Here is a 1,153,433-nt window from a genome sequence, read left to right on the forward strand (position 1 = left end):
GTAGCTAGGTAGCCAGATGATTGGAAAGGAGAGTCCAAAATCCCTTTCTTTTTACAAATGAGTAGGGAATGAGAAAACTACTAAAATTTCTGTTTTGGAGCTATTGCCTTTTCAGAGTGTTTGAGAGGTTAGTGTTTTCTTGGAGTGATAAACCTCATTGGATGGCAGGAGCTATTCCCTAGAGCACAGGTGGCAAATACAAGGCCCGCAGGCCAAATCCCACCCTCCACCTTGTTTTATCCACCTGACACCTTGTTTCTGCCTGGAAGCAACACCAAGCTCCTTGCCCCTAGTTAAGGAGTAGTTACATTTACACAGTCCTGAAATTATATTCTGTCCTTTGAAGGCAACTGTGAGGCTGATGTGGACGGGGTGAAAATGAGTTTGACACCCCTGCCAGAGAGAAGGGAAGAAGGGAGGGTACTTAGCAGTTTTGTTTCTTTTTGCTCACATTTGACTTGGAATTGGGGTTAATTTCTCCTAATGAAATTGATGTAAAGTCTGAAATAATTCAATGGGTTTCACTTAGCTCTGTTCTAAAGGAATAAAGTTGCATTATCTCCCCTAAAATGGGTGAAATATTAACAGCCAAATCATTAGTACCTTAACATAAAATATTCCTCTCCCTGTACTGTTAATTAAGTAGTGTGTTATAAATTTATGTGTATTAGTAATGCAATAAAAACTGATACCTGATTATAGCATACCATCTATCTATCAAAAGAATCCATTACCTTTTATATATCTTAATACTTTCAAATTGACTCCTGAGCATTAAGTTGAAGATCCAACCAGCTCTCTTGTACCTTATTTTTTGTGATCTCCCTAGGCCGTTCATCACTGTGGACCAATGCCCCCTTCTACTGAAATAGAGAACAAGGGATAGTGACCAGAGGGGAGAAGGAAGGGAAGTTAAGGGGAAAATGGGGGAGGGATTTGGAGGAACAAATAGGAAGGACACAGGGACGAGAACTAAGGGGGGTGGAAATGGGAGGGAGGTGGGGAGCAAGGGGCGGGGGAGGCTGGGATGGGAAAAATAGACAAAAAACTGTACTTGAAAAATAACTAAATAAAATTTAAAAAATAAAATAAAATAAAAAATAAAAATAAAATTACTAATGATAAACAATGTAATTCTTAAAAAAAAAGCACTCTTTTGTCTTCTTTGATATCGCAGTTTTGTCGTTTCTGTCTACCTCTTAGATGCTCCTTCTATGTCCCATTCTCCTCTTCTTCTTTCCTGATAAATATGTAAATATACCAGAAAGCCCATGAATGGTCTTATGTATTTCTTTTTGCTCTGATTTCTACAGACCATTTTTTCATGATTTCAGCTCATATCCCTAAGTAAACAATCCTCAACTTCTCATCTCTACTATGTATTTTGTTTTTTTTTTTTTTAGTTTCAGCTCCACAACTTTAAATATCTGCTTGGAATTCAACCTCTTTGCCACTTAGGAATCTCTTAATCTGGCCATTTTCTTAGTAACTAAAACTCAAAGTGTCGCCTCATTCCTGACTCTGCCTTTTTGCTTCTGTCCTATCTCATCATCTCCCACAGCGAAACCAAGTTTCCCCATCCGTGCTAATCTTTTTGCCAGCTATCTTGGTTCTAATCAAAGTTACCTCACATTGGAGCAATACTGAGTATTTTAATTAGTTTTCTTGACTTGGTATTTATTTATCCAATTTTCCAATTATTTAATTTTGAATAATTAAATAATTCAATATTAAATAATTCAATATTAAATAATCTAATATTAAATTTGCTTATTAGTATTTGAAGGGAAGTAAAAATTTCAGAACATGCATTCTCTTCACTAATATTCATAATTAAATCAAGAGTAATAATTTAACAATAAAGGATTTGTTTATTCATTTAACAAATATTTAATTTAATACCAATGATATACCAGACCGCTCTTCTAGGCTCCGGAGATAAAGTAATAAATGAAACAGAGAAAGATCTCTGACCTAAAGAAGTGTACATTCTAGTGGGGAGAATAGATGAGAAGCAAGATAAAAAGTAGAAGTATAGTATGTTAATTACATGTGAAAAGAAGTAAATGAAGAGGGTGGGGAGATAGAAAACATTGAAGGAAGATTCCTTCAATCTCTCTTGAATAAAGACATAAAGAAGCATGGAAGAGAAGCATGTGGATATGTGGAAGAAGAATATTTCAGGCAGAAAACACAACCATAAACAGGGAAAAGTTTCCTGGCATATTTAAGGAATAACAAAAAGCCAGTGTGACTGCAGCAGAGAGTACAAAAGTGAGAGGACTGAGGGATGAGTTCATGGAAAGAAGAGCTGTTCTCCTTCAGCCATCAGGACAGGTATTCCTGCTACAGCAGGAAAGGACACTGCATCCAGGCTCCGCAAAGAAGCCATTATTTGTTGGTGTTTCTGGAAGTCAAGTGGTGAAAGCCCAGAATCTGTAAAGTTTAAGAATTTTAGTCCTTTCTTCATATATCCATCTACAGGCCATCAAAAGATGGGCACAGGAAGTATTATCCTTAAAACCTACTCTTACCAAATCACATTTTTTAATAAAAACATACATGTACACTGTTCTGCATGGCAGCCAGGTCTACCATGCACAACAGGATGAAAGATGGATCTGGTGTGTAGAGCGAGTGTTGTGCCCTGATGTAACCAAACTCAGGTTCAGCTGCCTGCCGCCATGCCACCAAACTCGTGGGACAGGTGCTGGTGAGAAGGAAAGAAGTTTAGTCAAGTGCCGTCCATTTGAGTAGATGGGGAACTCTCATTCCAAAGCCCATCTTAACATCTCAGTGCAAGCAGAGATTCTTACAAAAAGGGAGAGGGAAAGCAAAACAAAGAGATCTAAGGGAGGGGGTAGAAAAGTCCTCTATGTGCAGACCAGCACAGTCCATTCTAATAGAAACCTCAAAATGGGCCAAGAGATGGTTCGGTGCACATCATCCTGGTTTTACGTCAACCTGCTTTACCACTGAAAGTCAGCAAATCTCCCAGAACTGGCATGACTGAAGGTCGGAGTCTGTATCTTTTGAAGTTAGTTCCTAGGATTCTTATATAAACATGCTGTTTATCTACAAAGCTACATATTAGTCGGAGTCAGCATTTGCAGAAACAATATCAAAGGAATGGTGGGGTGAGTTACAGTTCCCCACTGCAACTGGAGGTCTGGAACTGAAAACCTTCCTCACTTGTTAGGCAACCCTCACCTCGTCTTGGCTTTCTCTCCATGCCTTTCATGCAGCCCAGCCTCTCCCAACCTTTCCACACCATCTTTTCCTGCTTAGACCAATTTGCAATGTTCCTGTAGAAGGAGCTCAAGCTTGCAGCAACACAGCTAAACTCTAGTCTCCCCTGAAACGCTGAAGGCAAAGGGGTTTCAAGAGGACACTGCTGCAGAAAATCCAGCTTTCATTGGTAAAAACAAGATAGTTCAATAGCTTATGCACTTCGAATAGTTATCCTCTCTAGTAAGGAAAACAACCACAAGACCTGGAGCTGCTTCTCACTTATCCCTAAGGCTAAGTGTTCTCACATGTATGTGAGAACACAGAGCAGAAATGAGCACCTTAGATTAAAATATAAAACATTACAAAACCAGAATATTTATATCAAGAAAAAAGTAAAAATGTACCAGATAGGCCATTTGTACACAGTTAGGGTGGTCGACATCCTGAGCAAGCTTGACCTCCGCAGTTGCAGTACCTGCCTCCCTGATCTGCACTTCTGCATGTCTCTCTATTTTATGTGCCTCTCACTCTCAATAGAGAACGCCCACCAGATCTGGTGACACTATGACGTTCTAGCCCCTAGGAACGCTTCCTAAAGGTGAACTGCACTATCTCACCCACCTTCATGGCTGGGATTCCCTCCATCCGTAGTTTACTCTGGGGCACAAAGATATCCAGCTGAGGGTCCAGTGAGACCTCTGGGCTACAGGTCGTGACCAGGAAGCTGACCCCTGTGCAAGGCGACCCACTTGTAGATGCTTGCACAATACTTCAGCTGGGGCTCTCCTGCTGCCAGGACCTTGTTCTCCAGCACCTCCCTCTTTGCTGCCATCTACAAACTGCTGACTGGACATGGAGTCCATGGTAGTTCCCTGATTCAGTAACACCATACTTCTGGTTAGATGATTGTGGACCTCCGAGAAGTCTGGAGGCAAAGGGGTGGATGAAGACGAGGCTGCTGCAGCTCTCTCCAGGACTCCGTGTGATGCTTCTGACCCCAATATTAGAAAATTGCAATACGGAGCAGGAGGCAGATGAGCATATTTGGAGAAGGGTTTAAGGGTATAGAAGAGTTTGCTTGTGATAGAGCTGCAGTTTCCAAAGTGTACACTGGACAGGTTTAGGAGAGTGGAAGGGAAATGGGATTTGAGATTGAATTGGGTGATAGCAGGACATCAGATATTTAGCATCTCTCTGACCTCCATCTGGGTCAGCTGTGGGAAGGTGGACTTGGGCCCAACATGCACTGGGAGGATCTCAGCAGCCACCATTAGAGGCCACGTGTCTGAAATAATTCAGGTGAGACTAAAACAGCCCAATTTTCACTGCCACATTGGCAGTGAAAATGCACTTTATTCACGATTCAGACATAACTGCAGACCTCCTAGCTCCCCCCCCGGGTCTAACTGTGCTGTGTTAGTCTCCACTGTATCCATAGTTTCATCCGCCCTGGTTTCAGTCGCCCATGATCGACAGTGGCACACTGGGTCCGGGAACACTAAATGGAAGTTTCAGAAATAAAAAGTTAGTAAGTTACTCATTCTTCAGAGCAGCATGATTGCATTTCATGCTGTCCTGCCCAGAGTGTAAGTCATCCATTTGTGCAGTATGTCCACACTGACTAGCTTCAGCCCATTAGTCACCCAGCAGCACCCTGGCTTGTTGGATTGGCTGTCACAGTGTCCGCCGAGGGTCTTGGAATGGATTCTGTCCCCTCCCCGACGAGGGGGGACTACTGCAGTGCTGAATTGAAGTTACTGCTTTCACTGCCTAAAGAAAAACATGCAATTTAGCTTTTCAGAGTTTCATTTTCCCTATGTCTAACATATGTATTTTTCCTGACACTTAAAATAGGGAACATTTCATTTTTAATTTTAAGCCTCCGTGTTCTAAGTCCTCTAAGGATAGTTAGATCACACAGGCTTGGGTTGAAGCCTTTGGCACCATACAGCCAGAACCAGGATGGTGGTTTCTGATTCTTCAACAAGGTTGAAAGTACAATACAAAAAGATAGAGGACATTTGTATAACTGCTAATTATTTTGGTGTCTCATTCTTTCTCTTTGTAATCGGCTTAGAGGAGAGAGGTAAGCAAGATGAGATAGAAGAAAAATGAGGGGAAAATTGGTTTTATATTTTCTGCAGTGGACCACTTTATCCTTAACTATGCCAGCTTATAAACAATGCATAAGTTTTTCACAATAAGTGCCTGTCATTGTCAGAAGTATTTCATTTTTCCTCACTGAAACCAGTTAGTCTTACTTACTCAGTAAAATCTCAATACCATGCATAAGAAATAAATCATTGAAATTTAGACCATATTTTACCCATAAGTGGTTCCAATCAGCATGCATGTCTATCATACTCACTGCGTATTTAACATACATTATTAATCCTTTATGCTCACTCAAGCAGATATCTTAGTATAAAACTACTTAGTATTCCATCAAAACTTATAGTACATGGTAGATCCTCAACTCATCTGACTTGATTTATACAGCTGTGAAAGATAGGTTAGGTTCGAGTTCATTAACAATTTCAGTTGGAAAATTTGAGATCTCTTCAAATACACTTGAGTAAGTTAATGAACATTTAGAATGAAATGTCTGGTGCATATGTGGAATATTATAGAAAAAAATTATTTCTGAAAAGTGAGTAGTTACTTATACAATGAGAAATTCAAAGAGAATAGTGATATATTTCAAAGCTTATCTTTATAAGGATTGACAAAAGCATTTTCTAAAGTCTGAGAAAAAATGGTATACTCCTTTTTGGAACCAAACATGGTGTTTAACTACAATCCTTATCACAATTTGAATAGTATACAATCTCCAGAGACCCTCCATGATGAATTTCCAGTTATTGGTGAGAACAGGGCAGCTCCTGTACCCTTTATGGACCCTAACTTGTCCCACCCTGCCTCTGTGCCCTGTCCTAGAAAGAACCCATACATCGTCTTCTTTGCTTTTTTTTTCTGGATTTACATGTTTCTTTTTACAAATGTTGTGAAATGTTCTATTAAAGTTTGGGGTTATTTTGAAACAGGAAGAAACAAGTGAAAACTGACATGGCAGATTTTGATCACCATTTTTGGCATGAGAAGCAGCAATTCTGTCTTCACTGAAGAAAGCAATTGTCAATGTGCTGGAATTGCTGGAGAGTACACTGAGGATAAACACAGAAAAAGTTTCTCTGTTGTGAACTGTTGGGCCCCTGAGTGGGTGATATAGGTGGTAGGTTGGCCTCAGAATAGATTTTTATTAATAAACCTTGCCTGTCTTAATAAAATCTGAATGATCATAAACAAATGTACATTTCCCCTATTTTGAAAATAAAATCCTCCTCAAATTTTCCATCTAAATTTCTTTTTTAAAGGGCTTCAGTTCTTCCCAGAGCTGGTGATAACTAAGGGATGTGAAATCAATTTCACTGAAGACTGTGAGTGCTGCTGTGGAAAGATCTTCATGGTATTTTGTTGAGTAAAACAAAGCAAGGTGCACCCACAAATTGTATAACTGCTGCTGCCTTTAAAATAGAAATCTGGTGTCAAGACAAGGGTGTGAGAGAGAAATTTTTTAACTAAGTGCATACATTAACTATTCTGAAACAAATAATGCACATATTACCTATTCTGATATTAGTAAAAATAATAAAATTTAAAGAGCCCTTTGTGACTAAAAAAAGGCACACACAAAACCGTTGCACCTGTCTAACTTGGCCAGCAGAGGAGTAGCTGATAAATAATGGGGCTCCAGGTAATGGGACTAATGGAACACACTCTGCATCTCGTCAGAAGAGCAAGGGAGAGAGGCACAGAGAAACTAGAGGACAAAAGCGAAGTGCGATATGTGCAAACGTGCACTTCCGGACGTCTTTAAAGCTCACGCAAAGCACACCACGGACACGTGCCACCCTGTGTGAGGCATTCTGTTCTGGAAGGACACGTATAATGGGAGAGGAAATGGGGAGTCTGTGGGCAGATGGATGACCTTTGCTTGTCATTTTACACATTTTTGAGTATTGATATTTTTAATGTGTGTGCATGACTTTTAGTTAATGAATTAAAAGTCAATTTATATTATACTTCTGTGAAAATGTTCAATATTATATTTCATAATTTCTTAAGTCGATGTGAATCCAAATGGATGTTATATATATTGTAGAAAACTCCTGTAATAATGTCACAAGTAGATAGACCACAGCTAATTCATTCCGGAGGCTTTTTTTTTCCTTTTGCCACACTCAGTCTTCAGAAATGAGCTGAGATGAGCTAAAGATGAGCTCGGTTTTACACATTATTAGCAACAACACAACACAGTGGAAAGAGCAGTGGCCTGAGAGTCCCACTGTGGCTCTTCCCCTTTGAGGCACCTTCAGCCTGACACAGCAATTCCTGGTGTTAAAAGGAACTTACTAACTCATCTTTAAGACTCTGTCCTACCTTAGAATTCCTGGATTCTCTTATTGCTACAAAATAGAGGATTCGATGTTAACTGAAGTAGTTCTTTGAACTCTAAAGACTTATAAATCTCATACAAGATTATATATCAGCGATTAGGAATGCTGACCCTCAGGAGGACTATCTGAGACCCGGGTATGGGGGGAGTATCTAGGTAGAGCTGTAGGTGTTATGGTCTATAAATACTGGCCTGCCAAGTGTGCTGTATCATAATTTCTGAAACCTAGGTATATGTTATCTTACATGACAAAGGGGCTTTTATAGTCCCTTTTGCAAGTGTAATTAGTTTGAGAATTTAAAAATGGGAAGATTATCTGGATTCTCCCATGTAATCACAAAGGTCATTATAAGAGGAAGGGAGAGAAGAGGGTCCGTGTCAGAGAGGGAGATGTTAGGGTGACGCAGGTCATAGGGTCGAGGAGAGATTTGAAGATGCTACACTCCTGACTTGGAAGATAGATGAAAGGATTTCTGGCCAAGAAATGGATGCAGCCTCAAGAATCCAGAAAAGGCAAAGAAATGGATTCTTCTCTGGAGCCTCCAGAAAGAACAAAATCCTGCTGACACCTTAATTTTAGCCTAGTGAAACCCATTTTGGACTCCTGATTTCCATAAGATTATCTTAATAAATTTTTGTGATTTTTCAAGCCCCAAGTTGTGGTCATTTGTTACGGCAGCAACAGGAAACTAACACAGTGATTTTATTCCAGGAACAAAATGGGACTGAGTTTGAAGTGGGGGTAGGGACAGAAGGGTGTTTTACTCCTGGCTTGTGTAGCAAGCAGCGCTGGCTTCTTGGCCACCTGATGTGTGCCATTACACAATGGTCCCCACGCTCAGCGGAGTCCAGTGTTTGGTTTAATGCTCTACTATCATCTTCATGAAATTCTTATCTGTCACTTTTGAGCATGTGGGAAGCGGAGGAGACGCCCTGGAGGGACAGCTCTCGTGAGTGTTTGTGACCGGGGACAGTGGCTCAGCCCCCAGGCTCAGCACCAGGCTTGCTGAGCAATTGGCCTGGTTTGCCTCAGGGCAATTGGAGGAGCCACTGCGCCGACAGAGAGGCCTGGGATCAGACTGACAGCAGTGACAGTGGCAGCAGCAATGGCAGGTAGAACTGGCAGCTATGCCCTGGGGGAAAGCAAGGGCCCTGGGCAGCCCTGGGACCTGTGGGAGGCCAGCCTGTCCCTTCACTCTCCAGACGGCCAGTCCCCACGGCTTCCTCACACCCATTACCCGGGGCTCAGGGATGGGACAGGAGCCACTGCCACGTAGGCAGTAACTTTGCCAGGAAGTTACTACAAGATAAAGATAAAGGCATACGTGTGGACATTGCAACAGAGCACATCAAAGTCATTAGAACTGTTAGTTATTAAAATGATTCATAGTTTAGAGTCTCCGGTTTTGAAAACAAATATCCATAGACTTACACGGAAAAATAAAACTTAAAGATTGTAGCATTAGCAGGAAACTGAAAAGAACTATTTTCACATGATACTTCAGATAAACAAATTATTAATGAGAAAGGCAATTTTAAAAGTATTTTCCTGTAATTGAAGATAAAGCAATAGAATACACAAGTGTTTTCAATTATATAGAAGTCAGGGAGCCATTTTGGCTTCTCGAACAACTTCTACAAGTTATAAAAAATGGCAGAGAAAACACTAAATTGCTACTATATAATTTTTATTTAATATTAAATTCAGACTTTTATGAAACTTTTATGAAGATTTAAATCTTTTTAGAAAAATTATTCTGTGAACCATTAACTCAAATGACAAAAATTTATGTCAAAATTATTCTGTGAACCATTAACTCAAATGACAAAAATTCATATTTCAAAATAATTTATCACAATTTATGCTAATTCTGGGATCATTTATAAAATAAAAATATTTATATAGCCCTGGTAACAGTTGCATTAACAGGAAGACTTTTCCTTAAAATTAAAAATTACTAAAAACTCAGTTTTGATATATTTGCCAGGAACGACCGATACCATAGTCATTTATATTGACTGAGGATAAAATATTTTTAAAGGAAAAGCTTTATAGGCAGTGCTGTTAACAAAGGTAATGTTGGAACAGGGCCCTGCGTTGTTCCATTGCAGGGGGTCCGCACCCCATGCAGTCACCCTGATGGCAGGAGTGACCTCTGGGGTGAGGCAGACACCTTCCTCATGAGTCTGTGCTCTCAGCGACCTGAACTGACAGATGATCACACATTAGACATGGAAATACTTCTTGTTTAGGAATATTTACCTTCCATCACTCAAATCAACACGATCCCCTACTGCGTTTTATTTTTCTGTGAATCCAAGCACACACCCCCGGCCTGGCGGGTCCCTGGCCCCTTCCCCACCTACCTGCTGCTGGAGAAGGGAAGGCTCCTTCTGCAGTGTGTGAAGCACAAGTTATTACCTCCTTACCAATGCAGGATTTTTCATAGTCTTCACTCAGTTTGATACTTTCCCGGTGACTTATCATTTGTAACTCGGTCTCCATTTGCCTGACTGCACCCTGAGAGAGCCTTGCTCAGCCTGAGATGACAATGACAAGAGGCACAGGTGTTCCGGTGGCCTCCAGTTTGAGGCTTGGAAGATTTATGTCTAGACAGCTGTGTGCCAAACCTCTCCGCACGTGGAGATCGACATATCCCCAAAGGATATAATGGATAAAACCAGAAGAATAATGAAGAAAAATGACAGGCACACGGGAGAGGAATAAACAGGGTATGCCTTTGGTAAATAACTCCCTGAAGGACTCTTAGAGAAGACTTACTGATTAATTGAATCAATCCATCATCCTTGGGGTGACAGCCTCAATTTGCAATCTTTTGGGGAGTTGTTTTATTCCATTGCTGTTATTGCTTAAATTCATCTGAGGGTAGAATGAGAGGTTAAACAATATACTTGTTTTATTACTAAGATGCCACAATTCTGTGCTCTCATCACAGAGGAGGCTTACATTAGTTTTAGTAATGATTTAGACTGAGTCAGAGCATCCGCATGTAACTCTTCTCTGAATATCTCTCACAGAAATCAACTTTCATTGCCCATCAACACTTTAAGCTCATTTGTTTCTAAACTCCATAATGTTTAAAGATTAAAAAAATCAACCTTTTAAAAAATTCTAAAGAATACAGACAGATAGGCTTTTATCTCTCTTAGGAGGGACTCACCTGTGTTTTCTTTGCTGTCACTGGCAGTCACACTGCATGACGCTTGGGCAGGTTTCATTGGTAAGTGAGACCCTTGAATGCATTATCTGGTTCATATTTTTGTTGATTTAAAAGCCATAGAGTACGTAAATGTCTTAGAGATTTTGCTCTCAAAGTGATTGTTTCAAGATACTGTATGTTTAAAATTGGACCTAATATATCAATCACAGATTTTGCTCTTTCATTTCCTGAGAGTAGGTGGAAGGTGGACGTAGTACAATGAAGGGAGAGTTGAATGTGAGTCCGAAGCAAAGATTCGCATGTGACGGGAATAACTGAGGCTTATTTTTTTAATGATATAAGGGTCCTGATATCAAAGCTTCCTGAGTAGAAGTGCTGAGTGCCAGGGACTTACCTAGACAGATAAAATGTCTGAGGAAGCTTCTCTTCACCATCACGGGAAGTATTCAGGATGGGGAAGGTGCAGTAATCTTAATGTCTCCAATATTAGCTACTCAGAAATGTGATATGAAAGCAATGCTAGACAATTTCTACCCATCAAAGTGAACATAATTAGTTGCTTAATATGGAACATATATACGAGTATATTTACATATAGATATGATATTAGTTTTTAAAAAACTATAACATAAAAAAACACATTTAATGTTGAGACTATCCTGAACCTAGTACACAATAATTCAGAAGCATTTTATGATCTTATACTGTCTTAGAGTCTTCTTTGTCAGGGTTTGTTCTGATTTACACAGTCCGGGGTCAGTTGACAATGTCTGGAATTTGTTTTGTTCTATTCTGACCAGAGTATACATATTGTAGGATTGTTGTAGAATTGCAAGCTACTTGCATTTTCAAGAAATGTAGTAACCTTGAGTAATTTCTTAACATCTATGGACATTAGTTTATTGTCCTTATAATAAATAGATTGGTTCTCAAAAGTTCATTCTACAATATGTCATATTTAAAATGAATTTGTATTTCTGAATTTAAGTGCTTCACTTATTATATAGTACAGTGGAAAATTACATATTTGCCTTACTGTATCAAGGATCATGTTTTTTAATAGTCACCAAATAAAGATCTTGGTAGTGTTTATTTACCAAGTGTGAAAACTAATTGAGAACTCCAGAAGTAATCTTTCCTTTAGGGTATATGTATATGTGTGTGTGTGTGTGTGTGTGTGTGTGTGTGTGTGTAGTTGCTCTATTAAATTTTATCGTCCACTGAGATGTTGTGTGCATTTGACCTCACAGCGTGAAGCAACAACCTGACCGTCAGCCACTCCTACTTCTACAAACGTGCGTCAGCATGCTTTTCACACAGGGAGCAAAGGTAAAAACAGGCTTGGTCTTCACAAGGCTCTCACCTTGTGGCCAATAAGTTAGGTACTACATACAAGTCGATCTTCAGCTTCTTGAAATGCTGTCTCAGAGTTTTCCTTGCTTTCAATCAAGGTGGGCACTCGGGTGTCTGGGGCTGTGTACAGTGAGAGAAAGAACAGCCCCCCCCCCCACAAGCAGCCGGATTCGGCTCCCTTTGTCCCTGTAGCCTAGACAGTGAGCCTAGCAAAAATTACTGTTAGACAATCACAAATGCCAGGGGGAAACTTTTTGTTTTTCTTTTTTTTAATTATTGTTATTCTTTTACAGTTGTCCCAATTTTTCCTTCTTTGCCTTTTTCCTGTGAAGCCCACTCATTACTCCCACAAGGGGTTAACCTTTTCCACTGTTTACCCTACCCCAACATGCTTCATTAGAGTAGCTATCAAAAACTATCTCACCAAATTGGCAAAAATGAACATTTTAAGTTATTTAAAATTATTTGTGTACAAAAATGTACACAAATTAAAAAAACCCATTATGTTAACCAAAGGTTTTTAATATAGTGCCCTAATGCCTCTGTCAGGAAATAGCCTGATGCTAACTCTAAATTCTAGACAGAAGTGGGGGGGAAAGCTTTCCACATGATGACGAGTCTATTCCAGGCAGTTTTGTAAAAAAAAAAAGTCAGTGACAGGTGACAGTGAAAACACATGTTACCTATATGACTGAGCTAAAATGGTGCCATGACCTGGCATTTTCTTTTACTTCTGATGCATCCCTGCATGGCACGCGGCAGGAATCAGCACTGCCTTCATGTGAAGGTCAAAGGTTTTCCTGTCAATGACATAGTCAAGTGCACTGTGAGAAGGAGCAGCGGCTTTCAGGGATGGCTCTGAAACTTGGCAGTTTTTTCATTTATTTTTAAAATGCAAATTACACTAGTAAGTCAAAAAAATCACTCTTGTTAAAAATACATTCAGAATTAACAAACGCAAAAAAAGAAAAGAAAAAGACACATCAGGATTGTAACTCTTGCCTTCTGAATATTAGGTTTGTAACAAAAGCTCAGCCTAGAAAAATAGCATTCTTCACCAGATTTTGAGGAGGATACAGCTGTACAACTGAGATGTTTTTTCCAGATAGAATCACACTACTGTGCTCACTGCTCCCAAAAACGACCTGTCCACTGATCACTTTCTAGTAGTCAACAACTGTTTTTGAACATTTTGGTGGTGATGATAGTAGTGATTAGGTGATATGTTGGCTGCAACTTAAAGCTGGAATATGAGGGTGTATCTCTGTGCATCTCAATTCCAATCCATCTACATGTCCTAGAAGGTGGGCTCTGATCACAGTACAAATGTACAGTGAAACCTCACTTTAAAGTACATTAATAGTTACATTAGAGTAGGTTCTGCCATGTATAGTATTTCTATTTTATGGATCAAAGGACAATACATTGGTAAATATTTTTCTCATATATTAAACATGCATGTCACTACAAAATCATTAGGTGAGGTTTCACTGACATGTCTGTAACTGTATGTTTTATATATGTATGGACAAACACACACAAGCCACTGAGAAAATTCAATCATGAGAGTTGGAATCTTTCTTTGTAGCTTATGTTCCTATAGTAACCTTTGTTCCTTTGTCATTTGCAAATGTATATGTGTGTATATCATAGATATCCATGCAACATAGTAATAGGACTGGTTTATGTTGTTCTGGATGGGATAAGGTCCAAAGAAGGTTAACCCAGTAACGGAAACTTCATGGAAACCAAGGGAAAAAGTTGCTCCATGCCAGTGTATGACTTTTAAAGTCTGAATTTCACTGCATTTAAACATGGCATATTCATTTAAAAAATTGATTTTAATGTCTCAGGTGGATCCAAGAAAAAACATGTCTCATCTGAGTTCCTGACAAGCCTGAACTAATTATGTTTTCCACTAATGAAAACCAAATAATGCTTGAATATATAGAACAAAATTTCCTAGAATTTCAGAATATTCCATAAACACATTGACCTACTATTAAGTTTCCAAAGGCATCTTGTTGCCAACTACGTTAACAGCACAGTTTTTCTGCCACAATAATACAGGAGGAGTAAAATACACTCTAACACACAACGGACCCCCCAACCACCACAGAGAGATCTCAAAGATTTCACCAAGGTAACTATCGGTCCCCCCGCCCACCCCAAAAATAATCTCATACGCTGAAGTTAGGAAAAAAAGTCACCTACGTAGGGTCTCCCATTGGAATTAGATATAAAAGAGTAAACATAGCTAATACATATTCAGTTGGCCTCAGTTGATAGAAATCCACAGCTGTTTCTGTGTTAGTAAAAGACATTTGTAGTTACTTATAAAAGCACCTAGAGTGCGATAAATAAAATCAGTGTGATGCCATTTCTGCTTTCTGCTTCCAGTAGATTGACTTTAGTAGATTAAGTTTTTCTTTGTCCCACCCAACCCCATCTGAAGACCATATTTAAGAACTATAAAGATGACGATTATTGTTGTTGCTATTATTGTTACTTATCTCTTTTTGGCCACCACGGAGGCTCAGTGGTAAAGCACTTTGCTGACAGCTGGCAGTTTTCGTACACAGACACACGGGAGCTGCTGGGCTATTCGCTGTTGTTTCTTGACATAGAACACACACACTCGAACTCATTCAGAATTAACAGCAGTGTGTTAGCCTAAAGGAAGTGACTCGGGGATGTCTGCACTGAGATTCTTGGGTGCACAACTTAGGTGGGTTAAGGCAAGTATATACGGTACAGCCTTTAGGGCAAACAACCTGCCATCTCAGACTTGGGTTACAAGGTCGTCACGGCAGGTTCTGCGTGTTTGTTTTTGCAATTTCGTTGCCTACATAGCAGTGGTGCTATCAAGACGTATGGGGTGCAGGAGGCAGGACTCTGAAGTTACCAGGCCCTGGATGAGTTCCCAGCTTGCAGAGGCCCAGGGGCTGAGTTGCAGAGGAGTTAGTTAGTGATGGCCAGCAGAGGGCACCAGCACGTCTCCTTTTGAACTTTCCAAAAGCCTGGGCAAAAGAAGCCTACTTTCAGGAAATCCAGGATGGGCGTGTCCTGCATATTTGTCTGTTTTGGTTAAAAAGAGGAGGCCAGGTGGAATGGGTGTGTGCCTCAGTGTATGTTTGTGCATTGTGTCCCAGTGAATGCGAGACTTTGTGTTTGGTCTGTTCATATGTATATATATTTAAATTCATTGCTTCTTGCTCTTCATAAAATGCAGGAGGCCACTGAGAAACAAGTTTTTTTGTAAGGTCCGGGAGCTGACATTATGAAGCCATCTGTATTATTTCGACCTGAGAGTGGGGTGGGGGGGGGAGAGAGAGAGAGAGAGAATATGTTTTTAATCAAGGCAGAAAGCTCATCACCTTTTCTCAATTTTCTAAGCCTAGGAGCAAAGCCAACCCCCACCCCTCCAAAAAAGTCCAAGCCCAATTGTGCTTTAAATAGACAATTTTCCTCTCCTTATTTCTTAGTGTAACCTTCTAGATAGAGGTTACTTATGGTAATTTACTGGATAGAGAGCTACTCAAGTAATTTAAAATCCATTTCTGGGGACAAATAAAATGAATACATATTGCTGTACAATTAGGTGGCTAGAAAGAATGCAATGTTTTCAAATGCCGTCTAAGGGCCCCTGGTAGGACTTTCTCACGGTCGCATGTGGGAGCCCGAGCGGATCTCTGCTTGTCATGGCACAGAGCTTGTGGTGGTCAAGCCCCTGCTCTGCAGGAAAATGAACTTGTGGACGTGGGGCTGTTTTTGTGCTGCAACTTCACAGCTGTTGTTGGTGTCAAAGAGGTTTACCAAATTATAAGAAAAAATAATAACTTTCCTTTTTAGATGGATTATAGGTAGTCTGAAGAATTACAGGCTAAGGATGTAACAAAAGAAAAAAAAAGAGGACTGTCTATTCATTGATGACAACGGGGGGGTCAGGAGGGGGGGTGCGGGGCTGTGAGGGGAAGCCAGGCAGGCAGTGTTTTGGAGCTCCGGCCGTCCAGGCTCCCGGCCACAGAAGATTTGCAGGGAACAATGGAAGCCCCACGGCTACAACTGCACATTGCTTTGAAGCGTTTGCTCTCCTTCCAAGGAACAGCTTTTACTTGCAGTTGCTATATTGTTAGGATGAGTGAACTGGCCCATGATGTTAAATTGCTCTTACTTTATGAGACTTATTTATGGTGGGGTGACAGGAGAAGGTACACCTCGAAGGAGGAAGGTATAGGGGACGCTGGGCTCTCTGCTGCTCAGCAGGGGATGAGGTTTATGTGTGAATCAGATCTGGTTTTTCATAGGATTTGAATAGACAGTGGTGGCTCTGCAGTGATTGATTTTGAGGTCTACAAAGTTGAAAAAGCCCTCCTTCATCAACACTGCATAATGTGAAATCAAAAAGGAAGGAAAGGGACACAGAAAAAGCAGGGGGGTGCAGGCACAAATGGAAGTATGGCAGCTAAGTTAGTGTGAAGAGGTAGAAATAAGTTAAATTAAAAATCAGGGAAGGTAATGCCCGAGCAAGCCCACAGTCCGTCCATGAATTTGGAAAGAACACTAAGCTAGGGGCTGGGAAACTGGTTGGTAATCGGAGCTGCACAACTGACAGGCTGCGTGACCTTGTGTTCCTTCCACCTGACTCAGTTTCCTCATCTGTAAAATAATCTCAGTGTTCTGGTATTTGAGGTCTCTAGGGGATGTTCTGTGGAAAGGATAGTAGTCATATTTTGATTAGTGTGCTGTGGTATATTCTAACTATTTCTAACTTCCTAACTTCAAATTTCATTAAACATTTAACTTATGAACAGTGAGACTTGAAAGCTCATATAATTTTACTATTCCCTGGAAGTAAGGAAGAAAACAATATTTTTTATTACTTTTGGTTTAGCACTTAAAGTATTCTACTTAATAAAATCACAGGCACTTTTGTCCTCAAGGAATTTAATGCTGGGTAAAAAAATTTGCCAAATCCCCCCTTGAAAGATATTAACATTATAAATGTTTGATTTGAACTAATACACTTGATTAAGCATAGTTAGTATTCTTATGTTATTAGTATAGCAGAGCCTTACAGAAGTGGTTACATCTAATTTATTGCAGCTGGATCATTTTTATCGATCATTCCTATTGACCAACACAATATAATGCTGTGTGTTAAAAATGCCATGTGCTACTGTCAGAAGTGAACAATTGCAAGTCTTCTGGATGTCCTGGTTTGCTCTCAGACACAAACATATTTTTCCACGCTACAGGGCTGGTATACGAGTTATATTGTTTACAGAGGAAAAAATCCTTTGGGGATGAACTATAGTATATATTCATTTGTGACTTGATAAAGTCTTTTCAAGAGTAATATCAGTTAACATGAGCCTTGTTCTTACTACCAATAGATTATGTTTATTAAGCAATTACTATGGATATGTCCTAGGCTTTATATGCTTTACATGAGTTATTTTATATAAATTCAGAATAGTTACATGATGTATTTATCATCTCTATTTTTCAGGTGAGGAAACTTAGGCTTGGTGAGAATAAATAAAATGGTTCATATAAAGTTATACACCCAAGGTCATAAGGGATTTTATCTCAGCCCATCTATCTTCAATAGGTCATCTTAACCACTATTCCTTACTAATTTGTCTTTATTTTTTAATAGAATATTTTACATAAGGCTATGATACAATATTGAGAAGAATGAAAAAGTACTTAGAGAATTTATCATTTCATGTTTTCTTGTTGTTTAAGCTATCAAGTCTGCAAGGATAGGAAAGGTATTCTATTCTATAAATAGAATACAACTGTAGTATAGGGTAAAAAATGGAATTAAGGAGGAAAAGAGAGCAAGAAATGTTTCACAAAAGAACTATATTTTAAGGTATAATTTAAAACTTAGTGGGGTCTCAAAGAGTGGCATTTGGACAAAAAAATGCTTGTGTCAAGAGTACAGCATGGACAATCATGAAAAATTGGAAATACATGTTACACTTGCAGAAAGCAAAAATTCTAGTTGGTTGCCAAAAAATAGTTAAGAGGAGATATCAGACCATTCATGCCCTCAACAGATTATAAGCTTCTGGAGGACAGGGGTCGATTCTTAGTTATTATTACATTTTCTGAGTGTGTCCCAACATTATCTGCTTATGGTTGGGACTTAAAAAGTACTAAGGGCTGAGGAGAGGAGATAACATTTCAAAAAACCCTTGGGGCCAGATGAGAGCAGGCTTCCAGGTTATGGTAAGGAGCGTGGACTGTGTTCAGCAGACAGCAGGAGTCAGGGGCAGTTTGGGGCAGCATGTTCTGCATGCTGCTTCAGGAAGACTGACTTAGAGGCCACAGGAAAGATGGGACAGGGGTCCTAGAACAGTCAAGGGAATGGAAAACTTATGGTCGTGAAAGCCAGAGGCAGGGCAATGGTTGTAGGATGTGCAGAGGGGACGGGTGGTGGACTATTTGTGGAGGGAGTGCTTCACCTATGGCACTCACTGCCTGATGTCTGACTGACAGAGGCTCGTCTGTGAGTGCTGTTGCCAAGTGCTTCCAGGGAACCACCAGGGGCATGGAGAAAAGTGGAGGCATCATGCACAGATAATCCCCCTTTTAAAAGCGAGCTTACAATGTAGGTATAAAGATTAATCCCTCTGGAGAAATACTCCTAACATCCACTTATCATCCTGCACACTAACAGTATTCAAAGGTAAAATGGTTCAATGGTGGAGGACAACGACAACAAACACATATCTTCAAAGAGAGAAGCTCACATTTCAAAATGAATTGGAATCTTACTTTCTATTTTGATCTTCGCTTGCAATTCAGCATATCACTTGATGCTGATATATAGAATTTGTTATCAGTTGTTATCCAAGGGAATTTGCCTAAACACAGATATAAAAATCAGGCTCTGATTGTATATCTGCTCTCTTGCCTGCTAGAGTTAAGTGTCTGATGAGTTTCAGTGTTAATATGCTTGTTTCATTTTCACTTTTCACATCAGAAAAATGATAAAGTATTGCTCAGTTTTTGATCATTTAACACTTTGTATAACTAGAGTGATAACCTGTCATTCATCACCCAAATGAAAACACGGTTGAGAGTAGTAGGGGGTGCTGCTAATGATTATACCAGGACAACCATGGAAACTGAGACTATTTTGGGAAAACCAAAACATGTGGATTATACAGTTACATAGAATTACTTGCAGTGTTATATCACTTTAAATATATATAACTTTGGATAATTCAAAAAATTAATATATTATATAGGGTGCTTTTTTTAGCCATGTAGTTGATACTTAGATAAGACCAAAGGTAACTTTAGATATGGCATTTCTGAAAAGTTAGGTTTTTAAATAGTTATGAGCAAAATGTTATTAGAATTTACCCTGGTCAAAACAATATGAGAAAATACTGAAGTATATAACTGAAGGAAAGTTGCATGCCATCTACTTTCTGCCACAAGACTGTCTACTTCATCATCCTTTCGTGTCCCACAGGAATGCCTCCCAAGCAAAGTACTCACATGTACATAGGCTGTAGTTGTAAATGAGATGTCTTCTGAGGCCCTTGATAGCCATAAGAATCAAAGCCACCTATGAAATCAACTGAAAGGGGACAATTGACTTCATTAATTCACTTTTCAGAAGAGATAGATGATGATAGAGATTCATGATGAAGGTCTCACACGGATTCGTCATCTAAACCTTTTAATAATATAGTAAACCAAAAGTGACTAATTGTAGAGGAAAAAATAGTTCCCTCGAGGTAGTGATTTCTTCACCCCCTCAGCTGTGAGATTCAATTATTGCTTTGCAAGAATCTATTCACTTGGAAGAAGAACTCAAGTTCTCCTCTCAAGCTTGCAAGACCTAACTGTTGTAACCAACTTCACTTGCATATTAAAGATGCTACATGTCTTTTTGGTTAGTGCAGATATCTTCTGCAACACATTGCACATGTAAAAGTAATGATGGCTCAGGTGCACACACCTATCAGCAATTGCAGCACTAGGGATATTACTAGTGATTGCTAAGTACAAGGGCACTATGCCATAGCTCATAAAAATGAACCTAACATGGCTGTCCCTTCCTTCATGTGGTTTATAATCTGAAATAGACAATCACAAATAAAGATGTGGAGCAGTGTCCAACAACCAAACATTCAAATGCAATAGATAGCTAGATATTTATGAGACAATAAAATATAACAAGAGTGACTGTGGCATATTTTCCAAAATGCAAAAAACAATATCTCCTGTTCCATGTGTGTTTAAGATGTAATCCGACACACCTACCACCCAGTGGTTTGGGTCTATGTTCCTTCCTCTTGAACCTGGATAGACCTCTGTGGCCTCTTTGAACAACAGAGTATACTATGAGTGACACTATGTGAGTTCCAAGGTTAGATCATGAAAATGTCACATTTGCTCCTCTTGTTCTTTTGGGTTGCCCTCTTTTGGAACACAGTTACCAGGCCCAGACTAGTCCACGTGGAGAGACCAGTGGAGAACCCGTGGATACGTGTATCAGCTGGTAGGCTGGCTGAGGTCCCAGCTGATAGCCAGCGTCACCATGCAGACTTGTAAGGAAAAATGCCTCCAAATGACTCTAGCCCCAGCGGCTGAGTCAGCCCAGTCTTGAAGTCTTGCCAGTTGAGGCCCCTTACATGACAAATTGGAGACCAGCCGTCCTCAGTGTGCCTCACCAGAATTTTTAACCCTCGGAATACATTTGCATAATAATGGTTGTTTTATACACTATGCTTTACAGCAATAGTAACTGGAACAGTAAATACTAAGAGTCCTGTGAAAAAGTTTTGTTTTCGTTTTCTTTTTTTCATTCCTGGATATAGAAGTTGTGTGGTAAAAATAAAAGGAAAACAACAGAGAGGATGACAAAATTGGTGACAAGAAGGAGAAAGAAAGGGATATACAGCCTGAATTAGGATGCCCGAGGGTACCTTTACTTTTTCTAGTATTTTGGTTTGAACTAATTTTGGTTCTCTTTCCACTATCTTAAGTATTACAGGTAGAGGTTGGACCAAAGTGTGATGTAACAAAGTCTATGATGTCTATTTCTCTGTTTACTGGGGAAACCTATTTTTTTAAATGCATTTTATTTTTTAGATCAGTTTTACAGCAAAGTTTGCAGCAAAGTTGAGCAGAAAGCACAGAGTTCTGGTACTACCAACGTCCCCACCAGGGAGGTACCTGTGGTACAACTGACCCGCCATTTTCACCCGGAGTCTAGAGTTCACATCAGGGTTCACTTTTGGAGTTTTATATTCTATGGGTTTTCACAAATGCATAATGATACACACCACACAGAATGGTTTCACTGCCCTAAAAACTCTCTGTGCTCTGCCTTTTCCCTGGTCTCTAGCAACCGCTGATCTTTACCTGTCTCCATAGTTTGGGCTTCCGTAGAATGCCACCTAGTTGGACAGTACAGCGTGGACTCTTACCTGATTGACTTCTTCACTTAGAAATATACATTTAAAGTGACTTCATGTCTTTTCCTGGTTTAATATCTCATTTCTTTATACAGTGAAAACTCTTTTTGCTGAGGTGGAATTTCCTTTTCATCAAATCAAAATAGTATAATGAAAAAAGAGGCCTGATGTTAGAAGAACCAGGGTTCAAATACTGCTTTGACCACTTGCCAGCTGTGTGGTCAAATCTCCTAATAGCTCTTAACTCAGGAATTAGAATTCTTATTTCATACAATTAGCATGAGGATGAAATAAGATAAGGAATGTAAAGCCTTGGGTGATACATACAGTGTAGAAAAAGAAAATTACCCTCCAATCCTGAAAAAAATTAGGACTCATTCTAAGCCTATGCAGTGCAGGAGAAAGAAAGACAGAAAATGTTTAATTTGGGACAACCAAGGAATTATACCAAGTATTTTATAGAAGATAAATTAAAAGAAAACGAACCTCATTTGTTTTCTGAATTGCCCACATTTGTACATTAGCTAATATAAGCAGTACCAGAAAAGCTGAATAATAATTGAATGGCACCTGCATTTAAAGTTTATACTTTGAGAAACTATTGTCCGTAACTGGGGATTTGATGCAAATAGCATCTAAATTCTTTTGTTTGGGTTTACCTTGTGAACACTGAGGCTTACCTGAGGAATAGTTTGCTGAGACGTTTTCACAGGGTTAAAGTTTCCCTCTGAGGGTGCCTTTCAGTAGGATGCCCCCACCAACCCCTTGCCCTTGTGCTGGACAATAGAGTGGACTAGAGTAGCTCAAGGTCAGGGCAGGTGTAAACAGTAAGGTCTCCTCCACTGATATTGAGATCCAAGTTAAACTCAGGTGGATGAGTTGTTATTGTTAATTTTCTTTCTCTTTTAAATATTCCCACAGGTTCCCCCCCCCAGGAATTTCAAATGAACGGCAGAAAAAAAGCAGATGGTATTAATAAGCCAAAGATCATGGAGTGAACCAAGGGCTAACCTGAAGAAACCAAGGTGAATCTTCAAGTCCAATGGATAGAATCAGAACCAAAAATGAGAAACAAAGCTTGAGCCTGGAGCAATGTACCTTCCCAAGACATCAGCAAAGGCCGGAAGGGACATGAAGTATGTCTTCAGCATGTCTTGCAAATGGCACTTGAACTGCCTGGGTCTTTCTCCTATTAGCCGTGAGCTGTCTGGTGTGTGGGTGGTCGAGCTGGCTTACACTACCCAGCTGGGGAGAACAGCACTAAAGCTCTGATGCAAAGGCTGCGAATGTTCTGATCGTTCAGATGAGCCAGGGCCATGGAAGAGGTTCTAGTAGAGGGTGATTCAGAACCAAGAAGAGAAAAGAAGAGGATCTGAATGTAACCAGGGTGGACTTTTACCATTTCACTCATGGCTGATGCGGGGTCAAATTTAAACCAGATGTAGGGATGTCAAATTTAAACCAGAATTAACGGGTATATTTTCTGTACTTTATGTACGTGCCTGTGTTCACAGCCAGTGAGATGACGTGAGGTCATTTTCCACATGCCTTCATTCTGAGTAATTGTTTGGCTGTCTTCCTAAGTGTCTGAGGGAGACAAATAGGAATAAATGGGCCCAGCTCACCACTGCAGTTAGTATTATGGTGGTCAGTGTAGTGGACTCAGCCCCTGGCACCTTTTAGAGAATGATGCTTCAGTGTCTGGAGCACTGGCGTGTGGATGGCAGAGAACAGAGGTAGAAGAAAGGGGTAGAAGAAGAGGTATTTTTTCTCAAAATACTCAATTATTGGGGCTAGACTACCATTTTTAGACTACTATTAATACCGCTTTGGTCTGCTTTCAGTTTCTTTAATATAATCACACTTGTTCAGGCTCTAAAGTGGCTACTGGAAACTGTACACCTTTGCTGAGCAATAGAAGTCATAAGTCATCTGACAGGGTCTTTCCCCAAGTAACAGTGATGGCATCTAGATGTTTGTCTTATAGCACAACTCTGCATTGTTTAGGAGAAAAGTACCTTTTGTTAATGAGGAATCTCTTTAATTCCTAAAAATAAAAACAAAGTAAACTTCGGACAACTGCAAAATACTTAATTTCTAAAGCCACTTCAGGTGATATCATTTATATTTACAATAGCACTGTGAAATGGGTATGAACAATTACTTTTATTTTATAGGTAAATACAGATTATTTGACTGCTTGGGGCCACACACGAGCTGAAAATGGGCCTGGAAGCCAGGGGCTCACTTCTCTTACTAAGTATACTGGAAAATGATTTCTGTTTTTTTACTCATGCCACTCCAGAAAATTCCTAGAAGGTTATCAAAGGTTTTGCATCACCTTTTGGGTTAAATCTAAAATCTTTAAGGCTTTTCTTTTTCTACTCACTTAACAAAAGTTTTAGAGTTCTTCTTTTGAGTCTTCTGTGGTTGTAGATTCCTCCTTTTGTTATTTATTCTCCCGCATCTTTTCTCTGTTCTTTCTAGAAAATTTATTCCTTCATCTTGTCCCCAACTATAATATTCTCGGATTATTCTGATGTGAACAATAATCAAAGCAAAAAAGACTGTGCTACATTTGCCAATGAGAGTTAGAAATGTGTTTTGACTTTCTGTAATGTATCTTTAAGAAGAGACATAGAAAATATCTTTCAAGGTTTAGTGCATTTCCTTTGTCTGATAACTTGAGCAGACATCATATAAATATTTAAGCAGTCCTTCCTTCCAGAAATTATCTATATTCTTAGCCCCATCTTGTGTTACTCTGATCACAATGACATTATTCAAAGTAAGGAGAGATGTTTTTCTTATAGCTCCTTTTACATTGTCTCTTATTTCAGTGCTTATCAGAAAATCTGGAAGACAGAAGAAGTGCTGAAGGTTTGAATTAGAATTAGGAGAATGCAAAGAAAATAGGACATTGAGTGCAAGGTAAATGGAGAAAGGGGTAGGAACCTGGGACATGCCACATTTTTTAATATGAGGGAAGGAAGGGAAAGACAAGATTCAAAACTGACTCAGAAAATAGTTGGCTAGACGAATGTTGCTGCCTTTACCAGAGCAAAAAGGATGTCAGGAATAAGTTGGTGTTCAGTTTCATTGGGGAATGTAGTATTTAACTTATAAGTGGCACATATAAGTTGCAAGGACCAGAAAACACTTGGAAAAAGGGAAGTGTAACTGTGGTGAAAGGAAAATTGGAGACTTGCTGGTATTTTTAAAAATATTTAAATTACAGTTGATATTCAATATTACATTTGTTTCAGGTGTACAGCATAGTGGTTAAACATTGATGTGAGTTATGAGGTGATCCCTACCCCCATAAGTCATGAATTTCTTTCTTTTCACTTGGCTTTATTTTGCTTCATTGCAATGTATCTTCACAGGCTATGTTGTGAATGTACTTGTTCATTTGTTGATTCATTCACTACAGTGTAACTGCATGGAACGGACAGTTTACTATTGTGGACTACAGACCCAGAATCCAGAACAAAGTCTGGCTCATGAAAGACCCTCAATGTTGTATTCACTGCATGAACTGTAAAGAAAAATGAGGCAGGCAATTGGAGTATGAGAGATGCTGACAAAATTCTAAGTGGAATTTGAGTGCTTTTACCCTTCCTTCCATAAGGCCTTGAACAATAATAAAGAGATGACCTTTTAATGAAGATCTAGAACATGAATTGTTGCAGGTCCTGTAAAATTAAATAAAGTTTTTAGATACCAACAGGGAGAAGCCACTACCGGAGTCTGTTTGGCCCACAGGCACGGAGGGGAGGAGGCAAGGAGGTCTTTAGCATCCAGACAACTAGGGCGAGGGGGTCATTCATTAATGAATGCTATCAAGTGACACAAATGTTGAACACAAGTAGAACAAACATTGTTCTATTTCTGGCCAGTTTATAGCAATCTAAACAGCGGTACGCATCTGGATAGACGATGAGAAAATAAAATGTGTACTTGTTTAACCTGCACCTCATTGGAGGAATTGGCCTTGGGTCCTAAGACAATGCAGAACTGTTACCATTTTCTTGGCAATTGCTACAGCGTTTTCTCTTTGCCTTAGTTTTTTTTCCTCTCTGAAACACGGAGGCACAAGGAAGTCCAATCATTTTATATTAGTAAAGTGCCATATCAGTCTGATAACTGTGATTTAGTAGCATTAACAAGAGTAGAATTTAAGTCACCATGTAAGGAAAACTGTTTTTGAATACATATTCTTTGCTAAAATATATTCCCTGTTGTGAACATCCTTTTTATGTAAACTTTTTAATCATAAACACTGAGCTCAGCAAACCTGAAACTGCATTTTTATTTATTTTATTTCTTTTTTTAAAGATTTTATTTATTTATCTTTAGAGGGGAAGGGAAGGAGAGAGGGAGAGAAACATCAATGTATGGTTGCCTTTCATGCGTCCCCTGCTGGGAATTGGCCTGCAGGGAACTGGCCTGCAACCCAGGCATGTGCCCTGACTGGGAATCGAACCGCGATTGCCTGGTTCGCAGGCCCGTGCTCAATCCACTGAGCTATACCAGCCAGGGCTGAAACTGCATTTTTAAATACATGTTGGCAGTGAGGTGTTGTAATAGAAAATTCTACCTTGGCTGTGGATGACAAAGTCACCAATCAACGTTCGCTCTTTTGGACATGGAGCTGGAAAAGCCCACGAAGAGAAGTTTTAACAGGCAGTTCATAGAAAGCGAACCCTTAATATTTAGAAGAACACACTGAAAGACATGAAAGAATCTGTGTGGGCCTGTGAACACAGAGTATATGTCTGTTATCTCTGCAGGTGAGAATTTCAAGGGACTTACAGAAAGAATTCAGAACATTACCAACCACAGGCGAAATTCAAAAGACCCGCCTTTCTCCCAGGCAGACTTACTCCTGGGGCGCTAATTCAGCTTACTGTGTGAGCCTGAGGTGTTCAGTCTGGACGAGCATCCCCGAGCGGAATCTGTGGAATCTGAGCTTTATTTCTGATTAGGAAAACACAACGCTTTACAGGGGTCCTTTATCCTGTTGTTGCCTGAAAGGTCATTAAAGTGTTATGCTTCTGGCAGGTGAAGCACACATTGAATGGAATGAGACTTATTAGCTACATCGGAACAGATGCTTCACTTCCTAACCCTGTTCAGAAAATATATTTTCTTAGGGTCTTAGGGTCCTGTCTTCCATGTTTCTCTCTCAGTTGTAGCAAAAGCAGATCTTCAGTGTTTTAAATGTGGTAACACACTTACATGTGCTAAAAAATGAAAGTGAAAAGCAATCACTGCAATGCAGTCACACTAAGTGAAACATTTCTTTCATTAGAAATAGTTTGAGTCATCACTTTAAGTTTTTCACTCTAAAAACTTACTACAAAATGAAATGTAAGTCCTACTTGATAAATAAACTGTTTTATCTTTTTCTCCTGCCTATTTCTGTCAGTTCTCATAGATGGTGACACCCTAGGTGAGACACAGGCTGGTTTCTGCCGAGCCCAGGATCCTGCTGTAGAATTGTCTAATAATGTAACCTCGGCTGGGTACATCACAGGTAGCCGTGAAGTAGCATGAAGACCGAGGGCTTCAGAGTCAGAAGACCTGGGCTTGGCTGGTGCCTTCGCTCCTCACCAGCATCTCACCCAGGAGCAGGTCACACTGCTCTGCGCCTCACTCTCTTCTCCTGCAGGGTGAGGGTGATGAAACAATTCCAACTCCAGAGGGTTATGGAGAGAATCATGTGCATGTCATAGTTACAGGCATCATATTACAGATATATTATGGATAGATTTAGGATCTCATCTCTTTTGATAAGAGATTTATACAAAGAAGAGGAGTACTCTGTATTAGAATTTACCAGAGTTTTGCATGGAATGGCATAAATAGAGAAGTCATCAGCAGAAGGTAAGGGAAGCTGATGTTGGTCTACAGAAATCCTTTAAAAGCTCAATTGGTTAACTGTGGTCTGACGAGCAATAGGTGTAGCCTTTGTGACATGATGAAGAAAATGGGGATATATTTTATATCGAAAGAACAACATATATCTAAGTTTCCATATGCTGAATATGTTTGAAAATCACCTTGTATGTTATTTTAAAGGACACAGAGTGGCTTGGACCAGCCTGGTTCTTGGTCTGTGAAGCTCAGGCAGGTGTGTAGGGAAAGAACTGTCCAATGGAATGAACATGAATGAAGATGCTGAGAGCTCAATCTTCTGGATTATGGTGAGGAGATGATGTCAATCCTTGGAAGATTTACTTTGGAGGGAAAAAACTGAACTGTTCCTCTTGGATTTGGGAAGGGCTACAAGAAGACAAAAGGATCATTGCTGATATAGAGTGTGATTGAGTTTCGGTGGGGGGAGTGAGTATTTTATGTGTTGTAGCACTGATATTCTCAGGTTTGAGTCCTAGGCCTGAGAGGCTTGGAAAGGTTTGGAACACCCTGTGGCACGTCAATGGGAGGGAACAAGGCACTGGCAGCAGCAGAGGAGTGAAACAATGAGCAGCAACCCAGCATTAGAAGTGGAGAAACTGCATCTGAGCCTCACCAGGCACTGATGTTGGAAGGAAGGAAACCAAGGGTGCTACCGAGAGCATCACTGTCATTATTAATCCTGGAGCTAGATGATGATGACAAGAAAGATCCAAAGTATGAGAAAAACAAAGATCCCAGTGGAAATATTCAAATAAGGAATCTTCCAAATAAAGATTCTCTAGTCGGGAAGCAGGAGGACAAGGTAGGAGAAAATATAGGCAGAAAATTTGCAAATTGGTCATTTGGAAGAATCCTTCATTCTCTTTAATGAAGGTGATGCAGCCCTGGCTGGTGTGGCTCAATGGATTGAGTGCTAGCCTGTGAACCAAAGGTTTGCTGGTTCAATTCCTGGTCAGAGCACATGCCTGGGTTGTGTGCCTGGTCCCTGGGCAAGGGCGTGTGAGAGGCACCCACACATTGATGTTTCTCTCCTCTTTCTTTTTCCCTTCCCCTCTCTCTAAAAAGAAAGAAAAGAGTGGACTCAAATTAGTGTCCCTGACGAAGGACATCAAGGAAGTAGATGAAATAAGTGAGGATGAGGGCGATAAGAGGTGAGAAGGTCAAAAATATTTGTAAAGCTGGAGTCGGGTATCTTTAGTACTTTTGATACAAGTAGAGAAGTGTGCAGAATACTATGAAATAACTAAGCATCTCCAAGGTCCTTGGGCTGGCCTCGTGCCACGTAGTTGGGGTGGATTAGACTCGCCAGTGTTTTGTTCTTGCCTGTTCAAATTGCTCTCGATTGCATATGACACGCCTTTCAGCTGAAATTGAGAGCAGCTATCACAAGCTATAGGTGAGCTAGTTAGACATGATTGGGTATGTCTTCTCAGCTGACATTCAGAATGTATTTAGAATGCACAGCCCATGTACATGCAGTGATTTTAATCAGGTGTGGGCACAGTAATGTATGTGTATTGGGGAAATAAAAAATAAAGGATGCATGCTATAATAATCCAATAGAGAAATACTTCTTGCCTTGAATTTTTTTGCTAATATAATTTCTGCATCCTTCTGCAGCCTCCAGAAAAGAATATCACAAAACTCCTGAGCCTAAATTAACCATATTTTTAGAACAACAGTTGCAGTTTCAGGAAAGAATGTCCAGCAGTTGCTCACGCTGACATTTTTATTGATATTTGGGAAAGCTGAAACTAGAATTGTGATTTCAAGCTCATTAAAAACATTTGGGATTACTTCTGTGTGAACTTTTTGTTGTACATTTGGTCAATATAAATTAAAAACATAGTATTTTTTAAAAAGGCACTTCTATTTTTGCTGAATTCTGCACAGTCCTCTGACTTATCTTTCAGGTTTCAGTTGACATGTTACTTCCTCAGGGAAGGATCTCTCATCTTCCTAACTGGACCAGGCGCCCCTGGGGTGCACTCCCACCACACTGCCCGCTCTCCTGGTCCAATCTCTCATTATGTTCCAGTGTAATTCCTCCTGGGAACTCACTCTGTGCCAGACTGTAAGCACCGTGAAGGCAAAGACAGTGTCTGTTTGGTTTCCTGCCTCACCCCTGGCGACTAACCTACAGTCTACCAGAGGGCAGTTCTCAAGGACTAAGTGTTGAAGAATCTATTTTGAGTACCACATGGAACTAATGTGGAAAATAAATATACTTAGAATCAAGAAACTTAAATTCTGTTCCCAGTTCTGCCTCCAAATGACTGTTTGATGTGGAACAAGTCAATGTGAGGATTCTGTTCCTCAATAGTAAAAATTAGGGGATCAAAGTTAGGTGACCCCTACTGTCCACCGCTCTGGGGTTCCGCACAATTCCATATTGCTGGGACTGGTTTACATACCAATAGTGTCGACAAAATATTTAAAAAGGGCAAATCAGTAAAAGGCCTAGTGCATGTGGAAATTAGTTCAGAAGAATTAACTCCCTCTGGCCATTACTACTATTATTCATTGATTTTTCTAGTCAAGTTTCCAAGGAGATAGCCTGCCGAATAGGGTATATACACGTATGCATGGCCTTTGAACCTGAGACGTGACAATTCCCATTTGGGAAACAGAGCGAAGGCAAAGGTGGGGCCTGGGAGAGGAGAAGAGGATGGACAGGTTTGGAACCAGCAGAAACACTGCCGTCCCAGTCAATTTATTTCAGGGACGTGGGTGTGTGGATGTGTGACCAGGAGTTTCCTTTAGCTGTTCTGCTCTTGGGAATTCCTGTAACATCAACTTCATTAGTTACAAAGGCGGCAATCCATATCCAATTTTCTTTTTGTGTCAGGGTTGTTCATGTATAAACCAGCCTCCTTTGTTGGAAACGCTTGCAATTAATCCTATAAACCAACAGACCAAAAATGCAAATTTTGCACTGCTGGCCCAGCCAACCCTGCTGACTCTGAGCCCTGGCCACCATCTATTATTACAGAGAAATGAATTGAAATTCCCACTTTGGGCCTAACCTAATTTCAAGTGATAATAGGCATGGGTTCCCAGAAGCACACGATGCCTCCTGATAGTAACATCCTAATTTCCTTTCCTGGTAAATGTTTTAAATAAGATTTTAGCACCAAAGGAAATTAACCTTTAAATTAATTGTAATTATAAAATGCCATCGCTGATTTTTGTCTTCAGCCTAATTACTTTCTATTATTTAAACAAACCTCACCTCCTGTGAGCTTCGTTTGTTTCTCCTTCACTCCTCGCCATGCGGTGCCAACCATTCCTAGCCGAGGCCTCCCCAAGTCTCCGCTGCTAGAACGGCCTCATTTAAATGTCACCCGGAGTTGAGAGTTTGCCCTACGCTGGCTGACTTACAAGGCGCTCTTTCAGCGCTGCGTGTCAGGCTGCTGCTGCGCTCCCGTCTCCGTTCCGCATACCTGCTGGCCATCCTTAGAGATGCAGTGTTTTTCAGTCCTCCCGCTGTTAGAAAGGAAATAGCTAAGCCCAGCCTTCTGTTTTCATTAGCTGCCACTTCCCAAACGAAAGCATAACTGAGCCTAATGAAGTGGGCACCCCCGCCAGCATCATTTATCACAAGACGAACTTGGAAAGTGCGGTCTCTTTCTCATCACGTCTCAGCTTCGGGGTGGGGGGCGGGGGCTCCAGACTTCAGTTTCCTGCGCCAGCACTTTGTCTTGCTTTCATTTGTTCTTTGAGAAGGGACTAAGGGACACAGCGACTTTATTTTGTGAGCACGTATATCCACGTCTGGTGCTGAAAGCATCCCTTTTTTTCCCCTGCCACTCAGCTGCTTTCTTTCTCAGGCCATTATCAAGGCACATTTAGAGAGATGGTGTGAAAACAAGTACAGAGCCCTCTTACAGGAGGGCTGGGTATCGCGAAACTGGAAGCGCAGCAGAATCATTAGACTTTGGAAGACTTTTCTTGTGATCATTTCTGTAAACGTCACCACTTCTTCCATTCACATGCTCTGGCTCTCTTTTCCATTGAGGCTGATTGAAAAAAACTTGAGTATTACTCATTTACTGATAACTTTAGTGTTCTGAATAAAATACTTCATTACACCCCAGTTAAAGGCCCTCCTTTACTAGTCTGAATATTGTCACCTCCACATTGATTCTTTAGAAACAAGGGCATTGTGCTGGCTTCCGAAGCACATGTACTAAAGTTAGAAACACGGTCTTGATTGTTTTGACACAACAAAAGATAGAGAATTAATTCATCTATTTCCCTCATAGTCTTGAATCGGGAAGGTAAGATTTATTTAAAGATGATCATAGTGCAAACGTAAGTGTCAGAATGTGTGCATATAAAAGCAGTATAGTATAATGGAGGATACATTATAAGAAAGGAGAGAAAGTTAGAAGAAATTGCTGAAGAATTAGACTCAACTTTGACCTGAATATCCGAACTGAAAGCTCATATATTTTTTTCTTCAATGACCACAAGGGGGTGCAATTTAACAGCAGGCTGAAAAAGAGACCAGTACCAGAGACACTGTAAATATCCTTGTGTCTTGCTGTGAGGGTGTGCTGCTGTCACGGACAGAAACTTGCATGGGATTGACAGGAGGCATATGTATATGTAGGCATTTGTTTCTGCTGGTGATCATTTATTTAGTCTTTTACCTATGACAGCATGTTTTTGTGTTTCCTTTTATTTGTTTAGAAAATGACTACAGGTACTTTATTATAATTTGTTATTCATTTAACTACAATAAAGTGAGGTCTAAGGAAATGCCACATTTCCTTAGCAGTCTTCGTGTATTCCAGGAAATGTTTGTGGGGAGCTGAATGACTCATTCATTTATTACCCAGATACTCATCGAGTCCTGCTCTAGGTTGGGGAAGTGTTAGATGCCGAGGATACAGTGGTGGTTGAGCCAGGTGTGGTCCCCAGTGGCCTCCTCGAACACTCTCTTATCCCATAGGAGTCACTGTGTGCTGTACTGGTGTCGAAAGTTCACAAATATGCTCAGCGACCTTGGGCACATCATTTAATTTTAATGGGTTTATAAAATTAAGGTGTCAACACAGAGCCATAGGCAATAGCTTGCCATCATTTGAAACCCTGCAGTATTCGTAGTCCAAAAGAAATCTTATACAACAAAAAGATCTAAAATGAAATGAACACAGAGCTTTGTGGAGCTGGAGGAGCAAGGTGACGGTTCTACCTTGTCTTACTACTGCCATTCTGAAGAGTACGGCTAGAGATTACTAGCGTTCGGAGTTTGAGGTCCTGGACTCCGATGATACGTGATTCTGTTCAGAGTTGGGAAAATAGTGGCAAGTTTTGCTTTGGGAGGGAGGCTGGCAGGTAAGGCCAATATCATTTCACTTAGTCACCTTTAGAATTACGAAACACATGCTATAAACAGATGATAAAACAATAATGTATTATTCTTTCATTTAGTTACTTGAGTACAATACTTGAAAAGTAAAATAGATCATAATTTTCACAACTCTATCTGCCAACCTGACACCCAAGAAGTCTGCACCATTTTAAAACTGCTAATTGCCGGTCCCTTAGGTTATGTTTGTAGAGTGATTCATAAATAACAAGAAAGCAAGCTCAGGTTACCAAACGGAGGTACAGCAGGGCCCTAACAACCAGGTAGATAGATAGGCAGATGATAAATAGGTGGATGGATAGATAGGTCGATAGATAGAAGGCAGGAGAGAAGGAAGATCCGGGGACATACAATATGCTAAAATGTTAACTGAGAGCCAGAATTCAGAATTGTAGGGTTATTCTATTTTTTACAACTGTGTTTTCTATATATTCTTCAGTCAACATACATTCCTTTATAAACAGGAAGAAGCAAATACTTTTCATGGGGAAGCACTCTTCCCTGCTTCCTCCTTTCGACTTCCCCACGGGTGGGGGGGAGAGTGTATGACTGTGCTCAGAGAATGGCACCCAAATTCAGTGATCTTGACAAATGGGCAAAATGATCAAAACATACAGAATGGAGTTCAATACACACACACATGCAGGCCAGCAGGCTTTAGAGGAAAAATCAAACAAAAATAACAGAAAATTATTAGCCTCAGAGAAGTGAATAATTTCCTGTGGTTTGCTTTTCCAATGAAAGATTCTCTGTATCGATCGTACCTTTTATCCCAAGGCCAGTTGAGTCTGAAGAACTCAGAACAGACTTTTACGAACTTGTGTTTGGTTGGTGGGTTCCTGCACATGTGCAGCTACGTGTCTAAACATCTAGAATCCAATCTGCAACATGTTCCCCCAAATAGATCCCCTAAAATGTGTCTTTAAATGACATTTATGACTTTGTACAGACTATTTGAATATTTGATAATACTTGCAAATACATCAAATCTCTTGTAGAGATGATACTCTCTACTTAGAAAAATGGACCCCCTTTTCTTTTTAGAGGACTGATGTTTAGTTTTAGATGAACTATTAAGCCAAAGGTTTGTAAGGAAAGATAATAAAAATTGAGAAATCAAATGATTTTTATACGGATTAGTGATGTTTTTCATCTAACAAGGCTAATGAGGCAGAGACATAATTAGTTCTCTCACCGCAAGCGAACACCTGACCGTGGAGCCGAGGAAGAAGAGTGAGGAGGGCTGCAGACCGAGGGCAAACGCAGGTTTACAGCTGTGAGTGTGTGGAACACGGAGTTCATTCTTGTGTTATTATTTATAAATCATTGTATTATTTGCCACAGAAATAACTGCAAACTTCCTTTTTCCCCTCTCCTGGATATCATCAAAAGCACATCAGACCAGGAATCTCAGAACGTTTTATTTCTTTCACACACTATTGCAACAGAGAACAAGTAGAGGGAAGAGAAAAGGCTGGAGGTCATAAGGAAAACTCAGCATGGCTGGCAACAGATGGTATTGTACAGTGAAGAGCCAGCCACAAAGACAGCTCAGCAAGGGATGTCTGCTCTCCTGGAGAAAGCTTTTTCTCCGAAGACACGTTGCTGCCTTTTCATGAGCACACAGATGAAAGTACGTTGTGGTAGTTGCCCCACTCTGACAGGGTTCAAGTATCAAGGCCCACCCTCTGGAGCAGGGTCCCAGCTGTTTTCCGGTGAGGAGCTGCTCATCTGAAGGCAGATTGCTCTGACCCACAGCAGAAGATGCTGACAATGTACTCCTGCCTGGAGGCAGAGAGCATGGAGCCCAGGAGGCTGGTCGCGTTGCAGCCTGGACCCTCCTACCCACAGGTGGGTGATAAGCCAGTGAGCCAAGCTAGCTCCACTGTGTGCCCCATAAGTATTTTCAAATACGTGTGTGTCCATGTGTGTGTTGGGATATGGGATGTTATGACTGAATTGTGTTTCCCTCCAGATGTATACATTGAAATTCTAACCGCCTGAGTTATTATTGTGTTTGGAGATGAAGCCTTTAAAAAGGGTAATTAAGATTAAATGAGGCCATAAAGGTTGGGACCACAGCAATAGGTCTGGTGTCCTTATGAGAAGAAAAGGAGACACCAAGGTCATGTACACACAGAGAAGAAAGTCCATGTGAGGACAAATCAAGAAGTTAGTTGTTTGTCAGCCAGGGAAAGAGGCTTCAGGAGAAACCAAATTTGCCAGCCCCTTGATCTTGGACCTCTAGCCTTATGAACTCTGCAAAAATAAATTTCTGTTGTTTAAGCCACCCAGTTTTTGTATTTTGCTGTTACACCCCAGGTGACTAATATGTGGGGTAGGAGTGTCCCTTCTCCCTGTTTGCTGTATAAGCTCCCAGGGTGGCTGTTACCTCCTGGGAAGCACAGCAGATGGCAGTGGTGTCCTGTGAGTCTGTACAGCCAGCCAGCCTGTCACCCTGTGGCTCCAGCTCAGATAATGAAAGGGTCGGGGATGTGAACTTCAAGGGCCAGGGTTTTTCGTAGGAAAAATCAACAACTTTGCATTAAAATGTCCATATAAGTATTAATCGAACCGGGGTGTAGAAAGCAAATGAGATACCATTTAAAAGGAGAAATAAGGAACACAACTTTGAAGCATTCAGCGTGCCTGCCGTCTTCCTCCCTGCAGTTCCATGACGATTTGCTGTTGTTTTATGGCGTCTAAGTGCAACCCTCTCCATAGCTCCCAGAGGTGTCCGCCTCTGGGGCTCCCTGGCTACACGCCCTGCAGAGGCCTGCTGAGGCAAAACTGAACACATGGCTGGTCAGCTTCGTACTGACACCAGGAATACTTTAATCTCCCTGTTGCCATAATTGGGCTATTTTCTCAGCACAGTTCCGGAGCCCAAACTGCCCTCTGTTCCTTAGGAGGCTCTTAGGGATGGAAACTTAACTAATTTGTCAGGCAGGTAGCTATCACCTCCTCCTTCACGACACTCCTATCCAGATGTTTCATCGCAAACTCACAACAGTTAAGAGTAGACAGAGATTCATCCCTCCCCTGTTTATACAGACTTTGACCATATATCCGGGCTTCCTTTCTGAGCGCATGTGTACATGTGCCCAAGACTTTCACCCAGACAGAACACTTTTAAAGGATCACAATGATTTCCTTTGTGACATAATTGCCAAAAATTAGACAAAAACTTCAAGCCTTCTTTTCCCTTGAGCATTGGAAATCATGTGTTCTAGACAGTGCCTGGAGATGAAATACAGACAAATGGCTACGACTATGATAATACATGGGAAATGCATTGCACTCAACACTCAAAATTGTCTGTGTGTGAATGACCACAAGTAAATGCACCCCAGTGGACAGAGAACCGGCCCAAACAAGTATCTCCTGCTCAGTCCTGTGAAACTCTAAGGTGAGTCTCAATTTACTTGGATATGAACATAAACAGGTAACTCATGTCTTGCCCACTGAAAAAAATTATAAACTATAATCATATCTTGCCTATGAGAAGTTGGATTAATAAAGGCAGGTAAGGTATTATGTTTGAGACACATATAAAGACATAGACATTGCTTTAGAGAGTGTTTTGGAAAATCATTTGTTAGGTGCTTTAAAGATAAACCTGATTTTCCAAAAGATATCTGGCTTTGGCCAAAACTTGATAAGGCAGAATTCCTTAAAATGAGTTTTCTGGAATTCTATTCTTTGGAATATTAATATTTCTTATGAAAAAAGCATTTTGTGTTCACATATTTTGGATAGTACTATATATTTAATTTTTTAAAAATTGATGGCTTAACATCTACAAAATGACCAGCTGATTCTAAGTAAGCCCTAGCTCACCAACACCATCTGGCGACTTTAGATAACCCCAAACTATATCCTCCGATAGTCACAGTGAACACGAATTTCACAAGGTGCCACTTTCCAACTTAGCTAGCTGATACTGAACCTGTGCAACCAGCTTGCCCATTTCTTTAGATGTAAAGAAACCACAATAAGGTGCTTGCTTGCCTACAGGTTTGTGCTCTCTCTCTCTCTGCCTTGCGACCTACCCTGGTGCTATTTGTGTGCACAGGGAACTATGAGTATAATAAACCTGGGAAAGTATTGGTGCTTTTTGTCTTCTATTTTCATTTGGCCTCACTACACCTCATCCACTATTACATTGTTAAAACAAAGTCGTGGATTAAGAAAAATTTAATATACTTCTTTATTGCCGTAGTCACAAAGATATTAATATGTAAATATGCACTTTAAATTTTCAATGGCCAACTTATTGGGCTATGAGATCTTTTTTGAGCAGCACATCTTACAGAACAAGCATTTTGGAATTCCCCTCTGGGAGCTACAATTCTAGGTAGATACTGATGATCTGTGTAGGAGACTTGGTGTGTCAGTACTTTCTGAAGATAAAAATGCACCAGCATCATTGTGAAATACAATCAATCATTATAGTCCAAGGAACTCAACTCTGACATGACATTTAACCTATAAATTTTCTTTTCATCAAAGATTTGGCACAAAAACACTGAATAGTAACATCTGAATGCACTTACAAAGTTCATGGAGTCTGTACAAAGTTCATGGAGTCCATAAATCTATTACCCTTCCTAATTTGAATACATCCTTTGTGCATAAGACAAGTGCTTACTAGATGTCTTCTCTTTTATATTCATCAGGTACCTTAACCTTAACCTGTTCAAGTTGAACCAATTTTCACATTCCCATTCTATTTTCCTCAGCTGACATTTTTATATAGCCATCCACTTATGCCAGGAATCCAGGAACCTATCAGTCACTTCATTGTCCCTCACACAGCACCATCCACTGTCCATTAACCGCTTTGTTTCAGCATGTCTCATGTGATATCTACCCTCTTCACCTGCAGTACAGGTCCTAGTCCACACCCTCGACATCTCAGATCTCAGCCATCGTTGCAGAGTCTGGCTAGTCTCCCTTTTCCTGATTCTCCCCATTGCTCTAGTAGTCTTTCCTTCATATTGACACCACTGTGACTTTTCTAAAGTCCATTTTTATTATATTATTCTGTTCTTATAAACCACGTGCCAATCGCTTCACCATCATGCTATGTAAAAATAAAGTCCAAGTGCCTTACTTTGTCACACCATTTTCCTGCCATCTCGTCTATGCCCTCTTTTCTAATCATCTCTGGATGCCCATTTACAGCACAGGATAGGACCCAGTTATATTAATCCTGCTTCTCTGCTCCCAACATGACCAGCGGTGCTATGCCTTGGCACTTTCCCACTTTTTACCAGGAACCACCTTACCCCCACATCGACACCCTAATCATCTTTCCTCCACTCATCTTTCAAGACCAAGCTCAACAATATCCGTGCCTATGAAGTATTTCCTGGCCCCTTTCCTGTCTTCCCCCACAATATATTATACTTCTTTGTCCACATGTTTGTTTTTTCCAGCATTCCTAGAGGTAAAAGATTGTGTGTTACCAATCTTAGCATCTCCAAAGCCTGACAGAGAACTTGATCCAGTGAAAAGCATTTTACAAATGCTTTTTCAGCAGGAGGACCATCATTTCCTTTCACATACAAAATAATACAAACTATGACTGTGTGTTTCTGTGTTTATGTCACATATTAGTATGACTGAAAAGCGCCTGCTCTAAATTAGCCACCCGATACTGCTTCTTCCTGTCTAATATGATTGGAAAGCAAAGAAGAAACACACATTTCTCTTCAGGTTTTTTCCTCAAATCATCCTGTAACAGAGCAGTGAATTTCATCATTTTTGCCTCATCTCGAAACTCCAGTCATTATTATTTTTGGAAACCAAAAAGAATGATTCCCATTTTTGATTTTTCCTCAGAGTAAATGTAGCTGCCTGGGCACATATCCATGATGGTACTCAGACAGGCTGGAAGTACTTTTTACAGTCCTCATATTTCAGGTCCTTAGGAGGCAAAGAACGAGTGAAACCTTTTACCTGCCATTTTTACATTTTTAGAGAAGTAGAGGATGGCAGAACTGCTCAGAGGCTTGCAGGAGGGGAACATCGTCTCAACTCTGGATCATGCAAAAGGACTCAATGCCGAGACTCAGACAGAGAGTTCTTGCCATTTGTATCTAAGTGTAGGGCCAAAGAGGAAATGTAAAAATTTGATTTCCCGGAGACAAATTTCTTAAATGAATCTGAAGCCAGTTCTTGTCAGAGTTTTAAGAGCTATTGCAAATTGCTAATTGTTAAGGTTTGTAATCCTGGGTCAACCTGATTAGTTATTAGTTATCAGTACCTAATAAATGGTTCATACAAAGAGAATGGTCAAGTTAACCACATTTAAAAATCACTTCATCTCCAGTTTCCTGTCTATAGTCCCTATTAGAATTATTATAAAAGAAATAGATTTTAAAAGTACCTTCCAAGAAAAAAACGTGTTTTCAAAATAAATCCTTCCTTGATTTTAAAATGTCCTGCATATTTTTTATGGAAACACTTTATCCCTGTGGATACAAAAAGCTATTGCCCTTAAAGCTTAAGGCTAGGGAGGAGGTAGTAAAGACGCCGCTTTGAACTTGAAAAAAAACAGAATAGAGCTTTAATACTTACAGCTGTCCTCTTCTTCAGTTATACATTTCACAACATAACAGGCGTAGATGAACCCTGCCAGCTGAAACAAAACAGAGATGCTTTAGACATGAGGCAAAGGCAACAGAGCTGGATCTCGCTGGGGAAGGACTTTTCAGAGGCCGGCAGTTCACGACTAGATTTAGAGTTCCAAAACGGTTCATCAGACTGGGTCTCGCTCCAGCGTGGGTCCTTGATTCAAGTGATGTTTGTTTGCCTTATAAGTAAATATTGTCCTCTGACCTGCAATTATGCGCAAGATTTGTTAATTGCCAGGCAATCTAACGTAAGTTATTGTAAGTGCAGGAAGAGAGAAAAAGAATTATGGTCTTTCATTAATACATTACCATTTGCATTTGTGCCAATCAACTTCTGATTTACTGACATTAGTCACTGACTATCATAAAAAAGTTTTCAGGGAAAAATATCAAGGAGATTCCATGGTATATTGCATGAACACTTTATTAGTAAAATGTTATTTAGACCTGAAGCAGCAGCCAGGCATACCAAGTATAATTAGGAAGATATTTTACAGAGAAACCATGAGGTGGATGGCTGGAGGTAATGGGTATTACCAAGCACTGGATTTAGGATTGCAAACATCATGTCGCCCTTTCTGAAACATGCTACACAAAGGTCCCTATGGTTGGGCAAGTCTTCACTTCTTATTGCCCATAAAGAAACACACCAAAGTCCTTTGACATCTATCATCTATTTCCTTAGATTAAATGGTTTTGTATCTACTCATACCAGCATAATATTTATTTAGTCAAATTATGAACACTGGTGGACAAAAGCAAACTAAAAAGTTTCCTGATAAGTGGAAAAACTATTACTCAAAATAATCCAGTTTGGGGGAATCTTTAAAAGTGTGTCCTCAGAACAGTGATGGAGATTAATCACAAGGCACGGATCCGGCTGGGGACTGACCCTCCACACAGCATCTGATGCAGGGAAGGGACTGTGAGGAAAGGCTGCTGTCTTCCATCTGGAAGCTAAAAACCAGGGATGCTGTGATAAGCCTAATGAAGTTTCTTTGTTAGCTGACAGCGGTCCTTGTGGAAGACATGAGTGGAACATTTTAAGTCAGAGGGGAAACTGATAGCTATTTAACGAGCACAGACCATTTGGAGACAAAGGGGGGCCCGGTTAAAAAAACTTCAGAAAATCTCTAATTTGGGTTTGAGGGAGGAAGCATGTTCTCTTCTAAGGAGAGTGGGCAGGGGATGAAGCAGTGGCTATCCAGAAACACTGACCCTGTCGGGGGAGGAATGGGTGGGAGAGAAGGCCTGTACCGCATATTCTTCAAGGGCTTTTGGTTCCAGATCCTGGATGAGAGGGAACGTGTACCCCTGCCCTCCAACCCCCAAATGTGGTATGTGAACTAGCTACACACAATAGACGGTTAAATAAGGATACCACTGATGTTACATTAGCAGAGTTAGTTTTCTTTGTAAAAAATATCTTTAAAAGTAATCAAATCATCATTTTTCTCTTTGAATTATATGTTGCTATTGGCAATCAAATAGTGATAGTAAGAGCTATTTCCTTATATAATAGAATTATCAAAATTATTGTTTTATTGGACTTACTTTTTGAGTACAGGATACTATTAAAAAACCAGTGTCTCCCATTTGGTTTTAAGAAAGATTTTGATTTGGCTAAACAAAATCACGTGGTAGTTTGATCATTTTATGGGTACAGTGATCCCTCACCTATCATGGGAGTCACGTTCCAGAGACACCTGTGATGGTGATAATCCGCAAAGTAGCAGCATTATATTTATTTCATTTTATATATATATATATATATATATATATATATATATATATATACACACACACACACATATATATATATATATATATATATATATATATATATATATATATAGGCTTTATAAACCATTCCCACACTCCTATAAATCTTTCCCACCCTCTTATTAACCTTTCCCACACTCTTATAAACACTTCCTATGCTCTTAAACACTTTCTACGCTCTTAAACCTACGTGATTTTAACAACATATAAAATTCTATGTGGGTACTCACCAGTGAGTATACAGTCAGTCGTCCCTCGCTACATTGCAGTTCACTTATTGCAGCTTCACTGTATCTCGGGTTTTTTAAAAGACCTGCAATAAGTGAACCTCAATATAGCGAGGGACGACTGTACTAAAAAACCCCAAATTATACTAACTCTTTGTCTTTCATCCACCAGGACCCATAAAAATGCTCTAATCCTTGAGTGACCCAGTCCCATGGACACTCTGTCACTGGTACTTGGATATGACTGTGACCAGGTAAAGAGGAAAAAAAAAAAAAAAGAGGAAATGGGTCTCACTGCAAGCTCTGGATATATCTGGAGTTTCTCTCCTTCTTCCACATGAAGTTCTTACTATCCATAGCTAAATGCTACAAATTTATCAATTATTGATCTATTGTTTTTAATTTTAAATACTTGTTACTTGAATTATCCATAAACAATATATTTTTAAATAAAATCACAAACTTTTATTTTGATTGTTACTCATCATTTCATTTTTGGGGGGATAAAAATGTAGGTAAACACCACTGATAAATTCTGAGATTCAGGGCCAATAAGCTTACATTTTTCATTAAGGTGCCACCAGATCCCAGATTATCACCTGTACTGCTCTCCCAGGATGCAGAGAAGGCACTGTATTCTGCTTACCAGTGATCTTTTACTTGTGTTGGGTTGCATTCCTTACCTATCAGGGGAGGTCCTTTGATACAAAAGTAAATCATGCTGCATTTCATTACAAAAACATGCTGATTAAGAGAACTGTAGCTTTTAAATTGGTCACCTCTAAATACAAATGAAAATTTGTTTCCCCTAATTAATCGAGATTCATAAACTCTATTAGTTCTAATTTTCTTATACCTTATACATTTCTAATTTAATTTTGAATCCTACAGCAATTTCTAAAACTTGCCCTCAGAAAAGGGGTTTAAAATAACCTCTAACAACTCCGACTGTCACCTGTAATGTTCAACTCTGCTAATTTCCACTTGGGCTGCACAGATGAACTAACTAAGCCAGGGTTTCTCAACCTCAGCATCATGGGCATCTTGGCTTGAGCAACCTTTTTTGTGAGGTCTGTTGTGCATTATAGGATAGTTGACTAGCAACATCCTACCATCAAGACAGTTGACAATTGGGACAATCAAAAATGTCAGCAGACAGTGTCATATGTTCCTTAAGGGGACAAAATTGCCCCTGGTTAGATACAATCCTATCCTAAAGGAATTTGCAATCTGGTAGTAAGGATACAACTGTAATTGTAATTTGAAGTAAATTAAGATACATGTCAGAAGGAAGGAAGGAAATTGAATATCTACTAAGTGACAAACAAAAACAAACTGCATGTTTATGAAGTGATTACTGAAAAATTTTTTTTCATCAAATACAAATCTTTCCTAATGTGATGATTAGCTCCCTTTCTGGCCTTATTTTCCACCCCTGCTAGTCTCAAAGTTAGCACCAGTTAGTAAGTTGATGGTGGTTTGCTGAAATATATCAGGTGGCTTTCTTCCTCTGTTTTTTAACCCATTAACCCATTCTGCCAACCAAGCACGTGAATGTCCCACACATCCTCCCTTCTCTCCCTGGTCAGCCTTGCACTTTTAGGACTGAATTAAAGCATTGTCTCCCCCAGGAGCTGACAATTCATTATCAGGGTACGTGTGCGTTGGCAGTTTGGAGATACTCTTCTAGATACGGAAGAGCGTTGAGTGGAATAAATGAGGGAAAAGGAGAAGATATAGTCCAAGCAGAACTCAGAAAAGCTCTCGGAAGATGTGAATCATATTCAGGGAGGAGCAAATGACCCCAGTTCCAAAGAGTGTGGGCCATGTGAAGGGGGTGGCGATGCCCAAAGCAGCAAACAGTGACCGTGCGGTCATAGTAAATCTGAGTACGTGGAATTCAAATATAATTATTTCTATTTTAAAAAGATGGCCAGAATAATAATGACAAGTACCAGTGATATACTAGACAAACATACAATTATCCTCTTGTAAAAACCCCAAACATCCCAGTTGTTTTAGTCTTTGGAATTCAAAGCTGAGCTAAGTCTAAATCTGTTTATGCTCATTCATCTTTTCACCTTGATGAGTCTTAATACGATTTGTTCACTTCTAATCCACCTTACAGGGAATTACATATTATCTCGATAGTATTATTGGCTGAGAGAAAATATTTTCTCACTATAAATAAATCAGATTAAACTTTGTTTTTTACCTGCAAACCAAATTATGATGGTACACCCCAGAAATTCACTTAGAAGCTAATAGATAAGAGGAAATCAATGCCTTTTGGTATTTTTAAAAATTTAATTGTAGAAATTGAAAGTGTAACAACCTTAGTGTTTAAAATACTGTCATTTGGACTTCTGTTTCCAAGAAGTTGGAATAGACTTACTTTTCTGTAACTACCCTACTATGTACAACTAAAACTTCTGGGCATTGTATATGAAATAAACATAGGATGAATCTCAAACGTAGAATGAAGCTAGGGTGGCTGGGAATCTTGGGATGCAAGGAAGGACATGGGAATGAGTATTCAGTATTTTTCTTTTGTCTCATATGTACCACCAGGCTTGGAGTAAAGAAGCCCACAACCCAGAAATGACAATGGACACAGACAAGAAATGCTTTCTCTCTCCAGCCACAGAACCAGGACAAGGATAGCCTAACAAGACAAAAAAACATTTAGGACAATAACAGCTCTTATTCAGTGAACACCTCAGGAAAAAAAGTGTAACCCCACTCTCCAGCCATACCAGCTAACGCTGGGAGCCAACGCTTCCCTCCTGGCTAGGCCGTGGTGTCTGAGAAGTCAGGTCGGGAGCCTGGGCTTTCCTTCCTGCCAGGAGGGAGAAGACCCTCCTCCCTCATGGCAGGAGAGACCACTTTGGGAACTGTGACATCTAACCTCACTCAGTACTAGGGACACACCCTTCCCCTCCCACCTGGGGAGGTGTCAGAGAAGATCCAGTGGAGAATTAGAACATTCGCCAATGCCCCACAGTAATGAGACCAATCCCCTGCCATTGTCGTGTCTGTTGAAGCACCTGAAAGCAGAAACAAGTCACTACTACCCCTCAAAGCCATGGAGGTATCAGTGAAGGGTGAGTAGAAAGCAGGACCCTCTGCTGTTTCCCAGCCTTAATGCGAAGGCTTGCTCCCTCGTGTTCTAGTAGTCTGAGTGGGAACATTGGACTGAGTCAGTGTCCCTCCTCCTCCCCTGCCAAAGAGGTATCAGAGGAAGTCAGCTAAAATAGAAGGTTTACGAAAGATCTAGATTTTCATAACATAACACCCAAATGTTCATATGTCAATTTAAATTACTCATCATCCCAATAAGGATGAGGTTCTCAATCTGAATAGAAAAAGAAAAAAACAATGGAAGCCAACAGAGAGCAAGATGACAGAGATGTTAGAATTGTCTGACAAATATTTTAAAGTAGATATCATAAAACTGCTTCAACAAACAATTACAAACATGCTTGAAATGAATAAACATAGTGAAATCAAGGGAATAGAAGATGTACAGAAGAACCATATTGAAAATTTAAAACTTGAAAAGTACAATAATGACAAAAACCCCTGAATAATGGAGGAGGCACAGGAATCAGTGAACTTGAAAACAGAACAATAGAAGTAACCCAATGTGAATGAAAAAAAAAATGCATTGAAAGTACACTGAACGTCGAACACAGATCCTCATAGACCCATGGCACTATAATGAAACACTTCACATTTGTGTCATGGTACTCTGGGAAATGAAGAGAGAGCAGGACTGAAAAAGTACTTGAAGAAATGAAAACTTGCTAAAATTGTCAAAAGACATAAACTTACATATTCAAAAAGTTGGATGAAGCCCAGTTGACTGAAGCTCAAACAGAATGATCTAAAAGAAATTCATACCAAGATACATGAAAGTCAAATTGTGAAAAACAAAAGACAAAAATTGTGAAAGCAGAAAGAGAATATATATATTTGGCCTGAGTCTCTACAAGAGATTCAGCCATTGCACTCCTGGTCATTTATCCCAGAGCTATGAGGACATGTTCACACAAAAACATGTACACTAATGTTTATAGCAGCTTTGGCCAAAGACTAGACACAAACCAATGTCTTTCAGTGGGTGCATGATTAAACCAACAGTGGTATCCCCATATCATGGAACATTCCTTGGCAATAAAAAGAAGTGGCTATTCATACATGCAACAGCCTGCATGAATTTCCCTAGTTATGCTGAGTGGAAAAGTCAACCCTAAAGGTTATATGCTGTATGGTTCTATTGATAGAGTATTCTTGATGTGACAAAAATATAGAGGTGAGGAACAGAGATTTATGGTTGCTGAGATGTGTGGGGGATCACAGTAATGTGAATAAGGCCATAAAAAGGCAACCTGAGGGACTCTTGTGAGGGAACCATGTGGCACCTTTGCTGCATCAATAGTACTAGTATTAGTACTATTAGTATTAGTACTAATAGTAATAATAGTATTGTTAGCATTAGTACTAGTATCAGTACTAGTATTAGTACTAATTAGTACTATTAGTATAGTACTAATACTGTACTATACTGTACAGTACTAATACTGTACTATAGTTTTGCAATATATTTTCATTGTGGGAAACTGGGTAAAGGGTACAGAGGACCTCACTGTATTATTTTATACAATTGCTTCTGGTCTACAATGATCTCAGATAAAAGTTTTAATTTAAAAATAATACATTTTAAGGTGTTATTATTAATGTTAAAATTTTGTATTATAATTTTTAGGTACAATAATTTTAAAAAGGTGGATATACTTATGTTCTTAAGTACAAAGATATTTTAATTCTGAGCCATTAGACAAAATTGAAGTCCACAGTAGTTTTTGATATTGATACAATATCTAATCAGTATTCAACACTTTTTTTTGGACTGGGAGTGAAGATTGGGGTTGGAAAAGACGATTTTTTAATGTACAATTATCTGATTCTCAGATATATTAGTTCTATAATTCATTGAAATTAAATCATCTATTTTTGTTCTAAATTCACCATTCAGATTCTAGAAACCCGTGCTTTTTGTACTATGAATTTGAATAGAAGGATATTATGCCCTCACTGAATATTCTTTTAAGTTGTAAATATCTTACCTGATCTTTTGCATCTTTTTCCATTTATACAATTTGAGATTGCTTCAGCAAAGGATTCCAATATGATTATATCAGTGCTTTTAATGAAGGTCTTTTATATCCACTTTTTAATGGGGGCTGCTGGGTCCTCTTTGTTGTCCACCAGGTGATTTGTCTCCCGTGCTGAGCCACTGGATGGACTATCAGGGCGCACGCTGCAAGTTTTCTGTGCTAGGAATAATCCAGGTGCAGGTATCACCTTCAGTAACTCACGGAGGATTGCCTTTAGGGCTATTGTGAATGTTCACAGCCTACTGAGTCAGAAAAGCTTTTGAGAGGATCAGAAATATATCTTAATACCAGCTTCAGGCATTGTGCTGCATCACCAAGCGTGACTGCATTAAGCACTTTTTAAAAGATTAAATAAAAGTAGACATACATGCAAACTTGTATTATCTACTTAAGGCTGGGAAGTGGACTAAACCAAATGGCAATACTGGCTTAACCAATAATTTCCCATTATAAATTGGCCTCTGGTAAATGGTAGACTTTTTTTTCATGGAAAACTTACCAAATAGTTACCCAGGTTCAAATGAGTGTAACATTTTAGTAAAATTGGTAGAGCAGAAGATACTCAGGTAGGGTGAAAGATGACCAATAAAAGTCAAATGTCATCATGGTTAATGTTTCTCTCAGAGTTTAAGTATCAGATTGACTTTAAAAACTGTATTGACAGTAGCAGTTCAACCATACTATAGACATGACAGCTGGGAGGTGATAAAAGAAATGGCTTCTTTAGTTCAAAAGAACTGTCACAAGATGCCTTCCATTTTTGAGGTGGCAGCCATAATGGGAGTTCTCAACTACAACTCTTCATTGAAAATAGCTGGCATTATGTTGTACACCTAAAGCTAATATGCTATTATATGTCAATTATATCACAATTAAGAAATGGAACGTGTATTGTACAAAGCAACCTATCACCAATACCCCATTATTTTAGTAGTAAAACTAAGTAAGATTGTACAACAGGGACTCTATTTATAATGAAGCCTTTGAGAAAGTACAATTTTAAAATGTTCTGTTGAATGTAAATAATCAATACTGCTGGGCAGAAATTTTCAGCAAATAAGTACATAATTCCTCTGTGAGCAAATGGTACAAATAGTTTTTTTCTCAGAGTTAATAGGGAAACTAAAGCAAAATTAATTCTACTAGTAACACATACACAAAAGATTTAGCACATTTTAGGTATGTCAACATTTATAGACAAGGTTTCTGTATTGATATGTACATTAAAAAACCTACACAGAATTAGATATTGAAAAATGTGTAAAGTAAAAAAACTAATGTTAAAAAATTATTTTATCTTGTTTACTTGTGGTGTGCAAAAAGTTTGAAAGCAGTGATATTGAATATTTGCCATTTTTGAATAAACTTTTATTTTGGAATAAAAAATAGACAAGCATAAAAATTTCAGTTATTTCATTGGAGAGAGTGTGTTGTTCCAATTATGGTGTTACTGTATGTAGTTAACGAATTATTAATAAGAAAAGGAAGCAAATGGAGTTAGACATTGAGCTTAATTAACAGGGGAGCATAAGCATATTTACTTCACCAGGAAACTACAACTTCACACCCAAAGGATCCTAGCATTGCTCTGAGGATGTTAACACTCCTTCCTTCCCTGACCGGGCACTAGATTGTTGAGGGGTAAAGGGGTAGGTGCTTGACCTGAGAGGTACATCAGTCTAACTAGTTGGTTGACCCATCAGAGCCTGTGAAAGCTGGACAAGTTGACTGGTTCTGTGAAAAAGCACCTGGTCCATACCAAGCCCAAGCTAATATAATCCCAGGGAATCAAAAAAGCTCTTTCCCTCTCTCTCTCCCCCTCTCTCTCTCTCTCTCGTGACCTGCACTAGCATCATGCACTCACGCATCTTCTCTCCATACCCATGTGGCCCTAGCAGCTGTGTGGCTGATGGCTACTTGGAGTCCACATGCAGGCTCCAGGCAGCAGCCTGAATACTTCAGCACAGCAATGGATTGAATCTGGGAACATAAACTAAACTAGCTGGATGCTCCAAAAGGCTAAGCTTTCATATGAGGAAGAAACCCTGGCCCTTAGCCTTTGTTTTGGCCAGGCTGAGGACATGGCTGAACTTTTTCTATGGTGAGATGGAGGAAGATGGGAGATTGGAAACTCGGGGGGCAGCTTGTATTTCCATCTGAATGAACCATCTTGCCACACCACAGTCTCCCATGTGTGGCTCCTTGGAATACTTTTCTCATGATTCCATGGAAAATCCTGATTTCCACCAATAGTAATGACAGTGGGAATAAAAAGCCAAATTCTTCTTAAGACACTAGGAGAATTGTACTGGAATACTAGTCGCTAAAAGAACCAATATTAAAAGAAGATATTAAAAGTATATTAACATTTCTTTCTTTTTCAGAGGTGCTAGATTAGAAAATAAGGAAAATGTAGAGAATATATTTCATTTGAGTCTGCAGCGCATATTACCACACCGAATTTTACGAACCACACATAAGATGACATCACCAGAATGTGTATATGTGCACGTGTATGTATATGTATATGTATATGTACAAAACATGTAGGGAGACTACACACTGGACCATTATCTTATTAATAACCTGGACCCTGAAAAAAAGCAATGATGAAGAGATTAGATCTGTTTAGAATTGGAGGTAAGTTCCAAGAGGCATGCTTTGGGTGTCTCACCTTAAGTCCTCTTCTGTATGACATTTTAAACACCAAGGTCTAGTAATCAAATTTTGTAATTATGTGGAGGATGCGTAAACAAGTTGAGTGGCCCTAGGTTATCTGAAGAGAGTTACTGGCATATAAAGGGAGGTGAATAGCCCTGCTTAGTTCTGTCTTGTTGGTCAAAATGCTGACCCTGTGCAATGCTGGTATTGCAGATAAAGGAGACATCTAGATATAGTGGTAACTACACAGTGAAGAGAGATAGAGAAACGAGATATGATGAGTAAACTTCCAGTTCATAGAAGTCTCTCAATAAACATTTTGATGATAATGATGATGATGATGATGATGACAACTATGATGATGATGATGATGAAGGAGAATTCCCTATACAAAGTGATGGTTAACTGCTTCCTGGGAATATCACTGACAAGATGACCTCTCTGAGGTGAAGTCACCTCAGACATTTTAAATATGAGAAATGAATAAATTACCTTTGCTTAGAAATAAAAAATATATTGCCTAAAAATAAAAAGTCCATTTAGATGTTTTCTGTATAAATAATCCGTTAAATTAGCATTTGTCAAAGAACAGAGTGAATTCTTCAACTCATGGCAGATTAACAAGTATTCTGTATCTTACCATGTTCAAGTAACTGATAAAATACAACAAGCCATTTACTATTTGGAGGATGGTGGTGAATAAGATTTTATTTTTGGTCTCCAAGATTCTGTCTTGTCCACATCTCTTGAGGAATTGGGAGCTGTCTAGGATTTCTGTTTGAGCAGCAGTCACTCCTTCCAATCTCATTTGAGGATACTAATACCCATCAGAGACTGTTCTGGGATTGACCAGTTGTCATCTTCTCAATTAAAAATTGATTTCAGGTTGTTTCTTTACAGAAGTACAGCTGTACTTCTGTACAGAATCATAAATCTCATTAGGCAAACTACTTGTTCACTTCCAATACTCTGCTGGCTTATGGACGTTTTGGCATAGTTGGAGCTTGCAGACACAGACTATCCTGTCATAGTCCAGAACCTTTGGTCCAGGGTAACTGGTTGCGATTGGATATAAGAAAGCGTTAATGCTGCCCAAATTTGATGAATCTTAATAAGGCATTTTTACTTTTAGCAGATGAGTGCCAGGAGAGGTGATAAATAACTCATTCAGAACTATCAGAAATCATTTACTGATTAACATTATGTAAAAATGATAACAATAAGAATAGTGCTCTAACTGTACTAAAAATAAAAAAACTAAATTAAAAGGAGATATCAGGACATACCAGCTAGAGAGAAAAGTTGCTTCAAAATGTTATAGTGGCCCTGGCTGGTATAGCTCAGTGGGTTGAGTGTGGGCTTGTGAACCAAAGGGTTGCCGGTTCAATTCCCAGTCAGGGCACATGCCTGGGTTGCAGGCCAGGTCCCCAGTTTGGGGCATGCTAGAGGCAACCATACATTGATGTTTCTCTCCCTCTCATTCTCCTTCCCTTCTCCTCTCTAAAAATAAATAAATAAAGTATTTAAAAAATGTTATAATAATCTTAGATGTATTACTAAGGTTTTGAAAATACAGGTAAATAGAAACCTTAGAACAAATGGTTTCTCTACCATGATATCCTTGGGGATATGTTTTGTGCTCTATGAAAATATATTGTATGTAGCATTCAATAAAGCTTGCTTCTGAAACAAAGTACTAGATGTAATATGCAGCAGAGGAAGATGAATGGGAGTGTAGGCAGTAACAGAAAAAAACCCAAGGGGAGTAAGATATGGATTGGGAAAGACACAAATTTGAAGACCATTTTTTCAAAACAATTTTAAAAGGCATAAAACTAAATCAAAGTGTCATTTAAAGGGCTTGTCAACTCTATCTATGTGTAATAACTTTGGAGTCAGAATTTGGCTATGATTGGTGTTCTTTACAGATTCTTTTTCCTTTCTATCTGAGTTTCCTTATTTTCAACATAAATCTTAGATTACCTTCTTCATAGAACTCATAGGAATATGAGGGTGAAAGACTCAGTGTCAGCTACCACATAATGAAAGATTTCAATAAGTACTGATAACATAATCATGATCATTTAGGAATGCATAAGCTAGGAAAAACTGTTATTATATTTGTGTTTAACTTTTTTTTCAATGTTTAAACCTTAAAACAACCAGTCACCTGAATAACATTTTCACATCCTGGTAATGACTGGGAGGTAGAAAAGAAAAGGCTAGTGATTAATGATTAATATTCAAGCTAATAGCTAGTATTGTTAAATTGCCCACTATATTCTGAGCATATCCTAACATCTTTATAACTATTCTTCTATCTTTTCTTTCCAGAACCAAAAGGAGTGTTTCTACCATCACCTATGATTTATAAATGAGATAACTAAGACTTAGTGAAATTAAGTGATGTCCCAAGACTAACAGATAGTAAGGAGAGGAATTGAATCTACGTCTGCAAACCTGAAATCCTATGTTTTCCCTCTTAATACAGTATTGTTAACTTATCCAACAAGTAAAACTTACTATACATTCAAATGAAGAGAATAAAAGATCGGAGCAAATTCAAATTCAGAAGAAACATTCCTAAAATAAAGCTCATTTAGTTTTCCAAGTTGGACATTGACATAGAGGATAGTATTGAGTTTTGGATTAGCAGAGCCTAGAAATCAACAAGAAACAAAACTGGCTCAGCTACCAGACAAATCACAGCGGAGTTTAATGCCACTCAGGGGAAACCTGGGATATCTAGGAGAACTGGAGTGCTCCTCCCACTCATTTAATTACCATTTCAGTTCTCTTTCAGCGGTTCCAATGCATTATGATTTTATAGTCCTCCTCTGATTAGTTTACACATGCTTCTACACACCACAGTGGGCTTCTAACATAAGAAATGTATTGGTGAGCCACTAATTACCTGCCCCTTACTGCTGGTAGCAAGGTGAGCCTCACATTCGGTGCTATGGTTCTAAGGGCAGGAACATTTTATCAATGGTTCTCCTTGCTCATAAGATAAGGAACTGATAGCAAAACATTTAAGAACATACACAATTTCTCTCAAGCCTATGCTTCTAGCTCCAGTTCTTAATGGCTCCCCTTTTTCATACAGTCTCTAGGCAGTTCCCCTAATATGCATGCCAAACTTATTGTGTGATACCTTCATGCTTTTGACTACGTCATTTCACTACCTAACAAACACAATTGAACATTGTGTAGTGAGCATATACATGCAATATGGGCTACTTCAAGTTTCTTTTCAAGGGAGTATTTTCTGAAAGCCCAAATGCACAGGTACGCAGTACTTACTGTGTGCTCATACAGCACCCCATTCAATATTTAATTACACAACTTAATTCATTTTATTGTAATTCATATGAGCATCATCAATACTCCCCAAGAATATTTCCATTACCCTAGAAAGTTCTCTCTTGACCCTTTCTTGTCACTCTTCCTCCCATTCCATCCCCACACCACCTACCAGGCAATTATTCTGATTTTAATCACCATAGAATAATTTCACTGGCTCTTGAAATTTATACAAATAAAATCATACTCTTTTGTGTCTAGCTTCTTTCATCAAACATACTATTTTTGAGATGAATCCAAAATAGTGCATGCATGCTCAGAAATTTATTGTTTTATTTTCAACTGGCATTCCATTATATGGATATTCACTATCAGTTAATTTTTGCTACCTAAAAAACCACCCCCAAAATTTAGGGTTTGAAACAACATTGATTTTTTGCTCATTGTTCTGTGGGTTGGCGATTTGGGCTGAGTTCAGATGGGCAGTTCTTTTGCTAAACACAGCTGACTTCTCTCATGTATCTGTGGTCGCCTATCAGTCATATAGGCAGGTCTTTCCCTCAGGTTTGGCTGATTGTTAGTTGAGGTGAGGAGAAGAAATGAATACATATTTGTGGTCTCATCTATTTAATTGTTTATCAGGGACATCTTGCTTGTTCACACTGATGTGGCAGGTTCCAAGAGCAGTAATAGTAAGCTTAACTTTTTAAGTCTCTTTTTATGTTTTTTTTTTTTTTGCTATCATCCCACTGTCAAAATGCTTGGGTATTCATTATAGCAAAAATCCCCATGATACAACAATTTATTAATTTATTTAACCTATTGAAGGACATCAGCATTGCTTCTAGGTTTGGGCTACTATGAATAAGACTGCCCTAAACCTTTCTTACAGACCTTTTTGCGAGCATATATTTTTATTTCTCTTAATGAAATACCTACTAGAGGAATTGCTGGGTCATTGCAGGGTAGAAGCTTGGCTGGATGAAAGTGGTCTTGGCCTCTGTAAAAAATTAGCAGTGGGTTCTTCAAGAATATAGATTGTTATTATCCAGAATTTATTATTATTATTAATTTTTGTGTATTTGTGCAATGTAATCATTTTTCCAACATATCATTATGTCCTAAACTTCAAAGCAGGTTTGCTCTGTATTCTTATGTGAGTAGTACTCTGAGGAACCGAAGGCATCAAGATAATGTACAAGATGAGATATAGAGAGACAATATAGAATTCAGTTAAAAGAGTGGACTTAAAGAGTTTTAAGGAAGGGCCTTAGCTGGTGTAGCTCGGTGGATTGAGCACTGGCCTGCAAACCATAGGGTCACAGGTTCAATTCCCAGTCACGGTGCGTGCCTGGGTGGTGGGCCAGGGCCCCAGTTGGGGGTGCATGAGAGGCAACCACAAACTGATGTTTCTCTCTTTTTTCCTCCCTTCCCCCTCTCTAAAAATATGTTGAAATATCTTTAAAAAAAAGAGTTTTAAGAAAAGCCCCAATTATTTCCCAGTGGTAGTGCAGAATACATTGTACGTGTGATGGGAGTTTTGACTATTTTTTGATCCTGAAGAACAAATTGATCCCTGTAGATCAAAGGCTTTCTTTCACTGGCAAAGGAATGAGATAATGCTGAGCACTCACTAGGCTTTCAAGAATGTACTGGTTCCTAATTTCAACTACTCTCAATCTTGTATCTTTGGCTAATTGATTTAAATGATTAAACTTAAAGATTTCATGATTAAATACTGGCACAGAAGGTATGTTTCATATTGTTTACAGGTCAAAGTGAAGATCAGTGAAGTGCTAACTATGAATGCGCTTTGAGCTCTTTGGAAAAACATTATGTCTTGTAATGATTTTCCTTCTCTCTAAAAGTTCACCAGACTCGGACATCCCCACAACATGAAAGGGAGTTTTTTATTTTGTTTTTGTCCCCAAAATGTAGTGAATGGCTCAAGTAGTTTTTCTTTCTCTATTATTTTCCTATAAGGGCACAGAAGTTGAAAACTGTCAGCTAATGTAGATATTTTTATGGAAATATTTTTTAATGAAGATAAAATTTTTTTAAATAAAATTTTATTTTTAAATTAAAGTTTAAAAACATGTGGTATAGAATTGTTTCCCTTGTTCAAAATTTTAAAAATACTTTAGAAATATTTATGTATTCTTTATTAGTACATATCATTCACATTTATGTGCTCTCATTCTTTTTATATATGTCAAACTAATTCTATCCAGATTATCTATTTTTATTTTCTCCTAATAGCATATCATTAAATTCTTTTCATTATGTACTTGTCAAAAATTACCAAGAAGAGTATAACATTGATTACTCCATTAAATAAACAAGAGGAGAGGAAAAAACAAAAGCATTTGATAAGTTTTTTAAGGTGTTTTAAAAAAGACAGAGCCTTGATTGGTGTGGATTAGTTGGTTGGGTGTCCTGCAAAGAACAAAGTCCCTAGTTTGATTCCGGGTCAGGACACATGCCTGGGTTGCAGGTTTGGTCCCCAGCTGGGGGTGTTCAAGAGGCAAATGATCAATATTTCTCTCTCACATTCGATGTTTCTCTCTCTATTTTCCTTCCTCCCATTCCATCTTTCTTAGAACAAATAAAAAAAATCTCGAGAGAGAGGAGAAAGAGATATCACTGAGAATGGCCTATTTAGAGATTAAAATTTTTTTTCATTATCTTAAAATTATGATTCAGATACTTTAAAAACAAAATTTTTATTCCCTTAACTTGGCATATTAATATTGAGACTGACTTGTAGTTTTTCTCCCTTAATTCCTTGATGATATATTTTCCATTCAGTTATATATTTTTATTACATTTGAAAGATAACAAAGGAGTATTTTTTTTATAACCAGAGCATCAGAATTCTCAGGGAGAAAAGGCCATCTGCTTTTTTTCTTGTTTTTAGAGATGCTGTCATTATCAGTTGTTCTCCCAGAAAAGTGAGGCTTGATGAAAATCTATCTCCTCATTTTACCTTAATGACTTCAAAATTGTTGAAACCTCGTTACTGAATGTCATTGATGAGTGCCTGTGAGCATGCGTGCATATATGTGTGCGTGTTGCATGAATGTGAGTTTTAAGGGAGCAAGAAATAAGAAGAGATGACGTTCTGTGATTTTCATGGTCTTTTATGAAAGTTGGGTGAGTTCTAAAATTAGCCCCAGTCTGCTTCTGCACATCAATTCTTTAAAATTAAGACAGTTTAAGAGATTTTATTTCTACGATTAACTGCCCCCTCCACTTTGAAAGTCCTCCTGTAGAATGTGTTTGTGACTAAGTCAATTCTTTCTAAACCCCTTACTTCTGATTTCCGGCTCTTTGGAACTTCACTATCCCTGTCACATGCCATATTCAATCTACACGGCTTCCTGAAAAGTAGGTAGATTTTGCTGTTCCTCATCTGATAAGCACAGTCAATCTGAGAGTATTAGTGAACAATAATTTACATTTATATAGCATTCATTCTGCGCCAGGCACTGTTTGTACATAGATTCTTCTATTCTTCAAAAATCACTTTATGAGGTTGGTTTAATAACTATACCGTCTTTATAGAGGAGGAATTTGGAGCATAGAGAAGTTAAGTGACTTGTTTGAAGTCACCTGCTGGTAAATAATAGATCCAAACCCAGGCTGGCTGGCTCCAGAATGCATGCTCCTAACCACTCCACTGCACCATCAACCTGAATCCGAGTTTTCACTTCTCTCACCCGACTGCTGCAAAACCTATTAACTCACTCCCCACCTCCTGCCACTCCCCTCCACCCACCTGCTTTCTCCCTGGCACTGTCCACCTGCATTCTCCCTGGCACTGTGGCTTTTTACAATATTTACCTCATCAACTGAAATTTTTGTCTTGAAATGCAGTTGTTTAGGAAAGTAAACATAAATACCAAAAAGTATAATTTTTCTTCTGGGCTTTAACATTGTATTATTTACTAAATATTTGAATTATAAAGAATAACTTTTATTATATTTAAATCTTCAGACAATTTTTAAAAATCTGACCACATGACAACATATTTCTTTGCATTTTATTTTCAGAGGTAGAAATTTCAAGCTCACATCAGTCAACTACTTCTATTTATTAGTGACAATTAATAAAATACTCAAGTCATTAACAACTTGTATCTACAAGGAAGATGAAATACAGTTACCCAGCAGTAGGAAAAAAGGAACTTTCAATTTTCCTAAGGGCAAGAGAACTGAGAAAAAATCACTTGTCCCCAAAACACATGAAAAATTGTGCTCATAAAGTAACTGTAATTTGAAGCTTGGTACTTGAGCTATTGTTGGAAAAAACTTTTTAAATGTTCTCTCTAAAAGATATATAGTATAGTAAGTAGACACATCATAAAAATTAAAATGCATAGTAACATAGTTTAGGCTATATTAAAGTGGAAAGGCAGAGGATTAGATGGCTATAATAGAAATAAAATGTATAGTCCCACCTTTAAGAGCTTACACTATTTGGGAGACAAGAAAACACACACACACACACACACACACACACATTTCATCACACTATTTAAATCAGATGGACTAAAGAACTGAATGTTAATCAGCTGACATGATTCCACTCTAAGAAGACAAACAACCCAATTAAAAAATGGGAAAAGGACTTGAACAGACACTTCTCCAAGGAGGACATACAGAGGATCCAGAGACACATGAAAAGATGCTCAATATTGCTAGCTATCAGAGAGATGCAAATTAAAACCACAATGAGATACCACTTCACACCGGTCAGAATGGCCATCATAAACAAACCAACAAACAACAAGTGTTGGAGAGGTTGTGGGGAAAAGGGGACCTTAGTTCACTGTTGGTGGGATTGCAGGCTGGTACAACCATTATGGAAAACAGTATGGAATTTTCTTAGTAAACTAAAAATGAATCTGCCTTTTAACCCAGCAATTCCACTGCTAGGATTATACCATAGGAACCCCAAATCACCAATCCAAAGGAACCTATGCACCACAATGTTCATAGCAGCATAATTTACAATAGCCAAGTGCTGGAAGCAACCTAAGTGCCCATCAGTAAATGAATGGATCAAAAAACTATGGTACATTTATACCATGGAATTCTATGCAGCAGAAAGAAGAAGGAGCTCTTACTCTTTGCAACAGCATGAATGGAACTGGAAAGCATTATCCTTAGCAAAATAAGCCAGGTGGTCAAAGACAAATACCATATGATCTCATCTTTAATGGGAACCTAAACAACAAAACAAACAAACAAGCAAAATATAACCAAAGACACTGAAATAGAGAACAGGCTGACAGTGACCAGAGGGAAAAGGGGAGGGAATTTCAGGGGAAAAGGGGAAGAAGGGTTTACAGGAACAAGTATAAAGGACACATGGACAAAAACTAAGGGGGGTGGAAATGGGAGGGAGGTGGGGAGGACTGGGGAGGTGGGCTGGGCTGGGAGTAAAAGACAGAAAACTGTACTTGAAAGACAATTAAAATTTAAAAAAAGAACTGAAATGACTGCACCTTTTCAATAACTTTTTGTGGCTACGAATCCTTTTCCCAGTGTCAGAGGAGTACTGAGTGATTAGAGGGCAGATAAATACAAGAGTGAAACAATCACTTTCTATTCTCAGTTCCTCTAGCCTAGAAATTCTCTTCTTTTTCAAACTCACTAATGTCAGTTTCAAGAATGATGCCTTCAGGTCAAATCAGGTGTACAATATAGTGTAGGGTGCTGGCATTATCACAGAAAATCCAATGCTGTTCTATTGAGTGAAAATAGAATGTCCACAGTGAGGTAAAAATATCTGTAGAGGCTTAATGGACAACCTAGGCAAATTAGGTTTAATCATTTCTCACAGGCTGAACAGAAATCCTGCATTTTGTTTCAGAACAAAAATCCCCCTAAACCAAACTGCAAATTGAGTAAGGAGAGTGAGGGGTTTCTCTCTCCTGGAGGTGCCAGCCTCAGTCAAAAGGAGCAGAGTATTAAAGTTGGCACAGGTGGGACACTTTCATATTCCTTAATCCTCCCTGGCAAGACTGCCTCAAATTTCTGTTTCGGTCCCTTGGCTCTGACTCTTTGCTCATTACTGGTACCTCAGCAGATTGAACTCACTAAGAGGACAGAAATGTTCAAAGTAGTAAAAGAAAAAAAATCTGTATTGCAATTGAACCAGTGTCAAGGGGTTTGGGAGCAGGGTAATGGTCCTGACGGGTACAGTGCGGGTACTTGCAGAGTTGTCACCGCTAAAATGGTGGGTCACTGCTCACGTTGGAAGCTAGATCAGAGCTATAGGCATCTTATTTAAGAGGTAACATTCTCTGTATATTCACATGGAAACCCATTTTTTTTCCATGATAGATTGCCAAGTTCTACCTATATACAACTACAGTCTACCCAAAGAGTTGTTGGTGAGAAATGAAATGGAATTGAACAAACAGAAATAATATCATGTTTTCTGGGTGGTCAAAGTCTCTTAAATAATTTAGAACTTTAATATACTTGGAGATGATTTCAATTTATAATATAGGTTATTTTTAAATGTCCTGTTTCAACCTCTTAGATAAAACCATTAAGCCAACAGGTGAAAACAGAAATTCCTCTAAGGAGATGAAAAGCTTGCTTCATCCCAACAACCTACAAAAGAAGGTTCAGAATGGCTCTGCCCAGTGGGTCGTCTGGGAAATTGGCAGATGCAGAACTCACTTCTGAGTTCCATTTGTGTCAGTCTCAAAAATTGTCTGAATACCTGTTCTTTCCTTTACCACTCAATCCACTGAGTAGCTAATATTCCAAAATCCTGTAGCTAGAACAGATGAAGCATTTTCCCTTCATGGAAGATTGTGCTCACATTACCTGCTTATCGAATATTGACTGAATCCTTTCCACATGCTCTGCCCTTGTGTAGTGGAAGTATGAACGACTGAGGGGTCAGGAGATAAAAGCTTTCTTTCTTGTTCCCTTTAGAATTGGTAAATTTACCCTTTAAAATAGTCATCAGATTCCTTGATGCTATCTCTGGAGTTCCCTACTTGCATTTCCAGCTGCCCATCAGGCATGTCCCCTTGAATATCTTAGCAGGCATTGAAAACTTACCATGCCCAAAACCAAACTCTTGCTCTTCATCATTGTAGCATAGCCTTTCCCTTCCAGGCTATGAAAATGCCATCCTTCCAGATGTTAAATCCCAAAGCCTGCTGACTCATTCTAGATGATCCATCAGACCATAGAACCAATCTCTCCAGATATCCAACATCTGACCACTTTTAACCATTGCTATCTTCCGGGTCTGAGTTTTCATTTGTCTCACCTGGATAGCTGCATACCATCCTAACTCACCTCCCCTCTTCCAGTCATTCTCCTCCATCCACAATTCACTTGCAACACAGCAGCCAGAGTGATCATTTAACAATACTGTGTAAGTCAGATCATGTCACCCTTTTGTTCAAAACCTTCTGGCTTTCCTGTTCAAGCTTTCAGAGTAAAGACCAAAGTTACTACAATGGCCCCCCAAAGAGACATAATCTTGCTGACCTGACCCTTTTCTCTTTTCCCCTTTACTCACTCTTTTCTAATCACTGTGAAGATTTCTTGCTGTTACTTAAATAAACAGGCCAATGGCAGCCTTTAGGCTTTGGACATTCTCTCTGTGTCTCTTTTAGGTTTTGTTCAAATGGCACCTTCTTAATGAAGCTCATCTGGACAGCCCTATTTTAAATCGCACTTTCCTTGGCACTCTCAGTACCGTGAACTCTGCTCTATTGTTTTTTCACAGTAATTGCATATGGTTCGTGTACAGGTCCTTTTAATTCCATTTTTAAAATTAATTGTGTGGTTAATCGGGGTTATTTTGGCATGAATAGTTTGGGTAGAAATTGCTAGGTCTGGTCCCTTTTAGGAAAACTGAAAAAAGCTGTAACTTGGTCCTGTTATCCTACTTAGAGAAAACCCCCTCACATTTCTTCCACATTCAAACTTACCTTCATCTCTAGCCATCCTGAAGGCCTATGATTCTATTGCCAAGGGTGGTATCATCATCGTCTGGGCCATAGTTGATCCCTTCATTATGATTTAGATGCTTGTACCCTTCTACTTTGTTTCCTCCATCAGCTGCCTTTTCACTCACCTCCACCCTTAAATATTCCCACGTTATTGTCCTTGCCACTCAGCAAAAGAACACTGGAGTGTTTTAAAAAGCCCTCCATTGCCACCAGCCTCTCCCTCTCCCTGTCCTCTCTCTCTCTGTCTCTCTCTCTCTGTCTCTCTCTCTGTCTCTCTCTCTCTCTCTCTCTCACACACACACACACACACACACACACACACCTATTCCTCTCTCCCCACTACCCATTTGCAACCAGGCATTTTGAAGGATTATGCTCTTCCTGTATCTTTCATTCTATAATCCAGAACAATCAAATTTCCACTCCCTCCTCTACATTAAAACTGTTCTCTCTAAGATGATATCCAGTGACTTTCAGGATTCTAAGTCCACAGACAACAACCAGAACTTATTTTACTTAACTTGGTTTCAATTCCAACAACATTAAAAAAAACCCAGCATCTTGAAATTTTCACATCCCTTAGCCTTAGGAACAATAATCTCTTCTGGTCCTTCTACCTAGTGTAAATTTCAGACTTCTTCCTGAGTTCTTTTTTTTTTTTTTACTAGAACATTAACTAGTATAATTTCAAAGTTGTCTTTTGGGCTGTGTTCATTTCTCACTTTACATGCTTCTGTATTCACTCTCACAACTTGCACTGTGTGTGGGCTCAGCATCCTGAAGACCATGGGATATAATTTTAATAAGAACATTATTATACAGAGATGAAGATAGAATCCTCATTGCTCTGGATTATGGAAAGAAAGTCATATGAAGAGCAAGTATAGACTAATCTTTCAAAAACCTGGTTGCAAAAGAGAAAGACTCCCAAATTCACATCTACTACCCAGATGTCCCTCCAGTACTACAGACTTTAACGTGCAGCTGCCCATGGGCATCATCATTTGGATGAGCTGGGGGTATCTCAGACTCACTCTGTTCCGCACTGAGTCCTCATTGCCCTCAACTCTGGCCTTCCTCTCTTGCTCCTTGTCTCAGTGAATAGCACAGTTACCTATTCCATGTGTTAGCCTGAATTCCAGAGGCTGTCACTGACACTATCACCCTTGCCTCCAGACTACTAGGTCCTGAGTTTCTACTTACTAAGGATCTATGAATTTGGTCTTCTTTTTTCTAAACACATTGCCACTGCATATATCTGGGATCTTAGTATTTCTTGCAGAGGTTACTGTAATAGGTTGCCAATTTATTTTCCACAGAGATGCCAGGGTGATCTTTCTAAAAATGCAACCCTATCATGTCAGTCTTCTTTTTAAAAAATCCCTTTACTTTCTCTCAGAACAAAATTCAAACTCACCTGGCACATGTGGTATTTCAAGACTTGCCTCCTGCCTGTCACATTAACTTTATTTCCATTGTATTGTACATTCTAGCCACACTGAACTACCTGCGGTGGTTCATAAATGCCATTCTCTCTAACAAGCCCCCAACATCTGACCTCCCTAGCCCTGCGGTTCCTTCTGCCTGGAAGGGAACTATTGCATTCACCTTGAGCACTCCTTTGGTGTCTTCCAAACTTATTTTAGATGCCACCTCATTCTTTTTTAGGGTCCTTCCTCCATGAGACTAACCTACTTTTTAAAATTGAATTTCGAATTTTAAGTTCAAAATTAAGCTATGCTCATTGATAAAACAATAGGAAAGAAAACATAGCAATTATTCATAGTTCTGTCACTTAATCTCTGTTAACATACTCTTGCCTATCCTATCACCTATATATCTAGTAAAATGTATCTATAAAATACATTTTTATAAGGCACAATTTTTCAACAATGTTAAATACCATCATATTATATATTCTCTTTGAAATCACTCTTTTCCCTCAGCAAAATATCATAATAACATTTTAAGGGTGATAAACAGAACTTTCAGTCATTTTTGGTAATGGTTATGTGTTCTATGACAGAAGTAGTGTATGTCACTCAATCCCCTATTATTTTCAGGCAGTTTCAATTTTTTTATTAAAGACATCTTTTAGATCATACGTGTTGGTCAAATTATCAAATTATTTCTTTAGGGCATATTCAGAACTAAATTGTTGGCTTGGACACTTTAATAAATTTTACATGTTTTGCGAAATTTTATTTAACCTTCTATAAATAATTTGAAACTATTTTAAACATAGCTTAAGCTAAATAAAACATATCATAACACTTTTTTAAAGGCCTTATGGTGAAGAAACTTGTAGGCAACATTCGTTTCACTTCCAGTTCTTGATTAAATGAAGAGACGGAGCTGCTGGACCGGCCCTGGTGGTCATGGCGTCAGGACCTTCAGGAGCTAAGGAGGCGGTTCTGAGAGGTTTTGACAAGAGAAACTTGGAATAACCAAGGGCTGTTAACTTATGGTGAGATGAGTCAGCTCTAGGCTTCCTCTGGTACTTTTTTTCTTTACAACTTGATCCTGCTTTTTGAGTATTAATAGCAAAAGGAAGATAAACTGTGGGTGTTTTTGGTATTATTTTAATAAAAGGTATAATATTGTACATGCTTGGACACACAGCCTTAATGAGGGTATGGGGTGGGGGGAAACAAGTGAGAATAACTGAACTAATGTGAGAGTGCCAATCATTCCTCCAGAGGTTTAATAGGCTTTTAAGCAGCTTCTGGTGGACTTAAAACAGTCAGATAATAAAAGGTAAAACAATGAGTCAGAGCAGTTCACAAGAGAAGGCAGACTTTATACAGTAAAGAAAAAAGGGGAAAAAGAAAAAGAAGGAAGGAAATTTAAATGTGTAAATTACATAATGAAATTTTGAAATAGGTGACATTCAGAGTCAGTTAAAATAAAAGATATTCTTATCCTGAAAATTGAAAACCAAACCCCTTAATACACAGGTGGCAAACGCAAGGTCTGCGGGCTGAATCCCATCCTCCACCTTGTTTTGACCAGCCCGGCACTTTGTTTCTACCCAGCGGCAGCGCCCAGCTCTTGCTTAACTGTTAAGGAGTAGTTACATTTGTACAGTCCTAAAGTTATATTCAGCCCTTTGAAGGCAACCACGAGGCTGATGTGGCCCCAGGTGAAAATGAGTTTGACACCCCTGCCTTAATACCCCACTCCAGGAGGTTCAATTCTGTAGGGAGATGGGATGGGATGGTAAGGTGTTTATCAACACACTGTTCATGAATATACAGCTAGCATTTTGCTAAGAGGTTAGTGAAGTTTTATCAAAAAGGCTGAAATGAGTTTGACGGTGTGAATGGAGAGCAATAAGCAGGAAACAGGAGCTTCCCAAGAGGAAGACCATCTGGCAGAAGGAAGCCCACCCCAGGAGCAGAGGGGCTGGGGCTGTGTCCAGGCAAGGGCGAAAACCAACAACATATCGTCAGATGTAGCGAAGCATTTTTCACTTCCATATATTTAAAATAGCGTGTTTAGCTTGTTAATGTTTTCCTCTTCTGTTAAAACAAACATGCCCTCTATTTCCTCTAGCTGCTGTTGAATGTGACTGTTCTCATTTCAGAAAGCTATTGAAGTGCTGGCAGGATGTCTCTAGAGACGGCTGCTACCTGCCTTCCACCAACTTGAAGATAATAAAGGAAAGGAGTCAACTCCTGAATTTCCAGAAGGTGTGGTATGAAACTAAATACACCACCCCCCCCCACTCTTCTACCTACAACACGAGTATCAATATAGAGCGTGTACCAGGGACCTAAAAATGGTCTGCCCAAGTCACAGATCTTCATGTTAGATTTAGGATGAAAGGTTTGCTTTTAAAGATCAGGTAGGTCTTGAGGTTGCCAGGTAAACCCATCAATCACTTGTAATTAATCTAATAATCTCGACTGGTTGGAATATATTTCAGTTCCTTTATTGTTTCATATATGAATTAGAACAATAAATAATTAGGATCAATAAAATAAAAGTGTGTACCTTTAAGGTCTGTTTCTTCAAAGTATGGATATCTTCCTCATAGGGATATGTAGAACATTCTAAGCCCTTTAATAATTTTTTCAAGTTAATCTAGTTGGTATTTCCACAAAACAGCTAAAGAAATCCCAGTAAAAATACATTTAAAAAATGGTCACTCCTCCCCTTCTGGATTCTTTATTAATAGGAGGAACCATTAAGCAGAGAGCGGGGTTTGAAGGGACAAAGACACATACAGCATGTGTGAGTTCTGTTCTGGAGATTTTTTTTTAGTGTTCATCATTTTCATATTTTTTCCTGCTTTTTCTTTGGGGAATGCTACAGAACTGTTTAATCATCTGGCTTTGGTATCTGACTGCCAGGGGCTTCTGTAGCCTTTCTTATCATTATGTCTCCCTGGGTGTCACCTCCCCAGACAGCTATAGGATCAGGAAAAGAATTGTTTCTTTATGCTGTAGATCTAACAAAACCACAGGCTGCTCACAGCCCGCCAAATGAATGCCTAGCATTTAAAATCGACCTGAATTAAATGAAGCAGTTGATTATAAATGCTAGACACTCAATTTAGAAACTGTGGCTAAAAGAAAGAAACAACATATGACTATAGATTGTTCATTTTGTATGGGGGGGAAAATGTGATGTTAAGAACAGAATAAAATATTTTTTGAAGGGTGAGTGAATTCCAATGATTGTGGTGACCCAAAACATCTTTGTAAATGTGATAGTATAAAGTGAGAATTCAGATGGCATTTGCCTTAATATTTCTCCTCTGGAAACAAGCACAATCCAGTAAAAGACATGGTATAAAGTTTTCTTTCATATACCATGCCAATTATTAAAATAATGGGAATAAGGCAGAGAAATAGCAAATATAATGTTTTTTCCCCTCTAGGTAGAAAAAAATTGCAGTAAGATAATTAGACAATTCCTATATGTAGAAAATGATTGACGTGTATTTGGTGATTGACATCTGTTTATGGTGCCCTCAGAAGCCTTGTATATGAAGGTTTTGTTGTTGCTTTTTTATCTTAAGAAGCACTGTCGGGTCAGGACAGTCCGAGTTGTTGTTTTCTAATAGTGAAGGTTAGGGATCTGGGCTCTCAAATAACTAAGATGGAGTTTTGTTTCACAGAATGGCCACTGAGTGCTGCCGAGATGACAGATTAGATTGATGTCTTGATGGAGAGAAAAGAACTTAGCTGAGACGGCGGCTCAGCACTCTCGGAGGGAAAATTTGTTTCTTCACACTGACAGAAATGTGGAGTTTGTACATGCTTTCCTTTGCAATCAGGTTGGATAGAGATCTTTAATAAAAAGTGAATATAATCCATGTGGTTATGTTCCACATGTTCACATATTATAGTAATATGCCATCTAAAATAATATAAATGTACATGTTTAGTTTTTAACGATATTCGCTTAGATCTAAATTATTGTCATTTTTATTTTAAATGTTTTGGACTGTTTTTCTGTAAGTAGTATTGTTAGGTAGGATAGACAGCAAACCGAAGCAGGGAGAAGGAGGGAGACACACCTCTTCCCACTGACTCAGCAGTCCTGAGCCTGGCCGGGTGAAATTGCCAGGTGTTTCAACATGGCAGGGAACACCATGCCAACGTGGGAGGAGGCCAGTCTTTGAAATTCTATGCATCGTCTGTGGGAAAGAAAGCCTTTGAAATTGTGCTTTTATCCCAAGGTCTGGAAGGCCGGAAAAGGCCCATAGTGCCCAAAGGAAGAGCCCATTAACACCTTTGGATATTCACGCTATCCATCCAATGCCTTTACCTGTCAACCAATATGTAAATTCTTCAGCCCCATGAGCCAACTATATAGGTTCTCAGAACAAAGGACCTCCGACTTGGCTCTCTTGGCTCCCTGGCTGCCAGGCCTCTGGGCACATATGTGCACTTGGCACCCCAGCCTTTGGTCCTCTTTACTTTCACCACCCTTAACGGTGCTTTGCCCTGAACATGTGCTTTTCACTCTCCTGCCCCCACTGTAACTAGGCCATTTCTCTTCCACAAAAACAGATCCCCAATAAACCCTGCTTGCATGCTAATGGACTCATTGATCTGTAATTCTTTGTTGCATTGGAGAGAAGCACCAAGTTTCTGGGAGTTTCTCCTGGTGGCAGTACAGGAACACAAATGTTGTGCTTATTTTAATGGTATTTCAAAGATTAATGTGCTTATAATTTTAGCCAATAGAAAAACATTGTCATATCATACAATGTAAAATAGGTAATTATTTCTTGAAAAATATATATTATATGATTCAGTATATATCAAGGTGTTAACATCTACAATCTAAAGTATACTGACAGAAATTAAGACCTTAGTTGCTTCTGGTGGTGGGCTAATGATTTTTGCTTTTGTCATTTACAATTTTGGTGTCATCCAAAAAATCTGCTAAGAGCAACGCCAAGTAGTTTTTTCCTGTGTTTTCTTGTAGGAGTTTTATAGTTGTGGGTCTAATGTTTAAATCTTTGATACATTTCAGGTTAATTTTTGTGAGTGATTAAGATAAGGGTCTTATTCATTGCTCTGCATGTATCAATCATCTTTTAAAGGATAAAATGTTTAATATTTATAGTGCTCTGTCTCTAATTCATATACCAGTAGCATTTCTCTTCAACTGAAAACATTCTTGCTAATATTTTTAATAGTGTATATCTGCTGGTAGATATTTAACTCATATTTTATCAACATGTTTATAAAAAGAGTTTCTTTGGATATAGAATAATAGGTCAACAAACTACTTATTTCATGTAAATTATACTTCGATTAAACATAGTTTGACTTTTCATCAGAAACAATGGACGCTAGAAGACAATCAAATGTCATTTTTAAAATACTGAAATCCTCTCACTCAGTCCAAATTTACTTATAGAAAAACAGTCCAAATCCATAGTTGATCTTTACCAGATTGCTCCTTGTACAAGTGAGAAGAATTAGATTCGGGTTGGGTGTTATTAAAGACTTTCCTGAGAAGGGATCATTTGAACCGAGACCTAACAAGGAGCAAGTCATGTAAAGATATGGTGACAAAGCTTGCTAGGTATAGGGACCCAGTAAATGCAAACACCTGAAGGCAGGTAATGTCTGGCATTATTTGGACACCAGAAAGAAAACTAGTGGAGTTACAACTTCTTGAGCCAGTGTAAGTGTGGTGGGAGCTGAGGTTAAAAAAGGTAAGCAGGGACCTCTAATAAGGAATTAGAAAAAACGTAGACTTGTAAAGAATATGAATTTCAAATGTTGTTTCCAATCTATAGGAGAACATCAGTACATGGTTCTCTCCATACTGGAAATTTATTTTGTATGTATCTGAAATAGCTAAGGTTTTACCTAATTTATTTTTACACAGTATAATTAAAATTAACAAATAAAATTACAAAACCTATATAAAGAGGTATTTGGTAAAGTTGCTTAGTTTGCTAAAATGGCCAAATATAGAGAAATGATGGAGTAGGCAAGAAAATGGAGCATAGGGCAGAAAGATGGGACTTGAGAAGACCTGAGTGGTAAGAAAAGCATTGCAAAATCATTCACAAAAGGGATACATGTTGCTGAGAGAGAGACTAAGACAGTGTGTGTCTGTGTGTGGACTGGAAAGGGAAATAAGGGAGCATTTCTGAGCCCTTGACAGCTTACTCACTCCTCCTTCAGTATTTAAAAGCAAAACAAATTGTCATGTGGAATTTGAATATGACAATGTCTTCAACCAGTGAAAGCAAGAGCAGATTCCATTACCTCCTTGCCATGAGTATTTCCTTGGTGGATAAGACCTTACAGAATCACAAAGCAAAACATATTTTGCATGAAGTGTTTTGGAACAGCATTGTCAAGACACAAGAAAGTGACCCCCCCCAAAAAAGGCACTGAAGGCATTCACCATCACCACACCAGTACTACAACAAAGGTTGAAAGGACATCTTTAAGAAGAAGGTAAAAAGATTAAAAATGTCAATAATAAGGTGGCAATTATTACATAATTGTCAATAATTCTCTAACTGTAAATGAATTTGACGTTCACATCAAAAGACACAGGGTAGCCAAGTGGATAAGAAAACAAGACCCATAGATATGCTGCCTGCGAGAGACCCACTTTGGGTTGAAAGACACATACAGATTGAAAGTAAAGAAATAGAAGAAGATATTTCATGAAAATAGGCATTTTTAAAGAAGCTGGAACAGCAATACTTCTATCAAACAAAATAGACTTTAAAACAAAGGTTATACCAGAAGACAAAGAAGGACCTAGCAATTCCACTTCTGGGTATTTATCTGAAGAAACCCAAAATATTCATTTGAAGAGATATGTATCCTTATGTTGACTGCAGCATTATTTGCCATAGCAAAGGTATGGAAGCAGCCTAAGTGTCCATCTATAGACGAATGGATAAAGGAGAAGTAATGCATATATACAATGCAATATTACTTGGCCATATAAAAGAATAAAATTTTTCTATCTGAAACAGGCCTGTGCCTTTTTTGGGGGGGGTCACTTTCTTATGTCTTGACAATGCTGTTCCAAAACACTTCATGCAACCTGTATGGACCTAGAGGGTAGCATGCTAAGTGAAGCATGTCAGACAGAGAAAGCAAGATACCATATGATTTCACTTACATGTGGAATCTCTAAAACAAAACAAAACAAAACAAAACAAACAAACCATACAGAAACAAACTCATAGATGCTGAGAACATATTAATGATAGCCAGAGGAAGGGAGGTTGGGGGAAGGGTGAAAAGAGGATGAGATTAAGTAGTACAAATTGCCAGTTACAAAAACAGTTACAGATGTAAAGTACAGTATAGGGAATATAGTCAATAATATTGTAATAACTATGTTTAGTGTCAGATAAGCACTAGACTTACTGGGGTGATCACCTTATAAGTTACATAAATGTCAAATCACTGAAATGAATATAATATTATTTTGCCAACCATAACTGAAAAATAAAAAAGCCCTGGCTGGTGTGGCTCAGTGAATTGAGTGCTGGTCTGTGAACCAAAGGGCTGCCAGTTCCATTCCCAGTCAGGCCTTAGGCACAGGCCTAAGTTGCAGGCCAGGTCCCCAGGAAGGGGCGCACCAGAGGCAAACACATGTTTCTCTCACTCTCTTTCTCCATCCCTTCACCTCTGTCTAAAAATAAAGAAATAACATCTTTAAAAAAATTATTTAAAAACATAGGAATGTTAACCATGTCGCTTCTTTTTCTTTTCCTTCTCGCTCATTAATACCTGAAGTAAAACAGGAAGCCGGCATGTAGCACAGTCCAAGACACATGAAACAGTGTGTCCTGTACTTCAGATAAAAAAGACACTGCAAAGTACAATACTCAAAGATGAGGCGGGCTCCTCAAATCATGTCCGTTTTCAATCCCTTTGCCTAAAGATTTTCATTTTAAAAACTGTTTAATATTTCAATTTTTAAACTTTATTTTTAAATTATAATTGACATACAATCTTACACCTGTTTCAGGTGTCCACAGCCTAGTGACTAGACATTTGTATGCCTTGTGAAGTGATCACCTGATAAATCTAGTTGCCTAAAAATTGTCAACCCTTTATTCCATTAAATCTGTTACAATAATTCTTTGGATTGAGAATAGAGGGAGCCAGTTCTGGAAAATTCATGTTGTCTAGAGCCTATCTGCTCCTCCTGTTAATAGTCTGCCACGCCAGCAGTTGTGTAAGCAAACATTTAAGCAGGGGTTGCATGTGCTTTTACAGTCTCTGCAGTACGGGCCATGTGTTCTTGGTGAAAGCACATGTGGGAACCGCGGCACTAAGTATGGGAAGGAATATCAGCAGAAACAGAGAGTAGGGTAGGCACTTGGACAATGCATGACAATGATTTTGTTAATAGGCAGAGGAAGGGATGCCTGGAAGGGGCAAGTGGCCAAGAATAATTAGGTTTCAGAAGTTGGTTTATTAGTGAGTGGAAGTAGGCACCACACCCAAAGGGACTTCTTGTCCTTGTGTCCACTTTTACAAGACAACCTGAGGTCCCCTTTGTCTCATTTTGGGCAACAAAAGAAATTTACCTCGACCTCCTCAACAATCCTATGAGGTAATTTAAACAAACAAATATTTTAGAAAAGGCTCTCTTGCAGGTCGAGAGTTTGAGGTTGCAGCTGGCTCTTTGTGGAAAGCTAGTACCTGGGTGATAACATGAAATCCACTGAAAGCTCAATTTTATACATATGCTTTCTTTAAAATAAATGTCATTATCTTAGTTGTGTCTTACAAAAGAGTCTGATGGGGAAAGAAAAAGTTGAAGAGAAGTGCAGGGTGCAAAAAAGCAAATATCTAGATAACTCACAAAATTAATTTATTTCAGATGTGCAGCAGGATAGAGGTAGTTTTATAAAAACACAAGATAGAACCTTTGTTTGGTCCCCAGAACTCCTTAGGAGACTGATTTGCGACCCCTCTTTCGTCTCCTATAAATGCCTGATCTATAACTCAATTGGCGCAGTGATAGTCAAATCCCACACATTTCCCGCAAGTTTTTGGTAGTGCTATCATTTAATTTAATAAGATTAAAGAGGACTCTTCAGTTTGTAGAGTCAGGTAGTGGTACACAACAGGAGGAACTTCTGCAAAGAACGTCAGTCGTCTTCCGCAGAGGCCGGGAAGACTAGGCATTAATGCTTGTGCGTGCTCATCCTCTCCGTGAGGCCTTCCACACTAGTTCAAAGAACAACTTAAGAGGAGTGTGACCTAATCTCTGCTTGAACCTCTTTGGCAGGAATAAAGGCTGGAGAAGATAATTTAATTGGCGAGACATAAGAGGATCCAGTGTGGCTCTATGAAATGGTATTTAAGTCACACAGATGTCTTTCAGGACAGAAGTGCTGTGCAGCAGCTTGATAAAACCTGGCACTAATGTGAGCCAAGAAACAGCAGAACACACATTTCCTTCTTGATTGTGGAGGCCTCTCTGTAAACGCAGTGAAATCGCTAAGGGAGGTTTTAAATACTGTTGGACAAAACTGGCTGGGGTCTCATTTGATAAAGCCAATGGAATTGCAGCAAGCTATTCACTAAGAGTCTATTGCTTTTCACAGAAAGGAGGAGGAGCAGGCGTTTCCAGTGCAACATGCTTTGATTGCATTTTCCTATCACAAGTCATTTGAAAAGAATGTGAAATGTTTCAGTGCGATCTGAATGTCTGAATAATTTATTTATAAAAATAATAAGGATTGTAGTCTGTACTTATATAGCAGCTTCCATCTGAGGAGCTCAGACGTTATTTCATTACCTTTTAAAATCTTATCTGGAGGTCAGTTAAGTGGAAACTGTTTATTTACATTTTATCCCCAGTAGAAGTTGGTGAAAGAATGGCCAAAAAGTTGCAAGAATTTAGGCAGCCTTGCGATAAGTTCATTCAATATGCTGAATTTCACCCTAAAGTAATAGAAATCAAGAGAATTATGTTTTTTTGCATTAACACTTAATTGATAGAATTTTCCTTAGTATGCTTTACTTCTTTCAACCTGATTTCTTCTGCCTGTTCTGACTCCAGGGAAAACTAAATAAAAGAATACATCTATAGCCAACTTCCCAGTGATAAGAAGACATCTAGGAAGGCTCAGAGGTACTGACTCAAAGAAGTATGATAAATACAGAAATAGATGGTTTAGTCGTCAAAGCGAAACCTAGATACAGGTTTCTCACAGCAAGGGGGAGCAATATACAAGGTAGTTCTTTCCATATTTGAGTGATTTATAGACTCCTTCTGAAGCACGGATTCTTAACCACTTTTATCCCATAGACTACTTTGGCAGTCTGGTGTAGCTTATTGACTTTTTTCAGAGTATTGTTTTTAAATGCCTAAAAATTAAACTCAAAGGCTTACAGTAAAAATCAATTACACACAATTATAGCAATCAAAATACTTAAAATCATAATATCTAATGTAATTTCATCTTTATTAACACAATAAATAATAAAAACTTGCCTCAGGCTTGATAACTTCTATGATTTTGAATTAAATGAGCTTAAAATATTTTAAAAATATTTTATTTATTTATTTTTAGACAGAGGGGAAGGGAGCAAGAAAGTGGGAGAGAAACATCAGTGTGTGGTTGCCTCTCACTCACCCCCCCACTGAGGACCTGGCCCACAACCCAGGCTCGTGCCCTGTCCAGGAATCGAATCAGGGACCCTTTGGTTAATAGGCCAGCGCTCAATCCACTAGCCACACCAGCCAGGGTGAGCTGAAGAATATTAAAATTTTCATGATAATTTTACTTTCCTACAAAAACATCTGTCTGTTTTGTCACCAACAGTCATGCACAGCATAGCAACGTTTTAGTCAACGATGAACTGCATCTATTATATTGAGATTATAATGGCTGAAGATTCCTGTCATCTAATGATGGTGTAGCCATCATAACATCCTAGTGCAATGCATTACTCATGTGTTTGTGGTGATGTTGGTGTAAATAAACCTGCGCTGCCAGTCACATAAAAGTACAGGATATACAATTAAGTACAGTACACAATACCTAACAATGGTAATATATGACTACATTACAGGTTCATGTATTTACTGCGCTATACTTTTCATTGTGATTTCATAGTGTACTTTTTCTACTTATAAAAAAATTGGCTGTGAAACAGTAGGCCGTGTTATGTGGACAGCAGCCTCATACATCTGGCAATTATTGTGTCTCGATGAAATAATTTTCTCTTGTGCATGATTTAATCTCATGTTCTTTTATACATTTAGAAGTGTGCAGCATTGATAACGTCTACAAGAGTGAACAGTAATGTCCTAGGCCTTCACATTTCCTCACTCTTCATTCAGTGACTTACCCAGAACAACTTTCAGTCCTGCAAGGATTACTCGTGGTAATGATATGGTAAGTGCCCTCTAGGTGTGCCATTTTTATCTTTATATTGTTCTTTTACTGTTGATTTTCTGTTTTTAGTTACATTTAGATACACAAATGCTTACCATTGTGTTATAATTGCCTACAGTATTTAGTGTGGTAACATGCTGTACATGTTTGTAGCCTATGAGCAATAGGCTATACCATACAGCTTAGGTGTGTATTAGGCTACGCCAGTTAGGTTTGTGTAAGTGCAATCTATGATGTATGTGCAATAGCAAAATCACCTAATGATGCATTCCTCAGAACATATGATTGTCATTAAGTGACACATGACTGAATTCATTTTACAGAGAAATGCTATATTTCATTTAGAAGTCAGTGGAAATAAGATAGGTAATTATTTTCTCATCTGTCTTCAAGAACTCCAGATAAAGAACCTATAAATAAAAAGCAAACTATTTCCTTTTCAGCAGGTACTAGGAATCTATCTGGCTCAGCAGAAGCCACCGATTTCTAACAAGGCTGTTCTCTGACCAGGTAGTTCTCACTCTTAACAGACTCAACTAAGTCTTCCCACTCCTGTTTTCCCCAGGATTAAGTAAAATGGCTCAAGGGCATCCAGTCCAAGTTCACGTACCTCTTAGTGGACTAATAATAGATCATGTGTATTCTGTCATTTATCTGCTTGTGAAATCTCTTTAATAAGCACTATTTTACATTTACCGTGGTTCGGTATTTGTAAAAATACGCATATACTCTTTAAATAAAACTGCTGTCATGGAATTAGATTCTAATGTGGGAAATAGACAATAAAAACATATGTAAGTAAAATATTTCTATGTTAAATAATGATAAGTGCTAAGGAGGAAAATAAAGTGGGAAAGGGACATAGTACACTGTGTGTGTATGTGTGTGTTTGTAGTATTAGAGGAGTCGGCCAGAGCAGAGCTCACTGAGAGAGTGTCACTTGGATGAAGACCTGAAGGAAGTGAACAGAGAACCAAAGAAATTTCTGTGAAAAGGATGAACATCCCAGGCATAGATCATTTGAAATGCTAACTATAAATTCATATTTTGTATAATATTCTTATGGAGTATATTTTTAAATGAATTTTAAAAATTAAAATAATTTTATAAACCCCTGGTAGGAATTGGTGATGTAGAAAAATGTTTGTCCAAAGAATTTTAGGAGATTGAAGAATGTTTTGACCTTACTTAAGGAATTCTCTTGTAACATTAGAAGCATTTGTGTTTCCACATATTGATTACTTGATAGGCCTTTGTTGAATATGTGAATAAATACACGATCAGCCTCTGTGTGCCTGGCACTCTCCTGGCTGCTACAGGAGATGTCTTCTATGAGTCAGATGCCATACCTCCTCTCACGGAGTAGCAGGGCTAACACCAGTGACGTGGAAAATAAAAAAAAAACATGATAAAGGTATGGTACAGGAAGAAAATAAAAGACCAGTGTGCTAAGGAAGTGGGTTATTATACATGACTGAAAAATTAAAAAAGTTGTTTTTATTGTAGATGGCATTTAAAATTATATTATGGACACTCTCCTGACACAGCAAAATAAAAACAGTACCCAGGAGGAGAAAAAATGGTAGAAAATATGAGAAAATACAAGATGTTCAATTTTACTGTAATACGGAGTTTGAGTCAGAGATTAGAAAGTGATGAACTGAGGAGATAAGTTGGAACCATATTATATAAAGCTTTGAAATCTGGGTTGAGATATTGGTAGTTAATTTATCAGAAATGGGAGCCATTCAACATTTCTGAAAATAGAGGAAAATAAGCCAACTGAGCTGTAATTTAAGCAGAATTCTTTGGCAGGTTGGCTACTGCAGGGGACGGAGATTAATCAGTGACAGCTACTTAATGACATATGGCCAATTCAGTCTAAGTATACCAATTCTAGCTACCTACAGTACAGAATGAAGATCCTTTGGACTTGTGAGTACCTCTTGAAAAACTGAGATTTAAGCGTTACTCTAGAAGAGAATATTTTACTTCTCAATCACTTTCAATAAGTAGTGGTTTATCACAGTAATATTTTCAAAACAGGAAGAAGTCTCGAGACATGTTGAATACAAGGTGGGGCAGAAGGAGGAGGGGGAAGATAAAATCTGTTAAGTGGCCACTAAAGAAAACAAAAGAATAAAAACTTCTCAACTGCACACACATACACATCCTTGGAAGTGAGCCTCTTCCATGGGGGTGAAGCAGGTACTGGGGCCTAATCTAGGGATAGTGTCTGAAATGACTTGGCTGGTAACAAGAAAGTCAGAAGGAGGCCAGTGTGCAATGGTGGGAAGGGGGCATTGTTAGGTGCAGCTACTGAGACATTTGGAAACTTAGCAGTTAGAACTGCAGTGTGAAGCTCAGTTTTTTTCCAAAATATTAAAAAAAATTGAGTCCTGTATTACACACAAGTAACACAACAAACAGAATTTGGGGATATTACCCTAATGTTCCTCTACCAATTTGACCTACTGAATTGGAATGCCTCCAATAGCTAGGAATGCAAATGCTGTAGAGAACACTTTGTTCTCTTTTATATTTTGCTTTCTTTTACAAGGAAAATCTTATAAAGCAATGACATCTTATTTGCTAAAAACAATAAATATGTTTTGACACTGATATTGTAGCGTGTGTTATTTTATGCATAATCTCGAAAGTATTTAAGTTTGAGCCCATTTTTTAAAGCTACTTGGGTCTGTTTCATTTAGTTCGCTGACATATTTTATATTTCTAAAGTAACAGTCATTCCTCGTTAGATTAGCTCATTTCTGAATAATCCTGGATAAACTCGGATGCCTCAGGATGCTCCACCTCCACACGAACGATTACCTTTTAATGACTACACCCTGTCAAGCTTTATTGCTGTGGAAAATGTAACATGCGTCTCAGGGAAGCCTGTTTTAATTCTGCAGACATGCATCAATATATAGGTTGGTCTAAACTTAGATGAAACACGCCATCACTGTCATACTTATCCTTGTCGGATAAACTACAGTTTTATAAGGGGGTGTATCTGATTTGATTTCTAGTCATGTTTAGTTGAATAAAATGTAAATGGTATCTTGTGAATCCTTTCTATGGTGCTTGCATCTCTGACATATGGGGAAGAATAACAACAGAGATCCTGGCAGATAGCAATATGAATCAATGTAAGTTAGTGACAGGAATTTGAGGTGTGCAGAGTAAAATTATGGTGAGGCCAGTGACATCTCTAAATGACCAAACAAATCTAAACTCTATTTAGCAAAATGAAATTCAGGAAACACAAATGTGGAAAATGGGTGGACTATCATCTTGGGAGCCAGATAAATAAATTATGCTTCAAATACATATTTTAAAGAAGTAAGAGAGGAAATAATCTCTAATATAAAGTTTAGTTTGTTAGCAGAGTGGTTAATAAAAGGGGTAGGGCAGCAGGAATAGAAAAAAACATGCTCGTATATACAATTTAAAATGTCACCAAAGTTTTCTTTATACTGATTTTATATAAAATACAGGTGAATAAAGGAAAAATGACGCAAATGGTTTATTTTTTTAAATCTACAGAAAAAAAGATTTAAAAGTATAGGAGAGCCACATTGAATAATAAATAGTAAAATAGTAAAACAAGAAAACAAGCAATTATTTAAAAACATTGAAACATATTTTGCAACCAAAAATTAAAGAAATATAAATAAATAATGTGTCTTTAATACTACACAACATGAAGGAAGACCAATGTTATGAAAGGAATCAGAGATAATGAAAGAAAGGAAAAGAAAGACTTCCAACAGTCAGAAAATCACCAGAGCTCATGGTTTAACTGATGCCACCTCTCTCATCTGCTACAAATGCCATGCTTTATTGTACTTTGCTTTTCTCCTTTTACTCACTGGTATAGAGGACTAGTGCCCTTGAGTTCGGTCAGTTGCAGAAGCTGGTCATAGTGGCAGAACAAGAAAAGCCTTAAGTAGAATCTTTCTCCCCTTTTCCAAAGAAAACACGCATGGGTTTACTCCAGGAGGGGACAGTGGAGAGAAGGGTTTTCAGGAACTACTATTATAAAGGACACATGGACAAAACCCAGGGGGAGGTTGGAAGCCAGGTAGGGAGGTGGGTTTGGAGAGTGTCGGAGGGTGGGGAGAAAATACAGACAACTGTAACCGAACAACAATAAAATAATTAAAATTTTAAAAAAGCCAGAGTTAAAAATAGAAGGAGGAACCTTCCCTTAAATTACTGCCCCAGTCTCATACTTAAGATTGAGGGAGTGACCTCAAGCAAGCAACCTTGGTCTTTAGTTATTTTTGTTTTTTATCCATAACCTTTGGAATACAAGTTCTTGGGTAATATGCCTAAACCATCACTTCTTTTGCTTGCTCTCTTATCAATAAAATAATCAGTTTTATTTTATTTAAAAATATACATTTTTTGTAATAAGCACATTGAAGGAAAGTCACAAACCGAGTTTATGGAAATGATAATCTACCAAATGTGTTTGTCTTGAGTGTGGCCATTCATTCATTCATTCATTCAATACATATGTGTCAGACCAGACAGTGGCATAGGTATCAGAGCATAAATAGCAGAAATGACACAATTTTTAGCCAGCATACACTTCAAAGAGGATAGAAAACCAGACCTTATTTAATATTTTTATTTTTTATGCCTAGCATTTACTCAGTGACCAAGAAATGGGAAATTCTGAATAAATTCGAATTTAATGAATAAAGAATGTAAGGAGAAATCAAATAAGACAAGAAATTCAATGTAGCAATTAGTTCAGTGTGCTGGTAGCATTCTTCAGAGCTTAGTTCATTATACTGAGTTCTATAGTCCCTACATTCACAACCATGAACATTGACTGAGATCATCCCACATGACTTCACGATTCCAAGGTTTTCAGGCAAACCTCTCAATAGTGACAGTGCACAACCACAAGCTCCATTAATTGGAACCTGCTACTCATGCAGGTGTATGGTAGAAACGATTGAACAAGCATTTTGAAAATTAAGCCTTTGAGGAAGCTACTGAAAGAGTCATGGAAATTAGAGCTGAGAAAGATCTGATTGTATTATATAATTCATCCCTTGAGCACTGGTATGAGATTGTCTTTTTGCAGCCTATTTTTCCACATATTTTCCTACTTGAAGTTTGAATGACTCAAACAAAAGGGTTTATAATGCTTCCATTGGGACAATATTATAAAAGATCTCATTATTAAGATATGTTTCCTGATATACATCCTGAATTTTTCTTTGCTTTATTTCACCCCATTAACCCCAATTACACCTCCCTGGGGCAACAATAAACAATTTGGGCTTCTTCTCTGAAGTGGCACTCTGCAGAGATTGCCCATTCCTTCCTGGCATGACATATGTCGTCCAGCTGCGCACCTCAGTTCCTGTGCTCTGTTCAGGAGCCAACTGTGGCCTTCTAATCACTTTTATTTCTTTTCTTTGCATGCCTTCTAATCTCTAGGAATTTTGACTCTTGATATAAATCCTCATATGCTTTACATCCATTGCAGTCTATGCATATGAGCTCTGTTCATTTAATAGACCATTTTTTTCCAGGTTGAATTGGTAATAGGAGTGTGAAAAAATTCTTATTGTAAATGGCATGCATGAAAAGCCAAACTGACAGAAATCACCACATTCTTGTTAGGATTTTCATCTTTCTGAATACAATTCTGTGCTAAAGAGATTATCTTAGGAAGTTGTGTCTGCAGTCCTGTTATTGTACTGGTTGATTTATAATCAGAGTGTGCAGTTCAGCAAAGCTGCATCCTTCATTCGGAAGAAAATTTTGCTTTACAGACAATGTGACATGAAACACTTGCCCTTTTAAAAGAGGATTACAGACTTTTACATTCTAGAGCCTATTTGACTACATTCACTAACATGAAGCCATTTTCCAATTTCATATAAGAAAGATCTCTTAGGAGATATCCGGCCTAATTAAGTGAGAAATGACAAGTATGATAGAATTCTATACATATAGAAGGTGAATTACTAGAGAGAATCCAACTTGACTTGACCTCTTCAGTAAAAAGTGGCTAAAAAGTTGTTTAAAAAGTGTGCCTGAACATGAGCATTAAGAGTCAAGAAAACAAGGAGGAGAAGAAAGAGTAATCTAAAACTTGAATATTTTCTTGTTTATTTTGATTATGCATGATCTATGAGATACTTAAACTGTGTTTAGTATTTATGTTAAAATTCATTCCAAAAGTTTAATTTGGTAAGTATAATTTATTTAATAAATAGAATTTATTCATTTCATAACTAGAATGCATTTCCACCTTCACAGAGTATGTGCTTACATATACATTGTTCATTTAACCTGTTGTGTCAATAGTGTAGGAATGAGCTCCACTGACCTAACCAGAACTCTAACTAAGCTCTGCCAGATAATTGAGGGATAAAACTGGTTGGTTATTATAAACCTTCAAACTCTCCAAAAATAAAATCATGCACACACACATACATACACACAAGTATCAGTATATCATTCTGATAACCAGAAAGTTTTATCATCTTTAGAATGGAGGGGATAACAAAGAGTAGATGGGCATAAGAATGAAGAGGAAAATAGCTCTGGCTAGTGTGGCTCAGCGGATTGAGCGCCGGCCTGCAAACCAAAGGGTCATTGGTTTAATTCCCACTCAGGGCACACGCCTGAGTTGCAGGCCAGGTCCCCTGTCAGGAGCATGCAAGAGGCAACCACACGTTGATGCTTCTCTTTCTCTCTTTCTTGCTCTCTTCCCCTCTTTCTAAAAATAAAATTAAAAACCTAAAAAAATAAAGAGAAAAATGAAAGATAATCTGAAGAAGATATACTGGGAAGAGGAGAAGTAAATGACTCTTCTCCCATTCCTTCTTTCTTTTTTCATAATATCTAGAGTATGTTTAAGGAATTGCAGAATCAAGTGCTCTGGATAAATGTGAAGAGTAAAGGGGGAAATATACCTAAAATATTAGGTTTTGAAAATACCTTTGAAAGATGCCTGAGGTTGATTGCAAGCTCTCCCAAGAACAATGTTTGAGATTTTCCTCTGTATCATCCCCTTCTGTAGTTATAAGTCTACGAATAAAATGAGGATGTGGATTCTATAGTGGGATTGAGACCCTCACTGCCTTTTAATAAAAAAAGTGGTAGTTAAAAGCAAAGCTAAACAACATTTTTAAAGAAGTAATTTTTCTGAAATAGGAACACTTCTACATATGTGTTCATATGAAGCTGAATTTAAATCTCTACCTTTTAACCCAAGTATGTTTTTACATCTCAGGATTTGGGTATATACTTAACCCTATGCAGCCAAGGGCTTGCTAGGTTCAACTTGCATGTCAGTAGACCTGCTGAGGTGCAGCATAATTGATACATTCCATTAGGGAATTTATTCTCCCATGTGTACCCTATTTTTAAGGGACATTTCTGACTCAGCCCTCCTGAAATATGTAGGTAGCTTCTGAATGACCAGGAGGGCTCTAAGGTTCTCCCAGGGCTTGACTAAACTTTCTTCAAGACTCTTTGCCCTGACCTTCCTTTTCTTAGAACACTTCCTTTAGAAAAAGGTTATTTGTAAATTCTTTCTCTGCCCCTTTGGGATATATATCTTTTGAAAAGCTTCTTGTCAGTTTTACAATCAAGGAATATCTTTCTTAGAGTCCCGGGAGCCGTCCTTTTGAAATTTAATAATCAAGAAGGAAAGCACTCCTCTCTCCATGGCTTTGTGAAAAGAGAGGAGCTGAACTTCACTGGGCCCCCTCCTCCAAGTTGTACAGGTCCTGCCATGCCGATACTAGAAAGTTTGCTTTTTCTTTGGGTAAGTCCAATTAGCAAGCAGGTGGCTCTGGTTCTAGACACTGGGGGTCTCCAAATATTTATTGTAGTTAGGTCAGCTGTTGAAAATTTTCTTGTGTACACATTTGGCTTTCTAAGAATCAGCTCCTGTCCATCAAAAGGGCTAAAATGTTAGTTTTTTTTATTGTAGTATGTTTTCGAACATTCTGTCAAACTGCACTGAACATTCACTGTGTACAGAACACAGAGCCTTGCTTGAATGAAGATGACGAGGAAATGGGAGACAGACACAGCCTTATAGGAATTTGCTGTGGATGCAGGGATAAAAATTCAAACACAAAGACATTGCCATTTAGTAAGCGAGAATGCTAAAGATATAACAAGATAAAATCACAAACAGAATGGTGTACTTACAAGATAGGTATATTTAGTTTCAATTCAGCATATATTTATTAAGTATGTACTATGTGTTACTTACTATGCTAAGTTCTCCATGAATTCATCCATTCACCCAGTCTTTCTAGTCATTCTGGTTCAACTTTAGATTCAATTGTGTTTTAGATTCTGGTATCCATCCAAATCTTTTATAAATGACTAATTTGTGCCTTTTAAGTGGTATAAAGAAAATGATAAGTAAGAAATTTTGTACTCATGGAGTTCATAATGTACTAGAGGGCAGAGATAGGTGTATGCATTACTCTTAAAATGTAACACTACTAATTATTGGGTTGGTCAAAAAGTTTGTTTAATTTTTTTGATAAGATGGCTCTAGTAGCACTTAGTTGTCTTTTTTAAATTATATTTTATTGATTATGCTATTAGCATTGTCTCAATTTTCCCCCTTTCCCTCCCTCCACTCAGCAATCCCCCCTTCCTCAGGCAATTCCCCAACCATTGTTCATGTCCATGGGTCATGTATATAACTGTTTTGGCTACTCCATCTCTTATACTGTACTTTACATCCCCATGGCTAACTTGTAACTACCAATTTGTACTTCTTGATCCAATCGTCTCTTCACCAAATCCCCCACAACCCTCTACCATCAGGCAACTATCAAAATGATCTCCATATCCATGATTCTGTTTCTGTTCTTCTTGTTTGCTTAGTTTGTGTTTTAGATTCAATTGTTGATAGATGGATATGCATTTATTGCCATTTTATTGTTCATATTTTGATCTTTTTCTTAAATAAGTTCCTTTAACATTTCATATAGTAATAGTGATGATGAGCTCCTTTAGTTTTTTCTTGTCTGGGAAGCTCTTTATCTGTCCTTTGATTCTAAATGATAGCTTTGCTGGGTAGAGCAATCTTGGCTGTAGGTTCCTGGTTTTCATGACTTTGAATATTTCTTGCCAATTCCATTGTAGCCTGCAAAGTTTCTTTTGAGAAATCAGCTGAAAGTCTTATAGGAATTCCTCTGTAGATAACTAACCAGTTTTCTCTTGCTGCTTTGAAGATTCTCTCTTTGTCTTTAACCTTTCACATTTTACTTAGGATGTGTCTTGAGTGGGTCTTTTACATTCATCTTGTTTGGGACTCTCTGTGTTCTCTGGACCTGCATGTCTATTTCCTTCACCAATTTGAGGAAGTTTTCTTTCATTATTTTTTCATATAGATGTCCTATTTCTTGTTCTTTCTCTTCTCTTTCTGGCATCCCTATGATGCCAATTTTGGAACACTTGAGGTTGTCCCAGAGGCTCCTTACACTATGCTTGTTCCTTTTTTTCATTGTTTTCCTTCTTCTTGTTCTGATTGGTTGTTTTTTTTGCTTCCTTATGTTCCAAGTCATTGATTTGGCTTCATATACTGTACTGTTGTTTCCCTGTAAATGGTTCATTATTTTAACTAGTGTATCCTTTGTTACTGACTGGATAATTTTTATGCTGTCGAGGTACTCATTAAGTTTTTTGAGCATCCTTATGATCAGTGTTTTGAACTCTGCATCTGATAGGTTGCTTACCTCCATTTTGTTGAGTTCTTTTTCTGGAGTTTTGGTCTGTCCTTTCACTTGGGCCATGTTTTTTCTTTGTGTCCTTATTTTGGCATTCTCCCTGTGTTTATTTCTATGTGTTAGGTAGAGCTGCTATGATTCCCTGTCATGGTAGCATGGCCTAATGTAGTAGGTGTCTTGTAGAATCCAGTGGCAACTATCACCCTCCCCTGTCACCCAAGCTGGGTACTTGAGGTACTCCCTTCATGTGGGCTGAGTACACCCTCATCTTGTAGTTGAGCTTCAATTGCTGTTGGCAGGAATCAACCATTGGAAGGGATTTACCTAGGCCAGTCAGCCACAAGAACTGGCTCTGTCCACTGACCATCAACCTCCACCCTCCATGGAGAATCAGCTGTGTAGGAGCAGGGTGGTGGTGTCCTTACATGGTCTTTAGCTGTCCACCAGTTTTTCAGGCTCTGGGGTTTTCTGGGTACAGGCCAAGCTTAGTGCCCACCTGTGTTCTGACTGGGGCCACCTGCATGAGCTATAAAGCAATCAGCAGTTGGTTGCTACTTGTGCTGGGCTTGTAGGTTTTCAGGGAAAGCCAAGATGTGAACTTGGCTGGCTATTGTTAGTGCTGGACTTGGAGCCACTTAGGAGAGGTATAGGGACTTGAGGTTGATCAACTATTGCCTATTTGAGAAGATTTAGAAAGGTGTAAAGCATGAGCCAAGATCAACCATTCATATGGAAAAGTCTCTGTTAACAGTTTGGGTGGGTCCATAAGTTGGGTGAGATGGAGTCTCAGGAAACCTTCTGGGCATGGCAAACAATGTTAGCCAGGTTGATGGAGTCTCATATATGGCATTTACTTGCTGGTTCTGTGGCTTTTTTGGGGAAAGGTTCAGAAAAGGGACAATGGCCTCTGCCACTATTCTGGTTCTAGAAGAAAGCTGTACCCCAGCTCTTACCTTTATGCCAGACACTTCAGTTCCTCCCATATACCATTTGTGCCTCTCAAGATGCTACCCTAGTGCTGGAGCTCAGAGGGCATGAGTCTGAGTAAGTCTGTGTGGGGTTCTTTAAAAAGAACTGTTTGGGTTTCCAGAATTTTCATCCACCAAATGAATCACCACTGCTTTTTGAAGCCAGAAGTTATGGAACCCTGGGCTGGAACCCATCCACTGGAACTCTGGGCTGGGGGACATGGTGTGGGGCTGAGATTTCTTGCTTCTGAGAAATCCCTCTCAAATTTTTTCCACCATACATGGATGTGGGACCAGCCTGTTCTGATCTCTACTCCTCATACCTATCTGGATAGATGTAGTTTCTTTAATTCCATAGTTGTTGGGCTGTCATTCAACTTGATTTCTGACAGTTCTGACTGATGTTTGTTCTATAGTTTAGTTGTAGTTTTGATGTGGTTGTGTGAAGAGCTGACCAGTGTTTGTGTACGCCTCCATCTTACCAGAAATGCTTAATTGTCTTTAACTTCATTCAAAACATTTTTGTTAGATTGAATTGTGACAGCTGTCATATTTGCATGCATTAAAAAATGTTACCAAAATTGGTGACTTTTCATGTTGCTGTTTTAATATTGAAGATGGAAGAAAATATGCAACATTTTAAGCATATTATTCTTTATTATTTCAAGAAAGGTAAAAAATGCAACTGAAATGCAAAAAAAAAAAAAGGTTTGTGCAATGCATGGAGGAGGTGCTGTGACTGATTGAATGTGTCAAAAGTGGTTTGCAAAGATTTGTGCTGGAGATTTCTCACTGGACGATGCTTCATGGACTGGTAGACCAGTTGAAGTTGATAGCAATCAAATCGAGACATTGAGAACAATCAACGTTATACTATATAGCTGGCATACTAAAAATATCAAAATCAATAAAGTTAGTGGTGAAAGTGAAAATTGTGTGTTCTATTTGATGGAAAAAAAACATATGGACTTTTTGGCCAACCCAATACTGTGTCTTGAGCTTAACTATACCTGACAGGCTTGAAACAACTTGAAAGAAGAGGTGGTGAGCTGAGGCCTGAAGGAAAAATTGGGTTCTCTAGGGCAAAATAATAACATTTAGCTTAGGTCTATTATGTGATATTGTGTTATATGCTTTTATGTATGTTATTTTAAAGCCCCAAAACATCCCTGAAAAGTAGGTTTTAATAATCCCATTTTACTCTCCAGTCCAAAGAGGCATCTGGAAGCTTCAGGTTTAGTTAAGTAGCAGAGTAACCAGTTCAAATTCAAATCAAAGTGGCTTCCAAGCTTATTTTCCTTCTATTACAACACATGTCTACAAAGAGAAGGGCAGAGGAAGTTCCATCCAAGCAGAAAGAGCACATTGCAGAGAGTGGCACAAAATGTCACAGAGTTTTGCAAGTACTTCGGTATGCTACAGGTAACGAGTAGGAAATTGGGAGAGATGGGGCTACACAGTAGGCTGAGCCCAAATTTGAAGACTCAGACTTGCCAGGCAATATACACTGGATTTAATTGTGTGGAATTTGGATCTACAACAAAGAATTCTAGGCAGTGGACAAGGGAGTAAATTAACTATTACAGCTATCTGGAGGTTGCATTGGAACTGGGAGAGTATCTGGGGACTCATTCAATAGACCAGGTGAACAAAGATGAACACAACATAGACCCTACCCTAAAGACCCTTGGAATCCTATCCAGAGTCCTCATGGAATGAGGACCTTATCCAAAGGTATGAAGTTAATGACATATTTTTAATTTTATTTATCCTGCATAAACTCATGGATTTCTTTTTGTGGTAGGCAGAAGCTCCTACATATGCCACCGTCTATTCCTGGAGTCTGTGAACAATTACATTCCATGCCCAAAGGATCTTTGCAGATTTGATTAAAGTTACGGATTCTGAGAGGGGAGAATAGCTGGCATTATCCAGGTGGGCCCAGTTTAATCATATGGGTCCTTTACAACAGATAATGTTCCTACGTGAGGGTCAGAAGGATGTGGCATGAGAAGGATGTGGCATGAGAAGGATGCCCCCCACCATCACTGGATCTGAATATGGAGGAAGGAGGCTACAAGTCAACACAACTGGTGGGTTTTATAAGCTGGGGATGAGAAAATGGGGACCTCAGTCATGCAACCTTAAAGAACTGGATTCTTCCAACAACCTGTAGGAGAAGAGACATCAATTCTCCCCTAGATCCTCTAGAAGAGATTGCAGCCCTGAGAATACTATGATTTCAGCTCAGTGAGATTATGTTGGACTTCTGACCTACAGAAGTTGTGAGATAGCCCTGGCTGGTGTAGCTCAGCAGACTGAGCTCAGGCTGTGCACCAAAGAGTTGCTGGTTCGATTCACAGTCAGGACACATGCCTGGGTTGCAGGCCAGGTTCCCAGGAGGGGACGCACAAGAGGCAACCATACATTGATGTTTCTTTCTCTTTCTTTATCCCTCCCTTCACCTCTCTCTAAAAATAAATAAATAAAACCTTTAAAATAAAGTTCTGAGATGATATATTCCCATTGTTTTAAACCACTACGTTCACAGCAATTCTTTACAACAGTAAAAACAAAGTGAACAAACAAACAAACAAGTACATGTAAGTCAGACCTGAGGGAAGCAGCAAATGCCTCCAAAGAAAGATTTAATAATACTTTCACAAAGGCACAGTAAACCACGTGAGGAAAATAGAGGAAGCCCAAAACTGAAGGTACAGGATCCCAGTGTTTTTATTATCTCCCAACAGCAGGAACCAAGAGGCCAAGTCTATGCTTTATTCTGAAATCTTTTCAAAGAAGTGAGGGAAGCATGGGCGCTATGCTAGGTGTTAGAAGGATGCTCCTATATGTTCACAAAAATGATATATCCCTTTGTGCTTCATTCCTTTGTTCACTCATTCATTAATAAATATTTGCTGAGCATCTCTGAGTGTTAGGTGCTGGCTGTCCCCTTACAGAAGTCCTAGTTAAGTGAGGGTGTATAGAACCACAGATGGCTGCAGTGTAGAAACAGCTGAGGTAATTGCTTACAGGAATATTGTTGACCACAGTACTTTCCAAAGTACCTGTCTGGGAGTTGTGCGTTTTCGGTGTCTGATGATAATGTGCAGAGTTAAACGTTAAGAAACTGTATAGCAAGTTGATAGAGTGATTTTATATCTGCTGAATTTAATAATAAAATGGGCTTATTTGATTTTTTAAATGTATCGTTTGTAATAATTAATTTTTCTGTACTTTATTAAAACATCCACTGGATGGATTGGGGGAAAAAACGGTTTAAGAAGCACTGGTCTGCCACTTAAAAGATGTGTTAAGACTAGACTGGGTGAAAATGGAGGGAAGGTGGACAAATCGGAGGTATCCTGTTTCACTGTTGCTTTGGTTTAAGTCTTTTAAATATTTTGATGCCACATTATAGAAAATACAAAGAATATTTCTGCAGAAGGAATGCCTTTCCTCTGTTTGTACATAGATCCCCCTCCTCCATTTCTCCTGTTAGCCCAGGTATTTGGAGAGACTTTCAGAAAGCAAAAATTTGCACAACTGTTCATCCCAACAATTAAAGACTTTGAAATAATTCCTAACTGTTTACATAACACCCACGCGAGCTGTGAGTGCCTTTTCCTCTTCACGCTCTGCACTGGGAGCTCGTGCTAATTTTCCTGGCACTTTTACAGCTCTGGCTACAGCGTGACTTCTCTCCTTCACAGTAAGCTGTTTTCTGATAAGGTGCAGCTGGTGAAATCCATCACTCTCCGGACCAGTCCGATTTTCACATCAGTTAAGTTAATTGACAGAAGGCTTAACATATTTCTTAATTATGGCTGCAAAGTCATTACTGGAAGAATCCCCCAAATCATAGAGAAACAGTGTTTTGTGATTAACTGGTTATGAAAATGGCTCAATGAAAATTCAGCACAACCTAATAGAGTTCTAAGAAGTGGGAAAGCTCTGATGGAGGTCAGGGACCAGGGAATGTGTGTGCCTGCAGCTCTGGCTTTAGGTAGCCTCCCCCCACTGTGGCTGCCTTTATACCACTAATCTTATGGGACTGCTAAAAGTATTAAATATTATCTCTGGAATTGTTTTAAAATTTTGATATTACTACACATAGATCTGAAGTATTATTCATAGAGGAAAATAAGCATGAGTTTTGCTTTCCTACAAATGCCTATTAGGCTTAATGCATATGTGATACCTTTTGCTGCTACTAACCCTTCAAAGAGTCTTTGTTTTCTTTGGATATCAGAGAATTAGTAATACATTATAACCTCATAGAATTATAGAAGTGAAAGTGACCTTACGAGGTGACCTAGTTCAATTTTTTCATTACAAGGTGAGGAAATCTTACAGACAAGAAAGCTGAGACTCAATGAGATTAACGAGTTCCCCTTGGTCACTTAGCTCATTAAACTTAGAACCAAGCCTAAAAGTTTTCCTGCTTTTTTGGCCTTGAAAATTGTCTTTGTGTGCTTACAAAGTAATAAATACTCATTGCAGAATATTTGAGACATACAAAAGTTATAAAAATAAATTAAAATCCTGCATAGTTCCACAATCCAGAGATAAGGATGCTTAATCATTTGTCACTGTGTATAGATACAGACAGACATTTTTCTTTCAACATTGGGATTTAATAGCATCACATGGTATCCTCTTTCATTCAACATTAATATATCAAAAAACCTTTTTGTTATCGTTTAAAAAGTCTCTAGGCTGAGTTTTTAATAACCGAATTTATCAGCATGGTCCAGTATGTATAACTATCTTTGGTCATTAGTGAAGAAGGGTCTTCTTTTAGCACCTTGTACTTTTTTTTAAAGCAGTGTGCTTTTTTTCCTTTGGTCAATTTTTCCTATTTTTGATCATATCATACTTTCTTGGTGATTTATAAATGTTCATTATCTATTGAGGACACTAATTCTCTTATCTCCTTCATTCATAAATAGACTATTAAAACATTTCAATTTTTATTATGATTCAAGATCATTCTTTTGAATTTCAGCTCTTATTGTAATGGTGGGGATTTGTAACTCGCCCCACCATTCTTTTGACATTGTTTCTGTAAATGCTGACTCTAATGTGTAGCTTTTAGATGAACAGATGTTTGAATAACAATCCTAGGGACTAACTTCAAAAGATACAGATTCCGATCCTTAGGCAACCCAGGTCCAGGAGATTTGCTGACCTTCAACCGTAAAACTAGGATGCCACACATGAAACCATCACTTGACCAGTTTCAAGGTCCTTATGAGAAGAGACTGGGCTGGTCTACATGTAGCCTCCTCAGTGGAGAACCTCTCAGGATCACCCCCACATTGATCTCTTTGTTCTTTTTTCCCTCCTGCTCCTCATAAGATTACTGAAATGTTAAATTGGGCTTAGGGACAAGATTCCCCCAATTTCTCAGCTGACTGACACTTGAATAAATGCCTTTCCTTCTCATCGGCACCTGTCTCATGAGTTTGGCTTTTGTTGTGGCAGACATAGAACCTGGGTTTGGTTTCATTACCATGGGCTGAATTACACACAAATTGCTAGACAGCTAATGAAAATTTTATAACACAACTTGCAAATTAGCCTGACAAGAATAGCTAACAAATAATATCCTATACGCTTTACTTTTCATTTTGATTCTTTCTGACACTAGAAACTGGAAACATCTCCATACTATTGAATCTTGAAGTTGACATTCAATTAATAACTCCTAACTTTTCTTTTTACTTATGCCATTGGCTGTCTCAAGATTAATGAACAACTTAATAACATACTTATTATTATTATTATTTTAATAATTGGACAATCTTACATAAAGAGGATATTTACATGAACTTGTGCATAATGCTCTATTTTATTTTTGAAAAACAGCAGTGTCTAGATTAAGAATACACAGAAATAGAATAAAAAATAACAGTACCATTGCTATACTTTGTGGAGACATGAAGTTTTTCTTATTTCAGCAACTATGGTTCTAAATTTGATATTCAGCCACAGATATCCATAAAGTTTTAAAAATAATATCTAAAAAATGAGGGTGGGGGCGGCGGTTGGTTGGGCAGGGAAAAGTGGTGGGAAAATGGAGGTATGTGTACTTGAACAACAATAAAAAATAAAAATACATAAGTAAATAAAAAAGGATGTGTAAAGTAAAAAAGTTGTATTGTCATCATCTGTGTTTATTTCATAATATTTTTGAAAAATAAAGACAATTTAAAATTATCATAGATTCATATTTCAAATTATAAGACTTTGAGAAAATTCTTATAAATTTTTCATGAGAACTATCTGGAATATTAGAATCATCTTTAAATTTCTCTCAGAAATTCTGTCATATTATATGTTAAATTCCTATGAGGTGATGGACAAACTGAATGCCTCTAAGTGTTTGTACATCTGCTATCACATATTCATTTTTAAAGCCTTGTTTGTAAAGTCACCTATAACTTTAAGTATGTGAAAATATTTACATAATCTGTCATTCACTTTCTTATTTTGACCTAGTTTTAATTAAATTCCTCCTTTGGGAACCAATCATATCTTTTGCAGTAACTGGACATTTTACAGTATCCTATATTAGACTAATTTATCCTCTCCACTATGGTATTAGGTGTCTGAAGAAAATTAATTAGGGAAAAAGATCAGAAAGGCATCCAAAGAAGTCCCAGCACTATAAAAGTGGTTGGTATTCATGCCAGGCAATTTACGGGCTGATGGAATCTTTGTTAATTGTGTGAGACATTTGCCCTTTACTGGGAAATGGAGTTAACATGTAACCAAGGATGACATCTCCCTGTGTGAACTTTACCATCTTAAGGATGCTTCTTGGAAAACATTTTAGTTTTATGCTTCTAAATGGATAGCCTCTCTTTAGTGCTGATAGGAAAGTAGTGATAAAATGGTGTGTTGAAACACATCTCTGCTGAAATCAGTATACTCCACAACTAGGAACCTTGGCAAGTTAGTAGGAAGGGTTTGCATCACCATTTAATCAATCAGTGGGGTCCCTATGTGACCTCAAATGCACAAAACAGAATAGATGTAATGTTATTTGCTTTCAAAGTGGTTGGAAACTAATTTCTAAATCAGAAGCTTTCTGGAAATGTCTGATGGTTACTATGTGGGTATCAAGCAAGGCTCCACCCCCACAGTTTGAGAGAAAGAAAACATAGATACTGACTTGCTAATTTTTTAAAACAAAGTAGCAGAGGAAATTTGGGAAGTCCACGTTCAATTAAAGTCATTTCATCCAATCAAAGTCATTTAGAGGAAATGTGAATAACTAGACATGTTACACATAATCGCATCATAGATGACTTAGATGGTCTTCTTGCAGTACAGGTCCTCTCCTCACCCACCAAATAAGAATAAAAGGTCAGAGAGTAAAGATTTGTCGATGATCCTCTGTACACAGACCAGGTGAAAGTATGAGCACTGGAACAAAAAATATTATCCTTGTTTATCCTTATAGCAACAAGGGATGTATCAGGCTACCTTGTTTTAATTCCATAAGACATTAATCAAAGTAACCATTGTACTGTGTTTCCAACCTCATCTTCAAAAAAATAAAAATAAAACTGAAAAAAGAAACAAATATTTTCCTTGCTATTGCTTACTTTTTAATGTGGATTTTCTAATAAAATCAACTGATCACTATCTTGTCTGCTGCATAGTTTTACTTTTCATAAATAAATATATTGGTCATTATTAACATTTTCACAAATTAATATATTACTATTGGTTCTACAGCTAACTCTTTGGCTATGGTTTATGTCAATGAATTTAATGAGTCTCCAGACCCTGATTTCCTCAGGCAAACTTGAATGCCTGGAAAATTTGAAGCTTGAGCTCAATAGTAGGCTGTGTTGATAACAGATAATATTCCCTCATTTGGGTTGGAGGGCAGTGAACTTACCAGCAAAACCTGTAACTTTCACAATTTCAACATTGTGTCTAAGGGTCATGGGCCTCATTGAAAGGGAGAGACACAGGAAAGGGGGCAGAGGAGCTGCCTAAATCTTTGCAAATGTGCACCATTTTAAAGGATGGAGTAAATGCTGAGGCATGGATTTTAACTCATCACGCATGATATTCTCAATTCTTAAATAATTCATCATCAATATCTAAAATACACTGAGGGCTTTATTGGGAACTGTCCTGCCTGGTTTCAGGAATTGTAACTGCCCCACATGGCTGAGTGAGTGACCTCTGGAATGCGGGCCGCAGGAGACAAAGCTGGTCTCTGGCAGCAAGCACTGCTTCTTCTTCCTCCCCTGCCCCCAAAGCATGGTTGATGTCCATGGCAGGTATGACCCCTCAGAGAGAGGCAACCTAGGCCAGACACGATCACTTGGGAGCCCATCATGGAAGAACTTGGGGGGCTGAGACAAAGAGGGAGCCATGGACCCTTATCCCCCTGACTATTGTGACATAGCTGAGTCCCCATTTCCATCTGGGAGAAGGGCTGCCTAGCTCTAATCCACTTAAGCCTAGAAACCTATGATGGGGAAGGTGGTGCAGCCCTGTGCTGGAAAGGACCGGTATCCAGGGTAAATCAGGCATAAGAAAGAATATGTAAAAATCCTGTGAAACCTGCTTTGTTTAGAATGCTCTCATTTAAATGATAAGGGTCCAGACAAGAAGTTTGTTCCTCAAAGTTTTATGGCTGTTAGCTATCTCACCCTGACTGAAATTAAGCCCTCATAGTTCTTTGAATGATATCTATTGTTTGATCCTTACCTGTATTCTTGTGCAAATGAACCAAATAAAAGCCCCTTGAGCAGGGGGCTTTGGGCCCTTCTTCTTTGAGGGGTCAACCACCTTTCCTCCCCAAGCAGATCATGTCTTGGTAGTGTTTACTTTCATCTGTGGTGGATGGGGGTACTTTGTGGGCAAAGTTGCCCCACAGGGCTTGTTAAGTTCTAAGTTATATTTGTGTAGTGGTTTATTGAACCTCACACAAATCTGGGTGGGTACAATCTGTTTTCATAGACCAAGATGTAGATGTTTAGAAAGGTCAGATAATTTGACCAGTTCACATGGCTAAGAAAGGGTAGCGCTATGGTCTGTTACAGGGCACCTGACACCATAGTCCATATTGTATCTTTAGCCACTATGCCCCCCCCATGATGACATGGGTCCATTTATAGATGGTCTACAGTGCACAAGCGTGGTGCCTGTTGCAAAGTATGAAACAGTGAACAGAACTGACAAGATCTCTACTTCTGGTGGCTCAGGCTAACACATCTGAATTCTGAAGGGATTAATTTTTGAATCAATTATAGTTTTAATGTTTCAATCATGTTATGCCATAAAATTTTCATCTTGTTTGTTGAGAGTAATAGCTTGGCATTTTTAAAAGCTGAATACTTTTCAGTAAGCACAACCCCAGGCACACGCAAGCTAGGGAATGGGATGATGTCCTGGCTGCTTAAGGGGTGTGATGATGTGGGTGAAAAGGCACTCACTAGGGATCTTCTGTGAGTGCTAGGAAGAGGGTGTTTCCTGAAGACGGTGTGCTTATGATAGAAGGGGTCAAGTAAAGGCAATCTACCTAAGTGATAATGTTACAGAAAACAACTCAGCCGCTTTTGGATGTGCGGAGTGGAAGTTTATTTTCACGAGCGCGGACCCAGAGGAGTCAATCTCCAAATTCTGGGCCCCAATCAGTGGGGAGTAATGGCTTATATAGGGTGAGGGGCGCAGTCTGTCACTCAGACCCTTACTTCTGGGGCGAAAGCAGGAAGCAGCTTACAGAAGCAAGAAAGTGGAACTGCTGATAGGAGTTAATACAAATTTCTTTGTTCTTACTCCTCAGTTACTTAGTTACTTGCTCTCCCTGATCCTGTTGACTCACTGGTAGCTCCCTTCCTGGGCAGGCTATTAACCATTACATTTATCTTATTGATTCACAGGCTAGCTCCCCTACTGGGCAGGCCACTACAATACATCAGAGTGAGAGGCACTTGTGATCCAGAAAGAGTACGGTGGGCTGCATTTCACATGGTAGAGATGGCTTGGAGTATGAAATCTGTGGAGGCAGTGAGAGCAACATCCCAGCCTTGACACTGACCCAGTTGGAATATGAGCTCTCAATTCCTGTCGTTGACTTGTTGGATGACACAGGGCAAGTCAATGAATATCCCTTTGCCTCGGCTCCTCACTTATGAAGTTGAACTTGTGCCATTTACCTATTAACTGACTCAACTTGCTAATTATAAAACATTTGTTTTTATGATTTGTGTTCTAAGGAGGATAAAAGTGGCTTACATATTAAAACAATAAAAACAAAGAACAGGCACAAAAACAGTCAGCTGTGATGGATATAAAATCAATTATAAAGCAGTTTGCCTTCACAAATTGCAAAATGAGGGTACAATACAGAATCACTAAAAATAATAATAACAGTAGCAGTCTTCAGCTGCTTTTGTCCTGAGGTTCAGTGGGCATTGAGCTCCTCATTTTCTATTCTCACCTGACTTCGTGTTTCTAGTCAGAATGAAGCAGACATTGCATTTCTATTTGAGGGGCCTTGCATTCTGAGAACAGAATGCAAGGTGCTGTATTTGTGATTGCATAGTGCTGTATTTGTGATTCGCACTGAAATTATTTTCAGCATTCATCTTCAATACTTTAAAATAATGAGTTATAATTCCTGTAAAATCAGAGAACAATTTCATCCAGATATCTACTTTCAAATAAATTTTAATGAAAAAAAATTGAGTCATTATCTTAATATTAAATACCCTGGATCTAAGTAACATCTAAATACTGATAAATCCCAAATTCCTCCTTCCAGCACTGACTTCTCCACTAAACTCTGACTAGTAGACCCAGTTGCCGGCTCAGCATCTCTGTTTGGTTGTATAGTACATCCCTAGCTTGATATGTTCAGTACAGAATCATTCTTTTTAATTCTACTCCTTTATACCTTTTTTTAAAGTATTTAAAAAAATTTTTTAGATAGAGGGGAAGGGAAGGAGAAAGAGAGTTAGAGAAACATCAGTGTTTGGTTGCCTCTCACATGGCCCCCATTGGGGACCTGGCTTGCAACCCAGGCATGTACTCTGACTAGGAATCAAACTGGTGACCCTTTGCTTCACAGGCCCATGCTCAATCCACTGAGCTACACCAGCCAGGGCTTCTTCATATCTTTTTTAATTCAGTAAGCAGCCACGCTATTCAGCTGTTGTCCATTTAGGAGTTATTTGTGACTTCTCTCCTCATGTGCATATTTTTGACTGCTTGAAGTGCACATGTTTGATTTCATCATTGACTTAGTTGAAAATATCATAAACCCTGTGTGTCTTCAAGATGTGTATGGTGCCCTTTTATTTCTTTCCATGCTCTCAAGAGAGTCAATTGACCCACATGCCTCCTACTCCCTTCCATCACCCCCGAGAAACATGCTGTGATGACAACAAAAAGTGTAGTCGTGAGCTGGCCCCAACAATTACCAGTCGTGTCTTTCAATGATCCCAGTATGGAGCAGCCACGATAGTACACAAGTGACTAGCTCAAGTCACTTCTTAATTATTTGTTGACACACGCACACAGGGATGTGCACACATACATGGAAGAACATACAGTCTCTAAAATGCCTGTGATTAAATTTTGCCTATGCTGCTCTGAACTGCCATCTCCTCAAGAATCAAAATCCGGAGAGGTGATGCTAATTCTTTATAAATTTTTTTCAATAATAGTTTTTGGTAGGTATAAGTTTATGCAAAAATATAAATTTAAGGGAATGTATTAAATTAACTATACAAACAAAAATGAGTTAAAAAACATACTTTTGAGTTAAAACTCATTGAGATCATTGGGGAAAATAATCCATTAAAAATAAACAAAGAAATATCATAACCACTAAGGTCCATGAGATGTTGCAAGTTGCAAATAATTTACTAATGCAATTTATATTTTAGCTCTTACTGCTATAAAAGAGATGTTGAGCTCTATTTTATGATGATGAAAATGAGATCAAAAGAGATTAAGTGGCTTTTCCAAAATCACTTTCAGAATCAGGACCTTAACGAAGGTCTTTTGGCAACTGCTTTTCACAGATGCACAGTCTAGCTGAAGAGAATGGCATGCATACAATTCAAGATCGATAATAAAGAGCGGTACAACATATTGCTAAATGGTTCACCAACAATTTCCATTGTTTTTCCATACAAATATAAAAATATTACATGTACCAGGTAATATTATAACTTGGCTTTGTGGAATAAAAATAAGGAATACAATTTTTTAAAGACCTATACATTATTGAACCACTTCTTGAACATTTAAAAATTATTTTATTTTACAGTTATTTTCATTGTTTTCCTCCTTGTATTTTATTATCCAAGGGAAAGCACTATGTTTATAATATATTGGTTTATTGAATTAGATTGTTTGGGGGACTTTTTAAAAAAATAAGTTGAGAGAGGGAAACATTGATTTGTTGTTAAATTCACTTATGTATTCATTGGTTGCTTCTCATATGTGTTCTGACCGGGGATCGAACCTGTAACTTTGGTCTATTGGGATGATGCTCTAACCAACCGAGCTATCTGGCCAAGGCCATGTGACAACTTTTTAAATGGCAGGAATTTTGCCAAACATAGCAAAACTATAAAAAATTAGTTGAGCTTTCTGTTTCCTATAGCCAATATTATCACAAATTTTGAGTATTCAAAGTTTGATGTTAATTGATCTAATATCAAATAGGCTGTGTATAGAGCTAAATATGGAGCCAGGATTATTCTTCTACAGGATCCAAGCTCAGGGTTGTACCACATTTGTTTAACATTCATTAGACCTCAGAGACCATTTAATCCTTAAATTGTATTTTATTTTACTGTTACTATTTTCGCTTGAAGTATTTATAACTTCATATGTTTCCATCACCCCATGCTTCCTCTATGTTTGTGCATATTCTTCATTACTATGTTATAACAATGTCATTGGAATTTGACCTGTGGAATGGCTTCTTTAGCTCAGTTGAATATATCTGACAAACTGCATGAAGTTCCAAATTCCAAGGGTTTATTTTTAACCGTGACGAGATGAGACATTAAAGTCGCTTTCTAACTAATCTAGATTGGAAGATACTATCTGACAGAGAAACTGGCATTGGCTGATGTGTGTGGATAAGTGTAACTGAGAATGTGTCATGCTGTTAAGCACAAACAATTGGCTTGCTGCTGTTATAAATGGGGGTTTTAAGTGAAAATAAGAATTCTTTTCTCAGGAGGGCTCCTCTTACCTGCTCTTCCTTATACATTTTCACAGAGTACTTACAAGGCTAGAATTTTTTGAGAAAAAACATTTGTGAAAGTGCAGGTATACAGTTTTGGATGCTTCTCACCAAGGTTAATGATGTGTTTGGTTAGCTTTCACCAAGACTGGCAGAGAGCAAGCAATTCCTTAGAACTCAAAAATTAGAAGCATATGCTATGGAGTCCTTTTAGTACTGAATTTTATAATCCTGCTTTCTTCCAAAGATTTTGATTTATTTCAATGCTTTACTATCCTTGTTTGCAAAGTACATTTAAGCCTAATGGGAGAAAAATGCTAAACAGCTTTACTGTCAATGGAAAAATGATGCTAAATCTGTCTCCAGGCTCCTGACCATGTAACCAGCGCTTCCTTCTCTCCCTTGACCTGTATTTCCTGGCTTTGGGGAACCCACAAGGTCCTGCTCAGCCAATTTCACCTCATCTGTTCTTCCCATTAATGAACCCTTGTAATTTTCTCTAAAAAGCCTTTGGCATGCAATTATCACCTGCCTTCCAGGGTTACTTAGCTGCTTCATGTTTACATTATTCTTTTGAAGATCATGAGCCCTTTTTCATATTTTTCATGTAATTATGTCACCACTCACACAATGCTTAGTAATTGCTCAGTTACCACTGTTAAGTAAATGAAATTATAGTTTGCTCCTTATGTTTAAAAGAGTTAAGTAACAATGGAAAAGACAATAAGCATCTCATACTTCCAAACAGAATGGGTTTAGAATTTGGATAAGAAAAGTGCCAGCATAGCATTAAGCAGAACATAATTCCCAGAAGGTGGGCGTTTGGCAAAGAGAAAGAGAACTATGGGGGCTGTGCCAGGAACTCTTTGTGATCTTGAGCAACTTTATCTGTGATTCATCTCTGTTCTTCTGGGACATGACAAAGTTGGTTTAGGTCTCTTTAAATTCTGCCTATGAGTCTGTATTTTAATAAAAAAATATCATACTGAGTAACTCTTCTACTCTAAGAACTGGTAGAAAGATTCACAGATATTATCTCAAGGTCAAGAACAATCGGGAGAAAGGTGATAGAGTAGAAAAGCACATAGAATTATTCTGGCCACCTCAGTTCTAGTCCCCATGAAGCTTATGTGGAAATGCACAGAAAACAGTTAAAGAGCAATACCCAGATGGCAGGGCAGCCAGGGGGGATGTGCAATAGGGCGAGACAGGAAGCATCATTCAGTCAATGACTTCTGCACAGTAGGCTGTCTTTAGCTTGGAAGTAGCTCTATGCCTGCCAAAAGCCATAACAGCACTCAAATACTAATATTCACCCGCGCAGGCAGGATTGACTTCATGGGTATGAAATCTGTGCAGTTACATAGGGCCGCATGCTCAGAAGGGCCCAGTACTTGGCTTAATGTGCTACTGTCCCTATCTTCAAATTATTAATCATTCTTGGACAAGGACATTCATGTTTGCATTGTGCCCAGACCTCACAAATTAGGAAGCTGGCCCCCTTTGCAGGTCAGAGTGTAACTGAATAGAGATGAAAGCCCATAGAATGCAGACACACAAGTCTGTTCAGATTAGAACAGGTGCCAGACCTTTGCAGAGTATACTCTGCACAATCTAGCATCTGTGCAAGCCCCGACAGGATTTAGTGGGAAGGAATGACCAGAATTAGTGAAACCTCATTGGGGATGAACCTGTACTTCACACCTCCAACTCTTAGCCATGGCCAAAGGCAGGGCAGATTTGCTGGGCAATTAAAATAAAATCCAAGTTTCAAGAAAGTAATTATTTTAATGCAGAAAGATATGATATGTACACAAATAGAACACAAAAGAATAAGTGAGAGAGAAGTACGATGGTTAAAAAAGATGAGTATTAGTGCCATAAAAATATATGTCACTATATTTTTCTTAGTATAGCTTATAAGCCACATGATATAATCATACTTTGTGTTATTTACATTCATTATCTCATATACCTGTTTGTTCACTCTCTATCCATATACATACTTAAAATAAAGGTTATCCAGTTCTTTCTTGTCCTATCTCTCTCCCTATCTCTTTATCATCTCTATCTCTATCTCCCCCATTTCCCAGAGTATATTCAGCCATCATATCCTTTTAGCTATGTGACTAATAGCCCTGTGATTTTAGGCAAGTCATCTGACTTTTCTTGGCTTTGGTTTTCTCGGCTTTATTCTAAGTAAATTAAATTGGATGTGTCAGGTTCTTTATATATATAAAGTTTTGTGTGTGGGGGGTCTTTTTGGTCTCAGGAAGAGAAGAAATTAGTAACTGAGTCCCTTTTAAAGTGTGGGTACTGTTTAAAACAAGAATTTCACTACAGGGGGCACAGAAAGCTGTGGTTAAGGCCACCGATCTAACGTGCGCCTGGCAGTGAGGAACGCAGATAGGACCCTGGCCCCTGGGCTCTTGCTCCTCACAGCACTGGCTTGCGTGCTCCTTGATGTCATGCATAGAGCCAGTGGTGGCTAGAAGGTTGCATGCTGCAGATTTAACTTTCTGTTTTGATTTTGTTATACCAGAACTTTTCTTTAATATAATGCACTATAAAACCTCCACATTTATACAGTTGTTAAGTTTCTGTAGCAATGTATATTTTATGATCTGTGAATACTTCCCACACAGTCCATTTGCACTTCCATAATTTTTTGTTCACTTGTAATAACCTCTCCGCAGTTCTATCCTGAATTACGTACTCTAAAATTTGTTACTATTGTGCTTAAAGAGTTTTTCTAGGCCTACTACAAGGGAATCACATGCTTTACTTTCATTCTGCCTGTGAATTTAGACCATTTTCATCATAAATGGGGTATTTTTCTCTGAAGTACAATAAAATGTTTGTGTATTTTTTCATAAGAGGGTAACAAATAAAATATGAATCTCATGAGTTTATTCTCTTATAAATTGCAATACTACTCAACAGTGTAGCTTCTGATTTGATACTTTGTAAAATTTTATTTGCCTATATTTCTAAGAGTGCTATATAGCATTTGCATTGATTATATAAAGGAGAGAAATAGACCTATTCTTCTTCTTTGAAAACTTAATAATAAAATCTTTCTCTCTATATATGTTTATGTGTAATGCATATACATATATACATATGTACATATAAACACACCAACATATGCACATAAACACATACATATACACACATATATTTTGTATATGCTTATGTAAACTCTTCTATGATTGAGAGAAAGATGCATGCGATATTCCTGTTATTTAATATAGTACCAGGCATATAGCAGGAAAAAGAAAAGTTTAGGAAAGGAATGATGAATGGTTGGCTTTGATCAGCTACTGAATCTTGCCTTTACAAAATCACTTACGTAATGGCTCTTTAGCAATACTCAAACTTGTCCTTTTAAATGAGCTGTGGCGTGCCATGAAGTCACTGAACTTTTTGATCCTACTATCACCTCTCTAATCTCTCCCTGACATCGTCTTTGACAAAATCTTCATACCAGGACTCATAAACATCTATGAAATGTTTATCAAGAACAAGGAAATATGTCATGGTAAAGGAACAAAGTCCTCACTTTAAAGCTTCTATGGTTTTTTGTGGGGAAAAAGAGAGTAAACAATAAAATAAGTGAAGTCGTTGTAAGTTATATGAGCCAAGTGAATGGAGAGGAAAACAAGAGAAAGCACAGCCCCCCTGACTTTGCGATTTCAGATTTCCAGTCTCTGAAACTGTGAGGGGATAAACTTGTTGCTGTGGTTTTCAGCCGTTCCAGTTTTTGCACTGGATTACAGTGGCCCTAAGAAACTAATACAGTGATACTGAGCCTGAGATCATAGTAGGATAATTACGTGAAAATAGTTATCAGGCAATTAGCAGCAATAGTGGAGTTAAGAAGTGCAGCACAGGGAATAAAGTAGCCAAAGAACATATGTGCAGGACCATGGCACGGACAACAGTGTGGGGATGGCCTGCAGGAGTGACGGTGCTGGGTGGAGGGGGACAAACAGAGAAAATTTTGGAAAACTGTAAGAACATTAACAGTCAAATACAACTGAACATAAAAGTAAAAAAAAGAAGTGCGTTTAAGTCTAGATTTTTTCTTAAACCACTACAGGATTGACACATGCCATCAAGGCCTTAAACATACCATCACTCCCCAAAGTTTTCTCACACGCCTATTCATTATTATTATTGTTGTTGTTGTTATTGTTATTTTGTGAATAACAACAAAATACAAAATGTTATTTTGTGAAGAATACTTAACATAGGTCTACCATGTATACAATTTTAAGTATACAATATAAGCTGGCAAGCTATGGGCACTAAATTGTATATTTATCTTGCATAACTGAAACTTTGTAACCTTTCATCTTCATCTTACAATTTTCCCCTCCCCTCCAGTCTTCGGTAACTATCATTCTACTCTGGGATTCTCCGAGTTTCACAATTTTAGATTCCATGTATAAATGAGATCATACAGTATTTGTCTTTCTACATTTGTCTTACTTAGACTCGTATCTTCCAGATCTACATATGTTGTTGCAAATGTCAGAATTTCCTTTTTTTTAAGGATAAATAACATTTATATGTATATAGCACATTTTTTCCATTCTTTCTTTGATGGACATTTAGGTTATTTCACGCTGTAGCTATTGTGAATAATGTTGGAGTGAACAGGGAAGTGAAGTTATCTCTTTGATATCTTAATTTCAATTCCTAAAGGTATATACTGGAAGTGGGATTACTGGATCATATGGTAGTTCCATTTTTAATTTTTAAAGGGGCCTCCATACTGTTTCCATAATGGCTGTACCACCTAACATTTCCTCCAACAGTGTTCAAGGGTTCCCTTTACTCCACATCCTTGCAAGACATTTTTTTAAAATAAAAGCCATTCTAATGTGGGGTAATATTCCAGTGTGGCTTCAGTTAGATTTCCCTGATGGTTACTGATATTGAGCATGTTTTTTATATACCTTTTGTATGTCTTCTCTGAAGAAATGTTTATTGTTTATTCAGGTCTTTTTCTCATAAAAAATGAGTCCTTTAATTCTCTTTTTAAAGATTTTATGTATTTACCTTTAGAGGGGAAGGGAAGGAGAGAGGGAGAGAAATATCAATGTATGGTTGCCTCTCATGCATTCCCTGTTGGGAAATGGCTCGCGACCCAGGCACGTGCCCTGACTGGGAATTGAACTGTGGTTGTTTGGTTCCCAGGCCTGCGCTCCATCCACTGAGCCACACCAGCCAGGGAGGGCCCTTTGCTCATTTTTAATTGGATTATTTGGAGGCACTTTGTTTTCTTTTTGCTTTTCAGTTGTATGAGCTTGTGGCGGACCCTGGCCGGCAGAGTCCGCCTGTTGTGGCTTACGACGAGAATCAATGCACAGGCGACGACAATCCTGCGTGGAGAAAGGGAACAGGCACGACTACTCTCTCAAGGGGAGAGTGCCTATGGTGCCTCGGCCACTCCCTCAAGAGGGGGGAGCCCCAACCCTTGCCTAGACAGGCTTTTATTATTTTCCTGAGGTCTTACATCATAGAAAGATTTACTATCTATCACATAGTACATTATTGTCTACATTTTAGGTACAATCAGGAAATAAAAATAACATGCAGAGGGGGATGGTGATGAGCTGATTAGCTCTGTCCTTGGGAGATTTCACACAGGCTTTGGAAATTGCCTTGAAGGTAGACAATACACATATGTTGTTTTAGACCAGGGTGATAGAGTTTTAGCAAGAGCAAGCCATAACAACCTGTATGCATTTTCTAGGCCTGATTCCCATAAGAAAACTCGGTTTGAAGGTCTGGCTCCTGCCCACCACTTCACATTTGTAGGTTTTCCATATGGAGCTGAGCCACATTCACCAGGCCAAGACAAACCGGTCCCCTACATGAGCTTTTTACACATTTTGGATATTAACCACTTGTCAGATATGTGACTTGAAATATTCTCTCGCATTTTGTGCGTTGCCTTTTGTGTTGTTATCTCTTTCCTTTGATGGTAAGGTTTTTAGTTTGAAATGTGGAAGAGGTCTAAGTTTAAGTGAGAGAATGAGAATCCATGGGTTTCTGAAGCAAGAAGCTTAGATAGACCCAGGAGCAAGACTTGATCATGGTGTGCTGGTAAATGTTTAACAACACTCTTCAAGAAAAAAATTAAAAAGCTCTGACTTGCAACATTTTCTGGTTTCCATGGTGCAAATACTTTTATCATGGCTGATGTAGCTACATAAGTTAGCTTAAGTTAGCTACATACTGTCACTAGCTTGTAAAATTAGTAAGAATTTAACAGCTGGCTCTTTGTGAGCTATTACAACCTGGTTCCAGCACAACACTGCAGTGATATATTCATTTTTAGGGCACCTGTGGAGGAAGTAGTACCCTCAAACTGGATGAGACATCCCGTACATACCTGTACAGGTATTAGAGACAGAATGGTAAATCATCATGAAGGGAATCATAGGAAAACTTTCTCTTCATAAGAAAGGAGGGTGATTTAGGCTTTCTGTCCTTTATTCCTAATTTACATCTGATATTAATAGGAAAACCATCCTCCGCCCAAAAACGAATCCACTATTTTTTTCTCCCAGCATCTCATTAATTTTACTTTTTATTTTGTACCTTTGTTCGTATTAACAAAACTAAAGAACAATGGCATTATTTTTAAATAACTAAAATTTGTAGGGTGATTATTATGTGCTAAAATGCTTTGCGGCAATTATTTCACTTATTCTGCACAACAATCCTACTGTTGAGAGATTATAGTTGTATCAACTTAGTAGCTGAGGATATTGAGGGTACAGAATGTTTATATAATAGGGTTCGGTCCACCCTTTTGGTAGCTGCCAGAACCAACACTCATAAAAGTCTGTCTGTCTCATACTCAAATGCCCACAGAAGTCACAGAGGGAAATGCTTGAGTAGATTTGTCCATCTGCAAGTGCCACTCTGTTCTCCATAAACTTTGCTGCATAGACATGAAATCTCGATCAGACCTCTTATCATTTTTCAAGGGCAGCTGGAAGTCCAAATTTAAATGTAAATTCTCTATTTAAAAATGTTGCTAAAATTTTTATTTCATAATCATTGTGGTGGTCAAAAACACAAGAGTCGGCCATTGGACTAAACTCCGCACTGTAGTAGCTATGCCGTTCATCTTTCCCAGGACAGTAAAGAAGGTAAGAGAAATAAGGATGGAGGAAGCATCACAGATATACTAAGTGTATCATATGAAGTATTTTCTAAAATCTGAAAGAGAATTTCAATGCAAAGTGTATAAAGCCCATGCCATGTGTAAAAGACATAATTATATCTTTTTTTCATGAATGGTGGCATAAGCAGTTGGGACTTTATATTTGTTATCCGCCTTTTTTGGACTGATTTCAGTCCTGCTCCATAAATGTTTATGAAATATTACTGCTGTGCCCTGAACTAGGTGGTGTCTCTCATTTGCCTGCAACTAATTTTCTTCACATTCCATCAACTTTCTTCATTTCCTTTCACTACCTACTCTTAGAGTGTCAGTTAAGTTCTATTAGAAGGGCCTGTCTGGAAGTTTTCTTTGGATACAATCTATTTATTATATGTCAGGCTGTCAGGGATAAATAGAGGAAAACAGGGTAAAATACTCTGAGGTCAGATGATAAAGAGTCACACTAAGGACTTTAGGTAGTGAGCAACCATTTAAAGATTTTTAAACAAAGGAGAAGCATGGTGAGAGCTACACTTAAAGACTGTAAAGTTTAGGCAAAGACAGGGGAATGAGGTTTATAATCCAATACTACTGTTATGAACTGAAAGTTTGAAAGTTTGTGTCCCACTGCCCCCTAATATTGTGTCCCACCTTTTCTATGTATTGGAGCTCTAACTCCCAAGTGATTTGGAGATGGGGCTTGGGGGGAGTATTAGACGAGGTGGTGAGGGTGGCGAGGATGAGAACCTGGGCTGCTGGGATTGGTGTCCTGTGGAAGAGCCCCGGAGGGCTGTCTCTTCCTCAAGGTGCACGCATGGAGGAAGAGCAATGCGGTGACTTGGCCATGTGGTAACAGCACAGTGGGCTCTCTGAAAGCCAGGGAAAGCTCTGTCATCAGAATCTGGGCCTGCTGGAACCCAGCTCCCAGGACGCTGAAAGTAAATTTCTGTTGTTTAAGCCACACTGTCTCTGGTATTTTGTTATGGCAGCCAGAGAAGACTAAAGTAAAGATCCTATTTTATTACACACAGAGTTCTAAGTCTGGCATTGGTCGTTGACTATTGGAGCTTTTTTGATACCCCAACATTGTGGGTTTAAACATATATATCAGTACATTTAATTTTATAGCACTTTAAATTATATCTAACAGTTTTCAGAATTTTTATAAACTAGATCTACAACTTCTTTTTGTGATAAAAAATTATCAACAATGTTAAAGGTTTATATCCAAAGGTTAATTAAACATACTTATTCCCTACTTATGTAGGGGATCAGTAACATAAAGAATTCAAAGGTGGCTAATCTAAATATGAATTGTTTGTCTTTTGAATGAATTGTATAATCTGTTTTGTAACAGCAAATATTTACTATTGTAATTAGTCATAGCTATATATTACCAACACAACCGGATAGGTAGGGGTTCAATTTTGTATTATGAGTTTTTTAATCTATATTAATTGATACTAACTAATCTATACTTAATCTATTGTAACTAATCTATACTAAATTTGCATTATTAATTTACTACTTTTATCTTTAGCTTTCTGATCTGGCATTGTGTAGCTTCAAGTTCAGGCAAAATTAAAAGAGTTTTTTTACATTATTTCTGTATGTCAACTAACAGGAGAATATGGAATGACAGCTGTAGAAACTACCTTGGATTAATAGCTTCCAAAAGTACTATACTATGCAAAAAAGCAGGGATTGGTTACACTGCATTTCTTATGGAAATAAACTACATGCTAAAAACTTAATTTCCTTCTGGGAAAACATATTGGTGACTTGTAAGAACTATCTTTGCTTATGATAAAAATAATTTTATATTGTTCTGCTTTAATCATAGTTGAAAATAGAAGTATTTTGACCACAGACATTCATCAGCATCCTTGTATTTTTAAAATTTAGGATAATGGAAAGGTAAGTTTCTATTAAATATGATATAAATATATATTTAAAAAATAAAATAGTATTATTCCTGAAGTAACAATTTCACTTATACAATATAAACTTCAAAGATAACAGCAAAGTATTACAAATATTATTTCATTGAATTTAGCATTACTAATTTGGAAAAGCAAATTAGATATTAAAATTAGAAGATCTTAGATGATCTATTAGAAATTGACATTAATTTTAACTTATGCTGTTATCTATGGCATTTTGTTTCTGTTTCAGCTTAGTCCCTTATCTTTACCTCATTGTATTGCTTTTCTTTTGGAGAGAGGTATGATTTGAATAATGGCGATATGCTAATAATATGTGAATTGCCTAGACCTATTGTCATAAGTAAATATTGTTCCACACATCTGAAAGTGGTAGTAATAATATGAAATCTAAAAAAGAATGCTTTACCCAGAGCGGCAATATGTACAATTGGCAATGTGTTTCTACACAGAGTGGAGATCAGTAATTAGAGTGAGAAGTAGCTACAGAACGCTCACTGCATATCCCAGTGAGCCAAATGCTTGCTGGGTGGGCACAGACTGCACACACTGTGGTCTGCTTTGCCGTGACCATTATTTTCTTCGCAATACCAACCAAAGCGCTGAAAACAGCCACAAACAGTATAATCCATACTTATAGTGTAGAAATTCCTCAATGTTTCAAAAAAGGAGCCACTTGATAAACTATTTTGTCTGAATTTAAACCACCATTCTAACAGTTCTGATAAAAATCCCCCGAGTCTAGGCAAGTGACACTTTTACTTTTCATTGGAAGTTTGTTCCTGATTACATTCTTCTGTGGAAGTACCGCAGGAGCAATAATCAAATGCCATTAGTTATCTGGTAGTTATCATGCAGAGAAAAAATGCGCCGAGATCAATGTGCTAAAGAAGCCTTTCATGACTAATGAGTAAAAAATGTCATCCTGAAATCTCTTAGCCGTTTTCCTAAGAGACCAGAGTTGCTCTATAGTCTGAGAATGGGTTTAGGTATCTAAACATAAGAAATGAAACCATACAGGTACTGGAAAAAACACAGGGAAATTGCTTGTTAACATTTGTATAAGGAAAGGCTTTCTATGTCTCAAATTTCATAAGTAAAAATAAAAACAAGTTAATATCCTTGGCTACCCAACATCATTTTTTTAAAAGAAAACTATAAGAAAAGAAAAAGCAACCAAAAAAATATAGATGAAAACATTCACAAAGTATATGACAGATAAAGGGCTAATACTTGTAATATAAAGAATTCCTAAAAACTGAGGGTGTACTTTTTACACTTTCTCCCAAAGGTAACATCTTGCAAAACTATAGTAAACTATCACACCCAGGATATTGACATCAATACCATCTTCTGATCCTATTCAGATTTTGACAGTTTTACTGGTGCATATTTATGCCATTATTGTTTTTTATCATCACCTGAGGACATGCTTATTGATTTTAGAGAGAGGAGGGGAGAGGAAGAGCAACATTGATGTGAGAGAGAAACATTGGTTGGTTGCTTCTGGTACTAACCCACTAGGTACATGCTCTGCCCATTAACGGAACCTGTGAGCTTTTGGTTTAAGGGACAATGTGCCAACCAACTCATCCACATCAGTCAGGGCCGTGTGGTTATTTTTTAATGAGGAACTACAGAAAAATGAAAATTTTGAGTCTCAGTCTTCTCATCTATAAAATGGGAAATACTTGTACAAAGTTTTCTAGGCTCTTGTAAAGATTAAGTAACCTAATCCTGTAGATTGCCTACCATAGTGCTCTGCACACAGTGAACACTCAAATCTTTTACTTCATTCCATCACCTTGACCCAATGCTCTGTTTTTATTATCCTCCTGGACTTAGCTTTATGCTTAAATGCCTTCTCATTTCTCATTTCACAAAACTCTGCCCTATTCCTCATGTCCCTGAAAAAGAGTAAATCTTCACTTCTTGCTCTTTTTCCATGGTACCTAATATATTCAATGGTCCCTTCCTGTGTAGAACAGTCAGAGATGAACTACAATTGAGGGAGGCTATTCCCACTGAAAAGGCAAAGGGAGGACTGGAGAAGATGGACCCATGTTGCACTAAAGTTGTAGCAGAGAAACATGTGTTCTTTTCTATTTTGAAGTTCTATATAATTTTCATGAGAAATGCTTTGATAAACAGAGGTTAGATCATATGACACTATACAATTAGAATGATAATTCATCCACATGTGGGCTAAGTAGGTTCTTAAAGTGTTGCCTCAGGTACATTTTTTATATTCAACACAAAATGTTAATTTAGTACTTTATTTTTATTTTACATGAGCTCTAGATACACTGTTATGTAGACACAATTTATAGTTATATAGACACTATCTATTGTTATGTTGATACTGTTATAGAGGCATAGAGTAAACTGAGAGATTCAAGATAGCTTTTTAAAAGAAAGGCAGGCAGATGATTAGTGGTAACTCAAATACCTGCTTTCGTGAAGCTCCTGTGTTAGTTTTTATTTGGAATAGTGTTCTGGGGTTTACACAACTCATTAGGGTCAAGATGACAGAGTAGGTCAACACTGTGCTCCCTTCCTCCCAGAACCACATTAAAATTACAACTAAATCACAGAACAATTGCCATTTAGAACATCCTGAAGTCAGGTTGAACAGAAATCCTTTAAGAATACACAGTAGGAGCCATGCCAAGATTGGCAGAAGGGGTGGAGATATCGAAGGAGCTGGTTCCAACTCAGTTGAAAATCAGAAGGAACATCTCAGCTGTGGAGGTTCCTTCTGAGGAGCCAGAGGTCCTAGCCCCACACTGGGCTCCCCAGTCCAGGGTTCCAGTGTCATTCTCAAGAACTTCTGGCTGTGAAAACCAGCAGACATTGCATCTGAGTGAGGAGAGGGCTGCTGGAGTCCCAGGAGTCCTTTTTAAATGCCTCACACATGGACATACCTGCTAATGGACTCACTCACTCAGAACACCAATATATGGAAGTTGCTCAAGTGTCCATCTATAGACAACTGGGTAAAGGAGAAGTGGGGCATATATACAATGAAATATTGCCCATAAAAAAGAATAAAATCTTGCCACCTGCAACAACATAAATAGATCTCCTAGAGGATAGTATGTTAAGTGAAATAAGTCAGAGAGAGAAAGACAAATATCAGATGATTTCACTTATGTGTGAAATCTAAAAAAACCAAACTAATTGAATAAATAAGACAAAAACAAACATAGATACAGAGAACATTCTGGTGGTTGTCAAATAGGAGAGGGTTGGTGAGTGGGTATCAAAGGAGAAGGGATTAAGATATGCAAATTATCAGCTATGAAAACAGTCATGGGATGTAAAATACAGCATAGGAAATATAGTCACTAATATTGTAATAACTAAGTATGGTGTTATGTGGGTATTAGACTTGCGACAATTTCTTAAGTCATATAAATATCTAACCACTATGTTGTACACTTGAAATTAATATAATACTGTATGCCAACTATAATTGAACAATACAAATAAATTATTAAAAAGAAAAAAATGAACAACTGATTAAACTTTCAGAATACAACCAACTTTAAACCCTTCAGAATACTCTTGCTCTGAAGGAAATGTAACTGCCAGGTTTGGGTAATACAGGGAAAACGACTTGGCCATATGATATCCATGGAAATATAGAAAAAACTAGAAGTCCTTCCTTCAAAAGGGAACTAGAAATAGAAAAGGGAACAGAAATATTCTAGGATGATGATGTCCGCGTTAGGGGAAGTCCACAAACATGGCCTAACACCAAAGACAAAAGCCAGTTTGCCAGTATCCAAACTGTGACCTAAGAGTAGAGAATGAATGCATTGTAGCAGGGATGGGAGGACATGCTACTTAACGTAATGGCTCACTTGGAGGACAAAATGCATATACCAGAAAGTAGATCTACTCAAAAGCTGTAAAAAGAGGAAAGGGAGAAGACAATTCCTAGTGGACTGCAAGCAAATTATGGTAGAGTTGGTGAAATAGGTTTACAGAAAAATCGCTGCAGTTTTATAAGAGGTACCATCCCATGCCCTAAGGGAATAAAATAGTTATTGAAAGGGAGTAACTGAACCAACCCAGGACTGGAGGGATTTGGGGTAGATTATCCAGAAGGACAAAAAAAGCTAAGGGCAATGTCTGTGGAAGAACTGAAGGACCAAATGGGATTATTTATACCCACACAAAACTAACCCAGCAAACTCTACCTAATTAATTTATCCATTTAGAGTTTGATTCTTTATTGCAGGCAACAAATATAAATATATGCATATAAATAAACATAATCCCTATCTTTAATATTATTAATGCACTGCTCCTTATCTTTGTAATGATGTTATAATTGTTGTGTAAATAATACCTATGACCATTCTTTATTCTAGAATACAAGGTTGGGCAAAAGTAGGCTTACAGTTGTGAGTATGCAAAACACAGAGTTTATTCTTGTATTATTACTTATCAATCATTGTATTTTTTCCATATGAACAACTTTAAACCTACTTTGCCCCACCCTTTCTGTGTATATATATACATATATATGCACATATATGTAAATTTCTTTACATTATAGTAAAAAATAAGTGAGTACACTACCTGCATAAGCTATACTTTTAACATGGTGGACTGAAGGGAAGAAGCAATGAAGAACACATATACAGACAGAGTAATCAGTAGAAGGAGAAATAATTTTGATTTTACCCTTGGGTAGAGGCACTGAATAGTGAATATCAAATATATTCTAGTAAAAACATAATCACCTGCCACATTTGTTCTTTAAATACTTCTGAGAGCAGAATTTTCAGCACTGAATTGGCAACTGCAATTGTTAAGCCATGACAGACAAGTTAGGGTGCCATCCAATGCCATGTTTTGGTTGAGCTCAGTAGTTGCTTTGGTTAGAAAACTCTTCATTAATTTTTAAAAGCCACACAGGGGCTTGGCATTTAAAATCTCTTAGAACAGCAGACTATTTAGCTGGAATGATATAAACTGGACCAAAATGCAGCCACTCTTCCTAGCTGCCTTGGTATTGGCTCATTGGATTCTATGGTTCAATGACTCATATCTGAACAGTATGAAACTTTATCACAAAGAGCTTTATTCTGCTTTAAACCTGCAGACGAAAAGTAATTTAGTTCATATGCTGCAGTGATGCACATCAAAACCTGTAATATTTTTATTAATTGCTAAAAGCAGACAGGATTTCAGAAGCACAAAAGTAGAAGTACAGAACTGCAGAAAACATAATAAATCTAAAAACTCTGGAAAAATGCCCAGGATTTTGGACATGAAGGGTCTTCTTATACATAATTTTATAAATGTAATTTTTCTGGTGCAAAATAAGTACAAGTAGTTCAAATTTTGAAAAATTCTTTGGCATAAACTAAAGTTTTCTTAGTTCAAATCTTGATGTGAAGCCCCTTTTAACTTATTCTTCACTCAGAGTAAAAACTAGTTTTATCCCTCTTCAGCTAATGCTCCTACCTACTGTCATTTTGGACACAATTTCATTTCAGTCCCTAAGGTCTTCTTGCATAACAAATAAGCATTTTTCTAAATAGCTAACATCTAAGGCACTATGTAACCTGTTTGTAGAAAATAAATAGTACCTAACACAGTAGTCAGTGTGAAGGACTCAAATAACCATAAAAGAACTGAAATGTCACCCTGAGTTTTAGTTTCCTTCTTTAGCTCAAAAGAAGGAAAGTAGATAAAAATAAAAATCTTTGCCAGGATGACAGTGAGTCATTATATATGTCACACACACATATTGACATAATGAAAGTGTTGGTAGTTTTCCATCAATTCAGGGATGGTAACAGTAACATCCAGCAACACACTGTAAAGTGTCACTATGTGGCTCAAGGACTTAGTTATATCTGCAAAATTACACATCAAGAAGTGACAAATTGTTAGTTGTTTCTAGATGATCTCAACTTATTTACCAAGTTTAAACAATTGAGAGCTTTTACAGCAAGAATGCTATCTGACACAGAATTTACAGGGTGTGCTGGGTGCTTTCTGACTCTGAGGCAGGCTCACATCACTTCCATCCAAAATGGTTAACCTTGTGTCGAAAGTCTTCACAAGAGTCATTTAAGCAATGTGTTAAATTATTAATTAGGTCCAGTGCTTGGAGATTTGATTTGGGAGTCCAGATGTTTCCAATAGGTTAACGAAATGATTCCAATTTAGGTCATTTGTAACCCACACTTGAAACAGTCTAGAGTTTTAGGTTTACAAGTGAGCGGCTGCTTCGTACCATTAGGATGAAAAAACAAAGAAAACAAGTGCTGGTGAGGATGTGGAGAAACTGAAACCCTTGTACACTGTTGGTGAGAATCTAAAATGGAACAGCTGGTATAAAAACAGTATGATAATTCCTTAAAAATTTCAATAGCATTACCGAATGGTCTAGCATTTAGACTTTTAGGTACGTATTCATAAGAATTGACAGCAGAGTCTTGAAGAGATATCTGAACACACGTGTTCATAGCAGCATGAGTCACGAAAGCCAAATTGTGAAAGCAACCTAGAGTCCATCGACAATGGAATGGATGAATGTATAAGCAAATCTTAAGAATAATATCCATTCCTAAAAAGAAAGAAGATCTTGGCACATGCTAAAACTTGCATAAAATGTGGAGACATTATACTAAATGAAACAGCCACACAAATAGGCAAGTACTATGTAATTCCACTTCAGTTATATAGGGTACCTAGAGTAGTCTAATTGATGGACACAGAAAGTAGAATGGTGGTTGCCAGGGATGGTTGGGAGGGGAATGGAGAGTTGTTTTTTATTGGATATAGTTTCAGTTTCATAGATCAAAAGAGTTTGGGAGATTGGTTGTACAATGGCTTAAATATACTTAACACTAATGAGCTATACACTTAAAAGTGGTTAAGACAGTGAATTTTATGTTACATTGGCTGTGAAGGAAAAGCAAGATGGGTAGCAGTTTGAAGGAGAACTGAGATAAAAAAATATTTATGTCTTTGAATGGAAGAGTCTCAAAAAAGACTGCAAACTGAAGGAAATAACTCGATGAAGAGGGAACCATGGATGCAAGAGAATTAAGTATATGTAAAATATATTTGTAATTCACAAGTAAAACTTGACACCGGGTTGGCTCTCAGTATCCTGGATCCTTCCATGTATACTCTGCACAAGAAGGTGAATCAGGTAAAATGCCTGAGCGACTCTAATTTTCCATATTTCCAAGATGTAAGTGAAAGTGGGTAGGGTATCATGGTCAAAAGTTTTTCCTACTTATCCATCAGGAGCTATGTTAGCATTGAAATGTTGAATATTTTATTACGAGTTTCAGAACTGCCAAATGTAGGAGGAGGTTCAATTCATTGTTCTTGCATCACACACTACTGTTTATAAAATGAGTTAATGATATTGATTCTATGAACAAAATGCGACAAGTATTTAAAAACATAATAATCCTGGCAATCACTGATGAGGATACAGAATATGAATTTCAATAATCGACATACATTTAATTATATCTCCTTCAGAGTTTAGAAATACTTGCATGTTGAAACTTTCAGATCCTGCTATTCTCTTTCAGCAAATGGAACAATCTAGCTCTTTGGCTTGTCTGGGCTTTGGGGAAGCAAGGCCACCTGGTGCTGAGGTGCTGCTCTGCTCACACAATGCAGGACCACAAATTCCTTTAGGAACCTGAGTGTCCAGCCTCCTAGCTTTTTAGAGAAAAATCTAAAGAGGTCCCTACACCTAGAGCATCAGTGAAACATTGAAAGCAGATGCTATTTCAAACACGGCACATATTTTCACTAAAAATTTCAGAACATGCTTGGCACAGGGCTGAGGGGGATTTGAAAGGTAGCAATTCAGATATTTCAAGGTTACAAATAAACCTATTCTTGTATGTACTTAAATCATTTAAACCATGCATATATGTTTTTCCCATTATAATTTACTTCACTTAATTTGTCATCGCTTACAAGTAGTTGATCTACCCTCTTATACTTAATGAAAAAACAAAAACAAAAACAAACCAACTTGTCAGTTGTTGGCTGAAGTGCAATGTCCCAATGAGTCCAGTGAATCATAAAGGACTAAAATTTCCTGACAGCTTTGTTGGTCTTTGCAAAAAGTCTCAACTCTTCTCCTATCTATTACTAGAGAAGAATCTGACATACGGTCCTTGTGCTGCTTAATTACACATTTCTTTTCCACTTCAGTTAACATATTTCACTTATTTGTCATTTCCCATATTTTAGCTAAAATTATGCCATTTTCTTCCTTTCAGTTTGACTGATAGCATGAATCTTGATTGCTAGGGGGAAAAAAAAATGATTCAGTCCTCTGAAGAAAGAATGAGGATCTAATCAACAAAAGTCCTGAAAGAATCTGACATTCTCTTCAGGGGATGATTGGCTGCCCACGAATAGGAGCATGTGTGGGAAACTTCCTTAAGTCTCTGTTATTTGATTAACTTGTAAAGGCTAAGATCAAGTGACAAATTCAATTATACACTCAAATTATATTTCTAAATTGGCTTAATTTTTTAAAGTGATGAATGAACCTTAGGGAAAACATTTCATTACAGTACGAACAAGCAGAAATCAATCCAACCATTAATATAATGCCTGTGCACAGAAACTTCCCCATTTTTTTGGATTAGCTGGATAAGCTTAATGAAGAGGAATATCTAGCTTCAGGTCAACTGTGGTATTTAGGTGTTTACTTTCTAGGAAGAGAAAGCTGTTCAGAATATAAAGGAGAAAAAAATAATCATGTCCTTGGAAAAGTAATAAAAGTCCTCTTGGGCTGATTTTACCCTTGTAAAACAAACCATAAATAAAGAAAACTGCTTGTCTACAGATTGTCTCTAAAGGTACAGAATTTGCTCATGACCACCTGGTAGGTGCAGTTCAGGAAAAAAAGTCATTGTGATTGCAAAAGACACTTCTGAGTTAGATTCTAATACAGTCACATAGTGATAAGTAATATATTGCTAAACATTTGCCCCCTCTGGAGATTTAATGTACTGTAGTCAGAAAAAAAAAAAAAGAAATGCCCTCCATGTATTTTCCTATAAAAGTTTGAAGCATTGTCAACACTTGAATACAGTAAATTCCAGTTTTATGGAATAGATTGAGACCAATATTATTACATTAAAATTGATTTTTACAGAAAATGGAAATTAGTGATTTATCCTAAGATTGTTATTGAATAAAAAAATAGTCTGACTAATGATAGATGATTAAAGCACATTACTATTTCTCCAGTTTCCTTTTATATTGTTAAACTGGCACACATGAAAAGTCAATAAAATAGTATTTCAACTCATAAGTATTATTTAAATCTTTACTAGTCAGTCACTTTTATTTATCAAAACTGACATATTAAATTGAGCTTTCACTCTGTTACCAAATGTTAGAGATTGCAGATTATTTTTGTTTCTTAAATTTTACCTGCAAAATTTAAATGATTTAAATTGACTCAGAGAAGGAGAACTTCCTAACCAGCTACCTTATAGTTATAAAAACAGACACAGATCCAACCATTAATATGAAATCTGTGCACACAAACTTCCCTATATTGGGGGGTTAGCCAGATAAGTTTAATGAAGAGGAATATCTAATTTCAGGTCAACTGTGGTGTTTAGACATGTTTGGACATTTTTTGAATTTTCTGCATAAAAGTCACTTTTGAATACTTACTTTCTGCCAGGACATGTTGCAAATTAGGAAAGCAGTGGCTCAGAGAAGTTCATCCTACATGCAAAATCACACAGCATTTTGGGGTTTGAGAGCTAGACTGTGGAGCTGCAGCATTTGTGAATTTCCATGGGTGATGGAGGGGGCCTAATACATGGAAGATGGTTTGACTTTGGGTGGTGGGCGCATAGTGCAATAAACATACAGGTCTTGTATCACAGAAATGCATACTTGAAACCTATATAATGCTGTTAACCCATGTCACCCCAATAAATTTAATAAAAAAGACAATGAACAAAAAGTTGTACACAAATGTTTTATAGCTGCATTATTCACAGTAGCCAAAAATGAGAACACCTAAATATCAATCAGCTAATAGTTGAATAAATAAATATGACACATTCATACAGTAAAACTTATTTGACAGTAAAAATGAATGAAATACTGATGCATCCTACAAGATGGATGGACCTTGAAAATATTATTCTAAGTACATAAAGTTAGTTAGAAAAAATTACATATTGTTAAAATTGCACTTACACACAATTTCTAGAATAAGCAAGTCTATAGAGATAGAAAGTAGACTTAGGTTCCTAGGGACTGGGAAAGGCAGGGATGAAGAGTTGCTGCTGAAGGGTACGTGGCTTCTTTTTGGAGGGAAAAATGCTCTAAACTTAGATTATAATGTTTGTAAAACTCTGATTGTACTAAAATCATTAAATTGTATTTCTTACATGGATAAATTATATGATATGTGAGTTATATCTTAAATGATGTTTAAAAAGCCAATTCAGTTATAAAATGTCACCAAAATCTCATGCTTCTTCATTTTACAGTATTAAGTAGGGGGACCCTTAGAGATGAAATCATGTAACTCAGAGATCACTTGCTAATCTGTAGAAAGATCACACCTCTACTCTTAACAGAATTCTGAAAGACCAGCATTCCTCCTCATTCCTCTTTATTCTGTTGATGTATAGGAAAGAAAATCCAAGACTGACCTTCCTCCAAGAGAGGAAGCAGAGTGCCCCACCAAAGGCCAGAATAGAAGTGTGCTCAAGTCTCATACCTAAGAATTCCAAGAACACATTATTAATTCATAGAAGCAGACCTTAAACTGTAGAATACCAGACATCATGGTGGAGGAAATGCACTTTTTAATAAAATGTGGCTGAGTAATGCTATTTCTTTCAAAGGAATTTCCAAGGGAGAGTTATACATACTTTAAATATATGTCTATTGATTTAAATACTTATTATTACTACTACATTGATCATCAATGTCACTCTGAAATTTTTTTAAGAAAGTTTTGATTCTTTCTCTCAAATAGTGGAAATAAAAATAATTAATTCTTTGGTGATGAATTTATTTTTGATATATGCCAAAAGTTATTTGCAATTATAGCAAGTGAATATGACCAGTAATCATATTAAACAATATTACTGGGATTCTAAAATCAATATCTATCTGGCTTCTACAAAAGAAGAATTTTAAATTATTTTGAGTAATTGCTGTGTAATTCATTTGACATTTTAGGCACTGGGAAAATGTATTATGATGTAAGATGACATTAATGAAGAGAAGAGTAATGGATATTTACCTCCACTACAAATTATTAAATTATTTTACATACTTCATCTCAAAAAATCCTTAGAAAAACTTTGCAAGATTTTTAAAAATCTAATTTTAATAGAAGGTGATAAAATTATACTGATGGTTAGAAATAATTATGCCATCATTCTGAACAATTCTTTTTAATCAAGGTGTCATCTTACACTACAATTTTACGATAACACAAGTTTAGGTTCACCTATACATATATGAGGGTATTCATTCATTCGTCATATTACAAGTATTTATTGTAAGCCTATTATGAGCCCGGCATGGTTCTAGGTGCTGGGAATACAGTGGAAAACAAAAGCATACAAATGTCACTGCCCTCATGGAGTTTATTCCCTAGTGGGGAAAATGACTGCAAATGAGATCAATTAGCAAACTAATTGTGATATAGTGTAGTGCTGTGGAGTAAAGGAAAGCAAGAGGTGAGGAGAAAGCCACATGGGATACTCGGGGAAGAGAGTTCTAGGCAGAAGACAGTCAGTGCTAAGCTCTAAGACTGGAGTATTCTTGGCACATTCCAAAGTAGTCAGAGAGATATCAGGGACCAATGAAGAAGGAGACCTAGACATTATATGGAATTTGGCTTTAACTAAGTGATATGGGAAGCCACTGTAGGCTTTTAAAAAGAGGACCGATGTGATAAAACCATATAATTTGAAAGGATCACAGCGTGGCTGGGTTCAGACTGAGGTGTGACAAGTGCACAATCCCTATCAACTTATCTCATTCCTTTACGACCATACAGACATTCTCAGATGTGGCACTTTCAGTGTTCCTTGTCATGTCTTGGACCCAGGTATCTCTCACTTTGCCCATTCATAAAGCTAGAAATGTAAGGAGCCTAAGGTGGAAATTACCCTGTAACTCTTATATCTGATAGGTGCAGTAGATATGGGTGAAGTGACAGGAATGTCCATTACCTAAAAATTATGTCCTGGATCTTGAACCCTGATCACAAAGCGAGATGAGATCTTAATTACATAGGTCTCCTAATTCTTTTAGCATCTTTTGTTATCTTTGTATGTGTGTTTTAGTAACTCTTATTTTCCAACAGACTTCAAATTTCTGGTTTCAGAGCCTATTACCATGAAAAGAAACAGCAAACAAACAAACTTTGTCAAGTTGGTAGCAAAACACAAGCAACAGCCCCTAAAAGAACCTTACTTGTAGACATCACTCTTATTCTAGGGGCAGATGGGTGCTGGAATTATTTCAGGGCATGGCTTCCGCATTCTCCTTGTTCCTTAACCCTCATCTAATACGTGGCATGAGAACAATAGGCTCAAACAGGATATCACAGTTATATTTTCCCTTTAGTTTGTGTATGTTAGTGAGGGGAGGAAGTGTGAGGAAGACTGAAGAGAGGGAGGAAAGGTAACCAGGTGTTGGGTTTGTGATGTTTGGTGTCAGCACTGACAAGGGGCAAGGGTTGATTGGGATGACCTGTAGTCAGGATAGGTCACTAGGAATACACAGGGTGACTTGATTTTCTGAATGGGTGTCCCCCAGTGACTCCTGCCTGGTCATGCTGCTGGCTGCCTTGGGTGGAGCTGCCAATGATATACAAACAGACTGCTTTCAGAGGGGAAACAGTCAAAGCCCTAAGCCCAGGCCTTTTCTGGATTCTTTTTAGATCTGCCTACAGAGTAACTGGTGGTGGTCGTGTGGTGGGGTGGGAGTTGGGGGCTCATGGCAACAGTCCTGCAGCTTCGGCAGGACAGGGAGGGTTGAGGGGAAGGGAACATGAAGCTTACAGGGCGGAGTGAACAAGGGCAACCAGGGTGGTGGAGCAACCTTTTCAAATTTCATTTTCCACCCCACCACCTTCCTCAAAGAGGTGGACAAGCACCCACCTTTGGAGTGGCAGCCATGTGACCCACTCCCAAACCTTGTCCCACCGTGCACTTTAGTGTGCAGGGCGACTCGACAGCCAATTCTCATTCTCAGCAGCTGTACACTGGGGAAAGTGAAGTGTGATCTGGCTGGGAGAAGAGAAAATGGAAAATGCCCATCCTCTTGAGGGTTTCAGGATCAAAAGCCATGAAGCGTAATAAAACAAAATCTACCTTTTCACAGAATTTCCAGAAAGTGGATGGCATTAATAGTGTTGAACTGCCTAATGAATTCTGTAGCCCAGTGCTCAGCACTGTGAATTGTTCTGTCTTCTCATTGTTCCTGGGATGGCTGGCAACGCTTCTCTGACATGCATGAGCGCTGCCTGCCAGCACTGGGCTCTGCCTCTCCTGGCTTAAGTGAGGAGGCTCCTGTTACTCGGTCAGGCATACCTGCTTCCTGCTTCAGGGCCTCTGCTTCTTGGAAATAGCCTGTCAGGTCCCACCTGCTTCATGAAGCTGCCAGTCCCCTGAGAGCGGGCCCCCCACTCTGATCTCCTGTCAGTTGCTGGAAACCCAGAAGGGAAAAGTCTTTCCAATCTGCCAGAAATTGCTTTTGTGATATCACGGCTTGCCTCAGGGAACCACAATCTCCTATAGTCAGATGAAAATTAGATTTGTAAGTACACCACTTCTCTGGGTGGCTTGCAAAACTTCTCATTTGTAGAGAGGGCTGCAAGGGCTTTAAATTTATGGCCATTAATAAGCAGGATTCTGCCTAACATAAATATTGTTTTTCTGTATGAGGCAGGTGTGGAGAAAGCCCCAGAATAGACAAAAGGCTTTTTTACCAGTAAAAAATGAAAGTCAAACTTCCACATCAGCTGCAAGCATGAAGTAGATTATTGCAGATGCAATTAATTGCCATTACATTTATTGGAACCTTGAAAACAATTAGCCAGTGTCCTAGTTGATATGACAGACTCATTAATCATTTAATATATTCCTGCAAATTGATTTATCAATCAAAGAGCTACCTCTGGTTGAATAACTCATGACTGTGCTTATGGCTCTATTCAGAACTCTGGGCTGATTTTTAAAGGAAAGTGAGAGGCTTTAACCTGGTATAGATCCCCCAGTTTCAGTAGATATATAGATTACATCTCAATCTCTTGAAGTTAGAGTCAGTGCAGCAGTAGAAAAGGCTCATGAAGCAGCCACTTAAAAGGGCTGGGCACAATTTGTTAGGGTCAGATATGCATTCTTCAGGGGAGGAAATTACCTTGACAGCAAGGACATATTCAGGGAAATGTCCTGAGGACACTACAGCTGGGCCTCAGGAAGAGCTAGGCCTGTTTAAGACAGTTTTAAAGTTACTAAATAAGCAAATAGAAATATAAACTACTCAGGGTCACTAACTCATTGTCCCTGCACCTCGGACAGGTAACCAGACAACATCTTGAATCCTTATATCATCATGAGCAGCCGCATAGTGATGTTTTGGGTGAGGATGGGCTGATGGTACCATGGTAGCCCCCTAAGATCAATGTGGAGATGAAAAATTCCTATTACCCAGTGATGCCGCAGTCATTACCAAGTCCTAGGGCAATGCATTACTCGTGTGTTTGTGGTGATGTTGGTGTAAACAAACCTACTGTGCTGCCGGCCACATGAAAGTACAGCACATACAATTATAACCCTTGATAATAATAAACAATTATGTTATTGGTTTATGTGTTCACTATGCTATTACTGTTGTGCTATGGTGTTCTCTCTGCTTATTAACATGTTTTTCTGTAACACATATGCCATGTTACACTGGCAGCAGCCTCATACATATCATGTTGACCGCATCTCTTGTTGCACCATTTCCTCTTGTGCTTGATTTAGCCTCGTGTTGTTTTGTGCAGTAACATCCATACAGGCTTGTAGCCTAGGAGCAGTAGCCTAGGTGTGTAACAGGCTATAACATTGAAGTCTGTGTAAGTGCACTCTAGGATGTTCACCCAATGACAAAATTACCTAATGGCACATTTCACAGAATGTATCCCTGTCGAAAGCACTGCATGACTGTATGATGGAGTGCTCACTTCCATTATACTTTGGAGTGGTTTTGATTATTAGAATTATTTCTTTTACAAAACCTTTTTTGAATTTACTGGGGTAATATTGGTTAACACAACTATATAGGTTTCAGGTGTACAATTCTACACATTATCTGTACATTGTATTGCGTGTTCGCCACCCCAAGTCAAGTCGTCTTCCTTCATCATTTACACTTTTTTACCTCCACCTACCTCCCCTCACCCTCCTTTCTCTCTCGTGATCACCATACTGTTGACTGTTGTCTGTGTCTGTGAGTTTTCTTTTTCTCTGCTTAATTCCTTCAACTTTCTCACCCAGCCCTCTCAAGCCCCCTTCCGTCTGACAGCTATCAATCTGTTCTCTGTGCCTATTCATCTGTTTCTATTTTGTTTATTAGATCCCACATATATGGGAAAACATATGGTACTTGTCTTTCTCTAACTGGTTTATTTCACTTAGCATAATGCTCTCCAGGTCCCACCGTGCTATTGCAAAAGGTACAATTTTAATTTTTTTAACACCTGAGTAGTATTCTGTTGTGTAAATGTACCACAGAGGTGTAATGTTTACTCTGTGTGGTTTAAGAGAGGGGAGGCAAAATTCCTATGTATTGTAAAATTTTGCCTCCCAGCTCTTTACACAAAGGAAACCTCATGCCCCCTCTGGGTGACAGGTTTTTTAATATTCAAAAAAGGCCATCCTAATATCCTGTCAAGGATATTAAGTTTTTTCCATAAAATCTATTCTAGCTTTCACTAATTTTGAGCCTTCATAATCACCATCTCCATTAGGTGCTCAAAATTCTGGATTTGATAGTTCATGTTAAGATTTTACTCTAACTCTGAAAAATTTGTCTTTTTTCCCCCTTTACAAAATCTTCTCTTTTTTAGCTTTTGAAAATCAGTGCATAATTTGCTTACTTCTGGACTTCCAATACCTATGTCTTTGTAATTCCCCAAATGCTGCTGATAGTATCTCAGTAATCTCATTCACAAAGTTTTTTGGTACCCCAGGATGCAATTTTTAGCAAGAGATTCAAAGAGGAGTTGCTGGATACTCCTCTTTTTCCACTTAGGATTAAGTTTTCTCTTAACCAGTGTTCTCTCTGCTCACATCAATCCATGACAAAAAGAAAAAGATAAGAAAAAGAAAATAGCTGGGAATTTCTGCATTCACTATGTCATCTGATATCATTGTCAACTATCTTAAGAGCAGATTCATTCTCTCATGTTTATACCTTGTTCTGAACATATCAGAAAAAATGTTTTAATTAGTCTATTTATTTTTCAAAAGCCTCAACTTGTTCCATTGAATAGTAACTGAAGGGCTTTCTTTTACATGTATTTCTTTTCAATGAGAGCTCACAGAAAACTCTCCGTATCTATCTTCATTTATCTACTTAGTTAATGCTTCCCAGTATTGACCAACTTTGTCTTTGTATTATCAGGTTTTGTTCTGGGGATCATCTAGTTTCTTTCTGAGAAATATTCCTCTTAAGGGCTTTTGGCCATTGGCTCATATTTATCTTTTAGTAGAAACTTCTTTAAGAGCAGAGAATGTATTTGTGACTAAATCAAGCATGTCTTCCCACGGCTATTATAAATGTTAAGATAATATTATCATACTCACAGAGCTTTCATTTTACTTTTAATTGGTTCTTCTTGGGTGGTCAGAATTAAGTGCAGATAATACCCCTGATCCCACTTCCTCTTCCTTCCTCCTTGAACATTCCTCTGTGGAAACTAATTGGATGATCAGAAGGCCACAGCTATGGGCAACTGGTGACTGGCAGCTTCATCAGGACAACACGCCCGCCCATGCATCACATCTGTCTTGTGCAGAGAGATGAAACATTTTTGGTGAAACTGAAATCACCCAGGTGACTCTGCACCCATACAGCCCTGATTTGGCACCCTGCAGCTTCTGTTTTTTCCTGAAACTAAAATCACATTTGAAAGAGGAGAGATTTCAGACTGTCAATAAGAATCAGGAAAATACAATGGGGTAGCTAATGGCGATTGGGAGAACCGTGTGAGGTCCCAAGGTGCCAACTTTGAAGGGGATGAGGCATCACTGTCCTGTGTACAGTGTTTCTTGTGTCTTGTACCTTCTTCAATAAATGTCTCTGTTTTTCATATTACATGGCTGGATACCTTCTAGACAGACCTCATGTTTTTATGATATGCACTCTCTCTTACCACTCTGTTATAATTTTTGGAGAGAACAGTTAGCTTTTCATTGCCATAAATTATAAGTCATTCTGGTCAATCTTGGGCATGCCTAATGTTACCATGAGTGTTTAGCTAATTATGAATAAAATAAAAGGAAGCAAAGGGACTTAGACATTGAGCTTAATAAAATGGGGAGCATGAGCCTGTTTGGTTAGCTGGGAAGCTACAGGGGATTACTGCACTGCTCCACCGAGGGGATAAACACTATTCTCTTCCCCACTCTGGTACCAATTGTTGGGGGGCACAGGGGAGGTGCTTGAACAAATAGGCCTGTCAGTCTAACTAGGGGACGAACCTATCAAAATCCCATGGAAATGTGGGAAGTTCATTGGTTCTTTTGATAAAGCACCTGGTCCATCCCACACCCAATATAATCCTAGGGGAACAAAGAAACTCTGTCTCTCTCTTTCTCACTTGATGGCCCATACTTGCCTGTTCTCTCCATGGCCACGTGGCCCTTGCAGCCACATGGCTGTGAGGATTCCACGCACTGGTTCTAAGAGGAAGCCTGAATGCCACAGCACAGCAATGGACTGAAGCTTGAAATATGAGCTAAGCAAGCCAGATGCTGGGCTGGACTGTGTTTGAATATGGAGCAGAAACTCTGGTCAGTCTCCTTAATTGTAGCCTTACTGAAGACAAGGTTGGCCCTTTTCCAAGGTGATATGAACAGAGATAGGACTTTGGGAAGTCAGGAGGGAAAGTCCCTCAGTTATACATCATCAGTAAAGTTTACCACAGAATCCATCCTCCCGTGAGAGTCTCAAGGAATTCTTTTTCTCAGGACACTGCAAGAACTCCACTTGAACCAATAACACTAAGAGATTATATGTGTAACCTTGTATTTACTGTCAATTTACACTGTTTATTTAATTTCCATAAGTTGGAATATAGATACTGTACTTACAACATTTATGACCAATGCTCTTTAATTCTTCTTTCTACAACCTTTCCTGATTTTTACTAAAATTTTTAGAAAGTTCCTAATATGGTATCTGCTATATAGGATTATCGAAAGATTATTTTTACCCTTCAATAAAAATAAGATTATTTTGATAAATGTTTGAATGAATATATTATTAATTTTTACCATTCAATTTCTGACACATTTCTCACTGGTTTTGCTTCAGGGAGGGGCCGTATATTTCTCTCTCAAATTCTTTTCAATGCTCTAGTGAGTCTTGTCTCACAACATCCCATTTGTTATTATCAATGGCTTTTGGGCTACGCTCATGATCTACACCAGCGTTTTCTAGGAGCACCCATGTTGGTATCTGCAGTCATGGTCTAGGCAAACAAACACTGCTCTCTAGCATCATACGCATAGTCAGTTCTTTATAGTTCCTTATTTGTATTTATTTAGTTATTATTTATTTCTAAAGAAAACACTTTCAAGGGGTAGAGATAAAAATCACATGTTCTCCAAAGTTTTTTAATTTCCCACGTGACACTGGATTCACTAAACATACATCTAGGCCTCTTCTGGCCTATTTCACATTCACCCACAAACTATCACACATAAATATTTGTTAGTGAATTTTATATTGCTTGGCACATTCTCAGTTGTGTCTCATATTTGTATTCTGGCAAGAGAGCTTCTCTCCTGGAAGGCACGTTGGAGCTGTAGGCTCACTTCCTTAGTCCTTAGCTAGAGCACTAATCCTCAGGCTTAGTCTCCTGCTACTGGGACTAACAAGTGTTTCCACACACTTCTCAGGGCTGCCAGTTTTTACATTGTACAATCTTCTAGTTGTTTTTCATCTTGCTTACAGTATCACAATATAAAATACAGTTGAATGCATACATAATGTAGTTATTAAAGCACCATATAAAAATTAAAGAAATATGAGGATAAAGTGACCCAACACAATAGCAGGATTTTCTGCTACGCAAAGTCATCATTGGTAAATAACTTTCAAAGTTCCCTAAGAAAGAAAATAATAGTTAAGAAGTCATCAGTGCTGGTGGTTCAATGATCATGCTGATTTTTTTGAGATCTGATTTATTGAGGTCTGGAAGAAATTTTCCCATATAGTATGTTGTTCCTTCTTTCTTTATTTTTCAGTGAGTTTTACTTTGAAGAGTGTGTATCTACCTTGGATGACTCCCACAGTAAACCCATCAGAGACAGTCTTCAGGGATCGCTGGTTTTCTCCAGATAGCAGTTTTTGTCATTTGGAGACAATACATTTGTGAAAGGTTTATACTTTCCTGAAAGACAGAATTGGCTGAATCCGAATTTAAATATATCCAATCAAATGATGAAAATAAGCAGTAATGTCCTTCTCCTGCATGTAACATTCACGCTATTCAGAACATGAGCTCAAGATGACTTCTAAGCCCACAGAGCTTATTTTTAATATATTTTTAAATAAAAACGTTATGATGTGAGTAAAGCAGTGAGCCAGATTTAACTTCATGAAACCATGCATTTAAGGAGTGTATTTGCTTTGGAAAATTGCCCACACAGCATTAAAATAATCTCACAGTATTTTCAATGCTGTGTTTGCATTTTTAATGACTGAAGGAACTCAGACAGTTTTGGGGGCACAGAGGTCTAATGCCCAATGGCAGGGCATTTGTGCTGTCAGTTTGCCTTTTGAAATTTCACATGCTGCCACTCCCAGGGAGCTAATAAGCACCGTCAACAGGACAGGAAGAGGACAGCGCCAGCATTAAGTCAGGCAGCCCTGGAGTGTCATGGACACCAAGTTGGAAAGAAACATCAAGAGTCTCTGTCTTTCCTGCCCCCCCCCCATGATTTTTTTTTTGCCACAAATTACCTTTTTCTGACACTTTACTTAAACTGTCATAAAGAAGCCCCATTGTGAAAAAAAATAAAAATATTGGCAAGAATTTGCTGGCTGTTCACGTTAGTCAGACTTGAGGTTCATGAAGGCTTGCTAATAATCATTCAAGTCAACAGAAATAATATTTTGTGTGTCTTCAGTCTTTGCGGTGCCTTGATGCATTCTCTGAAAGTTGCCTTTCATATCTATGATTTATAATTGGAGTTTGCATAAAATTCAAAACATGGTATATAAAAGATAAATATTTGGAAAGGATTCTAAAGCAGTTTAGAATGTTTGTGTGTCTGATTTTGCTGTTTTATGCCATTTTCACTATGTACATTTAGCATATACGCAAACCTGTACCTTTAGCAGTACTTGCACTTACGTATATCTGTCAGTTAAATACAACTCAATTTCAAACTATTCTCTGAAGAGGAATGTTTTAAAAATACACAGAGATCAAATTGTATGTCCAAGGTCTCATAACGACCATGGATGTCCTATGTGGGCTCATTTAAGTAGAGTAGGTCCAGTTTGGGATGGAAGGACAGAGCTAATCCCCTCCCAATAACCCAAACCTCTGTGAGAAGGTAAAGATAAAGAACTTATCTTTATTAAGATAAGTTCTATTGGGTTATGCAATAATTCTGATAAATATAAAACTAAATGATTGGTCCTCTTGGCAGAACTGGTGATGGCCCAAGGCAATTCCAAAAGCTTCTAGATTCTTAATGTGAAAAAATACAAAAACTCAAATTTGTAATAACACAAAGAAAAGCAACCTGTGTACATGTATGTTACTGTTGTTCAGAATGAGAAAATCTTGTTTACATTTACTATCATGGGGTTTTTCTTTGCCCTGAGAAACTGTCATTATTCAGTGTTATATAGGTGAGGGATCCTAGTTAACTGATTACACCTACTTACTTCTCTATTTCCTTTAATACGTTATTTTACTGTTTCTTTTAAAAATTTTATTGTTATATTGTCTGTCTTATAAAGCTGTCTTAAAATTTTAGTAGACAGAAAAAAGCCATAAATAAATACATGTCTAATTTATCTTCTGACTCCTTGCTACTGATATAAATGAAACTCATATGGATAAATGTTTGAGGTTAAGCAGCTCAAAGAAAGAAAGCTGTGGTCAATACATTGTTCCTAAGAAATACTTTATAGGATCACATAGCTTAATGTCGTTTCTCACAGTTACAGTATTGTGACAGAAATGAGCAAAGGAAAAAATAATAAGACCTTATATTAAAAAACACAAAATTTCAAACTTGTGGCCCATTTTTTTCAATATGCATATCATCTGATTTATATATCCTTAGTTTTATCAAGCAAGTTTTTTTCTACATTAAAAATTCTAGATGACAGTTCTGAGTCAAGAAAATAATTTACAATAAGATTAGTTTAGAAAGCTTTTTAAGAATTAGTCTCCACAGTCTCAAAATTCTAAAGCATTACTTTAAAATGTTCTAATTTTAGTAGAGCCGAACCTCGGTTCTCAAACATTTCTCACCTCAAACAGTTCAGTTCTCAAATAGCTTCTGGAACAAATTAAGTTTGAGAACTGAGGTTTCACTGTACCGTATTTATACATGAAGAAAGGGGGGATTTCTGCAGGAAGAGAGTGATGTGTATTACCTTTTGGGGGACCACAAGGAAAGTACTCTCCTATTCTGCTGTCTTGGGGTGAGAAATGAGCTTTGTGTTAGGGCACCCAGTTTTTTTAGGTGCATTTTTCTCTTTGTTTCTGTCAGGTATTTTATGTGTTGCTTATTCTCAATACTGTAAGGCAATTTTTAGATAAATGTCACTGAACTGACTTTTAATTATTTTGGGGGGTAACCTTTAAATTTTTGGTCAGTGATGCCTGCTATCATTTAGTTTAATTATCAGGTCATCTTTGAAGAAGGCTGGTAAAAATAAAATTATGCCATTCATTTGCAAATGAAGGCCCAAGTCAGTTGTGGGAATTCACAAGGGGCCACACTATGGTTTGGATATAAAGTCTTGTACCTTGTGATTATAATTTCATTTCTCAGTAATGGCAAATCTCTTGCTTTTAGCAGACAGTTACTAATGTAACTCAATACCTTGAGTTTTTTTTTAAATTTTATTGTTGTTCAAGTATAGTTCTCTGCCTTTTTCCTGGCCCCTCCCCAGCTCCCCAGCCCTCCCCACCATCCCAGTCCTTCCTGCCTCCCTCTCCCATTTCCATGCCCCCCTTATTGCTGTCCAGGTGTCCTTTATAATTGTTCATGTAAACCCTTCACCCTTTTCCCCTGTTATCCCCTCACCTCTTCCTTCTGATCACTGTCAGCCTGTTCTCAATCTCAATATCTTTAGCTATACTTTACTTGCTTGTTTTGTTGATTAGCAATACCTTTGATTTTTTTTTTTAGTGATATTCTGGGTAAACAAAAGTAATACTAATCAATTCAGAGGGAAGTATATTTTGAAATGTTCTTCCCTACATCTTGGTGAGATCCTATCAAGATATTTAATGCATGGGCTATTTTCACTTGTGACTTCCATGATTTTGTCTGATTTTTCATCTAAATCCCATAATATTCACCCCTAGAACAATGATTAGAGCACTCACCTAAAGAGTGAAAATAAGTTCTTGTGAATATTAGTAATGAGATATATTGGAAGTCACCAAAATGTAAAATGAAGAATATATAAATGAATCATCTTTATAAACATATCTTTCTTTGAGTATCTGCTATGAACAAAGAATTCTGCTAGATTCCACAGCGTACTTAACTTGCACAGTGCAACAAAAAGAAAATAATTTTCACTCCATTTGGTTTTAGAGATCATACCAATAAAACTGTACTTTATCAACATTGTTGATCTTTATTAATTTTTTGCAGCATTTTTGGTTGTGAGAACAATATTTTTGCACATTAAATTGAGTTCTTTTTCTAACAATGTAAAGTCAAGATGTCTTTCCCTGCCAACTGTTTTAATTTTCAAAACATGACCATTTTTCCATCTCTATGTAAGATTTTTTTTTTATCCCACTGGACCTGGCCCATCACAGACTGGAGATTCTACATGCCATCACCAGTCACCAGAGATAGAGGCAACATAGGAGTGGTGAAGTGGCACAGGGAATATACTGGGACTCAGCAACACAGAAAGATGCTCCTTCAGGTGAAACATTCCACCACCTGTCAGCTACGAAAAATATTAACAGAGTGAATAATTACATATTCATTCAAGCCTAAAAAATCAGCAAACATTTCCTCTTTCCTTTCTGTAAGAGTAGATACAGGTCAAAATGTTAATTTTTATATACTGAAAAAAATTGATCATAGTTACAAATAGAGCGTATAAAAAGATATGAACATAGTGCAGAATATTCCAGGTTTGGGAGGACATTATTAATACCCAACACTTGCTGAGAGTTCAAAATAAGCCAGATACTGTTGTAAATATCTGCTTAGTGTTGCTGACTCATATTATCTTTCTCCAAACTTTATGAGGTAGATACTATAACTTTTAGTCTAGGGTAGATGTTGTTTTCCAAATATGTTTGCAATGACATCTACCACCCTGCATGCCCCCCTACAACATGATCCTGCCACTCCTTCATCAGGATGTGGAGACGAAGTCTTTGCCCCATGAATGTGAGACTTCCAAGTCCAGGTCACAAACACTTTCAAGCCTCCTCTTGGGAATCTAAGAAGGATCTCTTCTGGAACACTCTCACCTTCTAAAGTAAGCTGCTGTGCTACGAGAAGTCCAAGGTACACGGAGAGGCTATAGGTGGGCACTCTCATTCACCACCCAGCTGAGCCCCCAGCGGCAGCTGGCATCCACTGCCACCCACCAACTGCCACCCATCTGGATGAGCCACCTTGAAGACCCAATCCAAATGACTCCAGCCCAGGGCCAGCCATCACAAGATTGAGTTCCCCAAGCCAGAGCCATTTAGCTGAGCTCAGTCAACCCATAAAACCCTGAGAGGTAATAGTTACATTAAGCCACTAATCTGTGGGATCCATACACAACTATAACTAATTAGTAACTAACTAGATCACATTCCTGTTTTACAGATAGGGATGTGGAAGTACCAAAAGGACAAAAAAATTGCCTAATGTCATCCAGCTAATAAGTGAAGTTGCTGGTACTGGAACACAGGTAATTTAACTTTCAACTTTAACCCTACGCTTCCCCACAATTTTCTAAAAGACACGCTGTGTTGTTACTGGCAGTGACAGAGATGCGGACTGCAATGGGTGACTCTGATGATCTTCTGTGGCCCTTCAACTCTTCTGTTTCTAATAACTTCCTTTCTCTCTTTTTTTTCTATTAATGACACACTTTTTTTTTTTTTCTGCTGAAACACTGGAGTTGGACAAGAAAATTAAAATGGCACATCTGATACAGCTTTGAGAAATGCAGTACATAAATTACGATCACATTAAGATGACTAGACCGTAGGAATGACAGTCAGAAATAATGAGAAAAGGACCTCTTTTCTAGAGAACAAAGCAATTACCCTGCAGGACGGTGAGTTGGCTGTAAATCTAAGAGGCACTGCCTGCCTGTTTCTCTCACAGCTCTGGCGTTGCTATGTCATTGTTATGTTACTTAATGATGGCAATTATTTAAAAATTAAGCACAGGGTACTCCATGACATGGTATTTATTATATCCAAGTGGTGAAGATTTCAACTTTTCTTCAGGGTAGCACAGCCTTTCATGGCTCTGTCCATGCCTTTCATATTTTCTCTGGAGCTATCCCTTTTATGCTAATACTTTTACTGGAAATTTCCGACATAAAAAATTAAAAAGGTCAATTTTATGATGAAACACAGTAGTTTAGATATTCTAAATGGCACCCTCGACTCAAGGAGCTAATTGCTTTTTCAGAGCACAAATCTCCCAAGTGCCCTCACTGCAAACCAGCCTAGACAAAAAAACAGACGCATCTATTTCTTCTGTGTCAAGGTCCACTGGGACACCCTCAGATGACTGCAGCTATAAAAAAGCAGAAGTCACCCGGAGTGTGTGGAAATTATAACTGAGTAAAACTATGATTATGGCAGCCTTCGTCCATCTGTCTCTGTGTGTTTGTTTCATGTTTCTTTATCTGTTTGGTCACAGGTAGACTTTCAATCAAGTCACAGATGGTACAATGCCACCAAAGTAAGACACACATATCATTTCTGGCTCATTGAGACTGACCGGCTGTAGACATAGCTTATAAGTCCATGCACTGCCCATGTGTGAGAAAAAGGAATTTTCAGTGCAGGGCTATGCAAAGGCCTAGGCTCTTCCTAGAGGAAGTGCTTTTGGAAATATTTGTTTACCAATCTCCATTAGTATACAAAAGAAACAGTACCATCTGTATGCTTTATAAAAAATACAAAGGTTAGCCATTTGGGATAGAAACAATATAGGTAGGAAAGGTTAGCTTAATTGATGTAAGTAACAAATGCCTCTCAACTTACACGTATTGTGTGGGCCTGAAACTCTGCCTTGGTTTCCGCAGGAGTTCATGAAAGCATCGCTTATGCAGAATAAGTATCATCGTCATGTTTACCATTTAGGAGAGCTCTCACGTACTAAAGACACATAAGTGCACTTATACATTGCAATATGAAAATAATAAATATTTCATATGATAGGATAACTTATGAGTTAAAAACTCAGGGTCTGTGTTAAGTACGAGGTGTTTAATGAGCCACTAGATTAAAAATCTATTGAGTAAGCAAGGGTTAAACTACCAACACTACCATCTAATTTATTTTAGTATTTCTAGCCACACAAAACACATTTTCCTTATTCTTCATCTGATTCTCACACTTCGTTCTACCATTATTTTTGTCATAACCAGTTACTTTTGCATTCTGGAAGTCTAGTTAATTTGTTTTGGCCACCATAAGGCCTAGGGATCCTGCAGAAACTGAGGATATGAGCTCTGACCATTTGCCTTTTTGTGATTTTACTCTATTGCACTTTAAAAAGTTTTCTAAGTCATAAAAAACCCTGGGAGAGAACTGATTAATATTATGATTTCTAGCTTATAATAGAAGTGACAGAGGCGATGTGAAAATAACTCACCGAAGGTTGTGCAGTGAGTCAATAGAAAAGATCCCCTCCCCTGTTTTAGCTTTATTTGCTTACCGAGGCACTTACTTAGTCAGTCCCAAGTGAGCCCATTTGGAGCCCACATTCATAAATGTGACAAAAGATAACAATGGCCTAAATTAGTCCTGGTTGCACCAGCTGCTAAACAAGTTCCCTAAATCATTTTATTTCAATCTCTTGACCTATACTGCTAATGCTAGTTATTTTCCTGTATAAAATAGATCCTTTTACCTTTTCGTACATATATACAATCGAGCCTATGAGACACGTTAGTTTCTTTGATTCTCAAGAAAAGACCTAAATGTGGTTATAGTTTTGGCAATTTAACTTATTGGGGTGACACAGAGAGTTAAGTGTTTATTTTTGCTACTGGGGATTTATTTGGCTTCATGTGCTAATATCATAAAAAAGGCCTGCTATACAGCACTTGCAGGCAGGGAAGGGGAACTCCCACTGTCTACCTGAGAAGACAGCGTATGTAGAGGCACATGTTCAATCCCCCAGGTCTCAGGGCACTGTGGGTAGTGCGTGGCTAGGACAAGGGGCGTGGAACAACTCTGAAGTGAAACCACTTTGCAACTGGCCCTCACTCTTTTTTTTTTAAGATTTTATTTCATTTTAGAGTGAGAGTCAAGGAGGGAGAAAGAAAGGAAGAGAAATATCGATGTGCAAGAGATACATCAATCAGTTGTCTCTCGCACCCCACTACTAGGGATCTGGTTTGCAACCCAGTCGTGTGCCCTGACTGGGAATGGTACTGGTGGCCTTTTGGTTCTCAGGCCAGTGCTCAGTCCTCTGAGCTATACACCAGTAAGGTGCCCTTATTCTTATATGGACCTGTAAGTTCTATCAGCTTTCCCACTTGGAGAGAATTTGTCTTTAATTTTCTTTTTCTTTTTGTGATTCTAAAATGGAGTATTTTAATGTATCATAGTTTTTGGGAAATAAATTCCCTCTCAAGTCACAAGGCAGGTTCCAAGAATCCTTTGGGCTCTTGGTTTTAGGAGGGGGATTTTGTTATTTGAGCCTCTGTTACCAAGATGAGACCACTGAACTTTTTGAATGCCCAGAGCTACATTTAACCCTCTTAAAGTCTCAAAAATCAAATGAATAAGTGGGAATGCTTCAAAAGTATTTACAAGAGAGTGATGGAATATTTATGTTTATTTGATATCATTCCATTGTCCAGATAAGATCAACTTGTCCCAAGAAACCCCTCAATCAGTTTAGGAGGCTGGGATTCTGAGCTGGTCCATCTTTCTGGCATGGGTATCTAGCTAAATCTTCCACAGAATAAATTAATTTCAGAAACAGGGACAGAGAGGGCAAATTATTAATTCCCGATAGACCACCAGTTTTGTCCATATTGACAATCTGCTTCTCCTGGGCAGGCTATAGTAGCAGTAACTCCTATTAACCTGGTCAAAGTCAAAAGAACACATGAAGAGAAACAGAACAGTCCTTCCACGCACCCTTGAAAAAACAGTGTCTGAAAATGGGGGGAGGGAGAGGAGATTGAATTGCATATATTACATATTATAAAAGCATTACTAGAGTTAAAAGCAAAAAATAAAACAAAGAAAAAACCATCTCCACACACAGAAAAAAACCAAAACTTCTCTATTCACTTATTCACATATTTCAGGTAAGACAAAATTCAAATATTTTTATTAAATCTACTGGCACACTTAGCTCACTGTGCAAATATAGTTTTCACTTTTGTCAATAAATATTCATGTTAATTTTCTGGATAAAAATCAACGTCATGCTAGAAGGAATGCTGTGGAAAGTGGCTAGATTAAACTGTGGCTCTCGTCTACACGTTTCCAGCACCCAAAATAACCATATGGTGTTAAACGTGTGCAGGTCACTCTGGAGATTTACTGTAATTATGTCATGATGTGCTTATTGTTATAGCTTCAGCAGCTTTTCTTGCCTCTCTACCTGCTTTGTTCGAGAGCAGCTGCTGGCTTCAAGCTGTTGTCTGTTTCCAGCACTGAGGCTGAATGAAGAAATGCTTTCTAGGGAAGTCATGTTCCAAAGCAGGAAGAGCAACAATAAATGTATTCAATGGGAGAACACTGAGATCACTGGGCAAAAGTCTGGTAATCAGGCAGTGCTAATTTAATGCTGCCAGGTCCAATTGGTGAATAACGCTATCTCTGCAGTTTATGCAGAGTAGAAAGGGATGGGGGAGATATTTAGTGGGCAGAATAGAATACTTCCTTGTAGAGTGTCTGGTAGTGATGGTTTCACTAAAAAGATGGCATGAGTGAGCCTGGACTGCTATTCCTGCTCATCATAAGTGCCAGGACAGCAGAATTGCAGATGCCAGGGTGCAGAACATTCCATTATTATTTGCTAAAGATAATGCTCAATGAAGATATATATATTATATATATGTGATATATATACACACACATAGATATACAGATATACACGCACATATACTTGTTTAACTACATACTATATATTAAATGTTCATATATACAAGCAGAGGTGCTTTTAGGCAAATGCCTAAAACACTTATTGGAAGGCTGTGTATGGGATGCGGATTTACGATAATAGCTTTGGGTACTGATTTTATGGTAATGGTATCTGCTTTCTCTTTTTAAAAAATTGTTTTAGAACAGTTTCGAAGATGCCTTTATTTTTCTTACAGTTTATGAGTAACTAGGTAGGACTGAAACAGATGCACCTCGGGGATTTTATTTCTCATACCAGGTCCTCTTGGATTCTTAGGGTCCTTTCCCCCTGGGTCCTTGGACAGGAAGTGCATAATTAATGGAGTTTATAAGAAACAGTGGGCTCATGTGTCCACACCCAGCATTTCTGAACCTGTCTGGCTTCTCCAGTCACACAAATGCCTGCCTTTTCTCTTTTTCCCTTCCCTGGTTGCTCCTGGATAACTCCTCATCCTTCAAGACTGAGCCCAGGGTATCTCATCTCCACCCCTGCTGGCCTAATCTCCCCACATGCTTAAGTGTTCCTTACCTGAGTTCCCCCATTATCTGGTTTTTTTCTTATGTAACAGTATGTATCACAACCCCTTGCCCTGTGTGTTTATCTTTAACTTGGAATATACTCTCGAGAGCAGGAAATTTGTGCATAAAATTATGCTGTCCTGACTTTGGAGACATCCAATGCATCCTTTTCTAGAATGTGACTTGAGAGATGTGAAGTGTATACTAGTGTAGAATGCAGGCTAGATCACAGGTCCCTGTTACCAGCACTGTGACCTGGGCCACCCACTCTAATGAGTTCAAATGACACTGGCTGCTCCAACAAATAGGTTGGTTTATCTAAAACCATGTAACACGGCTCCTTTATCAAAACCATAGTTTACCTTGTGTGAACACTGGAGCCTGAAACACATAACTGACCATTTCTTGGACATGATCAGGGTATGTGGGATCCCAAGAGTCTCCGTCATAATCATACTGATCTTAGTTTCTGAGAAAGTAACCACCTTAGTCTTGAGAAGTTACTTCAATGCTCACTTACCTCCTTCGCTTTATGTTTATTGTAAAGACTATGGTATGGGGGAGGAGTGGATAGCACCGTCTGAGAACAGGGGTATTTTAACTCAGTAATTACTGTCATCTACAAACCCTGAGGTAATTTATACAAATCTCTGAGGAAAATAGCAAAGATATTTTTGTTTATTCCCTCCACTCTACTTTTATGTCTCAGGAAAATATTGAAAGGAAAACTAGCTGGAACATTACTTTCTGCATTGGTGAATGATAACTTACTCATTACATGATGAGTTATGCAGTATTTCAAAGAAAGGCAAACTGTGTTAGGAAACATAGAAGTACAGTTTATAATAGAGATGATTCTAGGTCCCTTTAATGAATGATAGCTAAATACTCCATTTAATATGGACATCACATTCCAGATCTTTGTCCTGTACCATTAAGTATCAAAATAAAACTAACTGCAGTTTGATCATCTGATGACTTCAAGGCATTCATAGTAGGCCAGAAAACAGGGAAGAAGTTAGAAACATGATCTGAGTCCTTTAAGATCTGTATTCAAAAGAGAAGCTACAACACCCTTGAATTTGTTACCATGTGCTTGTCTCCAGTGTGTTTCCTACCTGAACTTGTTCTGTGTTATAAAGGAGGTGTCGTGAGGGAGGCCTCATTTGTTACCAGTGAGGTAAATATTTTGGAGTTGAAAAATCAAACAGGTCAATCTTTACTCTGGACAATGCTGGGTGTATGACTTTTCCCCATCCTTGTCTGGTCAGGGTGAACCTCTTACAGGGGTAGCCATGGAAAGAAAGCATGGATAATGCAGAAGAGAGGAATGTAAAGTTGTGCATTGACACAGGAACCGGTGCCTACACAACCTGAAAACAAGGGACAAAGGAGGAAGCAGCATAAGAAGCCAGGACTTCAGTTTGCCCGAATTCTCAGCGAAGACACTCATCTGAAGGGCCAGCAAAGTCAGTTGTAAAGGATTTGAATTTTACAGATGAGTGACGGTGAGCAAACCCAGAGTTTAGGAAACTGGCAGGCAATAGCGCAGGTGTTGGCAGCAGTGTTTTGTGCTAATTGGAAAGGAGATAGATTGAGAGCAGCGAGGTTAAATGGAAATAAACCTGATGTCTTCGGGAGTGTACTGGTGAGAGCAGAGAGCACCGTCCGGTCAAGGGGGATGCAGAGGTGATTTCTAGAGACCTTTCGGTAGAAGTGATCCAGGATTTTTGGGTAATCTGAATGCAGCACAAGAAAATACAGAGGTAAGACGAGCTGAATTCCATGCTTGGAATGAAAGTAATGTTTCCTATAGTGAAATTTGGCCAGAGGAGGATTTAAAGAGCAATGTTAAAAGTTATAGCTTAACTTGCTGTTTTTCTTGCATCCTTTTCCTCTCTCCCTCCCTCTTTTCCTTCAAACCATGTTACAAACCTACTCCACGCACACTGAGAAGTTGGGGGAGCAGGATGAGGGAATGGATGGGGGGGTCTTAAAAATTTGATGACAGGCCAAAGGAAGTCATGTGACAATATGAACACAGCACTTAGAAAGACAAGTAAATGTATAGAACAACAGAGCAGAAGAGGGAGAAGGTGGAGTCAGTATGTTCAAGGAGAAGGCTATTGCCACCACCCCTGAGAGATGTGAGGAGACAGCAGTGGCTGGCAATAGGGAGGAGGAAGGTTCAACCTGGGATGCACTGTGGAAAACCAGTAGGTAAGAGGAGCCCGGCTGGATAAAAGGGGACAGGAAAAATGTTCTCTTAAGGGTAAAAGGTCTGAGAAAATGATAGGGCTCCAGCACACACACGCAAACTTAGAGTAGAAGGGTACAACTGTAAAATCATGCATGTCTTTATCTCCTATACCAGCTTCTAAGGTTTTTATGGTCTAGTTTCTTTGTTCAAGTTTTTAAAACAGCATCTTGGTTTGGGGTTTGCTGTCCCTATTTTGGCTTTTTTTAAAGTATTTTTTTGAAACCACCTCACTCTCATAGTGGGTTGACCAGAAAGAGCTCTAAAACCACTTCCAGTTTCCGCGTTCTAGGTTTATGCCATGACCAGGATGGTTTGTGCTGCACAACCTCTTGCCAATGATCTCGTACACAATATGGTTGGTGATTTTCTTGTATTCAGTTTTGAACAATGACAACTGGATCAAAGTTTGAGAAGTCACTGCATTAAACAATCACAATTTATATTTATTCTATCTTTTACTACTAATTATAACAATTCTCTAATAGGCAGAACTTAAATGTTGCTCAGGTCTCCATAGGAGCCTCTCACATGTTCACCTCAAGTCGCTTTTGTGACATATGCAAAATGTCCCAAGTACTTCATTACATATTTAATTTGCCAGTTTTTCATCTTCAGAAGCCCCCAAACAAGTGGATTTTAAAACTATAAACATTAATTTCAATATTATGTGGCAACTGCAAAAATAAAATCAAATGCATTTCTATAAGAGCCCAGAACAAGAAGTAACCAGTGAACAACCTTATTTGAGGTTAGGAAGACTTGACCTATTTGGGCCAGATCTTACAGGAGGGATGGCTAAGAACATCCTTGATGGAGAAGAAAGAGGGGAGGTGAAATAACGTTTTAGAATAAGAAAAGGCTTAAGTGTAAGGATCACCAAAGACCAGGGAGTGGGACCCATGGAGCTGGATCTGATCTCTTTTGGGGTATGGCAGTTGGATATCATGATTTGTCTTCTATTTACTTACATCAAATGTAACAGCAACTCAATAAATGTTGGTTAAGTGACTGGCAGACTAATGAAGGAGGCTGGAGACCTAGATGGGAACATACCATGAAGAACCTTGTGTATTAGACTAAGAAACATATTTTCATCTTTTTGGCTGAAAGAAACCTGGTGCAATGATTATATATGTCAGATTTTCATTTTGGATTCTCTTCAGTGGGTTCTTTATTTGTTTTATGGAATTTTTCTTTATTCACCCTCTCCCCAAAATGTTTTAAAATGATATTTGATGGGGTCTGTGATCAAAATTTTACTTTTGCTAATGAAGGCAGTGGTTGCCAAACTTCAGTGTGCATCAGAACCAGATTGCTGGGACCCATCACCCAGTTTCTGATTCAGGAGTCTGGCCGTGGCCTGAGAACCTGCATTGTAACAAGTCCCCAGGTGCTGCTAATGCTCCTGGGGCAGAGATTGCACTCTGAGGAACCCAGTGCCAAGGAAGCTGCAGTACTACAAGTACTTAAGCTATGGACTGCTGTTTCAATTTTTTTAAAATGTAAAATATTTTCAACAGATTCATGAAAACACAAAATTTCAAGCAGAGATAGAGTTAATTTTTTACCGCCTCTGATTATATCAGATTGCAGGTAGAACCAATTTTATGGAATTACATTCCTGAAAGTTGATTCATATGTTGAATCACTTTACATCACTGAGGAAACAAACTTTTAGTTAAATTCTCGAGAGGAAAATATCGTTGGTGTAAATGCTCACTCTCAATTTGGTTAAGCTTTATGTTTCTATTGTTTTGAAACTTAATGGTGTCTAACAGGTGACACCTGTAAAGAACCCACTCTTCTTTAGAAATGCGGTGATTTTTACTGGATTATAGGGAGCGCTGACTTTCTACAATACTCTTACTCTCAGAATCCCACGTGCCCTAGCCAGAACTATGTGGGCTTTGCTATTTACTGCCACATCCCGGACTGGATCTCTCCACAGAGTGAGTTTTTCCCACTTGCTGTGAATAAGAACAGCTGCCCTTTTCACCTCCGCATTTGAAGCTAGTGCGCCTGCCTGAGGGATTTGGCAGAGTCTGATGGTGGCTCTTCATGTGCTTGAAGCAGGACGGGGTTGATCTGGCGGTGCACACTGGTCAGCCATCCACCTGCAAAGCTGATCAGCTGTGATGTGTTGCCGCCCAGCGCCCCCAGCCTGTTCTCTCCCTGGGGTTCTTATCTCTTTGAGCCTTTCACGTGGAATCTTCTTGGTAGATGCACTACCAAACCCCCTTCTTCCAGTAAACTCTGTACAAGAAAAGTCGTTTCTTTGAGTGGAGGAGATACTGATGTGTGGGCAGAAATGGCAAATGGATTCAGGTCTTGTTAAAAAGATAATTTAGTCAAGCACAGCCAATAGAAAGCTCAAGGAGACGTAAAAAAGTCTCATTAACAAGTCCCCACTGGGTCCGCACTGAAATATCTGGGCCTCTTCAATCGCCCACAGGAACAGAAATTCCTGTTTTCCGTGGCTACTTTAAAAGGAATGGAAACATGTGAACCTATTTTTCTGTTAATGGAAAGTGACTGCGGTAGTGAATTAACACTTTCAACTTATGGTTCGTTGTCTTCCGATAAATGGCACAGGTTACATTTCACCTGTCAAGTATTTACTTATGTTTGTTCGGAAATGTGTTTGAAGAAGAGGGTGGGTGGGAAATCAAGCCTAATCTTGATCGGAGAACAGTGTGTATTCTCTTTACTTAGAGAGTTGAAAATTTATCATGACATATGCTGGCTGTGCAGTCAAAACTTTTCACCGCCCACAACTTTCGAAGCTTGACAGGATGGCTCTGTGGGAGCTGCCTTCTCTGCAGGTGCGGTTCGACATGTCAGGTGCAGGACACGGTAGAGCAAGGGTGATCCTTTCAGCTGGGCCTTCCATGGATACAGTGACGGGGAGGCTGCATTAATCTCGCCTTGCAAAAAATTTTAAAGCATTGTTTTATTCAGTTTATGGTTTTGGGGGTCATGATTTTAAGCTGGAAAATATGTATATTACAGAACATTGATTTATACTGTCCTTAAAATGTATATTGAGAAGAAAAATTATATCCAAGTCAGCACATTTTGTTTATATTTTATCACAAGTATCGAGAGTATTTTTCTCTCTGGACTGCAGTGACTTTACTATTTTGCTTACACAATTCTTTTTGAGGCTTAATACTGAGTTGACATAATAATATCCTATGGTTATGAGTTCTTACAGAGATATTGGCCTTTATTATAAGAACTTCACATCACATAATCTAAAAGTTAACATTTTAGCTAATAAAAGATTTTTAATGTTTATGCCCCCAGTCAAATACCATGACCCTTTTATAAATCATAAACAAATTACTACTGTGACCACTTTCAAACATATGGTGTCAGCATGCCTTTTGAATGGCCTCTTTGAAGTTTTCTAACTTATGACCATAATGTTTTCCATTCTTCACACGATACTAGTTACTAAGTATCTGGCCCTTTAATGGTTCTAGTCATCATAGTCCTCTGGCCCCTTCATGATTAGCCATTTCATAATAATTTGTTCTCTGAATCTGTTCACCACTTTATTTAGGTGAGTCGCTGATATATATGTGTTTGTGTGTGTGTGTGTGTGTGTGTGTGTGTGTAATTGTCACTGATTATGTATCTGTATTTAGAATTTGAAGTAAATCTTAGGTTCTTTGAGGGACGTGCACACTACATTATTTTTAGAGTTTGCTCTTCTGTTTACATTTCTCCGACATTTCCCTTGCCTTTCCTAGGTCATTATTCTCCTGCCTCTGTTCCTTTCTTTCACTAGTTTCTCTTTCCTGTAAGTTTGTCTGCTTCACTGGTGCTCATGATACAAAGTCTGAATTTAAATGATCTCTCAGACTTCATTTCTGTTTCTGGATTCTCACCTGTTTATGGGTAAAGGTGCTTTAGAAGGATAGAATGACAAGAAACACAAAAGATTTTTCTCATATGTAAAGAAAACTAGAAAGATCCTAAATTACATTCAATTACAGATTTTCCAAGCATTCATTTTCTCTGTCTCCATACAGCTCAATCTCCACTCTCTACCCCTATCAATTGTAAAAGAGCACATACGTTATGCATTTACTTTGGCCAGATACATAGTAACCAGAATGGAACAACAACAACAACAAAATTACCCTCTTTCAAAACTATATTATTCTATAGCATCCTAAGTCAAAGGCCACAGAGACATTTACCTGAAAAATGTCAATACAATATAGCAAAAGAGATGTTTTAATAACATTTTTCCCCAAAGTGAGTTAGAAGACAGTTATATTGTGTGACCTATACCAAAGATAATATTTGTAAGTGTTTAAGTGGGAAGGATGAAAAAAGATACTTAATTAAAACAAATTTCTACTTTATAGTTGGCCTTAGAAATAAAGAATGTATAATAGAGCCCTAGGTCATATTTCTTATTGTGTTACCAAAATGGTAAACTAGAATTAACACAAAGATTTGGAAAGAATATGGGGCTGTAGAATAGGAATGGGTTCTAGCTCATTTCAACCACAATATAATTGACAGACCAACAACATGAGAGTTTTTATAGATATGCATTAGGGAAATAGACACTGTTGGGGGTTTATTCCATACATAAACACCTGATTTATTCTTCAATTGTTTCTTAACCAAAGTCATTTGGTCACAAGTCGGAAAATGTGCAAAAACACTTGAGCATCTCAAATATCTCACCAATTCTATGGGGGATGCCTTTTATTTAAGGGGGATGCCCTCAGTTTGTGACTCAGATGAATTATTGTTATTACTTTTATAATTCTAATAATCTTAGTTTTTCTGTCTACAGAAGACTGAAAATAGGAAATATAGAAGCTGTAGAAGAGGAAAAAGACAATTTTGGTCAAATGAGGCAGATATAACTCAAATGTCAAAAAGTGATTTATGGTCAACTTCTTATAAAAGAACAGATGGGGCAGGTTTTTAAAAGAACTAAACAATGACAAAAATATATTAATTAAAAAATTTTAAGTCTATCAAAAAGAGCAAAAAAGAATAAGAAATAAAAGTTAAGAAGCTCCAACACACAATCAATATTCCAGGAGGCAACAATAAGTTGATACTTAAAAAGAAACTGGTGGATCATTTTCCTCAATTAAGAAAAAACATGAAAAGGTATGTTCTGAGTGAAGAGCATTAAATAATATTTAAAAATTCATATCTAATTATGTCCTTCAGTGGTATTTCTGAATGTCAAAGATAAAGAAAGAATTTTCAAAGCTTCTAAAGTAAATAGGCACTTTACCAAAATGAATGACAGGCAGACTCAGAGATGGCTTCTTTCAAGGAATGACTAAAGCCAGAGATAACAGAATCATTTTGAAGTACTTAGGAAAAGAGCTATGAAACTTAAATTCTATACCAAATAAATTATTAACAGTGAGAATAAACTAAATATTGGTTTTGATATATGGAGACAAAACTTCCATACCTAGAGAAGTTTATTGAAATGATATCCTAGCAACAAGAGATTTGATAGTAGGAGGAAAAAATGGAATACTAAGAAGTAATAGAAGATAAAAAATTTTTCGAAACATGAGGGAAATATAAGGAATTAAAAATAATAAAAGTCAATAAATTAAGAGTTGTTATTAAGTAGATATAAAACAATAGACATCAAATCATGAGATAAAGAAATTTAGAGTATTTGGGGGAACTTAGAGCATTATAAGTATCCTGAATTACTCAAGAGAATGCAACACATAGTGATTATATACAGTTTTGTTAAGGATGCAGGGTAAAATGTAGTGCTTACCACTAATAAAAGCAAAATAGAAAATGTGACTTCTTAAGAATACAGACTAGCCCTGGCTGGTGTGACTCAGTGGATTGAGTGAGGGCCTGTAAACCAGAGGGTCAACAATTCAATTCCCAATCAGGGCATGTGCCTGGGTTGTGGGCCAGGTCCCTGTTTGGGGGCATATGAAAGACAATCACACATTAATGCTTTTTTCCCTCTCTCCTTTTCTTTCCCTCTCTAAAAATAATTAAATAAAATGTTTTAAAAAAAAGAATACAGAATAAAAATGAATTTAAAATTCAAAATATCCAAGATAAGAAATTTTAAAAAGTTAAGCAAACAAACAAAACCCCCAAACTCAAAATAGATGGAAAACTTAAACATAAGACCTGATACTGTAAAACTCCTAAAAGAAAACACAGCAGAAACACTTTACAATCTTGGTCTTGACACAATGTCTTTGAAATGACACTGAAAACCCAGGGCACAAAAGTAAAAATAGACATGCGTAGTGTGACTACATCAAATGAAAAAGCTTCTGCACAACAAAAGAAATGATCAACAGAGTAAAAGAGTAAATTACATAATGACAAAAATTATTTGCAAACCATATATCTGTTAAGGGGTTAATTTCTAAAATATTTAGAACACTGACAACTCAATAGCCAAACAAAAAAAAGCGCCTAATAACTCAATTAAAAAATGAGTAATAGATTTGAATAGACATGTCTTCAAAGAAGACATACAAATGACTAATAGGGTTGTGGAAAAATGCTCAATGTCATTAATCATCAAGAAAATGTAAATTAAAACCAAAATGAACTATCACCTCCTAACTGCCAGTATGGTTATTAACAATAAATAAATAAATACATTTTTTAAGATCAAGTGTTGGTAAACATGTAGGTAAATTGGAATCCTTTTGTTCTGTCACTGAAAACGTAAAATGGTACAGCCATAATGAAAAACAGTATGGACGTTTTTAAAACACTAGAAACAGAACTACCACGTAATTCAGAAACCCCACTGCTGGCTGTCTACTCCAAAGAATCTAATACCAGATATCTCAAATATTATCCACCCTTCTGTGTTCACAACAGTCAGGAGGTAGAAACAAAAAAATGCCCATCAACGGATCTATGGATTAAGAAAATGGGGTATATACATAGTCCACTTTAAAACAGAAGAAAATTCTGTCATATGTATCAAAAATAAACCTTAAGGACGGTATTCTAAGCTACATAAATAAGCCATTGCAAAAAGACAGATGCTGACATATTTTCCATATTTGAGGTATCTAAGTCAGTCGAACTTATAGAAGTGAAAAGAAGGAAGGTATTTCTAAGTGAGTGGCCAGGGTGGGGGGCGGGGGGAGAGAGAAACCTGAAGTTACTATTCAGTATGCAGAGACTTTTAGTCAAGCAGGATGAAAGAGTTCCAGAAATTTCTTGTACAACAATGTACATATAGTTAAAAATATTGTGTTGAACAGTTAAGAAATTGTTAAGAAGGTAGATTTCATTTATTTGTTTTCACCATACACAAAAGTGAGGTAGATATTATTATTATGATTATTGAAGGTGAAAAAAACTGGGCCTTAGAGAAGATGCCTTTTTTTCTCTGTGCCCTTTACACGCAGTTTCGATAATTAGATATGGCAAATCCTCTCCTTTGCCATCCACTTTTTTTAACCTCATTCATTATCCTGTGACATCTTCTTCATTCAGCCTTCTCCTTATTCCAAACTCACTACGCCTCCTAGTCAAAGACCTATTCTCTCTTGTCTTTTAATATATCCCAGAGGACTCTTCCGGAAAAATATTCAGTATGCTATAATTAATGATTCAGGATTGATGTAATGGACTCATTTTTTGACGCACATGATGTTCTGATTAAAGGTCCTCCTCTGTTCTTTGGAACTAAAGATATTCCCCTCCCCTTTTCCAAAGTTTCAATGGCATACAGTTAAAAGGTACTATTACATAGTCATAAAGTAAACACTCAATTCCTTGACTGACAAGGAATAAGAACAAGACATAACTTAGCAAAACCAAGTCTGGAAGCTTTTCCAGAAAATTTATTTTGAAATGTTAGAAAATTGAAAGAGATAAAAGCAATTCTCACATTCAATACTCCTGGAGACTACTTTAGCAAGGATTTACTTTGTGCCCCATATTCTTAGAAACCGTCATCTTAATGATGAAGGTGAAAATAATGGAGGAAGTTTGGTTTTCTAGCTAAAAGGATTTGATTTCCTTTCTTTGCTGGAGGCAGATATCATTGCAGATTTGTAATTCCTTCATCTCACCTCTCTGAGTCTGAGAGCTGAAGTCCCACCAAAAAGTGTTAATGAGGCACAAAAAGATGGTCAAAGAACTTTTCTTCTTTAGACTAAAAATGTAGTCAATGGTACAGACATTAAGAATGACATTCTAGCATACCTCTTAAATATTTAAAGCAGTTTTCTCTCTTTTTAAAATGTTCGTTGTCAAGGAAAAGCAAAATATTGTATCATTCTTGGTGGCCAATCGAATATTAAAGGCAACTGTCCCTTTCTGTACTTAAAATGACCTCAATTTGTAACTACTTGAATCACCTCCAGAGTCATGTATAATTTAATTATATATATCCCAGCTCACATGGAAGACCTCAAAATGAAATGATGCCTTTGGTTTGTGAGGTCAGAATCGATAGCCATTAAGAGAATGAGATTTTTAAATGTAGAGGAAAAAGCAAGTACTTAAAATATCCCTTGCACTGGTCTCACAATTCCAGGTCCTCAGACAACGCAGATATGGTGGTATTTTGTCATGATCCAGACACATCTTAAGTGTCTGGAAAGATAGGAGTTAATGAAAGAACTGATTGCCAATCAGAGAAAGATCTAAAATTATTGTTCAGCTTTCAGAGTGCTGGACTTGTGTGGCACGTTTAGACAGGCAGACAGAATCTGCAGGGGACTAAAATGGACGGGAACTATAAGATAAGAAGAAACTTCTATGTAAGCCAAGTGTATGAGTTTCTCCGATCATGTCATTGGCATCATGTAAATGCCAGACACCATTTTATATGCTGCTTAGATATAGCAGATGTTGGCATTTAAGTATAGGTTGCTATGAGAGAAAATTGCCCTTGAATGGAAAAGGAAGTTTATTGCAAGAGAAAAATTATTTTCTCAGTGAACAGTTATAACCCCGATGATAGAATTGTTTTCAATCAGAGGCTGTGGAGTGGGAAAGGAGGAAAGATATAATGATAACCTCACTTCTAATCTAAAGAAGAAAGAAAATCAGCTTCAATTTCCATTGTGGATGTGTGGGTTGTATACACAGAACCTTCTCCTCCCTCTCTTCTTGAACCTCAGGGCTTCATGTTAAATGGAACAAATCACATCCTTCGTGGTTCTGCTCTGTTTGGTACAGCTGCTTGCTGCAGGTGGTGCCCTAAAAATATATTGTTTGTTTATTTAGCCAATATAGCAGTCTGCAGAGTGGCACCTCAAAGTGCAACAGCTCCCTTCTCTGTCTGTCAGGGAGCTAAATGATGGAAGGCTGAGACCTTCGCCAAACCTAGCAGGAAATGGCCAAAATAAGAGGCACAGGCAATGCTTGAGGCTCAGCTCCTGATAAGTTCCATTTTCTTTGGATTCATGAGGCAAAGCTGACGAGTAAACTATCTGTCATCAGAGGCTCTGACTGGGGTTGAGCAAAGGCAAAGCCAAGCCATGCACTGTCTTTGTGGGGAGAATCATTATGCTTCTCTGGAGATTAACATCTGTAAGTATATAGGGTTTTAAGAGGAAAAGAATCCAAAATGAATCACAAAAGAAAATAAAAGTGAAGATTAATCTCAGGTAAATGTTGAGGCAGGTATATTTAAATAGAGCTTTCAGTGACTTTTTCCACATTTATAACTTAACTTAAATGAGCAAATAATTTTCCAGACAACTTAGCAGGGCCCTCCATTAACTCTGCTTTTCTCACACAGTTGCTCCACAGGAAACAATAATCTATGTATGTGCACAAATATTTTAATCACTCTAGTTACAATAATGATGTAGCAAATTGTATTTTCATTGTCATTACTCTAGACTCTCTCGTTGCATGTCCTTTAATAAAACACTACTCTAAGTTTCAAGGTTTATATGAACTAATTGGCATGGAGGGGGATCGCTGATGATAATGAGTCATGCCAATCAATCTTTGGCAAGGCACTGATTACTGTAAAAAGCTTACTGAACTTGGCTGGGATTATGATAGATTTTATAATCTAATATATGAATAAGTAAAATGTAACACTTGGAGGAATTTTCTAAAAAAATCTTGAAAAATCTTGGCTTCTAGCCAGCAAATAATTAGTGCATCTTTAAAATTTAAGGCCATAGATGTGCACTTGGGTGATTAACATGGGAGGACAGAGGCATCAGGAGAGTGGAGATGATGTCATGATTTCAACCTTCACAAATGGAAATCGTGTTGCTTATCATGACAGTGACAGAGAGAAGGACAGACAGCCAAAGGCTTGAGAAGGGGAGTGGCAAGCACCATCTGGTGTGACAGGCAGAGAGAAACAGAAAATGGGGGAAGGCAAAGTGAATTAAAGACAGTTTAAAAATATATTTAAGGCTGATTCAAATGTGGGAACTAAAGAGTGAGAAAATGACTAGATTCTGGAGGAAAGTGTTCCGTGTTTTACAGAAAGAGGAGAATTTAAATGGACTGAAGGTAGAGAGAGGAAAAAAACAAGAATACAGGCAAGCTGACTTACTTTCAAGAACGACGACCTGCATTTAACTGACTGCAGGTTCGTGACCATATTATACATAGCGAGAGCTACAGATACACTTTCATGAGTAGAGCTCGCTGTCCTTAATTATCCAATACCCAGGATGTTCTTCTTTCCAAATATTTACATGGGCCAACTCTTATCATACTTAGAACTTGGCTCAGAAACTGCTTATCAGAGTTGCCTTCCGAGACCACCCTCCAGGAGCTCTTTCACCTTGTCTTCCTTTATTCTGCAGTAGAGTAGTTGTGTGTGGCACCATGTCTATCTATACCTATACCTACAGCTATAGCTACAGCTATACCTATACCTATCTATATAAAGATATATACATACATATATCTATATATACACATAAAGATACATATGCATATGTATATGTATATATATATATATATATATATATATAAGATATATATGTGTGTGTATGTGAGTTTATTTTATAAGAATTTAAATTGCATGAGAACAGGAAGAGGCATTCAGCAAGTATTTATTTGTTTAGTGAGTGAATGAGTGCAAAGCTATTTCTAGCTCCATGCAGTTAAACAGTATAGAAGAATAAAAGTGCTTTAAATTTGAATCTTTATATTGAGTTGGTACAATCTTAAACTACCATTTAAAAACTACAAACTTCCACCCACTGGTAAGTGATGGTGTCTAGCAGATTTAACTGCATCACTGATTGTATTTTTTAATTGAATGATTAGTTTGGCTTTGTCTCATTCCAATTTAGTCTCTTTCCCAGGAGCAGTAGGTCCAAGGAAAGCTCCTTGGCCTGCAATACAGAACACAACAGGTAATGAATTGAAAGAAGAAAAGGAAATAAACATTCTCTATGGGCAAATTCCATATAAATGAAATGTGCATGCAGAGTTAATAACTGAAAGAATAGTATATTCTGCATACAGCTCAGTTTCATCTACAAGGGAAAAAGGAGAATTTCAAGAACATGTAAGATGACTTGTCAGGTGGGTTTGCTCAGGAATGTTAGTCTTCCTAAATCCAGTTTCTAATGAAGCTCCTGAATGCGTTAGAAGACAGCAATCATGACCTATTCCTTCACATGTTCTCTGGGCACTAAGTTACGGGTATACTATCATATAATTTTGATACTTTGGCAGGAGGCAAATCCATTACACTTTTGTGATATGGTTTCTTCAACTTAATTCCAGATAAAATACCAAAGACACCCTGAAACTTTTAAGACCATAAGTTTGTGCCAAAGGAAGGGTGGGCACCATATAACTATGTCATTGGAATACAGATGTGAGATTTATGATTAAGGGACAATAATTAAGGAGTGGCCATGATATGATACTTTTCCATATCTTAGAGTAAAATTTCTCTTAAAATTGATTTTCATTGTAACATACATAGTATATTGGGATAAAATCAACCTAAACATGGCCTGTGACTAATAGGATGGCTATGATGATGTAGCAATCCTAAATTACAGCAAACGTTATTTTCAAAATTTAGAAATTAAAAAGAGAGGGACCTCTGCCAAGATGGAGGTGTACGTGGAAACACTTTGCATCCTTGCACAACCAAATCTAAAAACAACAAAGTTTTAACAACAATAAATGCAACCAAACCACACAGAAAATCGATGATACAGAGTCTGATAACAACTAACCACTCAGCTAAACCGGTGAGAGGGGTGAAGCCAGCAGCGGAGTGGGTTGGGAGGAAAAGATCCCCTGACCCGGGCAGCGAGCAAGCAGCTGAGGGTGTGGATCCCAGGTACAGGCTAGGTACAAGCGGAACCAGGGAAGAGGCGTGGCTGTCTGTCTGTGGTCCATCGTGCAATTGCACACAGATAAACCAGTGAAGAGGTGAGCATTGAGACCGCGCGGCACAGAGCAGCGGGCTCCACATTTCCGCTCAGATAAATACACAGGGGCAAGCAGTAGGACGGACTGGGCGAGCGGAGAGGACCGCCATTGCTCCCTCACTGACCCCACCCCCACATACAGTGTCACAAACCAGCAACCTGGGTGGCCCCACCCTGGTGAACATCTAAGGTGCTTCTCCTGATACGTAACAGGCACAAACAGATCAAAACATGACTCAAGAACAACTCAGAGCCCCAGAGCAAATAAATCTAAGCAATGAAGAGATAGCCAAACTTTCAGATGCACAGTTCAAAACACTGGTGATCAGGATGCTCATAGAACTGGTGGATTTTAGTCACAAATTAGAGGAACATATGAAGGCTAAACTAATTGAAATGAATGGTAATGCACAGGAAACCAATAGTAATGGAAAGGAAACTGGGACTCAAATCAAGGGAGTAGACCAGAAGGAAGGAAAAAATGACCAAACAGAAAAATATGAAGAAACAAGAATTCAAAAAAATGAGGAAAGCCTTAGGAACCTCCAAGACATCTTTAAATGCTCCAACATCTGAATTATAGGGGTACCAGAAGGGGAAGAGGAACAGTCATGAGTGGAAACCTTATTTGAACAAATAGTAAAAGAGAACTTCCCCATTCTGGCAAAGGAAATAGACTTCCAGGAAATCCAGGAAGCTCAGAGAGTCCCAAAGACTCTTGGGTTGGACCCAACAAGGAACACACCAAGGCACATCATCATTACATTAGCCAAGATTCAAATGAAGGAGAGAATCCTAGAAGCAGCAAGAGATAAGGGGACAGTCACCTATAAAGGAGTTCCCATCAGACTGTCAGCTGATTTCTCCAAAGAGACCTTACAGGCAAGAAGGGGTTGGAAAGAAGTATTCCAAATCATGAAAACCAAAGACCTACAGCCAAGATTGCTCTATCCAGCAAAGCTTTCATTTAGAATGGAAGGACAGATAAAGTGCTTCTCAGATAAGATCAAATTCAAGGAGTTCATCATCACCAAGCCCTTATTCAATGAAATGTTAAAGGGACTTACCTAAGAAAAAGAAGATAAAAAAGATGAACCGTGAAAGGACAGCAAACTCACAGTTATTAAGAACCACACCTAAAACAAAAAGCAAATTAAGAGGACAGCTAGATCAGGAGTGAACCATAGAAATGAAGATCATGTGGAGGGTTAGCAACATGGGAGTGGGAGAGGGAGAAGGGGGAGAAGGTACAGAAAATAAGTAGCATAGACAGTAGATAGAAAATAGATAGGGGGAGGGTAAGAATAGTATGGGAAATGTAGAATCTAAAGAACTTGGGACACGTGTTCATGAACTAAAGGAGGGGGAATGGTGGGAGAGGGGTGTGCAGGGTGGAGGGGAATGGAGGGAGGAAATAGAACAACTGTAATGGCATAATCAATAAAATAAAAATATATTTAAAAAAGAAGAAAAAGAAATTAAAAAGAGAGAAAATCTACCCATAATATTATGATGTACAATAGCAATCAATAAACTATGGAGAAGGGATAGGAAAAGGGAAGATAAATGACTAGAAGACAGATATTAAGAAGTAAAAGAAATAAAGTTGCTGATAAGAAACAGATCAGACTTAAGAGGAGGAGAGATTGAAAATCAATAAAGAGAAAAGAGAAATGCAGGCATTTCAGAATAAAAGAAGAGGTAATGAAACACAAAATAACAAACTCTATAGCACTCTTCTAATTCAGTCCTTGACTTTGGAGCCATTATTTGCAATTAGCATTAACCAAAATAATTAGCTGACAAATAGCTGACTCATTAAATATAATACAATACAATATTGTGTTCAGAGAACTTCAGAGAAGATTATAAGTGATAAACATATGAGGATAAAAATAATGTGACCTTGAGTCTCAGGCTTACTGCTTGAAAGGAATTTAACTATGTGTGGGAGTCAAGAGAAAGGTCAGAAGAATAAATAGCAGTCAGGACAAATGCAGCCATAATGCAACACAGATAGGAACAGCAAGATAATAATGAAGATTAGGAATCATATACTGGTTGTGTAGGAGAATGTGTGGGGGTAGAATAGTAGTTTAAAATCTTATTTATAGGACTGGTACAGGCAAAAGGTACAGAAGGAATATTACAGATGGCTCTCCTTCTACTGTGTAAACACTATTAAGCTTAAGTATGTTTGCCCATATTGTAATTCTTTTTCACTCAAGTATAACATGCCAAACAATAAATTATCCCTCATATTGTATCTGTCATTATAAATCATCTTTACATAATTCCTTTCAGAATGCCTTGCTATTATTTGAAAACATAAACACATTCTACCATTATTATAAGTATCACTGTGTTATAGACCAACAGTGGCCAGAGGGGAGGGCAATCGTGGTGGAAAGAAGGGGAAGGGACCAGTCAAAGAACGTGTAGGAATGACCCATGGACATGGACAATGGTGTGGGGATTGACTGTGAGAGCAGGGAGTGGGATGGGTGGAAGAGGGCAAAGAGAGAAAAATCAGGACAACTGTAATAGAATAACAATAAAAAATAAAATAAAATAAAATAAAATAAAATAAAATAAAGACGTTCTTGTAAAAATAGAATTGCCAACAAACTTACTTCTTAAAAAAACTCTATCAAAATAATTGATCATGACTGAAAATATATCCTAAAAGAAGATACTATGTATATAAAAGGAAGATGGTAACATTTTGTTCAAAGACAAGAGCTCATGTATTTAAAAAAAATACTTTCAGTATATGTATATATAATTATTTCTTTCTGAAATAACTTATAATTTAATGTACATTACTGTTTTATTCCAAATCAAATTCATTATAAAATTAAATATAAGAAATAGAATTGTACATAACCTATTGAATAATACTCTGTGCAGAGAATTTTAATTTACATCTCATATTATTAAAGAAAACCAAATTATTGATGATTTTTTGCATCCTATAATCCTCACTACCATTTTAAATGTATTGGTGGTTTTATCCCATATTTCCAGGCATTCTTATAGATGAAGCGATACTGAACTTTGGTAATAAGAAAGCACTTTAAACATCACATATTGTTGGGAACCGCCCAGCCTGGTTTCAGAAGCTGTAACACCCCATGGCTAAGGCTGAGTAAAGGACCTTGGGACCATAAGCCACCAAGGAGACATAGCTTATCTTCCTGGCAAGGATGCTGGCCTGTGATCCTTTTTACTTCACCCTGCTTGGCCCCAGGTGAATGACTGGTTAGTCAATGACAGGTATTTCTCAAGGGAGAGACAACCTAAGATAGGAAGGGTCTCGAAGGGGCCCTCAGGGAAGGACTTGGGGGGCTATAGAAAAAGAGGGTGATGGACCCTTACCTCTTGGCTTTGACATAGCCTGAGTCCTCATTCTGTCTATGAGAAGTCTCCTAATCTCTTGGCTGCCTAACTTCCCCTGCGTGACTGAAGCCTGAAACAATGCTGGAGGGCTGTGTAGCCCTGGGCAGGAACTGGTGGTTTCCTTGGGCATTCAGGCTTAAGAAAGAATGCATAAAATCCTGTAAAACCTACTTTGCTAAGAATGACCTCAATTTTCTGATAAGGGTCCAAGCATAAAATGAGTTTGTTTCCCCAGGTTTTATAGCCCTTTAGCTAACTGACCCTGACTCAGAATAAATCCTCAAAGTTCTTTCTCTTTGAATGTAATCTACTGTTTGATCATTACTGCCTGACAATGATTGATGAGCTTTACCTGTATTCCTGTGCAAATTGAACCCAATAAAAGCCCATTCAGGAGCAGGATCCAGGCCCTTCTCCTCTGAGAGACTGGCTACCTTTTCTCCCCAAGCAGATCATGTCTTGGTAGACTTATTCTCATCTGTGGCCGAGCCCTCCCACAACATCTACATGGGTAGACATTGTACACTGATGGGCAATAGTTGTAATGAGATCAAATTGCCCCTGTGTAGGCCAGTGTGTGGGTACATTAAATAGTAACATACTGACTCTAAGAATTACAGTTCTATCTGGGGAGCAAGTAAAGTTTGTAGGATTTAGTTTATTTTTGCACACCACTGTGTTAGCCTGAAATAATAATGGTATTCTCAAGGAGCAGTGGAAGAAATTGAGTTAAGAAGAAAATAAATAATACCATCTTAACTGTTTTCAAGGCAATTTCTTAAACATTGTCTCATTTAGTTCATAATTACAAAATAATTTATTATATAGCTGAGTATAAGATTTAAGGATTACGACTCCCTGACTGTGAATATTTTACCTTATATTTTAGAATTTGCATGTAGGGAGCGCCAAAGAACATTAAAGGAAAAAAAATCTTCTATTTCATTTTTTGTTAGAGACTATGTAAGTTTTGCATTCTGCTTGCTTGTTCATGAACTCGCAGAACTACTCACCAATTTATAAGAGCACATTTCAGGAATAAAGCAAAATAAAAATATGATAATTATTCAGGGTTTACTTTTTTACTACAACTTGATTGACATTTATGGATAAGACATCAGGGTATTATGTTCTGAAATGGCTGTGTCATTGTCTAGACTGGTAGGGGTGTCTAAGCTGCAGCCTGCAGGCTACATGAGGCCCAGGCTGACTGTAAATGCAACCCAATACAAAACTGTAATTTACTTGAAGCCTTTTTTAAAATGCTCATCAGTTTTTGTTAGTGTCTGTGTGTTTAATGTGTGGCCCAAGACAATTCTTTTTCTTCCTGTGAAGCCCAGAGACACCAAAAGGTTGATATCCTTGGGAGGAACTGGGAATGGTTATAAAGTTAACATGTGCCTATTTTAGAAGTATCAATGGGTCTTGATCATTTTGACTATTCAAGGATAAATGCAGTGGAGGTGCAAAATTAGTTTGTGAAGTACTGTTTAGATGTTTTGCAGGACCAAACTGTGCCAAGAAATATCCTTTCCTGTTTCTGTGTGTTACCTTCATTCTCCTATTTCAACAACTTTGTCACTGGAAAAATTCCCTACTCGCAACAGTGGTTTGGCTCTTCTTCCCATATTTTTGTGACTATTTACACAAACTGTTCTGATGTTACAGAAAGACAAGTCACATTTATTTAGTTTATTGGGTTACTACCTTTTGACAACCATGTCCGTGTATCTCAGTAACCAGGAAAACCAGAGTTGGTGCAGTGTGTGCAGTATCTGATGCCAAGCAGTAAGGCTACTGAATTAGTACAAGAGCTTGGGAAGAAGCAGAGTTTTTATCACTCTGTCCCTTTCCATCACAGGCAGCAAGTAGTTTTGTTCTAGGAAGAAAATTGTTGTACCTCTTGGACAGTGAACTGGGAGTCAGAAGACTCAGTTTGCAGTCCCAGCTCCAAACCACCTCACTCTTTAGTGTGGAGATACAGTAGACAGAGCACAGAAGCACAGATTCAGTGTTTGGTGACTGGTAGCTATGTGATTGGCTAGACCCTGCAGTACTAAAAGGCAAATTTCTAAAAATTTCTTCACCCATCTTTCCAACTATTCTTAGGCAAGTCTTAGCAAGCCAAATGGCAAATATTAATCATAAACTGGGAATAGTTGGAAAGATGTGACTCTATCCATCTAAAATTATATATATATCTTCAAGCAGTTTTACCACAATCTGTTAAACAATAATTTCCATAATTGCATAAACTCTAAAAGGTACATATTTTTCTGAATCGGGAATAGATGTAACTGAAGGATGAAAGGATGAACTAGGTAAGGGACCTGAGGACAGCATCAGGTATTAATATTTATTCTAAAGTCTTCTATGACTTCCTTGCTAATCTGTTTCTGGTTGCTAAGCCAATTTTAGTATCTGTGGGAAATAGTGAGAATATTTACCTTTTTATCAATATCCTCTGCTGGTCTCCTAAAAATATTAATAATCAACCTCACTAAAACAGTAAGAACTTAGAAGTGTATCAGCAGTAAAAGAAATCAAAGAAATAAAGGGAAACACTCCCAGCAACTTTGGTTGAAGAAGTTTACATTAAATTTAGAGATATTGGTCCTGAGGAGGTAGCTAGAGAAAAGAGAGATTAAATATTTGGTTTTTTCCCAATTAATTATTTGGAATCTTAACATATTTTAAAACATAAAGTAATCTCAGGCATTGCAATAAGTGTTTTTCTTGAAAGCTTCATTTATTTACATTTATCTGTAAAACAACCTCCCTTTTCATTGTGTTGGTTCCAGGGAGTGAAGTGTAATGTATGCATTACAAATATGAGGCAAAGATTCCTCCATTCCCCTTACCCACAGCCGACACAGCCAATTGACCATGGTGGTTTTGTGGGTTTTTTTTTTTGCCACTGAACAAGTAGGAATTTGGGGGCCTCAGGAATCCATTATCCATTAGCTAGTGCTGGCATGCAGGTTGGAACCCATTTCCTATCCTTGGTGCCAGAGAAAAACTTAAGTCAGCATGTCCATCCTCCCTATTTACTAGCTAAGAAATCTTAAGAAAGGCTTTTAACCTGTGCTGCTGCCCTCACAGGACTGTTACGCAATTTAAAAGATTTAATTCCCGTGAACACATTTTGTAAACCGTGCAGTTCAATCACACATTTGAAGAAATTGGCTCATTTTTTCTGGGGTGAACCACACCGTCTCTCTAGCTGATTCCCTCCCCGGCTCTCCCCATACATATTTATTTGATCCATTTTATAAATGTGGGTTATTTTTAATTTCTGATTTTATTAGAACTGTGCACACCTGCATTCCTTTTGAATGTGATGTCTGATACTAACTAGAAGAAAATGCGGCTGGAGCAGGGGAGCTCAAATTCTCCCACCTGGCTCATCATTATGGTGTTCTGGCAGTGCTTTCTGCTTGGCTGGAAGCTGTGTGATTAATAGCCCCTCTTCCCAATTATATGGATAACTCCTCTTCCTTTGGCTGTAGACAAGAAATATCTTATGTACGCACAATGCAAATGAGGGCTTTGTGAATGCTAATTTCAAAATCAGCTAGGAGTTGATTGGCAGAAAACCGAACAATGGGGTGACAGGCACGCCAGAGGTCAGGAATCTGTGAAAGAAAGGCTCAGGGAAGGTGTAGAGAAAGAGCTAGAGAGATTTGGAGTTAATCAAGAGCAGTAGCTGGAAGAGCAGCAATTTATGAAAGCAGATCTAAGCTAGGTATCCTGGAAGAGAAGGCAGCTTCAAAGACCAGTGAAAACAATGAGAAGCTCGAGAGTTTAGCTGACTTTACAAAAAGCAGGATGGAATGAACTAGCCAAGATCATGCCACAAGCTGCACAAACTGTATTTTCTGTCTGTCACATCGCTGAAAAGTGCCTATTTGCACTTGTTTTGAATCATTAGGAACCTCACGTCATTTTTTTACTGTGACATCCTCAAGGTCAGAGATCTGTCATTTGTTTCTCTAGATGCCAGCAGAGGCCAAGTGCCCAGGTAGTGTTCACTGGACTGGACTTAAGTAAACATTAGATTGTCAGGGGGGTGATTTGGGCAACACCAAAATGGGAGGATCAGAGATTGAAGACATTATTTCAACTCTTAATCATCACAGCACAGTGATCAGAATGAGTACAGGAAAATGCAGTTGGAAGGCTCCCATCTAGGTAAAGCCAAATGTTCAAGATAAGTAAGCCTCATTTTGATTTGCACTGTAAAACTAGCTAGTTAAGATTTGCTAAGTTTCTGCACAACAGATACTTTCAGCCCAATACTGATGAGACAAAAACAACTCAAAAGACAAAAAGAATACTGATCTCCAAGCAACAGCCCTGGGTACATGGTTACTAACTAAATGACTAAGGTGATGCACAGGCGGCAGGCGTTGGGGAAGAAGAACGCACCCTGGACAGAAAAAAAGGTGGAAACTGGAGATGTAAAAATACTACATCCTGGGTTAGCTCGTTCAAACAATTTCTCCCCTCATTTGAGGGGCAATGCAGACAGAATTGAGAACCAGAAGCTTAAAATACCACTTATATTTGCCCTTATGGACACTCTGTCTGTCTTCTTTGTACTATAGTCACTTTGCCTATTCAGATGGTTTTTACTTATGTAAAAATACTTTTTCTTTGGGCAATATGTGAGCCTCAACGTATGCTTCCCTCTCCAAATGTATTTTTTAGAAAATTACATGCGAGCCACAATTTTATGTGGTGTTTAATAAATCTATATATAATATACACAATATATATTATATATATATACATATACACACATTATTTTGACTAATAATCTAAAATAGTCACATATAACTATCCAGGCATATGCTCTATCTTTATTGCATTCTTGATACATAGATGGAAGCTCCCCAAAATGTTGGAGTATAGTACAAAGGGAAGTTCCAAATCAAGAAACATTTATGTGCAACCACTCTCTAATACATATATGATGATGTTTTATCTGTCCCCTAAAACTGGAAATATTTTACTTATAACATAAGAGCATGAATACTTCATCTAAATGGATTTCAAGTAATGAAATGACTACTTCCATCCCATTGAATCTAACTAATCTTTATTTCAAGATAATGAAAATGATCATTTTTAGATGTTAAAGATATTATAGAATAGTTTGTTTATTAAGAAGTGTCTCAGATAGAACATTTTGAGGGAAATCATTCAGCACCTAAACTAAGAACATAATTCAAATATTCTGGAAATAATTTATTCTGGTTTACACATATTTACAGTCCCCCCTTTCTTCTGGCCATCTTGGGATTGGCTGAGACTGTGTGACTAGTTCGGAACATCGAGGATCTCCTGTCACGGAGGAGCAGTTTTTGCCACATTTATCTTTGTTCTCTCGTGTGGCCACCCACAATGACTCAGATGGCGGCTGCTTACTGCCTTGTTTGCTTGGTAACAGTCATGGGGGAACTTCCTGCTGACTCAGAAGAATAAACCATTGTGGTTTGCAGTCCCAGAGATTTGGAAAGTGCTTCCTAGAACAGCATTCTTAGCCTATTGTGATGTATATGCATATTTAATATCATTCCCATAGTAATTAACTGAAGGAAAAGGTAAAAAGCATATCACACTTGCATTATTTGTTAACAATTTTAAGACTATGCACGTTAATTGCAGATCTACATGGAGTCTGAGGAAAGTATAGGGATTGGCACATACAGATCTGTAATAAATAAATGGAGAAATGTATAATAAAGTTGCCTTAATTTTATAAATCCCACACAATTATTTCTTTAGCTTCAGTAGAAGTTTTTCCTGAGAAATAAGTATTGCTCTTATCTTTGTCCTAGTGATGCAATATAAAATAGTGTTTTATATAACATAGGCATGTATTGTACAAATATGTTCTACAAATACATAAACAAAAAGGAGCTAGGAGAGTTCTTTATCAGTAGAATTCTGTGAAAAAGGAGGGCATGATTTTCCTAGAACTGAAATTTATAGAAAAGGGAATTGTTTTGAAAGAGAGGGAGGGATAAAGGTGATGAGTGACACTTTGGGAGAAACCTAGGAAGAAGAAGATAGGGCAAAGGAGGAGTTTGAGGACTGAAAGTACACACAGAAAGAGGCGCAGTGGGAGAGGGAGACTACCCATTGAAACCTTATAAATTTGGGTATTACAGCATGTTGGATGTGAAAACTCTCTGACCTTCCCTTCAGAGTCTTTGGAAAAGTCTACCAAAAGCCAAATGATCCAACCTTAACTGGTTGGATTTCTTATATAAAATGCTGAAGTTGCACAAATTCTGTTTAGTAATTGCTGGAAATAATCAATGCACTCAGTCTAGAGCAAGACTTAACCTCAAAATCCCTATAAAATGAAAGTTGCATTAATTAGGAAAAAGCAAATAGCCACATGTTCCCTGAATATTCCATTTGTGTGCACTGAGACTGCGCAGAAATAAAACAATTCCAGAAGCACTAAGAAGAGGGGTTGGCTGTGAACACTTACTGCGAGGACAATCTGGAGGGAACTATGAGCCACTTCTATGTATTGGTACTCCAGAAGACACCCTGAGACCGTGATGTAGCGATGGTCTTCTGGGGCCCAGTCTGGGGCAGGTGTCACTGATGTCACCGTACATCCTGGTCCATTCTCCATCCACCAAGATCGGTGCATTGAAATATTAAAAGTCAGGATAAGGTCTGTTTCCTGCAAGAAGGCAATTTATAAGGATGAGAATTACTTTATAAATGTTAGTTAGCTTATTTGGACTGGCTTGTTCTGAGGTTCCGTTTTGGAAATATGATTCCCTCTCTCCTCTTATTCTATTTTATAGGAAAAAAATCATCTAAAGTGAAACTATGAGTTCTGCCTGAAAATTATGTATCCATGGATTCTACTTATGAAGGTTTACTGACTACAACATAAATATATTTATTTGTAAAATTATCACCGAGTTACATCAATTGTAAAACTAAAGAGCTCTTACTTCTTAGGACTTGTACATAGTATAAAGGGTATAATTTATTTCCAAGTGAAGTTCATCTTATTTTAAATCTATTTTTCTTTCTCTAAGAATATTCACCTTTTGCCCATTTAAGATATTAAAGTACTGCTTCAGTTCAACAAAATTTAACATAATGTTGTGGCTAATACTAAAATTTGTAAGATCTTTACCTATTAAAACATAATGTTACTTTATTCCCCTTCCTCTTCCTATTATTTTAGCAATTTTTCCTGGGTCTTTGCAATCTTGTCCACTTGCACTATAAATTAGCCATAACATTTCTTAAGAAATATCATTAGTAAACTATTGCAGGGTGGAGAAAATAAGTCAACAACTCTTTAGCTGAAGTGCAGCATATTCATGTGCAGCTATAAATGCAACAAAAGGCATAGGTTTTCCACTTAACTTGTAATCAGATATACAAACATGAAACTATTGATAGCACATAGACAAATGTTTTCCAAGAATAAAATGGTGAAAAGAAGTGCATTGAAGTCATTCTATTAGTCAGTAAAAGTCATAAGGGAAGATGAATTCTAACAAAGAGGGTCAGTGGTAAGAAAAAAGGAATTACCTGGGTCTCAGTGACAGAGCCACAAGATAAGAGATGCCAACCACTCTCACTCCAATGAAGTGCTGGATTGACTAGGTAGATCTTGCATAGAAAATAAGTGGTGATGGAAGGGGGCTTGACTTGGGATGGTGATCATTCAATACAGTGTAAAGATGAGGTGTTTTGGAATTGTGTGCCTGAAACCTCTATAATTTTATTAACCAGTGTCACGCCAATAAATTCAATAAAAAGTAGAAGAAAGAAAAATATACCTTAAAGCAAGTTTTGTGACTTTGAACTACTCACTTACACTGAAAATGTGACAGGGTTGAGCTAAAGTGAACAGCAAATTTGAAGATTAGGAAATATAGTCTTTGGAGAGAGCTGTGCTGTGAGCCTCATCACCTCTGTAAGGTGATGGGGAGCAATAAGGGTAATTTCTCTTCCTTTCAAGCTTAAGTGGGAGAGGCTTCAAGGTATCCCTTGGAACCTGGGAGATACAGCAGGCTAGTTAGTGTCTGACTCGGGTTTGATAAGTCTCAAAATAAAGCCTGTGGCTTGAGCTACCTGCTAAGTGATCAATAACAACAAAAAAGCTCCCACACCTTTTGGTTACATTAATTGATTTTTGAATGTTGAACAAGTCTTTTATACCTGAGATAAATCCAACTGGGTGTGGTGTGTAACTCTTTTTGTTCATTGTTGGATTCATTTTTCTAATATTTTGTTGAGGATATTTGCATCTACATTCATATGAGGTATTTATTTGTAGTTTTCTTTTCTGCAATATCTTTCTCAAATTTTGCTATTATTTTAATGTTTGACTCATAGAATAGGTTAGAAAGTTTTCTATATAATTCTATCACCTGAAAGAGATTGCAGAAAATTAATATAATTTGTTTCTTAAATATTTGGTAGAATTTGCCAGTGAACCCATCTGGGCCAGGTGCTTTTTGTTTGGGAAAGTCATCAATTCAATTTCTTTAATAGATACAGCCCTATGCAAGTTGTTTCTTCTTCTGTAAGTTTTGGCAGATTGTATCTTTAAAGGAATCTGTCTATTTCCTCTAGGTTATCAATTTGTGAGTGTAGAGGTATTAATAATATTCCTTCATTATCCTTTTAATGCCCAAGGGATCTATAGTAATAATCCCTTTTTCATTTCTGATACTAGTAATTTGTGTCTTCTCCAATTTTGTTTTAGCCTGGTTAAAGGCTTATCAGTTTTATTAATATTTTCAAAGAACTAATTTTGGATTTATCGATAATTGATAATTGCTTTTCTATTTTCAATTTTGTATTTCCACCCTCATTTTTATTATTTATTTTCTTTTTCTGCTTTAGATTTAAAATGCTCTTTTCTTTCCTAGTATCTTCAGGTAGAAGGTTGGGTTATTGATTTTAGAATTTTGTTCTTTTTATGTATATGCACTCAATTCTATAAATGTCCTTCTAAACACTGCTTTCACTGAATCCTACAAAGAATAGTATGTTATATTTTTATTTTTCATTTAGTTCAAAATAAGTTTTAGTTGCTCTTGAGATTTCTTTTTTAACTCGTGTTATTCAGAAATGTGTTGCTTAATCTCCAAGTGTTTTGGGATTTTCCCTTTATCTGTCTATTATTGATTTCTTTACATATTTTTGTGGCATATTTTTCACTGTCTAAGCATACCTGTCATTATTTCTTTTTAAAGAACTGTGAGAAGTCATTCAATATTAATTTCTACATGTTCTAACACTTCAGAACCAATCAATTCTTCTGTTTGTTTGCTTGTTCTTTTGCTGGGACCTCTGACCTAGAATCGTACAGGCTTCTGCTTCCATCAGGCTCCATGCAGTTGATGCATAAAATTGGAAGTGGGACTTCACCTAACATCATTATTTGTCTCTGAGGTTGGATCCTCAGTTTCCTGAGTTGACTAAGATGACTTAACATTCCTCTTAGCTTGACTAACATGTTTTTTTTTCCTGTGTATAGGCTGCTGACTTTTTTCCTTCGAACACTTTCTTTAGAACAGTCGCAATTGAAAATTCTTTCCATGCTCCTTGGAGATGTAAATTTCTAAAATGTAGGAATGTCTTTCTCAAGGTCCTGGGAGCCACCCCTTTGAAATGTAATTATGAATGGACAGAAGCTTGCTTTTGAGAAGAGATAATTGACAAACACAGATGGCCTAATCATATTGACTAACACTCTCACCTCTCAAATGTCCTCTAGTACTTTTCCATTAGCTAACCCTGGTATTAAAAATCCTCCCAACTTTTGCTTCAGTGGACTGAAGTTTAATTTTACTCTCCTATTGCAATCGTCTTGAATAAAGTCTTGGATGAAGTTCTTGCTTGTTTAACTTGGAGTTGAGCTCAGTTCTACACTAAAATCTCTTTCTAGTAAAGAGATCTTACTGTGTAGCAGTAGTTAAAACAAAACATGTCTTGCCAATTTTAACAAGTGTTCAGTATACTTTTTTTCTTAACAGCTCTCATATCTTTCTCTTATGTGATTTGCTTGCTTGCTTCACCAACTGCATAATTCACTAGTTTCTTAAGACTAGGTGAATACTTTTAAGTCTCAAGTGTTTTCATCCTATGCTTATATTAATTGGTTGATATTTTACCTGGATATGTGCTCCTTTGTTAAAAATTATTTCCAACATAACTGAGTGGATATTTTTCAATTATCTTCTATTTTTCATTAATACAATTAAGAAATATGTTGTTTTGTTTCCTGCAACATTTTGTGTAATCTATTTTCTTACTTTTGTTTTCATGTATCATTTTGTTTTAAATAGTGATATATATCAAAAATATCAAAACTGTGGAGACATTATAAAAATATCATTATACCCACCCCACGACTCAGCCTCATTAAATCTTATGCTATATTTGCTTGCAGTCATTTTTAAATAGAATTTTATACACATAAATGACATCTTCTCTGTATTCCTATATATCATTTCCCTCTTCATGGATAATTACTATCATTATTTTCATATTATTATTCTCATGACAGTTTTTTTGTAGCTTAACTAAATATGTACATATTCATTAATAATATAAATTTTTTAGATTTCAAAATGTATATATATTCTATAATTTATTTTGCTTCCATATTAAAGTTTTGAAAATTATCTCTGCAGAAAAATCTTAATTTCTAGCTGCAGTTTCGAAATTCTGTAAGTACCTTCATGATTTTCCTTTTCCTTGTGTTTGTAGAGCACCTGGAGAGCTTTCCCTTCCAATTTCGAAAATATCTTACATCATATCTTTCATCATTCCTTCTACTATTGTTATAGGAGTTCTGTAAGGCAGACATTTGACTTCCAGACTTAATCTTTCACTTACTACTTTTCTTCCCTGTTGTTTATATTTTATAATTTTCTTAACTTTCTTGGAGATTTTCTTTACCAAGTCTTCCCAATCTTACATTAAATTAAATTTTTATTTTTTAATATTTTGAAACCTTAAGAGTTAGTTATTCTTTCTAATTGTTGCTTTTATATAGCTAACATTTTTTAATTGCTTCTTGGAAATAAGTTTTCTTAGTTCTCTGCATTATAATTGTTTTAAAATTTTGTTTCCCACATTGTTTTGGATTTACCAAAGTTATTTATTTTTACTCTATAAAAAGTAGATAAATAAATAATATTCAAAAAAATTATCAAGGGTCTACTATGTCCCAAAGTAAATGCTTCTACCCTTATGGGTGGTCATTTTAAAGTGGGGGAAATTGAGAACATATGTGTAAGAATATAAAAATATCTACGTAGTGATTCATATATAAAGAAAATAAATATGAGTAAAGGAATAGAATGACAAAAAATTGGGTGGTGGGACAAGTGTGACTTTTAGATATAATGGTAAGAAAAGATCTCTTTTATTCATTTGTATTTGAATGAGTCCAGAATAACATGATAGGAGCGAAGACAGCAAACAAGGGAAAGAGCAATCCCAACCGAGGGCACAGAGAGTGGAATGCCCTAAAGATTTTCTTTTATGTTTGTTTTGTCTCTGACCTTATTGTTGGAAAGTTTCCTTAAAAGTCTGGTGATCATTGGTTGTTTCATATCAAAAAAAGAGAAACTAAAACTTGATTGGCAGTTTTTTATATGTCAGTGGGCTGGTCAGCTGGTATCCTTCACATATGATGACCAGGCAGTGCCTCCTGTGTACTAGGCCTTGGGACTCTGTAGAACTTTGTTCTGGGTCTTCCAATTTACTTATAGGGTAGATACCCGACTGCAGGATCCTTAGGCTAAACTGAGGAGTTGGTGGTCTTGCTACATAGTATGCAGATTTTTTTAAGTTTGCATTATTTTTAATTTAATCCTCATGTTATCAGAAACTTAGCCATGCCTGCTTGTACCATAAGAGTCTCACTTGTCCAGAGGAGAAGCCTGGGCATGTAAAGTAAAGAGCAAGCCTAGGATAGCCTAACTGTTCTTGAACATATATTCAATCCATTCCCCTTTTCAGTCCTCTATCTCAGTCTTCTAATTCTTCCACTTTTAAATACCGACTTTGCAAGGGTTTTGTAGGTCAAATCTGTACATTGGAACCATCCTCCACGTTTATGGTTTTTAAGCTTTTCCCATATTGCTAAATCACATACCAATCCTCCATCTACTTTTTATCTCTTAAAACTGCTGATGTCTCTTTTGTCCATTTCCCTCCTTTTCTTCTCTTTTTATTGTGAGTTTATCAGTTTTTTTTTTTTAATATTGTCTGGAAGAAATTCAGAATGAAATGTAAGTGCATATCTTCAACCAGCAATCATTAACTCTGTTATTCCTGGCATAATCTTATGTTCTTATTTACAAAAGTCTCTGTGTGTATGTGCATCTTGTGAACTCTGAGGACTGAGATGGGCTCCTGGTGGCTATGTGGATTCAAACATAAACAAAAAGCAGATCTTAGCAGCCACTTCTGTGTCAGGGTCTCTCACACAAGCTTCCCTTTACAGAGAAGCCTCTGAGCCACTAGACTGCCTGCCTTTGTGCTGCTCAACTGCAGGCCTGTGCTGTTTCTGCCATCTGAGCTAGTTTTTACAAAGAAGCTCCTGGAGAACTATTTCAACCAATAAGACCAAAGCTTTCCCCCCTGGCTGGCGTAGCTCAGTGGATTGAGCACCGGCCTGCGAACCAGAGTATCGCGGTTTGATTCCCAGTCAGGGCACATGCCTGGGTTGCAGGCCAGTTCCGAGCAGGGGACTCAAGAGAGGCAACCACACATTGATGTTTCTCTCCCACTCTTTCTCCTTCCCTTCCCCTCTCTCTAAAAATAAATAAATAAAATATTTTTAAAAAAAAGACCAAAGCTTTCCCTATCCAATCATAGCTTTGACCAATTGGAGTGGCTCTGTTGTAACCAATAAGAGTGGTCCCCTATACTGACCAATCAGGGATCAGAAACTGGTACTTCTGTCTGTATAGACCAGCTACCTGCAGCTGAAGACTGTACATTAATGTTTCTGTGACAGACTTCTAGCTGGGGCAAAGCAGAACCAAAGCTGAGCAGCTAGGCTGCCTGAGTGGCTGGGCTGCCTCTTGGCCAGCTGTGCGTGGTGCTGGCCACCTTGTAGCATTAGAGAACTATTACACAGCAGTGATGCCTCACAGCCATGCTGTATCACAGTTGAGCTGTTTGCACTGAATAAAGTGTCCTTCTTCCTTGTACGCCAAATTAGATTGACAAGAACAATCATCGACTAACAATGGCTGTGTTATTTTAAACACAAAATATAAATTCTCTGTTGTAAAACAAACAATATAAAGGTCTTCTTGAAGCCCCTTTTTAAGTTTAACAGACATTCCTGAGCATGATATATACCATGCATAATCAGTCAGTTAATTTCTACAGATTTATCATTTTGATTTCAAAATAGTAAGGACTTTTGAAACAAAGAACTAGTTTCCATAATACAAAACAAAGCGGAAAACCACAAACCAAATCTTATGTATTCTGGGTGATTTATTTTGAAAAACACACAAAATGGGCTCAGAATTCTAAGTTTCAAAAACTATTATATCAAAAAAATTTTCATAATTATTTGTTCAGATTAGTATAGTGACAAAAAAATCCCATGAATATACTTATTTGTCTCTCTTGGTAAGTCTTTAAAAAGTTCAGATTAAAGGGCCCTGTTCTTGATGATGCCATTTTTCAGAATAACAGGGTTTGATGTGTCACATAAAAGCTGTTATTAGTACTAAAATGTGGTTTCTGACAGGGGTTATATGCATTCAGGTCAACATAAGAAGCCTAATTGCTCAATAAATAATAAGCATTTGACCAAAAAAAATAGTTGACAAGTAAATGGGAAAATGATACTAATAATATCTCGAGAATTTTCATGGAAAGCTAAAACTTACTTTCACAGGTTATAACATTTGAGGAAGAGCATACCTGTGTGTATCTGTTCTGAGAGTAAGCAGTGGAGGCTGTAGTGGAAAATTCAGAAGGTGGAGGCTGCGAGTGAGAGGTTTTGAGTTGCAGTTTTAAACATCTCAAATAGTTTTTTAGATTCCTGGAGTATATTGAAAATTGATACATTCCCATTTCTAGACTGCTTAGTTACTATATGAAACACTAGAAAATGCCTTTTAGGTTGTAGTTATCAGCATAGTTACTAACAGATATTAATTTTTCCTATACTATGTGCAAAGCACTCTACCAAGCCATAATTAAGTAAAACAATATCAGATATAAACAGATATAAAATGTTATCCCTAATATTATAGGGATATTATTGTCTCTTTTGGGGGACAAAAAATAAAGAAAACGTGTAACTATACAAGGAAGCATTGGGCAAGTATATAAGGGCAAGTGTGGACAGCCCATGCACAGGTCCTCGGAGAGTGGGATGCCTGTGGACTCTGGTGAGTCAGCCTTCTAGCGATGGGAACTCTAACTGGGGCCTGGCCTGGCCGGGCTTGGATAGGCCAACAGTCTGCACCTAAATGCTAAATCAAACATCCTAGCTTATTGAAAGGTTTTTGATCAGTGACAGGGAAGGCACTAACATGAACCAAGGATAATCGCAATAAACATAATCAAGTCTCCTGTAGCATTTTCTCCTGTAGCAGAAAATATAATGAGTCCAGTACAGGTGCTGTATTAAACAATAATCATTAGAGGGGTGATGACACAATGTCATAAAACCCAAGTGCTTGACCTTAGTCACCCCAGACTATTCTGCTGAGTTCTATAATGGTCCAAGGAGGTTAGGACCAGGACCACTGCTTTCAATACTTGGAGAGTAAGAATGGGAACACATCAGCATTCTTATTACCTTAAAACATACTTCTTCTGGTGACAACATTGGAGGAATGCCAAGCAAACACATTTAATGGAAAAAAGCAGTTTTTAACAACAGCAGAAATACTCTGGGGGGATCAACATATTTATATTAATAAAACATGTATACTTAGTTATTAGGAATGAAAGACATAGTTAGGAAACTCTGATTGAATGATATTACATAATCATCTATGGAGGCAGGAGTTGGGGTAGTGGGCAAGGCTTTGACACCAAAAATCAATATTTTTCAATAAACTCTAATTTATTTACAACCAATACACACTGGGTTAAAGTTTAATATATTACCATAAAGCATCGTGTTATATCTCATGGTTAATATCCACACATGGATACCAATTCATAGGAAACCCTGAAAAATTCTTTAAAATCATCACCATTCATGGCTTATTCCTGGATGGAGAAGTTAATATTCTAACCCTAAATGTAACTGTTTTTTTCTATTAATACACTCATAGATCTATGCAAATCTGCTTATACATATAAAAACCCCATTGCTAAATTTGTCCTGGTAACATATGAATCAGTGAAAGCAAATAATATTGTTCAAGATGCCAGAAAGAATCAGCTGAGAAAATGTGGTTTTAGAAAGATAAGCAAAATTACAAATGCACTTTAATAGGTTGAATGAATGTAGCATATATAGGAATGTAGTCCAGGACATAGGAAAGTACGTATCTACCAGCTCTAAAATTCAAAGATGTGATTCATCCTACTGTATGACAAACAGTAGGAAAACAGATGGAGTCTAAAGTGTACACTTGTGACCCTACTTTCTTATAGAATAACCAACTATGGGTAACTCTGAGATTTGGCTGATTGTGGATCATAAATTCAATATGATGCCACGGCTAATGCTAGTTTCTGTTGTTGGTTATTCAAGAAATGATTTGAGAAAATATTTCTCTGACCATGGAAAATATTACAAACACAGCTCTAAAAACAGATGAGAAAGGTCTGATGGTATATAGATTTCTAACAGCTAGATTCTTTAAATCAAAGTTTGTTTCTTCCCATTAGGCAGAGAGATTCACTGAAGATGTAATAATATAAAATACTTAAAATTCATTGATACTATGTTTTCATTGTTTCTGTTTCTAGCCTGAGAGTAGGTTTTCTTGTCTGTGTTCCAAAGAAGGTATTTCATTCTTCTGTTGTAAGTCTTATCCTGACTGCCTTCTTAGTTGAGATCAGTGTTTTATACTATTGCACATTTGGTCTGTACTCTCTGTGTCCTGAGCATCGTTGCTAAAGTTTCATTTGGGTGAAATTCCCCTTAATACCTCATATATGTATATGTATATATATATAATAGTTGACACACACATATGTGTGTATGTATATGTGTGTGTGTATGTGTGTGTGTATAGATAGATAGATAGATAGATAGATAGATAGATAGATAGATAATGGCAACAGTATATTATCTTGGTCAATTATCCTCTTATGCGTAAAGGAATATGTTAAGCCTCAATGTAGTCCCTGTTTCTGTTTAAGAAGTTAATAGTAACTCTCAGCTGGAGAAGAAAATCTGCATCTGGAATATAAATTTTATTTTAAGAGGATACTTGCAATGTTCTAAAAGAGAAAAAAGAGAAGGAAGGAGGGAGGGAGGGAGGATAAATGAAAAGAAGGAAAGGAAAAAAACAAATTTAATAAAGAAGCCTGCATGTAATGTTAAAGTTAATTGAACCTTCAGGATCAAAAGCCTTTTTTAAAAAAATTTCTAATGAAAGGACCCATCATCTATGAGTGGGCTCTAAGTTTGGCGAAATGTCTTTTTTCCTTTCTTTCACACCCTTAGAAGCAGATACTAGAGGCAGAATTTTCTCAGCTGGTTACAATAATGAAAGATCAACTCCTCACTGACTTTATAGTTTTCCATGTACTGAAACCTCTTCGGGCAGCTTTTCCTGCTGTTTTCTCACCTTCCAGGAGTCCCCTCCCTGCAGGTATCTTTTTCATTTTGTGAGTGTTCCTTTCCTGCCTAAGAGCTTTCAAAAGTGATCTGCATTCACTCTGGGGGCTTAGGGAGGCATAGAACACATTAGCTCTTTCAAGAGATGTTGCTTCCATTTTAGCACTCAGTGAAAGACCACCATTTTATGTGTTTTAAAGCACATTATTGTGGAGTTTTCATTGGCATGGAGGCACAAAGGTATAGATGATACTGAAGGCTTGGAGACATTGAAGGAACAATGAAATGTCCTCCTCAGTAGTTCCCCACCACTACTGCCAGTCTTTATCCTGCCTACATATGCAACCCACTGCTGGTATTTCCCAAGGTCAGAGATTCCGATTTGGATTGCATCTGTGCTTGTCTCCAAGGATTTTAACTTGTAACAATTGAACTGGGAGCCCAGTCTCATTTGGATCCATTATTTTGTTACCAGAGATACTAATAAAGTTTTATGTCCTTTCTTTCTGAATCATTCATTCTCTGGAAGAGAACAGTCTATTTTAAAAATGACCAAAAAAAATAGTAGCAAGACAGAGATCAGTCAAATGTTAATGTTACGGATGGACTGCATGGTCATTTTTCATTTATTCAGAATGGCCACAGCTGAAGATGAAATAAAATACTACTTAACAGAAAATTTCTCTGTAAGATCTCTATAAATCTTTAATTTGAAGATAAGTATCTCTTGGTGCATATGAGTTTTGCAACTTATTGAGAAACTTGCAGCGATGTGTACTTCAAAAAGGAAAGGAAATAAAATGTATGTGTTCACTGCCTAATAAATGCTACAATGACATTTAGAAGTAGGGGTTGCTATGCTTATTTAACAGAAGAAAAAATGAGGCTCAGTGTGGATATACAGCTGCAGCAAGCTGTCTTTATTAAGGATGAAACTAGGTTTCAAATTTTTTTCCTGCTTTCCTGCTTTCCTACTGGAACTTGTTACCTTTTAAGGAAATTATCTTGGCCACCTAATCAATCATTGCCAAAATATCATATTTGGTTTGGAGAATGTATTAAAATTTTAAAAATGGTAGACACATAATTCATACAGTATATTTCAAAAATTTCCATATGCTATTCAGAAACCTACTCAGCATTATATTACCTGACATGTCCTGTTATATGGTTTGCCACATTGAACCCAAAACTCATTGTACCCTAAATTTACAGTGGAATTATAATAGCATTGCATTTGGATGAAGAAGCTTTCACAGATATTTTAGTTGTATTCATGTGAGATAATTTTTTTATAGTGGTAAGATTTGTCTCTTGTCTTATTATATCCTGGCAAGTACAAAGATCAATACTGCTTAGAATTTTTGGAGACAGATGTAAATAAATCTCTTAGTCTAAATACATCACCTTTAAGTACATGTACTTATTTCATTTGGGTCATATCCTAGGAGTACTTTGTAGCTTTTGAAACATACAAGGCCAAGAGGCTACTGGATGAAAAGTCACTGCCTAGAAGAAAATACTAGAAAATGGAAAAATAGTCATTACCATTTTTATATTGATGAGCACTTAGTTCCTTAGCATCCTTTAGGAAGAGAGAACATTCTCCCCAGAAGTAGAAGTGAAGGCAGAAGTATAAGTTGAGGGCACAAACGTGGGAAAAAAATAACTAATTTGATCATATTGATGCAATGGTAGAAAGACAGAGAGGTAGGGTAGTGGGCAAGATAGGAGTTCATTCTAGAGATGACACTGATGTTGTAGCAGCACAGCCATAGCTTAGCACTTCTTACTTAAAAGATGTGCTTCCTTCCAGTTCTTTTTTTCTTAGAAAGGCATCATCATCTATCAAAATATTCCTTTTTTATTGGTTATTTTTAAGAGTATGCAACATGAGAAGTCTTGTGAAAAGGAATAGCTTAATAATTCCCCTTCCAAGGTGCTTGTTCATAGCCATAAGCCAAGGGGCCACTGAATTTATACCATAGATGTTGGCACATCCAATATGAAATCGGAAATCACACAGAGAAAAATATAGTGGTGTGATTTTAAGGTATAGGTAGATTTTGTTAAGCTACTTCAATAAAAAAAATAATAAAATAACCAGCTATTTTCTTGCAGTGAACATAGGAATTCCATGACATGTAATTTTCTCACACACCTAAGGTATCTTATAGTCAGTCTTCTCTCAGAATGTTTTAGTGCTTGACAGACACTGTTCAGATTGCATCCTGACTCTGTGTCCAGGGGGGTTATGTGATCTAAAATCCATGCCACAGGAGTAACCTTGAGAGAATTTGGGTTGACCTGTCTGGAAGAGAAAGGAATCAGAAGGATCCTCATAACTGCCTTAAAATATTTAAAGAAATACAAACATTCAGAAGGATCAGACTAATTATTTATAGTTAACTCCAGAGAGGCAGGCAAAGATTCAAGCTCATGAATTTATCTGGAAGTTATTATGGCAAGCCAAATGATAACAAGTGCTCTCAAAGGGAATGGGTGGTATTCTGAATGATGAATTCCTGCAGCTAGTCATATCCAAGTAAACTTTGGATGTCCATTTACGAGTGAAGGTTGTATTAAAAGCTTGTTCAGTTACTTTCCTCAAAATGATTCTATGATTATAGAAACAGAGGGAGATTAAATATTATGTGTTAGGATTTTCTGTTGCCTAGGTTTATTCAGTACCACTTAAATACATAGGGTAATGTAAACTTCTGAGGATATCACTCACTCTAGTTCAGGTAAAATAACTTAGAAAAATACACTATAATTTAAAGTTTACAAATGGCTAGTTTATGCTGAATGTTAATAACTTGCCTCCATTGACAACTACTAATTTTAGCTATTAAATACTGCACTATGCTGTATTTGACAATGATTATATATAAATTCTCAGCATCAGAGCACTTAGAGAATCTCTTTAGGAGTATCAAAATCACTTAAACACTCTTGTGTAAAGGGGCAATTTTAATACATTTTCACCAATCACTGATTATTCACAGCTAGAGCCAAGGGAATAACTTGAATTTACACAATGAATCTGAAAAGTTCCTACAAAAATTCAAGCATTTTAAGAATTTAATCTTGTTAGAATATTAAAAAGGTCACTTTTATAGAGTAAGGCTACATAATTTTGTGTAACTTTTACCGGTTATGCACTGATTAATGATGAAGACACATTTGAAAAGTGAATTCTTGGGCAAATTTCATCCTTGTGGGGATATCACAGAATGCACTTACACAAACCTCGATGGCATAGCCTACTACACACGTAGGCTATATGGTACAGCCTATTGCTTCTAGGTTACAAGTCTATGCAGCACGTTACTGCACAAAACAACACAAGATTAAGTCAAGCAGGAGACATGGTAAACACAAGATGTATGAGGATGCTGCCAGAATAACATGCATTATGTTTTACAAGAAATGTTTTTATAGACTTCCGCCAACATGGAGGTATAGGTGGAGATGTTGTTCTTTCTCACACAACCAAGTTTAGAGACAACAAAATATTAGCAACAGAAAACACAGCCAGAACACAGAAAATTGAACTTTTCGGAAGTCCGATAACAACAAATTCTTCAGCCTGACCTGTAAGAGGGGCGAAGCCAGCAGAGGGGGGTTGCACAGGAAAACTCAGTCAGATGGACTCAGGTGCGTGGATCCCAGGCATGGGGTTGCAACGGGTGGACCCAGTGAGCAACCCAGTGAGTGACCCACGAACCCAGAGACGGCGCAGGGCGGTGGGTTGACTGTGGTCACGCATTCGTGCGCAGATAGATCTTTGAGGGAGTGGGCGGTGAGATGGGACCCAGCAGGCCCCAGCAGCTGGAGGCAGCAGAGGAGGCCGCCATTTTCCCACTCTGACCCCACCCCCACACACAGCGTCACAACCCAGCGACCTGGGCGGCCCCACCCTGGTAAACACCTAAGGCTCTGCTCCTCATAATTAATTGGCGCGAACAGACCAAAAATGGCTCAAGAAGATCTCAAAGTCCTAGAGCCCATAACTTTAAACGACGAAGAAATTGCCAAACTTTCAGATGCACAGTTCAAAACACTGGTGATCAGGATGCTCACAGAACTGGTTGATTTTAGTCACAAATTAGAGGAACATATGAAGGCTAAACTAATTGAAATGAAGGGAATTGCACGGGAAACCAATAGTGATGAAAAGGAAACAGACTCAAATCAAGGGAGTGAACCAGAAGGAAAAAATAATGACCAAACAGGAAAATATGAAGAAACAAGAATTCAAAAAAACGAGGAGAGACTTAGGAACCTCCAGGACATCTTTAAATGCTCCAATATCCTAATTATAGGGGTACCAGAAGGGGAAGAGGAACAGTTACGAGTGGAAAACTTATTTGAACAAATAATAAAGGAGAATTTCCTCAATCTGGCAAAGGCAATAGACTTCCAGGAAATCCAGGAAGCTCAGAGAGTCCCAAAGAAGTTGGACCCAAGAAGGAACACACCAAGGCACATCATCATTACATTAGCCAAGATTCAAATGAAGGAGAGAATCTTAGAAGCAGCAAGAGATAAGGGGACAGTCACCTACAAAGGAGTTCCCATCAGACTGTCAGCGAATTTCTCAAAAGAAACCACACAGGCAAGAAGGGGCTGGAAAGAGGTATTCTAAGTCATGAAATCTAAAGACCTACAACCAAGATTACTCTATCCAGCAAAACTTTCATTTAGAATGGAAGGACAGATAAAGTGCTTCTCAAATTCAAGGAGTTCATCATCACCAAACCCTTATTCAATGAAATGTTAAAGGGACTTATCTAAGAAAGAGAAGATAAAAAAGATGAACAGTGAAAGCACAGCAAACTCACAGTTATTAAGAACCACGCCTAAAACAGAAGCAAATTAAGAGGACAGCTACATCAGGAGTGAAAACATAGAAATAAAGATCACATGGAGGGTTAGCAACAGGGGACTGGGAGAAGGAGAAGGGGGGAGAAGGTACAGAAAATAAGTAGCATAGATGGTAGGTAGAAAATACATAGAGGGGAGGGCAAGAATAGTATAGGAATATAGAATCTAAAGAACGTGAGACACATGATCATAAACTAAAGGGGGGAATGGTGGGGGCAGGGGGTGCAGGGTGGAGGGAAATGAAGGGGGAATAGAACAACTGTAATGGCATAATTAATAAAGTCAAAAATAAAAATTAATTAATTAATTAATTAATTAATTAATTAATGTTTTTATAAATAGGAAAGTACACTCTAAAATAAAGATAAACAGTGTAACATAGAAAAGACAGAGACCTATGACGTATTCATTTATTATCATCATGAGGAATAATGTACTTAATTGTATGTGCTATACTTTTGTATGACTGGTACAGTGCAGTAGATTTGTTCACACCAGCCTCAACATAAGACATTTTGCTTTGATATTGCAACAGCTATGATGTCACTAGGTGATAGGAAATTTTCATCTCTATTATAATTGTAGGGGGTCACTGTTGTATATTTGGCTGGTTGTTAACCAAAATAGTTATGTGGCACCTGACTGTACTTTAAAATATTCAGTCACAAAGGAATGGAAAGTTATTGCATATCCTAAGGCTAATTAAATTCAAATCTGACAGGTCCAACTCCTTCTACTCTAAAATGCAGTAATTAATTTTTCCTGGTGCTACATCATCACTTAGCATGGAATGAAGCTTTAGTTTTTATTAACTGTATAATTGGATTTCTCCCAAGTTGAGTCCATGTTAATCTTTCTCCATAAAGAGAGATGTATGTGCCAGGGATCGCTGAGAATAAGAAAAGAGAAGAGTAAAACTATTTCCCGTTTAGGAAAATTTTGAAAGACCTCATGTAATTTGTTGCAACCAGTTTTTCTGGTCTAAACTATCCAGGTAAATTATACAATATATCACTCTGTTCACCTGTGGAAACTAAGATAGTAGGGCTGGTGGGAAAAAGTAAAACACTGTGAAAGAGAGTACTTGACTTCATGACCAGGGGTATCATTCTCTATATTGCTTTTTCATTCTATAATACAGAGGAGATAATGACCATCCCTTTCCAGGCACTTGAGTACCAGAGAAATATAGCGGGAACTGTTACCTTGAATGAGGATGAATTTGGTTTTAGTGGTAAAGCTCTATAGGATACTGACACAAAGAGATTTCCGACCATTTGTAATAATTAACCATTTTCATCTGAAGAATCCTACACTTAACTGAAGTTTAGCACCTGAGAACCTTTTCGTATCACTAGTGAAGGGCAGTCTTGACATGCTTTCACAGTATTCATGCTCAGCCCCCAAGCCCTGGCTACCCCAACTGTGTCACTTTGTCCATAGTACTTCCTCCCACCCCCTATCCTAAACTCTGTCTAAGTGTAGAAAGCCTACATTTTCCTGTGTATATTTCCAAACACAATACTGGCTTCTTTACCCTTCCCTAAACCTTCTTCTCTCCACTCTAACCTAACACTTCAGACTTTGTGTCTAGCTATGTGCCACCTTCCTATGCTAGCAGTATGCCTGGCTGTAACTTCTTGTCAGCGTGCTTTGAATTCAGAGCCTGGGCCCTGCAGTCCTTCTGTACCTGACTGCTTTTCAAGGCAAAAGGCACATCAGCATAGAACCTAGACTCTAAATATACTCACTAACTGATCACTGGCATCTGTATCCCTTCAGTATGACAAGTGCCTGGCATAGCTTTTGAATTGACATTTATTGAGTCAATGGGTTCTATGTACTTATAATGAACGTTGTGGTCACATGAGGAATATCTCTTTATTGCTTTGTTTAACTCCCTTTTTTGAGTAAAAGAGATTCCTGGAAAGCACATAATTTTTTTCAATATCTTAATGTTGGAAACAGTTTTGATGTTTATCAGATTTAAACCATAAACAAAGAAAGAGGCTAAAGGAAAATGAATAAGAAACTTGTGTTCATTAGATAAATGATCACAGTAGGTATTGCTTTGCTTCTCTTAAGCTCCAGGGACCTTATTTTCTCCACAAAATAAACAGAAAACAATATATTTCCTGTGCACATGGCTAAATTATTCCTTCCCATGGGCCAAAATAGGTAAGAAAAACATCATGATACACTGGCTTTTGGGGGGCATAATTTGAAATAGGAAATAGCATTGAGTATGAATTTTGGGGCTAGTCTGAGAGAAATCATTTCAGAGCCTTCCAGGGGCAAAAGATAAACTGCCTATCAGTATCTGAGGAAAACACCTAAAATTTCAACAGTTTTAGAGGCAGAAGTCCTTAAAAGCAGGAGGACTGTTTTAGTTGACTTCTGATCCCCTCCCCTCTGCATATTTCTGGGGCTTGCTTCTTAGACTCAGTACATTAAGAGAAGAAAAAGTACTTACTTCCCACTCTTTAGGTTTTCAGACATGAAAAATAATTTGTATTTCATTTCTCCTCAGGGAACAGGATGAGAGAAATGTGTTTCCTATGTCTCTTTTCTTTCTCTAAGCCTCACTACCTCCAAGCAGGGTGACTTCTTTGATAGATAAGTTGGGCAAAGGGAGTGAGCATGCTCAGCTCAGTCAGACCTCTCTTATTTGCACACAGCTTATTCACATAAAGCAAACAGTCTTTTTTTTTTTACCCTAACTTTCTTTCTTTTTTTATTTAATTATTGTTCAAGTACAGTTTTCTGTCTTTTACCCCCATCCCAGCCCACTTCCCCAGTCCTCCCCACCTCCCTCTCATTTCCGCCCCCATTAGTTTTGTCCATGTGTCCTTTATAGTTGTTCCTGTAAATCCTTCCCTTTTTCCCATGCAATTCCCTCCCCTCTCCCATCTGGTCACTGTCAGCCTGTTCTGTATATCAGTGTCTTGGGTTATATTTTGCTTGCTTATTTGTTTTGTTATTTAGGTTCCTGTTAAAGGTGAGATCATATGGTATTTGTCTTTCACCACCTGGCTTATTTCACTCAGCATAATTCTTTCCAGTTCTATCCATGCTGTTGCAAAGGGTAGGAGCTTCTTCTTTCTTTCTGCTGCATAGAATTCCATAGTTTTTTTGATCGATTCATTTACTGCTGGGCACCTAGGTTGCTTCCAGCACTTGGCTATTGTAAATTGTGCTGCTATGAACATTGGGGTGCATAGGTTCTTTTGGATTGGTGTTTCAGGGTTCTTAGGATATGATCCTAGCAGTAGAATTGCTTGGTTAAAAGGCAGATTCATTTTTAGTTTACTGAGAAAATTCCTTACTGTTTTCCATAGTGGTCATACCAGTCTGTGATCCCACCAACAGTGAACTAGGGTTCCCTTTTCCCCACAACCTCTCCAACACTTGTTTGTTGCTTTGTTAATGATGGCCATTCTGACCAGTGTAAAGTGGTATCTCGTTGTGGTTTTAATTTGCATCTCTCTGATGGCCAGCAATATTGAGCATCTTTTCATGTGTCTCTGGATCCTCTGTATGTCCTCCTTGGAGAAGTGTCTGTTCAAGTCCTTTTCCCACTTTTTAAGTGGTTTGCTTGTCTTCTTAGAGTGGAGTTGTGTAAGTTCTTTATATATTTTGGAAGTTTTAGCTACAGCGATCAGACAAGAAAAGGAAATAAAAGGCATTCAAATCAGAAAGGAGGAAACAAAACTGTCATTGTTTGCAGATGACATGATAGTGTACATGGAAAATCCTATAGACTCTAGCCCCGAACTGCTAGACCTAATAAATGAATTTGGCAAAACAGTGGGATACAAAGCCAATATCCAGAAATCAAAGGCATTTTTGTTTACCAACAATGAAATAGCAGAAGCAGAAATCAAGAAAAATATCCCATTTGATATAGCAAAAAGAAAAATAAAATATCTGGGAATAAAGCAGTCTTTATAACTCCATGGGGTGAAGTCAGAGGCACATGCTCTGTCTTCTTTGTAGTGATATGCATATGACTATTCTATAAAGATATGTTCATATGGATATTGTATAAAGATACATTCATATTTTTATGGTTACCCTTCACAAAAATATGCAGCTCAGTGGAATATATGCCTGGAAGCTGAACGATGCTGAACTGGAGAACGGGGAATGGAAATAGGAAGCCCAAGGAGAGCATTGGAGAGAAGTCTGGGGCACTCAGAGGACCTTGCATCCCAGAGTCCACTTGGGAGGAACACTAAATTGTGACAAAAATCTCCGTACACAGCTAATTGGATAATGAATATTGACTTTATGTAGACAAAGATCAACAGAACCAGTCAGGTTCTGTCTGTTGCCTAGGGTGAATATAATACATTCAGATAAAATTAGCTGAATATATTCAGAATATTCACTCCTAAGTAATTTCAGTTATCTAAATAAGTCTCAATTTAAAATCTGAGATGGAAACCTGAAAGGGCCTACTTCATGAAAATTAAGTAAGATTATTTTTCTTCAAGATGATGAAGGCCATTGCTGTGAAGGATACAATATAAATACGCCATGATTTAGCCTTTAAAGACTGCACAATCTGATAACCTGCCAAGCAACATATGTAATTACATTGTAAGGTCATAAGGCAAAACATGGTTATAAACTTAAGAAAGATAAAGAAATACTTTTGAAATAAAGGTCACATTTCATTGAGTTATCATGAAAAGTTTAATAGTGGAGTGGATATTTTAACTAGGCCTTAAAGAACAAAGAAAACTTAAGTAGGAAAAGATCGAAGAAGGTAATGTGGGCAAAGGTACAAAATGAACAAAAGAATTTAGAAAGGAAACACTGAATAAATGGTGTTGGTCTACAGGGGTATAGTGGCTCACTTTTGTACGTGGTATATGTATGTGAATGGGTAGGAGTATGTGAGTCGTGTCAGCATGAGTGTATAAATGTGTGTGTGAACAAGCACGAGTGTGTAAAGATGTGTCAGTGAGGGTGTAAGTGTTGAGTAAGTGTGTGTGTGTGTGTGTGTGCGCACATCCTCTGGAATGTCACTGTGGGGGTGGCAAGGCAGCGAGCGAGGTGTACTACAAGCAAGATGAGAATCGTGGAGCACTGAAGCAAACAGCGATGACGGGCACCTCGGAACCCATGGAGCATCTTTTGGAGTATGCTACCCATAAATACTCACTTTCAATTCATATAACTCAAAGCTCATGGATTCCCCCCCAATACTACTGAGTTCCAAATTTTAATTATTTGCCTAATTTTTCTTGGTTTGCCTTATTACCACTACATTCATTTTTAGTATTGTTCTTACAATTAACTTACATTTATAATTTAATTGATTTTGAAATGGAAGTTCACGTTACTATTTGATGTGCTGGTTATGCTTTTTGAATACAAATTAAGAATTCTTATATAACATGGCATCCTCCAGCTAATACATTAGATGCCATTCGTAACAAAAAAGATTCCCTCCCCAGCACTCCTCAAACTCTTCTTCCCAAGGAGTCGGGCCTAGCTTAGTTCTGATTTAAAGACACAGGGTTTAGTGAGCAAAACTTTGGTTGTATTTTAGTTCCACTTACCTGTTCAGGCAGATGCCTGGGGACAGAGCACAAGCTACACAGAGTTTTGTGGTGGCTCTGTGTATCTGTTAAATTGAAAAACAAAAACAAAAACAAAAAATCTGCTTCACTATGGACCTCCTTATATAGTCTATTTTTTAAAATAGTGCATTTCATGGAACAAGACTGTCAGTTGTCTTGATACCTATGAATTTGTCTTTTACCCTATCACTTATGGATAGAAGGCATTTAATGAAGCATGAGTCACTTTCCCATAATGGATTTCCTGGATGTTGAATGCATCTGTAAGTGCTTTTTAAATAGATGAATTTACACACTTAGATATGTAAATTCTACTTCTTTGGTTCATGAATATCTGTGAAGTTGATGATAACAGCTCAGGTATTCCAGGACTGCCCCTTGATACAATTATACTCTGACTCCATTCATTTACTGTATGGTTTTCAGAAGTTTCAAAATTTCATCAATTCAGAGCTGATCTCTTGCTCCCACAAACTCTGGAGAGAACTGTGTGAATAGGACTTTTGGAATCTGGCCTTTCACCTCCACTTTCAACTTTTAATACCTCATTCAGATCTTGTCAATTACTTCCTCTTTAGGTATTCATGCAAGAAGCAAAGAATATTCTTTTTTCCATTTTCAAGTGGTAACACAAATTAAGTAAATCTAGTTATTTTTTTTAAAAAGAAGACAATGTGTTACAGCGGAATGAGTAGAGTTTGATGAAAAAAGACACACTTTGTATCTGACATTTGGTAGTTTCTAACTGTGTAACCTTAGCCAAGTTAATTAACCTTCTGTCTTCGTCTTTAAAACGTGGATAATACTTTTATGTTATTCTGTGAGACCAAAAAACACAAAGCATCTGCAGCACAAAGTAAGTGCTCAATGAAAATAATTTCTTTTCCCTTTTTATAATAACTTAAAGTTGTAAAAAGGAAAGTGAGAAAAGCTATTTGAGATTTTTTAAAAAATATTTTTGATACACCACTGGTTCATATCCAGCTATTTGGTCTTATAAACTAAACATTCATTTCCTGCTCGCTATCATTTCAAGAAACAACCCCTCCTCAGATAGTAAAATAAAACAAAGGACTACGATTTCACATTCCTGAGTCATAAGATCTAGCACTCTCCTTCCTAGGTCACCAGGATCACAGCCCCATCAGAGAGCACGTGTGCTCTGGGCACCGAGCCCCACTGCTGTGCCAGTGAGGGAAACTCTACTTAAGAAACTGAAATGTAGTCAAGTCTCCCTTCTAACGTCTGCCTGTGTAATTTAAAAATTAGATATTTAAGAGGAGATATGTCCCAGGGAAAGAAAGAAATTATACTCAACTATGGCCTTGCAATTCATGTTTAGACTCTTGGATTGTCAAATGCAGTGCATAAGTGGGATGAGGAAACTCTAGTGTCAGGAAGACAGAGGAGGCAAATGCAAATCAATATTGTGGAGGATGCTCAAGGAAATGACTTTTCTTCCCACTTGGTATTTTTGATATATAAATGATGTGTCTCAGAGATTAAATTTTCTGAGTTTAGAACAAAATAAATATAGAAAAGATGGGTTGAGAAAGCTGTAAGTTAAAATGGAAAATTTTAGGAAACTAAGCATTACAAATGGAGCCAGCCACTTCAGTCTATTTAAGAAACCAATGAGACTATACTGTGATGGATTTGTTTTTTTATTGAAATAACATAACCATTTGCTTGAGTGATATTTTCAGATTCAAGCCTCTAATTTTAACAGGTATAAACTGATTTAAGACAAACACATACCACAAATAGACTCACACTTCCTGAGGATAACATATTGCTAGTATTAAAGGTCTTATCTTAAAAAGTACAGTTCTGTTCCCTGCTTTTGGGAAAGTACAGAAAATAAATACTATTCTGGACATAATTTGCAAGGCTTCCTCAGAATTGGGATTCTGAAAAAGAATGAAGGTGAACCTGTGGGAGGATCTTTTACTAAACTCACACTCCTTCACTTCAAACAATCCTACCATCTCATGAAGGATCAGAAAAGTGGTATTTAGGCATTAGAATGGAGCTACTTAATTTCCATCTTCTCTGATGTGTGTAATCTTTACAGCCTTAAAGCTATAAAGGGCCTCAGAAATTATATTATCGCCCTTCAAGTTGCAGGACCAGATGGAAGTCCCAAATCTCCTAAATCTTAGGCCAGTGTTCCTTTTTACACTTTTTATTCTTTTAGAGTGTGCACATTATGCACCCTTATTCTATTGACTTTACAGCCATCATCATTTAAGCAAAATGTTCTCCATTTTCTCTTTCCTCAACACCTGGAATTGCTATCTATAAGGTATATTCCCTAATTACTTCTATTGATCCCTTAGACTGATGTCTTTACTTAACCTAAGAGTCCAGGAGGTTTTCTCTTCTTAAGAGCATGTAACTCTTAAGCATGATCTTAAGACCATGTAACCACCATGGGTCATTATCACTTCTCTGATGCCCTTTTTTTCTTCTTGTGATAACAGGAAGACCACTTCATTTTGGGAACTGTCTTTCCACACAATGTTAAGCTGACCAATCATAGTATTTCTGCCTCTTAAGTACACTGACTTGCAAAAGGGAAAAGTCTGGTTTCAAGTAGGGACACTCAGAGTCCATGCGAGGACTAAAATGGACCTGAGAAGAGAGACTTTCTCTCTCTGAGAATAAATATGCTAAAGACTGAGAAAGCCTGTTGAGGTGTAGTGCCATCTCGCCTACCACACTAGAAGGCATGTCTGGGAGTGAAGCAATAACACAGAAGAAAATAACAGTGAAACCGTGAATAGACCGGTTTCTGAAAAATTCACATCTCTTGTACCCTTGGATTCTGTGATTCCCAGACTTTCCTGTTCATGAGCCAGTACATTTATATTTTTCTCTTAAACCAGCTTGAGTTGGGGTCCTGCCCCTTGGGTTTAAACAATTTTAATACAATATTATTCTTTATTTGCATCCTCAAATTTTCCGCAGTGAATTGTACTCCTTATTACACAGTTGTTATTTTTTACAACTTTCAGATGTAAAAGAACTGTGCCTCTTATTTTGTGCTTCACTTTCTACTTATATTTTAAAGCTCAGTAATGTGTGTTGTACCCTAAGGCGTTACTATTAGTCTTCCACTGGTAAGTTGTACGTGCTTAGGGGGTTTCCTATTCTCACAATGGAGGGTTCCCTTTCTCTGCAAATGACGTGTGCCTCTGACCCCTTCTTTTGCAGCCCACTCATGCATGTGACTAGCCAAAAAAGAAAGCTCTAAAGTGAAAACCTAAAACATCCTTTACTTCCCAGATAAAAACAGCAATGAGCATTATAGCTGTGCCTCCCTCCCCACACCCCAAATATATCCACATCTAGATTCCCAGAACCTGTGAATAGGCCCTTATTTGGAAAAGAGGATCTTTGCAGGTGTAATTAAGGATCTCAAGATGAGATTATCCTGGATTACTGAGATCTACTCTAAATCTAATGTCAAATGTCCTTATAAGAGTCAGAAGAGAAAAAAACACAGACCCAGAGGAGAAGACCATGTGAAGAGGGAGAGAGAAATTGAATTTTTGCCTTGAGAAGCCAAGGAAAGCCTGCAGCCCCCGGGGGCTGGAAGAGGCAAGGAAGGTTTCTTGCCTAGAGCCACGGAGAGAGGGTGGCTGTACCCATACCTTGGTTTCAGACTTCGAACCTCCAGAACTTGAAAGAATACACTTCTGCTGTTTGTGGGTTATTTTTTTCTATAGCAGCTACAGGAAACAAATACAGGCATTGTAAAAAAAATAACTGTGAAAATCAATGATTTCAGAACCAGTGATAGTACACGTTATTTTTTCCTCACTGAGCTCTGGTCTGTGTTTGGAGAGAAGTGGCTGTAGAATAAGAACAAATGGATGCAAAGTGGAGTGGAGAGAGGAGAGAGAGCTTCCAGCCAGAGAACTGGGGGAAGTTTTCATGTATAAGCTGTTATATTTGGGGATCTCTTTATTTCACAAATTCTTCATCGGGAGAGAAACCTTTTTTCCCAATCAAACTGGTAACATTTTTCTCGAGGCAGGATATATATGTCTAGTAAAAGGTGCACGAAGCAGTGGTAAAACAGGTCCGAGTGCAAATTACACCTTTAGCCTCAGCTCTGGCATCCTGAACAGTCTCTGATCCAATCAGAGCAAATGAGACGTCCGATCAAAGGCTGAGAAAGAAGCCCTGTTCTCTCCTCTTTGGGATTCATATGTGAGAAGAATGTAGTGCCGAGAGTTGCTGATTTACCTTCTGACTCTGAAAGGACATCTAGTCCTAGAATGGAGCCAACCAGAAAAATCGAACCCCAGAGTGGGAGACAAATGAGGCATTGGTTACATGATTTAAGATTTTGAATTCAGCTCTGCTGTTTTCCCTAGACATTTTAGTTGTAATACCCAATAAGTTACATTTTGTCCAAGGCACTTATCCCAAAGAGTATTGATATACCAGGTAAAGCCATTTACTGAAATTCTTGAAGTGTAGAATATACATTATAAGTACTAGTATCCTCTTAGCCTGGAATTCCATAAATGTATTCCCAAAGAAATTGCCTTAGAGTAGTGGCATTTCAACCTTGGCTGCCCATTAGGATCACGTGAACAGCTTTTAACCCCCCACCCACCCAATGCCCAGAAGAGGTCCATGACAGTTATGCTGGAGTCACCGCGGGTGGCGCCCAGGCCTCACTGCGTTCTTCAAGCTCCCCGGATGTTTCTGCTGTGCAGCCAAGCTGAGAACCTCTGTTTTCATGGCTAACTTACAAACAGGGTTTGTAGGAAAAAGGGGAAAAAGAAGGTTTTTACTTTAGCAACCCCAAATATTGCCTATTTATTGTCAAGATTTTGAAGTTCGCTACTTCTGTGGAGACAGCTTCTAATGTAGTTTGTGCTCCACCTGGCAAACTGTTGCTGGTTTTAGTTAACAGGAGTTAAGAGAATATCTTTTTAGCTTTAGTAGAGTATGGTGATTTATTTTTATTCTGTGAAAACCTCCCAAGTTTTTGAGCTCATTATTTTATTAGGGAGCAATAAATTGCTAAAAAGCTTAGTGTTGCATATGAGACAGGGTGACAGACTGTATTATTATATTTAAACCCTTCATCTTAGCTTATGAAAGGTATTAGTGTTATAATTAATACTGATGTTAAATTATGTGCAAATTATTTTTTTTTTAGTTTCCAGCCTTTATGAGAATAAAACACTGAACATCACTTACGATAAACCTTGGAAACTTCTAGGACAGTGGAACTTTAAAACTAGCATGTGGTAAAAGAAGCATGCTGGCTTTTTAAGTCAGGAAACAAATCTTTTTACCACTGAGTAGCTATGTGTGCCATTCTGAGTTTCAGATCCTCTGATTTTTTAAATATGAATAATATCTTACCTCTAAACCTTAAAGGATAAATAAAGTTTAGTCAGTTTAATGGATAATGTTTGTAAATCAAAAATAGAAATAAAATATGAGTTAGAATTTTTGGAAATGTAGGGTTACTGTACATGTGAGTTTTGCCCGTATGAATTGAAGAATAAAGATGTCTCAAGAAATAACTAACCTATTTCACTCAGCATAATGCTTTCCAGTTCCATCCATGTTGTTGCAAAGGGTAGGAGCTCCTTCTTTCTTTCTGCTGCATAGAATTCCATTGTGTAAATGTACCACAGTTTTTGGATCCATTCGTTTACTGTTGGGCACCTAGGTTGCTTCCAGCTCTTGGCTATTGTAAATTGTGCTGCTATGAACATTGTGGTGCATAGGTTCTTTGAAATTGATGTTTTAGGATTCTTGGGGTATAATCCTAGCAGTGGAATTGCTGGGTCAAAAGGCAGGTCGATTTTTATTTTCTGAGAAAATTCCATACTGTTTTCCATAATGGTTGTACCAGGCTGCAATCCCACCAACATTGAAAGACAAATACCATATGATCTCACCTTTGACAGGAAGCTAAAGAATAAAACAAACAAGCAAACAGAATAAAAACAAAGACACTGAAATAGAGAACAAGTGGGCAGTGACCAGAGGGGAGAGGGAAGGGAATTTAAGGGGAAAAAGGGGAGGAATTTTGAGGAACAAGTATGAAAGACACAGGGATGAGGACTGGGGGAGGGGAAATTGGAGGGAGGGGGGAGACAGGGCGGGGGGGTGGGGTGGGATGGGAGAAATAGATAAAAAAATGTACTTGAAAAGTAACTAAATAAAATTTATTATTAAAAAAAAGAAAAAAAAAGAAATAACTAATGTGATACTTATTCAAAAAAGTTGTGCCTCATGGATCAGAGAAGAATCAGGACCCCCCAGGAATCACCTGGGTCTCTGGCATTGTGCCATTTGTTTCTGCTCAATGTCATTTACGTTAAAGGAAAAAAGACTTCAATATTTGTAGGCACCTATTATGAGACAAGCAGTTTAAAAACATCATTTATTAGTTCAGAATCATTTAGTTGAGAACTTGATAATGTCCTAGGCACTGTCTCATTTAATCCTCACAACCAAGTGACGCCCTGGCCCAGTGCGTAGTTGGTTAAAGTGTCATCCCAATACACCAAGGTTGTAGGTCTGATCCTCAGTCAGGGCACATAAAAGAAGCAATCAGTGAATGAATAAATACGTGGAACAACAATTTGATATTTTTCTCTCTTCAAAAAAAGAAACCCAATCATCAATCAATCAATCAATCAATAAAGCAGCTGAGGAACCCAGGGTCCAGGGATGTTAAGAAATGTAAGGTTATATAGCAAATAAATGGCAGAGCCAACTGTGTGCGATGATGTCCCACTGATTTCCAGTTCTAGCACAAGGACAGTTTTACATCTAAAAAGGAATAGGAAACACTAACAATTATCACCCCCTTTTCCCCACCAATTATTTTTTTATGCTGCAAGTTTGAAAGGTACAATTTAAGGTAGGAAGTGGGCTGGCGCAATTGGCCATTTCCCTAGCGAACTATTTGTCAGATTTTAGTTTGTTGTCTTAGCATCTTTTTAATGCTTTCAGCACTGAAGTGGTAGTGCTTTTCAGGGACACTGTCCTCTATGAAAGGACAAACATTTACAAAGTGTATGCATTCCAGTTTCTGAATATAAATGTTTTTTTAAGAAATTTTGGGTATTTTTCCCTCAAGTGAAGTGGAATTACCAAGTCAAATAACTCAATGCTTGCTTTCAAGATCTATTAAATTTGTTTTAGAGATCATACTGTGAAAATGAAATATTATCTCAGTTTCACAAAAAAGATATTTTAGGCTTAGAAATTTGCGGAAATGGAAGAAACATATCTCAAATAATTTCTTCAAAATCACCAAGTAGTCCCATTGACTTCCAAGGAGTATAGAAAAGTAATTAATTTGGCAGAAAAACTCTTCTTCCATATTGATGGGAATAGAATTAATTATAAGCTAATATGGCACAGGCTGAGAATCTTTGCAAACATAAGAAAATGCCCCTCTCTTGTACCTCCTCCTAGCTCAGATTCCTATTATGCCTATTTAGTCCTTAGGTAATACATCAAAATTAAAAATAATTTAATTTTCATGTTCTAAGTATGTACTATATTCCCTATTTTTAATGAGATAACTATTGTGGAAACATTAGAAACTTATGGGAAGAAAGGAAGTTTTTTCTATTTTAAGCAATTGTACAAATATTAGCTATAGCCTTCTTATTTTAAATTCATTAAAAGGAAACTAGTTTTTTATTTAAGAAACTAATTTACAGAGAAACACCTGGCCACAAAGATGATTAACATATCAATAATGTCACAATAAACTATTCAGAAGAAATAGTTTATGCATATAATATATAAACCACTTCCTTCTCTGCTCCCTTCACATTGAGTGGGCCTACAGTCTTGACATGCCACAGTCTCAAAACCATCTTCTCATTAGCTGTTTTTTCTCTTCACCCATGAAAGCATTAAAAATAAATCAATGAACTGCTTTTCACATCACCATATTTTCCCTTCTTCTAAATATCTTTGTCTTTGAAAATTAGCATGTATTACTCCTTTCAGAATTTAGATTCTTTATTAAGAGGATTTCAGATTTATTAGCTCTTGTCTGCACAATATTTTGAATAAAGTATTGGATTTTTCATTCATTTGTCCAATTGCAAAGAGCAAATCTTGCCTTTCTCACTCAAATGTTGTTTTAATTAACTTTTATTTAAGTCCAAAGATCCCTCAGAATTTTTCCATCTGAATGTCTAGTTTCAACTGGCTATTTGAATCATCCATAGATAGTTATAAATATGAAGAAACTCTAATCTTTCATTAAGGCCTTATTTATCAATATGTCTCCTCAATACAATTCTTCTAATATATGGCACTCAAATCAGAGATAGCATAGTTTCCATTTATTTGACAACAATATGATTTTAGAATTCATAATCCTAGTCCCAATTTTTATAAGCCATATATATCTTCTTTTATTATCTGCCATAAATACTGACACAAGTGAGTCCTTGTACTGAATGACCTGATAATTCAGCAAATGAGTCAGCTAACATACACTTATGAAGTGCTACACTTCGTAAGTGTATATATGAGCTAGAACCTGATAGTAACATAAGAAATATAAAATTATGCTGAAGAGATTTACAAGAAAGATCATGTAAATCATGTGCACTGAATGCTTTTGATTAAAGTAAAAGAGATAGATTTTGTTTTCTGATACAGCAATTAAGCTCCTGCCAGACCAACACTCCTGCAAATAACAACTATACATGATAAGTGAAATACAAAGAACCCAAAGGCAATGGAGAGTGAAACATTGCAGTAGAAAGTGAAGAGCTGACACTTGGAAGAAGGGAATGGCATACTGCATGCAGTATATAAAATTCTAATGAAAACTCACAGAGTTTCTGGCCAGAAAAACCAGAGGAGAGAGTTCTGGGCAACCCCAGATGCTTGGAAATAAGAAGAGAATCTAAAAAAAAAGTAGATAGCAGGAGAGGAATAGTCCCAAAGTACGTGTCTAAATCTGCCCAGATCTCTGGTGTGTCAGGAACCACATACGCACATGGTAGACTCATCCTTCAGATGAAAAATTGAAGAACCAAATGGAGATGTGAGCTATTGCTCAAGTGACAGAATCTGATTCACAGTTTAAATCAAACCAAATCAATTGCCGACTAAAATTAATAAACGAATGAAAAGTTAACACTCCTCAGAGTAAGCAAACAGAATCCTGAGTTTACACAATGTAAAAATGACAGTATCTAGGTTAACATGCATAACAAATCCATATGTGTAGATTCAAGAAAATATTACTCATTCTAAGGAGAAAAATAATAAACCAAAATCAACTATGAGTAACTCAGATACAGGAACTAGAGGACAGGATTTTAAAGCAGCTGTTATAAATATGATTAATGATGGGAATGAAAATAATTTCATAATGAATGAAAATAAGAAATTTCAGCGGAGAAGTAGAAACTGTGTAGGTAAAAAAAAAAAGAATTTCCTTTTGGAATTTCTAGAACCAAAATATACAATATGTGCAGGGAAAATACCCACTGGAAAGGCTTAATATAGCATATTGAAGATGGCAGAGAAATGAATCGGTGACTATGAAGACAGAGCAATAAAATGTAGTTAATCTGAAGAACATAAATAAAGTTAAAAATAATCAGATTCTTATAAATTTGTGTTATAACAGGTAACATCCATGTACATCCCAAAAGAAAAGGAAAAAAAGAGTGTGTCAGGAAAAAGCAACATTTGAAGGAATTATAATTAACAATTTCCCAAATCTAAGGGGAAGGGAAAGACATGCAAATTCAAGCAGGAAAAATGCTAGGAAAACCATATATAGGGACTTACAGATAAACTGCTAAAAGAAGCAAAGATAAAGAGATTTCTTATGACATACTTTGCATCAGAGACACTACAATTGTTACAGCGATTACTTGTTAAAATTAGTACATCAATGAAGTTAAGAAAAAGTGGTAACAAGTATGAATAAGCCCTATTTATTTATTCCAAATGCCTTTTATGGCATCTTCTATGTTTCAGGCACTGTACTAAGAAGTCCTTACATGTTCTGGGTGAGTATAGCTTAAAAGATACTCAAAGTGCCATTATATTTGGGCATCTTTCTAAAATTGACTGGGCACTGACCTATATACAACATGATTATTTAGATTCTCTTGGTGGAATTTCTCTGCACGTAGAAATAGGTTGATGAATGGAGTGTTACTTAAGAACTCACTGGGTAGTGCCTTGATTAATTGCCTTGTCTGATCATCTGGGCCTCTGCTCTGAACAGCCAGGCATTTTTTGATACTCAGGGCTTTTCATGTCCTGACTGCCAATTTATGTTAACTATATATCATCTAAGATTAGAGTACTTATCTATTCATTTCTAATGAGAAATATACTTGTATAGAACAGAATAGTCACACTGGCATGATCTCCCTGGGATCAAGTTCATGGGAAGCCAAATCATCATCAGAAACCTATCTGAATTTTCCACAAGAAGTCACCGTGATAGGGATGGGAAACATTTGCAATGTGTATTCTCACTGGGCGCTGTACTTTCTCCCTGTAGGCAGACTTCCTCCAAATGCTAGATTATAATCAGAAGGTAGCTTGGTGAGCAGAAAGTCAGAACAAGGGGAACCAGAAGAATGAAAGGTCTAATAGCATCACAGTAAGACAACCTGGTGTAGTCATCTCACAATGGTCTGCTTATTTACATGGCAGTCTTAAAGCACTCATTGTCACTTCCTGCTGGATTATGCTTGCATGCGCCCTGCCACCATTTGTGCATTAACTCTCCTTTCTCTGTTCTTCCACAGCTGATTAATTCCCCTACCGCACATTCATGCTTTGGATATATCAAAACATTCAAAATGGTACATTCCAGCCCTGCTGGTAATGGCAGTCCTCTGCTCTCTTTTAGGTGACTTTGTATTTATCGCTTCTTGAACACATTGATTTGATAGTGTAATTCCCAAAAGATTATCCTATTTCTTTCATTTTTGTAGTTGGTTCTCCAAAAGTCAGATGTTCTTTCACACTCTACCATGCAAATGATAGATAAAAACCAAATCAGTAATCATAATCACAGATACACAGTTGAAAAGTATTTGAGGCTATATGCTCTTTAAGATGTCTACTTATTTGGGGGGAGGGCACTATGATTATATCTTTCCTGGAACTTTTTTTTCTTCTGATCCCTATTTTCACAAAACTTGAAGTGACCTCAGAAATCATCTCACTCAATAGCTTGTCTTTATAAGAGAGGAAAGTGCTGCTCCAGAGGTTTTTTTCAGCCATAGAATATGTATGTTGTACACAGTGGAAACTAAAGGCAGCGTCCACTGACTTTCAGCCTCTCCTATTCTCTGTTGCCAAAGGGACATTACTCTTTAAGAATGAGATTTCCACAGAGACTTCCCCTGTGTTCTTTATGATGGTAACTCCATCTTTGGAATATTTTTGCTCTTTAATCTCTCCCATAGAGTAAGCCCAGAACTGGAGACTCAAGTCATCATCTTCACTCAACTTCCTGTCCTCTCACGACAAATGTTCCAGATGTCTTTTTAAATCTCCTATATATCATGACTTCTAAGGGGCCAACAGCTGAATGGATTGTAGAAATATTCTATTAAACAATTTTTAATATTTGGAGATAATATTTCTCTTCATCTTAGAATCTTTCAAAGCACCCTTTAAAACCATGCTAGGGTGAATGATGAAAGAATAAAGTAAAAGCGACTTTAGCCTCGAGTATCGTAATGATTGCTTTGGCTGTCATTGCTTTCTTTTAAAATTTATTTTCCAAATATGGCCATGAGTGGATCTTTGCTTTTTCTTGGAGCAGTGAGAAACAGTGTTTATTTTCTTCATCAAATCATTTAAATTAAGGGGAAATGTTGGCCAGGTAACTAGGAGCATTGTACTCATTCCAGACAACAACTGAAATCAGAGGTGACATTCTGGTTTTCTGCCTCATTCATCTATCTCCTCCCTTAACAATGCCAATGTTCACTAACACTGAGCTTTCCATGCTCTTAAACCACAAATATTCCCAAACCCAGAATTTCACCAGATGAACCACAACAAATAAGACAGCTGATTTTCATTCATTATGAGAATATTCTGGTGATTGACAAATCTGTATGGACATAGGTGAATTTCCTCACTCAAATATTGTTAACACTACTACCCTGTAGACAGGTGACAGTGAGGTAAAGAGTTACAGTCTATAGGCACTTGCTTGTGGCCAGCAGCACCGCCTAATGAACACGTTGACTGCCTCGGTCAGCTTTTCGATTTCCCTAAGTGAGGTCAAAAACTGTCAGCCCAGGGCTGAACATGAGCCACAGAAATCTTTTGTTTGTCAAAGGCAGTGTTTGTAAAAATGTTGCAAATTGCCAACATTTAAAAAAAACAGAAGTTTCCATATAAGTATTGGAATGTCTATCTTCTTTGGAAAACTGAAAGATTTGTGAAGATAGGGTTTGGCAGAAAAATCAGTGGAAACAGATTTCCACTGGAAGCATTGTAGTTAAACATACCTCGCCTCCTCACAAAACCACTTCAAAATTACAACTAAAATAGAGAACAAACATCACTCAGAACCACCAGAAATCAAGTGCAATGGAAGTCTGACAACTATAGAATTAAAGAGACCACATCTATCCAGATCAGTAGAAAGCATGGAGATGTGGAATGGACTGGTCCCATGTCAACATGTGGTGAATAAAAGTTTGGGAGGGATATCTTGGGATTGAGGAGTCCCAAGCCCAGGCCATGCAGCCCAGGGCTCCAGTGCCAAGATGATAAGTCCCCATAACTTCTGGCTGCAAAAACCAGTGGGGATTGAGTTGGTTGAAAAAACTTCTGGAGTTCCAAGTAGTTCCTCTTAAAAACCCATACATGTACTTAATCAAATGCACTCCCACTGAATTCAGCACCAGGGTAGCAGCTTTAAAGGCACCAGTGGCATACAGAGAGAAAATGAAGTGTCTGGCATCAAGGCAAGAGCTGAGGGACAGCTTTAATCCAAGACAAAAAGGTGGGCAGAGGCCCTTGTCCCTTCTCTGAACACACTCCCCGACAGGGCCACAGACTGACAAGCTTGTGCCATATCTGAGACTCCAATAATTTGGCTAACACTATTTGCCCTGCTCTAGAAATTTCCAGAGATCTCATGCCACCCAACTTAAGAGTCCACCCATGCTTCTTTTCCATATGAATGTCTGGTCTTGGTTCATGCCTCATGACTTCCTAAATTCTCTCAAACAAGCAACAACCAGCCTCAGTGAGCCCTAGTCCCTATACCTCTTGCCTGGGGACCCCAGGTCTGGCACCAATAGCAACCATCCTAGACTCGAAGCCCGTAAGCCCAGTGTAAGTAGCAGCCACCTCAGATTGCTTTATAGCTCAGGCAGGGGGGCCCAAGACAAAATACAAAGGGGGGCTGACCTTGGCCTATGTCACCTGGGAAACCCCAGAGCCTGTGAAACCAGCGGACAGCTACAGACCACATTGGAGCACCACCACCCTGCCCCTGCACAGCTGATCCTCACCTGAGGGAAGAGATTGTTGGTACATTTTATGAAGTTGTTCAATACTTTAGTAGAAAATTCCCTTAATCGTTGTATTTTTACAGTGGCCTTGTAACATAGTTTGATATCAGGTATTTTGATTTCTCCTACTTTGTTCTTTTTTTAAAACTACAATGAGATACCACTCCACACCGGTCAGAATGGCCATCACAAACTAATCAACAAACAACAAATGCTGGTGAGGTTGTGGAGAAAAGGGAACCCTAGTGCACTGTTGGTGGGAATGCAGTCTGGTGCAGCCACTGTGGAAAACAGTATGGAGTTTCCTCAGAAAACTAAAAATAGAACTGTCTTTTGACCTAACAATTTCATTGCCTGGATTATACCCTAAGAACCCTGAAACACCAATTCAAAAGAATTTATGCATCCCAATGTTCATAGCAATGCTATTTACAATAGCCAAGTGCTGTAAAGAGCCTTAAATGCCCAGCAGTAAATGAGTGGATCAAAAAACTGGTACATTTACACAGTGTAATACTGCTCAGCAGAAATAAATAAGGAACTCCTACCCTTCACGACAGCATGGATAGAACTAGAGAGCATTATGCTACGTGAAATAAGTCAGGCTGTGAAGGACAAATACAATATAATCTCACTTATAAGTGGAACCTAATCAACAAAACAAAAAGGCAAGCAAAATAGAACCAGAGACCTGGAAATGAAGAACAAACTGACAGTGACCAGGGGGGAGGAGAAAGAAAGATAATGGAGTAAAGAAGGCGAAGGGTCAAATTAAGAAACTTTCATAAAGGACCCATGGACAAGGACAACGGTGGGGGTAAGGGAGGGACTGAATTTGTAAGGTGGCAGGTGGTCAGGGCAGGGGAGAGTAATGGGGGAAAATGGGGACAACTGTAATTGAACAACAATAAAAATAAAAATACTACTAAAATAGTTGTATTTTAAAGAATTCATAGTATTGAAGACTCTAGCACTAAAATTTACTAACTAAATGCAAAGAGCAAATAGAGGTGTAATTTTGAACTTATTCCATCTTTTGCTTCTATTCTTTCCTTCTGTAAAAATTACTCTGGACAAAACACAAAGTTAGCATGAAAATTAAAAAAAATACAAAGCAAAAGTCTTCTGAAGAAGTCAGTCCCAGATGCTATACTTTTTTCTTTGCTTCGAGATCAAGGTATCTCCAAGAAATAGAACATTTGTGAATACAGAGTTGTGGAAGGTTAGGAGCCATACTATTACTTTGGAGGTATTTAAAATTGGGAAAAAAAAGAATTTTAAATCTGTATAAAACCTGAATGACGGAATAAGCTATGCCATTTGAAAATAGTACCATGCAAACACCATGGACTCAGTAAATGCTTGTTAATCATGTGTCTCAAATATCCCTAACTATACACCAATGTTCTCACAGACTCGGGGAATAAAAGTAACAACGCTGAGTCCATAGGTTTCCTAGCAATATTTCAAATTATTTATTCCTACAAAACATCCTCTTTTATCAAAGCCATAACCACCTACAAGACTGAACTTGGTTGTTAAAATGTTGTTATAAAATCACAGAGAGCAGAGGTTATTATTCTCATTTATACCACCAAAGGGTCTCTTTATGTATTTGAGTCACACATGAGCCCAGTGTGTGACAAGTTAAGAAGAAACCAGGTTTTTCTTTTCTTCTGTTCATTTATTTGAAAAATATTGATGGGTGTCTTCCCTGTACAAGACATTCTAGGAGCTATTCTGGATACAACAACGAATCAGCAGAGATCTTGCCCTCAAGTCTTAGGATGCTCTGTTGTAAGGAATACATACTACCGAAGCCGTGTGTAAGGCCACTGAGCCTAGAGCCCTGAAATCTGTAACACACAGATTTCCTACAGCATTACACGCAAATGAATAAAGTAAGTAAGTGAGCAGATTTCATTTTTCAACTCAGATAAAATGCTTGAGGAGTACCTTTTAGCTGGGAAAGGAGGCTATAGTCTCATTTTTCTGTTGTATATTGTTATTAAAATTTAATTAAATATTAACATTCATGAAAACATATTTTACATTTTTTCAGTGAATATACTGAGGAAAAATGATCAGACATGAAGAGAAAGATATAGTGCTGATTCACTTATTTTTTACGAGAAGAGGAAGAAGACAGAAAAATAAATAAAAGGAGAACAGAAAACAAGAGGAAGAGACAGACATACTGGGAGAGAAGTTTAGAAAGCCTGAAAATTCAACCCAAATTTATGGATAAAGTGCAAATTGGTGGAGGGTTTTAACAGTTGTTAAGACAGCAAACAAGCCAAGGAAAGGGCTAAGAAGGTAGCAATTTGGAATTACATCATTATTTTACTGTTTCCATCAATATTTAATTTAAATCAGTGACTCAAAATTTAGTGTAAATTTACATCACTCATGGATTTGGTTAAAATTTCTTGTTCTTGAGCCTTGTCCTGAAGTTTGTGATTCAGTGGATTGGGGGTGGGGGTGGTGTCTGGGAATCATCCAAGGTGCTCTGCTATGAGAACTATTATAAGAAAAAAACGCTGGCCACTTTGCTCTGGTCTAGCACTTGGGGTGAAAGCTAAAGTCATCATCCTGTTCCTCTAAGAAAAATGTTCCTCTACACTCTTTATACCTTAGACCTACTGTTGTGATATTGCCATCCTCCAACAGCATTGCAACTGAGACTGTTTCGAAACCGTCCCTGAGCTTCCATAAAGTTAGTTTTGTGACACTTCATTTCCTGGGACCGATAGTGCTGAAGTCTTGAATTGGTCCTTCTGAGTTTAGGTTAAGGAAAATGATCATACTCATTTGGTGTATTATGATTTCTCTTTAGGGGGACACACATCTTGACTTTCCCAGGACAGTCTGTTTAGCCTTGTTGTCTCAATTTTTAGTTTCTTTTACTGTTAGAGTTACCAGTGGGGTCAACAAATTATCTGCTCACCTTCTATAAATATAATAGAAAAGAATAGAAAAGTGAAACTATGAACACCCTAATTTGTAGAACAACTCAGTGGGGAATACTAAGTTTTGATGCAACTTAATCAAATATTCTATCATTTTATAACTTTCATAGTTTTCAGCTGACCTACAAGCACAAAATAAGAGTTCAATTGATGAAACAATTTGTTAATTTTATATACACAAAGCAGTTGAGACAATTATTTCTTGATTTATACTCTGAAGAAAATTAAACATTGTTAACTGAAATTTATGTAATGAAAATGGCAATACAGAAATTACAGAAAATTAGTACCAAAGTTAATGATGAACAACACAATTTCAAGTGACAGTAGTAATATTAGTGTGTGTGTATGTGTGTATCTATCTATAGTTTGATAAGAGCACCACTTTGCTAGGAAGAGAGATATGACATGACACATCACCATGCAGAATCATTTTGGGAAGCAAAGAGGGAACCTATCAGAATACATGGAGTTATTAGATCTGTGGAATGAAAGTATATGGCTTTTGTGGGTTTATGTTCATTTAATCTCTGTGACTGCTCTTTTCTTCTACTGTATAATGGGGTTCATATCTCCTAACAGGGTCATTGTGATGATTAAATTATAAGGGTGAGCTAAAGTAGCATGTATTGTAAATGATTTATAAATTCTGGTTACAACGCATGAGCCTATCTCATTTTCATGCTCTATTATACACATTGTTCATAGTTTTTGTCATTAGATAAGACCTTTCAATGAGATATGACAGTACTTGAAGTTTCTCTCTAGGTGTATTGATTTTAAATCAAATATAATTAGCAGCAAACAATTATCACATAATGAGGACACTGGAGAGAGATGGAATGCAAAGGAGCTTTCTCACGGAACTTGTGGACAAAGGGAGTTCTACATACCAGCATGTGTGTGATGCACACAAAGAAGTATTTAAAAAATATGTATATTAGGAAAAGAAATGTGGATTGACCATACCTGAGTTTCAAAGTAGGGAGTTAAAAACAGAACAAGGAACAAAAGTGAAATTCTGAAGAAAATAAAGTAACAACAACAACAAAAAATCCTTCACTATGATATAATAGTTTCTGGCTTTTTCCGTTTTTTTTCTCTATCTCATATACTGTATTCCTTTCTCTCTATTTTTTTAAAATGCAGAGCACTTTATGCCTTTATTTTAATTCTCAAAATTTATCTAAAAGTTGCTTATGGTGTGGTATCAAAAAAGTTATTTCTGAGAACCCTGTTATTAGCTATTAAGTAATTATCATTTATAACTGCTAAGAATAGAAAACTGCATAAACAAACCAAAATAAAAAGATGTTAAATGTAAAATACAAACATAATCTTCATGCAAAGAGAACTTAGGACTATTTAACCTTTACACTCTCAAATAGGAATTTTTCTCTAATGTGGTTAATATGAAACATGTATTGATATAAGCTCAGTTTTAAAATTACAAATATCTGAGACCACACAAAGCCTTATTAGAGCCATTCTATTTATTCATTTATTCACTATCTATCCAATGTAGATGCACTTATTGAGTGCTAATAATGTGCTAGAGAAAAAACTAGAAAACCCCAAATGGCAGCTTATTGGTAGATTTAGCTTCCAAACATGTTCTAGGTGTCTGTCTACACAAGTGTCCTATTACTTAAAAGTAGTCATATTCACACCAATATCCAAATGTATACTTTTTTTTTCAATTGGGAGAATTGGTAGCACTGATTCTAAACTCTTAATGGGAGCAAATAGATAAATCTGAGTTGCTGCTGTCCTCATTGGTTGGGCTCATTTACTATTTAGCCCACCGACCCAATTTATCTGACTGTTAATGGCACACACTTCACTCTTGATTTGCACTCCATGACAATTCTCCAACTTAATTATCACTGATATTTCTTCATTTTCCTGGCATCTCCATTGCCCATGCCCTACTCCAAGCTGTCATTATCTGCAGGCTGGATATCCTCAGCAACCTTCTAACTGGTACCTCTGCTTTCTGCTTTCTCTCTTGCCCTGTCACCCATATTTCCTAATTAAATAGCTACTCTGAAAACACACTGCATTTCCCACAGTAAAAATCTGACCACATCACAGTGGCTCTCCTCTACCTGGGCTGGATCTTCTGTTTACTGCAACAAAATCCATGGTTGGCACTTCTATAACTATTAGAAATAAGCTTGATATGTGGCATTTCTAAGAGTATTAGGATAAAAACATTTGTCTCAGATAGACAAGCTGATTAATTTGAAAAAGTAGCTTACTTGCTAATCCAGCACTTCAGTAGCACAGAATTCTGTAAGAACTATGCAGGGTAGTTGTCAATGGACACAGGCCTCAGAGCTTCAGTTCAAAAGATCAAAATCAATAGCATTAGAAGGCATTCTTTCCAAAGCATGGCAATGGTATAACTCCCATTGGTTTTAATGGAAGTCATGAAGCTAACATGCCATGTAACCTTTTTAAAATGGAAGGATTAACATTCAGCTGGGGCTGCCTCATGGTGTGCCTATTGACAAAGCATTATGCACAGAGCTTGAATTGATCAAAGGGACTTAAATTTTTTCTGTTTCCTCTTGTGTAAACTGAGTACCATGTTATCCTCCCTACCTATATGATAATGGTTTGGACTTTCGAAGTGGAACTAACTGGGGACTCAAAAAATGCCACTTACAGCAAGAGGTCAATACTTGTACAATTTATGTACTATTTGGGGGATTTTATTTAAATCATCATTTTATCTGATGGTTCTTCTCCATAAATTAATTTAAGAAAAATATTAAAAAGACCTATTAAATGTAGGGTATTGTATTTATTGAAACCATATTTTTGATCAAAATGGAGAGAATACTTCCTACTCTTCCAAATATAAATATGTTTGTTTTATAAAAAGTGTAACTGATTATTAGCTATAGGAGGCTTACCTAAAATGTTTTTTTCTGTGACATTAAAATAAAGAGACTAAATAAATCAAATTATTCTGTATTTGTAAAAAAGCCAAATATCAAATATATAATAGATAAACTGAGCTCTTTGAATTCTATTTGCTGCTACTCATGGATTCTTCAGATCCTAAAATAATTTCAAAGTAAACAAATTATCTTATTTTAAAGGACTAAAGATAAACATAAATAGGAAAGAAAATAAATTGTAAAGATGTATTCCTGAAAATAAATATTTTAGTAGGGTTCTGTGGCAGCTCATAGTCATAGAATATGTTTAATATGACATAGATCATGATCCAAAAATAAATTTCCTTTGTGAAAATAAAATTTAGTTTCAATGAGATTGACTTCTTTTATATTATAAGAGCACATAAATGTGTCATTGTTTTCTGTCACTTTTATGGTTTGCAGTGAAAAATAGTTGTTTCTACTTGAAAAAGCTATGTATGCAGATGGCATTTGGAACTTAGCTGAATGCTAACCTCTAAGTGTTCAATATATGTGTGGGTGTCCATAAGCAGTCACTTCTTACATCCTGTTACAAACAACACCCATAACTGCAGTGATGGCGTGCAGTTACATCACAGCTGCTTGGTTTGTTGAAATGAATATTAACACTCTCCTTTATTCACTCTAACATGGTTCTCATTCAAATAGTGGACTAATATTTGTCCTTTCATATATATCCCTCCAGATAATGAAACCCTTTGGAAACCTTGGAAACTTCAACCAGCACAGATTCGCGAAGCCATATAGTCAGACCCTGTAGCAATGATTTTGTACCTCTGAGCCACTTTTATTCAGACAGAGCCTTTGCAACAAATAGAATGAGCCTCAAATATTCCAGAGACTTGTGTTCTATTTCATCATAACTCAAAGATGTCACTTACCACCACCCCTGGTCATGCAGAGCTGAAAGAATAGGACAGGTGGGTGTACTCTGCCATTCACAGCTAGGCTTCCTTTTGGCTGCAAAAGAAAGCTCCTTGACACAATGTGGACCATTTCTTAGCCATTCAGTGATATTCAAAGAAGCAAAGGCCACCTTTTTACAAAAATGACATTTCAACTACTCAGTCTTTTCTTATTTCTAGCCCTCACTCAGGAAGCATCTACCATCTTTAGAGAGATGCTCAGTTTTGAAGGGTACTCAGGGTACCAGTTTGTGCTGTCTCTGCCCTCATACGTGGGTTAAAAGTAATTTCTGACTATAGGGAGCTGTGGTACCATGCTTTTTTTTAGTTCAGCAGGCAATTTCTGTAGAATTTCACAATGAAGCTAAGAGAAAAGACCAAATGGAACTTTGATAGCCTGCTCCAATTAAAAGTGTTTTGCTAAAATCTATACTAACTTCGAGCTATAAACATATTTTTCTACAAAGAATCTCCACATTTTTAAATCAGTTCTTATCTTTCATGCACCAGTTTACTTATTTTTTTACTCTTTATCACCTTTTTTCTCAAGCTATTACTTTTCATCATTATCTGCTTTAAGATAAAAAAATTAAGATGAAATTTCCAAACCCATAGGGGTTTGTTGGGAGGCAAACATAGGAAGTAATTATTGGGTTTTCCAAGAAGAGATCACTGGTGGACAAGACACTGCACTCCTTCTGCTGAGATTTTCAGATCTTGAAAGATCTGCTTTGGAATATCAGGTTATAAGAGAGACAACAGATTTGTATAGCCCATTTCCCTTACTGGTATATGAATCTGAATATGAGTCCCCTTAAAGTGATTCTAGAAATATTTGATTCTCTTAGTGAACATGGAGTGAGATAAATCTCTGAGAAATGTACTTAAGAAGCTATCGTGTATAGCAGCCTGTGTACATACATGTATAAGTGGGGGCCCAAATACAAATGACCAAAACAATGTATGAACAGTTCATTAGAAGGCTGTGTTCCAATCCTGGCTGTATTAATAACCAACTTGTGAACTTGGTTATGTGACTTAGTCTCTGAACTGCTTTGGGCTTTAGTTTCCTATATTAGATAGTACTTCTGTTTCAAATGTTCATTGCACTTCTCAATGTTACAGAGTCCTCCTAGTGCTTCTCCTTGTGGAAGGAGTATACTTCCACCATATCAATGTCAGGTGCAGGTATGAACTTGGTTTGGACAACGGGATGTGAGTAAAAGGGGCATGCACCACATCTAAGCAGGAACTTTAAGACCCTTCACATGGTTCTGCCATTACTCCCTTTTCCTCAGCACCAACAACTGTATATCCCAGAAAGGGGATGTTGACTATGAAGAGAAAGGATGCCAACAAAACCCATTTGTTTCATGATTCTTAAGCCCACTGGTAGTATGGGCATGTATTAATTCATGAGCGATGTAGAGCTGACACTTTTATGGATCATGATAAAACCAAAGAAGTTTTATGCTCTTGATTCTTTATGAAAGAGAAAGTTGATCATAATTTCAAACAGTCAATTATTTAGGGAGATATAACTAATCAACACTGAAGCATTCCAATCAGCAAGATTCACAACTAGTTTTTCCTGAAAATGTAATAATTGAAATGTTCAATGGTAGTTTCTCAGAAGTACGTTTTTAACAAAGAATTCACTCCAGGTAATTTTTCACAAAATGATCGTATGCTTTGAATTTTCTCAGAAAAGGTTAGACAGCTTCAAAGTTAGATGTTTTAAGAAGTGAGAACTAATGACTGTTTGACAGGTTTAAAAAGTCACACTTGACAGCAGGGTTAGAGCTGTTTGATTGTAAGACTTAGATGTTCTGCTTTATTGAATGTCAGGCAGCTGAGCTGAAAGATCATCCGAATAACTTCTCTTCTTTAAAACCAGAAATTTTTCATTTAAAAGCACAAGAGTAGTTTTAATCAAATGATGATCCCTAATATCCCTTATAGCTCTCAAATGCTACGATTTTATGAGCTTAAACCATTTTTTTCAGGGTTACAGAAGCCGGAATTTGTATTATTTCACTATTAACTGAAGTCTGAGTATCAAAAGCCCATTAAAATTCTGGAGGTGGCTCTGAGGTGGAAAATTGAATAAGCTTATAACTTCCTTTTCAAATGTTAACACATTAACAACATGAATTATTTGTTGCTATTCCTAATGCATTTACACTACAACAGACAAAACAAGTACAATTTATTTTTTATATAGACAGTATCAAATGAATAAAATGAGCACGCCTGTCTGGCCTCCAAACTCAGATTATTACTCATTAGGTATAAGGGATGCGAGTGGGGTTTCCAGATAAAAGAGAGGATGTCTATTTAAATTTGATATTTAGATAAACAATAAATAATATTTTAATGTTAACTATGTCCCAAACACTTTATTTCTCCCTTAATATTTTAGTCTGATTAATACGTAATTCTTAATCTAAAGAAAAAGACAAATTCTGTTCATTTTTAAACTTTTGATATTGGGATGATATGATGGTTAATTTTATATGTCATTTTGACTGGGTCACAAAGGGCCTAGATATTTAGTTAAATATCACTTCTGGGTTTCTCTGTGACAATGCTTATGGAAGAGATTACCATTTGAATCAGTACACTGGGTGGAGCAGGTTGCCTCCCCAGTGCAGGTGGGCTCATGCAATGTGTTAAAAGCCTGACTGGAATCGAAAGGCTGAGGTCAGGAGAATTAAGATGGGTCATCAATCTCAGACTTGAACTAGAAGCTTACGCCATTGTTTTCCTCATTTTCAGGCCTGTGGACTCAGGCTAAAAGTATAACATTGGTGGTTATACTGAACGTATCAGTCTCTGTATTCATATGAGCCAATTCCTTATTATCTATTATCTATCTATCTATCTATCTATCTATCTATCTATCATCTATCTATCTATCCATTCTATTGGTTCTGATTCTCTGGAGAACCCTAACTAATATAAATGGGAAGAAGACAGAAGAAATACCAACTCTGTATGTAATTGGCTATAGAAAAGGTGCTGTGCCATCTGTTGGTCTGTTCTGCTGATCTGGCTTATTGTGTATGGACTTGCTATGGGAGGGTGGAGACCTCACAATTCTCTGTTACTGAGAGGACTCAGTTTCAAGCAACTTTCTCAAGCATAGGTTGTCTCTTCTGATTCTCAGCCACAATAGCAGCTGACTGCTCCCTGAAGTTCTCACATAGCATACCCCTGACATGTAAGCCTTTCTCCACACCCTGCAAGTCTGCAACTCTAAATCTCATCCATACTCTAAGACCCAATTCTGGGAAAAAACAGAACAATATTTACCTCACATACACTTTAGGCACTGGAGACTCTAGGGCATAGCATTGATGTCCTCCACCTACCCTACCCATATTCCTCTTGGTGTTCAGATATTACCTGGGCAAGTGATCAAGGCCCAGGCTAAGTCATCAATTGGAGTAAGAAGGCATTGATCATTCCTTCTTGCAGACACTACACATGCTCGATGATTATGTTGGAGAGCAATCTCACTTTTTTTGTTTCTCTCCAAGGAGAACAACTAGTCCCACCTCTGGGAGGTCATGTGAGAGGAGAGCCACTATTCATGGATATTATCCTCTTCCAGCTGGAGAATGGTTCACACTTCTTCCCTCCCTCTCCCTTACCCCACCTTAAATCTGTGTGATTGAGGCTGCCAAGTAAGGTCTGTCTCTCTAGTTGTTGGAAACCCTGGTAGTTGTACATTAAAAAATAGGCCTATATAAAACTGGCCCCTGAAAACTCAGTAGCATCATCCTTAAAGCTTTGCCTTAATCTCTGTACTATTCACTACTTATCTAGGTGAAAAAGATGTTAATAAGTAGTACACAACACCCCATTACCAAAACAAGGCAATATTTCTTAGGAAGTTCAATTCTATATTAATATTTAATTTTTTAAATTTCCCTTCCTATTTCCCAAAGTATGCGAGGTCTGTCTGGAAAATGCACAGCCATTGTTGATATAATGAGAGTAGTTTGCATGACATCGATGTAACTCAGCAACCAAGAAGATTGGACCAGAATGCACATATATGAACAACAGTGTCTTCACTGTACTAGACAATGAGGGCATTAGTCAATATTGAGTGAGCACGTGAACTGTGTGACTATCACATTCAAAATTACTGAGTGAGTAGAGCAACAAATCTGTATCATATTTTGCGTTAAGCTTGAATGTCCCTCCTCGGAAACTATTCAGATGACTCAGAAGGCCTCAGCTATGGGCAACCAGTGATTGGCAGCTTCATCACTAAATGCACCCACTCCTGCATCACATCTCATGCAGAATTTTTTGGCAAAATATACACTCACCCAGGTGACTCTGTCCCTCTACACCTCAAATTAGGTGTCCTGTGACTAGCTTTCCCCAAAACTAAAATCACCTTTGAAAGGCAATAGATTGAAAACCATCAGTGAAATTCAGGAAACTATGACAGGGCAGCTGATGCTGACTGGGAGAACTGTGGGAGGGCCCAAGGTGCCTACCTTGAAGGGGACTGAGGAGTCATTGTCCTATGTACAATGTTTCTGGTACCTTGTATCATCTCCAATAAATATCTTTATTTTTCATATTACATGGCCGGAAACCTTCTAGACAGGCCTTGTATATGTCAAAGTGCATTTAATATTGAGTTGAGAAAAAATAATTTTAAGAAGTTCCCTGAGATATCTAGAGATACCCTGGGGTTTTACTGATCCAGGGTTGGTGATTGATTGTTTGATTGATTATGAACAATCAATCAAAACTGTTGTGTTTTTTTTGATACTCAAGAAGGGTTAGACTGGGGGGTCGGGGTATTTTACTTTACATAGATTATTCTGCTTTCATTTTAGAGGTGAGAACACTAAAGCTGAGGAACATGCCTAAAATTACACAGCTGCAAAGTGGCAACTCCAGGGGTGAACGTAAACAATTCACGCTAAGAGAACTGCTTTGTGAGGTAAGCATCTTGTTGCTAACATGGTTTGGGCCCAGGTATTCATGAGTAAATGTTTTCATTGCCTCTGATACTTAACTCTGGATGAAAAAAGTAGGTGAATTAGACCTCTTTAAAATTCTATAAATAGAAGTTTCCAAAGCTTTATAGCTCAGGCCCACTTTAGCTTTCCTCAGAGTCATTCTATGCCCTTTCAAGAGTTAAGTATTAGGAATCAAAACAAATATGCAAAAGATTATGCAAAATGAGTTTATTGTGGTTTAAACAGTCACTTGTATATTTCCAGGTTAATAGGTTCCCTGATTCCAGCATTTTGTGGACTCTATCCATGTGTTAATGTAACCTTCACTGAAGTGTTTTCCTGCAGGCAACAGATACCAGTAAAGAGAACATTATATATATTAGAACATGATCATACAAAACAACAATCTAAAATTCTGAAAATGACGAAAGCATTTTTGTTCTTTGTTTTGTTTCATTTTGAGCTCTAGGCTATTAGACTCTGAAGTTAGCTCCAACTCTCTAGTCAAGGACATTTTCATTACAGTGATCTTTCTCCATCCTCATCAGAGTTGAGCAAGCGTAAAGTGCGGACTCTTTTGGGGATAATTACTACAGAAGAAAAGGTTGGTATAGTGACAACTGTATGGATTTTTTTACTCATCAAAACTTAACCTTATCCTTATTCTTTATTAACTATGTGAACTTGGTAAGCTTACAGAAATTCGAACCTGTGATCTGTTAAGTGGTTAGAACTTGATGTGAGACCACACCATTGTTCAGTTCATGGTCCTTCCTTCTCCTGCTGCATTCCCTTTGTGACAGGTTTCTCTTGAAGTGCATTCCCCCAATAAATCCTATACATCAAGTCCTTATTCCAACTCTACTTCTAAGGAACTTGACCTAAGACACTCATCACACTTCCACTCTTGTTTTGTTGTTTGTGTTGCTGATGGTGATGGTGACAATTTCTGTTTGCTTGTTTTGCTTTGGTTTTCATCTAAGAATTTCTTTTTCTGTGAACACTTGGCTGATTCCCTGTCCTTGACTAGTGCTCTTTCTTAGAGATTTCTGAGGTACTTGAAACACACCTAATACTGTAACGGGTATGCATTTTCACTGTGATTCTGTCCACGTCTCTCCTCTAGACTGTACACTCCAAGAGGACATTGCAATTACTTTTCCTTTTTGCAGCCTCAGAGTTGGCAGAGTTCCTCATTCACAGAAAACATGAAATAGCAGTGAGATATACAATGGTGGAGGAAAGGTAAAGAATAAGAAATATTTATTACCTATCTGGCTCACTATTATTTTTAAAGATATTCTTAACATAACAGTATCAGAAAAAAACCCAAGAACAATCATACCTTCTCACATTGTTTTGGTAGCAGAAAAAAGAGAGAAAGTGTATGTGTAGTGGGCAGTAGCAGGTACTGAATATTAATAGGGAAAGGCAACAGATAAACCAACCTCAGTGGAAGAATATACAGAGTGCAGGTAGAAATGGCTCAGGGCAATGAAACATCCTCATAAGAACCATAAGAACATACTGGCTTCAAGGCTTATCTCTCAAAGTTCTCATCCTTCATCTACCTGTCCTCCCCATTTCAGTTTCAAACTTTCCCTAGAGTTCTCTTTTCTACCCCTGGCAACCTGTCAGAGTAGTTCTTTTCCTGTCCCATGGGCATTTCTGTCCTAGTTCTCTCAAAAGTTTCTTATCCCAGGCCAGAAGAGTCTGGTGTAAAAAATTTACTTATAATACACTTTTGGCTAAATTTAGGTTTCTCCTTATAATGGTAATGCTTTCCAATCTGTGACACCAACTATGAAAATAATCATGCGCTTGTTGTTTCTTGACTTCTCTACAATTTTCTAAGTTTCCACAAGGGAAGGACACAAGTTCCATGACCTTCAGGCTCAAACTCACTGGGTCCCTAACAAAAAGCAAATGAGGGACCCTACACCCTCTTTTCCCACTGGCTGAGATTGCACCTAGTTGCTGGTATACCTGGTTCTCCCTCATAGAAAGGAGTAACCCAAATATCATATACTCCTTGAGTAATTATATTTTCTACTCTTAACTTATGGATACAATTGAAAAAAGTCTGTCTTTTCAAAGTTTCCTTTCAGACACTCCCATTATCAGCTGAAACCTTGTCACTTAAGTAGAACCTAGCCTGCTTCTCTGGAGCTTGAAGACCTTGGCCAACTTTGTTATTTACTTCCCTTGGACTGATGGAAGTTGTTCCTTCCTTCCTTCATTACTTGTAATTAAACTTATTGGCATCACATTGCTTAATAAGATTAAGTGTAGATTTCTATGATACACACGATCTGTGTATTACATTATGTTCCCTCCTTTCCTAAGCCTGCTGGGAAGCTACTAGCTGAACTCCGGTTATGAAAAACCCATGCTGATGTTTCCTCCGACTTGAGAGTCACCCAAGACTTGATTTTCTCCTCTGGCTTAGTTTCTAACTCTCTCCACCCCCTGGGAATACCACCATAATGCTTGCCACACATATGTGTCACTGTGCCAGCAGCCTGAAGGCCACTGATCCTGACAGCAGGATGAGGTAGCATCCCCCTGCTCCCAGTTCTTGTTTCCCACGAGTCCAGCCCCTGAGATCTCAGTGTATCTCCTGACAGTCAATTCTGAAATGAAGATATATAATATCAACATTTTTTAAAGAAATGAGAGCACAGGGTTATGCAAGCTTCTACATAAATGCTTTACAAAATTCCTGATGCAGTTAAATATGCCCTTCATCTAAAGTGTAAGTTCCTGGCAATTTTAGTTTATTGGAACACAGTCCTGACACTGAATGTGATGCAAAACCTCTGAACACAGAAGCAATTGTTACAAAACTTTGTCACTCAAGTATTCGGCCTTCGGGTTTCAGGGAGAAAATTGACTAGTACAATTCAGCACATAATTATTTATTAGTGTGCTGTCTGAGTGTCTCAGCCAACAGCTAGAGGAGTAGCAACATAGATGAGAATGAACAAGAATTTATACTAAGGTCATACAGGTGAGAAATGACAACTGAGAATCTGGTGAGTAGTGAAAGGAGGACCAAAAGCAATAGTATTTTGCTGCATATTGAAAATCATTTTAAGAATTAATATACAGTTTCTGCAATCAAAGACGTACTTTTCCTCCACATATTTTAATGTTCTGAAATTGACATGCATGCATCTTGTCAGTGAGTATATTTAATATTTACTTTTTTTTCCCTAGAAGATATTTTTTTTCTCAGCAATGGGACTTCCTAATACAATATAAAGAAGTCATAATGGAGGAATGTGGTAATGTAGTGACCCTAAATTATTCAGAAGGGTTTACATTATACTCAAAGTTTTTTTTTAACTTGGAAAGATCTTACAATATTTAATAAATATTAGAATATCTCCCAGAGGGGCAAAAAGGTTAAAAAGTAGCATTGAAAATTGTTGAAACTGTAGTTCAATTATCTGAAAAATCTACTTGTTGAATTCTCCAGCAGCAGCAGGAAAAAAAAATAAGACTTTATGCTAAAAAATAGCCAGTGCTTCAGCATTTGTTTTCCTATAACTAGTAAGAAAAAAAATATTTTGCAAAATGACCTATATTCTGTTAAAGTGTTTATGCACATATAATTCTGTCCCTTTCATACTGGCTTATAAAACATTAGCATACTGTATTTAACTATATAAATATATGTTTCTCTGATTCAAAACTTTATCTTTAGCCTTTTCTACATGATTATATACTAGAGAGATATATCTACTCTATACACAGATAAATAAGGAACACAGTATCCTTACAAGAAGACATTAAGAAGTAGAATATATTATTTCCCATAATGAGAAAATTCCCAAAATAGGTCACTAAAGTAGATTCTCCCAATTGTTAACCATACTTTTTTATAAGTCAAGATAGGGAATATTTTCCAGAGGTTGCACAAACAGACTGAGCCACAGAAATGACATTATTTCAGATAAATGATCAATCTCTCCATGGTCCCCGTGGCTTATTTTAAAGGAGATTTCAGCTGGGGGTAATCTAGAAACTCTGTGATGCTTGTAATTGAATCAAGAGCTTCATTACAACCCCACACTGGTAGCACCTTTGACTATCTCTGGGCTTACTTTCTTGAGAAAAATATATGGGTCAAAAACCCCAAATAACTTACCAAAGCTCATCCAAGTATCAGTATACATACTAGAAAGTGAATTTCATTTATTGAGTTGATCACCCTATAGTTTTATTTTAGAATGTGATATATCAGTAAAATGGTAGCAAAAATTTAAAAAGTATTTAGTCTAAAGAAAATATATGTTCAGTGAATGTGTGTACATAATTATTATAACCGCTATTAATACTGGTCATATATTTTTAAATTCTAATAACCAGTATTTCCAAGTTGTAATTGGCCATGAATATTTTTAAAATAAAAGATTTTCCTAAATCACCAGAATCTTGGTAAAGAATCTTTGCAAATTTTGGGGGCAGATGGATGTGATAAACCATCTTGGTAAAGAAAACCAAATAACACAAAATTCAAACTTACAGTTCTATCTAATACACATCATCATTTGAATATGAGTGATTTTTAATTAATTATCTCTCCATGTTCCTGTATTAGGCACTGTTCATCAGTAATTAAACAGACACGATTCTTGGCTGCTATGATATTTGTACCTATGAGGAATCACTGAGACTTAAAAGCCATGTAGTCAAATACGTGTTGCAATGGGATGCACAGAAGTGACCCGGGTTATGTATAAACAGTGGAGCATGCCTGTTCAGTGATTTCTTGCAAGGAAAGGAGCTGTCTAGATATAGTGCTATGAGGAGGATTGGGCACTTGCTGTTCACATGCTCTCTTTAAACATCTTGCTAGTTATGGTTTGTTAGGTTCTAATATGTTTAAATTTTTTCACGAAAGAAAAGTTGATTGGCTATATGAGCAGAGTAGCTTTCTCTCCCATTTCTGTTTTCTACAAGGGGAGATTTTTCGTAAAGCAGTTCAGCCTCTTTCTCTACCCCCTGTTGTTCCCATGGAGGCAGAATCAGTTTCCTGATGGAGGTCTAGGAGAGGACCAAGGCACCTGAAGCTCAGCTTCCACCCCACCCTTCTCTTTGGTGTCAACCTGAAGAGAACATGTGTTCTTACTGGTCTTGGCTATTCAGTGAGCTTAGGCATGGTGGCATGGCCCTGGGTGTGAAGCTTGCGCATACTGGCCACAGCATGTGACTTCTGTAACTCGCCCACAGATGAACAGTGCATTTTATGGTATCAGCTTTAGCAGTGATAAAGGAGGAAGAAGGGCTGGGGTCTTCTCTCTATCTTATCCCCACCCTTTTAAAACATTCTGTTCTTTTATGATAATGATGGTAATGGCAACAATTCAATACATATGTACATACATACATAAAGGTTTGCCCTTTTCAAAAGTTTATAATTCTGTGAGTTTTGATAAGTGCATGCAATAGTCAAGTCAATAGAGAGAAGAGTTCCATCATCCCCCCAAATGCCCCTGTGCCCTTGGCTGCCCAGTCCTCCCATCCCAGCCACTGGAAACCACGGGTCTGTTTTCTGCCTCTGTTGTTGTGCCTTTTCCATAACGTCATATGAATGTAATAACATCAGTAACATTGTGCCATTTTCAGTGTGGCTTTTTTCACTCAGCAAAATGCATTTGAGAGTCACCTATATTGTTGCATGTATCAGTACTTTGTCCCATCCTATCGCTGAGTAGAATGACCATATTGCAATTTACCCATTCACCAAGGAAAGGAAATTTGGGTGTTTCCAGTTTTTGGTAATTATGAATAAAGCTACTATAAACATCTACATACAGATTCTGTGTAACCATAGTTTTTATTCCACTGAGGTAAATATCTAGGAGTGGGATTGCTGGGTTTTATGGTAACTGTACACTGAACTTGGTTAGAAATCACCCAACTGTGTTCCAAAATGGCTGTACTAATTTGCATTCTGACCAGCAATATATGAGAGCTCCGTTCAATTTCCATACTTGTAAATACTTAATATTACTGCTTTTCTTCCTTGTTGTAAACATTTTAGCCATCTTAATAAAAATGCAGTGATAACTTACTGTGCTTTCAATTAGTGTTCTCCAAAACATTTGTCATTTTGCATATCTTTCATATGTTAATGTGCCACATGTATATCTTCTGGGATCAAGCTTCTGATCAAATATTTTGCTCCTTTTTTTCCAACTTGGTTTTTGTTTTCTTATTTTTCAATTTTGAGAATTCTTGACATAGCCTGGCTATAAGTCCTTTATCAAGATATATGATTTGAAAATATTCTTCTCTTTTATTTACCCACATTTGAGGAAGAGCAGAGGTTTAAATTTTGTCAAGGCTCAATTTATCATATACATAGTTATCTTTTATCAATTGGTTTTGGTGTCTTATCTAAGAAATCTTTGCCTAACCAAAGATCATCAAGGTTTTCACCTATGTTTTCTTCTAGCAATTTTATAATTTTAAGTTTTACATTTAGGTCTATGATCCATTTTTACTTAATTTTTTTTATAGGTTTGAGAAGCGACTCTTCTTTCACTCAATAGTAAAGTCAATAAACATTAGTTTCTTAAAGGTTATTTGAAATACGCAAGTATTGCAACCCCGTCAATGAATTTTCATTGCTTCTCACAATAAAATTTATTGGTATCTTACACTTTACATGAAGCTTTCACCCCTGCATAATTTTATGAAATCTTACATTGCTCATTTGGAAAATATTTGCTCACTGAGCTATGTAGATTTTCCAAATGTTGACACACTTCATTACAAAATATCAAAAGAATGTATGCATTTTGATATTACCAAGAATCTCATTAAAAATATCTTTATATATTTGCTAGCTGTTAAGCTCACTGTGGTTGATATAAATTTCAAAAATTCTAATTTTTGCTTGGAAGTTCAAAGGAGCACTTGTTCATTTTCATGAAAATGTCTGCCAAATACTTAAGTTAATCATATCTGTCAGTTGTTCTTTAAAGTAAATATCACATTCCATAAAAAAGTGGCTAGCTCAGTTTGCAACTCAATTGCACAGAAGCATTTCTCTCCAGGCAACTGTCATAATTCAGTATGTAGTAGAAGTGTTTAATGCATACTTCCCATTTTGCCACACAGCGTATTCAAAAGTAGTGTCATCAGTGTTTTGAAATTTAATTAAATTATATAATTTTTACTACTTGATCAAAGAAATTATTGTGTGAAATCACCCTTCTTTTTTTTTTCTGTGCATGCACATTGGTAAAGAACATAATTTCTGCTGGTACAGTTTAATGTTACTGTCAGTTTGTTGTTAAGGTGCCAGAAATTTGATTTACCATTGCTTTTGCACCATCAACACACCTGTCTACACTGTAAAAAACATAAATAAAAACTCAGCATTGTAGAGCAAATGGGCTTTGTTACCTCATGGGCTCACTGAAAAGGTCTCAGGGACTCCCAGGGGTTCACAGACCGTACTTTGAGAACCATTACCCTAGGATATTGAAGAGGTGAGGAGACTAAGAGATAAGAAGCACCTGCTTTAGAAACATCAACCAAAACTTCATTTCAGGCTTCTACTAAAACACATACAGAGGAAGAAAGACCCTTCCTTAGGAGGCAACTCCCACAGGTATGAGCAATTCCCTAGCAGGGCAAGGGAAGCAGGTCTGGGGGCACAAGACTGAAGATGCCTGCTTATAAGAGATAGCAGAGCTGTGTCACTAGGCAGTCAGTGCACACAGTGCAGAGGGAGAGTGTCAGGAACTCTTGGCTGAAAAGGAAAATGGAAAGTCAGGAGGTTTCACAAAACAGGACAAACACCTTAGAAGTACCTAAGAACTAGGGCTCCCACTGTTCCTGGTTTCTAATCATTGCAACTAGGCACCATTCTGCAAGTGCTCCTCTAATAGAGAAGACAGTTTGCATGGATGAGTTAATTTTTTTATCCAAGGTTAGTAAGTGTACACATCTAAAATAACATACATTGAAAATGAGATGAAATTTTCAGAGCCTAAGAAAACATGTAATGAAAGGGTTGGGGTTTGACTCTCTGAGGACTGCGGAGGACTCCAGGTCGTGGAGGCCAGGACGCAGTGCTGCCTGCTTCCCTACGGTTTAGGAGTCCAGTTTTAAAAAACAAGCTTACAAAAATAAGTTGTATGCCTTCATTCTTTAAAAAAAAAACAACTTTGCTGTTTAACTCCAGGTGAGTTAAACATGCACATAGTTTGGCATATATATCACATATGTCTAATACAGACCTATGGCATATTTTTATATGCTGATATTGAGGTACTCTCATACTGTGGTGTTTGTTCACAGAAGAAAACCTAATTCTTTTGCCCTTGGGAGACATTCAAAATAAATTTGTAACTCAGTCTCTTACAATGGTGATAGTTTGAGAAGTAGTGAAAACTAGCATTAATCTACCCTTCATTATGTACTAGGCACTTTTTGTATTTTTTAAAAGATTTTATTAGTTTTAGAGAGTGGGGAAGGGAGCAAGAAAGAGAGGGAGAGAAATATCAATGTATGGTTGCCTCTCACACGCCCCCTACTGGGGACCTGGCCTGCAACCCAGGCATGTGCCCTGACTGGGAATTGAACCAGAAACCTTTTGGTTCAAAGGCCAGTACTCAATCCACTGAGCCACACCAGCCAGGGCCATTTTTTTTTTTTTTTAATTAGTAACCTCTGGAACCATGTGAGATAAGTGTTGAATTTTATAGGTGAAGAAAATCGAGTTTAGGGAGCATATGTAGCCCAAGATGGTAATGGCCATTGGAACATGGAATAAACCCAGGTCTCTCAGACTCTGAAGTCCACAGACTTTCCATTTCACTGGTGGTTTTCAATGGTGTTTACTTGTCTTAGAAAAAGATTAAGAAAAAACTTTAAGAACACTAATGTGTTAAAGCTCCTCATATAGCATCAGCATCCATGAAGTTTTAAAGAATTATTTGACGAACCTCAAAACACTTCCCCAGATAGAAGCAGCGGCCCTCCAGCTCTGCCTACACTGTGTGCCGTCTTGAGTTCAATATCCGCTACTTGCTTTTTGCGCATCTCTTCTCTGTTTCTCTCTCTTTTTTTTCTTAAATTGCCATCAGTTCCTAAGATTGTTCACACCAATGCATAGAGCCTTTCCCTTTAATGCCCATGCCGAAGGAACTGCTCCCGGTTATATGCACCCTTTTAGCTCTAACTGCACATGAGTGGAAAAGCCTCTGTTATCAGCACAGAGGAGCCTCTACTCCTTTGTTATCCAAACTGGATACACAAGTGGCTCTTCTACCCCACTGGCTGTGAATAAAATTAGTTGCACTGTCAGAAGGATTTGAGTGGAGCCATTTACCTAGAGGGAGAATTTAACCCGAGTGCACCACCTTCTACATATAGCATAGTGTGCTGGGCATCATTCACCTTTTTACTATATGTTATAATAGAGTGCTGTATGTTCTACATACTTTGCCATGACTCAGCTTCACATTTGAGAGGGGGATTGCAGTGCCTTAAACTAAAACTTCAAACACTTTCTGTGTGAAGTATAGATTAAACACAGAAAGGTTGAAAAAATTTAGAATAAGAAGAAAAATGAATACGTTTGCATTGTAGAAGTATCACTTTGTTGGGAATTTAAAATAATAATTAGATGGAGATGGGACTAGTGGCCAGAAGACCTTCCCTTCAAGAGCCCAGAAAAAGAGGTAAGAGATGAGGAGTCAGTTTCAACTGGTCCACAAGGAGGCAGAAAGGTGAGAAAGTGAAGAGAGAGGGAGGCAAAAGGTTTGGGCACGTGAAATATGAAATGAATAACTGAACAAGGCGTCCCAGTCTTGTAGCACTTGGACATACCAACCCAAGAGAAAGCACTGAAGGAAGGGCGTGAACTGGGGCCAGAACACTGCAGACAACCTCACAGTCCTGTCATATGTAGTATGTTGCTCCACATCTTCATGTCTGTAGAGTGTCATCAACTGGCATTAAACAGATGTACTTTCTATTTAAAGTTTAAAGACAGCTATTTGAAGAAATGGGTATTAAATCTTAAATACTTTTGTAGAATTGATATAATTATCCAACTGAAGCTCATATAATACCCTGATATTGATCTAACTCTACGTGCCTGAGATAAACCTTCACAGTCATAATAAATGATGACTTCTCTTACTATTAGATTATAGTTGGTAGAGTTTTTAGACATTTTCAATGCAATTTTTCACAAGTGAGGCAGTTTCTGTTTGTGTGTGTGCCATTTTATTCATTTTGGGTATTTAAGCTCACTTTTTGAAAAAAAAAAAAAAAAAAAAAAAGGACTAGCTGCACTTTGCAAATAAGAAATATTTTACCAGTAAGATTATCAGGAACTCAACATTTTCTGAGAAGTATTTTTTAAGTTATTTTCTAAATTTCTCACTTAATTGTTCATTCTACTTGTATTAATTTGGTAAATTTATACCTCATGAAATACATCTCTGAACTAAAAATACCCAGTCCTGTCCTAGCCAATGGGGCTCAGTTGGGTGGGCATTGTCCCAAGAAGTGAAAGGTCACCAGTTTGATCCCTGGTCAGGGCACAAGCCTGGGTTATAGGCCTGGTCCCCAGCAAGCAGTTGATGTTTCTCTCTTGCAAGATGTTTCTCTCCCTCTCTTTCTCTCTATCTTTTTCTCTTTTCTATTTTTAAAATTTAGTCAAATCTAAAAAATACCCAGCTCTTTTTTAAGTCTTAAATTTTTCTTTATTTGAGAAAACTCACCAGCATTTTTTCCCTTATTGTCCCTGTTTTTATTGCAATGCAACTTCCTAGTTTGTTTATAACATTTGAATGTACTTTTATTAATTATATAAAGAACAGATTGGATTAACTACAAAAGATTTCTTACTCCTTGATAAGAAAGTTTAAATTGCTTGTATTTACTGCCGAAGTATGAACCTTGATCTAACTTCTCCATGTCTGTTTTATGCTTTGAATAGTGTTAAATGTGTAAATGTTTAAATTATGTTACTTCTCTTTTTTCTGCAATGATTTGAGAATTGGAAATGTTTTGAAAAATTACCAACCATTAACTTCTAATGTTAATAAATCTCATTAAGTCAACATTTATTTAATTCTAAACTTTCAAAACAAAACAATAACTGAAGCATTTCATTTATGGAAAATGAACAGTCTAATTTGCCTTCCCATTCCATTACCCTTATTCTGGTCTCTATTTATTTGAGATCATAAACCCAAATTAAAAATTAAATTTTACATTATAGACATCATTGACTACTTTTGTTTTCATGGTCCAAGCAATTATTTAGTATCTGTTAGACCAAGAGTTGCTTCCCTTATGTGGAATCTGATTCTAACATGTTTCACCCCAATGAGGAGGAGAGAAGAGTATGTGAAAGGTGAAAGTCTTGCCTAATCTGGGCATTTCTATACTGTGGAAAGTCAGGATTCCCATTAGCAGTAGTTGGAATGCCCCCTGAATCTGTGATCTTGCAGCAGGGTAGGAAGGCATTCCAGAAGGTGGAAGCTGAGTGTGCTGCCAAACCTAAATGCAAATCCTGAGAGTCAGAAAGTTCAGGCAACAAAGATAAATAAGGAGGAGAACTTTACTAGGTAAGTTCATCAGCTGGGAATGCCTCTCTCTGGCACATATTTGGGAGAAGAATGACTAATTACCTTTCAACACGCTGTAATGAGGCAGACAAATATAGTTATATTTTAGATCCATTTCTTCTACGTAGTCCCATTATTGAGTCTTACCTTTGTCTCACTGCTTATCATCTCTTGGGAAACTTTCTCTGGACATTCTCCACTTCCATTTGCTCCCCTCCTATTCCTGCTACTCCTATCCCCTACATATTTCTTTTCACTTCCTCCACATTTTGTGGGTCATGTATTCTTTTACAACCGTTACCAAGTGGAATTCAGTAAGTGTTTGTGTTTCTGTCCCTCCTGCCAGATTGTGCATTTGCCAGGGTTGGGGTAATCTGTTCACCATTGTATCACCATTGTAGCACAGAGTAGGTCCTCAACAGATGGTGCTGTGTTGAAAATCACTATGCATTACTGAGAGAAAGTATACAGAGAGAAGACAGGAGGAAATGCTTGCACATTGGGTGGAAGAAGAATAGCCATTAGAGACAGAGCAAAGGGTCCTGAAAGGTAACAGAAGAACCAGCACAGTGCAAAAATCAAGAGATGAAAAGGGTGTAAGTTGAAAACCCACAGAGAGAAATAATGAGGGTTGTAGAAGGATGAGGACTAGGAAAATGTCACTAGACTTGGTAATGGGGTGGTCACTTATCACTTTAGCAGATCAAACAGAGTTATAGAAACAGGTGCCAAGTTGCAAGGGCAGAGTGAGTGGGAGACAAGGAGGAATAAAGAGTTGATAAACTATCCTTGAGACATATGCAGAATAGAAGAGAAATTCTGAGTCAGTCTGTGGGAGTTATGAGGTTGGGAATTATTCTGTTCTAGATTAAGAATATATGTGTATGTTTATAGGCAAAAAAGCTAAAATAGAAGGAATAAAACATAAGCAAAATAGTAGATAGAAAGTGGTAGATCTGGAGAGGAGGAGATAAGATTATACATGGAAAGATGGAAGGAGGACATATATTCTGATAGGAAAGAGGGAAAGAGTTTTTTAAAAGCCAAAATAAAGATAAATATGGAAGTAGAAACTTTCTTCCAGTTTTTATGTAGAAAGAAATCTACAAGAGCTGGCGTCACAAGGCATTTATCCCAATTAATTAGAAGCAAAGCCATCCTCTAATGTGGAGTTGTTAGAGAGGAATTGGGGGCTGAGGAATGCAGGGTTTGAGTCAGCAGGAAGGGAGTTTATAAAGAATCAGTAAGAAAAGAAGTACAAGATGAAAACCAACAGTGCAGGTAAATGTAAGTAGCTCCTATGAATTAATTGTGGTTTCAGATAAGATTTATTGACATTCCCCAACACCTTTTGTCATTGTGGGTGTATAGTATGAACTGAGGAGGATGATCAAGTGACTGTGAGAATCTAGACTGCAAGAGAGGGCAGTACAGACAGGGTTAAGCCTGAATTCCAGACAATAGAGGTGGGAGTAAGTCCAAAGTGGAAAATCGCTTAAATGCTAGAAAACGGAAGAGACAAAAGATTAAAAGCATATGATCAAAATTAGCTTCTGGAAGTAAATACATGTTTTCTGTATCTTGCCCATGGGTCATTTTATATTTATTGCAGAATTCAGTTCTTCATACTTGTTAAGGAATTAGTACTATGTGTCAGTCACTACTCTAAATACCAAATACACAATGATGTGGGAATTGAACTATTGGTCCCAATTTTTTTGCCACTTTCTGAACTTTTTTGATGCATAACTTTTGCTATGTATTATTCTTTTCTTCTACCAAAGGGAAAGTGAGCCTCCCCACACTGAGACTTTGGGCTCAACTAAGTGACCTGCTTTGTCTAACAGAATGTGGCTGATGGCTCAGAGAGCCAGTTCCAAGCCTAAGCCTTAATAGATATCATGTATTTTTACTTGCTCACTTCTGCTTTCAACATGGCCATGAGAAGAGCATCCCCTGGGCCCTAGAATGCATGCCTATGAAGCAGACCTGAGCCCCATCCTGCAGCAAATATTCAAGCTCAACCAAAACACAATGTGAAGCAGAGGTGCCCAGTCAAACACGGTCTAAATCAGGGGATGGCAGACCATGTCCTGGGGTCAAATCCAGCCTGTGGTTTGTTTTGATCTGGCTCAAAAGCTAAGTTATTGCATTTTTAAAAAGTTCTTTTAAAATGTTATGGAAATCATATTTGGCTTTTGAAGTCTAACATATTTACCATATAACCTCAAAAAAAAAAAGAGTTTGGTCTAGACCTTTGGTCTAGATCACCAACATCCAACTAACCAGAAAATCATGAGTGATCTCCACTGAGATTAGCACAGCTGGACCCATCAATTTCCAGTCATGAGAGAAATGCATGCTTATAATGGTTTTGCAGCATTAATGTAACAAAAGCTAAGTGATCAAAATGAAAACACGTGGTGCCTATCCTGAGGGAGCTAACTTTTGGTTAAGGAGACAGAGAGCTATTAAATAATGACAAATATAAATATAAATAATAACAAATACAATATAAAATTTGATAAATGTTATTAACTGAGATATGGGAGATAGATGGGAGGATAAAAATGGGAAGTGGGCATTTGAAATAGTCTCTGAAGCAAATGGAGAGTGAAATAATTAGAAATGCATAGTAGGAGTGCTAAATAGCATTGGATGCCCAGCTAATAGATGGTCATGAATTTAGAGAATCACCCAACCATCCTGTATCCCATTGTTATACTCTTTGTTGGGAGGAGGTGGATGGTCTAAAGTACATTATTGGTTTCCTCTAGGATTAAGATTTACAAGCAGGCTGTGATAACAGAACCAGAAGGTATGAGAACTTGGTGTATTGTCAAGAGTTACTGAAATGAGAATGGAATCTGAGTCCCAAGAGAGGGCTAGCAGACTATGAAAATGTTGAGAGGTCATGGCTTTAAGTCACTGAATAATGTAGAGAACAGGTTGCATTACTCTGGCTCACAATGAAGCTGAAAGTACAAAAGTTTACAGTCAGAACACATGTTTGCATTAATAACTGAAATACATGTTATACAAACCTACTTAGTCCTTCCTTTTCCTCCCTGTCTTCTCTCTCATTTTCCCTCCCTCTCAGCCACTCTCTCTCCCTCTCCTCCACTTTCCCTCCCTCCTTCCTTCCTCTTTTTTTGTTTCCTTTCTTTCTGAACATTACAAAACAATATTTCTTGGAGAGAATTTGTTTGTGTGTGAAATACTAACTTATGGCTTTCTTTATATACAATTATGCCTCCCTAAGAATTTACCTCAGTTTAATTCGTGAGATTTAAAATATATATTAGTATATTAATTCTAGGAATTCCTACAGTAAAGAGTCTTGTAAAACTTGGTTGAACTCAGCATTTTGTAGACTTTTTTTTTTTGCCTACTAAAATCTTTTACTGCTTAATGCTCATTAATATCCTGCCGAGGAAAACAGTTTTGTAAACAATGGTGTCAGCTAATCAATGGTATTAACATGTCCGAGGAAATTGTGTGTCAGCAGGAGGAAAAGAGAATTCTATGAAGTCAAAAAGAAGAGCCCCACGCTCACTGAGTCATGCCCTGGGCATTACCTGAGTACCTGCTACATACCAGTCAATGCAGAACAACAGGAATGCAATGCTGCCTTCACCCTCAACTCAAGTGCAGACACAGAGACACGAACTAACAAACTGAAGAATTATCATGTGGAATCTAAACAGTAATAAAGGCCTATGCTGAGTTCTCTCCAGGAAGAGGATCAGAATCTCTACTGAACTTAGTGTTGGAACAGGGGTGGGGTTGAATGAAGGATAAGAAAATGCCTGTAGGAGGAATTAAAACTGGGCTGTCATATAAAAAATATACTTGAACACACACAAGGATACTAACTGCTAGTTGGTTTAAGTTTCAATTCTGGGGGCAATTGAAATTGGTGAGTGTCCTCCCTCTGGTGGTGGTTAGCATTTTCTTGGAAAGACCACACTCCGGATGCGGTACTAAAAGTCTTCTATTTTTCAGATCTTAACACTGTAGGCCCTACTGCTTAGCACAGCAAATCTGTTTTTATTGCAGAACTGAATAGTTTTTATTTATCATGAGGAACTTGAGAAAATGCTCTCACTAGTGAAATTAATAGTATTCCAGACTGGCTAAAACATGTTGCAGACATTCCTCGTATTTTCGTGAGATCTGAAGCGTTTACCATTTGGGATCAAGGTTCAAAAACCTTTCCATTGAAATGCACTATCCAATCATTGTTAGAAAGATTTCCTATCTCACTTACCTCAGGCTTCTTCATCCACTACCAAAATCCACCAGAAGAAATGTATATAAGGCCAAATTATGTGGGATCAGTGCTTAATAAATTCTGTAAAGATACAGAGGCATGAAATAACAGTACAAATGCAAGGAACCCTAAGTGGCTTTGCACATAATGAAGAAAGAAGTAAATCTATAGATGAGAGGTTACCTCTGTAGCACTATCCAGGGAAATTGGGTCTTAGTCACATATTGAGATAAATATCTTTTTATAATGTCAATGGATATCAGATTATATCAACTTAATAAAACACCTATTTAGACAATCCCACTGGTTTCTGTTGAAACCAGAAAAATAGGGAATAAAATAGGGACTGCCTTAAAGAGACTTGGCCTGGAGGAATAAGGAACTTAGAGCAGAGACCACAAGAAAGTTAAGAAAGAACATAGGGAGTGGAGAAAGCGAAACTACAAAACTGATGGGGCTGAACAAGTAGAGGACCACCTGTTCAAGTGTCTAGGTTAAAATTTTTCCATTACTCAAAACCCAGAAAGCTTAGGTCCTGCTAGCACCACCCAAGTAGCCAATAGCTAACAGCCACATTTGCTTCTATACAATGCTTGCTTGCTTGAGTCTATAAAAAGACTTAGCTGTAAGCGCTTGGGGCGGCTTTCCTTTGGAGCTCTTCTGAGCACCGTGTCTCCGGACACTCTGAGGGTCCGCCCCTGCGCAGGTTAAAACTTTGGCCAATAAAATAACATTTCTGAATCCTGAAAGTTTCTGACAATTTGTCTCTCGCGTTGGTGGATGCAACAGTCTCCTTTGCTTTGATTTTATTTTATGTTGGCTTCTCATATAGATTGTATTAAAGTGAATGGATGTACTAACCAGTTAATGCAATTATTTAAGTCATTTTGGAAGTTATATTACTCACAAAAATGTTATACATTGGCATTTTGGTTTATGTTCAATCTCTTTGTGGAGGTTAATATCAAACATTCAAGTGAGCTTGGTCAGCTCTTCTTGCACTCAAAGAATTAAGTTTCTGCACGTGTGAAGTGGAGATCAGAACCTTCGCTCTGGTCCCTCCACTGCCCTTTGAGACTCCCTGCCTTCAGGGACACCTCCCACCCCCCAATCCCAGATAAATCTCTTCCTCTAATAGCAAGAGTTGGAATAATTGGAAATATAGAAGCTTTTATAGAGATTGGTGAGATTGGTTAGTGAAGTATGAAGTTTATATAATCCACTAAACTCCAAAAGCCAGTCTGAGTAAATGAGGTAGGGGGGAGCAGTAACTGGAATGAAAATATTTGGGTCCTATTTACTTCTCATATACTTAAAGTGCAGAATCAGTCTCTAAGAAGATTTCTATTTTACCTTTTTGCAACTATTTTGGTAATTATAAACATACCAATCTTGCTTTCATCCTGAAATGGGCAAGAGGAGGTTGTGAACCAGAGAATGTAATCTGAGAGGAGATTCAGAGGTGAAGTACAAGGACAGTAGCAGTGGAAATCTGAATGCAAATGTATTTTAAAAATAAAAAAAATAATCTTGAAATAAACTTGATTAGTGCTACTGTTGTTTTAGGTCTCCGTTTACAACAAGTCAAAATAATACTAATGCTCACAAAATATCCAAGCGTTCAACTCTTTTTGGAAATCTCAACAGAGTCTAGTGCAGAAGTCTCACAGAGTAATCTCAGGACCCTTTCTGAAAAACCATTTTCATAAAAAGAGTCAGACTTCATTTGAATTTTTAGTTTTAATTGTTAGCATGGTAATTAATACCTTAACAAACTAAAGCTCTATGAGGTCCTTACTAATTTTTAAGAGAATAAAGACATCTTTAGATCAAAATACAGGGTCCAGCAAAATAAAGCCCCTTTTTATTACAAAGTCTTTTATTACAAAATCATAAGCATGTAATTCTGTAACATAACACCATCACACTCTAGCACACCATAGGACATTTAGGTGAAATGTTCAAATTAAAACTATAAATCATTACACCCACATTATTACCCTACCAACCACACTCAGGCAGGCATTAACTTCTGCCAGACCCTGTAGTTTGAGAAGCTCCAGTCCTGTCAAATACAGCTTTCAATATCTGACACTGCCCATTTATTTCCTTCTGAAATAAACTAAACCATGGAAAAATTATTTTCATGTGTGTGCCTTAGCTAATGTGGGCTGAGACTGTTGATCTGAGAGGGTCTGGAGGTACTGGTGAATTTGCACTACATTTTTTATTTGAATGACATGGTGTCTCCAATGGCACCAGGATGGAGGAAAAAACTTTTTTAGTCTTTCTACAATGGCATCTTTTTGATGACTTAGCATATCCAGCATCCATTTCACAGTGTTATGTGAATTTCCAAGTGCTGAAATTTAAAAGAATTTATGTTGATTGTTACAATTTCAGAAGCAACTTGGAAAGTCACTACACATTTACATGACTATGAACTGAGCTTTCAGAAAATTCATAAAGGCACCAGATCCCAGAGACTTAAAGCATAATGGTAAATTTCTCCACAATGACAGACACTAAAACAGCACAGCGATAAAATACGAGATCTGCCCAGTCTGAAGTCAGTTCACTTGAATGTAAGGCATTGCATGCATGCTTTGACTTATTATATGAAGAATTCATGGCCTTGCATTTGTTGACTGCTATCCGGAGAGCTGAAAGCCACAGACGGATCCTTGTTGCTAGCAGTCCAGAGTGCAAAGGAGGCACCCACTGTATGTTAAAAACATGGGCTATTTCAGCAGAAAACAGCGTGTTATCTCCTTTTAGGATATATTTACCATGAATGTGATGCAATGGAATTACACAAACACGCAGAAACTGTCTTGCACCTGGCCCAGCTTGTAAGGTAAATGTTACTCTTTTCTTTACAGTCAGAGATTTAAAACCAAAACAATGCAAAACACAAAACAATACATTTTAACCACTGAGATCTGCCTTTTCTCATTGTCTTGTTATATAAAGAATGGTACTCAGAGAAAGGTGTGGGGGTAGCAGGGGGGAAAGAGAGTGAGTGCTGAGCAACAAAAACAAATTGAATGATTTAAAATAATTTTTTCCACAGACCAGATTGCAGTTTACAGCCTTGCCATTCCATCAAAGACAATGACACGTCACAATACCACCTAAATACAAAATTTGCTAGGTTTAACATAATAGTTGGTTGCATGTAACATGAGATTACAAATGCCACCGCAAAGATGATGAATGGCTATGGGATATTTACATACGCTGTATAGATATGTTGGCTAAATTGCTTGAAGGGTACATTAAAACCAATTATTTTAGTTACAAACTTGGATCAAAAATGGCTTTTTGTGTTGTAAACCTCTGGAATCCTGAGGTTTCCTCAGGTAGCAGGGTTTCTCACACTCCAGACTTTTCTCCAGTAATCACTCTGGTTGTATCTGTGGCTCTGTGCCCTGCAGCAAGACAGTGACTCATATTAAGGCTGATGAGGGCACAGCTGAGAACTGAGCCTCTGCTTCTAGCTGACCTGCCCAGAAATTCTTGCTTTCCCATTACCTTTCAAACTGGAAGGGGACTGGGCCTGGTTAAAAATGCCTGATGCCTCAGTCATCTGTCTACTTCTGAAGTGTTTTCCAACAGGCAGTCACACTTAGGATGTGGAAGTGGTCACATGATCTTGGTATTGGAATGGCCAAGTTTTACCATTGGCACTCACTGTCGTTTTTCAGTTCTTGATTTAAACAAAAAAAATATTTGGAAAATATTCCATTTTTTCTCTGAGATAAAATGTAAGCAACAAAAACCACTCTTATATTTTCCACTTACTAATTTTTACTTCAAATTTAGTGTCATGCTAATAATAACAGCAAATCCTTATACAGTGATTCTATGAGCCAGACACTGTCTTATTTAATCCTTATAACATACACATGGGGCCTCATTATTGCATTCATTGTAAACACAAGAAAACTAAGATACAGAGGTATTAAATAATTTTACCAAAGCCACACAGCTAGAAAATATGAGATTCAGGATTCAAACCCAGGCTGGTAAAAAATACATGTTTTTAATTATAATACTATTCTGCCCTGCCAAAAGATAGTATAATACTCAGAAACATAATGTCACATTTGTAATACCGTATATAACGACTAATCTTTTTTCCAACCTAAACCCCTTTGAATGCTAACGCTGAGGACTTGAGACTCACTCATTGACATTGGGCATATACATCAGTTCACATAGACTGGGCTATGCAGTGGTAACACACAGCTCATTTATCTTGATGGCTTAAGGAAACAAAGGTGTTTTACTTCTTACTCATGTTCCATGTCCATCACAGGCTACCTGGGGGCTCATCTCCACATTGCCATTGTCCTCATGCCAAAACTTGAATTGACCTAAAGCTTGGCATCCATTTTTACTTAACATTTTGGAGGGAGGAATGCAACAAAGCATTTGCCAACCATTACAACTTCTGCCTAGAGGTGATGTATGTCATTTTTGCCTCACATTTCATTGGCCTAAGAGAATCACCCCACCCCACTCCAGCCCCTTAACTCTGAGGGGGAAGTATAGTCCCCTTATGTGCCCAGATGACACAAAGTTGGGGTATGTGAAAATACCCCTAAGACTGCCACAGCAGAGTCACCAGGTTGAGCTGCAGTAGGTTGGGACAGCAAGAGTTTGTCTCTCAACACGGGCTGGGGACATTGACCCATGACACCAAGAGTCACCTCAGTCTCAGCTTGTCACTTCTTTGGGATAACTTTTAAGACCACTCAAAACTAAGTCAGAAGTCCTGCTGTAAACCGGCTTTCTCTTTTAGACCACTCATCCTGTTTGTCATTATTTATCCTCTTCTACATAAGATTCTCTACAAGCTCCACAAAGGTAGAGAATGAATTTGTATTGCTCACTGCTACATTGGACCATTCTCCACCCTACCCTGATACTTCAAGATAAGATTCAAATCATCCCAATAAGTACTTATTAAGCCAATAATGTGTTAAGGCAGGAAGAGTAAAGAAGAAAACGAATCTTGACTGGCACACAGAGACCTTTTGAGCCAGTTTCACTGAAGTACCTCACGTGATCAGACAGACCCATCCTTTAAGTAGTACAACTTTTGAAGCAGAGAAGGTTGTCTCCTCCCTTCTCCCCAGCCCTTGGGGTCCTGAATAAGAAACCAGATTTTTATTCCACAAATAGAGTAAAATGCAAATATCTGAGAGATTTACCTTATCACCATGAATTACAATCAAAGTGATTCTTTTCCTGGTTTGATAGAGATAGAGACTTAGACAACCCAAAGGCTAACCTTTTTAAGGGGAAAGGAGGGCTGACGAAAGAAAAATCTCGGACTAGAAAGGAGAGTCTGGTGGTGTGATGACTAATTTGGAATTTATAAATGTTGGCACAAGCCTCAGTTTATATTCACCTATTCAACCAAGAAGCTTCCATGTATTTCACATCCATCTTGGTCTGATACCTTGTGAGGAGCGTGAACTACACATAAATCAGGAAGAAGTATAAACCCAATGCAAAAAAATCCAAAAACACAAACCGCACCACCACCATCCCCGCCACCAAAAGCATTATGCCTGGCCTTCTTTAAATGGCACCATTACATGCTGCTTTTATCCATCCAGTAACCATCACCATCATAAACTGAACAAAGAAAGGTTCCGATTTGGGCTATGTTCTCCTGAGAGAGAAAAGTTAATGGATTTCGAAGCATAAAGAATGACGGGTCTTTTTTGTTTGATCTGAAAAGCAATGCATTTTATGTCATGTAATACCTAGGTTATCAGGTTATGTGCAAATTTGGGGGTAACTACTAATATTTAAACTCATATTACTCTGATAATTTAAAATCACAGCACCTTCATTTTTCATCAGAATGAGTCACTTTAGAAATCTAATAGTATTAAGTCAAAGTGATACACTGTTAATAACAGGGAGAAAAGCCTTTCTTATTAGAAAGGCTTTTCTTTAAGCCACTCGTACATAACAGAACAATGTAGGAAGCTTCTAGTTTTCTTAAAGCAGTCAGGCATCATGAATTACGTTTCATGTCTGACCTCAAGTAGAGCAGAATCATCTCAGAGGAGAAGCAGAATCAACATTAATAAGCTCAGATTACACTGAATCCTGCAGGAAGTCCCGAGGTGGGAAAATGCCACTGGTAGTGCTACTTAATTCCTCTTTGTTTTCCTATCAGGGTTTCTGTTGTCTATAGGGATGGTGCTAATTTGTAAGAAACTCAGTTACAGAAGTTTGGAGCTTTTGTTTTGCTCTGTTTTGTTTTCCTTAATCAGCACAGTGACTTGAATCAAAAGGGAGCTTTAGTCCACAAAAACAATTGGAAAAATAGAATTATCTTGAAAATAGAAAGTTGTGCCTTTTTAGTATGAAGCTATAGAGCAAAATGTAACCCAAAGAGGTTTTTTTTTCTAAGGGAAAGCAAGCTGTCTTTAGAAAAATCTCTACTTCTTTGTTGTGGGGGCGACTTCAGTAAATCCCCTTGTGTGCCACGGATGAGGGTGAATATGACCGAGACAAGATGTGATCTGCTTGGGGAGGAGGAGTGGGTTGTGGCCAGTTTCTCAGGAGAGACAAAGGCCAGCAGCAGCCAGTTTCTCTGAGGAGAAAAGACCCCTGAGCCCACTGTTCCATAGCCTTTTATTGGGTTGTAATAAACAGGAATACAGGGCAGCAAGGATCAAACAGTAGATCACATTTCAAACATATCTGAGGGCTTACTATGAGTCAGCGTCTGTCAGGAAGAGAGTTGCAGAAACTTTGGGAGACATACTCATTTCCTCTAGGACCCTTATCATATGAATGAAAGCACTATTAGCAGAGCAGATTTCACAGGTTTATCAGCAAGTCTTTGTGGTGCCAGATTTTTCCCCAGGGCACATTCTAGCAAGGCAAGGAGCTGCACCTCTCCCCAGCAGATATTCAGGCTTAAGAGGATTAGAGCCAGGAAGTACTTCTCCCAGAGAACAAGGGGGCTCGGGCTTTGTCAAAGCCAGGGAAGGGGGGGAGGATCCATTGCTCTTTGTTGCAGCCCCCCACAGTCCTTCCATGATGGCCTCCCAAGTGATTGTGTCTGGCTTAGGTTGCCCTCCCCCCCCCCCCCCCCCCCCGCTATGAGGGGTCTTACCCGTCATTGACTTCCGGCCAAGCTTTGGGGGCAGGGAGAGGAAACTGAGGCAGTGTTTGCTACCAGAGACAGGTTTTATCTCCTGTGGCTGGCATTCCAAAGGTAATCCCTCGCCCTTAGCCACAAGGGGTCGAGATGCAATCCCTAAAACTATGGCAGAGTGGTTTATAACACTTTGTCCTATGAATATTAAATTCTCAAATATTGAAATCTATTTCCACTCTGTACTGGTTTGATGAATCAAGGTGGAGAGGGTATTCTCCATAATTGGACTTTTTTCACCATGATTTATTGGAGCAAATGTATAATAGCACAAAAAACAGTCGTCATCCACATTTGCCCATGTTGATGTTATGGGTGAATCTTCTGCATCTCACTGTGCAATAACAAGCACGTGGTATCAGTGTCTGAAGCAATGGGGGCCACATCTTGGTTCTGGTGTTTTTACTGGAGTGAATTGTTAATCACTACATTGATTTAGACAGTGTTAAGTTATGTAAAATGCTTTGAAATTAAAGGTAAAGAAAAAATACTATTTTTCAATCATATGTAAGCATGTATTCAAAACAATTTCTCAATCACATATTTTTATATGACAAATTGAACAGCTAAGTTTTGGGTCATTAAATAGAAAATTCTGTTTCTTTTAAAATTAAAGCATTCTTGGTGGACCTCAAGGAACACTTGATATAGAGTCTAAAAAGTGAATTTGTAACCCTATCCTTCCAAATTACCAATTACAGAACCTTGGCAAATTATATGATGTTTTAAATTTTAGTTTCCTGATCTATAAAGCATATAGCACCTAACTCATGGAGGTTTGCAGAGGTTAACTTTATATTAATTATAATTTAGCTATATTTCAAGGGTTTGCAGTGGCCAGGAGGGACACAGATGGAATAATATTAAAAAGTCTTCCTAAGAAAAAAACATGGACATGATTAAATATCATTGGTCTTTCAGCTTTCTTCAAGTCGGGAAAAAAGTGGAAATAGGAAGAAATGCACAGACAAACAGAGTGAGAAGAAAATAAGATAAAAGTAGGTTAATTCCTCCAAAGATACAGTCTTTTTCCCATTGTTAGAGTCTGTATTTTCACACAGAAAAGTCAATATAATGGACAAGTAATTGATATAAAATTGAAGTTTTTATATGACTTTCCTACTGATAAAAGCCAAGAGTGGGCACCATTTAAACAACTCAGAGAAAACCAAACTGAGTCATTCCAGTTGCTGGCAATGAACCTTCACACACAGAATAAAGGGCAGACACAGGGTGACCAGAGCCTTCCCTTCACTCTGACAGAGAGTTCCTTTCTCTGGTCTGGTGTTGACAAGATCTAAACAGAAGATAATTTTTATTCCTTTATTTCCTTTTGTTGTTGTTTTTTTTTTTAATGACAACAGATTGGCCTCTACAATTCATATAATTTGGAAACCTGGTGAAATAGGGTTTGCCTGGATTACCCAGTGTAATATTTTTTAACATCTTAATATTTTTTTTGTTTTTTGACTCATTTGCCTTCTATTCAAAGGGGATCACTTATTTGCCTTTGGGAATATGAGTATACTACAAGCAGGAGCGCAAAGAAAAACAGAGAGACAGAAACATCAGCTTGATGACTAAAGAGAATTCTTGAGTCACACGAATACATCGTGTGGAATCCTTGACTCAGGAAACAAGAATATAATGTTTTATTTTTTAAAAAAATCATCTGTTTCAAGGCTTGCCAAGTACATCATAGAATTTTCCATGGCGGAAGTAGAGACTACATTATAGAATGTTATTGCCTGTCAAAGTTAAGAGAATTTTGGTAAGTCCTTGTCACAGTATAGGGGAGCAGGTGTACTTCTTCAGCTCTGGGGACTGGGAAACAGGTGTGAGAGACAGACTGTCACCATGTCCAAAGTGTCAGAGGCTACAGGTGTTTGACAGGCTTCATAGAAAGCTAAATACAGGGGGACTTTTGCCACATTCTTCGCTTAGCATCCAGGGACCAAGGTCAGTCCGCCTGGGGCAGCCCTGCACCAATAGCCTGTGTACAATGTAGAAGGGATCTAGAGGTGGGGAGTGTGCTGGAGGCCCCTCATAGAAGTGGGACTGGGTCTGAAGGTTTTATTGTGCACCGTCCAAGGGCCCCATTCAGAATCAGACCCAGGGGCATCTAAAGTCAGTTGTTTCTGAATGTCTACAAAGAAGAGACCAGCCTCTGACTTACACCTGAGGGATCCTGCAGCCAATGCCAGCAGGAGTCACAGGCAGAGAAAAACCACACCTCGCCATTCAGATGAGACCAGCACACAGAGCAGTGCAAAACCAGGCTTCCCACATGCTGCCTGCATGCCTGAGAAGTGAGCACTGTCCCTGCGTAGAGCTCAGAAGCCATCTTGGGAAGAAGAAAGAAGAAAGAGGACACCACTCCCATCCTGAGCTGAACTGTGAATTGACAAAAACTGTACCAGATCTAAACTGCTTTTAACCAAAAAAGACACTCCTAACCAGTAATGTTAAATTAAATGACTTTCCTTCCCATTGTGGTAGGCTCATGCAGAAAAAACAACATCAGTTTTGGGAAGGATAAATTTATATTTGCTATAACACCCAGGTTGGTGGATGAAACACTGACCCAGAGAACTCCAGATGAGGAAACAGTGGCTGTGGACTGTGGTGTTCCTGTGTCCACAATGCACAGCCAGGGTCCTTCCCCACCAGGAAGCTCGGGACACTTCGGCCTCAGAGTAAACATTTGACTGAAACCCCATGCTCACACCAGAGGATGCAGCAGAAATGTTTTCTGGCTTAAAACTGCTTTGCAGCCAGAGAGCAGTCCCCCACACTGGCAGCAGAAAAGCTGGTTTGGAGCAATATTGATTCCCCGTGTGCCTGCCAGGAGCAGTTAGCTATGAAATGGACCCCCAGGAAAGGAGTGAGTTCACTTGCTTAGCAGAGTTATTTGGAACTGACCAATTGAATTTTGAAGAAAATGTAGCAAAGACAATAATTTTAGTTTTGACATAATTAAAGTTGAGCTATCATTTCTGTCTGTAGCTATATACCCAAATTAACTGCCTCTGGAGTGTGGTCCTGGTTCATGATAGTCAAATTTTGCCATAAGGAGAAAATGTTCTCTTCCTATATTCCTGTTGTAAAAGGGCATACTCCAGTCTCCCTAAAGAAATACTGTTTGTCTGTTAACCATGTGATAAAAAGAAGGTGGGCTTCTGATGATTTAACGCAGTAATGTTTAGGAAGTACCTGTCAAGATATGACCCTTCTGCACTCCAGGAAAACAAGATTTGCTAACTCTAAATACTCACTACCAGAAGCAGTAAAACCTCTGGAGTTGGACAGACTAAGCATTGAATGAAATTCTGTTGTATGACATTGGTCAAGTTACTTCTCTAACATAAATGCAGCTGGAAAGTGGGGCTAATGCTCCCAAAATATACTTCTTTCTGTGAACATCCAATGAGGTAAGTATATAAGATACCTAAGTGTTTGGCACATAGTAGATGTTCAATAAATGTCAGTTTTTTGCCCCCTTGTAACCTAGGGATTATAACATAATCCTGACCAAAAGTCTGACAGCAAATCCGACACTGTTTGAGGTTTTGCCCAATAAGGACTCATTGCTGAATTTCAAAACATTTTGCCAAAAGAGATTTGATTTTAAAATTTCCCTCCACTTGCTATTAAATATTTCTGAGCTCAAAGAAAGGACTAGAAACTATACAGACATGTCCATTTCCTAAGTAATTCCAAAGAGAAGTTTTTGCTTTTGTCATTCAATCAAGTAGAGGAAAAGAATTGAATTTTTGAAAAGTCCTTGTTTGTCTTCTAAAGTGCTCTTTTGTTGAGTAGTTTGAAGTAAATGACAATGAAATATAAAATTGTTCAAATAATGGCACCAGAGCAGCATTTCTTTTAAATTTTTATAAATTTCTAGTTACATAAATACATTTAGGGACCAAGTATTATAGCTAAACTTAAACCATTGAGGGGTGTAGGCTCTGAACCAGGAAATAAATGGGAAATGAATGAGGGATGAATTTTTTTTCAATAAGTGAAAGGCTTGACCCTAGACCCAGCCTGAGATCCTCTTTCTTTCTGTTGGCCAAGTAAGCACCAAGAAGATTTCCCTCTAAATATTTAATTCAATGGCTTTGTTGTCTTGCTACACTAGCTGTGTTGCATTGGAGAATTCATTTACCCCTTTTGGATAAATTTGCATTCTTTCATATAAAAGAATATGTTAGATTATACGGTCTTCAATGTCTCCTTCACTTCTAAAACACTATAAATTTTTGTATACCTATCTGTGTGTGTACAGAAGTGGGTGAGTTGGTGAGTTGGTGAGTTAGATAAAAAGGAAATGAGCTAAAAGACTGGTCCACCTTCTCTAACTTTGGCTATCAGAGAATTGCTTACCAGACTCATTCTGACTGGAGTGCCTGCAATGCCTACGTTATTTGCCAAGCTCTGAGAGTTCATCAGCACCCACGGATTTTGAAGTTTAGTTGAGAGAGGTGGATATACAACTAATAGATACCCTAAAGTACATATATAATTTAATTAGAGCATAGAGAGAATGTCAGACTTTACCAGCAGTATCACTAGTAGATAATAGAACCTGGGATTTCTGCACGTCAAAAAGTATTTCTATTAGAAAATGTTCTCTTTTTCAGAGCTATTAATAGTGTTTTCAGGTCAAAACCGAGTCCAGTGAGTACAGGGTGGGTAAATCTGAGACTTTGCTCAGCATGCTGTTGTTCAATGGGTCACGCTCAATTTCTAATGATCATCAACTGGAAACCAACTTCATTAACCACTGAGTAATTACTAACACTCTCATGAATAATGGTCAAGGTAATTTTAGAAGCAGCCATTTAGCTGACACATCAAAGGTGACCAAACATGCCTCACAAAGTAATGACTCTGACCAGTGAAAAATTAAACCACATCCTCTCATCAATTTGTTTTCAGATCAGTTAATGGAGTCTCCTACAGAACAGGTTTTATTTTTATTTTTTGGCCTCATTTATATGACCTTGATTGGGATAGAGGAAATGTTTTTAGATAGAATATTGGCAATGATGCTGTCAGTGACTCTCAGACTTGTTATTCTGGTGACTTTGCGGAAGCTCACCATAATCCCCCAAGCGAAATATCACCTTTCCCTGACAAAAGCTTGGGTGAGACGTCTGTGACTTTGAAAGCTGTAGCATTTCCCTTTTTTTTTTTGCTTGCTTCAACTGCTTAGGAAATAATTGTGTTTTCACCTGATAAATGATGCTGAAATATTGAGATTTGGTAGAAATTGGTGCTGAAAGAGAGGAGTGTCAGAGACTAAGACATATAAGAAATAGAAGGTCAACTAATAAGGTCAAGGAATGAAAATCTAGGGAGGTTGGTAGCATTGCTGGTGTGGACTCCAGGAAAAAAACCTGGTAGAAATTCTTTACACTTCAATTTCAGATATACAGTCCTCAACTAAATTATATAAATTATTTTATAGCCACAAACAAAACAAAATGTTTTCTCCTATGACAACAGACCATTTTATCACTTTAATTCTTTTATCAATTCCATGGCTCACCATTATAACATTGAAAAGTTGATTTACAAATACCTCTACCCTAACCCTTGCCTACTTCCTTTCCAAATATAGTCACTAGGAAAAATCTCAGTTTTAGGTTAATCGATTTACCCACCTACTACACACCTACATCAGACAACCACGCTGTGACACTTTGTGTTCATGACCACAAATCCCAAAATGACAATCCATGATATTCTGGAATCCTATTTTTGCTCCTTAATTTTCACCTTTCATGTTCTGCAACAGTATCTCTCTCCTCAAAATCCCCTCATTTTTCTCCCTCACAGTTAGCTAATTAACAATTTTCCCTTATATATTAATAATACCAGGAACAAATAGGAACTTTGTAATTTTCTGCCAAAATAGAAACCTATTTGAATCTGAACCCATGTCTTCTTTTTTAATTCTATTACAATAAATAGGGCCCACTTTTTATCAAAGGCCAAGTCCTCCACTTGTGGCTTATCACTATTTTCTTCTCAAGAAATTTGTTCCTAAAATTAGTACTACTCCTGTATAATCAATTTGGTTTTTTGGGGGGGTCCAAAAAGATACATACAGAAGCTCTTTTAGTATTCATGTTAAAAGTCACTCTTAAGGTTAGATGGAACGACACTATGATAATGTTGAGCTTACCTCGGGACAGATGGAAGTTTTTAAATACTGTTCTTCAGTAAAAAGAATAAGACTGAGTTAGGGAAAATTTGTGATAAGCATCACAGAAAGTAAGGAAGTGTACACATATATAATTACAAAAAAATGCAGAAAGAAAGCAAAAGAAATTTAAAATAAAGAGAAAAATGAAAGGATTGAAGCATACAAATAGGCCGTAGGAGGTAATCTGAAAAAAATTCCAGTGGCTAGATTTTTAAACACCTGAGCAACAGAATAAATACTGGTAGTATTGAATAATAAGCAGAACAATACAATAAATACCCAAGAGTTTATACTGATATAAGTAAATAACTGAATAATTGACAAGCTACCTAAATAAACAGGGAAGAACTGGCATTTCTCACCTAGAGAGAAATTCTAAGTAATAAATGTAGCATAAATGAGAGAAATAGAAATTACCATCAGAACACCATGGTAACATTTGCCACAAGCAAGATCTACTGATGGAGTGAAAATTTATGAAAATTTAAGGAAAAAACAGGACTTTTGCTTGATCTCAAAATATCTCCCCCAGAACATCTAGCAATTACAAAGGAAAAGGTAGTAACTTAACAAAGAAAATCATGGAAGACGCCTCCTTCGGCCAAGTGGTAGTGGTCAACAAGACTAAGAATGCTGTTTGACATCACGCTGTCCCTGTTGTGAAGCCCCGAGAAGGGCACACTGCCTTCATGGTACACTTTTCAATTCTACATACTCTCATGAGGAAACAAGTCTGGTCAGGGGAAAACAGGAAGCTGAAACTGAAGTACATTCTGCAAAATAACCAACTTGTCCTCTTCAAAAGTGTCAAGGTCATGAAAAACAAAGAAAGACTGAGGAACTGTCTGTCACAGACTGGAAGAGACTAAGGAGGCATGACAACTCAATGCAATGTGGGGTCCTAAAAGAGAAAATAAACAGAACTTAGTGGGAACACTAAAATTCTGTAGTTTAGTTAACAGGATTGCACCAAGGATAATTGGTAGGCACTTTTTTAGTTTTAATACATGCTCTATAGTCTTATCAGACATTAACAAAAGAGGAAGATGGGTGAAGGGTAAAGGGGAACTCTGTTCTTCTGTATGTCTCAAATTATCTCAAAATAAAAATGAAAAAAAAGGACATCTTTGACCTAAGCTTCTTCAAAGAGTGGTCTGTGGCTCCTGATTCGATCTCCTTGCCTTCCATTCTCCACACCATTTCACTCAGGCTTTACAGGGACCCACTGGCTAAAACTTCACCAACAGTTCCATCTTGGCAATACTGACAGTGCCTTCTCTCCCCTAACTACCCCCATCACCTAGCTGGAGCAGTTTACAAAGTTGGTGCCATCTTTCTCCTTGAAACATCATGTTCTCTCGGCTTTGATGTCACCACACATTCCTGGTCTTCTCTTCTCTGTGCCCTCCCCCTCTATTATTTATCCACTCCAATTGTTTGAGTGGTTATAAAGATGCTTCTATCTCCAGCCCTGAACTTTCCTCTCCATATATGAAGGTGACAATCTTTGATTGCCCAAAGAATCTTGGCTGTCTTCTTTAGCAAAAAGGGCTGGATAAGGACAGAGGGGCAACTGACTTTTGAGGCCCTATCTCTGGAATATTTGTCAGGTTTCTCTTTCAGCGAAAGGGAAAGGGAGATCTGATCCTTTCAGTATTTCATATGGGGAATATCATATGGCATTGGGACAACTTAATTACATTTACTGCCCAATCCATTCCCATTATTGCTGCCTATTGCTTCATTTGTAATTCAAAGAAAGAATTTCCTTCCAATGCATTTAATAGGCCACACATACTAAAAGCACAAGTTAATACAAATGAATTTCTATTTCATAGATTAGATTATTCACATTTTGTTCCCCAAGTGATGATTCACAGATATAATAAAGAGTGGACTGAATCACTTCCTTGGCATGTATTGCTTAGGAAATGTGTCAACATGTTACTCTCCTCTGTTTCTACAGAAAAAGGAAATATCAGATGGGTAACATTATAAACCTTTGAGAGTTTATTTTTGAGATTTTACTGCAAATTTCATATAACAAGAATGCTAAATCCAAGAAATATTAGGAGTACATTTGTAACATTGTCATAGAGGAATCCGTGATTTTTCACTGAGCTGAACATGGCTAACAGTTTGCACATGTTGGTAAGCAGAGGAAAGAGGGAAGGAGGGTGGAAAGGAAGCAAAACAATTAGTTAGGCTGCTATGCTTTAGTCAGGCAATAGTGTTAGACTAGTAGCACTGTAAATAAAAAGAAAAGAACTGATGCCCTAGACATATTAGACCTTACTTGTACCACACAATTGTACTTACATTATATAATTAAAGAAAATTTTTGAACCATATTTTCAGACAATAAAAGCATGTAACAGGATAGTTGATTTAAAAAGTAGCATGGTATGGGGGTTTCTTTAAGTGCAATTTATAAACTACTGCCTCTGTGTATTACAATGTCAGTTTTAGGTTCTAGCTGTTCTAACTTGGTTTGTTCTAAAAGTACTGGCTGAACAAATGTAAAATTAATTGTAATATTCTAGACTTTAACCTAATTTCTGTATGTATGTACAACTGAATGGTCAAGTCTTGTAAATGTTATTACATATGTAAAATATTATAATGAAATAAAGAACCTGAGTATTTCATACCATTCAATTAGTTTGTATATATTAGATAGTTCCATCAAAAAGCTATAAAATGCTCTATTCTTACTTTACTTGAACTATTAGTAAATCAAGGATTTTACCAAAGGAAAAAAACTGGTCATATTTTTTCAATTTATGTATGGTACCTTTGTCCAACGTATTTTAGGCATTTAGTTTTTTCTAATATCATTTACAAAAAATAATCATTTCTTCCTTTATTTCTTTTTAAAATGTAAAAAAATACATTCTTCACATATTTAATTCTAAAAAGAACCATACAATCTGTGTGTAAAAGAAAATGTGAAATAAAATCTTGATGTGTATACATAATAGCTGCCAGAGATTTCTTGATATTCAGAAATTCTGTGTATTGAGTTACCTGACTTGTCTATTAGCAAAGGTTACTGTGCAGTTTATGTTCAGAAACCTCAGTGTTCATATCAGAACTGCCATGCCGAGAACACACCTTTAGATGTTTTCATTTACCTTCTCTTTGCTCAGTTTCCTACCTGGAATGTTCTTCTACTCCCTATTGCCACCCCAGTCTGCCTCCCCACTTTCCTGATCATTACTTCTTCTTTAAAGTCCACTTTGAACACATTCATTAGTAATTTACTTGAAATCTCAAGCCATGGTGGGTTCCAATCTTTGATCTTGACATTTTCATCTTCCATAACTATGAGATATGAATGTTTGTTTTTTAAATCACCCTGTCTATGGTATATTTACTATAGCAGCCAGAACTAAGACAGGATGGGGTCATATATACAACTCTATTTCATTGTAGTCTCCCATAGGTTCAGTAAATAAAGACATACTCAGATTGTATTAGGAGATGAGATGAATATATCTGGAAATATACATAACTCCAGAAACACCTAAGTATTAACTTTGTTTGAGGACATGGCCTTGCTGGTGATATACCAAAATTAGTTATTCAACAAGTTCTCAGCAGTTTTCTTTACTCTAGGTGGGCAATGTCCGCATGAACAGTATCACCAGTAACTCCTTGCCATATTTGGGAACTAAAGAACCAGGTTGAGGCACTAAGGAAATAAAATAAGGGAACAAAAGCCACGCTAATATGTTTCTCTGTCCCTGCTCTAATCTTGCTTTTATTAAGCTCCACATTTTTGCCTCAATAAATCAGAAATTTGATGAAAGAGTGAGTTAAACAATATCACTTGCCCCTTCATCCATACATTGTTCTTTATCTACACTATTTTACTGTTCTTTCATTTGTAAATGCAGCACCAGAACTTTGATCAAAAATGAGAATTAAAAAGAAATCAGGAAGCAACAAATTGGTGTTTTTCTACATGACGATTTCTTCCCCGGGAGAGCTTGTTTAAAATAGAACATTGAAAATAGTTGAAGAGGAGATAGCCATCATCGGATGCTGCTGTTTACTTAGAATGCATCATTAGAGTGTACAGTATCTGTCACTAACACGAAATCAACTCATCACATTTCATGGCAGAATTCGAGACTAATGTTTGTGTCATTTCATTTTGTAGTTGCTTTGTGGGTAAGTGAAAGCCAATTTTATCAATTACATTGCCATCATTTACTACATTGCACACAAACAGCCATGTCAGTGTCATCAGCCAAAGTAGTTAGCTTTTGATGGGTGCACACAATGTAGAAAATCAGTCCTAATAATAAAAATACTTTTGCATATATGTGTATATGAGGTGTCTATACGTGTGTATATATATTCCTAGAATTATAATTTTCCATATTATTTACCGTAAGCTTTGAAATGGAGAAAGTAATAGTTAAATAAATTGATTTAAAATTATGTTTGTCAAATAATAAATGCTTATAAAAGACAAAATAGCTTGTGCTACAAATCATCTCAGTCGTTTAAAGAATTTCATCATAAGATTTTCTGATATAAACTAGCTGCATTGCTGAAATATATTTGATACTACTCCACCAATGATATTTTCTCTTGCATGGATTTAATCCATTGCTTGTCTTTATTGGAAAGGGTTAGAGTTTTACCAGGGAGAAGAGAATGACATCCTCAGATTATTTTTCATCGTTTCCAATGAGAGGAAGCTAGCTTTCCTTCCTAAACCTTTTAGATTATTTTCAAGTCTAACAGCTTCCAGCTTCCATTTAAAAAACAAGTGATTCAAAGTTAGGCTATTTTCAGGGCAGGCCTTGATACAATTCTGCATACACAAGATGTGCCTTGTTAAATAGAATTCAGTCCCAAACTTCTGGTGGCAGTACAGTTGATGTGAAATCGGAATACTTTTTCTTTGCTTTTTAAATGAAGTGAGAAGGCCTTACCCTATTCTAATAGAAGAGTTATAAGTAACTGCCTAGAATAGGAGAATTATTGATTTCTCCATACTTTGCTTGATTTACCAATTATAGATTTAATGGAATCTACCCATGCAACTATTTGTCCTCAAATTCTTTTCAATTTTATTTAGAGATACAAAAAATTTGGGGGGGGGAGTGTACTGGATTTAAACACTTAGAAATGTTAGTTCTATTACCTTAGAGTCCTTAAAAACTAAGGCTCTTTGTATTTCAGGAAGTTTTGAACTTATCAGTAACCTATTTTTAACTTAAATATAACAATTGTGACTGGTAGGTTGAACAAGCAGTGCTCACTGAATTTCATTAGATTCCATGTAGTTTTTTTTCCCTACTTCTGTCACTTCAAATTTGTCAAGGTGAAGCAAACTCCCTACCCCTGGATTAGAACACAACTTGTTCTGTGGCATTTCTACTTTTTTGTTAGTTACTGAAAAGCTCATTCTAAGTGTTAAAACACAAATGAAATTCTGCTATTAGAAGGTCCAATTCCATATAATTTTCAAAGGCTTCATATTTACCCCAAAGTGCTGCTGCTTATACTTTCTACAGCTGTGGTTGGTAAGGGAGAGAATCTGGGGCTGGTAAGGGGAGGAGTGAGGGTTGGTCATTCTCTATTTAACAACTCCTTCTGTGCTATCTTGCATCAGAGATTTCTAACTCATCTGAGGTTGGGTATTTAGCTGGGAGGTGAAAGGTGGGAAGATAAAAAGTAGGAAAAGCCAAACAGTTCTTACTTGATGGCTGTGTCACTGGCTGGCTTCTGGCTTTCCCTGCCTGATAGCTATTCATGGCTGAACAAGTCCCGGGGACTTCTACAAGGCCCCCAACCCACAGTGGTTCTCTCACAATGCAGTTCACAAGACCAGGGCAGATGCAACTCTATTTCACCCCAGAGTTCTACTGGCTTACCTGCAGTTCCTTCTCTACCAAGAACTGTTAACCTCTAGAGAACTCATTTGTTTGACAGAATTTAATGTGACCTTCTGCTGGCTCTCCCTCTGAGGGGTGGCCTGCGTCTACTAGGAAAACAAGCATGCATTTTTACTCCAACAGACATTGGGAACAGACTCATCCCAACGGTGCAGCAACTCTTCTCACTCTTTGTTCAGCACGACCAAGCCTGTCTTACCTTACAGATTTCTAGGCAGAGGTCTGGTAGTAGTCCAACGTGCCCACTAACTGAAGTGCTCATAGCTCATAATCTTATTCCATGAGGGCAGTTCTTGTCTTCAGGACTACTGCACCCCTTCCCTTTTGGGAGTGGGACTTTCCCCCCACCTGTACCTCTCTTCTTAAAATCCCCTTCATTGTTTCTTCTTAATTCCCATTATTTCAACCTCTACCCACTTAATGTGGACTAGGGGTTTTGTATTACTTTTTTTGTATTACTTTCGTAAATTCTACAGGTAGTCTTGTGCCATTTCAGACTTCAGCATCTTCTGGTGCGTAACTCAAAATTTCTAATTTAACATTCGATTACACAATATTTATTTAAAGTCATCTAACACTAATCAGTGGCAAGACTTTCCCTGGAAGAATTTTTATTAAATATCAAATTGGGTCATAGATTGGTAAAGTATGTTTTGTTTTGAAGTTACATCTAATAAAAATTAACATCAGTTTTCTTATTACAATGGAGAACTCATTAAGCCTGTAGGCAATTAGTATTGAAATTAAGTGCATAATGAGTTATTTACTAATCTATATTTTATAATGTGCTTATAAAGGTATTAATTATTTGGTTAGGTAGTAAAAGGATTAGTTGTGTAACAGCATGTAGTCTCCCAAGGTAAATAGAATTCAAATTTTGATTAAGACGAAAAAACATCAACTGTATTTCTTAATTTTCAGAACAGTTGGTATGCATGGTGCATAACACTTAAATTCTATTAAAGTTGTAAACATGGGAGAAATATCTAGTAAAAAGAAATATTTCTTTGACTTCCCAGTGGTGTTTTGATTATTTTTACTATTATTTAATATTTACTAAGCAGCCATGCTGGGCAAAGTTCTAATTTAATGTTTATCAAGTGCTGTGAGGTACTTAGAAAAGGAGAAAATGTGCTATTATGGTATTTAAAATTCAGACTATCTACTCATCAAAATGGTTGGTGAACATATATTTTCCTTTTTTATTCTTATCTCATTCATCTTTTACAAGTTTGAAAATTATGAACATTATGATTTTGCAGCCTACTTTTCTTTAGTTTATCGATTAGTCAAGAAAACAATTTTAGCAACCATTGCATTAAATTAATGACCGTGAACTTATAATAAACAAAGTTGAAGCTAACGGGCTGCTATCTTTGATCCTGGAACTATAAAGACCCTTTTGAGGTTATCCAATTTTCTTTTGCCATGTCAGACAATCAATGCTGTTTTGCACTAAGAATTTAAGGCTGATAAGTGACTTTATCTCATCTAAACTCACAGTATGTACCTTATTTTTCATTATTGTTGGGTAGTTAGGAAGTTCTTCTGGTGGAACTTGGAATCAGGAGATGTGAGTTTGAGCCTCCGCTCTACATTCCATCAGTTGGCCTGGACACATATCTGAACCTCTGTTTCTTCATTGGCATGATGTTTCAAGTCCCAAACTTTCAGAGACAAAAAAATGTATACAAAAACTACAAAATTATACATCACGTGAAGTTTTTTAAAATTTTTCCCACACATACCACCACATTTTCTCATCTTTGGATCTAAGAGATAAAAGGAGTTTCTACAGTATTTTGACCCTTGAATCTTTTATTTAACCCAAAATTAATAGTGTAGCTACAACAAGCTATAAATTTAAATTATAAAAATAAGGCTGCTTCTTAAAAACAGATAATATTTTTAAAGCATCCCATTTTCCTTTTACTTTAAATTTACATCACTGTATTAATGTTTTCCTTAAAATTTAATTTGTCAGTGAATTTCTTATACCCGGAATATAAATTGCTAAATACATAGTAGTCTCCTTTCTAGATAATCAACGTGCCCAGACTTTATGGTTATATCAGTTTTAAAGATGGGCATACATCTCATGAAGCAGTCATTTATTACAACAAGCATAAAAATAGAATGGAAAGCAAATGTTACACTGTCTGTCAATGAAATGTAGCAAGAGTTTGATCACATATTGGTTCTATCCAGATGCAACTTGAAAGATGTTAACACAAGTCTTGTGGATGTTTCCAAGGAGACGGATACAGTGTTAGGAAAACAACTGCTAACTGGGGTCGCTTTAATTTGCGTCACAGATGGGATTGGCAGAATATATTGGTGGGTGTTTTAAAAACATGACCTAATCTTTCCCTAATTGAGGAGGCTTCTAATTGTATAATAATTGGTTTTCACAGTTGAATGTCTCAGTGTTAAAGACATTTGCCAATGTATTAGCTCTAACACGAAGGGAAGCACATACTTTCTCACAAAGGCATCTTTCTATGTACATTTTCCAAGGTACATTTTATAATAATGATTATAGTTATAGAAGGTTATGTTAACTGAGTTCTCAATATGTTCCATAGACTGGGCTAGCCCTTCGTTTTAATGAACCCACTCAGCAACTTATATAGCTCCATTATCTTCCTTGTGAGAATTAGGAAATTGGGGTTAAGAGAAGTTGTTAGTTGCTTATGCTACCTTACTACCTTTATTTGTCTGGCAGAAATAATCAAGATGTTAACCTTTATAATATGCTGCCTGTCATGCTAAATATTGCATAGTTCTTATCTAGGAAGGATTTTAATGAGTCAATAAGATAAAGTATTTTAAATTATCACTAGTAATAGTATACATATTTTAGAAACAGAGGTTAATACAAAGTGTCTTTGTGTGTGTAAAAATGAGAACAAGTCTAGAAAGAAGGAAATTTAACAAGTACTAAATACTTTATAACACACGATCTCATTTTCTCTTCATAAAAACATTATGGAGTATATATTCTTATCCCAACCTCGCAGACCTGTAAACTGAGGCTTAACAGAGCAGTGTAGCTTCATGCTTCTGCACAGCTGGTGCACTGATAAGCTAAGCTCGGACTGGAACCTAGGTCTGCTGACTGAAATAGTGCTGTTCTCAACCCCTCTAGTGAATGAAGTTTCTTTAAAAGAAAAGAAACATGGATCATTACAGATGTGCAAAAATTTTTCCATGATAACAGGGAGAGAAAAACAGCTTTATTAAATACTGGCATATTTAATTGAAGAAAACTGTTTTCAAATAAAAAAGCAAATTATAAATCAGCTGATTTAAATTGATGAGTCTTAATTTCTGACTTTGAAAGAAATTTGTATATCAATATGATTGTGGCTGTATATATACTGTGAGGAAATTGCCTTGTCATAGGAAATTCGTCTGTAGTTTAATCCATAAAATTTTAAAATATTGGCACAAATTACTAAATTGGTTTCTTTTTAGCCCACTATACCCTACTATGTTACAACATTAATTTGCTTAGAAATCAAATGTAAAATCTACATTCTTTCTGCTACAGAAGACACTGAGCATATTTAATACATAAGTATTTAAAACCTTGATTTTTGAATAACAATTTATGTTTAACTAGAATATGGCAAGAAAATCCATAATGAATCTTGCCATTTTTTAAATTTAATAACTGTTTAAAAAATTCATTCAGACAACTGAATAAATCAATTAAAACATAATTAAAAGTTTTCTTGCTAAATTTTAACAGGATATTTATTTTAAAGTAATAAACAAATCATCTAGATTTAAATCAAGTTATAAAATATGATCTTGTGTGGAAAATTTATTCTAGATAATTAATTTGATTAATTAGCATACTTGCAAAAAGAAAACCCTAAAAATGAATGAAAGCATTCATGCATGCATGAATAAATGAATGACTCAAGGTAAAAAGAGCACTGTGAGGCAGAATAGAAGCGAGGCATTTGGAGAGACATTTGCTGCTCTAGCTCAGATCATTTGTTTAACAGAAAAGTGGTGAGATGATCCTGAGTTTCACTTCCTGCATCATTGAACAAGAGTAGTGGCGAATTATGTATTCTCTTAGCACTCGATAAATAAATATCTCTGGTTATACAAAAATACAACATTGATATATTTATTAAACATTTTTCTGAATCTCAGCTAAGTACCTAACATGTGCTATACATCAGAAACATAGAGATATAAGATATGACACTTGCTTTATCATTAATTCCCAATGAAATTAATTTCATGAACAAGTCTGACAGAGATTATGTAAAATATGTTTAAAAAGCTCCATGTGATAAATGAAGGAGTAAATTTTATTTAAAGAGAATAATATAAAACAAAAACACGTAGGCATGAAAGAAGAAAATTAACTATGAAATTTGCAATTAAATATTCAAAAGTAAAAATATAGTAATTGAATAAAAAGGACCTAAATATAAATAAGTCTAGTTTAACTGGAACTCAGCCTAGTTTAATGGAAAGAAAAAAATATATTAAAGTATAGCACCATGGAATTGCTATATTGCCACAGGTGCAGAACACAGCACAAAAATTATAATAATTAAGATTGTACTAAAAAACAGTTAATGTGCACAATTAACAATGTGAAAGTTTTTTCAAAGGCAAAAATGAGTTCCCAATGAATAGAATGGAGATGGCAGAGAAACTGTATCTGAAGAATTATGACTGAGAATTTTCCAAATGGATATGTTCTCAAATTCAAGAGTTTTTTTAAACATTAGGTGGATTCCACATCTACATATATCATAATGATCTTCAGTATAAAAAACAAGGAAAGGCCTGGCTGGTGTAGCTCAGTGGATTGAGTGCTGCCCTGCGAACCAAGGGTTTGGGGTCACTGGTTCGATTCTCAGTCAGGGCACAAGCGTGGGTTGCAGGCCAGGTCCCCTGTGGGGGGCATTCTCCTTCCCTTCCCCTCTCTCTGAAAAAACAAATAAAATCTTAATTAGAGAAATTAGAGACTGAAAAATTGAGAGCACACAAAAATAGTAAACTTATAGATTTGAACAACAAACCCGTTTTACACACACACATACTCGTGTATATAAAATTATCGTACCTGATAAACTGGAATTGTGTATTTTAAAAAGTATAAATAAAAGATTTACTAAAGCAAGCAAGACAGCTCATGGAAGAAACAAAACCTGTGGGGTTGGAACTGAGGGCACAGATACCAGATTTCACCAAGGAGAGGTCAGTCATGAGTTGTGGATGTTTATTACTAAAGTGAATTTCATCACAAGTAGAACAGCATAAATCAAGGTCAACAGATTAAGACTCCATCTACCTGCTAGGATTTGAAAACCTTGAATGTGCTCTTGCACCAGCTCTAATTCTGAGTTTAGGAAAACTTTCCACCATTTCTCCTGAGAAACCATGTGTTTGCAGGGACAGAGCGGCAGTGGGCCTGCTGAGTCCACGAGTGGGACAGGATGGGCAGTGGCTCTGTGGACAAAGGTACAATTGATGGACATATATTGGCTTTTGCCACCGTTTTAAAGAAACTGCTTCTCCCCTTCCACATGGTCACAGAGGTGGCGGCTGCTTTTACATGAGTCGGGGCAGGGGCGGCCATTATGACGGGAACTTGGCCAGAGAGCAGACTTCCCTCACAACACTGAAGTCTGAAATGAGTGAATGCCCCCCTCCACCTGCACTGCCACCTATGTAAGCCACACTTCGGTCTCAGTCATGTTTATTTCCTTTTGTTTTGCACTTGTTTTGACTTTTTGTTTGTTTGTTTGCCATGTGGATCCCGTGGAGAAAAATATTTCATGGACATAGGAAAAAAAATAAAACCTGTGGGAAGCAGCAAAGGAACCTGATAATCTGCAGTTCCAGTCTGTGAAGCCCAGCAGCTTCCCAGCCCTGGAAGTGCATGCAATACCCCTGCATCTGTGTGATAAATTTTGTTTTTGGCTGAGCAAGCTCATGCATTTTTCTGTTAGTAGCAACTGGGAGAGTTCTAACCAGTGCAAGCAACATTCAAAAGAGGGACTGACTTGCTGCTTGTCAGGGGTTGGGAGGTAGGAAAGGTTCAGAGCGCTGAGCCATCGGCACACCTCTGGCACATTCCCTGGCAGGACTTGGACATTCAATGGGCAGCAGAGATCACCAGGGAGACTTAAGATGAGCCCAGCTAGAGGACTTGGGAGAGGTGGGGGGCAGTGGAAATGATGACTTTTGCCCAGGGCTACCCTGCTAAAGGTATAAACAAGTAAATAAATCATACACAATAAAGATGCAGTTGCAAAGAGCTCCAGGGCAGGAGATATATCAGAAACCTAGCTAAAAAGGAACCATTTCATGTCTTCTCTTGTTTCTTATGCATCTTGTGTGTGACAGTTATTACTAGGAGTTTGAATTTTTCATTGAATGATTTCTAGTTGAATAGTTCTCTTCCACTTGCAAATTCTGGTATTCCCCTGTGTGCCCTCGCTCTGTGGAAGGGTAGTCTCCCCAGGGCGGCTCTCTGACTTGCCCCGAACCCATCGACCCACTGCCCATCAGTATCTTAGGCCTTATCACAAAAGTAAAATAATGATTCATTTCTTCCTTAAGCCAGACTATTGCCTCATGCCTGCTGGAAGCAGCCAGGAGGAAGGGAGGAGATTCTCAGGCCCTTGCTGTGGAATTGCTACTGCTTCTTTACTGGGGCCAGAAAAAGAGGAGCTTGCAGACTTCTGTCAGTGCAGCAATTTGAGCTCCAGGCACCTTTCAAGCAAAAATTGAACTTTCATCAGAAGCAAACTTACATGGCAATTATTTCAGGTCACTGGTGTTATCATTGGATTCTTCACTGTAAACACGCACATGGGAGTGACAGGAAGTCTAATGAAGTATTGGTTTTGGAGCATTTAAAGAGAAAAAAAAATCCAGTGTTCCCTAAGGGCAATCTGGTGATTCATGCGCTATAATTTCAAAGGCTTTATTTCTAATTAAGGGAACTGCTAGGTTTGTTTACTTTTTCATCCCAGTAAATGATTCAGAGATTCTGCACCTCAACAGACATTCTATAACATAACTGTCATGTTTTAAAGGCCAGTGGTACAGGAATTTGCGTACTGGGTAGTATTAAGTGGTAAACTGAAGTACAAATTTAGAAATTCGATGTGATTTAATTAGTAAACCTACCAGTCTTTTCTCAGAGCATCTTGTGAACTCAGCAGTGTGCTAACTACTGTCCTGTCCTAGATAAAGAATGGATCGGGTGTGTTTCTTGCAGTGATGCAGCTTAAAATCTAGTTGGAAAGAAACAGATAGAGGAAAACTCTTGGAGAGAAAGATAAGAGCCAATTGTTATGTAAGATTTTCAATGTGATAAGAGTTGAGGAACGCCTGTGTGGGCCAGGGAAAGAGAAAGGTCCCCGAAGAAGGTAACCTCCGAAGGGTTGGCGGAACTGGAGGTGAAGGAGAGAAGTAGGGGATGCTGGGCAGAAGGGGCAGTGTGGATCATGTGCAAGCACCTTCCCTACAGATTCCCCTGTTTGCTTCCTTGGACCAAACACAGGGGTTTCCTGAAATCTAAACAACTGCCTGTCTTCTCAGTAATGGTTATTGACTTCTGGCACCACATGCATTTAATAATCAGCGATTGAGCTCCATGAAACACAGGGCTAATATCAAATTAATTAATTGGAAAAAACAAAAACATACTTTTACCACAGAAGTACTGATGACTATAATTTAAGGGAAATTCTGATAGTCCATAAATGCAGGGTGGAGCATCTCTGGGCTAAAGTGAACACTGGGCTAAACACTTTAGGGGCACTGTTTGTTCCACACACTCTGAGTTAGGTGCTCTTATCAGGTTCACTTTCAGTTAAAGAACCCAAGGCACTGATGGGTGGCACTCAGACACTCAGTGGTGGAAGAAGATACAAATTTGAGCCAGTAGTCCCATCTCCCCCAGCCCTGGAAGTATATCAACTAATCAGCAGCAAATTTAAATAGCATTATCTGCAAAACACTGACTGAGTTACTCTAGTGAATACAAATATATATTGTGCCATAACATGAGTCAGGTCACTAATAATATACAGGAGCTAAAATTGCCATGTGAGAAAGCTAGTGATAAATATGTATTAGTAATGAGAGCAAGCAAGAGATTTTAAAGGAACTCTGAGAAAAGCAATATTGGTTCTAAAAAGTGAGAAAAAACTTCTATGACTTAAGCTTTGAAGGATGTGGACAATTTGGAGAGTTGATGGAGATGGGCATTTCAGTGGCAAGACCACTGGAAGCAGAAGAGGATATGAGCATACGATGTTTGTACGGCATTTTGTTAGAATACATGATTACTGGTGGACTACAAGTGACCAGTAACTATCCAGACTGTATGTAACTAAACAAAGTGGAGGGCGTTTGTTCACTTGGGACAAGTCACATATTTCAAGACCAGGGTCAAATTTTAAGGGCAAGGGATTGGGTGTTAACTAAGTGTAGGAAGAAACTATAAAAAGATGAGCAGCAATAGGGCCAGAGGCAAGCCAGTCACTAAAGAGCTAAGTAAGTATCCAGGCTCAGGGGCATGTTGAAGCACAGTAGGCAATCTGCACTAGATCTTTAGGCAAATGAGGGAGAGCTTTGAAAAAGATATAAAACAGACACACCCACCGGCAGCAAGGCAGGTAATACCAAACAACCCTGTCTCCTCCTCACGTCCTCTTGGCCTCATTTCTGACTCCAGCCCTGGCAGCAATAAACAGTTCCAATAAGGCTTCAATTTACGCTGACATGATTTTGTCTCAAATATGCACCACTGTCTTTTGCTTTCTGTCTTGGAATCTTTTGGGGGAGAAGAAATATCTGTGTTCCAAAGGAAAGCACTCTACAATGTTGAGGGGACCCGGAGGGACATGCTTCTCCCTGTTCGCAGTCATTCTATAGAGCCTCTCAGAAGGTCCTGGTGAAACCTAGCCCTAGCTGTCCTGTGAACTCAGTAATACACCCTCTTATTAGCTTTTCTTCTTCTTTATTTCACTTTCCTGGTCCCTCATTTCTGCTCCCTGGAATCACTTTCCAAATAACTACCTGCATATGTCTTTGTTTATTTTCTGCATTTGAGGGGACCAGGCTGTGCACCAAGCAAGAAGAGACCATGGGAGGGAAAGGGAGGTATGAGACAAGTGGTCAGGCCATGGGTAAGGGATACTAACACCAAGGAAAAAACCTAACGGTATGCCAACTCTTACAACTTCTTACAGAAGCATATCTATCTTCTCTGCAGGAATCATGAAGCATCAGAGCTGGAAGAGATGTGGTACCACCAGATTCCTCATTATGGAAAAGAGGAAATGCATGGTGGTGAATACCAGAATGAGCATGGTGTCTGGAATTTGAGTCAGTGTGCTGTTCATTACCTTGTAATACCTCTGCGCTGTTCTGTGCTCTCTCTAAGAATCTCCAAATATGACTACCCAAGGATATGGGGATTGCTAGTGGAACAAAATAAGAACACCTATTTGGATTAGAACAAGATGGGTGTTTCCTAAGAAAAGAATAAGTTTTGATTAGAAAAAAGACTTAACCAACAAAAGATTATTTTAAGGCTTAGTTTGATAAGAGTTGACAGAGAGGTAAAAAAAGATTGTGATATGAGTAGTAAAAAGATAAGGAAGAAAGAGAATCATAAAACTGCAGTGCAGAGATCTGATGTTTTCATCTGACCATTACCCACTGCTCCTTTTTTAACTACTGTGTCCCTCAGGGACCCATCCTTTTATTAGTCTCAGCACAGGTGGTGCAAACCTGCTGACCCAGAGTATGCCTGTCATCCAGGCCTGGCCAATCAGAGGTGTTCTTCCTTTAGACACAGCATTATTATGCAGGGAGGGTTGAATAGAGGACTGAAGGAAAACTCAGTGTGACTCTACTGGCCCCAGGTAGTTCAATGATACCAGATTCTGAGTAATGTCTGTCACTACTGGGCATGAGAAGCTGGTTTTTTATTTGCTGAGTTATTGAGCTGATTGACTAAATGAAAACCTGCCTAAGAGTGAAGCCAATGCAGAAAGATAAAGAGGAAAGAGGTGGAACTTGGTGACATTATTTCAGCCCCAGATCCAGCTGGGCCCTGGACTTTTTGGTAACATAAGCATGCCCTTCATCCTCCTACACCTATTTTTAGTTCGTCTTCTATGGCATCTCTTAATTGCTTTTTACCTATATACATTTTTTTACTGTTGATTTTTATTGCTAGGCTCTGCATACTGAAGAATAGCTTATCTTTTTACATGATTAAGTAGCAGGTATAGTTGAAAAGATATTCTTTCTAATTTATTGTTTCCCTTTGAAGGTTTTTACATGTTTGGTTTCTTTAAAGGATATAGAAAGTTATTAATCCTCCACAAATTAGATAGTTTCAAATTCCCCTAGGCCCTGATTTTGAAGAAAATTACTAGACCAAGAGTTGATGACATTTCTTTATACATGGTAATCTCAGTTATTGAAACTATTACAGAGTAGCAGATTTCTTAGAACAATGGGCTACAATGATCCAATGACAGTTACATTTAAGAAACTGCCTTATGTAAGCAAATACTTAACACATTTGTGCAAGGTGTCGAACCCCTTGTGAACGTTTACTTAGACGAAATGCCATACTACAGTATTTGACCCATTGTTTAATAAAAGCAGAAAATGTGTCCATCAGCATATATGGAAGAATCTAATGTAAATAGAGGGCAAAACAAAGTGCTGAGGTAAAATGAAGAACTTAACCCCTTCTATAGCAGAAACATTTAGACTCCCTCCCGTTCTCATTTCTTCACAGCTGTTTAACACATCTTTGTGTCTCTGTCCATTGGTACTATCTTCCTTCAGCTACCACCAGCTCTCTATGAGCTGCTTTAACAGCCTCTTAGTGGATCTTGCTCCTCCAGCCTTTATTCCTTCCAAACGAACCTCACATTGCTGCTGATCTTCCCCAGCGTGAAACTAATCATATCAATATCATATCCCTCCTTACCAAGTCTCCTTCAGGTGAAGTTTAAACTCCTTGGCACAGGATGCAATGTGATTAATAATAGGATGGTTGCTGTACTCTCCAGCTTCACTATGTGCCTGTAAAGGCTTTCCAACTCCTTTCACTGGTGCAACCTCTACTTCTCCTGCACGACCCAGTTCTGGGTGTGTTAGGCCTTTCCGACCATATCCCTACCCACCCTGCTGCACTCTGACTGGGTGACCTGCATCTCTCTTAGTGTCCCAATAGCTCTCTATTGATCTAAATTATAATATGAATCCTGCTCTACCATGTTGGCTTTCCCCAACTGACCACATGACTGTGTATAGTATTACTGTATGTGTGCAACAACCAGGAGCTAAATTTCTGAGTAAATGAATAGTTTTATCTTGCTGAGGTTGTTCATAGAACAGATGAATGCAAAATCCATCATTTTGTCCCCCACAATAAAAAAGTGGATAGCGTACTGTGTTTCTTTCCTGAAACAGACTCAAAGAAAATTCTAGTCTTGGTGATACACCTTCAGAAGTGTTTTTCACTTAGAGGTGTTCAGATAAGGCACATTGGGTGGCTGGGAGTAGAGCTACTAACACTTCAGTTACTTCAGAGCAGTTGTTTTGAACAGGCCCTAGAGTAAGAACACATGGTAAGGAGCCAATCATATTTTTATGGCATTCTTAAGTGTTATGGGATGTTTTGCCACAGAAATCACAAAAGAATAATAAGTCAAGTTTAAATTTAACAAGTCCAACTAAAAAGTCATTATGGCCTGTCCTTATTCCACACAAAACCATATTGACTATGCATCAAGTGATTTTGTAAATACAAGACCTTGTATTGATTTGGCTATTTGTTCTAATTACATTAAAGTAGGGGGTTATTTAATAGCTCTGGGTAGGGTGCTTATTTCCAGTTTTCTAAAGGAAGAAAGGCTGTAGTATTATTTTCTAGATTTCTCTGTAACATGGTCATTATATGGTAGTTAATTCAAGATGCAACATGCAAAAAAACCTGTTCCTACAATACCTGAAGTTAAGTAAAAATAAAAAAATCAGGCCAGAAAGCTGGTCCTGGAGATGTATCATTTTGGCTAATATACTGAGAGTTCAGTATTACACATTAACATGCGAACTCATCACACACACAACCCTCCATCCACTGACCCAATAGTCATGCAAGGAAATGGGACTTGCCCTTACCTTTCTCTGACTCATGCATAATGATTAGAACTGTGCCCCTACAAGTTGATATTTAATATAAACTGATCAGTTGAGAGTTATTTTCAGTTGCAGCTTCTGCCTGCTTCCCTGGTCTCAAAAATCATAGATTCATTTTTTAACAGTTTTCTTTTCTATGACTCTATCATAGATAACCCATTATTATGTTCTATTATTTTTTTCTGGGAATGACTCTGAGATACATCTCTTCTATTTCTTTTGAGGCCTCTTATACCCCAGCATCGATTATTATATAAAAGGCCTGGAGGCATTCACCACTTCCATTTGGCAAAAGAAATAACCTCATGGTCCTCAGTTTCTCCAGTATTTTTTAATTTCAATCTGTAAAATATATTTAACCCATGTAATTGTCAGGTTCAAGGCTTTTCTAGAGCTCCCTTTTGCCTACCACATTAACTGTAACTGCCTTACCTTAGCTGCAATATTGTCTGCTGCTATTCTTCCCATACCCTGTCCTTCTAAATGCACTTGCTCTGTGGGCTTATTAACCTCTTTCTCAGAACCACCCTCCTATTCCAGCTTCTCTTGATCTCATTCACATTCCTTACAACATCCTGCTTTTGCACTTTTATACATATTTGCAGCTTTATACATGTTATCATCTTTCTATATAGAAGGCACCCATTCACATTCTCTTGCATATGCATCACCTATCTCAAAATTTGAATTGACATTTACCTCTTCAGTAAGTCTGATCCACCTTACCAATCTTGTTTTTTAAATTGCTGTGTCTGTGGGTGCCCCAGGCACCCTGGAATTCATTTTGTGCTATGTTGTCTTGCACTCAATGGCACAAAACTTGGTAAGTTTTCTTAAGCCACTTCCTGTTTACTTTCTCTTTCCAATATAACTGTTGCCAAATCTCAGTTTTGGAACCACAAATTCCAGATTCTCAACATCTGTCACCCTCAAAGCACCTCCAATTACACAGTGTTTGCTCAAGTCCTTACTCTTAACCCTGCTTTCTGCATATGGAAATGAATACTTTAAAACAAAACAACGATTGAAAACTCTGAGTTATCTTCCTTCTCTACCTCTATATCACAGTAGAGAAATTAAAGTTACATGCAGTTATTCAATTCTAGGACAAAAGATAACATCCTAATGCATGCTTTAGAAACTGTATTCTGTGAAGGAGAACCTTCTGAGCCATCACGGGTAAGTCTCGTTCCAGTGATTGCTCTTTCTGCTTCTCCCCTAACTGTTATGGCTCATGTTAAGTTGCTAGAATCCCTAAATTAAAAGCTGTACAATAGCTCATTTTACTGCTCGCTAGATTCTAGTACTACTTTGTTTAGTATGTAATATAAAAACAACTAAAAAACTTTTTCTACCATGGATAATAGATAACAATTTTATCAGAAAATACCTCATTTGAAATTATTTTATCTTGTGTAAGGAAAAAAAGAAGTTAAGCTTCCGCTGCCTATGTGAGTTAGACAATTCTAATGAATGGAAAATCAAGTCTGAGTCCAGAGAGCTACACATACAGAGGATAAGGTCCTGTGGGGGACCTTTCAGATATTCCCCTCACATTCCCCTTTTCTGTCTTCCTTTAAGCTGTTGTCTCGTTTTCTGTCCATGGTTCACTGGGCAACAGAAAATATCCACTGAGCTTCATAGCAGCTCAGTCTTTGTCTTCAGAAACCACTTGTGTCATTTAACTATAGTTCTCATCTTTCATGGTTTAGAAAGCTTGCAAATGCCACTCCCAGGAATGTTGGCCGGCCATGCTGGCATCCACTGGAGTGGATGAGATTTCACTCTGTGTGGAATATATGTGGGTGGGGCGGGGGCATCCTACCTTTGTCAGTTCCTCAGAGCCTCAGAGTCTGGTTTTTTCATCTTACACTACTGACCACCAGCAACAATGTTAAAATTGCCTATAGTTGTCACTGCTACTTGAAACAAGTATACACATTCAATTAAGCACCAACTTGGGAAAAACAGATAAGTTAAAAGCTAGTGAGTCTGACAGCACATGTGAATTGAAGAAACTGAATTAGAAGTCTACATCTGTTGTGAACTGGCTCTGTCGGTTTGAGAACTTCTCTTGAATTTATGTCACCCAAATGTGACTCATCACATAAGATAAGTATACACGTCCTATTTTTTTTTTCTTGAAAATTTTCTGGGGCACTAATCAACAATGCATGTTAAAAATATTAGAAAAACATGTCTCTGTAGATAAAGACATGAATGTAGAGAACTTTCCCTAAAAAGGTGTGTTAATATGTTACTATTTTAGTTATCTTTGTTTAAATGACAGTAAATGCTGGTATGCTAAATATGTTAAGTTACAGCAAATGAATTATATAAAGTTGTCTTATATAGAACAGTAAAATTTTGCCAAGAAAATACATGATTTTAACATTTAATAAATAAAGTTTACAACATTAGGAAAGAGGTACTTGTATTTGTAAAGAAACAATAAAATTGCAATAATATATACACAAATTTGAGCATTTCCTGTAAAATTTTTGCTTATTTATTAGTAATATATTCTAAATTTATTTTTCTAATAACCTAGTCCCTGAGTACCTATAATAGCTATTGATCTTGTTTCATCTAGATCGATGGCACAATTTTAAGACTTTTGGTTCTTCCACACACATCTGAAAGATATAGTAACTTCTGAGTGAAAAAATATTATTAAGCTCTTTTAAATAAGTAGCATTTATGTAGTGTTCCAAACAAGCATGCCATTCCCAGACTTTCAGTACATACAAGTCTATTTGTTCTACTTATTCTAGACAGTTTATTATGGAGCTGAAAATTAAACCACTAATAACTTTACTAATGCTTGCTATAACTTATAATATTACAGATACACTACATTAGAAGTTTATTAAACACAAGTAATGAATGAATATTTGTGTCTTTCTTGAAGACTTTCTAATAAGGATAATGTTTGCATAATCCATGCTAAATAAAACCTTAGCACGCTGATTTCCTCCTTTCACTTTCCTGTCCTTTTCAGGCCAGGGTTTGCTAGTTGGCCAGGTTTTGTGTAGGGAGAACAGAAGTATAGTTACTCTTTGCCACATATATGCCCATGGCAGTTTCTCTTTCATGCATCAGAATGACAATGTTTTATTAAAATGTTCTTAATTTTACCAAGTTCCAAATTGCAATAAGTAACTTGCATTGATAAGGTGATTAATTTGTACATATTTATTTCATTTCTATACTAACTTTGTATTATGACTCTCATTACCAGTGAATCTTTGGGGAAAGTATGGGAACAATATCTTTCACAGAAAAATCCCTGATAAGTATAGTGACACTCAATATGGCTTCTCCTAAAGACAATGCTATTGCCAAAAAATCGTGGCTTAAGACACAAAGAAGTGTAATGATAATCATTTTCATGTACCAGAAAATATAAGAGAAACTGTACCATTATTAATTTCTATGAGATGGGTAAAGCATATAAACATAATCCTGAATTTGTTTTGTGATATAGAAGCTAGTTATTCTTAATAAAAGAGAGGGTTATGGAAATAAAAAAATGTTCACTTAAAAATAATTTCCGTGCCCTGGCTGGTGTGGCTCAGTGGATTGAGAGCCTTTGGCCTTTGAACCAAAGGGTCACAGGTTCAATTCCCAGTTGGAGCACATGCCTGGGTTGCAGGCTAGGTCCCCAGTAGTGGGCACGCAAGAGGCAACCACTTAATGATGTTTCTCTCCCTCTCTTTCTCCCTCCCTTTCCCTCTGTCTAAAAATAAATAAATAAAATATTTAAAAAATAATTTTGTTAACCTACATAAAAACGTCATAAAACTATGTTCTTTTCCCCTGAAATAGTGACAGGAAAAGTTTTATCAGTTTAGATATTCCATCTTGATTTAAACAAAAACATGTATATTAAACTAAACTGGACTAAGAGGGAACTTTGCACATGGATGAAAAAAGAGCTCCTATAGAACTGGAAATTCACATACAGGACAAAATCTGTGGATAGTGTGTCTTTTTCTAGGTTTCTATTTGTAGTAGAAAATAAGGGGAAACCACAGGTTTTTTTGGTCACTTAAGCAGGTGACACTATAAGCTGACAAGAATATTATAGTACCCAGTTGGAGAAACAAGTCAGTGGCAATACTCCATTCATGAAAGTGTTTTATATTTATTCCCATGCACTGTCTCATCCAAGCCATATCATTAATATATTTACCCCGAGGAAGCTCAGCATTTGAGTATATATTTCTCCAAATTCTTCTATAAAGCCCTCACAACAACATTAAATGCCATGCTATATATAATGGAGAGTATATATATGATTGAGTAAACACATTGTATATTCTACATTATATGGAAGCAGTTTTATATTACTTTAGCATCATTCTTATGAAAGAATATAACATAACTTTATAAATACTCCATTACATATCACAGTGTCTTTATTCACTGAACTTTGGGTCACAAAAGTATTATTTAATGGTTTTCAGCAATTTTACAAAACAATCCATTATTCTTAGCATTTAAAAGCCACCATAACCAAGTGAGTTGTATGGGAGAGGGGAAAAGAGAGAGAGTAGAAGACCAAGAAGCAGCTAAAATGTCTAGTGGGGTTAGTACTAAGAAAAGATCACTAAGTAGGATATATTTTCAATTTCTACTAGAGATTAGGAAACTAAACATAAGATGGCTCACTGAGGAGGGTAAAAATAATTTTTTAAGGTGAGGAATATATATATATACATATATATACACATTGAGACATACACATACACATACTTATACATAATTAACTGGCTATAAAAAGCATTATATCTCTATGCTTGAGTAGCTTTTAGTATTGTAACATACAATGTCCATAATTCATCTTTAATAACTGAACATTTTTAGAAGATAATTGGGCCTATGTACAAAATATTTTGCCTAGAGTTGGTTTCCAGGTTATAAGGAAAAAACCACATCATCAATTACTCATGTGTATAATTATTTTGTTTTTAGTTATTTGTAATCTAAAATGTATTGCAGGAAAAAAAAGAATTCTACTTACAAAGAAAAGAAGCAAAGCATATGACATAGAAAGTTCTGAGCACCTAGCACTGTGATAGCATTTATGTATTAGACAGCATTTATTAATAGATTTATTAATTATCTGCTATATTCCAGGTACAGCACTAAACACTAGGGTAAATGACAGAAGAGAATAAGGGATACAAATGTAAATCAATAACTAAAATATAATGTGATGACTAAAGAACAAAAACTGTATGACCATCCCAATAAATGCAGAAAAAGGCATTTGACAAAATTCACATCCTTCATTTACAACAATTCACTGCAAACTAGAAATAGAAGAAAAGTTCTTTAACCTAGTAAGCATATCTAATAAAAGTCTAAAGCCAACATCATATTAAAAGATAAAATACAAATATAAAACACTAAGTGCTTTTCTCTTAAGATGAGGAACAAGAGAAGGATGGGATCCACAACAAGGCAACAATGTCTGCTATCACTACTCCTGCTTGACAGTGTAATAGTATTTTTAGCCAGTGAAATAAGGCAAGAAAAAGAAATAAAATTTGTAGAGATTTTAATGAAGTAAAACTACATTTATAGATTCCATTATTTGTCTATATAAAAATCCCCAAGAACTCTACAAAAAAGGTGACTGTAAATAAACAATTAGTTGAGCAACATCCTGGAATACAAATTTAATATTAAAAAGTCATCTGTTTTTTTATAGTCAGCAATGAAAGATTAGAAATTGAACATTTAAGAGTCTGGGTTTAAAGAATCTATGTATCACCTCCTGAGAACTTGAAGTAATTTTGATCAAATCAAATAAGTAAAAGTATACCTTCATTGAACAGATTATGTAATTTCCAACTTCCTTTCTGTAGAAACATGATAAGCCACAGGTATTGGGGCAAGAAAGGATTTCCATATATGGAAATAATGAATAAAAATTCAGAGAGGTAAAGTGACTTAGCAAACCCACAAAACTAGTGCCAGAACTTAGACTGTAATTTTGTCTTTTTTTGAGTCTCTGTTATTTGAAATTTTCCCCTTATTATGGCCCTTGTTAATGTTAGCCAATATTCTGATGTTCAAGTCAAGTGTAAAATATTTTAAATCTTCTTCTCCACTGTAATCTTTTAAAAGTAATTATGAAAGTGGTAATTAGCATGATAAAGGTCTTGCAATTTTAAAATAAAACCTTCAGTGTTATAGATGTTAAACAACTTTATAATTACTAGCTATTATTAATAGTCTACCCATAATTCTTAAGAAAATTCTCTGTGTAGTATTTTTGGGGGCCTCACAAAAGTCACTGTGAGCAAATTTTTCTTTCTTTGACCATAAACAACATTAGAAGAAACATTTTAGTCAAGAAAAACATAAACAAAAATAAGAGAGGGCTCACTCTTTTTCCATTCTTTCCTAGAAACTAAATTGTACATTTTGAGAATACATAGGGAAGCTTTTTTTTCTTGTTTGCCTTTCTGATTTTTCTGTCTGTTTAAACAGTTTAACTGGTAATTAAATCCTAAACTATGAAGCCCAAACAGGCTTGCATCGGTGTCCTGACACTCACCTATGACCTTGCTTAAGTATTCTAACCTCAGTTTTCTCATCCCTAAAGTGTGTAGCAATAGTTACTTCAATAGAGTGGTTGTATGGATTAAATGAATTCATTTCCTTAAAGAGCTTGGTCTGGTATTGAATATATGAGGTCTGTCTGGAAAAAGTCCAGCCATTATTAATATAATGAGAATGGTTTGCCCAACATCAATGCAACCTGGCAGCCAAGGAGAGTAGACTGGAATGAACATGTGTGAATAATGATGACTTCATTGTACCAGTCAGTGGGGGCAGTAGATACCTTTGAGTGAGATTGTGTACTGTGTGGCTGTCACATTCAAAATGACTGAGGGAGCAGAGCAACACACCTGTAAGCTTAAACATTCTTTTACATGGAAACTATTAAGATGACTTAGAAGGCTGCAGCTATGGGCAGCTGGTGGTTGGCAGCTTAATCACAGCAATGTGCCTGCTCCTGAATCAAGTCTTATGCAGAGTTTTTTGGCAAAACATCAAAATAACCAGGTGACTCAGCCCTCTACAGCCTAGATCTGGTACCCTGTTACTTCTGGCTTTTTCCAAAACTAAAATCTCCTTTGAAAGGGAAAAGATTTCAGACTTTCGATGATATTCAGGAAAGTATGACAGGGCAGCTAATGGTGAATGGAAGAACTGTGTGAGATCTGTAGGTGCCTACTTTGAAGGGGACTAAGATGTCATTGTCCTATGTACAATATTTTTTGTATCTTATATCTTCAATAAATGTCTCTATTTTTCATATTACATAACTGGATACCTTCTGAGCAGACCTCGTGAATTAAAGGCTCAAAATATTTTATATATTATTTCTCTTCTTTTGACAATCTACATATAAGTATTAAGATATGTAAATATCAAGTTATAAATGTAGATATGTTCTTATATGTTATTTGTGAACTTAATTTCTCACTTTCAAATCTGCTATTAAAGTTTCTTTAAAATTTTTAAATACTGTGTTTGTAAGTATGGAATTCATCTTGTGTATAGACATTTATTAACTTTTCAACTATTATGGTCATTCTTAATTTAAATCAGACTCTGGAAACTTGCATTAAGCTTCAAACTCCACAGAGATGATTGTCTTTCTTGGTCATCCACCAAAAAATCTTACAATTACTCTATCATTTACTTCTTTTCCATACCTATTTTTGGGGTCTGGTTCTGCTTCTCCCGTATTACTGTTTGTTTGTTTGTTTTTCTTTGGCTTTCCTTTCTTTGCTGTGTTTACTTTGTTTATTTTTGATTGATTGTTTTTGCCCCATTTCTCTCTTGTCAAGAAACTGTATTAGTTCTTTGATTTGGTTTTACTGACCTCACAAACTGTGCCCTGATGGTATTTCTCAGCTGGATATCAGCTTGTCCACATTTGTCTTGGTGACCTCTTCCGCTCACCCCATAATTCTACCCTGATTCTTTTATTTATTCTGGATAAGAAAAGAATTCACTTTCTTTTATGGTTTCTGATGCTTGTTAAATCAATGGTGTTCTACAAAGGACATGTTCTAAAGTACCTAAGATCATAAAGATGTACATTTCATTATACCTATTAAGTCAAATACTAATCTCTCAGTGTCTCCTCAATCTTTTTCTCCACCTTCAAATGAATCAATACCTTCAATATGATCAGTGGCAGAGAGAAGCATATTGTATAACCTACTGGGGATAACCTCAGTTTTATTTACATTAGAATTTAAAGTCCTGAGCTTCTTTCTTTCTTTTTTTCTTTCTGTTACAAGTGTCTGTATTGATTACTATAGTAATGATCTAGGCTTTATGATTCTTATATTGCCAATTATATGAATATGGTCAGCTCAACAAAACATGCACAGAAAATTTTTGTCTACTTTCAGAGAGTGTAACATATGTAATATCATTGTAAAATAAATGTCTGCTGCTGAAATAAAATCTTTCGTGATATAATAAAATTTGGTAAAGAAAATCTAAATTGTGTATTTTAGATCATACTCATTGAACATCTAAAATAAATTTTGTCTGAATATATATGTCTCTATTCCTTCCTTAATATATTTAACAACATAAAAATGTGGTTGATTAAGCAAGGAAATTTAAATTATTTGAACTCAAGGGTCATTTGCATCTCCTAGAAAGTTTTATGTAAAATAAGAAAATTTTAAATAGAGGTTAGCGAATATGAGAATTATTTCTCTTGTAAATATAACAGAAAATAGTAAAGCAGAATTATATTAACACTTATTGTTAAAATCCAGAATTCAATAAATCCAGAATCAAATTCAATATGATTATTTTTTTGACTATTTGCTTTATAGAACTTCATAATGACATAATCCCTTTGGGCAAATAACTGCAAAATAAGGTAAGGCTGTTTAGGAGACAAAGAACAGGATGGCCCCAGGAAAGGAGCCAGCCTAGCCTCGCTCTTCCCTGCACTCTCCCACCAGCAAGTCTCCTCTTAAGTTTGAATGACAAAAAATGATTAGCTCTGTTAAAAGGAAGTAAGTCATTGCTTGGAGTATCTGGGGGATAAATGTGGGAAACAAAAAATAAGTCGGGTCTGGGAATAAAGATGAAAATTCTTTGTACATGGGGTTGGGAGCTCACCATTTACTGTATCCAAATTTAAAAATACCTATAAATTAAATTATTCTTCAGCCTCAAAGATGATTTTATATTATTGCTCCCTCTTTAGTGATGTAGTGACTCCCTAAAGGACCATTTCTAATTACTGAAGCTATAATGAGATGTACTTTGAATGTTACATGTACACTCATGACCAATAATCCGGCTGCATCACCTGTGACTTCTGTGAGTTTCAGTTGAACTTAAAGGCTTTAATATAATTACTAGAAAAATTTAAGGTGAAAATCTAATTACAACAAGACTCCCAATGATCCATGTGAAACCGAGTGGGAGCTGTCCTTGGAGTACATGAAAAGTAACTCTAATGCAGATTGTATCACCTGTGCATGTGAAATCTAGCAAAATGCCCCTCACAAACTAGAATCAATAGTTGTCTGATGTCTGTGGGATTAATTAATTAAATTTTGTCTGAAGATGTTTTTACATAGCCAACATTTACAAAAATTGGTTTAAGTGAAGGAGTAAAGCCTCATGCCACTGTGAGATTCTACTCAAAAACTGCATTGACTTGATGTAAAGTGATTTGGTTTGAACTCTGTAATGAGCAGAGGAAAAGAGCACTTGGGGGCACAGTGCAATTGTACTACAGGTATCGAACTGGTGGTGATGCAGGTCTCATTAGGATGCACAGCAGTGTGTGTGACTAACACACACACAGACACAAATACACACAACCTTGGGATGCTGAAAAATATAAATGTGTTTGGTGAAAGGAAAGGTAAATGGCTGCCGAGATACTGCCACTGACAACAAAACAATAACCATCTGCACTTTGCGAAATCTAGTGCTCCGTGGAAAATGAACAACAATGAATATCCAAAGGCAGGAATTAATCAATAGCTTAAACCATCTATTAGCATGGAACAGGTTGATGTCCAGAGTGATTAAGGAAGAATTACTTTTTTTCATTACTGTAAAAACAAAACCAAATCCCTTAAAAAATTTGTTGTGCAATATTTCATAAAATATACATATTGGTTGATACATTCTTCTCTCACATAATTGAGCTTCCTTCAAGTTTTTTGTTTTTTATCAAAGTATGGTCAATATAAAATAGTATTATATTAGGTTTCCTTATGAGACTTTTCATAACCACCCTGTTTAAAATGATTATCCCTCATGCCCACATTATCAATTCCCCTTACTCTATTCTTTCTCTTTTGATATCACTTAACATGGTTCATACTTTGTAGTATACTATAAACTGTCAAGTATATTGCTTATTGTTTGCTGCTTGACACACTAGAATTAATATCTCTCAAAGTGAGATTTTTGGATTTTTTCCCTGATGGGCTCAAATTACCTAGAACGATACCTAGAATGTAGTAGAAGCACAATGAAAATTTTTGAAGCAATCTGAACTAACCATTGCATAACTATGAAAACTACCATGACTATCAAAAGATTTGCTAAGTAAATAATTAACAGTGTCATAATTGAGTATTGAGGACTCAAAGAAATTATTTTGTGATGGGCGAAGATGAAGTAGAAAATAATTAGGGGTTGGAAAATGGGAACAGATAAATAAGGGAAAAAGTGGAGAGAAGGAAAAGTCGAATTGCTTTAAAGAAAAGAGAACATTTTAATTAGAGGCTTAAGTTTTTGATAGACTTCAATATGATGTGAACAATGGTCCTAGATTATGACCCTTCATCAGCCTGAAATATCTATGCTACTCAGTCATGGTAGGGTAAGATTAAAAAAATTTTTTTTGTAGATAGAAGTCCCCAAAATGCTATGCAACCCAAGAATAAACTTGATATATTTTAAAAAATATATGTTTTCCTTTGGGCCTTCCTTCCTTCCTTCCTTCCTTCCTTCCTTCCTTCCTTCCTTCCTTCCTTCCTTCCTTCCTTCCTTCCTCCCTTCCCTTTCTTTCTTTTTTTTGTTATCAAAATTGCTCCTTTAGACTCTTAGTGGGAAAGTTTGTGAACCACTTTCTGATGCTATAGTTTCAAACTTGACTCGAGCTTCTAAAAGTGCCCAACCAGTTAAACGAGAAATATGGTGGTAAGATCCAGGCATGGGTGTTTTTTGTAAGCATCCCAGGGGATTCCAGCATGTAGTCAACTTTGGCAACTACTGACATATCCTTATCTACTGACTTACTGTATGAAGATTTGTCAATCTTTGAAACTCCATTGACTGGAGAATCTTCTGAACCTGGAGGCTAATCTGTCATCTTCCCCAAACTAAGGCTATAGGAGCAAACACTAGCAGTATGTCTCTAACTTTAATAGACCTTAGAATCACCTGGAAAACTTATTAAAATGTGGGTTTGTGAGCTTCACCTCCGGAGATTCAGATTGAGTAAAGTCTTGGGCGGAGCCTGAAAATTTTATTTGTAATGGGCTTCCATGTGATTCATCTGCAAATGGGATACTACTCAGCCATAAAAAAAGGAAATTTTACCATTTGCTATAGTATGGATAGACCTGGAGAACATTATGCTAAGTGAAACAAGCAAGTCAGAGAAATAAAAAAAAACATGATTTCACTCATATGTGGAATCTAATGAATGAGTTGAACTAACAAGGAAAATAGAAATGGATTCATAGATGGACAGCAGGATGACAGCTAAAGAGAGGGTTAGGGAGGAGGGATTGAACAAAAAGGAAAAAGGACTCATGGACATGGACAAGAGTGTGATGATTGTGGTGGGTGTTATAAGGAATAAATGGTAATGGAAAAAATACAATAAAATAAAAAAATAAAATTTGAAAGCCATTGCCCTATAAAAAGAACTATTTGGGATAGAATTCATCAAGCCTTCGGGGGTTAGTATCATATTCCCATGCCAACCTTCTTATTCTGGATCTTCCGTAAACCTCAATAACTGGTATCTCAAAGTCCTGGTGACTTATATCTCCAGGAATGGCCCAGGTCTAAGATGAATGAAGTAATCCTTTGAAAGAACCATAGGCTAGAACAGCCTGCAATTCCCTATGGGTAACCAATAGAGTCATTCTTCCATGCCAGTAACATGCATAGGTATGACGTGTTTCAAACTTTTTATGATATAGCTCTAATTGCTTATCTTCTCTCTGTTTTGATAACATTTGGTTCATTAAACACTTCACAAATACAGTAGAGTTACTTTCTCTTGCCCTTGTTAGAGTTCACGCTGCTTGGAGAAGGGTCTGCAGCGTCCATCTTCAAAAATCCCACCTAACAGAATAGCTAGTGCACATTTTCTACAGAATTCCTTATGGCAACATCCCTGATTCCTACATTTTGTGTTATGATTCCATGTGGAAGCTGGTAAGGTAAAAGGATAAAGAACTAGCAGTGGTTTAGAAGAGAACTATTTCTATAATATGCTCAATAACTTACCAAGTCAAAAGTGTTCTCAGCTTTCTACACAACCCTCAGATTGGCCCTTTGTGATTCTATTTGTATTAAATATTTATTTCATGGCTTTACTTAACCCACATGAAATGCCTGAGCAGGGGACAAAGTGGGTTGCCCAAATACAGTATTGTTAAGCACGGCTCTAGGTCCTGTGGCCCTCATGGAATGACAGGTCCGCTTAACTTTGTGATTGGCTTGAATGAAACCATTACTTCAAACAGAGAAAAATAAAGAAATCTCTATCTTGGGCTAAACAGGTCCCAGTGACATTGTTACTGCAGGCAATTAGACATTGAGCTTAATACACTGGGGAGCTTAAGCCTGCTTACTTCACCAGGAAGCTGCAGCTTCACAGTCCAGGTGATCAGAGCATTTCTCTGCCAAGAGGATTAACATCCTTCCTTTCTCCCTCCAGTACCAGTTTGTTGGGGGACACAGGGGCCAATCAGTTAGGGGACTCTGGACCACAGAGGCCAATCAATTCAACTAGGTAAACCTATAAAAAGCCCATGAAAACTTGGGAAGTTTATTGGTGGTTTTGAAAAAAAGCACCTGATCCACCCCAAACAGAAGCTAATATATCCCAGGGGAACAAAAAATCTTTCTCCCTCTCTTGCCCATCCAGTAACACCCTTGCCCCATTCATTAGTGCACTCTCTCGTCTGGGAGCACAGGACCGTGAGGGTCCTGCAGCTACTGGGATCTATGGCAGACTGCATGGGCTCCAAAAGACTAAGCTTTAATATGAAGCAGAAACTCTGAACTAGCTTTTCTTTTGGCCTTGCTGAGGACATGATTGGACTTTCACCATGTTGGGATGGAGGGAAATGGGAAGCTGGAAACCCAAGGGCAGCCTTCCACACAAACAAGCCATTTTGCAACACCATAATCTCCTGTGTGGGGGTCCTTGGAATATTTTCCTCATGATCCCATAGAAGTCCCTCATTTCAAACAATAACATTATTAATAAAATAGATCTTGATATAATCTTGCTGCTAAATGGCAGTGTATGCAAGGGTGAGGCTTTGTTACATGCTATACATTTTTGCATTTGCCAAATTAGTCATTTTTTTTTACATAGGCATGGTTGAGAAGAAATATTCAGAAAAAGAATTTTTGTCTAGTAAAAATTCCAAATTCTTCCAATATTGGGAAATGCAAGTAACATTAACATGAGATCAGTAACATTATATCTCTATAAATGTACATTTAGCCATATATTAATAACTTTTTAAGTAATTGCAGTTTAATATTTTTGATAATACTTTGGCTATTCACAACAAGTTTATGTGGCCCTAATACCACAAGAAAGAATCTCAGTTCTGTTCCACTAATTCCCATCGCTCTTGTCCCCTAGAGGAAGTTTCTGCACCCTCGGGTGATGAACCATGGCTGAGGAACATGACATTTTGCCAATTTTCGTAATAGGATCAAGATGCCATAAATGTTTTCTTTCTTTTAGAATAGCTTTACTTGTTTTAAACATCCTGTAGATTTATAAGCCTGGAACTGCCGTTTATCTTGCACTTCCAACTAATTGTTCCTCCGACCAGGAACAACACATACAAACTGCAGTAAAATTCTTGCCGTGGCCTACCAACGTCCATCCCTTTTTTGACAGTCCTCCCACAGATTTTCACCATTCTCCCACCACAATGAGCCCCGTTTTCTTTGCGAGGTGAGATGCAGGTGGCTACGCACTGTGCGGCAGGGCTGCCAATCAGACGGGCCATGTGGCAACAGGCTGACTGTTCTGTGCTGAGTGCTGCACCTGTTACTTGCTGGGAGGATGCTCTTCCACTGTTTATGTTCTCAGAGCTATTTAAATCTTCCTCGTGGCTGCTTCTCTGTGACTCACTATTGGCTTTGTGTTCTTTCTGACCACTTTCTAAAAAGTCAGATAATTTAAGCAACTGGGAATCATTCCATATATGTTTATGTAGGCCTCACCTGTCATGCATTTGCATTTATTTTTAGTTTTAGTGGAACAGAAAGGACAGGCATGCTTGTTTAAATTCTTCTCTGATCTGCCAGCAAGAGACAGAGACTTTTTAAAAACTCTTGAAAGGGTGCGGAGCCTCTTGGAGAGATGAAATGGGAACATCATCACCCCATGATGTGTCGGGCCAATTCTGCTTCCTGTGTAGCTGCAACATGTGGTATAACTTGAGGATGCTGTCAAATCTATATCCTTTCTGTTATTCTCCAAAGGATGACGACAGTAATGGATCTGTATACAAAATACTTTCCTGTAGCTGTGTCTGCCAAGGAATCACCCGGGGCACATTTGAATTTAAAGGGGAACTTGGCATACATCATCTCTAGAGCAAATTCAAGAATAAATCAGTGGGTGGGGAAAAAAGAAATTATTTTTGAACTTTATGCTTTTTCATATATCAGAATGGTTTGATAAAATATATTCAAAGAATTATTTCAAAGTCAGTGAGCCTTTTGAGTGTCAGCAAAGGTACATGTGTTAATATACTGTATTTGTCAAATGAGGAAATTACTTTTCACCTCTACTTTAATTGAACTTGGCTGTTGGGATATGAGGGACAGAAGCTTGGGAAAAGAGTACAGCAAGGTGAGTTCTGGTGACCCAATTCCTTGCTGGCTGCACTTTTTGACAAGAAAATTAACTTAGTGGCATCTTGGGAATGCAAGGATAAATCACTATCAACCCAAATATTTCCTCGATTGGAATGCTAATGTCTGAAATCTCTCAGGATTTACTCTTATTTTAAAGTACCATCTAGAAAGGTGGTGACTCCTTTATGTATTATGATGAATTGTTTTTACGTATTTAGTTTTTGGTGTTATTAGTCTTGAATTATTTTTGTCAGATAGTTTTTGAAAAGTTTTTATAAAAATAGCAGCTAAAGAAGATATAAATTCAGGTTTGACTGGGAAAGGTTTGGATATTTGCAAAAAGGGAAAATTGAGTAAAATGTGCACAAACTGAATGAAGGAAATTATTTTTCTACTTTTAATTGCCTCAGGCTTTCGTATGAACAGTCTCTGTAAGAAGGTACAAAGTGACCTATGATTTTCCGTCCTAGTTGAAGGAAAACATTCTGAACTCAGGGCACAGTCAGCTCGCAGAACTGCTCTAAAGTAGAACTCATCATGTTTTTAATAGACTTAAGGTTAATAAATGGCTTTAGCCTGTTTTTATTTGATCCAAAGCAGTGTTTATAATCTCTGAACTAAGATACTCAATATAGGTAATGAATACAAATTTGCAGGTTTCTGAAACCAATCTCTGGCCTGAAATTACCCATAAGTCAACTACATCTTTCTTGCTGAGGACTTGGGATATGTAATTGGTGTCTGTTTTTTCAATCTTATCACTGCTGGTGCACTCATGTGAAAATAGCACTGTCAGTTCCATCCTTGGCAGCATAGAGTTCTCACAATATATGTAGCAGTTTGCTTACAGGTCTTCCAAAACACTTACTATGTATTTTGAGATGAAGTCATTGGTTTATCATCAACCAAAAAATGTATATTTCTGATACATGTTTACTAATAGGTAATGCTAAAAAATGTAGCTGGAATTTTCTCTCAATATTTTATGGGAAGGAATTGCTTTAAATATTTTGTAGATACAGATAAATTTAAAAATATTGTTCAATACAGTATTTTTGAGTAATCGGAAAAAAATGATTATAATGAGAGCCATTAATTATCATGCATAGCCTCTACACCCACCATTTAATTTACAATAAGTTCAAAACAAGCTGAAAGAATTGAGAAACTCAAATGTCCCTACTTTATAAAATGCCAGGTTTAACACCTAACTGTGAACCAGATTGCTTAGGATACAGACCTTTCAACTGTAAATATCAAATGCATAAAGGACAGCATGAATCTTTTAACTTTATAAAGATAGCAGCAGGCAGATTCTAACATTAGGGAAAATTAAGTCACTTGCTAACATTTATGAGGAAGCACGCATTTAAGCATTAGAGTGGACCCCTTGTGATCAATTATATGGATGTCAAAATGTCACACATCAGATTCTACCAATATGTTAAAGGTTTTGGTTAAGGAAAAGACTCAAATGACTTCTCAAAGTAACTTAAAATAGCATGGAAAATAAGATCCTGTTCAAATCCTCCAAGAAAACAAGTGAAATTCTATTTTTAAGATAAATGGAAGGGACCTTGACCCACAATTTTAAAGTGTTAATGTTAGACTCGGTCATTTCTAAACTTCTATGAGAACCATACTTTCATACGCGTATAAATATTATAATTACAAATATCATAATCTTACCAAATTTCAAAAACCATACCACTTATTCTTGTGAGGACATTGTCCCTCATTAGGGAACAACTGGAAAACGACAGAGATTAAATAAATTGTTCGTGTGTTAAGGAGGCTTTGGTTTGAGTGCGTTAGAATAACTTTCTTTTATGTATGTCTCAGAAGTTGGGTAATATTTCCTTTGACATTACTTCTAAAGAACAATTTCAAATCCCAAATCTCCATTTACTTGGATCTTCATTTCAAAATGAGCATTAAACTTATGTCTATATTTGACTATATCCTCTCAAAGACCATTTTTTTTATGATGTAGACTTTCTAATATGCTGCCTTTTGGAATTGTGATCAATCGCATGATGAAAGCCAGCAAAATAAGTAAGGGTAGGCTTAGCATCAGCCAAAGCACCTGGCTCTGCATCTTGCTCATTTTAGGGCTAACGTAAGAAAATCCATTACTTTAATCAAACACCATGGCTCCTTGCTCACAAATTACTGAATGGATATACCCGTAAATGCAATCATTTCCTGAGTGAATGACAGATGGTTAGACTAGTCATGGGCTCAGAAAACACTTTTGTTCAGGAATGCATGTGTTATAGTAAAACTAAATAGAGTTTTAACTATCGAAATAAATGAGAGGAAAAATAATTAACAATAGCTTAACAATGACCTATAATAAGGCAGTCTGTTAATTATACTGATAAGAAAACAAAACAAAACATATATTCAGCAAAGTCCTGAATGAGTTTATTACTCATCCATGTAGTTGGCATTCTTTTCTTTCAATTTTCTAGGATCATAAACTTGGCAGTCATTCATAACCTCTTTCCTTCTCCACCATGTCTAATTCCTATTATTAATAGCATATTCTCCTGAATCTTAATCGCCAAAAGAACTGTCATCAAGCTCATCACCCAGTGAAAGATACCCAGTCATTCAGTTGAATGTGCACTTATCTTCTGAGCAGAGAAGTGTGTGAGAATTCTTACACAGTTTTCATTGTGTTATTCACCTGTAGCAAGGGTGTGTGATTTTTCTATTAGGGCATCTGAGACTGACTACCAACCTCAAGCCAGTCTGAGCCATCCCTTTGCTTTAAAGAGCTCTGGTGTGGGTTGAATTGCATCTCACAAAAAAAGATGTGCTGTAAGTACACACACCAAGTAGCTGAGAATGTGACCTTACTTAGAAATATAGCCATTGCAGAGGTCATTAGTGCAAATGAGGTTATACTTGAGCAGGCTGGTCCCTTAACCCCATAAGACTAGTGTCTTCGTAAAAAGAGAAAAGACACCACCTGAGGACACAGACATGCAGAGAAGACAGTCATGTGATGATGAAGGCAGAGACAGAAGTTGTATAAATTACAAGCCAAAGAACACCAAGGGTTGCCCGTAACACTCGGTAGCTGAGAGAGAAAACAGGACTCTCTAATTGGGTACTTTTATAAGTATCTGAGTCTGTGCTTAAACCTAACACATTCTCAGTTATTGCAATCTCCCTAAGAGTGATGCCCGTGAATTCTATTTTCTTAATTTTTTCCTCACTTTGAGTTCCTTTTTACCATGCCATTAGGCTTGGTTCCATGTTGGATGCAGTGATTTGATACATTTTTTGTCTTAATAAACCTCATATTATAAAATGTAATAAAATCAGTATATGACAGAATGACAGGAAAATGCTGATACTTGAGTGTTAAGATCAAGTTAAAAGTCCACTTTTCTTACTATATATCTACAAAATAAGCACTATGAAAAGCTGAATCTCTTTAACATCTGTAGTTATGAAAGTATACATAGAATGCTATAGGGATTTATACATAGAATTAATCTATATATACATATACATAGAATGCTATAGTTGAGAATGTGATAGAAATGCTTAGACACAGTTCAAGAGGGACAAGATGACTACCAAAAGCATGCATTTAAACCTAGTTTAGAATCACAGTCACTAAAATATCATGGTACCGATGTCAGAGGGGAAAGGCATAGCCATGGAAAAAATACAAAGTTCAAAAGCTCTGTATTAAAAGTATAAAATAAAGGTAGCATTTCGATTCAACATATAAAGAGATTTATTCATTTACTAATTTTGGGAAAATTGTTTGATTATTTAAGAATTATAAAAGCTACATCCTTATCTCATACCATATCATATGGAATAAATATGCAAATTTTATAATGTAAATAATAATAATGCCCAAGAATGACAAGGCTATATTTGAACAGACCCACTCAGACTCTGCTGGTGCAGGTAAAAATAGGCAAGACCTTCTTGAGGTAGAGTGCAGAAATGTGTGTAAAGAACTTTTGGAATTCTTACCCTTTCTTCCTCAGTTATATCTTTGGAGCTATTAACCATAGTCAATATTCTAGGGACAAAAGAGCATCATCATTTCAGCCATAGTTCTTCAGATGCTAATGTGCACACCAGTCATCTGGGGATCTTGTTAAGATTGCAGATTCTAATTCAGGAGCCTTGGGGTGGGGCCAGAGATGCTGCATTTCTATCTGGCTACCAGGTGATGCCTATGGATGTGGCAAAAACTGAGTAGCAATGCATTTTAGATCATTGCCAAAAATACCCTGCAAGGGCCCAAGTAACATATTTAGACACACACACAAACAAACATATGAATTCTGAATGGCTAGTGAAGTACATTTATGTCTTAACCTTTTCCCTCTTTCTTCCTCCTACGTGAAAGTCTGATATCAGTAGTTTACAGAGAAAATAGTTCCTCTAAAACAATGTCTCTTGGGCTTTAGAGCTCATTATTTCTTTGCCTTGGGAAAGTTTCCACTTGCAATTGCCCTAAAAACATCCTTAAACCTGGCTCCCATCACAGAGTTAAACTCTACTGTCTGAGAGAGGAGAAATATATGAAAAGCTCAACTGGGGCCATTCTGGCAAATTTAATAGCTCTTCAATTCACTGACCCTTTTGGGATAAGCCAAATTCACTACCGCTCCTGTGGAGAGGCCACACATTAAGGTGCACTTGATCAGCCCTTACTGCTCTGAAAGCTGAACAGCAAAGCTTCACAGAACACTTCCTCCGACCACCTCCAAATTTGAACTTCAAAAGGATATAGTTCAGATCTAAGGTAACATAAAAAAAGCAAAAATAACCTTTGAATACAACACTCTCCATGCTACAGGAATGAAGGGTTTTGACTGTTTCATCCCTAAACAGGAATGAGAGTAACACCTTCACAGTGGCTCACTAAGGCTTTATTTCCTTAGAGATGTTGAGTGTCAGGACCAGACAATTAAAGGAAAAGCCTGCAGAAATGCTAGAGGAAGGCCAAAACAGTTTTAAAAATACCTCAGTAGATTTGGACATGTGGTCCAGCCATTTGTACCCACAATGCTTCTCTGTGGGTTCAAAGTCATTATTGCAGGGAGGGACATCCAAAAGAAAACTACATTTTGTTCTAAAGAACATCCAAATTTATGCCTCTTTGTTTTTGATTTAAAGATATTTGACAGATTCAATATGGTGATAGAACTTAGTCACAAAAAAAACAAAACAAAACAGGTCATTTACCAACCTGGACTCTGTCCAGGCCTGGCCAGGCCTTTGAACACATTGTCTACCTTAGTAGGAGTTTCAAATTAGAGAGTTAATCTTGTCTCACCATGAAATCATTTCAGCAAAAATGTCTCTTCACATAGAATTAAAATTTGGTGCCATAATTATGAATGGCAATTTGATCAAATAAATTTTGTTATTAAAGCATGGTTGATGTCTTTCTCTTGGTTGACTTTATATTTTCATTTAAATACATTGAATTTGTTTAGACTCTCTACACACAGCTCTTCATACTAAAGAAGGGCAAATGCCCTTGAACTTCAAGGATGCATTACGAAAATGAATTACAGCCGAGTATCCCATACTACACTCACTGAATATACCATGTAGATAAGCACAAGCAATTTTTAATTCTCAAACATGAAATCATACTTCTTTTAGTTTATATTGCTCTAATGCATATTTCAGGTCCTTTTGGCATAGGTTTCATTTTCAGTTCACATCTAATTGTCATATTACATATGTTATAATCTGACACCTAATGATATTATTTAGAGATGTATTTATAAGCCTTTCCTTCCATTTTCATAATCAATGCATCATAACTACCAGAGTTGGAGAGCTGAGTTGGTGGGCAAGTTCATCAGTAACATGTTCATCCTGTCTTGAAATAGGTTGACATAAAAGAATACAAGGAGGTAGGCAAAAGTAAAGCTACCTCAGCTGCTACTTCAGGTATCCAGTTCCTGTAAATACTACACATGATCATTTAGTCCACGCTTTCTGGAGTCAACTCACATGCTTAAAGTCAATGATCTTGTAGAAGCCTGCAACACGGGGTGTTTAAACCACTGTGGATTTTCAAACTTTTTTTATTATAACCCCAGTAAAAGATCTAATGCACACTGCAGATATATATCTTTATTCTTGTTGTGAGCAATGTCTGCTGGTATGTTTAGTTCAATTCACTTCAATTCTATTTTTTCTATTCTAATATAATAAGGCAAAGTTGATTATTTAAAAAATGACTAGCTTGTGCTAAACAGTATTAAATGTTCTTGGTTGAAAATTGAGAATTCAGCATCGAGAAACAATAATAATACAAGTATGCTGTTGATGAGATATTTTTCTACTATTTGTATTCAAAGGCATGAAAAAAGATTAAAGCAATTTATAATCATTATAAAGCAATAGTTAAAATCACTTTTTTCAAATAAAGTGTCATCATTCCCTCACAATGGCACTGGAAGTGAGCCCAAGTATTAAAAGAAAAAATATATGAGGCTTTATCGATATTGTCAAAGTATAATTTTAATAAAGTTAAAAATGTCATTCCTGTGCAAAGATACAGTGAAAGCACATTGAAGGTTACTCAGTTTATTAATGAGGGAAATAGCAGAATGATAAAACTGGCTCAGAGGCACAGTGAAGAAACTGATAATGATTCATATACTGGTATATATTGTATATATGTGCATAAGTATATATTTATAAATGAATATGTATGAAAATATATTAGGTTTACGTATATAATGGTATATATTCAGTGGAAAGTAAAGAATGGTGGATCAATGAGTTAAATATAAAATAAGTTAATGTTCTATGGACCAATAACACCACCACCTCTATGATTCATTTAGAAATCACTTAGTATTTATTGATCATCTCAAATTAGTGTGTAATTTATAGAGTCTGTGTTCTGACTAATCAGTAGTAAATAGTGAATCAAACAAAATTATCTTCCTATTTGGATGTCAAATTTTCCTTAGCCAGAACACTTAGCTATGATATTGAAAGGGCATACAGAAACTGTTTTGCCTAATTTCCAAGACATAGACTACTATTACTAAGAATATGAAATGCTCATGAGCAATAGCTAAAACATTTATTTTTGTGTCTTTAGCACCTAGGACAGTGACTGGCCTATAATAGGTGTTTGATGAATTCTTCATTAGGGAGAACTAGTAATTCATACAGGGATGGAAGAGATTCTGGTGTAAAACTCTACAGGAGGCTCTCTAAATATTAGTGTATCCCTTCTTATTTAATATTTTTTTTATTTCTGCAGACTGCTTCACATATCTTCACCTTACTTTGTGCAAATTCTTGCATGACTCAATATTGTATAAGTAGAAATTATTTTGGAGGTACTTTAAACTAGTTTCACCTCAGCACAGGCAACCTTATCTCCCTCTTATTTACATTATTAAAAAAATGAGAGTGTATCAAACAGAAATTGTAGCCCGGAAGGTCTCTATGAATATATCTGAGGGAAATTTTTCCAAGGTACTTTCTGAAAATGGCAGTGTTGAACTGAATCCCTGTAATTTCTCTTTTGGACTTTGTTTGATTGGTTGCTTTTGGAGCAGGGTTAGAGAATTTAATGTAAAGTACAAAGAGTAGTTAAAAGTTGTAACCAATTAAATGTCTCATTAAAATCAGTAACACAACACGATACCTAGGAATGTGCAACATCTATACGTAGGAAACTTTAAATGAACACGAAAAAGATAGGAAGTCGTACTATTTCCTTAGGAAGACTCAGCATCATGCAGGGGCTGACTGTCCCTGTATTAATCCAAGACATTCCTATGATGCCATTGGGTTGTTTTCAAGCCCAGGCAAGAAGATTCTAAAATTTGTATAGAAAGATAAAAAGCAAAAAGTACCAGGAATATTCTGGAAGAAAGGGGTGGCAATAAAGAGATATTAAAACATGTTATAATGAATGAACCATAAAAGTGATGCACACAAACAGATTAATATAACAGAAAATAAAATCTATGTAAGATTAAAGTTTGATATTCAGAGAGCATTTTAAATCAGTAGCAAAATAATGGATTATTAGAGAAATAAAAGCTTCTAAAAATTAGGTTAAATCAACATCTCATATGTTACACACCAACTATTAAAAACATAAGTATAAAAAAGCCCACAAATGTACTAATTGAAGTCAAACTTTCCCCCCTATAATCTCGGAGTAAGTAAAGTCCAAACATAAAACAATGGCAAAAACATTGACCAAGTTTTATAGTGTCATAGTGTTACACGTTTCACATTTTTGTAAGTGGGGGTTTTTCATATAGTTCTTTCAAAATGCACAAAATATATCTGGAAGAATAATAAACTGATAGTGGCTGCAGGACACTCAGCAGGTGGTAGAGAAAATTTTCACCATATGTCCACTTATTCTTTCAATAAACATTGCTTATTATTTTAGAAGAATGTAACATAAGGGAAAAATGCATACATAACCCTGAAACTGTCTAACGATTGCATTTTTAATGTGTCGTGTAACCAAGACAACACAGGTCTGAAAAAATAATTTTTTTTCTTGGCATGCTGCTATGCACCACCCTCTTTCAAGCTGCCTCTCCTTGCCTTCACACATGACTACAAAGGTTTCCACATCTCTAAATTTGCATTACATGCCTTATGCTAATATGTACATCGAGACAAAGAAGAGGAAGATGGCTATTCCTGCATGTGAGCTGTCTCAGATGTGGGAGCTCTCGACACATTGAAGAATGCAGATTTTGGGGAAGGAACAGGTGGGAGAAAAAACTAGAGAGGTGATTCAGGACAGGTAGGGCTCAGCAATCCATGCCAGGGGGTTGGACTTGATCCTGGGGGCTGTAGAGAGCAACTGACAGGGGACTGCAGTCATCTGATTTGCATTTTAGAAAGATAACTGTGGCTGCAGTGGGGAAAACTGATGGTGTGGATGGGGTGGGGCAGGGGTGTCAGTGTCAGAGGCGATGAGGGGCTGCTGGGTGGTGGACTGGACTACCTCCCACACTATAACAGGTTACAGAGTCTCTTTAATTAATACCTTGAAACATTTTTCCTTTCTTTCCTTTCTATCACAGCTAATTAGAACTAATGTATTTGCTGCATACTAATTATGTGACACACACTGTTCTACCAGTTTCATGCATTTTACTTATAACTTGAAAGAACCTCTTGGCATAAATAACATCCCTAACTCCATTCGGTGGATGGGAAACTTGCTGGAGCTTGAGGAACATGCCCAAGTTCATACAATAAATACGTGAAGGAGGTGGAGTGTGAGCCAGCATTCGGGCCCAGACCACTCCACCCCACCACTAAGCTGCAGTGGTTCTCCATGGGCCAGGACTTCTGTGATGCCAACTTGTAGGTCTTTCTCTGGCTGCCATGACTTCTAATTTCGTTCCAAATAACCTCACTCTTTCCAAAGTTATCTCCATACAGTGTGCTTTCATCAGCTTTCAGCTTCTCTGCTTTGTATTGCAGAGTGGCTCTCTAGTGCTCATCACTGAAGTTGTCTTTAGTTATTCAACACCTTTCCTCTGCCCATATTTTTCTTTATAGTGGGCCTCCCACTCGTTTAGGCATACTCAAATTCAACCTCTCATACAAGTCCCCCTTTTTCATGAAATCATGAAAGTTAGACTTTGATTCTAAAAGTCTTTCTTCCAATTCGCATCAACTGCATTTACTATGAATCATTACAGCATATGATTATATGTGTCTTGACTTATTTTATGTGCATTCATCCTATTTCCCTATTTTACATTAAAAAATAGTATTTCTGTCTCATTTCTTTGTATTTGCTGAATCCCTTAGTGCAATATGGACTCTGGGCATGCATTAGGAGGTCAGTAAATACACAGTTACCTGAAATGTCATTATTCATAAATGATGACTATAACTATATTTCCCAAACTTGATTCTCAACTCATTCCATGGAAGAAGGTCTGTTTACATTTGGGAGAGAGGAAGCAGTTAAATTCAAAAAGCTTTTCCAGAAACTTTTATATGCTAACAAAGAAGTGGGAGATAGATTAAACTGTTTGGCTTCCCTGCCTTCTTAAAAGAACAATAGGAAAATAGCAATAAAAATGAGTAACATTCATTGCACATAGACTATATTTCTGATACCATATCAAGCTGTTGCCATGCATTATCTCATTCAGTACTGCTTATACCTCTTGGAATACTGCTACTTTCAGAAAGATAGCTTAGAAAAGTTTATCCAGATACATTTGTAAACTCTACAATTGTGATTTCTATTTGTATATTTTCTTTTTTCTGTCCATGTCCAAAGTAAGTAACTGAAGAATCATAATGCCCCCAAGCTTAAAAACAGATTATATTTTTAAAGACACTGAAGTATTGAACATTTTTGGCTCAGGGAGTCTTACTCTTTTCCATAAAGGTAATGCCATATAAATCCTTTCCTGAGTTTTGAATGTGATTATACTCAAGTCTAACTACTATTTTTTAACCTTCTTTATCCTCTACAATCTCAAAGCCTTGTGAAGGGTCTCACAGTTTTTTTCAGGCTTTAGCTGAGTTGTCTGCCTTTCACTGACAGACAAAACCACTGCCTCTAACAAGTGTGAGTCGGCCTCTGTTTCTTAGATGAGTTGTTCAGAAGATAATGTGGTCTTCAGCCAGAAACAAGAGAAATCATAGTTGGGATAATAACAAGGGAAATAACTTTCAATAACGGTAATTTAATAATTTGTTGACTTTTGACTTTTGTAAAGCCCAGAAAGGCACTTTAGAATATGGAACTCCCTACACCTGCGAATTTTTAAATTTCTGTTTTACCTTTACTTGGGCTACAAGAACTACAGTGTCCAATAATTCCTGTCTACAAGCTTGAGGGGCATATATTCACCTATATAAGTGGAAAGCTGAAAATTCTAAAAGGGTGGAGGACTAGAGTATATGTATCAATGAGTAGGATTACAAAAAAGGTACATCTAGAAGGACTTGTAGAAATCATCAATCCAGTCTCTTTTTACGTGAAGATTTTACTTGATGACATGGTATAAATCTTGTTTTCCTTGTTGTTTATAAAATACTGCTTTAGTAATAATGTTTTTGCAGTACTTTAACTATTGAAGAAATAATTAAAAAATACATGTTAATTATCAAAAATTTCCCAAGTTCTTATGCACTGCATGTAAAATACCAGGTTCTCTGCCCATGTGTACCACCAACATGCAGTGAAAAGAGAGGAACGAGAATTGACAATAGAAAAATACTTCTCTAAGAAGACATTCAAATTTTCTTTGATTTTCTTCTTAATGAGAAATTTATGTATTTGGCATCACATCTCTAATATAAGAGCGATCTATGTTTCCCATTGTATGCATATCTGGTTCAATGCACTTTTGAGGGTTCTATCATATTCCAGCCAATATAATTATTCCTTTTTCTGAATCGTTATGTTCAGATGTTTACAAGTTCTGTCATTTCAAACGTCCTACTCCTGCTCTCCTAGAAGAGATCTATTTTTAAGAAGATAAAACAGATGAACAGTGAAAGGACATCAAACTCACAGTTATTAAGAACCACACCTAAAACAAAAGCAAACTAAGAGGACAGCTAGATCAGGAGCGAGCCATAGAAATGAAGATCACATGGAGGGTTAGCAACAGCGGAGTGGGAGAAGGAGAAGGGGGAAGAAGGTACAGAAAATAAGTAGCATAGACGGTAGGTAGAAAATAGTTAGGGGGGAGGGCAAGAATAGTAGGGGAAATACTAAAGAACTTGAATCTAAAGAACTTGAGACACATGGTCATAAACTAAAGGGGGGGAATGGTGGGGAGGGGTGTGCAGGGTGGAAGGGAATGAAGGGGGGAAATAGAATAACTGTAATGGCATGATCAATAATATATATTTAAAAAGAATTTTTGACGTGACTCTCAAGGATATAGTGTGAGACTTCCTAATTGCTTCTTTTAAAAGCTTTGCCTGTTTTTGTTTTAATTGATAAAAGTCAGTAGTTATCACTTATTTACAGTTGGTATTAACCACCATCAAATGTTGCACAAAGTATGTTTATCAGGGAATTCAAAAAGTTTTTGTAAAATGTTTGTAAAAGGCTTCACAGTGATTATTAGCCAATTATGAAGTTGAGAGTTGGGATGGTAAGTAAGGAATGCCTACTGAATGCCAGATATCATGTGCTTCCCTGGGAATGGGCAACGGGATATTAAGCAGACACAGCCTCTACCCTGTGAAACTCACCAACTTTCTATAGGGCAACAATTAGCATGCTACGCACTCACTGAGCCTTGTGCTTAAGTTTTGCTAGTTTTTTCTGGCATGTCCAAGCTCACATCTGCCCATCTTTTCCTGCCAGGTCCTTTGCTTCACAAATAGTCACAGGCTTTTCTGTTCTCTGAGGGCTCCAGGCTGAGGACAATCTAGCAGTTTAGATTGCTTGCTTGGCTATAAGACCTTTCATGCATGGTGCCTACCAGTCTTTTCACCTCATCCTCTTGCTACACACTACGTGATACATGGTATTGTTACCCAATTCATCAATATTACATGAAGGAATAAATTACTATTTTTGTAACTTTCCCCTACTTCAAATGTTCTTGCTTTTCTTTCTTGTTTAGACTTTTTAAACATGGAAAAGTGCATTACTCATCCTGTCCTTCTCAACTATATATTCTCCCTGAAGAGTTGATAATGGCCACTTTATTGGGTTGGGAAGAAAAGGATATGAAAGTATACACATTGAGAATGTCTTATATGTAAATTTAAAGATGCTCAGGTTTCTTTTAGTGTGGAGACAAACTGCTTTAGAACAAAAACACTAAAGATTTTAAATCTTTTGTTTACATTTTCTCCTTTTCTAGAAACAAATACATGAAATTTGAAAAAGCAGAATTATATTCAGTAAAATTTGCCAGTCAACTCCTTTCTTTCCCTCTTTCCCTTTTTCTTTCCCTTCTACCAACCCCTCCTCCCTTCTTCCCTTTCTCCCTCCCTTCCTTCCTTCCCTTTCTTCCTTTTCTTGCTAGTGATAAGGAAAAACTTAGAAAATATGGTATATAATGTGCAGTAAATGTTGAGTTTACATATACTATATTTCTGTCTTAGCACAATTATTTTCCAGCTTGTTTAGCACTACATTTCAAAACAAACTTCTTCTACCTTTTTGTTACTGGATTCTAGAAAAAAGTGCTAGATATTAATATTTCAGCTGGAACAACCAAGACCACATATTATTGAGGTTTCTTATTAAAAGTGGCATTTTCATTAAAATCCCCCTCTTCGCTGTGAAAAGCCATGGTGATGTATTATCTATTTTGAACAAATGTGCTACAGAACGTGCCTAGGAGGTAATAACACAGTTAAAAAAAATTAAATATGATGGCTAGCCCAATGCAATTTTCCCATTTTTATTTTTTGGTGGTAAGTCATAGATCTTGTAAAAAGGGATGCACCTGAAGCATAAGCAGAGAAAACAAAAGTTTATAGTTTTGCAAAAATAAAAATGCATCAAGGTTGCATAATATTCAACTATTTTAGTAAAAAAAAGTCCTAAAGTAAAAACAAATGAGTGTTAAATTACACTTTTACATCTTTTTCAGATAAAACATCTTGCCATTTACACTCTTGTTCCTGGGGCAGGAAGTAGTACTTCCTCCTGACCTCTGAGCCCTGAATAGGAGCTAAGGGCCTGCTGGGTGCAGTGAAGGGGTGGGGCTGGGACTGTAACAGGTCCCTGACCTTGAGGGTAGAAATGGGAGCCCAGAAAGGAAGTTGAAAACACAGTACTGCCATTTCCTAGCTTTCTCACTCTATATCAGTCATCTCCTCATCCTGCACCTCATTTTTACAACCACACCTAAAACAAAAGCAAACTAAGAGGACATCTAGATCAGGAGCAGAACCATAGAAATGGAGATCATATGGAGGATTAGCAACAGGGGAGTGGGAGGAGGAGAAGGGGGAGAAGGTAGAGAGAATAAGTAGCACAGATGTTAGGTAGAAAATAGATGGGGGGAGGGCAAGATTAGTATGGGAAATGTAGAATCTAAAGAACTTGAGACACGTGGTCATAAACTAAAGGGGGGGAATGGTGGGGGAGGGGTGTGCAGGGTGGAGGGGAATGAAGGGGGGAAATAGAACAACTGTAATGGCATATCAATAAAATATATTTTTTTAAAAAAGAAGACTTTTAGGGATGTGAGTACCAGTCTAAACTCTCATCTTTCCAATGTAAAACTCCCATATTCTATTGTCAATCTACTTTCTTTGTACTTTAAGGACAATGGCCACACCCAAACAAAATGATGATACACTACCGATTCCCAAGCAGCATTCCTGGTTTCCCAACTCTGTAATGTGTTGTTATGGCTCCTGCCTCCCCCCCTCCACAACATTCTTCTCACTTGTAAAGTCTAGCGACAAAGCCTCTGTGCCTTGGTGCAGTCCGTAGCCCCACACGCCGCTCCGGGCTAGAAATCATCGCATGCTTTGATAACTTCTCCCAGCATGTGATCTATAACTCACTGAAGCACTTATCCCTTTCTTCCTCACAATTCATGCTCATGTTTTTATGTCTCTGCTACATTATAGGTTCTCTGAGGGCAGTGTCATGACTCATTAATCTTTATATCTTCCTTGGTACCTACTTATCCTTGCCTGTAGCAGGAATTTAATTAATGTTTATTGCGTCAATGAACATTGAAAAAAAAAGGTTCCATACTATTTCATTCAGTAGGCAGATAAGATGATACAAGACCAGAGATGTGAAAGCTGCAGGAAACTAAAAGTTTTATTGAAATGCAAGGCCGGATGGTGGGAAACTCTGCAGGCACGTTTGACAAGAGAATGAAAATCCTTGAGGGTTATTCACATCTGACAGAACTCTGAGGTGTGACTTGGCTACTGAAGGAATTCCCGGGCTATAAGTGTAGTTTTACAAGAACTTGAGATCGTGCTTGGAGAACACTAAAGGACAATGCCAAAGAGAACACTTCCTCAGAGCTGTCAGGGCATCCTAATTTGTTTCCTTGCAGAGAGACTTGTCAAACTGCCACTATCTGGCCTTCTGGTCATAGCAAAGTTTCTGTATGTTGTGCCAACTCCACTTTCTTGGTAGCCAAAAAGTGTCAGCAAAGTTTGATAAAGCCCCTGCTGTGTGCCAATGTGTTAGAGTGTCACTGATGAAGTTGTCTACGGTTTGGGCACCATCCCTGGTGGAAAGTCAGACGACTCACCGGTGGAATCTAAAAAGCTGATGCCACCGTCTTGTAGAAAGGTCCAAGCTAGCAACACCGCAGAAGCACCATTTCTGGGAATCATTCAGAATTTCTTTTATTTGGCAAGAATTAAAATAAAGACTAAATCCGAGACTAGATCAGCAGCCTTGGGATTAACCTGGGCTTCTTGGAAATGCAGACTCTCAGGCCACTATTCACATTTACTCAATAAGAGTCTTAAATTCAACAAGATCCTAGGTGATTTCTATACCTATGAGGCTTTGAGAGGCGTGGCTGTCAAGCAAGAAGTGGCCAAGAAAAAAATCCAATAATTTTTGTATCTCATTATGATTACAAAAGGTTTAAAAAATATAGAAGCAAACTTTCAAATTCAATTCATCTGATATTTTTTAATTTAAAAATACCTTTTAAAACTAAGGAAATAAATCCCCTTCCCTAAGATACTGATGGTAGTAATGAATGTATTGTATTTCCTTTTTCCCAAAATTGTCATCTGGATTTAGAATCACTAAAAATATACAAGTGCTTGCTCAGAACACATGACATGCTGCTGCCTGCTCCTTTCTAATCAATCATTGTTAGGGGGCATTTGCATAACATTATCATAAAGCATTGCTGACCAACAATTATAGATTGTTCATTTCATTGCATTTTAAAGAAATATTTACAATCCTATATACAGTGTCTTTCATAATATCAATAAAAACAAAATGGCTTTGGAAAATATTCAGATGATGAGTTTCCTGCTTTCTTATGTTAGTAACACTAATGCTTATTTTTATTTTTTTCTGATATAAGTTTAACTATAGATTGAAAAATTAGGTTTTTCTTCTGTCAGGCAACACTTGTAAAAATAAACACGTACTGACATAAAGCTTTCAAAAGCAATAATCAAATCACTTTTGAGTTCTAACATAGTGTTGTTTGGAGTTCAAATCAAAAGTAAATATACTTTGGTTTACTTGTTATATTTGGACCTAGGTGGAATTCATAGTTCATTTCCTTATGATTTACCTGACATTCTTTTAGGTATATTCACAGAGCTTTACATGTTATAGTTTATCAAATTGCATATGTGGTATTTCCCTCATTAAAAATCATACTAATTTCATGAGAATCATTTAAGAAGGTCAAGGTTTAATAAAATCAAATGTTCTGGTTTTTAAAATGCAGTTTTAAATGTTTTAAAGAAAATTAGAATATTATTTTACTAAAAGTTGCAGTGCTTATTATATTAAAGAAACTTTTTGGGTGAATCTCGTGCATTTGAATGAGTCCATTAAAAAGATTCAAATTTTTTTTTAGGATATTATTTATTTATCTTTATAGGGGAAGGGAAGGAGAGAGGGAGAGAAACATCAGTGTATGGTTGCCTCTTGTGCATCCCTGCTGGGAACTGGCCTGCAACCCAAGCATGTGCCCCGACTGGGAATCAAACCGCAATCCTTTGGTTCACAGGCCAGCACTCAATCCAATGAGCCACACCAGCCAGGGTTCAATCTTAATACTAGTACAAAGGACCATATTCTAAGTTACTTACTCAATGTATTTATTTAACAACTTATATGTAGCAGGCCCTATGCAATGTTTTAAAAATCCGAAGAGTAAGGCAATTATTTGTTCTCTTAAAGTGATCCATCTTATAAGGAAGAACGACAGCTAAACTAAGGCAATAGCATGCTTCCTGAATTACAGTACAGGTAATGGAACAGGCATATTCATGAGGGAAGCTGGTGTCTGATGACTGGTCTGGAGAAATCAAGGAAACTGTCATGATTTGGATTTTCTGAAAGCAGGGCCTGAGGCAGAGGTTCTTGAGAAAGTTGTTTCTAGACAAAGTGTTCTCAGGGGAAGGGGCACGCGGAAAGCAGAGTGGGAGGGTTAAAGGTCAGCCTGGATATGGTCTCGGATAAAGAAAAATTTCAGCCTGGCCTCAGAGAAGGTACCTGTGTTGGTTCCCTCTGAAGGAAGGGGCTGGTCAAGCAAAGATTGTTTGCGGGCTAGTGGTTTGGGGGTGGAGGTAGCAAGGTGTCTCCAGGAATATGCACAGCAATGGTAATGTTAGATTTTTATGGGGGAGAAGAGGCATGGAGAAGACACATCCAGCATCCGTGATAGTATAAGGTGGAGAGATGTAGAGAGATGAAATACTCCTTATGTGTAATGGTCAAGGGATTTCCGGGAATTATGAAGAAAAGATTGTTATAGGTGACAATTAGCTATTAGTTATAGAAATTAGTTCAGGTAATGTTAGCAGGCTAAACACAGAGGATATGCTCATTGATCATTATCAGTCAATTATGTGACAGCATGTCTGATGTGGTTTGGATGAACGTGAAAAAATTTAGTTAAATTTATATTACTCCAAATCTTCAGGGGCATTTCCCCACTGAGATAATACTCAGTGTATTTCTTCTTATTATATTTCTATAATGCAGATATAAGTCCATGACATTTCTATAGGCTAAAGTTGTCATATTCACTGACTTATTTAATTCATCTGAAAGCTTAATATATGTCAAACATTATACTTAGGCTAAATAATTTTGATGTATTTCTGATTTAGCTCATTATGATTTAATAAATCCCCACTGTAATGAAATGATGTGCAATTGATTGAATTCTCCCAGAAATATTCTCAATAATAATAATAATAATAATAATAATTGTTAATACGAGTATTCTCACTGTGTGCTAGGCAGAGTGCTAAATCCTTTGCCTTTATTTTCTAATTTAATCACCATATAAGCCTATAAATAAGTACATAATTAAATCTATTTTGCATAGAAGAATTAAATGTACAAAGGCTAGTATCTTGTCTGAACTATATACCTGGTGTTCAGGTCTGCCTTTGACCACTATGGTGTATTTTTCCTTATAAACCAAGGAAACCACATTTCAGGAATTAACCAGAGACAAAATTCTCAATGTTGGGTTTTATGTAAGTTGATCTGTTCAAAAGTTTCAAGTTACATTTGATGTATGTATGTATGTCTTTCTTTGTTAAAATATTTCTTAAGTTATTTCAATCTAGCATTTGTGAAATAAGGTTATTTTACATTAAATATCATATAGGTTGTAAGAACAACCCATTCTAAGGCTTAAAGGAATTTAATAAATTCATTTATATTCTATAGCAAGACATATGAACTAACATGTTATTTATCAATTAAATTTATCTAGTGCTCAAAAATCTGACTTCTCTCCCAATGGCTTTAAGGAAACCATTTTCTTAGAGATAATATATACAGCACAACATGGTGTGAAAATCATAAAAACATTTTAAAATATTTTGTAAACTATAAATGTCAGTAACAGGTTAGCTATTGCAATCAAATTCTTCACCTTTATCCTTGTATATTTTAATGGTTTGAATCTAAACTGTTCTTTTTTAAATTTTTTTTTAAAGATTTTATTTATTTATCTTTGAGAGAGGAAGGGAAGGAGAGGAGGAGAGAAACATCAATGTGTGGTTGCCTTTCGTGCATTCCCTGCTGGGAACTGACCTGCAGGGAACCGGCCTGCAACCCCGGCATGTGCCCTGACCGGGAATTGAACCACGAACATGTGGTTCCCAGGCCTGCGCTCAATCCACTGAGCTATGCCAGCCAGGGCTAAACTGCTCTTAAATACATCTTTACTATTGGTTTCTGTGGACCCCAGATACCATGATTCTGGGCTGTTAACTTTTCTACTGTAAATTTAGTCTAATTTTCCAATATTTTTCTCAGGCAAATGTGAGCATGTCTTTATGCAGATGCTACTTTTTTATTTTTGTTCCTTATAGTAATATCTCATGTTTCCTAGATACAACCCATCAAAATGTTCAGTGATTTTTGACTTTCATATGTTGTCACTAACCTCAATTACAGATTCTATTACTTTCATATTTGAAGTTGAGAACAGTCTTGACTATGTTAATTTACATGGTAAGCTGCAAATTTTAACTTTATAAGTATTGTTCAACACTCTTTTCAAAGATAGTTGTAGGAGAGACATAAGTCATTATTTTCATTTTGGAGTATTCCTTTTGCATAAGTTATTAGAAATAAAAATCCAAGGTAGAAGAGTGTACAAAAACTTTTAAAGCCCTTAATTCATATTTCCAAACTGCTCAGAAAGAAAGGGTATGGGAAATAAGTAGCATAATTGGTAAGTGCAAAATAGACAGGTGAACGATAAGAATAGTATAGGAAATGTAGAAGTCAAAGAACTTATATGTACGACCCATGGACAGAAACTAAGGGTGATGGGGATGTGGGTGGGAGGGGGCACAAGGCAGAGGAGAGGAAACGGAAGAAAATGGGACAATTGTAATAGCATAATCAATAAAATATATTTAAATTTTTAAAAAAACATTGTTCCCATTTGCACTCCAAGTGTAGTAGTGCATCATAGTACTTTTTTCATAGTATTTACAACAATACTTAATAGCATTTATTTAGTGAAGTGGTAAGAGTTAAAATATGTATCTGTCTTATCTATCAGACAATTGAACATCATAAAAATTAAAAATTGCTGAGAGAATAAGTTGGTAGAATATTTGGGAACAAAACAAAAACTCAGGAATATATTACATTGCAACAGAACACAGCTCAAGTTCTTGAGTCATAGTGAGTTTTTTCCCTTCCCTACCACTCACTGGCATGTGACTCAGATCTCATCTGTAAAATGGGCATGATAGGAAGTACTTATAAGTTATTTTAAAAAATGAAAAATTAATACACATATAGCATTTATGAAGTGCTTGACTCAATAATGGGGGTTCATCATTTTTTAAATTGATATTTATTTTTTTAGAGATATTAATTTGAAAGAATTTTAATGTAAACATGGCTATCAGAAATTTCAAAAAATAGAAAATTATGCTTTGCCACGTGTCATATAGCCAATGGATAACAATGGAAAAATAAATAAATTGCTTCTGAAGTGCATTCTTACTAGAAAATATCTTCCAACCCAGGCTTTCGCTAAACACTAGATATAATCTTCATGACTTAGAAAACATTGATTCAGAATAATATAACAACTAGAAAAAATGGACTCTAGTTGTTTGTTCTTATTTATAGGGAGTAATTATAAGAACATATTTTTTTAAATCGTTTGCATTTTTGTCTCTTTTACTAAATATTGATGGTTCCCAAACTCAGAGATCATATAGTAGAAGATATTCTAAATGAAATTTTCAAACTAATTAGCTTTCTGCCTGACATACCCAGTGACAAGATAAACAAATGGTCCATCTTGATTCATTTAAACTCATGTGACTGAAATTAATGGTATTACTACTTGCTCTTTTACCACATTGGAGGATAATGCACAGAGCAACATAACTCCGTTGCTGTACACTTGGTTGTTTGTGTTTCAATGCAATGTTTCACATTTCAAACCATTAATTATTAATGTGGTAACAAGTAAACAGTGAACCAATAAAATTTTGTTTTTCTTATCTATGATTGCATGTTTTCTTTTTCCTTTGACGTGAATTTCATGATCCCTTGCCACATGCTAGTCACTTGGTCTCCTTCCCCCTCACTGGTAATGATGACAGTTTAACTCATACTCTATTGGAAACTAGCTTCTTTTTGTTTTGTCTAGATGCTCCAAGAAACTTGGTTGACTTGTACCCTGGCTTCTGTTGTTTTTTAAACAACCAACTTTAAGAATTTTAACTTCCAATGAGCCAGGTCAAATTATACAGGGGGCCAATTAATAAAACCAATCTAACCTTGGCCTTGAGAACCATATATATAGTAGACCAAAAAAGTCACAATCACATATACATATGTTAATATCTGTCAAGAAACACCTGTTGTCTCATATTATATTTTGTCCATTCCAGTTCCTGTGTGACTGTAACACTACTTTTAGCTTTATTTATTTTTTTTTATAATTTTTTTTAAATTTTATTTATTTATCTTTAGAGGGGAAGGAGAGAGGGAGAGAAACATCAATGTATGGTTGCCTCTAGTGCATCCCCTGCAGGGAACTGGCCTGCAGGGAACCTGCCTGCAACCCAGGTATGTGCCCTGACTGGGAATCAAACTGCAATCCTCTGGTTCACAGGCCCGTGCTCAATCCACTGAGCTACACCAGCCAGGGCTACTTTTAGCTTTAAAAGGTGAAGTGCAATGACGGTGAGGTCATAAAAGATCTCATTTCTGCCCCACCTAGTGTCTCTCAGATAGGAAGAGTATCAGGAACACAGTACGGTAAACATAGTTGTATTCTGTGATAAAGAAATGAAATGTTATGATAATGTTTGGTGACTGCTTCATTCACATGGTAAAAAATATTTTGGTTCTATGAGTAAATTAGAGAAGGCAACAGTGATGAAGTCAGAAACCAGAGCTTGACAGTGATCATTTTAAATCCAAATTTTCTTAACACTAAAAGGAACTGTGGAAACTGCAGATAAAATAACATCTCCCATGACTGCTCAATCCTTGACTCCTAGCCTTTTAACCCATACAAGGAGTTTTCAGGGAACTTAAAAGTGAAAAAAAGTTTAGATTCCATAAACTGTAATATGTGAACAAAACACAGCTCATTCCTCTAATTAATTTTTTGTTCTTTCAATAAATATATTTTGAGCACTTAGTTTGAAACATGCATTATGCTAGGCACTTGGTACAGCTTGAAATAAACCATAGTTCTGACTTCAAAGAACTTACTGTCTGCTGGGAAGTTGGGACTGACAACAATATTGGTTAAAATATATCACGAGTTCTATCAAATATTACAAGTGATTGAAGGAAAGGAGAGAAGCAAATGATTAACTCCTCTTCCCATTTTATTAACAAGCATCTCCTAGTTAGCTATGATGCCCAGGGGTACCCAATAAAAGAATCCACACAAAACAGTCCCAGAATGATACAAATTTTTATGAAAAGTATAATAGTATAATAACCCCCCAAAGCTAATTTTATTATATCGCTTCCAGGATTCCTGGTTGTCTCTATTTAGAATTTCTATCATCTTATGAAGTCAAATTAGTAATCTCTCTCCATCTTCCCATCATCTTAAAATGAGATTGGAAACAAACCTAAAATCAGGTAAATATGCTTATTTGAGGCAAACTTTTTTTTATTCTACACTGTACTTTGCTTTTAAATTTACCAACCAGTTAACAAAGATGTGTTAAATGGTAATTACTTAAATCAAGTGATTTGTGATGGACATGCCTGGAAAAGGGGTAGGGTAATCCCAAGTAGCCTTGTTTTTTCCATTTGCAAATTTACAAATAATGTGATTGATTGTGCTGTTTGATTTTTTTCCCCACTGTGGTTTCTGTTCTGAGCAGATAATATGATTACAGAAACAAAGTACAAATATCTCATATTGCCTGGATAAGGTTATGGCTTAATTTAATTATAGTAATTTACGGCCCCATTGCACAAGGGTGTTAAAAATGCACTGCTTACAGTGAGCAGTAGGTTGACACAAACTAACAATGTACATTTAAACTAAACTACCTCGTTAAATTTAGGATGCCATTATTCCTTGTCTTATTATTCTAAATATAGTATTGTGGCTTCAATGACTTATCCTGAGTAGTTCACCACAGAACAAATTTCGATGCATGCTGCATTAGTTATGCATTGCTCTCACTTTAAGTGATGTATAATGCCACAGATGTGGCTGCCATGTTACTTGAAGAAATTTCCAATGTATGAGCTGACATTGTCATTAACACCAAGAATATAAACAAACATCACTCTGCATAACTCGTGGAAAATAGAAACATGAAATCACTTGGTTTTTCATTTTTATGCAATAAAACATGAAAGGTGCCATGTTTGTAAATGAGAACTGGACATAGTGAGATGTCTTAATGTTGGCACAGGCTTCATTTCCTCTGTAACCTTGAGCAATACACTTTCTAGGATTTAATAGCCTTGAAACAGATATTCTGAGAGTTCTCTTTAGTCTTATTACTGCAAACACTGTAAAGGCATTCCCTTAGAGAAGGAATCTCTCATTTGCTACTAAATAGGAAATACAAAAGTAAAGGTGAGAAGAGTATGTTCTCTGATACATGAGTACTGCTCTCTCTCTTTTATAAAGTGGTATATTATGCTAAGTGAAATAAGCCAGTCAGAGAAAGACAAATACCAATGCTCTCACTTACATGTGGAATCTAATGAACAAAATAAACTGACAAACAAATTAGAAACAGGCTTGGATACATGGAACAGACCGGACAACTGTTGGAAGGGAGGGGAGAAGAGGAACTGGATGAAAGAAGGTGAAGGGATTAGCCAAAGAACATACATACATAACACATAGACTCAGACAACAGTGTGGGGACGGCCAGAGGGAAGGGGAAGCTGGGGCTGGGTGGAGGTGGGTAAAAAGAAGAAAAATGGGTACATCTGTAATAGTGTCAACAATAAGAATAAATTAATTTTTTAACAATTAATGCTGTGAGTGTTGGAAATTGAGCACCTATTCAAACAGATGTCTCTCATGGATTTGACACATGGTCTTCAATTTTCATATTAGTCACTCCTTTGAAATTCCTTGTTAAAAGCCATGCCATTTGCAAATATTAATATATTAATGTACTTTACTAAATTAAACTGGTGGAATTTTAAATATGTCAATATTGAATAGTTCATAAGTTTTTCTAGAGGGAAGTTTTTCTTGGACAAATTGCTGAGTCTTCATATCAAATAAAGATTATACTAAAAAGGCTGGAATCTAATCTTATTGCACAGTATCCCAGTTTTCATGCATTAAGGGGATCTGGGTAAATAAGAAGACTATCAGCAACTACAGTAGAGACCCTGAGTGAACAGAATCATTGGAATCAGAGCATCAATATACATTGAGAATTTAAATAAGGAATTAAGACACCTCTGGGTACACTGATCAATAATACTGCTTATTAATGGGAAGGAACATTGTTTTTATTCTATTATGATTTATTTTATCAAATAATGTAGCATCGACTCCAACTCCCAAGTTATAGACACACTGCTTGGAAGTTACTTGGAGGAACCTAGTAAACCTGTTTATGCTTGTGTTGAACTTAATGAACACTTAATTCACAGGGATGAGTAAGAAGAATCCTGGGTTAAGTGTTAACATCAAGAAAGAAAATGGAAATTCAGCAGTCTTATGAGTTGGCTTGTTAAGGACCAACGTGAATTGGAGTAAAAAACTGACGCTGCAGTGGTTGGTTGACTTGTCCCTGAGTAAACTTGAGCCAATTTATATTCCATAAATATAATTAAGTGAAAAAATTTCATTTGATATATGCTTCAATATATAAGTTCAAACAATCCATGGTCTTATAATGAACTTGGTTTAGAAATGCAGACCATAAATATCATAGATAAAACTAATCTTTAAAATAATCTCATTTAAAGGTTTCTGATCCCAGAGTTAATGAAATCAATGGGTCTTGAGAGTTCCTCAGAGTGGCTTAAGGACATAAGGATCTTCCTGAAATGGAACTATTTTGGAACAACAGAAGTATTCTGAGGAGCTATTCCATAGTTTTTATCTTTTTCTCAAAGTTGACCATGATCTAAGAGTCTTGAAACAGGTGTTTTGCCCATTTTTTACTTAGGTTTTTTGTTTTTTTGGTATTGAGTTTTATAAGTTCTCTATAAATTTTGGATATTAACACCTTATTAGATGTATTAACAAATACGTTCTTCCCTTCTGTGGGTTATCTTTTGATTGATGGTTTCCTATGCTGTGCAAAACCTTTTTAGATTAATGCAGTCCCATTTGTTTATCTTTTCCTTTGCCTGGGGAGATATATATGATAAATTTTGCTACAATCAATGTTCAAGATTTGCTGTCTATGTTTTCTTCTATGATTTTTATGGTTTCAGATCAAATATTTAAGTCTTTAATCCATTTTGAATTTATTCTTGTCTAGTTTCATTTTTGGCATATATCTGTCCAATTTACCCAACACCATTTATTGAATAGACTATCTCTAGCCCATTGTATGTGCTTGCTTCCTCTGTCAAATATTAATTGACTATAAAGGTGTGGGTTTATTTCAGGGCTCTCTATTCTGTTTCATGGATCTATGTGTGTATTTTTATGCCAGTACCAGGCTGTTTTGATTACTATGGCCTCACATTAGGTAGCATGATTCCTTCAACTTTGTTCTTATTTCTCAGGATTGCTGTTGCTATGTAGGGCCTTTTGTGGTTCCACACACATTTTTAAAACTTTGTTCGAGTTCTATGAAATACATTATTGGAATCTTGATAGGAATTGTGTTAAATCTATAGATTGCTTTGGGTAGTATGGATATTTTAATGATGTTAATTCTTATCCATGAACACAGTATGTGCTTCCACTTATTTGTATCTTCTTCAATTTTTCTTTCAGTGTCTTATAATTTTCCAGGTCTTTTACATAAGAGGATATATACCCTGGCTGATGTATATTCCTGGGTTGTGGGCCAGGTCGCCAGTGGGGGGGCATGTGAGAGGCAACCACACATTGATATTTATATTTCTCTTTCTTTCTCCTTCCCTTTTCCTCTAAAAGTTAATAAATAAAATCTTTTTTTTAAAGAGGACATACAGATGGTCGATAGACATATGGAAAGATGCTCAACATCACTAACCATCAGAGAAATGCACATCAAAACCAAAATGAGCCATCACCCCACACCTGTCCAAATGGCTGTCTTCAACATATCAACAAACAACAAGTGCTGGTGAAAATGTGGGGAAAGACGAACCCTTCTCAACTCTTGGTAGGCATGCAGATTGGTGCAGCTGTTGTGGAAAGCAGTATGGAGATACATGAAAAAATTAAAAATGAATCTGCTTTTTGACCCAATAATCCCACTTCTGAGAACATATCTGAAGGAACACAAGATACTAATTTGAAAGAACAGAAAGTCCTCTATGTTCATTGCAGTGCTATTTACAATCACCAAGATAGGGAAGCAGCCCAAGTGTCCATCACTAGATGAGTGTATATAACAACTATGGGATACTTACACAATGGAATGATACTCAGCCATAAGAAATAATAAACTTTACCCTTTGCAACAGTATGGATGGACCTGAAAAGCATTATGCTAAGGGAAATAAGCCAGTCAGAGAAAGAAATACCATATGATTTCACTCATATGTGGAATCTAATGAACAAATTGAACTAACATGCAAAATAGATACAGACTCATAGAGAGCAGGATGACAGCTGGAGGGGGAGGGCAGTTAGGGGTGCAGAGATTGAGCAAAAAGGAAAAAGGACTCATGGACATGGACAGCAGTGTGGTGATTATGGTGGGATGGGACTGCGAGGGGACAAAAAGGTAGTAGAAAAAATACAATATTTAAGAAAAACAGAAACATGTACCTAGTCTACCTACCTTTCTGAAAAAAAACTAAACGTGCCCAGAGACATCATTGAGGTAGTTAACAAGTGCTCTTATGCCCAGTGACTCCAGTCTGGTACTCTTAACGTGCTTCATGTTGACTTCTCACCTAAAACTGCTATTACCTATGATTAAGCTGTTGTGCTACTGAAGATTTCATAGCAAATTGTTAGTGAATTAACACAGTTTAGATCATTATTTTGGTTTATAAATCATGGTCATTTGTCAAAATAGTAAAAAGGCTACCTTATCTAATTTTAAATTATATAAAATGTTTTACAAAATCATTTAATTGTAATACTGTTGTAATATTTTCTGCTGTTGTGTACAATTTGTATTTCCTTAGAGATTCTAAGGAATCAAGATTCTCATGCAGCTTCTAGCTCTGACCTTACACAGATTTAAAATATAATTTTATAACCTGAGAAAATATAGTATCTATATACTTTTATTTCTTTTTAATGGCTGAGTAATTTTTTTATTGTTTTTCAAGTATAGTTTTCTCCACTTCTCCCACCTCCCTTCCACCACAGCGATCCTGGCCTCCTACCCTCTATCCTACTCCCTTTGGCTTTGTCCACGTGTCCTTTATACATGTCACTTGATGACCCTTCTCCTATTTTCCCCATTATCCCTTATTCCTCTTCCTCTCTCCCTCTGGTTACTATCAGCCTGTTCTTTATTTCAATGTCTCTGTGTATATTTTGCTTGCTTGTTTGTTTTGTTGATCAGGTTCTGCTTATAGGTGAGATTATATGGTATTTATCTTTCACTGGCTGGTTTACTTTACTTAGCATAATACTCTCCAAACTCATCCATGCTGTCGTGAAGGGTAGGAGCTCCTTCTCTCTGCTGCATAGTATTCCATTATGTAAATGTACCATAGTTTTTTGATCCACTCATTTACTGATGGACACTTAGGTTGCTTCCAATGCTTAGCTATTGTAAATCGGGCTGAAAAAGGAAACTCGATCACCAACTCACACCATACACAAAAATAAACTTAAGATGGATAAAAAAGATTTAAATATAAGTCACAACACCATAAAAGTCTTAGAGGAGATCATAGGCAGGAAAATATCAGATATTCTATGAAGCAATATTTTCACTGATATATCCCATAGAGCAAGGGATATACAGGAAAGAATAAACAAATGAGACTTCATCAAAATGAAAAACTTCTGCATGGCTAAAGAAAACATCGGCAAAATGAAAAGGAATCCAACCACATGGAAAACTGTATTTTCAAAGATACCTTGGACGAGGGTTTGATCACCAAAACACATGAAGAACTCACATGACTCCACTCCAGCAAGACAAACAACTCATTTAAGAAATGGGCAAGGGACCTGAACAGACACTTTTCTAAGGAGGACATACAGAGGGCCCAGGGACATATGAAAGGATGCTTAGATGCAAATTAAAACCACAATGAGATACCACTTCACACTGGTCCGAATGGCCATCACAATGAAATCAACAAACAAGTGCTGGTGAGGTTGTGGAGAAAAGGGAACCCTAGTGCACTGTTAGTAGGAATGCAGACTAGTGCATTCATTCTGGAAAACAGTATGGAATTTCCTCAGAAAACTAAAAATACTGTCTATATTCTTAACATAGTTTATCTTATTATTCACATTTATTTGTTTTCTTTATTTTTCTACATGACATTTTTTCCTAGTTATGAACACAGACTAAACAAGTTCCCCTTTTGTCAAGGTATGAATTAAGAGGTCAAAAGATTAAATTATATTTACCTCCACTTAAATCAGCAATGTAAGAGTGTTAAAATATATCTTAATGCTTAGAGTTGGAAAGATAAACTGCAATACTATTTTCACAATTTTTTCTGATTTGATTTGCTCTACTACCTGCATTTACTGCTTTGTGACTCAAGTTCTGTATTCCTTGGAAGTGATAATCTCTTGCTGAAATGCACAACACATAGGTGAAAAACATATTTTTCTTTCCTTTAATTTTTTCATGAGTATGGCATAAGAAGTGATATTGCCAAAAAAAATTACATGAACAAAACTTGACAGATCTACTATGATGAAATCATTTTAGAATTATGCAGTTATAATTTATACTTTGTTAGTATAATTGATATTACAATTTGCATTCTGCATTTCTTATGGCATGATTACCCTTGTTTTTAGCAGAATTTAAAATAACGTAAAGGTAAACTGCTGTCATCTGAAACTATTTTCAGATACCCTGGCACATGTATTTGCAACGGAATCAAGTATTATAACAGGGGCATGCCTCTTCCTGGGTAATTATGAATCTCAGAAGCCAGTTTTTACTTACAGGAAATTCTTAATTTTCTTGAACAGACTTACAAAATGAAATCAGTTCTGAGGATGGCAATTGGTACTTTCCCTTCGATTTTGCTCTCAAAGATTTGGTTTTTCAGAAAGAAAATCCCCCAAGAGTTCTCCAGTCCATTCCAACAGCACACAGTGAATGTGAAGAAGCATGACTAGTCTGTCTTGAAGTTTAGTTTTGTTCATGCTTGTGTTTTAAAAGGCAGTTGGACATATTTTTAGAAAAGTGACATTTTAGATGTTACTATCTTTATTAAATTATAAAGGAATTTCATTGTACATTTTAGAAATACATGGACCAAAAGTGATTTTGGATCCAAAAAATCATTTAAACTGAAGTGTATTATGAGGTGCCAGCCATAATCAGTTTCAATTAGACTCATGAAGAATGTTGGTGTAGCTTAGACCTAGAAGGAAATGCTGCAGTTACAAATCTGTCTGCATGCTCATTATAACTCTAATTTTTGAAAGGCCAGTTTAATTTGCTTTGGGAAGAGACTTGGCACTTTACTTTCTAACCCAGATAAGTTTTGGGGAGTTTGAAAACATACAATTTAAACAACTTTGACTTTCCAGTTATTTGATCTTTTCTTTATTTTTGCCCCTAAGGAAAATTGTTTCAGATATTTTTCCTAATCATTCCCCATAGAATTTTAATGCCACTGATATTCTTATATGTACAAAGGCTTTTTAGAAGACACCAAACCACTATGATAGATATTTTTTTTATCTTTGAGACAACTGTTTCTCCTATAGGAGAAAATATCCCTCCAATTGAGCATGCGTGAAATATAGAGACATTATAGGTTTCTTTGAATCCACAGATTTCAAGATTTCCCTGTTCATGAGTGAAGACATAAAAACATTTCTTAAGGTGAGACTACATAAAATGTAAGTTCAGTTATGACTTGCTTCGATATAGAAAATGGTAAGAGAACATTTAAAAAATATTTCATTAAGTCTTTGAAGCAGAAAATACTTTGTACATGATAAAAGTCTGTATAAGAGATTTTGAAAATAGAATTAAGAACAGCTGATTAATTATCAGGCTGATCATGGTAAATGATTACCATGGATTGTCACAGATTAAGGGAATTGCAATTTTCTATTTGATAAAGGCAAATGATGATTAAACTATTCCTCGACAGACTTCTACAAAATGATATATAGTACTGGTTATTTTGTAGAGAATAAGACTATCTGTGCTTGTAGAATAAGATACTTTTAGAGCTGAAAGAGATCTTGTAGCCCATTCTTCCCTTATTTTTTAAAAATGATGTAGAATCTGAGACCCAAGGGTATTACCAGAGTCATTTAGTGCCAGCTCAAATCTGAGAACAGGATTTTCTCCATCATGGCCCAGAGTATTTGTCACTAATCTTAAAACAGTTTTTTTCTGTTTCAGTGGTCCACTCTACAAAAACAGTAACTCAAAACTGCCAGGAAATAAACCACTAATAAGAGTTTTCCCTCACTCCTTGAACGTGATTTCCCAATATAACATGCAACAGAATGTAACAGAGAATTCAGGGGTCTAGATCCATGTTTCCAGGATGAAGGCACCATCTTCTAAGTGTCCAGCGTCAATTCTAAAACGAGTTCCCAAGCATCTATCAGCCCTCTAGGGGCTACACAGTATCTTGTTTGACATGTATAAACCTTGTTTCAATTGATGATTTATAAGGGAACATAAAGCTTTATTCTTTTTAGTTACTGGGTTTCAGAAATTAGTTTATGATAACCATTTCACATACTACAAGGCAATTTCAGAAATTACTTTTCTATTAACGTGGCAACAATAATAACTAGAAAAATGCCAAATAAATATTAAGAATAAAAATATCTCTAGAGTTCATTTTTCAAAGCATGTTCAAATGGAGAACATAAATGTCTTACTTCTACTAAGACTTATGATTAAAATATTAATAACAATGATGATGATAATAATACTAATACTTCAATATCTTGGAAGCAAAGCCAGACTAGAATTGCTTTTGCAGTTAGAAAATAATGTAAATTTTAACAATAATTAATAAAAGTAAATTTATAGGCATATATTTTTTAAATTTCTGCTCTTTCCTGTCTCACATACTTTTTTCTTTTCACTAACTGTAGGCTTTCCCTAAGGTACTTGCAAATCTACCAACCTTGACCTGAAGGGAATGGATGAGTAACTGATGGTGAACTCTTTACAGTTTTTTTTTTCTTCGTAGCTGATGAGCAGTAAATTGTAGCTGGCAGTCAGCAACCTGCTCGTTAAATATTAAATCCCTGATGAAAAGCCTCTCACTATGCTGTATAGACATGCAAAAAAGAAAAAGAGAACTTCATGACTTCACTTACACTCATACACCGAATCTGAATTTAACGAGGGTATGAGCAGCGTCTATGCAGTGTAATGAAAGACAATGCAAGTGACCCCAGAAACCGGGAGATGGTGCCAAAATCTGAATTGCCTCTAAAATAAGAATGTCTTTTCCTACGCAATCTGTTTGATGCAGAATGCATTAGTGCCTCAGCATTGCACAGCTGTGATTCCATATAAGGAGAGTAATTCTCTTAATTTTTCCTGTTGTTTTTTTGTTTTCAAATGTTCTTTCTAATTGTGTTTAGTACCTTTACCTAAATTTAATCTGCTATTGACTTTTCTTTTTTTCCTATTTGCTTTTTTTTAAGTATAACTGCATACCAGTATCTCTTTACACATCTGAATTGAAAAAATATATGAACTGTACTTACAATTTCTCTATAAGCTCTCCAACCATATTTTGCTACAGACTCTCAAGCCAAAACAAGTTAAGAAGCAAAATTATAATTTAAGAAAATATGCTGCTTCTAGATTTTCTTTTTAAATTTCTTCTCATACACTGTTTTGAGCAAACAAATGATCCAATAAGAAACTTAAAAGTTTAAAGTTTGCAACTTTTAACCCTCTCTTGTGTCATGATTTTTTCCCATTGATGGAAGTCTTTTTGTCACCCTGCTGTATAAAGGGGTCCTGCCTTTGCTGAGACAACATGGCAGAGATGCAATGAAATGACTCATTCCATTCCTTGTACTGGTTACCGTTTGAATTCTTCACCTAATCTTGTTCTGTAACAAATACTTTAGATTTCCAGAAAGGTTACGAAGATAGTGCAGGATTCCTGTATACCCCACAACCAGTTCCCCTATTGTTGACATTTCACATCACGGCTTCGTGGAGAATGAGCCACTGCCGCCCTTCTCCCAGAGAATATATATGTGTGAGCTTCTTTTTGCTCTTGGAATACTGACTGCCACAACAAACGAATGGATACTGATATATTATTATCAACTAACATTTATACTGTATTCAGATATTCTTAGTTTGTACCCAATATCCCTTTTCTGTTCCAGGATCCCCTCCAGGGGACCACATTATTTTTAGTCTGGACTCTAAACTGTAACAGATTCTCAGACTTCCCATGTTTTTGATGGTTTGGGCAGTTTTGAGGAATACTGCTCCAATATTCTGCAGAATGTGTTTGTGCATTTCCCTTATGGTTATAGTGGAGTAATATTTTTGAGGGAAAGGTCACAGAGGGAAAGTGCCATTTTCATCACGTCATAGGAGGGGTACATGTTGTCAACATGAGAGATTACTGTGGATATTAATCATGATCACCAGACCGAGATGATGTTTGTCAGGTTTTTCCACTGTAAAGTTACCCCCACCCCGGTTTCCGTACCGCACGCTCTGGAGGAAAGTCCCTGTGGGCAGCCTGCACTTACAGATGGATAATCACACTCCACCTCCCTTAGGCAGAGTATCCACAAACGGTATTCCAAATTCTTCTGCACAGCTTTGTCTATTCTCTCCAATCTATTTAATCATTTATTTCTATCAGTATAAAATCATAGATATTTATTTACTTCATACTTTGGGTTATCAGTCACTAAGAATATGTTGTTTATCTTGTTTAAATTGTTCCAGATTTTACCATTTGGAGCTTCTTCTGTTGGATCCTATGTCCGTTTGACATGCCACCATTGCTGTGTGCGTTTTATTGCTTTCTTTCTTTCTGGTGCTACCAGGTGCACCAGGCTCATCTTGCATGTTGCCTACTGTAGCCCTGGAATCAGTCAATTCTCTGAAGAATGCTGGTTTCTTTTATTCAGCAATGGTATTTTAAAAAGATAGATCTGGATGATGAATGTATTGGGTAATTTTTACTTGATAAATACAGCTGTTTTTAAGAGTGTTTTCTAATTTAACAGTACAACTAATATTAAGATAAATATTCTTCCTTTAAGAACCCTTTCCTTATACCTGTTAACACAGAATCCATTCAACTTAATGCCTGAAAGGGCAGTCATTCTGAGCTGAGCTTTTCGTTCATGTGTCTGGGTTGGAATTTTCCTCTTCATCTGTTACCCATGCGATCAGATAACTGGCTTTCTGTTCATTGTCTAAGGGAAAAATGCGGCAGGGCAAACTCCCAAAATGACCTGACAGACTCCCTGGGTTTGTGTTCAAAGCACTGATGCTCACTGTACAAGCATATTTATTGGAATTTACAGGGAGTTTTGACCAAATCATGGTAAAGAATCCTGTGATTCTTTCTCTCCTAAATATCAAGAGAGAAAAAGAATTTTGGAGGATTAGACAGGGAGAGCATTATTGTAGAAGCTCTAGATTTGCAAAAGATTGTTGGCTCTCACAAAAAGCTGACAGGATCTGAAGAGGCCTTCAGTACTGGAAACACAGTCATCTCATTGGTAACTGATGTGTGCCACTGACTAGAGCAGATGGCCCATCTGTCCCTTTCTCTCCAATATCCTGACACTGCAGAAGACAGGGGATAAAGCAGAAACCTAGTGTGAAGCCATAAAGGGAAGTTCAGAGTTACAAACTAGGTTGGGTTACGAACTAGGTTGAGTTATAGAGCACTAAAGCATATTTCTAGCTTATTTGCATTTGTGGACTAAGACTCATAATCACCATGTCTTTTATATTCTCCTTACTCTGGTGAACAATTAGAACAAATTTACCACCCCCGTAAGGGCATTATAGGGAATATTTTTTTTTAATACTTGGGATATCTGACAGACAAAAATTAAACTAAAGTGGTATAGCTGTCTCTTTCCTTCTTCAGGATTATCTAATTATGGTTGGAAGTCCAAGACCAAGTACTTATAAAATGCTTTCAGTTCAAAAGATGATACTCTGATCAAGGCTGTTGAGTATGCTCATTTAAGTACACACATTCCAGTTCAGAGTATTGCTAAGGGGACTAAGTGAGTTCACATTTGCAAAGAGGTAGAACATAGTAAGCATGATATTAGTGATTGCTAAATAACAGTAAATTATTTGTGCTCTAATCATCTGGTGCTGTCTTCATATATTCTTCCTTTGTTGTCACAATGAGCACAGCATTGCTTTAGAGAAGGAAACTCTCGTTCTAAGCAACTTGAAGTCTCAACACTGACCACATTTAATTGGTTTCTAAACTTGCTATGTGAGAATTTTGTTTATATCTTTTGTTTGTGATTGCTTTACTACATAAGACTATTTCTTAAACACGACTGTCAAAAATCAGAATAATATATATTTCTTATATTCTCAAACATACACACACCTGAATTCAGTAAATTGAACAAGTTTGACACATTTAAAACTTCCTTCAAGCCTTTTGATGAGATTCAAATGCATCAGAATTTAACCAAAAGGCAAATTCTTGTCAAAAGTTAGCTTACTTAACAAAAAAAAATTGCCTTTCAGATATGAACACCAAAGAGATATAAGCATTTCCTTCTTGGTTGAAATGTTTTTCATATCTTGCCAATTAGGAGGAGCTTTGTTTATCGTCCAAGGATGAGAAAAGCTTTTTCTGTATATTCTTTATGCACAAACTTCAACGTTGGAAGCTCTGTGAACAGGCATCTTCATATTCAGGAATGAGAAAAAGCTATCAGCATCTAAATGTCTGAGAGGCCCTTTAAAAAATCAGCGCTTTAAGTCTTTCAGAAATGTATGTATGTATTTATTTATTTTCTGAAAAAAAAGCAAGCACTTCATCAGTTCTCTCAGAACTCTTCAAATGCTTTTAGGAAGGAAGTTCATTTGAAAGTGTGTTCAGTCATACTCTATTCAAGCAAAGCAGTGAAAAATGTCTTTGAGTCAGAACTACAGCTCGCCATAATCTGGTTAAAATTATCTCCAGCACCACCTGTCATTATTAATATGCAAGAAAAAGAGCACTGCCTTCAGCCTAGTTGCAGCAGAGTCAATGTGGCCCATCAGAGCATCAGTCAGTCCTGTCTTATTGTAACAGCAGTTACATTTTCAGTCTCCCTCGAACCTCCGTGTAATCACAGGAGGAGGCTCATGGTTTAATTTAAATGCGTTTTAATGAACATTTTATTAGCATTTACAGCTATTCATGGAAGAAAACCCACAGGTCGTTTACATGTTCTATCTTTAGGTTTTGTTAGATTTTCAAGCTAAATCATTTTGCTTGGCTGAAAAAAAGTTAGGTTGTTGTAGAAAGTGATAATATGCTGTAGCATAAGTACCAAAGTGTTAACTATTAAACTGATGTTAGCTGAAACTGGAGATGTGCTCTAAATGTCTAAGTCTGAAAACAACTCGTCATTAAGACAGATAAAGTGAAGCCACCTTGCTCAAGCCCACAAAGAGAAGTGCATATGTTAATTGAAATCCATCTTCCAATATTGGTGATTTCTGGTCACATCAAAGTCAGCTGAGTTGCATGTTGAAAACCTACTTCTTAGGGCTTAAGATCACAAACTTTTCAAAACTTCATACCAGCATAGCTCTGGAATGGCCTAGTCTAGATCAATGTATAGTTGATGTCCATTTGGGTAAAAAGAGCCATGGAACTAATGTCCAGCAAATTATGCATTTGTATGAGGATAAGAAAATCTTCCAGATAGGTGTAGGAAATATATATTACAGAGAGGCCCCACATTAGTTCTAGGGCCTACAGGCGTAGGACCATGTGCTAGTCAGGATATCCTTTTTGTCTTCCTCAAAATATTTAGTTACTTTTTTCCTTTTTAACTAAAAGTACACATGTCTAAAGAGTGTTTGCATGCAGATACACATACATACACACACTCACACACACTGTTAGAACATTCTGAGCACAAACCATCCCAGGCATTTTTGAAGAATTTCTCTTTTTTCTAAAATGGGTCAAGAGATGCATTAATAAGTGTGTGTGGCATGGTCATGGAGACCATATCTAAATCCCAGCTGGTGCAAGCTCAGAGGACATTCGTTTTAATGTAGACTGTGCTGATTTTGTCCACTTTCTGTTTATTTGTTTCTTTTTTCTTTGCTGAAAAAACTTAAAGCAGCTTACCAAGGGGAAAGGACACCTAAAGTAATGAATAGGTAGCATTTTTTAAATGTAAATACAATTCTCAGAAAATCTAAAACATGGATATTTATTGATATTACAATTATACTTTGGCTACCACTGATGTGCAACAATGATTCGTATTAGAAGATGATAATGCTGACTGGAATGTTTTCTCACATTTGTGCAAATAGTTGAAAAGAACTATTATCGGTTAGTGCCTGAAGATTGTCATTTTTACTTGTGGCTACAATGGCTGCTTTTAATGGCTCTATTTGTGCACGATATCTTGAGGAGTGTTTGCTTTGTTTAATTTTTCTCCAGGTTTTGACATCTGGCTTAGCAGAACTGATATGGAAACACTACATTCTGTGAGCTCCAGATGAATGGTTAGATGTGAGTGGTTAGGCAAGTCACACAGCCTGAGATATAAGGTCTGTCTAGAGAGTCTTTTTTTTTTAGAAGAGCCATTTAATTCTTCAGCAGTGGAGCAAAAGATCATGAAATTGTCACTGGGCATTTCCAGTGGTCTTTCATGGGTTTTATTGAGTGTAGTGTATTTGTGGAACATTTACATAGGGGATGATCTTATACTAAATATGTTCCAACAAATACAAGAATTTACTCTTATAAGGTTTTGCCTGCATAAATCTTAACAACAACAACCAAAAAAGGAAAAAAACCCAAAACATTGATTACTACAATGAATGATATGAATCCCAAAGCCATAAATGTTCTCATGTTTCAGACTATAATCTGTATATCTGATTAGCGCTTTTCAAATTTAAAGTAAAGGACCACTGTAGTTCAGAGTCAGCCTTACAAAGAGGCTTACTCAACTGTTCTACCTGAGGAACCTGCTCTAAAGCAGGGGTGTCAAACCCATTTTCACTGGGGGCCACATCAGCCTTGCGGTTGCCTTCAAAGGGACAAATTAATTTTAGGACTGTATAAATGTAACTGATCCTTAACAGTTAAGTGAGAGCTCGGCACTGCCACTGGGTAGAAACAAGGTGCCGGGCCAGAAAAAACAACGTGGACGACTAGATTTGGCCCGAGGGCCTTGTGTTTGCCACCTGTGCTCTGGAGGAAACCTGGCCACCTCATCCTTTTCATCCTCCTGGTCCACTCCCATCACCTTTATTAAACCCAAGAGTTTTAATGAGCACCACCAATACATGGTGTTAGTGTTCTAGAATGATAACCTGCAAAAATTAAACTGAACTGTCATTAATTCACCAATAATCCCTGGGCTTTTATTACAAATTACTTAAGTACAAATCATCCTGTGCTAACAGAAATTAGTTCTTTAAATAGCATAATTTTATAATTGGGTATTTCAATTGGTTGGTTCTCTAACAGAAGATTTCCACCTGTTTTTTAGAACTTAAGTCTTATTGTTGGGTGGATATAGAAGCATCACTGGTGGGTGACTCTTGCCGTTTGCTCACAAGGGCGGAAACAGGGAGAAGAGGCAAAGGGCATGAAATTCCAAGCCTGACTTGTTCAATTCACCATACAACTTTACTTTAAAAATCTTATTTGTGCATCCAGGTAAGATATTCATATTTATTCTCTCTCTCCTTTTACATATGCACACACATGTGTGTATGTATGTATATATATATGCACATATATATGTATATATATAATGTATACGATATATTCACTAGACTCAATGGACCTAAAAATTCAAATAATCTAAAAATATCTACCCTTTAAAAAATACTAAAAGGTGTTTGATAATCTAGTATTTTTACTTACCCATCCTCTTCTCCTTCTTCTCCCACAATAACTATAATAATGCAGATGCTATTTTCTAAACCCTCTCATGTTTGCTCAGACCTGTATCATTGATCATGTTGCTCCTTGCTCTTGATTCCAACCAATCCCTATTTGCATGAAAAATTTCCTCTGACCCTCAAAGTCCCAGCTCCCCAAATGCTTCCCTGTTTATACTCCTTGTCTCTGTTCCTAAGGCAATGTGTCTACCGTAAGCAGATAACTTGTAGCATTCTTTACATTATGATGCAATTGTTTGAATTCATCCTATGATTATTTCTTAGGACTAAATTATTTTCTCTATATATTCTGTGGGTTCACTGAGGGCAAGATTATATCTTCTATTTTAATATACTGGATACCATCACTATGCCTTATTCAAATTAGGTGCTAAACAAATCATTTGTGGATAAATACATTTTTCAGATCCTTTTTTAACCTAGATTGGTTTTATGCATCAGTTCCCAGGGTCCAGTTTTGTGGAAGATGGCAGGGGTAGGGGAGTGGGGTAGGGTGTGAATGAAATGGGCTGGAGAGGCTCACAGGAGGGTGGAGCTCAGGCAAGCTTTGCTCATGGTCTGGTTCCTAACAGCCCGTGGACCTGGAGTTGGGGACCCCCGGTTTAATGCATCCTTTCAGGAAGGCTTTCATTTTAGATCTTAAGCAAGTTAGTTATTTGTCATAGACATTTTGGCATGTTATTATTAAATCATGTGTACTATAACTTAATAAAATATGGCAATGATAGGATATTGTCTTTGTGGAGGATTTATATAAGGATATGCTTTTCTAATTTCCTACTCATCGGGTGCTTTAAATATATCAATATCAAAATGATGAAAAGAAGTAATCTTTGTTATTGACTATAAATCATTCTACATGTATAATTTACTCTATGAAGTATTTGGTCATTAGTAAAATTCTAGGTAGGGATAAGAATTTAAAAATAACAACTAAACTTGTCAGTTAAAAATTCTAAAAAAATGTAAAATGATATTTCATTTTGACTGCTTTCCCATAGTAAGTCACCACTGACTTATAAAAGTAATTGTGTGAAAAATACAACACACAAACAAAACAAAATAGAAAACATACATTTGAGTTTACCTATATGTAAATAATTGTACTTAAATTATTAAATAGAAGTTCTCACTGGGTTCCTTTAAATCCATAGACTATCAGATTACTTTGTATAAGTTATAAACCCTCAACAGTACAATGCCTTATTATTACTTTTGAGCTGAAAATTTTCATATATTTCTCAGTGAAGCATTTAGACTTAGCATACATTTTAGTGTATGAAAATTTTCCAAATATTTTAATAAAGCAGTTGATGCATTGATATACCATGTATACAATAAAATTTGAGAGTTATAATTGTCATGGGCCCATGGCTGCCTTTGAATATACCAGAGATTAACTAAGAAGATATACAGTAGAAAAAGTGATAAAACATAAAAAGTATAATTTAAGAATGATGGATTAGAATACTATTTATTCTAGGGCCCAAAAATTACATATAAAATTATTTTTGTTCTTAAGATACAAGAAATTCATATAAGGCAGAAGATACAGGTTTTCAAAAATACTTTGCTATTATATATTTAGAATTTAGTGTTTTGAATCCTTATGTAAATGGTCAAATAATTTAGACTTTGTGGGTCTTCCAGTTTCTGTTGTAACTGTTCCATTCTTCCTTTGTAGCCTAAATGAAACTATAGACAAGAGGTAAACGAATGGATGTGGATGTGTTCCAATAAAACTTTATTTATAAAACCAGGTTGACGACCAGATTGGACCTTTGGGCTATATTTCATCAACTCCTGTTTTAAGTAAAAAAATATAAATAAAGGACAAGACAAATATTAGTTTAGTAAAGGTAAATGAGTGAGCTTAAATTGATTTCAGGGATAGTGTTTTACAATGACAAAATTGCCTATTTCTCTTTTAGATTAACATTATCCTAAGCATTTAAAATGATCATAGTACTTGCTATGTAATGTGGAAAATATCCTCACTTTAAACTCTGGGACTTGTCAAGCTCCTAATTACAAATGTAATGCTCATCCGGATGACCGTTTTCTAACCAGAGAAAAGACTTCCTCTTTCCCTGTGTGTATGTGTGCTCAATATATTGACCCAATTATCTCCCCTAATTGCAATTACAACAAAACCTGGAAGTTATTCTTGACACCTCCTTCTCCCTTCTGATGCGGTTTAGTCCTTTGGTTGATTTCCTTCCTAAAGACCTCATACTTTTTTCACCTCCAGCATCTCTTGTCTGAACTCCCACCAAGTCTGAAGTTTGGAACCCAGCAGCAATTTTTCCTGGACACTGCAGCTCTAGTGTTACTTTCAAAAGGCAGAGCTACCCTGCTTAATTTTTCCCTTAAATTAATATAGAAGGTAACATTCTTCATGAGGCTCCCACACCTCTCCCTGGCCAAGTTCCAGCACTCTTTCTTGTCTGGTCTCTCACCTGCATATTTTCATACTCTAGACCTTAGTCACAGTTGCTTGCTCTTGGTTCTTCACACTAGTTATAGTCAGTGCCATCAAAAGACATTTGTACATGCTCTCCTACCTGGAACAGTCTTCTGTATTTCCTTTAGTTCCTTTCTGATCATTCTTTAGTGCTTATCTAAGCTTCATTTTTCCAGTAAATCCTTCCCTCACTTCACTGACTAGCTCATACCTCTGATACTAGGATTTTCTTTGCATCATTAAGGCTGGAACATGGTGAGGCACCCGAGGCACTAAAGATACACTCACTCTCAAAACCATGCAAGTATGGGGTTATTTTCAGAGAGATGAGAAAAGGTGACAGAGAACAGGGCATCCAATCACCAAGTAATTTTAGGTAAGTTCAGAGTCCATAATAAGGAAATAAGAATTGGGGACCATTCCTGTTCCTCATTGTAAGCCTGTATTTTATCTCCTCTTGTGGGTCTATAGGGTCCCTATTTATAGGGACAGTAAAAAACAAAATAAGAGCATCAAGGCAGAGTGGAAAACTTCTTAGTGTCTCTCCAAACAGTTACAAGTTGGACAAGTATAATTCAACAAAGGATTCCCCACCCCACACACAAACACATCTGAGAGATCCACATATTGAGACTTCTGAGGGTGGGCATATCAGAATGAGCTGAGAAGGCAAGAGGTGGGGAAAGATGGAGACAGGAGCCACCTATACAACGTCGCACGCTTTGCAGCCCTAGCAGGGCTGCGGCAGCAGTGGAGCTTCGGTCTGCAGTCCCCACTGGGCAGTCTGGTGAGATCTGCATATGTGGAGGCAGCATTCTGGCCTGAGCAACCTGTACCCACTAAGCCTGCCCAGTAACAAGTGAAGACATGGTGCAAAGGGTAGTGGTTGCTGTTGAGCAGTCACCATCTCCAGCCAAAAAATAAAGCTGCAGATACCCAAATCCTCCCACCCAACCTTCCATAGCCTTCCCTGCTCCAGCACATGCATAGTAATAGAAATGTCTAGTTACAGCCCTCTCTGGGCAGGCAGTGAAGGGGTAGACACAACATTCCAGCCTGGGTGCCATGTACTCACTGTGGCTAAACCAAGTAGAAAAACAAATATGCGGAGGTATGAACTCACCTCCTTCCTGTCCTCTCCATCACGGTGGAACCCAGTAAGTGCATCTGGGACACCTCAGATAGTACAGCATGGCTGGCCAACTCTGGTTTCAGAGCAGCAGCACCAGAAACTTACAGGCCCAGAGCCTAGTAAACTAGACTGCTAGCTGATACTGTATACAAAAATAACTCAGAATGAATTGAAGACTTAAATATAAGAAATGAAACAATAAAATACATAGAAGAAAATAATGGTACTAAACTTAGGACCTTGGTATTAGAGAGTATTTGTGAACTGGACTCAAGAGGAAAGGGAAGTAAAAGCAAAAATAAATAAAAAGGACTATATCAAACTAAAAAAACCTTCTGCATATGAACGGAAACCATCAACAAAACAAAAAGGCAACCATCAAAATGGGAGATTTTTGCAAGTGATACCTCTGATAAGGGGTTAATATCCAAAATATACAAAGATATCATACAACTCAACAACAACAAAAGTAAACAATCCAATTAAAAGATGGAGAGAGCACCTGAAGAGATTCTTTCTACAAGGAGACATGCAAATGGCCAACATATATATGAAAATGTGCTCAGTTTCACTAGTTATAAGGGAAATGAATGTCAAAGCCACAGTGAGATACCACCTTAGAATGTCTATTATCAATAAGATGAGAAATATAAGGGTTGGAAAGGATGTAAAGAAAATAAAAGGTGTCTACAGCACCTTGTATACTGCTATCGACAATGTGAGTCGGTACAGCCACTGTAGAGAACAATATAGAGGTTCCTCAGAAAATTAAGAAAGAGACTACTATGTGATCCAGTACACCTTCCTCCAAATTTGGAAACATTTATTAGTATAGGCACATGCACCCCTGTGTTCACTGCAGCACTAATTATGGTGGCTCAAACATAGAAACGACCTCAGTGTTCTTCAACAGATGACTGGAGAAAGATGTGGTACATGTACACAGTGGAACACTACTCAGCCATAAGAAAGGATGAAATACTGCCATTTGTGACAACATGGATGGACCTTGAGAGTATCATGCTAGGTAAAATAAATCAGATGGAAAAATATGAGAACCACTTGATTTCCTGCACATGTGGGATATAAAATAGAAAGCAACCAAGAGAAAAAACACAAAGCAAATTAATAGATGTAGACAACAGTGGTTACCAGAGGGGAATGGAGTTGAGGGAGAATAAAGAGAGTGAAAGGGATCCACTATATGGTAAAGTAAGGAAACCAGACTTTGGGTGCAAAGTACACAATGCAATACACAGATGATGTATAATAGAATTGTACACCTGAAACTTATATAATGTTATTTACCAATGTTACATTAATACATTTAATTATAAAAGTTGACTATAGCATTATATTACCATTGTTTACATTAGCCAAAATATAAAAATGAACCATAATAGGTCTTTGTTATACACAGTGATTATCAAGATAACACTGCATAAAAGTAGTATGAATTATAATCAGAGATTATTTCTCATGGCTTGAATATTTACAGACTGGATATATTCACCCTTGCACACACACACACACACGAACACACGTTCATCTTATATTTTGGCAGCAGTTGAAAAGTTCACCATCTGGTCTTTGAGTAAAGTGTCCAAACATGCAAGAAGAAAAATGTATGAATCAATTAAAATGGATTATTTGGAAGAGATAACTTGGTTTCTTTAATGAGCCTCATAATTATATCACCATGGTCTATTAATACATCCATTTCATAAAGATTGATCCTGGATGTCTATAAAAAGAAAGCCTTGCTGAGAAGAATTATCTCTTATAGGTTAGTTGAGTTTTATGTTATTTTATCTTTTTGTCCTAAAATGTATTGCCAAAATGTTACAATTTTGTAACGCCATAACTTTGCACACTGTTCCAACCAAAAATAATAGAAAAATTCACCTAAGGGAATGCTTTGTAAGCAATGGTCACTCTGAGAAGTAACTGAGACTGCACGGGATGGGAGCAACACAGTCAAGTACTGGGAGCACCAAGAAGCCAGCAGGACGGCTGCACTGAGAAATTCTAGGGGCACTTTCTCCTGGTGTCATCTGGGAATATCGGTCCCAATGTGGGTGTCCTGAAGGGGCAGAATTGTTATTTTTTGTGTGCTTTCACTAAATTTATCAGAGTGGCATTGGTCAGTAGGGTCATACAGGTTTCAAGTGCACATTTATGTGATACATGATCTATGTATTGGATATGCGCCCATCACCCAATGAAATTTTTTAGGGATTTCATTTATTATTTTTAGACAGAGGGGAAGGGAGGGAGAAAGAGTGGGAGAGAAATATCAAAGTGCGGTTGCCTCTCACGCACCCCCTAATGAGTACCTGGCCTGCAACCCAGGCATGTGCCCTGACTGGAAATCAAACCGGTGACTCTTTGGTTCACAGGCCAGTGCTGAATTCACTGAGCCACACCGGCCAGGGCCCAATAAATTTTTATTAATAGGTTAGATCAATATTGTGAAATAAGACAGAGCTTTCTCCTTAGCTTTTACATAATCACAAGATACTAAATTACTGAAAAAACATAAGCCACATTTCACAGGAACTTCACTAAAACTATTGTTCCTATGTCATAATATTTTCTGGTCTCATTTTTAGTTTGGTTCAAAATGCAAGCATGCTTGTTTGCTACAGTGTAATTGCTCTGCCTCAAGATGCAAGCTCCGCTCTCCAACAACTTTGCCTGCACGTGTTTCATTGACCAGTGTTTCTCACAGTTTTTTTTTTTTTCCAGCATCTGGTAGAAGTAAATAAACAATGTAAATAATTAATAGAGCTATAATGTTTTTATTACTTCCAATTTATGAAGTCAGTGAAGCAAAAGCCTAAATATAGTGCATCTGTAAACATAATACAGATAAAGAAGGTTGAGTGATAATTGTATATAATGGAAACTTTATGCAATTGAACTAACAATTTGAGTGAACACATTCTGTTTTCCTATCATATTTCTTCATGAATATAGAGAAGTAACCCTGTAGACAAAAATGTCAGGACACTTTAAATTGTAAAAATCGGCTAAGGTGAACAATAACATTACAGACTTCGCTACTGAGGGCTGGGTAGTTAGTGCCATGTGGATCAACACTGATATGAACTTGTTTTAACACCTAACTGGGTGTCTGATAGACATTAGGCTCTTGTTAAATGCATGTTAAATTAATCAACATGTGAATTCTCCTCAAATTGTTTCCATAACTTGGCCAATTTGAATAATGCTACAGTAAATATGGGGAAGCACACGTGTCTTTGACCTCTCATTGTCATTTCCTTTGGGTGTACACCTAAAGGCAAATCACATGGTAGATCTACCTTTAATTTTCTGAGGAACCTCCACATTGTTTTCAAGTATGGTTGAACCAATTTACATCCCCATTAACAGGGTCCAAGGGGTTCCCTTTTCTCTACATCCTTGCCAACACTTGTGGTGTCTTATTTTCTTGTTAATAGTTATTCTAACAGGTATGAAGTGATATCTCATTGTGATTTATATTTTTATTTCCCTGGTGATGAGTGATGTTTGGCATCTTTTCATGTTGTTCATCTGGATGTCTTCTTTGGAAAAATGTTTATATAGTTCCTCTGTCCATTTTAAATTGTTGTATGCATTCTTTATATATTTTGGATATTAATCCCTTATCTGATACATGGTTTACAAACATTTTTTCCAATGCTGTTGGTTGTCTTTTCCTTTTGTAAATTGTTTCTTTTGTTGTACAGAAGATTTTAATACAATGGAATAGTATTCAGCCATAAGAAAGAAAGACATCCTGCCATTTTTAACAACATGGATGGATCTCAAACACATTATGCTAAGTGAGATAAGTCATATGAAGACAAGTACTATATGATATCACTTTACATGTGTAGACTTAAAAAGCCAAACCTATAAAAACAGAGTAAAATATTGGTTACCTAGTGATAGCAAGTAAGAGGATAAGACAGATGTTAAGTTTAAGGGTACAAACTTGCAATAAACAGTAAATGATCCTTAGGAATTTAATGTACAGTACAGAGAATATACACAATAAACCTACTAGGAGATGAACATTTAATTATTGCAATCACTAAAAAATATAACTATGTAAAATGATAAAAGTGCTAATCATCACTGCAATGGCAATTGTAGTACATAATATAAATGTGTCAAATGAGCATGCTGTATACCTTAAGTTTGTACAATGTTATACATCAAATATACTTCAATGAAAACAAACAATTCCCCTGTAGAAGTACAATCTAAACATCTAACCTTATTTTCTTCTGAAATATAAGCAGTATTATTGGAACAATTAAATGAGACAATATATGTAAGGCACTTAGCCCAATTAGTGGAGAATAGTATAACTGCTCAATAAATTTAGTTATTTAGATTTTTGTTATCATTTCCTCTATCCTGGCTATAATATTTACATTGCCCAACTCTATCCCCTTTACCTTCACTGTCATAGTACTCTCAAGTAGTTGGAAGATGTTTTATTTATTTAATACATTTTCATTTTTCAATTATAGTTCACACACAATATTATATCAGTTTTACGCATATAGGCCAGTGATTGGACATTACATAACTTACTAAGTGATCACTCTGATACATCTAGTACCCATCTAACAACAGACTTAGTTATTACAACGTTATTACTAGACTCCCTATGCTGCAGTTTATATCCGCATGACTACTCTCTATCTAACAATTTATATTTCTTCAAGGTTGCAGGTTCAATCCCTGGTCAGCGCACATGCAAGAATCAACTAATCAATGAATGTATAAATAAGTGAACAACAAACCAATCTCTCTCTCAAAATCAGTACATAATTTTTTTTAAAGAAAAAAATTGTACTTCTCAATACCTCCCTCATTTTCACCCATTCTTTCCACTCCTCTCCTTTCACTCAAACTTTCAACACCCCATCTTTCTGGCAACTACCAGTTCTCTCTCTGTATTTGTGAGTGTGTTTCAATTTTATTTCTTTATTTTGTTGTTTAGATTCCATGTATCAGTGAGATCATATGGTATTTGTCTTTCTCTGACTGACTTATTTCACTGAGCTTAATACCCTGTAGGTCCATATACATGCTAGATTTCGATTGAAATCTACCATTTCACAAATGGTAGATCTCATTCTTTTTTATGGCCAAGTAATATTCCATTGTACGTATGTGTCACAGCTTTTTTAATCACTCATCCCCTGATGAGCACTTGGGTTGTTTCTATAACTGGGTTATCATAAATGACACTGCAATAAACACAAGGGTGCATATATTCTTTTGAATGAGTGTGTTGAGTTTCTTCAGAAAAAACCCGCAGAAGTGGAATACTGGGTAATGAAGCAGATACATTTTTAACTTTTTGGAGAAACTCTGTACTGTTTTCTATAGTGACTGTGCCAAGCTACATGCCCACCAACTCTGCAAGAGGGGCTCCTTTTCTTTACCTCCCTGCCAGCACAGCCATTTGTGGATTAATTGGTGATAACCATTCTGACATTTTGAAGGTCTTTTGAATCAAGATTCCAAAATTTTGCTATCCTCACATTTCCTTGGGTCAATGTTTACAATATTTAATTGGCCAGTACAACTATATCATCCTGCTCAATTCTATCGAGGCTTTAAGTAATACAAAATAGGTGCTGTCTTCATCAATACTGACCAATATATGACCTGCATATTGTAGTTATAAGACATACTCATGTTAATCCATGCAGGTGTCAAAATAAAATTGGAACAATTTCATATTGTACTTATTGAGCATTTACTGTATTACCAGGAATAAATTGACTAAACCTGAGCTTTGATCACTAAATTTTCAATAAGGTTCTCAAAGTAGACATTTTTTTAAAATGGCTACAACATGAAATGTTATAGTTACTATTCTTTTAATGTTTTATTTGTATCCGATTTTAAAAGTATAGTTGTTTTTCATAGATAATTTTATAGTTAGTAGTAAGTTAGTGTGTATGACATTGGTGATCCTAAATATTAATATAAACAAATTTTTGCAGTGGGTGACCATTAAATATCCCTGGACACTGAGTAATTATTAGACAGCATTACCTGTTTTTTTTTCCTTGAAAATGGAGCAACTTATAAATAGTAACAGCACTGAATTTAGAGATGTGGGTACCCTAATGCATTCATTATAGGAAACATGGAGAACACAGAACAGTAGTAGAGTCTGTTATTTATAGGTAATGTTCTTGCATAAAGCTGGTATTAAATGAGATTACACTAATATAGAGAATGCTTTTGATTTAGTTGGACTAAAATCTCTGCAGTCCTGAAGTGTGTCATCATGTAATCTAACACAGGTTATTTACTGTGAAATTAAGAGGAAGCATTACACCTGATACTTTCATAAACTTGTCATAGCCATCTGGGGTCATGAGACTTTTCCTCAATACGCCGAAAAGAGTGAAGTAATGTTGACGCTCAGACAATGAGTATCACTGCTGTAGCAGTGTTCATCATATATTCATCTTAATTTTGCATTTATCATAACAGCAGCCCACCCTGTGTTTACTTAAAAATGTCTTGTCCCTTTTTTAAATAAAAAGATTATTTTTATAATAATAGAAAATTACATCACTGTCCATACCTTCTGCGATTACTACTGTTTTTCTTTGGGGATTTTTCTAAAGAGTGACACTTGAACATGACTCATATTTTGAAGTGTGGAGCTTTTCATTAGCACTGCATGGAAACAAATTATAAAATTGTTGACTCCCATTAAGATTTTTCACAGATGAATTTGAGAAGATTTAACATCTTTTACTAATTCCTCTTTTTACAATTCTGAGCTTAAGTGAATTCTCTTTTTGACTCCATATGTTACTTAGAGAACTATTACAGAGTGCCTGCAGTGATAGGATCTTTTTTTTACATGTCTTATTACATGTTGTTGCGGGTCTCCACTGAGAAGACCTATTTTAATTCTCATTTTCAGACTCTCTCCTGAGAAGGAGAGCTGCCGTCTCCTTTCAAGGTCGCAGAATTTGATGGATGAGGAGTTCTAATGGAGATCCAGTTTCCTTCCAAATTGAAAGAAAAACAGCAAAGATTAACCTGTCCCAATTAAGTTAAAATGAGGCCAAGGGCAGGTGACCTTTTAATGACTGAACACTATGATCTTAAAGCTGAATTACTGAGTTATTTTTCCAGTTCCTTGTGACTGCTTACTAAGAGTAGCTTACATTTTATATAAAACTCTTCAGCATCACCCCTTTGTCACACAGAGCAGCTCATTCTCTCATTGAAAATGGTACTATAAGTACTATGATCTCATGATTAGTTTATAAGTGACCCCCCTTCTATAAAACCTGAGACAGTTTTGTTTGCATTAGATTACGGATCAAGGTGTCCTGTTGCCATCCAAGGGTTTGAGCTTGAATTCGGATTCTTAATCCAGTTGCCACACACTGACCGCCAAGCATTGTATAAAACATTACACTGACCCCATCACTAAAGATCCCAGAACTATCACAGAAGTATGAGCTATGATTTAAAAATAAAAATGTATAAGAATAGTGCTGTGTCTTTATCTGTGAGTTTATTTTCATAGAAGTCTTTGCTGAACTAAAGGGCAGATGGAATATTTCTCAGCAAATCCTCACATTTTTAGAATTTCATTGACTCATCTATGTACAAAATTATAAATGCTATTTTAATGAAAATTTTTGTAAGTGTAAAATAATCTAACTATTAAAGCAATGCATTGTTTTTTGCACATAACTGTTTAATAGGTGAATGTCCTCTTAATGCCATAGAGTTTATTGAATAATAGCATTGTAGCAACTTGGAAAAATGGATGTAACTATGTAGTTTCTGTAGCACAATGTTGTATAACAAGGAAACTGAGAATCATTAATGTCAAATAAATTTCCTGAGGATAAGTGCTTTTTACAATATGCAAACTGTTCTTATTAGGTAATAAATTAATAATCTAAAAGAGGTGAAATATATACAATGGACATGAAACCAATTTGGGAATAATTATACCTCAGTGGGAAGAGAGAAGTAGTAAATTAAGGGTCATTATTTGCACTTTCACTAAGTAACAGTTGAGGTTTTTAAAAAGCTTATAGCTCATTGCTGTTGTGCAATAAAAATAAAGAATAGTGATACAACTTCTTCACATCGTTCTGTATATGTAATAAAGAATGTGAGATTTTTGTTAAGGTCTCTGAGCTTGTCCAGTTAAGGGCCATTGAAACAGTTTCCTGTGCCAACCTTACTATCTTTAGAGGTTACAAATGGCTAATTCGATATTTTATACATTTATAAATATTGCATTTTAAATTGGAACCTTTCAGGATTGAAGCACAATAAAAATAAATACAACGTTTAAATGACAGAAATGCTGGAACATTTTGAACAGCTGCTGAATCACACAGCAGTTCTTAAATAATGCATTTAACAATAGCTCTTAAACGAGGGTGGACAAATTAGGTTTACAATTATATTGGTTTCCATATGACCAACTGTAAACCTACTTTTGTTCCCACAATGTATAATTTCACAGTTAGTTGCAATGGGAATTTGTAAAAAGGGATGTTAATTTAGGCAGAACAGGTTAAGGAAGGCATCACAGCATACATATAACACAAAGTTCTCTTCACAGAACTGGAAAGACTCAGATAAATGCTGAAGAAGGGGGAAGGCCTTGCCAGAGGTAATAGGGGGATGGGTGCAGGGATACCTAAGCACATGGAGATGGAAGATGGTAGAACATGTAAGGACAGAATGGGAAAAAGTGGTGGCTGGCGCAAGTTTTGTGTGGTAGGGAATAACTAGGAGACAAGGTGGGAGCAATGTAATAGGACCAGTTGGAAAATAGAACCAATAGGACAAGGTCATTGTCAGGTTAGATGGTTTAGAACCTAGAAGCATTAGAAGAGCCCACATAAACAAACAACCCCCCCAAATAACAAAAAAACAAACCCAGACCTTGCCTGTTACAAAAAAAAAATGTGTATATGTATAAGCACACAATTGGTAGAAAAAGATTATAATATTTCTACATAGTAGTGACAATAATTAAACATTCTCTTTTATTGTACTCTATTGGTATATGAGGCATTCTTTAAATTTAGGTTACCAGGTAAGTCAATGGGACATGTGTCCAAACACACAAATATTTTTAATTTATTGATTTATATCTCAGCTTTATTCCAAATTCTATCTGTTGAATGGTAACTGATTCAGATTTAATCCAGTCTAGATTCAAGTCTCTTATGTGGGGCATCTTCAGTCCACTGGCTGATTGTCTTCGCCGACCGGCCTCAGTCACTTCTCTCTTACACTTCTGGCACAGAGGATCAGGGAGAAACTGGTCTTTGGCGTTGTGGAAGAAATGCCCCAGATTCTCTTCTTAAGGCTCACTTTACTTCTATTAGGCAGATATAAGTCATACGCAGACTCAGAGTATTTTGTGATCCATGGAAGTTATAATATTCGTATTGCATATTTTCTTTGAGTACCTACTCAGTAAAAACACCCATAGATGTATATGTAAAGGTACACACTTAAATACGGCAAATATTTCTTAAGAAGTGGTTTGTAAATAGAGTCCTTTTCTCTGGAGTCCTAAGTAAGCACACAGTATTACAAAGTTAAAGATATTTCAAAAACTTGATATGAAAGGAAGATAATAATGTTAAACTGTCAAGTTGTTTATTCTAAGTACTGGACTCAGTCACCTGAGTTATATAAAACTGGTATTTCCTGTTGTCTTTTTGTACCTGTTTTTAGTATGGGAATCACTACCACAAAGGTGTGAACAAGAAATGTAAACCAGGGGCTTTCTATGGGGAATGCGATGCATTTCGTGACATGGAAAAGGCTGAGCAATTTATACCTTGCAGTAAATAGCTTGAGCCTATCACACATTTCTTTTTTTCTAAGTACTAATATTTAAATTAGTAAATCTACTGGTTAAAAACCCCAGATTCTCCACAGACTAAGACTGAACTCCATAGTTAAGCTGAAATGATTAAAAGACAGAGTTTATTGGAATTATGTGCTTTCAGTCTCTTTGAACACCATATTGTTTTATCTTGTCATAGACACAGGGTGGGGTAAACATAGGTCTACAGTTGTTTGTATGGAAATAATACAATAATTAATAAACGATGATACCAGAACAAACTCTGTTTCACGTGCTCACAACTGTAAGCCTACTTTTGCCCCACCCTGTATTCACTCTCCTTCCCTCTTTTCCCTTGCGTCTTTCTCTCAATTTCTCACATTCCAAACTCTAAAAGTAAATTTTTTAAAAGTCAGAATGTATCTTCTCAAGGAACGAAGATTGTAAGTGACAGATTTTTCCTGAAGGGCATATTGAAAACATTTAAAATTTATAATGTAGCCTGTTTGATATAATTTAATATGTGTGTAATACCAGCAGCTACCCAAAACAAAATGAAAAAAATATATTAAAAAGTTCTGAATTCAGATTACTGAAGTTAATGAGGGGTGAAGAAACAAGAAATACTTTGTACAACCAAAGGGGGCTTGAGAGCATTTTCTAAGAGAGTAAGTATTGATGATAGCTATGTAATTTTTCCCTTATTTTCATTTCCAACTCATGGTTTTATTTTTAATGTTCTTTTTGCTATTAGTTTGTAAAATCCTAAATGCCAGGTAGTATCTCAAATTTTGTCTTTACTTCTCCCACAGCTCCTGATAAAGTACTTTAGTGAAAATAGTCACTCCTTCAGTAAATGCACTGGCCACTTAGCTACTGTCAATATTCCAAATGGAATTTCAATGCATTCTCAGGGGTTTGGTAATAATAGCATTTTTTATGATTCTAATTAAAAAGTGATAGCTTTAAAATGCATATATAATTTTAACTACAAAAAGCCATAATTTAGGAAAATTACTTTTTATAACTTGAATGAAGGGGGCAAAATAGGGAGTGAAGATATGCTATAAAAATAATTCAAAAGAGATAAAACATAAAATAAATTAAAAAGAAGATTAACTGCTTAGAATCTAAAGTTAAGGGAAAGTAAAATGTGCATAAGTGGTAAGATAAAGCAGCATAATATGTATTTCCTCCACTGACTGGAATTTGGAAGGAAATGAAGCTTTCTATATATATGCATGTTTCTGCACACACAGAGACATACATACAAATACAACTCAATTAAGCACACTAAAGAGAAAATTCTGTATGTGTCCAGTAATTTCATAGTGTCTTCTTAATCTTTCACCATTTTTCTAAGTCAGGTCGATTTTGATGGATCAAGGAATCAGAAGTGTTCTTGCTGTTTCTCAGAAGCTTTGGACATTGTCTCAGCATGGCATGAGGCCATATCTTGTATGAATACTTAGCAAAAAATGCAACTAAATCTAGCATCATAGCAGACTGAGCTGATATAAATGGCCATGTTCAGTAACCGGTACCAAATGTAATTTAATTGGAAAGATTTAAAAGACACATTGCTGAGAAAGAATGGAAAAGTTCCAAGCACTGGAAACCAGAAGAGATCACCCAGAATGCAGCAAGGGAAATTAAAGGGGGAGAAAATAAGTAAGTGTGGTAAAGTGAAAACGAAGAAGAGAAATTGAACCAACATACATCTAATAGGAATTTCAGACTGTGAAAATAAATAGAATAAAAGGAGACAATAATTATACAGAAAATGCAGTTATTTTCCAAAGCTGAAGAGAGACATGTGTCTCAAGCAGAATGCCAAGTTTGAAGCAATAACAACATAAATCACTTTTAGAGAAAATTATGGTGAAATTTTAGAACATAGAAAAAATCTTTAAGCAAAAGTATACTATCTATAGAGAACAAAATGACAATAAAAATAAGTGAAGAACATATTAATAGCAGGTTTCTCATCAGCAATTACAATGCAATGAAATAATGTCTTAATAGTGTCAAGTGAAAGAGTTTTTAATCTATCAATTCTGACTTTCATACTCTACACAATTAGCATTGGAAATCTGAAGGCTAACTAAAGACATTTTCAAAGACAAAAATATGTTACCATGACTGTATAGACCCATGTTTAAGATGCTTCTAAAAGATGTACTTTAGAAAGAAGAAAAGGTGTGGCTCGATGGATTGAGTGTGGACCTGCAAACCAAAGGGTCACTGGTTCGATTCCCAGTCAGGGCACATGCCCGGGTTGTGGGCCAGGTCCCTATTTTGGGGCACACAAGAGACAAGCACATATTGATGTTTCTCTCCTTCTCTTTCTCCTTCCCTTCCCCTCTCTCTAAAAATAAATAAATAAAATCTTTTAAAAAATAAAATAAAACTCAGAATGAAAGAAGAGAATGCACAAAGCAAGTGTGAGCAATTAAATAGTTCAATACCTACTAAGGTAAATAAAAATACATTGCAAAACAAACATTGACTAATATGAAGAGGTTTTCAAAAGGAAACTAGGCAACTAAGTAATAACACAAGGTGGTACACGAGAAAGTTAAGGTTAGAAAACTCTATGTTTCTCTATTATTTAGTAGCAACACAGTGATGCTTATCTACCACAGTTCTATTACATGGACACGGTAACAGTAAACCTGGAAAGACCAGACAGAACACATAGCTCCTAAACTTGCCTCTTGAAAGATGGAGATTCTTCAAAGTAATAATATAAAGTTCAAGTACACTTGACACTACTAAGACATTATTTCATTGCATTGTAATTGCTGATGAGAAATCTTCTACGATTTGTAGAAGATATACTTTAGCAAAATGACCTAGGGAATTTTACATTAAACAGATGAAAATGTTATACCAATTATATAAAAGCTGATGAAGCAATATTAACATCAAGGTAAAAAATTGTCAAGGAACATAAAGTTCAACTTGAATTATCATTTCATAATAAAAACATGGATCATAAAAATACTTACAGAACAATTCCTGTTGTAAGTAAAATTACTCAGAATATAGATAACAACATCATCATTTAAGTGTCAAGATCTTTTTTACTATCCTCTTTAATCTGTCATTTGCAATTACTACTCTACTTATAACCATGACAGAACAAGACTTTTAACATGACACTTATCATCGGTTTTTTCCCTGATAGTATGCCAAAGATTTGCAGTCTCATATCTTTTGATATCATGTCACATTTTAATGTAAATGTGCTAATGCAATTCCCTGACAGTGCATCAGCAAGTTGCTTGTTCAAGGACACCTGTAAAAACCATGGGACCAGATACTGGCTGTTTTGTGACTTTGTTCAGACCACTGAAGTCTCTCTGTGAGCCAATCAGTCCACCACAGTCTAGGCTAATTTATTCTTTACCTGCCCCTGAGAACTCCTTCTCCTGTCATTTTGGTGGCCTAGAAAGCAGTTCAGAATAACTTTGAAAACATATTAAAACATAGCTAGAAAATATTAATTTCCACAAGCTACTTGCTTTTGGTGACCAAAAACTAGAAAGTTAGTCAAAATTGACTGCACATCATTAAACTGCGGAGACCTCAGAGGTCTGAGTAGGAAGTCACAGGGACCCATAGAAAGAACTCATTCAGTCCCTGCAGTGGTAAGAAACTCAGGGCAAGGAAGGGGGCCCTGCCTAGCCCTCTATCAGCATTCGATCCCTCGGGACTGTGCTCAGGTTTTCCAAACATGTTCCAGATAGGCCACTGTGAGGGTCAAGTTCCCACATTTGTTTCCAGTCCTCAGCTTCAAGGTTGGAATGACCAAATCCCATTTTAGTCTACAGTGTTAAACGCCCTACTGTGATATCTAGATATTGAATAGAAAGAAGATCACTTTAAAACGTTATAGTTCTAGTTTTTTCTCAGGCTACCTGACAGCATCAGCACTCTAAAGTGCATGTATTTGTTTCTATTTATTTCTATGTTTCTTCCTGCAGAGTAGGTTACTTTCAATGCAAGCACATTTGAATCCCTTTAATGATAATGGGTATGGTACAGATATGTATGAATTCCCTCAATGGCTCCTGTGGTTCGCAATGAATGATACAGAGAGCCCACAGCATATTAAGAGCTGAAGTCCTACAGCTACTCCTTCCACCCGAACTCCTGCTTCAGCTTCTTCGGAGGATGTGCAAACTGTGAGTGGTACATTTGCCAACTCCTACGACAGTTAAACATCCTGCTAGAGTTCCAACAACAACAAAAATGGTATACTTGCTGCATCCATTTATTTAGATTTTCTTTGGTTATGTTATATTGCATCTTAAAATAGTCACAGAACAGCTCTGCACAATGGTTCCTTAGTCATATGGCTTACTTAATTTTTAAATGACTCTAATATTTCAATAAATTGCATGCTTTAGTTTTCCAATAAATTAGCTTAGGATTGTATGCAATAAATCTGCATAAGCCATAGCAAATACAGTGCTCTGAATATAGAATTATTTTAAGCAAATATGACACAGAAGCAACTTAATGTCCCAATTTAAAGGCTATCAAAAGCATAAGTACTTCTTATACTGCAAAAGGAGCAATTTTCTAAAAAAGCAACAGAGGTGATATCTTTAACACCTTGCAATAAGAAAAAAATATGCAACTTTCATGCACACATTACTAAATAACTGATTCAACAAAGTAGATTCGGTTCTGAAATTAACCAATGAACTGTGCTTCCCGTATGTTGCAGGCTTTCTAGGGGCTCGAAAAAAGGCACCAGGTCTTAGGTAAATACATGCTCATCACCTTGCTTCGCATTTGATAAGGCAAGTGATTAACACTTCATTAATACATGAGTACCTAGGGCCACAGCAAGAACCAAGGTAATTGTTCAAACTGGGTGTTGATAGCGCATAACTTGAGAATTCAAGATTTCATATCATAGCATGGCGTAGCCTCAGCATATCTGACATTTTGAGAACAAAGAGAAGAAAGGGGACTCAGGAATCCAACAGGGCCTGTGGTGTAGATTCAGGACTCATGAAATCTTAATGGGTTTGGGAGGTCTCTGTTCAAATTCTCTCTTATACACACCCACTTGTTTACCTTTCTTTAACCCAGTGTTTCTTTAACTTATTTTACTTATTCTTAAAATAAATAAGCCCCTCATACTACCAGTATTTGCAAAAAGACAATCGGAAAAATGACATGGAGAGTGATTCTTGGCTTCTCAGGCAGGGCACTGAGAATATCCAGTTACTTTAGCAGAGTTACTAATCAAAGAGCAAGGGGCTGAGAAAAATCTAGAATCTAGGCACTACTTTCAGTCACTGTTCACTCTAATATACATCCCTATGCCCAGTGGAGGCAATATACACAGTTTGTAGTACCTTGGGTACTACAAGGAGTTCAAACTTAACCTAATCTAACAGGTAAATGAAATGGAAGAAAATACCATGTGAGCTTCCAATACCCCAGGTAATCTCCTAAGTGCTTTACATATAGACATGAAAAGCCCTTTTTATACCACAGACCGCAATAAAGAAAAGGGGTTAAAGATCTAAGAACTAACCAATAAACCAATTAAGTACAATTCAGAACGGAGAAGAAACACTTCTATAATATGTAAGCAGAGAGAACATGTCTAAACATAAACGTTTAATGTGTCCCAAAATTGATGTAAAATATTGAGGTTAAAATAAGACAACAAAATTTAGAATCAAGTGTCTAACATGAACAGCATATAAAGCAGTTTACTAACCAGTGAAACAGACGACCCATTTGTCTGCAGGAGAAATGGGCAAAAATACCAGCATGGAAATGGTCAGTTACCATATGCAAAGTTATTCACTAAGAATACTGAAGTAACACTGAAATATCCACATATTTGATCAACCAAATTGATAAAATCCTGTGTTGACAAGTGCACACAGAAATGAGACTCTTCATATCTAAAAATATTTAAATCGTGCATATTCCATGACGGCCGAATTCTACAGAGATAGAAGGTGAAGAGTTGTATTCAATAACAAAAGCCCAGGAGTAATGGAATGATCGCCAAAAGGAAAAAGTAAAAATCTATTTTGGCACCTTAAGGCAAATTGGACTTTATAAAAAGCGAGAGAGAAAAAGCTTTATGTGTATTCACATTAAAATAATCCAAAGGCACCAAGGGCATTAAGAAAAAACAGGGATAGAAAAGCAATAGAATTTTAAAACTGGGTATGGGTATACTTGAAAGAACAATAGCAGCAAATCCTTGTCACTTAAAATAATCCCAATGCTGCTTTTGTTATAGTGTCTCCACCCATTCACCACCCTCTGCTCCATCACTATGGTGCACGTCACACACACACAAAAAAATGTGGTGACGAGTCTGTCCAGACTTCACTAAGGGAAATGGAGCCTTCATTTTATTTTTAGAGCATTAAGGCAATCTCAGAAGGCTTTTAGCCAAGAGGCCTGTGAGACTGAAGGGATGTTTGTTATTATATGCTTATTTATATGTTTGTGCATATATTTTTATCAACAACCATCTGTCCAGGAAAAAGTCCAGTAATTGTTACTATAGTGAGAATGGCTGGTGCGACATCAGTGGAACCTGACAGCCAAGGGCTGGAATACACATGAGTGAACAATGACAACTTCACTGTAGTAGTCAGTGTGGGTGGTGGATGCTGCTGAGTGAGTGTGTGTACCATGTGGCCATCTCATGACCGAGCAAGTAGAGCAACTGCATCCAGTTGTGCATTAAGCCTGAACACTCCTCCACAGAAACTATTTGGATAATTCAGAAGGCTGTAGCCATGGGCAACTGGTGATTGGCAGCTGCAGTACAACAAGGTGCCTGCTCATGCCTTTCATCTCATGCAGAGTTTTTTGGCAAAACATCAAATCACCCAGGTGACTCAACTCCCTTATAGTCCAGATTTAGCACCCTGTGACTTCTGGCTTTTCCCAAAGCAAAATCACCTTTGAAAGGGAAGAGATTTCAAACCTTCAATGAGATTCAGGAAAATACAATGGGGCAGATGATAGTGATTGGGAGAACTGTGTGAGGTCCCAAGGTGCCTACTTTGAAGGGGACTGAGGTGTCACCCATTGTCCTGTGTATGATGCTTCTTGTATCTTGTATCTTCTTCCCAAAATGTCTCTATTTGCATACTCCCTGGCTGCATACCTTCTGAACACACCTCGTAGATATATACAAATGTCTGCCAGAATACTAACCAACTTAACACGATTCATTCTGAAGACTGAGATCAGCAGTTACCTTGTTCTTTACTCTTTTTTTATAGTCAGCCTTGCTTTTCTAAGTAACAGAAATATTGCTAATTTCTAAGAGAATAAAACAAAAAATACTAAAAGGGAACTCTGGAACTTCAATGTTATCATAGTGGGGTTCTACTGATGTGCTTTTTTTTTTTTTAAATGAACATGTTATAATTGCCAGGCCTTCTCTGAAATGCAAGTGAGGTAAGTATAAACTATTCATTTTTCCACTCACTTATTTTCCCTAAGCATTCCGCATCATTTTTGAATCTAGAACCACACTATTTGTATTGTGAGCGTGCGTACATTTCAGCCAGTAGTACCTTAGTTTCAAGCGTCCCATCTAAAATTCCCTTTTTAAGGGACAGGTGCCAATACACATACATGAGTGGAGGGGCAGCTCATGAGGAAAAGTCAAACCTGTTTGCAGGCACACAACATCTTTACAGTGGCTATTTCCAGACAGCAAGGACATTCATGCTTATTAAAATTAAATATTCATTGTTTCTCAATGTGACCAGTGTGAATATCAGACGTACACAATGCAGGACGTGAGTGAGTCACCTGCAGAGCTCAAGTTCAAAACTTTATAAACTTCCTTTCAACACACATGATAGTGCTGAGATGACTATGTGTGTTTGATTTTAAGATTAAAAACAATCTATGGTAAATAGTTACAGGGTGCTAGACAGAGATAGATTGATACATCCTGATCACTTGTGGGTTGTCAAGTGGGATGATTGTATTTCTAGATACTTAAGTGCCATAGCCAATAATTTCAGAGAATGCCATTTGTTTCCATGTTATTAAGTAGTCCTAAAACACAATGATTTGCAATAAATTCTCAGTCTTACTCGTACATTCCAATTCATGACAAGACGCGCCCCCTCCCTCCACTCACGTGCTCATTAATCCTACTGGAAGAATAACACAGTAACAATAATTCAATAATTCTCTGAGCATGGTATCATAAAATAAGATCCTTACCACACATACTGTTACATAATGGGGGAAAAATGTATTGCCATTCCCAAGATTTTTAGTTTTAAAAAGGAGACCATTTATTTTAACCTATGTAAGTAGATTTTCAGCTTTTCAGCTCTAACAAAAAATGTGGCTTTCTGTTTACCCACATAATATCATTCACCTTAAGTAATGTAAAAATTATTATGTATATTAAATCAAGACTCTTACATGCTTATATTTTCTTACTAAGGCACAGGAAAACTTAGTATTTGCAATAATACTTTCTGTATATGACATTGCATTTGCCAATTCATTTCATGCTCTGTAATCTTATTTATATCATTGTCATTTTTATAGTCAGAAAACTGAAGTCTAAATTAAGACCACAAGTGAATAAAACTTATTTTCTGATAAAAACTAGATACAAATGGCCTTTGAATATAATCACCATCCCCACTCCACAAAGATCTTAATGTAATCTAGTTTTTTGTCATAGTCTAGTCTATATGTACCCACAAAAGTCACACACAAACAAATAAAAAGAAACATATCAACCAGCTTAGTATTTTAACATAATTCTGGTTTAACAACAATCTCTGTCATAGCCACTGGATAACATTTATTCAATGGTGTTGATTCTGATTTTCTGGCTTTTAAGTTATTTTGCCATTTTCCCCTCATCTTATTTCCAATAAATTTACTTTTATACAATTCATGTTAGTATTTTGTTTCATATAGCCAGAAGGAGAAAACAATTTTTTTATCCATGATGGTGATAGATCTATTAATCAATGAGTGGCTTTATAAATCTAACTATTTTCCTGTGGATAAGGAAAATCCATTGCTCTCATTCAATAATTTGTTTTCTTTTCTTTTCTTTTTTTTTTTTGGTTTACTTTTAAGTTTCTGTAGAACACTCGGTAACTGTAAATACAATAAAAACTTCAGGATCATTGTCACTTTTACGGATCACAGGACTTTTTCTGTCCCCAGCTGTTTTTGTCCCTTATGCTTCTCCAGTACCATTCTCTCCCTCTCCTCCTCCTCTCCCCTCCCTCCCTCCTCCCCCTCTCCCTTTCCCTCCCACCCTCCCCCTCTCTCACACACTAACACAGACCCACAGTTTCTGATGTCAGTCAGGAGACTCCAATCAAGCGATGCATGTGCAAAATGGAATGTGAGTGTAGCAGTGTGATCCACAGTTTACATAAATAAACATCACTCCTGGCTTTATACTGGACACTGAAAGAATTTCTATATGATAAAGATAAAAAGTAATGAACATTTTAGCTAATTATTTCCAAAGTACCCTTTCCAATATTTAACACCTTCCCCTAGAGATTATTAAAAGAGGAAGGAACTATTATTTTTAGTTTTTAATACTGAGTGCTCTTGACACAGTTGTTAGAAATAGAAATACCTCTCAGTAAGACAAAATAAAGTATGGCATCATACGGTATGGGTGCCCTGTGTATGAGTCCTGAGAATGAAATTAAATCCCATCCATCACAGAACTTAGCAGGAAATGACCTAAAACTGTCCTTTTTGGGTATTGAGATGAGAATTGTTGTCCATGCTGTCTCCATTCTTGGCATCTACTAAAGAAAGACTAAGATAGCCAATTAAGCCTAATTGTGACAAATTACGTGCTTTTAGAGAACTGATGTCTAGCAGGTAATAAGCCCAAACCACTAAAATAATTGTGGTTAAAACCTTGGGTTAAATGTAGAATAAGCCAAGATGTGAGAGGGTAGTGCTTCATCTATGGTGCCATTATTACTGTGTCCCCATTTACATACACAATTAATTTTGTCACAATACATGGACATTAATATGGCTAACAAGCTGTTTCCCCCCAGTACACTCTCAGCTTTTAGTCTGAGCCTAGCCTTTTTCACATAAACTTGAATCCAAGGGTTGGATTTGAATTGCCCTCTACTTTGGTCACAGATACACGAAATTCCAGTGCACTTATTCTAAGTTACTCCATTCCTTCATTTCAGTGGTCCCAAATGTTTCCTTTTATAACACAAATGTATCAATAAAAATTCTTTGTATTTGATCTTTGTAAATGTCAAACATTTATTTATACATTACAATCATGCTTAACCGTGCTAATATTATATTGATTGTTAAAATATATAGAGGTATAAAAGTGGGTAAAATAATGCCAACTGGAGTTCTAATGCTTTCTTGCTTCATCTCAGTGGGTTGTATTATGTACCCCGTGGGGTGGGCTCACTTCTTTGTGTAGGTCAATGCTCTGGTCAACAAAGTGAGGCTTGCAAAAGAAGCAACTCAGCACACACTTATGTTTTATATCTTAATACAATTCTAGATGTATAAGTTAAAAGTTGGGAAAGGGTTCATCTAGGAAATATTCTTTATCCCACCCACAACAGAAATTCTGTACAAAAAACTACTCTATACTTGAAATTTTCTAAGAGAGTAAATCTTACACACAATACACACAATAATGATAACTATGTGAGGTAATAGATATTTTCATGGAATTGGTGCTATAATCATTTCATAATGTATACATATGTCAAAACTTTATATTGCACACAGTAGATACATACAATTTTTACTTGTCAATTTATAACAATAAGGTTGAAGGAAAAGATGAAAATAAACGAAAGAAAACAAATCCATCCCTTCCCCTGAAGTACCCTTCTTGACACCACTGCCAGAACACTCAGTGTTACACCGATCTACGTCCACTCAGGGATCCCAGGTTTGGTCATCGAAGAAGAAAGAAATCCATTCACTCTGCTCTATGGTAGCCTTTCACATGTTTGAAGAAACTTATCTAAGTCTCCTCTTATTGATACTGTCTCCAAGGGGCCCATATTCACTTGCTTTAACCATCCTTTGTGAGCCAAGTTTTCTAAGCCACAATTGCTCTCTCTCTCTCTCTTTTTACTCTGAACAGCCCTAGCTTGTGAATATCTATATGAAAATGGAAAACCAAGGGATGCAAGCACCACTTTACACGGGGTCTGACCCTTCTGGAGTCAGAGAAGGAGTGTAGTAACCGCCATTGATCAATAACACATTTTATAAAGCAAAATGAGGTAAATAATTTTCTTTGGAAATATAATTATTTGTCTTCACGAGTTTTAAAGTCAAATGGCAAATTCAGTACATCACACTGTTGCATTTTAAATATCCACCCTGTTCTGTTATTTAAAAAAAAAACTTGCAAGGAATAAAAAAGATCAATAGCTCTAAAAACAAAATGGAAAGATAAATATGAATCCACTAGGGCCCTACAGATAATGCAGTTGGCTTTTTTTTCAATGAATATAGATAAGTTATTTCATGGGGAGGGACCAGGAATAATCATGTTAAAATTACTTTACAAAAAGTGTGCCTGAGCTAAAAGGTTACATCACTTTAACTGATTCTTTCCATTTCTGTTTCACTGATGTATGTTGGAGCCAATTTTTTTATATTCCTGTGTAGCTGGGTTAAGTATTTTTTATGCCTCATTATTAAATTTTACATTATCTTCCTAGGTAGCAAATTTATAAACCTTGAACAGTGTGAACTATATATATTTAAATTTTTAAATTACATGGAGGTAAGCAGCTGGCAAATTTCAAACAAAAAAATCATTCCTTGATTGAAAATGTTGTTGTTTTGGTCAAAGTTCACTTTAAATTAAAATAATGCTTTGTAAACAAACAAACAAAGAAACGCTCAATCATCTAACAATCTCAGGTTCAAAAGTGAGGAACAAATTAAGAGATTAATGTTTTCAATGCATTTAAATGTTTGAACATCAAGATACGCAGAGTCTATTAAATGAAAGTGTCTATTCTTTTGCTTTTAGTTGTGAAGAATTTATTTTCATTATGAAAAGATAATCATCCTTATAAAGTTATAAATGTAGGCTTACATTGTTAATAAGAATGCCTTGTTATATGGCAGTGTTGATGTGGATTATTAATATTCAAACAATTAATTAATGATTACTATACATTTAATCATACAAAACTTGGACATCAAAAATTTATCATACTCACTATACACAAATAAGAAAGAAGTTTACAGATTAAAATAAGCAAAGTTTTACCAATTGCAAATGCACTACTTCTAAAGCTCAGAAAACACAAAATTATGTGTCCATACACACTCATTCTAAAAGTTTCCATGTGATATATAGGATGATATGGAAAAGAAAATTAGGTTATAACTTTATTTAATTTATATTTGCAGTCTTCCAACTAGCTGGTTCAGTGGATCATAAAGACTAAATGTCATATTTTGAGGATGTGATAATGAGGAAAACACATGAAAAGAAGACAGTTACAACTGCACAGCTGACGTAGGAGAATATCTTTGTTTCTTCCTATTTGAAGATGCTACTCTTCCCTGTGGTTGCAATAAAAACATCAAAATCAGCCTTTCAAGCTAAGGTTCATTCTGGAGGCTATTATTTGCTAATTATGTACCTATTTAAAGTCAAATTTACTCAATTTAATGTACTTCAGTTTTTATCTATACTGAATCAAAAAACAAAGCAAATAAAACAACTAATAAAAAAAATTCATGGTATATAATCAATCTTGCATTTATGGACAATTTACAGCCTGGATCCAAAGAGCGTGTCTTGACTTGTTCTACAGCCGCCCACCATTGGTCATAGAAGTATTCTATCATGCAGCCATTTCCATTACTATAGACTGGATATCCTTAATTAAACTTCATGGTGATCCACAGCTTTTACATTTGATGTGTGAGTGTGCTTGTAAATTTTGTTTTTGAAATTGAGGTATGCATTATTGACAAAATATAAGAATAAAATTGTCCTTCTCATTCTCACAATGCTTAATCTTCCTCAGCACTTAATTGGTGTGCATCCTTTTCCTGGCTTGAAAGATGACCTGTTGACTTTTTGATATCCAGATGTGTCATTTATCTCTATTTTGGTCATGTGTTGAAATGGTGCATGGTCTCTATTACTGTGTATGTTTTCATGATATTGTCTAGTTACATCTGAAAGATGATCTGGGCTCTGGCTGGTATACATTGCTCAGCCCTAAAGATGCTTACTGATTCCCGCTTAGATATGGCTTTACGTCTCAAATAGTTGTTCCTCAAAATAAAGCATTATAGAAACAGAAAAATATTCAAGTCAGATTAAATTACATTTTCTGAAAAACATTATTGGAAAATATATCTTTGGAAGATAGCTACTTTTTTAAAACTACAAATTACCACTAAAAAACACTCAGATATTTTGCATATTAAAACTAGGTCTCTCATTTGAATTCCTACAAGTTGTTTTAAGGAGCCTAACCTAATTGTAATAATATTTCTTAAAAGGGATTCTTAAATATTTATGTGGCTTCCTTAGAACACATATTATGGAACATTCAGTAAGATATCCTTATGTGTCTATTTTTAATTATTTAATATGTTATTTAATGCATAGTTCCTACTCCCTCAAAAGTGGCTATGTCTGTATATTTAGGTATGTATATATGGAAAACTTGACCAGGCATGATTTAAGGGATAAACCATCAATTAATCTTTAAATTTAAAGAGGTCAAATGTCTTTTTATGCAAGTCAATAGAGCAGGTAGGGACAAGGAAGGATGTTTTAAATTCTGATCATGAATTCTCTACAATGGGGACATGACAAGCATTTGCTTTTGTGAAAATTTAACCTCAGGTTAGAATCCATGCCAAGGAGCTTCAGGTCTGCTCCCAGAGTTTACTGTTCCCTTAAGTTAGGACAGTCAGCAAAGAATAAAAGGTTAGTGATGGATTACTAACATCCATCATTAGGAAATGTGTAGCTTCCTATGAGTTGAGCTTAATAATTTTTAACCCTATGCTGTAGAAGTATAACCAGAGCCCAAAGTAGGATTATATGGAGGTTGAATTTTTTAACTATTCAGGAAAGAGTGGGCAGTGTCCCTTTGTTGATTAGCCAGTCTCCCTAAATGTGGATTGTAGGGACTACATATAGGGTAAGTTTCTTCTAAGTAACTGAAGGCATTTTTTTGATTGGTTATCAACTGGCAAGTGTCTTTTGGTACATGTCACTAAAGGAATGCAAATTCATTTAAGTGCATGAATAGTACCTCGTATAAAAAAAGTGAATTCACTTTTGTGAATTCACTTAACAACAAATATTTATTAAAAGGAAATTAACCGTGTTCACAGAAAGGTCTGATGATGAGTTGTTTGAAGATCAAGGTTTAGGGTTGTGCTACACTCAAACCCTTGGGTGCACATGCAAAATTTGAGCAGATATTTCCTTTATTAATACTAATCATAGAATTAAAGGAGGTCAGAGCTTAGAGAAACCTTAGAGATCATTTATCCAATGCCTCACTTTCCAGAGAATGAAAGTGAAGACCAAGGTAGCAAACAATACGCAGAGCCATTCAGTTGACAAACAGCTAAGCCTGAAATCAGACAAGGGTTCTAACAAACCCAATGTTTACAATATTGCAATGGAAACTGAAGATAGATCCCTGAACTGGAGAAACTGGAAACTGTTGCACCGCATCACTGCACATATCATACAAGTAAATTTACTCTAGTGCAGAGGGCAACTGGATGTCTTGAAGAGGTGACGGCACTTCACACAGCAATTTGGAAACTGAGGATCACAGTGTTGATGCATGGTGGAGGGCAAGGCATAGGAATAGAGAGAATGAGTTATATCTGTACAAACTTGTTGGAATTTAAAAACTTTCAGTCTTAGAGAAGCTCGCAGGGTTCCTGTGCCCTGCAGAGATGGGGAACAATTAAGCAGGAGTCTGGCTGCAATGACTACACGATGGTAGAATGCTTGAAAGACTTGAAGGCAATTAAGATTCTATGACTTGTTGTATCATCTCCATGCTACTAAAGCACCATTCAATTGCTGTATTTTCCATCTACTGCATAATGAAAACACCTGCAACTGCATAGTTCTGAATTAACTCACCGAGTATTTCTTTGTTGTGATTGAAATTTTATTCCCACCCAAAATTCATAACAGTCAACTTCCTGCATCCATTACAAGAACAACTGGCTTAAGGCGTTTTCATCCTTCTGTCATGAAAACATCGACTAAAACCCAAATATATTTTAACCTTTAAAAGTTTGTCTTTATTCAACTAGCATTCAACTGCTAGTTATTCAGTGGCTACCCTCTACCAGACACTAGGGTTTTAGTAGCCCTGAAGGAGCTCCAAATAGGGTGGGCAAGATATATATGCCGGTAAATATTATAATCAAATATTACAGTGGAGGCATTCGCAGTAGACTTTTTGTACTCTACTGATGAGGAGTCACTCGAAAGTAAATAAACATAAATGGCCATGTGGTCAAGGGGAAAGAGCATTGTAGAAGGAAGGAATTTTCATGGGAATGGCAAGTGGTTTTGTATGGAAAGGGGGCTGAATGAGATGTAAAAAGTAGCAGGAGTTAAAAGTAGTCCAGGTCATCTCAACCTGGTACTACTGACATTTCAGATCTGATGATTTGGCTGTTGGGGCCGTCCTGTGCATTCTTTGCAGGTGTTCAGCAGAGTCCCTGGTGTCCATTCACTAGATGCCAGTAGCACACACTACCACCATAACTGGGAGAATAAAGATGTCTCCAGACTTTCTGTATATCTCCCGGAGGGCAGAATAAATCTTAGCCGAAAACTGCTGGACAGTTGGGCAAAGTTAAATCACCAAGGTCGCATATGCCATGCAAAAGAATTTATGTTCTCCCATATACAGTAACTGAGATGCCAAGATGTCACAGAGATCCCATTGCCTTTAGAGTCCCTACATATACCTGCCGACATCTTATAAAATTTTACAAAATTTGCATATTTTGAATATATGCAGTTTTAAAGAAAGGCTTAAGCTTTGCCCTTTTTTCAAAGGGGATCCAAATTCCTAAACTTCGTATTAATAATACAAACCACTAGAAATAGTTCTAATTTAATTGAACATTCCTCATGCATGCAACACTCATATAGAGGCAACATGAAGAAACCAAAAACATACACAAGAAAATAATGATGTGGTGGTTGCTTTCAAGACAATGGAAATAAAATAATAAATAAGATGAGCACATCTTATATGAGCAGCCTCTGGGGCAGAGGAAGGTGCCCAACAAGACCACTGCTGGGCAGTTACTATGCAGTTAGGCAAACAAATGTATGGTGCCAGGTTTTATTTTCTCTCTCATTTTAAATGCATATAAAATTCAGTAAAAATGACACTCTTTGTTTTGATTTGATAAATTCTTATCTTGTAAAATATATATGCTAATATGGATATTAAGACTCAGCCACTGGCAAGCACACATGTTTATTGCACAGACAGTGAAGAGGGTACATGCCACCCTTCCATGCATGCCAAGCCTGGGCAGTAGCTGCTAGTTTTTGGTTTGCGTTTTTTTAAGTCCCACCACTTGGCAATAATATTTGGTTTCCAGTCAAGCTTCCTCCAGCATGTGTTCTATTATCGTTGCTATGGGAAAAGATTATAGGTGTTAATCACAAGCAGAATGTTGTTACATGACATTCCAAAGCCTGCCCAAACAGCGGTATGAGAATTGGGGAAATTTTGGATGCACGTTTAGTATTGAAAGAATGATGAAGTCTTATTGTTTCTTTTGGAAAGTTGCTCTTCCAGAGGAGATCAAATATGAATGACCTGAGAAATAAAATATAAAATTGCAGGTATTTGTAGATGACACTCTAGAATCTATAGGGACCTTAATATCTATAGGGATGTTTATACTAAAATTTTTATTTCTTGAGATAATGGAATAATAAAACAGTATTTAAAAAATTAATAAGATAAAACTCAAATAGTAAAGAAGGTAAAAAGAAGTGAATGGTATGCTTTTGATTCTTTTCCCCAGGAAATGTTAACAAAATTTTTGTATAAACTTCCAGAAAGTTTTATTCACAAGGAAGGACAATTCTACATCTTGTTGCTTTACATCTTGCTTTTTTTACTTAAAAGCATGTGTTGTAGAGTTTTCCAAACTGTAATTCACACATGTACTATATTCTTTATAATGAGGTTATAATCTGCAAAATGCAACAAAATAGAACAAAATGTTGTACATATTCTCTTGCATGAATGTACTATTTATTTCTAAAAATTCTCTCTTATGAAGAGTTGTAGATTTTCAGTTTCTTTGTGCACATACAATTCTTCACTGTAAATTTTGCATATACAGCCTTAGAAAGTTCTATAAAATATTTATACAATTCATTCTTAGCATAAAATTTCTTCAAATTCACTTTTTAATTTTAATTAAAGAAGATAAAAATATTATTATTTGTGGTGACATGAATAGATCTTGAGAATATTATGCCAAGTAAAATCAGTCAGACAGAGAAAGACAAGAACTATGATTCACTCCTATGTGAGTTACAAAACAATAAGCAACAAATGAACAAACCAAACAAATAAACTCATAGATACAGACAACAGAATAGTAGTTATCAGAGGGAAAGTAGGGGAGGATGAATAGGGTAAAGAGGCTCAAATACGTCTTCATGGAAGAAGACTAGACTTTGGGTGGTGACCACACAATGGGACGTATAGATGATGTAATATAAAGTTGTACACCTGAACTTAAATATAATGTTATTAACTAATGTTTACTCTAATAAATTTAAGTTTAGAAAGTCTCTTGGAATTAGACATTTCTTTCAATGAGAAATTATTCTTTCTTGTCTAATTCTGTGTTTGAAAATTTATCAAGATACAAAAATATTAGAAAATAGAAATTAAATTTAAAATGTTCTAAAACATTATATAATATAAATATACCACCTAGAGCTGGCCTTCTGTATCCATGAGTTTCATGTCCACTGATCTAACCAACCACAGATAAAACATATTAGGTGGTATAAAACTTATGTTTTATAAGAAAACTTACGTTGTTTTTGACATGTACTATGTAGTTAGGTGTGTGATGTACTGAACATGTAGAAACTTTTTTCTTATTACCCAAACAATACAGTGTAACAATTACTTACATAGCATTTATATCATATTAGGTATTATAAATGATCCAGCAATTATTTAAAGTACACAAGAGAATGTGCACAGGCGATATGCAAACATTATCCCATTTCATAAAAGAGGCTTTGAAGACCTTTGATTCTGGGGTCTGTGGGAGGTCCCGGAACCAAATATCCTTGGATACTGAGAGACAACTATGTAGAATGAAGGCCCAATTCAAGAATATAGTGCTTAAAATAGGAAAAAGTTTGGTAGTTTAGATTGAAATAGGCAATACTAGATAAAAATGAATATACTGACCTAATGAGTGGTTTCACAGCATACATAACATGGTTACTCTAATTTCCCTTAAATGTTCATATATAGGTGTCTTATGGCTGAAGGCTTGAAAGCCTCCATTAGTGTAGTACAGCCACACTGGTTAGGCATGAAAAGTGGTTTTGAGATATTCAAGCTAGTTAAACATGAAATGGGCAAAGAAATATGTGGAATATTTCAAATATGGACACCATCCATCCAGTCAAAATATAGCAGATTATTCAGTCAATTCATGCTGTATCCCAGTTACTAATTAACTTTTTCATTTTAAGGGTCCATTGTAAGATGGAAGTGGTATTTCAGGAATGAGGCAACACCAAGGCCAGAGGTTACAGTGTGATGCATGAGCGGGTATCCCAGACCGCAGAGCCACCCACCTCAGTTTATACGACTGAATGGGAATGCCAGCCTTGGATCATGAACGGGTCAGTCCCAAATGTGAGTGCAAAGCAAACATGAGTATTGACTACATTAGAGCCTTCTCAGGACTGACCATCAAAGACAGGGCTGAGGGGAATTTCTCCCAGTCTTAAACCTTCTGCAATATGCCTTGTTTGGAAATAAAAATGATTTGATGTGGAAACACATACTGACTTAGGAGCAGTGGCAAATGTCTTGGCTGGTTGATTGGACACCTGAAAGGAGAAAGATTGGATGGTCAGGGATGAGGAGTTTAAGGAAATAGGAATGTGGATGAATATATGGGAGTAGGCACAATACGTAAAGAGTCTGTATGGATATCAACACCACCAGATAGCATCTGATGAGTATACAGAATGACTCAGCATCAGCATCCTAAGTCATGGTCTTATGTACATAGATGTTGTGGCCTTGAAGATAGGAGTAGAAGCTACACATGGACCCAAGACTGTTTTATAGTCAGTCGGAGCACCAGAAGTCTCACACATTGGCCAAGATGGCAGTAGGGAGAAGTTCTTATACTGAGCACATGAAAAACTAGGAAGATAATTGGATGGAGGAAAAATGGCCTCCCTCCCTCTGGTACCTCCCTCTGGCACGTGTGCTGTAAAAGTCAAAATGGCACAGGGGGATGTGCTGACGAAAAAGACCTGCGAGTATAGCCTGGAAAAAGGAGGGATTGGCTGGGAGGTGGACCCACCCAAAGCACGTGAAAGTTTGGGAAGTTAATTGGTCATTTTGAGAAAGCACCTGCTCCATCCAACACCCAAGCTAATATAAGCCCAGGAGAACAAGGGGAACAAAGAAGCTCACTCCCTTGCTCAGGATCTGCACTTGCATGGTATACTCACCTGCTGTTTCCATGTGTCACATGGCCTTAGCGACCACATGGCCTTGGGAGCCTCTCTCTCTCTCCCACTTGGTGATGCACTCACTAGTGAATCTGAGTGCTCCCTCCCAGGAGTACGTGACCACGAGGCTCTAGCAGCTGCATGGTCCATGGCTGTGCGGTTTCCACATATAGTTTCCGGAAGAGAGCCGGAAATAGACAGCAGCTGGGAACCAGCTGAATGTGGACTAAGCCCAGTTAGCAGCTGCCTTTGGCCTCCAAATAACTGTATAAAGTCCAGAAGGAACTCTGGATACTAGCTTTTGTCTTGGCCTTGCTGAGGACAGTAGGCCTTTTTGCATGGCAGAAAGAGGAGATAGGCTTTGAGACGGAAGTCCACCATTCTCCCAGATCGCAGCATCTGGATCAACCTCTTTCCTTTTGCCCCAGCATCTGCCTCACGAGAGTGGCTTTTGGGGTGGCAGGCAGCCAGACCTCCATTTTTTCTTTGGTTGTACAAGAACATAGGCTCTTATTCACAAAGCTTATGCAGCTACTGCCACTGTCAGATACTTAATCTACTAGAAAATAACAAACATTCAGTTTCCAAATTAGAGGAGAGCATAAGGATAGAAAATAATAAACATGATAGAGAGATGCAGCAGATCATGGAGAGGCCGGCAGCCATCGCGGACTTTTACTTCAGGGACGTGGAAGCCGTGGAGGATGTTTAGAACAGTGACATTGTCTGGTTTATACTTTGAAAGGATCCCTCTGGGTGCTGCATTGAGAACAGAAGCAGGGGCCAGTGAGAGGCTAGGCAGGAGAGAATGGGAGCCTGGACCAGGGTGAACGCAGTGGAGGGGGAGATGGGCGAGACTCTGGATATACTCTGTGTCAGTAGACTGAAGTGGGCTGTGCGAGAAAGAGGTACCGAGAGAAACTGCTGAATCCCCACTCTGTGAATGGAAGTTTTATTAGGTAGTGTTTCTGTGTTTTTCAAAAGCAGTTGTATGTTTATATGAATGAACACAAATCTGAACCCTTTTTTATTCCCACCTATTGAGTACCGTGCATTAGTTCAGTACTAAATTTAACAAATAAAAAATACACTGTATTGTGTGATATTGTAATGGGAGAAAAGCATTTGTGAACTTGACAGATATTCTTTAAGTGGAAAATTCCTCCTTTCTGGTATTTCTTCATTGAGCTTTAGCAGAAACGGCTGAGAGAGGCATCGGAACTAATCTGATGGGAAGGAACGAGCAACACTGTTTCCTGCTGCAGAGTGAGCTTTAAAGAGAAAACCACAGGCCCCAATAGCATCGCTCAGGCTACGAGCCCATGAAACCAAATCTGGGTGCAATCTCCCACAGAAATGTAGTTTTAATCAACCAGTCTGGAATTTTCTAGTCAAGGACAAGTAAGGTAACCTGTCACATGGGTCCTCCCCATAAGTAAGAGGCCATCGGAATGATAAAAACCCTCCCTTTCTTCAGCCTAAAATTATTTCCCTTCCCTTCCCTTCCCTTCCCTTCCCTTCCCTTCCCTTCCCTTCCCTTCCCTTCCCTTCCCTTCCTTCCCTTCCCTTCCCTTCCTTCCCTTCCCTTCCTTCCCTTCCCTTCCCTTCCTTCCCTTCCTTCCCTTCCCTTCCCTTCCTTCCTTCCCTTCCCTTCCCTTCCCTTCCTCCTTCCCTTCCCTTCCCTTCCCTTCCCTTCCCTTCCCTTCCCTTCCCTTCCCTTCCCTTCCCTTCCCTTCCCTTCCCTTCCTTTTTCTTTTGTTAATACTTCCCTGTCCTACCCTTCTTCCTATTAAAACTTTCATTTCGTATAATCCCTGGGAGGGCTGCTGATCAGGATGCTGCTAGATACATGAATAGCCGAAAAAAGCTATATAAATCTCCAAATTTACTTAGTAGAAGTTTGTTTTTTAACAATAGCAAGAGGGTTAATAAAAATCTGACCTTATACAGCTGCTGCAAGGATTAAAATATTTACTATTTATAAAGCACTTAGAACCATGTTTGATACATGATACTCATTTAGCATTTGCTATAATGGTTGTTAAAAATATGCATTAACAGAACATTCTATTTCCTCTTTGAAAAACACCTCATCATGTGTATTTGAGTTCCTGAGGCCAGAAAGAGAATTTAAGGGTTTCCATTCTAGACCAATTTAAGGGCTTACCAAGACCTGTGCCATCTGCCCCCCAGCTTTCTTCCAACTTCTCAAACATGCAAATCAGTTACTATTTAAGGGCTATTGTACTAGCTATTTCCTTCCTGAGATTGCTCCTCTTTGAGATCTCAGGACGCCACATTCATTCCAGGCATTCAGTTACAGTTTAAAAGTCATCGCCTCAGGGACATGTTCTGGACTCCCACACCAAAATCAATAATCAGTCACTTTTTCAAAATCTCACTCTGATTAGTTCTCCCCAAAAATCAGTGACTCTTTGATAACTTGTTTTTATTTGTATCTCTCTTAATAAACTTGCAAGCTACAGAACTCAAAATGCTCCTTAAGTAGTGAGAATACTTCCTATATACAATATTTGCTGAATTAATGAACCGACAAGCTAAACTCAAAATGTGTGTTTCTTCAACTTGAAAATTTCTAGTTGACCCTTTACAACTTGACTCTACTTGGCTTGGAAAACTGCCCCAGGGAAGTACCTGCCTCTTACAGCCTCCAACCTCTGCTGCCAGACAGTAAATGAACTGTGGGTGAAAAGAAAAGGGGGAGTGTTCTTTGGAAAGTAACCTCAGGGGATTATCAGAACATAAATTCCTAACTGGGCAGGTCATGGTGGATAGTCTTGCTCCAGGCATACAACTTTTTAGTAGAAGGCTTATGTTTGCTTTAAGGAAGTCCTATCCACTGTTCTGTGTTCCTGAGTGAACTCCCCTTTGATATAAACCAGGACCACCCTGAAGAGAGCACATAATCTTGTTAAGGACCCTACAATCCAGTCCCTGCCTTGCTTTCTCCCACTTCCAGGTAATCTGTGTGTTCCTTCCTTAATTTCAAATACAGAAAAGATGCTGCAAAACAGGGAGAATCAGAGATCTTGCTCCCTGGCATATGCCATCAGTTTAGCTCAAAGAAACCGATATAAATTCTCTCCAGATTTGAATGTTTCTTATGTTGACAACTCACAGTGCAGGGATGACTGGTATTCAGCAATTGGCATCATAAGGATTTTCAACCTTTTTCATCTTGTGGTACACATATACTAATCACTAAAATTCTGTGGCACACCAAAAAATGTATTACATTTTTTTCCAATTTGACCAAAAAAATGGGTGCAATTTTGATTCATTCATACTGGATGGCTTTTACTGTATTGGCTGTGGTACAGAACAGATGGAGGGGAAGGGCAATTATTGGTCCACCCAGGGATGCCAAAATTGTTACTGAACATGGGACCAAGGGGGGTACAATATACTATTGCGGAAAGGACCCATTAGGTTTCTTTGTCCGCCACCTTAGGAAAGATATCTCTCAATGCCAGAGATTTGTGAAGAGGAAAGGAAATGTTTATTTAAAGCTATATAGGCTTTAAGTAGTGACCTAATGTCTTCATTAAAATATCAAAGTCCTTTTGGATACCCACAGATGCCCACAGTGCTTCCTTATCCCCTGCCCTAATTCAGGGAAAAAAAACAAATGTCCATGATTCAGGCTCCTGACACCATCAGCTGTGTCACCGTCCAGGCAGGATCTCTAATTAATCCAAAGCCATGTGGCACCTTCTCGTGGTCTACTGGCAAGACTTCTTTCACCCTTCTTCCAGGCAAAGTCTCTCCTGCTTCCCAGACCACATGGCCAAAGGGAGCACCCCAAAGCTGCGTGGTTCTCTTCTACCAAAGCTGCATGGGTCCTCACTCTGGCCAAAAGCAGGTGGCTCTCTCCACCAGAGCTGCAGGGGCATCTGCACTCTGCCAGAAGCATGTGGCTCTCTCCTCACATGGCTGCCGTGTCTGGTATTAAATCCCTGTGCCAATCCTCCTCTGCAGCCCCCTTTCTGACTCCTCCCACAATCGGTTACATCTGCCAGTACTCCTGTATCCTTCCAGCTTTACTTGACTGTCATAGTGAGTCTGGGCAGCTGTGGCCCCATGTCATAGAGCCAATCATCTCCAAGCTTTCACGCAGGCACTGTCACCTGGGGGACCTGCCCCTAGTTACATCTTGGGTGGAAGTCACTTCCACCACCCTGGCTCAAAGGGTGGCCACAGCTATTTAACATATCTATGAAACCAGTTAAAGGTTATAGATATATTAATGACCACACCAGAGGTTTGCTGCAAAGCTGTTGCTATGCAAAACAGCTCTCCATGTTCCTGCTCCATGTGTCCCTCCCCCAACTCACACCTGTGGGTGGAAGGGGTGAGGACATTCTAAAATTTCCTGGACACCTTGAGTTCTGGACCTCATTCCAAATCCCTATTTGCCCCCCCCTTGGCTGTACCCTCTTACAGCTGTTGTCATTTTTTTCATATGAAAAGAGATCAGTGCCTCTGACTAAACAGTCAGGTGTTGCATGTTTTAAAAGTTCTTGTGGCACAATAGTTGAAAATTGCTGATATAGAAGAACATATTTTATTTGACTGGATGTTAAAATAATATCTTAGAGAAGTTGAAGTTTCATGAAGGCAAGCAAAATATCCAGCAGCTCAAAAACTTCCCCCTTGTTGTAAGCCTCCAATTCACCATACATTCACAAAACACCTATTATTGCTTTGAAATAATGAACCAATAAACTGAAGATTACATTGGGAAATGATGCAGTAAATAAGGCTTATTTGAAATCATCTTGAGCTGGTTTTGTATACAAAATAAACACTAAAACTTCCTACTAAAGATTTTAGAAATGCATTCCCTAGCTCCAGAGAGCAAAGGTTAAATGTGATTTCTTGTAAAACTAAACCAACCGATATGAAATGTATTGAGGTAAGAGCCCTTCCCACTGAAAATGAATGTTTCAAGGAAAAGAGGCCTATATAATAGTTTCGGATTTACAAGGTTATATATTTCTACTTCGAAGAAATTCAACTGGAACTGTTTTTAGGGCTAATCTAAACTACTCCTGCCTTTCTAACTTTTATTTGCCTGGAGAACACAGCAAATGCCATAGATCAAAGTCTGTTTTCTCTGAGCACATAGGGGGCTTGAGGCTGTCCGCTCTCTGCCACTGTCAGATGGATAATGATAGATGTGATGTATACAGCATCACGGTAGATGAGGGATTTTCAGTTCTTCCTATGAGGACAGAGGAGAATGAATTAGGGTACTGCATGCACTGACTGCCAAGAGGAACATGCCACCAGCTGGAGCAGCAAAAACAAACAGTCCCAAATGCCTTTGTGGTTTACAAGTGGTCATTTTTCACAGAGAGGCACATGTGTGTGGAGAGAGCGGAGAGGCTCCTTACAAATGGAAGAAAAGCAATGCTGTGTTTCACAAGCATTTCTGGGAAGATGCTACCATCAAATATTCATGGTAACCTCTTGTCTACATGAGCCTGGTTGATAGAATAATAGTGCCAATTCACCTGGCACCAAACCTCAGCCCCCTTCCCATTCTCCAGCCAGTAAATCTTGGCTGTCAGTGATGGGAGCTGATGGGAAATGATAGCCTTATTGAGCTGCCTCATGAACTGTAACTCATTTGTTCTCAAGACTCCGACTGACAGCCCTTGCATTTCTCCCTTCCAGCAAAATTGAGCATAAATCACTTTATCATTTTTCCACATGACAGTTTATCAGAATTCTGGAATTCTATATGAAGTCATAGGGGCTAGTGATAGAAAATGAGACAAGTTCCATCCTGTGGCTGAGGATGACTACCCCTCTGAAGCCATTAATACAACCATAAAAGTACAACTGGGACTCCACTAGGTACAAATTCTCACCCCTTTGACAGACAAACACTGCATCAGCTTTCTTTTTTCCAGAGTTTTCAGCATGACAAACAGAGGGAGAGTGGAGTTAGAGAATGAAATTATGCCTTTGTTCTATCAAGCAAGAAAAAGTGGAACAGTCCCACTTTACTGGTTCTACTACTTAATTTCAGTGCTGGTATTTTCTGAGTGAAAATGGTCATTGTCAGGAGCTGATAGTGAGGCCCTACCAAGTTTGCTCAAAAGAAAATCTGTTAAACTAATTTCGAATAATCTGTCAGTGTGCCTTCTTTTTTTTCCAAAACATTTTGCAAATGCCTCTTTCTGCAGCAAACTGGGGCTATGAAAACAACACAGATGCCCTGAGAATTTAAGGGATCCCAGTTTCAGAAGTGTGGAGGCAGGTCAGAAAGGCAAAGCTGTAAGGAAGACGGCTGCTACAGTAGCTGCATGCACAGGACCTTGGCGTGTTTAAGCCACAGAGGGGGGAGTGGCCAATTGTTGAAGTGAGGTAGGGTGGGGTCAGGAAAGACCACTCAGAGGGGACAGCTGTGAAGTCCAATCTACTCATAATTAAGTGTTTCCATCAAGTACCCCAATGACTGAGCGTGGTGGCCAGAGTCTCGAAGTCTAGACAGTTTATTTCACCCTTATTTTAATCTAAGCATGTCTTTCTCTACTCAATGGTTCACTCAAACCTTACAAAATGAAATAAAGCCCCCATCCCAAATGTTCAGGAAACATTAGATTGAATATGCATATATTTATAGACCAAGGATAGATAATATCACTCTACTTATGGCACAGAAAACACTACACACACGCAGTTGTACAATCATGTGCCAGAACTCACATTCCTTGCATGAGAGGAAAGGTCGAGACTAAGTTCTCCTTCTGTGCTAACAGCTCATCATGAACATTTGGACTTGGAAACTCTGACCTGGAATGCAGCTTCACATGAGTACAGTGTGGTTAGATCGGAAGCCTGGAAGTAACTACACCATTTTGATTTACAATGAAGTGATAACAGCTTTAGTCATTTTTCTTAAGAGAATAAAAAAATAAGGCAAAAATACAAAATTTACTTGTGGGAATGTAGCCAGAGATATCGCAGTGAGTAAATAGAGAACAGGGACCAAGAACAATCAGTTATCTCATCAAACAAGCCCCTGGATGCAGACCAGTTGGCAGCTTCTGTTTCCCAAGCAAGCTTTGCTTGTGATGGAGTGTCAGACTGAGTATCCCAATGGCGCTGCAGTCACATGGACTTTATAAAGTCTCTCTAGAAATTAGTCTCTGAAACTAGGCAATGAAGAAGTTATTATCTCATTCTAATTTATTGTCATTTCACTCAATAAAGTTTCATTTAAGTTTGTCTATGGAGGTAATGCCTATTAGTGAGACATGAGCAGTTCTAAAAGCATATTGAAAATCCATGACACCCAAGTAATTGAAAGCCTGTAAAGCATTGGGGGTGTGTGTACGTATATGTGTGTAGGGGAACGTGTTAATCTGTACTTGAAAAGGTGAGTGATGGTTTAAAATGTCTACCCATCAAGCTATGTCACTTCACCTTAACAGTGAGAGTCTTTGCAATGGTCTTGATAAATAGATGTGGTGAAAGTGACACTGGGTGCTTGCATTTTGGGGTGCACAACTTTGGAGTTCTGAATCACCATGTAAGGATATGTAAGAATATCACCTGAAGCCACCATGATTGAAGTACTATGCAGAGATACTACAAAGAGCCAGAAAGAGATGCAGGATGGTGCAGGTCATTTTGGCCCTCAGCTGTCTGTGCCTTACCAGCCCATGTGCCAGATGTATTGAGTGAGGTCCCTTGGAAGATTGCAGTCCCAGCCACTCTGTGACTGCAACCGCATGAAAGATCCCAGTGGGAACAGCCTTACTGAGTCCAGTCAACTTCCATAAGTGATCATGGTAAAATAATTGTTGTTTTGTAAAGCACTAAATCATTGAAACTTGGGATAGTATGTTATACAGCAATAGATAATGGAAATATATAACTTCACATACCAAGTCAGAAAGAGTCCATTGTGTTCATATATTTTCAGATAAACATATTTTTCAAAAATAACTTGGACTGTTTTCTGGAAAGTAAAAAGGTTTTCCTTAACCTGAATAAGTTAACTGCCTGTATGGTAAATTTCATCAAAGAATTATTTTAATACTTTTTTATCCTTAAAAATAATTGAACTCAATAACCTACATTATATATTTTACCTCTTGGGTTTTCCAAAATATGGAAATATTTTGTCTTTATTGCACAACCTTTCCTTTTGAAATTTTTCTTACTTTTTTTGCCTTCAAATTTTTCATTGCCTTAATCCTTCTACCTGATTTTAATATCTCTTTGGCCATGCAAATTATTTTATTTCAGCACAGTTCCTGTTACTGATTCTTTCTACCATCAAGTACTTTTCTTGGCATTTTCAAATGCTTACCTAGCCAGACTCCCCAATAATTCAGGGTTGGCCAAGGGACACGAGGAGCCCTGGCAGCAAGCGTGGCAGTAGCTGCCAGGGACTAGGCCGCTAAACCCACATCTGCGGCACCGGTGCCACTGCCAGCTCATTAAAGGCCCCTGGAGTATTGTACTTGTCCTCTGCCTCTTGAAGTCTCGGGATTGTTCATTTATTTACTTAGCCACTCATTCCACAAGCCTATAAAGAACACCAACTATGATGCCAAATACTGGCTTAGCACCAATGATACAAAGAAAAATAAAATGTGACCGGTGTCTTCAAAAGCTTTCTTCTGGGATGAGCCAACCCCAGTGATTTTGATGAATGTCTGGCCACAACAAAATTCTGCCTGAAGTGCTATGGGAACGCAGAGAAGGGAGCTCCCCTGTAAGCCTAAGAAGACTGGAGATGTCTCAGATAAGACAACACTGGAACTGATCATTAAATTAACACAACAAAAATTAAAAAAAGAAGAATATGAGTTCACCAGCAGCATGAGAACAAGAGATATGCAAGGTTCATTCTCAGAAAGTAGAAAATAACTGATTCTGCTGAAACTGAAGGGCCTCTGAAGGGTACAGGATATAGGGAGATTGAGCCATGCTCTGGGACAAGAGTTCAGGGCTGAGTGGTAAAAGCATCATCTGCGATGCATTTGCTCCACCATTATATAGCGCACAACCCTGCACAGGCACGTGAGTGCACACATGCACACTCACAGAGGCACATCCTTTTAGGTGTGGAGTGCCATGTAGTGTTAAAATTGATTAAGTAATAGCAAAGAGTCAAGTTATAAAATCCTATGCCTAATCCTGGAAAAGATGCATCTCCTTGTTTCTACCTCTTTCAAAGAAGAGAGATGATTCTTGCCCTCAAATGCATCCTCAGATTCCCCAAGAATATCCTCTGAAGGATTAACTCTACAATTGTGAAGGATTTCTGAGCATTTGCCTCCATTCTTCCCTGATGCAGCTTTCACTGAGGCTGCCCTCACTGACAAATGAGAATCATCAACCCCTAACTTATTTATAACATCCTTTTATATATTTGCAGGAGAGCTCAGGGAGCAATTCAAACAGAAATGCAGCTGCTTTCAGTCTGAGTAAATAAAAAACCAAGCATACTGAATTCAGTCTCTCAGCTATGGCACCTCAGCCCAGTGATATTGTTAATAAAGAGATGTGTATGGTATAGAGAAATCCTAGGTATTGCCAGCAATTGGGGGTTGGGGTTAAACATGCCTACAGCTCTCTGATGGTATTTTTTGTTTTGCAAGAAGAACTTACTCCAAAGAAATTTATGTTTGCATCACAGTTTATGGTGCTTAGGAGATGGCAGAAGTGAAAGGAATTTCAGAATGAGAAGTTTTTTAAATCAGTAAAATGCTTTAGTAAAAATCAGCAATGGAAAAACTGCTGGGTCTACTATTTGTGGGGATATAGTGGAGGCATTCTGTTGAGCTAAAAAGCACTGTACTGGCACAGAATCTAGGTAGAAAGTGAGAAAATGTATATAGAAGGATTAGAAAAAGTACCTGCCTTTAGCGTTCTATTTTCTCAAGGTAAAAGCTAAATAATATATAATTCTAAATAATTTCTTAAATTGCAAGCACAAGGCTATGCCAGATAGAAATTCCAGTAGCCCAAGACAATCCCTTTTCTTTGTTTTGTGGGATTGGAGGAAGAAATAGGCCTCCATTAAATCAGTAAAGATGTGATCCATGAAATCAGTTGCAACCTATTACCTTTTCCAACATGTGAAGCATAGCTAGTAACTAATTTATATTATGTTCCAGGCACCCTAAGGGATTTACAGAGATTAGCTCACTTAATAAATACTAAAACATACACCAACAATAAGCCATGTAGTTGATACCATAATTATCCCAATTTACAGGTAAGTAAACAGACACATTAAAATAAACTGCTGAAAAGTCAGAATTAGTAAGTACAATATCAAAATGTGGCTCTCCACAAATGTTTTGCTTTACTTTATAAAACAGATTTCCTGGGATGTAATTGACCCATGATAGTGATCACAGTTAAAGTGTACAATTTGATAAGTTTTGGTATATGCATACAAGTGTGAAGTCACCAGGATAATCAAGATAAGGGACATGTCCACCATATCCACCGCCCACTGTGGGCTCCTGTGATCCTCTGGAATCCTTCTCTATCCACGTCTCCAGGCAACCACTAGTCTGCTTTCTGTCATTACAGGTGGATTTAAACTGTCGGGAAAACTGTACAAACGAAATCAGGCAGTACATACTCACTTTTGCCTGCCTTATTTCACTCAGGATAATTATTTTGGGATTTGTCCATGTCTTAGTGTGTATTAATCATCTACTCTTTTTATTGCTGAATAATGTTATACAGATATATGATGATTTGTTTGTCCATTTATATGTTGATGACCTTCTTGATCATTTCCCACATTTGCTTATTACAAATAAAATTCTAATAACACTCATTAAAACTCTTTGTATTGACATAGGCTTTCATTTTTCTTGGGTAAACATCTAGAAGTAAAACAGCTGTGTTGAAACATAGGTGTATATTGAACTTTTACAAAAACCAATAGATAGTTTTCAAAAGTCATTGTAATATTTTACAGTTTTGCCAGAAGTGTATGATAATTCCAGTTCCCCTACATCTGTACCACCACTTGGTATGGTCATTTTTTCTTTTCTTCATTTAAGCCATGCTCATTGACATCTTGGTGTGAATTTTAGTAGCATTTTTCTATTAACTAATTCAGATTATTCTCCACCTGTATATCTGCTTTGGCAGAGAGTCTGTTCAAATCTCTTGCCTGTTTTTTTGTTTTAATTTTTGAATTTTGGGAAAAATTTTCTGGATACAAGCCACCTAGATATATGATTGGCAAATATATTCTTCCATTCTGTGGTTTGTATTTTTCATTCTATTTACAGTGTATTTTGAAGAACAGATGCTTAAAAATATCACTAAGGCCAATCATCAATTCTTTCTGTGGATCATGTTTTCAGTGTCGTCAAACTTTTTTCCCCTAATTTAACATCACAAAATGTTCTCTCAGGTTAGTTTTCTAGAAATTTTACAGTTTTCTTTTACATTTAGTCTAAGATCCATTTTAAAATAACTTCTACATGGCATATGAGGTATAGATGGGAGTGGGGTATTTCTGCATATGAATATTAATTATTCCAGATCCCACTCAACTTTAGTCTTTGAAAATTGTTTTGTTTTTTAGGTCCTTTGCATTTCCACATATATTTTAGATGCAGCTTCTTAATTTATTTAAAGAAATAAAACTTTGATTAAAATTGTGTTGTACCTAAAGCTAAATTTAGGAGAACAAACATTTTAACATGCTCTATTGTCTCAGTCATGAACTTATATATTCCTGTATTTACTATGTCCTCTTTAATTTCCTTCAGCAATAGTTTTTGTCTTTCAGGGTATAAATATTTAGCATATTTTGTAAGATTATCTTATTTCATATTTTTAGTTATTTTTAAAACTATTGTTTAAAAATGTTCACTTCCTAGTTGTTTGTTGCTAATATACAAACTACTATTGATCATGTGGATCCCTTTTGTATCCTACAACCTTACCAAACACATTTATTAGTTTTAGTAGCTTTCTGTAGACTCCATAGGACTTTCTACATAGAAGATTTGTCACATGCAAATGTACATGTTTTTACTTGTTCTCTGCATGTTTTTTTAAAAGATCTTGCCTATTGTTCTAGCACCACATTGATTAGACATGGTAAGTAAGACTGGCCATCTATGCCTTGTTCTTAATATGAGTGAGAAAGTAATAGGAATTATTTTTTAAATAATAAATATGCTCTTGGCTGTCAGTTTTTAGAGATCTTTATATGTTCTCAAAGTGTATTATATAGTTTTCAAATATTTGAGGTTTTTACCAAAATAATACCAAATATCTTTCTGGTATTTATATCTAATCTAATTCCATTGTACCCAGAATCCTTTAGAATATCTTATATAAGTGTTTTTAAATTTATGAAGAATTTTTATAGTCCATAAATGATCTGTCTTGATAAATATTCCACGTGTAACTAAAAATAATTTGTATCTTGTGATTACTGGTTGGTATTTACATAAATATCAATTAGGTGAAGTGTTTAATATGGTTTTTAAGTCTATCATTTCAGATGTTCTTAATAATATTAAGAAATGAGCATTGAAATCTCAGAATATATTTGGGGATTTTTATTTTATACTTTTAGTTTTAATGGTTTTTGCATTATTTTAAATTTTTTCTATTAAATCTATAAATATTGTGGTTTTAGATTCTCTTGATGAATTAATCCCTGTATCATTATGTGATGACCCTCTTTGTTCATGGTAATGTTATTTTTTGCTCTGAGGTAAAATTTGGTAAATATTGATATTGCCTCTCTAGCTTGCAGTAGGGTTCATGGCATGCACATACCTCTCACATTCTATCTTCATGTCTTATTGGGCACTTCACATGTGCTATAGGAACTGTACATCATACTGGGTTAGCTTTCAGCCTGTGTGTCAGGAGCTGTCATTTTACTTCAAGTATGCCATAAACTCCACAATATATTGTTATCTTTTATGCTTTCAACAATTGACTAACTTTTAAAGGGATGTGAGAAATAAGTAAAACATTATTTTATAATTAGCCATGTAGCTAAACATTTCCGGTTCTCTCCAGTTCTTTGTGTAAATCCAGATTTCCATGTGAAATAATTTTAGCTTGGCCTGAAGGGCTTCCTCTAATATTTGTTTCAGTACAGTCTGCTAAGTAATTAATTTAGCTTTCTAATTTCTTACTACTTAATTTGCCATCAGTTTTGAAAGACATTTTCACTGGGTTGAGAATCTAGGTTGACAGGTTTTTCTGTTTTTGTGCTTGACAAATAAGCTTTCCCTCACATCTGCATTGCTTCCAATAAGGCATCTACTACCACGCTTATTTTTGTTTCTCTATATCAAAAACGTCCTTTGTCTGTGGCTACCTTTAAGATTTCCCTTTAATCACTGATTTTACACAATGCTATTATGATGTATTTTGGTTCAGTTTTATTCATGTGTCTTTTCTTTATGTTTCATGTTATTGACCCTTGTGGATCCATGGGCTTACACTTTTCAACAAAGTTGAAAAAGCTTCTGCCATGATTTATTTAAGTAATTTTTCTGACTGTTCTTTCTAATCCTTTTGTGTTCCTCAATAAAATTAAGGTAATATTTGCAGTCATGGCAGCAAATAAAAATTCTGCAGAGCATGTAGAAAGCAGAGAAATGGCAGCTATGAATAAAAACAGGATGGGCGTCAATAACACACTGAGCAGCAGGAGCAAATGGAGCTTGTGATGGTGATGAAGAAGGAATGTCAGGGGCAGGGAGAAGCCAAGAGCGCCTATCAAAAATAGTCGGCTCTGGATATATATATATATATATATATGTATATATATATATATATATTTGCAAAAACATATCATTTCAAACTTAGTGGCTTAAAGCAACAAAATTCTTTTACAATCTCTTATGTAAGTGTCTGTGTTTCAAGAATTCAGGAGGGCTCGAGGTTGTGGTGTGGCATCTCCCCTGTGGCTGCAGTCCGATGGCTGGAGCTCACACAGCTGGGAGCTGAAGTAGCTGGGGCTCCCCGAGTCTCTATTTTCAACTAATTTCAGATTCTCTTCGCATAGTTTTTCCACATGGGCTAGTTGGAGCTTCTGCATAGCATGACAGTTTTAGGTGAGCCATGGCATAAATCTTGGCAGATAGCTTTCAGATCACTTATTCCATAGAGCAAGGTGGAAGCTATATTGCCCTGGAAATCTCAGAGCACATACTGCTACACTCTATGGATCAATGAAATCACAACAGCCCTGTCCATTCCAAAGAAAGGGGCATAGACACCACCCCTCCATGGCACAAACATAAAGCCACAGCATAAAAAGGCATGAGGGATGATTGCTATTGTTACAATGATTTTCAGAAAATACAATCTGCTATGTAGTCCAAGGGAGGAGACAAGTTTTTTTAAAAAAGGAAAAAAGTCTTAAGTGCTAATTAGTACAGAGAGCCTAGGTTAGATGAGCATTGAAAACTGATTATTATATTTGGCCACTAAGTGTTCGTGGCATATTTGGTCTGGGCAATCCTGTTATTGTTAGTTATAGAAGTATGTAAATAAATAGCATTTTTGAAACCCTATCTTTTTCTAAACAGTTATATATATCTTTCTTTGAAATTTTATGAGGTAGCCTTGGCTGGTATAGCTCAGTGGATTGAGGGCCGCTCTGCAAACTGGAGGGTTGCGGGTTCGATTCCAAGTCAGGGCATGTGCCTGGGTTGTGGGCCAGATCCCTGCTAGGGGTGCGTGAGAGGCAACCACACACCAATGTTTCTCTCCCTCTCTTTTTCCCTCCCTTCCACTCTCTAAAAGTAAATAAATAAAATGTTTAAAATACAGAATATTTTACGAGGTAGGTATTAGTATTTTGTACATTTTACATATGGGAGCCTGAGTCTTACAAAAGTGACATGTATTGGCTAAATTGACACAGCTAATAACTGAGCTCATCTGAAGGTCTAGGTCTTTCTGACAATAAAGCCCCACTGCCCCACTATGCTTAACTGACTATAAGATCAATGCTTGCAAATTCTCTTTCTCTTCATTATTTATCGACTAATATTCATATTAACAGTCCATCCAGTTAATGAGTTTAGTCACTAAAAACTGGAGATGGGAAAATGGTCCATTTCCAGTGCTGCTTCTTCACTTAAGATGCTCACGGAACAGAGCACAGATGTACAGTTATACTTGACCATCAATATCAGCAACAGACATGTTTCAACTATTTAGATTTGCTTAAAAATGCATTTCTATCCAACCATTTTTCTTGACCTATTTACTAAAATGTGTGATTTATTATGTTTGCTTTAGGGATTATTTATGATTTTGAAATTTTTTTGTGTGTGTCATAAAGTTGAAGGTTTAGGGATTTACTCAACCATTTATAGCGCGATCCTGAGGAACACATAGCAGACACTGAAACAGCCCTAAACAATACTATCCGCAGGAAAGGTCAGAACCTCACAGGATTTCCACTGAACCTTAAAAGACAAACAACTTCAACACGGCTGTGCTATGTCTTGGCTCAGTGCAATACCAACCCTGCTGAGAATAGTAAAATAAAGAGGATATTTGATCCAAGTGTCCAGGGAGCTGCTTTATGGTTGCTGTCCTTGTTTGTCATTGCTGTTATTTTGATTTTGGGGTTTTCTTTATAGGCAAAGGCCAAAGACAAAATCCTGCTTATTCATCAGTTAAACATGAGTAACCTATTAAGGCAAACTTGACTGTGCTAATCTCACTTATAAAATCAAATAAAAAACCAAGGAAAAAAGGAGTATTTCTAAGGTAGCAATAGCAATAATTTGAAGAATAAAATTAATTGCTAAATAAGCTAAACCTGGTTAGGCTATTCAAGCGATGATATGTAGCTTTCTTTGCATATTCTATCTTTAGAAATACATTCCATGTTTTTGTAACCCTTCTATTTTCAGCCTTACAAGTATATTTATAGTTGTCTTTTTGATTTGGTAAGATATATTTAAGACAGCCCATGAAGAAGCCAATCATCAATATGTCCTTTATTCAGCTGTCATTATATTAAAAGCTTAATTTAAATGAGTGTCTTGGGTCAAGTAATATAATCAAGGGAAACTAAATTAATGATAAATCACAATATTATCTAGAACTTGACACAATGAACTATTTAATCCTACTACATCTAATCATACTTTTGCTTTTTCTGTGACTCTACAGGTTATATCATTTGTATCTTTCTTCAATTTCCCTAAATAAATCCATTCATTTATTTTAAAAAATGAATGTGCCATTGTGTTAATCATAATCCACAGTTCCCATTACGCAGTAAACAATCCTGTTTAACTACTGCTAACATATTATCTTTTGATCTACCAATTCCATCTCTGTGACCAGGGAAATGTCTTTTGAATTGCATGTGTTTACTCAGTTATGCATTGGTGAGAATATCTGATAAGGGATGATAGCTAAGACTTCACATTACAAAACAAAAGACATCTGTGTGAAGGATGACAAATGATAGCTCATTAAAATGAACTCATGTTGCACGTTCTCAGCACATCTTTAACCCTGTTCTGCATTACAACAAAGAATCATAAGTGATCATCCCTGCTAGTACATAGCAATGAATGGAAGATAACAGCAACCCATTTCCTGCTGCATCTATTAATGCTATAGTTAAGTCCTTGTCAGAGTAAATGTGATAAATACAACTAGATTCAACACAAATAATTTTTTCATTGTCAATGTAACTTTTATTATAGTTAATTTATAACTCCCATTTGCTGTTATAGTCAAGCTTATACAGAGAAACAATAAACAAATATGAGGAAGAATCACATTGCTTTTATACGCCACCATGCCAGGGCCCCAAGCTCTAAGGCAAAAGAAGCTCTTTCTTCAACACCTTACTCCATGAATCTCTTCATTTGCCTGTTGCATTGCTATTAATAAGGGATTTGTACAGGAAAAAAAATAGCTGGAAATTCTGTTGATTCACTGGTAACCAAAGAGCATTGTAGAGTCATTCGAAAGAAACTGGCAACATCTAAACCCACAACTGGTTTTGCCTGAATTAAGAAAAAAGCTATGATTCTATCTACATGATGTCAGATTAGAATCACCGAACAAGGAATGAGCAAATCTGATCTTTCTGGAGATTTAGGGAAGCTGCAAACAATACAAAAAAGAAATACTGTCATATCATTAGGACTTGAGGCTTTGTTCCCAAGGCTGATGCTGACCAGAACCTAATTGTTCTGAGGGCTTATTGAGTAAGGGAGTGGATGTGCAAGGAAGGAGAAAGGCAAGTTTGGATGTTCTGATGTCAACAGCTGAATGCAGGAGCAGACAGAAGAGATGCATAGGGAACAGTACAGGGAAAGGGTGAGGAGCTTATACGCCATTTCTCGACACACCCCTCTTCCACCACCTCCACTTGTTCACCAACCCAGAAGCTCTCTGAACCGAGTGAAACTTTCTATGTTAGATGTCATTGAAAAGTACATTTGACATCCATTTGGTCATCATTTTTAAATGTTTCATTGTTATTTCCAGCCAGAAAGGCATCATTGACTTATTATACTACTTATAATTAGAATACTTGTTTGTATTTCCTTCTAGGTGTTTCTTAACTTTTTGAATAGAGAGTTGCTTTTTATTTTTAGTGAAATATGTTCCCTAAGATGACAGTGAATCAAAATGTAAAATAAATATGGTGACTATGTATAATTACTACCAGGACAGAGATGATTGGTACAGAGATGACTGGTTTCATGATATGTAACCCTGTGAAACAATTAACTCTGTTTATAAAGTTACCCACTGATTCACCTACTAAGGAAGGAAAAGAAAACTATTAATAATTTTGCTACCCATTTCAGTTTGCCTTATTCAATGAATATTGAAATTGATAAATGTGGGGGCAACTTTGCCCTCAAGTACCCTTGTCTGCCACAAATGAAAGTAACACTACCAAGACATGATCTGCTTGGGGAGAAGAGGTGGCCAATTTCTCAAAGGAAAAAGGCCAAGAGCCACTTCCTCAATAGCTTTTATTGAGTTCCTTTGCTCAAGAATACAGGAAAGGATCAAACAACAGATAGCATTCAAAGAACTATGAGGCCTTATTCTCAGTCAGGGTCAGATAGCTAATGAGCCATAAAACTTTGAGGAATAAACTTCTTGCTTGGACCCTTATCATTTAAATGAGAGCATCCTAAACAAAGCAGGTTTCACAGGATTTTACATATTCTTTCTCAGGCCTGATCACCTGGGGAACCCTTTCCAGCACAGGGCTGCACTGCCCTCCCCATCACAGGTTTTTAGGCTTACGTGGATTAGAGTCAGGAAGTGCTTCTCCCAGACAGAAATGGGGACTCGAGCTATGTCAGAATAGCCAAGGGATTAGGGTGCATTGCTCCCTCTTTGTCACAGCCCCCCACATCCTTCCATGATGGCCCCTCAAGTGATCATGTCTGGCTTAGGTTGCCCCTCCGCTGAGGGGTCTTACCCATCTCTGACTAACTGACCAAGTGTTGGGAGCAGGGGGATGAAGCAGAGGCAGAGTTTGCTACCAGGGACAAGCTTTGTCTCCTCCGTGGCTCACAGTCTGAAGGTCGCTCACTCAGCCTTAGCCAGGGGAGCAGTTACAACTCCTGAAACCAGGCAGAGCAGTTCCCAACAGGTAGGTCCTAAGATACTTAGGAATTTCTAGTTCTAAGTTATTTGGCTTTGTTACTTTTTTTTATAAAGCTGAATGATTCAACACAAATAATTTATGAGGAATTAAAGTACTTCTGCTGTACATGGATGGCATACAAAGCAATGTGCCACAGAAGCACTTTTACACAGATAGACTTTAGATAACTCCCAGAAGTCATCTGTATGTTCATTCACTACTAATGCCCTACTTGGATCTCAATACACACTATTTGTTAGAAGTAAAAACTATCTTTCTTTCAGAAACTTTGAGGACAGTTACAAGGTTTAATATTCTTTTGGTCACTATGATTTTGATCATCGGCATAGAAAGGGCCCTCAAGAGTGAAGCATGGGAGCAGCAGTTCAGTTGGTAGAAGTAGGCAAAGCCTTGTGTTTTGAAGAGAAGACTGATGTCAACTGACCACTCATGATAGTTTGCGAGAATGATGGGACAATTGAGAGAGAGCATGTCTTTTTGAGTTTTGACAGTGGCAGCCATTGTCAGGTCCTCTGATTTTTTTTAATGTTGTATATTGCCTAAAACTCAGATGTGGGATGAATACAAGAAGTACATATCATATTATGTTTTCACATATGTGGTGAAATAGAAATAGTAGCTGTAGACATCTGTTTATTTTTTTCTCTTGGAAATCTTAGGCAGCAACATTTATAGTTCTAATTTTATTGTCACAGTGTTTTATTCTTAATTCCATATTATTGGAAAAACAATAGAACTATATGAAAGCCAAGTGCAGCAAAAATAATATAAAATAATCCACATACAAACACAACCTTGAAATTTGTCCAGAATCTTTGGGTGTCTTCATTGTGACCCCACAAAGCATTTGGAATTAGCAATATGATTGGCCAATCTGAATCTATCTGGGGCAATATTGGAATAGTCAAAGGGAAAGTGCTTGGCACACTGTCAATTGTTAATTGTTTTACTGTGCAGATAATGAGCTTCTACACATGGTTCTTTTTACAGCTTTAACTAGTGAGAAATTTATATTTTTTATTGTCTTAAAAATTACCCTATGGCTTTATTTTTCTCTTTGTAATTCTACTTGATTCTTATTTATATGGAGCTACTGTGAGTAATTTTAAGCTCTATCTACCCATAAACAAAAATCTCATTTTGTTTAACCTATCCTCACTCCATTTCTTTTTAATCATCTCCATCCGAAAACCAAATGTGTTACCTTAACTACACTTGGCTGGGCAAACACCTCTAAGAGACTGGGTTTCTAAGCAACAATGCAGAGACTAAAGCCAAGACAAAGGAAATGGGTCCCTACTTCAGCTGTCGGAACAAAAGGGATTCCTTCGAAATGCATTAATGGTCACAACTAGTGATTTGATTTAATTTTTTTATAAGCTGTCATCAAAAGGTGGTCTTTTCAAATAACTATTTCTCTGAAGTTATTATTTGATTTTTTCTTTTTCTTTTTTATTACTACAAAGTTTAATGATCTTTAATTCAGCCTGGATAAGTTAATAGTGGCAGTTTTTCTACTTCTCTTTTTTTCAGTTCATCTTCCCTTTATAGGAACATTCTGTTCAGATGATAATATTCCAGAATAATCAGGACAAAGGGAGAAATCTTACTGAGAAGACAGTGTGCAACCTTTTCACACTATCAGCAGTGCTTCTGAATCTTATATTTGCAATTAAAGATATTATAAATACAGAGAGATCACAATTAAGGTCATATTTTGTTCCTTTCCCTAGTGAGATGTTGGGCTTTTAAAGAATAACTTATCCCACAGAGAAGTTAAAGCTCTGCCAGATGTGAAAAGTAATTCGGGAAGGAAAAAATAGGGAATGCAGATCACTATTTGCAATAATCTATTATCTCACGTCCTCCACTGTTCTGAATGAATGGGTCACTTTAGAACTATGGCATTGTTGCTGAATAACAATTACAGTTAATCTGGATCATAGAAAGAGATAGAAATCTATTCATTCAAACTGTATGTGCATTTTACTGGCATAAAGTTTGGAGTTTAGCTGCCTCACTCTTCGGAAACTTTGTGTTTGCAGTGTTCAGTGTGCGTGTAACTGAACCAAACACAGCTCCTCCTCCCTAACTGCAGTCCGAGCTCCTTGGTTCTAGCCAAATGGAATGAACAAAGTCCCTTAGGTACTGAATCTCATTTCACCTTGGAATTTTAGAGAAATGGTTATGACTGATGAATAGATCAAAATATGCTACCCCAAATATGCCACTTTGGCATAAGGATTATTTTGAGAAGAACAGAAACTGAGAATCAACAGAATCAGGAGGAATTCTTTATTCTTCCATTATCTGCCTAAAAGCAGGGCATAAGCTTCCCTCTGAGGAAGATGCTCCACCTTGTACCAAGGAGAGAGTGACTTGTACTGAAGACAGGTAGTTGACACCAACATGATTCGCATAAACATTATTTACTAAAATAGCCCTTATTTTCCATTAGTTCTCCCCTATATTCCCTAGTGACTTCCCCACCATGGATCCTCCCTTGAAGCCCAATCCCTTTCCTTTTTAAATGGGTATATAAGCTCAGAGTCTAACTGTTCTTTTGAGTTTCATTTCTTTTCTGTGAACTCCTATGCATATAAATGTTAACAGAGACTATGTGCCCATTTTCCTGTTAATATCTGTTATTAGTTTAATCTGCATGTCCCTTCACTCAGAAGATAAGAGGGTAGAGGAAGAATATTTTCCTCCTGGCACTGATCTGGTGTTAGAGGTGTAAAACACTATGGAAACTGGTCGAATGTGACTTCAAAGCCATTGCTTATACACCAGCAGTTCTTCTAACACATGAAACTTGAAAAACAGTGCAGAGCAATGAACACTGGGTTATGCAGAGAAGCAAAGGAGAATATAGTAGATGCACAGAGAAGAGCTGCAGCAGGGAGACAGACAGAGAGAGAGAGAGAGAGAGAGAGAGAGAGGAGGAAGGAGAGGGAGAGAGAGAAAGTGAGTGAGGACTGGTTGTATTCCTTCATGAGACACCACTGCTTTCCAAGGGGAAGGGTTACATTTACTTTGCCCCAGTATGTCTGACAGAAACACTGAAATGGGCAGAGTGAATGCTAATCACAGAATAGAAAGCAGGCACACATAATACATTTCCATTTCAGAAAGGATCATTCCTTGGTTAAAACAAAAATACAGAGGAAGAATTTTGCCAAGCATATAAGGACATAACACTTCCTCAGAAACAAATTGATGCAGACTATGTATACTATGAATTAATCACATATGCAAAAGATAAAGCACCACTAAGAGAACCACATCAAATAATCTATCATTCTAGCTCAGGAAAAAATGGGATAAGAGTTCTAAGGGCACATCAATGATCAATACTGGGGTTACACATCATTAGGGGGAGCTCAAAGAAACAGATACCTCATTATCTTGGACACAGAAAAGAAATCTGTTGAGTTTCTGAGTGAGGATAAAGCACAGGTTAATATTGGCATGAACTACATATTTCTAGTTTGTTATATATTATATGCCCAAGTTAACTGTACAGTAATGCATGTGTTTCCCATTTGAAAGTGACTCTATGAAAATGGTAAACCTCCAGCGATGGGTTTAGTTATGCTAAAAAATATTCTATTATTCTGAGTCCCAACTATTCTCGGGTATTAGAAGATCCTATTTGTTTTTTAAAATAATAAAGTATTATTTCACTTTGAAAGAAAGAAAACCAATGCAAATTTTGTTTTACGCTGGTTTCAAAATTGTTTTGCTACAAGTTATTTTGACTCTTCCCAATCATAACACTTTTGGTTTTTTTTTCTCCATAGGACAGAAAATGCAGCTGACATTGATAAAATTACTAATATGTCTCTCTCTTTTTTAAACTGCTCTATATGGGAAACTGGATCTTAAGGAAGCAATTAAGGACCTTTCCCAATGTCATGCAGTTAGAGACTAGGATTGCTGGAATTTAAACCCTGTCTAATTCTGAATCTCACTCCCTTGATGACCATTCTGTATTTCCTCCATAAACTACTGAGAGTAAATAAGAGAAATCTGGCTGTTGCCATATGAACATCTTTGAATTCCTGGCTACCTATCGGACAACCATATAGCAACATTTGAGGAGGAAGTAAGATAAAAAATGTGAAAAAGACTAACCATAACATGCATGGCAGAAGAAAGAATGCAGAGTAAATTTTGTCCTTATATACTGCTGTGGGAATTTAAAATGGTATAATCATTATCACAAAACTATTCAGCAGTTTCATCACAAAGTAAACACACAATGATTCATATAATCCAGCCATTCAATTCCTAGGAATTAACCCCAAAGAAATGAGGGCACGTGCTCATACAAAGTCTGTTGACACATTTTTGCAACTTTGTGTTTGAGGCTTTGTATGAACTTATGCTTTATACATAGAAACCATTCAAACTCCCTTCAATAGATGAATGGATAAACAAATTATCATTTATAAATACAGTGGAAATTGAGTGAGAAAGGAAAAAGAAATTAAATATTGGTATGTGCTTCAACACAGGTAAGTCTCTAAATAAATATGCTGAATCAATGAATCCAGGAAAAATAAAAGAGTGAATACCATATGATTAATTTACATAACATTATGTAGAGTGCAAACTAATTAGTAATGACAGGAAAAAGATTAATGATTACATTGGTGTAGCTCAGGTGGTGTGGGAAGGAACAAGAGTGTAGGGTCACAAAGGGGTACGTGGAAGCTTTTCAGTGGTGATGGATGTATTTGTTATCCTGATTGTGATGAAGGTTTCTAAGGTCTACACATATGTCAAAACTTATCAAATTGTACTCTTTAAATATGGCAGCTTACTGCATGCTAATTATGTCTCAATCTTCAATAAAAACCCAACTTGTTTATACAGAAATGCATGCACACACTCTGGCAGTAATGAGTGACGCTGAGGCAGAGAGTGCAGATGTACCATGAATCCAGCCAGCTTATGGCAGGCTTACTTTAAATTTAATGTAAGAAAAATACTAATTTTCTACATTAGAATTTCATTCAAAGCCATAACAATTAAGTAATGTTATACTTCATTCTTTTCTCTTGTTGTCTTGCTTTATTGTATACATTTAGAATTCTCAGTCTTGGCACGGCAAAATGTAATAATCTTTATATTGCTTGCATTTAAAATAACATTTTAAGAGAGATTCTATACTATTTCACTAGTGGGATAATTAACCTGGATTTCCTAATGTTTTAGAAAGCATTTCTATATTTATCTTGATAGTATGAATTCACAATACTTTCAAAATATCACCAACAAAAACAGCTTGTATATAGAGCCTTAAAAATAAATATCCTCCATATCTGAATGCAGAACATATTTGTTCCAAAGGTCTGAAAGTTGTCCCACAAAACTGTGTACATTCCCCTGGGTTCTTTAGATTCATGATAAGCATCCATCAATTTTATGGAAACATTTTTATTATTTTCTATTAATAATCTAAATATTATTAAAATTATCTGTCATTTCTACTATATTTTGTAAAATAGGCTAAAATTATATTTGCATAAATTTAAAAGCCAATAAATCATGAAAAATGGCCTTCTACTCAAGTATTCCTATAACTTTATGTTAGAAAGCCCTTTCAGGATAAGCATCAAACATTTTTATTGGATATGCAACCTGTCCAAAGTATTACAGCGGACATGATTATAGAAACAGATAGTTTGAACACAGCACTCATTTATTCAACAAATATTCATTTGCATTTCCCATGTGGACCAGGCATTTCACTAGGTCCTGGGGTATGAGGATCAAGGAGAAGGGCGTGACCTTGGGCTTCATGGCATTAACATTGCAATAGGAGGATAAACACTAACTAATAATTTTTCTGTACTAAGTATATTTCATTTGGAAATAAAATTAATGAAAAGACTCTCTTGATAAATTGAAGACACAGTATTTGCATTTTATTTAAATAATAAAGTAAACATATCTTAAATTTTAATTTAAATCAATGTAAATTTAATAAGGTTAAGTATGTATATGTAAATACTTTGTAGCTTTTTGGAAGTATACATAAAATATTTGGAAATTAAGCTTTCTGATACATTTTAATTCCATCACTCTTTAGTCTTTTACATAAACAAATAATTCTCAAAGACTTCCTTTCTAGTAGCAGTAAACTAATTCCGACCAACTCTTCTACTGACTACATTCAGAAAAGTGGAACAGATTGGAAAACTATCCAAAGTAATTAGAGATCTGGTGAAGAAAAAAGACTCTGGGAGGTGGTGCCATTATTCCTTTGGGGGGACTGGCTGACTTCTGAGAGGGTTGCTAAGGGAAATTCTGGCAGCCTCTCTTGGCTGGGATCCAGTGAATGATGTTCAGGAGTCACCAAGAAGTGTTCCCTGGTGAGCCCTCTACTCTTTGGATTGGGACCACAAAGGATCTCTGTCCAGGGAGAAAAATTAACCAGAGGTAAAGAAATCCTCACAGGTATAGCAACTTACCTTCCAATTATCTCCATTCCTGAAAGGGGATAAAGGTGATGAAGGATTGCTAGTGCTCAGGCATTAACAGAAGATAAATTCTCTGTGGAGGATGATAAAAACAATTCAAGACCCTAATTTATTCCTACAAAATATTTCCAGATATAATGTCTGCTATATATTAAAAACAAGCAGATATCACAAATGTGATATCACAATGATGGATACATATCCTGATACATTTATGAAACCTGCAGTATATGCACAAAGCATGAACCTAATCTAAATTATGGACTTCGAGTGATTAGGTGTGTCAGTGCAGTTCACCAAATGTAACAAATGTACCACTCCTATGGGGACTGCTAATAATGGGGGAGAACCATGGCTGGTGTAGCTGAGTGGATTGAGTTCAGGCCTGTGAACTGAAGGATCACCACTTCAATTCCCAGTCAGGGCTCATGCATGAGTTTCAGGCCAAGTCGTCAGTGTGCAGGGTACATGGATGGCAACTACACATTGATATTTCTCTCCCTCTCTTTCTCTCTCCCTTCCCTTCCCTCTAAAAATAAATAATAAAATAATAAAATAATAAGGGTGCGTGTGCATGTTTGGAGAAGGGAGTACATGGGGAATCTGTGCACTTCCTCCTTAATTTTGCTGTGAAACCAAAACTGCTCTAAAAAAGTCAAGTCTAAGTAAACAATAAAAAAAGCACATGCAAACATATAGGGAAGCAAACCAAATGAACAGAAACTGTAGAAAATAAAATCACACCCACAGTTGCCCTAGATATTGAAATAAAGTTATATATACTTTAAATTAATTCAAGAAGTAAAATTCAAGATTAAAAATTTGGCAAAGAAATGCAAAGTATAACAGAAATGACAGCTTGGATGGGAAAAGAACCACATTCAAATTCTAAGACTGAAAATTACAGTTACCAACCTTAAAAAACTCAGAGAATGTGTTTAAGAGCCGGTTATATACAGTAAAAATAAAAATCAGAAAACTAAAATCACGAACAAAAATACAGAGAGAACGGGACAATCCATTTTTCTGTGCTGTTCCATCCCGCCTCCTCCCACCGCACGGCCAGCTCCCCGGGTCCCAGGACCGTGGCTCACGCCCTGCCCTTTCACTGGTGCTACTAGAATTCTTAACACATAGTGGAGACTCATTAAAAAATTGCTGGATAAAAAAAAAAACTTTGTTCAGAAAATTCATTTCTATAACAATTGACACTGCAATACATTTGATGGTGTGGGCTAATAATATACTAAAATGATTTTCTAGAATAACTCAGTGAAGAAAAGAAGAAAAGAGAAATAAAAGGTATTAGAACTAGTGAGGGAGGGAGAGAAGGGGGTGGGGGAAGCAGAGGGAAGGAGAGAGGCGCAGGGAGGGAGAGAGGGGTCAATTCACCACTGTGGTTATTCAGAGGTCGTGTGATTGTGAGTGTAGGATATACTAATGGGTCTACATATAAATTACTGGAGTAAGTGAATTTAGAGGGTTGCTTGACTTAAGGTCAGTACACACAGAAATCAAATTTATATATTTATACTGGAAATAATTAGGAAATAGAATTTTGATAGAAATAACATCAAAATATCTGTGCAAAAATATGAAAATAGATATATAGATTACCCAACAGAAGATATAAAAATGGGAATATGTTAAATAAATGCTTGGAAGTGAAGAATAGATTGAGAGTAATGTCCTTCTTATATTAGGACTTTATATAAAACTGTGATATTTAAGGGAGGTTTTTAGATACAAGGACAGAAAAATGGACTGATGCAATAATCTGGCAAACCCAGGGAACTTTGTATACATGGATGCTTGATTATCACAAAGTTGATATGATGAGAAAGAGGAACCATTTTCGTAAATGGTGCTGGGCAATCAGACACTCATATGGAAAAAAAGTAAAACTTGAACCCTACTTCACATCATTCAGAACATGAACTGCCAATTAGATTATAGATCTTAATGTGAAAGGTAAATCAATACTACTTTTAGGAACAGATTTCACAATAGCACCACTATTGTATGTGGGCCAAATAATTCTTTCTTTGCGGGGTGCCCTGTGCACTGTGGTATAGTCAGCACGATCCCTGGCCTCGGTGCACGGGATGCCAGCAGTGCACCCTGAGCTGAGACAACCAAAAATTTCTTCAGACACTGACAAATGTCCCCTGGTGCAAAACTGTCTTCAACTTAGAAGTACAGTTCTAGGACATAATGTGGAAGAATATTTATTATTGAAGATAAAAACAGCTTAAACAAGACTTAAAGTGCTCTAACCAAAAATAAAAGCTGTTAAATTTTACTGAAATTATGCTCATTAGAAGACATCACAGGACAGTACATAGGCAAGCCATAGAGTGGGAGAAAATAATAGCAGTCTGAGCAGCAAGGAGCTCTTAACCAGTTTTGATAAAGAACTCAGTAAGAAAATGGCAAACACTTCGTAGAGAAATGATCAAGAGACTTCCCCAAAGGAAGAGATCCAAATGACCAAGAAAGATTTTTTAAAAGCTCAGAATTACTAGTAATCAGGAAAATGCAAATAAATCAGGAGGAAATTCTACAACATTCACCAGAAATGGCGAAATGGGAACTCCTGACAGTAGCAGGAGCGACCAAGGCTGTGGACAGTGGTCAGCATGCTTGACCTCAAAGGGATGGACAGTAAGCACTTCCGGCACTGCAGCCTCTGTGGTCACAGTCACCCCGGACCCAGCTCCCCTGCTACCCCCGGAGGCAGCCACAGATTTCACTCTTAGGTCACACACTCCTCAGAAATGTAATCAAACAAATTGAGAGATGGATATAAGAAGTCATTGCCTTATTTTTGGTAATGAAAACAAATAGAAATACCTTATGCATCTATCATTAACAAAAAGGATACACACACTGTAATGTATTAAAAATAAAATATTTCATCGCAACAAAGATAGAATGTACCATGAGTTAACTAAAGAGGTATAATGATATTTGAAAAAAAACAGACAGAAAAGAGTATATATTTTATTCTTTGATTTAACTTTTCATAAGCTGTAATAAAAAATGCATCTTTTATACTTTAAAATAGATATAATATATACTATAATAAAAGTACATAAAATGTGTTTAGTAAAACTATAGTGTTTAGCAATATTTAGGTTATATAGAAACATTAATGAAAGGAATTATTACCATAAAAGTCAGGGTATGATTGTAAGATTGAGAGAAGACATATAGAAAGGTTCTGAGATGCCATATTCCTTTTTAATTTTTAAATACATTTATCAATTTTAGAGAGAGAAGAAGGGAGAAGAGAGAGAGAAACACTGATTTGAGAGAGAAACATCAGTTGGTTGCCTCCCTTACACACTAGGACTGGATACTGAACCCACAACCTGGGTGTGGACTCTGACTGCGTATCAAACCCACAACCTTTCAGTGTATAGGCTATATTGTTTTTATTGACCTAGATGGTGTTTACATAAGAATTTTCTTTGTTTTTTGCCCATATGCCCATTTTTGTTTCAGTGCTCTATTTTAAAATAAAATAGTAAATAAAACACAATTTACTGAAATTTTAGGGTTTCTTTGTTGCAGCCTGGGTCAAATTCACAACATGTCCATATTTTTCTTCTCATATTATTACATTAAACAAACTTATGGAATTTTATGTGTAAAAAATATATACTGTAGTTCATTTCCCAATTTTTCCATTCTTGCTATGCATTTTGCTCCCTACTGAGAAGAGTCACTAGTTTTATGAAAACATAGTTTTAAATCAGGTGAGCCTTGAAATGCTGACATATACCTCTTTCAATGGTTCTCAGCCCTAGCTGCATATTTAAATCAGCTAACTTAAGAAATAAAATAACCCCATGGCCTATATATAGCTCAGACGAGAGCATTCTCTGGGTGTGGCCCAGGTGTTTTTAAAAGGTCCCCTAGCTTTAGGAGCAATTCAAGTCTTCCCTGTTCCAATAAAGCTAATCTAATTTAAAAATAAAAAAATAAAACAAGGAAAGTTTAAATTCTGACTGTCACTTAAAAACAGTTTTGACTGACAATTCAGTAATCTTCCTGAGTCGGGTTTTTCTGATTTGAAGGGGAGATAACATCTGTCTAGCTGACACGCTTATTATATTGATCAATAAAAAAAACTCCAAGAGAAAAAATTTGAAATGTATACAACTCCAGTTTTTCAATGCTTTCCCCCCTAATTTCAGTACCTAGCCTGGCATTATGTAACATAGCAATTCAGATCCTTGGGTTCAAACCTGGTTCCAGAACAAACCTGGACACACAGAATAACCCGCCTGTGCCTTAGTCCCTCAGCCCACATGACAGAGAAAGTAACGGTATCTGTTATTAAATGGAACCAGGCACTTGGCCCAATGACAGTTACACAGTGAATGCCCACCAGTTGTTAGCTACTATGAAGAGCCATTCTTTGTCATTGTTGCTCTTGGAGTTTATTATTATTATAAAGCACGAAATAATGTTTGAATTGAATCACAGAATAAAGGACTTTAGAAAAGAGAAAATAATTAATTATTAGTTGCTGAAAATTACAGCTATAACTATTTACATTATTTAAATTATAATGCAATTTATCAAAATATTTCTAAGTTAATTCCCTTGAAGAAAATTACAGAGGAGGAACATTATGTTACAAATGATAAAAATCATCATATAATCACCTTTACTGTGCTTATTTAGAATTACATTGAGAGAAAAAGTTATATAATTACTCCAGAGAAATGAATAAAAAATAAAGAACCCTACTTATTTTACTAGACCTACTGAAGTATCAACAAATACTGTTAATATGGTCAACTGCTCTTCATCCAGATAAGGCATGAGATTGTTATATAATGCATTTCACTATTTTTACCACAACTTACAGAAAAAGTGAAGATCTAACAACAACTAATACTTTTCCATAAAAACCCAAATGATACCTGGCTGAATTAAAGTTACAAATAAATTTCACAAAGTTAAATTCCCTTTTTCCTTTATGTAACATTTCCATCATTGTGAGAGATACAACCATCTCTCGTGTCCCTAAGGCAAGCAACTTTCTAGGTTATGTCTGGGTTCTCATACTCCTCCCCCACATAATTCTAATTCAACAACATCTCTAATAGTTATTTCCTCCTTTCCATCTCTATAACTCTTAATATCTCTGGCCTGAATCACTGAAACATATTCCTTATCAGCTGCTCTGCTTCTAAATTTTCTCCCTTCTCCCTTTTAATTAAGCAAAAATGACATAACTGAACTCATATTTCTGATTCACTACTGTATATTATTTAAAATATTCCCCTTAAATCCCTCCATTATTCAGCCAACACCCTTCCATTGAATTCAGATAATAAACCTTATCCAAACCTCAATGCATTTCACTGCATCACTTTTCTCCAGTTCCTCCCTCATTCTCCAGCTACTCTCCTTGCTCCAAAGCTATTCTTCCTACCTTAGCATCTTCTTTCCCTTTCTCACATTCCCTTCTAGCATTCACAGTTTGTATTCATTGCTCCTCTAGCCCCTACATGGTGCATACAGCACATCTTAAAAAGTATTATGAGATATACGCTTTCTTTAGAATGATATATTACCTCTAACCTTCTATGCTTAAGAGAATAAAGTTCTAGAAAGCAGCAAATATTAATACCTTCTTCCTGGACTGGGAGCATTGGTAACTGTTTATAAATACAAAGTATCACAAAAGTAGCCAGAACATAAGCTCCTGAGGGTGAAGGTTTTACCTGTTCACTGCTGTGGCTGCAGAGCCTGGAGGCATAGCATATAGTAGTCACACAATAAATAACTGTTGAATACACTAAATAAATAAATGAATAAGTATACACCCACAAGACTGATCCATACTTACTATACAAAAACTCTGTACAGAATGGATAACAATATTTATTCTCAGCATGAAATGTAACTATACCTATTTTTCTATGGTGCAAGATTAGCAAATGTTTATCCAAATGCTTCTACATTCTATGTATCATTCAATACATGAGAGTAATTATGTTAGTCTGCTTGGGTGGATCCAACAGAATAATACACTCTGGTGTATTGTGTGCCACAATTTACTTCAAACAGTTCTGACTCTGGGAAGTCCAAGACCAAGGCTCTGGATCTGGCGTCTGGTGGAGACCCACTTTCTGGTTCATTGATGGCTGATATGCTGCAGTGTCTTCTCACAGTGAAACGGGACAAGAAAGCTTTCTGTGGTCTCCTTTACAAAAGCATGAAGCTCCTTTATGAGGGCTCTGACCTCATGATTTAACCACCTCCCAAAGACCCCCACCAAACTGGGGGGTAGATTTAAAAATATGAACTTTGGTGGGACCCAACATTAGCAATAATAAAATAAAAAAAACGAATGAAAAAAATACTAATGTCGCTTTACCTAGAAGTGGAATGAGGGTAATTACCTTAAAGGTTTGGGAGAGGACTTAACTCTACATTCCTATAAGTCACATGCCAAGTATCCATTATGGCCAATATATTTATCCTTCCAAATCAGACTGTATTAGAGGCACCTGTGAGCATCATGATTTCATTAACTCCTTTTTCCTTTCTAGAACATTAGAGTGAAACATTATATGTTCATTCACTACATCAGGTGAAACTGGGGGTTTCTAATGCTGTTAGAAACATACTATAAATAAATAAATGATAGATATAATAGTTTTAACCCCAAATAAAGCATATACTATTTCTTAAAGAGAAAAATATTTTCATAAAAATGAAGATTCAATAACTACAGATAAAAGCATTTCACAAAGGTTTTTGTCTAAAATCACCTATGACTTTAATTGTAACTGTGGTCATCCTGTGAGAACAGAGGTAAGTGCTGGCCACCAAGCATATTGGAACACCCGCAAACTGGGGCACCGTTATTGAAACAATAATCTTCATGAGAAGATCAGATTTCTTACATTTTCTTTTGACTTATTTTATGCTTTACATTTTTTATTTCTAATTACATAACAAAGAGGAGTTAAAATTGCCTTTAGTCTTAGTTCCTTTAAAAGTCTTACTCTGGATTTCAGGAGAGAAGTTAGAGAGAGCAGACCGATGTTCAGGAAGTTCAAACCCATGCTGACACTCTTCTTTCTGACAGCCTCAAAGCCATGGCCAGGGACAGCTCCTCTGAGCAATCATGCTCTTGTTTCAGGGGTGTGATTTTATGTGTCAGATTGACTGGGCTCCCAGGTGCCCAGACAGTTGCTCAAATATTATTCTGAGTATTTCTGTGAGGGCATTTCTGGAATAAACATTTGAAACAATAGACTGAGTAAAGTAGCTTGCCCTCCTTATTGTGGCTGGGCCTCATTTGGTCAATTAAAGACCTAATTTTAAAAAAAGATGAGTTAGAGGGAACTCCTGCTTGACAGTTGAGCTGGGGCACTGCTGTTTTCTGGTCTTTGGAGTCAAATAGAAACATTGGCTCTCTTGGGGTCTCAGACTGGCCAGTGTTTGCCCTGAAACTTTCATCATAAACTCTCTGGTCCTCAGGCCTCTGGACTCAAACTGGAGCTACTCTTAAGCTCTCCTGGGTGTCCAGTTTGCTAACCACAAATCTTGGAACTCTGGACTCCATAATTGCATGAGCCAGTTCCTTATAATCATTCTCTTTGTAGATAGATAGATAAACAGCTCTACAGGCATAGCTATAGCTATAGCTAAATACATACATGTGTATTTCCTATTCTCTTCTTAGGAGAACTCTGACTAATACAGGGGGCATTTATTATTAGAAGGTCATATTTAACTTTTTTTTCTTTTTGACCCTCTGCTATAATATTGTTAAAGGAAGCCAGTAAAAGAGTGAAGAAATGGACAAAGTGTACTTATAAAATTCCCTTACCAAAATGGTCTGTTCAGAGTAATGAATTATTAAAATAAATAAAAAACAAAGAGGAGACCTACACATTGAAAATACGGCTCTTGAAAATTAAGTGATGTAAGTGTTGTGCCCAGGACATAATACCCAGGTCTTCTCAGGCTCACATAAGTGCTGGGGCTCGAGTGACTAGGTAACAGCAGACCTTAAACTTCACAGTCCTGGGCTTCAGTCCTTTCTCTGCTGCCTAAAAATTGTCTGACTGTAGCTGACTGACTTTATCTCTTTTGGTCTTCATTTCTCATTTACAAGGTGGGGAAAAACATCTACTTTTGGGGCGTGTTTTGAGGATTACATGAGAAAATAAATAAAATTCCACTGAGTGGCATGGAAGGGCACACAAAGCGGGTCACTGTTGCTGTAACACAACCACACTCATAGAGCCACCACGCATGTGTGACTCCCACTAGGCTGCAATGAAACTTCCAGGAGACACTTGCTGGGTGCAGAGTGCTTGCCGTTGGGTGAGGTTTGGAGGCTTGTCTTCTCACCAGTCTCTGTGAGACATGACATTTCGTTATGATTCATTCTTTTAATTATTTATAGTAATCGAATTCTTTTCAACTGTTACCCAGTTTAATATTTGAAACTCAGCAATGCTCTGAGTATTATTTTGTCTTAATTTTATAAAAGAGCCTGTAAGGTCAGAGAGAAAAATTACTTGTCCATATCATAAACCTCATAAATGGTATAGTTGAGATTAGAAACCAGGTCTTCTGATTCCCCCTCTTCCCATTACCCACAGTTTTATAAATACATAGGCACCACTTAAGAGCAATCATATGAGGCAAGTCCATAAATAAATCAAAAGTACTGCATAAGTGACCTAAAGAATTACTCCTATCAGTTCACAGCTTTATCCCATGTATTGGACCATTATATAAAAATGATGCTAATAAATATCTGTGTAGTGCTTTAGAAGTACAAAGTAGTTTAAAGGCATACGTTAATTTCACATGGCTTAACTTATTTAAGTTTTTCCTTTCGCTCAAGTGAGAGAGTCAAACTAAACCTGGGTTTCATTACTTTTAGCCACAATTATGTTCTACTAAACTGTAGCAGTTTCTAACTTTTTGGTTTTATTTACTTATTGACAATCTGACAGGAAGCCCACCTAAAAGCAAAGAGACATAGGTTAATTTTGTAGAGAAGGAGGAAATAAGGAAAGATTAGAAGTCTAGTTCATAATTAGGCAATTAACTACCGACTAGAGAATGTGTTTTGCATGGGCTAAGACCTCTGGGCTTTCACTGAATAATTTGAAAGTTCTGCTCAGTTTCTGACATTTGTCAAATGTAGCATCTTTCAGATTGGTCTACCCTTCCAAAATCAACAGAAGGAAGAACTGCATTATCCTCTATCATAAATAGACTTTTGCTATGCGATCAGAAAGAAGCCATGGAATAACCAACTACAGTGAGTGTGCTTTGACAGGTTTTCCAGTGTTGGCTGTACAGTCAAGCACATCTCTAAAATGCTTCAGCTTGGGGCAAAAGAAGTATTTCTCCCAATATCCTTTGCTGGAAAAGTCCTTACCTGATCTTTCAGGGACTGAAAATCAATCTGCTTTGCCTATGACTTCAAAACTTTAAGGGTCATTTCTGGCCAATTTATTCTTCTATGTCTATAGCTAAAAAGTAATTGAGGAAATGAAACTGTCATTAAGAGTATTAATTGGGTAATTTGCTGACTAACTACTGCGCACACAGCATAGTAGTAGGTGCTGGATACTATGGAAAAGTTAAAGAACACTAGCCTCACAAAAGCTTATAGTCTGTGTGAACTACCATTCTAAGAATTCAGTTGCCCTGAATTCTATTTTAAAAATAATTAGAAATTCAAAAGATGTAAATTACATTTTTCAGTTTTGAAAGCATTTTCTATTCAGAAAAAAAAGGAATAGTAATATTAGAAAAGGAGATATAAATACCTTTCCTATAGTAGCCACACTGCCTGAATTCTGCTGATATGAAGGAGCAACACAGGTGTTCAATGACTGTATATTGGAGGTAAATTTGGTCATTTGGAATCAAGAAACCAGGTACTTTTTACCTGGAGACTCTTGTTTCATAGAAATAACTGCAAGTACTGTATTGGTAAACAGTGACGAGTATCCAACAGAATTCTTTAAATACGCCCTCTGACTTAGGAAGGATAGTGGAGTTGAGAACAGGGAGGCTGGAGGGTTCATAAGGTGACAAGAAGTTCAAGTTTTGACCAGTTCAGTATAGCACCAAAAGTAATTTATAGATAGATTCAGTTTTTTCACATTTTTCCTTGTTCTTTCTACTTCCAGTGAGTTGAAACAAAGATCTCTGAATCCTAGAAGACAACTTGAAAAAAATAATATTTAACCTTAGACTCTGTAGTCACTGGGAGGTTTTTACTTGATGGAGAGTCCTCTGTGTATTTTTACTCTTTTGAATACGAGGAGGCAGGAAAGCATAAGAGGCTTCAGAATGGGTTTGACTGGTTGCTCTGCACAGGTATATGCTCCCAACTATTAAAGGACTCCTCATTTACTGAACAAATATTTACTGAGTAGCTACTCTGTGTCAGGCACTGGTGAACAAGACAGGCACAGTCTGGAACTTTAAAAGGTCATGTCATGCCAAATTGCCATTGACAGATTAAAAAAAACAATAAGTCCAGAAGGACAGAATGATTACAGATACCTGCTAACCCCTTTTGCCCACACATATAAACATCACATCATCTACTGACAGGCATGTGCGTGACAAGAATAATTTTCAGAACATCAGCCCTCACCGCAATCTGTTTGCAACCTGCAGCTTTCGCCGATACTATGATACTATTCAGTAAACATTCATGCTTGGGTTGTTTTAACCTGGAGAGCAATGCTTTAATCACTCAATGTGCAGATATTGATCACCTACACCTATGCATAGCACAATGTTGGCTTACTGCAATATAGTTCTTCATTTTATGGAAACCAGGATGAGAAAGAGAAAATTTCCTTGAAATATATTGTATCAACTAAGAAGAATGTCCCATCAAAATATCCAAAAGTTTGGCCTTTCAATAAATTTTTCAGATGCTTGTTCATGAATGTCTAACCTCAGGACTGGAATAGAAAACATTAAGCAGGTTTCTTCCTGTATTAGAAAAGTTTCATCTGCAGATGGTATTTCTCTCTGTGTGAGAGACAAAAGCCAAATCTAGTGTTCAGATAGCATCTTAAAAATTAAAAGTCACTTTTCTACTGGTTAGCACTTTTCAGACAAAATAATGTTCTACTTCTATAAAATTGCCTTCATAGTTCATCTCCAGCCTGTTTGCTTCAGCCTGTCTAATTGCTAGAGTATTGAAATAGCCCCAACAGCTGGTAAATAGCACTGCCCCAAGTGCTCTGGGGGGCTCACCACTGTCCTGGCTCCTCTTCCAAGAAAGCCCCTACCTGTCCTGCTAACGACCCGACCCAACGACTACTGTTTCACACTTAGCAAACAAAGTGTTTCTGGAACACTGCTCACCCTATGGTTGGTTTCATTTCACACTGGTTCATGCTCAAGAAACAACAAATTATGTGTTTTGAATATTAAATCTATTACAAGTAAGAAAAATTCACTAAAACCTTGTTTCAGCCTTAGATGAGGATAAGCTACTGAAAGATAATCCTCTACCCATTCACCTCTGAGTTTTTTATGGGAAAGACTCTAGTGGAAAAGACTAAGAAAGAAAAAAAAACTTTCCATGGGTGGGGAAAATGAATGAATATTAAAAATTCATAAAGCTTTGGGATATCTCTCAGGTCTACCGCAGTTGGCCTTGCATCTGTCCTATCTGGCTGATAATATTATAACCTAAACCTTCAAATATCCTCAGGAGGTGAAAGATGGGACCAACGTGTAGTTTATCCATAGTCTGGGAATATGCATTACATGACTGCTTCTGTAAGCAATATCCCCCTATGAGAGTTTTCTACTTTTGTGCCCAAAATGAGGCTCCAATAGAGTCCCTGATCTAGACATGGATTCCTTGTTTGGTAATTAGTGTCATGTTATTTTGTCCCCTCTTATTCTGACATGCCAATAAATGGACTTATATTTTCCTTTTTAGGTTCACTGGTTCAAAAACAATTTGGTTGAACCATAATAATTTATTGAAAGCCATAGATATACACACACAAAGAGTGAAATAGGATGTAATGGATTTGATATTTTACCCTCCAAACAAGTCATTCTGTAACTTATTTTTTCTTAACATGGACTTGTAAGGTTGTCTCTTTATTAGGCTCTAGGGAATAAGCAAACTAATCCATGCTAATATTGCAATGTCCATCCACAGAGGTGACATATTTGCATTTGAATTAATTTATTTATTAATATTTAGTAAGTGCACATTCAGTACCCAGCAGTATGTTTAAAGAAAGAGCAATCGAAGAATATAAAATACAAACCCAGTCCAACAGGGCAGTATAAAATCACAGCAACAATGTTGTTACACAGTGTTTTATTCCTTAAAGTGTTTTGCAAATAAAAGAAGCTACTTGAATGCAAAGAAAGGAAGTTCTATGTGTACAGTGCAGTTGGGAAAACTGGGGGGGGAAGGTGGTGAGAACATTTATTCACAGTGGATTCTTGTTACTTTTGATAGTTATGTTCTATAAAGTCATGCAAACACTGAGTTAGTGAATATAGAATCATTATTTCTACAAGAAAAATAGAATTAGGGTCCTTTGAGCTTCTGGTCAAAGCATTTTCATCAACCCATCAATACATAATCTGTTTTATGTGTGTTTCTGTTTAAAAACACCTTGGGCAATGCATATATTTTTATCCATTATCATTGAAATGACAGTGTACAGCACTGTAACTCATGTCTAAAAGAAGCTTACATAACAAACACATTTTCTCCATAAGGAACAGTACAGCTTTCTGGTGCTGAGGAACACTAGTTGGCATCTTAGCACCATGTTTGGGAACCACTTTGACCAGCAAAATCAGCAACAGAAAGCAGACAGATGCAGGAATATGGTACTAAATAGGCTGGGAAAGGACACTTGTTTACAGTGTAAGAGCTGAAACCAGAAGGCAGAGCATCACCTTGTTCAGCCTCAGCTAAGAATGTGTGCACTGACTGGGTAGGCGATTCAAGTATTTGGCTGCTTCGTGCATGTGCATGAATGATCATGAGAACACTGTGAGCCTTCATTTTGGAGTTATAAATAAACTTTAGCAAGTAGAAAAATTTGAAATTATGGAACCCATTAATAATGACATAGATTGTATTTATAAAGAGAACAGATGATCTTCATTAAAAATAACGTGGGAGAGGAAAGGAGCACAGTAATTTTGGGCATTTTCACAGAAGTGGCTCATGTTGCTGTCAACTAGTGTTTTTCAGAGTGCACTACCTAGACCAGCAGCAGCAGCACAACTGGGGGGCCTGTTAGAAATGCAGATTCCTGGACCCCACCCCAGACTTGCTCAATCAGATCTCTGGGGAAGGGACTCAACAGGACATCCAGGTGACCATAGTACAGAGAACCACCACTGTAGATGATTCCAGCTGAAGAAGAAGAATTGGAAATAAGCATAGGCTGGTAGGTAGGTAGGTAGGTAGGTAGGTAGAACGTAATATAATTTGTCAGTATCCTGATGACCAAGTCAATAAATTGATCATCATCCAAAACTAATATGTGAATTTTTTCTTTTGTCTGACAGAAGGAAAACAAGTTTGTAAAGTTGGTAATTAAAGTTTAAAGGTCTAAAGCAGGATCTCCCAACCATGGCACTGTTGGCATCTTGGGCTGGAAATTTTTGTGTTGTTAGAGGTATTCTGTGCATTATGGGATATTTAGCAGCATCTCGGGACTCCACCTACTAGACACTAGTTACACCTCCACTTACTTGTGACAGGGAAACATGTCTCCAGATATTACGAAATATCCCCTGGGAGGCAAAATTGCCTACTGACCTGCCTACAGAGAGCTACTGACCTAAGGTAGTGTTGTTTTGACCTGTTTATTAGGGATAGTTTATTCAGCTTAATTTAACTAGTATTTATTAACCACCAATCAGGTCTCAACCTGGGCTTGAGGTAGAGAGGCAGAAATAAACAAAATACAGTTTATGTGGACTTTTTTCCTGAGGTCTTAAATTTTAGAAACCAATTGACCCATATTTAAAAGGTGGGGAATGAGTGTTAGTATTCTGATTTCATATAGATTTAAGCCATTGACCAAGAGATTTAGTTGTTGACATTCTGGATGTGAGAAAAATCCAATTTTGAAACCACAGAGCTGTCCACAAATGTTAGACTAGAACTTTGTTACTGATACACTTTAGCTTTTGTGTGGTCCGTTTGTCATTTCAAGCTTCAGTTAATGCTTGTCATCACTGAACACAAAGCAAAGGGTGAATAGAACTGGAGGTAATCAGGCAGACCCGCGTGCAAGCTGTCTCTTTGCCTCTGGGCCTGAGGCTTTAAATGACTAGGGGTGGACACTACCTATTCTGAAACACGTTAGTTCATACACTCAGTTTCATGCAAGCAGCAAGTGAGTCATTTTATATGCTTTGGGAGAACTGCAGTGATTGAAGAAAACTTTAATTGGGCCAAAACTTTATTTCACAGAATAGCAGACTGAGGATCCATGCTGTCACTGATGGCTTATTTCTCCACTGTAATATCTAAGTCTAAACAATATGTACATATTTTGTTGCCCTGGCTTCATATTTTGACTGGCTGCCCTGGAACAGAGCAATGTTAGAGCGGGGAAGCCCCCCAGCAGGTCAATAAACAGCCTCAAGGAATTGTGAGAGGGCTGTCAGTAGCTAAGGAACTCTTATTTTTCCTTTCACAGCTTCTCAAAGTACCTCGTCCATCTCCCTGACATTCCCAATCCTGCTGATGGACTTGTCTAAAACTGGTTTAAGAATGTGCAACAGAACCCTTTACACTTCCTCTCTGGCTACAGGAAAACATGCTCAGGTGCTGAGCCTTTTCCATTTATGGCCCAAGTCTCACCGGACCAGATACTTGGTACAATAATGTTATGTTCTTTGGCAGGTGTCTCCTTTGGATGCTATCCTGGCAATTTCAGGGAAGTTATTATTTTTAAATGGTCAGCAAAAGTTAATTTAATGAGCCCTCACCATTTAATAACATCAGTGGCATTATAGTTAGAAATCAAGTTAAGGTGAATTTTAAAAGTGAGTAAAAGACCAAATCACTGTAAGCAATTATGTACCCCAAAGCAAATACTACCCTCACACATTAGTCCTTGTCCATCTCAATAATTTTAGTGATTAGTACAGACTCTTGTTGTAACATGATAAAAAGGCACACAATTTAACCAAGTGATAAAATTATCAATATAATCTTATATAGTCTCATAAAGCACCGTTTATTCTTGGTGAAACTGATCCAGAGTAGTTCTGTGCAATATTCAAATGTCATTAATTCTACTTAAATGCTTCTCAGTTTCCTGCTCATGTCAGCTTTTTAGGTTGCATCATATTGTACTTTTAAAAAAATTTTCTCAAGTAATATATACTGCTTGCCAATGGCATGCTAAGACTACAATAATGAACAAGTCTTCCAAATTCACTCTTCTAATAAATGTTCATTTCTAGGTCTGAGGAGACAGATGCTTAACATATATAAACAAGATAATTTCAGAGAATGGTAAGTTCTATGAAGATAACTCACTGGGAAAAAAGTATTTCTATTGTATTCCTAGATAATAGCTAGTACTGATACTTCATTGAATAATTTCACCATATGAGTCCAGAATTAAGAATGTGACTCCTATAATAGCATCTCATATTTACACTAACTCTCTGATGTTAGTATAATTAATATTCTTGTTTTACTGATAGAGAGACTCAAAGTCAGAGAAATAGACTAACTTGCTGAAGGTCATTCAGGTAGTGAGGGGAAGGGAAGATTTAGAGGTAAGCTAGCTGATGGTCCAGGCTTGTCATGCAATTTCAGTTATGGCAGATGGAGGGATGAACAAAAGACACAATACATGACAGACGTATGTATGACAAATACTACAAGTACAGAAGTCGACAGAGGTAGAAATGTAAGAGAGAAGGATCAGAAAAGCTTGCCTGGAGACTGTCACTGAAGCCAAGTGTGTGGGTAAATGGAGTTTAGCCAAGAGAAGTACAAGGCATGCAGGCAGAGAGCACAGCATGTGCGTGTGGTAGTGAGGGCATGCCCATCGACTCGGGAACAGGAGTGTAAATACAGGAGCTGCAAAAGATGGTGAGGAGTAATAAAGGTAGAGACAGGCAGAGGCCAAATTGTGGGGGAGCCTGTATATCACACCAGAGGGTTTGATTTTATTCTGTTGCTAACAGGGAGCCACTGAAGTGTTTCAAGCAGGTATATGACCTTATACAATTTGCCCTTTTAGAAAGATCGCCCTGTTGTCAGTGTTGGAAATGCATTGGAAAAAGTCAGACAAGCTACCAGGAAAACAATTGGGAATGTTTATTTGCAAGTCAATCAAAAGTTGATAGTTTATGCCAGCCAGTCACTGAGGGATAGACATTATTTCTAGGAATGATTTAGGAGGGCAAAATTTGTATGACTTGGGGACTGAAGGGAAAAAAATCTTGGGAGAGATACCAGTGAATTCTTGGGCTTGAGAGGCTGGCTGATTGGCAATACTGTTTGGGGAACAAGAGAACTGGGTGAAGAAGGTCAGACTAAAAGCTAGGCTTCAGTCTCCTTATCTGCACAAGGAGGAGAAAGACTGCATCTACCTGACTGACTCTGGTGAGGACTAATGAATTGTAATAAAGTACTAAGTCCTTTAGGACAACCCTGGACACATGCCAGAAAACCATTCATTATTTTAATGCCCTGAGCAACAGATTGTACAGATAGGAATTCAAACGGAGAAATCTGAAATGTGTACCAAGAAATAAATGCTGTTCCCTTCCTTGGGACATTGCATTATATGAGACTTTTTAGTCCTTTTAATCATATTAGGACACTGTTTTCTTCTGCTTACTCTGTTACATGGGGTATAATTGAGGACAGAGAAATCCCATAGTGCCACCAAGTTTCCTTGTTTTACATGCACTGCCATTAGCTGTGAGCTTCTAATGGACTCATATGACATGAACTACCTGAATATTGTGTATCTTGAGCAGACTTGAAAAGACCTATCAAGGAGTCTCTTCAGCATAAACTGTGAGCACATTACACAGAATTGTACGAGACCGGGCCTGGGCCCATCAGACTAAGCAGAGTTTTAGCCTGAAACAGTTGTTTCCATTTGGCTAAGTGCCTGTCTCCTGATGATTTCAGTTGTAGTTGATAGAAAAAGGAAAGTTGGAAAATGAATAAAATATAGATTTCCCATAAATTAATTTTTCCCTCTTGGACAGGTAGCATGCATCATGGACATCAACAATGTAAACTGCACCTTCTTCTTTCCACAGGCAGTAGTCTTTTAAATAAGGTATTAATTGAATATAGGATTGCAGTAAAGCATTTGTCTTATACCTTTCATATGAGTGCAAAGAGAATTAGGTAACTGCATGACCCCAATCGTAAATCTGACATATAGGGAAAAAGGCATACTGTTCCTAAAAACTATCTGCACTCCAAGATTCCTCTAAGAACAAACACACCATTTTGGTTGCACTGTTTGCTCTTGTAAATAAAGTGATCAATTAATTTGGTGTGTCTGAAAACAAAGAAAAGACATTTTTAATAGCCTTATAGTTAGGTTGATAAACACAAAATGTGTGTTTTGATAATAAGCATGGAGAAGCTTAGAATCAAATAATGCAAATGTTAACCTATGCAAATACTCATCTCTGTCTTAAAAGTAACATTTACAGATGAAGATTCCTGACCAGTGTTAAGCAGAAATTTAATTATTTTTGTCCCTGAAGAATACAAGCAACTAGCATTTTTAAAAGATCTCAAAACTTTTATGTGTGGCTGATCTTTATTTTTTGGTAACCATCAAACTCTTCCCCTTAATGGTAGATGTGAAGATATTCAGGTCTGTATCAGCTCAGTGCTACAGGAAAGTTCTTAAAATAGCTCATTCTTAGGTGTGGGTTAGGGATCTTGTGGGTGTGCATTAGTTAGAATATAGGTAAGTGCTGAAACATGTAGACCCCAAATACATAATGCCTCCAACTCAAGAAAATTTATTTCTTGTGACATAGCAGTTCCTGATCAGCAGGTAGCTTTCTCCCACAACAGTAGTTCTGGAAATTTTTTATCTCAAGATTAGTTTACCCTCTGAAATATTACTGAGGAACCTAAAGAAGTTCTGCTTCTATGGGATATTTTATAGCTACAGAAGTAAAAGCTAAACATCATTTCATTTTAAAGGAATAATAAACCCACTACATGTTACAATAAGAAGATATTTTTATGAAAAATAACATATTTCCCCCAAAAGATTTGGAGAGAAGAATGTCATTATTCTACATTTTTTGTGAATCTCTGTAATGTTTGGCTTAATAGAAGACAATTGGACTCCAAGCCTTCTTCCTCATTTAATCTCATGACATATTGTTGTGGTTGTAATATATTTAAAAGTATATACAGTCTCACAGTGAAATGTACTCAACAAAGGAAAGAGTAATTTCATAGCCCTTTCAGATATTTATAAGCATTTCAAATAATAGTGGATAGTCTTTTCTGATACTATATCAAAGTCAACAAGTGGCAGTTTTTGATAGGTTAGTTGCAGTGTAGAATCAGGACCACCGTACCAATGACCTTTCATGCCTCATATTAAAATCCAATTGTGTGTTTTGCTCTTTGAATGGATATTTTTACCCCTAGATGATTTGTAACATGTGTGGGTCATTTGGAAATTATTGGTTTGTTGAATTATGCAGATCTCCCAAATGTTAACTTCCTTTATCATATAATATCAGAAAGTCACATTTATGAATATCACTGATATTTTGTTCAGTGTTGTTATAGAAATAGTTTCAGACTTTCTGAAAGGGTCCCTGGGTCTCCCAGGAGTCCCATAACACTTCAGACACTACTGCTCCATACAGTGATTCATAAATCCTGGCTTCTTCTAACTTGTGGTTTCCCTATTCTCCTTAAGAACTCATCGTTTTGTCTACCTCCAGCCAGTAGAAGGAGAAAGAGGCTAGATATCACCCTCGATTCTTAAAATTCATTTCCCTTAAATGACACACATTATTTCTGCTTGTATTCCATTAGTGTAAACCATGTATATAGTCACATCTAGATGCAAGAGGGAAGTAAGAAAAGTAGCCCTTGGGGAATATCACATCATCTTGCTGCTAAAATGCTCTCATATCATAGCTGTATATGCACTGGGCTGCAGAAGGAATTCTTTCAACCTCAGTTGCTTGACAAGCCCATAGTTACTTCTTAAGGAAGTTCTAAGTGGGTGAAAAAAGAGAAGGTAGGTCCTCACAAATGGGACACAGCCATTCTTTGGCTGTATCACTGGATCACCAGGTCACAAGTAGCTATAGTAGCTGCACCTTGTCTCTGCGTACCCTTGCTTTAATTGCCTGATGGAAAGGTTTCTCAGGGTCTCTTTCTTGCAACTTTATTAGAAGAGTAATAAGTGCATGTAGTAAAATTGTGTAAAACAGTTTCAAGAGACTTCTGCCAAGATGGAGGCATAGGTAGAAGCATTGCATCTTCTCACACAACTAAGTTTAAAAACAACAAAGTTTTAGCAACAAAAACGCAGCCAAACCACAGAAAATTGAGCTACACGGAAGTCTGACAACAACGAACCCTTCAGCCAAACCAGTAAGAGGGGCAGAGACAGCAGCAGAGTGGGGTTGGGCAGAAAAGATCCACCGTCCTGACCTGGGCGCACAACCCAGGTGGGCCAGCAGCCATGGGTGAATCCCAGGTGTGGAGAAGTGGGCGGACCCACTGAGGGCACAAGGCAGTGGACCCACTGAGGACTGATCGTGGTCACACATTCGCATGCAGATAAACTGGTGAAGGAGCTAGCAGTGAGACAGACCATGTGGGCCCCAGTGGCAGGAAGCAGTAGAGGGAACCGCCAGAGGGAACTGCCATTGTCCCTCTCTGACCCTGCCCCCACATGCAGCATTACAAATCAGCGACCTGGGTGGCCCCACCCTGGTGAACAACTAAGTCTCTGCTCCTCATAGGTAACAGGCACAAACAGATCAAAATATGGCTCAAGAACAACTCAGAGCCCCAGAGCCCATAACTCTAAGTGATGAAGAAATAGCCAAACTTTCAGGTACACAGTTCAAAACACTGGTGATCAGGATGCTCACAGAACTGGTTGATTTTAGTCACAAATTAGAAGAACATATGAAGGCTAAACTAATTGAAATGAATGGAAATGCACAGGAAACCAATAGTAACGGAAAGGAAACTGGGACTCAAATCAAAGGAGTGGACCAGAAAGAGGAAAAAAATGAGCAAACAGAAAAGGATGAAGAAACAAGAATTCAAAAAAATGAAGAGAGGCTTAGGAACCTTCGGGACATCTTTAAGTGTTCCAACATCTGAATTATAGGGGTACCAGAAGGGGAAGAGGAATAGCCACCAGTGGAAAATGTATTTGAACAAATAATAAAGGAGAACTTCCCCAATCTGGCAAAGGAAATAGACTTCCAGGAAATCCAGGAAGCTCAGAGAGTCCCAAAGAATTTGGACCCAAGAAGGAACACACTAAGGCACATCATAATTATATTAGCCAAGATTAAAATGAAGGAGAGAATAATAGAAGCAGCAAAAGATAAGGGGACAGTCACCTACAAAGGAGTTCCCATCAGACTGTCAGCTGATTTCTCAAAAGAGACCTTTAGGTAAAAAGGGGCTGGAAAGAAGTATTCCAAGTCATGAAATCCAAAGATCTACATCCAAGACATCCAAGACTGATCTATCCAGCAAAGCTTTCATTTAGAATGGAAGAGCAGATAAAGTGCTTCTCAGATAAGATCAAATTCAAAGAGTTCATCATCACCAAGCCCTTATTATATGAAATGTTAAAGGGACTTACCTAAGAAAAAGAAGATAAAAAAGATGAACAGTGAAAGGACAGCAAATTCACAGTTATTAACAACCACACCTAAAACAAAAGCAAACTAAGAGGACAGCTAGATCAGGAGCAGAACCATAGAAATGAAGATCACATGGAGGGTTAGCAACAGGGGAATGGGAGAAGGAGAATTGAGGAGAAGGTACAGAAAATAAGTAGCATAAGTGGTAGGTAGAAAATAGATAGGGGGAGGGCATGAATAGTATGGGAAATACAGAATCTAAAGAACTTGAGACACGTGGTCATAAACTAAATGGGGGGAATGGTGGGGGAGGGGGTCTGCATGGTGGAGGGGAATGAAGGGGGGAAATAGAACAACTGTAATGGCATAATTAATAAAATATATTAAAATATAAAATGAAAATAAAATGAGGTTGTAAACAAAAAATAGTTTCAAGAGACACATAAATTGAAGGTAAAATTTTCCCTCTTTTCAGTACCTGATCCCTGCTCTTCCCCTTGGTAAACTCATTAAAATATTCTGGCATTGTATTCCACATTTTTTATTTATTTCTTTAAATTAAAAAAAAAAGACTAATAGAGACTCTGGTAAGGGGGCGTGGAATTTTGCAGGATAAAGAGACTACAAGGAATTTATTTCACAAAAATAAGCCAAGTTCTTTTCATAATGGTTTTCTGATGAGCAACTGACATTGTAGCTTTAAAACTGGACATCTTGATGAATTTTTCAAGAGGTTATATATGACATACTTGCTTCTGTTAGAGATATCTTCTTATTATGAAAAGAATAATCAACTATAGTGTCGATTCCTCCATCAGAGTATTAAGCTTGTACACCCCCAGACTTTCTCCAAGCCTACTTTAATATCCTCCCTGTTTCCTACACAGAACTGTTGTGCTAGTATCTTTATGTATATAGGACGCATGTCAGTTACGGTCTGATCAGAAACACAGAAAACACTTTAGGAATCGAAAACTTAATTGGTAAGGCAGGGAACTGATTCCATACATGATGAAGAACTAAGAAGGTGAACCGAGGATACTGAGAAAAAAAAACAGACTAGCAGCAGCAGAGAACTACTCCAAGTCCTAGGCTAGAGATGGGAGTGGAGCCAGAGTTACTGGACCCCACAGCTGGAGGCTGCTGTTAGAACCTGGAACGTCAGCATGTCAGCCAGCAGGACACAGAGGAGATGTAGCCATGGCGGGATCTCTGGTGTAAAGGGAGATGTAAAGAAATAACTGGCTTATTTATTTATTTATTTGCCACTTTTCCATCAATCTAGAGAGTACCTGTCATTGGCTAAATTTAGAGAGAAGCCAGATGACACAGAACCTGAATGAGTCGGCCCTCTTGAAATTTAGAACAGAGCACTAACATCTCAGAGTCCTATTCCTAGTTCTAGAAACTGAATGACAGTGGATTTGTGAGCAGACCAGCATGAGTCCAGTCAATGTCCAAGTGGACATAGGGCCACTGATATAAAATTCTATGAGGACAGAAAGAGGGAACAGGTGGTTATAAAAAGGAGGAAGTAAATCTGAGTAACAGAGGTGGTGAAATCTAGACCTCTGAGTCCAGCCTCCATTAGGAGAAAGATATTTTGTAGGCGCTATATTGTTTAGGTTTTGGGTCTTTTACAGCATGAGGAATTTCCAAAAGGCAAGGCTGAGCTATTGCTTTCCCTGTAGAATCAGCGCAGCCAGGCCAGAAACCTTAACCTTCCCCAGCACACTTCAGTATTGCCTTTCCAGGTAGCCCTGCCAGACTGGGTAACTGATTCCTTCCTTGAACTTAGGATAAGTCAGAGTGCCTGAGCTGCAGCTGGGTACATGAAGGGTTTCACACTTCCCACAAAGGATCCGTAAGCCCTCTCAGCTAACGAAAAGTGCCTTACTTCCCCACAGTCTTCACCCCTGATTGGACAGGCTTATGGCTACCTCAGTCTTCAACCAAATAGAATTCTAAAATCCCACAGCTTTTTACCACCACCATCAAAATTGCAACTGCCTTGCCATTTCCAGCTCCCTCATCCTAGAGGGTACATGGTGGTTCAAGAAGTTTGGTTATGAATTACAAAATGATCCTAAAGGTCCTGGCCAGTGTGATGGGGTGCCCTTTATAAGTGTAACTGCTCCTGGAGTAAGGAGTCACCCTGGCACTGGTAGTGCCAAAGGGACTTGAAATTTCACTCAGCTTCTGGTATTCAGTTCATATCTTACCAGCCAGCATACATGACATATGTTTAGGGTTCAAGGAGGTCTGACTGTTTTCTCTTGAGATTCTAGAAGGCACTGGGGACCCCAGATATATAAGAGAGACGAGGCTGGGATCTCATGGGAGAGAATCTTAGAATTTTTTCCCAAACTGCAGTGAGGTTCCAGAGCTCTGTCAATCTTGTACGTGCTCTGTTATTATACTCATCGAACATCAATGCCATCAGATTTTAATCATCTGTCTTCTTTGCTAGACTTTAGAAAATATGAGCAGTAGACCTGGGTCTGGCCTGTTCATTTGCCATGGCCCTTGGGCCCGGGACATGTAACTGATGCACAAGCATATTTATTGAAAGGAAGGGAATAAGAAAGGTAGGAAGGAAGGAAGGGAGGAAGGAAGGAAGGACTGCAATGATAGAATATGACTAAATGACAAGATCTGAAGATTTTTGGAATATTATTTCCAAGTGTTCAATATCAAAGACGGCACTGACATTGAATGATGCCTTTTTCTAGTGATACAAGATTTCTCCCATCCAGAAGGTAAAATATCAAATTCCTTGCTAAAGTAACATTTTGCTGGCTCCATAGATTAGGAAACTGTTTTTGTAACCTAAAATTCATATTTAATAGATGACACAATATAATGTGGTTTACTAAGCATCCATCAACAGTGCTGACAATACCCAAGTTCCTTCACTAAGAAAAATTTGTTGATCAGAAAGTTAATTTGTAGGGAAGTATGGTCATCTTTAACCAACACATTTATTTTAAAGGCAACATGTCTTCTTTTATAAATTAGGATACCTCTAGAGAAAAATAAACATCATTACAGCACAGATTTTTATGTCATTTTCTTAAGAAGGACTGAAAATCAAAGTAAGATAAATTATAGGTATCAATACTGGTAAGCTATTTAAAAAAAACACATGTTTTTAAGAAGCATCACATCATTCTGTACTGTATTGTACTGAAAAGACTGGGCTGGATGTGAGGAGAGCATTTAGGTGTGGAGTATACAAAGGCACTGTTATGCAACCGTTTATTTCCATCACATGCTCTCTGATGAATAGAGATGCAGGTCCAATAAAATTTGGTTTAGGAGAATGTACATTCAGAGGTAATTCTACTTGTAGGAGATACTTAATACAATATTTTAATGTACTAATGTATTTCACGCTATTGGTTTCTGTCTACTTAGCACTTACCCATTTTTTAAATAAAAGCATTTTGCATCATTCAAATTTAAAAATGAACAATAAATCAAAAACTTACATTTTTTACCACAAAATCAGTAATTCCAGTGCATTACAATAATTTCCCCAAGCAGCCACTTTCCAAATCTCATTTACTCATACTTGGATAAAAAGAAATTGTTTTTAAATTTTTATTTATTTATCTTTAGAGGGGAAGGGAAGGAGAGAGGGAGAGAAATATCAATGTATGATTGCTTCTTGTGCGTCCACTGCCGGGAACTGGCCTGCAACCCAGGCATGTGCCCTGACTGGGAATCCGAACCGCGATCCTCTGGTTCGAAAGCCCCACACTCCATCCACTGAGCTACACCAGCCAGGCAAAAGAAAGTGTTTTGTTTGTATTTGCTTATGGCTGAAAGAAAGTGGATTTGGTAAGTGATTTAGCAAGGCCAGTCTTAAAGTTGTGAATATGTATGTTTTTCTTTTAAGCATTACATCTCCAATTAATTAGGGGGCTCTGAAACCCCAGTTCCTCTGCAACTTCCTCCCCACACAAGCAGTTCAAATCTCAAAACTGTTCACCACCCTTATGGCCTTTACTGCTCCCTACAGTGGGAATAGTCCCTTATACTCTACACTCAGACTCCAGTGTAAACTACGCATGGCAACCTTCAGATGTCATGTCTCTTGACGGTCTATATTTGAACCAAGAGCAAAGGCTTAACCTGGAGATTAAGTGCTAAAGGCAATGGAAGGCATAGTAGGTTCCAGTTTTTAAACTGTAAGGTTCTTGATGGACGTTGGGAGGCACACTCTGTTGATAGAGGTGCTTATTCTGACTGAAAGCAGATACTCAAAGTATCTGCTTCTTCACTGAGAGAACATCCTCCTGGAAGCCTTCCTTTCTGAGTTCTGTATCACTTTCACTTCCTGGAGAAGACAATGGTATCAATCATATCTTTTCACGAGCTGATAATAAGAAGCTAAAAGAGAATGTATTTAATTACTCTGGATGAATGGACAACAACTTTTCTGATTTTCATCTGCTCTACCTGAATATTTTTTCTTGGATTAATTGTTCATCTGCTGAAAGTACTTTTTGGATACCTGCTGACACCCAACTTGTGATACCCTTCTGGCTAAGCAATAGCTGGCCTCATAGCACAGCTCTATCTTCATAGAGTTTATTAAGATATTGTTACTTCATGAATTCACTAAAATAAAATATTCATTTAGTTAACTCGTGTAATTAATTCAATAATTGGTCTATGTAGCACATAAGTGAACACCTAATGACACTGTTCAAAGTGCTTTGGAGGAACAAGCCAAGCCCTGCCTTCACAGGAGCAACTGACATCACACAAGTGAACAGATACGTACAAAAACTGATGCCAGACCAGGATAAGCGCCATGACTACAAGTGGAGATGGGTGACAGGAATAAGAGCTGGTGCAGCTATTTTAGGAATATTAGTGTAAGAAGGTCTTTTTGAAGAGGTGGCCCTTGAATGGAGACCTATGTAAATAGAAGGAGTTGTGAGATCTGAGAAGGTCTCAGAAACAAGGCTCTGGGCAGAGAAATAACACGTAGTAAGGAACTGAGACAAAAATGTGCTCAGAGGAATGAGAAATAGCAGAGGGGAGCATGCTGGGATGGAGCCTGCAAGGTGAAGGTGTGGGAAGGCGCTCGGGGGCCCAGCAGGGGTCTGACGGTGCCTTGCATGCCACTATTTTAAAAGCCTTCCTTCATTATCTTTATTATGGCTTTGGAGTTATTTTTCTGATTTTTGAGAGAACTGTAGATTAGGCTACATAAGGCCATGACACACCTTATTTAACCGTTCTCTTCCTGTTGGATAGATCAGTCATCACCAGATACTTTCCTGAAATGGATAATGCTTTACATCTCTGCACACAACACTTAGTTCCAACTTCTAATTATGTCTATGACAGGGCACTTCAAAGTTGCCTTTAATTGCCAACATCTTGTTTAAAGACAAACAAAACCTAAAACCTGCATGAAAGAACTGAATACAGAAAATTGATATTAAATAAGCTTATTCACTAGTCAGTTATTTGGATCTAATTTGCTTAATTGGTTCAAAATAAAATAATGCTAATGCTGTAACAATTACAGGCAAATGGCTGTGCTGGCTTACAGTACCACTGCCCAACCTAACTAGCAGGTATCCATGAGTTTCATGGTCCATCAGTAACACTCGTCCACCATGTTGATTACTCAGCATATCCCATCATTATTATTTAGAAAAATCAATGTTAAGTCCGATCTTGTGGGTCACTCCATTCATACACAATTTCCAGTTTTTTGAAATGCTGACTCTTTACTGCTTCATCATTCAAATTGATGAGTCTTGCTCCTGGTTTTACTGAAGCACAATGAAGCAATTAAAAGAGAATTTATTTATTGTCTCACTACCAAATATACCAGGTGGCCCGCATCTACATTCATTGATTCTGCATTTTTTTTTGTAATAGATGCCCCATCCCTGTTCTTTTCTAAGGTCAAACCCTCCACTTCAGCACTAGATCTCATCTTCTCTCAGCCACTCAAGAACTTTGCTCCTGTATCATCAGTTTCTTCTTTTTACTTCCATCAGCATAAAAATGTCCTCCATTATCTGCATTCAACAAAACATACACAAACAAACCTCCCTAGATGACCTCACGTATCTCCTATTTCTCTGCATCTTACAGCCACAGTCCTTGAAGAAATGAACTTTACTGTCTTAATTTTTTCATCTCGGTTCATTTAATAAAGCTTCCTTTGCTGTTTGTCTGTTGAAATCACCTTTATTTTCAAAGTTGGTAATAACTTCCACTTTTCCATATTTGGCATTATTTCCAATCCTCATTCTTGTCATAATTTATCATCCCTCCACCTTATTTGTTTGGTTTTCATCGAACTTGTAGGACACCAGTCTCCTTGCTTTCTTCCTCCTTCCCAGTCCACTTCCTTCCATCTCCTTTCCTGGGTCCTCCTTTTCCAGACCAAGCTGCAGAGCACCAAAGCACTGACCTTAACTCTCCTCCTTTCGCTATATGCTTTCCCTAAGAGAACTTATTATTTCACGTGCCTTTAACTTTTACTTTATACTGATGACTCAAACTTATGTTTCTCATTCAAAACCTCTTTTAAAGGCTCATAAACCTTCGTGTCTGTTTGACAGTGTGCTTTGGGATGCCAATGGACAGCAGAGATATAATGAGGACAAAGCAGAGCAACAGGTTCTACATACATACTCCCTCTCCTTTCCTGAATTTGCCCTTGTCTGCCTCCAGCTCAATAAATGGAAACACCTAATTCTCCTAATGGCTCAAGTTATAAGCCTACACGTCAACTCTAATCATTCTCTTCCTGTACCCTGCCTCCAGGACATTAGTGAATCCTGTTGCACTAACCTCATCTGATATTGAGAATATAACTGGATATAATTTTAAATGTCACTCACATACATAATGTTTACTCTTTCCTTCACTGTCTCCTCAATCCAAGTCAAAAACATCTGTACTTGGATGTAAAAGTATCCCAGCTATTTGTCCTCTTGTACTCTTGTCTCCCCTGTGGAGTATTTTCACAATAGTATGATGATATATTATAAATAGAGCATATCATTCTTACCCTAATCAAAATTCAGTCTCATCACTCTTCAAATAATGTCCAAATTGCATGCATTTTTCAGAAAGCTGAGGAATTTTAGTTCTTTTAAGTTCATTCCAAGTTTAAAATTAAGCTATCATTTTCAAATATTTTTAACAAAGATCTATTTAGTTTTTAGTCAACCATATTAATAAGATACAGAAATTTAAAAACTGGTCAAAAACTAGAATGATGATACTGGATAGTCTTTGCCAGTGATTAAGATGTATGTAACTTTGACCCATAAACAGAGGTTATACTATGAAAAGACAGGAAAATTCTATGTAAAGTCACCACATATGGTGGTTTTTAAAAACCATTGTGAACATAATTTTTAACGTTCCCCAAAATGCATAAGTATATTTTCCTAAAGAGGACATTTCAGCTTGAAGTAAACTGGAGTTTCTCTCTTACAAGGCACTTCATCAATTATGATAGACAAACAAAAATGTCATTAAATGTCCGAGGACAACAAGTCTAGGGAGTTTGAAAGACTGGCTTTCTTCCCTCTGAGAAAGGCACCTTCTCAAGCGAGTTAACAGCTTCTGGAAAAACAGACAAAGACGGAACAGGCCCTGGAGGTGTGAGGGGTGAGCGAGGTCACAGGCAGAATGCCTGCCTGTGCCCTTTGCAGCTTTGTCTTTTCATGATGTTTTTGCTTTCAGCGCGTCCTGGGGAAAATATAATTTGAACTTTGGCCCAAAACATGGTAATATAACAACTCAGATTATAAAATATCCTTCGAGAATATGCAATTCTGAAGCTATATTTCTTCCATTAATAATACTTTGCATGTTTATTTCCATTAATTTGTTACAAGAGCTTCTTTTTGTGCCAATAAATTTATCATCCAAACCATACCCGTTTCTCCTTTTTTCTGAATATGCAATTATTTTATTTTCCTCCTTTTTCAATCTTCATATGTCTTCAGACTTAGTAATTCCATAGTTGTCAAGGAAAATACTAGGATTTGTGTCTCATTTGCATTTTTGCTTGACTCTTTGACAACATTTTCCAAATGAGATCATGTCACTTCTGCCCCTTAGAGAGAGAGAGATTTTGCTCTGAAGAAATACTCAAGAGAGTGGAATAATTCAGAAAATAAAATGCTTATCGCAAAGAAGATGATCTAAACATTTCCACTGTGGCTTATTTTTTTTTCACTTTTCTAAAAGAAACATATAAAACTGTTACAACTTGCATTCTTAATAAATGTTGGAATTAGTCACAGACTCAGGGCCCATTTTCCCACATTAGAAGACTGCAGTAAAATGCTCTTTTCTCATCATTTTTAGAAGCAATTAATACTTTATGGTGTTTGCACTGCACATTCGCATTTACTATTTCTATTAGATAATATTCTGCTATCTGTGCTTCTGGCTTTATATTTTCTGAGGAAAGCTTAAAGAGAAAAAATATCTGGCAGTACTAATTATTTGGCTATTTGGCAATATTAAACTTAGCTATCTTGTTTTCCTTCTTTCTTTTCTTTTCTTTTTTCCATTGAGAAGAAAACAGGAAGCAAAAAGGCAAGAAGAATTAAACTCATTATGCTGCACACTATGATGCCACAGTTAACTTACTATATAAATGCGTTAAAAAGTAAGTAGTGGGGGGTCTGGCTATACAAAATGCTAAATGGATTAATTTCAGTGCTCGTAAAACTGGAGTGCGAAAGCTGGAGTCCATCCGTTTCGCAGGCTGCCTGACGAAGCTGGTGTAGGGGAAATACCCCCAGGAGGGTCACAGCCCTTCCTAGTGTCTGGCGAGCTACAGATCTCTCCAGAAGCAATTGCAGAGTGTGCCAAATTGTGTGTATTAGTTCCCGTCTCGGGACTAATCGAGAGTACCAAACTCAATCTCACTTGTAATTCAAATAAGATTTAAGGACCTGTCACTAGAGATTTTTCCACCAGAGTGGAAAAGGGACAGAATGCCCCTATGGTGTCAATGAAGCTACTCTACTACAAAATGCCTAGTTTTACACTATGAAAAGGATGACATTTCTTGAAATACCTCTTAATTACTTCAGTTTTATATATTTTCCTGCCTAAGAGTGTGAAACCCTGGAGTCCCGCAATTTCCATTAGACTCACTTCTCTAGCAGGCTACATGCCCTAATGAAGGGGAAAAAAAACTAATTATAATTCTCTAAATGGTTGTTTATTAATGAGTCATCTTTTCTTTTTAACCTTGCAAGCTGCTTTTCTCTTTTCATCAGGCTGTGTACACATTTTGCTTATAAAATATAAAAAAAAATAAGTCTTTAAGCAGGGGAAGGCGAAGTAACACTGTTACGTGGAGCATTAGTACATAAAACATCTTAAATATTTCAAAACTTCTCCATAATTCTCAATCAGAAAAGATATTTAAATGGTCTTATTTTCTCTGTATTGCTTTACATTTAGTAACAGTATTTACTGAACATTGTTCCCTGGTTACCTATATTAATCCAAATTGTGGCCACTAATCTGAAGTGCAACTGTATTTTCAATGGAAATTTTAAGTACAGGACAGAGTTAGAGCAGGTTTGTTGCCATATAAAATGCATGAAAAATAGTCACTTATTTGCTCTTTCTGACTAAATAACACTGGATGCTAGAAGCAGAAAAATTTTTGACTTATTTCACTCTCTAATATTCCTTGGGTTGTATTTTTGTGTTATCAATAGTTCATCAGAGCATCAGTTGTCCCAAAGTGAGTCCACAAACATAGAAAGTGACGTTTTGCCCTCCAAAGCTCATTTGGCAACTGTCAATTCCAGTTTAATTTTAAAATAAATTCCAGGGGTCATGTTAGGATGATGGTTTACAGTGAAGGGGGTGATTTTGATAAGGTTTTACAGCCTGAGAGCACAGCAGGAGCTTGGGGACCATGCTCAGTTGGATATAACTCTCAAGTAAGTTCTGCAACTATTTCAACATTTAAGGGCCCACTTAATATAAGATCATTTAATGTGAACCAAATTCTCCAAGATTTTTAAAAGAATAGTAATCGCTTAAAAATGTCTTTTAAATATATGTATTTTTTAAATTTAAGGCTGCGGGGCTGTTAATTTAAACACATTCTAATATTTTACATAGCTCTGAAAATAATAAACCTATAAAATATAGCTGTTTTAATTTTTGACATAGAGTAACATTTCCTTTTCTACAATTATCTCTATAAACTGGGCTTTAAATTACAAATGAGAATATCAATTGATTAGACCATGTTTGTAACCTGTTTTACTTTTATCTTCAGCAGGGTACTGTCTTAGACTATTAATCTCTATAGTTTTGTTTTTAATATTTACATTTTGAAAACTTTCCCTAGTGAGTCAGTGACAACTTCACTACCTCAAAGAGAATTACCAGTGATTCAGTAGGAAGGCAAAGAAAAAAAGAAAGAAATGGTTAGTTCTTAATTTTTTGACTTCCAAAAGAGACTCTCAAAGTCTACCTCAAAAATACTAGCTTTGACCAAGTGCTCATCAGTAGATGAGTAGATAAAAAAGCTGTGGTATATTTACACAATGGAATATTGCTTGGCAGCGGGAAAAAAAAGATGGACAGCTCACCTGCTGAGACAGCATGGATGGACACGGAGTATATTGTGCTAAGTGAAATAAGCTAGTTAGAGAAAGACGAGTACCATCACATGATCTCACTTATATGTGAAATTTAACAAACAAGATCAACTAACAAACAAAATAGAAACAGACTTATAGACACAGAGAGCAGACTGAAAGCTGTCAGAGTGGAGGGTAGTTACGTGGCTGGGTAAAAAGGGTGAAGGGATTAGGCAAAAAACAAAAAAAACAAAACTCATAGACACAAAGACACAAACAACAGTACGGTGATTACCAAAGAGAAAGGGATGAGGGGAGATAGAGGGTAAAGGGGGAATAAATGGTAATGGAAGGAAACTTGAATTGGGATGGTGAACATGCAGCACAATGTATAGATGATGTACTATAGAATTGTACATCTGAAACCTACATAATTCTTTTAACCAGTGTCACTCCAATAAATTTAATGAAAAATTTGTAGTGGTTCCCCTAAAGTTTGTTCATAACATTTATGAGAAATACAATTTCATTTCCAAATAACCCCATGCTACTTCATGTACAGTCTGTTTCCTATATTAACAAAATAATTCTAACTTCTCCCTTTCATCCCTTTTATCACTGTGTCATGTATTTTACTTATACATAAGCATACACAAGCATATGTACAGGGTCTGGCAGAAATAACACCCCTCTTTTATTACAAAATTTTTTACCCCAAATCATAAGCACGTAACTCTGTAACATAACAATATCACACATGACATTTTAGGTGAAATACTCCAATTAAAACTATAAATTATCACACCCATGTTATCACCCTACCAACCACACTCAAGCAGGCATTACTTCGTCCAGACCCTGTATACATATATATGTATGCATATATTTATGTATATATGTATACATACATGCATATACAAAAGGTTGGATAAGAAAAATTGTATATAGCATATACTTCTTGACAACAGATTGGAAGGAGAACAGATAAGACCATGAAGCTCATTCCTAGAGAGAAAGGAGTAGGCCTTGCACTAGTGGGATAAGGTGTACCTTTGAATGAGTAGCAAATACTAGACAGTGTACAGAGCTACTGAGTCAGCATTCTCAGGCTGTCATCCTGACCTTCATCAGCAGCATAGAGCCTTAGGGGAGCCAAAACAATACCTGGAGACCATTCTGCTATTTTAGGGAAGTGCTCAGGTGGTCTGTTCCCATTGTTCTCTGAGTGGGCCTTCTTCAAAAAAGTTGCACATAGGTTATACTCGTGAATCACCGAGCAGAGATAATAATGTTTGCTCATATCCCAAGATTTTGCTAGTCCTGATGGGGAACCCTGCTGTGTGGAAGGTCCTCTTTCAAAACCCAAAACACTTTTAAGCCCACAGAAGAAAAGATCAGGTGTTTGACATTCACAAGGGCATTTGGAGGGTCAATTAGCAAGAGGGAAAGACATCCAAGTAAAAAAGCCAAATGAAAGTCATTAATTTACTAGAGTCATGGAAACTGTATATACCGTCTAGTTCTTATGGAGAGAGAAAGCAACTCATCACGAGAGGAAACAGTCAAATTGTGAAATGGTTTGCATTGTTTTAACCTTCATAAAAGGGCTGGAATCTACGTGGGAATTCTCAGCGATAGCTGTATTATATAACCAGAGCTGCACTTAGCATACAGTAGCTTTATTACTCTTAGAATAGGGATCCTCAGCTTACTATAAAAATAAATTTATGCAAATAAGGTAAAGTTAGAGGCGTGGCTATGTATGGTCTAGTCATCTCCACAATGGAGAGAGGTATGGGGAAGATTCTGGAAGAATTTTCCCTCATGAAGAAAGGATAAATATAACTTGGGTATTAAAGGATAAACTTAAGCAGTAATCTGTTGTTTTCCTTTACTTGAGATCTTGGTTACAACCAGTATTAAGTAATAAATCAGGTCACAAATTTGCATTTGCACAAATATGTGGGATCCTCGTTTTAAAGGACAGCCAGAAATCAAAAAACTTCCTTGAGCCTAGTTTAAAAGTTCCAGGTAATTCAATATTTACAAATCAAAGTATGTTTAAGGTACAAACAAGAATGCTGGCATGTAGGAGTTGATTAGGGGTGAAGTAACTCAGGCCTCACTCCAAAAAAAATCAGTCTGAAATTTAAGAAGATATGAGATGATTCATGATTGTTAATCTTGAAAAACACTGATCTTGGCGGCCTGCGGCTCATGCTTTTTCCCTGTGCTTACCATCCCTACAAAGTACGGGACTAGCCATGAGAGATAATGATGCTATTATGCATGCAATGGTGGAAGAGAAGGGAATACCTCCAGCAAGCAGCTCTGTTTGCTAGAGCTAGGCAGTTACTGAAATCCATTCTATTACTATTTAATTTCATTCCAACTAGCATTTTTTATGTGTCTGGCATTTCCTTTGATCCTGGGGAATGAATACAAAATGATTCCTCTATTGAAGAAGAGACTGTTAAGCAAACAAATAATTAAAATATATTAATAAGAGCAACTTATATTTATTTTATAATATATCAAATAGGCTTGTTTATAAACATCTAAAATTCCATAATTCCTCACTGCTGTGTGGTACCTCAAAGGCAGGCATTCTCCTGATTAACAATGATGACATATGGCATTTTAGAAAGTTGAAGTTTAGCAGGGGATATGGAAATGTAAGTAAATATAATACAGTGTGAAAAGTAATATATATTTATGAAGTTATGGGAAGATACTTATCATTTTTTCTTTATTCTTATCTATATTATTAGATTTTAATCCAGTAATGTGTAGGTCATTGGACAATCACATCGGTATCTAATATGCAATGTATGCTGGTCCTATAAGTTAAAATAGATAACCTTTCTACGGTATTCCTTGAAAGAGTTTATGTACAATGGGTATTACAACAATCTTAGATGATTTTAAGAATTCACTAGTGAAGTCATGCAGACATGAAGTTTTTTTTCTGTCAAAGGTTTTAATTAATGATTCAGTTTCTTTAAAATACAAAGGCTGTTCAGGTTTTAAATTTTTTTCAAGTTGGATACTTTCCAACAAGTTGGCCCATTTCATCCTAATTGTCATGTATATTGGCTTAACCTTGTTCACAATACCCTCTCTTGTCAGCTAGTCCATAGTGTCCTTTGCAATATTATCAAAGTATGTTCTTACTTATTTTTCCCCTTGATCTTTCTTAATAGGTTTTTAAAACTTAACATTTTTAAACAATTTAACTTTATTGAATTTTTTCCTGTTGTAAGTTCATTGAGCTCTTCTATAATCTTCATTATTTTAATCTTTCTACTTTTGGTGATTTCATTTGCTATTTTGTTACTAGCTTCTGGATATGAAAGTTTAGATGATTAATTTTTCAGTATTTCTTCTCTTTTAATATCTTCATGCAAAGTCAAACATTTTACTCTAAAACCCATTTAGATTTCCACTCCCAAGATTTTTTCAGTACAAAATATTTTCTTTCTTTTCTTTATTTATTTTTAAAGAGAGGGGAAAGGAGGGAGAAAGAGAGGGACAGAAACATTAATGTGTGTTGGCCTCTCATGCACCCCCTACTGGGGACCTGGCCTGCAACTCAGGCATGCACCTTGACTGGGAATCGAACCATGACCCTTTGGTTCGAAGGTCGACACTCAATCTGCTGAGCCACACCAGCCAGTGTACAAAGTGTTTTCTAATCTCCAGTCCAACTAGAGATTTGGGCCTATAGGCTATTGAATCATTGTATAATTGAATTTTCCATATACCTTTAAAAATATATGTACTTTTATTTTTTGGTGTAGTATCCTAATATGTCAATTAAGTTTGTTAATTGTGTTAAACTGATATTTTATATTCTTTGTGAATTTTGATCTGATATATATTCAAAGAAGAGTATTAAAAACCTTTCACTGTGACTAGCTATTTCTCCCTTTAATTCTGTGTATTTATAATTCATATATTGTGTAGCTGAAATATTTTACTCAGTTAATACTGAATGCAATATCTTTGAGAAGATTGACCTTTAAATCACTTATCTTTAGTAATACTTCTTAATTTAAACACTAAATCATCTGATATTAAAATTATTATTCCATTTTTATATGTTTATGTGGTATGTGTTTTCTACTTTTTCTTAACTTTTAAATTTAAACCCTTATATGTAAGGTGCACCTCTTACAGACAATACATAAATGGGTGCTGTGACTTTAAACTAAAAATCTTAATTTCTTAACTGAAGTATTTAGTTTATTTATATTTAATGTAATTATCAATATATTTTGGATTATAGCATCCAGCTTGATAATTTTTTCTAATTATATATCTCTTTTTGTTAGTTTTCTCCTTTCTTAGTTGTGTTTGGATTAATCAGTTATCTATATTATTTAATTTTTTAAATCTATAGTTGGGTTTTGGTAGATATGTTTTCCTTTAGTTATTACTCAAGAAATTATTAATCCTTGAAATACTATAATCTATTATCTTTACCATTTCCATGATAATGCTAGAAACTTAGAATGCTGAATTTCTTCCTTTTGTGTTATTGTTATCATGCATTTTAGTTCAAATTCCAAAAGATTTCACTATTATAGTTTTGTTTTGTTTTGTATTTTTGCTCATATATCTATCTTTTTTTCTTTGAAATTTTCTTTTTCTCTCAAGGATTGATTTCCCTTCTGCCTAAAGGACTTCCTGTAGTATTTCTTTCAGTTCATGTTTGCTAGTAATGCATCATCTTAGTTCTTTTTGACTTAAAATGCATTTACTTCACCTTTATTGTTGAAAAATATTTTTGCAGAGCACAGAATTCTAGATTGCAACACTTAGAGCACTTTAAAGGTGACATCTGATTGTCTTCCAGATGTATTGTTTCTGTTGAAAAGTCAATTGTCAGTCTTTTTGTTGTTGCTTTAAACGAGGTGGGTCTTTTACCTGTGATGGTTTTTTGAGCACTGACTGGTGTGTCTTGGTGGACTGAATGCTGGCCTGCAAACTAGTCACTGGTTCCATTCCCAGTCAGGGCACATGCCTGAGTTTAGGGGCCAGGTTCCCAGGACGGGGTACGTGAGAGGCAACCACATATTGATATTTCTCTCCCTCTTCCCTTTCCCTTCCCCTCAGTCTAAAAATATATGAATAAAATCTTTGAAAGAAAAGATTTTCTCTTTGATTTTGATTTTCGAAAGTGCTACTAGTTTATACTCAGATATGGTTTTCTTGGTACTTATTCCACTTAAGATCTGAAAGTCTTCTTGATCCTATGGGTTGATATATTCTGTACTATTCGATCTCTTTTTTCTTCTGTATACAATATACAGTTATGTGTATATTGAACCTTTGGCAGAACCCAACATACTTCTGACATTCTTTTTTGTATTTTTATTCTTCCTTTTTTTTGTTTGTTAACCTCTGTGGTTCAGTTTGGATATTTTTTATTGACCCGACCTTGTTTTATCTTGAAAATCTACTATCAAACTACCTAATAAGTTCTTATTTTAAATATTATAATTTTCAGTTCTGAAATTTTCACTTATTGCTTCTATAGCTCCCAACTTTAAGAGGGTAAATTCTTCATGTTTCAATATATTGTCTCCAATTTTTCCCATTATTTTCTTCAACATATTTTTTTGATCTTTATTTTAATTGAAAGTGAATACCTGAATCATATGTTGGTCTGTCTCAATCATCCATTCTTTTCTTCACCTTTAGTAATAAGGTTCTCTCTTGAGCATGTGTAGGAACATTCCATGGCCTGATATTATGCACAAAAATCAAGTGTGAGGATCTAAGCAATGCTGTCTTTCTCTTGAGATGTTTTTCTTAATTTTTTTCTCAACTGTACAGATACAGCAATATCTGATCAGCTTATTTCAAGGGAGGACTGTGCTGAGTTGAACCTGGATTTTAGCTCTGATAATGTGTACTGTGTGTTTGCCCCTAGCTCAACCTTCAGGTTTCTCAATTGTAAGTATAGTTTATTCTGTAGATTTTCTTTACTATGTACAATACTTATTTTGCAACTCTGCCATTTTTTTTTTGCTCTGCTGTTTAGTCTTTCTGTTTATATGGTTAGACTTACACAAAATTCACCAAGTGCTTTTACAAGAAAATTACCCATGTGCTTGAGGCTTTCTCCCTCAAAGCGATGCTAATTTATACATAACCCAGAAATAGCTTTCTATGTGTTCAAAGCCTGGATTGTTAGCCTCCTGCCCCAAGCAGAATCTGCAAATGCCCCCAGGAAATGGCATCTTTAAAGGGTCAGCTCATCTATTTGGGGCACTTCCTTCCCAGAGTATCATTGGACTTCAGCAGATCTCTACTGTTTTTGCCTTTTTGGCATCTGAAGTTTATTATACACATACAAACACTGTATTTTTAAGAATCTATTTGTTGCTTCACCTACATCAATCTATAAAGGTTTCTGTAGCTCTTCTCCCTTCTGTAACATGATTCTTTTTCCTCTTTATTCATTTTTCAAAATAAAGTTTGCCTTTTTCTCTGAGTAAGAACTGAATTAAGGAAGTTGGATTCTTTGGGGATGATGACAAATTCATCCTGTACATGTTGAATTTAAGATGACAATGAAATGGACATGACACCCACAGGAAGTTGGAGATGCGGGGCTTGAACTTAGCAACAAGGTCAGGGCTGAAGATAGAAATCCGGGGGACATTGGTAGAAGTCATAGTTTAAATGATGACAGCGGATAGCATGTTCAAGTAAAATAATGTAGACAGAGAATTCAAAAAATTGTTCTCTTGATATTTGTTTAATTTAGTCTTAAATCATCAGAGGAATTATTTCATATTTTTTGTTTGCATAGATTTTTTTTTACTTCTTAAAGTACTAATTTGAGTCTTTTAAAAAATAATAAAAGATTTTGCTCCCTTTTTCACATGAAATCATAAAAACAAAATTTTATACCAATATTGATTTCATCGAACAGAAAATATCCAAAAATGAGAAACCTCTTTAAATGAGTAAGGTGGTTAAATAGAGTGAACAAAGCAGGGACTGTTGTAGCGCAACACGGCTCCACACAGCACTCACCCCTGGGTTTCGGGATGGTTTCCCTGTCACTCAGCGAAAGACAGGCTTTGTCCTCTTCCTGTCTTCTATTTGCAGGACAGAAATTTTAGTCCCCAAAGTTTAAATAAGCCACATTCTTACATGACTGTGTTACATGTCAATTTTTAAAATAAATATTTATATCTAGACCACAGAAACAACTATTCATATTATTCAGACATGGCAGTTGTCTAGAAGTAGCTATTAAATGTGCTTATTATGAAACATACTAATCACTACGTATAATTAGTTGCTTAGGCTATGTTTAACTAGGTAAGTTTCCAACAATACAATCAAGCCAGAGGAATACATACCTGCGTACTTAGTTTCAAGGGGTTAAAAAATAATTGGCTGTTTTGAATGTAAAATAATTCCTTGGTTACTCCTTCATGATCTGTAAATTTATTGTTTCCTTTCTAAAGACAGGTGCATCATTCACTAATGGTGCCCCATAAATTACGAAAGTAGAATATGAGTTCTCAAAATCATCACATAAAGTGTTAGAATCTAATTTCAGCCTAAGAGTAATTTCCAATTTACATCCAATACAAGACACGTTTTTACAGATACCAAAGACCACTACATTTTTCCTATGTATTGCTACTCAAAAATTATTTAATAAATTCCATGTCCCAGGTGATGAGCCTAATGGGTGAATTAGCACTTCATATGTGTTTCCTTTCTAACTGCTATGCACTTTGAGGCTAAAATTTACCACAGAACAAACAACAGATCACTCTGCAAAGTAACTCAGTTCAGTTGATAGCTGGCATTAGTTCCCGTTTCTTTCTACTTGACAAGCGAGCAACAGAATCAGTCACGAGTGTCCAAAACAACACAACAGAACAATAAAAGTATTTACATGAAGAATTCTCAAAACTATTAATTCAATAGACTTTGAATGCTCAGAGGCAACTGCCTACAAAGTTAGCGGATACTTTGAGTTACAAACTAATGCCAACTGTCCCCTTAATAGGAGATCTATTAAAATATCAACCAAAAATGTAACACATTATATGATGCAGTAGGATATTTACTTGTATCACCAATATCTAAGCTATTAATAGAAAAAATGTGAAAAATTTATCATACCATTATATATTTGTTGCTATCATCTGTTCTATCACTGTTTTATACTACATTTCCATTAATTTAACTGAGAAAAATTTTAAAGCAATTTCTCTGGTGAGTTAGTTCTATTTTTCCTAAAATATTATGAGGATAATAATTAAACATTATAGAATAAAATATAAACTATAGTTATTGATATTTTAATAATGTTTGATTTACACAGATTTTTCAGTGAAGAACATATGTTAACTACATAGCTATGGGCACAAACAAAACTGAAGATCAAACAGGTCACTCCTGTGTATCATATCATTGTAATTAAGCCATTTCATTACTGAATGTACACACTGTGTTGGTTAATGACTCTAATCTCTGTTTTGCTCATTAGTACATGGTAAATAGTTTAGCAAAGCAAAGCAAAACAAAACCAGAAAAGACACTGTAGAAAACAACGACACAACATTCTAAACTCTAAGCAGGGGCGTCCAACCCACGGCCTGAGGACCACATGCAGCCCAGGATGGCCATGAACATGGCCCAACACAAAATTGTTCATTTACTTAAAACACTGTGATTTGGGGGTTTTCATTAGTGTTTGTATATTCCACGTGTGGCTCAAGACAGCTCGTCTCTTTTCAGTGTAGCCCAGAGACGCCAAAAAGTTGGACACCCTTGCAACAGGTAAATCAAGATTGCCTTATTAGTCTTGCCAATATTCATTACGAAGGAACAATGGTTTACAAAAATTTTATGAAAACAAACATTTCTTGCACATATATATGACTATAGATTCTCCTACCTGGTTCAATTTCCTCTACTTGTCCCTCAGCCTCAAACTGACCCATTTATATGGTCAAACTATGTTATTTTTTAGTGTGTTGAGAAAAAACATTTATATTCAGTAATCTAAGTATTATCAGCAGTTTCGGGAGTCCAATTTTGAGTTTTCATGCACCTGTTCATTTTTCAATCTCCGTTGCATCCTCCTGTCACTGTGTTACCTGAAGAATGTGATGCAGTTGCAGAAGCTGAAGAATTAAATGGTATAAATACGCCTTTCTCAAACCCTTTGAGTAGAAGAGGAAGGAAAAACCTGATACAGATAACTAGTATAACTTTGCCCTTTATGGGGTTTTTTTAGATTATTTGTTTAAAAATATTAAATTTTCATGTGCTCTGCAGAGCCTACCATTGGTTTATGAGATGAAAAGAAAGAGAAATATTATTAACTGCTGCCTTTCCAAGGGATAGTCATTACCTGCCTTGTGTGCATTAGAAGAATTTTTAGTCATTTGGGTTGCAGCTGTCTTAAAGTGTAATGTTTTAGGATGCACCCTCGCTATGGTTTCAGTGCCCATGTCCAAGGTCATGAGATCACAGGCTTTGTTTGTGCCTGCAGCTATCACGTGGCGCAGGGAACACAATTACTGAACATTTGTGCAGGCTGCTTAGCTCAAATCTCTCTCTCCTTACTTTTCTCTCCTTTTATATTAAACAAACTGATCTGCTAGATCATTTTACTCAGCCAATATGCCTGTATAAAAGCCTTCCAGTTTTTAAGGTGATTATTTAAAATTAAAAATATCATTAAAAGCCACTGTAGTGTAGAATTTCTTTGAATAAAGTGGATTATAGAGCAGTGGAGATCTATAAATTGGGTAAGGAATTCAAGTCCTTGGAAAGTGTGTATTGTGTTTCTCGCACGGACACAGCAGCAGTCCTGTCTATGTCCTTCCTAGAGCCACCGGAACAATTCATTTTCATGGGTCACAGCACCTTGGGAAGGGACTGCCTGCTGAGCTGAGTGTGGAGGATAATGCACTACAAGAGTCACAGAAATGCCTCTACCAGGTTGGATAAGCATCCTTGAAAATGCTCAGAGCACTTTGTAAAACTCCTGTATGCTAGATTATTGCTGTGTATTACTACTACTTCCATCACCCACCCCCTAAAATATACAACCCCGTAAAAACAATTCCTGGTGACTTTACAGATCACTTTTGTTCCCTTTTTACAGCAGGCTACCTCTGGGTTTTAAAAAAATATCACCACCTTTGCAGGGTCTTCCTGCTCTAATAAAAGATAGGTAAAAGAACATTTAACAATCTTTTAAAATTAATATGAAGAAATACACATCTGCAACCCTCTCAAGTGTCTCAAGCAAGATGCACTACTACTTTGAATGGAATATCTCATTTGATTCACCTGGTGTTAACTGCATTCCAAAGACATTGAATTGAGAACAGGCTGACAGTGACCAGAGGGGAGAGGGGAGGGGATAATGGGGGAAAAGGGTGAAGGGCTTACAGGAACAATTATAAAGGACACATGGACAATAACAAGGCGGGAGTAGAAACAGGGGAGGTGGGTGGGGAGGCGGGTGGGGAGGACTGGGCCAAGGGGAGAGGTGGGAGGCAACAGAAAACTGTACTTAAACAACAATAAAAAAAGAAATGTTTATTTGCTATAAAGCTGAAAACAAAAAGGATGCTGGTTTTAAAGATCTAAAGAGCGCATTATTGCAATAGTAAAGTCATTCTGGAGGAAATAGAACAGCAACACACATGCTCAGAAACAAGCACACACACTCTTATATAAGGACAGCAGAAAACATGGAAAAGGAAGTACGGTAAGTCTCCTGTTATTTTACAGTAACTGTTTCTTTATTTAAATGATAAATCATATGCCCTTCATAACAATTTTACCCAATCAAAACCCATTAATTGTTTGAGTTACTGCATGGCTATTTGGACCCAATCAGGGAAATCTTTAGAAGAGTAATAAGCAAAGTAAGTAACTTAAATTTCAAAATTTTATCTCTAAATATTTTCTATTCTGCTTCAGAAATCTCCCATCAGTCAATGTTTTAGAAGTCTACGGCAAGGTCACTATAATAATCAGTATTTCACATTTGTTTTGTTTAAAAATGAACATACATTATTGTGACACACTAAAGCATTTTTTGATGATAGAAATACAGAGATATAGACCAAGACACCTTTCAATTTACCTTCTTTCAAAGTGCATTTAAGTAACAAGAACAGGGTGAGATTCTGCCTTACTTAGGAAAAGGCTTATTAACACACTACTGAGGACTCAGGAAAATCAGAGAGCAAATTACCTTTGAGAGGTCCCCAGCCTCCAAATAGAAGCAGATAACAAACACATTCCAGGTAACCCAGAAGACTAGCCAAACAGCATACTGTAGAAAAGCAAGAGAGAAAAAAACATAATTAATTTTGAATCAGCTGAGTAAGATTTAAAAGAACTTGAATTTTTGAACACTTCAATCATAAGATTAGTGGAAATATTAAATATTGCTTCTTTCTAGGGAACATATTCATCTCTGTTGATATTTTTATCACTGTTATGTACTCATAGTATTATAGCTCAAACTTGCTTAAGAATAATATTTAGAATTTTAGATAAAAGAAATAGTTGCCCACATTCTGTTTTAAGGACCACAATTAAGCCTTCTAGATATTTGAAAAAATTGGGTGCTTCAAGAGAAGAATCAAATACAACCCATCAAAGACAACTCCTATCTTTCCTTAGCAAAATCAAACCGTGTATAACATACAACTTTTATCCAAATTATTTGAAGTTATCCTCAAATAGTTCTTCTATTTCTGCCCCATAATCAGCTTTCTCTTCATTTTCCTCTTCATCTGTTAATTGCATCCCCACAGAGTCTCCCATTACAGTGAGCAACTAGTTATTACCTTAATTTTATTCTGTTTTCTATTTACCGTGCCTTCTTCACTGAGGATGAGTTTTTCTTACCAAGACATAGTTCTGATCAGTAAGTCAACTAACATTGTTTAAGCAACCAGAAAGCAACATTCTAGAAACATATTGAGGGTACAAAGACCAATGATAAATTCCCTCTGAAATCAAGTCAAGTGGTAAAAGTAGATAAAAAATGATTATTATTCAAAACTCATAAAAAATAGTCTGAGTACAAACAGGGAATACAGCAGACATGTATAATATTCTGAGAACAATTAGTACTGCAAAGCTTAATAGAAGAGGTGAAACACCTTCCACAAGAGGTGAATCAAATGAGCATATGAACTTTACCAAATAAAACTGGTGGTGGGGGGTTGGAAGGACTCTGGTGGGAGGGTGTGGTAAAGAAAGAAAACAGTTGATGTGAATTTTAAAAAGTGAGACAAGAGAGTATCATGTCATTTCTTTGATAAATGAAAACCAATGGCTCCCATTCTTTATATAATGATTTCTAAAATCTTTCTTTTCTATTTCAAGGACCTCTATGATCTTGTACCATGTTATCTTTTCAGACACATTTCATTTAACCTCTCAAGTCATCATGGATTTCAAACATTGGAGTACTTGCTGCTCCATGTATGTGGAAAGCTATTTGCCACCTACATGCCTTTTTATTTGTAATTCCTTTATGCTTTACTATTTTTTATCTCTTAGGTACTTCTCTTATCACCTATCAATATTTTTATTTTTCTCCAAAGGTCAATATAAATATTACCTTCTGAATGACATCAGTTGGAATTGACTTTGTCCCACTTAGTGGTCCAGTAAGATCTCAGTTAATCTAATTTCATTCTAAATATCTTATATCTATTTGTATAAGTTCACTGAAAAAGGGACCATTTAAAAACTTATGCTTATGTCTCTAATTTATTAATTTACTATTTTGTACAAAATAGGTATAAGAAAATATCTTGTAAGTCGATGTTTGAATGAGGAGCAATATGGAAAAAAAATCTTGCTATTTTCACATTCAGAATCTCTTCTCCCCTCTCAGGCTTCTATGCATGTGCTATGGTTTTTATGAGTATACAATGATTACTTATGTAGTTGAGGGCTGAGAGGCTTACGTGATGAAGTGATATAATGAATAATAATGACCCAGCTGACTTTAAGGTGATGGGTTCATTTCTCTGCTGGACAAGTGCAATGCTCAATGAGAATCAAGTGAGGGCAAAACTAAATGGTCCAAGACAAATGAAGGGGTCTGATGGGCTGTTTGCCTTGAGAGCTGGGGACTAGAAGTCAAGGAAGGAAGTTGCTGGCTCCAGCAAAGACCTCAGTTCTAGTGCAGAGATCTCATGAGACATCAAAGTTTGCTCAGTATTACGAAGTGTAAATTTATCTTACATATTTAAAAAAACTAAAATATAAACTTATTCAATGGCCTTGAAGATTTGGATTTTAGTTTTAGAAATATAGTGAAATGCTGGGTGTTACTTTAAGGAGAAGGGGAAAAAAAGTGACTAAAGGTTCCCTTGACTTGGTTCAAGTGCCAAGAAAACAATAAAATAATGATCGAAGTGTTCTATCCTGCCTTTGTTCATGGTGACATATTTTCCCCACCTAATTAACAGTATAGAACTAAATAAACACTGTTTAGTAAAAGCCAAAAAACAGGATAAACACAATATTGGTAAGAGCTGATGAAACACACTATATTACATACACTAAATATTTCTGAAAATTTGTCATTGATAAGGATGCTTCCTGATGAAGCAAAAGAATGTTGATGCTGGAGCTTTTTTATTTTATAATCGAATTTTATTTTAAGTTCATTAAATGTTGAAAATATAAAGAATCTGAAAACTTCATTCTAATTAATTTAGACATTACTTATACATAGTCACTTTGTTATTATTTGTAAATATAAAGCATACTTAGGAAATCAAGTTAAAAAATTATGTCTTTGTCATCACAATTAATATTTTTATGGACAGGTAGGATAATGGGTCACATGCAAATAAATAACATATAGAGATTAAGAACTTGAAACCTAAAGTTTAGATTTGTTGCTTAAGAGCTCTATGGCTATTTCAAGTCATACAGTTTCCCTACACTTCAGTTAACTCAAATGGGAAATAGTCTTAGCAACAGAAGTAAACTCACATGGGTTTATATGAGGACAGGATGATAGAATGTTTAAACTAGTCAATATTTGAGTTCTCACTATAGGTTGCCATTTTATTATGACTATTACATTACATCATCACATCTCCTTGTAAATAGATGTAAATAATACAGTGATGCTTTCCAAATTTTTTATCTACTTAGGATATTAAAAAATATACATTCTACCTAAATTTACAGAAAACATTCTTCCATTTATTGTAATTGCAGTCTAGACTTGTTTTCTTTGTTTCCTATTGCAATATATTCTTCCCTAGAATAGCTTTTCTTTTTTGACATACCAATGCCAATATTGACAAATGGCATTTTATAAAACAAATCTTTTTTCCTTTTGTTTCATGAAATGGAAATTTATTATTTCTGATTTACCATGCTACAAAATTATAAAGCACCTTCTATGTCATATTAGCAGTGGTTTTGCGCACCTTTCTGACCCCTTGTCTCTCACAGTAACCCAGAAGGATATTTTCACTTTACTGTAGGCTGCATGACAAGCTAGTCAGCTCACATGCGCTCTTTGTCATTACAGATATATAGACAACTGTCACCATTAGGGTGTGGCAACATAGCAAACAGAGAAACTTGCACATTGCTGCAGAGGGTAATCCTTCACTTGATCACTACATAAAGGCAGGACTTTATCTAACTTCACTATGTCTCATTTGACTTTACTCCTTAACTTTCTCTAATTTAACTGCTTATACTGTCTTTCTTCATTCTCCTCTTTTTTATTATCATTATTCTTTCTCATTCTTGATTTTCATATTTCAGTAACTGGCATTTATCTAAACCAAATTTCCTGTAAGTAGATTTTACCTAAATATTGCCTCAATATTAAAGATTTTGCATTCCCTTGTAATTTAGCCTATTAATGATTTTTTCAATAAACCCTATTATTCACACTGTTCAAGAAATTACTCATCAAAATTACTTATGAGTGTAAAGATGTGTACTAACTTCTTCCAAGTTGCTACAGCTAGTTGATGAGATATAATTGACTACTGCTGAGTTTGACTGTAATTGAAAATGATGTACTGCCCAGGAGAGATGACCTAACAGGATAACAAAATCTCAAGCTTTCCAGTTAGCACCTAACTTACAGTTTCTGCTATAAGACTATTTTTTTCTTTAGCCTCCTCTTTTCTTATGGAAAACAAAAACCTTATATTTTATGTTTCAGGTAAAAATGATGAGATATCTGTAATGATAGGCAAATCCCATTGTATGATGAAATTCATGCTTTAAGGGTTGATTGCTGCAGGTTTTGGACCCTTTAAGGAGTGGATTTAACTTGCGTCTCTAGCTAAATAGTTAACATTAGCAATGGAAAGAGGTAATTGAATCATCATGGGTTCCATATTGTATTTGTGGCTGTAATGATGAAATCAAATTAGCTGTGTAAGATAAAAATTAGTTAAGGCTGTCAATCATGATAGGCCAACATACTGGCCAGATGCAGCGCCACAGTGATATTACACGTCATGGCTCCACAATAACTAGGACGGTAGCGCCTCTGACCAAAAGGCTGATAAACATCCGGTGGGAAGATAATGTGACACCTTAACACTGCCAGTGCTTTTCTGCTTCTTTCTGTTACAATAAGCTGCCTAAAATAAAAGTCTGTATTTTTTGTTATAAAGTGCAGTTAACATACACAAAGTGCATAAATCTTAACATCAGTTTTTCATGTTCTCATATATACATACACACAGATACAATTTTTTTCATTTTATTCAAATTACATTCAATTCATAAATTAATTTTGGGGAAAATGCCAACCTTTATGGCATTATATTAGCAAAATAATTTCTTCTAGAATAATTGTGGGGGGGGAAGAATATCATTAAAAACATATAAGTTTTCCTACCTTTTCCACTAATTCACAGTGATTCTAAATTCAATTTCATAAAAAGAAATTTCAATTTTATATGTATATATATATATACAAAACATACATATAATATGTCCATATATATTATATACATACAGCAAGAGAAGGAGAGAATACATAGATACTCATATATAGAAATGATCTAAATTACATTAGTGATTTCCTCTTAAACACCACTACAATAAAAAAAACTATTTTTCAATATTATTACCATAATAATTGGAAGATGGAAGAAGGTAGTACAATTCAAACACTGGCCACATGAGTCTAAGTTCTTAATTGGAAAAGGAGTTGGGTCAGTGAGCCACTTCACATTTATTAAGCACCAACAGAATACAAGTGATTGTAACCAATGCTGCAGAAAAACATTACAAGATATAACTAAGTCACTTATTCCCTTAAAAGGTTTATGTTTACCATTGATAAACAGTGCAATTCAGTGCAATCTATAGAAATCTCTTCAGGTATGATTTTTTTAAACTAGGGAGCAACAGTACTATCACGTCACTAATATCACTGATATACTCTTAATATAAAAATAATGTAGTCAGTTCTAATAACTCTGATAGAAGCATTCTTAAGAAGCATTGGGTTAGCAAGTCATGTCTTAAAACAACCTCGTTTAGCAACAGTTCAGAATTATTAACAGTGAGGTGTTTTAATATTAATAATGGAGGGCTTTTAATAGATATAAATACAAATCTATAAAACAAATAACCCTGGTCAAAATGATGGGACTATATTCATCTTTTGCTAAAAGTTAATTATATTTTAGCTGAATTTTCCAACTGCAACAATGGTATCATTTAATCTGCTTAGGCATTCTCATCGGATTTGTCATCCATTGCTATGATTAAAAAAAAGAGAGAAAAGTAGCCCAAATAAAGCATCTCATTTCCTAATTCTTGATCATTTTATGACAGTCTGCCTTATGATTTAAATCTTATCTTTGAATTCATAAATCATTTTACATCTACTTCATGCTATAAAAACTTGTCACTTAAAAGAAATACCTATAAAAATACACTATAACAACTTCTAGTTTGACTAGCAATGATCTGATTAGGTAATCAGCCAGAATATGATAGAAATCTGATTCTAATCATAGATCGTGCTACAGATCCAGAAGAAGCCAGAATTCCACCTTCTTATGTTTACCAATGCTACTATCATATGCTCAAGCTTCCTTGTGATTTTATTTAATTGTCAAGATTGCATAACTATTAATTTAAAAATCAGTTTTATGATTTCCTCTCAATTACAGAAATATTTTATCATAGAAAATATGTAATATTTTGAACATCAGAAAAGAAAAGTTGGGAAAATACAATACTTAAATATAATCATCTGTATTACTTTATTGTATATATTTCCATTCTTTTTTCTATAAATGTTTCAATCATGTTGTGTTTAAATCAAATATGAATCTTGCTCTTATTTTGTTACCTATTTTTTTCACTTGATTAAAAAGTCTCCTTGGCTGAGGAGTAAGTGGAAACTACACTAACCTCCTTCTGGAATTACACCAATCTGGACCAATCTGGAATTACAGCTAAATTATAGAGGAATCATGCTGAATAACCACCTGAACACTAACTGGAAAGGAGTCTTATAACCATGGAAAGACAGAAAAAATGACTTTACCAGAATGACACTGGGAGGGAGTGCACAGGAGGCTCAGGAGAGCTGGCTGGGCTCCCATGGGTGGCAGATGAAGTTCCAGAGGGATATTTCAGTGGCTGGGGTATTGGCCCTAAGAAGTGTGGGGCCAAAACACCAAGCATGGTTCCCCAGCCTATAGCACCAGAGTTGGAAACGACCCCAGATAACATTCAGCTGTGAAAAGCAGCAGAGTTTCTCTCCACCAGGTAGAGATGGCTGGAGACTCAGCCTCTTATAAGGCCAACACACAAAATTTCCTTTGTAGCCACTTACCCTGGCCTCCTGCAGAGGGAGGACAGAGTGGACTGGAGGTGCCTGAGGAGACTGAAGTTGGTGGCTCTGGGCAGGGTACTGAAGGAACAGCCGCAGGGATCCCTATGCTGAGTCATTCCCCATACTGCGGAAGCCATCTTTCTCAAGCAAAGCACTCCTCTCTTTACGGCAGGCTGAGAAGAAACAATGGCCCCACCCACAGAAATAAGTCTGCCTCATCCTGTGGAGCTTAAGAAGGGCTGCTGATTACGCCTTAAGGCTATAACATTGATTAGTTTAATAACTAAAGAAAGGCTCTCTGGGAGCTCTGTGAGACTTCAGCTGACATTCCCCAGGACCTGGTGCTGTTAAAAGCTAGCCTTCGTGTGCAGCCTGGCTCTTTCTGCACACAAATGGGCCCAGCAGAGGAAGCACCATGCTGTGGATCACTGATAGCTCCAAACAGGCTGACCAGGGCCATTCACAAGCAGAATCTGACAAAGGCCTACACCAGAGTCTTTGCAGATCTACCTAATACATAGAAACAAATACAAAGAAGCTGCCAAAATGGGAAGAAAAAAAATAAACCCCCAAAGAAAGTACAAGAGAATTCTCCATGTGAAAAACTAGATGAAATGGAGGCAAGCAATTTATAAGACAGAGAATTTACAGTAATTATTACAAAGCCACTCAACATCATGGAAAAGACATAGAAACCATAAAAAAGAACAAGTCAGAAATAAAGAACGTAATATCTGAAATAGGTAATAGACTGGAAGGAGTAAGCAGTAGGTTAGATGAAACAGAAGACTGAATCAATGATTTGGAAGACAAGGTAGAAAAAACACCCAAGCAGAACAGCAAAAAGAAAAAAAGAATTACAAAAATGAGGAAAGCTGAAGAAACATTTTGGACAATGTGAAGTATAACAACATGTGCATCATAGGAATACCAGAAGGAGAAGAGAAGGAGAAAGGGATCGAGAAATTATTTGAACTAATGACCAGAAACTTCCCTAAACTGGTGAAAGAAAAAAAACACACAAATCCAGGAAGCTCACAGAATCCCAAGTATGTAGAACCCAAAGAGGCATACACTGAGACACATCATAATTAAAACAGTAGGCTTAAAGGCAAGGAGAGAATCCTAAAAGGCACAAGAGACAAGCAGGTAGTTCTATACAAGGTAGTACCTATTAGACTGTCATCTGATTTCTCAACAGAAATATTACATGCCGGAAGGGAGTGGTGTGAAATATTCAAGGTGATGAAAAGCAAGGACCTATAACCAAGGCTACTTTACCCAGCAAGGCTAACATTTAAAATTAAAGGAGAAATAAGAAACTTCTCAGGAAAAAAAAAGCTGAAGGGGCTTGTTAACATCAAAGAAGTACTGTGACAAATGTTAAAGGATGTGCTTAAAGAAGAAAGAAGAAAAAGGAGGAGGAGGAGGAAGGAGAAAACAGAGAAAAATAGTCTAACAATAAAATGGCACTAAATATGTATCTATCAATATTCACCTTAAATGTAAATAGCTTAAATGTTCCATGTGCACTTGAAAAGTATGTATATTCTGCTCCATGTAGCTGAATGGATAAGAAAACGAGACCCATACATGCACTACCTCCAAGAGACACATTTCAGATTGAAAGATACACACAGACTATAAGCAAAGGGATGGAGAAAGACATTTCATGCAAATAGAAAGGAGAAAAAAAGCTGAGTAACAGTACTTACTTCTGAAAAAATATACTTTAAAACCAAGATTATAGTATGAGGCAAAGAAGAACATTACACAATGATAAAGGGAATAATCTAACAAGAGGATATAACCATGGTAAACATTTATGCACCCAAAATAGGGGCACCTAAACATGTGAAGCAAATCTTGATGGACAAAAAGGGAGCGACTGATAGAAATACAGTCATAGTCAAGGATTTTAACACCCCAGTGACTTCAATGAATAGATGTTTATTTCTGTCAATGGATAGACAGAAAATCAACAATAAGACAGTGGCCTTAAATGACACACTAGATCAAATGGTTTAACCGATATCTTCAGAGCATTTTACACCAAAGCAGCAGAATGTACACACTTTTCAAGTGCACATGGAATGTATTCTAGGATAGACCACATGTTAGGACACAAAACAAGTCTCAGCGAATTTAGGAAGATTGAAATCATCAAGCATCTTCTCTTACCACCATGCTATGAAACCAGAAATCAATCATAAGATCCATGAAAAACATGCAAAAACATGAAAGCTAAATAACATATTATAAACAACAAATCGGTAAATACAAGATCACAGAAGAAATCAAAAGATATCTTGAAACAAATGAAAATGAGGGCACAACAATCTTAAATCTGTGGGACACTGGGAAAGCAATCCTAACAGGGAAATTCATAGCATTACAGGTTTATCTCAAAACAACAACAACAAAAAACAAACCAAAAACAAAAGCAAGAAAAGGCTCAAATAAACAATATAACTTTACACTTAAAGGAATTTGAAAAGGGACAAATCTCAAAGTGAGCAGAAGGGATGAAATAATAAAGATCAAGGCAGCAATAAATGAAATAGAGTCTAAAACAATGATACAGAAGATCAATGAATCCAAGAGCTGTGTTTTTGAAAAGATAAACAAGATAAAGATAAACCTTTAACCTGAACCTAAATAAACAAAATCAGAAATGAAAGAGGAGAAATAACAATTGATGCCAAAACAATATAAATAATCATAAGGAGATATTATGAACAACTATATGCCAATGAACTGGACAATCTGGATGAAATGGATAAATTCCTAGAAATATACAATCTTCCAAAACTAAATCAGGAAGAATCAGAGATTCTGAATAGTCAGGTTACAACAGGTGAATTTGAGGCAGTAATCCAAAAATTCCCAACAAACAAAAGTTTGGGACTGGATGGCTTCACGAGTGAATTTTGCCAAACATTCCAAGAACTAACCCCTCTCCTTCTCAAACTATTTCATAAAATTCAGGAGGAAGAAAGGCTCCCAAACTAATTTTATGAGGTCAGGAGTATCCTAATTCCAAAACCAGATAAAGACATTACAAAAAAGACAATTATAGGCCAATATCTCTGATGAACATAGATGCTAAAATCCTCACCAAAATATTAGCAAACTGAATACAGCAATACATCAAAAAAATCATACACCATGACCAAGTGGGATTTATTCCAGGAATGCAATAATGTTGGTACAACATCAGCAAATTACTGAATGGGATTTACCAATAAAAAAATGAAGGATAAAAACCACATGATTATATCAATAGATGCAGAAAAAACTTTAGATAAAATCCAGCACCCATTTATGATCAAAACACTCAGGAAAGTGGGAATAGAGGGAACATACCTACATATAATAAAGGCCATATATGATAAACCCACTGCCAGCATTATACTCAACAGGCAATAACTACAAGTGTCTTTCTTAAAATCAGGAACAAGACAGTAATGTCTGCTTTCACCTTTCTTATTCAATGTAGTACTAGATGTCCTAGTCACAGCAATCAGACAAGAAATCAAAGGCATCCAAACTGGAAGGAAAGAAATAAAACAGTTTTCATTTGCAGATGACATGATGTTATACATAAAGAACCCAAAAGATTCCACCAAGAAACTGTTAGAACTGATGTGTGATTTTGGCAAAGCAGGAGGATACAAATTCAATATCCAGAAATCAGTTGCATTTTTATATACCAATAATAAAATCACAGAAAGGGAAATTAGAATAAGAGCCCCATTTACAACTGCTTCAAAAAGAATTAAAAAACCCAGACATAAATCTAACCAAGGATGTACAAAACCTGTACACAGAAAATAAGACACTGAAGAAAGAAATAGAGAATGCAAATAAGTGGAAGCATATATTGTGTTCATGGATGGGAAGAATTAACATCATTACAATGTTCATGCTACCCAAAGCAATCTACAGATTCAATGCAATTCCTATCAAGATTTCAATAATTTATTTCATAGAACTAGAACAAGGATTCCAAAAATTCATATGGAACCACAAAAGGCTCTGTATAGCAACAGTGATCCTGAGAAAGAAGAAAAAAGTTGGAGAAATCATGCTGCCTAATATCAAACCATAGTATAAGGCTATAGTAATAAAAACAGCCTGGCACTGGCATAAAATCAAACACCTAGATTAATGGAACAGAATAGAGAGCCCAGATATAAACCCACACCTTTATAGTCAATTAATATTCTATAGAGGAAGCAAGCATATACAATGGACTAACAATAGTTTATTCAACAATTGATGTTAGGAAAATTAGACAGATATGTGCAGAACAATGAAACTAGACCACCTTCTTAAACTGCCCACAAGAAAAACTTGAAATGAATCCAATAATTAAATGTTTAACCTGAAACCATAAAAATACTAGAACAAGGCACAGGCAGCAAAACCTCAGACATTGCTCATGGCAATTTTTATAGGGTACATCTCCCTGGGAAAGGGCAACAAATGAAAAAAGGTAAATAAGGGGGGATACATCAAACTAAGAAGTTTTTGCACAGCAAAAGAAAATATGGAGGAAAGACAAACTACAGAATGGAAGAACATATTCACTAACACATCCGATAACGGGTTAATATCTAAACTTTATAAAGAACTACAAATCTCAACACCCAAAAACCCAAACAACCCTATTTAAAAATGGGCAAAGGAACTGAATAGACACTTCTCCAAAGAGAAAATATAGATAAGCAATAGACATGTAAAAATACACTCAACATAATTAATCATCAATGAAATGCAAGTTAAAACTTCAATGAGATAGCTCACATCTGTCAGAATAGTTATCATCAATAAATCAACAAACAATGAGTACTGGCGAAGATGTATGGAAAAGGCAACCCTTTTGCACTGTTGGTGGGAATGCAGATTAGTACAGCCACTCTGGAAAGCAGTATGGAGATACCTAAAAAGAATATGCCTTTCAACCCAGCTATCCCCCTTTTGGGAATATTTACAAAGAAACCCAAAACACTAATTTAATAACACTAAACAATATAAACACCCTTGTGTTCACTGCCATGTTATTTACAATCACCAAGATATGGAAACAACCCAAGTGTCCACCACTAATGAGTGGATAAAACAAGTACATTATATCTACACAATGGAATTCTACTAACCCATAAAAAAAAATGTTACCCTTTGTGACAGTATGAATGGACATGGAGAATATTATGCTAATTGAAATAAGCCTGTCAGAGAAAGACAAATACCATATGATTTCACTCATATGTGGACTCTAATGGTCAAACTGAACTAACAAAGAAAATGGGCACAGACTTAGAGATGGAGAGCAGATGGCAGGGGGCAGATTAGGGAGTTGAGGGATGGACCAAAAAGGAAAAAGGACTCATGGACATGGAGATTGCCAGGAGGCAAGGGGCATAAAGGGACTACATGGTAATAAAAAACATATAATAAAGATTATATTTTTAAAAAGTCTCCTCAAGTATTTGAAAATATGTCAATTCAATGATGCATTATAAGTTATTCAACTGATTTTTTATTAAAATATTTTATTTATTTATCTTTAGAGGGGAAGGGAAGGAGAAAGGGAGAGAAAAACCAATGTATGGTTGCCTCTCTTGCATCCCCTGCTGAGAACTGGCCTGCAACCCAGCCATGTGCCCTGACTGGAAATTGAACCACGATCCTTTGCTTTGCAGGCCCACGCTCAATCCACTGAGCTACACCAGCCAGGGCTCAAATGATTCTTTATCATTTAACTTTTTTTTGCTTTCTTTACTGTTCTACTTTGATCAATTCCTAAATACAATATTTGAATTATGTTTAGAAATGTTTAGTTTAGTTCAACATAGTAAATCATACCTTAATATAGTTTGCCCAAATAGAGTATTTCTAAGACAGACTATAAACGTTAGAATATTCATGGAGCATGATTTTAATGAACATATAAACATAACTATTAAATTTTATGCAACTCCAAATAAAAACAGTATCCCCAAAGGCATTTTTTCGTCTTGCTGCAAAATGTGGAAATAATTCTCTTTAAAAAATAATGACACTAATTCAGCATGAAGATATTCATATATGACTAATTTTTTTCTTTTTAACTAATGCAAAATATTTTATATGAAGATACTTATAGTCCTATAGCCCTAGGACTACAGGGCTCCCACTGAAAAGAGTAGTTTAACTAATATGGACTAATATGAGGCAAAGTTCAACTCAGTGGTCACATGTAAGCATAAATATATATTTTTTCCTACAGTATTCTAAACTAGGTACTTCAGTACTTTATAGATTGCAAATATTCATTTGGAGATGCTAATACATCTGTGAATGTTTAATAATTAATTAACACTGCATCATTTTTTTCACCCATCTTAGAAACACTTTTTTCCCACTTCAATGTACTGAACAGCTTTTCATTTATTATCTAAAAAGCACGGCTCATATTTACTAACCTCAGGATTACTTTTGGTGAATTGGATAAAAGTGCAAGCAAAACAAAAAGCAACTGTTTCAGTTAGAAGTGCTTTGGCTGCAAGTAACATAATATTGAACTACAGTAGTTTACATATGGGGTTTTAAAAATCTTTTTTTTTCACACATTAAGTTTGGAGGTCATCAACAAATCCCAGAGCACTCACCAGATTTCCTAAATCTCATTAGTAAAACTGTGTCTCGTGCCTACTTTCCTGAACCCAATCACTGGCAAAAAAAAATTAAGATTATTGTGGTTGCTATAAAGCAATTGTAATTCATCCCCTGGACCTGAGATAAGATCAGACCTCCCTGAGGCCTTTGCTGACCACCCAAATATCTGAAGAAAACTGGGATTCTGTTGGTAGACACTGTGTGTAGGGGTGGTTGGGAGCTTGGGGGGAAGGTTGTCTGCCACTGCAACCTATGCAAATCCTAATACATTGTTTTCTTAAATATGTACATGTAAATAATTAATGCTCTTTCTTATGAGTCTTTTTTTTCCCTAGAGGAATACCAAAACCTTTTCCATACTCAACTAAACAGACAAGTAACTTAGTATCACATGGAAAGTAAGTCGAAGATTTCAGATGGTCCATGGAGGAAGAGCTTGAATCAGATGACATGTCTTACAACCTGCGAGATTCAACTTAAGGATCATACAGTGAAGCAAAATATACATTCTGTTACACATCACATTGGAAATATAAAACGCCTATGTCTGGGTAAGAAGGAAAAATATTATGGAAATATTAAGAATATTAAAAGAAGAAAAATGTGGACTTTTGAAAGGTCAAAAGTAGAAAGTTAACAATGACATTTTCAAAAATTATGTAAATATGTTTCACTAATATATGGTAGATGCTAGCTGGTTGAGAATTTTGATTGAGTAAGCATAACCTATTTTTTTTCCATTTGGAATTAGAAAAATAACTGGTTTTCATTCCAGAGAGGTTTTAATCTCTTCTTAGCTTTTCTATATCCCTAGCTTTCAACTTAGATTAAAGCAATTCTACCAGGTAAATAGTCTTCTCTATACATAAATTATCTTAATTGGGAGATACAGTAAATCTATCAATATGAACTTTAAAAATGTCTATTTATTTGGTTTAAAAACATCCAAATACAGATGCAGGTCAAAATACATTTTGGGAGGCTCTTGCCTTAGACTGACATATTATGTAAACTTTATTCCTCTTGGATCCTCTGTATGGCATTTGATTGTAAGTGTGGGCTAAGTATGAAGTTCTCCCAAACATTTAAAACTGTTACAACAATATAATTTCCTAACTTACTTGTGGATAAGAAGATCTCCATCAGAATTTTTACTGGGTGATTTCTTTCTCCCTACATTAGTAACAGTCTAGACATTTATGAGTATATCATGTGATATATCTCTCTTCTGAATACCTGTCTTCTTGGTTGGATGCTGTCAATAGGAAAAGCTTAGTCCTGTTATATCTGGTAAATACTGCTTGCTACACTGGTATTTTGGACTCAAATGTTCTGATGTGCTAAGAAGCCCAGAAATATGAAACCTCTTGAAAGATAACCATTATTCAAAACTAAATGTTAACAGTTCAATCTTAGAGAGAAACTTAAAATCATCAGACTTTTAATTAATTAGATATCTGTCTTTAAAGGCTTCTGTATTATTGCATCATACAGAATCATTGTACATAGAAAGCTTACTCTCAAAAGCTAAAATAAATCATCATGGAACATGGGTATTATTTTATTTATTTATTTATTTAAAGATTTTATTTATCTTTAGAGGGGAAGGGAAGGAGAGAGGGAGAGAAACATCAATGTATGGTTGCCTTTCATGCGTCCCCTGCTGGGAACTGGCCTGCAGGGAACCGGCCTGCAACCCAGGCATGTGCCCTGACTGGGAATCGAACTACAATTGTCTGGTTCGGAGGCCCACGCTCAATCCACTATTTTATTTTTTAATCAGTTTAAAAGGGAAAAAATTATTTTTTAAAAAATATGTTTTATTGATTATGCCATTAGTTGTTCTATTTCCCCCCTCATTCCCTTCTACCCTGCACACCCCTCCCCCACGATTCCCCCCATTTAGTTTATGACCACGTCTTTCAAGTTCTTCAGATTCTATATTTCCCCTACTATTCCTGCCCTCCCCCTATCTATTTTCTACCTACCACCTATGCTATTTATTTTCTGTATCTTCTCCCCCCTTCTCCTTCTCCCACTCCCCTGTTGCTAACCCTCTATGTGATCTTCATTTCTATGGTTCTGCTCCTGATCTAGCTGCCCTCTTAGTTTGCTTTTGTTTTAGGTGTGGTTGTTAATAACTGTGAGTTTGCTGTCCTTTCACTGTTCATATTTTTTATCTTCTTTTTCTTAGGTAAGTCCCTTTAACATTTCATATAATAAGGGCTTGGTGATGATGAACTCCTTGAATTTGATCTTATCTGAGAAGCACTTTATCTGCCCTTCCATTCTAAATGAAAGCTTTGCTGGACAGATCAATCTTGGATGTAGGTCTTTGGATTTCATGACTTGGAATACCTCTTTCCAGCCCCTTCTTGCCTGTAAAGTCTCTTTGAGAAATCAGCTGACAGTCTGATGGGGACTCCTTTGTAGGTGACTGTCCCCTTATCTCTTGCTGCTTCTAGGATTCTCTCCTTCATTTGAATCTTGGCTAATGTAATGATGATGGGCCTTGGTATGTTCCTTCTTGGGTCCAACTTCTTTGGGACTCTCTGAGCTTCCTGGATTTCCTGGAAGTCTATTTCCTTTGCTAGATTGGGGAAGTTCTCCTTTATTATTTGTTCAAATAAGTTTTCCACTGGTGGCTGTTCCTCTTCCCCCTCTGGTACCCCCGTAATTCGGATGTTGGAACATTTAAAGATGTCCCGAAGGTTCCTAAGCCTTTTCTCCTTTTTTTTTGAATTCCTGTTTCTTCATCCTTTTCTGTTTGCTCATTTTTTTCCTCTTTCTGGTCCACTCCTTTGATTTGATTCCCAGTTTCTTTTCCATTACTATTGGTTTCCTGTGCATTTTCTTTCATTTCAATTAGTTTAGCCTTCGTATGTTCCTCTAATTTGTGACTAGAATCAACCAGTTCTGTGAGCATCCTGATCACCAGTGTTTTGAACTATGCATCTGAAAGTTTGGCAATTTCTTCATCACTTAGATTTATTGGCTCTGGGGCCCTGAGTTGTTCTTGAGCCATATTTTGATCTGTTTGTGCCTGTTACATGTGAGGAGCAGAGCCTTAGATGTTCACCAGGGTGGGGCCACCCAGGTCACTGCTGGTTTTTGATGCTGTATGTGGGGGCATGGTCAGAGAGGGACAATAGTGGTCCCCTCTGCTGCTTCCCACTGCTAGGGCCTGCATGGTCTGTCTCACTGCTCACTCCTTCACTGGTTTATCTCCATGCAACTGTGTGACCTCGAGCAGTGTGACCTGCTGCCTTGCGCCCTCACTGGGTCCACCCACTACTCCACACCTGGGATCTGCCCGTGGCTGCCTGTGCGCCTGGGTCGCACGCCTGGGTCAGTATGGTGGATCTTTTCTGCTGGACCCTGCTCTGCTGCTTGCTCTGCCCCTCTTACCGGTTTGGCTGAAGAGTTTGTTGTGGTCAGACTTCCATACAGTTCAATTTTCTGTGGTTTGGCTGCATTTTTGTTGCTAAAATTTTGTTGTTTTTAAACTTGGTTATGTGAGAAGGCATAGTGTGTCCACCTATGCCTCCATCTTGGGGGAAGTTGGGGAAAAATTTCTTTTAAGTACCTGGTCCAATACGGAGCATAATTCAGTTTTAAATTATGCATCTTTTGGCTATGCAAAAGATATTCTAAAAATCATAATATTGACCTACAAAATGTCATTTTGATTTCATGTATAATTTTTGAGGACAAAAATGTAAAGTTACAGATGTCTCTCATTAATTAAGGCCTTTGGTTTTAAGCATAAACTTTGATTCATAAATGAAATACTAACCAACCAGTGTTTTTAATAATCCCTTTAGCAGTTTTCTTAGCCATTTAATTCCTTATCATAACTGTGGTAGGCAGAATGATTGCCTCCTCCAAGTGCCCCACACTAATCCCTAGAGACTGTGAATTCAGTGAGAAATCAATAACTTTTGTGGCCGTGTTATGTTATACACATAAACCGGGGACATTGTTCAGGTTGACTTAAAACAGGGAGATTATCCAGGTGGACCTAATCTAATCAGATAAGTCTTAGAGTCCTAAAGCAGGTAATTTTTTTCTGGCTGGTGACAGAAGGAGAAGTCAGAGATATAAAAAGCACTTGAGGCTGAAAACCATCCCTGGCCCACAGATAGCAAAGAAATGAGGACCTCAGTCCTATAATCAAATGGAACTGAGTTCAGTCAACAGGCCAACAACCTGAATAAGCGGACTTTCAATGCTCTCCTTCTCTCTACCCCCACCTCTTGGCCCCAGACAAGAGCACGGGACAGTCACTATCTTGATTTTTGTCTTATTAGACCCTAACTAAGTGTAGTACTCAGCCAAGTACATCTGGACTTTTCTCATAAATAACTATGGAAGAACAAATGGTCATTATTTTAAGCCTCTATGTTTGTAGTAATTTGTTACACAACAATATGAAACTAATATATTAATATAAAGCACGTTTTCAACAGACAACTGTGTGGTGATGGCCAGAGAAAATGGGGTGAGGGCTCGATGAAGGTGGGAAAAGGTGGGGTGGGGTGGGGACATCTGTAGTAGTGTAAACAATAAAAATAAAGTTAAAAATATATTAAAAGGCAAAATAGAAAGAATGGTCAAGAAATTTCTCAGAAGAGCCAAGTGTTATAAATACATTGTCTATTGAGTAGACTGGATTTTATAGAATCTTTCAGGCTGACTTTTGTTATCTGTATTTCCTTTTGAATTCTAAAACCTTTTGATATATTATCTTGTTTTGCCTATATAGATTTCTATAAGTGTATTTATTAACACCATTTATTTGAATTCATTATTTAACAGAAAGTCATATCAAGAAATTTAGAGATCTGGGTTTAAATCCTAACTGTAATGAATCTACCTCTGTAATCTGGAAAATATTGGTATTTTCTATCTCCTTCTGAAATTAACATTCCTGGATGAACACATCCAGGAATGGATGTGTTATTGTTATTAATATTTTTCTGGAGAGGTATATGCTTTTCCACAGAACGAGCCTGAGCTGCACTGCCTATGGGCTAGTTCAACGAGGGTGATGGCAATAAACAGAATAGTTTAGTTCTCATGTCAGCCACTGGTCAATCATTTTTATTGGAAATAATGATTGCAGAGTGATGTGCACCAAAAGTATTAGCACTGGCAAACACTTTTTGTATTATCATACAAGAACTCTTCTATAAAAAAGCTGTATTCGTTGTTCCTTAAGGAATATATCTTGAGAAAATTTATCAGGCCTCTAATAGCTATCAAGTAGGTATATTATTTGTAAGGCTGATACTATTTGATTAAATGTGGTGTTGTCGGTAGGCAGAGCTTTGGATAATATATTAAAAGTATGATAAAATTCATAAATTGTAATTACATTTAGTACTAAAATGACTTTTGAATGAAAGCTTAATATGTATTAATTTTCCAAAAGATAAAAAAATGGTCAAGTAATGATGACTTGCAAGCACCAGTAACCAGTATGTTTCATCACACATATTAGTTTAAGTCACTTTAAGGCTAAAATTACTAATCCTTAGCTTAAACATGGGATTCAAGAATTAAAATATTTAAAAATTATCTTCATCTTTAAAATGTTTTCTACTAAAAGCATAATTGCATTTAGCCCAAATCAGCATAATAAATCAAGTTTTATATTATTTCATAAGGCTTATATATTGCATTTTCATCAAACAGTTATTGTATCATCATTAATTACTGTGCTTGTCTGTGATATTTAGCTCAGTATTGAGAGTATTAATGAGGCCATGGTCTTATATTGAACACCCATGTGGTCTCCTTAGGTTCTTCCTGGTCAATGATTATAAAACATTAAGTCTTAGTATAGACATGCCTTGCAAATACAAGACTACAAGTTATTATAAGGTAGGTGAATGTGATGAATGGTAAAAATCCATTTCAACAACTTATAAAATCATGTGTCCTTTTATTGTTGGTGCATGAATAGTGTCATATTCAGGTAGAAATTATATTTTTAATAGATACTACATGTAAATGGAAAACAATTATTGATTTATTTAAGCACAAACTTATTTCTGTATACAATTTTAGGGTGACAAACACATATTTGGAATAAATAGAATTTGACTAAAGCATTCTAGAAGGCAGGCTTCAGTGAGAACTGTGGGCACTGACAAGGTGCCCCTTTAGGACTGAGGCGCTGATCATTATCCAGCTGCCAGAAGTGCTGCCTGTTGATAGCTCACAGCCCAGTCCCTCCCTGGAATTGCTCTCAGTCAAAGTGAGCTGCCCTGCTTATGACTATGCCCACCTCCAGGGGCCACCCTTGTCTCACTACTGGTTCATACTAAAGTACAAAGCCTCCAGACCCTTTTTTCAATTCAGGATATGTATGAAAAGCCAAGCCCATCTTCCGAACTCTACATAGGATTAGCCGAAGCTTCTGGTGCTGCTGTATTACAGTTCAACTTCTGACCAGTGTTCCTGATCTCAACCTCACTCCATTACAGATGTTATTTCTGAGAACACTCCCCTATTAATGACCTGTATGTGCATCTCAGAGTTTATTACCAGAGGAACTTAATAATCATTAAAAATAGGAGTGGCCTTGAAAAGTGGATGTTAAAGGGCCTCATCACTGGAGTGGGTACTGTAATGCCAAGAGCTCTTGACATGCAGTAGCCTTGAAATCCTTAACATTTTTGCTACTGGTGAACTAGGATGACTTATGCAGCCACAGTCAATGAGCTAACCTGCAAGCAAGAAAGCCACACTGATTCCCCAATATGGAACCATGCCTTAAGTAGAGCAATGTCCAATCTGTAACAGATAATTACATAGAAACCCCTTTACCATAAATATGGAAGTGATTCATCTGAGCAGAAACTGAAACATTCTGAATATGGATTGCCTTCCCTGTTTATAGGCTTTGGAAGAACCATTAACTGAGGGCTTCAAGTATGTTTGTTTCACCAACATAAGATCTCATAATGCACTGCAGTGGTACAAAGGACTTACTTTACCTATCAGTCCCAAGGCACCCAGAAGCCATCAGTCTGACAGACTCTTCTGGCTTTCAAATATATAGATGAAGTGCTAACTTGGAAATAATACTGGGCAAAGCTACATTTCTTCCTCCATGATATAGTAAATGCCCTGTATGGGTATCTATTATATGGTCTTAGGTCTCTAACAGGTAGAATAAATAGGTCTGGGAGTAGAGCAGTGGAGGCAGGAGCAGTTCCTCTCACCATCACTCCACGTGAAGTATTTGCAGAATTTGTTCCTCCTGTCCCTACAAATTAGGTCTGTGTATCCAGAATTGTTAGTCTTCAGAGGGAAAAAACTTCTACAAGGGGATAAAGCAAGAGTTCAACTAATTTTTAGCTATTCTGCCACCCAGTGACTTTAGACATTTTGGTGCAAGAGACCAGTAGTCAGGATTACTCCATGCTCCTGGCAAGAGTAATAAACCCTGATTGTCAGTGGACCAAGGAAGAACATGTTTGTCATCCAGGTGAAATGTGTGGGTTCTTTCGTTAATTCTTTACCCAGTTTTAATGGCAATGTATTGGAGGAGTAGCCTCACTTTACAAGCAAGGTAAATAGTGACTTAGACCCCTCAAATATGAGGGTCTGGATTACCTCAGTAAGCACGCCACCCAGACAGATGACTAAGGGTCCATAGAATACAAACAGAATGAATAGTAGAGGATGAAGACAAAGTATTGGGTTGACCAAAAAAATACAGATTTTTCCCATAAAATAAAAGACACATTTTTAAAATTTTTCAACAATAACTTTATTGATTTGAACATTTTGAGTATGTTTGCTGTCTCCTGCATGGTAGAGCATTGATTGTTCTCAATTAATGTCTCAATTTGATCACTATCAACTTCAACTGATCAACCCAACTGTGGAGCATCATCTAGTGAGAAATCTTCGGTATGAAACTTCACAAAACACTTTTGACATGTTCAATCAATCACAGCACCTTCTCCATACACTGTACAAATCTTGTTTTTGTATTTCAGTTACCTTTTTACCGTTCTTGAAATAATAAAGCACAATATGCCACAAATGTAGCACATTTTCTTCCATCTCCAATATTAAAATGGCTACACAAAATTCTCCAATTTTTATGAGTTTTTTTCAATGAATGCTGACATGACAGCTGTCACAATACAGTCTAACAAAATTGCCTTGAATGGTGTTAAAGACAATTAAGCACTACTAGAGCAGTCAAAAAAACTTTTTAGCCAATCCAATACATGAATTGTTATCCCAAGACAAACTGCAAAAGTGGGTCTGTGGTTTGTTCCACTAATCCTACAAATTCACTTTAGAAAACAAACCAAATACCACTAGGGGCTGTTTCCAGGTGGGATGACAGTATTATCTGAAGCAAGTGGATTGTGGAATGCAAGGTACAGAATTTAGAGTACCCACTGGTGTGCCACCCAGATCTTTCCTTTAACATTAAGAAACCATTCTTCCACTGTGACCTGTTAATTTCTCACAGTTGAGTCCTTCTCAAGGAATTGCCCCCTGGTCAAAGGGAGTTGCATCACTCAAGGTCATGCATGCCCTACTTCCGTAGGCAGCCTACACCCAATGATAGGTCCATAGAGGAATACAAAGGCTGCCTCATCACACCCCTATTTTGGACATATATGAAAGATTATCATGGTGTTAGAGAGTCTCAAAACACCAAGTGGTGCCCATGTTGCAATTGTTGTCAAGTTTTAATTTTTCATCTACTCAATCCTGTTTTCTTATCTAGAGCATACACCAATAAACTTACTGTGTATAAATCTGTCTCTGAGTTTGTATCCCAGAAAAGCTGACTATATATGGAAATCAATATAGAATATAGCAATGGAAAAGCTCCCTGAATTTATTCAGCAAAAACCTAAAATTTCATAAATCACTTTGATAAAAATACCATAAGCATAAATAAAATAACGCCAAAAGAAATAAGCAAGAAGAGGGCTCAAAAACATGTGAAAATTTATACACCATGATCAATATATAAAATCCTCTATTATTTTATAAATATATAGATTTTTAAAAAATCACACAGGTTATGACTATTTTAAAGAGCATATAGTACAAATGTCTGGCAATAGACCAATGATGTCTGTATCATAATCTCAACAAAGCTGGCCCCAGAGTGTAGTACACAAAGACTGTTCTTTTTTTAAAATTTTTCCATTTTTTAAATTTAATTATTGTTCAAGTACAGTTTTCTGTCTTTTACTCCCATCCCAGCCCACCCCCCAGTGCTCCCCACCTCCCTCCCATCTCCACCCTCCTTAGTTGTTGTCCTTGTGTTCTTTATCCTGTAAATCCTTCCCCTTTTTCCCCTGAAATCCCCTCCCCTGTCCCCTCTGGTCACTGTCCCCCTGTTCTCTATTTCATTGTCTGTTTTTATTTTGCTTGTTTGTTTGTTTTGTTGTTTAGCTTCCTATTAAAGGTGAGATCAGATGGTATTTGTCTTTCAACACCTGGCTTATTTTACTCAGCATAATGCTTTCCAGTTCCATCCATGCTGTTGCAAAGGGTAGGAGCTCCTTCTTTCTCTCTGCTGCATAGAACTATGGTACATATACACAATGAAATTCTATGCAGCAGAAAGACTGTTCTTATATAATATGTTCTTGCATTAATTTCTGGCTTCTTCATCTGAGTCTTCTTTTCTATTTAGACTGCTTTTCCCCTTTCCCGTTCTTTCACTCCCTATGCTCACCTACAAAATCCAGTGTTTTCCCCACTGTGCTATGTTTTACAATTAGCTATTATTTTAAATATTTAAATGTAAATAGCTTTTTTATTTTTTAATAGAATGGTATAGAAAAACATGTCCATTAAAGAAATTATTATATATCTGTATTTGTATTCCAAAACAGTGCAGACTTGCTCCAAATAATGTAGTTACTTGTGAACATATCTCTATTCATATTCTAATTTTTTCTTATGCTCTTTAATTTATTTCTACTACTTTGTACATCAATGAATATAACATGGATGGTTCTATTGACAATTAAAAAATAATAGCTATCACATTACCATTTAATATACACTAAATATTGCTAAAACAGTGTTATATGACTGTGTTATTTTATCCTCAAACAATTCTACCAGATAGCTATTATTATTCCCATTATAAAATTGGAGGGATAGACACAAGACTAGAATGCTTCTATCATCTTTTCTATTCAAGATTATACTATATATACTAGACAGCAGAAGAAAAGACAAAAAATAAAAGTTTGGAAGGAAGAAATTAAACTTTCATTATTCATAGATGATATGATTATTTACGAGAGAACTGGCAGATAAGTTATCAGAATTAGGACTTTGAAATGAGGGATGATCAATATATAAAATCAATTACATTCCTATATACAAGGAAAAATAACAAGAAAATAATATTTCACAAATTATTGGTTTGGGGGCTCTGGCTTACCCTTGAGATGTAGCCATGCAAGTTTTAATTTTCTCCCCCATTTTTAGAAAACCAAACATAGCAACCAAGGTAGGAAAAGAAAATATCAGAGTATCTTCAGTAATACTTGTTGATAAGGAATCACCATATGAAACATAGACTATGAGGTAGATCTGGCCAAAGCACTTACAGGGCTCTGCAATGGAAGTTACAGGGAATAAAAAATTTTGGATGAGTCCTCTGAGACACAGACCCTAGGCACAGTAAATAAATCACCTCTGAAAGGCAAGATCCTTCCAGTTAACAGAATCTGGGGCTTCAGGTTCTTAGACAAGACAATAAATGGGAACAGTCATGTGAGTATGCAAAAACCAAGTGGCTCAGGTCACTAGGTGGGAGGAGGGGAGCAGATGGGGAACATGGACACAGCTGTGGTCCCCCCGATAGGATTACCCACTTCAACAAATAAAAATATTCCATGCAATGAATTCACACTAAAATATATATTTGTTGTTTATTGAAAAATAATATACAAGGCCTCTCTATTTTACCTGGTAACTCTACAGGATTGCAAAAATATCTGGAAGTATAGTGCCTCACTCTGATGAAACACTACTTGAAATCAAAGAAAAATGAACAGAACGGGAACGTTGTGGGAAAGGAAAAGATAAGCACTACAGGGAATGAGTCCAGAGACAATAGATCCCTGAAAGTCCTGTCACTACACAATACATCTGCTAAATATGAGAGCACCATCTTGAAACATCAGGCTCAAAGAGGCAAGCTTACTGAATTAGGTTCAGCTCTCAGACAGACTTGGCTACACAGAAAGTTGGTCTGCTGAGTCCTTCATGGTAACAGGAGTGGAGGCACCCTGGGAGTCGTTAAAGTTACTTTGATCAATGTCTGCTTTCTCCAAAAAAAATTCTTCTTACAAGTTCTGAGAATTCTATTTTATTCAAACTAGGAACAACAACAAAAAAAGATGAAAATAAGATCACATAAAAAAATGTGGTCACAAAAGATGAAACTAAACTCTAATGTTTCAAAATAAGCCAAAGAGGGAAGGGAATTTAAGGGGAAAATTGGGGAGGGGGAAATGGGAGGGAGGTGGGGAGACGGGGCGGGGGGGCTGGGATGGGAGAAATAGACAAAAAAATGTACTTGAAAAATAATTAAATAAAAATAAAAAAAAAGAAATTAAGAAAGCAGGTCAGTGAAAGAACAAAAAATTAGAAAAAGAGAAGCTCAGAAATTAGGTGACTAGACAACAATGCAAAGATAAGAAAAAGAACTGACAGTTCTCAAGAAAGATTTTAAAAAATAAACCAGAAATTATAATGAAATTAGAAGGTGTTATAACCAAAGACAATAAACTGTAGGTGAATACATGGTACATAAAGCTATAAAGGATAATAGAGGAATAATAAAAGATGTAAAATGAATTCAAGGAAATATGATATATATGTATGTACAAGGTCCAGCAGAAGTAACAACTGTTTGAGTGTGGTTGGTAGAATAATAATATGGGTGGAATAATTTCTAGTTTTAATTTGAACATTTCACCTAAAATGTTATATGGTGTGCTTGACTATAATATTGTTATTTTACAGAACTACATGCTTATGATTTTGTAATAAAAGGGGCATTATTTGTGCCAGACCCTGCATTTGGTATATACACAGAGAACAGGAGTTGCGAAGGAATTAAATAAAAATTAAACAAAAATATTTAACCCCCTAATTCACTAAAATTTTTTGAACTGTAAGAGAGCTCAATTCTACATATTAAAAAATAAAATCACTTAAAACATAAAGGAAACACATGAGGTCTGTCTGGAAAAACTCCCATCATTGTTAATATAATGATAATGGTTTGTGCGACAGCAACGTAACCTGGCAGCCAAGGGGAGTGGACTGGAATGTGCATGCATAAACAATGACAACTTCATAGGGTGGTAGATGCCACTGAGTGAGCATGTGTACTGTGTGGCCATCACATTCAAAATGACTAAGCGAGCAGAGCAATGGATCTGCATCAGATTATGTGTTAACCTTGAGCATTCCTCTGAGAAAACTAGATAATTCAGAAGGTCGCAGCTATGGGCAACCAATGTAGTAAAACTTCATCAGTACATTGTGCCCACTCATACATCATGCCTCCCTTGTGCAGAGTTTTTTGGTGAAACATCAAATTACCCAGATGACTCAACTGCTCTACAGCCCAGATTTGGTGCCCTGCAACTTCTGGCTTTTCCCAAAACTAAAATCACCTTTGAAAGGGAAGAGATTTCATAGTCCTCGATAAGATTCAGGAAACTACATCAGGGCAGCGATGGTGATTGGGGAAATTGTGTGAGGTCCCAAGGTGCCTACTTTAAAGGAAACTGAGGTGTCATTGTCCTGTGTACAAGTGTTTCTTGTATCTTCTTCAATAAATGTCTTTATTTTTCATATTACATGGATGGATACTTTCTGGAAAGACCTTGTATTCCGGTAAAAGTATTATTTTTTTAAATTGCAGTATAATTTATATATGATAAAACAATTTCATTTTAAATCTTTAGTTGTAATAGTTTTTATTGTATAAACCTATATAAGTGGCATCCCAATAAAAATAGAGAACATTTCTGATCATCCCCAACATAATATGACTACTGTTTTGATTTTATTGATATATCATAGTTCTTCTTTTTCTAGAGCTTACTGTAAATGGATTCATAAAGTATACAGTGTCTGGCTTCCTTCACCTCATAGTGTTTCTGGGATTAATTAATGTTATTGCACGTGTCAGTTGCTTGTTCTTTTTCATTGCATTACATATTATGTATACACATTGAGTTTACCCATTCATCTACTATTGAATATTTGGTTTTTTTCTTGCCTTTTGCTATTTTAAATAAAAACCATTAACATTCATGTATACATTTTTTGTGGACCCACATTTTTATTTTCTGTTGGTAGGATTGCTGGATCATAGACTATGTCATTAAAAATAGGCTTAAAAATAATCAGATCATTATATTCATGTAAAGAATCATTTGAGGAAATTCAACACCGATTTGTGATTTCAAAAATCTTGGAAGAACAAGAACGGCAGTGAGCTTCCTGAATGTGATCAGGAATATGTAAACTTACAACTAAAATCATACTTTACAGTGAAAGACTGGATGCTTTTCCCCTAAGGTTGGGAATATGGTAAAAATGTTTGTTTCCACCATCTCTATTAAATATAATACTGGGAGTCCCAGGCAGCACAGTAATACCAGACAAATAAAAGGCACACAGATAGAGGAATAAAGACAATTTTCCCTATTTGTAGATGACATAATTATATATGCAAAATTCACAAGGAATCGACAAAAGTCCTTCTCTAACTAATGAGTAAGTTAGTTATAATATATAAAATCAACAGATTATATTTCTATATATTAGCAACAAACACAGAAATCAAAAATATAATACCATGTAAAATCACTCAAGAACCCAAATACTAGGTGTAAATCTAGAAAAAACATGCACATACTTTTTATGGTGAAAACTACATAATGCTGATGAAAGAAATAAAAATAATGATCTAAATAAATGGACAGATATACCATGTTCATGGATTGGCAGACTCAATCTAGTAAAGATGCCAATTACCCCCAAATTGAAATTCAAGATTAAAGCCTTGGCTGTCCAAATTTCAGTAAGATTTTCTATAGATATAGACAAAATTATTCTAAAAATGATATGAAAATATAAAGTAATCAAAATAGTAAAACTAATCTTTAAAAAATAAAGTGAGAGAAGTGACTACTAGTATTATAGTTACAGTAATCAAGATAGTGTAGTATTGGCAGAGACATAGACACATACCAGTGGATCATAATAATGAACTTAGAAATAGCTCCACACAAATATGTCCAGCTAATTTTTGACTAAGGTAAAAAGCAATTGAACTGGGTGAGAAAGACCCTTTTCCACAAATGTTATAGGACTGTTACAGGATCAATATTTTTCCATTGATCGTTATAGAATCAGTGGAATATCCTATAATCCTTCGTTATAGGATCACTGGAATATTTTTCATAGGCAAAAAACAAACCCTGACCTAAACTTAATACATTATACACAAAATTTCAAAATGAATCACAGATTCATTTCCATAAAACTTGTAGAGGATATTGTAGGAAAAAAATCTTTGTGAAGAAGGACTTGGCACAGTTCTTAGATGACATTAAAAGCATGATCTACAAAACAATGAAAAAACAGACTTCATCAGAGTTAGATATTTTGTTCTGTGAAAGATCCTGCCAAAAGAATGAAAAGACATTTTTCAGAGAAAAATAAGAGAAATTTCACAAAAATTTGAGAGAAATTTTCTCTCAAGATTTTTGAAAGAAATTATTTGCAAACCACAGATCTGACAAAGAACTTATTTGTAGGACATACAAACCACTTTCAAAACACAACATTTAAAAACTAACAATACAATGAGGAAAACAGAAAAAGACATGACATAACACTCCATCAAAAAAGAATATATAGATAGCAAGTAAACATTGGAAATAATTCCTAACAACACCAGACATTAAGAAACTACGAATTAATAACATTGAGAAATATCACTACATACTACTAGATGAGCTAAAGTTAGAAAAAAAATCATGGCCACACCAAATGCTGGTGAAAATGTGAAAAAACGGGATCTCTCATATGCTGCTGTAGGGGATGTAAAATTGTACAGCCACTATGAAAAGTAGTTTGGCAGTTTCTTTAAAACACAAACACAAACAAACAAAAATACCCTGCTTACCATATTATACAACAATGATCCTCCTGGGTCTTCATCCCAGAGAAATAAGAACTATGTCCACACAAAAACTTGTGTATGATTATTCATAGCAACTTTATTTATAATAGCCCAAAACTGAAACCAACCTAATGTCCTATGATGGTTAAACAAACTATGGCACACGCATACCATGGAATATTACTTAGTAATAGAAAAGAACAAATTATTGATACACATAACTACTTGAATAGGTTTCAAAGGCTTTACGCAGAGTGAAAAAACTCAATATCAAAAGGTGACACATTATATCATTCTAATAATACAATACGTTAGAAATAATACAATTATAGAGATGAAGATCTAACCAGTGATCGGCAGGGGCTAAGGGATGGCGGGGACAAGCCAGTGGGCATGTCTGTAAGTGTTAGCACTAGGGGGATTTTCATGGTGGTGGAATGGTTCTGCATCTGGATCACTGTGGTGGTTGCATAAAACTGCTCATGTAGTGAAATAGCATAAAGCTACACACACCGTGCCAACGCCCATTTCTTGCTTCTGATGTACTACAGCTTCACAGGCTTTAACCACTGGTGGAGACTTGATGAAGGGTAGCAGGGATCTCGGACTATTTTAGCAACTTGCTGGAATCTATGACTATTCAAAATATAGTGTTAAATCTATTTATTATCTTATCAGGAAGCTATTGATGCTTACTCATTATAGCTAGAATTATTTTTGTAAATGAGCACCCTTAATTTTGTTTTTCATAAAACATTTTTACCTTACTAAGCAAAGGGCCTGTGTATTCTAATAAATTGGATTTACAAAGTTTTAAGTACCACATGTCTTTCTTCATATATAAAGTGCTTATCTGTTGGTTGGAATTGTTAGTATGTGGCTCTATATGGAGTAACTATTTGATCATGAGATGGTTAGTTTAGATGATTCTAGACCTTCATGTGATAGAAATTATAGCATTCCCATAATGTACAAGCAAATATTAAAGTCATCATTTAAAAGCAAACTGTATTATATTCTTACACATTTTCTGTTTGTTTCCACTTTAAGTAGTAGTTGTTACAATGTTAAGTGCATACTGATAACATCAGATAAACTGATTTGCTGGTAACACTTTGTCCCTGCATTTTCTGAGCAGCCATGTCAACATTTTCATCACTTCTCAGTGATGTGCCACAGAACGTGCAGGGAGTGGGCCTGCAGTTCAGTGATGAGCTGCAGGCCTATGAGCAAATCACTTAGCAATTGAGGCTCAGGTTGTTTTTTTTACTGGGTGAAGGTGATATGACCCCCTCTATCCTGGCTCTTCAGTGATGTTTGTTGTAAACATAAAAAAAAAAATCTGTCAAAGCCCTGGGAGCTTACAGAAATGCATCCCCACATAAAATTAAGATATTAAACATCTCAAAAAGCTTCCTCCCATTAACCTTTTACCTTGTAAATGGAATGCTTTATTTATGATTTTAACAAAATTCTTTTAAGTATGACTATTTATTAAAATGTTTAAAGGAGTAGCAAGGCAGCCTTTTGGGTTTCTGAGGAAAAGGATAAAAGGGTCAGAGAAAATTTAAAGTAAGCAGTAAAAAAAAAAGAGATGAAAAAGTGATGAAAGGAAGGCAAGATTGGCATGGTTTGGATGATTCCAGTGAAAATATCTATTCCAGCCACTCTCTACTCCATGAAGTGCCCAAGAAACCTGGGCTCCCCGAACACTGAGTCGTAGCAGGCGCTCTGGTAAGGCACGAACTTCTAGACGAAAGCCAAAGCACTGCCTTGTTGGCTCAGTCAATACAAGGCGTGGAAATGATGACCAGTTACCAATTATTTAGTAATAATGTGATTATTGAATTAGTGCTATGAAAATTTTCTCAGGGGCACTGGGAGCACTCATGAGGGCCCGAGCTTTGCCTGGCTGTACAAGGAAAGACTCAGGTCGCCTCTAAAAATCAGCAAGCTAAGCGATTTCTCTGTATTCCCAGCTAATGCTGCCTTTAATGCCCTCGTTTGTCATCCTCTGTATGAAAGCATTTAAGCTTTATAGAAGAAACTATTAGCCATTTGAGAACCCACGAGCATCCTAAAAGTCTCGACTGCTCCATCAAGCTCACCGCTTCAGACAAAGGACAAGCCAGTCACTGTGCCTCTGGATGTTCATCGACGACTATCACCGATGAAATGTTTTAAATCAAAATGGTCAACTACTTTTGCTACAATCTCACCACTCTGGCTAAATATTTATTCTCATAACAAACATTTATTGAGCCCATAAACTAGGCTGGGAGCTTCAGATATAGCAATAAATAATATACTGTTTGCCTTTACAGATCTCAGTCTATTGGGGGAAATGAGCAAGGGAATGCATGATTTTCACATGTGAAAACATGTTAAGGGGAATAAAGGGAGTAACTCTTAGTTTAGGATGAATCTTATCCTCGGGAATTCTCAAGGGATGGTGAAATATCATTACTCAGCTGCTTTTAATTTCTTTTTATTTTAAAGATCTTCTGAAAAGGAAACACATTTAAAAAAATTTCCTCTTTTGAGCTGGGCTCTTGGTTTTGTAGAATTAGACTGCAGTTACAAAAATGCATTTTTTATAACATTAGAGATGAATGCCACTTTTAGATTAAAATTTAAATGAAAAACCTGATGGAGCAAGAGGCAACCACATGTATGAACTTTTAATGGTGATGAAAGAAGTCTTGACTTGGGGTGATGAACACAATACAATATACAGATGATGCATTATAGAACTGTACACCTGAAACCTATATAATGTTATTAACCAGTGTCACCCTAATGTATTCAATTAAAAAATGACAGCTATGACTGTTAAATACAATGTCACAGAAACCCCAATCACATGTGCTTACTTGAGAAAACAAGAGGCATCAACTTCATACAGCTCACTAAAATGTTTTTTTTTAATATTTACTAGTTGATTACTTTCAAAAGCCTGGGAACTACTTGTAAGTCTCAGAATGACCCAGAATAAAGTTGCTTTATGTCGGCCAGATCTGATTACTTCAGGTTCTGGGCATCTGGGTGGTAACTAGGCCCCTGGACGCTGCAAGACTACTCTGGCTTCATGCTACACCACCTGCGGATGGCTCTGGAGGGTCATTATTCTTTCAAGGGGACATTTTGTCAAGGTATTTTGTGGAGATTCTAGAGCCAAGGGTGTCCAGCCTTGTGTGAAGAGCTTGGTTGCCGCAGAAGCTGGGTGTGCCCTTTAGTTCATAGGACAGAATTTTGATGACACACAGAAACTCCCTCAACAAAACAGAGCCGCTTGCTAGTGAAGAGGCAAGTGGGCCAAAGCATTTCCACTGATATTCCTTTCTTCTGGAAGATAATTCACTATTTCTACAGAGCCCACATTTTTGCCTCTTACACCTGACTCCACCCCATCCCCACTATTCGTGCCCTGAATTCAGTCTTTCACTTGTCCTGTTAGGAGTGTCCATTTGAAGCTATTGGGTGATGGCTCTGCCTGGCAGCTATTGCTGCTCAGCAGCTGGTGGGGCAGGAAGCTGGACCTCCACACATATCTAGGTTTTTGACCAGAAGGCATTTGTGGCGACCTTTCTTAAGGGGATGCAGGTGTCTCAGGTGGGTAGGGTACATGCTGAGAGGCTGGTCCAAGGCCTTGTTTAGCTCACACTGCCATTTCAGGATAAACACAGGCCTCAGGTTCCTTTCCTTTTGCTCCATATTTAGGGCTGCTTTCGGGAGTAGTTTAAAGAATGGGGGCTGCACTGGCAGAAGGAAAGGGGAGCATAAGTGGGCATATATATAAAGTATGTCAGGGGCTTAATTTGCCCAACCTCCAGAGCAACCAGGAATGGAAAAAGTGCAACATGCTAATAATAGTAGCTTCCCATGATACCCATATGAGAAGCTCATCTGCCCAGCCGGTTCCCTAGGCCAGAGGGAAACTCTACCATAACCATTACTAGGGATTTACAAATACTATCTTTTAGCTCATTGGAAACAAAATTGTCCTTCCAGTGTGTAACCTTGTTCAAATTTCAGATATTTGACTGTCAAATATTTCTCAGAATCCATTAAGCGGTAATGTATTAGACTGCCTGTTCTTTTTTGGTGTTCCTTTACTTTGATCTGTGCGATATTGCTGTAATCAGTTCATAGACCCTGATTAAATGTAGCATTTTAGTAGCTGATTCCCCACTCTCTGTCCATTTACTCCCATGCTCTGTACAGACCATTAATTTGCATATGCTGAAAAAAACATGATAGTGCAGGAGGCAACTAAATGATGAGTTAACAGGTAATACTTTAAATAAAATGGGAATATACCCAAATGTCAAAAGAGTACTGATGATTTTAAGCAATTAAAAGAGTAGTCCTCTTCTGCACATTTCACAAAAGAGCAAGTTCAGCTTTGCCTCAATTAACTCAGGTTTCAATTCAAGGGCAGAAGGGTCATGAGCCAAATGGATCCTCCACAAAGTCCACCATGAAAGTGTAACATATTCTATCTGGTAACCTTATTTTTTAAAGCCCATTTTTAAATTATGGTTTAATTTATGGATGCTAATTTCCATACCTGATGATCTGGATGTTACTGATTAAAACCTTAAAGTTAAATGTGAAAAATATAGAATTGTCAATCAAAAAATAGAAAATAAAAGTGTTGACTTTGATTTTTTTCAAAATAACAAAGGGCAGAATGAAAATGAACTTGTTCTGCCCTTGTACCCTGATGCATAATAAGAGACTGAGGGGACGAACTCAATGAAATTAAAGGGCAAGATACTTAAATGAATGGACATATTTATTTGTTCAGCATGCATAATAACATTTTAGTACCCTCAGTTCCTAGAGGTCATAGAAAACAAATAAAAATACCTGGGATTGAAAAAGAACAGAATAATTTTCTAAGCAATGAAAATAATTATAGTAAACATGATGGCACAATTATATTTCCATACTTCAAGGAGCATTAAATAAATTCTCACAAAAATCATCACCAGTGAAATGTGGTAAGGGTTATCTACTTGTCTTTGAAGTCTCCAGACATTTCTATTGTTGAGTAAAGAGGTAACTAGACCTCTCTAATTAGTTAGCTAGTAAAATATATCTCTATATCTTGGGGAACAAAGTGAATATGGAATCATCATTTGAACACAAAACTGGAATGTGCTGAAATACAAACTACAACTGTAAATAGAAGTAAGGCTTGAAGTTAGATTTGGATTTAAGTATCTCCTCTATGTGCTATTTTCATAATTTTTGGTGAGTCACAAATTCTACAGGCCATAGTTTTCCTGTGTGTAAAATGGTTTATTGAGGCTTGTAAGTTTCTTTCTGGGGATTGGAAGGCAGGCCATGGCTTTATACTCATCTGTTAACTCAGACACAAAGGACTAAATAAGACCTGTAGCCCAAAATAGTCTGGATAACCCACCATTGCTCAAAGTAAACAAGCAAAGAACCTGTAACCACAGCACTGTGTTAAACATTTATAACTATAGTAAATAAGAATAAACTCTAAGGAGGGAAATGTTCACAAACACCTCTGGATTCTGTTAAGTCCCAGAGCTGTTTACTCAGTGAGCCTTAGAATCTCTTTCCCTTGGGGTCTGAGAATTGAAGTCAATAATTTGTCTTGTGGTCCAGGTCACACACAGTGGTAGCAGCAGAGTCCAGAGTTTCGGGGCTGCCAGGTTGGTCTGGCTACCGCTGTCTCGGCCTACCCTTAATGGCACCCATGGTGAGGAAGGCTCAGCTGGCACGTAGAAGGCCCTCATCTACTTTGTCACACTCTCTGAGGTGGGAATGAGCTGCTCATCTTCCTGAAGTGGCACCATAGACAGCATGAGAGACCCAGGTTCATCACCTACCCTGATCTCCCCATCAGGTCTGAGTCCTTCCCCTGGGGGATGCTAACCATACTCTATTTCCTAATACTCGTGTGCATCTGCTTCCAACCAGCTATGAAGATGAGTAAAGACAACCTGGCCCACTACCCAGGTCCTTCCCGTCCTTTTGCTTATAGCAGGAGATGGCTTAAATAAAAAACTTAGATTAGTTATGAGGAAAAAATGTCTAGTTATTTTAGGGTCAGCTTTGATCATGCAGGGCTAAACTACTTGCTGCCTGATGGGCTATACCCTATGTTTTTACATTTTACTCTTAGGATTCTGTCATTTTACTCTTAGCATAACTGCCTTATCTGACCCAGAAATACACAGTTCTTTTTACTGGGATTCAGACTCACGGTTAAGCTAAAAAGTTATAAAAGAAAAATAATAATGTAAAGAAAAATAGTAAATGTGAAATGGACAGGGAAATTTAAAAAAAATTAATGATACAGAGGGGTAAGCAATAATGTGAAGATATTATCAGAATTTAAGAAACCCAAAAGTCTATCAGGAGGTCATTTTTACCCTAAGAATTATCAATAACAATTTATTGGTAGATAAGGAAAGTGTTGCTAAAATGAAAATACATAGTTTGCTTCACTCTTTCCAAAGATGATTTGAAGTGAATGTCAGAAACAGATGTATAGCTCCGAAAACAAGATAAAGAGTTATTTGCATTTCTCAGGGAAAGCATGGCAAATCTAACAAAATTTCAAACTTGGGGGTGTGGATCTTATAATAAGAATAAAACATAAAAACATGAGTGCTGATTTATACTACATTCGTAACCTGTTTATGCTGGCCCTGTGTAATATTTTTATAAGAAGTAAAGTAGCATTGCTCATTTACTATGCAGCCTATGAAAAGCTCTATAAATGCCAAAACTATTTCATGAGGCTTTATCAGAGGAGAAGGTATTGAAATTCTGAATAGAAATGATTTGTACTTAGCATTTCTCCAGAATTAGAGAAATGATTGAAATTTTTTCTTTTAATTAAAACTGTCAGCATGGAAGGATTTAAGGATGATCAGAACAAATCCAACCAGAAAAATTCATTAGCCAAGAAAGTTACAGGAAAAGTAAAAGACACTATTTACTAGTGTTATAAGAAATGGGTCAACATATTAGGAATATTTGGTGGAGTTATAAACATCCTGAAAGGAGTATATTTTAGAGATCTGTAACTTAAGAAAAATTAATCACGGTTCTGGTAAAGATGGTGGCATAGGTAAACACAGTACTTGGAACATGCCACAGCCACATCAAAAGTACAACTAAATTAGAGAACAACATCATAACTGCCTGAACTCTAGCTGAACAGAAGTCCTACAACTAAGGATATAAAGAGGAAAACTGGTAGGAGGGGAAGAGACACTGAATGGGCTGGTGCTATCCCCATACATGATGACTGAAACTCAGGAGGGAAATCTCAGCTACAGACATCCCCTCTAAGGAGCAAGGGGTCCCAACCCCACATCAGAACCTCCAGCCCAGGGTTCTGTTACCAGGAAGAGTAGTCCCCATAACTTCTGGCAGTAAAAACTGGTGGGAATTCTGGCACAGCAAGACAGAGGCCTCTAGATTCCCTGTTGGTCCTCACACAGGGCCCAAGCATGGACTTACTCTGATTCACTACCTTTGAGCTCCAGTACTTGGGCAGCACCTCAAAAGGCACCAGTGACCTAAGGGAAAGAACTGAATTATCTGGCTTCAGGGTGAGAAATAGAGGGGCAGGTTTCTCCTAGGCAGAAGTGCTACCAGAGGCCATTGTTCCTTTGCTGAGCCTCCCCTCGGTCCCCACAGAACTGGTAGGTGGGCACCATATCTAAGACTCCATCAACCTGGCTCACAATGTTTGCCCTGAGACCCTACCCCACCCAACTTGTGGGCCTACCCAAGTGGTTTCCATCGGCTTTTCCATACAAATGGCCTCTCTTGCCTCATGCTTCAGACTTTCCTAAAATCTCTCAAACAAGCAGCATTTGGCCTCTGTGTACCCTGTTCCTCTTGCTAAGAGGACCCAGGCCCAGCACTAATGGCAACTGGCCTTGGATCATAGCATAGTCTGTCCTGAACACCTCCAAGCCTGGCACTAGTAGCAGCCATGAGCAGCTCACTCTGTAGTTTGTGCCAGGTGGCCCCAGGCTGGGTTTTGGCTGACCTCACACCTCCCAGGAGGCCCCAGTGTCAGTGCACCCAGTGGACAGCTTCAGACTATGCTGAATTATAACCGTATCACATCCTATGGGTGACACAACTCAAGGAGTAGACTTGGTAAGCACCAAAGCCTCCCTGAAGCAAGTCCTGATCCATATGGTCACTCCCTGCACATCAGTCTTTCTGCTATAGTCGCAGTTGGCCCTTGAAGCAAATTGGCCAATGGGTCATTCTCTCCCAGTGACACCAGTAGTGATCAAGGCTCAACTGCAACAGGAGAGTGCATGCAAGCCCACACAGGGGCACATCTGGGGTGGCCACCTCCAGTGACTTGGGAGGCTGTGCCACTGGGACCTACAGAATACCTACACTGCACAAGGCTACTCTTCCAAGTCTGAGACCCAGAGCAGCTCTACCTAATACATAGAAATAAACACAGGGAAGTGAACAAAATGAGAACACAAAGAAAGAAGTCAAAAACAAAAGAACAAGAGAAATATCCAGAAAAAGCACTAAATGAAATGGAGGCAAGCAAACTATCACATACAGAGTTCAAAAGGATGGTTGTAAGGATGCTCAAGGAGTTTAGTGAGAATTCAACAGCATACAAAAGGACATGGAAACCATAAAAAGGGTCAGAAATGAAAAATACATTAAGTGAAATGAAGAATAAATTACAGGAAATCAACAGCAGGGCCGATGAAGCAGAGAACCAAATCAGTGATTTAGAATCTAAGGAAGCAGAAAACACATAATCAGAAGAGCAAAAAGAAAAGAGAATTAGAAAAATGAGCCTCTGAGACAACTTCGAGTGTACCAACATTGCAACATAGAGATGCTGGAAGAAACAAGAAATTGAAAACCTACTTGAAAATAAGTTTAATATGAAATTCATATATTTTTCTTACATTTCTCTTATAATTTTAATAAAATCATTAATATCCTTTTTTCTATTTTCATTTCCTCTTATAATTTTCATCACTATTATACCATAAAATTACTTTTCTATCCTACGACTTTCAGAGACTGAGTATATAAAATTTAACTATGCAAATTATTGTATATGTTAATGAGACAGATGGTATACATCATAGTCTGCCTTGTTTACACTGATTACACTGAGTCTATCCATCCGTCAGTCATCTCTTTCTATATGTTGATGTTCATTTCTGTCTCACATGGATATACATAGTTATGAGAGTGAATACACAATTTAGTGACTATTTGATTATAATTCTTTCTGTTGATATTTCTTTCATGATTCTGAGCCACTAAGATGCAAAGTTCTAGGAAAAAAAATTCACCCATCTTGTAACAAAAATATTACAGAAATAGAAGTATTCTCTGAGTTTCTAATAGCTGTTTTTATTTTAACAGGAAAATAAGATGTTTTAAATCAGAAGAAATGTAAGCAAACAAGAATTAAGGACAATCCCTCTGCACATTTTCCCATTTCTCACTTGAACACAGAAGGACTGGACATTGCCGTAGATGTGCATTTTTGGAAGCAAAACAAGAACATGTAGCAGGATAGTGTCTTTTCTCCTCTGCATTCAGTGAACAAAGAACCAGCACAGTATAATTTATATTTGGAGATTCGACACTTTGGAAAATTAATCCTCTGCCAATTCTATTCATATGCTAAATCTTTACAATTAAAGTCGAGCCTTCAATATGTTGATTCTCTAGAAACTAGAAAAGATTTTAGGCTCTTAGCAACTTTTGAACCATGAATAATTTTACACATGTCAATTGCTTCCAAAATTATAAGAGTTTCTTCAGTTTTATGAGGTTTTCTTTTTGTGCTGCTATCCTGAGAGAAATCATTTTTAGTGCTTTCATTACCTTCCCTGACACTGGAAATATTTCTTTCTATAAATGATATCTGCTCATTTGCTTTTTGGAATATCCTACTGGAAAAAATCCATAGCTTTATCTCTGAATTCCTGTCCCATTGTAGGCATGTGCCTGGGAAGTTTGGGCGGCTTTGTCGATCGTTTCACAACGACAACATGCCAGACAGGTTGACTCTGGATGTGCTAAAGTTGTTATGAATGGGGATTCATCTACCTCATCATGTGAAAGAGAAATGTAGCTCTCCCTCAACTGTAAGGGATTTTCATTAAGGATAATATAAGGGTTAATATATATATAATATTTTATTATTAATTAATATATAATTATATATTATATACAATTCAGTCCTATTTATATATATTAACAATTCAGCCCTATTTAATTCTACACCACATAAAGAACTTATATGATTATTACAGTAAATGTTCTACATTAGAATTTTCATTTTACACTTAGAGAAACCGAGGCAAGTCCTCTATATTAATTGAAATGTTCATACTTCGTGTCAGGCACTCATGAGATAGTGTATCTGATTAATGTATGTCCAACCAGAAGCAACTTCTTGCAATGGATGATCAGGAAGTATTCACATGGTTTCGGTAAGGGTTAGTGCTTAGCACCATGGTTAGCACCATGGTAGTGCTTTCCATATTCTCTCTTTAGGTGGAGGCACCCACCCCCCACTGCTGTGAAGACAGAGGGCTCACAGCTGAGTTTCTCACTGGGCATTGCTCTGGGCTTCAGGGAACTGCCTTGCCCATGGCTGTATCCCTTTGTAGAAGGCATGATTTGGATAGTGACTGGCTAAAGTGAGGAGAGAATCACCCCAACTATGGCATTGCCTGGAACAATTCTGAAAGGCTAAGCGTGCTCCAGAAATCTTTGTAGGCTGAGATGAGGCTTCGTTTGCAATTATATTGCACCTGCTTCACCTCCAGCCTCCCTCAGTTCCTTGTGGCTGTGCCTCCCAGAGCACTTCCCAATTTGTCATCTTACAGTGTATCTCATGGTGTGTTTCCATACAGCCCAACAGAAGAAAACTTCTAAACCTTTCTTTTGCAACGCTTCATAGGAATGCTATTTAGGAGATTCGTTCAGAGACAGCACCAAACACAAAGTGCCAAACAAAAAGTCCTGAATACTTTGTTCATTTTCCATTACTTCGTTCCATGTAAAAACAAGGCAAATTCCTCTGTGATTTTCTTTAATTTTGCTAATGGATACTGAAGGAGACTTTTCCAACAGTTGCAGTTGTTGGACACTGCTGGGAAACAGAGGCACAAAGAAGGTACCTCACATAGGAAACAGGGTAAAAGCTATGGGTTTCTACACCCCTGGCAGCCGACCCACCTCAGCCCTTCATCCTTACCTCTGCCCTTCTGTTCTAGCCTATTTAAACAGAAATTGAAAGGTATGAATAGCAAGACCTGGTCTAGGTAGAGACTGCCTTAGCTTTCCACAAACTTCTACCTCCCCTGGCAGTTCCAAGAGAATCCCTTGTAATGATCTGAGATATTACAGGAAGGAGAGGTTGGATTCTCCTTCAATAGGGCATTTTGGTGACAGACTTACTGCTAGGCCCTCAGTGCCTTGAAACTGGGGGATGCGGGTGGAGAAGTTAAAAGAGTTTGAGCCAGAGTGGATTTTCTACATTGAAGATTGATATTGTCACCTTGAGGCTACTGAAGGGATCCTCAACTGAACTGAACTGAAGAGATGTTCAAGAAAAATGCCACATACTCTATTAAAAAAAGCCAGCATGAGGGTACCAGCCACAGAGTCTAACTGGAAAAATTTCAATAATAAGCATGAGAGAACTTTAACACCAGCAAGAGATACATACCTATCCCTTTTCCCTCGATTCCTCTCTGATCACCAATATAATAAGAAGAAAGAATCCCAAAGTGTGTGTGGGGGGGGACTCAAGCCATGGCCTTTTTCTAGCGCAGGTACTTGAATCAGAAAAAGAGGCTAATGAGGAGGAGAAGTGATAAATTTGATGAGTGATTGACATTTTATACTGGAAGTCAAGCTAGAGTATTAATATCTTAAAGAGTTTGAGAACCTATGAGATCTGCCTGAAATGTTTTTAAGTAATGGGGAATAGGAATCAGACATGGCACAATCAAAGGTAATGATCAGGGGAAACCAGGTGTCCGCCCACTGCATAAGAATGTTCAGGAACTAGGCATATTTCATTTCTGTAAATATGAGAGAAATATTAGCCAACTTTATTGGAGATTATTGATTTAATTTAAACGTCTACTGTTCTATTTGACAAAATATACTAACAAAAGGATAAACTTTCTGTTTACTAAATAAACTTTTTGGTATGCATCTTTATTTTTATTTCAAAATTTTCTTATACTTATATGGTTATATGTGCACTTAACCTTGGTGTATGCAAATAAAAATTGCATATTTGTGAATGATTTTTGTATTAAGATATCTCTTCTCTCTAAAGTTTACAACTAGAGGTTGTCATTAGTTAAAATTGGTTACTAGGGTTACTTGGGAGGAAGTAAGAATAAATTTTTGCTTTTTTTGAATTGTTTGCATTTTTCTAACACATACATTTAACTTTTAAAAGTAAAAAGTATGTATATATTTTTTAAAAACAGAAAAATAAGGTCAAAGGATTAGATTTGTTAGTCAGGCAATGGTGTATTTTCTCCATGCAGGTGTCTTCAAATATTAGTCAACATCTCATGACTTTACAATTGCTAGATATGAATTAAGAATGGGCTCTATTGAGCTCTGGCTGGTGTAGCTCAGTGGATTGAGCACGGGCCTGAGAACCCAGGTTCAATTCCCAGTCAGGGCATATGCCTGGGTTGCAGGCCAGTTCCCAACAAGGGACACACGAGAGGCAACCATACATTGATATTTCTTTCCTTCTCTCCTTCCTTTACCCTCTAAAGATAAATTAAATAAATCTAAAAAAAAAAAAAAGAATGGGCTCTATTGAGCATACAAATGGAAATCCAACAAGAAACCAAGCCAGACCCTTTATTAACTTCATAGTGGTTCGTGTTCCTCCCTACTTACTTCTTGCTTCCTGTTTATATTTGTTTTGACATAAGTTAATATAGTAGATCTGTTTGGAAATGGGCTAATTTCTGAGTCCCCATCTTTAAAACATGAAAAAAAAATAGTACATGATTTTCTCGTGTGGTAGTGGTTATATAAACATCCTCAGGTTAGACCAGAAGTGTATCCTTGTTGGGAGTATGTGGTCCCAAAAGTGACAGCAGAATGGTTGCACCAGTGAGAAATCTTTTTGCTGGGCCTTTAATCATATTTCAATGGATTTCTAAGGGGAGTCTGTATCATTTTCTGTTTATTTTTCAAGCAAGATATAGTTTTATCTGGGACCTTGTCCAATCTGAGGGCTTCCCTGCATTCTCGGAGTCTGCAGAGGTGCCACGCTATATCACTGGTGTGGACGGACTGGGTGGGGTGGGGGTCGGACACAACAGTACAGTGGGCTCTTGTCCCTCCCCTCAGCTGTCACTTGAGTATCCCCACTTTTCTTGGCTCTCTACTAAAACCTCTCTCAATAAGTTGATGAAAAAGGGAATAAACTATTCAAATTTTTACGGAGAGAAATTTGAAAGTGTTCTTATTATACAACTTTATTTTATGAATCAGAAAACACATTTAGTTTTTGTTTCATGATGAATGAGTGATTTATTCAAAGAATTCTGTTCCAAACATTGTAATAGAGCCAACACCAGGGCCAAGTCATTTCAATCACAGATCCATGTGCTTCAACTTTCCACACCACTTCCCTTGTGCTGCTAACGCCTTGTTAGCATCACTAACTAACTTCTAAGGCTGGGAGTTCAGAATATTTCTAGTTAAAATAATGAGAAAGGTATGCCCATAAAATCTAGGAGATAAGATCATGGTTGCCAAATCACAGGTGAGATGACCTATGATTTCAGTGGAGATTTTGGTTATATTTGGTAGAATAGCTACTTTGAGCTTTCAGTCAATTTTCTAATGAATCTACTCATCCTGTGAAAATTATATGGCTATGTAAGTTTACAGTGTCTTCAAAAAGACAGTATTTGTAGTCAGTCAAAGCAGATTATAACTCAGGGAAATATATTTGGTGACTTGTGAGTTGCAGACATAACCAAAAAAATTCATAGCCCACATTTTGCTTATTAAAACATCAAATGTATTTTAAATATTAACTTTCTAATCACAATTTTAGAAAGAGTATAAAATATTTGTCTTATGAAATTCAAGTCTTATCACTAGTGATGTATTAGCAATAGTACCATTATAGGCAGAAATAGAAATTCAAAGCACTTCCAATGCAGCTGCACAAATAACGAAATTAAAATCACAATGAAAATTATCTACATAAATGAAAGTGCTAAGTTAACTATGTAAATACCTTCTAATCCCATGTTAACCCTAGTGAAACAGATTTGTGTCTTTCAATGCATTTTTTTCATTTGGCTTAGTTGTTTGAACTCATTTTTGTATCTAATCGGTTGCATGCTTCTGTAATGAACACATTGGGAATCCCTCCTTCCATTAAGCCTTATTTATCTGAAAGAACTAAGGTTTCTATGAAGCACATGTATTTTAAGTCTGACACGTGTATCCAAATAAGCTTAACTAAGTATACTGATGTCTTTTACTACTTTTTAAGATTGCAATTCCCGAGTGAGTATGAAGGAGATAAGACAGACCAAAATATAATCCAGAAGAGAAGAAAGAAAAAGAAGAAACAAAAACAAACAGAAAAAAACAGGTTGTTCTTTGATCAACATTTTGGGGTAAAATGTATATGGATCAAGGAAGATGAGAGCACATCATTAAAAGAGTCCCATAATGAAATACTACGGAGCCAAAAGAACGAAGGAGCTCCTACCCTTCCCAACAACATGGATGGAACTAGAGAGCATTATGCTGAGTGAAATGAGTCAGAAGTGAGAGACAAATACCACATGATCACCCCTCAAAGTGGAACCTAATTAACAAAACAAACAAATGAGCAAAATAGAGCCAGAGACTTGGAAATAAAGAAAAAACTGACAGTGACCAGAGGGGAGGCAAGAGTGGGGAATGGGGAAAAGAAGGGGAAGGGGCAAACAAAGGAATACCAATAGAGGACTCATGGGCATCAACAATGGGAGGGTTGACTGTGGGAGTTGGGGAATAAAGTAGGGGAGAGCAATGGGGGAAAAGGTGGGACTTCTATAACTGAACAACAATAAAAAATGGGAAAATTAAAAAGGGTCCCATAAAAATACCAAAAAATGATAAACTATTGTGTAGAATATTGTGGCTGAAGTGAATCTATAGGATCACACTGTCCAATTCAATCTACTCACAACTGAGAGTACCAAGTCCCTCAGAAGACCTGTCTTGCTTAAGGTCATACAGCCACTAGCTAGCAGAGCCGGAAATTCAAGTAACCTCTTGGTGTCTACTCTAAGCTTCTTGACTGAAAAATCAAGAAATACAGAGAGAGGCTGAAAGTAAAAGTAAATTTAAATAAATACACAAAAGTAAGCTGCCAGAATGATAGTTGAAAGTCTTAGTAAAATAAAAGATTAGCAGGTATAGACTATTTAAAATTTCAATAGGAAACATGTCTACAACATAAAGTCAAAATTTCATCACTCATTAGATGCCAACTTGATCACAGAGATGAACATGCTATTATTTCAAATTAATAAATTCGTTAAAATGGATTTTTAATTGAGAAAATGCTCTTGGTATGACTTATAACTTCAAATAGCATGGTGTGATTGACAAACTACCAGAGACCTAATTCAAGGCTTGAATCTTTTACAAGACCTGTATGGCTTTCAGTAAATGATTAACCCTTGCTCAGCTTCCCATGATTCATTAAAAATTAACAGTTCCATTATTTGAGGACACCTAAATTCCATGTCTGCTCTAACTTACCATAGATTCCTATGAAAGTAAGCTTTAGATTCTTCCAAATTTAATACATTTGTTATTCCAGAAAGAAAAGTCAGATTTCAAAGCTAAAATATAATATAAAGGTTGCCTTTTCTCAGTTTTCCTAATGTCATCCAATTTTTCAAGTCAAAAGTTATTATTATTCTCTAATAGTCTTTATGTTCAACTCCTCAAATAAAAGGGTTTGTTGATATTTTGGGTTCAATTGTACCATATGTTAAATCCCTTGTGATTTGAATGGAAAACTCAAGTGTGGTATTTTTGTTGTTAGAAGATTTTGGCTCTGAATTTATTTTTCTACCATCTCAACTATGTATTAATTTGAGTGCAAACTCAATATGTGCCAGAGTATGCTAATGCCCAGCCATGACCATAAAGTGGGAGAAAACATTTAAAAAGAGAATGTAGGTATATTTTGCAAAGTAGGCATGGGAGTGCTGAGATTAAATAATTAAATCTGTATCTCTTTCTAAAGGAGAACAATGCTGCATTTTTTATTCTAATGTTAATGTTTTGGGGGGAAAACTCAGCTCATTAATCATTTAGGAAATATTTTAGTTTTAAACTTTTATGCCTGTTTACTAAATATTAATTTTGATTATATTTAGATCTCATGTAAACTTGATGTATCTTTAGCAGATAAAATAAATGTCATTCCTCTGACATATACAAATTGTGTTTATGAGGTTTGTTTAATCCTCCATCAAGTAATATGCAATGGTGTAAAACTAATATTATGGTGAACAGGTTGCTTATTGTTTTCATTTACAGTTATAAATACATTTTCTACCGTGCCTCACATCATATATGCTTAAATGACAAATACTGGCAATTTATCACTATATTTAAAAATTGTCTCTGTTTAGTTGCAACAGACTTGTTAAATTTGTTAAAGACTAATGCATGTCTGAGAAATGCTTATTTTGAATAATTTATGATGCATTTATTTTTTAAAGTATAACAAAACCAGCATAGTTTAATAAATAATTCCAAGATATAGTAATTTACATTGCTTTAGGAGGATATTTTCCCATAGATCTTGGTAATAAAGAGCAAGAATTCAATTTTAATTGTCAACTGTTATGCATATTAAAAGCTTTCCACTTCCATCAGAGAATACCACAGGATATACATAGCTATTGATCATAAGCTATTTGTACAGGGTAGATTAATGGTTTCTTCTCCCGTAAATATAAATATTTCAACCTGAGCTCATCAAAGCTTCAAACTGTTAAACAACCATTAACAACATCCACTCCCAATTCACAGACCTACCACTCTTCCCAAGAGGTTTCTCGAAAGAGTTCCTTGTGGAATGAGAAATAAACTGAACAAAAATTGAAACATACATTAATTACATTACAGATCCTGATACAACCAGGCTGTTCAAGAAATTACATTGTTCTTTACCTTCATTTAGCAAGGACATTTTATAGCTTACTTTTATTAGAGAATTGCTAAAATATCTGCTGGCTGCCTTACAATAAGCATGAGCAGACCTCACTTATTTGCCTTTTCTCCTACCCACTATGTATTTTTGTTGTCAGGGGAAATGTTTTATTCATATTAACTAATATATACATATTTATATATTTTTCTGAATTTATATCAGAAAAACAATTTTCATATAGAAGCCACCTCTTAGACTTTTTGAAGCAAAACATAAATTATTGACTTTTATTTTCTATTTAATGACAAAGATTAGATTCAATTAAATTTTGCCACAAAAGCTTAACATGTATACACATATGTATACTACTATGTGTGTACATCTACTCATGTTAATATATATAATTTATTCACTCATATATGTTTTAAATTTAAACTAATACCTAAAGATGAATAAGACAAGAATGAAAAGTGTTTCTCATAAAAGTTCAAATACATCATGACATGGACTTAACTTGGACTGAGATCAGAATGCATTCCTTGCCATCAGGGAATTCAAAGTAATCTTGTGGCGCCATCAAGTACCCTGGCACTAGACAAACTTGATTTAAACAATGTCACTGGCCTCTCATGTCCACAGATATCTTGGGAAAACAATGACTTGTTATAGTATCTAAAATCATAATTACTTATTAATCCTATGACTTTGAGCTCCTTTTACTTAAGATCAGGGAGCATGCATTTCCTCACTATGTTGAATGGAACTTACTTAGCATAGTACAAAGAAGCGTAGCCTATGTCATACTCCTGACACTTGTTAGAGCTGGAATAGGTGAAAGGTAGGATACTAATGAAGAATTCATATGTCATTGATACAGGGTGCAGCCAGGGGGGCCCCCCAAAAAGATTTAGAAAAGTGTCCAGAATTCAAAGTGTATAGAAATATTGGAGAGACATATAAGATGTCCTCACCGCCCCCCCCCCCCCCCAGGGGAAGGGATGAATGGAGCCAGGCCATTGAGAGCTATTTTGCATAGCAACAGTTTTGGAGCTAACCTCTGGAGGAATGGTTATTTAACATATCTATAACCTTTAACTGGTTTCATAGATAATGTTAAATAGGAGTGGCCAAGTTCGGCGCTCCTGAGAAGGGAAAAAGAAGGAACTAGCAAGGGACTGAGGATGGAACTAGGGGACTCAAGATGGGAACTAAGGGCTGCTCTCCGAAGGGAGAAGGGCTTGGACTCAGAATGTAACAAGGGGCCGCGCTCCTGAGTGAGAGTGCCTAGATGAGAGCTTGGAAAAGACTGGCTCCAGGACACGAAGGGTCCCCGCTTGGCCAGATGAGAGAGAGAGCCACGCGGTTTCAGCAGAGTGAGGACCCCCCTGTTGGTGAGGTGAAAGAGGGAGCCACGTGGTTTTGGCAGGGTGCGGACCCCCTCTTTCCCAGGTGAAAGGGAAAAACCACGCAGCTTTGCCAGAATGGAGATCCCTGTAGCCAGGTGAAGAAGAAAGCCACATGCTTTTGGTGGAGTGCGGACTCCTGCAGCTTTGGTAGAAGAGGCCCACGCGGCTTTGGGGTGCCCCCTTTGGCCACGGGGCCTGAAAAGCAACAGAGACTTTGACTGGAACTGGGTACAAAGGACTCTTGCCAGTGGACCATGAGAGGGTACCACAGTACTTTGGATTAACTCGAGATCCTGCACAGTGACACAGCTGACGGTGCCAGCGGCCTGCAACACAGACGTGTGCTCTTTTCCTGATTTACGGTACCCGGAGTTGGGACAGTGGGAGAAGGGAGCGCTGTGTGGGTGTAGGTGTACACATAAAGGACTTTGATATTTTAGTGGTGGCATTAGGCCTGAATAGCATTAAATACACATTTTGTTTCCTTTTCACAAATCTCTGGCATTAAGAGATGTCTTTCCAATTGGCGGCGGACAGAAGGGCCCAGTAGATTTTAGTATTTTGGTTTTTGGGAGGGGCCCCTGTTGTACAGCAGTTTTGGGCATCCCTAGGTGGGCCAAATATTGTATTGCCCCTCCCTCGGACCTCCTCTTGTTCGGTAACATCATGACTGGGCATCACAGTAATTTGGTACCTAGTTAATTAGCACATTTAAACCTTCAGCATATAAATTTCAAAGGAAGGTTCATATTCTGAGGAATAAAAGATCTGAGTCATGGAAGATTTTTTAAAAATTTTCAGTTGTTTGGATTGAAGTAACATGGTTCATATTAACATTCCCAAAACATCTAGTTTAAACATGAGGAGGTAAGGTCCATACTTTTGTTTTCTTAGATGGTAAAGAGTCATCCCTCATTTTTACAATGCTTCTCCTATACAGATTACATATACATCTTAGGGGTGAATTATTAAGCCTCTTTGTAATTTATAGTTATAAAGGCTATTGAAATGTTACATATTCAGCTATATTTTCTGAGCCAGTGAAAAGTGAATCTTGGAAGCCACTACAGAGCAGACATTTTATTTTACAAAATCCCCCTCCTTACATTTATTGTTTATTCAGTCTATATTTATAACGAATAATTTACCATATTAGATGACTAAAGAGACCTTCTTCTTGAAAAAACAATCTAGTTCAAAAATGCTTCTGCTTCGTAAATTCTTGCGAGTTTTGATTGTGAAAATCAAGTAAACAAATCTAGATGTGCTGGTGATGGTGAAGGTCATGAGGACAGTGATGGCAGATGCCCTCCACTGCTGCCCTGAAGGGCAAGGGCAAGGGCAACTGGGACAAACTATACACAGAAGGCCGAGGATTACTAAGGAATGTTAATATGAAAGGAAGGGAAGGAGGAAGAGAGAGAGGGGGAAAAAAGGAGAGTGGATAGAACTCTGACTGGATTAATTCATGAGTCCTGGATAGGAACCTTTTTAATCGTACATATGTGATAAGCTCTTTCTTGCCTCTTTGCCTCTGTGTTTTCTGATCCCTAGTTTAGATTATTTTCTGCCTAGAAAAACACTATGTGTTCTTCTACTTTTAGCCAAAATGTTACCTTCATTAACTCCTTCACACAGATATGAATATTTCCTCTTTGTACATTTCTCTAGTATCATGTGAGCCCCTTGAAAATAATATTTTAGATATTGTATAAGATGTTTATACTGAAGTATATATCTGGAATATGGTAGATAAGATTTTTTGTTTTGCTTTAATGAAATTTCACCTGATGATAACAGTAGGGAATATGCAAAAAAAGAATCGAAGCTAGAATTTCTCAGTTTGAATGCAATGGCTATCATACATATAAGGCAACTTTTTAAATCATTACCCTTATTGACATGTCAGCATATTAAAAAATTACAAAAATAATATTAGCAGTGAGAAATGATTAACAGACAAGTCTTTATTAAAATATTTACACTCTACTCTCTCTGTATGGAAGGAAATATTCAATACTTGTAAAGAGCCATCTTAAAGACCAGAAATCTAAGAATCAGAATATTTGGAGTTTGGAAGGAGTGCTAAATATCATCTCTTTCAGCCATCCTTCCAGTTTGTAATTCTGCCCTGCATTTCTTTCAAGTGAGCCTGTAGACCATGCTAGCTAGGTCCCCTGAACTGAGAAATGCCACAGCCACGTATGGAGCAACAACAGAACATGTTTCAAATTCTCTCTCTCATGCAAAATGATGGCAAACATCACACATACTGTGAAAGAAATGTGAAACAAACCGTGTAACAAAGTGCGGCACTCTTAATTGTTGAGTTATGCTTTTATATTATACATTCTTATAGATGTTAATAGACAACTTTAAGAAACTTTTAGTCAATAGTTACATTTAACCCAATTACCTTCAGTTCCTTGTTAAGAACAAACAAATAGGGAACAATGGAAAAGAGACTTAGAACTAGAAAATAAGTGGTAATATACACTTGTGGGAGAAAGTTTAAGAAGGGGCATGGGATTTTTAACATGTTCACACTGATATCAAATACAATGTCATTTTTGTGATATAAAAATAATGTTTTTCTGTATTTTACTTGCCTTCACTATTATAAAAAATACTATATACATCATGAGTTGTCCTTGGAAATGCTACATATAATAATCCACCCTTTGAAAAAGTATCATTTTTCTTTGCAGAGTAATGATCTTATTTGAAGAAAATATAGGAAAAATATCTATCTATTGAAAAGATACTCTAGAATCTATTAACTTTTTATAAGGACTGTATTTTATCAATTTCAATACCCAAATTAAAAGTGATTGTCAATTCATAGAAATCTATGTGATTCCTAAAAGGAATTTTAGAAATTGAATATATTATGATTTTGTTTCCTTAATTTCCACATGCATGTCTTCTAGGGACTGATATTCAGAGCTCTCGTATTATTTATTACTATTATTACTATAATCAAAACACTTCACAGAAATGCCTTCTTTCCCCAGATACTAGAGGACTCTCTGTACACTTTTTCCAAATGTCAAAAAACGCCTTTGTCTCTCTGCGCCTGGTAGGGCAGGGGACTCCCACACCTTCAGAGTCAATTAAACCTAAAGCATGTAAGTGGATTAAGATGCCTTACTCCTTGAATCTAGTAACTAGGAAGATTGTTTCTCTACTGATCACAAGGTCTGTTCATAAGCTACTCCACATGATCACTCTGGAGAGAACCTTGACACAGCATTAGCTGTGGGCACGCTAAAACCACATTACTCTCTAAGGACTTCACAGAGCTCGTGTGGCTGCCCTTACTACTGCATTACAGGAAACCATTTGCTGGGCCTTTCTAAAATGGCTTAACGACAGCATCTCTACTGGTAGCAGGTGCATGGTTGCATGGTCCTGGGTACTTCCCAGCATTACCAACGCATTCATTATTTTCTGAGTTCACAAAAAATGATAAGCTGCTTTTCTAAGATCTTTATCATTTTACATTGAAAATTATATATAATTTATAGTTCTATTTATCCAAGATGAATGTGTGTGGCCTTATCCTCTATGCCTATGTATAGACAATAACCCATAAAAACAATCTCCAAATAAATAGAGCCGTCGACAGGTGAAGCATAGAAGTAGTGAGCAATGGGGATTTTGGAACATCTTTAGTGCAGCAGCTTACAACCATACGTGTTATTTATCTTGCTTTTTAGTGTCAGACTGAAAATGTTTCATTCCCAGTAATGGTTCTCATGACAATGAGCAAGGTTTGGAAAAGTAGTGGCCCTTTTTCTGCTGAGCCTTGAAAGTTGAAAATCTTAATGGAAACATTAAAAATGGAAAGAGAAGAAAAGTAGGTCTATTGTTACTCAAAAGGTTGTTACGGGCTTGTGACAAAGAGATACATAACAAAGATATTTAAATAAAGTTCTGGTAGAAGAGTATTGGAACCTTTATTCAGAAGAAAACTTCGATAATTTTGATTATCTCTTAGGTCAGAAATTTTGACTCCTAGATGATATTTTTGCTACTAAATCTCAATAAGTCATGACAAAAGATGATGTTGAAATCGACAAAGTAAAATTTTTTAAGGTAACAGATGATCATTTGAGAATCCACTTATGCCAGGTCTGTGCTCAATATTTTATATTAATCTCCCATTCTGTAATTGCAAAAACTCATAACTGGTGTGAAGATAAAAATCTAAGCATAAAGAATGTATCTGACTTGAAGAAGAGTGGACAGGCCAACACATTTCAAAAATAATAGTGCCAGATTCTTATCTTTAGATTCCAGCACCTTAATAATTAACAAATTTTGTTTTTTAGAGAAAAAATTGTATTAAGCTATGAGCAACTGGGAATTTCCAGCCAAGTGTTCAATGTTGTCCCATACAGTAGTGGGGATAAAGTCACAGCTTTAAAAAATTACTGATCCATAAAACTCTTTTTAGTAGGTACATAGTTAAGAATTCTTATATTCTGCTGTATGCCTTCACTGTGTTGTAGACTTCCTAGGGGAGGTAAGGCATTAGAGTTAGTGAACAATGAACGTTGCTATTTTCATGGAGAGGGGTGGTGGGGGTGGGGGTGGGGCTTTGTTCACACCACTGGTGTAGACACTCCCATAGTTCTACTAACATGTTTTTAGTTATATAAGGTGAGTGCACATTTAAACTCACTGAAGGCCAGTGGAGAAAGCACAACTATACCAAGATTAGTTTTGTCAGGCAAAGGCAAGTACTTATATAGTGTTGTCTGGCAACCAAATTTTTCAATACCCCTCCCCTAGGAATCTGTAAGAATTTTTCCATTGGCATAGAGGAAAGCAATACCTGTGATAATGAAAATTGAAATGGTCCACAACGCATTTCCTTTCCATTTGAGGATCAGTGTTGTTTGACTATGTCTGATTCCTGGAATAACTGCAAATAATTCCAAAAAAAAAGGGGTCCATAAGGAATCTCAACAGAAGGACACTGGGGACTAGTGACCCAAAGGTAATCCTCAGGCTTAGGAAGTCAGTAGGAAGTGCTGGGTGTAAGAAAAGGTGTAATTGATAGTCTAACCTACTGAACCACGTAGTCTAGAGAGGGTTGAGGGAGCACAGTGAGTGACGACTGCTGTAACTCTGGGGGAAGGCATGTAATCAGTCCAGCACACACAGGTCAGGGCAGAGCTGGAAGGGGCTCTCTGAGGATGTGCTGCCATCGAAGTCTGGACCAGTCAGCAGAGACTAGTGTCTGTGAGGACTGGGAGTGATACTGTGGCAGAAGGTATTGGGGACACTAATCCCTGACCCACAGTAGATAAGGCAGCAGTAAAAGGAAAAGGGCAAATGAATCATTATCTGCACACAGATAATGTCTGTGTACAGTCATTATCTATACCAGGTCGCGGTGTTTTATGAAGTGCCCAGCATTTTTTGTAGAAACTGTGTGGCCCCTTCAACTATGTGAAAGTATATTAGAGTACTGACTTCCTCAGTAGGGGAAAATAATCCAGACTAACTTGTTGGACATGAATAAGCAGCCCTGGGTATGCTGAGACATAACATGCAAGAGGGTGATGAAGTAGAAGAAATTGCACTTTCTGCTAATTTAGTAAACTTGGAGATATAAACTTGGGGTCTTTAATTTGGATATTAAAGGACCTATAATTTTATTTGTTGCCAGCTGATGAGATCTAGGGACTTGTATGTTCCAACTTCCGTCAGTATATGTGAAGCTATGACAATTCTGTTCATTGGCAAGTGGCGGAGGCACCAGGGGCCTTTCATCTTTAGAAGGTTATGACAACCCGACAAGCTGCATTGTGACAATAAGATTTAGTTCAGCGTGATTTGTTTTGAATGCAAGGAAATAAGTAACAGGAATTGGCTTTCAAACCAAGTTGAAAATAATATCACTAGAGGTATACCTCTAACATCCATCACCAACATTTAAGAAGTGAGATCACTAGAGAGAATCAAGATAGATATCCTATTTGGCTATATCCCCACAACCTGGATCAAGTTTAGAGACATAATCAAAAGCAATGAATATTTTTATATAAGCTTTCACATAGATGAAATTTTCTGATGTGTTAACGTCTCAAGAAATTATTCATCTGAATTGCCAGTTACAGAGTACTGTTCCTGTCCCACCCATGAAGAGCAGAGTCATGGAGACTCGTCTTTCAACATGACAGTGACCCAGTGAACTGTCTGCTTTTCAGAATATTCACTTCATGATTTAAATTACAAATCCTAGTGACAAAAGAGCAAATCAAACTACCAAAAACAATGCTGGATTTGGAAGAAATTAGAAGTCTAAAAAATTCAGAAAAAAATGAACCTGTGAGATGGGAAAAGCTGGTTTACTATTAAATTACTTTGCTCAGAGAGGAAACTAATTTTTTCTTAAGTTAAAAAAATGTTATTTATTTATTTGCATTCCTTTTCCACACCACAAGTTTAACACCATCTTTTTTACCAAGAAATTAAGAAAGACACAGACTTATATCTCCCAAAGACAAAGAAGAACACAAGTACAAGAGCCCTGAAAACAACAGGGGCATTGTTGCCTAGGACTTTCACTACTCTGAAATTAAACTTGGTATTGTGGTTAAAATGAATCCACTAGAAGATGAAGATGAGGACAAGATTAAGTAAAAGGCTTCACAGGTATCTTTAGGGAAGAAAAGGACTAAAATTAGAAAGAACTAAAGCTTTAGTGTTGGTATGGTGACAAATTGGTAGACTATCGCTTCAAGAAAATTCGTATTTTGACTTGGCTGTTTCCTGAAATAAGAGATTGAATTAAAATGAAAAGTTCATAGTCACACTATGTCACAATCATAAATGAATGGAGATGCTAGCTAGATGAAAATCAAAGTATAACAAGTATAATAACAGAAAATGAAGGATTTTTTTGGCTGCTCATTATTAAAAAGATAAAATAAAACCAGTAGGAGCCATGCATGCTTTCATATTCATCTAAATATTAAAGTAGTTTATAGAAAGCTTCCTAAATATTAAAACTTTATTATATTAAATAACAAGTTACATGACATAATTTATACTTTTTACTTCCAAAATAATTTAAAAAATATGTATAGCTAAGCAATCATATCCTGATTTCACTTTTAACAGAAACTACTACCCTATTTTTTTTACTCCATAACATGCTATCAAGACAAACCTTGGGAAACACGTCCATTGAATTCTTTCTGAGAAAATGCATTGATGAAAGAAGAAAAATATCTTACATATAATGCATTAAAGCACACTCATCTATCCTGATTCCTCCACAAAGAATCTCCATTTCTTCCTTCTTTTTTTATTATGGCTTTCTTTGTACAGATATCATACCTATAAATATATGATATGTGAATCTCTAGCCAATGTAGTATCAATGTAATTATTTTCCAAATTCTTGAGTACATTTGATGAATGTGATCCTTTTATTTCTACACACTTGTATAAAAGAATTTGTAAAATGTGCTTCATAAAATCATTCTTCTCAAAGTAGGGTTATAATTACAAAATCTTACAGCTTTCCAATTATTAACAATAGGCTGCAGAGCACTAAAAATAAATGGTAATAACATCAAATACATTAGTGTGATATAAATGAAGACAAATACTAAAGGAAAAAGCTATTCACAGAATAGAAGTACAAGGGGTAGATTGTATATGAGGGTTATAACATAATCACCATTTAAGTCTTTCATGTTTTACTCAACCTTGCAACTTTCCAGCTTTAATGGAAGGGGAAAGTGTGCAGACAGTACAACAAAGTGGTTCGAGTTCAGGAAACAATCCTTGCTACGTGGGAATGAATACACTGAAGAAAAGAATGTCTGAAGAAGCTCTTCATTGCATTTTGAATATCAAACCAAAACAATACCTGGAGTTTAAAATAATTCTTTGGCTAGTCATTTAGCTGTATTTCTAAGTTCTCATCCCAGGAAATTGTTGGTTGATTCACCTGAAATTTGATTATGCAGGTAAAGGTTTTTTTTTTTAAATTTTTTACCACCACCATTTATCCCCTCTAGGCATAACCTTTACAAACTGATGGGATTCACGGTGGGCTGCACCAGAATGTGTACTGCTGCTCTGACGTCATGTCAGGAACCGCTCTGCCTGCTTTCAGGAGTTGTCACTGCCCTCCGTGGCTAAGGCTGAGGGAGCCACCTCCAGAGTTCGAGCCACTAAGGAGACAAAGCTTGTCCCTTGCCCCCAGTGCTTGGTTGGTTAGTCTATAAGGATAAGACCCCTCAGAGAAGGGGCAACCTAAGCCAGACATGATCACTTGGGAAGCCATCATGGAAGTGATATGGGAAACTTTGAAAAACCTCTGTTTAACCTTTATTTGCCCAGGCCCCAGGTACCCTAGGGAGAATGATAGGGCCGCCTGGGAGGGCAGGTGGCCGGATAGTCAGTAGGACTGGAACTAGCACCCCTGCTGATAGAACAATTATCACAATCTGCTTCTGTATCCCACGTTTGTCATGTAGACAGGAAGACCCCTAAGCTATATAACCCCCCAAGAATCCTGTGTTCGGGGCTCAGAATTTGGATACTGACTCCTCTGGGCCCGTGCATGTTAAGAAATAAACCTCGTACTCCAGAATCCCTCAGTGTCTGGTAGCTTCATTTTCCTGCAACAGAAAGACTGAGGGGGGGGGGCTGCAACAAAGAGGGAGTGATGGACCATCACCCCCCACCTATTCTGACATAGCCCTCCCTGATTCTGTCTGGGAGAAGGGCTGCCTGGCTCTAATCCACTTAAGCCTAAAAACCTATGATGGGGAAGGTGGTGCAGCCCTTTCTGACTAGAGCGGGATAGGGGTGATCAGGCCTAAGAAAGAATATGTAAAATCCTGTGAAACCTGCTTTGTTTGGAATGCTCTCATTTAAATGATAAGGGTACAAGCAAGAAGTTTGTTTCTCAAAGTTTTATGGCTCTTTAGCTTTCTGACCCTGACTGAGAATAAGGCCTCATAGTTCTTTGAATGCTATCTATTGTTTGATCCTTACCTGCATTCTTGTGCAAATGAACCCAATAAAAGCCTAGTGAGGAAAAGGCTCTTGGACCTTCTCCTTTGAGTGATAGGCCACCTTTTCTTCCCAAGCAGATCACATCTTGGTAGTTTCACTTTCATCCATGGTGGACGGGGGACTTTGTGGGCAAAGTTGCCCCCACAGAGCCATTTTGGCATACTAATTATTTTGAATTAAAATTACATAAGAAACAGCCAGTGTAAGTATGCTATACTGAAAGTTAAAGAGACATCCTCATCATCAGATGTAGGGAGTTCAAGACAAAGAGCCTCTGTAAACAAACTTTATTATTTTACTAATTAATACCTCAATTCCAGACTTTGCTGTGTTTTCAATTCTACACACACACACACACACACACACACACACACATTTAGTTTTGGTTACTTCTCTGAGACTTATATTTCTATAAGGTCCTGTATATATGACAGTAAAGTTTGTCTTTTTCCTGTTAATTTGTGTTATGTTAATTTAGTTATTAGGCAAGCCAAAGAACACAGAAGGAAGAAGGTAAAAGTTTTCCTTGCTTACAAAATCATATTAGCATAGCTTCCAGATGGTATCATTCCAAATATTTGTTTTATATTTTATAAATCTTACTTCTACCCACTTATGGTAGATAGAGTAAGCATTCACATCTCCATTCTACAAATTAGAAACTCAAAGAAATTATGCTAGCCCAAGTATAATCCACCCATAAGTATTTATGGGTCAGTAAAATTCTAAAAGGGAGAAGACACAATATTTTAACCACTGCTCTGACATCATGTAACAACGGGACACAGGAAGTAGAAGGATTCTGAGCGGTGGGCCAGCCCTCAGCAGTGAGCCGTCCTATTCCGTTCCCACTGTTTTTGCTGTGAGCCCCTCTGTCATCAACATTTTTGCTGCACAACTATAAGGGGCTTGAAGGCAAATTTTACCATAAAAGATTAAATAACAAAAAGAGAAACAGTTAAAAGAACACAATAAAACTTTGCTATGACCCTAATTTTAAATTATGCAATTATTTTGTACCCCCTTTTGCCAAGTATTAAGTAACTGGCTTTTAATGCAAGTTTTACTTATATGATTTTGGCATCACTCATTTTAGGGAATTCTTGAATATTTCATGAGGCTATATGAGCCCTTAAGTATTCCTATAAACCAAGTTATAATTAAATAATTTCTTCTTGGGCATACCATACCTTTAGTTGTATGAAATGGTAAAATGAGGAAAACATTAGAAGCAATAATAAAAAATATTTTCAAGAGCTATCAAATAAAATAAGATCATCAAATATGTTTTTAAAAAGATAACTGAAGAGTTTTGGTCTAGCAACTCTATTTATGTTATTGTTTCTTGCTCTATAAATTTCAGATGTATACATCTATTCTGTAGGCACCTTATCATGACTGGAAAACAACTAGCCCTAAAAACATTTAGCTCATGGTCCACTGATACACAAGAAATGAAAACTGAGTGGCAGCTAACCCATGAATAAATTTGAATTCAAGTAATCAGTGTGAAAGGAAAAGCAATCTGAGGGGAATGCTTCATTTCCTAAGTGATACTGAAAAGCACAATGTTTTTCACTTTAAAATTGGTTAAGGACAAATTACGTTTTTTGCATATTAACAGCAATGTCGCCCAGTGAGAATAATGTGGGGTTGCAGGGTGATGGGTAGTCTTTACGCCATAATAGAGGAGGTGGCAATGTACAGGGAAGGAGGCATCACTAGGTAAGTGACAAATGTTCCCTGAGTTCTAGTTTATTTTTTCTAATTTATGAAGAACAGTTCAAGTGATTTAAAACTGGAAAATTGCTTTAGATAGCTAATGGATAAAATTTTGAAAACTTTTCCATGTTCATTTTGTGTGTATGTGTGTGTGTGTTTGCGTTTTAGTTCAGAAAAGTCATAATTACAATGTGCCTTGGGAAGAAGGTGTTAGTACCAGATATCTAAAGTCAAGTGTTCTGTATGATTTATCGAAAGTCATTCATGTTCAATTCAAATTAATAAATAGTAGCGGGGCATAAAAGCATTAGAAATGACACTAAGTTCTCCTTGAATAAAGTTGTATTAAGCTTGTTAAAATTGACTAATGATTTTTAACCTCTCTTTATCAGTGAGTCTCATCTCACTCACTCTATGTCAGTGAACATAGAGTATGAAAAACGGGCTCCAAGTCATTGTTCAAGGCTGGCCTAAAGCCCTGGGGCTACATTCATCTTCATTTTATAAGTCATCAACTTTACATCACTGAAAGCTCTCCCAAGGTCCACACATTTTGGCATATTTTTGATTAAATGCTTTGTATTAAAGTAATAACAATAAAAGAGTAATTAGAAGAAGAAGAAAAGAATGAGAAGAAAAATACAAGCTTTTAGAAGGTAGGATAAAAACTGTGCTAAAGTATAAATTTTTAGACACAAACTACTTTATGTCACTTTCAATGTAAATGCAAACATTTAAGCTCTCCATCAAACACTAATGGCAAGATAATTAAAATAAGACATCCCCCAGCCACTCTACTGTCCTGTGAATAAAATTATGTAGGAAATAGCAGCTTTATTCCCAAGGGGCAATCTTTGCACACACATACTAATTCTGCAATCTATAACACCCAGATAAAAAATAAATTCTAGACTAAATGTTCCAGTACATGCAGTAAAATATTTATTTTACAAAATTTCTTAAACATAGCTGGTAACTCCAAAAGACAAACTTGATCAAAGAGAACAAACTTGATCCCACTGTGGTCCCAGAAAGCAGCAGGTCTAGGCGAACTGAGATTTAACTGTGGAGGTTAGACAACATGTTCTCGTGCTTGGCGTTCCCAAACGACTCCACATTTCTAAAACCACTGACAAGATGTCCACAAGTAAACACAGAAATGACCAGAGAAAATGACAACTATTCCAGGGAGGAGACAGCTGGGCAATCAAAAGGCATGCTGCAAAGAAAACTGTTTACCCATCATGTGAAGGCTCAAATGCAGAGTATTTTGTGATGCCGTTATCAAGAAAGATTTATTTTGAAATAAATAATATAGAGATTATTATACCAAAGTGGTTTTGTAGTAATTACTACTCATTCCCACAGACCATTCTTCCTTTAGTGTCAATTTGGCTGGAATTGTAAAAGAAAATTGTTAATAAATATCAGAATTAAATAGCTTGAAGGTGAAATCCTTTGTCAAATCAAAACATTTTTTCTTTTTAAATGATTGCTTATAATTGCTATTTGACAAACAGATTATGCTAAAAAATCTAAATCAAGAAAAGTCATAAATCCACACCATCAATTCGCACCATCCATTGCCATAAAAATTAGCAAATACACTGGAGGGGATATCGATGGTGTATCAACATCCTGCCTCTTCATATTATTGTAGAACACAGGAGAAGGGCAAAAGCAGAAATGAGATGCCTTTGATATTACCTTTTTAATTTTCCATTTGTCAGAGATAAGTTTACAGACATAAAATGAGGGGAAAAAAAAGAAAGGAATGAGAAAGAGACCAAACTTGGGATCAAGAAGATATTTCTGAAAAGAAAATAATTCTGGAGTTATTTATGGCAATAACATAAAACAAAAGCTCCAGAAAAATAGATGCTCTCTTTCAACATTTATAATGCCAAGATGTTGCAAGAAGTAAAAAACCTGAAAAGACCAATTACTGTAGATTTAGAAAGATGATTAAACAGCTACCATTCATAAAAGTACTAGGACTAGATGATTGCAAAGATGAGTTCTAGGAAATATTAATACCCCTGACCATATTTAAACTATATTAAATCACAGAAGGAAATTTCCCCAAATTATTTTATGAAGCTTCCATAATTTGCAAAATACAGGTGGAAAAATGTAGGTTTATAGTTGTTCATATGGAAAATAATATAATAATTAATAAATACTACTGCAAAAAAACTCTGAGTTTAAAATAGTCACAACTGTAAACCTACTTCTGCCCTATTGTGCATTATAAGTAAAAAATTATTTGAATCATATTCAAATAAAGATGTAAAATGAAAATGCAATAATGGAAGTAGAATACAGTAATTGCAAAATTTATAAATTATGAACAAGTTATAATCTAGTAAAGGAAGGTTGGGTTAATATCAAAACATTTATTAATCTAATTAAGTTAATCAAACATTTTAAAAGGAAGTCATATTAACATACCTACATAGGGTAAAATATTTAATAAAATACATTGCCATTCCTGAAAAGTGAAGGGAGCTACTTAAATATAGCAAAGACTAGTTACTGAATACTACTAGCAATTACTCAATAATTTACAAATACTAAAATCTTTACATTTAAATTCAGAAGCTAGATGGAGAGTTTTACTATTACCATTTATTTAACACTTTCTTAGAGAGTCTTGTGGAATAATAAGAATATAAAAGAAATAATATTAATATTATATATAAGTGACAAAGATTCTCTCTAAAGATAGCACCTATAAACACCAAAGAGCTGCTAGAAAAACTTTATAACAAAGAAATTCTGATATGAAGAATGTGCCAAAACAACATATTTTCTCCATTTTAATGATAAGGACCTACTGAGAGAAAAACTTTCCATTCACAGTAGTTATAAAAGTTGCAAAATACATAAGAACAAATATAATAAGAAAAGTAAAAATTCTATATTTAAAAAGTATATATAGCCTTAATAAAGATAACAACAAAACAAGAGAGATTAGAATGAATGAGCAAATGTTTGAATGGGACACCTAAACATCATAAAGCATCCTTTTCTTCAAATTAATTGTTTTAAAATAGCAGCTTCAATTATAATCATAATGTTTTGCTGTTTTTAATATAATGACTTTAAATTTAATGTTAAAGAATAATGCTGAAGAATAGCCAAGGAAAGTATGAACAAGTTAAATACTCAACATATTTATTTTACTTTCTGTCAGAACACACTACAAACCCATTGTAATCACCAATTATATAGCGACATACAATACAAATGAATCAGTGGAACAGAATAGATAATTGAGGGAAAAAACAGCATATATAATTTTTTTAATACAAGCAAGTAAGATATCTTGATTATTTAAAAAATAAATTGTGGCTCAAATGATTACCCATGAGAAAGAAAATAGTGTCAGTGTTCTTTAAGTACTAACATACATTCCAGAATACTTAAAATTTTACTATAAAAAGATCAAACAATAATTATTTTAGAAGAAAATATAGGATATTATAATATATATACAAAAACTCAGAAATTATAAACTTTTTATTGATAAAATTAAAATAAAAATAAAAAATTATTTTGGCCAAAATAACCAAAATAAAAACATGTAATATAAGAGATTTGAATATATTTTCATTACATATCGAAGGATGTCAAAGTAATTTCTATAATATTAAAGTAGGTTAATTAGCAATAAACACAAACTAATCAGAAAAAATAAAAAATGGCTAAAGATTTGGACATTTTATGAATTGTAAATTAATTTAATATCTTCAAAGAATAATTAGTTAATATACAATTAAATGTAAGAAGTTCATGGTAAGTATAAAACAAGAAGCAAAATGGCATGTATAATATGATACTAGTTTTTAAAAAAGTGTGTGGGTATTAAAGGAGTAGAAAATATAATTTGAAAAACAACAACAATGGGCTATTATCTCCAGCTATTAGAGATTTTAATGTTTTATTTTCAGTTTTATACCTTTCTCAATTTTTACTGGGTCCAAATTCCCTTATCCTTCTTGTCTTCTCCAGGTTAGTAATTGATGATTACATTATAGCAATTGTTATTATTCAAATGTCAAGGTAGAGTCATTGTGAGCTCAGTAGAGAGAGTATACTATGTGCATAAGTATCAGAGAGTGTGTGTGTACACACAGACAGACACACACATAAAACTTTCACAGGGCACCATCATCCTGTGACTTCCCGCCTCTGGGTCATCTGCATTACCCACAGCAGCTTAGACTTTGCTTTTTACAAGGCTGAACTCACAGTGCCTAGGAGAGTATTTCGTACACAGCAAGTACAAAATAAATGTACAGTAAAATAATTCAGTATCATTTTTATAAGACAACAAATCTATAAAGCTTTTTTTTGGTAAATTAAGTGGGTCTGTGGGATTAAACATAAGAAAAGTATTGTTATTCCTAGGATTAAGACAAAAGACAGATTTTTCTTGTGTTTAAAGCAATGTTTAAAAAAATTTAAATAATGTCATAAATTTCTTATAAAATCATTTAACGTAAGTTAATTGACATATTGCTAAAATGAAATTCAGGAGTAAAAATAACCTGAAAGAACTAAACTGATACAGTGCAGGTACGAAGCACTGTTTGTATAGAATAAGTTACAGAGGCTGTGAGAGAATCCATGGCCCACTTAACCTTTAACCAATTCTCCATAAACACCATGTTTCTTAACTGAACTTTGGCGTGTATTGAGAAGCAATGATTTTGAGGTTTTACTAAAAAGTACTAGGAATGCAGATAGTCTCTAACACTGGTTAACTGGAGATCCAAGAGCTTTAACAGGTAGTCACCAAGCAGTTGGAAGGGTAAGGCACAGGTTTGGCAGTTAGAAGGACCTGGGTCTACGACCTAACTCTACTATTTCCTAGACACTGAGCTTAGTCAGAAGTTTTGTGAGGGTCAGGTGAGGTTTATAGGGTTTGTAGAGAAAGATCTAGGTGAAGAGTAACAAAAATATGACTCTTACAAAATATTATTATATTTTGGTCTGTTATACTCCTCTTTGTTTTTATAAAATTTGAGTAATAAATATTTAGCTATTTTGAATTTATTTCTAATTTGGGGACTGAGTTTCTTCAATTAAGCCAGTGAGTCCAAACTCTCTAGGATATCCTTCATTCTTTCAAAATAACTTGAAATAACTTTGTTAAATAGAAAGAAGCAAAGAAAATGAAAGAAATCTCTTCATTCAAAGGGAAGGAGGAAAGAGGAAGGAAGGAAGAAAGGAAAAAAGGGAGGGAGGGAGGGAGGGAGGGAAGGAGGGGAAAAAAAGAAAAACAGAAATATTATTGAGCATTATGGCAACATGTCCCTGGGCAGTATCACCAAGAAAGCTGTAATTCCCTTAGAAATTGGAAACCTACACACTCCTTATATTATCTTAGAAAATTTAAAGGAGCACATTCATTAACATTTTCTTGTCATTAACTAATAAACATTGAATATTCCTAATCATATTTTACTTGTGTTAGGTCCAAATGAAGAAGCATTGGACAATTCCATTTATGACCTAAGGTAATGCTTTTGTGGTTGGTAGCCACTGTGTGTATTTACATAGGAATATTCCACTGGAAGTAATCGGGACATCTTTTTTCGACCAATACTGTTGAAAATTACATATAAACATGCTTTCCATAAGTTCTAGTTTCAGAATTCTTTTGCTTGGAATTAAAAAATTTACTTTTACTTTCCCTCAACATGTTATATTCCTTGAAAACCAGAGGCCCCCTCAAAGGGTACTACTGAGTTCTTTTTCCAATGACCTGTTTTGAATTTAATTTTTTTCTTCTTTACTATTTAACTTACCAATACTCTCAGAAATTCATTTGTTGCTACTGTGCTCAGTGTTTCAAACAATGTCCACATGCTTTTAGGAGCATTTTCCCAATTAAATAGAATAAAATATTCTATCAATAAATGAAACTCTTTATAAACAGCAAATGTGGAAAGGGACATATTTCCTTAGACTACTTCAGGGCATCTGCCTTCTTGTTTTAGTAGATTTAGACCTAACGATAATGAAGACTTAACACTATACATTTCTAAAATATATAAATTTTACAATGTTTAAAGCAAATTATGAAGGGGAAGGAAGTCAATTTTAGTAAAAGAAAAATAATAAACAAAATTTAAAATTTATAATATTTAAAGAGTTAATCTTTACTATATATATATATATATGTATCCCTAGAGTGTGTGTGTACATATGTATATATATATAGCATGAAAGTTTATATATGTATATGTATGTATATATACACACACACATATATATAAACTTTTATATAAATAGAAAGGAATTGGTACTAACATTTGAGTGGCACAGTGACACAAACCCAAAATACACAGCATTAATTTTGAGACAATATGACAGTACAGTGGTACTGTGTCCTCCACCTGTCATATTGTCTATCAGTAGAGACAGACACAAGAGTAAAGAAGTTGTTTTAGAGGGCTGAAGACAAGAGAATTTGTGCTAATTATTGTCGGAACAATTAGCCTGACCACAGCCTACAAAAACTGGGAAGATAGAAAGTGCACCTATAATATGTGGATCGGCTACGGGAGCTTCACAGCAAATAATTGACAGTGTCACTTATGACCTTTAACCACGTATAACATTATGTTGAACAGAAAATGGAACTAAAGAAAAAAAGTTTATTTTTCAAGTATAATTTAGAAGATATATTTCCAACTCAGGATGTGCTGATTTAGAAAATAAAAGTTTCACATTTACAATATTGTCAGCGGGCAGAAGATTTCCCTAGTTAAGACATTGTCTCTCAGAAGAGATTAAATTCAGAATGCTGTCTGCAAGTCAAGATCAAATCAGTGATGTAGCCCTAAGACACATTGTTAAGACCTCAGAAAGATTTCAGAGACTTTTCCAGCTATATAAAAGTTCTAACAATCTTAAAGATGTCCCATGGCATCCATTTTTACCTTTCATGCTAGAGAGAACAGCATGTCTTGAGAAGATTTGTGGGTATGTATTTTATTCTTTAGATAGGGATGGAATTATAATTTGATGCACAGAAATCAAGTAAAAATTTTTAAGAGTTGTAGCAGCTTGGAATAAAAGGGTAGAAATAGTTCAACTAACAGCTTGGAACACCTTATTCTATTTTAAATTGCCTGGCGGCCTATTGCTAGTCTGTAGAGTTTAGTATTATTTTTAAATAATAACAGCAAGAAGAGAAAATATAGCTAGTATTTATTGGCCAATCTTAAACACCAAGCATTGTGCTAAGGTTATTTTATGGAATATTTCATTTATACCTCAAAACAAACCTCTGCATTTTTTAACTGTACAAACATTTTTATCCACATCTAGATTTTTATCCCAAGGGCTTTATCAGAAATAGAGATGATATATACATCTGTATGATGCCCAGAATGGCATCATTTATAAGAATAAAATCATAAAGAAGCCTCAAAGTCAGATAAAAAGAAAGTTAAATTAAGAATCTTTCACATAATGGCTTATAATGCATTCATTAATTAAAGTATATGAGTTAAAGTAATTATTGCTTTCATTTTAAAGACAGGAACACTAAGAATCAGTGAGATTATGCCATCTAAAGTCACACAGAGTTTGGCAGACGAAAGATTTAAAACTAGGTATTATGACTTCAGAAGACCATTCCAAAAACCTGTAATATTGTAAATACATTGGATCAAATTATAATTCATATAAGAAAATGAACCACACTACAAATATCTGTGCATTGGAAAAACTTCACTTTGCAACAGAACACATCTGTCTTTTACAAGATTTACAAGGCTACACGCCCTTGCAGGTGATGTGCACTCATTTCTGGGTGTGTGCTTTAGAGAAGACTATGAACTTTTCACTCATCCTTAGCCAGAGAGGGAACCCCTGGGTCCCACCTGCCATCATATTGCCTATTTCTGAACCAAGGAGCATTATCTAGATTCCAGATGACAAAGACAAAAGGTCATAGGGGAAATTTTACGTGAGGGAGGCCTTCATGCAGCTGGAGACAACCTGCTGGTTTCTGTTGAATAAGGCAGAGCTTTACCTGCGCTATCTTCTATGTATGCCTTTACCACAAACTCACTTTATATTTTAAATAAATGCCTATAGACTTTTCCTCTTGTTAAAAAAAGAAACAGAAAAATGATGAGACTGAAAAAAATCTACATTAATGAAGAGCTATAGCTGAGATCTGAGGTACATGCAAAAGTAAAAAATCCTAAATCATGGTTCCCATAGCAACTGCAACGCAGTTGGATTTCACTTTCATGTTAAGTAAGTTTAACTCGGGTGGGAATGCAAAACACTGCCTCTAAGCCTAAAAGGGAATCATGGAGAACACAGAGATATTGGTCCAGATTCTTCTGGCTTTCAGGTGTGACAAATATCAACCCTAATATGTGTTAACATTTTCACACCGAAACTATAAGTTCCTTCATATTAATGTTAAGTTCTCTTTATTCAATTTAAAAATATGATGATTTAAAATGGGAAAAATTCCCATTAAATCTATTAAACCAGAGGCCAAGACTTTATAATATGGAAATACAAGGGTACAGTTCTACTTCTAATTACAGAAGAAAATTTAATGAAAGCACTATTGATGAGAACAATCTAATTACATTCATTGTCATGTGCTTTAAATGTGACATTTCAAGTTCTTGTAGATGTAACCTGAAACTATGAAAACAAACACATAGTACTTCAAGGAGAGGGTATACATACACATCGTAAAGACATTTTCATATCTTTTTCTATTTGATAACATTTTTAAAAGGCAAAAAGAGTACTTACTCCTTTTATGTAACGAGGTCTATATTGAATAGTTCCAAATAAACCAAGAATGACGATAATAATATGTACAAAATTTGCCAGGATAGGTGCCCACTGATATCCAAGGAAGTCAAATATTTGTCTCTCCAGCACACAAACCTAGAATATCAAAAAGGGGGATATATATGTGAGCATACTGATGAGAGGGAAAAAGAGCACATTGACACTATACTTAGTGATTATAACTCTGTTACCATATCTGGCATTTGCCTTTAACAGAATGACCTTTTCAGGTGTATTTCAAATGAAGACACCAACAGTCCTCTCAGGGATGAGTATGTGGAGACTTCAAGCAATATTCACAGGACATCATCTGTGAGTCACAGGATAAATTATATTGTCATATTCACTGTCAACAACTTGAACTCATCCACTAGAAAGTTTGGAAGTCCATTGGCTAGGTTTGTTGTTAGTATCTGCTGAACGTCATTATACAAGGGGATGTAGTAGAAAAAGAACCACTCGAGTTGAGACCAGATCTGCCACTAAGTAGTTGCAGTGCCCTAGGTGAGCCATTTCCCTTCTCTAGGAGTCTGATTACTCATTTGTAAAATGCAAGGCCTCACCAATTTCTAGGGTTCTTCTAACCCTAAGAGTATTGGCTTATAAATCAAACATGCCTTTTTATCACACTGTTACCTATAGTAACCAGGTAAAAAGAGGGCTCTGAAAGGGAATTAAAAATAGAGTTAAAGTTCCATTCCAATGGAAAAAATAAAGCATTTCAAATTCTCCCACACTCGTCTATACCTACAGTTTTACAATTAAGGCACATGTCAAAATCTAAACATGAGAGGAGAAAAACAAGTCAACAAACCAAGTAACCAAAAAATAAAAAAATAAAATTAAGGTTTGTTTATACCGCAGCAGTGCCATTTTATATTGAGAAGTGAGATCCGGACAGCTGGTAAGTCTCTCTTACATCTCACAAAGCCAGGAGGGCTGGTGTGAGTGAAACCCAGCTCTATTCTTCTGGTGCCCAGTTGCCAACTGTCTGTTCGGAGTGAGTGAGACATTGTGAAAGGACCTGATGTTCCAAACAAAGATCCGACACTCTTTTCTCATACAAGTTTTACAGGAAAATTATTTTAAAGCCCCTAATTTACTAATATCACTATGCTTTAAAGTTATTTCTTGTCAGAAAGACATACTAATCTTGAAACAGAAAGTAGAATTTTAAATTAGATACATGTAGCTCAGTTTGAAGACTTCTTAAATAATCATCATTCCCACTGCCTGCCTTCCTTCCTTCCTTCCTTCCTTCCTTCCTTCCTTCCTTCCTTCCTTCCTTCCTTCCTTCCTTCCTTCCCTCTTTCCTTCTTCCTTCCTTTCTCTCCCCTCCCCCTTTCTTTCTTTCTTTCTTTGCCCTCTGCCTCTCTTTAGCTGAACAGCACGTTTTCCCATCAGGCACTGAGAGAAAAAATAAGCTCGTGACAGCTATTTGCATAACACCTGTATTTCCTAAGATACACTGGGTACCATCATAATGGTTGGGTTGTAACAGTAACAGTCCTGCCTAGTCAAATCTCCATTTTCAGTGCACGGGTTTGGGTTTATGGCGGGACCACCCCCTGAGTCTCTCCTAGCGCCCCATGCCCTAACAAACTGTGGCCTGAACCACTGCCAAGCTTCTGCCCGTAGGCTGCAGGCAAAAAGTGGGTTAGACAGTGGAGAAAAATCTTTATTTTCACTTAGTCATGGCAGTGGTTACTAAAAGAGAATCCAGGTCTGTTCTACCCTGCATAATTTAAACCCACAATCCCAACAGAGTCTCAACAGCAGAATGTAGTATTTTGATTGATTAATGAACAGACTGTCATAGAACTTGCACATACGCCCCAGACTCCTAAGCCTTGAACTGCCTTCTGATGAAACCTCCCTCCAACTGTTACCACGCAGTCAATACTTCATATAAAGGAGGCCCACTGTGGTGTAAGGCAGTGGTGCATGTGCCTTGTTGGAATGCATCAATGGCATCAAAAATAGGTGGTTAGTCTTAGAGTACCATTGATAATCACCTATGTAAAAGCTCACTCCTAAAGAGATTTCTCTTCCCCTTATTGTATGAATAAACAGTAAGTAGGAAAGTAAAACATCAGCAAGAAGAATCTAAACTCTATAAATTATGAGCATCATAACTGTGGGGACACAACAGGGAAAAAGTATAGAGGATGAAGTACATCAGTCAAACAGTGGGTAATCTCCCAATAAATGTTCTATTATGGAGGAAAATAGCAGTACCATCATTAATTATAAAAAATATAGAGAGGATGATACACTTGCCACAACTGCAAAGATAAAATGAAGTTACATCAACATGTATCAGCCTTTTTATGACAGAACTAATAGTTCCATCAAACATTACTTACAAGTTTATGCAGACTGAGTAAGTTAATGTGCCATTCTTCACTTATAATTGTTCTACATTTCTCCTCTTTTTGATTGGCCCTATTAGATATCACAAGTAGCTTTATCACAGATTGTGTAATTTAGAGATAGGACTGAAGAATGGAAGATTTTTCTGAAAAAATTCAGTGAGTATCCAGGGAGTGGTAACTTAGAGAAGCAGCTACAGTTTTTTCTAGCAATGCTCTCTAACAGGGTGTGTGCATCCACTGTGAAATTACTGGTGGGGGGTGCAGGGTTGGAGGAAAGGCAGAACAAATATTTGTTAAAACACATTATGTGCTGGGGATTTACAATATTCACAATTCATATATTATCTCATTGACTTTGCACAAAACCCAGGGAGGTAAATATTACTGTCTCATTTTTCAGATTAAGAACCAAAGAGGCAGTATGGCTACGTGATTCTGCTGAAGTCTGAGAAGTGGTAGGTGGTAAAACAGAAATGTAGGTCTCTGTGCATGGCCCCTGTGCTCTGTCCTTACTTTCTGGACTCCATCTCCAAAAAAAAAAACAAACAATAAAAAACAACAACAAAACAAAACAAAAAGAAAAAAATGCTTTCACAGTTTATGTTGCAGCCCTCTGCTCGTTAGAGGGTATATGCTACATTCTTGCCTCATGTTTTCAGTGTAGGAAAACATGTTTTTGCCTCTTTCAACCCATGTTCTTACTCTCACTGAAATATATTGTAATATTACTTTCTGTAATATATGGACTTTATGTCCTTTCAATCACCTGACTTACAAATATATGTACATGGCCTTGAAAAACATTACACTGCTGTTGAGTGTGTGTCATTTTATATAAAATATCTTATGGAATAAGTCTCTTTCATGCTTGTCTATTTTTTTCTATATAAATTTGTTTGTATGTGTGTGTGGTTGACTTCTGCACATTAGCCTATTATAAACTCGTAACTTGTTGCTTTCCACAAAGAATTCTGTTCCCTTCCATTATTACCACTTACGAAGTGTTTACTTTTTAAAATAAAAATAGAGGCTAATCTTTAACAATTATTATTCATGCATGTACTAACATAATTAATCCATTCTCTTTTGTTAGGTCATTAATGTAATTGATTGCATTTTTAGTTTTTGTCATGTTCAACTCTGACCTCGCTGAGAAAAATCTCTACTTGAAATATTTTCATTACAGTTTCGGTTTGGGTTAAAAATAAAATTTCATTTGGCAGCTTTGTATCAATAAACTAACCTATAATTCAATTTTCTGTATCTCTCTTTCTCTGGCGCTGTTATAAACATTGCTCCAGCCCTAAAACATAAATAAGACACAACATTTATTTAAATGCTTAAACTTGAGATAACCCATCCAGTCTTAGCAACCTTTCTCAGTTTGAGGAAGCACACTTCAGTGCAGAGCTTTTCAAAAAATACTGTGAGGAATACCAGCACATAGACAGATGCACAGGGTGGGGCAAAAGTAGGTGTGAAGGGGCTCACATAAAAAATAACACAATAATTAATAAATAGCAGTGCAAGAATCAACTCTGTGTTTTGTGTACTCACAACTGTAAACCTACTTTTGCCACATCCCAATGTGTATATAAATTATTTTCACATCATTTTATTTACAGAAACAGGACTATATGCAGATATGGCTTTCCATCTTGCACTTTTCACTAAGCGATGTGTAATGGAGGTTTCCCTACATTAGCACATCCCTCACTTATACAGCTCTATCTCATAATGCCCTGAAACAGTCCATTTTATCATATATTGAATTTCCCCCCAATTTTTGGCTATAACACACACGAGTGCATTAAACAGCCTTATACATGGATGTTGATATAACCACAGGCTAAATCCCACAAAACAGAAATACTGGGTCAAACTATGATTGTAAACATTAAATATTATAATAAATATTATTAATTCTTCTTTGATATACATGCATGTACTGGTAAAACAGAAAATTAACTTTTTTATATCATAGTAAATGTGAGTTGTAATTCACTTTTACATTATAGTGAATGTGAATTTTAATAGTTATTTTTCACCTAGCAGAATAGGCTTAAACTAAAAAAGTTTTCAAAAATCTATTAAGTGCCATTACACAGAGTTTATCTTACCATAAATGACAACAAAATTCACAATAAGTTTCTGCAAATTATCAAGATAAAATAAATGTATTGACTTTTCAAACTGGAAGAGACTCCATAGTCCTCAATTTATATCTGAGAAAACTGGGACGAATAAAATAACCCTTTCTAAAATACTTTTAAGATCTTATTTACTCATTTTTAGAGAGGGGGGAAAGGAGGGAAAAAGAGAGGGAGAGAAACAGTGATATGTAAGAGAAACATAGATTGGTTGCTTCTTGCGTACGGGCCCCCAGCCCAGGCATGTGCCCTAACTAGGAATCAAACCGGCAACCTTTTGGTTCACAGACTGGTGCTCAATCCACTGAGCCACACTGGTCAGTGCAAAAATAATAATTTTTTTCAATATTTTATTTATTTATCTTTAAAGGGGAAGGGGAGGAGAGAGGGAGGGAAATATCAATGTATGGTTGCCTATCGTGTGTCCCCTGCTGGGAACTGGCCTGAAACTCAGGCATATGCCCTGACTGGGAACCAAACTGCGATCCTTTGGTTTGCAGGCCCGTGCTCAATCCAATGAACTACATCAGCCAGGGTTGAAGAAAATAATAATATTTTAAAGCAAGTTTGACATAATAGAAGAGAATTCAGTTGCCAACAAGTTTGCTTCAAATGTTTGCAATGCAATGGAAACTTTAGTATTCCTAGTTAGCTGTTGCCATTTAACTTTATTAACAAAAAAATCACATGTACGTGTACACATTAAAAATTTTAAAGCCAAAATGGTGTATTTATAGCTGGTTGTTTTTGACTGGTAGGAAAAAAAAAGGTTTTCTTGAGACACTGCATTTTGCTCAGAATAACTAAGATTTATTAATAACTTTCCTCCTAGCATTAGTATAATTTTCTGAAATCTTTAAAGTTTAATTTGTGACTTGTTATACAAATAATGCAAAATAAATCTTATATGTGGCCTTTGAGAGAAAAAATTCTTTTAATTCTATCATAGTAGAACATGAACTTCTTGATTTTAAAAACATGAGAGTGTTATTAAAGTCTAGAAAATAAATTAAATTTTAGTGCTAAATTATAAAATGAAATTATCTATGGGCCCCCCTTGTTATCATCCTATACTCTTCTCTTTTCAGTATCTTCACCCTCCTTCAGGAACCTGAGCTTCTACCTTGTCTTAATACTCAAGTCTCTGAGGACTCAAGGTCAGGTGCCATTCGAGCCAAGTGCGCCCACCAAATTTCATTTTCATCATCCAAGTGCACTGCAGGGAAATGACAAAGCTTGTCCAAAGTTAATAAAATATATATTGTGGGATTTGAGGAATTCATAAAGAAATGGTTTGCATTTTAGTTGTTTGCAGAAGATTACTTACCTAACAAGTAACCTTAGCCCTGTTACAGTGGAAAAGTAGAAAATACTACTTTTCCTACTTGAGAGAATGTCAAGATGAAAATTGGAAAGGGCAAAAGAGTCCCCAAAATGGCCTGGAATTTTCATTTCTCTCACTGGGCCCATGGAAGTTGAGACAGACTTGCACGCACACCCACAGGACGGCCGTCTGTCTGTCAGAATGTAGTCAGTAGAAATGGCTGCCGACCCTTGCTTCTACATTCCAGTCAGGTGTGCACAGTTTATCACTCCCAGTGGAGCAGATAAGAAATTAGTTCTAGCCCTGTATCTTTGATCCATCCGTGACTCTGCTCCTTCAGTGAGACCTTCCAGCCAGCGATCTTGCCTCGACTTTAGTTTCTCCTGTACTTGACTCACTGGTGCAGCATTTTCTGTTTCTTTGCTGTCTACTCACCTTGGTAAAGCCCATACATTTTAATTCTGAACATATTCTGAACCTGTCTGACTCCAGATTCAAAAAGGATGCTCCATGTTGGTTTCTGTTATTTTTAAACCAGTCTCTTGAAAAGCTGTAAAAACTTTAGAAGTACTTTGGGTCTTTACAATATTGCTGAGCTGCTGAGGTCTTTAATGTTCCCCCACCTTAAGATTCTTTGTGTTGTTCATAGTGGACAACATGAGTGGGAACATGCATTCCAGCTTTAAAAATCTGACATGCATGTGATATACTGGAGACAATTCGCTATCATCTTACCAAGAGGCCTGATTCATATATGAAATGAAGATAATAAACTTGAAGAAGGGTCTGCAATGATCATATACGTAAGGCAGCACAAAGATAAACACATGCTTTACCTAAAAAGTTTTGGTTTCTTTTGAGTAACTGGAGTCATTCAAGTATGTGTATATGTGTGTGTGTGTGTGTGTGTGTGTGTGTGTGTGTGGTTCACTAAAGGGAATAAAATAAAATTGTAAGATTTTTTGTAAAGATGGGCCACAAATAACAGTTAATCTTTATTCGATTGAACTAAGGATTTTCTGTCTTTGTTTTCTCATAATTGCTTTTTTTTTAAACCAAAACAAACCAAAAAAGGAAACTACCACAACAAACAACAAAAACACCACCAAAAAGTCATCTGGCCCTAATGACTCTGACTATAATAGAAATCAACATGTCATAGTGGTTCAGAACCCAAGTTTCAGAAATTGAAAATCATGTTGGAATTGTAACTCACTATGTGACCACAGGAGGTTACCTAATCTCTCTAAGCCTCAGTTTCTTCATCTATATAATGGGGAAATTGTAGCACATAACTCCTATGATTTTTGTAAGATTAAAGTAATAATGTATGTAGAGTACTCATTTAAATGCCTAGGTTGTATCTTAACATGACTGCTATTGATTTATATTTCAACAACATATAATAAGTTTGGGTACTGGCATTTTAGCACAAATAGCATTCCAGATTGATATTTGTGCCAGGATATTTCAGTTAGAGAGAGTCCAATGTTTCTTATTCGATTGGTCGGCAATGTAAATAACATGGCAGACATGTGTAACTTGTTTACTGAAAAGGGGATTTTTCTTAATGAATATTTTCTTTCCTGATTCAACACCCCCTATATCTAGTCTACTGCGATACTACAGTAAAAAAAAAAAACAAAAAAAAACCAGATTTAAAACATCATTATTTTTTGTGTAATCTTCCTTTACTTTCCTCACCTTTCAAATGTGATGAATAACAACATTTACTTAAAAAACTTTTTGTCCATCTAGGTAAGCATAGTAAAGATTTTCAAGAAAATATTGGGGAAAGTTTGGCATAAGCTCAGAGGAACTAAATAAAACTAAGTGCTTATATTTCTTACATTGTATTGTAAGCTGCATTACTGATACACAGTGTGTGGCATTTCTTAACAGACCTTTATGAAAATTCAAAATCAATCACATATTTCTGAGGTTGAATGAATAGGGTTATTTAATTGTCCCACATATGAGTCAAATAGTGTATTTTAGAAATTTTCCTACTATTTCATCTACTAATGCCAATTTTATAAAATTCTAAATATGCCAGCTAATATTCTAGTTGTTGTGATATCAGAATCATTTATTATTTCTCACAGCTGTTGATTCTGTATAGCAATTTATAATCATTTCATAGCTAACACTCAAACTCTCAAAAGACAACTTGATGACTAGCATACTATACTAGATTAAAAAAGAAGAAATAGGCTTTTAAAAAGTAGCATGTTAACACTGGAGTACAAATAAAATACTGTTTGGCTTGTGTTGACCTGAAGTAGCAAGTCATATGATTGTTTGATCTGTGTGTTCATATGCCACATTTTGTGTTTCTGTGTGTGTAACGCTAAATATTATTTGGCTTTTGGTAGGAGGGATTTAAATATTTTTAACTTAATACTTCCTTATCATAACACAAATCTCTGCCCTCTGACTGAATAGACAGCAAGTCTAGATTCTGATATAATAATTATTAAATCAACGGAGCATTTACTATATCCCAGGCACTATGTTAAACACTTTAACATGTTAGTTGGATGAGTTCTACAAGGATTATCTACCAGTGCCTTAATTGTAAAGATAAAGAAATTAAGGTAAGATGATGCCCCAATGGAGGTGGTGAGGATAGAGCTGAGATCCAACCCTAGTCATTCCAACTTCAATGTTCATGTTTTTAACTACAAACAATTCACAACTAATTTACTAGTAGGACCTTAAGTGCTTCTTTCAAAAATTTTAAGGGCACCAATTAGGCTTTATTACCAAGCACTTTCCTAATTCAATAAATAAGTAAACAAGAGATCCTATGTCCTCAGTACAAGATAAAAGATAAAAAAGATATAGTAATTAGTGTTTTTATATATAGCTTTATGGTTTTGAAACCTTACAGAATTATTGTGATAACCCCATAAAATAATATTTATTATTACTATAACTCTATTACTATGAACTGTGCAATTTACTCTACAGACAGATTTAGTTAGGACATAACCCTTTTGGAAAAAATAAACTAAAAGTTTGTACTATCAGTGCACTTAATTATTAAGACTAATAATTCCACTAAGTCTGAACAAAATGACATTTTTCAGGAGTTGTGCCATAAATGGTTTTGCACCTTAGAAGCCAAACTCTCCTTTATTAAGTTTTAAGTTTCCCTGTACTTATATGAAATGAGCTAAAAAAAAATCACAGCACTCTTGATAGATGGATCATTGTTGGGAACCACCCTGCCTGGTTTCAGGAGCTGTAACACCCCCATGGCTAAGGCCGAGTGAGTGACCTTCAGACCATAAGCCACGAAGGAGACAAAGCTTATCTCCCTGGCAGGGGCACCACCTCGGCCCCTTTTACTTCATCCATAACTGGCCCCCCCATGCTTGGTTGGTTAGCCAATGACAGGTAAGATTCCCCAAGGGTGGAGCAACCTAAGACAGACATGATCATGTGGAGGCCCCAAGGAAGGACTTGGGGGGCTATGGCAAAAGGAGGTGATGGACCCCCACCCCTCTGCTATGACACAGCCAGAGTCCTCATTCTGTTTCCTAATCTCTTGGCTGCCTTACTTAAGCCTGAAATAATGCTGGTGGTGGGTACCACCCTGTGCTGGAAATGGTGGGTTCTGTGGGACAATCAGGCCTAAGAAAGAATATGTGAAATGCTGTGAAACCTACTTTGTTTAGAATGCTCTCAATTAAATAAGGGTCCAAGCAAGAAGTGACTTTGTTCCTCAAAGTTTTATAGCTCTTTAGCTATCTGACCCTGACTCAGAATAGGTTCTTAGAGTTCTTTGTTATCTATTGTTTGATCCTTATTGTCTGAGAATGATTAATGAGCTTTACCTGTATTCCTGTGCAAAAACGAACCTAATAAAAGCCCACTGAGGAAAAGGCTCTTGGCCCTTCTCCTTTGAGAGACTGGCCACCTTTCCTCCCCAAGCAGATCATGTCTTGGTAGACTTATTCTCATGCATGGCAGCCAGAGGGACCCTGAGGGAAGAGCCCCCCCATGGATCATTACTTTCATTTTTCCACAGATTTTATAATTTTACTCAGTGGAAGTCTAACTTCCCAGAAGAACCAGAACACAGCAAAATGACTGGTGTTTTAGACAGTTTTCAGAGCTCACACCAAGCACACAACAGGCAGGAGTTAGGACGGTTACAATGTCCATTTGACCTTGAATTTCTAGGCTCTCCACAACAAAGTCTTAACTGATCTGAGACCAAGATAACACCCAAATAGGTTAAATATTTATAACACAGGAAGAAATGTCTAATGTTCAGAAGACCGTGACCACAGACTTTTAAACCTTAGATTACATAACCAGTGATGATGTATTGTAAGTATTGAGCAACATAAAGCATATCTGAGACACCAGTGAGTATGTGGGATTGGGAATAGGGGATAAGATGAATCATGCAATATTTGTTATCTGGCAGAGTTAGTTTTATATTATAAGATATGCTAATATCTGAAATGGTTCATAGGAAAGAAACTCTCAAAACTCTCAAGAGGGCCCAGGTGTAGTTATTCAAATGACACCCTCAATATAGATCGATGTAACTGGTTCTCACCTGTTTCCAAATCTCTTTCTATTCACATAGCAAGTACATATAAACAAAAAGATTGTGATGTGGCTAATATTATTGATACACAGAAAAGCAGATGAGGAATGGGTTGGTCTTACTTAATAAAGGACTTCAGGAATTGTGTAGATAAGTTGCTAAGTTCATCATTTGCATCACTTATTTGTTCAGTACTGACTGAGCTCAGTACTGAACTCATCAAGAGCTCAGTGAAAGCTGAATAACAAAAGTAGCTTGCAATGTTCTTATTTTCATGTATCATATGTTATTGCTTTCTCATAGCAAATGACTTTCTCTAGAGATAACTCTATTGCTATTTTTTAACAGCATAATTATATTAAACATATTAAAGTTGCCATCTGGAGAATCTGAAATTTGTCAACTAGGTAAAACTGCAGATGTGTTTTTTTCTGAAAAGCTGATAAAGCATCCAAAAAACATGCCACATATATCATTATCAGAGAAGCAATGTCTAGGTTGCTGTCAGTTTTGGTCTCAATAAATGCTCATGTATCTTCGTATGAATTTTTATTTTGTGGATTCAAAACAAAGTAAAATGCTACTCCCATACTCCTGTCCTGTCCCACTTGAGGCGATGAGTAAATAATATCATTACCACCATCAGTGTTCCCTGTTTAGCAAATGCTGTACATTTAACAGGATTGGAGAGGGAAGCATGCATAGTGCTGAAGGGAACAGAAGTAGCTGACCTGTCATAGTGTCCTGAACCCTGGTATTGTCCCAACTTCTTTCCCTCCCATCTGTTCCTCCCCTGCTTATACAAAGGCCCAGCAGTTTTAGGGCGCTGTTGTCTGTGTCTAAAGCAAGGCAGCCATGTAGAAGATGTCAATCAAACCTCTCAAACTCTAGGTTCTGCTCTTTCATAAAATTCAATTTCATAAGGATGGAAGATGGAATGACAGCCTCACTTACTCTGACTGCTAAAGGCCAATCACGAGTTGAAATGAAAGCCCAAATATTATCAAGATCACCACCATGTACTGGCAGTCCCTATGGCAGTGGGTTATATCAGAAATTGCAACGAGGAATACAGGAAAATGCCATTTTAGATATCTATGGAAATATTTTAGAATTTGTTGTGAGGTGTACTATTTTGGGCATTGTAAATACCATGTCTGCTGTGCCCTTTAAAGTAACCACATTATTCAATTTAACACAGATATGGAGATTCTGTTTTGAAAAGAGGCAGTCATAATACTCGTTTTCCTGTTGACAAAAGGTGTCTGGCTCTCCAGGGGCGAATGTAATAAAAGATGATGTTCTCTATCAGCTTCAGGTGTTCTACCATAGACTCCATTAATGTAGCACAGATAACTGGAACAGGCTCCAAATAATAAATTCTGTCAAGCTATGAAATGTATTTCATACCTTATGCTTGAGAAGTCAAAGCATTACAAGTACTCCCAGATCATACACATGGTTTCTGTCTGTGTGCACACACATCTTATAAACACCATTACTGTCTATAGCACTATTCCAAGCATATTACGGATAGGAGCTTATTCAACGAGATAGGAGATACTATTTCCATTGTAAAAATGAAAAGACCAAGGCAGAGAAGTTAATTGCTCCAGATTATATGGCTCTTAATTGGTAAAGATGATTTACCTCAAGTCCCAGGTTTGAACCACAATCATATCACTTCCCAGGTGATATAGAAAACTTATGTGCATATATAATATATACATATAATAGATACATTCTATATGTATGCATATGTTATATGTATGTTGTTATAGTAAGAGATGTATATACACATATTTTGTTATACTTTGTTTCAAGAATGATTTTTTTTTAGTTCCATGAACTCATCATACCCTTTCTTTTCAGTGGGTCCAATAATAACTTGATGAAACAACACAAAACATCAACTGAAAATATTTTTTAAAGGAACACGGTTTCTACTGTAAATGGCCCTTAGCATGGCACCACATTGCAGCCACATTTTGTCTTGTATCATCTAATAATATGCAGGTAAACTCCACCAGAAATAGGACATTTCTTAGATGATATCTCAGAAGTTATGCTGTCTTATGGGAGAGACTTAGGATGCCAACCATCTGTAAGGGGCTGATTTACTTACGAGGAGTTCAGAGCACTGAACCACTGTGTCCCGCCCCTTCAAATATGAAGTTTATGCAGTGCTTGATGTACACACAAACTCACACCTTGTTATGTCAGCTGAATTCACAGCATGGATCACTACAGGATTTAATTATTACATATACAATTAACTTACAAGTATAGAAGTACAGTTTAAAAATGTAGTTTAACATACTGGAAAGACTACATAAAGACATAAAAATAAGTTTCTAAAGAACAGTTGGAAAATGATGATAAAAATCTCAAAATTATCTTTTTTCCCAAATGATTTTCTAAGTCTGTAAGCTTTATTTCTACTGTAAAATAAATAAATACATAAAAATCTATAGGTAATAAATTATGGATTTTTATGTAAAAATTAAAATGTCAAATTCCAGCCAGTGATCTTCACACAAAGAAGTCTTAAGCACTACATCAGCAGAAGGGTCTTTTATAGTTTGAGTTAAAATAAAATGTTTCAGGTATATATATATGACTTTTATAATGCACTACCTTAAAAAAAGGTTTTGGATTAACTGACCCAATGTCAAAAGAGAGGGTTGTATTGTGTCATTTTCTTGGTCCACAGCATATTGTAATTTTGTGTGCAAAATGCATAACCTATCCACTACACTATGCCACGGTCTAAGACATTCAAATAGTTCCATACATTCTAATTCATGATGTTGTTTTGCAAAGATAAAAATCTCATACTTTGGCGCAAATAGAATCCAGAACAGTGGTAACAACATGATTAACTTCCTTCATGAGAGTGTTTTTAATATTTTGAAAGTTACCAATTATTTTTCTTCAGTCCATAGATAAATATTGAATCAGGACTCTAATTCCATTTGCTCTGTGATTGACAATCTCAGTGGAAATAATTATCAGGTCTAGAGCTATATCGTTCTTCAAAGTCCTGACAATAATTATGACCTTTTCTAAACAGAGCATCAAAACTCATTTGTTGGCAAGGCTTCCTAAAATTTAACATCTTTCACTACAGTTGAGAGTTTCAAATAATGCTGAAAAGTCCATGCTACCTTTAGGTAATTCCTTTACCATTAGGATGAAGTTTCTTAATTCTTCAAAGGCTAACCATAGAAAAGAAAGAAAGGCTTGAGAATAGAGTGACTGAGTTGTCTTTCCCTTGTATCTTAAAGATATAGTTATTAGGACCAAGAATTGTGTCTATGTGTATACATATATGTGTACAACCATATTTACATATATGCACATCCTCTATCAGATTTTATTAGTTGGTATCTCATCTAATAGCCCAAATGTGCAAGGTAGGTATTATAGTCTCCATCTGATGGAAGAGTAACTGGTTAATCTGAGGATTGAATAACTTGCTTAAGGACAGTAAGTAGCACGGGTAGGTTTTGAAGCTACATCTGAAGACTGAAGTCCATCCCCTCTCCCTATGACACATTCCCTCACCATGCTAAACAATGTCTAAGTAACTTGGATCTGTACAAACATCTTCCACACCTGTAAGATGCCATCTGTCTCTGTTTCAAACAAGTTACATGTGCTGGGGAGAGGTTAAAAGAAGTAAAATATCGTTGGCCAAAAATTTAAATGTATTTGTTGTATGCTATAAAGCCTTGGAAAACAGCCAAATGTAACACAGTCTGGAGAATAACAGGGTAAATGAAAGCAAAGCTTGTGTGTGCATATCGTAGAGAGATATGGATACGGATATAGAATCAGACATACGCATCTCGGACACGAATGCAGTGAGAAGCCAGCCGGGTACGTAGTTTTACCTAACAGATCACTCAAAATGTTAGAGAAAATTTATAAGGAATCATTTGCCAATGAAAACCTTTAAACTGTTTTTTTATATAAAGTGGCATTGTCAGTATTGTATTATGGATCACATATTCTACAAAGATATTGCATTAAATTATGCAGAATATATTTTGTTTCACATATGAACAATCAACAAAATACAAATTGCAGTAAAAATGTTGATAAAATCTCAAAATAGTGGTGCTTCCTGCTTTGCCTTTTTAATCTCAGGGTTTGAGGTTGCTGTTGTTTGTTTTTCTCCGTCTCTTTATTTCTCTCTGACTGGCTTTATGTACTTCACTGACAATCACATTTCACATTTCACTTTGAAGGAAACAATGTCAGTCTTAGGCCCCAGTCCCTGGGCTCCTGTTGAGCTCTGCCAAGTCCACCATTAGTCAGGCAGCTCGTCCAGGCTTGACATCACCAAGTACTGCACTCACTCTCCTGCCACTTTCCCATTCCCAGTTGTTCTGAGAGGGCTGGTTGCCTCACTGACCAGGCAAAGTCTAAACCCTTGTATGTAATTATAGTCCTATAAATGCACGGAGAATCAAGCACATCACAGTAGGAATTAGAAGTCAGCCTCGTCAATAAGGCACAATCTACTAATCTACTAGACTCCAAATATATTAAGGGTTGAAATACTGTTTTATTACCAATTTAAATAGCTGGCACACAAAACTCCAAACATTATTTACATTAAATATTGACCAACACTATAGAAGATATACATTCTTTAAAGGTTTTATTTATTTATCTTTAGAGGGGAAGGGAAGGAGAGAGAGAGAAAAATATCAATGTATGGTTGCCTCTCATGCGTCCCCTGCTGGGAACTGGCCTGCAACCCAGGCATGTACCTTCACTGGGAATTGAACCACGGTTGTTTGGTTCACAGGCCTGCACTTAATCCACTGAGCTACACCAGCCAGGTGAGGATATACGTTTTAAATATCAACTGAAAACTGAACACTATATTTGATGCTGAATCTATAAGAATTTACTAAATGTTAACTATGTGAGACAATGGATATGCTAATTAGCTTGACACTGGTAAACATTGCACAGGGCATACTTGTATAAAATATCACATTGTTCACTTTAAAGATATACATATCTTTCAATCATATCTCAATATATCTAGAATAAAATTGAAAATAAAAAGAATGTGCCAATACTCAATAGGTTCAAAAATAAGTCATTTCAACTGACCATTGACATTTGTTCTTACTGGAGGTTCAGTCTTATTCTAAAGTTACTGAGTTATGTTAGTCTTTACATTTCACAGTCATGGAGAGCAGAATCAATAAAATAGAATTAGTCTGGTCAAGACTGGTTAAGTATAAAGTCTGTTCAAAAAGTATCCAACTATGTAATATGAAAAATAGAGCTATTTACTGAATAAGATACAAATACAAGAAACATTGTGCATAGGACAATGACAACTCAGTCCCCTTCAGACTAAGCATCTTGGGACCTCACACAGTTCTCCCAATTGCCATCAGCTGTCCCATTTATATTTCCAGAATTTCATTGACAGTCTGAAATCTCTTCCCCTTCAAGGGAGATTTCAGTTTTGGTAAAAGCCAGAAGTTGCAAGGCACAAAATGTGGGCTGTAGTATGGGACTGAGACACCTGGGTGAGTTGATGTTTCATCAGAAAACCTGCTGGAGATGTGCATGCGTGGGCACATTGTCATGATGAAGCTGCCAATCACTAGTTGCCCATAGTTGGGGCTTTCTGAATCATCAGAATAGTTTCTGTGGAGGAATGCTCAAGCTTAATAGCAAAATCTGGAGCAAATCTGTTGCTCTATTTGCTCAGTCATTTTGAATGTGATGGCCGCACAGTACACATGTTCACTCAACAGCAACTACTGCCCCTGCTGGCTAGCACAGTGAAGTCGTCATTGTTCACACATACACATTCCAGTCCATTCTGCTTGGCTACCTGGTTACATAGATGTCATGAAAATCATCCTTGTTATATTAGCAATGGCTGGTCTTTTTCTGGACAGACCTCATATATAAAACAAAATGAGTCACCAATATCAACCAAGATGGCTGCCAGTTAGCTGAGACACTTTGGTTGAAGAAGGATACAACCTAATTCACTCTAGACACATCTGGCAAAAAGACACACCTAACATATCTGCACACGTGACCAGAACAGCCATGTCTGCAGAGTGGGACTGCCCATTGATAGGCTCCTGGAGAAATTCCCCACTTTCCATCAGGGGTGCCAAGCCACTTATCAAGAGACCCAGAAGGGTGAATTATACCACTTTCAAGGTATAAGTGAGGCAGGCTCCAGACCACTGATGAGAGAGCTGAGCTCTACACACCAGTGTGCTTGTCCATGCCACACTGATCTCCCTTGGCATCAGCAGCTGGAGGCTCTGCCATAGTGGACTAAGGACTTTGTCTACCCTGCTGCCCAGTTGATTCTGGAAATCCTTCCTTGGACTGACAGAATCCCTGATGACACCCTTGCCTACCGTGCAGTGTCCCAGACCTGCAGACTGAGTCTCTAGGACTGGGTTCATTATTCCCCATTGATTGCTGTGTGTGTTATATTTCTCTTAGATTGTTAGAGTATGAGTAGGATATTAATTTGTGTTAAGGTTCTACTTTGAGTGAACCCACATTCAATAAAAGCTGAGTGAATAGCATAATTACCTTATGTGACTCTTGTCTATTCCTTGGTACTGGGTAGCTCAGTAGGCAGCTAGCCCAGCAGTTGTCCTGCTGACTTACAGGAAATTCTCTATCATGAACATATGCTTGCGACAAGTGTAATTGAGATTTAGTGACCAAGATGGTGTTATATCTATTTTATAGAGCAATTTCATCAGGAGTAACTGGTTGGTTGGAGTAACTAATTATAATTTTTTTCTATATTAGACTTAATTAGAATAGTAACTTATGATTGCCTTTGCAAATCAAACTAAAATTTGGAACCGTGTAAGAAAAAGTTAATAATCTCTAATCAATATTAAAAGTTTGATGTTTATTTTCCCACCATGCTTACTGTTCTACACACTGGCAGGTAATGTTTCAGAGCCCTTATGGTTTAAGAGATCTTCCAGATTGGACATTGGCTGAGGCTAGTCTGGGTGATATAGAAGGGGTTGCTGAGATGAAGGGTCTGCATACTAGAAGCTATGAAATTTATGATATGAAAGAAGAGTTTCAACAAGTTGCTATTAAATAAAATTTGAATGTGCATTTTTTAATATAATTCTCCAGTTTTGAATAGCTTCTCGGTCTGCTTCCCCTGCTATAAACATAAATTGATATTCAGAAAATTAATAGAAATTTTTACTCTGTGAAAATGTTCTGCCTTGAACCCATATGAGCTGAGAAAATGCAATGTATTGAACTCAGAACTTCAAAGGCTAGGAGAAATGTTAAGAAGTAGTTAGGTCCTACCCATAGGGTGATGTATTTCCTTCACCCTCTACAAGGAAGACAGATTTTTACCAGCTCCTTTTTAACATTCCTGAAAAATGCATCTAATAGTTGCTTCAGATTTGCCATTTCTCTTTGCACGCACATTGGAAATGATAAACCTCACCCAGCATGAACCACTTGGTAAAGCATAGATGCTTCTTCAAATTGAACTTGTTATCAGCCACGTGATTTTGTGCACCTCTGAGAAGCAGGACAAAGAGCTGCATGTCTGAAAGAACCATGGGACACATACAACATTTGTTAAGTTGGCAGATGGTGTTGTCACCTGTTCTTACAAACAGATGAAAAAACAAACAGGCATTGCAGGATAGATGATATAATTTATAAACCAGTTGTAACGTTGACCTTATCTGTGCTGTTAGTTTGACAGAAGGCTAGGAATTAACTACGTGATGAATTTTATTTTCTTCCTGACACGAAACACAACTGTGTGAAATATATAAACATGACCGTGTTGTGAAACCAAGAGTCCACAGAATGCCTCTTCAGTTGACAGGTGAAATATAAGTATGGGGTCAGGCAGATGAGGGTTGCCACTGTAGAGCAAGGCCAGTGGAAAATGCTATTATTTATAGCCTCTACTTTTCAGCTTTATAGTGCCAAATGTCATATTCTGGATATGCCATTTGGTTGCTTTGGTTCCTTCCCAATCTGAATTCACAAGAAAACCAAAGTATATGGGAGCTTCATAATTAAATGATCTTAGTAAGTCTAGCAAGTTCAAAATCCATTAACACATAGTAAGCTCTTATTCTACCCATTGTCTCATGATCAGTTGTATGTATATTATATAGGCAAATATATGAAATGCAGTGATTAATCATCATAGTTATTTAAAGCTTAGAAGCCTTTGTATTCATATCTGTAAAATGGCTATAAATATTTCATCTCCCTCATAGTTTTTATGCTGCTTGAATGAAATATTAAGGATAAGCACTTATTACATGATTACTATGTATCATGAATTTTACATGTATTGCTTAATTTAGTACCTATAACACCCCTATATGTAGGTTTCATTGTTATGTCCATTTTACAGATGAGGAGACGGAGGCACTGAGTACTTAATTAAGCTAGATCAGACCATGGAGACCAAATGGCAAACACGGTCAGTCTGGGTTGAGAGTCCACATTTCCAACTGAAACACTGCACAGTGTGATATCCCACCAGAGTTTGTTATCAACTGAACTGGTCTCTCAGTCTTTGGTCTTTTCCTTTTCTAATACATCCTTCATATGCTACCAAAATTACCTTTTAAAAATATAATCCTATCCCATTATTTCTTTATAACTTTCAGTGCATTTTCACTGAATGCATACATTCAAATTCATTCTCATATCTGAAAATACCCTCATTACACTCACCCCATAAGTTCTCAAAGAAGCCTAAACTTGACCTTAAAATCGGCAGCATACTTTCTCTCACGCTTCCATACCTTTCTATACCCAGTGCACACTTCCTGGAATGAGCTTCCTACTCTTTACCAGACAAACAACATTCACTTTTCAAGATCCCTATCAAACTTCTCTCATGAATCCTGTGAGTTTCCAGAGTAAGTGCAGCAGCCTCCTCTGGGCTGCCTACCTCTCATATTAACTTGTGACAGTCACAACCGATCCTGTCCCAGTTATGAGTCATCAGGTCTCTCCCTCACTAGACTGGGAGCTCCTCCAGAGAGAATGGAGTTTGATGTAGCCTTGGGTGATAAGTGCCTGATATATGGTAAATATTTGGCCCTTGAAAGCATTTATTCAATGTCTACTTGGTTTTCATGTGAAAATAATCTAAGTACCATATCAGCAGCAAGTTCAGCAGTTTAATTCAACAAACATTTATGGAACAATGACATCTGTAAGGCACTATTGTGGGTATACATAGGTGTCAACCACACATGGCCTTGTCCTCAAAGAGACAGCAGAGTGGAACCAGCATATTCCCAGTTAATTTGGACACATTCCACTAATACAATTATGCATGCTGTATTCTGTGAGCACAGAGGAGAGACAATTAGCCCCGCCTGAGGAGAGAAGGAAAGACAGTGGGTATTAAGGCTGTATCCCCCAGAATTGACATCTAAACCTCCATTCCTAATAAAATAGAATGCTTTCCATTCGGCAGCTGCATCCACCCACATCTTGATAACTGTGACAGTCAGCTAGGTTGTTACTTAGATAGTTCCATTACGATTGGAGGAATGCAAAGAGGCAAAGCAGTTTAACTAGTCCTGCTGAAGTATTCATCAAAATGGAAAATGGCTGCTTGTTTGTGAATCTAGTGATTTGGCAAACTCATCAATTAATGCTGTCAACATGCTTAGTTTCTCCCATAACAAAAGGAGATGGAGAGGGACAAAGTGAGGGAGGGAGGCGGAGAAAGAAACAGAAAAGAAGAAAGAAAAAAGAGAGATAAACAAAGGAAGACCCTATTGGGCCACAGATTGACTTGATTATTTCTTATACCTGGTACATTTATAGATGACATTTTTGTCTGGAAAGTTTTTGGCAGAGACCTGAACAACCACAGCACTGCAGCCAATCCTTTATATTTTACTTCTCTGTCAACGTTTTAAAGGTCTGCATGTTTACAGGTTCTATAGTGGCTTCCGAAACATGAATTTCTTGAAAGTAGTTCTTCCTGGTTCCCCAGGGTACTGCTCTCAGTACCCAGAGCTGTGTCTTACACATATTGCCCTCAGCACAATTACTGAGTATTGAGTGGAAATAATTACAAATGCAAAAGTTAGGATTTCACTTTGCAATTCTCAGATTGTATTAAATAAAAGGAGAATTTATAGAATTAGAATTCAATGGGTCTTGACTACATTGAAATGTTCTCTGTAATAGCTCATAAATTAGAGAACTTCTACATATCCTTGTTCCCTTGCAGTCTATTTTCAAGACAAAAGCCAGTGTGATCTTTTCAAAATACCCTCAGATCTTGTCACTCCTCTGCTCAAAATCATCCGATGGCTTTGCATCTCAGAATAAATGTAATGGCCTGAATCCTTCCATTATCTGTCTCACCACCTGCTTCTCACCTCTCTGACTTGGTCTTCTCTGACTCTCCGTGAACTCACTCCCCTACAGGCACTCTGGGCTCCTTGCTGGTTTTTTAACACAGCCGGCCTTTCCTGCCTTAATTACTGCTTTTTACAGGTTCTGTCTTGTCTGACTGAAAAACTCTTTCTCAGATGCCTGTGTTGCTCATTCCTTATTTTCTTTAGTTATTTACTCAAAATCCATCATTCCTTTGAGACCTTTCTAGCCACCTTATTTAAATTTACTATTCCACCATCATCACAATTTCCACTCCCCGTGATGGCTTTATAATTTCTTCTTAGCACTTACCACTCTCTAACATATTATGTATGTTAGCTTCTTATCTTACTTATTTCCTGTCTTCTCCACTGGAATGTGAGCTCCATGAGGTCAAGGAGCTTTCTCTTTGGTTTACCATACCTGGCATAGTCAGTGCCTAGAATAGTGCTTGACATAGTGCAGGTGCTCAATACATATTGTTGAAGGACTGAATAAATCTCAATAATAATAATATAGTCTTAAAAAAATAACAAGTGTTAAAATTAGGAAGGGCATTAGCTTGCTACTTTAGTGACTTACAGTTACTATTCTAACTTTAACTAGTTGTGTAATCATTACTACAGCTGGCCCACTATCTTTAACAAGACCATTACCAATGAGAATCAATAAATAATGTTAATCATTAATCTTATCTATCTTATACATCTCTAGAAGGTACAAATCTGTTAGGATGTCTTATTCATGGAATGGCACTACAAACCTTTATTTTTGTGGATAAGCTTGAGGAATTATGAAAGGGAAGACAAAGGTGTCCACAGAGAACATTCCATCTCAGGCATGCATGGTCTTTAAGCTGGGATTGTAAAGTACTTTACAAATGATAGAGAAACTGTAAATTATCCCATCATCCTAACTGTACAGTATCATTGGAAGAACTTCTGCTGCTGCCGTCACAATAGCTCAGAGCTGCGTACCTTACTGCTACATTGACCAGAGCACATGCAGGGGAGAGCTCCCCAAATGAGTAAGGTCAAATTTTCCCCCAGTAAAGCAGAATGGCATTTTAAAACAAAATTCAGGATCTTTTTTGATAAAAAGTAATGAGCATATCTCTTATCCAGGTGACATTCATATCTGCTACACATATACTATTTTCTCTCGGAAATAATTCTATGTAGGAGCAATTATTTCCCCTCATTTCCAGTTGAAAAAAATGATGCCAGGGAGGTTAGTGGATAACATTTCTAAAAATCTGACTCTTTCTAATGTTCTTAATCACTGCATCACACATTTTCAAGTCTTGCCAATATTATGCCGCTAGATATTACAAAGCTTTGATTTACTATATTGCTTTCCATTGTTTCCTGGATGTACTGAAGCAAGAAGCTAAGAAAATAAAGAAAAATTATGACTTTATTCATTGGATTATTTTTACATTAACCTAACACTTGCACAAAAAAAGAAAGAATACATTAAGATATCCTCCATGATACAGCTTTTGATTCGTCATTTCTGTTTGAATTAAGCCAGAGTGAAACAACCAAACGATGCAAAGATACAGATATATAGAGTGTGTGAGGACAAACTCTGTAGTTATGTTTTCTGAATTCCAAACTCACTGGATTCCTCTGTCTATGCTTCATTTCTTTTATCATTCAACAAAAGTATCACATGACAGTTTGAGAATTGAATGAGTTAACACATGGCAGGTGCCTAGAGGCAGGCAGGTACCTAGCGAGGGCTTCAAAGAATGGCTAGGTTTTAAAGTAGACACTATCTCAAATTTGTATTTTCTCTCATATCTGGGAAATAATGGTAGAATTTTGCAGGTCTTAGTAATTGACATTTTGTCATGTACTGTTTCAAATGGACTTCCATAAATGGTTAAGGAAAAAGAATGAGTCTGTATGAACTCTAACAATTTCTAAGTTTATAATCATGAACACTCCAATTAAATATGATATACTCGAAGAGAAAATTCACTCTTCTGAGAGCAGTGAGGGAATAAATTACTTCTAGGCAATGGGCAAGGAAAACTCCATACTCTGAGTCCAGAAGAGCTGTGAAAAGTTTGGGCAGCCTGATCGCTGAAGCAAATCTTAAATCTCACATCTGGGACCTGGGCCCATCAGGTAGGGGTTTCTGTCAATGGAGCACTTTCAAAAAATGCACGTGAAAGCAGCTACAACTTCAATGTAGAGACTAGCAGAGAATATTTTACCCTCTGGTTAGTTGACTAGGATTATGGAGCTTATACAAAAGACATTAGTTCAATCTTCATTGGTCACCTGCTTTCCTCAATCTTGACAATGGAGTAGTTTTGGATGACCAATCTGATGAGGGATGTGAAAATTGGTCTTCTAGAAAAGAATCCATTCAGTGACATAGCCTAGGACAAAGGCATGACAAAGGTTTTTATTTATCACTTCTAACAGAATGTGTTGCTTTTGAAAGTTGTGTATTGTTTCTCATCTAACTTTTTATCAAGAAAATGACATTGTTTGTCCCAGGAGGAAAGGCACTCTAGAAAAAATAGTGAAGATGAATTCCATTCTTTTGAAACATTCAAATATTCTATTTGCTAATGTTTACTAGTGCTTATAACATGTTATAATAGGAACTTGGAATATCCTACCCCCTCAAGAATCCTAAGATACAGATTATTGTGCTCTTACACAGATGGAGAAACTGAGACACAGATATTTTAAGTACATTGCACAAGACCAAATATTAGAGGAGAATTTTAAAACTAATATTTCTGAATTCAAAGAATATATACTGAATAGTCATACTAAACTACTAGAGGAAAATGTTTGTGGCACAGGGCTGTTAAATTTACAATCATAAGTTTTCTCTTTTTTTAATATTTTTCTGGTAGTGGTGTTGAAGTTACAAAGAAGTTTAGTGATTATCAGTTTCCATTTAGTTCGTGAGTTACTTTTCTAACGGCTCTGAAATGGCAAAGGTCAGTGGTTACATTTAAGATTAATCTGACTGTCTCACACTTTTTAACAAGGCCATGAATTATACATAGGCTTGTAAGGGCTCTCTGTACTATCTCATTTTTCACAGAAATATGTGAAAAAAATCACCCTCCATGAGAAACCAATGCAGTTTTCCTGCAATAAGCCTATGACCTGTATCTGTGGATGAAGACCTTTTGGATTTTCGCTGCAGCAACATATTCCTACCATCACACTATTTTGCTCAGATGATGATCTCAGAGGCCAAGGATTAAAGTTTCCTTTTTGCCAAATAGCTGGCTGAGACTAGGGTAGCATGCCAACACCACAAGGTATAACTAGCCTTGTAATAGGTGATTTAATGAGATATCTAAAATGAACTGCTTATTCCATATCCGTTTGTCCCATGGAGAAGAGCTTTCCAAAAACAGTGATGCTGCTTCTTTACAATCATTAACATTTGGAAGAGCAGCTGACTGAGCAAGGAAATGATGGCCAGGAGAATCCAGCACCACCAAGTATCTATGACTGGGATAGATAAAGGGAGAACAGAGCAGAGACTGGGATTTCTAAACCAAAGAGTAAGTACGAGTAAATTTTAATACAAGCATCCTATCTCTGACTATGGATGGTTTCAATCGTGATTTGAACAAACAGAGCTCCATGTTGTTTGTTTGGGTATCAATGGGCAACACTGACTGTGGCGGGCTTCCTCTCATTCATTATTCACAGGATTCCCTGTCTCTGATTTTCCGTTTGCAACAACTTTACAAAATGGAAGCTTTCTTGTATTGCTCCATGACCTGCTGCATGAAAAGCAGCACCCTCTGAGGAGTTGAACGATCACATGGTTATCCAGCAGCTGCACCTCGTTCAAAATATCAGCATTAATTAATGTGCACATTTTCTTTATAAAGTGAGATAGTAGAGGGCCACTTTGCCTCTTCTTCCCAGGTTGACACTCTTCAAACAAATGTTTGAAATTAGACAAGTGTTCTTTATCCTTAGCAGATTATGAGAAATTCACAAATCCTGGTGGAGGAACACATAAACATTTCACCATTTCCCAAATATACCAGTGTGAAATGACTGTCATAAATATGAATGTTCATGGCTGCACACATGATGGTGCCAACCACATTGCAGCTGCATGCTTCTTGCATTTTATCACAGCACTAAAATACGCAATGTCTTCCCTTTAAAAAGCATTGTTATAGGCATTATAAAGAGATAAGCTACGATGTGGTCTGGGCAATTATCACTCTGGAGGGAAACACAATGATGCAATTGAACAGGAATAGCTATTTAGACAACTGGACTCTATGAGTTCACTATCAGAGCCAAGGGACCTCATTCATCACCTGGCCTCAATTTTAGGAGAATTCCATTCAGTGTGAGGACTAAAACAGTTGGGGACTTAACAAAAAAGCCTATTAAGCACAATAAAAAGCTGCCTATAAATAGAAGTGACTACATTAGAGTAATAATTAGAGGTGCTCATGAAGAGATGAGGCATATGCTAGGTTGTACTTCTGTTTTTAATGCTTTTTTCATTGAAGCATTTCACTATCTACTTTTAATCTTTTTTAATATCAATGTTTAAGGTTAAGAATGGAGAAGCAGTGCTTAGCCAAAAACTGCATCAAATTGTAGTGTCCTTTTAATGATGATATAATGTCATGAGACTTTCAAGTCCTTCATGTATGACTTCTTTGTACTCAAAATCATTATCTTGAGTTGAAGCATAGCTATACTTATATAGCCTCTCATTTTTTTGAAAACTCCCATTATTTTGGGTTTTACAATGAAACAAACCCACCACACAAGAAAGGGAAGAAGTACAAATCAATATATATAGCATTGCTATGCTCTCTAGATCCTTACAAAAAAATAACAAACAAACAATTCACCATTTCCTAAAAGCAGTTTCTTTATAAAACAAACTATAATATTTGGCATATGTTTGTCTCATAGGAATGACCTCAAATATCAGCTCCATAAAACAGAACAAGAGTGAGGTTTTGCTAGACTGGGAAAATTGCCTCAATTGAAAGTAGAGCACTTAATAAAATAACAGCTGCACATAAAAAACATATTAAAGAAAAGATGACCCCACATTTTCAGAGCCACAGAATGAGTTAACACATACTAGGAGAAAACATGTATGCTTTTGCACTTTTTCAAATGGTATCTGTGGTTCATGGTACAAATTTCATAAATGCTATTAGAAAGTAGAGAGAGCTCACTTCTGACTCTCAGAGTGAATAATAGTAATAATTTGGACATACACACATCACTCCACATAAGAAGGGTACAGTTAGATTAAGGAGGAGAGAAAGCCACCTCCGACCTACCAAACTTTCCCTGCATGTGCTGATGTCGAATCTTTACTCAGCAAGGAATGCTCTGAAAGTATAACTCTTTCCCCATCTTATTTTTTAGTCTTTTATTTGAAGAAAAATAGCATTATCACTATTTGCAGAAGACACATTTTTCTATGCAGCAAATATTGAGTAAAAAGGAATCTACAGTTAATTATTAGAAATAGAATGTGAAGGTAGCAGATTTGTTGTACACAAAATCAAATGGTATTTATATTCAGCAACAACAAACACTTAAGCTGACATTTTGATAAGAGGTATATTCTTTATAGCAATGACTTTATCAAATCAATTAGAAATAAATTTAGTGAAAAATGTGTAAGACCTCTACACTAAAATTCACAAACATGACTGAGAGAAATGACCAATCTAAACAAATACAGGAATAGACCATGTTCCTGAACTGCAAACCACAATTCTTCCCAAATTGATTATAAATTCAATGTAAAACCAATCTAAATATCTTTGTTTCCCTGTCTTTGTTATCCCACAGATACTGAGAAGTAAATATATAACCACAGAAGGAAGACAAAGGGGTTTACTTTCACAAATTATTTTAACTTGTTCTATGTCAGGCATTGTTCTGAGTGCTTTACAAACATGAAGTTATGTAGTTATCATAACAGCCTCATGAACTGGGTACTATTATCCCTAATTTAAAGATAAGAATACTGAAGCATATAGAAACCAAGTAAGTTGCTGTGTAAAGCTGAACCCCTATAAAATAAACTGCATGATTCAGTTTTGTTGGCTGGGGAAATAATAAATCAAGCATAACTTTAAATTAAATTATCTCCTGAGATTCATCCCCCTTCAAATAGGAAATGTTATCTGAATTAAAAGCGACATAAAGCTTTGCATGATTATAAATTCTTGGCCACACAAAATGTGGTTGTTTCTCAAAGTTTTCCTTGTCTTGCACCAAGGCTGAGGTAGGACAGTTTTCTTCTGCTATCTCCTTCTATGTGACACATTTTGGCCCTCATTCACCGCTTATACAAGGAGACAGTCTTTGGGCTTCCAGCTTTTTGTTGAGTTCTATGTTTTAACTTCTGTCCTCTGTGTCTCAAGCAGCGTCTAAAGTAGGAACTCCAGGTCATGAGAGTTCAGCATAAATCTTCAGGATGAAAGCAATCTCAGTTCTCACTCAGTCCCATAGTATCAAGTCCCATTTTATTTCAGTGCTCTTGGATCCTTTCTTGTGTGTGTGTGTTATCCCCGCAGTGCCTTTGAACAGATTGTTAGAACTATTTTTATCTAGCATCTTATTGATTCAATATGAAGAACTGCTTGGGAAACCTAATCCATTATACTGGTGGGAAGTGGAAGCCTCATCTTATCTGAGTGAGGAATCTGGAACACGAACAAAAAGACATAAAACATTTCATATAATGAGACCCCCACACCTGTCCCTAAAATGGGTCTTGAGCTACCGGCAGTCTCTACTGGTGAAGCTGACCTGAGTCAGACTGAATGGTAATAAATGTCATGGTGGACATGTATACTATAGTCAGCAGACAACAGTGATGCATCAATGGCTTCTGAACAAGAATGTGGCTTAGCAAACAAGTGCATTACAAGGATCAACCTAATGGCACTGTGGAGAAACAGTTACAGTAGGAATAGAGCATAAATAAGAAACCTCAAACCACTAATTTATTAGCTTCAATCAACTGCAAAGTAAACTGAAATTATTGCTAAGGTAGAGAAAATAGCAGTCTTGAGGTGCCAGAGAAAACCAAACCCAAACCCAAAAAACTGGCTTGAGAAGAAATGTTGAATGCAAGGTGCAGTGGGGAGAAAATAATTCACGTTCTGAGACTTCTGCCTATAATCATTTTGTAAGCATTCACCAGGTATTCTTTGCTCAGCTTACATAAATTTATCAGTACTTAACATTTCTTAAGCACTGTGTTCAGGGGCTCTACTTTAAGTAAATGTATTATCTCATATTCTTTTCACAATGAATTTATGAAATAAGTACTCTTAACATGCTTTTTCCCATGTCTTGCTCCTGAGATGCAGAAATGATACAAAGCAGGCTAATGATCATTGTATTAGTCCACAGTAAGACTGAACTCAAACTCAGAGATATGTGAATGAAAAGTTCCAACCATTATAATGTAGACATGTTCTTCCAGTTCCTGATGCAATGTAGTATTACATTTTGGTGAAGCTTTGAATTTCAGAGGAAGTTAATTTTATTTTTCTTAACATCAGTTACTGAAGAATCAAAGATAGTGTATTCCAGTTAATCTAGCAACTGAGGGTAAAACAAATTCAAGATGCAAAATAATAAGAATCTTAAAATTCTTAGGAATGAATATAGCCTAGAAACTTATAATAGCTAAACTATAAAGTCTGAAGCTAATGAAACTATAAATACATATATGCCATGTGTATGAATTCTCAACTCTGTGCTAAATTAAGTAAAAATGCTAAAATTATAGAATTGGCATAAATTGCCAAATTTTATGTCTCATAGTAAGATCCTTTAAATACTCACTTTGCTGCTTAGTATCTTTTGGATCAAAGAACTTTTATAATACCCTGAAGTGATTAAATGAAAAGTGTAAGAGCTAAAGTAATAAGCCATATGGACCTAGAGAAGATTATGCTAAGTGAAATAAGCCAGTCAAAGACAAATACCATATGACTTCGCTCATATGTAGAATCTAAAGAATAAATAACTAACAAACAAAATAGAGAGAGACTTATACAGAGACAGCAGGCTGACAGCTCTGGGGTTTCTGGGAGGTGAGGGGACAGAGTGAAAAAGAAACACAACTCATGGACTTGGACAATGATGTGGTGATTGTGGGGAGGGACCAGGGGGATAAATGGTAATGGAAAAAACAACCAAGTTGAGGATGCCATGACATAAAACTTAAGAGTGGGCATGAGTTTTGAAACTGCATGTCTATTGATACTGTTGTTCATTTGGTAATATCTGCATAGCCTTTACGCATATTGAAACATACAAATAATTTATAATAAATAAATAAACTGTACAGATTAAATGTTTCTCAAAATACTATCAGGTTTTAATTCTGAGAGAAAAACACTTTGAAGGAAAAAAAGAACATAAGAAAATGTCACTACATTGACCAAGAGCAAACTTTTGAGAAAAAACTTGAAATGTGTTCGGAACTAAGAATGTGCTAGCTTCTCTCTGTCTAATTAATGCCACAAAGTCGATTTCAATTAAAATACACTTTGAGGATGGGACCAATATGCAACAGAAATGGATCTAAAGTAGTTGAGGTGTGGGTTAAAAAATAGAGTTCAATTTTTAAATTTTGAGAAACCTCCATATTGTTTTCCAGAATGGCTGTACCAATTATCCTTCCCACCAAGAGTGCACAAAGGTTCCCTTTACTCCACATCTTGGCCGAAACTTTCTTCTAATAGCCATTAAACAGGTCTGTGAGGTGATATCTCTATTATTTTGATTTGCATTTGCCTGATAATTGGTGATGTTGAGTATGTTTCCATAAACTTGTAAGTCACTTTTATGTCTCCTTTGAGAAATGTCCATTCAAGTCATTTGTTCATTTTAAATTCAGTTTTGGGGTTTTTTGTTGTTGTTGTTTTGTTTGTTTTTTACTATTGAGTTTTAGGAATTACCTATACATTTTGGATATTAACCCTTTGTCAGACATATGATTTACAATTATTCTCTCCCTTTCCAGAGGTTGCCTTTCATGTTGTTGATATTTTCCTTTGCTGTGCAGAAGCTTTTTCATTTGCTACAGTCTTACTTATCCATTTTGTACTTTCTTGCCTTTGTTTTTGCTTTCATATCCAAGAAATCATTGCCAAGACTAAGGTCAAGTATATTCTCCCCTATGCTTTCTTCTAGGAGTTTTATAATTTCAGGGTTACATTTAAGTCTTTAATCAATTTTGAATTAATTTTTGTGCATGGTATATGATGAAAGACAAATTTCATTTTTTGAATGCTGATTATTGTGGAGACCATCCTCTCTCCATTGTATTGGTGTTGCTATTTAGAAGATTAGCTGACCATTAATGTATGAATTTATTTCTTGGCTTCTAAAGAAATTAAAATCAGGATTTCAAAGAGAGATCTGTACTACAATGTTCATTGCAATATTACAATAGCCAAAAATGCTGAAAAACAACTGAATGCCTATCAAAGGATAATAGATAAAGGGTATAAAATATATCCGTCCAAAAATTATTATCTATCCTTGAAAAGAAGAAAATCTCTTCATTCACAACAACATGTATGAGGCTGGAGGACACTATGCTAAGTGAAATAAGCCAGAAAAAGAAAGACCACTTATATGAGGAATCCAGAACTTTCAAATAGAACCAGAGGGAAGAATGGTGGTTGCTACAGAGTGAGGAGGAAGAGAAAAATGAAGAGGTATTAGTCAAATGTTAAAGAAGTTTCAGTTAGATAAGTCCTAGAGATCTAGGACTTTATTGCATAAAGCCTATAGTTAACAATGCTGTATTAGATATTTAGAAATTTGCTAAGAGAGTATATCTATTAAATAATCTTATCATACATACAGATAATAAATAAATAATGTGGGAGAAAAGTTTGGGGGGTGATTGATATGCTCGTGGCATACTAGAACTATTTTCATATTATCAGCATTATAAATAACAAGATATGTTGATTCTCACAAAAAAGCCAACTCTTGATAAAATTTTGAGAAATAAATAACACTTTGGGACAAATGTGCCATGTGGTTGTAAAGTTTCTTGCATATAACTTGGTTACACAAAGTTTACTGTAGATAAGAAAAGCAATCAGCCAAGACAAAATTGCTGAAAGCTTCAACCTTATCCAACAATCTAGGATTCTGCTCTGTGGCTGCATAATTGTAGAAACAGTGAAACCAACAAATGTTGAACATTTAATTAGAGGACTCATGTAGTTCTTCACACACAAACAATTAATAAAACAAGAGCAACTTTTATGAAAGACTATGGTACCAATATCTTGGTGATTTCGGGATCCACATGGGTGACATTCCCAATATCCTAGCTGACTGATTCCTCTTATTTTTCAGTTCCAACATCTTCCCCTCTCTCTTCTCCTCTCCAAGAATCTTCACCTCTTGCATCAGAATAGCTACCAATCGTTCATAAGTCTGCTTCTCCCACTTCTGTCCTGTACCTCCCTCACTGAATCTCTTCTGGGTACTTTGTCTCTTTCCTCACTTTTCCAATTTTTCTGTAAGTTTTTCCTTTCATTTCCTACACATGAGAAAAGCTTTCCATGGGAGGAATTACTGCAAATTCCTCATTGTAAGAAACCTTCCTTTATAAGATCTATTTAATACCACCTTTTTAAAAACACTACCAAATGAGTGAAACTGTACATGGCACATGAAAGGAAATGTAACATTTAATAGTGATGGAAGATGAAATTGCACTGGCAAAGTTTTAGAGATTTTTCTCTATATTTGAAACTTTATTTAAACTTAGATAGTTGTTATATTTCAAAACCTTCCCTTTTATGTTACTTCCTATGTTTGTGAAGTGAAAAAGTAAAAAAATAGTATGAATTTATTAGCATCTACACTCACTATTTGCCTGACACTCACCCTTTGATCTACTTTAGTCTGATTTCCTTTTTTCCTACTTAATTAAAATACCTTTCATGAAGGCATCCAATGACATTAAAAACCATGAGATTATGTAATTTAAAATTTTCCTGTATTTTTAATGTCTCAGCTATGTTTGTTATAATTAAAAACTGTCATCTCCTTGTAATCTCTTCTCTCTCAGTCGCCTTGTATATCTCCAGGACTTCCTTCACCCACTGAGTCGAGTTTCTTCTCTGACTAACCTTCATCCATTTATTCTTCAAATGTCAGAAAAGGAAGAGGAGCTACAGAATGAACTTCCCTGCCCCCCTTTTCCCTACTCGTTTATTTGTTTTATCTTATTTCATAGCTTCAATTCTCACTCCTTTGCAAATGAATCTTAAATATAAGTCTCTGCGAGGTTCCCCTGAGCTACACATTTAACTGTCTATTCAAAATACCTTATAGAAGACTTAATGGCATCTAAAAGACCACCCCACCCAAGGCACTTATCATCATCTTTCTCCTCAATGCAGTTCCTTTTTTATGTTCTTTATCCTCACAACCATCACCTATCAGTTAGTTATCAAGCTTGAACTATTGGGGCTACCTAAAAATCCTCTTCTTGCCAGGCACATTTAGGACACTGCTATACTGTCAGCCAAGCCTCACAGTGTTTAATGCATCTGAGCCACATTATCTAGTATTTTCATTTCCTTTGCTCACACACTGCTGTTTCTATGGAAGAAGTATGCCTCCTACTTTGCAAATACTGTATTCCATCGGAAAGCTGTCCTTAAATACACATACACCATCATATACATCTTGCCTTGCTGTATATGAGAATTTTATTAATTTCTTTTCCTACTGCTGCCTTCCACAAGAAAATAAAACAAAAAATAAACACTTTATACACCTCTGTCACCACTTGCTAACTATCCACTCATTCCTTAACTAACTGTAATTTGCTTGGTTCCAGATATAAGATGAAAAACGCCTTTACTCCAGTTATTACCAATTTCCAGCACAAACTGTCTAACTTTTTGTCAGTTTCACCTTCTTCATCTGTTCTTCAGTGGCCACTTATACCCAGTTTTCTAAATGCCATTAATTACTTCCACCATGCAATTACTTTCTTCCCTGCTGGCACTATACTATACTATACTATACTATACTATACTATACTATACTATACTATACTATACTACACTACACTATACTATACTACACTACCCTACCCTACCCTACCCTACCTTACCCTACCTTACACTATACTAGCTGTCTATTTTCTTAGATTAATCCCTTTTGCTTCATAATGTAGATAGTGTTAAGAGTTGTTAATCTGATTTTTTCCTTCCGTAGTTTCCCTCAGAGATCATCCATTTCTATGTTTTAGACTAGACTATATAAATGGATCATCCAAATCTTTCTTTTTGAGTGTCAGAGCTGTAGCCACAGTACCTAATAGATGTCTCTGCCCAGATGGATCCTTGAGCATTCAGAACCTCTCAAAACTTTTGTATGGCTCTCTGTTCAGTATCATCTATGGCACATTTAAAACTAAGCCCATCCAACCCCAACTTTCAGAATCAGAGTTGCCTTTGCCTAAACCAGGACATCTGTGTGTTTAACAAGCTTCCCCAGATGAATAGCTTCCCCAGTGAATAGCTTCCCCTATTCTAGGCACCCAGGTTTGGGAAGCTTATATTCATGATTTCATTATTCACTCCTCCATTCTAGAAATTCAGCAAGCAGCTCAAAAACCTATTTAACTTTTCACATGATATGGCACATGGCATAGTGCCTTGTATATATTAAGCACTTAATAATTGTTAAAGAAAAATGTAATTACTAAATTTAACCCATTTACTTAGGTAAAGTCACTTACAATTAAACATATTAAAATATACTCTTTACAGTTTGCCATTCAGAAATACTTCTCAAATACTCAGCGAAAAGAGGGCAATTACCCTACATAACTACATATTTTCTGCCTCTTTTATGGTTCTTAATTATAATTGCATAGAACAGGCCATATGAAAATGACTCATAAAAAGTAAGTAGAAAAAATGAAGTTTTAATTAAAAACTCAACATTTCCATACAAAGTATACAGTATTTTTCCTTGCATGCAAAATTTAAAGCTGTCCATCCTCCAGGTATTATGAGTTGTTTTCTTTATTGATATTATAAATTTGCTTCCATAATGAGTACTGTCAATGTCTAAACCTTGCAAAGCCTTAATAACAAAAAGAGGCTGCCTTGAGTGTATCTAATAATTCAAGGAGTATAAAATATACTAGTCATCTATACATTTATATTACTGTTTATGGACCCATACCTTCTGCTTTTTTAAAGCTGCTAGGTATTTTTTTTAAAGCTATGAGACATTTTCTATAGAATAAGTGTAAAAGCCCAAGCCAGAATCTGCTGTTTATTAGGAATAAACCAGTGCAGTATCTCAACATAGGTGAGGAGACATGAGCACGTGGTTTCAACCTTTAAGATTTCTAAGCCTCCTGTAAGCTAAAGTACAAATTTATTTTTAAAATGGTGTTTAGATGGAAAAAAGTATTTGAAGCGTATGACAAAATGCACTCTGCCCTTTACGCCTTGGATAGAAAGGAGAGAACAGATGGAAAATTCCATTGTGTGTTTTCTCTACCACCTGTCACCATCTGAATGGTAGCCAGCATTACAGCTCTACCTTATTAAGTTGCATGATGGAGAAATGGCACTGCTGGGGGACTACTATTCTTGAAGTTAATGATACTTAAAGCTTATAATAAGTATAAAAGTATGGACTGCACTTGTAATAAGGACTTGGCAATCCAACATTCTTAATGTATTCAACAAAATATAAAACTTTTGCAATTTTTGCTAGTTATAGAATATAATTTATAATTTATAGCAGCCAGTGAGCTACTATACAGTTAAAAAAACTTACAAAGCCCGACACCATAGAAGTTTATTACCTTAGGCAGAAAATATTGATGGAAGGTGAAGGAAAATGTTTAACAAAACTGAAAATGAAGTATGTGAATGGTTAACATTTTATAAGTACATTCGCAAACAAGCATTACGTCCATATTGTATCGTGGCTACAAGACTAGAGTCACAATGGGCAATCGATTAAAGAGGAAGAGATAAAAGAAGTGTATAGTGCTTACTCTTCTAAAGAATATATAATATTCACAGTAGAATTTAGTACTTGATAATATGCCTTTATTGACCTCTGCAATTATTCTATTAAGAATTATTCTTTTTTACACACCAGATCAGATTATTATTGATGATTTTAAGAACATAACTAACATTATGCTGAATCAAAATAGATGATTAATAAATTTAAGTTGAAATAAATTATTATTTAACTGGAAAGGAATAGAATTTTAGGAAATACTTGCATAAAGGGAAAAAGAACTAATATTTGGCTAACTGTATCACAGAAGTGTCAAGCTCAGTTTCAATGATGCTTTAGAAACAGAAATAGATAAATATGATTCTGAAAAGTCAGTTTTCAAAGACTTCTGAGAGAAAAAACAGACAAGAGGAAGTTAGGTTGGCTGGATGAACTTAAGGGGCACTTACAGACATGATTTAATTTCCAGGATAACTTTGAAGAGAGCAATGATCTATAAAGCCTAAGGTATCCAAGGTGAATGGTATTAAGAACTGACTATTCAACACAAAGCTTGTGTTGGTTAATAATTTATAGAAGTAACTTTAAAACAAATGTTGATACTACCTAAAAGATTTAGAGATGTTCATATAGTACAGTGAGAAAGCATAATTTAACATATAAGTAGGTCAATTATACATCTCATTTAGGTTATTTCAGAATTTTTGAAGATCTCTATACTTTCCCTAAGCACTTAGATTATATGTTGCATAAAAATAGCAAGGTAATAATTTACAAAGACCATAGGGACATGGAAAATAAAATATATACAGGGTCCCAGCATGCCATGTATTAAAATTTGAAGGCAGTAACAATGGCTTGTTTGGACCAATTTCGCTGTGCTTTCTTATATGTAAGTGTGAACTCTGAGGAAGAGTGACAAAGAAAAGCAAACAAGCGTATCCCTGGCTCTGTTACAAACTGCTGAAAAGGAAAGATGGGTAATAGGCAAGATCTTGGTCATCTTGCCTGGGGAGCATCACAGCCACCATCAGAACTCACCGTAGAGAACAGACCAGCAGGGCTGGAACACCTAGATACTAGCTAGGAGGGAGCAATGTCAACAAGGCAATAGATCCATCCAGCCAATTGTCCTTCCGTGCTATGACAGAACATGTAATGATGGGTCATAACAATGGTTTGTGTAGAATTTTCAAAATTATAAATATGAAGAGAATGTCTTCTATCTTCTCTTAAGAGGGCACACTTGTACTCTCAGATTAACTCTAGAAAGCTCATTTACAGCACCAGGTTTACATTACAGCAATGTACAATAAATATTTTAATATGCGAACACATGTACTGACATTATGGGAGTTCATAGGCTTCCAACTCTTAGGACCAAATAGCTCTGTCTCAGGCCCAGGATGGCTCCCCAAGGGCCCCCACAACCCTGACTTCTTCCCTTTCCTATTTAAAGCTACCACCCAGACTATTTCTTGGGTTTTCCTTCTCTAACGGGTCAGTACGAAAGGACTGTAATCTCCCAATCCCTACTGAATAACGTAAACTGTCAGAAATTAGTTACAATATTGGGGACCAAAATGGCTTTTTAGTTTGTACAGTAAGCAGACTGAGAGAAGTACTATGAGCAACAGAACATACTGAGACAGAGTGGCTCCCGTCTCCTCCAGACTTTTCCCTTAAAAACCATGCCATTCATGTAATTATAAGCTCTGATAATTAGAGAATATTTTATGCAAGTAAATTACAGAGAAAAATACATAAATTTAGTCAGGAAAAGGGGAAATACAGACTCAGAAATATTTAGATTTAGAGAGCTATCTATGTAAGGATAAACACAGACTTGGATTAAGGACTGATGTCTCTTCCCTTACAAGTGAATAGTTTATTTTGTATTGCGCCTCAGCTTCTCTTAAGGATCTGCTCATTCCTCATTTCCAGTTGGCTTATTCTTTCCACTGGATTTATATATTTTTTCTTTACTTCAAATACATATTCTGATTATTTATAGTTTTGTTTTCCTTAGCACTTAGGTTTATCATAATTTTTCATAGCTTATGGTCTATTATATCTCTTCTCTCTTTATTTCCTTTCAAATCTAAGTTTTCCATTAATAACCATATCATCATCCTTGGCATTTTTTTTTAGTTCATTCAACAAATCTTTTTGAATGAGGTCATTTTATGGTTCACTAAGCAATCTATGGATAAAACACCCTTGTGCTATTTGCCCACTTCGGTCTAGTCCTCTATACTCAGAGGAAGGGTTAGTTTCCTAGCCTGCTTTGAAGAGGCTGGAAAATTGGAAGTCCCCATGGTTGGCCTGTCGAATACTAAGCTGAGAAAGTAGGCAGGGAAGGGAAGCAAATATTTGAATGCTGACAGATTTAAAGATGTTTAGAAGCTCTTGTATAAATAATATTCACTGACAAAAATGAAGTTGAGGAGTTTTGATATCAAATGTAATATTGTAATTAGTCATGGAGGTTAAAAGAGGGAAGACAGAAATGTTAGTGCTCGAGAAATGAGAAAGCATCTTTAATTATGTATTTTTTAATATTCTTTCTAGATATATGCTTTTTTATATGTATGTATCTTTGAAAAATACTTGGAGATAATGTGAGCATAATATATTATTAGGAAACAAATGGTATGATTCTGTGCATTATGAGATAACTTCTTCATGATGTATTTCTCTTAAGGCCCAGACCCAGAATTGTCACACAGGCGGACCGTATACTATGAGGATGAGGTAGAGTGAATCTTCAGTTTGTTTAGACTTACTGCATAGTGAACAGCTGTCTGCCAAATTCATATAAACCCATCTTTATTCATAAGTTATTAACTTGTGTCATGTTTGCATTCCCCTGTTTCTTTTACTTTTGCTACTTTTCTCCCATCTTCCCTGCCAGCCAGAATATTTCCATTTTTTAGTACTCTCAGCTGAGCGAGGCTAGTGTCAAAAGTAGTTTGAAATGTTCTGGCCACTACTTTATCAGTAATATCTTTCCCAACTTTCTAACCAACATGACTCAAGAAACACACTTTTAATTCTGCTCTGTTTACATAATTTCTCCACTTGTAATATAAGGATTTGGTTATTAGAATATCTTTTCTTTGCCTCTGTGGAAAAGCTGACTGTTAGAATGCATGATATTGAGCAATGGACACTATGTATATCTTTCCACTGTATATTACTTGCATTGGTGATAGTTTAAAAATAGCTTTTAATATTGAAACTAATTTGCTACATATTAAATATCTATTTCAGTAAAGTGGAATAAGAACTGAAAATAGACCTGCGGTAAACACACAGGTAAGTGGGTAGGAGACTTGCTTTCTAGACTTCAGGTGCTCACTCTAAATAGTACAGCTGTGTAAATAGTAGGTTTATGAAGGGTCAGAATGCAAGCTGAAGAGAATGGGCCCAGGTTAATAAATGGCCACTACCCTATTTAGTCTTATATATTTCTTAGGTTTATTTATTTGTCTCCCACCACCATGGGATTGTGGGATTGCTTGTGTGTCCCATGTGGGCCCAGAAGGCCCATCTTCCTTCAGCTCCGAGGCATTCTTTTCCATGATCTAAGAAGTCATAACTGAGTCAGAGTTGGTGGCCTACTAGAGGGATGGCCTGACAAAGCTGCATGGGAAACGTAGTCCACCCAAAACAGAAGGCACTAAGGAAAAGCAGATACAAGTAAAATTTGTGGCACCTTTGGAAAACTGGGTGGTTCATGACTATTTAAGAATGGTCTCTAAGTCTAAAATTATATTAATATTAATACCACTCCTTTAATTTAAGGGTATTCAGATCTGCAAATATTCTAAATGTTATATAATAAAAAGCAGATTAAAAGATTAAATAGTCACAAAGCTTACAGAAACCACACAGACACTGAAATCCTTAGAGAAATGCATGTAAATGTAAATGCCAGCTTTAATATTATTTTGCAAAACAGCAACATTGTAACTCTATGCTAAAAAAAATCACACATGTACCATCTCATAGAAAAAGCTACACAAGATCTAAAATATAGGGAAATTCAGCCTGTAATCAACATGAAAAGGATCCAAATAGAAATGTGTAATCAAGTCTCTCTAAGTGCCTTAAATACACTCAATAAGAAGGTTTGACTTCAAACCTTCAGCCTCAGAGTATTATTAGACTCTGCTTTTTGGCCTTTGGGAGATTACAGTGGTGAATCTTCCAAACTTGAACAGACATTTCTCTCAAAGAGCTAAACATATGAGAATAAAAATGTGAGGTTTTAGCAGCTTCACCTGTGAAATGGAGGTTATAAATACTCTATTTCTATTTCTTACAGGGTTACTGGGAGAATTCAAAGGTATTTATGAAGTGCTTCTCACAAAAAAGACACTTGTGCTTAAGTGCTAAATTCATCATAAGTAATAACACAATAAATAAATTTGAAATATCTCCCCAAATACCTCAGAAAATCTTACCTGGAAGATTTAGTAGCATTACTGAAAACAATTCTTATTTGTTAAAAGCAGACACTACACATTTTCATCGTCGATAAAGTAAAGGCACGGCTTGTGCCTTACCAAAGTCTAGGCTCTCCTACTACTATATGTCAAGTAAGGAGACGCAGGGAAACTTTGAGTGAAAAACAATAAAACAAAAATATTTAGGAATACTTTTGCAGAAAAGAAACTTATTTTAAGAAATGTGTACTTCTTTTTTTTTTTTTTAAGATTTTATTTATTTATCTTTAGAGGAGAAGGGAAGGAGAGAGGGAGAGAAACATCAATGTATGGTTGCGTTTGTGCGTCCCCTGCTGGGAACTGGCCTGCAGGGAACCTGCCTGCAACTTGGGCATGTGCTCTGACTGGGAATCGAACCGTGATTGACTGGTTCGCAGGCCCGCGCTCAATCCACTGAGCTACACCAGCCAGGGCAAATGTGTACTTCTTGGAAATTTGTATATCATATAAATTGTTATAAACAATAAAAAGTATTTCAACATAAAGGGTGTCAAATCCCACTGATTTACTGCTCAAAGAGAATTGTGGTTCTTTTACAAACTTTCAGTATATTTAACAGTCAGCTCGCAGAAGAGTCAGCTCCTGTCAACTCATATAAAATATATTTTTTTAATTCACAAAATTTCCACTGGCCTAATAGCTCACATTTAAAAAAATAAAGGGAATTCCAAAACTTTTAGTAATAAAACAATGTTTCTACTGGAACTGATGATATCCATCCTCAACTATCACATCTGGCTTATTCTTTGATACTTTCATTTCTTTAGTTCTACTTTCCAAGTCTCCCACTATTTTATTAAAGTACAAAATATAACTGATATTTTCTCATCTGTTTCCTTAAATAATGGTCTCTTTTAGAATAAGGCGTGAACAGACAGTGAATCAGAACCACTCATCACACCGTATACCTCATGCCGCCAGAGAACAGAGCTTTGTTCTGATAAGGATTTTCTAGATGATCTGACAAAACTCCTGTGTCTCAGAGGCATGTGCCCATCTGGAGAAGAAATCCGCAACCAAAATGGGAAAAAAAATCTGTACAAAAACCAGATGCTTATATTTCTATAGGAATATGATGTACATTTCAAAATAACCAATAAAACATTATCTTAACTTTCACATATTATATGTATATTTTATATATTGTTTTATTTCAAAAACATACTATTGTGCTTGACATAGCAGCTGCTTTGTGGTGTTATAAAGGTTCCAAATTATAATTTATAAGGTGATGTAATTTACTTTATGATCCTTAATCCAAGATGAAATGAAAAATAATTCCAAAATACTTTCTCTGAGTGGCAGGGATATCTTAGAGATAAAAGTGAAGTTTAAAGTAAATTATTTTAGAAAATGGAGGCAGATGGTAATAATCAAGTAGGACAGAAACTTCCACATGATTTTGGAAAATCAGGAAGAATAGCTTAATATGAAATTGTTGTATTGGAGTGGTATCAGCTGGGCAAGAAAAACAGATAAATAGAGATGTGGTATTAAAATTTTGCTGCCATTTTATACCATCCTTAAAAATATAAAGTACCATTTAGGTAAATTTATCAAGTCTTTCTTGAGAAAGTCTGGCTTCCCCAAAATAAATTAAAAGTATTCAAAGTTATAAATTTTAGTTAACACTGATCAAAGCACAGATTTGGAAATATTTTAGTTGCATACCTTATAATTTCATCATCATTTTTAAGGACAGACATCACTTAACTCAAAGCAATTCATATTGAATGTCCAATAAACATACATAGAATGAAAGAATGAATTGTTGATTAGATAGCTGTAGCTATAGGATATGCATATTAACATAGAGGGTAAGTTTTTACTTTCTGAGTTACTTCCAAGGTGCACTGTAGTATTTGACTGAGTATGATGAGAAAAATGGCATATACTGCCAAGTCAACCTTCGTTCCTATCCAAGAAATGGGAATATTCTAAATATTATATCTACTAGTCACAGATACTAAAAAAGCAGATGACATGACACTATACATAGAGAACCCCAATGATTCCCCCAAGAAACCACTAGAAGTGATACATTAATTCAGTAAAGTAACAGGATACAAAATTAATATTCAAGAATTAGTTGCATTTTTTATGCCAATAATGAACTATCAGAAAGGGAAACTAAGAAAATAATTTCATTCACAACTGCTTCAAAAAGAAAAACATACCTAGGAATAAATTTAAGGATATATCATTTTTCTGTACTCTGAAAATTACAAGATGCTAAAGAGAGAAATTGAAGAGGATACTAAGAAGTGGAAGCATATACAGTCTTCATGGATAGGAAGAATCAACACCATTAAAATGTCCATACTACCCAAAGCAATGTATAGATTCAACACAATTCCCATCAAGAGACCAATGACATCTTTCACAGAACTAGAACAAGTATCCAAAAATTTATATGGAACCACGAATGACTGAAGAAATGACCTTAAGAAAGGAGAACAAAGCTGGTGGAATTACATTACCTAATATCAAACTATACTATAAGGCTATACTAATCAAAACAGTATGGTGCTGGCATAAAAACAGGCACATAGATCAATGGAACAGAATAGAGAGCCCAGAAGTTAAACCATAGCTTTATAGTCAATTAACATTTGAAAGAGGAAGCAAGAACATATGATGGCCTAAAGATAGTTTATTCCATAAGTGGTTTTGGAAAAATTGGACAGATATGAGCAGAAACATAAGACTAGGCCACTTCTTATGCTGTGCACAAAGAATTCAAAATAGATTAAAGACTTAAATGTTAGACTGGAAACCATAAAAATCCTAGAAGAAAACATAGGTAGTAAAATCTCAGACACTGCTTGTATCAGTATGTTTTCTGACATATCTCCCCAAGCAAAGGAAACAAAAGAAAAAAATAAACAAATGGGGCTACATCAAACAAAAGTTTCTGCACAGCAATAGAAACCATCAACAAAGCAGAAATACAACACACTGAATGGGAGCACATATTTGCCAATATATTTAATAAGGAGTTAATATCTAAAATTTATAAAGAACCTAATAAAACTCAACACCAGAAAAACAATCCAATTAAAAATGTGCAAGGACCTGAATAGACATTTCTCCAAGGAGGACATGGACATATGAACAGATAATCAGTCACTAATCAGCAGAGAAATGCAAGTTAAAACCCCAGTGAGATATCACCTCATTCTGGTTAGCATGAATATCATCAATAAATCAACAAATAACAAATGCTGGTGAGGATGTGGTGAAAGGACAACATTTTTGTATTGTTGGTAGGAATGCAGATTGGTGCAGCCACTGTGAAAAGTAGTGTGAAGTTACATCAAAAATTAAAAATGGAACTGCCTTATGACCCAGTGATTCTCCTTCTAGGAATTTATGCAAAGAAACCCATACTAATTTGAAAGAGTATAAGCACCCTTATGTTCACGGCAACATTATTTACAATTGCCAAGATATAGAAGTGGCCCAAGTGTCCATTAGCAGATGAGTGGGTAAAACAAGTATGGTGTCTTTACACAATGAAATACTACATGGCCATAAAAAAGAAGAAACGTTTACACTTTGTGACAGCATAATGGACCTGGAGAACATTCTGTTCAGTGAAATAAGCCAGTTATAGAAATACAAATACCTTATGAAGTCACTCATACGTGGAATCTAATGAACAAACTTAAGTAATAAGCAAAATGTAGACAGACTCAGAGTGCTGACAGCTCTGGGGTAAGAGGGTTAGGGGGTGGAGGGATCGAGCAAAAAGGAAAAAGCACTTGCAGACAGGGATGACAGTGTGGTGATTACAGGGGGAAAGGGAGTAAGTGAACGTGGAAGAGGGTAATAGGAGGATAAATGGTAATGGAAAAGATGCCATAAAAATAAACAATTAAAAAATTGTTTAAACTTAAATACGTACTAGAAAGTTTTCAAGGTTTACGAGATTTCAGAAAAGTGTGAAAGATATGTCTATTAATGACAACAATCCATTTCTTATGGACATTAACTTTTAAAAAATATTTTATTTATTTATTTTTAGAGAGAGGAATGGAGGGAAAAAGAGAGAAACATCAGTGTGTGATTGCCTTTTCTGTGCCCCCTACTGGGGACCTGGCCCACAACCCAGGCATGTATCCTGACTGGGAATTGTCTGGCAACCTTTTGGTTTGCAGGCAGGCACTCAATCTACTGAGCCACACTAGCCAGGCCAGGATATAATTTTTAAATTATGTGAAAAGACCTGGATTCCCAAAACTTTTGTACAGAAAAGGAATTAAAAATAAATTTCTAGATATGTGGACTCTGGGCTAGAAAGATGGCTTGCTATGCTGGTCATCAATCAGTATTGCAATGATTTTTTTTCCCAGAACAATATTTTCCAAGTAGATGGATCTAGGCTATTTCCGCGAGTTACAGATTGCTTACTAGCACTTAGAAACAACAATACAATAATAACAAAATATATAGTCCTCAGACACAGGATTTTATTACCTTAGGCTACCTATACTAATGTTTCAAAAGATCACAAGAGCAGCCTTCACTAATCAATATATATTTAAATGAGTTGTCTCTCATACATGTTAGCTCAACTATTGTCGGAGCAACTTTGGGTCAAATAATTCATTTATTTATGACTAAGCTTTGGTGTAAATGACATGTCCAATACATTACCAGCTTCACTTATGGACCTGACGGTCATGATAGAAGTGTGGTGAATTAGTCCCACTAAAAAGAACCCTCAGGGGTCCCTTGCTCAAAATATAAATACAAATATGTATATGTGTATGTGAACATATATGAATTTATGCATATATGTGTACAAATATGTGTAGGTGCGTATGTATCCATATGTATACACAAAAAACAAACCACAAAGAGGTGCAGGCCCTCCAACAGTCTCTTACTCTTGATTGTGACAAACTGGAGTATCAGTTAAAAATAAACTCCAAATCCCATACTCCTAAAATTATAGTTTTATACCCAAATTATACTAACAAAACTATATCCTCCACATGTACCATCTCATTTTGAACAATTGCTCTCTGCGTTCTTTTTGGACATAAGTATACACAGGCAGTAAATGCTCTCTTTGGTATTACTCTACAGATCTCAATCAGTATATTTTCTTTGTCATATAGTGAAAGGTTTTAATTATCCCAAGTCAGCAGATGATTCACTGGATGCAAATAGTCTAAGTAAATCTCAGTAGGGAAGAATGTCTAAATGGAACATAGAAAAAGAACACAATATAGAGTTCAATTTGTACAAGTAAGTTGTACAAAACAAACAAAATGATAACTGAGGTTAATTTTATATTTTGTATAGAACCTTCCAAGTGGTCCAAATAGAAAAGTATTTTAAGTCCCTTTATCTGTCAATATCAAGCCCTAGGTAGAATTAAATTATAGGAAAAATACTTAATGAAAGAAGGGGAAGGGTCATCAAGGAATATGTAATAAAGAATTCATGGTCAAAGCTAAAGAGGGTAGGATTGAGGGTGAGAGCTGGGGGTGTGTGGGGCGGGGGAAAGTGGTGGCGGGAAAATGGAGACAATTGTACTTGAAAAATAGTAAAAATTTTTTTAAAGAAATAGCAGTACATAAATTATGAAAAAATTAATTCTTGCACATTCCTTTATAACCATAATATCTTGTGTAAGTAATAGTACAAAAATCTATGTAGGGTGGGGAAAGGATAATCAACTGGGTAAAGGATTTTCACTACTAGGGTGGGAAAAATTTGCCCCTGGATTCTGTTCCCTTTTGTTTAATCTGAGACTTTGCTTTAGCATTTCCTCTTGTTTCCCCTGCATCATCGATCATTTTTCTCTTTACTGGATATCTCCCATCATCATTCAATCATGACCTTATTTCTGTTGTTGGAGAACAACAACCAAAAATCTTACTCTTGTTTCTGTTTTCCCCTCCAATGACAAATTCATTATCATTCTCTTTCCTATCAAACAAAACTTCTCATAATTATCTGTGTTCATTCCACCCCCAACTCCTTTCTTCCTGTTCTCTTTTGGACACATTACCAGTTTGGCTTTTATTTCCACAGTGGAACAAAAAGTATTTTTGTGATCAACAATGATTTCATGCAGACAATAGGTCAATTGCAGTCCATATTTTACGTGACTTAGCAGTAAGTGACATAGTGACTGTTTGCCTTTGAAACACTTTCTTCATCTGGCTCTCTGCACACACCACTCATCTGGGACTCTTCCCACCTCACTGGTCTCTCCTCATCAGTCTCGTTTGCTGGTTTTTCCCTCATCAACTTGACCTCCTAATATGGGAGTGACCAGAGCTCCTGACCTGCCCTATAGTCTTACAACTTTCTTTGCCTGGAATACATTTCTTCTAGGCATGCACTTGTGTCACTCCTTCCACTACTCTGGGTCTTTATCTGAATATCCCCATCCACATCAGGCATTCACTGATCACTCAATTTAAATTCACATCCCATCTTACCAATACTCCCAACTCTTTTCCCTGTTTTCCCTTTCTCCATAGCACTAATTACCATATGAAACTCTTCCTTATTATGTATGCATGTAAATATTTAGTTAATGAATTACCAGTTTTTAGTTAACTCTCTGCTTTCCCCTAACTGAAGTATAAACTCCATGATGACAATACTGTGTATTTCTTTTTATTGCCTGATGCAACTAATAATGAATTAAAGGAGATAGTAACCTAGTATGTCATGATTGAATGCTCACCTCATCTTGGGCACTAGATAAGACTTATCATTGTGCCTTTCAACATAGAACAATATTAAATTTAACAAAAGAATAAAGTAGAACAAAAATACCAATGACATACCATAAGAGTGTATCTTCCCTTTCCTTATAATAAAAGAAGATCCTTGACAATCAAGAAGAACCATCCTTTTGTACTTAGCATGTTTCCCATGTATCATGAAAGTAGAACTTCTTTATTTCTCTCCAAGATTCTTCTGCTACTCGATTTTGGTAGAATGGCAAGTTGCTATCTTGAGTACATTTGGATTGGCTTCTCCATAAGGAATTCACTATTTAATAACCATAAGCCTTTGCTTGTTGCCTCTTGCATACTAACATAACAGAGGGATCTGGCCAGATAGCTGGGCACAGGGGGAGGGGAGGGATCCCTAGGAGAAGTTGGTAAGTACTGAAGGCTGCAGGACTGAAAACACAACCGAAACTGTGTGACTGACTTCCTTACCCCTGGGGAAGGGTAAACAACTAATGCAGCTTTGCACAGTTGTCACAGAGCATGCAGAAGTTGCGAAGGTCATGAGACACATGCACTATGGAGGTAAATATGGTAACACCCTACCCCTGGCAGAGACTCTGTGCGGACTGATGACTACAATGGCCGATGGGAAAAACCCTCCCCAGAGGTTGGGAGGAGGTGCAGAACTGCCAGTCTAGGACAGAACTGGCTGGCAAGTTGGATGCTTCCAGAGCATGCAGGATTTGGGGGTGGAACATTTAAAGAGAGGGGGTGCAGAGACTTGCTCCCTCTTCCGGTTTCCTTTCACTTGCCTGGGTAGGGGCATGAGTGTTCTTGGCCAGAGGGCCATGGAAGTATTGTAGCCAGGTGACAAGCCCTTGATCCCCTCCCAAAGTGAGATGCAGCAGCAGTGCTGGTGACTGGCACTGCACTACCGGATCCTGCTCAGCCAGGCTCAGGGACACATCAGTGAGTGGACATTTGGAGGGACGAAGTGCAGGAGCTGGGCTGACAGGCAGGTGAGCAGGGAAGGGCAGCACACAAGTAAGACTCTGATGAGGGCTCAGACTCAGAAAAAGGCCTGGAGCTGAACTGCGACCAGGAACCGGCTAAGTCACCTGCATCATCATGCTGCAGCCACCTATGTATCCCAAAGGATGAAATTTTAAGTGGGAGGAGGAATTTCAAGCACAGCCCTGAACTAATCTGACAAAGTGTGGGGAGATTGTTATTCTTTGGGTATTTTAAAGAGAATGGGCTTTGAGGCAGAAGCCCATTATTCTTACAAAATTGTATAACTATTGAATAAACAAGCCCTCTCATTTTTAAACAAACCTCTGCCTCCAGAATTTATGGGCAGCAGGCAACAGAACCCCATATTATTGTTCGGTAAAAATAACACACATTTTCTAACACTTTATCATGGACTTATATTATCCATTGCCAGCTGACTATTCATATAATTCTTTGTGGAACAGGTAGAAGTTCGTTATTCTGATGAAAATATATAATGCTAAAAAAAAATCTGAGATTGTCTCCTTTCCAGACTTATCAGAAAGAGAGTGAAATAGAACAACTGTTGCTCAAGGAAACTTTAATTTCTTAATATAAAGTATAAAATACTGATTGATTACTGTCTTTAAGTTTATTTTTCATAGACAACAATTTTGTGGTATAAAAAACATACTGAGCAGATAAAGTAACCTTAGACCAGTACAAGCTAGAGTTAGTACTCACTCTTTCCGACTATGAAAATATATTTAATTTTAATCAGGTATAGAGGCATTTTTTAATAACCAGCATCTCCAACAAAATGAATTCTTCCTATGAATACCTTAACAAAACAGAAAGCAGAAAGATAAAGATGGCATCATAATTTCAGATAATTACAGCCTCTTCATGTATGTAGTTGAGGTTCAAAGAATTCTGTGATACAATTTCTAGCACTATTTCTGGTCCTTTACACACAACAGACTGTTTTCTGATGTGAATATAAACTACTCCACGCTACACAGTTTTTCTGGTTACCAAAAAACTCTTATTCGCAACTTTCTATCTCAATTACTTAACTTTTTATTTTAAAGCTAATTTTCTTCCTAGGATCAGTTTCTAGTCCTAGCCCTTGGCTGGAGCCATGAGCCCAGATATGTTTCTTTAAATAAGTTTATGTTAATTATTTTGGTTTCTTACTAAGAAAGATGATTTCTTTTACATAGATGAGCCAGATTTTGAATCTAAATAGGTGAGTAATGTGGAATAAAATTACTTCCTTTGAAAATTTATTCATTTAATCAAATGTATATTTATGAACCTCTTGCTATATTCCAGGAATTATTCTAGGCCTGCTTGAATTAAACCAAAGCTTACCATCATTATGAGGCTGACATTCTAGTGGGAGACACAGACAACCAGCAAATCAACACACACATGTATTGGTACAATCACTTTGTACATAATTTGCAATAAACTTACCAGAAGCAAATCATCAATATACATATAAAAAGGCTTGAATGTGACAATATTTTTTTAAAGATTTATTTATTTATCTTCAGAGGGGAAGGGAAGGAGAGAGAGAGAGAAACATCAATGTATGGTTGCCTTTCATGCATCCCCTGCTGGGAACTGGCCTGCAGGGAACTGGCCTGCAACCCCAGTATGTGCCCTGACTGGGAATCGAACCACGATTGTCTGGTTCGCAGGCCCGCGCTCAATCCACTGAGCTACACCAGCCAGGGCGAATGTGACCATATTTTGATGATGCTATTAAAAAATCTATAAATTTATTTTAGGAAAAACTCAAGAATGCACATGAATATATATGTATTATATGCATGCATATGTATACATATGTTAATCATCACAACAAACTTTATATTAGTACAGTTTTGTAAATAAAGATAACTTACATGGCCAACTAGAAAGAAGTTACAATTAAAGAGGGTGCATACAAATTAAGACAGTGCAGATGATGGAGCATGGGGAGGCATGCCCATGAGTGTGTCCACGGATAAATTTGAAAGGCTCAGCTTGGCCACAACAAAAGCAGTTAAAACTATGGGGAAAAGGTGTCCTCTGCTTGGTTCTGGCCAGGTAATCAGAAGTTGACACGGAAGTTCAGAATGCAAGACTCATCATAACAGGACTGAGGAGATCAAGAGTTTTCCAGACGGGAAAAAGTTAAAGGAGTTCATCATCACTCAAACTGCCTTACAAAAAAAGTTAAAGTGGCTTATTTAAGTTAAAAAAGAAGATCACTAATTTGTAAAAAGAAAACACATGAACGTATAAATCTCATTGGTAAAGGTAAGTACATATTTTACATAGTGGACTCATCATTTATAGAGCTAATATGAAGGTTAAAAGATGAAAGTAATAAAAATAACTATGGCTAAAATAATTAATTAAAGAATATACAAAATAAAAAGATTAAAATGTGACATCAAAAACATATCATGGGGAGAAGTAAAAATATAGCAGTTTAGAATGCATTTAAATTTTAATTGCTATCAACTTAAAATAAACTGTTATATGTGCTAAGAAATTATATGCAAGCCTCATGTAACCACACAGAAAATCCTGTAGTAGAAATGCAAATGATAATAAAAAAAGATATCTAAAAATAATATGAAAGAAAGTGAAGAGAGCAAGAGCAGAAACAGAGAGGAGCCATGAAATTGCCAGAAAACAATGAACAAAATGACAATAAGCACATGACAGTAAATATTTACCTTAAGTGTAAGTTGATTAAATGATCTTATCAAAAGACATAGAGTGGCTAAGTGCATTACAAAAGCCTATCTATATGCTACCCACAAAAGACTCACTTCATATAAACACACAGAGGGTAAAGGGATGAAAAAAGATATTCTACGCAAATGGAAACCAAAAGAAAGTTGGAGTAGCTATGCTTATATCCCAAAAAGGAGACTTAAAAAAAGACTGTAATAAAAGACAAAGAAAGCTGCAACATAATGATAAAGGGGTTGACACAATACGACCGTGCAAATATTTATGCACCCAACATAAAAGCACCTAAAATATTAAGGAAATATTGACAGACATAAAGAGAGAAATTCACAGTATTACAATAATAGTAGGGGTCTTAAACACCACACTTACTTCAAAGAATAGATCATCCAGACAGAAAATCAATAAGAAAACATTGGCCTTAAACCATTCAATAGACCAGATGCACCTAACAGATATATGCAGATCATTCTATCCCACAAAACAGTAGAATACACACTCTTTTCAACTGCACATGGAACATTCTTTAGGACAGATCACATTAAACTTCAGAAGAATTAGTTTATTCTTCATTAAACTGAAGAAGATTGAAAGCATATCAAACATCTTTTCTGATCGTAATGTTAAGAACCTAGAAATCAATGAGAAGAAAACAGGAGAACGTCATGTAGGGATTAAACATCACACTGCAAAATAACCAATGGATCAACAAAGAAATCAAAGGTGTTGTCAAAAAACACCTTGAGACAAGTGAAAGTGGATATGCCACATACAAAATGTATGGGGTGCAGCAAAAGGGGTTCTAAGAAGGAAAGTAATAGTGCTAAAAGCCTACCTCAGAAAACAAGAAAAAGCTCAAATAAATCTAACTTTACAACTAAAGGAACTAGAAAAAGAAGAACAAATGAAGCTAAAATTGGTAGAAGGGTGAAAATAACAAAGATCAAAGTAGAAATAAATGAAAAAAGACTAAATAAAGAATAAATAAGATAAATGAAACAAAGAGATGGATCTTTCAAAATATAAACAAAATTGACCAACCTTTAGCTAAACTCACCAACATAGAAGGCATTTCAGGGAATTATGCTAAGTGAAATGTGTAAGACAGAGAAAAGCAATACAGTATGATTTTACTTATATGTGAAACCTAAAAAACAAACAACCCCCCCCTCTCCACAGAACAGTGTTTGATAGAGGAGAAGAGCTTGGGGAGTAGATGAAATGAGTGAATAGTTGAAAAGATGCAAAATACTAATTTTAAAATAAGTAAGTCATAGGGATGTATGTACAGTAGAGTGACTGTAGTCAATGTATTGCAGTGTATACTTGAAAGTTACTGAGATAGTAAATCCTAAAAGTTCTCATCACAAGACAAAAAATATGTAATTTTGTATAGTAGTTGATGGTGACAAGACTTGTTGTAGTGATAATTTTGTAGTGTATACAAATATTGAATCATTATGTTGTATACTTGAAACTAATATAAAGTTATACATCATTATACTCCAATTTTTTTAAGTGTTACACTAGAGGCCATTAAACTGGTGCTCCACATGCTTAAAGTCATGGAAGATGCTTATAAGATGATGCTAAGTGAAACAAAGGATAACATTCTGCTTTTTTATTCATTTATCTTTCACATCTACAATTCATTCTAAAGGCAACTACCTATAAAATCCTGTAAATCCACTCAAAATACTATATCGACCAAAGTGGTTTTTTAATATTATTGTTTGGCTATTAGGGGTTAGTAAACTAAATGTCCTTTTATTTCATGTTATTTCATTGTTGTATAGATGCTGCTCTGGACATTGCAAGAAATTAATGTACATGAAAAAACTCAGTTGTTTCATCATTTTTTACATTTTATTATTTTTTTATTGATTATGCCATTACAGTTGTTCTATTCCCCCCTTCATTATCAACCATGAAACTATAAACTCATACTGAATTGAAAATAGAGCAAGGATTTTTACTTATAGATTATTTTTCCTTCTATTTTTTACTTAAAAATACTCCACAAACAGGAACACAAGTCCCATGTTCAATGCCATTTATTTTTTAAGCCCTAATTATATTTAAATTACTCTTAGACTCTTCCTACATTAACATAATTGTGTGTCAACTAGCAAGATGTGCTTATTAAATGAGGTATATTTAGAATGCTCTGCAAGTCAATAATGCTCTTTCCATTTTTATATATTATTCTGCCAATTACATTTTACTAGAAGAATTCTCTTTTTTTCTTTTGTTCCTCTGAAAATGTCACTTTCTGAAGTTTCAACCAAGCTATTAGCCTGTTTTTATCCCATAAAAATAGATAGTGTTAATGATATATTCTGAAGCTCAGCTGATGTAGTTTTATGCCTATCTTAGAAACTACTGGCAAGCAGACTGACTACCTTAGTGCAAATTGGAGCTTTATACAGGTGCCCACCAGCAGAATTTTTGCCAAGATGCAACGCTGCCCTGTTGTACCTGACACAAAGGCAGACTAAGTCCAGTAGCATTACTCACGCTGTTGAAAGTGTGTTGTAAGTTGAAATTCTAAGATGAGAAAGTGATCTAGCTAGTTATGCTTTCACAGCAGCAAATACCTAAATACTTTTGGATAAATACACAAAACAAATATAAGAAATTCTGAAATGTATATTTTTAGCAGTGTTTAATCTCCAATAAAATAAAAATAAAATCATGTAACCTCTTACATGGTTTTTATCATTACCAAAAAATTTTTAAAAAGCCCTAAACAATATTTTTCTGCTACAGATTAAAAAATAAATAACAAAACACCAATAACAACAAAAGCAAAAAACTATTATTTTGAAATCTAGTGTTTTAACCATGTATCTATGCTTTGTTTTAATTACACATATTATTAAAACTCTTTTCACTTTTAATTTCTCAAATATTAATTGATTTCTCCCAAGTAAATACTTAATCATGATTTAAAAACTATATTGTAATATCAAAATGTATGTTATAAACATTTTCCTACTTCATTTCTTCCCAGTTCCTAGTGGCCTTCCACAAACCACCATTTCAAATCTCTGTTTCTCCTGGTATAACTACATAATTATAAGAACCTGCTTATACTAGTATTTCCTGATAGTAATGTCAGACAATACCAATTTACTTCTTATTTTGCCTCCCCTCCCACCATTTTCTCAGTATGTTTAAATAACAAATTTTAGTCATATCAATGTTAAATTTATAAATCTTAAAAAATGGCCATCTACCAAGCCAAGTGAAGTCCAATATATAGTCAGTTCTTATCACCAACTACAGCCGTGTTCCACAAAGCAGTTGCCCACCCTGAACTAGTGAGTGCTGGACCATTGCTCCGTGGAAAAACCAGGGTGAGGCCCCTGAAGGCCTCCTGTTACAATGCGGCCATCAGATAATCTGTAAACCAACTTATTTCTTTGTGTTTCTGTTCAAAGATACCTTATTCAATAATGTTGTTGAATTGTTAACATTAAAGCCATGTCCAACAGCACTGCCCCTTATGTTTGAATGCAACTTACCTAACACCTGTATTTCCTCTTGATGCCCAGCTCACCCTTTTTCCACAGAAAAACACGAGACAGCACAATTGGTGATTCGAAACAGGTGCCATCTTGTTTGACCTCAGTAGGGAATGTGTGTGTCAGGAGACAAGTCTGCTGCTCTGCGCACGCCTGTGCGTGACTACAAATGTAGCATCATGAGCATTGATCTGGGCATTACAGATACATTTTAGAAGTAGGAAAGTTTGCAAATGTAGAAGTAGTGAATAATGAGTATACACTGTCCTTGTATTTTCTCTGGGAGAGTTTTTCTTCCCCCATGGAGTTAACTGCTTTTTTACCCTTTCTCTATGAACCCTAATTCTTTAGAACTTTCACACACATCCCTGAAGGGTTTGCAGGAACAATTATAAAGGTCACATGGACAATAACAAGGAGGGGAGGGAACAGCGGAGGGAGGTAGGGAGGGGCAGGGGAGGAAGAAAACTGTACTTGAACAACAATAAAATGTTAAAAAGTAAAAATTTAATAAAAAGATAAAATTTAAAAAGCTAATATTGAATATTAAAAAGAACACAAACTTTTACACACATCCCTAGACATCCCTCCTCTCAGTCATGCTTGTACCTAGTCTGGGTACTCCCGTGTTGTCTGGGGACTGTCTCTAGCCTCCTACCATATGAAGAACCTCCTACCAAGGTTCTTCATATTGGCTTTTACCTGGTTTGTTGAGGAGTGCTTCAGTAGCTTCCTAAGAAAGAATACTTTATAGGTAAAATTTTCCAGAGAGACCTTAAATATGTGAGATCTTTATTATTCTCTCCTGGTGGTTAAGTTGGGTATAAAATTCTTTAATAAAAACAATTTTTTCTTAGAAATGTAAAAATGTTTTGTTCACATCTAGCACTCAGGGAAAAAAAGAGAAAAAATGGTATTCTTATTTCCAATCTTATCTGCATTTGTTTCTATCTTTGCTATTTCCATATGGACATTTTTAAGATTTGGTGGCTCTGAAGTTAGAAGATGATGTACTGTGTGTAAAACTTTCTAAATTTATGCACATGTAGCACATGGAGATTGAGCTTGTCATATTGGAGGCTCTTATTTTTCAAATTTGGACTTCTTTTATGTATCATTTGTCTGGAAATCACTTTTTTTGTTCTATTTGACTTGTACAAAATTCCTATAAATTTGATGTTGGTTCTCCATGATTTTTTAATTTTTTAAATCTTTAATCTTTTAATTTTTATCTGATTTGATTATATTTTCCAGAGCTTTCTTCTTGTTTATTTTTCAACTAATCTACTGATCTTTAAAATATAATTAACCTTAATGTTTGAATTCCAAAATGCTTTTTCTGTGTTCTTAGTAATTAAAACTGTTCCTTGATTGTCTGTGTTTTCTGGTTATTATTTTTCAAAAACATCTTTCTCTCCTATCATGCAAACATTTCCTATATTTTGTTTCTGAGTCCTCTCACTTCTTTATCCTACCTGTGAGGGGTTTTTTTGTGTCTTTGTTTGTTTTGTACATTTTTTCCTGTTCATACATAGGAGGATTTCCTTAGAAGCTGCCTACACAGACTGGACTCCCTATGCACAGACAGCAGCCTGGGCCTGCAGGAAGGGGAGGGGTCAATCCTGGGTGCAGGGGCAGAAAACTTAGACAGCACTTCAAAGCCATTTATCTGCATGTTTCTTACCTACCTTCAAGCCCACTTTCTATGCGAATAAATGTTTTCAAGTTTTGATCTTTATTGCGATCTGATTTTTAAGTATTCAAGAATTTTGTGAGTTTGTTGCTTGTTAAACATGATAATTATTGTAAAAGTTATATAATTTGCCATTAAATAAATTATATCAAAACATAAATACATGTATTAAAGATAAATATATATTATAAACTCATGGTTTCTTATACTATTAACATTTTACTACTATTATTTACATTTATGTATCCGTGTGATGGAAAATGCTACATAATGGTGAGCTACTTCACATGTTACATCTGCTATCAAATTCACTTCCAGCGACATTTCATCAACAGCCTCAGACTGTTCCTGGTAGTTGAATGTTCAATATGGAAATAGCTAAATTCTACAAACCAGAGATTAATTTATTATTTTGTTGATTGTCTGGATTTAAAAATGTAATGGAGAAAATATTAATAATTCCAATTATAATTAAAATGTTAGCATCTCTGTGGCATCACCTTGTGAATAGTACAACAGACTGAGGGAACATTCTTCTAGTATTTAAAAGCTATTAGTGATATGCTGATCACGTATCACAGAAATGTACAATTGAAACTTATATAATTAAAAAAAAACATAATTTTATGAACCAATGTCACCCTCATAAATTTAATTTAAAGAAGGTATTGTCCAATTTAACAAATTTTCTCACATTATTATTCAAGCATTGAAGTTCCCACATGTGTAATCATTATTTAACTTCCATCTCACTTATTTGTGTAAACGTAAATGTCAACCCCATTCATGTAAGAAATAGACCAGGGCATCGTTAGCAACAACAGACTTCTACAGATGCCTGAATTTGCAAAACTCCACAAAAACATATCTAAGAATCAAGTAACTATATGAATTTATACAAAAGTAATATATATTTTATTATTTATTGCAATTATTTGTAAATCATATTGATAAAAACTTAAGTATACATATACATGTATAAATTTTGTAGATAGCTAGCTGTTAAATATTTTAAAATAATATAGAAACTTTCTTTAAATCATTTTCTCTTTGATAATGTTACAATTTTTATAAACTCCATGTTCAAAAGTGTTTTATCTCTCTCATCTGCTTTTATTTCTTAGCTATTCTCTTTGTTCTGGTGGGTGTGATGTTAATGTTAGAGTTCTTACATATTTCCTCTAATTTTCATGGAGAATTGTGATGAAGAATAAAAATAAAAATATTCGTATAGAGCTAGATCTCACTTAGATTCCTATAACCAATTTAATTTTAATGTACCTCATTCATTCCTTTGTTCACTTGCCGGACAGATATTTATTGAGTACCCCAAGTAGATCTGTAACACAAAGAATCTGCCCTCAGGAAATCCAAACTGGAGAAAGGATGGAGGTATGTAAATTACTATAATGAAAGGTAAAAAGTGATACATGTCATAAGAAGTACATATACAGGGCTGTGAGAAACTCAGAGAAGATGGTTATGGACAGCTGGGGAGATCATTAAACATCTCATTAAGGATGATGTGATGTAAGATCTAAATTTGAAAAGATGAGTCTGACTTGGATATGGCAGGAGAAGACCCACAGGCAGAAGGCATTATTGCTTAAAGGAGTCTGAAGGATTCTGAATAAAGGCACAGGAATATGCAAGGTTATCTAGTGAATTAAATGCTGAGCAGTTCAATATTCTTCATGTATGTGCCTAAAAAGGAGCTGTTAATAAACTGATTTTTGTTCCCCCCTTTCCTTGATGATTCAGAAATGCTTGTCCTAAAGTCTTTACTAGTCTAAAGAAAGCTAAAATTTAAGTTTCATGATTTCAAGTCTTATAACTAAAATGAAAATTCAGTAACATGATTCATCTGAAATTTAATATAACTTTAAACACTGAAAGGGCAACTGTAATTCATGGTCTAATGCCTATCATCATATAAAGAGATGTGGCAGGAAAATATTAAAATTTGAATCAATATTCACACTGGTACCAGTAACCTTGCCAGTGCCAGGAGTTTGAGTGGGAACAGAGGGGAAGAGCCGCAGGGGCAGCAGCCCCACTTCGCCCGCTAACCAAGCTACAGTGGTGCCTGAGGACATATTCTCCCTCCCTTTCCCCTACCCCAGGGCAAGACAGGGGAGCGTAGCGGCCTGGTATTGAGCATTGTAAGGAAAGTGAGGGTGAAAAGCTCTCCTACTCCCTTCTGGTCCCTGGGTGGGGGTGGGACCAGAGGATGCAGTGTCATGTACCTAAGAGGTTAAGATGGCAGCAGAGGGAGGTGCTGTAACAGAGAAAGACCTGTCGGTCTAGTCTGTGAAAAAGATGGGATTCCTTGCAGGTGTTGGACCTTCCCAGAGTGCTGGGAAGTTTGGGGCAGAAGATATGAACTGAGGGAGAAGAGAAGAGGGGTGCTCTCTCACAGACCTGAAGGTCAATGGTTGTAGGACCAGCTGGCCCTAGAAGCCACTGCGGCTGATCGCAGTGGCAGCGATACACTGAGCTTCAGGAGGGAACCTGAAGACAGACAGCCATCTGCTTAGCTGCCCTCTGGCTCCACAGACAAGATAAGGATGAAATGGAAATTTGAGTCATTATTTTGGGTTTTGGTCTTTTCTGGGATGGAGGGGTTTCCTTTGTGTTTAGGGTAAGAGATGAGCCTGGAGACAGGGAGTCACCCCTCCTTCCAGATTCTGTGGCTTTTTAATAAGGACCTCTTTCTTTTCTCACCAACTACTGCTTCCAGAATTTGGGGCAGCTGATCATTTACTAATAATACTAGATCTTTTGAAGAGTATATTTGAATTCTGAACTTTAATAATAGCAAGACAGGAAATTCTGATTTAGAATTGCGGCTATCTGGATTGTTGTATGTGAAAATGCACAAAGGACTTGTGATATAACTGTGTTTTCTTGACCAAACAGACTTTGCCAGGGCCTCACTGTGAGATTGTCCTCCCAGTGGCTGCCAGAGGGCCAGTCCTTAGATGAGAATGCCTTAAGCAAGATTTTAATGCTCCATCAACTAACATTACCACTGTGATTCAAGAGTGCCCAAATGAAACTAAGTACTACCTATAATGATGATGTTTATGCAGGCTTCAGCATTAATGCACTTTAGGACATCTCTTTTTTCCTCATTTATATTAAGATTTCACTTGAAAGCATTAAAAATATTTCAAAAGAAAATAACATTACTTTTTAAATAACAACAGTGAACAGAATTAGTTTTTAAAAAGTGTGCTGAAAATTAACTACAAATAATGGCAACATGATTAGTATTAATGGTTTAGGAAAGTTATTGCAGATGCCACTAGAGAATTTCTATGGTCTAAAAGTTGTTTGATTTTACATTTATTTTTAAAAGTAATGCATTTCCATGTTTGTTTTTCACACCTTATTAAAAGTAGTCATATTCTGTTATTAATGTGTTTGATTTAATCTTTATTGTATTTCTTCATTACCATTTAATCCCCTTTACCTCCTTTCCCTCAGCAGTCACCACACTCTTGTCCATGTCCATGAGTCCTTTTTCCTTATTGCTCAATCTCTCTACCCGCTAACATCCCCCCACAAGCTGTCATTCTGCTCTCCATCTATGAGTCTGTCCCCACACTTCTTCAAAAAGAATAAAATACGAAATATACCTAACCAAGGAATATACCTAACCAAGGATGCAAAAGACCTATTCTTGGAAAATTATAAGACACCAGAGAAAGAAATAGAAGAAGATACAAATAAGTGGAAGCACATACCGTGTTCATGGATAGGAAGAATTAGCATCATTAAAATGTCCATACTACCCAAAGCAATCTATTGGTTCAACATTATTCCTATCAAATTTCCAATAATGTATTTCACAGAAGTAGAACAAATGTTTCAAAAATTTATATGGAATCACAATGATCCTGCATAGTAATAGCAATTCTAAGAAAGAACAGCAGGAGGAAATCACACCACCTAATACCAAGTTATACTATAAGGCAATTGAAACAGCATGGTGCTAACATAAAAACAGACACATAGATCAATGGAAAGGAACAGAGATCTCAGAAATAAACCCACACCTTTATAGTCAATTAATATTTGACAAAGGAAGCAAGCATACTCAACAGGCTAAAGATAGTTTATTCAATAAATTGTGTTGGGAAAATTTGACAGATATGCGCAGAAAAAGAAGATATTCATATTCAATTTTTATTCTTAAACTCTAAATCTTACAAAGCCAGATTAAACAAACACAAAATATCCCATAATCTAAAAAGCCCAGTATGTCATCAGTTTGAAGCATGACTGACACAGTAGCTAAACCATGCTATTCATAAAAAAGTGAATATATCAAATTGATATTTGGAATTGGTGTACTGGGCATTATTGAAGCAAAACACCCAACTTACTGATTTTTGAATGTTTTCCATTGAAATATTTTGTCACTGTACAGACAAAAATCCAAAGCTGAATTAGATTTTCTATCTAGATTCAAACTATAAATGACTTGCTGTTGAATCACCCTTTGGGCAGCAGGTTATTGTATAAACCAAGACCCCCCAGGAGCCTTCACTTCAGTCATATGTGCAGAAGGTGAAGGAATTGTACACATTTCCAAGATCACGGAGGATCATTCCACTAAAATATTTGTTTAAAATAAACTCTTATCTCACCCACTACCAAATTCAGTGTGTAACAATGTCTAGAAAATATTCAGTGCTCTGAATTGCCAGTCATTTCCATTATCCCAGCATAGAACTCTGTAGGGTCAAGAAAACAGGAATTTGTTAGAAGAAATTGTAATGACTTCAAAGATGAAGTCTATTTCAGTTCTGTAACATTTTTTGAATACTTACTATGCTCAAAGGTCTTTAAAATATATTTCCCATATATGAGGATGTTATATCCAGTGAAAAACCAGGTAATTATATTGGCAGTTGTTTAATGGGAAGAGTCAAGGAAAATACCATAAATATTAATCAGCCTCTGAAATTTCTATTGTTCCACTAATATTCACCAAAGTATCACTGGTAAGCATATTCTAAATTGTTTTCCCAAAGTAGTAAAGGCAGTAATATATGTGGGAGTTTCCATTCAAATACAATTCTACAAAAAATCATAAAATATATGATAGAAATAGAGACATCTAATGAAATTTTGTGTAGAACAAAGAATAGTATGACACAGACATGTATCTGGGATTGTTGCAATTTAATTATCTATTAACTAGAATATATAAACTCTTTCCATATGTAATATTAATATATAGGTCACTAAGTCATTGGAAAAAATTATTGAAATCTCAGAAAAAAATCATGAGCAAAGCCATCAATATAGGGTGGGGCAAAAGTAGATGTATATTTTTCATATGGAAAATAATACAAAATTAATAAATAATAACACAAGGAAAAACTCTGTTTTTCATACTCATTACTGGAAGCCTACTTTTGCTCCACCCTTTATATAAACAATATTTAAGTTCTGAACAATTCATTTTTTTGACACATAAATAAAAACATATTCCATTGTTTAGATTTCACCATATTAGTAAGGCATCATATGAATAGCCCAAATTTTTATTAAAGAGCCCTGGCCAGTAGCTAATACAGGAAACAATCAATGAATGCAGGAATAAGTGGAACAACAGATCTCTCTCTCTCTCTTTCTCCTCCCCTCTTTTCCTCCCCCTTGCTCTCTGTCTAAAATCAAATAAAAATAAATTTCTGTTGGAGAATGTGGTGGTATTTGTTTGATACTATAGTCGAATTCATTAAAAACAAGTACTGAACTACTAGCTGAGGTACATTAGGTGCTTAATACAAGTCAGGACCCACACAACCACTTTATAAAGTATGCACTATTAGTATTATAGTTTGACAGACCAAGAAATTGAGTCTGAGATGCTAAGTAAGCCACACAGGTTCACACAGCAAGCAGGCTAGTAACAGACAAGGATTTGAACCCACTCCGTTTTAGTTTAGTGCACAACTTGAGCTCCTCCTGTTCGTCACGGTGTACTCCTCAGTTAACGCAGGAACATCTATCACGACAATAATTTTACAAAGATTCTCGTGGTATTTTAACTATAAATTACTATATTTTCTGGACTATAAGACATACTTTCTGCCCTCAAATTTGGGAGGAATAATAGTTGTTAATGTTACTGTTCAGTTCTGTTTATATTTACACTGGTGAAATATTATGTTATTTATGTTATTACATTTTTACCACATTTTTGCTTCAAAATGTATTCCCCTATTTTCCTCCTTTAAAACCTGGTGCATCTTATGGTCTGAAAAATATGGGTTTACCCCAAAGCAAGCATCCACAGCAAGTCTACTGCCCGTTTTCCAGTAAGTATGGAATTCTAATGCATATAACACAGTTATTATATTTAATGTAATTAATATTTCATTATTTACAGCTGAAATTGGACAAATAACATGTAGATTATTTGTACTGTCTTCTGTATTAAGTTGCTTGCACTGTTGTCCTGGTATCAAATAAATATTTATAGATTTTACTGTGGTCAAAACAAAAGAGAATTTCTTTCATTTAGTGTAAAACAGATAGTCCTTTGATCGCTGTCTTTCAAATAATGGCAAATTATGCAATTAAGAAAAATCAGTTTTTAAATTTATTTACTCATTCATCCTAAAATATTTGCTGAGTTCAGTTATGTATCAAGCACTGTACAAGGCATGAAAAAGAAAACATAATAAATAAAACCCCTGACAAGGAAAGTACTCTTAAGAAAATAAATGGCACAATGAAATGAGGGCTATAGTAAATATATAAAAATTATTTGACAACACTGAGAAGGATGTAACTAACTGCATATAGTGTAACTGCATGAAATTGTTCAGAAACATATATTTTATTTACTCACTGAAGAGGTTACCAGTTTCCCAGGAACAAATCAATGTAGATTTTTTAAACCAAGTTTATCCTTAAAATTAAGAAGAGATTGAGATGAAAAGGCCTTAATAGACTGCCTTAATAGATTTATAATAAACTTCTTTATTGTTTCAAAGTGATATTTGCTTATTCATCATTTATTTGGGGAACATTTGTTGGACACGGATGGGAAGCTACACAAGTTCACAGGTTCTGGGTTATGTGTATAATTTAGTGTTCCCTGACCACATATATTTGACCAATTGATTAAGTAATAGTTTCAAATACTCACATTTTTCTGTATGGACAGAGAGGATGTGAGATGTTGATCCCATATTTTGTAACTAAAGGAAATATTATCACCAAATCATGTGGACAAAGAGGAAACCTACCATTTTTGAGGCCAGAAACTAACCTGGCCAATTGACAGTTTTTTGGTCACTGGTCTAATCTTATTCTTAGGGATCATTTCTATTTCCCATCATTTAAACTTTGCTCCTTTGAGATTATCTTTAAAATGGTAGGTTAAAAAAAAGAAGTCATGAAAATTAGAAAAAAAATGAATTATGAGTGGAATAGAAATATAATCCTGGATTTTAAAACATAGGGGATATGGAACCATGTAAATAACATTTTTCTGCTATGTGAATGATGATTCAAGTTCAGAAAAAGAGTGATAATAATAAAACTAAAATGAAAACCTATATCACGCTCAACAGTGTTTATGTTTTTTTCCAAATATATTAGAAGCCAACAACACAACAATCCTATACATAGGCAGATCCTATTATACTGAATAATCTCTCATATTTGGCATTCTTGAGATTTGGTTTTTCCCAGTCTGGAAAGCTCTCTGATTAAAAATATATATATGTTTCTTAAGTAAGAAACTACTTCAAGCTTGTTTCATACTCCCAATCTTTATTTTATATATTTTGTTCTTTACCACAGTAAGATCAAAATTGACTGTATTAAAAATAAAAAGAAAGAAACAAATATATACAGAAACCACTAGCACAGCATATAGTTATCTCCTTGGGCATGGGCTTGTGCTTAATTACTAGGGGCAATAAATAAAACTGCTCTTAGTGACTACATTTGACACTCAGAGAGAGAGAGAGAGGAGTGCTTTCACCAATAACTGAAGTTGGGAAAGAACTGTAGGTTCTTTTGCACACGCACGTGTGTGTGTGTGTGTGTGTGTGTGTGTGTGTGTGTGTGTGTGTGTTTCCAGAAAGGATTCTAGACTATGACCAGTTATGACAGTGTACCCCAGGAAGATCAGAGTAAGGAAAGCGGTATGCGTTTTGTTCCAGTGCAAACATTTGTGTTCTTTATAGAATGCTTTTACCTGCCTACTAAAGTGTGTTATAGATAGCATTAAATCTGTTCTTTAAAAAAAATGAAAAGTAGGGGGTATTGAAGGCACTTTTCATTAATCAGAGCAGATATTTAAATGACTTAGACAAATTTTCAGAGCAAACATAAACTCATTCAAGGAGAACTGTTCTGAAGAGATTCTCAGAGACTTCACCTCTGTTATCTTCTGAATGACTTTACCTCCTTACTTTCTACTGTGAGATTCATGCACCTGAGTCAAGATATGGCACAAAGAATCATCTTTAAGTGTAAATATCTTTAGAAGACTCACAAGTGAGAAGCCAGTGGCCACCCACTGTGAAAAAGAATATCAGCAACTTGGTTTGTAGGTTTATATATAGACTCTAAAATTGAGAGGCAGAGTTAATGTTGATGATTGGGTTAAAGGAAATGAAATGATTACAGAAAAAATCAAACTCTTGAGATAATTTTTAGAGAGAGAAACATGAAGTGAGTAGCTTGGGGTCCAAGCAGAATAAGGATTCTGAAATGCATGAGGTTGCGACAAAGGATGTTTTACATGGGGCTGAGACAGAGAATTGTCAAAGCATTACATCAGGATGATATAAGATTTTGCCAGTGAGATGTCAATTAAAGGACTTGCCTTCTTAGCAATAGAACAGTGCAGAATAATCCAGAGTACCCTATAACTGCTTTCCAACATTTTTTTTATCACTTTTTAAAAAACATTTTATTTATTTATTTTTAGAGAGAGGGGAAGGGAAGGAGAAAGAGAGGGAGAGAAACACCAAAATGTGTGATTGCCTCTTGAAGACCCTACTGGAGACCTGCCTGCAACCCAGGCTTGTGTCTTGACTGGGAATCAAACTGGTGACCCTTTGCTTCACAGACCCATGCTCAATCCACTGAGCTACACTAGCCAGGGCTGCTTTCCAACATTTTAAAAGCAGCTACAATCACTGAACATACCCAGATAAACTATGACTTTCTTCATAATATTATCTGTATCTTCCTCAACTTTGTAATTACCTTCATTTGGCATAGTATCTAGCCTCTGGTCTGTACTTGGTATATCCTTTGAGAAATATTCAAGTACACTGACTAATAAAATGCAGTGTGTAATTATAAAATGGTTATCTAGAATGTTTCTTTCTGTTTTGCTTTTTGTCAATAATAAATCAATGCCATAAAATAATAATTTAATAAAGTCCTAAAATTTGATGTAGGTATTTTTTTAGGCATGGAGGATAAATCCTGGATGTGCTCGATATGAGTATAAAACATTTCTTCCATATTATTTGGTATAGTTGTTTAGCATCCATGTGTATTCTTATACTGTTAGGCTAAGGAACTGCACTTTCCAAAGAAATACTCCACATCAGTTGCAACTGGTAAGTATAGGGTATAATTTGGACTTAAATATAATTATTTCCAGAACATTCTTGTCCAAGAAAAATTTCATTCGTATCTCCTGATTAATAACCACACCTCAACAGTTTTATCAGATCCTATTATTATTATTCTTGCCCAATTTTCTATAGGTTGCTTACAATTCAAAATAAATAAAAAAATCATGTCTGCTTTTAGGAATATGTATGCATAACTAATATTGGTCATTATTGTCCACTTTTAATATTAACTATACTTAATGTTCTATACAAAAGAAACAAAAATCTGTTGGGACCTATAGTCTCAAATAAAAAATGCTTCCTCCCCACACACATATTTCTTGCCAGTTGAGCCTTTAAAGTGAGTCATTAAAAGTATCCACCTGATTTGAAACCTAAAGTTTAAATCAGGGAAACACCCGGGTCTGCTTACATAAGTGGTTTGTCTCTAGATGTCGCTGACTACCGTTCATTCATTTGTTGCCCTGTATGCTGACATCACTCTCTTACTTTTCGAGTAAGGGAGAAGAAAGAGATTAAGAAGGAAATTTCAGGTGCATCCATTATCCCTTATTTTTAAAAATAAAGCTACCTGAAGCAAATATGTCAAAATATCACCATAAATCTGAGTGGTGAGTTTCTGATAAGGTTATGTTATCTGGGGGGGGGGGCATTTTCTGTGTTCTAAAAATATTTCATATTAAAAAATTTATGTATCCAATTTGGACTGAGTTAGATTGCATTAAGTTAACCCATAAAAGATTGGAAATAATTGACCATTCTTGACATACAAAAATGTGTAACATAACATCAGAGATTTTGCTATATTTCAACAAATTTTGAAGATAAATGATTTAATAATGTGGTATTTTACTTTTAAATTATTAGATGCAATTTATTTTAAATCCACTTTTACATTTTTTATTTTATTATTTTTAAAATATTTTTAAAGGATTTTATTTATTTATTTTCAGAGAGAGGGGAAAGGAGGGAGAAAGAGAAGGACAGAAACATCCATGTGTGGTTGCACTTTATGTGCCCTCCACTGGGGACCTGGCCTGCAACCCAGGCATGTGCCCTGACTAGGAATCGAGCCGGTGACCCTTTGATTCACAGGCTGGCACTCAATCACTGAGCCACACAATCCAGGGCTAAGATATCATTTTTAAAGTACAGCATTTAGCATATATTTATAAAATCAACTTTCTTAACTACATATTTTAAATTATTTAAGGATTATTTTATTTTATTTTTATTTGTCAACTTGATCTTTCAAAATCTGAGTATGGAGCATTTAACTCTGCCTATCATCATGCTTCTGAATTTTTCTATCCAGTTTTTAAAATATATATTTCAATTTATATTATTCAGTATATAAAAATTCATTATGCTTCTCCAGTGTAGATGGTTACTTTGTCAATACAAAACACCCTTCTGGTTACATTTAACACTGTTCTTGAACTCTGTTATCAGACATTATTAATTTGCCCACCCATTGTTTTGTGTTTGTTCTTTCCTACTATACATATGCCATCACTAAAGTTCAACATTTACTTGTCACTTTGTGTCATAATAAATAACATATATTTTTGACCCATCCTGTAAATATTTGACTTTAACTAATCATCAGAGAAATGCAAATTAAAACCATGATGAGATACCATCTCGCATATGTCAGAATGGCTGTCATCAATAAATCAACACACAAGTACTGGTGAGGATGTGGAGAAGGGGAACCTTTCTCATGATTGGTGGGAGTGCAGATCGGTACAGCCACTGTAGAAAGCACTATAAAAAATGAATAATGGCTCTGCCTTTTGACCCAGGAATCCCAATTCTGGGAATATAGCTAAAGGAACCCAAAACACTAATTCTAAAGAACATAAGCACCCCTATGTTCAATGCAGCATTATTTACAATCGCCAAGATATAGAAGCAGCCCAAGTGTCCATCAGTAGATGAGTGGACAGAGCAACTATGGACATTTACACAATGGAACGCTACTTGACTGTAAAAAAGAAGAAAATTTTACCCTTTGCAGTGTGAGTGGACCTGGAGAACATTATGCTGAGTGAAATAAGCCAGGCAGAGAAAGACAAATACCATATGATTTAACTCATATGTGAACAAATCCAATGAACAAATTGAACTAACAAGTAAAATAAAGACAGACTCATAGATAAGCAGGATAACAGCTAAGTGGGGGCAGATGGGGTGTGGAGGATTTGATCAAAAAGGCAAAAGTACTCATGGACATAGACAACTGTGTGGTGATGGCTGGGGGGTAGGAGTATATAGGGTACCAAGTGGTAAATAAAAAATTTAATAAAATATTAAATATTTAAAAATTTAACCAGAATGTCTATTAAACTTACCTTGTTTTCTTCTTCTTTTTTTGTTTCTTAATAGTAGCTGTGTAATTGGGCAATTGTAAATATTAAATAAGTTGATATTTACTGATACACAGGGTTTACTTAATGAATCATAATAATTTATTCTTCTTTCCTGTCCTTTTCTACCTATTTTCTATTTTATTCTTTGATAAGTTTAGAAGAACAATTTTATAAATTCTATTAAAACTAACTCTTATTTTAAAGATCTATTTGCTTGTATGTCAGGACCAATTATTAATATGGAAAAACTAAGGGTAATTAAGACTTAATAGTATCTGTTTATGTGCTCTACCAAAATAATTTCTCCAACATACCATGTCGTAATATGAAGTTATTTCCATGTATCTGTCTTTTCCCCTAATTTTTGCTTATACTAATTTTCTATGTTTTGCTACAGTGAACTTTTACAATATGCTGGATGTCTCTTACTTTAGAACTTGTGTTTTAGTCTAATGCTCTCATTTGTCTTGAGACAAATATAAATAATGTGTGCATTAGCAACTGATTTTTCTTTAATCAACACAAGATTGTTGAAGTCTGTATTTTCGGTGCAATAACAGCAGGGGGATGAGGATGCCAGGCCGAAAAGTGAAATGCATGCTCTGCACTGAATTTATCTTGGTACTGGAGTGGATGCTGCATTCTTATGCACACCACAAACCAGTATCGATCTGTTGAATGCTTGCTTGTGAGTTTATGATTAACTCAGAAGTGAGGCAATCGCTCTGCAAAATCATTTAGCAGTTTTACACATCTATTAAATGTTCTTATTACTGTCTTAAAAATGGGCTCAATTTATTACTTTCTGGATATCTCATTCTTTATGGTGCTCAAAGCTACTAAACTGGTACTTCGAAAAAATGTTTAGTGTTGTGAACGGCTTTAATTTGCCAAGATTCGAAACTCTCTCCTCTTTCTATGACCTTTCCAGAAGACACCTGCCCCACTGCTGTATGCAGGCATGATTTAGATGCGCTCTGTGATAGGAAATTCCGGGTGTATCGGCAGAACTGAACCATGCCTTCAGCCCCTCCACGTTACCCCTGCACTTTCATATCCTTGCTATGTGTCCATGTGTATTTACATTTATCTACCGGGGTTGAAATGGGCAGGGTTTGCTTTAAATTTTTCTGAAGTAAAATGATGAAAATGAGAATTCCTTGATTAAAATAACTCATTTGGGAGTTAGTCCATAAAGAACACAACTACAGGGGGGCATTTTGGAGCCTCTGGTGGTCTTTTCAATTTGCCCCACAAAATAGTATAAAAAGAGAGTCTTAACATGGGTCTCTCAATTAGATGAGCCTACTACAGCAGTGCATGGTTTTTCCCTCCTTTGATATTCCCTACTGTGAAATCAGACACTGGCTATCTTTGATAATCTCATAGATACAAGGACCAGTTGCATCTGACCCTCTCTGATCAACAGATCAGAGTAGCAATCCATGCAATACTCATGATAATATAAATATTCATACTCTATAGGGGAAATATTTTAATAACTCTTAAGGTACCAAATAGACAAGTGGAGCTGGAAGAGAACTTTTAAATCAAAACTAAAATGCTTCTCATATGTTGTTTTTAACATTTAAAGAGACATGACACATTACATGACAGAGCTATAGCACATGATAAAGCTTACACAGAACTTGAACCAACAAATATATCACATGCTTACAATGATGTTTTAAATTAGAGATTATGCAGTAGTATTATCACTTCAGGCCTCTTGAAGATGCTTAAATCACCACTAATTGTTATTACTTTCCATGACTTTGTCTAAAAACATTCTTCACAAAGACTACAAGAATACTATGTATAATCACATCATAAGTTTCTACTCAATCTCTCCTGATTCTAGGCCTGAAAATATTTCTCAATCATTAAAAAAGTGCGATTATCTGCTGGGCACCTATTGTGTACAACACGGCTTAGGCAGGCCTGTTAGGAATAAGGCGTCCCACTGTACAATTTTTTGAAAGGTACCATATTTAGAACCATTCCTTAGAACAACAACACTAAGATTAAGAGGAGTTAAATGCTTACATTTTCACTGACAATAAATGGCAGAATCAGGATTCTAATTCAGGCCTATCCAAACCAGTCTATAAGACTTTTCACCCAAAGTTTGCTTTAAACCCATTTTTCCCAAGGGTGTGTTCTATATTAGGTTGACAGTTTAACAGGCTAATGGATGTGTGTTCCTTTATTCAACAATATCACATGCACTTAAGATGCTGGTCTCTCTGTTAGGTCCAGTGCATCCAAAAGAGTATTGAACCTGGTCTCTGACCTCTAAGGACGTAGTCCAGAAGCTGTAGGAGCTTATAATTTAGCAGGTCTTATAAAGAAGGAAAGTTTTGCAGAGGAGTTGATATGTCAAGAGGCTCATAGAATAAAGTAATATATTGATGAGTGCAATTGGTTTAAAGGATTAACATATAATTTTGGGAAATATCACAGTCTTCTTTTTAGGAACATTCCAGAGTCTCTCATGTCAAAATAATTACACTGTAAGTAAAAAGTCATATTTTCTTCAGTCATACCACTGCCATTCTGTCATGAGTAAAAATAGCCTTGAATATTTTTTGCAGATAGTATAAAAAGTATAGCTAACCTATTTATTGATAAAATACAACCAAATGTAAAACATGGTTTTAAAGTCTTAAATGTTAATGAAAATTTGTTCTAGAAAATATATCAAAGGAAATTGGTACGCAGAAAATAAATAATGTATTATTCTATAGAAGGAAGTAATTTTTCTCTCACTTTTATAAAGCATAAGGCAATATTTTTAGTTCCAAATTGAGAATATTTTGATGAAAAGAAATCATTTAGGAATATAGGCAGACCACTTAGCTTCCATTAGATGATCATTCCTTTATCTTTCCCACGTTTTTTAATCACATGCTTAAAAGAAAGTGAGAATAATATTCTATCTCTATGTATAACCACAGGAGTAAAGTGTTATCCTTCCAACTTTTTCAAGATTTTAATTATGAGACTAATTATGTTGATATAATGTGCAAAATATTATGATGTTTCATTTTTAATTATTTAGTCATATTGGCAGAGTAGGACACAAGTTACAGGCATTCATACACTCACATTCACTAGCAATCTGTTGTCAAACATTGCTGAATTTTAAAATTATATTTAACAACAATAGGTGGTTAAATTCCTACAAGTTAGAACCATTGGAGCTGACTTGAATTTTAAAACTAATCTATGTTTTCTATTGTTTAACTTTTGTTCTTTATCTTACCAAAGAGGTAACTAATGATTCACTATATTTAAAAAAAACGCCTAATTTTTTAAGGTAAAGTCTATTTGATTGAACATTTGGTTCAGATATTTTTTAGTGTTGAAAATTAACAAAATGATTAATGCAGATTTATTTTAATAATGTTCTCATGTATGTTGAATGCAATAATTTATCTGCTCCCCCAAGTAATTAAGCCTTAGAGTAAATAAGATAACAAAAGAAAAAGATCCAGTTACAAATGTTTTAGTATATGTAGGGAAATACTGTTTTACTTTGTTTCATGCTTACAATTTTATAATGTAGGAGTATGAATTAGATATGGAAGTACAGTTTAGTCTATGTTTTATTCAAAAATTCCCTTAACTTTACAAAGTACGAACTGAAGCAAGAACCACTGCTGACAGCCAACTTTGACCCTGTGCTGTGATCTTCTTGGCAACATAATTTGCCCCCTGTAGAAATGAAGATGACTTTTTCCTATGACAAGACAGTGTTCAACACTGGTTAATTAGCACACAGATGGCAGGGAGGCTGCCCATTTTACCCCCTACTATACAAACTGCACATTTATATGCAGCACATATTGCAAAGAGGAATATTTGCACAAGTCAGATGGCAATAATCAGGTCCTCACTTTTGAAAGTTACAATACAAAAGAAGGTAATGATTATGAACTTGAAAGTACAGTGCACTCAAATAATTGGACAAGCTTCATTGAGAAAACAGGAGGCACAATTTATTGTGCTGTTCTAAATTAATCCTTAATTCTGGGAAAAGGAAATATAGATGTGAAATGTATCTAATATACTTATGAATTGGCTGTCAGTGTAAATATAGCATAGTTTAAAGGACAAGCTGAAAACGACCACATACACTTGTTTTAGAAATGCATGATGAGGGGCTGGTTTGAATAGAAATCCCTGATGATAATGAACTCACAGGATTCTAACCAGGAGGTTGCACTATGGAGGACACGGAACAAAACAGCTGACATCCCAAGCCTGGAGCAGTGCATTTCCCGTCTCTTACTCCACACCAGAGGTAGACAGGTTTTAAATATTTATGTTCTTAAAAAATATATTCCTGAGCTTAAGGAAATGACTGTAGGTATGGGTTCAGAAGCTTTAGCTGTAGATTGCCTTAGGCAAGTTAAAGTAAATAAGGAGGGAGAGTATTCATGAACCATTAGCTTATAACTCATCTTATTGAACTGCCTTTGGATGTGGATAATTAAAACCTAGCAGAGATTATATCAAATAGGCAACATTTAAATCTCAGTTATTTGTGAATGGGGTTTCTTCTTTATTTTTTTGTAATTGACTTTCCTCTTATCTTCTATTTCTATTTAAATTTTAAAAATCACTTAAAGGAGAATATCAGAGTTAAAATAATATTTACGTGCTACAAAAATCAGTACTTCAAGACTATATTTCTCCTTGAAGACATATTTGTTTTGTCTATTTAAGTTTAGGTTGAATTGTCACTAGTTTTATTATATATGTTTTTGTGCACTATGCTAAAATATGTCTCAGCAATTAAACTTAAAACAACTATTATTTTACTATATTCAAAGCACCACATTGATTTTCAGATGATTTCTTTTCTAGTTGCCTCATTTAAAATGCCACAGTGGCATTCCATATTATAAAATTTTATAAAATGTGATCTTTAAAAAATTAAGAATATTAGATTCTTCAGTAGCAATGCATATGAATACTTTTTCCATTACAGTTATTTTTCATTCTGATAACACCAGATAACCTTTCTGTAGGTTTTCCAGGACAGCTGTTGGGACTGACTAGATTTTCATGCTTCCTTGGCACTGACACTTTTCACTTCGAAGATGTCAAATGAGAAAAGGAAACATCACATAATTTAAAAGTGAGAATGAATGCGAGCCCTGAGCACTGGCCATCCTCGAAGCAAAAAACTCAGTGTGCATTCCAGGCCAGAAATCTATTGCAGGGGGCAAGGACACGGGGCTACAGCCAGCTCTTACATTTATCTTTCATAATTCTTTAAAAGATTGCACCACACCAGTGCATTTGGAAGGAAAGTTATTACTAATGGAATGGATATTTTTTCCTTCCTTCCTTTCTTGTTCTTTTTCTTTTCTTTTCTTCAGTTCACAATGATTATATTCAGCCACTTTTGGGGGGAGCAGTATTATTATTGCTACTATTTGTGCAAAGTATAATCTTGTCACCTAACTAAAATTTTAGCAGGCGGCTTTGAAAAGTAAATCCAACAACAGCATGTTGATGAAACAGATTGTGGGGCACCCCACTTTGTTATTGTAAGAGAATGTTGCTTAGAATGTATTTGTAAGATTTAAAACTCATTTGCATGCTCCCTTCAGTGGGGTTTTCCTGGGCAGGCAAGTGCTTGAAGAGAGACACCTCGGTGGATGGGTGTCTGGAGGAGCTGGGCAGCTGTGGGTGCGGGGCGACCTGCCTTGCCATTCTCTACTCTTCTCTCATGCAAAGCAAAAAGCTTTAGGCATAGCTGAGAGACAGCAAACATGCACTGTAGCTGAGGAAAGAGTAGGGAAAAAAAGTCTGAGTTCATGGGAAGGGCAGAAAATCATCTTGGATCTACAATTTTATACTGACTCAAATCTCAATCCTCTATCATTAGGGGAGAAACAGAAACTTCCATGCAAGGTCAAGGACAACAACAGATAGAAGTCAGAGAGTCTGACTGCCAATCAGAGAAGAAGCAAGCATGCTTAGAGTTCCCCACCGAGAGGCCAGGATGCAAGGCTTACCCCAAAATGTGGCTGGACCAGGACAAGAAAGAACCTCCTATTTCCCCAACATGGGCCTGTCATGTGACACCAAGCAACAGCAGTCTACTATTGGAGAAGTGCAAGAATATTAACAGATTCTCTCCAGCCCCTGGTGGCACAGACCTGCAGGGATGGTAACAAGTTGAAGGTGGAGGATTAGCTCTAAGAAAAACCCTCTATCATCTCAGCTTAAGCACAACCTAAAGGTAGTCCATCTCCAGGAGAATTTCCAAGCTGTAGTGTACTAGAAAAGAACAACGTCAAAACCAAAACCTCATCAACTCCTGACCAGAGTGACTGACTCCCCAACACCAGTGGCTTGATAGATGTTGAAACCTGCCCATTCACAGATGTAAATACCATACGCATACTCACTGATGAGTTTCTACAGCTATACAACATAGTACCAGCAAGAATAATAAGGAGGTATATATAGATAAATATGCGATATGGTGTATCTCAAAAGCACTGCACTAAGTGAAAAAGCCAAACACAACAGGCTACATATGTCACTCTGAAAAAGGATAGCTCACTAATCAGTGATTTCCTCATTTGGTAAAGAGGGAGGGTACTGACTTACAAAGGGGCATGAATGAACTTTTTAGGGTGATGTTAATATTATTTGACTGCACACATGAACGTATGCATTGTCCAGTTGTGTAGAATAGTACACTGTAAAAGGTGAATTTTATTTATGAAAATACCCTCAATAAATTTGACTTTAAAATGAGCATAAAGATGTGATATACACAAAGCTATATAAAGAGGTAAGAAAGAGAAAGGGCAGCAAAGGAATTAAGGGTAAAGGAAAGAAGATAAAGAGGAGCTATACCAATTTTGGACAAAACATATTTAGTAAAAAATAAATACAATATTGTAAAATAAATGCTGGTAGTAGCACGTGAGTGTGAAAAGAACGAATGTTCAAGTATTTTCTATGTGTTAAACAAACATATTACTAAAGACTTTTAAAGAATATTGACTAGGATACTACAGTCAAAAATATTTTTTCTCACATTATAGATAGCACCCTTCTTAATGCTTTCATTCGCTTAAATAGAAAATTATCAAATACTTTTCTTGGTCATGCCTATGTCTTATGGCAATCAGTTCAGGACAAAGTAAGGAAGGTCTACAAGTTTTAGTCAAGTTATTTAGTGTAAGGATCAAAACTTATTGATAAAGAAAGCTTTTACTAACTAAACAAAAAAATCACCATGATAGTATATGTTTTATTTTACAGACCCAGTTCAATCACCAGTAGAAACTTCAATAAAGTTTGCAAAAATAAATAACATCAAAATGCATGCCTTTGAATGCTTTGTGAAGTTGCATAGTAAAAACATAGTTAAAATGTTTATGTAAGATTGAATGTGTGATAACATTATTACAAAAAATAAAATAAATAAAAGTGTGTCTGTCCGGGATGCAAAGATTGGGTAAAAAAACACATAAGGTGAATCCTGTTTCAGAACTAATAGGAGGTAAAACATGAAAGCTGAAAGCTGAAGTTCAGACTCAGAAATAAAACCAAGTCTATTTAAATGATGACTATATCATGTACTATATGAGTTACATTGGCAAGTTTTAAAATCTCCTAAAGCATCAGCTTCCACATCTATAAAATGGGCAATAAAAGAGTACTTTTCTGGTGCAGAGAGTTGTTATGATGTGTGTGCCACCTGGAGAATATCTGGTGTATGCTAATTGTTGTGTTATTGTATGCTAATTGTTGCTATTCTGTTATTTATGACTTAGTATTTTCTAACATATAGATGGCAGACACTCAAATGTTGTATTTCAAGTTACACTTACTTGGATAGCTATTGATTTGTTCTTTGCTTGTCTCAAAGAGTAATTGATAAATGAGAAAGAGCTGGTATTTCAAAAATACATTTGCAAGTAACAAGATTGGAATCTTAAATCGGGAATGAAGTTTAATAACCAGCAGGTTAGAAGGCAGCAGCATTTCTTAAATCTATAATCATTTTTAGTGACAGATATGTATATATTTTTATTAAAGACTGACCAAATTGTCATATAAATTTAAAAGGAAATTACATATTGGAGAAAATTGGGTTAATATTTATGTATCTCAAGCAAATAAGAAGACAAGAAGTAAGTACAAGAGGCAGCATTTTGATGGGAGCAAGAAATGAGGCTGAGAAGGAAAGAAAGGGAGAGAGATACAAAACATACACGCACTGATGTGAACAGTGCAAAGTTATTAATTTACTCAACTCAAGAGGTCATACATCCATCACCATCATTTTTTGATATCATGAAAAAAATTAACCTTTCCACTGAGAAATTATGGTGAAAATAAAATAGAAGCTGCAAAGCAAAAAGACCTTAGTTGGCCCAAGTCTCACCCAATGGATAATTCTGTTGTCTTTGGAAAAATCACTCAACTCGTTGGGACTGGGTTTATTCACATGCAAATCAGAGGTATTCAGGATTTCTTCCAAAAATATATAATTACACATGAAACTTTTAAATCAAATGCTCAGCATGTAATTGCTGGCATATATGTTTGCTGCAGTGTTTGGGCAAAAGACAGAATAGGAGGGGTCAACCTTGATTTCTTTTCTCATTGTAAAGAGATTCAAATTTGTATCCATTTCATTAGGTTAACAACTTACATTAATTCCTTGAAGCTAGTTATGTTTAAATGTGACAAAGTAATGTTTAGAATGCATATATTCTACAGAAGATGATCTAGTTTTAATGAGGTCTTGCAAAACTCGACACAGTTTAAATGGTCATTATAGAAAAGGGACATATTATTTGCTGATATGCAAATAATATGGCTGATTTACCTGTAAAAATATTTTTTAATATTTAAAAAATTTTTTATTGTTGTTCAAGTACAGTTGTCCTCATTTTCCTCCCACCGCTCCCCACGAACCCCAGCCATCCCCATAAAAATGTTTTTAAATAAAGTAAAAAGGCTATTCAAGGGATTACAAAAATATAGCAAGGATTTATTATTTAGCATTAATTATAAAGGAATTTGTAAATATTTAACAATATTTTATAATAGAACATAAAAATAATAATGTATCACATCTTTTTGCAGGTAAAAATATTTTTACAGGTAAATCAGCCTCTGCAAATAATATGTCCCTTTTCTATAATGACCATTTAAACTGTGTCGAGTTTTGCAAGACCTCATTAAAACTAGATCATCTTCTGTAGAATATATGCATTCTAAACATTACTTTGTCACATTTAAACATAACTAGCTTCAAGGAATTAATGTAAGTTGTTAACCTAATGAAATGAATACAAATTTGAATCTCTTTACAATGAGAAAAGAAATCAAGGTTGACCCCTCCTATTCGGTCTTTTGCCCAAACACTGCAGCAAACATATATGCCAGCAATTACATGCTGAGCATTTGATTTAAAAGTTTAAACTTTTAAACACTTGAAGGTTTAAAATGAAAAAGTACCATAATATTAAAAGAAAAAATTAAAACTTTTACTTCTAATTTCTACAGGCTTGTGCCTAGTGTTCCCTTTAACTTATTCTTTTGGATATTTTACCAACATCTCAAACTGCATGTGTATAATATGAAATCCAAATATTCCTGCTTCTTATCCTCCAATGTGCCCTATTCCAGTGAATGGCATGAGAACCTACCAAAATTTGAAAGTAATTATTTTTCAAATATATAACCTTTATTATATTTTCCACCACCATTTACTCCCCTTATACCCTGTCTCCCCACAGCAATCACCACCCTGTTATCCATGTCTATGAGTTCTTTTTCTTTTTTCTTAACTCCTCTTTTTCCCTCCATTGTATGTAGTAAAATGAAAGCCTATTAGCTATATTGTTTAAGTTGATTTCAACAGTGCAAGCAGAAATATAAAGACATCGAATAATATGGTGTTATGGAAATCTCAATTAATACTTAAGCCATTCTGACATAAAACACAGAAAACATAAAATGAAATATGAATAAAAATTGATTGACCCAAAAGAAGGCAGGAGAGGGACACAGAATTAAAAAAACAGAGAAAATGTATGAAAATCAAATAGTAAGAAGATTTATATAGTAAGATTTAAATCCAAACATATCAGTTAAATGCTCACTCTAACTAAAAGCAACACTCTAATTAAAAGCAAATATTGTGAGATTAGATTAAAAAGAATATAAAACTAGAAATGCTGTCAACAAGAAATGCCCATTAAATGCAAAGAAACATATATTGAAAGGAAAAAGAAGAAAATATATATGTAGTATACGAAATAGTAAGCATAAGAAAATGGTATGACTACCTTACTATTTAAGTAAAATAAAGACAAGAAATATTATGAAAGAATAAGAAATAATGAGAAAGTGTCGATTAAACAGGAAAACATAAATAGTTCTAAATGTATATATACTTAATAATAGAACTTCAAAATTCATTAAGCAAAAACTGGTTAATGAGAGAAATAGAGAAAATCACAATTACTGTTGGAAATAACAAAATACCTCTCTCAGCATTTGATAAATCACATAGACAAAAAATCAGCAAGGAGCCTTGGCTGGTATAGTTCAGTAAACTGAGGGCCGGTCTGTGAACCAAGAGGTCCCTGGTTTGATTCCCAGTCAGGGCACATGTCTGGGTTGAAGGCCAGGTCCCCAGTAGGGGGCACGTGAGATACAACAACACACTGATGAGGGAGAGTGATCTCTCCTTCTCTTTCTCCCTCTCCTTCCCCTCTGTCTAAAAATAAATAAATACATGTTTTAAAATATCAATAAAGGTATATAACATCTGAACAATAATATTGATCATGAAGACCTAATTAACTTTAATAACATTTTATAGACTGTTACAGAATATTTTCATCTGGGGAAACAAAAAAAGTCACTTGGGGCAAGATCAGGTGAACAGGGAGCGTGGGGTATGGGGTTCATGCCATTTTTAGTCAAAAATTGCTGAACACTCAGCTCCATGTCGGCGAGTGCGCTTGTAAATCATACATCATGAAATGGGCCAACACATTAAAAGAATCTTCAAAAAAATTTCTGTGAAGTGGAATGCAGCCTCTCACAACAATGCCGGCTGGTGCACTGATACAGATGGGTTCCTAGAACACTCACCTAGCAGGGGAAGCCTGTATTACAAGGGGCCTGCCCTCCAGAAAATAATTCCCTTCCTTTGAGGTCCCTCTCATGTGTTGTAATGATAAAAAAGTGAGTAAATGGGATCAGCACAGTAGTGTCTGCTCTCACACTGTCTATGCAATATTATACTGGACGTGCTGGCCAGAGTAGTATAAAGCAAAGGGTCAAACCTTAAATACTGGAGGGTAAGCCACAAAACTCTATTCTCTGATGACAACCATCCCTCTAAAGGAGCTTAAGCAACAAAAATATACCAGGAATTAATAAGTAAGTTTACAAGATTATAGAATCCAAGACCAACATGAAAAAAACGATTGCCTTTCTTTTAAAAGAGCAATACAACCATCTTTCCATAAAAAAGAAGTATAAAATTTTTACATTACATTAATAAAATACATTTTATAAAGATTAAAAACCCACATATAATAAATTTAACAAAAGTTGTGCAAAATCTGTACAAAGACAACTACAAATCATCACTGAGATAAATTTTTAGAGATCTAACGAGTGAAGATGCATGCCACACTCACTGAAGAGCAGACTATATATACCAGGCAATGGCAATCATAATCACCATAAGCTTCCATCTAAATGAACAAGCTTATTCTAAAATTCGTATTTAAATCCAAGGGTCCTTAAATAGACAAAACAATTTTGATAAACAAAGATATCAGAGTACTTAGCCTTTTTGTCTTCAAGATTTACTGTTATGTTAGTATACAATATTGACACAAAGGTAAATAGAAGATCAGTAGAGAATAGATTGCCCGTAAATAACCCTATAGGTATACAGTCAGCTGATATTCAATACAAATCTCACGGTACTTCAATAAGGGAGGGAGACTTCAACCTCTAATCTACATATCCCATGTATGAAATATATTATAGACAAGCTCTGGCTGGAGTAGCTCAGTGGATTGAGCACGGGCCCGCGAACCAGAGTATTGCAGTTCGATTCTCAGTCAGGGCACATGCCTGGGTTGCAGGCCAAGTTCCCAGCAGGGAATTCACGAGAGGCAACCATACATTGATATTTCTCTCCCTCTCTCCTTCCCTTCCCATCTAAAGATAAATAAGTAAGTAAGTAAGTAAATAAATAAATAAATAAAAAAAAGACAAAACAATATTCCAGTCCTTGAGGTAAAGATTTTTAGAAATGACTCAAAAACACAAAACATAAAAGAGGAAATTACTTAGACTGGTTGAAATCACCTAGATGATAAACATCAAATAAATATAAGATACTAATCATACTCAGACTCATATACATACACACATATATACACTCCCAGACTGACAGAGATTAAAAAGCTCATCTTATACATTTAACAGAATGTTCAAGGAAAGGCATAACATTATGCATTCTCCAGAGTTTGTTAAATAACTAATTTATTTAAGGTTAATTACACAGAAAATTAAATGGCCTTTTAAGTCTTTTTGAATTAGATAAAATTGTATTTTGGGAAATTTTTACTTTAAAAACAAACACAACTACAACATGTATGTAAAAAAAGCTATGAAACTCTGGTAAGAGAAATCAAAGAACTGAACAAACAGAAAGGTATTTCATGTTTGGGGATAGGAAGGCTCACTATTGTCAGGATTTCAGTTCTTCCCAACTTGATCTACAGATTAAATGTAATCCCAATCAAAATCCAAGGAAGTTATTTTTGGGCATAGTCAAAAGGATTCTAAAGTTTATATGGTACCTCAGATCTGTTGGATTGATATATAAAAATACCATAAACTAGATGGCTTACAAGCAACATTAATCTGTTTCCCATAATTCCGGAGGCTGGTCGTCCAAGTTCAGCATAGCCAGGTGAGGGCTCTCTTCTGGGTGGCAGGTTATTCTCCCCCTCACATGGCGGAAGTGGTAAGAGAGAGCCCTATGGCCTCTTTTGTAAGGGTACTACCCCCATTATGAGGGTTCTATCTTCACAATTTAATCACCTCTCCAAGTTCCCACCTAATATTATCGCTTTGGGTGTTAAGTTTCAACACATGGATTGAAGGATCACACACATTCAGATCATAACATATGGAGAGAAAAAAGAGCCAGACTAGCCCACACAATACTGAAGGGGGAGAACAGAGAGGATTGGCATTATGCAACTTTAAGACTTACTGTATAAGTACAGAAACCAACACTGTGTGGTGTTGGTGAAAGATTAGAAAAATAGATCAATGGAACAGAACAGAGAGCCCAGAAATAAACCCACATAAACAGAGTCAACTGATCCCAGACAAAGGAGAAGAGGGAACGTGATGAAGAGAAACTGTCTTTACAACAAACGGTGCTGGAACAAAAAGTGCTGAAAACCTAAATGTAAATGCAAAACTAGAGAAATCCTAGAATATGATATTGGAGAAAATCTATTATGACCCTGCGTCTGTTGATAACTTCTAGATATAGCACCCAAGGCATGATCCATTAAAAAAAGAATTAACATTACAAATGTCTGCTCTGTTAAAAACAATGTTCAGAGGATAAAAAGAAAAGCCACAGCCTGGGAGAAAATATTTGCAAAAGGCATATCTGGAAAAGGACTGTTATCCAAAATATAAAAATAACTCTTAAAAATCAACAATAGGAAAACAAAGAATCCAATTTTTAAAATGGGCCAAAGATCTAAATAGCTACCTCATGAAAAAATACATATAGGTGGCAAAAAAGGCATATGGAAGAATGCTCTGCAAAATATGTCATCAGCAGAATGCAAATTAAAACAAGAAGTTAACACTACATACCTGTCAGAATGGCCCAAATCCAGAACACTGACAACCCCAAATGCTAACAAGAACAAGAACTTGCATGCATTGACGGTGGAGGTGCAGAAGAGTATGGCCACTTTGGAAAAGAGTGTGGCAGTCTTTAAAAAAAAATGAAACATACTCTTACCATATGATCCAGCAAATGCCCTCTTATTAATCAAAAGGCCTTTAAAACTTATATTAACACAAAACTCTGCACATGGATGTTTATAGTAGCTTCATTTGTAATTGCCAAAACTTGGAAGCAACCAACATGTCCTTTGGTAGGTGAGTGGATAAACTGTGGTACCAACTGATAGTAGAATATTATTCAGTTCTAAAAATAATTGAGCCGTCAAACCTTGAAAAGGCATGGGAGAAACTTAGCTGCATGTTATTAAATGAAAGAAGCCAATCTCAACAGTATGTGATTCCAAAAAGCTAGTATCATTCCAACTAAATGACATTGTGCAAAAGGCACAGCTGTGGGGACAGTAAAAAGATCCCTGGTTGCCAGGGGCTTTGAGGGGCAGGGATAAATTGGTGGAACACAGGATTTTTAGGGCAGTGAAGCTATTCTGTATTATTCACAGTACATAGATGTTATCATACATTTATTCAACCTCAGAGCATGATAACAATAAGAGTAAAGCCTAATGTTAACTATGGGCTCTGGATAATAATGTATCAGGGTTGGTTCATCAATTGTAACAAAATACACTACTCTGGTATGGGGTGTTGGTGGTGGAGGAAGCTGTGTAGAGAGGAAAGAGGGGTATATGGGATCTCTTTCTATTCTCTGCTCAGTTTTGCTGTGAAATTAAAGCTGCTCTAAACAAAGTATATTAAAAAAGAATTTTAAAATTGACCACTTGAACAACAATAAAAAAATTGAGCACATATGTAACAAACAGTGTAGTGGAGTTGGCAGGGTAGGGGGTGTCAGAAATGAATTGTTTTAATGTCTCAATCTTACATGTAATTTTTCTGTCTGACACCCTGTTGTTTGAGAAGACAGATATTTTCTGGTTGAATTTACACTGCATCACTCACCACTGTATGTGCTCATTAACAATCTGGGTATATGCTTATTAACAATTTGCAGCTCCAAAAACATTGCCATACTAAAAATATTTATTGCAAAAGGAAATTCAAAAATGTCAATTATAGAGCCACTGTGAAAATAACTTATTCTTGCAACAAATGTCTTCACCAAACAACCTGCCAAATTAGTTACTATTTTTTAAAAAAGTTCCAGAATATTCAAAACAGTTATGTGATGTGAAGTTTTGAAAGACATATGAGAAATTTAATCAGTCAATTGTTTTTTCTACGTGAAGCCAAACATCTACAAACGAGATCATGAATGACTCACTTTTCATCTGAATGGTTAAAATCATCCAACATAATTACTAACATTTGTGTTGTGCTTTAAAATTCACACAATGATTTACACACTGCATCTCATTTGAGTCTCAGGATAACCCCATGATATTTAACAATTAAGCCTAATTCCTAAGTAAAGAAACTGAAGTTGAGAATGAACAGTTTTTTAAAAATATTTTTTATTAGTTATGCCATTACAGTTGTTCTATTTCTCCCCTTCATTCCCCTCCATCCTGCACACCCCCTCCCCCACCATTGCCCCCCTTTAGTTTATGACCACGTCTCTCAAGGTCTTTAGATTCTATATTTCCCATACTATTCTTGCCCTCCCCCCTACCTATTTTCTACCTTCTCCCCCCTTCTCCCACTCCCCTGTTGCTAACCCTGAGAATGAACAGTTTGATCTGCCAAGTCCTCACGACATCACAAAATGGAGATGGTCTCCTTGAAGAACAAGCTGCCCGAGAAAGAGCCCACATTGGGTTTACAGGCAGAAGTCTGAATGTTTCTGATTTCCAACAAAGACACACTTTTATGTGTCCATGTGCATGCAAAGGAGTTTCGGAACAAGGAGACAATACATTTAAGCATAATGAGCACTTTTAGGAAACCTGCCCTCTGATCCACATTGTTTTTTAGTAAAAGGAATAATCTCCAAAACAATACAGACATCAAAGTAGCAAGTGTACATAATGGGGAGGTTTATTGTGTCCCTGACATTTTGTTTCACTAGCTGAGTTGGGAGCAGTGATGAAAAGCTTCCCTTCTCGCTGTCACACCCAAAAGGGCAGAAATTAGCAGAGAAGAGGAAAGACAGACTAGTTTTTGGCACTTTGCCATTGTTAATTTGTCCCAGGACAGTTTTGTATCAAATGTTTTCAATGTTCTTTTTTAACATGTATAACCACATTTGCACAGCTAACAATTGTTTTTGCAGTATTGACAAGCAAAAAGAGTCTCGATCCAATATGGAGCTTAATTTCTATGGGTTTCTATTTATTGAAATTGTCCAAGGACCTGACTGGTTCAGAGTGTGGCACTTCAAAACCCATTCCTATCATCACACCAAAGTTATGTTATATATGAATATAAGATAATATATATTATGTCACACATATGACATACATATATAATATACATATATGTATATATATGGTTCATTATATTCTTCTCAGTATGCTAATGTTTTGGGGGCAATTTCTAATAGCATAAAATGTGTTCCCTCTTTTTAAGGTAAGCACCTTAATGCAAAAGAATTCCTAAGGGTGTATGTTTTCAGTTGGTAACAAAAATGATGTGGCGATCCTATAAATCAACAAAATACTAAGAAATATGATGTTTAATTAAAATGTTTTTCCAAATGATTATAAATACTTCAGAAATAATGCTTTTTAATATTTGTGTGGAGCTCTTTGTAAGTAGTTGTGTTTCCCCTAATCAAGCCATAATGAGAGGAATCCAGACAAAACTTAAAAGATTTTCTAACACTGTTAAATATTTAACTGTATTGAACATGGCATTTAAGTATGGATTTTGATGACTTTGAGAGAGCCATTAAAAGACTGGAAACACAGCTATAAATCCTATCACACTATTGATCAATAATAGGCTTAGCAGCATGTTACAGTATACCCTGTGGGTATGTTTTCCAGAAAGGGAGTAAACTTAAGCAGGTATCTCAAATGCATAAAAACTTCTATTTAGGAAATAATTTACTGCATTTATCAACACAGAAAGCACTAAGTTAATAAATAAAAATCCACATGATAGATTTTTCTTGTGAGGGTCTTTTTAATGTTGTAACTTGGCTAAACTACAATCCTCAGTTAATCAAATACTAATCTAGGGGTTTCCAGGAATGTATTGCGTAGACATAATTAAAGTCCATAAGCAGTTGGTTTAGAGTAGGGAGATTATTTTAAGTAACCTGGGTTAGCCTGATACAACCAATTGAAAAGCAGAGTTGAAGATTCCCTGAGAAAATAAATTTCCCCTCTGTACAGAAGCTTCAGCCTGTGTCTGAAAGCTCTGGTCTGTCCTTCCTGACAGAGCATCCTACAGATTTCAGATTTACCTAACAATCTGAAATAATCCAGCGAGCTAATTCTCTGCAATGTATCTCTTACTACATGTATCTTACTGGGCTAGTTCTCTGCTTGAATACTAATGCAAGGCCCTAGGACTAAAATTCAGGCAAAGTGTAAGCTCAGCTCTAAAATTATGGGGCATTTTTATTTTCCACATGTTATTTGAAGAATATGATTATCTAATCTATGGTGAAGAGACAAAGAAAGCCATGAAAATCTGTTGGTTGCAGACACAGGGACAGGTAAGAATATGCAATTCCAGTTTGAATACGTTTCAGAGCACATGGGGTCACTGTTGTGAATAACATTTTTGTAAAGAAAGGACATATCTAAAACAATTAGGTATGACAGGGGACTCAAGAGTTAGAACATTTTAATTTAAGGGAAATAGTTATAAGCCTAGTAGGTAATGCATATGTTGATACTATTGTTTCAGAAGCTACCAACAAGGCCCATCCTGGCTTCTAGGAGAGACAGCCGACCTCCTGGGGCACTGCAAAAGATTACCGCCTGGGGACAAGTGGAGGCATCCGGGCCATTGTGTTCCAGGGAGAGAGAGATGGCCACTCCACCCTGGGAACAGCCAACTGCTCTTGGCGAGAATACTGCAGTCTTCTTTCACCTAATTTTCCCTGAATTTCAAAACCCCTCACCACACCTTGTTTATTCCCTGTTATAAAAACATTGGCTTGGAAAGACAATATAAGACAGTTTTGCTAGGGTGTAAACCTGCCGTCTTCTCAGATTGCCATCCATCTGAATAAAGTGCCCATAAAGATTCAATCCCTGTTTCTGCTGATTGGGTTTGGCACATGACAGGCAGCAGGAACACCAGTGTCTTTTCCAGTTTCAGGTGCAGTTAAGAATATGTGGCTGGCTATTCCTTGGCAGACCAAGAATTCAAAATGGTGCAGTAGAAATTCTTAGGCACGTCAAGAGGAGAAGACAGTTTGGCCTTCAGATACTGTGATTCAGTATGCCTCTAGTGGGGCTCAGGAATTCTATTTTTAAGCAAATGCCACTGATTGTTCTGATGCAAGTTGTGCAATGATGATACTTGAAGAAGCACAACACCTTAGTCTCTGGTTTTATATCTGGGTTACAGGAAAAAGCCTGCAGATTGCACTTATTTTTTTACTTATTTTGGAAAAGTGTAATTACTTTTAGTCATTATTTTAAAATTCTCTTGTTCTCCAAGAAATACACTTCTTGGTCTCATCATAAACTGCACTGTCTATCCATCTGGGTTATGGCAGTTGTGAGGAACAAAAGAACTACAGAATGTAGTAAACATCAATGAAATACGAAGATGGTTTTACCTATCCATAGATTAAAAACAGCACAATATTTGAGGATCCAGAATAAAAAGGGCACATTTGAAAATCATGTTGTTGTTTGTTTGTTTGCTTTTGAATCATCTATGAATAACCAGTAGTTAAAAAATCAAATAAAATGCCAAGGCAAGTCATGAAGTCATCTCTAACCCACCTTATATTAGGCTACTGAGAATTATAAATAAAGCAAAGGCTACATTAAGGATGAGATTAAAGAAGGACCTAAGTTATCAAGAAATAATTAAAACAAGTAAAAAATTCTTAATGTGTTTCTAGTCAACTGTGTCCCAATATATCTACATGAAAAGATATAGAAGAGGTGAATCCCACACACAACTCCCAGAGAGCATCGAATCATCAGTAACTGTATGAAGGCAGTTTAAGTAACAACAATAAAGTAAAAATGATTAAAAAAAACTTCACACAGTACTACAAAGAGCCAGAATGTTTTTCTTTATTTTTCAAATTATATCCTAGGAGGATTAAAAATCCAGCTTCAATAACATGTAGCAGATGGTTCAGAAATGCATAGCCCCTGACTCAGTGGCTCTAAGGCTCACATTTTCTCCTATTGTTTACTCAGAGAATCCAATATTTCTTATGATAAAGTCTCCTTGAAACTTCTATCTACCTAATTAAAACCAGATACATGGATTATTCACAGAAGGCATATTAATTTAGCACTAAATATGGTTTCAAGCATAGTAAATTCAATAAAGTAATATAATGGGTTAGTAGATTTTAAATGCTTAATTTGACAAGCACTGTCAAAAACCTTAATAATTATATCTTAATTGTGTTCAAGTCTGTGTGAATTTAACCATAGACATACAAGCCACACACATGAAAATACCACTGTCCTCCTCCCCTCTCTCCCCCGGGTGTCCAGCATTGGGTCCCTCACAGGCTGCCTGCCTATTTTCTCAGCCCCCACCACTGTCCCCGATGAAAGACCCTCGCATTCATTATGGAGACATATGTTTCCAACCTTCTTTTGGGGAGCTTAAACTGTACCTATTTTAGGAAACAAATGCTTTAAATAATAGCATGGTGTATGTTTTACTTGTCTCTGAACATAAATTATAATCTAAGGGGAAATTTTTCCATTTGCTTTTTCATTTCGTGTTCCTGTCTTATTTGATGTTAATACAGTTTCTGTAAAATATCTAACACTGTCATGCAAGAAACTCTCAAACTTTAATTCAAACAAGAGGAGCATCAATTGACAAACAGCTATGTTTGACTATAGAAAGCAGAAGCTGGACAACTTTGGACTATCATCAGAAGCTTTCATATAGTGCATATAAATGACAAGTATATTCGATTCCCAGTCAGGGCACATGCCAGGGTTGCAGGCCAGTTCCCAACAGGGATACACGAGAGGCAACTATACATTGATGTTTCTCTCCCTCTCTCCTTTGCTTCTCCTCTAAAGATAAATAAATAAAATCTTTTAAAAAATTTTAAAAATGACAAGTATATTCGCACATTGAAAATGCCTATTTTTTGAAATACATGAATAGAGTAGAATGGCTACATTCCAGAATTTCACAAATAACTTCCTAAGTAAGTGTGCTTATTGGAATAATCATACAAATTAGACTTTTCAGATTTGTTATAGTGACAATTGGTATAGAAAAATAAAACAGACATTAGATACAATTTTTTATTGTTCATTATGTAAATTTCATCTTTCTTTAAATTTAAAGGATATTCTTCGTATCAGCATTTACTTTCATGATTCAATGGGAGATTTTTTTTTTCTGTTAAGATCCCTAGGGCTTTGTAGCTGACACACAGTACTCCTATAACATTTCTTTACAGATTTTATTTATTTATTTTTAGAGAGAGGGGAAGGGAGGGAGAAAGAAAAGGAGACAAACATCAGTGTAAGAGAAACATCCATCACTTGCCTCTCACAGGTGCCCTGGCCGGGTCCAAACCCTAAACCCAGGCATATGCCCTGACAGGGAATCGAACTGGCAACATTTCACTTTGCAGACAGTGTCCAACTAACTGAGCCACACTGGTCATGACAGTGACTTCTATCATTTGAGAAATTGCCCCAAAGAAGCAGAGTTAATCATTTTAAACTGCATGATGTAAAAATTGAAAATATTTTGTTTTAGATACAGCACTAATAAAATGAATAATTTACGGGCACAAAACTATTGTAAGATAATGATATATTGATAAATTCCATAATGTGAAGAGGTTCAATTCAAGTTGAAGATATTAATATAAGTAGCATTCTGCCATTAATTTCATTTCCAAAGTCAAAATGGCCCTTGAATGCCCAAATATAAATATGTTTTACATTTAAATTGTTATATTGGAAGCTAATGAACACAAACAGAGTAAATGATGTATTTCAAGATATGGGAATTAGCATGTCATACACTTAATATGAAGAGAATGATTTCAATTGTTCATCCAACCAATGATAGGAATAGATGTATATTGTATAATAATTAATTCAAGTTTCTACTGATTTATTCCCTTGTCCCCAGTCCACTGCTCTATTAAAATCCATGGTTAGCAGTGGTTGAAGTAATATAATTTGTAAATCTTTATTTAACAAGGATTTACTTTAGTTCCTTCCAATCTCTAATTTTAGTACTAAACAAAAATGTTATGTTTGAGCTTAGATTTTCCCCCCAAATTAAAAAGATATCTCTTTAGGCTTCACTGTTGAAAATATAAACCTGTACAAGTTGTTCCTTGTCCCAAGATTAAATCAATCAATTATGAAAATGGGTGATTTTTATGGTAAATCCATTAATATAACGTTCTGATTTCTCTGAACACTCTAGGAGGCAACCTCTGTCCAGGAGACAGACTATAGATGGTGGAGGAAACTCAGAGTTCTCTATGAAGATACTAGAGGTAGAAGACCAAGGGATCAAGGGAGTATTCAGGTGCTGCTGAGAACAAAGCTAACTGGCTGATCATAAGGTGTGGGATGAGATAAAGGTGATATGATGCTAGGAGTCTGATAGACTAAAACATAAGGAAGATCTAGAACATACAAATTTATGGAAGAGATTTGTAAGCATGGGTGTAAAATAATACGTAGGGAAATGGCTACAAAATGTCTGGGACCCTTTGAGATCTTTAAGCTTCCAGGATGGAGATACCATCTGATTTGTTGAAAGACTGACATTAAAGAGGAAAGGATGAACATGCAAGCTCAAGAGAAGCAAACATTTTGAGATCAGGATGCTTGGCATATCCCTAAAGTAGCAGTTTAGCTAGATAAGTTAGATTCATTTTAAAATCTATAATAAAGTAGTCTTCTTTGCATAATTTGAACATTGTCTCCCAAGAGACAATGACTTTTCATCATTCCGTGAGCATCTGGCCATTTCTTACTGTCTGATGAGATCTTCCTTTTCTTGTTTTGATGATGTGACAGGATATGCATTAGGCCAAAGTGCAAATAAAGTCATTATCAATCTGTATGTGTGGTGGCAGATGTCTCTATTCATCACTATTGCTGCAGTTTTAAATGGCAATCAAACATGCATTAAAAAAAACCATTTTCTGTACTGAAGGTGACAGTGTAAAATTTTGGTCTCTAAAAAATAACAGGGTTTTCTAATGAGATACATGCATCTGCAAATGAAATAATCTATCACATTCTGATATTTTATATTTATATTAAAAAGTTGTAGGACATGAAATTTCCTAGGTAAACCTAGCATCTCATTTAATTAGGAAGGATATAAAATATAAACTTTTGAAAACCACCAAAAGAAGCTACATTGTAATTAACAATTTTGAAGGAAAAAGAGGCAGTGTTTAAGAGAAAAACTTTAGGGAAAATAGTTAATAAACATTAACATGAGAGTTAATGATTATTATTTACTAAACATAAATTTATATATTTGGAGAATAATGAAACTATTTTGTAGAAACTAACCATTAATTCTGCCATGCCAGAAACATATGTAGAAGTACTTGAGATACCTTATACCCATTCTTGTGTCTTGTAATTATTTGTTACATAAATTTTCTTGTGCCATAATGTTAAAAATAAATGCTAAAATTCCTTTATAATACAAAAATACCTATCTAAATATCTAAATATAAATAAATAAATAAATAAATAAATAGGATTAAAAATTAAAATAAAAGATTTTTTTCCCTGAAAGTTTGGACCAAAAACACAGGTGCACATTATCCATGCCAAATACAGTACTTAGAACAGTGCCTCAAATAGATGCCCATTATAAAAGTTTGTTAAAGAAAATATAATAACCATCTGCCATGTGATACTTTCTTAAGCAGTCCTATTATTTTCAAATTCAAAATACTAAAATGTGTATGTAGACAAATCTCCTCTCCCATCTTATCGGGAACAAATTCGGAGTTAATTCATTGGCTTTTTAGCAAGCAAAACCACATGGAACTGAAATGTTCCAAATATAATACATAAGTAAATTGAATTTCAGAAAAATCACATGCATCATAACACTAAAAATATCAATTCAATTTAGCAAATATTTATTGAAGACCTGCTGTGTTCAAAATATTTTATTGGTAGCTTCAAATAATACATAGCTGAAATGATTAAGTCCCTTTCTATGGTATAGTATAGTAACAATTATAGGTTTTGTCTTAATTCATAATGAAGTTGTACTTTTTAAATACTTGAACTTATGCTCATTCATTACTATAAACTAAATTGGATATTCACATTTGACTTAGATTGATCTATATGAAATCAATCTATTTCTCTACCAACATATGTATAAAAGAGAAAAATCCACATGAAAAAGGTATTAGACAGGGCCATAGGACATTTATTCAAAATCTGTGGCTCTAAGCTTTGCACAACATTAAAATCTCTTGCTCCTCTAACTCAAATAGTTTGTCAATCTCTCACAGAAAATAAAAGTGCAATCATGCCCCAAATTAGACAGAGTTAATTATTTAAAACAACAACTGACATCTTCAAGTGCCATCTATTATTTAAGGTTTCCAATTGAGGAGTACTTCAATTCTAATAAGAAATGTATTTAATGTTTGCATATTGCTTCACAGGAGAAGAAACCAATATTACAGTCACAGTAACAATCACCCTCAGAAAGTCATACTGTGCATAAAAGACCCAATATCCAGGCTACCTGTGGGAAATTGGTGAAATAGAGAAAATATACCTTCAGTACCACAGCACTTTCCCGTGGTTCTTGTGTTTTCTCATCACTGCCTTTCTATTTTCTTCCTCCCTCCCCTCGACAGCTTTGTTTTTTGTAAGTTCCCTGGTTCTTGATTTAAACTCTAAATACAAAATTAATTAAAATGCATGGAGCTTTGTGTTTCTGTCAATTATTTTCTCATGCCTTTATTTTTTTCTTTTTAAATTTAATTATTGTTCGAGTACAGTTTTCTGTCTTTTACTCCCATCCCAGCCCCCCCAGAGCCTTTATTTTATTTGATGCAACATAAGAGGGGTGCCATAACACTTTAAGACCTTAGCTAATTTCAAGTTATTACATTTGAGTTCATCACTTTTTAATTCCAAATCTCTTACTGTTTGCACATGATATAGATAGACAACATGTTCAATTTTAACTCAGAGGAAAGGTCTATGTAGCCTGTATAATGAAATTTCCCCACCCACCTTCTGAGATACTCAAGTCTGAAATCCAATGGTCTTGACTTTATGAAGCTGTGCTTAGATCTAATCATAGTTGGGCACAACTCTTACACATGGTCTGATAGCTTAGTACCTTAATTACTCACCTTGGTTTTGAATTTCTGAACAAGAAACTTTTTATTTTATTGTATTTTTATTGGCAAGTCAGCACTTTAATGGTCTTTGCTACTATTAATCATATTGTAGGACCTAAACGGTATACCAACTGCGTTAGGTCAATGAACGACATCTGAAGCGAACGGACATTCTCTCACCAAATATAGTACTACGCCTGGTACAGGTTACTTAAGGATCTTTGCTTTGTACCATATTTAGAATTCCGAATTCACTATTTTTAGAATTGAATCTTTTCTTTTTGAGGACATTGTATTCAAAATATTTCCTGAATTATTCTCCTAATCCAAATTAGACAGTCATATGGACAGAGCATAGAGTCTCGAGCCAGACTGGCCAGGTATGAACACTGGCTCTCTAATGGACCAACTCTGTGACCTTCAGAAAATTTCTCGGACTTCCGCCAAGATGGAGGAATAGGTGGAGACACTGTGCTTTGTCACACAACCAAGTTTAGAGACAACAAAATATTAGCAACAAAAAACACAGCCAGAACACAGAAAATTGAACCTTTCAGAAGTCCAATAACAATGAATTCTTCAGCCTGACCTGTAAGAGGGGTGAAACCAGCAGCTGGCAGAGCAGGGTTTCACGGGAAAATTCGGTCAGACGGACTCAGGCCGCGGATCCCAGGCGCGTGGGGTTGCAAAGGGTGGACCCAGTGACCGACCTAGTGAGCACGACCCAGTGAGCGGACCAGCGGATCCGGCGAGGGTGAAGGGTGGTGGGTTGACTGTGCTGGCGCATTCCTGTACAGATAGACCAGCGAGGGAGTGGGCAGTGAGACTGGACCAAGCGGGTCCCAGCGAAGGGAGGCAGCAGAGATGCCGCCAATTCCTGGCTCTGACCCCGCCCCCACATACAGCGTCACAACCCAGCGACCTGAGCAACCCTACCCCGGTGAACATCTGAGGCTTCGCTCCTCACCCAGCGGCTGGAAGCAGGAGAGGGGGTCGCCATTTCCCCACTCTGACCCCACCACCACATACAGTGTCACAACCCAGTGACCCCACCCTGGAGGCCCCGCCTCACCCCTAAGGCTCCCCTCCTCATACATAATGGGCACAAACAGATCAAAAATGGCTCAAGAAGATCTCAAAGCCCCAGAGCCCATAAATCTAAGTGACAAAAAAATAGCAAAACTTTCAGATGCACAGTTCAAAACACTGGTGATCAGGATGCTCACAGAACTGGTTGATTTTAGTCACAAATTAGAGGAACATATGAAGGCTAAACTAATTGAAATGAAGGGAAATGCACAGGAAACCAATAGTAATGGAAAGGAAACTGGGACTCAAATCAAAGGAGTGGACCAGAAGGAGGATAAAAATGACCAACCAGAAAAAAATGAAGAAACAAGAATTCAAAAAAATGAGGAGAGACTTAGGAACCTCCAGAACATCTTTAAACTCTCCAACATCCAAATTATAGGGGTACCAGAAGGGGGAAAGGAACAGCCACCAGTGGAAAACTTACTTGAACAAATAATAAAGGAGAATTTCCCCAGTCTGGCAAAGGCAATAGACTTCCAGGAAATCCAGGAAGCTCAGAGTCCCAAAGAAGTTGGACCCAAGGAGGAACACACCAAGGCACATCATAGTTACATTAGCTAAGATTAAAATGAAAGAGAGAATCCTAGAAGCAGCAAGAGCTAAGGGGACAGTCACCTACAAAGGAGTTCCCATCAGACTGTCAGCTGATTTCTCAAAAGAGACCTTACAGGCAAAAAGGGGCTAGAAAGAGGTATTCCAAGTCATGAAATCCAAAGACCTACAACCAAGATTACTCTATCCAGCAAAGCTTTCATTTAGAATGGAAGGACAGATAAAGTGCTTCTCAGATGAGATCAAATTCAAGGAGTTCATCATCACCAAGCCCTTATTATATGAAATGTTAAAGGGACTTATCTAAGAAAAAAGAAGATAAAAAATATAAACAGTGAAAGGACAGCAAACTCACAGTTATTAACAACCACACCTAAAACAAAAGCAAACTAAGAGGACAGCTAGATCAGGAGCTAAAACATAGAAATGAAAAATCTCATGGAGGATTAGCAACAGGGGGGTGGGAGGAGGAGAAGGGGGAGAAGGTACAGACAATAAGTAGCATAGACAGTAGGTAGAAAATAGATATGGGGAGGGCAAGAATAGTATAGGAAATATAGAATCCAAAGAACTTGAGACACATGGTCATAAACTAAAGGGGGAGAATGGTAGGGGTGGGGGGGGTGCAGAGTGGAGGGGAATGAAGGGGGGGAATAGAACAACTGTAATGGCATAATCGATAAAATAAAAAAATAAATGTTTAAAAAAAAAAGAAAGTTTCTCAACCACACTCTGCCTTGGTTTCCTCATCCATAACATGGGGCTATTTAATAGGATCTGTGTTACAAGGATGATGTGACAATAAAAAAGTTAATGTCTGCAACAAGACAAATTCATATCTGGTATCCAAAAATCTCTAAACAAGAATTAGTCTTTATTATATATCCCTTTTTCTCAGAATTTTTTTTCTAAAAATCAACATCTGAGCCACAAAGAAAGATGCCAAGAGTAGTTATTTCCAGGATTGTAGCAAGATTACACCAAAAATGCCATTCTTAAGAAAATCACATTGAATCAGGAACAGCCATAATCTAAACTCACACTGTCCAATTCATGCTCAACTGTTTATACTTTCTCTTATAAGGAAATGTCCAAAACTAATATGTGAGAAAAATTGTGTTGTTCTGTCTAGCATTCTTCAATTTACTTGCCCCTAAAATTAGATCATTAAAATTGTTCAGATTTTTCATTATATTACTGCCAATTTATGACTTAAATTAGCCTAAAGTTCCCTTTCACTAGGATTTTCAAGAGTTTGTAAAATTTTCAAAAATATTCTAGAGAGCAACTCAACGATATTTACTTTTTATTTTACCTAGATAGAACTTTTAAACAGGGTATGAAACTGAAACAATAAAATATAAAGAATAAGTTATTTGCCACAGAGTTTAAAAAACTACATAGAAAAGCATTACATAAGAAAAAACTATCAGTGATACTAGAAAACATTTTTATAAGATACAAGACAGGCAAAGCTAATGGCTTAATGTTTAAAAAAATAAAAAATATACCAAAATATGAATGAGAAAATTACCATATAAGACATAAAGAGATTAAGAGATAAAAATTGGTAGTTACAGAATAGTTATAGAGTTGTAAATTACAGCATAGGGAATATAGTCCATAATATTGTAATAATTATGCATGGGCCAGGTGGGTGCTTGAAGTATTTGGAGGATCACTCTGTAAAGTATATAATTTTCTAGCCCTTATGTCGTACATCTGAAACTTATATAAAATAGTATTGAATGCACACGGTACTACAAATATAAAATAAAAATAAACATATGAAATGTTTCAACCTCACTAATAAATTCTAGTTAAATTATAATGCAATATCATTTTATTTTATCATTCATAATGATGCACATATTATTTTGTTTTTAAATTATGTATTAACATGCCCATAATCTTCAATGTTTATCCTCTCTTCCATAGAGCTATTATTTATTTATTCTAAATCTATAACAAGGAAGGAAAAATACTGCAATTGACTATTTAAAAGCATTATATGTTTTCCCCTAAGATGAAAAACGACAGAAGCCCATTCTTACCACCACATTTAACATTATACTGGAACATGTGGCCAAAACAATGAAGCAAGAAACAGATAGGTATCTGAATTAGAAAAGAAGAGGTAAAAACAAATCTCTCTTTTTTGAAGACAAGATCCTACACATAGTAAATTCCAAAGAATCCAAAAACAGTAAACAAAAGAACATAAAACACCACTTGATCCAGTTGTTAAGGATTGGTTTGTCCTGAAACACAAACTGTGGACTACAGAATTTCTGGTAGAGAGAAGCATGAAGGAGTAGAATCAATACTTAAAGAAGTTGTAGGAAGCAGATTTTGATAATGAGAGAAAGGGAGAGACAGACATACAGAGAGATGCTGGGGAGAGATAACTGTTTTTGTAAGTGTATAAAGTTTAGTTTGCTTAGCAGATCGGAAAATGTGAAACACACAGTGAGGCCATGTTTAAAAACATCTGGAATGACAAACTAGAGTCTGGAGTTGATTCTGGAAAAAGAAGTAAAACAAGGAAAGATTTGAGGCAGGGAATACTCCTACTATTAACATCCCATTATGTAAAGGTAAACAACACATGTAACAATTAAATGGGTGGTTATTGAAATGTGTGAACCTATCGGATCCCAATGTATGTAATTCTCATTTTTCCATTAGGTAGAGGCAGACTCTATTATGTGGATGTCCTGTCGTATTGTAAGCACTTTTTTAACTTTTTGAATATCTTTGGAGGGGTTCAAATATTTAAGTTTACACCAAATGAATTAAGCAAATATTTTTTGTAATATTATCTCAATGGTCTTAATATTGACTTTGGCTATTACAACATTTTTTGTGAAGTATAATATTGTTATTTTCTACAAATAATAATACCTCTTTACAGATGCGCCATCAATTATGTATGAGTGTGTAGCTATCACCTTGGGGGAGCTAAAGGTTTGTACAAGCACCTCCCAGTTGTTTATTAGATGAGAACCAAACAATAACTTCTTCTGAATAGAATTCAAAGTGTAAAGAAAATCAATTGTGTTATGCCATTTACCACGCACATTTTAATAACCTACGTTACAATGACACACATACAGGATTTTCTATTTACTACTTCAGCTGAAAATGGACCCTTTTAATAAGTCAGATACAGGTACTCACAAAGAGAAGAATCATTCTACTAATTGAAATTCTTATTAAAATCCTCCAATTTAATTGCAAATTTACACCTACATGGCTTTTCACTCTTCAGTGATGACATGTAAGTGGTCAAAAAGAGGCTAGAGGGATAATGTTTCAGTGATACTAATAATCTGCAAAGACCTTGTAGAAGAGACTAATTAGTCATATTTTTCTCCCTCCTGGGCATAAGCTTGACTACATTTATCTGATTTCCTTGTAGTTGGTATGCTCGTATGACCATAATCAAATGTGAGCAGGAGTGCTACTAACTTTTAGGCCTGGTCCATAAACATCTCCTAATGCAATTCTCCCATCATCCTCTTTGTCCTTTCCCTTGCAGAAAGGACAGGACTTAAAGAATTATAGAAGAGTATTGTGGATACGAAAAAGATGGTGGATCCCAGAGGAACTCTGCAGACAGAGTACATACTCGCTCCAGCACAAGAAGAAATAAACATTGATTGTATTGCCACAGAATAATGGGGTTGCCTTTCATAGCAGTTAGCGTGTCCTGACCAACACACAACTGCAAGGCAGAGGGTGTCCTTTACTTTGTTTCCCTGAATCTAGAAATGTGCTTTACATTTAAGAAAGCACTAGGTAAAGTCTGATTTAAAATGACGACTAATCCTTTGAGCTGAAATCCTTTTTTAGAGTGAAGTTGGGATAGACAGCCTCTGGGTTTCCTTCCAAAGCCAAGATTCTGTGACATTCCATGAGCCGAGGATCCTAATTTTCTTTTTATTTTTATATGTGAAGCTTTTTAAGGCAGCTTTTCTAAGCATGCTTTTATTCATTCAGTACACACATCATTTTGCACATATGAAATATTTCCTTATGTCTTATAAACATCCATTATAAATTTTCCTGCTTAATACAGAAGACTGAAATAATACTAAAATGTAGAAATAAAAAATAGGTATTTTAATATAATATCCCTTCTTGCCTTAAAATAGCCAGGTAAATAATTTCCCTATAGCACACTAGAAATAAATATAAACAAAATCAAAACCTTCAATCTGAATATCTTAATCCCTTATTTTCAAAATAATAGCTATCACTTTAGAAACCAATAATTGATTATCAAGAAATCACTCTCAGGTGACATTTCAATATATGAGGAATGGGATCCATCTATTAAGATGTTAATACTGCTTGCTCCACTCTATTGTAGTAACCATGAAATACTAAAATAATTATATCATAAGGAAAAATTCAAGTCATTTCACTTTCCCCATACTTTCAGAGACAACAAAATGATACTTGTTAGCAACATTTACTTAAATTCAACTTTAAGTATATTTTAGAAAGAACTGGTTTTGTAGCAGTGTTAGCAAGATGTATCTCCCTCCTCTTTTTGCCACTCAGCAGCATTCTATTTGAAATTTCTCAAAAGGGCCTATAAATCTTTGGCTAATAATTAACTTGGTATTTCTTTACATAACTTTTTTGTTGCTTTTTTAAGGCTTGATGTTTTTTATGACACAATCTTTGTGAGCTGCAGTGACCGAGGTAGGGATAAGTTAGCTCACTTTATAATTACAATTAGAATATTAGCTTAATGTTGCTTGGCCATGGAAGACAGAATCATTTCCAGTAAAACCTCCAGTCATATATTAGTTGGTCCAAAGACTATGGGTTACTGTTAAGATGATTAACATATATTAAAAGTAATATGTAATGTATATTATATACAGAGATCTGCCCCCCCAAAAGTCCAGCCATTATTAAGATAATAAGAACGGTTTGCATGACATGGATATAACCTGGCACTCAAGGAGAATGGACTGGAATGTACATGCATGAACAATGATGACTTCACTGTACCAGTCCGTGGGAGTAGTAGATGCTGTTGAGTGAGCATGTGTACTGTGTGGTCATCCCATTCAAAATGACTAAGCAAACATGGCAATGATTCTGCACCAAATTTTGTTTTAAGCTTGAACATTCTTTGGCAGAAACTATTCAGATGATTCATAAAGCTGCAGCTATGGGCAGCTGGTGATTGGCAGCTTTATCATGACAACGCAACTGCTCATACATCACGTCTCATGCAGAGTTTTTTGCAAAACATCAAATCACCCCAGATTTGGTGCCCTGTGACTTCTGGCTTTTCCCAAAACTAAAATCACCTTTGAAAGGGAAGAGATTTCAGACTGTTGATAAGATTCAGAAAAGTACAATGGGGTGGTTGATACTGATTGGAAGAACTGTGAAGGGTCCCAAGGTGCCTTCTTTGAAGGGAACTGAGGCATCATTGTCCCAAGTACAGTGTTTCTTGTATCTTCTATCTTCTTCAATAAATGTCTCAACTTTTCATAGTACATGAATGGAAACTTTCTGGACAAACCTTGTATGCTAATACATACATGTTGTATGTCAGTGTATATTAATTGAATGTTATGTAGGTTATGTTAATGTATATTAAAATAAGTGCACAAACATGCTGATGTTAATGTGTATTAAGAATAAACCCAATCACTTCTGACCTATATTTAAAGGTTAGTCATGTTTTTATGAAATAAGAGCAATTCCTAATATATGAGTAATTGTATATGCATTTTCATTCATGCAATTACACAATAGGAAATATATCATTATTTGGGACTAGAGTGGATAAAATTTAAACTGAGACAATTTTAGAAGAGATACTAGATAAGTCCCAATCATATTCCACTTTAGTTATAAAGTTAGATAATGGTTTGAAGTCATATAATTGTCACTTAGCCATTTAAATGAAAACTTTTGAGAGTACACAGATATAATTTCAAAAGTATGTTGAGAAGAAGCAAACTTGCTCATGTGGTGTAAGATAAGGAACCAAGGGTTCAGCCAACCTTTGCTGTATCTGAATTGTTCCTATACTATGTATTTAATTACAGAAACTGACTTTTGAATGTTAAAGAGATGGTTATAATTGGCTCAAACTCTAACAAATAGAAGAAAACAGCTTGATGTGCACAAATATATTTCAAGTCTCAGAGCACAAACTTGGACTGAATTCAAGGCAAATCAAATGCACCCAGAGGAAACTAAGCAATGATTTTGCAAGCTTATGTAGATTCTCATAGGCTTTTGAACTTTTGAAATGCAGTTTAGGTTGCAACCAGCATATTCTATTCTATTTTTGCTATCCCAGTGTTCTCCTCTGTTCCGTCCCATCCTATTCCATTTCACTCCATGTAGAAAAATACAGATTTTGATACATTCAATTTATTTCAAAACTCAATGATAGGTTTTATAGAAGTTTTTAAAAACACAGCATAGATCATTTAAAGCATTCTGAAGCTAAAATATGAAATAAATATTAAAGTCTGTATACAATAAAAAAGACTGTATAATTTCTTTACCAAAACTGATGCCATGTGAGGAAAAAAATAACACTGTTTTATTTATATTGGTACTATGGCAAATATCTTAGTTTTCTAATTGCCTAAAAAAATCCATCATATTAGGGGAAAAAATCTCTAGGTCTAAAATTTTAAAATCATAATAAAATGCTGAACAGAAGAACGTGGGGAGGAAATCTCAGTTGGTTTCTGATAACAGGATTAGCTCTCAGCACAAAAAGTAGTTAACGACAGAGCATCTTCTTTTATTTTATTCATTCAACAAACATCTCCAGCCTACCTCCTATATGCCAGGTACTATTTCAGGTGTGCTGAACAAGACAAAGTTCCTGGCCCCATGGAGAGTAAGGATAACCACACAGTAGAAAAATAAACAAAGAAAGATTTAAATACTGTCAAATAGTGTTATAAGGAAAAAGAACTGTAAGGTGACGGAGAGCGAAGAGGGGGATAAAAACCACTAGATAAAGAGACAAGGGAAGGTCATACTTGGGCTAAGGCATGAATTAACTAAGCAAGCAAACCAGGTGGGGATTTAGAGATAGGAAGATTCTTCAAGAGGAAAGCAAGAAGAAAGGGAGAAGCCTGAACTTAGAAATTTGGTTGAGTTCCCATTCTTCTATGAAGTCAGTCCTTGCTTCAATCCTTAAAGGACATGTCTGTGAAAGGAAACAGAATCTGCCACCCCAATATATGGCTTTTGGGATATTGATATTAAGCTGGTTATTAAGGAACAAAAGACTTAGGAACAACCTTTGACCTTCTCTCTCACTGCCTAAAAAAAAAAAGGATGGAGGATCTGCTCTGAAAAGGGAGATATCATATACCATCAGAGATAACTATCATTTAATAAAAGTATCCTGACAGAGAGGAACCCAGCAAGACCCCTTTGCTCAAAGTCCTCTCTGGGTCCCACTGTTAAAGATTTCCCAACAAACAAATGTTTACCAAACATCTGCTTTTCCATAGTGATGTCAATTGCCTTCCTGCCCTTTGAAGTCCTAAACTTCAACCCTCATCCCTTTTTCCTTAGCTCCTTGGAATGGTTTATGAACCTCAACTGGCCAGGGCCTCTTAAAGTCTCATTCCCATGGCACTCCAGCATGTGTGCCATAATAAATTGTACACACTTTATCTTGTTTATCTGTCTCATTTTAACTGGATGATTAGCCCAGCCAGAAGAATTTAGAAGGTGGGAGAAAAGTTGTTTTTTAGCATTCTGGCAGCTACTAAGAAAATTATTTTGAATACACTTGATAAAATTTCCAAGAAGTTGTTTCTACTCATTATATATCTACACCTTCCAAGATAAAGTGTTGGTATCAGGGCTAATTTCACAATACCTAAATACATATAACTAATTGGCCAACAACTTTATCAAAGAATGGTTTATGATAGATGTATAATTCCCAGTTAACAGCCAAAAATATTTTTAAAAAAAGAATAAAAACAAACATAACAGACTTTAACTCCTGTTATATATTGGATTGGCCAAAAAGGTGTTAGCATTTTTTTCTGTAAAATAAAAGACACATTTTTCATTTTCACCAATAACTTCATTAATTTGGATATTCTAAGTATGTTGGCTATCTCCCACATGGTAGAACATTGATTGTTCTCAATTAATGTCTCTATTTGATCGCTATCAACTTCAACTAGTCTCACAATTGTGGAGCATCATCCCTCAAGAAATCTCCAGCGTGAAAGCTCACAAAGCACTTTGACACTTTCGATCAGTCACAGCACCTTCTCTACACAATGCACAAAGCTTTTTTTTTTTTGCATTCAGTTGCCTTTTTACCCTTCTTGAAATAATAAAGCATAATATGCCAAAAATGTTGTGATTTTTCTTCCATCTTCAATATTAAAATGGCTACATGAAAATTCACTAATTTTTATGTTTTTTGAACGCACACTGATATAACAGTTGTTACAATACAATCTAACAAAATTGTTTCAAATTAAGTTAAAGACAGCTAAAGCCAACTTACGGAAACAAACAAACAAACAAACTTTTTGGCCAATGTAATATGCTATTTATTATTTATTTTCTTATATAGGGAAAATTATTTGTAGCTCATAGGTGATTTAACAGCTTTTAATATTTCGTGTATAGCCAAAAAAGTTCTCTTAAAAATTCAGTATATCTACAACAGTATTCTTCCTACACTGTCATATAATTTTGAAACATAATTTAAGCTACAATAAATGAAAATTAAAATAATTCTATTGCTGTCACAAATGCCAAACCATTCTGAGACATTTAAAGTATGATTACTTTGCCAGCATCTTTACTGGTCAGCTGCATGTGACCTATTTTGGTCATTAGTCACCCCAGTTACTGGAGCAGGTCTTACAGAGTTATGGCCAGCATACATGGCAATAATAACTCAAGTTGACAATGATGTAATATGATCTTATGCATTACTATTTAAAATATTAAATGTCAAATTTTCAAAAATATTATAAGGGAGGGCAGACACTAATTACATGTTGCTTCAAACTCTTCACTTCTGATTCAAATGCGATGACAAGTAATTTGGCACTGAGGCGGAATAAATGCTTGAATCTTCTGTGAGCATCATAAGGGACTGGGATTCTGAAAAGAGGAGGAAATGGTTGGCAGTACATCTTGATGGTCGCATGAACTTTGATAAACATGACACTGCAAGGTATCCCGGCTCAAGTTAAAAAGGCCAGCTGATTAAATAAAAATAAACAAATCTGCAACACATCATTGAAGTCAAACACAGGAACTGATTTCCAGAGTTGGAGGCTAAGTTTCCTAACACAGCACTTTTGAACACCCAGCATACTGGGCATATGTAACAACAGAGAAAATCGAATAAACTTCAGAATTACCTCCTTTCATAGTTTCTCACTACAGAAGTTTTAGTTCAGAGCTGAATATTCCTGCCTATTTGCAAAATTTTATTAAGCTTATAATTAGTAATTTAAATTTTTCCTCAGGGGATATTCATTTCATTTCTAATTTGAAAGAAATGTTATTAAAGAAAGCTTCTCAATACATCTAAAATCCTATTTTTTATTTCAAATGTTTAAATTTCTCTATAAGATCGTGACAAGTGCTTTTTGCTAACACAACAAAAATGTAAATCATGGACCATTATTAACGTATTCTGTTTTCACTTATGACATTCTTGGCCTTAAATACTTGTCCTTATAAAGAAGCTAGCTTTTGCAAGATTAATGAAAACTAATAAGAAACATCTCCAAATTTCCACACAATGGACTTAAAAGTATACCTTCTGACCATGATGGACACTGCTTCTGTAAAACAAAACGAATTAAAAAATAATAGATATTCTTCATTTTCTAGTTTCACAGTGATGTTTGTGATTTGTATTTTCTCACAGAACCCTTGAATAAAACAAGTTAACAGTATAGTTTAATGAATAGTTAAGTCCAAATAATTTAACATTATAAATAATTATGGTCCAATACTTAGTAGCTATTTAAAAATTAAAAATAAGTTTTACTTTGATTCTGAATGACCACAATTATTCACTAATAGCACATGTGTGCCTGTTGGTTTTCTGAGGAAATTCCACACTGCTTTCCACAGTGGCTGCACCTGTCTGCACTCCCTCCAACAGTGCACAAGGGTGCCCTTTTCTCCACATCCTCACCACAACTTGTTTGTTGCTCTGGTTATGATGGCCATTCTGACCAGTGTCAAGTGGTATGTCATGTGGTTTTCATTTGCATCACTCTGATGGCTAGTGATGCTGAACATCCTTTCATATGTTTCTGGGTCCTCTGTTCATCCTCCTTGGAGAAGTATCTGTTCAGGTTCTTTGCCCATTTTTTAAATTGGGGTGTTTGTCTTCCTGGAGTGGAGTCATGTGAGTTCTTTACTGTTTTAGAGATCAAACCCTTTTCTGAGGTATTATTGGCAAACGTGTTTTACCATACGATTGGTTTCCTTTTCATTTTGCCAATGTTTTCTCTTTTTTTAATGGCATTTCTCTTTTTTTGCCTCTCTTCCCCCCCCCCCCCATTTTATTGTTGTTCAAGTACAGTTGTTTCCATCTTCCTCTCACTACTACCCCCCAACCCAGCCATCCCCACTCCCCCTCCTTGATCCTGTCCCCCTTTGGTTTTGTCCATGTGTCCTTTATACATGTTCCTGCCATGAAGAAGCTTTTTATTTTGATAAAGTCCTATTAGTTTATTCTTTCCTTTATGTCCCTTGCTCCAGGGGACATATTGGTAAAAATATTGCTGTGGAATATTTGAAATTTTCCTGCCTATGTTCTCTTCTAGGACTTTAATGGTGTTATGGCTTATATTTAAGTCTTTTATTCACCTTGAATTTACTTTTGTGTATGGTGTAAGTTGGTGCTTGAGTTTCATTTTTTTGCATGTAGCTGTCCAGTTCTCTCAACACCATTCATTGAAGAGGCTATTTTTTATTCCATATTATGCTTCTGCTCCCTTTGTCAAATATTAACTGACCATAAAGTCTTGGGTTTATTTCTGAGCTCTCTATTCTGTTCCATTGATCTATGTGTCTGTTCTTATACCAGAAGTCTATACACTCCAATGTTCATAGCATTACAATTTACAATAGCCAAATGTTGGAAGCAACCAAAGTACCCATCAGTGAATTAATAGATTAAAAAACTGTGGTACATTTACACAATGGAATACTGTGTAGCAGAAAGAAAGTATGAACTCCTACCCTTCGTGACAGCATGGATGGAACTAAAGAACATTATGCTAAGTGATATAAGCCAGGTGATGAAAGACAAAGACCATATGATCTCACCTATAAGTGGAACCTAATCAACAAAGCAAACAAGTAAACAAAATATAACCAGAGACATTGAAACAAAGAACAAACTTACAGTAACCAGTGGGGAAGGGAGAGAGGGTTAACAGGGGAAAGAAGGGGAAAGGTCAAGGAACATGTATAAAGGATCCATGGACAAAAACAATGGGGGAGGGTAAGAAGTGTGGGAGGTAGGGGTGTTTAGAAGAGTAATGGGGGGAAATGGAAAAACTATACTTGAACAATAATTAAAAAATAAAAATAGCACATTTGTCTCTGTTGGGAGCTAAGTCACTTTCGGACACTATAGACCTTTACACTGTATTCCACATAGATTTCCCATGTTTCCTGCAATTTATGACAGGAAGGACTAAAAACACAACTTCTCAAAATTATGACATCATCAGAAGAAATTATTGTGCTGTAATGTTAAATCTGTGAACTACCTGGTGGTGGTGAACTGGTATCTAAGAGATGTTGAGCATCAGTTGTTTTCCTTGAAAATTTAGAAGTAATATCATGGTGCCCTGTGAATTTCCTTCATTGCCCTGGGTACCTCAACACACAGTTTGGAAACCATGCTGTTTTACTCCAGGGTTTCTAATTTCCATTTACTTGATATGAGTTTACTTGAAAAGTTCACTTGAAGCACTGAAATAAGCACACAAAAATAGCTACTAAAATCTTGTCTACAATTCTGTTTCTATTGAGGATTTTCACAAAACTCTTTCACATTTTACAAGACTTTTTACATACACTACTTTGTATAGACTGATAGGAATATAAAAGAAATCCACATATCTCTCCATGAAGGCTGAGTCAAGGAAGTAAGACTAAGGTTTACAGTTCATTCTAAATGCCTTCAAAGTTGTTTACAATAGTCTGCTCATTTCATTTGTCTTCCTTTCATTTTCAGTTCATTTCACTTTGAACCCATCATTTGTACAAATGGAGACTAACTGTCCTTTCTCTTCAATATTAAAGCTGTCCTTTTACTGAAGGTCCTTTTTCCTCTTTCTAAACTAAATGACCCTATTTCCCTTTGATCTTCATTCAAAGATTCCACTTTTCTTCTTTTACTTACTCATCTGTGTTTCTCCTCTTTAGATTACCTTTAACATCACTAAATTTCTTCAATACACTGGATCCTCAAAGACAATTTATTAAATATAATAGGAAAATTATAGAAGATTCTATTTGAGATTCAGTGAGAATGTGGTTATGAAAGACTTTTAAAGGCCAATAAAATGTCTTATAATTTACACAGGTTATAAAGATGAAACATTCTTATGTCAGAATATTTTTCTATTTAGAAACAATCATATGGAAAAACCTTGGAGGACCCCAAGATTAAGAGAATAGTTGTGAAAATTCTTGCATTTTTAAAATATTTGTGATAAAAATTAGTAAATAAAAGAAATGTCAATGAGACATTCTTGCTGGCCTTTATTGAAACCAACCATAATTGTTTAATTCATATCTTATGGACACATTTGTAGATTCACAAACAAATACTATGTGGCACTGTTCCTCACACACTTCAAGCACGTTTACAAGGAATGCTTATACTTGTTTGTTTCCCAACTACTGCATTTTTCTTTGATCAGGGGGAAAGTCACCTGCTTGTTTTTTTAATAAATATATTTAGGTGTCAAATTTTGAACTTATTCCAATTAACATAGATCGGTGAGCATTTTGTAGAAATGAGTATGTGATTTTGAAGCATCAGCCAGTGTTGATGCATCATCAGTCTTAACAGTGGAAAGATCAAAGACAGCCTACTTTGCTTGATATATAAATGTGATCAACATTTTAGAAAACAACAGTATAACAAGGGTAAAATTAAAAAAAAAAACAGGATGATGAAAGCTAGACAGAGTGGGACTGTAACGCAGACTTAGATAGCAAAATTTGTTTCTACTAGATTAAGAATAATATTTAAATAGTAAGTACATATGCATTAAGAATTTTATCTAAAAGGACTTTATTATGACTGAAAAGGTATTACCGTATTAACCATTTAAATGCAAGGAATTCTTAAAGGGTACTGCATGACTAATATCCCTAAATGCTACAACCAGGGTTATATTTCGTCTGATTCTCAGTGTTTGATGGTCATTTCATTTGGTTTCTTTCACTAGGATTCCTCCTCTTAATTTTGAGTTTGTGATTGTCATTCATTGCCTACCTTTGGAATGTGGCCTACATTTCCTAGGATCCTAAACATTCTGGAACCCAAATCTCTAAGCATTTTGGCAAGGTGAGATGTTATTTGCAGTTGGTACAGTTGACAGCCTTCCTCTGTTACAGACATACATAGTTCAATTTCTCTGTATTGTACTACATCTGTATCAATTCTTCTCTTCAATGGGATTAAAATAACACAAATCATTTCAAGTGTAATACTATCTCCTTCAAAGGGTATTTATTTACCTGATGTCACTAAAAGATCCGGAGAAAATCATAAGTATAAATCACAGTTGCAACTGTCTTCATTCCTATGGAATGTTTACTATGTGTGTCAGTGCTAACATATATTTGGCTCTAACTCACCCCCCACATAACCTTATGAGGCAGACACTGATGTCACTAGTTCCCCAAGGGCACTGATGCTTAAAGAGTTATCTGACCTGATTAAAATCACGTAAAGGTACAACTAGGATCTGATGTCAGACATCTCTGACCTTCCATAAAAAAAAGAAATTTAAAATAAAGAGAATTTTTATTTTCTAAGGCTATGGCAACAAACTTGGAATCCCTATTAAACTTCAAAGAAGTTTAAAATGCAAAACACAGAGAAGTGTCCTGAAATTTGATGTTGCCAAATAGCATGTCCTGTGTGTGCTTGTTTTAAACATTTCCATTTTAAACTTTAGATTCCAATTCAAACAGGGGAAACCCTGGTATCCCTGATATTTCCAATGCCATGGATATATTGGTAAAAAGCATTGTGGAAAATTGAAAAGCTAAAGTGAGCTTTCTTTTGGATTTATTTTTATGAATGTGATAATTTGTACCTAATGGGGCCGATTTTCAGTAGTCCTTTCAAAGACAACACCACTTAGTATAACATAACACTGCAAATAAAAATAGTTCAACTGACAATCAATGTCAAGAAATTGTATAATTAAGAAAGCCCTTACTGAGTGAGTTTTATCAGAGAATAATCGAATCTTGAAATGCAAAAAAAAAAAAAAAAGAATTTTGAACTGTTCGTGAGAAACTCCTAAAGAAAAGCAGAAATCTTATACATAAAACTAAAACTTCACTGAAATCTGATCACAAATTTGGAATTTCACATGTTCCAAAAATTTTTTAAAGACTCACATCATACTTACATAGACATACTTACATATATCACCTTTCTTCTAAAGTTTAGGATGTAATAAAATTGCTAATGTTTTGTTTTAACTAATCAAATTTAGTCATTCTAGTAACTGAGCTGTATGCAAAACCATTGATTTTTAAATGAACATTTAACGTGTACATAAATCAGACATGTATTTGGAGTTAAAGTTTAATCTATATGCATATATACAGTATGCAACATATAATGGTGCATATATTTAATGTGGAAAATAGAGTTGTCCCCAAATATAGCTGTGCCAAAAGAAAACTGAATATATTTTACTGATAGAATTACTCTTGTACCCTCTTGATAGTGTGCAATACTCAAGTGCACTTGGGAGTGATTGGGTCTTGGCTTGAGCGTGAGAGTGTCATTGAGAATAGATTGCTGCTGTTAGCACTTAATGTGAAAGGGAAGAGACTGCTGTGTAGATAAAGTGAGGGGCTATTTTTCCTACCCTCCAGTTCTGTCCCCTTTTTGCTACAGATCACCTCACCCAACTGAATAGATTTCCCAATAGGTATATTATCTTGAAGGAAGACTTTTCCTGATGGTACCCATAGGGTATGCAAGCTAGTGTTTATGGCCTATCCCCTTCCTCTGCCAAATGAGCCTCATTGCTTAGTCAGAATAAGCATCCCTGCCAAGTTCCAACTCTCATGATCACTTCAAAAAGTAGTAAGAGAAAAGAAGGGAGAGGGCAACAATGGGGTGGCTGTGGATCACTGAACACTCTCCCCTGAACGACAAAGTCCTGGTTTAGTTAGCATTCATAGCTTCAGTTCTGGTCAGCTGTATTGCACAATATGACTTATTAATATTTTCCTTCCACAGGCTTAGTTTGGTATTGGCCATATCTAAATAACTAAAATTTGACAGGTGAAACTAGTTCTTGTTCTTGGGCCTCTGAGGTCACTTCAAAGCCTGTTTTTCTTAATTCCTCAATTTTGATGAGTCCACTATTCTGAGACCAACAGATGAATTTACTACTCAAACTGGATATGACCCTGTTTCTTCCATCCTTTTTCTTGGCCAATTATGCACAACTCTCTGAGGGCAGGCATTGCTGAGAACAGGTAAAAGCAATGCACAATATAAGCCACTACTTATTAGTTGATTTGCATTTGTGTGTCCTTGAGTGGTCTTCCCACACCCTGAAACAGTCCAGAAAAATTTCCTTTGGGTAGCGCAACAAATGATTAATACATCAGAATGTTAATCCACCAGTCTGTATACAGTGGAATTAGCACAAATGTTAAAGATCAAGTTCTAAAGGTCTCTGTTACACACTGAACCCTATTTTATCTTCTAGCAAAGGCGTGAGGTCCTTTTCATATTATTGTAAGTTTAATGGATAAACAAATACAGAAATATACATAGGAGAAACTAGATTAGAAGTAAGTGATTGAGTTAACTAGAGCAGTATACCATAACCTTGCACTCTATTTGCTCTAACATATATCAAACATATACATGTGTGTCAGGGTTGACAACTATGTCATGTAATCCCACCAAAACACGATGAGATGCATACTAATAACCCTACTTCACAGATGAGCAAACTGGTACTAAAGATCAAGTACATCTGGGATATAAACTCACATCTCCCTGACTCCAAAAACATACTTCTTTCAAACACAGGCCAAAGTGTTGGGCACTTACTATAATAGCTATTAAAGTTATACCTGATTGGTTAGTTCTATCAGAATTTGGCAAGTAGGAAAGGGTTTTGGACTAAAATGCAGAATTCAATTAAGTTTTGTTATGTCCAACTCTATATAGTGCACTGTTGTAGACCACTTTGCCTGGTTTTAGGAATTGTATCTTTATCCCTTGTGGCTAAGGGCGAGGGACAACCTTTGGAATGCTAGCTTCTGGAGACAAAGCTTGTCTCTGGTAGCAAACACTGCCTCAGTTTCCTCTCCCTGCCCCCAAAGCTTGGTCAGAAGTCAATGACAGTCTATGGCCATACCACCCTGAACGTGCCGGATCTTATCTGATCTCATCTGATCTTGGAAGCTAAGCAGGGTCGGGCCTGGTTAGTACTTGAATGGGAGAAGTCAATGACAGGTAAGACCCCTCACATTGGGGGGCAACCTAAGCCAGACTCGATCACCTGGGAGGCCTTCATGGAAGGACTGGGGGGGGGGGGCTGCAACAAAGAGCAATGGACTCTCCACCCCCCCACCCAGCTTTGACATAGCCTGAGTCACCATGTTCTCTGGCAGAAGCACTTCCTGGCTCTAATCCCCTTAAGCCTGAAAACCTGATGGGGAGGGGTGCAGCTCCCGGTCTTGCTACAGCATGTCCTGGGGGAAAATCTGGCATCACAAAGACTTCCTGATAAGCCTGTGAAATCTGCTCTGCTAAGAGTGCTTTCATTCATATGATAAGGGTCCAAGAGGAAATGAGTATGTCTCTCAAAGCTTCTGCAACTCTCTTCCTGACAGACACCAACTCAGACTAAGCCCTCAAATTTCTTTGAAATGTGATCTACTGTTTGATCCTTGCCGCCCTGTATTCCTGTGTATTACAACCCAATAAAAGGCTATGGAGGAGGGCTCTCGGGGCCTTTTTCTTCTCGGAGAAACTGGCTGCTGCTGGCCTTTGTCTCCCCTGAGAAACTGGCCACAGCCCACTTCTCCTCCCCAAGCAGATCACGTCATGTCTCTGTCATATTCACTAGTGTCCGTGGTACTTGGGGGGACTTGGGAGAAAGTCGCTCCCACAGTACATAATCTTCATTAGTCAATTGGATTTAAATGTCAAATGGTTTAAATCCCAAGGTGCTCTGCTTGTCTGCATAGGGAAAGAAGAAAATAGTGAATGTTATTAGTAAAATCTGAATGCTTAACTTCACCCTACTCATCACAGAACTTTTGAGATTTTAATTCTATGGATAAAGAATTTGCATTCTGGAACTGGGCCATCTATTTTGATTTAGCAGAATTTTCTTGCACACTCACAATTTTAATTTGTTTCATTCCAGTATTTAGTGGAATTATAGAATAGCTGTGCCCCTCACGCTGGCTGTAAATATATTAAAGCGCTAACACGCACACATCAGAATATGACTGCAGTTGGTGATAGGGGATTTAAAGAGGTGACTGGGTTAAAACAAGGATGTTAGAGAGAAGCCTGGTCCAATCTGACTGGTGTCTTTATAAAACGAGACTGGGACACACAGAGAGACACCAGGCATACCCGTGTACAGAGAAAAAAAAAACAGGTGAAAGGCAGCAACACAGTAGGTATCTGTATATCAAGGAAAGAAGCTTCAGAGGAAATCACCTCTGCACCTTGATCTTGAGGTTATAACCTCTAGAACTGTTAGAGAATATGAATTAAATGTCTGTGGTTTAAGCTACTGAGTCTGTGGTATATTGTTATGGAACCCCAGTGAAACTAATACAGGTAGAAAAAAAACTAGCTATATAGATTTCTCATATTGGGTTATGTATAGGAACTTTGATATGCAAGCTTTTGCAAAAAAGTATAAATTTAGACAGGTTGAGTAAACGTGGACATAAATGGATCACTTTCATCTCTTATTAAATTTGTTCTTAGTGCATATCCCACTTTAAAATGGTAATCAGGTTGTATGTATTGATATAAAAAGTAACTACCAGAAGGAAATCACAGTTTAAAAAGAAATGAAACAATCTCCCACACCCCCATTACTTTAATTTGCATTTACATTATTGAGCTCAACATAAACAGGATCTGAGAGGACTACAATCTTCTTAGCTAGACTGTCAACAGTAAAAAAATTAAAAGTAACTCAAGAGGCTGTATTAGAGTCACTAATGGGAGAAGTGTGAAAAGCATATATATACGATCAAGAATGGAGTAAAAATGACACTGAAGGGAAAATATTTAATAAACTCATTCAACCACATGTCAGTGACACTTGGCCCTTCACCGAGAAGTCAGTTATGAGAGAATGAGGTTTTTAATCTTAACAATGGCTCTCTCTAGTTCAATGTAAAACAAGTTCAACAATCTTTCTAAGAGAAAAGAATAATTCTACTTGTTAGAGGATTACTTCTTTTATTTATAAACAATGTCAGGCAAAAATTTTATTATAAACATACATAAAAATGAAAAAGCAAAGTAAAACAAGTTGGTTGAAAAACTTTTAATATATAATGAAATTGTCAATATGCAGTTGATAAAAGCATGCACATAATGTGATTAGTGAAGGAAGTAACATGCTGGGCTTAGGGATATATATAAATGAGAAATGTATATTAATATATACTTATGCATTTTATATGTTCATATAAATTTATATATATTAACATATATTATATAAAATATATGTTTGTGTGTGTATATGTATGTGTGTGTGTGTGTGTGTATATATATATATATATATATATATATATATATATATATATATATATATATAATTGGACTTACCTCCCACCCTACACCTTAGACAATTCAATGCCTAGTTGCTGTTTCTCAAACACATGTCCCAGAAATATCTATGACTGCTTTGGTTAGTGCATCATTATATCTCATGTGCACTACTATGACTACCTGTCTTCCTTAACTCCATTTCTGCTTTCTCTGCAAGGTAGTCTGATGATCTTTAAAAATGCATTGATTGTTCTTCATTTCTTGCTTAGTGCCTTCTGATAATTTTCTCTTTGATTAAAGGGAGAATTTCAACTCTTTTCATTGGTCTGTAATGTCCTACTGGATGTGGCTGTACCATGCAAACTCATGCTGCACTGATTCTCCCACTCCATGCTTTGGCAGACATAATGGATTTGCCTTGGTGCTTAAGCAATGTCTTAGTGCTCTTGAACTTGCTTTTATTTATGTATTTAATTTATTTTGCCTGGCACATTGTTCCCCAGATGACTATATGTCTGACTACTCATGTTTTATCATAAAGGTCACATCTTCAGAAAAGATTCCCTAGAGCATCCAAACTAAAGTAGTCCTTAACTATAAGACTCTGTGGCATCACCCTAGTAATTTTGTTCATGGCATTTTTCACTCTCAGATACTATCTTGTTCATGTGTTGGACTAAAGGCTTTGTTTCTCTTCTCTCTAAAGAATGAGAGACCTTGTGTAGACACAAGGTCTCAACCTCACTGTTGAGATCCTGATATCTAACACAGTTCCTACCACAGAGAAGGTATCCAATCAAAGTATATGCATATATAAATTGTGGATATCAACCCTAAACCCTATCACTTTTGCTCTGGAAAAAGCTACATGCATTTGAAAGAAACGTGAAGTCCATTCCTTTTATTGCTCTCCCTTATATCTTATTCATCCATCAGTATCCAGTGATCTCCTCACCCTCTTCTGATCCCTATCCTAGCCCCTTAAAAATTCCCAAATCACATATTGTTCCAAATAGAAAGTGCCCTCAGCTCATACTGCACTTCTTGTCAAAAACAGACTTCTACTCATATTCAAAAGCAACCCAACCTCCATTCACTCCACTTACTCATCAGATTTGATGTGAAGTTTAGGAAAAATGGTGCCTAGTATCCTTTTTTCTTCACCTTCTTATCCTCCAAATATTTGTATGTCTGGGCTTTTCATTATTACTGGGGCTTTGTTCAAAGGACCTTAAGATTCAATTAAAACCAAAAGCACATAGGGGAATATAAAATGAGTTCATGCCATTTTATCTTTTCATTTATGCTGATTTCTTTTATACTTAAAAGTGTCAACTTTTGTAATCTTCCATTCATGAGACATCAATTACCTGTTTTTCCATTATCATTATATGTCAGTTCCCCAAATTCAGAAGCTGGGAGCACAATATGTTTTTTATTTTCATTCAGTGCAATTGTAAAATCATATCGAAATTGCCTCTCTGATGCTACATAACAAAAAGTAAAAAACAAAAAAACACCATGTGTTATATGTACATATGCTTTCATGATTAATCTAGAATAAGATTCTCATCATTGCCCTTCCTGATTTCCCCAATTATTAATTCTGAGCTCCTTCTGCATCTGTCTTTTAATTCTGTCCTTTCTTTAAACATTTCTTGAGTAATCTTCTGCTACATGTTGAGAGAGCCAAAACAATAAAACAAAAGAAATCTATATTTTTGAAAATATTCACATCTCAGTTGCTTAAGTAAGATGGCTTCTAATCTAGAACAATGGGCAACTTTTAAATACCAGAATTGATAACTAATCACACAGTTTTCACTTTTTTTTTAATGTCTGAAATAATCCCTTGCCTCCCAAGTGCCCAGGTACTGTGTATAAATTATTTAGAATTCTGATAAAAAAATCACATCCATATGAATCTTCCCAATTAATTCTTTTATGACCACTCTTACAAATCATTTGAAATATCACTTTATGTGAATTTATAACAGAATATTTCTGCTTTGGTATATTATCTTACATACATTATTATTTTTATACATTATTATCTATCAACAATATTTTCTATTATAATGTGGTTTACAAGCAGGTCCAAAGATTTGGCATTAAATCAATCTAAAGTATGCAATCCCATGATGCCCTGTGTGCTCAAGAAACATTTGTCAGTTTTGATTACTCACTTTAACCCTTAAAAAGTAGCAGAAGAATCAAGTTGCTTATTAGAAGAAGTAAATAAGCATGGGTATGTATAGAATTGAGTAACAGAGAATATTTGCATTTTCATAATTTGAGACATTTACTTAATGAATGTCAAATGATTTAATTAAAATGAAATTAATATCTAATATCAAAGTCGATATTTGATATTTCAAAAAACTTAGAAAATGGATAATACATTATAAACCAGAGGCCATTATTTCTCAACTGTAAAATTTGTTTAACATTTGAAAATCTATCAACATAATTTACCACATCCATACAGTAAAAGGGAAAAATCATATGATTATTTTGACAGGTGCAGAAAAATTATTTGATAAAATGCAACACCTAATTAGGCTAAAAACTATTAAAAGACTAGAAATACAAGAAGACTTCTTCAATATGATACAGGATATCTACAAAAACATATATGGATAATATCATTTAATGGTGAAATAATAAGTGCTTTCCCTTTGAGGTTGGAAACAAGACAAGAATACACACTCTTATCATATATGCTTAACATTATTGCTACAGGTCCAATAGCAAAACTAATTCTGGGGTGAAAAAGGTAACAGTGCTTGTGAAAGTAAAAATGGACATACATATTACTACGGAATTCAGATCTTTACATTCTGAGTAGATTCCTTCAGTGATAGCAGCAAGTGCAGGTTTATACTCAGGTTCCTCATTTTTAATAGGATGAGGATAATATTTACTTGACAGAGTTGTTGTGAGGAGAAAATTGGTAATTATTATTTTTCTTGAGTAAAAGAAACAACTAAAGGTTAATTTCAATAATGTACAAAAAGAGTTTCAATTCAATAATACCATTAATTCAGTAGAAATACAGATACAGAACCAAAATAGGTATTTCACACAAGAAACATTTACAAATGACACAAACACAGTTAATCTGTATACCGACAATAATGAAACATTTCTTTTTAGGTAGCAATTTAAAATTATTGACAAAATTTGATAATATATAGAATAAATAAAGATATTTAAAAACAGTAGATTTTTGAAACCTGTGTGAGTTTAATTTGTCTCTATCTCTGCCAATGATGAAATGACCATATATTTCAATTTCTAGGAATGGATGTTATAAATATGCAGATACATGCACAAAACATGTTTATTACAGCATTGATTGTAATAGAAGAAACAAAATGCAATCAATATAAATATCAATCATTAGAGAACTAGTTAAATAAAGTGTAATTCATCATTGTAATGGAATTATATGCAATCATTTAAACAGGTTGATGATCAGGATGTAGTATGAGTCCTGGGTTATATTGTTAACTCATAAAGCAAACTACAGAAAATTTTATACACTAAAACATTTATAAAATAATATATGCATTTATAATATATATGATGATACACTTTTGATTAGTGGTTTCCTGTGAACTGGCATGTCTAAGCTTTTAGAATAAGGAATCGTTCTCTTTTTAATACATTACACTTTGTAGCACTAGATTGTTTTTTAAACCATAGACTTTTCCAAAAGAAATGTAATGGAAACTTATAAAAAAATACTTCTCTCCCAGTAATCCAGAATAGTCAAATTACTTTTGAAAAACAACAAAATTGGAGTACTCGCACATCCTGATTTCCAAACTTAATGCATAAGTACAGTCATCGAGGTGGCGTGGTACTGGCAAGCAGATGGGCATACGGATCAATGGAATAGACTGAGAGTGGAATGGAGAGTCTGAGATAAACCCTTTTGGTTTGGGCAAGAATACTCAATAGGAAAAGAATAGTCCTTTCCATAAAATGTTTTAGAACACCTGGATATCCACATGAAAAAAATCATGCTGGACCCCTAATTCAAAACATACATATAAAAATCACTCAAAATGGATCATAGACCTACAAATAAGAGCTAAAGCTACAATCTCTTAGAATAAAGCATAGCAGCAAACCTATGTGACCTAAAGTTAGACAGTGATTTTGTAGGTATAATGCCAAAAATACAAGTGACAAAAAAAATAAAATTTTGTGCTGCAAATAATACCATCCAGCAAGTGAACAAACACAGAATGGGAGGAAATATTTGCAAGTTGTGTACTAGAAAAAGGACTGTATCCAGAATATATAAAGAACCATTAGGCCTCAAAAATAAAAAGACAACGCAACATTTTTTTTTAAATGTGGAAAAGCTCAAAATACTTCTCCAAAGTTGACATACAAGCGGCCAATAAGAACACAAAAGAACTGTCAACATCAATGGCCAGGGAAATGCAAAGTAGCATTGAAATAACACTTCTCACCCACTGGCATGGTTGTCATTAAAGTAATAATAACACGTGTTGGTGAGGTTGTAGCAAAACAACAATCCTCAATGTGAATGTTGCTGGTGGGAATGTAATAAGGTACAGTCACTTTGGCAAGCAGTTTAGCAATTCTTCAAATCATCAGGCCCATAGTTATCATAGCAATCCCACCCTATTTACATAGCCAAAGAAATGAACACATACCCATATACAGCTTATAGGTGAACACTCATGGCAGTATTATTCATAATGGCCCAAAAGAGGAAACAACCAAAATGTATATCAACTGATGAATGGATAAACAAAATGTGGTGCACTCATGCAATGGAACATCATTCTACAATATAATGAACTGAAGTACTGAGGCATGCTATAACATGCACGAACTTTAAAAACATTGTGGTAAATAAAAACAGCCCAAAAGAGCAGATACACTTATTATGAAATGTTCCAAATGGACAAACCTGTAGAGACAGAAATGCAGATGAGTCGTTGCAGGGGGTGGGAGGGGAAATGGGAATGAATGTTAATGGATATGTCCTCTCTTTTAGGTATGACAAAAATATTCTAAATGTAGATTATGGTGGCAGGTGCACAACTCTGTCGATATACTAAAAACCACTGAATGGTAGGAATTACAAGAGTAAATTTCATGGCATGTGAATTATATCTCAATAATCTACTTAAAATGAAAAAAAACAAAAATGTGATTTCTCAAATGTTACATGTCATAAATCCTTGCAGAAAGGAGGGGTTTAATAGAGGTTTCCTGAATGTTTAAAGGACTTAAATGAATGAACAATAAAGGTTTTTACTCAAATAAATGAATATACAGACAGACCAGAAATACATTTTTAATTGAAAGTGAATGATTGGAGAATATCTATATCAAATATTGGGACCTTAGCTAGTACACGGTAAGCTGTGATAGAAATGGCAGAAGGGGAAAAGCTATGTCCAGAGTATGAACAGGGCCGTGCGCTTTTATTGTGAGGTAGAAGGAGAATTTGTTAATAAATGTAAATATCCATGGCTCTTTATATGAAAAAGAAACACAACTGACACTTAAGTATTACATTACTTCAAAATTATCTTTCTACTGATAGCTTTACTAGTGTGAGTAATGGCCAATTAAACTGAAGGCTTAAAAGAACTAACTTATGGAGGCAAAATGAACAAGTTCAACAGCAAACATCTATCAGCTAGAGATGTTTCAAAATTACCAGAGTTAATAAAAAAGTCACTTTGATAGCATCTTTCTTCAAGGAGCTCAGCTTTCTTTTTTCTTCTTCCTAGACATTGCCTAATTAATTCTCAAAATATGTGGGGTATGTAATCAACTCTCAAGATCCTTTTAAGGATCTTATTTGGAAAAGTAAACCTTTCATCTGCACATTTATTTTGGCCTTTTAATCTCCTTGCTTTAGGAAGGAATTGGATCTTATCGCTATGCTGTGCAGATGTTTTTGCTTCCACTCCATATTTGCAGTTTGCTCATGTACAGTGAAACTTGTCTCTAGAAGTGACCCTTCACCTCCACAGGTTGAAAGTGAAACTACAGCCACCCACAGATGCAATCACTGTTGTTGTTTACAGCTCTCAGGTTATTGAGGATGACCTGAGCACTATAATGATGGATCCGCAGGCCACACTTTCCAGTGCATCTGGAGTGAATGCACAGTGTGCTGGAAAAGGCTGGAGAGAGAGTTTTCTAAAAATCCCCAGTGTGTTCCATTCTGGGCTAAAAAAATAACAATCATGGAATAAAAGAGGTGAAATTAATACAGTACAAATATACTGAAATCAGTGAAAATACAAGTTGTACCAGGAAAGGCAAGACTTTAAAGCAGTGGTTCCTTTTTTTAATTTTTAAGATTTAAAAAATTTTTTTATTGTTGTTCAATCACATTTGTCTCCATTTCCCCCGTTACCAACCCCCACCTGCCACATTCAATCCTCCCCCACTGTGTTGTCTGAAGCAATGGTTCTAAATCAGCAGCAGTTGTGTAATTCCAGTTCACTCCTTCCACCAAGGCTTATTAGGTAGTGTCTGAAGATATTTGGGGGAGGGGGATGCTACTAACGACTATTGGGTAAAAGGTGCTGCTGATCATACTGCAATGCAAAGGACAGCCTCTTGCAGCAGAAAAATATCCAGCCCCAAATATCAATAGCACTGAGGCTGAGAAACCCCAGTTGAAAATACAGCCAAAGAGCATCATCGCCAGTGCAATGACCACACAGCAAGTGCAGTGACCACTCGGCAAAATCTTCTAAGGTTATTTCTAGTAAGCACACAATTTTGTGGCCATGTTGCTTTATATTGTGAAATATATCATTTACACAAAAGAACATATGCAATAGATATTTGGCATAAAAAATAAAAATAAATTTAATAACACTGTAACCATCATCCAACTGAAGGAAAGGAACATTAAGAAGACCTTAGAACTCTCATTTCCTCCCCAGTCACATTTTTCTTTTTTCCAGAGCATATTCCTAATATTTATACTGAACTATGTCATTTCCTCAGTAATTTTCTTCTTCCTTATGTATGAATTCCTAAATATCGTATGTACCATTTTGACATTTTGAACTTTTTTAAGTGGAATCATAGTGTAATTTTTCATCTGTATTTTTGCTCAATGTTCTTTTTTTGTGAGATTCATCTATGCAGCTGTGAGCACATTTATATTAATGCAATAATTTATTTTCATCACAAATGATTACTGATACTTTTAATTAAAAGTACTATGTACGTGAACCACTCACAAGTATATTGGTATTCCTTATATGCTTAGGACTTTGATAAGTTCTTTGGAGATTTTAAAGTTGTAAAATGTCAATTGTGTTCCTGAGATTCATGAAAAGTTTGTATTGTGATCGAATTAAAAGGTTAAGTAATTCTCTCAACATAAAGAATGATTATTAAGTACATGGATTTTGAAATCAAAAGACCTGGATTTGCCAGACGCGCGACTTTTAGGAAGTCCGCAAACAACAAATTCTTCGGCCCGGCCGGTAAGCGGCGAAACCGGCGGGCGGCGGGTCAGGAGTTACAAAGGAGAACTCGAGCGACCCGGGCGTGGGCGCGGAACCCAGACGCGCCAATCCAGTCGCACGGGTTCCAAACCCAGGATTGGACCTAGTGAGCAGCCCACCGGGGGAGCGACTACGGAGGAATCAGTGGGGAGGCGGTGGCAGCGAGTTGACTGTGGGTGCCCGGTTACGCGCGGGTGAGGGGAGTGAGCGGTGGGACCGGGCGGCGGCGCCATTTTCCCCGCTCTGACCACGCCCCCCACATACAGCGTCACAACCCAGCGACCTGGGACTCCAAGGCGCCGCTTCTCTCACTTAAAGGGCCAGAACAGACCAAAAATGTCGCAGGGGGTCCTCAAAGTCCCGGAGATAAATCTAAGTGACGAAGAAATAGCAAATCTCTCAGACGCACAGTTCAAAACACTGGTCGTCAGCTTCCTCACAGATCTGGTGGACTATAGCCACAAATTAGAGAAACATATGAAGGCTAAATTAAGGGAAATGAATGGAATTCCACAGGAAATCCATAGAGATGAAAAAAAAACTGGGACTCAACTCAATGGAGTGAACCAGAAGGAAGAAAAAAATGATCAATCAGAAAGGAATGAAGAAATAAGAATTCAGAAAAATGAGGAGAAGCTTAGGAACTTCCAGGACATCTATAAACGCTCCAATATCCGAATTATAGGGGTACCAGAAGGGGGAAAGACACAACCACCAGTGGAAAAACTATTTGAACAAATAATAAAAGAAAATTTCCCCAATCTGGCAAAGGAAACAGACTTCCAAGAAATCCAAGAAGCCCAGAGAGTACCAAAAAAGTTGGACTCAAGAAGAAACACACCAAGGCATATCACAATTACATTAGCCAAAATTAAAACGAAGGAGAGAATCCTGGAAGCAGCAAGAGCTAAGGGGACAATCACATACAAAGGAGTCCCCATCAGGCTGTCAGCAGATTTCTCAAAAGAAACCTTACAGGCAAGAAGGGGCTGGAAAGAAATATTCCAAGTCATGAAAACTAAAGACCTCCAACCAAGATTGCTCTACCCAGCAAAACTTTCATTTAGAACAGAAGGACAGATAAAGTGCTTCTCAGATAAGACCAAATTCAAGGAGTTCATCATCACCAAGCCCTTATTATATGAAATGTTAAAGGGACTTATCTAAGAAAAAGAAGTTAAAGAAACATGAACAGTGAAAGGACAACAAGCTCACAGTTATTAACAACCACACCTAAAACGAAAGCAAACTAAAAGGACAGCTAGATCAGGAGTGGAAACATAGAAATGAAGATCTCAAGTAGGGTTAGCAACAGGGGAGTGGGAGGAGAAGACGGGGAGAGAAGGTACAGAAAACAAGTAGCATAGACAGTAGATAGAAAATAGATGGGGGGGGCAAGAATAGTATGGGAAATATAGAACCTAAAGGACTTGAGACACATGGACATAAGCTAAAGGGGGGGTAATGGGGGGTTGGGGGGACAGGGTGGAGGGGAATGAAGGGGGAATAGAACAACTGTAACAGCATAAACAATTCAAAAAAAATAAATAAATTTAAAAAAAAAAAAAAAAAAAAAAGACCTGGATTTGAATCCTTGTTTTCCCATTATCTGTTGATTCATTTTGTCTAACTCCATTGGTCACCCCCTGTTTTTTCATTAATGCGATTAAAAATAAACTTTATCTACTTTATATATTATTGCAATAATTCATATAAAATGTAAAAATAGTAACTGAGAAAAATGAACATTCTGTGATAAAATTTGATCTAATTAGAATATAGGCATTCTTTAATTTATGACCTAATTACTTTTCTTTCTTCCTTTAGGTGCAACATAATAAATTATGTTTCTTTTCTTGAAAATAAGAATCATAAAATCTAGGCTCTTTATGAAATTTTTAAAAATTAAAATGCAAAGATGTTATTTCAAATGCTTATTGAATATGTAAATTTAGTTATAGCAGCAAAGTGTTTTGATACTCAACTATGTGGTTTTTCCATTTCATTTCTACCTTCCCTCATCCTCTACCAATAAATATACTTCATTCAGGAAGAGCTATTAAGTGAGAGCAATCGTTACACCCTGGGCTTTTCTACTCTTTATAGGACTTGGGAAATTATCTAGTAGAAGTAACAAATATTCTTGAATTCCATGGCTTTCAATTATAAGAAAATAACCTGAGAGAAAAAAATGTTTTATTTTTGTTTCATTTCTGAGCCCTGTAAGACTTAAAATATGATAAAGAATTCATGACTAAGAGATGCTTTCTCATAAAAAGGTGATAAGAATTTCATGGCTGGGCAGGAAAAAGAACACTGACGTTCACAGGACACAGATGACTTCTGGTGGTGGGTCCCTGGGCCCTTCCCACTGTAGAATCCCAATTTGGAGGTGAGGCTGGACAATTGAAGCCCCAGTATATACCTCAGGAAGTTTGGGGGAAATTTCAGACCCGAAGAGTTATCTGGGATATTGTGTGCGATAACAGAAGACTTACAGAAAATTTGCAACTAACATGACACCTGCATGATGAAAACTCATTGTCTGAGAAAAGTTCCTAGATAGGGCCTGGACATGGCCTTACGGCATCCTCTACAAGGCAACTTCCTATAGAGAGATAGCCTGAGAATGTTGAAATGTCAGGAGACCTGCAGACTGGTTGAGATACTAAAATTATCTGAAGAGACATTGAGATTGAGGCTGAGAAGGCAACGTGCATGTAGACCTGAGACGTGAATATCATGGTGGGAATGAGTAGGTGCATCAGGAACAGAGGGAGCCATTTCTGCAATGAGGGAAGATTACCAAGTCCCAATTGCAAACCCAGTTTCCACACCCACAGTTTCATAAAACTCTGCTGAACCCAGAAGGTCCCAGGGGTGGGGGAGAGAATAGACAACAAAGTAGAATATAAACTGGCCATGTTACTCCAAACTGAATTTAAAACCAAAAGCAACTAGGTTACTATCCGTGGCAACATTAAGCTCTCCTCCATAGAGTAGAAAAGCAGACTCAAGCTAAATTGAGCTTCCCAACTGTTAATAATATTATTTTTATACTTGATTATGTTATATTTATAGAAAATTCAAATCCATCACAAAATAAAATAAACTTTTATGAAGATTGTTGATTGTTTTTCCTGGGCTAGAGACTGGCTGAAACATTTTAAGTGAACAGTCTAAGAAATTTAGAGCAGAAAATACTTTATTTTCTTTGTAAATCCCCCTGAAATAAGCATGGCAATCTTCACTATTCCCAGGGAACAAAGGTCATACATCTTGATTTTCCCCATTTCTGATTAAATAAGGGTAAATGGCTCCTGATATTTTTGAATGATAAATGCTAGGGATGTTTCCCTTAGTGCTTTAATTTCCTGTGATCTCTTGCTCAGTCAGCTCTGTTGGCCACAGTCTCATACAGCAGGGGTCACTGAAAATTTTGTCCTGACTGAAGAACTGTTTTCTCTGTAGAAAGATTAAAAAGGCTGAGGGTCTCAGGTTGAACAGTCATAATCTTAAAAAATATATTATTAATGACTAGAGATGTGTCTCTGGTTTGCAGGAATAATTTCATTACAGGAATGCTTGATGGCTGGGTCAAGCTGGAAGAATAGCGATAAAATCAAAACACTTTATACTGTAAAAAGGAACTATAGATATCCTTCCTTTTTAAAACATTTTTTTGTGATTGAAAACAATCTCTACAATAAAATGTGTGTTAATATTAATATAATAGAGAAATAAACACGCTTTGTTAGAGCTGGACACAAATTTAATAATCAGATGGTTCAAATGCATCATTTTAGAGGTCAATCAATTCAGGTCCAGAGAGTGCCCTGGCCTAAGGTCACACTGCTAGTCAGTGAAAAAGAGGGCAGTCATTCTCAAATGTCCTTTCCATTAATCCACTCTAGGTAGGAACTGGTGGAGTGAAAAAAGCAGCACACTGTTTGGATCATTCTTGAAAAGAAAGGCAACACCTCAATAAATGAGCTCATAAAACCCACTGCATACATCATGTCTGTTTAATGTTTTAACCTGCATCTGGTAATGGATAGCAAATTGTCTCACATCAATAGAATTGTCAACAACTTCTCAAATGATGAATAAACATGGGGTGTATCATGAATTCATGCTTTTCAGTCATTCAGAAACTCTCGTTAACTTTATAACCTACATACTGTGTATTTTGCATTTTTCTTGGTGCCAAAATAAAGACAGCATATTTGTAACCATAGCAACATTTTAGATTATGCAAAAGAAAGATCTCGAGGGTAAAGATTGATGTCTAATAGTAACACGTGATGCTTTTTGTGTGTTTCATCATTCTAATATTCTATTATAACTAGTTTCCGTTTAAAAAATTTCCATATTGCCAGCTCTTTTCTGAAGTTTCTACTTCTTATTTCAATGAATCATGATACCAACTACAAGTGTTGGCTTCAGCTCACAGCCAATATTCTGAAGAATTTGTTATCCAGGGAATAATATGAAAATTATTGGGATCTTAACTTTTGATATTGTACCATCTTATGAGACACAGATCTTAAAATTAAGCCACAGGTCCTGGCTGAAATTTTTGAATTTAATAAACTTTACTGGAGGTATCAACTGTATTTTGCATGAGGGAGGTGAGGGATTAGAAATCCCCTGCTTCTTTTAAGCACTTCAGTTTTCCACTCCTCTCCCTCATTCTTATTTAAGAAACACTGCGATGAAAGTGATTCAAGGTAATTTTCAGAAAAAAATCTAATAAGGCCTTTAAATGGTTGATAAAAACATGAGATTTACTACATAAATCTTAGAATAATTTAATAATTTTATTTATGCTTTAATTTTGAACTTTTATCAACTGCTATGGGAATATTTTTCAAGTTAAATATCTATAACAGTTTATTCAGAGTCCTTTTCTTCTAGACCTATTAGTATCCAAAGTGATTTATTATGTACGTCCTTACATAGAGGATACTGAGTAACATAAAGTACATTTTCCCCACTATCACCTAGAACATGGAAAGTGTTTTCTGTCCTCCAGACAATTATTTTACACATTTTTACATAAGTGTAATCACACTCTCTTTTTTAAAAATCATTCCAAAAGATAGGTGATTATTGCTTTCAAGTACTAATTCAAGGAAAGTAAAAATGTGTAAGAACAATGAATGATCTTAGGTGCTAGACTTACATGCTGGGTATCAATATTCTACAAAAAAAATAATGAAAATACACCAAATATTTAATTCATTTATCATACTTACATCATGAGTAATGCATTAAAACTGTTACTATTTACCAATGCCTGGAAATATAGTACGAGAGAGAGCAAATATATAAAGTTATTTTTATGTCTGCTACACAAGAAGTATTTTAGTAGGATATCTCAGTAGCTAAAGAAATAAGAAGAAGCTTTTTCAGACAGGGTTTGTAACAGTTTTATGAATAAGGCTTTTGAGATAGACCATGAATGGCATATCCCATACTGATAAGTATATGATCCCTGTATTTTAGGTGAAAAGAGTAACTTCTCAAAATTACAGTTTAAAACATGGTTTTAGTTCACACCAGATGGAGTGGACACCTGGTGTCTTTGTCCAGAGTCTGACCCCTGTTGCATGCAGGGGTCAGGATTCTACTTTGGGTAGTCAGCTTTCCCATACTCTAGGGTCTACTCCTTTCCTTCAGTCCCAGCTATTCTGGTAACAGATGAGCATCTGATTAAAGCAGGGCCAATCAGAACAAATCACAGAACTTTATTAGATCTATTGGGAAAAAAGTGATACTTTTTTCACTGAGATCAAAGGGGATGAAATTCCTCTACACCTGAAGCTAAAAAGGGCCATCATCATCACCATATAAATAATGCCTAAGTGAAAACAAAACTGACTTTGAAGATGGAAAAACCAGGATCTGGAGAGTGATAAAGTCTTGATGTTATTTTTTGTTGTGCTAAATCTGGGGTAACAAATGCAAATACTTTAACTAGAATGGAGATGATATTAATGTGTAAAGCAATAACAGATAAGCAAAATGGATTGATTGGTGGAGATAAAATGGATTGATTGATATGAAGACATACTTCAATTGTGAAAATTTAAATTTAATTTTTTTCAAATGTTATTCTGATTACAACAGCTTTGCAGACAGATTTGTCCTGGTGGGTCCCATATGGCAACCCCTCCATGAATCCTAGATGGTTTGAGACTTGATCTACCTCTGGCCTTTCAGTTACATTAATGATTTTTTTCTTGCTGTTTTCCCACTCTTCTTTCTACTCTCCTCCCTCATTTCTTCCTTTCCTCTCTTTCTTCTTCCCTTTATTATTTTTCATTGGAGTTTTATCTCTTGGAAATGGAAGAATATATATCATTTGTGCAACATACAAGCCAAAAAATAATAATAAAAGACTATGTGTTTTGACACATATTAACAATTCTATTTTAAAGTCAACTAGCCCCGTGGCAGACTTGCAGTGTAGGCAACTGGGTCGCGAGTGTGGGCAACAGATCAAAAAGCAGTATCAACACCACCTGGAGACTTAGAAATGTTTATTCTCGACTTCCATCCAGGACCTCCTGCATCAGAAACAGCCACATATATTCCAGATGATTCTGTTACACACTGAAGTTTCATAAGTACTACTTGAAATGAGTGGTGTAACCGTTAGGAATTCTGTGATTCATAAGTTTATGCTATTTAGAAGTAGAGGTGAGGGAGAAGAATATAAACTTTCAAGGGGAATGACTAACATATGGTATGGGTAAACAGGAATGGTAGTAACATATACAAATACATGAATGAATGTAAGTGAGAAAGGAAAAGAAACAAGATTAATTTCGGGTTTAAAGAAGAGAAGACTCAGCTGTTTAAGCTCTGTGAATACACTGCCTAGACTTAATCCTAACTTCATCATTTCACCCCTGCGCTAAACCTTTCTGTGCCCCAATTCACTCATTTCTAGATTGTGGAAAACAACAATACCTACTCCTTATGATTTTTATGGGGATTATATAAATTAATATGTGTATAGCTTTGAGATTAGACCATGCACATGAGATTGCGCATGCTTGTTAAATGTTAGCTATTTAGTTCTATAGTTTCCTTAACATATTCTAACCAATAGCTACATGTGACAATTTAGATTTAAATATAAATAAATTAAAATGTTCTATTAACTACATTTCAAGTACTCAATATCCACCTAGATTTTTGGGACATTTTCCTTATCAATGCTTCAGGCTGCAATAATTACATGCTAATGATAGGGTCACAGAAAGTGAGGTAAAAGACCTGCTTTGTGTAAAATAGCTACCATCAATCTCTTCAGTTTAAAGACCTAGTTCCACCAGGATGGGCATGTCTCAGTTGAGCTTCGTCTCACTAAGCGAAGTCTCCAGTTGGATTTCTGGTGAGGGCACCTGCCTAGGTTGCTGGCCAATCTTGGGTTGGGACACATGTAAGAGGCATTGGATCAATGTTTCTCTCACACAAAAATGTTTCTCTTTTTCTCCCTCCCTCCCCCTCTCTAAAAATAAATACAATATTTTTTTAAGAAAGACCTATTCCTTTCTCATGGGGCTTGCTATCTTCTCCTGGGACCTTGAAGCCCAGGCAGGCAGAAATATAAACTGAACTTGAACTCTGGGCCTGTTCATTGGGAAAGCCTCCTATGCTACCCAGGTCTGACCCTCACATATCTTGGTCAATGAGTAGAACTTTAAAGGGTCCACATTTCTCCCCACTGTTAACTACACCACCCGCCTCGATGGTGCCAAGTGCCTTTTCCCTTAATCCTGAGATATGCTACATAAACTCAGTTTGGAAGGTATTAAATAGAAAACAAAATGAGACATGGATCTAAGTGTACCCTGTTATCCAATCCCAGCAGAGAAATCAAAAATTTCATTGGAAGATATTTCCATGAGGACATTCTACTATCATCTCATATTTAACTCATCCTGAAATTCAAGGCCATATTGAGCAGGATCCAAGCTTCCATTAATATTATCTCTTTTTGAGTGCATTCATGAAGCCTCCATTATAATTAGTCAGGTTTCCTTTCTGAGCCCTGATCACACCATGCTCATTCGCACCTCTGCACATTTGTTTATGCTGTGTCTCTGCCTGGAATGGTTGCTCAATTCTCTCTGCATACTTCCACATCTCGCAGTCCATAAATAATCAGCTATCTCTTAGCTTCTTGAAGCCATGTATGAATAGTTATCATATCATTAATGCTGGAAAATGTCTATAACACATAATTTAGAATTAATTTATATAATGTTGATTATATACATTCTTCATTCCATTTATAACATGCACATTCCACTAACTTAAAAACATCACATATAATTCTTCATAGTAGGAAAGCTGATAGTGATTTTAAAAAAATAATGTGTATTCTATTTATCTACTGTAATGGAGCACTGGGAAATAATTAACTGTTAGAGCAGTGCACTTGAGTAGCCAAGGTAGGTTCTAGTAGACACTCAGAGAGAGTGGCCATCCATGAGATCATTAACCATTCATCAATAGCAGGTGCACTTCAACCACAGACAGGTGTTTAAATTTGATGGTGGAAGCTTGTGAAAGTTTGTGACGGCCTCCATTTTCTCAGTGAGGCAAGAACCAAGGTAGCCCGTGAGAGGGTAGAAAGAGGAAGAGATGGTTGAGGTTTGAATAAATCCAGGAAAAAACGTAAGTCTTTTGGATAAACAGTAAGTGGGATGGTATAAGAATAAGGAAAAGTAAGAGAAGAGAGAAATTGGTAGGGTCAAATTCCTGCTGTAATTTATACATTCTGGAGGAAGCACGATGGAAAAATAGTATTGTGGCTGGAAACTAGAAAGTTTGGGATAGAGAATTTAAAGGGGTTGCAGGATATAATAACCAAGTGAACACCCAAATTAGGATAAGAATGATTCTTGGAGGAGATGGCATCAATGGGGCCTATCTGTAAAGCTTGATAATTGGGTAGATCATGTACCTGAATCAAAATCAACAATTAGGATAAGTGTAGTATTGGAGAGTGACAGTGATCCAACAGCTAAACTCTGCACGGTCTCTCAGGGATTACTTGTCCTGGGGAGTGAAAAAAGAAGTATAAATGGTCATTCCAAATAACAGTATGTAACCAACAGCTGTGTGCTTTCATGGACGAGGGAGGGAGAAGCGGCTGGTAGAGATAATGGCAATGAAGGACAAGGAGTGTACCACCCCTACCTGATGCCCAGGAGAGTGAGGGGGGTCAGAGAAAAGAGCCATCACTTATGACTGCTCCTGAGAATGTTACCTTGTTGGAGGACAGCAGGAAGGTAAAGGAATGTTTCCAGAAAAGCATGAAGACATACAGTTTTGCTAATCATTATTGCTTTTTTTTTTTTGATAAAATGCTGTATCTAGCCCTTTACAGCATATAAAATAAGACTTCTACATTTCTGTAAAAGGTTCTGGAACTCAAATGTTCTTCCAAATTGTTAATGCCTATGAAACATATTATAGATAACATGTGACTTAGAAAGCAGAAAGATTAAAAATCTTTATTACAAAATGTAATTAAAGGAAATGTTTAATAATGCTGTTTTTTTTTTACTCAAAGTAATCAGCTATTTTAAAAGAATGGCTCTGAAGGGGAATCATTTGTTCCCTATTTAATTCTGATCAGCCTATACTTCTCTCCACCATCCCATTAGTCATCTTGACTTAACTGTGTTTTCCTTCTTAAAATATGGAGGGAATTAAAATTGATAGTTCATAAACACATATTAAAGAGTAATTTGAGATTTACAGAAAGGAATAAAGAGGAACAAAGAAGGAGCCATTATAGGAAATGTTATTGTGAGGCAAAGTAAAATAGTCCATACACATGGTGTACAATTGAATGTAAGATAATATGTGTCCATGTGTGTGAACACACATATACATATACACCCACACACACAGAAAACTGAGGTATGACTCAATCACAGAAAGCTGTTGTAAACCTCTCATAAAATAATCAAATATACTTTTACACATAATTTGTCACATTAAGGAAAGGACCTTTTTCTATATCTTACACAGCCACAGATGGTTTAAAAATATTTAGAATAGACAATACAGCAGGTAGAACATTGTTATATGAACTGACTTAATTATAGGTGATATTCAAACAAGTACAGAATCCTACTCTCAAAGATAAATCAGAAGGAAAAAGAATGTTTTAATAACATAACAGAATAAATGTGCGGTGCCTACCATCTGTTGTTTGAATAGCACAGTTGACTCTATGATATTAGCTCTACATAGAATAGAGGCACCGAGAGCAAGAGGTGGTAGTGACACCTACAAAAGAGCAAACAGTAGACAACGACTAAAAAGAAAAAACTCAGACTCATCTACCTCAATAATATTTCCAAAGCAAATATCATCAGCATGTCTTGAGTGGGAAGAACACTATTTACTAAACCATGCAGTGAGGCATAAGGGAGTTGAAGAAGAAAAAAACTGATGAAAGACAAAAACCAAAGTAAAAATTACTTCAATTCCATTTTTCATTATGGCTCACAAGTTGAGAAATGAGTCCATGTGTAGAACTGAGTAGAACGTATCTTTGAAAATTCATATCCTTATCTTGGTTAACATTTATCTCCTCTTGCACTGTGCAAAGAATCAGGCTGAATAATCACATTTTATTAAAAATTGTAGCTATGTTTAATTGTAGGATTATTTTTCATGATAAATAATAGATTTGTCATTTTGAAATTCTGGGTATCATAGATGATTCAAGTTACCAGTAACAATTTGCCATTAGTTCTGCTTCATAATTGGAAATGTGGTAACTTATATAATCTTTATAAATGATATTAAAATCAGTGACTTATTGATGTAACTACTGAAATAAGGAAAAGATTGTGAAGCTGCATGTATTGATAGACAAATAGAGATACTGCAAAATCTTCCCTTTCTCAACTATAAACAAAAATAAAGCACATTTTCAGTGCAATATTTAATTAAATACATTTTTACAATTAGAAATAATAAACATATGTAATAGATTCCCTTATTTTATAAATCAGTAAATCACAAACCTTTTTGTGACCAGCAAGAATGGCAGCATCATAGCTGAGCCTGTGAATGTGAAAGGCACTAATAAAGTAGCACCCTCGCAGGACTGTGACAGGGCATCCTAAGGGGCCAGTGGTATTGATAAAGCAGTCTCCTGCATCGGGAGAGCAACTAGGCAATCCAATTAACCGAAGTCAAGACTCAGGTTTCTCTCTCTCACCATCTTTTAACATTGATTAGGCAATCAATTCTGTCTTACAATGCAATGGCATCTCCTTGCAGTTTTGAGTGGTTTTAATTCACCAACTATCTACAGGAAAAGATAACACAAGCCAAAGAGCCCAGTCCTTGCTATTAGGCAGTACACAAAGCAAGGGATCAACTTACACTTATAACAAGGGCCACAGAGTCATGTTCACAATCGAAATGAAAAGATATTCCCTTTACTAGGTCACCATCCAATCACAAAAGTAGATCCTAGATAGTTTCTTTCATCAGCTGCGTCATGACTGATACACAATCTCCAAAATTACAGTCTTACATTTTGTAATACACGTGCAACAAATACCTATTCAGGTAACAATCTCCTCATTCCTGTAATATGTCTAGGACATAATATCAGGAAATGAAAATTGCAGGAAGAGTATTTACAAAGTATTTTCTCCAGAAAGAAAACAAGAATTAATGTTTACATGCCAGACTTTATTTCTGGCTCCTCTGGAAGGCTCCCTAGTTCTCAGTCAGCTGCTTTTTCTCTCACCGACATAACCAGCCACCCTAAGAGCCTTCTGTGTTTCTGCTCTCCCATGTCCTACATGTCCCCTCCTTTGCAGAGCCTGTCGTGGCGGCTTTCCAGCAGGTGGTCTGTCATGCATTCACCAGACACCTACTGTTTGCCCAGCACCACAAATTTTAAGATGACCTTTAATATATTAATTCAATGGTGGAAGGCAGTGGATTTCAAGGTGTCCTGGCAAGCCAGTGGGCAGCAGTTCACATTTATACTAAGCATAATGACCAAGCTCTAAAAGAAAAGGTAGCTTATTTTGAAACATGTTGCCTTATATTTATCAAAATGGCATTTAAAGTTGCGGGCCCAAAGATAAGTACTATAAATCACTTTAATTAAATTCATTTCTAAAAGTTCTGTGCAATTATTTTGTTTTCTTTAATATCAGTGTGTATATCAGATACTTTGGGGAAGAGAATGATAAATTATGATGCTGTGAAAACTTCAATCAAGGACAAAGATTTATGATTTGAAGAGTTCTATCAATTTTGAATATTCTTACTGATGATTAAAAATCAGAGATGGACTACAAACTTAAGTTTAAGTAAAATTCTTAAAATGCTTTGAAATCATAGGGAATTCACTATTTTTTTCAGAAATACTATGGATTTTTGAAGTCTTACTGTCAATTATAAATTGTAAGATTTAATTTGTCCAAATTTACAAATATCTAGAGCCCCCTGAGCTCATGGTATTATTATATTAAAAATACAGTGGAAGGTTAGATGTATAATAATTAGGTCCTCTTTCCTTTTGCTGAGTTCAATATAGCAATATATTTTCCTGCTATAGGTTATACAATTGTCCTCTCTGAAGTCATTTTTAAAAAAGATTTTATTTATTTAGTTTTAGAGGGAGGAAAGAGAGGGAGAAAGAGAGGGACAGAAACATCAGTGTGTGGTTGCCTCTCGAGCACCCCCTACTGGGGACCTGGCCCGCAACCCAGGCATGTGCCCTGCCTAGGGATTGAATCAGGGACGCTGTTGTTCAGAAGCCAGCATTCAACCCACTGAGACACAACAGCCAGGGCTGAAGTCATTTCAATAACACGGATGAACGTAAGTATCAGTTGTGTGAGATTATTATTTTATTTATTCAAACTATTGAATATGCTTTCTTATCTATCCAGACCATTTTAAAGTGAAAGAATTAAAACTATCTGATCTTAATTTTATATGAAAAAATTGTGAAGAAAAACAGGCTAGACATCACACACTAAGTAATTATAGGTAAGTGTGTAATTTTAGATGACTTTAAGTCACTTATTTTATACCAACATTTTCCAAATTGTCCTCAATTACCATGAATCATTTTCAAAACAAAAATATGTTATTTTAAAAAAAGAACATTCCTTCCCCTGGAAGAAAAATAATGTTTTGATTTAAAGTAATAATAATATCAGTGAAACAGAAACATTTAATCATGGTCATGAATTCTTCAAATGATATCACCCTATAAACATGAATGGAAAACATTACTCTGAAAAACTCACGGTTAAGATATTTGTGGGACAATATATTAAGAGAAACCTAATGATGCCCATCCATCTTCAGTACCTGTAAATATACCAGAGGGACAAATAAGGCATGATTAGAGGCTGGCCCACTTAAAGGCAACCCCGACTATTTCAACAAGGCTTTGAACTTGATACTTTTTAAGAACATAAATTTCACAGCATGTCACAATCTGCATTTGCTCCCCAGATCCACCAATCCCTGCTCTTTATCCAGCCTCTCGGAACCAACCTCAGCTTCTGCTTCCCTCTCATGTTGGTAGCAAACCCCACATCTGATCGCTCAACAATCCATCAATCCCCTCCCACCAGACACCATCATAAAATATACTTAATTCTTATAGTTCCTGACATATGCATGTATCTTGCAAAAATTGCCATGTTTGATACCGTGTTTATCTTCTATATTAAAAGGTTTGATTGCACCAGTGGTATATATTATAATTAATATCATCCTTGGATCAATGACATGTAGCATGTATACATGTATATATTTATGCTGGCTTATTTATCTATATACTTAGAATTAATAATTAGTTGTGAGAGATAATATTTTATTATAAACATTTATTGTACTTATTCTTCAGCCATCTATTGAATGACAAATATCTTCTAATTTGTTGACCATTGCTGGACCTGAATGAACATGTTCCCAACACTCTGTCCCATTTCCCTTTTAAGTTATTTGACACGTGCACCTTTTGGGGAGAAACTGTACACAAGTCTTCAGAAAAAGATGAATACTGATGACATGGAGAAAACTGGATTTTAGGCATATATATTTTTTATTAAGCACTGTTGAATTTCTCCCACTTTACAGAGATTTTAGGAACATTAAATAATGTGTAGCATTGATTGATCTTTCTTGGCCTTTATTGCTTCAAAACAGGGAGTGCTTTGGGGCTGACTAGTACCTTTGGGGACTGATATAAGAAATCCGTGCCTTAGTAATTCCATGGGTATCAGTGTCTTTAGAAACAATCTCATCAGATAATGTAACATTTTGAAGATGGAGAGCAGTGATGTGTCATGACCTCTTCTTTTAAATTTCACTGCAATGCTCTGTATCTACTGAGTCAGCCAGATACGTGTCATGGAAAAGGGGGAAATGGAAGATAACATGTACTTTTCTATTTGTGTTAAAGTTTTACTCTTAAAAGGTAAGAGTCATTCTCAACAGGAAATGTATATACAATTACTGAGTGAAAGAAACATGGTCCAAGATCACACTCATGTAGACATAATAGATATTGTGTCACTACATTTATCAAAGTCAGTGCAGTCCAGAAGCAAGAGTGAGGAGTTGCCTTAGTTAGCCGCTGTGTGACTTTCATCAAGTTATTTAGCCTCTCTGTTTCTTATTTTCATCTCTTGTAAAACAGGGATAAGCCAAACCATTTCACCAGGATTCTGTAAGAATTAAAAGAGATAACCCAGCAAAGTGCTTGCCCATCATCTATAAGTTTTTATTAATCTTAGCTATATTACATTTGATATTATTATTATTCAGCAATATTATGAAGTACCAAGTAGTATTATGAATCATCAAGTAGTCACTGAATACTATTACCTGAAATAGTATCAGTGAATAATTCACAACAAATACATTGAGAATGTTTGTCTTAAATTTATAAGATCTGTCCTGGCCGGCGTGGCTCGGTGGACTGAGTACTGGCCTGAACCAAAACATTGCTAGTTTGATCCCCAGTCAGGGCACATGCCTGGGTTGGGGGCCAGGTCCCCAGTGGGAGGCTAATGAGAGGCAACCACACTTTGATATTTCTCCTCCTCTCTTTCTCCCTCCTTTCCCCTCTTTCTAAAAATAAATAAATAAAACCCTGTAAAAAATTTTACAAAGTTACAAGATCTGTGGGCAATTCGGGTAAAGGCGGTGATTCCCAAATCATGTTCTATGGGGGAACTGTGGCTGCTGGTTAAGTGGCCACAGCTGCGTGGAGCATTATAAGTGAAGAATGGTTGTTTAGTCTTTTTTTTCTTTGTTAAAATTGAGAAAGGTATAGAGTGCACTCTAATCTTGGAGACTGGAACCGCACATTAATATATTAAAGAATAATGAGGGGCCCGCAGCAAAAACATCTGGCTTCTTTGAGCAGCCTCAAGCATGTTTAGCCATAGAATTCTTTTATCACAAAATTCCTATTAACTTCTTGATTTATATACTCTTCACACAGGTGACATAACTGTGCAGCAGCCCAGGTACAGAAAAGAAAAGTAGAAGGTGTGAGGAAGCATTTCTGTCTCATCTGGGAACTACAAAAAGAAAGCAGCAGGACAAACAGGCAGCCGAAGGGCCGCAGACCCAGGCCGAGCACCAGGGAGACACGGTGTGTTGGGGGCTGTGAGCAATCCTGAGGCCAGGACTCCTGCTGACACGGACAGTTGACGGTTCCATTCAGCAACACAGGTCTAAGGAGCCAAAGCTTCTATATCTTTCTCTTCTCCCTAAAATCCATATTTTCATATATAGTCACCATATCTTTTTTTTTTCATATGTGGATCCAAGATGCTTATATATCCTGTGTTAGGCAGGGATATTAAACATTTCTATATGTTGGATATAGTCCCCTGGCTAACAATTTGAGCCTTTTGGAGTAGACTTTGGGGCCCAAACTCATAGCAACCCTGCAGAGGAGAAATTACTGTGCCCAGTTTCCTGATAAGGAGATCAAGTTACAGGTAGGTGAGTAAAGGTCAAGTTCACAGATCTGGCAGGTGAAAGAGTCAAGACCCACAGCTGGCCATTCCAGAGTGCACAGCATTTATTAGGGCACCGTTCGTGCCCCACATATGCACATACATTTATTTGTTCTTCTGTACAGTAGGGAACTTTGGAGGGTGGGCTGAGGTACTAACACTGACTGCTTGTATTCCTTCACTTCCTTTTATTCAGATATAATGTGGCTCTTGTTAAACAATTTGCTATTCAAGTCATTTAACTGCCTGTTGGAGAGCTATATCATATAGCACCTTACATGATAATAGTATTTTTGTCAGGTCGTCTAAACCTTGCTTTCTAATGCTTATTAAAATTTTGTTCTGAGGAATTATAGATACATAGGAAACTCTAGTGTGTATAAAGACTTTATTTCTCCATATTAGGAGTTGGCAAAGTGGTCCAAAAACCAAATCTGGTTTGCTGCCTCATTTTGTAAATCAAGCTTTATTGATACATAGCTACACTTGTTTGTTTACATATTATCTGTGGCTGCTTTATGTTTTCACAGCAGAGTTGAATGGTTGCTGAGTGAAAACTGTACGAACCGCAAGAACAAACATATTTACTCTGGTCTGTATAGGATAAGTTTGCCAGCTTCTGCTCTACATATTCTATTTTTTTAATCCGGGGAACAAAATCAGACAATCATAGCCCTTTGTCCTTAGGGACCTCTCAGATAATTTTTTACTGAGTTCCCTATTTCTCTCACCCAAAAGCTCATATTACGTGTAGATAAAATGAAGACAATAAGAAAAATGCCTATAATAACTCTTACTTAACCTTATCATGGTGTTCCTTGTGAGAAAAATTCAAAAGTACAAGAAACAGTCCTTTTTTTGTCTTCATGAGGAATTGTCATTAATAGCATGACCACTCCAAATCTTGTAAATAATTTGTTTTCTATTTCCTTTAGAAGCTACAACATTTAAAGCTAAAACTGCAATATTCTTATATTGCTGAGCACACCTTTCAACTCACTAAATTTACCCTTGGTTTCATTTTAGCTTCCTTGTCTTGTTTCCTTTCTTCCTGATTTCTTTATTCTCTCCGTGTTATTGTAATGGGTGCATCAGTTTAGCCATATCGCACTTTTAAAAATCAAGACTGCACATAAATAATGAGAGCATAAGCTATGCAGAAAAAGACCTAAAAGAAAAGATGCTTGCACCTTCTGTCCCTGTCACAGCATCTACTCCAATGATTGCATCAGGCCCTATCCCAAGTGTTCAGAATAAAGCATTAGAAAATAAGAAGAGAATTAGAGAATCAGAATACTCTGACCCTACAAATACCGAAGTTAAAAAGGAAAAGCTGCAGCTGTGCAGGTCTGTACCTTGAGGAAAAAGAGGCCTGTATTCCCTTAGCTAGTTAGAACACCTCCTAAGTTATGGACATTTCATCCTCATAATTTTAAGGACTTTTATTGAGATCCAAAGTGATTTAGGACAAGTACATGCTGCAATGACAGCTTTATACGGCAATGCGATATAAAGTTGAAGGGGGGTGACGCCAACATAGAACTATATTGATGCTACTAAAATCAGAACAGAGTAGAACACAGTCAGATGTTCAGGTCTTGCGGTCAACTGCACAGGATGGTGCTGACCATTATGCCCTGCTGCTTGCTTCCTGGACAATCTGAAGTGTTGAGAGAGTTGCTATCAGAGGCCTCAGAGAGATCACCTGGGAGAATCTGCTTCAACTTTTCCTTATAAATAAGTGATCAGTTCAGCTGAACTTCACTCTGTAAGCCTCACTTTGGTATGTACATACATCGGTGCTACCTTTCCCACTGTAGCTACCTGAAGAATTGGTCTATGAAATGTGTATCTAGACAACCGACCCACTACCTCACCCTCACCTCCCACCACCTATCATAATGGAAAGATAAAGAATTAGAAAGGTAAATAGTCCAAACTAAGAAATCATTTGATAAACAGTCAGTATGAGATAAAAACAAAGCTTCATGTCACTCTTAACTTCTCCTGTGTATACTTTCAAATACTTCCAGATGGAAGTTTGTTTTTAAGTCCCACTTGGTGTTTTTTTAGAAAAAATATTTGTCTATTTTTTCCATAAGAAACAATAGCTAAATAGTAACTAATAATGTTAAATAATGCCTGATTTTTATCATTTGCCTTTAGTTTGATCTTTACACATGGATGTAAATACCTGCTGTGGCTACATGGATAGCTGGCAGTCAATAATTAGGCAACCATCAAGCTCACAAGTTACCACATGCTTTGGTAATAGAAACATCTGCCTTATAGCTACTTCTCAAAGTGCCACTTCCTTATTCTCCAATAAAATTACTTAATGCTCAAATCCAGCTTTCTGCTGGATATTCACACAAAACACCGTTCCTTCAACTATATATTTATAGCAAGTTTTTAGGATTCTTTAGAGCCTGAATTAAAACATTCTTAATTCAGCTATTTTTCAGTGATAATGAACTATTACCACGTAAGTTACAACACGATGTCAAATTAATCAACATTACACACACACAGTGCAGAAGCCTGCTGTTCCCATGATAGTCTAATGTGACCTCAAGGAAGATCTCTTGGTAATAAAGATGGAATGTGCTGACAGAATCCTTCCATAAACCAGAAGGTACAAAAAGTGCACCAACTGCGTTATGACGCAGCTAAAGGGACTCTTCAGGGCAAACTTGCTTCGGGGGCTGCAGACGGAGCAGCAAGGATGAGTGGTATTGTCTCGCACAGCAGGCCTTAGAGAATCTCCACTTTCTTATGAATGGTCAAAAGAAGTGCATTTGGTGTAACAAGTGGAGAATAACATTTTGCCTGGGTAAGTGATATTCCAAAAACGACTTTGATTTCAAAATTATTTAGGGAAAACATATGCCCATTCTTCTGACTGTATTAAAAATCTAATTTCTACATAAAAATAGATATTCCAAAGAAAATTCTATGCTTTTAATATATATTTCTATGCCGGTGTGGGGTACTTAAAAGGTACATAGCAGATAGACAACAATGTTACTAAAAACAAGAACTATATTTTTAATTACTACATATCATCAATATATAAACTAACCTTTTTCATAGCTTAATATTTCTGAAATCAGGAGGGGTTTTAAAAGTGAAGTTGTATTGTATTTTTAATGGCAGTGTTTTATATCAAACTAATGATATATCTTATAATTGATGGTACCATAGAAGTCATAACATATAAGCTTTCACTATAAAGTTAACTCCAGTTTCTTCATTTATTTTCAAAAATTGTCAAGGGCTACTTTGCTGATGAAGCAGTGCTATGAATTGTTAAAATCAAAACATCTTTACCACTGTCAAAGAGAGGGGGCCCTACAGTTACTCATCACTACTGTTCAGGGAGGTGTATTAAATTCCACAAATTTAATTTTCCCTAACATCTTTCCTTTTCCTTAAGGGACATACAGGACATTGTCTGTTTGGCAACACTGAGGTGATGTGACATGGTTTAAAATTCTTTCATAATCCTGGTCACTCTTCCTTTAATAGCTGTGTATTAAAGAAGTGTGTATTTAAACGTTGCTTACCTATGCTAAAGTGGATCAGTCTTTCTTATTTTGGTTGATACTATTTAATGCTAGTTAAAGTTAATTATGTTTTTATAAAATTTTTTCTGGGGAACTTTATTGATAATTATTATTGATAACCTCATTGGCAAAGCCTTACTAAGCATGCAGTCAACTAAATCCATTAAGTTCTGTATATCTGGTTTAATGTCAACTAGAGACTTGCCCGGTGCATTTTATATATTCATATTTAACTTTTGCAAACAGTGTCTCTGTTCCAACATGCTCCCAAACACACTGGTCATTTTGTCCCTTAAACTTTTTTCTTCCTGTGACCCAGTCCTTCATCCTAATGAGGCATTGCCTGAATGGTCATTCCGCAGATTACTAAGAACTGGAAACCTATACACAATCAGTTTTAAGCATATGGCTCTTGGAACCACTATATCCTGTCCCCCTACTATCTTAGCTGCAGCAACAATTCCTCCACGCCACAGTGAACACAGTGCATCACTCTGTCTTTGGGGTTTAGAGAGCCACGTCCCCACTGATTTCTTCCTTCCACTCTGGCTGCTTCATCTCAGTCTTTCCTAGTTTCTTTTATACACCCAAGTTTGGGAGACTCCAAACTTAGTAGTTAGAATTAATCTCTTTTCCACTAACCCCTACTTACTTCTTTAATGATGCCATCAAACCCCATGGCTTCAAGTATCATCTGCCCGCCCATGACCTCCCAATAACCATCTCACCTGAACTTACACTCTTAAGTCCAGCTTCCTGCCTGACAACTCCACTTTGAGTTATCTAATAGAAAAATTAATTTAACATATTCCACACTATATTTTTCATTTTTCCCTTCTCCCATCTTCCCTGCTTCAGTCTTTCCCATCTCAGTTAATGCATATTCAACTTTCAGTTAATTGGGCCAAAACTCCTTAGAGTCATTTTTTACACCATACTTTCCTATATAACTGTATAAACAATCAAGAAATCCTAGTCACTCTTCCACAACAGTATATTCAGGGAATACTAATTAAAACCCAAGAGAAAGAAAAGCATCTGCCCACAAAGGTAAACATATAAGAATGTTTGTACCAGCTTTATTCATAGCAAACAAACTATTAACCTAAATGTCCACCAGCAGAGAATGAATAAAAAATATATAGTATATTTACACAATAAAATACTACTCAGCAATAAAAACACAGAATCACTAATATCCACAATAATATAGCTAACCCTCAAACACACAAAGCTGAAAGAAGCAGCTCAGTATAAGAAAGTAGAAAGTGTATGATCCTGTACACGAGTGCACACATGCACAAACACACATGAGCAAACTTAATCTATGGGGAAAGAGGTCATCATATCAGTTGTTTGTGGAGGTATGAGGCTTGGCAGAAAGGGAGAATTAGAGGACCTTGAAAGAATGGCAATAATAATCTTTAACTCAATTGAGTAGATGCTGGCACGTGTGTATACATTTGCCAAAACTCACCTAATTCAGAAATGATTTTTGTGCACTACACTTTATGTAAACTTTACACCATGACAACAAATATCTAGAAATGGAGCATAATTACTCCCACCTTTAACTCTTTCCTGAATTATTGCAACAGGTCTCGGTGCTTCTACTTTTTCCTTACCAACCAGGATCATACACTAAAAAAAAGAACCAAAATAACATTAAAATTAGGTAAGACATCCAATGAGTTCTCTCTTGTCTCACATCTTGCTCAGTTCCAACAACGCCTGATTGCTTGCTGCAGGCCTTTGGACTTGCTGTTCCTTGCTTTCCCCCCACATTTGTGAATAATATACCCCCTTACCTGTTAAGGCTTTGTCACATGTTACTACTCTTCAAGGATTTCCCTGACAACTACATATAAAATTGTAAACCACCAGCATTTTCTATCTCACTTCCTTTCTTCATTTTTTCATAGTGCCTATCATTAATGTACAACATAGTTTATTTATTCTTTTTTGGTAGCTCTGTTCTCACACTTTGATGTAAAAACTTATGTAAGTAATGGCATTTTTTGTTTTGTGTTCACTGTTATGTCCCATGGCCTACAACAGTCCCTGGTGTATAGGAAGTACTCAGTAAATACAAATTACTGTGAATTCCAAGTGAATGAATCTACAAATATGATCACACTGTCTCCAATATCCTCATTCTGTTATGTATTAAAATATCGAGGTCAACAGAGCAAAGTACAATCATAAAGTACACCAGACAAATTCCTGAGCTTCAACTAAATGGAATAATCAGCATTTGTTTTGGAGTTATTTGCAAGCTTAAATCATTCTGTCTTTTTTAGTATAACAAAATCAACCATATAAGGTTTCTTCTTTTTTTATCAAAGCAGGAATTTGAAATTAGGACAAAGACAAAGGCATTTATCAATTGATGTATTGATACTATTAGGTGAATGTTTCTTAGAATATTCTGGATGCAAACTGTAAGTGGTCTAACTTGGTCTTTAATTACAGCATACTAGCCTGGTAAATATAGGTATTACCCCAACAACTATGACAACATCAACAACAGCAACAGGACAATCAATCACATTAGAAAGAACATTTTACCAAACAGACTTCTCAACTCTTCCACTCATTTCAGGTTGTCCTATAACCAACCCACTACTAACAGAAACCAGCAAGTACTCAATCTTGCTGACCACTGCCACTGTGACTCTGTACCAGAACTATATAGCAGGGAAATTGAGATGAAATCTTGTTTTAAGTAAATCACTTTAATATATTCAAGGACTAATGTATGTATTACTAGAGCTGAAAGGGATGCACCACTTGATAGTCACACAACAAGACCTAGTGCCACAGGTTTCCCTTGGTTGTGACCTTGACGTGGTAATCAAGTATGTACAACCTGAGTTCAAATACCTTGCCTACCATTTGCTAATTGTGGGAGCTTGGGCAAGTGAATTACCTCAACTTCCCTGTACCTTACTTTTTCATTTATAAAATATAGATAAAAATAATGCCTTCCTAGCCCTGACTGGTGTAGCTCAGTGGATTGAGCACGGGCCTACAAACCCGAGTATCGCAGTTCGATTCCCAGTCAGGGCACATGCCTGGGTTGCAGGCCAATTCCCAGCAGGGGAAGCACAAAAGGCAATCATACATTGATATTTCTCTCCCTATCTCCTTCCTTTCCCCTCTAAAGATAAATAAATAAAATATATTTTTAAAAAACTTAAAAAATGCCTTCTTCATAGGTTATGGAGATCATAATGTGGGAAAATGAATCTAGTGTTATGTAATGTTTGCTATTATGACTTCATGTGATTGTAAAGGGAGCAGCATAATTATGTTTTCTATCCTGATGAATCCCCCTTTGCAATAGTGACAAGTTCTGTGTTTATATAAGTTAAACAACTCTCAATATGATTAAGTATATGATTGAATTAAATATTTGGTTGCTAACTTTGACACTGGAGAGGTTTGACTGTGAGCACCTGGAATCTCTCTTTTCAACAAGCATCAGTCTACCTGTGATACAGCATCCTGCCTTACGACCCAGGGATTACACTTCTGGATGCACACCTGAAGAAACCCAAAACACTAATTTGAAAGAATTTATGTGCTCCTATGTTCACTGCAGCATTACTTGCAAGAGCTAAGCTACGGAAGCAACCCGAGTGCCCACCAATAGAGAACAACATAAAGAAGTTCTGGAACATATATATAATGGAATATTACCTGGCCATAAAAAAGAATAAAATTTAGCCCCAGCCAGCGTAACTCAGTGGATTGAGTGGGGGGGCTGTGAATCAAAGGGTCACTGGTCCAATTCCCAGTTGGGGCACATGCCTGAGTTGCAGGCCAGGTCCCTGGTGGGGGGCACATAAGAGGCAACCACACACTGATGTTTCTCTCGCTCTCTTTTTTCCCCCTTCCCCTCTCTCTAACAGTAAAAAAAAAAAAATCTTTAAAAAGATAGAAAAAAAAGGAATAAAATTTTACCATTCTCAACAGCATGAATAGACCTTGAGCATATTATGCTAAGTAAAATAAGACAGTCAAAAAGACAAATACTGTATCATTTCCCTTATTTATGGAAACTAAGAACAATTTAAACAAACAAATAGAAACAGACTCATAGATACAGAGAATAGACTAATGGTTGCAAGAGGGGAGTGTGGTTGAGGGAATGGGTAAAAAAGGTACAAGGTTTGAGAAGTACAGACTGGTAGTTACAAAGTAGTCACAGTGTGCAGTACGGCATAAGGAATATAGTCAATAATACTGTAACAACTATGTCGGGCGCCAGTTGGGTACTGGAAATATCAGGGGGCACACTTTGTAAAGTACATGATTGTCTAACACTATCCTGCACACCACAAACTAATATAAAATAACACTAAATGTAAACTTTATTTGATTTGTTTAATTTAAAAAAAGAAGTCCTCATGCCTCTCCAGAGATCAGAGATTCCAATCCCTTCTGTGTGTCTCTATGCCCAAATATGTTGTTGATCATTCTCTGCCAGCGACAGTGACAGAGAAGCACTAATACGTTGGCCCTTGTCCCCACTGCGCTTCCATCACTATCAATGCAAAAACTCTCGATGCTGCCTTTACCCCCTTCTAACCAAACCAGACACCCCCACTGGCCCCAGTGGCTCAGTGGGTCTCTGTCGACTAGACCAAGCACTGCTGTGGACCGGTCCTCCACCAGAAGTTCTCCTCTGAAAGGCAAACACTTTCTACCACTGGGCTGTGATTAAACAGGCTTGCTTGGACTCGTGTCCAGAAAGTGTGTGTGTGGGGGGGTTGTGTGTAGTTATATACTTATACCTGTCTGAGATACTGTACCTGTGGCTATACAACAGCTACTTCATTCTGCTCCCTGGGTCAGAGTTCATTCTTTACAGGGAAGCTTTCCCTGTCTGCTTCCATGGTACCTCACAACTACAGTTCAGGGAGTGTGTTTGTACATAGCTGAACTTCCACTGTGGACAAAAGTCACGTCTCCTCCAGTGCCAGAGATGTCTCAGTCTCCACATGCATCTGTGCATTTAAGTGGATTTTGAAAAGGAAGTATTGCCTATCCCTACTCTCCAGCTACAGGTTAGAACTCAAAGCCAGGGGGATACCCTGTCACAACAGAAAAAACGCAGGCAGCATCTCTTACCTATTATAGATTAATGCTGTGCAATAATTATAAAACTTAGCAGAGATATGAAATAATCTCATTTAGAACAAAATTAATTTCTCAGGCTGATCATTAGTGTGAGTTTTATTTATTCACAAATCTTTATTGCTATATTTTCTTCCCTTTATTTTGGAGATGTTTTTAAAATATGAAAGTAAATTATATTTTTCGTAATGTTAATGAAATATATCTCTATTGCATACAGATATCGTACATATTGCAAATTGTGGAACTTTAGAAACGATATAAGTAATAACAAAATGTAAAATACTCATAATTTTTCATTCCATATGTAATTATTAGAAAAGATACCCCATTCTTAACCTGAGATAAAAAATTATAGAAACATAAATGTCATTCTTGATGAGTAAAATTCAAATGAGCATTTAATTGTCACTGTTATACAACCAAAAAATCATTATCATCATCGAAAACAACCTCAATAACACAAAGAGCATTCCTCAAGACCTCAGGCCATTGGAAATGACCATATCGGAGTTCACAATTCAAAGTTTTTACCATGAAGACAGTAAACCAAATGTCAGGGAGGTGTGAACGCACATCTGAGGAAGAGAGGAGACTAAGAGGGCGAACAAGTGAGTTTTAGAGTTTAGATTTTTTAAAAAATCATGACATGACTAAAAGAGGAGAAAGTGGCTTAGGTCACTTATACTTTGTTTTATCATTCAATATTAACAATAAGAAAAATATTTTATGCCTTATAGTCAATGAATACTTATTTTAAAGTATAATGTAGTGATTTCTATAACTCTACAATTATTTCATTTAATAGCTGCCATTCAAATAAATTTGAAGTCATTATTAGAACACTAATTCCATGAATTACAGGGTCAAACATTCATTAGCTCTAGAATAACACTTCCCAGACAGTTCTAATGAGCTAATATTATTGAATACTAAAGATCCTGATAGTAAAATGTTGTGAAGTATTACATGAATAGACCTAGAAGATAATGCAACTCTACACATTCATGTGACACGAGATGGCTACATAGTTCACTCGCTCACTGTTTCCTTTTTCCTGAAAAGATGAATGTGAACATGCATACACTCTTCGATTTAAGTGCCATATATTGGCAGTGCTTTGGAAAATCCCTTTATTTTGATTCACAATATGACTTGCATGTAATCAAACTGCCGTTTAGATTATATTATGTTACATGTCCTAAAAGTAGGGCCAGGAGGGAAATTCTGGTTTCCTTCCATTTCAGTCTAACTCCACACCCAATAAATTCTTCCCCATGTGTAAGGGGAGAAACCCTTCCCCTTCTTCCCTTTTAGGTTCTTTGCCTTGCCAAATAATTACGCTGACACACACAAAAAAAGGATTAACAAGAGAAAAAAAAACAATTTTAATTCTGTGTGTACAAGAGCCTTTAAGATATAAGACTCAAAGCTGTGACCAAAGCAGACAGCTTTTGCATAGTTTTTAAATATTTTATTTATTTATTTTAGAGAGCGAGGAAGGGAGGGAGAAAGAGGCAGAGACATGTCAATGTGTGGTTGCTTCTTGCTCAGCCCCTTCTCCTCAGCAAGTGCCCTGGGAAACCTACCCGCAACCCTTTGGTTCGCAGGCCAGCACTCAGTCCACTGAGTCACACCAGCCAGGGCCGCTTTTATATATTTTTGACAAAGAAACAATGACTTGTGAAGATCTGACAAAACAAAGGGGTTTCTCAGGTTTAGGGTAGCAAATTAATTGATTAGTAACCAAGCTTTATACAGCCTCTCAGCTTTGAATTCCTTCTCTCTGGCAATAAGGATGGTGAACAGAGGATACCTTGGGGTACTTGTTTCCTGTTTTCAGGGAGACAGAGAAGGGCCCCTGAAATGTTCTTCTTGCAGGACCGTGGAAGCTGGGGGTCTGCGTGGACTGTGCTGCTGGTGGGCAGCCCCCCCACACCCCGCTGTGTTGTTCTGGTTCCGTGCCTGAGCAGCTCCATTCCCTAGGTTCTAAAGCAACTTCAATTGGAAATAACCAGCATGCAAAGGCGGCATATTTTGGATGACACATTCCATTCCTGTTCGCATATATAAACAATTTTGATTGCCATCATTTTATAGCATTTTGATTTTACAGAGAAGTAATCTAATAATCATCATTTGTTCAAGTCGCACGCGAATTTACAGTTTCAGGATTAGAACTTAAGTCCACAAATTTACACGCTACTATTTTCATAGTACAATGTCACACAGTAAGTTCCCAGGCTATGTGCAGAATTCTGCAAACACTGATTAACAACAAAACACACACACACATACACACACAAACGTTTGGTCACGTTTAGACTAGCACTGTGTTAGGTCTTTTATTAGAAAAACAAGAGCAATAGGACAGCCCTCACTAACAATGTTCTAGGAAACTAAGAGTTACATACTTAAAACAATTAGAGACAATTAAGCAAGGGCTGTTTAAACGCTCCATTCCATTTTTCCAGCTGCATTACAGGATGCTTTAAAAGAAATCGATGTTACGTGGAGGAGTTATAAAAGGCTCTTTGAAGAAGCACAATGCATTTACAAAGAGGGCATGCTTCAGGGAACTGCCCTGTGCGAGAAGTCTCATGCTTCATTTGAGTATCACCACATATCAAGGCAGAAGAACCTAAAATGGAAACATAAGCCCGCCGACTCACTTAAGAAGGTGCCTTGTGTTGTAATCACAGTCTTCCCTCTTGGGGCATGTGGCCACCACTCACCCCGGGTCTCCCACCACCAGGCTCTATCTTCCTTAGCACCTCACATTGATTCCCCTTTTGGATCACACCCCTCCCAGTTTCCAGGAAAGGCTAGCACCTTCTGAAATCCTCCACATCCAAACAACTGGCCCTTCATTTCTGACGGGAGCTGGAGCCTGGAATGAAGTTAGATTTCCAGACCCAGACACAAGATGCTCAGCCATGACAACTGGCAAAAGCACAGGCCGGGCTTCCCTATGGGCAGCAGGGACCTGAGTGGACTGTGGCACTGGCCGGCAGCCCTCCCACCCACCCCGCCGTGTTGTTCTGAGTCTGTGCCTGAGCAGATCCGTTCCCCAGGTTCTGAGAGCTCAGTCCCTTCTCCGCTCTCCCTGGTAGCTCCTCCCAGGTGAGTGAGTGCCAGCCTGGCACAGGCCAGTTTTCTTCCTTGAAGTTGGATGCTATCCTAACATTGTCAAGGCTCTTGTACAAGTTTCGCCACCTGCCCCTACCCTGAGTACTGAGCCACCCTTTGCATATTCTCTAATATCTTGGTAGTGACAGTGTGTGGAGTTGGGACTCAGGAAGTTTTGCCCTACAGAAGCCATTAAAAGTCAGCCTGGTGGCTGTTTATATGGCAAACTCACCTTTCTTCAGTCTTGGTCTTGCTTTGGTGAGCAGATTTCTGCCCAGCTTCCTTGTCCACAGTCAGGACCTGAGCTGAGGGCTCACCAGAACTTACACCCAGGCCAGCTTGACTCACCCCGAGTGGGTCACTTACTTTTGATGCATGCACCCACATGCAGCACTATTGAAATTATTGCCTTGGAATACTCAATTAAATCTTTGATTACTTCCCATACCAAGTGCTGTCATCTCAGGCCACGTAAACACGCTTTAGTTACATCACAACAAACTGAAAGACAAGTTGGTCTGTGAGTCCCAGTAATGTAATAGAAATGACTTCTGATATTCTGTACCCAGCAATAATCTAGCTGGTTGGCTATTTGTGATTTTCAACAAGATTTACTCTCAGAGCCACTATCTGTAAATGATTTTCCTACGGCCAGCTGACCGCCTAAAATGGAACGGTGACCAGTGCATCCTGGCCAGGCCTAAGCTTGAGGCGGACCCTCCCAGGCCTCTGCCTCTGGCCTCTGGCAGGTCCTTAGAGATCACAGACTTTCGGACATAAGCACCACTTCTCCTTCAGACTTCCAGATGCCTGCGCCAGTCCCATATACATAAGTCTAGGTGGCCACATTGAGAACCTAAAATGCCTAACCTTAAAGTCTGCTAGATCAGTTCTCCTTCAGCTTGGCATTGTCTGCTCATTGTTTTTTGAAGTACATCCATATGGCTTTCTTATTCATTTTGTGGTATTATACAATAATCAAATGATACCAAGATGGACCTTGTTATACAAGTGGGGGAAAACTGATGTACAAGTTGAGCAATTCTACTATACTGGTAAATACATTACCTACGGCAGGATAATTTTTTCAGATATAAATCCTCTATCTTGTCCCCACCAGAAATACTAGATGGCAGCCAGCCTCTTTGTGCTCCCTTGCCACAGGGAAGAATGGTAGAACAGCAGGAAGCGAAAGTTTCATCAATATGCCAGAGGAGAGTGTGCTTGTGTATGTGTGTGTATGTGTGGGTGTGTGCTGGGTGTTAAGGAGGACGGTTAGAGAGGGAAGATTCTACAAGACAAGGAACAGGCCAGAAGTCCAGGCCTCCACAACCGCCAGAAGTGCACACCTTAGTTGACTGGTTCATTCTAGAAAAACAAAACTGTCTAATGTAAATTGTTATGTCATGATATCAACATCCACATAGCAGAAGGTTTTTGTTTTCATTTTTTTAGAAACAGCATGTGAGGGAAACATATGACAGAAAACCTCTTTTTTTGTCCTTCCAGTGATACAATCATATCTTAAAAAGAGTTGTGTCTCTATTTATGGATTTATATTAACATTCACATAACCTATTTTATTCACTGCTGAATATTTTGCCATTTGAAAATGCTGAGAAATGTGTGCCTATTGGCTCTCTGTAAACACTTGGCACTAAATAAGTGTTCAAGTCAATACATGTGTATTCAATATATATGATAGCAATTATACATATTATACATATATATTTGAAAGGCAAAAGTAAATTTTATATACCTGTATCCACTTTTCAAACATAATAAAACTATTTTTTCCTGAAGAATAGTATCTTTGAAACCATTTTCCTTCTATATAAACTTCACCGATAGTATTCTTTTTACATTTAAATGACTTTCTAACTTCATTGCTTGCCCTGCATACACTCTCAAAAATCTGTTAATTCAAAGGAAGCACTCAAGCGTCCCTCCATGTCTCAGGGATCAGGAAATCTTATGAGAAACAATGAGTGGCTTTGTCAGGTAGTAAATGAGGAAGAAACTTCTTGCAGTAAGGAATAAACCACATTCAATTTTAACATGCAAAAGAACATAAATTCTTTAACTTGCACTTGATTTAAAATTCAATCACTAAAATAAAGGTCTTTAAAAATGAAGATGTTTCTGCTAGAAGATGATCACTATCCTAGAAAGTAGCAATACTGGTAAATAATTGTACTTGTAACCCAACTGAAATCCAAATCAAAACAAATGAGAATTTGCTCCTGGAAAAGTAATCCAGTAACGTGTAGGGCCCACACAAAGGCTTTAGCCCAGTTTTCAGTGTCAGGGCTACTGACATTTTGGGTTGGGTGATTCTTACTTGTTGTGGCCTATCCTGTACATCGTAGGGTGTGTAACAGCATCCCCGGGCTCCGCCCACTAGATGCCAGTACGACCTCCCCTCCTCCGCTTCCTTTCCCCTTTCCTTTCCCTTCCCACATGCTGTGACAGTCAGTAATGTTTCCAACCTTTTCCCATGTCCTCTGGAGGCAACATTTGCCCCCATCCAGCCTGCAAACACCCCTGGAACCATGTTCAAATCTCATTAATCTTCTTTCCCTCTAGCTAGCTTCTCAATGGCATGTCCTTCATATAGCTGCCATTGAGCAAGAAAAGATCTGGCTTTTAATGTTTATAAAAATAAAACAGGTGCAAAGGCAGAACAGTATCTTTCTATTGGTACAACTAATATCTTTATATGTCACCAATATCTTTATATTGGTGACAACTAAACAAAATGTCAAGTTTAATGCCCTGGATGTTATTTGGGTTTCTTCTGACCCAGACAGAGGGCAACTGGGTGATTAAAGAAATGTCTGTGCTTTGGGGTCAGGAAACCTGCATTCAAATTTCATTTTTAACATTTAGAAGCTATGTAGTTGTGACTAAGTTATTTGAATTCCTGAGGCCTCTAGTCTTCATATTAAAAACACAGGTAACAATAACATCTCTGCTTTTCAGAGATAATGGGCCAGCATCCCTGAAGGGCATGCTGTGTATTATATAATCCATTATTATCTTATGCTTCCAGCCAGGAAGTATAAAAACATCGCTTAAAGCACATGTTCTGTTTCTTCTTCAAAGTCATATATGTTTTAGCTTTTTAATAATTAAAGTAGGATTATAGTATTTGGAGTACCCTCTGGTTCTCTAAAAATTGAGTGTTAAATTTATTTAGTTTGTTTTTTGATGAAACAAGGCAGCAGGGTAAGCATGACTTTTGTTAACATTTCATCCTTCATCTATAAGAATCTGGCTATATTCTTTCCAAAGATAATAATAAAGTGGAAATGACATTTTATTTCTTTTTATGTTGAAACAACTTTTTAAATCTCACTAAGGAATTAATTGGACTGCCATTTCTTCCAAAATCATCCTGACACCCATTCCTCCTAAGCAGTTGTTTGAAACCAGTGAAATGCATATCACTGAGATTAACTAGACACAGAGAGGGATAAGTATTTAGCATACACTTCAATAGGAATTCCACCGAACACACTCTTGCATCAGCTAAGGCATTTCCTCACGTATGAGACATTCAAAAAGGCTTGATACCTATCCTCAAGGATAGTACACTTACTACACATTAAGTCATATGGACAATTATGCTTCGTAATTCTTACTTTGCATCAGAAAAATAAAACTTTAATAAATGCGTATTGTCAGAACACCCACCCCAATAAAGCATTCCCTTCTTTTACTAGGCTAGCATGCTTCAGAATCCCTTGGTCTACCTGGGGATCCCATTCTACCCAGCAACTCATGGACTCAATCAAGTCATTCTTCACTTCCAGGTGACTAATCCAGAGGGGACATGGTAATTCAGCCCACCCCTCAGCCACTTAGAGACACTGCCAAGTACTATCCAAGATACCAGTTCTCAGCCTAAATGTTAGCTCTGCTAGATGCCCTTCCCTGCCCTTGCAAACCAGAATAATTAGTTCCTTCTGCAGTAAGGTCCTCGTCACTCTACAGTTTTCCTGTATACATTTTGCACAAATGTATGTTAATGTTCAGAAAAATTAACATCCAAATCACATGGCTATGATTTATTTATGGGCCAGCATATCTAGGTATATAATTACTGACTTCTTTGTTCCAAAGTTTAGTCAAGCTATTCACCTCTCCCAGCATCAATGTCCACAATTCAGTTTCAGGAGACACCCATGCCAGGAGTACAGAGCTAAGCAATAACTGAAAAATTACCTCACTTATAAATGAACTTAAACGCAAGCAGAAGCAAAACTGACAGGCTAATTTGGAGAACTCTTTAGTTGGTAATCTAAAAATAAAATTTACATTTCAGTTTAAGTTATTGCTTATATTCTAGAAGAAATCAAAAGATAACCCTACTGAAATATCTTGTGCTGTCCTTGATCATGAAGGCTTCTATAATATCAAGTATAGTTATCAATAAAATAAAATATGCTTTCTTATTTAGTTGTGAAGATTTCATCTGTTTTCCTGAATCATATTCAGTTCAACAAACATTTCTTGAAAGTCTGAATATGAGGAAGAAACTGCTCTAGGTGCTGGACTTAAAAGTCTAGTGAAGAAAGCAAACACATAATATGAGATCATTTTAATAATATAAGTGAAATGTAAATTAAAAGAAAACTGGTCCACAGCCAGTGGACTTCAGTGGAGGACTCCTGGGGAAGATGAATATGCTGTAAGGCTTAAAAGATGAGTAAGAATTTTTCACAAGAAGGAAGATTTTCAGAAATAATATGATCAAAGCTATGGAACAGCATGGTATAACTAAAAACAATGGAGAATTAGGAGAGAGTGAGTGTAAGGATTGAAGATCCCAGAACAGCTAGGTCTGTAGAACAATTCATTATAATATCAAAGTAGCATGATTTCAGATGTCTATCACTCTGAGAGAGAACTTTGCCAATTAGGCCTTAGAATGGCCAGACAGATTCCAGCAAGCTAAAGGAAGAGAAGAAAATGGCTATTCTTTGAAAATTCTACCTCATTGATAATGTTAGGAAGTCCTCTACAGCTTTGGAGAAAATCACATTATGAAAATGCAATGGAAATCTTGTAATATTTCACCTCAGCTCTTGTGTCAAACTGTGGTGAGTACATGCTGCGATTACTTATTCGTGTGAGAACTATTACTCACTTCATTAGATCAATGTTTTCTTTATCCAAGGTTTCCCTAAGGTTCCGCTCTGCACTCTCTGCTCCCTGCTCACAGAGGAATAATTTGCTTGATCTTCCTAGGTTAACAAGATATTCTCCCAAATCAGTGACAGCAAAGAGATCCCTGGGCCCAGGGAGATACACGTATACACCATCAGATACATGCATGGATTCAAAGACTATGCAACTTCAGATTTTGATTTTCAGCCATTGGTCCAGCTGTCATAACAGTATGTTTAACAATACCCAAGTGAGCTTGATGTTTAATGCAAACCAGCTCATTGAAAAATAGGATCACTTCATATTATACTGCAAAGCAATAAAATAAAAAAGGAGGCCCTAGGGAGATATTTAGTGTATAAAGTTTATTTCATAGGAAGTTGTATACTTACTGAGGTAAGTGGAATACAGTATTAGAAAAATTCTAGGCCTAGTATTTTTATCAAAATTATGCAGAATGTGAAATACATTTGAGTATAACTTGAATACATAACATATTAAAAGCTGAAAAAGACCGCAAAATCCACATTCTGCTAAAAATGATTATTACATGTGTACTTCTGAAAAGAGATACAGATTTTTAAAATAACATAATTAGGCTAACATTTAATCAAATATAAACACATTTAAGTAATACACAGAATTTTAGATTAGAGCTTTTAGTCTTATGTGGATTCAGAATGCATAACAAGATTATACATCAGCCCCTGTTCAACTGTGATCTGTACAGGGCTTAGTCATAGGGAAATACTCAATATTCACAGATTAGATTAAATAAATTGATATGTATGAACAGTGTCTAAACAGGTTAAGGAATTCTAAGTCATCTAGCCAGTATGTTTTTATTTAATATACAATGACTGACTTTCAGCTTCCTACTGGGCTAGCACGACATCGGATGGGTCAGTAGTTTTTCCACCACACTGACCACCTGAGACGGCTGCTGAAGCAGAACGTCTGAATTTCTCACCATACTTGTTATAACATTGCTATTCCTATGGACTGAATGTGTGTGTCCCTAAAATTCTAATGGTAAAGCCTTAAACCACAGCATGATGAAATCTGAGTTGGACCATTATGTTTAAATGGTCATGAAGGTGGAGCCCTCACAATGGGACCGGTGTCCACATAAGGGATGAAGGAACCAAAGAGAAAGACAGATCTCTCTCTCCCTCTCTTTCTCTCTGTCTGTCTATCCTTCTCTCTATCTCTCTCGCTCTCCCCCTACCATTTGATAGAGCAAGACAGCAGCTGTCTATAAACCAGAAATAAGGCTCCTACTGAGAACTTTTCCAGCACCCTGATCTTGGTGGTCCAGCCTCCTTCTTTAAAAATATAAGCATTTGTTGTTTAAGCCACCCAATCTATGGCATTCGGTTATGGCAGCCTGAATGCAATCAAACTGTGGTGAGTAGACAGCTATTGAGTAGTTATTTAATAGCTCAATTCTTCATAGTAGCAAATTAAAACTTAAAGACAGCCAAGGCACGCAGGCAGTAAAGATACAACAGTCTAAAATTAGTAATTCTAACTTTATGTAACAAAAAGTACATTTAAAATTTATTATAAAATAGATAGGGATCTTAATTGTATAACGGGTAAAGAACAATCACTGTATTACAGAAGAATGATCTACTTCATCTACTGAAGAGTATTAGAAGGTATAAAATGTTGAACTGGGTCTATTTAATTCCAGAAATTGAGCTCCTAACTGTGTCACAATGTAAATGAGGTTGCTATGTACTAGCTGGGCAGACACAGCAACAGGAAGTGCCTGAAGAATTAAAGGCAAAACCAGGGAAAACATGAGACACATAACTATGTGATTGGAAACCAGCCCCAGTGGCTCCGGCCCAATTAAAGCTCAAATTCTAAGAAAGTTCTCAAATCTGATTTATAATCTTTTTAACCCTTTTTGATCTCATTTTCAGTCTTCATAAAAAGAAAATAAAAAGGAAGAAAAAAACACCCAACATATAGAGTTCTGTATATTTTTAATCCCATAATTGTCCTAAGAACTAGTGCAAAGGCAATTTATAGAGTCAGAAACATTAAAATAACAATTACTGGACTGATGTTTTACATCAAATAGTAACAGAAAACTATTCCAGAACTGGGATAAGAAATGGTAGGCTTAAAGGAGATGTACAGTAAGGCTCTGACCCTCAAATACTTTTTAATCTATATGAGGAAATGAACCTTCTTAAGTATCTGAAACAACTAGAAAATAAATCTCTAGTTCTCTGCTAGAGTTTTAAGTAATAGAGCATTGGCAGAAGTGAAAAGTACTGTAAATATTCACCGGAGGAGAAGCTAAATATTTCTTAAGGCTGTGTTGGTAGTGAGGCCACAAGACAGACTAGCATCATGGTTTTCCTGGGTTGGGCTGAGATCCCCTACAGCTCTGCCCAAAGAGGCAAGCATCTCATGCTATAAAAACTCAGTCCCATTTATCAAGTGACTTCCTTGTCAGTTCACGTCAGGGCCCTAAAATCATACAAACATTGATTTTGGTATTTCAAATCCTTTCTCTTAGACAAGAAAACAGATGATACTAAAAACAATCTTTTTTCTTGACATTCTTTCCTCTATTCGATGCAGCAGGAACGAGGCCGCAGGAGTTTTCATCCTAACAGCGGTACCAGCCTTCTTCTGCAGCCCTGCATGTGCCCCTCTTCTTTCAGGTGCTTACAGGATAAGAGAAGGAATATCGCCAATATTCCCACCTTATACATTTTGTTAGCACCATGGTTTTTAGATGAAACTTTATTTACTTCAACTCACATATTAGACAGTATACCAAAGTACATATATTTCTGAATCTTGGGGAAGTAAGAATGCTACCTCTTTCTTCCCCCAATTGTTTACTTAGAGTATTACACTAAAGATATCTTTGAATATGTTAACACCACTCACATTTCTTGAAGGCTGACTGTGAAATGGGTGCTACTTTACTTGTACCACCATCACTTTATTTAACCCTCATAACAATCCCATGAGGTAGAGGTTAAACATCTTGTTCAAGGTCACACAGCTAGTAAGTAGTGGATCCTGAACTTGGACCTTGGTAGTGTGGCTTTAGAGCTCATACACTTAGACTGTCGTAGTTGCCCCAATTATCTTGCCAGCATCATTACAGTAAGCTGCTCATCGGAACCTGAATGGGGATCAAATTCTTCTTGACCTAATAGTGTACACATATATTCCCAGTCTTACATTTATCCATGTTTCCATAGACATATATACCAAATCAAACTCGAATTTATTTGAAAGGGTAATTCAATGGTTTTAAATAAGTTTTATTAAAAAAATGCCCAGAGGGAATCATGCAGCTATGATCTGTACAATATAACATTCAAGCAGATGAGAATTGGGAACTCTTAAGACTTTAAAATTCACACTGGCAGGAAGCTGCAGGCAATGATGAGAAAACAAAATGATGCAAATTTAAGTGGATTAATAGAGAGAAAAATCAGTGGGGGAGAGGGAAATCTTTAATCAAGCCAAAGTACTGAGGACAATAGAGATTGATGATGTGGAAATGGTTAATAGTTTATATCTACTGAGAGCAGCCCTACTCAGGTGAATTTTTCAGTCCTTCTAGCTCTTAATCACTTACTCTGGTAAGCCAGGAATAGGTAGACTAGTAGGACTGACATAAACTCTAAATTAAAAATTGTATTAAAATGGGCTCAAAACTTGAGAGCTAGAAAGAAATTTAGATATCATTCAACCCCATCAGGAAAAACTTGAGACCAAAAGAGGTTAATTAAGCTTACTTGAGGTCACTCTAAAGTTGATTAATATAGGCTTGAGTAAGAGAGTTATGTAGTGGCAGAGTCCAGTGAAATAATAATTTTTAAAAACCTAACATGTGGTGTCCCATTATGGGAAGGACCACACACAAAAATCTCTTTAATGTTGTCCTTAAATCCTTTTGAAAATCAGCATCGAAAGGAATATAAAAGATGGTAAATTATAATGATCATTAATATACTTCTACAGAAAATTGTTCCTCATAGATTTTCTAAATTCTCATTTCTGCATGTTTGATACAGGGTGCAACCAAGGGGCCCTCCCCCCAAAAAAAGATTTGGAATGGTGTCCAGAATTCAAAGTGCATAGGAATATCGGAGAGACATATAAGATGTCCTCACACCCCCCCCCCCCCCCCCCCGCGCCTTCAGGGGGAAGGGACCGATAGAGCAGGGCCATTGAGAGCTGTTTTGCATAGCAACAGTTTTGCAGCTAACCTCTGGAATGGTCATTTAACATATCTATAACCTTTAACTGGTTTCATAGATATGTTAAATAGCTGTGGCCAAGTTTTGAGCCAGGGAGAAGGGAGTCCAATAGCTGTGGACTGGGACTCAGGATGTAACCAGAAGCTGCGCCCCTGAGTGAGGGGGCCTGTGTGAGCACTTTGGAAAAGACTGGCTCTAGGACATGAGGCGATAACTGCCCAGGTGAAAGGGAAAACCACGCAGCTTTGCCAGAATGGAGATCCCTGCAGCCAGGTGAAGAAGAAAGCCACATGCTTTTGGTGGAGTGCAAACCCCTGCAGCTTTGGTAGAAGAGGCCCACATGGCTTTGGGGTGTCCCCTTTGGCCACGTGGCCTGGAAAGCGAGAGACTTTGACTGGAACTGGGTACAAAGAACTCTTGCCAGTGGACCATGAGAGGGTATCACAGTACTTTGGATTAACTAGAGAGGGATCCTGCCTGCATGGTGACACAGCTGACGGTGCCAGTGGCCTGCAACACAGACGTGTGCTCTTTTCCTGATTTATGGTACCCGGAGTTGGGACAGTGGGAGAAGGGAGAGCTGTGTGGGTGTAGGTGTATACCCTAAAGGACTTTGATATTTTAGTGGAGGCGTTAGGCCTGAATAGCGTTAAATAAACATTTTGTTTCCTTTTCACGAATCTCTAGCATTGAGAGATGTCTTTCCAACTGGCAGCAGACAGAAGAACCTAGTAGATTTTACTATTCCGTCCTTGGGAGGGGCCCCTGTTGTTCTGTAGCAGTTTCTGGCATCCCTAGGTGGGCCAAATATTGCACCCTCCCTCAGACCTCTTGTTCGGTAACCTGTTCATATTATATCTGGAACTGGAACCAACTACAAGTTACTCGTTTCAATGTCTCATACCCTGGGCAAGACACATGGCCACTCAGAATTTTAAGCTTGTAAATTCTGACTCCTCCAAGAAGTATTTAGGGTTAGAGGGCTATGGCATTTAGACAAAGGATGTTAATGATTCAAAAAGCAGAAGATAATGAAACTCAGGACTAGCAAAGCACACAGTGCTAGGAAAATTAAAATGCAAAGATTGAACAGTGTGAGGTGGAAGGGAATTAAATGCTATGAATGACTTTGCATGTGACATTGTTGACCGAAGCAGAATGTACAAGGTGAAAAGGAGTGAAAAAGTTGGCTGTGATCTGGGAAAGAAAGACTAAGAGGATAAGAGTGCAAAATGTAGAAAAGATAGACTTCAGTGCACATGAAAAATGGAGCCACTGAAAACAAGCATAGTGCTGAAAACATTATTTGTGAGAGGTAGCAACCTTGCTATTATGTGGATTACAGACATGAGGCTAAAGTGTGGGAGACTACTTCGCAGGCAAGGGCGATGCTTCAGCCCGGTGCTCCTATGTGCGGTGGCAAGGAGACTGGCCTGCGGTAAATGATTCAGAATTTGATAATAATGTTATATTCCAAACCTTCAGCCACTTGTAAGAAAAATAGTATTTTCTGATTCCCCTCTGTCTGCTGGAAAACCAATGTTTAAAGACTATATCTATCTGGAACTATTTTTCCCATTATCTATATAAGCACTCATAGCAGTAACTCTGTTTTATTTCTCTAAAACTTTACCTCTTAAACATTCATATTCTTTGACATAAACTTATAGGAAAAACATGTTGATAAAGTAAAATATACCATTAAAGGAAGATTCTTGCCAGCAGATATTACATTTTTCAGGCAGGACATCAAGTGTTTATGTGTCTGCTTTAATAATCTTCCTAATTCTTAGCCTTTGGTTACTCCTTTGCAGTGGTGGGTTATAATGCGCTCTCAATACCATACAGCTAGCTTCCTTAGGCCTCACAAGGTGTTGCATAGGTTTCACTTAAAGTCAATCTAATGTTGATTTCACATTCAACCTGCCGGCCTTTTTATTTTTAATTTGAGGTTTGGTCACATTCAACATATCAACAACCACAGTAATACACTATACTAATATCCAACTTAAAAGTGTATTTAAAATATAATAGACTATTAAATTGTTATGACTTATGGTTGAAAGGAGGGTGCAATTGGAAGAACTTATGGATATTTATCAGATGATATAATGGTTTATAGCTACCATTTATTTGTGGTTTACTACATGCCAGGCATAGTGTTAATATGACTGTTGTACAATATCTCATTTAATTCTTCAAATAATTCTATAGGGCATACACTGTTATTATTTATTTTGTATAGGTAAATATATGAATAATTATTATAGTTTACCAAGTAATATATTCAGGCAATATGCTGAGCACTTTATGAATGTTCTGTGACTTAACCTGAACAATAAATAGTAATATAGGTTATATCTTTATTGTGGTTTCACTGAGATAAAGAGAGTTAAATAATTTGCATAGTTAATAAATAGCAGATCCTGGTTCAGAAAAATTAAGTGGCATTCTGAATATGAAACAGACATTAGATTTAAGAGGGCTTGTGTTGACTTGGGAGTTTGGTCTCAACTGCTATAACTATTGTCACTTACTCTGACACATGCCTACAGGTGGATAATTTTCTGACCACCCAAAAGAGGGCGAAAGCTCTGCTATTAATTTATATGAGATGCATTATAAGTTCCTGCAACTATTATACCATTATATCAAAATGATTGCACTCAAAATGTTTATATCCCACCACACACATATGCTAATATTTTCCTGTTATGATTTAATATCCTGAAGCCATTTTCTATCATATTGGGAATCCTCTGATCTCTTTCTCTGTCTTCATACAAAAGCTTTGACATCAGCTTGAAGTTCTAAAACGAGTTATGTGTGGAAGAACTGAAGCCAAAACAAACGATTTTATAAATGTCTCAAAACGAGATTACTAAAGCATTCTTGTAAGATGTGGCACATTTGCACCTGGTCCCTTCTACAACCATTGTACAAATAATGACAAAGCATCCAGTATGTACTGGTTAGTATTGTGAATACAAGGAATATAAATATAGTCACTGAACTTAAAAAATCAATATTGAGATGAAGAAAAAAGGTATGGTGTTGTATACTTATATAGCTATCTATGTTACAGCATGTAGATGTATAACAGCAGGCTGGTTTAGAGAGAAGACTGGAAATTGTTGGATTTGAATGATGATGCAGCCACTTGACTTGCTGGATAAGACTGGGAAACTTAAATCTGTGTACTTCAGATTTCCTGTCCATAAAATGGGGAAAGGATATTTCTGCATAAGGTAATATTGAAAATTAGCCAAGATAATGCTAGTGCCTCACAATTACAGCTAGCTAATCAATTTTAGTGTCATGGAATGTGCTAAGTATGTATAAATGAAGTCCTATGGGAACCCAGGTAACTGGTTGATCTACTTCTGGGGAGAGAGGCAAGCAGCTAGTGCTAGTGTTAGAAAGCTCTTTTCAGAGTTCTACCCTGGTTTGCCCTGTGCCTTAATTTGGTTGCATGGAGGAAGCAGTAGAAATATATCTTGTGGGGAGAAAACCGTCTACACAGGGCAGAGAGAAATGGAAACGTATGGTCCACTGGTGAACTGTTGTTGCTCAATATGGAAGAGCATAGGGTTTTGGGTTAAAATAGTAGGGTTAAAAAGGTAAATGAAGGAAGTGGTAAGAGGCAGATTATAAATACAAACTAAAGGAGAGAACAGAACAATGTCTGCCCGCAGGGATCCTCAAATGTTAACTAGGTTTCTAGATGCTGAACGACTCAAGGGAATGATCATGACCCTCAGGCCTACTCACAGTACAAACACTAATTTGCTAGGAAAAATTGTAGCTTGTTCAAATTAAGTGCTCAGTAAATGCTTGTAGAATAGAATTGATAAGGCAAAATAAGACAGCTACCACAAGTTCTAACTCATACATCCTGCTGAATATATTCTGTAAGCACCGACCCAGAGAGAAGGGTATGTGTTAATTATATGGTAAACACATAATTAACACTTCTATTAGATTAACAATGAATATGTCATGGGCATTTATTTCAAATACTCTCCATCTGAAGTGGTAGGGAATTCACACACTTCTTATGAGTGCTTGAAGGTTTCTTTCATTTTTCAACTTTTCCACCCAGATAGTTAAAACCTATATTTCTGCTAAAATTCAAAATAAAAAGCACACTATTTATTTCAAAATAATATGCTGTCATAAGTCAACTCTGTCCCTCTGCATTGGCATGGATAATCAATGATGACTTCAGGTAATTCACATCATTATATACAGCCCATTTAGAAGAGTGGGCTACAACTACGCACTGCAGCTGATTTAATCAGGCATAGTGCACACTACCAATTAACTTGAGAGTAGTAACCTGAGTGCCCAATTTCAAAACAGATTAGTCCTGGAAGAGATAATACATATCAATTAAGTCAGGGTAAATGACTGACTTTGTTTTATGCTCAATCAAAATTATTATATCATATTTACCTTGTGCCATTTTATTTTCACCATGATTTTACACAACCATTGAGAAAGTAGGGAATGATTTTTTAATGTTTAAAGGATATGCAAAGGTCCTATGGGTAATATCTACAGCTACATTTTCCAGTCTTACACTATGATGAAAGCATATAAAAATGAGTTACTTTAGCTGAAGTGAAAGAGTTTTTAATGGTAACATACAAAATAGACAGATATAATAATAAACTCAATTATACATGTGGGTTCAGAAGATTTAGCACATAAATCCTACTGTATCCTTTGCTAAACAGAAACCAATGGTCACAAATAATGTATCATATGTAAATCACCATCATCTTATGTAGTCAATTAATGGACCAATATTTTCTTCTTTTGCTCTCTGCTTAAATTGTTAAGTTCGGTAAGTATTTTCTGGATTTCTCTTTTGATCAAGTTTCATTACTTCCTACAGAACACAAAGGTACTAGAGATAACTGTATTGAGCAGGTTAAAGCCGAATCACGTTTTAGGAACAACAAAAAACTTTTTAGCAACCAAATTCATAATTGGAAAGGAAATTTAGTTCTAAGATCAATGTCAATTTTCCATTTCCTTAAGTTGAGCAACTTGTCAGTGTTCTGAATTGCTACTTCCGTAGCAGAGGCATCTGAAAGATCGTTTTCTTCAAAGAACTGAATTTATTTTTCTGCAAAACACATTTTTGTACCTACAGACCTTTGGAGACTTGGTTACTCTCCTGTTTTACTACAACTGCTTTTAAAAAATGTGTGGCTCAAACATACACTGCTTATTCTGAAAGAGATCTCACCAGAGAAAATGAGAATGTGTGTAACATAAACACTCTCTAATAATTGCAGTAAATACTTAAGTTGCAGAGTTTTGGATTCCACTGGGATATGAAAATTAAGTGGATTCTACTGTAATAAAACCTTCAAAGAGTGTTAACTAGCATTCTCAGTTGTGTATACTCTTGGAGTACAGCTGAAACATTTTTCCCCCAAAGGAAGTTATATTTCAACTTTCCATATCTACCACTGTAAATAAAATATGCTATTTGGTTAAATATTCATTGTAAGTGCAGTATACAAATTATGTATGTGAAACTCTTTCACTATTATTACATAAGCAGTGTGTTTTCTTTATTTCTTGCTTTTTTAATAGACCATTTTATAGCACTTTCAGGTTCACAGCCAAACTGAACTGGAATGGAGTTCCATACCCCTGCTACCCCCCACACTTTTCCCACTATTCATGCCTCCCACCAGAGTGGCACATTTTGTAACAATCATTGAAGCTACACAGGCACCAAAGCTACTTTGTCACCAAAGCTACTTTGTCACCCAAAGCCCCTAGTTTACATTAGTGTTCACTCTTAGGGCTGCACATTCTGTGGGTCTGAATACATGCATAACTGAATGTATGCACCAAACATGATAGACTCATTGCCCTAAAAATCCTGTGTGTTCTGTCCACCCATCCTTCCCTTCAGCCATTTCCAGGCAACCAGTGATCTTTTCACTTTTCACTTTGTCTTTTCCAGGATGTCATGGATGGAATTATACAATATGTAGCTTTTTCAGGTGGGTTTTTTTCACTTACTAGTATGCATCAGAGGCTTCCACATGTATTTCATGACTGGATAGCTCATTTCTTTTTTAACACTGAAAAATGTCCCCATTTATCATTCACCCACTAAAGGATATCCTGCTTGCTGCCAACTTTTGGTAATTATAAATAAAGCCACTGCAAACTTTCATGTGCAAGTTTTTGTGTGGACATATGTTTTTAACTCATTTGGACAAATACCAAGGAGTGTGACTGCTGGGTCATATGATAAGAGTAGGTTTAGTTTGATAAGAAACTGTAATATTTTCTCCCACCTTTGTAGTACCAATTTTCATTCTCACCAGCAATGAGAGTCCTATTGGTCCACATCCTCACACAGGTGTTGTCAGTGTTCCAGATACTGTTCAATTTAACAGGCACACAGTAGTGCCTTACTGTTGTTTTAACTTGCATTTCCCTGCTGCCATGTGATGTGGTACACACTTTGTGTATCTTCTTTGGTGAGGTATCTATTAAGGTCTTTGGCCCATTTTCTCATAAGGTTTTTCATTTTCTTAATCTTTGAATTTTCAGAGTTCTTTTATATTTTGGGTGACAGTTCTTTATCAGACATGTCTTTTGCAAATACACCCCCCCCATTCTGTGACCTATAGTCTTATTTTCTTCACAGTATCTTTTGCACAGAAAAAATTTTAACTTGAATGAAATCCAGCCTACCAATAATTTTTAATGACTGTTATCCTTGGTATTGTTTCTGAAAAGTTATCATTCTCCCAAGGTTATATAGACCAGTCTTATGCTTTCTTCCAGGAGTTTTATAGCTATGTGTTTTTACATTTAACCCTATGATCCAATTTGAGTTATTTTGTGTGAAGAGTGTAAGGCTTGTGTTAAAATTTCTTTTGCATGTAAATGTCCTGTTGTTCCAGCACCATTTGTTGAAAAAACATTTTTCTTCATTAAATTTCTTTTACTCCTTTATTAAAGATCAATTATTATATTTATGTGGCTCTATTTTTGGTCTCCATCTTCTGTTCAACTGACATATTTCTATATTCTTTCACCACTATCACAGTCTTGATTATTATAGCTTTATAATAATAGCTTTATAGTAACTCTTAAAGTAAGCAATAGCCAAGAGTTGGAAGCAGCCTAGGTGCCCGTCAGTAAATGAATGGATAAAAAAATTGTGGTACATATACACAATGGAATTCTATGCAGCAGAGAGAAAGAAGGAGCTACTACCCTTTGCAACAACATGGATGGAACTGGAAAGCATTATGCTGAGTGAAATAGGCCAGGTGTTGAAAGACAAATACCATATGATCTCACCTTTAATTGGAATCTAAACAACAAAACAAACAAGCAAGCAGAAAAAAAAAGCAAAGACACTGAAATAGAGAACAAGGGGACAGTGACCAGAGGGGAGTGGGAAGGGAAGTTAAGGGGAAAAAGGGGGAGGGATTTGGAGGAACACATAGGAAGGGCACAGGGGGGTGGGAATGGGAGGGAGGTGGGGAGCACGGGCAGTGTGGGCTGGGATGGGAGAAATAGACAGAAAACTGTACTTGAAAAATAACTAAATAAAATTTTAAAAAGTAAGCATCAGTCCTTAAACTTTTTTCTTTTTCAATTTTATATTGGTTATTCTGGGTCTTTAGTCTCTCCATATAAACTTTTTTTTTTAATTGGTCGATTTTTGTTTAGAGAGGGAAAGGAAGGGAAAGAGAGAGAGACAGCCAGCCAGAGAGAAACATCAATTTGTTGTTCCAATTAGTTATGCATTCTTTGGTTGCTTCTTTATGTGCCCTGAGTGGGGACTGAACTTAATGGGATAATGCTCTAACTAACTGAGCTACCTGGCCAGGGCCCATATAAACTTTAAAATCAGTTGTTGAGATCCAAACAAGTAACTTGCTGGGATGTTTACTGAGATTGCATTGAATCTTTAGATCAAATTGAGAAGAACTGATCACTTGAAAAGTATTCGGTTCCTATCTGTGAACATTAAGTATTCCCCATTTATTTTTTTAAATATCTGTAATCACTTCGTTAGATTTATATCTAAACATTTCATCTTTGAGGGTACTAATGTAAGTACCATTTTTTAACTTTCAAATTCTAATTGCTCATTTTGGATATATAGAAAAGTGATGAACTTTCATATATTAATCTTGTATCCTGTAATCTTGCTATAACTGCTCATTAGTTACAAGGTTACAATTATATATATATATATATATATATATATATATATATATATATATATATATATATATATAGTTATATATATATATAATTGTATCATTTGCAGACAAAAACAGTTTTATTTCTTCCTTCTCAGTCATTATATATTTTGATTTCCCATCTTACCACATGAGGAAGAATTTCCAATCCAATGTCAAGAAGTGGTGAGAGAATACATTTTTTTTTTTTACTTTAGCCTGTTAGTGTAATTGATTGCATTAATTGGTTTTCAACTTTGAACCTTCCTCATAACTGGGAAAAATTCTACTGGGTCATTATGTGATTCTATTTATATACTGTTGGATTTAATTTGCCAATTTTTGTTTAGGATTTCTGCACCGATGGTCATAAGAGATATCTGTCTGTAGTTTTCTTATAATATCTTTGGTCTTGGTTATAGAGTAATGCTCGTCTCATAGAATGAGTTAAGAAGTATTCTCTATGCTTCTGTATTTTGAATGAGAATTTGGTATAATTTCTTATTCAACTATTTGGTAGAAACTCACCAATGAACCCATTTGAGACTAATGCTTTCTGTTTTGAAAGGTTGTTAATTATTCTTATTTCTTGTATACATATAAGCCTATTTAGGTGGTCTATTTCTTTTTTGTGTGAGTTTTGACAAATTGTATCATTCAAGAGATTGGTTTGCAACACTGTACCTAGGTTATCACAGTTGTGGGCATAGAGTTGTTTTTTAGTATATTTTTACTAATATTTTAATGTTCATAGAATCTGTACTCATGTCAGGCAAATATATTTAACTAAATTCCTTGGAATTACTTTGAAAAGCTTAAATTGTGCTTCACACAACAGGTATTAGTTACTGTTCTCCAAAAACAAACAAGGAAAATAGCTAACATATTCATACAAAACAAAACAAGAAGATAACACAAGTATCAATACCACAAAGCATATTGCTTACATGTTTGAATACCACCTTTGTGTTTAATACTACTGGTTTTTCCAAAAAATGAGAGAGCCAGCCTATGTCTATAGATCCAGAAAATATAATCTGAAACTTACACAGTTCATATAGTCAAATGACTCCGTAGTGCAATATTCCAGTCACAAAATTTTAATTATTATCATCATGAAGTTTTTATATGAGCTGGGTGCTAGAGAGGAGTAAAAAAACACTTGGACCATCTGTGAAAATACCTGTGCTAATGAATAATTAAAACCTATTGAAACTTCTGAGAATAGAATCATTCTTTAAATCTGAAGTGGTTATTTGATTGATAGGACACTGATGACCTATAATAATGAAAGTCATTTTCCTATTTGAAAAAATATTAAGAAATATGCTATACTACCTTTAATATGCAAGGACAATGAGTGTTTACTTTGAAATAAGGTTACCCAGGAGGAGACAATTGATGTCTTTAGTTTTGTACTTGTTTCAAAAAAGAAAACATATTTAATTGACCAATATAGGAAACGCATCAGATTTTTTAAAATAACTGTTTCCCTCCTATGTTTACTTATATAGTAAACATATATTGGCTAGATCTTCATAAACTCTTATTCACAAGTAAAATGTATTAAGCATTCATGCCTGTGAAGCTCTTGAAATATACAATCTCCTGTGGGGGGCGGGTGGGTAGGAACATCATAAGCATCTAAAGCAGTGCCTGGTGCATGGTTATCCCTCAGTATATATTTGTAGCATGCATAAATAATGTATTTATTTGGTCCTCTTCAAATAATAAAAATGAGTATTACCATTCCCCGCTTACATGTGAAGAAATGGCAGCCAACAAATGTGAACCCCATGCCAAGGGTACCAAGCCAAACCTCATCATATCTAGGATTTAAACCTAAATTTGAATCTGCCAGATGTAAAAGGCCATCTGCTGCATATTCTGCAAACTCACCTACTGCCTCACCCATTTCTATGTACAGATACTCTGCAAGTATGTATACTGTTTGTATCATTTGATGCAATGATTCTAAACTTGCTATTCAAAACATTTTTGTTAAACACCAAACCAGGGTTACCTCATTTCTCTTTTTAGCATAAATTACAATTCTTAAAGTTCTTTCAAAGATAAACCACTAGAAAATTTATGAATTTTTAATTCAATAGATTCATTTTTAAAAAAGCAAGCAAGCAAAATATAACCAGAGACACTGAAATTAAGAACAAACTGACAGTAACCAGAGGGGAGATGGGAGGGGAAATAATGGGGAAAGAAGGGAAAGGGTCATCAAAGAATATGTATAAAGGACCCATGGACAAAGCCAAAAGTGGGTACAATTGAGGGTGGAGGTGGGTGGGGCCAGGTAGAGTGGTGGTGGGGAAATGGAGACAATTGTATTCAAATGTTAATTTTAAAATGATAAAAAATAAAATAGCAATGAAAAAATAATCCTCAGGTGAGGATTAAAAATAATTAAAAAATAAAAATAAAAGATAATAAATGTGAATTCAAACTGATGAGCACACAGTAATTGCTAAAATGCTTGCATAATTCATTACAGAATGCCACTTTTCCTGACTTTGCTTTCACAATCATTGAGAATTATGCTGTCAGTTTTTCACCATAAAATACATATTTACAGCATATGTAATTCATTCATAAAATGCATGGGGAAAATTGACATGGGAGAGATCCTGGTGTGAGCCTTCTTTTAACAATTTTTTTAACTGAGCAATTATATAATATCATGTGCCTGCTGTGCACTGCTTTTGGTGGAAAATGCTCTCTGGGTTTCTCAGCAAGATTAGCAAAATTTTAAGCATAAATATATATTTTTCTTTTTTTTATAAAGACATAAATGGTCCTTGTAAATTCTGCTACATTCTTTTCAGGTAAGCATTCTTCTTGACTCAAAAGGGTTCTTGTGTTATTACAGTACAATGACTTTGACTTCAGTTCTAAACATGTCAATTTGCATGTGCTCGATCTCTGAGCCTTGATTGCCATAAGCCAATGCAGAGCATTATCTCTCTTCTCATAGTACCTCATGGGTGAGATGAGGTAACAAACTATCAGGCTCTGTAGAAATATGAGTAACACAATCCAGACAGGCTATAAAGGAGAATATACAGTTTGGGTCTGAGATATTGATAGATGTAATATCCAAAGCTGAGGGCATTCACATCTTCCATCCACTCCGATTTGCTCATATCACTTTCCTCTTGCAGTGTAGGGCACACCACCATGATTCTCGGGGGCCAGAAACCTAAATCAGCTAAACCCACTACATCTACATCACTCCAGATATAACTGTCCTGACCAGCTAGCAAGTCTACATCCTCATGCTCACCACTTCAACCCTCACTTTCATCCCTTCTCATTAGAGGACTATGATAATCTACCTACTGGGTTCTTTGCCCCTTTGTTTCAGTACCTTGTAGCAGCCAAAATGACTTTCCCAAGAGGAAAACCTAATTTTGTCAGTTCATTCCTTAAAACCTTCAGCTGGTCCCTGTTGCTCTGAGGATTAAGGTCAAAACCCATGTTATGTTCTCTGGCGCCATATTGCATCTGGTCCCTCCTTACACTCTAGGCTACAGCCATGCTGCCGTCTGCAGTTCTGTGAGAGCATCATGTTCCATGTGGTCGGGCCTTTAATGAAAACGCCATTACACTCACGTCAGTCTCAGATACCTGATTGCTGTCACAGTCTCACAGAGTTAAGAACTATTAGCACATTTAGAAAAGAATTACGCGCCTGTTTCGTAAATATTCTAATTGTGGTGGCCCCGTCCATTGCCACAGATAACTGAGAATTGGTCCTTACTTTAAATTGGCATAGAATAGGAAAAAAAGAGTCAAAGATTCTGATGCATATGAATAGAAAAGAGTCTATGCATGTAAATATCAATTAAAATTCTTGTGAACGTATAAGGTATATACTGATGATGAAAGAGCAGTTGCCAAATATAAATTTTATATCATCAAAATTCATAAATATTTGGAATACAGAGAAAATAAGGCAGTCATTATCATCTTCCACCAAGGGGAAAATATTTACACAACTAGTATTTACTATTATTTTGTTGATATAAAAATGTAATGATGACAATAAAATATCAAAAAAACTAGTTAACATTATATTGGGTATAATTGTACATCAAGAACTCTATCAGATATTTGGCCTAGAAATATATATTTTTAATTATTGAAACAGCCCTATAGAATATTTTACAAATATCACATTTATAAATGAATACAGTAATGTTCAGAGAGGTAAAGTAGTTAGCCTGAAGTCACTGTTAGTAATAAAAAATCCGAATTCATTGTGTACATAATATATATGATATATGTGTAGGCAATATATAAATAACTGCATTTTTTAATATAAAGTCTCATAAAAAGTTATATGTTCCAGTACAAGTTTATTATGAATCAAAATAAAAAGCAGTCTAATTTTCTTCAAAATATTTTTTTCACATTTGGAAGACCTTTTCTTTGAGATAAATGGTTGATATATTTAAAAGGCATAATGATTATTTATTGCTATAATAAACGCTAAATAATAATTTTATGTAATTTCACATCATAAATATCAACTATGTGTTAACAAGAGAGTATAAGTCACATACTGAAAATGTGTATGTGAATTTTTCAATTCTCAACAAAATTATATTGACTTCTATTTTTAAGATCATATTTAGAAAAAATATCATAGAAAATCTAATAGAGAGTCAGCTTATAAGAATTCATTAAAAATTTGTGACACTAGTTCTGTAAACTTGAAAGAATTTTAGTGAATACCTTAAATTTTTATATTGGGTATTTGGTTAAGAGAAAATATTTGGAGCAGGTATATAACTTACTTTATTTTCCTAAATGTTTTAAATTAAAATAGCTTTTTAATTCAAGTTTCTACTTCTCAATGAATGGGTAATAAAAAGGAATCCATAAGAGAAAACAAACAAAACCCCAGAAATTCATTAATTTAAACTGTATACAAGTACATATTAGGAACCAATTATCACATCTTTTATATAAATTTCTCACTTACTGTCTATATTTAAATGATTCTGAAATTAAAGGAAGTTGTAGCTAGTAATGTTAAGTAACTGAGAGGAAAGGAATCTAGCAAATATCTTATAAAATAATAACAGTTTGATTTTTATTGATGTTTGGCATCAGAGTAGACAGGTCCCTAGGGTCAGAGTTAGAGGATGAAAAGCTAAATCAGATCCAGCCCTTGCCACTAATTCAGAATCCAAAGTCCTGCTCCAGTTTCCCCTTCTCTCACTCACCCCTCCTGGTCATGGATTCTGCCCTACAGCCCTGTGTCTAATACTGGTTGTTTGTCTCTGCCTTTCTGTTCTTAAAACACCTATCCCAAACTCATAGCCTTGGCATTGGCTTTATTTCCCTTTCTCACGATGTGGGAGCTGGACTGTATTTACCTCTCTGCTCTCTTTGCCTACCTGTAGTCTTCATAACTGATTAGGGGGCTGGAGAGGTGAGAACATCAATTTAGCGATAATTGTTCATTATACTTGACATAAATAAAATTGCATTTTCTCCAACAAACATTGCCATCCAAGAAAAGTGTCATTTAACTTTTATGCACCTTATTTTCCTCAAGCTGTAGCAGAACATTATAGCTGGATTTTTGCAAGTAAACTCTGGTCCTGAAAGTCTACAGTTTCACATTTCGAATTAGCTTTTCTCAGTATTTTCAAGAACCATTATAGCATTTACCAATAATATCTTTCTGTACATATTATGAGCCTGCTAGAAGATTCAACTCAACTTTACTAAATTATAGCATATTTTACTAAAAATAATAAGTGAGTAATTTTCTCCTTCTTTTAAGTTCCCTTTACAAAATGGATCTGCAAGAGAAAACAGAATTTATGAGTAATTACCAAGTTCTATACATAAGGACTACACTTACATACTTTAAAAATAATGCCATTCAATTTGAGTAAAGAGCAGAAACAGAATGCTGTTTAAAAACAAATGCAAATCTTTCACAAACCTTAAGTAAATAAATATGATCATTTCATTAAACTAGTCATATAGCCTTATTTGAAAAAGTCTTGTCTCATTCCACCAGTCATATCTAAAATTTATTTTATTACCATATAGAGAAACACCATGCCTTGTATTTTTTTCAGTTATGTTGGTAAATAAAATAAGTTCCTCAGTCATCAGGGGGTTGGTCCTTGGCAGATCAAAATCTTTGAGATAGAGATGTCCAGTAAAAACCACATACAGGAATGTTAACATACAAGGCAAATATTTTAATACCAAATAAGTGATTATTTTTATAGACTAGAAAATTTATTTTTATTTTACCTCTACCATCATATGCTAATGAATAAATTGACCCTTGAAAGTAACTTCTCTGTATTCTAGTTTTATTTCTATGGTGGTATTTACACTGATATAAGTAAGTTAGTTTATGATAAAAAAATTTAGTCTACAAGTCCTCCCCATTTCTCTGAAGTTTCTGGCACTAGGATGTGGTGATATATCTGGAAACATAGTAGTAGAAAAAATGTTAACGATTAATTTCCCCAGAATGATCACTGCAAAAGTATTTATCTCATGTAGAGAAATAAAGAAAAGGACACAAAAGGTCTCCTATAATGAGCAGGGAAAATAATTTGTCAGTAGTTGTGTGTCAGATTGTGGGCAAACCTACATCCAATCAAGGAAGACAGTTAAGATACACTAATTATCTTCAGTGTGTTTCTTCCTTTTTCTTTTTTTTTAAATAGAGGAATTGGTTCTATTAATGATTTTTGGCACAAATTAACTCAAGTGAAGCAATACAGTTATTGGAATATTATTACAAACATCACCAACAGTCTATCTCCATTTTAAATGTAAATTGGAAATGGATAAAGCAAATATTTAAGATATACAGAAGCATTTAGTAAAATGTGAAAATTGAGGTTCAAATAGTGAAGACTATCACTTGAGTGGATTTGGAGTGATTGATCTGGAAGAAACTGCAATAGGCCAACTAATCCAGTGCTAACCTTCTAGGAACATGACAGCTTTTCAAGTAAGATCTTGAAGAATTTAGCAAATACCTGGGGCAAATTGCATCGTATCCTCAATTTAGAGATGTAGAAGCCCAGGGGAAGATGGGAAACAACATCGGCCAAGGTTGTCTCAGATCAGATGCCCAGAGTAGGGAACCCTGGGCCTCCAGGAAACACCCTGGAGGCCTGACTCTCTGAAGACCGCTGAGCAAAGCTCCAGAACCAGCTTTTCTATGAGATTCCCTATGGCTGTTAATCCATATTTCACACGTTTTAAACTCCTTGATGCCAAAGCTTCTTTTCCCTTGTTGGTCAGTAATCCTATCCCTTCCACCAATTCTGTCTGAGGACAACACTTTTTTCTTTTCTTTTCTTTTTCATTTGAATATCAGTTATTTCTTCTCTGTCCACTGCCTTTAATTTTGCCTTGAGTATTTTCTTTTCCTCTCATTGACAGCAGAAAGGCAGGCTTCCTGCATCTCAGGAGGCTGTCACTTTAGGGTGAATTATGCCTTGATTAATACTCCCCAGTGCTATAGGCTTAGCAAAATAAATGGCATGCCTGGAACAGGAAGTTTTGCACTGACATATCCTGCTACCTATTTATATGCCAACTTAGTGGAATTGCTAAGCAGAAGGAAGTAAAAAAAAAGAACATGGTTATAAGTCAGTAAACCATATCTTGCCTCAGCTATATGAAAATTTTAAAACTATTAACTTTTTTCAAGTGATCACATTATTATTTAAGGTTATAAACACTTAAAAAATAAATGTCTCCCTTTCACACATAAACAGAGGGGAAAACTCTTAGGCTTTCACATGGGGGTTATATATAGAATCTCCATACATATATGAATATATACATGAATATGATTATATAGCTAAAGAGTTCTACCTAGTACTGAAGAATCATTCCCCAATTCCACTAAGTTTTGTTCAAATGGACTAATATGAAGTTTGACCACTTTCTTTGCTCCCACTGCTGTGCCTGGCAAAGACATACCAGCAATGAAGAAATAACACTACAGATAAGAAGAGAAAGAAGGAAAATAGTCCAGGACACATTTTCATTAAAATTGCTAACACAGGTAATGTCAACATTTTCATCATTTGAGAAGTGATGAAGTGATGAAGTGATGAAGTAGTTGTATTAGGAACACAAGATGTAAACGTGTAAATACAGCTCGGTGCACTATTTGCTGAGTTGGGGCCATGTGTAAGAGCCCGCTGCAGCGGAGGGGATGCTGGTGCTACAGCCGCCACTCTTCAGGACTAAAACACTCTGTCCCCCAGCTGCCGCTGGGCTGTCGGCTGCTGACAGCTAAAGGCTGAGTCCCTCTTAGGAACTGCCTAGTCCAAAAGGAGCTGCTTTCTCCAAGGTTACACCTCTTTCCTGGATGCCTGCTGAATCCAATGACTGTCCAAGATCAGGGTAGAAAAGTCCGGCCTCCAAGCACGGATTTGGGGATAGGAAGTATCATACAAGCTCTAGGCCTCCTTGCGGGATTGGCCGAGCCTTTGTTGCAACTTCTCCACTGTTCACCTTCTCTCTCAGGTCAATTCTGCTTTCCTCACTCCCTCACATGAGTTCTTTCCAAGAGGACTTGTCAATAATCTACCTGCAAGCAAATCACCACTTCAGTGTATATTTTCTGGGCAAAATGAACTAAAAGTGATGTAGATATTAACTCAGTCTTTAAATAACCTATGATGTAATTGAGAATTGAGGTAGGGCTAGAATATCTGTTCTGTGAAACCTGGGATCAATAAGAAAAATGAACCAATAACCTACGAAGTACACTATGGAGAGTATAACAACAGGGGTACACAGTTCCAAGGAGTGAGAAATAAAACCTGGAACTTGGTTTGATGAAACATCTTTTTATTTATTTGGTAAATGAAAAGATATTTCATAGAGAAGGTATCCTTTGCAAATATTCTTTGAAAATCAAGAAATTACTGACATTTTTATAGAATGAACCTTTTCCATTCAGGCAGGAAGAATCTTGGGAGCAAAGTGAAAGACCCAGAGAGGCAGATGGAGGAAAGAAATGGTTTAAATGTTAGGGAAGGAAGAATGGCCAAACTGTAGAGGCTTCTGAATGCTACAGGAAGGTGAATTTTTTAATAGGGTATGGGAGGCATTCATAGGTGTTTGAACACAGGGGTGTTATATTCAGATTGGGCTTAGAAGAGTGGACAGGGCTGGAAGCCCAACCTTAAGAATATGGCTAGAGAGCCCCCTCCAGTTGGAACCCACTCCAGAATTGCTGCTTGAGACAGGGAGCCATGAGATAAATGCCAAGGGTTCTTAGGACGGCTAACAGCAGTCCAGGGTGAGGAATGGGAGGCCAATCCATACTGGTTGGTGATGTTTTATCAGAGCACACTCAGAGCCAGAAGGAAAACACACATCTAGGCTGAGGAATAAAAAGCAAGAGTAAAAACAAGTTCAAGGAGTTCAGGCTAGGTTAGAAGCCAGTGCATTGTATAAAGGATTATATATAGCCTCTGGTCCATGCTCAAAGGCTGAGCATAGCCAGGACAGAGGTGACAGGCTGGGAGAATTAGAAAGGCATGAAGGCCTGGAAGTCACGCTCTGGACAAAAACAAGTTCATTAGTCACATAAAACGTGTATACAATCAATAGGACAAAAGCTCCCAAGGGGTGCAGCTGAAGACAAGCGCGAGCATTGTGGCTACTAAAGGGGAGAAGATATAAACGAAATACAGGATTTTAGCCTCAAAGGAAAGACGTGCTGACAGAGGAGCGACTGGAGGTAAAATGTAAGTAGATACTGATTTGTTAGGTTAAAATAACAAATCAATGATCCCTCTCCTGTTTCCTAATCTAGGACTTAATGCCACTTTTTCTTTCTATTGAATCTATTGGGGTGACACTGGTTAACAAAATACCAGAAACTTACAAGTAGGTAGAAAATGCATAAATGACCGACACCACGATGACTGGTCACAGCCTAACCCTGGCATGGAATCAGAGGTCAGCTTCACAAGAGACCATCTGGAATTTTCTATGAGTGCCAGAAGGTTACCTCCTGGCTGGCTGCTGAGCGAGCACAGCCATCAGTGATGCTCTTGGTTGAGGCAGGAGGCACCTGCTAGCAGAACTCAGAGAATAAAAATAGCAAAATTACCTCTAAGCATGGCTCTCATCCATTCACCAACACCTGAGCCATCTCTCCACGGGAGAGCTGGGCCTGAGCAAGCCACACTCCCGATCTGGACATGCTGATGGTCACCTAATTAGATCCCCAGGAACTGCTTCTGTGCTGCAGCACCTTCCCCTGGGCTCCTGTGGACTCACAATTGAAAATTCACACCCAGTTATAAAGATGGAAGGGGGCCACTCTCCTGAATGATCTGACTCCAGATTCACTGTGGAGTGACTGCAGCAGCCCGACACTCTGGCTGTCTGCCCCAGCAGATGACTCCCGGGACTGAGGCAGCCAGGATCACAGCTTCTCACTCAAAATTCTCCTGAAGCTCAGGGATTTGTAGCCAACAATTCTAATGAAGACAGTTTCCTATGTGAAAATCTTGCTAGGTCACTGTTCTGTGGAATTGAGCTGTGAACGATTTCTAAGAGAAAATGTTGAAAAGAGGCAGTAAAATTCAATAAAGCCTGAATGACAAAGGTGAAATTCCATATGCAATGAAACAGAGACCGATGACGTGGTGGCCCCCTGTGTTTGCAGAATGGCTACTCGGAATCCTGAGATGTAAGAAACAGAGAGGAATGTTTTCCAAAGGTAGTATGCTCCCTAAATACAACTCTAGGGAAGCCAACCACCCACTGAGTCAAAAACCACATGCAACTTCAGTTGGCCCTCCATAAAGGCAGATTTCCAACCAGGAAATCGAAACAGCTGTATAATCAAAGTTTAAAAGAAAATAGAAGAAAAAGCTGTGGTCCCTGTTGACAGGAGCTAAAATTTTGAGGAGTCAGTGCAATAGCAAAGCACAGCTAACTTACTAGTGACTCTACTCTGTGGTATTCCAAGCAGTGGCGCTACATCCGGGCCCACAGGACCAGACGACATGGGTTAGAGCACCCGCCCTCCACTGTTCATCTCTTAGAAGGTCCTTTGTCTGAAACACTTCCTCCTTTCTTCCCCCTGCATTGCCAGCTGTGTTGCCCCTCAAATGGTTATGTTGGTCCATTTCCCCAAAATTTATAATTAAGTTTCCTTCAAAGTAAGTTCAAGAGTTTGGTGGGCAACAAAACTTTTTTCTTCAGTCTGAAAAAAAAATTTAATGCTGCCCACATGCACCAACTAATAGTCCCGCCAGCCACAAGTGGGCTCTCCCACATTCCCCCTCCAAAAAAATGGAACATGAACACCCCTGGAAACATGCAATACAATGGAGAGTATGATGAAAAGACTGAGAGACGACTTTATTGAATGGTCGTTTACAATCATTGGCTGAGACAGAGCTGGAAAAATTATTTTAAGCCTAAATTTCATGGACATAACAAATGTTGCGTGCAATTTTAAACTAAAGGTACCAAAAATCAAGAGAAGAGAGTAACATTTATTGAACACATACTATGTATCTTCTAAATTATATTCTCTCACTCAAGTGCTACTATAAGAGCTTGCCTTTCTCCGTCTTTCTCATTCATTTTTTAGTATAATTATTATTACTAGAGTGTTTAAGAGTTTGGGTAGGGGAGGCAGAGTACTTAGGTTTGTATCCTTAATCTTCCACATATTAACTACAAAAGCTTGAATAAGTCACTCAAATTCCTCAGTTTTCCCATATACATAAGTTGAGAATAAAATTAATACCCATTTCATAAAGTTGTACTATAGATTGCATAACCCAGTACATGTAAAGATGTTAGAACATATGTCACACACACCACCACCTACACGTTTCCTCGACTGGATTTTATTTTGTGACTGATTGTCACCTCTCTCTGTTAAATGCACATAATAGGTGCCAATAGGTATCAGGATAAGAGGATGGGTATAATTTAATCCACACACTAGCTCTGTAACATAGTTTTCATCATCATTATTTTTTAATTACAAGTGAGGAATTTAAACCTTTAAGAAGAAAGTTGAATGGAAAATAGTATAGAGATTTATCAACAAATTAAGTACAAAACTACCATATGACCCAGTAATTCCGTTTCTCACTTTACGTTTGAACAAAATGACATCACTGTCTCAAAGACATATCTGTACTCATATCCACTGCATCACTGTGTATAATAGTCAGTGAAGACATGGAAACTAATGTAACTGCCCACTGATGAATGAGTGGATAAAGAAAATGTGATACAATGAAATATGATTCAGCCATAAAAAGGGAAATCCTGCCATTTGTCACAACATGAGTGGACCTTGAGGGTATTATGCTAAGAGAAGTAAGTCAGACACAGAAGACAAATACTGTATTAACTCGCTTATATGGGGGAACCTAAGAAAACAAGCAAACAAACTCAGAAACAACAAATTAGAGGTTGCCAGAGTCTGGGGTGGGAGGTTGGGAAATAGGTGAAGGTGGTCAGAAAGTACAAGCGTCCCAATATAAGTAAGTTCTGGGGATGTGTTGTACAGCATGGTGACTAGAGTTAATAATAATAATGTATAGGTGAAAGTTGCTGAGAGAGTAGACCTTGAAAGTTCTCCTTACAAGAAAAAAATCTGTAACTTTGTAAGGTGATGGGTATTAACAAAACTTTTGTGGTGGTCATTTCACATATAGCATATAGCAAAGCATTATGTTGTATACCTTAAGTTAATACAAAGTTACGTGTCAAAAAATAAACAAGAAGAAATGCAGCTACTAGTTAGTAGCAGAATGAAGATTTGAAATCAACAGTCCGTGCTTACCCACTGTATGGCACAGAGAAATTGGATATAACGATGTAGAGCCTTGCTGTTGAGAAAAACTGCATGAAAGCTTCGCTTAGAAAAATGGCCAACAGATACCGTTCAGTACAAAGTGTTTTTTATGTTCTGTTTCATTTTAGAGATTCTCGTTGTGACTTGGTAATTAGGTATCTCATCCTCAGACTTCTATTTCCAGCATTTGCTCTGTTGCTATAATGAGCACATCCAAGTAAAGTACAGTGAGAAGAATCAGGGTTCCTCACCATGGACTGTGGTTGAAAAAAGAAAGACTATGGAGTGAAAAGGAAGGGCAGGAACCAAAGAAGATGTAAATATAGACAGATTTAGGAGAGCAGGCTTCACAGAATAGTGAGACATCATGGTACCCACACCACAGTTTTCCTCAGAGAGGGTGCAGTGTGAGAGATATGTGATTCAGAAATAGTGTTATCCATGCTGGGTCTGTTCTAGGAAGAATGCCCAGCTGTCACGCTGAAGTCCAACCTGCTCTGTCGGTCTGCCTCAGACTCCAGGGAAAAGAACTTGGACAAGGTTGAAAGGAGCCGAGTAGCTGACAAGAAAACTGATCAAAAATATTGGGAGAAATCTGCCTTGTGCTGCTCCTGGAAAATGCCCATTACAAGATGCCTCTGTCACATTTCACAGATCAGCCAAAGGGAGGATATTCTCATCTGGCCTAAGGAAGCTGACTTAGATTGACAAATAAAGGGCATATTGCATTTAAGATATTCTCAAGCTGGAAGTTTGAGTAATTGCTGCTTTTAACACAAACAGTAATGCAGTACAGTAGAAATACACTTACTTGGAAGTTGCATCAGTGTGCTTTGGAAAAGAAATAGGATACTTACAATATGCTCTGCACTCAAAGGATTATATGCTTTTCTGCTTATTAGCAGTGGTTACAGAAGCCAAAGGAAACCCATTCTAAATAATAAGCTTTTTAAAAATTTATTTTTGTTTTTATTTTTAGTGTTATTCAAGAGTTGTCTCCATTTTCTCCCCACCACTCTGCCTGGCCCCATCCACCTCCACCTCCCACCCTCGATCCCACCCCCCTTTGGCTCTGTCCACGGTCCTTTATACATGTTCCTTGACAACCCTTCCCCTTCGTTCCCCTGCTGCCCCCCCCGTACCCTCTGGCTACTAAATAACAAGCTTTTTACATATAACATGTGGCTAAATCATATGTTAGAAGTTTATTTCAAATATTAAGCTCTGCTGTTTCTATTTCTCACATTTATAATGGTCTTAGACCTGTTGTTGCTGAGAAGTCATTAACACACTATTCATAAAGGCTCAATTCTAATGTGCATATGCATATGTCAGCTATGAATCAAGACCCATAATTTTTTCTAACAAATCTATAGTACCTGCTAGAAGTGCACTCAAGGTAAGCACACTTTACTGCTCTGTGGAATCAATTAATTAGTTAAAACTATGAATATTCCTACCACTGCATTCAGGAGCTCCAGCCAGACAAGGAGGGAACCATAGCAATGAAAGAGGAGAGCAAAAGGGAGCCGCGTTGATAATGTGGCTCAGGACACAGAGAGATACAAATAGCTATCTCTAGGCTCCAAATACACCTATAATTCAGGGAAAAAATAACATTCTCATCAAGTGACAAGGACAAAGTAAGAGGTCACACCCTTCGACATAGTTGTCAATGAGGCAAATATTTCATGTTCTTGGGTACTGAGACCTGGAGAAGGAGTTAAAAAGCTGAGATGGTGCAAATCATATGAAACTTGAGTTATGTTATATTCTTCCTCACTTCCTATACTGTATTCCTCCCGTCTAGAAATTCAGTCATACTTTCACTCGTGCTAGAAGTCACACATATGCAGTTACACATGTACCAAGATGTGTTCATTTACATCATGCACGTACATGTATACTCATGAAATGAATGGGAACTATGAAAGCATTGTAAAGTTACGCATTTGATTTTTAAGAACTAAAATGCAGGTGGAATAAAACATTAGAAAGTTAAAGAAAATACTGTGAAGATCCTTGCTTTTATAAAGATAGTTAATGGCTATACATTGTGTGACATTGTGAGTAAAAGTGTTTAAGGGAAGAAAGAAAATAAGAACCCATAAAAGTCAGCCTGTGGAATTTTCATGGTTCACTTTTGAAAACTGCCTCTCTTCTGGTCATTGAAAAGAATGACCAACTCAGGACAAGGGACTGCTATGCATGAAGATACGGACAAACCTCCATCTTAAAGCTCGGAAGTAGCTAATAGGTCAAAAGCAGGAAGAGGACTGATTATGAACAACTAAACTTCCAGGTGTAATATCATGAATTCTGTCCTCTGACATGGGAGGGGTGGGGGAGAGGAAGAGGGAGAAGGAAATATGATAAACCAGACAACAGACAGCATGTTTCTTTCTAGGCTGTTAGCACTGGAAGCTGTTTCAAGAACCTAGTGCTAATATTGAAAACAATAATAATACTAATGGCAAACATTCAGTGTTTTCTAGGTGAATGGCAGGAACTTCTGAGTACTCCTAACTCTGATAACTAACTGAATTTTACCCTCAAAACCACCTGTGAGGTAGGTATCCTTTTTGTTGCCATTTTACTGGTGAGGAAAACGAAGCATAAAGCAGTTAGGTGCTGTACTCAAGGTTCACAAATATTCTTTGTGGAGTGGGGATAAACCCAAACTGCCTGGCTCCATGCTATGCTGGCAAGGGCAACAGCAACGGTTGAGCACTTGACTATGCACTAGAATCTAGTCTAAACAATCTACTTATTTAATTTAATGTTTTCTTGCAGTCCCACGAGAAAATACCTCCATTTTTTGCATAGATAAAAACTGAGGTTTAAAACCCCGAAGGTAATACACTCTCTAAACAGCAGGAATTAGACTGAAACGTAGGTCTGCGAAATGCCCAAGGGCCACAGGGGGACATCAGACCTCAGTCATCCCTGAGCTGCAACACCGTCCCACCCCTGCAGTTTGCCAAGGACTAAGGGCCTCTTCTTAGCCTGATTCGAAGCATGTGTCCCCATCCTAAGCTCCCAGGCTATTCTAAGGATCCTGCTACCAAACAGTACAAAAATATCAATGATCATGTGTTCAGATTCATGAAAAAAGATATACATATACTTTATTAAGCTACTGCATTTGAACACTACACATTTCTCCCATGTTCTTCCATGGTAACATTCAATTATATTTATTTTTGTCTAAATTATTTCAACTAAATTGGCATTCTCGTTTGGTTCAAATGTCAAATGTCACTTCTGAAGAGGTATCTTGGGAATAAATTTCTTAAAGTCTAGAAAATTTTTGACACCTTTCAGTATATTGACGCTGACAGAAGTGGAAATGGAGAATTCATTACCTAGTTTTGACTAACCCCACCCTCACAAAAGGCCTAAAAGATTCCTACAAAAAGAAAAGATAAACGGTTAATATAACTAAAACTAGTGAAAAGAAAAAAAAGAAAGAGCACTGGTAGGAGTTCCTTGTCTGTCAGGACACGAGGTAAAAATTCTGCTATCTAATCATATCTGATATGGCGTTTATGAAATATATTTATATTTTAGCAAAAAAACATTTTATAACATTTTTAAATAAGATAAAATGATTATTTAAAATATTTCACCTATAAAATTATATGTATTTTACATATAATCTGCTTATAAGTCAATTCTTTGTTTTAGAAATATACAATATGTGTGAACACTAAATAGCTATACATATATTTATAGTATATGCTAAAATATATTTTATTGCTAGCTATGAGATATCAAAAAGTTTATAATACTCAATTCCATTCCAGGAATTACATTTAGCTGTAGGTTAGTTTCTTACTTTCAGGAGCAATTATATATAAAGTAAACATATGAACCAAGACTGATATCCTCTTAACAAGAAAAACAGTGGCATAACAGTGAATTTGATATAATGCTCTCAGTAGCTTGCTAAAAATAATATTAAAACCACCACCCACCAAACAGCTATGCCCACGCACAACACTGGCTGCCCTTCACATATGTTAGCTTTGTTCCCGCAACAATCCCATGAGTAGGTAACAACACAATAGTAAAAGGGAAGTGGGGAAAAGAGAAAGAAAAAAAAGTTGTCACTAATCAAATAAATGATAGTTAAGTTACATAAAGCAATTATTTTGCCCATTATCTTGGCAAAAATAAAATTTAATATATTACATCTAATATTAAAAAACCTATGAAACATACTCTTAGTACCACTTATTAATTGTACATCCCTAGGTAAGTTAATGAATGTCTCTGGGGTACAATTTCTCCATGTTCAATTCTTCAATTTCGTATAATGAGAACAATGATATCATATATCTTAAGGACTGTTGTGAGAATTAAACATGCTAATTAATGTGAAAGTTTATTCACAAGAGTGCCTGGTACATAGAGCCCATTAAGTGTTAAATATCCTATACTGCTAATGATAAAAAGTATTTTGGAATATACATAGGAATTATATTTCATGACACATAAAATGGGTCAGTCTATCCTAAGGGAAATATACAACATTTCTGAGAAATATACACATGCACAAATACAAACCTATTAATTTTTACAATATCTATCACAGTAATAAAATATGAGGAAAAAGAAATGCCCTATACTAGAAAAATTACATAACAATATATATAGTATTTTCCTCATTAGAAAGATATGCTAAAACTAATAGTGATCTTAAGCTTGTTATTAAGGTTTTTATCTTAAAGACTATGTAAAATATGAAACACAACTTAGGCTATAATCTTAAATTAAAAAATAAGGTTAGCAAATTTCACGTGTATGTTTATGTTAATATTTTTTATTTGTGTTTCCATGTCACCATAATAGACAAAAATACTTTGGGTAGCAGATTGGAAGGCACTGTTTTAAAATTATAATGGTGGTTTTATTTGGTCGATAAAATGAGAAGTGCAACTGCTTCCATTGCCAAAGGTGTTCCAGTTTCTGCACTGCTTATGTCAAAACGCACATACTGTGATATTTTCTATTTTCTCGGCTCTCTTGACTCTAGCTCCACTTCACTCCTCTTAATCCTGATGAATGAATGAAGATTTTTTTAAAAAGGCTGAGGTGAACTACAGACATAATTTCTAATTTTTAACTGCTTGAACATTATTTGTAAAAGGTCTGAAAAATAATTTTTGGTGCTGTGTATTTGTGAACCAACTTCTGAGAATTTTGTAATAAATCTTCTATTTGGCAATAGGTCTTTTTGTCTAAGGTTGCTCAATAGTTTGTAGATAGTATTTAGGAATAATATATCTCCCAATATTTAAATCGCCTTAAAAAATAGTAAAACATGAAAGGATCCAAAGAGTAGGAAGGAAAAGGATATTTGAACAACTCTCCATTTCCTTTCTTTGAATACCAAGCTTGCTTGCTTGCTTTTTACATTATAAAAGACACTAATAATGTAAGGTTTTCATCATTTAAATTACATTTCCATTTATGGGCTACCCACTATAGAATCACATGCATTTACCTAATTTTTGACAAAAGGAGCAAAGAGGGAAAGATTAAAGACTTTTTGATATAGTTTTGAAAAAATACCTTGCTTCTATCTTCTCCATAAAATACTATGAAGGTTAATGAAAAACATTATAAACACCTATGAGAATGTCATTGCTATGGAGAATATGTCCCCACATTTCTTAGCATAAAAATGGTGTTGGATTCCTACTTGTCATCAGGATGAATGTGTTATTCAGACTTGTTTTTCAATTCCTAAAATGTGCAGCAATTTGTGAGCAATCTTAGCCAATCAGAGAAATAAATATTTAAATCAGTTTCCTCAATACTGTATTATTTACTATCTTTCAAGGTTGAAGTTTTTTTTTTGTCAAATCACATGAACTTTTATCTTCAGTATGTTATGTATATATGCTGAAAGCTGTCTCCTAAATTGCAGGTATTTATGATAAGAAGCCATAATTTTATTAGTCATTATAGCAGTGCTCTTTTCTTAAATTTTTTTGTATTGTGGTATTTTCCCTTTGCTAGATGATATTTTGTTTGTAGTAGATAGATAATTTCTTGCCAAAGCATTTGACAACATCCCAGAGAGAACCTTATGTTGCATATTTTTAAAATTCTTCTATTGTTAAGTTTCATATCTTTAATGCTCTGCTTGTAAGATATTTATATTATATAAATGATATATAACTTATATAATTTTACCTACGTAGTCTGCTAAACATTATTAAATGATTAAGTAAGCAAAGAAGTAAAAGCAAAGGTCATTCTTTTATGCAAAAGAAATATGTTTATTCCCTACTGTTTTAGGCACTGGATTCATAACAAATGATATGTTAAATAAGACAAACATACTTTCTCTCATGCAACTTACATTCTGGTGAACAGTGTATGGTTCTCTTTTGAAAACTCTAAAATCTGGTGTGTTTTTAAATGCATAGAATCTACACAATTATCCATGCTGTAAATAACGGACCACAAAATTTCTTCTTGCCAATCATGACTTGGAGAAGACTCCTCTGTTCCAACGTGCATTTCTTTTTACTTTTTCTCTGTCCTATGTAGCCTCAATTTGGAGGGCAGGTAGTTAGATTAGTGTCTGGAGCAAGGCATGTAGAGGAGTTGGACCCAACCAATAGAGGCTCCTCACTCCCTCCCTTGTCCTTGGAATGCAAACTCTGTCCCCCATTCCCATGCTAGGAGCTGTTCCAAGTAGGCATTTTTGAGAGAGTAAGGTGCTTCTGAGACCATCCAGAAGGCATATGTGACTAAACCCAGGTAAGGCCTCTATATACATTTTTAAGATTCTGATGGGCAGCTGTGGAGATCTACTTGACATCACCCAAAACAAGCTTGGTAAGTGAGTTTCCTTGCTTGTTAAAACTGCCATCTACCAGTCTGAAGGGATCTGCCTTCCTCTGTATCTTCCCTCCCCTCCATGTATGGGGGCCAGTTTGTGAGCCAACACACAGAAGAAACTTTTTATTTTTCTCTCTTGACTCAAGCTCCACAATTGACTGCTAAGAACTGCATAGAGGCTCATGTGATGTAAGACTGGCTTCTGTGAGCTCTGAGAGGACAAATCTGTCACCAACCTACTAAAAAATGCAAATAAAGGAAGCCTGTGACTGGCACACAGGTTAGGGTGGTAGAGTCAAAGGATGTGTCTGAAAGTCAAATGGGTTTAATATTATCAGCTATTACTGTTTTTCATGCTGCTAATTCCATTAGCCCAGGCAGTAATGGAGAGTGAACTATACTCTTCATTTATGACTGTTCCTTGAACATGGTCCCTGCCTGCTGCAGTATTGTGCTGGATTTAAAGAAATATATGGTTTCTATCTATAAGCAGTTTATCTTTAACCTTGGAATCTCTTTACATAGCATCCAGCAGAAGTAAGACCTGCTTTAGTGAGGTTGGTAGGGTAACAATATGGGCATAATAATTTATAGTTTTAATTTGAACACTTCACCTAAAAAATCATGCATATGATTTTGTAATAAAAAAGGGGCATTATTGGTGCCAGACCTTGTAGACTAAAAAAGTGAAAATAAGTCCTGACCAGAGTGGCTCAGTTAGTTGGGCAAACTAATGTAATATGACTTGCAAAGCAAAAGGTTACTGGTCTGATTTCCAATCTTCTAATCAATGTTTCTTTCCCTCTCTCCCTTCCTTTCTCTAGCTCTAAAAATAAATAAATAAAATATTTTTTAAAGTGCAAATAATGTAGCACAAGCTAAAAGGAAGCTTTTGTTGTTTGTTTTTGTTTGCTTTGCAAAATACTGTTCTTCTCTTTGAGAGGGATGTAAGTGATGAGTAATAAGCAAGACCAGGCTTTGGAAACACCCTGATGGAAAAGCGCTGTTAGGCCTGCACACAATCAAGCTCAGATCACACAAGGAAAATGTTAAAACGAAGGAACAAAGCAAGCAGGGAGATTTTATATGCTGAGAGTTCATCTATACCAGAGACCTAGACTAAAACTTGTGTGGATGCCAAACTACCCATCTAGAGCCAAACCTGTTGGAAGGGCAGGATGAGAAGAGCAGAGGGTGGATTCACTTAGCACAGAAAGAGCGGTGACAAACGAACACTCAGGGGGATGCAGTCACAAGGACTCAGTGCCCACTACTGCAAGAAACTCTGGGGGGCCCTGGAGCTCGGTACAAAGACCAGACAATAGAAAAAAACTCCTGCTTTCATGGGCCGATTTCATAGAGTGGCACTTCTGAGGAGCTAATAAAATTGAACGATAGAATGAAGGATGATGCCAGGTTAGTTGGGGTTAAAGAGGGTGAAGCACCTGATTTGCACAAGTCTGGGAAAGAGAATTCCTTCTAGCCAGAGATATAAGAATAATCAAAATAAGATTCTTTTGATTGTTTTCTTTGCATAAGCCATAAGATAGCAATATGTCCCTGGAACAGAAACATGAATATAATTAGAGAGCACAGTAAAAATAAAAGGAAAGTTATTGGAGAAGGTGTCCGAGAAGTAGGTAGGGGCTGGACTCCATCAGGCCTTGTGTAAAATGAGTTGGATAATACTCTAGAAGCACTTAGAACGACTGGTGGATTTGATGCAAGGGCAGCAATAGTAAGATTTATACTTTAATAAATGAGCTTAGTTGTAATTATTTGCATAAAATGCTATTTCCTTCATCATTTTCCACCATCCATAAATCTGTTTATCTCATTTTGTGCATAATACATGTATTGAAGGTGACAGTACTTTCTGGCTTATTCAAGATTTCCTCAGTGAGTGCCCCTTCAATGCCCAATTTATTTATTAATACCACCGTTCTCCCTTCATATCCTAGATTAGACCAGAGTGGCAAAGTTTTTTTCATCAAGGGCCAAAAAGCACATATTTTAGGCTTTGCAGGTTGAACAACAACTAAATTCTGCCTACATAGCACAAAAGCAGCCAGGGATAATATGTAAAGTAATGAGTGTGGCTATGTCCTAATAAAACTTTATAGATATAAAAATTGAAGTTCACATAATTTTAATGTCACAAAATACTACTCTTTTAATTTTTCCCAATCATTTAAAACCATCAATATCATTCTTAACTCATAGGCCATACAGAAGTAGGTAGCTGGATTTGGACGTGGGTTGTAGTTTGCCGATCTCCAATATAGATGATAGACAGTGACCCTTACAGTATCTATCTAACAGTTAGATACTAACTGCAGTCCACCTGAGGGGTTACTGCATGCCAGGCAGTCTTCATAAGAAGCCTATGAACTAAGAGCTGGCATTATATGTGTTTCACAATGAAGAAACGCAGGCATACATAAAGGCAAGTCTAAGGAACTCACCCAAGGTCACCACACTAATCTATTTTCATTCTCCCCTTCCTGATGGGCATTCTTTTCTCATTTTCTTTATCGTTCTTGCATGTTTTTAGCCTCTCTTTCTTCACTACCCACCTTGCTTTCTTTTTCATACCCTCTTTCCTCACCCTCTATCAAAATTATAATTATAACCAAGGTAGCCTAGAACTAAAAACCAAAAGTTAGAGTGCACAGAATAAAGAACCGGTGGCTTCGACCTGTATAATCACTAGATATTTGTAAGCTCTTTAAAATTTCTAAACATAGTCATTCCCTTTGTATTCTTCAAGGAAAACCGGTTTTCTCCTTAAGTACTAGTTTTCTAGGTACAACTGTACCTATTACCTACTTGCATTATATTTCTTTTTTAACAGCCAGGATGATAACAGTTGTTTGCCTTGGAATTGCACTGTGAGCAAATCCTGAATTCTCTCTCTCCCTTTCCTCATACCTATAATGAAATGGTGTCAAGTTAAACTAGATCCAAATAAGTTACTGCACCTTCTTAAATATATGACACTTGATAATCTTAGTGCATTAAACTGGGAATTTTACCCTTATGTTGAGGATTATAGGTTCTATATTTCACACAACTCTCTTTAACAATGAATTCTTAGAGCACAGGTTCCTTTTAAAATTGGGGGTTTTCGGTATCTTCTTTGTGGTTTTAAAGCATCTGACAAGTGCTCATTTAACGGTGGCTGTCTGTTTTGATAGTACAGATGGATGAAAAAGAGGAGGCTACCCAATTGCTGAACCACTTTCACTGCTGGAGCACCTTGCCAGCAAAACAGCAGCAGGGAAGCTCAGGCAGGCTCAGAAAAGCCTTGGGAACACATTACTGCCTGAGCTATTTTGTAGTGTCTTTTATTTGAAGAAACATATACTCTTTAAGGGAGAACAAAAAAGATTCCATTTGAATGTTGATACATGGCACCACTTTCCACTAAATTGTTGTTAACAAATAAAAAAATTATCAAGTTGAAGCTGCTGATTTAAGTTGCTCATTCCATACCAATTTCTGAAATGTTAGGGTGGCATTCAAATCAGAGATGCATTTAAGGAGAAACATGCATGTAATTTGAAAGGATGAATGAGAACAACCCATTTAGTTTATATTAAGCTTGCAGATTTATCAACGCAGGGCATGCGAGGGAAAGAAAGCCAGTGTTTATGAGCTCTGTGAAAGAATTGATTTTTACAAGTCCCTGATTTAGCTGGAAGGGGTACCTATATATATGTTTAGCTAGAAAAGGGGTTAATGGATTCAACCTTTTGAAAAATGCACTTTTTTTACATGCATATACCATGATGGATAGTTAACTGAATGCACACAGGTAATCATAGGTGAAAACAAATTACTTGAAAGGTATAGGGTTTATTGTTTACTTTTTTCTTGATAGATGGATCTCATTATTTTTCTTGGGAAGACAAAGCCATAACAGTTTCCAGAGAAAGGAGAAGTGACAGCTTCAGGAAACTGCTTACAGATGGACAGCCAGCAGGCTAAAAAATATTACCGTGTCTACCTCATCCATAAGCCGGCTCCATGGCGAGTGGCAATTATTCTTTTTCTGCTCAGGCTGCCCTTTGGGAGGCTTGAAGATGATTACTGATAACCAGGTATGTAGAACACAATGTCTACAGTAACACAAACTCATTCACTATGGCAAATCCATACTGGAGAGTATCGCTGGCTTTCATGTCATTATTTAAAGTGGCAACGTGTAACCTTCAATGTCTTAGAGGATTATGCTGACACTGTGTTTTGTAGCAATCCTATTAATTATAAATGATGCACACTTATTAGTCAGCTGTATTTACAGAGTGTTTATTATGTCCTGAAAGCAGAAAAGAAGCAGTTGAAGAAGGCAAGTTCTCCATCTTGTGTGCACACAGATTTCCCAAGAATTGGCCTTTATTTCTTCTTTGGCTGTACCAAAGGGTATCTTTAAGTTTTATGTGCTAATAATACCATAATAAATGGATAAAAAAATTTATATAAATTGAATTATCAAAGTTTAAGAATTAAGAAAGAAGATACACAGCTTTATTGTTTTTTTAGTATGAGAAAAAGAATTGCATGCCAATTACTGTGTGGAATTAAAAAAAAAAAAACAACTTCTCAATTAAAGGCACTACAAAATAAATGCCAGTGTCCAGGCATAAGCACAAAGCTAAAGGAATTTCAATGGCCTCATCACTTTTATTATCCTGCATTGCTCAGCCAAATCTATTGCAAGGTTTTGTTTAGGCATAGTATCTGTGGCATACTTGGAGAAATGTGGGCAATGGATCAGCTCACCTAAAAGCAACAGGGCATACATGCAAAAACCAGGGCATATTAAATGTTATATTTACCCATTTATCCTTCTCCATGCACACAGGAGAAAAAGTATCAACCAGGAGATGAGTTTACAGGAAAATAAAAGACAATTTCAATCATAATAGTCAATTCTTAGGTCATCTAATTTAAGGTATTTGAAGCTGTTTTCATTGTCTTTCCTTCCTGAATACCATATTTCCTGCCAGTTACCTTCTAAAATAGATAAAAGTTATGCAGATTTTTGTTAATTTCAACAAATAACAGACTAGCAAAATGAGTCTTTAAAAGTCAGTCTAAATGAAAAAACCTAAAATTTTCAGATTCTTCCTGGGCCTGAAGGTCATAGTGATTAGCTGTGCAGTGTTATTCTTGAGTTACACAATTATCCAGCAATCAGGCATTCTACCCAGAGCTGCCACAGCTTGATTAAGGGGACCCTTGTTCCTAGTTTTCCTAAATGTCTAGTCTCTGAGGACAAAAGAGGGGAGTTCATTCAAAGGTAAACTGTCTTGCTGAGTTTTAAAAAGCAGTAGATAATTGGAAAAAACAAGCCATAACTAAATATCCACCTAATTTCAAATTGCCCATTTTTACCTTCAATCTTGAAAAAGTAATAAATTTCTCAGTCTATGACACAATTATTGTTTTTTTCTATTTAAAAGATTCCCAGGACACTAGTAAATGAAAAGAAAATATTACTCATTCAGTAGTGCCGTAATGTTATTATATTATAAATCATGCACTCTCTTTATGCTACCTTTTGTTATTCTATGAGAAAGGAATTAAATGCAGTGACAATTTAGAAGAAAAGGGTACTTAAAACTTTGTGGAATTTAGAATACAATTGTTTCTCTCACCTCCCTACAATGAAAGAAAACTATAATTCTGTTCTGGCGGCAGGGTTTTCAAATGAGCATTATATAAAACAAACTAGGTGAAATAGTATTTGAAATACCCCTCAAGTTAATTTAAGCCAAATCTGTAAATTATTTGTTCTAGCTGAAAACTGATACCTAATGGCAAATTAATCAAAATTGTTTACCTTTGAATTACATTGGCAGATTCCATCAAGAATATCCTGCGGTCATTATCTCGGGTACTTTAAATTACAAGTGACAGAAATCCAACAAAACATTCTTCGATCAAGTCACAGGAATGGAGTCAGCCTACTGAAACCAAGGCCCCTGGGCCTCGAATGTATTTAGGATCCCTTCCCCTCACCTTCCATCCTGCTTCTCACAGGCTGAAAGTAAAGCAGGGGTGTGTGTGTGTGTGTGTGTGTGTGTGTGTGTGTGTGCATGTGTGTGTGTTCTAGGAGGTGCTGACTGCAGATAAAAAGCCTACTCCTTCCTTAATCACTATGGATAGCAACTTGGGTCAGAGGAAATCAGGTTTGTTCAGAGACAAAATCTCTCATTCTGTCTCTTTGATTATGGTCAGAGGAAAGGAAAAGGTTGTTCAAAACTTGGAATGCGCTATTCCCGGAAGTCCTGGGTAGAGAAAAGCAGTACCTAGTAGGTTTGCTAAAATGTTATCAGTAGAGTAAAGGCAGTCAGTGTTGACATTTTAGGTTTCATCTATATCTACTTTAACTATTCTAGCTTGGGCATCTATCCCAATAACACTATGAAGAAGATTAGGACAATGCCACATATTTACCTATTTTTCATATGTTACTGCCTGAGTGAAACTTGTAACTCCTCATCTCTGAGCCCGCTTTGCCTAATTATCAGTGCAATTTTCCAATGTCCTCTGTGATCAGAATCTGAGGCACAAACCCTACTACCACCACACACTTATTTTGATCTAGCTCTAGCCCATCCTTCACCCAGGACCCTCCACCAATCCACCAGTCCGGGGAAAGAGCAGGAATTCCTAACTTGATCTCCTATTTGTATTCTTTTTTTTCCTGAAAATAATAACACTTTTATTTCTTCCATTTTACTATTCTTCTGATTTCTCTTTTTTATTATTATTGTTCAAGTACAGTTGTCTTCATTTGTATTCTTTTAGTAACTTTTTCTTAAGAGGCAAAGTGAAGTTACAGAAAAAACAAGACTTTGATGCAGAAGACTGGTTGGTGTCTTGAAGCCTATCTCCCTACCATGTCTGATGTGATTCTATTCAAATATTGATACGTTCCTTAGATTAACTTCTCTTTGGTGTGAAGACAGCATAGATAACATATCCAAAGTGCTTACTGGCAATAAATATTAATTAATTATATTTGTGCTATCAATTTATTATACTACTTTCTTTCCTTCCTTAAAAATGAACTGTACTGCTCTCCAATACCCTTATATCTGTAAGCCTCAATCTTACTACTATGTTCTCCATTCTTAGGGACTTGAAAATCTGGAAGGAGAACAATTCTAACACACTAAACTCATCATTCCATAATCTCGTAACTGCCCAACTAATACAAATTTAAATTTTTATGATTCTTGGACATGTTTTTCTTTTCAAGCCACTTAGGTACACTCATAAGCTCACCTCTGAACCCATTTCAAACCTTACCACAGAGAGGAGAATAAAAGATGAGCTAGTGATTCAATGAATGGAATGCACTCCTTAGACACTGGTCTCCATTGTGTATTAGAAGCACACAAGGATCAAGCAGTGAGTATGGTTTAAATAAGGAAACAACACTGCTTCTCCTTGGGAAACTGCCAGGATCATAAATTCTTTGTCAGGGACTTCAGGAAGTTAACAGTGTAACGATTCTGCCTCCACCTACCCAAACAGCCCACTGCCAAGGGTTCTGGTCTAGGGCAGGAGGTGTTTAATGACAATGATGCCACAGAAAAAGAAAAGAGGTTATGACTAAAATGTTCAGTACTTTGCTTCTAACCATTATTCCACGTCACATTCTGAGCTGCAAGCTTTCTCCTGCAGTTTGGTATATTTTACCTGCTTATTATATATCATTTTTGCTCATCTCCCCATCACGTTAATTCAAATTCTCCCTCTGTGTCTCAGTTCTGTCCTCTTCTCCTCTCTTCCTCCCTTACTTTGTTCTCCCCTTCTCTCCATCCCTTTGTCTACCTCTCTTAAACTGAAACAAAGATTTCAGTTTGCCTCCATTCTAATTCGTGGGTCTTCACTTGCTTCCTCTTTTTACTTCCACATTCAGGTCACTGGCGTCAGAGATGAATCAACAGACTGAAGCCCCATACATAAACGCTTATCTCACACAAGCCTTCTATTATATGACTTTTTTCCTCAATATTCCTCATCTTCCCATTAACTGAAAATGGTCTTTGCTATTCTTAAATATCTCTAAATACTTTTCAGTAGATAATTTGGGGCACTCACCATATTCTGCCATCTGTTACACTCCTACACACAAATAGCTTATCATTTTTTGGTACAGCTTATCTTATAAAGCTTATATTGTTGTATTTTGGAGCAAAAGTATTTTATTAATTTGTGTCTTATTAACTGTTTAAAGATTTTATTTATTTATCTTTAGAGGGGAAGGGAAGGAGAAAGGGAGAGAAATATCAATGTATGGTTGCCTCTCGTGTGTCCCCTGCTGGGAACTGGCCTGCAACCCAGGCATGTGCCCTGACTGGGAATTGAACTGTGTGCGATACTCTGGTTCGCAGGCCCATGCTCAGTCCACTGAGCTATACCAGTCAGGGCTCATTAACTTTTGTAATGTTTGCATTAGGCTGTCCTTTATCAATAACTGTAACTTCTTTTGGTTAATCATTTAATGTCAATATTATATAAGTTTAATTGCTACTCTCCAGGAACTTTAGCTTTCTAACAGAAAACTTAAAAAATTTTTTTCAAGCAAAATGCTTAGAAATATATACATATATGTGTATGTGTTTATATATATATATACATACACAAATCTATGCTTCTTGACATCATTTTCTTAGTAGAGCACACTTTTCCACATTTGTACAATATTTGCAAAAGAACCTGGATTGATCTAATGTGACTGCAGCTATCACAAATAAGGAACACTTTGGGGGATTAGGCAAAATGTATTAGCATGTAATTCTATTCCTTTCTTCTGAGATCAATACACCCATGGTTTCTGGCATTCTGGTTAAGCCCTGCTGTTTTAAAAGAGGATGACAATAGTTGTCCAAGCTGTTATTAATATGGTTACATAGATACAGCCTTACTGCATAAACCAAATAACCATTTTTAGATTTTCAGTATTGCTCGCAAATTATATACACAGGAGTGTATTGATTAACTCAAGTATCAGCCTCACTTAGAGACACAATAGTATACCTTATGTTAAAATACCAACTTTTTGTGTGTCTCTTTATCTGTCCATCCTCAATTCCACATCATGAACAGTTACTCTCTGTACTCCCCAAACCACTTTCTTTGTGTACTTACATCTACAAAATAGATGTGCATGTATACTTATATGTATTTTACAGAAATATATATATTATTGTGCTGTATGTGTGGCTGTTTTGTGTTTGTATATTTGTTTTATATATACCTTTAAAACTAAAAAATAGCAGTTTATATATTCTTCTGAAATTACTATTTTTACTAAAATTTATATAACACCCATTCATGTTGATAAACATGGATGCCATCAATCCCTTTATATTCTTGCGTCTTATTTTCTGCAACTTTGCCATGTTTTACCCATTCCCTCAGCAACTGATGGATGTGGGGGGGAGATTTCACTGTCACAGACAATACTGATGGGGACATTACAGCACAGGTTTCTTTTGGTGCATTGCTTTCTTCGTGAAATTGTATTCAATTTTCCCTTTTTGAACATCCTTTGATTTATAAGGGTCTTTCTTCTTATAATGTTCGATACCATAGCAGAGGTGTCCAACCCACGGCCGTGGGCCACATGCAGTGCAGGGTGGCTATGAATGCGGCCTGACACAAAATCGTACATTTACTGAAAACCCTTTTTTGGGGGCATCAGTTTTCGTTAGCGCGTGTGTGTTTAATGTATGGTCCAACACAACTCTTTCTCTTCCAGTGTGGCCCAGAGACACCAAAAGATTGGACACCCTGCAAGGGCAAAATAATCAAATGAATTAAGCTGTGAAAATTAGAACACACCACTTTATTGTATACATTACGAATATACACTTGACGTTTAAAGGATTTAGCACCTGAAAATACATGAGGGGGTGAAACTGTAGTTTTTAAATTGAAAAGTGATTGTAAACTTGATAGTCACCGCACAGAGAACTGCATCTTCTACTTAGGGAAGATGTGCAAATCAGGTAAGACATGTGATAAATGGGATTAAACAATTCCCACAGCAGTATCTTAAAGATAAAATAATAACACAATAAATTTATTATTTTTTTCTATGAATGAGTTACAGAATAAAACAATGAAGTCAGTATGAGTCAGTACGTTTCAAAGGAAGTTGAATTACACTTGGAAAGTAAGAATTTCTTGTAAACTCAGGGTTTGGGGACTGATACCAGGAAGACATGAGCAAAGACAAACTGACTAATTGACATGGATATGTCACTAAATCAACCAAACAGTTGCACAGCCTTACATTACTACTTGTGCTAGTTATACAAGAGTATGAGCTACTAGCCTACAGTTGTGTGTTGGAATTAGCACTCAACTGGTATTAGAAAAACTGGGTTCCAATCCCACCTGTGTGTCTTACAGATTGCATAGATCTAGAAAGATTACTAAGTGATGTGAGTCATGAGTCACAGATCCTTTATGATTAAAATGGGCATAATAATACCCACCTCACAGAGTCATTCTGAGTATCAAATAATATATGTCTAAAAGTTCTATAAAATGCAATGTGCTACAAAAGTTCTTGTTGAAATTGTGATATTGTTGTATTGCTACATCTTAATTAGACCTAGGGAGACAGGGACTACAATCTACCACCGACTTGGTACTCAGCCTCCTCCCACTCCCCCAGTTGGTTGGGAGTGAGGAGTGACTCCTTTCCATGTGCCACTTTTAGCGGCTTTGAACTTCCTTCTTTAGTGACATCCTATACCTTGTAAGAAGTTAACTTCTGTAAGCTCCGTCTGCTTGTGGCTTTTTATTGAATACTGCTAAACCAATGCTTCCAGGGAGACCAAGGCTAAAATAATTCCATTCCTATAAATGAACTTAACCAATGTGGTCAACTTATTTTGGGACCATTTACCACATCCCATCCTGTATCTTGGTACTGCAACTCCTAGTTTCTTCCCAAAGATATCTAATAGAGAAAGAAAGGAAGGTGACTGACCCCTTAACAGAATAAATGACCAATTGTAACATCTTACAACGCTATCCCTCAGTGGCATTTATGAGAGTCACTATTAATAAAAATTGCACTTGCTGTACTCCCATATACCTGTCTTTGAAATCAGTAATAATCATTTTAATGCAATGCTTTATTCCCTTTCTCCAAAAAGCTCTAAGCACCTGGGAGACATTATCTAATTAATCCTAATGCATGCAGAGAGGCTCTGGTGGGGTGTTTAGGAAGACAAAAATGTCTATAGAGTTCACATGACTATCATTAAAATAGTATCTGTTCAAATGCATGAACAAAACACAAGCCTTTAGCCACAGGAATTCACTTAAAATTATTAGAATAGCTTGTAAAACAAAGTCAATTTCTAGTCACAACTATTATATGCTATAAATTTACATTGTTAAAACAGCTTACTACAAAGGCTTATGCTTGATGTTTAAGTTACTTTGACTCACATGTATTTCCCTCCCCATACAAAGGACAAAGGAATAAGTGTTTAAAGATCTTAATCATCTACAAAATTCCTAAAACTTCTCCCTGATTCAATAGCTACAACTTATTTTTACATAGTCTGATCCTCACTTTAGATTTTTATATCATTTGAAATATTCCAAGTTTTAGAAGTACATAAAACACTAAACTGCTTTTGAATAAATTATATTTAAGAATTATCAGATTTCATTAGATGAATAGCCCTACATAAATAAAAAACACAGTTAATTGTTACAAATAAGCAAATTCAGTTTGCCTTCCTTGTTCTGATGGCAGAGGCACAAACTGACTGTAACTGAACCTCGTGAACTGCACTGACTGGGAAAGTCAGCGTGGGGACACAAAAGGAACTTCATTTGCCAATCTCTCTGTAGGGCAGTTTTCTAGGGAAACCCTCTGAACCAATCTTGCTCACTAACGTAACAAGTGGGAGGTCTACCAGAAGCTATTCAGCCATGTAAAATGAAAAACTGAGACATTTATCAAAGAAGATACAAGTTACGGGAAACATCATACATACAACAATGATATCTCAGTCCCCTTCAAAGTAGGCTACTGGGGACTTCACACAGTTCTCCCAGTCACCATCAGCTGCCCCATCATATTTTCCTGAATCTCATCAAAGGATGAAATCTCTTCTTTTTCAAAGGTGATTTTAGTTTTAGAAAAAGCCAGAAATAGCAGGGCACCAAATCTGGGCTATAGTGCAGCTGAGTCACCTGGGTGATTTGATGTTTTGCCAGAAAACTCTGCATGAGACATGATGCATGAGCAGGCATATTGTTGTGATGAAGCTGCCAATTACCAGTTGCCCATAGCTGTGGCCTTCTGAATCATCCAAATAGTTTCTGCCAAGGACTGTTCAAGCATAACATAAAATTTGACACAGATTCATTGCTCTACTCCCCCAGTCATTTTGAATGTGATGGCCACACACTACACATGCTCACTCAACAGCATTTATGGCCTCCACTAACTAATACAGTGAAGTCGTCATTGTCCACCCACATACTTTCCAGACCACCCTCCTTGGCTGCCAGGTTACATCAATGTTGCAAAAAACCATACTCATTATATTAACAATGGCTGGACTTTTTCCAGACAGACCTCATGTATTGAGATTTGAGAAGAGTGATGCAGATATTGACCCTGCTTATTATACAACTGGAAAATGGGACCCAGGGTCTCTTCACTGAATGCAAGATTATGTATTTTACTTCTTCTATAAACACCTTATCCCATGATCTGATCGATCAGACTAACGGAAATCCCCTCATCACATATTCCATTAGTAAACTATCACCAATAATTTCTTTTTGGCAGGACTCATCATCCTATTGCTTCAATGTACTGAATGCTTTACAAAACTATAAACCCCACAGGGTCAAGAATAACACTTTACTCTTCAGTCCCCAACTAGCACACTGTTTGACCTAGTATTAATACATTCTGAATGAATAGATGAAGGCTAGATAACAATGTTACTGCATTTAATGACCCTACCTCCAGATACTTTCAGAGGCTGAATGGAGCTCTGAAATGGTTGGGAAAAATCTAGAAGAATCAGAGTGAAGGGGTCCCAGGAACTTACAGAGCTTACAGAGGTATATATTGGAGAATATTTCCACACAATGTTTTCTGTTGAAAGTGCATAAGGCCCTACTTTTCATAACCATTTATATTCATTTTTTTAGCACTTGTTACATGTAAAACACAATGCTAGCCCATGTGCAAACAGGCATGAAACTTAAATAGAGCTATGTATAAAGTCCTTCCTTCTAATTTTAATATTGGGGTTTTTATAATTACAAAATGAAAATATAGGGACTTGACTCAAAACTCACCAAGGCCATGGCAACTTGGAAATCAATACTGACTATAACAAAGTATGTTTTAAAAATGACATGATCTTAAAAATGGAGCTAGAGTCTGAGCAATAGCACAATAAAAATGTTTCAAACAGATTCTACAATCTCTTTTCAAGAACATTTCATAAATTCATATTATCAGTCATGTTCAATTCATTAAGTGTTCCAGCTTTTAATGATTAATGAGTCCAGAATACAAAACTAATGTGATTGAGAGATACACTCGGAAAACATTACCATAACAGCATTAAGTAGTTTGATATGTGTTTCCAAAAAGAAAACAAAACCAAAAAACTAACATTACCTTTTCTTTGTTTGCTGTCCTATTGACAGCAGTATTTTCCAATAATTCTTTACATCAAAAATAAAAATTGTTTTAAATTAATTGATAAACATCTCAGACACTCAAACATATCCCCAAGAATTCAGAACCCAGAGGCATATTTTTCTCTTACACATTTTCAAAATAACCATCAATTTTGTACAGATGCTGGCGTATTTTCCACTACTTGAAGGAAAGGTTGATCCTTCAGAAAGTCATGTCTTAACAGTAGTCAGTTCAGAAAATTCTTCCTGAAATACATCTTCCTCATTCTTTTTATATCAGCCATATATTATTAGATAGAAGCCTGTTTAATTGTGTAGACACAACATGGGTACTCTCCAGGTTTCTGTCTTGTTTCTTCTAATTTAGTACCTTCATGGGGCCTGCTCAGCCCATGAACTAGACAATGGTTATGCCCAATGCTGCAAGTCTAGCCCGCTATCTTTCCCCTCCCTGTATAGTTCGATCCAAGTAATGTTTCTCAAATATAAATCTGATCATATGTTTTCCCTATTCAAAATCTTACAGTAGATCCTCAGTAAATATTGGAAAATTCAAACTCAATATTATATTATACAAGTCTTTATCACCTGAGATCATGATATTGTGTGGCATAGCCACCATGCCAACTTTATATTGCCCATTGTAGATATTCCAACTGCTTCAATTTCTGTAAATCACAGATTGCTCATGTCTTTCTGCTTTTCTCATGCACTGTCCCATCCTGGAATGTCTTCTGCCAACCCAAATAACCAGCCACCACACACTCAGGTTTAAGAGTCACTTCCTTTTCTAAGAAGGTTCTTTCTCCATCAGATCAAGATGGAACCAGTAACTCAAATAAGCAATTTTTATTTTATATTTCTTCACCCAGATACTACAAGCATGTTCATTCATGTTTTGTTCATTCATAAACCCTGATTCAGGGCTCTCTTTTACCCTTCAGTTTTGCTTTCCTTCATCTGAGAAGATACATGCTGAACTATACCACTTTCTCCCTTCCTTCTTATACATTTTCCACAAATTTTCAACATTCCTCTGTGAATTTTAAAGTACCGTAAAGTGAAAGGGCTTGAAGACAAAGTTAAATGGAAATTGGGCCCATTATTTTTAAAAAATGATTAAGGAATAAGGAGAGGGACAACCCAATCTTTTATTGACAACTCAAATTCTCAATCAAAGTTATTTTATCTTCACACAATGTTCTGAGTAACCATTCTGATATATTTTCCTGGATTTAGATATGTAATTTTTGCACAAATAGATAAGAAAACTCATAGATATAGGTATTGAGCTACAGAAGGACACATAAGTCTAATATGAATATTGCTCACGTCATTTCTGCTCCTTCTTTTGGTGCCTTCTTAACTTTTAGACACCTCATAGTTTTGTGTACCTTCTGCTACCTAAATATATTCTCCAACTGATTCTTGTCTTTATAAACTAATGCAAATTTATCCCTTTTGTTGAAGGTTTAACTAATGGGTAGACATCTATATTTAATTATATATATTTATTTGCTTCTTTTTTTCCTGCAAAGTAACAATGAATTAAGAACCACAGTTCTAGACTACCATTTTTTCCTTGTCTATACCAATCAGAACTAAAACTAGCTCTGTAAACTATGCTTGAACTATCTCTAATCAGTCTTAGATATTTTTTTCAATGAAAGTCACTCTATTTTCTCAAATTACAAAATTTCAGAACTGTGTTTAATGTTATTTTAAGTAAATAACTTTATTATTTTCTTAAATATTTACCTTTGAAACAGAGTCGGATCAGTCGTCAAACCTGCACAAATCCACTGTGTGTTGGAGCACTGATATAAATCAGTGATTCTGCAAGTCTCTAGTTATATATGACCGTACTGTTTAGTTATAAAATACGCTCTTTAGTATATTTAGCATGACTTACATTCTATGTATAAATCGCTAATTTAAGAAGAAATGACTAATAAACACAAATATTGCTGAATCTAATCTAATCTTTTTTTTGATGCCTCACCAGGTTCTTTAGGATCACTCAGCATTTCAGAGACATCATTAGGAACAGCAATTAACAGTGAAATGCACCCATATGGTGGAGACAACGGGAACATTAAAAGTCTATTCATCAAGATTTTTAATACATGAGAAAACACACAATGCATGATATTAAGCAAAATGAGCAGAATACCAATCTGAATATCAAATATGTAAAGTGTATGTATGTGTGTATGCATGGATACACAGAAAATGAAAGTAATGTGGACCATAAAGTAGTAATTTCTGGACTACGGAAGTACAGTCAAAAAATAAATTTTCTTCAAGTCTACAAAAAAGTAATCCAAGCAACAGGTTTGTTAATAAAGATAAAAGAAACAAAACTGAGAACTTAGTATAGGCCAAAAAATAGTTTGATTCCTAGAGTTAGTGTGTGACAATATTGTTTTGAGCATCTTGGGAAATATCCCCCTCCAGAAGGAAGAGGAAAGCATCCACAGATGGATGGTGTGGACATGCTCTGATGGAGGTGGGAGGACCAGAAGGCGGCACTGGGAGCTACTGAAACGAGCATGTCAGAATATCTGGTGGTCAACCCACAAAGATGTCAGGGATGCTCAAGATGAAAGCAGTATACTTGATAACAATATTCATGGCTATATGATTCTGAAAGTGTTCAAAAACATTCAGAGCACTAAGTTAAGTCCAGCTGGACTGGTTAGCATTTGATTCATGATCTTGAGAACTAGGGGAGATGGTATCTACATACATAAGAAATAACTCCCTGGCCAAGGAAGTTCTTGGCTTTCTTGGCCAAGCCACTGCTTTGACTGTTTATACAGAAATAAGGTAAATATTGTAGCATGCCAAGAGACAGACTGATCAAAGTTCATCACTGTCTTTTTTTCCTTGTTAAAACCAGTGCCAAGATGTAGCTGGGTGTTACACAAATTACTCCTGCTCTCTGTCGCAAAAAGGAAATGATCACTATCAAAAATATCCTGGGCTCCAGAGCTGATATTACTCACTGAGTCTCTAAGGGTTGATGACAAATGAGTTGCATGGATTTATAGGAGAGCTTTTTAAAAGGCAGTTTGGAAACCAGAGGAGAAGCTTCATTTCCTATATTGTTTTACTCAGTATGATACTGGGTGGTCCATGATAATACTCTTTCCTCATTAAGATCACACAGCTTGCACTTTAATTACACACTTATAAGACTAAATTTTCCCTACTTCTTTATTCTACTCTATATTATACTTTCTCCACATTATCACAGATACACAAAGTCTAGATTTACTATCAATGAACCATCCAAAACTGGGGATGTGTAGATTATTTACATCAGAGTGTCGAACTCATTTTCACAGAGGCTCACATCAGCCTTGCAGTTGCCTTCCAAGGGCTGAATGTAACTTTAGGACTATATAAATATAACTGCTTCTTAACTAGGGGCAAGGAGGTAGATGCTGTCGCTGAATAGAGAAAAGGTGTCAGGCCAGATAAAACAAGGTGGAGGGCCAGATTCAGCCCACAGGCCTTGTGTTTGCCACCTGCAATTTACATAGTCAGTGGTTGCAAATACAGCCTGTTTTTAGGAAAGGACAGCGATCTGAGATGCTCCACATTGAGCATTGTGTTCACAGTCCTGCCAGAGGAAAATACACTATAATGCAAATGCAAAAACCTCAAACCTCACAAATCGAATGTATCTGAAGGTCTTCCATGATAGCAATCAGATTGTAAAGGGTTAAGCAGAAAGCATCTCCTGAACAAATAACAGAGATACAGGTATTGGCCTTTGCTCCAAAGCTAAAATTGCTCAAATGAGCTCTGTCTTGTCTGACATATAGAATGAGTTTGTATAAAGCATAAATGGCATTTTGAATAGCTTGATATAAGCTCTGTCAGCATAACAGATACCACAGGACTACCCCACTCAACTCTGACAGCTCTTCAGCAAACACTTCAGAGACAGGCTGCAGAGCCCACTCACCAGACAGAGGGACTTGAGATCTCAGCGCCTACATTCCCACACTCAGGTAGCAGAATCTTCTCAAAGCACTACACCTATAGGACAGTGACCTCCAACATTTAGCATCCATCGGGATAACCTGGACAGCTGATTAAAACACAGCTTGCTGGTTGCCGCCTCCAGAGTTTCTGATTCAGCAGGTCTTAGATGTTGCATTTTTAACAAGATCTCAGGTGATTTTCATGCTGCTACACTAGGGACCACATCATGAGGAACACTGCTATAGACAGTTTAGTAACTGCCTAGCCCATAGGGTTAGGGATTCTTCTCTCTCTTTTCCCTCTCCTTCTCCATTGAGTATTTTTGATTTGAAAACTGTGTTCATGGCACAGAGTTCAATAAAAATGTCCCTCTCAGGTCATCAAAAATACTCAGTATGCCACAATGATGGATACATGGCCTTATACATATGTCCAAACCCAAAGAATGCACAATACCAAGATGAACTTTAATGTAAACTATGGACTTTGGATGATCTGGATGTGTCAATGTATGTTGTGGACCGCTCTGCCAGGTTTCAGGAATTATAACTCCACCCCCATGGCTAAGGGCAAGGGACGACCTTTGGAATGGGAGCAGCAGGAGACAAAGCTTGTCTCTGGTAGCAAACGCTGCCTCAGTTTCCTCTCCCTGCCCCCAAAGCTTGGTCGGAAGTCAATGATGGGTGAGACCCCTCACAGCATGGGACAACCTAAGCCAGACTCAATCACCTGGAAGGCCTTCATGGAAGGACTAGGGGGGCTGCGACAAAGAGGGAGTAATGGATTCTCGCTCCCCCACACCAAGATTTGACAAAGCCCAAGGCCCATGTACTCTGGGAGAAGCACTTCCTGGCTCTAATTCCCTTAAGCCTGAATACCTGATGGGGAGGGGTGCAGCTCCTGGCCTTGCTAGAGCTGTGTCCTGGGGAAAAATCTGGAATCATAAAGACTTCCTGATAAGCCTGTAAAATCTGCTTCTGCTAAGAGTGCTTTCATTTATATGTTAAAGGTTCGAGCAGGAAACCCTAAAACTCTGTTCCTGACAGACTCTGACTCAAACTAAACCCTCAGATTTCTTTGAAATGTTATCTCCTGTTTTATCCTTGCCGCCCTGTATTCCTGTGTATTACAACCCAATTAAAGCCCTTGGAGGAAGAAGCTCAAAGCCTTTTCCCCCTGAGAAACTGGCCACTGCTCATGGCCTTTTTCCTCTGGGAAAATGGTCACCTCTCCTCCCCAAGCAGATCACATCATATTTCTGTCAATGTTTACTCTCATCGGTGGTGGATGGGGCGACTTGAGAGGAAAGTTGCCCCCACAAATGTAGGCTCATCAGTTGTAAAAAAATGTACACATTGGTGAGGAATGTTGGTAATAGTGGAAGCTATATGAATGTGTGGGGGGAACATATGGGAAATCTCCATAGCATCCTCTCAATTTTGCTGTAAACCTAAAACTGCTCTAAAAAATGGAGTCCTTAAAACAAAAACACCCTCTTTGTATTTGAAAGGAACTTTTTCTCTGTAAAATGTGTAAAAAAGAATGAACTAGCAAGTATACAAGATGAACTCTTGATCATTTCATTCAAACTCTCCTCCTCTGAAATCTAATGCAAAAGAAGTGTCAGAGGGCTTACACAGAATCAGGAAAGGTCAAGTGCTCAAGAGAGTTCGGGAAGCTCTGTGTAAAGCAAGGTTAAATAAGTTTCTATATTGGAGAAAGCCTCGGTGTGTTAAGTGAGCTAATGTGCACTGACCGCCCAACTACTAGCAGTAACAGTATTTCTCCCAGAGCTTGTTTTATTATTGAATAATTCCGTGGTGGAACAGTAGTGTTCTGGGAATACAGTTGTGATATAGTATAATTTCCCCAAGGAGTCAGATAACTGACTGACTGTAACTAGGTAGGATAATTTTTCTTCTAAATCACTTCAAAAAAAAAAGGTGTTACTTATATATTAGGATGTTGTGTATATCTGTTAAAAGATCGATTGGTTTTTAAGATTATTCACTCCAACATATTTAAGCAGAAAATTGAAATCAGGTTTTATTAGAACTATTATTGAATCCAAATCCAAATTCAAAACCTACAAAAATCACTGTAAAGTACATTTTTCTTTTCCCTCTCTTGAACTAAGTAGTTATTAAAACAATGCCTGCTAATTAGTTAATTTAATTTGTACTTGATGGTGAAACCAGAAACTCACCAAAGGCTTGCAAGTTTTCATTCCCATACAGTTTCAATTCTCAAATCAAATTTGTGAATTTTACAGTTATTTCAATTTAAATCTCTACATGTCTTTAGTACTGTATCAAAAGATCATTAAGCTGTTAGGTTAAGCATTGGTTATTTACTGAAAGGGTCAGAGGTTGATAGGAACTACTGTTAGTAACCACTTAAAACCATAAATGTATTAATTTCAAATTATAGAACATGGCTTAAATGTCATTTATAAGTTGAAATAAGCTGAAACATATAATCATCATCTTCATGAATCACCACTTAGCCCCATCTCCAATTCTCCCATGCAGACAAAGTTTACTAGGCTGCAGTCCTTGTTTTCTATTTGATGAGCATTAAGTAATTAATTTCAAGGAGTTCACACATCTCTTATACAAGGGCAGACACAAATTGTTTTCTAAATAAGAAAGTAAAAAGAGAGTAAACATTTCCTCTCTTTATGAATGTGTTTATTATTAATTATAAGTATAAAACCAAGAAATTCTTATCTTTTTTATATGGCATTACATAAATTCTGCAAAATCTTTTTACTGTTTTATGGCAAGGGGCCATGCATGCTTTCATTCATTTACTCATCCATTCAAACAGCATTTATTCAGCTCCAATCACATGTGAGATGACACCAGACGAGAGAGCAACAACAGAAATGAATCAGAAACATATTCTATCAAATGGTTTTGACTTATAAAGAAATAACTATATATAAAGTTGAGTGGTCTCATAAAAGGGAATTTCATTAATAAAGACAGCTTTTTGACAAGCCCACAAAATTAACCAGGATGGATAATTCCAAGCATGAATGCAAAGCTTCCAATCTTCTAGGAAAACAGAAAACCCAGTTAAAGCTGCTGGAGGGTATCAAGGTGGAGTGAAGTGTGAGAGACTTACTTCTTTTCTTTACAGTGACTATGAGTACTCAACACCAGCTCTCCCCAACAAAAGGAAGTTTTCTTCTGATTCTACATCTCTTTGCTGATAAGAAAACCCCACCCTTAACATCTGTCAATGATAATTTGAGGATATTACAGAAAATCCAAATAACTCATCAGCACTCAGGAGAAAGGTTAGTATTCTGTCAGAACAACTGACCTACAAAGTAGGTGATCAAAAAATACCATGTAAATCCTGCCTAGGCAAATGACCTTGTTAAATGCAGAGATTGAGGAAAGGGCACCGAGAGTCTCCCTGGGGGCTCCTGAAGTGGATGCAGAACCAGCAGATTCGCACACAACACAGAAGTGAGACGATTGGATGCAGCACTTGGGGAACTTCCGGTCTATAGGACAGATTACCCACCAAAGAAGGGTCCACACCCAACTGGCAACTGTTACTCAGGAGACAGTCACTTTAAAAGACAGTTCCCGATGGTCCTAAGGTAAAGTGGACATTTTCTGAGATGGGAGTGTTATGAAAAATTAGTTCAGAGCAGCCCTGACCCCATGCATGTGGAAACTGCTTCTACAGTTTTTATATTTGGGGGATTTTACTCTACTCTGTTTCAGAAGCCTGAGAACTTTCCTACAATTGAAAATGACTGCTTTTGCTTTGGTTCTAAAACTAACTTCATCGTAAATGGTGATTCCTTAAAATGCCTGGATCATCTCATAAACTCCTGCTATTTAACAATGAGTTGCAACTGTGCTGGTTAATGCAGTTATAAAGTAAAACAAAAGAAAACAAACAACAACAAACCAAGAACCTGTGTGTTTTACAAGGAGCCCTTGAGGTATTAACCTGTTCCATTGTGATGTAAGATACTAAAGCTTTAAAATATCTTAAGTAATTTGCTAAAGATCACAGGGGCAGATAAAGGATTAAAATCGAGGTCCTGACTGTAAATCCAGATTTCTCCCCACCATGCCATAGCAACCCATTCGTTTTATGTGGAGAATACTTGTCCAGATAATAGGCAGAAACTAGTCATACTTCCTACCTCTTGCACTAACTATAGGCTGTCTTGTTTTCCATTCACCAGGGAAGTTGGTGTTTAATGATGTTTATGACACACAGTTATGCAACACCCCAAATGCATTGTCTTCAAGCAAGGAGCACCCTATTCCCCCCATATATCAACAGTGCCCAGTACAATGTCCTAGGTACCCCAGCTACTCCAAATACCTTTGTCTGAGGGTTAAACATTCAAGGGATATAAGACAATTTGCTAAACATCTTCCTCAAACTCCATAATATTTAAAAGGTATAACCTAAAAACATACAATCTCAGCTACCATCTGGTTGTTTAGTCTGACAGGTGTTTTAGTAAGTTCTGTTTTAACACTCATGTTCTGTTTAAAGAGGTATTATTTTAAATATTCTCAAATTGGATATTGACTGCCAAGTGAATAAAGAACATTTTGTTTATTTTGAGTTTAAAAGTAAAATTAGATTTTGTACCCCTTTTAAAACAGCAAACTCACAATTATTAACAACCACACCTAAAACAAAAACAAACTAAGCAAACAACTTTAACAGGAACAGAACCACAGAAATAGAGATCACATGGAGGTTTAGCAACAGGGGAGTGGGAAGAGGAGAGAGGGGAAAAAGGTACAGAGAATAAATAGCATAGATAGTAGGTAGAAAATAGACAGGGGGAGGGCAAGAGTAGTATGGGAAATGGAAAAGCTAAAGAAGTTATAAGTGTGACACACGGACATGAACTAAAGGTGGGGAATGTGGGTGGGAGAGGGTGTGCAGGGTGGAGGGGAATGAAGGGGGGAAAATTCGACAACTGTGATAGAATAATCCATAAGATATATTTTAAAAAAATAAAAGAACTTTGAGGAAAAAAGGCTCATGAAAATGAACAACAGTGTGGTGATAGCCAGGGTGGGGGAGGGAATATAAGGGAACTAAATGATAATGCAAAAAATACAATAAAAATCATTAAAAAATAAAAATGAAAGTGCTTTGATATCTCTATAAAGTCAAAATTTTAGATTAGTTATTGTCATAAAGGATAGAATTAGTGGATAGTTGAGAAGCTTTCAAAATTAGCAATCCTTCAAATTAATATCCTTTAGTTATTTGCTTAATAACTTAGTAGGGATGGGGTAAAACAGATTTTTATATTAAAATGTTAATTTTCCATCAAATAAAATAATTATTATATGTGGTAAATACAGGGTCCAATACAAATAACACCCCCTTTTTATTACAAAATCATAAGCATGTAATTCTGTAACATAACAACATCCCACTCAAGCACACCATGTGACATTTGAGGTGAAACAGTCAAATTAAAACTATGAATTATTACACCCACATTATTACCCTACCAACCACACTCAAGCAGACTTTACTTCTGTCCAATCCTGTATATTAAAGTAAGCTATTCTATTTATTTATTATTATTAACATATATTTTTATTTTTTTAAATTTTATTTAGTTATTTTTCAAGAACAGTTTTTTGTCTATTTCTCCCATCCCAACCCCCCCACCTCATGCTCCCCACCTCCCTCCCATTTCCACCCCCCTTAGTTATTGTCCCTGTGTCCTTTATACTTGTTCCTCCAAATCCCTACCGTTTTTTCCCCTTAAATTCCCTCCCCTCTTCCCTCTGGTCACTGTCCCCCTGTTCTCTATTTCAGTGTCTTTGTTTTTATTTTGCTTGCTTATTTTGTTTTGTTGTTTAGCTTCCTGTTAAAGGTGAGATCATATGGTATTTGTCTTTCACCGCCTGGCTTATTTCACTCAGCATAATGCTTTCTGGTTCCATCCATGTTGTTGTAAAGCGTAGTAGCTCCTTCTTTATCTCTGCTGCATAGAATTCCATTGTGTATATGTACCACACTTTTTTGATCCATTCATTTACTGACGGGCACCTAGGTTGCTTCCAACTCTTGGCTATTGTAAATTGTGCTGCTATGAACATTGTGGTGCATAGGTTCTTTGAAATTTTTGATGTTTTAGGATTCTTAGGATATAATCCTAGCAGTGGAATTGCTGGGTCAAAAGGCAGGTAGATTTTTATTTTTCTGAGAAAATTCCATACTGTTTTCCATAGTGGTTGTAAATGCCTGTGAAATGAAGTTATCTATTTAGAGGTAACTTCATTTCACAGGCACTTTCCATTTACCCAGAGTACAATAAATTTTTCTCAAAAGAAAGGCTAATGAATACAATTGCAAAATCTTTTTTTTCCAAAATACTGTTTTTCTAGCTCCCACTTGGACACTCTAGGTATTTCAGTTCATTTTTAAAAAATTATTCTGATCCTCAATAGTCTCTTAAATGTCTAACATTTTAGAAAATTTAACATACAATTTATCTGTTAACTAGCTGTACAACATGTCAAGATTTCCGTGGACTAAAACTGCCAACTTCAACTGCCTATGCGTTCTCGTGCCTCAGAATTAGTGCAAGGCCTATAGTGGCACCACGGAATTTGCAGGGATGGACAAGCAATAAATGTTTTCTTCAGAGATATCTCTGTGGATATATATATTTAATTGCAACAATATTTACTAGCTACTTTATTCCTTTCTCTCCTATTTTAAGTACAATTTTTGGCATGTTCTAAGTTCTGATATATGAGGTCTGTCCAGATGTTATCCAGACATGCAATATGAAAAATAGAGACATTTATTGAAGAAGATACAAGAAACATTGTACCCAGGACAATGATGCCTCAGTCTCCTTCAAAGTAGGCACCTTGGGACCTCACACAGTTCTCCCCATTGCCACCACCTATCCTGTTGTATTTTCTTGAATCTCATCAAAGGTCTGAAATTTCCTCCTTTCAAAGGTGATTTTAGTTTTGGAAAAAGCCAGAATTAGCAGGGTGCCAGATCTGGCCTTGGTGATTGTAAATAATGCTGCTACAATTATAGGGGTGCAGATACCTTATCAAGTTGGTGTTTTCATTTCCTTCGGATATATTCCATAAGTGGAATTGCTGAATCATACGGTAGTTCTATGTTTAATTTTTCGAGGATCCACCATACTGTTTTCCATGGTAGCTACACCAGTTTACAGTCCCACCAACAGCTCAGAAGAGCTCCCTTTTCTCCACATCCATGCAAACATTTGTTCCTTTCTGTCTTTTGGGTGGTGGCCATTCTAACAGGCAGGAGGAATTATAATCTCATTGCAGTGTTAATTTGTATTTCCCTAATGGCTAGTGATGTTGAGCATGTTTCCTGTATCTTTTGGCATTTTGTATATCTTCTTTGGGGAAATGTCTATTCAGGTCTTTTACCCATTTTTTAAAAATTGAGTCATTGGGTTTTTTGCTCTTGGGTTATATGAGTTATTTATATATTTTGGATATTAACTTTGTATCAGATATAAGGTTTGCAAGTATTTTTTCCTATTGCATAAGTTGTCTTTTCACTTTATTGATGCTTTCTTTTGGTGGGTAGAAGATTTTTCATTTGATGTAGTCCCACTTGTCTACTTTACTTTGCTGCCTGTGCTTTACTGTCATATCCAAAACTCGATTGCCAAGACCCATGTCAAAGAGCTTTACTCCTGTTTCCCTCCAGGAGTTTCACATTCCAGGTGATACATGTTAAGTCTTTAACTCATTTTGAATTCATTTTTATGAGTGGTGTAAAGATATGGGTCCTGTGTCTTTCTTTTACATGAAAATATTCAATTATTCCTACACCATTCATTGAAAAGACTACTTTTTCTCTATTGGATTATTCTTGGCTGCCTCATCAAATATATATGCTTGGGTTTATTTCTGGGTTCTTGATGTTGATTCATTGTTTTATGTCTGTTTTTATGCAGGTAATATACTGTCTAAATGACTACAGAATTGTGCTGTAGTATAAAAAATTCAGGAAATATGATGCCTCCCACTTCATTCTTTCTCAGGATTTCTGTGGCTATTTGTGGTCTTTCATAGTTCCGTATACATTTTAGGAGTGTTTTTCTACTTCTGTAAAAAATGTCTTGGAATCTTACTAGAAATATCATTGAATCTATAAATGGCTTTGGGTAAAATGGCTGTTTGAACAAAATTAATTCTCCAAATTTATAAACACAGGATGCCTTTCTATTTATTCATGTTTTTTTCATTTATTTCAATATCTTGTCATTTTCTATTTATTTATTTATGTAATTGTAATTTTTCCATTACCTTTTAAAAATCTAATCTTTATTGTATACTTCCATTACCAATTAGTCCTCAAAGTAAAGATTTTTCACCTGCTTAGTTAAATGTATCCCTAAGTATTTACTTGTTTTGGCACTATTATAAAGAAATCAATTTATTTCTTTTTCAAAAAAAAAAGTGTTAGTGTACCCAAGCACTACTGATTTTCATATATTTATAATTTTTCCCCACCACAAGTGAAAAAATATTAAAACCACTTTTGGAGCAGGATGACAAAATATGAGTTAAGTGGGTCGACATTGTCTAGTTAATGCAGTGATGTGTGGGAGCCCAGCCCAGGTACTGACAGGCCGCCCATGAATGTGGTTCTGTCCTCATAGGCTCTAGAGCCTTAGCAGCCACGTGCCCAGCCAGGAGAGATGCTAATACTTGTGTTAGTAACATCCTTACGAGCTTCTCCGAGATTGCTTCTTTCTATTCTGGCTTCAAACACTGTGGCTAACAACCAGATGAGCGGTGACCCCCATGCTACTGAGCACATAACAAGGATAAATTGGGGCACAAGTAAAGTGCCCTTCTGTTTCATTTAGCAAACACACTGACCCGCTATTATTCATCTATGATCTAAATCCAGCCTTCCTTTCTAGCAGTCTGATGTCATCAACACCAGTTCCTTCCTTTATCACTGCGGGATTCCCAAATATCCAGATGTTGAAAACAAATCCATTTGTGGATTTATTCCAGTTTATTCAAAATTGAGAAGCAGCAATAATGTATTTTTCAGTTTGTCTAAGTGAGGGAAGGCATGGGCACCTAATTTACTCTTGCAAATAATTTAATCAACTAAAAAGGAGCCAAAATTCAGAAAAGAAATTAGTCATTAGGGGAATCATGCTGATTAATACATATTGATTAAATTAAGAATGGGCATGGCTTTATTTAAAAATTTTGAAAGCATTATGCTACCATGACTTCATCTTTACCCCAATTTAAATGATTTGAAAGTTAACATATTTATAAATTATTTTCTTTCCCTTTTCCATTCATGCTGTTCATAGATATGAGAACCAACATTTCAAGTTATTAATAGCAACAGTAATGTTATTTTTATTGTTCACTATAAATATTTTATAACAAACACTAAAATGAACAAACTCAAGTCATAAATATAGGGATTTTCAAATAAAATCTTACTTCATTTTCATTGGTATAAGACTAATCTATTTGAAGTGATGTTTATATCTCAAAACAGGAAAGAAATAACAAAATGCTGAACAACAAATCCAAAAAAATTTAATAGGATAAATTAACAAAATGCAAGTTTTGCAATTAGTTTGAACAAACTAGATTTGGCCTAAAGTTTTCAGGATTTCTGTTTAACTTACAGAGTAAGAAAAGGCAGAAGTCTCCCTTATTTTTTTAGTTTACATAACCATTAACCTAGAAAAGGCCTCATAGTGGTATGAGGTAATATGTAGAAAATTGTTCAAAGCATAAGCCATTCAGTTCATAATATTGACAGGGTGGTACTTATTCGAGGAAAGCTAAATAAGACACAATATATATTGCAATAACAATAAACTAGGGCATGTTCTTATAATAATAGTATGATCAGAAGTATGTTCACATGACTTTCTAAAATGTGAACCTGACCGCAAGATTACTCTATCCAGCAAAGCTATCATTTAGAACGGAAGAACAGATCAAGTGCTTTCAGATAAGGTCAAGTTAAAGAAGTTCATCACCACCAAGCCTTTATTATATAAAATGTTAAAGGGTCTTATCTAAGAAAAAGAAGATAAAAAATATTAACAGTAAAAGGACAACAAACTCACAACTATCAATGAAACCTAAAACAACAACAACAACAGATTCACAGAAATAGGAATCACATGAAGGGTTATCAGTAGGGAGGGGAAGGAGGAGAATGGGGGAAAAGGTACTGGAATAAGAAGCATAAATAACTGGTACAAAATAGACAGGGGGAGGTTAAAAATAGTATATGAAATGGAGAAGCCAAAGAACTTATACATACAACCCATGGATGTGAACTGAGATGGGGGAATGACGGTGGGAGGCAGGTACAGAGTGGAGGGACATAAAGGAAAAAATGGGACAACTGTAATAGAATAATCAACTAAATATATTTTAAAAATAAAAAATAATGAAACTTAAACTTGCTTATCCACAATTGCAAATCCCCCTCCCAATTTATGAACCATCCAAATGAATAAAAAGACACAAAGTCAGCAAACTAGGAACGATGAGCAGCAGAAGTTGTATAATACAGAGTCTACATAATAATAATAATAATAATAATAATAATAATAATGGAAAATAGTTACTATGGTAATTACTTAGTTGCAATATATCATTTAACTTGAATCTCGTTAAAATAATTCCCACGCTCATCCTCTTTTTAGTGGGGAATACAGGAAGATTAAAAAATATTAAGTAATTTGTTGCCAGTAACATGGCTTCCTCTGAATTAAGGAATAGAGGATTTTCGGCCAAGATGGAGGCATAGGTAGATACACTGTGCCTCCTGGCACAACCAAAATAAAAACAACAACAATTTAGAAACAAAAAACAACCAGTACTGACAGAAAATTGAACTGTATGAAGTCTGACAACCAAGGGGGTAAAGTAGACATATTCATCTAGACTTGTAGGAGGGGCTGAGTCAGGTGGCCAGGTGGAGAGGGATCTTGACAAAGTGGTGGCTGGTGCACCCCGAGTGTGCAAGGCAGCAGTTGGCAGACCTACAAAGGAGGAGGATTGCGGAGGGGTACGGCACACAAGGCAGCTGGCAGACCTTGCAGTCCCACATTTCCATTCAGATAAACCAGGTGAAACGGGAGTGAGACACATCGAGCAACCCAGGGCCCTGGCACCAAGATATACAGCCTCAAAACACCAACTGAAAATGCTGGTGGGGGTTGAAGTGCCAAGAGAGACTCCCAGCCTCACAGGAGATTTCATTGGAGAAACCCACAGGGTCCTAGAACGTACAAAAGCCCACCCACCAGGGAATCAGCACCAGAAGGGCCCAATTTGCTTAGGGGAAGCAGCAGAAGGGACTAAAATCCGGCAAAGAGTGGAGCAAGCCCCATTGTTCCCTCTCAGACCCCTCACCCACATACAGCGTCACAACTCAGCAACTGGGTTGCCCTGCCTTGGTGAACACCTAAGGCTCTGCCCGTCATACGTAACAGGCACAACCAAACAAAAAAAATGGCCCACATGAAAGAACAGATTATAGTTCCAGAGCAAATACAACTAAGCAACAAAGAAATAGCCAACCTATCAGATGCACAGTTCAAAGCACTGGTGATCACGATGCTCACAGAATTGGTTGAATTTGGTCACAAACTAGATGAAAAAATGAAGTCTACACTAAGTGAAATAAAGGAAAATGTACAGGGAACCAGTAGTGATAGGAAAGTAACTGGAATTCAAATCAATGGAGTGGACCAGAAGGAAGAAAGAAACAACCAAACAGAAAAGAATGAAGAAACAAGAATTTAAAAACATGAGGAGAGGCTTAGGAACCTCCAGGACATCATTAACCATTCCAACATCCAAATTATAGGGGTACCAGAAGGGGAAGAGGATGAGCAACAAGTGGAAAAGTTATTTGAATAAATAATAAAAGAGAACTTCCCCATTCTGGCAAAGGAAGTAGACTTCCAGGAAGTTCAGGAAGCTCAGAGAGAACCAAAAAAGTTGAACCCAAGGAGAAACACACCAAGGCACATCACAATTACATTACCCAAGATGAAAGATAATGAGAGAATCTTAAAAGCAGCAAGAGAAAAGGAGACAGTTACCTACAAAGGAGTTCCCATCAGATTGTCAGCTGATTTCTCAAAAGAGACCTTGCAAGCAAGAAGGGGCTGCAAATAAGTATTCTAAGTTATGAAAGGCAAGGACCTACATCCAAGATTGCTCTATCCAGCAAAACTTTCATTTAGAATGGAAGGGCAGATAAAGTGCTTCCCAGATTAGGTCAAGTTAAAGGAGTTCATCATCATCAAGCCCTTATTATAGAAAATGTTAAAGGGACTTATCTAAGAAAAAGAAGATAAAAACATGTATAGTAAAATGACAGCAAACTCACAATTATTAACAACTATACCTAAAACAAAAACAAAAACAAACTAAGCAAACAATTAGAACGGGAACAGAACCACAGAAATGGAGATCATATGGAGGGTTAAGCAACAGAGCAATCAGAGGAGGAGAAAAGGGGAAAAGGTACAGAGAATAAGTAGCATAGATGGTAGGTAGAAAATAGACAGGGGGAAGGTGAGAATAGTATGGGAAAAGTAGAAGCTATAGAACTTATAAGTATGACACATGGACATGAACTAAAGGCAGAGAATATGGGTGGGAGGGGGATGCAGAGTGGAGGGGAGTGAGGAGGAAAAAATGAGAAAACTGTAATAACATAATCAATAACATATTAAAAAGAAATTAAGGAATTGAAAGAAAATATAAAGACAATAAAAAATTATCAATTTTTAGGAAGTATGAGTATATGTAAATATGGTGTCCAACCTTTGGCATCTCTGCACCACACTGGAAGAAGAGCTGTCTTGGGTCACACATTAAATATGTTGTAACTTGTAATCACACAAAAAATCTTATAATGTTTGAAGTAAATTTACGACTTTGTGTTGTGCCGCATTCACAGCCGTCCTGGGCTGCATGTCACCAGCAGACAGCAGGCTGGACACCCTTGAATTATAAAGCGTAAGATAAACAACCAAAAATCTGTATTTAGAAAGATGTAATTCCAACAAAGGACACGTTTTACAATTAACATATGAAAAGCAATCACTTCCACAAACTAAAGAGAAGAATCTCCTCTTCTCTATATTTAAAATCCCAATTTCTAAAAGGCACTAATCAGAGAGTAATTGAATAAATTAACAGGTGACTAAAAATAGGCAAAAAATATAATATTCAATTAATTATAGCCATCCAAAGCCTAAAGTATGCAGAATTAACAAAAAAGTCATCTAGTCCATATGAAGATGTAGAATAAATGAATAAATGAACAAGTTCAATATTAGAAATGTATATATATATATATATATATATATATATATATATACACACACACATACATATGTGAGTATATAATGCATTCCTGTATAATGAATTCCCAGTAACCAAAGACCAATTGTTTATTTTTTAATTGCTAAAAAGACTTTAAATCAGCCTTCATATTTGAAATAGAAGATTGGTAAGGGCTACTTGCCCTGTCATATATTAATATTATAAAGCACAATAATTAAAGCAATATGATTCTGTGTTTCAACAGAACCTATTTATTGACTTATATGCTAGCATTTCAAATTATTTTTAGACTTTTTATTGGTAATATTGAGCAGCCTTTTGTATTTTAAAAATAAGCATGCATCAATTAATACTTTAAAACTTTTTTAACAGGTGTCAAAAAACTTATAAAAGATATTCTTTTTGTAAGAAAAATGCAGAATATAACAAGAATAAAAAGGCTTTTTTGTGGTAACTGTTATCCATTATCACAAGTTTGTCTAAAATGAGGCTTTGATTTAAAATTATCAGAGTTGTCAGAGATAGTCTAAACAGAAAAACACTGCTGAATAAATATTCTTCATTCTAAGTGCAACAACTTACAAAATACTGAACTATTCTGTTAATTTGCTTTTGATGAAACTAGAAATTGTCAGCTTGTACACCATCCTAAATAAAGGTCTCAAGATCTCATGTGCCTACCCATTAAAATAAAACTGCTTAGGTATATTTCCTCAAAGTTATAAATCACAGAAATCGCCTTTGAACTTACTTTTGTCTGAGCCAGTTCTGGAATGGGAAGTATAAACTGAATTTATAGGAGGTAACATGTACTCTTGAGAAGAAGAGGAGGAAGGCTGAGTGGGATGGAAGAGTAGAAAATTCTTATCAGTATATGCTGATAAAATTCAGAATGTTGTGTCCACCAGTGATTTTTCACACTGTCCTCAAATCTTATAGTACAGAATATAAAGTTATTCAATATTCCAAAGGTACAGTCCTTTTGGGGACTCTTATTTGCTCTTATGAGTACAAAGTTTAATGTCCTACCTAGTGAGTTCCGGGTGAAAGCTGGAGTCTATAATGATCAACAACCAAGTAAAAATGAAACTTCTAAAATCAGCTGAATTATGGGGCCATCTCAGTAAGTTGCCCACCATATTTCAGCCTCATTTAAATTAACATGAAATTTGTGGTCAGTCTGTTTGATTTCAAGATCATAAAGAGAAGGGATCTCTTAAACCCCAGATCTCTTAAACTCCTCACTGCCCTCTATTCAAGAAAGCACACTCAGGTGACGTACTCCAAGACTCAGGCTTCACTAGAGAACTCAGGGAAGTCACATGATCCCGACTTTTACAAGGTAGCTCTGTTCTAAAATCCATTTGCTATTGCTGTCCCTTCTAAGGTCTGTTCAGTCGTTGACCTTTCCTATGTTCCCAAGCTCACTAAACACAGGGTTGGTGCTAGGTGCTTCTCTTGTTTATATTACCAGTCTGTTTTCAGGCCTACAAAATGGTTTTTGCTCCCATCACATTATAGAAATTTACCCATTTTATAATCCCAGAGAATAACAGATTCCAAAGCCTAGATTTTGGATAATATTACTATAATGTAACACCTGAGGGGCAGCAAAGTAAAATTATTCAGTGTCCAAATCTGCCTCAAGATGTTATTTGGTGCACATGGGAAATAATACTAATTTAATCTGATTTATATAATTAAATTTGACGTGTTTCAGTTTTTTAGAAGAAGTCCCAAATTACCCAGGTTTTCAAGAGCTGATGATTATGGGGACTCAAAACAATGAGATCTTAGAAATATTATAAAAACAAATTTCACTAGTATTAACTTATGAAATTTAAGAAAAGATAGGCCATTGATATAAAATTGTCACTGGAATATCCAAATTGTTCATGTCAGAAATCATTAAAGGAACTGAAAAATTAGGACTTCCTCCTTAGGTAACAATCCAATGCCACAAAAGTTTCTAAATTTCCTGAGTTTTTTGAATGATCTACTTATATTCTGTGTGACACTCTTTGTATTAAGGCAGTTTTCATCTCATGGCCCACATAAACTAATTTCTAAAATTCTATGCACACCAAAAAATATATTTTTGCTGATCTGACAAAACTGGGTATACTTTTTATACTTAAAATGTATTTACTTTGAAGACCTTTTTGCTATATTTTTCCATTACCATTTAATGCCCTTATATGGCCTCCTACTGCAATCACCACACTGTTGTCCATGTCCATGAGTTTTTTTCCTTTTTGCTCAATTCCCCCACCCCTTAACCTCTCCCTGAATAGCTGCCATCCTACTATCTATGAGTCTGTCTTTATTTTGCTTGTTAGTTCAGTTTTTTTAATCAGATTCCACATGAGTGAAATTATATGATATTTGTCTTTCTCTGGTCGGCTTATTTCATTCAGCACGATGCTTTCCAGGTCTATCCATGTTGTCACTAAGGGTAACATTTTCTTTTTTAAGGCCAAGTAATATTCCTTTATGTAAATATCCCATAGTTGTGTTAACCATTCATCTACTCATTCACATCGGATGGCTATTGTTGCATTGGCTGTTGTCATTTTTTATGTGACACTCTAAGGGAAAAGAGGTCAGTATCCTAGACTAAATAGTCAGATATTACATGCTTTAAAAATTTTTGCAGCATATGAGTTGCAAGTCACTGTATGAAAGGAAAAAGATGCTCTTTTGTCTATCAGAGGTGAACACTGCCTCCTTTATCATCACAGCGTGGGAGCCCACCTCCCTGAATGGCAACAGGAGAAATAATTAAACAATGCCTGCTGTAGGGGTGGGAGAGTATTCTAGTTTGAAAGTACCAGATAGGGGCTTGTCAATTCTAACCTGACTAGAGTTTGCTCAGAGTACTGAGCTGTAAGATAAGAATGAAGCTTTATATAATCCAAATGCACTTTGATAGAACATCAGCTGAATTTAGTAACAAAGAGCAACATTTTTAAGGTTCTAAATTTTAGCTGGAGGCAGAGGGAATACCAGAAGGAAAATAAATGAAAGCTGCTCACCACTTCAAAAGCTAATCTTTGTAATGCTTTCATTAGCAGTTTAAACAACCGCATACACACTTTGGAAGTAGAAAATAAATTATTCCGATGCCTGATTGCTATGGGGTGTAGTTTAACTTCCCAGTCTTTAAAAAATAGGCAAGGTCAGGATTTTCTTTAACTGCTATTTGGCTTGTAAAATATTTTGTTTGTAAAGGAACCCAAACAGATACATAACAAAGAGATTAGCTGATGAACTGTTCATGTAGTTCCCTCAATAAAAGATAAGTATCTGTTATAGTCAGAGTGAAAAGGGAGATAAAAAGTTCTTGCTAAAGAAACTATCCCCTTAGGCTTGGTATAAAGACATCATTTTCACTTTTAAACAAACACACTATAAAAATATTTAGACTAGACTATAGAGAAGTTGCAACAACAATGGCAAGCAGGTGAATTTAAAGTCTCAGTCTCCAGCAAGGAAGCAGGGAGAGGGAAGAAAATAATAAAAAATATTGTAAGCCAAGTCTAACAGAAAAATATGTGTGTATCAAACCAAAATGCATAATTCAAAGACCATTCAAGTTTGTAAGAAGAGAAATAGGTAAAGTCAAGATCATGTCCCCAACACTAATACAGTAAAAGATTTCCTACTGGACGTATGGCTTTGAGAAAAATCCCTCCTGTCAGACAACAATGTGGGTTTGTGGCTATCAGGTCAAGTATCGTGGATATAACAAGTAGACTGAGATACAATACAGAATTCCTAATTATAGAATCTCCACATGATAATTTTAAGGAGGAGACAATGGCCACTATTTATTATTTTAATATCTTATAATTCTAAGTTGTTTATACAGTATCACTGTGTGAGCTTTTCAAAACACTTCTGGCAGCCTGGTTATTTCCCTCTTAGTGTTTCCTTCAAGTACTGATTGATGAGTTCTTCTGGGATGGTAAGCCTGCCCTTTCTGCTATCCCAAGGAAAACCCATACACATTATGTCCAACTTACAAGCACTACTAAGCTACAGTGACAATGTCTTAAAATGTTTTTGCACAGTATTCAGTAAAAGTGTCCTACTATCACTGAAAAGCATGGGCATGTTGGAATGGTGGTGAAAGGGATTTGGAGCACTTTTGGCAGATGCAGCATGACTGAAACACGTAATTGGGGACAATAATAAAAACATTGCTTTGTGATCATTAAGAACCTTTGCATTTCATTCACTATTATTTAGACCAAGTCATCAAAAAAATAGGGACATAATGATGAAATAACTTGCACAGAATGACACAGCAGGTGAGAAGCTGGGCAAGACCAGCATGAGGCTGAAGGAATAAGGTACCAGAGAAAACCCAGAGCATAATGACCAGGGATAGTTTTGAAGGGAGTGGATGTAAGGTCCTAAATGCCATGATAAAACAAAGATAATACTTTTATTCTACAAGTTTGGGTTGGCCAAAAAGTTAGTTTTTTTTTTTTCTGCAAGATGGCTCTAATAGTGCTTAGTTGTCTTTAACTTCATTCAAAACAATTTTCTTAGAATGTATTGTGACAGCTGTCGTATCAGTGTGCATTTAAGAAAAACATTAAAATTGGTGATTTTTTGTGTAGCCATTTAAATATTGAAGATATAAGAAAATACACAACATTTTCAGCACATTATGCTTTATTATTTCAAAAAAGGTAAAAATGCAACTGTAGTGCAAAAAAGATTGTGCTGTGTATGGAGAAGGTGCTGTGACTGATCAAATGTGTCAAAAGTGGTTTGCGGAGTTTCTCGCTGGAGAAACCACTCGCTGGAGTGGTCTGATGGAGATTGCTCGCTGGACAATGGTGCTCCCTGGTCGGGTATACCATTGAAAACAATTAACGTTATACCATGTGGGAAAGCTGGCATACTCAAAATATTCAAATCAATAAAGGTATGGGTGAAAATGGAATATGTGTCTTTTACAGAAAAAACTAAATGGAGTTTTTGGCCAACCCAATGTTTAAGATATATTAAAGTTGCTTTGCTTATACAAGCTGAGGAAAAAGGTATTCCTCTAGGTAAACTGACTACATTTATAAAATATGCTCTAATTTAATGTCAAGGCTTTCTAAGCTCACGGGCAAAGATCTTAGACCTATAATATAAACATGTAACTAACTATGGCCTGCCTATTAGTTTTGGTTTGGAAAAATAAAACCCTAATTTATGAACAAGTGACAGCTCTTTTCTACTTCAGCTTTTATTAGTCACTTGGAGGAGTGGTCCAGTCTCTTTATTTTCTTGCATTTCTGTAGATTTGAATCATTTTGAATATTTGTGATAAATCATTATTAGATGCCCATCTTCATGTATTTGTGGTTCAGTTGGCATTCTAATCAACCTATAGGGAATCTGCTTCTCTAGGAGAACATACATTGGATACAGCCCTCCAAGGCCTCTTTCTAAACAGCAGTGATTAAAAAAAGGGTCAGGAGAATGTGAATGTGGCTGACATTAACACAAGTCCTCACATCACCACTAAAAGACTTAATCACAATATGATTTCAAACTTTAGTTGTAAGAAAATATTTTCCTTTTGGATTATAATATCCTATACCTAGAGAAATATTTTATTGCTACTATATCGACAGAGATATATGCAATTAAACTAGGAAATATGTTTTCTCCATTAATGTTACTTTTAGAAATTCCAGATAAGCCATCAGACGATGGAAAGTAGCAATGCTAAAACCATTTTGCTCCTGTTTCCCTGACAACCTGCCAGCATCGATGACCCAACCAAGTCCCCAACAGTGTTACAGAACAGGCTTTAAATAATGCAAAGGGCTTTCTTAATTTTGATGGGATGCTCTCTCAGTAAGAATGGAATTGCCCATCAACAATCTGTTCATCAATTTTCTTTCAATGCCTCAAATGTGATTTAATCTTTGTTAACCAATTCTCAGGTTATTTTACACAGGATGCCAGTTAGAAAGTACACTTACAACTGTGATACAATTGATGTCCAAGGGCTCTGGACAAGCAGCTGCATTTAACACAATGGTTGGCTTTCTTCCACCTACTTGTATATCACTAATTTATTTTAAATAATTTTTAAAAATTGCAGGACTAATCCCAGAAAGACAAAACAATATTCACTGAGATATGTTCTAACAGGTATTAAAAAACTTAACAAGTTTTTGCATAATCTTCCAAGTTATTTTAAGACATTAATGCAACACATTTTAACTTTTCGTAATAGAATACTACTCTTTATCCATTTTCAGTCCTGAGAACCAGACAATATGCTACTCCTACATTTGCTGTAAATGGCTAACACATCAAGTGATTTTCTAAAACTTTTCGTATTGTGAATCACTTGCCTTTATGTTCTCTACAGTTTTGCTGAAAGAAAGAGAGATATGCTTGTTCTCCTTTGGTTCAGCATTTTATATTATAGGGTGTCTATCATCCTAGCAATAGGCAAAGTGGTTCAGTTTACTAAAACATACAGACTGGACGTTGTTAATCAATGGCATTTTATTGATTTTCTTCCTAGAAGCAAATCAACACAAAGTGTTACAGACAAAAATAGGGCACTAGGCAAGAAGACACTACCTGAAATAATGTTATACCATTGCTATTTAACCTTCATGTGCTTGCAGCCATGCCAATACAGCAAAGGAATAACTAAACCAATATATCTTTTAGGAAAAAACAAAATTAAAAAAGCCAAACAAAAAACAAAACCTCTTGCCTCTGAATGTTCAGTTTTTTATAATTTTTATTCTTTTTTTTAATTAGGGAAGTGTCAAATGATTTTCAAAATGTTATAATTTCACTATTAAACTAACTTGGCAATCCTGGTTGTTTTTTACATTACTTTGTAGTCTCTGCCTTAAATTTAATAGTGCCTTCCCCCTGGGCTTTTAACAAATGCTCCCATTTATTAAAATGGGAATGAATGAATAAGTTGTCTACCTACCTACATACCTACCTACCTCCTTAGTTTTCTCAGATAATAAAAATAACAATAAGAAACTGAAAGGAATATAAAAAATGTTACTTTCACTAGATGAAGTTATAAAACTCCACAGGCAGATAATCATCAATTTCTTCCTAAAGACTTTTAAAAAGATGGGCTCAACATTCTAGAGACAGATTGTGAAGATGGCAGTATCTCTTGTACTGAAACATACACATTGGTATAGTAATACTGACCATCTAGTATGCTAAATGTTTGGCATCATATTTGTGTTTCATTGGTCTTTGACACCTTCTTTAAACCCACTTACCCCCATCCCACCTATGTTTCAGCTTCATCTCTTCTTTTTTCTGTCTTTCAGCAAATAAGTTAACAACCACTGCTTCTTTTTTTTCTGGCCCTCCATCAGCTCTGCCCCCACATGCACCAGAGAGCCTGGCTCTTCTTGAGAAGAGCCACCCAAGTAGAAACAGCATAACAATAATTTTGTAGTTAACTATCACTAAAAGGGAGCAGGTGGCACTCCTCCTTTTCAGGTCCTACTAGTGTTGATTTCCAGTTCCGTTCATTTGAACAGATATATTGAGCACTTAATTCATTCCGGGCACTAAGCTGGGTGCCAAGGATACAGAAATATGTAAGAATAAGTTCATGCATTCCAGAAGCATCCTTGTAATGCGTATGAAGATGTATGTTCCCAAAGGAAATAGTTCTGACAGCTAACAGAGTTATGTCACAGTTGACATCTCATCTTAAGTGAGATTAGTTTCTAAAGAAAGCACATTTGGTGAAAGAGAGACAAAATTATCCTTTAAACTCCTTAAATCATCCATGAAATCCAGTATATACCATTTTATACACCAGCAATGTTCTCATGATTTTGCATTCAACATCATCAAAACTGCTCTGAAAAACTCAAGGAAGAATCAAAAACAAGTTTTGTGGAAATGACTGGAGAGTCAACATTATCTGTTCATAATTGTTAAATTATCAAGTGAATGGGGAGATGGTGGAGGATTTGAAAGAATCCCTGCTTACCTACACATTCACTCAATTATCTTTTATAATTGAACTTCACTTCTTTAAACAAAGGTTGACTTTATTTCTTTTTTATGAGATTTAAAACATGGTAATATATTTAAAAGAATCTAATTTAAGTAGCACATAGTTGGTATTCAATTGTTGTTTGCTGGATCTGATACAAACCTTTATCAGATCTGCATTTGAAAAACAGAGAAAAACTGGCCATGCACTTCTGTCTTTCCAAACTGGTGCCGCCCTGGCTTCACTTAACCATCCCTCTCAGGTTCCTGAACACTGACTTACATGTCAAATGCTAAGTCATTCCTCATCAGGAACGAGATTCTAAAACTGACACCTCAAGTTATGTGAGTATGATGCAAGACACTGCACGTTAAAATGTTATGGAGGTTCAGAGAAATGGATATCAGTCTAGACTGAGCCCTCAGTGAAGGTTATATAGAGTGAATGGAGCATATATAGGATCTTAAAGGATGTGTAATTTAGATCACCCAAGAAAGAAGGAGCGGATGCTCTATAGTGCAGAGGACAAAGATATAATGTTATGAAACACCAACACTTTCCAGGGGCACTACAGTCTAAGACCCAAACTAGAGAACTAGAGGAGAACTGGGTCATGAAGGGCTGGATGTGCCTAGGTGAGAAGGTCGGCCTTTTCTGTGGGTATTAGGGAGGCATTTAAAGATTTCCCTTAGGTGAATGTCAGGGCCTGATTTTCATTTAGGATATACTCATTTTTCTTTACCTAAAGTAAGTGTATAAGGACAACAAAATGGGAAGTTAAAAGACTGGTTAGGAGGTGATAAACCTTGAACTAGGGGAGTGCTAGCAAGACAGGGAGAAGGAGACCAGAATTAAGAACTATTTGGAGTTCCTGGAAAACTCAGCAGTTGATTCAGTCAAGGCGATGTTGGTCTGTGAGTGGTGGTGCCCATGTATGTGTCCTGCAAGGCTTGAGTGGGTGATGATGGTGTTCTCTGAAAGGAGACTCCCACTGGCGTAAATGTCACATTTGAGTTTCCTGGAGGTTACTGGAGGAGATGTGGCCACTGGGAATTTTTATATGTACAAGACTAAATAAATATCAGAGAAGAGGCTAAGGTAGAGAATATAGATTGAAGAGTCTTCAAACTGTGAGTAAAATAATTAAAACCCTGAGAGGACATGCAGAGAATGAGGTGCACAGTGGGTCAAGGCCATCCTAGGGCAAACAACTGTTAAGGAGTGGGCAGCTTATGAGTTGTGATAAGACAGGCAGGAAGAGAAACAAAAAGACAGTGGGAGGGAGGTGAGGGAGAGAGAGGTGGGGGGATGAAGGCAGCAGCGGGAAGATAAGAGCTGAATGGCAGTGTGGTCTCCCGTTACCTGAGGCTCCTCAACAGCCCCAGAGGAGGATGGGACAGAGAAGGTAGGGCACCATGGGCCGAGCAGTGGCTGTGAAGGGAGGAAACTGGGACAGCTGGTGTAGACCATCTTTCAAGAAGTTTAGCTACGGAAAGTAGAGATGAAGACACAGTAACTGAAATACAAGGTGGGATCAGAGTTTGGTTTTGTTTTAGGTTGGGAATTTTTAACATGTTTACAGAAAAGAGATATAAAACGAGTGTTGTTGTTTTTGTGGGTATTTTTCCTGTTAATATTGGTCAGTAGTGGCTGATGGAGCACAGGTCAAGAACAGCTGTGACACCTGTACTATTCAGTGAGGTTAAAGAAAGGCAGTGATGGATGATGAGTGTCTGCACGAACAGCAGAGGGGAATGGTGGCATGAGTCCTAGATTTGCATTTTCTTCCCAGGCTCCCTCCAAATGTCGGGTGACTCCTAGATGAGGTGCACTTTGGTTGTGCTGGTAAACACTACGGCTTCCTAATATATTGTAGAAAGAAAGGACAACTGTAGAACAAGGTACTCAAGGAGTTACTGTGAACAATCTCCTGAGCTACTGCAGAAATACGCTTCTCTAGGATCCACTAAACTGGCTACTAGAATATCAGAGAGATGCATGTGTGAACATCAGGGCATTATTTTCCTAACTAACAATGTGTTCAAAGGACTTTTTAAAAAACCAAGAAAGAAAGAGAACACTCACTTATTTAGGACATTTGTTCTTTTCTTGGCTGTTTTTTAAATTAATTTATCACTTTTCTTAACTTAGCTACGACGAACCACAAGGGTTCTTTTTATGCTGTTGCAACATCACTGTTTCTTTACAAGCGTGGATACATTAGCTGGGCCATGAGTGGATCCCCATGTGTCACAGATGTGAATCTCCTGTTACATATCGCAGCCAGTGAACACATAAGATGACCTGTGAGTTAAGTACTGGAAAAAGTAACACCTACTTCAGTATCCTCAACCTCAGTAACAAGAGAAAAGACAAGCAGAAAAATCATAGGTATGTACTAGTGAGACGGGAATAAAAGTCCCACCAAGAAATCAGCCTTGCATTAATTAATGAAAAACGCATTTCCCTGTACTTTGTCTTTACTACATACACAGCAGTGAGACAGCTTATCCTTGACACGGACCATTTAGAAAATGAATGCATACTAGTAATGAATGATCATAAAATATACCCGAATGATTTAATTACAAAAAGCACTCTGTTGAAGTGGCAGAGTTGTGAATTTTCTTTTTTTAATTTTCATAATTATTGTGCAATAATCATGTACAATATTACAAACAACTGATAGTGTTAAAGCCTGTTTTATCTAAAGTCAATACTTTAAGTACAAAAATAAGTCAGTGAGTATATACTAAACAAATCCATATGTTATTTCATGTATCTCCTTGCATTAATTTGTTAAATATTCATTTTAATTTTTCCCTTTCATTATTTTTAAAATCAGAATTCCCCGGTGTGAACAGACTTGTTCGGACTGTGCCACATAGTGGTGGGAGATGCCCACCTGTAGCAGGTGGGTGTCTGGCACTTCATTTCCTGTGCATTCTGATGAACTGCATATCATTTTACAAAAGGCACTGGGTAATATTAAAATATAAGTGATCTAGATGTATAGAATATTATACCTAGGAAACTTTTTGAGGACTAATCTGGTAGATTTGATTTAATATCCATATTAAATAATCTGTTTAACACTTCCCAAATCGGGGGAATGTTACCTCCTGATAGAAACAAATGGTGTATCATGCCGAAAACAATCAGAAAACTTGAAACTGTCTTCCTGCATCAAAAGTCACCTGGACACTGTTCGAGCGCAGGATGTGGTTTTTCTCATCGACAAATCATCACTGTCACATTTTCAAAACCTAACTGTACCCCATAACCCTGATTTTGAATTTTAAAATAGGAAACACATTTTTAAATATGCCCTAACATATCTTAAGGATATTATAGTTGGTTCTATTACAACCCTGAACATCAATTTTGTTGGCTCTTTAGTATCAGTCCTTTCTTTTCCTTATCCTGGCTGGGTACACTGCAAACAGAGGTAGCTTCGAAACTCAAAACACCACGTTTGTTCGTTTTCCTTGGGTGGAAAGCCTTCAACTGTTTGACGTTACATGCTGTAACTTTTCAGTTTCAAAAATGATAATGCAAACATATAAGTATCTTTTCTGAGCAACACAACACTTGGTGTGATTGTATCTGTATTTTACAGAGGTTATGAGAAAAGCAATATAAAGTTAATCTATCCTGCAATAATGAGAAATAGAGCCTCACAAATTCTTTTAAATATATCATTACTGATAACAGCAGCATTTCTTAAATAACAATGATGTTACACCAGTGAACTAATGTTTCAGAGGAATATATCATGACGTAGAAATGAACAAAAGTACACTTAAAAAATTAAGGCACAGAGCAAGAACAGTTAGCACTTGAAAGGTGAAATGGGATTACTAAAGATGACTAAATTAAATGATAAAAGGGAAAAGCTTAGAAAAATAATGGTGAATAGGCAGTATGTCAGCAAGCTAGGGAAAGTGTGAGTTGAAGGAATAGTTAGGAAAAAGTGGACCAGAGAAGTGATAAAGGGAAATAAGCAGAGTATTATTTGGAGCCTGGGCATATATGTGTGTGTGCATGTATATACATATACACATTGTTTAATATACACATGTATACACACTGTATGTATAACGCATATATAAGGTGAGGAAAGGAGGTTTACAGTTGTTCATATAAAATAATACAATAATTAATAAAAATAATACAAGAATAAACTTCCGTGTACTCACAAATGTAAAGCTATTTTTGCCCCACCCTGTGCATAAACTCAGAGATACACATGTACACACACACCTTGTATGACACACAGATGTACATATATACATGTGTATGTGTACACATACATGCATTTAACTAAAATAAACATATACACACATATACCCATGGGCAGCAGAGCCTATAGCGCCAGCTGCAGCAGGGGTAATGACTGTGACCGCGTTCGTGTTCCTTACTATCTATCCTGTCCTGCAACCCTCCCCAATCCCTGCTCCCAGTGATTCATGCAAAGCACTCACACTCTGAAGCCTGTGGCTGGGCAAAGGAAAAAAGGATGGGCAAATTAGCTTTAATTGGATCTTATTAACTTAGTCATTTAAATTGCTAATCTGTTTCCAAGTAGGCTCATTTGTAGATAACTCATCTCTAGATGACTGAACTTGGCTTTTCTAACCCTTGCTTATAATTGGAAAAGAATAGGAAAAGTTGTCATTTGTCCTCCTTGTATTTCATTTCGAAAACAAATAATGCTAAAAAATATATAGACACACTACAACTGGAACTCAATTTTTATGTCCATCTAGTTAAAGATGATCATAAAATGACTAGAATCCACACATATCTAATTATGGTAAGATTCAAAGAAATCTCATACAGACCTAGATGATGTGATTAAACATGGGAGGAAGAGAATTCCTGAATAAATTTCCCAGCAAAGACACACAAAATATATGCTTATACAGCAAACCCATAAAGCAAAAAATTTAAAAATTGTCTTTTTAAAATAAACCTTTGTGTGATTCAAAATTCCATTAAAAATGTAAGAAAAAACATGTATGAAACTTGGCTTTCTTTATGAGTCACTTTTAGAAGAAAAAATTTCTTTTTTTAAATTTTTATTTTATTGATTATGCCCTTACAGTTGTTATATTCCCCCTTCTAATGATTTTAGAGAATAGTATTCATAGCATATAATATTGAACTATTCAGAGATGTAATATGGGAAATATATGCTATACAAATTGAAATGACATAATATAGGCAATAATTCCGACTAGACTGTTAGCCTATAAGACCTTCATTTTTTAATCCTCAAGTCTCTCTCTTCATAGCTCACAACTGTGTCTAGAACATAGTGTTGCTCAACAAGTATTGGCTGAATACTCACCCTTGGTTCATTATTTCACTTAATGGCAGCACAAGATAAATTCCCTTATGCCACTTTTCCTCCTCCTTCAAACAGTTAAGTACTGTGCTTTTATAACAATATAATGTATATCAAGTCTTTTCCTGAACTCTAGAGAAGTTGGGGCAAGAAATTCTTATTTTATATTACTTATATTTCAGCCTATTCAGAAGATATAAACACTAATGTTAGAACACTAGGAAGTGTTATCTCTGATCACCAATTTTGGATAACTTGCATAGAAAGAAATAATGCTAAGCGAATGAATCCAATTTAAAAAGTGTTAAAACTCTGCTCTAATATTAATGTGCAAAGAACATTGACCAAGGACATATCCATTATTTTTTGCAGAAAAAATATGACTCACCAAGAAAGACTGAGCCATTTTCACATTGGCTCTTGAGAATACAAAGGACATGCATGGACAGCATGGGTCCACTTACACGCTCCGAGAAATCTCAGGGGAAAGTCATACCTGCTTCCTGCCACCCTCTCTGTTCAAACATTATGAAGCAGAATAGAGAGATCACACAAAGTGATACTAGTTCGAGTTGAAGTAAACAGCAGTATTAAAGTGAATAAATGAATAAGTGATAAGATGCCTATCTTCTATAGTATCTGAATGATTTGAGTATACTAAAAAATAAATAAAATATATATATATATATATTTTTAAAGATTTTATTTATTTATCTTTGGAGGGGAAGGGAAGGAGAGAGGGAGAGAAACATCAATGTATGGTTGCCTTTCTTGCGTCCCCTGGTGGGAACTGGCCTGCAGGGAACTGGCCTGCAACCCCAGTATGTGCCCTGACTGGGAATCAAACCTCGATTGTCTGGTTCGCAGGCCCGCGCTCAATCCACTGAGCTACACCAGCCAGGGCCAATACAATATATTTTAATATCTTCCCTTGAGTACTGTTTTTCATCAGAATGAGCTTCTATGTGTAATGACCATAATATAAAAAAATAATAAAGTCTATTTAATTATAATCAGAAAAGTGGTTCTGTCCAACTGGGGCAAGGAGGTAATTGATTTTTAATTGAAATCATGCCAAGAATTTTTTACTGCTTTTGATAATAATAACATATTGGTTTATCTAAATAGAGACAACAAAACAACTAGATTTCCATGCCTGGGATGCATATTTCCTTCCAGATATTAAAACTGATATAAAATCTTCATCTTCATTATAAGATGATCTATGATATTTAGTCTTTTTACTAAGATACCCTTTAATTCCCTACAAAATAATACCATTAGGTAAAGGTGGCCATGAAAAGCTTATTACCATAGAAAATACTCATACAAATTTAGAAAAAAATCTTACGTTTTCAAACCTGATGATTTAAATTAAACTAAGATTGAAAACCTTAAAATGAGAAAATTTCTAAGGAGATCATGATTCAAATGACAAAAAGTACCTTCATTTACTTCAATATGCTTTCTTTCTGCTGCAATAGTGGGGTAATAAGAATCATGGTATGAAAAATGAAGGCAATCCCACTTTAAAGTAATATAAATTCAGAACTGCACATTAAGGGGGGATGTTAAGAAAATAACGCATGTAACCACCTGGTGGCCCTTCATGGTGAGAAGCTGTAGCTGTAGCGGAGTGGTCGGGCAAGACATCCTGATAGGCACGTGGACAGTCTGCGGTGTGACCGAACTCTAACGCCAGCATGGAGCGTTCACAGCAGCGCGGACCTGGATTCAAACACTGGCTCCAATGCATTCGTTATGCAGGCATAGTAACTAAAACCACTGGTCTTTAGTTATTTTTCTTAATTTTCAAGACAGAAATAATGAAAGCTGTCAGCACTATAAGAGAAAAGGTGTGTGAGGGACTTAAAACTGTGCATGGAGGAAAATAGATGCTCATCAGCTGCCTCTAAAGTTGAGGGGTGGGTGTTGCCGGGCGGCTAATGCATGTGTAGATATAGAAGAGGCTGTGGTCTTGGGAAGCAGCCTCAGAGAAAGTGAAATTATTTGAGGGAAGAAGGCTGAGCAAAGAAATTTTATTGCAAACCCACTTAAAACATAATTTCTTCATCTTCAAAACTGATGAGCATTGTGGACTGTGGCATGAATTCACACAACAGTTCAATCTATTCTGAGCAAAAACTGACCAGTGCTTTCAGGGAAAACATGCACTAAACTGCCAAGTTCATCAAGGTACATCATGCAGGGCATGTGAACGCAAATGCATTTTTTATATCCAGCAATTCAGATTATGTTATTTATAATTAACCAGTTCTTGACATTACATTTTCTTGAGGCTTTAACAAATTCCCTTGGTGGTTAAATTTGCAAGTTTTACAACAAAACCTGACCATGATTCCTTTACCCTCATTAATAACTATAAAATAATACTTGGTTTCTTTGGCACACATGACTTACATTGGCAGTTTTTACTCCATGTCTTAATTGCTAGATAATACTGGTGCCTTGAGTTTTTTGTCACAAAATTTAAAATGTAAACACTGAAAAAGATCTAAGTAGTTTTCATGCAACTTTTTAAATTGTGAAACTTGTTCTATAATTTGATCACTGAATCCACAGATCAAAATTGAAAATATTTGATTGAAAGAAAAAAATCTTAGATTTATTGTATAATTGACTAGAAATATACAAAATGTGGATGATGGGAACTTCAGCAGTGCACACGGATTAACTGTACATGGGGAGGGAGAGGGAGAGCTGCATGCGTGGTGTCAGGTGTGTTACAGGAGATAAATCCAGTAATCATACCAGTGCATCATTCTTGTCATTATAGGTGGTGGAATACCCCCCAGTGCACTTAATAGGATGATTAAAAGCAAAACTAGAACAGTATTTTGCCAGGAAAAGAACTTATAAATACTGACTATATAAGATGCACAAAGTAAAATGAACAGAACTTCTTTAGACTGATGTAACTAAAAGGAGATGTTGTTATTACTAATGACCCAGTCACAGCTAATGATTTTATGGCCAACCGGAGGCCTGAGTAGTTATGCTAAACATACAGAACAGCTTTGCAGCACCTCATGATGGTTTTTATTCTCCTCTGAACCATTTAAAATGTGGTTCTCTTAATGAACTATGAAATGATCCAGTAAGATCCTCTCAGGCATGAGGCACACTGTGTTACTCACTCATGGCAATGGGATTTAAGAAGCCATGACTCAATTTAGAATTGAAAGAAATGAGGAATTAAAACTAAAGACCCTATAAAAATGATCAGAAATACTGATAAATATAATTTAGGGAGGGTAAGAGAAGCAAAGAAACCTTTTCTTTTTAAGATTTCATTTATTTATTTTTAGAGAAAGGGGAAGGGAGAGAGAAAAAGAGAGAGAAATGATGTGTGGTTGCCTCTTGCACACCCACAACCGGAGATCTGGTCTGCAACCCAGGCCTGTGCCCTGACTGGGAATCAAACTGGCAACCCTTTGGTTCACAGGCTGGTGCTCAACCCACTGAACCACACCAGCCAGGGCAAAGAAACCTTTCTAAAGAAAGATTTTGGCCAAAATTAAAATATAGTCCTATTGCTAAGAAATTCACTGACTGGGGAAAGAGAATTAACCATGGTTGGCTTATACCAATCAGATTTACCCGTAAAAAAAGGAAAACATGCTTTGCCCGAGCTGTCCAAACCCAAGCACAATATGTGTTCTGTTGGCACAGACAATGGGAGAAATGCCCTGCATTCCCTGCCATTCATGGTCTGCATTAACAAGTCCTTGGAGAAAATCTGGTCACATGAATTCCAGTTCTTCATATTTCGTACCCCATTGGAATAGGAAATGTACCTGTAAAAAGTTTATTATAATGATCAGATAAAATGTAAAAACGTATGCACATGAGACTACTGATTTAAGGAATATTTAAAAAATCAAAAATAATGAAAATGAGTAGGAGGTATGTTAAACAATGAAATGTTTATATAGTTCAATAATATGTGTGAGGTTTTTCAAAATAATGACGGAAAATGTTGATGATAGGTTGCTCAACTGTCATACTAAAACTTCATTTTATGTAAATATATACTCTAAAACAAAAATTTAAGATATTTGACTCCAAAATGTTAACATGAATACTCACAGAAGATTATATTTTGAAATCAAACTGGAAACAATCCAAATGTCCATCAACATGTGGGAGGACAGACCAACGGCAGTATGTCCATAAATATCACATTATTTCAGTGAAAAGCAATGAACTATTCATATGTACAACAGTATCAGAATGACTCTCAAATCATTATGCTGAGTGAAAAAGACAAAGAACAAGTAAAACTACATGATTCCAATTACATAAAATTCTAGAAAAAGAAAGCTAATCTATAAGAGCACAAAAGATATCAATTGTTATACAAGATTAGGTTTGAAGAGATAAGAAGATAGGAAAACAATGGGACAAAAAGGAATGCTTAAAAATGATGGATATACCCCTCATCTTGCTTGTGGTCATGGATCCCTGCTGTATACATATGCCCAAACTTATCATAAAGTATACTTGAACTATGTGCATTTTATTTCACGTCAGTTATGGTTCAATTTTTTTTTTAATACAGAAAGAAAAAATGCCTGTGTGAATAGAAGGAAAAGTAGTTGATAAAGCTGATCAGATAAACGAAGACTCAGACTGTCATACAAACTGCGGCAAGTCTGAACTCTCTCCTGTGAGCACAGTGGGGAGCCAACTGCGACTGCTAAAATTCGAGTGACCTCATCAGACCACTAGGAAACAGACTGTGAAGCAAATGGTGCGGATTTTGAACTTGAATGACAGGAGCATGGTGCTGGGAACATATTAGTTATTAATATTTATTTATATATTTATTTAATTGTTCAAGTACATTTTTCTGTCTTTTACTCCCATCCCAGCCCACCCCACCCAGGGCTCCCCACCTCCCTCCTATTTCTACCCCCCTTAGTTGTTGTCTATGTGTAAAGGACATACTAGTTTCTGTAAACCCTTCTTCTTTTCCCCTGAAATTCCCTCCCCTCTCCCCTCTGGTCACTGTCTGCCTCTATTTCAGTGTCTTTGGTTATATTTTGCTTGCTTGTTTGTTTTGTTGTTATTAATAGTTCTTTAATTATAAAGTTTGGTAAAGGCCTAAGCTAAGCAGGGCTAATGGAAAAGGAGGGGGAGATTGTGGGTACATGCCTGTAAAGTGTAAGGATTCAGTCTCTAAGAATCAGTCATTAAATGTGAGGGTACTTGAAGGGTGTTGGCTAAAAGGTGAGCCAAGAAAGGGAAGCTCAGTATCATGATGCCACTGAGACTGAGACATAAAACCAGTTTGTGGAAGGAAGATGATGATTTAGGTTTAGACACATTGACCATGAGGTAAATGGAAGATATTCAGATAGAGACTAGCAGTCAATTGGAGATATTAATCTAGGGCTTGAAGGGATTAGCCAAAGAACACACATGCATAACCCATAAACACAGACAACAGTGTGGTGATGGCCAGGTATGGAAGCAGGATGGAGGAAAACAAAATGAAGGAAAATGAGGGCATCTGTAATAGAGTCAACAATAAAAATAAAGTAAAAAAAATAAATTTGGGACAGGAAATGTAGATTGGACAGCAAACACTTTTACTATAATAGTTCCAAATAGAAGGATGCACAGTATCACTGGGTCAGAATGTATAAAACAGAAATCAAAGACGGCTTCAGTTGGGCCTTTAGAAACTCCCATCAAGGCCGGGTGAATGTGTGTGGAAAAAGACTCTATCCAATGCTAAGAGCACCAGAGACACAGGAGAACCAAAGGTGGAAGACTGTTAACAATGGTGGGATCCATCTGGAAGCCAACAGTTTGTGATCCAAATGAAAGCAGTGTTCAGATTCAGCAAAGAGGTGGACATTACAGAACTTAGTGAGAGAAGCTGCTGCCCAGCCCTGCATGTGAATCTGGTCAAAAAGGGTTTGATCAATCAGACGGTCTTAAGAAAAAAAGTGGAGATAGTGATTAGGGATTACTACTTAAAAATTTATCAGTGGGTAGATCAATAAAAAAAGAACATATCTTTCTGGAGATTAAAAATTGTATGAAAGTAAACAGAAAAAAATAGTCCAGCCAGTTTCCATCTTATCATTTTTTTAAATACAAACTCTAAAAAACAGAAAGTATCATTGTAAGTGTTCCACTGTAAGAATAACTATAATAACTATTTGATTGATCACTTAGTATGTTCCATTCAGTAATATAAGCACACACACATACACCAGAACTTTCACAGAACTATTTTTATATACAAACTACGGTCATCCTATTTTCCAAATGAGGTTGATAAGCAACTCATCAGTTCTATGAATGAGTGATAGAACTAATGTCTGAGCATAGGTTCCACTCTTAGCATTGACACTAGAGGGGAAATATGCCTCTAAAGGCATCTAGTGTGACATCCCCCACTTCCTCGAGATGGCCCAGGGATCATCTTTTAAATTTACAATGAAAGCATACAAAATAATCATGTTACTTACAACATTAAACTATAGAGGAAAAAGTATAAAAATGCACCCACACATAGCTGCAAATTACTGAGTGAGGATCATGTAGTTACTATTTCGCACTTTTCTTTACTGGAACTGACCACTAGTACTAAGAGCAGGTTAGACCCCAGTCAGTAAAAAAAATGCCCAGGGTACTTTGATCTGTACTCCGGGGAGAGTAATGTCATCTTCCGAGGTCACTTTGATTGCTTCAGTTCTTCAGACAGCAACCTCTCTGTTGGAAGTAAGAGTGGTCCACCCTGTTCAAAGGGAAATGTCTCTTTCTCACCAAAGAAACTGAACTTCCTTAAAATTTAAAAGGAATAGATTTTGTAGTTTGGGCCCTGTTATTAAAAGGATAAATCAAAACTTGGAATAATCATATGAAAGACCCCGGTATCCTTCAGATGCCAATTGTATTTGACATACTCTGACTTCAGTATGAAAGGAAGAATTAGCATGGAGAGGCCAACGCTGTACCTTGGATGATGATGGAATTTTTCAAGAGATTTCACATAGACTATGGCAAGATACTACTTTCTATAGTGGTAGCCACCGGCTGCGCGTCCTGACCGGGCACTGGAAACTAAGTTGTGCTGCTCGGCCGCGTGCACCTGCGCTCAGTAGGTGTTTCGCAACACGTGACATGTTTGTGGTCACATGTACATATTTGTGTTTCTTACTAGGCTAAGTTTGAATTTCATCATGGTGACTACAAGAAACAGTTTCTGCACGTACTGAGCCGCAAGGACAAGACTGGAATTGTTGTCAACAATCCAAACCAGTCCGTGTTTCTCTTCATTGACAGACAGCACTTGCAGGTGAGTGCTGGCCCCTTAGGGTCCTATAGAATCTAAAGGACTTGAGACACATGGTCATAAACTAAAGGGGGGGGTAATGGTGGGGATGGGGGGTAGGGTGGAGGGGAATGAAAGGGGGAATAGAACAACTGTAACAGCATAATCAATAAAAAATTTAAAAAAAAGAAGGTTGCCTGACTTTTTATATATTCTGTTAAATCAATTTAATTTCTTTGCTAATTAAGTAACCTCCATTATGATCCTTTATAATTCTGCATATTTTTATAAAAATCAATTACTTCAATATGGATGGGTTAGATCAGTTGTTGTCAAAATTATTTGGCCTCAGAACTCATTTGCAGTATTAAAACAATACTGACTTATGTCAGAAGTTAGAAAAATTTAAATATGCATTCATTTTAAAATAACAAAATAAACCTGTTTTAATTTACATCTACTTATAAAAAAGAACTAATTTACAAAATTTTAAAAAGTTACACCATTGTTATTTTTACATTTTTTATGTATCTTAAAATGGTAGGCTTTAATGAAAGTCTTGTTGTGATATTGGTTATTTACCACACATGCCATTTTGGTTGAAGAATATGTACAAAATCTAGTTTCATACAGATATGTAATTGGAAAGGGGGAAGTAATAGAATAGCTTTTCAATGTTCTTTGATACTACACCTAAAGGTGAAAGTCATAGTCTTTTAAAAGTTAAGTTGCTATGTGGACCTGAAATTATGTCAATAACATTTTCATATTTTCCTTCATTAAAATCAACTGGTGTATCTTGCTCTTTGAATGGATTTTTGCTCATGAGTAATTTTGTAATATCCTGCACTGGTAATTTGAAAATAATGGTTTGCTGATTCAGATTTTCCAAAAGTTAATTATTTGCATTAACTAATATTTAAAACTCATTCATCAATATCAACCATCCATTGCATAAAAAAAGTCTCCAAGTACTGCAAGGCTGACAAACTCACACTGCCAGAGACACGTTTTCTGAAACTTTTCAAAAAAATGAAAACTCAGATATTATCATTGACAAAAAATACTGTTAGTTGTCTTTCTTGAAGTGACAATCTCACTTTGTCCATTTTCAAGAAAATGTCTGAAAATACCTAAGGCTAAGTATCCATAGTTTTTCTGTCAATTGTTTTTCAAGTAAAAATGGTGTTAAACGTGGGAAAAGGCATGTGGTTCAGCTCACTCCTCCTCCAGAGGACGATCCCACTCCAGCGTGCAGCAAGGGTGCTGTGCACACTCAAACGTGGGGAATTCACAGAGTTCATAGTTTCTACGGCTTCATCACAGATTTGAGGATGATGTGTGTTTGCTCATTTTATACTGGGAGTGCATGGGAGTGAGGAAGACAATGGCCATACAGTTTGGTGCCACTGCCCTGAGCCACGCTACGGTGACTGTAACACCATTACTTTTTGCACCATCAGCGCAAATGTCAACCAAGTGATGAGGTAAATAATGTCCCAGTATTATTAGAAAAACAGTTTGACCTTCCTGACTCCTCGAGATGTCCACGAATCACAGTTTGAGTGATGCCCTTAGACAATAATAAAAACTGAATGAGTATACTTTTATAGAGTACTACTAAAACTCTAAAATTAAAGTCTTGAATATTGGGGAGAAAAATAAAAGGCACACCATCCCCCTACGAATTACATGTGCCTATTTGTTAGGACAACTGTTACCAAAAACAGAGTTTAAGATTTATGGACAAACACTCCCTGTGTGAGTGAGGGAGGGTGCCAGAGAGGACCGGGGGTGGGGGGAAAGAAGGGAGTGAGACCACAACAAAACAGACACTTTCCAAAACCCAGTGGGGAGCTTTTAAAAACTACTCAGTACCGTTCATTGCCCTGATTCATTCACAATGTTCCTACTGCTTGTTTTTATAAAATTCAAAATAATTTACTTCAGAGTTACAAAAACTCTGCATATAAAGTGACTACACCTACCCAGAAGTTAATTTCTGTTTTCAGAGGTACGAAGGCAAGTGCGGAAACACAAGCAGTGAAAGTCAGAATTACCATTTTGTAAAAGAACAGGGTTCAACGTTGAGGAAGAGGGACAGGGCACTGCAGCGTGGGGAGTGACAGCAGAGGCTGGTCCCTCTGAGGCTGCCACCCAGCTGCCTGCCACCCAGCTGCCCGCCACCCAGCATTACTGCTGTGTGTGCATGGGGGGTGCCCTGTTCTTGGTAAGGTAAGCCATAAAGCAGACCCCTCAAGACTTAGAACTTCCTGAGAATGCAATAATCAGCTCTGATTACTACTTACCCATCATGCTTACAAAACATACATTCTCGGTATCAGTTATAAATATGAGGCAGCTAGGTGGACAAATATGTAGATTGGACAGCCTTCTTCGGAGGAAGAGAGGAAACAAAGAGGCAGAGGCAGAGAGAAAAAGAGAGAGGCATGGAAAAAAACAGAGACAAAATAAGAGACATATTGAGCAAAGAGATAAAGACATAGAGACAGACAGATGGAGAAAGACAGACAGGGAGAAAAGAGAAGGCCAGAGAGACAGAGGCAGAAGAGATGGAAAGCAGGAATATGAGGAACAGGCACCTTGAATTTACCGACCAGAGAAGGGACAGACCAAAGTTGGGATTTCAGGATTACAACTGTTCAGTGTAAATTTATGATGATCAGTATTTTGACATACCAAACAGATCCCAGTACTCTATGTGCTTTTAATTTAATAAAAAAAGTTCTTTCCTATGGGAAATATGGAAAAGCATCTTCAAAAGCACATGCCCAAACCTCATGGGAGGCCTATCACAGCTTGTCAGAGAATGACCACAGATATTAGCAACATGCCGGTTTCTTCAGTCACACATATTGGCCCCTCAGAGGGTTTGCCTGTGTATCAACAGTGCTACAGTTCACCTGGGCTGCACTAAGGGGTTTACCTGATCTGATTGGTCAGGTGTCAGTCTGAATATGTCATCAGTTGCCAACAGCCATTTATCTTTGTTTTTGTTTTTTGTTTTGGTTCCATTATGCGATTTTATTACTTTCCACTCTTGTGCCTGCTTAAGAACTACAGTATTGATGTCACCGATTCCTTATCATATTTCCTCATGCCTTTGCATCCTTGCAAATGATGACCTCCAACAGCAGTTGTGCAACAAAATATCAGCCCATAAAATGAAATGCTTCCTTACTGAAGTTCTTAGGTCATTGATAATTAAGGATCTTCTTCCATATCATCTGGATTGGGAGCCATGATGAAGTGCTTTGGGTATTCAAGGTTGTGTGTGTACGCATGTATTTCCCAGTGGGCATCAACTTTCATGTGTAATGTAACATTCTCCGATGCGAGTTTCAAATTCTCGAAGGTCAAGCCACATCTGGTAGTCCTGTAACCAGGGATGACTAAGAGATTCGTCCACACTGTAATGTTTCCTCATCTTCACTTGAAGTAGGTTGTTTACCAAATTAGTTGTTTCACCAGAAATTTCTTTCCATTGATTTGGTGGGTACATAAACGTGGCATTTTGAATTTGGTCATTTACATCTTCATCTTCATTAAAGGGCAACATGCCACTGAGACTCACATAGACAATGACGCCCACTGACCACATATCTGGAGAACAGTTGCAACCTTTGCTTCTGAGAACTTCGGGGGCTAAGTACACTGGCGTTCCCACCACAGACCTCCGGAATGACTTTTCACCAATGATGCAAAACCAAAGTCACAGAGCTTCACCTAAGGAAACGGCTCTGTTGATGCGAGTAGCACATTTTCTGGCTTTAAATCACAGTGCACAATGTTCTCAAAGCAACAAGTATCTGTGTCACCATGAATTTAGTAATTCGTTCTGGAAGTCAACTTTTCTCACTGGACAGAATCATTTCCAACATATCTCCATGCAGCTTTTCCATTACTACAAAAATTCATTCTGGGGTTTCAAGCATACATTCCAGGTTTACAATCCCAGGATGGTGCAAATTCTGTAAAAAATTCCACTTCATTACTGAGTTGACTTTCCTGTTTTGTAGGAAATCTCATCTTATCAATTACTTTAATAGCCACATCCTTTCCAGTTTTTCTATGTTTTCCTCTGTAAACAATACCAAACTGGCCTGAACCAAGCACCTCATCTGCAAAGATCTGGTAAACAATACCAATGTCCACATTCTCCTGGATTTGACAGTTGGATACAGAGATACTGGTAGAAAAATCTTTGCGATCTTCCCTTGCCCTGGAGAAGTGCAGACACTGGCTTGAGGGGTAACAGGCATGAGAGCTTGGTGAACTGCTTTTTCCCAGCTCTGTGCTACGTCAAGTCCAACTCCAGTGGCAGCAAGAACAGGACTGTGAGAGCTATCTTCAATGTTCTCACCAACAAAGTATACCATAGTATCAGTGATGATTTCAAAACAGTGTGGGTTGCTGCCTGGTGAAATGCTTGTGAGATCTTGTGGCAAGGATATTCGGAGAATTTCTGAAAGTGTAATTTCCTTACAATACTTTGATCCAGATTTGTTTTGAAACAATGTTAGACATTTGCTGTCAAGTCTCCAATAATGCCTCTTCCTCAAAGTGTCCCTGCAGGTGTAATGGACCATCCATCCTTCCTTCACCATAGTGCTGCTCCTCTTTGTGTGCTTGATGGACTGTATGACCCTCATCAGTGGAATATTATTGCTTGTGGAAGGACTAATTGTTTTAACAGCATCTTCATCTCTTTCCACATCAAGATCGGATGGATCCAGGAAGAACATTTTATCTTCTGGGGGAGACGGTTCTTCTGTGTTGTCCAAGCCCCTACTGCCATCACTGTTCATGTCACTACTGTCAATACCATCGGCATATCTGTACCTGTTCCCAGACTGGAAGGTTCTCCATTGAAAGTAACCTCTGCAAGGCAGTCTCTTGGCACTTTTGATGCACAGCATTTATGGCAGTTGAATTTGCAATCTTTACACTGCATTCCTTGGTGAAAGAGGCCTTTCAGTAACCGCTTGCAGTACTGACATATTGTGGGACGGGTGTAAGAGTGAACAGCAAATGTGTGCGGAACTTTTATTCTGCACATTACCACCTTTTCCATCCAGATCGGGTGACCACTCCAAGAAGGAATTCTCTTACTTGGTTCTTGGTGAACATGCGACTCTTCAGTGGGAAGAGCTATATATTCAGTTTGCAGGGGTCTTGTGACTGAGAGACCAGGTCCTGGCAGAGACACATTTGACAAACGCCTCTTTTTCACTCCACTGCAGTTATTTGGAATCTTGAAGGCACATCGTTTACGATAATTTAATCCACAGCCTTCACATTTCAGTCCCTGATGTACCAGTCCCCAGAGCATCTCACCACAATCGTCACAAAACGTAGGAGCTTTGTAAGAATGCACATAGAGAGTCTGGGGATGAATCTGGAAATCTTCTACTGTGGCCAAAGCTGAAAGAACAACTTCTACTAGGTCTTCTTCATGTATCTCATCTGCTGAGGTCATCAACTGCAAAATATTTTCTGAGTTCATGTCATGGCGAAAGAGAAGAATTTTGTCATACATGCCAAAGAATCCACACTCTGAAAACTTCTGATAAACAATGGAGCACATGAGATCCTTGACAGCAGATAAAGAGAGTTCCTGAGCTTTGATGGTAACACTCTCTCATGTAAGGCCAATCTGCAGCAGAAATGAAACTGTGTGCACTGAACCTCTGGAGTTGTTGAGCGAGGGTGCACTGAAGCTTCCATTAGAGAGTCGGGCAGAGAGTCCTGTCTTAGGACTTGAACATGAAGAAGGACTTGGAAGCACAGCAAATAGAGTTGCAGGTAATACAGACTTCTGGGCTGATGGAGGGGAATTGTTTGCAGACATCTGCCTTTCTTTAATCTTTTAAAATAGTTGTCAATTCTTTTTCAATGGCTATGAACAGGCTTTTAAAATCTTAGCAGGACAAGAATGACTATACTTTTAGATTTAATTGAAAACTTATTTCCTCTTTTAAGCTACTCGTGCTGATGACTGCAAGTTCTACAACTGTGAAATGAATTCACAAAAGGTCCTACTTCCTTTATTATCAGTCCCATCAAAAAAGAGTCTTGGCTTTAGGACCACAACCAGAGATTTGGAAAGGATTTAACATCACTGAATTATCCTCATCAGAAAAGAGTGGACATTGCTTATTTTTCTAAACTTCTTCATTTATTTCCTCTTAAGTTTTATTCTTGTCTCTCTCTTTTAATTTAAGAAAATACATACTGAATAAAAGTTGTTTTTTGTCAGGATGAAATCCTCCCAGTTAAAAAAAAACACAGGTGTTTAGCATTGATCTATTCAGTGTTTATCCTTTGGTTCAGTGACTTGATGGGATACTTTCTCAAATGTCCACACTTTCATTTTTAAGGGGGGTAAATATTTCCATTATGAAGTACAAAGATTAGGGTCACATTTGAGGATGACAAACATGATATTTAAAAGCTTGACCCAATTTCTAGTTATTGAATGCCTCCTTTGGAATCTAAGGGATCAGCACAAGTTTTTATGAACTCTTATCCAAGCGATCATGCTTTGCCACAGTCCCTGCTACTTCTAAATTGCTAATTTTGAGCTGGTCTTCTTAAAGGCTACATAATGGGGTTTGTTCTGATTCTCTTGGAACTGCCTCACAAATGCCACTTCATCTCTTGCCCAAGGGGCTCCCTGGGCAAACCGATTCTTTAGGGAATAAAAGACACAACAATGCATTTCGCATTTACATATTTATTGAACTAATAATTTTCCAACATTTTACAAAGAGATGTACATAATATACAGTTATGTCTCTTTATAAAAGATGTTCAGACCTAAGATTATCTGTTTCCCTTTGAACAAAAGTGTTTGCATTTGGTTTGGTTTGTATAACAGTTCCACTCTTTAGTTCTTACGAAAATATAAATAAATATACTCTGACTGGCAGGGTGGGAGTGCAAAGACAGATAAAAACCGGTGAAATTAAAGAGCACATTCTCCTTTTTGACACCACTGAAAATATCTGACCAAAGCAGAGCAATTGGAGTGCTCAAATAAAAAAAATAAGACAAAAACAAACAAACAAAAAAACATCAAACCCTGATATTCTGTCTCCTGACTGTACCCTCTGCCCTGGTCTTACTGGGTCATTGCAGAGTGAGCAAGACCAACAAGAAATTGTGGGCTTTAAAGAGGACATGGTCTTATATGCCATTGTCTATTTGGTCTTTCTTCAATTAATAGGTGCACAACTTGCTTTCAGTACTCTTTTCCTGTTCATTTCTTTGTCTTTGCACCTGTAATCCCCAAACTCAAACACAGCCCCAGAGACACGAGGCTATGGAGCTGGCAGAGTATAGTACAGCTAAGTGAATGGAGACACACTCCAGTGCTTCCCTTCCTAATGTTCGCTGTGTTCAGGGCAAACAGATACAAAAGGCATTGATACAATGATCATCCCATTTGGTCTTTTGAGTGTGAAAAAAATTGTCAATGAAAATAACAGGCTCTGGAGTTGAACTGCATGGTTTATGTACTAACTGGTGACCTTGGGAATGATACTATTAAATCTCTCAGTCCTAATGATCCCACCTGCATAACCTGGACAATATTAAATGCCTCAGGAGGAGAGCATTAAATGAAATAATATATAGAAAGTGCTTAGCACTCAATAATTATTAGTAAGAAAAAAGGAGAGAGGGAAGGGAAAGAGGAACAGGAACAGTGAGGGACAGAGAAAAAGAGAACAGGTGCATTCTAGCAGAAGTGCTTTAAAATATAATTTTGTTAAGTAAATTCTATTTTCCATTTATTCCACAACAAAACCAGATATGCTTTTTGTTTAAAAACTTATAGACATAATATAAACACACTCTAATCTAACTTTTAAAAACATGTAAAATAACTCTGGTGAAATATGAGTATTTACTAAGCTCCAACTAGCAGTGGTGCCAATAACAAAGAGAATAAAATACTCACTTTAAAAAAATAGCAGCTTTCACAGCATTTTTAACAGTAGCCCACCAAAAATATAATTTATCACAAATAAGATTTTTACAACTTGAAACTAAAGTTTCACAAAGCAGTCCCTACACTTGTTAAATATTTTATTCCAAAAATTCCTATTTTGTTCTATTTTGATCTTTACTTTTAATTTTTAAAAGGTGGTCATGACCCAATAGATTGATACTCTGATCAACTAACTAATCACAAATTGATAAAAATAGATTTAAACTCATATCTGTATATTTTAATTAACTCTAATCTAAATTCGAGTAGTGGTTAACATTTGATGTGACCCAAGGACAATAAAACTAAGGACTTTGGATGTCAAAGTCTACACCTGAGAGTATAATTCATGTAAAAAGTCGTATTTCATTGGCGTATCAAGAGGTGCTCAATATAAGCGGTTGGTTAAAATCATCCGCCCTTCCATCAGTCTGGCCAGCTTCCTTACAATAAACATCACTGCAGGTGGAGGTCTAGATCCCCATTAGTCCTGTGTCATTCTTCTCCAAAGACTTTGTCACCTGACCGGACAAGAAGGTTTAACCCATCCTGCCTTGAAAATGTGACTGCATCTGTCTTAGTAAATATCAACGCAGGTTGCTAGCCAGGTGCCTGTGGCAGAGTGCAGCTACCCCTGAGCTATGGGAAGGAACCGTGGGACAGTTTCGTGATGGTCTGACAATACATATTTGTATATTTAACAGAATTTAATCTGGGTGTTGCTTTCATTGTGCAGCCCCCCTGGATGCAATGCCAAAGTTGTGAAGGTGGTGGACAGAGTCCAGTCACCGCTAGCAACAGTAACTGACTGCAGAAATTTACCAAAAGGCTTTATTGCTGTGTGTAGCCCAATTTGCTTAGGCTAGCTAATCAGTTATTTTACTAACAATATCCTCCTAATAAATGCATAGAATGACTTATATTACGAGGGGGGACCTCCACGAAACCAGAATTATCTTCTGGAGGACAGGTCCCTTGAAGTACAGGCTTCCCCGACAAGGTGAGTGTTCAAGGAACCCATCTGTATCAGTGCACCAGCTACATTGTTCTGAGAGGCCGCGTTCAGCTTCAATGATTTTTTTAAGACTCTTCCAGTGCATTTGCCCATTTCATGATGGGTGATTTATGAGTGCTCCTCCCCGTCCAGCACTAAGTGTTCAGCAGTTTTTAACAACAACAACAACAAAAGCCCCGCATGACCTCCACGCCCCATGCTCCCTATTCATCCAATCTAGCCCTGAGCAATTTTTTTTGTTTCCTCAGATGAAAAAAAGTCCTCAAAGGGAAACATGTTGCCAATGTAGAAGAGATGAAACAAAAGAATGGCAGAACTACTCAAAGGCATCAAAATCAACGAGTTCAAAAACTGCTTTGAGCAGTGGAAAAAGTGTCTCAATAGGTGTATTGCATCAAATGGAGAGCACTTTGAAGGTGACTGAAGTTTAAAGATGTAAGAATAAATACACGTTTTTTAATAGATAAAATCTGGGTATTTTTGCACCCCCACCCTTGTAAAATGAAATTCTGATTTGGCATGACTGCTGCCCCTTCTGTGGGCAGTCTGGAGTAGAGCCACTCAACAAGTTTATCTCCCCCAAATGCTGGGACCTCCCTGTCATTTCACTTGCCATTGTCTGAAGAAGCCGGGAGTGCCGAAATCTTGCTCATGGCATCACTTACCCCTGGAATACGTTCCTGGGTAAATTCTACTTGTTCTTAAAGACCCTGAAGAAAGCACATGCACTCTTTAAAATCTTCTCGGCCATCCCTCCTATCAGGAGCATCTTGCAGTTTCCTCCTTAAACACTGAGTTTTTATGGTATACAGACAGAAGGATTATTTAAAGTGAATTCTACACAGACAATATACAGATGTTGGCAATTGTAGGTTTATAGTTGTATGAGAAACAGAGTTTATTGCTGTATTATTATTCATTGTAACCCGCATGTCTCTTTCCATACAAACAACTGTAAAACTTCTTTTACCTGCTGCTGTATAACAGGAGTGTTTTTAAACAGATTAAGCTTGATAGAGTATAAGGATGATGAGCAGGTGGAAAGGAAAAGATGCAGAGGAACTGGAAGGTGTCTACCACCGGAATTCCATGGTGAGAGGACAAAGGCCAATCTCAAAGAGGACCGATAGAAAGGAATGGAAAGAAGGAAGAGTTCTGAACTTCAGGGGAGATCAATGGGGTTGGTGACTGGCTGCCCAGTGGTTGAAGTGGCTTAATAAAGATACGGTAGCAAAAACTGGCTCTTCTGAATCATGCTCCATTATCACTCTGGTATAATCACACCAGACTATCAGAACTAAAATTATTTCAGGAAACAAATGGATGAAGTTGGCAATAGAAATACATAGGATTGTGATTTTATTTTTGTTATTTAAATGACTGTGCTATCTCCAAATAAAGTAGGCACATTGCCAGAAGTGGTGCAAAAACAAAAGGTAAAAGGGGCAATAATATTTGAGACATGAACACAGATACTAAGTATGTCAAATCCAGGGGACATACTCCATTAAATGACTATGATGTAGTACATGATACATATAAAGATGCATATACTTTATGACATACATACGCACATTTAAATAGAGTTTAAATGTGTTAAATTGGTTTCCAAGAACACATTTATAGTAGTATGCTTTAGATATTTGCAAATACTTCTAGTCATAGCTCTTTGTTTGCATGGATAAAAAGGTATTTAAGGAAGACTTTGTATTTCTGAATTAGATAATAAGTGGAAATACATTACTCTGTTTTCCTGAATGTTCTTTCAATCTTTAAGTTTACTTTTCAAACAAAGTGGTTGGTACATTTTAGTTCTTTCATTTTCTGTCTCTTTTCTGCCTGCCTTTCCTTTTCTTTTTCTTTCATCTATTGATTTTTCTTTTGAACTACCCTCTTTCTGTGAATTTTATTGTCGGCAAGTGGCTACTAATAAGTTCTTTTATTTCTCACAAATGCACACCTGAGTGCTCTCGGGCTTCATGTCCCTTCACTTAAGCTCAATCACATGAGAAGCTATGTTAGAATGAAAGAACGTGATTGCAATTGGTTCTTTGTTCAACTAAACAGGACTACAGCTCTACCACCCAGGTGCTCCAAGCCCTTCTACCCCCCAGGAGACTAGAGATGGGTGTAGCATCCAAATAATTTGTCCAATGAATTAAAAGTGACTCATGTCCCCAGTTTGGAAAAGCATTTATCTGGAAAAGTCAGTCACTAAGAAAATAACTACCAGATGGTATTACCTGCTTTGAAATTAGCTTAATATTTTAGTCCCTACAAATTATAGACACACACACACAAATTCACTCCCCCCATGCACTTTCACTTCTAGTAGTAGCATTGCCTGTCTCAACTTTTTCATGTAGGATCTATATGCTGTCTTTGAAGACTCGATCTCTAGCCAAAGCTTGATGGTGATCACCTGCCTCATTGATATATGTTGCTGAGCTCCATTCACCTGTGGGGATCCCAGCTGCTGCGTTTGCAGCTGCTGCAGCTGTGCTGCTGCTCTGAGAAGGCAGTGCCCTCTGCACTCAGTCTTAGTCACTACTCTGTACCTGTGCAATCAGTCAGCAGGCAGGGGCTGTACCACCGGCGGTTACCTCCCCCCAACACCAAATCTGCTGCCTTTCAGGGTGTAGTTTGGGTCATTCCCACTTGCTTGGCCACACCTGCCCTGTCTTGCTGTGTACAGAATCCTATGTCTTAGCAACATAGTGATAAGACACCCAGTTAGTAAAACAGTAACCAACACAGTAAATACTTCATAGAAAAATGGTTGGTGAACAACTGATTCTATCAGAAAGTTCTGAACAAGTCCCTGCGGGTGTTTCTCAGTAGATTGAGCACTGGCCTGCAAACCAAGGGGTTGCCAGTTTGATTCCCAGTCAGGGCATATGCCTGGGTAGCAGGCCAGGTCCCCAGTAGGGGGCGCATATGGGACAACCACAAATTGATGTTTCTCTCCTCTTTCTCTCTCCCATGCCCTCTCTCTAATAATAAGTAAGCAAAATCTTAAAAAAAAAAAAGAAAGTTCTGAACAAGCCAGGTTGTATCAAAGAACAACATCAAGTGGTAGGAAATGGTGGTACTGTCCAAAGTGGTACTCGGGTTCTTAAATGTTGAGTACATATTAACATGATTTTTATGCAAATACCATCATGACAAGAGCTTGATATTTACATAGACTGTATAGGATCATCTCACATTAACAATATTCTTTAGAAAAATGGAAGACGCAAGCATCTTTCAATTAGCAAGTCTATGAAAATGTAATTATGGAACTCTATATGGCTGATAATACTGCTTTTTGATAAATGACTGACAAGGAAATAAATCTTGGTGCTTTGCTTGTTATTTAAAATAATAAAACATTATTTTCATAAATAATGCTTTATGAAACATTATTTTCATAAAGAATAATTTCATGGAATTTATCTGCTTTGGGTCAAGAAGGGATATCCTAATTATCCTGTGAGGAATGAAAGGGATGTGGAAAGAAAGTCCAGTCATGAATTCGATTTGCATACTTGGCTAACATAATGCTCCAAATGGAGCCACTCATCCCTGTGTCTTTATAACTCAAGTCAGAGCTAAAGTTGGTTCAGCATTGCCAGCAGAGCTTTGCTTACAGCTTAGAACACAGTGTGGGCAGTTCAAAGCTTGCCAAAGTCTATTTATAATCTGTACTAAGCCATTTCTCATTCTCAGTGGATTTGAAAATCCAAATACAATATAATACTGCAAGGGTTCTCAGTTCTCCCTCACTAAATTGTTTTCATGATTACTCTTCTAATTCCTCTTTTTTGCAATTATCAGAAGAGAGATTTAGTACTTTCTTCTGGATAAAGCCAAGGTAAATGAAATAAGCACTATACCCGGGCCAAGTTTTGAACTACCTAACTGCCACAGTAAAGCAGGTAGAGCATATACTGTAGAGCCAAAGCTGATTTACCAAAGAGTAATTTGGTGATGATATGTAGGGTGGATTATGGGCTAGGATAATAATTTAAAAAAATGATTCAGAAAAAAATAGTAGTCTGAATTAGGTGAGTGCTAAGGATAAATAAAAGGAAGGATCAGACAGGAAAATTCAAAGCCATACAACAGGATGGTGGTTACCTGAGTGTCAGTGGGCGTAGTCAAGGGAAAAGGGGGTCAAACATAGGGTGACAGAAGAAGATTTGACTTTGGGTGGGGGCCACACATGCATTACATAAATCATGTACCATAGAATTATAATTTCATAAACTGGAAACCTATATAATTTTATTGAACAATATCACCCCAATAAATTTAATTTTAAAAATAAATTTAAAAGCAAACAGGAACACTTTGTTCTCCATAATTAACTCAGTGACCCAGCACCAGCACAAAGTTCTTCTATTTCTTCATAGACTACTTATTTGACTCAAATTATGCTACCTTGTACAATATTCTCCCCTTACTCATGGGAAATACATCCCAAGGTGTCCCAGTGGTACCCAGCGGGTTCCTAAAACCTCAGACAGTATCTAACCCTATATGTACTTTTTATTCCTATACGCACATACCTATGATAAAGTTTAATTTATAAATTAGGCATGGTAAGAGATTAATAATGATAATAATAAAATAGAACAATTATAACATATATTAGGATAAAAGGTATATGAATATGTTCTCTCTCTCAATCCAGTACAATCCAATATCTTATTGTACTGGACTGAGCCTCCTTATGATGACAGCGATGATGTGAGATGATGCAATGCCTATGTGAGGAGATGAAGTGAGGTGAACGACGTAGACATTGTGATGCAGCTTCAAGCAACTACCAGGGTGACTTGAACACAAGTGCTGCTATACCAGCACAGCTGATCTGACAGTTAAGATAGGTCCTGCATGACTAACAGGCAGATGGCATATGCTCAACAAAGGGCAATGCGTTCCAGGCAGGACGGGGTGGCACACTGCAAGATTTTACCATGCTAGGCAAAGTGGCATGTGATTTAAAACTTATGAACTGCATATTTCTAGAATTTTCTATTTAATATTTTCAGACTGAGGTTGATCGTGCATAACCAAACCCATGAGACAGGAACCTGAGCAGAAGGGGAGACTCCTATATTGTTCATTACCTTTTACAGTGTTTTCCTTTACCCCGATCATACTGCAGTGCTGGAATGTCCACCATATTCAAGTATCAGATACACCTGGAGCATTTAATTCAGAGGGTGCCGCCAAATTGGAAGCAAAGGTACAGTTATGATAAATTTGGTTAAAATTGTTATATATTAACATTCTTATTGGAAGTCATATATAAAATATATTTAAGTAGAATCAATGTTTCAGGAATGAATCTGTCTCTATCACTGTGGTATAGCACTCGGATGCAGTCCTGGAGTTCAATAAATATTGAATGAATAAATTGCAAAAATTGTATTCAAACTAACAGCGATTATGATTCAGTGTAGAAATGCCAACATGATCATAATGAAAGGCAAATGATATTTTTCCTTTGGGTAACCTTTATTTGCAGTGCAGTTATGCTTGTATGTATAATCAGAACCAAAGAGAACACCTATGATTTCTATTTAGAAAGTGGTATAAATACTGATTTATACCATACCTTCCTTATAGAATTCACTTTATTTTTATGTGTGTGACTCATTGTTCACCTTTATAAGCAACGATTCCTTAAAAATTTGTCAATTTAGCACCAACCAATTATCATTCTTCCTAAAGAGGTGACACTTTGTATTTCCGTAATATATGAGGTTTGTCTGGGAAAAATGCAGCCGTTGTTAGTATATAGAGAATGGTTTGTGTTATATTAATGTAACCTAGTACCAAGGAGAATGGAATAGAATGTGCATATGTGAATAATGATAACTTCATTGTACTAGTCAGTAGGGGTGGTAGGTGCTGCTAAATGAGCATGTCTACTGTGTGGCTGTCACATTCAAAGTGACTAAGCAAGTACAGCAACAAATTTGCACCAAATTTTGCATTAAGCTTGAACATTTCTCTAAGGAAACTATTCGGATGATTCAGAAGGCTGCAGCTATGGGTAACTGGTGATTGGCAGCTTCATCATGACAATGCACCTGCTCATGCATCACATCTCCTGCAGAGATTTTTGGTGAAACATCAAATCACCCAGATGACTCAGCTTGCCTACAGCCCAGACTTGGTGCCTTGAAACTACTAGCTTTTCCCCAAACTAAAATCACCTTTGAAAGGAAAGAGAGTTCAGACCACCAATGAGATTTAGAAAAATATGATAGAGTAGCTGATAGCACCTGGGAGAAGTGTGTGAGGTCCCAAGGCGCCCAGTTTGAAGGGGCCTGAGGCATTGTTGTCTTCTGTACAGTGCTTCTGGTATCTTCTTCAATAAAGGTATCTGTTTTTCATATTACATGGCTGGATACCTTCTGGGCAGACATCCTGTCTCTGCCTGCCTATATATATGGGTGTGTGCACATGTGTGTATATACACATATATGTATATGCATGTGTATACATACATATCTACACATATATGCATGTATATATTTACATATACACACACCATATATACATATAGTTGAAACATCAAGGGATTATTTTTAAAAAATAAATCCATTCATCATTTAAATTTTTTTTACAAAAAACAAGATGCTTATAAAGAGAAAGCAGTGTGTTAAACTCTGCTGAGTAGGCAGATGCCAATTTAAGAAAATTGTTACTCTGTCCTATTTGCTATTGTTGAAAGTATTTATATGAAAATGAGGAGTTAAATAAATAATCTTACAGTTCTGGATAAATGCACCTTTCATATAACTGGCTCAGATTTACTACAAAATTGCTCTTCTCTTTTCTCTCTATGTAGATATAGCTTCAGTCAGTCACAGTTTTCAGACTTAAATGGTTCTTTAAATAGTCTAATTTATAATCTGACACTCAAAGCCATTCCCTTCAGTGAGTGGACATGAAGGATAAATAAAATTTCCAAAACACAGTTACTCCAAAGGCAACAACAGCGAAAGAGAGATTACAATGGGAGTTTCTGGGGGTCACTCGACAGACAGCACCTTCAGTTTGGCCTGGTCCACAGTCTGGAAAGGATGTATGATCATGTCAATACTGTTGAAGCCAGGCCATGTGATGTTTTACTATTGTGATCACCTATGTGCCGGGCTCTGTGCTAAGTGCTAGGGATTTAGTATTCACCTCAATGATGAACAACGACTTTACCTTTATAGATTGTACAGTTTAGTGGAGCAGAGAGACCATTAAACAAGGAATCACACTATGATGAGAGATGGGACACTTCACAGTACTGCCACCAACAATAATCATGTTGCCTTTGGGTGTGATTTTGAACTCCTTTCCTAGTGAACAACAAAACCAGCAAGCAGCAGGATTTAACCCGCCAATATGTAAGAGATCTATTGGTACTTCAGCTGTGTTTGGGTTAAAAAGATATAACCCATCACCTAGAGAGAATAACATGTTTATCTTCTATCTTTATATTAACACTATAAATCCTGCAGAGTATTTTTAAGAGATCATTTCAGAACCTAGATTCCTAAACACATGGTGAGGGTGTTAAAATAAAATGGAAAAGAGAAGACAAAAGTGCCTTCTTTCTTCATGGAATGTACTCTGTTTTCCCACACTAAAATTCTAAGTACTGATGGCCCCCATTCCTTAGTTGCCAAACTCCTGAAACAATTTCATACTTTCTATCCTCACTCCTCAGGCTTCTGAGTAAAAGCTGATGAATACCAAGGTAAATACAAATATTCTATCCTGGACCTTCAGCCGCTTATTCTCACTTTTGGCTCATTTGCATTTATTAAAATTCAATTGCTTGGCACTACATTTTGTCTGTGGACTCTTGGCTTTAATTAATAAAGTTGGTGTATTTGTGGTAGAATTGAAATTCTGAGTCTCTTAAAAATAGAAGTTTTTCCTTGTTCCTATGTCTTTAACAAGCTATCAGTTGTCACTCCGATGATTTTAAGAAAGTGGCTTTTTGGAGCAGGATGAGATATGAAGGAGATCAGGGGTTTGCTTCTTTTATTAACCACGTTACTAGAAATACATCATATTATGGCATTCTTCTAAGAAAGTCTGCATTCATTCTTTTCAGAAAACTTAGAAATAAAAAACTGTTTTCATAGACCAATAGTATGTGAAGTTGTTAAAGTGTTCACATGCCTACTTATGTCACACGAAAACTCGCTGGCAGTGACTAGATTTGAGAAGACATAGATAAAAAGGCTGAGATCACAAGAACCCTATCAGACACAACCCTCCATTTCCACATTTCTGTCTCTAATGTGCTAATGGAGAGATGCAGCCTCTGACCTCTCGTTCCCTGCAGGTAATATCTATGTCTAACACAGACAGCCCTCTGGAAGGAATGTTTAAGCTTCAGCCCTAAGCTAGCAAGCTCATGTGACAAAATAAATGCAGTAATGTATTTCAGCAACACTAAAGTGACTTTTTATTCTTCACATGTTCACAGTGTTAAGATTGGGATGAATCTTCAGTTAATCAAAAGTCATACTTTAATTGGAAGTACTCTTCCTTTCTTGGTGGTAAATTGAACATAATATATCTTTGAATTGATGGCACTCTAGAATGGATGAAATATAATTGCTCTGAAGCTGTAGGGATTTCACATGGGGCAGCAACAACCACTAGAAATATAGTAGGTCAAATGAAAACCCTGTGGATTTCTTGTTAATAAAGATGCAGCAGAGTGGATTCCCTGCCCATGCGTCCCAGTGACCTCCATGGAGCACCTGCACAAAGAGGCAGCTCCATCTCCTATTAACAGCACGTTAGGATACAAGTGCCAGGATCTCATTTTCATAAATAATGCAAGCTATGGAGCTATTTTACCTTGATTGCTTATTCTCTATTCTCCAAAGCTTATAGCTTATGCCCAAATGATGTAACCTTACCATTTGCATTAATTCATGAATTTGAAACCGACCCTTTACAAGTTCCCCGGGGTAGTTTAGTTTCATTTTTATGCATGTAAATAGCACCAAGGCTGACATAAAAATTAATGAACTATTTATTTAGGAGCCTAAGCCTGGCTCCTAAAAAACAAGGAAATACTTAAGTTTATTAAAATAAAATTAAAGCTATAAAGTCTTAAATAATAACAATATAAAAAATGGCGGTATTCAATTTTGGAAAATGTAAGCTAAAAACAAACTTAAGAGGAGTAGAAATAATTGAGGGACACTAACTTCACTTTTTTGATGTTTTCACCACACCGACACCAACATATACTTCCGATTCTTGTATCACCATGTTCAGGAGACAGGAGGCCTAGCGGTGTTAACTCACATCAACCAGCAGCATTGGTAGTTCAAAGGATCCAGGGTTTAGACCAATATAACTGAGCGTTTAAAAGCCGTGTTTAACTAGTGACAATACCTGTTTGCACTTTTATAATCTTGATTATAAATGCTTCGTCATACAAATATTTTCATGTATTTTATCTATAAATCCCTCAGACACTAACTGTCTAACTTGGTCATGTCTCTTTACAATATCTGCCAGTAGACGCCACAGCCAACACCACAGAAGAACCTTTGGTTGCAGGTTCTAGATTTGCCTTTAATTTAGAAGTCACTGAAGTCTCCATATTTTTTTCAGGTTTTTCGTTTTAAAACATGCAACATAGCATAACTTTATCGAATCTTCACTGCTTCAGGGAGCCGATTTGAAAGAGCCAAACATCACTACAAAAGGAGAACATACTTTTTATTGTTTAATTTAACATACCTTATTGGCTGGTGTGGCTCAGTGGATTAAGTGCCAGCCTGTGGACCACAAAGGGTCACTGGTTTGATTCCCAGTCACAGCACATGCCTGGGTTGTAGGTCAGGCCTCCAGTCGGGGGCCTATGAGAGGCAACCACACACTGATGTTTCTCTCCCTCTCTTTCTCTCACCCTTCTCTTCTTTCTAAAAATAAGTAAATAAAATCTAATCTGAGATCACCTAAATATGCTTATTCATCTTTGTTATTTAATATAGTACATAATGTGTCTCAATAAGAATACATAGATACTTATTTTTTCCCTTGGGGGATTTCTTCTAAGTAAAAGGAGAATGTATAAATGAATAAAAAGATGTTTATACCAATGAATTATATTTTGGGTAGGTTGCCTTTTTTTCCCTCTGTTTGTGTTTGTTATGTCAAAGAACCAAAGCCAAACCAATGTAAGTTATTTAAGGAGGGAATCCCACAATTTTTATTAACATAAAATGCACTAGATCAAAAAATAAGTAGCAAACAAGAAAAACATTTAACTGGGGTGGAAGGTAGAGGGAACTGGGATGAGGGACTAGATCTGCATACAGCTATTTCCGGCATTCCACCTAAACAACCTAGAGAGGCCAGAAAGCAAATTATTGTTTCAACAGAGAACAATAGACTCCAGCTAGTGACGCATCCTAGTTCACAGATAAAAGAACTTAAAAATATCCACTTTGCAGAACCCCTTTTTGTTCCACATAAATCATTCAGTGCCTCAGAGTAATTCACTAAGTGGTGCTGGTTGATAGGACCATTGTGAACTGGCACTGGGCCAAGACAGTTGGCCCAGCCCATCACCTGGAGGCCACTGGAATGTTACGGGAATGGCAGACCCGATGTTTCTAGATTCCTATCACATGGCACAGCCATAAGCGGGTAGCACTGAATGAGATGAAACACATTTTATAGGCTGGTTGCATTTAGCTATGTTTATAGACAACAGATACAAAAATAGTACAGAAGAAACTGCTTGAAATAGATCGTATTTAGTGCATGATATCTATGAAAATTAGAGTTTGCTATTAAAAAACACATGAGCCGAACATAAACAGAAGTTTATTTAAATGCCTCGATATGATGCTTTCGTCTTCCGATGACACATTATGTTAGATTTGCTGTCAGCTAGCTGACAAAGGGTTGCTGTGTGTTGCAAGCCGCTCCCCTTCACACATCTAATCTCTAATATCTTTCTGAGAAAAATATATGCAATTTGGAGCAAAATGCAGGTCTGTGTTTACAGACAACTATTTCAAATGACAGTATCAAAATAAAGGCTTTCACTATTATTAATAAAATGCTATGTTTCCAATCATAAAAGATTCAATTGTATTTGACCATTTTAGTATGGTAAAATTATCTGTCACTAAGTAGGCATATGCTGAAACAAACCTCAAAGGGACCCTTAATCAGAATAAACATCTTTCAAGAAACAAAATTTCCAAGATTTGACAAGATACACATAGTAGAAAATCTCTCAGTCATGCTATTCTCAAATAACCAAGGAGTTTATGATTAGAGAAAAAAGCATATTCAGATCCTAGAATCAATGAGAACAAAGCATATTCAGATGCCACGGATGTAAATGAGATGAGGCATCTGTCACTTAAATATGGTAAAAATTATATTTAAGACTTTGTTTCCTAGTTGATAATTTAAAATTTTTTAAGAAAATAATTTTGAATTTTAAGCATTCAAATTAAAATATAAAGTTTGTTATCACATGCTCTTCTTTGCACATTAGCTAACTTCCAATATCCAACTACCAAGGAAACTACTTTCTTGGTTGGAAGATCTCCTATTATTTAAGAGTACAATGGCATAATATTTACTTGAAATTTTTTGAGAATAATAAGCTACCATCGATATTAGTAAACAAGTCCCATGAGCCTTTCTAGGGGGGAAATTAGTGTTGTTTACCATTTACCTTTATTATTAGACCTGAAATTTATTTCACCTTTCAGAAGAAAAGAACATGAGTCAATGTAGGTAAGGAAGACAGAAGGAAGAAACAAGAAAGAAAAAATGGCTTAAAAGTAACATTTAAGGCAAGATACCATCTATATGTTTGATTGTTTTCCCTTCTCACACATCCTTTATTGCTTTGAATATTGTCAAGATACAAGGTTTTAGATTTTATATTCAGATCACACTGATTCAGTATAATTGGAAAATTGTAACTGAAAGTGAAACCTCCCCATTTATCAAGATTATAAGCTAATTTGTTGAAAAATCAAAATAAATTCATTTGAGTATGTTTGGTACTTGACTCCAGCCATAAATTTTATTAATGCTTTGCTGAAATAACAATGAAAATAATAACAATAAACGACAAATGCGTAATGTGTACTCAGCCAACGGATCCTATTGGAGACTTTTGATTTTTTAAATAATCAATCTGTGGACTAGAGTAAATATTTAAGCATCTACCAAGAAAATCCTCAAGAGAGACTTATAAATAAAATATTCATGTAAATTTTTAAAAAGAGCAATGTTTTAATGCCTTAACTTTATAACAAAGATGGATAATTTGGATCTCCATCTGATAGAGTTGACTGTATCAAAAAGTGTCAGTTCATATGCTTACTTGTTCATCTTTTAATCACACTTAAATTTATCATCTTTAAAATAGTGAGGTTACTATTAAGAGGCTAGTAGATGGGAATAAAAGGGAATTGTCTCTTTTTGAGCAACTCCAGGTACCTGGCTTGGTACCTTACATAAATTATTTTGTTTATCCCTCAGGAAATCCTTTAGTATGCAAGAATTATTAACTCTATTTTTAATTTTCAAAAAACAAGCTCAGAGTGCAGTTATGGGGAGGGATTATTTCTGAAGGCCAGGTTCTTTCTGTGACCTTCTCCCATTTCCAACTATTTTGCCTATAACTATCTTGTCATTTATTTTTATCTCCTGTCCAAGTATAAAGTTTCTTGAGACCTTTTTATAACAAAATAGACTAATGTAGTTCTTCAGTTTTAATTAATTTCTACAACTATAACACTGGTACACAAAGGTGTGTGGATCTTTAATACATAGAGAGAAAGATCGCATTTCACAGTAAATCAAATGTTAATACTTTAAAAAACACTCAGTATGCTTTTTTAAATTAGGGCAACAATCAAGATGAGGGAGGAGAAAGACACCTGCAGTTTACTTGGGTGCAGCCTATTGGATGTCCAGTAGGGAAGGTAAGAGGACAGCGGTTGTAACTGGTTTATGCTTTCCTTCCTGGTGTAAGTAGAGAGCTTCCTGACCTTCAGGGAAAATGTCGTAGGAGCCTCTTTGCTTTCACATCAGCTGAGCATGACCTACAGTAAAGTGGTAAATTATGTCTAGATCAGACACTCTAATCATACTCTCCCTTTTGGGCTCAGGAGAGCACAGGAATGCTTTCTCCCCAGGGCAAAATTGAGAGGAAAAAAATTCCTTCCTTCCACCCACAGTAGTAAATATTTGAAGAAGTTGGGAGCAGTTTGATTTTTAAAAACAAACAAAAGCAAAACAGTCTTTCTATGCATGCTATTCAGGGGTCCTCAGAAGGACCCTGAGCAGGTCGGTGGTGGATGCTAGCACAGAATCTGAAAAATTTTTTTGTTTTAGATTATATGCCCGTCTCCCTTCTCCAAAGCCCTGTGGGCAAAACAACCAAATTCAGAGCCACTTCTTCCCAAGGACTGATGCATTCTAGTCTCAATAGAAAATTTCCCAATGATTTAAACTCTGTCTGGGATGACAACATAGATGACTGTGGGCAATCTGGCACTATACCTGAGATCCACACTTGGCCAAGAGTAAAAGAGTTTTATTAGCCATTCCAGCATTATGGAAGGTCACCCAAATTTTTATTCTTATCTACAATTAGCTTACTGCACATCCATAATATATTTCGCCTGCATGGCTGTTCTAATAGAAAAGAAATAAAATTCTTTTGCATTTCACAAATACCATAAAAACTACTTTTGATGAGATCCTTAATAGAAAATGAACAGTTACCAATATAGTGGAAGGCAGGCACGTGAACTGAAAGGATGTCCTTTGGAAAAATACGGGAACATAAGCCTTGTATGAATCATCAAATTTACAACAGCGTGACTCCGGGGAGAATGTGCACCCACTGTGGCTTACCCTAGACTGTTAGAATACCTATCTGCTTAGCTTCCCTTTAATCTGTAGCGTGGTCAACAGCAAGAGTCAGCTTTTAAATGTTTTATTTAAGAGTAGTAAGTCAGCAAACTGGATGCCAGTGAAAGACATTTTATGTCTTATACCCATATGTATCTTAAAACATGAAAAGTGTCTTTTCAATGAGTTAAAAAACAAAACATTTAATATATTATCTAAGACTGGTCAGACTGCTAAACTGAATAGCTGTTACCATATTGTTCCTCTTATAATTATCCAAATGAGTTCTTCATACCCCAGTTGTATTATCACTTATTAATTATAATGAAATGAATTAGATTAATTAGCACAGTACAACAATGACAGAAAATGCTAATACCCTTGTGTCTTCAGAGCCCTATTAAGAAAGTTAATAATGATAGCTATCAAGTGAGTTTTCTTATGCTATAGAGTATGCAAAGATTGTTGTGTGAGTTATCCTATATAATCCTCATGACATACCTGTGAGGTAGGTGTATCGTTATCCCTGTTTTACTAGTTATGAAAGAAAAGGCTTAGAGAGTTCATGTAATTTGCCTGGGTTCTCAGAACTGGTAAGTAGTAGAGCTGGCCTTCAAACTCTTGTAGTGTGACTAAGATTGTGAGCTCATAATGTTTTTGTTATATAGCTTACTTTAGAGGCAGACAAAGCAAGAGACTTTTATTTGGGTATCACAGGGAATAACAAAAGCAAGAGACAGTGAATAAATCTGGAAGTGATTCTACTTAATTCCCACAAATAAAGATCATCTTTGGTCATCTGACTTATTCTAAGATCATCCCAGCGTTGGTCCTTCCAGTTCCAAATTAACCTGCCATTAAGTATTTTATTAATAATGTGCTTTAAGTGATTTCTATTCATAAAGGAAATCTTTCTGTTTTCTGTTATGTACCTTTTCATAGGTTTGTATCTCATCCCTTTGAATCATTACATTCAATGTGTATTAAACTCAAATACCTGTTGTACTGATTTGATTGAATATTAGTATATAACTTTGTGTTAATTTAATTTCTCCTTAAGGAAGACTCAAGATTTTGGTTAATGTTTTTAATATTTTTATCCATTAAGTCCAGCAACCCTGGTCTATTTCCAGACCAAGTCATTCTCCCACTCTGCACATATTCTACCAAATGTTCCACCATCTTCAACCTCTGATTGTGGCTGGGACTCGCCCCCTCCCCCCACACCTTTATTTTCAGCAGAAGTTCATACTTCATAAGAAAACAGAACTATCCATTTTCACAAGCAGATAAAGAAAACTTCTCTCTTCCAGTCACACACTATCATCTACACATCATCCATTCCTTCTTTCTTCCTGTTAGGACATGTAATTGTCATTCCTGTGCCTATGGCTGGTCTGTGCTCCCTTCTCTCTTATGTATACCATTCTCTCTCGGATGCGGAAGCAAGATCAGTGGAGACTTCAGTCCCTTCCCTACACCCATCCATCCCACATCCTCTCTGCCTCTGCCCCCACCGCTCCTCCAGCTTCCAGCCCAGAAACGCTGCTCAGACCAGAGACCATAAAAACATCATCTTTTGCTTCTTTCTCACTGGAAATATAACATAAAAGGACCAAACTGACCACAAAAGACCACCTCAATTTTTTTCTAAATCTATCTACCCCACAGTAAATGAGCCTTTCCCCTCACCCTTTGAATTTTCATGTACTTGAAAATATTTTAAGTTGAAAAATCCAATGGACATATTCATGCCTCATTCCTCATGCTAACTGGTTAAGTGTTCCTCAGTACTACTTCTTCCTGCTGTTCAGGAATCCCCATGTGATCCAAGTTTGTCCTCTAACTGTACCTTTTGGGATACTTCTACACCTCACTTCTGCCCACAATGATTTAGTATCAGAGGATTGCACTTCTATTCTCACAGTATTCTCTCTGCCTACCCACAGTCCTTCCTGCCAGTAACTTCAAATGCCATCTCTATGGCATTGACTTCCAGTGGAGGGACTGATGGGAATCCTTCTAAAAGACAGCACCCTTCAGGGAACACAGGACCAGGTATTTACATAAGTACTCATTAAAAATCTGTTCATCAAAATTGTAACTGGAGACTTTAAAACTGCATTAAATAAAACAAATGGACATTCCTTAAATAAACACTGGCTCAAATTAATCTCTTATGTTTTTAGAAAAGTGAAGAACTTTGCTTTCTTTCTTTACTACTACTACTTGTACTACCTATTTTCTATTAAAACATAAACCATGCATATACTAAAATCATTCTGGATATACATTATTATTACCTTAGTTTTATGACTTAGAAGACAGTGATTACATTTTGTGAAATGCACTTTACTATTTAAAAACCAACTGGTTAACTATTTAATTGAAACCAAGTGTGTCATTATTTTGATTGTGCATTAAGATCTTGACCAAAATGTAGCCATTATTCAATCTAACATATGACGAAAACATTGAGTCAACAACATCAGCAACCTAATAAGAATCAAATGTTTGAGGTGATCTGTGAGGGCCACAGGTGCTCAGAGAAAGGAGAGTCACTGTCAATGTCAGCTGTCTGGGGCTTTCACCCCTCCCAGGGTTGTCAAACTCATGGCCTCAGACAGCATGAGGCCCAGGGAAGCTATGAATGTGGCCAAGGACAAAATCGTAAATTTACTTAAAACCATTTTTTTGCTCATCAGTTTTCATTAGTGTTTGTGTATTTAATGTGTGCCCAAGATAACTCTTCCTCTTCCAGTGTGGCCCAGAGATGCCAAAAGGTCGGACACCCCTGACTGATGCACACTGAGAAAGCCAACGGTGGCATGGATAGTCCTTCCCAGGACAGCACTAGTCTTCCACCTGTTCTTCCAAATTACCCCTCACACAATTTGGAGGTAACATTTAATTTTTCCGTAAGTTTAAACGGTAAGGGATATAGGCTTTAGCATACCAAAATATTGATGTTTTGGAATAAAGCATATACTTTTTAATGAAACAAGTAACCTAAATACTTAAGAGAATTACATGAACAAGATCTTTTTAGTTGAAAATCTCAGCTGGAAATCTCACCTTATTCCTATTTTTTGAGCTCACATTTCCATCACCACTGAATTTTACCCTAATATAGTAAACTTTATGCTTCAAAGTCTTTTTATTGATATTCCTCTGCAACAAAAACATGTATTTAAAAACGACTTATAAAACATTTCCTGTGACTATATGACCCTTAAGGGTAAAGCAAACATTTCTTCTGGGTTGACTTATAATTAAAATTATTTGAAGAACACAATTATCAAAACAATTATTAAAATTGTGATAAATACTTATTAAACAAAGGGCACAATTACTGGAAATGAATCTCTTACTGAGATATATGCACTTGGCTTTTTTCCCATTTGTTTCACGTATTCCATACTACTACTATTACTAAAAGAAAACAGGGCCCAGAATCAATTGCCTTCCTTTTTTCTAGTTTATGTTATTATTATTATAACTGTGAAGATTCTTTGTTCAAATAAATAAACAGATGGGAATGGAAGAAACTCCTCTCATTATAGCAATGCCACTCAATTCCTCGAACTCCATCTCAGTTATATGCCAAAAGTCAGTGACCTTTCATCAAAAATTATTGTAATCATATATTAGCTGACAACTCAATTAGGCCCTTCTGCAACTTTGCTTCAAGTAGAGAACTGTAAACCAGAATTGCAAATAGATTTGTTACCCAGTCATCAGATCATCAGAGCCACTTCACCTGTCAGTATTATAGCAAACAATCTCTCTCTCTCTCTCTCTCACTTTCCTCCAAGCTCTCTGAGTTTACGAAAAATCCTCATATAGTACCAGGGATGTATATACTCCAGTTTGAAATCTACTACACAAGAGCATGAGGGCAATTTGTATTACATTTGGATATGCTCAGTTCCTCTGAAAGCATAACGGTAAGTAAAAATAGAGCACAGAGTAGCTCTGAATGAAATACCTTTAAAGGAAAGATCTCCAAGGATCTTCCTGTCATCACTGGCAAATACACACACACACACACACACACACACATACACCCTCTAGATTACCCATGCACAGACATCATTAATGTTCCAAATATTTATGGCAATCTATTGTTTTCATAGAAATTATGCAGAAATATTCCCTGAAATGCCAGGATTTGTTTCATTTTCTTTAGCAAGATTCTATCAGCCAAAGAAGACATTGTATTATTGGCAATACCCATTCATTTAATGGAAAAGCAACTAGAAGATGTATTTTCTTAGTTACATTCTGAGAAATAGAAAATTGACTCAAACCTAAACAACATTTCCTATGAACACCATAATTTCTTAAAGAATTACAGAGAATTATTAAGAAAGCAGCTAAGTACATAGTAAAAGTGCTGAGTAAAACTATAGCTTTAGGAGGCTTCTCCCGCTCTGCAGTAAATCTGTGAGACTCACACAACCACACACATGCAACGCGTCTCAGGATCCAACAAGCTTCTGTTGGTTTCTTATATCAAACATCACAAGCTCCAAAAAACAACACATATGTGTCAGTCTTCCTCTGTGGAATTTACCTCCTTTAGGAAGTTTTTCTTGTTTGTTTGTATTTTCAGCATATATTAGTCATGGGATTAAGTTGTATAAGAAACTTTACTTAGTAAGAATGAAAAGGAAGAAAATAAGAAGTGGGTATATAGGCTTTGCTAAGCGTTAAAACCATAGAGCAAAAAAGGTTATATTTTTAATTTATGAATCAATATATTTCTATAATTTTTCTTCCCTATTTTTCCCTTAGGAACTAAATTAAGGTTGATCTCCCCTCTCCAACAATACCATGATAATTATACCAAATGAAATGGGTACTCACTGATAAAGAGAAGTAGTGATATTCTTCTCATTCCTTGTTTAAAATCACCTCACCAGGTGACACTAACCACACACCCTTTTCATAGGCAGGAGCAGGCAGCCATGTTAGTTGATCTTCAATGACCCACACCCTTGCAGAATTATTTCCACCTTTGGTGTGAGAGGTACTTGTGAACAGGATGGGTCATCACTCCTCTGATTAGGTTATTTGGTACACCGGGCTTGAAGGAAGTGTAAGTCTCTCCAGTAAGCCTTATCTAATCACAAGAGCATTTTAAATCTGCATGTAGACTTCAGAGAAAGAGAGAGAGAGAGGAAGTTAGAGATTTGAAGCATGAGAGGGAAATTCTCTGCCATTGGCTTTGAAAACGGAGCGGGGCACCTGACAAGGAATACAGGTTGCCTATAAAAGATGAGAGCAGCCCTGGCTAATAACCAGAAAAGAAAAAAATCCCAGGCATATAATTTCCAGAAACTGAACTCTGGCCATAAGCACATGAGCCTGCAAGAAGACTCTGGGTTGCAGATGATAATGGAGCCCAACTGACACTGTAACGTTAGCTTCTGAAACCCTAAGCAAAGAATCCGGCTCATCAGTCTTCTTTCCTCCATAACCGTGGGCTAAGAAATAGTTGTTTTAGGGCACTGTTGGTTTTCACACTGGTGCCTATACAAGGAAGCAAGGAGAAATGGAAGAAAGAGGGCAGATCACACCGGATTGACAGGTGGCAGTTTTAACAAGCAATAGAACTTACATAGGAAGATTGTCTTGGGCACCTCAAGAGAAGTCGGTATCTGTACCTGTTCGCCAGAATCTTAAAAGTTTACATAGAGGTCTTAACTCCATTTAGTCACGTGTACACTCTGGATAGACTCAGTAACATCTTACACTTTCAGCACTACCACCTTTGAACAGCTCCTGTGGGAAGGTGGACTGTACTCTCCAAGGACAGGTGAAGGGTTGAGCAGCCTCTCTCGCCTGCAGCTTATGGGTCAACCAGGGTTCACATCCTCTGTATGACCTCTTCTAACATACACTGTGGTAACTTGCTATACCGCAACGGAAATCTAATATATGTGCCTTCCACAAATGGATCATTAGGGAAATTCAAGTAGCTTTGAAATGCGTAAAAAGTGCACTATCCCTCTACCTTTCCAAAATACTACATAGAATATTTGTTTATCTACTGTTTGGGTCCGTATACTTTGAACAAAAGCCCACTGGTGTCCACTAAAAGGAAAATAAACTTCCAAGAATTGAAACTATAACATTTGAAAGATAAGATATGAAAGAGATGTTTCCCTACATTTCTGTTATAATATTTATTGAGCCTCTCAACTATGAGTAAACTACAATGTATACTTAGCTTATATAAATATACTCATTTAACTGCCACAACTTTGTGATGAAGGAGTTACCTTCTCATTTTATAAACAAGAAAATGCAGAATCCTGGTTATTTAAGCTCAGTTTTAATATATTTAATGTTACCTCAACCTCATCTCTCACCTATATTTTATAGCTAAGGTGCTTCTCCACCAAAGACCCCCTCTTCATTCAGCATACAAACCCTTTCAAAGGCAACATCCCAGACAACCTCACGACCAAACCAGACAATGGATTCTGCATCCTCTTACTCTTACTTCTTGACTCAGTTCTTTGGAGTTGCCCATTTGAGTAACATCGCCCCTGACTTTGCTGCTAGGCAATTTTGTTTATGCACTGAAACAGCTGATAGGATAAACTTACTAGAGCAGTGATTTTTCAGTTTCAGTTGCACATGAGAATTCCCTGGGAGCATTACATTTTTTGATGCCTAGAATGTCAGAAACAATGATTTAATTGACCCTAAATAGGGCCTGAGTATCTGAAATTTTAAAATCTCTCCAGGTGATTCTAACATGGAACCTCTTGGGAGCATTGATCTCGAGTTGGATCATGTCTTTGGAAGTGAACACAGGTAATATTGACTGGACTAGAAGCAATAGGGAGAGAAAAACACAAATGGATTATGGAGTTCTGCTTTTGCCCCGGAGAACTCCATCTAGGCAACTGAGGCCTTAGAAGATTGGCTGAAAGTACAGTCAGCTGAATGTTTCACTGCTGTGTCAATACAAATATTCCTCTGGGTCTTTTTATTGGGTGGGCCAAAAAGTCCATATGGATTTTTCCAAAAAATAAGACACAATTTTCACCAATTACTTTATTGGTTTGGATATTTTGAGTATGTTGGCTTTCTCTCACACGGTAGAATGTTGATTTTTCTCAGTTAATGTCTAGACTTGGTTGCTCTCTATTTCAGTTGTTCTACCTGAGCGTGGAGCATTGTGCAGTGAGAAATCTTCAGCACGAAACTTTGCAAACTACTTTTTGACACATTCAATCAGACACAGCACCACCTCCATAAACTGCACAGATCTTTTCATGTGTGTTTCAGTCATATTTTTACCTTTTTTGAAATAATAAAACATAATATGCCAAAAATATTGTGTACTTTCATATTCAATATTAAAATGGCTACACAAAAATTCACCAATTTTGATATGTTTTTTCAAGTGCATGCTGATTTGCAGCTGTCACAATACAATCTGACAAAATTGTTTCAAATCTAGTTAAAGACAACTAAATGCTACTAGAGCCAACTTAATATGGGAGGGGAACCTTTTTGACCGACCCAATACAATGGGAGTCTAATTTTGAAAGATTTACATTATTGTTTTATTTAATGTTTCTATTTAAGACCACTTAGAAGAAGTATATTTGTCTTCTAAAATCACTGTTAGTATCCCTCTCTTTCAATTCAACTTAATAGATAATGTTATCCTTTTGTTTTAGGGTTTAACTTAACTGTTCACATCTTCTTTTGTTATTTTTTGTATCCTATTTAAAGTATTGCAAAATTTTTTCTTGATGATAATTTTAGCTAGTTTCTTAATTATTTACACTTTAATGGAAATATCTTTATTAACAAAAATAAAATTTTATAAAATAGAAAGTACCCAATAAATTTGCATGTATATTGCAAACCCCCGAGGTGAACCTCTCTTATGTTCTACAATCCATTTATGCCTCTACCTTTGTCAGTTCCTTGATTACATTACATCTTGCTGGCCTGTGGGCTTCCTTAGAGGTTATTCCCACCGCCTTAAATAAATTTCTCTAGTTAATTATTCCTTCCCTTTCTGTTTTCAATTAAACATCAGTTTTTCAGGAGTGTCTTCCCAGGGTCTAGACTAGGAAGTCCCTTCCCATAAGCAACCTTTGCAGCCTCAGTGAAAGGACCTAGAGAGCATTATGCTGAGTGAAATAAGCCAGAAAAAGACAAATACCATATGATCTCACTCATATGTGGAATCTAATGAACAAAATAAAGTAACAAACAAAACAAAAATGAGCTCATAGAAAACAGACTGACAGCTCCCAGAGGGGAGAGAGTAGGGGGGCTGAGTGAAAATGGTGAAAAGGTTAAGAAACTTAATAGACAAACAACATTATGCTGATTATCTTGATTACCAGAGGGAAAGCAGGGTGGGTGTCAGTACGAGAAGGTACAGGGGGCATAGATAGTGATGGAAGGAGGCCCAACCATTTATTACTCCACAGGGTTATAGATAAGGAAAAGATGTCAAAGTCTCTCTCTCTCTCTGTTTTTGTCATTCTCTCTGGCTGTCTCTCTCTCTCTCACACACACACACACACACACACAGCTTCTACACACTTACAGACTTGTATCATTAGGACATTGTATCAAGTATGCTGATAATCTTACATCAGACTTCCGTGTAGTAAGTCTGACTTAAGGCCACCTGACCCAGGCATGTACTTTCCTAGTGATAGGAGTTCAATGCTCACCAGCAGACTGTTCCACACAGTAATGTCAGGGAGCTGTTTCAACTCTTTGCTGGGTATCTCAGTGAGAAAGTCCCACAGGCTTTCCCAAATCAATCTGTCTGAATTCAAAATCATTTTATTCCCTGCTGGGAAACTGTTCCTTTTGCTAAATGTTCCCTGTCATAGTTAACAGCCGTCTTACTTCACCAAGCTAGACCTTCTGGCATTATCTTTGATCCACTGGCTTCCCCATGCCCACAGCCTGGCACACAGAAAGCACTGAATAGTAATATAGAACTGAAGAATGAAAGAATGGAGGAAGGGAATAAGAGAAAAAATAAGGGAGGTAGAGAAAAGGGGCAAATGGAAAAGAGGGTGTTTCAATTTGGGCCTTAAACTGAGGCCCACAGGAAGTGTTCCTATTGTATTTCCACACTGGTGACCCTCGGACAGGCACTTCTATTTTTCACTGGGTTATTGCAACAGCCTTGTATCTCGTCTCCTGCCACCTGTCCAATCCTGCCTCCACACTCACCCTCACACACATACACATCTCAGGAAAATTATAGAGTTTTGGACTTTACCCTCTGCATTGGTTCAGTACTCTCTCAATACCCAGTGATCTTTTATCAGTAAAGTAACACTTCACCCTTCTGTGGCTTTAGTTCTTCTGCCATTAGAAGGAGTACCAACCCAGTTGTACAAGAGAAGTAAAAGTCCAGAGGCTGTACAGCAGAATACACTTGTCTCCTGAGAGCATCAGTTTGACTTCTGTAACTTCTGGAGCCAAAGTAACAGACCAGAGAGGAGCCAACAGGATGATCTGCCTTTACAGAGGACCTATGATGAGCAGAATGCAGCACGTGGGGCATGCAGAAGTACATGAGCCAATGGAAGAAAGGTCTCATTTTTCCTGGTCAGAAAGGCTCTAAATGATCAGGGCTATTCTGGCCTAGATATAAAGCTTATATATCACCATTATATATCCAACACCATTCCTTTAGCAGTGGTTAATTTATCTATGGAAATTAAAAGATCTACATATAGATTATTGGACTCCTGTGATAAAAAAGATCTTCATTATTAAAGCCTGTACCCTGTTCACCCAGCAAGGAAGGATTAGCAAACAAAAAAGATCATTTAAAGTAGGAGAAAACACCCCACTTCATCCCAGGATCTCTTTTATCCCATTCTTTTTGGATCCCAATTTAGCACTATGAAAGTCACTAAGGGATCAGACGTTGTCCCTAGAGTAAGTACCTCCTGACCCTCACTTAAATAATTAAACAGAACTGGCTGATTCAAAAGCCTCTCCTTCTCAGAGATGGCACTCATTTTAGTATTCAGATCTTGTTCTGGAAGTTAACTCTGCTGCCCGACTGCAGAATGCCTTCTGCTTTGTAATTTTAACATGGCATTACTCCTGGGCATTAGCGACATGGTATAAAATGCTGGCATTTACAGAGTACTTAGCAGTGATACCAGTAAATCAGGACGACGTTTCGGCAACGCTTAGTTTTTAAACCTCTACCTCACTCACCCTCTGTCCTAGCCATTAGTGGTGTATAATTGAAATCTTAATTCTCACTGACTTAGGCAAAGTCAAGCCACTTTAGGAAACAATAATGCTACCTGACATGCATGACCTTTTTGATTAAAATAACTTGTCACTTTTACGAATGCCCCTTCCATATCTCATTAGCAGCTTCACAGACACAAATCTTCAAAAGGCATTTATTTCAGGAGATGCTTAGAAAATCTGCTTTTTTCTTGGAACTATCACTAGAATAATACATATCTATATGTTATTATTAGCAATAAGTGTTCTGGCTTCTGTAATAAAACATATCCAAAACTTAACAGCAATTATCAGTGTCCCCAAGGATACAAAAAGTCTCTATGAACATCAAATTCAAAAATATTTCCAATTCATTAAGAGCTCTCTGAAAATGCAAATGCTCACAAACCTACTAAGACAAATGACTGACACCTTCCTCCTAATGTTGACTAACATTCTATAGATAGTTGCAAGAGATGATTGGGTGGCATTTAAGTTACAAAGAGAAAAACAAAGACAAACAAGAGTTATATCCTTTGCTCAGGTTTCGCTGCCATGTCCTCCTTGCTCACTCAAGGCAGGGGGGCTCAGAAGGGTGTTGAGGAGATTCTGAAACTGAAACCTCACTCAATAAAGCATCTCTGAGTTAAGTGAATCTCCCAAAAGGCAGGAGGCCATGAGGACCATAGTCAACCCAGAGTACAGATGAAGAACAAAGCAATGCAGTGCAGTGCAATGGGGTTTTATTTTTTAATAATATTTGTATTTTGTCCTAGTCAGGTCAATGGACCTTCTTAAATGTAAACCAAAGAAATAGCTGGAGAGAGAATTCTCTGGAATGTTGGTATAAACTACTGCACTAAGAGGACTTGAGCTCTGACATTATTTTGTGTCTAACAGATCTAAGGATTTTCAAACACCTCAGCACACTGGTGAAATGCAAGAAGCCGTGGCTACCGTCCTGAAGTACGGTAGATAATGTAGGCCATAAATGTATGGTTTGTGTGCACACATGTACACCCACACACCACGTACATATTGACCTGAAAGAGGAGCTCCTTCACTTGATAATAAATGTCATCACCTTGCCAGCAAGTAGAAAATGTATTTTAATTTTATGATTTTCTAATGACAAGGTATTAAAATAATAATTTTTAAAAAGTACATAGGCTTGCTCGGACCAGCATGATTCAGTTGATTGGAGCATTGTCATGTAACCCAAAGGTTGCAGGTTCGAATTCTGGTCTGGGTATATAAGATCCTGGTCCAGGAGCTTTCAATAAGCAACCAATCAATGTTTTCTCTCACACTGATGTCTCTCTCTCTCTCTTTCTCTCCCTCTCTGCCCCACCCCCTTCCCTTCCTCTCTCTCTACAAAGCGATGAAAAAATTGTATCCTCAGATGAGCATAAAAAATACATAACCTTGTTTTAGAGTTAGACCCAGCTCAAGTCAGAATTCATGTCTGATCCTTCTTTAAAACAGAGAAAGGACAGAGAGAGTAATGAAGACTATAAAAGGAATTTTATGCAGTAATACTAGATACCAGCAATAAGCATAACTGCTCAGAATTTATGCTTGTAAGTGGTACCTAACTATATAGCATCTATTTTATCTTCGTATATCTCCTAAGGAGTATGGGTCCATCCACACTCAAACTTGTTTAAATGCAATGATTCTCCACACCTATAGGATAAAGTCCCAATCAGTTACATACATAAGCTTCGTGATGAAATTTAAAAAATAACTCCTCTTTGATTGAGTAGGCAGTCAGCCCATAGCTATTTAACCACAAAGCTAATTGGCCTAATAAATATTGAATCCTTGAATTTATTGACAATGCATTCTGCCCCATAGAAGCAAGGCAATCAATTGAGTACAAACCTTAATAATAAATGTGTTCGTGTAATATGTGTGTGCTTAATTACTCATACATAAACACCTACATATTTGAGCTTGAGAAATTAAGAAACAAAGAGAAAAAATCCTTAGTGTTACTGCTGGTTTTTATGAAGTTGCTCAATAACATCTTCATTTTCTGGGTGACGCCGACAGAGACAAGTTGCATATTTGACACCACATATCAACACAGGTTGAGGTGAACAGTCACTGTTTGATCCTTAAATCTGCACTGCACCGTATCAATCATTGTTAACAGGCTACACTCTACTTACATTTTATCTGAAAGGGTGAAGTTAAATTGACACCTCTCAAATGATTTAAAGTTACAAATTTCAATGCCTTTTAAACGCTCATAATTCCAGAGGGAATATGGTATGCATATTAGTAATAGACTCAAATCTTCACAGACTCAAATTTTCAGAAGACGTATATGTCAGGAGATGCTTAGAAAAATCTGCTTTATTCTTGGAGGTACGATTAGAATAATATTTACCTATGTTTAATATTTATCTATATGAATAATATTTACCTATTTGTTTCATTTATATTTTAACCACCACATCCCTGGCTATCTGCAGACCTCGGGGATTCTTCACTTTGTTGACTAAATATAATGTGAGAAAACCAGTGCAGCTCAACTGCAGTTGAACAAGTGTCTTCATGATCTTATTTGATGTGCATCTAACATAAACAAACAAAAACAATTCCTACTAGTTTTTTAAATTAACGTATAGTGGAAATTTAAGTAAAGGGAAGAACTATTTTAATGATAATCTAGAAAAACTGCTAAATATGTGACATGAAAAGCAGCATTTTCATCATTTAACTGGATACACACATTTTTTATTGCTTACCGTGCTCATCTAGTACCATGTAGTGGCCCTCAAAATACATGAGCTACATTCTTTTAAAAATTCCCTATAACATGCTGTCTCTCTGGAAAATTTGATGGTTTGTTCAAATAAATTCAAATATGACTACTAGTACATACTTTCACCCAGTGGGAGTTCAGATAAAAGAAAGAAAAAATGAATCAACTGCTTCACAGATAAATATGCATAATGCAATTTTTTTCTATGCCAGGGATGTACATTCAGAATTTAGAAAATATGTCTGCATAGCCCATTGTTACTCCTGCTCCGATTGGCCGAGACTGTCTGAGTGCAAGCAGGACTAGGATTACAGAAGAACGATGCTGTGCATTCATGAAGTATGGGAGAAAGGGCTTTGATCAGGTTTAAGTAGTTAGCAGAGAAATTTGTCTTACATGGCACTTAGCATATTTTTCCTAATAAGATATATCCCATAGCCCCATGAAAGAGAATCATTATACATGAGTATATATAGTCCTTATAAGCCTGAACAAGTTTTCCCTTTTCAATTTTTAAATCAGTAATATAAAGCCTACTTCCTGATTTTATCAATGTTAATGTTAATACACATTTATGAATGGAATATTAACATTCCACATCTCTTTTTTGATTGTTCTGAACTGGACAAAGACCAAAGTAGTCAGGTGGATTGAAAAGAGTGCTCATCATCATGGTCCTTGCCCCTATCATGTATGTTCTTCTAAATCCTTACAAATTGAATGTATTGATAATGATACTGAAATAATGGAAGGAGAAATTTTTAACAGAAATATATACCTTGAATACTTTGATTTTTAACTTGTTCTTCTTATAAAAAAAAACTGCTTCCAATGCAGTTAAGTATCAAGGTAGTATATCCTATATCTTGGCCATTTGTGAATTTATGGTGTGTGATGGTTAATTTTAGGTGTCACCTTGGAGAGCTGACATGCGAAGGCCTCATCCAGTCCGTTGAAAGCCTAAACAGAACAAAAGGATGGGCTCCCCTGAGTAAGGGGAGATTCTGTAGCAAACTGTCTGTGGGCTGTCAATGTACCACTGGCTGTCCCAGGTCACCAGCCTGCCGGCCCACACTGCAGGTTTCGGACTCACCAGCCTCCATAATCACCTGAGCCAATTCCTTATAGTGAATCCTTTTCTCTATATAGATACATTTATATGCATGACCTGTTGGCTCTTTTGCTCTGGACAAACCTGACAAATGGTGTGTAAACCAGTAACATCTCAATTTTTCCCATAAAGGAATAGTTTTAAACATAATTGAGTTATAGTCCTTCAGAAAGCTCTCCTACATGAGAATATCTTAGTTGTGGTGTGATTCATTTATGCAGTTTTTTACCCACATGGAAATAAGAAATTCTGTACTTTTTTCATATGCAGGTAAAAAAAGAGGAACATAAATTGTGTATGGGTTCCCTGGGCATTTTCTTTCCCTTTACAAATGTATTATACTATTTCTTCAAACCCAGTTTAGCTTGTTACTTCTTAGAACCTTATTATTTTATTTTGTTTAACCTTATAGAAAGAATACCTAACAAGTAGTTCCATATTTTCTCTATTACTTGTAATGGAATGTTGGCAAGACAGGTTAATGACTTTATATTTTGCTTCCCTTTTTAAAGTTTCCTTCTTTGTTCCTCATAGTAACTAAATATAAGCTAAAATGAGGAAATAAATGGTTTCAGCTCCAGAAAATTAATTCTTTAATGATGGGTAGCTGCAGAGGTCAAGCACACTAACATTTCATTATTATAAGCATGACAAGTGCTTTATCTTCTCTTACCTTCTGCAAGACACACTCTCTCAAGAACAAGACAAATGTTAATAAGAGGTGTGCAGGCAATAACATTAGACATCTGCAAGTTCTATTGAATTTTCTCTTAGAACTTAAATGGAAGATACTGTCTGCCATAATATCAGTCTCCTTCCAATGGTCCCCACAGAGGTACTCCACCTCAGGTGCATAATCTAATCCTCTGAATCAGCGGATCTTTCCATGGCAAAAAAAAAATGATTATACTAAAACATACATTTCTTCATTAACTGGCTAGCTTTTTGCTTGCACAAAATGGAGATGCTCAAAACAAAATGTCAGGGCAGTAGGCTTTTATTTTGACATTGGGTTTTTCTCCAGTTATTTACAGAACCTGATACTTACATGCACAGTCTCTAATGTCCATTGAAAACTCCACAGCCTCTATCAAAGTCACTAAAAGTAGATGCTTGCAAGAGCCATGTTCATTTTTATTTTAACTGATACAGACATTTTCCCTTAAACATACATAAGTTTAATCTAGAGAAAGAAACACAGCAGGAGTTGATCAAGCCTAATGCTACCCTTACTTCAAAGTTTTATCTAAAAAAAAAACAAACAACCCTTATTTCTTGATTTTTTCTCGTCTGTCAGAGAAAATATTCTTTTCAGAAGGATTCCAGTTTCCCTGATTTGGGGAGTTAGAATGGCACTCACCAGAGGAAGCTGCGGACAATCCGAACCATTTCCGTGCATCCTGTGATGCTTCATAACGTACCTCTTCACTTCCTTTCTTTAGTGGGACGCTCTCATTCTGATCTAATAACACTCTCCATAGGTGAATGGATAGGTATTAGACTCATTTTCTTCATTTACATGAAAGCACTTCTACTTTCACTCCTCTTTCTTTTTTCTCATGGTGAAAAAGTTTCATGACTTTAACCATGATATCAAAAATTTCCATGAACATTTTTTTCTAACTAAACTTTTAAGCCTTTCAAAATATCTAGAGACTTCTATTTAAAAATGATTTTATTTTATTTTTAGGGCTGTGAATCTATCACTGAGCTATATAAGAAGAGTTCTGTCCTCTAATAGTTCATCAAACATTGTGCCCAAGCATATGACAGAATAGCAAGATTTATAACTACAGTAAAATAGCTCATAGTAGTTCATGAATAAAAACTGTGAACCTGGAATAATGATTAGATAGTCCTGCTGTGGTGATTAAACTCTGATTCTTACCCTTCAACGTGAAGTCTAGGATCTTCAACTGGAATCATTTATTGGTAACCAATGACCTTCTCTTCCATACAGACAGTTCAGAGGCTGCTCCAGACACAAGAAAGATGTCGGCTGCATCAGGCTGGATGCTTTCTCCTGCCCCTTAGGCATTTCTCCCCTCTCCCCTGGTATCTTCCCCCACTTTTGTCCACTCTCCAAATTCTCTTCATATCTCAAATCCTAACTTGTCTCTTACTCTTCGGGAATATTTTCTTTAACTTGCTCTCTTTAACCATAAATACCAAGCTGTTAGCTTTGAGGAGTATGTATAACTCAAGCCTTCAGAGACAGAAAACAGTAAGTTCTGACGGTGAGACTAGACTTTATTTCTAGCAGGAATAATGCATTTGGAAGAAAGCAGCTCTCTCCCCAGCTGACACTAAAGCACAGGGGAGACTGCCTAGAGGTGAAGCCAGAACTCTCCCGGATCAACATTTAAAATGCTAGATTGTTCAAACACAAATCGGCTTTGGTATCTGAAGAACAAAGAAAATCTGGTGACAAATATGACAGTTACACAAGACATTAATCTCTGATTTTGATAGTATGAAGTCCCTGGTTTGTTTGATTAATGGTATTAAATTTACAAGTGCCATGCGCTTACCAGAGTCAGGCAATATTCTAAGCACAGTACACGTTTTCTGTCGTCTCTGTAGACCACACAACAGCCACTTATCTATCTGCGACGGTCTAGATCTACAGCCCTATGACCTGCACAGCAGGGACAGGGACCTCTAGCTAGAAGTCAAAAAACAAATGATGTGCGGCAAAAATGTAGAAAAAGACTGTAGGCTTATGAAAATGTTTGTGAGTTTTAACAATGTGGGTATTTTTTGAGTAGGGACACGGGCATGCCAATATTAATAGGTCAAGAGGGACTTACTCCAACCTAACACGGTAGTCTTCTATCTTATGGAACATTCTACAACATCCCCAAATCCCACAGTTTAATTATGTATTTTTGTCCTTCAATCATTCAATAATATCCATGTTTCAGATACTGAGCCATATGGCAGAACTCTCAGTTACCGAGAAGGCTAAAACTTAGCTCCTGTTGTCAATTTTCACAGTATATTAAGACCTTTGCAATTTTTCAATTAACCTTCCACTATGCTATTTGTTACAAGAACCCCTGGAGTTCTTTGATGACCTAAAATCAAAGATATACTAAAAATTCACATTGATCAAATCTGAATAATAGCATATGTATGTTGTCCAGATCATTCCAGAATACAATTAACTTCTAAAGCCCCATTTTCACCGTTTTAAAGGCTTTTTAGGAATATGTCAACTTTTACCATATTAATCTTCATACACAAGAGCTTCATTTTCAAGTGGAAAATGGACATATAACCTGTCTGGATCTTATTACATTTCACTTCTCCAGGAAGCAGGAGACAATCGATTAAAAAATTCTTTGAACCCTCCGACACCAGCCATAAGGTGTCTAATGACTGCTTCACACAGATGTGGTGAGGGCAACAAGCATACCTAAAGGGGAAACTGTTAGCACAGTACTTCAGGAATACCAGCCTAGAATGTTCAGTGTGCAGGACACACCACAGGTTTCCATCCAGACTAACACTAACACAAGGAGTTGGACAAGAAGGCAGGGCATGTGCCCATCTCGACAGGACGAGAGCATTTCCAGGAGATCTGTGCACCCAGTTAAAATGAGCAAACTCCAGTGAAGCGTATACAACCCCACGGTTAAATAAAGTGCAGTTAAAATAATTATAATGAACATATATTTGATGTAGCACACACATTCAAGACAGATATTTTGCTTTTACATCCTTTCCATACTGCGTGTGTCCTTGTCAGAGAAAACTTCTCTCTCTAAACTAGTATGGGCTCTACTGCCATCGGGGCCTAAGTGCTCTCTGACGGTGCCGCCCCTCTGCTTTACACATTTGCCACCATTCCTTACTATGTAGGCACAGTACTGATTATGAATCTGCCCCAACTAACATATCATCTTCATCGAAACAAGGACTTTTTCTTTTAGATTATATTTCCAATGATAAAACAGCTTTTGGCATATAGTAGGTATTTAGTAAATAGGAATTAAATAAATAATTTTGATACTTTGTAGAAAATAGGACCCCCATGGCTTGTTATTCATACAGTAAAGATTTTATAAACCACGTCTTATTATAAAATGACTTGTACTGCTAAATAATGGAGGGAAAAAGAAATCTAACATGAAATCCTCATCTCTCAAATGAGAAAACTAAGGTCCAAAAAGAGTAAGTTCAGAAAGTAAATCAAGGGCTGATTCTGATCAAGAAGGAGGGAGGGGACTCACAGAAGAGTAGAAATGGGATTCTCCTCATGGAGGTCACAACCCAGGGCAGAGGGGGAGATAGCCCCTGCACCTGGCCAGGTGCCAGACGCTTCTCAGAGGCACATGCAGGTCCTAGGACCTTGGGGAGGACGGAAGGCGTGGGTCTGCCTGGGACGATCTCTGAAATCTTCGCTGACGGTTTAACACCTGAGTTGACATTTAATGATGAGCAGAAATTTGAGACACAGGTGAAGGTGTTCCATAAAGAAAGAATGGCATGAGCAAAGACATGAAACACCCAGGTGGTTTCAGGCAGTGTTCAACATTTATTGTGAAGGAACCTCAGTGTGAACCGCAGTGAAGCAGGAGACACAAGCCAGGCTGGCTGGCAAAGGCACAGCCGAGGGAAAATGAGGATCCAATTCTACAGGCACAAATGAATGAAGACTCTTAAGCACTAACAAAATCAAATAGAAGAAAGTGTTTTTAAATGTGTTCAGATGATCCAAAGTGAAAACTGTGTATATTTAATTTCTTCATATACAGAGGAAGATGTTTAGTTTCTGAAGAACTGAATGCATACTCCAGCTTTAAACAACCAGTTTCTACACTGTCCTGCTAAGCTCCAAGATGGAATCACCCACAGGATCAACTACAAGTAGTCACGTGCCTGACTTCTCTTTTTGCACATGTGATTAATTGGAGGACAAAAGCCAGAGAAGCCCTCACCTATCCCCTCTTCTCCTGTTTTTACCGCACAAGTGCTCCATTTCCTGTTTACAATTCTCAGCTTCTTTCCTTTGCCCTCCCTCCTCCCAGTGATTACATGGAGACCACATCTGAAAACAAAAGGTTGGGAGAGAATTTCAACAGGTGTAATTAATGTCAAGTGCTCCTGCAAGTAGCACTGCTTTCCCGCTGCCTCCACCACCTGCTGCCTTCTGTGGCTGCCTCCCTAATGCCATGTCCATCTGTTGAGAATGTGCATTTAGAATTCATCACTTAACATCCTGAGAGGCACCTGGACCCTCTTCTCCTCTGGCTAAGGAGCCCTCAGAGTGTTACTTTATAGACACAATTAGTTGTGTTGTGCCACAACGGGAATCAAGCACACCGGCTCCTCAGAGCACGTTCAGTGTCTCAAGGTGGTTTGCTCATATTCAGAGTTGGCTCAATAAAAGAGAGAAGAATGCCAATCCTGTATTTTGCTATTTTGCTTCTAAGTAGAAAGTATGTTCCTAAGAACTAATATGCAGGTGTATATAAACACATACACAAATATGTTACGCACACACATATATATATATGTATAAACTCATATACATGGACATTTTTGGTCATGGCATTTAACGCCAAGAGGTGAAACACTGGCCATGCTAACCTGCTGTATTCCACAGACACCTCCTCCCACAGATGGAGGTGAAAAGCCACAGGCAAGATTTCCCCAGCACCATTTTTGACCGAGTGTACTTCAAATATTAAAGAAGACATGAAAAGCTGAAATGTTGAATAGGAGAAGGTAACACAAAATAAAATAGAGTAGTAGAGTACAAAGGGGATACCTTTTAAGTTCCTTAAGTACAGAAATGGTGCTTGCTTAGTGCATTGCTAGCTGGCTCCCCAGTGATCTTGGGCAGGTGCCATGAAGAAAAGACTCAAAGCAACTAATTACATTTATAACAGATAATGTTTTTTTATTTCCTGCAGAGCATTTTCTATTTCAAAGGAAACTCTCAGAGTCGACATGGTTTAAAATATAGACCTGTACCTGTGCACACACACAGTGTATTCCTGAAAGTGGACTTTGATAATGTAGAGAAGGCTGTTTTTGAAGAAAATTACCAGGAAGGGACCCCAGTGCTTCTCAAAACATAATAAAGGTGTGGCCTATTCCAATTATGCATAAGAGCAGTAACTGGAATAGTTACTTTGTGTCACTTTGTATTTTCTTCCCGCTGGACAAATACTTTCGCAGTTTGCTGAAAAGGAATATAAGTATAGATACCTCTATATAAAAGCCAGAGGATTTTTAATTCTATAGGACTAGAGGGATTTTCATAATATTTATGTAAATCATGGGTTTAATATTATAATAGTTAAGACATTAAGTAATCCTATTTTTGATTGCAGAACGTTGAGAGATCTATACCTGTGCCTATGGTTTTCACTTAGGTATTCCTCATATTTGGCACACAGGGTAAGAGACTAATAAATATTTGTTAAGTGAAAAATGGCCTTCCTTGAGAGGCATTAATGTTAGTATTTTAAAGATGATGATCTATCGAGGCTCCAAGTTATGTGACTTGCTCAACTATGTCGGGTGTTCTTGCTACACAAACAAATGAACTGTAGTGTCTTGCTTCTGTGGACTTTGGGGACTTTCCCTAAGAAAATCCACCATTTACAAACTGTCTTCCTTGAGGAAGGAGCTCAGCCTCAGCTTCAGCTCAACTAACGAACTACTGAGCACAAAGTGCATCAATACACCCTGCCCACTGGGTGTGGGGTGGTGGACTGCAAAGATAACTGCTGCCCTAGTGAAGCATGCGATGCACAGGTAGTACATTTCTATGAAAAGGTACCTTGGCAGTAAAGAAAAGTAGGATAGTAAATAATTGACAGTTGGCTTCTACACATCACCTGGGCTCCTTCCTCAAAATAGTGGGGTAAAGATGCAGTTAGAATTAAAGTTTTCTCTTCTGGGAGGTGACTTGAGTTCACGTGGATGGGAGGAAGAAGACTAGGCAGAACTGGACCTAGGCAAGCTGCTAAGTTTGAGAAACGAGAAGGCAGAGAAGCGCCCCTGCAGTTTTCTTCCAGCCAGAATTTCCCAGGTGAGACCGATGAACAGAGCATTAATCAATGACAAGATTTCTGAAAAATGTGACCGCTGTTCTAGAAGTTTCAGCCAACCACAGGACCCAGAATCATCCCCATTGATATTCAAGCCTTTATGGACCCTGACCAGCAGGTGGCGTCAAACCACAGCCAAGATCAGGAAGGGGTGGTTTTAGTAGTCAGCCCTACCTTGAGAAACACGCCAACCAAGCTACTCAGGATTGCCTATACTTAACGTGTGCTAACATTTTAAGTGTTTTAGCATTTAAGAATGTTGAGCCCCCTCCAATTAATTAGACTATTTTATTGTGAGTGGCATTTGAAATCTGCCTTCAAAAGCTAGATAGCATTCTGATAGATGGAAATGAGGAGATGTTTCCAAGTACAGGCAACATAATGAACAAAAGCACCAAGATGCCTATTGTGAAAGATTTGGGGAATAAAGTAGTTTAGTTTTATTAGCTCGCAGGATATGAGTAGGGGAATGCAGTGTGTGGAGATTTAAAGGAATGAATACTGATTAGAGTCTTGAATAATAAATATAACAACTATGAGCAAAACGTTGGCAGCGCTGAAAGACAACATTTGAACCTGGAATAAGAGAGCTTAACACGATACAGTAAGTGTGATCATTCCCAAACCTAAATGTCTAGGTCTAATCTCTCAGTAAAACTAATCTCCAAACACCGTAAGAACATTTCTAATCTTGCCTTTCACTGTAAACTAAAAGTCACCTACTACTGACTAGCTTGTTGTCTCTACTTCTTGATAACTAATCCTAAATCATCTGAGCCCAGCTTTTATTTTGGCCTCTCTGGCCATCTGAGTTTCTGGATTTGATAACTACATAGGTGACTGGGGAGGATCTCACTTTGGGGATTTCCAGTGGCAATGGGGTTGGAATCACCTCTCAAAAAAAAAGATCATATGCATCACCAGACATAAATACTGAGTGATGTGAACGCTGAACACACAGATAGTCTGTGCATAAAAGGAAGACTGGCCCAGAATACAAGGACTCAATAACAACACACAATGAAATCCATGAGAAAATGGTTACCTGGTTGACACATTTAAGCAAGGGCTCAGATTTAGACAGAAAGATAGGAGGCTGGTGACAAGTACAAGGTGAGAACATGAGCAAAGGAATAAAACATGAAGAGCCCAGACAACAGGGCTGGGAAACATGTTTAGCTTGGATCTGCTAGGCGAGGAGAGGATATAGGGCTCATTTAATCTTCAGTGTGGGCTGGCCTGGTTCCAGGAACAGGAGTGAAGCGGAGTTTCCAGATGGGGAAGGAAGACGAGACGGTACTGGAGGAATGTGAGTTGGGGACAGCGGCTGGGCAACACTCCAAAATCCATTTGCCATTTCGCATAAAAATTATTTTTTAAACCTCTCATCATTTGGGGGACTCGTATGCATCCTCCCTACAGCCCCATGTCCTTTTTCTGTAATGAAATGAAGAAACAGATAGGATATAAAGATGGGAGAGAAATTATGTAGCACAGCCGAGACCACTGTTAAACAGTGTTTCTCTATCTGAACCGAGATGACTAAGACTTACACTAAAACCATCAGAGGTGATTCATACAGTCTTATACAACAATCCAATGTTGCTGACACAGAAAATTGATACTAATTAAATCTTATGAAAGGAGAGAAGTTCCAAGAACAGGCAACGGAAGGATCAAGGGATGACAAGTGTATTAGACACTTGTATTAGAATGAAGGAAGGCTGACTTAGTAAATTCTGGGTCACTAGAACAAAGAAGGTAAAATTCAAAGCAGAGATAGTTTTCAAATAAATTTTAAAAATTGATGCTACTTTACCTCACAATGCCTTCTTGGAAATCACACCATAAAACAACTTGTATTTTCCCCTAGGAATAATTTTATAATTGCATATTTTGTTCCTGAACAAGGATTCATTTTCAAATACATCAGGGATGTGATCAACAATGCGTTATAAAGACAAAGAGAGTATGATGTTAGGCCTATATAATAATCTAAAATATCATAATTAAATCCCTAGTCTTTATAAAATGGGCATAAATGAACAGTACATGATGATTATACAACAGATGCAAATACACCACAAAACTGTACACACCCCATGTACTGCTACAACTCAGCTACCTCATAAATCTTACCTATCTATAAATGAATAGATGAGCTACAATAAATATAATTTAAGTATTTAATCAATAATATTGAGTGCCTCCTTAAAATTCAGATGGAGAATTTTGGAAAGCTAGTTTTGGGACTTGAAAACAGATATGACAGAAATTTGCTTGAATATCTGCTTTCTTATTTTTACTTTCTAGTCATATCTATCTATTTATGTGCTTTTCTATCTGTTTGCTATGTTGTACATTCTCTTCTATGTATTTCACAGATACTAGTTTATTTAGTCCTCCTAACAACACTGCAACGCTGGTGTGATTATTTCACTCCATAACTGAGAGAGGGCAGGCACCTTCCCAGTTACACAACAGTAAAGGAGAGAGCCAGGTTTTGAAGCCAGGATGCAAACCACTGCACTGCGCTGCCTCTCGGGACAAGTGCTTTTTCTGTCGAGACTGCCCTGTGACGAGCAGAAGCATCCATCCCAACAGCACCCGGCCTGTGCTCAAAGGGAAGAGTTTTGCCTACGATTATCTAGCTCACCTCGTCCCATTTTATTTCCTCACTCCAAACACATTAATTATAACCTAAAAGGTAAAAGTAGATCACCAAAAGGCAACTTAATCATGTGTCTAGCCCTGTCTCAGTGGTTGGGCGTGGGCTGGAAAAGCAAGATTTTGCCCATTAGATCCCTGGGCAGGGCGCATCCCTGGGTTGTGGTTCGGTAGTGGGTCCAGTGTGTATGATAGGCAACTGATCGAGGTTTCCTCACACACTGATGTTTCTCTCTCATTTTTCTCCCTCCTCTCCCCTCTGTCTCTAAGAATAAACACAGAAAATCTTTTTTTTTTAAGTTTGTCTAGTAAGCAGTTGCTTGTGGTGCACAAGGTCTCAGCCCTGACGAGGGATGGTGCTGTGGGTAGCGTGAGCTTCAAGTCCTCAATAACATCAGTCAAATCATTATTTTCCTTCCCAGTACGTCTTCCCTCTTGTACAAATGCTCTCTTCCTGAACGGAGCAGTGTCTTCCCCCACCACTGTACGCTTCTACCACCAGGCTTATGCCAACACTGAGCCAATAGGCGTGCATACATAACTCTCACCGGATGCATCTGAAAAGGATGGAAGAAAAGGTGGCCTACATTGAGACCTGAAGAACTTACTAAGCTTCTTTACCTCTACAAGGTTTGGGGCCCAGGACTGTTTTAAATTTTTATTTTTCTATTTGATTGACATTTGGCATTACAGGGTGGGGCCAAAGTAGGTTTACAGCTGTTCATATAGAAAACAATATAATAATTTAAAATAATAACAACAATAAAGTACATTTCATGTATTCATAACTAAAATGACTTTTGCTTCACCCTATATAATAATCACATATATGTATATATATATAACATGTAGTATAATGATGAATGTTGGACAGTTACATTAGCATTGATACAATTTAAGTATGTGTATTAACCAAGTTCTGAAAAGTATGTCGAATTTCTGATTAGCAAGAAAAAGAAGTATACTAGGTCTGACTACCTGTAATATATACACACATATAAACACATGCACAATCAATATGCATAAATATCTTACTTTGCTGGAAAAATAACTAAACTCCTTGTTTTAATGCAAGACTAATAGTTTTCAATATACAGGGTTATATACAGGGGTTATATACAAGGGTAGGCAAAAGTAGGTTTACAGTTATAAGATTGATGCAAATATGCAATAAAATAATTAATAAATAATAATACAAGAATAAAATCTCCCCTGGCTGGTATGGCTTAGTGGATTGAGCATGGGCCTGTAAACCAAAGGGTGCCAGTTCAATTCCCAGTCAGGGCACATGCCTGGGTTACTGGCCAGGTGCCCAGTAGGGGGCACACGAGAGACAACCACGCATTAACGTTTCTCTCCCTCTCTCCCACCCTCCCCTCTGTCTAAAAAATAATAATAATAAATATTTTTTAAAAGAATAAAATCTGTATTTTGTGTACTTACAACTGTAAACCTACTTTTGCCAACCCCTGTATATAACCACAAAGCCTTATTATACCTAACATGCATATGTATACATGGGAAACATGTGTTGTATGTGTATATATGTGTAACCTAGCAAAACATAGTTTAAAGATTCCATTATTTGACTAACACTACTCCAAAACTATTGGTGACTAGAGAGTCAGTTATTTTAAGGATATATAAGCAGAGTTTAATATACAATTTTATAACAGTAGAAGTATACCAGTAGAAGCTTTATTGAAATTAGGAATTTAATACGCTGAAGAAAAAAAGTAAACTATTTAAATCTATACATCAAACAGCTTAGATGTTCACATTGTTACTTTATCCCCTAATGAAAGCAAAAAGAAAATATTATTTTTATATACAATCTAACCATTTTATAATTAATCAGAAGACAACTGGTAAATAAACATTTTATTCAGTTTATCTGAAGGAAAACTTCTATTACAGCAATTTTCACCCTTTTCCATCTCATGGCACACATAAACTAACTACTAAAATTCTATGGCACACCAAAAATAGATATTTTTTGCTGATCTGACAAAAATAGGTGTGATTTGGATTCATTCACACCAGACCAGCATTGTTGTGTTGACTATTATCATTTTTGTATTTGAGGATTTAAGGGAAGAGAGGGCAGTGCCTCTGACCTTTCAAATTTCTTGTGGCACACAGTTGAAAACTGACCTTCTAATGGCAGCACACTTAGCATTTACTTGCAAGTCTTATTTACTCTGAGAGAGTATGTGGCTTTTCATTTGGTCATTTTAGGACATATGTTGGTATAATAACATAGTTTATACGATGTCCCCACCACTCATTACTCTAGTCTGGAATTATTGTCTGGAGAAAAGTCCCCAATGGAGGGGATTAATGAATTTTGGGAGAGCTCATTTGAACTTCATGATTTCAAAGTCAGATACTTTTCTCATTTCCATAGTTCCCCTTACACAGGTATTCAGAACCAATGACTTTTGTTCTGAGTCCTTTATAACCTTACTTATTTTCAGTTTCTACTGTCCCTTGGACTTACCAGTGTTCTAATTCTATAATCACTTGTGTATAATGTTGGTGAGTATGTATTTTTAGCATGTGTTACTTTTTTAATCTCCCTCTCTATTGCTAGCTAACGGATACTGAATTTTACTTATCATCACATACCAGGTGAGGCAAAAGTAGGTTTACAGTTGCGGGTATGTGAAACAAAGTGTTTATCCTTATATTATTAATCATCATATTATTTTCCACACAAACACCTGTAAACCTACTTTGGTCTCACCCTATAAATACTGAAATGGGGTCCTTGGTTTAAAGTAATGGTTGAAGAGCCAGTTTCTTCTTGAACAATCCATCTTGTAGCCATTTTATTTCATGGCTATGCAAACAGCATTTTCCAGGGTTCACCCTCTTGTTCGCGCATGCATATGCATGTGTGTGTGCACAGAGAATGGAAGGGAAGGGGACAAGATGGGAGACCGTGTGGTAAGGATGGAGAAGAGAATGGGTTGGTGCACGGACAAAGCTTGTACAGTATTACCTTGACTTTTAACTACAGAAGTCCAACACGTATGCTCATCAACATTAACACTCTAATTTAAGAAGTTGCAGAAATAGAAAAAGCTTTATTACCAGATGTTAAAAATGCGTGCTTATCTATTGTCTATCATTCTGGAAAGGGCAAGTAAAAGCTATCATTCTTGGTTTACACTACCATCTCTCCAGTATAATCTCAGCCATAAAATAAAAAGGATCCCACAAGACACCTAATATTATGAATATTCTGGCAAGTAAATCCAGCTCTTGTGCTTACACAATAAGAATTCTATTAGGGATCTGCGTTTGCATAAGCCTACAGACATACATGTTCAGAAAGGGGAGTAGACTAGAACAGAAACTGCATTATGCTGAGAAAACACCAATAATGATATGCTGGCAGTTGTGCTATGATTGTTCACATTTGTTCTAAAGTATTTTTCTAGCCCAGGAGCATGTGAGCTTTAAACAAGTTTGATTACAGCCACAGACGTATTTACCGAATCAAGAATAACAGTAGTGTACAATGAGAAAGGCTTATGCACAGCTTTCAGACTTATTTTGTTGTTGTTGTTGTTGTTGCCGTGGAAAATGGGACACAGGAGGGAACTCACTGCATTTATGACACTAGCTTTTCTTTTCTTTCTGCTCTGTCTCCTTTACTAGAATGTCACTTCCAGGTTTAAAGTTGCCAGCGTGCATTTCTGATCGCCGAGCACAAGAGCTCCAACTGCAGACTGCAGAGAGGGTCAGGGAATGACACGCATGTGTGACGTGCCTCTAGTACCACCAGGCAGAGTGTGGAAAAGGTAGGCCAGCTAGGAAATGCCACTCACAATTTTTTTAAAAATACGAATTAGAGTTGAAGACATTTCTTTCCGTCTTGAGTCCCCCCCAAAAAAACCCCGACATTATTGCCTTGGTTGGTAATCCCTGAAAAGAGAAAACAAGGGCTACCTCCTACCACGTATCGGAGGGGTCCGTCATTAGGGTTCCTATTCTGGAAAGAGAGTGTCAGGAATGTTTATGCAGTAAGGGGTCTAGAGCCCAGTGTGGGCCTCTCACCAGACATGAGTTTTCACCTTTAAAGGCTGAAGTCATGCTTCCACCTGAAGAAAATCTAGGGCAAATGACTGTGGCACAGGCACAGGAGCAGGGGAGAATACATGAAGGGGTTAGAGAAGACCTATTCATAAGGTACGCCATAGAGGGGCCTTGGAGTTGAAATTATGTGCAGATCTCATTTCAGGGAGGTATATACCTGAGGCAGGGCTTCCATCTCTGCTCGCAAGATCCAGATGAGCATTCTGAAGACGGAACTCTCTGCGTAGGAAGCCAGAGCTTTCCTAGAAAAGTCTGCCTACTGACACAGACCTTGCTGAGTGCTTCAGGGAGAAAGAATATACAAAACCTTGGGGGGAAAGCAGTCCCTCCACAAAGTGAATAAAAATAGCAAGGGCCTGTCGAGCACATATGCAGTGGTGGGAATGTGCATGGGACCAACACGTGAGAAGGATGCCATTAGAGTTCAATGAGAGACAGCAAATGACGGCCATAAGCCAAAATGCAGCTCGTCGGTGTCTTCGTTGTGGGGTGTGCTGCCGAGTGTTGACCTGCAAATCTTTTCTTAAAAACAAGTAAATCAGATGCCAATGTTCATATATAGAATGTTCATGTAATTTTTCCATTTATTTAAAAAGCTATATACTCTTGCATTACAGCAAAACCACAGGCAAATAATCAGCTGGGACTCATAGTGTTTATCTCCTTAGAAAAGCACAAGTTCTCATATCCTAGATTTCCACAAGTCCTGACTATGAATTATGTTTTCTTCATGTCCATACACAAAAGGGAAAAAAGATAGATCAGTCAAGAGAGATGTGCTAAATATTTGTGTTCCTCCCCTCGAATCTCCTATGCTGAAATCCTGGTCTTCGACGGGATGGCATTAGGAGGCAGGGCCTCTGGGGAATTAGATCACGTGTCCTTATGAGGGAGACCCCTTGCCCTCTCCACGATGTAAGGATACAGCAAGGAGACAGCCCTCTGTGAACTAAGAAGAAACAGAAATCAGCCAGCACCCTGACCTTGGACTTCCCAGGCTCCAGAACTATGAGAAATAAATTCTGTTCTTTAGAGCCCACCCAATTTATGATATTCATTGTAGTTGCCTGAACTAAGACAATATGTCCTTTGGGGTAAAGAAATTATTTCTCCAGCCACTCCCATCACCTCAAATCAGAATTACACAAGTTAGCAAGCATTTTCATAGTTCAGTTAACATATTTCTGCCCAACGCAGGATGTTAACAGGTTTAAGAAACGCAAAATCCAGTTTGAATTGGAGAATCTGTTTCTTCATTTAGAAGGGAATCTGCATATATTTTTTGGTAATTACAATAGAAACTGAACTAATATTATGTTGGAGAACGTATAAAACATGTTTTTACAATGACCACATTCTCAAAACAAGCATTGCGAAGCGAGTGTAGCGGTTGCCAGTGTTAAATCTACGTTTCTCATTTGTCTCCCTTTTCCCCAGCCACCTGAAAGTCCCCTGACAGTGTAGGCCCACCACCAGCAGAATCACATGGGCCTCTGACTCAGTGCCTTCTGACTCCACTCAGTGCTGCAGGGCAAACAACTCCATGAGGTCCCGATAACCATAAAGGAGGCATTTACAGGGACAGGTCCATTCTCTGTGCTACAGCAAACTCAGGACCTTACAACATCAGTGTATTAGATGGTCTCAAAGGGAGAATGCCACTCTCTATCTAATTCTACTGCCATTTAGACCCGGCAAAACATAGCTCATTTTCTAGACCTATTGACCCACTCTCTATATAAACTCCCTCTCATAAACTTTTTCTTTCCTATACCCTCTCCTCCTCCCAGTCCCAAACCCCCAGATACTCACACTGATAACTTGAGTAAACCTTCCAGCTACCTAGGAGTAAAAACTTCACTGGGGTTGGTCTCAAGTAAAATCCCTCATGAATGTAAGGTACATATTCAAGAACAATGGCCAATAATTGGTAAGGGAATTATTGGCCACTTGAAATTTCTGTTTTCATTTGTACACTTTTCTTCCAGTTTATGAAGAATAAGCATTCATTCACTCCACAAATATTTATTGATGTGCTAATTACATGGCCAGCAGTCTTTGTAAACTTTGAGTGTGAGGTAACTGATTCAGCCAACCCCTGCTTTCCCAAAGCTTATATTTAAGACAATTACAGTGACAAAATATATAGTCAGTCAGCTAGAGGTAAATGCTTTAAAGGAAAGTGAAATAGGATAGGCAATGCAGGATGCTGTATTATATGAGGCGGTTTGGCAAGTCTTTCAGAGAAGACATTTGAATAAAGAATAGATTCAAAGTAAAGATCCAGAATAAGAATATTCTAGTTGAAAGGAATATTGGAAAGTTCTCATGGCAAGAATGGCCAAGACCACCTGGCTGGATAGGAGTGAGTGATGGGAAGTGTTATGAAGTGAGATCAGAAGACAGAAGCAAAGTCTTCTGAGATTTCGTAGGCCACAGAGAAGAGTTATGAGTAATGATAAGCCATCAAGAGATTCTCGTGCGATACATGGCATGATCGGACTATGTTTCTGAAAGAGCACCAGTTCTGCCGGTGGAAGACAGAGAGTAGAAAGACAGCAGGAAAGGAGTGGCTGCCACAGAAGTCTAGCAGAGAGGCCACGAGAGTGGCTGGGACTGAGAGTAGAGCTGCACACACCGAAAGCAGCAGTGCAGTCTGGAAAATATTTTGAGTATAGAGTCAACAGGATATGTTAATGAATAGGTGAAAGGGGTTTAGAATTATCATCAAATAGATTTGTACGATGCAGTATAATATTTGGTTTTCTGTTTGTATTCAATTACTTCCTGCTGGGGCGTTATAAAGAATTGGAGGTGGCAATAGGGAAGGAGATGTGGGCAAGATTAGGCCAGGGAAAGCCTCACAAACCATAGTAAAAAATGCAAATTTAATCTAATTTCAGGGGGCCAGTATTAAAATCTGGCATGTCTGGCAGCAGCTGGTGTGAAGAGAAAGATAACTGAACAGAGAAGGGAGCTACTGTGAAACATCTTTAAATCCCTTTGAGGAACTTTAATCTAAAATTCAGGGAAGCTCAGATATTAACTACTCTTCCTGGCACTGATGGCTGGAGTGTGACAGATGGTTCCATGAGGAGACAGGTGAACAGTAAACACGGCTGTCCCTGGGCTGTCTTGCCTCATTGGAATTGTCCACAGTTTTCATAGGGATGCAACAATACATGGATTCAGATTGTCTTGAATAAGGTTTCAGATTCAGTAGTCCTATTTCCTCTCATCATGACTTCTGATGAGTTGCAAATTACTTTTATTCTGCCAAAGCTCTCTTTCAACCTCCCAGGTCACAGGTACAGCAGCACCCAAAGGGCCAGAGGGTATCCTCTTACACTGCTCAGTTTCCAAGCTATTGAGAAGCTGAGACCCTAAAACCTCTCCTCCTTCTGCCTTTTCAGGGTCACAAGTTTAGAAAGACAATAGCTACGGTGAAGGGAAGACATACGAGCAGCAAACATCCTTTCCACTGCTAAAAATATTATCACTATCACGATACACTGTACTTTGCAAATATTACGTATGTTTTCCTTCTATAAAACACAGTAGTCCAAGCTAAGCATAAGAGCATCATGCCTGTATTGAATATTTTAATTGACTAGAGTTTCAGTAACAAGAAAAAAACATGTAATAAAAACACTAAAGTTTAATGTAAAGAAATTTAATCTTTAAATTGCATTTTAACCTTTTCTCTTCTCAATTATATTAAGACATGTTGTCTTTTTCAATAGTATGTTAACTTAAACAATTATAAAGATACAATTCCTCTAAATTATATCACAAAGTAGATAAATCCATTGTGTAATTCAAGTTCATACTACATGAATACACTAGTATACATCTGCACTAAAAACAAAAAAATGTATCAGGAAAATGAGAACTGATGTTAGAATTGAGAACTTTGATAATAATTGGATATATAGTCACTATTTATAACTAAAGAGTTTTTCAAAACTAATTTGATCTAGATCTGTTAAACATAAAATTAATTGAAAATACCCTATCTATTGAAAAACACAGGTATATATGCATATATATATGTGTGTATATATGTATATGTATGTGTATATGTGTATACACACACATGCCATGTTATAGCATTCATTTATTCCATGTACTTTTCTTGAGTTTTCGTAATGTAACCAGCGCTGTGCCAGGTACTGATGAATCAAAAAGTAAGGCTCAGGCATGGCCTAAATAAAAAGCTTTAGTGTGACACATTTTGAAAAGATATCCTATTAACCAATGGCATCCCAAAATATTGTAAAAAAATAAAAAATAAACAAAAATAAATTAAAGTTTTAAAAAATACAAAAAAGAGATAAAGCGAATGATTCAATATAGTGACAGTACCTTATCTATTTTTAAGTTCAGTACTGGTGTAATATTTAGTTACATTATTTTTCTATTGGCTAATAATATTTTTGTAAAAATGATATGCTTCTGCAGCCAATTTTGACCCCAAGTTTTTTAAATTTTAATTGTTCAAGTACAGTTTTCTGTCTTTTACTCCCATCCCTATGTGTTAAAAAATAATTGATTTTAAACAGAGACTTGACAATGGAATCATAGACGTGTTTAGTTAAATTTATTTTTATTCTTTTGGCATTGACCTACAGAGAAGGCAGCATTAGCTCTTGAGTAAAACCCTAATAAATCGCATACCAGGGAGAGTAGCATTTTCTTTCTCCCGATTCAACTTATGACTTGGATGGAAGCCTTAGAAACATGTGTACTCCCAGAAAATTCTGAGAATCTGATGTATCTTGATTAGAATGAAGAGGCAGCATAGAAGTGAATATTTACATGCTGAAACTCACCGATCTTCCAGAACAAATGTTGTCATTCATGAAATAAAGACCAAGAACTGGTTTTCCTTCTTTCCTTCCTATCCAAGCATCTAAGTATATTTGAAGAAATGCATACACCATTTTATATTTAATTATAATCAAGTTTATAAGTAAAATAACACATTTAATATATATATCTATATATATGTATCTATAGATATATATATATATCTATGTTTAGCCCCACAATGATTCTAAGAGAATAACATGACTGTATAGTTGATTTTTAAGCTTTCCTATTTATTTCAGTAATTAAGAATTTTAAGAATGAATAGTGCTCATGCAAAATGCCCTACACATTTGTGTTCTAAGTGATCAAGCATTAAAGTTGAAGTAAATTAAATGTATTAACAGCTTAGTAAAACAGCCAAATAAGTGCATTTATGACATCCATAATCATTAGTCTGTTTATAACAATTAGCACCAAATAACAAAAAATTCTCATTAATTAATATAATCAGTTCTAAATTTACATAGCCAATGAAGTTTGCGCTTTTCTTTTTCCCAGTTCTTCACTATCTCCTTGAGAGTTAGCTACAGACGATTCTACTCTATAACCACAAAAGTGTCATATAATAATTTTTTCCTTTAAAGTGCTGAATGGTGTGTTTAACCAGCTCTGTCTATACACGCACTCCCCTCTCTTCTTCCCTCCTGCCCTCTCTCCCCTCCTCCCCACTTTTATTGCCTTTTCCCCTTGTTACATTTCCACAGATCGTAGATCGCAGATGACAGATCCTAGATAGGGCTTCCTCCAAATCACTTTCTTCTCTGCTTCCAGCCTTTTTTTTTTTTTTTTTTTACCAGAAATGTTCTTAACACATCTACTGCTCCCCATCTCCTGGTCAGAAAGTTCAATTCTTGGGTACCAAAATATTCAAATGCTGAGATGACATATCAGAAAAGGACGAGGCAGTGCTATAGCCAACGAAGAATGTAAGACAGAGAACCCAAAGACCCTGGATGCCACAGCTGAAATGCGCTGGGGCTGAGACAGCTGTCAGGGGTGAACAAAGGGAATGAGTAGTAGTGTTCAAAGAGTTCTCAAAGCCTTAGCAACCCACACCCCGGTTCGCTAGATGAAAGAAGTATACAATGCCAGACATGTGCTCTTAAATCCTTAACTATGTCCTAAAATTAAAGCTTCCTCCACCATAGGATCTAAGTAATAGTCTAGTGGTATACAAAAAGAAGGAGAAAAAATGATCATGAAGAAAGTTTTGAGAGAAATGAACATGAATCAATTTTCACAAATATAATATTTGAAATGCCATTACCTCATTCTCCAAACCCCAAATCCTTGATTTTCTAGGAAAAACAGAGACATGCATGTTCAATTTAAGCTGGACAGGTTCATAGACCAAGGAAAATAGAAATGTACAAATCTTGATAGACAGTAGCTATAACATGTGCTTCCTTGATTGGAGTTCTGACAAGGAAGAAAAAGGGCTAGAATGACTAAATTATGAAGCCATATCACTTTTTCACATCACACCACAGTGCTTTTGGGGCAACGACCCCTAAAGGCACTGTGGTCCAGGTGAAGGTGACCCTCATGTCTGAGACTCCATCCTGCTGGTCAGTGTAGGAACACAGGCTTGGAGGGTCCAGATATACAACAGATTAGTAAAGACTCCAGTAAGAAAGGCTTGCTTTCCTGGGTATAATAAACATCTAGAACACCCAAGGATCGCATTTGAATCATAGGTTCCCAACAGAGACAGAGTGCCAATCAATGCCTTTGATTAGAGCACAGGCTCAGCTGGCCTTTAATTTTACACTTTACCAAATGGCAAGGCAAGGGTGTAGGGAGAAAATCAACCCAGAGATTTCTTTAGGAACCTAAACAAATGAGCTTACAGAATTGACAGGTTTTACTGTACCAGAGTTAGCTTGTTCTTTAGAGCTAACAGCAGTTCAGCAGGTTGCTGGCAATTCCAATTGTTTTTCATTGTACAACACAATCAGTGACTTAATCATCAGACATAATGTAACATGGTTAATTTTTATAAGGCAAATCATCTGAAAGTGATGAAAAGACTTCAGGTTCCTTAAGGGAAACATAAAATTTCCATGACAATAATTTTATTAACACAGTGAGAGTTTTGAAGTTCCATGTAAATTAGATTTAAAAATTAAGTTGTAGATTCTATTTAAGGCACATCCACCTAAACATGAATACCAGAGCAAATGTATTTCAAAGAAACATAGTTTAATAACATATTTATTTTAGATTTTATTTATTTATTTTTGGAAAGAGGCAAAGTCAGGGAGAAACAGAGGGAAAGAAATATCGATGTGTAATTGTCTCTCTCATAGGCCCTACTGGGGACCTGGACCACCACTCAGGCATGTGCCCTGACTGGGAATTGAACTGGTGACCTATTGGTTCACAAGCCAACATTCAATCCACTAAGTCACGCCAGCCAATGCTATGTAAACAAATATTTTGTACAATCAGCATTAAAGAATAAAAAAATATATATTTGGTTTAATTTATCTGAGTCTTTTACTTAATTAATGCTTCATTTATATAACATATCTCCACTTTTCATGTTTATTTTTGTTTCTAACTTATTCTGAGTATTTTTTTATTTTATTTTTATTGTGTTTATTCTATTAAAGTTGTCCCAATTTAGAGACAATAAATGCAATTTCATGGAAATTAGGGCTGTGTGACACTGAAATTATAGGTGTTCATTCTTAAAATCATTATTTAATTGTAAGGTTCTCTTTAATTCCAAGAGACTTTACTTTCCTCTACTCAACAACTAAATCCCCCACTAACCTACCAGAGTACAGAAATGTTGTTGTGCTGCTGATTACCCTACCTTTTTATTATGCAAATAAGACTATACAGGTGGTTACAGATTTTGAAATAACTGTTACTAATTACACATTATTCTCCAAAGCCATAATAAAAATCGAATGAACCTGATTCTGACATGAGGAAAATACGCAATTTAAGGAAATGATATGGTATCAGAAACAGGTGTTACCATAAATTGCAGTCTAATAATTTAAGGGTGAAATTGTGCTGAAGGCTCAGTCATCCATAGTGCATTTCTCTTTGCCTTACCCAACAGGAAGCCAGGTCAACATTCTAAATCTGGTCTAATCTCTCTTGAATTATATGTGATTAATTTGACACAATTGATTAATTAGCTCAGAAACTCAACTGTTGTTTAGAAATACTTCACTTGCCAGGATAATTCATGGCAATACCAATTACAAAGGTTTACTTGCTAAGACGCAAGGATTAGGGAAAGGGGGACTGAGTCTAACACAATAAAACAGGATGTGTCAAGCAATGGTGACAGGTGCACAGTTGCCAATCAGATGACAGAGCTACAAGGAAATTCGGGGAACAGTGGCAGAGTCTAAACGGTACATATTCACAGTCACACGATCACTGTGGAAGAAGCTCAGGCCTAACACTGAAGGGCTACCAGGGCCATTTAGTCTGGACCTTCTCACAGGACCCTAGAGTTAGACTTTGAACTTATTCTATCTGAGATATACTGAAATGACTGAATGAAAAGGGCGTTCATTCAATAAAATTCTTAATGTACCAAAATTTTAATGATAATATCAAGCATTTTTTTATATTCTAACATACCAGGAGCCTCTACAATGAACATAGCTGGACCAATTTTGACCTCAGAGTTGCTATAGTAAACCCAGAAACAAAGAATTGCAGACATTGAAGATAAAATTCTAGACCATGTTAGCTTTAGGATATTGTCATAAATACCATTATTAGTAACTTTAATGGTACTAAGCATCAGAGCAAAGGATTTTGGCATAGTAATTACTTTTTCACATATAAGCAATGATACTGGCCCAGGACTAAAAAATAAGGAAGGAAAAATAAACAAAACTAGAGCTCAATGTAAGTGCTTTACCATTTTAAGCATTAATATCTATAATTCCTGAAACACCTTTATTTTACCCTTCCTTTGTAACTTTGTACATATACCTAAACTACGGTTCATCAATCTAAAGTTTCCCACGTGTGTGTGTGTGTGTGTGTATGTGTGTGACTTGACAGTTCCTAAAAGGCAATTCTTATTGTGCACTGCTCTTATTCCTTAAATAACAGAGTGGAAAAAGTATAACCATAAACCCAACAGAGTAAAGCAAAATTCTACCCACATCTTAAAATATAATCTGAAGTTAGGGAGTTCAGTGAAAGAGTTCTGAAGACCCCAAGGGATGGTAAACCATCCTAAGGAGTTGCTATTTCCTGCACTGAGTCTGCATTACAGCAAGTTCAAGTGATTGCTTCACGGTTTCACTTTACCCACAAGTAAGATATCTTATTAAACAAGAGACTAATTTCTCAAGTCTTATGTGTTTTTTAATCAAAGTGTTTGCAACTGAGGTTGAGTAGAAGTAGGGTACGTGTCCGTTTTTTATCAGGCATGTGTAAGAGTAGGAGTAGGACAAGGGATAAGGCTGCAATAACGGGGGTGATATTAGCCCCAAGGAGGGCTGGTCAGTATGGCTTTGTGATCATGAAAACAGAATTCCGGGCAACTTCCTCAACTAGCTGAGAAATAAGAAACCAAAACATAAAGCTACAAAGAGGCTGGTAGGGGTCAAAATGACAGAGCTGAGACTCAATTTGGGGGTTATCTTTTGAGGTGGAGGAGGGTCAAGGTCTAATATCTGATTCAGGACTAAAGTGGGAATCTCATAATCTTCACAGTGTAAGCCAAGGGACCCACCATCTGGAAAAATGACATAATTCTAAATTCTACTGGAGTGGGGGTGAGCTGGAAATGGGGCTGGTGATTATAATCCACTGCTTGCATCTGGGGAAAAGGCATCCTACAAGTAAAAAACAAGTGAAAATCACAAGTATGGGGAAAAAGAGGGACCGACACTTGCCTTTTTATCTTTCTTCTTTTTTTTTTTTGCTTTGGACCCAGCATATTTTGAAAAAAACTGGAGTTATCACATAGGACTATGGAGCAAAATTCACAGACTCTCCCTAGAATCAATTAGTGCCTATAAATATTTATCTAAGAAGTCACTCAAAGATATTTGACAGGTAAATACTTCAGTTCAGTGAGGTCCAATACTGCAGTTCTTTAAACAAAGCATGTGTTTGTTTTTCATTTTTGTTTGTTTTTTGAAGTTATTACTATATCACTACACATTTGATAAGTGCATGAAAATGGTATTAACGAGTTCAAAAGTCTGACCAGCATAAAGCATCTCTAAACTGCTCTTCCATCTACTCAGTGCAGCTCAGTACCCAGAACAACGGAATAACCAGTGGTCCAAGTTACATTAAAATCTAATTTTTAATGTAGTGGAGATAACAAAGTCATACTGACTCTTTTCATGGGGACAACTAATAATTATAGCATACCTACTGCGCGTCGGATATTTCATGTATTTTTCTCCTAAAATCTTCCCAGTGAGGTGGACATTACGTCCACTTTACAAACTCGAATACTGAGGCTGAGTTTAGAGGGAGAGTCAAGAATTTAATTGAACATATACTCAAAGCAATTGAAGTCAGGACCTCCTGGAGATACCTGCACCTCCATGTTCACTGCAGCACTATTCACAACACCTAAGATACTGAAACAACCTAAGTGTCCACCAAAGATGAGTGGATGAAGAAAATGTGTTATGCATACACAATGGCATGTTATTCAGCCAAGAGAAAAGAAATCCTGCACTTTGGGACAATCTAAATGAACCTTGAGAACATTATGCTAACTAAAATAATTCAGAAAGAAAAGGACAAACATTATGTGATATCTTACATGTGGAATCTAAATAAGCCAAACTCAGAGAAACAGAGAGTATGTTACTGGTTACCAGGGGCTAGTGGATGGGAGATATTGCTTAAAGGGTGCAAACTTCCACTTACAAGATTAACAAGTTTGGGGGCTATAGTAGCAGAGTGACTTTAGCTAATAGTCCTATAAGAGCGTAGATCTTAAATGTCCTTGCCATCAAAAAGAAATGGTAAGTATATGACAGGATCCAAGTATTAGCTCACATATAGTGGTAATCATTTTGCGATATAGAAATGCATCAATTTAAAACCTTAAACTTACACTATGTCATATGTTCATTACATCTAAATAAACCTGGAGGATACAAAGAATTGAGCCCAAGATTGCTGACTCCAAAGCATGGCCCCTACCACAAGGGGATGAAGTCAAAATCAGCCCCGGAGCAGTACTGCAGTTCTTAAAGATGGTTTAATCATATAGTTGCATCAGTATTGTTCCTGGGAGTGTCAAATAATAATTCAAGTCAAATAAAATGCCTTTTTAAGCATTGTTTTAGCATCTAGAATGAAAGTAAGCTCTACATATCTGCACTGATTTAACAAGAGTTTAAGGAAAAAAATAATAGTCACATTTAACAGGCAATAAGCACCTCTGAAAGCTCTAGACGGGCTGTACACAATAATTACAGCTTAGAGATGACTAATAGATTCTTTTATAAGCCCAGTAGATGTCAACCTATTATAATATTTTGTCAATTGTATTCTTTTCCAAGAATCCCTGATGGAAATGAAAACTATTAAAACTACCAAAGTAAATGCAACCAAATTAAAGCACACCGCACTGTAACATTTATGGCCATATGTTTTGTAATGCACATAGGATTGAATAACATGTAAATCTTCACTGCTTTAAGAAAGAAAAAATAGCTTCTAACATAGCTCAAACCTAACAATGGTTTACTAGAGTACTTGACTCAATTATTAGATAAATAAGCACTCCTACAGGAACAAACTCAATTGTTGTTACAATGAAGTCTTACATCAAAAGTGGCTTTAAAACAGACACTGACTATTCTGAAGCTATTGAGAAAATGTATTAATTTAAACAGTGGCTCAAAGGATAATATTTAAGAAACCAATCTTCTTTCACGATGACAAATCACACCTCAAAATCGTCTTCCGAGGCATAAAACCCTACAGCTGTGCAAGAGCCCAAGCTGCCCTTCAGCTTGGGCCAACGAAAATATCGGCAACAAATACTGCTCGCGTTCCACCTGCAGCATAATCTAAACGAAGGTAAATAAGGCATTCATGCAAGAAATTAACACATGGCAGAAAATAATACTGAGCTCCAGGGTAAAACTCAGTCTTGTGTCACAGTAAAACTCAAAGAATATAACCTAGAAGATGAAATCCCTAAACAGTATCTCATTAGTATAATTCAGAACTTTACTCCAGAGACAAACAGTTTTACAATATTTATTTTAATCTTATTTTATCATGCTCTTAAAGAAATTTTTCACTCTCTAGAATTACTGTATATAAAGAACAAGTCTCTCAGTGGTTTCTACTTAGTTATCGAACCTCATTAATACTACGTCTTTTTCTATTAATGTTAGTTATTATTTTGGATATTTCTATTGCACAGATTAAAAGGTAAACATTGTGTTCCAATATGCTCAGTTATATTTCATTTCATAATCAAAAATATAATTTCATGCACTAATTAGTAATGAATCTCCATGAAACCATAGGGGATCATATTCCAAGAAATCATCAGTAACATGTAAAAAATAAAGTGATCTAATTTTATAGATACCCATTAAATGATGATGCTAGCAAAATCAACTAGCTGTCTTATAGTGAACATCTTGCTCTGATATTCAGAACCACAGAGTAAAGTGAGGTCAAACTGAGCTGAAGCCAACAGATAGAGTCTGAAAAGAAGGGCTTGGGAACAGAAGAGGTGGCTCGTGGCAACAGAACATGAACACGTGCCCGCAATGGGCCAGAAAGGAGAAAGTCACGGGGAACTTCTCACGTTATTTCCTTATCCACACTCCTTTCTGAACTCTGAAGCAGCGCAAGAAATGCCTGGAGATGATGCTCCCAGAGGTTGGGTAGCAGCAGAGCAGATAAAATAAGCATTCTGCTTAATGCTGCTGTGCTCATTTTAATAATGTTTGTCTCTGAAATACCTTCCTAAAAAAACTGTCATTTAGAACTGGAGGGCAGATAAAGTGCTTCCCAGACAAAGTAAAACTACAGGAGTTCATCATCACCAAGCCATTATGATATGAAATGTGAAAGGAAATTATATAAGAAAGAGAAGATAGAAACAATGAATATTAAGATGGCAATAAACTCACAGCTATCAATAGCTGAAGACGAATAACAAACTAAGCAAACAAGTAAAACAGGAACAGAATCCTAGATATGAAGATCATTTAGAGGAATATCAGTCAGGAGGGGAAAGGAAGAAAATGTGGGAAAGATGTAAGAATCATGAAGCACACATTGGTAGGTACAAAATAGATGGGGGCATGTTAAAAACAGTATTAAGACATGGAGAAGCCAAAGAACTTTTATGCAGGTCCCATGGACATAAACTAAGGACTGAGGGGGGATTATTGGAGGGAATGGGGGTACCGAGTGGAAGGGGGCAAAGAGAATAAAATCGGGACAACTATAATGGTATAATCAATAAAATATATTTACTTAATATATATAATATACATATACATAATAATATGTGCAATATATATTACACACATTATGTGTAGTAATATATGTAATGTATTATATGTATGTATAATATAACATATTACATCGAGTATATATAAATTACATGTACTTAATATATGTGTAATAATATGTGTAATATATGTTATATATATGTATTATATATATGTAAATGTAATCCATGGAGCTCACAGTTTATGTGGATGTTTCTTGTGCTTTTTACAGTCTGCATGATTTCAGCCAATGGTGGTGAACCTCACTGAACTTCACTTCTGGTCCATGGGCACCAGACAGCTACCACTCTCAGCCAGGAGCTCTCTCCAGCTTGATCCTGGATGTGATATTTTCAGCAGTGAATGTTTCACTACTGTGTCTTTTTCTGCTAATTAATTTAAGTTCTTTTCAGCAATTCTGGGCCATCATGACTGACAAATATAAGCTAGATTTGCTAGCAGAAAACAAAGGAAATGCATAGCACTGGCTGCCAATATGACTCTGGGCTCTTCCAGAAAATGGCAGAGGAAACATTAGGTAAATACATTTGTTGAGGACATTCACGACAGGTGAAAGTCTCTAGCATTGAGAAAAGCACCACTGACCCCACTGGAGTCCAGAGGCTGTGGCAACACTGGCACCAGCGGTCCTGCATCAGCGGTCCCCAAAATTCACTGCTGCCGGGGGTCCTGACTGAGGTGCCAGAGAACACCACCAAAAGCGGGTAGTAAACGTGAATCTTCCTAGGAACGAAGCCAGACTTTCCAAACTATAGGACCTGACCTATCACTGGGTCATGAACGTAGTTTGCAGATCAAGACCTTTTTTTTCCTGAGTTGTAATATAATACATTTGAATACAATGAAAATATCACAGCAAAGTTAACTATTGGCCATGCAATTTTTGCTTCATTTCTAATGTCTATCTGGCTATGTCATATAATGTGTAATCACGGGTCACAGTTTAAAATGTGTAAAAGCCAATAGGCTAAGCATAAACTACCACAAAGCAGCGCTCAAGCTAGCATCTTCATTTCATGAAATGTACTCCCCACAGAAAAAGGGCTATGAGAACACAGAAATGACCTCTCTGTCAGGAATCTCAGCCTGAGAAGTGTGCATGGTAAGGAATGTATTTGCCTCTAGGTACCACATCATCTATGCCTGATTGAGCACTGGGCACCTGTGTGCTAAGAACCACCCACCATCATCACCACCACCCTCCTCAGCTACCTATGTGTTTGGGCTCTGGTTCATTTTTCTGATTGGTATTCCATGACTTCATCAAGATTGGAGACTTATCAAGATCCCAAACTCTCTTGCTTCAAGCTTTTACATTCTGTCTAGATTTTTCCTGACTCTTCCTCCCAACACACAGAACCTTTTATTTAAACTTCAAAAGTCTGCCTAGCAATGTACTCTGAAAATGAACAGCTACGATGCCCACCTGGCATTCTAGAATCATGGCCTGCTTTCAGACACTCCTTCTGCCTTATCCTAGCCAACAAACGGCTAGGGTTTTTTTATTTCCTGAAAGACAAGCCTGGACATGACTATGTTCTTTGGATATTCCTGGCACCTCAATAACTGCTCCTCCAGTAACTAACCCTCTGTATGGTCAGTTCTGTAGAGCCCAAGTTTACTCTTTCTTCACTAACTTTGCTAACTGGAGAAACTCTGAATATATCCAACAGAGCCTCAGTTGAAACAACTTGCACCCTGTCTTTCAGTAATTCCATATGGACTCTTCCTCCCAGATTCTTGGTATCAGGTAGGCCTGCAATACTCAGTAAACACAGGCCATCCTCTCAGTCTACCTAAGGAAATGAATTGTATTTTTTAAGAACTGTCCTTGCAAATGAGTCCTGGTTTTATGGCAATTACATACTGTTCCAGCTCTGGGCACTTGACTGAAGAATTGTAAAGGTAATCACAGTTAAGCACGACATGCTCAAATGAACTTCTAAGAAATCAAGACAATTTTGGAGTGTGCTTTCCTGGCCTTTATCCTTTCCCTTTTATCTCCTCCCCTATTGTTAGAAATGAGTTTATTTCATTCTAAGCCATGTGACTTTAGTTAGGAATGCTTTTGGCTATAAGCAACAGATAGCTAACAACAGCTTAAACAAGGGTATATTTTTCTCACAAAACAAGACTATATGAGGGTAGATGGCTGCTGTTACTAGTTCAACAACTTAAAAACATGAGGGCTAATATCTCTCGTATTCTCTTGACCTTTCCCAGTGTTTGTTGCCTTACGAAGCTCTGTGCATCAGACCCAAGCTCAAGGCACAAGATGGGGGAGCAGAAAGGACATTGCCGGCTACATCTGACCCTTCTCATCTAGCAAACAGCACTTCCTGGGACACTGTAAAACAACCAGACTGGGTCACAGGGACACCAGCAGTTGCAAATAAGGCTGCACAAGTTAGGGGGGAAATCTTCAAAATCATCTAAAACAGGTACCAATCCATTGCTTCTACTATCACCATCCAGAACTAATTGGGTTCTGTTAAGAATGATAGAAAGGCAATGTTCAAGATATGTAGATATTTTCTGTCTATATTCACGAATAGTTGAGTCTTTATAATGTGAGCTGTAAGATGTTACCAAAGATTTCTTAGCCCTTAGTTGGTGATTAAGCTACTTTTGGAAAATGTCATCTCAGTTTTCATATATAATGGTATATTCTCAATGTTTTTATTATATAAACTTGAACAACTAACTCCCCAAGAGTGGTCTACATCACCAGTTCTAAAAAAAACTAGAAGAGTAAATATGACATTGGCATTGGAATACCTAGACTAGCGATTAAATTGTGCCTCTTGTCAACAGAGAAATTCTGAACAAATCAAAACATTTTCTGGAATTCATAAGCTTTTATGGAAACAAAACAGTTCCAAGGATAAACTCACTCTCACTCAAAGGATGATTTTAACTTTCTACAAGAGTTTAGGGGGTGATTCTTTTTATTTTTATTTTTATTTTTATTTTTATTTTTATTTTTATTTTTATTTTTTAATCGATTATTCTGTTACAGTTGTTCTATTCCCTCCTTCATTCCCTGCCACCCTACCCCCCCATCCCCACCATTACCTCCCTTTAGTTTATGACCATGTGTCTCAAGTCCTTTAGATTCTATATTTCCCATGCTATTCTTGCCCCCCCCCCATCTATTTTCTATCTACTGTCTATGCTACTTATTTTCTGTACCTTCTCCCCCCATCTCCTCCTCCCACTCCCCTGTTGCTAACCCTCCTTGAGATCTTCATTTCTATGTTTCCACTCCTGATCTAGCTGTCCTTTTAGTGAGGAATAGGGCAAGGACTAGAATTGTGGCTTCATATAGCCATTATATTAAAGCATCCTATTGAAAAGTCAACATAACAGACGTCCCCAGGAACCTAGTGTCAGAATAGCAAAGCCTTTTGTGGTAGTGACAATAGTGACGGTGGTGGTGGTTTATTGCTCCTTGACACATAGAACTGGCTGCTTACAGGGCCAGTGTACAGCAGTCACTTAGCTAGTTGTAATTTCTCTAGAACTTAGTTGGAAACTCATCTCCAGATTCTAGCTATAATAGAAGAATATTTATTTTTAACAAAGAGATTTTAATTTCAGAAAAAAAATGATGGATGAAGGAATTATTTCCTGTAGAATAAAATTAAAGACCACGTTCTATAGCATCGCTTCACTCTGTATTCATTAATTCATTGCTTACTGACTCATAGCTCCTTCAATTTCAGGCACAGTTTACTGAGGTAAAGCACAAAATTTATTGGCACACAAGTAACAATACTTCAGCATAATTAGCCCTAACACCACAAGTCTTGCTTAATTCCTGCCAATTAGCCAAATTATTTCACTGTGTTATGGTCCAGTGGTGTGTGCCTTCCCCCAGCCCACACCACTGAAATTCACATGTGGGAATGTTAAAGCCCAATGCGGTGTTTAGTGTTAGAGATGAGGCTGTTGGTGGTATTCATTAGGTTGTGATGGTGGGATGATACAGGGTGCAGCCAAGGGGGGGCTCCCCAGCAAAAAAAGATTTGAAAAGGTGTCCAGAATTCAAAGTGTATAGGAATATTGGAGAGACATATAAAATGTCCTCTCCCCCACCCCCAGGGGGAAGAGACAAATAGAGCAGGGCCATTGAGAGCTGTTTTGCATAGCAACAGTTTTGCAGCTAACCTCTGGAATGGTTATTTAACATATCTATAACCTTTAACTGGTTTCATAGATATGTTAAATAGCTGTGGCCAAGTTTTGAGCCAGGAAGAAGGGAGTGGCTTCTACCCAGGATGTAACTAGGGGCTGCGCCCCTGAGGCAGAGGGCCTGTGGAAGATTGGCTCTGGGAAAAGATTGGCTCTGGGACATGAGGGAATAACTGCCTATGTGGGAGAGAGCCGCTTGGTTTCGGCAGAGTGCGGACCCCCTCTTGGTGAGGTGAAAGAGGGAGGCACGTGGTTTTGGCAGAGTGCAGACCCCCTCTTTCCCAGGTGAAAGGGAAAACCACACAGTTTTGCCAGAATGGAGATCCCTGCAGCCAGGTGAAGAAGAAAGCCACATGCTTTTGGTGGAGTGCGAACCCCTGCAGCTTTGGTAGAAGAGGCCCACGCGGCTTTGGGGTTTCCCCTTTGGCTGCATTGCCTGGAAAGCAGGAGAGACTTTGACTGGAACTGGGTACAAAGAACTCTTGCCAGTGGACAGTGAGACCGCATAACTTTGAATTAACTAGAGAGAGATCCTGCCTGCACGGTGATACAGGTGACGGTGCCAGAGGCCTGAAAAAAGGATGTGTGCTCTTTTCCTGATTTACGGTGCCCGGAGTTGGGACAGTGGGAGAAGGGAGCGCTGTGTGGGTGTAGGTGTATACCCTAAAGGACTTTGATATTTTAGTGGAGGCATTAGGCCTGAATAGCATTAAATAAACATTTTGTTTCCTTTTCACAAATCTCTGACACTGAGAGATGTCTTTCCAATTGGCGGCGGACAGAAGAGCCCAGTAGATATTAGTACTCTGTCCTTGGGAGGGGCCCCTGTTCTGTAGCAGCTTTTGGCATCCCTAGGTGGGCCAAATATTGCCCCCCCTCGGACCTCTTGTTCGGTAACAGGAACACTCCCGAGTGGGATCAGGACTCTAATAACGGGATCCCACAGACCTCCTGCATCCCCTCCACCATGTGGGGACCAGTGGTGCCAGCTATGAACAAGGAAGAAGGTCCTCCCTCACCAGAAGATGATCATGCTGGCAATCTGATCTTGGACTTCCCAGCTTCAAGAAGTGGGAGAAATTAATTTTTGTTGTTTATAAGCTTCCAAGCTTGTGTCATTTTTTATAGCAGCTCAAACAGACTAAGACACCCTGTAAATGTTGCCTTATTTTAATCACTTAACATATTGCCTTTGTATTATTGCCTCCTCTCATTTTGTAACCTAAGTGATAGCATTTTGTAGATGTATAACTTTGATTTTATTGCCCTCAGCGTTTGACTCTAGGGCTCGTTTCTTCCTGTGACAGCTTTTCATTACCACTGCAGATATTTCTACGGGGAAATTTTATTTTCCTTCAGATTTCTGTTCTTAAAATGTTTGGTGCGGTTATTTTGTCCCACATCTCAATATCTAAAAGCAATAATAGGAGTAATCAATGTTCTGCTATTTTACTTCTAGTTTATGCAGAGAAGTCCTTTGATTATCAGCTCCATCCAGGATCTGCAGTTAGCGCGGTCTGCAGCTGCTCCCTTCTCTTGTGTAATGCACGTTCCTCCCTTTGGAACTGTTGTTTCCCAATGTGCGTGATGTACAATGCTCAGAATGCATCTTCAAGATAAATAGGGCTTCTCTTTCTCTCTTCAAGGCCAAAATGGGGAGACTCTGTTCTGAGCTTTTCAGAACTAAAGTGGTGCTTTTAGTGCCTATATATCTTTTTGTGTGTGATATTGGATGCAGTCAGCAGCTTTGTCAATTTGGTTGTCACTTTCACTCTAGGTTTTCCAGATGTTCAAATGTAGAAAAGTCATGAAATGCCACGGCAGAGACGAATTTCTTTCTATTCTTCTTCTTGTCTGTTTCCCCGCCTAAAGAGAGGATGCACAGAAGCATAGCCATGGAATGTATGGCTACCCACCATCTCCCTACACGGCCTAAGGGAAAAGCACAAACGAACCTCCAGGACGCTTCTGATGATCATAAATGTAGCACGACTTACATGGGTAGACGATTAAATTTAACATTTGAATTAGAAGGGGATCCTCTACTTAACTATCCTACAACTCAGATATTTTAATTATATGATTAAATGACAAGAGATAACTTATATGTAAATACATAACTTATTTTTTAATTTGATATAGTATTAGAATATATTTATCTTTAAAAATACCCTTCTTCTGATGTGTAATAACATTTTCATTAGGACTAAGCTTTAAAAAACTCATATGCCTACACAATAATAGAATCATAAAATATCTAGAAATTATCTAGATATACTGGTAATTTATCAAAAATGTGACAATTTTAATGAATTTATCATAAGACTTTCATATGCATGTCTGTGTGTGATTCTTGTGGGGGACATACCTCACTATTCAAATTCACTTTATAAAAATGGCCTTGACAATAATCACAGAAACTGTAAGCCAACCACTTGAACACAGGCTCGTCATTTCACATTTCTTCCCCAGGAAGGCATTAGTGCATAACACTCCTCTATAGTACCAATTATTTTCTGGGGGGAAAACAGATAAAAGAAAACTATTCCAATTATATCTCTTTCTTTCTGGCTCCAAATCAAATTTCCAGAAACAAGCCTGATAGAGTTACCTTTTTAATTCATTGAAAAATATTTTTGAAAAACTGCTCATGCATCCTTTGGAGGGAGAAAATTGTAGAAAATGGATTTAACCACTCTTGGAGAGGCACATAATAGCATAGTTAAGGCCGCACATTTCAGATGAATTTCAAAGACTTTTTTATTTAAGTAACAGACAGTAATTAATTTAAAAGTGCTATCATAGTGACTGACAAAAATAGACTCTGAACAGAAATTCCTGTCTGAATGTACTATGGTCCAATCAAATTTAGAAACAAAAACCAGCTTCTATATTAGAGTTATTTATTCTTTAAACATTTCTAGGCACACTCATAATTTTTACACCTGAATGGGGCCATTTTAAACTACAGGAGAAGACCAGGTTTCTCAGGAAACACGGAGTCTTGTGAGGATAAAAAGAATGTGCCCATAAAAGGGCAAGTAATGGCACACTGTGGAATATCACACATTAAATAAATGGCCTAGAACATAAGGTCTATCAAAACGAGGAAGAAGGAGGGTTACTGCGGGCAGGAGTAGAAGAGAAAGACTTTATAGAGAAGTTAGGCTTTGATATGAGTGCAAGAAAAAGGAATTGGGGCTAATAGTGTCAGCAATACAGGCTAAGCCAAAACACGAAATGTAACCAGAAACTTCAAATAGTCCTATTGGGTCGTAGACAGGAGCTCAAAGTAAGTAGTACTACAAAAGTAAGTAAGTAGTTAACAAACTGAATATAAAGATTTTTCAATGCTAGCCTAAGAAAATACGAACTTACATAAACTCGCAGAATCCCTAGTGCAGTTGTGGCTTTTGTTGTGGTGGTTGTTGTTAGTTTAAAATACAGGTGTCTAGAACCCACTCTAGAGATTCTGATTCCCAGAGGCTGGCATTATCAGCATGTAACCTGAGCAGGCCCTGTGGTATAAGGGCCCAGACTGAGCTGAATATTCTGCTGTAGCCATCATTAACTTCTTAATATTTTTATCATTAGTTTCTTATCTGGCGTCACTCCTTGTCACGCCATTCACACATAGTGTTCACAAAGGCCCATGAGCACAGAACAGCAGTGATCCAACATGTGTGGGGGGCGGGGGCAGAGTTCAGTAAGGCTGGAAGGGAATACGGGGGAGGCTTCCTTTACCTAGTGCCCAGTAAAGGCGGACTGCTGCCAGCCCCAAAGAGACAATGCTTTCTGCTCCAACCAAAGTTTGCATTGAAGGCAAAGAGAAAACGATCACTTTAGAACCATCCGAAATGACCGAGCTGCCCCATCATATCCTCTCTTTTCCGCACCCCTTCTCTGTATTAGCCAACCCTTTGTACTGCAAACGGTGACACAAAGGGAAAGAGAAAAGCACAACCACCGGAGGTTATTGTACTTTCAGTTCTTCCTCCTTCATTTGTAATACAAATGAGAATGCTACTAAAATGTAAATGTGTTATGAAGTTAAATAAAAGCATTTCAGTTCACTTTGTGCCTCATTTCCATTGTTCTGGTAAGAAAGAAATATATATGCATGGACAAACTACAAAATACAAATTGTGTAACATCAATATTTCTGAGTATAAGTGAAATGGTTTGATATTTGCATTTAAACCTATCACCGTGCAATACAAACAGTAAAACCCACGCTAGTAGTTCAAAATATTGATTTTTCTTTACCAAGCACATTAAATAGAAATTAAAAAATACAATAAAGATGAAATGTTAAAAAAATAATGTAAAAAGATGGCAAGTCGAGAAACCTTGAAAGAGCAGAAAAATGTATAGTCTATAGCCCCTTAAGAACACTTTTTTTAAACAAAGGGTGCCAGGTCTTCATGTTGCACAGGGTCCTGCAGATTATGAATTATCCCTGCACAAATGGCCATGACCACCAAGGCTGCTGGTGCAGGTAACAGAGGGACAGGGTTTTGGGGAGGGAGCTATTTCATGAGATTTAATCTGCGGAGTCCTCAGTGAACTGAGAGAAATGTGGGGAAACCCATCTGAGATGTTTATAATAAAATGGTGAGGAATAAAAGTCCTACACTAACGCGAGTGCAAAAGAGAGAGAAGAAAGAAAGTAATTAAAGAAAAAGGGAATTGAAAGAAACCACTGGCAACTCAAAATGGCAGGAAAAAATGGGAGAAATAAAAAAATTATCTCCAGATGTTGGCACTTCAGTGACTGGCTAACAACAGTACTATCAAAAGAAATAAAGAATCAAAGTCTTCAGTCATACACATTCATTTTTAAATAAAAGTGAGGTATTGGATAGTAACTGTCCATTGCCCTGTTGGACAGTGAGTGCACTTGAACTGGAGGGAAATCCAGCTTCCATTACCGACATACAGGTTCTCTGCGTAATCCCATGAAACCACTGAAGGGAAGGTTGTAGAGGGAGAAGGCAAGCCGCAGATGCCAAATCCTCCTATGACGCCACTGCTTAGGAGCCAAGAGGAAGAGAGCAGCCTGTAGGAGAGACCGGGACGGAGCAGCCACAGGTGTCGGGAGTGCTAAGTGAGCAACTCTTAGGGAAACCAAGTTAGAAGATGATTGTATTTAAGAAAAGAGTAGAATAGTGTTGTATGCCATAGAACAAAGAGAGTGAGATGTGATCAAAAGTGTTAAGAATCTTTAAGTACATTTTCATAACTGACCTTGGAGGAAGCGCTTTCAGGAGAGTCGCTTTCAAAACCTGTCAGACTAGGAAGTTTAAAGGTTGAGTGGGCAGTGATAAAATTCAGGTTGCAGCTGTACTCATTTTTTAACTTTAAAGTATACTTACATACAACATTATATTAGTGTAGGTTTATAGCATAGTTATTCTATATTTACATATCTTAGGATACGGTCACCATGGTAAGTCTGGTAACCATCCCTCATCATACAGAATTGATACAATATTATTGACTATATGACCTTACAGTACATTATATCCTCATGACTATTCATAACTCAAAATTTGCACCTCTTAACTCCCTTCACCTTTTTCACCCATCTTGCACTCCACCTCCGTTTTGCTTTGTTTGTTCCCTTGTTTTGTGTTTTTTTAGATTCCACACACATTATTTGTCTTTGTCTGACTAAATTCAGTGCACTCAGCGTAAGAGCTCTGTGCATATTTTCGCAAATGGCAAGATTTCATCCTTCCTTACTGCTAACTAACATTTTATTGTCCACATATACAACATCTTTCTTCTATCAATAGACACATTGGATGCCACCCTCTCTTACCTATTTTAAATGAATGAACATATATCCTTTTGAATTAAGAGTTTTCATTTCCTTCGGATAAATGCCCAGACATGGAACTGTTGGGCTGTATGGTAGTCCTGTTTTTAATTTTTTGAAAAAAAACCCATACTTTGTACCATAATAAGAATTTATAATCCCACTAATAGTGCATGAGGGTCCCCATTTCTCCACATTATCACCAATACTTATTTGTTGACTGAGTTTTTATTAAAAATGGGTGTTGAATTTTGTCAAATTGTTTTTCTGTATCTACCGTGATGACCATATAATTTTTATACTTGTTTTTGTTAACATGATGTACCATGTTGATTCATTTGTGAACATTGACTCATCCTTACATCACTAAAATAAACCCCCCTTGCTCATGGTGTGTGACTCTTAGTGTATTGTGGAGTTCAGTTTGCTTGTATTGATGTTCACCTGTATTGGCCTGTAATTTTTTGTCTTTATTTTTTTTAGCATCTTATTATGGTTTTTGTATCAGGGTAATGCTAGCTTCATTGATTCAAATAATTTAGGGAGCATTCCTTTCTCTTAAATATTTCAAAATAGTTTGAGGATAGATATTAAATCTTCTTTAAATGTTTGGTAGAATTCACCTGTGAATACATTTGGTCCATAAACTTTTGTTAACTGGAAAGTTTTTGATTACTAATTCCACTTTGTTACTAATATTCAGATTTTCTTTTTCTTCCTGGTTCAGTCTTGGAAAGTTGCATGTTTCAGAAATGTATCCATTTCTTCTAGGTTGTCCAATTTATCAGTGCACAATTTTTCTTCGTGTGCTTTTTTATTGATTTTCAAGTACAGCTGTCTCCATTTTGCCCCCACCAATTTTCCCTGCCCCACCCACCCCCACCTCCCACCCTCGATCCTACCCCCCTTTGGCTTTGCCCATGTGCCCTTTATATGTGTTCCTGACAAACCTTCCCCCTTTTCATAATCCTGTTTCTATGGTGTTAACTGCAACCTCTTCTTGTTTTATTTCTGATTTTATCTGGGCCCTTTCTCTTCTTTTTTTAATGAGTTTGGATAAAAGTTTATCAATTTTATCTTTTCAAACAACCAGATCTTAGTTTCATTGATCTTCTCTATGGCTTTTTTAATCCTTACACAAGGACATGATTATTGACTTTAGAGATAGAGAAATGGTGGAAGGGAGGGAGGGAGGAGGTTGGAAGAGAGAGAAAGACAGGGAGAGAGATGTAACAGAATCATAGATGGTTGTCTCTCACAGGTGCACTGACCAAGGAGCCCCCTGACCAGGGATTAAATCCACAACTAAAGAATGTGCCCTGACCAGGAATCAAATCCATGATGGTTTGGTGTCCGGGACGATATTCTAACTACCTGAGACACATGGGCCAGGGCTCTATTGCTTTTTTCAAAATTTCTATTTCATTTATTTACACTCTGATTTTTATTTATTTCCTTCTACTAACACTTGATTTTCAGTTCTTATTTTTCCTTTAGGTGAAAAGTTACATGGACTATTTGGGATTTTTCTTGTTTCTTGAGGATGGTATGATATCTATGAACTTCTCTCAGAGTGGTTTTGGCTCCATCCCATAGATTTTGGACAGCTGTGTTTCCATTATCATTTATTTCAAGAAATTTTTTGATCTTCTCTAATATCTTTTAACCCTATAATGTTACTACACCCTCCACATTTTATGTTACTGACATATATCAGTTTTGCCACTTTTGTCTTCTAATCTTCATGTTAGCTTTTTAAGTGGCTGATCCACTTCCTTTACTATATATTTGTATATGCTCATGATGTTTTTAAATTTCTGTTTCTGGCAATTTTTTCACTCTTTTCCACTCTAAAGAAACCCTTCAACATTTCTTGTAAAGCCAGTTTCATGGTGATGAACACGTTTTTGCTTTTCTGAAAAATTCTTTATCTCTGCTTCAACTCAGAATGATAACATTGCCATATAGATTATTTTAGTTGTATGTTCCTTCCTTTTAGCATTTTGAATATATGCTGCCACTTCCTTCTCACCTACAAAGTTTCTGCTGAGATAACAGCTAATAGCCTTATGAGGTCTCCCATGTATATGACTAGATGTTTTCTTCATGACACCTTCAAGATTCTTTATCTTTAACTTTCCCCATTTTAATTACAATATATCTTGGTTAGGACCTCTCTGGGTTCATTTTGTTTGTAAATCTCTGTGCTCCCTGGACCTGAATTTTTGTTTTCTTCCCTCTGCTAGGAAAGTTTTTAGGTATTACTTCTTCAAAAATTTTTCAGCCCCTTTCTGTCCTTCCTCCCTCCCTTCCTGTGGTCCTTATAATGAAAATGTCAAGTGTTCTTGATGGTGTCCCCAAGGTCCATTAAAGTATACTTGATTTTTGTTTTTAATATTCACCTGAGGACATGCTTATTGACTTTAGAGAGAGAGAAATGGAGGGGAAGAGAGAGAGAAACATCAATTGGTTACCTCTCATATATGTCCTGATCCATTACCAAACATGCAACCCAGGCATGTGCCCTGACTAGGAATCAAACCGACAACCTTCAGTTTATGGGACACTGCTCCAATTAACTGAGTCACACTTGCCAGGAATATACTTGCTTTGAAAAAAATACTGTTTTTCCTTTTGTTGTTCCTATTGGGTGGTTTCTCCTATTTTGTCTTCCAAGACACTAATCAATTCTTCTGTATTATCTACTGTTTATCCCATCTAGTATATTTTTTATTTCAGTTATTGTATTCTTCAACTTTGATTGGTTCTTCATTACATTTTCTTACTCTTCGTCGAAGTTTTATCACTGAATTCCACTATTCTCCCAATTTTGTGGATCATGCTCATGACCCTTTTTTTGAAATCTTTACCAGGCAAACTCTTTATCTCCCTTTTATTAGAGCTTTCTTTCTTTCTTTCTTTCTTTCTTTCTTTCTTTCTTTCTTTCTTTCTTTCTTTCTTTCTTTCTTTCTTTCTCTCTCTCTCTCTCTCTCTCTCTCTCTCTCTCTTTCTTTCTTCCTTTCGTTCTTTCTTTCTTCTCCCATTTGGACTTGTTCTTCAGAATTTCTCTCTCTCCCTGTTTCTGTGAATTCAACAAAATAGCTCTCTCTCTTGATCTTAAAGAAGTGAAACTCTGGAGGAGCAACCTGTGTGGAGACTGTGTATGCCAGGTGATTTTGGAGCTACTAAAGCCAAAGCAAGTGTATATTGTGCCTAGAGTACCCTGGTGGCCCAGTTGGCTGAGGCTGTAATCAGCAGGAGCAAGGTAGCCTGAGTCATGAGACTCTAGAAATAACCAGGAGATTTCCTGGCCATATGGCCAGAGCTGCAGCAGGTGCTAGCTGAGGTGGCCCCGGGATAAAACTCTGGTGATGGCCTGGGGTACCAGTTTGCCAAAATTTCAACAAAATTTTCAACTCTAGCTGAGGTGACCCAGGACATACTGTGGAGATATTTTAGGTCAGGAAGAGTGCTTGGACAGAGCCCCCACACATGCTATCTAGGTGGAGGGATAATGTAAACAACTCTTGCCAACCAGCACCTCTCTCCCTAGAGAATTCCTGCAGATCCCAGAGGTTTCCCACAGTTCCCCATCCATTTGGCAGATGTCTTAGGGTTAGTGAATGGATATTTTAGGAGTTGTCTAGGTGTCTTTTAAATCATTGTTTTATCACTGTGCCTCCAAGCAAGCAAATTTGCCTGAAGGGCCCTCAATGATATCCTTACCTACTGCAGGGGTCGCACTGCTGCCATGTCTCCAGATCTCCTACCCTTCTCTGTGTGGTCCATCTCTCATTTATTGTACAAGAGATGTTTAATCATCTTTCAGATGTTCTTCAGGAGGAACTGCTGTACATGTACATGTATATTTGTTGTGTCAATGGCAGAAGTGAGTTCAGGGCCTTTCTACACTGCCATCTTTGACTATTCCCTATACTGTTCAACTTTAAGATGTGTTTTATAAGCATAAAATTAAATTAAAAAGGGGTGATTTGGGTTAATAAAGTCAAATGTAAATTTTTCAAGGTAATTTAACAATCATTTTGAATATGTATTTATTAATGGCAATGTTTCTACCATTAACTTAATGTTTTTATTATTTTTATGTACCACTTATAGTCCTTTGATAATCAAGGGAAAGATGGATGAATAGAAGAAAAATAAAAATATGATGAAGCAGGAAGAAATATGTAATCCCCTATTTATCCAACAATATGTATCTCCTAGATGCAAGGCACCATGAGGATAAGCAAGAATGAAACTATATGGGCTGCCTTCATAAAGTTAGTAGGGGATACAGTTACAGGTTTATTGTTAGCTAAATATCAAAGCAGAATCTAGTAAAGGTCATAATAAAATGAAAAAATAAATAAGTCAAATTATTTTTAATTGCATAGTGTCATGTAACTATTTAAGTGGAGAGTGAGAAATGAAAGAATCTGAAAAGATTATTCAAGGATTGTGTTAGAATTGGAGAAAAGGGGCCAAGAATTAAAATATTAACACCTCTTCCTCAAAGACTAGCATAAAAAAGAACATGTGAAACCACAGAGCTATGCAAATCAGTAGATGCTATATTGAATAGTTTCACATGAGAGAACTATATTGAACTGCTTCATATGAGAGAACTGGGGCCATAAAGTGTTTATGGCCCCAGTGAATTAAGAGGTAACCTCGCCTGCTGAAAGAGCAGGTAAAAACATCTGTGAGAGCCTCTATAGAGAAAAGATCAATAGGACTTGTAACTGACTCTGTATTCCCACAGCCTAGAACACCAGCCCCTTACCTCAGGAAAAATAGACCTAGTTATTTTTTAAGCTCATTTTCCTCTTGAAATCACCTAAGACTTCAACTTTACACAACAATCATCCACCTTCTTGAATTGCTATTATCCTTATAGTTTGTTCCACATGTTACTACACATTCTTCTATACTAAGTTCTCTTGTGTTTTTTTTAAATTTTTTTAAATTCTGAGTCTTATATGTGCATGATTAGAGGTTAAGAAAGAAAGGGAGACATACTCTATTCTTAATCTGTGTGCAGTGTAGTCTTACAAAAATTATTTCCTAATTGACTAAAAGAGGAGGGACAAGTATTACAAACACATAGAAAGGAAAGACTCCCCTCTCCTCTATTATTCCAAGGGATTTAATATACTAAATTGTGTGTCTAATACATGAGTTGTAGGAAACAAGATACCACAGAAGTAAAGTTTGTAGAATTCAAAATACGGATTTCATTGTTAGAAGTAATCTTTCCCTCACTAATTTTTAGGAATTTATAGAACACTATTCTTTAAGACACAATATATTTTAGATTATAGGAATGGAGACAGGCCTAATCACTGAGTATACAATATAATAAAAAAAGCTAAATTATTACACATCCTATCCCCAATTCTACCATGAGGACTAAGAAGAAAGAAAAAGTTGAAGAAAGCAGATTAAATAACTATGTAATTGAGATAAATCTACACTTTAAATGTTATGAATAAAGTAACTATACAAATAATTTTGGCCCCAAATTAGTTTTTCTAAAGTATTCAATAACTGACAATTTTTTCTTAATTAGAAAATTATTTCATTTCTCATTCTAAAGCATGATACTTGGAAATGATTTAACTATGTTGACTGACATTATTACCCAGGTCTCATGAAAATTCTTTCACTTTGAATTTTGGATAGTTTGTACATTGATCATGATTTTAAATGTTAGATGGACTGAAATTACTGAGGCTGATGAGTCCTATTCGTGATAGATTTTAACTATCCAAACCCCCACAATCACTTGTGACTCGGAAGTGATAAAGGTCTGTACAACATGTGTTCTATATGCTGCAGCGAAGGACATACACATCTTTAACATGTCAAATAAGAAATTTGTCCAATCTGCAGTGTAATCAAAGCATCAATAGCAGTATAAATACTTTATAATGTATTTATTTCTTAGGCCACCTGTAATCAAGTGGTCTCAGAGCTCTGACTTAAGAATGAACACATGGCAATAACTTTAAATTTTTTTCTTTTAATTTAACCTGAAATAATGCATAAGGAAGTCTCAGAAAAGATAAGAAATAGAGACCTTTCCTCTCTAATTTCATCATAACGTGCCAGAGCTGGAAAGAACATTGGGGACCGTCGATCAATATTCTTTATCCTCTGGCAAGAGAAGGTAAAACTCAGAGGGACTTACCAGCACACCCATGCAAAAAGCCATTTCAACAAATTTTATCTGATCCACTCTGGATGCTTTTTCACTCTAGAATATCAATCATTCAATTATTCATTTTTCAGCAGCTTTTGCTGAAGTATAAAACACAATTCAGTGAATTACCACAAAGTTCACAGGCAACCGACTTCCAGGTCAGGAAATATAACATTGCAGCGAACCAGAACCTCACCTTCACATTCCTTCCTTGTCAGTGCCCTCTCCTCTATCTCCAAAAGAAATGACCACCCTGATTCTAATACTATAGTTTCTATTTTATAATTTATACTAGCAGGAACATATAGTTTAGACTTTTTGGTTGTTTCCTGTTTTATTGTTTGGGAAAGTCATCCAAATTATTGCATGTATCTGTAGCTTATTCATTTCCTTTGCTGTATAAAAATCTGTTGTAGGAATATATCACAATATCCTTATTATAATATTGATAAATATCTGGACTTTATTCTCCACTTTCCAGCTATTAGAGAAAACGTTGTTATGGACACATTTTGTTCTTATTTTTTGCCATACCTGTTCAAGAACTTATATTGGATATATGACTAGAAATGAAATGACTGGGTCATACAGTGCAATACGTTTTACTTTAGTAAACACCGACAGTCTGCTTTACAAGTTGTACCAATTCACTTTTCCACCATTAGTATTTAAGAGTATATTTTTTGATCTCTAAAGAACCATTTCTTGTATACCTACACTGTTCCAGAAACCACATTAATTTCTAAGCCTGCAAATATGGCTAAGGGATAGAAGCTTCTCTGAGGACTTTTCAGTCAAATAAAGGTTAGAGATATATTTTAAAATGCAAAAATTATCAATCTAAGTGTATTATAATATAAATAGCTGCATAATCTAAATCTTGTTTCTGCTTCCATAGCAAAAGCATGTGATTGACTTCATCTTCATGGTGAATGAGCATATAGGAGACAGCATAGATGTTAAAGGGAGAATTGCTAAACCTAGATGGACATAGGAGTCAAGAAATTCTTCATAAAACTAACGATATTCAGACTACCCTTTAAAAGATTTTTTTTTTTTTGCTAGGGATACCGAAGAGGAAGGAATTGTCCCAGGAGAGGAAAATTTATGACTGAAGTCATCAAAGATTTTATCAGCATGCCATTTAGAAAAGGGGAATGGGGGTCTTTGGGGGGGAGGTCAAGTGTAGATTATAAACAATAAGAATGAAAATAATCTAAAATAAAAGATAAAGCCATGAGTGTATTAAGCGTTCTGCTAAGGGTTTGGGATTTAATTTCATAGACAATGAGAAATCATCAAGAGCTTTTAGGGGGGAGTAAAATGATCATACTAGAATATGAGAAAGATCATTATGGTTTTGAAGGATGAATTAGAGGGACACAATATTAAAATCCCAACACTATTTGCAGATATACTATAATAGACAAAGAGCAAGATGTGTATGATGGCTTACGCTGCAATCTTTACAGAAAAGTGGAAAGGAAAAGAGTAAACATGATGTCAACATGAGACAGAATCAGCAGGAAGTGTCGCAGATTAAATATGGATATGGAAATAAAAAAGTACTCAGGGCTTTGTATTTTGTCAACGAGGTAACTGTGGATGCCGCTGAGATCAAGTAGACTGTTGGAAAGGAATATTATAAAGAGAAGAACATTTCCAGTTAGGAGTGCTCTAGCAGGTAATGTTACAGCTTCTATATATTCACTCAGTGTGTCAGATAGCAGCTGTTTTTTCCAATACCCATCATCACATTCTTTTTAGTTACAAAATGAACAAAGTTTTAACTGGGCATGAGGCCACAGAATTAAGGATTATGTTTCCCAGCCTCCCTTGTGGGTAGGTGAGGCCATGTGATTACATTCTGAACCATGGGATTTGGACAGAGGTTATTCTATAAGTTACAGGTCATGGTGTTAGTAACAGTGGTTGGTGTTCTACTTTCTCTTCCCATCTCATTAACTGAGAAGAGAACTGTTGATTGTATACTGTGTATTTACTTATATTTAGACTTCTACTCTAGAAATAAGCACCTCTCTTGCTTAAACTGTGTTCTCTTCTGGTTTGTTAAAATAATTTAATTAATACCCTAATGTGCTTGCTTCTGCATACAAACTAAATGAAAGCTGGAAATGGAGATGCCTAAAATAGTTCAGGGTCCCAGGGGCCAGGTTATATTTTCTTTTCTCATGGAGAGAGAACTAATTTCTTATACTGGCATATAAGATAAGCATATCTACAAAATATATTTGCTATTCTTGAAGACAGTTTCATTGACAAATATGAGGCTTTTTTATTATCTCTAAGCTGCAGATTTGGAATTCCCAGGTGTTGTAGACCACTCTGCCTGGTTTTAGGAATTGTATCTCAACCCATTGTGGCTAAGGGCGAGGGATGACCTTTGGAATTCAAGCTGCAAGCCAAAGGAGACAAAACTTGTCTCCGGTAGCAAACCACTGCCTCAGTTTCCTCTCCCTGCCCCCAAAGCTTGGTCAGAAGTCAATGATGGGTGAGACCCCTCACAGGAGGGGCAACCTAAGCAAGAATCAATCACGTGGGAGGCCACCATGGAAGGACTCGGGGTGGGGGAGGGTCCAACAAAGAGGGAGCAATGAATTCTTGCCCCCCCCAGCTTTGACAAAGCCCAAGTCCCCAAGTACTGTGGGAGAAGTGCTTCCTGGCTCTAATTCCCTTAAGTCTGAATACCTGATGGGGAGAGGTGCATCTCCTGGCCTTGCTAGAGCTTGTCCTGGGGAAAAACTGGCATCACAAAGACTTCCTGATAAACCTATGAAATCTTCTCTGCTAAGAGTGCTTTCATTTACATATTAAGGGTTTGAGCAGGAAACCCTAAAACTCTGTTCCTGACAGACTCGGACTCATACTAAGCCCTCAGATTTCTTTGAAATGTTATCTCCTCTTTGATCCTTGCCACCCTGTACTCCCGTGTATTAGAACCCAATAAAAGGCCCTGGAGGAGGGGGCTCAATACCTTTTTCCCCTGAAAAACTGGCTGCTGCTCAAGGCCTTTTTCCTCTGGGAAACTGGCCACCTCTCTTCCCCAGGAAGATCACATCATATTTCTGTCATGTTTACTCTCATCCTTGGCACACTGGGGGACTTGAGAAGAAAGTCGCCCCACACCCAGGGACAACACAGAGTATTTATATGAACAACCATGAAATACTGTTTACAGGCCCCAGAGTATGAAGAATTTAATGGTTAAAAGAAAAAGAGTTTATTTCACTTTCATATAATAATGCCAAGGCAGAGAGTAGGGTTTGGAGGAGGCAGCTAAATTCCAAAAAAACCATTAAGGTAATTAGGTTCTTTCCATTGTCATCTTCTCCCTGGTGAACGTGGTCGCCTCGGAATCTAGTCAGCAGGGAGACAAAGGGGAAAAGAAAATGTATCCAATATCTTCAAGCATGAACCCAGAGGTGTTACATACCGTTTTTGTTCTCATTTCATTATCAGGAACTTAATCATATTGTCACATCTTAACTGCAAAAATGCTGCAAGTCTTGCCTTGCGTCCAGGAAAAATAGACTGGATTTGGCCGCTCCTTCCACATTAGGGTACATGACAAATCAAAAAGAAGGGGGAAATGAACATCCAAAATGACTTTGGGTCATGGGGGGTTTTTGAAGATGAAGATTATCAAGTATCTGAAAGACTAAGTGACGAAACAAACACTTTAAGCAACAAGGTCATAACCGACCTGAATGCAGGCTGGAGGGCTGCCCAGAGATGAACCGGTGCTAAGAAAAGCTTTTGGGAGGCCACTGTTTTAGGTCAGAAAAGCATTTACATAGTCTGGAGCAAAGCAGTGTCCTTGGAGATAGAGAAGAGGGCCAAAATTTGGGCAAACTCTCTAAAGAGAATGTGAAAAGAGTGTTGGTGGAAGGCAGGAAGAAAGGGAGGTGGCAAAGCTCACTCAAGGTTTGAGCTTAAGAAACCAAGACGGAAAACACTGTGGCAGGAGTTTGGGGAAAGTGAACTGAGAGGTTTAAGACAGGCTGTATAAAGATAATTGTGGATCGTTTAAATAAAAATGTTCCAAAGGGAGTTGCAATGTGTTTCTGCATATCCATCAAGGAGCTAGTATTTTATACAGCTGTGGCTGCAACCGTGAGCAGAACAGAGCAGGAAGCAAAGAGAATAAAGGATAAGTAGTGTGTGAAATGCCACTGCTTGGAGGAGAAAAAAGAAGAATCAGTGGAAAAAAATTAAGAAATCAGTTGGATAGTTTTGAGGAGAACATAGAAATGCTATGAGCAGAGAGATGTTCACCAAAAAATGTCCCCTAAATCCTCACTAACACAGAAAAGCGACTTCAGAGCTATTTCATATGCAAACCTAACCAAAGCAACAAACACCAGTTTGCATTTTACAATAGCTTTACAGCTTTTTAATACATGTACTGAAAAAAACAACTTGCAGTGTAATATATAATGAGACAGGGAGGTAGTGGGGCTTATACAAGAATGCTTCGCACTGCCTTGAAACAAGAACCAAACCCCCTTCGCAGGTCAGTCGGGTCTATTCCTAAGCAGGTTTAAACAGATACCCAGGAGGAAGGTGCAAACTGAAAACAGTTCTAGTCAAATCCACTCCATTGTACGGCTTTGGGATGTTCCCAAAGTTCTGCTGCTGTTTCTGGATCAGCGCCTTTCTATTTGGGTCTTGGTCCTGATCTCCTCTTCTTGAATACAAATTGTTTATAACACAATGTTTCATGTTCTAAATTTGCACTGAGCATGAAAACATGAGACAACTGACTTATTTCTTCTGCAGCTCAAATAATTTACTGTTTAAAAATATACATCAACTTATAATTTAAAATTATGGTTACCTGGACAAGTAATTAGAAAATCAGAAAATTCCATACTGAATGAAAAATACTTTAACATTTTATATTCTCTTCATAAATGTGTCTTCTTTACTTATACTGTTTTTAATATAAAATAATAATTGTAATATTTTGCTTATCAATCAAACCTAATTATAAGGCTTATTCATATGCATATAAAAGACATTTACATTAGTTTTACATACATGTACAAATATACACATTATCTCCTAGTTTGATTCTTTTTTAAAATATGCACAAAGAGCAAAGGCCTCCCCTTCATTCTGTGATTTTACAAAAGAAACAATACCTGAAGAAAATTAAGAAGATACTGTAAAATTATATTATAGTTAAAATTTAGAGAAAGATGGAACCTTCAGTCACCATCAAGTCCAATTCATTCATTCAAGAGATGGACAAATAAAGACAAAGCTTAACTAATTATTCCAGGCCTACTTAATCCCATCTCTACCCTCTTTCTACTAAATGCTAAATGCTTTTTATGCTAAATTTTAGCTTTCTATGCTGAATGCTCATCATCAGAAAAAATCATTTGGCAATAAATGATTTTTTGCAGAAGATGACAAGTTTCATAGAATAACATCATTTTATAAACCTACCACTCCTTATAAATTATAAAGTTCTGATTTCTTCTATAAAAATCTCTAAGATGTGATAATAGAAAGATTATTTCTTTTTCATAGACCAGAAAACAGACTCAGAATGGTTAAGCGATCTACTCAAAGTCCCACAGGCAGTGAAGTTAGCGTTCTGTCTACATATGTGGAAGATTAAATACACAATGACTGTTTACACCGCCAAACTAGGGAAGCCATGTGAGGGCAGAGAGCAAAGACTTCCCACTCCGGCCTCCCTGGTGGAACTTCACACGGTGACTTTGGCACACCGTCAAACTGCCCTTACAGGGGGCGCCTCTGCCAATGCAAGAGCCTACATCACTGTCATCTACATTCTTCATTTCAATTGTAAACAAGTAGAAAGGCACTGGATAAGTTGTAAAAACTACAATCAATCTTAAGCATTTATATACCTAAAACTATTAAAACAAAGTTCACATTTGAAAAGATCTTTGATATTGAAAACTGATGTGTTATCTGCTTTAACAAACTATTTTTTTCAGTTATGGTCAATTTTACATGGATATGTGTACCTGCCGTAGATGGACATTCAAAATCTGGTCTATCTGTTAAATGTGCGAAGGCTTTCTTTAGAGACAAGCCATATGATGAACAACAAAAACAAAAACAAAACATTAGTTGCTACAAAGCAAGCAGGCAGAATCTGCATAATCGTTCAGGGGCAAAATTTAAAGATTATGGTAAAAAGTTACACTTGTCGACTTTAATACAAGCCAAAACATACACAGCCGTTATTTAATTGTCATAATTAACTACTTAATTTTTTTTCCTAGAACCAAAATTAAGTGGGTAAACTTAATAAGTTGTTTCCTCAAAGTAATAAAGGCAGCTAGCCCTAACATGGCTATTTGTATGTATGATATCAGTTAGCCTCGTCAATAACTCTGTGACCCCATAAATTACCCTTATAGACCCCATTAACAGGAGAGGAAAATGAAATACAAAGGCATTAACCTTGACTGGATCACCTAGGAGAGAAGACAATCAAGGATTCTGACTCTGGAGCCAACGTATTTGGCCAGAACACTACACTTTCTCGCCCGTTAGACACCACCTACAGAAAGAGGCTGAGCGTGACCTGAGGAAAAACCCCATGTACTAAAAAAATAATTATATAATATTTAACCAGAAGTGGACGTTAAATGAGCTAAGTTCTAACTGAGTTGTAACACATTAAATTTATTCAATATTAAAAATACCAGAAGCAAATTATGGTTTATATTTCAATAAAGTAAAAAGAGACTGACTCAGTAAAATATTAGTTTTCTAATTATCATCTAACACTTCTATTAATACCCACTATCAGAACAAAAGCATAATTGAAAAATATTAGTGAACAAAAATAAATTGGATTCCCACGTAGTAGAATCCATGTGCACCGAGAAAAGTGAGCCCCATCCATCCTGCAGTCGGATACTGTATATTATGACTGCAGCATATTATTCTAAATCTGGGTGCTCTTCTCCCACCTGCAAACTGACCAAAAGCTGTATACAGGGAAATGCTACAACGAGGCTCACAGTAAAGGCTGAAGAAATTTACACTGTTAACCTAACAGTTTACTACCTATGGGCCTTCCGGTCTGGACAGAGCTCTACAAAAATCAGTGAGCACCAAGAAGTCAGTGAAGCCGAACAGAATTGTTGTGTGCACCACGGTCATTACCCAACAACTCACAACACATACAGATGGCACCTAATCCAGGTGATGGTTCATTGTCATAGCTTGATCCTAAGCTCCCCATTTCTCATTTCCATAGTTATTTTTCTTAGAATCTACATAGCATGAATTTAAAATAAAACAGTACTCAGTGGTACTGGAAAAACAAAATAAAGATTATATACTTAAAATATTTTTTAAATCCCAAAATAATAATAGCTGAGAAATTTGTAAACTGTTTTAACCATTTTAAGTTGTCTATCAACTAAGAATATTTAAAATTTTCAAATATGCAACCTCTTGAGAAATGAAAGAGAATTAAGTTGCTGGACAAGTTCATTCGGGTTTTTCTAAAGAGGAAACATTTGGACAAATGTCTCTGTAATGAAGACTGAAGGTCAGAAAACCTAAGAAAAGTAATGGCACTACATAATAGCAGTCACGCACCTTAAAATAAAAGCACTCAATAATTTATAAAGTACTAAAATTCACCAAACGAGGCAATTTTAGAACAAGCCAGTGGAATAATGGCCACACGGCGACCATACCGGATTTGGGTTCTCATATGTGATATACGCTCCGTGGTCCCCAGTGGTCATCTTCCCATTTTTGTCTGACAAACTAGATGCAAGCAGAAGTGAGAGACCATAACAGTGAAAGACATAGAATTATTCCATGTGAGAAATAAACTAAATATTTTCAGGGGTATAGGAGATTAAATATTTGAAGGATTTTCCTACAGAAGGGCTAAATGCATTCAGCACCTGGCATAAATGACTTACGTGTTATAGGCACTCATTAAATATTGACTCTCTGACTGAAGGGAATGAATCAATTAATATACAAATCATTTGATCATTTCCAGAGCAAGAAAATTATTCTGAAAGCACAGAATTAAGTACAAGTTATAGGATGGCAAAAGTCTGCTTTAATGTATGAAAAAAATTATCAACTATCACTGTCCAGCAGTGGAACAGACTTGCTCTGAAGGGCGGGTGTGCCCAAAGCTATACGCCCATTTCCCTGGGCTGTTACAGAAGGCAGCACTCCACAGGAAGGCATTTGGTCCAGCTGACTTTTAAAAATCCGTATGATGCCGTGATTTCCTCTCCTCTTTGAGTTTCTTAGTTGTGCGCTCTCGTTTCTCACTAAAGCTACTGATTTCTGATGTTTCCCCTCTGCCCTGAAAATCCATTCTTATTCCCATCCTCACGTATGAGCAAGTACTATCACAACAGAACAAATCTCCAGCTGCTCATTCATTTATTCTTGCTGCTCCACCCACAGTCACAATCCAGGTCCTGGAGAGCAGAGTGGAAAGGACCAAAGTGCTCCTACATTACAAACACCATTCATTCTTATATTGCAAACACCATTCATACGTACAGGCATTTTTTCTCTTCCACTCTGTTTTATAATGATATTGGCACATTGGCACATTTATTTTTACAGCTTCAAAGATGATGATTCGAGGAATGATGCAGATGTGCCTAGTTTTCTGCTTTTGCTCATTAAAGTCATCTTGATAGACAGTGGGGGTTAATAAAGCAAAATAACATGGTCCTATCTGAATCTGTCACAATTGAACAGATGTAGCCAAAATGTGAACATGGGTATTATATGAAGATTTAAGGAACCCAGATTGTTTTCCTTACTCTCGGTTTGGATATAGTGGAGCAAACAATGATTATATGGACTGCATGGTTAGGGTAAGACAAGAATGAAAAAACAAAAACCTTCCTGTCAGACCTGAAATTACATGCCTGTCTGCCAGATTCTCACATGGAGAGTAGGAGATGGTGGCAGCGATGCCCTCTCATGCATCTTAGGTTTTTGTGTACAAATAGCAAGTAGTACCGACTCCAAGTATGAGGTTAAAGCCCATGAGTAGTTAAAGGAGTATGTGCCCCAAATCATCCCCATTTAAAACCTGACAATGCCATAAAGTAGTAATTATAAAGCAGGATTCTATCACCACCATCCTTGAAATAAAGCATGTATTCTTTCATATTGCTATTGCCACAGACTTTGTGTACTTCTTTTTTCAACTGCTTTGCAAAGACAAACCTACATACTCTGGAAATGTATAAAGCTTGTGTCTTACAAAAAACAGCCCTTATGTAAATTTTATTTCACATTGATTTTGCCTTTCCATCATATTCATTGCAAAGTCAAGTCATGAAAAGAAAATCAATAACTGAAAATTAAGAAAGCACTGTTCATACAAAGGGCTTACCATTTTTTGCATATCCATCTTTTTTATTTTATTTTCCAGGTTATGTAATGCTACAGGTTGAAAAAATGTGTAACTGAATAAATAAAAGTTAATATTCTCCTGCCATTTGAAGGAGCAAAAACATATTAAATCCAGGCTGGATTTGTCGTTCTTCCCTCCACCCCCCGCCCCCGCCACAACCATGCTCTGCGGGTTCTTTATCAATATCAATGGCTTGAGACCACATTATGCTGTGGCATAATGAATGGTACTGCAGCATCCCGTTATGAAAGGGCATTTGAAGATTTAGCAGGTGAGAGATTATTAAATCTTGAATGTGAATGCTGGGGCATTATGAATCTACATACTTCAAACAACTGTGGAGCCCACTCAAACTGTTCATCTCTTCAGGTGATAAAATACCATGTAGGTTGTTGGATGTTTTAAGTGTTTTCAGAGGCTTTGGAAACAGAACACCTGCAGTTATTTACACATTAACTTTGCCTTTGCAGAAGTATCCCATCCCAACAGCACTGCCTGTTAAAATATACTCGTCAAACCATAGTTAATTTCTTTTGGAGTTTTGCATTAAAGGAGACAATATGGTTAATATCAGGTATTCCACATCTAGAAAACATAAATTTCACATCTGTCATTCAATGAATGGGTAACAATGGGTAAGAATTATTTTTCTTACCCTATATTACATATGTTTGGTAAAAATTGTGGGAAACATCAAAATTAAGGAACTCTAATATTTTAGTAAATCTCCCATACACAGATAATCTGATTAAGAGAACTCACTTATACTCTCATCAGTGGTTTACTACAGAATATTTAGCCCCTTAATCTCTGTACTAGTAGATTTTCCAGAGAAATGGATCCAATGGATATATGTAAATGTGTGTTGTGTGTGTACAAAAATATGTGACATATAAATGAGTTCTATGAGGGGAAAGAGAGAGAGAGAAAACCAGAGAGAGGTTAAATGGTTTAAGGGATTGGCTCACACAATGATGCTGGCCGGCAAATCCAAAATCTGCAAGGTAGGTGGGCAAACAGGCTGAAGACCCAGGGAAAAACTGAGGCTATAGTCTGAACTCAGTTGGCTGGCAGTATTCCCTCTTCTTTTCAATGGTCAATATTTTTCTAGTAAGACCATCTGATTGGATGAGCTAACCTCACATTATGAGAGGCAATCTCTTTAGTAAAAATATACTGATTTAAATGTTAATTTAATCTAAATAATAACTACACAGACACACCTAGAATAATGTTTGACCAAACATCTGAGTACCATGGTTCAGTCTATTTAATAAATGAAATTTGTATTATTACTTTTATTTTATTTTATTGTTGTTCAAGTACAGTTGTCTGAATTCCCCCCCTCCCTCCCACGCTGGCCATCCCCACCTCCTTCCCCTGATTCCACCCCACCTTGGTTTGTCCATGTGTCCTTCATATACATTCCTGAAATCCCTTCCCCTTTTGCCCCCATTATCCCCTTCCACCTCTCTTCTGGTTACTGTCAGATTGTTCTTAATTTCAATGTCTCTGGTTATATTTTGCTTGCTTATTTGTTTTGTTGATTAGGTTTCACTCAAAGGTGAGATCATAACTGGAGAGCATTATGCTAAGTGAAATAAGCCAGGCGGTGAAAGACAAATACCATATAATAAATGAAATTAACTATGACAGTATCCAACCTACGGTTGCAGTGGACAAACATGGTATTTTCATCATGAATACTGGGTGATATTTTATCTTATTTTAGTGAATACTATGAAAGTGAAATGAAAATTTGTTTCAGAACAACAAAAGCTATTTCTTTGCTCTATTGGATAATAGTTTACAAATATAAAAAGAATATTTTCTCAATTTCTGCCCTACTAAATAACATTAAACTTATAACACACCATACTTTTAAGTTTAGTCTGCATCATTTATATTTTATCCAGGACTTTCTTAAGTCTAGATAAATAGCAAAACAATAAGCCAGATTCTGGTTTGTAGTATTTGCTAATTTCTGTAATGTAACTACACCTACCATGGCAATTTCAAGCTACCAATATAATGTCACTAGTGCAAAGGTGGGAAAAAGACGTGCAGTTGTAGAACCCACTGATCTCATAAAGGAACTATTCCCAAGAACATAGATAGTATTAAAAGGTAATAGTATAATTAGCACATAAAAAGCTTTGAGTAGAATCTCTGTTTTAGTAGGACCCTTCTTCTAGGTATCTACCCAAAGGTTTTAAAAACTTTTGTTTGCAAAGACATATACACCCCTATGTTCACTGCAGCACTGTTCACAGTGGCGAAGACACAGGAACAACTGAGTGTCCTTAGACAGATGAGTCGGTAAAGAAGATGGGGCACATATATTCTGTGGAACAGGATTCAGTCGTAGGAAGAGATGAAATACTGCCATTTGTGACAACATGGATGGACCTCCAGAATATCATGCTAGTAAGTCAGAAAGGAAAATTACTTACGAATCATAGTATTGCACTATATGGGATATAAAACGGAAAGCAGCAAATAAACAATAACAACACACAACTCGTAAACACAGACAACAATACGGTGGTTACCAGAAGGAAGGGGCTGGGAAAATAATAAAGGGTAAACAGGGTTTCATATGTGGTGACAGGAGACCTGACTTTGGGTGGTGGGCTCACAATGCAACATAAAGAACCTGTAATATAAAAATGTGCATTTAAAACCTAAAACTATGGTACATTTACACAATGAAATTCTATGCAGCAGAAAGAAGGAGCTCCTCCCCTTTGCAATGGTATGAATGGAACTGGACAGCATTACGCTAAGTAAAATAAGCCAGGTGGTGAAAGACAAATACCATATGATCTCACCTTTAACAGGAACCTACTCAACAAAACAAACAAACAAGTAAACTATAACCAAAGACACTGAAATTGAGAACAGGCTAACAGTGACCAGAGGGGAGTGGGGAGGGAATTTCAGGGGAAAGGGGGAAGGGTCCACAGGAACAAATATAAAGGACACATGGACAATAATAAGAGGGGGTGGAAATGGGACGGAGGTGGGGAGGGCTGGGGGCGGAGGGCTGGGATGGGGGTAAAAGGCAGAAAACTGTACTTGAACCACAACTACAATTAAAAAAAGACCTATATAATTTTACTAACTGATGTCACCTCAATAAATTTAATAAAAAGAAAGAAAAACAAGATTTACTTACTTATTAGATTATATAATTTAATTTTTATAATGTCAGTATTGACAATCAGCTCACAACAATTTCTACAAATTTAACAAGTCAGTAGTTTTGAGCTGGTATAAGCGGCTCCAGCAAGTCACTGCGGCTTTATCTTCCCCAATGATTGCCAGTGGAAGAAATTTTACAAAAAGAACTTAATTCACTTGGAATCAAGGATTCACATTAATAAAATATAATGAACTCCCCCTGTAATGTGCTCAGCCTTACCCGTTATTAACACTCCTAATGAACTCGCCCATCAGATCCTGTCCTGAGGGCAGCCTTTGATGAACAGTGATAGTGAGGAGACACATGAAGGGATGTGGGGAAAATGCAAGTGGAAAAAAAAATGGACCCACAAGGAGTCTCTCTCGGACGTGGAACGTGCCACACTGAAAATTTAGGTTGGGAATGGCCTTTCCTGGGCAGTTGTACATCGCTGCAGCATGAATGCAAAGGCTGAAACACCTCAATTTTTCAGGTTTACTGTAAACCTTTGCACAAATTCAGAGTTTTGCCTAAAAATACACATTCTGTGTAAGGTCCGTGATTTCAAGCTCAAATTCGAGAAAAGTGTTCTTAGGATATGTACTTTATATCTACTTCAAACAAACAAACAAACAAACAAACAAACAATATTAGCCAGCAGAGGATCCAAGCATTACAGTCACAACCTGAGGCACACATGAAGTTTGCCAGTGTACTATGTTTTGCTAATGGGAAATCAAAAAGGATGATATCCAAGCTCACTTGCTTTCATTAAATTTATTAAAAGAATTTGTCTCTTAAACAACTTCACAGTAAAGGCAGCTGCCTTTGTTTCCCTGGCTGAGGAGGGAACTTGACAGAAAGTGTCAAAATCTGTGTTTAGAGAAAGAGGTTCTAATAACACTAATAAAAATAAAAGTCCCTCATGTTCTAATTTATGGTAGTGCTCTTATCTTCACACACCTCAGGGTTTTAGAACTTCTGGTGTTCGGCAACTTCAGAATTTAAAAAAGCTATAGAGAACACTGACCCTGGCACCGTATCACATCTTCAGTCTAGATCTCTGAGATGATCCTTTTCAGTAATTTAAAGTCAGATAGATCCATCACTAAATAGATAGATAGATAGATAGATAGATAGATAGATAGATAGATAGATAGATGAAAGAAAGGAAGAAAGAATGGAAGAAAGAAAGAAAGAAAGAAAGAAAGAAAGAAAGAAAGAAAGAAAGAAAGAAAGAAAGATGAAAGTAAACATTCCAGATTAGTTTCACAAGTCCTACTACTTTTAGTAGGACATTATGAATGAATCTTCAAGTCCCCTTTCTCACATCTTATTCGTATCACAAAATATGTCTTCTCCATTGACCTTTTCTGTGTGATCTCAGGCTATGCAGACATAGAGTTGGAGTTGGGGCATGAGGCTTGAGTGAGAATACCTGGGTTTGAATACTACCTCTCACACTCGCACCTGTGTGGCACTTGACACATCACCAAGCTCTGTGTCTCAATTACTTTGGCTGTAAACTGAGGATGATTATAACAGAACCTGCTTTGGGGAGTGTTCTGGAATGAGTGATTTTGTCCCTCAAAAATTCATGTACTGAAACCCTAACCACAGTGTGGCTGTATTTAAAGGTAGGATTTCTAAGAAAGTAATTGAGGGTAATAATGTCATAGGTGTGGGGCCTTGACCTGATAAGATTAGTGTCATTCTAAGAAGTGCCACCACAAGACTTGGTCTCTCCACACGTGCACAAAGAACAGACCATGTGAAGACACAACCAGACGACAGCTATCTGCGAGTCGGGAGGAGAGCCCTCTCCAGAGACCTTGCTGGAGCCCTGGTCTCAGGCATCCAACCTCCAGTCCTGTGAGAAAATCAATTTCTGCTCTTTAAGTCACCCCATATTTTGTTATGGAAGCCAGAGCAGCAAATATACAGTGTTATTGTAAAGATAAAGTAAAATAATATACAGGATTAGGCAAAAGTAGCTTTACAGTTGTGAGTACATGAACACAGAGTTTATTCTTGTGTTATTATTTACTGATTATTGTATTATTTTCCATACAAACAACTGTAAACCTACTTTTGCCCCACCTTGTACACAAAAGCATTTAGAAGCATCTCAGGGATATAGTAAATATTAAGTGTTGACTAATATATACATATGTATCTTACAGAAGTATCATGTTGGAAATGGAAACATTGAGATATTAATATTTCATGGATATCAATCTATAATCACATAAAAATTCAATATTATAAGAGAAGTAAACATACTACCTCTTTTAGTAATTCTAACTACCTGTAAAAGAACGAAGTGTTCCCTCAGTTATTTACAGTACAGTCAATAAAAATACAGCTCTCTGATTATTTCTGAATTAAATGGTTGATTTTCAACACTATTCATTTTCATGCTTCATTATGTTTCATTGGCTTTAACCAATTCTTGTAATGCACCCATTTTCATCACCCCCACCCTGGCATGTTAGGTGGTCACGTTGGATGACTCAGGAAGCAATCGAACCTGGGTGAACATATGAGGCTCCCCCAAACCCTGGCTTCTGCAACAGTATTTTCACAAATATTTTCATGAAATTAGCCATCATGATAGAGGATGGAATATGCACACTGATCTGCACTAGCAGGGGTTATAATGTTGGACTCAGTGGTTTCAGAAGCCGTGACTGGGATGTCTAAGAAACCTACCAGTTTTGGCTTAGGGATAATTCAAATAAATACATGTATAATTTCTTTAACAAGCAGCCTTAAGCTGCATCACAGTAGGTAATAGTTTCTTTAATACATATTTATAAGAAAAAATGTGCAAAAGTCAATACAATATTAGTTAAATGAGACAAATTTGAACTCAACACCTTAACAAAAACAAAAATGCTTCCTATTTGAAGTAAACCAAATACATTTCAAACACAATTTTGGCTGAAAACTTCCTGGTAACTCAAACTCAAATGGAAGTGGATTCAGGATTAAATGTTATGATTTACTAAAGTGTATCATGAATTACATTATTACATATGTACAATTTTCAAACTATATGAACCATTATGTATCATAAAATATATATGAATTCAAATCATAAGTCATATATGCCACATTTATAAAGGACACCATGACAAAGCCATATTGGGGTAGGACCAAGGTGGGAAGTGGGGATGGCCGGGGTGGGGGGAGTAGTGGGGAGAAAATGGAGACAACTGTACTTGAACAACAATAAAGAACAAAGTTAGAAAAAAATATTTTCAACCAAAGAAAAATATTTTTAACTTCAGAAATAAAAAGCCCTTTAATCAGTTTAATTCACATAACTATTTTACTGCAGTACAGAAGAAGACTGCATTTATTGCTGTAAACCAGTACTGTAAAACACTGAAGATAAAGATTAATCAATCAGATAGGCACTCCAGTACTTCTCCAAATGTGTACATAAGATAATGGCATGGGCAGAGTCAAAAGAAAATTTTCAAAATTGTTTAAGGTTTTAAAAGTATACACATAGCTTCTGCATTGAAACCTCTAATTTAAAAAGTATGTGTATAATATGGGACATATGTATATAGTATGCAAACATGATTACCTAGATAAAAGCCTAACCAACACTTGAATACACATACATTATTATAACAGTCACTTGACTAAGTTTAATTATGTCCTCTATAATTTACAGAACTGCCTAGCCCATTAGTTTCAAGAAAGAGCTGAAAGTTTCATAAGGATTTTATATGACAGCAGGAAAAAAAGCTTAAATGTAAAGTTATTTTGTATTTATTATGAGCTCTGCTTTTCAAACTATATGAACCATTAAGCATTTTAGAAATTATTTTGAAGGACATTGCAAAAATCAAGTAAATGGCTGTCAGCGAATCTGTTAAATTGTTAAACTTCATTATAAACAGTGCTCAACTCCACCTGCTTTCTCTTTACAGTAAGCCAAAGAAATATTTAGAGCTGGTAGAATAGGAAGCAAATTCAGAAAGGTAATTAATTGTTCATTTTCACACAGCCAGGAAGTATCATTGTCCAACCAAATATATAAGGTCTCTCACAAGTAAGATACATTGTTTTAATTAAGAGCATTTCCGAATGTTTTTTTAATTTAATTTTATTGATTATGCCATTACAGTTGTTCTATTCCCCCCTTCATTCCCCTCCACCCTGCACCCCCACCCCCACCATTCCCCCCCTTTAGTTTATGACCACGTCTCAAGTTCTTTAGATTCTATATTTCCCATACTATTCGTGTCCTCCCCCTATTTTCTACCTACCATTTATGCTACTTTTCTGTACCTTCTCCCCCCTTCTCCTCCTCCCACTCCCCTGTTGCTAATCCTCCATGAGATTTTCATTTCTATGTTTTAGCTCCTGATCTAGCTGTACTCTTAGTTTGCTTTTGTTTTAGGTGTGGTTGTTAATAACTGTGAGTTTGCTGTCCTTTCACTGTTTATATTTTTTATCTTCTTTTTCTTAGATAAGTCCCTTTAACATTTCATATAATAAGGGCTTGGTGATGATGAACTCCTTGAATTTGATCTCATCTGAGAAGCACTTTATCTGTCCTTCCATTCTAAATGAAAGCTTTGCTGGATGGAGCAATCTTGAGTGTAGGTCTTTGGATTTCATGACTTGGAATACCTCTTTCCAGCCCCTTCTTGCCTGTAAGGTCTCTTTTGAGAAATCAGCTGACAGTCTGATGGGAAGTCCTTTGTAGGTGACTGTCCCCTTATCTCTTGCTGCTTCTAGGATTCTGGTTGATTTTAGTCACAAATTAGAGAAACATATGAAGGCTAAACTAAGTAAAATGAAGGGAATGCACAGGAAACCAATAGTGATGGAAAGGAAACTGGGATTCAAATCAAGGGAGTGGACCAGAAAGAAGAAAAAAATGACCAGACAGAAAAGGGTGAAGAAACAAGAATTCAAAAAAATGAGGAGAGGCTTAGGAACCTCCAGGACATCTTTAAACACCCCAACATCCGAATTATAGGGGTATCTGAAGAGAAAGAGAAAGAGCAACAAGTGAAAAACTTATTTGAACAAATAATAAAGGAGAATACCCCCAATCTGGCAAAGGCAATAGACTTCCAGGAAATCCAGGAAGCTCAGAGAGTCCCAAAGAAGTTGGACCCAAGAAGGAACACACCAAGGCACATCATCATTACATTAGCCAAGATTAAAATGAACGAATGTATTGTCAAACTCCTCAAAAGTCATTTAAAAGGACCACCTATCGGTCAAGGTGTTTTTCATGGCAAACTTTTCTTTAAAAGAGTCAACTTCACTTTAGCCCAGATTTAATAATAATCCAGTCCATGGTAATAAAGTTATTATTTATTTAAGAAGTAACAATTGCACACATATTATCTGCAAATTCCTGTACCAATGACTGGGAGTACTGTGGTAAAAAGGCAGACTCCCTAACCTTGTGAGGCTTGCTGTAGTCCTATTAAGGTGTAGTCCTACACCCTATTAAAATAAACACAATACATGTTCTCACACTGCAATAAGAAAGGTGTAGGATGAGTTCGTCTCTACTGAAGCACATAAAGAAGACCTGATCTAGTCTGGGTGGTCAGAGAAGGCAATGTTGGAAGTGACCAGCTGTGTGAGCTGGCCTAGAAAAGTAAGTGAGGTAGGATGGGAAGGATAATCTAGGCAGGAGAAACAAATGCATGCGCAAGGGCCTTGCAGAGTACAAAGCGTGGTGCCCACCCTCGAGGTGAACGCAGGTCAACGTGTCTAGGGGGCATATGGGGACACAGGGGGAGACTCCGAGAGGGTAGTGCGGTTGATTATGCACAGCCTCTCTTAAGGAGGTTAAGTTTTTTCCTATGGACAAGACCCCCAAATCATTTCAAGCAAGTAGGTCCAAAAAGGTATGACTATCTTTTTTAAATATCCCTCTCTTTGAGGTGGAGAATGAATTAGAGGGGGAAAGAGTGGATGTGGGAGACACCAGGTTTTAAGCAGAACCCAGATGAGAACTCATGCTAGGATATATGAGAGTAATTATGATGGAAATAAAAGAGGACAGGCCCAAAACATATTTTAGGAAAGAAATCAGGAAGACTTAGTGATGGCTTAGAAATTGGGGGGTGAGAAGAGAGAGTTGGGATGAGTGAGATTTTACCTAAATTATAAAGGAAAAAAGAAAAAAACCCCAGCTAGACTATATTCATAGGACATCTGTATTCACAAAAGCTAATTGATGACTCAGGTTAATTACTGTTCTCCACATGTTGAATTTCTGACATCGTTTCTGTAAGCGTAATTCGGCAACACAACAATGGCGGAGACTGTCATGCCAAAATGAATTGCTAACATATGCAATTATAATAAATGTCTATGAGACATAACTGTCAAAATAGTAATTATGACTTAGTGAGCTAGAAGCAGTCTGAAAACTTACTTGAAATTAAATTCCTGTCATCTATACAGACTCAGTATGTTCTAAACCGAGGTATTTTTAAAAAATAAACTAATCAAAGTCTTTATTACTGAATACTCAATAATAGGAACAGATAAACAGTATATAACCAGGAAATGCTTTGAGTGTTTTAATGGTTTTGAAATCATGTTCACTTGAAATATATTTCAATTTTGAAGAATAATGAAGAATAAACACTCTCAGTTTTAAAAACCCACAGTCACTAATGACATTCATTATATATAAATAAGTTTTCTAATATCAAAGCACCCCACCACACAAAAGTTAGAACTTTGGACATGTGTATTAGGTGCAACCTATTAAATTTGGCAAAATATAAAAATATAATGAGATATACATAAGATCAAAAGTCCTAGATGTTTGGATGTGCTAACAAGATAAAAAGCCTTTATAGGTAAATAATCATAGGATCCTGTAAAAATACCATTCAGGAAGAAATATTCAGAAGCATATATTAGCAAATCTTCAGGAAGTATCATATTTCACCAATTGTGAGACTCTAACTGTACTATTATTATTATTTTACATTTTAACATCTCTGAAATCAAGATGCCTCTTACAATGGATAGTATCTTTCAATGCTGGCAAGACAAACACAAGAGAATGTCATGTGGTTACTATTACCTGCTTCTGACTGTAGCAAAGCAAACTGTTTTTTCCTGACTGCGCCATGTGCATTGTTGATAAAATACATGTTTAACTGGACTGCTGTGTAAAATATCTTCAAAATGTTTACAATGTTTACATTATGGCTCACCAGTGAAACAGAATCATTGATTACCCTGTAATGCATAGCAACAAATGACAAGACATAAATTTGGTCTTAGTAAAATATTCTTCATTAGAAGGAGGAACACAACTTCTGATTTTCTGCAAAGCAGCAAACACATGCTAGGTGAAACACGAGAAACATATCCATAATTATGTGCAGTTATTATATTTTGTTACTGACACTTGCACAAAAAATTATCTCTCATGCCATTCAGTGCAGTTGAAAAAAGACAAATTTGTCCAATCCCTCGGAATTGATGAAAAATGTATCAAAGAAATGAGGGACAGATATGATAGATTCATGAGTTGGGTGGGACTATCATTAATGAAAATGTCATAACTTTATTGGAAGCACTTTTTCCTTTCTTAGTGATATGTGAAATAATGTTATATCTTACACTTAAGCCATAATAGATTCAGTATAATAAGGTTTTGAGAGCAATGAACTGGCTGATGGAAGAGATTTAGTCTCAGCTCTTTAAATAATAATCCGGGAAACCAGTAGTCAGTCTATTAATTTACCTAGCCCCCAATTTGGTCACTTGTAAAATAAAGATGTTGGGCTAGACCACTGTTTAGTTCTATAACATATCTTCATTAATTTTAAATATTTATAGCAGATTTATCTTTAAATATATACCGGAAAACTTGGTTCACTAAAATTCCTATACATTTGAAATGCTAATAAACATAAAACAGAAGTAACCAGTATTTTTTCTATGAATTTTTATTTAGAAGTTTAAAAGTAAAACATGATGCTAATCATATTAATAAGAGAATGGAACAAACAGTAAATGAAATGTAGGGTTAAATGAAGATCCGATCAAATATTTTAAGTCTTCAAAACTATTTAGAAATAATGATTATTCATAATAAGAGAACAGATGAAACAGCAGAGAAAGATCAAATCACAGCCTTAGTTTAAAACATACTTGGCTTTGATCCTTTAAAAATGATTATGATATTATAAGGGTTGTGCTATATATGTGTCAATAATTTTCAGTTCACTAGAATGCTTTTTTAACCTGAGTACAATATTATCCAATAATTTTAAGTAAATGAGAATTTAGTATAAAATATTCTGATGCAAAATCTTATTATCAGATAAAAATTTCCATAATAACCCATCAAAGGACATATATCAAATTTGACTATTAAACCTCACCTAACACACAGTTACTATGGGAGGTGAAAAAAATCTGATGAGGTTAAAAGAATATGATATTAGAGATATTTTCAGTGAAAGTAAGCTTTTTAAGTTATGCTTAGAAATTGGGGACAATTGTGTATATGTACCACAATTTTTGGATCCATTCATTTGTCCACAATGGAATTCTATGCTGCAGAGAGAAAGAAGGAGCTACTACCCTTTGCAACAACATGGATGGAACTGGAAAGCATTATGCTGAGTGAAATAGGCCAGGTGCTGAAAGACAAATACCATATGATCTCACCTTTAACAGGAAGCTAAACAACAAAACAAACAAGTAAGCAGAAAAAAAAAACCCAAAAAACAAAGACACTGAAATAGAGAACAAGGGGATAGTGACCAGAGGGGAGAAGGAAGGGAAGTCAAGGGGAAAAAGGGGGAGGGATTTGGAGGAACAAATAGGAAGGACACAGGGACGAGAACTAAGGGGGGGGGGGGGGGGGGAAATGGGAGGGAGGTGGGGAGCAAGGGGCAGGGGAGGCTGGGATGGGAAAAATAGACAAAAAACTGTACTTGAAAAATAACTAAATAAAATTTAAAAAAATGGAAAATAAAAAAAAAAAAGAAATTGGGGACAATTAAGGTGGGTGATTTTACTAAGATATAATTTACCAAAGCCATTGAAGAATTATACAGCAGTATAGAAGACAAACCAATTTTTTAAGTAATCTGAAAAAAATGAGATCAAGGAAAATTTTACACAGATATATTTATTACTACATAATTGAAGAAATGGTTTAGACTGATTCTCATAATGGCTTGCAAATTTCAGTACTAAGTTTTAATATGGGTTGTTAAAAGAAAATCAAAACCTTGTGTAGCTGGTATTTTTAAAAATTATATGATTTTAAATGGCAGGACACAATTCCAAAACCAACCCTAATTTGTTATATATGAGACACACATGTTAAAATAACCATATGACATAAATATACATTTAAATACATAATTAAGGATTAATAGCACTCGATTTAATGTATGACAGTGCATATTAACTAAACTTGGAGATAATGGTATTACTGTTTTAGGCATACTATTTAGAAAATTCTATTGGTAAAACTAGCTCACAATCATTTACATACGCTTCCTTTATTTTATGAGGCAGACATACATACCACATGGAAGCTCATCATTTTACCACAAGCTTAGCACCATCGCTAGTGCAGAGCAGACACATGCTCATGGGTCTCTCATATTTCTGTACATATTGAGAGCAGAGGACACTAACTGTCCTCAAGTTAACTGCTCTGTAAGATAGTGTTTTCCATGGGAATCGGGGGCAGATTTGTTTACTCTCCAGAAAAATTAAAATAATGGCTCTTTCCAGAAAAAAGTTCAGGCGGACTTGCCTAGTTTCCATTATAAAAGATTCAGGTTTCCTAAATACAGGAATCCTTAGCTGTGACAATAACCCGCTGTGTAAACAGTGTCCTCCTGGTCCCCTCCACAGCATCGCCACAGCACTTGGAGGGATAATAAAGCTCATGCTGCTTACTGTGCTGCAAATAATAGATAAAGTATTTGTCTCTGATCCAAGAGCATCATGTCACCTGCCAGAATCTGCCATGAAACTTGCAGACCTAAATCATTGCTCTGAAAGTAGGATACATTCTCAGACTTGTTCATATTCTTAATAGGAACCAAACATTTCTCATAAAAGAATGAATGCTTCCAGCATTTTCTCATTTTCTAGTTTTTTAAAGATTATAAAATAGAAATTGGCCCAGTCAGTAGTTATTTGTAAATATACAATTAATATCATTAATTTCAGGACTATTGATTTCTGAAACAAATATAACTACTGGATATTCAGCACATACAGATTAAGATTTACAAGACACACCCTAAAAATAGGTCAAACCAGGTTTCCCCAACCAAGCTATTCTCTCCTCATCATCTCCATCCAGTCGGCTAGTTAAATTCACATCCAAGAGAGGGGGACAAAAATTTAACTGAAAATTTTAGATGGAGTCTTGTTAATGAAGAACCAAAAGAGGTCATTTAGCATACCATTTCTGAGATGTCAAAATAAATGCATATCAGATTTATGGACGTGTTCAGCAAATGAAAAGCCTACTGACTACTCAATTACAGGACTCTTCCCTCTCACATTCCCATGTGTAACCCTTCTGAGAACACCTAGTGTCATACTGCTGGTGCACTTGTGCATTACGAGAATTGTTAAAGCAAATCTGGATTTCGCCAGGCTGTGGGGAGGATGACCTGAAGAACCAGCTGGACCCATCGGCAAAGCCTACTGTAATGTGCTTATGACATTGGTCAAGTTCTGTGCACAAAACAAGCAGAATATAAACATTTGATCAATTTGAAGATGACAGGAAGACAAAGGTAAACTGCCACTGCATCTTGATAACTATTTGATGTTTGGGTAAACTTTCGTTATGAACCAAATCTGTTAGAAAACAAAAGTTGTCAACATTCAGTTCCTAAATCAGATACACATAATTTCTTCTTGTTATCTTTATAGAAAATTCCATATAATAAATTAAATAGCTTTATACAGTTTCACGATAAAAATCAACAGTCAGCAATTTTCAAGCAACATTTTAATCACATTAAATACAATGTTACTAGTGTTTACTAACCATGTCTAAAATTAAATAGATAAATGACATTACTACACTTTGATTATATCCTCTGCAAATATTACAAAGCACATCATGAGACTGAGGAACCCTGATAGTCTTCATTATTTAAGATTTAATATTTCTCATGTAACTAAATAAAACCTGTTCTCTATTATTTTGACAGACATTTAAAACTGAAATGTACTTTTTTCATCAGAAAAAAACAAGTATAGAGTCATGACTCTTCCATCTAATTTCCATTTTCAGCTGCAAGGAATAAAAGAGACAATTAGGAAAGAGCTAATATGGCAGGGGGTTCGTGACTGACATCAGTTGTATTGTTTCACATTAGCTGTTCCAACAGCCATCAGAAGATAATGACTTTCAGTCACTATCAATCAATAGTTTTTTCAGTTGCAATTTCCCATAAGTCATTGCTATTACTACCAGTAATCAAGTCTCCTCCTTTGTTTCTTGAGATTGAACTGGAACGAAGCAGCATGACTAATTAGCAGCTGATCTGCAGAAGCTCCTACCAATAATTTGCCATTTTGGACATTATATAATATTAGTAATAGAGGAAGATTCTGTATTTTTAAGTTGTGGTGAATTGCTAAGTAATTGCACACACATCATTCACCCTACTAACAGTGAAGAACATTATGCTGCCTAGATGAAGCTAGATTAGAATCAATTAAAAAGATAAGTTGGTTTTGTTTATCATGTATTTATGTAATTTATCTGACAGCTGTTTCCTGAATACCACTGAAGAATGCATATGAAGCAGATATAACCCTTTTGAATAGACTGGTGCTTCTTTATGTCTCTTTTTGGAATGTATTATCCCCAAGCAGGGTTGTTAAATCAATTCTGCAATCATAAGATTCAAGACAGCACTAAAAACTTCCTGATCACCAAGATTTTGCAGTAATGTTTAATTAGGATTAATTGCATGACCGGAAATAGTGCTGTTTCAATATCAGTATTGGAAAGGTCATATTTTTAGACTGCCATTTAATATAAAATGGTAATGCAACATATTAATATCAACACTGTACATACTGAAGTAGTTGAACTTCCTATGTCACACTAGCTGTAGGAATTCCTGTTTTAAAGAAAAATAAAATGAAATGTTTTCAGTGGCCCTTTTCATTTCGATTTTGGAGAGGGTGGGTAAGACTATCTTCCGAAGCACAGCGACAGTACAAACACAAAAACTTCCATCCTTAAGGGCCACTCATGTCCACTATCAAATTTGTTCTAGCCCCATGTAAGGTTTTTATGTAGTTATTTCTGTTTTCACCTGTGTATATCTGTAGCTTTCCTAAATGGCTTATGTCCTTTTTAATAGAATCATCTTTTTACAAGGCCATTTTGCACCTGACTTACCATTTGATAAATTGTGTCCATCAGTATTTTAATTAACTACCACCCTTTTACAAGTTAATCTAGGCTTCTACAGAGACAAAGACTATTATATACAGCTTTATTTTCCTAAAATTTGTCTGAGTCAACTAAAATAAAATAAAATAAGACCATGCAAGACAACTAGTAGCCACCTCCTTATTTAAAGTTCTTCAAGTCTTGGGATAAAGAAAGGATTGTACCCAAGTATAGATTCAACCTCTTTTTCTCAATTCTCTAACATTATCAATTAATTGTATCTTGGTAACTCTTGCTTTAGACCAGTTGTAACAAAAGTTCACTGTTCATAAAATGAGAATGAACAAAAGTCTCCATTCAAAAGACCTGAAATATGCCCACAACGCAAAAAAGAGAATTGTGTGATATTTCAAAGTCTCCCATTCAATACATTTTCACTTTCTTTGCAGAAAAATGACTGATATGTAGAGGCAGCAAAAAGGAAAATGCCTGCTCTAAATTTACTTCTGATCCGTAAGGAAATATTATTTGTGGCAATGACAGAATCTCAGAATAATAACAACATTGCCTACTGAAATTAGTTTGGATGTGAATTTCTGAGGCAGGTGAAAAGAGACAGAGGCAAAGGAGACCAGGTGAGTGAGCTCTTCAGGGACACAGGAGAGCACCAGGAGACAACTTGCACCATCCTAGACATGACAAAGGAGCTTAACTAAATTAAAAATCTCTCTGAAATGTAGGCCTGGGGTCCAGCTAAGTTAAAACTGGGCTTTATGTATGTACATTTATTTTAAAAGATAGATGACGATGATACATTTCCGATAAGGGCAGATAATCGATAGATTAAGTAAACTTTCAGATTTGGTGCTCATTAATGTAAGTAAAGGATTTATAATGATTTATCTAGTTATATTATGGATCAGGTAGAGAATAAGATGAGGGAAATAATAATCACTCCCAGAACAGTAATCTATACCCAAACATTTTGCACCCAAACAATGTTGACTCTTAAATCTCCTTGAAGTTGGAGACAAAAATGATGCAACCTAGAGCTTTGTGGTTTACTTTGCTTGTTTATATATTTCCATCAGTGGTTTGCAAGAATGATATAGGAAACATATTTGCCACACTGCAGATAATACCAAACCAGGATGGAGAGCACAGGGGTCTGTACAGAGGGTGGCAAGAACACAATTAAAGCCTTGCATTCAGATTTTAAGAATCGGTTGTACAAGTATAGGAGTAGAATAGTCTGAGTTGATAACAGCTCACATGGAAACAATAAAATAAAACCCTGGGCTTTGAGTGATCGTGAGTTCAACGTGATATAGTTGTGAAGGGAGCCAGTGACAACCAGTCTGCATCAATATCAGCCAGTGCCCTTCCAACCAATGGGGACCAACCATCGTACTTCATCCTGCAATGACTGATTATTCTTAGTTCTCATGCCCGTGCTGTAAGTAGAAATTTAGATGGTCAGACCACGATCTATAGATAGTCTGAGGTCTTAAAACTATTTGACAAATAACTGAGAGAAGTGAGTATGTTAATTTAAGCATGAGGCCTCAATGAGACACGCAAACTTTCTTCAAATATTTGAAAACTTCTCATAAAATACACGTTAGAGGAACCCATTTTGCTCAGTGCAGTAAAGCCAGAGGCCCTGAGAGAAAGAGGGTGAGATGTGGCTCTGGAGCCAGTCAGAACGCAAGCATTCAATCATTCATAGTTCAAGGATCAATAGATATTTTGATTGTCCTCTCTATGCCACACACAGCTTGATAGTAAGCTGGAGTTGATATTCAAAATATTTAACAACTGTCTTGCATAAGCACTGACTCATCAGGACAAATGCCTGATAAATCCTAAAGGACGCCTACCACAAACAACACTATGACCACCCTAGTACATACTGCATCTCGGTTCAGTGTTATCAGTAGAGGGAGCAAAGGTCCATGTATAATTATAGCATGCCAAGCCACTTGCTATATTGGAAGTATAATAAAGAGAAGCATCAGCCCTGAAATAAAATGCAGTGGCTTAAAAATCAAATAGCATTTGAGATAAAGCTTGACAAATAGGTGAATGAGCAAGTGAAGGGAACATCAGAAGTCAGAAAACTGCCACATTTGGTATGTCTGGGGAACCACAGGTATCTTTAAATTACCCTATCATCATGAGGGTTAGAGTGGATGGCAGGTTAGATGAGGAAGGCAAACAGGTTGTGAAGGGCTATGTGGACTATGCAAAGAGGTAGGGATGCTATCCTCGGGCTTTGGGGAGCCACTGAAGAACTCTGAGCAAGAAAGTGACATGATCAACATTTTTCAACAGAACAACACTCTTAACAGTATTGAGAAAGACAAGTAATAGGGCTAGTACAACCATCTGGGACTACCCTAAACTAGAGAAATGGCATGGGGATAGAAAGGAGAAGATTAATATCAAAGATACCAGAAGGTAATCAATCAGCATTTATTGACACAAGCAGGATATTGCATAGCTTTTTACTCAATAAACTGGGGCTATTCATTGAGACAAGGGACGTAGAGTATGAGGCACATTTGGAAACTAAAATAGTCAATTTCATATTTTGAGTTTGAGCATCCCAAAAGATATAAAGAGGAAAGTATCTAACTTAAGTAGGAATCCTGAGAGAGCAGTGAGGTCTAAAGTTGTAAATTTCAGACTCACTACATCTGAAACCATCTTTACAAAAGTATGTTGAAAGAGAAGAATAAAGGGCTGAAGTCAGAACTCACTTAAAGAAACTAGCACTTAAGTAGTGGATTGAGAAATGGAAGCCTTCAAAGGTAATTAAAGCCACAGCTTTCTAAGTGTGGCCTTCGGCAAGTCACTTTGCCTCAATGAACTTCAATTTCCTTAACTCATAACTTGGGGGCTAATAATACATAGCTCACAGGATAGTAAACCATCATGCACGATCCTGTATCCAAATGTTAGTTTTCTCCTTTCTTGTGTTTATTCCAGGTCTGCAGATTGATTAGGTGACTGATACTGACTAGCTAAGAGTAACTCATATATATTCTGACTTGAAAATTTCTCATTAAAATTATCTGAACAACTTTGTGGTATAAGAGAGAGAGCACAAGTTCTGGAGTAAGATGGATTTGGATTCCTGGACTGACTTTGGATAGTTTACTTACACCTATCTGAATATGTTCTGTCACATGTAAAATTAGTGTAGGAGTACCTTCATCACAGGATTCTGTTGCATCTCCCTATGTCTGCAATTTGGTAGGTGTTCATTAGGTCTTAGGTCTTTCTCCAGTGTATCTCTTTACTTCTTAGGTACACTGTACCAGACATGATACAACATTTCCTTAATGACTCAGGGTTATCATTATGAACATCAGTTAATGTTATGTGCCTGATATGCAGATGCAGCTGCAAATGTAACAGAATATCAGGCAAAATGAGCCACTCATGTCACACATAGTTGACTTGCCTCATTTTGTCATATGTATGATGTTGAATCCATAGCAGCTTAAGATGATTTACCAGGCATCCAAAGAAATGTGAACAGCTGCCTTTCTAAGATTTGATAGCATAGAAAGGAGATGAACAAATGTTATAGTGACTCATCAATGTCTCAAGTCCAACATTTGTTTGTTCTTTTACAGCTAACAATTTTCTTATGCGTCTGGCCTTGTCTTTCATAAATGAGGTCTGGAATCTGTGCTGTTCTGCACTGCATTCAACATCAGCAGAACACAGCTCTGTTTACTGAATTTGCATCCTTCATCTTGCAACACTCCAGAGCTTAAGCCTGCACTAGAGATGTCAACGGATCTCTACTGGCTAACTTCATGAACCAGTCCCAGCGTCTTTTGCCTAAGCATCCACATTTCATAAGACTGTGACTCTACGCTGGCCCTGTCCCTAGGTGAGTGGCTGGAGAATTTAGTACCAGAGGCATGGACAGGTGATTTATACTCTAGCAAGTGACACAGCTTGTGGGAAGACCTGAGTGAGCTAAGTCATTAAGAGTCTTTGTTTTCAAAATGTATAAAGAGAAACAGCAAGAAACTATGCCAGCCAGCAGTGAGCTAATAGGTGAAATGTCACATATAATTCAAAGTGTGAAGAGACCAGAAAAGATACAGAGAGCAGGAGGTAGTAAACAGAGAACCGAAGGAGAAACTCTGAGTTTCAAAGATACCCTGAGTCCCAAGGGCTTTTAAAGTCCCACATCCCGTCCAGTGTTAATTTTTCTTTAAAATATACTGTCTTTTTTTCCTGAGGTGGTTTAAGAGAATATTATTTCTTCCAATAAGTTTATCCTGAATGATACATTACAGTGGTATTAAAATGCATCTTAAAACACCTCAGTCAAGTTCATCTTCTATAATGTGTTGATTTGCGATGGTCACCATGTTTTGATTGACCTTAGTGATAAAGTTTAAGTGTATCTCTTCCTTCGTTCCCTGCTCCCTTCCCCCACCCACACATCAGATTGTAGAGACATAATATTCCTTTAGGAATCCTGGGTATAAATGACTCATTTTCTGGAGTTCTGAGTTTTCTCCACTCAGAAAGCCTACTCTTTGCTGCCCCTCTTACTGGTTCTTTCTTCACTACTGCTCTGCCTCAGGGACTCTCTTCCTTTTTTTTCTTCTCTGCTTTTCTTCTCTTGGTTGCTTCTGCTTCATCCCCTTCCTTGCATGCTTCTCAGGTTTCACAAGTCCTTTAAAAACATTGTGCACCATCCAGAGAGCCGTCTCGTGTTCACAGCCCATGCTGTTCTCCGCCATTTAGTTTCTTCTCTTCCACTGGCAAATCATGGTGTCTAGATTTTCTTCAATTAATCCAGAATTCTGAAAAACCTGGAAGCCTGTTATGATTCAGAGGCCAGGGTCTGACAGTGAGAGTTATCAAGCCACTGAACTTGTCCCCCACAGCAAGCGACACGTGCCTGGCCATGTGGGTGATATGGCCCATAGCCAAGGGCAGGGCTGTTCAAGACTCCAGAGAGACTCTAGCAATGCCCAGTTTTGAAATGTCTGGGACAACAAAAACTGAAGAAAATGTCCAAGCATATTTTAATAAAATAAACATGTATTTTATGTTTAACATATTAACACCTTTAACCTAAGAACATCAGGCAACATCCTTGTGCTATCCACAGGTGAATACATTAAGGTAGAACATCTAAATATAAGATGGTAGGCCTTCTCTGAATTGAGAATGTAAACTAGCATACTTCTTCTGGGATACTCCCTGCCAGAAGTCTTATAGAGAAGATACACTGGCATGATACCCAAGTACTGGACATGATTGTATGTTGGTGTGCAACTTCTTCAGGAGTTTCCAGGGAATAATTCAAAACCAGTCCCATACCCTGAGGGCTGGGAAAGACCTAAGAAAGAGGCATATCAGTCCAGATAGGCAGGTGACAGTTTTAATAAGAATGGTAACTTACCAAGCTGGTTTCATGTGGCTTCAAAACAAGTAGATGTCCACACCCTCTTGCCAAGTCTTAAAAGGTTATACGGAGGTCTTATTGGCTTCAGTCACATATACTATTAATACAGTCTCAATGCCCGATTTCTATCTCAAGGCTGTGTCCTTGGGGTAGTTACTGAGAATGGGGAAGGCAAGCAGAATGCATATTTCAAGCACAGGGAAGGGGGTGAGGAGCTGCCAATCACCTGGGTCCAGCTAACAGAACAACTGGTGGTCACATCTCTTTGATGTTGTCTGCAACATCTTAATACATTACACTCTATTTCTAAGGGTTTCAGTGTAGACTTTTGTTTGGATAATTCAATAAATCTTAACTACAAGGGACAAATATCTTGATAGAAATTGTATAGAATCTATAGGAGAACTAGAACAAATATTTCATAAATGTATATGGAATCATAAAAGACCCCAAACAGCAATGGCAATCTTGAGAAAGAAAGAGCAAGTTGGAGGAATCAGGCTACCTAATATCAAACTATACTATAAGGCCACAATAATCAAAACAGCCTGGTACTGGCATAAAAACAGACATACAGATAAGTGGAACATAATAGAAAGACCAGAAATAAACCTATGTGTTTATAATCAATTAATATTTGACAGAGGAAGTAAGCACATACAATGAGCTCTAAAGATAGTTTAGTCAATAAATGGTGTTGGAAAAATTGGAGAGATGTGTGCAGAAAAATGAAACTAGACTCTCTTTTTATGCCAAACACAAGAATAAGTTCAAAATGGACTAAAGACTTAAATTTTAGACTTGAAACCATAAAAATACTAGAAGAAAATATAGGCAGTAAAATCTCAGCATTGCTTGTAGCAACATGTTTTCTGATATATCTCCTCAAACAAAGGAAACAAAAAATAAATAAATGAATGAATGAGACCACATCAAACTAAATTTTTTTGCACAACAAAGGAAACAATCAACAAAATAAAAAGACAACTCACTGAATGGAAGAACACATTTGCCAATATATCTGATAAGGGGTTAATACCAAAAATTCATAAAGAATATATAAATTTTAAACAACAAAAAAGCAAAAACAGTCTAATTAAAAAGGAGCAGCCCTGGTTGGTGTGAGTCAGTACATTGAGTGTTGGCCTGAGAATCAAAGGGTTGCCAGTTCAATTCCCAGGCAGGGCACATGCCTGGGTTGCAGGCCAGGTCCCATTTGGAGGTGTGCAAGAGACAACCACACATGAAAGTTTCTCTCCTTCTCTTTCTCCCTCCCTTTTCTTTTCTCTAGAAGTAAGTAAAATCTCTAAAAAAAAAAAAAGAGCAAAGGACCCGAATAAACACTTCTCCAAAGGGGACACGCAGATAGCCAATAGACATATGAAAAGATGTACGTGGATATCACTAATCATCTCAACACCACTAATCACCAGAGAAATGCAAATTAAAACCACAATGAGATAATGCCTTACATCTGTTAGAATGGCCATCATCAATAAATTGATAGACACCAAGTGCTGATGAGGATGCGGAGAAAGGGGAACCCTTTTGCACTAGTCACGGGAATGTAGACTGCTGCTGCCATTGTGGAAGATACTATGGAGATACCTCAAAAAATTAAAAACTGGAACTGCCCTATGACCCAGTGATGCCACTTCTGGCAATTTATCTGAAGAAACCCCAAACACTAATTCAAAAGAACGTAAGAACCCCTGTGTCTATTGCAGCATTATTTACAATCACCGAGATTTGGAAGCAGCCCAGCTATGGCGCCTTTATACAATGGAATACTACTTGGCTTTAAAAGAGAAGAAAATTTATCCTTTCTAACAGTGTGGATCAACATGGAAAACATTATGCTAAGTGAAATAAGCCAGTCAGAGAAAGACAAATACCATTCAATTTCACTCCTATATGGAATGTAATGAATAAACTGAACTAACTCGAACAAGAATAATAAGTGAGCTGAGAGAACCTTTTAGAAGCTATTGATCTGTACCAATAAGCTTTCATGTAATGGAAGATCAATATGGATACTTCTGGCCTCAGATACCAGAAACCCCACACACAAGGGCTTAAAAAATAGAGCAGTTTATTAACTTACATAAGAAGACATCAATGTCGGAGGGGTTGTGGGGAAACGGGGTCCTTAGTTCACTGTTGGTGGGAGTGCAGACTGGTACAACCATTATGGAAAACAGTATGGATTTTTCTCAGAAAAATAAAAATCGACCTGCCTTTTGACCCAGCAATTCCACTGCTAGGATTATATCCTAAGAATCCTAAAACATCAATATCAAAGAACCTATGCACCACAATGTTCATAGCAGCACAATTTACAATAGCCAAGAGTTGGAAGCAACCTAGGTGCCCATCAGTAAATGAATGGATCCAAAAATTGTGGTACATATACACAATGGAATTCTATGCTGCAGAGAGAAAGAAGGAGCTACTACCCTTTGCAACAACATGGATGGAACTGGAAAGCATTATGCTGAGTGAAATAGGCCAGGTGCTGAAAGACAAATACCATATGATCTCACCTTTAACAGGAAGCTAAACAACAAAACAAACAAGTAAGCAGAAAAAAAAAACCCAAAAAACAAAGACACTGAAATAGAGAACAAGGGGATAGTGACCAGAGGGGAGAAGGAAGGGAAGTCAAGGGGAAAAAGGGGGAGGGATTTGGAGGAACAAATAGGAAGGACACAGGGACGAGAACTAAGGGGGGGAGGAAATGGGAGGGAGGTGGGGAGCAAGGGGCAGGGGAGGCTGGGATGGGAAAAATAGACAAAAAACTGTACTTGAAAAATAACTAAATAAAATTAAAAAAAAAAAAAAGAAGACATCCACAGGTAGAGTGCATTCTTTGGTTGACTGATTTCAGCTTTAATATATCAAGGATTCATATCTTTTTCTTTCTGCTCTGTCATCTTTGGAGTTTCAATCTCATCCTCAGTCTGGTTCTTCTTGTAGTTATAAAACAACTCCAGGAAAAACTAGGACAGAATGTTTTCTATTTATGGTGTTGGGGGTAGATGGTAAGGTATAAAGAGAAATAGATTATGGAGCATTCCTTAAGCCCTTTTAAATCTTTTTTTTGCCTGAATGTATCCATCTTGAATCAAAATCACTAATGGGGAACACCATGAACCAAGTGGCTGGACTAATCAGCGTCACTATCTAGTGTTGACAATGCAGTCGATACTTCAGTATAATGGACTTCTTTAGAAGGCGGGAGAAGAGACAGATGTTGACTAGGTATTCGTCAGTGTCTATCTTAATCACATCTTATTTAAGAGGCAATATAACCACTTTATACACATTAGAATGGCTATTACAAAATAAAGGAAAAATAACAAGTATTGGCAAGGATTTGAAGATAATTGAAACCATCATGCATTACTGACGGGATTGTAGTATACTACAATAGACCAGTAGAATATGTGGCCAGTAGAATATGTGATACAGTGTGGTGGTTTCTCAGAAAAGTTAACATAAAATTACCATGAAATTCCACTCCTATGTACATACTTAAAAGAACTAGAAGCAGGGACTTAAACAGACACTGGTAAAGCCATGTTCGTAGCAGTGTTATTTACAACAGCTAAAACAAGAAAATGACATAAGTGTCCATTAACATAGCTGAATGGATAAACGAAGTACCATGTATAACACTGGGGGTTATTACTCAGCCTTAAAAAGGAATGGAATTCTGGTATGTTACGACATGGGTAAAACTTGAAAAAAATTCTAAATGAAACATATCACACACAAAAGAATACATGATTCTACTTACATAAGGAACCTAGAATATAGGCAAATTCATTGATCACAAAGTAGAATAAAGTTTTCAGAATATGGGGAAAGGGAAAATGGAGAGTTAATGGGTAGAGTTTCTGTTGGGGATGATGAAAAATTCTGGAAATACTGGTGATGGTTATAAAACATTAAGGATGTGCTTAATGCTAGTGAATTAATTGTACATGTATAAATGGTTAAAATGGTAAATTTTATGTTATATGTATTTGACAAAAAAGAGCTATATAGAACAAACTTAAGATCATGTATTGCTCACATTAAGAGACTGTGAATAAGTTTCAAGAATCAAGAAATTGGTTTCTTCACTGTTTTTCTTATCGCGGAACACCAAGATTCAGAGGAACAGAATTTAGAATATTGATCTAATGTCATCCACCAAGAGTTGGCTGTAATTCATAATCAGATCTCAAGCACTGTGTTTTTTCCCTTTAAGAAGCTTGATTTCTTTAGCCATGTAAAGTTTTGATAAACCAACTTCAGTCATTCTTATAAAACAAATAAAACCACAATGATAATCTTTAGTAATAAAAATAGGGCAAATTAAGCTACATTTTTCTGTGAAATCTTAGTCTGAGCATTTATTTTCAAATTTCTTAGCCAACATACTGGTAAGTTAGAAGTGTAGGTATAGAGGAAAATGCCCAATCTCACTTTCTTGCCCTATTTACTCATGAAATACAGAATGGATACACAACTAAAGTGGAAATGAAAGTGGCAACTTTCTTATTGGTTGTCACAGACCCACTTTTTCTCATAAAGTAGAACTCTGGTTATCTGTGTGATATAGTGAGTCTTCTACCCACAACCCAGCTGGCCTTATGGCTATTTTGGGAAAGGTCTATGGACAAGGCCAGCTTTTCAGGCTGGGCTTAACCTAGCTCACCCAACCAACCTCAGAAAATGTGAAAGCCTGAGAGAATGGTTTCTTCTCTGATCACAGTGGGTACGTCCTGCCCAGATGTGCCTAAAAGTTGAAAAATAATGACAGGCTTGATGCTTTTGAACATAGGCGGGTCAGGCTGCATTATATACTAGTCGACCCTACTTACATGGCAGCAATGGCCTCACATGTGAAGCCCACCCACTAACAGAATACAATTCAATGATTGCCAGGCTTTCCCCAATCAGACCAGCTGCTCCTCCTTCCTTGGGGTGGAACATGCTCCTTTTTCTACTCACGGAGGCGAGTCTAGATTTCATCTAACAGATAAAACTTGCTCTTTGGTGGGGTCACACAGACTAGTATTATGGACTTTCCAAGTGCATCTGGATATTGGGTTCTCCACCCAAATCTTCATTCTCATACAGTACTCTGCTAGGAGTGAGGGTTACAGACGTCCCTGCAATAAAGTTAGGTAACAAATGGAAGGCACAACAAACTTAAATTCTGTGATTCTATAAAGGAAACAAAAATCTAAATGACTTTTGATTCTTTACATTAAATATAGGACAACCTTACCTGCTTCTCTTTCAAACAAATTATAAGCAAAAACTTCTAGCTCTAATAGAAAGACTCTTTTAAATATGGACTAGAAAATGGGCTGAATAGAGGAATGGCAAATGTTTATCAATGAAAGGTATAGATGGGTGACAGCCATGGATATATAACATAAAAACTGTGTCATCTTTGTGGTTTTCCAATGAGAAAGATAGCAAGAATCGACTCTCAAATTAAAAGAAAACTAAAATACCTAGAACATTAATTCTATGTTCTGGGTTTATTTAAAAATTCAAAGGTGAAACAGAATTATTTTTAAAACAGGTGCAAACATACAGGTTAACAAGTGTGAATCATAAGCCTCTAATACATTCCCAGCATTCATGCGTCGACTGAATTTTATTTTAAACTTAATGACTCAATCAGTGTTTTATTTAATCATGTTCTCCTTTGTGCAAACTAGTATTTCAAAGAGAAGACTGAAAGAAGCCCTTTTTCTTCAAGTCCTTTTTACTTGACGTGTAGAGAACATTCATTTAAAATGTAGGATAACAGTATTCCCCCACCACCCCCAAAGTTTTTTTTTCCTCTTCTTCTTCCTTGCATTCTCTCGATCTTTTGTTCACGGAGATAGCCTGCTCCTGTCACCATTATTAAATGAACTGTACAGTTGATTCTTCTATCTTCTCTTCTGGTACTTAGAATAAATGCCAACAAACCTAAATTTGGGCAGAGCAAGAAGTCACTCTCAGCAGAATGAACTCGGTTGTCTTCCATTTTAGATCATCCTGACGTAGAAAAGGGCAAACAATAATGGTCACCCCGAAACCATTCTTAGTCACTTAAGTGGTACATCTCATTTAGAATATGCCATTCAGATCAACAAGCTCCACATATGTGAACTCACAGTGCCCCTAAGAAGCACTTAGTCTAACTAATAACGTGATGATATGCACTGTCAGGGGATGCAAAGGAAGCATGAAAAGCTAGATATAAATGACTCTTCAAAAATGCTCTGGCTTGGATTTATGATATACAGGTCAAGTATCACTTGCAAGGCACTCAGAAAGCATTAAAATAGAGAAAATAATATCTCTTCTGGGTCTTATCCTTTTAATACCATTCAGCAGACTGTTCTTGAAGGCCAGGTCCGGACTTGAAAGTGCACGATCCAGCTCGCCCTTTTGTAGCTGCTGTTTCACTCTCCACTCTGTTTTAAAAGCAGCCACAGCTGAAAATAGCTCAAGAATGTGAAGCCTGCATGATGGTGCAGTTATCATTTCAAACATGCACAGGAAATCTTAAGTCTGAGGATATTGTGCTCCAGTTTGGGCAGTCCCTAAGAGATACAATTAAAAATCCTTCTAAAATATTCTCTGCAAATAGAGGTCATTAAAAAGAGTTAATATAGAGGGATCATTTGGTCACTAATTAGGGAGAAAGACAGTACTCAAACCAAAGAAAACAAAGACCAGTTTTTTTAACTTGAACAAACAAATATTCTTAGGTACATTCAAGATATTGTATAAGAACTTTAATATTGACTGCATACTGTTACTAGAACATATCAGCAATCTCTTGGGGATTATTAAATGGAAATATAAAAGATTAAATATACAATATTGTCAAATGCTGATTTACAAAAGAATAAAACTTAAGCATTAACAAGTGTTAGACATAGCTCAGAATTTTCTCCCACTATGGTCCCTTGGACCATTTTCTGGTAAGGCTTAACATCTTATCTTTGTTTTCAAAAAGTGCATATTAAAAACTATCAATCCAAAAGAGGCCTAGTTGAACAGTGTTTCTAAGCAATACCAAAATACACAGCATGTTTGAAAAGTACATGGGCTGAAGATATTGAGTAAAGATAACATACATGACCTCCAGTAGTCTTTACAACTCATGTTATGTAGTGACTTTATTTCCTTTATATTAAATTATTATTATTAAACATTGGCTACAATATAAAAGTGGCATATGTGTGTATGGCATAATGTGTCTTCTTTGTCTGGATTTCTTTTCCTCTTGGTATTTGTTTTAAGAAACTTTTACAGAGCACTTAATGTATCCCAAGCACTATTTTATATGCCTTAGAAATACTGGCTCATCTATCACAATACCCTCCCCGAAAATGGGTAGTACTCATATTTCCATTGTACAAAGGAGAAAACTGATGGATAAGAAGGTTAAGCGGTTTTCCCAAAGTCACGAAGCTAGTCAGGAATAGGGCCAGAAACTATATCAGGAAAGTCTGGCTCCAGAGTCCATGGTCTTAATTGCCATACTGTTGAGAAGAATCATCGCAGCCTCTCAAAGAAGAAGGAAATGATGGACAATTGACAACAGAACAAAGGTATAATTCTGATTTTGTCACTAACTACATCAGAGCTTAGGCAATTTCCATAAATTCTCTGAACCTTTTACTCTTCATTAAGGAAATAGAAGTTCTTTATTAAGATCTCTGCTTCCTCGAAAATTCTGTAATTCTGAGAACCGTCACCCTTCGATATATTTAAAATTGTTAAGAACATCAGCAATGGAGTTCCAAAAACCTGGGGGTGTCAAGGCTGAAGACATCAAGTGCTGAAGATACACAGACAAGGATATGGCATGACCTACTTTAGAATTAATGCCTTTTGTCATAGCTTTCCAGTAATTATTCCTGATTTTCCATCTCCTTTTAATGTTCAGAATGGCTGCTCAGTGTAAAGATAAGTAAGAAATGGTTACTGTAAAGGAACAATGTGAGTAAACCAAACACTTAAGCTACAGCAGATAAGAGTAAGCTTCTTCTTAACCATGGCAAACCACAGAGTGTTATATCTGAGTGTAGACTTTGTGAATGGATATTTCCATTAAATGTCACAAATACATCTTTGCAAGTAGCTTAGAGAAGTACTGAACTGCCCTCTCTTCTAAGTGACCCCTAGGGATAGAAAACAGAGAATATAATTAGTTAATAAATTTTCACATAATGCTAGAAAGAAATCTAAAGATGATCCAAAAATAAAGTGATGGTCTAGCTTGGTTGTTTAGTAAAACAATTATCAACAAAACTTGCATTGTGATTTTTATAATGTACAGATTTTAATATAGAGACTCACATCAAGGTAACATTGATTTTATACAGCTATTTTCAGTAAATCAGTAGAATCTGCACTACAATATATCGCCTCAATGAAGCAAGAGGATTCATTTTAATGATCTCCCACTGTGTACTGTTATTAAGTTTCACTGACTAAGTGTGTTTCAGCAGTATTTTTTTCTCCAAAAACATGTCTACACAACTGCAAAACAGCTAGTCGATATAGTCAATTAAGAAATAATTTCATTGAAGCAACTGAGAAAATATCTCACTGTTCTGAAGAACTGACCAACTGATTGATTTTCCTTTTTAAAAAATTGATTGGCTATTTCTGGGCAAGTCCATCAAAAATCAACTTTATGTACTTCTAATTCTCTATTCAACATGTTCTAGGTGGAAAAAAAGGTTATTTGTTTGCTTGTGCTTGGCTTTCCACTTTCTTTTTATATGCAATTTCCATTATTACACTAGAATTAACACATGTTTCTTTTACAAAATTCACCATAACCACAGACACAACATAGGCCTGGCAGTATTCTCTATTCTCCCTTTCACACTTTTTCCAATATACATACATTTTTGCAGGCTACAGATACTAATTTATGTATATTTGGTGTCTTTGTTTCTTATTTATCATCAAATACTGAGCATATTCCAATTCTTTACTATCCTTCCAAAATACAGGGTCTGATAGAAGTAACACCTGCTTGAGTATGGTTGATGGGATAATAATATGGGTATAATAATTCATAGTTTTAATTCGAATGGTTTCACCAAAAATGTCATATGGTGTGATTGAGTATGATATTGTTATGTTACCGAATTACATGCTTATGGTTTTGTAATAAAAGATTTTGTAATAAAAAGGGTGTTATTGTACCAGACTCTGTAGTTTAGTAACCGCAAAAAACGGTGTCATGTGGAAGTAACATAATTACTGTATTAAGATATATTTATAAATTATCATCTGTAGTTTTTCTTTTAGAAGTTTCTAAAAATAAAATATCCTTATTAAAAGATATGAACATTTGTAAAGATTTCATTAATTTCTGCGAAACCGTAGACATGAAGGTTGTACAGATGTTTCCTTTCAGCAGCTGACAGATATATGAGGAGTATGCTTTCGTGCTGGCTAACTTTATAGGTAAAATGATTTAATCGACTTGTCTTACTATGAGTGAATTTAAACATTTTCATCTTCTTTGAACTGCCTACACACTTGCCATCTTGTTTTTTACTGAGAGTCTTATTTAGTCATTGCTGCACCTCAGCTGGATTTTTCACTCTTTATTGGCTGATGTGAAAAGAACACCATAAAAATGGAGGGAAGTACCCTGTGTTAGACAAACTAAAAAAAAAAAAGGTACCATTTCTTGGTTGCTTTTCTTGCCTTTGTGTACAAAATGAAACATCTGTACAAAAGAAAAGGCAGTAATGAACTAAAAAAACCTCTGACTGGCAGGCAAACATGGTCTGTAAAACTAACGCAAAACAATATTACGGAACTCAGCAATCCAAAGATCTTTTTCTTAAACTTCCTTCCAACAGTAGCTGTTCATGAATCACGGGAAATATACTTGCCTCTAATTTAGACTTTAGAGATGCATTGTTAATTGCTCTTAAACCACTGCTGTGGCCACTGTTGTTTTCCTATTGTGAATTATTTATACTTGAGTACTTTCAAGCTAAATATCAACTATTTCCAAGCAAAAATTAAAGCATACAAAATCTGATCCAGAAAAATTTTAATCTAAACAGCCATTTTCCCTTTTTCAATACCAATGTATAAGAAATGATTAAAACATAAATATTATACAGGGGCTATCAGAATAACTGATAAGAGATAAACACAAAAGCTACGGGAGGCCAAGTCGTGTAGTTGCTAATCAGAGGCAAACTTGATTCAAAGCCACCCTGTAATCCTATCAGGCCAACCGTCCCTGCAGCCTGATTACCAAGTGAAATCACACCGGAACCTCTTGACATTGTTTAGAAAGAAATGCATCCAGAATACAGGGCTTGGGGGTAAAGATGCATAAGAAAAATGCTAACATATTTCATTGTGACTAAATCTATTAAAAGGTACAAAATCAAATAAGGGACTTAAAATGTAATTTATAAATACATCAATCATTTTCTTCTGCCACTTAAAAGTGAACCAAACCTTGTGAATTGTTAAAATTGCTTTCCATTTGCACCTGACATAATGAGAAATATAATGGACAGATAAAACAGGGATGGATAATGAACAGAATGAGCTGTAAATTTCATACAATAAATTATATAGAAATATAGACACTGTTAAAACAACTGAAATAGGGTAAAATCAAGACAGCGCCTGTTTCTTGGCTGTAATAGTAATCTTGAGATACAACACTGTACCATGTTCATTTTGTCACAGACTAGTTGCTGGCTCTACACTGAGATGAATGAATGCTTCATTTGCTATTATGATCAATAGGCATGAATTGTTTGTAATGAATTACTTTTACTGTCTGTGAATTGTTAAACTAGAAAGTATTTGGACAGATTATTAGAAGTACACAAATGTAGAAATAGCAACCAACCCATTTTACACTTACTAAATTTCTCTTACTCAAGCCAAATAATTATAGTATTCATTAAGCTAAAAACAAAAGTGTAAGGGATTCCTTCAGAAAAGTTGTTTTCCCATAGTGTACAGAACACACACACAACTGGTTTGAAAAACCAATTACTCCATCCCTATGTTTGCTTCTTTGAAAGGAAGGAAAACATACTGTGTGTTTATACACACACACAAGAGTGCAATACAGACAAAACCAAAAGCCACAAAGTGTTAACAGCTTAGTTTCTGACAAACTTTAGTGTCTTTTAAATTTAATAAGCATGATAAAACACAAGTATATAGAGTGCAACTACACCAAAATGAGGTTTCAATTTTATTAGTCTTTAAACAGTGGCTCTCTTTATTTTTACTTTTAAAAGGCTTTTGAGTGCTCTTTTTAACTCATTCAGCAAGTCACTATGATTAATAAACAACAAATGTGTGCTACAAGATTCTAGTCATCAAACCTTTAATTGCATCATTAATTCAATAACATGATAAAAAATGGACTCTTTTATTGAGGAAAGATTTTTGCATTTTTGTTAACATAAAAGATGTCCCCCAAACACACACACACACACACACACACACACACACACACACATACATACACACACACACAGATTTTAATATTGCCTAAAAGGTAAATTCCATTTAAATATTATCAGTTCATAACAATATACAAAATATTTTGCATTCAATTTCATGGATAGCACCTATAAATGATTTACTTCTATTTATATAAAGACTCACAGATGATTCTTGATAACTAGAATAAAATTATTTCCTCTATTTTCAAGTAGTTTGAGAGAATTTTATTTCAGAATAGAAAAAACACTTTGTCATCTCTTTCAACATTATATCCAAAGTTTAGTAGTGATTTTTTTTCTGTAACTAATGGCCTAAGTCCTAGAATGTCTTGTTACCTGGAACTTACCAAAATAATAATAATATATACATATAAACTTATATATATATATATACATATATATATATAATTGATATACTTTACTATGCAAAAATTAAACCAAGTGTTAATATTAATATGAAGGCATTAACTTTTATAGATAATGAAAATTACCAATTATGTATTTCAGCAATATGAAAAAATTAACAATCTTTTAATGATCTCTCTAAGTTACAAAAATTTCATAGACATTTAGTTTATTCATCCTTTATATGAATTAAAATATACCATAAAAACTGATATAAAATTTAAAATATGGTCTCTACTATGTCAGTAATATGGCCTATTGAATTTTAACAATCATATCGTGAATAATAAAAGTAATACTTTTTTCAATTTTAGAGCAAAACCTTACTAAAGATTTACAGAATACATCTGAAAGTATCCTCCTCATTCCTGCTCTCTTGTGTAGAATAGGTCAATATATAATTTGTCTGTGTTTTTCTTTTACATATATATGATGTATATGAAAGAAATATATATCACATTTATCCATATCATGATAGCAATTTACAGAGAAAAATTAGTCTCATGTTTCTGCCATAGGGTAACTATCTTAATATGATTTCATGCTTTGAACTGCAATTTATTTTTATTACCACAAGTAAAGCATTTTATACAAAATGCGCAATATTTTAAATGGGCATACACACAAAACATAGATCCTGGAAACAGTTCCTTAAGAGAGATAATGCATTTTCTATGCAATCAGTTGGCTCATATCTCTTCCTACAGTTAAAGCCACGCTAGTTCCCTACTGAGCAATCCAAAGTATGACACTAGATATACTATATCAGGTTTCTCTGTAAATGGCCTCATTTCATTTCACGTACTGCATTCTTCTCTTTCTGCACCTCCTTGGGCTCCCATTCAGTGGTCAGAAGAGATGTAACCATTCTTCACATACACAGACTTGTTTCTCCTTTTCTGACTCATTCTTTGTAATGCAGCCCCTCCCTGGCCACAGCCTGCTCAGCACACACACTATCAGCAGTCCCTCTCCGGCTTTTTCTTGCCCATGACCCTGTTATCTTTCAATGTGGCTTTGATGGAGATCTCAGAACCATATGCAGCAACTTTTGTCACTCACACTAAAGCTGACTAAAGAACCACTTCAAATTTGATGTTTTTCAGTAAATATTACCATCTGGTCAAAGATAACATTTTACATTAAAATAGGGATTAAAGATGTAACATGACATAAAAAATAATATCTTTATTGTCTGAGGTTATACTTTATAAACCAGCACTTTAACTTCTGATTGTACCAATGTGATTCAAGCATACCGAAATATATTAAAATGAACATCATATTTATTACTGCAAGTTCTATAGAACCACTATTTCTAAAATAAAGGCAGTGATAAACTTTTAAGGTTCCTTTTTAATATATTGAGGACCAAACTGTCCTTGTCAAACATGCAAGCTTTGAGTACAGATGTGTGAGGGGGTGAGAGGTCAGAGGATCATTAAATCCCACTCTCTCCTCCAGCAGTAAGGGTGCCACGGCTTCCTGGGTATATTGTTACATCTCCCTTGCAGGCATTCATTCCTGTGGCACTGAGGTTTTCTCAAGTAAAAGTAAGCAGAAGTGATGTGGGCCCTGAGTGTTTTCCCCTTTCTGTCTCTCCTATCCCCCCTAGAATATTAAAGTTCTTGTGCCCCAGTTGGGACTATGCTGCCAGGTGATGGTGGAAAGATAAAGCAGAAGGAAACCGAGTTCCTACATGACCACAAGGAGCAGAGCTGTGCCAACAACCTAAACCACTCCTTCCAAGAATATTACATGAGCAGCATGAGTTTATTTGTTCCTAAAGCACTGTATTTCAGCGTTTCCTTTTTATGGCAACTATCCTTCACTCTAATATTAGGTGGGGTGGGAAAAAGAATGAAGGATAAAATACAAAATTCTGCATTTTGGATGAACTAAGTCCGTTGTTTTTACATATTTGTTAGAAGACAATCATGCTTCATAAGTAGACAATACATCTATCTGAGCAACAGACATGAAACACATTCAGAAAAAAAAAGTTTGAAATAGCTATAGGGTCCAGCTTAAATAACACCCCTTTTTATTACACCATCTTGTATTACAAAATCATAAGCATGTAATTATGTAACATAACAATAACACACTCAAGCACACTGTATGATATTTTAGGTGAAATGTTCAGATTAATCCCTAGTACTACCCCACTGTCCACACTCAAGTAGGCATTACTTCTGCCAGACCCTGTATATTGAGTTCCATTTGATCCTGAACTGGTGGCAGAACTCTGATGACTTTGATGACTTTATAGCACCTACCATCTAACCCAGTTCCCCAGAAGCAAGCCAATGCCTAGAAAGGGATTCACACATAATATGAATTTTTAATAAAATTACATGCATATACTATTACACTTTGTAAACTTTTGAGTTTAAAAGATGAAAAGAACACAACCTTCTAGGGGAAAAATAAGCCATTCAAACTATTTCAGCAATGAAACAGAAAAAAGGAATGGGTGGCACAATACCAGACGGTGAAAGAAGCATTGTCCCAACTAATGAAGTCAAGACATTCTTCCATGGAGAAGTTGTTTTGGAATGAGGCCTGGAGTGATGGTTTTCTAGGGAGGCCCGGATGTGTATGTGTGCTTTGGGGGTGGCAGCGGGCTTTGAGGAAGAAGGATGGAGTAGAGGATTTCAGGTCCACAAAAATGAAGAAAAAAGAAGGAGGGGAAGACATGAAGAAGGAAAAGGAGGAAAACTGAACCTTCGGTCCATAGAGTATGCTGACACAATCTACCACCATTTCATCACTATGTACAGGCACCTGGATTGGAGCCTGAAACCTCACATTTCTCAACGTAGTAACATTTGTGCCACTAAAAATGAATTGTAACTGGCCAGGAATCTATTTCTCATAAACTCTATATGCACATCTAATTCTGATTAGAGTTGAATCTGTGTTTCACAAAATGCAAGGATCCAAATTCGATAATAGAGCTAAATCAACAGCTACCCTGACCTGGTAAGGAACATTCCATTAACACAAGAATGATTTCACAGTTAAGAAATCTACCGATCAAATATAATGTAGAAACAGATCAAAGGAAAAGTGACAAATTCGATAGGATCCAAAAACATTTAATAAATCTTAATATGTATTCTTGATTTGAAACACACTTCCTAGGGAAAAAAAAACAGAATAATTTATTGTACATGCACACCACAGAGGTATTGTGGATTTGTTTCCTGACCACCACAATGAAACAAATATCACACTAAGCAAGTCACACAATTTTTTTAGTTCCCCAGTGTATATAAAACTTATGTTTACATTATACTATAGTCCATTTAGTGTGCAAATTTTGCTAAAAGTGTGAACCATCCTGTTAGCCTTCAGTGAGTCATGCTTTTTGCGGGTGGAGGGTCTTGCCCTGATGTCAATTTGCTGTTGACTGATCAGGGTGGTGGCTGCTGAAGGCTGGGGTAACCACGAAGTTTGCCTCATTGATTGGCTCTTCCTTTCACTGACTACTTCTCTGTGGCATGCCATTCTATGTGATAGCATTGTACCCACAGAAGAGCTTCTTTAAAAATTGTAGTCAGTCCTCTCAAACCCTTCCACTGCTTTGTCGACTAAGTTTATGTAATATTTTAAATCATTTGTCATCATTTCAACAATCTTCACAGCATCTTCATCAAGGGTAGATTCCATCTCAAGAAAAGACTTCCTTTGTTCATCTTTAAGAAGCACCTCCTCATCCATTAAAGTTATATCATAAGATAGCAGCAATTCAATCACAACTTCAGGCTCCACTTCTATGTCAACTTATCTTGCTATTTCCCCCATACCTGCAGCCATTTCCTCTACTGAACTCTTGAATGCCTCGGAGTCACCAGTGATGGTTGGAATAATCTTCTTCTAAACTCATTAGTATTGATATTTTGATGTCTTCCATGAATCATGTGTGTTCTTAATGCTATCTAGAATACTGAATCTTTTCCAGAAGGTGTTTAATTTACTTGGTCCAGATCCATTAGCAGAATCACCACCTACGGCTGCAATAGCCTTACAGAATGTATATCTTAACAAGACGTGGAAGTTGAAATTACTCCTTGATATATGGGCTGCAGAACAAATGTTGCGTGAGCAGGCAGGAAAAAAATAGAATCTCATGTACATTTCTATTAGAGCTCTTGGGTGACCAGGTGCATTGTCACTAAGCATTAGTATTTTGGAAAGAATCTTTTTTTTTTCTGAGCAATGGGTCTCAACATGGGCCTAAAATATTCAGTAAACCATTTTGTTAACAGATGTGCTATCATCAGGCTTTGCTGTTTTGTTTTATAGAGCACAGGCAAAGTAGATTTGTCATAATCAGCAAGGACCTTAGGATCTTGGAATAGATCCTAAAGGGAATACCCTTTAGCTTCAACTTGAAGTCACCAGCTTCATTAGCCGGTAACGAGGGTGCCTCTGTCACTAGACATTGATTTCTCCTCTCCAGCTATGAAAGTCTGAGATCACTGTTTTGTCTGCATTGAAAATTGGTTGTCTAGTGTAGTTTACCTTCACTAGTTCTCTTAGCTACGTCTCTGGATAACTTAGTGCAGCATCTGCACCAGCACTTGCTGCTTCACTTCTGCTTTTGCGTAACAGAGATCACTTCTTTCCTTACGCCTCTGCCAGCTTCAAACTTTTCCTCTGCACTATCCCAGCCTCTCTCTGCTTTAAAAGAATTGAAGAGTTAGGGCCTGGGTCTGGATTGGGTTTTGACTTAAGGGCATGTTGTAGCTGGTATGATCTATTCAGAGCACTAAATCTTTCTCCACCATATCAGCAAAAAGCATGTTTTGCTCTCTTATCATTCGAGTGTTCACTGGAGTGTTACATTTAATTTCTCTCAAGAACTTTTCCTTTGCATTGACAACTTGGCTGTTTGGAAAAAAAGGCCTGGCTTTCGGTCTATCTTGGATTTCAACACGCCTTCCTCCCTAGGCTTAATAATATCTACTTTCTGATTTAAAGTGAGAGATGTGACACTCTTCTTGTCACTTTGAACACTCTAAGTCCATTGTTATTAACTGGTCTAATTTCAGTATGTTGTATCTCCAAGTTTAGGAGGACTGAGGAGAGTGGAAAGATGGGGAAATGCATATTGATCAATTATGTTTGCCATCTTTTATGGGCACAGTTGTGATGCCCTAAAATAATTATAATTGCAATGTCAAAAGTCACTGATCACAGATCACTATAAAATATAATAATAACAAAAGATTTTAAAATAGTGCAGGAATTACCAAAATGTAATAAACACAAAGTGAGCAATTACAATTAGAAAAATTACACCGATAGACTTGCTTAACATAAGGTTGCCACCTACCATACATTTGTAAAAAACACAATATCTGCAAAGCATGAGAAAGCAAAGTATGATAAAATAAAGTATTCCTGTATTTTAAATAATATTAGATAGATGACATACTAGAAAAGAAACCAAAATATGCATTTCTGATAAAATCAGAAACAGAACAAAAATATTTTCTTATAGTTATTGATAACTTTATATAAACTTTAGCCAATGCTATCAGACATGAAACGAAAATAAGAAGATAACATTACTGATACATTCAGATAATTTTTATGCCTAGAAATACACGAGAAAAACTTCAACTACAAAAGTTAGTAAGAAAATACAATAAGTTAAAATTACAAAAATTGTGCCCTGGTTGGTGCGGCTCAGTGGACTGAGTGCTGGCCTGTGAACCAAAGAGTTGCTGGTTCAATTCCAAGTCAGGGCACATGCCTGGGTTGTGGGCCAGGTTCCTGGATGGGGGCATGTGAGAGGCAACCAATCAATGTATCTCTTTTACATTGACATTTCTCTCCCTCTCTTTCTCCCTTCCTTCCCCTCACTCTGGAAATAAATAAAAACATTTTTTTAAAAATCACGAAATTAATGTTTATCCTTCATTCATACAAATGAAGATATCAAATTTCCCCCAATATAGATAGATACCCATAAAAACCATTAGGTGACCTAAAATTTTCTTGCAAAAAACAATAGCCTACATATATAAGTACAACATGATTGCATAGAGGACACTAAAAATTTCTGAAAATGGAAAAATATCCCATATTTTGAGATGTAAAATATATATGAGCAGGCAGACTTCTGGGAATATAACAATTATTTTCAGTGAAATCTAATGAAATTCCAGTTAGAAAAATAATTAGGAATCTTATCATTATTCATCTGTTAGATTGAATGAATAGCTAAACATATAAAAAATGATTAAAGGATATATATATACACACACTGAAACAATGAAAACAGCACTGACCACACATAAGAATTAACAGAAGAGCAGAAATAAAAAGACTGCCCTGAAGCTTCCTGAGGACAATATATGATGAACTCAATATGCAATAATAATGCATATGTGTATTATTATTATATGAATATAACAACAACAATAAAAACAATTTTTCAAAGGAAATTTCACAATGGGTTAGATTGTTCAACTAATGATTCTGGGACATTTTACTAATGGCAGTAATAAAATTGTGTTTTTGCATCTCTAAAATTGTGAGTCAGATAAATTCTAGAAGGATTAAGCTTTTAAATAAAGCTATATAAGACAAATAAATACTTCTAATAATTAAAGTCTTCTAAGCATAAAAATATGAAATAAAATTATGAAGGAAAAGGCAAATAGGCTTAATTATATATACCTCAAAAGGTATATATACATCAAGAATGCTTTGGAAGAAATTTAAAGCAAAGTTTAATTAGAAAAAACAATTTAAACAAATACGAGAAAGATGTGCTTACCTGACAAGTCAATAAATAAAGTATTATTGTAGCAATAAAAATACCACCCAGTAAGAGACAGGGATAAAAGCATGGATGTGAAAGTCACAGAAAAAAATGGATATGTTTATATGATAAAATGTTCAGCCTCACCAGTAGTAATTAAAGGCACACTGAAATAAGCAAACTACATTTAAAAATATATCAAATTGTCAAAACATAACAAAATATATTATGTTTGTAAGCACATAGAAAGTTATTTGATAATTTATCAAAAGAACTTTTAACATGTTCACACATTTTAACCAAAGTCTTATTTTAGGAATTTATACTATTGAAAAACCCAAAATACTGTTAAATATGTATTTATACAACTGTTTCATTTCAGCATAATTTATTATTGTACAATCACAGTGTCTAAACTAATGGCAACAACCTAAAAGCCCTCCACATCGGGGAAGAGGTAAAGTGTATCTTGGCATATAGAATATAATGCAAGGATCGAATTCCCCAGTGTACCTGTCATTGTATAGAAAAGTGGGATGCACAGTAAACACTGTGTCCTCAAATATTTAAACTCTATACATATTTACCACATTCTCCATCTATTTTACACAGAGGTGTATGTATATACACACATGTATGTGCATACATATAGAGAGAAAAGATAAAAGAATTAACCAATAACAGCAATAATAGTTGTTCTCTGGCAGTAGGTTTACAAGTCATTTTTATTTCCTTCACAACTTTATGTATTTTTTCAATTTGCTGTAGCAGATGCATTTTTATACTCAAAAGAAACAATATAAATATTTTTATAGACCCACTCAATTTTAACAGCCTCTTTTCAGTGTGATGTATCTCATTGTAATGAGAACCAATAAATTTGAAAAAATACATTTCTAGAGCAAATAGTTACCTTTTAAAAATTTCATTGGTATTTTCATTTCTAAGAAATTATTCCATGTAGTGCCAAAACAAAGCACCTTTAGACTCTGTATAAGGAACCATGCTATTTCACGTAACTGCTGAGATACATTAGGTAATAATGGTATATGATCTCCGCTTTTCCTTAACCTTGTTTTTCCCCGTTCAGAACTGGGGTCAGGTGAATGCGCTTCTGAAGATAGGGTGCAGCACTCAAAGACAAGAGATTCCTTAGGTAAACCAGGCAATCTAGAAAATTTGTAATGTGGTTTTGAAATCAGAAATACGTTACAAATCTACTGAGATACAGATACAGTAGGACTGTATCACAAACTAGGACTTGAAAATTCAGCCCAACCTTTAGCCATATCAGAAGAGGGAAAGAAAGCATCTTTCTCAGGGTCCAGCATGATGCACAGCTGGATGTTTCCCGCGTTTGAAAGGAAATGCCCAGTAAGCCAGTACTGATGGCAACACAGACAGTCAGTACTCACACCTGGGATGTAACAGCATCTCTGACTACAAAATTGGCATCAAAAAGACAATGCATTTCCTTGGAGAATTTTCTCAAAAGGAATTAAAAAAGAAGCAGATGGCATGATAAGAGCAAAACTTTTCTTGCTCTTCCTGTATGTCAAAACATTATTTTAACTAAACAAGATTTAAAACTGGGAAAAGGGGAAAAATCATCTGTCATGAAGTACAAAGAGGATTTGAAGAAATAGTGTACATTTACCTATAGTTAAACTCTGTGCCGGATGAAGAGTAAAGAAACATTATTATAGACACTCGTACTTGGTAAGTACAAAAATAAGAAAAAATCAGAAAATGATCTTACCATCTGCTCAGTCTCTCCTGCCAAACACCCAGAAGTCATTATTTACTTCACCCTTCTTCAGCCCTATGTCTATCCCCCACTGGTAATCAACTCTACTCCAACACGATTTCCAGAGGCTGCCCATTTCTCTCCAATTCCGTTGTTACCTTTTAGTCTACAATAAAGAGGTGCCCCCGACACATTCCCCCTCTCTCTCTTACCCCTATTGTTCAGAAGACCGTCAGTGGAAAGCTCAAAAATATAAAGCAGATGATGTCACTGCCCTGCTTAAAACTCTCCAATGGCTTCTGTGACTTTTAAAACAAATTACAAAATGCAAAATTCATGCATGATTTGGCCCTGCATAACTTTAAACCTTGTCTCTTAGGTTCGTTCTGATACTCCAAACACATCATCTTCTCTCAGACCCTCTAACACACCCAGCTCACTCCTCCCTGTGCACCTGAGTTCCTTCATCCCGGAGTAAATTCTCCCCAGTTTCCATGCTTGCCTCTTCTTATCATTCATGCCTTAGCTTATGAATTACTGCTTCAGAAGGGTCTTTCTTGAACATCCAATTATTTTCCCGATACCCTAGTTTCACCTCACTCCATTTTATTTCCTTCACAATTGTTATCATTATCTGATATCTCCCTTATGCTCATTATTTATTCATTGCCTCTCCTTACCTGAATGTATGCACCCCGGGAGTTGAGGCCTTATCCATCTTGTTCAAACTATTAACCCCAGCACCAAAATTAGTGTCTAGCACACTGTAAGTCCTAAACAAATATTTGAGAGTATAAAATGTTTTTGAAAACATGTATAATAGAAGAATATCTGGCTGTCCAACAATAATCTCAGGCAGTATAATAAGGATTCACTTCCTACATAGCTAAAAATAAAATAGAGTCCCATAACTAATTACACTTACCTTTTGGACAATTTTGATTATGTAGCAGCACTGATAAACATCATTTGGTTTGTTTTATTCCTGCATAATTGAATGTAAGAGTCAAGTGATTTAAGGGCAATGAATGTCTGATTGAACCTGACATAACTTCACTTTCAGCATGCTTAATGAGTATCAGCTTAGTGTCAGGGTATCGGAGTCAAAGGACCAATGCTTTTCATCAGCTATTTCTATAAAATAATGCAGCAGACACAGTCAGAGGCCTGTCCATGTTCCCTCAGATCCCTATATCATTTTTGTGAATAGCGGTTCCTAGAATGTGTTCAGTCCCAGCATCACCACTTTGTCCTTTTCATGGGAGAGCTGCCTGGATCTTACCTCGCCTCAGCCCACGGAGAGCCTGGGAATGTGTGCCTTCCTGGGGCTGCCCCAGCGCTGACTAAAGGGTGCCGGGGTATAAGCAATCTGGCTCCCTGGGTATTGGTGATACTGACTCTCAGGTGTGTGATAAACTTTCTCTAAAGTTTCCTCAGTAGGACTCAACATTACACCCTTGTTTGGTTCCTTTCTCTTTCTAGGATCTTTTCTACCAATTATTCCTGAGAATCCTTTCTCATAAATTGCTTTCAGATGAAATTATTAAAATCTGAATGGTATCACACATTTAAATAGCAATATTAAAAGTTAAATGGCAGAAAAGAAATATCTTCAAAATCCCAAGAGATTATTTCCATACTATAACTCTATACTCAGGCAACTGTTAATTGTGAGTGAAAAGTGTCAAAAAATGTTTGTCATGCACTTTTTCCCAGGAAGCTCTTCGGTGTGCACGCCATTAAAACAAGAGAATAAAGCAAGAGGAAGGAATAGATGATATTCTAGAAACAGGATTCAACTAAATAGAAGAGGCAAAGAGATGGCAACAAAACCGTCTGGAAGACAGTGCTGACAAAAAGTGGCTGGTAAACCAAGCTAGAGAACAGCGGGCCAGACCATGACTCGTCGGAACCTGCCAGCAAAGTATCTCTGAGAAGAATAAACTGGGACCATATGTGATGTACTGGAACATATTGCAAGGGAATTTCTAGTTGTGAGTGAGCTCTTTGGGGGTGAATTCGTAAACAAATGAGAAAAATCAATAACAAAAAAGACAATTATTAATTAAAGGAAACAAAAAACATACAAAAAAAGTGAAAATATTCATTGGGCAGCTGTGAATAACACTTTGTAGTCACCGTGTATTAACCACTGAAAACTTATCTAACCACAAGTATGATGCAACTGTACTGGTAGAATGGAAGGACCAGAGTGTACATACAGGATGGTATAAATGAGCCAGATCCTCACTAATTATCATGGGAAATTAATACATAATATCTGAAATTGAAATCAAGAAGCAGCAACATACGCATGTTCTTTCAATACAGAGAAGCACGCCTCAACAGAAATAGTTAAAAGAGTTGAAAGTAGCTCTAAAGATTGGAAAATGGACGATAGAGGTGAGAAAAAAAGACTTCTGTTTATGTACATATGTAACCGGTAAAATGAAATATGTAAAACAAGAACAAGACTTTGAGCAATTTCTCTCCCTCCTAACATTTGAGCAATTAATATTATTTATATCCACTGAGAGAACAGAATATTTTCTATTATAGCTGATTAAATAAGGAGTCCTACAGTGCACTAATCAATATGTAAAGGCTTGAATAAAGTGATTTGAAAGAGAAACTCTTGATCTCCAAATAGCAATATAATAACACCTAACATTTATCAGAGTGTTTATTATGTATCTGTCACGCAGACATTATTAATTCTCACAGCTTCCCCTTGAGGCAGGTACTACAATGGCTCCCATAATATGAAGAAGGGAACTGCATTTTACAAAATGTTAATCTTTGCTCAAAATCTCACACCCAGAAAGCAACAGTGGTGAGATTTCTGTTCTCTCTACTGGGAATGCTTCTTCCCCAGGAATCCAAAGGCCTCACCGTCTCACTTCCTGCAGGTCTATGTACAAATATCACCGTTTTAGGAGGATTTCCCTGACCAACCTATTTGAAATTGAACCCGTCTCCCCCACCCCCCACACACACCAGTATTCTCTAACCCCTTGGTGCTTTCTTTTCCCCACGTACTCTCCATCGGACATCCAACATAATTCATTTATTTATATTGTATATTATCTGTCTCATCAATTAAATGTAAGCACCATAAGAACAAGGATTGTACCTCTTTGTTTTCATCAGTGCTTATAATAGAGTCAAAAATTGAGTTTGCTTGAAAATTCATGAATCTAGAATCTGAGCTTTTTACCATGACCATATAATATTGCCAATTCTAGCAGTTCACTGTAAAATGTTGTAGAGATTATCAAGTTTTGTCAGAAGACTTTCAACGTATGATAAAAAAGACAATATGGGTAAAAACACTTTCATGGAGGCCCTGGCTGGTGTAACTCAGTGGAATGAGCACAGGCTTGTGAAGCAGAGTCACTGGTTTAATTCCCAGTTAGGTCACATGCCTGGGTTGCAGGCCAGGTCCCTACAAGGGGACACATGAGAGGCAACCACACATTGATGTTTCTCTCCCACTCTTTCTCCTTCCCTTCCCCTCTCTCTAAAAATTAAAAAATACTTTTTCACTTTCATGGAAAGCCAGGCCCTGTAACTAGTCCAAAAAGGCTCTGTGACAGAATGGCTTATAGCACTGTCTTAAAAGTTAACTTACTTTTCCTCTCACTAGGGTCATCCTTCCAAGTATTGCTTTTTTCTGATAGCCAACCATTAGCAAATGGCTTGTTGTGGAAAGCAGGTGCCATAAGTAAAGAACAATTCCATTGTTGGGGGGGGAGTTTTTGTAGGTCAGCTAACTAGAAGAGCATGTGCTCCCCGAAGCCTTTCCAGGAGCAAGGACCTGAGCTCCCACGGTTCCTCGGGAGATGGATATGAACTGAACTGAGTGACTTCAAATGCGTCCCTGTGGATGCTGAAGTATGCATTTGTTTAGCTTCCACTTAATGACAGGAGAATCATTATGTTCTTCCTATTCTTTCTGTGTACAAACTGTGACTCAAGGTTGATGCAAGTTTAACGAGGTAATAATTCAGCTTTCAAATCAATTCATAATTGCACGAACTTAGCATTCTAGAAAGGAAAGTAAGTGTTGAAGGAGGAAACACGCTCACCCTGTTGGTTAGACGGAAAGGTGAAAAGGCTGTAAATAGCTAATAGTCAATGCAATACCCTCAGTAGATTATCCTTCCATACTTGAGAACTTTCTGGTAAGAGTCAATTAGGGGCTAGGAATGTACAAGTCTGGGTCTCATCCAGTATTTACTATTATTTAATGGATACAGTCACTGAGTTTAATGACAAAGCCACTGAAAGCAGATTTCATTTTTCCAAGGTGTCTGTTTCCTTTTTGTTGAAAGTATATATTCCTGGGTATTTTTAAATAGTCTTTAAAGTTCTTTGAATTTAGGATAACATGAATGAACTTTTCAGGGTCTTCTGGTTCTTTGGACATTTAGGATTTAAAACAATAATATACAGAGAACAGGCTGATGGTGGTCTGAGGGGAGGGCGGATGTGGGGTTGGGTGAAAAGGGTGAAGAACTACAAGTTGCTCATGGGAATGTAAAGCCCAGCACAGGGTATAGTCATTAATAATGTAATAACTATGTGTGGTACGAGGTGGCTACTTTAAAAAAACTGGAGGGACCAATTTGTAAAGTATATGATTGTCTAACTAGTATACTGTATGCCCAAAACTAACACAAAATAATTTTGAACGTAAATTTTAGTTGGAAAATTAAATTTTAAAAAATCAATAACATTATTTGGAACAGTAAAATTTCTCCTGGTAAAGCATTATGTTCATAGGTAGTTTTCATTTGTTTCCTTGTTATCCTTTTTTATCCTGTTGTTTTTTCAACTATTCTCTATCTTCAAAATACAAAATACAAAATAGAACTGACCAGATGTCTTCCATCATTACCTTATTATTACTGCAATTATTTTATAATATTACTCAGAGTTCTGAGTACAAGATAGAGAGGGACATAAGGGGTAGTAATGATGTCTACATAAAACGCAAAAGACCTTAAATGAACAAATGGTTTGTATCAACTTTTCTCTACGTACTTACACTGCTGTAATACAAAGTAAAGGCAGAGATTTATAAATTTTGAAATGGATTAATTTCTAAACCATTCTATTTGTCTGTTCACATTATTCAAACAATGCATATTTTACTGGAAAATATCAACTTAGGACCATATCTTATTTGTAGTTAAGAAGAATAGATTTACTTTCATTTAAAGCACTCATAAAAAGATCACGAGCAGTTTCATTAAAAAAATCAATTGTAAGTAATAAAAATATTGAGAATTGCAAGCCAATAAGGAAAAATATTAACTTAATATTTATATATAAAATTTATTATTATGTTTTGTTTTATCGAACGATAAACTTATCGGGTTCCTATAAGTACAAAGCACGGAGAACTGCTGCTGGGGACTATACAGACCTGGGGAAGGTGCTGCCCTCAAAGAGCTCACAGTCCAGACCAGTCACTTTCAACCAGTGAGCCACAGCACCCTGGGGCACTGTAGGATTTTAACTACGTGCAGTACCTGACTATTGAGTCAGGGGCGCTGACCTCTCTTTCCTTAGATTTCAAATTAAAAAATGATGACAGCCAACATAAAAAAATAGCCACGCAGTATGAATGAATCAAAATGATACCTATTTTTGTCAGATCAGCAAAAAGCACATTATTTGGTGTGCCACCGAACCCTAGTAATTAGTTTATGTGTGCCCTGAGATGAAAAAGGTCGACAACTGCTGCTCTAGGCCATAGTCACAATTGGTAGGTTGTGGCAATGTCGCTGTAGGTGACGAAATCAGAGTTCTTTCAAATGCTCACATCCTCTCAAATCTCCTCTCGTCAAATAGAGAAGAACTCCTATCAACGAAAAAGCCAAACAGTGGGAAAAAGACGTTTTATGGAATGAAATGGTGAACTTGGCTTTACTTATAAGCATCTTTCTGTAGCTATTGCTTATTCTTGTAACTTTCTCGGACTCATTTCCTAACATCATCTGCCAGATTTTCATTAACTTATTCTATCAGGCAGTCATTTTTTCTTCAAATCTTTATTGAGAATCTACTCAGTATCAGCAGACTTTTGAGCAATGCTGGAGATTAAGAGATGCATGTGCCCTAACCCCACCCCCAAGGAGCTTACACCCTCAAAAAGCAAACTGGAGTGAACCAACAGTTAGAACCCAGCACACAGGGAGGGGCAGTAGTGGGTGTACAGTTGTTCATATGGAAAGTACTACAATAATTAATAAATAATAATACAAAAGTAAACTGTGTTTCACATACTTATAGCAGTAAGCCTACTTTTGCCCACTGAGTATGATGACTAACCCAAAATGCTCAAATACCACCAAAGCTCATATTCAAAGTAGAGCAGAGGAATGGGACTGGGATGGAGTGAGCTTAGGGAAAACTTGTTAGAAGAGGAAATGCTTGAACTAGATTTTGAATAATATAGTAAAGGTAAGAAAGTACATTCTTGAATGGGCAATGGTTTATGCAAAGGCATACATATTTGAAATAGTATAAAACAACCTGGAAACCACAAATAATTAACAATAGCTAACATTTTTGAGTGACTATTTATGTAGCAGGCATACCAATAAACATTCATTTAACAACAATATAGTGAAGTAAATGCTTCTATTCTCATGTTTTATAAGGAAACAAAGGTTTAGAATGACTAAATTATTTGTTCAATTCACATAAAATTTAGATGTGAACTCCAGAAATCTGATTTCATGACTTTTGCTCTTAACTGATCAACCAATAAAATGGATTTACTTATGGTTAATAAAAATGACGTGACTAAAAAAAGAATACAGACATAATGAAATAATGGTATAATATTCTTCTGAAGAGCATGGACTTGTTCCTAACACACAAGTAGCCATTAACAGATTTTAAGATGGGGAATTACATATGTTGAAGAAAAAATACTCTACTATTCTAGGTGAGAACAAATAAGACCCAAGAGCAACAGTGGAGAAGAAAAAGGAGAAATACCTAATAGCAAGAGAGCTTCAAAAGATGAGGTCAAAACAACTTCACGGTTGACGAGGTGTGAATGGTGAGAGAGGCGACTGAGGAGCCTCCCTGGACTCTGGTCTGGGCAACGGGTAGACGGTGCTCTAGAGCTCAGAAGAGAGGTCTAGAGAGAAATGTGTATAGAGCATTAAGGAAGGTACAGCTATGAAAAAAATCACCATGTAAAAGCAAGACGGTTTTATAAACAGGGGAGGTGGGATGATGGAAGTAAAACCTGAAGGAATACCACATTTATGGGGCTGACAAAGAATTAAGTTTTTAAGATAGAAGGAAGCAACCCAGTAAAGCCAGAGCAAATAAGAAAAAGAAAGTAATGGTATAATGATGGGAGAGGAGAAACTTTACCATGAGAAGTTCATTATCAAATGTTGCCCAGGGAAGAAGAGAGGCAAGTACCACAAATGCATGTACTACATGCACCATGTTTGCTAAGTAAGATCCTCATTGTTAGACTTCTGGCCAAGATGGAGGTGTAGGTGGACACATTGTGCCTCCTCGCACAACCAAAATTAAGGACAACAAAAATTTAGAAACAAACATACAACTAACAGACAGAAAACTGAACTGTACGAAGTTCCAACCATTCATCCTGACCAGCAAGAGGGGCAGAGTCAGCGGCCAGTGGAGAGGGGTTGCGCCAGGAAAAAGCAGCTGTTCGCGGTCCTGGGTGTGCAGGCGGTGGCTAGCAGACCCCAGGGGCAAGGAGGTAATGAGCAGACCCAGTGAGATGCGCAACGTGGCTGGCTGACCATGATCACACATTCTCGCACAGATAAACCAGACAAAAATGGGCAGCAAGACAGACCGCACAACTCAGGGCGCCAGCGCTGGGAAATAAAACCTAAAAGCACTGATCGAAAACACCTGTGGGGGTTGACGTGCTGGCAGAGACTCCCAGCCTCACAGGAAAGTTCACTGGAGAGACCCACAGGGTCCTAGAACGCACACAAGCCCACTTACCCAGGAACCAGCACCAGAAGAGGACAATTTGCTTAGGGGAAGCAGCAATAGGGACTGAAATCTGAGAGAGTAGAGCAAGCACCACTGTTCCCTCTAGGACCACGCCCCCACATTCAGCATCACAACCCAGCAACTGGGCTGACCCGCCCCAGTGAACACCTAAGGCTCCACCCCTTATACATAACAGGTGCAACCAGACCAAAAAATTATGGCTCAAGAACAGATCAAAGCCCCAGAACCAATACTTTTAAGTGACCAAGAGATAGCCAACCTATCAGATGCACAGTTCAAACCACTAGTGATCAGGATGCTCACAGAACTGGTTGATTTTGGTCACAAATTAGATGAAAAAAATGAAGGCTACGCTAAGTCAAATGAAGGAAAATACACAGGGAACCAGCAGTGATGGGATGAAAACTGGGACTTAAACCAATGGAGTGGACCAGAAGGAAGAAAAAAACAACCAAACAGAAAAGAATGAAGAAACAAGAATTTAAAAACATGAAGAGAGGCTTAGGAACCTCCAGGAAATCTTTAAACGTTCCAACATCCGAATTATAGGGGTACCAGAAGAGAAAGAGGAAAAGCAATAAGTGGAAACCTTATTTGAACAAATAATAAAGGAGAACTTCCCCAATCTGGCAAAGGAAATAGACTTCCAGGAAATCCAGGAAGCTCAGAGAGTCCTAAGGAAGTTGGACCCAAGGAGGAACACACCGAGGCACATCATAATTACATTAGCCAAGATTAAAATGAAGGAGAGAATCCTAGAAGCAGCAAGAGATAAAGAGACAGTCACCTACAAAGGAGTTCCCATCAGACTGTCAGCGGATTTCTCAAAAGAGACCTTGTAGGCAAGAAGGGGCTGCAAAGAAGTATTCCAAGTCATGAAACCCAAAGACCTACATCCAGGATTGCTCTATCCAGCAAAACTTTCATTTAGAATAGAAGGGCAGAAAAAGTGCTTCTCAGGTAGGGTCAAGTTAAAGGAGTTCATCATCACCAAGCCCTTATTTTATGAAATGTTAAAGGGAGTTAGAAAAAGAAGATAAAAAACATGTATAGTAAAGTGACAGCAAACTCACAATTACTAATAACCACACCTAAAACAAAAACAGAAACAAACTAAGCAAATAACTAGAACAGGACCAGAACCACAGAAATGGAGATCACATGGAGAGTTATCAACAGGGGAGTGGGAGGAGGAGAGAGGGAGAAAATGTACAGAAAATAAGTAGCATAGACAGTAGGGAGAAAATAGACAGGGGGAAGGCAAGCATAAGTATAGAAAATGTAGAAGCTAAAGAACTTATGACACATGGGCATGAACTAAAGCAGGGGAATGTGGGTGGGAGGAGGTGTGCAGGGTGGAGAGGAATGAAGGGGGGAAGGGGACAACTATAAAAGCATAATTAATAAAATATATTTTTAAAAAAAGATCCTCATTGTTTACTTAGAACTTTCCTTTGAAGACTCAGGGAGGAAGGAGAGTATAGTAGGTACAAGATGGAAAGGGACTTAGGAAATGATGTAAATCATTCTTTCAAGAAGCTTGACTGCCAAGCGTAGGAGAGAGATGAGGTAAAACTAAGATGAGGACAGAGGTTGTGGTGGGAGAGAAATGTCAGTACAGGGGGAGAAATGGAGGGTACAGGAGAGAAGGGAGCATGAATAAGCAGAAACTCTCAATGAAATGATAAAGGGAAATTTACCCGTAGCTGTCTGTATCAGCCATTGCAAAAGTCAGCTTTACTCAATTAATAAATCATATTGTTGGTTTATTCTACGGAGAAAAACCTCCAAAAACAACTAGAGAATCCTTCTTAAGTATCCATAGAAGCAATGCATTTTCTACCATTTTCCAGAGAGCTAGATTATCTAATAAAACATAAATAAAAGATGAAACATTTTGAACATTGTACAATTAAAATTTTTGAAAATTTTTCTTGCACAATAATTATGTTTTTCCCAGACCTGAACAGTTAAAATTTGCCCTCACTGTAACTTATTCATACACTTTGCTTGTTTTCTCAATATTCATAGCAGCTGACACTCTCTTTGTGTCTTTGTCACAAGCACCGTGGCCCACGGCAGTAGAGTGGGCTGATAGCAGGACATGGAATCATGGAACCACGCGGTCCCAGGGAGGGCCCCGGGAGGTTAACATGTTTGAAATTCTGACATTTAAGAGTATTAGTATTATTACTGTTTTTAAATGCAAACTATGGAATTATTAAATATTTGTAAATATTTTGCTCTCTTTATAGAATACAATATATAGTAAGTGAAAGACAATGCATCTATCTATCTCTAGTTTAACTTTTATTTTGAATTAACCATAAACATTAATGCACAATTATAAGAAAGAGTTGAGAGGCAAGTTAGAGATTCCCATATAATTTACGGACGGTGTATAATAAAAATGTTTCTTGCTGAAGTACATGCCATTCTGGAGTTGTCTTCCCATTCGGACACTTTCAGAGTCAACTGAAATTAAAGACATCTTATCCTGATATGGTATCAGATATAGCTTTTTATTGACATTTAATGACTTTCTGTAATCTTTTGCAATATTTATTGCTTTGAAACAATTCAAGTATCAGGGTTAAATTGCCAAAATTTTCAAGAGACCGATTTCATAAATGATACCACAGACATGTTCTACATTAATTTGTCAATACGCATGCCTTGCTCCCCTGAAAAGAAGCTGTGTTTGACCTACTGACAATTTTAATATTTTTTTCTTTTCCTGACTAAAGCATCCTAGGAGTATTTGGTCTTTTCTAAGACAGTTCATTCAACTTAATTAGAAAGAACAGACAAAAAATGTGAACATATTCATGGAGCACAGATGACCATAAAAATGCAGTGAAGTCCCAACAAAAGCAAAGATAATTAAGCAGAATATTGCTGCATAAAAGTTTAATTATTAAAAACTGATATAAGGCATTTACTAATTGTTCTATATAACTAATTAATTTTAGGACATTAGCCAGGATTCAGCTAGCACAATTTTTAAATTTCAGGGGCAAATATTGTCCCTTCCACCATGTAAGAACACAGCAAAAAGATGGACACTGGGAAGTAGACCCTAAGCACATACCTAATCTGCTGCAGACTTGCACTTTGGACTTCCCAACTTCCAGAATTGTAAGAAATACATTTCTCTTGTTTACAAGCCACCCAGTGTACAGTGTTTTGTCATAGCAGCCGCAATGGACTAAACTCCATAAGAATAGAGACTTAATTGTGTTTATTACTCTGTCTCTGGCTCCCACAATAGTACTTGGTATGTGAAAGACAATCAATAACTATCTGTGAATGAATGAATTTAAGAATCCAGAGATGAAAAGATGATTTATTTGATTTTGAAACAGAGGAGTGTGGACCAGTGAAATCCACTCTTTAACTATCCATGTCGCCCTGCCCATTTATTTATGGTATAAAGCCCCTAACACTGGAACCAATCATAATCTCCCTAGCTCTTATTTAAAACTTATAATCTGTAAACATTTGTAATCCATAGCAATCTGAGAGACCCTACCTCACAGATCCCAAAACTTTATTTTATGGCTTCCTCATATTTTCAACAAGAGGAACAAGAGATAAACAAAAGACGCAAACCAGTAATAAAAAGAACACACACACAAGGCACCCAAACTCAGGCTAGAAAAGGCAATATCTGTCTTTCAAAGATTATAATATGTGCCATGATATTTTGATCTTTATAGCTGAAAGAAGGAAAAAGGTATACACAGATGCAATCATAAATTGTCTTTGTTCATTCGATTATAACTTTCATGACAATATGATTTGATGTATGACTTAGCTTTACTGGTATGGCAGAAATAATTGGGCTTTGGTGAATTAGCATCATTTCCTTAGCTGAAATTTAAAAAGTCAAGGTGAACAGGAGAGGAAGATGCATGCATTTATTAGATAGGGAGAGAGTTCTGACCTTCCTCACACTGCCCTGGAGCCCTTAGCACAGTGCATGAGTGTAGGCACTGCTGTTCTTCTAGGCACAGAAGGAACATCAGGCAGGGAAAGCTCCAAGAGATGAACCAGCTCTGCTCTAAGCACTGCCCGTAGGGCAAGAAGGCCTGAGCACAGGTCAGCTTGTCTGTCATTAATGCTGTAGCTACGAGTGGGCTTCTCAGGAGTGAGATTATTTGATGGCAAATTAACTAATGATAAACTGGAAAGTCCAAGAAGAGGTCAGGAGAATTTTCACCACTCCACACCGTAATTTTCCAATTTGCTAGCACAAATGGAGTATTCATAGATGTTGCCTATGTAAATAAGGTGACACAAAACAAAATTTCACTAAAAACAAAAAGCAAGGGGTCTAAGTAAATTTGAAGTTCAAACTATGGTATTAATTGGTACAATTACCCCTACAGCTAAGACAAACATTAATCACTGCAGACAGCCTGCAAACTATAATAATTCAGTTATAAAATAAAAATACTCGTTTTTTAATATATACTTCCACCCTAGAAGCTCTTCCAACATAACTGTTTCCTGCTCCATCTCCAAGGAACTCTGTCCTTATATCTTTGCTCCTCGTGAGTCCTGTAGAGGCCAGCTGGTATTAAAGAAGGGCTATTTTTAAAGCTTTTTATTATGATGACGATTTGTATACCTACAAGTCATCACGACTAGAAACTGACATGACTAGTAACTGGAAAAGAGGCAGAGACAGCTATTCCATTAAGCGACTAGTAATTGGCCACCTGCTATGTATAAGGCCCTCAATGATCCAGGGACTCAACGGTAAATAAGACTAAGTCTTTCCCCAACAAAAGTTTACAATAGAGTAGGAGGAAAAAGACCAATAAAGTCTGATTATAACACCTGGTTGGAAAAGATAAGATATATACCATAAGGGAAAGGAAACCAAAGGATCTAGGGTTCAGAGAAAATGATATTGCAAGCATTTGTGGAATCCAATATGAAAGTAGTTTATGAGAAATGGATTGTAGTCAGAAAGAACTACATTAGTGAAAGTAAGGAATAAGAAGAATAAGAAGGAACAGAAAGAAGGTCCGTTTTAAGATCTCGGGGTATATGCAGTGGACAGCCAATAGAGCCGGAGGCCATACTGTAGAAGGCCATGGATGTTAAGAAGCTGCATTTAAACTCAGGCAAAAGTCAGTATTAGAAAGGCTCTAAACAAGGTAAAGGTATTGTTGTGTTCATTATTTACAAATGGTAATCTAACAGCAATAAGGATGAACTGAGATGGGGGAGTGAGGAGACAGAATGGCTCATTAGGATGCAATCACTTCAGTCCAATCAGTCTGTGATAAGGTTCTAAATCAAGTGATGATAATCAAAATGGGCAAGAGCAATAAACCTGGATTTGGCTACAGGGACACTGGAGAAGGGTTCGTCAATGATAGTTCTGAGACAGTGCCCTGCAGTGATACAAGGGAGCACTACACTCTGTCCTACGCACTTTATATATGTCACTCACACCGCAACACAACAAATGAAAAACAATCCTTTACATGCAAGGAAATTGAGGCTTAGAGAAGATGGACACCCTGCACTTTAGTAAGCATCAAAGCTGGGATCTGGATTGAAAACTGCTCTATTACATTGTAACTGCTAGTGCAACGTGCATGGTTATACTAATACTAAGACCAGAAGCATAATTTTTTGTTCTGAGGTTATTCCCAGATATACAGATTTATAATTGACATCAAATTATCAAATTCATGCATTTTTAATCTATTAACCTTATCTATTTGTTTTTCCTCACTTCTATAACACACAGCTAGTTGGCAATGTTATAGTACAAATAAAATTTTAATGCAAACCAAGAATCAAAACAAATTTAAAAAATGTAAACAGAGGGAATTTAATCAGAAATATGTGGTATGAAAATACTCAAAATCAGAATGTGACAGTCTAAGAAAAATACAGAAGTTATGTTTAATATGTTGGTGTTTTTCTATATAAATTAAAACAATGAAATGAATTACCTATTATGTCAAGGTTACTTGACACATTTTCTAGATTTTCCCCATAAGATGACAGACTTTAAGATAGGAAAAAAAAGCTCATTTTAATGTTACCTAGGGATAGAATCTCAATGAAATTGTGTGACTTTCAGGCTATTTCTACAAGGAAATGATGAAATTTGCCTTTATTGTTGGACTATTTTATGACTTCCTAATGTCTTCCAACAGGGTATCTCAAGGGCTATAAACTAATGAGACGTCACATTGTGACATATCAAAAGTTTTAACCTAAACCTTATTTTACATGGCTGCCCTTTGTAGATTGATCTCACTTTGACACACATACAATAGAATATCAGACCCTAAACAGATACTCAGAACACTGCCCTGGCCTCTAAGAAATGCTACTGAAATAAGCTGGGCTTCCCCTTACTTGTTTCTGGCTTCACTTTACATTTACTTTCCTTCTTCTGGTCGTTATTTATTAGAAGTGTTTATTAAAAGAAGACAAAAATTTAGAGGCTTTGATGGTGACTGTGAACTGAGCACTTACATGGAAATCATCATCTGTCCCAAGATCTGTCCCAGGTACTTTAACAGGCACAGGAGGTGACATAATGTGGGAAGAACACAGATTTGGGAGCTGGTCAGGGTGCACCCACCAAGCCTCTCTAACCCTCCATTCCCCACCAGGAGGCACCTGTGAACAACACCGGCTTGGCAGTGCCGGGTGAAAAATAGAGGCTTTGGGAAGGCACCTGGCAAGGCACCTGAAACACTGCCAGTCACTCCCAAATGCTGGCTATTGTTTCCATTAGCTTCCTCGAGGAGGCAGACACCAAGTTGGATTTAATTAGAGACAAAGAGATATTACATTAAGAAGAGAAGTGCAAAAGAGACAGTGTAAGACAAAGACAGAAGAGAAAGATCATTTTTAATATACAGAAAGCTCTAGGATTATTACTAGAAATTATTAGGCACGTCACTATTTAAAAATTTTGAAATTCAGTGGTGCATTTTTCTGAAGCAAATCCCACTATTAGCCTTATGTTTACCATTTTTAGAGGTAAAAAAAATATATATATATACACATACACGCACCTCTGAGCATATTTTGAGGAACATTCTTTTTTGAGGAACATTTGCAGAGGTAGATGTGTGCATCATTTTATCCACATGGATCTTTCTCGAGCTCCTGCATGAGGGCATGAAAATGCTCTGCTGATGTTTGGGAAGATCCTCAGGACTAGACACTATGTCCTACCAGGGTATCCAGTGAAGCACTAAAGATAGATCAGTTCATTAACTAAATAGAAGGAGTTACTTTGGCCAGTAAACTCTCCTCCAAAGCAGACAGGCAAAGATCACTGTTCTCGGAGCATCATGAATGTGAGAGTGTTGCAGATGATACAGACAGTAGACAGCAAAACCAATGCTAAAATGTTTCTTCTCAACATGTTCTTAAAAATGTTGCTAGACAGGATTTGGAGAAAACTGTCAAGTCTCAGACTGGGTTGTGTCTTTAAAATGAAATCTTGCAACTCAGGAGTCCAGGGAAATTTTTGCTGTTGTGTCTCTGAACCCTGTGAATCCACTGGAGTATTTCTGTCATGGCCAGCCCCATTGAGTCATCCAACACATCACATATCTTTTTAATTACAACTTTGTTTCCCAGTAGGTCTATCTATACAGAAAGAATTTACTGATCACATGGAATGTGTATTTCTCTTCACAGTGACAGTGAGTTCTTACAGAGAGTCAAAAGAATAGCTTCTAACTGCAATTTACTTTCTTATATCACTCAACTATAATGAGCTCTTACCAAACTGTGCAGTCGTGTCCCATGAGGTGATTCTGCATTCAAGACGGCAAATTAACATTCTAGTAACTTAAATAATTATAACTTATAAATACATATATAGACATACATACACACACATATAATCATGCAATCCGTGTGTGTGTGTGTTTATGCTTATAAAGAGATGTCAGTAAAATCTCATCTTTTGGGCAAGAATATCTTTTAAAAAATGAGTTTGCCTATCTGAGCTTTTGGGATCCTCAGAGCCCTCATCTCAATTAAAGCTCCTGGTATACCAACCATTTTCCCGAATTTCCTGATACTGACCTCAGCTGCCTCCAGAACCTTCTGTCTTCAACAGTGTGTAGAACTAATTTTCTGCTCATCATTTTCTGATACTGGCCCAATATGGCCTGATTTTGACCCACCCAGTTTGACCGGAAGTCCATTAGCCTAGGTTCTGGAGTTCTGATACCAAGGAGAGAAGGATCTGCATGGCTCTGAATGCAAGACTATATGCTTTAATGAGACTTAGCCTGCATTCCTCTGTAATTCCGTGTTTTCCTCTCCCTGAAATGTATCCATGTACTTGGGCAAATTATGTTTCCCTTAAATATGTGAGTCTTTAATTTCCTTATCGGTACAACAGTTTAGAACTTTAAAAGGTAATGCTAGAAAGGACATTTTGGTACATAATATATGCAAACACATTTAAATCCCTTTCTTCCCATGAGCAGATGCTTTTCATTGATCAGCTTCATATCTCTGCGACACACTCTTGACACAAGAAACAGCACATTCACGCCATCATTCTAAATCATCAGGTGAATCTGATATGCCTTTGTCTAGCAGGTCAGCCTTGTCAGGCCAATAATCTGTGTCATTCTCACTCTTCAGCTACAATTGTGCTAACACATGGAACAGCTGGTTACATTTGGAGACATTAAATGAAGTTACGAAAGCAGAAGCTTTGATCTTCTGGCCTGCGTGCGCCTGATGAATACAACTGATAGCTCTGTGTTTCAATATGCTTGGACTTTTCCCCTAAAAAAAATGGTTAAATAACTCTTTATTAAGCATGTTGAAACTTCAGTGGAGTTATACTGAATAAGTGTGTATTGTCCTGTGTTAAACTTCTGAATATAAAAAAATCTTTTCTCCACAGATGAATTCCATTGTAACCATTAACAAGTCCGATAATTCCAAAATTATTTAAAGCATCTTGACCAGAGAAGAGTATTTCTTAAATCCTCAAATTATATTTAAGGTAAGCATAAATATTATATCAAAACTTGATCATTATAATACAAATATTAATATATTTCATACTTAGAATCAGAGAATATAGAGGCAGGATTTTTTAATATAGCAAACAGAATACAATAATGTGCCAAAAGACACGCCTAGACGCTCCCAGCGAAAGTGGAAGCCGCTCACTGTGGGCGGCAGCGGCACAGCCACTGTGGCAGACAGCACGGAGACTCCTCCAGAAGCTGGAATAGAACTGCCAGAGGACGCAGCAGCCCTCATCTGGGTACGTATCCGCAAGGACTAAAGAAATGTCTTCTAATGTGAAAGTGTGTCATAGGGCCTTAGAAGGTACATCCATATTGATTTCACAATATGCTCTACTTTAATGTGATATTTTCTCTGGGTTGTCTTTCTGCAAAATTGGAAAAAAGTTTTTTGAAATGTCCATGGCCTACTGACTAAATGGAAACTTAACAAATAATTGCATGTTTATACATTGCTACTATTTATGAAATATCTGAAGAACTGTATAATTTTTAAAATTCCATAATTATAGCTTCATATGCTTATAGGTCCTTAAGACCTATGATAGACTATAAGTAACTGATATATACATTAAAAAGCTCTTGGTTACACTGCCCAACAATTATCACATATAAAACAAATAAATAAATCTCTAAATTACAGGCCTGTTTTATATTAAGTATAGGTTTACAAAGTCCTACTGCTATGGGGTTATTTTTTTAAATTTTTTTTGTATTTTTTCCATCACCATTTAGCCCCCTTGTCACCTGCTCCCCTGCAATCAGCACCCTGTGGTCCACGTCCATGAGTCCCTTTTTCCTTTTTGCTTAGTCTCTCCACCCTCTAACCTCTCCCACCACAGCTGCTCTCAGAGAGCATGTCGACTTGCTCTCTCTGGGTCTGTCTCTATGTTGCTTATTAGTTCAATTTGTTCATTAGATTCTACATATGACTGAAATCAGATGGTATTTGTCTTTCTCTGGCTGGCTCATTTCACTTAGATAATGCTCACAAAGTCTATTAGAAATCAAGGTGAGCTCCAAGTATCCCATAAAGCCCTGGTATTGTATTCAAAAAATGGGATGGGCGTTTTTGTGGACAGTGCTTCCACAGCTTTCCTAGATGGCTAAAGCACCATCATCCTGTCCCATCAAAGCATAGGTAAAATATTAAGAGTATCATACTGCAACTGAAAAAACATATTAGTAAGAAGATAAAGAATTAAATCTAAATCTAATTATTGTGCTCAGAAAGGCAAAATAGGTATCTCAATATGTCTATCTGTCTCTCTGCCTCCCCATACGTTTTTCAGAAATCACAAAGTTATTTATAGTGCCAATGTGACAAAACTTATTCCTATAGAGGAGGAGGGTGCTGAAAACCACCAGCTATTCTCAAACTTAAGTGTGTTCAATCACCCAGGGCCTATTACAGTCAGGAGGTTTCTGCAGAACTGTGGTGGAGCCAGGAATCTGCCTGCTTATGAACAAGCACAAGGGTTGATACAGATGTAAGTAGTCAGCAGGATACCTGCTGAGAAACATTGCATTCCTTCCAATCCATTAACAATTTCTCCTTAAATGGTTTCGGCCATTTTGTAATTTGTAAATTAGGTACCTTGAGGCAAGATTCTGTTTATTGATATTTTTTCCAAAAAGCAACCAAAGTTTTTAGAGATGCTATAATACACAGTAAATCTATTTTAAAACTGATATGCCAACTAAAAATGGCATTGTCTTTTGACCCAGCAATTCCACTGCTGGGTTTATACCCTAAGAACCCTGAAACACCCATCCAAAAGAACCTATGCACCACAATGTTCATAGCAGCACAATTTACAGTAGCCAAGGGCTGGAAGCAGCCTAAGTGCTCATCAGTAAATGAATGGATCAATAAACTATGGTACATTTACACAATGAAATTCTGTGCAGCAGAAAGAAAGAAGGAGGTCCTACCCTTCACAACAGCATAGATGGAACTAGAAAGCATTATGCTAAGTGAAGTAAGCCAAGTGGTAAAAGACAAATACCGTATGATCTCTCCTATAAATGGAATCTAATTAACAAAACAAACTGGCAAGCAAAATAAAGCCAAAGACATTGAAATAGACAACAAACTGACAGTAACCAGAGGGGCGAGGACAGGAAATAATGTGGAAAAGAAGAGAAAGGGACCTAAATAAATATGTATAAAGGACGTATGGAGGGAGCCAAGGTGGGGTGGGATTGAGGGTGGGAAGTGGGTGTGGGTAGGGTGAGAGAAGGTGGTGGTGGGAAAATGGAGACAACTCCATTTATTGGTATTTGAACACCAATAAAAAAAATGCCAAAAAAGAATACTTACACGCCCATGCTACTTTCAATAATTTTTCATGATATCAAATGATAATCTCAAAAGTCATCTTCTTAACTATCAATCACTAAAACAAGAATAAATGAAAACCAGGTAATCTGAAGTTTAGACTACAGATACTGTGAGAATAAAGGTGAAAATATAAATAAAATTTATTTTATAGTCCAGACTGTGCCTCAGTTTAACAAGAACATACTTTACATTTCTATAATGTTAGGGTTATGGGAACGCTAAGTTTTCAGAAAAATGGGGAGATTTCTGGTTAATTCTCAAACATTCAATTAGCTTTACATGTCTAGGAAAAAAAGGAGAGGTTTTATTGCAAGGCCTAAAATATACAGGCCGTATGAATTTGACAGGTGATTGTGATCAGTGAGAGAGTAAGAGATCAAGGGCAGAAGTAACATTTTAAGCATTGTTTCCAGTTTGATGTCTAAATAACAGGTCATTTGAAGCCACAGAATCTTGAAATATATTGTGGAAGGATAAAATGCGCTTAATTGTAAAACTTCAAAATGATGTAACACTGATAATTGCTAAAAATGCATTGACACACTGCAGGACACAACTAATAAGGCCAAACTAAAATTCCTCTAAATATAGCCATCATTTTAATCATTTCACCATAAGTCTAAGCGATACAATTAATTCTCTGGCATGAACACAAGTTTTCTACAGTGAATTCATGTGAACTCAGACATCATCAGGCAATATTTACATGCGTGGCATACAAATAACCTTGTCACTCAGAAACTGCCTTCTTAACTAAAAAAAATAGCATGTCTATCTTATTTCCATCCCCTTCAGTCATGGCACGTGGAGCCCAGTAAGGGTGGCTGACAGGCACCTGGAGTGACCCTGGCAGATCTACCGCAGTCTGACAGCAATGGGTGGCACTTAGGGTGACCCAAGAAGTATGGAGACTCATAACCAGAGACAAATGAGGGTTAGACAATGTTGTTTTTCACACCACTCCTCGGTCAATTTCCCGTATTCAAAGACCTCTTAAATAACATGCATACAGAGATACAAATTTAAATATTTGCTGTTTGAATTGGTTTCCAGAATCAGTAGAAAATACGATGTTACCTTGGCATATGTTGTTTGTGACACCTAGTTTCTAAATGTCAGACTTGAAACATCCAAGAATACTTTCTATCAAGTCGCCTCAGCCACATGTGATGTGATAGAAGAGCAATACTATTTGTTCACAATATTTTAATTTATTGAAGTTAGAATGAGACGCTATTAGGAAAAGCATAAAATGCAGTAAGTTGAAAACCTGCGGCAGTGGAGTGATTAATAAGGATTTCAGACAATGCAAATTTTGCATAAGACAGCAAACTTGCTTATGTAAAGGCACACGTTGATACTATTTCCTACTACACCATTCCATTTTATCACTTCCCAAACTCATCTCTACCTAATGACTTTGATTTTAGACTATGGACATTCCGGACACAGCAGAGGTGTGATTGTCACTCCAAAGACATTAAAGAGAACATTTCTGTTTCAGTAACAAGTCTAGGCCAGATGAAAACAGGGAGAGTCACTGAGGGCCTGTCCCAGTCCAGGGAAGGTCCAGGAGACCAACGCTACTTTAGATCCGCCTCAGTGTTCACCATCCTTCTCAGAAAGGCCTGGGGAGATAACTTAATGACCCTATGATTCTATCCCAGAAAAGCTCAGGCAAGACACACACCCTCTTGTAACGATGGAGCTCCCCCAGGTGCCTGGACCTTCAGCTTCCTTCTATTAGGACCATGGGCCTCGCGCAGGTGACTTGTGCATGCTGAGTCTCACCTTCCTGGTCCGTAAAATGTGGACATGGATGGCTACTTTGTGAGGTTGCTCTGAAGATACCATGTGGCAAAGTGTGTAAAGCATGTGACCCAGAGCCTAGCATATACAAAGTACTTAATTGCAGCAATAACTGTTAACTAGTAATGATAATTCTTAGTATTTTAATATCTGCAATAAGTGTAATCCATGGAATAATCTCCATATCCAGCAAACAGTCAAGCATTGCTATGGTGACATTTTCCCTCTACGGAGAAGATAAAGCCAGACAACTTGGCATGGAGCATACGTTCTAAAACTGTATAGGCTACCAGAGGCTATAGAAAAAGCAGATGAGAGCATTTTAAAAATTAAAGTGCCTTCTGATTGCTCTGTGTTATGTCTTGTGTTGCAGACAGGCACTGCCAGAATCAGTAGCTTTATAAATGATGGATTCTGTACAGTATAAAAAGGCAAGAAAGGTATATTAAAAATTTTAGTTTCAAAGCATTGATTACATACATCTTTAAAATTAAATTTCTCTGTTTGTTCACCTTTAAACCCCCTACCCCGCTCTAAAAGATAAATAACAAAAAAAATTTCTTCTTTACAATTCCATCCAAACATAAACTGCAGATAAACATCAGAAATTATACAAATGAATTATTTTGAGTCTGATATTTCTTTACTGAATATTCTCCCTTATTTGTCATTACTACAAGTACCCGAGTGTCACCTGTATTTTTCCTTATAGTTTCATAAATATAATAGAAAGTCTACTGTTTTTAACACAGCACTTTGTTTCTGCTTATCTGATAATGCAATAACCAGAATTTCATTATAGCATAATAAATGTTTGTGGAGTAAATGAATGGAATGTCAGATCTAATCATCTGCTTTTCTTTTGATTAATATTAAATTTCCTATTGGTTTCCTCATGTTTGTGACCACTTCCCTTGAGAAATACTAAGCAAATTCCTCATCAGAAATATTTTTATAATGTACTCTCTGCTTGTAGGCTGAAGATGCCAACTGTAGATTTGTGAGTTATGTATAAAAAGGACACACAGTTTTACAAAACTTTGGCATATGTTCATTCAAGTTGAGTAAGTTTAAGGTAAAATGTTTTCTCAGAGGGATTACTAAATTCCCACTGTCATAATAAAACTCATTTTTAAAGTAAAACTAAAGCAGTTGTAGAAAACTGATCAAAAAATTGTCATCACATTAAAATGTGTCATTGTATTTATTGTAATGTGTGGTGCACAGTACAGAGAAATGTGAGCTATAAATTAATCATGGTGCCGATACACAGATGCCTGGTATTATCATCCAAGTTTCTAAAAGACAGTGCAACTGTTTTTTAAATGTAACCAATGCCATATCATAGCACGAATCTGACTTGCTCCTTGATCCCAAGTTGTTACTTGGAGTGTCACTTCCACTCTACACAGTGAAAATTCCTTAAGGGGTTTTCCATGAAAGAGAAAAGAAGCATCTGAAGTGAAATCTTGGAAAGCGGAGCTTCCCTACTCAAAGACAACGGGACTATTTCATGCAAAGAAGAATTACAGCAACTGAGCAGTTAAAAGTTGTTCCCATAATGAGCATGGGTACAGTCCTTTGATTGCTTACTAGCTCAATGCAAAGTGCCTGTCTCTGTTGATGGCATTAACTTGTAGACCCATCACTGGCTCTTGGATATATATATATATATCATTTTGAATGCTACTATCTGCATTTTTCTTCTGGTCCTTCCCTATTATGTAGTGGAACGTGATTTTGTCCTTTTTACTTTGAGGCATTTTAAATCAGCTCCCTAAATAACAGCTAATCTGGATTTCTGCCATGCTTGCTGTTCAACTGAGCCTAGGGGGGTGTTCTGTAATGAGAACCACGAGGGAATTCTGATCACATCCAACAGCATTCCAGTGCACATGTTCTGCAGTTTGATGTTCAGGACCGGCACACGCATAAAGAAGTGTTTGAAGAAAAGGGAAAAAAGCACACCCTGACTCATCCATTCAATCACTGAATACATATTTATGACGGCACTTTTCTTTTAGTATTTGGATAAGGTGTTGTAGTGGTTAGTGACAGCAAAGAAATGACATAACATATCTGCTTCCAAAGAACTCTCAATCCAAGTACCCCCTCAGACGCCTTTACCAGCCTCCCTCACACCAGCTCCAAATGCACTCTCAGCCCCAACACCAGCACCTGAAGCTCCTCCCTGGAAGGCTTCCCACAGACTGCCAGAACTTCTTTGCCTACACCCAAAGAGTTTAGATAAGCACCAGGGAGTTCACATCACCTTCCTAGCTTGAGTCCTTAGCCAATGTCTGAAGGGATGAAGACATGAAGATACTCAAGTCCCCTCACTTCGTAACTGGAACAGTTCTGGGTTGCACCTCACACTGCCGCCACAGCCACCCTGCAAGGCTGAGCTGGGCTACCCCCACCTCCTGTGAGATTTTCCTGTCTGCCGTACCCTCACTTCTCTTCCTCCCATTCCAAGTCGACTTCCCCACCCTACTACCAGATTTTTCTAGGAACACATGCTAAGAAATCTCTTGCATAAATCCCATCTCCGAGAGAGCTTCTGGAGACAGGTAACTATTAATAGGAGTATCTGTATCATTACTAAGAGTGATTGAAAATAATAAAGATAAATTAAATGGTTTTCCTAAAAGTTACACATAATGATAGGAACCACTGAGCAAGTCCTCACTTAATGTAATCAACAGTTCTTAGAACGGTGGCAAAACAAAATGTAATGAAACCAATTTTACCATAGGCTAAAGGATATAAACAAGTGTTAAGGTCTGATGGTATCTTATCAATATTCTAACAAAATGACACTGGACAAAACTGCATCATTCAAGGACTTGCTGTATAGCAAGTAAAGGGAAGTAAAGTAGCCAAATTGTCAAAGGTCTTAGTGTCAAGAAAATAGGCTTGCATATCCTTATTTGATAGAAAATCGTTTCCTATTTGAAAGGTTTTAATTATGAGAAGCCATGTCTTACATTAAAAGCTCAGTGTGAATAATTCAGCAAAAATAGTAAAAATATTCAGTAAAAATAATTCAGTAAAGTGATACAACTTTTATGGATGTAATGTAAATGGGACTTCTTCAAAATTAGTCAATATGCTGTGCTTAGTAGTCTTTTTCTCTCCAAATATTTATGCCCATATGAAATATATGAAGAAATATTGCCAACTACTGAGAATTCTGTCTATTCTGAAATGCAGGTACACTCTGAAAGTGAACACACACCCTGGTCTCAGTCATATTATCCCCCATCCTGAAATGGACTGTGCCAGTGTGCACACTTTCAAGTCATATGCAAGTTGGCATTAGTCTGGGCAAGGCTTGTATCTTCTTCCTTAGTATCCCATTGTTATGTGTGGCTATTTAATCAATCGAAGCTATATACTCTGGTACAGGTTACTAACACACCTTTCATCTTTAGGCCATGAGATAATAGTAAATATTTCCAGGCATTGAGGTACGTAGTTTGACAACCAGAGTGTCATTCATACTCTTTGAGGAACTATTTCTACCATCACCTAACAGTGCCCACCATTATGAGGGCTTTCTGATCAAGAATATTTGCTGTTTATTTCTTGGTGAAAGATGGAGCTCACTGCTCTAGGGGCTGGGATGTTGTTGCTTGACCATTTAAGTAGGTCCTCATGTTTGAAGGACTTGACATTTAAACAGTTCTCATGCTGCCTGCACCGTGGAATCATGTGGGAATTTAAAAAAGAAAGTAGGACTCCCACGCTCCATCCATCCCATCCTATTACCTAGGCAAAGGCTTGTTTTCAAAAGTTCTTTAGGTGGTTCTGAACACAGCCAACACATTAGGCTGATAGGTCTGACTCTGAGGTACATCAGATTTTAACATTAAAATTGAGAGTGTGGGGTGACAGCTGGCCCAACAGTTAAAAACAGTGACACATTTGTATACTTCCTATCACAAATTTCATCCCTATGAGAAAAAATTAGTATTTATTTTAATCATTTTAAAGAAGAGGAAACAAATCCTAAGAAAATGTATGGGCTGCATGCAAGGTTGTAGGATAGTAAATAGAACCAAGCCATAACTGCAGCTTGCAGGCACAGGGTTCCATCTATCAAAGATACACCACTTGGTTTGATGCTTCGAAACATAATATCCTAAGGGAGAGAGGAAAAGATGAATAGGTGGAGGGCAGAGGATGTGTAGAGCAATGAAATTGTTCCTTGTGACACTATATATGGCACTATAATTTTGTCGTAATACATGTCATTATAATTTTTTCCAAACTCATTGAATGCATAACATCAAGTAAACATAAGGTAAACTATGAACTTTGGGTTTTATGATGTGTTGCTACAGGGTGATCAGTTGTAACAAATGCACCACTCTTGTGGGGGATGTTAATAATACGCATGATGTATATGGGAAATTTCTGTACCTTCCTCTCAGTTTTGCTGTGAAACTAAAACTGCTTTAAATAATTAAGTCTCAAAAAATTAACACCTTTAAGACACCTTTGCTTAATAGTGCAACTCTCTGTGTACATTAATTTCTTATTTCTGCTTGGCTGAAATATTTTAATGCAAGCTAAGGAGAACATCATTATTACTGTAATATTTAACCCCTTTCCACTATCCTTCCGCAAATTGGTGTCCATATATTTAGAAGTCAGCTTATGATAAAATACATCCTAAGACTATAGACTATGTTTTCCCTTGTACACGTTGATTATGCGGGTATACTTGTTCACAATGGTGGATACAAACACATTCATGATGGTAACCCAGGTTGATTTAGAAAGAGCTGCAAGCACACTTGGGAATTATTAGACTTTTTAGCCAAGGTACGAAAGTCCATGATAAAGAATGTGTGCCTAGTCGACAATGTCTCTCAGTTTTTAACCATCCTTCACAGTCTAGACTGAAGAACCCATACGGGCATATTCAACCTTGTATTCCTACCTCTAGTATAGTGCCTGGCACAGAGTGGGCACTCATTATGTACACGTGAATGAAAGAATAATCAAGAGGTTTGTGTGTGTTATAGAATGGGAATGCCCCAAGGAAGAGATTTCCAACTGTATTTTCTATTAACATCCTCACCAGGAATCCAGGCTTTGAAGAATATTGAAATTATGAGTCCACGGGCAAATACTACTTCCTACTTTTTCCTCTGAAAAATGTACTGCTCTCACATCCTGTATCAACCAAATTTTCTTTGATGCAATGTTCTATAAAAATAATTTTATTCCTATTAGCATCTCACTTATTTCTCACAATTGAGATAATATTACCTCTAAAAGGGAGACTATAGAACACAAAGGACTAGAAGTCTATGCGACAGACATATGCGAGTTGGATGGGATATTTTCAAGAAGAGCCCCTGGGTAGAGATTTCAGATAAGAATAGGACACAGGTACATACATCTCTCCATTAGTCGGTCCATGTCCTGATATGCACAGAAGCACCTATTGGGCTCACTTATTAAGCAGGGAGGTAGAAGCATGGCCCTAGCTGAGACGGGAGGAGGAATTTAGTGAGCAAGGAAAACCATTTGTTCAAGCCAGTTTCCCAGCCTTTTCCATCACCTTTAAGTTTACATACACCTAAAAAGGACTGAGTTGAAAGCCTCCTTCCAATTCAGCATGTACTCACTGACTTCTGCTCCAAATTTAGCACAGTAATAAGGAAAAAGAAGTAGTTTCTTTCTACTTAGGGGAATATAAGATGCATGTAAAACATTCAAGTAAAACTATAAGTTTCTAAAAGAACAGTTATAAAATTAGAGTGGAAGAATTAAAAAAAAGAGAGATTTTAGCATGAGTCAGATTTGGTGGAGCTTTTATGAAAGAAGATTGAATACTATTTGAAGAGGCTGAAGAAAAAAGAAAGAAGGCTGGTTTGTATCAGTTAAACATAGAAACCTAAATTTTATGTAATTTTGTCAAATAGTCTTTTTATTTAGGACCTTTTATCATCACTGATATGCCCTCTTATCTAACTATCAAAAGTATGAGGTATATAATAAAACCAAGAAAATGAAGAGCAATACAAAATGTGCAATTCACTTGAGATAAATAATATAGCATTTGGCATGAGTATAAAAGGAAAATACATCACTTAAGACAAAAATTGTTAAATCTCTACTTCTCATGTCATTTTGTATCATTCTTTTTGATGACTGCATGTCTACTTATGAAATGTTTAAGAATTATTGCATTTTATTTCTGTCAAAAGATTTTTAAGGTGTTTGAATTCCATGCCTTTTCTTAAACTATCACAGATGACTGGGCTCTTTATATTATTAAACTGTTGTATGTTATAGAAGACATCACATTTGATAATATTTGTATTCAGACCTAATTCAGAAATGTAGCACACTATAAAAAAGTACATATATTGATTTTTATTTAAGTATATAAGCCTATATACAGTTGACCCTTGAACAATATGGGTTTGAATTGCTCAAATCCACACATATGCATATTTTAGTCAATAAATACTATAAAATATTTTCTACCTTATGATTTTCTTAATAATATTTTCCTTTCTATGGTTTACTTTATTATATTTACTCTATGTTATATAATACACACCCCAAATATATGTGAAGTGTTTCTATTATCACTAAGGCTCCAAATCAACAGTGTGTTGTTGGTAGTTAAGTTTTGGGAGCAGTGAAAGTTATACACAGATTTTTCAATGTGCGGTTTTGGAGTTCCCAATCCCTATGTTGTTCACTGGCCGGCTGTAATCAGAATACTCTACTTTAACACCTGTTTAGTCTCACAAGCCTAAAAATGATGGGGGTGGGGAGGTAGAAGAAAGTAAAGGAGGGATAAATGGTGACGGAAGGAGACTTGACTTTGGGTGGTGAACACACAATGCAATATGCAGAAATGTAGACTTGAAAATATAATTTTTTAACAAATGTCACCCTAATGTACTCAATACTTGCTCTAAAAATTAAAAGACATTTTAAAAGTCTAAAATGGCCCTTTAAAAATCAAAAGTCATCTATTCAATTGGAAGGTAAAGCTGTTTTCTAATTAACCTATTAATACATATTTCTTCTTGGAAAATGTTGGGGTTTTTTTTATATTGATTCTGTCACTCAAACTAAGTCATCTAGTTCAGCTTCACTTGTTGAGATTTTTCCACAGGTCTGCCTGTGATAGCCAATATCTCCTCAAATAACTCCTCAATATATTAGAAATAATTATTGAGGAAGAGTATACATCTAACACTGTATTACTATGGAAGCCATATGGAAGCCATATAGAAAAACACAAAGTCATACCTTAGAAGTTATCACATCTGTTAGTCTTACAAGCAAAGTTGGAACTAGGTCATCTCTTAGCTCCTTTCCAGTCACTAATTCAATGCCACCTGTGTACTGTAGATAAATGTGTAAACTTTGCCATCAAAACAGATTGGTAATTTTCTTCACACAATGACATTCATGATCAAACACATATACGTCCATAAGGTATGACTGGATCCTGTTCTCTCTCCCCCATACATCTGTCCTGGAGCTAATCTTCACGTCCATGGCCTGAAAATTATTTCATCTATTATGGAACACATATACGAGGTCTGTCTGGAAAAAATCCAACCATTGTTAATATAACAAAAATAGTTTGCAGACATCAATATAAGCTGACAAGCAAGGAGAGCGGACTGGAATTCGCATGAGTGAACAAGGACAACTTCACTATACAAGTCAGTGGTGGGTAGTAGACATCACTGAGTGAGCATGTGTACTGTGTGGCCATCACATTCAAAATGATGTAGAGAACAACAGATCTCCATCAAATATTGTGTTAAGCTTGAACAGTCTTCTGCAGAAACTATTCAGATGATTCAAAAGGCCACAGCTACGGGCAACTGGTGCCTGGCAGCTTCACCATGACAACATTTCTACTCATGCATCATGCCTCTCTTGTGCAGTTTTTTTGATAAACATCAAACCACCAGTTGACTCAGCCCCACTACAGACCAGATTTGGTGCCCTGCAACTTCTGGCTTTTCCCAAAGCTAAAACCTCCTTTGAAAAGGAAGAGATTTCAGACCCCTAGTGAGATTCAGGGAAATATGATGGGCCAGCTGAAGGTGATTGGAGAACCATGTGAGGTCCAAAGGTGCCTACTTTGAAGGGGACTGAGGTGTCATTGTCCTATGTACAATGTTTCTTGTATCTTGTATCTTCTTCAATAAATGTTTCTATTTTTCATATTTACATGGATGGATACTTTCTAGACAGACCTCGTACTCCTAAACTTACAACAGGCTAATTAACATTTCCATTCCATCTACTATGGAATTTCCCCACTATCAGCCAACAGTTTCCAGCAGTTTTGTGGCCAATAAAACTGAGCTCTCACTGAGGCTTTCTGAGCCATTCATGCATCTGTCATTCTGTAAAAGTCATGCTACAGCTACTTCCCAAAATGTGTGACTGACAGACAGTATTAGACAACAACTGATCCAAAAAGCTCAAGCCAAGATCCTAATGATGATAGAGGACCCCTTGCCTATTGCTACTGTTAGCTCTGCTGTTTTCTCTTCTGCTGATGAAAATGACTGAAGTGTTCTAAAAACCTTCAGCAGCCTGGGTGTTGAGGGTTTTCTGGGACTGCCTCAGCAGTTGTGGAGGTGAAGTGGCTCCCTAGGCCCTCGGTTGCATCACTGTCTTCAGGAGACGGGAGCGCTACTCAGAATGTCGCATCTGGGAAACCTCTTCAGACCAAATATGGCCTTGTGGTTAATGATGGGTGAATGTCATAAAAGAAAGTTATTGAGGCGTGAATTGCCATCAAAACTGAGTATTTCTCCCCTGCAGTTATAAGGGCAGAGGCCCAAAGGAGCAGCATCATATAGCATTACATTATAAAGCAGGTCATTCCCTTCAGCCTTATTTCTCCATAGTTCATTGTTGTCTTAAAAATCATACACTATACTCTGACATTTCACTATCACTACATTCACTGTAGGGTAGAGTTTGGTATTAGGCCAGTATATTTTGGACTCCATCCAAGAGAATTTAATGAAATACATCTAAAGTACCTTGTTACGAGATGATCTTACCTGTAAATTGGTCCCAATGAGAGTGCTATGTTAAAGTTTCCAAAGGTATGGCCCAAAAAAGAAAAAAAGGAAATTTAAGCTTCTTTTTCTATTTGTGTATATTTACTGCCCTACTCACGCATCTCAAACTAGGCAACTTTCTTAACGCAAGTGCAACAGAACAGTTGTGCTAATGTCCAAAGTACCAGTGTTTCAGGATTTTTATTGGATTTGCCGCTGCACTTAAAACACAGAAAGGGAAGTCCTACTAGTTTGCAACCTCAGCCAATAGTGAAATGGAAAGGACAGTAATAATTTTAAAAGAATAATTCATTTTCATTTTGCATAAAGCTATAAAATACTATCTAGAGTATATCCCAAATGTTTTTCTAATGGCCTTATAGGAAACACTCAAAAGAGGTATATAAACTATTAAAGCACCAAACAAAAGTAATTAAGGGGCCCTTTCTACCACATCCAAATCCCAGGATGCTAAAATAAGGTCTTAATGCACGCTTTTCCCCCATTCGGGCCCCTAACTAGGGTACATTTTGAATATTCAAAAATATCTGTAAAATGCATTGATATTTTTCTAAGTACTATAAAAGTTTAATGATGTGCATTTCAAAATTGGAAAAAGTAACTCAAATACATTTTAGATCTTTGACATAACTCCTTTGTTATTTTGAGACTGACAATTATTATATAAACAAATACTTGGAATTATAAAAATATAGTCGGTTAAAACAATTATAATATAACAAAAATTTTGGCATAACTATGTGAGCTGCTTTTTTTTTTTTGCTTAAAGTTTTGCAAGCTTGAACATCCATCTCTAAGTGAAAAGAAAAACTTTCAATTTTTTTCCTGTGTTGAATAGTTTCTTGGGACAAGAGATATAATCTATATGCAAATTTTATGAGTACAACTTTCATAGTTTAAAAAAGTAAATATTTTTAGAAACATCATATAATCATATAAAGAATAGAGCATTTGCCTAAGTACTCTTTGGATAATAGCAGTAATTAAACATACAAAAATCATACATACTTAGACATGCACAAAGTATTTGTCGATTACAGGTCTTGTCATATTTCCTCAATTCTACAGGTTATAAGGAAACTAAGGAAGAAAAAAGTTTAGAGATTATTATGTTATCTGCAATGTTGTGTCAAAAATAACACCTACTTAATTAAAACCATGAAAAACAAAAACAACCAAATGTAACAAACCAATTTGTTTTTAATCATGTCCAGTTACAGGGACAGTTTTGAATGGATGATTTATTTTTAGGGGGGTTATACTTAGTATTTTTCTCTTGATACCTGAAACATTTATCTAAGTAAATTTGCTTCTGTCCTTTAAGAGGTGATATTTTGAGCACAGGAACATCTTCATTTGTAGTCATTCCTATATTCTCTCTGTTATTAAGCATTCAATGAATACCTTGCAAATAAAAAAGGAAGCTGAAAATACTTTTTAAAATCTTAACCTGATAATATGCTCTTCACTGATTTTAGAAAGAGTAGAAGGGAAAGTGAGAGCGAGAGAGAGGGAGTGGAGAAAAAGAGAAATAAAAACATTGATGCGAGAGAAACACCCACTGGTTGCCTTCTATATGTGCCCTGACCAGGGAACAAACCTGCAACTCATGTATGTGCCCTAACCAGGAATTGAACCTGCAACCTTTTGGTGTACAGGAAGACACTCTACCCAACTGAGCCACCTGGCCAGGGTGAGACTGCAAGTACTTTTAACCATTTGGTTATTAAAACTAGAATTATTAGCTAGTGATAAGGAACAACAGTGATAAGGAAGAAAAAGCAGGACATAGGGAAGACTTAACAGCACATGAAAATAAATCTTGAAAATGAGAAAAACAATGGTAACAATTGTATAAACTTTTAAAATATCAAACAAAAACAGAGTGATATATGCTCATTTTTCGTTGTTTAGCTGTATTCCTACATAAAGGACAGGATTGGAGTGCAATCTCTCTAGACACACTTGAGCATCTAAGAGTTGTCTGCTCCCAACATTTCATAAATGGAAACATTCTCTAAATCAAGTCTAAATGAAAGTAGAACCTTTACATATGAGCAGTCTACAAAGCATTTAAAATAACTTCACTGTTTGTCTTAAATTACTAAAAATTATATTAATTATAAATATTACAATTTGGAAAACTTACTTTGAAATGGCCTTTTTGATTTTGTTTTTTTTTTCTTTTCTGAGTATTTGGGTTTTGACATGTTATGACCTTTCACGACACTTTGCCTTCTCCAAGTTTAAGATGTGAGGGTGTGCTCAGTCCTGCCAGCCTCTGGAGCTGAGCAAATAGGCCAGAACCTCAGCAGACAGGATGGATGCTGCCCTCAGTTCCTGAGCTGCTCTGCTCTCTGGACTTGAAGCAAGACAAGACTGGCTATAATGCAGATGGAACTGAAGGTCATGTATGAGTAGCAATTCTGCAGGTTAAATTGTGAGAGAGGATCTTCATCAATACCCAAGAAAGCACACTGCTAGCATCCTTAGGCATACAAAGAAAGAAAGAAAGAATTCTCTAATCTAATCTTGGGAGGTAAATTGCTTTTTTTTTAATCACATAGGGTGAAAATCTCACACTCTCTTAAAAACACTTGATTTCAAATGTACGTCTAAAAGAAAATTACCCCTTTAAAAAAGACCCCCAGACCGCCAATGCCCTTCAACGGAACTGTAATAAAAACACTGCTCTAACATAATGATCCCACCATGTGCTGTGTTTGCTCACGGTGTCTCTGCTGATGGACTGTTTTGCCTAAGGCACATTTATTTTTGCTCTCTATAAAAAATGAAATAACCATATTAGTTATTTCTTATCAAATGGCATTTTACAGCCTGTTTTTCTCAAATAAAAATTCAAACACCTTCCTAAGAGCAGAAATTTGACATGACTCAAATAAAAAATGACTACCTTCATTCAGATGGCAGCAGATATGAATAAGGAAACTTTCATATCAAAGATTGGCTTAGTGCTCTCTTGATCAAAAATGAAAGGACAAGGGCATTGTTAAATTATATAAATCATCCCTCGGAATCTATGGGGTAATAAAAGCTGAAAAATGTAGATTCACAAAGGGGAGTTCATAAAGTAGGATTCAAACCCATGTCAGTTAATTTCTCATCTATATTACAAACAAAAAGGTTGGCTTCAGGTCTTTAGCACCTACTTATCATTAATTAGAATATCATATGTATCTTAATCCAGTTCCACTTATCACAGAGATAAAGGGAAAATTAAAACGCAGTCACTTCTGCATTTGAAACAAACTTTTGACATTAGATTTCTAATCTTTGCTGGATAAACATTTAGGGTATATCTTTCCTCCTATCATCTGCCATTGCTCCAAATTCTTGTTTCTTACTTAACATCCTATTGACCAGGAACAGTTGCAAAGCCTTTTGTATAAACTTATCTTTTTTCTCATAATCAAAGACAAGTTCCATCTACAACACTGCCCACAATCAGTGCCATTATGTCCACGCACCACAACGTAAGGAAAGAATATCCTGAAAGGCAGTTTTCATATCACTTTCCAAGGAGCAGAATGTTCCACAGAGGAACGGTAATGAAAACTACCTCAGGTTTGCTCTACATAAAAAATAATCCAACATTAAAATGAACAGTAAAACAGGAGAAAACTTCAGAAAGAAAAATGGCAGAATGTGGTAGAACTTTGTTGTTATTCTGAATAATGAGAGGCCAATGGAGGATTCTTTTTTTTTTTTTTTACTTTGTAGCATTTTTTATGGTAGTTGAATTACAGTTGTCCCCAGTGTTCTACCCTGTCCTACCCACCCCTCGCCTCCCACATTAAATCCTCCCCCACCCCACTGTCTTTGTCCAGGGGTCCTTTATACATGTTCTTTGACTTGATCCCTTCTCTTCTTTTCCCTTTATCCCCCCTCCCACCTCCCTTCTGGTTACTGTCAGTGTGTTCTTTATTTTCATGTTTCTGGTTCTATTTTACTCACTTGTTTGTTTTGTTGGTTAGGTTCCACTCACAGGTGAGATCATATGGTATTTGTCTTTGAATGGAGAAAATACATGAATTGTGATTTAAAAAAAAACCACTCAAGCTATTGTGTTGAGAACAGAAAGTCACATAGGTAGAAATCAAGTAAACATGTAGTACATATTTACCTTTCATTCATCCCAAAGTATTATACCTACCTTAATATAAATTATCAGTTGCCATAAAACTTTACCTCCATTCATGTGCTACCTTTAGTAAAGGAAACAAGTTTGGGCCAAGTTTACTAAGAGTATAGCCAGAAGGAGGCTAACATCCCAGAGGTACTGGACGGCATCAGGTCATGGAGACCAGCAAAAAACACAAATTCCCCACGCTCTTGGTTCAGAATACTGGGTCCCGGATGCAAAAGGGGTTGCTGTAACTGCATTTCTATCAAGCATAGAATTCCCCTTGAAAAAAGGCCTCCACATTCTAAAATCAAGGCGTAGAGTTTACAAGTGCCATTGTTTATCCAGAATCCCTAAACTCTGCTGAAAAGCTTTTTTATTATTTTAATTTAAAAAAGGCTATCCTTGCTTCATGTACAATACCAATCTCTTCAGAGTCAAATAATGAAAGAATAAAGTCCATTCTGGGGACGGGCAAAAGGTACGTGGTCACCTTCCACAGCCTTTATTTCCTTTGTGTATCCAGAGAAAAATGAATGGACAATGAAAAAGAGTCTATAGATGTCAGATACGTTCTTATAAAAATCTGTATTTTCTAAACTCTACACTGATTACACAGATTTAAAGAAGAATTTGTTTTATTATGGGGTCCAAGAGGCAGCATGGAAATGTAGTCTGCCCAAGAGTCTAAAAATATGCTTTACAAAGACCTCAGATCCAAACACTAATCAGAGAACTTGAGATGAAAATCTAACACTGTAATATAATCACCACAGTTCAAACAGATTGTGGCTATCTTGCCAAAAAGAACAGGAAAAAAAACAGGAGAAGGAGGAAGTTAAATCTAAGTATTTAGATACTGGGGTAACTTTTCCCAGCAATTAAAAATAAATGTTATTGCCGAGGAAACTTTTGGGAATCATAAGTACAAAAGATTTAAATTGCACAATATGCATATGATACTATTTTCAAATATCATAAATATGCATACATACATATAGCTAGATATAAATATTTAGTAAATGCAATTATGCAGTATATTATTTCAGGATAGATAAATGCAACACCCCAGAAGGACACCAACGATATCACCATCTATAGAATGTCCTACAACAATGGTGCCATATGTTGCTAGGAAACCCAGCGGAAAAAAAGAAAACAAGTAATGTAAAGATTTGATATAAATCTCTAAGCAGAACAAATTCATGTCTGGTCTTATGCTCTAACCTTTGTAAGACCAGTACTGTTTCATAAAGAACCTTGAATATGCAAGTTATAAAATCATGTAGCGACAAAAAATTAGGGATCGTTATATCAATACACCTGTGGAGATAATGACCATTCATCCATCAGCTGACAACACCTGATATACAAATTCATTCATTCATTTGTCATTCCCTGATTCACTCACTCCAAAAATAGTATGAAGTGTTGATCATTTTTCAGGCACTGTGATACAGACCCCAGAGAGAGAAAGTTGAGCAAAGCACATTCCCTGCCCACTGAGAAAATAAAACCCAGTGGCAGACACAGACATTAATCCAATAATCACACAAATAAATATGAGATTTCCATTGTTGTAAGTGCAACAAAATAGAAATACAAGCAGCTTTAAATGGGTGAAGTTGACCTGATTAGAGTGATCAGGAAAAGCTTTCCTGAAGAAGTGACACTTCACAGTGACATCAAGAAATATATATTGGTGCTAACTAGGTGAGAAACAGAGAAAAGGATTCTGAAGGTGAGGCCCTGTGGCAGAAGGCTGCATGACGCACACCAGAAGACAGCATGACCAGAGAAGACAGGAAAGAGTAAAAGAGGGATAGGGTAGGAGGCAGGCTATGCCTGTGTTGTAAATCGTGTGAAGAAATTTTGACTTTATGCCAAGAGCAACAGGATAGCTTTGAAGTGTTAACAGCAGGGGGATAATGCGATTAGATCTGCATTTTAAATGTCCACTTTGGCTGCTGTGTAAAGAAGACTAGAGGGGAGCTGGAGGACAATGGGCCATTTCACGTGCAGAAGAGGAGGGTGGCCACAGGAGGGGCATGCGCCCAGTCGACACATTCCCTTAGGGGGGAAAGTCAACAGGACCACATAATGACAGCATATGGGAAGAGTCAGGGATGCCTTTTCTGGGGCCGTTGACTCCCCAACATTTAAAGTTTTTTTCCCTGGATTTATGGTCATTGATTAAAGCACGGCAGACAAATTATAGACCTCTTTGACAGAAGAGCCATGGAAAAGAGGATGTCAAAAGCAGCATCTACGTCTCCAGCTCGTGCAGAAACGAGGCGTTACTGGAAATAGGGAAGACTAGGAGAAGTCAAGGATTCATCTGTCTGATTGCTTGCTTGCTTGGTTACTTTGAAAAATTAGTTGAATTTTGGTCATGCTGAATGTGTCAGAGATGACTACCTGTCAGCCAACAATTTGCACTTGACAATTCATAGTGGGGAATTCACCATGGATATCTGCTGATCTGCCAAGTACTGTATTTCCCAAGTACTGTATTGCTCCTTTGTGGCTGGCTGGGGCCAAGTGGTTTGGTCCTCACTAATGGAGTACAGACAATAAGTACTAGTGGGCCATGGAGCTCAAGAAGTGGGTAGTGTTTTTTTCCCATTTCCTCCTTCCCCATCCACTGGATTCATGCAAAATTCTACAAGCGTTAAAAGACTAAAGCTGTAATAAGTTGAGTCACATTCCCTGAATGACTATATAGAAGGGTGTTGCCAACCAAAAACCCTAAATGGAGCTCTTTCATGAGGAAGAAACCTAGTTTTATTAGGCTACACCAATGGAATTTTGGACTATGCTTGTTACAAGAGCTAGCAATATCCTAACTAATGCGTAGAGGTGCTTGTGCCTTTGAGACATCCACGGGAAACTGTCAGGCAGATTAAATAAATAGGTGTAGAGCTCAAGGGAGAACTCTGAAGATATTAATTTTAGAGTCAACTAGGCAATGATGATAATTAAAGCTGTTGACATGGATGAGATTGCTTAAGAAGAAAATAGAGTTAGAAGGGGAGAGAGACCCTTAGATAGCTCAAAGGTAAAGATTTCACTTACGTAAGAACAAAAGTATAAGGTTATTTCCTTATAGACATACAGGTATAGTAGATGATTCCTGGGGAGGTTGAAAAGGGGGCTCGTACTGAACCTGACAAGCTCAGGTTTAGTGTGGCAGCCTTCCAACTGCAGAGACCAAAAGTAACCATACAGGACGGCCTGAACATAAGGATTCCTAATGGAAGGCAGGTCGTGGCAGGCAGTCAGGTTCCATGTCTGCAGATTCCTGACAAAGGTCAATCGTTACTTTAGGTGAGCCTGTCTACTGTCTTTTTGCATCTAAAATAACACACCTTTAAAATATGAGTCGCTTTTCCAGACCACTGCAAGGCACCACAGCAGGAGAGCACAGAACCCCTCCTTGGTATTTTGTTCCCTGTCACACCGTTTTACATGCTGTAAATGTTACTTACCTTGTACCACCAATGTGAAAGAAGTATGTGTTTCTCCATTTGCCTTTTATCCAGTTCCAGAGGTTTCCTCACTTTGTTTCCTCCTGCCACCAAAATGTAACCTACCACCAATGACTTTATGTAACCCTCCTTACCTCTCCTCCTTTACTCTAATGTATATAATAAGCTGCAAACTGCTGTTTTCCAGAGCATTTTCTCAATCCCTTGAAATTCTGCTTCTGGCAACAATCATTTTAGCTCAAACAAACTCATAAAAATTCTCTACAGGTTTGGATATTTCTTACTTTGACACTGCTATCCAGAAGTATCATCTACTCCATGATAATGAAGCAGCCTTCCTACTTTCTTGTTTTTACTCCAGGAATATTTATTGAGCACCTACTGTATGCCAGGCACTGCCGGTGCACACAAATGCAATGTTTATTTACCAAGTTCTCAGACAAACTGCTATGATAACTTTTAACAGTGGACCCTACTGGGCCCGGAAGTCAGGGAGAGCTTTGTGGAGAATCTTTTAAGCTGAAGCCTAAACACTTAGGAACTAGGTCGACTGGAATGAGGAAGGCAGGTGGACCATTCTTAGCCTGGGGACAACATGAAACTCTTGAAATGTAGAGAAGCATGAGACACTATAAGAAGTGAAAGAGTAACAATGTGGTAACTTGTTGTGGACCGCTCTGCCTGGTTTTAGGAATTGTAACTCTCCACCCCCTGTGGCTAAGGATGAACGAGTGACCTCTGGAATGCGAGCCACAGGAGACAAAGCTTGTCTCTGGTAGCAAACGCTGTCTCAGTTTCCTCCCTGCCCCCAAAGCATGGTCGGAAGTCCTTGACGGGTAAGACCCCTTATAGCGGGGTGGCAACCTAGGCCAGACACAATCACTTGGGAGGCCTTCAGGGAAGGACTAGGGGCAGGGCTGCAACAAAGAGCAATGGACTTTCACCCTCTGGCTTTGACACAGCCCGAGTCCCCATGGTCTCTGGGAGAAGCGCTTCCTGGCTCTAATCCCCTTAAGCCTGAATATCTGATGGGGAGAGGTGCATCTCCTGGCCTTGCTAGAGCTTGTCCTGGGGGAAAATCTGGCATCACAAAGACTTCCTGATAAGCCTGTAAAATCTGCTCTGCTAAGAGTGCTTTCACTCATATGTTAAGGGTTCGAGCAGGAAACCCCTAAAACTCTGTTCCTGACAGACTCTGACTCAAACTAAGCCCTCAGATTTCTTTGAAATATTATTTGCTGTTTGATCCTTGCCGCCCTGTATTCCTGTGTATTACAACCCAATAAAAGTTCTTGAAGGAAGGGGCTCAATGCCTTTTTCCCCTGAGAAACTGGTCACTGCTTAAGGCCCTTTTCCTCTGGGAAATTGGCTACCTCTCCTCCTCAAGCAGATCACATCATATCTCAGTCATGTGTACTCTCATCCATGGCACACGGGGGGCCTTGTGAGGGAGTTGCCCCCACAGTAACTTAGAAAGAAGGACCAAAAGTTAAGTAGAAATCAGATCATTCAGGAACACTTAGGTTCTATATTAAGAGTTTGGACTTTATCAGAAGTGATGAGACACAGTTTGATGAGTTTAAGCAGAGGAAAGGTACCAAATAGTAACACCAGAATTTTGCTTCATGTTTGTGATTTTAAGTGGTACTTACATGAGCTGTTTAACAATGTAAGCACCCTATTTTATTTCCAAGGGAAAGCTCCTCCACATGTCAAACACTTTCTTAAAAGTTATTGTTAACTCAAACTTTTTTGTTGAGTATCACTACTGTGATAGCTGTGATTTACAAGATATTTGGTCTTCATCCACAGTTCTGAGCTGATAGCTCCCAAAACTCTTGAAATTTCCTAAATATTCAGAGTGATGAAGGTGTATTTTGTTCTGTTAATGAGGTAACTTCGGACTATCACCCAAGGGTGGGGGTCAGTTGCCATGTAATTAGAGGTTTGGCACTTCTGATATCATGATTCCACAAGTGTCTGAGTGTGAACACATTTTTGAACTTCTGCAACTGAATTAAAATTATATATTCCTTATCAACTTTATTACACAGAGATTACTTTTATTTTTTTTCATTTTGTTACTCAGGAGAATAGTGGTCTTTCTCAGTGAAGGAGGAATGGGGCTGCCGGAAAACAAAGAATGAAGAGAAACAGTTCACCTCTTTTTCTGGAAGACAGGAAAAATGAGGAATGAGGAAGGTAGAAAAGAACCTACATAAAAATTCAAGGGTTACTTCCAAGAATGGGAAACTAACAGGGTGCCCAATCTGCTGGCATCTCTGGGCCATTGTCTTGGGCCACACATTAAATACACAAACACTAATGAAAACAAAAAAAATTCTCATAATGTTTTAAGTAAATTTACAGTTTTGTTTTGGGCCAAGTTCATAGCCATCCTGGGCTGCATGCAGCCCACAGGCCATGGCTTGGACACCCCTACAAAAGACTGAAGTAATTCAAGCATATTATTTTAACATATGCTAAAACACTCAACTAAAGTAGATTGGAGGGTGACCTGCAAAGCAAGTTGCATTTTTTTTAAGTAGTAAAGACTATTGCAGGGGTAAAAAAAAACATTTTTTTTTTTTACAAATCCCTGGCTTAGAGTTCCATGGCAAAGTTCAGAAAGAAAGGGAAAAGGAAAAGATAAAGACACTGGTTCTGTTCAAATATACCTTGATTTTAAATTGTTTTGAAAGCTTAAAGGATTTTACCACTATTGCTCTAAACTTCTGAAGGCAGTGAAAACAGGATATTTACGGGCCACTAGATACATTTGCCTTTCAGATTCCTTTCAGTCTCAGGAGTGTAAAAGAAATCTTGCAATAGTTACTCAAAACAGGAGGGTAGCCGCCTTGGGATTACCTAAGCAGAACTTTTTACAGAAGGAAGCAGGCCGTTCTAAATGTAAATAGATAGATGATAGATAGATAGATAGATAGATAGATAGATAGATAGATAGATAGATAGATAGATAGATAGATGATAGATAGATAGATGATAGATAGATAGATAAGGAAAAGAGGGGCTGTAAGGTTTAGTCTGCACTATTATAAATCATAGCGTACCATAATTACCTCCTCACCTTTCCTTACCCTGATGCCCCATCTGGCCTGTCACATGTGTAGTTCAACATGAAACTTTGAAGAAGATCAGATAAAGTCTTTCCTTTAAGGTGAGAAAAGAAGAGACAGAGCATATTTCATTTAGCAAAATGTGGAGCTTCTATTGCTGATTTAAAAATTAGCTGGGAACCCCCACGCCATCACTCAGCCTTCTGTCCATTAAAAGAACACTTTTACTTAACAGTCCAAAGAGTCAGGCTCACACACAGTCTTCGGACACTTCTGCAGAATCATCCTCCGTGACATCTCCATTGCAACACAGAACGCACATGCACTACACACCAGCTAGACAGCTCTCTACTGTGACATCATTATTTAACAGGTTCGGATGCAATTAATTTTGAAATAAAGGGTGAAATGACTTTTGTTCTGACAAAGGACTTCCCAATTTTACTTTTCCTTGTAATTGTCGCTTCTCTATGCAAACAGCCATTCATAAAATTACATTCTAAAGGGTTCTCACAAAGTGCTTGGAGGAAAAAGTACAGCCCATACATGATAACTCAATAACATTTGTAGCTTAAAGTGAAGATAACTTTTTAACTTCTTCTTAATTCACATCTCTAACCTAGGAATGAAAGGCTGGGCCGTCAAGCATCTAGAGGAAGAGGAAACCTCCCTCCTTCTGTCAGCTTTTCCCTGGGGAGCATCAGGGCCACACCGTGCCCCGTGCATCGTGGTGGCTGGATCAAAGTGCCCACAAAGAGGCTACGGAAAAATGCTTCTTCCCACGCTTTAGTCCTTCGGTAAATTAACCTCCACCACTGTAGTCAATTCCAGCAGCTATACTTGGTTTATTAACAAGATTATAAGAAACAGAAGGAAGAATACCTTCTTGGGGAAGTCTGACCACTAACATCACTAATAACAAAATCTGCCAAGGAGTTGAATTTTATCTTTTTTATATAAGCTGTACATACAGGAGCAATAAATATTCCACAAAAAGGCTAGATTAAGCAAATGAATAAAAGTGGCAAAGGCATTCCAGGGTTTCTGGAGCAAAAAGCAGACATTTGGACATAAAATCCATTTGCTCAATTTGCCTGATCCTGTGCCAAGGTTATTAGCACTCCTCAAGACCAAGCATCTAACCAGTTCTGTTCAAATGACATTTTGGGAATGCTCGATTATTTTTCACATTTTTATGCTTCAAATCTCTCCCTTCCCTGCAGTCCTCGCCATGGGTCTGTTCATGCTGAGAGAAGGGCCTTGCTGGGCTGTCTTCTGTCAGGGCCGTTCTTTTCAGGCCAAAGGGTCCATGGGATGGGCTCACGCACTGAATCCACGCATTTCAGAGGATGCAAATAAATGTTCTCCTAAAGCACTGAGAGCAGTCATCTACTTTTAAATGAGGAAATTAACGTAATACAAAATAATGTCTATTGGCAAACCACAGAAGTTCTTAATCACTTTTAATCTAAATCTTTTTCCAGAAAAGTGCTTTGACTGATTTGAGTTACCATTTTAATGATACTTATTCCATCTCTTGAAATGAGTTGGGCTGCTGTTTGAAAACATGTATCGTTCCGAATGCCGGATGAGGGTTTTCACCATTGTTTGCAAAGCAAAGAAAATCTTTAAACAGACACAGTGGGAGATTATAAAGATGGCAAAATAAGATGGTCTGATAGTACTGAATTATACAGTTTAAATTATTAAAAAAAAACCTCAACATGAAATTTGCTTTAGGGCAGCTGACTCTGCCCATTTTTACCCATCCTGAATACTCGAAGGATCACTTGAATGGTATCTGAGAAAAATAGAAAAAAAATTACCCATTGTCAACAATGAGAATGGTAAACAATAATTGGCAGATTTGGGGCTGAGGGACATAGTATCCTTTCAGGATTAGGATATTACACTGGTACCTCTTTCTGTGTCAAAATAGGTGCCAATCGGTATACTTTTAAAACAAGAATTTTAGACAATTCTTATCAGTTAGCTAGTATCAATCTATTGCAAGCTAAAAATACCTTTTGAATACAGTTGCTATTTCCCAGAAAATGAAAGATTATCTCTTAAAAATCCATTTTGCTTGGATTTAATGACTGGAAATCTTTCAAAAAGCTTATCAGGCACTTTCTTGACTTCGAAACCCAACTTTTCCTTCAGGCGGAAAAGCAGAAAGGCAGCCAGCCTGCTGTCCTGGTTCCACATCTGATCTTGTCCTGAAAAGTAAACCCTTCACTTGCTAACTGGGTTACCTAAGAGTAACTTTTAAATTGTAAATTACTTTAAGCTTCTACAATGCCTTTCAAAGGCAAGTCAGGTGAACAGGAGCTGATTGTACCCTCCCTGAAATGTTCCCATCTTGCCACACTTTTTAATTTGCTAGATTTATCTCTTGCTCCGTTAGGATTTTACTAGGCAATGTAACTTTTATTGCCATCAGTGTACCTGCCACAGAGCTCTTTCTTTACCTTTCCCCTAAAAACGGTCCGCTGCAGTTTACAACACCAGATAATCATGTTCTTGCATGTCAGTTTCCCCTGCGCATAGGCAATTCCGTGTGGGTCTGAGATTCTCGCTTATTTCCAGGTTGCATGGGCTTTAATGCACAGACTTTGTGACATCAGTCAGCCTGGATGCTCAGGGGCCTTGTTCACTTCTTGTCAGGGTCCTGTGTGTTAGAGCACTGCACACATTAAAGCTAGCAAAAAGGTCAAAAGTGCTTCCTAAATGTGAACATAAGTACTTTCAGTTATGTGCTGATAAATTCTATTAGTTACAGACAAATTGTCAAAGGTCATGCAGTTAATGGCAAATCCAGAGCTAATCTCCAAAAATCCTGCCTCGTAGTTCAGCATTTTTCAACTTCTTAAAGAAATATCGTATCTATTTTGCCTTCTTTTCCTAACTAGTTATTTCTTCCCAAATCCCTCAAGTTGATTCCCCCCATTCTAATAAAACTATTTTATCAAAAGTTTGCTGACTCTGAGTCCAAATGCTAGCCCATCCCTCCTCCTCTGTTATCTCTCCAGTATTTTCTTTCCCCTCTGGGTGCGCGCTCTCCCTGCTCTGTGACATCCTGCCTGAAACCTGTCTACCCACTCCAGGTAAAGAACTTCTTTTCTTCTGTCTTCAATGATTCCTTTTCTTCTTCAAAACCCACACATGGCATTTCTAAAAACACAGTCCCCGGCCCTCTCCTTGTTTCCCGGAAGTCGGAACAGACCCAAGTCTGAGTTACCTGTTAGTCCTCTCCATAAATTCCACAACCGCCAGGCGACATCGCCGTCATTTTACCACGGCCTCTACCTGCAGGGGAGTTCAAAAACCAGCTCCTGTTCACTCTCCCTTAAGCAGTTCCCTCTCCCCACATGGGCACCTCCCCAGAGTGCCGCTGCTCCCGAGAACTTTGACCTCGCATCCTCCCCACCACTCTCCATCCACCTGTTTCCTTCCACGTCAACAGTCACTTCTCTAAAGAGCCTCTGATAGCGGCTTTTTACCCTCTTTGTACCGCCAAGGGAAGCCAGCACCAAGCTTCCTTTTCTTCATACTTGAACTAGAGGTACTGCTGTATCCACAGAAGTAACATTACATCGAAATACTTTGTAACGAAAACATAGTTTTTTTGTTTTTGCTTTTGCTGTCATCATTTTTGTTGCAGCTATTATCCTAAGCTCCCATTATCTTGTGACCAGAAATTATCGACCGTAACTTCACAGGTGGTCTCCCTGGTGGCACCTTCCTCTGTGTGAATGGGTCTGGTATTTTCAACCTATTTTTCCTTCCATGTCACTGTGAACATGTCACTGGATAATAAACTATCCTGACTGTATGTTACTTATCCCACAAAATGTGAGCTCTTTGATTAGACTTCAAAACTCTTCATCATGACAAAAGTTGCATTTACTGTGTGCTTAACAGGGGCCGATGACTGTTATAACCACTGCACATGTATTTCAGTTTTTTCAACAGCTGCAGAGGCAAACACCATTACCAGAGTCACTGTACAGAAAAAGAATGAAAAGAACGGTGGTACAGAGTGGATTGGTCATTTGCACAAGGTAACATGGAGAGTCAGCATTTGAGAATGTGATACCAATAGCTAAGCTCTTAAAAACTACACTATATGTACTTGAAAAATAACTAAATAAAAATTTTAAAAAACTACACTATACTCTAAAATCCATGACCTTAACTAACTCTATACATTCGTAGATCCCCATTATCCCTGTATAAATATTTCAGTCTAAATGAGGGAATTGTGTCTCCAATCAATCCAGGCTCATGCCTCCCTTTTTTACTCTGATGTTAAATCATCTAATATTTTTTCTTTTTCTATTAAATTTATGTGGGTGACACTGATAAATAAGATTATACAGGTTTCAAGTGTTCATTTCTGTGGTACATGATCGGTAGGTTGTATTGTGTGCCCACCACCCACAGTCAAATCATATTTTAATCACCATATAACTACATAACTGCCCCCCATTTACGAACCACTCCCACCCCCTGCCCTCTGGTAACCCCCAGACCATGGTCTGGGTCTACAAGTCTCACTTTTCTCTCCCACATATGAGTGAAATCATATGGTTCTTAGTTTTTTCTGATTGATTTATTTCACTTAGCATAATACTCTCAAGGTCCATCCATGTTGTTGCAAATGGCAGTATTTCATCTTTTTTATCTCATTTATATCACATCATTTATGTATATATATACTATATATATATATATATATATATATATCACATCTTCTTTATCTAGTCTTCTATCAATGGACAATTTTATTGTCTCCATTTCTTGACCACCATGAAAAATGCTGTGAACATAGGGGTGTATATATCTTTGTCAATAAATGTGTTCGAGTTTTGCCGATAGATCCCCAGAAGAAGGGTCACTGGGTCACAGGGTAACTCTATTGTTAATTTTCTAAGGAACCTCTGTACTGTTTTGCACAGTGTCTGTACCAGTTTACATTTCCATCAGCACATGAATGGTATTTTATCTCCGACTTCTCCAACGCTTGCTAGTACCTGTCTTGTTGAGGACAGCCGTTCTCACAGGTGTGAGTTGGTACCTCATTGTCATTTTGATTTGCATTTCCTTAACAGCTAGTGAAGTTGAACATCTTTTCATATATCTGTTGGCCATGTGTATGTCAGAGAAATGTCTGTTCAGGTCATCTGTGTATTTTTTATCGAATTTTTTATGTTGAGTTCTATGAGTTCTTTATATATTTTGGATATTAACCCCTCGTTGGAGACGTTGTCTGCAAATATCATCCCCCTTCCCAGAGGCATCACAGTACTTCACTTCAAATTATACTACAGAGCTACAATAACCAAAACCACATGGTATCGGCAAAAATACAGACACACAGACCAATGGAACAGTACTGAGAGCCCAGAAATGGAAAAAAAAACATGTATAAGGGCAAATAACTTTTGAAAAAGAAGCCAAAACTACACAAAAAAGAAAGCCTCTTCAATAAGTGGTACTGGGAAAATTGGAAAGCCACATGCAAAAGAATAAAAATAGATTATAGTTTGTCTCCATGTACAAAAAGTAATGCAAAAGGATCAAACACCTAAATATGAGACCTGAAACAATAATATATGCACAATGTGTATATATTGTGTAGATATACACAGTATGACTAAATGGCAAAGGGTTGGCACCAGTACTGCAATTGACTTCAAAGCAAGTATTGAAAGTTTTTAAATTCAATTCGGCTACAAGACACATAAATATTTTGCCTCTGGTCAACCCACACTCTTCACTCATAATCTACAAAATGGTTGCCATGGGGAGACTGCCGTGTGGCCCGGCCGCCCGGATGTGACATGATTTGTTCAGCTGTGAAGCATCTGGATGGTCAGTGTGAGAAGGAGGGAGCACGCGTGTCCCACAAAGCTGTACCCTGCTGCTGCCACACGAGTGGGAAATGGACTACAAACGTGTTGAGAGAGCTGGTCGAGACTACCTAGAAAACAGGCAGCTTATTTTTAAATGTCCAACACAGAAGTTTCTTTCTAACCTTTTTGCTCAATTATGAAGAATTGAGCTCAGTCTGTTTCATTGGTCACAACCTTTTTGTCCTTCTTTTAATACTTTCTGTTTAGTCCAGTAGGTGGCACATACAGATGATTCATAAAATGTCTTGAAACCTCCCCCTCTCTCTTTTGATACAGCACCTATCTTAGATGACAACTAAAGTCCATGCTATTAAAGACTTAAACATGACATCTCACTTACAGCACCTCTCATTCAAAAAACGCAGAGAATATTTTGCCCACTTTTTTTCTGAGAAGTGATGTTTAAAGTATCTAAAATGATACCAGACTTTTCATTTTCCTTCTGCTATTTTGACAAAGTACTACTTGAGCTGAAAAAGAAGGCATAATGTCAATGATTAAATGGCTTAGTTTAAATCGGCGGTGTTGGGCATGTCTTCCAGCTCTCCAGTGTGCACTCAGATTCTAGTCCAAGAGTTAATTTGGGGTCTGGCACAGATTTCTGCATTCAAAAGCTAACTCACTGGTGTCCCTTTAATGTTGCTACTGAAAGTGCATCCTAAATAATTACCCCAGGGGTATGGGACATCTCCAAAGGCATGTCCAGAATCTAGCTTTCTACTGCATTACTTTTATTTAAATTAGCAAGTAAGCCTGGGAAGCCTCCAGGTTCGGTTCATACTGTATTTTCTAATTAGATGATCGGAAAACTTTAATTAATAAAAATGACCCCAGTGTAAAAATCAGATCAGACTGTTAAGCACTCACAACTTACAAATCTTAGCAAGCACGGACTTTGGCGAGTCAGCCAACTTTGTTAGTTCTCAACAATCCTTTAATTAGGCTAGACAGAAAGTGGCATGCTCTAATGTGCATCTTGGCGAAATTCCAGTGGGGGATCTCAGCAATCTGGCCTGTGCAAACTTCCACTGGTTTTTTCTGAATACAGTAGACTTATCCATTCTCCGTCTCTATTTCAGTCCCCATTGGTGCTTTATGAGGGCTCCTGCTTTTCACCTGAGCACTACAGATATCGAGTTAACAAGACCTGCTGAAAACCTACCACATCCAGAAAACAATGTACTAAGAAGTGCAGCGTATTCGAAGAAAACCCACCTCCCTCTTCTCCCATATAGACAGAACACCTCAGTCAACTCCTGTGAAAGGCATCGTGTTATTTTCTCCCTTCCTCCCATCCTACACCACTATTCCCACTACACACACACACACACACACACACACACACACACACCACTTCCACACCTCTAAAATTTCGCAGGACCCATGTATATCTTTAGGAAGACTGCATATATCTGCAAATTTTAAAAGCTTCATATGCATCTTTTTATAAGTTTATTTTTTTTCTGTTAGCCTCTGTTACTGCTATTTTACCTTTTACTATGTTGAAAAAACGCATGAGGTGATACATTAATTGATCTCTATACAAATATGGAGCTGGAAAGGTGCCTCCTTGCCTGGATCCCCCAGAAAAAGCCACTGTTACGTGCAAGATTTAATCATAAAATCAAACTAAAAAGACCTTCAAGAAGTCATGTAATGTACACCCCTCACTCTAAGCATGCAAATTAAAGTCTCCCAAAAGACTGTTACCAAAAGACATTAAGTTGGACCAAGAGAAATTATACAGTCTAAGACAGAATAATTTCAAAGATTGATCTTTGCTGTTTTACTATACTCCTTTGGCAACAGCATGACCCTCTGGTGAATCAGAATATCAAATATGAAAATGCTGTTGAATATTCTTAGGTTTGGGGTATCACCTCAGAAAATGAATTGCTTAAATATTTTTTAACTGTAAGTTCCTGTAAGGCAATGTTATAATTTGTGTGTGTGTGTTTCCATCAGAGTCAAGAAAGGTTTCCAAATGCTTTAGAGCGTTAAAACAAGTTCACTTTTTATTTTATTGTCATTAACTCTTATCGAAATATTTTATCAAATTAAAAACTCATAATTTGACCCCAAACTTCTCACACCTCACTCTTCATATAAATAAACACATGTCTCTCTCATAATTAATATTCATTCCTTCTCTGAAATCTTAAGACACTGCATGAAGATACACACACACTGCACATATTGGCAGACTATCGGATTTGGGAGAGGACAAATCAAAGGTGTCAGGCATTCACTGAGTCTTTACTGGCACCAAAAGAAAGATGACATCCACCAAGTCTTAGATAACAGCCACCGGGCTCAACCCAAAGTGAGCAAAACAGCCAAGGATACAAAGGCTTGGTTGAGCACATAACTGACAATAAAAAGTAGCTTTTGAGCAAGCTGGTACCCCGGCTGGTATTCCCACAAACGCTTGCTCAGCATCCCCCCTCCCTGACGTAGGTCAACCTACCTCCCGATCTCCTTCCTGTTTCCTCCTGCTTTCCCCTCTGTCCCGTAAGCACTATTCCACCAGCCTGCATTTACTAGCTTCTTGAAAACACAAAAAAGTATCTTGAGAGTTTTCAAAATGTTTAGATGGCTAGATTGACTCCCCAAAGATTTTATTTCCACGAGTAAAGGGGCTGAAGGAAGAGGTGCTGGTGTTGACTTTTTAGAAAGGTCTGGATGATACTGCCCTATGCGTATCATGTGAACACGAGAGGGCATTACTCTTCGCAGGTGTACAACGATCCAGCTCAAGGCTACATTTCCCTTCATGGCCACCTCCCTGTCCCCTGGACAGCTCAAACCTGTTATGAAAAAAACCTGCTGCTATTTCTAAGTGCTCTTTCTGGCACCTTGCTTTAGCTCAATAGACTGCAGCAAGGGGCTATTTTGCAGTTTGGCAATGTCTAGAGACATTTTTGTTTGCCAAAACTGGAAGTGTGCTACTGGCATCTAGAGTGTAGAAGCCAGGGATGCCCAGAGCAGCTTCCCACAACAAAGAATTATCCAGTCCAAAATGGCAATATTTCTGAAGCTGAGAAAGTGGTTTGCCTGCACTTTCCTCTTCCTTAATCACTCTACTCACCGACTCATTAAACAAGTATTTCTATTCCTCCCACTTCATCCTCCCAGCCTCCCTAACCATCTCTTAGTCCAGTTCCAGTCACCTGCTTAAACAAAACTCTCCCCAAATTGCCATCCTCTCCTGGGTGTGTTCCTCTTTTCTAAAGCTAAAACACACACTGACGGCTCCAACAGCTGGGCCTCACTGCCTCTCTTCCTTCTCTACCACTAAACCCCCCACGTAACTCTGTGGCCAGCCAGGGGCCTCCGCATCACACAGGCAGTGTGTCTCTCCAGAACTGACACTGTGCCTGTCATCTCGCACCAACCCTACCTCCCATCTTTTCTGTCGCCTCCCTTCTGCCAGACCCACCTGTTTCTTCCCAGACGCTTGCAGTGGCGTTCCAGTGACCTCACAGGCACCGCTTTTCCCCACCCGGCCCTATGTGTGCCCAGACATTTTATTCTCAAAGACGCCATAACGCTCTCGCAAACCCTCAGTGTTGCTCCATCTAGGAACAAGGGAACCTCCATTTTCTGCTTTTCCAAGCCAGTTGTGAGAAAGTTGGGGAAGGATGGGGAAGTAAATGGTTCTTTTACAAATACATGCCAGCTGGTTCACTAAGGCCTCTGATGCAACTCAACAACCGTTTAACGTATTGCTGCTCTGCCTTCACCTTCTTCACAGGGCTCGCTCCAAACCTCCGCTCTGACTTTCCCATCATGATGTTCCTCACTCTGCTGTGGGGAACTGGGCCATTCACCATGAGAATTAACAACAGAAATGCACATCTCGTCCAATAAAATTTAAACTCCCTCTGCGGGTGCTCTCAAGTCCGTCCATAAACCGCACCCTGCCCCTCCCATTCCCTGCTTCGTCTCCCCGTTCTTCCGCATTGGTCGGCCCACCTGACACTTCATTGTCCCACACGGACCCCTTTTCATTCTCGCCACTGTGCTGGGGCCATTTCTTCCTCCTGGAATTCCCTTTCCTCAGGTCTCTAGTTGTGGAAGTCTTACCTACCATATACTAGCCCTTAATACCTTGTGCGATCAGCCTATGAAGACGTAACTCATAGCTTCTCCCAAATCTCCTTATTCCTACTTCTCTTAAACTTATCATTCTATATCATGCTGTATCTGACACATATCATTCATTCTCCTTGACAGAGGTCAAGTTCGTTTACACTATTCAACTCTGCTTCTTATACCTTGCATCATATACATGTGGATATACACATATATGTATGTATATATACTTCTTTACAATATATTGTAACATATATTAAGTATACATAATCTCTTCAAATGTTCTACAAATTCAAAGTAACTGAATTAAAATTATTAATAAGGTGATAGACAAAAAAGATAGGAAAAATCATAAGGGTTTTCACCAAATTGCCATGGATAGGGTAAGAAATTTGTGAATCTCAAGCTATATGAGTATTTTTCTTGTGAGAAAGTCGTAAGTTTATTAATAGATTCTCCAAAGCACCCATGACATACACAAAAGTTAGAAACGATTGCTCTGAAGATATGAAATATAAAGACATAAATCACTTCATTATTTATATTCACAGATCCTTTGGAATATGTAAATGATGTTGTACCAACTGTATTAAATAAAGCTAGATAATACAACTTTAAAATATATAAATTCACACTTTTTAAAAATGGACCATCATGGCCCAGATTACATCAACATTTATTTTTCACCAACACAACTGATTTTATTTACATTATCCTTACATGTGATCTCATAGCACATAATGAACAAAGAACAACAAAACATTTTAGGTTACCATCATATTAAGTAAGTAGTATGGCTAGTAAATAAATAAATGGTTGCGATTTACACCAATTTTCACTTATTACGACCACTAGCCATGAGATCAGTGTACAATGGAAACACGGCCTGCACTCCTTTCAGGTAACTCATACCCTCATTGACCAAAGGGAAGAAGCATCACTCCTTTCAGGTAACTCATACCCTCGTTGACCAAAGGGAAGAAGCATCACTCCTTTCAGGTAACTCATACCCTCACTGACCAAAGGGAAGAAGCATCACTCCTTTCAGGTAACTCATACCCTCACTGACCAAAGGGAAGAAGCATCACTCCTTTCAGGTAACTCATACCCTCGTTGACCAAAGGGAAGAAGCATACACTCTGTTCAGCTCATGTGATTACGCTGTTCCTGGAGAGAGAGTGCACACATCCTACTTGATGAAGCTGACTTAGTAATTACTTAATTTCTTCTCACTGTTCATTCATTCATTTTAGAACAATCGTAGCAGCACTGCAGGGTAGGAATCAGCTCCTGGTTGATTCCTGGAGTTGTTCTGGGCCTTCTCCACCTCCCAGCACCTCAAGGCCGAGCCCTGGGCACACAGCACCTGACTGGGAATGGGCCCATCCACTGCAGACTTCAAACTGCATCAGAAAGAAGTTCAGAGAGCTGTGCTTTGTAAATAAGACATTTTAATCTTCACAGAATTACTTTTCAAATAAGAAGTTTACATTCCTCCTCTAAATTGAGATCACTGCCTCTGTCAATAAATTTGCTAACATCTCTCATCCATGTTTTTCTATTAAAATTCAATATGTAATATTTTTATTCACATTATGTAAGATTAAATTAAAAGATGGGCTTATCAGGAGCAAACATGACACAGAACTCGTGTGTGTGTGTGAAGTCCACATCAAATTACTATATAAATATTTTTTAAAAAACCTCATCAGGTATATTTCTCTCCATTATAGGGACTGGCTAAGATATAGGCCAACCTGATAGTTAACAAAACACTAGCATCAAAGCAGATGTAGTGACAGCCATCATTGCCACTTCATTCTTGTGAAAACCAACAGGCTTCCCTCAAGGATTAAAGTAAGAGAGGCACACGAGGTCACCATGTCACTCAGCACTGTTGTTACAAGATTTAGAGATACCAAACGTAAACCGAACTCACGCCAGGTGCCTGACACTCAGGGCACCTTTCTGGAACAAACAGAAGCCTGACCTGAGACACTGCACAACGGTAAACTGGGAAAGCACTGCCTCACATGTTTAAGAACCTATGGAGCCTCCCAGGAATGTTTTACAGAAGCAGAAATATGCTCCTAAGAAAACTATTGAAGAATTCACCGTCAACTTCACAGACTTCACTAGAATGTCCTTTAAAACATACCCATCATTTTAAGTAGAGTAGCATTACTTGCTTTTGAATTGTTAGATATACAGGGGCCAGCCACCCTGACTGGACCTCCAGTCCTAATATTAAGGACCTTTTTAATATTAGTCCAAAAGAAAGGCAAATCTTAGGTTCATAAATGCGACTGAACAGGCAGAATTTAACTACCATCCTTTGATTGAATGAAATAGAAACATATGAAAGATAGATAAAAATGAAACCTCTGTTAAAAAAAGAATTCCTGTTACCCTGGCTGGTGTGGCTCAGTGGATTGAGTGCCAGCCTGCAAACTGAAAGGTTGCCAGTTCAATTCCCAGTCAGGGCAAATGGGTGGGTTGCCAGTCAGGTCCCCACCTGGGGATGTGTGAGAGGCAACTGATAGATGCTTATCTCTCACACATGTCCCTCTCCCTTCTTCCTCCCTTCTTTCCCCTCTCCCTACAAATAAATAAATAAATAAACAAACAAACTTAAAAAAAATCCTGTTGATAGAAGTACAAAATAATCCAATACATACCTCCAACGTTTTAGAACATCATAAGTTATAGTTTCACTATCATCAAATGTGTGAGCAAGCTTTACTTAAAAAGAAACAAGGAACAAAGAGATCCAGGACTCTTTATGTTCCACCTGTGTAACATCAAATTCGCAATAGCTTCTGAAGCTTTCAAATATTTAGCGAGCTCACTGCTCCCAATAGCTATAGTTAAACACATTCACTGACCCAATCTCGTCTCTGCACCTCAGAGTAATCAAGCGGAACAAACAGGTAGCCCCCGGATACACCATATCACTAGGATACGTGATCCTTATCGCATAAAGAGAAGGAAGTCGGAACCCTCGTGTCCACAGGAGTGAATTTTGACCTCCAGAGCACGCTGCCTCCCGCCGCCGCAGTTGCCCTGCAGAAGGAGGTGCTCCGTGCCAAGACAAATCAGCAGACCCCCTTCTCCAGAGGCCAAGACCACAGAAGGCAGCATACCGCCCAGCCAGAATGTTCTCTTCTGCCTGGAGCCTATAGAAACCCTCCCTGTTTTTTGTTTCCCAGAGCCATCCGAGGCCGACTTGGATAAAGTAATACTCAGAGACATCAGCCTTGTATATCTCCGATGGCTAAAGCCCACCCAGATAACGCTCACGTGAGCTCCCTACCACTGGACATTTCAGACACAACATCGACTCTCTGTCATTTGACACACAGCTGTCAGTTAAGGGATTTGAAACACCTCCTTATTCTGTTGTGTGATTAGCATCACACAGATGCACACAAAGACTTCTGTTAACAGGAGAGATTTGATCCCTCCATTCCAAACTAAGACCCATTTGTTTTCAAAGAATGAAACATTGTTGGGGGTTTCAAATGTGCTACTGTTTTAGAGTGTACCCATTGATTAGAAAACAAAAGTCAGTATGAGGACTCGCTCCTCACCACCCAGCCTGCAAAGGCAAACATTTAGGATATGATGCTAGAAGAGTGAGTCTGGTTTTAGATGTAGGATACAGACTGCTCCTCACCCACTGCTTTTAAAAGAAAGTGCTTCTGCAGGTGCCCTCTGCCAGGTGTTCTGCAGTTCCAATGTCCTTGGAAACACTACACAACATATCATCTTCCTTGCAACATCAGCCATTAGATTTCACCTAATTTCAGTGTTAAGGTTTGCGATTTTTGTGGCTGAAACATAACTCCAAGAAACTCAAGTACACCTAAAAAATAACAGCCAAGTATCTGAAAACTTGGCTTCCTTCAAAACAAGGCCCCCTTCAAAACAAGGCCCCCTTCACTAACTATGTGTTAATGATACTCTTAAACATCTTTATGCACTCGCATTTGTTAGTGGATTGAGTTTCCATACTGAGTTTTAGCCTTTAAATATCATTTAGATAATAACACTATTAACTTTTAGACTGTACCATTAGCCTAGAGGATAACTTCACTGAAAGGTGTTTCTGAAGATCCTAGTTCCATGGGAGATTACTAAGGGAATATAGACGAGAAAAATGCCTTGGCTCCTTGTAAGCACCATACGCAGAGACAAATGAAATTAAGCCAGGTTCCCTTTTAGGTTTGGGCTTCCAGGAGCTGCTTATAGGTATTGTGACCCTTCGGGGGTAAAGTAGGAGAGGGGATAAAACCTGGGCCTCGCACAACTTATTTAATTCCTGGCATGTATTTAGTAGGACATTTTGCAGAACTAGCTTCCACATAACACAGTTTTAGAATTGCCAGCTCAAGGGTGAAGCATGTTGACTGGTTTATCTATTTAAACTATTTGCACCTAGTATTAAAATCCTTATTTATTTAGCACCCCCCCAAAATGCTTGGGGGCGAAGAAAAGAAGTTTCTACAGGGAACTAGTTGTTGCAACAAGGGCCACTGGTCAAAGGATAGAAAAACACTCCTATAACTGCTACTCTTCACGAGATGAACAGATCTGGAAGAGTAAACTATTAACAATTACAAAAGTTTTCCAGGTATTGGAAGTAATACAACAATAAAGGGTCACATTTGTGAGGCTCTTTCATGTAAAATTTAAGTTATGCTTTTCTCCCCAGATGCTCCTAAGTGTTCTGTAGGGTAAATAGGCCATGAATTATCTGCCCCATTTTTCGAATGAGGAAATGACACTCAGGAATATAAATGGCCTAAGCGAAGCCACAGTTATTTACCTGTCCAGGGTAAAAGCAGCGGGCTGGGCAGAGAAAAATCTGCCTTCTCACTTAGTTCAGCTCTTTTTCAGCATATTCCCTCCTCTCTCCCTCTCTCTCCCCCAGGCACAGCAAGACGCTGTTCCAGAGGTTTAGACTGAGGGGCTAGGCTAGCAAAGAGAGGCCACTGGAAAAAAAAGAACAATTCTGCTCTAGCATCACCAGGCACAGAGGGTACAGAGGCACTGAATCACTTTCAGGTTTCTCTGTATCACTATTAGAAAGACACAAATGCTATGAAAAAACCTTCCATTTCCCTTATTTAAACTTCTAAATAGCCAGAAGTCAGAAATAGGTGTACTTGGTCCTGGAAAAAAGTTTTCTTTCACAATAAGCAAAAGGCCCAATGAAGAAGTGAGCTAATTATAGAGTTGAGTGGAAAAATTCATATACCATTAAATGATATTCTAGCCCAGGAGTTCTCAAAGTCTGGTCCCTGACCAGCACCATCAGAGTCCCTGGGGAACTTGTTAGAAACGCAAATTCTAGGTCTAGGCCCTACCCTTCAACTACTGAGATGAAATTCTGGTGTGCACCCAATGATCTGGGTAGAGGAAGGCCTGCTGGTGACTCTAACGCACACTCAAGTTCCAGAAGTGTTCTAGGATAGTGAATGCATACTTTAAATAACCTATTTCTCAAGGTCTTTCCCAACAATAGTAATTTTAAGTAATAATCTCACCAATAGCGGTCTTGATGAACTTTGGATTTGGGACATGTTATGGGCAAATGACATTACTCTGCATTAGCCGTTCATCAGAGATTTGTTTCAAAAAGAGCAGGAGTTGAAAAAATATGAATACATTTCTTCTTCCCATACAGTCTTTCTTAAGCATACCTTGACAGTGTCCAAGCCATTACTGAATGGTTATTTCTCAATAATTGGCCAGAGATGCAATGGAGCTGTCTCTTTTTTCCCCACCCTTAACAGAAACACAAGCTATTACCAGCAATTACTTCTGTGAAGTACAACTGCAGGACTCCTTTGCTGTTTACGCAGCAAGGGGATTCTGCAAGGGGACGTTCCTCCTTTTGGTTTCCAGTCCAACACCAGCAGCTCATAGCTGTGAACCCTGAGCCCAGCTGGGCCAGTCAGGTTTGGACAGGAGCCTGGCATCAATTTACCCCTCTCTGCCCCCACCAGGCCACTTAGTCTTGTGTTGATTACTGCATCCACCAGGACTTAGTAGGTATATGCTGCTTTTGAAAGTAAAATAAACATAAGCTACTTGACATTGTTGTACGTTACTAATACATGGAAAGGAAGCAGTGTAGCTCACTGGCACAAGCTTGGTCTGTCTTAAAGCTGGACAGACCTGGATTTAAATACGGGCTCTCCCACTTACTAAGAGGGTGACTTAAGAAAGTTCCTTAAACTCCCAAAGCCTCCATTTCATCCTCTGTAAAATGGGAATATTAATATCTATTACCCATCTCATAGAATTATTAGAAAGGAATCAGTGAAGACAACATGCTTAGCATTTAGCTTAGAAGAATAAATTGCAACAGTTTTCATTAAGTATTTTACAAAGCTATATTTTTAAAGTATGACAAATTTTAAAAACATGAAATAAAAAATAACTTTTTTCCAAATGCATATAAAATTCAGTTTATTTGTAACTTTTCAAAAAGTATTTTTAAATGGATCACAGTTAGCATGTAATCCACAAGTCATTTAAAAGGTAAAATGTTTAAAGTCACACTACTCCAGCTCCAGGTTGCAAAGCAAAAGTCTACAGCTTGCATGAAATAAAAAGGTACAACTACTTCTGTCAGTTAGACCTAGTGCCTATTTTAGAGTTTAAGTACACAAAAAGGGGCGCAGAACGCTGCTGTCAAGAAGATGGACCCAGTAATGCCTTTAAATAGTAAGAACTTTCAGATCTAAATACACCGGAAATAGTAAAAGAAGAGAAAGCAGTTTATAAATCTCACTTTGCACCCTACCTGGACAGAGAAAACAACAGAATTGTCTTCATGGTTTTTAAATGTCTTTCAGTATCTTGGGGTTGGTAAGAATGAGTGTTTCATGCAGGCTCATTTCCACACTATGAAGTGAAGTAGGTGTAAATAGAGTACTTGTTTCTATTGTTGTTATGGGGGGAGGGGGAGAACCCTAGACAAACATCTTATCCTGATGGACTATGCATTTCATTATGTTGAAATTAAACAATTACCAAGTTTACATGGGAAAGACAGTGAGCCAAAATTGAAAGAGATCATTATCTAGATGAGAACGCAGACTAGAACTATTTCTCCTGCACGTGTGTTTGATTTCTTAAGTTTGCATGTCTGTATAAAGCATGGAAATAGAATAATATCCATTATTAGTAATATTAGTCTCAAAGCTACTTTTGGAAAAATTACAATAAGCTGCTTGAAATTCTACTAAATAACAGAAATGCATACTTTTAATAACTTAGCCATTTGTAGTATATACAAATATTTAATGCAACAGATGTGATAATTTTAATATTTTTATATCCAGTATAAGTGTGGAAATGTTAAAAATGCGCTTCTGTTTCAGATTTTGTTTTTGGCAAGCACTCACATGCAAAAAAGAAGACACAGACCAAAAAATAAAAACATCCTATTTTAAAGAGTCCCGGGCACTATTCTGAAATTCTTGACTGGGCAGGAGAAGAATCTGACCTCAGAGTAAAGCAGTATCAGAGGAAAAAAGGCAGTGGCAATGCCGGCTTGCATGTCTGGACCATTGCCCACACGTGGGCCCCGTGCCAGAGATGGCTCTGGCATTCTGCACAGGGGACGCTGCCCATCCGAGCCTTTATTTTATTTCAGAAAAACGAACAGCTCTGCACAGATTGGCTCTTTGAAACTGTGGGTGTATGAGGAAAAAGTGGCCAGTTGGTGGTTTGTGGACCAAGAAAGAGAGCTGGATGCTGGAAGAAGTTTCTACATCTTCCTTGGTAACCATTAGAGGAGAGTCATGCTGAATTACGATAAAAGAATAAATTTATATATATATATACATACACACACATGTATACATACAGATGTCAAAATATTGGGATGCAAATGTAGAAAATGTCTAAAAAGAAGTTATTTTACATATTAACAAACTCTTAGCATATTTTATATCATAAGTTTCTAAAATACTACATGGAAAATTTTAGTGTTCTCCAGGAATCAGACTAGTTAAGGACCTCAAGATTTTATTATCGACAATATTTGAATATAAAATGTTTAATTCTCTGAGCAGGAGTGTTTCTGACAGTCAAAGTTCTACACTTTTGTAGAACTTTCAAAGTTGTGCAAAGTGTCCTAGGAAAAGCGCCTACCTGTGCCTTTCAAGACTTTGCAATGTAATGCTTTATTTTCTAAGAAATAGTTAAAGAGCATTTAAGTATGAACATTGCATAAAATCATGACTGACCACCACAAAGATACACCATAATTATAATAAATCTGGTTTTATTTAGTCCATGTATATATTCATGGCCTCTTCTAATAAATGTGCACCCCTGAAAATGCTTAATAACTGTACAGTGGGAAGCAACCGATCGTTCTTAATTAAGCATCAAACGTGCTTCTTCACACAGCTGCACACGTGTACTAACCTAATTGTTAGCCGCACCTGCTCCAAGGTAGCAATATTTCATAGAGCGCATGGCAAGAATGACACTTTCAAGTGCTAATCTGTTGAATGTAAATCTGTACTTTCTTTCAAGAGTTTAGAAATCTTATGCTTTTTGCCACATAGGAGCCTAGTGTACAAAAATGTGGGCAATTTTGACTTTCTTTACTTGAAAACAAAGCTGTTTTTCCCATTTAAAATAAGTTATATTCTTCCATATTATAACTGAGTGATTTTTCACTGAGAAATATCTCAGTAATATTTTTCAACATTTATATAAAGAAATTTTTCATTCAACCACTTTTTAAAAGCTGAAAATCTTTCAGACTGCTGCAAGCTGTAAAGAAGGTAAAATGTTCTATCCACCACCTCCAGTGCCATGATGATTTTTGTCACTGTCTGAAATCTTCAGTGTCTGAGCCTTCAGAACAGCAATGATAAAAAGAAAATTACCTTCTTGAGATTATGAGTTTAAACTCTTGATTCTGCACATGCAGCAAACTGGTGCCCAGAGGTCACACCCCTTTCGGTAGGAGCCACCCAAAAATCTGAAGTTGAAAAGACCATACAGTTCAGATACCTTGATTTATGATACATGGAAACACTTTTTCATGAAATAGAAGTTTTGTATTAAGTCTCTGTGGCATGAAATCCTAATTTCTTGTCTTGTAAAACAATGTTCTGTTTTTTAAGAGAGCGAATGTCTATCCACACCTGTAGTCTGCCAAACATGAAATTGAAAGCGTGTTTAACATAATTAAAAGCAAACACATAGCATTGTGACAGGTAACGTCCTAGAGGTTTAGTCGGTCCTTCACTTGTTAAAGGATCACAACACTGTCTGCTCTGATAATAGAGTGAAGAATGAGGTTCCCATTGCCACAACACCAAAAGATTCCTCGTCTCCTGGTAAGATTTAGTTGCACGTTTATGTGAATATAAATATGCCTTTAAGTCAAATGAAAATATACTCCACTTATAGACTTGGAGGTCAATGTTTTCAGAAACTTAATAAAGTTACTTAGGAAAAAAATTAATTTTCTATCTTAGACTACCATCGTTTTCAATTAATTTTAATAAACTAAGATTTTTCTGTACAACTACAAAAAGACTACCCCCAAATTTAACAAGAACTTCAGAAGAAAACAAAACTAAGGGAACTTTTGTGTCAATCATTGGTACATGAGTCATAACTTATTTTGGAAACCTGGCTACTTATAAAATGATTTTTAGTCATAACAGCACAAAGATACAAAAAGTTTCTAAAGATCTATCAAGAGCAAAGGAAAATATATACACCACCTAATTTTCTTCAGTGCTTTGCAACTATTAATTTGCAAAAAATTATTTTTACTTAAAATAAAACTCTGTATTTCTAAGAAGCAATGATTACCAGAAATCTCTGATGTCCTATAAACGTGATCGTTTCACACTATCAAATCAATGTGGTATTCTGCATTCGGTTTTTTGTTTGCATCTGAGTGAACATGGCTGCTAATTATATTATCTTGGTGCCACATAAGTGCAAATGGGGAAAATCTCATGATTCTTATAGAGCACAAAACATTCCCTGAGATTCAAATGTATATACTTGCTTAGACTGAGCACTCATATATTGCAGTGAATTTTACTTTGTCAGAGAACTTAGCTTAATTCAGAATTTCTGTTTCATGAATGATGTAGCACTTCTCCAAAACACCAGGGCATGTATGTGTGCACATGCACACGCATGCACACACACATCACACACAGAAAGCTTTAGACTTATCCCACTACTTTTATATTTAGCTTCCCTGCTTGTATATTTATGCTTTTCTAAAATAGTTTAAGTTCTTGAGGAGTCTGTATTCATACAAACCACCATATAGATCTAATGCCCACATTTGTCATAATAAAGCCCTACTATGCTAAGTGATTAAAGTTAAATCAAGTTTCTAAAACTGAAAATTAAAGAGAGCATAAGAACAACTTTACCCATGCACTCACCCATGTAAAAGTTATATGCTTTTACACAAGGAATAAGCAAATGTATTCTTTTCTGAATCGTATGTGAATATAAAAATGTTTTGAAAATGTTTATGCAATTTGGCAAACTTGACCCAATGTAGTTTAACAAAGTAAGCTCTTTTATTCTCCTGATTAGTTTTATCATTAAGAGTAAAAATCCCTTATTGAAAATTTTAAATTAATATGTGGTAAGAAAAAATAAAGTGGTTTGCACATCATCAAGAAAAGACTACATTCTTAAAATTATATTTGTATGTCTACTTGGGTTCTTAACCCAAGTAATTCACTGTTAAAATATGTACATTATCAGATAACTTTCCAGAGAAAGGAAAATACCTTGAGATAATATACAAGAAAAAGAACTACTTCAGCTGAACACTAAATAAAACAACAACAGCAACCACCACTGGTGACAACTGATAAACAAAGAACACGTAAGGAATCCTATCAGTTTCAATGGCAAACCCCTGCTCCTTTGAACACTTTACTGATTGGGCTCTCAGAAATTTGCTTCAGTCTTTTAGTCCTTTTAGCCTTTATGAAACAGTTGTTGGAAACTTAAGTGGCTATTCAGATTAATATATACTTTCCAGGAAAAGCTATTTGATAACTGGGGTGAGCAAGCACCTTCTACCTCAAACTAACCACTTACAGTGGTATATCTTTCAGATCTAAAGTATGTTCAGACTTTCCTTGCCTTTAGGGAATTTAAATTCAGATACATGATATTGTTCCAATATTAGCTCATTACCTCTTTACAACTGAACATCATTCTTCAAAAAGTACATGTAATTCTCCATCCTATAGGATCAGCCAACAGTATCTACTTTGGGAGCAATTACATATAAAATGTAAGACAGAAGATTTTTTCCTTAGAATTGTTTGTAAGAATTGTGATTTTAAGGGTACTGTTTCAGTCTGTGGCAACAGTGTTGCTGAGTTAAGCTAAGGATTTCTCTTCAATCGACATACTTTTAAAACTCAATGTGGCTTCCAGGTGAGACCACTGTAAGGGTTCCATCTGCCCTACATAGTGGTTTGTTACAGTGTTATACTTGTAAAACAATATATTCCATGAATAATAACACATGTCAATGAAGAAACAAAGATATTGCAAAGATTAGTATATGGAAGAAAAGTAAAAAATTTCACATTTCTCTTTTAACACCTGTAATAGTAAATTATATGTAACGATCACGTTGTTACATTAATAGGAATGCAAAGCATAAAAGAACAAGAGCTAAATCTTGCTTTCTTAAACAAATTAAAGACAAGTTTAACCCGAACCTGCCAAACTGTCTTCAGAGGGATAGAAATAGGCGGGGGCAGAAAGGCTCACCTCTCCTGTACTCCACAGTGCCTCTCCCATAAATCATTTAAAAAAATAGACAATATATCTGTCACATTTCCTGTTTTACTTTTTCTTCCATTCTAATCAATGGCAGACCCTTTACTGAATCCCCCTGCCCGCTATCTCAAAGGCACATTACAGAATAAGAGGACCCAAGTGTCACTTACCAGTTGCATGCCACAGATAAAGATAAGCGTGCACCTGCCATTGCAATAACCCATGGTTTCCGAGACCCCTGCCACAGCCACACTGTCCCACGTCGGCCACCGTCGAGCCCCCACTTTATCCAATCAGATCGCCGGGAAGGACAGGAAAACCTGCCGAGGGCTCGGGGGCTCCGGGCTGCTGCTGCCAGCGTCCTGGGAAGTGACAGGCATTAGGACCTGCTGGCGCCAAGGCGGCAGCAGCTCCAGCCGCGCCCGCCACACATACCTTCACTTGCTGGCTGCACACGCCGCGCCGCGGGCAACGCCGCCCGTGGAGACGCGCCCGGGGCCCAGAGGGGCAGCAGCGGTAGCCTCGCAGCGCCGCCGCGCCCACGGGCATCTGGCCGCGAAGTTTCGCCCCCGCCGCTCCTCGCGCCCGCTCGCCCCACGCCGCTCAACGCGCGCTAGCCACGAGCTCTCCGCCCGCCTGCACTAGGGGCAGCTGCCGCCTCGCTGCGCCGCTCGCCGCTCCGTGCGCCAGGATCTGCGGGACCAGGCGGGCGGGGTGCGGAGCGGGCCGGGAGGGGGCGTCCGGGTTCCGCGGTCCCGCGCGGTGGCGGTGGCTGCTGAGCGCAGTGATGCGGGATCCGCGCCGCGTCCTGCAGCCGCGCGTCCTGCAGCGGCGCTGCCCCTCCCCTAGCCCAGATGTGTTAATCCTCCTACAACAAATCCTTCAACCTGCTCCCCGCCGCCCCCTCCCGAGACGTCAACTTCTTCCAGCCCAGCCCGGCTGGCCACCGAGGGGGCTGTTGGCAGCAGTGTCTAGGCGAGAAGGAGAGGCGCAGAAGCGGCGGCTGCAGCGGTGGTGGCGCTGGGGTCCGAAGGGAGAAGAGTTCGGGCGGCATGTCCGGGGCTTTCTGGGCTTAGGATGGTCCTGCGCCCACGACCGAGCCTGGAGCACTATAAGCAAGCGAGCCGAGTGTGTGTTCGGGGCAGAAGGGACGAAGAGAAGGGTTAGAGAAGGGGGTGGGTGATGAAATAGGGGTGCAGCCAAAGCATCTCGACCGTCCGGAAAAACCCGCGAGGGGGAGAGTCAGAGCCCAGAAGGAGAAGGGGCCCGGTGGCGCCCGGCGCACTGCAGCCGCCCAGCACCCAGCTCCCGAAAACCTGCAAGGGCCGGAGGTTAGAGTCACGGAGCAGACCCTGCTCAAGAGAAGAGAGCAGGTTGCTGCGGTACTTGGTAGGGAAATTAGGAACCCGAGGGAGTGGGGACGCAATGAGTTACCGTTGCTGCTTCAAACTGTTGTTTTTACCCATAAAAGGAAAGGAACAAAAACAAGTTTAGCACTCTAAGTACTCGGTCTTATGGACCGTCCTGGGTGGGTGAGGATGTCTGGAGGTCGATGCTGCAAACCCGGTTAACGAGCGCCAGCCAGAAGCTGTGCAGTGAGTTCCGGTAACCTGCAGAGACAGGCTTCGGAGCCCGCTGCTGCCATCTGCGGGCTGAAATCTGAACAGCGAAGCAGTTTACATCCCAGGTGGCGGCCTCTGGGGCCTAAGTGTTCAGGATCAAAGAGTCCAGTTTCCTTTATAGCCACGGGCGGCTAGCCTTCGTAACTGTCCCTGGAAGCGAAGGTATAGTATCTGCTAGAGTCAAGTCACTGGAATGAGGTGTTAAATTGATAAGGAAAGAGAAAGGTTTGGAAACTCCCACACCCGTTCAAGAGATGAAAACACATCAAGCAAAGAGCTGTTCTTAGCAAATGTGATTTGACCCAACTGAGAACATGTCACTTCTGTAGGACAACGTCAGTCTGGGAATCACAAATAAGGACCGCAAGTGATTGCTTTCTTTGAATAAATATTATGGCGCATCAGAATAACCAAACATAAAGAAATCGATTAGGGCTTAGGGACCCCAGTCTGTAGGAACCCGGTACTGAATTTTCAAAAAATACTGTGTCAAGCACAGAGTCGAACAGGAATTTGATTTGTTAAATTTATAAAATGGGAATATTTTACTACTATCATGAGAATGCCTACTTTCAATTGTCCTATTTGTAAACTAACTTGTCTGAAAAATCCCTTTCAATGTTTAATGAAATTACAAAAGCCCGGTACATGGCTTTTATCCACTGTGGGCCTGGCAGGTAATAGTTCCTCCACAACCCTGATGAAACCGAAGGCAGAGGTATCTAGTGACAAATATTTCTGTTAGTTGTTCTGCCTTTATACGTGTTAGTTATCCAGGAGCTGCTGGGGATGCAGGTATTTTGAACTGACAAACAAAAAGAAAGCTCTAAGTGGATGCTGAATACTGGAGAAGCTGCCACCACGTTCTGAAAAGCCTTCTCTTATTACCTTTGAAAATTCGTCATTGCATCAATGCATTCATGTGGATCCATCAATAATCCTGCAGTCATTCCCCTGCTCCCAGCCAGAGCCTGAAGGGTCTCTAGGCTACAGAGGTTACAGGGAAGCATGATGCTTTCTATAGCTGACTCTCAGTGCCCTGCCCCTAGACCCTGGATACTACTTCCCTTTCAGTACATGCCCATATTTTTTCTGCAGTCACTTTGGAGTGTCCATGAGCTTTTGCTAGCCACACGAGCTATTTGATTCAAGAGTCAAGTTACAGCCCTAAGAACAACTCTTACCCCATAATGGATGGGAGGTGGTGGATGGATACCCCACCTTCTCAACCCAGAGATGGAAACACCTGAAACATACTCCAGTACAAACCATTCACTTCCCGCCAGAGCTGAGCCCATCCAGTCCACAGTGGCCCATTAGTGGTAATCTGTTCATCCATGCACTCTTCACTAGTTTCCTTCCTTTCCTGTCTCAATTTCCCTTCTCTGCCAGTGCTTCCTGGGATCACCTCCAAAAGAAACCACTATAGTGATATATTTGTGGCAACCCTGCCTCTTTAGAAACCAATGTAAGGCAATCTGCAATGGCTTTTATTCCTGATTTGGCATCATTGGCATAGTAATCTCAGAAGAGTGAAATGTCTGATCTATATAAAGTTGCCCTAGTTAGGAATTCAATGTCATTCCTTAAGGTGGCCATGCCCTGCATGTTCTATGTTGTATTAAGCCTCGAGCCTTAGTGGAAAAGATGACAAAGAGAATATCAACTATACCATAGAATTGTATGAAGAGTTATCTCAAGTTGGAACATCGATTGCACTTTCATGCACAAGTCATATACTGTTCAGTTATATAATACTTTACTAGGCTGTTGACAACTATTGTTAATTTTCTTGTTTCTGTGGGGAGACTGTGATACATAATGTACATCTCCCTCTGGCTGACATTAGCAACCTGCTTTAAAGTACTTTTCAAGTCTATTTCACACCCATTATATCGTATATATCTCAGAACAACTCAAGGAATACAATAGGTGCACAGCCACAAAGTGTCCACTGAACACTGTCATTTCAGCAAGAGCAAAAGCTCAAGCCTGGCTTTGTAACATCATTGATCATTTCACTCTTGAGTTTTACATCATTCATTCTAGTTTAAAAACAGTTAAGACAGCAATTGGCTTTACAGTTATAAAACCAAAAAATTTAATCATTGAATATTTTATACAAACTTGGAATTTTTTTTTGGAAAATAATAGTATTCTCCAATATATTTTAAAAGAAAATAATCACTCATAATCTTTCCAACCTTGAATAATCTCATTTTTGTGCAAGCCATTTTTTACAAAAATGGAATTATATCATACACAATAGATTTTAGTCTTTTTTTTTCACTTAACATTAAGTCAATAACATATGTCCAGTTTGTTAACTTTTAAGCTCATGGCCTCTGCAGCTTTATATCCCAAGCTCTGCTTTATTTGTAACCACGTAACCCTGAGAAAATCCCTTAGTTCTCTGTACCTTACTTTCCTTATCTGTAAAGGGGGGTGTTGGGGATCATAGTGCACAGATATATATTAGGACTGTTGGGAGGATTAAGGAAACGTCAATATATGTAAAGCTTTTGGAACAGTGCCTAGCACACAGTTAACATTTTAGGATTCTTAATTACTATTATTCTACATACAATATAGATTTAACGACTATAGAACATTCCAGTGTAAGAGTGTATCACAATGATTTAATTACATTCTTAGACATGCGCATTTTGTGCTGAGCAGAATAATGGCCCCTCAATCATGGCTATATCCTAATCCCAGGACCCTGTGAACATGGTAATGGCCCCTGAATCATGGCTATGTCAGAATCCCAGGGCACTGTGAATATTATGACAAAAAAGACTTTGAATGCGTGATTAAGAACCTTGAGATGGGGAGAATAGCCTGATTATCAAGGTGAGCCCAATCTGATCACTAGAGCCCTTAAAAAGAACCTTTCCCAGCTTGGGAGTGTGGGGAGAAGACAATTGAAGAAGTGGAAGGAGGGTCAGGGAGACGCAAGGCGAGAGGTGAGTCAGCTGCCGTTGCTGGACTTGTAGGTGGAGGAGGAGGCCCTGTAGAAGCTGCGGAGGGTCAGGAAACAGCGTGTCTCCTGTGGCCTTTGGAAAGAAGGCATCCGTGCCCCACAGCTTGATTTTAGCCCCCCAGAAACCACGTCCGACGTCTGAACCATAGAACTGTCACATGAATGTGTGACATTCTAAGTCCCTGGATTGCTGGCAATTTGTTATAGCAGCAATAGCAAACCAATATAGTTTGTCTACAATGTTTCAATATTTAAATTTATAGGTATGTTTTTGCCTGTGTTTTGATATTTTCTTATGATAAACTTCTAGAAGTGCACCCATGAGTCAAAGAATGTGCAAAATTGCAATGCTTTTGATAAATGATAGCAATTTTCCTCCAGGGGGTTGTATCAGTTTATACTTAGAAGGACCATGGTTGCCATTTCCCTCTGTCAGCGTCAGGATTGGATATTACCGATTTCTAAAAAAAGTTTTGCATCTTGCATTTGAAGTTGCATTTTATACAATAATTATGTATTAAATATAATGTAAATGTGCTAAGATGGACTGAGGTCTCTACATATATCATACTGTGCCCTGGCTGGTGTGGTTCAGTGGATTGAGCGCCAGCCTGGGAACCACAGAGTCTTTGGTTCGATTCCCAGTTAGGGAACATGCCTGGGTTGCAGGCCAAGTCCCCAGTGGGGTTGTGTGAGAGGCAACCACACATTGATGTTTCTCTCCTTCTCTTTCTCCCTCCCTTCCCCTCTAAAACTAAAATAAATAAAATCTTTACATATATATTATCTCACATTGTCTCTCACCTTTCTGTGATGATTGCTTTCAAAAGTTCAAATTCATTTCCAATAACATCATCTCATGACAGAATTATCAATAGAACCTTAGCATTATAAGTCCACTTATCTATTTGGCCAAAACGCTAGCCTTCAGAGGAAACCTTAAAGATATGCTGATAAGCCAAAAAGACAGACTGTGCTATGATAATGACCAGAGCTGTAATTATGATCAATGTCTAACCAACTGTGATTTCATATTAAATACCTTTGGGGTTATATGCTTGTAAATTAAATTATTTCCATTTGTAATTTATGGGAAATTTATAGAATATCAAGTCAAGTGCCCTGAATATGCTGGGATCTCAGTACTTATTTGCTGGTGATCAGCTGCAAAAATCAACTTGAATATTTGTAATATTTCAATCATTTTATTTTATATGAGATATTTGAAGGTACAGTGATACAATTATTTTATAAATGTAAGACTCTTCATTATAAATATTTTAGTAAGTTATTTTATATAATACATATAATTTTCACATTAACATTTATCCAAAATTAGAAAAGCCACATTTTCATCTTTTTTATTTTCCTCTAATCTGTGCTGTTCATTTTAACAGAACATGAAAGAATTGGTAAATAAATATAAGGATAAGCAGAGTGTTCTAGGTGCTGTTGTTGTGTAACTATCCACTCCGAACATTAAGGCTCTAAACAATGATTTTAGGATGTTCCCAGTTTCCATGTGTCAGGAATTCAAAGATGATACAGTGAGCAATGTCTTTGCTTCACACTCTCTGGGGCTTCAGCTGGGAAGGCTCCAAGGCTGGAGGCAGCTTCATTGCTGGGGGCAGGGATTACCTAAAGATACATCTACTCACGTGTCTGGCACGTGGGCTGGAAGAACTTGAAGGCATGACCATGTGATTGACTCTCCTTTGCAGCTTGTCTTCCTCACAACATGGCTGCCTCAGAGTGGTCTGACTTCTTACCTTGGCAGCTGAGGCTTCCGAGGACAAGTTTCCAGCAACCCAAGCAGAAACTGCACTGCCTCTTACCACCCAGCCTCAAAAGTCCCCCAATTCCACTTTCACCATGTTCTGTTAGTTACAAGGTAATCACAAACCCACCCTGCTTGAAAGGAGGAAAACCTAGATGCCCATCTGGTAATGGAGGAATGCCAGAGAAGTGGAGGACCGTGTTTCCAAACCTCTCCTCTAACTATCGAATCATAATTAAAGAAAATTGATCATTTCCTAAAAATTTAAATAAGTAAAAATTAAAATTAGACATTACTGCTATTGCATCACAATAAAAAAAAGTTAGCTTTATACTAACATCTCAGAGGAACCAGCTGACTGAAAATAAAAGAAAATGCTGCTTTGTATTAACCACAATAGGAATCGATTAACAATAACACAGTTTCACACACTGTGCACAGGCAAACAGAGGGTATATATACTCTCCATTCTAATGACTTCACATTCTCTGGAGCAAGGTAAAGTTGGAATTCATTTTCTACAATTATAAGATGAGGAATAGAGTATTTAAACCATACAATAGAATGCGGCTAAACAAATGATTAGTCTTTAGTGAGGCAAATGTAACATGTATTCCACATTTTTCGATGTAATTAAGATTTATTACACAGTTTCAAAGTATCTTTCCAGATAATGCAGTTACTGTAAAACTTCTTTATTTGCTGTGCTTTCCCCAGTTTATCCTTCTACAACCCTAATAAATACCAATTTAATAGAATATTAGAAAGTGACAAAGAGAAATGTTAAGAAAGTAGATGTAGTGCACTTATTTATAATAGGATTAATTTAAAATCCTTATACAGTGGTATATTTTAAGCTTCTAGAGCTAAGAAAAATAAATCCCTAGACACAGTTGTATCTTTTTTATAGTGAAGATATTCAGTAATATAAATATAGCATTCTAATCAAATGTTTGTTTCCCCATTTAGAAAGAGAAGGAGTGAATTCTTTAGTGTGGTGCTGAATTTAAATCGTCCTTTTTAAATCTGGAGGTGGGTGAAGGAGAAGGGCATTTCAGCTTTACCTTCTTTTGCTCTGAGCTGGAATACAAAACTAGGACCCTGATGTAGGTTCAGACTCCAGTGCCCCTCCTGCAACATCCAGTGAAGGACAGATTCCGAGAGACTTCCAGGAAGCTTTCCCAGGAACTTTGTGGTAGACACTGGTGTTTCTTTGATACCTTCTGAAAATGGTCTTGGGAATGGCACATGGCCAATGATCCCACCTTTCCCATAATGATTTTGTCTTCACTTACGTCTTTTTGGCAAAACCACATAAGCACTAACTGAATCACAGTAAAATTCTCATTAGTCATAATGTGATTCAGCCTAATAACCAACTCCCTGGGCATCACACCATTGTCATTGTGAGTCTCCAGCCAAACCTGCCAGCCTGACTCAAGAGCCCTCTCTGGGGTCACAGAGAAGTTCTGGATACTGTGCTTACCACCTAGGAGTCCGAGCAACACTGGAAAACTCTACCCAGGCCTTCACTCTGTCCAATCACTTTGCCAATCTTACCCTGGTGTTTCTGCCCTATGTTGGGGTTGCAGTGAAAAATCTTAGCAACAATTTTCTTTTAGACTTTGCACTCCATCTATACCCACCATGCAGGAAGTGCTACCTCAACCAGAGCAGGTGGGGAAGAGACAATGGAACACCTTCCCCTTTGTCAGTTCCTCCTGCTTCAGCCACTTTCCACCATTCTCCCAGTGGCTGAAGGTGGTGAGTTTCCCTCTTTGCTCTCTGTTGAGCCAGCACCCTCTTCTGACTGACATCTTTTTCCCCAAGAGGGGACAACAAAAGAGGGTGGGGTACAGGAAGAGAGCAGCCAGGCCGGCAGAGAGGGAACAACATTGCTACACCTGTTAACAGCTGCAAAGTGAGTGAGACACAGACATTTGGAAATTGGGGAGAAATACTAACAATTGTCATAATAAAAAATTATTAAGAGCCATGTATTCATAGAGATGAGGACTGTGAGCTATGGCATTTCTGATAAGAGGAGGTTTCTCTACCTGAGTAAATCAGGAACAGAGTGTTGAAGGTGGCTCGAGTCTTGGAGGTAGAAAATTATAGATTCAGACCCAGCCAGTAGTAGGTCAGTTCAGCTGCAACACAGGAGCCTGGAGGAGGGGAGGGGCAGTGCTGTTGTTAGTCTGAAGAATTCGGACTCCACTGAGTAGGCAGTAAGGAATCCATTATAGTTCTTGAGCAGAGAAATTACAAGCACGATGCCCCAGGAAGGTTCACCTAGCAGCTAATGTATAAAACGAATTGAGAAGGAGGGAGTGTAGGTGCAGGCAGCCACCAAAATGAGATTGTTATTATCCCATGTTGTGTACTAAGGCCAAAAATCTAGAACTGTATTTTTAATTAACCATATTAGATAAAGGTAGTTTATTTTTTTCAACTTTTTGCCAATGTAAATGTATATGATGGATTTGATTCTAATACTCTTTGGCAAATATTTTAGTATTTGAATTCTAAAAAGTAAAAAGTACGTTTTTTCTTATCAGTTGTTAGAGTCACATGTGTATCGCCATACTCAGATAGAAATATATCATGAGCTTCATTACTAAATAAAACACAGAATATCTTTTGTCTTTCCAGTTCATTATGTGTGGAGTTTAAGTGAATTCAGATGCGAATATACTTACACATGTAACTTACTATGTTTTTAATATATTTCCATTAAAATGTGACTATTTGGATGAAAATATAGGAATTAAATGTGTTTATTGGGATAAAAATATATGATTAGCTATCAGTGTTGGACTGAAGGGTGACGTAAAATAGCATCCTAGAGGGTGTTTTTATGTTGTGTGGAATGAAATCGAAGGCCAGGGACGTTTTTGTATAATTAACATACAATAAAAATTGTTGGAAGTTTATAGGTCTTAGAGTTGTCATTCTAGCAGTATTATAGTAATACCAAATTATGATAAACTTGTGGGTCCCATGAAGATAGAACACTAAATGCCTTTCTTTTCTTTCTTCTATAGGATTTCAAGATTCAGTTGCCCAAGTGATTTATACTGTCATATACTTTTGTGAAATGCCTTATGTTAATTACAGTTTTCGCATTTTGCTTGGTGACCAAATTGTCATGTTTTCTTATGCTTGAAATCTTTTTTAACTAAAAAGCTATTTTAGTGAAGAGCTTTAAAAGAAAAACTTTATTTTAACAAATTAAAATAAATTTTGGAGTTTTTTTCTTTGCTAATGGGGAAAGTTTCATAAGGTGTAAAGTACCTTGAATGTTCAAGTACAAGAAAAATTCATACTATATTAATATTTTACAGATAAGATCTTAATGAAGAATGGTATTTGTGGTCAGTAATGAAGAATGGTATTTGATGGTAGTGATTAACACACATACACACACACACACACATATTTCTCAATGAGTTACTATCTTCCAGATTACCTATGCAAAAATATTCACTATTTCAAAATATTTTATATATAGGTTACAACAAAATTCATACACTAAAAACACATTTTGACATACTTTTATTATGACATACTTTTTGATTATGAACATCAAAATCTTATCTTTTCCCTGCTCATATAGAAGTCAGAGCCCTGTTTTTTCTATCACCATCTCTCAGTCCACCTTTCACTGCTCAATATTCTGTTGTAAAATAAAACAGAGTGTATTACCAGTGACCACCAGAATCAAAAGAATCCAGCATCACAGAAGATACAGGGTCTTCTAGTTTCCTGCATGTTCTGAGTCCAAATAATACAATATTACATTAGGTAAATCAACATGAAAAATGAGTATGGTGCTTTAAAAACAAACAAAAGATTAAAATGTAAAATTCTTGTCTTTAAATCGGTGTAGTAATAATAGTTGTAGAAACAAATATCGCTACAGAGTTCCTCTAAATGATGAACAAATAGCATCAATTTATTTGATTTATACCCAATCTTATATTTCCGCTTCCTTTTTTCTTCCTCCCTTTCTTCCTTTGTTCCTCCCTTTTCAGCTTTATTGAGCTATAACTGGATATAACATTGTATAAGTTTCAATTTTACACAGTGTTGACTTGATACACTTATTTATTGTTCAATGAGTACCACTATAGCATTAGCTAACACCTTTATTACCACATCATTACTGTTTATTTTTGTGATGAAAACACTTAAAATGCACTATTTTAGCAAACTTTTAAGTATATAACACAGTATTGTTAACTATAATCACCATATTGTACATTAGGTCCCCAAAACAGATTTCTCATGCAACTGAAAATTTGTACACTTTGACTAACATCTCCCCATTTCCCCCACCCCTCAGCCTCTGGTGATCACCATTCGACTCTGTGTTTTTATGAATTTGACTTTTTAATTTAGATTCTACATGTAAGTGATATCATACAGTATTTGTCTCTCTGACATTTATCACCTAGTATAATATACTCAAAGTCCGTGCGTGTTGTCACAAATGGCAGGATTTCCTGCCTTCTCATGGCCGAATAATATTCCATTGTAGGTATGACATCTTCATCCACTGACAGACATGTAGGTTATTTGCATATCTTGGCTTTTGTGGATAATGCTGTAATGAACATGGGAGTACAAGTATCACTTCAAGATCCTGTCTTCATTTTTATATTTTTAAAAATTTATTTATTTATTTATTTTAGAGAGGGGAGGGAAATGAGAAAGAGAGGGAAACCTTAGTGTGTGGTTTCCTCTCATGTGCCTCCTACTAGGGACCTGGCTTGCAACCCAGGAATGTGCCCTGACTGGGAATTGAACCAGGGACACTTTGGTTCTCAGGCTGGCACCCAATACACTGAGCCACACCTGCAGGGCCTGATTTCATTTATACAATGTATTTCCAAGAGCAAAATTGCTGGATCATATGGTAATTTTATTTTAAAAAATTTTTAGAAACCTCCATACTGTTTTCTACAGTGTCTGTGTCAATTTACATTCCTCCCGACAGTGCACAAAGTTTTCCTTTTCTGCACATCCTCCCTGACATTACCTCTCTTATTTTTCCATGATCACCATACGAACAGGTGTGAAGTGATGTCTCATTTTCATTTTCATTTGCATTTTTCTGATAATTAATGCTGCTGTCACCTTTTCATGTACTCACTGACCATCTGTATGTCTTCTTTGAAAAAGAAAGCTTTTTCAGTTTCTCTGCCCTTCTCTGTTTTTGTTTGTTTTGCTTTTGAATTACATGAGTTCTTTATATATTTTCTATATTAACCCCATATTGGATATATAATTTGCAAATATCTCTCCCACTCAACTTGTTGCTTTTTCATTTTGTTGATGTTTCCTGTGCTCTGCAGAAACTTTTTAGTTTGATTTTTCTCTTTTGTTGTTTGTTCTTTTATGTCATATTCAAAAAATCATCACCAAGGTTATGTCAAGGAGCATTCCCCTATGTTTTCTTCTAGGAAGTTTATGGTTTCAGATTTTGTGTTAAAGACTTTAATGAGAGATCCAATTTCATTCTTCTGCATATGCTTTTCTTGTTTTCCCACGCCTTTGTTGAAGCAACTATTAGCTGACCCTATTTGTGAGGGTTTATTTCTAGGTTCTTGAGTCTGTTCCATTGGTCTATGTCTCTACTTTAACTCCAGTTCCATACTGTTTTGATCACAATAGCTTTGTAGTGTAACCTGAAATCAAGAAGAGTGACACCTTCAGCTTTGTTCTTTCTCAGGATTGCTTTGACTATTTGCAGTCTTTGTGGCTCCATATGAATTTTAGTATTGTTTTTTCTACGTCTGTTAAAAATGCCATTGGAATTTTGACAGGAATTACATTGAATCTGTAGATGTCTTTGAGTAGTGTGGACATTTTAACAAAATTCATTCTTATAATTCGCACTATAGAACATACTATATCTTTGAATTTAATTGTGTCATCAATTTCTCTCATCAAAGTATTAGGTTTTTAATGTTCTCCCTTTTTTACTTTCTACTGCTATTTATTGAGTGCTTATCAGATTTGAAGCATTGTACTAATTACTTCATATGTATTCTCATATTTGAATCTGAAATATATATTACTTTCCCCATTCTACAGGCCAGGAAACTGAAGCTCAAAAAGAGTATGCAATTTGAAGAAGATTAAGAAGTTCAAAGAGTCAGAGTAGGGCTCCAAGTTCAGTTCTCTGGTTCTAGCACAGAACTTCTAGGAAACAATGCAAATACCAAGCCAGGTCAATATATGGAATATAGGCTTTGGAGTCACTAGCACTGCATTCAATTTTTCCTTTTGCGGTGGACATCTCATTTAATTTTTCTAACCCCATGTTACCTTATTATAATATAGGGACGATGACATAGTAATCACATCACGTAATTGCCTGAAAAATTATATTAAATAATATAAAAATTTCCAAGACTTAGGGACAGTAGTTGTCTGTATATTGCTACTAGGCAGTGTAAAACTAATTACAGAAAAACACATTTTCCTTTAAAATCTTTGACTTTCCATCTTCTCTCTTAACCTCTTATACCCTTGACTTCTAATTCCAGACCAATTACTATCACAATTTGACCACACTTGATGGTAGATTTTGTTCACTTGAGCATCATATGAAGTCTTATGTCTAAGATGTCTGAGACCAGAGAATCATTTTTTAAACCTACGAAACCTGGAGTAACTGCCTCACCTTGGAGTCCATATGGTGACACTTACCTACCTACTTGCAAGCATGCTAACTATACCACAATAAACAAATAAACATAGCCTCATATCCCATAAAGAATGTTCATGGTATTACAGTATGTGGAGGTCAGATTTGTCAAAGTTAAGCAAATACCTACCACACACAGTGGGCTGAACACGCACTAGTGATGTTTTTCTTTTTTTAATATTTTATTTATTTATTTTTAGAGAAAGGGGAAGGGAAGGAGAAAGAGAGGGAGAGAAACATCCATCTGTGGTTATCTCTCACATGCCCCAACTGGGGACCTGGCCTGCAACCCAGGCATGTACCCTGACTGGGAATCAAACCAACGACCCTTTGGTTCACAGCCCATGCTCAATTCACTGAGCTACACCAGCCAGGGCTAGTGATGTTTTTCTGAACCCACGTAAGCACCCAGGATCCCTTCTGGTGGAACTTGCATTGCCAACAGGTGCCAGCATTGTCCATGGCTCTGAGTTTCCACAGAGGCCACAGAGGCCACTCATTGGGCTTCAGTGCCCAAACCCAGATCCAGAAAAAAATGGACACCATGCCTTAGAGAGACCACCACCTGAAATTTTTCCTGAGATAGTTGGTAGTTTGTACTTAAGTAACCATATGAACCCACTTGACTTTAAATAGTGTGGTCATCCCAAGAGCCTAGAACACCAAGCCCTGGATTCACTGTGCTCTCAGAAGAGACACTATTCTCTGAAAATCCTTTCATGATCTGATGACAGTCTTCTTATTCAAGTAGAGTAGTCAGTACCTTGGGGGAGTCCAGCAGAAATTCCAGGGTTTTCAAGTTCGTATTTGGCCGACGGGGTCAACAGGAAATCCTTTGTTTCGTGCTTTCCTAGCATCAGATGTGGGATTAAGAGGAGCTAACAGTGGATGTCATGTGTGCCTGGAGTAAACAGTTAGCCATCCCACAATAATTTGAGGAGAGGAGAGGCAAGTTTAGAGAGAACTTGCCTCTTGTAAAAAAAAAAAAAACTGGGAAAAGTCCCTGATCTAAAAAATAGGGATCGCATAAGTAATTTATGTAATTACAAAATATTTATTCAGTAAATGCCATATGATGGAGACATAAATTTGAGGAGATATTAAGGAAGGACGATAAGACCCAGAAAATGGCCAGAAAGGGCAGGGCTGATGTGAGGGCACTGACCCTTCCCCAGAGACGACATCGAAGGAAGGTGTCACGGCTTCTTCTCAGCAAATTCCCCAGTTACTCCTGAAACTTGCTTTGTCCTGATTTCTTCATTAATCATTCATCATGATGCTTTGCATAAGCAATAACCTTCATTTATAGATGCTAAACATCTCTGAAAACTAAAACGACATAAAATTCTGAAAACATTTTGAAAACATTGGCTTTAAACTTGAAAAATAGTACCATTAACATAGTTTACACTAAGCCCCAAATGCTTCTATGCGTTCAACACATTCTGTGATGTTTAGAGGAGAGAAAATTGAAGCCAAGACCTACTTGTAGTAATGACCATTTTAATGTCTGCTATCACACTGGGTAAATAATGTAGAGCTTCCAGATTTAGTCATAATAAGCAATCATTTTTTCAATAAAAAATTGATATTTTCTCCATTTCAACTTCCACATAAGTGCCTATAGAATTAAAATGTTGACTTAAAATACATTTGAAATGTTCGTCTTATTATGGTAATTCCTAAGGATTATAGCTTCAAAACTTACTCTCAAAAATCACTAACATTCACTAATGTTATGGTCATTTCATCTTGGTCTACAATAGTAAATACTATACCTCTTTTACTCTCATTTTTATTGACAGATTTTTAAAAAAGTTTAGAGTGAGGAAAGATAATATATGAGCATTAATCTAATAAAAATGCATTTGTAAGAGTATGGTATTCATCATAGACTTTGGCATGCTTCTTCACTGCTCCCGATGTCCACTGGTGAGAGCTCCATGTTTTATGCTACTGCTGCATAGTTCTACCCTTTTATTCACTTCTCTTCAGGGGAGAAGGAGGAACATCATTTAAATGGTAAATTCAAAAAGAGAACTAAGCTTATACAGCCTCGCCATTCCTCCTTCTAAGGGGCTAACATTCCCACATGCACCACGCCCTACATTTACAACCTTCTCTTGAGGGAGGCTTCGATTATTCAGTCACACTTGTCTAATTCAGTATTAGGAGTCTCACCTTCCTGCAGACATATTCTCCAATATCCGCGTTATCAGTAATAATGGTGTTATGTTAGCTTTAAATTGCCTTATTGATTGTATCATTTCTCAATTGACGCTATTTAGTAAGCCTGCATCAACACCAAACAACATAGATTCGGTTGTTCTTCTTTCAGGATTGTGACTTAGTCTGTAAAGTGATGAGAGCTTGTGTTTTGTTCTCCCCACTGTCATCCGAGCCTTCGTGATGGCATGTGTGCGAAGGAAATCAGCAAGGCCCAGGAAACAGAACAGACAGCAGAGACCATATGCTCAAAGAACTGCGTTTTGAGCATCCACTACATGCCAGAAACATTCTGGATACTGAAAATATGATAATGAACAAGACAAAGTCTCTACCAGGGACCAAACAATAAAGTAAATGTACATATGTACATAACGCACATGCAGACGCTAGTAGCTGGCAGAGATAAGGAAGAACACAATAATAATAGTTACTAAAGGGTAGGGTAATCCTTTAACTAGGATGGCTAGGAAATAAAAGTTGACCTGGAACTAAAAACGTGAAGGTGATAGAGACAGCATAACAGTGCTAGGCACAAAAAGTAGAGACTTCAATGGTCCTGAGTAGAAAAACACTTGTCCAGCCCAAAGGGCAGAAAGGCAACCAGAGTGACTGGAATGTGGTGGACAAGAACCTAGAGACAGCAGATGATGAGCCTAGAGAGGAAGGCAGGTTCCGGATCATGAAGGAGAACTTGGAGGCCATGATTAAAAAATAATGAGATTTTATTCAAAATGAAATAAGAATGTGTTTGGAGTGTTTACAGTTAGGAATAAATGTGATCTGAATTGAGTTTTCAAGTATTCACTTTGGCTGTTTCATTGCCAAGGACTGAGGAGAGAGTGGGTAAGACTCAACTGCTGAGGGCAGATAATAATCAAAGGTTTCTAACTTAGTGTCCAGAGTTTTTACCAGGTTGGCCATACATCTCAGTGTGTGCAAAGCAAACCTAATTTAGACATGTTATCCCTGGATGATTATTAACAATGTCTTACCTTTAATTTTCAAAAGTGCCCAGCTTTTGACAAGTTATATGTTCACTCAATATAGGTCTTTCACCCAAAGGTTATGAATATCTGATAAAGTACAAAACTGCACATGTTCCCCCCTTGTCCTTTTTTAAATCAAGGTCCTGAAAGTGACATAGCATATTTGCCATACAGGATCCCCCCACTTACCCTTCTTATTCATCTATAAAAGTTCAACCCAACCCTCAAAACTCAATTTTAAATTCATTCATCCATTTTTCCCTCAGTTTTTCCTCACCTGTGTATTTATGTAACCAACATGATACTTATTACAGATTACTTTCTGTTGAAGCATAAAAGTATTTTTTCTCTTATATAAATGTAAGCTCTGTATATCTTTAACTTTCTAAGTAATTTTTATTATTATAGGTGTTCAACAACTATTTGTGAGATCAATGTTGTGACTTAAGTATGTATGCAGGGATCAGGGGAGATATATTGTTCAGTATTGTTTTTTTAATAACATTGATTGGAGTTATATGTAAGGTCTATAATAATTCCTTGAGCTTTTGTAGTATAAATGAGCATATGTAAAATAAAATCTTTTTCAATCATTTCAAGATATATACAACTGGCATCACATTAGTTAAACTGGTAAAGAATGATGGAGATGTCCTGCCACAAATTCCAGAAGCCAAATTATAATTTAGAAAGATAATTACATAAAAAGTGTAACCTGCCAGAGTGTGTCAATATATGATACTGGATTTTAACTAACTTGGGTTTTCTGAGAACTAAAAATCACTTAAGTAATACGTGATATAAGAGTTGTCTCATACAAACTCAAGCCTACTACAACAATACAACCAAAGAAATATTCATCCTACCACTGTAATGCAATGAGATTACAACATTGTTATAAATTGGGTTACAAGCCACTCATAAAGAATAATACATTACTTTTGTATATATATACCTTTAAAAGTAGGTCTCATTTGCAATGTCATTGGAGAATAACTGAGCAAGGCTAATTAAGGAACAAAAGGAAAGTATATATTAAAATATTTGAACATTCAAGCCTTTAAAAATTATTATTCTCAGTTAAATGAATGGGGTGGAGGTGGGATCCAAAGAATTGTAAAACATTCCTGCTTGCCTATCAGGTTCACTACATTCTATTTTGATAATAAACTTCTGAAATAATAACATATATTAATGGTTATGTTTATTGTCATGAAAATTATAATGAAGATCATAAAATAGCACTTGTATGGATCCTGACCTCTTATACTGACATTCTATGTGAATGTACTAGTCAGCATTCACTAAGTGATTATGTGATAACAAATGACCTCAAACTCTCAGTGACGTTCAACAATAAAGGTTATTTTTTTCACTCAGTTATGTCTCAGCTGCAGGTCAGCTGCAGCCTTCCTTCACATGTTTGCTACCTGGGAACCAGGCTGAAGGACCAGGCCCCACCTGAGTAGACTGTATTACTATAATGATTCCAACAATATTTCAGTGAAATAAAGCTCACTAATGTTAAATACTCTTTGTGTGCTTATGGAAAAAAAAGATCAATAGCAAAACCACACGATGGCTTTTAGAGCTTTTGCTAGGATGTGGCAACATCATTTCCAAAAGCAAGTCATGTGGCCAAACCAATGTCAATAGAGCATGAAAGCATGACCTCTTACAGAGAGGGCAACAGAAAATTGGGAATAATAGAATTTACCACAGCACGGATAATACATCTCACAGCAACCACAGCATATGAATTTTGATTATGCACTAAAATAGAAATCAGGCAACTCTGATCTAGAAATCACAGAGAAAAAAATAACTCTGTTGGAACAGCATCTGCTTATTTCTTCTATGTGCAATGAACAGACATTGATGTATATTAAAACAACCTGGCACATACACACACACCCCACACACACACACGCTGGTGTTAATAATCAACAGTCTCTGAAGACTGTATATTTTGTGGCCTCCCAATGTCTTTAATGGGAGATCAATTAGGTTAGCAATAATTTCTGAGACTACTGGAAAAAAATTCCACAAAAGGCAGCTGTTACCTGTGATTCCAGGTTCTATGTTCTGTGTTTAATTGATAGTACTGGATCGAAAAGTGAAAAAAATATCCCTCTTTGTAAGAGAGTGTACATATTACCAAACAGGAAAAAATAAATTATTTGCCAAATCAAAAAATATATATTATACATTATTGTTCACTCTACATCCAGGAATAGTGTAGGTATTAAAAAGAACACAAAATAGCAGTCAATATTGATGTTCCTGTAATTTTTAACCCTAATAAGTGTCAATCAATATTCTAAGCATAATGTTCACACAAAACAGACAAATGTCCTGACATATGACTTCAATATATGCTGCATCAGATGAAAATTTAATGCTTAAAACTTACAAATAGAAAAGGGCCTAAATCTAACCTTATGGAACAGTAGCGAGAGATAAGGAGCCCAATGTTTCATAATTTACAGTAACAGGAAGTGGAAAAGTTAGTGACTGAAATAAGCCTTTGAATTAACCAGCCAGAATGAACTCATTAGGTAAAAACTTTAACAGAATCTGAAATTAGTATATTTTTCTCATTAGTCACCTCTGGTCCTGTAAAAGAGACAATGAAGACTACATAATCCTCCTTTAATAAGGGCTTGCCAAATATAACTCTTCAAAATTAATTAGCCTACTAATCTTAAGAAGAGAATGAATAGGTAGGTAGACTCTAACATTGAAAAACCCTGAGGAAGCACCAGACCCATTTTACTTTATTTAACATGTCTATTAGTTTTATCTTACTTGATACTAATATTAAAAGGCTGAATGATACTCTTATCAATAAGTAATTTTCCTTTTTTCTTTATCCAGTCTTCATGAAGGTTTTTATCACTCCTGTCTCCAAAGAATCAAGTTGGTGAGGTTGATTTTTAAAAGTATCCTAAAAATAAATAATCAGATGCCAAATAATCAATGGAAATATTTATGAGAATGCGAACATCTTAATGAAGCTACCACAATATTTATCCTTTTTTCTCATTAATGTTTAAGACAAGAGTATATGAAATAAAGAAACCTATTTCATGGTGGAGCTTTAGAAGGCAGTTGAGAAAGCAGAGTTGGGAAATGCTGGTAGAAAATTTGGACAGCCATGTGAAAAAGTGAGCAACTGTGGAAAAAAAATGGGATTCCCAGTCTCTATGACTCTCAATATTTTACATGATAAAATAGCATATTTTTATGTGGTTTAGCAATGATATTCAAAAATATATTGACAAAGAGAAGAGCATTAGGAACTTAATACATGTTTTCGATAATTTCAATTTCTATGGGTCTTCTTATAGCCATGCAAGTGAACTAAGAAAACCCCAACATGCATGACTCATACACGTGCTGGTGCACAGGTGATGCACGCATGCACTGACACACTGATTCATTCAGGAGGTATCCATTATGCTGCCACAGTGTGCCAGGAATGCACTGGGTCCTGGAGTGGCAATGTTTGTGTGGTAATTCCAGGTAGCTATTAACAAGGCAGTTTGGATATGCTGGTCTGGAGCTGAAAAGAAAAAACTGAACTGAAGATATAAATCAGATAGTCATCAGAATGTGCATGCAATTTTAAACATGGGAATGAGTAAGATCACTTAGTAGAGAGAGGTGAGGCGAGGGTTCCATGCAGACCTAAAGGATACCAATATTTAAGGGTTGGGTATTATAAACAGAAAGCAGCTATTGAAGTTGGAGAAAAAATAGAAGAGGGTAGTATTATAGAAAGCAGACAGAAATCAATTTCAAGAACAAGGGAGTAGTCAATTCTGTCTAATGTTCCTGGGAGATCCAGCAAAAGAGGACTAAGCAAGATCCATTTGACTCTGTATCTAGGAGGTTGTCAGTAACCTTGACTAGCTCAAGTTTGGTGGCACCATGTGAGAACTAACATATGCACGCAGGTAAACATGGCGCCCCATATCTAGGATGTTTCATTATCTTTAAAGCCTGGTATTTGTGTGAGCATTGCTTAACTCAATAACTCTGAAGCGACAATATAAAATGTACCTATTAGAAAGTAACACCATCAATGTTGTGCCACATGGGTTTAAAAATAAGCTATCTAAATAACAATTTATTTTTTATATTTCTAAAGATATTTCAAAATAATTGACTACAGATAAGACTATAAAACTTAACATACTCTTTAAAAACCACCTGTTAAGACTAAATGACCAAGAATCTCATATGCCGTTAATTACAGAATTATTCTAAGGACAAAGTTAGATTTTGGACACATTATTAAATCTTTCTTTTTTCCTAATCAAACTACCCTAAACACTAACCTAAGGTGTTTTAATTCTGGATTTATTGAATATAATTGCTGAGTTATCCATAAAATAAGTTTTTAAATTTTAAAGAAGTACAACTAAGTTAAATGTGTTCCTAAATCATATTTTGCCCAGTAGTCTATCCACCTCCTCACCACACACATGTTGTCCATTCAAATCATAGATCCCAAGACCACTCAACCAGGAGAATCAAGATTTATACAGCAGTTACAATTCATGTGTGAACAACAGTGACCTCATGTGGATAATGTCTTATGTCTGAAACTACCAGACTAAGAACAACAGAAGAATAGACTGTGCTGTACATTGAGACTTCTGTCATAATGAGGGATGATTACAGCTGCCCATGGCATGCAACATAATTTCTTTTTTAAAGTTTTTAATCACAAAGCAATCCCTTCTAAGAACCTGTGTGGGTTCACTCTATACATCTGAATAAGGCCAGCTTGCTCAAAAACTGATATTTTGGAATAAGGTTTCTTGAGAGCCAGGGACTAAATCTTACTTCTGTGTGTCACCCAAAGAACTTGGTGCTGGTCTTTGCATGTTGGAGCAACCTCCCAAAGGCCCTTTGAATTCCATCTCAATGAACACTCCTCCTTTCAGGTTAAAATGCTAAAGACAAGTGCCTAAATAAGAATTTAGGAAATTTAAATGTCTAAGTGGAGCAGATACCATCAGAGCTTCATTTCACAACCATTTACAACTTTAGGGGATAGCTATATTTTTATTCTGTCTGAGCAGGTCCCTTAACCGGATTGAACCAGAGTACAAACCAGGGTTTCCACTCCATGACTGGTTCAGAAATGTTTTACTTCATCATCAGCTAGGAGACCAAGAGTTTTAAACTATTACATAGCATTAAAAATAAAGTAGCTTGCAGCTCTCTTCTCTTTATAATCAAAGATAATAACCTTTATAATCAATTTCAAAGAACTGCTATAGTTAGATCATAGGTGAGTATCTAACTGCCCCTAATAAGATCTTAGGTAGGAAATGCTCAATTAAGTGTAAACCCCTAAGTAACATAATACACAGTAGATAACAGAGGACTGCTCCTAAAACTCTGCTTAAAATTTGTGTACCATATGATAAACAATAAGACTCTGGCATAAGAAAACCTGACCAATAATTCTTATTTGGCTTTGTCCCATGCACTTTCTTTTTTAAAATTCAGACTACTCATCCCTAAAATGGGAAAGGGTATTTACATCCACCTCATGGGTGACCGTGAGTCTTAAATGAGAAAACATATGCATACCATTTGGTATGGTCTGACCATCTCCTCAAAATTCATATGTTGAAATCTTAACTTCCAACGAGATGGGTTAAGAGATAGGGCCTCTGGGAGGTACACTGCTCATGAGTCTAGAGCCTTCATGAAGGGGATTGGTATCTCTACAAAAGAGGCCCGAGGGAACTCCCCAGCCCCTTCCACCATGTGAGGATATGGAGAGGTCCGCAACCCGGAAGAAGGCCCTCGCCTGCCAGGCTGGCACTCTGATCAGACTTCCAGCTCCCAGAACTGTGAGAACTGAACTTCTGTTGTGTATAAGCCTCCCAGTCTATGGTATGTTGTTAGAGCAGCCTGAACAAATCAAAATAACATTTCATAGATTTTTGGCACATAGTAAGTGCTCAATATTATTTTTTTAAAAAAGATTTTTAAAAAATTGTAAATACATTTTTTATTTTCAGAGAGAAGGGAAGGGAGAAAGATGAAGAGAAATATCAATGTGTGGTTGCCTCCCTTTGGGCCCCTGCTGGGAACTGGCCTGCTACCCAGGCATGTGCCCTGACTGGGAACCAGTGACCCCTGGGTTCACAGGCTGGCACTCTATCCACTGAGTGACACCGGTCAGGGCAGTGTTCAATATTCTGAACAATAATTTTTAATGAAACTTTTCTTGTATTTATTATTTTTATTTCTTACCTATATTCTCCACTAGAATTGAGACACAATGTATAGTTCATGACTTTCCTCATCTTTTATACCATAATTAGCCTAATGCTCTATCTTCCTATACTTTTTTTTCTTCATCCTCTTCCTAGCCCAGATAAGTTAAGCAGTATAGGTTATTCTTGCTCATATATTACTCTTACCTAGTTGTCTCTTGGGAGACTAAAGTACATTTTGATAATATCAATAGACATTAAATTTTAGTCTGAAATTCTGGTTACCTAGAATGACTTATTATTATTAGGTAATAAGACAATAATGCAATAATATTTAAGACAATAAGACAATAATAATAATAATAAGACAATATTTAACCCTTTGTCCAGTTATTATCTTGATGCTTAAAAATATTAAAACTAACAGAATCAAAAATACAAACTACTCTGAAATAAAAATATATATCATATCATAATAAAATACACCTATGTAAAATACACCTATGTAAAATTTAATTTCGATGCATGAAAAGTTCATGTTTAGTTTACTATTTTAATAATCACAGAAATCATGTATTCATTCAGTAAATATGTATTAATATCCCATAATATGCCAAGCATTGTTTTTTACACAATGATTCCATAGTAAACAGAATAGAGATATCAGTTTCATTTGTTGATTTTTACAATAAATAATGAATTTTAACAAGGAAAGTGAATAAATCATGTGGAAGTAGTCACAAGGAAAAGAGATAAGTTAGGCAGAGGGGGATAGAGACGTGTATTGTTTTATGTAAGGTGGTTGGGAAATGCAGGCCCTGTAAAGGGACACTTGGAAAGACTTCAGACATTTTAAGAAGAACATTTCAGGCAGAGAGAACAGCAAAAGTAAGTGGAAGCAGACCTGGCGTGTGCAACAAATCCCGTGGCTCCGGAGAAGGCAGTTTGGAGAGGAGATCGGAGAAATCGCGCACCAAAATCCTGGAAGGCTCTGTCTGTAGTCTCTATTGATACATCTACATTTCATTCTGATTCGAGCGCAAAAGAGATGAAATAATTTGATCTGAGGAAGAGCATAATCTGATTTGTATTATAAAAGTCTCAGTCTGGATTTGGGGTGCATCATGTATTGTGGGGGGAAGAGAAAGGAAAATGAAAGATCAATTAGAAAGGTTTACGGTGCAGGCGAGCGATGGCGGTGGTTCGGTGGTTTGAGACAGGATGTTTGTTGTGGTGGTCGGAGAAAATACTCATATATCAGACATGGTTCAAATCAGGATTTTAAAGAAACTTTTAATGAATTGGATGTACAATGTAAAGGAAAGGAAGATTCAAGCATAGCCCAAAGGTCTTTCACTTCAACAGCTGGATGAATGAAGACACCTTTTGTGGAGATAGGATATAAACTGGATAATCAAACCTTTTCTGTGTGTGGGTGAAGGGAGGCACAGATGAAGAGAATGAAGACTTCAGTTTTGAGCATTTTGAAATAGAGATATCTTTCCAATATTCAAGTGGACGTGTTGGATAGGCCATTGGGTATTTCAGGCTGGGTTTAGGGGAGAATTTCCCCCAAATTTGAGAGTTACCAAATTACGGATCCTGTTTAAATCCACGCAATCAGAGGAGATCACTGAGGACATGAGTATGAACAGAAAAGTGTTTCAGAGGAGAGCCCTGGGGCTTTCCAGTGTTTGGAGGTCAGGGTGATGAAAAGGAGTACACCGAGGGGACTGGTGAGGAGTGAACTGTGAACTGGGAGATGGCTGAACACCTGGAGGCCAGGTGAGGAACAATTTTCAAGAAGAAGAGAAGTGATTAAGTGTGTTAGGCTGATGGTGGTGAGGCCCACAAGGCAAAGTACAGGGAGAGAAATGGACTCAGGAGAAAAAACTTGTGAAGAATCAGGGGACTTTCACCTGAAAGATGTCGGAGACATTCCAAGGCATCACTTTCAATGTAAGGAACAAAGTGTGGCATTTTGCAATTTCCACCAGTAAGAAGAAAGTACAATATCTGGTGGAACTCTTTGAATGCATAGGTGGCATATTCCTCATTTTGGAATTCTCTTGCCCTATTTCCAAGTGACATAAAAAGCCACCGGCTTTGAATGGGGCCCAGATCAGGAAATTTTCCTACAGTAGATCCAGGCAAGGGCATGAGCAAACCTGGCATTTGAGCCACACAGTGTAGCATTATCTATCCTTTCAGAGACATGTGCTTTGGGAGAAGATGCCATGTGGAGGTTATATGAGTTTCAGGTAAAAGAATGATAATCTAAATACCTGTAGTTCTGAAGCAAAGCCATGTTATCTACAGAAAAGAATTACATATCACTCAAAAAGAAGCCCTGGTTTGGATTGGGTCCTGAAGCAAAGCACTCGATCATTGGACGTCAAGTGACTGCGCTGCCGGAACGGCCCACCTTGAGCTGGAGAGTGTCAGATGCATCCAGGCATAAGTTAGGCCAGGCTGGCAGTAACCCACTGTAATGTAGAAAAGATATTTCTCGAATCGAGCACAAGCAGGGCCCAAAGACTAAGCAAGTTGCAAAATAGGTGGCCAAGACCCTCTCCCTTGAGGGCCTTGGCCATCTATAGACACCTCGGAGGTGAGGAGGAAGACACCTCATGAGATCAAATAATAGGAGAAAATGACCGAGCTCTTTATTAAAAGATGATTGCCTCGCTACATGTCTGAAAGCTGAAAATAAACAATATCTGCAGTCTTGCTCTGCTCAGGAGAGGGCCACAAAGACAACAGTGAAGAAAAATCTTCACAATAGGTAGGTCACTGAGTGGTGTGCTGGGGCATCCATCCCCTTTGCAAATAAAAAAAGAGAAGTGTTTGAGGTTAGAATATACACAACAATGGCCATGTGAGGATAGCTTGTGGGGAAGGAGAAAAAATTAGAGATTCAGGACAGGGAGGTCTGGGGAAGAGGTGGGTGGATGAGCTTATGGGAGTGGACCTGAGGCATTTTGTATCACATAATCAAGCTTACCAGAGAGTACCCACACTGGAAAAGATGTTAAATAACCAATGTGACAAAATTATTCAGCCAGCTGACATCAATCAGCCTTGACCATCCCAGTGTCGGCTCAATGGGCACGTGAAAGATGTAGCCATGGTAGTAAGAATGAAAATATGAATGGGCCTTATAGCATGGCTCTCTCTTATCAAAGATGATCTAGCTGTAGCTGCTGCCAAATGTCCAATTGGCCAGCAACAGAAATTAATGCAAAACCCACAGTATGGCACCATTCTTTCAGCAGATCTACTACCAGACACGGATTAAGTTGATTACTTGGAACCCTTTTCTGTTGGTAGGACCTCAGCCAGCACCACTATTTCAAGCTTAGAGAGTAGTTGATTCCCTTAAATAAAATTCTATATCCAACTGCATCAACCAAAGAACACACATCAGTGTGAATTAGCAGAGGTTGTGGACATGTGACTACGGCATCCACTGGTCCTACTACATACTGCACCTCCCAGAAGCTGTCAGCCTGGCAGAGTGATGGAAAAGCCCCTGAAGAAGCAGCTTGGAGATTATACCCTGCAAGCACTGGGCCTCATTCTCTAAGATGTAGTGTATCCACTAAATCAGCAACCCTTGTATGGTCCAGTGTCCCCAGTAAATAGAACATTTATGTCTGGGTCTGGGACCCAAGGGGAGAGAGTAAGAGTAGCCCTTCTCACTGTCACTTAGTGAATGTGTGCTTTTGTCATCTGAAAGCCTAGGCTTTGCAGGTCGAGATATTCTGGTTCCACCAGGGAACATAGCAAATCCCCCAGTAAACACTTATCTGTGGCTGCAGCTTAGTCACTTCAGGCTCTTTGTTCAGACACTAAAAAGGAAGAAGGAACTGAGTCACCACTCTCGTAGGTGGAATTAACGCTGCCCCTCAGGAGGAGAGAGGTTTCCTGTTACGTTAATGAGACAGGGAAGAAAATGCTTGGCATTCAAGTGATCTATTGGCATATTCTTAGAACTTCTCTGCCCAAATGTAAGAGAAAATGGACAAATGCAGCAGCCATAACATGATAAAGCTTTGGTGACCAGGAGAAACAACACCTCAAGCAGGTCAGGGTTACCTCTCTCACCAGGTGAGCCATTTAGACTAGGTGAGGATTAGAGAAAACACAGAATGTGTGGTGGAGAGAAAAGATGAGTATCATCGGTGACCTCAAAACCAGCCGCAGCTGTAGCATCTATAGTATATCCTGCTAATATTCCTTTTGTAAACCTTCTGGGGGAAAGAGACCAACCTGTGCCTAGACAGTGGAATTTATACAAGCAAGTGGACCCAAGCAGGTCAGGGTTGCTGCAGTGTTGCACTCAGATGTTCCCTGAGGACCCAGACCACCACCCGCTGCCTGGATCATTGCCAGCTGACATCTCAGATCTGAGTTCCTTCCCCCAAATTGCCCTCCGATCAAAAGCATTGCCTGGCTCAAGGTTATGCTCCCCTCCAGCAGCTGGCTCTCATCTAACAATCGGATCGTGCTGGGGACACAAAGATCAGGCTCCTGCCTCAATGCGAGGTAATCTGACACAATTCTGAAGGTCTACTGGGGAGCCAGAGGGTTTGACTGAGGCCCCTGTTGGGCCTGCATCTCAGTCCATTTCTCTCTCTGGCCAATAGTACTGCCCTGACTCCTTTATAGTGCTTTTGTGGTGCAGCCTTCCCATTATCCTCCTGCACACAAATCTCAATGTCAAAGTCTGTTTTCTGAGGAGGTGCAGAGTGAAACAGTAATTTTGTGGTATTGTGTGGTCCAGAACCAGCCACCCCAAGAGGATCCTCAGTGGTATGCAGATTACTTTGTGCTAAAGGCAAATTTAGCTTCAGGATGAAGAGAAACCTTTGTCCTGCCCCTCCATAGAAGAATTTGAATTAAAGGCATTGTCTTTAAGAGATTATCAGAAGTGGATTCTTTTGACCTATCTATAGGGCAGGGCAAGCTGCTAATTATTGAACAGCCTGCTCTTATCATCCTGCAGTAAACTTTTGAAGCCCCCAAGTCACTTTACCTCATCCAGTTACTGCAGGTATTTAGCTAATTAGTGACAAGAAAGGGGAGCAAAGGGACTCAGACATTGAGCTTAACCCTTGTGGAGGAAGTCCTGGCTGCTCTGAGAGACATGAACTCATTTGTTAATAAAATGGGAAACATAAGCCCATTTGCTCATCAGGAAGCTGCAACTTCATACTCCAAGGGATCATAGCATTGCTGGGCCAAAGAGATTAACACTCTTCCTCCTCGTCCTGTACAGGATTGTTAGGGGGCACAGGGGAGGTGCTGGACCATATGGACCTGTCAGTCTAACTAGGGGATAACCCCATACAAAGCCTGCAAAAACTTGGTAAATTCATTGACTAATTTGAAAAAGCTTCTGCTCCTTTCCAAGAGCAAGCTAATATAATCCCAGGGGAACAAAGAAACTGTCTGTCCCTCCCTATGTCTCTCTGACTCTCTCTGTATCTTTCTCTCAATTGTGGGGCCCTCTTTCCATAGCCATATGGCCTTGGCAGCCTCATGGCCCATGGCCGTGTGGACTCCACACGCCAGCTCCAGCAGGGAGCCCGAATACTGCAGCACAGCAATAGACTGCAGCTGGAAGCACATGCTAAGTTAGCTGGATGCCGCACTGGATTTACAGTGGTACCTTGTACCGGACGTTAATTTGTTCGGGAAGTCATGATAAGTGCTGAAACCGAAGACCACCGAACAATAAAACATGTTCTCTTGCAGGGCAGCATTGTGACACACAAGTTCTAACAAGTGCAATGAGTCCCAAGTGAGAGCCCAACACTAAAACATTTTTTTTCTGGTCAAAATGCGACTAGTGGAGGGTTTGATGAGTTCTGAAGCAGACGAGGACCGAGGTGTGACTGTATCTTGATATGGAGCAGAAACTCTGGGCAGTGGCCTTTACACTGGCCCTACTAAAGATAAGATCGGCCCTTTTCCTTGATGAGAAGGACGGAGATGGGACATTGAGAAGTGAGGAGGGAACCCCTTAATTTTACATCATCATTAAATTTTGCCACAGAGTCTGATCCTCCCTCGTACAACTCAGGAAATTCTTTTCCTGGCAACAGTGTAAGAACTCATCTTCCACTGACAACAATCCCAGATGTCTTACATACCCCATCTCCTTTTCTATCGCTGAAGCTCTCACGTATTTGTGGTCCAAATCTCTCATGTATGTGGGATTCCCGTGAGCACAAAATGAAACTTGATTTTCTCTGGTCCCTGTTGACTTGAGTATTGAGCCAGCCTCAAAGAACCGGGAAGGAAAGGGAAAGTTTTTTTTTTGCCCCACAGTATTTTCTCAACAGTTCGATTTTTCATCATAAAATAAATTAGTAGTAGTTTTAAAGAAGGAGATTTAAATTTCAAAAAATAGGGACACAATCGGCTAAATTCATTCCCAAACAATGCAAACACTCATAGCAAAGCACAGATTTCGCTGAGTCACTTTTGGTTTTGTTTTCTCTTCTGATGCTTCCAGGAATCTGATTCTAACCAATTTTCTTCCTTTCCAAGTAAAGTTCCTTATGAGACTTAGTTCTGCTTTATTTTTTTCCTAATTGAGATTTCACTTCAAAATGCTAGCTATATATAAAGGAGCAAGGAGGAAAAAACAAACACAATTTTTGTTTATTTCTAAATACCCTATAGGAAGTTGTAAAGAGATTCATGCATAACAATTGAATGTAAATTTAGGTAATGATTTGGATCTTGTCCAATTGAGCCTCAGCCTTGAAAACAGATTTCCTTAGAAATTCATTGAAGTTCAAACATAAACTTCTTGTTACGACATGGCTAATTGATGTTGCACAGGCATATGTAATGAGTTTTTCAATAAAGAAATAAATATCTTTTGAGTAGAGGGAGGAAGAGGCCAATATGGGAGAATATTTTAGTAAATTAGTGAAGACAGGAATTTGGATGTTTCCAGTCTTTTCATTTGTATTTGCATTTATATCACTGATCTGTAAAATTTTCAAATGAAAAAGTTGCAGAGCTCTGTGAAAGACATCCTGGAGTAATTATGGGGAAAAACCCAGAAAACCCTGAGGTCCCCAGTTTAATTAGTATAAACGCATTAGCCTTGCAAATTTACAATTTTCATTTCTTTCTTTGTTTTCTAACCCCCAAAAAGGGAAAATAATAACTAACATTTAATGTAGATATGGAATGAGTTCAAAAGCACTGCTCTCTCAGCCCTGTGATTTACTGAGCATACCATTTTTTGGAATCATTTCTTGAAAACCTACTGGTTTCTAGAAAGATTTGCCATGGCTTAAAAAAACTAAAGCAAGAAAAAGTCAGAGGGTAGGTAAGACAGCAAATGAATATTAATAGAGAACAAAATGAGGGTGAAGAAGCTAAACTGAAGCTATAAATTAGAGGAACATAAAAAAATTGTTCTTATGCTGACATTACATTTGACAGAGGACTGCTAATTTGGCCTGAAGTTTCTGGTAGTGAACAAAAGATTGACCACTCTACAATGTAGGGAAAAGACAGTGGATTAAAGTGAGTGCATTGTTCCTTATTGCTGAGACCTGAGAGGTATTTCTCCTGAGTTTTCCCCCCAAACAGCACTATATTGTAATTTTTTAAAAAGGGGGAGGGATTTAGAGGAACAAGTATAAAGGACACAGGGACAATAACTAAGGGGGGTGGAAATGGGAGGGAGGTGGGGAGCACAGGGTGGGGTGGGCTGGGATGGGAGAAATAGACAGGAAGCTGTACTTGAAAAATAATTAAATTTAAAAAAGAAGAAAAAAGAGAAATGTACATTTGAAAACTGTATGTCATATTAACCACTATCACCCCAATAAATTTAATTAATTAAAAAACCTTCGATTACCTTTTACATAAAAATTGTTAAAGTTTTCTAGCAAAAAACTTTCATATCTTAAGCATCTTGTTTCCATAACACCCCTCCATTTAAGCCAATGTCACAATACTGAAAAGCAAGGCCAGCAAATAAAATGGAAAGTTCTCATTAGTCAATCCACAAACAACGAGTGCTGGTGAGGATGTGGAAAAGGGGGAACTTTATACACCATTGGCGCGAATGCAGTCTGGTACAAACCGCCGTGGAAGGCAGTGTGGAGAAACCTCAAAAAGTTAAAAATGGACCTCTTTTGACCCAGTGATCTCACTTCTGGGAATATATCTGAAGGAACCCAAAACACTAATTTGAAAGAACATAAACACCCCTATGTTCGTTGCAGCATTTACAATCACCAAGATATAGAAACAACCTAAGTGCCCATCATTAGATGTGTGGACAAAATAACTATGGTACACTCACACAATGGAATATTATTTGGCTTTGAAAGAGAAGAAAATTTCACCCTTTGTGACAGCATGGATGGACCTGGAGGACACTGTGCTATGTGAAATAAGCCAGAGAAAGTCAGAGAAAGACAAATATGATTTCACTCATATGTGGAATCTAATGAACAAACTGGACTCACGAGCAAAAAAGAGACAGACTCATAGAGAGAGATCAGGCTGGTGGGGGAGTGTCACTGTGATGGGATTGAGCAAAATAGAAAAAGGACTCCTGGGCGTGGACAACAGTGTGGAGATTGTGGGGAGTGGAGGGGAGTGGGTGGAAGTGGGGGAGGGTATAAGGGGAATAAAAGGTAATGGAAAAATACAATTTTAAAAATGTAAGAAAAAGAAAGTTTACTTCATATATTGTTAAGGAGAAAATTATTCTAACATTGTTAAAATGATAAGGGAAAGTTTATTCAGGACTATTGCAATGAGATACTAGGAAGAGAGATCAGTCTCAAGGCCAAATACAGCAAGGACTAGCAGAGATTTATAGATATGGAGCAGGAGAAGGGGCTTACTAATAGAAAATTTCTAAGGAGTATCAAGGGCAGAGAGATTCTTGCTAACCTGGCTTTACAGAATTCTTGCTAAAGGCAGTTCAAGGACTTACACAACAACGGTAGCTGCTGAAGTGAATGATCAAATATCAAGGATGGGAGTTTCTTAATAAACTTAGAATTCTTATTAAGACTGGTCAGTGCAGGTCCAGCAAAGACGGATGGGATGCAGAAGTTAACATTTGAGTTTTAGTCAAGAGGAGGGCTCAGAGAAGACTTGAGTTTGTTCAGGGAAAGACTTAGTCGTTATCTACCATGAGCTTGCATTGAAGATTGCCAAGACCTGTACAAAAATAAGTTCGGTGAGTACTTGTACTTTTGGTTAGTGTACTTTTGAAATGTGAATACCCACATTTCAAAAAATTGCCTGCAATGAAGCAATTATCCCTAATACCTTAAGTTGAGAACTAGAGGGACAGAAGATAGTTATTTTTCACTCCTCATGTCTGCAAATAAAGAATCTTTTATTAAAACAATAGTTCTCAATTTTTTTTTTATCTCAGGACACTTGTACACTTTTAAATAATGCTGAGGACACCACAGTTTTGTTTATATGGTTTATATCGGCTATAGAAGGAACTAAGAAATTTAAAAGATATTTGGTTACTGATTCATGTAAAAGAGCAATAATAAACTTTTTACTTATGACATAATTAACAATTTCATAAAATGACCACAATTTTCAACCCAAAACATCAGTGAGATGAGGTGCAATCACTTTACTTTTGTTGTTGTTAAATCTCTTTAATATCTGAGCTTAATACAAGACAGCTGGGTCTTCTGATTTTCTTCTCATTCACTCGGATGCAATATACTGTTTTGGTTCAAGTATATGGAGAGGATCTAGTCTCACACAGATACCTGGTTGGAAAGGAGGGGCTGGCATGCCCTTAAAAGGAGGCCCCAGAGATCTTCTGATCAGTTGGGGACCTACTCTTTTAAAGAAAGTCTCCTAGTCTCTTTGTCCCCCCTCATGTCCCTCCAGGGAGCAGCCATGAATTTCCTAATAGATAACTTACAAAAGGAGATGACCTGCTCTCCAGGTCAGGCCTGCCCTCCTGGCCCAGGAGTGGTTTAGGATTGTCTTGTACAAATTCTGATTGGTTGACTATGGCAAATTCTGGGGTACCACTGTCCATTTTGTGCAGAGCTAAAGATACATTTTTATGAAAATTATTTATAAGATAAATTCAATGTGAAAACATTTATTTTCATCTATCTGACTGCTGTGCCAATCTCTCAACCAGTTTTGAGCACAAGAGGATAAGATATGAGTATTATTTGTCAACCCATTTAAATGCAAGTGGAGGGACAGATGCTGAGCTGTGCAGAGTCACATCGCCCCGGGAGTCCATCAGCTACAACAAGGGAGTGAACTTAAAAGTTTCACACTTGAGATATTAAGCATTGTTTTAATTTTAAGTAATATATGTAATTCTGTATATCAATAATCTAGAATGTACATAAATATTAAAAGAAACTGAAAAGAATACATGGGACCAAGCAAAAAACTTTGAATACTTTGGATTCATAAGCTAATGGAATAGTCAAAAGAATACCAGCTTCTTAAATACATAACTTTCTCTACACAGGTTATGTGCCTAGGAGCTCAGAATGAGAACCGTGAAGTAGCAAACCCACTGGTCCAAGTCTGACTTGTAATATACTTGCTAAACACCAAATGTTATTCTAGTGAAATACTTAATACAGATAAAAGAAATGAAGATAAGCCATTCAAAATACTGTAAAAAGGACTGAAACCACCCTGCCTGGTTTCAGGAGCTGTAACCCCTCCATGGCTAAGGCTAAGTGAGCAACTTTTGAACCATACGCCACTAAGGAGAAAAAGCTTATCTCCCTGGCAGGAGCACTGCTTCTTTTTCCATAACTGGCCCCCAAAGCTTGATCAGTTAGCCAATGACAGGTAATATTCCCCAAGGGGGGAATGACCTAAGACAGACATGATCATGTGGAGGCCCAAGGGAAGGATTTAGAAGGACTTGGGAGAAAGGGGGTGATGAACCCTCACCCCCCAGCTTTGACAAAGCCTGACTTCCCTGAGTCCACACGAAGTCTCTGAAAATTCCTTGGCTATCTGCCCCCTCAGCCTGATTTAAGCCTGAAACAATGACAGAGGGCGGTACAGCCCTGTGCTGGAAAGGGTGGGATCCCCGGGTGATCAGGCCTGAGAAAGGATATGTGAAATCCTGTGAAGCTGTTTTGCTAAGAATGCTCTTAGTTAAACGATAAAGGTCCAAGCAGGAAATGAGTTTGTTTCATTTCCCAAAGTTTTGTAACCTTTTAGCTGATAGACCCTGACTCAGAAAAAGCCCTAATAGTTCTTTGTACGCTATTGTTTGATTCTTACTGCCTGACAATGATTAATGAGCTATACCTGTATTCCTGCACAAATTAAACCCAATAAAAGCCTGACTAGGCAATGGTCAGTGCGTTCTCCCCTTGAGAGAATTGCCAGGCTGCTCCAAGGCGCCCCCTGCTTGAGGGAGTAGCCATGTGGTCCCTTTTCCTGCACAGGACTCGGCAGTCCATGTGAATTTCTCTCACGTCTCACCCGTGAGGCTGCAAGCACTGCAGGCCGGTGTCCACGTCAAAGGACCTCACCAAAAATAGTCGATATTTTCAGGCTTTGTGACATACAAAATAAGGGTCTAAGAAAAAAAAACATGCCTGTGTACAATGATTATGGTTTTATGCACCAAAAGAAAAGCAAAAGCAACAACAAAAAACCCAAACAACTATCTCATAAGATGAAATTTTATTGACATGGTTCAAACTTAAAATTGAATTATTTAAAGGCTAACTAACTTATATTAGAAGTCTGCCTTCTTTTCACTTGAGACTACGTTCTGAGCTAAGATGTGCTAAATTCTATAGCAGCATGTTTTCAGCACTTCTTGCATTTTAGTATTAAGTATGTGAAAGTTTGCCCTCCTAAAATATCTTCTTCGATCCCACATCCCCGTCCTCTGTTTAGGGTTACCCATCAGTTTACTTCTAAGTCAAATGTTTCTTCTTAACAGCTGTTGAATTTTCTCTCACTTCTGTATCCCAATAGCAATATCTTAATTCAGTTACTCATTATTTTCCAAGTACACAAGGTTTCTTTCCTTCAGTTTATTTTCCATGTTGCTATTAAATATATGTATTATTAATTCCACTATTAGAGATCTTTTAATGTTTATACATAGCCACTGGAATTTTACAATTTGTAATAAGATATGTAAAATCTTCTACGACGTCATTCCCTCTAACTTTCCTGCTCTTCCCCCTAAGAAATTTCCATTTCCCCAATGCTGTCTTTCTCAGGTTTATTTCTTTGGAATAGATATTTTCTTTCCCTGCTTAAAAATACCTTTCCCACCTGATACTTTTATAGTGTACTGCATTTGGTGTCAAATCTCAATTTCTATTCTACTTTCCTCTTTAGGAAACATTTCTGACAAGTCTCTTTCTCAGCTAGCAACACCTTCCAAAAAAGCCTTTATAGCACTCTATGAATATATTTTTCATAAAGTATTACAATTTTTATTTGACTGTCTTTGCCATTAATTTTGAGCATTTGAGATTAGAAACTAATACTACATAATGAGGAGATGTAGCCTGGTGATAAAGAGAATGGATTCTGTGTTCAGATGACCTGCATTTAAATTCCTACTCAGCCATTTTCTAACTGTTCATTAGTTTCATCGTCTAAAAAAAGTGAATAGTAATACATACCTGAAAAAGCATTTTATAAAGAGTAAATTAGATTAAGAATGTAAGATTGGCAAAGTGTTTAGTGGGTGTATGTGTATATATGTCTATACATACATGTATTATTTAATAAATACTGGTGGAATAAACATACAGCTTTCTTTACTCCTTATGTAGGCAAGCTATATTATACCTTTATAAACACTATAAACATTATAAAAATTTGTAGAACATTTTATTTTAAGTAAATACAGAAGTGCATGATATAATTATTTTCATGATGGACTTTTTATATCTTTATCATATATTGGCTCGATATTAAACCTCATATAAGAATGCTTCTGGATGAAACACTGAGCCACTGGCAGATGCTGTTTCCAAGAATATGTTAGGGAAGAGTGTTACTGTCTCTATCATGATACACAGAATTTTAAATATGACTGTTCATTATAATTTTTATTTTTCTCTTGTTTCCATATCAATCTCTTCAGATCTTTAATTTATTCTATTTGTCCATGATGACAAGAATGTTTTTCTTTTATTATTATAAATGAATTTTCCTGGCTCCTTGCCCTGCTTGTCCTTATTTTTACCCAAGTAGTATGGTCCTCTTAAAAAACACTTGAAATTCATTTGTCTCTCAAAAAATATGGTGTCGAGATGTGTGAAGGTTAATCTCAGTAGGTCTGAAATGAGTCAGTACTGGCTTGTCATAGTCAGGTAAGTCGACATGATGCCTGAGGAAAGGGAAATGTACAGATAAATAGTGTTTCTTATTACTGTGGGTCTGAGTCTGGTTGCACTCCAGCCACCCTAGCCTTAAACTCACCAAGTTCAAACCCATCTCAGGCCTTGGCTTTTCCAAGATCTTTCTACAAGTCTCTGAATCAGCTACTCACACCCCATTTTACTGTCTATACCATTGTACATTTTTTTCTTGTAACACTATACCCCAAATCATACTTTTTGTGGGTTTTTTGTATTACATACTAAAAATATAAACTCTCCATTTCTGAATCTTAAAATACACAAACTTCCCCTTCTCCACTTCATCAGCTCAGTTCCAGGCACCTCCATGGAGGCTAAAGGTGGCTGGTCAATTAGGTCTACCATAGCTGAGCTCTCTGTGGGTGTGGAGGTTGGGCAAGTGGGAACGGCAGCAGGACTCACTAAGATTCTTTCCTAAGTATTCTGGCAGAAAAATAGAATAAAATGAAGAAAGATATGAAAGAAGTGAAAACTGAAATAATTGAAAACAAGAAAATAGATATTTCAGTGGGAAAGATCCTTCTTTCTGATTGAACTCGGGGCTCATAGTCCTATAATGTTGGGGCACTGTAAGATGATCCTCTTCTCCAGGAGGCAAGAAATTGTTTATATGCCATACTGTAGTGGACTAGAGATTTTCCTCACCCACCAAAACACAGTGGACTGATCAGCATAGGAAGATCCTTTCCTCGCCACAAAACCAAATTAGAATGTTAAGTCTTTGTCCTGTAACCACAACCCATAAAAGTAGACCATTACCTGCATCCTAAACCTAAAGACACAGTCTATGACTCAGAATCTCTTCATGTAATAAATCTCCCAACATAATAGACAAAATACCTAGTATGCAGATAAAAATGATCAAAAGAACAACAAAAAGTACAACTTTAAATAGAAAAAATAATCAATTGACACAAACATAGAGATAAACCAGGTATTGGAACTAATAGACAAAGATTTTAAATCAACCACCAAAACACGTTTCAAAAATTAATTACAATATTATCCTGAAGTAAATGAAAAAAAGAAATATATGCAAAGAAACAGTGGAGAAGACAGGTGTGTAGAACAATGGAGCAGAACAGAGAACCTAGAAATAGACCAATGTAAGAATGCACAAGTGATGTTCTGCAAAGGTGCAAAATTAAATCAGGGGAGAAAGGATATCCTTTTCAACAGATGGCACTGGAACCAGGAATATCCATAAACAAAGCAAAACAAAAACACCAAAAATGCCCAAAAAACAAAGAAAAATATTGACCTAAAACTTCATTTCTTACACAAAGTTGGTTCAAATTCAAAGTTGTTCATAGACTTAAATGTAAGACATAAACTGTAAAACTTTCAGAAGAATAAAAGAAGAGAAAATAATTGTCAGGATCGAGAGTTGGACAATGAGTTCTTGGAATTGACACCAAATGCAAGATCCATAAAAGAATAATTGAGAAATTGAGCCTCATAAAAATTGAAACTTTTTTCTCTGTAAAATCAGGTGAAGAGTATGAAAAGATACACTACAGGTTGGGGAAAGATATTTCCAAAATATATATCTCACAAAGGACTAGTATCTAGAAAGTATCTAGAATATAAAAGTAATTTTAAAAACCCAATATTTAAAAAAAATCCAATTAGAAAATAAGCAAATGAGATGAAACTTTTTTACCAAAAAGATATACAAATGACAAATGTTATGGATTGAATATTGTGTCTCCCACACCCCCAAAATTTATATATTGAGTTGTATTTCTCTAATGCAATGGAACTTGGAAGTAGGAACTTTGGGAGGTGATTGAATCAGGAGGGAGGAGCTTTCGTGAATAGAACTTTTTCCCTGATAAAGAGACCCCAGGTTGATCCCTGCGCCTTCCATCATTTGAGGACACAAAGATCAAAAAAAATATATATATCTGTCTACAAACAGAAAGTGGGCCCTCACCAGACATTGAATTGGGAATGCCTTGGTCTTGGAATTTCCATCCTCCTGGCTGTGAAAAATGAATGCCTGTTGTTTAAACCATCCAGTGTATTATATTTTTGTTATAGCAGCCTGGATGGCTAAGACAACAAATAAGCATATAAAAAGATGTTCTCCTTCATTATCCAGGAGGGAAATGCAAATTAAAACCTCAGTGAGATATCATTAGACCTATATCAGACTGGCTAAAGTTAAAAAATAGTAACAACAGTAAATGCTTGTGAAGATACGAAGAAACTGGATCACTTGCGCATTGTTGGAAATGTAAAATGGTACATTCATTCTGAAAAACAATTTGGAAGTTTCATAAAAAATTAAACATGCAATTAGCATATGACAGAGTCATTATATTCTTGAGTACTTGTTCCACATAAATGAAAAGATATATTTGTAAAAAAATCCTTATGCAAATGTTCATAGCATCTTTACTTATAATAGCTTAAAATGGAAAACAAGTCAGATGTTTTTCAAGGGGCGAATTGTTCAACATATTGTGGTACCTCCTTACCACTCAGCAATGAAATAGAATAAAACCTTGATAAAAATCCCACAATGCAAATGAGTCTCCAAGGAGTTATGCTGAGCAAAATATCCAATCAGAAAATGTTTTATATCATATTATTTCATTTATATGACTTTTATAAAGTTTTTATTTTCACTGTATTTTTCCAATACCATGTATCCCACTATACCCTCTTCCACTCCACCTACCCCTCTTCCCCACAGTCATCGTACTGTTTGTTGTCTGTGTCCATGAGATACAACATTTTGGAACTGACAAAATTTTAGCAATGCTCAGATTACTGGTTGACAAAGGTAGAGATGATTAAAAAAGGTATCGAGCTATCCTTCTGATGGAGCTATTCTTGTCTTGTTTCTGGTGGTGTGTACATGAACTTATACCATATAAAAGTGTATCGAACTAAGTGTACACACAAAGAGACACCAATAGTACACCAAGGAAAATGTGGCAAATCTAACAAGACTTGTGGATAATATCAATGTGAATACACGAACTCCCCCTCATCTGCAGAGAATATGTTCCAAGACCCCCAATGAACGCCTGAAACTGTGGATAGTATCAAACCCTATGTGTATTATGTTTTTTTCTGTATGTTCACACCAATGATAAAATTTAATTTAAAAGTTAGGCCTAGTGAGAGATAAACAATAATAACTAATAAAATTGAGTAATTATAATAATATGCTGTTATAAAAGTTCTGTGAATGTGATCTATCAAAATATACACACCCTTCTTCCTCTTGCCATGATGGTGATGTGAAATGACAAATGCCAAACCTATTCCTGAATCTGTGTAGCTTGGTGTCACTCGCTTCAGGGAATCCCTCGATGAAGTCTATGTATAAACTCAGTCCTTTGCAGCACAATATGTTGCCATCAATGGGAACACATTTGCCATCATGCCTACTATCCACAAATTTAATGCCTTTTCCATATTAACTCAGCACTTACCACATAATGTAGCTGTAACTTTTGCAGTGTGAGGTGTGAAAGTAAAACTAGAACAAATTTATTTTTTACAATTTCACAGGTAGATTTGTTTTTACCATAGATGTTAACAACCTCAGTATATGGTTTTTTCCCCTTCCTTATGGAGAACTTTTACCTTTTTACTTAAAGAAAGCACTTTACGGCTTCTCTTTGGCATGTCTGAATTGCCAGCATCACCACTCTTGTGCTTTGGGGACATTGTTACATAAAATAAAGGTTCCTTAGACCCAAGCATTCCTATACTGTGACTGTCTGTCTGGTAACCCAGACTAAGCCTGCTGCATGGCTCATGGACAGGGAGTGTCTGCAGTACAGGATGCTGGTCAAAGGCAAGATTCATGTCTGGGTTGCCAGGGACCTGATGGCTCAAGATTCACCAAGCTGTTCAGAACAGAACACAATTTAAATGTAAAACTTATGAATGGTTTATTTCTGGAGTTTTCCATTTCATATTTCCAGTTAGCCCCTGACCTCCAGTAACTGAAACTGCAGAAAGTGAACTGTGGATAATGAGGAACTACTGTATTATAGCTGTGATATTATGTTAGTCTTATAAGATGTTATCACTGGGAGAAAAAATAAAAGGTATAGTATGTCTCTGTATTATCTCTACAAATACATATCACTACATTTATCTTAATAAAAATTAAATTAAAAAGAAAAAATGATTTCATGACTTGGAACACTTCTTTCCAGCCCCTTCTTGCTTGTAAGGTGTCTTTTGAGAAATCAGCTGACAGTCTGGTGGGAACTCCTTTGTAGGTGACTGTCCCCTTATCTCTTGCTGCTTCTAGGATTCCATCCTTCATTTTAATCTTGGCTATTGTAATGATGATGTGCCTTGGTGTGTTCCTTCTTGGTTCCAACTTCTTTGGGACTCTCTTAGCTTCCTGGATTTCCTGGAAGTCTATTTCCTTTTCTAGAATGAGGAAGTTCTCCTTTATTATTTGTTCAGATAACGTTTCCACTAGTGGCTGTTCTTCTTCCCCTTCTGGTACCCCTATAATTCGGATGTTGGAGAATTTAAAGATGTCCTGAAGATTCCTAAGCCTCTTCTCATTTTTTTTGAATTCTTGTTTCTTCATATTTTTCTGTTTGGTCATTTTTTCTTCCTTCTGGTTCACTCCCTTGATTTGAGTCCCAGTTTCCTTTCCATCACTATTGCTTCCTGTGCATTTCCATTCATTTCAATTAGTTTAGCCTTCATGTGTTTCTTTAATTTGTGGCTAAAATCAACCAGTTCTGTGAGCATCCTGATCACCAGTGTTTTGAACTGTGCCTCTGATAGGTCGGCAATTTCTTGTTCACTCAGATTTATGGACTCTGGGACTTTGAGTTCTTCTTGAGCCCTGTTTTGATCTGTTCGCACCTGTTACATATGAGGAGAGAAGCCTTAGTTTTTCACCACAATGGGTCCACCCAGGTCACTGGTTCGTGACACTGTATGTGGGAGTGGGGTCAGAGAGGGAGCAATAGTGGTCCCCTCTGTTCTTACCTGCCACTGGGGCCTGCCCGGTCTCACTGCTCACTCCTTCGCTGGTTTATCTGCGTGCAAATGTGTGATTGCAGTCAGCCAGCCGTCTTGCACCTTCACTGCATCTGCTCGTCACTACCCCATACGTGGGTTTTGCCTTTGGCTGCCTGGGTCGGGGGATCTTTTTTGCCCAACCTGCTTCGCTGCTGGTTCTGCCCCTCTTACCAGTCTGGCTGAGTAGTTTGTTGTTTGTTGGACTCCCGTATTGTTTTTCTGTGGTTTGGCTGCATTTATTATTGCTAAAACTTTATTGTTTTTAGACTTGGTTGTGCAAGAAGGCAAAGCGTTTCCACCTACACCTCCATCTTTGCTCTATCCAGCAAAGGTTTTGTTTAGAATGGAAGGGCAGATAAAGTGCTTTTCAGATAAGATCAAATTCAAGGAGTTCATCATCACCAAGCCCTTATTATATGAAATGTTAAAGGAACTTATCTAAGAAGAAGAAGAGAAAAAATACACACAGTGAAAGGACAGCAAACTCACAGTTATTAACAACCACACCTAAAACAAAAACAAACTAAGAGGACAGCTAGATCAGGAGCGAACCATAGAAATAGAGATCACATGGAGGGTCAGCAACAGGGGAGTGGGAGAAGGAGAAGGGGAGAGAAGGTACAGAAAATAAGTATCATAGATGGTAGGTAGAAAATAGATAGGGAGAGGGCAAGAATAGTATGGGAAATATAGAATCTAAAGAACTTGAGACACGTGGTCATAAACGAAAGGGGGGAATGGTGGGGAAGGGGGCGTGCAGGATGGAGGGGAATGAAGGGGGGAAATAGAACAACCGTAATGGCATAATCAATAAAATATATTAAAAACTAATAAAATAAAATAAAATTTAATTTAATTTAAAAAAAGAAAAATGAAATGCTCCCTGTCAAGGAACCCTTGGATGCCCTCTAACTTGAATGTGCAAGAAAGGCTCTAAAGTCACCATGGACGATGCAGAGCACTGGAGAACAAGAGGACGGCTTCCCATCTGGGTCTTTCTCACTTTCAGTGACCTTCAGTTCAGAGGGCCTGTGAGTAGGTTGTCCTCTGGTCTTTCATTTCCCCGATCAATCCCTTTCCTCGGGCTCTTGGGTGAGATTTTTTTCTCTTCTTCTAAGTGCAGGTGGTCCCTATGGCTTCATCCTCAGTCTTCTTCTCACTCACATTCATTTGTTGGAATGATTCCATGGCTGTAAATGTCACCGATTCCTTAACATACATCTCCAGATCTAAATATTTCCCAGGACTCCGGATGTAGCTGCCGTCTTTACATGACCATTTGGATATCATCCTCATCTCACAACAGTCAACTTCCCCCACCGAAGATGCTGCCCTGAAGATACGGCATCATTAATTTCAGTTGAAAACATACCGTCTTTGATGTGCATCTTCTCTCTCTTATTTTTCTCTTTTTCATATTTATCTTGTTTGCATTTAAGCAGCAAATATGACTGGTTCCATCTTCAGAATGTGTTCTGTATAGGACAAATTTTTCTACTACCCTAGTCTAAATAACTTTTAGCCTTGCCTGGTCTAACCACAAAACAGTTTCCTAACTTGTTCCTTAATTTCCATTGTTGCTATTCTAGACCTTATTCCTGCTTATCAGCCATCTAAAAACACTTTTGTGCCCTGGCTGCTATAACTCAGTGGATTGAGTGCAGGCTGCAAACCAAAGGGTCATGGTTTGATTCTCAGTCAGGGCACATGCCTGGGTTGCAGGCCCAGTCCCCAGTGAGGGCCATGTGAGAGGCAAACACACACTGATGTTTCTCTCCCTCTCTTTCTCCTTCCCTTCCCCTCTCTCTAAAAATAAAAATAATAAAATAAAATATTTTAAAAATAGTTTAAGCCCTGGCCGGTGTAGCTCAGTGGATTGAGCATGGGCCTGCAAACCACATGATCATGGTTTGATTCCCAGTCAGGGCACATGCCTGGGTTGCAGGCCAGTTCCCAGAAGGGGACTCAAGAGAGGCAACCATACATTGATATTTCTCTCCTTCTCTCCTCTTCCCCTCTAAAGATAAACAAATAAAATCTTTTAAAAATAAAATAAAAACAATTTTGCCATTAGAACCTTGGATATTCAAAAGACAAATACATATGATATCTGTCCAGAAAAATTCCAGCCATTATGAATGTAACAAGAATGGTTTATGTGGCATTTAAGTAACCTGGCAGCCAAGGAGAGTGGACCAGAATTCACATGCGTGAGTAAGGACAACTTCACTGTACTAGTCAATGGCGGGTGGTGGGTGCCATTGAGTGAGCATGTGTACTGTATAGCTGTCGCATCCAAAATGACTGAGAAAGCAGAGCAATGAGTCTGCATCAAATTTTTTCATTAAGCTTGAACATTCCTCCATACAAACTATTCAGATGATTCAGAAGGCCACAGCTATGGACAACTGGTGATTGACATCATCACTACAATACACCCACACATGCATCATGAGTGGTGAAATATCAAATCACCCAGGTGATTCAGCCCTCCTACAGCCCAGATTTGGTGCCCTGAGACTTCTGCCTTTTTTGCAAAACTAAAACCACCTTTGAAAGGAATAAGATTCAGGAAAATATTATGGGCCAGCTGATGGCAATTGGGAGAACTGTGACAAGTCCCCAGGTGCCTACTTTGAAGGGGACTGAGGTGTCATTGTCCTGTGTACAATATTTCTTGTATCTTATATCTTCAGTAAATATATTTTCATAATATATGAAAGGCTGGACACCTTCTGGACAGACCTCATATAGCTCAAACTTCTTCACTTCCTGAAGTACATTTCAATGGTAAAATCAGCAATAATTCACAAAACATTTATAAGATGACATATAAAACTACACACGTATTTTCAATTTTACAGTGCTATGAAATTAATTTTTCAATGCAAATATCCCCCATACAGATTATGTTGTTACTCCATATATTTCTTTCATTCTTTTCTTTCATTTTCTCTTTTTTTACTATCAATCTTGAAGAAAATGAAAACTTTAAGAAAGTATTTCTAAAACTATCCAAAACAGAGGGAATACATTTCCACACTTCCGGAACCAAAAAATGTTCATTAGTGTTTATTTCATAGCCAAAAAAAAGTGTAAATTGAAAATAGTTTTTTAAAAGAAATGACAAATAATAATGGTCTTTGAGGGTTTACAAGAAGAGCAGCTAAATTCTTTTTGTTTATGTAGCATTATATCAATATTTGGTGAAATTTAACGTGACACAAATTCAGATCTTCATGTTTTCTCTTTCTGAAAAGCTCCTCTATATTATCTAAGTATCATGTCGAATCAGACTGTATGACTCTGAATTAGCTAAGTGGTCCCACAATAGTCCCGCTAAATCTAGGCTCCGGAGCAAGTGCTAACTCAGCATGCTTTCTGAATAGCTGGCAAATGAAGCATCACAATTTGGAGTTTTTAAATTAAAACACTTTTTTAACAAAAACTCTGAAATTACATGTCTGTTATATTAATAGTTTTAGGCAAAGTACTTTGATATTTGAAAAAGGAAGGGCAAATATTTCATTAACTAATCGATCAAAAGGTAATTATTAAATACTTTTGATTAGTGTAACACTATGCTATCTCCCATGATAAATATAAAAGAGGAATATACTGCCTCCGTTATTAACATATCCTTGGCCTTTTCCAATTTAACACTAGGAGTTTCTATTCCTGTGAACAGTAGGCCTGTGATATGAACTCACTTGTGATTTTGAGGAAGCACAAATTTGAATCGCAGCTTTGAGAGATGAGCCTGCAGGGATGACTAATGCAGTTAACAGGTGAGGCTGGTGACCACCCACTCTCCACAGTCCCACATGGAATTGTTGTACTTTATTATCTGCAACATCAGCAACACTTGTGCTGTGAAAAAAGAATTGCAACTTTATCTAGATATACTAATAATAGAATGAGCTATATAATAAGGCCTACAGTTTTTTTAGTGGGGAAATTAACCTTAGTAACCTTAATATAAGTTCTGTCCTGTATTTGTAGAATCGTTTATTTCTTAACATGTTTAGCTGGGTTTTAATGTGTTTTTTAAAGCATTTTTTAAAGATTTTATTTATTTATCTTTAGAGGGGAAGGGAAGGAGAGAGGGAGAGAAACATCAATGTACGGTTGCCTTTCATGCGTCCCCTGCTGGAAATTGGCCTGCAGGGAACCGGCCTGCAACCCCGGTATGTGCCCTGACTGGGAATCGAACCTCGATTGTCTGGTTCGCAGGCCCGCTAATGTGTTTTTTAAGGATATAAAATTTTACTTTGTTTTTAAATTTATTTGAGTTTAAACTTTTTATTTTAGTAATAGCATACCAAATATGTGCCTTTTTATTTCCTTTTTTTGACTTTTTATAAATTGATGTTTAAATACAGTTGTCTCCATTTTCCCACCACCACTTTCCCCCACCTTACCTATCCTCATCTCCCACCCTCAATCCTACCTCCCTTTGGCTTTGTCCATGGGTTCCTTACACACGTTCATTTATGACTCTCCCTTCTTTCCCATATTATTTCCCTCTCTCCTCCCCTCTGGTTACTGTCAACTTGTTGTTAATATCAGTGTCTCTGGTTCTATTTTGCTTGCGTGTTTGTTTGTTAATTAAGTTCCACTTATAGGTGAGATCCTATGACATTTGTCTTTCACTTCCTAGCTTACTTCATTTATCATAAATCTCTCCAGTTCCATCCATGTTGTTGCCAAGGGTAGGAGCTCCTTCTTTCTTTCTGCTGCATAGCATTCCATTGTGTAAATGTACCATAGTTTTTTTGATCCACTCATTTATTAACGGGCACCTAGGTTGCTTCTAGCACCTGGCTATTGTAAATTGTGCTGATACGAACATTTGGGTGCCTAAGTCCTTTTGAATTGGTTTTTCAGGACTCTCGGGGTATAATCCCAGCAGTGGGATCACTGAATTGAAAAGCAGTTCTATCCATAGGTTTCTTGAGGAAATTCTATACTGTTTTCCAGAGCAGCTGCACCGTCTGTATTCCCACCAACAGTGCACTAGGGTTCCCTTTTATCCACAATCTCACCAGCACCTGTTTGTTGACTTGTAAATGATGGTCATTCTGACCAGTATAAAGTGATATTCCATTGTAGTTTTAATTTGCATCTCTCTAATTCTAGCAATGCTGAGCATTTTCCATGGGTCCACTGTATGTCCTCCTTGGAGAAGTATCTATTCAGTTCCATTGTCCATTGTTTAATTGGATTGTTTGTCTTCCAGGTGTGGCTCAAGTGAGTTCTTTATATATTTTGGAGATCAAACCCTTGTCCAAGGTTTCACTGGCAAGTATGTTTTCCTATATGGGTGGTTTCCTCTACATTTTGTTGATGTTTTCTTTAACTATGAAGAAGCTTTTTAGTTTGATGTAGTTCCATTTATTTACTCTTTTTTTTATATTCCTTGTTCTAGGGGATATATTGGTGAAAATATTGCTGCATGGGATATCTGAAATTTTCCTGCCTATATTTTCCTTTAAGACTTTTATGGTGTCACAACTTATATTTAAGTGTTTTTTTCCATCTTCAGTCTATTTGGGTGTATGGTATAAGTTGGTGGTCTAGTTTCTTTTCTTCTTCTTTTTAATGAAGCTGTCAAGATCCCCCAAGACCATTTATTGAAGAGGGTATTACTACTCCATTTCATGTTCCTACCCTCTTTGTCAAATATTAATTGACCACATTGACATGGGTTTATTTCTGGGCTCTCTATTCTATTACATCGGTCTATGTGTCTGTTCTTGTGCCAGCACCAGACTGTTTTGATTACAGTGGCCTTGTAATATAGTTTTATATCAGGTATTGTGATCCCTCCTAGTTTGTTCTTTTTTTTTTCAAATTTACTGTGTCTCTTCAAGCTCATTTATGGTTTCATATAAATGCTTAAAATATTTGTTCTATATCTATGAAATATGTTATTGGTATTTTGATAGGGATTGAATTGAATCTATAGATTATTTTGAGTACTATGGACATTTTAATGATGTTAATTCTTTCAATCCGTGAACATAGTGTATGCTTCCATTTATTTGTGTCTTCCTTAATTTCTTTTTTTCTGTGTACTATAGTTTTTTTTTTTAGAGTACAGGTCTTTTACTTCCTTGGTTAAGTTTATTTCTAAATGTTTTACTTTTTCTTGTATTTTTTCCCGTTACCATTTAGTGTCCTTATATCCCCCCCACAATCACCACACTGTGGTCCATGTCCATGAGTCCTTTTTTCCTTTTTGCTCAATCCACCACCCCCTAACTTCCCCTCCACCTTAGCTGTTGTCCTGCTCTCTATCTATGAGTTTGTATCTATTTTGCTTGTTAGTTCAGTTTGTTCATTAGATTCCACATATGAGTGAAATTATATGGTATTTATCTTTCTCTGATTGGCTTATTGCTCTTATTTTACACACACACACAATGCCAGGCTTTTGCCCCACTTCATTGGTAGGGTTACTTCTCTGGTGTTTGTTAGAGACCAAATTTAGGTATTATAACATTCTTTCTTTTTCTGTCTTCTGCTAATCATGGGAAAAGCTAATCTCTCAGCTCTGAAAAGCTATGCAATGCTATGTTTCCCCTTAATTTTAGGACTACTGTGATCTGACCAAAAATTTCTTATAACATACAAAGGCTGAATCCATAGGCTTCTTAGTAGTGAAAGGTCTTTGTTTTTCTTTCAACTAAAATTTTCAGAAAAAGAAATGCTAATTGGTGAACTAGCTGCTAATAATAAGCTGATCATCTGGGATTTTAAACCTTTTGTATCAGTGATATACGGAAAGGGCAGATATAATATACATAATGTATGAAGGAGTTCAGTCTGTGGGCTGTCATTGTAGCAAATGGTTTCAACTTTGTTTCATTCCTAATTGACCAGGTAGGAAGAACACTAAGTGACATTCAAGTCAAAGAAGACCATGCACTGAAATGGAGTGCCTCCCAGACTTACAATCAGAGAATGAATTTCTGTTCCACTTACACCATTGGGTGACTGTGTGACATTGTCAGTGGTTGGATTCTGAGTGCCTTCAATTGTGGTTCTATTAATTGAGAATAAAAATACTTCAGATCAACAGTATAGTGTTTTCTGGTCGACAGTGTGAATATTAGAGCCAACCGCTCCAAATTTAACTTCTGGCTCTGCACTACACTGTCTGTGACATCAGGCACATTGCTTCATTTCTCTATGCCTTGACTCATCATCCATAAAAGGAAGAGAGTAACAGTAATAACCCTAGCATTATTTCTTAGTATTACTATAAGTATTAAGTGAGTTAGTATATGTAGTATTATGTCTGTGATGTAATAAGAGCTCAATCAATGTTACTATTTTTATTTTTAATATTATTTTTACTCAGAGGTCTGTAAGAATTAAGGATAACATAGGTGATATTCTAAAATCAAATCATTACACAAACTTGAAGTATCATTATACACTAAAGTAAATTTGACATAGCTATTCTGTGTTTAATGTTAAGAGTCTTTGATTTGGTTTATTTATATAATTCTAATATCACATATTAATCCCTTAGAAATTGGTTATATTTTATTTTAATTTTCACCTAGCCTCAAGGAGTTAAAACAGCTTTTTAAAGCACCAACTTTCTGAATTTAGCACCATTTTTCAAAATGTATTTTTAATTCACAAAAGTTGGCTTTAGACCACAAATTTCTTCAGAAATAATTACACAGCAAGAGCATTCGGCTGCCATAAAAATAAATTCAACTTTCTTCCTAAAGGGGGTGGAGAGGATATAAAATACAAATTCTTTCTTTTATCTTTAAATTGATTTGTGGCCATTATAAATTCTGTGTTTTAAGAATTAATCAAATGTAATTTCAATGAACTATATACAGAAATGCCAATAAATAAGAATAAGCTTTTAAAAATTACCATGTTGGTCAACTTAAAAAGAGAATTTCCACACAATTAGATATGTCCCTGCACAATATTACAGGTTTAAATATACAACTCAGATTCCAGAACCATTATTATGGTCTCAAATTTGAGAGTGAAACTGAAAGATGCACTTCAGCTGCAAATGTGTAGCAATTATCATGAAAAAAACTTCATCCCACATTTTTGCTAATCACCATGGTAACCTGCATTCAATGGATTCTTTCTGGGAAATATTCCAGGCTCTATCAGACATTTTTAGTTTCGAAGGTTAGAATATTTGTGCTAACTTGGTTGCTTATGTTGTTTTTAGCAATATATAGTGGCATAATAAAAAGAATGTTCTAGAATAGTGCAATTCTTTGATTCAAATTGCAACCAAGGAAGATATACTAATAAGGTCCTTAAGTTATAAAGAAAAAAGAATATTGACTAAAAATATTTATTAATATAGTTCACACATATGTTAATAAATTCAAGAGTTTAATTCATAGTGTCTTAAGTGATTTAAATTCAACATACAGTTAAACTGTTAATGAAACATACAACTTCACTTAAACACAATTTAAAATAAATTAAATACAATCTTGAGTCCTAGCAATGAAATCATATCACTAATTTTCCTTTCAGCCATGGGAAAAAACGTCCACTTGGCCATTTAATGTTTGGAGAAATGCATACTCATAAGACACATACTAGTAAACTGAAGAGTATTGGCTCTGAAACAGAATCACCGTTCTCACATCCATGTGTCTGGCTTGGGAGACAGCCTATGTCAGAATCAGAAAACAAGGACACAAGAGAGAGGACTGGACAAAGAACTCACATTTCATAAAGTCCAGAATACAGGTAGCAGGAAATACATGCCTGGATCTAAAGTTGAGTTGTGTTACTTTGAGTGGTGAGTCAGCAGAGTGTGAGCAGTGCAGGGTGGGGCAGAGAGGACTTATCGAGAAAGTGCAACACTAGCAAATAATGTAGGGGAGATAAACACAAAGACACTCCATAAATTTTAAGCCTCTGACGTTTATAGCTACAGCTAACTTTAAGCAAATCCCAAATCTTACCAAGAATAACATAAACCTTCAGACTATAGGAGTACTTACCTCATTGTATATTATTAATACATACAAAATGTCTATTTTTAAACATAAAATTATAAGGCATGACAAAAGGCAAAACAAAAAATAAACAAAAAGAAACTCAATACCAGACTAAAACAAAGTCGCAAAGTTTTACAGGAACTAGTATAAGGGACAATGGGCAACAACTAAGTGGGGTGGAAATGGGAGGGAGGTGGGGAGCACTGGGGGGTTTGGGCTAGGATGGGAGTAAAAGACAGAAAACTGTACTTGAACAATAATTAAATAAAAAAATAATTTAAAAAAAGACTTAGCCAAAGAAAACACCAGAGGCTGAGTTACATCGGATACAAATATTAGGATTAGCAGGCAGAGACTTTTTTTAAATTGTAAAAAGAACACTCAACATGAGCTCTACCTCTTAACAACAATTTAAGTGCACGATACTATGTTTTTAACTGTAGATGAAGTGCTGTACAGCAGACCTCTAGAACATAATTAAAATTTCATACTCATTCAATGTTAACTCCCCATTTTCTCCTCCTTTCTCCTGGCAATGACTATTCTGGCGTCTGCTGCTGTGAGCTTAAGTACCTCATATAAGTGCACTCGTGTGGCGTGTGCCCTTCTGTCACCAGCCTGTTTCACTCAGCACAGTGTGTGCCGAGTTTACCTGTGTAAACGGAAGGGTTTTCTGCTTCTTAAAGGCTAATATTTCACTATATGGATATATTACATTTTCTTTATTTGTGTAACCATTGATGAACACATAGGTTTTTTTTTTTTTTTAATTTGGGAGAGGTAAAAGTACATTTACACTTGTTTGTATGGAAAGTAATGCCATAATTAAAAATAATAATACAAAAACTTTTTTACACACTCACGACTGTAAACCTTCTTTTGCCCCACTCTGCATGTTGGGTATTTTGAATATTGCTGTAATGAACATGAGAGTGCCGCTATCTCTTTAAGATCCTGATTACAATTTTTTTGATATTTAGCCAGAAGTAAGATTAATGAATTATGGTAGTTCCATACTTAATATTTTGAAGATCCTTCATATTGTTTTCTATAGCTACTGTACTGCTTTATATTTCTATCAATAGTGCATCAGGCATAAACTTTAAAATAATTATAATTAACATATTAAGATCTACAATGAAAGATGTATATAATATACAAGAATATATGGGTAGTATAAGCAGAAATAAATAAATCATAAGAAAGAATCAAAAACTCTGTAATAGAAGTGAAGAAGGGCTTGGGATGGGTTCATAAACAGATTTGACATGACTGACAAATAAATCGGTGAGCTAGAAGGTAGGTAAAGAGAAACTTCTAAAACTGAAAGTCTGAAAAGAAAAATGAATTAAGAAAACATTACATAACATCCAAAAAAGTGAGCAAATCTCAAAAGATGCAATGAAAGTATAATTGAAATATCAGAAGACAAAGAGAGAACTGAGCTGAAGAAACAGTTAAAATAAAAATGGCCAAGAAGTTTTCAAAATTATTATTTTTAAATTTTTTTATTTAATTATTTTTCAAGTACAGTTTTCTGTCTTTTACTTCCATCTCAGCCCACCCCCCCAGTGCTCCCCACCTCCCTCCCATTTCCACCCCCCTTAGTTGTTGTCCATGTGTCCTTTATACTAGTTCCTGTAAACCTTTCCTCTTTTTCCCCTGAAATTCCCTCCCCTCTCCCCTCTGGTTTTCAAAATTATTGACAGACATCAAGCCACAGAACAAGAAATATGAAAAATTTTTCAGACTCATCATCATCACCATCAACCTATTCTTATCATATTACAACTTCAGAATATTAAAGACAAAGGCAAGTCCTTAAAGGAAGTCAGAGAAAAACACCTTGCCCATAAAGAAATAAAGATAATGGATTTAGGTTGGAGATATCAGTATGAACTCATGTTTACCTTAATAGAGATGAAGATGGTTACTGACATAAGTATATATTCATATTGTATATACACAGGTTTTTATACATACATATAACTCATCTGTATAAACAATGACACACCAATAACAATGAGCCAATCTAATGCTCAGGTTTTGGTTTTTAGTACCATGCTCTCTGTAAAAATACTAAAAGTTTGCAAAGGATATGTATTAAATCTTTTAAAAACATTTGCTGAAATTCAAAGTGAACTCATCTGGTCCTGGACTTCTGTTAGTGAGGAGACTTTTGATTACTAATTCAATCTCCTTGCTAGTAATTGGTCTATTTAGATTTTCTGTTTCTTTATGATTCAGTCTTAGAAGATTATATATTCACAGAAATTTAATAATTCTTCTAGGTTATCCAACTCGTTAGTGGATAATTGTTCATCATAATTTCTTATGATACCAGCGTATACTGTGAAAGAGCATAGGGTAGATTGCACCAGCCTGTGCTAGCAAGGTAGAGAGAGATTACAAAAATCATGTCCATCCACCAAGGACTCTGTCCCCATGGAGAGTCCCAACAGACCCTGCGGCAGAGACTTCAATATCAGCGAATCATTATTCTCATACAGTCATGAGCTACATAAAGGCGTTTGGGTTACCAATGGATCAAATACACAGCAGCTGTCATGTGATATTATAAAGGAGGTGAAAAATTCCTTCTACATAGTGATGCCGTGGCCATCATATCATCAGAGGGCAACTCATTACTCACGTGTTTGTGGCAATGCTGTTGTTAACAAATCCACTCCGCTGTTAGTTAGACAAAAGTGCTCATTACAGTTATGCACAGTACATAATACTTCACAATGATAATAAACAACTATGATACTGATTTATGTACTTATTATACTTTTATTATTATTTTAGTGTGTACACTTTTTACTTACTAAACAAGTTTGCTATAAGGTAGTCTGCAGCGTTATGTTGGCAGCGGCCTTGTCCATCATGCATTTACTGTGTCTCTCGTGTCATCTTCTCTTGTGCTTGTTTTAATCTCCTGTTGTTAGGTACAGGAACATGCTCTACAGGTTGGTGTAAGTGCACTCTGTGATGTTTGCACAGTGACAAGACCACTTAAAGACCCATTTCTCCTTTCAGCAGCACATGACTGCATCGCTTAGGTGCTTCTCACACTGCTCCTTCTGCACTGGTCCCTGGAACCAGTGCGTCTGTGCACAAACCCTTGGAGAAAAGTATGTCAGTCCCTTATAGCCCTTCAGGTCTCTTGGGTGTGAGCACCATTGTTTTAAAAAGCAGTCACTTGGGGGCTTGTCTCTTCAGTACAGATCCGAGGGGTTGGTGTGCAGGATGTGGGACACAATCCCTCAGTGCTGGAGGAGAAGTTCCAGATTTGTGGGATTGCTCTGGTTTGCAGGTCACTGTCCCAGGGGTGGGGACTTTGGTTTCAGCATGTGTCTGCCTCAACTACATGTCACATTATGGTCCTTTGACTATTTGTTGTGAAGGAGCCATTCACCTACTTTTCAGGTCTTCTTAAGAGTGAATTGTTCCATGTATACTTATAGATTTGGTGTGACTGTGGGAGGAGGTGAGCTTAGGATTTTCCTAGGCTGCCCCCTTGGACTGCATCTTGTTCATTTATTAATTCATCAGAAAACCATGTGGACATATATTTATGGCTGACTAAAATTTATTTTCTGTTTAGTTGCACTTGTTTTGAGACTTTAAAAAATGATATTATGTTCTCTGCAATCATCTGCAACACGCTTTTCCTAGTCAATATTATTTCTAAGACATGTTACCCTTATAATACAACAGTCACACTCCATTCCACAAGTGAAAAATTCTGAAAGAATGCCAGCATTGTGACTCTATTTCGGATGAATAACCTTGTCTCTTTTTAGGTGTAAACAAGGCTGTCCTTGTTTACTATGTCTCATCAGCCCTTCAAAATGTATATATTTGAAGTTTTTTATATGTATATTTTATTTACTGTAACTCCTCCTTTTTTCAAATGGATTCTCTAATCACTTTTAAAAGTAAGTTTATCTGTGAATAAATAAACCTCCATGGATTTCAAAACAAGTTCTAAAAATATGTGTTTGTGAGTATGTTAGAGGCTGGGAGTTTGGGTGACACCAACGTATACAAAGGAATAAGTAAAACCCCTTTGTTAAGTCTGAGATAAAAGAGGTGTTCAACTTTTGGCAAGTAGATGTTGCTTTTATTTCTTCCTTTATAAATGCTTTATTTTTTTCACTGATGAATAATATTCTACTGTGGGACTATACCTAATTTTATTTAAACGAATATCACATACGGATATTTCCACTATGTCCAGTGTGTGGCTATTGCAGTTATGTTTCCTGAACATGAAGCCTGATGGGAAATTTCCACTTACCAAGCAAATAAATGTCAGCCTTACAAATTAATGCTAATTTGTTTCCCAGCATGATTGCATCAATTCACACTGCTACCATCACTGGTCCTATTGATTAACATCTACTGTAATAATTGATACTGTCAAAGTTCCAGTTTATGGCCTATTTATTACATTAAAAAGTTATCTCAATGTATTAGCTTGCATTTGCCTGATTGCTAAGGAAGTCAAGCCTCCCTCCATTTTTATTTGTCAAACATGTTTCATTGATCTAAAATGTCTTTTATAGCTTTTGCCCATGTTTATTTTAGATTATTTGTCTTTTTCTTATTTAATTATAGCTGTTTCTTATGTACTATTGGTAATAAACCTTGATTGGGTTGTGTGTGTTTGAAAAGTTTTTGGCTTTGTCAGTTTATGGCTTAGATTCATAATTTTAATGTTTTTTGACTTAAGTATTAAAAGAAAAAGATCCTCAATTTTAATGCATTTTAACTTATCAGCCTTTTACTATGGTTATCAATTTCTCCATGATGTCAAGGTCAGACAAATATTCTCCTACATTTTGTTTATTGATGTTTGTAGATATATAATCGTTCTTTTGTACAAAAGCCTTAAAGTCTTTTCTTTTTTTGTTGTTTCAATCAAGCGGTATTAAACATATTCAATTGCAATACAGGTACGGTGTTGGAGTATTTAAAGGATACCAAGGTGAGACACATGGACTGACAGGAATTTGACAACATATTTAGAAACAGTCTTAAATTGATATGATTTTTTGTTTTTCTACAATTTCCCATTTTACCAAATCATTACTGAAAGATTATAATTCTTCACACATTATTTTATCTTTTAGTACATAATTTAACCTATTCGTTTGGATTGTGACCTTATTTTTTTGCTAGCCTAGACTTTATTAGAAGAATGATTGGATGTGAACACTTGTTAAGCTATTAAATACCTATTATTAGATCAAGAAAGGCCATTTTTCCAAGAAAAGAAAAGAGCTGCATGAGCTACTTATACAGTTATGGGTATGAATTTTGGCTGAATCATCCATGTCCCGGCAAAACCCTTTGTAAACCACTTGTACATTTGTATCTGCAACAGGGCTGACTGGGTTGCAGTCTCGGAGTTGGAGCCAATGGCCGTAGGCCAAATGTGAGCTCCTGATGAGGCCCCGTAAATTATTTCCACATATTTAAACAACTTTTGTTTTTTGTTTTGCTCACTACAGTATGCTAGTTAAGTGTCCAGAATCTGAGTTAGACATCTGTTCTGATTTTACCTGTATAACTTGCTACTGGTTGTAAAACCTATATTCTTACATTTCAAGGAGTCTATGGTGTTTATGTTTGAGATCAACTCGACAGGATATAAGATACTTGATAAGCATTTTCTTTTCTTTAAGTATTGTAATTTTGTGCCATCATGTAATTTTGATACTAAGTGTTGCTGTAAGGATGTGTAATGTTAATCTGGTTTTCTTTCCTACACATATGACTTAGTCTTCTTACCTCTATTCCCAAATAAATCTTTATCTCTAAACTAAAAATGCCTGATTAGTTGACTTTTCCAAGATGGCTTACTAGGCACAATGAGAATTAAGTTATTGTGATCTTAACATGAATCAATATATTAGTGGAGAAAATGTTTTTACTTGAGGACATTGAAAGACATAAATAAAGAGCTATAGATAAATAAAGAGCTATATTACAAAATTAAGTAGCACTGCTTAATGTTGTAAATTCAAAACTAGGCTACAAAGTCCATGTAATCACCAAGTACAAATTTTTTATTACATTATTTTTCAGAAATTAAATTGATAACAGTCAAGAAAATTTTTGAAAGAAATGTAAAAGAGGTAATTCTCTTGTAGATACCAAAATACATTATAAATATATAGTAAGTAAAGTGGATCAGTGATACAAAGTCTCAATGCAGTTCTATAAAAAAAGACTAAAGAAGCACTCTTTACACATGGAAATTTAATGATAAAATTGATATAGGAAGTCAGTAGATAATAGTGGATTATTTGACAAATCAATTTACCATAATTTATAATCCATTTACAAGTAAGGTCAAATCATTATCTCTCACCTTTCACAAAAATAAATTCTAGATGTATTAAGGACCATGCTTATTTTTTAAAATATCAGTAAGTCAATTAGAAGACTATATTAGAAAATTATTGTCTCCAATACAAAATACATAAACACAAAATACATAAAGAAGATCAATATATTTGATTATATCCAAAATAAAATATAACTAAGGCCAACATAGAATAAGTGAAAAGACAAATGATAGGTAAATGGGGATAACATATTTTAACATACATGACAGAAAGGGATCAGTACTCAATATAGATATTTTAATTCTAATAACATGAAGCAAAGTAGTAAAAAATGAAAACATAAGTCACAGAGCAAGAATGAGGAAAAATTTATTATAAACTAATAATATTACTATTTTTCATCTTTTTTATTGACAAAGATAAGAAATTTTTATAATAGGAAGTATTAGTAATGGTGTATAGAAAAAGGAATTCAAACACTGTGGGTGCATATGAACTGGTTTAACCAGTGTTTTTTATAATTAAAATTGTGTGTTTCTCAAGAGCCGGCAGTTTCACTTCCTGTAATGCACCCTGAGAAGCAGAGCATACCTGCATACCACAAACATGGGTTGTTTATTTGATTATTTTAACAGGGAAAAACCGAAAACAAGTTATATGTGTTAGTCATGGAAGATCAAGTCAATTGGAATAACTATAGCATTTAAAAGAGATATATAATAACTAACAATTTTCAGTGCTTGCCACAGAGTTGCCTCCATCCCAAGCTCTTTAAGTTAATTTATATAATTCTTACAACATTCCTATAAGGTTGAAATTATTGCCATTTCATAGCTGTGTAAACTGAGGTAAAGAAAGTTTAAATAACAACCAAAATTATAATGGTCAGAGGAGCCAAGATTTTTCCCAAGACCATCTCCTTCTTAGAGTGCTTGCTCATCATAACCACTAGGGTATTTGTTTTCTTGGGCTTCCCTAATAAAACACCACAGACTGAGTGGCTCCAAATAATAAAATAATAAAAATGTATTATCTAACAATTCTGGAGTTTGGAAGCCCAAAATCCAGAAGTCGGCAGGGCCAGGCTTTCTCCAAAGGCTCTAGAGAATTCTTCCTCACCTCCGTCCAGCTTCTGGTTGTTGCTGGCACCCTCGGCATCCTTGGCTTGTAGCTGCGTCGCTCTACCTTCTGCCTCTGTCCCTGCGTGTCTGTCTTCCTCTGCGTGTGTCTTCTGCGTCTAAACGCTCCTGTTCTCGTAAGAACACCAGTCATTGGATTCCAGGCCCATAGTAATACTATATTACCTCATTTTAAGCTTGTTACACATATTCAAAGAACATTTTTCTGAATAAAGTCACATTCACAGGTTTCATGCTAACATGAATTTTCGGGAAACACTGTTCTGTCCAATACACTATGCTACAAAATTCTCCTAGCACTTGTTTTAGAGCCACACAATGGGAGTTGACATGTGAAAGGTACAGTGTGATATTACTGATACTTATGTCATCTTTGAAATGCCCTCATTGAAAAAGAATATATATTTTTCTATTAAAATACATGAATAAATATACAGGAAGAATACTGAAAAGAAACCAATAATCTAACATTAGAGAATGAATATTGATTCATTTATAGACCCTTCCAGTATTTCAAAATATCCATGTGAAAAATGTTTCATCACTGCATACTTATTAAAACCCTTAGACTGAAATTAGAACAGAGTTATCTTAAGTCAATGGCCACAAGCCTTTGAGAAGATTGGTGAAGAGTTGGACAACTTTAGAAACATTCATAGTCTAAAATAACATTGATATTGAGACAATACTTGGGAATAATTTAAATGGCCGTGGTAATGTCTGGATAACCACAGAGCTGGAAACTTTGTGTTTCTAGAACAAACTGCTTCTGGCAGAAGCCAAGGCTGCTGGTGAAGATGTTTATGGGACGGGTCAGAGTGTGTTTGTCCATCTTCCCAAGACTAGGCAGAGGATTAATAAACTGGGTAGAGAAAAAGAGTAACGAATGTTTCTGTGCAGAAGGACTGCCTAAGAACAACCCCCTGTGAGAAGTTTTGCATTTAATCCTGATGACATAGAAACATTATGCACAGACTGAATAACAAAAGAATGTTTTAGTGAATATTAGTGTGAACCAATGGCCAGGGAGTGATGACGGTTAGGACCTCCCAGAAGAAAGGTAACTATTAAGAACCAGGTGCATCCTCACTGTTCCTTAGCATTAGGCGAGCTCCTTGTATCTCCTAACGTGACCCTTAGAAAAAGGGGATTCAGAGATAAATCAATATAAATGGGCTGATTCTAATGATCTCACCCATTGGAGAAAAAATACTGTATTTACTGAGATTAAGTTTCTGACAATAAGAGCTTTTTATTATAGATAGGCAAAGATGTTTCGTATAACAATATGAAAGAAAAGATGGCTCTCTATTAAAAGGTTTTAGGCAATGGCCACATCCATCTATTACTGTTTAAAAAATGTTTTCTTCACTTGGCAGAATACAAGCTCAAAATATAAATTAAACAATAAAACAAAATGAGATTTCTTCCACATTCAAGTGTGTGGCTTGGGATGTTTACCTGTAACTTCATAATGAGGTTAACCACAAGGCCTCAGGGACCAAGAGGAAGTGGCAATGGAAACACAAATCTTTTCTGAAATCTTTAAATTTTTATAAGGAAAATGTATGAATATAGTATTTGTATAAACAGAATTATTTTATAGTTCTTAATATGTGGGCTTTCCCGGTTTTTTTTGTTCTCTAGCTTAATATACTAATTTAAATATACATGATCATCTTTTAGGTAAACAGTAACTTTGTTGCTTGGAACTTCTGCCTTTCTGACTTTCATGTAACACTGGCGACACATGTGTACTATAAACCCCATGCCACCAGTTCTGGATGACAAGAAAAGACCTTCTTATTCTCTCCCTCTTCCTTGTATCCTATTCTGGGAGAACCTGAAAAGGAGTGAAATTAGTTCATGACATTTCTTTGACCATTAGCTCTTGGGCACCGACTACATGTCAGGCATCGTTCCAGGCACGGAGGATGAACAGATCAACAAAGAGAATCAGTTCCCTACACTGGGGTGGAGCATGCATTTTAGTAGGGAGACTCAGACAATAAACAGACACAGGTGAGAAGAGATACAAGGGAAAATGAAAGACTGAACGTAAAAGGTGTTTGGAAATGTGCCATTTTAAACAACTTAATGAGGTGTTTCTCATCAGGAGACATTTGATCAGAAGAACCCTGAAAGAAATGAGTAAACGCTGTAGTCAGGCTCCAAAGATAACCTGCGGGTGATGCTTGTCTCCTGGTATTCACACACGTGTTTAATGACTTATGCTGATTGAAAACTGGCCTAGGTCATTAGCAGAGTGTGGCAGAGGTGATCATGTGGGACTTCTGCAATGGAGTCAAAACAGCAATGCGGACCCCACTGCATCCTCTCGGACCCCTCACTCTGGGGAAGCCAGCTTCTAGGTTGTGAATATAATCAGGGAGTCCTGCAGACAGACTAGTGTCAGAAGTCTCTGAGGCCTGCCTCAGAATCAACTGGTCAGCCATGTGAGCAGCCTTAGACATAACTCTAACTCCCATAAAGCATCAGACAACTGCAGTCCTGGCCAGCATCTTAAATCATGACCACAGGAAAAGCTTTAACCAGAACCCCCTAGTGAAGCTACTTCTGAATCCCGATCCGAGGAAACGTGAGGTAACAAACATTTGTTTCTTTGCATCATTATGTCATGGACTAATATGTTGCCAAGTAAAAGGTAGTGAATATAGCAAGCTTTGTGGGGAGAAAGCACTCCAGCAAGAGGGAGCAGTTCCTGTAAAGGTCTTGACATAAGAGTATGCACAACTGTTCTAGAAATAGCAAGGGTAGACGCATAGTGTCGAGTGAGGGGTGAAGTCAGAGAGGTGACCATATAGGTCTTACTGGCTATGGTAAGGACTGTGGCCTTTACTTAAATGAGACAGTGAGTCTCAGGAAGATTTGGAGGAAAGGAGGGACATGGTGTTCTTTGCAACATTTTATTTATGACACTGGCTCCTGTGTGGACTGTAAATGACAGAACAGACCAGCGATTTTCAGTTGCTGTATTATGGCAGGCACACCGGAGTGCTGCAAGAATTTTTAAAACATGCACTACCTAACTATTTAGTCAGGGACACTGACCTTTTTTTCCTTCGGTTGTCAAATAAACAGATGACAACAACTATCATAACAAGAGCCACCGATGTGAATGAATTAAAATTATACCTGATTTATTTGTCAGATGGCAAAACATATATTTTTTTGGGTGTGCCACAGAATTTTAGTAGTTTATGTGTGCCATGAGATTATGAAAAGGCTAAAAATCACCAGAATAGACTATGGGGTGGGGAGAGCAGGAGGAGGAAGCCAGCAGCCTTGTTTCTCTTTGTTTCAAGGGGACTTTCTGCTCCTTGATTGCTGTCTGGTGAGTTCCTGCGCCGCCACGGTCCCTGGGCTGTCAGGCATTGCCTGACCCCAACCGACTTATTTCTTACGTTAGTTTGAGTTATTTTAGGTTTGCAGTACAACATCAAACAACAATACAGCTGTAATTAAATTCTACTTCTTTAAATAAATTATTATATGCGTAAAATTTAATCTCAGTAAGAGATTAAGTGGTAATCTCTTGAAAGAAGTATCATAGATGCTAAAGTCCTTACATACCACAAACATCTTTTTATGTTGGAAATGAATCAACAATTACACATTTCTCTTGTGAATTTAGGCATAGGCATTTAAAAATATGTTTAAATGCCTATGAGATTTTTATTTTATGTGTAGATATCAGTTCTCCTAGTTGATGTTTTACATGGTTTGACTTCCTCTTTATTTTACTTGAAATTAAATTGTATATAAGTAATTCTTAATTTTTGGTTGATCAAACTACATTAAATAGTATTTTCATAAGTCAAACTCTATGTATAGTTCTATTCTTTATAAATTGCTAATTGAGAGCTAATCACCCTGGCTGGTGTAGCTCCGTGGATTGAGCACTGGCCTGTGGACCGGAAGTTGCCAGTACGATTGCCAGTCAGGGCCCGAGTCTGGGTTGGAGGCCGTGTTCCCAGGTGGGGGCGTGTGAGAGGCAACTGAACGCTGTCTCTCTCCTACACCAGGCTTCTCCTCCTCTCTTTCTCCCTCTTCCCCTTTTCTCTAAATGTAAACGAATACAATCTTAGAAATAATAATCAGTGAGGTGTTGAAGATTAAAATTGACTGTTTCTTTGAATATTAACATATGAAGAAGAAACATATATTCTCTTTAAATAAAAACCTTAATTTGTTGGTCAATTAATGTACCTAACGTAGTTATTAATTTTTCTGTGAGCTTTTTATGTTTCTTACATGCATAGCAATCTTTGACTTTCAGGAGTATTATTAATATAAGGGGTATTTAAACTACCCTCTTGCATCTTGCTGACATTTACTCGATGCGCAGCTGCATTTACTGATGCTAAAATATTTCAACAGACAATTCAGCAATAAATCTTCAAAGGCCTGAGCAAGTCTGAAGAGGTTCTCAGTGGGACTGAAGCCCGGCATATCATAGGGTAGAATTTGAATTATAAAACTGTTTGCATAAGTTCAATGTCTTTAGGGTTATTATATTTATGCCACAGGAGATTGTTTACTCTATCTAGCTCTCATCTATCTAAAATTAAAGGCTGAAAATGTGCCTCAAGTAGACATTTTAATATGAAACTGATAGGAACAGATACTATACTTGATCTTAGCCAAAAGGTGCAGAAGCGATTAAATAGGCATTTTAATAAAGAGAAGACCTTTACCCATTAAGAGGGAGAGAATCATTTTTTAAAAAGTGTTTTTGTTTTGTCTTACATTTTTTGTTGTTATGTATTTCAGTGAATATTTTGGGTAAAGAAGCTAAAGAAAAAAACTCAAGGTTTAATGTTAGAAAACTCTCCAGATATTCAAACAAGTAGTAATTTAATGTAAGGATTTAAATGCTTTGCAAAATTGTTTTATGAGGTAAACCAGCAGTTTCTAGTTTGGGGCTCTTATAATGACTCCAAGAAAAGGATAGAACTGACCAACTGGGGGCCACTGCATCAAACGTCACACAGTCGTTCCAGTCTAGGTCCTCAGATACCAGGACATTGCAGAACGGACGCCTGGAGCTGGCAACCAGGGATTGGAGGAGCAGGTCAAGTTGCAGCTGCGGCTACTCCTCCTTGAAAGTGAACAATGGCACAGGGGCCATGCTAACCTACTCTGCATCATTCCGATTTTAGTGTATGTGCTGCCAGAGACATTGAAATTAAGAACAGTCTGACAGTAACCAGAGGGGATATGGAAGGGGATAATTAGGGGGGAGAGGGAAGGGTTTTCAAAAACAACTATAAAGGACTCATGTACAAAGCCAAGAGAGGGTGGAATCAGGGGAGGGAGGTGGGAATGGCTGGAGTAGGGGCGTGGGGAGTAAATGCAGACAACTGTACTTGAACAACAATAAAACAATTTTAAAAAATGAACAGTGGCAACTACTACAGGGAATCCACGATCTTGCTAGCCAGTCGTGAGAGCCAGAATTCACAGGAACACCTCCGCCTCAGGTGCACTTTCTGTCTTGAGAAAATGCATCTAATTGGTAGAATCTGAGCTACTTGAAAATCTGGAAAATGTAATGTTTGGCTTTTTAGCCTCTTCAAATAGAAGATGGGTGGAATAAAGACAAAAAAAACTTCTAAGTATCTACTATTGCAGCTTAAAAACATATTTTAGAACAAATTACAAAGAATACCATGATACATTATTGAAGTTATTTTAAATTAATGGCAAGCAAAGATAAAAAATTCAGTTCTGTTGTGTAGCAACTGGCATATAATTAGAGGTCAATACACATTTCTGCAATAATTTAGTTTATAAATTGTTAGAAAATAAAGGAGCTAAGTGTCATGAATAAAAATAGCTCATTTTTACATTCAATTATAATTTTAATGATTTCAGAAAACTCATGCTTCTTGAAGCATAGAAGAGGTATTTAAAAACATTTAAGTGAATAGAATGCTAAATTGGTAATTTCAAGTGAATATATATAATGTGTTAAAATGTCATCACAGAAGTAAAGCAAAATATTTGATTACAATGCGCATGTTGATGATTTTTTTCTTAAGATGTTAAGCAACTGGAGAATGCTTGCAAAAATAAGATTAAAATAAGCTAAGGATGTATAAAATGAAAATCTGTGATAATTTCAGTGCTATTTTGGGATGTTTTTCTCATGGTTGTTCTTTTAAGTGTCTTTTTAAAAGTATGGAATATCCTACATTACAGTTTTTGTCCCATATTTTTTATGTGGCAACATAGATAAGCATTTTCATAATATTAAAATTATACAAAATCAACAAAAAGAGCTATACAGGAATTCTTTATATGCATAAAACATAATTCATTTGTATTTGTCACCTATTTGAGCTTATTGTAATTTTTCACAGTATAAAAAATGTTCTCTCATGAACATTTATTTTACCTAAATCTTTTAATAGAATTACTAAACATTTCTCAGAAATTCATTTCTAATGATTTTTCTTCTAACACTTGTAAAAACTATGCTTTCTTTAAATTTTAAAATTTTATGTATGCTGATTAAATTGTCCATCACCCATATTACTAAAATTTATTCAACTAAATTAGTTATGAGATAGAGAAAAGATAGAATTTAAAGAAGAATGCTGGTTTAAGGTCTGAAGTGAAAGAAGTCAAGGATTTGATATTTGGGAGCCTGAATGGAAAAGATAATTGTTTGAAGATTGTTGAAGTTTCTCACAGAACTGAGAGATGCAGAATTGTTTTTGGATCACTGGGAAATTAAAGCATCAGCTCTGTAGACAGAGGCTAAATTCTGTCTGTTTTGATTGTCTCAGGCAACAACTTTCTTACCTTAGGTAAAAATCTCAAACTTTCCAATGATAAATTTACTCTAATTTTCACCTTTGTACTGGCATATGGAAAGCATTGCCTTTTGTCATAGTATGTCTTTCAAATATATCTTGGAAATATGCAGATAAATACCCAGAGTGTATGTGTATATGTGTGCTACACAAGCAGTTCTACCTGCCCAGTTATTTCAAGGTTAAATATAATTTTATGCTGTGTACTTAAATAGTAACTGAAGAATTATAACCCTTGCATAATAATTCATAATTAAGGATTTACAAACAGCTTTACAACAGTTACTTTCTTAATCTTTGCAACTTGATCAGAAGGCTTAACTAAGTAACCCTGAGCACTTTTGATTTATAATGAAGAAAATGAAACAGGCAAGTGAGGTTATTTATTTGTGATAGATATTGACTGAGCTGGGAATGAAGCCAGGACTCTGGGGTGCTGTTCATTCTCCAGTCTTGCATCTTGGTTATAGAATCTAATGATTAATTATTTTAGTTGAATTATAATAAAAGCAAATTACCTGACATTCTATCCAATGGACCTACCCACCTACAGTCCTATAACCAATGAGGTTAACAGTGGCACCTCCAATATATTTTATGTTAAGGGCTTTCTGACTCTAAATCTATTAAGTTTAAACGCTAAATGTCAATTGATAAGGCTTGTCAGAATCTTCTACAAGGCTTTGACCACTTCTTACCAGGGATGTGTAAGAAGCCATCTAGGACTAAATTCCTCACCAAGTTTTTTCTACCCTCTTTGTTTTCTTGACAAAAAAACTCCTTATCATTTATGAGCTTGAGAGGTAATCTTGTCAGTGCTGTCAATATGCGCCATAAAATGTTGAATTGTCAACACAGACTTAAATGAAAACAAAATCATACTCAACACAAAACTTTCCTAATATTTAGCTAATTACATAGGCAAGCAACAAACTTCACATAGAGAGAGTCCACCGCACACTCTTCTTTTCTTCTCCCAGGCTATGGTTCTGCCCCGCCTCAGTCTGGCACCTTGGGCAGCACTTCCGATCCAGACCTATGACCAAGTTCTGCCTTTCCCAAATGCCCTGTTCTTGCAGTTGCCCTCTGACACTCCTCGCTGTGTTCAGAGGATTCTGATTACTTTTTGTTGAAATTGGCTACTTTTCTGTGGAGGGGCACATATAAATTCCCTGGTGGAAGCAACTCTTTCATTTCTACAGGCCCTTTGCATCCGTTCTCCTTTTTCCTTTGTTTAATATTCCTAATTCCTGAATCTTTGGACCTTGTCAGTATTCATGTCCTGGAATAAAAATTACTCAATGCTTTTAAGCAGAAAGGAATTCAATACCAGAATTAAGGTGCTTGTAAACTGTGCTGGAGAAGTTAGAGGTCAAGAAGCGCTACTGCCATCCAGTGGTCAGGAAAGTGCCAAACCCTTACCCGTTTCACAGCTGCCCTTCACCCACATGTATCTCACCGGTGTGAACAGACATGTTACTCTAACATGCAGAACGTCTGCTGCGGGTTGCTTATCAGCCTGCTCCACTACACAACAAAAAATGGTCTCTACTCTTCCATTGCCTAAACTCGAATGTGTGCATCTTGATGGTAGAAGCCAATCTCATGAAGAAAAGTAGTTGAAAGGACGATCGGGAAATATAGTCCTTAGCCGCATAGCCCCTGGGATACAGGGGGTGGGAGTAGAAAATAAGAAGGGACACATTTCTCTTAGTGCCAGATGACAATACCTAACCCATTTATTTATCACACTTTCCCAGTTTGAGAACTCATCTTCTAACTGCAGCGCCCTGAGTCTACTGCTCCGACCTGATGACATTCTTTCTGCCTCCTCTCATCCTTTTTCTGTCACATCTCTTCAGTAAGTCACACACTTTAAGAAGTGGCCTTTGGCCATTCATAATTTTTTAAATGAATAATAATAGTTTAATAGTTTGACTGCTGGGGAAACATTTGCAGTATTAGGGGAGCTTTCTGGACTCATTAACAATTCTCTATGGTGAATTTCAGGCCCCATGGCCAGTCATGCTGGGAAATGCATTCATCAGTAAGATTTTGGAGCCTCTCACTTGTAGGTCAATCATAAAACCTGCCCTCTTTGACCCTGTCCCAAGAGCTAGCCTCAAGCCACTATAGTGTAATATGAGTCAATGTATTATTTGTGTGCTCATGAAATTAGAGCAGTATTTTTTACCCTAAAAATAATGATACCCAGAATAAAAGAAATTTGTCCTTCCAATAGTTCTGGAAGACTAGAATGTGTTATTGTTTATAATAATGATTAAATAAAACTCTCAATTTCCAAGGTGATCACAAAACATTAAAAATAGTTTGGAGTCAATGTCCAAAAACTATTTTTCCTGGCCCTTTAGTCAGTAGGAACAATTTCAGAATTGCATCTCTTCAAAATTCCAAAATGAATAACCGAGAAAATGGTAAATGGTTTAAAATTTTATACTTATATAATAAGAATTTGACACTTATATAATAAGATAGAACTATCACATGGAATAAAAATAATTGAAAGTGTCCCTAACATTGTATATCTCATGATAATTATATTCTCAAATTTCTCATCCTTTGTGCCCTTGCCCATCTTTTGATCTTTCTTCTCTGACTCTCTTGTCTCACTTTTTCACTGTAAAGATTTAAAATATCCACTATTTTTCTTCAACTGGGATTTTATTATTTAAAGATCATTTTTCATTGCTCAAATAGGGTATTTTTCCAGTGAATTAAACACCACTGCGAAGCTGATATTTTTGATAAGTGTAGGGTTTTTACTGTAATTGTACAGAACACCAGGATAGGAACATTATTAAAAGCTAAATATTCAACATATTGTGACAGGACAAACGAAGAGACCAAGAAAGAATATGAGAGGTTTTTTTTTGCCTCTGGGCAATGAAAATTCGGTGCTACTAAGGATACTGATTTTTTACTGAGATACACTACTGACTATTTCTTAACAAACTCCTCTGGCTAATACCATCAAGCAGTACAAACTCCAGAGGATATAAAGTAAAATCTTTTAATCGGTCACTAAAAACAAAATGAAAAGTCCCACATATTTTTCCAGAAAGTATCAGAAAGGTGAATGAGTACCTGTTGGCTTTACTAAATATCCAAAATACAAGAAATATCTAGATGCAGATTTGAACTACATCCATTTGGTATGAACAAGTTTAAAAGTGCGCTACTCATTAAACTGCAAATTACACATTAAATGACTGGGATAATGCCTTTTTTGTAATTTTACTTGCGAACCATAAATGAGATCACTTCAATACTAGCATGTGTAAATGTTCGGGGACGTTTTCACACTTTGGGGAGTGGTATGGTCTACGTTATCTGTGTAAGAGTGAGCCCCTGCAGCAGTTTCATAAACTAAGTATAAAAAGGGCCCTGGAGACCGCAGGGCTTAACCCCAAATGTCTTGAGGGCAATTCCATCTTCATCATGCCCAGGACTGGTGTCGGGCACAAAACATACTGTCCCTCACTTACTGTGTGTTAAGTGAAAAATAGATGCTACAATAGCAATATCAAATAAAATGTTTGTTATTAGTATATTATAACTTATCATTGGGAAAGGTTTGGATAAAGATTCAATATTTATTTACTCTTTGTGACAAACCCCGCATTAATCTCCTTCACATGCCTTATTTTATTTACTTTTTCAACAATCTGAGCATGTGTTGAGAGGAGGTAGTAGATACAGTTCATTCCAAAATGATATTATGGCATTGAGCTAAAAATTAAAAAGAGAGGATCAGAAGCATATCACATAAGTGACACCTATCAAGAAGTCACGGGTTCTGACTGAGGAAATGCCATGATTTTAGAAGCTACCACTGTGGCACGTGTCCATGGAGGATACCACTGACCTACAAGCTGTGACTATTCCCAGGGCACTCAGAAATCCTTGTTGCCAGGGACCAGCAGGCAAGAATAGGTGTCACCTTAATGGAAGGAAAACTGAGGCCGATCTTCAGGAGGAGGTAAGGTTGCTCTTATAATTGGGGTCAGGATAGAAGAATCCACTTGAACACCAGTTTGTGCTCTACCATCCCATTGCAATCATCAATGGCCCAGTGCCGCATCCCCAGACTAAGAAGGCTGTACGTGTCACTGCCTTCGGACATGAAGGTTTGGATCATTTGGATCATTGGATCACGGTAGAACACCATGACCCACCCAGGTGATAGTCAAGGACGAGGGGAATCTGAAACAAAGAGTGGAGGAAGAAGAATGAGAAACAATGGCGACTCCCAGATCAACTGCAGAGCTTGGGGCTACCTATAGTTCTCACAAGCCTCCCTGAACATTCAAATTATTGATATTATTCAAATTGGCCATCCGGAAAAGAGGCCCTTTGGGACGATGAAAACTTTCCTTTGTAATTGGTGTGTAGTGGGGTCCAGGGTGGACTGCACTGGCCGTGAAGGTGCCCCTCTCAGGGCAGGGGGAGCGGAGAGCTGAGTTCACTAGAGTCCCAGCTACTTCTGCTGACATCCATGGCCACATTTTTGATGGAGGTCACTCTTCCCAGAGGCTGCTCTTGCTGATTAGTGAGGATGGCAGGGACTCAAAGGTGGGCCTGTTCCTGAGTTGGACTTCTCTAACAGCAGTTTTGGCTCCTAAGACCCTTGCCAAACTTTCCTTTGAACTTCAGTCAGTGACGTTTCCACCCAAAATTGCTTCTTTTAAAAAAATTTTTTTAATTTAATTATTTTTCAAGTACAGTGTCTGTCTTTTACTCCCTTTCTTTCCCTCTCTCCTTCACTTGGCATTAGATTTGCATCATGACTGATGGCCTTCCAGCCTCCCTTTGGTCCTTCCCCCTTTTCTCTCCTAGCCTGCTTCTCACAGCGCCCAGGCTAACTTACGCAGATGGTTGCTGGGTGAAACCTGCCCACTTCCCCTCCCCGCACCAGCTTTTGCCTGGGCTTTCTAGTGACCTGACAGCACAATAATCTTATCTCGGAAGGCTGACAAGCCTCCTATCTCCCAGAAATTAATCAAATTTTCAGGCCTGTAGAAGAGACCTTTCTAGGTTTTGCTGTTCCCACAGATAATTATCTAAAATTTTTGCTCATTTCTTTGTTCAGTTTAATGTGATGTTAGGAGGAAGAATTGCATAACAGCATTTGGGCAGAGAAAAAAGGAATAGAATGGTGAAATTGAAATGCACCTCTTTTAAATTTTCGACATTAGTTCCAGCAAACTTAAACTTCACTCAGTTTTAATTCTTTCTCTTTTTTTGCCTTACCATAGATATTTTTATACATACTTCTCATATTCTTTATTTTATTTCCCTTACCACTATGCTCATATCTTAGCACTATGCATCCCTCAATTTGGATTCTCCCCCTTTTAAATGTCTTCACTTTCTGTTTACTACTTATATCAATCATTCATTTAATCACATTTGCTGGAAGTCAACTGCATACCAGGCAAGGAATGGAGATAAAGAAACAAATATAGTGAGGATTTATATTTGGGAAACTAACATTGCACTGAATCTCATACATTCTAGAGCTTTTTACTAACTAGGAGCTACTTAGGGAGAGTAGTTCTGCCCCTTTTTGTTTACCTATGTGGTCAGGTACCCAGGTCCTGTGACTCTTCAGGAAAGGACATGCAACCTCATAGACAGATAACAATTTGGTATGTTATTGGATAAAGAAATGAAGGGAAATTTATGTAACTGCTACAGAGAGGTTGCTATAGTAAGCATCTTTTTCCAATCAGAACATTTTTTTGGTAATCATGGAAAACTGCTTATTGTTAGCACTTATTATCAAAATGAAGTAATTCTTTTTAAGGAAAGAGTGTGATTTTGAATTTAATCCAATTGAAAGCTTATCATAAAGCATGATTGCATGTCTTAGTGCATTATATACAATCATAAAATATATGTTAATTAGGTAACTCCTGTTCAAATATGTTTATGAGATGCTAGGTTTATAAGACCTTGCATTCAAAATTGACAAAGTCATAGTCTCAGGGACAAAGTCTAAGAAGAAAACAAAAGAAAGCAAAACAACCTCACAACAGTAACATCTGTCCATGAGTGTTCCAAGTAAACTTCCCTGCCTTTGTCTTCTAGTTGAATTTTACTAGCTTCAAACTGATTTTATCTCGGAATCTGGTTCTCATCTTACAGATACGACAACTCTTCTTTCCCTGTCTGGTACCTGACTTCGGTTTATTGGTATAATTTAATGAGCTAAATATTATTAGAGTTCTCCTTAGCTTTCAATCTTGAGCAAGCCAGTCCTTTTTTATTCTCCAATTTTATAAAATATTTCAAACACACAATAGCATTCTACCACTGAGATTCTACAATGAATATTTAACCATATTGAATTTACCACACACATGCCCTGCTATCAAAATCTATCTGATTTTTTGATACATTTCAAAGCTGGTTGCAGACATGACATTTCACTATGCATATCAGTAACTAAATTTTGGTAATCCTTTATTGTTCTACTTGATTTTTTGAGGTAAAAGTTATATAGAAGGAAATGCTCAGATCATAATTATTCTATTCTAAAATTTAGAAAAATGCTTTGTTCTGTGTAGCTTGAACCCCTATGAACATATTTTTTTAATTGTTAAACTTCTAGTAGCTGACAGCTTATAACAAATTGACATGTGGCTGAATTTGGATGAAGCAAGAAGAAAAAAAACTTACTGAGAAATAAGCTTGTTTAAAAATCACAGTCATTCTGTAATTAGGCCTAACTAAATTGTGCTGTGTCATATATTCATGTACCTTTCTACACGGTAGTCAGCACCGGTTACCCAGACTATAATCTCAACACTGACAGAAAAAAATCTCTCCAAACTTTAATTTCTAAACCTTAAAATGAAAAATAAATAAGTTTTTACACTTTATTGAATAAATAAAAGTTGCATCTCAATCTATACCAGAAATTTGTCCAAACTGATAATGTATACAAGTGTCCCTTGCTCTTCAGGTAGAGTTGGTTCCTGAGATGAGATAAAAAGATTCTGGACTTCAATGTGTATGTGTATGTATGTGTGTATCTTAAAAAATCTGTGTGCTCTTTAATTTCTAAACCCATCTTTAACCTGTCCAAATACTTAATTTTTGACCTATTTGACCTCTAGCAGAGATCAGAGAATCAAAGTCTCATCCAGATGAGAATGCCTGTAAAATGCTGGCTCAGCGTGGTTTGCCAGCTTAATAACTACAAGTGAAAGAACCTTATAATGAGGGATTGACTCTCCATTCCTCTTGCAAGACAGCAGAGCTGCTGCAGGTTTTAACAAAATGCAATCCCAAATTTCAGTAAGCTTCAGTTCATTTGACAGAAAAGAATCAGATGATGATAGAAAGAACCAGAATATTGGTCTGCTTAGTAGTTCCCCTAAGAGTTGCTTCCCTCATCCCAGCAAAGACTTTCCTTAGTATGTCCTTAGCAGATGTATAATATCACTTGGAATAATATCCTCTGGGTGTCACTTCTAGATTGTGTCAATTGCCGAGACCATGTAAACTAACATTCACTATGTCATGTATTCAGAATCATTTATGTTGCCAGTATTCAACTCCAAGAGTGTTCTGCCTCCATGACATCACATTCTCACTATTGTGCAGCTTTCTTCACACCTGCATCATAACTTTGTTCCATGTCCTGAGATGACCCATCACTGACGATTCTACTGGCAGTAACCTTCCTCAGGCTCTCAAGTGTACAGACACATAAAGGTCACCTCAAGAGAATCAAATAAAGGTGAAAGCAGATCTGTGCATTATACAGATTAATGATAAGAAATAAGCATACATTTCCAGAAAGAGGAATACCAGGCTGTCTTGCATTAAGGTGACCAAATCCAATTTAGGTCAAATTAAAGCTAGTAAGGCTGGAAGCCTACTTTCTCAGCATTCCTGGAAACAGCCTTTCACAAAGCCTTATTGCAAGGTGACTCTGATACACTAGATTTTGTCTAGTTGCCCACAATAGTCTGTTTCTGGTCTTTCTTTCCATCTGCTCTGATATTTACATTATCACTAATCCATCATTTACCTTTTGAACCCCAAGCCTTTTGCATATTCTGACTTCTGAAAAAGCATGTACTGTTGTATTGATTAACTTTGCACGCTCTGGTATTTCAGATAACCATGCCATGAAGCTCCCTTAGTCTTGGCATTTTAAGAGTTACCAGCTAAAAGCATTTTGCAGTGTTAGCAGGTAACCAGGATTGAAGTGAACCATAATATATTTCTTTCTTCATTCATTTATTCAAATATTTATTGGGAATCTATCATATGTCATGCCACGAAATAAGGTCTGAGACAGAAAATTAAATACAAACTGGCTTCTATTCAAAGTCATGATATGAGAGGATAAAAAATATTCAAGAAATAATTGCAACACGGTGAGACTGCTGCAGAAGTACAGATATGTATTAGAAGCATAGGCATAAATCTCTTTTACTTGGATAGGAGTGGAAAATGGTAGAACAAGCCTATGGAGGAGACATATAAAGTTCTTTAAGGATGGGAAGTTTGCTATTGCTGAGGATTGTGGGTAAGGTACAAAAGGGCATTCCAGGCAGATAGAGTGGCAAGCAAAAAAACCTATAGTATAACACAGTAGGGTGAGTTAAAAGAACCTGAAATAGTTCAGATTCACTCGAGGAATGCTATTATGTGGCATTAGTGGGAGATCAGGTTGGAAAATTTATAATAATAGCAAGCTTAATATGGTCACTTGTTCTATAAGTATTACACATTTTAATTCTTTACAACAACTCTGGGAAGTAGGTATATTATCTTTATAATTGCCCTATTTTACAGATTTTAGAGTGCAGACAGAGATGGCTATGTAAGTTGATCAAGTTTGCACAGCTAACAAATTGTAGGACCAGGATTTGAATGCAGGTAGTCTTCATTTGTCCTTGATTTTAATTTCAAATTTGTTTTTTCAAGGTAAAGTGTACATATTGCAAAATTTAAACTTTTTATGTGACAGTCCGGGAATTTTTTAAAGTATATTTGATATTTATCTGTATGAATGAATATAACAGAAATGTCTTCCCTTTTTTGTGGAATAGCTTCCTTTATGTGAGTCCCATAACCAGTTTATCTATTTATTAGTTGGTAGACATTTATGTTGTTTTTCTTTCTGATGATTCTAAATATCCCTGTTTGATAGTTCCAAAATCTGGGTCATCTCTGATTCTGGTTCTTTTGATGGCTGTATCTCTTGACAATGGCAGTATTTTTTTTTGTATTTTTTGTGTGCTCCATAATTATTTATTACATCCTGGGAATCCAGTGTAAAGCAGTTTGGCCATGTAAAATGCACACCCATGGTTTTTGGTGTGCATTATACATAGGATTATTATGCCCATGGCATGTAATCATTATATTCATGTATAGTGTGCATCCTTATTTTTCCCTCAAAAATTTGGACAAAAAGATGCACATTATACACAGCAAAATATGGTAAACCTGTAGATGGGCACTCTTCTTCTTTCAGTCCAGGGCGTGGGGTATTGAGTCAATCCAGTCATAAGTTGAGCCAAAGTTACATTTTGTTTGGCTTTGATTATTGTCAAGTATGACAGGCCTCAATTTCCATTGCATTGCCTCATGCCTGGGGTGAGGGCTAGAGTACCATGGGGATTTTATTCTTCCCTTATTTTCGTCTCTTTCCAAATGCCTGTACCACAAAGGGAGCCTTTCTCTCTCTCTGTCTCTCTTTCTTCTTCCCCCATCCCCCATGTTATTCAATACTCAAGAGATAGTGTTCTGTAGTTTGCTATTTCATATTTTTTAGGTTTCTATTAGGAGTGTAAAAATTCTCTGTAGTTATGGTGCAGCCTCAACCTGAAGCAAGTCCTATGTACCTGGACTTCTGGGGAGTGTGCTTCTTGGGATTTACGCCCCTTCTCCACATGGTGGCCGAATTCCATTTGTATCTGTGGCAGAATTTATGTGGGACAGCATATTCTGCCCCATTTCCAGGGGTATTTGGATGTACTTGTTTGCAAATTCATTTCTGCTGCTGTCTCTGGGGTACAGGTGTTTCTCCTCTGTCTTTCATAGAGTATCAATGTGTCTTTACTTCTGCCCTGCAGATGACAGGGTCTGCTGCCTCTCCCCCAGTGTCTTTAGGCTTTTGCTCCATATGTGTGGATAAGAGCAGGGGTGTGGGCTTCCATACCTTTCCCTCAGTGGTGGCTGATCTCTTCCTTCATGTCAACACCACCTCTGGGGGCTCTTTCTACTCTCCCATATTATCCCCCAGTCGTTCTCATGAGCAAAGAGAGAAGGTCCATGGAGAAGAGACTATGACTATGTATAAATTTCTCTTGGGTCTAGGGCTCCTGGAGATTCTATGTTGGTGCACTAGTCCATATTTGACATTAAGGATTTGTTTATTTTTACTTCATTTATTCTTATCCAGTGTGTGGTAGACAATGCTTCTTCTTCCTATTCTCTTCCACAGGTGAGAAAATCCTTGTGCTCCATCCCTCCTTAGAGAGGTCTGTTTCTCCTGGAGATTCAGGCTGCTTTATGTCCTTGCCATTCCAACAATCTGATGGATTCAATAAAAGGTCTGACTTTGTAGTTAATCCAGATTTCCCTCCTGTGAGGGGAAAAGCAATGTTCATTCAGCTTTCCAATTCCTAGTCAGAAACGAGACTGTTCTTTTCATTTTGACGCAAACTTATTCTTTCAGAGTATCTGAGAATTAGATACTCTAGGGCTTACATGTATATAAAAGGTTCAATTTTATCTTGAAAGGAAGATAGATAACAATAAGATTTTAAACAAAGGAATAACATAATCAGATTTGAGATTTAGAAAAATAACTACAAAGCAGTATTAAAGGCACCTGTTAGACAAGTTAAACCTGACATATCCAGGAATAATGATAAGTACCTGAATAAGTTTAAAAAAAGCTTAAAAATGTCAGTAAGTTTTCTACACAATGATTAGTTGAAATTTAAAAAAAAAGATAATTCTAGTGCAGCTTTATATTCTAATAGACCAGTATACCAAGTGCCCATTTCATTATCAAATATATCCCAGTTTGATTTAAAAACTGAACTGTATTGTCAACTCCAGCATAGGGTGGCTGCAATGCTTGCACCTTGGAAAATGGGGTTATAGACATTAACATGGTTTCAATATGCTTTAAATGGAGCCAATTTTAAAGGAAAGAGAATATGCTCAAGGAAATATTACTGTATTCCCCGTCAGGTGCTGATGTTCCACAGAGAGCTGGATATTTGGGTCTGGAGACCTGAAGAGAGGCCTGGGGTGTAGAAATAGATTTGATGATCATTAGTAGTATTGAAATTTATTGATATAAATGGGATTACCCACAGGAAGTAAAGTTAGAAGTGTCAGGAAAGGAGCCTGATAGACAATGACCAGAGAAGGGTGAGTGTCAACGTAGAGAGTTCCCATTAAAGACAAGAAAGTAGAGTTCAAGCATGAAGTGGGCAGTAATGTCAAATAGTCATTTAGTGAGGTAAAAGGGAAACTGAAATTTAACCAATGGGTTTTTCAAACCCAGACAATGCAGGAAATAGAGAACAAAACCCCAGAAGGCATATTATACGATGTGAGAGATTCAAAACAAGCACTCTTGTACATTCACACTTCCCATCCTATATTATGTCTCAAGCAAAAACATTATTTCTGGAAGAACGAAATGAAATGTGGCAAGGGTATGTTTCTTCAGAGTATGGTACTCATTTTTCTTTCTTTTATTGTTATATTTGTAGCTTGATGAAAATTTTTTACAAAGTCACAATATAAATAGAACTATAAGAAGTTATGTGTCACAATTTATTCAGCTGATTTGATGTACCATCAAATTTCATGATTTATTACATTTCATACTGTTACAAACACTCTCTCCAAAAAAAGAAGGTTTTAACCTAGGACTAAAGGGTGTGTGTGTGTGTGTGTGTGTGTGTGTGTGTGTGTTCGTGTGTGCTACTCTTTCATTGCATTAATGAGTGTGATTAATTTGGAGTTAAAAATTCTATTCTGGAGAGTCATTTCAGATTGACCTGTTGAGAAGAGTTGATTCTTCAGTACTGAAGAGTCAGAGTTTGTTTTCAGTGTCCTCTCTTATGAGTGAATTTAAAATCAGTCATCTTATTTTCCTGCATAAGGCAAAATAATTTATCTGAATTTATGGCTTCTTCTGATGGCATTTTCCCCCAATGATAAGGTGCTTTTGCTTTTGATTTTTTGCAATCTTTAAACAATATTTGTCCTTTCTCCATCATTTTATATTTTATAACTTTAACCAATTTAGACATATCTTTATTGTTGAAACAGAATATATTTTTGAAATGTCCTTTCTGCAAGTCCTACCAAAGCAATAACTTCTAATCTCCCATTAAAGATAATCCCCCCTTTTCAAAAATTTGTTACACTACTTCACTTTAATGAAAGACCTACATTAGTACTCATTTTGCTAACTGAATCAAAGCTGAAGAGAATTTTCACTATTACCAAAAAGGGGGCAGTGCAAAAAGCAAAAATAGCGTTTAGCATGTGTTTGGCAGCAAACCGTCACGGAGGCATCGGCAACCGGCAGTGAGAGCAGCCCCTTCCCCGCCTCAGCAGCTCAGCATCAGCCCTGTAGCTTTGAACTGTGTCTGTGAGCATCTGTGCTTCATCTTAATTTATTTTGTGCTTTTGTTAGCAAGATGTTTCCTAAGGTATCAGAAAAATCTCAGAGAGTTTGTAAGGGCATTATGTTTATGGTAATTCTGTACATAATGAAGTGTTTTGATACTGGTGAACAAAACAAAGACATTGCACATGCTTTAAACTTGCTTGTGTCCACCATTCATACTATTTACATGCAGAGAGAAAAAGTCTTTGAAAGTTTCCCAAGTTACTACTGGTTCTGCTAATAACCAGAGGGTCTTTTTAGTCAGTATCCAGTAATGGATTAAATGGAAAGACTATTGCTTGAGTGGATTGATGGATACACAATGTGGTGTTCCATTATCTTACACTTAGGGAAAAATAGGCATTAGTAATAAGTGAAACTATATTGTATATATATTATTTCTACAATATATAGTGTATCTATGCTATTATTTATGATTTTTCCATATGTTTGTGTTATTTTAGGTTTAATGTGTTCTGAGGACATTTTATAGGCTATTTTGGGGGCCCGGGAACACTCAAAAATTTCCATATAAATTAATGATAAGTGTTTCTTTGCTTTATGCCCTTTCAGCAGCTTATGAAAGTTTTCATGGGAATGTTCCTTTCCAGTGGGGGTGGGGGAACCTGTGCTCTGGCAATGCAAACCTTTTTATTCATTTATTCTTTTGTTTTTGTTTCTGATTATGTTTAATGTAAACCTTCTATGACCTGTCTAGAGACTCCGCAGTCTTAACAGTGTTGGCAGTGATTTTACTTACCCTTAATTGTGCTCTTGACTTTGGTTTAGTTTGTCCTTTTCTGTTCTGAGCTTCAAGGTTTATCATTTCAAAGTAATCATCTCTCTGTCAGTCACTCTCCCCTCATTCACACAGACATTCGTAAAACTCTCTTGCTGTGCTCTGACTTCTGCTCTTTCTCTCTCTGGGACTTAGTCTGGAAAGAGAAATGGACTCTAATCCCTTTGTTATCTTTGGAGTGGGAAGCATCAAGTGTTCCTTTTACAGCATCTGTTTGCAATCCATCCAAAACACTTTACCTTCAATTACACTTACACTCTTCCTATTTTTTGGCAGGTATTCAGGAAGAACTGTTCGTTTTCATTGGCTTCTTCTTCTCTTTGCTCCAACAATGTGTCTTTCTCTCTATTTTCTCCTTCATTGGTTATATGTAAGTATCTACTTTTCTTCCTGCATTTTTTTAAAGTATCTTTCTCCCTCCATTGTTTTTATGCCTCAGAGGTATGTCTTTCCTTATCATGGCCTTTGTATAGGCTTACACTGATTCTACTTTTGAAGTTGTTGACTCTTCCTGCACATTGAAATTACCTGAACACTTAAAAGAACAAACCAATTTCTGGTGCCAACCCCGTAAAATAAATCTGACTCTCTGGAGGTGGATTTAAAAGCTTCTCAAGTGATTTCAGTGTGTAGCCGAGAATGAGAACCATAGATCTACTCACTCTTAGTCAATTTGTTTTCATGTTCCTTCCTGTTTCAAGTAAGGGAACTCATGGGTGATATCCTTGCAGTGCCTTTTATTTTTCTGCTGGTAAAATCACACAGCATTTGTAAACAGTACCGATAATCTCCACCCAAACAGATATGACACATATGAATTAATCATATTCACTGTCACTGGATGAAAGTGAGGTAAGGCAGGGAAATCAGAAAAGAAAAATAAGGCAAAAAGATAAAAAAATGTGAATGAGTTGTCTGAGACACAAAGAGAGAAGTAAGGACATAAGATGAAAGTGTTTTTGAAAGTGCTATCACCTAGGGATGCTTGTTAAAAAATAAAAGGATACTGAAGCCCCAAGAAGTCCAGCTGAGCCATGTCAAGGTCTTGGGTTCAACACCTGGATGAAGGAGAAACATGAGCAGCACAATGGCAGTGATGGGATCCCCCAGGTAAACACATTTGTATCTGAGTCACAGTAGGCCAGGTAGTGCAAAAAACAAACCAGACTCTGGGAGGCAGCAGCAGCCACGTTTAACCAGAAGACATAAGGCCAATATGCAATTTCCTGCCCATTCCTCATAGCCTGGAGCAGAGACACTCTAGGGGGCTAAGGATCTCTATTTTAATCATTTTTTAGATGATCTTTTGCCTATTGAAGTTTGATAGCAATGCTACTGGTTAACAAAAATGGACAAATCCCATTAAAATTACCACTCCTTTTCCAATATCATATCACTAATAAATGGTGAACATAAAAATATTCATTGAAGGGTGGTCTCTAAAGAGCAGTAATGTTGTATGTGTAAGGATATGGAGGGTGAATGAGTGGTCTGTGTGCTTGTATATAGTATAATATTGTTCAGTATTCACCAAAGTTGGAAGATCACAGGATTACCTGGCTTGCTTGTTTAAAATTTAGGTTTCTGAGCCCCTCAATGGGGGCAAAATGAATATTTTGATTTTGTAGGTCTGTGGACTTCAGAAGTGTGATGTGCATGTGCACACAAATTCCAAAGGTGATTACTCATTAAAGGATTATTAGCTAAAGGGGATTATTAGATAAGGGAAATCTAGAAAACACTGAACTACCTTTGACCTGGCAATTCCACTACTTGGATTATACCCTACGAACACTGAAACACAAATCCAAAAGAACCTATGCACCCCAATGTTCATAGCAGCACAATTTACAATAGCCAAGTGCTGGAAGCAACCTAAGTGCTCATTAGTAAATGAGTGGATCAAAAAACTATGGTACATTTACACAATGGAATTCCATGCAGCAGAAAGAAAGAAGAAGCTCCTATCTTTCTCAACTGAATGGATGGAACTAGAGAGCATTATGCTAAGTGCAATAAGTCAGATGGTGAAAGACAAATACCGTATAATCTCACCTATAAGTGGAACCTAAACTACAAAGCAAACAAGCAAGCAAAATACAACCAGAAACACTGGAATTGACAACAAACTGACAGTGACCAGAAGAGAGGGGAAAGAGAGATAGCTGGGAAAAGAAGGGGAAGGATCATTGAGGAACCTGTATAAAGGACCCATGGACAAAGCCAAAGGAGGGTAGGATTGAGGGTGGGGGGTGGGGGTGGGTGGGGTAGGGGATTAATCGGTGGTGGGAAAATGGAGACAACTGTACTTGAACACAATTAAAAAACAATGACCATGGGCAATTTCAAGGAATTGAGATGATTCCTCTGAACATTAGATAGTTTGTTTTCTAATGTCAGAAATTCATTTATAAAGGGTCACTTATTTGGTAGATATAAACTATAGATAACTGATATCAGATTAGTTTTGAATGAGTTAATTCAAAACAAGTGATGGACTTAAGAATGGACAAACTATACAAACACTCGTTTTACTATCTTTGGACTTGTATTTTGGTTAAATGGATTACCATAAGTAACCTGACTGATGTTCTGGGTGAGGTGAAGAACTGAGTGCAGGCTCTGTAACCCTGGATGGGGAAGGGTGGCGGTCCAGCTTCACTTTTGGCCGACTTGTGTAGAGAAAGTGGGAAAGCTGACTCCCTCCTTTGTCTTCAACTTCAGTCTTTACGGTACTTTCCTCCCTGGAGGTCCCAAAATTCTGCTGAGCTCTACCCTGCTCCTCTCCCAGCTCCCCTACATTGCCTAAGAAACCTTCCCTAGATGGGGGTTCACTTTCTTTAGGGTATGGGTCTGATTGTTTAGCGTAGGGAAGTCTGCAACTTCCCCAAGAGAATCCTGTTTGGGCTGCCAGTTTTGCTACGGGTAATGCAGTTCATTAATTGCTCAGATGATTATACTCAAACACCTGTTCTCTTTTCATTTGTACATTTTACTATGAACATCTTTGGATCTGCTCTTATCATGAATCTTTCTAACAGTTTTCTCCTGAGCTCGTTTTAACCTAATGGATTCTTCTCTTCCTGTCAAACCAAAGCCATCTATTTCCTGTCTCCTTAGAGTTTCTCCCAATTGCATTGATGTTGATCATATCCTTTATTGGTTTTAAATGCTTTCTGTAATTTTGGGGAATTAGGATAAGAGGGAGGGAAGAACAAAATGAAACCAAAATTGATGAAATATTGTATTAGTCAATTAGAAAAAAAGAAACGAAGCCATAAACCTCTGATTAATTTGAGCTGAAGTAGAATCTATGGAGGGTATATTAGGAAGCTTGCAGAGTTGCTCTAAATCTAACGCACCTGTGTTCTAGAATCAGAAGAGGCTCAGGAAATGAAAATTTGACATTTTGAGCTTTGACAATAGAAAGGAGGCAGTCAGGTCTTTTCCAGCCTTTTAGTCTACCAGTCATTTCCTGGCTTCACTTTCCTCTCTGCAAACACCACTGGACTTTCCAAGGATGTACTTGTTACCACCTTAAAAAATCCTTGTATATTTAACCTTACACTGTATCAACTTGCCAATCTTCAGAAGTGAATCACTCCACCATCTGTTTGCCAGAGTTTATTCCCAGGTTGACAGACTTTGCTGGATAAATTCTCAAAATTATGCTGACCGAAAATTAATGCTAACTTAATTCTGAGTCATGAATTTGTCCATGTTTTTCCCTTGACCTTTCTTTCCTTTTCCGTTCGCTGTGAGTCCACGACTGGTTGTAGCACAAATGAAGGAGCAGAAAACTGGCATGAGAAAAGTCGATTTTAACTCTAGGTCTGTTACTTGTTAGTTGTGTGATTCAGGGAAGGGTTCTTCATTTCCCTCTGTCTCGATTCTGCCTGTGACATAAGTAAATATTTAAATTATAGGATGCTTGCCATGATTAAAAGAGTTATGTGAAATTAGCTTCAGATCTACACTATGCCTACACAGGGTATCTGTGTTATGCTTCATATGCAAAGCAATCCAGACACATTTATTAAACATGTTTACTTGCTAATTCTTCTATGTATATTCATTTCCAAATTTCCAACCCTTTCTGGACAGTTTGAAATCTCTACTGACACATCAACTAAAAATAGCTACAACAAGCTACCTCATTTTCTTTCTGACTTAAAGCAATTTTAGTTAGGATTCTTCCAATATTATATCACCTTACTGTTTTATTACCATCGCACTTTTAGCCTCACATTTTTAAACACCTCTATTTCCACTTCACTCTGAGCAAGGGCATAATATTTTGTCCAATCAAGGTTGGTTCTGTTGACAAAAAGCTGGACCTTGTTTCATGTACTATTTCACCACTCGAGATATGATGCAATCCCAGGGATAACAAAAAAAATCTAAGTAATCCATGCTACCTAATCACTTTACTTTCTTTCAATTCCAATAAATTCAAATTCATTTCAATTCCAATAAGTTCAAGACACAAGTTCATTAGATATTTGTATAACAAATACCACATTTATCTCTCAAAGTAGAGATAATGTGCCACATTAAAATGTGCCACAAATAAAATGGCACATTTTATGCCATTTTATTTGTGTTTCCTTCATATAGTATTAGAATGAATACCCATCTTACATTGCTTCATTCTATAACGCGTCTAAAACTCTGGGATCATCACTACTAAAGGCCGCTCCGATCTCCAGGGCTAACACCGACGTGTACGTGTGGAAGGCCCCTCCGCCCCTTGGGGTCCTTGCTTCCATGTGCTGAATTGTGTGAAATGTCTCACCCTTGCTTTCTAAAACCCTCTCATTAAAATCAGGAAGATTGATTCTTTTAAACCAACTACAGAAGCAGGACTTGCTTTTCTTGAGTTCACAATTGAGAGGTAAAAAAATTCTACTGTGGTGTACCGTTCAGCATTTTCTCTTGTGAGCCAGCAGGTGGAAGATGCAGCTGTTTCCCTCCAAACCAACTCCCTCCCATTGGTCCTCTGTCATCTGTTTTCCCAGGGAAATTCCTTGTTTTCTAACAGTGTCTTTCTCTGAAAAATCTACATTATTTTTATACAGTCAATTCTTGAGTTTTACTCTTAACACGGAAAACATCAAACTTGTCTTACTTTAGCTGGAAATAATTGACTACATTTTAAAATCTCAAAGCAGTAGGTCCTGGGATTTTTGGCTGTATGATGGAGTGATTTTTAGTAACGAGAGTCTGAAGTATATTATTAATTTATGCAATTAATAGGTTTTGCTGTCAGAGATTCAGACACTTAAATTCTAAATAAGGGATATGAATAATTAGTACACCTTAATGGGTTGAAAAGACTAATTTGAAAAATTAGGTAAATACAAATATTTTTATGAAGCAGTACTGATAGCATTTTGTCTTTGAATGGGGTTTGCTTAAGAAGAGTGGTATGTACCAGTGTATGATGTAATTAAGTAAAGCTAATGTAATCTGTTTGAAAAACTTAAGTGTACAGATATATTTTTGTCTTAAAATTGCCAAATGTATGTATATATTATATACAATATATAATGTATAATACGTATCTATTTTGTCAGTTTTATGTGATTTTCTAAGGAAGTTTTCCTGTATCTGTCTGTGTATCTAATGATCTGTCCATATTAACTAGACAAATATGTCCATTTTCTACTTCGCTTTGCCCAGAGAGACATAACGTATGACATTTTTTGATGAGACAATACAGATATTTTGGGGGAAATGTAATGTTATTTGAGTATTCTCTTTTGTAACCCCTAAAAATCATTTAAATCTCTCTATAGTTTGTATGGTGTGTTTCAAGCCTCTGATATAAATTTTTTTTAGCCAAGAATAGAGGTAACTAGTTAGGTCAAGGGCATGGAATCATTGAGATCCATCTGATTTATGCTACAGACTTTTGCATAAAATTTAAGGGAATGTATAATATTTTAATTTTTATTACAATTGGCACACCATATTTAAAGCAATTGTCTGGTTAAAAAATTATGTGTAGCATCAGGAGAGGTGGTAAAAGCTGGAAGGATCCCGGGGGTCAAGGATGTCAGAGCAGCATTTGAGAGCTTCTTTCAGTCCTGGGCCCCTGGAACCTGGGCACGTGTCGGTCAGGCTACAAGCCCATGCTGTCTCTAGATGCTGGGGATACAGAAATTAAACAGGCTGGGATGTCTTTCCAAACTGCTTAAGTAATGGAGGGGAGTTGGACAGTGAACCTGAAAATAAGTAAGATGATTTCTCATACCAAAGAGTGTTATGAAGAAGACAATAGTAGGGAATGATGGTCTATCTATGATGATCTGGAAAGATCTCTCAGACTAAGTCCATTTCAACTAAGATGTGAATGATAAAAAATGGGAGAACCATGTGAGGAGACTTGAGGGAGAAAGTTCAAAGTAAGAAGTACAGCAAGTGCAAAAGCCCTGGTTCAGGTAACTGTGCATGTTCCAAAGGTAAAAGCCAGTGGCTGGAGAGAAGTGGTTAAGAGAGTATAAGAATATGAGGCCAGAAAAACAGCAACAGGAAGATCACAGAGGACCTTGTGGGACATAACACAGAGTTAAGATTTTTATTTAACAGTAACTAGTAGATACTGCAGTTTTTAAAAGGGTAGTGAAATTATATGATTTACAATTTAGGAAGATCATTCAGGCTTCTGTGTAGGTGGATGCATGCTGGGGACAAGCATAAACAGGAAGATCAGTTAAGCAGTGCTACCAAGAATCCAGGGAGAAATAATGAAGGTTTCAACCACAGAAATATTAACTAAGATAGTGAGAAGCTGTATACTTGAAATATACTTAGAGGAAGAGCTGACAAGACATACTGATGGGTAGAAAATAGAATGTACGAGAAGAGAATTGACTCTTTACCTCCCTCTTTCCTCATTTTTTTTCAAAAATAATGCTTTTGTTATAAATATGGAGAAGCAGCTTTTCTTTCTCTCCTCATTTTTCAGTGCCTCTCTATAACTGGTTCCATGGCCTTTTAAAAAAAAACCTTTATTTTGGGGCATCATATTACAGAATTCCAAACTAAAATAACAACAAATAAAAAAATATTTTTATGCTATCAAGGCAAAGAAAATAATTTGTGTTCATCAACATGTTTTATTTGTAAAAGCCTGTTTTGCCTCTCCTCTTCCACGTGAATGCACTACGAAGCTCAAGGACAGAACAGATGCACACTTAGCATCTCCCATCTATATTGACATTTCTAATACCAAGAATCGAAATCAGATATTACATTCCTTTTTCAAGTGGAAGCTAATTGTCGGCTGGAGGCTAAGAAAAGCACAAGAGAAATAATCATGGCAATTATATTTTGAGTGCTTGCTTTGTGCCTAGCATGGTTCTTCATGCCTCATGTATGTTAACTAATTTAGCTCCAAACAGTCCTATGATGTATTTTAGAAATGAGAAACTGAGATGGACAAACTTATTCAAGGTCATAGAATTAATACAGGATAGAGCTGGTATTTGGTTCTAAGCAGCAGCTCCAGAGGTTGTTTACTTTCCCAGCATGTTGACATTCCTCCTCATCTTGGTGCAGTTTGAGAAACAATGAAAGAATGGCTACTATTTCTGTCTCTCATGGTAAAGGCCAAAACAAAATAGCCTCTTCACCTCTGAGGCAAGAGAGAGTAACCAAAATGCTCACTGACTTTTGATGATGGATAATAGAGGCAACCATAAAAATAAATTTATTCTAATTCTCTAGCATGAAATTTCCTTAGTAAATATTTGAAAAACATAAATCTGAACTCTGAGTGTGAGAGTAGGCATTAGTGTGCTTTTTGTATGTTATGACCTTGAAACCTCATAATGTAAGTATTATTACGTTGGTGTTACAAATTGGATTTAAAAAATTATGAACCTGCCCTGGGTCATACAGAGAATGAACTCCAGGGTTAAAATGAGCACTTTTGTATACATCCAAAGCCCCATGCACTTTTAAAAACAATGTTTTATATAATTAGTGCATTATGAAAGCCAAAAGCACTTTTGCCCAATTTCAGATATTATTCTGAAATGATACTGTATTTAAGTGATATAAAATAATACTTCAATAATGCTTTCAATAGAACTTTGAAAGTAAAGCCAATAGAACTTTGATATAAAAATATATATGAGAATAGAGTTATTTCTTTGTTTTGTTTTTCTATTAATATTAACCTTAGTTATAAGAAAACTCAAATGATTCTTTTAAAACAAAAGCACAGTAGCATGAAATAGTACAAAAGTATATTATTGTTCTGAAGAGGGAAATCCACAGAAGCCATGCACATTCTACTTTTTTTCAAGATTCATTATTCATTCAGGAGTTCTGTTTTATTATTTCTATCTTTCCATCCACTCTGATATGTGTGCTGCTTTCTTTCCAATGACTGATTTTCTATATCTTACACCATCACTTTTTTTATGGCTTTTCCCTTGTGCATACGTGTGTCTATATGTTTTATTGCAAAGGCAGAACCCTGCAGTGGTAGTAAACCAATAAACCTAGATTAATCCTACTGAAAATGGAATCTTCCAAAGACATTGACAATCACTTTGACCCAAAAGAATGAGTGCTCTATAGTTGGAGAGGTAATTGTTCAGTGGCCAAATGTGAAGTTGCACCTGAACTAGAGAGGAGTAGGTCTACTTCAAGCAGAAATCTGCAAGGTATACAGATTATTATTTGGTATTATCTGGCAGACCACTTGGACAACCAGATTCTTGATTTCACTAGAATCAAGTTCATCTTGAACTTGGGTAAGTTCAAGTTGGGTAAGTTTATTTGATCCAAACATCTACCTAAAACAGTACTTTATAAAATAAAACCCCAGCAATTAGAAATAGCCAAAATAACACTATACGTTGAAAATCACATGTAGTTTATATATAACTTGTTTTAATGAAGGATTCTATGTGTGAATCTTCTATTACAAGTTTAAAATGCTTTAGCTTGTTCCAGTTTGTTCCTAATACATAAGTTTTCAAACTTCCTCTGCCACCTCCCTGATATGTGTCTACTGATTCCAAAAACATATTTATATATATATGTTTGTATATATAAACTGGCCCTATCTCAAGGTCACAATGATTTTTTCCTAGAATTTTTTCAGTTCTAAGTATTATTTAATGTTGAGTTGAAGGTTTATTTTTTCTATACAGACATCTAGTTTATCAAATACCATTTGTTGAAGAGGCATTCCTTCCCCCCATCCAGTGAATTTCTTTGACATGTTTACCATAATTGAATTGACCACATATGCATGTGTCTACTTATGCACCCTTTGTTTTGTTCAACTGGTCAAGACACATATCATTTTTGCAATAGAAACTTGCCTTGATTATGGTAACTCAATATTAATTCTTGAAACCAGTTTTTTTCTTTTCCTTTGGGCATATTTTTGTACTAGTCCTTTACGCATTTCAGGTTTGTGTTTCATGTTCTCCTTGTTAGAAGTTAATTTACTCTAGAGTGGCCATTATGCATAATTGCAGAGCTCAAAGTATTTTGAACTACATACCTAAGATTTTCCTCTCTTCTAATATGATCTGTTTGTGGGGAAGAAACATTTTTTTTCTTTTCCTCAGTACCATAAAATTAAACTTTTGGAATAAGATGCTTTTGTTGTCTTTGAATTTCTTTTCTTAAAAATAGAAAATATGCTAAAAGTTTTTCTTCTGGTTAGGCATGATGTACAATTGATGTACACTGTTAAGAGTTAGCACACTTTGGACAGTACTTTGTGATGTGTGCTGTCAGAATTTCTTAAGAAACTTTGGAAAAAAGCAGGATTGGGTAGTAGTGTACCACAAGAGTTTTGGGAAGCCCAGAGCAGGACTAAATGTGCTGCAAAGAAGGTAGAAGTCGGATATAGTCCCCGTGAACCAAGAAGCAAGATTACTAATGAGTCACAGAGAAAATATAGGCAGAGAACCATACCTGGAATATTACTCATGCAACTCCTTTTCATTTGTTTATTTTAATGTAGAGCATAGAGGGGAAAATGTATTTAAAGTACCAAGATTGACACAGTTAACTTATGGTTACTGAGTGCTCACCCCACAAACCAGATACAGCTCAGCTTGAAGAACTTTGCAAGAATTAACTGATTTAACCCTCAGAACAACCCAATGAGGTAGATATATTATGCAGTTCATTTTGGAAAACCAAGTACAGAGAGACAGCAAATAACTTCATTAATTCACATAACTAGTAGGGGGAGAAAAGGCACTGAGGAATAGGGGCCTAGATTGCTTGTCTGTCTTCCATAGTGACCTACCTCTTCAGGTCAGATGGGAAGAGGTCTTATCTTTAGATTTACTGGTGGTTCTTTTATTGACCAATATTCCAATAATTTCATATTGGCAGTCCACATTTCCAAAAACATTATATCATCCCAGAAATAATGTTAGTTAGAAAAATAAGTCACAGAAAATGTGTGGGTCTGAGCAGATTTAAAGATAAGTTTCAGGCTGTCTGTTTCAAGTATCACAAGCTTTTTGAAACCCTTCTAAATTTTATGAATCTGAGCTCTTTCCATTGTAAGGGATGTCATAAGTTTTACAAGCACATGTTGTACTTACCTTTGGCTCATTTGACAATAGTGAAGCTTAGGAATGCAACATTTTGAATTGGATTTGGCCTAGGTAAGGTGTTTTTCTTCACACACAGGCACGTACATTCTTGCACTTTCTTTATCTCATTACTGAGATGCAGAGACCTTGGAGTTTTACTATTTTTACAATTAAAAAAGATTTTATGCCAATTTTAAAAGTGAGTTTAGTTAGGACTACAGTGATCTTCCTTATTGGAAAAATATTGAAAATAAATACCTTAGACCTCAATGAAATGAATGAATACACATGGATTCAAGAAAATCTCAATAGCAGTGCGCTGAGTTTTCTCTAAGCATCTCTACAGACACTTTTTTTGGTATTTGAAACTTGTCCTGGTTAATAAATTGGTAATGCAAATTGATAATACCTACTCTAGGGTTTATTTCTTCCTTTAAAAGATCTATATATTAACAAATGAGGATGCTAAAGTAACCACATACTTTTTATTCCTCTTCAAAATTTTAGACATTTTCAGAAGATCCACTTTCATTCTGTGCTCTGAAGAGAGTAGAGTATTACAGCATCATTAGGGGCATGGACTTCACAGTCGAATTGGGGACAGCATGTACTTTCATTTATTCTCTTTTATTATCCTCACAGCAACATAGTTAGTTACCTGAGCATCACTGTGAAGTAAGACAATCTGGCTTAAAAAAGAAAAAAAGAGAAAGTATAGATTGCAATAACCTGTGGATCAGAGCCGGGATAGCAACTGGTCTGAGTAGTTACCATTTGCTATAGCATCTTCTTTGTTGACTTAGGATAGGTCTGGACATATGGTAAGCACAACAAGTGGATTTGCCAGAAGCTAACGAAGCTTCAAGATGCCACAATTGCATAGACAGATTTAAAGCTTTGTAACTAAACTTGTATTTCCACTTTTGTATTATTTTCCTTAAGCATGGCCCTAAGAAGCATGTAAGTTTTTGACTTCACTAAACCTTGGTCTGGCTAAGCTAGGCACTCAGTTAAGGTTAGATCTTATTTTAAACACCCACTCACTATTGCCACTTATTACCATAATATTCATGAGGTTTGCTTGTTCTGATGTTGCAATTTTCCAGCTACTCCATCTCTTTCCTGCTTCTTGTTTGCCAGCAACATGTATCTCCTGTTGATTATTTGTTTATCCAGCATTCTCTCTATGAATTGCCTAGCTATGTGCTAACTTAAAGAGAGAAAAAGCATATAAAAGGCTTTGTCAAATGTGAGGCACAAAACATGAATTTTTGTTACTGCTCTCAGTAGATACATGTTTTAAGAAGTGAGAAGAGGTTCTGCAGAAATAATCCCTGTAGCTCCTTTTCCTCACCCCTCACTCCTTCTGCAGTCTACCATTCTTGAGACTGAGTAAAATACTGTGTTCTACGAATTTAGTGTGACCTTGAAATCTATATAATGGCAATGATAAAAACAATGAAAGTCACTATCATTATTAGCATAAATAGCTAGATAGTAATAAAAGAGAAGGCTGCAAACGTAGTTAAACTGAATTAGGTCAGAAGCTACAGCTTCAGGCAGTCCAGGAAATAGCCACATTACCCTGCTAAAAGGATTAACATTCCTCCAGGACCAACTTTCCAGTCTTCCCAGGGTACAACCAATGGTTAGCTGGGATTACCAAGGGAGAGATAAAACAGTACAGGAGATATTTCTCTGCTGGGCACGTGCCCAGTAAAAGCCAAATGGCACAGGCAGAGGTAATCACTGCTCCCTGTGGAGGTCTTCCACTATGAGTCAGGTACAGTAGGAGCTAGAATGGCAACCATAAGGAGCAAAGATCTAGCCTAAAAAGGATTGGACTGGACAAGATGAGAGCCCAGGACTAGTTTGTAAAGAGCAGGAAAGAGACTGGTTAGTTTAAAAGAAAGTTGCCTCTTTCTCAAGCCTGGGATAATATAATCAAATTTAACAAAGGCCTTTCTCGTCACACAGTTCCTCAGTTCCCACACGGTGTATTTGTAGCAGCTGTACAGCTCCAAGTGTGAGCCCCGGTGTGGCAGTGCCGCTGGGATCAGAGACTAAGCTGGACTCAGCTTCGGCACGGACTGAACTGACTGCACGGAATGTCTGCACCTTGGCGCTTCAACACTGCAGCAGGACAGTGTTGAACCACCTGATCGTGGAGTAGGCACCAGGTACCTGGGAACAGTCCTTAATTTCTACTCCAGCAAATCTTTCCTCTACTCCTCATCTTCCCATGCGTGGGTCCCCAAAATGCTTTTCTTGAAACTCCTTAGAATAACTCCATTTCCACCAGCAACATCATAACAATACTTGTACAAGAAACTAATTATTGATGCAGTCACAGGCTAAATGTGTAAGCTACATTATGTCATCTGACAATTATAAAACCTTGTGAGATTGAAATTTCATCCCCGATTTCCAGATTAGAAAACAAAGTTTTGGTGAGATTAAATGGCTTGTCAAAGTCACTTAGCAGGTGGTAGAGTCAGCATTGTTAATTCAGATCTGTAACCCCAAAATTCTGATCTAACCCCATACTTTGGGCTCCCTCTACTCAACATCATTCATACCTTGATTCGGCTACATTAAGTATGGGTATAAATAGTAAATTGATTCAGGGGGTAGAAAACCTTGAAAAAGTAAACTCTTTATGTCTAAAGTGTTCAGACAAATCACAGCGTTAATTATATATTCTAAAATTATGCAAATAATCTTTTTAGTTGTGAATTAATCAATGCTAATCACTTGAAAAATAGCTTTTAAGTTATTTTTTTCTTAGAGATGTGTCAGAGTAGTTGAAATTCACTTAGTAAGCTTCCTTTTTAAACATTCCATTTTTTTCTGGCAGATGAAGACTACTTGAATTATTTTGGTGTTGAACAACAGTCACAGTGGGTGATGAAATTAGAAGCAGGTGTAAAACCCCTCCGAGTCACCAGGGCTGTTTTCTGATCACCGGGGCTGTGGATCAACAGTAATTTCTAACACTGAAATGCCTTTCTTTTGTTTAAGAGGAAAAGATAATAAAGTGACTTGCTACTTAGAAAGAGGAGTCAGTAAAAGAACAGAATGAATATTGGATGAGGAAGATGTGGCTCATCTGTTTATTTAAATTCAAAAGCAACACATTGTCAGCTGTGGGTATTTCAAGTATGCGTTAAGAAAAATGCAAACAGAGTGAATGAAATGGCAAGGCTCTCTTCTTATCGGCAAACAGTGACCTAGTAACTCTCCATTAATTTGGAAAAGACCTTAATCTAGTGATGTTAAGTCAAGTTTCTGAAGGTCCCTTGGTAATGCAGCGCACTCCAGCTTGTTATTGACCTTTCTCATTTTCTGAAAACAACAGAACTGTGGGAATGCCATTATAAATGGGAAAATGATCCAAAACCAGCATAAAGAGATTTGACTCCTGACCTTCTGGGCATATCTAGTTGTTACTATTTATTTATTTTTCAGATACGATTGTTACTGACAGTGTTTAGCTAGATATTGAGAAGGGACGCAAAAGGGATTAGGCATTGAGTTTAATAAACTGGGAAGCAGGAACTTGTTCACTTTACCAGGAAGCTGTAGCTTTTCACACTCCAGGGGATCATAGCTTTGCTCCATCAAGGGAATTAACACACCGCTCTTCCATCTTCCAGTACCAGATTGTAGGGGTTGCAGGAAGAGATGCTGGACCATAGAGGCCTGCCAGTCTAACTGCGGGGGATGGACCCTATCTGAAGCCCACATAAACTTGGGATGCTGATTGGTCATTTTGAGAAAGCGCCTGGTTTATCCCAAACACAAGCTCCTGGTTATAACCCCAGGGAAACAAAGAAGTTCTCTCTCTTGCCTGTGCCCACACTTGCACAGTGTACACACCTGTTCTTTTCATGGCCATATTGTCTTAACTGCCACCTGAACCATAAGCCTAAATACCAAAGCATAGCAATGGACTACAGCAGGAAACACATGTTAAGCTAGCTGGATGCTGGACCAGACTCTACTCTAATGTGAAAGATAAGCACTGGGCACTGCCCTTCATCCTGGCCTTACTGAAGCCAAGATTGGATTTTTTCATGGATGGAGATGGTACATTGGGAAGTCAAGAGAGGAAGACTTTTCATTACACAATATCAATAAATCATACCCCAGAGCCACATCTTTCCATGTGGGTCCCAGGAAATTCTTTTCCTTTAGAGTCCACTGATAACATGCTTAGAGATGTATTTTGGATTTGCATTTTGCACAGTGGATATATTTTTTTACTCCTAAGTGGTATATCCAAGTATTTGAAACATTTGGTTCGCAGGTGCAACATTCTGCAATGTCCTAAATTAAATTACAGCTAGTGGAGAGTGAGACAAAGAGACAAGAGTGGTTTGCCAGTTCATAACCATGGGCCAACTGACTGTAGACTGCTCAGATTGCTGAATGGTGCAGCTTTGAATCAACTGTATAGGACCGTCCTGCGTTCTGCTTTCGGGACTGTTGCCCGCCACCAAAGTAGTAAATATTTCTTCCTTATAGACTGAGCTCCTGTCCTAAAACTGCCCTGCTTTAGCTTTTCCTATACACCTTCAATGTAGCCAAAGTAAATTCTTTCAAAACAACTTATTTTCTTCTTCCCCAAGACATAATATATAAAAGAGTTCATCAGCTCCAGGACAACAGACGTGCTCACTGCTCTGTCTGCCTCTGCTGCTGGGGATTTCAGCCTGGTCCTTTTCTGGCCAATATTTGGCTCAGAAAATCTTTGTACTATAAAAGCTTTTATTAACATGAATATCACAAACTTTTTTTAACATGAAAATTCCTAAAATTTATTGCTCATAGGCATCTGATGTATTTTGGCAAGTCTATGATTTTTCCTCTTCATTTCCAAATAAGGCATTATTATTTTTTTAAGTTTTAAAATGTAAATCTTTGTTTCCTTTAATGGTTCTTATAGTCTATGATTTTTAAATTTAGCAGTTTTATATGGATTGAAAGGCTGAGTAATTGTAATAAAATATAGTTTGATTTCTCCACTGGGTACTTATACCAGGTCTGTCCAGAAAGTAGCCATCCATGTAATGCAAGAAACAGAGGCATTTACTGAATAAGATTAAATATACAAGAAACATTGTACATAGGGCAATGACACCTCAGTCCCCTTCAAAGAAGGCACCTTGGGACCATGCTTAGTTCACCCAGTGTCTCTTCCACTGTTCAAAACACTCTACAGAATCATTTGTTGGATCACAATTAGCTGCCTCATCATATCTTCCTGAATCTCATCAATGGTCTGAAATCTTTTACCTTTCACAGGTGATTTTAGTTTTGGAAGAAGACAGAAGTCACAGGGCTCCAAGATTGGGCTATAGGGTGGCTGAGTCACCTGGGTGATTTGATGTTTCACCAAAAAACTGTTCATGAGATGTGACACATGAGTGGGTGCGTTGCAGCGATGAAGCTGCCAATCCCCAGGAGCCCATAGCTGTGGCCGTTTTTGTGATATTGCATCAGTCAACTGACGAAGATCATTGAGGTAGTACATCTTATTAATTGTTTGGCATGGAGGGGCCTACTCATGATGGACAACACCTTCCTTATCAAAAAAAACCCAGTTAACATGGTCTTGATCTTGCTGCAAATTTTCTATGCCATCTTCAGGTGTGGAGAATGGGCAATTTCCACTGGGACAACTGGGCCTTCATTTCAGGATCATATGGGTAGCCATAGATACAACTATTCATCTTCAGCTATGACCTTCTTGAGGAAACCTGGTTCATTGGTAGCGGTTTGAATTAAGTCATTAGCAACTGCAGCACCATGTTCTTTCTGCTCTGGTAGCAGAAGCTATGGAATGCATTTTGCCGTGACTTGTTTCATGCCAAAATCCTGCATCAAAATCTCAGACATGGTAGTTTTTGGAATCTCTAGATCAGCTTCTAGTTCTCCCATTGTCAGCCACTGATCTTTGTTGATTCAAGTCTGTACACATTCAACATTCTCAGGTGTATTGCTTATGTCAGGCCTTCCAGTATGTGGATCACTTTCAACAGATTCTTGAACATCCTTTGGAACATTTGTGCCACACTTTCATTTGTGCTGCACTCATTGCATTGGCCCTGAAAGCCTTATGAATCATCTGAATAGTTTCTATGGAGAGATGTTCCAGCATAATGCAAAATTTGATGCAGATTTGTTGCTCTACTCCCTCTGTCCTTTTCCCCTGTGTGGAATACGACAACCACACAGTACACATGCTCACTCAACAGCATCTACTGCCTCCACAAAGTAGTACAGTGAAGTTGTCATTGTTCATGCATGCATATTCCAGTCCATCTTCTCTGGCTGCCAGGTTACATCGGTATTGAGCATGCTGTTCTCATTATATTGACAGTGGCTGGACTTTTTCTGGACAGGCCTTGTGGCTTTACGCAGTATATGATCCTTCCTGGGTCAGAATGACTCTGCTGATGGACCTGCAGATTAACTTTGGGTATCTAAACCCTAATACAATATTTGGAATCCTCTTTTCCCAGAAGGGCTAAAGAGAAAAAAATTTTTAGCTGTTGAAACTTAACTGCTCTAGGACTGACTGCAAATGCATTTGTTTTTCAAATAAAATCTTAGATGAACCTTTAAAATAATGTATTGGTATATTGATATTCCAGAATTCCTTACACCTTGCAATCACAAGTGTTTTTTAAAAAAGCTAGTGCATTTAGGTCCCAGTTCTGTAAAGTTATCCTTGATGAAATACAATTCAAGTTATTCAGCTAATGAAAAGTTTTAGATTTTGGAAACAAGAGACGCAACATATTTTCAAGTACTTAATAGTTTCAAATACTGACAAAACCTCGGAAGGTTGGCACTCTTTTGTATGGTAACCTAGGAAATAAAAAAGATCATCAATTTGAGGAAATAGAGAAGAAACATTCTAATGAATAGAAAGGTGAGCATTGTATATTACCAAAGTTAGACTGATTTTTTTTTGTTTACCAATCATTTTAACTTTGTTTCAGATGGCTAGAAAAAAATATTCTAAAATAAAGAGGTATGACATTGAACATTTGAAGTCTTACTTCACTTTTCATTTATTATAGTCATTTCACTTTCCTTTATTATATATAGATTTTGTTTTGTTGACAGTTTGTTATGAAAATAAATGGAATATGAGAAACCGGGAAGCTATGATTTCGGAAAGTAAGATGGCTTATTACTGTTCTAAAAGCGCTTAAATATTTAACCATATTTCTCTTTTGGCAATAAAATAGAAACAAAAGAAACCTATACAAGTGTAACTTGCAGTAAAAGTAATAATGGAGATTTTTCTGGTACTCAAAGGTTGAGGTTGGTCAGTTTCACTAGAAGCATTACCAAATTTTCTGGCTTATTTCTATGCCTGCACTAAACACCTACGTCCATTCTTTCCAGCATCTGAGATGTAAAACCCTGCCTTGTCTTTTGCATCCACTAGCATCTAATCACACCAAGGAAGGGTTCCATGTAATGTACTCAATAGCCTTAACCCCACCTTTATTTTCTGGAAATGTCTCTAAGGTGGCCATTGTATACTGATTTTCCTATATCTAGCCCAGTATTAAAATCCCAGGTCTGGGGGAGAGGCAAACCAGAATGGTTGGTCACCCTAGAATTCCTCATACTAAAAGTCCATCCAAATTCCAATAGTCCTCTCCTATAAACTCCCCTAGTGTTCAGGCATTTTGACTTCTCCAGACACTCTAGAATGTGGGAGGATTTTTATTTTAAATTTCTGAGTGAAAAATAGGAACACCCTTTTCCTAGAAAGTTTTGTTGCACAGATATTTATTACAAGAATAGAAAGCACAGCATTGACATTTCTCTGACTTGTGCTTCTCCTCAGTGTTGGGCAAAGATTTTCTGTGAGTTGCTTTCTGGGTGAAAATGCCTCCTAGTTGCTTATGTTTGGGCAGCAATTATGCCTAGCCTACAGGACTCTCCACTCCTGGTTGGTCAAAGAGTGGTTGCTCTGTCAATAAACTCACAGAAGATTCCAGGAGACTGGAGAACGTGCATCTGTTGTTCTGTCACACTCATCAGTAGATTTTTAAAAGGCTCTGAATGGCAAGCTGAATTCTTATCCTGGGTCCTGGCCACACTTCTGTCACCATTTGACTCAAAGTCCCAGCCCCTGTGTTTGAGTTTCATACTAGGGAGAAATCAAATGAATGTCTTATCTGCCTTTGCTAAGGTGATATGATGCTGTGTCCATCCAGCATTTTTTAATTAAGAAACTTAAAAACAAAAGGGCATTTATTGGTTCACATACTCGAAAGATCCAGAGGATACATTACCTTCAGACATGGGTGGATCCCAGGGCACCAATACTGTCACGAGGACTCAAGTCTTCCATCGTTGGGTTCTCCTTTCCTCTGTGCCAGCTTCATTTTCTGACTGGCTGATCTGATGTGGTGGACCCTGCTGGTGTGCGCTTCTTTGTCTTTTAAAGCTACGCAACTTTAGTAAACAGAGTTTCCAAGCTTCTCCTTTCCCACAGTTCAATAAAACTCCTCCAGTGGAACATCACTGGACCAACCCACTCAGTATTTTTTGAATTTGTGCAACTTGCAACAGTGTCTTCTGCCACATTGTCTGACCTCAATCCTGTCACATAGGAAAGAGATCACCTCAGGAAAGAGGTTTATTCCAGGATAGATCTTTAGGCCCAAGTGAACGCTTAGCACAGTGACAGGGACTGCAGATTGAACACCTGACCACTACCTGTTCCCCTGGACACCCAACCAGGCCATACTTTCCAGTCTCCCTTGCAATAAAATGTGCTTATATGACTGAGTTCTAACTAACAAAATATAAATGGAAGTGACATTACTTCAAGAATTGGTCCATAAAAATATCCCATTTGCCATCTTCCATGTTCTTTCCAATCTCTGGCCTGGTGCAGACGAGCAGGGCCACCAATGAAGATTACAGACAGGATAGGAGCATGGGTCCCTAGACCACTGTTTGAGGAGAAGGGGCCTTGAGGCAGGAAAACCCACATCGACTTTTATATGAGTGGGACATAAATTTCTATTTTTTCAAGCTACTGAACTTTTGAGTTTTGTTTACACAGTCCCTAGTATTACTTTAAATAATGTGCAGAGTGTTTAAAGGAAGTTTCTAGAATCGGGCTGCTAAAACTCAAGTCTCAGCTGCTTTACAGGTTGGCTGAATGTTCCTTAGCAGATTGGAACCTTTCTGTGCTTTCGTTCTCTTATCAAAATGATGATGGTACCTACCTCATAGCATTGCTGTGAGGATTAAATTATTTATTATATATAAAACATTTAGAAGAGAGTCTGGCACGTAAGAACTAGTATTATTATTTCATGAGTCTAGGTTTGTATAGTATTTTTACTATGTATTTTTTTTCCTGATTGGCCATAATTTTTAAACATTGCTACAGTGGATCTTATCTACAAGTCACTTGTCTCTAAGGTTCAGACTTTGCAGCCACGCATACTATTGCCAGATCCTGCAATGCTTTAGTAATTGTCATTGTTTCTCCAACCTAAAAATGCCTTCACTAAGATATAATTCACATACTACACCATTTAAAATGTGGAAATCATTGGCTTTTAATACATCCATGGAATTGTCTATTCATGGGGATATTTTTTTCTATATTTCTGAGGGCCACCACACTTGCAATGTTTTAGAAGTTTGTTACAACTATGAGTCCAAATTCTAATTTCTTAAGTCCCCTCACTGAAGTCCATGCTAGGATCTCTATGAGATGTAGCTCTGAGTAATGGCTCTCAGCTAGTTGCACTTTAGCTATTCAGCCTCAAAATATGCTGTTGTATTCAGTGGGACAGGATTTATTTTTCTTGTTTGTTAAGTGCTTCTATTTTGTTAAGTGCTTCCTTTCACTCCTCCCCCAGCTTTATTGAGATATTATTGACATATAACATAAGTAAATTGAAGACATACAATGTAATGGTTTGATGCACATATACAGCAAAATGATTATTACAAATGTTAGTTAATACCTCTAACCACTCACATTATTGCCAGTATTTTTGCATGTGGTGATAACATTTAAGATTTACTCTGTTAACAACTTTCTAGTTTCTAATTCAGTGTTATTAATTATAGTACCTATGCTGGACATTAGGCCCTCGGATCCTCTTTATTTTATAGCTGGGAATCTGTACTCTTTGATTAATGTCTGGCCATTTTCTCCACTACCCAGACCCTGGTAACCATCATTCTAGTCTCTATTTTTATGTATTTAACTTTTTAAAAATTCTGCACATTAATGAGAGCATACATTATTTGTCTTTGTCTGAATTATTTTGTTCAGCAAAATGCCCTCGAAGTCACTGCATGTCATTACAAAAGGAAATGACTTTTTTAAGGCTACATAATATAGAATTGTGTATACAAATATCCATTCATTTTCTATTTTATCCACTAGTCCACTGATGGACACGTAGCCCGTTTTCATGTCCTGGCTATTGTAAATGATGCAAACATGATTGTGGCGGTGCAGCTATCACTTGCGATGATGTTTTGATTTTATTTGAATCACGTGGTAGTGCTACTTTAAATTTTTTAAGAAACCTGTATATTGTTTTACAGTGACTGTACCACACACACTTAGTATAAAGTTCTTTATCACTCCAAATGTGTCTACCAAGACAAACTGATTTTCCGTTCAAGATTTCAAGGATGGATTGAAATCTAACATCCAGTCTGAAATTTTCCAGTTGATTTACTCACTCTAGTAAGTCATACAATAAACTTCCTCACTTGTCTGGACCACTTAATATAAAGTAGTTTATTTCCTGCTAGAGGCCGGGACTCTGCTCTCAGTAGTTTCAATGACTTTCTTGACTGCAAGGTACATTTCGAGGACTGTGTTGTCTTCTTTAACAAAGGGAAGGGTAAACGCTTGACATAATGTGAGAATGGTGATTTGATTTCTTAATTCTAGTGCTTAGTTCAAATGTCCTGGATGAGCCACCAAATATAAGCAGAGATCCCCTGGCCCCTTTTGCACCAGACTGACATAACTCTGACTCATGGCACATGGCTGATCCCTATTCCAAGTGCATTTTGCAAGGCACAACTTCCACAAAGATAATGCAGTGATTTACTTAAATCTCTCAATTTCATCTTATTTCCTCAGCTTCCTAGGTATCTATATTCCTGAGTCCAAAGAGACTGACTGGGTCTGCCTCTTATTGACCTTGACGGAAAATCTATTTTGAATACATTGTGCTATTTTGTGGCTTGAGTGAATATTTGCAAGAAGTGGGAGCAGGAAGAACATCTTACAAAGTGGGTGGATGGATACCTTCCTCTACTTGACTCCAACTTTGCCTCTTCTTTTCGTTGTGGTAGTTCTCTTACTCTCTATTTAGACCATTTTATAACCATCTAAAAGCCCCAGTCCTGATATGGAACCTTCCTTGCTGTACATAATGCTAGAATTTGTAGTCAAAATTGTGCACTGTAATTCATTCCCCTTAGAGACATCCCTGAGCCAGAAGATTTTGCAAATGTCCACATTTCCTCTCATCTCCAGCGGAGCCTCATAAATAAACTTTTCTCAATCTCTTCACAAAATAAATAACTATCAAACATGTTGTTTTATAGGGGCCACAGAGTTTTAAAATATTTTCAAGGGACCTTATAGGTTGTAGGTACTCAAAAATAAAAGAAAAATGAACTAGAGACTCATAATGTGGTGCAAATTAAAAATTTAATAGATCCTTTGATTTATGTCAAAATACGTGACATGTCAAAAGACCATGAATTTCTGGATTGTGTCACTTTCATCATGATGAATAAAGTGCCATTTAATGTGTAATTGGAAATTAAGTAATAAAATGATTTGGCATATAAAAAAAATTAAAACAGTAGTTTTTCTTCCAGCTGTCACAACTCAATTGGATACCAATTGTCTATAATTGCAAATCTCTCAATGGAAATGTCAGCAATGGCTGCCTGTGCAGCCGGGGGTGGGGACTTGGAGGGGTGTATCTCTAAGGTGAAGATGAATATTAATTGCCAGCATTATATCAAGAAGGAAACCTATGATTGCTTTATTCTTTTTTATTAGGATTAAAAACATGCACAGCCATAGGAGAATTTGTCAGAAATAAAGACTCGAATCTAATGCATTCTCAAGAACACTTTAAATGTGACACTACTCTGAAAATTTTTTTCCCTTACCCAAGTAGAGCATCACACATGCTCCCACCAATTTTTCCCAAACACTCTTAGAGACACAATACATTTAGGAGAAAGGGGAAAGACAGGAAGAAATATCCACCTTTTCAAGTTGCCTTGACTTTGTAAATATATCAGTCTCATTATCTCAAACGTGAGGTACTATGTGTTTAAAAATGTCATTTTTTAATTTTTGGCATAGTTTTTGTAGAAGAAAACTACTGAAGTATTTGAGAATGGTCCTGACTAATCTGAATAATCTTCTTAGTTTTTTTGTAACTATTGTGAGTTATAGAGATATCCAAAGGACAGACTGCTTATACAGAGATACTTGAACTTCTTATAAGAAAAATCACTAAAGCTTTATGAGTTAGATAAATATATAGAGAGTGTTACATATATATGCAAAAAGGATATTTTACTTAAAAGTTTTTAAAAAAAATAAAAAGTATGCTATTATAGAAACTAAAAGCTCAACTACTTTTAGAAATTTTACTATTTTATGTTATAGAGTAGTTAACTGCTTAGATGAAAACAGTATGCTGCTATTTTTAAGAATGGAAATATATTTTTAAATAGTCATATTTATTTTTATTGAAAAATAATGACCACACAATACAATTGTCCCATTTTCCCCCTTTGCCCTGCTCTGCCCGGTATCCCTATTCCCTCCTTAGTTCATGTCCATATATCGTGCATATAAGTTCTTTGGCTTCTCCATTGCCTATATTATTTTTAACATTCCCCTGTCTATTTTGTACCTACTATTTATGCTTCTTATTCCTGGTACTTTTTCCTCCATTCTTTCCCTCTCAACTGATAACCCTCTATGTGATCTCTATTCCTGTGATTCTGTTCCTGTTCTAGTTGTTTGCTTAGTTTGTTTTTGTTGTTTTTAGATTCTGTTGTTGAAAGTTGTTAATTTGTTGTCATTTCACTGTCCGTAGTTTTGATCTTCTTTTTCTTAGATAAGTCCCTTTAACATTTCATATAAGGGGTTGGTGATAATGAGCTCCTTTAGCTTTAACTTGTCTGGGGAGCACTTTATCTGCCCTTCCATTCCAAATGATAGCTTTGCTGGATAGTGTGATATTGGATGTAGGCCCTTGCCTTTCATGACTTCAAATACTTCTTTCCAGCCTCTTTTTGCCTGCAACGTTTTTTTTTTGAGAAATCAGCTGACAGTCTTATAGGAACTCCTTTGTAGGTAACTGTCTCCCTTTTTCTTGCTGCTTTTAAGATTCTCTCTTTATCTTTAACCTTTGGCATTTTAATTATGATGTGTCCATACTTAATAAAAAAGACAAAGAAAAGTAATGATCACTGCATATAACTACAACAGGGATAGATTTCCCCAGGATTCTTTAAATTTACTGTCATCAGAAGATTATTATTCCCATTGTTGGCTGCTGGGGGCATTATCTCACATTAAAATACTCCCTTGTCAGAAACAAACATTTCACTTATACATTGGAAATACAATATTCTTTAGTACTAACATTTTCTTTGCTAGTCCAACTGTTACTAGGACACCACTGTTTTTGAGTCCCTGCACTGGCTGAAAGGTAAGCAGGAGCAGGATTTTGCGTTACACAAAGGAAAATAGTTTAATATTGAATTGGACAACTCAGAAGTGAGAAGCTAATCCTCGAGACCCAACTTCAGGATGGTGATGTTGTGTATGGTATGTATTATATGGGCAAAATCATAAGACACCCTGGGTTGGGAGGCTCAGGGAGGTGCTGGAGGTGATGTAAGGGTAATAAATAATTTCTTCAGGTCTTGAGGGCAGCTCTGAGGTCTGATCTGTGTCCCCCTATCTGGTTTTGGGAAAGTAACCAGAGGGTCATTCTACCATAAGGCTCAGGAGCTCAGATATTACTTAGGTCTCAATGTTATCTTTAGCCTGCCATAGATAGGTCCAGACCTCGTGATCAATAGTTCATGGCTATTGTTTTCTACTGCTTTGGGGGTTGCTGATTATCTGGGAGAAAAACTAGGTCTCTGAGGGTTATATAGAGAGATATGATTCCTAGGAATCTGGTTTAAAACTGAATTTCATTAAAGTATAAAGACCCTAGGTTTCACTACTCTAACACTAGAAAACAGCAGATTTTATTCTGCTTATTTATTCAGTACTTCAAAGTAAAATAAACCTGGTTCTCTGTCTCTCTCTGCTTCTCAGTGCAGCACCCATGGTGAACATACAAGACCTACTCTCCAAAACATACACCCTTAAAGAATCTTTGCTGGATTCTTTCTTCCTTGGCATAAAGTGCAACTGGGGACTTCCATCTATGGAAAGACCTTTGAGATACTGTGGTCGTGGGCTGACAGGGGGTGCCCACAGATTCCAGATCCTACTCTCTGGCTCATATATGGTAACATGTGCTTTTGAAGATTAAATGAAAGATTATGAGATGGGACTATCGTGAATTAGCAAAGTAGGCCCAAAATGCATCACATGCATCAAAAAAAAGTGAGAGGGAGGGAGAGCTCATACACACACAGAAGGAAATAGGAAGGTGGAGGCAGAGAATGGAGGGATACAACCGCAGGCCAAGGACACGGATTTCCACCAGAAGCCGGGAGAGGCAGGAACAGATTCTCCCCTGGAACTGCTTTGCCGATCTAAAACTGCCTTTTCATATATTGACTTTAAACTGGTCATTAAGAAACAAAATATTCAGAGAGAACCTTTGACCCTCCCCCATTCCTGATTAAGAGATTCAGATGGAAAGAGCTGATCCAGGAAGGAACTCTGAGCGTATTCGTCTTTTCTAATTTGAATTAAGAATGGTAGATAAAAAGGCTCCAGGCAGGAGCTCAGTAGATCACCCACTTTGTATCACTGAAGCAAAATTTCACCTGCAGCGTAGTTCTGCTTTCGCAACTATCAATAAATTGCCCATTCTCACTTCTGAAATTAAAGACCCTACTCATGACCCTTTCCTCCTTTGTCCAAAATGTCATATGTACCCACTTTTGCCTCACTGTCTTTGGAGTTTTCTTGCTTATGAGAATTCTTCCTGCATGACTATTAAAATTTTATTTTCTCTTGTTAATCTGCCTCTGTAATTTAATTATTAACCTACGTAGAAGATCTTAAAAGGTAGGAGAAGCTGTTTATTTTTTTAAGCCTCCCTGACAGAGCCTCCAGACAGAGCCTGCCCTGCCAACAATTGGTTCAGTCTGGCGGAACTGATTTCAGCCGCTTACTTCCAGAATGGTATGGAAGAATACATTTCTGTTGTTTTAAGTCATTTGTTACCACAGCTGCAGGAAACTAATATTATGTCATCTATCAAATATGGTATCAAATTGCATAAAAATATATAATTATCTCATATTTTTACTAATCAGACTTCTAAAGGCAATTTACTATGATTCAGAATTTTCTTTTTGAAAACATCTTTGCCAGTCAGATAGAGAAATGAGCAAAAAACTGGAATATGACATGATTAAAATATACTGAAATGTGATTGGAATGTTTAACTAGCAATATAGGAATAGTCATCTCAAAATAAATAAATAAAGCCAGGCTACTATTAGTATCTACTATAAAATTATATAAATATCATCAAGACCAATTTAACTTTCATTATACATCATAGATTCTTAGATTACATTAAAAAGTTTTACCTTTTTATAGAATGAATATGTATTCAAAATTGTAATTTTAGACATAATTCTTTTAAAAACAATAGGGCATAATTTATCTCTTCCAATATATAGTCTTAAAGAATAATCTAAAATAAATCAGATTTATAAACACTGTCTTTTAAAAAATAACTTTGTAGATTCTCCAAAGATGGGTTTGGCAGAAAAATAATACAATGTTTATTTACAAATGTAGAAAATAATTTAAAAAGCAGTTATGAAGTTTGCTTTTTGAAAGATGTTACATTCAAAATAATTGGTGAGCTGGATAATAATAAGTATGGAAATATCTAAAGTAAAAATTATCATTTAGATTAAAATTGTGAAACTGGATAAAAACACTAAAATAAATGTTTATTTAGCTTTTATCAAACCTAACCTCAGGTAGACTAAGAAGTTTGGATATAAAACTTTGCTTTTTAGTAGGCCATGTTTTAACACAGTGATGAGTTTATTGATTCCTACTGATGGGGTGAGAAGATAAAATTTAATAGCATGCCAGAGTATTTACTGTATCCACAAAGTACAGAACTTTTAAATAAAGTACTAGTGAAGAGATTAATTGGTTTATTACAAGAATAATTATACATGAACAAATTATTTTCTCAGGAATTCAGATTATTTTATTACAAATGAGAAAAATGTTAAGAAATAAGCCACAGTTAAAGAAACATAAGTAGGTAACTCAGGAAAAAAACAGTTAAAATGAAAGGAGTAACCACTATAATTATTCTTTAAAAATATAAACTAAAACATTTTTCTCTTTGTCTGTTCCCTAACAACTTAGCTACAGTCATTATTGTCATTTTTGCAGAAACTCAATGACAGCAAGTATGTCATCAGAAAAGACCTCTCCTACTTATTGGAATATCATTTAAGACAACACACTTAGAAAATTATTTGGCAATAGTTCCTAAGACTAATAAAATATTTATATTCTTTGACCTAACAACTCTACTTCTGGGAATCTCTCCTACGAGAATAATTTAAAATGCATATGCCTTTTGCTCAAAGATATTTATTCCAACATTATGAATTTTGGAAATAACTTTGTATGTTACAAAACAGATAGGTAGTTAGGTACAGTATGTGCACATTTGGTAGAACAAAAAGAATAGCTGAGGTAAAGAGATGGATAATAGCAAAAGAGGAATCAGTATCAGAAGGAGAACATAAATGTGTTATGAAGCTTAGCTATAAACATGAGTAAGTATCTAAATATTTGTGGTAGGTTAAATAAAAGCTTCCAAGTAAGTTTACTTTCTAATCCCCAGAACCTGTGAATGTACCTTTATGGTGAAAGAGACTTTGCAGATGTGTTAAACTACGTGTGCACAGGAGTGTGTCTCTGGAGCAACCATAACCATGTCAATTTCTGAGTCCAGGGTTTTGGGATTGGAATTCAGTATACATGAAAATTTCAAATGTGAGAATATGTTGTGCCCTTTAGTGCTATCAAGTACTTAGAAAAACACATATCATCAATCTGCTGACAAAAAAAAAGAATCAAGAAGTGAAGAGAACCAGTGATCAAAGGCTATTGGGAAGCAAATGGACACCATCCCACACCCCTACCTCCAGCTTCACCCCTAAACTGACCTCTGCTTTCTGCTTTAGACTCTCAGAAAGTGTCTTGGAGTCCACTGTTCTTTTATGCTGTGAGGGGTTCTTGTTGCCTGCATCTAAGTGATTCCAGATTGAAACAATTCCGCTTCGGAGAATGTTAGGATGGGCAGGGTAGGACAAAATGGTGGCTGAACTACAACCTGGAAAAGACCCCAAAAAACAAAGACACTGAAATAGAGAACAAGGGGATAGTGACCAGAGGGGAGAAGGAAGGGAAGTTAAGGGGAAAAAGGGGGAGGGATTTGGAGGAACAAATAGGAAGGACACAGGGACGAGAACTAAGGTGGGGGGAGGAAATGGGAGGGAGGTGGGGAGCACGGGGCAGGGGGGCTGGGATGGGAGAAATAGACAAAAAAACTGTACTTGAAAAATAACTAAATAAAATTAAAATAAATATTTGAAAAAAAAAAAAAAAAAAAAAAGAAAAGACGGCTGACGTCAAACCAGAGAGCCAAAAGGGCAGGCTTTATCCACATAGCAAACTGAGCCCGAGGAAAGCAACCAATGATAATACTGCCACTTTACTCAAAGGGGACCAATCTCCAGCTCCCAAAGAGAGCCAACCAAAATAAAACCCTGCCACATTCCCTGCTTGGGCCTGACTTCCCCAGCCCGGACCCGCTCTGTGGGCCAGGGCGTGCAAACCCCAATAAAGCCCTATACTGCGTAACTTTGTGGCTGATTGGCATTTCTTCCCCTTTCTTAGGCTGTGGAGCCTAAGAAAACCTTTCAGATATGTATTTTAAAGAACTATAAAAAAACGTTAGAAACAGTTTCCTTTTGCAAGCATTCACAATCTCAAATATTCTACATTCTGTTTTAAACTTTTAACAAAAAATTAAAATACTATGCCTGAAGATAATTCAGGGGTTTATCTGTTGGCAAGTTCTCATTAAGGGAAGTTAAAAGTATACAAGTTTTGGGTCTACCAGTAGATTGACCAAAAAGTCTGTATGTTTTTTTCTGTAAAATAAAAGACACATTTTTTTGTTTTCACGAGGAAGTGTATTGATTTGGATATTGTCAGTATATCGGCTATCTCCCAAGTGCTATGTTGTTGATTGTTCTCAATTAGGGTCTCGATTTGATTGCTATCAACTTTAACTGGTTTACCTGACTGTGGAACATCGTCCACTGAGAAATCTCTCGCACAAAACTTTGCAAACCACTTCAGACGCATTTTATCAATTACAACACTTTCTCCACACATTGCGAAATTCTTTTCTTGCGTTTTGGTTGCATTTTTACCTTTCTTGAAATAATACAGTATAATACACTAAAAATGTTGTGTCTTTTATCTTCAATATTGAAATGGCTACACAAAAATTCACCAATTTTGGTGTTTTTTTTAAGTGCACACTGATGTGACAGCTGTCACAATACAATCTAACAAATTGTTTTGAATGATGTTAAAGATAACTAAGCACTTCTACAGTCATCTTATAGGAAAAAAAGTGGACATTTTGGCCAACCCAATACATTTTAATACACAGTAGCCATCTTCCTTTTTTGGGGGGCTGCATTCCCACTTCATTTGGGGGCTTCTCCCTGCTTCATTGCTTGCCACCTGTGGCCTGTTCCCTTGCAGGATAGTGGACAACTAAATAAAGCCTGGACAATTGGCATCTTTGTTCTGGGACCTCAACTCTTGATTGGAAAGAAACAAGATATAAAAAGGGCTGGAGCACATTCATTCTAACCCCAGCCAGAGTTTCTGAGTCTGTGCGCTGGCGTGAAAACAGTAGGGAGTTACTGTGACAATTAATTGACTTTGTGTCACCCTGATGCAAAGCCTGTACTCAGTGCTTGACCGTTAATTAGACAGCCTTAGGGAAAATGAACTGTTCAAAAAAGAAAATAGTGGCAACACAGAAAAACGAAGAAATAATTAACAAATCCCAAGTTTCAGGGCATTTCAAAATGTTAAATGTTACCTGCCAATTGACATTTTCATTCAAGAATGCGGGAAGAACCATTATGCAAACAGATGTTTGAGGCGGTAACTATGTAAAAAGTTGCTGAGTGAAAGAGGAAGTTTTTCTCAGACTCCAATTACTTGTTAACATTAATGGACAAATTAAAATAATGTGAGTACTATTTTAATAGTTTCAAGTGCTCCATTCCTCTTATAAAAGAATTTCTCCATCTAATGTATTAGGTTAGTTCTCTGCTTGTGGTGCCTTTAATACCTTGGAAAACTTTTTTCTATTTACATTTGGCAATAGATATATCCAATTCTCTACAAAAGAGGATCTCAAAGAACACTTACAGAGTATTATTAGAAGTTTTGGTGGCTACCAGAGGTGTGGAGCAAAGGGGATTCCTCTGTTTAGGTAGAACAAGTTTTACTCACGCTATCTTTCTGTCACGTTATCTAGCAGTGTGTTAAATGTGTTCCACCTCTGGAATGTCGAATTCAAAACTGTGCTTGCTGACTCTAGCCTCGAAACATACCAGCTCACTTGTCTGATTAATCCCAGCAGTAGGCTTTTCAACCTCAGCATAACCTTCAAATATGGATTCCTCCTTATCACATTCATTTAGTCACAAGTATTTGTCGAATGCCTACTGTGTACCACATCAGATTCTGCCACTGGGAAGAAAATGCTAAACAAGACATACAGACTATTTCCTCAATGACATTATACTTTAGAGAGTGAAGAAAATAAAAAATAACAAATATTTATTACACATTTGGTAGAAATAAGTGATATCAAAAATCTAGCAAAAATGGTGTAGAAAGTGATATGTGTGACTTTTTTAGAGTGCAATAGTTAGCTCTTGTAAAATATTGCTGCAAAACAAAATAACTTTAAAATTTCAGTGACTTATGACACAGTTGTTTGCAGCTTGGTTGGAGTTTGGTGGTCTAGCTGCTCTTGGCTAGAATTGGTTTTATGTGTCGGGTTGGGTCCAGTTCTTCTCCATGTTTTTTGGTTTTCTTAAATTAGCAGCTATTCATGCAAGCACTTGTCATGCAAAAGGTAGCAATATGAGGGAAAAACAAATAGGGTAATCACATTCTGATCCTTAGTTTTTGCCAAGTCTGCTAATATCCTCGAAGCAAGCCACATGGCCAGACTCAAAATCAAAGGGAAAAAAAAAAGGGCAGAGAAATATACTCTGCCTACCATAATGCCATGCAAAATTATAGACATATAAAATTAGTTTGGTAAAGAATTGAAACTAATTATTCAATCTACCACTTTGAGAAAGGAGTAAATTTCTTTGAAATTTCATTCAATACCTGGATTTAGTGAATGAAGAAGTGATGTGAATGACTGGGAGTACAACATGCCAGGCAAGGGGAACAATAGCTGCAAAGACTTAGAAGCAAGAGTGAGTTAAGGGATCAGTGATTTCATGGTGTGGTAAAAGTGGCATGACTGACAGAAAAGGTAACAGAAGGTAAAGCTCATAGGTGTCAACATCAAAATCATGAAATACTTTGAAGTACATGGAAAACAATGGATTTTATTCTAGGTGCATTAAAAAGATGACAGTTGAGCAGGAAATATATGCGATCAACTTTCTGTCTCTAAAAGATTACATGCAGGGAGATAGAGAACAGACTCTAGGAGAAGTGCAAAAATGAAACGAAAACAGTAAAAGTTGTTTGCAGAAATATTAGAGAGAGAAGACAATGACTCATACTGGGGTACTAGAAGTAAAAGTGATAAGTAGAATTCTTGATACATATTGCTGGAAATCCTAATATTATGTGATAATGGATTGGATATAAGATATGAGAGAAGGAAAATACTCAAAGATCACTGCTAAGATTTTAGTTTGAACAGCTTGGAAATTGGTACATCATTTATTAAATGTGGAAAACTGAAGGAAGAATAACGTTAGTAGTAAGGATATAGCATTGTTCCATAGAGCATACATTTGAGGTGCTTTTTGGATCAAAATAGATTTTAACTGTCAGGGGGATGAGAACAAAAGAAATCAGTGCTACAGATATAAATTTGGGACCTACGAGAAAACAGATGTTATTTAAAGCCTTAAGACTTGAGATCACTTAGAGAATAAGAATGAAGGTCAATAATTCAGTTGTGAGTGTTTTCAAAATTATCATTCAAAAAAGAGGTGTTGGAGCAGAACACTGTTACTGAGGAATGGCTGGCAAATCCAAGAAGGTGTGATGTTCTGGGACCCAAGTAAAAAAAGAATTTCATGAAAGGAAGAGTGATCAACATGTGTCAAATGTTAAGGGATCAAGATGAGTATTGAGAATTATTCATTGATGCTTTGTGAGATGGAATCTTGCATATTTTATATAGGAAAAATTTCTGAGAATGGGTAGGTATGAAAACTCATTGGAAGTAATTAAAAATAGAGAATTAGAACTAATATAAGTAGAACAGTCAGGTCTTTGGAGTATTTCCAGCTTGTTACTCCCTTCTACTTTAACCTTTGCTTTATACCTTACTTTATTTCTTATTTATTTTAGATTATATGATTACTGTTTCCCATCAGTTTTAATTGCCTCGCTATTTTGCTTTTTCACTGGTGTACTCAACAAAACACAAATCTTGACCCATAAATCTACTATCTTTTTATTTCTATATTCAGGCAGTTGAGCCCTGTTGAAGAAATCACAGACTTACATAGACCGGCATCTTGAAAAATTTATATCATCACTAATATTTGTCATTCTCCCTGTGTTCTTTGAGTTATTTGTCTCTCTATTGCACACACCTATGATGTACTTGGTCTACACATGAGAAAGAAATATTCTTTTGTATAATTTTTCTGTCTCAGTCTCACATAGCCATTTCTCCCACCTCCCCGGTAACCTTGCTCTGTCAATTCTCTCTTTTTTCTCATGTCTTCAAAATCACCCTCCTCACCAGCTCTTTTCCATCAGCATTTAAATATTCTCTTTGACTTTTATCATAAATACAACATTCCCTTTTCTCTTTTCTGCTCCAATCTCTCACTCACCCTACAACCACCAGATGTCTTTAAAGGACTGTATCCACTAATTATGGCTGTATTTTGCTTTCCATCTCCTATTCTGATTTCTTTAGTCTGAAACCAACTTTCATCTGCACTCCTTTAAACCAGCAGCTCTTTTAGATTGTCAGCTTCTTTTGACAAACTAAATATCAGAGTAATAGGATGTTTTTTCCTAAGCACCTGACAGTCGAATAGTTACTTCTGGAATCTTCTTCTTTAGCGTTTGTGATGTCACTGTTTATTTTCCTCCCATCTTCCTGGCTACTAAACATCTAAGTATATCTCATAGCTGTCTCTCTTCTCTTTTTATGTTACACATTGCTGTTTTTTAAGGTTCCATCTGACTTTCTATTCTTTTATCTCTTTGTGTTCTACTACTGTATGAGCTCACTCACTACTACCATTTTAATAACCATCTGTATTCTGATGATTCATAAATGTTTTCTTCTCAGACATGTATACCATATCTAATATTCTCTTGGATATCTCTACTTGTTTGTTTCTATGACAGTTTAAGCTCAGTACTTAAATCTCTCTCTCCTGCAAGATTCTGTATGTCAGTGGCTGGAGCTACTATGCATCCAAATGCTTAAAAAGAAAAACTGGAATAATATTATGCCCTTTGTTTACTTTCACCCCCAATCAGCCAAATGCAACAGATTCTGGAGCACCACTGAGTTTTCCGATCCACTGAGTTCTCTCATCCTCTGTGGATCTGCCCGTGTTTCAGAATGCTGTCACCTTCCTTCTAGATTTCTTCTAAAGCTCTCTAACTCAGTTACTCATTTCTTTGTAGATTTTAAACCTCTTTGGGCTTTCAACATACTATTAACTTTTTTGAAGCCCTCTTTTTAGATATTTCTTATTCTACTAGAATCTAGTTATAACCTGCGTATCTTTGAGGTTTTAGCTAAGATGTCATTACTTTCTGGGTATTCCTCACCTCTCAGATTCTTAGTTACTCTCTTTATAACACTTATCACACTGAATAGTATTACTCATATATGACTATTTTCTTTCCTGTGTACCCTTACCCATAGGAACTGTCTTGCCTTTGCTCCTGTTGTGTTTCTAAAATCCCTGAAAAATATTAGTCATGAAATATTTTCCTGAAGGCACTATGAGGCCAGACAATATTTAAGTCTCTAGAGACAGATAAGTGAAGGAAATGGAGTACCCACAGGATTATGAGATATTCAGTGAACATACAAACATAGACACAGCTTCAGGTACAGATAAATGCCAAAAGCAGTTAAACAAAAAAAAAATTGGCAATCCAGGGAGAAAGCAGGAGAGACCGTCATTTTCACTTCAGAGAATTGTGATGTGAGGCGTGAATGGCGAGGAGAAGTCAGCTACACAGTAATCTGGAGAAAGCCATTTCCAAGCCAAGAGAACATGCTAGTGTCTTGGCATGAGAGCAAGCCTGGCATATTTGAAGGCAGAAATGAGGCTCTTGTGACAGTGAGATTAATCAGAGAGATGAAAAGAAGAGTTCAGAGGGGTATTTCGGGCCATGTCGTGCAGGGCCTCAGAGGCGTGGAAGAAGTTTGGATTTTATTCCAATGGCAGTGGAGAATTGTTGTGGGGGTTGAGCCAGATGGTGATCTAGTTGGATCACTAGGTCATTAGTTTATGTGAGGTGAGAGGACTCATATGTTTTCATAAATTAACCTCTCATTTAGTCGGCACAGAAAGCTCTAGGTCTTTCAAAGCCTTCAAAGTGAAACAGCCAGAAGACAAATTTTCTTGCAATTTTTTGATTGCTTCTCAAAAACCAGCTCTGTTGCATCATTATATTAATAGACTCTCTGCTTTCAAGGAGTGAACAAGGGGTAACAGCACAGAGGGCCCTCACATTGTTTCACCAGAGGTAATCCAGTGCTTCTTCACAGGGCAGAATCTCTTTGAAACTGCAACTGTTCACCATTATATCCCCAGACCTCAAACAGTACCAAATAGAACTCAATTACTGTGCATTGAAGCAAGAAGAATCTATGGAGGTAGAATGGAGAATTTTAATCTCCTCTCTTTTTGAAGGTTTGTTCTTTATGGGGCCTATTCATATGCCCTAGTGGCCATTACCCATTTACTTTAAAGAGTGGTTCACGGTTCACTATAATCTCCTGACATGCAGAGCGAATCGCCATGTCTCCTTGAAAGATCTGAGTTTTCATACCTTGAACTACAACTAGGCGAGTACTTCTTATTGTTTGCATTTACTTTGCTTAGATTCTGATGGGGGTGGTGGTGGGAGGAGGAACTAATTAAAATCAGCTTGAAGATTGGATTGAAAAGACTTGATTTTTTTCATTTGCATTGGGAAATGCCAATGATAAGATCAAGAGTTCTAAGGACAGGATGATGATTGACAGTAATGAGTAACAATTTGGAAAAGAGAAACATATGGCTAGAGTCACAAAACCTTTAACGCTCCAAACATTTTCCCTCTTTTAAAAATCGGCCCTTTTTGCATTATTTTTTTTGTCAGAAGAGTTGTAGCTGCCATTCTTAGCTCAGTTTCTTCTGCATTAATGCTCATGAAAAAACGAAAGTGCCAAGCACAAAAGCTCTACATTTACATGTTCAGATAAAAGGCTGAAATCCCAAACACAGAGTGATATTGACAGCTCCGACAGACCCATCTCTGGCTTTAACAGTCGAAGATGGTTGCATGGAAACACTAACAGTCAAAAATAACTCCTTTTGTTAAAAAAAATAACAAGGAGAAGGAGAATTGAAAGGCTTTGGAACTCATGTGAGTATCACAAAAATTATTCTAAAATTTGGACCTGACATTGTCTGCCTATTAATTTTGATTCTAAAATTTTCAAAATGAGCCTCAGAGAAGTTTGCTTCTCAGGCTGCTAAGTGAAGTTTAGAAGAGAAAACAGTGGCTTTCTCACAATGGCTCTTTAAAACATTAATTCTAATATTTCTTACTGTGATTGACACCCTGAACCTTACCTTAAGTCTATTACCATTTTCCTAGATCAGTGCTGAGGGTTCTGCTGAGGGTTTTTCAGTTCCACTTTCTCCACTTGACATCCATCATTGTCATATGCAGAGCATTACAACAAAAGAGCTTTTTTTCAGTGATATTTTATACCATTGTTTGATAAAAACAAAAAGTAGGTTGGCTAAATACAATACTTAAAGGCCATTTTTAAGGTTCAGGAGCAGAGTGTTAGTTTTGTGAAACCATTAAACTGGCTATTTAGGAAAAAATTTAAAAAGTGGTTGTTCAATGAAATTTTCTATATTCTAGTGGGGTTTATTGGCTGCTTACAGCAAGTCTCAAAAAGTTTGACTTGTTGGAAGAAAATGGACATGTCACAGTTTAAGGATTGACATTCAGCAGATTTCTTTTTCTTGTCTATAAATGATTATTGAAATTTACCTTCTCACAAAATTTATTTCTTTTCTACCTACAAAACTCTGCCTGACAAATACCCATCCTTCATTAATATTCATTAGAATATTTAGCTACTTAATTTTTTTCTGTTTTTATTCTCCAAGTATACTGTTGTACCTTAGGGAAACAGAATCATTCATTTTTGAGCAGCCTTTGAGATTTAAGGTACTTTGTGAACTTTTACCAACTGGTTTTCTGACTTGTTTTTCTGGTGTAGACTAGCCTACTTTATTAGAAGACAGCAGTCTGGTGACATTTGGTTAATGAGTTGGTATTTCAGAAGGCAAATAAAATTTGAAGCCATAAAATCTCTTCCTTGGCCCCTGTCCTTACAAAAGGGCATCCGATTTTTAGAATCTAGCAACATACTGGGATAAAATTTTTCAATTAGTTAATAAAATTTCTGTATTTTTTATTCAACTATATCAAATATTAAGTTTACTGGACCTAACCCTTAGAAGAGTCCTAGAGCAAGATGAGTTATGGCAGGAAGATAGAATCATTAGACCAGGAGAACAGAAGATTTTCTTGGCTCCTTGGCATATCCCATATGATGGGAATTGTACTTACTCAAGAAAAAGGAGTCTTCGTGAAGACTGTATGAGATCTCAAGATTCCTTTCTATTTTATCTCCCCTCTGAACACAATAACAACTTACAAAAATATGATGGGGAGGGATTTGTACAGTGGAAGGAGGGCAAGGAGTATCAAAGGAGATCATTGACTGTCACAACCTGAGTGTGTTTGCCGCTATCACAAACAGGTGAAGCATCATTCTGCCCCCAAGAGTGTGCCTTTTAGAGTTGGAACTGAGTTTGAACTCAGGCTTTGCCATGAACCAGTTGGGTAGCCTTGGAAATGTAGCTACTTTCCTTCATGCCACAGGGACCAATTAGTAAAATAAGAGATAGTTATACAGTTTATCTCATAAGATTTTATGTAGGTTAAATCAGTTATTATCTATAAAAGCACTCACAACAGTGCCTGGTGCATATTGATTATGTCTTCATATTTGGTATTTGTTAATGATGCTTTTGATATTTTTTCATCATAATTTTGCATTAATATTGATTCTTTAAAATATCTCATTACCTCATTATTGACTTGTAATGAGTGAGTTGTTTGATCCTTCCTTAAATTTCACACCCAAGGTGAGTGCCTCACTCATTTTACCCTAATTTTATCCTTATCCTGCCCAAAATTATTGCCATTACTTGTTTTCTTGATGGTTTCAAATTTCATGACCAAATTTGAAAAAATATTTATTTTGTTTTAACCATCACAGTAGTAAAATATAGAGTACATGAAAAACTTTATTTTAAAAAGACACGTCTTGGTGACCTAACACAAGATAAATAAATGGTTATGTAACCACCACTCACAGCAAAGCATAGAACATTGCCAGCATCTCAAATCCCTCCCCGCCAATAATGATCTTGTTCTCATTCCAAAAGGCTGACCTTCTCCTGATGTTTGTGGTGACTGCTTCCTTGATTTATTTGATCATTGTACATATAAGCCTGCATTTTCAAACATAATTTACTTTTTGCTTATTTTAAAAAATTTATACAAATAGAACAATGTTCATACATTATGTATTCTTTTATGTCTGGCTTTTTTTTACTCAACATTAGACTTTGAGATTTAGCCATGGTTTTGTACATAGCTGTAGTTTTTTCAATTGACTTACTGAATAGTAATCTATTATATAAATATATCACATTAATCCTTTCTAAGCTTGGCTATCATAAACAATGCTGCTGGAACCACGCTTATACAAATCTCTTGGGACACATATGGTGCATGTGTTTGCATTTATGTTGGGTGTGTGATTGAGAGTAGAGATAGTATTGACATCGTATTTCCAAAGCCATTTTGCCAGTTTTTATCTGTTTTACTAGCTTGTTAATTCTAATAGTTTGTCTGCAAAATATTTCATATTTTCTATGTGCACAATCATGTTAATTTTGATAAATATGTTTAAAATTGCAATTAATGATGGTTACATATCTTCCTTTCAAATCTTTCAACATTTTATTATTTATTTCCTTAATGCAATAAGACCATCACCTCTAGTACTATGTTTCATGGAAATGTCTGTGTTTTGTTCTCAGTTTCACAAGAAAAACTTTCAGTGTTTTGTGATTAGATGAGTTATTTGCTCTCAGTTTTGTCAGATGAAGGAAGATTCTTAATATTATAAACACCCACACATAAATTAAATAATACTTTATTATTAAATAAATTTTCTATATCTATTGAGATGGTTGTATTATTTGCTTCTCTATTTGGTTAATGTGATAACTTATGTTAATGATTTTCTAGTGTTAAACAATATTTATACTCCTGGAATCAACTCAAATTGAAAATGAATGTATCATTCATTTATATATTGCCAGGTGGTTTGTTATTTTTTCTTTAGGATTTTTCATCTATGTATATATGAAGAGATTGAAAAGCTTATAATTATTCTTTCTTATAATAATTATGCCTTGTTTTATACCAAAGTTATCATGAACTTTTGAAAAACGTATTCAGTGATTTGTCTTACTCTGTTCTCAGGAACATTTTGAATTAACACCGACATTCTTTATCCTTAAGCATTTGGTAGAATTCACCAGAGAAGATATTTAGGCTTGAAGTTTTTTCTTTGAGAAAATTTATTTTTTTTAGACTATGCATATGTTCTATATCTCTTATTATTAATTTCAACCATTTATATTTGTTTCCTGAAGGTTTGACCTTTTCCCACAATTTTTCACTTATTGCTCTTCTAGTGGGTTGATCGCAGCTCTCCTTAAACAGATTTCTAACTGTAGTACCTTCGAATATGACTTTACTTAGAAAACGGGTCCTCTCACATGCTTACCTTTTAGTTGTTTTTTGATTTTATTTTCCTGAAGTTCTCTCATTCTGTCTGATTAAAGTTACTTCTAAAATTGTTTTCATTGAAGATTGACTCATTACATCTACATATTTTGTATTTCTAAAAAATGTCCTTATTTTACCTCCATTTTTGAAAAATATTTATAGGTGGGAATATAATTCTAAGTCATCAGTCATTTTATTTAAAAATTTTTAAGATATCATTTCAACGCTTTCTGGCTTACATTAATCTGTTTAAAAGTCAGCTGTAAGTCTCAGCTGATAATTGGTTTTTTATGTTAACATTTTCTGTTTTCTCTTGCTGTACGTAAACGCATTTTTCTTTTATTTTTGCTTTTCAGTGCTTTTACTGATGTGCTTTAGGGTGTTTTTTATACTAATTTTCTACAAGTTTTTTACGTTTTTAAAATCTGTGACTTGATGACAATTTTCAAATTTGGAAAGTTATCAGTTTTTATTTTTAAAAATATTAGCTGTCTTTTGAGAACTACAGTTATACACTTAATAAACATTCTCTCAGTTATCTTTGTTTTGTACCCTATCATTTGTATTTTTCTCTGGCCTTCGGCTTGGATATGTTCTTTTAACTAAGCTTTGGCTAAGCCTAAACCGCAATAGAAGCTATCAAGTGAGTTTTTAACTTCAGTTATTGTGTTGCTTCAGTTACAGGATTTCCATCTTCTGAAATGTGTCGTTCTTCCTCAAAATTCTGAGCCTTTTACGTACTCAAATGTAGTATAATTATCTTTAAGTGAATATCTGATAGCTCTAATGCCGGAGGCTTTGGGGTCTTTTTCTGTTGTTCCTGCTTCTGTTGGTTCATGTTATTTTCCATCTTCACTATCTGGATATTTTCAACTGTGTTTTCAAACTACATTTGCAAGCACTTGGTAGAAATAATATGTGGTTTGGAATGCTAGTATACTATCTTCCTTCAAAGAGGATTTGTATATATATATAATTATTATTATTTATTACTTTTGGTCATTTATTTTGGGGAAATAGACTTTAAGGATTGTCTTAATACAATTTCTAGATTTCATGTTACATGAGGCTGAGCTATAGTACCTGTGGGAGACTAGTCTGTATTGACCCTTAACTCCCAGGTACAGCCTTTCAATGAGGGATGTTCATCGAGTCCATTTTATTTTTGGAGAGTTTGTGTTCCAAATCTTTATTCTCTTAGTGCATAAAGGCAGTCTTAAGTAGAACTCAGTTGTAGTAACCTTCAGTTACCCTTTCAAAAATAGTAAACTACCACAGGAAAAGAGAACTTCATAGCCTAAGCCTCTATCCATTATGGAGCATGGCCTATTAATCTTCATTATTATATTAGTTCTAAAATACAGGCTTTAACAAATACTTTGTCCAACTTTTCTTATTTTCTTTGGTGGAAGAATTGGTTATAATTACCTCATCTGACATTACTAGAAGTGAAATTATTTTTTATAAGATGGGGGCCCAAAAATCAGAATTATCATCCGATGGGTGGGTCCGTTTAGTACAGGCTTCCCCCATTATGTGGGTGTTCTAGGAAGCCATCTGTATTAGTGCACCAACTGGTGTTGTTGTGAGAGGCTACATTTGGCTTCAGTGAATTTTCCTTTTTAAGACTCTTTCAGTGTGTTTCCCCATTTCATGATGGGTGATTTACAAGCATACCTGCCCACACTGTGCTGACTGTTCAGCAGTTTTAGACCAAAAATGGCATGACCCCTGCATTCCACCCTCCCAAGTAAATGTTTTTTTTCCCCCCAGTATAAAAAAAAAGCCTCAAAAGGAAATGTTTTGCCAATTTTGAAGAGGTGAAACAAAATCACTGCAGAAGCACTAAAAGTTATCAAAATTGACAAGGTCAAATTTGACCTTGACAAGGTCAAGTTCAGATTATTTAAAACACACACACATACATGTGTGTGTGTGTGTATATATATATATATATATATATATATATATATATATATATATACCAGATCAACAGTATTCAACTTTTTTAGGGCAGAAGTGAGTATGTTTCTAGTTGTAAGTGGGACAATTGTGTTGGTAAGGCAGGACTGTGTGTGTCTATCTGACGCATGTGTGTGTGTGTTTTCAATCACATACAGAATCAAGAGGAGGCATATTTTGGTCTGTTTAGTACACCCATTATCATCTTTTGAAACTACCATCCTGCTCTTCGGACAATTGTTTCTGCTCCTCTTCTGTCCCTCCACCCTTACTGAGGAGGCTCTGGTGAGGCTGCCAATTCTTGTACTGAGCCACTTAGGCCACAAGAGATTGGCTTGGGCCAAAGTGCTCTATTCATCTGGTCATAGAGATTGATTGATATGTATGGGATTTAAGCCAGACCAATAAAGATTCATCCCTATCACTTCTATATACAGACACTGGAAAAGGGCACCTCTTTCTTTCTTCTGGGGTCATAATTTTGATAAATTGGAATTAACCTGGGGTTATTGATAACCATGCCCATAACTTGCCCCTCCACATGAAAAATGTCTTTATAAATAGGAGAGAATGAACACCATATATAGATAAGAACAGGGTTAGAAAATGGAGAAAGTACTGGTAATATTGTTCACATCCTAGAACTCAAAGACATGTAAAACTATTCATCTCCCTTAAAGATTCAGAATAGACAGAAGAGAATTGAGATTTATGATAAATGAGGTTCTTGTTCAAATCCCCAAAGACTGAATAATAAAAAAAATAATGCAACAAAGAATAATGTCATGAACAGTGGGCTGAGAATCAGGGCAATTGGCTTCTAGCTCAAGCTTTTCAACAATAATTCATGTATGTGTGGCCAAGTCAGTCTTTTGGTGCTCACTTCTCTCTGTTTCAATGCTTCAACACATTCTTCCAATGCTTCAGCTAATCCCAAGTCTTTCTTCAAACTATAAACATTCATGCCCTAGACACTTCTAAACAATCACACTTTGAAATACGTGCCCCACCTTTAAACAAGTGCTTAATAATTTTTTCTTATAATAACATTTTTTTCTTTTCCTTTTCTTTTCTTCAAATTTTCAGTTTAAAAAAAGTACTACATTGTTAGATTAATCCAGCGGGATGTAAATGTAATCAGGGACTAAATCAAAAGTGCCTGTCTGTAGTCCACAACATCTCCAAAGCAAAAACAAAATTATATATCCTAATTTGAACTGGCCGAAGTAACTGCTGATTTTTATAGTTTCAACGAAATAATGAATTGTCAGAATTGATTGTCTCTGCAGATTAAAATGCTGGGCTCTCATGTACACAGAAAAATGTACATGAGACATTTGGTATAAGCCCTTATACCAAATTTAGAGGTTCATGAAGTTGAGCATTGAAAATGTTCCTGTTAGTCTTTTCAGTGGGTTCTCAACCCTCTCAACCTACCCTTCTGACTCTCCAAGTTCATGAGATTACGTTCATCAGAAGTGCCAACCAGGTGCACTGTAGCATCTGTATAGAATGCTGCATTAGAGAGCATTTCCAGACTATCCCAGCTCAGGGACAGGTCACTATGATAAGTGTCTGCAGAGGGCACCTTCCTTGGAAAAGTAGATATGTGCTATCCAATTACAAACTTAATTTTGTATTCCAAATGTTTATCTTTTAATAGGAAAATGTCAAATTCAATTTCTAAATGCTAGGACTGAGCCTTTGATTTGTATGTAACATCCTTCCCTACTGGTCGATACATTTTGGGACAGGGTACTTTCTACATTAGTCTTTATATCTAAACATCTATTCTACTTACTTGCCATGCCAAGACATTATGAATTTATATCCCTGGTGTCTTTCACAACTCCAATTTGTTCCGAGTATGAAATACCACTTATATTGGCTTGAAATTCTATTCTAAACTTAGAGCCCACATATCTGTGTAGGATGTAAAGTTGACAAAACACATACTTTTTTCCTAATGCAAATCTTACGTACATTGGCTTTCAGGTCGTTAAGCTGACACAGTCGGGGGTGTGTAAGACAGAAAATAACTCCTGTGAAATGAAAAGCTAAGGAGTGAAGAAAGAGAAACAGATCTATTTTGCTAAATGGAATTTTTAGAGATACAGAGCAAATGGTTCTATTTTGTTTTGAAGGAGACTAAGAAAAAAAATAAGGTATTTAAAATGAGAGTGGATATATGTTAGGGGGTTAAGGAAAGCTGACAATCTGCCAATCTTGACAACATTTAATAACATTCAAATTAATTATAATATTGAAAATGGAAAACTCTGATTTCAAATAAATAATGAATAGCAAAACCAGACACAGCTCTGAGGTGACATGTGATTTTCATGAGGATGGGAACATCTAACATTTATACAGCAGTTCGTATTCTCAAAGTCATATATCAATGACAACTGTAAAATTCATCTTTAATTTGAATTGATGAAATACTCTGCAGGGGTAGATTCAGGAGGTAGTATATATACTTCCCTCCCTAAATAAAATGAGACAGAAAGAGAAGATTTAGATAAATAAATGCTTAAAAAGTGCTAATACAAATTGAAGTCAAATGCCCTGATATCCAATCATTTGAAATGACTTATCTTGATAGGTATATTTTTGTTATTTGTTCACATGAATATTCATAGTATGTCATAATTCATCACATATTGGGAAGTTAAGGGTAATCCATATTCTGAAGGTAAAAGGACTGACTTATAAACATAAACTGTAATCCTTAGGCACTACTTTAAATAACAGCGTTTAGATAATGTATTTACTCCAAAATTGTCATCTCTGTTGTGCGTTGGCTAGACTTCAGCTAAAACTTTTCTTCAGGGACACACATGCTCAGAGACTTCAGTTCAACTAGCTACTTCTTTGCTCCCATGTTCCATCTATTCATACGGCTACGGAGAACTCAAAAACAGTCCCATGGTGATTTCATCCCCAGTAATGGTGTTTGAGTGCGATGTCACTGCCATCCCTAACTCTTCTCCCTTGCAGTGAACGATGGCCAAAACCCTCAGCAGGGAAAAGATGCAGTAGTGCCCCATGTCGCTGCCAGGCCTGACCCACGCAGCCTTGCAGACCTTTCTGCCTTTGGCTGACTGCAGTAGTAATGGCAAGAACAATTCTGAAAGTCACATAAATGTGTCAGAACTGCCATTTTCCTGGATCTGTAAGTGACCCTGTGTGGAATAGCTGCTTACTTAGCTGGAATACCTCCCTGGATTTTAAACCGGAGAAGAATCTAAGTTTTGTTTTTGCTTGAAAGGTATATCTGGATGCCTTTTTCTTTTTTTTGTTTTTTTATTTTTTGCTTTTTAAAAAAAAGTTTCCCTAGCTAATATAAGTCTAAGCTTGCTGCTATAAACTTATGGTTCCAAACCCACCTGGCCTTTTTGTAGAATGCTGCAGTTCTTTAAAATAAATATATATATATTATTGATTATGCTATTATAGTTGTCCAATTTTCCCTCTTCATTCCCCTTCACCCTACATACCCTCTCCCACCCACATTCCTCCCCTTTAATTCATGTTCATGTGTCATAAGTTCTTTAGCTTCTATACTTCCCATACATTCTTGCCCTCCCCATGTCTATTTTCTACCTACCGTATGTGCTACTTATTCTCTGTACCTTTTCACCTTCTCTCCTCCTCCCACTCCCCTGTTGCTAATCTTCCATATGATCTCCATTTCTGTGATTCTGTTCCTTTTCTAGTTGTTTGCTTAGTTTGCTTTTGTTTTAGGTGTGGTTGTTAATAATTGTGAGTTTGCTGTCATTTTACTGTACATGTTTTTTTTTTGTCTTCTTTTCCTTAGATAAGTCCCTTTAATACTTCATATAATAAGGGCTTGGTGATGATGAACTTCTTGAACTTGACCTTATCTGAGAAGCATTTTATCTGCCCTTCCATTCTAAATGGAAGCTTTGTTGGGTAGAACAATCTTGGATGTAGGTCTTTGGATTTCATGACTTGGAATACTTTGTTGCAGTCCCTTCTTGCCTGCAAGGTCTGTTTAGAGAAATCAGCTGACATTCTGATGGGAACTCCTTTGTAGGTGACTGTCCCCTTAGCTCTTGCTGCTTCTAGGATTCTCTCCTTCATTTTAATCTTGGCTAATATAATGATGATGTGCCTTGGTGTGTTCCTCCTTGGGTCCAACTTCTTTGGGACTCTCTGAGCTTCCTGGATTTCCTGGAAGTCTATTTCCTTTGCCAGAATGGGGAAGTTCTCCTTTATTATTTGTTCAAATAATTTTTTCACTTGTTGCTCTTCCTCTTCCCCTTCTGGTACTCCTATAATTTGGATGTTGGAATGTTTAAAGATGTCCTGGATGTTCCTAAGCCTCTCCTCATGTTTTTGAATTCTTGTTTCTTCATTCTTTACTGTTTGATTGTTTCTTACTTCCTTCTGGTCTACCCCATTAATTTGAATCCCAGTTTTCTTCCCATCACTATTGTTTCCCTGTGCATTTTCCTTCATTTCACTTATTATAGCCTTCATTTTTTCATCTAATTTGTGACCAAATTCAACCAATTCTGTGAGCATCCAGATCACCAGTGCTTTGAACTGTGCATCTGATAGGTTGGCTATCTCTTCATTGCTTAGTTGTATTTGCTCTTGAGCTTTGATCTGTTCTTCCGTTTGGAACATTGATTTTTTTTTGTCTTGTCATGCCTTACACAGTGAGGGGTGGAGCCTTAGGTGTTTATCAGGGTGGGGCAACCCAGTGGCTGGGTTGTGAAGCTGTATGCGGGGGTGGGGTCCAAGAGGGAACAATAGGGCTTGCTCAGTTCTCTCTCAGATTTCAGTCCTTTCTGCCACTTCCCACAAGCAAATTGGGCCTTTCTGGTGCTGATTCCCATGTGGGTGGGCTTGTGTACATTATAGGGTCTCTCCAACAAACTCTCTTGTAAGGCTGGGAGCCTCTCCCTGTGCCTCAACCCCCACAGGTGTTTTTAATTGGCATTTTGAGGCTTTATTTCCCCTCACTGGGACCCTGGGTTGCAGGGTCTGTCTCGCTTCCCAAATTCACCTGGTTTATCAACGTGCAAATGTGGGACCACCCAGTCAGCCAGCTGCCTTGAGCACAGTGCCTCACTTCACAATCGCCATCTCGCTGGGTCTGCCTGCTGCCATCTTGCCACCCAGGGTTTGTCAGTTGCTGCCTTGGGTGCCTGGTGTCACAGCTTTTTTTGTCAAGACCCGACTCCACCCCACTTACCAGTCTGGATGAAAGTCTCTATTTTATCTCCTTTGTTGTCGGACTTCCATACAGTTCAATTTTTTTGTCAGTTCTGATTGTTATTTTGTATCTAAATTGTCGTTGTCCTTCTTTTGGTTTTGCAAGGAGGCACAGTGTCTGTACCTATGCCTCCATCTTGGCCGGAAGTCAGAACACTGCAGTTCTTAAGAAGCTGCCACTCTCTTTGCTTCTGCAGCTTGTTCAAACCTGCAGGCCTCTCTTCAAAATGTCATCCTAACCTCCAATCCTTGCTTTCTCAGCAGATAACCTTGACTCATAGAGAAAAGGGATGCCATCAGGCATGAATGTTTCTAACTTTCCCCTTTCCCAATTCAAAAAAATTATCCATATTTGTCTCAATCTTAGTTCTTTTCACCTTATTAAGAATTTTCATTCTTTTAAAAAGTACTCTCCACATTATCTCTAATTTTACTAATTAATCTGCCTAAAACTTTCTCTATTGTGTATAATTTTACTGTCTCCTATATTATTAATCTCTCCTCCCTCATTCCTGTATCCCTTCTCTCAAATGATAAACATTACCAAGACACTTAGATCTTAAAAAAATGTTCCTCCTCTACCCTATGTCCCCTGTAATCCTCCATTCATCTTACTCTTTTGCTTTTTATATGAGCTTCCTTGAAGTATATTTTAGTTATTTTTTCATTTTGGTCTCTCATATACCCCACATTCTGTAATATGGCTCCTATTTTTTAGGCTTCCTTGAATTGTCTTAGGAAAATTGTGATAATCCCTTTGCTGAATCCAGTACTTTGAAAGGTGAATTTGATTGTTCTATATTCTTGCTTAACACATTTCAGTGTTATTCTAAGTGACAGTTAAGTATGAATACCTTAGTATGCCTTATAAAATACTTCAGTCTGTGTCTCTTATTTATTCTCCCATTTCTTCTGTAGTTCCTCTCAAGCACCCTGTGACTAAATCTTACTGAACTAGTTAAACTTAATTATGTTTAAATCTTTATATTTTTTTCTGTACTTGGGAAATATGTATTCAACTGAGCATTTATTTAAATAATGTATTATACTTCAAGATCCACCTCTAGTAGTTCCTTCCTTGTAAAGCCTTACTTGTTGGATTAAATCTCCTTTTCTGTCACCCAATGCATAGTGTTTGCTCTAGAACTTATCACACTGAATTCTCATGCTTGGTATGTCTTACTTACTCTTCTGCAAAACTGTGAGCTCCTTGAAGGTGAAATCCTTCTTCATCTTGGTATCACTAGAATCTAGTGTAGCGCTGATGGCAGAATAAAAGGCTAATATAGATTTAGTGAGCAATGCAATGATTATAAGTTATTTCCTTATTTTTAAGTAAGCTCACAAAGTTAGTGACTCCAGGTGGTATTCAGTAATGATACACCAGATACAACAGATTATATTGTTGATAGTCCAAACATCAAAATGTAAAGAACAAAATGATGACTGTAAATTTTTTTAAGATTAGCATATGGAAATACCCATTTAAATCATTTTTCAAGAGGAAGAAATTTGTATCTAAGAACTGGTCAGCAGATATTTTATATAAAAAAGGTATATGCTTTTGTAAGAAAATAAAAAGGTATAAATGATAAATTGCTTTTGAATAGCAGCCAGGCCCTCAAACTGGTCATAAATGATGGATTTTGGAGCATAAAGCAATGATCTAACTTATGGACTTCACAGGGACCTTCTACTACAGGATATTGCAGGTCCTCATAAAGTGGACAGTGGTAGCGGACAGAAGCCAGCTCCTCGGGGAATGGAATCTCTAAGAAGGAAGAGGCATTCAAAGCCTTTTTAAATTGGAGACTGGATTGACGTAGGCAAATTTCTAAGAGAATGTTTGACAATGTCAAATGTGTGTGAGGAAAGAAGCCTGATATTGGAGACTCAGCTATTCATGAGTCAGAGTTAAAGAGAGGAAAGTTTTAATTGCCCTGGAATGTCTTCTGTCATTTGAAACGAGCTGGACTACACAGTTTCTAAATAATCAGATGGTAAGCCAAACCTATGGAATGACTTTCAACCTTTGATTAAAGAAATGAGTACAGGTCATTTAGAGAAGGTCGTGAAGACAGAACAAGATTTTCCGTGACACAAATAGAACACAAAACAATTGAAAATGAACTCAACAGCAGTGCTGAGATTAACAAAGATTAATGAACTAATAGTTCATTTGAAGCTTTTCTTGTGATTCTGAAGACTAAGTTTATCAAGGGAGCCTCAGAGGAATTTCTAGGTCATGTGATGAGATTTCAAGGTCAGATGAAAGCAAATACAATGAAATGGCTCTTAAGTTCACTTTCAGTGTTTCCAGTTTCTTCTATATTTCTTTATACTGAAGTTTAAAACAGTCAATATTTATTTTTTGCCAAGTTTTCAGTCACTTATAGGGCTAAAAGTAAAGCATTTTCCCTTTGTTTATGTCTCCTGGTAAGTTACTTCAGCCCATGCAGTGAAATAGTAGCTTACAATTTTGCTTCTCCCCCTTTTCCCCCCAAATCATTCCAGTTGGTTATTAATCTTTGTCTCCTATTAAAATAAACCTGGACACATAAGCTCACATAAAAGTTATGCATATTATTATTTTAAGATCTAAGTAATGAACACTTTCTATTTCAGTTCATTGTTCCACAAACTTACTTGCAATCTAAATGTATAATATTGTACAAATTTTCTTTATTTCTTTATTTCTATTTATCACCAGTGTATATGTAGGCTACTCAAATATAAGCTGTTTGTTTCTGTAAATTGAGAAACAGAAGATCCTGAGAAGTAACCCTAGAACTTTATTTTCTCTCAGTAACCTTCAGTCCTTGAGAAATAGAGACTTATAGTAAAAAGCTATTGATTCCAAATTATATCTCTTTCACCACTCTATTTAAAATTTTTTAAAATTATTATTTTATTTTACAATTTTCTAGTGAAAATCAAAAGTCATCAGAGCTTCTTTGGTTGCCTCCTGAATCATCTACATTCTGAAATTCAACGTCAATAACAATATTTTGTTCACAGCCAAATGTAGTATACATCTCACTGACTGTTAGTTTATGACAATAGCTGTTAGAGTAGCCAATTTTTAAAAAAAATTTGCTCTAAGTGGGAATAGTTTTATCTCTTAACTTGAATATTTAGAACACCCAGTAAAACTCACAGACTAATGATCAGTATAATCATGTCGGAGAGGGAACTGGACTAAATGAACATCTAACAAGAAAATAAACTTTCATGATTTGCATAGACTTGATCAGTTAATGACAGGAACATATGCATTGTGTGCATATGTTATGGAACAGAAAGAGCTGGTTTACCTGGCACTAGCAGAGCCAAACACTACACAGTGAGAATTTCAGTGGAGAATATTGGCTATTTTATTATGAATGATGCCACCCAGGAGAACAGGAAGCTAATTGACAAACGCTCAAACACCTCAATGGCAGGTAGGTTACAGATTATATAAATCAGGGTCATGCTCAGAGCATATTGGTGAGGTGAGGGTAATAAATCATTTCTTTAGGTCTTGAGGACAGCTCTGAAGTCTTGTCTTGTATCCCATTGTCTGGTCTCATGAGAAAGTAGCCAAAAAATTGTTCTACCTTAGGGCTCAGGAACTGCCAGAGGTTCTGACCCTGTGGTCATTAGCCAGTTCCAGGTTACTGTCTTTGCTGCCTCAGGAGTTGCTGATTATCTGTGAGAAAGGCTAGGTCTCTGAGAGGTATATATGTATGTGTGTGTGTGTGTGTGTGTGTGTGTGTGTGTGTGTGTGTGTGTAAGTAGAGAGAGGTGTATTCTATAGAGCTAGGATTAATGCTAAGTATAATCAAAGTCATAAGGACCCTAGGTTTCACATGAAGTTATTCTTGTGTGTAAAACCAGGATAAGTCTACCTGTGCCAATTCTACAAAAATAGAAAATATAAGAGTACATCAGAGATATTATGAGAAGAGAGAACCATTACTTTCATATAATAGTGAACGAGCCAATGAATAGAGTCTCTTTAAAATTAATAACACTTAAAAACAAAGACAAAAAATGAGAAATGCAAATGTATTGTTTTTAAAATTTTATTCTTTGAGTGTCCTAAAAACTGGGGTGCATACCCTTAGAAGAATGTCAGTTGCTTGGCTTGAAAAGCTTCATAGAGTTTCATGTGAAACTCAAAGGCAGAGCTCATGAATTGAGTTCAAAATAACATGAAAGAGTTCTAATAACTTTGAAAATGAGATATATACTGATTTCTTAATGTCTAATAAGATTTTAACCCATTCAACAGATGTATTTATAAAACCTTACTGTCCTGAGAACATGTTTACTGGCTAGAATATTTTTTACTCTTCTTTTTTCCTCCCAGTGTGTATAATGTGCAGTTAGTAACTGGGAATTTGAGTAACATCAAATACATGGGATTTTCATATTCTTACACTGTCATCTTATTTCAACTTTTATTAAAAGAGTTTGAGATTGTGTGTGTGTGGTTACTCCTCTGACTTAACTAATTTTGTTTAGGCCTTGACCTATGTAAATTCTTTATGAATTTATATAAAGAATTATTATTTTTTTATTTAACTGCACTGAAAGACTATGGAAGTTTCTGACAAATGAAAATGGAACACAGTTATCTTTCCTTTCTTATTTTAAAATCTTCACTGGAGGGAATTTTTTTCATTGCTTTTAGAAAGAGAGAAAGAGAAAGAGAGAAACATTAATCAGGGAACCAATCCGCAGCCTAGGTATGGGCCCTGACCGTGAATCAAGCCCGCAAACTTTGGGTGTGGGGACTATGATCCAACAAACTGATCCACACCAGCCAAGGCGACACTTATATATTTTTTTTACAAATCAGAAGCACTGTGCAGTTGAATGGAGATGACTTTGGGGGCCAAGAGGGAAAATTCTGCTTTTAGCTTACACCCTCCCTACCATAGAAAGTAGATACAAGCCCATGGCTCTATGAGCCTGCAGGGAGGAATTTGCATCTTTCCAGAGCCTGGCGGGGGGGGGGGGGGCTAATTTGTAAGAACCCCCTTTAGCTACAAGTGGTAGTATCTGTAGCAAAGTCTTACCTCTTGAGCAAAGTGTCAAACTTGTAGTCAAAAGCCTCTAAACTCACTCCTTGCTGTCAGATCTTGTATAAAATCACGTGTCAATTGAAATTATTTCCTTTTTTGTAAACTAAGTTTGTTTACTTAGTTACCTTTCCATCCAGGAGGCATATAACACCTCCTATTGTGCAAGGAATGGGGACAGCAAATGCAGAACTGCTGGCAGGGAGGAGGTCGCTGTCTAAAGAAATAGCTGCTGCAGCCGTCTTTGGAGTCGCAGACATTAAAACAACACACGTGACTTTGCTTTATGATCTCTAAAGCACCATGCAAATTCAAGGGGTTCTGACAACCAAAGGCAGCAAGTTAGGGCTCAAAGTTTAAACCACAAACATTTGTTAGGTTGAATATGAGAATAAAAGATAAGGCTAGTCAGCCCTGGAATGGTCACAGATTAGCTAGAATTTGCGAATTGGGATGCCCTTTGATTCTCCTCCTTTTAGCCATCAACCATTGAATATTTCTCTTCTCATTAACATCTGGCTAGGAGTGGAAGAGTGAAATGTTAATCAGCCAATCTGGCTAATTGTTAGCTGCTATGACCCTTTTTATTTACTTATTTATTTAGTTTGAAGTTGAGGTAGGGAAAAGCTGAAATCTTTTACTAAAATGTAGGCTATGGATTTTTATACTTCGTGTCACCTTCCCTTTCTTTTATTGAATAATTAAGTTCAGATATTTTGTTTTTAGTAAGGTATTGCAGTTAATTAAAAATCTAGAAATTCCTCTGTTCTCAAGTTTCAATACAACAACTTCATATTACATATTTCTTATTGGCTGCTGTTTGGAACATCTTCACATCCTTCAAGGAAGCTTCAGGATGTAATAGTTACAACTTTGAGCGTCGCCCTATATAAATAACTGCACTTGCCTAGTGGATTTAGACTAATGGGGAATGAAGGTGAAGAAAATGACTTAAGAGTACCCTCCCCTTTGTCTCTGCTAGACATTACAGGACCCTCCCCACACCAAATAAGGGGAAGAAGAATGTTCTAAGCATTAAGGGCACTAAGAATAAACCTGAGCTATCATGGATAAGATTACTTTCAACTTGTTATTTTATGTTTCCTGACATAGACCCCAAGATCTGTAATTATCTTAAGAAAACTGCCAGGGCTTAGACAGTACTTTTTAGTTCATTTGCCTTTTTTTGGGAGGGAGGGGGCCTGTGTCTCTTTGGGGCTGGGGAACTGGTGTGTGTGTGTGCATGTGTGTGTGCATGTGTGTGCGTGTGTGTGTGCGTGTGTGTGTGTTTCCCTAGTACCAAAGGGGAAAAAAAAAAGAAAAAGTGCAGAAGAGTACTAGGGAGATGAGGCTATTTTTATTCGAAGCTGATACTTCTGCATGAGCCACAAGTGCTGCTTGGAAAGGGCTCAGGTTGTTTCCAGGGGAAGAGCTCAGTGGAGACAAAGTTCAGCAAGACAACAAAGGAGCAGCAGAAACAGCCAGGAAAACGAAGAGCCCTCCCGGTCGTCCCACAGAACACCCCCATCAGAGTTCTCAAATCCTGCAGTGTTTTGCAAAGTGCCACTTGACCGGAACGTTTGGCCTGCCTTTTCCTTTCTGGAGCCACCATGACTGAGATTACTGCTGAAGGTATTGCTACCATTTTGCAATAGTATCAACTAGAAAATTAAAAAAGGTAGAAATTGACAGGCGCACTGACAATCAATGTGTTGACTAGACGTTAAAATGTTGTTTTTAATTAATTGGCTTGATCAAATTATTCTGTATGGGACCAGAGAAGTGGATTTGGGAACTGAGAGTGGACAGATCTGTGTGCTGAGGGAATGAGGTTTGTCTGAATTTTTGCATGTGGAAACTTCTTTGCTGTGCCAAAGTCCCCACTACTTACTAGTGTCACCCGCATCTCTATAAATAGCCATGGTCATGTATCACGGCTGGTATCTTACCTAGCACAAATTACAAGACTAGCAAGGATGGCAACCACTTGAACTTGAAATCTTACATTTAACGTTTAAACTTAGAAAATGATTTCAAGCATGTTGCCTAATAATATTTTAACATGAGAGCTTAATTTTTTTCCTTTCTAACCAGAGTGCATAAATATACACACACACATAGATTTGTATACAACTTAAAACATAAGCCCTCCTGCGAAGTTTGTTTATATTTTACTATTGCTGGATATTCAGATGTACAAGGTTTGGAATTGTACAAACTCATTATAGATCAATATGATTTTTTTTAAAAAGCAATTTAAAAGAAGCCAAATCTCACTTCTTTTTTACTTACTCATGTTTTTCCCCCCAAATGATAAATTCTATCTTTATATTAAAATATACATTTGCTCTTTCAATACTTATTCTGAAAAGGTACATGCTGTAAGTAAAGCATATAATTTTTATTATTTCACCATGGTAGTAATTGTTTTAGATGTGTAATATACATACAACATATGTATGTATGTAAACATACATATATGTATTATATTTTTTCTTAAAATAAAAAGATTCTTTAAAAGGACTAAGGCATGTTAAACCCGGTTCTAGCTGGGGTAAAAATCTGGGAGGTGGGTCTGAAACTTGCTTCTGACAGCTGTAAAAAATCAGACAGGTGGTGCTCTCGATGGCTTCCAAGTTGAAAGCTGTGCTGGTTTGTTTTTAATCAGACAACTGAAAAATAAAAAATGAGGGTAGACATTACTCTGGACACACAGTGATTTTAGAGTTGAGGATTTCTCTATATTTATAAGGAGAAATATCTTACTTGGACCTTCCATTGAGAAATTTAGTCTGGCACCCCAAATTAACAAAAACAATTACTGAGAAATTTCTAGGTATACCAGGTATTTTGCTCAGGACTTAATGTGTGTTTACTTATTTAAACCTCACACAATTCAATTAAGTAAGCATTATTATCTCCATTTTGCAGAAATAGAAATTGTAGCTCAGATGTTCGGTGACTTGCTCAAGACCACAATATTGCCAAGCTTAGAAGCCAGCTCCCTGAAACCTAGTTTATGTGTTCACTTTTCTGTAAGAGGATATCAGGTTTACTCTTCACCAATTTTAGTTGAGAATTTGCTAACTAAATATAAATAGCATTTTTCTATTTCTTAGATATTCTGAGTCATATGGCCTTTAGTTTGTCTTAAAGTGTGCTTCCTATAAAACTTCTTGCTTAGCCCTGCAGGAGTTATTAATATACCTTGGAGTATATTTCTCTATGTCTGCACAGGACTGCCAGCTGATTCAGGAGGTCACTTGGCCAGAACATTTTGGCTTGTCTATAGATTATGCTCTGTAGACCTTTACACTTAATTTATAAAACTTTTTACAGGAGAATTCCAGAGTATGAAATAGAACTTTTGCTTCTGTGGGAGAGTTTAAAGTGTTTATGGAAGACCTCCTGGAGTCACCCATTAAAATTCATTGAATCAGTAACAAATTAAAAATGTAAAAATGCTACCTAGCTCCCGGGTAACAGTCATTTCCTACTCTCTGGCCTTAACAGTTCATAGGATTTATGTCATTTAAACATCAATTTTGTGCTTTTATCATTTTCTAGAATGATTTATTAATCATATTTCTTAAATGATAGTTAGACTGCCAACTCCAATGAGCTTAACTTCTAAGGTTAGTGCCACAGTCATCCTCAGAGGTTATCTACCCAGCTTCTTGCATGCTGCTCTCCTATACCTTTTTCATCTTGTCTGCATGGTTCCTATTTGTTGTGTCTCATCCAGCCTTCTTTTAGAGGTGCACTTTTGTACACAGCCTCGGTGCACCCTGGGGCATTCTTTCTTCTCATCTTCTATATATTTTTTGCACCACTTTTGGACACATTACTGAAATGTATGCACTGCATTAGTAGCCTTGTGACATCTACTCTTCTGATTACTCTGATTCATTGATCACAAAGCAAGTAAACATCTTGTAGCACTTAAAAAGTTAGAGCTAAAGTAGCCCCTGAGAGAGTTGTAGTCCATTGTTAGCGCCTGACTTTTTGGAAACCTGAGGCTTATACAGCTATATGGCTCTCTCATAGTTGTTAATAATTAGAGGAGGTCTAAGGGTACAATTCACGTCTCCTTTGATTAATCCCAGTGCTTATTCAACCATAATGCAGGGCATGTCTCTACACTTGACTGAGTTCTTCATGTATATTTCCACTGCGTGCTCCAAGCTGGATTATTTCATGTGACAAAAGAAAGGAAATAATGCAACATATAGAATTGTCTTTTAGGTACATAGCAATAGATTAACTAGAACTAGGAAAAAGTTGAACCCCCAATGATTTTAGGAACATGACAGCTTTTAATTCTGGTCATGATAAATTAATAAAGATAATTATAATGACAATGACAGTAACAATTCTCATTTATTCAGAAGACATTATATATCAATCACAGTATGAAGCATGTTATATGATCATTTAATCCCCAGGATAGCCAAATGAAATAGATACTTTATTATTATTATTTATAGATAGGAACCTCAGGTTTAAAGATGTTAGAAATTTGCCTAAATTCACATGTATATATGTGGTATAGCTAGGATTCACACCCACATCTGTGATTATAGAATCATGTTGAATACTTCCTCTTGCTATTTGAAATTAATAGTTAGCCTGCTATTAATCTGGAGGCTAATGGGGGCCAACACTAAGCCCGTGTTCTGGTTTGGCCCATGCTACTTTGGGTAGGTTTAAGCTGGCCACAGACTGGATCAGACTCAAACAGCACTGAAGTTGAAGACTATAAATAACTTTCTATTTTCTTTCCAGAGGCTCAATTATTCCTAGACAAGTGCCAAAGTTAGTTCCCCTTCGGAGGTTCATATGAACTTTTAACCACCAATTTCAGCATCTATTTGACAGCATAAATCACTATGCAAAAATACCATTTGAACAATTTGATAATTAAGTGAAGTTTAATTAATTCTTAATAGCTTTGTTGAAAAAGTTGATTAAATATATAATATTTTCAAATTTCCAGTTAACTAATACATAGTCAAGCTATGCTTTACTATTGTAAAAGAACACAAACTTGTGTTCTTTGGGTGCAAGGATCCCCCAAATATAAGGGTATAAAATATTTACATAATGGATTCTAGTCAAAGAAGTCTATATATAATTAACTTAGCATTACTAAGACATTCAGCTGAGGAAAATTCCTTTTTTTAAAGTTGTAACATGTCATTCTCTCAACTTTTAAACTATTATACAATTTCAGGATTCAGGAGGAGGGCTATTTTACTATGCATGCATAGTCCAACCATATTTCACTGCCTCTTTAATAAACCTTTAAGAGAATTTCATAAATACTCATTTATTTCACATAATGCACTGCTTTGACAAAACCTATACATGAAAACTCACTGTCGCTCTCAAGGAAAGGTCAATAATTCACAGCCAGAGTAGTTAACAAGTATGTACACAAGTTATATCATCTAAGGCAACAGATCATGAAATTAAGAAAAGGAAGAGATCCAACTTACATACCTGTGTTTATCTTGCAAAAATCAAGAGCAGCTACTCTGGCCTGAGTGGAGATGAGTTGTGGGGAGGGTCAGGGGAGGAGAATAAAGCACCAGGTTCAAGTCTACTTAATTCCACGTTATGTTCAAGGAAAGCAATAGAATATCATTAAATCCCAGAACACATCTTGAAGTTGAAACTAATAAACCAGTGTATTTGGAGGAGAGCTGTGATGGTAAGAAGCACAGTTAAATGAAAAGACATGTGCACAGGCCATTCATGTACAAGACTGGAATTTTTTATTACATAACACTAGAGAAACCTTCAAAGACCCTTGGATAAAAGTCTGGGAACCACAATAAGGGAAACAGTTGGCAAAATGTAAAGGAAAACTTAATCAACCATTCAAATGATAGCTAGAACTAACAAAAAAATGAAAAAGGGAAAAGAAAGAAAAAGCAATGAAAGAAATATAGCCTCCAATTTTCAACAAATAGAGGGGTGATGAATGTGCTATACACTATACCATAACATGAAGTAAGCAAAACCTGGGTATGGGAGCCTACAGTGCAAACAACCCAGTTCCTTCAAATAAGTTACCAGGAACAAAAAGAGATGCCAAGGAAGCTTATAGATTAAAGGAAATGTAAAAGTAGAGCAACCCGTCACAATGTGTACAACTCTTAGTGATTTAAACAACCTTAAAAAAACTAATGAAATAATTGGAAATTTGACACAGTCTGGATATTAGATGATATTAATAAATTATGGTATTTTTAGTGGAAAATCATATCATGATTGTGCTTTAAAATTTATTTGGAAATTATGTTCAAATATATACTGATGAGATCATGCAATGTTTAGAATTGGTTTGTAAATAATATAGAAATGTAGAAATGTAGGTGGGATTATGGGCAGTATAAAATTGGCCATGAGTTAATTATGTTTGGACTGGTGATAGTATGTGGGGTTTTATTACAACATTGTCTACTTTTGTGAACATTTAAATATCTTTTTAATAAAGAATTAGAAAGAAAAAAGTTAATGCTTTTAGTAAGGGAAACCGGTTAATATGAATATTTTTTGTAATATATATGCAAGTTAATTCATTGACCACCAAATTTATTTACAAGTGCAAATTACTGTCTAAAATGAACAGTCAGTTGTTATTAAAATGGAAATCACATATGCTTGTATCAGAAAGAGGGGTCCAGAAATGGAACATTGCATTTGTAACATCAGACAAGGAAATGTGGGAATTTGTAGGTTAGTTTCATAACATTTTTCAAAATTATTAATGACATTAATTAGAGACATTAATTAATAACAGATCATTTTTAGATGATCCTTGTAAAAACCTGAAAAGTCAATATGATGTAAGTAAAAATAGTTCTAAGAAATGCTTTGATCAGAAACATCTGTATTGGCAGGGAATTAAGTGCCAAGGTCGTATGTGAATATCTCCTTTAAACACCACAGAGACTCTGAGAGGCTGGAAGGCAGACATCATATAAACGTGATCAGTTTGACTTAAAACTACTTGATCTTCTTTACTGCTCAAGGTGAATCTAGAAAAAGAGGGAAAAGCAGATTGTGAAAACAAATAGGCTGTATAGCTCATTGAAAATCAGGGAGAAAGAGCAGGGTAGAGTTGAGAGAAGGCAGAATTAAAGTAACTAAAGGCAGTGTGACAGAGCAGAAAGTGTTCAGGGTTTCAGGTCAGAAATCTGGGTTCATGAATGAGCGCTACTATTTAGCCATGTGGCCCAAGGGGCGTGAGGGGCCTTGTGGAGCCAGGGCCATAAGCTAGTGGGTGCATCTTGATTAATGTCAATCATATGGCCAGAGAATTTTGTCAACTATTTATCTTGCCATGTGGCAAATTAAGCTTGTCTTTTTAATTGTGCAAAGCATCCATGATGCAAAATCTGCAGGGAAAGTAAACAGAAAATATACCTTTGTTGTGTTAGACCTAGCTGGGTTCTATTAAGGAGCAGTTTTAGTCGTAGCTTTTTAAATTATTTATAATGGTGTTTCTTTTTTTTTTTTCCCCATTCCCACCTTAAGCACATAACGCCCGTAGAAAATATTCTGTTTGCCACCTTAAATGTTTCTCAGTTTTTTCTGATTTATTTTTGGTCATCGTTGTGACTATAATTTTTAAATCATGCTACTTTTATAATGCAAAATGAATTGAGCCTACTCAGCTATTCCAAGGGCTTAGGAATACTAAGAGACTCAAAACCTCCAATGCTGTTTGCATTAATTTTTAATCAGTTAACAATATTTCATATGAGAGAAACATGAAACGGTGCAACTAAGCGATTTTTAAATCATCTACATTGACCTTTGGGTTGAATATATCAACTTGAAAAGAGAACGCACAGATGGTTAAGATTTTCCAGTTAAGCTTTTAGTTTTACAGTTACGTAGTTTAAAACAGTTCTTTCTCTTCTTTTTTTCAAATAAAAAGAAGAACTTTGGGGACATGCTTCATATACTTAAAAATGCATATTTTGTAAAGTAATACAATTAAAAATGAGCAAATTAGAGAAAAATCTTTATTTGGCAACTATGTGTTAACACCACACAGTAATTCCCAGTCTTTGGAGTTTTGGTTCTGTTTAACTTAAAGTTCTAGGAAGATTTGTCAAAGTTCAGTTTTTTGCTCTCCTCAATCGCCACTTCCCCTGGACAATCTGAGTGCCCTGCAGAGTTGCTGCTGGGAAATGTTTACTTGACTGTCACATAAATAGGTGTCGCCCCACATGAGGGATATTTAGAGATACATGAACTTCTTGATGCAAAACGGTACTATTTTTCCATCTTCAAAGGAAGTTAAAAAGAATTTTTTGGCGTAAATGTAATGAGTAAAGTTCTCTCTGTGCAAGTTATGTTCTCTGAACATCAAACTTTCCACATCTCCTTGCCAAAGCAAGCTGTCAAAGGCGCTCGGATTTTGAGAGACCCTTTGTTCTGTAAATGAACTGCGTCCTCATAACCCACAGAGTCCATCCCACAATGTACTTAAATTTTGCATTTAAATATATATGGTTTAGATATTTTCTAATTTGGTAGCTATGGCAGAGGCAGGGTTGTGTAGCCTTCACTTAAACAAGTTAAAGATACAATCTTTTATCCTAGAAGAACAAAGATAACTTATATTTGTCAACTTGCTTTTTACAGGGGAAACCTGGTTTTATTTATGTGGCATGAGGCTTGAACTCGTCGTAATGGGCTGGTTTGATCCTTCACGCTCATTTGTTGCTTTGTTCTGTCCCCGTCACAGGCTACTGATACTGAAATGTTGAGAAAAACAAAGGAAAGAGCTCTTAATATTTAGAACTTAGTTTTTAAAAGGTTGTAGAACACTGGTGAAAAGTGTGGATGTTAAGAGAATCAGTTTCCACTTATTAATACTTTCAAAATACATTTTTATCAAAGTTTCCCTAGAAATTTATTTTGGACTTTTAAAATGAAACCATCATGTGACTAGGAGACTTTTCTGTGGTGACATTTGATACAACGTCAAGACAAAAATAATAAATACGACGTGTTGCTTCTTTAACATTCAGTGCTCTAGCTATTATTTTTGTTCCTTGTTATTCTTATTTAACTTAAGTATCTTTACCTGGGATAAAAAGAATGTTCAGTTATCTGTCAGTTATCATAGTATGGCAAAACACCCAGCTGGAGAATGTGTATTTGCAGAAGTATTAAATGTCTCATTTAGAGAAAAACAAAAGAAATCTATTTGAAATATAACAAAATTTTGGACTCTGTGGTATTAATTAGTAACCAATCTATAAAGCAGTAGATCTTGTCAGAGGTCAGAGTTTCAGTTGTAATTAATATTTTAGCATCTATTATGTACTAGGCTGAATGCCATATAATGGGGACATGAAGATAAATAACACAAGGTCCCTGACTCAAATACAGTAGATTGAAAAACAAGCATGAAAAAGAATTAAAAAGTCAGGGAAACAAAGACTAGGCATATTTTAAAACATACAACTGCAGCTGGATTTATGAATGATGGGTGTTTAATTTAGTTGAATAAAGTCATGTTATCATTCATAATGTTTATGATTAGTGAACACATTGAAACTTGCTGAGAATGACTTTAGAATGGTAAAGAGTACCCCATTGTTGACTCTGATAATCCTCAGGGCCCTTGACATTGTTGGGAAGGTGAAGTGGCTTGCCAAGAAATGAGGAGATCATGAGTAGGTTTGATCAATGGAGAGATGAATGTAAGTTGTAGGTGAGAATTAGTGGTCTTTCAGATGAAGCCCTGGAATGTCCAAGGTACAGAGTTACCTGGCTATGAAATTGGTTTAAAACCTGGGTGTAAATATTCAAGTTTTGTTAAGACATCCTATTAATGTAATATTGAAAAGGCTGAATGTCTTATGGTCTTGATTTATCTTGAACTGGTTATTTATTATTATTTTTAGTTTTTCTCCTTCTTATATGAGAATTCTCCCACTATTTCTCTTTCCATTGCTGCTTTTCATCCCCAAATACTCTACTTTAAGAGTATGTGTATTTATGGAGTGCCATCTCCAATTCCTGAAGAAATGATAAAATAATATTGCCAAATAGATGCTCACTAAATAAGTTTCTTAGGATTAATAATGAGAAATAAGCTTTTAAATGAAAACTACTTCTGTGGTCAGTGTTATTCTAAGTAATTACTCTGATAACTAGTGTTACAGGCCAGTGGCCTTGTAAAGGTGTCCCATAATAGGTAGCACAGAGCAAAGCAGGTGTTTTCAGGATACTGGGGGAGGGCCTTTATCAAGGAAAAGTTGAAGAGGTATGGTTCGTAGTCTAAGGTTCAGAAGATGTAATAAGAATGTACCTAGAGAGAGGAAGTAACTAGAGTAAAGCAATAAATCAGCAGAATCCTCTAAAATTGTCCAAACTTTTGGCATCTCTGGGCCACACTGAAAGAAGAAGAGTTCTCATAGGCCACATACTAAATACATAAACACTAAAGAAAACTGATAAGCAAAAACAAAAGGTTTTAGGTAAATTTGCAATTTCCTGTTGGGCTGCATTCATAGCCATCCTGGGCCTCATGCCTTGGCTTGGACACCCTGATAGAGACTTTATTCGTCGTGTCTAGTTATATCAGAAATAATAGTTTTGACAGTTGCCAGAAGACCTGGTTTAACTACTAAGTTTCTGTCCAGTCTCTCTAGATGTGAAATGCCTTGTAGATCCTGTCTAGAATGAGTGACTCATTTTAACCATCATCTTGCCTGGATCCCTGTTTTTGAATGGCATAGGCTCTCAAAACCCAGGTGTTTTGGAATATGGTATCTTATCTTTCTCCACCACTGTGTCATTCACCTGTGGATGAAGAAGGGTAAAACTGCTGACACCCTGAACAATATTTATTCACTTAACAAACACTTATTTGTATGTATTTTGGCTATTTGTCTTTGTCAGTAATTGTGTTAAGTCTGAGAATGAAATGTGACATATATATAGAAGTCATCCTCAAGAAGTAATGAAATGATTGTGTAAATAAGTATATAATACAAGACTGTTTCCTAAGAAGTTTCAAGTTTCCTAAAAGAAGTAACAGTTAAATTTATATGTAAAAATTGTGAGATAGACTCCTTGGTTACTCACCACTCAAGTCTAAAGTAGATAACATTCACACACATGAAACAACTAAAGGAATTAATACATAAGAAATAAGTAAATCAACTCTTATGAGATATGATTGTCAGAGAAATCTAAAAAGGAAAACAGATGAATTTGGCTGATGAGAGACTTATAAAGGAGTAGAAGTTAAGTTAAAACTTGACGGATATTTCTAAATAAAATGATGGGAACAGAAAGGCAAAAAATAGCATTTTATCAACATCCCTAGATCCTGAGAGTTTAGGTTAATTTATTTAACAAATAATTATCTGACATGTTTTCACTAAACTAACATCTTGGCCTCATGCTCTATGTTGGTGAATCCAAGGTACAGGAGACTCATTCTGTAAGCATTTGGGGCAAGAGTATTTGTCAGAAAGGTCTTTCCCAGACATTAAAGGATGATAAGCACACAGTAGAGCTGCTTACCACAATTTTGACTCTACAAAATCACATATTTTCCTGTAGGAATCTTAAACTAAAACCCCAGTTAACAAACTAACAAAAACCTAACAACCTAAGACAAAGGTGAGCATTGGTGCTATTGGTCGTGAAAGAAGTGGGATCAGAATGCTCAACTTTGAGAAATTCCTGGCTTAGTTATCTTCTAATCTTACACAGAAGATTATTTTTAGGTCTATAAAGGGGATTTCAATTGCTGGGGATTTCTTGTTAATATTATCCAGTTAGTTACCAACTAGGAGTTAATATACTAAATACAGCCATCTAGTCCAATGATTAGGAAGTTACTTGGAATAGAATAAAATCCTTACTGAAATATAATTTTATATGGTTTCCTTGATTTGCTATTTATAATTCTATGTTAGAAAGAAAAAAGCCAATAATTTTAAAGAGGTGTGGGGTAAAGAGATTCACAAGCTAAATGGAACACACAATCCCCCCATGAGAAAACTCAGTGAAAGGTGACGGCTTGTGTTCTGCATCCTTGAGCTAATGAGTTAACATGACAACGTAATTTGAGAAGAGGCACTGGCGGAAGCAGCTCTGGTGGGTAAACTGAAAGACAGGACTTTGCAAACTTGCCTTATATAGTCTTATAGAAGCTAAATAATAAATCTGAGGGTGAATTGCATTTTACTCAATAGTCACCCTATATTGTGACATGTTGAATTCTACATGTCTGCTTAGAGTACCTACAATTTTTTAAACACATTTTTGCATCCCTACAAAAATGACAAATATGTTCTCTAATCTCGTAGGGACTCACTTAAAACTAAGTTGTTAGATAACACTGACCTACCTACAAGCCAAAATCTGTAAGAACTCTACAAGTGAAAAATGAATTAGATAATTGTGGCAATTTTAAATAACACCATCCCACTTGGTTTTCAAGAGACCAGTCATCTTATCAGTTCAGTGTTAAAAGAAATATATTTTATCAATTATCACAGTTTTCAAAATATTTTAATTATTCTATAAATTCTTTTCATAAAATATAAGCCCCCAAAGCTACATAAATCATAAATATTTACATAGCATTTAGTGGACAACAATAGGGTTGACATCCCCATAACCAACACCCAGATCAGGAAACAGTATTTCCATGACATACAAAGCATATTTCCACCACATATAAAGCATATTTCCATCTTCCCACCTACCAACTGACTCTCTTTTTGGTTTTGCTTCCTAATCAAGATTCCTATTACCCAACATTTCCCCTAAAGGGAATAAATATCCCAACTTTTTGGATAACTGTCTTCTTGCTTTGCATTCTAGTTTTATGACCTCCATATCTACAAATGATATAATTATTTCTGCTGGGTTTGTTCTCCCTAAATATGAAATCACACAGTACATATTATTCTTTGTCTTGCTGCATTAATTCAGCACTCTATAAGATTCATCTATTTCATTGTATGTCACTTTTTTATTTTTCTCACTATACAGTATTTTATTGTATTACTGGCATAATTCATTTATCATTAGAATTTTTTAAATTGAGAGGCTGTTATGAAACATACTGCTATGATCATTCCTCCCTTTTTCAGTTTAATATCCTACCATCAATATATATTTATTTTATGATACAATGCGCTAAAAAGTTACATTCAGCATGGAGAATACACTTTGTTAATCAAATTGGAGTATAAGATCATTCAAATCTAATTGAAAAACATTCACAAAAGGTGACCACAGTGACTATCTACTAGAAATGCCCAACTTGTTTTTCAGAAGAAATCAACCCAGCTCCATGAGAGATATAAAATGGGTATTAAAAGGAGCAGGAACAAAATGCATAGTAAGGAGTACTTAGAGATAAAGAAATGATTCCCAATATACAAGGTCTGTCTGGAAAAAGTCCAGCCATTGTTAGTATAACAAGAACAGTTTGCTCCACATCAATATAATCTGGCAGCCGAGGAGAGTGGACTGTGTTGCGCGTGTGTGAACAATGTCCACTTCACTGTAGTGGGTGGTGGGGGATGTGTAGATGCTGTGAAGTGACGTGAGCACTTTGTGGCCGTCTTTTTAAAAAATGACTGAGCAAGTAGAACAAGGAATCATCACCAAATTTTGTGTTAAGTTTGAACATTCCTCCATGGAAACTATTTGGATGATTCTGAAGGCCACAGCTGTGGGCAACTGGTGATTGGCAGCTTCATCACAACAACATACCTACTCATGCAACACACCTTGTGCAGTTTTTTTGACAAAATATCATATCAGGTGACTCAGCCCCCCTGTAGCCTAGACTTGATGCCCTGTGCCTTCTGGTTTTTTCCAGAAAAAACAAAACTAACATCACTTTTGAAAGGGAAGAGATTTCAGACCATTGATGAGATTCAGGAAATTATGATGGGGCAGCTGATGGTGACTAGGAGAACTGTGTGAGGTCCCAAGGTGCCTACTGTGAAGGGGATTGAGGTGTCATTGTCCTATGTACATTGTTTCTTGTATCTTGGCTTGTATCTTCTTCAGTACATGTCTCTATTTTTCATATATGGCTGCATACATTCTGGACAGACCTAGTAGAGGGACCTTTGACTGAGACTGTATAGGTAGCAGCTCAAAATTGCAGTTTAAACCTGGCTTAACCTAACATAAAAAAGAGATGTTCAACACATATGCCTCCTTATTTTACATGATTAATGACACATGCTTAGGTTTAAGAACTACCTCCCCAGTTAATTAAATATAAAGTTTTAAACAAATTCCTCCTACTTTCCATTATGTTAGAAATAAATATCTAAATCATGCAGTTAGTATAGTACCTCAAAATTAATATATAATAATTGATGGTTCTTTTATGATACATTTGTGCTCATATGTAATAATCAGATCCTTTTCAAGTGTAACTGTAGATCTGATGAAGATGGAGAAAAAAAGTCAAAGAAAGTGGAACTATTTACCTAAAAGAAAATGAGGGCATATGAAGGTCAAAAGCTCAGCATGTCATACTGAAACTTAGTAACTTTTTCCAAATCAGCTATTCCTCTGACTCTACAGTTTTGTTTTTTTCCCCATTTGCTCAGTCTATAACTTTCGGGTTTCTCATTTTTTAATTCCATTTTTCTCTTCTCTATTCCCACTGTTCTTGCTTTAATTTAAATGCCCTCACTTTATGTCTGGGCCCCTCTGACTCCCTCACTGTATTTTTCACAAGTGGCTGCAGCAGTATTTCCCACAGCACATGCTCTTCTTACAATGTAACTTCGGCTCTTCTACTGAGAAGTGAGGTCTGTTTTTCCTCTTCTTGAACCCAGGTAAACCCATGTGGCAACTTCAAAAACTAAAATACAATAGAAGCAAAGCTATATGACTTCCAAGGATAGATCCTAAAAATGCCAGGCATGTGAATCTTGCTCACATGGGGTCATTACTTTTTAAATCATGCTGTAGAAAAGGGAAGCCCATACTCAGGGAAACCAGGCCCTTGGTGGATAAAACTAGCTCAGCTTCCAATAGCCAGCACCAACTTTGTGGCCATCTGAGTGAGCCATTTTTAACTAGATTCTCCATTTCCCAGGGGGACACCCCTTGGCAATGCTAGTGAAACAGATAAGCCACGCCAGCTGAACTCTAACCAAATTACATATTTCTAAGAAAAATAATTATAATTGTTTTAAGCCAATATGTTTTGTGTTTTGTTATATAGCAACAAATAACTGATACATTATATAATTTTCTATGTGATCTCCTGACCTTTAATCCACCTTGCACATGATTACCAAATCCATAAAGCTATTATTTCCATTTAAATAGTGGAAATGGAACTAATTCAGCTACCACTTGCTTCACTAGATTCAACATGATGTTAGGCAATTTACAATTGTTTTAACTCTCAAACATTGTCATTCATTTATCCACATACTTATTCTTTTATTTATTCAACAATATTTAAAGACTGTTAACTATAACATTAAAGTGCTCTGATGAATAGAGATATGCTCATGAATAAAAGGAAGAATGATGATGAGGAGGACAAGTGGAATTATAATGGAGAGGGAAGTAGGAAAAGGAGAAGAACAAGGAGAGAGAAAGAGAAAAAGAGGAAGAGAAGGAGAAGGAGAATTTCCTGATGTCAATAAACTCATTAAAGTAGATTCTCAATTACCACTCCACCTGGATATTTTCCAAATATGAGTGGACATTATTTTTGGTAGTGTGCTTGAAAGATGCACTGGTCGTGGGCCAGGGAATTGAAACAACTTTTGATATGTAAGATCCCCACACAGTTCTTTGCTTGGCTGAGCAGGTCCAGACAACACTTTGCACAGAGAAGTGTTCATGTAACGTCTACTGATAAAGAGTAGAGAAAATATAGTTTTGGTATTCCTAATAAATGGCCCCCAGGGATATACATATACCAATCCCAAAATCTGTAAATATGGCTATTTTACAATGCAAAAAGGAATTTTTAGATCTGATTAAATTAAGGCCCTGGAGATAGATTATCTTGGATTATCTGAGTAGGTCTATTTTAATGAAAAATGTCTTTAAAAATGGAGAACCTTCCTTGCTATGGTCAGAGGGAGATGTGACGTTGGGAGTTGACCAGTCACTACTAGCTTTAAAGATAGAGGAAAAAGTCGTGAGTTAAAGGACACAATAGTCTGTAGAAGATGAAAAGAGCAAGGAGACCAGTTCTGCCCTAAAGCCTCCAGAAAAGATGTTGCCAAGCAGATACTTTGATTTCAGCTCACTGAGACCCATACTGGACTTCTGAGTCACTGAAATGTAAGATAATAAACTTGCATTATTTTAAGTCACTGAGTTTGCGCTAATTTGTTACAGCAGCAGTAGAAAATTAATATACCAGGGCCTATCTGGTTACTGTAAAACTCTTTTATATACCAAAAGACAAATTTTCAGAGGGCTCATATAAATTTGACATAGAAGAATTGCAAATTTATCTTCCATGTAATATTTTCACATAATCAATTTTAAATGAACATGTGTTCTATATAAAAAAACTAGGCTGAAAGGAAATACCATTTTCAAGGTCACAGAGCTCATTATTGAGACAATTAATAGTAGATGAATTGTAACAAAATCCAGGTTTGGCAGTCTGCTACCATGAAAGCTAAACTTGTGAGACAGGTGCTGGTGAGAAGAAACGTTTATTCAAGTGCCTGCATCCTGAGAAGATGGGCAGACTACTGTCCTCAAACCCCATCTGAACATCTCTGATCAAGTGAGCGATTTTTGTAAAGAGTTGGTGGTAACTGTGGGGCTCTGGAGCTTTCTGGAGAGAGTGAGGATGTGCTGGTGCTGGTGAGGCAGAGAAGCAGAGTGAGGGGAAACAGCTAACAGGGGAGCTCGGCAGTTCCCGCCGAAGTTTACTCCTTCTGTTCTGTGGTTGTCTTTCAATTTGCAGTAGCAGTCCTCCCTTCCCTGGACACGTACCATTTATAACTGCGACACCTGTCATTTATAACTGCAAGAAAAACTTTGATTACTAGTTGGGAGACATTAAGTCATGGATGTAATTTAACAATTTAGTGTAAACAGAGGCTTTTATGGGGAGAGAGGGGAAGGAAAGCAGAACAAAGAGCTCAAGGGGAGGGTTTGTGGATGTGCAAGAAGTGTCCTAGTTGGTCCCAGTATGGATCTTTATGGTCAGTGACCCTGGGTTGACCATTTCTCTTTGTCAGCTTAGCAGGACTCTGAGGTCAGGCTGTTTCTTAGGTTTACACAGCAACTGAACCTGTTGATTCTAGTAAAGTATTCTTAGAAAATGAACTTTTAACATGTAAACTCTAGTTTTGAGAGAAAAATCAGGTTAGAGTAATAAGCTGGATTTAATATTTACTAAGATTTATAAGGGTAGCTTTATACAAGTACAGTGTATTCATTCCTCATTACATAATGATTAGGTTATTCTTTTTGTAAAAATGTATGCTGACTTTCCTTCCAATAAATGTAGGTTTTTATTAACGTTCCCCCTCCTGCCCCGGTATTCAGTGAAGTTAGAGAGACACTTCATTTTTGTTTGTATTCCCATGAAGAGATAATTGTAAATCTTAAGAGGGCTGTTACTTGAGCAGTATTTTTGCAGTATTTATTCTTTCTTAATATCTCTATGATTAATCTATTTTCATTCGATTCTATGAGCATTTCTGAAACAGAAATTATGAATTGTTCTATAATCGATACTGCTTACATATACACTTGTGTATCTACACACAATATCTACTACATATTATCCACAGTGTAAATGATTATTAAGTGAACTTCTTTAAAAGTCTCCTTTAAACCTCTCTTTGGAGTTGGTACTCTTCACCTCTCTAAGTTTGTACACCCCAGGAAGCTATGGACATAAGAGCATATTAATAGAAAGCTGACACTGCTGCATTTAAATAAAATCAGGTCAGATATTAATTTCATGAAAGCTACAGTCATGTCAGCTAAAAATGATCTGTTTGAGGTTTATACATTTTATTTGAAAAAAATAGAGACTAAAACCAAAGGCAGAATTCTCCTGTAAGCACCCTTTGAAATGCTCTAGGACCTTTTCATTCAAAGTGTGGTCCATGTACTTGCAGCATCCTCATCATCTGGGAACATGTTATAAATGCAGATTCCCAGGCACCACCCCACACCCACTGAGTCAGAATCTTCCATTTAACAAAATCCCCAGATGATGCATATGCACATCAAAGTTTGGGAGGCATTGATCCAAGGACGCGTAAATCACTTCCTACTTCAAGCTTTCCCTCCACCATTCAAAGAACATAACAATGTTACCATAAAACAATGGTTAGCTATTTTTAAAGAACTTTGTATTGACCCTTCTAATGTCAACTCAAAGATATAGAAAATATAAATTTATAAAAATAAGGCATACTTGCAAAATTATTCTAGAAGAAAATAGCATTACTAGCTGTTGACCTTAAGCTACTGTTATATTTAAAATACTTTAAAAAAATTTAAATTACATTTATCAAAGAATATCTCTCTATAATAATATTACATTTTGTGATGCAGTTACAAAATAATTTCTTTTAATACTTTGTAACAGTGTCTCATGTATTGTAGGACCTCAATATTTATTAAGATAAAAACTTTACGTTAATATTTCTTATATGAATCACAAGTCAGTTGTGTACACTTCACTTGTATTTCTATGCATTTATACTGCATAAATGCTATACAAGTATATATTTATGGGTTTTTTTCATCACTTACAATTTTGTTCTGTTGTTGTGGTTTTTTTTTAGATTTTTATTTATTTATCTTTAGAGGGGAAGGGAAGGAAAGAGAGAGAGAAATGTCAATGTATGGTTGCCTCTCGTGTGTCCCCTGCTGGGAACTGGCCTGCAACTCAGGCATGTGCCCTGACTGGGAATCAAACCATGATCCTTTGTTTCATAGGCCCGCATTCAATCCACTGAGCTACACCAGCCAGGGCTGTAGTTTTTTTTCCCCCTGAAAATATTCCTTTAACATCCATCAACAAAGATATATTGGAGAGGACCAGGAGAAAGAATTTTGTATTATTTACTTTTATTTGACTTTTAACTTTTTAAAGAGTGTATATGAGCCTCTTTAAAAAGGAAGATTCACACGCTGGGCTGATTGGGTGCCATTCAACTCATGTTCATTGTATGTATAGGGTGTCAAACACTTCCAATCCTATAAAATCTTAAAAATAATTTTCACCCATTAATCATATTTCTGCAACCATTAATAAGGTTGTATTTTAAAAGGGATACAAATGTATGACTTTTTATTTAGATAATTAATAGTTAAAATTATCAATTATCATCAATTGATGTTTTTCAGTCAAATTGAGTAAATGAGGCTACGTAGAATAAATAAATAAATGTGGATGACATTGATTCATGCTAGAAGAGATTATGTTCTTTCCTTAAAATGCTAAATTTTGAATTTCTTTTTTTTTTTAAAAATTTTATTTATTTATCTTTAGAGGGGAAGGAAAGGGGAGAGGGAGAGAAACATCAATGTATGGTTGCCTTTTATGCATCCCCTGCTGGGAACTGGCCTGCAGGGAACCGGCCTGCAACCCAGGCATGTGCCCTGACTGGGAATCAAACCACGATCGTGTGGTTCGCAGGCCCGTCCGTGCTCAATCCACTGAGCTATACCAGCCAGGGCATAAATTTTGAATTTCTTACATTAAAAATCATGAATCCTTGCAAATATATATTTAAATACATTTATTTATTAAACTTCTGAGAAATCTCTAAGATTATTGCAATTAGAACTAGACATGTTTCTAGGTATGAACTTAGGTTGGGATTTTGCTCATGTAAACTCTGTCATCAGTTGACTGTCTCCAAATCAAATATTTTTTTCTGGAACACATGTTGGCACACCAGGAACTTCAGATTCGGTCAGTGTGTGAAATTTTCCAGTACCTTTGCAATCAAAGGATAATGCAAATGCAATCCACACTTATTTTAGGTCATTATTCACTAACTTTATAAATTTTTCTTGTTATTTAGTGCATATAATTTTACCTTTATAGTATATTCAGTTATTGATATTTTATTTGTATGATGAGAGAGAAATATGATATAAAATGGGTAGAACTTTAGGAAGTAGAGCTGAAACAGTTTTTAGGGTCATTTCAAGCAGCACATTAAAATATGTTATTCATATTATAAAATTACATGTCTGAAAACTATTTCTAGTTTTTCTCTGTCTCTAAACACAACTATACTTTTTCTATTATAACTGTCAAAGAAAATGAATATCTATTTAATGGTTAAATATTTCCATGCAAAAATACTCAACGTTTTTCTTAGAAAACTGTTTGTCTGACAATACTTATGTCAAGCTGTCCTCCCTAAATCTCTCCTGTTAAGATTTAACACAATTTCCACTTCTATTTGCAAACTTGAAATAGGAGGCCACCATTCTCTTAACAGCGATGCCTAGTCTTCTAGAACTCTAATCTGAAGTTGTTCTTGTGTTTGTGCTTAACAAGTTAAAGAGCCACAAAAATGTTTTTATATGATGTTCATTACTTTTTTAGCCTTTTAATTATATCAATTTTAACCTGTATATTTTAAATAATAATGTATTTTGAGAAGATGTAGGTATGATATTTCAAACACTTATCAACATGTAGTGCACAGGCACTGCCTGAAAAGAAGCAAAACACCCCCCAGCAAACCAATCAGAGGTAATGTCAGCCTTGATTCTACGCTTGTGATTACTGACTACTAACTCTGTGTATGGAGAATGTGTGATGATAAAAACAGAAACAAAAACCTATGTAAGATCAGACAGTCATAGATTTAAACTCCTGTCCTTTCGTGTACTCACTGTGTGGCTGTCTCATGTTATCTTTCTAAAATGCAGTTTCCTTATCTATAACAGGTAAAAATGACAGCTCATAGTGTGTATGTGTGAAAGTGCCCCAAATTACCTGACAAGTACTAGGACAACATAAGTATTAACTTATTCCGTTTCTCTTATGTTGTTCAAAAGAATTATATATTCCTGTGGGTGTATATATGTATTAATCAGGCATATGAGTACATACAATCAATAATACATAAAATTATTTTATTTTTCTCATGTAATGAAGATTACAACATCCCCCTAAGTTTCACAGAGTGAGAGCAATTGTTTTATTATTTTTTTCTCCTCTCACATCTTGTGAATAGAGTGTAATTTTTGTTCTAGCCAGCTTGATTCTCTTGGTTATTCTAAAATTATTGGCCTTACCATTGTTCAGATTTTGGATTTACAGTAAAACCTTATTATTACACATTGAGTTTCTACTTTTCAATTTTTTCACATGACAATCTCATTTTAATATTTTACAAGGATTATAAAATTCCTAAACAATTTAATTGTTTCTTCCAGTTCTAAGAATTTGTACAAATATTATAACAAAAGTAAATAAGGTCTTTCCAGGGTTAATTCAGCTAGTGGGCCCCTTGTATTAATTTTCAGTTGCTATATAACAATATCACCACAAACTAAGTCACTTAAAATAACATTTATTATCTTGCTGTTTCTAGGAGTCTAGATGTGACTTAGTTGGATCTTCTACTTTAGGGCCTTTCAAATGTGTAATAAAGGTGTTAACCAGGTTGAGGTCTGAAACAACAGTAAAATGGGGGAAGGATCTGCTTCGAAACTCAAGAATAGTGGGTAGAATTCATTTCCTTGTGATTCTAGGTCTGGCCTCACTGCTGTGTTGTGTCCCTGAAACACCCCGTTGGCTGGAGGTTGCTGTCAGTGCAAAAAGGCTGGCTTTAATCCTTGCCACCCAGCATGGCCACCAGTAAAAGGATAGAGTGCTCTAGGCAAGTAAGGGGTTCCGATCTTATATAATCATGTACACAGTCCTTCCCCTTGCTGCATCCCATTGCAGAAAAGCTGTCTCAGAGCATGTCCATGCTCAAGAGGAGATTATCCAAGGGCATGAATAGCAGGAGGTGTATATTGCAAGGTCACCTTAGAATCAATCTGCCACAGCCTTCTGCTGCTCAGGATCTGACCTTCAGTGGAATAAGTTAGGAACATGTTTATCAATCAGGCTTAGTGTAAATACTTAGACACTGTGAGGTTGAGTTAAAATATAAAATGTTATTCTTATTTTATGGTATTTTCATAGAGTGGACCAAAATATTCATATTCAGTTCACGTCTGTCTCTTCCAGCATTTAGGTACTTGGATAATATATTTAAAAGAAACTTCAGTGCTAGAAATAAGGCCAAGGAATTTTTACAGTCCCACGAGATGATTCATTCTGGTAATGGGAGATCCTTATAGATCAAGACTTGTACCACTAAAAATCAGCTTCTACAGTGACCTAATTGTGAGGATTGGCCAATTCTGTACTATTGGATAAGGCTGTGTTAACCAGGAAAATGTTCCTTCTGCTCCACTTTTTCTGGATACCCCATAGATCTTTCATGTATCATTCCATCATACCATTTCAACACAGTTTCAAGGTCAGATCTGAGTTCCTACTTGTATTCAGACTCTGGGGGCTCCACTTCGGTGCTTAGGAACTTTTAATGCCATCTTGCCTTTTGGCATATATTATGAAAAGCCTAAGAACCACACTTACTTACATGAGGTAATCTTTGTTCCCAGAAGATTTCTATACTTAGATGAGAAGAAAAAGAAGGCCTTGATGTCCTTTCCCTGAATTAATATTTACTCATCCCTCAGATTTAGGTCAATTGTTTCTCTCATAACATGGATATATCTCCTTTGTAGTGTTTATCACAGTTTCAGTTGTATTATTACTCTCAGCCCACTAAAGGCAGAACATATAAAGGAACATCTTCACCTCCTATCCCAAGAAACTATTCAAGTACTTGGAAAATCATAGGCACTCAATAAATCACCACAGAATGAATGCATATGATAGCAAATAGAACAAAGTCACTAGGAGTTCTAAGCTCTCCCTTGTCCACATAAGCGACATGACCAAGTGGTAGGAAGCAGCAGAGGGGCCCTGGTTTGAGGCTGAAACCTGCGTTAAGAGAAAATAGAATTCACAGGGAGAACGGCACAGGACTAGGACTCAGCCATCTTTCTCTTTTGTGTCCTCATTTTGAGCTCCTTTCTCTCTAACATTTTTAATACCCTGGCATTCACTCATTTGCCAAGGTGTCATTAGAAATGACACTTGTTGAACTTGTCTACATTTTTGGACACCCTTAATAATGGATATGTGTGAGGAATCATTCTCTTCATCAACAAAACCAACTGAACAAATAAAAATTAAAGCTATAAAGTCATTTAGTTATCATTTAACACTTTATTCTCCAGTTTGCAATATTAATAAATTTTCAACCTTAATTTGTAGAAAAAACTTACTTTCAAGATTTAGAGTATAAATTTTGTTCTAATTGTTTGGAAAATTTCTTATATTTTTTCATCTGTTGAGTTACCAATAGATTGAATGCCTTTTTTATCTTAGAAGATAATGATAGTGATTAGTGAGTAGAATAGACAGAAATTTTAGTGTAGTATAAAAAGAAGTATAAACTTTATAGAACAATTATAATGTATTCATATAATTTATGCATATGCTGAACTTGATTATATATATATTTTGCATATGAATATGATAGAACATAAGTAGTATACCAGCCCATAGCATGGCTTAGGGACCTAGGTGAGAAAATTCTTATGAAAGAATTTTAGAGAAAGGAGATACTTGAGTGAAATCTAAAAGAACCAGTTATAAGTTAGCTATGAGAAAAGATAAGAGGGAGGTGACTGATTTCTTAATTTTTCCCTGTCTTATAAATTTTTAACCCTCTAATATAATTAATAATTCAAGGGTTCATGAACCAGTTACTTTGGTGAAGTACAAATAATATATATTTTAGGTATAAAAGTAAGAAAAAAACAAATAAACAGAAAGAAGAAAAAGATATTCACAATCCTATCACTTTTACTATAACTGTACAATAATCTTCTAATTTCTTTTCATATATATATGATATAATTGTAAATTATAATTTCAAATGAGATTATGCCTTGAGTAAAGCTTCATAATTTGATTTCTTTCATATCTGTTTCTTTCAGTAAATATACATTATCATCAGCATTTGCATGGCTGCTTTGTATTTCATTATGTGGTTCATTTCACCAATCATTTTATGTTTAATATTCATATTGTTTCCATTTTTCCATAAATATAAAAACATGTAAATGGTCACATCTTTGCTCAGCATGATTTTTTTTGTAATAATTTACAATACTAATTCAAAGATATGTGGTTTTAACCTTCTAATAAAAGGCTTTTTTTTCTGGGCTCTCTATTCTGTTCCCCTGATCTATCTGTCTGTTTTTATACCAGCATCATGCTGTTTTGATTATTTGGGCATTATAGTAAAGTTTGATATCAGGTAGCATGATTCCTCCAACTTGGTTCTTCCTTCTCAAGATCACCATGGATATTCTGTGACTTTTGTGATTCTATATAATTTTTTTGGAATATTTGTTCTAGTTTTATGAAGTATGCAATTAGTATCTTGGCAGGAATTGTGTTGAACATATAGATTGTTTTGGGTAGTATGAAATTCAGTTAGATTTTCAAAAACCACGGATAACTGTTTCTGAAAGCTTTTCAGAGCTTTGAAACTATTCTGCAAGAAGAGAATCCTTCGGACCACTTCAGCAGAGGCAGAAGCAGAGCCCACTCTTATCCAGTGGGGGTGGAGCACTCCTAGAGACTCCAAGGTTCCAAGGCATCTTAGTATCAAGTCAAATGTTTCCCAGTCTGTGCTACATGTATCACTACTGACATTTAAGAGGATTGAATGTTCTGTAAATACTAGTATTTCTATTTTAATAATAGTCATGAGCTTATTGTAATATTTATTACAACCAAAATAGCACATATGATACAATTTACAGACTTTATTTGCTAGATGAAGCTATATTTTTTTAAATTGTATTATATAAAATATTTCTGCTCTCACTGGGTAGCTCAGTTGGTTAGACAGTCAGCCCGATACACTGAGGTGGGATCACCAGCCATAGTACATACTAGAACAAACCAATCAATGCATAAATAAATGGAAAAGCAAAGTCAATGTTTATCTCTCTCCCTCTCTTCTCCTCTCTCAAATGAATCAAAAATAAAATAATAAAATAAAAATATTCATAAAGAAGATATCTAATATGCAACAACAAATATTTCAATTAAAGCATGAATAGATTACTTAATAAATAATATGTGGGAATAGCTATACATTCAGGAAAATATCAACTGACTATTTACCCTATATACAAGAATAAATTTTATTCCCAAAGGAAAAAACCCAAAGCACCCCAAATCATGGAGACTGAATGGTATGCTATTAAACAACAAATGGGTCAAGAATGAAATTAGGGAAGAAATCAAAATGTTTCTGGAAACAAATGAAAATGATCTCACAACAACCCAAAACTTATGGGACACAGCGAAGGCAGTCCTGAGAGGGAAGTTTATAGCAATACAGGCCTACCTAAAGAAGATAGAAACATTTCAAGCAAACAACCTAACCCTACGCCTGCAAGAACTCGAGGAACAACAACAAAGACAGCCCAGAGCAAGCAGAAGGAAGGAAATAACCAAGATCAGAGCAGAATTAAATGACATAGAGACTATAAGCACAATTCTAAGGATCAATGAATCCAGGAGTTGGTTCTTTGAAAAGATAAACAAAATAGACAAGCCTTTAAGTAGGCTCATCAAGAAAAGAAGAGAGATGACACAAAATAACACAATCAGAAATGAAAGAGGAGAGATTACAACTGATACCACAGAAATAGAAGGGATTGCAAGAAATTACTATGAAGAACTGTATGCCAAGAAATTTGAAAACCTAAGGGAAATGGACACATTTCTAGAAAAATACAATCTTCCAAAACTCAATGAAAAAGAAGCAGAAAATCTGAACAAACCAATAACAGCAAATGAAATTGAAGCAGTAATCAAAAACTCCCATCACACAAAAGCCCGGGACCAGATGGGTTCACAGAAGAATTCTACAAAGCATTTAAGGAAGAGCTAACCCCTATTCTTCACAGACTATTCCAAAAAATCCCAAAGGATGGAAGACTCCCAAACTCTTTTTATGAAGCCAGCATCATCCTAATTCCAAAACCAGATAGAGACACAACAAAGAAAGAGAACTTCAGGCCAATATCGCTTGCTGATGAACATAGACACTAAAATCCTCAACAAAATACTGGCAAATCGCATCCAACAATATATCAAAAAGATCACACACCATGACCAAGTGGGATTCATCCCAGGGATGCAAGGATGGTTCAACATTCCAAAATCAGTAAATGTAATACATCACATAAACAAAAGCAAAGACAAAACCCACATGATCCAATATCATGTGATATTGATGTGATCATACATCACAGTGTTATGATAAAAACACTCAGCAAGGTGGGAAAAGATGGAGCATTCCTCAATATAATAAAGACCATATATGAGAGACTTACAGCCAACATCATACTCAATGGGCAAAAACTAAAGTCTTTTCCACTAAGATCAGGAACAAGACAAGGATGCCCACTTTCACCACTTCTAGCCAATATAGTATTGGAAGTTTTAGTCACAGCAATCAGGCAAGAAAAGGAAATAAAAGGCATCCAAATAGGAAAGGAGGAAACAAAACTGTCACTGTTTGCAGATGACATGATAGTGTACATGGAAAATCCTATAGACTCTACCCAAAAACTGCTCGAACTAATTAATGAATTTGGAAAAATAGTGGGTTACAAAGTCAATATCCGGAAATCAAAGGCATTTTTGTATACCAACAATGAATCAGCAGAAGCAGAAATCAAGGAAAAAATTCCATTAAATATAGCAAAAACAAAAGTAAAATATCTGGGAATAAACCTAACTAAGGAGGTAAAAGACCAGTATGCAGAAAACTACACAGCCCTGAAGAAAGAAAACAAGGAAGACACAAACAGATGGAAACATATACCTTGTTCATGGATTGGAAGAATTAACATCATCAAAATGTCCATACTACCCAAAGCAATATACAGATTCAATGCAATACCTATTAAAGTTCCAATGGCGTATTTCACAGACATAGAACAAACACTTCAAAAATTTATATGGAACCATAAACGAGCCCGAATAGCAGCTGCTCTTTTGGGAAAGAAGAACAAAGTAGGAGGAATCACAATACATGATATCAAAATTGTATTACAAGGCCACTGTTATCAAAGCAGCCTGGTACTGGCATAAAAACAGGCACACAGACCAATGGAACAGAACAGAGAGCCCAGAAATCAACCCAACTCTCTACAGTCAATTAATATTCCACAAAGGGGGCAATAACATAAAATGGAGTAAAGATAGCCTCTTCAACAAATGGTGTTGGGAGAACTGGACAGATACATGCAAAAAAATGAAACTTGAGCACCAACTTACACCATACACCAAAATAAATTCAAGGGGGATAAAAGACTTAAATATAAGCCTTGAAACCATTAAAGTCCTAGAGGAGAACATTGTCAGGAAAATCTCAGATATTTCATGCAGCAACATTTTTACTGATATGTCCCCTAGAGCAAGGAATATAAAGGAAAGAGTAAACAAATGGGATCTCATCAAAATAAAAAGTTAAAGAAAACAGTATGGCTAAAGAAAACAGTATTAAAATAAAAAGAGAATCAACTGTATGGGAAAACATATTTGCCAATGATACCTCAGACAAAAGTTTAATCTCTAAAATATACAAAAAACTTACACGACTCCACTCTAAGAAGACAACCAACCCAATTAAAAAATGGGTAAAGGACTTGAACAGACAATTCCCCAAGGAGGACATAGAGAAGATCCAGAGACACGTGAAGAAATGCTCAATATCGCTAGCTATCAGAGAGATGCAAATTAAAACCATAATGAGATACCACTTTACACCAGTCAGAATGGCTATCATAAACAAAGCAACCAACAACAAATGTTGGAGAGGTTGTGGGGAAAAGGGGACCTTAGTTCACTGTTGGTGGGATTGCAGACTGGTACAACCATTATGAAAAACAGTATGGAATTTTCTCAGAAAAATAAAAATGGACCTGCCTTTTGATTCAGCAATTCCACTGCTAGGATTATGTCCTAAGAACCCCAAAACATCAATTTCAAAGAATCTATGCACCACAATGTTCATAGTAGCACACTTTACAATAGCCAAGAGCTGGAAGCAACCTAGGTGCCCGTCAGTAAATGAATGGATCAAAAAATTGTGGTACATATACACAGTGGAATTCTATGCAGCATAGAGAAAGAAGGAACTACTGCCCTTTGCAACAGCATGGATGGAACTGGAAAGCATTATGCTGAGTGAAATAAGCCAGGGATTGAAAGACAAATACCATATGATCTCACCTTTAACAGGAAGCTAAACAACAAAATAAACAAGCAAGCAAAATAAGGGCAAATACACTGAAATAGAGAATAGGAGGACAATGACCAGAGGGGGGAGGGGAGGGAATTTAAGGGGAAAAATGGGAGGGATTTAGAGGAACAAGTATAAAGGACCCAGGGACGATAGCTGGGGGGGGGGGGAATGGGAGGGAGGTGGGGTACATGGGGGAGTGGTGGGCTGGGATGGGAGAAATAAACAGAAAACTGTACTTAAAAATAACTAAATAAAATTAAAAAAAGAAAAGTAACTAAATAATTTTTTTAAAAGTCAGTTGAAAAAATATTCTAAAAAAGAATAAATTTTAGATAAATTAAAGACATAAATGTACAAAATACAACAAAAACTTCACTAAATGCTTAGAAAACTATATGTAAAGCATAGTGATGAGAAACTGAAAATCTAAAATCTAAATTTTAAAAGATGAGAACATTCATTTCATATACATGTGAAACTAAGACAACAAATAATACCATAAACAAAATAAGAAAAAAGCAAAAACAAACAAAATGAAACATAATATATTTTTTAAAGTCTATATTTTGTTAGATGCATGTATGACTGTATAAAATGTGTTATTTGTGGATGAATTATTAAATTAAATTAAAATATTTTCAGATATATGAAAATAAGTAAGTGGTGTTTGATTATGCTGGAAATAATAAAGAAAATGTTAAAACTATTAAAATATTTTTCTACTCCATTATATTAATTCAGTTTCATCTTTATAATTTTATTAAATGTATTTTTTATCTTGCTTGCATTGTAAGTATATTCAGCAAATTGTTTATTCATGAAAAACATGATGATAAACCTCAGTTTGGTTGTATTGACCAACAATCATGATCTTTGAAAGAATATGTTTTCCAATAATGAACTTTGTCTGAGCTTTCTTTTTTACAGTGATGATAAGCCCATTTACCCTCTGCCACTGAAAGTTAAAATTGAAAGCTTTATGTAGGGCATGAATTACCAAAAGTAAAATAGGAGGTTTAAAACATGTTGTGGTACAAAAGTAGATTTAAAATATGATTAACACTGATATTTATTCATTTCTTTGAAATACAATCTTTTCTTTTAAATAGTTTTTTGTCTGTTATTATTTATAGGTCTTCAATTCTATTAATAGTCTTATATGTGCAATGTATTATGTTAATTTTATGCCTTTCCCTAAAATATCACTGATTCTTCTCTAATATATTCTTCTCTAGTATATATGTTATATATTATACATAGCTTTAACAGAAATAATTATTAAAATCTTTATTTGAACAAAGGGTCTGTTGGAATGAAACTGGGATAGAAAGCAGCATACTATCCAACTATTCTGTTACACGGGGCATGGTCATGCCATCTTCTTGGTCAAATTAAACATTTACTTTGTAAACTAAAGACTTTATGAATATAGTCAACAATGATACATAATCACATTCCTTACTCATGCAGTGAAGTATGTGTGTATGTGTAAATGTTTGACATTTTGTTAATAATTACAAAATGTTAAGAATTAAGAAGTGATTCTTTCTCCTAATAGATATCTAACTATTCTGGTGACTATAAATGCATTATTTTCCCCAGCAAACTTACATCTTTTCCTCAATATTCTCGCTTGGTAAATGATACCAACTACTTATATTTTTTGTCTAGAACTATAATAATCAAATCATTGATCTTTCTCACTCTCTAATACTGATATAACCCAGGACTCATCACCAAATCATTCAAATCTTGCAGATACTATATCCTGAATATTTCTTACTTTCATTTATTTTTGTCCATTTATCATGACATCCTCAGAGTTCAGCACCTTATTATAGAAACCTGAATTTCTACAAAATTTTCAAATTTAGTGTCTTAGTCTTGCCTCAACTCTTGTCCCTCCTATTTAAATAAACTTTCCCAAATGCAAGTGTCATCAAACTTATTGTGCATAAAGTTGAGTTCTGGCTTGCCATCTTATTTGTTATAAAATCCAACTGTTACTGGAAAGGGACCAGTCTCGGAGCTGGTCTGCATCAGGCTGCCTGTAGTGTGTAAGTTCTTAACTTTCTGCAGGAAAGATTTCACAACAGAAGTCCAAGTGACTTTGAGAGTACATTTATTAAAGCCAAGGACAGTGAAATAAGGAAGCGCTTAACTTGACCTGTCCTCCTTAGGTGTGGTTGGCACAGATGGAACTAATTGGATCTCTGCTATTTATCTCCCTGAATAGGGAGATGTAAGCTATTTACCTTCTGGTTGGGGAAGAGAAATGGAAACCATTTACTCTTAAGTGTCCTTGGTTAGGGAAGATAGGATATTGCAATTTGCTAGATGATTTGTAAACTGCTTGGCTCTTTAATGATCTGTTCCAGTTTCTCTATTCACTTCTGGCTTTCTAGTCTAGCTCACAACTTCTTCATTCCAGCAGTTAAGTACATTGTAGTTGTATTTTCTGCCTACCTATCTCTGTATTCTTTCACCTCCATTTTGCTACAAGAGGCTTTGCTGGCATCCACATGAATAAACCTGCAGCAGTGTCCTGTGATCCTCAGAGCTTTCACATGTACCATGCTTCTGTCTGGATTAGATGTCCTCTCACACTCTATGGCCATGGTGGTCTGTCTAGGACACACCTTCACACAATTAGCAAATGTCCGCATCTGTCTTCAAGAGTCTCTAAGTTCCTGGAGATTTGGACCAGGTCTTGTCTGATTTGATCTCTAGCACTTGACTGTCATGGTGAATACTCAATATACTTTTATGAAGTGAATGAAAAGGGAAAAAATTCTGTACCACTAAATAGTTAACTTTATTTTAGCAATCTTCTGAGAACTCAGCAATTTATTTCAGAAAGATGCACTGTTAAATTCTTTTGATAATATTAATTCTAGGATTATTTTCCTTAAGAAAATACAGAAGGATATTAGTAGGAGTAGATACATTATTGAAGTTGATGCACTTGAGAAAAGTAGTGCATTTGAGCTGATAATTTCGGTTTAACCCTAATGGTACTTTCAGAAATGCATGCTTCAAGATAGAAATTTATAAAAAGATTAATTTAAAAAATTTTACAGAGTAAATATACAAGGGAGTTACAAGTCACCATCAGCAAAAATTCCAGGGTCTGTGGAAAACAAACAATGGCAGTAAGAAAAGTATAAAGAATCTCAATCTTTAAAAGTTGGAGAGAACAGCATCTGGGTCTATCATTTTCATTCTCGTAATGACAGAGAGAGACAGGATCAGATCACTGGGAGGAGTAAGGAAGGTTGTAGGAGGAGTTTTCCCAAGGCGAGGGTAAACAGCCTCGGATGAGATTGGCTAAGAAGCTGAATGCCGGAGCACAAGGAATTATGGGCCGGAAGATTTAAAATAAAAGGAGGACAGAGAGTGGCTCTTTGACTCTCTTCCTCCAGGATGCCTGGGTCTCCCAAAGGACAGTATTTTGGATGGGAGAAGAAACCCTGGGTACAGCCTGAGATGGGGCTGGCCTGGCAGAGGGTAGCCGTGTTATTCTTCTTTGAGTGATCTAGAGGGGACAGGCTTTGAGGCAGAAGACTGAAATTCTTCCAAAATTATGTAGCTTTCGTAACTTATGTTGTTTAAGTTTGTAACCTAATCCCATAAATAAGGTAATTAAAAACTAATGGAGGAATGATTAGAGTTAAAGATTTTAGCCTTAATTAATTGGCTTAAGTGACTAATGCATGTGGAAATCTGTTATTCCAAAATTGTGTAGCTTTTGAATAAAGACTTCTTGTCTTTATCACCAAGTCTTTGCCTCTGGAATTTTGCCTGGAGGGTGGCAGCAGGCAGCAGGATCCCACTCGCTGTTAGGTAACAGCAACATAGAACAATCACTGGGACAAGGTAAACCCTCAGTAAATATCTGGTGAATAAGCACATGAATCTTGGTGAAATAATTGATAAGCGAGTGTGAGTAGACTTAGCTCATTATAATGTTCTACCATGGGGTTAAAAAACAGCTATAATAACAAAGTAAGATGGCTTGAAATGTCATGACAGACCTGAATGCAGAAAGAAAACAGACATAAACAAAGAGAGAAATTCTGAAAGGAAGGAAAATAACGTATTTTATTGTACAAAGTTCCAGTAAAAACTGAGGTGTGGATTGACTTTGATTAGAAAGACAAAAGCAGGTGTTTACATTTTTTCTAATGGAATCTCAGATGAGACTGAATTAGGCCGCTCATTTCGAATTTTAATTGTGCGTTGGTGATCTTAGTTTAGAATATGTTAACAATTCATGAAAGAAAAAAGTTGGGCAGGAACGCAAACATGCTTTTCTTCTTTTAAAAAAAATGTTTATATATTTTTGATTATACTTGTCCCAATTTTTCCCCCATTGTTCTCCTTGCTGTGTTCTCCCCCCTCCCACATTCAACCTCCCCACTGCCCCATCATCTTTGTCTATGGGTCCTTTATGCATGTTACTTGACCTGACCCCTCCCATTCTTTCCCCCTACACTCCCCCCTCTTCCCCTCTGGTTACTGTCAGTTTGTTCTTTATTTCCATGTCTCTGCTTCTATTTTGCTTGCTCGTTTGTTTTGTTGATTAGGTTACAGTTACAGGTGAGATCATATGGTATTTTTCTTTCACCACCTGGCTTAGTTCACTTAGCATAATGTTCTCCAGTTCAATCCATGCTGTCATGAAGGGTAGGAGTTCTTTCTTTCTCTCTCCTCTGTACTATTCCATTGTGTAAATGTACCACAGTTTTTTGATCCACTCACTTGCTGATGGACACTTACACTGTTTCCAGCACTTGGTCATTATAAATAATGCTGCTATGAATTTTGGGGTGCCTAGATTCTTGTGAACTGGTGTTTTCAGGCCTCTTAGGGTATGATGACAGCACTGAAACTGCTGGCTCTAATGGCAGGTCCATTTTTAGTTTTCTGAGGAAATTCCATGCTGTTTTCCAAGTGGCTGCACCAGTCTGCATTCCCATCAATAGTGCACTAGAGTTTCTTTTTCTCCACAACCTGGCCAGTACTTGTTTGCTGCTTTGTTTGTGATGGCCATTCTGACTGCTATGAAGTAGTATCTCATTGCGGTTTTAATTTTCACCCCTCTCTGCTTCTTTTCTATAATGCTTTTCTAATTTCTTTTGTGCTGATTTTGTTTAAAAGTGAAAATACAGAAAAAAAGTCAAAATGAGTAGTATTATGATTGTGATTGGATTTAATAGATCCATGACCTACTGTTATACATTAGCCTTTGGAATAACAAATACCTGATATCTAAATATTTGAAATTTAAATAAGAACTGATGCTAGGTTATGTAACACATTCTAAAGTCAAAATGTGATTTTATAGTGCTGCATAATTTTATAAATCAACATTACACACTTATTTTAAATATAATCACTGTCCATTGGCTAAAGTAATAGAATGAAGTCATTGTTATGGGGGAATAACATCATGATTAAGCCTTGCCTTTGTTGCTATTTTGAGATTTTATCTTGGGCTATGGTTGCCTGCCAGTCTGTAGGGCACAAGGAAATAATGAGAGTGCTGTTTTGAAAAACACCCTTCCCCAAATTTACCTTTGTAAACTCAGGGGGGATAAACTTATGGTAAGTGTTATGATTTCTGTGGAGCTCAGGTTCTCTACGTTGCCAACAGAGTCTTTATTCCTTCTCCTTAATTTTGATCGAGGGAGGACAAGTACCTCAGTAGGTATTTGGGCCCTATTCTTGATGCTCTAATTCCAGATGAGAGAATTGCCTAAGTCTACCACTCTGTATTTTCATCTTGGCAGGATTACTTTCCAGTGCTTATCACATAATCTCTTTAAGTATCCATTTTCTCCAAAGCAAAAATGGGGTTAGCTGCTAGCATGCCTCAAGAAGGTTATTTGATATATGTGAACCTCATATTACAAATACTGAAATATTACACAAATGCATACTATGATGTTGTTAGCCCAACAAAGGAACAAAACCTTTTGAACTTACTAGTGGCTTCCTGCAGACCTAACATTCCCCAGTCCACACAGATCAAGACTGGGATTGCCAAAGGTTGTGCCTTGCAGAAAGTTGCCTGGCTAAAGAAGCAAGATAGAATCTAGCATGTTCTCTAATCAACAAGCCCTGATTCTGGTATCACTGCTGTGATTGTTTAGAGGGGACACCTTCTACTGATTAGCACTAATGAGGCATTTGGAGTAGCTAGGGCTTTGGAGAAGACCACCTTGTCTTGATTCTCAGTTATACTTGATCCAGTGTTAAAGAAATGTAGATTCTCCACTGAAGCAAGAAATCTGCTTTTCAAGTTACAAAAAAAAAGGTTGAAACTTTACTCTTAAGTCCATATGGCTAGACATGCAGCAACGTCAAGCAAAAGGGTTGATGAAGACTAATCACTGTAGGCTTCTTTAACCTGTTTTAAGCCAAAGTATTATCTTTTTTCTTAAGAGTTGATTGAATTTGGCCCTGAAAAAACTCTAAATTGCCAATGGCAACACATTTCCTTACCTACTAAATGAGAATTCTGTGCTGTCGTGCATTTAGGAAAATATAAAACTTTAATACAAGGATCTTTATTAGAACTTTATATGCAAATATTTTATATTCATAAGCTCACATTTGATTGAGCTATGTTTTACATAGTCTTTTCAGTCAGCGTTGTATACTAACACAAAAACTGTAAAATATGGTTGGCAAAGTGAATGAGGAAAGGATGAGAAATCAGGTGGATGAAGCACTTTAAAAAAATATTTTTACTTAAAAATATTTTAACATTTCAAACTTTTCAGTATCTTCAATTACTCAACTAATAAGTGTAATATAAATAATAACTTATTTCAGTCTTTAAAAAATTTACAAGGAGCCCTAAATGCAAACAATAGTATGCAATATATACAAAAAATCCTGTTCTCCAGAGTTTAAAATTAGAAAGCACAAAGGGGACAGTACAGTTAGTTCTGTACTTGTGAATACCTCCCAGGAACACTTATAATTATCTGTGAATATGGTGGTGGTAGTTTTCCTTCCTTAGCTATCTTCCTTTGCCACCTATACCAGAGTTGTTAATATTTTCTAACACAGAACTCTGAATTTTCTTCCCATTCTTGTATGTCTCTACCGAGACAAAACTTAGGACCCTGAAAACTGAAATCAGCTTACACCACTGTATACGGTCAAAACTTTGTTTCCATCCCTCCCTTATTTTCTCATAGCAAAGCTTCCTGCCTCTCCCAGGACCTGTCAGCCATTTACTCCATTGATGACTCAGCCATTTCACCCACCCTCGGAGAGTCCTAAATCCCTTCCCTTCACATACCCAGCTCAGGTGCCATTCCCAGAACAACACACCAGCGTTCTCCGTTCCCTCTTCTGGAGGTTACTAGAGTCAAGGGCTGAGAGTCAGTGGTGTCCCACATGAGGACCCTGTGAAGGTTAAGGGGAAGGGAGAGCACTATTTCTTTACATGGTGACAAAGCTTCACACGCTGTGATAACCTGGGACAGATGCAGAATGTGCTCTTGTAACCACAACCTGAGACTATACCCAGAGCACAGAAGAGTGTTCTTACACAGCACACGTGTTTGTAATGTCTACTGTATGAAAAACACCATGAGGCATTTGATATTCTGGTCAGCACACCAATTTTATGACATTTACCTAAGGTGAGTCATTGTACTGGACACCAGAAGTATGCAAATGAAGATGAGAAGCTTCAAAGAGCTTACATCCTAGGGGGACATCCAAAAACATGAACAGGCAATTGTAGTATAATACAGTAGATCCAAGGTAAATATGCTAAGAGAGTGGTCTGGAAGTGTCCAGGAGGGCCGTTTAGAACACCCTGGCTTCCAGAAAGAGCTGAAGCTTGAGATGACTAGGACTCACTCCTATCCCTTGCAGAGATAATACACAAACATAAAAAAGCATGAGAATGTCTACAGTTTTATTTGTGAAACAATTCAGCTGCATAATATTAAATAGGTTTCTATGGGCATACTGAGACTGTAACCAAGCTTTAAAACATTTTTAAAATTAAAATGGGGAAATACATTTTTGCTTCAAATGACCACCTTATGAAAAAATCCTTGTGGATCTAATGCCTGTAGCATCCAATTGTGCAAGAGATTAACAAAAATGGCATTACTGTGCTTTTTTGTAATTGGTAGTGAGTGCATTAAAAACACTTTGAGTTTTTCATATGAATGAAAATGCAAGATTGTACCCATTACGCATTCCTAACATTCATTGGAGAAATACATTTCTGAATTGTTTACAGCTCTTGGCTTTAGTGGTAATTATAAATGAGTTGCACACCAGTTGTGTACTTTGCAAAGTAAAGTGTCTTCGGAGAAATGAACTTCTAAGCTTTCAGTGTTTACATTTTCTGTTATATAACCCAAATTACCACATACACAAAGACATTTTATTTCATTACTTCTGAATTCCATGTTCAGAGCAAAAAGGATAGACAGGATGGAGCTGAAGTAATGCCCCCCAGGACAGACATTTTAAAAATTAATTAATAATGTATTTACTTAGATTTGTGAGAGTATGGGAACAGTGAAACAAGGAAGGGCTTAGGTCAGAAGGAGAAATAGGAGAGAGCCCTTGGTCGTGAGTGGGGCGGCGGGGCCGCTTTGGCTCACTGGCGAGTCAGAGATAAGGAGCCTTGGAGACGGGTTCAGAGTTCCAGGCCAGGACATGCTGCCGCTGCTCATGTTGTAAGTCTCATGGGGACCCTGAGAGTTAGAAGATTCATGCCTGTGGGGGAAGAAGAGGAGGAAAGGAAAGGCACAGGCTTGCTCCCAGGAACAGGGCAGGAGAGCATGCGTCAAGAAATACGTTTTAATAAGTTATATTTGTGTGGAAAAATATTGCTGTTTGCAATTAATAAATTGGGAAGGTTTGTAATAGAGGGAAAGGAGTTAGTTATTGTACCTGATGCTGCTAAATACTTTATTCCTCAGAATAACCCTATGAGATAGTTTCAATGCTTTTGATTTCATAGGTGAACACTGAGGTGTAGTTACTAATGAGGAACAAATCAAGGATTCAATCCCTGCACAATCCCACCTATACCCTACTTTTATGTCACTGAATCATGTGACTCCTCTATGTCTGATCAATATTTATAAAATGCTAGCTTAAATGATTATTTCCCAATTTTAAAACCATTATTCATATATACTTTAAATTTCTAATTGTTCAGTTAACTCTTCTAGAACAAAGGGCAGACCTGGCAAGCTTTTCCTATAAAGGGCCAGAGAGAGTAAACATTTTAGACGGGGTGGGTTGTGAGTGCTTCATCTGCTACTGTGGCAGGAACACGTTGACAACAGATAAGAGACAGTACATAAAGGAACAGGTGTGGTTACGTTCCAGTAAAATTGAGTCTTGAAGAGGGAGTAAGGGGCAAGATGGACAATGTGGTGAAGTTGTTTCAGATTTAGGTGACAGATAAGTCATGTGTACAAAGGAGTGAGAGGACATGGTGTGCCCTGGGTCTCACAGAGATCTGGGGTTTTCTAGAGCATCTAATTGGAAGGTATGAGTGATGAAAGCTTGGGTTACCTAAGACTTGGTGGAAACTTCATCCTGCTGGTTTCTGTCGTTGTTAGAAGGAGGTCTAGGTAGATAACAGAGCCTCAACCATGGAGGTGACAGTTACAGGATCTGTGGGTTTTGTGTTACCTGAATAAGAGCACTTTTACTGCACCCAGAACTTTGCTAGAGGGCAGATCCCTTATTGGTGCTTACTTAGCACTATAGTGTTCCTTGAAGATTATCACATGCTTTCATGTTGAATTGGTCTTGGCCACTGTAGGAAGGGTGGGGCAGTCTCTGATTTACATTTACAGAGACTGGCTCACAAACAGATGAGGTGGCACCCATGACGTCCCTTAGTCAACCCTACTCCAGCTCCTGGTGCACTGCTCCATCCCCAGATTTTTGCTATCAACCTGTAGCATATTTTTAATGTCTTCTAAAAAATCATCTGACAAGGCCTTTTCTGATTATTCCTTCCTTTCAGAAGAACCAACACTATCTTTAAGGGAAGATAAAAAGAATGCTTGTCTACTCTTTAATTTGTCATTTAGGTTTGCAAATCTACTTATGGAAAGTTCCCTTAGTGGCTATTTACTCTTCCATTAGCACCAATTGCAAGGCAAACTGATTTTGTCCCAAATAGGCTTTAGGTCATAGAATCTGGGCAGGATGGGACTATAGAAACTGCCACGGGGGAGAAAAATACTCTTCATAGGGAACACTACTAGAATAATGAGTTTTTAAAAAGACTTTTATTCATAAGATCTATGAGAAGTACAAATGAACAATGGAATAAATTAATAAGTGATTTCATTAAAATGGTCTGCTTTACATAATTAAGACTTAGATATTATAGATTATTCCGAGTTTCATGTGAAACAATTTGCAGAACACCAGGAAACACTGCTAATTTGCTATCCCATGCATTTCAGTGGTACTGTGGAGTCCAAGGATTCAAACATGGTCATTGTTTTATGAATAAGAAATTGTGGTTAATGCAGACAGTTTAAACTAATGTTGTTTCTGTATCACAGAAGCATTTTCTGGGTTGGAAACATATAACTTAGTTTGTCTTGTCTGCTTTTAGTTTTTTGTTTCAATTATCAGGCCTTGAATTTGTTGAGTATATGTTCTTAGGATCAGTCAACAAATATCACAGCCAGGGTTTCATTCTGTTAAATAACATTCATACTTTTCTCATTTCTTAATTATTAGAGGTAATTTTTCTTTTTATGGGATAAGTGAAGGAAGCAGATTTCCTTTAGAGAATTATTTTTGTAAATATTTTAACGATCATCAACTTTATGACATACAATTAAATGATACAAAAGCTACAACCTATAATAAAGTTTTGTCTGAAAACAAAACATTCATAAATGTTGATTCCTTTAGCAATAAGTATGTGGTCTTTACATTATAGTTTATAAATTAATAAGGCTACAAAATGGGATTCTTTAAATTTTAAATATCTAGTTAAAAGAATCTAATACTTCAATTTAGTGAAAGAAGAATAATTTGGACAAGTAGTTGTGTTAAATATCTGACCTAATTGCAGGAACTTTGAAATATGATATTCTATTATTTCATTAAAATAAGTTGATAGCATGTGCCTCACTAGCCTACTGTGCTTGTGTTTTTATGTTCACATACATATTTTAAAATACATACAACTGTATGTATTTTTTTAAATCCAAAATTTATGCCCAGGACTTTGCTATAGAGCACAGTCCTTTATAAGTACATTTTCTGAGCACTATGGCTTTCCCTGAAGGTTATCACATGCTTTCATTTTCAGCAGGCCATGGTCCTTGTAGGGGGGAGGGGCCACACATGATTTACATTTGCAGAGACTGCTGGCTCGCATACAGATGAGGTGAAATCCATGAAGTCCCCCAATCAGCCCCGCTCCAGCTGCAGAAGGAACATAAGCAAGAGCATTACTACCATAGGACGCTGTCGCTTGAATAATTTCAAGTTACATTTTCATTTTGAGGAGTCCCATATTTCTTCAATAATTTGATTAGTTCAAAGCTTTGTTTTACTGAAGCTAATAGTAATTTCAGAGGATAACTTTAACTCTTAAAAGGTAGTTGTTTGGTATGGTGAAGAGACCATGTAATATTTTTCTCGGGTTGAATTGTGTACCCCCAAGTCCTGCCTCCCATTCATGTTGAAGTCCTAACTACCTGTACCTCAGACTGTGACTTTTTTTGAAGACTGGGTTTTTACAAAGATAAACAAGTTAAAATTGGGTCCCTAGCCTGGATTCTAATCTAATTTGATTGATGTGTATAGAACAGGGAAGTCTGGAGACAGACATGCCTACAGTGGGGATGCCACACACACAGAAGACAGCCGTCCACAGCCAAAGATGGCCCCCTGGGACAGATCTTTCCTTTAAGGCCTCTGAAGGAACCAACCCTGCCAACACCTTAGTAATTTTGAACTTTTGGCTTCTGGAGCTTTGAGGCAATAAATTTCCTTTTGTTCAAGTCATCCAATTTGTGGTCCTTTGTTACAGCAGCCCTAGAAAATTGCTACAGTGTTTAACTTTTTGCCAAACAACAAATCAACCTTTTACTATTTTAGGTTTTGAATAACCTTACTCATATGATGTCCTCCACTTTTACCCAAATGCTCTTTCAGGGTCACTGTGACTTCTGAAATGACTGAGTTTTTCCCCAAATTTCTGGCTTTTAACCTTCCCTTCCCTCCCCCCCCCCCACCCCCCCCCCCCCCCCTTTTTTTTTTTTTTCCCCCCTCCCCTTTTTTTTTATATTCCCCTTCTTCTCCCCCCCCCCCCCCCCCTCCCCCTCCTTTTTCCCCCCCCCCCCCCCCCCCCCCCCCCCCCCCCCCCCCCTTTTCTCTCTCCCCCCCCTTTTTTTTATGTGACAATTTTTAACTGAACCTGGAGCTGAGATGCTATGTAAGCCTAAAGCAATGTAATTGTGATCCGTTTGGGGGCTGGGATATTAACAATTATATTTTTTCCCTGAAAATTGCCTTAGCAAACTTTTTTTATAATCTAAACATTTTTATAATATGTGGAATCATTTACAAGAGGCAAATTTAATCAGAAGTAAGATGTGGAAAAAATTAATGACATATTTAGAAAGCCTATTCTAATATAGAACCATAGGGTTAAACATGCAAAGTTGAATGGTTATGTGTTTTCTTTTTGTTATGAAATAAAAATAGGAAAGTGATCTTTTTAATTCAAGAAAAGGTCTTTAAACTGTTTTTCATTTCTCTTCTAAGATAGACATTGGATGGCAAACATAGATGTTACTATGTTTGTTACTCAAGGGAAGGCTGTTTAGTAGTTTCTAAAAACTCATGCTTTAGGGCAGGGACAATTTTATAAAGCTTATTTTACTGAATCCACTATGGCTTGGTGATCCTAATGCAGTTGTAATGCTTCAATAAGCTTAGTCAAATAAAGCTTATGAAAATTCTCTCCATAGAAATAGCTGCTCTGAGCAATCTAAATGTCAGAACATGGGCCTGTCAATGGGAAAATCCTTTCCTAGGAGCTATTTAAATGATAGAATAGGGGATTGTATTGTGCCATGTAGTTCTGATGGTCCCAATTCCTAGTGTTGACCCTGGACTGACTCTAAGGAAAGTGGCCCCTCTCTCCCAGTCTGCAACACAAATAGCAAAAGTTAAATTCACCTCACATTAAGTACCAGGTAGGTTCTTAGAACACAAGAGCCTAATTTTCTGTTTATTTCTTCTTCCTTCAGGTACTTAGAATATAATTTTATCTCCATAATACTCAATAAGATGCTATTCTGCCTAGTAAGAATTACCCAGTGAAGGAACTAGATGAGAAGAGGTCAGTCATTCATTGTTTTGTTTATATCTTTGCTTTTAAAAATTGTGCTGTATCAGAATTGTAATTGTCCAGAGAAAAAGCCTTTTGTTAGTTGCCAATGAGTGGCATGTTTCTCACATAAAATGTAAGACCAATTTTAGGTCTATTTGGACAAACAATTCAAAGAATGAAAATGTTAGTGGCTAAGCAATATACATACTTTGAAAACTCTGATGATGAGTAGACTTCAGAAAACTGTTCTCTGTAACTCCTCGTTTTATATCAAAGAGGAGTAAAATACTTGACTGGCTCTGTAGATGTGTGCAGCTTTCTAAGCTGTTTCTAAACTCAGAGAATTCCTTAGAAGAAATATTTATATAAAGTATTATTTGTTTTTACCTCATTTCTTGCATTTTTAAAACATGGCCCTGGATACCTTAACATTCTTTTCAGCAATGTATAACAGAACTTCAAGCTCATTTAGAAGCCCTTTGAAAGGCAGAGGAAGCTGCTTTTCTTTCCTCTATAGGTTAAATTATTGAAAAAGCACAGGAAATCTTATTTCTCTAAATTTCAGGCTACATTTTCTTCATACAATATGTGTATTATCTTCATGGGATATGTGAATTCAATTTAGACAGATGAAGGTTAGGGTTACACTATACTGATCTGTTCTAAACAGATAGCTTAATGAAGAAGATTTGGTTTCAACTTAAAGTATAGCACTATCCTATCATAATGGTGCTCAAATCTAAGTATATTCATTTTTGTCAATAAAAATTCTTAAATATTGTATTACATTTTATTTTATTAGAAATGAAAAAGTATATGGATCTGTTTTCAATCCAATTACAGCAATAATATTAATTCTAGATTAACTATAAAGAGTGTCAATTCATATTATTAATAATTAAAGACATACAAAAATAAACAGGATATTTCATTGTAATTTTTATTTCAAATTCTCCTGGAATACTCAATAAAATTAGTCACATCCCTCCTTGCTCTTACGCATGTACATATAAAAAATATTAAAAATTTGAATGATCACATCTTTTCCAACAAATGGGTGGAAATTTCCTTATAAATAGGAAATGCAGGTCTAGTTTTCTTTATACTTAAATATATCAAAAAATAAACAACGTTGTTTCAGAAAAGATTTGCCTAAAATATCATCCAGAGCATATTTTTTTAAAATTAAGTATTAGTTCTTGAATTTTCTTAAATTTCTTGGAAGTAGCTGATGGCAATGTGAGAAAACCATCATTTTATGAGTATAATTTTAAGAAGATGCTTTACATGAAGTCCTTATTATTACTGAATACATTTACATGAAAAGTGTGAATACATTGAGTGTTTTTTGGGGTGTGTAACTGTCATACTTTCTTAATTAAAGTAGAAACTATGGTGACACCAGAATGGTCGGATTATGACTCTATATGGGCTAATATGGCAGGAGATAATTAATTCTTAAGGAAGAAAGTAAAAAACATACATTAGAGTCCACAAATCATGGAAAGGTAGTAATTTTGGAGCATTCAGTTCAGTATTTTTTCTTTTTCAAATCAAAATATCATGTCATTACTTCAGCCTTTTCTGTTCTAGAAGGTTTGTGACTCGATGTCAGGAAGGCAAGTTCAGAAGAAGGGCTGCTGGGGCAAGGTAAAGGGTTTCATTTATGCACATTTAGTCCAGGACAAAAATGTGTCAGTCCAAACAAAAATACTATAAAATCATTTGCAATGAAACTGAATATTATCCATGAATCTTGTGTCTGCCCAATATACATCACATTGTCTAGGAACCAGAGTCTAACTTCTACTTGCCTGAAGCTGAATCCACGGGCTTTGGGAGATATTCTGTAGATTCCATCCCCAAACAGTAAATTCATAAAATCTTGCTTGAGACTTCCTAGGTTCATGCAGTGAGAATGGAATACTTTCCTAAAAAAAAAATCTGATTGAATCAGTCAAAATCATTGTCATGAAAGAGTCATCTCATGGGTCTTGTTGATTAATTTTCACCCCTAAACTATTTCTTTATATGTAGTTCCCACGGACATTTTGATTTGCTATTTAAGCATGTACTGGGAAGGAACCACGGCCACGATTTTCATTTATTTGTTAACAGGAAAGCAATAGCTCTATTAAAAAAAACTAGGTTTTTTGAGCTTAAAATAGATTAATATTATTTTTGAGCAATTTTAGATAATCAAATAGAAATATGCATTCTTTTAACAGAATTATGCCCTTCCAGCTTCACATGTTGAAGGTCTAATTCCCATTGAGATAACACTTGTGAGAGGGGGTCTTTGGGAGATAATTAGGTTTAATTTAAATGAGGTCCTGAGGGTAGAGTCCTCCTGCTGGGACCGGTTCCCTTGTAAAGTGAGACAGCAGGACACTTGCTAGCTCTCACTTTGCCATGTGAGGACACAAGAAGCTAACCATCTGCAAGCCAAAAAAAGTCCTTATCAGAATCCACCATGCTGACACTCTGAGCTGGGGCTTGCAGCCTCCAGAACTGTGAAACATAAATTCCCATTGTTTAAGATGAGTCCATGGTTGTTGGTTATGGCAGCCCAGCCCAAGCTGACTAAGACAATGCACCATCACAGATTTGTAAATTGATCATCAGCACTCGTATTCATCTATGAATGCATTTACTCTGCCTAATCTGGCTGTAGAAACCTCTCCTGGCTGTCAGAGATTTTTAAAAAAAAACTTTTGGAGATTTAACTGTCTTAATGACATCTGAGAGGTTAGTTTTAATTGTTTCATTAGTGAGGAGTATCTCAGCTAAGTTATTGACATTATTTAGAAAATGTATGCTTTCTTCAGTTAAAGACATTGCACACTTTCTCCCTACCCTACCATTCTGTCCTCCTGTGTGGTAGCCTTAATTATGCTGACTAGCTAAGCTTCCCACTAATTATTGAGGTGTACCTGAACAGATATGTTTTACATCAATAACAGCTCTCATCTCAACATTTTTGCATGTCATAAAAATACATTTTGTTTTATATCTAATGTCTTTCTCTGGTTAGATGTTACTATGCACTGAACAACCTTCTATATACAGAAATATTGAAGTTATCTAACTCTTTTTAGCTGATTCCCCTTAAACATTATGAAGTTTCACTTTAGAGTAAGTATTTATTGGGCTTCACTGTGTAAAAGGTGTTTTGCTAAGTATTATGAAAGAATATATGATTTGCTTCTGACACAGAGCTTTTTTGAGAAAACAGAGGGCTTCACAAAAGTCAAACAATTTTTTCTGTGTATTTGTATTATCAAAACAATGTGACAGCATCACTGGTAAGATCAACAGTGTTCATTTAAAAAGATTGAGAATATATCATTATGGAGTTGGCATTTCAGGTGATTCTTGGAAGAGGAATTGGATTTTTAACAATGAAGTGTTAATAGAACTATCGTTTTAATAGAAAAATAATCAGGAATCCTTGCCAAGTTTAGATTGGTAAAACAACACATTTTACATGTAGTATGTTAGTTCAATACATTTTGTTTTAAAAAATAAACTCTAGTTACACACCCTTTATTGTTCTCCACCTTTAAATTCAGTTTGCTATTTATAAGAAAACTAGTATCTGAATGGGGGAATAACTACTAAGTTGAAAATGAAAGTCAAAAAGATGGAGGAAAACTGTGCTTAGGGGAGTTGATACCAGAAGAGACCTCTATTACTTTGCAATAAGGACTACTAGAAAGTGGGTAGCAGATCACAGAGCACCACCATTGTCCAGGGAGGGAGTTTCTGACTCTCATTCACCCAGAGCAAGAGCAAGAGCAAGAGCAAGAGCAAGAGCAAGAGCAAGAGCAAGAGCAAGAGCAAGAGCAAGAGCAAGAGCAAGCTCTTTCTAGTAAGAGCACCTCAATGTCAGCAATTCACTTTGCAAATCCCAAATGCATCTGTTCATTTAGAATCATGACAACACAGCCACTTAAAAAACAAGAATGAAATTTGAGATTTTTATTTCTAAAATGAAAATATTTTTTAAAAGAAGCTGTATATTAGATCATTCTGGCTGATCACTCCTCATGATACAACAGCTGAAGGAAAATAATTATTTACTTTTCTAGCAAGAGGGCCAGTCAGAGCTCATGATGGCTGGTAATGCAAACTCGACCAAATCAAAGCAGTTTATATACTCTCATAATTGGAAAGTCCAGATACACTTGACTCTCAACACAGCTGGCCACATGAACCCACCTATAGGTATCTCAATCCTGCCACTTTTTGTTCTGTAGCAGACTGTCCACCTAGTGGGCCAGAGGGCCACCAGTCGACCCCACCAGCTTAGCAACCCCTGTAGAAAGAGAGTATCCTCAAACAGTTTCATATAAGATGTGAAAGTCCCTGATTGCCCTATCCCCTCACTGTCACAGGCAAAAGGTAGTGTTATGAATGACTATCTTGAAGGCCCATTCCTGTGGCTGGGGGCTAGGGCACTGTTCACCTTCCAGTCTCACCACTAGAAAAAAGTTCACATGCTAGAAAAGTAGACAGGGTGATGAGCAGAACTAAATGTTAAATAACATACAAAATAGGTATATATCTTTTCACCTCGCAGGTAGATTAGGTGGCCAACTTTTTCTCTGTGATATTAAAATAATCACATCCCACAAAATCTGGAAGAAAAGGTAATAATTTACAGCTTCCATTAAAATTGGCAACGGATCAGTTTCAGGTTTGAGACAAAAGCAATTTTTACCTTGAAAATGAGTAGTATTGTTTCTTTTAAAAATGTGCATAGAATCTAGAGTCTTCTAAAAATTACTCTAGGTCATTTCTTATGTTCTATATAGCTATCTTATCTATCTATTCATTAGGGTATGAAGGGTTATTTATTTTTGTGAATTGCCATGATTTATCTTGCTTCTCAAAACCTGTTTTCATTAATTTTATATACACTTGTAGAAAAATATAGTTTAATTGTTACAAATATCTATGTAAATAATACATTTACATTGTGCAAAAACTAAGATAATAAATATGTAAATCAAAGATGGATTTTTTAATTTTTTTACTGTTTAACTATATTCGTCAAAAGATATTTCAGTAATTTCTTCAAAATTCTTATTTTGCATGGATCTTGTGGCATACTTAAAAGTATTTACCAAAGATTCTTCCTTACAATTGAGACTTAGATTCTTAATATACTTTTGGAATAAAAACATATTTTATAATGTCATAATAATATATAGTCTCCTTTGTTCTCTAATTCTTGAAGGTAAAGATATACTTTTAGGGTACTCCACAAACCGTATTGCCTAGTGAAAAACAAAATTCAGAATTAATGCTTTTATGTAATGGGGTACAGTACTTTATTTATACCATTCTAGAATATAGGTGCTCTTCTTGAACATCCTGGAAGAGATTGTATTGCCAGTGTCCCACAGGAATCATAATGAGAAAATGCACTTGGCAGCTCCCTCATCTGATTAATAAGGCATGGTGAGGTTATGTGACTTCATTCAGGATGCCCATGATCTATTCTCCCAGGCATAACCTGACTGCAAAGCTGGTCTTTGGAACCCCTGCATTAGCCATTCATTGTACTTTCTGGGGCAGAGTCACAACGCCTTTCAGCCAGATCCCCACTTCTTTCAAGGCTGATTCTGTCTTTCTGGCTATCAAAATACTTTTTATGAAATCAGAACCAATGAAATTAAAAAGTAGGGTCAGAAAGTACTGTTAAACATCCTAGCTTCTCTGCTCCAATTCTGAGACACCAACTTTCCAGAAGCATGGCCCGTGTTAAATTGCTCAGTGGTATTTACCTCCCATTTTCCCTGCCATATCTATTACTAGCTCTTGTCATCCTCCAAGTACTTGTCAAACATTAAATAATCTCAGATTACATATGCTGTTCATTATGTTTATCTCAACCAGTTATCAGAGAAGATAATTTCTTTTCCTTTGGTTTTATTCTTTTTGGCTCCATGACTTGTGTAGTAAACTTGAGTGGAAAATGGAAGGTACAACTTAGTATATTTTCATAACAAAGGCAATGCAATACATAGTTTACTTTTAAGCAAGGTAACTTTCAAATTGCTTGTGGTTTTGCAGTTGGCAGTCAGACTATATTTTTATCACCTTTGAGTCTTCTTGATTTATTCCTAAGTGGAACTTTTGAGGATATGAAGATAAAGAAAATATGAAAATATTTTTAAATCATTTATAGTTAACTCATTTTTATCTATTTAAAATGTGCTAACATGATTGTTTTGGCAGGATTATAGGGTGAAATAAAATTTGGAATTCATATATGTAGTTAGGTCTTTAAAGATATAAAGTAATATTTTGAACTCTAAATTTTCATTACTTTCTGATCAAGAAATGAAAAACTATTTAGAAATTCCATTTTTAAAAATTTTCTGTCTTTTAAAAATGTGACCAGAATTCAACTGATTTGCATCAAATCTCAGTAAATTTGTTCATTTAGTTTCAAGATAGCATGCAGGTGTGTATAATATTGTCTACAGAAATACTCTCTAACACTCAGTTCACTGAAGTGAATCTGTAATTCTTACAGTGTTCTCTGTATAGTGATAGTAGAAAGCCTTCCAGAGGTTAAAAAACAAAAAAAACACAAAAACTGAAGATTAGCAACATACCAACTTTCAGGTAGGCCTCTCCTAAACACTTAAAATTCACTTACTCTTTTGCAAATCATTATTCCAGAGGTTTGATTCACTGGGTCTTAAACCACATTTCAAAGAGTCCTATCATTCATCCATTATTGGAACTGCCATTAGAAGTGATGGGAATTTGGTACAAAAATCAATGAGAGGATATGATATGAGTGCTTTCTAATTTTTCCTTCTTGGAACACCATCTCAAAAACAGTCTGTGAAATCTATTTTCAAAGGTATTTTTCCATCTTGCTATCACTTCAGCTAAATTGAGTTCATGAACTTGGGATATATATTCACATAGTTTTTCAGAAAAGAAAGGAGATTCATTGTCACTATTGTGAATTTTTACCTAAAGTCATTTAAAAATCTTAATCAAATCATTATACTACTGATGTTTCCCATTAGCTTTTTAGTCTTTTAAAAACATGCACTCAGGTTTACCATTTTAATCTAAAAAAGTTGTACTAATCGTTTCTGGGTAGTGAAATGATAAAGAATTGCCTATTTATCTATTTTACTATTCTTTCTATTTAAAATTTTTTCAGTCATGAACATGCAGACTCCTGAAAGCAGCAATAAAAAATGACTGGATATAATACACATTATTTTCTTAGACCTTCTGTGCCCCTTCACCAATAATAAAGAACGGTCTCAGTAAAAAGATTAGTTATACAGTTAAACCAAGATATCTAGAAGGAATTTCATCCTTTTGAACTACTTTGTTACTGTTTTGTTTCTCCCCCAGAGTAGATTCTTTTGCTTGCATTCAGCCTAACAATGAGCCTAAAGAAAAAGGGTATTAAAGAGCAACTTACCCCCAAAACTCATCGCCCGTGATGGCAATGGACACGGGAGAAGGTAAGGGAGAAACAAATATAAATTCAAGCTGATGGCAAGGGCTGTGGTCTGAATGGCAGCATTCATGGGGTGCTGGCTATAGGAACATACGGGTTTTAGGGAGGAGGAAAAACGCTGGGAAGAGATAATGTGGCAGTGGGCAGTGAGGTATGGCCCTGCCACTCAAGAGGTGTGTCCTATCATAGAACATAGCATAAACAACTTACAAATGCTTACATAATCTGTCATTATGTAAGTATTTTGTCATTAACTTTTGGTATGAATTTCTAACTTGTAATCCTTCTTTCTGACTATTTATTTGGTTAGGAAACGCATCCACAACTACGACTGTTATAGACAACAAAAATGGATCTGTGCCCAAATCCCCTGGGAAAGTGCTGAAGAGGACAGTCACAGAAGACATAGTGACCACGTTCAGCTCCCCGGCAGCCTGGCTTCTGGTCGTTGCTCTGATAGTCACGTGGTCAGCTGTTGCTGTTGTTATGTTTGATTTAGTGGACTACAAAAACTTTTCAGGTAAGATCTATGAAATTTGGCTTTTAAATGAGTGGAAACAGAGTTTCTCCCAGTTCTGGCTTTGTCTCTCTTTATCCTGTCTTAATGTGATAAATCAAGCATCCAACAGACATGATTTTAGGTCACTGAATCTAGTTTCCTTCTATTTTTCCTCTTTGCCTGTATTTCAAATAAAATAGATTTTCTTATTTGTAGAACTGAACAGAGGCTGAAGGTTACAATTTCATAATGATTAAAAAGACCGGGCAGATACTTTGTTTTGGAACTACAACTTTATTAACCACTAATAAGGGGTAATTTATAGTTTTACAGTAGGTAATATAAAACAAAATGAAAAGCTTTTGGACACATGGAAAATAGGGTATTTTTAGGTCCATATGCCATCTGGCTTCAAACTTCCTTTTCAGACACACTCCTTGTTCCTCCTATTAAAATATCCTATTTTGAGTTCCCGAAAATGAAAGAGTGTTATTTAAAGGAGTTTCCAAGAATGACTTATAATGAGCTATTATATCTTGAATGTCTTTGTGTTTTGGAGTAAAACTGGACAAACGCATGTGAAGGTAGATTTTCATTATGGCAATTCAATCACTGAGTATATTTTTCATCCCTTTGTTTGAAATTTCTTCACATTTAAAAAATTATATTTATCTATTTTCTCATCTGACATGCTCCATTGACTGTGCATTCCTCGAAGGAAGGAATTAGTCAGGCATTCAATAAATATTAAATGAATAGATGAATGAGTTTTTGCTTATTGCTTTTCACCACAAGTAAAAACATGTCATTAACCTATTAAAGTGTTTCTTGGTATTTGTACCACCTGTCCCCTACCTAGCCCACTCACTTTCTTTCTTCAGTAGTGGTGGAATCAGTCACACCCAGAAACTGTAATTGCTGTAAGTTTCATTCTATATACTCAGCATCCCTCTGTTTTTCATTATGGTATTTTATGCATTAAACAATTATATATTGAGAATCTAGTCTATGTGCCAAACAATGGCTGTGTTAAAAGAAATACAAATATAAATTTGAAAAGTTATAAAATTGCATCATTTGGGCTTATTGACTAGGAGGTAGGGTTGAAATGATGCTGTCCACTGCACCGTTAGCAGCTGGGCTGAATGATCTATTCTAACAGGGAGAAATATGTTCATGGTATCAACCAAAGGAAAAAAGGCTATTCATTCAGAGCCATAAACTGCTGCTCCAAATAGGCTGTAGTAAATATTGTGTAATCTAGACTCTTAAAAGAACGTACACTAGAAATGCCCATAATATAAAATTATCACTTAGAAGTTTAAATGAAAAACAATTAGTTATGTTACTCTAGAAGATTTTATTTCCCTTTAGCCCATATTGACTGTGATATTTTACCTTTCCTTTCTTAGACTTTAATTCATTTAAATTTTAGAACCAAATATGATCATAAAATATAGTTCTGTAATATTTACAATAGATGTTAATAACTACATGTAAATTTAATATTTGTAAAGTTAATAATTTAAAAGTGCATTACAGAAATTTCTGTTGAAATGGATTTGTTCTTACTTTACAAAATGAACAGTTACCCATTAGACTTCCAGATTAGATTTCTTAAGTATAAAATACACTTTTAATTCACAGTAGAAGATTCTTTCTTGGATCCTGTAATTAAGTGGAAATGAATAATGCCTATGTTACTGGCATTTCACCTGATTAGGGAAAAAATAGCCTCTTCATTGCTACCACTTTATTTCTTCCCTTAAGAAGTATTTATTAAGCACATCTTCTATGTGTGGTCTCCTCCTCCAGTTTTCTATTTCTATCAATGACCTAACCAACTATCCATTCCCAACAAAAAGAAACCTGCAAGTCATCTTTTTAATGTGCTCGGCATTTGATTAGTCACCATGCTCCGTGACAGCTTACTCCATGTCTCATAAATTTGCTCCCTTCCCTTATTACCACCATCTCCATTTCTATACTTTAGGCCTAATTCTCTTTTTAGGGGATTAGTGAAATTTCTTCTGGTCTCCTTCATCTAGTCTCTCACATTTAACATTGCTCCAGAGGTATCTGCATACAGCATAAATTCGACCAACTACTTCTTATTGCCTAAGTACTAAATGCTTGGTATGATATTTAAGTCCTTGGCTTCGCTCTGTATTTAATTCTCGTAATTCAACTCATGAACCTGTTTTTTTTTTCAGTCATATCACTACTGTTCATCCCTGTTTTTCTTTCTCTAGAAAAACATACTCTCAACTTCTCAATGCATCTGCTTATGCAGTTCCTCTCTCCTGGCCCCACCTAGATAGCCAAAACTGTATTAAAGTAGTTAAAAATGTGAACTCTGGGGTTGGATTTCCCTGGTATTAAATCCAGATGTTACCACTTTTTAGCTGTGTGATATGGAGAAGTCATTTAGCCTCCCTCTGTCTCAGTTTCATCACCTACAAAGCAGGGGTAATAATAGTAATAAGATAAAGAGAACTACATGTGATTATATTTCAAGTACTTAGAACAAAATATAGTTTAGCACAAACACTGTATCAATATGACTATCCCAGTAAAGACTCTTTTCTCAGCTTTCTATTTAGAGAATTTTCATTCAGCTTTTGAGTTCTACCTTTTCATTTGTAAAACATTTTTAGGCTTCCTAAGAAGAATTCTCTGCACTGTGATTTTATTCCCTCATACCTTATGGGCACCTGTATTATATCAGTTAACACATTATATTTGTAATCTGTCCACCTATCTATCTCATTCTGAAACTTAAATCTATCCCAGGAAGGGACTGTCTTATATATTTCTCCACATGAGTTCTGCCACATAGTGAGTTTTCTGCTAGACATTGTACACAGGAATGAATAATACTGACATTTGGATTTTGAAACAATTTCTTATATTATAAAGAAACAATATGCCATAAAATTTTAATTTCAACTAGTCAAGCAATTTCAAACAACTTTATAAATTATTAAGTTTAATACAATTAGAATGTAAAAATAAAATACATTTATAAGATGAAATGCTATTTGTTATGTTTCATAATATTATCCATTGTTACATGATAAAGTACTTCAAAAGTACGTGGTTTAAAACAAAAATAATGATTTTTTTACTACACATAGTTTCTGTGGGTCAGGAACTTGGGAATGGCTCAGCTGCCTTGTTCCAGCTTAGGGTCTATCTTGAGGTTTCAGTGAGGGTATTTACTAGGGCTGCAAGGCATCTGAAAGATTTTGTGGGGTAGTGGAACCACTGGCAAAATGTCTCACATGGCTGTCAATTAATGCTGGTGTGTTCTCACAGCATGGCAGCTGCTTCCTCCAGAGAGTGATTCCAGAGAGAGGCAGGGAGCCGCCTCAATGTCTCTCATGACCTAGACTTAGAACTCACACACTTTCATTTCTATCTTTTTTGGTTACAGAGGTTAGTCTTATTTATTTAATGTTGAAAGAGACTATACTAGGGTATGAATAAAAGCATGCAAGGATCATTGAGGGACATTTCGGAGGCTGGCTACTATGTATTTTACCCTAAAAAATGACATCACTAAATTTCACATCTTTAGTTAAGTGCTTACCGGTAAGGAAGTGCTGTACAATACTCCAGCTGACAAAGATATTGTAATTATAATAGGTGCAAAGAAAAAGAGATGTGTTGAGATAACTCATGAAGCCACATCTAGGAAGAGAAATTATTCACTAATGGATTTGAAATAAAAAAATAATCACAAAGCTAAAATTTTAAAGAAGAAATGTATAAATTCTTCAAATAAGAAGTTCAAATACTTTTAACTGAGTGAAATTTGAATGATCAATTTCTGGTACCTAAAGAATTTAAGTTCAAATAATTTGTATAATCATAGTTCAGAAAACCCATATTAACCTTTGGTTGGATGGGACACATCCATTCATATTTAAATTCTGATTTCTTTGCTCTATTTAGTTCAAGCCTGCATTTTTTATGTTGATTCTTCACAGGAAAAAAAATCACTTGCTTCAATAAGTTTCGAATGTAAATGGTACTTTTATGTTTCTAATGTTATTTTTAATTGATACACTTCAAACATTTGTTAATGATTGATATCATTATAATGATGGTATTTTGTAGTACATAATAGCCTTTGAAATATATATTGCTAAGATTTAAAAAATAAGGCTAGTGGAAGAGGAAGTCACACTGGAAATATCCCTAAAGACCAAAAAGTAAAGGCAGCTGTCCTTGGGCTCTAAATTACTCTCGGGCACTTTAGAAAAGCAGATAGTCCTTGAGGGCATTAAAAATTGCTCAGAGAGAAATACAAATAGATTTTATAAACACATACTATAGTGAATTGATAAGAATGATTCTCCTCTGAGAAGCTTTCACAATTCCTTATCTTCTGAATTGATCTAACAACCTGTACCTGATCTGTTTGTGAGGCCCTTGTAGAACTGGCTTTTCCATGCTTCTTTCACAAGACTTGGGACCACTCTACAGCTCTATATCCTATAAGCCAACATGACTAGGAACTTTTATTTCCTTGTCTGTAAAATGCAGATAGCACTTTGCTTTCTGGTCTGCAAAATTTGTGACTTTGATCCTTATCAAATTAGACACATTTTAGGACACCAAAACGGACACTAGAAAGAGAGTTCACCTACCTTTTATCTTATTAAATATAATGTTCAAACAATGCTATGATATATCTGTCTGAGCTGGTTCAAAGTAGAACCATTATGAGTGATGAAGAATAGGGGATTTTATTATATGGCTTACGGAGGCTGTTGCGGTGTGTCTGGGCTGGGTTGGAAATCAGCAAGATGGAATTTGGTGTAGGAAAGGAAACATACCTTTTTCTTCTACGTTTCTACATTTTGGCTTAGGCCACCTTTAACAAAAGAGAAAAACATTCAGATTTATTTGATACATATTATATATTACACTGGAGCCTTCATAAGCAAAAGAAGACCTTAAGCAACAGTTAAACCTGAGCATTTTTATTCTGGATTTGATGAACAGTAAAAAGTGGTGGATAAATGTGATAGAACCAAAAGGGTTATGAGGTACATATAGTAAATTAGGACAAACAGCAAATCATTTGATTCCTCTGGGCATTTTCAGGGGATAAGAATGCCCTTTTGCTCTAGGTAGAAGGAGGGCACCTCTCGCATAAGGGTTTTATGACCTGTCTCAGGGACGGTCAGAAAATCTTTCTAGTACCTACCAGTTCTAAAATTCCTTCAGTTGAATATATTCAACATGCCAAGGGGCCAAAGTTTGGGATATGGTGTTTGAACCCAGTCGTTGGAAAGGGCAGATGGAAATAGAATAATGGAGACTAAGGACAAACCAGAACGCCACGGGACAAACTGGAATCCTCATTTGACTCTCACCACCTCAAATCATGATGATGTGGATGAGCTGCAGGATAAATCGGTGCCTTCACCAAGGAATCCTCCCAAGCACCTGGCCGGGACTGGGGTGTGCTGAGGGAGGCAGTCCAGTGGAAACTGGAAGCCCTGCTGCTGGCTGTTACTGGCGTATCTGAGATAATGTACATGAGCTGCCACAGCACCTGCCCCACATCAACCTTTTGAGAATAAACAGTGGTTAATCACTTTCTTTCTACTTTCCAAAACTCCTACAGATTTCTCAGGTGCCCAACTAACCTGGAAAGGACTTGTAAAAGAATTCTGGAAAATGTAGTTCCAGCTTAGTGATTTGACAGCACACAAAGCTAACCTATAGGATGACTATAATTTATTATCCAAAACAGAGATACTTGTGAAAATAAAGTAAATAGTGATTAATACTTATTTCAGGACAACAGGCACCATGCAAGAGGTCTGATCACCCAGATATTAGCACTCTGAGTTTAGTTCTCACCAGGAAGATAAATGTCTTTGGAAACTCCAAGTTAAGGGTGGTGGGAGTGAAAAGGGAGGGGCAGTACAACATTACACTTTTAATATTGAAGCTAGGGGGTCACAAAAGTTGCTGGGGGTCTTGTCCCCAAGCTTCTGCAACTCACCAGAAATCCCTTTCAGAAATCAGAGGGGTGCCCCAATAATTTAATAACTCTTCAGGATCAAAGCACATTTGATAATTTTTGCATGCATTCCACAAAAAGCATATTTATTTCAAAATAATTTCATAAGAATTAGGTAAGCTAATCTATATAAAACATACATGCCTGGCACATAGGAGGCACTCATTAAATATAACTTGAATTTGAATCTTATTACCAGGAAGTAAGATCAGTAATTTGAAAAGAGAGCCAGCAAGGAGATGATGGTAGGAAGCATCAATTTCTTATGAAAGTCTTGCAGACATCTCCTGATGTGCCTTTTAAATAGATTTTCTAATGAGGTATGCCATTTATCTACTGCTCTTGGAAATTAATTTCCCTGATTTTTTTCCTGGCACTTAGCCCAGTTACACAGGTGCACTGTTTGTCAGGCTAAGTTTAGAGGGATAAAATGATTCAAGGAAGACCCAAAGCCAATCAGAATGTATAAATTTAACATTTAATAGTTATGTATATATGCATACTTATATGTATGTGTGTGTCTGTGTGTATGGAGATATCTGTGTGACTGTATATATATATGAATATGTTATCACATTTTGGGAGACTTGATATACTGAGCACTAACGGCACCAGTTTAGACTTTATCAGTTCCTGTGTACACCGAGTTTTCAAGAATAGCTGACACTTGTGTACTTCTTATTCTGATTCAAGCCTTATCTCATATTCCACATTTTCTGTTCACTGTTCCAAGACTGTTTGGTCCTCTTGGTCACTAAGCCTAAAAGGATGCATTTCATTATATAATTCCAATGTGCTTATAAATATCTCAAGGGACCAGAAGATTCTGTAGTCCAATAATTTTCAGGCCTTATTTAAAGGGTTTTGATTTTTTATAAAATGAGAAAAATAGAGAAAAAAATCATTCATTTTAAAGAAATGTTATTAATTATATTGTTCTTGCATTTTGGTCTTAGAATTATTTCTAAATTATGATAACAGAGATATTGTTTCTGTCACTGTTTTTACTTATTTCTTTTTTTTTTTACAAAATAAAAAGTTGGTAAATCTGAGTTGGACCCCAGGTTTTGTTGGTGGTCGATTCAAGGTCAAAAAATCTAAAAGTATGATACTAATGCTCTATACCACTCATGTGAACCTAAGCAAATTATATATTATATCAGTATTTACAAATTTACCTATATACATGGATATAATTATAAATCTTATATGTTTATACTCACTTTTTGGTAAACCAGCTATTATATATTTTTCAATGATCACTTAAATTTATTTTCTTAAAGAAACCTTTCTTGAACTTTCAATGAAAATTAAGTTATTCTACTACAATTCTACATTATACTTTTACTCTTTACTCATATTTCCTCCAAGTTGTATATATATATAAATATAAATATATATATAAATATATATATAATTGGATGTGATTATTTATTTAATATCTCTCTTCAGTGATTTGCTAAATTTGTAAGAAGAATAGCTTTTCTATTTTACTTATTTTCTAATACCTATAATTTTTTAGGATAAAGTAAGCTCAATAAACATTTGAATAAATGTTAAGGTGAAATAATGAATGAATAAATAAGTAAATAAATACAGGAAAGAATGGTAGAATATTTAACTTTGAATGTTGAATAATGAACATAGTATTTCTTTATAAAATATTAGTTTATGATGATATTGACAGTGTTAAGATTTACATTTTATTATATTGTACTTTTGAAACTTCTGTCTTCTTGATCGAGCTGTAAGTATCTCAAAGGTAAAAACAGTCTTATTCATCTTAATATTTCTATTGCCTGGCTTACTGCCTGACACATATCATTCAGTAAATTGGTATGATCTAAACAGAAGTTATTTGCTAAGCATAAATAGTAAGCAAAAAACAAAGAAATGAGCAAAATACAAAGCAAGAAAAACAGAGGAATACATGACCTGCAAGAAAAGAAGCAAAGTAGTTGAATGCACGCACTGGAGGCTGGACTCGTGGGTTAGAATTCTAGGGGCAACAACAAGTAGCTGTGTAAATAACCTTGCAGGAAATTCTCTGTGTGGTCAGAGACTCATTAGCAGAATCAGAAGATGACTGTTCTTCTGCCATCCCATGGACCCATGAAGTGCAGACAGATGCTGACAGTCAGATGTAGAGACCTTTCCTTAGTTGCTCTTTTGTTTGATAAGGAATGCATGAGAGCAGACTTTTATCTGGATACCATACGGTCAGAATTTAGGCACCAAATACCCAAGGACTTACTAGAAATAGCAGTTGTACAGCATTTGGAGAGTCTGAGATCAGGTGAGTCCCTACATAGAGGTTGCTGCTGAGGGGTGGGGAAGCTGCTAGTAAAGGCTAGCAAACTGGGAAAAGCCTCTGAATCATTCAAGGTTCAGAGGCAGGTCTTTCTTTGTTTCTCCACATTGACATTTATTAATTACCATGCACTACGCTATGTGATTTGTATGTGTGAGGTCAGTCCAGACAGTATCCAGCCACACGATATAAAAAATAGAGACATGTATTAAGGAAAATACAAGATACAAGAAACATTGTACATAGGACAGTGATGCCTCAGTCCCCTTCAAAGTAGGCAACTTGGGACCTCACACAGTTCTCCCCATGTCTCTTCCACTGTTCCAAACACTCTGCAAATCTTTGTTGGAATCACCATCAGCTACCCTGTTGTATTTTTGTGAATCTCATCAATTGTATGAAATCTCTTCCCTTTCAAACGTGATTTTTGTTTAGAGAAAAGCCAGAAGTTGCAGGGTGCCAAATCTAGCCTGTAGAGGGGCTGAGACATCTGGGTGATTTGATGTTTTGCCGAAAAACTCTGTACCAGACATGATGCATGAGCGGATGTGTTGTAATGATGAAGCTGCCAATCACTAGTTGCCCATGGCTGTGGATGTTTTTAGTCATATTGCATCTATCAACCACCAAAAAACATTGAAGTAGTACTTATAAATTGTTTGACCTGGAGGGGACTATTCATGTTGGACAACACCTTTCAAATAGAAAAACACAGTTAAGATGGTTTTGATCTTGCTGCAACTTTACTTCACCTTTTTTGGGTGTGGAGAACCAGGAGACTTCCACTGAGATGACCAGGCTTTTATTTCTGGATACACCCAGGATTCATCTCTGGTTATGACCTTCTTGAGGAAATGTGGTTCATTGGTAGTGGTTTGAATCAAGTCATCAGCAACTGCATCACTATGTTTCCTCTGCTCTAGTAGCAGAAGCCACAGAATAAATTTTGCCACAACAGGTTTCATGCCAAGGTCCTGCATCAAAATCTTGGACACAGTAGTTTTTGGAATCCCCAGATCAGCTTCCAGTTCTCACACTGTCAGTCACCAATCTTTATTGATTGCAGCCCACACACGTTCAACATTCTCGGGTGTTCTGCTTGTTGCACACCTTCCAGAACAGATTCTTGACCATCTTTGAAGCATTTATGACACAATTTTACCTTGGCTGCACTCATTGCATTATTCCCAAAACCTTCTGAGTCATCTGAATAGTTTCCTTAGAGGAATATTCAGGCTTAACACAAAATTTGATGCAGGTTCATTGCTCTACTCAGTTATTTTGAATGCAACAATCACACAGTACACATGCTCACTCAGTGGCATCTGTTGCCCCCACTGACTAGTACAGTAAAGTCATCATTGTTCACACATGCACAACTGCTCCTTGGCTGCCAGATTATATTGATGTTGTACAAACTGTTCTCACTATATTAATAATGGCTGGACATTTTCTGGACAGGTCATGTATTATCTCACATAATACTCATAACTTCTTGTGATGTAAGTATTATTACTCTTATTGTCATTTCACAGTTCAGAAATCTGAAACAGACTTCTTTGAGTTTCTTTCCTCACCATATATGCTGTTTTTCATAACTGGATATATTATAAATTGGAGTATGAGCAGACTGAGTACGGAGAGGTGAGGCCCTGATTCAGTATAGTGACTTTAGAAAAGCAGAGGCTTCAATGGATTGTACAGACATGGTAAATGTTGATTTTCTGAGTATCACACAGCTATTATGTGGGATAAGCACCAAGACCAGCCTGAAATGAATAAAGAACTAACCTTAGATGCAAAATTTAAGTGTTCTAAAAAGCTCAGTAATTAAAATACATGATATTTTATTGCAATATTAAAAACTGTAAATTAATGCAAGGATTTGTGATGATAAAATATCAAAAATTTAAATGAGAACAGGATAATTTTTACTGAATTTTCCTTTTGTCTCTGGCTCCAGTGTGATTTGGCAGAAGGTGAGGTTGGGGGCTTGAACTTGAATGCTATCAGTCTGAGTTCAGGGCCTCTGTTTGTAACCATTGTTTGCTGATGTTCTTCAGGAGATGAAAAATAAAAAAAGAGTTGAATATAACTTAAAGAATATAAGACTGATGACCAATGGTGAAAACAAGGAATTGGTTCTCTAAGAGTAAAGCAGAAAAAATGAGTAATTTAATTTCCCTAGTATGTTTAGAATCTTAAGAATCTGTATAGTTTGCCTTCAAAGACAGAGATCAAATAAAAAATCTTATTTAACTTTAAACTTTTCCTTGCCTCTCTTGGCACTCTTTTATGGGTGCCAAGGATTCATTTACTGATCATGAGGAGCCTAAAGCATTTCCCCCTTCATCTGATGGTATATATTTCTGTAAGAAATAGAAGATATAATTAGGACTGACTTGAACACTGAGAATCATTTCTTATCTCATATAACAGAATTGCTGGAAGATGGGTGATTATTCCAAGACTGGATAATTCAATGCTTCAGCAATGGCATTGACTCAAGTTCTTTTATTTTTAACCTTTGCCTTTATCACTGAGCCAACTACAGTCCTTCCTCATGGTTATAAGGTGGCTATGGCAGCTCTAGTTTCTCTGATGCTGTGCAACAAATTTCTTATTACCCCTTGTAACAGTATTAAAACCCATCCCAGAATCTCTCATCCAAAATCTTATTCTAGAACCAATTATCAATTTATGACTACTTTTTGATAGCAATGTAATATAACAGTTGAAAGTCATGCTCTTGAGCTTCATCAAGATCATGTTATAAAATCAGGCTTCATCATTTACTACCTGTATAACCTTAGGCATATTCTTTAAATTACCTGTGTCTCATTCTTTGTATATTTAAAATGGAGAAAAAATAATATAACTACCACATTAAATTACTGAAAGGAAAAACTGAGTTGATATATGTAAAGTTCTTCAAATTATATCCTGCAGGTAAGATGCATTTTATAAGTGTTAGCTACTGTTATTTTTATGATGATCCTCACTGTGTTATATCTAATTAAACTCATAGAAACAAGAGAGGTAAGAAAGTACAATTACATGAGTATTCTTAAAGAGGAAGATATTCTCTATGTTTCTTCTTAAAGTAACATAAAACAAGCAAACAAATCAAAAGTTGCTAATGTCTTATGCTATATTTGTAATATACAAGGAATAATCGTAAAGTAAAATTTTCTCTAACTTAGGACTATGCAGAAACAACTATGTGTTTAGTGAGTGGATAATTCATGTCATCTCAAATAAAAATATATCATGTAAAAAAGATGATATTAATAAAAGGTTTAGTTGTATTTTATATTATTCTCATTGATATTATTTGGATGCGATGTCTCAGAGAAGGAATAAGAATTGACTTGAAGACCACTATCTTATTTGAGATATATCTATATCTATAAATCTATCAACTTTTTTAAGTTGCCCATGTGGCTAAAATTCAGAAGCTGATCTCAAGCCAGCAACATTGACTTCATGAAAGTAGCCTTATTTGACTATTGTAGAACCAGGCAGCATACATGTCTGCAGAGTTTATATAATGCATTTAAGCAGAAGGATAATTAAACAGATATCTATCACATTGGATTTTATTGTTATGTTTTTCAGTGAACACTTAGAAAGAAGGGGAATGGAGAAATGGTCTCAATCTATTCAGATCATAAAAACCCCATTTGCAGTAGTCTTCCATTAGATATAAAATATGCTAGCACTAAAATGTCTTTAACGATGCCAGTACAATCCAGGTCCTTACATATAATTCTTTTAAAATTCTCAATAGCAATTGTAAAATCCATTCACTTCCTTTCTCTGCGGTTTCATCTTACCATTCAGACTACCATGTCGTGCTTTCAGGAAACTCCTCAGAATGTGGTAAAATAAAGACTCAGGAGTGAGGTTACAAGAATCCTGGGCCAGCATTTTATAACCTGCTACCTTGGATGGGTTTGGAATTTCCTCAAATAGAATGTATCATTTAAAATTTCCCCAGAAATCTTCTCCTTCAAATGATTTTTTCCCTCTCTATGGGATCTTATACATCAGCATAAAAATTGAATATTTCTTCCTATTTTAACAGTGTCAAAATAGAAAACCCACTATGATTCTAGTCCTCCTTCAATCATTTCTGAATCTGTCATTTTCTTTACAGCAAAATATACTCCCTGCCTCTAAAATTTCTCCCATTTGATCTTAATAAATTCCACTGAAGCTGCCCTTTGAAGATTACCAATGAATGACACCCTCAGCATTAAAGCTAAAAGTTATTCTCACTTGACCTATCAGCTACATTAACCAGTTGATAATTCTATTCTTAAAACAATTTCCTCACTTGATATCTACCTAGTACGTTTAGTACATTATACTCTTTTTTTCTGTTTTTTTCTCTCTATCTTTCTTTTCCTTCTTCTCTCCTTCCCTCTTTAAATCTCCTTCCCAGACTCCGTTGCTGGTTCTTTCCTATCTCTGATTTATTCCTATGCTCTAAATGTTAGAGTGTGTTGATCACATTCTCTTATTGATCACATTCGGTGTCATGGCTTTGAATACCTCATATTCTCTATTCAACTCCCAAGTGTCTGTCTTCAGTAAGGACTCCACTTTTGTAGGTCATAGTGAGCTGTACTATATGACACATTGCCACATATATGTCTAAAAAGCAACTCAAGTTTGACAAGTCTTAAAACTCAGCTATATGTACACTCCCACCAAAATCCCTGCTTCTCTCCTGCCCCCCCACTTTAGTAAATGGCATTCCTATTGTTCTGTTTTCTCATACCAACAACCTCGAAGTTATTCTGTATCCCTCTCTCTCATATTCATTCCACAGCCAAACTGTAAGTCTGCACTGTTAATGCCAGGTTTTAAATATTGGCTTGGCCAAAAAGTGTGTTTTGTTTAGTTTTTTTTTTCAGTGTGATGGCTCTAGTAGTGCTTAGTTGTCTTTAACTTCATTCAAAACTATTTTCTTAAAATGTATTTTGACAGCTGTCATATGAGCATGCATTAAAAATGTATCAAAATTGGTAAATTTTGGTGCAGCCATTTTAATGCTGAAGATGGAAGAAGATGTGCAAAATTTTTGGCATATTATGCTTTATTATTTCAAAAAAAGGTTAAAATGCAACTGAAATGTAAAAAAAAAGATTTGTGCAGTGTGTGGAGAAGGTGCTGTGATTGATCAAATATGTCAAAAGCAGTTTGTGAAGTTTCTTGGTACTAATGACATTTTGGGCAAATAATTCTTTGCTTTGGGGCTGTCTTATGCATTAGAAGATGTTTAGCAGCACCCCTGGCCTCTACCCACTAGAAGGCAATGGAAGGAGATAGCCAACATACTCAAAATATCCAAATCAATAAAGTTATTGGTAAAAATGAAGAATGTGTTTTTTATTTTACAGAAAAAAACTAAATAGACTTTTTTGGCCAACCCATACATTCAGAATCTGACCACAGCTCACCACACCCGCTGTTAAAACACTGACAGAAATTACTACCAGATTACTTCATTTGACTTCTGTCTGATCTTCCTATATCCAACCTGGCAGTCTTTCAATACTCAACACAGCAAATGATATTATATAGGTCAAATCATTTTATCCTTCTTCCAATGACTCTCTGTCACAACAAGAGTAAAAGACAACTTTTGGAGTGTTTAACCTTTACATAATATAATATACTGGTATGTTTCTAGTGTCTTAAAATATCAAAGGAATAAGAGTCTCTGAGAAGCTAAAAGAGTTTTTAAAATGAAGGAAAACATTAATCTATAATTTAATTACAGATTAATGAAAAAGTAGGGACAATTTATATGATGTTTTCAGATAGATCACCTCTTCACTCAAATCCTAAAAACCATTCTTAATCCTTCAAAGAAATTTGCATGTAATTTGAATGAGAAGACGAATATTTTGAAAATCCCTAAAATGCTAGTTGGTTGTATTTTTATTATTTAATCTTTCAGTCCACAAATACTTCATATCTCCTAGGACATAAAAAAATTTAAAGACTTCACTTTCTTTTCTAGTTCTACCCATTAAAGTCACTAGAATTTGAACACTTTTTATTTTTAGGTACTGGGATATTGAACATGGATAAATCAATTGAATTTAGCTGGAGCTCCATATAATCATTACTTTGGCAATTCTGTATTTTCCTGCTGTATCACAAATGATAATAAATGACCTATCAGTGTTATTTAAGTCACAGCTACCTAAATCAACTTGGAACTCACTATTAATTTGAAAATTTACAGAGCCATGTTCCCTATGATGCCTTTCAGAACATGGGCCAACCATGATTTCTTTCTTTTTTTGTTGTAATTAACAAATGAATTTAAAAAGTTGCAGAATACAAAATCAACATATAAAAATCTGTTGCATTTTTATACACAAACAACAACAAACTCTCTGAAAATGAAATTAACAATTTCATTTATAATAACATCAAAAATAATAATGTATTTAGGAATAAATTTAACCAAAGAAGTGAAAAACTTGTATACTGAAAACTATAAACACTGAAGAAAGAAATTAAAACAGACATAAAAAAGAAAGATACCCCCTGTTCATGAATCGAAAGACTTTAATATTGCTAAAAGGTTCATATCCAAAGTGACCTACATATTCCATAGAATTCTTATCAAAATCCTAATGGCATTCTATACAGAAATAGAAAAAACAATCCTAAAATTCTGATGAAAACACAGAACACCCCAGACAATCAGAGCACTTTTTTTTTCAGCAGAAAGAAATTAAGAATAAACTGACTGTATCCAGAGGGGAGGTGGGAGGAGATGGGGGGGGAGGGGAAGGGTTTTCAAAAACACGTATAAAAGACACATGGACAAAACCAAAGGGGGATGGGATCAAGGGTGTGATGTGGGGATGGCTGATGGGAGGAAATGAAAACAACTGAACTTGAACAACAATAAAAATGTGAAAAAATAAAATTAAATAAAATAAACATAAAAAGAAGAAATGAGAACATAACAACACCATGATTTCTTCTGTTTCTGACCATCTGTAACTTATGGTTCATATTGCAATTTGGATAACCTAAGAATACATCGCTTAATTTATTCCTATTTTTCCTCATTTTGAACACTTACTTAAACTAACAACTTCTCAAGGGCAATTTCATTCCTGGTTGCCCCATAGTATATGGATTACAGTAACACAAGAACTTTTCTTTGTAATTGAATACACATGCATGCTATAACAAAATGTAGTTTATATCGGGTTGGCCAAAAAGCTCATTTAGTTCTTTCCATAAAATAAAATATACACTTTTTATTTTTACCAATAACTTTATTGATTTGGATATTTTGAATATGTTGGCTATCGACTACCATTGGCTTCTAGTGGGTAGAGTCCAGGGGTGCTTCTAAACATCTTCCAATGCATTAGACAGCCCCAAAGCAAAGAATTATTTGCCCAAAATGTCAATAGTACCAAGAAACTTCACAAACTGCTTTTGACATGTTTGATTAATCACAGCTCCTTCTCCACACACTGCACAAATCTTTTTTTTACATTTCAGTTGTATTTTAACCTTTTTTGAAATGATAAAGCATAATATGCCAAAAATTTTGCACATCTTCTTCCATCTTCAGCATTAAAATGGCTACATCAAAATTTACCAATTTTGATAAGTTTTTTTAAATGCATGCTCATATGACAGCTGTCAAAATACATTCTAACAAAATAGTTTTGAATGAAGTTAAAGACAACTAAGCACTACTAGAGCCATTGTATGGGAAAAAACTAGCAAACTTTTTGGCCAACCCAATGTTTCTGAGCAGAAAAAATGTAGCCTAGAGATATTTAAATCCATAAAATTGATACATTTATGTAGGCTAAAGAACAAATCAGGAAAAAGTGTTTCTTAGTTTCTTTATGGAAATAACTATAAAATTTTCTTTTTTTAAAACTACTTTTAGCAAGCTCTATTTCCAAGATTGCCTCAGATCCTCTGAAGTTTGCACATCACGCTGTGGAGGAAACCACGGACTGGGTCTATGGCTTCTTTTCTTTGTTGTCTGACATCATCTCATCTGAGGGTGATGAAGAAGAAGACGATGATGGGGATGAGGACACTGATAAAGGTACAAAGAGCACAGAGACACACCTGATTTCTATGACCAGTATTAGGTATGCGTTACAGTGATTTGCTTAAGTTTAAGCACAAATAAGAACTTAGGTCAGTCTAAACCAAATCAATAGACTTCAGCATGTTCATAGAAAATCAACAGGATGCCAGCCTCAGTAAATTGGTCTCATTTGGCTTTCACCTTATAGCTTATCTACCATTATGGTAAAGATGTCAAAATTGAACACTACTGTTAGAGTAGCATTGCAGTAGAGTGTTTTATTATGTGCTACCACACACCTACAGTAGAAACACATTCATATACTTCTTTGGGGGAAAATAGTAGCTATTTCTCAAGCTTATCCTTAGAAAAGTTAAAATAACAGTAAAACTAAATATTCATATAAGTGTTTTATATACATAAATAATATTTATACTCAAAGAGTGAAAAGCAGTCCTACTAAAATCACAACAATTATGCAATTAAGTTATGTACTCTTTCACAAAAATGAATAAAAAGAAATAAACTCAAATCATACATAAACTACTATTGAGTAGGCTTAAAAGAACAAGACATTTTGATTCTGCTTTTTAGTGACACTTTTAAGGACAGTTTTAGACATCAGACATCATGTATTCAGACTTGACTACTATAAAGAAAGCTCTTACTATTTTAGCCTTTTCTGTGACTTTGTCTGAATTTATGTTTGGCCCCAGTGAAAGTTGAAAAACAATAGAGAACTGGGATTAACATGATATATGAAGCATAATGCGTAATTTGGATCACTGCCACAAGTTTATTGAACACATAAAAGAAAAACTATGTCTAATAAATGTATATAAACAAAGTTTATATTTAAATACTGGAATTTGGGACACAAAGTCATATGAGGACTATTATGGTAAGTGAAAAAAGACAGGCAGTGAATGACAATTACCATATGATCTCACCTATAAGTGGAACCTAATCAACAAAACAAACAAATGAGAAAAAAAGAACCAGATACATGGAAATAAAGAACAAATTGACAGTGACCAGAGGGATAGGGGGAGGCAAATAATGGGGTAAGGAAGGGGAAGGATCAATTCAAGGAATGTGTACAAAGGACCCATAGACTAAGACAAAGGGGTAGGGATTATCTTTGAGAGTGGGATTTGGATGGGGCAGGGGAGAACAACAGGGGAAAAATGGGGACAATTGTAATGGGAAACAACAGTAAAAATTTTTTAAAAATAAATAGATATTTTTAAGAAATGAAAAATAGGAAAAATAGAGAAACACTATTATGCTATGCTACAAGTTTTTCTAATTTATTATTTTTGTCTTGGTTTAGGAGAAATAGAGGAGCCTCCCTTGAAAAAAAAAGGTTAGTTTTCTTTTTCCATCTTTAAAGCAAAAAGTTTCTTTTGGTAACACTGATTTTCAGTATGACTCAAGTATATTTTACTTGAGATTTAGCCTTAATATATTTTAATGTAGAGTATTTATTTTATGATTAGATCAAGATTTATGGTGCAGAAAGGAAACCCTTGACTCTTTCCAATGAAGCTGATCCTACTGTTTTTCAGTTGATTATTTAATTGATGGCTTCTTCAGTAGATATGCAAACCTATCTACATATAGGTCAACATGAGTTCAAATTGTGGGAATGAGGAATGAATTCTGTAGCCTTGGAAATGGCCCAGAAGATGTCCATGATCTTTATCCCCATTATGGCCAGATTTATTGATTCTAAATTTTTCTTCTTACTTCTTATTACATTTTAAATTTTTAAGTAATAACAAGGAAGAAGTTGTATAGTTTTTAGGTAAGAGCCCCAGAGGGCAGAGATTTTTACATGAAAGAGTAAAAAGCGTGTCTGCAAAAGACAATAGGGAGAGAGGGATACCATCCTGAGGTAATGTTTTGTGTGATCAAGAAAATGCTAACACACAAGCCACACTCAAGACAATTGAAATATTCTAATTATTGCTGTACATGCTTAGCTGCAATGTCTTGAAAAAATTTATTCTAGAGGAGATGGAGATCCTGCTGGTTCCTGTTGCTATCTCCCTAGAACAACTGTGGATGTAAACAGTGGGATCCAAATTTGTAGCTTCAGCCTTGCCTGAACAGATAATGATCACCTCACTATGTTGGGCAAAATCTACTTAGTGTATATTAATTTGGAAAATACAAATTTGTTCAGCCAAAGAGAGCTAAGCCAGTGAAATATGACTGTGACAAAGCCACTCAAAAATAAGAGCGTTCATCGAGCTATAGAAAAAAGAAAAGGTGGGTTTCCTGATTCACAGGATAAGAATTCAAGAACACAAGATGAATTTTACCTATCACATTCAGGGTTAAAGATTATACATTAGTGTAAGTTTTTGATATCAGAATATAGTCTTTTTACATCTGATATCCAACTCAGTGCCTAGAATAAACATAGTCGAAGTTTAAGCTAATTGGTTACTAGTCAGCAAGTAGAAACAAAAAAGGAAAAATGAAATAAATAATATTTTGTTATACTTATAAATTAAATTCTACTGGAATGTCCTATTTTCCATAAGTCAGTATCAAGCATTTAATTAAAAAATTATTCTTTTCTTTTGACTTTAATTTCTCTGTGTAATTATTTTAAAATTAAGTTTCATGTAAGGATTAACATAAGTTGCAAAGTCATGCAAAGCTATTTAATTATTGTTTAAGTTATTGCCTCAGTTCATCAAATCAACAGAAAATTTAAATAATTATTTAACATACTATTTTTTAAAATGTCGATAACACTCATTAGTTAAAATACTCTAAGGAATATATGTTTTTAAAACCATGTATACTCATGTCTTCTTGAAGGATTACTAGAAGGACAATTGATTTGAAATTTATCTAGTTTTTTTTGTTTTTTTCCCCCCCCCCCCCCCCCCCCCCCCCTCTTTTGCCCTTTTCTTTTCCCCCTCTATTTTCTATCTACTTTTTTTTCCCCCTCCTCCCCCACTTTATCTGAATATATTTTCTTAATAATACTACTTAGAAAATTGCATGAGAAAAATGGAAATTTAAGGAAACATCTTACATATGCTACCTTGGATACAGTGGCTATGTAATTATAAACATTAGTTGAAGTGGACTAAAGATAACATATTTCATTACAGTTATCCTATTGTATTTATAAACTTTTATAGAGTCATGGAGGCAGTGTGAGTTTTAAAAAGGTAATATTTTATAAAATATTTTTAATACTTATGCATTTCAAACATTTTTATATTGTTACTGGGAAAGACTTGTGACAAGTTTATCCCCATTTTATGATAGGTTATTTTAGTCATATCCATACTTAAAAATTGCGATTTAAGAAGTATTATTTTAAAATCTAGAATGCTAGTCTCTGAGAATACTTGTTGTTTATTAATCTAAATTACTCTTCATCAATGTCTTCACTAATATTCTTTCCCATTCCAATATATCAAATTCTTTTTAGCCATGCACAACTAAATCCTCAGGCCCTGGCACTGTTCATTCAGCTGCCCTGTCTCTCTATGCCATTTTTTATTTAAGTGCACTTAAAGTCTTAGTTGAATTTGTACAGATATAGCTATCTTTACCAAAATAAAAATTTAACTATGTGGTTATTTATAAGTGAAGTTTACAGTTCTAATTTGATTATTCCGTGGAATAACGGAATAATCTCAGGGTTGTGGGATTTATGATTAAGTAGATTATCAATATGAATGAAATTTTTGAATCTGCTATTTTGCAGCTTACACTGTTGTGTGTCTAATTTAACTTTAGGGTATTAGCTATAGTACCTAGTTTCTTTATATTCTTTTTACACACATGTTTAAACTTGTCAAAGGGGAAATATGGGGAAGGGTCAAGTCAAGGAACATGTATAAAAGACCCATGACACGGACAACGTGGGGGAGAATTATATGTGGGGAGTTGCTAGGAAGGGCATGGGAGAATAATGGAAGAAAACAGGAACAACCATAATTGAACAATTAAAAAACCTTAAAATATTAAATTCTATTACCAAACACTCCATGATAAGGTTCCAAGGTGCAGAAGCATTATAAAATTTTATATTTTGATTATGTATTATTTAAAATTTATAACTGTAGTCCTGGCTGGTGTAGCTCAGTGGATTGAGCGCAGGCCCGCGAACCAAAGGATTGCAGTTACATTCCCAGTCAGGGCACATGCCTGGGTTGCAGGCCAGTTCCTGGCAGGGGATGCACGGGAGGCAACCATACATCGATGTTTCTCTCCATCTCTCCTTCCCTTCCCCTCTAAAGATAAATAAATAAAATCTTTAAAAAATAAAAATAAATAAAATTTATAACTATAATAACCAAAACCCACTGGAAAGCCTACTTCCTGAAACAATTTTGTGCTGTGTGTGGTGGATGTGCTTTGTTTACCTGGAATAATCTTGCTGAACGGCATCCTTCAATGAGGGTACACATCATGATTATGTTGACACCACACCCTCTGAGGGGTACACGAGTGCAGAGGGCACTAAAAGAATCAAATTACATTTTTTTGCTTTCCTAAATTTGATCTGTCTGAGAACATATCTAAGTTTATAATAACACTACTTCTACTTTACAAAATAAAGAAATATCCTTGACCCATTCCCCAACTGCTAGCATGCCAACCAAAACAATCACTGGGCCTTCCTGCCTTGTCCTGCTTACATCTGCTAAAGAAACATGTTGGTACGCAAGTGACGTCCAGATACAGGTTTTGTTGTAACGTCATTAGTATATACTCTCTCCATATTTTTGTCCTGATGGAATGTCCTGAAGTCATACATATGGTAGAGTGAGCAGATGAGACAGCAGTGATAAGTTTCATTTGATGACTTTGCCTTATGTTTAGGTGAATAATATGAAAGAGTGCATTGTTCTTGAGGGAGAAAAATATAAGACCAAAGTATAAAGAATATCAATAGGAAATTAAAGGTAAAAATGGCTTTTAAGAATTTTAAATAAATAGTTTGTTTTAGTTATCCTCAATACTTATTTCTAAGCAGTATCTTTGGTTTAAAAGAAAGCACATTAAAACAACCAAAGTAGTACAGGCCAGGGGTATCGATTCTTTTAAATGTTACTGGGATATTTTCTGAAACAACCAAACTTTCAAAGATGCAATGATGAATAAAGCCATAGATGCCAAATTTCTGTGATTCATTACAGATGAAATATGTATTTTCAAAAATTAATTTAAAACCTACTTCATGTGATTATATTATAAAATAATTAATATAATGGTATGCAAACCTCATTATATTTTGTTTAATATAAAAAATTTAGTGCTGGCTGATGTAGCTGTTTGTTGGAGTGTGCTCCCATAAACCCAAAGGTTATGGGTTCAATTCCAGCTCAGGATACATGCCTAGGTTTTAGGTTTTGTCCCCAGTGGGACACACTGAGCGACAACCTGTCAGTTTTTTTCTGACATCAATGTTTCTCTCTCTCTCTCTCCCTCCCTTTTCGTCTTTCTAAAATCAATAAGCATGCCCGCAGGTGAGGCTAAAAGGAGTTTAGTGTTTTGAATCTCATATTGACAAAAGATAACAATACCATTTTTAGAACCAATTCAATATATATTTGTACACAAAATACTCACTACATTGTATACCCTTTATTCAATTAGCTACCAATGCAAGAACTATTTAAAACTTTATGTGTCTTATAAAGAGATGTGTTTCTAACAAAAATTTTATTTTTTAGTTTTAATAATTTTATATGAGAAAATTTAAGATTCTTATTATAATAGGACATGAAGGAAAATTTTAAATTTCAATATACACACACTTTTTTCCTAGATGGCATGATGATATAATCAAGAAAAAATATAAAAATATATTGTTCTTGAATGAAATTTTGTGAGAGAAGTGCCATAAAAATATTAATTAAAAGACATAAATGAAAGATGTAAGATTTCCACATGTTAAAAAAGAGTTTGTTGGCATGTGTATATTTTAAGTCAGTAATGAAGAGTCTCAAAATAGAGTCAATTCTGATTTTTAAAGAAATGTAGCAATTTTATTTTTAAACACCTAATGTTACAATAATCTTTAAATTATTTGCAATTTTTAAAATTATGATAAAATATTTTAGAATTTATCTTCAAAATATGGAAGGAAATGCTTGGTTTACTAAAAATTTTTAAGGAATTGTCAGAAGGAAAAAAATTAAAGTTATTAAAATAGAGAATGAGCCCTGGCTAATGTAGCTCAGTGGACTGAGCATGGGCTACAAACCAAAGCATCACCAGTTCGATTCCCGCTCAGGGCACGAGCCTGGGTTGATGGCCAGGTCCCCAGTGGGGGCCACGTGAGAGTTAACCACACATTGGTGTTTCTCTCTCTCTTTCTTCCTCCCTTCCCTTCTCTATAAAAATAAATAAATAAAACCTTAAAGAGAAAAAAATAGAGAATGAACACTTTGTTTTCTGGATAACCCTAGGATCCTGAACAGGAACAAAACCAAAGATATTTCACTATGGTCAATTTACGTACCCTTAGGTGATCACCACTTCGGAACACTAATATGTTTCATCTCTGCAACAAATGTATTTTTCAACAAAATTTTAAGTTTTTCTATATGCCAAGCAATTTATAAGTCTTTTCTACAATATTCTCAAAGGCTGATGATTCGAGTTTTTTAAATAAGTTAGCAAATAAATTATTGTAATAAAGTTTTTATGTGGTATTGCTAGTAAGGTTAATTATCTCTTACTAATATTGGGATCAATGTGACAGGGGAATCTATAGCTAAAATAATTGCAAATGAATAACAGATCCCCTTATTTAGTACAAAGTGCTGTAAAGACCATATTTGAGAGTTTGAAAAATAAATGAGCAGTTGATATAATAAAGGTATAGAACAATTTGGACATTGCATATTCAACAATGGTGAGGGTAAGTCATTATATGAGGTGATTATATACAAACTGAGCTGAATAAAGATGAGTTGCAATATATAAACTCTATTTTTAATAAAAACATTTTAATTTACTGAATTGTTCATGAACACTTGAAGCCAAAGGTAAATCCAGGTTCACTAAATGTACACACATATACACACACACAGAATCCAGTGTTCTTGAAGCAAAGCTAAATGTCTATTCAGCATAAGCATCATAGTATTTTTCTATTTCTTTTTCAAATAAATTACTATTTCTCACATACTGAATCTGATTTTGCTTTCAATTTTCTACATTAATATTTAAATAATGCTGACGTTTTAGTTTATGGAAATATTCACAGAAAGTGTAATTCTTTACTTGGTATATAGCTTTTTAATTTTTGATACTAACATTTCCAAGTGCAGCATAATTAATATATTTATCTGAAACCTCAGTCTATCAGTCTATATAAGAATGATCTTATGGCATTTATATCCTTTGAACTGTGTAAGTTTAGGGGGCAATAACAGTCTCCTAATAAGAAATTAATTTCATGATGTTGTTTTCTGACATCTAGACTTAAAGAACAGTCATAGTCATTAATGTTGGCACACAGTTTTTTGGGAGGGAAAACCAGGTCTTCAATTAGGGGCATGATATCCTCATACGTTAAATCATCTCCTGCCTTAGAGGAAAGATCCAGTAACCCCTTTGCATTCTGCATTATGTTGAATTTCCTTGCTTCCTAACTACTTGCTCTTTGAAATAAGGAACTATCTGTCATTAAGCTTGAACAGGACCCAAACACAAAGGCTGATATTCTCTGTAAGATTTTATCCGATGTGTGTCAATGGCAGAGGAAGAGTCTTTTCTCTACTTGGAGCAAAACAAATTACACCCTCCTTAGAGTAGTGTTTTAAAATTGGCCTAAAGCTTCTCAGGTCAAAAAGAGCCCAGTAAATTTAAACTCAGTTCCTTTATTGTGCATTTTTCTCACTTTATTGAAATCCACAATATCTCTTTGCAGTCGGGGTGAATAAGAAAGAGCCAAGAAATTTGAGCATCATAAATATTCAAGACTTTCAGATTAGGCCATTGAAAAGATTGCATCGAGTCATCAGGAGTAAGATAGATGGATAAGTTTACATGCCAGAGATTTCATTGCATCCATCTTTGCTGGCAGCTTTGGCGGGTTACACCACACTGAATATTAAGTGTCCAAAAAATATACTGACTGAGAAAAGGAGAAAGAATGGAAAGGTGACTAAACTTGTTAAAATTCACAGCCTCAGAATATTTGTTACTAGGTACTGTACTTTGCCATATATAATGTGCTCCCATGTATAATGCACTCCCATGTATAATGCACTCCTGTGTATAATGAACTCCCGTGTATAACACACTCCTGTGTATAGTGCACTCCCGTGTATAATGCACTCCTGTGTATAATGTGTTCCCATGTATAAGGCACTCCTGTGTATAATGCACTCCCATGTACAGTGCACTCCCATGCATGGTGCACACCCACATTTTTGGCCCAAACTTCCAGGAAGAAATCTTTTGTTTGGATCTTTGATTCATTTATATTTAGATACTTGTTTTTCATATTATAAAGGAATTTTAGCATTAACTGCCGAACCTATTATGGTACAAGAAATTTTATGTAACAAATAATTACAAGAACACAAGAACAGATAGATACAAGGTATTTCAGGTGCTACCCATGCATAATGCCTATCCTTGTTTTTCCCTCAAAAATTTGGGCAACAAAGTGCACATTATATACAGCAAAATACAGTAGGTCTTAGTAACATTTTAAAGAAGATATGTTAGTTTGGACCTCCCTAAATACGTTTAGAACAAAACTCAGCTTCGTAACCACACTGTTGTATATATTGCCCTCAGGCTGCACAATGAACTCAGTGCTTTATCCTCTGCTTGTCTTTCCCAGTGTTGGTCAATGGTAACAGGATAGCATCGCCCAGGGAGAACAGAAAGTGGGCTTGGAGGTGGAGTCAAAGATTAAAGTGGCTGAGGATGAAAACATGGAACAAATTAATAGCTGTAGGAGGGGAGGTGGGAGGGAGGAATGAGGGGAAAAAGGGGAAGGGACTAGCCAAAGAACAAGGATGAGTAACACATTGACATGGACCATGAAGAGGGGACTGACCGTGGGTTAGCGGGGTGGGCTGGATGGAGGGGGACAAAAGGGAACAAAATTTGGGACAACTGTAGTAGAATAAATAAGAATGAAAAGAAAAAAGGCTAATGGGGCACAGGTAAAGGGAGATATGGTGAATGATCCAGAGATGCACTTCCCAAGGAGTTGTGAATTGTTGATCCACTGTGTCAGGCAACTGTAGTTACCATGTGCTACTAAGAAGGAGCTTGTCTCCATCAAGGCAAGGAAACTGGGACCAGGTGATGCAGATAATAATGGGTAAACCAGAGATGGAAGGAATAAGCTAAAGAAAGCAAGAGATCAAATTTTGGCACCAACCGCAAGGGGAATAAAGAAGCTGTCTGAGACAAGTCAGCTCAGGCCCAAGCATTTTAAGTAGTTCTTGCGAGAGCAAGAATAATCTCAGTGTGGCTACATTCTTATCTGTAGGTAAAGTGGGATAAGTAATTGAGATGTGTATGAATTAAAAGCTGTTAAAGTCTAATGTGTTCCACACTCTTCTCATCAGCTCTGTGTTTCCTTTCTTAAACTCATGATAAACTAAGGTTGAATACAGATGGCTTAACACATTACTTATTCCAAATTAGGTATTTTCATTTAGAAGATCTAGCTGAAAAATAAATTTAAAAACAAACAAAACACAAAACTCACCAACTATTCTCAACTCCTGTGCCTCTGATTCAAATGTCTTTTTTAAATATATTTTATTGATTATGCCATTACACTTGTTCTATTCCCCCCTTCATTCCCCTCCACCCTGCACACCCCTGCCCCCACCATCCCCCCTTTAGTTTATGACCACGTGTCCCAAATTCTTTAGATTCTACATTTCCCATTACTATTCTTGCCCTCCCCCTGTCTATTTTCCACCTATCATCTATGCTACTTATTTTCTGTACTTCTCCCCCCTTCTCCTTCTCCCACTCCCCTGTTGCTAACCCTCCATGTGATCTTCATTTCTATGGTTCTGCTCCTGATCTAGCTGTCCTCTTAGTTTGCTTTTGTTTTAGGTGTGGTTGTTAATAACTGTGAGTTTGCTGTCACTGTTTGTCTTTTTTATCTGCTTTTTCTTAGGTAAGTCCCTTTAACATTTCATATAATAAGGGCTTGGTGATGATGAACTCCTTGAATTTGATCTTATCTGAGAAGCACTTTATCTGCCCTTCCATTCTAAATGAAAGCTTTGCTGGGTAGAGCAATCTTGGATGTAGGTCTTTGGATTTCATGACTTGGAATACTTCTTTCCAGCCCCTTCTTAATTAGAATTATCTTCTTCACAAAAGGCCAAAACCCATTTTGAAGTAGCTTTGTGGAAAAGTTACTTTATTGGTTCAAATGACTGGAAGATGCAAGAGTGAAACTGGCTTCAGTGATGTCCAGATACAGGTTTTGTTGTAACATCATTAGTATATACTCTCTCCCTGTTTCTGACCTCGTTATGTTCATCTGCTTCACTTGCCGAATTCTCAGACCGGTTACCCTCTCCTGGTGGCAATTACCATCACCTGACGCTTGAGGCCTTTTTTCCCCCCCATACTTTAGCAATCCAGGAGAGAAGCCTTTGCTCTTTCTCAAGTATTTCAGCAAAACCAATGTAGTTGACTCTCCCTGATTTGTATCGCAACACAGAAGGTGCTGTATGAAACAGCCACATTAGCATCTTCTGAGAGTGATTCAGAAATGCAGAACCAGGCTCCATTTAGACCTACTGAATCAAAATCTGCATGTTCAGAAGATCCCCAGGTGACTCAAATGCACATGAAATTTTGAGAAACATTGGTCTAGACAGTAGTTCTGACTGTGGTTCTAAAATCACCTGAGAGCTTATTTAAATTGGAGAGCTCTAAAAGTTTCCTCATTCTGAGAGACAACAGTAATTGATTAAGTTTGGACTGCAGCTCAGGAATAGATTTTAAAATCTCCCCGAATGATTCTGATGTTCAGCCACATTGATCTTGTCTCGCATATCATCTAGCATGAAACACAAATACTAGCACTGTCAAAACCTTACTCAATCTTAAACTCCACCAGTGATTATCTTATAAAAGATATTGTTTGAAATTATTCCATCTCTGTATGATTATGAACTTGTAGGAAATAGTATTTTATTTATAATGGAGACAATAAAATTTGAAGAGAAAAACGGGCTAATCTGAGACTAATAAATTAATGGCAAAATGAGATGGAATAGATATATTTATTTTTAAAAATTTTGTAAGGTTAATAGTATGTAGTGTCAAGACTACTATTTTTTGAAAGACTTTAGCTTATGTTATAAAATTTAGCAAGCAATCAAATCCAACAAAATAAAGGTCCCAGACATTTTTATGTTTATCATATTTAATATCCCTCAAGGAAACTGTCCTCAGTGCTTTTGCAGTGTATGCCCTCTGAATCAAAGAAAACAGGGTGCTTTGAGGGAAGAAAATATTTCTCTTTGTTTTCTTTAGTCATAATTGGTCAGGAATGTACTTTTCTCAAATTTTGTTTAACAACATATCCTAAAAATTATCAGAAAATCATGGAAACTACAAAGACCTACATGTCATTTGGTATTTTATCTAAAATAGTGGGAATTCAATAAAATATATCCACTTAGTATTTTTTAATTATCCACCAAAATGATAAAAATATCTGCTTGGTTATTTATCATAATTAAACTTTTGTATTCTAATCACAATTGGCAAAGTGTTACAAATAGAGATTCTATGTTCAAATGAATAAATAATTTGAATTTTAACATTGAAATGAGGAACGTATAAGTGGGCATTTTATATTGTCTGGTGCCTCTGAGATATATATAGAAAACATGATGACAAAAGGCATTCTTTGAAGTTCACAGCCCTCATAACAATTTAATAAACGGGGTTATCATCAAAAAGAATCAGGATGGTTGCCTTGGTGACAGAGCTTATCCTTTTAACTTCTTGAGTCTCTCATTTTAAAATTTTGATTGATAATAATTTTCATTTATTAACAGTTTATTGTATTGATAGAGGAAAGAGTGTATGCTTTAAACTGTCCATGCAAATCTTAAAATTACAAACTGCCTACTCGCCAATAAACTTTGTTATGGTTGTAAGTAGATAAAAACTATTTATCATAAGCAAAATGCATGTAATATAATAAAATAACTCAAAAAGACTTCAGTATGAAATGAACTTATTTTGAAGAATCATTTAGCACAGTCTATTTTCACTAATTGTAGTCCCTTTGATTGCTGTTGCTAGCGATCTTTTCATTTTTAGTGCCCACGGCCTCTCCTATGAGTTACATGTGAGAGTTGAGCTCAGAGAGATTCGGGAAAATCTGTCAGTCCCTGATTGCTGTTGGTCCCGAGGGAGACAGAGAGCTTAGATGAGCACATTTGGATAGAATTAACGAGCCCAAAGTTGATGAAGCAGAACCAAGGCAATGAAACAAATCTTCACTTCTAATTTGGAGGCATTTTAAAATTTTTGTCTACTGTAACTATTTTTAACCCTTTTCACATCTCATGGCACATATAAACTAATTACCAAAATTCTGAGGCACACCAAAAAATACACTTTTTGCTAATGTGACAAAAATTAAATATAATTTTGATTCAGTCACACTGGATGGTTATTGTTGTGTTTGGCTGTTGTCTTTTTATTTTTTTACATTTGACAGTTTAAGGGAAAAGAGGTAAGTGCCCCTGACTAAAAGGTCAGGTATTTCATGCTTTAAAAATTTTGTGGCTCCCTAGTTGAAAATCCTTTGTCCATTGAGTAATGTATGTTCCTATGGAATATGCAACGCTCAATATAAGTCCAGGAAATTCCCCCTTATACCTAAAAGTTCCAATCAGGCCACCAAGAGGATCTGGGACCTTGTAAGCCACAAAACAATATTTAAGCTGTACTGTTACCAAAATGGCTTATGATTCTAACCAATATCAGGTGCTGAGACTTATACGACTTATACATTTCTAGAAGCATTGGCCTCTGACCTAATCACAAAGTACACATATTTGAAGTTAAACAGTGACTGCTTTGACCTTCTTTGTCCCTGTGTCCAGAATTTGTTTATGTTCAAGAGAACTGTTTTTTTTTAAAGTTTTATTTATTTATTTTTAGACAGAAGAGAAGGGAAGGAGGAACAGAGGGAGGGATACATCAATGCGTGGTTGCCTCTTGCATGCCCCTACTGGGGACCTGGCCCACAACCCAGGCATGTGCCCTGACTGGGAATTGAACCCTTGACTCTTTAGTTCACAGGCCAGTGCTCAATCCACTTGAGCTACAGCAGCCAAGGCTCAAGAGAACTGTTTTTAAAGAGTGTCATGAATTTAAACACAATTTTATGATGTCACACATTGCTGTCATTTTACACAAAGTAGAAGCATTCACCTGTCTATGAAAATTATTGAATAACTAGAAGCTTGTACTAATATACATGAGAAATTTGATTTTTGTTAGAAGTTTGCTGAAAACCATACAGCAATAATAATCTACTTTACAGACTTAATACTTTTAAATTTAATTTTGTGTCCTTATACAATAGCAATTGAGAGTGACAAATCAGGCATCATTTGCTTCTGAGAAAAATATCCTTCTGAAGTCTAAATTGGTGGCATGTTGTTACTCAGTTGGACAGGCATCTGAATGGTCGTCATTTCCTGGACGGAGTGTAAGTAGAGAGAACTGGCACATTGTGTGGAAGCTTTACTGGATTCTTCAGACATCTGATAGCCACAGACAGTGACACCAGTGATGGAATTCAATCCCCAAAGAAAATGCAGTGTGGCAATAAAACATGCAGAGAGACATTCAATTTTTAAGTTTGAATCATCAGAAATGAGCTTCTGTTGTATCCTATGAGAAAAGACATTAGGGGTGTGTGTGTCTTTACAAGGTTAGCTGTGCCTGCCTATACTTGCCTCTATAAAAATAGTAATGGTCTTTAAGTGACCATCAGTTAAAAAACTCAGTTGATAATATTCCTGCAGAAAAAGTGCTTATGTAAGTGATCATATTTCTGTTCATTCTGAGCTATGGAGATGTGTGTGTGTGTGTGTGTGTGTGTTTTAATCTATAACCTCTACTTGTAAAAAATCTGAGTGGCTATGCCCAGAGCATTGGGGTTATCTTGGCTTGTATTAGGCTGAAGTGTAGAATCAGAAAACTAATAAAAATGGGGCTTTATCTTTAAGATTGGTCTGAGTTATATAACTGTGTTGTGTCCAATCATTTACCATAGAGAAAACAATAAATGCTCTGAAATATATTGTCACTTTTTCAGTCTAATTCTTTAGATTTATTTATGTTTGTTTCTCCTTATGTAAAATTTATTTTGAAAGTGTAACCAGCATGCCAGGATTTCCCTTCCACGTTAGGGTGACCTTCCTTTCATGTGTTTGGGAAAAGGTGAAGTGAAAGCATTTCCCCAGCCTTTTCCTGTTCAGTGTTCATGACCCCAAACTTTTTGAGACTCCTCTTCTTTCATTTATTTTGTTACCTCCAGGATGGACTCCTGCCTCTTTCAGTTCTGGTTACTGTCTGGAGTCCTTCCCCTTTGACAGGAGGCTGCTGCACATGCAAGAGGCAGGGCTAAGGAGCTTCAAGGAAGCACTGGCTACTGCTTCTTTCCTCTGCGCTCTGATGTGCAAGCCTCCACCTACCCTGCAGGGAAAACGGGCACAGAACAACACAGAGTGTCTACTGCCATAGACTACTGTCCGAAGAGTGGGTTTCCCCAGAATAAGATAGGCTAAGGGGCTGTGACGGAATTACCCAGGCAGGATGCTTTCAGCTCTGAATTCTGCGGAAGAGTCTAACTCAGATCTGATCCTCCTGTACGATTTCCATAATCTTTCTTTTATTCTCTCAGTGGCCAACAGCTGTCTGTGTAATGCAAACACACACACATACCCTCCCTCTCAAGGAAAAATATTATTCTAAATAACCATTTAAGTTGGTCTCATCTCATAATAAAGGCACCATTTTCATGTAACATTTTAATTTATAATACTTCATCTTTTTTTCTGTATTCAAATATATCTCTACATGGAGTAAGAAATCATCTCTTAAAGTTGTCTTCCTTAGCATATCCAAAGACCACTCACTCTCAGTCTTTGACAGTATACTGCTTTTTTCTGCCTAAATTACACAAGGGACCAATTTTCTCCACTGCCTTTGTTGGTCTGAATAGGAGAGAGGAGGCTGGATGGGTTTGGCAGGGGAAAAATCGGAATTTAGTTTTTCAATTCACTTGTAAAAGTTGTAACCCAGTGGATGACCTAAGGTGTTAAAAAGATCATTTGCCTACACATAGGGACTAGACCAGCACTGTCCAATATTATTACATTGTGAACCACATATGTAATTTAAAATTCTTAAGTAGCTACATTTAAAAAGTAAAAAAAAGATAATAAAAATTAATTTTAATGACAGATTTGATCCAGTCAGAATATCAGGGCTAAGCCAGAAAAGCAAAACCAGTAAGAAACCATGCCAATATATTTATATATTAAGACATTTATTACAAGGAACTGGCTTATGTCATTATGGGGACTGGCCAAGTGTCAGGAAAGGAGATCACAGGGAAACTGAGCCCTTGGGCAAGGACCAAAACTGAAGTCCATGAAGAGAATTTCTTCCATTTCCTTGGTTATTCACAGGCCTGTTTTCAAGGCCTTTAATGAAATCTGACAACCTCATCCAGACAATCCAGAATCATTTTCTTATTTAACATCAGTGGGTTAGGCAGGGGTGTCCAATACCCAGCCCCTGGGGGCATATGGCTCAGGATGGCTATGAATGTACCCCAACACAAAATCATAAATTTACTTAAAATATTACAAAAAAATTTTGGTGATTATCTGTTGCAATATATTTAATGCATGGCCCAAGACAACTCTTCTTCTTCCAATATGGCTCAGAGACACAAAATTTTGGATACTCGTGGTAGGAATTTTGATTACTTCTACAAAACACTCTCACAGCAACTCCTAGATTAGTGTTCATTTGAATGGCTTGGGGTAGCAATTTAGCCAAGTTGACAGATAAGTAAAACAATCACCTCAATATATGACAAATAATATCACTACAACATGTAACTAATACAAAATCACTAATGAGATATTTGACATTTTTCCTTATACCAACACTTCATAATTCAGTGTATATTTACACTTATATTACGTCTCAGTTTGGACCAACCATGTATCACCTGCCCCATATACATTTGTGTCTAGTGGTTCCGCTTTGGAGATTGTAAGTCTACATAGCGACAAACAGTAATTAGCCTGATTATCTTGCATGCTTGGAGCAGTTCTAAAAATACGAGTTCTGTGTGGGAACGCCTGCATATGTGTAATGAAGTTTCTTGTGAGCCTTTCCGCCTGTAGTCTGTAAGATGTGACTTTTATTGTGCCTTTGCAACCAGAATACATTCCTTAAAATGCTGATCAAAAGTCCCCACACATGAAGCTTGGTATGATAGATTACAGGGCACCATTATTTTTGTTTTTTAATTATAGAAATATTATAGAACCCCAAAGCATAGGGAAAACAAAAGAACTATCTAATTTTGAGCCATCTGAACATATTCCTGGGGGTGATATTGCCCCACAGGGGCACTTGGCAATGTCTAAAGACATTTTTCATAGTTGTGGCTGGAGATGAGACTATGGGCATCTAATAGGCAGAGACCAGGGATGCTGCTAAAAACCAGCACATAATGCACACAATAGACCCAGTGCACACCAGATAATGATTCACACAACCCATGAAGTCAGTGATGTTAAGATGAGAGACCCTGCTGTGAAGTAAGATTTGGAGAAGCATAAGGAAGAGATAAAAATACACTGTGAGATCCAGGAAGATGGAAGTTTCCTATTCCCTGTGGAGTTTCCTATGTCCTTGCACCTTGGTGAATTTTTTTCAGAGATGTGATTGAACATCTTAACTCTTTTGTACCACCATTGCCATACTCAAAGTCGGAAATGTAATAAAAGTAGAGCAGTGACCCTGCATATAGTATGGCGATGAATTAATGGGAAAAATGAGGGAAGAAATCTTTGCAGTGGTGATTACCTCCTTAACAAGTGCATGAAAGTCAGTCATTGTCTTTTCTGAAGATATTTGGGGTTTCCTTATGGTTCGTCTTGATTTTAAACTTATAGAAAAATACAAAATCAAATTTATAAATGGAGAATTTTAAATGTATACAGTAATCAGCACCAAGTCAGATAATTTGTGGAATAAAGTTGTAATAAATAAATAAATGAAGCCTGGCTGGTGTAGCTCAGAGGACTGAGTGCGGGCCTGAGAACCAGACAATTGTGGTTCGATTCCCAGTCAGGGCACATGCCTGGGTTGCAGGCCGGTTCCCTGCAGGCCAGTTCCCAGCAGGGGATGCACAAAAGGAAACCATACATTGATGTTTCTCTCCCTCTCTTCTTCCCTTCCCCTCTAGAGATAAATAAATAAAATCTTTAAAAAATATATGTGATAAAAAATAAATAAATGAGTAAACCTCATTAGCATTTTTCTAAGAAAAATCATGGTATTTAAGATTAAGTAACTTCTCAGAGGAAGTAATCATATTTGTAAACTCTAATCTCAAATTTGCTTCTATCCAAATTAACTGCAAATTTAAAATTAATGTCATTTTCCAAACTTGCTATGTATGTGTAATGAAGCCCGCAGCAAATTAAATATATTTCTTAAAACCTGATATTTAGAAAAATGTAACAACTAATTTATTTTCTGAAATGGGTCATATGTGCTTGCAACAAGTATTGGTTAAATGCAATACCAAATTCTGATTTTAAATACAAGGTCTGTCCAGAAAAAAAGTCTAGCCACTTTTAGTATAAGGAGAACAGTTTGAGGGATGTTACCTGGCAGCCAAGAAGAATGGACTAGAATGCACATGTGTGAACAATGACAACTTCATTATACTAGGCAGTGGGGGCGGTAGATGCTATTGAATGAGCATGTGTACTGTGTGGCTGTTACATTCAAAATGACTAAGCAAGTAGAGCAATGAATTTGCATCAAATTTTGTGTTAAGCTTGAACATTCCTCTGCGGAAAATATTTGGGTGAGTCAGAAGGCCATGGGAAACTGGAGATCGGCAGCTTCACAACAATGCACCTGCTCATGCATCATGTCTTGTGCAGAGTTTTTTGGTGAAACATCACATCACCCATGTGACTTAGCCCCTCTTCAGCCCAGATTTGTTGATCTGCAACTTCTAGCTTTTCCCAAAACTAAAATCACTTTTGAAAGAAAAAAATTTCAGAGTGTCAATGAGATTCAAAAAATACAGTGGGCAGCTAATGGTAATTGGGAGAACTGTGTGGGGTACCAAGGTGCCCACTTTGAAAGGGACTGAGGCATCATTGTCCTGTGTACAATGTTTCTCATATCTTGTATTTTCTTCAATAAATATCTATTTTTTATATTACATGGCTGGATACCCTCTGGACAGACCTTGTATAGCTCAAAGTCACTACTTCTGAGATATACTTCTTATGAGGTAGATACAGTTTATTTTTCAAATTTTTAATTTAATATGTAAAAAGTAAATCATCCATATCTGAATGACATCCTTACTAAGAATTCTTAATTTGTATTGAAAATAATTGATATAAAACATAAGTATAATTTATGTGATCAGCCTTGGCTGGTGTGGCTCAGTGGATTGAGCACCAGCCTGCAAACCAAAGGGCGGCTGCTTTGATTCCCAGTCAGGGCACATGCCTGGGTTTCAGGCCAGGTCCCCAGTAGGGGGCATGTGAGAGGCAACCACACATTGATGTTTCTCTTCCTCTCTTTCTCCCTCCCTTCCCCTCTGTCTATAAATAAATGAATAAAATATTTAAAAAATAATTTATGTGATCAATTTTCACACTGAAAGCAGTGACAACATATTTCCATTGATGTAAGTTTTTAAGCTTTTTCAACTAACTGTAATTTGAGGTAACTCAAATTTTTTCTTTATTTCATAAATGAGTAATTTATATAGCAATATGCTAACAAACCTTTTCCTTTTAAATACCCATAAGCTTGTTAGATATAATTTAAGCTTCAAAAGTTATATAGTTTGAGTCATAGTTATGGTTTATATTTTATACATTTTAAAAAGGAGTTTTTATGAGGGGAGAAACAGACAAAAAACTGTACTTGAAAAATAACTAAATAAAATTTTTTAAAAAAAGGAGTTTTTAAATTATATAAATTCTATTTTCCCCTAGAAATGCACAAAGAAAAAAGTGAAAAGGAGGAAAAGCCTGAAAGGAAAGTACAAACAAAAGGTACATGTTTAATTTTGTGTTTATTCTTATTTTTATTTAGGACATACATGTATATATTTATATATATATGCATTTATATGAAAAAGTTTTCATAATTAACATCTTTTGGTTTTAACTTTTGATAGCGTTTAAATAAATACATTTACTTTTCATTTAACTTCAGGTATAAATATATGTGATTTTTCATGATTATAATCAAATAACTTCAAAACCTTTAAGTTATTTGCAACTGATTTTTACTGATGTAGTACCACAGAGAAGATTTTTGACTTAATAGCAAATATTTTTTAAAAATAAGGTAAATAATAAATCAGAGTTCAATTTGTCTTAACCTTGAATTTTTTATGCCCGGCATCACCTTCAAACCCTTTGGTGTAGAAATGCAGTCACTGTCTTGCATCACTGCATCGAAGGCCCTGCAACTTCCTTACACAGCCTTCCGTGCATATGGAAGGGGACAACATGATGATTAATGCCCCTTTCAGGTGACCTGAATTCAGTAACTGCAGTGTTCCATGGCCAGCATTGTCTTGCTCATCTTGCAAGCATCTTATTTAGGGGGACTAGGGGTTGGCCTGTACAGACATCAAACTTTAAAGAAACTTATAGAAAGCAAAAAACATATCTCTAATAAATATGCTCAAGTTTCTCCAGTGGTCCATTTCACATGATTTTGTGTGAAACGGACCATTTGCGGGGGTGGGTTACACTGGCCCTGGCAAAAAGAAAAATCCTATAATTACTATTATTGTGTGATACACAGAAGGTGAAAGAAGTTTCCTGAGATAAAAATTGAATGTTGCTTAATATTTGTTATGTGTAAACTGGCTAATGTAAAATTACCTTCAGGAAATATCAAAATTTGCAAAATAGGAGAGTTTCCAATAATAAAAGTAATAATTAACCTAAAATTAGAGCACAAAGATCCACTACGTGAATCTAGATGTAAAATGTCATTTGAAAAAAATACTTAATGTATTTTCTATTGTGAAGACCTGAAATCATTCTGCAGACATTATATCTTTAATCCTAATGTTTGAATCCATTTCAGATTGGTCAGCCAATTCTTATACAGTCAGGGACATTGAAACTTACTCAACTGAACCTATTTATATTTGTACTTAGGAAACTAATGTCTTCTTACTTTCCCCTTTCCTTTTTTGGTTCTTGATTCCTTTGGTCAGGGAAATTGGACACAGCTCTTAGGTACAGATTAACTAGCCATGATTGAACTGGCTCTGTGTTTCTATTCGCCGAAGGTTAAACAGAAGCTCAACTGGTTCCCCACGAACGGGGTCTCTGCTGTTTTATTTTGCAGAACGTACTGTTAATTTAATAGCAGCGCTGCTGGAGGGGAAGTGGTGCTGCAGATGGCACCATTTCCAGTTTGGCCCTGGCTCTATTAGAATTCTGCTGTTAAAGACTTAGAGCAGTGGGCTGTAGAGCAGGTTTATTAAACTAGTGAGTCTTGCATAATTAAAACCGTGAATTTGGCTGAGGATTAAAATAACTTTCTCAAAAGCTTGGCTAGAGATTAGTACCTCAATATACATCCTGGAACTTCAGCTGTTCAACACTGAAATGGGCTTCAAGGATAGTTTCTTTTTTTCCACAATTTTTATGTGCGAATATGAACAAAATATTTCATTTTACTGCTTTGTTTCCTCATCCAGGTAGAATAATGTCTGCCTTTATTTCCAAGCTGTTCAGTGAAAAAAGTAAATGAGGTTTTATAACCATTCACATATGTAGATAGATATATATTTATATATGCCACTTCCATATCTGTTATGGTTAGATGTGTCTGATAATTAGAAATTTAAATTGTTATCAAAGCATTTTGAACCCTTAAAAGATGAGACACAGTATATACAAGTAAATAGTAGTCTGCAATGGTTATAAAAAAAACCAGCAAATATCTGAGTTTAAAAAGATCCACTATGCTGAGGCTGGTGCATTTTAAGGGGATAGAAACATTTTGGTGATGATAGAAGCTATGTCACCTCCAATTGTCTCTATTATTTTCTTCCTCCTTAAAAGGATTTATGTTCTATTCTAAAAGGTTTTGAGAATATGAAGTTATCGGGAAAGCCATGGAAGTCTACACCTAGATGCTTTACTCATCTACTAGAATGGAGAAAGAAAAAATCTGAATCCCAGAGATCATACACTTTCAAAATAATTTCATATAAATATGTTAACTAATTCATGTTTAAAGTGTCAAAGAATTATTGTTTTAATGCTGATTCTTATTCATATACAATTAGGGGAAAATTACATACTCTATGTAGTCTATCCACATTATCTATCTTTAATAAATGAGGACAAAGTAACTTTTATTCCTATTTTGCCCATCTATTTATTTTGTTTGATATTTTACATTAGGGAGAAAAGGGAACAGTTTAGGAAGCTAAAGAGTAAGCCCTTTGATTCATAACCTGGCAATGAGTACTTATTTTGGTTTTAAGGTATAAGCTCTGACATATTAGTTGATGTTTATCTTTGAATTAACCTTGTTATTTTTCCACATAAAAGAGGTAGCAACATATTTTGTGATCGGAATAGCGTATGTGTTTTTGACCCTCTGCTGATATAAAAATACAGTGAAAAAATATATTTACTTAGAACAAATTCACAACCATAATTTAACTTTTTCTAGATTACCAAATATGCACCAAACTGTTGCTAATACCTATGGCCCCTGGCATTTACTCCTATTATTCTGTGTTTCTTTATCTATGAACAAAGAGAGTCAGACTCAATGGTCTTTCAGGTTCTTACCAGCCCTGAATGTGTTCTAATATTAAATTTAAATTATTCTAACATCTAGCAAAGTATCCAACACATGAAACACACTCAGTAAATGTTGAAATAATGAACGAATTAATACAGTATCTATTTTCCCTATTTTGTTAATCTGCACTTGATTTGTATGAACAATTTTCCTTTGAGAGTTCTATTTTCAAATATATATATACTTATTCAGCTTTAATTGCACCACTCTAATGTCAAATTTATTTGGTTAACAATAATTGACATATTTGATAGTGAACTCCATATTGCAACAAAAAATTACTGTAAGATGTAATTAAGAAACACCCACAATAAAATTTATAATATAATACTATAGGTTAAAGTAATATGGATTGATTTGGACAATTATGAAAATTAAAAAAGAAAGAAAAATAACTGCAACCTAATTACACAGAAATAAATGATAACATTATTTTCCTCTATTTAGTTGTTTTTTAATTGCATATTGCTTTGTTTCTTTGCAATTGCAAATTTTCTGGTTATTTTCAGATAAGATTTAAGCTTCTATATAACTACTAAGCATTTCAATTTACTCATGAAAGAGAGAAACTTAAAAAGATTGGAACCTGGTGGTAAACATATAAGTACATGAGAGAACTTTGTCCATGATGTCTCCTAGAGAAAAGGAGGGCCCTTTAGGCATTCAGAACAGTATGTTTCTGCTACATTCACCTGGACTGGCAGGTGTTCAGGTGCAGAACTGACTGTCTGGAGAAAGTCCAGCCATTGTTTATAAAATAAGAGCGGTTTGCATGATGTGGATGTAATCTGGTAGCCAAGAAGAGTGGACTGGAATGTGCCTGCATGAACAATGAAAACCAGCGTACTAGTCAGTGGGGGCAGTACACACCACTGAGTGAGCACATGTACTGTGTGGCCATCACATTAAAAACCGAGTGAGTAGGGCAACAATATGCATCATATTTTGCTTTAGACTTAAATATTCCTTCTTGGAAACTATTCAGATGATTCCGAAGGCTTTTGGGGATGATGCAATGAGAGCAGCCCAAATAAAAGTGTCACACAAATGATTAAAAGATGGTTGAGAATCTGTTGAAAGTTATCCACATCCTGGAGAGAGGCCTGCAACAAGCAGAATACCTGAGCATGTTAAATGCATATGGGCTGCAATCAACAAAGATCAGCAACTGACAGTGCAAGAACTAAAGGCTGATCTGGGGATTCCAAGAACTACTGTGTCCAAGACTTTGGCATGGGATCTTGGCATGAAATGTGTTATGGCAAAATTTGTTCAGTGGCTTCTGCTACCAGAGCAAAAAGAACACCATGCTGCAGTTGCTAATGACTTGATTCAAACCTCTATCAACGAACCATATTTCCTCAAGAAGGTCAAAACCAGAGATGAATCATGGGTCTATGACTATGATCTGGAAATGAAGGTCCAGTCGTCCCAGTGGAAGTCTCCTGGTTCTCCACGCCTGAAGAAGGTGCAGCCAAGTCTCGGTAAGAGCAACACCATGTTAACTGTGTTGTTTTGATTGGGAAGGTGTTGTCCATCATGAGTAGGCCCCTCCAGGACCAATAATCAGTAAGGGGTACTACCTCATTGTTCTTTGTTTGTGGAGAGATGCAACACGACAAAAGCATCCACAGCTACAGGCAACTGGTGATCGTCAGCTTTGTCAAAACAACGTGCCCACTCATGCAGAATTTTTTGGCAAAACATCAAATCACCTGGGTGACTCACCTCCCTACAACCCATTTGGTGCCCTGCAACTTCTGGCTTTTCCCAAAACTAAAATCATCTTTGAAAAGGAAGAGATTTCGGACCATTGACGAGATTCAGGAAAATATGATGGGCAGCTGATGGTGATTCCAACAAAAGATGTTGGAGTGTTTAGAACAGTGGAAGAGACACCATGAGAACTGTGTGAGGCCCCAAGGTGCCTGCTTTGAAGGGGACTGAGGCATCATTGTCCTGTGTACAATGTTTCTTATATCTTCTTCAGTCAATTTCTCTATATTTAATAGTACCAGTATAGATACTTTCTGGACAGGATATATGTATGTGTTTATTTTTCTATTACAGCTTCACATTTAATATTATTCTGTATTAGTTTCTGATGTACAGCACGGTGATTAGGAAATGATGTACTTTACAGACTGGTCCCATTTTTAAAAAGGGTAATTTATAACAATAATGGTGATTGGCTGGCTTAGGATCACTTCTGGGAAACCATTACAGAGCAGGAATTCTAAGTTGGCAAAGGATTTTGCTGGAGATTGAGGCTCAAAAGCTGAAAAGGACAGGACATTAAAACGCATCTGAATGTTGTGGAGCCATCTATGAAAACACTTTCAAAGCCAACAAATTAATTTAATCAGTGTGTATTGTAGAAACTTTTATTTTACAAAATCTGTTTTCTTTTCCTCCCCGGCAGCAGGGGAAGATAAACCTGAAAAAAGAGACCAGAAGGCTGTGCCTCACCTTCACAGGGACTGTTCACTGATGAGGATGGAACTGCAGCTCTGACAGTAGCTGTGTAGTCCCAGGAGGAGGGGAAACTACCCATATGATTAAAACAGACTGGAAAGTAAAACATACATTTTGGAATTTAAAATAATGTTTTGTGATTTAAAGCATATGTGTCAGATAAGTTTTATAAATATGGGTAATTTGCCTCATCTTCACTTTAATAGTATATAACTAAATGTCATTTTATTATGAACAAAGATGTATATATGCTATTGTAGGGTAGATGATAGATAACATGCTCAAAGAATCCAATCAACACACTTTGGCCCTTAGAATGAGTTTGTAATTCTGAGATATATAAAAAAAACAACCTAGTTTGAGGTAAAGAATGCTAGTAATCTGATAACTATATTTCTATGTTACTCTTAGAAGCCTGTGTTCCCTCCCCCACCTCCCACCTAGGGACAAATAGTTCAGGCTCATTGACCTCTTTAGCTTCCAACCAGCTTTAAAGTGGTATGCTTATATCAAATTAAAAATAAATTCTTCCTGTAGAGGAATGAATAATAAAATCTTTAAATTTTTCTGTACTGAAGGATACTTTTCCACTGAGTTTTTTACTATTATTTAAAATGTGTAGATATTTTGCTTGAACTAAGAATGGAAATTAGACAAATCAGTTACAAAAAAAGTGAAACACACAGACACGTGCAGTAATCAAGAATACATCCGACATTTTTGTTTAGTGGTGGCTAAAGCAGAATTTTTTCAGGGGGTTGAAATTAATGTGTATTTTTCCTCTTTCATAAGGAATGATGAATTTAAGCATGGATATATATGAATTTTGTGAAGCTGTTTGAAACTTTGACATACTTAACCATGTTCCCCAAAGTCTTTTAGAATATGGAGGTGTAATAGTTACTTGCTTTTCCACCTGGTTTCTTTTGATCTGAGCACTCAAGATTCATCCTGGACAGTAGCTCTGAGAATTCCAGAGTTTTGGTTAATTAAACATATTGGCTAACCATCTATTGAAGAACATAGTAGTCTATACAAAATAGTAATTTAACATTTTTGGCAGCAAAACTTTTGATTTTTGAACTAAGAGCAGAGAGATCCTCAGAGATCTCTAAGAATCTGGCCCCGAGTTCCTTCTGCTTAACTGCTAGGCAGGGTTTGCTGGATAAGAACCTCAAGGTCAGGAGCACTGTGCGCTCTGATACACTTCAGAAAAGGACACAGAGCCTGACTGGCAGGTTGCCAGAGCCAAGCGCTGTGAAAGCACAAAGCACAGCTTGCAGAGTGCTGGAGAGGGACCATATGGGGAGGTTTGAGAGACACACTTCAGAGTTGAGTTGAGCTGAATGTTCTGGTCAGGGAAAGGTCAGAGTCTGGGCAAGTGCGGGAACAGCAGGGCCATGCCAACTCAGATGCCAAACATCAGGGCCATTCCAACTGGTGGATTCCATTTGTTTTTAATTATCAGCCTACCAAAGGGACTTTTGTTTCTTGTAAATAAGGATGACAAACAAATTAAGCTCCAGCAGGTGCAACAAGCTTATTTTATCCTGAGCTAAAACTGTCCTAGCTAAGAAAGAACCTGCCAAACAGATCTTGTAACAAAAAAGGTACTCTACTCTTCTTCTGTATTAAAACTTCAAGCTGTGGTTATAAATAAAGAGATGCACAAGAAAATGCCATTGATGTAGCAAATGATTTCTACTTTAGAATGATTGTTAAGACAGTGACTGGTGGCTGCATTGTTTTGGTGAAAGGAATTTTAAAACGGTATTTGAGGCCAGTCTTGCCAAAGTTTGAAGTGTCTGTCCAAGATTTAGCGGCTGTCTGCCATTTTGAACCGCTCCCCTGGAGCACAGGGTCCAGCTGCTGCACAAAACAGTAGTACGGTGCCATTTCTGAGGGGTAATGATGCCAGCATTCAGGACTGGGTCTGTAAATCAAAACTTAGCCTGTGAGGAACCAGATTTTCCCACAGCCTAATAGGGGTCATTAATATGCCACTTTAAGTCTGAATTCAGCCCCCTTGCTCATCTGATTTCCTATTAATGCTCCCATTTTCACCCATGCACATGTCAACCGGAAAATCCTCTGGTGCCGGGAGCAGCCAGCTGTCCGCAGTGGGCGAGGTCAGGTCCTTCACAGTGGCAGTGGCCCAGGGCAGGTGTCCTCCTGGGGATCTTGCCCGTCATGATTTCAAAAGCACAGCTTATCTCTCACAAACATGGTTTCCCCTCAAGAACCTTTAAAAGAGGTTTTCTATTTGCCAAGATTTTATTTTGGTTTTGAGCTTAATTAATAGTAAACCAAAGAAATTGAAATAAGTTATTTGTGGCTATGTGTGAATACTGATGTCTTTTCCTTATTTTGTCAGATATTTATATTCAATTTACTAACTCAGAAACACCTAAAAAAATCACTGAATATGGAAAAATAATGTTTTATGACTTATTTTTCTCCTGTTTCTCATTGGGTTTATTTAAGAAAATTTTAACACATAAAAAATTTAAGTGATCGAAACAGTGCTTATTATGATCTATGCTTCATCATTATGAATAGAATAGCCCTATAAAATAAAATTAACTTTCTTTGTAATATTTTAGAGTTTCAGTTATGCAAAAAGACCTACTAAGAGTCCACTATGTGACAGACACCATACGATCAGCCACAGATGCAAAAATAAAATAATACACTGTAGTCCTTAAAGAGATTTCACTTACTGGGTGGCAGATATATGAACAATTGCAGTGTTATTATGCAATAGTTAAAATAGATTTATTCCCGTGGTCTACTCGCTGTATGACATAAGCAGAGATCAAAGAGCATTTCATAGAGGTGAAGGCATTTGAGCCAGGACGGAAAGGGTGCGTGGAGGGGAGGGAAGTGGGCGTGGGGATTCCAGGTGAAAGGCCAGCAGGCACCGATGCCTGACATCCACGGGGCCCGTGGTTTGCTTGTGGAACTCTAAGAGCTTGTTGTAAGTGGAATGTAAAGGCCAATGGCAAATTCCTGGTGGATAAGATTGAGTTGGTTAGCAAATATCTGATCAACTAGAGGAGTACGATATTTGTGTACTTGATATAACACCTGCTATGTGACAGACTCCATGCTTAAACACTAAAGGAGATACTCTTTTAACTGGTCAACCATATAACCAGATTTTGATGTTATTAATGTTACTCTAAGAAAGAAAAATCTAAATCTAAAAGTCAAGAGACTAGTCAGGATATTATTGTAATAATATGGGTAATAATAATATACCTACGAAGTACTTCAATTTTTGAAATCGTCTCTTTTCTCTTTCTCCCTCCACTCCTTTACTAGGTTAATTTCCTCTTATCTTTCATATCTGTAAATATCACTTCTACCAAAGGGCCTCTCCATATGCATGGACTCGATTGGGTCTCACTGTGTACACTGGCATGCCACTGGGAGTGTTTTCTGCATAGTAATTATTCTAAATGCAATTAACTGTCTTTGTGATTGTTTGTTCAGCATCCACCATCCATTAGCTTGGTGACACTTTGATGACAGGAATGGAGTTTGTCTTGTCTAACGGGATCCTCAGCACTTGGCAGTTGCTCTTTCTATATTTCTGTGTACAGAAATGATAGGCAGCAAATGTAATATTGGATAAAAAAAGGTGGGGAAGAGAAGTATGAAACAAGTATCAGAGTTTGATACAGGAAAAGAAATGGAAAATAAAAGGAAATCCCAGATCAGTCACATTTTCCTAGCTTAGATGACTGGAGGTACCATCAATAAGACCTATGACTGAATCGTGGGGTAAGATTATGACTTAAATTGGAACCCTGCAGTATCAATTAATTGGATCACAGTTCACATTAACTTAAATTCTGTTTTCTTTAAGGAATTGGGTGTCATCCTACTGTCCTCTCACTATATTGTCCAAAACTTTTATTGTGAATTGTTTCTTTAGATGATTAACACATGCTATTTAGGTTGATTATACTTTGCTTCAGCTTTAGAAGATTATCTCCTGTATAATTTTGTTCTCTTATTTTTGGCATTTCTCCAGAGTTGAGCTGGGCTCCTTTTCCATTTAATTAAGCTGAAGTGAAAGATTTGGAAAAGCTGAAGGATATTCTTATCTTTGCAATCAGATTGGGTTTTGGTAGAAGTTTGTTCTGGGTGTGAAATAAAAATAGAAAAATGCTATAATTATCTTAACATTTAAACCTCTAGCTATGTAAAAATCTTGTCAGCCAAGGAAAGATTTTCAAAGGCAGAAAATAAGTTTTTGAACAACAAAGATAATCTGGTCATTTATTCTGTTTACTTAAAAAAGTATTTTCTGTTTCCAGTTACACACCGAGAAAAAGACAAAGGAAAAGGAAAAGAAAAAGAAAAACCTGAAAAGAGAGGTATGGATTTTATTAGTATTGTTTTTAGACATGAGTCCCTTCTATTTGGTCTCTGCTGCTTTACATCTGATTTTAGATGCTCATAAATTTATGTTTTTAATCATTATATTGTTTTATACTTATATTGTTATAATTTTCTTAGAATAAAATTTGAAGAGAATAATTTCTGGTTTAAAGAAAATAAAATACTTAAGACTCTTGAACTCTGTTACCAAGTTACCGTCTAGAAAAGTTGTATCAGTTTTTCCTCTGGCAGTTTTGAGACTGCCTTAGCCAATAATGATGTCATTAGAGAAAATATTTGCCAATTTGATACATAAGAAAGCATACTTCATTATTTAACTTGCATCCTTTGATTATCTGTTAGATTAGACATTTTTAAAAAAACATTTTTATTTTTATTTATTTGTTTAGAATACACAGTACAGATTCATAAAGATACACTGTTTATTATGTACAGATCATTGCGAAAAGTTTCCTGCCTTGTTCCCACCTTTCAGGTTCCGATTCTATCCTTCCTACACACACATATGCACACACAGTAAACCACTTTTATACATTTTATGTCTACCTTTCAGAGCTTCCCTATAAATTTATAAGATAACACAATATATTGTGTATTCCTTTTTTAACACAAAACCTAGCATGTCCTCTATTCTGGTTTTTTAAATTTATCCATATGTTCTAGAGAATTTCCAATATCAATACATAGTTAATTTTCTCAATCTCTTTTAAAAAACTGCATTTAAAGACATTTTTTCACTTTATTTTTAACTGATTGTTATCTGAAGATTGAAGGAGTTAAGCATGTGTTTTAGCAATTTATATTTCTTTTATAACTATTAACACTCATTACCTATTTCTCCTGATGATATGCGTGCATGTCATTTTGGTATATATCTCTAGTCTGTTACTTTTTCAAATATTTTCTCAGTTTTGTAGTTAATGTAAAGTTTTCTGTCTGTGTGAATACACATGTATGAGTGTGTATATGTTGAAAGTCAAAATTTTATGTGGCTAGATAGGTTAATATTTTCTTTAGGGCTTTTTTCTTGCTTTTAAATCTTTATCCAAAGATTAAATCAATAGCTATTAAATTTTTCATTAAGTTTTAAAAATTATTTTTATATTTCACATTTTACTTTAATTCATCAATAATCCATTTTAACGTATGACATGAAGTAAAATTTTCATTTACTTGTTTACTTTTGTTTTAGAATAGATTATGTCTTGTATATTTGGGCTAGATTTCAGTTGATTTATGTATCTGGAATATGTATAACCTGCTAAATTATCTTGTTTTGTGGAACATTCCATTTAGCTAGGATGTTTTATGACATTTATGAATCAGATCAGTTGAAACATGCTTCAATCTTTATACTTACCATTAAAAATTTGAATTAAAATGTTATTTTATTAATGTTCACTTATTAATAATATCCATGTATTTCAGTATAGCCATATTTTCATCTTTTCTTTTCTAGAAATAGGTGCCCATTTCCTATCTGCTATTGAGTTATGCAGAGTTATTAGAATCAGATTTTGTATACTCTGACCAAATGAAATGCTATGATATCTCTTATGATGTGTTTCAACCTACACAGTGGCTAAATTTTTTTGTTAAAAAATATTTGTTGCCCTTTAATTATAAGTGCTGCAAGAAAGTTGTCTAAATTGAAAATCAGAAACAAGATGCTCCATGGTAAACACCTTTTTATGTGCTGCATACTAACTAAAGGGGTTTGTTTTTATGATATTATTATATTGTAGCCCCATCACCTTGTGCCAATTGTGCCCTGCTTAGCCTGGCATAGTGCTCCTTCAGCTATTGCCCGAGTCATTACCCATAATTCCAAATGGTACTGGAGATTTCTGTGGTGCAAGCCAAGAGGTGGAACAGCTAAAACCCTGAAGGGAAAGGCAAGTGGTATTTCGGTAGCTCTGCAGCTGCCAAGATCACTCAGTCTTTAGATGGACATTGTGCTGTATTATCTCTGCAAGAGATATGTATCATTGTGTATTATCTCTGCAAGATTCAGGGAAAACTATTCATAGATGATTATTTTTTACTACAGCATATGCACCATCTCATCTGATTTAATCAAATTTATTAAGGGGACATTAGTTAACAAGATTATGTGTTTCAAGCATACAGTACTATAATACATCATCTGTATATTGCATTGTGTGCTTACCACCCAAACTTTAGTTTCCATCCATCATCATATATTTATTTATCCCCTTCACCTTCTCATGCCTCCAAACCCCTCTTCCCTTCTGTTGTCTGCATCAATTAGGATTTTATTTTGCTTTGTTTGTTTGTTTGTTTGTTGCTTTCTCTTTTCTAACCCACAAATGAGTGAAATTATATGGTTCTTGTTCTTTTCCATCTAATTTATTTTACTTAACATTCTATTCTCAAGATCTATCCATGTCATCACAAATTACAGTATTTCATCTTCTCTTATGGCTGAATAATATTCCATAGTATATATACATACCATATCTTCTTTATATGATCATCTATTAAAGGATACTTGTGGTTAGCCACCATAAGTAATGATGCAATTAACATAGGAATACATATACCCTCATGAAGAAATGTTTTCAAATCTTGTGAGGAGATCCCCAGAAGAGGGATTTCTGGGTCATATGGTAGCTCTATTCTTAAGGCTTTGAGGAACCTCCGTACTGTTTTCAATAGTGGCTGTACCAGTTTACATTCCCACCAGCAGTCTGAGGGTTCCTATTCTGCATACCCTCTCCAAAACTTGATATTTCTTGTCTTGCTAATAGCCATTCTAATAGCTGTGAGATGGTATCTCATTGTGGTTTTGATTTGCATTTCCCTCAAAGCTGGTGAAGTTGAGTATTTTTCATATCTGTTGGCTATTTATGTTGGGAAAAGTGTCTGTCAGGTCCTCTGTCCATTTTTAAATTAGATTGTTTTGTTGTTGTTGAGTTCTTTTTATTCTTTATATATTTTAGGTATTAGCCCTTTATTGAAGGTACTGTCTGAGAATATAGACTATACTTTAAAAGAACAACTTTTAAACATATATTTTAAGCATATTTTTATAGTACAAGTGAAGCTGATAGACATTATTATTATATATTGTTGGAGAAATGGAAAGAATTGAGGTTCAATTTTTAAGCAATAATTTGGCTCTTTCCTTGCGCCACCTATTTAATTAAATCTATATTATCATTTAATCTTCTGTGATTTATTTAATCATCATTATTTTCTTCAATAAATAGTATGTAAATGTTGAGAATGTATGTGACTTGGGTAAGTGACAAACCACATATATTTGAATTATCAGAAAAAGCTACATGTGCTGTTATACTTCTCAGGACTCTTTCCCTTAAACTATTGAAAGATACAAAATTTTACCAGTCTGTGGAAGTAAACTTTAAGTTCATAAAATAAATTCTTCATGATTTATTAATCTATTACATAGACAATAAGATGTATAATATTTCAGGTGTCATATTTAATACTCTTTAACTAAGAAGCTATACTTATTCTTTATGATTACTTAATTTTTTTATTGGGATAAATCAAACAAAGTTGCTATCCCTAAGAGATATTTGGAAACATTTTTTGTTGTCAGAGTCTTCTTTGGGTGGATGGCATTTGGTAAGCCAGGACCAGAGAAGCTAAGCATTTTGTCAATGTGTAAGACAGTCCAACCTCATGAGATCTATTTAGTGGTGTCTTTGTTGATAAACTGTGCATAGTCAAAGCTCTAGTCTTGATTTGAATATTTCTCTTTTATTAATCCCAAAGAGAGTACTTCTTTCTGATAAAATGATATATCTTTCAACAAATACTTATAAAATTGCTCTCTCTCAGTTTGTCTCTCTTGAAAACTTTATCTGTTTGGAATAATAACTTTAAAAAGGAGAGTGAGAGTAGGGTTCAAAATGGTTTCTAAGTCTTCATGCCAACTCTTTAAAATTGGGCCCCTATTTAGTTATTATTACATTGGTAACTCTTTACTCCCTAATTAGGCTCACTAATGTCATACATCTTTGAACTAGTTCATGATTTTGGTAGCTGTAAAACTGAGGTAAAGAGAAAGGTTGATCTATAAATCTATTAAATCTAATATAAACTTTTCTGTTTAAGCAACTCACAAGGAAAAAATTGAGAAAAAAGAAAAACCAGAAACAAAGACAGTGGCAAAAGGTAAATTTTCCCTTTATTATTTCTGCAACTAAATTCTTTTTCTGTTAAAGTTTACATTTTGGGGTAACAGTAGGGTGATTGTAATCATTAAAAACTAATTTAATCTTACATTTTAAATTTAATATTAAAAAATTAATAGAATTGAATACTTAAGAAAACAGAGCACCTCAACATATGAGAGGAGAAGAGAGAGCCTTCCTATAGGTGCATAGATGTTCAGCTCTCATGATAATCATTCCCTGGTGTCACGCCAGTGTCTTTGTTACAATGCATGACAAACAGGAGTTTGCAGAAATAGTTAAGATTGATCTAAAATACAGTGATTTTCCTAGATTATCTAGGTGGGCTCAATGTAATCTTGTAAACATTCAAAAGCATAACGAAGGGGCAAAAAAGAAAGATTTGAAGTGTGAAAAGAACTTCCCCAATGGCTGGCTTAAAAATTGAGGAGAGCACATGGAAAGTTTGAGAAGAATTCTACCAACATATTCTTCCCCGGAGACTCTGGAAAGAACCGCAGCTCTGTGGAAAACTTGATTTTTAGCCTTGTGGAACCTAAACAGAGAATGTAATTGAGCCACCTTGTGCCAAGACTTTTGAAACATGGAAACCAATAGATATTAAATGAAAGTTGTTTTAAGAAGATGTTTTTGATAATTTGTTACTATAGCAATAGGAAATTGAGACAACATATATTTTATAGCTTTTGACCAGTATTATACCTTGAGCTTGATTTAAAAAATTAGAATTTATGATTTAATTTTTAAGAAGAAAAGGTAATATATACATCTTGCTTAGTAGTTTCACTATTCAAGACCCCCAAGTTTCTTAATGATAAGCCAGAAAAATCAATTAAAATATTAATGTAATGTTGAGTATTTGGAGGATTGCATGTATCAGCTTTTACTATTCTAAATTTGTCTACAAATTGTTTGTTGCTAGAAAAATATAAATTCTCATAGTTCAATATCTATTAAATTTTGATTTCCTCTTTATATTTTAAAATACAAGTTTTATGTAATCAGTACAGAGATCTTAATCCAGCATTTTTAAGGGACAAGTCATTTAGATTAAAATTCAAATCTATTTTCAAGATTCAATGGGTTTATCTATACAGTGTCAAATAATTAGATATTTGAGGCAAATGTAGTTTTACTTCATTTTTCAATGAGATAACCAAGTATCATTTTATTGAAGTTCAGATGGATGAATTGCAAATTGACACTTTTTTGCCTAGAAGGTAGCATTTAGTCTCAAGTTGATATTTATAACTAAATAGATGTTATTTTATTCTATTTAGTTCTTTTTTGGACAGATTTGAATGAAAATAAATTCGTACAAATTTATAAATCTATAAATATATATATAAGAAACTGACCTCCAGGGAAAGGTCAATGTGGCCTGATCATATAACTAGTATGTAAGAGCACTAAGACAAAATCCAAGTGACCTACCTATAAATCAAACATTCTTTCCAAAGATTATAAGATAAATGATTCAATTATTTCTTTAATAAATATTTATTTAATACTATATTAGTTATGTATTGCTGTGAGGAAAAAATAGCACATATTTTTAGGCTAAAGTCAATACAAGTACATTATTTCACAGTTTCGATGACCCAAGAATCTGTGCATGGGATAGCTCAGTCTCGGCTTCACAATGGCTCACAGGACTGCAATCAGTGTGTTAGACTGGGCAGTAGTCCCAACCGAAGTCTCAGCTGGGGAAATAAACGTTTCCAGGTTCATTTACATATTTATTGACAGGATTCAGTTCTTCAAGGCCTGTTGAATGAGGGGCTCAGTTCTTTCTGGTCATGGACTGGAGACTACCCTTAGTTTTTTGTCACGTGAGTCTCACTAATATGATAGCTGGCTTCATCAAACCTAGCAAGAGAGAAACTGATAGCAAAGGAGGGAGGTAATAATCTTATGTGGACTAATCATGGAAGTCACATATTATTGGTTAGTAGCAAACTTCTAGGCCAACCCATTTTCGGGGGTAAAGAATTATATAAAGGTATGAGAATCACTGGGGCTATGTTGAGTCAGCCTGGCCTGCCACAAATCACAAATACTTTATTTACACAGTTATGTTCTTATGGAGTCATAGATGTAAACAGACTATGCATGCAAATAAATATATATATGTGTATGTATATGTGTATCAACATCTCCCTGAATAGTTCCTGAGGAACAGTGCTTCGGGGTATGTTGGTCCATTTAATAATATAAAGCACTGCAGACGATTCTGGTTTGACAATCATTAGGCATTATCAATGTTCTTCTCTTTATTCTTCCCTAGACCTCGCCATATTGTCTTAGTTCCAAACTATTGCTTAGTGTACTAAAGTCAAGGTACTTGATTAAATATTTTCATCAAATTCTTCAACATGAGTGACGATAAAGGTTAACTATTACATCGATAAATGATATGAGAGGACAGCATTGTAGTAGACTTATTTTGGTGTCTATTCATTATGTGTGATCCCTTAGAATACATACTGTCCAATCTGCGGAATCTATTATAAATAATTTTCCACAAATGTGTGCTATATCATTATTGCTTTAAACAAATAATTGAGATTCACATTCCCAGTTCCCTCCTTCCAAATACACATAATATCAAATTTAAAATATGGTTGTATAGAAAATACATGTATGTATTATAATTCATAGATATTTATACCTATTTTAATTTATAGCTCTTCCTGTTTACTAAGATAATTTAAGTACTTTAAAAGTGATTAAAGTTATCATTTCTGACTTAGGATTGGCAGGACTTGATGTCAATTCTTGCTCCCTTTTTGTTCTTTAAAACCAAGTCATTAGAAACTGAATGTCTCTGGGTCATCATTTAAAGGATTTTCTCATTTTATTCCTATTAGTCACCACCAGTGCAAGTAATTTTACATTTGCATTCCTAATAGTTATCTTTTCAAAATACTGTATTGACAGTTAAGTTTCTTGAATGACTTTTAAGATATTCAATTGTGGAACAAAATTATTCTATCCATTTAACTGATCTCTTTATTTGGGCTTTTTGGTTTGAGAATTGTTTTTCATTGAACATGCCTATATATATATCCCCTGTATATTCGAAATGCCTCCTTATTGACATACCAAGTTCCTAACTACCTAAAAAAAAACAATGTTTTCATGTACAAATTAGGAAAGAGCCCGACATTATTTTCTCCTCCTCCTCCTTCTCCTCTTCCTTCTACTTGGTCCTCTAGCATGGCACTTCATAAACTATAAAATGTCAGATAATAGTATCTATGTCAAGTATTTATCTCAAGGCACTATTTTTCTCTTTCTTTTAAAATTGTTTTTAACAACCAGTAAAAGATGAAATGTGCTGGTAAATGAACAAAAATAATTCAACTTTTCTTACACCTACATAGAAGAGAAGAAAACTAAGACTAAGGAGAAGACAGAAGAAAAGACGAAAAGGGAACTGAAAAGTGGGAAACAGGAGAAAGTGAAGCAAACAGCTGCAAAAGTAAAAGAAGTACAGAAAGCACCACCCAAACCCAAAGAGAGGGAAGAGAAAGAGACCGTAGCTGTGTCCAAGCATGAACAGAAAGGTAAACATTCAGACGAGGCTGCCGCAGGTTCTAAGAGAGCATTGGGCAAGAAGCAGATACAGTGAAAGTGTAATCTGAACAAGACTGAGATCAGACACCAAACGGGAGAGAAATACTTGGATAAGTGAATATACCTGGAAACAAGTACAATAAATTGGGAATTAAAATTTATTCACAGAACTACCCCAATGTGTCCACATATTTAAAGATGAACTTTTAAGTATTTATAAAGGAGGATTTGCGTTAATATCTAAAGTTATTTAAAGATTGGTGATAAACATTGAATTATTGAAATACGGGATTTTTTACTAAGACGTGGAACAAAAATTGTCAGTGTATACCCTTTGGAGAAAAGTAGATCAGGAAAAATAATCATTCTCATGGAGTGTTTTAAGGGTTATATATTTATCTATATATCGAATAAATATTATTAAAAATATCCATACATTCCTGCTGCTTCTGCAAGGGCACATAATTTGGAATATGCATCAAATTATTAAATTCAGTTAATTTAATAGGCAGGAAGGTATAAGGAAAAGAACCCTCAAGTTTCTTTGCCAGCTTCTATGGCTACATACACGTGAGGCTTTAGAAAGCTTGTTATCTGACATATTGTGCTGGTCCTCAACAAGAGTGATGTCAGACTTACAACCCTATGACAGAAATAGAGCATTTAAATAGAGATGAAATATAAACCCAAACATGTTTTATGGAAGGGTGCTAGGTAAACATGAAAGGGTGGAGTTTTACGAGGGCAGCTGAAGGCCTTATTGTCTCAGTTCTGTTCCTCACTGAATCTGTCCTTCCCTAAGTCCATTCCTTGCACTGGTTGCTGCTACACAATCCCAAGACTCTCAGAACAGAATGTGGAATCTCCTCCATAGCAACTGTTTCTATGCAGGTTTCTTAGGGGGGTTGCAAAGTAATACTTTTCTGTACTCTGGTAGTTTTGAATAACTTTATTTGAGGGCTAAAATTAAGAAGTGGTTTCTAGGATATTTTAATTAACATATTTTATAACTTGCTGAATAAGCTATCTGAACAGTGAAATTTAAAATAACTTTTCCCATTATAAGCTGTAAGATAAAATTTGCAATCCACACATTTTTATTAAGATTCCAAATAAGAGTCAGCTATATGGTATTTGTTTTACAATCCATTCTTGCATTTATTTTTGGATGACTTTAGCCTTGAGTTCATAATCGATATTCATAAATATTTATTTATATATTGAATTTTAAAAAAAGCATTCAAAAAGGGAATAGAAGGAAGGAACAAAGAAGTTAAAACCTAAAAATAATTTTTTAGTTATTCACACAATTTTTAACTTAGGCAATTTTTATTTATTCCAATATAATTTTCAAAGATAAAAATGGAGTTCAAACTGTGGTTTGATCCCCCAAACCATTTTTCAATTTTAAATATAACATTATTTTTTAATTAAAAATAGTAATTGTTGCCTCTCTTAAAGCTATATGTTATTTATGAAATAACTTGAGTAGAAAAATACATAGTAAATAGAAAATATTTTGAATGGATGATTTTACTGTGATAATAAACAGAAAAATTAATCTTCTGATTCATCAATACATTATTTTAAATGATTATCAATATCCTAAAATACTTTGCATTTTAAATTGTCTTTTAAAAAAGAAAATAATCACATGAAACCAGACAAAAAACACCACTAGGAACTAACTAGATACGTGAATACACTTTTTGATGTTTATTTTTAGCATATTTGGCTTTGGGGAGGCATATATTACTGATGGAGACACATCACCGGAACATTTTCAAAGAATAACATTTCAAATAAATACTTATTTTCCTGGTCACATATATTGTATTTTATTTCTATCAATAATAAGAATTATTAAACATAACACTATATTACTATTTTCACTTTCAATCTACTGTTTTTTATTTCCACATGAAGAGCTACTTATGTATTAAAAAGACATTCAAATTTTACTTAAAGTTAAAAACAAAAGCACAAAAGGGATTTTATCAGCTGAACAAATGCATTTGCTAAAGTAAATCTTCTCACTGAGAACCGCTACAATCAATTAAACAAATGTATCATTAGGCAAGTCATCAAAAATTTAACATCTGATATCTCTTCAGACACATTAAGCAAAGATGTAAGAGCATTTATTTATAAAATCTAATCACATTATGATTTTAACCAAACATAAAGATAGTGTTTTTTAAATAATCTACTTGTGAGGTGGCTTTGATTTTGAGACTCTTGTACTGATGGTTTAGTAAAATTGTTGAGTTAGTTCTCTTTTGGACAAGAGAATATTTATTTTCTCAGCTTAAATTAAGCCTAATAAGTTTGAGGTATTCTTTTAATAGAGATTTCTAAATAATTCCTTTTGAATAATAGAGATCTTTTACTTATTGGAAAGAGATTTTTACATGGAGAACACACACTTATTGGCAATTATTTAATTATACAGGGGTGGACAAAAGTAGATTTACAGTTATAATACAAATAAGTAATATAAGAGTTAATAAATAATAATGCAAGACTCACGTCTGTGTTTCATGTACTCACAGCTGTAAACCTACTTTTGCCTACCCCTGTTAGTATACATGTAAATATATTCATATGTGATTGCCCATAGTATTATTCCTATAAACGACATATTTCTATTTAAAATGATGGGGATAAAATTTGTGAATATATACATGTCTACCATAAACTTATACACAGGATTATATATCCTGTCATCTAGTCTTTATAACAATCTTAATCTGTTTAAAGTAAGATAAGAAGGGCCCTGGCTGGTGTGGCCCAGTGGATTAAGCACAGGCCTTCCAACCACACGATGGAAGTTCAATTCCCAGTCAGGTCACATGCCTGGGTTGCAAGCTAGGTCCTGGCAGGGAATGCACTAGAGGCAACCATACATTGATATATCTCTTTTTCTCTTCTTTCCTTCCCCTCTAAAGATAAATGGATAAAATCTTAAAAAAAACAAAGTAAGATAAGAAGAGTTGACGTGATCAAACCTCCCCACTGCTACACTCATTCTTCTTCCTTCCCTCCTTCCTTCCCTCCTTATTTCCTTCCTTCCCTCCTGCCTTCTGAACTACTATATAGATATTTGTGTGTCAGGAAGAAAAATATAGCTAATGTGAATCCCTATAGAGCACTGACCACATGGGCTCAGTCCTCATTAGAATTTTTTAAAAACTTGTTTTCTGCTGACATTCTGCACCCAAAATGCATTTTTTCTCAGCTGTCAGTCCACAGGGAGCACTAACAAGGCAGCAGGTGAATGACATCCATCATTGTTCCCTGAGAGTCAGGAAGGAGAGAAATGGGCAGTGTGTTGTCCTTAGAAGGATATTCATTTGAGAAAAAAATACTAAGAAGTGGTGATCAATATGAATTTACCTTTTGTGAATTATTATTGCCTAACTTTGAAGGTAGAATGATAGAACAGTTCAGATTTCCTCAAAGAAAAAATTCTCCATTTCAATATTTGAATTGTGTGTAAAAACACTTTTATAAAATAAATCTTTCAAAGTTGGAGAAGCATGATTTTAGTCTATCCTGAGATGGGCGAAGCAGATACACAGGGCACTACCCGAGATATAATTGCCTATAATTCTTATGTATTGTTAAGTTCAACACCATAGGCAGGTGGAAATAGGCATCCTAATTGAAAATATTAAAAATTTCTAATTTAAAATATTAAAAAATGTTTTTCTCATCTTCCTATTGATATGTTGGCATTAGAATGCAGAATTATAGCATCATTTAAACATAACAGAAACCACCTAAGTGTTGTAACTCAAATGATATTCTAGATTAAAAAAAATAAACATTCTTATAATTCATAATGGATTTTCTTTTTCAAATTGAAAACTCATAGGACTATTGGTGCATTAATTAAATAAATGGCATTTGGATCCATAAAATGCTTGATATAATTAATGTAAGCACTTTATTTGGTTAGTAATTTAACATATAAGCTATTTTCATTATACTGTCAACATTCAGTAAAATGAAAAACATTGAAGCATAAAGATTGTAGCTATTTCAATATACTATTCCACAAGTTATAAACACCCTTTCACAACTTGGGACAGAGAACAATATTTCCTCAATGAGGGTTGTCTAATCCCTTCACATTCTAGGCCGTCCCTGCATTCTGAACTTCTGCCACACACACACACACACACACACACACACACACACAAGCATTCTCTGCTGCTGTTGGTGACTGCTATAGTGCTGCTAGGAATCATTGTGAAAAAACGTTCAGAGGTTTTAGGCCAGTGATGCTGGAAATATGGTCTAATTAGACCCTTCTGAGAAGTTTGTTAAGTGTATATTCCCTGGGTCCAGACCCATGGAATTATAAAAATTTATGAGTGATGGGGCTAGGAAATTTACATTTAAGCAAATTCTCCATCTTTCTAATATTTATATTGCCTCTTTAATTGTATTTGCTCATTATCATTTTCCCACTTACATCCCTTTCCCTGCCACAATCACCACACTATCGTCCATGTCCATGAGCCCTTTCTCTTTTTTGCTCAGTCCCTCCACCCCTAACTAGCTTCCATCCAGAGCGGTCAGCTTACTTCTGAATTGCAAGAAAGACAAATATAAAAGGAATCCAGTCACTTATGGTACTGAAACAAAGGGAAAAGGGGCCATGTCTGGGCATCCATACTTGCTCAACCTCAAATCTACTGTTTAAGGGAAATAAATTTTTGCTTCAGCTTTAACTTAGAGACAAATTATTCATTGCAGAATTCTTGCAATTGTTCATTGCAAGAAAAGAGTTGTGTCCAGCAAAGATGAATACTCCCTACCTTCAACTTACTTCCCTCCTCTACCACAGGGTTTCCAGGTCTTGGGGTCAGAAACCTCTGTTATCACTCTCAGTAGGTTTTGGGAGCAAATAGATTCCTGGACTTAAACCACACGCAGCCTCCCTCCCACTTTAGACCTCATGTGTGGGAAAGTGTACTTCAATTAAACAGTCAAAATATGTACACATTTTTTAAACCTAATGGGTTTTGGCTTACTCATGTTTAGGTGTTAATAAAAAAAGAATTATATTTTTATATCTACTGTAATAACTGCATTTATTTTTTCAAAGATTCTGCAGAGGTTAATAATAAAATGAAATACTCAAAAATGCAGTTAATCTTCTAAAAAGAATGAGATTTACAAAAATCCTTTTATGTGTATTTATATAGCAACAAGGTTTATTTTTTCATGTTTGCTATACACAATTTGGAGAACTTAAGGGTGTATCATGTTGTACATATTCAATAAACTCTCTTGGTCCTAAAGCTGCCTTTGGATTTGTTAAATAAATGAAATGCTTATTCAGAAACATTAAATGTAAATCATCTTGAACACAATTCAATTCAGAATATGTGAACTTTAAAGAAGATGTGGTAAAACCCATAGAATGATTCATCAACTGAGATTTGAGTTGGAATGACCTCGTCAAAAATCTAAAGTTATGTGAAAATTTACAGTTGAGTAGAATGTATTTAATTTAGAGGAAAAAGAAAACAAACTCACCTCTAAAATCATTGTAAGCAAGTTTGTTCTAAATTCTCAATTCCTATGCCTTTCTCTTTCTCACTACTTTCCCAGACCATAGACTATTCAAGATCATAAATGATCTTGTAATAAGGACTACTAAATTAATTAGCTTAAAAGTGATATTATTTAATACTGTAAATCTGCACCAAATAATATTTCTCCTAAATGAAGAGCATTTTCATGTGGAGGGCCTGTAGCAGATTGCAAAATGGTTAGGCCTCCTGCTTGCCTTTTCTAGAAAACATTCTGCTGCTTCATTTAGACAGTTAACAGAAGGGCTGGGAGTGAATATTTGGTAAAACATTCCAAGCTGGAAACAATTTCCTCTTGTAAAACTTTCTGTTTCATTTTTGAGGATATGGACAATGATGAGAAAAAATGTTTTAATATAATTGCTTTTGTAGTATATTTGGTGAAAAAGGTTTTGATTTTAAAAAACGACAACTATAATATTACCCTAAAACTAGTCTGCTTCAATTTTTAAGATTATTCTTTTTGTATGAAATAAATGGAACTGTATGTTTATTATGTCTTATCCCCCAGTGTGTTCCTAGGAGTGGAAATTATTCCTTCACAGAATTGTGGTAATCAAAATAGAATTGTACTATTTTGCTTGTTTTGTTAACTCAGTTCTCCCTAGGAAAAAAGAACGGTGTTGATGACATTTTTTCATTGTTCTTTTTCTTTCTACTCTTGTCAGATCAGTATGCATTCTGTCGATATATGATTGACATGTTTGTCCATGGGGATTTAAAACCAGGTATTCCAAACAATTCTTGTATTTGTCTGTTTTAATAGTCTTTGTTTCTAAGATTGTCAGCTTTTTTATGTACTAAGCTGTATTTTCTTTTTTTAAAATATTGCATAATGCATGGTTAGATCTAGAATAAAATCAATAAAAAGAATTAATAACCCACATTAGGGCTTTTAATTTTACCTTCTAGTACTGCATGGCCTATTGTAGTCAACTGAAAGCTAAAAAAGTGCTAATATCTTTATATACAAAAATGCTAATATCTTTAATAATATCTTGGAGTGAAAAGTGAATCATCTTGTTTTATCTCTGGTAAACTTAGAGAAAAAGACCTAAGACAAATAAACAGTCCATATTTATTTAGTAGTGAGCAAAATTCACATTAAAACTCATCACACTTTAAATATTCAATTTTTTTTCAGAACTGGTTATCTCACATATGTATAAACTTGAGTTAGTTGCTCCAGAGAACTACTGCTGATGGAGATAGTCATACTTGGAGTAAATAATCAATGCAATAGAGAACTATATTTTTACTTAAAGAAATTTATCTATTATTTCTTCTATCTTTGTTACCCAGAGTGTAACAAATAATTCTTTATTAACATCTTAATTAAGAATGAGTAACTTGTTTGAGTGTGCTATGTCTTTAAAATATTTTATTGAATTTATTGGAGTGACACTAGTTAATAAAATTATATAGGTTTCAGGTGTACAGTTCTGTACCACATTATTTGTATATTGTATAGTGTGTTAACCACCTCAAGCTGAAGAAGGCTTGACACATGCTATACTTTTTGCAGCTTTAAAAGTTGATGATACTATGGAAATGTTTCTAAGAAGTTGGTATTATTAAGGAAAGAACTAATTTATATTAGCATAATTGAAGCAGATTGTTTAAAGAAAGCTGTATCTTGGTTTTCCAAGTGTTTTTATGGAAATCTTTATAAAATGTATTGTTATAATTTATGCATATATTGGCAAACAGGCATACCATGTCTAGAACAACTATATAACACATCTAGGTCCTAGAAAATTAGAAGATCACAAGAACTTTCCCTTTCAGGAAAAAATTATTTAATTCCAGTAACATTCAAGTTTATTTCTTCTTCCCCCTCCTCCTCTTCTTCATTTTCTTATTCTTCTTTTCTTTTTCTTTTAATTTTCTTAATGAGCTAGAAACTGAAATGAGAAGGAAAATGATGAAAAGCATAATAACTCACTCAGTAAAAATAATTAGTGTTAACATACATGCATAGTATATAGTAAAATTAGATGGAAATACAGGAAGCTGGTTTAGTGTAATGAAAATAGAGGGCTTTGTACACAAATGCAGACATAATTCTTGACACCTTCCTTTTTTTTAACATTGGACCTTGAGCAAATCATTGAACTCCACCCGACCTCCAGTGTTGGTCATTTTAAATTGAGATCAGAGTAACAACCTTGCAGAATTGTTGACAAAGCATCTAATAGATGACAACAAAACACTCCTATGTCTGTATTTTTTAATTCATTCATTTCACCACTGCCTGTCCAAGGGAGCATCCACGCAGAGGAAAACTTCTCAACCGTGACAAGTACCACTTTACATACACTATTAACTCAATTTTAGATAATAGAATTGTTGCCCAATGTATTCAACAGAGATAGTTTAAGAAAGTTATGTTCTACACATATTTTGCTTTTTTAAGATTAACTAACCGTTTACTTACATACCAGATGTACCTGTATTGTTGATCATAAGGATTTAAGTTCCATTGTCTGAGGAATAATTGTGTTCTTGTGCTACCTAATTTTTTTATAGTAGCTACTAATTGATCATAAGATAAAATTTCTAAGAAAAATCACAGGACAAAAAGATCATACATGTCCAAAGTCAGTGAGAGATGCTGACAGCTTAATAGTCATAATGTCAGTCATTTCTTCCTGAAAATTTAATAACATATTATGGTCAGAGTGAAACCATCTCTGCAAAACTTAAGGGGGATTTTTCTATAAACAATACAGGGAGAGCGCTTCTGAAGTCTCATGTGAATACTCTCTAAACAGCTGTGAGTTCAGATCTTAGCGCCATGCTGCTACCTTAATTCCCCAAAACAATTCCAAAGTGTTATAGGATTAGTTTTCCTAATGCCACAGATTGACTTTCCAATTGCCTTCTTAATTCATTTCACCTACCTTCAATTATGGTTTCGAAGATTTATTGCTATAATGTATGAAAAATCAAAGAATATGCAGATCGGCATTATTTTGTGGGGTGGGAATGTGGAAGAACCTGGAGAAGGAAAACCTGTATCACTGGTATGGTAAGCCTCTTGTTTGATGTAACAAATAATGTAAAGCTTCATTAATCTACAGAAGAAAAAATAATAATGTTTACTGGTGAGATAACACATCAGATAGAGTGAAAAAGCATTTAATAAGACTTGCATTTTGAAAAATACGAAATGAGAAACAAGATTTAATCTGGGCATATTAATTTGAGAAAAATGTAACTGATAAGACTTTGACTCTGACTGACAATTAGAGAATAACATAATTCCTGCCAAGTTTATTGCTCTACACATATCAAGTATTTATAAAACATTTGTACTTCCATCTGTTTCTGTTTGGGATTCGTAGAACACCTGTTATTGTTTAGCTAACATTTATTAGTAATTATTGGTAATGATTTTTAAAAATACAATTTAATTTTTCCCTCTGGGTTATAGTATTACCTTTGCATAATATTGTAGAACCCTCAAAAATATTCCAAATTACTGTGCAGATTTGAAAAACCTTATGAATGAGGTATGCTGACACCATAAGTCCCATGACCTGCCTTTTATCTTGTTAAATGGAATACTTCTAAGATAGTCTTAACATTTTTTTAGAGCTAAGATTTTGTCTGTATACCAGGTGAGCTGAATTGCTCTTTTTGATGCTTTGTAGTAATAATCTACACTTCAATGACAGGGATTATTTACTAAACCAGAGAAAGTATAAGGATTTGATCATTTCATTATATCTAAAATTCTACTGTATTGACTCTATATCAAGTTGAAAAAATAAGAAAAAACTATTTAAATCTAGAAGTGAGTTTGAGCCACTAAGACTGGTTCTATGGCAATTGGAGTAGATAGACATATATCTAAAATGTATACTTTTATATTTTTATGTTTTTTTTGTTTTTATTTTTTAATTTATTTAATTGTTGTTCAAGTACAGTTTTCTGTCTTTTACTTCCATCCCAGCCCACCCCCAGTGCCCCCCACCTCCCTCCCATTTCCACCCCCCTTAGTTGTTGTCCACGTGTCCTTTATACTAGTTCCTGTAAATCCTTCCCCTTTTCCCCTGAAATTCCCTCCCCTCTCCCCTCTGGTCACTAAAATGTATACTTTTAGGGGTTTTGTGGACACTGAAGAGCTCCTCTCTCCAGAAATGCTAACTTTTAATGACCTAACAGCCCATCATTAGGTCTCTTGATTACTCAGGGGTGTCCAACCTGTGGCCTGCAGGCTGCATGTGGCTCCAGATGGCTATGAATGTGGCCCAACACAAAATCATAAATTTACCTAAAATATTACAAGATTTTTTGTGATTATGTGTTGAAATGTACTTAATGTGTGGCCCAAGACACAAAAAGGTTGGAACCCCCTGATAGATGGTCAGTGTTACAGGATGATTTGTTTTGAATAGCCTCCAACCTGTCTTAAGGTGGGTGAGAGTGCCAGGGAGAACAAGAGAGAGAGAGAGACAGAGAAGAAGAGAGAGAAGGAGGGAAAGAGAGAGAGAGAAAGAGAGAGAGAGAGAGAGAGAGAAGGAGAGAGGGAGAGAGAGATCCTGCCCTCTTACGGTGGCTGTCTTGAAGCTGGTAACTCCCACTTTTACTTCAGGCCTAATGTCTAGTTGTCATTATCTTATGAGAGATCTATTAAAACTGGTTAAGGCAGACATTAGCTGCAATATTGAGACTCAATTCACTGTGTTTTTTTTTATGTATGTGTGTTTGAACTTCTTTTGATTTTTAGAAATAATACAAATAGTCAAGATATATTCTTTTAGATTTATCTTTATCAACTTTTTAACTCCAATTTTCTTTTTAATACTTTGTGTCTATGCACCTTTTTCTTAAGTGACAGCCACACCAACAGTTTTGTTAAGGTAGGGCCTTTAAAAAGAAAATCATGATCTTTCTAGGCATTTTCATATTTTCTTTTCATCATCTTCTATCTGGACCAAATGAATTGCCTGCATTGCTCAGCAGAGTCAACCAAATAAACAAATTTCTCTAAGTAAAATTCACATGGCTCACAGATCTCTTTATCTCTTCCTATAGATAAATAAATTGATTTAAATTCCCAGCACAAGGCCCAGGGTTAGTGCTTTGGTTTAGTAATTGTAACACTTTTTTTTTTCAGCTTTCTGTGTCTGTAGCCATTATGACTAAAGTTCAATATAAGTTAAAGTTTATTCCTAAAAAGTTATCCAACCAGTGAAATTCCAGCTACTATCTTACTTTTACTTAAGCCAAGATTTATTTTATGTCAAGATAATTTATTCCCATTTCTGTGTGTTTTTTTTAAATTGAAGATATTCACCCATCAAAATTTTCTAACTACAGTAAGGTATGTTTGGCAGCCTATGTTCCAGTGTTCCAATTCTATGGGCTTTAAATCCACAGCTAGACAGAGCCTCAAGGAATTAGTACTCTCATTTGTACTCTCATTTTATTAAGACCCTTTTGTTAGACTGCAATGGTGTTTAACTGCATTTTTGGTTTGATCCTGCTGAGAGGAGTTCAGATGTAATTGTATCAGATTTACTCTTATTTAATGGCTTAATCTAATGTATTTCAGAGCTCAAGTGTCGGTATTGGAGAAAATTAAGTAAGATTCTGCAATACTTCCCACTCCTCTAAAAAATACTGCTTCACATAAACATAATAACTGTAGTTCCAGACATCCAGTTGTTTTCTCAAAACAAAAGACTTGGAAGTGTTGATGTATACTCAGTAGTATTTGTTGAATTCCCTAGGCAAGCTGGTAGTCCAGAAAAAAGATGAGATGGAATAAATAATTTCATGACTAAGGATAACTTGATAAGTATGCGACACAGGCTCAGAAAATATGCATGCTATTCTCAGTATAGTAGGGATGAATAGTTATCCAATAACCACCTGGATCTCTGAATGGTTTATTTTTCAAATATTTTAAGTCGTCAGAACCAAGGATAAAATTGTTACAGAACCCAGGATAAAAAGATAGTAAAATTTTTGTAATAACTTAAACATAGCAAAGGTAAATTTCATCAATTCCCTGATTTTGAAGGTTTATATACTCCAAATTGGAAACATTTATAGAGTGAATTAATTGCTCATCAACTGTAATGGATAAACTCACACTGTATGTATTTACAGACACCAATTCCAGATTTCAAACACATGTTTATTAAGTTCTAGCATATGTTTACTTGTATCATCAAAAGCAACAGTTGAATTTTTGAAATCTTTGATGGCTCCTAATTTTGTTGAAAAGATTATGTCCTTTTTATTTTATAATTGCAAGATATTTTATACTTAAGTGTGTAAAGATGAATTAGAATAATAAATCTAATTATTTTTAAGTATATACATTATCAATTTTCTTCTTATACCCACCTTTACATTTCTTTAGCATTTGTGTACTTTAAAACCATAAATTTTGGCACACCAACTTTATGAAAGATAAGAGTCCTGCAACATCCCTTTTTAACAAAATGAGATGGTTCAGCTTCTTGCCACCAAATATTGCATGATCGAGTTCTAGTTGAAGGACTAATTGAATGAGAATATCATATTTCCTTTTTCACCTTTGAAATGTATTATTCACTTGATTCTTAAATTTGAGGAACTATACCATCATCTGAAGATTTGTGATCTGAGATTTCACATGAGTATCAGTTTCATTTTAACCCTAATCACTAAAGTTGAGCATACTGCTATCGGTCTTTTTTAGTTCATCTTCTGACTCATCTAAATCACTGGAATGTCTTCCTCTCTTGATTTTCTTTACTTTGTGGTTATGGACAGAAAAATACAAATTCTAAATTTTAAACTGTGTTCAGTGGAACTAGAAGTAGACCATAAAAAATGCCTTCAAGCTCCTTTTGTGCCTTCTTGAACTATGAAGCGCTGCTCACTCAACCTGTGGGACAACACATGAGGTATTTATTTGATAATTGCATCATCCTTCTAGGCAATTATATTATTATGCTATTTTTTATTATTTTAGTCTTTTATTATTTTAGCATTGTTGGGGATAATTGATCAGCAATAATGAAATAATTCCTAATTTGATGAAATAGAAAATGTTTAAGATACACAGGCAAAATAAGATCAAGCAGATTTCATACTAGGTCTTGGATTTTTAATTGCTCAAAGGTGCTATATGGTGATTACAAGATAGAATGAGTTTTATTCTGTTTTTAAAAATAAGTAACATTTCATTTATTCCTTGGAAAGCCTATAAGAAAAAATAAGATAAGACATGTCTGTCTCTACGAGCAAGTACATTTGCTCAAAAAAAGAAACTCGACAGCTGAGAGCCTGGCTCTGGCGGAGCCTGACTGCGAAGCAGGAGAGCGAGAGGGTCACGTGAGCCAGGGCAGGCTCTCTGACTGCACTTTTATTTTTGTTTTTGAATCTCAGTTTTTTTATAACATTTATTTCTTAAGGTTGTTAAAATTACAAACTAAAATAAAATATGTACATACCCCACCCCACAATTTTTTGTTTTTTCTTTAACTATTGAAGTTTATTGAAAAAATATAGTGCCTCTAGTGTGACTTATCAGAGAAGATATTATGGGAAAAAGTAAAAATTGAAACAGGGCTTGAGATATTGATAGGATATGCCTATGTAAAACTAAGGGTAGAAACATAAAAGACTGAGGAGATTATCAATTAAGGCACATAATCACAATATCTTGAAATGTTCTTTTGTGACTATCAGTTGTTGAGTGTTTACTCTGCTAGGCCTTTAAAATAATCTTATTTAATTCTTATAAAACCTTGGGAAGAGTGTACTACCATGTCTGCCTTATGGAAGAGAGGTTTGAGATAGAGAGAGCTTAAGTGTTTCATCTTGCAGAGAGGAGATTCAAACCCAAGCTTGGTAAATTCCCAGATCTTCAGGAACGAGATCAGATCTCCCTGAATTTCAAACATAGACAGGAAAACCACAATCTCTCCAAGGAGAGATTGGAATTGAAAAGACCAGGTAGACTAAGTTCAAGGAGGGAAAGAAAAGCTTGATTTTAGGAGATGGGATGGAGAGGATTATGACAAGTTCAAAGATATCACAGATGCAGAATGGTGGGATTTACACATTAGTACAGATACCAAAAGAGAGAAAAGTAAACAATTATTCAGAGATGATTGTCCTGAAAAACCAAAATGATGCCCTGAATAGGGAGTAAAGAAAGAGAGCCAAAAGTCACAGGAGTAGGTGGGGCTGAAGAAGAAGGGGACGTGGGGTTTGAACTCATAACCTATTCCTAAAGCCACAGATGGTATTCAGTTGCGAAGAGGACTATGTAAAGATTCTCATCCAAACATTATTTCTTAAGGACCTGCTAAATGCCAAGGTTAATGTCAGGTATTTTCACAGGCTTTACTCACTTAATTCTTAGAGTAAACTCTGAAGAAGGCAATTAGGGAATCAAGTATGGAGTTCCCGTCAGTGGTGGAGATGGGGCTGCCAGACCAGGGAGTGAAATAAATGAGTGTACAAACGCTGAATATCTTTTTTACATTCAGCAGCCCCAGTCTCAGCACAGTAGAGAACAGAAGAATATTGAAAGGTGATCCCTGACTCTAACTGGAGGGGCTGATCATTTGAAAAAGAAAAGAGAACAAATATATAACAGAAAAATTTAAACTTAAGTTAGGTTGCATTATACAGACACTAACTGTTAGAATTTTCAGAGGAAAGCCATCTGTGATTCCCTGACATTAGGGAAGAT

At 36.6% G+C, this 1,153,433-nt stretch overlaps 2 protein-coding genes, 1 non-coding gene and 2 pseudogenes across 4 annotated transcripts; 2 read left to right on the top strand and 3 right to left on the bottom strand.

Annotated features, from left to right (window-relative positions):
* Positions 1 to 19,739: 19,739 nt before the first annotated feature.
* Positions 19,740 to 906,776, bottom strand: NKAIN2 (sodium/potassium transporting ATPase interacting 2). The gene is made up of 6 exons (XM_053664749.1): positions 906,755 to 906,776; positions 475,337 to 475,474; positions 408,601 to 408,681; positions 160,604 to 160,804; positions 39,556 to 39,616; positions 19,740 to 19,825 (listed from the first exon to the last, which is right to left on the bottom strand). Exons 1-6 carry the CDS (start codon positions 906,761 to 906,763, stop codon positions 19,740 to 19,742), a joined length of 576 nt encoding a protein of 191 aa, XP_053520724.1. The 5' UTR covers positions 906,764 to 906,776.
* LOC119045023 (small nucleolar RNA SNORA42/SNORA80 family) lies at positions 476,915 to 477,045 on the top strand. The gene has a single exon (XR_005081723.2). It is a non-coding gene; the product is annotated as a small nucleolar RNA SNORA42/SNORA80 family (small nucleolar RNA).
* LOC119044978 (serine/threonine-protein kinase D3-like) lies at positions 715,470 to 718,116 on the bottom strand (annotated as a pseudogene).
* Positions 906,777 to 968,623: 61,847 nt separating the features above from the next.
* LOC119045028 (uncharacterized) lies at positions 968,624 to 968,759 on the bottom strand (annotated as a pseudogene).
* Positions 968,760 to 1,037,383: 68,624 nt separating this feature from the next.
* LOC119045000 (triadin) lies at positions 1,037,384 to 1,146,636 on the top strand. 2 transcript variants are annotated; one of them, XM_053664796.1, is made up of 9 exons: positions 1,037,384 to 1,037,644; positions 1,085,674 to 1,085,883; positions 1,102,165 to 1,102,329; positions 1,103,648 to 1,103,680; positions 1,121,616 to 1,121,675; positions 1,131,270 to 1,131,329; positions 1,135,462 to 1,135,521; positions 1,138,928 to 1,139,110; positions 1,145,395 to 1,146,636. In XM_053664796.1, exons 1-9 carry the CDS (start codon positions 1,037,623 to 1,037,625, stop codon positions 1,145,487 to 1,145,489), a joined length of 888 nt encoding a protein of 295 aa, XP_053520771.1. In that variant the 5' UTR covers positions 1,037,384 to 1,037,622; the 3' UTR covers positions 1,145,490 to 1,146,636. The 2 variants fall into 2 exon arrangements, with proteins under 2 accessions (XP_053520771.1, XP_036995522.2); XM_037139627.2 differs by lacking the exon at positions 1,145,395 to 1,146,636 and having other exon boundaries at positions 1,037,387 to 1,037,644; positions 1,138,928 to 1,139,549.
* Positions 1,146,637 to 1,153,433: the final 6,797 nt, after the last annotated feature.

The sequence above is a fragment of the Artibeus jamaicensis genome, unplaced genomic scaffold, assembly GCF_021234435.1.
Source record: "Artibeus jamaicensis isolate MK-2021 breed Jamaican fruit bat unplaced genomic scaffold, CSHL_Jam_final contig_387, whole genome shotgun sequence".
Taxonomy (NCBI): Eukaryota; Metazoa; Chordata; class Mammalia; order Chiroptera; family Phyllostomidae; genus Artibeus; species Artibeus jamaicensis.

What these genes read in the sequence shown, in the direction of transcription:
- LOC119045000 (XM_053664796.1), top strand. Translation starts at nt 1,037,623, where the DNA reads ATGACTGAGATTACTGCTGAAG. An exon ending in GGATGAGGACACTGATAAAG is followed by an intron (nt 1,102,330 to 1,103,647) that starts GTACAAAGAGCA and finishes GTCTTGGTTTAG; the next exon opens with GAGAAATAGAGGAGCCTCCC. An exon ending in AGAAAAACCTGAAAAGAGAG is followed by an intron (nt 1,131,330 to 1,135,461) that starts GTATGGATTTTA and finishes TTTCTGTTTAAG; the next exon opens with CAACTCACAAGGAAAAAATT.
- NKAIN2 (XM_053664749.1), bottom strand. An exon ending in GACCTCGTTACATAAAAGGA is followed by an intron (nt 408,682 to 475,336) that starts GTAAGTACTCTT and finishes GCTTTTCTACAG; the next exon opens with TATGCTGTTTGGCTAGTCTT. An exon ending in AACTGAAGAAGAGGACAGCT is followed by an intron (nt 19,826 to 39,555) that starts GTAAGTATTAAA and finishes GTCCCCTTTCAG; the next exon opens with TTGATTTCATAGGTGGCTTT.